Genomic DNA, 905,174 nt, shown 5'->3' with positions numbered 1-905,174 from the left:
CCAGATCCAAAGTTTTCCACTCAGAAGAACAATGCCACGCTCCCTCCAAATCGATTGGTAATACGTCTCATCCCATTGATGCCATCTCTAATCCATTCTGGGCTCCTTTGCAAGATGGAGATGGAGAGGCAGAGGGAGAGGTATGGCAAGGCACATGGAGAGGGAGAGAGAGAGAGTGAGAGAGAGAAAAAGCGTAAATACTGGCTGAGCGGCCATGTATTCTGAGGAATTTGTGTTGTGTCTTTTTTCTCTCTCCCTCTCTCCGTCTACTGCGATGGGGCTGTGTCGTTAAGCTCTTTAGTCCGCGTGGCTAATGAAATAGGGTTGGCAGGATTACACAGGGCTAAAGCACTGTGCCTGGTGAGCCTTGGAGAAACCGCTGTAGCTCCGCCAAGTGAAAGGGAGGGAAAGGAGGAGGGGGTTTGTAGAGCGGAAGAGGGCAAGGCAAGCTTTTTGGGGGAAGGGAGATTGTAGGTTAATTGTAGAAAGAAAAACACCTTGCAATACAAGACCATTATCACAAAGTCTCATCCTGGATTGTTTTGTAGACGTTTGTTGCAATGGTACAGAGGTAGTTGGCCTCCGAGTCTGTGTGTTGAACCCTGTGCTCCCCGGAGGCTCTTAATTTTTAGGGTGGCCAACTGCTGGTGGAGTGAGAAAATAGAGTGAAGTAGAAGATAGCTTACACTTGGCTTCTAATAGCCATAAAAGCAGCAGAAGGTTTTTAACTAGTCGTAAAATCAGTGGCAGGAACAGGAGGATATTAATTAGATTAGCGCATTCATGGTCCTGTGATCACCTCTTCTGCTTCCATGATCATTTCTGAGAGATGGAATTAGATCAATTCATCATGTGATGTGCTGTATACTGTGAATCATATCAACACACTGACTTAGTGATACTGACAAAAACACTATAAACATACTGTGTTTTTACTAGTTTTTAATATGTCAAACTCTCTAAAAGTTTTAAGGATTTTTACAACCTTTTGCTTCTGTCATGCAATCATTGTGAAACACTTCCAAAAATACTTAACAATCTGTGACAAAAAATCTTTAAGAGTTGTGTTTACTCGTGACGAGCACACATTCTCACACCCAACAAAATACTGATACTTGGTCAATGACCACTATGATGCTCTTGATACCCCTCCTGTGCCCATTTGTAACGTTCAGAGATGGCATGTCAGTTTTCAAAATAAACTTCAGTTTCCAAAGTAAATGTACACTTTCTGCATTTTAAAGCAGTATTTCACCAATATTAAGAGACTCTTCACATAAAACTCAGCCATCTCTGCAGAAGAAAAAGGATGCTTTTGCTCAAGAGGTAGAAAACCTACAACTACCAGAATGCACTGTGCCTTACCCTCCCTCTGGTGGGTGGTGTAATATAGACTGGTCCGAGTGAACAATGGCGACTAGTAATCTCCGTTTTTGGACGGGATCATGCCACATATGTCATTCTACACATACTAACACATTATCTTGTAGATATAAAACTTGATTGACTTCTGATTTTATAAAGGACATAAACAGTGGTCTCCTGGGTGAAAGTCCAGAGTTTGTTGGACCCATTCACCTCACCTCCCATCCATGCAAACTTTCTTGCTCTGTTTACTTCGGCAGCTGCTCGTACTTCAAAAAAGTCCACTGTCTGGTGCATCTCATGCTGCCACTAAAGGGTGCCTCTGTGATGATGAGGGCCACTGACCAAGCGTCAGTATTTGATTTGGGAATGAGACAAGGTTGCGAATCCTACCAGCTTGTCAAAACAGTTTCCACAGTTTGACAAAATAACCCAACCAATATCGTGGCCACCAAGAAATGACGTTTACATACTTATAATTTGCAACAGCAAATATATTTGAAAGTAACACAATGACCTCCACTTCACTGTTATTATCAGCTTAATTAGGAAATATTAATTAAAGTATCTAAATCACAAAATGTTATGCAAAATTTATTTAGACAATGTTCACTAAAAGGCAGGATATCTAGTTTTTTGTTGCTTTGGTGCTGACCGTTGTTTTTTTTGTTTTTTTTAAATATACCTCTAACTTTATGGAAGTATAATTCTTAATGTGCAGTCCCACTGTAAAGCCACATTCAGTTTAACCCTCTGTTTATCGCAGGAGGTCATCTCTCTCTGCCCCTTTCCTCTATCTTCTTCCTCTCCCTCCACATCTCCCCTCCTCTTGTCACATTGCAGGAATAAATCTGTTTCCAAACATAATGGAGCCCTCCAGGGGGGAGGGGCCTCAGTTTAGTATTCCACTCTCTGATTGGCTGCCTGGCTTGTTGTCGTATATGATGATAAATCTGGCCCAGGTGTCACCTCCTCGGCAGCAGGTGAGGATTGATGGGATACAGGAGGACTATCCATCATCCTGGGCAGGTGGCACGCTATCGGAATTTGGGAAATCTGTTCCCAATCAGGGTCCCGCAGTGCTCGGCGGGGTTCGCAACGCTGTTTGGGAGGCGTTACTGGAAATCAATGGCAAGCACTCAAGGTCAATGTACTGTTAGAAAACTCCTTAAGCTCTGACGGATAGATCCTCCGGCTCTTTCTCTACCTCTCTCGCCCTCTCTCACTTCCTCCACGGGTGAATGCGAGGAGACACTGACATCTTCTATCCTCCACCACCCCCGGCCGCCCTGTTAAAGGAAAGGTGGTTTTTAGGTGGATGTCATAGAGGCTGTCTGGAGTAATTTGCGACGTAGCCTTTCTCTAGGTGGAGCCAGCGAGTGCCAATCTGGGGCCGAGGCTGGGACTGGGGTTGGGGCCGGGGAGTATCGGAGATCTAATAAAAGCCCAGGGCGCCTGCCTGGCTCCTTATTCTTATAGATTACCTGTAAGTCACCTTGTCCCTGCTACTGTAAGGGTTGGGAGTTAAGCTGCATAAAGGCAGACATTCACCCTCACCTCCTTGGCTGGCTGAAAGTCAATTCAAACTGCAGATCAGAGGAGGAACAAACTTTGTTACAAGTCTGCTGCAAGTCAGTGACTCAGCATCCAGTCAAACTGGGATTTCAGGTGCAGCCCCCTGAAAAGTCATGTTTTCTTGCTGTCGCTCCCTTTGTCTTTACAGTATTTAACTATAGCTTGTCAAATTAATACTGTACAGCACAACATGTGTTACCAGGTAAGTTGTGTTTTTTTGCTTCTTACTTGAGCTTTTCAAGGCAGTGTATTAAGGTTTTTGTAAACAAAAGGAAGAATGAAAAAAAGAAATGCATATTTTCTTTGTGTCAAAACCTTAAAAACATCAGTTTTTTTTTTTTTTTGCTTTAACCCTTTGAAACCTTAGCAAATTGGTATGATTTCTTCAAAAAAAAAAAGGTTGAATGGCAAGAAAGGTCCACAGACTGAGGGAAATTGGTAAAAGGTGACAGAAATTAACCTGAAAATGTGTTATAACAAAGGGGGGAGGATTATTAGGAAATAATATTTTAAAAAATCATATTAACAAAGGACAAAAAATATCCATAGCAGGACATTTGTTATGACCATAATAAGATATTTAAAATTCTGTTACACAGCAAACATGTATATGTTTTGTTTTGGGATTTTTTTTCATCATTTTTTGGGGTCATTTTTGAATTTGTTTTTGTTTTTGCTAATTTCCTTGTAACTTTTCAGCAATTTCTTGCTAATTTTTGTATTACGTCTTGTAAAGTTGCTCTTTTTCTTTTCTCCACATTTTTGAAAGAAATCAAACCAATTTGCTCAGGTTGCAAAGGGTTAAACAGGGGGCAACAAAATTCCAACTGAATGCTATTGTTGCTACCAGTCTGCTGGATGTGTAACTAGACAATACGTTTGCCATATTAAATCAAAAGGTAATAACTAGTACATTTTGCAAGTTATTTTAGAAATAATAGCTCCAAGAAAGTCTTGACTTGACTTAAAAGAGCCTTCAATATAACATCCAACTTTTCCTTGAAACGAGGCAGCATTTAAAAGTGTTTAGAATTGATCCATGTCACCCATTTTAGCCAGAAGAAGCAGCCACTTTAAGTTTCTTTGAATCAGACTCAGAGCATGATGAAGTGTCCATACTGACATATCAACCTGTCATGTCTTACAGCATTGCCCTTACTTATTTATGCCACTGTTTTTTTTGCATGCATATTGCCAGTACAAGTACCTCATTTAGTATAAAATCAGAAACCATACTCAAATTCTGAAATATTTATATTTTTTTTCTCTCCAACATATGGTCTCCTGTATTTTACTCCTGACTATAATGTGCGAGTAAGATAACAGGAGGAGAGTGCTAATACTGTTCATCTCTTCTCACTATATAAATATCTGTATGGAAAAAAAATAGCTGGCTCCAGCCTTACAAAGATTAATTATATTTTGTAATAAAATCTGTTGTATAGGCACTTTAGAAAAACTGTTCCAAAAAGTGTATATGATGTTTTAAATAAGGAAGTATTGACCAGGTGTACATTGCACCCCCACCCCTCCACACATACACAGCAGCTATCTGTCTCCATACGTTGACCTCATTACCTGACTGGAGGTCAGCTGCAGGGAAGGTCACAGACCTAACCAACTCTGTTTCTGTTCCTGTACACTCTAAGCTCATATCTTTTTCTCTAACCTTTTACCTTTCATGCTCATTCTTCTTTTATCAACATTCAACTGGACAATGCTGTATTTCATATGTCTGTCTTGTATGTCTAAGTCCATCTTACCGTTACCTCTACTAGTCTTCACATTTGCCACCCTGCCCCTCTATCCCAAGGTGACCCTGCCTCCCAATCCCCACTATCGGTCAGGCTCGGGCCCCTATTAATCCTACTTCATTTGTCCTGCCTCTTCCCTCCACTTTCGGAGGAATTTATGACAGTACCTTAAATGCTAATGGAGTCTAATCTGTGGAGAGCTTCGCTCTTTTCTAAAGACTCCTATCACTCTTTGTGCCACATGCATACAATGAGTCCACACATACAGGGACGGAGCCAGACTGGTATTAAGAGAAAGTTCCCTCAGTGAATAGACAGCACATGTCCATTCAAATGTATTTCCACCCAAGAAATCATGTCCTCTTTGTGGAATAGTGAAAATAATATTTTTTTTTGTTGAAATGCTTTAGTCTAGTTTCAAAAGATGAATCCTCTATCAAAGTTCAATGGCTCAGGGTTAAGAGTCACTGCAGTGAACTGGAGAGATTAATTTTGGCCTGGGTTACTTCACTGTGACTGAGCGTGCGTCTGTCCCGCAGTCGGTCTGTCTCCCTATGTCCGTCTGCCACTGTGACAATTAACATGGAAACTCCTCGGGAATGTTTAGCCTCACTCAAGGATAAAACCTGTCAAAAATAAGTGCTTCCTTTCGAAAATGTGTGTTTATATGGAGAGGATAAAACTGGACAATTTTCTGCCTCACTAGTTTATTCAATGCAGGGGTAAAATAATGCACATTTTAAATGGATGTAATTACTAGTTATCACTGGCAGTTACTCCAAGTCACTTTGTGCTGGGATAGAGTAAAGGGACCAGTGATTTCTCTCCAACACTGGAAGCTATACACCAAACACACAATGGTCCTTTGGGGGGAACAATTGTGACACTTCAGTTCAGCACACGGATCCTCTCCATTTGACCAGAGGGAGACACACAGTGAAGGATGATATTTGTGAACAACAGACAAGGACAGAAAAACGGTTAGGATGCTGCGCTGGAGATGGATTGAACACATGTGAACATGCACATACAGTATGCACACATATGCACACCATTATAGACCACAAGCAGTGATCTCAATATAATGATGCGTTAATTAGTGAAGCATTAGGCTCTTCTACATATCTATATAATGTCCTAATCTGTTCTAATCCAAATGGCTTCATAATGAAGTGCCGTCTGCCTGCAAAGACCCTGCGTCTGTCAGGTGATATGTCAGGTAATGGAGAGTGCTTTGCGCGCACACACACACACACACACACACACACACACACACACACACACACACACACACACACACACACACCTCATTACTACAGCAATGCTAGACAGCATAAATACAGTTTTACATTAACTGTGGAATTTATCACCTTAATTAGTAATTCTTCTTTGAAGCTTTTATTATATAAAATAAAGATATAAAATAATAGCAGTCACTGAAGTTAACTGGTATTTTGCCACTTTAAATTAGTTATTAACCCTTTAGAATCTGGATGGACATCAGTTTCATTGTGCTACATTCAGATGCCTTTCACAAGCATTTAAACCTGTGGAGGCTGAGAAAAATTGGTTTGACAGCCTTCAAAAACATGAGAACAGGTCAATGAGCAACCTGGCGAGAAACGTCCTGCAAATTCCAAAAAAAATGTACAAGATGACAAGAAGTTGACTTAAAAAATGGGGAGATTGGGGAGATTATTAGATGTGATTGAAAAAATAGGGGAATGTCTAGGAAACTATATGTATAACTCTTATAAATATATATTAAAATTATATTACATAATATATTTTAAAAGATTTGTTCACACATTATTTAGGTCATTTTGTTTTTTTAATTTGTTTTGGCTGATTTTGAGGTAATTTTCTTGTAACTTTTTTTCCTCATTTCTTACTCATTTTTGGGCCATTTCTTGTTAACTTACTCATTGCTTTCCTCCCATATTTTTGAAATCAAATCAATTTTCTCAGGTTTCAAAGGGTTAACACAACTGCAACTTCCTCTATAACAAATACTGGCATGAAATGTGGCCTGCATTGAATGTTACATGCTAAACAATTCTGTATATTTAGACATTTAGGAGGGATTCCAGAGACGAATCGGCCGTAATAATCAACTCAGTATAATTACATCCATAATATCAATGGAGAAACATCATATTGGAATGCACTGAGGCGTGTGTGTGGGATTGTGTGTGTGCAGGTGTAAATGTGTGAGTGTGTGTATGTGTGAGCACACGTCCATGCACATGTTAATTCTGGTCTGGTCACTGGAGTAAGCTACGCTAGAGAAGGCAAAGCTGTGATTGCGTTGAGCGCTGTGCTGCGACCGTCAGACTTAATACCAGCCCCACTGGGCTGAGATCAGCTATTAAGATAAACCAGGCCAACTTGGTTTAATTCCTGGGCAGAATTACGCTCAGACCTGGCCTGCATTTGCATTCATGGAAATTTCATTAAAAGACTAATTTTGGCAAAGATTTAGGTTCTCTTGTTATTTCTGAAGGCAGAACATTGTCATTTGCATGAATGCATTATGTATGAGAGGCACTGTGACATAAAGCAATTTAGGAAAAGACACACCTTTTATTTCAAGCCCCTTTTTTATTTATATGAGAGAAGAAGGAGTGGGTGTATGATCCAGTATCACATGCAGGCCACATCTATTACAAACCTTGTCAGCTGTGCGCTCTTTGTGGTCTTGACCTCTTTGAAAAAGCCTGTGTGTGGTACAATTGTTGGTTCATTTATCTGAATATAAATTGAAGCAGGTCATTGACTGATCCAGCAGTTCAGTGGAGCAACCGGAATAACGATGGCTGCTGAGACTTCAGCGAGGCTTCAATAATCAGAGCGTAATAAAGCTGGTCATCCTACGGTTAAAACACAGCCTGACAGTGAGCTATTGTTTCCTGGAACTGTGGCTACCCATAAGGCAGTTCTATTCTCATAATCACCACACATAATGGATGATATGGGTCAGCGTGGAGGTGGGGTATTTTTCATGCTCACTTTTAGCCAGCCAGCCTATTCTTTTATAGAACCTCTTCATGAGCGAGTTGGAACATCGCTGAATCTCACACTGCATTTCTTCCTGTTTTAACCTTGGTTTGACTTGTTTACCTCAAAACGTCAGGGGGAGGTCACGCTCCAGGCTCTTTGGAGGAAAAGAAACACTGAAAACAACGTGTAGTGATGGGAGTAACAAGTTTTACAAGATTGTTTTCTCACTGCCCGGCAGTACAGTGTACTCAATTGATTCTCCCAGAATTGAATTTAAAGGAGAAATAAGACTTTTTTTTAAAACACAAACGTCACATTGTTTTTTAAATGAAAATGAATTTCTTGTGTGTGATTAAGGATATGGTGGCACATGTGATGCAAAACCCTTGTTACATTTTCATATATGTTTCCATATTAGGCCATGCATTTATATCTGCGTATTGAATGTAAAACACAATAAACCATATGGCGTTTTTATTTGTTTTCTAGTGCAGGTTTACTGCAACAAATAAAAGTAAATGTATAGGAGTTTTATGACAAAGGAAATTACACAAGACTTTTCACTGCACCCTGATGACTGAGGACAGTAAATGTGACAATCAACAGCCAAGAAATGCAGCCTCATAGCATAACCTTTGCACACCACATCTATTCATTTGTATTATAAGACATATGCATATTGTTTATATTAGCCACGAGTTCCCAACAATGCTTAGATTCATTTAATTGTCATGCAAAGACAGTAAGAGAATCACACTCATGCAGAAATAAATGCATTTATCAGATCCAGTGTCTTCTGCTCACATGCTGTGCATCTGTACACAGAGCAACTGTAGCCTCATGCACTATTGCCTCCTGCTCCCTAAATCCACACTGTAACACTGTCAGGGGCTGAACGTGTTTACAGTGCTGTACGGCCAGTGAACATGAAGTAGCCTCTTTTCCCCCCAGCTCCATCTCAACCGCCTTAAACTTTAATAGTGGACAGTTAAATATTAATAACTGATATCAGTGGGGGCTGCTTTACTGTTTTGGCAGCAGTACAACATTAGCCCGCCTGAGCTCCATAACTACTGTGCTGGTCCTGCTCCAAAGAACGCACGCACTTGTGCGCGCACACAGAGGCGCACGCACACACGCACACACGCACACAAAAAGACAATTTATAGAAGAAGAGAATTACTAAAGTTATTACAGCTACTAGCAAAAATGCTTCTATTAATAAGATGCATATTATTGGCACAAATGCTTAAAACACACAAAAGTATGCAGGGTCAACCCTGTCTCCTAGAAATTATGTTTGTATGTTACTAAACTGCTTTCTTGATTATAATCACTGCCTGGATTATGTTCAGAGACACCTCTTTTTATGTCACAAAACACTACCTTCAGGAGGATGGCAGGTGTACTTTTAAAAAGTAACAAAAAAATAATGCTGCTGTCACTATAAGTGGATATTCTATGGGAAGACTGTCTATTTTGGTGAAAAACAACTGAAATGCATTGTGAGTGAGCATTTTGTTATGTTCAGTTCTTTTAGACGTGACAGATACGTTAATCAGCCTAACAACATTTCTTCATTATGTTAATTGAAAAACGCAATTTGCTCAGCATTTGCTGTTTCAAATTAGTTATACAATAACGGAAAGGGGGCAAGGCTTGCCAGGTAAATATAATTAGCTGCGGTATTGGCACCCAGTATAAACATGCATGCACTTTACATTAGAGGGAGTTTTATTGGGAAAAGTGTGATCTTCCTGAACCTGAAATAAAATATAAATAGGGCCTCGTTTCTGTCTACAAAAACAAACAAGGGTGTTTCTTAGTGAAAACACGAGACAATAACTTGAGTTAATATGTGGTACAATATGTGATACATTTAAACAAACAGGGGCGCAGGAGAAAATATGCAGAATACTTCAGGCTGCATAATGTTTGGACTCGTCTCTACAAAGTCCACAGTCTTTCAAGTCTGTGATTTTTACGTGCACATCCTAAAAAAGCTTCCTGGCGCTCTGTCATGTCCCATCTTCACCTTTAACATTCAGGTGCACTGAATTGTCAACACAGATGTCTCCGTGTGTCTCTGTACATCTTTACCTAAACATGCAAGGGTCTCCACAGGTCAGCAGACATCACATATGCTGTCTCCTGGTGCCTGGAGGGTCTCAGGTTTGAGCGCAGCCCAACTAGCTCTGCAAAAACACAACCTTTTTTCACCTTCAGGCTACACTAAAACAGGCCACTCTTCAATCACAATTACCTTAATTAAGCGGGAAACTAAAGCTCAGCATTCGCGCAATCGGCAGACAATGCAGGAGATAGTCAACAGAGGTTTAAATCAAAATTTCAGCTATGTGCCCAAACTTGTGGCACATGACTCCATCAGCAAAAACAAACTAGTTAACAAGACCTTGATGTGTCTCTGAGGGTAGATTCTCTCACATTACGGAAACTAAATCATCATAAAAAATGAAATTCAAAGAGTTTGGGATTAAATTCTTCTAGAGTAATATTTCACAAATTTCAAAGTAAAAGTAAGGAAAAACATGAATAAATGTTTCTCCGTTAAACACGTATTCCCAACGAGCATTTGCCTATTTATGTTTTATCTAAGGAAACGACTCATCCAGCCGCCTCAGAAGAGCGGGTGTCAGCAGTTTTGGCCCGTTCTCCGTGTTCTTGTTTTCTCTGTTTCTCTCCGTCTCTCTCACCCTCTCGCCTTATGTTGTGCTTTGCATTTCCCAGATGAATCAGATGGGTTAAGGAGTGAAGTGAGCATATACACGTTAATCCTTTATTTGCTTGATGAACATATTTGTTTACTCCAGGGTGTTCACTCTTAGAGGTAATTACATCCCCATATCTCAACCTCTAATTACAGGTTTTGTAGTACAATCAAGGTCTTCAAAGTCAAGCGCAATGAAACACCTTTCTTTGAGATTTCTTTTTAAATTGTCTGCCAATCATATATTGCATTTGTGTAACAGGACTTAAAAAAATGAATTTAGAGACACTTGACACTTGGTTTTGACTCAGAAAATGAAATTTAACTAAATTTCAGGTCAACTCAGGACTCCCAAGTGTCCTCTCTCCCACCCTCCTCTGTCCTGTGAATGTCTCATATAACTGTTGGAAACTTTGTTGACTAGCAGCTGCTGTGATGAAGCTCAGGCTTGCGGCTTGTAAGCCCGTTCTCATCCAGAGGTCATTGTGGAGGAGAGCTCAATGGGCCGGCACCGGCCCCTACTGCGCTGCCAAGACGAGAGCAGGAGCGCTGCTAATCTGAGAATTGGGGGGGATTAGGCTGCACTGTTATTGTCTGTTTGATGAGGGATTAAATTTGGTTAATCCAGACCTTCATATGGGATTCCTCATTTAAGATAGCAGCGCAGTTCCATCACACAGCTTAACCGAGCCTCTCTCACTCACTCTCTCTGTCTCTCAGCCTTCTTCCTCATTCCAATCAATATTTATTTTGCTCTGTCTCTCCGTCCCCACTGTTTCTGTGTCTGCATCTTCACTCCCCATTCACCTGTGATTGTGATCGCTTCTGATAAGGTCCGGAAATAATTAACTGTGCTATCTAAATGGTTCTATGACATTAAACGCGATCTATAACGCAGAAATGGAAGCAGTAAATTTGGAAATGGCATCGGTTTTATATGTGTGAAGCAAAGTGAAAATTAGTATGTGCTGTTTGCAATAAAGAATATCATAAGAAAATATTTTACAGATTCATTTAAACACAGGTATGTCGGGGGAAAAAATCATTACTGAGGCCCTGATTGATCCAGCATCCTTCAGCCAACAAGTTATTTATTTACTATTATTTTTCATTAATTTAGACAAGGCCAGAGGGTCCAGTATTTTTAAGTAAGTAACATTAAACCTGTGTAAGAGGTAAAATTATATCCTCTTAATTACCTCCAAGTACTGCAATTCCATCTTGTGTTCCTCCTTCAAAGAAAAAGGAGACAATTCAGCTCACTATGTATTTTTTTTAAAGTCAGTCTAAGAACAATTTCCAGATTACAAAGATGCAGATTCAGCTTCAATACAAGATAGAGTTTGTTTCTTTACATAATTTCTCAGAGATGAAATATTGACATTGTTTCTCCGATTGGTGCATGTGAATAAATTATTTCTCAACTTCAAATATTCATGATTTGAATGCGATTTTCTATACATTTCTGTAGGTACAGCTGCTCTCAGGAGAACACATAAAAGGACAATAACAATATTCTAAGTGCCATTTTGCTGCATCATCACTGTCCCCGCTGATGTATCCAGTTTTATTGTACTTTTCATTCAGTCAATACAAAAAGAAAGTGGTTTTTAGATAGCTCGCCACTTGCCAATACAAAGGCAGGACCATAAAAGTATATGATTTAATTGATTCGTAGTGAAAATATATTCCAGAGTTTTATGCATCCGAGTAGACCCTGCACAGGAAACAGATGTAGAGATATTTCTTAATCTCCCAAAATATGCTTACTAGTGACAGGCAAATAAAGCCACATATGTACATTTAAACAGTTAATAAAACAAAGCCTGTTTAACAATCAGAGCGTGTGGGAGGGCAGGAGAGGGAGATGGCTGAAAGTCAGTATATCATCCATTTATATCTGCACAGCAGCTTGTAAAATCCGGAGCATTGTCTTTGCCACAACGCACCGCTTCCCTCTCGCTGACACCCCCCCCGTTCTCTCAGCCACACCATTTAGAACAGTTGGCATCATTAATGGGAGGGATTGCCTCTAAATTGGCAACAATGAAAAGACAAATTATGAGTGGCAGAGTGCTGGAAAGTAAGAGAGGGCGGGTGGGAGGAAGAAGGGAAGAATTAGAGTATTTGAATAATTTAGCCCCCTGTGGCTGGGATGACAGGAGTGTTATTCTGAAGGAAGGCCCCGCTGCTAGAGAAATGAGAGGATGTAATGAAACGTAAGCGTGTCTCTGTGTGAGTGTGCAGGCGGTTGTGTGTGTTGCTCTTCCTCGGCGGCTCGGTGCATTTGATATGGCAAGTATTTTCTCACTTAGCAATCAGGCTGGTTATACAGAGGGCTGGTGTGACATGAGCCCTGTGTGTTTTTCTTTTTGTCAGAAACAGAGAGGCAGTTCGGCATGTCAGCAGTGATTTTTTTGTTTTGTTTTGTAAGCTCTGTACACACTTTCTCCAAGCCATATTTACCCCTGCAACTATACATATGGCAGACCAGAGCTTTCAGAACTTTAGTGTAACTTTTCAGAAATAATAATGGAGGAAAAAAAAAGATACTCCACAAACTGTTACCCCCAAAATGTGGTGCAGTCCGTAGAGCATTTGTACTGGACCAGTCAAACAGTCTCTGTCTTCTAAATGTGCGTGTGAATGTGGGCCCAGTGACAGCTCCGTCCCTCACCTGTCCCCCACAGCGCTATCTAGGGACCCCCTCCCAGGCCTTCTCTTTAGGGAAGAGGGGAGACACCCGAGACACCTCCCCGCACTCAACTCCACTTCTGCCTTTGAACACTTCCTCCACTTCAATGGCAACTTGTCTAAAAAAGCTCCTGCACTCCGTTCCTCACACAGCCACTTATAAGAAAGAATTCTCTCTTTCTCTCCTCTCTCACTAGCTCTCCTTCTCCTCTCCTGCCTTCTCTCTCTTTCTCTGCTGGCACTTGTAATTATCTTATGCCTGGGAGACAGGTTTTAAGCAGAGGTGTCAGGCCAGGTGCTTCCTGACAGCTGGGGATGATTAGGAGAATTCTGGAGTTCTGTCACTGGTCTCCATGGTGCTCCCCACGGCGACCGGGATGCCTTGTTGTCACAGCAACAATAGCAGTTCTTAATTTGTTGACGGTGAGAAATTCATCAAGGCCTCGGTGGCTCTGCAACCCTAAACAACAGGCCCTCTGGGGGGTAGGAAGGCGCACCAAGGGACCTGGACTACTGATGGAGAGACAAAACTTCTGCAGCTCCTCCTCACTTTGCTCATCACATACTATATACTCTGCTACTTCTCACTTTTTATTCATTGCCTCCTCTCGCTCCACATCTCTCCTGATGCTCTCTCACAGCTTTTTGTACAAACTGTAAAACTATCCTTCCCACAGATTGACCTCCACATGTATTTCTTTGTCTGTGCACACAGACTGAGGGACTTAACTTTCAGAGTTCATTAGAGCTCTCTGTCCTCGGCATTTTGTCGGTATCTGTTTGGTTGCTTGTGTGAATGTTGTAATGCCTGCCTGGTAATGTGCTGTCTAGAGTACAAACAGCTGTGTGTGTGTGTGTGTGTGTGTGTGTGTGTGTGTGTGTGTGTGTGTGTGTGTGTGTGTGTGTGTGTGTGTGTGTGTGTGTGTGTGAGAGAGACAGAGAGAGAGAGAGACTCCTTCTGTGTTACAACCTGTGCTTCGAGACTACAAGAGGCCAGAGACTTACACACAGACACACAGGCCTCATAAATGTTGGATTGGAGTCCCTCTGCTGTGCCACACACACTCTCGCTCAGACTAACGATTGAACCACAGGGCTGCTGGGATACATTACAGCCCCAAACCACACATGAACACAGTCTGCACAGGTGGAAAATGTGGCCTTGCGATGTCTTTCAACACAGCTGTCTGAATCCAAGCATGTTAATAATACAAACTGCACAGTAAAATTCATTCTACATTAAAGAGATTGGTAACATGATATTTAGTTTGACTGCATTATATTCAATTACAGTTATCCCGTTGTCACAAAAACAATTCCCCAAATGTGTTTGGCTAGATGTGGTGTAATGTATATATACTGTTTTGCTAAACTGTCATTAAAAACACTTGGTAGACATTGTTATTATTTCAAATGTGTTTTACATTTCTGTGAATCAGGATGTCCAAACAATTAACAATAATTGGAGGAAAGAGAAGACGTTTTTTTAGCTGGTGTCCTGCAGGTCTAAGGGACAGCTGCAGGGCAAAGGAGAGTGAAAATGCAACAAAAACTAAACATAAAGAGATGTGGTAAAGTCGCAGCTAGGAGTGTGAGAGAGCAGTCCAGTCGCCAGAAGAAAATGTGGGCATTGTTTGATTTTGCAAACCTTAAATAAGTTACATTAGTATGTTTCATGTGTATCATATAAACATTTTTAAAGTGGCGTAATATATAAGCGATCAGTGTCATCTAGAGGTGGAGAGTATGGAGGATGAAGTGATACATAGACGAGACGCCTGCCAAGCTGCACCATCGCAGACCACAGTTTGAGACCAACAAACAACAAAACCAGCTGAGATTTGGTGAGACATTGCTGTGTTTTTAAGCCAAGAAAAGCTGTTTTTTTTACCAAGACATCCCTGCTTTTCTTGCTGGGATTGTTACCCCCAAATAGTGTATTTTCAGCCAAAACAGGATCTTTTCCTAACCATAACCAGGTGGGTTTTATTCCTAAACCTGACCAAACTTTAACCATAGTGTTGTTGATGTTCCAACAAAATAACTTGCAAATATAACATATCTTTTTTGCCAACATTTTCTTTTGGTGATTGGGTTGGAGAGGGAGACATGTCTGTGATAGCGCATGAATTATCACTTATTTAAAGAATAATTTGATAAAGTTTTATATTATTTTATTATTTCTATTTTAGTTATAACAGTTTACTCCCCAAAATAATTTCTGATATCAAGAATCACAGCAAAACATTTTGCTAGATCATCTGAACCACTTCATTTCTGGCCTGCAAACTGTGATGGATGTTTACAGAGGACAGTTTGGGTAATATTTTTAGGCATCACTTTTGTTTTTTCGTTTAAACAGCGTATTCTCATCCCCAGGTCATCAAATACCGGCTGTGCCATGCCCCAGGCGTGTGCTATGGATGCGCACCATGTATTTTCAACCAACTCTAATGTAAACCCATTTGCTGTGATACTGAGAGCAACTGTTATAGTATGAGTAACAAACTCTGTGTGAGGTGGGAGGGAGCTGAGGCGGATGGGTAAAGAAACCAAACGACACTTTAACCCAGAAGACCACAGATCATGTCCTGTGTAAAACCAAAAGTAACCGTTGTTTTATGTAACATTATCCATGAGACGAGTTAGGATGAGAAAGTGTTGAAACTAACTCTCAAGGTCTTATTGGAATTGTCCTTTAAATCCAACTGGTCTGGACATTTTTTTCTGTGCCACTTTTGCTTTGTCCTTTGTGTATTTGTCAGACAAACCCTTTAAAGAGCTGCATATCACTATTCATCGAGTGCACACACACGTGCACACACGTGCACACACACACACACACACACACACACACACACACACACACACACACACACACACACACACACACACACACACACAGGGAGGAAAAAAGTGAGAGAAACGGCCTGTCCAATTACGTCTAAGTGATCAGTGAGAGAGATTTTCAGTGGAAACACTCCTCAGTTGGCTGTATGATGAACTCAGCAGGGTGAAGGCGAATAGAAACACACACACACACACACATACACATGCTTTGTGGAGGCCCAGGGTGGCGAAGCGAGAGGGTCTAATTGAGGGGAGATAATGAGTGAGTTTGGGCCTCCCCGCTGGCACCACCACGGATGCTCTCTCACCTCTCATCACGTCTCCATTCACTGGCAGAGACAAGGTGCTCAACATGCAAAGGAGCCTCTTAATGTTGCCGCTATTGATTTGCCATCATGAAAGGCCTGAAATTAATATTGATTCAAAAACATACACATGATGAATTTATCATGCGTATGTTGGCTACATCTTGAAGGCGTAAAGAGAGTGAGTGAGATGAGATGGACATGGAAGAAAGCAGCCACGAGCTCGTCTTTGCTGTTCTCATACGTGGTGACATTTTGAGGGAGAGAGGGTACACTTTGAGAAGTAAAGAGGAAAAAAAAACAAGTTAAGAGGGAAAGTTAAGTAAAATGCTGATATCGGCAGAAGAGGCTTCGTTGTGAGCATTGTTCATACGCTTTCTTGCAAATACAGAAAAGAGGAATACTAGAGGGGAATAGGAGCTAATTAAAACTAAGATCAAAGCCTCCCTCTAAGTGTTTTTCCTCGACACATCCGGGAAAACTCAAAACACTGCTTTTATTTTTCTGCCACCTCAGATATTTCATTTTGGGGGGAAAAAAAGACAAATACAGTGAACTTTCTTTGAGTACATATTGTTAACTAATTATCCCATTCAGATTGCTAACATGACCTGCTAACAAAAACAGAGGGTGCCAGTCGCGGTTTGTTGTTTGTGACAATCATCGCTCACTTATGACCTTCCCAAACACGCCTGGAACCCTTTTACAACCAAGATCGCCCTGGATCCTGATTTAATTTCTCTTCATAAACGATCTTGTCTTAATCCAGCACCAAGCAATTAAGAATGGAGTCTTCGCCTCCATTAACATTTCAATTAATTTCCAGCGCAATGTGTATGTGGGTGTGTATGTGTGTGTCTGGAGCCCAGGGTACTGATAGATCCCCTGTAGCTCTGCGAGGATTACACCCCTAATCTACACTGTCACTCTGAATGAGCCCATAGACACACACTGCACTGAGGGGTGTGGGAGCTGTCAGGTCCCGTTATGTTGCAGATTGTATAGCCTCACACACACACACACACACACATATACACACACACACACGCACATACGCACGGACCCCTCACCCACAATGGATTCTGACGCAGGTTACATACGTATGGCTCCTATAAGGTATCCTGTCCTCAGAGAATTTTTACCTCATCAGTAACTCCTGCTTATTGTCCCAGATTAGGGATCTGGTTATTTGTCTTACAAACAGTACCGGGTAAGAAAAGGAGGCTATGAGTATATGACCCTATATGTGTTATTATGCAGCACAAACCTGGAATAAACTCCCAGATGAGGTTCGTCAAGCCCAGACTCTGATCACTTTAAGGCAAAGCTAAAAACATTCCTTTTTCACACTGCCTACTCCACCTGCTGACTACCAACTTATTTTTAAATTTGATTTTAAATCATTTTAAATTATCTCTTTATCTTTGCACCTCTAGTCTGCACTTTTTCTTTTTTTTTTAAGTAATTTAGTAATTGATTTCAACTTTTTATCTTATCTCTTTGTAAATTGTAAATCTGTATCTTTTATTATGTATTTATATTTTATTACTCTGTAAAGCACTTTGAATAGCCCTGTGTATGAAATGTGCTATACAAATAAAGTTGCCTTGCCTTGCTTTATGAAATTATATATCAGGGTGAAGGACAAAAGTTGCATTTTTCAGTCTTTGTACTCACACGATCCTTAAGACTTCATGTTAACTATTGTGATTCAAAGTGACTGAAAGTTTGTTTTTTTAAAATTCAATACAACTATAGTCCTGCAAAAGTTCAGGGTCAGGCATGATGCATGTTTACCCTACAATTATCATAACTGATTATTGGTCTAATATTGTTTTAACAGCTAAACTGACCATTTTAGATAATTTTGAAAGTAAAATCTTAAATCATGGGTTCTCAAAGTTTTGATGACTGAGCACCATTTTAGGGAGCCAGCAAATGATTGAGGGCCCCACAGAAAAACTGCATACACTATGACATTTTTTTAATGATTTTTTTATGACATACTATAGTATGACTATTTTTTATGACATGATATACTATGACTATTTATGGCCCTTTTATGACATTTTTACGACATACTCACACTTAAAAAAAACCAAACTATAACAGCTGACAGTGATATAGCTTTACGTAACACTCATTACATTCTAGTTTTCCATTTTTTTTTATATATTTGAAAGTGATGAAATAGAGAGACGAAACAGTGTTTGAAAATGACTGCACCTACCAACAGCTGTCAAACTAGAGCTTCTGCTGGGGGAACAGCTACAAAACTTCCATAAACCACATGCAGAGCAGCAGTTCACATAATACTCCTGCCATCATATATATTCTAAATACTGCCTAGTGTGAGAGATAAATACAGAAAAAGATATTCAGACCTTTAGTCTCTAGTAGTCAGGTTACAAAAACATGATGCAACCAGTAGCATTTTATTAGACCCCTCTAAAAGCCCACATTTTTCAAGCACCACATCACCAGTTTGTACTGCAAGCTTTCTGTAAAAAAATCTTTTTGCCCAAACTGAAATACTCTTTCAGACTTGACAAAGCTTCACCAAAGCCACTGAAGACATGATACAAAAGTTTCCACAGTATTCCCCACAATTATAAAAACTAAAATGCATGCGTATAATAGGCGGAGCTCTCCTTTATATTTCAGTTTAGAATTGTTGTCGGTTAATTTTCTGTTGATTGACTGCCCAGTTAATCATTGTACTGTATCAGCACTAAAATAAGCATTGGCTATTAATTATAAAACTAAAAATTAAAACATGGATTAATTGGATACTATTTGCTTATTTTAAAAAAATTATTCAAATGCCACCTTCATCTCATACTCCAAAAACGCCCTGCTGTCACTGTGGGAACTGATGCAGTGAAAATCTACTGCTTTTACTGTGTCCTTTGCTGAATGGATTCTGCAAAATACACAAAATGGAACATAGTTTCTCTATTTTCTGATTTATGTCAGGTTTTTGGAGAGGAACAGTATTCCTGTGCTCTGTCACTGCTGCCCTAATATTGAATTCCAAACTGCTTCCTGGTACAGATTTAGAATAACAAATTCTGGTCTCAGATCCAATGAAGTCTTAACAGAAAAACAGATAGCAGAAAGTAAAGTTTCCTCAGATCTTTAGGTGTCTCTATGAGTGAAAGCAGTGGACAACATGTAGAATCCAGGTGCAACTGAAACATCACTATCACTCTATAGGTTTGTGGAGGTCACATTCATCTGGTGATGCTCTCTGGTCCAACAGGAAGCGACATTATTACCTGGTCCACTCCAGGATTGTAAGTGATTGAGCTGTGCTGTAATGTGACACTGTATTGAGTTAGACCCAGACAGGTCACACCAACCCTTCCCTCCTCATCAGCATCACCAGGCCTTAAAAACGGCCTGCTCACCCCAATCAATGACCCACATATACATATATTTGCATGCTAACCTAATGGATCTTTACCTTGATCAGACCTGACCAGCACATGGACATTTGGCTGTGATCAAGCACTTAGTTTGTCACAGACAGCAGCAGCAGATTACATTTCATAAAGTAAGGCTCAGTTTGGTTTCTGCTCATGTGCAATATGTGCACATTTCAAAGTAAAAAAAAAAAGTTGTTTCTCTCAGCTGACACCAAATAGACATTTAAAGTGTCTTTTCATTGTTTATTTTTTGTAGTTTGCATGTTTTGGTTTTTACACAATGAAATGATTGAAGACTCAGTGTTTCAATGTGGCATAAATTAGTTTTTTAGTAAAACTCAAGAAGTCAAAAACTCACAGACAGGTCAATCTCAGAACCCTTCAGCTATCCGTCTTGCGACGATTTTGCTTCTGGGGGCAATGGCCAGTATTTAGGGAGGTCTGGTGTAGCCAGCGAGTATATAGGCCAAGACTCCCTATTCAGTGTGTCTGCCTTTTTGGCTAATCTATCTAAAGAAATATCTGAATACAAATACAGACTTATTTATTTTTTTAAAGGGGGGCCTGGAAGCTCACCTGGTGCACCATTTACAGAGGCTGTGTCCTCATGCAGCAGCCATGGTTTCGACGCCAACCTGTGGCCTTTGGCTACATGCCATCTCCTCTTTCTCCTCCTTTGACACTTAAGCAGTCCTATAAATTAAAGGCAAAAGCCCCCGAAAAAAAAAAATTAAAAATTAAAAAATGTATATATATTTTTTAATAAAAAACTGATGGGTTACAGGGTACATTTCCACCAATGTCCTCACCCCTCCACAAGGACAAATGTTATTGGTCAATGCTACTCGGACTACAAATGAATCAAAACTGGAAAACAGAACACTTCTGATACCAAAATCTGGTCCTGTTGGCTACAGATTCTGAATAGGCCTATATGTATAGATGTTTGCGGCTGTGATTTTCTTATAACCAACACAGCTACTCTTTAGGGGGTAAAAATATATTGGATAAATTCTACAATAAATGTCATAGTGCAACATCTCTTGAACTGAATACACAGTTATACAGCATTTGTGTGATCAACAGGTTTCTAAATGCTCAGACACTCCAAAGTGACATTAATGAATGAGTGGCAGCAAAGGCCAACTGCTGCGGTGCCAGACACCGTCTGTGCCTCAGCCAAAGAGTCAAACTCAACACGCCGCAAAGACTACAGCCAAGAGCCGGCGAGCACATACCTGAGAGGAATAACCATCTGTACCAGCATGTGGCAGAAGTCTGCATTCGTCATTTAAAACAAGAAACCAGTAGATCGACAGGGTGGATTCAAGACACTAGCTAGTCAGTTTGCACATCAACAACTCTGCAAGATGTTGAAAGAACAAAGCATATTTATTGTGTGCTTGTCAACAATAACACAAACAATTCTGAACGTTTCTGCTAAGAGCTCATTGCTATATTTTCTGTCACCTTGAATCATATGTTTTCCTTTTCTCATGTCCTCTTGACTCTAGCCATTTGTTTACCTCCAAAGTTATTTCACTCAGCAGTGATCTTAGCCTTCTCCGATGCTGATTCAACATGCTGAGTTGGCTAAAAAGAAAAGCAGACAAGGGCTGACTGACTGCAGTATGCAGACTGTACACTGCTTGGTGTGTCAGGTCCCTAATATTTGGCATTTATGTGCAGAGAGCACTGAGACCTCTTTTAAAAAAGAAAATTTGTATACAGACCCATAAAACATGAAATATTATCTAATTTTTAACTTTACATTTTTTTATAAGGGTTGCATCTCTAATAAAAGTCTGAGAATATAGAATATTGTCCACTATCTGCTCGCTACTTGAGAGTGCAACACTGCGTGTTGCAAGTTTGACATTAATATTTGTTGCTATGTTGATATCTCTGTGTTGCATCAGTGGCTTCTAGTGAGCCCCATCTGTAATGTCAACTATGTCAGGTTATGCTAGAAAAAAGTTTGTGACTCGCTGTCAAATCTCGTCAGACGGCAAACAGCAGTTTTGGATGGTCAAACTGGAAAACAGATTGAAAGGTTGGCCAGAAAGTGGAGACGTGATATTGTTTGAATATGTGGATGACAGTGCACATTTTCTCTCCTCAAATGCATTTATGGAATTTGACTCGGTTGTACACATGAGAAATTACTAAAGTAGTTGTATAAAAGGTCGCAAAAGAGAGTTTGAGGAAGGAAGAAGTTGAACCTGTGCTTAATATCTCATCTCCACACACCTGGCCAATCACAGAAATTGTCACAGCCTCGCCATTCCAAAATCAGAAAGGTGCGGGTGTTTCTGAAGCTGTTCAACCATCTGACAAGCAGTTCTGATAGAGCATACTGGTGCCTTAACTGTTTTGCGGTAACAAAAGAATTTTATTCGAGTCCAGATTCAGATTTCCATCCATCAATCCATTTTCTGCACTCGCTTACTTGTAACACTGAAAATTGTCTCTGCTTTCTGGTCCATATATTCATGTAGGGTTTACTGCTCCTGCAAAAATGTAATGCTTTCTGAGATTGTTTTCACATACATCCAGGATTTTATCTGTATTTCTCCATATTTCTCAATATCCCTCCGTCTTTCTCTGATCTCTAACAAAATCACTATCACAAGAGCGAGAAAGAGCGAGAAAGAAGGCCAACTGTATAAACCCCTGCCAAGTATCCTCCTCAGGGCAGGCTTAAACTGGACTGTGGCAGTCCATTTATTTATCAGTGGCTAAATTCAATAAAATGGCCCATATATGAAAGAGGGGAAATAGCAGCGCTGTCTGACCGGAGGATTTATCACAGCTGGGAAACATGTTGTTGCTCTTATCTGTCCCACACTGCTTCATTCTTTCACTGCTGATGACATATAGCTCTCCCCACGTCCACCCACAGTGACAGCCTGGAAGATCCCCTGGCTGGAAGACAGACCATTTATACTGTATCCAAAAACTGACGTCTGCAGAATAAATGCCGGACTGGAGATTTTAACTACTTGTGTTCATATCCCTCTCCTTTTTTTTTAAAAAAAATGTGTTAATCGTCGGCCAACATTCCCATCTTTAAGAGCCTGTTGCCGGACTGAGTTTTAAAAGGTATCATATGAAACTAGAAGACCTGAGGAATCCAGTGGTTTCAACTATGTCATGCTAGGTTCTCAGAAAGGGGGGTAAATAACGCTCAAAATTAGGCTAAATTTGGGTAATGGAAAAACAGCATGGCCATTTTACAGGGTTCCCTTGACCTCTGACCTTGAGATATCTAAATGAAAATGGAAATATCATTTGATTCCTAATCAAGAAAATCCTGTAAGAATTGCGTAACCTTTTCAATATGGTCTTCAAAACAGTCAAAAAAATGCAATTACTCGCAAACTATTAATTTTGATTAATTGTGATTTAATAATTAATCATTTGACAGCCCTAATGTAAACCAAAACCAGATTCTTCTAATTCTTCCAACTCTTAAATAAAGCAAAAATGACACAGTAGTCAAGGCTACATTGTCTACTTTTGTTTTTGTTATTAAGAGAAAGTTTGAATAGTACCAGTGCCTCAACTCAAAATCCCCAAAACACGTTTTACTTGAGCACTCAGACAGACACACGCACACACGCGCACACGCGCGCACACATACACACACACACACACACACACACACACACACACACACACACACACACACACACTGTAAAACTGGGGTTTGTGTACAGCTAACTATGTGGGAAGCCTCATTGGACACTTGGTGATTAAATGAGCAGGTCAGGGCAGCAGCACTTTCCCCTGTCACTCAAATGATGGCAGATTAGTCATCTGAGTGGCAGCCATCAACTGCCATTTTTGCAGGTGTGTGTGTGTGCACACACACATGTCAGCAGGCCTATGTCTGTTGACAGGTCTGGCCACAGGTCGACCCTTCTATTGCCTGTCCAGTCCTGTCTCTCCATCCATCTGTCTTCAGCTCCTATATCAACCACGTCACACACCAAATCCTGAATCCTGGTTGCCTGTCCTGCCATTGGTGCCACTGGCTCACACCATTTCTCCTCTTGCCTCAGACAGACAGATGGACCCACTGAATGACACTTGGACAGATCCATGCAAGTCCCCAAGGGCGGCTGCAGTCAGTCTGATTAGGCACACTCATAGCCCCATGCAGCCAATTACACACACCAACACAATCCCACACATACACACACCACACTACATTTTAATATAATTTTTCTCCATTGATATTATGGATGTAATTATACCAAGCTAATTATTAAGGCTGATTCATCTGTGACATCCTCCTAAATGTCTACATATACAGAATTGTTTAGCATGTGACATTCAATGCAAGCTAGATTTCATACTAGTATTTATTATAGAATAAATTGCAAATGTGTCATTATAAATGTTTTTACAGTCGCAATGGGAATTCAAGTGATTATTAAGCATCTTTTATCTCTCTATTGTATACTGTCAAACTTGAATGAAGAATTAACAGGCAATTAAGGTTTCATATTTAACAGAACTGTATTTATGATGTTCAAGTCATTTGGATTAGAACAGATTAGGACATTATATAATGTATGTAGAAGAGACTAATGCTTCACTAATTAACGCATCATTATGTTGAGATCACGGCTTGTGGTCTAGGATGACATGAGTGTGCATATGCGTGTGCGCTGTATGTGCATGTTCACATGATCTTCCATGTGTTAAGTCCAGAAACGATGCAGCACTGTAACGATTTTTGTCCTTTTCTATCATTATTCATAGTGTATTCATTTAGTGGGGTTACCCTAAATTGACCTGGCATAATTTCTTCCAGCGACCATGTCAGTAACTAGGAGAGAAAATCCACATCTCAGACATGCAGTGACCTCACACACAGTCTCCATTTAGTTAAACTAGACCTCTCAATTATTAGAACAATTCAGGAGAAGGACCATTAGGAAGAAATGGCCCAAGCTCGGAACAGCCTTGTGCCAGCCGTCACGTTATCTGTGTCAAATCCCCAGATATTAGTTCAATGGGAGCTGTTACAGCCATCAAACTGCGCTTTTTTTGTCCTTATATGTTCCAGTGTGCAGTTGATCTATGGCGAATGATAGGAAGTTATATGAGGTAAAGGGATGGAGCAGTCTTTATGTCTGCAGATGAGTCTGGTGAATGTTTATTGATTGACAGTTAACCAAGGTTAAGGTCACTTCCTCTTCAAGTAACTCATTTGATGAGACTACGTGACGGTTATTTCAAAGATCTATCTCTGATACAAGGGCGGATTATTCGTGTAGTAATGTTTTTACATAGTTCACCAGACAGTAAACAAAGTTTTTGTTTACTGTCTGGTGACAGTATTTCCTTAATATTGGCGTAGGATTGTCAGTGACCGTTTTCAAACACACTTGCCAGCAAAAAGTAAGTGAAGCCAAACCCAGATTCAAACTCGGTACATGCCCACAAAGGTCCCGAACACAGAACATAGGAAAATACAGGCAGAGGGAAAAGCCTCTTCTACTGGCTTAGGTGATGACTGAGAGGGATTACTTCTGTTTAAGTCTATTCATGTTTTTGTTTGTTTGTTTTTTAGGAAAAATCAAACATAGTATATCTTCAAATATGTGTTTTGGATTTGGTAAATGGCTGATAAAATGATGCATTCATACACAAAGATTAGCTGATAATGGCAAACTGATTCGTGTATGTATTAACTGTCAGGTTTTGTGTAGATATAGGACCGAAATGCAGACACAGAAGCAGGTATGAAAAAGTTGACAAAAAGCTAACTTTAATTCAGCTGATGGTAAACCAGAAAAGCAATCCACAAGATATATACAAATAAATTCAGAGAAACCAACTTAAGTCCATAGTCCATAATCACTGAAATCACTGTTTCAAAATGCAAAAACCCAAAGCAACCGATGAACTCAGAAACCGAAAGACAAAAGAAACAAACCATGACCAAGAGGAATCCACACAGGAGCAGGGCAAACATGGACAGAAACAGAAGAAACAGTGACTGAACACAGGGAATACACCAACAACGAACTGACAAAGACACAGGGAGCACAAGGACTGTATATACACAAAGAGCAAATGAGTTAACAAGGTGAGTGTACAAGACACAGGTGAGTTTACAAGACACAGGTGAGGCACATTACAGAGGGGCCAGTGATCAAAGCAGAGGGAAACCTGAATAAAGAGAAGAAGTATATATAGCATAGGACACAAGAGGAAACACTACAGATACAACAGGACCCGTCAAAATAAAACAGGAAATGCAAACTATAGAACTAAACAAAACTAAGGCAGATTGACATTAATCAGGTCTGAGTTTACTTAAAATGCTGCATTCAACAGAAGTTAAAGTGAAAAATTAAGAGAAAAATGTCCCTCGTGTCAGATCCAACAACATATGGATTCATTCATTTTGTAGGCCAACATTTTAACAGTGGAACATGTGTTGGTCAATCAGCAACAACATGATTTAGAAATTAGGGTATCATGTTGCTTTTTTAACACTTTTTAACACACTTAGCACTAGACTTGCAGTGTTGTATGTATGCTGCAAATATGTGCAAAAAAAGTGTCCAAAAAAGTAACAAAAAGCTTAAACTGCTTACATTTGAACTTGCTATGTAAAATTACAATTTATTTTAAAAAAAATATAATTTGCCTATAATACATGTTTTTACCATGAAGGAAGAAATTTGGCTCTGGTCAGGTAGTCTGAGTCTAATGTCAAGGCCTTTTACATCAAACACCGTTACAGACTTCTAAAAGTGTGTATTTGAGCTGTGCAACAATGTTGTTCTGATAATATACAAACTCTGATGCTAAAAATTCCTCCATTAGGTAAATAAAAGAGGAAAAAAAACACACACTGCAACCACAGAGAAAGTTCGCGTTCCTCTGTGGTTGCATTCCCATGGTAGTTTGCACAAACCCCTTAGGCAAAGCTTTATCCCTGAGCTAACATGCTGGAAAGCCTCTGAGTACCCCAATGATCAAAGTCGCCCATTTGTTTGAACACACTGAGACAGAGTCATTAGAAATGCATATTACACGACAGCTATTGCATATTAACACAGTCAGGCAGCCAATTAATCATTAGCTCATCAATATCTCATTTGCATGAAATTATTCTCTTTTAAGAGCCTGTGTCTGAGGTGACGGGGTGAGCTCATCGATAATGCTAATGTCCCTGTGGGCCTGGGAGAGGAAGGGGAAGGGGGGGAAGAGACGGGGGAGAAATGGAGAGGGGGAGACCTTGTTCAAGTGTTTGACTCCCACTTTAAATACCGTATGAAGAGGATTCAGCAGCAAGAGATTTATATCAATGAGCGTAGGAGAGTTTCTGCAAATATGTTTCAGTGAAATGGACGTATGCAGACGAGACATGCTTGACACACACACACACATATACATACATGCATGCACACAGACATGCACACTTATGCTTTTGGCAAGGCCAAAGCGAGTGGACTGTCTCAAGGTCGCCTAAGGCTCAGGGCTCTTATAGATTGCAGCTTTGGTGCGTATGTGCCCCGGCCACACCTTTGTGTGTGTCAGCGTGCGTGTTGCAGGGCTGGTAGATGGAAATGGCAGCACTGGGAGTGATTCTGTCACCCTTCCCTAAAGAGGAAGGTGAGATGTGCCATGCTTGTTATCCATCAAGACATCGATTCCTCGGATGGAATATAGGAAAAAGGGAGAGAGGTGGAAATACAACAAGAAAAGACATCAGAATTACTCATTAGCCAATTTGTATAACGATGAATCAGAGGGTAATGCTAATCAACATCTTTATCATGAAGTCAGCCCTTTAAGTCTTGTGCTGTATTTAAATCAAGATACTTCTATGCCCATGTATTAAAAAAATCTTCCAATAATGCATAAAGGTTATATCTTGTTCTTGATGATAGTGGCTTGGGAACAAAATCCCAAATCAGGAGTCCACTCAATAGCATTAACTTACTATTCACTGATGAAGGAGTGCTGGAAAAAGTAAGTGGTCCTCCTTGTGTTAGGGTTGTTTGTCTAAGTACTATTTCCAAGGTGAAGAATGAACTTGTATGCTTAAAGCTGGGGTAGGCAGTTTTGTGTATTTGGTCACAAATACCATAATAACATTTGAGCATACTGTAATTCAAGTGGCCTGAGAGAAAACTAGACTTCTGCTCCTCTCTGCTCTGATTTTCAGGCTTTAGAAAAGGGCCATGACTTTCACAAAGGGGGCGTTCCTGTCATGGATGTATTAAGAAAATCTGGACACAGCCATGGAGGCAGGGCCTGTTCATTCCTATGAGAGCATGAAACAAAAAACCCTCTCTGTCTGCAGTATTAAAGTACCCGGATCTTTCACAGTACTGGGCTCACAAAGCATACACACTGTTCCCGAGTGGATAACTTCCAATGGCGGAGCAGCTGACTTCCGGTTTAGTGCTTTGCTAGCTTGACTGGCGGTCAAATAATTTAATCTATCAGCTCCTTTAGACTTTCCAAATGTTATCAAACTGAATGGATTAAATCTTGATGGTGAAAAAAGTCATTTTGCAGCAGTTTTGGCGCTCGCAAAAATGCATTTATTTGATTTCTAGATGTCTCTTTCCCAATGTAAGTCTGTTTGGGCTCCATTGCATCACACGAAGGACGCAGATGGTGTAATTCCACTTTTGGCCACTATGTAAAATTTGCTTTGTCATTTCCAGATTTCTGCCTAGCCCAGATTTAACGTTTACACTGCAAAATAAATCTCAACAATTGGTGACCTCTCCGTGACAACTTAGCAAACTGCATCAGCTGATGAAGACAGTGTAAATTGGCTGAAAGCAAGCACCACAAAAACTAGTGAGTGGACCTTGAGATGGGATTGTTTTAGCAAACTCGTCTTCCAATGCTCCACTTTCAAAAAACGTTATCCAATCAAGCTGCAGGAAAAACTTGGCTAGAGAAATCTGAGAAACAAGTGAAGACTGCAGGTTTTGGGGCAGCTTATTTAATTATTTAGACTAATATTGCTTTAAATTTTGCAAAGTGATAACTATAATTTGTTATATAAAGTTAAAATGCTTCTTTACTTGAATCTCACCACCTGTCCTTCTTCAACAGGCTCCACTTTTTTCTTGTTTCTCCTTTCCATCCTCATCCCTCTTCTGGCTCAGGAGGTGATACAGGTACTCTTAGCTGATTACGAAACATGAAAAGGTTTTCATAAGTTCAAGACTTTCCATTGATTCGCGACCCCCTCTCCCCTCTGCTCACTCTCTGCCTCTCCTCTCCTCCTCATTGTCAATCCTCCAGCCTCTCCCCACCCTCTCCTCCGTCTCAACCCCCTTCCCCTCTTCACCAGCACCACAACCTGCCCATGTCACCCATGTTAAGTGCGGTCAAAATAACACTGCCGATTGCTATAATTGTGCATGTGTGTGTGCGTCTGTGTGTGTGAACAAAATTTCTGCGTCTGTCTAGTCAAGTGTTTGTGTTTGAGGATACACTTGAGGCCTAATTAGAAGCGTTATAGCTGCAAAGGGAGTGGTATAATGGCACATAATGAAAAATGACAAATTTCCTCTCCAATAAAAGCGAAATTGATTAATGAAAAGCACTTTGAGATAGAAGAGGTAAAGCGTTGTTGGATATAAAAGATGATGTATTAATCCTCTGCCGTTACAGATGGTTCAACCCTCCTGACAACTGCTATTCTGTCGAGACACTGTTAGCATGCATAATTATGCTAATTAAGACCTAATTAAGTGCTAATTCTTTAGAGAGTCTCTTTCTTTGGTTGTAATTTAACACGACTCAGCATTTAACACTTCTTAAAGAATTTCACACCCCCTGTGATTCATTTGTAGTCCTCGTTTCGTTTGTTATGTGTTGTAGACACACATAGGCCTCCGCACTGGTCAAACAATGATGTAAAAAAAGGCCGTGGTTAAGAGGGAAATGGGCCCGGAGCAAGAAAGGAAAAGAGAGAGAATTCAGGGCAAAGGCACGGACATACAGATAATGGGACTTTAACTATAATAGGTTGTGCTGGAAACTGAGATATATTAGATGGGTTGCAGAATTTTGACACAGTTAATTAGAGAACAGTTGCATCATTCGGTATTTTTTTCAAAATGTAGTGTGACAGGAATCACTATTAACCGAAAGGTGTTGTCTTTCTCCAGTAATGATCACAATGTGCAGCTGTTGCACACTTATTTTTACTGTGTTTGTGTTTTCACTAGTTCATTTGAGAATTAGTTCTCCAGCAATCCGACAGGACATTGTTATGTTGAGTGACAGACAGATCACAAGTTGTTACAGTGTATTGCGTCAGAGGAGAATGAAAACTGTGTGACAGTGATCCACTGTGTGTTCAACAGTGACCCTGCGTACACACGAGCGGTGACTCACTGTCATTAAAACAAACCCATTACAAAGTTGACATGACATCTGTCAACCCGGCCATCATCACAGGTCAGGACTCTTGACCTCTCCCTGTCATGGTGCATGTAGCGATCAGACGTAACGCAACTCGCTGATTGGCTGCGGAGCCCAAGAGCAAAATCCGTTTCATAATGCTGTCTGTTGTATCACACAGTAAGGGCTTTTTCAGTTGCTGCAAATTGGCTGGAGTGTTTTTCTTGGAGACGAAACCTAAAGTCATGTTTTTAGTCTGCAATTTCAGCACATCTCCTCTTGCTGAAAGTCACCATTTCATTAAATGTATCATATGTTTTATATTTGGTAACATATGAAGCTATATCCTCAAGTTTAGATGGTCAAATAAATCCCAGATTTTATCTTTAAATTCAAACTGGCTGCAACTGAACATTAAATAAATCTCAGACTGAAAAGTGTTTCAAGAGAAGAAACAGATGCAATGTAGTGTAGAGATTTTCTACGTTACCTTAAATCAGCGATGGGCCTGTAGCATTGGAGCAGGACTATGTGCAGATAATGAAGTGTGGCACTAAGTAACTGCGGAGTCCCTGCCAAAGCTTAATTAGAGATTCATCCACTGGTATATATCACTGTTAGTGTGTGTCAACAGGGTGCCGTGCATCAGCCACTGGCAGAAAGGGGTTTATGGCTCAAACTGTGCGTACGCATGTGTGTGTGTGTGTGTGTGTGTGTGTGTGTGTGTGTGTGTGTGTGTGTGTGTGTGTGTGTGTGCATAAAAAAGCCACATCTAGGCCTGTGAAATTACAGACCAATAATTAATGAGAGGTGGGAAGTTTAGCACCTGTTTCAGTCTATTGTTAATGGAGATCTTGCCAGAAATCCACACAGGGCCGGTGGGTGACTTTAAAATAAACAAGGGGTCGGGACGTTAACTTCTGTTATTTTTTTTTCTTTATTGCCCCTTTATTGTGTTCCTGCTCTGTCTGAAGGTCTGGCTTTAAAAATACTAAATGCAGTGATTTTAGTGACATTGAAATAAAATAATGTCAGTCAATTCTTTAGAATTAGTTTAATGTAATAATTTTATAAAAATCCCCACATTTAGCATTAAACTCATGTACATACTCATGTACTCAAGTACATAAATCCCCTCATCAAGTCAGTGTGCAGTATGTTTAGTTTCATTAAATAACCATTCCAAACTAAATAAAAAAAATCACGAGTGTGCAACTTTTTTTTTATGAAATTTCTGTTCTGTTTTGAGTTCAAGGATGGCCAAAAGCATTTTTCTCCACAAATGTGATCTAAGAAGTTGCATTGCATTCTATGACAGAAAATGAATCAATTTAATATTTTTATATTTTCCCTCTTTTTGTGACCATCATTCTGTTTGTGTAAGCAGGTATCACTTGAACCTGTAAAATTGTTTTAAATAATCTTCAAAACAAAAATGTCAAATAGAGAAAGTCGATTTGATGTTGAATGATATTTAAATGTGTCTACAATAATTTATTCATTTCATGTCCAGAACATTAAAAAATGCAGTTTAGGTAAGATTTTTTTTTCCAAAATATGCATGATACAGCTCAGTAAATAAAACACTGAAAGTAACAGATATACCAGTTTTGTTTATGGAAAGAACCATGTAAGGCTGTACATGACGAATTATGTCCATCAGATTTGGCTTTTGAATGCAAATATTCGACTCTCATTTATCTTTTCCCCATATAGAGCTTAGAAGTTTGAACAGCGTTCAGTGGGACATTCGGTGTGACAGTGACATTCACATAATATTGTCAACAAGGTAATATCAGAAATGTGTAACATATTTACCGACAACAGATATAAAAAAAGCCAGAGACTAGAGCTGTGCAATATGGTGAAATATTTTATCTGATCATAGAAAAAACATCTATCGTTTCATGTTATGCTATATCATTTATTTTTTTAACGTCATCTAATAACGCTTTGCGTCCGTCTGCATGGCTGAGGCAGCGTCTACACAACGCATGGGACCTAAACATACAAACATAGAGGAGCTGGACAGCCATACTGAACTTAACTATAAAAGTAGTTTAGTAAACTTTATACTTTAGTTTATTTAACATTATAACAGCATTTTATTCAGCTTCATGATAACAGTAGTTTATGTAACTTTATTTTATGGCAGTAACTACTTTATTTTTAACTGTAGTTCATTTAATAATTTTGTATTTTAGTAGTTTACAGTATTTTAGAGGAGATTTCGAAATATCAAAATAAATATTGTCTAATGCGATAAAACCTGAAAATATTGCAGTATTATTTTAAAGCTATATCATCAAGCACTACCAGAAACTGTCATATTAAGCTGCTGTGAGCTGTACATTCCCCACTTCTAATCAGGTGACGTTATCTCCGAGCGTGAGCAGGTAAAGCCTCTCTTCCTCCAGGCAGCTGTCTCTGTGTCTGCAGCTGTCTTTACAGAAGAGCAGCGTTAAAGTGAGGAGCGCTCACTCTGCAGCTAAATCTGGGGACTGAAACGTCCCCAGAAGTACACTGCACACTGACTAACCAAAAAAGAAAAAAAGACTGCTTGACTTAAAGAATCTCAGTCAACTGAGGCCAGTGACCGATGATTCAAATCTCTGACTTTCAGAAAGCAGCCCTACATTTCAATATATAGCTTTACAAGCCAAGAATAAATCAAGGCTCTAATCAGTTAACAGACAATCCTTTTTATTAGTCTTATTTTACTTCAAACTGCATAATGTGGGCTAATTTAAATGTGAGGACCAAAAGAGGTTGTAAATGTGACATCATTAATAGCTCAAACACAGTTAAACTCTGTCAACCTTCACAGCTGAAACATTCAGTCACACATGCTTACATCCATGTGTTAGGGTTGTACATGTAAATGTACAGAGTTATATATGCAAGTAGAGAGATGGCACATATCATGCTGTACTGCATGTTTTGTGTGAGTGTGTGTGTGTGTGTGTGTGTGTGTGTACGGTGCATGAGGAGAGGGCCCCTGAGGTTTGATTATGAGCCAGTGACCAGAGTACCCAGAATATTTGGTGGAGGAGTAAGCACACAGGCGCCGGTCCAGTGACACAGTAACACAGCCCCTGGGACACGAGCTTATACAGGCGCTGTGATGTTGCTGGCTGAGGCTGGAACAGGACACACACACACACACACACACACACACACACACACACACACACACACACACACACACACACACACACACACACACACACACACACACACACACACACACACACACACACACACAGATAATGACGAGGTCCCACTGCAGACAGCACACTGCTCAGACAACACTGAGGACTTGTGAGGGTCTGACAATTGAAGGCTTCACTGCTGTCAGGGCTGTGAACTTTCAACTGTTACCAAAGAAAATATTTAATATTCTTAAAGTGTGTGTATGTGTGTGTGGCGTTAAAGAGAGTACGCTCTTACTGTTGTGTCTCTATGAGCGGATTCGCCACTGCTTCACTCTCTATTACCTCCTGTGATTTCCTGTTTTTGGGGGCATTTGACTACTGTTATGAGCCGAACAAAACACACACGCACACACACAAAAAAGTGGAAAAGCTTTTAGACAGTTTACAAAACAGGGTGGGGAGTGAGCTGTACGCCAGAGAACCACGGTGAATAAAAGTAAGAGAAAGAGAAAAATGGCGGTGAGACCAACACAGCTTGTGCAGCTTCACCTCTCTGTATTAGCAACATGTTTCTCGGCTGTGTCATTTAATCTGGCTAATTGAACGCTCTAATAATTCTAAAGAGATTATTGTCCGACAAAGCGTCACACGTGGGTCAGAGGTAAAGTGGGCCAATGATCTATTTGTCAAATACATCCAGCGCTCCTCTAATTTCCTTTGATTGAAATTGATCATTTTGTAAATGCACGGTCCAGATGGCTGGTTAGATTTATTCCCTATGTGTGGGAGGAGGTTGAGCTAATATTATGTCAAGGAAGTGTGGATAACTCTGGATTAACTAAAGATCCACGTAAAGAAAACTGGTTCAAAGCTCTATCTGCTACAAGCTGATGATTCCACTAAAAGCTATTGTGGTTTTATTTAAGCCTTTTCTTGCTGGGTGTAACCTCTATCTCCACTTTGTGTTATCTAATTAGGGATCTTTCTTTTTACTAATTCATTTATTGCCTCACTGAGAATAAAAGTCTCACTATTGGCACAACATTTGATCAGAGCAATGATTTACTAAAGAAAGAGAAAAAAAAACAGATTACATAAAGTTCCCAATTACTGATAATTCATTACTGACAAGACATCATACACTTATGTGTACTGGCATTAAAACACGTATCATTTCATGGTGAAATCAATCAATCAATACTCACATACTTATTTGCATTGAATGTTCCTTGAAGGTGGTGAAATTTGGCACTTAAACTTGAGTTGTGGCCCAGTAGCAAGTCATACTTGCACTTTTCCAGCTGGTCAGCAGTTAGCTCACCAAGTTACAGTAGTTCAGCAGCCAGCCCGATGAGTAGTAACTAAAGCAACAAGTTTCTAGAGACCAATATTACATAAAAACGGACAGATGAATTTCACTGTGCCACACTCTGCTGTGTCAGGGCCTTAAGGCAAAGCATGGAGAAAAAAATACAAGTCCTCTATTAAGTCAAGCATATTATTGGTTTAAACCCCACAGAGTGTTTATCGGGGTTAAGATAATAAAACAGGTTAATTACAACTGGTGCACTATATAGACAAGAAACCTGAAATAAAAATTATTTCATAACAAGAAGGTCAAGGTATATATATATATATATATATATATATATATATATATATATATATATATATATATATATATATATATATATATATATATATATATATATATACTGTATATCATCAGTGGTGAAACACTAGAAATGAATGGCAATGTATGCTAAAACTATTTTTTTCTTCTGTGTTCGGGACATTTATGCGCATGTACCCCCCCCCCATTACAAAAATAAAATAAATGCATCATGTGTTTCTGTTTTCATTCTCACCAGAAGAAGAACCAAAGCAGTGATTAGCCCAACTCAACAAGGAGTTTTTACATAATTTTCCTCCTTAAAGTGCCTCAACAATAGGGGTTGACAGACACTGTTTTTTTAAGGCTGATACAGATTATTAGTGGTTAATGAGACAGATAACCATATTTGGAACTGAGTTGCATTTACAATAAAAAATGAAAATCTTTCCATCAATAGTTAGAATTTGAAATATAAACAAATGTAAAACATATATTAACAAATATAAAAAACTTTGTTTAAGTACTATTAGCAAATGCTTACTCAAAACTGAAACTTTCAACATCAAATAGAGCAAATTCAAAGCAACTTTTTTATAAAGTCGAGTGAAATTTTAAATACAAAAATGAATAAATAAATATAGCTCCCTGAGGTTTTACGAAGGAAAAGTTCTTCCCATGTTGACTATGTCTATGCACTTTTCAATTTATTAATATTATTGGCGATCATTAAAATAAAACACTAACACAGATAGTCGGCAAAATGCCAAATATCGACCCACATAATTGGTCAGGTTAATAATCTGTTGACAATGGCCATGTTTCCATTTTCAAGATATTAACTGTATAAACAAACTGTTTCTGGTTAATGTTGAACAAGCCTGCACACACGAGGGAAAAACAATGTCTCATAATGAAAACTGATGCAGTGAGACAGAGATGGAGAGAAAGAGTAAGAGAGATGACATTTTGAAGCACAGAATTTCGAGATTGACCTGTCATTTCAGACGGTTTGAGTACGGCTTTATGGTGCAGCTCTGAACTGCTGAAGTGCATTTCTCTTCTGACATTCCACAATATGAGGACGAGGGTCCAGATTATTCCAAAGTCATTCCAAGTTTACCAAAGCAGGTTGTTTCTCCCCTAAAAAGTCACAGTCTATGTTACTCAACGTGATCCCAACTCAGCATTTTGGAGAGTTTTCTGTCAGCCTTGCAAAATAAACAGCTCTCTCTAATGCCCCCTTCTCTCGCCCCCTCCCCTCTTCCCTTTCTGTCTCTCTCTCTCCCTGTCACAGTTGTTCATTCGCAGGTTGATGGGAGGCATCAGAAGGGATGAGTAGGAGGCATTTGAGACAAGTGTGTGAGAGACACAGCGTGATATCGGTGGAAAGGGACGTCTCTCTCAGAGCTCGTCTCCGGTCATATCCACAAGCAGAGGACAACAGATGATGCAGAAGAAAGGATAACCCCGGCAACCACCCAGGGGCAGGATGGCAACGTGGCGAGGTTACCGTAGAGCGAGGGAAAGCGGAGGGGTCACCAGGCCGAGTGTGAGCTGGCTCTCCCGCTCATGTCCCATCATTTAAACTGTGTTTTCGTCTGCCTGATGCCCGCCCCTCCCCTCCCCTCCACTTGCCATTCTCTTCCTCCCCAATCCTTCTCTACGTGTAGACCCTCGTCATCTAGATCCGCACTGACAGGCCCTAGCTGCATGCGTACACTCTGACCGGCTGCTCTTTTTGACTTTGTGTGTTTGTGTGCGAATGCATGTGCGTGCATTTGTGTGCAAAGAGAGGCGGGGGAGTAAGTCTCTCTTCCTGGTGTCTGAAGAGTCTGATTTTTGTGGCAGGGCTGTCAGATCTCCGTTCCCTCCACGCCAGATCAATGCCAGCACCAGGCAAGTGGCAGCGCCTGATGAGAGCCACCCGCCCCTCTGACGGGTGCCCACCACGACAGGGAATATGTTCTTCCAAATAGCAAGCTGGTAGCAACTGAGTGACGCACACACAGAGTGGCACTACAGAGGGAAATTGGTTCCTTCACTGCACAGGAATGCTCTTTGCTGAAAGTGGTGGAAAACTAAAAACGGCAGGTATGGAGGCCTTGACGTCTCTTTGATGCAACGTCAAAACAAATAAACTTGTGGATTATCCATCTTGCATATGTAGTGTGGTTTGGGGATATTAATTATGAAAAAACAGATAATCTTCTTAAAGGTCCGGCGTGTATAGGGGGATATATTGGCAGAAATGGAATATGATATTCTAAGTATATTTTCTTTGGTGTAAAATCACCGAAAAAGAATCACTGTGTTTATTTTACATTAGAATGAGCTGTTTACATTTACATACGGAGCAGGTCCATGTCCATGTCATGTTTCTACAGTAATCTGTAATGGACACACTAAACACTGGTTCTATAGGGCTATTTTTGTGTCTGCTGTCAGAGTTAGATAGATAGATAAATATACTTTATTGATCTCAAAACTGAGAAATTGGGGGAATTGGGGAATTAGCAGCCCCTCTGTTATGAGCAGCAGAAAAAGACTTTTTTTTTTATATGAAACTGCTTTATTTTGTGTTTTTTACTGGTTTTAATCACCTCGTTCCTTTGTTTTGGGGAGGAAGAGATCTTTGGCTCCTGGAAAAAAAAAACTCAGCTCAAACTCAAAACAGAAAAATGAACACTGAAGGAATCAAAACTAGGAGAAGTTTCTGCTGGTTGCAATCTGCAGTCCTTGCTGATAGATGCAACTAAATCCCCCTAAATCTTACACACTGGACCTTTAAATCTGAATTCAGTTAACCTCGTTTTCAGTTTTTTAGCGGCTCATTCCCTTAACAGAAAATAAAGTGACAACTAAGTGAATATTCTTTCAAATTTATCAAAAACAAAAATTTTACCATTAACCTTAATTTTTCAAGAATGCTTTTTCTCCTTATCAAAAAAAGCAATCACTTAAAATGAGTATCAGCTGGCTATTTTGTGTTTTCAACAAATCACAGCTACATTTTTTGCATTAATTTATTGCTGCACTTCAGTCACAGTTAATATCTTGCTGCCAAATATGTCAGTGGTGACTAAATTATCCAATATATTATTTCTAAATAATTCAGAAAACACAGTTCTGATTCATTGTCAATGATAAAACACTGTTTACATGTGACGCACTATGATGAAGAGGAGTAAACTCCAGGCCCAGATGTCTGTTGAATGATGAATTTGTGAAATGCACGCCACGCTGCTGCTGATTTAAGGCCCTCAGCAAAAACATCAACGAGAATATCCTCATACGAGCAAAATGCTTACACAGAGCAGCAACGCTTTTTCCTTAAAAGTAGTCCAGCCTGATGGAATGAACTGCATACGATAAATTTCACCAAACACATTCTTCACCAAAAGCCAGATGCAGAAGACAGCGTTAAGGGACAGCAACGGAGCAGCGCATTTAATGCACGGCACCAAAGCCATAACACTAAGTAGATGCTGCCCACTTAAATCTTTACATTCTTCATTCACTTTAGCTCACCAAACACGACAGTCCCCATAGGCGAGTAATGAATAATCATTAGCAAAAGGTCCACAAATTATTGATGTAAAATAAGCAATGATTCTTTTTTTTGTTTCGCAATTTATTGCCATTAACAAGTAACTTGCAATCCAATAAATGTCAGCATGGCTTTCAGTTAATTAAAGGGAAAGATATTATACAGTAATGCAGGGTGGCGTTTATATCTCGATTTCCACAGACTGCAATTTACTGCTGAGCCTTTATTTGAAGGGACCCACAAATAATGGCTATTAAGCCGTCAGAGGATGGACAGGGGATCACATTAATGAAATTAGATAAGGTGGAATGGTGATCTACACAGCCTGGACTCCAGAAACACACAGACGCAAAAAGCCACACAGACGTGTATGCACGCTGCACACAAGCATGACACATTCGGACTGAATGCTGTTTAGTTTCCTCTTTCCGCATCTTTTTATTCTCCTGACCTGCTCGGCTTGTGCTTTCTTTTTTTTTTTTCTTTCTTGCCATCACCTCTTCTGCACTTTGTCCGAGCACCAAGCGGAGCCCAGTTAGGTGTTCAACATGAGGGCCTGTCAGCTCATCAGGGAAAGTTTCCCTGTTTGTCCTGAGCACTGTAGGCAGCCAGTCAGTCCATCAACCCCGCCATCAACACTGCCAACACATACACACACACACACACACACACACACACACACACACACTGGCACACGTGTCCACATCTCCCCCACTAACAGGGAGGTGTCACTCGGGGAGGCAGCTGCAGTCGCTGGTGTGACTGCTCTCCTCAAATCAGAGACCCTCGTCCCTGTCAACAGCAACCTGGCCCTGAGGCTACCACTGTCACACAGCGTGCACCCTCCCGAACACACAGCAACACACACACCAACTCGGGGGAGGAAGAAGAAAAGATGGAGGAGGAGGAGGTGTTCTATCTGGAGAGCTGATTTCCAGTGTGTTAGGGGAGCAGGGTGATGGAGACGGGAAGAAGAGAGGGAGAAGGGAAAGGGGGAGAAGGAAGGATAAAGGGAGGGGTGAGGGATGTGTGTTTTAGTTAGAACAGCGGGCCTGATTTCCTTCCTGACAGAGAGGCCCAATTATTAGCTGTGACAGTTTAGGGAAATTGGGCGTGAGTGTGATGGGACAGATAGGAGCCGAACAGATAGGAGAACTGATAATTGTTCAACAGACGCCCAAGTCAGGTAGAAATCCAGCGGCAGGATTCACCTTGCTGTGTTTCATGTAATGCCAAAAAAAAAGAACATTTCACGATTCACAAATAAGACATTAGGCAAATAAATTTCCATAGATGACTAACAGAACCCAGAAAAAAGTCTTCCCTTTGTTTTCACTTCATTCTCCTCCTCTCACTCTCTCTTCCTCTCTTTGTGTGTGTGTGTGTGTATGAATGACTTGGCCTGTATTTGTGCTGGCAGCATACATAAGAGGCCCTCTGTGCAATCGGACAAGGTGCCGATATCTCAGTCATGTGACAGTGACTTCCTGTCTGTGTGTCAGACAGCAACTGAAGGCTTGTCAATACAAGCTCGTGCTCACATCCTTTCCCATCTCCTCAAACACAAACTCACACAGCCAGCAGGGAACCGAGAAAAAAAAAACTTCTTTCTCTTTTTCCGCTGTACGTAAAGCTTCTCCGACGGGATGGAATGAAAACTTTAGACTATGACATTTTCTATTTTTACACACAAAAACTATAATTGCTCAGTTATTATCTGAAAATTTGATGAGCCAAGGTCAGAGAGTGAATTAGTTTTTTGCATTAGTTGAAATCGGCGTGACAGATTATCCCAACCCGAAATTCTGTAATATGTTTGCTTTTTATCAAAATTAATTAGTTTATATGGATGTTTAACAGTACACAGCAGCCGCACAGTCTCCATCTATCCCATCTACAATCCCTCCAGTCCCAGTTTTTGCTTTTTGGCTTCGCAGACTGCACAACTCAGAGAGCGCCTGGAGGCTATTTCAAAAGACAACACTGCCCTCTTATGACTAAATGGTGCTATTAAAAGGAGACGTTCATGCTGGCTTTACTCATGTAAAATGGGCTGCAATTTGGCACATTAAAAGTCATGCAAAAAAGGTGTAAAATGCTAATATTCTTTGCAAGCATCTTTTAGTTAATAGTAACTTAAAGGTGGATTTTGCAGATTTTGTTAAAACTGACCATTTGCCTGTTAAATGACACAAACACACTCACAAACACAGATCTCTGTCTACACTGGCAGCATCAAATATTCTTGCTTGGACTCATACATGCCCGTTTTTGCGACTACAACCCATCCACTCTCTGCTTAACATTTGTCATTGATTGCAGCCAAGCCCCCATTGGCAGGTCTAATTCATTTACGAACTTGTCATTCCACATCATTGATTAAGTTGTCCTTCATCCCAGCTTTAATTATATGCAAAGATAAAAGATTTTCTCATTATTGTGTTTAATCTAATGAAAGGCCTTGTGCTACAGCAGAGGCCGGTTCAGAGGTCCAGACTATTGACCTTGGAGGGCACAGCTAGCGGATGAATGTTTTTAATTAGACACAGCAAACGGCTTTGGGGAGGTTGTCTGTTAGGCTGGAGGTTGAGACAGGTTAGCACGGAGCAGTTTAATAGATCCCAGCAGGTTACTGTCTCTCACCTGTGTTGTCTATAGCTCAGGACTTGTCACTGTTTAGCGTGCTGCAATAAATATCCAATTTAGCATTTGGTCTTTTCAAATCTCGATTCTCATCCAGTGATGTGTTTTCTGTGGCAAATGAAATTGAGATACAAGTAGGTGAGATTACTTAATTTCATTGGGATGAAATAATATTTACTAGGCTAACAGATATTTGAATAAGAGATCAAATATTGTGATAAATTTGCTTTTCATTTAATTTTCAACACTGTCTAACTGTGGAAGTTGTTCTTCAAGCCTTTGAAACCTGGATAAACACCAGTTGTCTTGTGCTGCATTTAGACGCCTTTTACAAGCTTTTTAACCTTTTGAAACATGAATAAATCAGTTAAAGAGGGAAGCATGGAGGGAAAGCACTGAGCAAGTTGGCAAGAAATGTCCCACTGACTGCAAGAAATAAGTAAAAGGTGACAAGAAAAAGACCTGGATTTTTTTAAAGGGGAAATTTAAATAAACAACAACAAAAAAACACCCGAAGACAAAATGTCCAGAAAACAATATAATTTATTTATTTATTTTTTAAATCAATTTTCTGCATTGGGTTTCTTGTTTGTTTTGTTGTTGTTTGTTTGTTTGGGAGGTTGTCGTTTTTTTTCCTTCCAATTTTCCAGTAATCTTGTGATTTTTATTTTTATTTTTTACTAATATCTATCTAATATCTGTCTTAAAGGGTTAACTAACAATATTGGACTTACATTTGAAGCTTAAGCCGGTCATGACAGTAACTTCAGCCACTGTCAGTAGTGTGTGGCTATTTGCAGAGATGTAGAGAGTACTACAATATTTTACTTGAGTACTGTTACTTAAAAGAAGCTTTCCTGCGCGAATTTGCACTTAAAAAGTAATAAGTAGGTAAGTTAAAATGGACTCTAAGTAAATGCATTGCATTGCATTGCATTTTAAAAAGGGAAAAGGGGGGAGAGTATATGAAAATGTAGCCTATATGATAATGCTGTAAGCTATTAAAATAAAGAGCATTAACATGTCAGCACATCGCACCACAGAGCCCTTATGTCTAAACCAACAATATCTAAATATTCCTTTTCTTTAGCTGGTACTTTACAGCCTGTGCATTACACAACCGGAAGTGAAGCCAAACAAATGAAACGTAGCCTTAATAGCTGGACAACAAATAACACCAGCTATGAACACAGCTTCATGTGCAACAAGTAGCCCATAACGAAACTACATCAGCTAAATAAGATTTCATGTCAGAATTAACAGCAGAATAAAACACAGATTACCAATGCAAACAACACAGGTGTATCCCCAAACTCCACAGCGGCTGAAGCCACAAACACATGCAACCCAGAAAAGAGAGATGCACACATTTCCACACGTACACAATGTTTAAGTTGTCCTCTGTGCAGTGACCTACATCCACCATCATGACCGTGTTGTTGTACTCACCTGAACATCGAGCCCCGCGAGGTCCTCCACAATCTGCTCCAGATTCAACTTCTCTGTTCCTCCATTCTCAAAGCAAAATATAAACAGTTTATTCAGCCTCTCTTTCCCAGTGCAACCACTCCGTTCAGTCTCTTTGTCCCACTTAAACCAGTCTACTCGGCCTCTTCGTCTCTGCGCGTCTCTAAGTTTTCCAGTATTTTTGCTTTAATGACGCTCTACAGTCACATCGGGGATTATTGTCACGATCAGCAGAGAGGCCTCACACACTAAAAAGTTCCCCAGTGAACACAGAGGTCAGCATCATGAGTATTTAGCATTCAGCGTGTTAGCGTGGCCCGGTGCATGGACGCACCTGTTGGGTACATGCTCGGGTGTGTTTGATTTCAGACACTGTGCGTGTTCGCTGGGCGGTGCATCCTAAAAACAGTGATTAGGGTAGATGCAACTTTTAAAAAAAAAACCTTTGTTTAAAAAACCCTTTAGGGACAATATTGCTAACCGATACTGATAATGACGCAATTATTTAGCATACTGAATTGCTTTACATATTTCCCACACCCTGCTTTGCTAGGCCCAGGTGGACTGCTTTGATTTTTCAAAGTAGGCTTTATGGTGTTTGCATGTTGCATTATCTATAGTAACAGAAAGACTACATGAAAAAAAACACACATTGTTCACCTATTAGCTCTCTTTTCTCTAAGGGTGATAAAATAATGTTTAATGTTTTATTTGATGCATTACAAATGTGTTTACTGCACATTTCACAAAATATTTGTAATAAAAAATAGTGAACGGGAAGGGTTGTTTCATAGAGTTTTTAGTGTGAAAAGGAGTTGACATAAGGCTTTTTAAATTTTCCTTACCTCACTTAACTATGATTTTATCTATCACAGGATGCTATTTGTCAGTCAGCTTTCTGAATGACACATCAGAAACAAACAAACAAACAAAAATAAATCACAAGTTACAACAATTCAGTGATAAAATAAAGTGACTGGGACAACTTTTTGCATGTGATATTGCACTGACTGATATCTTCAGTCAATATGAATAAGATGCACCAGTCTATAATCCTGCAAAATAAAGGATGACATTAAAATAAGATTTTTTTTTAAAAAAAAAAGCATTTCCAAACATTTAAGCCTAGATGAAAAGCCTTGTATTAAATAATCACAGCATTCATTCCAACAGGTAATCTGTTTTTGTTGTTGTTGTTTTGTTTTTGTTTGATGCTCTCGTCATGTTTACAAAGTTTGACATCACCATCACCTAATGAAAAAGTTATCAGCAAGTTAAATTGGATTCAGACATTATTATAATAATGTGTGGTACTGTTGTGTGAGTTCAGGGGCACCTATTTCATTTCCCTAATGGTACATTAGCATCTTACTCTTGATGACGGCCTAATATCAGTTGCTCTCAAAATATGCTCATGTTACAATTTTCTGACGGATAAGACCTGTTATAAAAAACATTATGTTGCACATCATGTCACTTTATCACACATTTTCTAATCAAAAGCTGTAAGGCCTGGAATGAACAGTTTGTTTTTTGTTTTGTTTTTACCACAGAAGTAGAAATCAACTCACTAAACCTTTGCTGGTATTTCATGCCATGAAGCAATGCAACTGGAGAAGTAGCAGGAATCACACTTATAAAATAACAGTAATAATAGAGGTAGAGGAGTTATGCTTCAAAGAAATAGGGGTTCCTAGGATAAAGTTGGCGTTTCCCAGCAAATGTATTGTTGAAGCCTGAAAGTACTTGTATCCTTGAACCATATATTGTTTCCCTGCTGGTTCCATCAGTGTCCTGTGAGCTATAGTGATCTTTCTTTATACATTAAATACCAAATGAATTGTCCTACTTATACAAACAGGACTGAGAGGTGTCTAAATTGAGGGTCTGAGTTGAGGCAGATGCAACAGACAGAATCCACCACTAGAGGACAGCACTGCCTCATATCAGCTGTTCTGAAAACAAAGTTTCCCCTTTCCCACCACAGCTTGTAACACGAATAAAAAATGTGATACCTCCAGAGTCAAACCCGCAGAGCAGAACAGATAATTGAGGCTGTCATTATTTTTTATTTTAATTCAAATAAGCAATTTGTTAGAGCCCAGACTAAGAACTAAATTAAGTGGATTTTACTTATTTCTTTTTTTTTAAACTGCATTTAATCTCTAATTAAAGTAAGAGTAAAGACCATCCATATTACTCTTGCCAAATCACCACCTTTACTGGCACTCAGACAGTAGTAGGACATTATAATCAGCCTACTATCCTTCATCTGAAATAATAAATGTTTCCTTTTAAATCACCTTGAGCAAAATATAAAAAGGAAAGTGAAAATGTAACAACAGCAGTAATGATTTGTGATAATACAATTGGCTCCTTGTCTTTTTAAAATATGCCAAAAAGTCTTAATTTACAAGGCAGCACACAAAAATAGGGAACTCCATACTTTAGCACATCATCACCACAATTATCATCACATTGTCAAACAAACACAAAGACAAAAGGCTTGATTATAACATTTTGAACACGAGTGCTTCTCTTATAAATCATGGACAATAACATTTTTATACATTATTCAGTAGCTGATGATGCTACAACGCTGTCTCATTTCCTCTAGCGCCACTGATGTGATGCATGGAGAGCAAAATCGACTAGATTTTGGAATTCAAGTCAGTTCTTTCCCTAACAAATGGAGAAGATGACAGTGACGAAAAAGAAAAAGCATCACAGAGTTTTCATTTATTCGAACTACTCCTATTCTCTTAGTACTGGATTTATTTTCCTACATTCTCACACTTTACACAGAAATTCAGTGCATTAAGCAGTTAATGTATATTGTTCCATTGCAGCACTAAAAGATTAAATATCTCTTTCTGTATTAACCTTTGCGACCTGAAAAATCAGAACAGCTTCAAATGTATTGTAACCAACTGTGGCCCTGACCATTCTCACTCCATCCATTCTGAATAGATCCACTCACTGTATGTCACAAAGACTTATGGTCCCATGTTTACATCCACTATCCATCTGTTCACAGCTCATTCAGCTCCATTCAGTATGCAACCATTAGTGGTCCATCTCAGCATCAGACTCTTGATACACTGTAAACACAAATAATCCACCCGATCCACTAGGTGGCATTATACATTCACCATGTCGTCCTCGTGTTTCATTCATACATTGATTGAGTCAGGCCCGTCTGCTTGAAGGTCTCGGCCACCTGTCTGGAGTGCTGCATCTTAGCTGACAGTGCCTCTAAAATATCATTCTGGTCCACAGCTGTGGCTGTCCGGTAAATAAACGTCCCCATTGACTCCAGACCTCGCATACCCAGATTCACCCCACAGCCTGGAGGATTAAGAAAAACATGCATCACAGACATCATCAAATTAATGGTCGACAGATTATCGGCCTGGTCGATTATCGGTGCCGATATTTGGCATTTTGCTGATTATCTGTACCTGCATCTTATTTTAATGAGCGCCAATACAATGGATTAATGAAAAATATTTATTATTATTTATTATTTATTGTAAATGCATATCAGTTCCAAAAATCAGTTACTGGTCTCAGTAAGTACTAATAATTATTATCGGTATCGGCTCTGAGAAAAGCAATATCGGTCAACCACTATCGTTAATGCATTAAATAAAAATCTTTCTCAGTAAAGCACAGCGCATAATCATAATAAGAAGCATACGGGTCCTTATTTTGCAGACAAATACTAAACTGTACCCTTGAAATCATAGTTACGACTTAAATAAAAAGAAGGAAGCAGCACAATGAAGACAAAACCAGATAAGCATCAGCTGAAAGGCGTCGGAGTGCAGTAATGAGTCACACACAGTCAGAACACATAAAAAATAATTTATCTCTCCTTGCATCTCCCTTAATTTCCAACTCATTTTGTTTCATCTATTGAAACAGCTCTGTGTTCTGCTTGTCTCACCCTCAGCAGTACTTTGAACATAGAAAAGATCAGAATACCCCCTCCAGCTTTCAGCAGTGCAATAACTTGTTTTACAGACAAGCGTACCTGTGTCGAAGTTGAGGACACGTGCCGCCTCCCCCTCCACAGTGACTGCCACATTGTCCCCCTCTATGTAGGCAGCACTGATGCGTCTGTGTGATAACTGAATCTCAAAAAGACGACGGCTGCACTGCATGTGGTGGAGCGTCACGTCATTGAGACGAGGCTCTATGTCTGTCTTATAGACGTTGAAGGATTGGTGGAAAATGTTCTTCATGATCTGGGCAGCAAAACAGAGACAGGTGATTTGTAGCATCATAAAAGGTCCACTTTAACAATTTTTAACCTCACCATCTTGTAAAGTGACTTGCTTACGAACAACACTGCAGATTTACACATCTGAAGGCTCAGATGTGCTCTGATCAAACCAGTTTCAGCTTAACTTGAGTGTTTCTTTATAATATTAATTTTTTTTTATTTTAATCTGTTGGTTGGAAAAAACAAAACCAAATTGAATATGTCATTTTGAGCTCTGATCAATTTGCATGTTATGTTAATCCGGGCCCAGCTATTAAATTTCTTTTTTTTTTTTTTCATATCTTCAGTTATTTTTTCTTGTTTTATTTTGTTACTCATATGTGTATCTTGTTTCAGATACCTCACTTCCTGGCCTTTTGTGTTTCCTGCCTGTGTGGTTACCTTCCCCACCCTGAGTAGTTTCACCTCTCCCTAATAACCCTGCTTCACTTGTGTATTTAGTCTGCACCAGTTAGTCTTCATTGTTTTATAGTAGGCGTTATTCAACTTATAAGATAAAGACAGATGCTTTATTTGTTCCCGTGGGAAAATTGGTTTGCAGTAACAATCATTTGGATCTGTTTTTTTTGTTGCCTGTACTTCTTATTTTGCTTATTTTTTCTGCATTTCATTGGGAAAACATCTTATCAAATAATCAAGAAAAGGTTACATTATTCAACCATGAAAAAAAATCATTGGCTGTAGCCATAATTCAAATGTTGTCTTTTAATAGTGTTCTATGGGTCAAGACCAAGTCATACACGTCACACTACCATTACAGGTTTTGTTGCATCCTTTCATCTATCTGCACCAAAGCAACTGTGACTCATAAAAACACTTTGGCATTTGATGTTGATGTTGAACACTGCAGAAGAAAAGCTGCCGTGTTCCCTCTCATCGATTCTACAGTAATTGTGAGTATTAAGTGACAGGCCTCTCTTGCTCCTTTTCTCTGCTAAACTCTGCTCTTCCTCGACCCATACTTGCACAGTCATCTGTTACCAAGTAACAGTGCGTATGATGCCACCCACATAGCAACAAGCGCTCCAAGGAAGGTTTGTACCTGTGCGTACTACACCACACATTGTGGCCACAGGCTACAGACATGACCAGAGCAGTTTTTGACATGAAAATGAAGATAAAACACAAACTGCCCAGTGATTCGAAACACACCCACAGCCTGTTGTTGAGCACAGGAAGAAAATATGCTGCCCTCAATTTATTCACTGATGTGTAACAGCAGGGTACAGATGGCCTCTACACACACACACACACACACACACACACACACACACACACACACACACACACACACACAGTGAAGTCTATTTTCTCCTCCCCCTCTTCCCCCATTTCTTCAGCTCTCTTTGGCTCAGACACACTCACGCTCAAATACATCCACAGACTCCAACACTTACTGACACAAACATACACCGACATACAGACACTAATGGACTCCCACAATAGCACACTCAAAGGCCATTTGCTGAATGAAAGGTGAGGAATAAGTAGCTAGATGAGGCAGCCCTGTGGCCAGAGTTATCATTATTTGTCTCTCCTTTGCTGTAACACGGAACCACAGCTGTGTTTTCTTCATACCCAGACGCTTTATCAACAACAAGCAGCAAACAAAGCTCAGAAACATTATTTAATCAAAAGGACTCTTACGGAGGCGTTGGCCGTGTGCCTGAGGAAGCGAACCATCTTGGTGTCAGAGGCGGGGCAGGCAAGGGCCATGTAGCGGTTTCTGAAGGTGCCATAAATCTTCAGGTGGAAACCGGGTTTGGCCGTGGGATTTCGGTGCTCCCGGAGCGCCTCCACTCCGTAAGCAGACAGGTCGAAGTAGAGGCTGTGAGCACGGATCTCAGGAGTGGGAACCTGGAGTTTAAAGACAGAGTGAAAGAAAAAACAGAGGAACAGCAGTGATATTAGTGTCATATTTGATATCATCAGTTGTAAATCTAATTCTTAACATAAGTGATGCGCATTTACCACAGCTGCCTGTGAGTTGTTGTCACTGGAGCGGAGGTTAATAAAATCTTGATTTTTTTATTCAATGGTTCAATCTGACTCCCCATTTCCCTGACAGCAGAATTGATCAGTTTTATTTTTTAGAATCAGAATCAGGATCAGAAATACTTTATTGATCCCTGGGAGGAAACTGTGGATTGTTACAGTCACTCTGATGTCAAACATAGACAATTATAGTAAATAGAAATAAGAGAAATAAATACCAGCACAAAGTATATAAAAATATAACATACAACAGTAAATCATTTAGCACAAGTGTGTAAATATAAAAAAATATGAGTATGTATAATGTGCTGAGTATGCCAAGGGTGTAAAAAATATAAAATGTAAAAGATTACAATAATGAACAATAAGCAGTAGTATGTGAATATTTGAAATTATAAACATGTACAATGTGCTGAGTATGTAAAGTGTGTGAAATACAAAACTGTGCCTATGCTACAATGCAATGCAGAAAAACTGGTATGTAAGTTAAAAATATACATATGTGTGTGATACTACAACAGATACATACATAAGTGAGAATATCAATAAGAATATATACACTATGTGGAACATGGGAAATATAGCCTACATTGGAAGAATATAGCACAGAGGATTGCTGTGGTTGAAATATCGCACCAAAATATTGCAGTTAAGACAATGATATTAGAAATTATTTCACCTTAAAAACCCCATTGCACATTTGAATTATAATAAAAAAATGATTTTAATTTTAATTGTGTGAATTAAGTCACAGTGCCGGTCTACTGACTAAGAGTGTTAAACACTGGAGAGGAGGAGCTTTCAGTGACAAAAACCAGCCAAGTTGGATCAGACAGCATTTAAAGCAACCAAGGGAGATAGTGAGGGAACAGAACGGCGACTGGGAGAGGATGGTGGGGACGACCAGGTCATATCCTGGGAGGTAAATTCAATCACTACAGGAAACAGCCAGAGAGAAACGGGTCCAATAAAAGGCAGCCACACAGCCACTAAAGAGAACGTGATATGAATGGTTATGGTGGCATAAAAAAAAGCAGAGACTATGCTTGTGTCAGATATTAGACCTGAGATCTTGACCTGTTTATTTAGTTCTCCAAATGAATCCTCTGTTTTGTGTAGACTGTCGCTGCATATAATCATTAGAGCAACCTTTTGTCTGCACAAGTCAGTAAGTGTGAAAAATATCAATAATAGCGCAGATTGAGGAGCTGACTACTGCGGTAAATATCATTTGTCTGCATCTTCAACGTCAGCGGACCAGCAGGGATGTGACATTTGTTTGTCAGTCTGTCTGCTGCACCATATTCCAGATATTATACATTTGTTATTATCCAGATCACATAACACCAGTATTGGCTTCTTGCCACTGGCTTCCTGTACGTTTCTGGATTGATTTTAAGATTTTATTGCCTGTTTTTAAGCTTTTAAATGGTCTGGTGCCACCTTTTCTAGAAGAATTACTGTATTTTCATACTCCAGTAAGAGCACTGAGGTTGATGGATCAGATGCTCCCGGATGTTCTCAATAGTGGGCACAAAACCAGCAGCAACTGAGCCTCTGCGGTCGCTGCCCCTGAACTCTGAAACAGCTTACCAATGCAAATAAAAAAAACTGCTTAGACAAGAGAAACCTTTAAGTTGCTTCTGAAAATCCATCTCTTTCAGTTGCTGTATGATTGATTTGAGCCTGAAAACTTAATTGATTTAATCTTTTGTTGTTGTTTTGTATGATTTTATTTATATTTTAACTGTTATTTGTCAATTGTTTTTAATGTCTTTGTTCATGCTCGGCATCGATGAAAATGAGGGTCCCCCTCAACTGATTTCCTGAATCTTAAATAAAGGTTTGAGTGAATGAATGAATAAATGAATGTTGTGCCCCATCTTTCGTTGAACTGAAAGTTGCTCTAATGTCTTTATTCTCTCTTATATTCTTATTGCCATTTCCTTCTGTATTTATCTGCTTTGTATTTTATGACTGTAAAGCACTTTGGTTAAATGTGGTTGTTTTAAATGTGCTCTGCAAATAAAGTTTGCCTTGACTTAAGTTTGAAAGGAGCTTTGCGTAGGATTTGGTGGCATCTAGCAACTGGCTAAAACTTTTCCCAGTTAGGATTTCTTCACAGTTCATTCTTTAGGAGGGTTGACAGAGAAGAAAACAAGGGATTAAAAAAAACACTGAATAAAGTAGTTTCATGTTACAAATTAGTGTTTTGCCGATGCTGTTCGGCTTGTTGCAGAGGAACTGCTAACTATGCTGGCGTAAGCTAAAATGGGAAAATGTGAAAGGCCCTATTTAGAGACAATTTTTGGTTTTTCCATACTAAGTCACTGCAGGAACAAGGCGGTGCAACATGGCAGACTCTGCGGATGAGGACCTGCTACCTATGTAGATATGAACGGCTCATTCTAACATTACCAAAACATGATTGTTATTTTCAGGTTATTTTACACTCAAGAAAACATACTTCTTGTATCATATTTCAATATATCCCCCTAAATCCTACACACTACACATTTAATTTCTTGATCTGCAGCTTATATAACACTACACAGTCAAAGAAATAATGAATTAAATTTTACTCTGTGGAAGGGAGTTTACCTTATTTATCTATTCAGTCATTTCAGTGCCTCTTGGCAACATCACTGAGTCATCATTCAAGGAACCATCTGCTTATATAATGTCAAATGACCTTTGGCACACTATTTGGAAAACATTGCAGCTGATGTTTTGATATCTTGATTCATATTCACCTGGCAGGGAGCAGATTATGAGTCTGGCCAGGGGGGCGTATTAAATCGCAGGCTTTATCATCGCTGTCACCTGCCTCCTAACAGCTGCTCTTATCATATTCAATGAGTAAATCAAGAATAGGGCCGATGTTGATGCTGACGAGATCCAACAGTCTGCTGTAATCTGGCTGTTTATATGAGAGTCAGATATTGTGCTCAGCTGCTATTGGCAGGGCCACATCACTGTTTGCTCAAGTCAGCCTTATGAGGACAATAAAGTCGCCTTCACTGTAATATCCTGCAATATCCTGTTTCTGCTGCCTTCATTCTCTATGCAAACAGCAACCTGTTGGTTATTGCCTCAGTGTGTGCACATGAATAAGTGCGTCCATTAGTGTATGTCTATGTTCATATATGGGTATACAGATTGTGTGTTTGTGTGTCCTGACCTGTCGCTGGTCTAGTCTCTCTATAGATGCGTTAGCGCCAAAGGCATGGCACGACTCCACAGTGTAGTCAGAGCTGATGCCCAGCACCGAGCAGGCGTCGCCACACGACCCATCGGCCACCACAATCACACGTGGCCACTCATTCCTCGGGATCCGGCGCAGGTATTCCTCTGTGAACTAAAGCAACAAGAGATAAACAAAATACAGGGAAAAAAACAGTTTAATGGATATTAGAATTTAATTCACTTTCATAGCTTCAAATTTTTTAATTTATATGTTTTAAACTGATTCTTCTGCCAATTAGTCAGTTGGGTCCGGATTGTGGAAAAAAAGTCTTCAACACACAGCCTTTAAAACAAGTGATGATTGACGGGACAAACAACAGAAACATACAGTATATACTATATACACATATACTGGTTCTCTAGCAGCAAATAAGCAGCAAATCCCCACAAGTGAGAGGCTTGATCTAGGTAATGTTTGATATTTTATACAATACTTAATTATTTTGAAGATAACAACTACTTCAACTACTTTTAATTTTAATCTGTTCTTTAAATCATTTTTTGTTGAGAACTTTTTTTTAGTGTTTAACATAGGTAACACACACACACATATATAAAACATTTTACCTAAACCCCTAGCAGAAACCCAATCCACATTACAATTTGACTTAGTACCTTAAAGTGTAGAAAAAAGAAAAAAGAATTTTTGGGGGAAAAAAAGACAAAAAAATTATAAAGAGGAAAATAAATAAATAAATACTACTTCTACTACTACTATAATAATAATAACAATAATAATATTTATTGTTATTATTATTATTATTATTATCATTATTATTATTAGTAGTAGTAGTAGTAGTAGTAGTAGTATTTATTCTTATTATACCAATTATAATCTGTAATAACAATAATCATATGGGGTCTATGACTTTGTGGGGATGCACAGAAGATCTTTCGATTTGTCAGTGAAGGAGGGCACAGATGGTTGATTGTTTGTCATAATGCATTATTGCTATTAACATCCCTATGCATCTTATATTCAATACAGATTGTGGTCAATGATTCTGTGAGCGAGAGAATGAAGAGGCTGCCAACGAAGTGCTGACATTTTTTTTTGCTGATGTCAGACCAGCAAAAAGTGCACACAATCTGGTGAAATGAGAGATCTAAAGAGAGGTATCACTCTATGGGACCAGCTTTGGAAAATATAGCACTTTAATATCAAGTAGGTCAGACAAGGTTAAAGAAACCATTTTACAGAAATATATATGTCTCCTGTGGAATTCTAATACATTTGCAAAAAAGACCCCATGTCTCCATATCAGCTTGTTGTTGACTAATCTCTCTAATTTTGTATCAGTTTTACTGTTGATACTACTAAGTTTACTACTACTTTACTAAGGTTTCTTAGAGTTTTATGGCCATATTGGGGATTTTCTTTTTGTGACTTAAAGAATAAAGTCAGAATTTTATGAGAAAGAAAGTTGTAATATTACGAGAATACAGTTGTAGTTTTATGAGGTAAAAAAATGGTAATTTCATGAGAATAAAATTGTAATATAAAGTCATAATTTTACAAGAAAAAAGTTATTATTCGACGAGAATAAAGTCATATTTTTAGAAAAGGGGGGAAAGGGATAGTATATCATGGAAATAAACATTTTGCAAACTATAAAACAGGTGGCGTGCTGTGCCACACACAGTCAACAGGTAACCTGCTGACCTCGCCTGTTTTATTGTTTTCTTGCAATATGTTTATTTCTTGTAAAAATATGACTTTATTTTTATAAAATTATGACTTTTTTCTTGTAAGATTACGACTCAACTCTGGTGATTTTACAACTTTTTTTCTCATAAAACTGTGACTTCATTCTTGTAATATTACAACCTTCTTGTCATAATATTATAACTTAATTGTCAAAATCTAACATTTTTATTTCTTTAACATGGCCCTAATCCTCCGCTGTAGTTTCTAATTATAATTTGCATTACTGTAACTTTGACCTGACCAAACATTTTGATTTCTCCCTCGCCGGCTGCCTATTAATCAAAGAAACAGGTGAGTTTTATTATACATTTACAAGCCATTAAAATGGGCTCCAGAGGCTGTGCTAGTCTTGGCAACAGTGCATCTCTCTGAGAGATTTATTATTATGCCCGTGTATGCATCGCTGCCCCTCAGTAAAACACCAGGTACTTGCCTGTGCAGAGGAGGAGACAGAGCAGGACAAAGTGAGTTGGGAAAAGACTGACAGGCTGAAAGGGAGAATAAAAGGGCCTTACAAGGGATGCAAGAGATCTCTGTTAAATCCATTTAGACTGCAGAGAACAGGTTATTTAAAAGACCGTTTTTGCATTCCCAGACCTTTGAACTCCTGACAGGCTGGGAGGGTGAAAAAACCATTCATCAAACACAATGTCCTGTCTAATCAAGAGGAAATTGCAAACTTGGCAGTAGCTCTAAATAAAACTGAAGTTTGTTGTGATCAAAGACCCTCCTGACCTTGTCTTCCGTCTACCAAAGGTTGGTGAGTCACTGGATAGCAGGGAGGACAGCCGCAGCTAACAGGAATGACATTAAGGAGGAAAGAAGCTGCTGGCCAGAGACGAGCAGCAACACACAAGTGTGCCACCACGACAGCTATGTTTTCTACTGTCACAGCATCCACAGTGACAGTCTAGTCCAACCTTAATAGAGCAGTGATTAAGTCTGGCTCTGGTTTCCAGCCATGACACAAATATTCACTGAACATTTCATAACTGTTTGACCTCTCTAAGCACTTGTGGCTTCTCTCTGAGAAACCCCTCTGAGGTTTTTGTGTTAGTAGGTTACGTATTTCTTTGGCCTAAGTTGAGGTCTGGCAGGGAGGTTCTGTTCTCATGTTACTGTTCTCTTGGTGTAGGAGTTATGAAGCCCACAGCGAGGGCTATACAAATAAACATAACTTTTGTAATAAAACAGGGATAACCTTCGTGATTTAACATAATGCATCGATCACACTTTGTGGCCAGGTGCCAGAACACACATTAACGCTTCACTAAATGTGCATGTGGCTTGGGGATACCCTCAGAAAATCTGTTGTAGAAATGTGTAATTAAATCCTTTGTAATCCAAATAGGATTATAGTTTTAATCCATTTTATTTTGGTGATATAATATTTTTGGATTGGAATTTGTTTACTATATTCTGTCTTTTTCTTTCCACTGGCCTAAAAACTGTAGCGAGGATTCTCCACAGGTTTGAGGTCAGCTTACATAACAGGTTATTTCAACTGATGCTTTCAGTCCGACATTATACAATGTTGTTTTATGAGCAGTTTTGGGAGAACTGTAGAATAGTATACCTACAGTATGAGAGGTGTAAATGAGGAAATGTAAGGATGTTGTCTGCTGCAGCACATTTTACAACTAATAATAACAACTAATAAAATGATGTTTGCTGAGAAAAGTCAGTTCTCTATGTTGTGCTTTAAGGGAAAACAGGCTCATGTTGAGAGCATCAAATGGCTCTTCAAATGTCAGAAAAGGAAGGAGTGAGCTACAGTTTCAGACAGCAGCCTTGCTCAGGGGCTTCTGATTGGACATCGGATCAGACATCTCTGTCAGCATCACAGCTGATAGCTATCAGACCTCTGCTGAAGTGGAGGCACACACCAGCCTCCTTCTTTTGACTGCTGCCACTTGGGGAGGATCAGGTTTTGACAGACTATGATGGCACAGTCATTACAAAATGAGGAAGTAGGGGACTTGAAGTCTATCTCATCTCTCTGCAGAGCTATCGCACGTTATTTCCACATCAGTGCTCTATGTATTATTGATAAAATGCATGAGGAGATTTAAGTTTTATAACATAGGATTTAGTTGTGAGAGTAGCACATGAGGATTATTATAGACCAGTGATACTCAACTTCTGGCCTACGGGCCAAATCTGGCCCCCAATAGCAGGGTGGTCCCCACGAACATTTGCAAATTCAGAACATTTTGCCAGGGAATTGTTTTTGGACTGTTAGTATACATAAGGCGCAAGAGTGCATAAAAAGCATCAAAATAGAGCTGGTTTATTGAAAAGGTGACAATGCCCCGAACCCCTTGACAGAGGTCTTAGCTCAGCTCCTAATGTCCTAAAATCCTAGAACATCCTAAAATTCCAGAAACCTCAATGTCCAAAAACCCTAGAAATGTCCTCAAATCCTCGAAACATCCTGAAATTCTCAAAATCTAAATTCCAAGAAGCGCCCTAAAATCCTGGAAATGTCCTAAAGCTCTTGAAACATCTTAAAATCTTTGAAATGTCCTAAATTCCAAGAAAGGTCCTAAAATCATAGTAACATCCTGAAATCCTAAAAACGTCCTAACATCATGGAAACATCCCTAAAATCTGGGGCTGCAGACTGACCCCTGGCCACCTGTCATTTTGTAAAAGTGACCCCCAAGTAAAGGAAGTTGAGTATCCCTGTTATAGACCTTCAAAAGCCTTGAGGCGCCACTGTGACATATGGTTGCCTGTAAGTTGAAATCAGTGAGGATGCTTTACCTTGGTTCCCAGCTGCACCTTGACGTCCACTTTCTGTTTCTTCTGCTCCAGGATGCTCAGCAGGTACTCCTGAAACACGCCTATCCTGGTGAAGAAATGCTCGTTGTGCCAACAGCCCTCCATGTTATCAAAGTCCACCCCGAGTCCCAGCAGAAACTTCACACTGCGGGGATCCAGGGCGATCTGCTGTGGCCGGCAGAGCAGAGCGGTCCGGTACCTCTCATCCAGCACGGTCAGTTTCAGCACCTTACCGGAGCGGACAGCGACCAGCGCGGCCGTCAGCCCCACGGGTCCCGAACCCACGATGAGCACCGAGATCCTGGCCCGCCACTGTCTGATGCCGTCCAGGCTCACTTTCACCACCACGTACACGGCCACTGCCACCAATGTGCTCAGAGCGGTGTCATAGGCGAGAGCGCGGAACCTCTCCTCCGCGTTTTCCCCGGTGCCGCCAACTCCAGCGTTTTCTGCCTGCAGCCCGTCCATACTGCGAGCAGATATTATACGATAACGAGAGCCAGCAGCTGTATCCTTCCTTATCAGTTAGGCGAGCGTCCTCTCCACATCTGTGCATTCACTGAAACAGAGAAGAAGGCTTTACGTGCACCATGCTCACAGCCACGCCAAACCAGCTGAGACTTGCCACATGCGTCCTCTCCGCTGCCTGCGCTGCAAGTTCAGTTGTTTTCTCTCTCTCTCTCTCTGTCTGTCTATCTCTCTCTCTCTCTCTCCTGAAGTAGCTACTGCATGTGTCTACAGAGCGTCAGCACAAAACGAGCCGTTTAATGTATCAGCAGTCTACGCGTAAAGGTTTACATTTAAATAATATTTTTAAAAGTGCCAGGACTTCATAAAGTCAATGGAAAACTACCCGTTGGCATGTGATTGTCCCGTCTTAAAATCCAATAGATGCTTAACAGCGAACTGCAGGGGCTGGACAATGTGCTTTGGTTTTACTCTGAGGAATTATTGATTTACTGTTGCTAAAACAAGAGGGGTCGATTCTTTCTCTCGGTGTGTCACTCTCTCTCGCTCTCGCTCACGCGCGCGCGCGCAAATACACAAACACAAGGACAGACAGTGGCACAGTGCACCTACTGTATAATCTCAAAGGACTGATTATAAAGTGTAGAGACATCTACTCCTGTTTCACAACAACAATGTTCCCACGGAAAGACAAGTGCTATAAAAAGCAGGAGGCGACAGATCTGATTAAATGATGAGCGTCAACATGAGAGTCATTTTAAAGTTGAAAGATTAAGAGAAAAGCCAGCGAGGAGAGGAAGTCTGCCTGTAGAAAGCTTGACATCCTCTCTAATCTCTCCTATGCCATGCATTGCCATCTCATTTCTTACAGCACCCTGTTAATCACCAGCTCCATCTATGCCACATGTGGGTTCAATTTTGACATTTGTTTCCCTTTCTGTCCCCGTCTGTCCTCTCTGAACTAGAGAAAGCACTGGTGGTGGATATACTTCACCATGGTGATGGTTCCGCAGAGGACAAGGCCAATTTATATAAAAAGATCCACTGATGTGGTGCAGCTGCTAAAAATGAGATTGTAATGGCACATTGGAGGCAGCAGAACAGAGATGAGGATGCAATCGTAGCATTTCTCTATTCATTTTTATATCTGTGCAAGTGACCTGCCCAGACCTCTCCTCACAAAAATGTACAAGTGCCATCCAAGAGAAGACTCAAAAAGACCACAAATTACAATAGTTATTTTGTATCTCTTTGCTGGAATTGCAGAGATACAAAATAACTACAGGGTGGCAAAGTCACCACAGGAGACACAGAATTGCCCGAAAGAAACATAAAAAACTACAAAAGACACAAAATGACCTCAGAGACCCCAAATACAAAAAGACACAAAATCACTACAAGAGACACTAAATTATTGCCAAAAGACACAAAATGAACTCAGAGATACAAAATTACTACAAAGGGACACAAAATATAGAGACACAAAATTACCTCAAGGAGATGCAAAATTACTCCAAAAAGATATAAACTGACTTAAAAGAGACAGAAAATAACTATAAAAAGACAAAATCACCTCAGACACAACATAACTACAGACACAAAATGACCTCAGAGACACAAAATTACTACAAAAAGTTATAAAATGACCTATCTCTGTACTTCATCTTTGTCTTTTTTGCTACTGCATCTTTTCTCATATTGTGTAGACTAAAGGCCTGATGTACCAGAGTCATCCCCTGCATGCTGCATATTGCTTATGAAGGGAATGACAATAAGTTTTACCTTGAACCTTGATATGCCTCTCACATAAATAACAAATATAGAAGCTGAATAAATGAATACTGTGTAACCAATGAAATGCATTCAGCGCTGTATTCCATCATCGAAATTCCTCATTATATTCCTCCTCGCTGCTGCCACCCTAGACTCGAATGACTTCGATGCATCACATTCATCAGAAGGTTTAGCATTTTAAATAATGCTCTGACCTTTAAGCCCCATTTGAGCCCTGCTAATAAAATTAGCACTTTAAAGGTGGGAAGGACATCAATTTACCAAAGTGACCCCTGATATAAGCCAAAGCCCTCACGAGACTCACAGGGAGGTTCGTATTTGTTGCTATGACTATGACAGGAAAGTGCATAAATCCATTTAAATCGCAGAGGATCCAGAGACAAACACACACGTACCAAAACAGAGAGAGAGGTATATTGGTGTCATACACCGCACCTCCACCGGTAATTGGTTTCCACCTCTGCAGGTGCCTGGCAACGATCATACTGTCCATCCAGTCCAGATGAAAAGAGAAATGAAGCTCTAATTACAGTTAAGACCTGCGAGCTGGCAGGCAACCGCATACAAGGCACTTCCCTGGAAATGAATGGAGAGCAGTCACCTGGAAACAAAATGATGGGCTGAAATATTCTATAATGGCTGCACCAATGATTGTATTTGTAGTACTAAACAGTTGTTTTGATCTTAATGCAGAATTAGTCGAAAGGACGGCTTGTTGAAGACAAATTAAAAGCACATAGTTCACATCTTGCATTCATGAAAAATTTATAAGCGGACTTCATATTGTTTTTTCATGTTTTGTTTTTAATATTTTACGTATATTGAGATTGGTTGAAGATTATCTCACCTACTTCACCAGCACTCCCTCACATGATGTAGCATGAAATAATACACTAGAAAACAATTGAGCAGCACTTTTGCTTTGATTTCCACATTGGCATGCTAATATATGCAGTTACACAGAGGCGATGGAGATAATCCTTCCACGAAGCCTGGGGATTTGAATGTGATAATGACACTGAGTGGATCCCTCACACGTTCTACTCTGACACAACCCTGAGTCTGAACAAAAGGAGCACAGAGAGCAGGTTTTTATCAGCTTGCCCACATCTTACAGCCAGTAATTGGGCCATGCATAGATCTGAGGTCATCAGAGAAAAAAAAACTAGTTAGGCCCCCTCATAATGAACACAAACCCTCATTGTTGTCAGAGAGTTCAGGCCGTATTAAATCATTATATTCATGCACAGGGTCACTACCCAGAGAATGAGATGATGCCACCCATTAGTTTGCGGTCTTTATAACATTTTTGAATAGTGTGGACGATTGGAAGAATAAAGAGACAGAGATTTCAGTCAAAATTTTACTTGACTTTAAGTACTGGAGTACTTGCTTTTAAAAAATACTTAAGTATTATAAAGTATATTTTCATGCAGTAGTTTTAAATCCAGCAAAGGGACTTTTTGCTGGCTGCTAACTGCAGGAATCTCTCTCTGTGTGTGGGGCGTTTTACTGGTATCATGTAAATACTGGTGTGCAGATACTGCAAGCTCCTGCAGGTCTTGTACGACCGCGCATACATGAGCATGGCTCCCTCACTAGGAGCTACATGCAACCGGCTACAACAAAGCTAAAAACATGAAGCCAGTGACGTTTTTCAAAACAACTCTGCACATAAGGGCTTCAGGACACTTGGATAACTTCAGAACGAACAGTATGGAGACATTTTGTGGTTTTATTTTGAATTTTTTTTATCGTTTGAATCCTGGTCACAATTTGCTTCAACAGTTTGGGAGATGAGTATAGCGCCTTTTTTCCCCAGATAACTTTGCGTAAAATGTTATTCTGAAATCAAACAAATGTATAACATGCTTAACATGCTTTCTGAAGTTGGAGGGTGGATTTTTATAGAAAGAGATTAAGTTTGTGTGCAGTAAAAATTCTCATGTATGGACTTCAGATATGGCCATGGAAGCTCTGGTGGTAAGGAATCTTCAACTTTCTCTTTATCTGTTGTAGCCGTCATTTCCACCAATGCACAAGTGCAACAAGCACTTTTTAAAGAAAATTCATCTGTTGACTACAAAGCTATACTTCAAAGTAACAAATAATGGGAACATTCATAGTACTGTAGTGAAGTCAAAAGTATAATATTTTTCTTTCTAAATGTAGTGGAAGTAAAATGTTTCCAAACAAAATTAATACAGTCAGTTACTTGAAAAATATCCTTCTGTACAGACTCAAGTAAATGTTTTTCAATACTTTCAACCCTTGTGAAGCATTACACTTAAGTGCAAAAGTGTAACCATCCAAAACCTACAGTGAGTCCAAAATGCAATGCTTATTCAGTCTTGATTTTTTTCTCAGGGAGCCATTTCCTTCCTTGCTCACTCTAAACAGCTTTTCCTGCACAGTCACCCCCCACTGTACTCAGTCTAAGCCAAGACATGTCGTCCTTACAGCCCACTGTATCAGCATGTGTTCAGCATTTGGACTCATCACTCTGACATCTGCCTCAGTGCCACAACAGGTCTCTCATGTCTGTCTCACCATACTATTTATTTTTAATCTCTGTGATGCCCGGCTAAAATGAAATATGTTTCTTTCTGTTGGCACACCGCTGGTCTGAAAGATAACACCACTCACACAAACACCTCGGCATGATAGCACGCAGAGGTTTCTTGTTAATATACAATGAACTGCAAATACTTTCCACTGGACCATCATTTCACAGCCTTGGCTAAGCAAACCTCACAGCTGACAGTGACACAACACATTTGACTGGACAAAAGCCAAAATATTTTGCTTAGTTTATCTCAAGGGCAGCCAGATAAATTACTCTATGGGTGCACAATCATAATGACTTCTGATAGGGTTATTTCATGCTTTTGAATTCAAACGTTTCTGCACTGCAGCTGGTAAAAGACAGTCTTCTTTTTTTTTTTGTTGTGGGTTGGATGCGGGAGATTTCAGAGGAAAACCCAGCACTAATTCACAGTATTTGCACTGCCAACTGTCAACCTGTCCAGCTGAGTCTAGTGACGCGTTCAGAGCTGACAGACTGAAACCGCGGTGATGTGGGTTCAGGCAGCCGAGAACACACCATGACCACAAGGAACAGATCAGATCACCATGGTTACTCAGTCTAATAAGGTCAGTGTGTGACGCTGGATGTTACCATCTTAGCAAACTACTGGAAGGTTTCCATCAGCAATCAGCTGTTGCAAATCTAGCTTTTTTATTGCTTTGGATTGCTGTGTAGAAGAGCACACTGATTCCTTAATTGCCTATTTTCATTTGACTGGTACATTCTTAATAAGTCCTTAAGTCACACAGTGGGCAATCCAAATTACTGAAGCATGTCATGGCACATTTACAGGAGGTACTTTATTAGGAAGTCTTTCCCTGCAGACACATTTTCTAATAAGCAAAAAAACCTATGGTGGCTAAAAATAGTCACATTCAGCCATCCAGCTGCAGAAGACTAGAGAGCAATTCATGACAATTACAGAGCAAGAAGGACAATTAAGTTTTCACACTGCATAAAAACTAACAACCACAGCAGCTGGTATAACAAAACAACACTTTATTTTCTTATTTAGATGGAACTGTGACACATAGATTGGTTTAATTATCTTCTGAAAACTCAAACATGCACATATAACTGAATCTGTATTGATTTTTAGCATGTGAATAAAGAACTGTCAGGTGTAATAAAACTCACACCACTGGATCTTTCTTTCCCACATCATGAAAATAAATCTTTGAAAAACTTGTAAAAGCCAATATTGACAGAGCAAGAGTAGTAAATACATATAAACCTCATTACTGTTTTACTTTTTCCCAAACAATCCTTGAAAGTTTTCCGAGCATCCGTAAACAAACATATTCTCAAGTTGGACTGATGACGTGTGACTATTAATGACATGACAGGTGCATCAGTTTTATAAGCAGTTCATAGGGACAGGACTCGAGGTTGTTGAATGCTCTCCACTTTAATCTGAAATATTTTAATTTTCACTTTTAAGTTAGTTTAATTCTGAGTGTATACAACAGGTCTTAATCAGCCTCATTCTGTTAAAATGATGCTTTCTCTCAGACTGTTGCCCACCAGTAAATGCAGATGTACTGTAGGCCCTCAATAAACAAGATTTGAAGACATTTCTGCAACATCCACACTTCAGTCATACCAGAACCCGTGACTGACCTGCTGTGATAAAGTCCCATTTTGGACTGTGATCCGACTGCCTGACAGCCTTGGCATAAATGAAACTGAAGTTACAGTGAAAGAGTTACAGAGCGTTGTACTCCACACACTTTGATGGAACAGTTGAAAAGTGTTTCTGGCAGATGGTCATTAGCCTCTTCAGTCCCTGTGGAATAAAAAATAACAAGCAAGGTAAATCAAAGTTGGCAATTAAATGTAGAAACATGGGCCAGCTATATCTCACTTGGTGAATTCATTTTTTAAATTGCCTAGCAGCATTTTTTTTACCTTTACCTTTATATGTATATATATATATATATATATATATATATATATATATATATATATATATATATATATATATATATATATATATATATATATATATATATATATATATATATATATATATATATATATATATATATATATATATATATATATATATATATATATATATATATATATATATATATATATATATATATATTTTTTAGACATATTTACATTTCGTTGAAATATATATGAAATAATTAGCATTTCGGGATAAATGTTGATATAACGTGACAACTTCTAGTTACTACTGTATAGAACAAGGCAAATAACCTAAACACTGCCCTCCACTACAAAACCTCAGCAGACACATTATTACGCATTATTAACACACAACAGGAGTACAATGAGAAGAATAATGCAGCAAACTTTGCATAGCCTATACGCAAAATATTTACTGTTTACATACAAAGGAAATGTCCCCTCGTAAATGCTGGTCATACAAATAATGTTACTGTATGTTTATATGAAGAGTCAATATGGATCTTTCTGATCTTAGTAATGACGTACTTACACAGAAAGCACAAAAATGTTAAGTTTAAATATGCACACATACTTAAGTAATCATAACAACAAATAAAACATTATTCTATTTAATAATGAAAAATAAGCCTGAATACGGTATTTAGTTTACCTGTAAATTGTTGGCACATGACATCCAACCAGACGTGGGTTTAATCTACAGCAGGTCTATTCAGTTGGCAGTTCCCGGGCAACATCCAGCCCAGAAGCAACATCCAAGTGGACCAGTATACATAGATCTTGTATGCCGGTACAGAATATGTAAACTACATATGGTGTCTGGAAGTAGCTTAAGAGTGAGAACTCGCTTCCTTCTCATCTCTGTTGAGCTGCACATGCGCATTTCACATACAGATCTGTATAGCGACGCCATCAAGCGTATCTTTTGCAAATCTTTTTTCTCATGTGACACAGTTCTGATCGAGCTTAGTAGCTTCTTAAATTATCTGTGCTTGGGTCAACTAGTCAAAAAAAGGTCCTGTGGTTCCTAAACACTTTCCTTGTCTTTGATGGAAAACATCATGAGGCGCGTGTGTGTGTGTGTGTGTGTGTGTGTGTGTGTGTGTGTGTGTGTGTGTGTGTGTGTGTGTGTTTGTGTCTTTGTGTGTGGAAGGTAGAGGGCAAAAGGAGAGAGGGAGACACTGTTACAAACACACAGATGGGGTGTGTTATTGGTTTTGCCACTTGGTTCTGTGCATTCATAGCTATTTTTTATTCTGTTTCTGGAGTTTTTATGTCTCCAGATATGTGACTGTCACTTTTGTATTTCAAAAGTTAAGCGATACACATTTTTTCCACATTCATTTGCTTTTTGTTTAAAATCTGTAATGAATGAAAGCTCCGAGAGGAAAAAGGTTAGCTGCTGAAAATAGTGGGTCTGGTTTTAAAATCCCGCCCAACTGAACTTGTAAATGAATAGATCAAGAGGACACAGCAAAGATGAATAAGACACAAACCTTCACTGACAGGATAATGTTGCTATTATCATTATCATTATTATTATTATTATTATTATTATTATTTTGTATTTGATCTTAGGGGTCACTAGGCATGTTTACATGAAGCCTACTAATCTGAGTAGAATAAGTTTAAAAGTCCAAACAGATTAAACATGATTCCTATAAACACCTCAGTCAGTTTAAACAGGCCCGAACTGATTCAAAATTCAATCAGTTGCAAAGGGGTAGTTTAAACCTTTTTATAAACTGCTCAAAAGAAAATGTGTATCATGTGAACAATCAAGCTGACTTATCTCGAGCCGCGTTCTTTCTGCGCATGCATATGTTGTCACATAAGTGGATGTGACAACATACATGTTTGACGTCCACTTCTGTAAAATGGTGACTTCCGAGCAGAAGTGAAGTACAGCGGAGAGTTTTGTATCAACGCGGTTGCTTGATGCTTGAATAAGAGTATCAAAACAACAGCAAATACTGCGCTAAACAGATGACAAATAACTGTGCTGCCGAAGTTATCCGTTATTTTTCACTGCGAGAAAATGCACTTGTGGCAGAAGAGTGTGTGAAAAGTGTCAGTGGTGTGTGTTTCATGGTCAATGCAGGAGCTGGCAGCTCTGCCAAGTTACTATATTTGTAATTTTTGTGCATGTCACACAGTTGTACTGTTTACATGCATTGGCACATGTAAACACCAGATCATATTCGAGGACATCCAATGTTATCAGTTGACCTGAAATACTTGAAATCCAACCTAAGAGAGATTTAGACACTATCTGAAAGCGATGATCTCAGGGTCTTACCTGGATGTATTTCCTCTGTGTCTCATCGTTGAGAACGTGAGCCACATGCTTGGAGAAGATCTTTTCTCGTCCAGTACGAGCATGGATACCCACCATGGTCACACCAATAGGCCAGGGTGCATTACCAATGGCCATCTGCAGGTAGGCATCATTTGCCTGGGGGGGAAAAAATTCAATAAATATGTCTGTAAATCAATAAAAAGGGACAACATGGTCAAACACACTTATCTACAGATAATAGCTAACCTTGACATATTCTCTCTCCAACATGAATTTAATGATGTCTGTGATGGACTCTTTGATGTCAGCTGGTAAACTCTGAAAGAGAAATTATAATGATCAGAAATGGAAAAAATTATATCAACACATTCTAAACACCACCCTTACAGCTTGTTTAACTCGGCCCTCTTTGTGTTACCTTCTTCTTGAGCTTCCTGAAGAGAGGTTTGAGGTAAGACTCGGTCTGTGAGTGAGTTGCACTGGCCAGCTTGCCCTGAACACCTCGCTTCACGTGGTCCTCTCGGCTGTTCAGATCTTTGGCCCAAACACCAAGAAGAAACTACAATACGAGAGGGAAATAACAACTTAACAAAATATTACCAAGAACTGAAATGCTGAGAGACACTTGACAAATCATGATTTTATGTTCTTGTATGGAAGCGTAAATATACATCCCACCCTCAAAATAACAAAAATTCTGACATTTAAATGTGTATGCAATTTTTTTTTGTTTTGACTTTTGCTGTTTAATATTTCTTTTATATATATATATATATATATATATATATATATATATATATATATATATATATATATATATATATATTTTTTTTTTTTTTCATTTGCCAACTCTGGTCTGTCTGCGACTTATTTCCAGAGTTATGGTATCCATGTGGTGTAAAATGAGTTTATTTTATTTTATTTAATTTTATTCTACTTTATTTTATTTTTATAAAGATACATATTTTCATATCTTGTTAGGTAATCTTAGCATTCTCACATGCAAAGCACTTTGAGCTGCATTTTATTTATGAAAGGTGCTACACAAATTAATATTATTGTTACTATTACTAATATCTCTTCATCTAATTAACAATGAAGCAAATCAAAAATGTAAACAAATGAAGAACAGCAACATGAATAGCTGCCACAGTTGTGTAAAACATTTGTTATCCAACAGCTCCCTCTAGATCAGATGAAGAGTACCATTTTCTTGCCTTACCCTCAAAAACTTGTGGATAACTTCCTGGTCTCCATCATCATCTCCTGTGCCCAGAGTTTTACCAAGAGCCTGAGGGAGAGTTTTAGTATCAGACACAAAACGAATCATAACCTTCACTTACAAAAGCTGACAAGGATATTTAACACAGTTTATAAAAATCAGTTTGTGATGATAGTGGATAGTCATTAAATAAATGCCTTTAACTTTATCAAACAGCAAAAAAAACCACATTAACTACACAGTATTAACTATATAATGTACCTCCAGTTCCTCTATAGTGGTGTTTTCTTCATGCACTTTCAGGTCGTGCTGTGTGTCCAGTTCTCCTGACTCTGTTCCTCCGACAATCTCATTAAGGTACTGCTGGTCAATCTTGTCCATAGCTGCTTTCAGGTCATTCCTCAAGCCCTAGATGCAGAGGCACCATTAAAGTATAGTCAGAAACAAGTCATAAGGCTGTGATACACTAAGCTGACAGTCGGTCATCCGCAGCCTTCAATGATGCGGTATGTTCCTCACGTAGACCGTATATAAAGATGGAAAACATGACAGTTCCTCCAAAGTGAAGCTTCTCAATCTCTATCACCCCCTGGTGTCTGACTACAGTAAAGGTCATTAAGTCTGACCCCTACATGTTAGTGGATGGGGCAATGTTCAAATTAAAACCTCAAATTACAGGCCAAAAAATGTTTTCCCAAAGATGGTTTCTGACAATGAAGGTAGTTCTCATTACCCTGACTTTTGTTCTAGTGTTTTTTTTTATGATATGTGAACAAACAGCTTAAGTTAAGAGGCAGAGAGGTTGAGTGAGGTTATTTGAGGTGAGGTTTTCTTTAACCACTGAGCTCTTAACAGAAACATTTCCTGATGGTTTGTGTTGTTCACTGGTTCACAGTAAAATCAGCCTTGTTCTTTCAATAGTGGTGGTTAATGTGCTAACTCGTGTCATGGCAGTCTTCTGGTTTCTCATTTTCAATGACTATTACAGATGACCGCCGTCTGCTGGTAAGGAGGAGTGATTCCTCTCATGCAGGTGCAGAATGCATGTTGCTTGTTGCAGTGCAACTGAGACATGGTGACATGAGGGTGACGCAGCAGGGGGCTTTTGCCGCTGCTAGTTCTCCGATGTCGGCTCGGTATGTCCCACCCTTTAGGGTGGACTTGAATTTGCATATCTTTACTGGATAAGGTGCTCCACTCCAAGATACTTTCAGCCCTACCTTGTTTACTTCTGGGGTCAGAATCTCAATCTTCCTGAGTCTCTGGAAGGCATCATAGTCGGACTCTCCAAACAGTCGGATTGGCTCGCCTCGTTCTCTCAAGCGTCGAATTACCTATTCAAACACAGCGATGTACAGCAATATGTTAAACTTTTAATCTAGAAAGAAATATTTCTGTGAGGGAAGTGTTAATGTTTCATATTGACTCACTTCCTGTCGTGAAAGTGTCATTGGCAGCTTCTCCTCTGTTAGTTCGAGTTCTAACACTGGATTCGCTGAGGTTGATGGCTCATCTTCTTCTTTCTTATCAATCTTCCGGAAAACATGGAGGGAAAAGAAATGTAGCCATTATTGAAGGTTTACTACTTGATAATATTGACAGATTGCTTATTCTGGGCCAGTGCAAATTAAACAAGTACAGCTGGGATATGTGAAAAGCATCCGCAATGTCTTCATGAGCTGATGAGACCTCAGAAATGAAGAGGATATGTGTCACTGCGATACACTGAATTGCACACATTCAGATCCTCATCTTACCCGCAGCTCCTCTATAAAGACAAGTCACCTAATAACTTACCAATAAGAGCCAGCATTTTAAATATTACATCAATCTTATTTCATTTTGTGTTGCTTCAATGCTGACTGCACCACCTAAAGCCCAATCACAGGCAAAACATATTCAGTCACTTTGTTTGCAAAAAGGAAACTCAAAGTCTGCTACCAGATCATGCTTTCATATGCACATGCATCCTGGCACTCTTAGATTGTGGTATTAAGAGCACAATCTAAAAGAACAAACACAAACTTATTACAAAAAAGCCTTCCAAACAAACAGTGGCCATTGCTCAAATAAACACAATATACTGCACATGTGCATAGCCTCATAAGTTTTACATTTTTAAGCTTTGCATTAAGTAAAACAGAAATGCAATTTTCCATAGAGCAACTGTTACAAGGCAATGCAAACTAGTGACACAAAACCAGGGTAAACTTTCAGTTGATCTGTGTATTAAAGCTGCTGTCACAGATTATGTGCAAAATAAGAAGTGCAGCCTGGTAACAGAATTATCTTTTATTTCAGTTCAGTATCCCATGCTGAAATCCACACCATGGCTGTGTCCCACTTTGGCTTTGTGGATTCCTTTCCTTGTCCCCTTACTTTCTGACGAGTGATTGTTGCTAAGTTTGTACATAGTTTGTAACACATCACTGGTCCAGCATATAGTCTAGTTGTCATAGTGGTTGCTGCATAGATAAATAAATTGTTAAAAGCATAAATATCGACAATGGTGGGGTACTGGAAGCACAGGGTGATTTGATAAATTCATATAACGCAAGTGAATTTGAAAAAAATTGTGTTATTAAATGCTTTTCTGTAACGGGGCTGGACAAAAATCAATTGTACTTTGGATTAAAAGAAAAATCTGACAGGCTAACGGCTTAATGTCAAATTAGAATTAGTTTACAAATAGTTTTAGTTATCTGATGTTGAATTTGTATAAATATCTTTCACAAAAACACCCAACCCTCGCACAGTTGTTTTTGACAACCCACACCATAAAAATAGAGATATCTCCTCCACGTTATTTATGCTTTTATCCTCATTGGCTTTAGAGGGTGAACTTTAAGAAAGGGTGCCAAGGAAGCGGAAGCCTTTGGGGCACAGTGTGTTTCATCCTTTCATCATGCATCCTGTCAGCTATTTTCACTGTGCAATCCCATACCTGGCTCTCAGGAGTCTCTCTCTGAACCTACAGATGCAGGCAGCAGAGGCAGGTTGGGGAAAAACAACAAACACAAAGACCAATGTACACCTGAGCATCAGTTCCTGACCTTATTTCCTGGCAAAAAAAAGTTTAACTATTACAGTGTCATACTAAACAGGAGATAAAACTGAACTGAAGAAAGGCAGTAATTTATACATGTTTGTGTGTGTAAGCGAGTAAGAAAGAGAGTGATCTTGACATCAACCTTGTATCCACATCTTCTGTAGTAATCATCTTGTTCTGTGCGTGCAAGATCAGACCTTTTAAAGAATCTTTTGGAGTCCTAGAAGCAAAAAGATACAAGATGATTGAATTGATTGACAAGCTTAATGTAAAGCACAGTGAAAGCATCATACTTGTGGCAAAGCCTGGAGTGGCATAACATAGTAAGGCTCGCAAAATAAAAGCATCATATGCTAACCTTTTTCTTCACCTTTACTATGACATTGTACACTACAATGTCATAGTAAATAAAGAACATAGAAGAAAAAGCTAATAATTTACCCAACAGGACTATTCATTTTTCCTGTGTGTTCGACGGAAAACATGGACATGGGTTAGAGACATCATGAACTATAAAGAAAGTAGAATGATTTGTCATGTCACATGTGAGTCAAGTTTATAAAGAAAATAAAGAAAATCATTTGGGGAAAAGGCCACGGTATATATATCGTGAGTAAAGACTGATGTTTACAAAACTTATGACATTTCATCTACATATTACAATTATGCAACATGCGGTCCCATGAGACTGTCGACGCTCCTGCTGAATTAACAGCAACCACCTATCTAGTTTTAAAAGGAGGCTACTCATTTTATCACACTGATTACATTATTAGTATTTTACTCTGTGTGTGTGTGTGTGTGTGTTTGTGTGACATTAATATTTTGGGGTTTGAATCCCAGGTTTAGTTCGGCCAAAAGCAGGAAAAGTTAACCTTAATTTCACGTTAAATAAACCATTGTATTAAATTAGCTTCACTTTTAGCAGAATATTCAAGTGACTTTCATGATATTAACCTACACGACGAATGTCTAACGTTAACGCTACGTGACGTATTTGCTAGCTATTTTTTGTTTACTGAAGTGTGAGCTTGCTGTCTACTACGTCCAATATTAGCATTGTAGCTTTATCTTATACTGTACGTGGAGTTCTGTACTGTATATATGTATCAATACATGTGCTAAAAAGACGAAATCGATCATTCTAGAGACGCAGCATTGCTGAACAATGTTTTAAGTTAGCTAGCTAGCCAAGCTAATGCTTGTAAACAATTTAGCAACAATGCTAAGTTTCCAAGCTAACAAAAACACGCAACCTCATCTACCTACTCACGTCAACAAGCTGTTTCTCCTCGAGGAGTTTTCTTTTCCTTGCGATCTCAGCCTTTAGTATATCCATATTGGTTAAACTAATTTTGGTCGTTATTCGTTTATTTCAATAAATACCTACAATTGTAGGACTTAAGCAACAACACTAACACCCAAGTGCTTAAACCGGAAGTTGTCTTTAAACGACCACTGAATTTCAATATAAGAGCCCTCAGCGACTTACTTTGTTTTGCTGACTGTGTTTCAAAAATAAAATTTTCTTAGGTTCTCTGACAATTTAAATTAGTGTAAGCATTTAGTCTTCTAAGAGACTTTAGTAGAGATACCAAGACCAAAGCTTATCATTTCAAGACCAAGCAATCTCCTTTGTGTATAATAACCACAAAATACGGTTTTATGTGTTGTTCTTTGGAAATATGTTTATTATTACTGTAATAGAAGGACAATTTAGACTCCAGTGTATACACATATCATTTAGGCTCTACAACAGGTTTTTTAAAGTTAAATATAAAGGGATGATGACAAACTGAGCAAGACTGTCACTGTTGTGGCTGTGTGGAAATAGTAAATAGTATATAGTAATAGTAAATGTTTTTCCAAAGTCAGATACTTCTGTTTTGGTTGTTTATCAAAACTTAATTTTCTCTCAGTTGTAGCATATTATGTATTACATAGGATCGATTGAAGATGGCAGTACTAAAACATATGATGATTTGAATCACTTTTTTCAAGTGATCAAGTTATTTAAACACAGCTCCAAATTAAATAACTTGTTTATTACAGTTTTACTCCATGGCACTATATTTCAACATTTGTACAAATGATATATATTTTTCAAAACAAATAGCCTAATTTTATTGAAATCAATTTGGAATTGTTGGCATTCCTAATCATACAGCCTTTTTCCAAAGTGTTGTTTGAATGTATATGTTATCTACTCAGAGTTTTTTTTAAACTGTATTGCTATTTCTTACTGCATATTCTAAAATATAGAGTAAATCATTGGCAAATAGATTGATGCTGTTCCACTTCTTTCAATGCAATAATAGGCTATTTGCGAGCTGGTAGGTTACAAAATAGAGTCTGACAGGATCAGTCTGTTCTCTTCTAACTGAGATTATAGGCCTAAATGATCAGACCTTATTTGAAATAATTCTAGGCCGAGAATGGAGAATTGAGAAAATACTGTAAAAAAAAAAAAAAAAGTAACAGCAATTTAAATGGCCTGCACTTGTCATAAGTGACTCAACACTACCTCCTATTTTCTGCTAGTGACTCAGAATTTATACCATCGCCTGAAGCGAGGTCATGACTGGAGGGAGGGAAAATCCATCCTTTGATGCGCAACTACTTCAGATAGATATAGATATTCATTACATGCATAAAGAAAGAGGATTTATATCCGAGCCCTACCTACCATATATATATTACTATCTCTAATGAATGTGAAATTAATTGAATAATCAACTCACCAAAGAGTTTTAGTCATCTGCTATTCGCTTAAATCAAACATCAGAGGTGGTCACTGAATTTCTTTTTTATTTTATTTTATTTTTTATCTAGAAAATTAGTCGCCTTTACAACAATAAAGACACTAATAATTACTTATTTCTTAACAATCTGATGGGGAAAAAGTTTGTGTTTGCAATCTGGTCTCATGACTGCTTTTGTTTTAATGTCAGTGCATTGTTTGGACCCCACAGTGGCAAATTTGTGACTCGACCTTTTAGATGAGAACATACCATCAGGTGGCGCAAAGGGATATGTGACGATTTTTTAAAATATTAAAGTCATTAATTTATTTACATGGCGAAAGGGGGGAACCAGCATCCTTGTTGGGGACGAAAAAATATCACACGTGTCGCATTTATCATGTTCATTTAATATTATCGCGGTGACAATGTGCCGATGACAGGATGTGTAGCGCAGCCCGGGGAGAAATTTAACTGATTAATAAGGCAGACGGACAGTGATTCCGCTGAGTGTTTCCCAGTCACTGATTTCGTCTCTCTGAAGAGCGATTTTCGACTGCACGACTTACTGTGGACTATATCCCCCCTGAAGATGGAGTTTGGGGAAAGGAAGAGGAGAAGGAAGTCACAGAGCTTTAAACTGGTCACGGATGAAGGTAGGCTGCTGAATGAATGCAAGACCTTGCAAGACGCGCGTCTGTGTCTGGGTGTTTGTCTGGCGCTGTGTGCCAGCAGAGACGACTCTGTAAACAAAAGCGATGGCCACGACAATACCTACTGTCTGTGCCTCGGTTATAACCAGCAGCTAACTCTATTGATTGAAGTCTCAAATGTAAAAAACCTCCCCGGACGTTAGTCTCAACACAAATATGAATTAATTTCACGAATTCAAAATTTGAAAACATGTTGCGCATTGTGAACATGCAGCTTATTGTTCACTTTCTGTTAAAGCTATGTGCTCTAGGCCACCTCTCTTCGCTACACTTCTTCATACCACCTACAGGTGGTGGTTTCTGCATGGGATGGGAGGGGGGTGGGGGGTGGGGGTTCTGCTTTGGTTGACATCACAGTCTCAGTCAGTCTGCACAAGCTTCATTATTGCAATGCAAAAGGCCACAAAATCATTCTGCAATTATCTGTCACACAGGGCATACTGTGATATTAAGTTTTGTTGTAACTATTTCATTACAAAGCCTTGCTGTTTTTCCTGCAGAATTTGTCCCTTCATATATGATGAATTCCAGCTGCAAAGATGTCAATGGAGAGTCTAAGGATGCTGCTGTGCCTGATGGTATGTGCCATTACGAGCATTAATTTCTTTGAAATATAATGGCAGAGGGGCGGCATGCAGCAGTCGTTAGCACTGTCATCTCACAGTAAGAAGGTCCCAGGTTTGAACCTGCCGGCAGCTGTGGGTGGACTGTGAAGTTTGCATGTTCTCGCCATGTCAGTGTGGGTTTTTCAAGGTTCTCTGGCTTCCTCCCACAGTCCAAAGGATAATAGGACATAGGATAAGCAGTTACAGTTAATGGATGTATAATGTTAGATCTCACTAATTACTCTGACACCCGTCTCTCTCTCTCACTGTAGTCTGGCTGGGTGACGAAGGCGTGGAGATCAAGAGGCAAATCACAGGAATGATGAGGCTACTGAGTGATAAGACCGGCAGGGTTTATCAGCGTGTGGTAACAGAGCAAGACAGTTTAACAAAGGAGCTACAGGATCGGCATCTGACCTGGGTACATCAGCCTGCACCTTCATCTCTTATATCAGAGGACCACCATAACAATAGCTGGAACTCTGTAGGTGACCCAGGGCCTTCACCTTCATCCATATCTACCCCCATTGTCAACGGTCCGGGCTGTGGCCAGTACAGCACCCACTCTAAAGCCCCGAGGATCCTCAACAATACTAAGAATCTGAACAAAGTGAATGAAGCTAACGGTAGGGCATCGATGCAGGTTTGAAGAGGAGAAAACAAGCAGACATATCAATCATTTCCTGAAAAATAAAACATGCTGATAGAATAAAGAGGAGATAGCGTTAAGTGCTGAACACTACACATGCATTTATTGTAAAGGGACAAACATACACAAAGGAATTTGTGTGTAAGGCAGACACTTTATCCATACAAGACAAATAATCATGCACAAACATACTCACTTTGTTGTTAATGACATGATAAGAACGCTCATTGCATCCGTATGATAAAGCATGTTTAAGTAGACAGTTACCAAGCAAACCCAACTGTCTTTTCAGCAGATGTAATCCCTCCCGTTGTGCCAGAAACCCCCTGCTGTATGTGTAACTGTAAGGGCACCTTGCAGGCTATTTTGCAGGAACTGCGTGCCATGAGGAGGCTGATGCAAACTCAAAAAGGTCAGTGGATGAAGACAAACACTCACACACTGCAAAAAAAAGTGAGAAAAAGAAATTATAATGTGTTATTGTCTTTTTCTAGCGTCCTTGGAAAGACAGGAACAGGCAGCATCACCATGCCAACCTCGTCTCGGTCCAGGCCCCGCTCCTCGCTGTAGGCCCCGCAAGAGGAGGCCAATCTATAAAGCGCCACTGACTGTGTCTAGCAATAGAAAAGTTGCTCTTTCCCCTCTGGAGGCATCGCCGCTTATAGCTGCACCTGCAGAGTCTGGAAAGAGGAAGGAATGTGCGAAAGAGCAAGCTTCAACAACACCAAACAGTCATCCTGTCTGCTCTGAGGTTTCTGTGCTGCCACCTCAGAATAATACAGTATCTGTCAACAACAGGCCCAATCCCCTCCTGAGCCAGCTAAGGGAACCTCAGCAGGTTAGTGTACATAAATGTACATGTGCCAGAATGTGTTTCATGTGCCAGTTGGTAGCTCCAGTTTACAGTCTATCTAAAAAATTAACTTTTTTAAATTTATGTATTTACTGTCTTTACAAAGTAGCAGAAATGTGGTACTGTTGTATATTTTAACTCAACCTAACCTGCATCTGAAAAATCATACTTTATGACTTCATTCTTATGAAAAAAAAACAAATAAAAATTGAATTTATCGTGTTATGTTTTATTTCACCATTGTCCCTTTCTACTTCACAATTCACAGTGTGTGCTATTTGATTGTTTTTCAGGCTGAAGTGCGTCTTGCAGAGGATCATGACGTGTATATTTCAAAAGCTCAGCTAGACTCCATCCTGGTTAACTATACACGCTCTGGCAGCCTGCTGTTCCGGAAATTGGTGCGCGTCAATATCTTTTTTTTGAGATCTGATTCATTGGCACTTGATGATTATGATTTACTTTACAGTCAGGTGGCATCAGTGATTACTTATTTTTTTATTCTGAACAACAGCAAACATCTAATACTCTACTTCACTTGTAAGCACTGTTCACAAAAGGCTCAACAGTGCTTTAACATGAATCTTTATGTTTTAGGTGTGTGCCTTCTTTGACGATATTACGCTGGCTAACTCCTTGCCAAATGGTAAAAGGAAGAGAGGGCTCAATGATAACCGTAAGGGCTTGGACCAGAATATTGTGGGTGCCATTAAAGGTAAGATATAAAAAAGGGAATCTGTTTCTTTGTACCAGGCTACAACAATAAAGACACATTAATGAAACATATGTATGATCTGTGTCCAGTGTTTACAGAGAAATACTGCACTGAACACAGAATAGAGAAGCTGCCCGGGCCACGAGACTGGGTTCAGATCCTTCAAGATCAGATCAAACTTGCCAGGAGGCGGCTGAAAAGAGGTACTGCTACAGAGTTTGTTCAAAGGAAGTTTACTTTTTATTATTATTATGAAGTAAGTTTAGGATAGGTCAATTACAAGGACCCTGTTTACACCTAATATTAATATGTGTCGTGGGTGATTGGACCACAAGAGGACAGCAAGTACAGGTGTGACTGAACCAAATGCATCCTAAATGCATCTTGAGATCCAGCTGCTCAAACCACATTCAGTGTTGGCCTGGGTTGTATATGGCCACATTCTTTCAGCAGTGTGTATGGCAATGTGTCCTAGGCCATATTAAAGGCCCACCTATTCAGCTGACGTCCTTGCTCATCAACTTGCTGCCAGTAGACACAGCACTGAAGGACTGTCCCTGGAGCCTCTCCTTTACTCAGTTCAACATTTTCCTGGTTAGCAAAAGGTAACAAAGCAGCAGCTTTTTATCAGTCCCAACCATAGGCTGTAGAAAGATGGACAACATAAAAGTTCCCCCAAGGTGTAACTTTTCAATCTTGATCGCCCCCTGGTGTCTTTCTGCAGTATAGGTCATAAAGCCTGCCCTCCCATTGTTTTATTACATGGGACATAAGACAAACTAAAAACTCAAAGTACACGCCAAATAAAATTTTCCCAAAGATGGCTTCTGACACTGCAGGTAGTTCTCATCACCCTGATGTTTGTTCAAGCGTTTGTTTTTATGCTAAGTTTGGTTTTAATTAGTTATTCAATTCCACAAAAAGGGGATTTTCCACCATGATTGACAGCTGTGACGCCAGTCCATGCACTCACATTCAATGGAGCTGCTTGCGATTGGTCGGACGGGTGTTTTGGTGAGGATATTGGTGAGGATATGGTGAGGCTACTGTGCAGACTCCGGGTCTCAATGACATCACCATTGTAAGATCACAATGTTTGTCTACCAGATATTATAACCTCACTTAAAAATAGCAGGAATAAGTGAGGGTGTGTTGTCCATTTTACATACAATCTATGGATGTCACCCATCAGTTTGTGGAGTGCCATTTTAAGCTGTGAGCTCGGCAATTCGGCCATCACCATCTTAGTTTTTAGGAGCCAGAAGCGACCATATTTAGACGAGAGGTTGCAGCTGTGGACGAGTGAGGGGTGGATCCAAGCCAGCAGGAAATGCGTCAGGCCTTGATGCAAATTTTACATAGTGGCCAAGAGTGGAAATACAGCATTCGAGTCAGTCACGTGATGCACACAGGCCCAGAAAGACTTTTCCCCGTTGATATACATTGGAAAAGAGACGTCTGTAAATCAGTAATTATTTTTTTTTGTGAGCGTCAAAACCCCCGCAAAACGTATTCTATTACTATCTAGATTTAAACCATCATAACATTTGGGAATTCTATAAAGAGCCGCAAGATTACATTTTCTAGACCTCCATTCAAGCAAGCAACATGCTAATCCGGAAGTCAGTCGCTTCATTTTCAGCCTCGGAGGTCGCCGCTTAGTATAAACAGGCTCACATACAAAATAAGCAATAAAAGAGAAGATAAACCATGCTCTTCCTTTGACTCCTCAGATGCTGCTGAAGCAGAAGAAGCTGTAAATGGACCTACCACAAGTATGGCCTATACTCAAATATACACATATACAGGCAGCCAACACACACACAATCCTACCCATTAATTCAGTTGTTAACTTGCACCTGCAGGTCTTTTATTACGTCTCAATATCACATCTTTCCTTTCGCCCCCCTCTGAGCCCACAATGTCTTACCTCTCACCACTTCACAACACACACACTAACAAGTGTTGCTGGCTTGCTCATTGGCTGGTCTTTGCCACGCTGTTACTGTGACATTTGACATTCTCACACAGCTTTCAGAAATGTCAGCTAATTATCTTCACACCATGCACCTTAGCCCCTCTTTCACTTTTCTATCTTCCACGCTGTCACAATACCATTTTGTCTTTCTGCTGTCTCAGTTTGTTTTTTTTTCATTTACAAGGAAGATTGTGAGACCTGTACAAAATCCACCAGATGTGTGAACACAGTTGTCTTTACAAGCACAAACACAAATGCACTTTTATGGTTGTGATATTTTAAATTTTAACATTTCTTCTTCTTTCTTTCTTTATAGGCTTTGACTATAACAAGCCTGCAAGTGTGGAGGGGACGGTGGTGAGCATGACTGGTTGATTCAAAGGCTGCCACAATGGCCTTATAGCTGATTTGTTAATTGTTTTCATTACTGCTCTTTACTTGATGCATTTTGCCACTTTAGATATTTCCATTGCAGCTGTAATCTACTTTGTGATATGGATGTAAATGGAAAAAAAACAATAGGACCAAATGAAGAAGAAGCCTGCTTAATGATATCCTGTCTCTCACACTCTCTCTCTCTCTCTATCACACACACACACACTCACACACACACACACACACACACACACACACACACACACACACACGCATACACTCTACCCTGTAGTGTCCTAGAGACTTCTCAGTGGAAAGATGCTGGGATCTGGGATTATTTGCCAATATTCACTGATTTATACAATGGTCAAAATAACGTCAGATCATTTTTATGTTTAGAGGTGACTTACTGTTTACATTATAGCTTCAATTTGCCTGGTTCTCATATGTCATAGGAAGTCTAAAACAATATATGTTTTACACAAACTAACTTTTTATGGAAAGTTTTCCATCGTGGATTGTGCCTTTTAAGTGACCAGTACTTCAGTGGGTGTAATGTGCAGTGCAGCATCAACCTGAATAACAAACATTACATCCAAAAGTAAACATCTGATGTTTTTTTGGTCAATAATACCAATTAAAATTGTTAACAGGCCACATCTGGCTGAAAATATTAAATATACAGTACTCTATTTTTTTTCCTTTTCATTATTAGAATATCTAGGCTCTATGCATATCTCTTGTGCTATTGTGTTTATATTGTGTTGGAAATATCTTTAATTTTCGCTCTCTGTGCATATGAAAGAAATAGTTGTTTACACTAATAAATATGGTTTCCTGACCGTTTTGTCTTTGTGTCGCTCTTTTTGTATGCTAGACAGTAAACTCAACAAAAGAAGAAATGAGAAAAAGAAAAATACAGATATTGTATTGTATTTCTTCCTGAAACACCCGGATAAACATGAACAATGCAGAAAAAGCACTATAATAAAATATTTGCTGCAACAATAAAATAGCTTATTATGTCAAAAGATAAATTCACAAATGTTTTTTATAGATGTTTATTTTTTTAAGTACCTATACTCCCAGTAAGGTAATGTTATGTTTTTGTAGGTGCAATTGGAGGGAAAACAGTAAATTAAAGGTACACTCCATTGTAGAGATTTTGTTGCCAGACTCCACAGCTCATTAAAGGGGATGTTGAAGCCGCCTCTGTACAGGCAGAGGACCCTTTGAGCTCTTGTGAGTTTCCTCTTTGTATTGTAAACCATATGTCCTTTTATAAAGACGAAGCGTCAGCGCACATGTATACTCGTCAAAATATATCGAATAATACGCAATCGCTTTGTTTTTAGTCGTCTATTTCTGAGTTTAAAAAGCAAAAGTGTCTTACTTTTCAACAGGCATTCTCGGAGGACACCCGTTTCTAGCCCCAATGCATTCTGGTGCCGTCCCCGCTCTTCTGTTGGGATCCACCGCTAACGTGAAGCTGGTAAGGATAAACTGGACAGAGCAATTAAAGGGGAAATGTTGCAAGAATATAACTCCGCTTTGGTCCTAAAATCGCGTTTAGTGCGATTGTAAACACTTATATTGCACCGCACAATTGCAAACTTTGCACAAGTGGCACGTTTAGCGCTGCTTTATTGATACGAACTCCGATGTTGCACACATCGCATGGCGATGGACAGGAAAGGGTTAATTTTTTCCGCCGCCGACATTTTTATTCGGCGCTCTACGGCAACTTTTTAACTTACATGTGCAACGAGCTGGCGCTATGTTTCGCAACAATGTGTCACATTTGGGCTGCAGCCGGCGCGGTGTGTGTTTTTATACGCAGTTACGAGCTCACACACTCGGGATAGTCGCAGCTCTTTGTTGCTCAGAGCTGCTTATGCTCATCACATCATGCATTGATCAGCGTTTGCAAGCGCTAGCATGGAAACGGAAACTGCATTTTCAGCACAACAAACACAAATGTAAAAGATGTGGCTGTCATTTTTAACACATTATGTCTTAAAGTTAAGCGCTCAGTAGTTTATAATGTAGCGGATACACAGGATAATTACCTCTGGTCAGCACTTATATTGTTAGCCTGCGCCTCAGGGTTGAATGAACTTGGCATCATTTTGCCTCTTGAACACTCCCACTTTGCGCTAACAGAGGCCCCTCACTTACAGCAATTTAAACACCAAACCGGGTTATAAGTAACCAATAACTCGACTTGCTACTATGTCAGGTGGTCCACTGTTTACCATTTTCATGTTGTCTAGCGTCATTCATGTGTTATTTTTAAGTATACCCAGAATATGAGTTGATCAGCGCTCATTGTGAAGTTTTGATATTGAAGAGTCTTGGATGCTTTGAAATTTGTAAAAGTGCATTAGTGTGCACTTCAGTGTCTTAACTGGCAATAAATCTTAATTTTTGTATTTTTTAATTTGAATAATATCAATGTAATTATACCCTAAATTAATGTAGGGGTCATCAGATTATTGCCTTGGCAGATTATTGGGGCTGACATTTGGCATTTTGCAGTGTGTGTCTATTGGCATTTTAATGAAATGATCACCGATAAAATTAATTAGTTAAAAGGTGCAAATAAAGTGTCAGAATGGGAGGAATTTTTACTTAGTGATTCTTACATGTATTTATATTTTATTCACATTTTCACTTGACTTTATGAAAAATATTGCAGGGAACTTGCTGTATATGACGTCGAACATTTCAGTTTTGTAAGTTTTGTGTTGGAGTTTGTTGTATTCCAAATTCTAAATATTGAAAAAGATTTACATTTTTATTGTAAATGCATATCCGTTCCAACTCTTGGTTATCTGTCTCATTAACTACTAAGAATTGGCCCTGAAAAATTAGACCTACAAAATTACTACACCTGTCGATTGAACTTAGTGTTTAGACCAGTCAAAGATGTGCATTATTGCATTTTAACAATTTATGTTTTTATGTCAAAAAAATGAATGATTTGATTGATTGCTAATTTAATTCTGGTCACATATTTATCTGTAACTTCTGGTGTTTGGTTGCTTTGGTATAATAATATTATGTCTATAAAACATTGTTACTTAGTAATTAAAGGTTGATTCAGCTCTGCAGTTATTTCTGGCATTGTGACAAAAGAGGACACAGGCTGACTCGATAAGTCATTTAATCTGTTAGGTGATCCATAGAAAACTGAATTGCAACTATTTTGTTAATAAATTGCTTATTAAATTAATAGCAATTTAATAATTAAAAAATAATCTTGTTATTATTTCCAGCTTCTCAGTTGTGAAGATTTGGTGCTTTTCTCTGTTTTGAACATTTGTCATAGTAAACCTAATATTTCTGAAGATTTGGACTATTACAGTCAAAATATGAAATATATATAGGTGTTTGTAGAGGGTTTTTTTTAAATTCTGATGTTTTTTTTCACTCTTTTCCAACTTTTTAAGTTGTAAAAATGACTGTTATAAGCCACACAGACAGAATTGATCGCAGTGCTGTTGCCTCAGATTGTATAGGCACTCGCTGTACTTGATCCACTGGAAATGATGCACGAAATCTGAGAATGCTTTGTAGTGTGGTGAATTAGCTGTCTTCTTATGTTATTTAAAGACTGCACAGTGAATAAGATTTCCCTCCAGCCAGTTATGACCTTCAAACAGTAATCACCAATTTTATTCTATCGCTGATGTGTTTCCAGTGGTGAAGACCCAGAGTTCCTTCAGACATGTCCGTGAGGGAGTCCTTTAACCCTGAAAGCTATGAGCTGGACAAGAACTTCAGGCTCACACGCTTTGCTGAGCTCAAAGGCACAGGCTGCAAGGTTGGCGCTCCTTATCAAAACCTGCCTTGGATGCATTATTTACTTAACAAATTAATGAGAAATGTGACGTAAAACTAATGCTTGAAAATGGCTGTTATTGTCTGCGGTCACAGGTGCCACAAGAAGTTTTACAGAAGCTGCTAGAAACCCTACAGGAGAACCACTATCAAGAGGATGAACAGTTCCTGGGGGCAGTTATGCCCCGATTAGGTAATTATGATCTTCATATAGTACTAAAATAATGGATAACTTAAATTAAAAAGTGCTTAACCACAATTCGGCTTTAACAAACAACAGAAGCTATTCTAACAACAATAAGGAGACCAATTTATAAAATGCTGAATGTATAGTATATTAAATGATAGAAGACGACTAAAATAAGTTAAGATAAAGAAATGTCTTGAGTGGACATTACCAAGGTGTGCAAAAAATACTCCTCTGTGGTTGAAACAGACAGACAGTTGTTTTTTTATGTAAAACTCTAAAAGCCTGTGTTCCTTTGATATCCTGTTAAATTAAATGTAAGCCTCAGACAGCAACGAGTTAGAGAGGGAGCTAGAAATACATCAGTGCACAAAACATTTTATTGCTTTAAAGATATTAACTAAACCCTGATTCTTAATTCTGAAATGAACTATTTTCTTTCTGCCAAACTACACCAGCAAAGCGTATCGTGCACGCAGTGTGCATCTCCTGCTAGCTCACCTAGCACCGCCGAGCTCGCTAATGTTACAGCTCAGCCGAGAAGGACGCCATTAATATTTACATCTTGCACTGACACAAACACAAGCTTCTCATCCGTGAGTAATTGCACACTTCCTCCTGTGCGGGCGCAGTTCAGCAGAAAGAAAAGAGTTCCTATATAAAACTGCTCAAAACAAACTGAGTACTTGAGTAACCGGGTTATGATTTCTGGAAAGAGACATTGCTGTGGAGCTTTTCAGACGTATATTTTTGAGTGCCATCTAGTTCCATATCTGCAACAGATGTCTCCAACACTTGGCAACTCACACCGAAACAATTGACAGCAGTTAAATTCTGCTCTTTAGTTCAGATTTTTAATGTGCATAAACCTTTTCGGAATATCACATACAGAACTCTTTTATTTTGAAGGCATAGGCATGGACACGTGTGTGATCCCCCTCAGACATGGAGGCCTTTCTCTGGTCCAGACAACAGATTACATCTACCCCATTGTGGATGACCCCTACATGATGGTACGATGTCCTCTTTTCTGGATATGACTTTTCTTCCCCATTGTGTTCCAATTAATGACATTTTGACAAGTGAGAAATGAAAGGATGTGGCTGCTGTAATTCTGTGGCCGTCTTTGTTATTGGGTGGTATGTAGGCCTTCTCTGCACATCCTTAATGTGCTTAACTTTCAGTATTTCTATTTCATAGGGAAGAATTGCTTGTGCCAATGTTTTAAGTGACCTGTATGCCATGGGAGTGACAGAGTGCGACAATATGTTGATGCTTCTGGGGGTCAGCAACAAAATGTCAGAAAAGGTAAGAGGCGCATGTCAGCCGATGAGTTCACTTTTGGATCTTGTTTCTGTCAACTAACAGTGAAGAATCAGTTCTGTTATTGGTAGAACAAACTAAATATCAATTATTTTAAAGAATAATTATTAAAGGAGACAGTGATAAGAAAGATGTCTTTATTTTTCCGGTTTGCGCCCTGTCTCTGCTCTGGATGTCCTGGATCTCTGTAGGAGAGAGACAAAGTCATGCCACTGATCATCCAGGGATTCAAGGATGCATCAGAGGAAGCCGGCACATCTGTAACAGGAGGACAGACGGTGCTCAACCCCTGGGTGGTGATGGGAGGAGTTGCTACAACAGTCTGTCAGCCAAACGAATTTATCATGTAGGAATGAGTCCCTACTACATATTTAGTGACGTATGTAAATTGTGTCATTTTGTCGTAATGCAACACATTTTATATTTCTCAGGCCGGACAACGCAGTGCCAGGAGACGTTTTGGTGTTGACCAAGCCACTCGGAACACAAGTAGCAGTTGCAGTGCACCAGTGGCTAGATATTGTAAGTCAAACATCTCACTTATTTCACTCATCATCTTGTCTGGACATTTTTTTTCTGTTTAATGTACTGTTGATGTTTTGTCATCTCTCAGCCTGAGAAGTGGAACAAGATCAAGCTGGTGGTTACACAGGAAGACGTAGAGCTTGCCTACCATGAAGCCATGATGAACATGGCTCGGCTCAACAGAACAGGTAAAACTACAATCAATGTTTCCAAATATTTGAAATAAAAATGAAAATCCTAATTTTTAATCAGCATGTTAAGCTGGGCGTAATGACACCAGCTGTTCTGCAGAAGGAAATGTTGAATGGGGACATTTCTCTCAAACAGCAGCAGCTTGGCTGTATTGCAGCCTTTGTAGCTAAGTAGCCTCTGCTAATAATCGAAAACTTTCAAAAGGTTATGGCTTATGTTTAAGATACTAAAACAGCGTTCCATTTGAGACAGAAGTTGCACACTAGAGCTTCATGCTAACAACACACGTTACTATCATCTTAAATAAAAAGCTGGAATTCTGTCACACTGATTAGAGTGAGCGTTTTTATTTCCTTTTCTCGTACTAGATTGTTCTCTTTATTCTTTTTTTAATTTTTAAGGAACTTATCGCAGCAGTGGTACTGAGGCGATTGATCAATACAAACCAATGTCGTGTTTATAACAAAAAGTGTTTATTGAACTTTCAAAAAAGGGGGTGGGAGAGGAAATGGAGCTAAAAACCAGTACCGGGTAATTCACTCTGTTCGGCCCAGTCACCTCTGTCTTTCTAGTAAGGACTCAGACATCACACTGTGAGGTCAAGGCAACAATAAAACACAAGCTGCATTAAATGTTTCGGTTGTTGGCATTTGAGAGAGAGAGACAGCATTTTGCAGGTCTGTCCTCTTGCTTTCCTCTTTCTTGAGTGAGGCTTTGAGAGGAGCCTTTCAGCTCATGCTGAGTTGATTGAAGACAAGCTTCAGCTGCTTCTCCCCCTGACTGCAGCGTGTGGCGGGGGAGGTACTGATCAGCCACCCAGCTGGACTCTGTTTCTACAGGACTGTTGTTGCCTGCTCTGGCTCCATCTCCTGGTGTCTGTTGACCCAAGGTGTTGTGAAACACCACAAACTTAATGAGAAAATACGCAAAAAAACAGCAACTGTTACCATAATGCTTATTTGTTCGCTTTCAAGATGGCGCACAATGTCTGATCCACAGTGAAAAAGTTGACTCACATCTCTAATCAGCCACTTAATCATCCAGATGGCCTTCTAAATCTCTGTCTTTGTCTCTTTCCTTGTAGCGGCCGGTCTCATGCACACTTTCAACGCTCACGCAGCCACTGACATCACAGGGTTCGGCATCCTTGGCCATGCTCAGACGTTGGCACGGCAACAACGAAGTGAGGTGTCATTCGTCATCCACAACCTCCCAGTACTCGCCAAGATGGCCGCTGTGTCAAAGGCCTGCGGGAACATGTTTGGACTCATGCACGGCACCTGCCCTGAAACATCAGGTGTGTGTCTTTCTTTCATTCTTAACCACTGGCAGAATATGCAAGATGAGCATCACAAAGCGATATAAAGGTGAATAAAAACAAATTCAAAAAGTGCCCAACATAATGATGTATAAGTGTTAGACTGATGCATGGTCTGAGGGTCGCAACAACAGGGATTCAGTTGCCCTTGGTGTTGGTTTTACAAAAGACTCCTGCTGTAGCATTCTGAATCAGCTGCAGCTTCTCCAGTCATAATGTGTTTAGACTGTCAAATTAGTGTAATTGGGACAAGATTAATTTGAATAACTCAACATCATGGAGAGAGAAAACATGCCATAATAGAAAGAAACAAGCAAAAATGAAAGAAAAAAAAACCAACCCCAGATTGACTTGGTTGTGATTTGCTTCGCTATGTGTGTGTGTTTTTCAGTGCTTTGTCTCTAGGATACCTTTTTATAAAGCCCAGACCTCACCTGAGCGCTGTGGGAGTTAAAGTAAACACCCTGAACACAGACAACAAGAAGGAAATTAGAAAATACAGGCAGATGGCATAAGTAATGACTGAGAGGGATTCCCTCTGTGTGAGTCAATACATTGTTTTTAAGAAACCTATGCACAGTATTTGTATTATCACTGGAGTTGCTGATTCTTTGTTTTTCTTGAAATTTCCTGATTTATTTTGCTTAAATCCCTTGTTCTAAATCTGGGATCAACCTTGCAAAGCACTTTGTAACTTTGTTTTGAAAAGTGCTTTTCAAATAAAGTTTATTATTATTATTATTAGTGGTAGTAGTAGTAGTATATCTTACAGTAAGGAAACATGTAGTAATCTGATATCCTTTTGCTAATTAACAGTACTCGAGCTAGTGTAGCTTAAAATTGGTCATTTGTACCCTTGTAAATATGCTAATCCAATCCATGAGTGGCATCCATTTAACAGTGCTAAGACAAAATCCAAACACTAATAATGATATGTCCAAGTGGAAACAAGTGAAAGAAGAACAATCCTGGACCAAGAATTTAGTCCTGAGGGACATAGAGAGGAACCCAAAATGATGGACAAATCCCTTCAGAGACTTAATAACTTTAGTCAGAAAGATAAGATGAGACGGAGTGCTTCAGGGAAACAATGATCAGTATCAAATGCAGCACCTAAGTGCAGAAATAAAAGCGAACACATTAAAAATATCACTTGAGACTTTTGTGATTGACAGAATCTCTTCGTTTGTATAGGAGGCCTGCTCATCTGTCTGCCTCGGGAACAGGCGGCCCGCTTCTGTGCCGAAATCAAATCTCCAAAATACGGCGAGGGCCACCAAGCGTGGATCATTGGAATTGTAGAGAAAGGAAACCGCACTGCTCGCATCATCGACAAACCGCGGATCATAGAGGTGGCACCGCAAGCAGCCACGCAGAATGTCAACCCAACTCCTGGTGCAACTTCTTAATCCTCCTTTGCCGCATCATAGACCGGAACCCAAAAGCTCTGCCGAGTGTTTTTAGACACATAAACTTCAAAACCATCCTAGAGTGTTGAAATATATACACACAATAGTATGTACACAGAAAAGACTGGATTGGCGTGTATCTTCATGAAAAACAGCCCCACACAGTGGCCAAAGGGGCACGTCATCACCCGTGGACTCAACCTGCAGTATCCCCACGATAAAAAATTGATAAGACTTAGTGCATACTTAAAATCCATTTGCCTTTTGTGTCCGTTGTATTCTGTTATGTTTAATGTGCGCGATTGGCAGGCAGCTTCTGACAAGAGAGTTATGATGATGAAGACAATAATGCAATACGGTTGATTCATTTTGAATCTTAGGAAGTCTGGTGTCTGTTGCCTCTTTTGGTCCTTTAAATTTGCTCTCATCAAGCAAGCGGACCGTGTGATGGTGTTTTTGTTTGTCCATTCACTTTGTACAGTTATAAAGCGTAGTTTTAGTTCATTGCTGTTAACTGATGCCTTGAAAGAAGCGGGAGTGTGACCAGAATGGTTTGTTTTTTATTACTTTGACTTTTTGTATTGTCCCCACCAAAACTAATAAATATTCAAATTGCCACTCATGTTGATGGAATAAGTCACATGTAACACGATCTACTTACATCATAGAACTGCAGATTGATATTTTTTTTACATAAATAATTTGTGTTGCTTTATTGTGCTTTGACTTGAAGTCATAGATAAGAAAAAAAAATCTGCATACCCCTCAGGAGATGAATCTTCTTCCATCTGAATTCCTAACATGTCATCATATTTAAGGTAGTATGGTGTATAGAGTTTGCATTATGTGGTCACACAGTTGTGCAACTGTAAAAAGCACTCTTATTGGTGAGTTTGTTGCCTGTTGCCTTTGTTCGAGATCAGGTGCATTAAGTTTTGCTCTCCTAATGCCGCTGCGAACAGTCGGACTAACTGTTATGAAGCCTCCAGCTGATCAAAGTCCAGATCATTTTTGTTTGTCCTAACAGCCTGAATGAATCTGGAAGGCCTCTGTAAATGTTCATATAGATATCAGGAACAAGATACGACCTCCACCCCACCTCTTAAAATAAACGTCTCTTATAAAAGATTGTTTTTCTGTCTGTTTTTCATACATTAGAAAGAATTATGATTACTTACTATTACTACTATTGTGACTATTACTATTAAAAAATAATCAGTTAAAAGTATGAATTCATTTCTAATGATTCCCGTGATTATATTTTAATTTTACGAAAGCAGCTCATGACATGCAGTAGATGTATAATAATCTTTAATGTTTTAATCGAAAACATTAAAATGAACAGCAGTTCATAAATACTGGCATGTAACAAATGATTTATTTTTTCAAACATAGTATTGAATTCTTTAAACATATGTATTTACATATTTATATGCACAAACCATAGACCACATATAAAGATTTAAATGTATTACACTAACTTTATTTACAACCTATGGCATAAATGAGCAAAAAAGGAGAAAGAAACAACCATTGCAAAAACAAAAATTTCCATCATTAAAGAAAACATCCTTCCCTCAGCACCAAAACAATACAGCTCAGAAAATTACAATATAAAACAAAAATAAATTAGATAAGTAGCAACTATTCCCTTTAGCCTGACTGAGTGGAATGACCAGCTCTTATAATGTGACCCAACAGAAAAGGTCATAAGTGTCACCAGAACTTTGTTTTGTTTTTGCATAAATGAAGCATCGTAAGGAGACTCTCAGATTGTAAGTGAGCCAAATCCGCAGTTTGCTACATGTGCTTCTTCCCATTTTCCAGCTGTATGTGCTTTGCATGCTCCACCACCTTCTTATCATTTTCAGGCTTGAAAAGTGCTTGGATATCCTGCATGGCCTTACAAATGTGCTGTCCAAACCGGTATGAGTCCTGCAGAGAGACAGAGACAAAGAAACAGACACACAAAGACAGAGAGTTGAGTTTTAAAAGTCATCATAATGCTATACATGTGGGTCTTCAGTATGCATTGCTCTCATGTTGTGTCCTTACTGTGTCGGGGCTGGAGAACTTGCTGGAAATGTGGAATGTGATGAGATTTTCCCCCACAATTATATAAGACACACCATACCCATCATCGGCTACCTGGTGGCAGACAAGAGAGGATATTATTATTATTATTATTATTATTATTATTATTATTATTATTATTATTATTATTATTATTATTATTATTATTATTATTATTATTATTATTATTATTATTGTTGTTGTTATTATTATTATAGTGAATCCTGATAAGGACATTATGAAACATTGTGACAAAACATTATGACTGGGTAACTTGTGCACATCTCTAATATAAGGCTATTTAACTCACTGGGCCGAATCCACCACCAGCACCCACATATTTAGGAAACTTGTTGATGTCAACTAAATTGAGCTGCTGCTGTGGAGTTTGGCTAGTAGACAACTTCCAGGGCTCGGAAAGCACCTAAAAGAAAAGATACTGAATGTTAGAGCAGATAGGAAAGGAGAAAGATTGTGAAAGGTAGGTTTAGTGGTAAAAATTGAGAAATAGAAAGCAAAAAAAAAAAGATAAAGAGATTACAGTAGCTCTAACCTTCTTAAGAAATGGTGAGTCAACACCGAGGTATTTGGATACTATGTAGAGACAGAAGAGGTGGCGATCGATACCAGAACCTGTCATGGCCAGGCGATACATGTTTTGATGCTTATCTGCTGCCTTCCGAAACAGGGCATGTCTCTCGGCATTCTTATCACAAAAACAACCAGCACAAAAGAGTAACATATATGACATTAACAACAAAATGACCTTATTTCTGCTAAAGTGTCAGCTTAACCTAACAAGAACATCAGATAGTTCAGAGTCCAGGGCAATAACATACAGAGACACAGTGTCCCTAGGTTCTGGTGACCAAGTCCTACGCAGAACAACATGACCTTTCACAGCATGCCCTCTCAAAATGTGACCTCTTACACTTGCAGCAAGGGTCTAGATACACACCATGTATCTAGACATGTTTCACCCCGAAACCACACATTTAACACCAGATATGTCCAAAGTCTTGTCTAGTAAAGGGCTTTAATGTCCTCAACACCATTGAACCCACCTACTAATACAAATGCATGATGATCAGGTATACATTGTTCAAATCCACAGCACATAATTTAACAGACGTATTTGGTATTATTTTGAGTGTTCCTGATTTATTTAAATGTTTCTATGTGTTCTGTTGTTGTGTTCTGCTTACTGTTGCACTTGCATCCTCCATGGCTCTGACAAATGCAACAGCCTCAGAAGTGCAGGAGCGTACCGTTTCTGTTCGACCGTCTCTGAACATTCGAGTCATTGACGACTCATACGTCAGACAGAACACTCTCTGGTCCTAAAACGCAGATGAATTGAAGTCATTTAGTGATGGTGGATGATAGAATCAAACTTATTGCATCACAATAATGTCAGTAATGTCAAGCCCTACCCTGAACTGTGCCAGCTGCAGGGCCAGCTGAATGAAAGCATCGGGGCTGCACCTGCACTTCTTGATCAGTCCTTTTCCAAACTCAGTAAACAGATGGCCATGGAAGTCGACGTCATCAGCTATCTGCTTGGCTGACAGATATGAAGTCTCAATGACCTCTTGGCACTAAGAGAGGGGAAACAGAAAATCACTCTGGTTCATTTTGGAAAACAAAAAATATTTTAATTGTAGTGCATGATTTAAGGCTCTGCTTTACCTCCTTTGGAATCTGCCACTGTAGTCGAGTGGGATGAGGCAGGCCTTTGTTCACGTCCCCTTTACAGTGTCCCTCCTCTGTGTAGCCAAGATGGAAGCAGTCTGTTGCAAGGACATACTACACAAACAGAAAATGCTGTCTGAACATATCTGCAAATTTTGAATCATTGCTTGACATATACAATATCAACCCACTTTGTTATTTACCTCCCACATATGTCCTACAATTGGAGCATCAGCCCAAGAATGTTCAGTGTTTATACCCATTTTGCCATTTGGATAAGAGATCAAGGTGAAAGACTTGTCAAACCACCTGTTGAAAAAGAAATAGCGATTTTTAAAAAGTTTTTTTGCATGTGGAAATGTATTACTTTGACTCCACTACATTTGAAATATTGTACTTTTGACACCACTAAATTTTATTGTTTCTCATAACATTTGCTTTGAAATCTGCAAATGATTTTTTTTCCTTTTCCAAAATGCAAAAGTTCATAAACTGTACATGGTTTGTTTGTCATAGTCATGGCTCTGTACCTCTATGTTGCTCATGCACTATTTGGAATGGGCAAATAAAATACAAAAATTAAAAATAAATAAATAAATTAGATTTAAAGAAGAAAAAGAAAATTGTAGGGGTGGTCCTTTTGTAAAATTGTGTTTCTATGAGCATTTTTTAGGCTTTGCATCATATTCAACAAGCTTTTCATTCTACAGGTCTACAAGCAAGTCAGTGCATTCAGTTGGTTGGTATAGTCATTAGGTTCTGTAAATGTATTTTGACAGTATATAACACTGAGTTGAGGATGTTTTTTTTAAGTATTTTGATTACTTAAGTATTTTTAAAAGCAGGTACTCTACTACTTTAACTCAAGTAATTATTTGACTCAGCAACTGTCACTTGTATTGACGTATCTATACTTTCACTCAACTAATAGGGCTGTGTACTTTGTCCACCACTGCAAAAAATCTAACCACTGCTGCAGCTAACAGCAGAGATCTTCCCCTCACTTCTCTACATACCTGTCGTAACATTTTCCATGAAGCAGGGACTTGGCATAACTGTCAAGTGAGTTGGTCTTTGCAGGGTCATAACCCTGCGGCTCATCATCGAGTGACAGGAAGAAGGCAGCTGACTCAATGGCGTCCAGAGACACTTTGTTTCCACCCTGGCTGAAATATTTGATCCGAGCTCGAGCCCATGGAACTCTAAAAGGGGATGTCAGAGTAAGACCATTTCCATCTTATTTGGAGCATGTGTCTTGTGCATCTGTGTGTGTTTGTGTGTGTGTGTGTGTGTGTGTGTGTGTGTGTGTGTGTGTGATCATAGACCTATTTCCTGCAGTCAGGGCAGCTAATTTGAGCTCTCCTGGCTGGGGCTCTGACGTGTCATTGAGGATCCTTTGAAACTGCATCTCAAGTTCACTGGGTAAGAGGTGGCGTCCTCCTGTATACAGCCACACTTTGAAGAAACGGCCCTTGTGGTAGACAACCAGGTGCTTACGGTCAGTCAGGTGCTGCACAATATCTGCCAACAAGAAAAGGAAGCACGGGTGGACAGAGGTGGCCGAAATAAGAGGAAAGTTACAGAGAGCAAATTTAAATTGTAGAATATGAGGAACTGGTATAATCTCTTTGTACAAATAGACTAGTGAATGCTCCCTTTATCCCACATACATAATCCTTAGCTCTTGTTTAGAGGTTAAACCAGCACTGGAGCGCAGCAGCCTGAAATTTTTAAGCCTTTGCACTTTCAAAACTCAATTAGTGATTTAACAGCTCATTGAAAAACTGTGTTATGATCTCAGGTGTGAACCCAGGTCAGCTGTTTACCTGTTTCAATCCCAGGGATGCGGGTTGTGTTAAATATCCTTTCCATCTGAGTGGAACACATAGGAACAGTCCCTAAAGCCCTCAGCTGGGAACAAAAAAGACAAAGAAATCAACACAGAGAAGGATTAAGTATGCACAGTTTTACAGTTACAATGTAGCTTAACTAAATTAAGGTTAGAGAAGAGCAGTGCTTAAGTCGCAGTAAGCATTACCGGTGCATGTTCACCACGTTCCAGTTTGCGTCTGTACTGCAGCATGGCATGAACCATATTCCCTGCCCGCGCAGCCTGTCGGTGAGTGGGGGTCAAGTACAAGAGGTCCTAAACATTCACCACAAAGACAACGCAGACATATCCAGTCAACACACAGAAACAGAAAGCAGAACAAATTTAAATTACATATTATTTAAGTGAAAATAAAGGTTTTTGCTTTAATTTATCTGTATGAAGTAAATGTTGAGCGTACAATATCAAAGCTATAGAATAATAATACTTCCAGCGTTTAGATGGGTTCCCTATACGCCTCGATTTCACAGTGTAATTCTGTACTGGGTGGCGAATTTGCAAATCCTAGGATCTGATATTTTTACTCTAACCCTAACCAGTTCCACTCCTCTTGTGAAAACCTAACCAATCAAACCAGTGAAGGAAATTAGTTCTGGCCACCCACAGGGAGAGTAGGACACTCCTTTGCCATCCTAGGATTCGCAGATTTGCCACGGGCTTCCATCTCCCAAGAAAATCAAGATTTACGGCACAAAGGAAGTGTGTCAATCACTGTGCAACCGAAACAGGAAGACGATAGTGCTTTTGTTTTGGACAGTAGTTATTGGTGGGTATCCCCAATTACCAAAGAACATTAGTGTAAGTTCTTTGTAGTTCTTCAAGTTCTTTAGTATCCCCAGTAGTGGAAATGGCAGAGATTGGAACAATTAAAATTACTGTGGAAACTGATCATTGATTGGCTCTTAAATGGTAAGCGATCCACATGTCTTTGCAAGAGTAACGCCAACAATAATACCATTTGGAAACGCTCATGACAAGTTTGGTGAAGAATTAAAGATTTTTCATCATTTAGTACTTCTCTTTAAAAAAAAGTTCAATTTATGTGCTATTTTCACACCTTTTTCTGTATCATTTTTGTAATGATATGATTAAAAAAATAACATTACTAATACATTCCACTGGTATTACAGGCTGACTTAATGACAGTCTGTCTTACCATAATATAGTAGTTGCTGTTCACCATGATAGGACTCCTGCCCCTGAGGTAGATGTACTCTTCCCACCAGTCACTCACCTACAGAAGATAACACATCATTATCGTACAACATTATAATTCAATTGAATTTGAGTTCCACTGTTAATCACTTGTTAACACTACTCACATAATTTGTCGCCCACCAGGATTTTAAGTTCAGGTATCTCTGTAGCCGGGCTGCTTTGGAATCTTTGAAGTCATTAGCCAAAATCTCCATTTGGTTGTACTGTTCACTGTCCAGCAGGGGACGGACTGACTCCAGGTACTGTGGGGGGTGGGGGGTGGGTGTTTGTTGTCAGGACAAAGGAGCAGTGTTATGTAGAAACACAGCTGGTAAAACAGAGCAGCTGAGATACACAAACAGAAAACCTGGAAGACATCCAGCACATTTTAATATACTACTGTATCATTTACAAGGTGCAGGAAGGCAGCTAGAACAGCAGATGGTGGTACAGGTGAACTATGACTGTATGGTCTAACAAGTTACATTCATCACATGGTTTGAAAAGAATTCACTGTGTGCAAGATATGAAGTTATTAAGAGATAACATGACAGATGGTGATATATAGATGTCAGGTTACCCTAAATAAAATGCATGCATTTAGTGTAGGGATGAACGATATTGGATTTTTTGCCGATATACAATATACCAAAATAAAAAAAAATCATTTGGCCAATAACCAATATCGATGTATCCACATTTTCCTGATATATATATTTCCCATTTTCCCTTTTTGCAAAATAAGAAAAATACTTCACTTGGGTTGATGTTTTGTTCTTGTTCTCTTTATCAATAAAAAAAAGAAATCTGTTTGTGATATGGGCAGAAATCAGCATGTTAGCTAACTCCAATATTTCATTTTAAAGCCAATATCTGCCGATATCAATGATGTGCCGATATTATAGTACATCCCTAATTTGGTGTGTTTCCATGTCATTAATTTCAAGAAGCCGCATGTGTGTTTGTGGTCATAGGTGCTGTGTAATTTCACACCCTGCGAATTGTATCATCCACACTGGGCACAGGAAGCCTGGGTAACGAGGCCTGGAAACTGTAGAGCAGCGGCCTCCGCCCTGAGAACATCTTCACCAGGCTCTGGTTACACACAGACAACACAGAGAAAATCATACACATATTATAGTACACTAGATTATCCCTGATGACAAACAAGAATCAATCATACCCTCTGTACTAAGTGAGGGATGGGAAAAAGATTGTGCAATGATAGCAAGACATTTTGATTTAAAGATTCAGGCAGAGTGAATGAATTACAGATTGACAAACGCACCAGCCACACTTTGGTAGACGTGCTCATTTTCCCGTGGGATTCGAAAATCCATCCATGGTACGAGAGTAGAGCTTTGAGAGTGTATCTCAAGAGGTAGATGAGGAACAGCCACAGCCCCGTGGCAAACAGGATGGCGCTCAGCACTGCTCGGGTCTGCACTGACATATAGTCTCTGCTCAGAAAAGGCACAACGATGCCTTTGTCAGCAAGAAGGTGTGGTATCAAAAACTGCAGAATAACTTTGCGTTTAAACAACTGGATTACTGCTCATCTGAAAAAACCTAAACATCCAGAAGAATACTTAAAAACTGAGCCACCACAAGGGAGGACATAACAATGGTTGCAGGAGATTTCTGACCTGTGTGGTAGGTTTTCCTTGATTGCGTCCATCATTCCTAGTGAAGGGTCTATGCGGATGTACAAGGAACTCATCATGGCGATCACAACTATCAGCCAACTGGATGGACTGGCAGGATAAACTCCAGCCAATACACCATTCTGTAAATGAAAGGCAACAAGATTCAACATAAACACAGTCATCAGAGTCTGTGTTTTATTCAGATGATGAATGAATGAAAATCACAGCTTGTTTGTAATCTTACTGAGTGACGCCACATTTTAAGCACTGATAACAAAAGCTACATCTGAAGTGTTGGCAAATGTACCTTGAACTGAATGGCTCGCTTCTTCCATGCTGTCACTCCAGACAAGTAGATGTTTTTGATGACCTCCTGACTCAGTTTAAGGTCCACGCCATCTGGGCGCACAGTGAACTGGAAGCCCACTGCCTGATGGGCCTCAGCCATCTCCGAATAGCACTAACACTGAAATAAAAGAGAAGCTTTTTAAGTCATCAGGTTTTTTAAACTGGAAATTATGACCCTGAAAAAGAATAAAAAAGTTTAGCAAAAGATGTTGGTGCTGATGGAAATATACAGAAAACTTTAACAGCTGGTTAACTACTCCATATATTTCAATGTAAAGTTTGTATCATTTTTTTAAAATCACTTTTAAAGTCCATGAGGTCTTAAGCTCATTTCTAACAAGGCGTTATATGCTTTTAATGTCATCTAAATACTTATTTAATCCTGTAAACTCTGGATGCCATTCCTCCCAAGATTTCAATGTCTATATTTCGTATCTTCCAGTATAGAAGAAGTAAGGAACGCTTCACCTACAAAATGACCATTTGTTTATCAGTTAGTCAAGCCTTGTTAGCTTGAATTCGTGAAGAAAACATTTTTTACTCATGCCTCCACAGAAAATGGCAAACATACTGATTTACTGGTTGACTGGGAACCACATTTAATAACAACAAAACTATACCAGAACATCAGTTTACAGACTCCTGCAGAATAACTGAAGTCTCATTTATCCAGTGGGATGCTCAGTACATAAATTTTAAGAGTGGAGTCTGACTCTGAAGAGAGCACAGATAGTAACACTTTCAGTTCAGTTTTAAACATTAAGGTTTTAGTGGAAATACATGTTTGTGAAGCACTTAGCACATGACTGAATAAATGAGTAAGTTACTGGATAATTTCATATTGTTTTGTTGTTTTTAAACATGGTCCCCAATTGATCAATAAATCAACATGCTCCCTGTTTTCTGTGGAAGCATATGACAAAAACTACATGTTATTCATGAATTCAAGGTAACATTACATGCATAACTGATTTATAAAAGGTATTTTTTTGGGTGAAGTATTCCTTTAAAGATCAGAGAGTACACTTTTATTCCTACATGTTCTCCAAAGGAGAAATTTGCTGCAAAGAAACAAATCTTCATTGTACCATGCATTTGTTTTAGAATCCTTTGGTATTCCATTCACCATTACTATACCAATAAGTAAAAATGATCTGATATCTACATTTTTTTGACTAATTTTACAAGAATGAATAAAAAACCTGCTTCAACTTTCACATATCTGACGCACAGTATGGACTTTATTTGAAAGAAAGTTGTGACGTCTGTAGTGTTTGCTCAAAATGTGATAGGGAAGGCTACTGATACAGGATTCATAGATTTTTGCATGACAAAATGCACATGTTATAAAGTTGAAAGGGTCCAGTCTTTGTCTTTTAAATCCAATGCCTATATGGCATTCCAAATGAAAATATTTGGGGTTAATAAATCACTCCATGTAATGACCAAGGCAGACGGGTATAGGATTACTTTTTCCATGTCATATGACTGAACAGTCACCAAGTGGGACAAAGTTCAACAGCCAGATATAGCAGTACACCGGCTGAGCATGTGCTAGACCTCAGATGGGCATGAAAATATAAACACAGAGCACAACCAACAGATGACTGCTAAACCCAGTGACATTAATGAACATTGTTTGGTATCTAATAGACAATTTCAAGGTCGACAGTTATTTTCACTAAAATGAAATGACTACTGCTGGTCATTTAACTTCCCCATCATGATATTCACCTGTTTTTTTTTTTTACACACATGGCATAACACAACAAACAACACACTTTAAGATTTTAGCTTTTTCAGCCTATATTTGTAAAAACATGGAGTTTGCACAACAAGAATCAAGCAGAGAAACCTCTGTAGATAACACAGCATGCAGATCTGAATAAGAATTAGAAATAAAGACAGATCAATACTTTACCCACGTCAGAACAGAGTCAGTTAATCCACTCAGGCAAAGGAAAGCTGTGACTTTGGTTTGTGACAGTGAGGCAGTGAAATTCCTCTGTACTCAGACTTGTATGCTCTGTGTGACTCCAGTGCCCTTGATGTGGCTTTCCTCAGGTAGTGAGATCAGAGCTGTTGTCCCCTGTGCTTTCCAACCCTCCCTCTCTCCCCCTTCCCCAACACCACACTCATGCTCACTCTCTCTCTCTCTCTCTCTCTCCGCCTGTTCCTCTCTCACCCGTGACATGCTTTTTTTTTGGTAACCAGACTCCAGACATAGACAGTGCCAAGCCTTGTGTGCCTTGGGGTCTCTGCTGTGTAACTGAATCTGCTGCAGTGCTGTGTGTTTGGATGTAACTGAGAGCAATGTGACGTTTCCTTCCTGTGGCTGGGAGTGCAAGCTGTGATAATAAGAATATAATAGTGTGATAAGAATAACTGCATACAACACTAAGATTTGATTTTCTAAGATTTTATTGTCAACAGATTCAAATGTTGGGACTTTCTCGATTTACGTGTTACAAAATGGGACAGAATGTTTTTTATCTATCGAAGATGGTTAATATTTTCTTTCTTGTGTGACATTTTTGTAGGTCATTTTAAAACTTTGAAGTACTTATTTTATAGTCCTTATTCATAAATAATCTTTATTAACCAAGAAATATCCCATTGGGATTTTGAATCTAACATACATGCAATAATAGCAGTGAATAAATGTATACAGAATATACATCACTGAGTCCATTTTCTGGAAAAGCAGTCTGATAAATACCAGAGTGCAAATAGAAACATGGTTAAATGGAATTATAATAATTTACAATGGAGTAAGGTACTGAAATAGCCAACATACTTCTTGAGTCTTTTTCTGCTTAGTTATTTTCAAAAGCACAAATGGAAATCTTACATATTTTTTTTTTACTGTAACAGCACTTTAATTTGAGCATCTGTTAATATAAACAAATCATTGCAAAAAAAAACACTGTTACACTGTGCTTTATAAGTCAGACTGCAGCATGCCCTTATAAACACAGGTGAGTCAAATTACTTCAATATTTAGTCAGTTACTAAAAACAAATTACATGGGATTTTTTATAATTAGGAACGCAATCAAATGAATTATTTAAAAAACAATCTGAATCCTTGTGATACTTTGATATCTTCAAAAATCAGACATTAAAATTATTGCACCTTAAACTAAAAACAAGTGTCCCTCAAACAAGTCTTTTCTTCTCTTGAAACAACTAATGACATTTTTAATGCAAATGACAAACTCAGAGAAAAACAGTGTGTGTTACATGAAGTAACAACAGTGAAAAAAGCACTTCTGCACATTCAAATCTGTGCAGAAATCATGTTTACTATGCAAGCCTTTGGTCAGAGACTGAATCCTCATTTAGACCCAGTGATTACAGTGTTCCTAATGAATGGATCCAAAAAGCTCTCTCTGACATAAGCTCCTGTCCACACCTCATCTGTGGAGCGTAACCTGCTTTATGCTCTGGAACCTAAGGGAACAGATATGATAAGGGTGATCACAGAGGCGACAAGCTAAAGCCTAATTCACATCTTTTGTTTGTTTAGTTTTACCAACAAAAAGTTTATCACATGGGCATCTCAAGACATAAATTAGGTTTATTTTTATTATATGTGAAACTCCCCTTATTGGAAATTTTTGCCATGTCTTTGGATGTCTAAATACATTGGTTTTCCAGGTGTTATGCATTAAGCAGTTGCCACAAGGATAGTTTCCTTGTGAGCCAGGAGAGTCTATTTTGAAATGGACAATATGCTGGCTCTGACCAATATATTGCACAGATTGTTTTGATCTGAGTGTTTTTATTATGAATACATTTTAAGATTTTGTTCTGTTATATGATGGCTGAAGCCTAACGTCTTTTCCATCTATTTGATTGTAAATGGTAAATTTTGTAAATATGTTGTGCTTGGTGTTTGATTGTCTCTGTAGTAACACTATGTTCATTTTATAGTCACTTTCCCTTGCTATTCAAGACTCAGTGATTGACACAGGTGTTCTGCATTAAGGCTAATCCAGTGTTGTTCTCCCAGCTGTTTATACTGTTGATTTCACTTGCTTGTTATGCCTTGAAGAAGGTCTCTGACTAAAATCTTGCATAGTAAAGATGATATTTGCACAGATTTCAGTGTGCAGGTGTGCTTTATTTCACTGTTGATAATGATTCAGCTCCAGCACTTCAATAGCAAGTCGAAATGCTGAGTGAGCGCAGTATTTCCAAGATTACATGAGGTAGCAACCAGAACAAAACAGGCCAGATCACCACAAAGACTAGACTTCATTTTTAACAGGGTGGTGAATTTTAGATTCTCAGACAAGAACCTCATTTGTCACAATTCAGCTCTTCGGTTGGACAAAAAAGAGGGAGACACACAGGTAAAGTTAACTAATAAAATGATTATTTAGTAGTCAAAATAAGCCAAACAAATTGCTCCAAATGAGTAGGACAAATCTGTAAAGACAGTAGTGCAGGGAGTGGCTAAGTGGAAATCTGCTGTAGTGGGTTTACACTGTAATGGGAAACAAAAGACAAAAAGCAAAGGTGTGATGAGAAGGTATGCCAGCCAAAGACTGACTGACTGCTGCTGCTGCTCTTATGCATGGGGCACAGCAGGCACAGGTGTGTCCAATGACACTGATTGCAGTCAGTCAATCAAGTCTGCAGCCCTGAAATGACAAGACACAGCACCAGCAGAGGAAACAAGCAGAGGGGCCATCACAAAATAAAATGCATTTTACATATTCAGCATTTACAGCTAGTCAAAACAAATTACCCCAATTAATTACCACCACAAAATGGAGCACTTGTCCAAGAAACGTTATATGTCAAATGCACATTTGATTATTTTAAAATTGACATATTTTGAAGACATAAACAAAAAAAAAATCAAGTAATGCTTGATTATGTAACTATTAACTAATTATAGTTACTTATATTTTACAATGTGATTAGATAATCCCAATTACTACCAACCCTTCTTACAAATTAACCTTAAATTAGGCTTGGAAAGTCATTTACATAAAATGGAAATATATATATATATATATATATATATATATATATATATATATATATATATATATATATATGATTAGTGTTAGAAAGCCCACACTTTTAATGTGTTGTTGACTTGTTTAAGTTTAGTTTCATTCACTAGTTTGTTTCTCTGTATGTTTTCCCATGCCCCATGCTCATGAACGCACCACAGTTGCTCTGACGCTATTAAGTGCACCACACCTGTGTGTGAAATGCAGTGCCCTGAAGTTTAGTTTGCCCTGTAGTTTCCTTCCTAAAACAACAGTGGATACATGATAGTTTTCCTTTGCCTTTACCGTCATTTGCTTGTACCCTGCTGGTTTATTGTTGTGTGTAAATGCCAGAAGGTGAGTCTCATGACATTATACTGTAGAAGTTGAATGCTAACATTGTGTTAATGTGTATTTGTTTAGCTTTGCATATAAGCAAATGTTATCTTATGCTGGTGCATGGTCAAAGCTAATAAGCTAATTCATGCTGCCTGTATGCCTCGTGTGAGGTGATTTGTTTAAGTTATATGATCCACATATTTGAGTAATGAATACAGTCCTTTGTTACATTAGTTATCTTATTATGTTGCGTATTATGTATGGTGTTTGCTGTACTGATTGTTATTTGTATTGCTATTACAGGTCACAGCCAAATAAATCAACCTTCAACAGGACATCTGTATCCATGTTCTTTAATGGGAACATCACTCTCCTACTACGCCTTGCCTCTCTAAACCAGCTAAATGTTGTTTTTGTCCATTGCAACTGGATGTAAGGCTTGTTTGCTATTGTTTGTCTGTTTTGTTTTGCTTCGCTCTTTATTTTTACGTTTGAACTAAAAATTAATTCATTCATTCATTCAAAGGACTGAGACTTTAACACAAGAGATAATAGCGATAATCCGCCTCAGGAGCTTATCTCTTTGTTTGGGAAAGATGCTGGCACTAAAACACTCAGCTGTGAAAACATTAAGTAGTAAAAAGAATCTAACTATATCATTAAAAGGGAAGATGAAGAAAGATGTAAGCACTGAAACACTCAGCCACAAAAGCACTAAGTAATAAAAAGTAGCTAAATATAACATTAAAAGTGAAGATAAAACACAGCTTCATAGCAGGTGGAGATGGGTAGAGGAGGAAGAACCCTGAGGGAGAACGTTTGGAGATTCATTCTTGCAATAGTGTTGTGCTCTATACTTGGCATCAGGACCTGGTCACCTACAACTGTCCCCTGTCCTGCAAATGCCACTTTCTCAGCCCTGTGCACCTAAAAAGAAGAAAAAAGGACAAAGCCCATTTTGACTGTGGTTCAAACTAAGAAAGTGAGAAAGTCAAAATGTTTTTTTTTCATCGACACAGTCTCGTTAATACCTTTCCCCATCTCTGTGACTGCACACAGAATGATGTCACCACATTTTCTGAGTTGTTCCCACCAATAACGAGCAGCCTATCAGTTGCACCAAGGAAGTAAAGAGTAGGGAGGTCTGCATCTGCTCTGGTGAGGGTGGGAAGCAGCTCAGACCAGGAGTCTAATGGACAGAGAGAATACAGAGGCACCATTTTTTAGGCACCCGCATTAGCGTCTTAAGCCTCATTAACACATGCAGCTTTTCCCGGTAATGTTCTAGCATTTTCCCAGTAAGGGGTCATGTGTGAATTGGAGCCAGAATCGATTATCTGGTAAATCTGCACTGGCAGTTTCCCATCGCAAGATCCAATAACATCACAGGTAATATACAGGAGCATTACTGGGACGGGCAAAGAGTTATTTCTAAAATTAAAAATGCTGATGACAGAATTTAATCTGCGACCTGTTTACAGCAGCGACTCAGCGACTATAAAGAACAAGCAGTTTGGACACCAATGTATTTTGTTCACTGGGCAGAGGTGGAAACAAGGGAGCTCCTCTCTGTCCATGCAGAGAACGAAATTAACAGGCAGCTGGAACCGTGAGAGACGCTGTAGTTTATGAGAAGATTACAAAGACTCTTCGTGACCATGGCAAGGGCCAGTCTCTGTCGAGGTTTTCGTCTGCAGTTGTTTGTCGTATAAGAGTTGGTTCCAACAGTTTAAGTACACCCTCAAAGTTGTTGAGGACAATTGACCAAAAAACCTTGCTGTGTGCTCTTTATCGCTTCCACGTTCTTCTCTCCAAGCTACTCTGTTCTTGAACAAATGGACTAACAGCTGCTACTCGTTGGTTCCTGTATTTCCTCAGCCTCACATGCCGATCTTTTTCAGATTGGTTAAGACTTCTGTCCAATTCATCTTCCAACACTCTTTTAATGCTTCTTCTGATGTGCTGAATGCATTCCTCTCACTCATGTAGATGACAAAAAACATTTCTTGTCTTGTATTAAATATTGAAAGCATTCTTCTTCCTCTTCCTCTTCCTCATTTGTGCCTTTGCTGGAAGATTGCAATAACAGCTTGAAGGTGTTGGTGGCCTACTGTTTGGCCTTGTCCCATGGCCCTGCCCCATCTATTACAGGCATTGCAGTGTTCCATGTGAACAGGAGCAAGACAGGAATATTCTGTAGAGCTATATGTGTGAACAGTGAAAATCACTAGTAGTGCCTGCAAGATATTTCCAGTAATTTACTGGGAACTATGTGTGAAAAGGCTTTAGAAAATGGTCTTACTGGTTATATAAGTTTTCTGGGCTCTGGCTTTGGCCAAACAGGACTATGACGGTCTGCTCTACCTTGCCTTGTGTTGTATTGCAGCAGTAGTTTCTCTCCAGTCCTCTGGATGCTCCCCAACACATAGAGACAGTGGCCAAGGCTAGTTGCAAGGGGCACATCATGGGATAAGGACATGGTGAACTGGAAGTCAGTGAGTGGCAGTGAAGAGACAAACCTGAGACGGATATTATATTCAGTCACTAATACACCAACTAACAATCAATGGATGCTTTTCTGGAAGATGGTAAACTACCAGCTAAACTATACTGACAAAAAAGAAGACACAAACCTCCACGTGTCCTCCCATGGGTCATAACGTTCTACAGCTGTGTAAAGGGCCGTGCTGGAGTCTGGGGTCACCAGTGAGTCCAAGTACCATCCTCCCACAGCGTAAATACAGCCTTCACAGGCCACTGCACTGAAGTGCCTTCTGTGCTGTGGACGCAACAGATGGTGACAGCTTTCTTTAGTGTTACATCAATGACTGCGGATGGATAGGCACGAGATGTTGTTTTTTGAGTAAGAGCAACTGGTCATCAGCTCAGTTCACAAACTAGAAAACTATCTCACCTTGATCAGAGGAGCTGTGGCGGCCCACGTATGAGTAAAGGGATTATACCTTGAGGAGGCCATCTTGAACTCCCAGCCTCTCCTCACAGGTTGTCGGTAGCCTCCTATTATATACAGGTAGTTATACAGGACCACTGTAGTGAAGCACCACTTATCAGCCCTGAAAGGGAGCTCTGTAACTGGAAGCCAATCTCCGCTGTGCTCTGACCCTTTCAGGGTGAAGATATGCCGGGCATGCTCTGTTTCTGGGTCGTTCCAGGAAGTCAGGTTTTCTTTCCTCAGGCTGCAGATACGTCGGTCTCCTTGTACCCTCAGGTGAACGACTTCATCCTTATCTGCATCTTTCAGACACCTGACGGGTGAATTTGTTTTAGGGACAAGAAAAAAAACAAGTAGTCCACTCAGTCCTTGTAGTGAATAATATTATGTTTTGTACACTAAAAAAAAATAAAAATAAAATTGTAATGATGGATTTCTCCTCTGAACACACACATAAATCATTAGCTATACAGTTATCACAGGCCGACAAAAAATGTGAGATTATTAATTTTTCATGAATACTTAACTCGTAGTAATGAATAAAGTTAGGCTTTAAAACACATTACATATTTAAGTATTTTTTCATGACACAAAATGTCCTCAATTTCTGAAGTATATCCTAAAAACAGTGTGTTGAAAAATTCCAGAGATGAATATTCTGTTAACATAATCGATAAGCTGCATTATAAGATGATTGTGTCATTAAAAAAGCAAATCAGAACAGTATTTACATATTTAAACTGTATTACTCCTATTCATTTTCTAGGGACACTTAGATCCACTGACCATTCCAATGGACAGATATTTTTGAAAAAACCCAGAGTAAAAGCTTCAGATCTTTTATAGGATATTTTATCATTTGCACGACATTACTTGTCATGTTTATTTTAAACACAGTATAAAACATAAATGATGAGCTTCAGCAAAATGATTTATAGTCTGAAATGTGCCTTGTTTAATACATCCATGGTTTGCTATGCTTGTGTAAAAAAGGGGGCGTGGCTTGACTGCTGTACACTTGAGATGATGTGGAACGCTGTGATTGGCTTGCAAACATCAATCAAATACTGCTGCGTTCCAGATAACTGGGAAGAGGAGATATTCCTACCTTCTTCTAAAAAAAGTACAATGGAAAACCATTCAAAGTCGGAGTTCCTACTTAAAAATTCAGGACAATGGCAGCATCAATGGAGGTAGTGAAGATATACAGATCACAGTATACTGAAGTAGCTAAAATAGATTAACCTAGCTGTTCGCAAATAGGCAAGTAAAGGACATTTTTCGATATGTTTCCAAGTATAAAAATGTATAACAGCGTCTGTTACCTTATGCACAGTTTTTTATCTGTTTTGCTCATTCATGCAAGGAGGCGGCCCCGCTGACGATGCAATTATTCACGGACTAGCCACAGAAACACCAGTTTGTCACTGTCTGTCATGTTTTTTTCCTTACGTTTGGTGTTGTGCGCCTGGAACGCTTGGAAGTCAGAAGTCGGAAATTTGAACTGGGAAATTCTGACTTCCAACTTTGAAAGGAACGCAGCATAAGTCTGTGCATCTGAGGGAAGTCAGATGAAGGTTATCATAGATCAACACATCCTAGAAAAGTTGCATCCAGTGGAATGGGCGGGGGATCTGGACAGGCTAATGTCATGTAATTATACCGTTTAGCATTGCATACTTGATGAGGTGAGGCAGCTCCAGCAGGTTTCTACTCAGGTAGGTGAACACTGTCATCTTTAGCTCCACACAGCAGATCTCTTGAGCCAGACTCAGGTAAGACAAGCAGTTACCTGGGCTCAGCTCATCTGACAGGACTGACAGGCACTTTGAGAGGAAGGCCTCAGCCAGTAGATAGCTGCTGACCTCCAGAGTCAGAGGGGGAGAAAACAAGTGAGGATGTTTTGGGGTGAATCTTAGTGCTGAATTTGCAAAGGAGAGCATGAGATGTACAATGCAGGGATGAATAAAACATAAAGATATAAAGTCTGCATACCTGGATGTGTGTTCCCAACTCCTGCCGAGGGACATTAAACTTATTATGGAAGGAGAACTCGAGGAGATTGTGGAAGACAGAGGAGGACACATGGTCCAGGTAGATGAGGCTCTCTGAGGTCTCTCTCATCCTGGACTGGGACAAGGCTCGGAAATACTCGCTGCACTCTGAGAGCCTCCCAAGGTCCACCTTGAATTGAATGATTAAACCAAAATTTAGTTTTTGATTACGCTGTACAGTTGGGAGATTTTTTTTTTTTTACTTACATGGAATGCACATGTGCTGGTTTGGACTGTAACTGTGGTTTCATCTTCATCTGTGCGAAGTTGATATGTGCGAAGTGCCTCATTGGTTTTCCACTCATCTGAGTCTGCTTTGCATGATCCTCTATCTGAGATACCTGGAGATGCTACCCGATTTTTGACTACTGGAAAAGCTCCCCAAACTCTTGTAAGAACATATTTCAGCCATAAGCTCACCCACTCAAAGAGTATCATAAAACTTTGCCTGATAGGATTCATCTCACTGTCTGTCTGATCTAAGTTTAGCCCATCATAACACGTCTTATGCTGCCTGTACCATGTTATCTGTTAAAACTCCAAAGGCTTAAAGATGATATGCAGCACTCACACATCCACTGCTCCAATCACACATTCAGAGTGTCACTGTAAGTGCTCCAAAAAAGGGAAGACAAGCCCCCTGAAGAATTCCAAACAGCCGCTGTAATGGAAAAATACAGGACAGAACAGTTTAGTCCATGAAACATCGTCTTCCTTTCCCTGCTGCAGCTCTCTCAGTCACGTGCCCTCTGACAGCAAAAATAGCAAAGCAGCTGAGAGGAAAGATTTAAGGCCACATGCCAACAAAAACAGCTTGTTAAAGAAGGTAAAGCAGAAAGGCTACATCTTCAACTTCAAGGATTCCTGTTTGTTTGCAACAGATCCAGTCGATTCAGAAGTGTCCCTCAATCTTTGAGCAGTGTGCTCTTTCAGGCAGATCTATTCTTGGCATGTGGAGGTGGGACAGCAGTCAACTCTTCAAGATGAAACACAGTCTCCTTCACACTTCTCTCAACGTCATCACAGGGCAATCAAGTTACTTGGCAGTTAAACGAGAGTAACTATGTTTCACAAGGTGTTTCAGTACATTTGTTCTATATCTTTTAAGGCCGACACGTAGTAATATATAAGAAAACAGCTGCACTGACGCAGGTTCTAAGCACATGATTTATTAGCTTTTATATGATATTTTAGTAGTGCAAAAAGGACCAACGTAATACAGAGAACTTTAAACAGAATGGAACTGTTCTGGACCGATGACACTTTAAAAAAAACCCAACCAGCTACAGGCAGTGAATGAGGCACAATTATAAGTCATAAGTAAAATGGTACAGTTATGTGTAAAACAAGGATATCAAGAGGTTAACAGGTAGAAGAACATTTCACCAAATACAGAAGACAATCCAAATAAACAAAAGAATCATAAAGGAAATTTAAAAAGAAATTCAAAAGACGTTTACAGAAAAAGTCAAAACCTTACCCCAAATTCAAACAAGCTAAAGGAAGTCATCACAGGACTTTATCATAAAACAGATTTTAATTACTGTTGGATCTAATTTAAGGTTGATGTGGTTGCATATGCGTAAAACATGGACATTTTAGTTAACCTAATAGGTATGAATGTTTAAATATTCCAGTTATGATTCTAAACAAAACAAAAGAAAAACAATGAAACAAGGAAAGGGTCAGAATAACATCATCAGTGTAGAATATTATATAGATGACAAAAGTTCATACAAGCTGACTAACATTTAAAGATGCAGCAAAAATGTACATTAATATAGATCTAATGATGGTTGTTTAACTGCCTTCAACTTTATAACTGTTCTAATGATTACATTAACAGTATTTTGACTACAGTGGTACTGTATAAAATAGCCCTCGTGCAATAATTTGCTGAATGTAAGTACGTTTTTAACTTAACTTCGTTGGACCTTAAAAGAATGACCCTAATGTAGAATGAACATCAGAAGAAAGAAGTGAGGTAGAAAGACTGAAAAAAACTAAATCAAAAAATATACAAAAGCCTTCCACAATGAACTGAATACTATACCGTTACTAAACCAAAAAGACCAAAACACTGTGACTTGCAGTCTGAAATGAAAACAAATGGATTTTTTGACCATCAGATTGACTGAGCCCATCAAATGATTAAAAAAAACAAACAACATTCAATGCTATAGAGCTATACCTGCTCTAACTAGTGCTCTTTCACACTTTTGGGAAAGGTGCTTCAATAAAACAGATTGCCTGCATTTTGCTAAAATGTAAATGTCTATTTTTTTGCCCAACACTGCTTGTCATAAGCAGAGCTGCATAGGACGGAAGTGTCAATAAGACAAAGCTGATAAAAGAGACATTACATTCTGATTCACATGCTGGAAATCAGGAGAAGAGCTTCTTTTGTTTGAAGTAGGCATCAAAGCGACACTGGGCATAGTCCTGCAAAACAACAGGGTTTACTGTGAGGCAAAGTTTATCAAAATGTCCCATAAAATATGTGAAAAACACAAAAGAGTGTGTCGAAATCATAGACTTTATATTAAGATGAACAATGCGTTTCCACTTCCTCACACTGTACAAAAATGAAGCCAAAAACTCTCTGGTGCAGTTTTGGGCTGCTGACGTCATTTGGAGCCAGAGCCTGCAATGTAGCGATCTGCATGGTATTGAGTTCCTGCCCATTCAGCTAACTGACCAATCACATGCAGTGCCATTCATTGCCAGCAAACTGACTGGCACACACAGCTGTCAATCATAACGTCAAAGCACTTTTTACAGCGTCAAATAACAAATTAAAACCAAACTCATTAGAATGAAATGATAGACTCCATCTTGGAAAAAAAATGTTTTTGACGTGTACTTTGAGCTTTTAGTTCTGCCCATGTTCAATCTGCTAAAATGAAGGGGGCGGGGTTCATGACCTGAATTACAGCAGAGCCACCACCGGAGGTTGGTGTGCTTCGGCTTCACTTTTTAGGGAGCGGTCATGTCCTTTATATTTATATTCTGTCTATGATTGAAATACATTTTGTTTGCTGGTGGGGTCACATCAGTGTGTACAAAGAAAAAAAATTGCCTTACCATGTATCCAAACTCAATCTTGGAGATCTTTGCTTGAATGATGGACCACAGCCCCCAGAGGAAATGCGATGCCAGTGCATACCTACGGATCCAAACGACCATGACGGTGACATAACAAAATCAGGGCTCTGGTGATTCTGCTATAACTTTTAATCATGCATACCACCGTAAATCATTACAACAGCATGTGTTACCTGTTCGCTTCAATTATTATGTCCTCTTCCATCTGTGTCTGGTCCACGGGAATGTCTGAGTATTTTCTCTTCTCTGTCAAATAACTTCTGATAAAATGAAGCTGAAATAAAAAGCAGAAGTCTTCATCTGTTGGGGAATTATGACACTGTTTACGTCCTTCATGTTACCCAACAACAGGGGTAGGCAACCTGCAGCTCCAGAGCCGCATGTGGCTCCTCTGCTCTTCTCCAGTTATAAAACCTTTTCTTTTTTAGAAGCCTACAGTTTAACATTTCATCAAATGAATTGTGCATCATATGTCTACGGCCAGGTGCTTTTTGCTTTAAATTTTGCTGAAGTGGTGGCTAGTCTTGATTCTAGCTTGGCTTGCAATGGATTCCAAATTTCCAAAAGTCTCAAGGGAAAATATCAAATGTCATTTTTTGGTCAAACATATCAATGAATTGTCATTTAAACTTACTAGCAAATTTGGTAGACTAATTTAGACAAAATAGGCTGTGTTGTCTTCGTTAAAAGGCTAAAATATGCTTGTTTTTTTTTAATGGCTCTTTTGATAGTAGAAAATGCCAATCTGTGCCCTATACAATACTGAATATCAGAAAATAATATAAAAATTAGTTTTTCTTTGTTCCATTTCATATTATGTTTCGGGTTTTTTTCTGTTTGGTTACACTAAAAAGGAAGTAAGTTTCAGCAAAAGGTAAAAACAAAAATTAAAAAAATAAATAAATAAACAAAGCACTCCAATGTCTAATGTCCAGATTAAATTAACAATGGACCCAACAAGTAGCCGGTGAATGTTTAGTGTGTCAGAGTGAATATCTGAAGGCAGGGTCCTCCACAGGGAGAAAATAAATTCCCAGCTGAATTCATTTAATGTCCCAAAGTGTGCTACAGCATTCTATATAAAACTTCTTCCAACTCAAAATTGCATTAACATGTTTTACCACGAGAGGGCACTGTGTGACCGCCGCACATGACACATCTATTCCCTAATAAGATTAGAGGATGACCTCAGATCTTAGGTTTAAATGCACACACTGTGGAAAACCCCAAATACCTCCAATCTAATGCATTTAATGCTTCTAATTAAATTAATTGTAGGTTTTATCTTTTATCTGAATGCTAATCTTCACTTACAATATCTGACCTTTCATGTAATCTTTTGCAAACACTTATACTAAACCACAGAAGGTTTCAGCTGTGACACTAATTGAGTTTTAGCATTACAGTGTGGCAATTCTATTCCAACCATAACAACAACTAAAAAAGCTATTCTCTATTTAGCGAGGATTGGGTCAAAGACAGGTAAAGAGCCTCTGTTTTAGCTGTAGAGGGTAACAGGTTTAGACTGACCTGCTGCTCTCTGGTGGGATAGTCCTCTGGTGTGGCTTTGTAGAAGGGCCACTGGTTGTATGTGTAGTCGTACATCCACTCACAGAAATGGTTGCCAAAGTCAAAACCCCTACACAAAACGAACATAATGACAATCCTCTTAATACGCATGGGTACAATCTACAATTGCAGCCCAAACCACTCATTTCTTAACTGCTTGCTGATGTTTAACTCATTTAAAATTAGAGTTCACACTTTACCTGTAGTTGTAACTGCTGTACTCAAAGTCGATCAGCATGAGTCTCTCTGTTGCGTTGTGCTCTTCGTCTTCCAGTATCAGAATGTTACCTTACCGAAGCAGCAAAAAGCATCATCACACACACATTTTAATTACTTTAACTACTCTAAATTAGGTTTTTCTGTTATTGACAAGAATCTAAACTATTCAGACCAATCACCAAAAAAGGTGGTCTGGTCAGTGGCCCGTGTGTTTGAGGACATGTAAATTAAGATATTTATTTTACATCCTCCGATACCACTGTACTTCTGGTGTCATATTTCTGTGCTTAGTAATGCAGATATATGATGACTCATTGAGATGTTTCTGTCAATAAATATACTCAATGGCAAGCATGTGGACACACCTAAATGTACTGGCACAAAGAAATTGTTTCAGAACTTGTTCGACCAATACAGTGAAGAAGCTGGAAAGTTTCCCAGATGTGCGGAGACTTTTATAGCAGTATAATAATGCACATAATTTTGGAACACGATATAATCACACACATTAGAATTACACTTGTGTAATGTTGAGGCGTATACATACTATTAGGATGTAAATTCAGCTGAGGTACTTTGCTGTTCTTTAATAGCCAGTCCCATTCATGAGAAACCTAAATCTGTGACTGTCACCTCAGCTACACCAGAGGCTCATTTTCAATCACACGATGATGCGTATGAATGTGAGCCGTTCCTATTAATAACTTCACCCAAGCCGTCCTTTCACGTTTGAGTGTACTGCTCTCCTCGGGAATGTCATAGTGAATACCGAGGGTTGATCAATCAGCCCAAATTAGACGTGAGAGGATCAAGGGCGTAGGTTTCATTTCAACATTGGTTGGGACATGTTATGAGCGAGGGGTCTGCGGGTTGTCCACCAGGAAACTTTGATAGCCAAACAATTAATTTCCTGCATTCTGGTAAAATTTTATGCACCAAATTTATGGTGGAAATGTCTTTATTTATGTAAAGAAAGAAACAGTGTATTGCTTTCAAATATTTATTCTCCTAAAGGTTTTCTCATTTAATGTTATCCCTGCTGAGTCAACACACATGTAGGTATAGTTACCTTTTCCACCCTGCTCTGGGTCATTTGTTTGGGGAAGTAACCTCTTAAAGTGGGCAGGTGGCTCCTTTTCACATCAATGACGCATTTTTAAAAATGAATAAATTCATAAACCCCTGGACTATGATAACTCATGTCTGTTTCAGCAAGATAGTTATTCAAAACTTTCTACACAATTAAAACAAATCTCACATATCTGTGTTCTCAGAGAAGTCAAGAATAAAAGTTGTTATATCACTAATAAAATCTAGAATTATATTATATTATATTATCATAATGTTTTGGACTTTCTCTGAAGGAGGCAACGTTTAAGTGATTGGCACTGCTCTTCATCAGAGGTGAAATACCAAAATAAATGAAAAACTTTTGATAAGGTGTAATACTTGACAGCCCTGTAATTAAAAGCATAATACACTGAATACCAGATGCAGTCTGTCCCGTATTTTTGTGTTAAGAACGGCTAGAATGAGGATAACACGAACAAGTTCACCCAAATATCTGAAGGGACAATTCTATCCCCAGGAACATGAGAGAAGAGGATAACTTTTTACCTTCCTGGACGTCATTGTGGCAGAACACCACTGGCGATGGAGTTGCTGCCAGCAGTGCACTGTTGTAGAGAGAAGAAAAAAAAGATAAGAGAGAGAAAAAGCGTGTCAGTGTTTCAGTCACAGGTGATGTAACTTGTGCATTTATATAACTAAATTATGAGAAATCAGGCCAAAAGATAAGACAATCTATTAAGCATAAAATATAGAAGTGAGATGTCCTTGAACAAACTCTGAGGCAACAACACACAATCATATCATCTTATTTACAATGCTCACTATCTTACTGTAAGCAGAGCAGGCTGCATTACATCATATTCATTCCAATTTCACTCTCACTGGTGGACAAAATACATGGAGAAATACATGAGAAAAAAAAACAATCTTCATATCCATATTTTAAAATTTGCTCAAAGATTTTTGGTCACGTGCTTCAGTCAAGTCAAGAGAGTCAAGTTTCTCTGTAAGATATGACATGTATGATAAGACGTATGACATCTATGACATCTCTCACACTTTATTGAAGAACATTGCAGGTATAATAGGGAGGCATTATATGCAATATACACTGAGCAATTCAAAGTATCTACCGTATGCATGTGCCCAGTCTGATTACACAATATGTTTTCAGGAAGCATGATTGCCAAAGCTCCAGAACTGCTGACTGCACATGTTTCAAAAGTGGTGCTCATCTCTTTAGTAGCGCAAGAGTGCATAACTGAAATCTTGAATATATTGGAAAACGAAAATTCCTGAAAATGAAAAGACAAAAAAATCAAACCCTAGATATTCTGATCACTCAGATCAGATACACTCTGATCGACTGAATTGACTACAATGAGCTAAGAACACAGTGGCTTAGTTACTTATAACCACATAAGGAAATGAAAAGATATCAAAGCAGATATGTCTGAGGACTTCACATGATTGCAGCAAATAGCGACGGGATTTCCATGCTGTGGCTGATACATAAATTATATCTGCTTTAGTATGGTACTGCTACTCATCTGTAGGACAGCAAACTTGCTCATAGATAAACACTGACAGTAAACACTGGGCTGGTTTTCTATTGGCTGCAGAGGTCAGACTGACAGGAGACGTGGAGGCTCTGGGACAAAGGTCAGCCATTTGATTAAAAGCAGAAATACAGCTCATCCTGTCCCCAAGATTTAATTCTTGTGTGTAGCAAATTTCCTAATATAACCCTTATGGCCTTATTTATATGACATATACTTTCATGTTAATAAACATTATAATTAAGTCCCAATATGTTAAGTTTTATACTGTAAATTGACATTTTGTTTTAATTCAGCAAGTTTTATTTATATGCAGACCACAACTGAATCAAGTCTTTGGGCTTCACTGTGACTGCCTAAAATGTTGGATAAATATAACTTATGGAGCTGTATGTGTGATTTTATGTGAGTCTGATGGTTGCTAATGTTTCTTCACGTTGTTTGAGCTCCTAACCGAAGGTAATTTTCTGTCACTATCTGACAGACTACATTTTTGAATCTCATAATCAGAATCTGAATTAATATATCTGAATATAGCCTAGCTTATGTTCAATGACATGGCAACCGGTTTGTTGTCCTCTGTCATTTTTCAGAATGGACATGTTCCCAAGGATACTTTGTTGCCTTGCTGGCAGAAAAAAAAACAAAAGAAAAACACCTTTATTTACCTGTTCAACTGCCTTTGTTTGTTTGATCCCCTGGAGCATGATGATTCATTAAACATTAGCAAAAAGTATGCATGCACATGCAATCCAAATTTGGAGCAGGTACTGAACCAAAGATCAATGAAAGGTCTGCAGGTCTCCAGTTATTATTCATTTAATGCACCAAAGTGATGTTTCGAGCACAACTGCTCTTCATCAGACTACTATTTACACTGGGAGGTGCCAGTGGTTTTAACATTTTAGCTAACCAGTCACTCCATGCAACACACAGTATTTGGCAATTTGAGGCTTGTGCCTCAACTCACCGTAAACTCTCCAGCTCGGCAGGCAGGTCAAGCTTCATCAGCTTCTTGTACTTCTTCACATGTGCTTCACGTGTAAAACTAAGCTTCATCACTTGATCCATGTATCTGAAGGGGAAAAGAAACATACAGTACATTTAATCATTAAAAAACAGACAACTCTAGTAGTGAAAGAAACAGCTATGTCAAGGTGTTCTTACTTGTCAATGGTCCCAAACAGCCACTTAGGCTCTTTGTTAAAGGGCATGCTCATCCCATGGAAACGGGACATCTTAACGGCAATCTCAGCTGATATGGCCGAATCTGAAAGTTGATCTGTGCGCATTCTGGTATTCTGGGGAAAACAGAGACCTACAGATGAAACAAATTCTTCCTCTACTTTAGGAACTAGATCAAGTAAATACACTTGGACCTTGACATCTGCACCGGCAACCAAAGAGTATTGTTTGATGTGAACGCATCTCTAAAAAGCAATTATTTTTTGTAATGAAAAGCATAAAAAATGTATTTAATAGTATCTACACATTCTAGTTTAACCCTGAATATGAAACACATAACATGATCCAAAAAAAAACCAATCTTATTAAAGTCTAAGACATGTGCCACTAAAAATAAAACATTTAAAACACTTTGGCTGAGGCTGGAGACACACACACACACACACACAGTGTTTATATGTGTGTGCATATACCGGAAGGTACTGTTCCAAGCGTCCATCAGGGAAGATGCCATAAAGTTTTGGTCCTAGAGTTCGTTCTGCCAGGATGGCAAACATCACACTCTCCAACACCAAGGAGTCCACCCCCTGCATCATACAAAGACAGACAGTCAGACACCGTTTGATGGCCGACTGAATCACTTCATACTTCAGCGTGAATGACAGTGACACGGCGGCAGTAGATTGATGATGGTTCACAATTATACTCGAGACAAACCAACCTGTAAGATGGCACCATAGACTCTGAGGAGCACCTGGCGAGGTTCCTCTCCCACACACTGCACATGGTCTGGCAAACTACACATGTAAAGGAGATTACTCAGCCCACCACTGTAAAAACAAACAGAAAAAACAAAAAACAGTGTTAACACAAAGTTATTGTGACCCCATAGAATCTAGTCATACATATTAGTCAGATAACACCAGCAGATTTATGTTGTGTTTACTCTGTTCACACTGTTCAAAGTGTTTCTATTGTCAGTACTGTTTATACATCCTGGTGCATTCATATCATACTGAATACTGTAGGCCTGCTTTATCTTAGCAGATTCATCTACCTCTTACTGTACTGCACTTCATTGCTTTCTGCACCTTTGGTCAGATGCTAAACTGTACTCCATTGTCTCAGTACTTGCACTGTGCAGTGACAACAAAGTTAAATCTAATCTAAACAGTCTTTGGCCCGAACGGTTGAATTAAGGGGTTCCTTTGAGTGAGAAATAAATGGTAATCCTATAGCGTTAGAGGGATGCAGAATGGATATTGCAAATATGAAATATATGCTATAATATAGTGGTTCCCAACATGGGAATCAAGACTCAAATTAAACATTAATTCATCAATTCATTCATTTTCTGTAATAGCTTATTCTGTTAGAGATTGCGGTTGGAGCATATTTCTGCTGACACTGGGCTAGAGGCAGGGTACATCCTGGACAGGTTGCCAGATTATCACAGTGCTGACACACAGAGACGGACACCGTTCAAGCTCACATTCACACCTACAGCTAATATGTAAATATTTAATATGTGAATATTTAAATTATAATATGGATAAGGTTCTGAGTGTGTAAAATGTATAAAATACTGTGCCTTATGCTACAATGCAGTGTATAAAACTAGTACTAAGTTCAAAATATAAAAATATACATATGTGTGCAAAGCTAAAAAGAACAGCAGAGATTTACATAAGTAAGAATAACAATAAGAATATATACAATATGTGTCACATATCAAATACAGCCTACATTACACATTACACCTGCATTGAGTTACATTAAGTAACTAAAATGTAGTTAAGCAATTTTATTCAGGGAATTTAGTGGAGTAAAACTGAAAGTTGAAATATAAAAATTCAAGTCAAGTACAAATACTACCAAAAAAAAGAAGTACAGGAATTTGTTGCAGTATTATTACTTTATTACATTTGATTTATTAGTATGGTATTTGATTTTAGTACAAGAAGACTGTGTGAATGAGTATGTCTGTGTATTATTTTTCATTATTGTTGCTATACGTTTACTTGACATGTTTTCATAAAATAAGAAAATGACAATACACATAATGGGGAAAAAAGTACAACTTTAAATCACTCTGATGACATTTTAGTGAATTTATGCTGAGTGTAATGGATATTATTTACCTGACGATGCTGATTTGAAAATCCTCCTCCTTGATGACCTTCCAGGACCCTGACAGAAAGTCTCGGCACCAGGCAAACGCCCTGCCTCTGGTGTCCCGGTCGACCTCCTCGGTTCTCCCATCCCGGAAAGACTCTGCCTCCGAGTCGTTATCGTCATTGGCCCCAAACAGAGGACTCGGGGTCCTCAAGTTTCTCTCGTTAACGACAAGCGTGCTCACCACTAATTTCTTCTCTGCCGGAAGACCCGCATCTTCTGTTGTGATAGCGGGTATGCTGCGGATCAGCCCCGGCCCTGCTGCCCGGACCGAGCCCTCCTCCCCGCAGCCGCTCCCGCTGGTCACATTTTGACTCGACTGCATCGTGAGTTGCCGGGCGAAGAGAAACGGAGGAGTGGTGTGAAATGCGGTTCTGAAGCGGCGAGAGGGACTCGCTGACAGACGCAGTTCACCGGTAAAATTACTTAACCGGAAAAACCAAACATGGCTGAGTAATCTGAATCGCATGTGGGGCGATGAAAGTATCATATATTCCGATGACCGTTTCTCCTACTCGCACGCGCAGTGACCGGTGATTTGCACTGAGACAAACTGGCGTATAAAGTGTCCAATCACAGTTGATTTCCGCGTTCTTGTGCCAAGCTCATTGGTCGTCGTAACTCTTTACGTCATCTTCCTGAACGCTGAAGGGTTCTGGGAAATGAAGTGTTTTTTTAAATTCTTTTTCCTTTCCATTCTTTTCTTTTCTTTTTTTCCTTTTCTTTTCTTTTCTTTTCTTTTCTTTTCTTTTCTTTTCTTTTCTTTTCTTTTCTTTTCTCTTCTTTTCTTATTTTAAGATATATTAGCGTACATTTTCTTAGTTTCTAATACAGGATTAATAATAATAATAATAATAATAATAACAATAACATTGACAAACTCGAATATAATCTATATTATTATTATATCATTATCACCAGAATTAATAATAATAATAATAATAATAATAATAATAAATAATTTTCACCATATTATTGGAGTAATATGCTTTATGCTTTTATGTTGACATGTTTAGGAGCAATGGGGTATAGCCTGAGTAGTAATTAGATGTGCAAGGACGTTGTGCTGTGTGCTGGTATTGTTCCTAATTTTGAAAACACACTTCCACTTGATACCATTGGATAATTTATATCCAAGTTATGTAAGAGCATTCAGAACAACCACAGATTGCTTACAGGAATTAGCCTAATACAGTGTACAGCATGTAACTAGGGCTAAGTCAGTTTATCTAATTAATTAGTAGTTTAAATTAATTAAATTTAAAAAAAAAAAAAACACCTAAAGACAGAACCCTTTTGGACAGCTGCTAAATTGATTCTTTATTCTGGTTCCCTCATATTACTGTCAGTATCTGATATGTTGGACATAAAGTACTTCATGTTAAGGTATAGTCATATGTGTATTTTCTGCCCCATAAGTATTAGATTGCAGGCTACTTGTGAGGTCAGAAAGTAAATAATTTATCTGAATGACATTTTATACCATCAGACAACGTAATTCAGCAACTTGGAGATTTATTTGAAACTCAATCACTTTTCAGTAAGCATCAGGAACAGAGATTTCATGATGAGGTTCCGTTGCCATGTTGTTACTGAGCACTCTGGCCGTTGTCCATGAAGTTAAGTTCCTTACTGCTAACCACAGTGGTCTCCTCTCTGTAGCTTCTCTGGAAAGAGCCGGCAATGTCTCTCCCTGTGTACAATATATGGAAATGATCAGGTGCTGTCAGACTTGAGGTTAAGTAAGACACAAGATGATGCCAGATATAATTTACTCTTTTGGTGAATTTCCTTCAGCTAAGAGCTATTCTGATTTCCATACCACAAACAATGCTGTTCCTGTAACATTTGACAAGCATGAGCTATTTAGCCTCCTGTATACATTTCAGTAAAAAAACAAAGCAATGTATTCAGTAAAAAAACAAAGCAATGTATTCAGTAAAAAAACAAAGCAACACAGACATCAGAAAAACACCATGTTGGTAGTGTATATACCATTGAAGTTAATATTGTATCACTCACTCTTTCTGAAGCACCTCGGTTCACAATTATTTCCAAGAGAGGGTTGGCACACAGCCACGTTGCAGTGGATATACACCTGGTAAAAAAATATAAAAAATTAAGAAAAAAACAATAGAAAGGGTACAGTTTGAAAATACTTATGCTGGCTAAGGTGATATTAAAATTATATAAAAACTAAAATAAACAAATGTTTTTTCTTTTATCATTGGATCCTTTACCTTTTCCTTGAGAGGAGTCATAACCTCTGGATCTGCCATGCCTCCCTTGGCACCTCCCTTGGCGTCATTGCCACCTCCAGTAGATACAAACGTGAACATCTTGAAAATAAAACGCCTGTGGTGGGTTGGGTACTCCAGTCCTGATTGGGCACCCACAGGGACCAAGGAGGTCAGGTAACGATCATCACGGTATGGGCAGCTATGGCAAAAGGAGAGAGTGCGGAATAGAGACTGAGTATAGCATCAAAATGTGTTAGAAATACCTGTTTCTAACTCAAACCAAGACTCTTACCCATCAATCAGCAAGTCCCACTGAGGGAGACTATGAGGGTAGGGGTCAGAAGTTGTCCAGCATCTTCCAAGAGTCAAGACAAGGTTGGGATCTGTCCTCTCCAGCATTCTGATTTCAACGTACACAGGATCCCGAAGCACCTTGGTGACGGGATAGTCAGAATCCACGTAAAAGGAGCTGTAGGCCACGTCCTCTGTAAGCAGAGAGATTGGTTGGTGACAGTCTCTGCCAAATGAGACTAACAGCACAAAATATCTGCTTCACACTAACCTTCCACACAACCCTTGACATTGCACTCTCCGTTGCCCAGCCTTAGCTCCACGCGCAGAGGTCCAGGAGCTGCAACTGGGGGTGGTGGAGGAACCAGGCCAACCTCAATGACCAGAGCCTCAACTGAGGTACCAATGTACCTACACTGGACAAGCAGCCTGGGACAAGAAATAAAGCCTTTGTCAAGCAATCACAAATTCATCTGAGCAGAGTTTTCCTTGCAAAATATCACAAACAACCAACCCTAACCCACTGATGAGAATTCATGGTCATTGTCTGAATACTTGTCTGAATGCTTAGCCTAGTAGTAGCAATCTTTCATGTTGTGACCACTCTGTTTTCATGCATGAATTTTTAAAAACCAGAGCAATATTTTTTTGCATATTATTTTTTTCTTCTGAGGACATGAAGAGTGATAGTGAATTATTTTTTTAAATAATAAGTTTAGGCAAGTTACAGAAGTGTTCACTAAAGTGGACATCATGCTACCATGTCACATGTAAATTATGACAACCTAAGCCATATTTTTATATATTTAATTTGTATCTATGCATAAACTACAACAAAATGCTTTTATTTCTTTTAACAGACATTTTTTCAGTTTGACACATGTCCACTTGATTGGACAGCATGCTTTCAAGGTTTCAATTGAAGAAATATGAAGGTAATGGTCATGGAAAACAATGTCCAGTGTGCAAAAACACAAAAACCCTAAACCTCGTTGAACACTGGACCTCACTTCTCAGCCTTTCCCCTCTCTTGTTCTCCTTGCTTTTGTTAACCAGCCTCCCTGCAACCCTCATTCAGTTTCTTGCTCTTGACTCCTTCGCACCACCCTACCATCCCCTGTTGAACTGTTGTTTTTCGCCAATGAACATTTTCAAATATAACACAAAAAAAGCAAACAAAATGTAAAAAAAAAAAGTCCATGTAGAACATCCTTCTTTTTCAAATCCAGACATTCAATAGAGGGGTAAGGCATTTACAGTGGTCACATCCAAGAAGTGAAAGAACACTCTGATGTACCACCGTTTGTTTTTGCGTCTGTGAGGATGCATGGTGACAAGTTGATCCATAAGATCTACTTCTCAAATACTGATTCACAGAAAATAGTCAGTGGATGTTCAGTCCTAGAAATGTCTTTATTTTTTCTTCTTTTGTCAAGGCCAGATTTTCTTTTCCTTTTTAGAGTGCATACAGAGTTCTATTCACAATTTAATTTATCAGATCTTCAGGAAATAGATGCATAAAGAAATCTCTTGGTTCTGTTCCCTCAACATACTCAAGGAAGCAAGTCTCCCTCAAACTGGTTGTCTTTGGTTTTCCAGACATTTCTTCTCTTTTTCTGTCCATGAGCTCTATCATTTGGAACATCCTCAGCATCCCCAGCTCTCCTAGCATCTTCAGCTCCCTCATCACCCTCACCTCCACTGTCCCTACTGCTAGTATTTGCTCGGTCTTCTTTGCCTGGCTGCCATTCATCATCACTGCCACTAGCATCATCCTCACTTGACTCAGATAGTATTTGCTCCACTACGCTGTAGACTTGTGTATTGCACTCTGCACTTGAGCTCTACAAAATAGAAAGACACTGACTGACACTAACATAATGGCAGGAATCTGCACATAAAAACTGCAAGTTACAGTCTAATAACATAAATCAATTAATTTACAGAAAAAATGTTACTGCAGGTCAAGTATTTTGAAGAACAACAAAGTTGCAGTAACAGCATAAATTCTAATAGAAATATAACCAGCAATGCATGGTGTCCAATTTAGTGGACAGATGATGAATCATAATTTCCCCCAAAAATAAAACCAATACTTGGAATTTTCAACAGTAATATTGCTCTTTAGTTGTTACTTGATGTGCATTTTTTTTTTACCTGCAAAGGTCTTATAGTATAGAAGGATTTGAGAGATCTTCCTGAGCTACATGGGATTTCTGATCCTCCATCGGCCATCTTGCATTAGAGAGAATTTAGGTACACTAACAAAAGTTGGCCAGTGGGTGGCAGTGTGTGGGATGACTTACAAATGTCAACTTGAGTGGCTGATGTGCAACTATAACACAAAAACCCCTGCATATTCTAGAAAACAGCTTTTAAATAGCTGTCACTGGAGTGGCCACTATGTGCGAAAGGGTTACAGAAAGAAAGACACATACTCATAGTGGCTGTCTCTGGTAATGGCGCCGTAGGGTCCGATAATGACTTCATATAAGGAGGACATCCTGTTCTCATAGATTACAACCCCAGGCTCCTCCTACGGTAAATTGGCAGTGTTTCAATTTTTATTACTACCAGACGAAAATAAAAACATCAAATTAAACAGTAAAACGAGTTACAACGCTTACCATCATGACAGTGCCACAGGCAGTGACGGGGAACTGGTAGATGGCAAAAGCAGAAGTGGTGCCAACGGGACTGCAGTTCTGATCATTTCCAAGGAAAGTAATTGACTCCAAGTCGATGTTGGGTAAGGTGGCGTCTCTTGCCACCACCACAATCATTTGGGCATCCTTGGTGCACTGAAGAGTCACTGAAAACAACAAATTATAAAGCAAAGACCAGTGCTCATGTTGTACTCTTTAAACACATTTTAAGTGTCAGCGTAAGGTATCTATGTAGTTCTTTGAGGAGTAGAAAAAAATACTCACCGGATTTGCCATAAAAGCACATGCGTCCATCAAAGCAGCAGTTTATAGCCTCGCAATCTTGAGCAGAGATGCTAGGAGCACCACACTGTATCTTGTACTGCTCAGCCACTTCACAAGTGTGAAATGTTTCGGTATTCTGATGGGTCTGCTTGCTGTGCTGTTGAGGCTGCTGAGTACGTTGAGGCTGCGGAGGGGTGTACCTGTTGGGGGATGGCTGTGGCTTCTGAGTCTTCTGAGGTGGTGCAGGTTGGGTGTATCTTGGAACCTCAGGCAGCTGCTGGTTTTGCTGAGTCTTTGAGAAAAATTGAGCATCAGCCAGACAGCCGAGCAGGGCAACTGCCAAAAGACAACCGCAAACCAACTTCATCGTCATGGTATCACAGCACAGAGTGACTGAGAACACCAGATGCTGTGAAAATTTTGTGCAAATATGCTGACTTTTATAAGGTATTCATAATGTTGACGTGTAGGTATCTCACTTCCTATTTGCTGTCCACACCTGCCAATCAAGTGCCCTAGTTAGTGGTTGGGGTGGTGATGCCCCTGAGGGATTAGAGATAATGCCAAAAAAGTAAACTCAGAGAACGAATAGCAGGAAGTAGAGAGATATTGCATCATACTAACATTACATACTAACATATCTGTTACAGAGAGCCTACTAATTGTTATTGAACCTCAGTGGAAGATGATCCAGCTTGTTTGTACAATTACAAAACGAAAACAGGGTCTATATGACCCACAAGGTCACACTGTATTTGTGCAACAGGACTAGACAAAACAAACACCTCTTGTTATCTTCATGTGTGCTTGCCATTCCTGGTAAATCTAAACCATGTTGAGAAAATTAAATTAAAACAAGCATCCAAAACAGCCTAAAGTAACATCCCAGTTCACCCAGTTTAAAGCTTCTGATAACCCAAATCAATTTTAATATGTAATTTAGGGCCTTGCATTCATAATAAAAAGCTTTAAATAATTATCAGACATTAGCCTCAATACAAATTTGAAATATTGTTATTTTAGTTTTCACAAATTCGTGAAGCTGGGTTAAATCAGGTGTGGTTGTCCCCATTCCATATTAAATAACATGGATAAAGCCAATCAGAAATTCACCCAGGTGTCACTCAATACCAATTTAACATGCCAAATTGAAATCCCTCAGGGCTCCTTTAAGTACTGTAGATGTAACGTTACCAGACATGACTATGTCATTTTGGAAAGTCTTCAACAAACATAACTTTACATATGCAGCATACATGGTGTTTATCAACATTACAGAGATCGTCATCAGTGAGTATGTGGTAAATGGGAAAGCAATAAAATAAGAATACATTAATAATATGGCTATAGCGTTACCTAACCCTGCAGTCCCATAATTTATCATTGTATTCATAGTTTTAATAACAAATGGGTGTGGCTCAGCTTGTGTCACATGTGTTACGCAGTGCTAACTGTATGCTAAAGTAATATTGATGACAAGACATTTTTTAAACTCTTCATCAGAAAGTTCAGAGGGTGCGTTCAGAAAGCAGAGCTCACTCTGGCACAAACTGGACCGTTGGTAAATTCAGAGCGCTGCTGGAATATATCGGTCGGTTATCCAGCGCTCTGGGTACTCTGTCTGGGGAGATGAAAGAGCAAAGTGTCGAACAGAGTGAATGTGTAATTTTCTTCACCGTTTATTAATTCATGGAGAAATAGAACTCTCCGTGGCTTTGAAAAACAGCTCTCTCATTTTAGTGTACAGCGTCAGATTGGATTTATGATCGCAGCCAGAGTCAGAGGACTGGAACAGATAGGGCTGTACCACGCTGACTCTGCTTTGCTCCATGGCTACTGTGGAGACGAGAGACAGTTGACAATAGTGGGATCCAAGAAGGTGTCAATCAAAACGTGATCTACCACGCCCACACAATCGGGAGAAATGCTATTATCCTCAAAATAAGCTGTTTTGAACTAGGTTTTCTAATAGCTGGGAACACTCATTTTCTCTCCGATTTAATGAGACACCTAAATTTAATATAATATTTGCATTGTTACTATTTCAAGCCACGTTTCGAGAGTCCTAAGTAAAGCGGTTAGAGTGAAGCAGGTGGTATGTGAGTGTGTGATAAGCTTTTCAATATGCAATAGCTTGAATGAATCCACATGACATATACTAGCTTTATTCTAAATATTCATGTCAAAACATTAGTTTAAACTGTAGCTCACTTTAGATTTTCGAATATCTCTATTGTTATTATGAATCTAACTTAGTGTGAATATATTTAGTTGTGATTTTAATTAAAGATATACTTATCATCCTTTTGGGTATTTAAAGCTAAGATTTTGATTTTAAAAAAATGTAGATATCTTGAACTGGAAGATATCTGAACCGAAAAAAAAACAACCAAAAACTTTACCCACAAAGAAGCTAGAATAAAAGAATAAAAGATGACTTAATACAAGATGACCATTCCCACAGTGGGTATATAGTAGCATTATTTTAGGTATATGTCTCTCTCTCTCAGTTTTCAATTCAATTCAGTTTGCTTTATTGGCATGAATTTTTTTAAAACAATATTGCCAAAGCCTCAGATATAATTAAATTAAAAATTATAATAATTAAATAATTAAATTAAATGATGATATGAATAAATGCAAGTTATTACTCTCTCTCTCTCTCTCTCTCTCTCTATATATATATATATATATATATATATATATATATATGTATGTGTGTGTGTGTGTGTGTGTGTGTGTGTGTGTGTGTGTATGTATATATATATATATATATATATATATAACCTGGACAGCTATTAACAAAATATCTTGTACTTAGTTTCGAGTGATGATATAGTATAGTACTGTATTTTGTATGTAATATTACTTTATCAATGAAATATGTTCTTCAGACTTCTCATTTTTAAATTAAGAGGACCCTATACTGTCAAAACAGGTGGTGTTTAAACCAATAAAACAATATACAGAATGAAATCAACCAAACACTTGGCATCTGTTCTATTTAAATGTGGTTGTTAATCAGCTAATTCTGGTTGGAGCCATATTGATCTGCTGACCTTCACAAAATGTACTTTGGCAACAATACTGGGTTTGACATGTCATGATAAGGGCAGGTATACCTGACCTGGGGTCAACATAACTTTTTGTGACCGCTACTTTCTGAGTGCATGTTTACCAACCATTGATAATGGTTGAAAAAACGATAATCTTAAATGACCTTCATGATGCTGTAATTTCATTTATTTGGTTGTTAATCATCATATTGTTCTCTGTGAGCACTTGTATGGTTTTGTGCTTAAATGACTATTTCTACACAGTGCTTGTACTTTTCTAGCACAGTCATACTTCAGGCATTAAAAGAATAAATAATTATAACCCATTTGCTCGGGTGATGCCTCATCAAAGCAGTGAGCGTCTCTTTGTGTCAACAGCTGCAATCATTTCATTGGCTCAGGTTCATGCTCATCAGGTCAGATGGGGAATGGCCAACAGAAGGGGCGGGGATGTAAGGGAGGTGAACACGCTCACTGTATTACAAAAGTGGGTGCAAATTTCCATCTTCCTTACAGCACCTAGTGAACTGTGCAGATCACTTGTTGTCGTGAAGCCATGGTGATGAAGTGCACTGCTGTGTGCCTTGTGGCACTGGCCCTGCTTGCCAGCTTCTGTGATGCTCAATACAAGCCTTCAAAACCTAGATACCAGAAGCCAGCACCACCTACAAGACAGGAGCCCGTCAAACAGACCGCTCAAGAACCCCAACAGACAAAGCAGACATTTGAGAAACCACTCACCTGGTCGTACCCTGAGGATCCCAAACCTGAGCCCTCACCTGAGGTGCCTTTCGAGATGAGACACCCTGTTCCTGCGGCAACTGTTGCTGTCGAGTGCAGAGAGAGGGATGCTCACGTGGAAGTCAAGAAGGACATGTTTGGCATTGGCCAGTTCATTAATCCTGCCGACCTCACCCTGGGAAACTGTGGTGCCGTCGCGGAGGACACGTCCGCTCAAGTGTTGATTTTTGAGGCTGAACTGCATGATTGTCTCAGCACATTGAGGGTAAGCACAATCAGGGTTTCAGTCTTTGAAAAAAATGTAGTGAATGTTTATTAGGACTATGGTAAAATTTGTTCATGTATGATTCTTGTTTGCACTGTTTCAATTAGATGACAGATGATTCCCTCATCTACACTTTCACAATGAACTATAATCCACAAACTCTGGGCGCTTCACCTGTGGTGAGGACCAGCAGTGCTGCGGTGATTGTGGAATGCCACTACCCAAGGTATGTAGAGTGAGAGGCACGGCAATAAACAAACGGCAAACAAATTAATTAATAACATACTATGATATAGAAATCTTAAACTAAACCATCGCCCTTGGCCTAAACTAATCCGTTAACAATGGATCAAAATGATGATGATGATAATAATAATAATAATAAGAAGAAGAAGAAGAAGAAGAAGAAGAGGAACTTTATTTATACAGCACCTTTAAAAACAGTTTACAAAGTGCTTTGACCAACAAGGAGAAGCAGGAATGTAATACATGGAAGGCAATACAACATCAGAAAGTAAAACAGATCTACTGAACATGAGCGAGACGTCAGGATAAAATTAAAACAAATAGTGCGAGATGAAGGATGGAAAACATCACCATAAAATAATACAAACAAATAGACCAAAAATAACAAAAGCAATAAAACCACGAATAAAAGGACATAAAATTAAATAATAATAATAATAATAATAATAATAAATTAAAAAACATAGATGAAAAATAAAATAAATAATAATTAACAAAAAGAAATAAAAAGATTACATCCCATAAAAGCAAGTCAATAAAAATGGGTTTCAAGAAGTGATTTAAAAGAAGTCATTGATTCTGCGAGCCTCATGTTTTCAGGTGCGGGGCCTTTAAGGCAAAGGCACAGTCACCTTTAGGTATAAGTCTCAACTTTAGAACGGCCAGAGGGGCCCCACATGTAGCTTGGGGCCAGAGCCAGATGAGCTTTTAAAGTGATCAGTAAAATCTTGAAATCAATTTTAAAACAAACAGGGAGCCAATGGAGAGAAGCCATAATAGGGGCGAAGTGATAACATTTGTTAAAACCAATAATAAGCTCATGATTATTTTATTTTAACGGCACATGCAATATGAAAATAACTTAAGTCTGCATTCTAATGAAACATATTTAATCTTTTAGGAAGCACAATGTGAGCAGCCTTCCTCTTGACCCCCTGTGGATCCCATTCTCTGCAGTTAAGGTGGCAGAGGAATTCTTGTACTTCACTCTGAAACTTATGATGGGTAAGTTAAAGTACAATTTACCTGCTTATTTGAAAAAAAATATTTGTCAACATTGCTAACATGTCATTATTTAATTGTGCAGATGACTGGCAATATGAGAGGCCAAGCTACCAGTATTTCCTGGGAGACATCATCAATATTGAGGCTACCGTCAAGCAGTACTTCCACGTGCCTCTCCGTGTTTATGTGGACAACTGTGTAGCTACTCTGTCTCCTGACGTGTCCTCCAACCCTAGATATGCCTTCATTGATAACCATGGGTGAGGTAGCTCAGTGAGTCCATTGAAGATGTTCCGCACAATGTGGATATGTTGTTATTGTTTCAAATGCATTTTTCTCCTTTTTTTTAATGTGAGTTTTTGTGCTCTTCTGCATGCAGATGTTTGCTTGATGCCAGGATCACAGGCTCTGACTCTAAGTTCATGGCTCGCTCTGCAGAGAACAAGCTTCAGTTCCAGCTGGAGGCCTTCAGGTTCCAGGGCGCTGACAGTGGACTGGTAAGCATCTCCGAGGCCAATATATTATTTTCTACTATACATCAAATGCAAACAAAATATAACTCAATATAACCCAAATTCTGTATTCTTCCAAAAGCTCTACATAACCTGCCACTTGAAAGCAACATCTACTGCGTATGCCATCGATAGTGAACACAGAGCTTGTTCATTCATCAGTGGGTGAGTGTGATTGAGAGTTGATACAGTATTGACTGCTTGCCTGTGGTGTAATGTAACAACGTAATAATACTGTTTTACACTACTAAGTAAGTATAAGTATTTTTGGGGAGTAGTTGTACTTAACTTGCGTTTTTAGATTTTTTTCAACTTTACTCAATCACATTTCCCCTGCGCATTTTAGTAACTTACTACAAAATAGGGAAGGGATGGAGGGAATGCAGGAATGTTTGGGAAGGAAAAATGAGATTTTTTTCTTTGAACCCTTAATTTGTGGAGAAGACCTCATTTTTCCTTAAGTGTAAGTTATGCGCCATTTTTAAGACAAAAACTTTATATATTTTCAAAATTCCAACTGCTTGTTTTTGTTTAGTAACAGCATATACTTGTTAGAGGTAAAACAATTCATGAAATTCATAAAATTTAGTACGTCAAGCAGCATATAAAACAAAATCAGCTCCTTGTAAAATGTAAAAAGTGGTATTGTAGTTATGAACAAATACATGCAAAAGAAAGAATTCTGTTTTTGAAATGCCAGACATATTTTTTTACTCTTTTTTAATATTTAAATTAATTAAAATCAACATTATAATTCAGGCTTTTTTTGTACAAAGCAGGGAAAATGTCTGGCTGAAATGGGCTCATTAAACCAAAATCTGTGATTCTTTTCTAAACCCGTTATACATGTCATAAAACACTTGTTGAGTACTTGTGCTTTTACTTTTAATAATCAAGTGTATTTATTACACAAAATTAAATGTAAATATCAGGTCCTTTAAGACTTTTACTCAAATAATATTCTAATAGATGACTTTAACCACGGCCTCTTTTATATCTTTCTTCCCAGGTGGAAAGAGGCCAGTGGAGCTGATGCAGCTTGTGGCACCTGTGAATCTGGTGGATTTGGAGCGGCTCCTGGCGGTTCATCCGGTGGAGTTGGGGGTGGTGCCTCAAGTGGTATGTGGGGTACTGGTGGAGGCTCTCAGGCTAATCCTGGAGGAAGGAAGATCCGTGATGTGTCCCAAAAAGAAACTGGTATGAATTGTCTAAAGCTTTTAATATTATATAAGGAACACTGATGAGTCAGCACATCATGTTACACTATTTTTGTTTTAAATTAGAGTTGACGTTATGTTACCAGTGTCATAATGAGTTAAGTTCTTGCTCGCCTGTGCTGTAAGACAACCTCAGTGGTGCATAGTTGTAACATATGTCTTTCTTTCTAGTTTTCGAATGGGAAGGTGATGTCACCCTGGGTCCCATCTCCATCGGAGAGAAGGTGCTCTCTTAATTCAGTTTCCTGCCATGGCTATGACCATCTAAATAAACAGTCTGATCAGTTCATATCTGTTTGTATGTTATTCACTTGCCTGTTGTTAATCTTGCTCAGATGAAGCAAGGAAAGTAACCCCAATAAATGTAATCAAAATTTGACATATCCAAAAACATAATAAAATGTTAGGGCCAGAAGAAGATTAAATGAAACTTGCCTTACATTTCTCTCTGTGTAATGACAAATGTTATAGATCACATCTGCCCAGTTCATAGACTGTAGAGCTTTCCATTTGATGGAAATAACACTGCAGTGGTGTGAGAGGCGTGTGCCAGTCACTGGATAGAACTGCACAGAAAAGGAAAATGTTGTTCTTTTTCTATCAAGCTGTGCACTCATAACACAGTACATAACTAGAGGAATGAAATGAACTGTGACTTCCTATTGGTAAAAAAAAAAAAATCTTAAAGTAAACAATGAAAATAATGAACAAGAAAAGCAGAAAAATAGAGTTGAAATGGGCTTATCACTCCATTTTATCTCTGTTTGTTAGACAAATAACTTAGGGAATCCGATCAAGTTTTATTGTCCTGTCAAAGACTGGTCACGCTTTCATCCAGGGAGTGAACATTTACTGCCCCGGTGTGGCACAGATGGTAAACTGCAGCTTTGCGATACACGATTCAGCACCACCATCAGTAAACAGCTCCACATCGTGTCTGCTCAATACATTTTAAAAAAACACCACTTTTTATTAAAAAAATTAAAAACAGTTCACTCTGTGTTAAATACAAAAAAAAATATAATGAAAAATGAGACAGGTACAAAACCATCCAGACAAAAAATAAAATAAAATAAAATAAAATAAAATAAAATAAAATAAAAGACACACGTATGAACACACACACACACACACACACACACACACACACACACACACACACACACACACACACACACACACACACACAATTTCGCATAAATGAATAGCTTTTGGTTTCTAGTTAGTTATTCATTATACATTTGTAAGTTTGATACTCTTTTAAGACATGTATTTAAATCAAATTTTTTGAAAGCAGTATATGAGGGCAATTTCCTGTAAAAAAAAAAAAAAAAGAATGTAAAATAAAAAACATAATGAGCAAATTATTTATATACCGTTCATTCTCGTAGAAATTTGGATTTTTGAATATTATTTAACAAATCAGGTTCTTTGAGTGAAATATTCTTCTTCTTCCAAAAGATAGTCACATGTTCACACTGAATAAATAAGGGTTCTAATGTTTCTACCGTATTGTTACAGAAGTAATAAATAATATAATTTACTGTATAGTATTGATGTATCCTGCTCAGTCCATTGTACATTCACTGACTGATTGTTTACAATAGAATAAACCCGATGAGCCACCAATGATCTTACTTGAATATATGTTTAATATAACTCAAATCTGGTGTCAGAGAAGATCTTGGTACAACACACTGCCACACCAAATACCTAAAGTAACTAATTCAGCCTTATACAGTGTATTGCACATATCATACAGAAGCATGTGTAACTCTTCGTCCAACCTGTTCAGAAACTTCATATATCTGACATGTAAAAGGTTGAGAATCACTGGGATATACAGCATGTAATGTATCTGAGTCCTAATATTTTATTATTTAGATATAATAGTAAAAATAAGTTATTTCTTAAAATTGAGAGGTAATCTTGAATGGATTCAACTACTTTAAGTAATTTATCAATTCTGATCAATCTTAAGTGTATTAGAGACTTTTTTAAAGATAATCAATTAATCTTTTAAGTCACTTTGAAGCGGAAAGGGCACAAATTCACTTTTTTTAATGGTCTTCAGAAAATTAAGAACATATGACTTAATTTATATAGTAAACATAAATGAAGCCTAATAACTATATTTATTTACATTTTGTTTTTAAAGGCAATCGTTTTCCTGGATTATTTGTGAGTAAAATCAACTTGTCAGATTTTTACAGTGCGGTGTAATATCACTGTAAACACTTAAGGGAAATCGTTTTTCTACGCCACTGTTTTGCTGCTTGCCTGCAGGCTTCAGCTCTGCCTGCATCCACTCAGGACAGCCTGCTCATACGGTAACGGCACTGACGTTATATCGTCTCTGCTCCACACCCCTCCTCCTCTGTCTCTGCCTGTCTCCGCACTGCTGGCCCGTAGCCGTTGTGTGTCACAGGCAGCATCACACACAGCAGCAGCAGCAGCAGCAGACATTTGGCGAAGGAAGAAAAACACGGACTGCGGTGGCACACTGCGCGCTTGTGCTTCGCGTGGACGTATCGGGGGGGGAATCAGGATTGTATTTTAATTTCCGCGGCGTTGTGCACTGAAGATCGTTTCTGCCTTGACACCCCCTCCTTTCCCCGCTTGTGTGGATGGTTGACTGCAGATTTGATGGTGCTGAGCAGGCTCGTCTGATTGAAGGCTTGCGGCCAGGGGGGCATCTGTGGGGCCGCAGAGAGACAAACCTCTGTCCACGTCTGTCCTCTGCCCTGTGATTGTGAATGGACTGCGCTCCCCTGCGTGATTTTCTGCAGTTGCTCTGAGTCATTTGTGGAAGAAGATGGCGGACAGGGCTGAGATGTTTTCCCTATCCACTTTCCATTCCCTATCTCCTCCTGGTTGCAGGTAAGAGCTGACATGCACAGCGACAGCGAGGGGGATGATGGGGGACAAATGCGCACGCTTGATGCGCACGCAAATGACATTAAAAATATTGTTTTGATGGCTGCAATAAAACGCACATTCCCTGCCGTGGGTAGGAGATATTTTGAATAACCTGTCAGGCCTACTACTGCCTGCCTGCGCGCCACAAGGTGCTGCAGCTACACGTTTTGGAGCTTCCTTTAAGACATTTGTTTTGTTTTGGGTTTTTTTAAAGATAACTTTTATTATTATCCCAAAAAGCGTGAAGAATTGGCAATGATTAAACAGGTGACAAATGATTGATCTTTGGCTGTCGCGACAGGCACCCGCCTTGCGCATTCTCTGTTTGAGGCCCACGCCCTGTTGAGTCCAACCCAGGCAAGGGCATGATGCTGAACAATGATTTACGGAAGTCCCGGAGATGTTGGTGTTGTCTCAAACGCCTCTGATGTGACCTCTGCGACACACAATATGACAAAATCTGCTCGCTGTTTTCTTCTCGCCTGATCACAATTGTGAGTGGGATTCTACTGGCTGTTCCCAGAGATCGATAACTTGTGCAGCATAAGCGCCACAGCCACACCGCTTTCTCTAAGGTTGTGTATGTTTGATTAAAACCCTTTGAAACCGAGAGTGACATCAGTTTTCTTGTGCTGCGTTCAGGCGTGTTTCACGAGCTGTTTGACCCTTTGAAACGTGAGCAAATTGATTTTGAAGACGTGGAGAGGAAGACAATGACCACCTTGGCGAGAAATGTCCCACAAATTGCAAGAATTTAGTGAAAGGTGATAAGAAAATTACCTTATAAAATTGTTTCAAAAAATAGGGCAGGTATATTAAAAAATTATCCAAAAAAAGGATATTTATAATTATGATAGTTTTATATTTAAAATTATATTTCAGAAAAATATAATAAAATAACAAATAAATACATGTTTTTTTGTACTACCAGCACTTTTTAAGTCATTTTTCTATCTTTTTGACTTTTTCATCGCTTATTTTCAAGTCCTTTTTTTTGTTTATGTTTTGATAATTTTTGGACCATGTCTTGTTGAGTTGCTTGTTCCCTTCTGCCCATGTTTTTGACAGAAATTAAACCAATTTGCTTAGTTTTCAGAGGATTAAACGGCATGGAGTCTCTTCAGTGTGATTGGGTTTTGGATGCAAATTAGTCTTGGCAAGATTTGAGGTATTATAACACTTTGGTAGAAGAAATTCTGTGGATGCTGCTGGTATATTCAGATCTTTTTTGCCTTGAGACATATAGGAATATGTTGTAAAGAAATGACTGATTGCATTGTGTTTCTAATTTGACTATTATATGCAATAAACTCCTGCTGCTGCAGATGTAAGGCCTTCCTCTCTGTTAGCAGTAGGAGAACAAATCCTACTTAACAACAAAAGCAATTATTTGACGATACCATATCGTTTTGCTTCTATACACAGCAATTTAAACTCATCCCCATTGTGGCAGAATGAAGAAAAGTCAAGAAAAATGGGCAAAAAATAGAAAAAGTATGTATTTGATGTTGCTCAAAGCACCAAAAGGTTAAATACAGTATCATGCAGGCTTTCTGTGCTAATGCATACAATGCCACAACATTTCATTGTCCCCGCATCTGCCTCCTCTTGTCAAATGTTCTTACAGAAAGCAATCACATTAGCAAGCCAGGTCCCAGAGGATTTTATATCCACAACATACACTCGTGTCGGATTTAGTTACATACTGTAGCTCCATCTCATGGATGGATCATATCAGATCAATAGACCTGATTTTTTTCATGACTACCAGTGACCTTAGTGCAGAGCCAAGCTTTGGCCATTACATCAATATTTTAAATTTACAGTGCTGGCAAACAGCTGGAGCACATTAATCGTCATTTATCTGTGATTTATCAGCAGGATAATGGGTGTAACTTTCTTTATGAAGTCTGTCATTCTGTCATAGACTCTAAATCCGCTTAACGTCTTTCCTGTTTAGTTCCCAGCTCTGAAAAGTAAAGCCAGTGTTACCAAACACTGATGACATAAAGAGCAACTGCTTGCATCACTTTGTTAATTGTAAGGGGTGGAGTCTGTTGCACTCTATTGTTTTTCATTTGTGCGCATTTCAAGACCACACGTATTATTTTTGTGTATTTTCAGTCAATTATGGGTAATCAATTTCCGTCTTCGAAACACCAATAGTTCACTTTGATTAAATATTTGACGTATATGGCAATGAGATGTTTTTCCTAACAGTGCACTGTTCATTTAATAATGTGTGTTTTCCTGTCAGTCTATTTGTGTGTGTCTGTGTGTGACTGATTCATGTATGAAACCGCCGGTGGTGTGATGGTGTGGTACAGTAATCTGCCTTATGTAACCCTAACGCTCTTTCCAATGGGCAACATAATCCGTAAGAGAGCCTGTCTTTCTCCTGTGGGCACCAGAAATTTATGACAGACTATAATTCTTTCTGCACTGAGGGAGCACTCTCTCCACTGGAAATTAAAACCTTAAAAGAATACATATCTGTCCATACAAAGAAAATGTGGTGCACTTTTTACATTGCATCTCTGTTGTTAAGGAGAATATGTCAGTATATCCCTTCCAACATAAACAGAGACATGCTTCCTTTTAAACATGAAGTTACTCCATACACTCAAGTCATGGTGCTCCATTTTACTTATTTTTCTCCTTTAAGGCTTCGTGTTACAGATATATTTGAATAGAAATGAATTCCATCAAGGTATGCCATGCTTTTTCCTGAATAAACCCCTGCTGTGGTTTGCTGAAAGCTAAAACAATTTGCTGACGTATCAAAATATGGGAATTGTAGTGTACCAATGACCCATACTTCAGATTTCATTATTTACTTTTGTGAAGGGATTTATTGTGTAGATTTGCAGAGGCAGCGGTCTTAATGCAGCCTGGTGGGAGGTCACGTTTTGGGTGTTCGACTCTGTGTGAGGGTTCAGATGGATCTGTGATTGGATCCATCACAGATCCAGATTGGATCTGTTGACAACTATAGAATTCTGATATTGATCATAACAACCAAAATCTATTTAGATAGATGTCCGTGACCTGTTGTGTATGAATTTAAGGGGTCCTTGATATGAAAAAGGTTGAGAATCACTGGGATATACAGCATGAATATCCTCCACTACTCCACTGATGGGACAAAGCAAGACATTTGAAGACGTTATCTTGGTCTCGGGGAGACTGTTCTACGCTTCCTTCTGCATGAAAATCAAGAAAAATAATCAGCCAATCAATTAATAATAGAAATCTCCATTAGTTGCAGACCAATATGCAACAGTGGATCTGAAAGCTTTTGGATTTGATAAGATATTTTTGAAACCAGATTTGCTATAATTCTGTCAAACCCCAGTTGGATTTCATCATAGTACATCAATATTTTAAAACTACTACAACATTTCCAGTAAGCGTCCTTCTGATTCCCCCCCCCCCTCCTTGCGCATCTCATATGTTCAGCAGTCGATGCTCCACTTTTGCCGTCCGACTCTTTGAAGGCTGTTTGAGAAGGCAGAGGGGGGAAGTGAGTGGGTGGGTATGGTTACCATGGGGTAAGAGGCTTAAATCAAATACAGATTCATTTTAGCTTAAGCGCTCCATCTCTGCCTCCCCCCCTGCTGTCTTTCCACCCCTCCCTTTGTATTTTTGTATTTCATCTTTCTCTCTCTCTCTCTCACACACTCTGTTCACAACCAACACTTGTCATGTTCTTGCATTTCAATCTTCGCAGCAGCTGTCTCCGTAGCTTTGTTTCTCCATTTAACAAGAATTAAAGGAGTCATATTTATGATGCCCGTTAGATTTGTTTTCCATCAGCGTGACGCCAGTGAGTGTTTCCCATCTATGTTTCTTACGTCTGATGACTTCATTAATCCAAATGCAGCCAAATCAACGTGAAATCATCTGATCTAAGCAAACTGATGCATCATCTCCACCTTTGGTTTAAAGATGGAGTAATCTTTAGGTTCGGAACAGACAACAGAGAGAGAGTGCTTCATTAGGTCAAATGCATGACTCGTGTGTGTGTGTGTGTGTGTGTGTGTGTGTGTGTGTGTGTGTGTGTGTGTGTGTGTGTGTGTGTGTGTGTGCCGTGCGGGTGTGGGTGTGTCTCCACATTACTGAAGACTGATGGTGGGTGAAAAGCATGGGAAATTGATCTTTTTAATGAGTCAGTGGCAACCACATCAAGAGTCCTTGGCTTTTAAAGATGATGATGTCACTGTGCAGCAGGTGCTCATGGTTTAAAGGCCGTTTAATTACAGGAGACACGCCACTGTCCACCCCACCCCCACCCCCCTTTGTATCTGTATCTTTTTTAATATTGTTATCAGTGTCTTTTCATTGCTTGTCAAATTCTTATTTTTGTCTCATTTTATGATTTTTTGTACTGTCGACATCAGCTATTTATACATATAAAACTTTCTAGGCGTTTACTATATATAACATTGTTGTGATTTGACTCACTGGGGTTATTTAAATGATATAGTATTAAGGAAAACAATATTCATAGAGAAGTGATCCCTCTCAGTCCTCACTTATGAGCCACTAGAAGTGTGTAGACTCCGCCCTCTGCCTGTATTTCCTTATATTCTTCCTATTCTCTGTGTTTGGAAGTTTAAGTGTGTGTACCCCGAGCTTTATAAAAGGTAGCAACCAGGTGCCTGACTGCAAACAGCAGGCATCCAAGAGACACAGTGCCAAAAAACGCAAATATAGTGACGCAAAACGTCAAACGAGAGTGAATCCTGGGTTGTGACCTCACTTTCGCTGGTGACTGACGCTGTTGTGTTTACAAACAGTAACAGACAATAGTATACCTTTAAAAAAATAGCTGTGCAGTGTCTGCTTTAGCTGTGCAAGTAATGAGTATTTTCTTTTTTTTCTCAGTTGGTTTGTAAAACATCAAAAAACGAAACAAAGTCCAAAGTGACTTCTTCAAATGTCTTGTTTTGTCTGACCAAATAGACTCAATACTATATTCTGCTTCTCTAGTCAGAGGTTGAAGGAGTATTCTCATCTTTGACTTAAGTAAAAGTAGCAGTGCCACAGTGTAAAAATACATTGTTAGAAATAAAAGTCCTGCATTCAGAACCGTACTTAAGTAAAAGCACATAAGTATTAGCATCAAAGTAAACTTAAGGCAAAGGAAACATTGTGATGTATGGCCCATTTCTGAATTACATATATCCTGTTATTGGACTATAATTTTTGATGCATTAATTTCTCCATTAGCTGTAGCATGAAAAAGTATAGCTTTTTTTTTTTACTTTATACTGCTGGGTAGCTTTTCCTACAATATTACAATATAATTTCTGAATTGATTTCTAATTTTTATTAGTAATGTAAATTTGTAAAGTAATTTAATCAGTCCAATAAAAGTAGTGGAGTAAAAAAGTAAAATGTTTTCCTCTGAAATGTAATGAGTTAGAAGAATATTTTTAGCAGGGAACGGAAATACTCAAGTACAGTAAAAGTACCTCTAAATTTTACGTGAGTACAGTATTTGAGTAAAGGCACTTAAGGCCCTTTAATGTATTACAAAAACAAAATGTCAAATTTTCACATTTCAGAAACTCGTAGCCTTAATCTTGGGCTTTATTTCTTTTAAAATGTCCTGAACTCTTAGTTGCTTATAAAAAATGAAAGTATGTAAATACTCTTAATGAAATAAAACATAACTAAACATAAGCAAATTTTAAAAGTAAAACACAGCCTAACTCATTGAGACAGCTTATTTTTTCGGACAAAAAGAGACACCCTGCGTGCGTGAACACGCAGTCAGTGTATATACAGAATTAGACAAGCAGAGATGACAGTGTGCCGGTTTGACAATTTCTGCTGTGGATATGACAGTATCAGAGATCACAGAGAATAACTGTTAGTACGAATGTGGGCTGGAGAGATTGTTGGATCCTGAGAAAGGCGGGGAGAAAATGAAAAGAGGGAGACCTGAAGACACACAGAGATGGAAGCAAAGCCTTCACAGTGGCAGTGAATTAGGGTGTGCCATTGCAGCAACATGGCCAGCATTGGTGTATGGTAATTTTGTGCTGACTTGTGATCTTGTGGTAGGATTCTCACTTTGCTCAGCATATCACAATTTAGAGTGGAGACTGATGTGATGCCTTTTTTGCACAAGTATGGAGAGAGGCGGTGGTTCTTCCTCAAATTTAAGGCCTCAGCTGTATCTCCTAATTATTAAGAATTATCACAAGCAGAGGGTGACTGAATGAATGTCACAGTGTGCTGTCGGATAAGCAGCGAGGATACAAAACATGGTGTGACAGGAACTGCTGCACAATCACTTGGGTGCTGTCTAAACACCAAAGCAGGAACATGCATGTAATGTCAACACTGCAGTGGCGGAGGCATCTCACAATGTGATATAGATTCTGCAATAAAAATAACCGCAGTATTTTAGAAAAGGGACATAAAACATTTAAGAGAAGAGAATTGATGGGTTTGTATGTGCATGAGCTCTACCTGTGTGTTCATGTGCAGCTGGGGTCAGTTGGTATTTTCAGTCTTTAAGGAGAGGACGGGGGACTTTGCTCTGCAGCTTTTCTCTGACACACATTTTGAGTTTTTGCAGTTGAGGGGAAATGGGGCCACACTCTGTTGTGACGTGCATTGCGGAGCTACAGGAGAACTCCAACGCTAAGCACATGAGCACACAAACAAAATGGAGTCTGGAGCATCGGGAGCAGTGGAGGAGACGAGAAAGGATGAGAGGAAAGGAGATGAAAAACAGATGTAGGACGATAGTAAAAGACCAGTTCATCCAGATATTCTCACTATCAGTGGTATAAAGCTATGCAGATAGTTTTTTTGTTTTTTCATCCAGGCTTTGGTATAGCTGTCTGACATTGCCTTCACCCCAATACAGTAGTAGAATTTTGTTTGCAGAGCTCACAACATTGAAAAATTAGTTTTAAAAAAACATCAGTAGTGTCATCTTTTTCCACAAACTTTATCCCTGTTACTTCTGCTGTTGTAAAAACAGTCGACAGTGTGTTCTGTGGATTCTGCAGAGTAACAGACACTGTTTCTCTAAAGAGCTTGCTGTTGAATATTTTAATTGTAAATGTCTATGAGCACTGTAGAGGGCTCTAGGCAAATAAAACCCTGGCATAAAAAATCAAAACTAGATGACTAAGATGCTACGAGAGGTTTTAATGTAATTTGGGCAAACTGACTCTGTAAATGTTCTACTGTATATTTAATATGTCATCAGGGTACCACATCAGTTTTTGGACATTAGTGTAATTAGTTTAATAACCATCACAAACAATATTAGAGGGCTCTACAACATGCGCTCTGCATTTTACCTAGAGTGACAGTTGGTCAGATTTCACAGGAAATCTGTTGCTTTTTGTCACCATGAAAAATTGCTTTGTGCCATGAAGCAAGCTTTTTTATTTTTTTTTCTCCAGTGCATATACTTTTTGAGTTCAACATTTGTATTTGTCTAGCTACAGGATCATCTTCCTCTCTCCTGGTCCACCTCAGCTATTCATCTGTTTCTCCATCGCTCTCTGACCTTTCATTCAAAAACATAATGTGGAGGTTTGTTCCACTTGTGACAGATGTCTTGGATGCAGCTACACTGTGATGTTTTTCCACTACAGTTACAAACACAGCTTCCTCCAAAGATCTGGAAGGGCGAGGAGCTCATTGGGGACCTTATTTCTCCATGTTTTGATAAGATACTGTTTTTTATTTTATTTTGACAGATGGAAAGGTAGTTTTGGTGGCTCCTCTGTTTATTTGCCTGTCAATGTATCCTATACAGTTCGTATACATAAATTCATGTGCTTAATGTAAAGTTACGGAGGTCGTGAATATGTGCATTTGTTAAACTCTCTAGATTTTTGAGTTTTATTTATATCTGTCCCACTAGGATGCTGCAATGTTGCAATCACAACAATTAAAGCAAATTCAGCTAATCCTTGTGAACTCTCCCTGACCTTTCAGTTGCTCTCTTTTTTTTAAAAGAGATCAACTCATTAAAACCTTGGGTAAAATCTCATTTCATTGTAACGCACAGCGTAGGCCATTGACTCACTCAGCCCATCTGTTTATCACGAGACTACTGCTGCACCTGTGACAGAGTCACATACACACAGTGACATATAATATATGTTTTTATGTGTCCCAGCATTGTAGAACATTTAAAATGGCCACTTGTTGTGGGCATCCATTAGACGCACACATACAGACACAATCAAGCTCCAGGTCAATTATAAAGTAGGAAAACCCCTTTGAAGTCCCTCAGCCAACAACCTGAGCTGTTACGATAATGAGTGCTCATTTAAAAAGATCAAATATCAAAGCGCTTGCAGTGAGTATTTTAACCTTTATTCTGCTTGATAATGATGTGATTTTATGGACACACTTAACTTTTTTCTGTTTTGAGTATACAAATCCAGCTAGATCTGTTCATACCAATCTAAGGATGTACAATAAAAGACAGGTAGAGCAATGATATATAACAATATATCCCACAACAGGTGTTTGCAATGAAGCAAAGCTTCAGACTCTTGGTGGTGTTTAGCACAGACTTAATGATAACTATCTGATCAGGTTTGCGATCACAGTAAGGTTACACCGGTGACACTTAGGCAGCTGTAGCAAATCCGACGCGGTTGTTGGTGCGGTCGTAGACGGAGTAGTACTCTCTGAGGAACACGTCTCCAAAGATCCACAGGGGCTGGCCATTAGGTGAGGGCAGGTAGGTGGGTGTGATGCCCACTGAGCAGAACTGGTATCCATTCTGATATTGCTGGAGGTGGAGACAAAAGATTAGAATTTTTTATTGCTCACACACCCACATATCAAAAGAAAAACATATATTATGCTTATGCAAAGCATGCATGTAGTAACTTACCTGATTGATGTAGGCAGAGGGAGGCAGAGGGAAGGAGACGCCGCTGATATAAAAGCTCAGAGTTGGCAGGTTGTTGATCTGGCTGCAGTCCACCATGTACTGGAGATCAAGACAACAAACAGATACTGTTTGAGAGGGACAGACACTCAGACTAAAATAACATGGCTCAATTAGTTCATTGTGTCATTACATTTCTGTCTCAACACTTTTTATCTACAGGTGTGTTTTGTGACCTTGATCTCCATGGCACATCATGATTTTAAAATGGTGCAGCATGCAGAGAAGAGCTGGATCTTTATGAGAAATAATAATAGCTTACTTTCCAACTGCTTCAGTGTGAGAGTCTATCTGTAGGTGGTTTTCATTACAGATTTGTGCAAAAATTAAGCGATATTTTCAAAATGTCGATAAAACACAATTGCAAGATGATTATGTTACCTGTGATATTATGCGACTTTTCTCACAATGTTATGCACTTCTTCTCTCACATAACATTTCAAGAAGCATGGCAATGGTTGTTCAAAACATTAGCTGGTTTATTAATATTGCAGCCACCTCACTAGCCGTCATTATTTCCAGTCGAAGGCAACATAGGCGTCTTATGCGAGCAATAATGGAAAGACAAGCCGTTTGTATGTGGGAGCGGTCACGTATAAGGTATTACTGGGAGGTGATACTCCACGATTTCACAGAGGAATTGTGGATTTAAAACTTCTGGATGATTGTCTTGACTTCTGAAGAGTTATACGATGCAGTAACACCTCTTGTAGCGCCTGCTGCATCCTGCCCGAGGGAGCCAGTTCCTACTGACAAGCACGTAGCCATAGCATCATGTGACTTATAGAACTGAAAAAAGTGTTTCCATTGCAGTTTTGCGAAACATGGCTTTTTTGTAATCACTTGACATACCACCTCACGTGAGTGTAAAAACCTTTTTTTTCCAAATCGACATGTTTACATTAGGCAGATTTTATATTTGTAATTTCAGTTTGCAAAATTTGAGGGTTAATGGAAACCGGCCTGGTGTGTCCATTTGTCTTACCATTCCATACTGGCTTCGTTGGGCTCCGATGGCCTGCATGATGTTACCCAGGTACTGGCCTGGGGCTGTCAGCGTGGAGGTTCCAGTGTCCACAATGGACTGGCAGCCCTGAGAGCACCATCCGGTCTCTTGACCATTGATCTCAAATCTGCAACAAATGGCAAAAGTATTTTTTTCCTTGCAGTCATTTGAGAAAACTAAGAAATCACAATTGAATATACTGTCATCTCAGAAATACCCAGCAGTATTCCAAATATCAGCTGACTTTCCATGTTGGTTAAGTGTTAAAAAGCACTGACCCATCTACGCCGATCTGCCAGTAAGTCTCAGAGGTGACAGGCGTCCAGGAGATCTGTCCCTGGTACAAGCTGTTGTCCACTTCTCCAAAAGAGAGCACACTACCTTCCTGTTCTCCCCTAAACCAGGTGACAAACCAAAATGTAGCCACAATCTCTCCATGTGGATATACAGTAGTATCTTAAGCAGTATACAGTAATAAATTGAAGTCTTGTGTCAGTTATACCTGGACAGGTAGAAAGCGAAGATGTTGGCACTCAGCAGATTTTGATTAATCATGTTGTCCATGACGGGAGTCTCTCCTCCAGCTGAGATGCTTGGGTAGGACAGGCCGAGGATGCCGTCAAACCTGGCTACCTCAAAGGTTTCACCAGGCTCGTTTGTGCTCAGACCGATCTCCTGGTTGTTGATCACAATGCCGCCAACCTAAAGGTACAAAACCAATACGATGAGTAAGAAGCAAATTCATAGACTTTATTTATACATGTTCAACGTCAATAAATGTCATAGACTTGTGTATAGATTATGTTCTGTGAATTGGTAAGAATATTCTTCTACTTCTACATTTCGATAAAAAATGCATTTACAGTACTGCGCAAAAGTCTTACACTGCCTCAAACTTGGTTTTAGTAGGTTTATAATGATCATACCTCTGTGTTTCTCTGTAGTCTCTTTACTGAAATACAACCAAAACATACAGGAAATATGTATACAATATTAAAAACACAAATATTTTAGAATAAAACAACTTAAACAGGTAAAAGTTGCAGGTATTTAGCATGACCTCCCTTTCCACTTGCATGTCTTGAACTCAGTATGAGATTTACAATGCTAATCTGCTGGTGTATTTACTCCAGGTTGCATTCAAGTCATGTCCAAAACTCAATATTGATTGTTTGAGCTACTTTTCTTATGGTTGTACGATTCCATGTTTCACGCTAAATATTGACTTCAAGCTGAAGAAGCCATTTTGTTCTTACTTTTTTCATGATTTAATGCGTTTTACATGTTCACCGTATTCTTTGTATCTTTATAAAGAGACTGAGAAATATACAGTGCCCTACTGGATTATTCGCCCCCCTATTTTTTCCTATTTTGTTGCATTTTTTAGTGAACCTACTCAAAATAGACAACTTGGTGAAAAGAAGTTTGTTTTAAAAAACAAACAGTTTTTTAAAATTTGTAAAATAAGAAACTTGAAAGTGGTGTGTGCAAATGTATTTGCCACCTGTGCCATGAAACCCTAAATAAGACCTGGTGCTACCAATTACTTTCAAAAGTCACATACTTTGTTAAATTAAGTCTGCCTGTGTTCAGTTTTCTTTTTTATTGACTTTTACACTTAATACATATAAGAGAAAGCATCTGCTTTCATCTTTTTCTATTGACATTTCCCACTGTGATGCATCTCTGCCCTGTCATTGCTGGTCAAGTCACCTAGGTTATGTTTTTCATAGTTTTCTACATTTAGATTCATTTCCTGTTTTATTTTGTAACTCACCTCACCTCTCTATTCAGATTACCACTTCCTGTGATTGTCTGCCCCGCCCTAATGTGTTTCACCTGTGCCCAATTATCCCCATGTCACCTGTGTAATTAGTCCGTGTGCTCCCTGTGCCAGTTTGTCTTTGTGCTTCTTGTCAAACTTTCCAGCTTTCTTTCCAGTGTTAGCTTTCCTGTTTTTTTGGGATTCTTGCTTTTGATTTTGACCTTGCATTTTGCATAGCATTTTTTGGATTATTTGCCTGTTCTGCCTGCCTGCCCCTGAACTATACCTTTGAGGAAGTAAAGATTTTTTTTCTTCAACTGAATTTTCTCCTGAGTTGTGCACTTGAGTCCACATCTCAGTGTACCAGTCTTGGCAATGTCTTTGTCAGGTATGTTTTACTGTGAAACATTACTTCACCCATTGCCCACCCAAATTAGCGAAAATAGCCGTAGACTGCTTTCCCATTGTGCTAGGAGCACAGCTGTATGGCTCTGCAGCACACGAGTACGCATGTGTGTGGGTTGTTTTATATATTGATATTACAGGAGAACATGTGCTTTAATGCTATTTGTGGGACTACAATGATATTAGCAAAATTGAGGTGCCACAAATGACCTCAAAGACCTTAAGTGTATTGCAATTATACAACTATTACCAGCAAAGTAAAATATATCATCAAAATATATTCATGTTAAAGGGCACTTAGTTCTTAAAATAAAAAAAAACGTTTTGCTACTGCTGTTTCCATGGAAATACATTGAGTCTGACTAATTACTGGAAAACAATCAGTGTCTACTCCAACAAGTAGACAGAACCTTAGTAACGACCTAGCAACGGACCCGTTCTCAAGTCCCTGCTGAGTCCAATGGCCAACTCCTGCGTATGCTTTTTCGAGATCGTGGGGTATCCCCAACGAAATAAATACTGCAGATATAAACACAAAATGCTTAGCTTACTTAATCTTGTTTCTAGGATATCTGCTGAAAAAAAATGTTTTTTGGTTTTTTTTTAATGTGGTTTTGGAGGCATTTTTATATAGGCCTATATTTTTTCTTCATAATCGGGAATGTGGGGTTATTTTTCTGTTTCTTTTTTAATATTTTTGGTCTTTATGGGATGCTTTTTTCTATTTTTTGTATTATAGAGATGCTGTAGTAGTGTGTTCCTAATTTTAGGGTATTGGGTTTTTTTTTTTAAATCATTTTGAATTTTGTTTTAAGATTTTTCTACTTTGGGTACTTTTACTTTTCATACTTAGAGTAATTTTTTCTGATAATACTTACTATTACTTAAGTAGCACTCTCAATGCAGGGCTTTCACTTGAAACATGGTATTTTCACAGGTTTGTATTGGTACTTTTACTAATGTAAAGGATCTAAATACTTCCTCTAACACAGAAAGTTGGAAATTTTAAGATGGGGTCTATGGGGACTGACTCGCTTTTGGAGCCAGCCTCAAGTAGCCATTCAAGTCCCTGCAGTCTCAGTGTTTTCTTAAACTGATGTACTTGGTTTGTTTGTCGGGTTTGACTCACTTCGACGGTGTCATATCCAAAGATTCCATAGAGACTTCCAGCTCCGTAGGGCAGGTAGAAGGACTGTCCCCTGCGTTGGTAGGTAGAGGACTGCTGGGGGTTGAACTTTGTGTGTGCGTCTGTAAACGGCATAGATCTGGATTATCTCTGGAACCATTTTTTCTAACATGTCCTCAGGCCTTACAGAGCCTTTTGACATGTTGATAATTCACTTGATTAGAGAAATCATGAGCTGAACTGCACAGATGCTTCCCCAAAGACCCCCAAATGCTTAGTGGCATGCCTGTAATTACACTAGAGCTCTAAATCCCATGTATGTACAGTATGTAATCTCTTGGAAACAAGATGACAAGCTCAGCATGCTTGGCCTGTATCAGCCTTAAGTCCTCTGGAGAAGTTTTGCACATTTAAAGATGCTCTGAGGAGTGTGACAGATGAGGGATTTGTTGGTTTGTACTCACTGCAGGCCTGAGTGTTACAGTAGATAGAGTCCACCCACAGGTTGGCGGAGCCGGTGTCAAACAGCACCTGGAAGGACTGGGGTGGTGTTCCAATAGTGATAGCGCCATAGTAGGTGGTCTGGGCAACACATTGATTAGAAGTAGAAACCCGTCAGTCAGTTAACCCTTTGAAACCTGAGCAAATTAGCTTGATTTCTTTCAAATGATAGGACGAAGACATCAGAATGCCCAATGGACATATCACCCCCCTTTTTTTTCTATCTTTATCTCTATATACATATATACATACATACACACACACACTCACACACACACACACACACACACACACATATATGTATGTGTGTTGTGTGTATGTGTATATATATATATATATATATATATATATACACACATATAATGACAATTTTTTTGCAAGAAATGCAACACATTAATAAAAACAACAAGAAAATTACCTGAATATTAGCGAAAAAAAGGAAAGTCAAAAACAAATACAAACAAGGAAATGACCTGACAAAGTGCTATTTTAAAATATTAGATATTCTTTAACATATTTCAAATATATAATAACATCCCTAAAAATGTTTCCCTTTCTGTTTGATATTTTTCGAATATTTCTCTCTTTATCTCCTTTTTTGAAATTAATTTTTTAGGTTATTTTCTTCTCACTTTTTACCAATTTCTTGCATTTGCTCATTGCCTTTTCCCATGTTTTTCAGGAGAATTAAACCCTTTTGCTCAGGTTTCAGAGGTTTAGATCCTTGTTTAAGGTGTGTGAATGCAGAAGAAGAAAAACAGATGTCCAGCCAGCTTTCAAAGCATTAATGCTGCCATCAAAATTTAGTGTACTGTATGTAAGAGTGCCATTAGGACTTCTTACATCAGCGTAGTTATTGATGTACATGTTGGCGCTGCCATAGAACTCATCAGGCTGGTACTTGCGAGCAGGATCCTGGTAAGGCAGCTCGATGCCTTTCTCTCTCAGGGCTTCACGCATAGACTTTTGCTTATGCAGAGGGACCCTAAAGAAAGGGAAAGCAAAACACATGAGTTTTGACTTTTATTGATTTCACTTCCAGTCACTTTAGCAGTAGACCATCGAAAGCAGGATTTTTGCTCTTTGATTTAAAAAAAGGAAACAGAATTACAGAGAGCGTTTCCTTACCTGATGATCCCCTCTGCAAGCACCGCACAGACCAAAACAGCAACAAGGCACTTCATGATCCCTCCTGTACACACAACACTTCTGGATGGATACAACTTTTCATAGATCGGAACAGGCTTTATATACGCATGTTCAGGCCCATATCAGCCAGAATGTTATCAAAACTTCATATCAGGTCAGTCAGGGTGACCCTCAGAGCCTCAGGAGCTATAGGGCACATACAGTACCTCCATACTAACTAAATTTGGCATGTGAAGTTCTTACCTAACTCTTATTTAATGTACCATTAACCTTAATATAGCTCGTTCTACATGAAAACTAAAAAAAATATGTAGAGATAAGTTCAAGAAGTACAATAAACGTGTCTGTCTTTTATCCTCGTCTTTTAGAAACTGATCCTCAGCAGTAAGCAATATCACTCTGAGTTTGGATTATTATTTTCCAACGCTTTGTAATAAGAGCATTCTGTCATTTGCCCTAAAATTGCTTTCATGCTGTTGGAAATCATGAAATTGCAGCCTTAGTACAATTTTATCCAAACTGATTTACGTATCAGCAGCAAGGTCAAGCTTAATAGGTTGTGTGGAACTTTAATTCTCCGCAAATAGAAAACAAATGGGTTTTATCAAGGTTTCAGTATCAGTTGCACTTAAACTACACAGTGTTATCAAAACTGTTTGTGCCATTTAGCTTATCAGGACTTTTAATGTTGTTAACATTTGATAGCTGTTTTTTTCCCTCCAATAAAATCAAGATTGTATGTTTATGTCCTTGTTTTTAAAACATCAAAAACATCAAAAAATTATATAACTTTTATAGCCGAAGGACATAGAGTTAAACCTTGCATTTACATTACAACAATGCTGTGGTTGATGTGAGTTTTGGTAGCACAAACGCAGCTGGAAATGTTGCAAGTATCTCACAAAAAACAGAAAAACAAGCATACAAAAACAACACAAAAACATGACATGTTTTTGTGTTAATTGGTCTCAAACAGTAGTCTGCAGCTTGGCAGCCTCTTGCCTTGCTCTCATCGCCATCCACCGTCCCCTCCTCCTCCTGATGACAATCAGCTCATGCATGTAATCAGAACTATATCACTATGAAATACACAAATGTAACCTATCCATGGTTGTCAGAAATATACAATGACAAAAAAATATTTTTTTTCCTTTGACTGAGCCATAGTAATGGACCAAAGGCCTTTAACAGACCACATTAATTTCACTGAAGTTTAACTGCTCAACAACCTCAATAATTTCTTTTTACCTTTTATATCTGCATCATGATAAGCTTTGCATTTTCCCAGTGTTTCTATAAGTAGCACCGTATTGTGCATTAAATAAGACCAGCAGCATGAAAAGTCTGATTACAGTGACTTTTTCATGACCCCCTTTGTTATGCTTTTAGATGTATCAGCACGTCCTTATTTTCTCCATGGGACCAATGACATTGTGTAGACAAGACCCTGTATGGCATGTGATGTAAGCTCGCATCCATACGTAATATCTGGAGTGTCCTTTTCTTAGTAAGAAAGCTGCAATGCAGCATTTCCTTCAACACATCGCAAGCTAACTGCTGTAGAACTGAGCGCCTGCTGAAACTAATGGGGCAAAGACGAGATAGAGCCTAATCAAGAAATCTTGCAGTGCCACAGCTCATTGCAGAGACATTAACTTCCCTGCTGTATTGTAATGCTGCTGTAAATACAAGTTCAGAAAATCGGGTCTACGAGGCAACTTCCAATAATTCACTTCCAACTCTGTTTATAACATCTACAGCTCATATCATAAAATTCAACCAATTTAATTTGGAACATTGGCGTTTAATTGCAGTATTTTATGTGTTGCTGTTGTCACCCAGCCCCACTGAAATGTGTCGCACCTCGTTAGTGTGGATTTTCAAGGGAAAGATCGAGGACGTGGGTGTGTGGCTGCCTGTGTGCAGTATATGTGAGACCCAGATAGACAGTGACGGGCTGTGAGTTAGAGCAGGTTTCCCCCACGACAGGGCTTGGTGTGTGGGCATAAATCAATGAGAAATCCCCCTCTGGAACGCTTACCCATTAAACAGGCATATTGCAGGTACAGTGCGAGTGTTATTCCAACATGTAGTGAATATGCTGTCTGTCATGTGTTTCCAGGCCATCCCACGACATCAGCCTTGAGGAGTTTGATGATGAAGATCTCTCTGAAATCACAGATGACTGTGGTATTGGACTCAACTATGACTCTGATCCATATGAGAAGGTGGGTCCCTGCTTTGTTTGTTTTGGCTTTTATTGAAATTTGACCTTTCCTTGCATCTCCAGTGCTTTTTGAGTCAAATATGTGAAAATGCAAATTTACAGTGTGAATTGTCCACATGTATGCAAAGCGGTTGGACACGTTTACAGTGCAAATCAGTTCACTGTTTGCAAACTTTAAGTTTTCAGTGATTTATTATCTATTTGGAATTATGTATATTTTCTGCCAAATTTTGAAATTATTCCATAGTCAAACAGCATATCTGTTTTGCTTCTCTGCAGTTGGTTTGACAACCTGCAGGTACGACCTGGTCTCACTCCCAACTCGTCAAATACCGATGCTTGGTCAGTGACCCTTGACATCAGACACAGATGCAGAGAGGCACCCTTTAGTGGCAGTATTAGATACACAAGGGGGCAGCATTTGTTGATGCTTTGGGTATAAAGAGATACCTTGGTATAAAGAGCGAGAAAGTCCACATTGGGAGGGTGAGAGGGGAGGTAGATGAGTCAAGCAAATTCCAACAAATTTGCAAAACAACCAGTAACAACATTGTGTGCTGGTATGTTAAGCACACTATGCAAGTGACATTATGTTATGTTAGTAACAAACTTACTTATTTTAAGCTAAACCACAATGTTTCTGTTGGTTAATCCTAAAGAAGTAAACCTAAAAACTTACCTTTTCCTGATTTGTAAGCCTAAAAATGTCCCAACTTTATTTAAAAAAAAGACTTTATGCATTTAACAAGCAGAAACCAGACCCTCAGGAAAGCCACTCAGCCTTTTTTCAAAGTAGTGGTATTGCAGCCCAAAAATCCCATACGGCCTGAAAATCCTTTTCCCCATAGGCCACCAGTGTAAAAGAGACGGTTGCAAAACTGTTCACAGGACACCTCAAACTGCAAACAAGCTCAGTGATGACAGTACTATTCAGAATTTTTGAGCCATGGTGGTTTTATGTTTGTAAAACTTTTCTCAAGCCGAGAAAAGTGATTTAAAGATCTCTGACATCATCACAATGTGAAGTCCGTGAGCCTTGCAGGAACCCGAAAGAAACAGTGCTGTGCATATTCAGTGGGCTGCATGCCGCAAAAGTATACATAGAAGCTAGAGAACTTTTTTGGCTTAAGTGCCAGGCAAGCAGCTCCATTTTAATAAATAGGCGCCATCTTGGCATCTGATATCTTAAGATAAGATTAAATAAGATAATCCTTTATTAGTCCCACAACAGGAAAATTTGCATTGTTACAACAGCAAAGGGATATCAAAGCAGGTATGTACAAGATAAATAAAGCAAAAGAACAATATCAATAGTAAAAAAACAAGACACAAAACTCAACAGTTAAAAAAAAAAAAATATATATATATATATATATATATATTTACACCAATTACACACGGAAATAAAAATAAGAATGCACATTGTTACAATGAAATTGCACAGGTTTTAAGTCCACTTTGGTGTGTTTGTGGTCTCCTAAAATCTGTGGCAAAAACTGTACATTTCTCATAAAAACAGAAGTTTATTTTAAAAAAGAGATTATGCATGTAACGAGAGTGAATTGACCCATCTACCCTAAACATCCAAAACTAACAGGAGGGGTACTGAGTGATCATATTTTTATGTTTAGGGCCACGGAACAAGCATTGGTATTGAATGAGTTGGGAGTGCGAATGCGTTGGCAGGTAATACCTGCAGAAACAGACAGCAGAGAAACATGTAACATCAAGCAAGCTATAGTGACAATAAGCTGAAAGTGTATTTAAGGTGAGAGATAGACACTAACTTGGTTGTGTAGCTTTTAGGTAAGTGTTGAGAACTGCCTATTTGCATATAGCTGTCTTATGTAAGTGTCTCTGTAGCTCCAGATTTTTTTTATCTAAGCTACCTAGCTTACCAGCATTGCAGTCATCATGGTAATGACCATAAGCCTCTGATGTCCATATTAGAATACCAGGGACAAAATGTGAAACATGCATGGCTTTGGTGAAAACAGTAAATCATTTCCCATGTGCTCTGATTACATACAGGATTAGAGCAGACCTCATACTGTATATTCACTGAACTCCTCTGCATATAATGGAAATTCCAAGTAGCAATTCCACTAAGCATGCTATTCAAGTGACTGTGTTGTGAAGTGTATGCAAATAATTGAGTCATTAGCTGTATCATCCCACATGTCCGTCCAGCTTAGACGTTAATTATACAATTTCTAAGAACTGCTCTCCCTCTCTTTGTGTTTTTTGCTCTCTCCATCCTGTGGGATGTAAATGTTTTATGCTGGTGGCGTGGAGCCACGGCTGCAGCAGAGGGTGGGTGACCCAGTGCAGTTTGCTGCTATGCAGAGACAACCTCCTTCCTTCCCTCCCTCCCTCCCTCCCATGTGTCTTCCCTTCCCTCCCTGCTATGCAGAGTGTTGCTCGGAGACGGAGCTCAGATTCCCTCCTCCCTTGCTGTCTACCACCTCTCTGCTCCTTCCCCCCCCTTAAAGCTGTGCTGCCTTCACTTTCTCCTCTCCCTCTCTCCCTTTCTCCCTCTGCCGAGGTGACTGGGAATGGGGATTTAGCTCAGGGACGGTTGCTTCTGAGGGTTGAGCTCTCTGCATAAATCTGTGCGAGATATTTTGCTCCCTCCACTTTAATCCACCGACAAAACACATTATGGATAGCAAGCAAAGCCCTTCTGTAACAAAGCTGTGTTTGTGGAGCATGTGAGTAGACTTCCGGAGAAAGAGAGACTTTATTTTTTTCTCGTGCCAGAGAGGTCATACAGTGGTAAACCATGCATACATATAGAGCTCCTCATCTCTTTCTCCCTCATGCGTCCATACACACACATCAGACACACATCAGCAGTGGCCCTGACTGCTCACTTCACAAACAAGAGAGTGCAGGGCAGAGACAGTGTCGGCCCTTGTTACGTTGCATCATTGCCCAGAGGAAGTAATCTTGCTGACATGGGATGGATAGGACACACACCCAGTTGCCCTCTGAGTGTGTGCGTGTCCATTTAAATAAGGGAGAATGAAAGGCGAGACAGGATTTCATGCACAGGCTTTTTCACATGGTATTTGATTTTTGCCTGCATCAGTAGGGTGGGTGGGTGTCAGATCATCATCAGCAGTCCCTCCCTCGTGCACCGCACTCTGCTGATGAGGAGACAGGCTTCTGGTTTTTATGTCAGAATGATTCAGCCATATTGGGCAGCATGTCTTTGATGTTTAGGAAGAACAGCCAATCTTAACAGTGAGATTATCCTCCGGCCCCAATCCTCAGCTTTGATTAATTCCAATTCGTTATAGGGTTCAGGTCTTAATCTGCATAACCCTTTAGATGAGTACTTAGCCTTTGTGACAGGGGCACGCACATTCATTGGAACAAAAACAAACAGAGACACACACGATGCCTTAAAATATCTTCATCCGTAGCTAAAGGCAGGCAATTAAAGAGTGTTCACTATCCATGTCTGATTTTATATCTCTGAGGAAATGGTAGTTACTGGCCAAATGCCAAAATGCTGTAGCATTTCTGGCTCAGGCTGTCCTTTCCTACTATCCATGATGTCAGAGGGGATTAGGTTTGACAATGTGTTTTCATCCGTGGGATTTGTTTTTTTTCACTTTGACCTTTAATTTTTTGAACCCAGCATATCAACATAACAAGCAGAGAGACCACAACAAAAGGAGCCCCTCCCTTTTATGTCTCTGAATCTTCCCTCTGTGTCCCACACACACACACACACCCCACTGCTTTTTGCCTCGTCTCACCCATGATTCTTCACTTCCTGTCTCTCTAACATCCATCCCTGTCTCTCCAGAGTCCTGATTGAACACCATGAGTGCATGCATAATTCAGTGTGTGACAGAGCAATGGTGTCTGTGTCTCAGCTGTGGTGCTAGTTTAAAAAGTGGAAATGGATAGATACACTGATAGATGGAGGCCATCACTCACTAGGTGGTCTCCATTAATGGGAGGCTAATGGACATCTGTCATAATCTCTGGTGTAGAATTCACCCAAATTACCACCTACATTTGGTGATTGAGACTTTATGTGGGCACACATGCACCCACACACTGACACAATTTATACTATATATATATACAACTATATCACTGAACAGACGATATTAATGTAAGAGGATAGGATGATAGTGATTATAGGGTATAGTTTCATCTTCATTTTGTAAGTAATGGTAGTGAAAGTAGTAGTATCCTGTGACAACCGAAGGTATCGATTGGACAAGTTACTAGGGGACTTAATCACACATTAAAGAAATCTCTAAATGTCAAAATTTTTTGATACCAAATCAAAGCATGGATTTTTCTGTGGCATTCCTCAAGATCCTGGTGTCTTAATGTGGTAATTTTGAAGCATTGTTAGCTATTTTAATCAATTCTTGAGTGCTAAAAATAGCTAATTTTCATCAGACATGTATTTATAAATAATATCAACCCAAATATTGCTGCAACAACTTATCAGACATAAATTAGTATGGTAAAGGCTATCATATACTTTCATCGTAATGTTTTAAGCCAGTATACCCTCCAAACTTTCAAAAATTGACACACAGTGCTGAGCTGCACATCAAATACTCTTCAGGTTCTCTGCTTTCAGAAAATGTGTTACATGTCATATATATGGCATCTCGAGCTGATGTTCAGTCTCCCCTTAAAGATCCCCTATTCTCCCTAAAAAAGACAAAAATGGTCCTATGATGGAATTTTAACAGTAATGCCCGAATGGTCCGAGACTAATGGCTTTGCAGGTATATATGGAGCTAACCATGCACCAGTGAACATGTAGCCAGGAATTCATGCACTGAAAAAGACCTGCTATAACACCTAGCTGAATGGCTTACTGCAGCGTGATCACAGCCAACAGATAATGCCTGCACATCTGCAGCCATCAGGCACCATTGCATTCATGGTCAACTAACAGCTGTATTTTTGGCTTCAAACAATGTTTTTTTTTGTTTTGATTTTTTTAAAAAAGATTATTTTTTGAGTTTTTGCCATTATTTGATAGGACAGCTTAAGCGTGGAAGAGGGGGAGAGAGGGGATGACATGCAGCAAATGGCCAAGGTTGGAATTGAACTCACGGCTGCTACGGCGAGGACGTAGTCTTTGTACATGGCCATTCTATCAACTGAGCTACTGGCTCGCATGATGTTTTACACCTCCACTAGACCCTTACTGTTTTCTGTTGCCTGTCAGATCTTACAGTAAAAGACCACTTAATTCCCAGCCTCCACTTCTCTTTCTTGTGATTTACGAGTCCCTGGCGCCTAATTCATTCGCAAAGCCATGTGTTCACTCGGGTCTCATGTCCTCAGTTTCTCTTAAGTGTCCAGCTTTTCCCTCTGTCAGCTGTTCGGCTCAGTCAACAAAATGGCCCTGCAGCTCACCCCGAAGCCTCTCCTCTCCCTGCTGCTGAGGACAGTGCTGTACAGTGGAGCTGCCATCTCACTGTCTTCTGATGTCCAGCACAAGAAGCAGCGGGTATTATACAATTACATGCTGAACAAGCCTGTGGTTTGCTAATTAGAGATCAAGCCTTTATATGCCTCTGCGCTGGCAACAGCCATGGCCTGGAAGCATTATGTTTTCGGGTTGTCCATATGTCTGTGTGTACATCCAGCCCATTCCTGGGAATGCAATATCTCAAGAATACCTGGAGAGAATTTCTTCAAGCTTTGCACAGATGTCCACTTGGACTCAAGGAAGAGCTGATTAGAGCTGGTGATCATAGGTCAAAGTTCAAGTCAAGTCAAGTCAATTTTATTTAAAAAAGCCCATTTTCACAAAACACAGTTTGCCTCAGAGGGCTTTACAGCATACGACATCCCTCTGCCCTTAGACTCTCACATCACCTAAGGAAAAACTCCTGAAAAGGAACCCCTGTAACAGGGGGGAAAAAAGGAAGAAACCTCAGGAAGAGCGGCAGAGGATGATGAGGGATCCCTCTTCCAGGACGGACAGACGTGGCAATAGATGTCGTAAATAACAATTGAATTACAATTATGACAAAAAGGAAAGAGAAAGACTGAGGGGGAGAGATGCACAGCAATAATGGAAACAGACACGTCATATTACAATAATGATAGGTGTTAAATTACTAAATGCACTCTATGATAATATTGTGGGTGATAAGAGTCCCATGGATATATTGATAGTGGAGGCGGGGCTCATAATAATGGCAGCAGGAGGTTGCGTCAAGCATGATCACGTCATTGGCGCAACCAGGACCCAGAAAGTTTGAGGTCACTGTGTCCTTCTCTATCTCATTTTTGAGAATGTGATATCTCAAAAACCCCTTAAGGAAATTTCTTTAAATTTGGCACAAACCTTTGAGTAAACTCAATGATGAGGTGATTAGATTTTGGTGGTGAAAGGTCACAGTGACCTTGCATTTGTTACATTCTTGTAAACGTGATATCTCAAGAACACCTTGAGGGAATTTATTCAGATTTGACACAAACATTCACTTAGACTTAATGAAGAGCTCATCAGAATTTGGTGCTTAATGGTCAACTTTGACTCAAGAATGAATTGATTAGAATCTGGTGGTTGAAGGTCAAGCTCACACTGACCTTATACAACATGTTTTTAGCCGTAAATCAGGAGCCCTGAAGAACCACCTTGAAACTGTGCTGAATGTATAGATCTTCTGTGAGTTAGTAATCCATGTTTTCACAGACATGAATGTAAACTCTAAGTGCAGCTTGACTGGTTCGCAGAGACATACCACAGCATGCCGGTATAAAACCATCGTGGTTTTAATTGTTTCTTTGCCAAATAATCAGAATCCAGAGAAACTGCTCTATGAGTAGCGATGACTATATAAATATTCAGCGTAAGCAGAGCTAAAACCACTACGCTCCATGCGTTTGGGGTTGTGTCTGTGTATAATTCGAGGAATATCGTTTGAACTTTAGACTAATTTAATTTCCATTGACTGCAATTGGGTTCTCCTGTGCTTTTGTGTAAGAGGTCTCATTCAGCAGCAGTACTGTATGCTTGCATAAGTCTGCTGGGTGACAGAGCAGGGACAGTCACGGGGCTGAATGGGGGTGTCCTTGGGAACTGGAGACCGTGAGGATCGATTCTCGCCGACACACAACTCTTATTTATAGTTCTCTCCTTTTCTTTAAGCCTGCCTGCCTGCCTGTCTGTCAGGTGGCCTCTCTAAGAGATGCCTCCTGACAGTGCAGATAATTCTCCCAGGCAAATGTGGCATTTTCACAACACCACTGATAGATCACTGGATTTTTACACTGTTGTAGAGTTATAGGTCACACATTGGCAGTGATGGATTATAATAGTTTAGTATGAGGAAACAGCACTGTGAATCTTGACAGTAGATTATGAGGCGAGAAAGCATATAATGATCAAACGTTTCTCAACACACGCCCAAGTCTTTTCTTGCATCTTAATGGCTAAATCCAGAGGACGAATATAGATATGTTAATCAGATATAAGTATGCATATTCATGTGCACTCTCTGAGTAATAGATTGAGTGTTGATTTCTGTTGCTGTAGCATAAAGCGGATGCACCAGGCGTCAGCAGAATCCTGTTGGATGGGCGAGAGGGCGAGCTTTGATTCCTCCATTAGAAAGACTGCGCTGAGAGGCCGAGAAACTGCTGCGCTGTTCAAACTGCCAACCAGATAAATCAATTGTGTGTTTGCACTGTCAAATTCAAAGTCTGGCAGAGATGATCAGAAAGGAATAAGCCACAAATGTTTGTTGTAGTATCTATCCACTCTGTCCATGAAAACAATGACGTAGGAGCTTTTATCATTATTAGCATGAGTAACACTTTTCGCTTAATGTTTTGAGGCTCATCAGGGAGAGATGATGTTGGTGTGATGTCACTGTTGTCCTCTCAGTAAGGTTAAAGGTGAGGGTAATCCTAGACTATTGGGGTGATTATAACTCTCTTTAGTAAACAACTGGTCTCTAGATTACATAAAAATTAATAATATGCAGTAAAATTAGACAATGCCACATTAATTCAATCCATGCTTGGTGTGTGATAGTGTAAGATAGAGCTGCAACCATAAAACAATTAGTTGTCAGCTATTAATCGACATCTAATGTAACAATCAATTATTTGTTTGAGTCATTTTTTTAGTTAAAAAAAAGTCAGAATTCTCAGATTCCAGCTTGCTGAATGTGAATATTTTTAGTTGTCTTTACTCCTCCCTGGCAGTAAACTGAATATCATTGGGTTGTAGAGATATTTGAGGATGTCATCTTTGGCTGTAGGAAACACTGACAGACAATTCACCATTTTCTTACATTTTATAGACCAAACAACTAATTAATTTTGACTATCAAAGAAATTGTTAGTTGCAGCCTTAGTGAGATATCTGTCAATAAGCTAATTTATGGACCTTGCACCAACCCTGAGTTTGGCTCACTCATTTGGCTCACATTTCATCCAGAGCTACTGGCGCTCCAAGTTAGTTTTTGGGTGCAGCCTCTTAAATTTAAGTCTGTTTTATTTAAAGTTGCATGATGTAGTGTTGTGTATTTCCTTTTTATTATTTCATTTATTTGTCTATTGTATTTTTGTATACAGACTGTTGTCTGTTTTTATGTAGTATGCTATAGACCCCTTTCTGTGTCCATAATAATAATAATAATGATAATAATAATAATCATTTATTATTTTATTTATTATTATGAATATACCTTGTATCTGCCGAATAGAAAAGCTATATGGCAGGCAGCACACACTCACAGAGGTGTGGTCTATTAAACCTAGAAATCATTTAGTGCACTGCTTTCCGGTAAACCAGCTGAAACCTGAGAAACGTCCGATTGATCCACTGTCATTTCATTGCTTGTCCTATTTTTTTCTTTGGTCTTTGTCTCTCTCTTACACACACACACACACACACACACACACTATCTTGTCCTTCAAATAGTCCATCCTCAAGACTACTCCATTGTTCTGCTCTCTGCAGGGTTTTCGCAATGTGACTTTGTATTTAGTACCTTAATTGGTTCAACCTTTTCACCTTTATCTCTTCACGGGGAGGTGGTAATGCTGCTGATGCTGAAGGCTTCACTTAGCTTCTCTGTCTTATGTGCACACACACATAAATGTATTCATGGGTGAAAAAAACAGAAGACCCGAGGCTGCAGGAAAAAAAACACATCAGCAAAATGTGCTGTGCCTGTTTATGTGAACTCTGTTGCAGAGTGGTCCACTACAGTGCTTTTATGTGTGTGTGTCTGTGTTTTACAAATGCCCTCTGTGTAATCAAAGAACATTGTGTTGCATGCTGTCCATCTGCACTTTCCTTGTTCTATTCATCTCTCAGACAGGCCTGTTCTTGGCAAAGCTTTTAAATGAAAAAGGAAGTACAGTAGATAGAAGGTAGCAGCCTTTTCCTTTGTGTTGGCTCACTACATTTCCCCTCTGCTGTCAGAACAGGAGATGCTTTAATTAGTTTATCTGAAATATGCTGAAGATGTAAAAACATAAAACATCCTTTAATTCATCTTCTGAACCTCGTCTCTTTCTCCCGCTCTCTCCGCCGGCCGCAGGATTCCCTCATACTGGAGAAGAGTGACATGCACCATCCAGTCTGCTCCTTCCAGGATGACTTCCAAGAGTTTGAGATGATTGATGACGAAGATGATGATGATGACGACGAAGAGGAAGAAGATGAGGAGGTTGACCCGGATGCACCCCCGTCCCCCTCTGCCTCCCCTCCACCGTCTCCTACTCTTGGCACTCTGAAGAGCCGACCCACCACACTGAACCTCACCACTGCTGTGTCACAGGTCAGCAGCCTGAAGCTCCGGTCCTAAACACACACTTGAAAACAGATTGTGTACAGTTCTTAGTCCTCTTAAAAGGACCGTGCAACTTTGTTCAATGTATCCTTCTCTCTCTTCTCTCTAGGATTCATTGAATAACAACAGCAGTCTGTCCCCAAAGAAAGGAAGCTGGCAGGACTCTTTACGCAAGACCTCACAGGGTAAACACATGACTAATGATCTGGGATAAATTTGGGTATGGACTATGGATATATTTTCATTGTTGGTCCACAACATGTGATACTTTTAGTTATCCGAGAGTATCAGAATCACAATTTATTTGAATGTTGCAGTAATTGTGGTGCTACGTTGTTGTTTTTTGACTGACAATACTAGATGCAGTTTCTTACCCAATACGAATTCATTAATCTCGACAGAATCAGCTAGAATGTCCCTATCACATAATACGAATACTCAAAATCCCATGCCCATTAATTAACAAATGGAAATCCAACACAATTCATTTTGCACAACACTAAATATTAGTGGTTCTCACACAAGGGCATTTAAATGTAGTGATATATTTATTTATAACATTTATTTAGACAGGGAAGGCCAAGAACACCCTGATGACATTACAAAAAAACAAAACAAATGCACACTACAGTATACATCGACAGAACATGAGAAGTGTGGCCAAAACTAAAGTGCTAATTAAAAGCAATAACACACAACAGGCACTGCAAACATCAACAAATACTCCTAAACATAAACACATAGGACAACATCACTTAGGGAAAACACATGCATTCATTGAGCAACAGTCAGCAGAGAGGCCTAGTGATAGGCTTAGTTTTGTGACTACGATAGTTTGAGAACCTTTTGACAGGCAGATTCAACTCGGAATAGTTTAAAAACTTACAGATATTACCCTCTAAAACTCAAATGCCAGATTTGCCAAAGGAAACTAGCAAATCACAAATTTACAACCATTTTGGCAAATCACCTGAAAATAGCTCAGCCTGCTTCAATAGTATTCTTTTTTTAAGTTAATTTCACTGCAAGCTGCGTGCAAATGAAGTGGCTATTTGCCACAGTATTTTAGGTGCATCAGCTGAAAAACTGATGCTTCAAAAAAAAGTTTATATCATATTTTGCAGTGTTTTACATTTTGAGTTTATGTCTTGATTTTTTTGTTGTTGACGTCAAATGTTTTCATTTGTGAATTGATTACTCCAGATTGGCAGGTTTTTTGTTGTCTTGTTTAAAAGAAGCTCAGCTACAATAAATGATCCTTTACAAACCGTGGGCATTACAAACAATTAGAAAATAAATATCTTCTCTTCTTCCAGGTCGTCTGTCTCCAACCCACTCATGTCTGGAGGATGGTAGCCATGTGACTGGCCAGTGCCCAACCTCTCCAGTTTCCCAGGCACCAGGGTCTCAGAGCAAAGGTACTCCACCAAAACAGACAGGGGAGGGCGGGAACCCCCAATCTCCTCACAGGCCCCTCCTCTGCGACATGGAGGGCAACAGGCGGGAGAGGCCCGAATACGGTAACAAGAAGGCCAACCCAGCAAGCTTAGGGCTCATTCCATCATCATCAGTGTTGTGTAGCGCCACGATGTGAAATGAAGTGATGTGATGTGAAGTCGACTTGTCCAGTGGTATATGTCGTTCAGCAAAACACTGTCATGTTTATTCTTACAAACCCATTTTCACTAGTCTAATTTATGGAATCTAATTAGTGTGTTCTTAATGAAGAAACAATTGCTGAACTTGTTCATCGCACATTGTTTATTGAAAAGCTGATTATAAACATGTCTCATTGCTTATTATTCTTTGTGCTCATTCTTTTTATCTTCTCTCTTTAACTGTCCAAATTACTTTCATAACTCATACAGACTGTCTCCTTTCTCTTTTTGCATTGTCATGTTCTTCACAATCCTCTGTATCATCCTGTATTTTCTTTCACTCTTGGCGTTTCTTGTTTCTCTGCACTTTTTTATTGACACAGGCTCATTTGGTCAACACAAGTCCCACTCTTGCTCTGGCGATGAGCCACAGGCAGACTCTTCAATCCAGACAACCAGAGTACCCTCTGTAGATGAACACTCCCAGTGTTCGGACACAGAGGTGGACCACGACCTTAACAGCGACCACAACCACAAACACTCAAACCGGCGTGCCACTGATACTTACACGATCACCAGTGAGTCAGGTTTGGAGCCAGAAAACGACCTCGACCCAGATGCAACCAGTCGCTGTTTGTCATCCACTGCACCCATGGGAGCCAACGACGGTGCTGATACCCCCTTGTCTGATGAGGAGCTGGAGAAGGACTTTGAGGTGGAGTTCATGTGTAAGGAGACCTATGATATGGTGTGTAAGGAGAATCAGTCTTCATACGTGGAATTCCCCTCTATTGAACCCGCCTCCTTCTCTAGCTATGTGTCCTCCAGCCGCTCAGATATTCTTGACCAGTCCAACAGTTCAGATGGAGCAGTTTCCACCCTGGAGGGAGCAGCTAATGACTCCACCTCTCCGTCCTCAGATCCAGGGATAGCAGATATGAACCAGCAGGGTTACATGACCTCAGACCAGGACAAGGACCTCAGCTCTCCAGGCTCTGACTCTGACATTGAAGGGGAGCTGGAGGCAGCGTTTGCCTGCGGAGGTCCAGTGGTCTCCAACATGATCTCCTCTATCTCAGAGACAGAGCTGGACCTGACCAGTGATGACAGCAGCAGCGGGCGCTCATCTCACCTCACCAACTCCATCGAGGAGGCCAGCTCACCCACATCAGACCAGGAACTGGACCCGGATACAGAATTAGAGCAGGACAGCGGCATTGTGGGACTGAAAGCGTCTTTACTACTGGGCCAACCTGATCCAATCAAAGAAGGGTCTCCTCTTCCCTCTCCTTCCCCTCTACCCTCACCAACTATTGCTACACCATCCCCTGTTGACTCACCCATCCTACCTCCTGAATCCTACAATGACGAGCAAGCTCTGATGGGGCTGCAGAATGTGGATGATGAGCTGTCTTTCGAGCACCAGGCAGACCCTGACGAGACTTTGCCTCCAGCGCAACAATGTGAAGACAGCCTCTCCAGACAGATGGTGCTGCAGATAGAACCAGATCACAGTCTAGAGAGCTTCAAACGCTCCTTCTACCTGCCAGTCGGACCCAGGCTAATGCCCAGTGCAGATGAATATGATGGAACCAGTGAGGGAGATTCAGAATCAGAGAGCGAAGACGAGCTGAGCGAGAACTCAGACTCCCCGTGGCTGCTCAGCAACCTGGTCAACAGGATGATCTCAGAGGGCTCGTACCCAATCAGTTGTCCTGAGGAATGCTTCAAGAGGAAGGTGTCTGTGTCAGACACCATCTCACCATCCTCAGACATCGGAGAGGGAGATGGTTTCAACGATGAAGACCAAGAAAAGAAAGCAGAGACGGAGGGATCAAAGGATGAAGAGAAGGGAAGTGAAGGGCACAGAAAGAATATGATGGTGACAGGAGACAGGAGGAAGACTGTGGAGTCTTCAGAAGAAGGTCCCTGTCTGTATATGAACAACCCTACTGGTGATATCATAACCCCTCTGATCTTGGAGCGCAGTGCAAACAGCGGGAGGGGAACCACAGAGTTCAGCTCCTTGTATACCACTAAAGACTCTGAGAAGTACTTCACAGACAAACCATCTAAGAACACCAGGAGACAGGAGGAAGATGAAGAGCCCAATAATGACTTGACGATGCTGGATGGGAGGAGGGATCTGGACTCGCCAAGCCTCAGTGAGAGTGTGGTCAGTGACAAGGATGAAGGACGAGAGACCGAGCCCAGGCCAACGAGCCGTTCCTCGGCCTCTCTTGAGCGCATCACTGAGGTTAAACACAGCCTGACACTGGACATACCCACCGCCCAGACTAACCGCTGCTTCAGCCTCACCTACTCCACAGACAATGACGAAGAGGAGGACGATGGAGACTCGTACCCATACCTGGGTGGCTTGAGGAAGCACTCCTTCAGGGGTAGTGACTTAGAGCTGGACAGTTCACCACCCATTGATGCCAGTGTGCAAGACCATTCCTTATCTGACCATGACCTCCCACTGTGTGACAAAGACCTGGCTCTGAGGCAGCCGAATGAAGATGATGGACTGGCCTATGACTCCATGAAGTACACGCTAGTGGTGGACGAAAATACTACGCTGGAACTAGTCAGCCTCAGAAGGTATGCGCTGAGACAATGAGTGTGCGAAATGTGTGAAAGCTAAGAATGAACTGGAGAATGTGCTTCTGTTTTAACTGAACACTACTTTCTGTGGGGTGTGCCTTCTTGTGGTAAATCAAACAGGCCCTAAATTGAGATTTGAAACTGACAAACCTTGTCCTCTCAGGTGCACCTCTGTTCTGAGTGATGACAGTGAGCTCTCCACGCTTTGTGATGAGGAGCCTTTGGGGACGGGGGAGGAGGGCTATGGTCGTGATGATGGTGAGGTGAGGCCAGAACTTCTCAGTTCTTCTGAAGACTCCTCCCCTGAGGCTGATCTCCCATTCTCCAAGAAGTTCCTCAATGTGTTCGTCAACAGCACCTCCCGCTCCTCCAGTAAGTCCTGCAATAATTGAGAAACGGCAGTAGCAGGGTGGGGGGTTTGGACATAACTTCACTTACACTGGGTTCATACTGTTGCAGAACGGTTGCAAAGCGTGCAGCAATCAGACCAATCACACTGGACGCACTGCAGCCCCGAGATCAATGGCAGGCTCATGATCTGCGGCAATAGTTTTGGCATCTGGTCTTTCGGGCAGGAAACACACACAAAGTACTCTATGATTAATTATACAGAAGGATATATTAGATATTATATACATTATCTTATCATGATAAATGATAAAATATGCATCCAGTGCCTCCACAATGCTTGTCAGTTGTATCTAAACAGAGAGGGAGAGACGAGCAGGCACACAGAGATGCAGACACACACTTAGACAAACAAACAAAGACACAGACACACAGCAAGCAGGGACAGAGAGACAGAGACAGAGCTTTCCATAAGATTAGAAAGGAGCGGAGAAGGAGAATTGCCACTGACCGGTGCAGAGAAATGTGCTCCTGATGTGAACGGCCAGGCAACTGCTGACGGGCAGCTTTGAGAAATTTATCAGACACTTATCCAGGTCCTTATTCAGACACTGCACCTTTCTGGAAAACTTTTGGATATGTACCTGCAGTCAAAGACATTTGCTTGCTTCTCAAAAATAAGTTAAGACAATTGATGCAACGCGTATATCTGTCAAATAAATATGAAATAGTCAGGAAATGGTTAGCTTAGCATGAAGACTGAAAGCAGGGGGAAACAGCCATCCTAATTATGTCCAAAGGTAAGCATCTCTAAAGCTTACTCATTAGCACATTATATCTTGCTTGTTTTTCAAAATAGTTAAGCACATACCTCTGTAATCCTGTAAAACTTGTCAGTTTGTTCTCTTAAAATATTATGATTATGAAAATTGTTATTAAAATAATTATTATACTTTTTTTTAACTTTTGGACAGGACAAGGCTAATTGTTTCCCCTGTTTCTAGTCTTTATGCTAGCTAAGCATACAGTTTTCTGGCTGCAGCTTCACTTTTAACCACACACATTAACATGGTATTGATCTTTACATCTAACTCTTGGCAGGAATGTAAATAAGTGTATTTTGCAAGATGTGGAAATGTAAATGCATTTATTTTACCCTACAGTTTATGGTCCAGCAGCATTATTGCTAAAATTGTCCACTCTGGGCCCTTAGAATGAATTTATTGCATTCGGGTTGAACTCATCACTGTCAGCATGATACATTAACGTGTGATCTAAATTTGGCAGGGAACCAACACAAGACCTATGGGAGGGCACTGTTTCTCTTACATCCATCATCAATCAGCGCTCTAGCTTCAAGATTCACATCCCTAATGAAGGGTGATTTGCATAATGAAAGGCTCATTACAAAGGCTTTCATTGCCATTTCTTTTTTGACAAATCCAATTAGCTTCCATTTAGACTTCCTCACGTAAAGTTTACTTTAGAATGTTCCCCCAACAAATAACAGATTAGAGAAAAAACAATCCAGTGTGTTTTATTTTGGAAATTAAACTTTCAGTTTTAAAAAGTAAGGATTTTTTCTCTTTAGCAGCTTTAGCGGTGAGCATTTAAAGAGTCTAACTGTTATCTGTTTGCCATGTAGGCACAGAGTCTTTTGGACTTTTCTCCTGTACCATCAATGGAGAGGAGAGGGACCAGACACACAGGGCAGTTTACAGGTAAGGCAATCTACAGTGCACTCATTTTGATAATGGGACATCAGTGGGAGCAAAGTGAATTACTACAAAAAGCAGATTCATAATAAAATATTGCAAAAATTAATAATTGTTTTTTTATTGAAGAAACAGTATGGTGGAATAAATTGTGAATGCCATTAGCTTCAATTTTTAAATTACCATTCTGTGTCTAGGAGGAAAATCTGTGTGTAGAAAAACAAAACAATATTTCTTTGAGGTTTCACTAATTATGTTAGGGAGCAGGGCAGATGTCCATGCTACAGCTGGGCCTGAGAGCTGCAGGGAGATCAGTAATAATCACATCAGCCACCACCTGTGTCTGTGTTTGTGTGTGCAAGAGCGGGAGAGAAAACTACATGCATCACCCGTACATGTTGTGAATGTATAATTATGAATTTGCTTCACCACAGTCCACTCTCAGTAAGTGCTTCCCTGCATTTAGAGCTCTTTGTCTCCCTCCACCCAGCCCTCCATCCTCGTCCGTCAGCTGTTTCATCGCTCCCCTCTCTCTGCTCCCCTGTGGGAGTCACCTGAAACTGAAACAGATGCTTCCTGATCACATTAACCAGTCTATAGAATGCCTGGCGGCAGGGATACCATGTAAGGATACAGTGTTTTAAGAGAGGCCTTTTTTTGTGCCGTCCCTCTCTGCTGCTCTCTGCAGGTTCATTCCCAGACATGCAGATGAGCTGGAGCTGGATGTGGACGACCCTTTGTATGTGGAGGAAGAAGAGGATGACTACTGGTACAGGGGCTATAACATGCGGACTGGCGAGAGAGGCATCTTCCCTGCCTTCTATGCCCATGAGGTCATTGGTCAATCTAAGGAGTTATTGGGTGAGTTCAGAGATGCATCCGCTGTTGTGTCCTCTGTCTCTCTGTGAAGGTCAGAAGGGTCACATGTTCTCTGTGTGTCCACACTGTAGGAATGAAAAGAAATCCAGCATGGATTGAGACTTTCAACGTTCAGTTTTTGGGGTCTGTTGAGGTACCTTATCACCAAGGCAACGGCATTCTCTGTGCCGCCATGCAGAAGGTCAGCTAAGTGGAAAACGGCAAAAAACACATGCAATCACAGAAAACGGACACAAGCGTTTGTGCTGTATTGTATACACTATAAAAGTGTTTTTGTTTTCGGATGAAAATATTTTCTGTTTTCTGTTAGATTGCGATATCGAGGAAACGGACGGTACATGTGCGACCTCCTTCTCTGTGTGAGCTGGAGATCAGCTTGCAAGGAGTGAAACTGATCATGAGCCTGGAGGATGAATATGACACCCTTGATGAGGTTTGGACAAATGAAAACATGAATCGATAAAATACTCAGCCAATTATTCAAAGTCAATCATCCCTGTAATATAGAATAATGTTGCAATAATGCTTCATTTTGACCTTTTTCTTTCTTCCTGTCCGTCTCTGCTTCTCCCTCCATCTTTAGTATGACAGATGTAGTCACTTCTTCCAGATGAAGAACATCTCGTTCTGTGGATGCCATCCGAGGAACAACTGGTGAACAAACTGGTTTTCCCCCCTCATGTCACCAGTGTAATGCAGTGCAACATGTGACATGTTAACATGCAATTGTGATTTCATCATAATTTTTTCTTCTCTCTGCAGTTACTTTGGCTTCATTACTAAGCACCCAATGCTGAACAGATTCGCTTGCCATGTGTTTGTATCCCAGGAGTCCATGAGACCTGTAGCAGAGTGTGTCGGGTGAGTCCAAATCACATTAATATATCGATTACTCTGTATCAAACGTATACCGAGGAACAAAAATGACTTTACAACTCCTTTGTGTTTTTGAGTTTGTTTGATTTGTCATATTTACTCCACCTAAAGCCTCCAGTATGTATGATTTAGCTGAATTTATTGGCAGAAACAGTAGGTATGTTTTCTTTAGTGTATAAATATAATAAGAATTGTTGTGTTTTCTTACCTTAGAATGAGCCGTTTATGTCGACATAGAGAGCAGGTCCTCATCCGCAGAGTCTGCCATGTTTCTACAGTAGCCCAGAACAGACAAACCAAACACTGGCTCTGGATAGGCCCATTCCTGTTTTCACATCAGCTGATGTAGTTAGCAGCACCTCCGTGATGAGAGTGTCTGGGAAAAAAAAAACATATTTTTTAAAAAGTGTTTGTTTGAAGAGGAGGAGACCTCGGTGAATAATTTTGGCTCCCAGTACAAACCTACTGAACATGTGGACCTTAAATTATCAGAGGGAAAAGGTGAGCACTTATTAGTGGGTTGTGGACTTGCAGCCTACATGCGACGTACCAAACACTGATTTTTAACTGGAAAACCTCTTTATTAAGTGTTTTTACTGGTTTGAGTCACCTGACCTGTCGTTTTTGAGAGGAAGAGACCTCTGCAGATTATTTGGCTCCTGGTTAAAACCTCCTGAACAAGTTTCAGCTCGTTATAATACTCACTGCTAGATACCATTAAGTTCCCCTAAATCTTACACACAGCTCCATAAAACTGTGAAAGCACTTTAATTGTCAAGATGCTGAAAATGTGATATAGGTTTATTATTTGCACTATAGCCTATTTTGTGTGTGTGTGCGCAGAAGGTTAAATGATAATTATAAGCTTAGTCATGATCGATTTGTACTTACTGGATTTGAATAATTAAAGGTACAGATAGTTCGCTGTCTCTGGATGGAGCGAGGGCAGGCAGCATATTCAGCAGTTCAGATTGGATTCAGCCGGAGTGTTTCTGTTTTTGCACTATAATACTTTAACAAAGCATTCTTCGTGTTGGCACCAATCAGCCATTCCTCAGTAAATAATCAGAGCATGACTGTGTAAAAATCTTCAACTACAAGCAGGATAATGATGAAAGGCTGTCCTCTAATAGCCGGCAGCTTGATCTTTAGTCATCTGTCTGTCTTTTCCTGCAGACGAGCCTTCCAGGAGTACTACCAGGAACATCTGGAGTACGCCTGCCCCACTGAGGACATCTACCTGGAGTAAGAAGTGCCATGACAACCACTTTCTTTCTCTGCAGCTTGTGTATGTTCATCGAGTTTGGCACCAGAGGGCGCTGTCAGTGGGGTGTTCTCTCCATTGTAAAATACTCTCCCGTGTCCCTCTAAAACTGGGACCTTCATTTCTACAGTATGCTAGGCATTTGACTGATTTCATTCATCTCTCTCTCTCATTGTTTATTTCCATCATCTCGATGGATCGATTGCCCGTTTTCTTTTATCTTTTTCTATGATATAAAACTAAGACGCTGAGCACCTGTTTATTTAAAGGTTCCTCTTTTGAAATGAAAACAATATACCTACTACTGCTGTTTCACTTTTCAATGCATGGCTAGTAGGGTTACTGCACACAGACACACCAAGAAATACACATATCCAAGTGAATGGCAAGCAGCTCAACAATCAGTGCGGGAGCGGTGTGGAATCAAGAGGTCTGCGTTTAATTAACTGTAAATATGTATTTGTTCGATATTGACAAAAATGCTGATTTGATTTCTACTGATAGTGACATTGGAGCAAAGTAGAGAGAGTACAGTGAACTGTCCTTGGTCTGAGCTTACCCCGTGTCGCGTGCAAGACGTAATGTGTGTTGTAAATACATGTATAGAAAGTAGACATACAGGCGCCTCATCCAGACTAATTAAGAAACACTCGCAGACTGATGAAGGGGGGGTTTGTTTTGTTGTGGGTATTAATGACTCACTAAGACAGGAGTAACTGCAGATGTAAGAGATTTTAGAGTTGTAATGAACTTTGAATGTCATCAGATATTTTATTCAGTTTGGATTAGCTGCAAGTTAAGTGTCAGCACTTCTGGATGATATGACAGAGCCATTTTCACTTTTGTCCCGTCCTCAAAGTTGCACTGCTTGCTGACCTTCACCGTGGCGAACGTTCACGGGAAATCATTCAACTGTTAAAATTGCAGATCATAGATCACTGTATGCTTTGCTATGATTGATGTGACTTTCAGGTCAAAGAAAGCAAAAGGCCCTCTGAAAAGCCATACTCTCACACCTCCGACTGTTTAACTCTGGTTGTCAGTGACACCCTAGTTTCCGTTTTCTTTTGACTTGGCAGTTTTCAACGAGGGAAAAGGATCGACTAGACTGACCGGTAGTCAGTGACGCTGTATTGCAGTGTGCCTACTGTACAGTGAGAGCGTCCCGCTAATACTTGGTCCTGGTATCACAGTGTAATCAAACCTTTAATAAAGCATTAACGTGGAGGTTTTATAGCAATGTAAATGGTTAGACTTTGATCTTGTTTTTTAAGTATGATGGATAAAACGGAAGGCCACATTTATTTATTGCTCTTAGTCTGGTCAAAGGTTGAAGCATCACATTACGCCATAACCCACTCTGGGGTTGTTGCAGCATAGCTTACAGTCTAGCACCTTATATAGGGAAGGGTTATATTTTAAAAAAAAATGATGCACTCACAGTCATCTAAAATTTCTGGCTTTACCACCCCCAACCATCCCCATCGTTGTTCTTTCAGACACTGTTTGGCATCTTGTTCTGCTGCTTTCAGTCACAGTCCACCAGAACAAACACCTCAGTTCACTGTTGATACGGCAGGAGGGAGGCAGGGTGTTACCTACATATGTATCGCTGTCAGTTAGATCATGTATATACAATAGCGAATCTAAGATAGTGCTGTGTCCTTTATGTTGAGTATGTTATGAAATGAATATGTACATTAACTAAAAAGAAATTTAAAAAAAGAAGAAAGATCACAACCAGACAAAAACCCCTGAAAGAAAAGAAAAAAATCTGTGATCTGCAATAATTTTATTTCAGTGTCTTATGTTTCTACACATGATGTTAACTGTCACACAGGTGGCACTTGGGTTCCTGCCAACTCCATAACTCTCCACAAACAGGCTTCAGCAGCACATTTAGGGCACATTTGTGAGATGTGACATAATTAGTGTGTGACACACCCACCAGACTACTGACCAATCTGCTGTTAGAGCTGAATAGTGACTGAGTCAGCCGCCACTGGAAAACTATTATTGCGTCTTGCCGATTATAGTAATAGCCTTTGAGCTCCGACAGTGTGACTCATCTCTGATCTGTATCTATTTGCTTCTGATTCTGTTTTTCTATCTTGTTACAGCCTAGTTAAAAACCCTTCTTTCCACACAGCTACACACAAAGACAAACTCTGAGGATGATCTAGTCCCATATAGCCGCTGAGACATACATTAACAGTTAAACCAAACTTTTATTACATTAACAAGACTCTTCACTGTATACCTAGAGCAAAACAGTATGTGACAGAACAAACATATCCTATCTTGTATCTTTAAAAACAAGGACTTGTAAAATTAATTAAAATTCCAGGGAAAAACAAAGAAAAAAAATGACAAAAAAATCACTCTGCCTTGTCATGGGTTTGGTCTTATGAATAAAATATATGCTTGATGTCTGAAATCTTTACTGTTGTCTTTATTGTTCGGATCTACTCTTGATTGTTCGTGTGATTGAAATATGTGCAATTTTTTTTTAACATTAAATCCATACACTTATCCAACAATATTGTAATCATAAAGAATGTTAAAGTGAAAATTAAATCACTGACTATTCAAATAGTCAGGACATACAGTACATTATTATACAATATTTAAATAATTTCCTCACTGAGGAAACAGATTGTTTGCAATGTTACTCTACAGTATGAATGTTATTTCAATTATTGCTGTCCACAAGGAAGTAGTGATGCATCATCGGATAATTACAAAATCAGCATCACATCTTGAGGCCAAAATCAGTGCGGTACCTCCAGCCTTCCCCAAAGTGTTGTCATTGTGGGATTTTGTCCCATCAGCACTTGCAGCATCTCGGCTTGGGGCTACACTGAGGATTGCAGCAAGGCTCCAGGTTCGGGTCCGTTCCTTTTGATATCTGGCTTTCCCCAAATACCATGGAGGCTTCAAACTGCTCTTTGATTTTCTTGATCCTCTCCAGCACGGCTTGGAGGTCGGGTTTTCCGTACAGGGGGAGAGGGTAGTGCTCCGAGGGGTCAGCCTCCAGGTCAAAGAGAAGAGGGGGGTCGTGGGCCTTGAGGACAGCAAATACTGGGCAGTCTTGGTCCGGGGTAGTGCCGCTGTGGGAAGCACCTAATGCACAAACATGGACGAGCAGGAGTCAAAAACAGTTCTGACTGTAGGCGGGTTGCCGCTACAGATTTGCACAAAACTTAAGCGATATTTCGAAATGTCAGTGAGTGATGTTATTCGACTTCTCTCACAATAACATTCCAAGAAGCATGGCGATGGATGCTCAAAACATCAGCAGATTTATTTCTGTTGCAGCCACCGCACTAGCTGTCATTATTTTCCAATAGAAGTCAACGTAGGTGTGTTACTGGAGCGATAATGGAAAGGCAAGCCCATTATATAAGAGAGCGGCTACGTATGAGGAGTTTCTGGGTGGTGATAGTCCACGATTTCACAGAGAATTTGTGGATTCAAAACTTTCGGATGATCGCTCAACTTTTGAAGAGCTATGCGATTCACTTCTAGACTTCTAGTCAGCCAAAGCTTTGTACAGACTGCCAGCCCAAAACTATTTTTCAGCATATCTAGGTTGTAACTGGGTTGGTTCTTAGAAAGTCTGGATATAAAAAAATGTCTCGTGTTGGAAAGTCACGTCAAAAGCGTAGCTACATAGTTACTGATGCTTACATCATTACTACAGCAACCTGTGCCAACAGTTTGCTATGAAGATCTGATTTGAAACAAAGATCGAATTTGCCTGCAGTCTGAACGCAGCCTGTTGCGTGTATGCCGTCATCTGTACCTCGTGTATAGAAGTGGGCCTTGTACTTCCCCAGTCTGAGAGCAAACAGGCCGTACATCTCAGTGGGATCTGTGGGGTAAAACATCATCGTCTCCCTTTTACTCTGCAAAAAAAAAAGGAGATTAGAGATTTAAAAAAAACACACCAGCTTGGTTTTCACACTATTTAAATCTCTGCAGAGGTTGAGGTTATGATGCCACTACCTTTCCTTGGTTGACAAGGATTTCCGTCATATCGACGCCATCCAGCATCACCTGGGGCAGTTTGGCTCCTGCCAGGCTTGCGATTGTGGGGAGGATATCGAGAGTGCTGGCCATCTGGTGGGTCACACCTAAACAGATGTATACAGAAAAAATCAGCAGCAGCAATCAGTAAAAGACGATGTGTTAATGTGTTTACATTCATTTTATTGTGTATCTGTTTTCATAGTGCGATCAAAGGTGATTAGTATGACTTGGTGCGTGCCTCTATGATCTCGATCGTTGGGGGGGAAAGAGGGTCAAAAAAAAAAATTGGGTCAGTACTTTTCTCGTCTTGACGTTCCAACAAAATCAAACATGTTTAGTATTATCTTAAGTTTCTCTTTGCTAATGCAAATAGTGAAGTTCAATGGCGTGAACATTGTCAACAACAGCTGTGCTCTCACCAAACAAGAGGCAGCCAACCGGATAGACGTAAACATGGAGGGGACTTTAGGGAGGCTAAAGATGTAAACAACACTCAGTTTTCTTGTACTGTGGAAAAGGCAGAGAAACTGCTGGAGGTGTAGAGTGAACAGGAGTCAGTGTGTAATTCGGTGTATATCTGATCCACCAAATAGCACTTAATTTAGTGAGAAATGTTAATTTTCTAAAGATTCGCCTCTCATTTCCACGGTCTAAAACAGCATCACTAACCGACAGAGGCTGGTAGTGAATTAAGGCAACAAAAATGGAAAGTTTGTACGCTGATAAAGTTTATCTTTATGGATTATATTGATGCCAGAATACTATCAACATATGACACCTTTCATCTTGTTAGTTATGTGTTTTAGTGGAGACGTAAGGAACTATTAATATGTAATATTTCCTAAAGGTAGTTTGGCTTAATATTTCCCACCAGGAGCAGGATGGGAAATAATCTCTGAATAAATCAAGGTGTAGTCTTGTAAAAAATGACCCTGCAAAATCCCCAGTCTTTGCAAACTCTTAGTGTGTGACGAAAAGCTCATATTGTCTTTAGGTGTGAGAGGTGTCAGTTTTTAGTCTTTTAAAAGTTTTTAAAAACTCCAGTTTATTGTAGGCATAATGCGCCCTGACCTGGCTTAATGGTCCCTGGCCAGAAGGCGATGGCTGGCTCTCTCATGCCCCCGTCATATGTCGTGCCTTTTCCACATTTCAGAGGGCCAGCACTCCCTCCTCGGGACATTCGCATCAGTTCAGGCCTGCACACAGAGATATATAGAACACCATTTGATAAGACAATAAATGCAATATCATTAGAAAACAATAAATGAAACATACAAGAGAGCAAAGTTATAATGCAACCTTTGAACAAAGCAAAGTGCACACTTTTGTATCACAGCTATATGAAAACAAAGCAGGGGCTAAAACCAACCCGTTGTCTGAAGTGAAGAAGACGAGTGTGTTGTTGATCACTCCTGTCTTTTCCAGGGTTGTCAGTAGGTTTCCTATCGTGCTGTCAAACTCAAACAGAGCATCTCCAAACGGACCCCTTAAAGTGCGCCCAGCTGCTGCTGGACCTGCATACTGGGGGTAATGGGTGTGCTATAGGAGGAACAACAAAAAGGTGTCTTACTGTCTCACTGCACTAAATTGCAGTACCAAAATTTATCTACATGGAATTGAAAACATTGTGGACATTCTTGCTTAGAAAAATTAACTTGGAGGTGGACATGTACTCTGCATTTTAAAAACATATTTTTAGTAGGGCTGCCAGATATGTTAAAAAAAAAACCCCAAAAAAACCAGTGCATTTATTTTGACAGATACTGTAATTGTGTTATGAGATGTGATTTCACTGGGAATGGCAAAAATTTAATTTTCACTGAAAAAAATATTAAAATTTCTGCTGCGGTCTCTACCAAACAAGCATGTGTCCTTACATCCAGAATATGACTTGTAGGCTGAGGCATCTCTGTAGCACCATAATACTTAAATCACAAAATGGCAGCGCCTGCAATTTCGATATTTCATTTGGCCACATTGTGAATTCAACAATATTTTGATTGATGGATAGCCCTAATTTTAGCCCCTTCAAGCAGTTAACTGACCAGGAGTGAGCTCTGATTCTGCACTGACTGTAAGGCTGTTTGTGTTGCTTACATGGGAAGGATAGTAGAGGAAGAAAGGCTGTTTCTTCTTGGCCGATGTGGTGATGAAATTGGTCGCAAAATCACTGTAAGCCCTTTCTAGATTGAGGAAGTCGACTGGTTGCTGCTTAATGACCTCATTGTGCATTAGAGGCACAGTTACAGTGCCAACATCACACAATCCAAAACACTTAACATCTGGAGGGAAACAGGTCAGGTTCCTACAGGGGCCCTGGGAAAGAAACAGAGAGACAGAGGAGCCAAAATGAAAATATATATTACAAAAAAACAAATTGGATTACATTTCAAAACTGTAAATCATTTGCTCAGTTTGGAGCTAAATTCACTGGCACTGACCATGTCGTGAGAGTAGGGGATCCCCAGGTAGTGGTCAAACCCCTGTCTGGTTGGAAGGAACATCCCGTTGGGCCCAACTCCTAAGTGCCACTTCCCTACGGCAGCAGTAGCGTAGCCAACAGGCTTTAAAACTTCAGCAATGGTGGTCTCATTCAGCGGAAGACCGCCTATAGAGCCCGGGTACAGCACTCCTGGGTAGACACCTGAGCGGGTCTGATAGCGGCCCGTCAACAGCGATGCCCTGAGAAGCCATCAAAACGAAGCAAAGCTCTTACTTAAGTGAGGTAGAAAGGACTGGAGGGTATAAGGTGTGTGGACGAGAGGGTTGGGTTTTGTAAGATGTGGCTAAAAGAATCTAAACCACATATTAATTCACAAATTACTAATTTACAACATGGAGAAATTCTTTATTATGATCAAGCTTTTGTTACACGCGGAGAGACTGTGAGTTAAGTATGTGGATAATGAATGGAAGCGGTGCAGTATGTGCAGATAACAGATTGCATTTTCCAGTATTTCACAGCATGCATGTAAAGTAGAGTTTTAAAGTCACTTCTAAAAAACTAACAATGCTGAATCATTTAACTGCTTAGTACAAAACTCTCGATTTTATTCTCTGTGTTCAAAAGCTGTTAAACATAACAATGCAAAGGTCAATTCAGTGACATGATGTTTCAGTTAAAGTTGTTTATTTATTTATTAGTCATGTGCTTTCTTACTTCCTAAAAGAACAGGATCTGTTTTCAGTTCCTCCTCTGGTGAACTGTACTGTATTATGTTGAAAGTTATAGTGTAACAAAATGACGATGTCTATGTTGGCTGCAGTGCATGGCACTATTTATTTATGCAAAGTTGTTATCAAAGTGTGAAAACATATGATAATGTTTTTTTTTATTACACCTTTATATAGTCTTGTCTCTCTTTTGTCCTGGCTATACACATACACACACACACACACACACACACACACACACACACACACAGGAGATAGGCTTGATTTATAGTGTCTTCTAATCAAGTGGTTCCCAACTGGTGGGTCATGGTCCAACAGTGGGTCCATTCTGAATTGACGTCATAGAGGTCAAGTTTGTAAAAAGACACTTTGTTCTGAAGTACTAACTATGTTCAAGGCCTCATTTATCACGTCGACCTTTATTTTCCCCTCAGTACCTTCTTGCCCTGTTCTTGGTGTTACTTGGCCTCTTTACATGCTGTGCCTCTGCAGTGTTTGTATGTCACCAGTTTTGAGGCAATAACATGCACTTTTTTTGGTTGCAACGCTTCATATTTACAAAATTTTAACACTTTATTCTTGCAATGTGTTTTATTTTAATGTGTTGTAAGCCCATGAGTTTACATTTGAAGATGAAAATGTGGTGGTTTATCATTTGTATGTACCTTGAACTAAAGACTAAGGAGAAACCTGGATCCAGTGGCTGGACCAGTTGGGAAACAATGTGCTAATCATTAATGAGTTTTTATTAACCACTTTGTCTTTATCTCCGATTGTGTAATAATTTTAGTGACGCTCACACTTTTCACTCACAAACAGTTTTTATGTATTAACTCATTGGAATAATGCATAATAAAAGTATGTAAAAAAAAGAGCAAAACATGAGGTAATCACTGCAGGTACAAAGCAAGTCATATATTAAATGCTACTTTTACGTCTTAGTCTTCTTTTACACAAAGGATTAACCCCTGGATACCTGGGAACATTAAAAACAACACATGCAACTTCAAAAGACATGGCCCAAAAATGAGTAATACACCAGTAAACAGTTACAAGACAATTACCTGAAAATAAGCAAATAAAAAAGAAAACAAAGAAGACAATGACCCCAAACGTGCTGAAATTTATTTCAGATGTGCAGCATCATTTTAAAATTAAAATTATGGTAATTATAACCATTATTTTGTGGACCTGTTCCCCTATATTTTTCAATGTAATATTGAGGTCATTTTCACCTTTTACTACTTTCTAGAAATGTTCCCACTTCCCATGTTTTTCAAATACATCAGACCAATCTGCTCAGATTTCAAAGGGTTAAACAGCTTGTAAAATGCGTCTTAACACGGCAAAAATAAAAAAAAAATTTAAAAAGTACGCTGATCCGAGTTTTTTAAAGGTTTAATGGGTTCACACACTTACTGTAAGGTATATTTTAAAGTCGGATAGGGTAAAGCATGATATCAAGGGACTAAAACGACAGTGTGGATACCTGGACGGGGTGCAGACCGGGCTGGTACAGTAGAAATCTGTAAACCGGAGTCCTCCCGCTGCCAGGCGGTCCAGGTTTGGGGTGAGCGAGCTTGGGTGTCCATAACAGCCCAAATCCCCGAAACCTAAATCATCTGCGAAAAGGAGGACGAAATTCGGCGGTGAAGCCGAGGAGGTGCAATAAAGAAAAATGTTCAAAAAGAAGAAGAAGAAGGTGTTCTCCATTCTGCGTCTTCCTGCAACTGAGGATATCCGTCACAAGTCCGCAGAGCATGGACCAAAACAAAAAAGTCACGTGCTCACTCAGCTGTCGCATATAGTTGACGTCACGCACAGCTAGGAAATGTAGTCCTGTGGAGCAGCCTTCATGATGCATGCTGCAGATGAACTTTTTTGTTCTTTAAAATGAGGGAAAGTGCTTTATTTATGGAGGCACAGCTGGGATCTGTCTTTCTGTCTCCGGAAAGAAGGTAGGATGCGTTTTACTGCTTACAGCTGCTCTGCTGGACTTTGATAGCAAAAGCTTTTGACACATGAGTCTGACATGTGGAAACTAATTTGTCCCGTGACTGTGTCTACTGTGGCAGGACAGATTGTCCAATATGTCTTCAGCTGTTTTTGCCTCCTGCTTCACGTCTGCTGTTTGGTCTGCGTCTTGACTGAAGTTGTTAGTTTGAGGGCCTGCGGCTGAGTTTCTGTCCTCTGAGGCAACCTTGGTTTGTGCCACTGATTCAACCTGACACATGGTCAATTAGGCAAACAAGAGGAGAAATAAATCACTGGTGCAGTGCTGCAGGAGCCACCGGTCAGAGGAGAAATGGACGTCACAGCTGATTTTGTTACGTGCAGACTGTAGTCCACTTCTGGGCCTATTTATTTATTTATTTATTTATTCACATGCTCCAATGAGGTGGACAGGAAAAGAAAAGAAGGATGCTACCTGCATTCAAATAAGCATTCATTGTGTGAGAGGGAGAGAGAGAGAGAGAGATGAAATGGTTGAGAATACACAGAAATCCCCACACATGTGTCATTAACATTCACTCAGGCATTCCCAGGTGATTTTATGCAAAATAATCCTGACACCTGAAACAGAATCAGTGAGGAGTGGCCTGCTCGTGGAATTCACATAATGCGTGTTTTCTTTGGTCCTGATGAATTATGCAACACATCCACAGTACCTTTTCACCACATACATTTGTTTGTGTGTGTGTGTGTGTGTGTGTGTGCGCGCAAGTATGGCTGTCAGCTTGCATGCTGTCCAGAATCACTGTTTAGCCTCAGGGAAGCTTTGCTGTGGCATTGGCTGATAGATAGTTTTGATTTACTATTCACTTTCACATCTCTCTACAGGACTGACCTACATTCAGCAGCCACTGTGTGTGTGTGTGTGTGTGTGTGTGTGTGTGTGTATAAGAGAAAGAGAGATAGAAGAGAAAGAGAGAGAACTGAGGTAAAAGATGTAAAGAGGCAGATGCTCCACAACTATTGCTGCAATTTTATCAGCTGTTTTGTCATTCTCTGCTGTTTGGCTGCTTCCTTTTTAATGCTGTGGAAATATAAAACTCTCACAGGCCATCCATGGATGATGGGAATCTGCATTAGCTCTGTACATACTTTATGTCATGTGTATAATGTACTGAGTCTTGCATATATAGCCAGCAGCGTGACCTTGGAGGAAGGGATGAAATAGGCTTGTTGTTTGAAGATGTATCTTGAACTGCAGTACTTGACCCAATGATGTAAAGAGAGCACTCACAAACATGCTCATACACAAATAAACATATGCATCAGGGTTGCAACTGTATGAGCTTGTCACAATATGATAAACATCTCAGGAATTATTAAGGCTTCATGGTATCACTGTATATGGAATTACATAAATATTATTATTATAATCAGTTACCCTGAAAGGAATGAAAGCATAGTGAGGGATGAGAAAAAGAGGGGCGTAACTGACATTTCGGGGCAAAAATGACTCAGTTATTTGGGGCCAAAAAGGGCATAATTGCCCTTACACAATAAAAAAAATCAATTAATGCCAATATATTGTTCATTTAGTGTATTTTCATTCACATGTTTATGAAGGTTTAATTTTCAAGATTAAAATAATAAAAAAAAGTTAGGACAAAGTATGGTAATTTTGTTTCTTGCAAAGTTGGTCAAATGCCTCTTATACCTGTCTTGTTCTCACCCCTCAGAGTGTTTGATTTGGTGACTGAGATTCAGATTCAGGACACTTTCTTGCCTGTTGTGACTGAAAATTGTCTTAGATGTGGCTCAAAAAACAGAAACTTGGACAAAAACATACAGCATGTGTTCCTCAAAAAACAGAATCAATACCTTATACAATAATTTAGACAGAATAAAAATCACAATATACTACTGTGTGCAAAGTGGGATATTATTTATGTAGATGTATGGATCTTTACCTTTTATTTAAGATGTTTATGGCAGTTGGAATAAAGGAGTTTTTGTTTTTCTTGGCCAAGGGCACTTTATAATGGCGACCTGATGGTAGTAGCTGGATAGACGAATGCAGAGGGTGAGTGGGATCTTTTGTAATGTGATTAGCTTTCCTTTTAGCTGCCTGGGTATGACGTACTGACAATGGTGGTTAAGCAACTGTGCACTGTATGATAACTGTCAATTTTTATACCGCTTTATAAGGTTTCACAGTATACCGCTGTAACCCTAATATTGCAAACATAAAAGATCAGTTAGAGTAAAGTTGTTTAGTGCAGGGAAGCCATAGGGTAGATTACCGTGAGCTTTTGAAGTACTACCTCGCTGCAGGAACTCCCGTCACATCTGAAAACATCTCAGCAGGGAACGAAATGGTGCCACAAGCCTGGAGGGGTGCCACTAACGTCCCTCCTTTTCAGTGGCAGGTGTTGATTTTAAATTAAAGACAAATCTTCTGAAGGATTCAGGTTCAGTTCAGGTAAACGGACGGATCAATCATCAGTCGGGTAGCTTGTAACGGATTACCTTGAAGCAGCATCATTAGGAGCAAATAATTAATGATAATGACCGTTTAGGTTTTGCCACCACTAATGACTTGTGAGGATGTTTGCCAGACAGCCCATCTAATGGACAAGCATGTCTCATAGAGAGGAATGAGGAGAGCCGCTGTGGATAAATGACAGTCTGTGTGCCACTGCCACACAGCGCGGCCTGCACTGTGATTCAGTAAAAGATGACTGCTCTGACCTTTTACTGTGAGTAAATGAAAACTGTTGTCAGTGACAAACGCAGAGCAGAACAAGTAGCTTGAAGCAGCTGAGGCTACAGAAAGGTCCTCACCCCTGCTTGAGTGTGTGTGGGTGGGGGTGGCGGGTATGAATTTGTGTGTGTCCATGCGTCTGCTAAGCTTCAGTTGCCATGTCCTCCTTTAGGATGGTGTCGCTGAATTTATTTTGGATTGAAATTTGGGCGTCTTTATATAAGATGGATCGTCCTGACAGAAAAACTCATCTGATTTAATGTCCCGAGAGAGAAAGAGGGTGTGTGTGTGTGTGTGCGTGCGTGTGTGTGTGTGTGTGCATGTGTGTGTGTGTATTTTGGGCAGCATTTTGCTTTGAACATCTGCTTTCACAGCCTATGGGAAGGGTATGCATTTGTGTGTAAGTGTTTATGTGCGTGCACTTACAAGTGCGTGCATGTGCATATAATGCGATTGCTTCAGGCAGATGGAGGTGTGGTACAAATCAACTCAGAAGAGCTGATGGAGAAAATGAATCCCACCATCCTCAGCCCTCAGTGCAGAAACAGGGAGTGAAGGAAACCAGCCTCACGCCTGCGGGTAGAGGCTTTCTCTCTCTCTCGCTCTCTCTTTCCACCTTTTTATCTCCCCCTCCTCACCCCCTTCTCCTCTGCTTAAGTATCAAGATATCACGCTCACAGTTTTCTGCACATGCTGCTAGTTTATTTGGCTGCACATGAGGCACAGCAGGTAATAACTGGTATGTGATCCAGCAGTAAACAAGCATCCGACAGGTCCTTTTTCTCGTCTCCTTCTTGCTGTTTGTCATTTCACACAGTATTAACAGTCTGAACCTGTGAGTTAAACTGTGAAGGATAATGCCGCAGTGTTTGTGGACCACCAGTCTGGGTTAAATGTGCCGTAATGTGCAGGTAAACTGTTTGAGCACTAGTGGGCGCCATTGGATCACAGTTGCCCTCATTTCTGTGTCTCTGAGGGTAAAAAAAGATTCTCAATTCAGACAGATTTATACCATTAGTTCCACAGACAATCACTGTTAAATCTCATCTCCCAGGCTATGCTACACAATACATTGAGCAGTAATAGGGCCATTGAGGTTTGATATGTATCTGCGGCACATATTAAATTGCAGTTCAGCTTTCTGACATTTCTAGGCTGGCAGCTAGGCTGGTATTTGAAGTCTTCGTGTAGTTGCCTCATGCCAGGCTTTACAGCTCTGCCTCTTCTTACCATGAAAAAAAAGTAATTTTATGCCCTCTCACCTTTTGTGGTAACTTGCAAATTACTTGCAGACGGCTGAAGAAGGTTACAGGAGTACTGAGCACAGCAAAAGGATAGATAGATAGATAGATAGATAGATAGATAGATAGATAGATAGATAGATAGATAGATAGATAGATAGATAGATAGATGCAAGTGAGAGAAAAAGAGGGGGAGGGGCAGAGAAAGGGAGGCAGCAGGATGTATCAGTGGATAATTCAGGACCTTGGACAGCTCTTCACACTTTGATTTAGCTCTGCCCTGACAGCAGAACGTTTCCAAATGAGCGTGCCTGCTATTATCTTGTCGTCATGCAAATGCGTCTTGAGCAGCGTGCGCCACAACATCTTTGAAGTCACTCTTGAGAGACGTTATAGTGATGAATAAGGGCAAATTGTAAATAACACAAAAAGTGTTTCCTTCACAGACAAACTGCACGTCATCATGATAAATAACAGTCATTGCACATATGGCCAGTGTGATATCAGAAAAGCATTTAAGCAGAGTTTATTTTAGTTTTAATAGCGTGATTGCGTTACAGATACTATGAAGACAGTCTGAGGTGTTTGCTTAAGGCAGTTGTGTGAGCACATTTTGCAACAATCTGCTGTACGGGCAGGGATCAACCTGTCCTTTCGATGATGAAAAGTCATTGTTATTTTGGCTTGTGAGCTGGGGGAGCAGTGATAGAAAACATCCTGGCAAATAAACAGAGGTTCATTGGCACAATAGAGGCTGGAACAGAGCACAGAATTATGCAATGAAATCTAACAGGCCTCTGTGGAGCAACATGAGCTGAAGAACTCATAAATGTTTGAGGACCTGCTGGGGTAATATGCACTTTTGTCGACGTTCTCGGCTCGCACACTGAAGCTCTCATTGTGCTAAACATAGAGCCAATGTTCTCTTCAACTGCACGTCACCTATGCACAAAATCCTGAGGAGACATTAGTCAAAAACTGTCATTGTGTCTTTGCTGCACTATCACACACATTGACGGTTAGATATAAACAAGAGCATCAACACATCCCTCTGTGATCCAGTTGATGTGTCCCTGCGTGGTCCCTGCTTTCTTATGATGGACTGCTGGTGGTAGGAAGAACAACCTGGCCATGCGACCACGTCTTCTGCAGCTGCTTGATAATACGATAAAGAATGACGGTCTGAGAGGCCCTCATGCACGCTGCCATCCTCCAACTACCCTCCGGCTGTCATCTGCTGCCACGCTGCAAAGCTCCACAAGTGATTTATTCTCTTTTCAGGCTGACTCCTGCATCACCCCTGCTCTCGTCATGCAGACAGACGGGCCTGAGAGATACACAGAGATGACTCGAGAGGAACGGGGATGCACAGAGTGAGATGACATACACTCAAAATGAAGTTTCTGCTGCGTTTGTTGGGCTGTGAGATAACTGACGTATGCTAAGAGCCAAGATAAAAATATTCAGATGAGCGTTACATGAGATAAATGCCAAAAGTGTGTATGGATGTTAAGATTTATCTCCCCAGCAGCCCCTCTATCTTCTGTTCAGCTCACCTTGAGATGTGCTTTGGCTCAGCTTGTCCTCAGGGACAAAAAAAACCCCCAAACAACTCTCAGCTTTGATTGTAAACAACTCTGTCTGAATTTATTATCATCTGCCACGAGTGTATAATCACAAAGACCAGTTCTTCACATCTACATTTCCATATTCATGCGAATGCTGCTGTCGAGAGTAAATGGGAATTTCTTTCATTTTCTAATTTGAATTTTGCATTGTCATCATTTGTAATTGAAACAGACATAGCCAACCCACTAAGCTGCACCGTACTCCTCCCCCAGCTTCTTGTGATTGATTAAAAAGAGTAACACAGAGCACTGCGTGGATTTAATAAATCCTGACTTACAGTACTCGGGTTTCTTTCCCTGGAGTTGTCATGGTACCAGGGCTGCGGCGGCGCATCGACGTAATCGATTACGTGAATACGTCGATTCACGTAACGTGCGTCGCACCGTTTTACACAGCGCGCAATGAGAGCGTGAGCAGCGCCGAGCATGTTGTGTTTTGCTCGCGTTTGTTGGCTTTGTACCACTTTATATTGCAGTTTAAAGTCTCTCTCTGTCACAGAGATGAGGATATACAAACATTTTTGTTTTACCTCAACTTCCTTGCTTCTCATTCAAAACAAAAGCTATCTGTGTCTCTGTGGACAGAATGCCATCAATTGCTGATACAATGCATTTTATTTTGAAACATTTACAGGACGGGGTTGTCAGCTGTGCAGGAGCTTGTATAACTTCATAAATAAGTGGAATATTTGCTTATATATATGAAAATACAGCACTCATATCAGCAGGCAGCGCTATGCCTTAAGGCCCAGTTAAGGCTGGACTATTTTGATGCAGAAAGAATGCACTAGTTATAGTTATTTAGAGAAAAGTTAAAGTGTTATTCAAATTGCACTAATTTTACTTTAAGATGTTTTGTTGGACTGCTAGGTTTGAGGTTACTCCTCCTAAAAGTGTATTTTACATTGTTTTATTTATTTTGGCGTTGGATTGCACTACATTCCCTTTACTTGAGTGGAACAAGCTCTTGCGTTAATTTTATTTTGGAGAGACTTTGTATCAGACTGTAAAACACAGATTACCAGTTAAGATTGGGCTATTTTTTGTTGGGGAATTATGCCCTGCAGTGTATGACAAGTTTTAAAATGTTATTTTCAGTAAATTCGTTGTTATATTAATCGAGTAATAAAAAAAAAATCGATAGATTCATCGATTAAAAAAATAATTGTTAGGTGCAGCCCTACATGCTACAGAAATTAGCAATATGAATGTGTGAGGGGGAAAGGCCTCTCTGTTGTTGTGAAAAATCATATTTAAATCTTCTCACTTACAAGATTTATCATTCATCACACAGGACAAACTGATGTCAAACACTGATTAATGCAAACGGAATATATTTCACAGAGGAAGATGTAAACAAGATTGTTAGGCCCTTCATTAGCAGCTCCAGTGCTTTGCTCAGCTACAGTATGTGACCAGATCACTCCTAATGACTTTGGAGCCACAAACAGTAATGAATGCAAAACGCATGAGCTGACTTAATGATTATTTTCCCGTTTGAGAGTTTATCTTGATCAGCTGTTGGTAGACGCAGCTTCCTCTGAGGCTCATCCTTGGTACAGGGCGGATCTGATAAAGCGAAGAGAGGATCATATGCAAACAAATGGAAAGGTAAAAAACTTCAAACATCAGTGATGTAGTATGTGTGAAATGCAGGAGGCAGAGATATGTCATTATCATTTTTGAATTATAATTTCTTATATGCGTTATATCAACGTTCAATTATGCGTCACAGGAGTTACAGTTTGTTACAAATGCACATTAACACAAAAATGTCCTTAGTTCTATTTGCAAATTGACTATTGTGTCTGATAAACATTTATCAGCGCTAATACGCTGCCTATAAATAATAATCAGGGGTTTAGAATAAAGTGACACCATTTGTGCATTGGTATTTCTTAACTTGATAATGAGGCTCGGTGTACAGTGCCACTCATCATCCTTGTTACTGTTTCCAGTGCCAGATTGCTTTAATCACATGGAATTCATTTGGAAGCCGGGAAGAGCTGTAAGTGAATTAACAAGTATAGCATACAAAGTGTCTAATTACAGTTTTGACTCTGAATTAGCATGGCAAGCTATTAGCCCCATCAGTTTGAGGAGTGACTCTTCGGAGAGCTGAAAGTTGCTCTCCGTCAAATGAGTATTTAAGCTATCACACTGCATATCAGCTCCCATGCAACAATGTTCCTGGGGTTAGCCTCCAAGCAGATCTAGATCCGTGAATCAATTACCTCTTCAATGCCCACAAACCCAGATCCCATTTCTCGGTGTCACGCTCGATAAAAGCCATTCCCTGTCTTTCTGCGCTGTCCGTCTCTCAGCGCTGAAGCTGTTTCTCATTTGTCTCATCTGATCTTTAAAGCACTGGCTATTTCACATTTTGTGAAGTGACTCAGAGCTCCGACTGGAGTAAGACAAATCCCGAATGTCATAGTTTAAGTTCTTGCTTTACACGCCTTCACATTCACAAGCTGAATTTATCTTTTTCCTCTCTGGTTGCTCACTGTGAACTTTGTCAAATTGAATCTGATTTTAGACACTCAGCAGATTCATATCCTTTCAGCTCTTCACCAAGAAGCTAAGCAGGAGCAGTTGGGGTTAAAGTACTCACTTACACCTTGATGTTTCTTTCTGTCATGCTCACAATCCTGGCAAAATCAAGCTCTGTTGCTACATTGCCATCAATGTTCACTCAGTGGCTCATAGACTTTTTTCATAGTGACTCTGAAGATACCCTTTGAGTATTTTTCTACGCTTGGAATAAATTGTCTTTCATTTATGTACAAAAACCCTGTCTGTTTAAATGTGCTGATGTTCAACAATTTCAAACAGGAATTATCAATAGCTGTCAACACCAGATTGTAGCCTGATATACACACACATAAGCGCGGGCACACACACTCTCTCACACACACACACAGCTTGCTTTCTGTTGGCTACAGAGGCTAGTGCCGTGTTTTCCTTAATGAAAATGCAGCATCTACTTTGCTGACAACAAAGTCTTGTGTTGTCCCTGGTGAAACAGATGGATACGTGCATCAAGTCCTTGCTGTCAACAAAATAAAACTGTCAAAATAACATTGTTAATAAAAGGAAACAGTTGCACATGGGAATAAAGTCGTGATAGCATGAAAGCACGCACAAGAAAAACCTATTCAGAGACGTCCACTGAGAGTGGTGAGGTAAGAGGCATGCCTGTTAAAAGTAGATTAAAGATAAAAGAGGGGAAATAAGGATTGAAATAAAATTAAATTGGATGTATTCATTTTAATTAAGGGCATGTTGAACATTAGTGCTTGAATTGGTAAGACATTTTTTTCTAAATATTTCATTGGTGAGCAGTGACTGATCCTTCTACAGTTAAAATAGGCCATACTTATTTTATTTTTCATTTTTCCCTTACATTTGGCATTTTTGGATCAGCTGATCAGTGTCAAGTGCTGTCCATAAAGACAGAGGATGGCAAAAGCAGAACCAAGTGTCAAGCCAGTATGAACTTAATGTTTTTACATTCTTGTAGTTGTATTTATTTGCTCTGTTTATGCATTTATTTAAATTAAAAAAAAAACAAACAAACAATTAAAATTAAACTAAGATCTAATGCAAATGGTTGGACTGCAATAGGGCTACTACCTTTACTCCTGGCATTGCAGTTCACCTTCATATGTTCATTAGTGAGCGATCCTCACCAAATAGAGTGTATGATGAGAACATTAGAGTGAGAGAAAATGAAAAGGCAAAAACCATCAGGAGCACAGTAAAACAAATCTAAAAGAAAAAGACGCAAATTGTTAATATTAATTTTCATATACCGTACTCTATTATTATTATTTATTGTTGTTTGTTAGCTAAGATTATAGACCGTATAGAAAAATGGATGTAGCTACAGTGACTTCATTCATCTTACCACGCCATCTTAGTTTTTATGGAGCCAGAAGTGACCATATTTGGAATAGAGGCTGGAGCTGTGGAGCGAGGGGTGGATCTGATGCTGGGTTCAAATGGGGTCATGTTTATCGTCTTCATGAGAGGTGACTGTATGAATGCCCCCCCTGACTCACAGACTGGTGTGAGGCCTCACTGAAAGCCTGTTATAAAAATTTCACACCCTGTACAGTTGTAATGAATGTTGAAATTAGCTATAGAGACCAAAGACTGTTCGCTCCAGGCTGTAAACATGTTTCCTGCTGTAAAGTTGGACATTTTAACATGTTGGACTATAGAAAGCCCCAGTAATGAGTCCTTAAACCCAGAAATCTGTTAGCATTTCAGCACCCTTGTTCCATTGTGTCAAAGTCAATGTTTTTTTTTAAAGATTTTACTTAGAAGCCTGAAATAAAGTCTGTGGTTAAAACAAGCTTAAGAGACTTTAACTGTTTGTTCTGCGTTATAAAATATGTCAGTGAACATATGAACTTTGAAGTTTTGTGTGTCTTCTAAAAGACGGTTGCTAATAAGTGGATAAATGAGACTAGAACGTCATCAAGCCAGACTGCGGCGAACACGCCTTTACAGCCTCGTAGTGGTGGTGACGCAACAATAGTATAGTTCGTTTATAGCCTAATATTAGCTTTTTTTTCTTCTGGCAACTGCTTTTAGGCAAAAATCCTGAAAGTGGTGTTTATTCGTGATTATCTTGCCGAACAAAATGTTAAAGTATCAACATTTGATTTTAGGCTGTTTGATGAGGGAACCAGGTTGGCCTTGAGAAAAACGTCATCCCTGGGACACTCTATGGGGAATGGTTCTGTTTTGGAGCCAGCCTGAAGTGATCAGTTGATAAACTACAGTTTTTGGCATCTCCGCTAGGCTTTATTTTCAGTCTTGGAGATTGTAGCTTTGCTAAGATGTTTGTTTACGTTGATTTCTCATTAGCTCTTGACACAGGAGGGGGCTGGGCAGAATGTGCTTGTCTGTCTCTGCTGGTGAGGGAGCCAAAAATACAGCTGCAAAAATATAAAAACATTCATTTTCATGCTGCCTTTGCATTGACACGTAGTTAACTGTTCTGCTTTTGCTTTCTTCTGTCTATATGGACAGCACTTGACACCGATCAGCTGAAGTCAGCCGCAGCTTTTGCTGAAGGTGACCCTGATCAGATTTAGTCAGCATTGTTCCTTTTCACCATGAATATGTAAATTGTCTTTTTTGGCTCCATTTGAGATGAGATCAATTTGAGGCTGAAGAGGGCTGACTCGTAGACTGTTAAATACCCAGAAACCTCATTGACATGAGTGACAGGCGCTGCCCTTCTCAGGTGGGAGAGTGAGAGGAATATTAGGATAGTTGAGCCAGCATATGCATTGTGTGTGTGTGCGCGTGCATTTGCGTGTGTGTAAAGTATAACCGTACTGATGAAGATGTCACACCACAGCTTGAGAGTGGTAATTATAAGAAATAAATCCTTATCCCCCTAATTCAGATCTGGTAAATTGCCAACCAGAGGAACAGAATTTTGCTGACTTTCGATGCAGAGAAAAAGCAGATATTTACTGCACGGTACAGATAAACAATGGCTGGATTACTCTCAGGCATGTACACACACACACACACACACACACACACACACACATGCACACATGCACACATGCACAGAGCGAGAAAGAGAGCATTCCTCAATTATTAATGCAGGTGTGGATTACCTCTGCAGGGGGAGAGAGTTTACTCATTGGTAAAAAGTGATCCGTTTCACTCTATCTGCCCCATTTCCTATTCCCACTTTCATCTCCATCAGACCCCCTCAGCCATATCATCCCCTTTAACTCCCCAAGAGAACCTTTGAACCTGCCCCATGATGAAACATACACACACACAAACACACATTGATGGCTAATGACTGGCCAGTTGCTGAAAGGCTTGCCTCCTTCCCTCTCTCACAGAGGAGGTATTCAGTCCCCCCCCCCCTCGCCTCTGTCTGGTCCGTCCTAGCCCTGCTAAGATCGGCTCAGCGTGACTCAGTCCAGTCTGTTCATCTCCATTTGAATGGCCAGGTATTGTTTCACTACCCAGGATCCTCTTACCATGGACAACAAAGAGAGGCCGCCATACCCTCCGTACACACACACGCACACATGCAGAGGAAGTAGTTGGTTCGACAGCCTGAGAGCAGCAGTCACATTTTTCCCAGGCGACTGTCTAGAAAGCTGCGAGGGAATCAAGTTCTTACTAGACTTTCAGAGCAGCAGATCTTCCTTCACGGTGGTGGAGTTTCCTTTTTTTTTCGAGACAGAATCTTTCTGTATTTTTGTTCTTGTAAAGTGAATTTGTTGGTGGGACTCAGCAGTGTTTTTTGCCTCCAGCTTTTTGGGGTCCGTCTCCTCAGGTAGGACAGAGCAAAAGATAAACGAGTGCATGATGAAGTTGTTTAAATGTTTCTCGTTTCTAGATTGAAAGAAAAAATGGAATGATCATCACCAATACTTGTTTTTTTCGTACCTCAGCAATGTTTTTCATTTAGTGTACAAGGTTACTGCGGACTCTTAAATTTTTTTAAAAGGCATTGATCTAATTAATCCAAAAATAAGGCCTTATTTGCATTAAAAAGACTTAAATGAAGTGAGACATAAATAAAGTCTTAAAATTCTAAGACATTGGAAGTAGGATTTTAGGAATATTTTTTTTCTGATGCTACATTGTAAAATCTCAAAAAAATTGATATCAATATTTATTAAAAAGTTCATCTTCTTAAACTCGTCATGAATGGATCCAAGTTGTTTAATCTCACATGCAGAGTGAGAAACAAAAAAAATTGCCAAGAAAACTGACTAGAAATCCCAGATATTTCCTCCTTCTGTTGGTAAACAAAATAGATAGGTTCATGATAATATAATATGTTCATTGTCCTCTATGTTTTCCACTCTTAAAAGGCTTGTTTTTGTCAACATTTTACGTAGATAATCTAACTTTTTCATTTGACATGTTTAATATTACAATAAACATTTGGGCAAAATAAAACTGTCAGTCTTGGTTATTAGAAAATTTGGTATTAAACTTCAGTCTGAGTGGCTTTAAAGAAGGCTTATAAAGCCTTAAATATTACTTGCCTTAAGCTGCAGGAACCCTGAGTGTATCATACTGGCATCAACATAAGTCTCAGATCTAGATATAGGTAAATAAAGATTTAAACAGCCAGCAAGATGCATTTTCGATCCAATCACTCAAACCACTTGCCGAGGTGGTTTGGGACGCATATGACCACATATGTTTTGGAGTATAAATGCCATCCTGATGCTGCTGCAACAAGGACCATCATCAGTGTAGGACATGGTGGTTGTTTTGGTGACAGCATGCTAATGCTCTGCAACTTTCCCATTTTATGTTGAGTTGGATAAAGTGTTGCGTTACCGTCCCTCTTTTTGCCCTCTGGAAGGAGACGCGTTGAATTCTGCTGACAGAGATATCTCCAGTTGTACTGACACAACAGCTAATGCGAGCAGCAAGCATGCTACAGAGCAGCTAGCAAATGGACGTAAGAACTGTGTGTGGGGCAGTTATCAAATCTGAACACAAGTGGTCCGCTGGAGACGCAATAAAGTGACAGTATGTACGGCGATGTGTCTCAGTTGTCTACTTGCATTCATATCACGGAAACGCATGCCAAAGGTCTAAACAGGGCCAGAGATACAATGCATTGACTTGGACGTATTGATGCGTCCAGTGTGTAGGATCTGGGGGCATTTATTTGCAGAGATTTTTTTATGATGTTGATGACTGTTTTCATCAGTTTAATATCACCTGAAAATGCAAATTGTCATGCTTTTGTTATCTTAGAATGAGCTGTTTATATCTGCATACAGAGTCCACTGTGTTGTTTCTACAGAACACACAAAGCTAACACTGGCGTTAAACACGGCCATTCGTGTTTTTACGTCTTCACGTCGGCCACTGTACTTCACTTAAATGCTTGACACACAGGAGAAGTTTTGGCTCTGCAACCTTGCAGCTAAATGCTACATCTTACACACTAGACCTTTAAGATTATTACATTAGCATTGGGCCTATAATAATCCCATTGTTCATGGGATTTCATTTCATGTTTCATTTTGTATTTCCACTAAATGTTTATATAATGAGCAGTTTGGTTCTAAACCACAGCTTGTATTGCACTCACAGACACTGAGATGAAGAAATCTCATTTTTAATTTCCTCTCCCAGGTTTTGTTTTCCATTTCTTCCTCATTCTCCAAACATTTCTTGGGAGTTTTTTCTTTTAAATAGGTCAGAAACTGATTCTGTTTTAGGCCTGAAAGCCCACAGAGACAGTGTAACTGATGTTTAGGGTATAGAAAAAAAACTTTTTTATACATTTAAATTCCATTTACATCTTAGACCAGTGGTTCCCAACAGGTCTAGCCACGGGGTCCAGATTTTGTCCTTTGTCATTAGTTCAAGGTCCACACATACGATAAATTACCACATATTAAATTTTATTTCACAAAATGTATGCAACATGTCGGCTGAGAACACAAAAAAATAAAACATATTGCATGAATAAAGTGAAATTACTTAAAATTGTAAACAAATCACAATGCAGCCACAAAAGTGCATCTAATTGCTAAAAACACTGCAAAGAAACAGCATATTTATAGGCCAAATAATACCAAGAGCAGGAAAATAAATTGTAGTTGAGCAGGAGGAAATGGTACTTCAAAATAAAAGCCCTGTGCCAGAAATTCAAAATAAAGTGTGTTTTTTTCAAACTTAACATTTTCCAGGAGTCACTTGCAGTCCACTCAGAATGGACCTGTGACCCACTTTTGGACCACGACCCACCAGTTGGTAACCACTGTCTTAGATAACTACGATATGTCCTCATCCGGTTTGACACATTGAGCTCCAAATCCTGAAGCTTCACTAAGACCAGCACAAATATCAAGAGCTTAAAGTGCCAATAAGAGCGCAGGATAGGTGTATATTTTCCCACAAGTCTGCCATGTAATAAAGGAAGCAGTGGACTAATAACACAAAAACATACCTTCCTCGCAAAAAAAAAACATTTAATATCCAAGAGTCACTATTAGATCAAGGATACCAAAAACAAACACAGAGGAACCGAATGACAACGGAGGTTTATTTTGTTCAAGTCGTCAGAACCAGGATGTACAGCAGATGAGAATGCTATAAGGGAGGAAGAAGTGCTTCCCCTCCATTAATTTCCCAAGTTGCTCTGAGAGCTTCAGCTCTGAGCTTTGCTAACACACGCTTTAGTATATTTAATAAGGGCCTTCTCTACTTACCTCCCATATCACCTTTAATAACTTTGGGACAAATTTAAACAACTTGTATTAAAAACTCATTGTAGTACAGAAAATTGTGAGCTTTCTTTTCAAAAACATATTCCTCTGTGTTATATATTTCATGTATTCAGGATTGCTCATTAGAAACCTCGCTTGATGAATAGTGTTTGTTTACACGCACCAAAAAAATGAGTAGGTCCTCTCTGTGTCCTCTCCTGATGGCCTCGCCATGCTCTGTGCCTCTTTTCTCCTTTCATCACTACTGCCCTCAGGGCTCCTCCTCACCCTCCTCAACTTCTCCATCTGTTTCAATTAGCCGGAGTGCGGGGTGGAGCACAGAGGTCGATCACACAAGCGCAGAGCTGCAGGTGCACCTACAGTAGTACAGCACACAGCTGACAAACAAGAGTCTCTCTTTGCCTGTTATGGGGTACACTGTCCCAGGTGAGAGCATGAAGCTGTCAGGGAGCTGACATGAGTATTAGTGGGATGACGGGACCATCAGTGACGATCAGAGCAGCAGATGCAACCACACACATATGCATTATCCACCCACCCTCACCTACTTACCTCTTCTACCCTTACCTAACTTCCTCTCACACAGATTGGATTTCCCTCCTGCATCAGTGTGTCGGCTGTGCATGTATATGACTGTGTTTGCTCTATTATTCACCTTGGATAAGCAGTGGATAAGAGCTGATAAGAGCTTTACTTTACAAACTACACTGTTACTAATTTTCCTGTAAAATTACAGTAAACCAGTGGCAGCTATAGTTGCAAGCATCCTACTGGTATTTACAGTGTCACTGCCATAAAAAACTTTAACAGCATGTATTATTACAGTATTCTGGAGTAAAATGTGAGGTTTACAGTGATAATATTGGCTCCAAAAAGCAACAAGATTTGCAGTGTTTTGCTGTATTTTGAAAAAAAGAAAGTACATTACTGTTAGATTTTGGCTGAATTTTTACAGCAATTTCACTGTAACAAATGTTCTCGTATAATTACAGTGAATTATGGGCAGTTGTAGTTGCCAGCATCCTACTGTTATTTTACAGTGTCACTACGGTACATTGCCTCAACATTTAACTCAATGAATTTATTACAGTATTCTGCAGTAGGAGGGGTTTACAATAATTGGCTCCGAAAAGCATCACGATTTACGGTATTTTACTGTATTTTAGAAAAGCTGTACATTACTGTTAGAATTTGGGCAGTATTTTTACAGCAAGTTCATGTTAACAACTTTTGCCCATAAATATTCAGTATTTTACAGCAGAATGTGGGGTTTACAGCATAATATTGACTTCAAAAAACATAAAGATTTACATTGTTTTACCGTATTTTTTAGAAAATTGAACATATCTTTTAGAATTTTGCTGTATTTTTACAGCATTTTTTTCAGTGTATGTTATTGGTGAGTGAGTCACTGTCTTGCTTTACAGCATATGCATCTACTTATGCTGTATACTATTTTAACACACAGGTGTAATTTATCCAGAAAAACAGCATATCATTTGGTGAGTTTGTATCTCCTGGAGTAGTGCAGACATCTGGCACGTAGGCTTAGTCTGTCAAACTGTACAAATTAAGTGCTTTGTTTGCAAGGAGGGAGGGTGCTGCAGAATATGCTAAAACCCCAGCAGTGTGGACTGTTGGCTGCAGATTTTGAATTGCTGAATTCTAGGTGGACATGCAGCATCTGTTACTGTCAGAATGGTGCTTGAATGTGGTCTCAAATTAAGAGTATGGAAAACTAAAAAAGTTCTCAAAGTAGTTGAAGATGTCTGTAGATATAGCTCACACATGCTTTGATCACTTTTTCAGTTAAAAGCAACTGTAAGACAGGAAATTATACTCTGGTATTTTGGAGAAGTGACCATAGTTGGTAGTAATTTGGAGATGTGTGTTGCAGGGGCATTTTGGAGTAGTGGTCGCCTTACAGAAAAAGGGGTCCAGGTTCAAGTGCGCTGGCTGACTTGGGCCTTAGGAAAATGCTTACTTTTAAGAGAATTCATAGTATTTGATCACAGACTAAGTGGTTGCGAAGTAGAGGTGATTTTAGTTAAATTGCAGGTGATTGTCAGCAATGACAACTGTGTCCAATAAACGTACTGCTCAACACTAACTGTAGTAACTGATCATCTTACAGCATTTTACAGCAGCTTTAAATAACTGAAACGTGCCAATTTTCAACACATGTTCATGTTGTGCCCCAAAAAAATCACAACAATGTTAATTGCTTTGTTTATTTTCTTTATCCTATCGTGGCAACCATTGGAAACTGTGTTAGTTACCAGCAGCAGGTCACCACAGAGACGATTTAGCTCCTAATTACATCTCTAATTGTCAGGCAAATACTTTGACAATCAAGGTGCGTCTGGTTTTTGTTTGTCATGAAGTAAATCAAAACATCCCTCCTTGCTTGCAAGAGGCAGACAGTCCGTCGGGGGGCGTTCTGACTCGAGGGTACAAATGCGCCCTGGCTGGAGTGTTTGAAGCTTTTTAAGCTCCCAAGTGGAGAGTTCAGAGAGTTTTTGACATAAATAAAATTCTACTGGGTCTTTTGAACAGTTGAAAGTGAATTGGCAGTACTTTCAGAAATTTGTCAAACTTAGGGACAAATTTTAACTCTAAGCGGTTTTATAATTGTACATATAGTGCAGGTCCAGATGTCTACCAGTCTGGGCTTCTGCTCCGGCACAGGAACAGGCGACTAAGTCATTTCAGGCCTGAATCCATCTCTCTGTTCTCAGCAAAAGGCTCCCAGGCTGCTGGTAATGTAGTCATGAAGGTGATCAAAAGCCTTTAGATCTGTACATCTGTGTGCCCTGCAAATATTGCAAGTGTCACAGTTTTCTACCAGCAAAGGGCTTTCTTTGACCCACATGCCCCGCCACTGAAATAAAACAGGGGACCTCTGCGTTTGTGATTGGCCTAACGAATGGCAGACAGGTCAACCAATGGCAATGCTATTGAGGGCCTCGAGGGATGAGTGATAGAGGATGTGATACCAGCAGAACAGAGGCAGATGCTCTTTTGACTCCCTGTCAGACAGGGAGGGATGCTAATGACATTCTCCCTCAAGCACTGAGGAGATATAGAGAGAGAAACACTAATGACTCTCTATCTCTCTGGTCACTAGCAAGCCTGCAGACAGCTTGTTAAATCTCACAGCAGAGTAACAAGATGTTATTCAGAATGTTTGGAGGCAACTGCACGCTGAAAATGTCTGGCAATTAAAAACATATGTGCAATTAACAACATCTATGATGACTCTTTGAATCTTTTAACAGCGGCGCCCTCAGTGCGAGTGTTTCCCCTTGAACACCTGCAACCTCTTGTCCTTTTTCTGTGATTATGGAACCAGAGCGGGGATTCATTTGTGGAGAACAGCTTTATCATCATCTATAAAATTAAAGAAGTGGTTCAAACATTTTAGGTAATGCAAGTCTTTTTCTGGATAGTTAGATCAGAAAATCTGTTTATTTTATCTTATTTTCTTATTTGATTTTGTTTTATTATTTTAGTTGTGTTTAGTTTATTAAGATTCATTAGACATCCAAGCATTAGCTAATCTCCCTGGGGTCTGACACATAAAACATACTAGATAACAAACAATTTTATTCATTATATCCATCATCACATTACATACAAAACAAAAGAAGAAGAAAAAAAGTAGCCAACATATCAATTGTGAGACGCTTCAAACAACATCTGCAAGCAATAATTTATAAGTTACGTCATGTAATTCACTGTTCGTTCATGAAGTTAATTGCATTAAATTCTTGTTTAATGTTTTTTGAAAGAGACTGGTATTTATTTCAATCACATGATTTGGTAAAAAGCTTCATCCTATGATGACTGTGAATTAAAGAAGATTTGAGGAGATTTGTCCTGTACACCACTTGATCAATAAAATACAGAGGTGTCTTATTATTTAAGACATTCTTGAAAAAAGTTCAGAAGACTGTATTGTAATAGTTCCTCTACAGCAAGCCATGAGAGATTGTGGTGCATTTGAGAAACATTTGTGAACAATAAAGAGTCAATCTGGCGGCTCTGTTTTGACCAGTTTTGAGTTTTCTTATGTCTTTCTTAGCTTCTGATGACCAAATGACTGGACAGTACTCCAGGTGTGACAGAACTAAAGCTTGAATCACTTGGTTTAGGGTGTGTGACTGTACAAACGCTGAACATTTCCTGGTCACAGCAATGCTCTTCTGTATTTTACTACAGCGGCTTAGCTTAGGTTAGAATAAGAGTGCAGATAGCCGAAACAGCTGGCCTGGCTCTGCCCAAAAATAAAAAAAAAAACATCCAACTACCACAACTTTTAAAGCTTTCACTAATTAATACATTATATCATTGTTTAGTGTAAAAAAATGACACATTGTGATGCTACAGGGTGCCAGACTGTTTCTTGGCCCAGAGCTGGGATTTCCTGGTGTCTCTACTGGTTTCCTAAGAATCCAGAAAAGTCAGCATAAGGGCAAAAGCTGAAGGGTAAACAATGTAAACTTAAATGTGTGAGCTTTAGTGTGGTTTGCACAGGTCCACGGGTATGGAACGAGATTGATAACACCATAAAAATGTCATTATCTGCATCTGTTTTAGCTTAAAGGCAGCAGTTACTACTAAAATATGTTAAACCTTGAATACCCCAAAACAGCTGAGTACTTCTAAACTTGATACTCTGCTCTAAAATCCAGTGTTTAAATGACTGAATAAATGTCTTGGGGCAATGTAGGGTTAAGTTAGTCAGTTTCTAGCGTCTTTGGTTGGTCAAAAACTAACCTGATGTAAAAAATATAAAAGCAGCACAGGCTTTGGCTCCAAACTTAAGTCCAGATCGTCATCGCCAACGCTGTGTCCCCTTTTGGGAGAAAGAAACAGGCTGTCAATAAGAAACAAGAAAATGCTAAAAAGCTGTTGTGTAGTGGGTTAACCACCATGTTCACACTAAGAATTGAGGCACATGGTATACATGATATTCGCTGTCAGTGTGATAAATCGCTAAAAGATGCTTGTGACAGTTACTACTGATGGAAAGCTACCTGTAGCTTGAGCGGGTTAGGATTTATACTCGATGTTAGCGATATAGTCATGTTATATATTGCCCGTGGAAAAAGCTGTGATACCTGGGGTATATTCAATACGTCACCCACCCCTACAAGAGTAGTATTGATATTCTCATCTATCCAAACTCTCTGCGAGAAAGCAAATAAGCATATTTCACAAAATGTCAAACCTTTCCTTTAAAATGAATTAAATAAAGAAGGGCATACCACTGTGTGTTCTGTATTCTTTAGTTTAGCTGAGGAGGATATCTTTCCAACTTTTGCTTCCTCCCAAACTAATATCTTCTGTCATTGTTAATGGTGGAAGGCAGAGTAATTGGCTATATTACAGTGTCTTCCTCTGAGAATCCCTCCATGATTAAGGAAATGATCATGCCCCAGTGTGTGATACAGACACACAGATATACCATGTGCAGACATTACAGTGTTTTCACACACACACACACACACACACACACACACACACACACACACACACACACACACACACACACACACACACACACACACACACACACATATACTGGACCTCCAGTCATCAGAGGTTACAGCATGTAACGCAGAAAGTCCTCACAGAGCTGCTGCCAGTTTTAAAGCTGTTATTCAGAGGTGTATAAACATCCATCTGACTCATGTTTTACTTCTAGCTGCATCTTTGTGACTTTGCATTGTTTACGCATTATTATTCTCAGTTGCAAAGCAGTTATATAATAAAAAAAACACCAACAACAAAAAAAGCTATTACATATGAAAAAAAAAATTGGATGGCTGAGCGTTATTGCAAACCCTCTGCTCTCTGTAAAATATTTTAATATCATAAAAAAAATCCAGGCTTTATCTAATATCTTCCCAGGTTTTTCCATCTATTTTCTCCAGCTCAACAATAAGCATTTAGACTTCACAAAAAAGAATTTCCCCCTCCATCTGATATGGTGTTCCTCTCTCTAGACATGAAGCTTGAGGTGAACTCTGAAGCTCTGCCTCTCCGTCACCCCTCATTGGCTGAGAGATGCCTACAAGGGGAGCCACCACAAAGAATGATTGACTGTTTGTCTCTAACCCCCTATCAAGGAACAGACGAGCACTTTGGGGCGAGAGTCAGACTCATCTGTCACTTTCAGATCACCTCTCTCACTCTCTTTCCTACGCGTCATTCCCTGCTGTTACCATTTCACAAACGCAGGGTGGGGAGCTGCAAAAACATCAAGACTGAGGTCGATGAACTTGCGGGCAGTCACTGTGGCAGGTTAAACACTGTGTGTGCATGAACCAAAGTGCTGTTTTTGAGCTACTTGAGCACTGAAATTCTCTCTAGCTGGATATTTCCACTCTAGCGGCAGAAAATAGCAATCATTTTCCATTATTGTTGTAAATAGAGCATCAAGAGTTGAACAGGTGGTCGGCTGCCTTAGTGTTACATCTGAAAGCTAAGTGTAAGTGCACTTTGATTGAAGCATGTTGTTTTGTTTGAGAGAGATGTGATGGAGCTCACTACGGTCTTTTCCAAATGCGTTTGTCAAAGTTATATTTGAATTTGATTCTTTTTCATAATAACTGGGTCAGCATGTAGAGAACCTGGGAGACATGTTGTTGTATTAACGCAGACTTGACATTTAGCCTCTTCTTTCAACAGATAGTATCTGATTGCATTCATTTTCCTCAGTCTGCAGGTTTGATATAAACTCCTCTCGAATGGCAACACACAGAAGCTCACAGGGTTCAGAGTTTACGGTCAGAAACAGAAATTCTTTACTACTAGGGGAAATTGTGGTACATGATTTTCTTTGATTTCATGATTTAAATAATTTATTTTACTGGGAGATTGATGTAACAGTGGTACACATTAGATTGTTATGGGGTCGACTGATTATTGGCCTGGACGATTATCGAGGCTGATATTTGGCATTTTATTGATTATCTGTATCAGCACTTTATTGTAATCATTGCCAATAAAATTAATTAATTATAAAGTCCAAAGAAAGTGTCAGCAATCGAGAAACTTTTACTTTGTAAAACCTCAGGGAGCTATTCTTTCAAAATTAATTTTTACTTGACTTTATATTAAAAAAACGTTGCTGGGAACTTGCTGTATATTATTTTGAAAGTTTCAGTTTTGATTAAACAATTGCTAAGGGCATTTTAAATAAGTTTTGTGTTGGAGTTTGTCATACTCTAAATTCTAAATATTCAAAAAGATTGTTTTTGATAGATAAGATAATTTTGATTGTAAATGCATATCGGTTCCAAATATTGACTACTGGTCTCAATAACTACTAATAATTGGTATTGGTATTGGCCCTGAAAAAAACAATATCAGTCAACCCCCTATCATGGTCATTAGTAAGTAATCAGATACGCAGTTTTGATACTGTAGTGTTCACAGGTAAGCAGCTCGTTTTTGTCGCCAATTTTAAAGAGGAAATGTCATTTATTACTATGTATGCAAGTGAGTGGTTTAATATTTAACCCTGCTTTAAAACTGATTGGTTTTGTATGCTGTATGCACACAAGTACAGGACTTGAGTTAATGTACTTAACTTTCCAAAACTCATGAGACATTGTCTTGCATATACAATAGATGTATTCCTCCTTTCTATCAGACATTTGCACTGCAGAAGTGTTCTGCTTTCTGGGCTGTCTTACAAGAAGCTGCTGTGAGTATAAAAAGGCCAGATGGGTTTTCTTTACGTGTTTAATCTCAGCTGTCGATAAAATCCACTCAAATTGAAAACATTTCATAATGCAGTGAATAAATTGAGGAAAAACCGGAGTTAATCTATCGTCACCCTTTTTATGAAATATGAACACCACTGGTAACTTTCATTGGGGATGTATGATTATATAATGGTCACACTCTTATTCTGTAGTACTGATGCTGCATCTGTGGTTAACTCTTGAAGGACATGTCAGAGGCTTTCAGCTGAGTTCTGAGGTGTTTTAGTGTCTCTGCTCTCCAGTTCACCCCTCCTGCTGATCTAATCGTCACTGTAATGACAGTGTTGACTTTGCCGCCGGCTTCCCTTTCTCTCTCGTTTTCACTGTCATTTCGTCTCACCATCTCTTTCTCTTACTTTATGTGTCTGCCCTCTATCTCTCCATCTTTGAGGATTGATTCGACGTTTAACATTAGCATGACCTCAAAAAAAACGCACTCGAGTGAACCACTGTTGCTCTAATATAATCTTTCTCTAATTTCCCTCATGTGTCTTTCCCCCGTCAACCCTCTCTCTAGTCACTGTGGACAAGGTCTGTGCATGTCACATGTAATAACAGTGGCACTTTTGACCAAATTGGCAAAGCTACTCAGTGTTATACATAAGTGTTGTTAAATGAGAAGTTTGATTACATCTAATAATTGTGCATGCAGATCAATAGAACAAGTGGTTTAATAAAGCCATTGATTATGTAGAGCTTTTGCAACCACCGCAGCATTACATCTCACTCAGAACCCCACATAAGAATGAGCATTAAATGTTGGATATTGGGCAACTCAAGGCCGTTGTCATGGCAAACACTCAAACTGAAATTGAATGCAATGTTTTCAATCAGAGTGCCCCTGAATGAATCATGTTGTTGTGCAGTGGAGCAGAAACCAGTGCATACGTGTGCAATAGTGACATGGGTTGTAGTAGAAAACAAATTAACAATAACTTCTCATAAGGTTTAACGACCTGAGAGAAGAAAAGTTATGACCTGAAACATAATGTTTTTATGAGCACACAGACCCAGACAAACCATACAGAGGTCAAAGAACTAGTGGCAACATAAGCCGGCTGAAGCGTTTCTCAGCTAGAAAATTGCACTAAAAACATTACAAAAAATACAGTCAACAGTTTAGTTGCACTAAAAAACAATGCAAAAAATACAGCCAACTAGCATGTAAGTTCTTCCTGTGTGAGAGGAAATAACTCTTCATACCAGCAAGCATCGGTAATCTATATTTGTGATTCAAAAAGGGAAAATGGAAGACTGACAGTACAGATTCATGACGCTAATTAGCCAGTTAGCACATTAAGAATACAACCTCATGTTGAAAGAACAAATAATATTTAATGTATACAGTGTACAGAGCATGTGCAGTGTGCGCCAGCAAACAATTATGAACCATGAACTATAAAAAAATGTTTTTTGACCCTATATAACAAGGTTGTTTCAGTCTCACACCCTCTTGTCTTTAGTTGTGTTGTCTCTGTTTGTCTCTTCCTTTTGTTTCGCTCTCTCTTCTTGTGCACTGAGCTGAACTGCCAATTAGAGTGATTCCATTCACCGACGGGTGCCACCGTCTCTGACGTTGATTCAACATGCTGAATTTGCAGAAAAAAAGCTGACAAGGGCCAACTGCAAAAACTCAGGCGACAGACACCCACAGTCCATCATTTGTCGTTCACAGTTGGACAGTCAGACTGTCAGCTTGGTGTGTCAGGGCTGTTAAAGACTAGAGAAAGTATTTTGTTAAAATTTTAGGCTCTTTAAGACAAATTTGTGAATTAAGGGCTACAGTATATATGTATATATATACGGTTGACTTCACTTGACTTTCCACCGGCAGTGGAGCCCTCTAAGTGTCTGCAATGTTCAAGAACTACCAATGGACCCCTGTGGAGCCACTCAAGATGGGCTCATAAATCCTTTCTAGACTGTTACAGGCTTTATAATTTGCTGTCATATCATAACTCCGTGTCCATGGTGAGTTAAGGAGCAGCCAAGCAACAGGGTTCCACCTGTGAAAGTAAGGCTAAAGTGGAAATGTACAACCTCCTGCACCCTCTAATGGGCTCTGTGGGCTTAAGATGGTGAAGCAAGATGCTTGCACTCCCTGCCGTGACACCAGTACAACACAAGGTTGTACTTTGGGTTATGCAATTAGGCGGACCTGCGCTCTATCACCTTCCTGCACCCTTGGTATGCAACAGCACCTCTGCACCTCAATGGAATAGCTGTGAAGCACATTTATGTAGTTGAAATATAGTCAAAGCCTTTTCTGTTCACCTGTTTGCTTTATGTGTCTGACTCTTTTTCTAAATGTCCACAGTTAACACTGAGACAACTGAAGTGTGAGTGGCATGCTGTGAGCTGTTGTTGGCCTGCTGTCCTCTCTTCTGCATGGCAGAAGTCAGGTGAGGAGCAGCTGTTTGTCCTCGATTGGTTTGTCAAGTCCAAATGAAATTATCCACTCACTCTGGGTTCTTCAGTTCAGGACTAAAGAGGGCTCTTGGATTAGTGGCAAGACATCTTCAGCTCTGCAGCTTCAGTTTAGTGGATAATTTCATTTTGACTTGATGCTGCACCACCTAGATGAATGAGATTAATCTATCTGTGACAGGCTGTGTTCTATTGGTTTATTATCGTCACTTACAGACCTGTAGGTGGGAGAGATTTTTATGATTGCATCTCTTGCTGAAGCCACTCTTGTGTCAGCATTGACTTAGGGACCTACGTACCTTTGTCTACAGTGACTGAGCCTTGTGTCCCAAACTTGCATTTATAATAATAATAATGATAATAATAATAAACTTTATCTGTATAGCACTTTTCATACATGTGCAGCCCAACATGTTTTACAACAAAGAAATTACATGCATGAAATGTTTCACATGAAAAGACATAGGAGACATAAAGACACAATAAAACCCACATGCAATAAAAAGATAAGATCAGAACAGAGTACACAGGATGCGTATTCACATGGATAAAACCTTCTTGCTAATACCAAAAGTAAGATAAAAATAAGGATAAAAATAGAGTGCACAGGATGCATAACATAAGATGGAAAATTAAACCCATTAAGATGATATTAATAAAAAATAAAGCTTAAAATAGAGTGTATAAAATGCATACGATTAAGGAAATACATCATTTTAAAGAGGTGCAGCAGTCTGTAAGTGCAAAGCAAAATGCAAAGTAGTAAAGTCACAGCCACTTAAAGGCTAAAGTGCAGAGATAAGTTTTTAGTTTTCTTTTAAAAATATTTAATGAGGTGGCTTGTCTTAAATCTAGAGGCAGCATGTTTAAGAGCTTTGGGGTTTAACTGACAAACGCTGCATCTCTTATTTTCTTTTGGCTTTCTTGGGAACCTCCAATAAACCAGCTGCAGATGATCACAGTGTTATTGGATTAAGCTTTATGACACTGCTTTACACAAAGCATGACACCAATGCACACAACCAACCTCTCAATATGTAAAACTCTTGTTTTTAGATGGTTAACTTTCTCATCCATCCATTGCACTCTTATTAACAGCCCCCAGCACTCAGCAGTGGTTAACTCAATTAAGTAGCTCCATTATAATCAGTGAGAGCTGGAATGGCAGTCTGGGCTATCATGAAGGTGATGGAGGACTCAGTTGTAGCTATAACCTGCTGTTCACATGCAAAAAGAACTTTCTAGCCTCTGTGTGTTTGGGCTCAGAGGTGGAAAAAGGCACAGTTGGACATTGATTGAGGAGCTGCAATTTAGGTGCTGCAGAGATTTGGAACAGGGTCTCTGTGCTTCTGCTCCTGGGGTTTTTGCCTACGGATATAAGATAGTGTGTTTGTCTGCTGTGCCACAACAGACATAAGTAAACGGGCAGATTCAGATGTGTTGGATGGAGAGGATAGACAGCCAGGTACCCATAGAAACAGACAGAGGAACAGGCACACAGCAGTCATGCACACATGTGCACGCAAACACAGACTGAATGAAGTAAATGCAATTACAGAGCACCACAGGGGAGCATATAAAACAATGCGGTTGTTACACTTTCATTATCGACAATATCAACAATGCTTAGCCATTACAAATGGAGGAAAATGACTATAATAATGTGAATCTGATTGCAGTCTCTTTCTGAAACATATTAGATTTCTGATTGAATTATTGTGTTTTGTTTTCATATAAATTGGCCTAACCTAATTAACAGTGCTAAAGCTGAGTTCTGAGGGTTTGTCTTTGAAGTCTTGCCCTCTGCATACAGTTAGAAAAATGTGCCTCATGTGTGGAGAAGTTCCCTCTCTCCGCTCTGTGCCTTAGTAGCACACTGAATCTGATCACGACTCAGCTGTTGGCCAAAAACAAAGAAAAAAGAGAAACTCATTACTGCTCTTCTGGCCTTCCAGTTGGATTTTTTTTTTTTGTGAAGGAGGAGTCTGCAAAACATTCCAGAAATAAATACAGTGTGTGTGTCAGTGGTGATTCGTCCTGTATAATAACTATGTATAATATAATAAGACCTCTGATATCTGACATAGTCCAGACTATTTAACCCCTTGAAACCTGGATTGGCATCAGTTTTCTTGTGCTGCATTCCGGCACAAATTATTATTATTATTATTTTGAAAACTTGGGGGGAACGGCAATGATCAACTTTCCAAAAAAAAGTCAAACTGTTTGCAAAGAAATTAGTAAAAGATGACAAGAAAATTACCTAAAATTTAGTTGTAAAAAAGAGGGGAGGGTTTTTAGAAAATGATTAAAAAATAGAGAGAAATGTTCAGAGATCTATATCTATAATTATGATAATTTATTATTTGCAATCATGTTGTTTTAGGTTGTTTGTATTTTTTTTTTTGTTCATTTTCGGGTAATTTTCTTGGAACTTTTTGAATAATTTTTTGGCCATGTGCTTGTTGCTTTTTTTTTTTTTTTTTATAAATCAGGCCAGTTTACTCAGGTTTTAAGGGGTCAAACATGGATATTTTTTATCAGCATACATTTGTCTGTGTATTGGTCACGCCTCAAGACTGACAACAGGCTGATATATGCATGCATAACGCCTAGCTTTAGATCCTGAAATCCATATTTTGGCCAGGCTTACACAACCCTTGCATCCTGATTAATCTGTCTGTGTTGTATCTCAGATGTATTTCTCTTTATCAGATCTGGGCTCAAGAGTTGCCCTCATTGTCTGTCTCTGCTTTGCCAGAAGTAGCCTCTGGACAGACATAGTCGGGCAGAGGTCTCATAGCCTCTCATCTCATAGCCGGGCAGAGGTCCAGACAATCCCTTTGGAGGCAGCGGGCCTCTCAGTGGCTCAACACCACCGAACTATCAGCCAATAGCTCTATGAGGCCAGAGTCGAAGCTCAGAGGAAGGCCGATAGGAGGAGTAATTAGTGCTCGGCACAACACTTCAGTGAGATTCTGTGTGTGTGTGCGTGTGTGTGTGTGTGAGGGAGTGAAAAGAAGAGGGTGTGAGATAGAAAAGAGAGAGAGGGGAAAGGACAGACAGAGGGAAAGAGAGAAAGAGGGGGCTTGTCTTGTGGAGTCAGTACCCCCACCACAATGAAAAAAAAAAAACAAGAATAGTGATTGCATGTAAGTGTGGTTTTCCAGACCTCATTAGCAAAATGGTTTCCCATGGGGTAAAGGTTACAAATCAGAATTCAGGCCAGGGTGTCTATAGCTATTCAACTAGTAAACTTCAGCTCGTACAAAATGCAGCAGCCAGAGTTTTAACAAAAACAAGAGAAAGAGAACATATTACTCCTATACTCGCCTTTCTTCACTGGCTGCCTATGTTATACAGGACTGATTTTAAAGTTCTGCTGTTGGTTTTTAAAGCTCTCAGTGATACGTCACCCTCATACATAGCGGACAGCCTGTTATGTTACTCCCCTAATCTGCTCTTTTCAGTTGTGAGATGTTGTTGATTCATTGGTCATTTAGTGATCTGCTGTCTCTGACATTGGATCTGTTAATATTGAAATGTTTTTTGTATATTTTGTCTTACCCTCTGACTCTTATAATATGTACACTGTATTGCTTAGTATTTTCTTCTTTAAGCCTTCATGTATCAACTTTCATCTCCCGTTAAGCACTTTGAGGTGCATCCCATGTATGAAAGGTGCTACATAAGTACAAATTTACAACAACAATAATAATAATAATTGTTATCATTATTATTATCACATGCAATTATGATGGCTGCTGTAAGGGTTAGGGCTATATGAACAGGATCCTCTTTTTTGCATATGTGTGGATACAATCATCAGTGAGTCTGTCTTCCTGTTGACCTCAGTGTGTGGTTTGCTTTGGGAACAGATGCTCCTGGGAAACTTTTGCTGCGTGTATAGGTCAGTGCTTGCTGTGTCTTTTATTAAGTGCGTCCCTCAGTCTGTTTCTGTCCTCTGAATGTCCTGTACAGCATTTGTTGCAAAGTGACAGCACTGGACAGCGAGGTCAGAGCACAACCTCCACTGAAAACTTACTGCTGTTAGATACATTCTTAAGTCCTATACTAGACCTAATTAGACTTGGTAATGTGAGAGTTGCAGAGATCTTTGGTGGCTTTAATCCCATGGAAATATGTAAATTTCTTAAATAAAAATTCCAACACAAATGGCGAACCGACTGTGGTGAGGACTGTGGTCTCTTGCTGAATCTGTGTCAGTAAAGTCTTTAGAATTTTATCTCTATTTCTTTTCTTTTATTTCTTCCACATTATCATTTCCTTTTTTGTCTGCAGCCAAGAAAAAAAATGCAGTAATAGCAGTGCTGAGCAAGGTTATGACTGCATTCTCGGCACAAAACAAGGAGTTCTCCGTTGCTAAATCAGACAGTCTTGACTCAGACCAAAGAGTATTTTCCCAGTCAGAGTTACAGTCATTTGCAAATATTTTCGACAAAAAGCAGAGATTTGACGCCTTGGTATCCCCAATACAAATTTCAGATTCTATCAGCAACAAAACTCATAGAAAGAAAAAGCAAGAGACACAGCAGAGGAGAACAAAAAAGAGAGCAAATTCAGCTGCTTTTTGTTTACTCCAGCTACCTCAATCTAGGAATGCTGAAACAATCTCTCTCCAGTAAACAGACTAAGAACAGCAGCTGCAAAGATATGCAATGCATATTCATTACTGTTGGAGCCAAAAAGACACTGTGGTGCTCCAAAGAACCATACCGACTGGCCACACACGATCAAAAAATAGCCCGTTTCCCAATATTATGCTATTTATTCTGAGTTCCAATCAACTGCATTAAGTAAACAGAAATCATTGTAGTGAGTCGCTGACATTATAGTCGCTTTGTTTCAAGGGAGGCTAGGCACCAGGACTTTGATTTCCCTGTTGGAGTGAAGACCCTCGAGAATCGTTCACCCTGAAAAACCAGTGAAGAGAAACGCCTCAATAATCACACTTTGACTGGAGCGCTAATCCCCAAACATCTGACACAATTACACCTATTAACACAGGTAATTAAACTTCAAAAGGCACACACACACACACACACTCCTTGAGTATCGTGTGCACATATGAGATTAGAGAAAGGAATGTTCAGGCATGTTTGTAACGGTTTGTTTAAAGCTACATTTTGTATCTTTTATGAGAATAACTTTGTGTTGTTATTGCTGACAAAGTGTCCCTTTATCTTGACAGTAGTACATGAGACAGATAGTCTGTAGTAAAAAAAAAAAATCTCCTCCATCATCCTACTGCCTCCGATAGCATTTATCAATCTTCTGTGGTGCACCGAAAACAAGCAGCCAGAGCAGAGGAGTCTTTAACTCAGCTCTCAGTAATCATGTCAATCACTGCTCCTGAGCTGGGGTCAAACTAGGCGACATTAATCAAATATAAATCAAGATTCTGTTGCTGCATTGCCTATTTGTTACCTCAGATGTTTTCAGATATTAGTGTACTGTTTAGCTGTAAAATGAGAAAGTTGCTGTGGGCGGTGTCTGGTACTTCGGTCAACTATTTCAGCCCGTTCTCATCCCAAACTCCTCAAATACGTCTGCTTTGTCAGTACTTTTGGCTTAGGAGCATGACACTAAAAAAAACCACCTTGTGTGTACACCAGGAACACAGGAGGATGGCATCAGCTGAGACAAGGAGGAACAGAACTAATGGCATTAGGTGGGTTTGCGTTAACCCTCAAATTGCGCAAATTGAAATTGCAAATATAAAAAAGGCTAATAGAAACATGTCAATTTCAAAAAAGGGGGTAGGCTAATAAAAAAGCAACATTTAAAGACTTAAAAGAACAAAGTCAAGTTTTTTCTTCTCTCCCAATTCTTTCGTTTATGTCTGTTTGTCCATCTCTTCTTCTCTCCATTCTTCCTCCCTTCCTTCCCGAAATAAAAAACTCAAGTCAAGTACTGTAACAAGTTGCTATTATTTCATTACATTACACTACTGTCAATTGATAAAGTTAATTATTTGCAATGATATGTTTCTTCTTGAGAGTCATAGGTTAAGTTAATTGGTGACTCTAAATTGCCTGTAGGTGTGAATGTGTGTCAGCCTTGTGATAGTCTGGTGACCTGTCTATGGTCCCTCGTTACCCTCAAGAGGATAAGCAGTCAGGCTAATGAATGAATTTTTTTTTTTTTTTCTGAAGAAACAGCCCTATGTATTTTGGAATGTCCAAGATGTTGCAGAAATGCCATCAAGGCAATGTTTGAATCTGTATTTTGCCAGGAAACCATGTTGTAAAAAAAAAAAAAATCTCTCCTTGCCACAACAAACAGTGAACACGCAAACAGTCAACTCACTTTACGAGATAGGAGGGTTTAGGAAGATGAGCTTTGAGAGCTGTTTGAGCTCAGCTGATGTCGGCTGGAGTTTAAGGTGGATTACTGATACACTTTGTGCTCCTTGACAACCAGGTGAGTCACAGAGAGGTGAGAACAGGAAGAGGAGACAAACTGATGGACAGGAGAGGAAAAGGAGGAAATGGAGAAAGGAGGAATGTCAAATCTGGTGCATTGGAAGTGATCTTGGCAGGAAACCTAAGTTACCATAGCGACCTGGTGAAAGCTCTGCAGCGAGTAAGAGTCTAGAAAGAAAGAGAGAGAGAGCAGACCTTGAGGTATTGTCTTTTTCACTATCTTTCATAGCAATATTTATACATGGATTTTTACTTAATGACTGTGTATAAATACAGGTCTATGGCACAACTGCTCAATTGACTCTGCCAATACTGAATGCTTATTATTGGCATTATTCATGTTTTATTTAACTTGATGATCAGGGGAACACAGGTTTCGGCTACTACTTTGTCTCTTTCATTATTGAAGCCCAGTCAGGTTAATCAAAGCCCTGTTAGTCTCATCAGTGCACAGCTCCACAGTCTGACAGTCCCTGGTTGAAAGGATATGAAGCAGAACTACACATCCATTTACATCAGTACGGTCTTTGTAATGTGAATGGTAATTGGTCGTCTTTGATGCACCGGACTGCTGGGACCGCTGACTTTAATAAGCTTATTCACCAGCATGAAGATTCAGATAGGGGTTCTACCATTGACAATCGAGGGGATAAATGAGCACACACAAGCACGCACACATTTTTAAACACACGCCCATGCATGATGGCACATGGCAATGCAAATATATGACAGCTATTAGAGCACATAGAACCATACAGCCATGTCAGCCCACCAGCACAAACACACACACACACACACACACAGATACATAGAGGAGATGTCACATGCATATCTGTCCATGTAACAGGGGCTGCTGGGATTTTTCAGAGCTTGATATCCATCTCCCCAAAGATGCAACAAAAAGGGGACACTTGGCAGAACAAGATTGCCAACGCTGCTGCAGCTACCCCTTAACTCTTGAATCTTTCTCAGAGTTTTTCCTCTTCATCTTTGTCTCTACTCCACATAGTGGCTTGGTAAGATGGTGGCAGACCAGCGCAGACAGTATGGTACATTAGTCACTTGACTGTGTGTTATCTGAACGATGGAGGTATTGCGCTTTTTTTTTTTTGTTTTTTTTTAACCAGGATATTTCTGTTCACTTTCAACATTTTTTTCTTCATCTTTGATTAACATTGCATGTCCAATGTATTATGGAGAAGCAGCCTTCTGTTTTAATGCAGCATATGTCTAAAACAAACTCCCAGAAAACAGCAGGTCTGCTTAAAGTCTAATTTCTATTAAATCAACAACTACTTTTCTGTCTGCTGCTGTCTTTTTTTTTTAAATCAAATCTCTATTCGCTCCTTACACTGCACATTATATTATTTTTATCTTCTTTTTATTTTCTAGTTCTCTAATGTCAAGGAAAGCACAGATACTCCTCAAAAATGTTTAAGTAATATTACTTTGTTACATTACACCACTGTCATACTGTATGTTTTGAATAAAAATTTTAATCTGAAAGAGTTAAATAAATGTAGCGGAGTAAAAGTACAAAGTAGAGTATAATTGAAACACTCACATTAAGTATGATTTATACAAAATAACTTGCAGTTAAGTACAGTATATAAAAATGTAAAATAACTTTCCATCAGAGCTATTTCCCTATAGTTTGAGCTTCTTTATACTTCCTATATCAGCAGGATTTAGGCAGATGAGCCTTTGAGAAACCCCTGGTAATATCATTTGTCGCCAGTGTGTTTAGGAGGCATTGATGCACAAATGGGACTCATCGATTTCCTCTATTACATCCTGGTTTTCCAGACTCATCCCTGGTTGATCTCTCTCTCCCGCTCCCTCTCCTTGAATCCTCTACAAATGTCAAGCAAAGACATTCCTTGGCCAGTCCCTCACTCTCCTTATCACCCGGGATTTTTTTGTGTGTGTTTTCGTGTGTGTGGTTGTGTTTGAGTGTGTCTCTGTGTTTGCATGTGTGTCCTTGCCTGTGTGTGTCTTAGCCGACTTTGCTGAAGGGTTGCTTTGTTTGTGTGTTCTGGAGAGGCTTAGGAAATGCCACTCAAACTCAAGATAGTAAAACGTAATTTATTGCCATCACATTTTTTTCTGCCCGCTCATCTGATGTCACCTTTTTACCCAGGCAAGGGTGTATTGGTAATAAATCATTCCATGTTCGATCGGGGCATGTTTTGTCCCATTTGAACAGATCACTGTTCACTTCCTGTTCATTCCTGGGAAAAGGCTATGTGTGTGTTTGTGTGTGTGTGTTTGTGTGTTTGTGTGTGTGTGTGTGTGTGTGTGTGTGTGTGTGTGTGTGTCTGTCTGTCTTTGTGCAGTGTCATCTGGCACCATGTGGTAGAGATTAAACATCTCCCACAAAAATCTCATTTCTCTCCACTGCTCTTTTCCTTTGCATTTGTCATCATCACAACAACTCAAACACTGCTGTTAGAAGTCCCAGAGAGGGTATCCAGCCTGCACCTGTGTGTGTGTGTACACGAGTGTGTGTATATGTGTGTGTGTGTGTGTGTGTGTGTGTGCAGCTGAACTGTCGAGAGCTTGTTTGTTTCTGCTGCAAGTGATCAGCTTTGTTCCACATGGCGATCACTACAATGATCAATTTAATGTTTTGCTGATAGTTATGTGGTATCATTTTTGGCATTGGGTGTGTGTGAGTCCTTGAAATTGTCTGACAAAAGCTTTCTTCTCTTGTGTCGCTCTCAGAAATGTTGCGGGGTCTCCATGGTTACTAGCAGGCATGCTTCTCTTGCTTACATTCAGTAGAGCAAGTTTCTCCCATGTGGGTAAATCAACACAAAGAAAAAAAACGCTTTTTGATATGGTGACCTTTAACATATGTATCAGTGTTTTCTTTTTACAATACTTGAGTTCTTTTTTGTTTGCTTCACTTTGTGCTTCCCTGTCTGGGGCTTTTTCACATCGCTGAATCTCATCCAGACAAATACCTTTATCAGGTGTTATTTTGCACAATACCGTCCAATGTCCCGTTGAGGGAAACTACCAAAAAATTTGAATGCTTAAGCATCCCAAAAATGCTAGTGGTCCTTCAATTCCTTGCCTGAGTTTTGACAAAGTAGTTTGATAAACATAGTCCACAATCTAGACCATGCTCCCATGAATATTTAATTGAAAAACCACAGAGGTGGTGTTTCAAGCTTCACACTCTTCATCAGATAAAATACAATGCAGAAACGCACCTTCAAATACCTACTCAGTCAGCTCACCTGAAAGATCATCTGGTTCTAGTCATTTCCTTCATTAATACATATACAATAAAAATTAGACAGAAATATAGACAGATATAAACGACTTCACGCATAATTTGAAAATAGGAACTTTTTTCTGCAATAAAAGTGACTGAAGTGAGATGAACAGACTTGTTGACAAAACTTTCCATTAGGGACATAATTTGCAATTGAAAATAGCTAATAAATCGCAATATATGTTATCACAATATCAGCATATCGCGAAATGGTGAAAATCACAATAATATTGTATTGTGACGTTAGTATCTTGATCATATCTTTTTGTGGGGCCTTGTGTGATTTCCACCCCTAAACAAACTGCCAAGAAAAATATACAATTATGATAATGTCCTCACTTACTCAGCAGTACCTACACAAATACACAAAACTCTATAGGACACCAAACAAAAAGTAAGTTAGTACCTAAAGCTTGATTTAAAAAGCTTGGATATCACGTGACAAGAACATCAGATATGAGCCATTATAATGTCAGCTGGGGACAGCTGATATCTACATGTTTACACTTAGTTTTCATTGGATGTGCATGCTTTTGTGTAACTTTTTAATAATAACAACTTTACTTATATAGCACTTTTGACAAAAAAAGTTGCCCTTTGAATAGATGAATGAACATTTAACTATTAAAAAAACCTCACTAAGTGCAAGGATGGAAACTTTAAGTGAGCCATAGAAAGCTTGAATAATCCATCTGTTGGTCCTGATTCTCAATGTACATGGACACACACACACACACACACACACACACATACAGCAAGACAAAGAAAACTGGGGGAGGGGGGCAGCTGATAATTGGCAGGTTCTCTTTCATGAGCAAGTGTTTGTTTTTATGTCAATTAACAAAACAAGGGTTCAGCGTAATGAGGCTAATGAGGAGGCACCTCATTTGGCTCTGCTAGTTTAACGATCTGTCGGAGGAGGAACAAAACACACTCATACACATGCATACACACACACACACACACACACACATATTTTCCACTCAAAAGCATGCATAAAAAGTAATGGTGTCTAATAAAACACTGAGAAGAAAAGTTGCTGGTAGTTAAAACCGAAATCAAATTTGTGAGATTGCCTGAAAAATATTGAAACTTCAACATTTTTGAACTCAGATTAAAACACAGTAAATGTTTCTTTTCAGCCAAATAAAAATATATGTAATTAGCATTGCACTGCCTAGTTAGACCTATCCACTTGATTATTTAAATTATTAATCAGTCCGAGTCATCATAACTAATAATGACTGTAATCAGAGTCTGTTTCATGGCTGATGATGAGCACTCTCCATTTCCATTATCATCATCATGGGCATGGTTGTCTGTGCAATCTACCCCATAGTGTTGCGTTGAAGTTTGATGATGCTGATAAGGCTAATCAGCAATTAGTACTGGAGAAGAGAGGGAAGGAAGAAGACTGTCCATGTCTGTATGTGTGCATATGTCAGTGAATTTGAATGTGTTCTGTAGTGTATGTGTTAGCATGCACATTAGCCTTGTTTACTGGCTCTGGTGACAGCCGTGTCGGACTTAGTTCAGCTCAGCTCTTCCAGTGGTGGTGGGTTTGTTGTGCAACAGTAAACACTGTTGAAGTAAATGCTCCAGTGGGTGCTGTACGCACCTTCAAAAAGAGTTCAACTCAGAACATAAAGCATAATTACCTCCATCAGTTGTAATCCAAATCAAAATTCAATTCAGGTAGGACTCAGAGGGATTTGTGCTCATCTGGATCTACTGGGGGAGGTTGCTCTTAATTTCCATTTTGCCCTTTTAACCAATGATTTGCTTCTGAGTTATGTGTACAGAATATCTGGGCTATTCATCTGGAGGAAACGATGTAACACCTAAGATTAAAGTTGATGTGAATTTTAAGTTTCACTTTAAGGTCCATCAACTTTTCGTTCTCCTAATGTAGTTTCCATTTATTTTAAACAAAATGACATGGAATGTAATTGACTTTAGTGAGCACAAATGACTTTCCCCCGCAAAGTGATACACGTTTGAACTATAGACTGATGCCTGAAAGAGAAATTCCTAAAGTGGGGATCGGACTAGGCGTTTAACACACAATACATTCTTTTTCAGACGTGCTATTTTTTCTGTGGATTTTTAATTAACTAAAGCAGGCAGAGGGCCACGCGACTTAATATTGCCTGTCTATCTTATCTGTAATAGAGCTCAGAATTGTAAAAAGTCTTTTCATGCCGGGTAGCTCTGTGGTATTTGCTAAACCCACAACCTCTTAAATGGGTGTCCTTCACTAATGGCTGTATTCCCAGGTTGCTACAGCTATTTGCAAAGCAAATCCTTGATGGAGGGGCTCAGAGACTGAAGCCCAGTCAAATGTGTGATAGCAGGTGTTCCAGGTTGTAGTCATGGTGGTTTGTTTTTGCCTCTCTGTTTGATTACTGTTTCTGTGTTCTGCATGGCTGAACACTGAGCCGCACAGCAGCACGGGCTATCTATCTCGACGCACGCACTCACACACACACAAACACACACAGTGAAACAAAGTAGAGTCCAATTTATTTACACCACCAGCTGTTCACACCCATCAAAACTGACTATCATAAACACTGCACTGCGTCTGAGACAAGGTGGACACACAGTAGAATCTCTTTAACATTAATTTATTCAACCAACTGATGTATAAATATGAACTAAACTGACACCACAGATGGGACAAAATGTGGCTGTTTAAACATTGACATACACCCCAGGTCAGTAAATGGTTTACCTGGCCCCTGTGGCCCCACGGCAACAGTTTTGAGAGTGAGCACTTTGTCTAGTTCTGACCTTCATTTATCAGGTTGTTTATTCACCCAGGACTTCGCACAGTCCAGGCTGGCAGCAGGGATGTGGGAACAGCTGATGATGGATTAACAGAGGAAGGCACTACTAGGATTGGTTCGAAGCCAGAAAGATGAACTGTGTGATTTGGTTCGTTATGCTTCCCTCCCAAAAACCTCACTTCCTCTTCGGCTCTCTCTTTCATTCTGTCACACTCAGGCTTTCTGCTGCTTTCTCAAATTTTAAAACACATTTTTCATATTTATCAACCGCTTATCACCACATAACCACATATCCACACACATCCAGAGCCCTATCGGACTGGCGATCATTATCTGTCTTTTTATTCCTGTGTTTCCTCTCCATTATCTGTTCAATTTTTCTCCTTCTTCACAAACAGTTAATCAATCTACCTCTGCCAGATGCAAGTCATCTATCTCTCTCTCTCCACCCTTCTCTTGCTCATCTGCATGCAGGTCTCTGTTTAAACTCTCTTGTCTTTTTCTCAATTCATTAATTCTTTCTCTCTGTTTGTCTCCTCCGTGGCTGTGTGCAGAATATAAACTTCACAGAGAGAGGATGCCGTGTGATATTGTGTTTCCCCTGTTTACTGTGATCAATGTGTCTTGTTAACTTGCATACTTGCTTCTATTGAGCCTGGCAACAACTGATCAATATCCTCAGTATAGACACTCATCACTAGCTGCGTCCCTCTCAGTACATATGTGCTTGCAAATCAATAACAATGATTTACATCCAGGGCCCATTCAAAAAACTACTCGAGGAGAGGGTGTAATCCTCAATAATCTTGATGTAATTGTGCTATAAATGTACATCCCAGCTGGAGAACTTAAGTCTCAATAACTCTCATGACTGTGTCCCCGGCTGTCCTCAAAACCTTTATTAAAAGGGTAGTTTTGTCTTTAAAACATACAACGCTGAAACCTGTTATCACTCCAGTGTATCGAGTTTACTGAAATATTACAATAATCATGCTTATATTTTTAATTTTTAATTTGCCAAGGAAGCAATAAGTACTCTTTGCAATCACCTTAATATGCCTCAAATGTACTGTATATGATCAAAGCAAAGATGGCTTGTCTTTTAAAGAGAGCAGGGATTATTTTTCCTGTGCTGTTTTCTAAATCTCACGCTACAACTGAAGGGGCCGGTCCTGTGCTAAGTTAACTGGACTACTGTACTGGGTCAACACTCAAAGCCTCTCTATTCGGAAAGATGGACAAGGTTTTTCTCAGCTTTTGTTGCAGTGAAACCTTTTTCTCAGAACAAACACAGGTCAGAGTTATTATAGTTTTGTACTTTTCTTGAGTTTTTAGCAGGGGTGTCAACGATTAATGGCAGAATTTCAATAGTTAATCGCCATTGATCATATTTTTTATTCATGTTTTCAATTCAATTATTTTGCATTACAAAACAGTGATGAAGTCCATATTGACAAGGTGAAAAAATTCTTACCAGATTTTCTTGATTTAGGAATCAAATTACAGCTTAAAAACTTAACGGGTAAAGTGGGCCCGTCTGTAAAGGGAAAACTCATGGGTGACCCATTCTCATTCAGATATCTTGAGGTCAGAGGTCAAGAGACCCTAGTGAAATGGCTATGCTGTTGTTCATTGCCAAAATTGAACCATGACATGGTTGGTATCACTGGATTCTTTTGATCTTCTAGTTTGAAATGATATCAGTGTCTAGCTCTAACTTTAAAACTCATCTGTATTTTCTTAAACATGTCAAACAAAACAGAGCTTGTAGATCTCCTTACTCAGTCATTGGCCATATCCTCCTTGTCATGATCAAGTTGAGCGAGACTAACTCGATTTACTGAAGTGGTTACCACTTAGACAGAACAAAGTATTTCACTTTTAAGTTGCAACAACTTCACAAAATTAAGTAAATACAGCTAAATGTTGAGTAAACCTTAACAATTAGATATAAAGTAAACAAAAATCAAGATTAATAGTGATATTTTCTTTTCCATCTTCCAAGATTATTCTAAGTAAGATCAACTTTTACACTGTAGGGTTATTCATTTATTGGGTTGCCTCATTTTGAATTAGTCCCCTTTTCTTACTCCATCCATGCAGTTTTTTTCTGCATTTATTTACACCGTCATCTCCATTCTCAGGACTTTTTTTTGCTGTGGCTGCCTCACCCTTTCCTCATACTGCCTCCACTACCTTTCTGTGTTTTACTATTGCTGTAAAGGGCTTTTCCTCCACTTGCTGGGCAACAGTCCAGCAGAGATCTTGAGAGATGGAGGCAGAGAAAGGAGTGAGGAGAAGAGAGAGGGGGGAGGAGGGGTGGGGTGGAGGTGGACTGTGGGACTGCCCAGAGGGTTGCTCCTGCCAAGGCGGCACAGAGGAGGGTTTGTGTCTGTGTTTGTGTTCGTGGTCCCATGTGTCCAAGCAGGCAGCAAAGGATCAGTTTGCCACATCACAGATCTATTGTTGAGGTTCTGCCGCCAAGGCTAACAGTGGGGCCACATAGCCATCTGTCTCCATATACTGACCCACTGCTTAGCAGATAACCACTCAGAGAGCCAACCTCTTGCCTCTGCTGAAGCTAGAGATCAAATAAAGGCATGATACGCTAATATATGACACAGAGAGCATTTCAATCACTTCAATAGCTATGAGCCATTGAAGAGGGCATTGTGCGTCTTGTCGTTATGGCGTTTAAACTGCATCATATTCTCCCACAGCCCGCTTCATTACAGGCTGCCTTCAGACCCAAGGAGAGTTATAATCAAAGGCAGAATCAAGCCCATCCTTTATATGTGACCCTCCAATAACCCTCCATTCACGTCTCTTAGTCAAGGTCACTCATGCTCATTGTTGTGCTCTAGTAGGCAGGACGTTAGTGAATGGCATCAGCCTTTCCTTCTGGGTGTGTGGGTCAGGGTGCATTGTTTTGTGCAGGGTGGTACTCTGAATGATATTAATAACATATGTTTCACTGCTTGAGAGCGCATTGTACTAGTTCATAATAAAAGGACTGTGATGGTACAAAAATATCATGTTATTGTGAAATAATTGCCATGGAATTTCAGGTTTCATGTCATTCCTGTCTAAGTTAAATTTAATTTCAGCTGAATAGTTTTGTGTGTGTGTGTGTGTGTGTGTGTGTGTGTGTGTGTGTAATATGTATGTTTAACTCTTGACATTGAAAGCATGTGAACATCATCAATGGTGGACAAAGTACACAACTCTTTTACTTGAGTTGGTATAAATACTTTTGGTCAAATATTACTCCGACACAAGTGAAAGTTCATAAGTCAAATTATTAATTGAGTTAAAGTACTGGAGTATTTGCTTTTAAAAATACTGAAATATTCAAAGTACTTATTCCAAAAAATCTCGACACCTTGTTGTATATTGTCATAATACACCTACAGAACATAATGGCGCTAAAACAACCCACTCAATGCACTGAGTTGCTTGTAGAACGGGATGGCTGTGGCTCAGAGGTAGAGTGTGTTGTCCCCTAATCCTAAAATCAGTGGTTCGATCCCCTGCTTCTCCTGGCAACATGTAGAAGTATCCTTGGGCAAGATACTGAACCCCAAATTGCCCCTGATGCTGCGTCATTGGAGTGTGAGTGCGTGTGAATGATTACTCAGTAGCAGGAGGCACCTTGTACAGCAGCCTCAGCCACCAGTGTGTGAATGTGTGTGTGAATGGGTGAATGTGACAATGTAGTGTAAAAGCGCTTTGAGTGGTCAATAAGACTAGAAAAGCACTATACTAGTACAGTTCATTTACCATTTAGAATCCATGGAATGAAACGCTTGTTGAGTACACTGCAAAGCCTTTAAGTGCAGTTTTTGTTTGTCTCTCTATTTTAACTGCTAGCTCAAAACAAACTTCTTCTCAAACAAAAGCCAATGCCTTGCTTTGCAAACAGTGGATGTGTTCTGGATGCAGCTTCCTCAAAAATAAATAAATAAATAAAAAATCCCACTTTCACACTTATAACTTTTAAACAGTTCAACAGAAACTTAGCTGGATAGAAAAATCTTATTGATAATTGAATTCACAACCAAAAATAACTTTCAGACAATGTTTAATTTTGGGGTAACATCCACCCAGTTTTTATTTCCAAAATGAACTTCTTTCAACAGTGCAAACATTTTGTTGCGAATTTATGGACTTATGCGTTTTAGAAAAGAAAAAAAAAGTACAATATTTGTCTGTCAAATGTAGTGGAATCAAAGTAATAAGTTTAAAAAAATACTCAAAAATTGAGTTTAAGTACAGTAGTCCAGTACTACAGTTCAGTACTCAAGTAAATGTACTTCATTTCTGTCCATGACTGAACATAATAGATGCTTGCTATTATCATCTGCAGAATGTCCTCTTCCTTGTTTTTGAAATGTCTTTTAAAAGGCACGGATACACAAAACTATACACAGGTGACATCTGGGACTTGCTGACTTTGGCATCAAGTTAAAATGCATAAAATGCATCCTCTGCTCAGCATGTGTTCTCTTGTTTTAGTTTGTTGCTCTCAGACACAAACACACACACAGACACACACACACACACTCTCACACTTTCACAAACACACACTCATACCCAGTAGCCCCTGATTTGCAATTTCAAAAGTGTCACAGCTAATTTTTCTTAAAGACAGGTTGACAGTGCTTGAAAGTAGGACCTGAAGAATGTTCAACCTCTTTCGTTCATTTTTCCACTAATGCTGTAAACACTTTGACTCTTTTCTGTTTTCCCCTCCAGCGCTCATCTTGATACAGTACAATGCATTCAGGAATATTCTTAAGGGGCTAGTACATTTGTGTTTTTCTAAGTTAGTCTCTTTCATCTGACAAAAGGTTGAAGGAGGAGGAGATAAATGAGTTGAGCTGCTGGGTGTACTGTATACAGACACTTCTCAAGGTAAAGATGGTATTTATTAGTCTCTCAGAGCAAACCACCTTCTACCAACAGGGAAAACATGATGCTATAAGGCACTACTGAATGAAGAGATAAATTTCCCTAACTTTAGTTTTTATCTCACCCTTAGTCACTGCTAAATCCTAGACTTGGGACTCCCAAATGTTTTCATTGATACACTAAATGACTTTGTGTTGCATGACCCGCCTGTGTTTTAATGCATATGAACATATTGTTAACTCGTTACTGCATCTTTTAACATTTTATTAAGGCCAACGTTATGACTCTTGCATTTTATTTCCACTTTTGTCTATTGCAGTTTCCTGTTGCTGTTGCTGCCCTGCATGTCTGCATGTTATGCTTAGATGTATGGTCGCTGCTTCATGCTGTGTGCACGGCTGTTTGTGCTAAAACGCTATGTTATTGCTGTGCTGTCATTTTGTGCTGTTGTTCTGCTGTTTCTTGTTGCTTCTCATGGCCTATGTTCTGTCTTGGGAGTTCCTGTTTGTTGTAGCTTTTGCTGTCTTTATGGCATCCTGCTGCTATTGCTATCTGAATTTTACAGAACATCTTTCCAAAGGACTACAGTTGAAAATTAGCCAGATGGCTAACACTGGCACATTTACAGAAATGTTGACAAAAAGTTTGTTGTCCTTATAAATAAAATAAATGAAAAAAGGGGCACATAGTACCACCTAGATGAGAAGATAAAGTCTAATGTATGTAGGAAAAGGGTATTTGTTGTTCTTTTTTTACTTTCAGCGTTATATATGATGTTGATGTTAGAATTATACTTACACACCATTAACTGAGGCAGTTGTAAGCAAAAAAAAAATAACAACCCCAAAAACATTGCACAACATCCATTTTACTAGAAAGCTTTCTGCAAGATTTTGAAATCTGGATGCAGGGAATTGCTAATATTTAGTCACATTAGCTTCAGAGGGGTCAGTCACTGATGCTGGGCAAGGCCTGGCACAGAGCTGTTTTTTTCCCCCCAAAATCATCCCAAAGGTGTTGGGTTTTGAAGTCAGGGCTCTGTGTTCTGGGCTCTGCCCCTGCTTTGTGCATAGGGACAGGAAGGACCATCTCCAAACTGTTGCCATAAAGTTGGAGGCATACTTGTGTAAAATATTTTGGTATGTTGTATGATATTATATATTTATTCATCAGAATCAACCCTTTGAAACCTGGATTGACATCAGTTTTCTTGTACTGTGTTCAGACACCTTTCACAAGCTTTACCCCTTTGAAACCTGAGCATATTGGTTTGATTTCTTTGAAAATTAAAACATAGGGGAAAAGGCAATGACCAACTTGGCAGAAAATGTCCCACAAATTTCAAGAAATTGGTAAAAGGGGACAAGAAAATAACCACAAAATAAGTGGATGCAAAAATGGTGGGATAGGGACACAAAAAGCATGAAAAATTGTCCTTTAAACTATATCTTTCATTACTCTAATTTTCTATTTAAAATTATATTATATAAAACAGTGTACATGTACACTATTTTACAAGAAATAATAATAGATTTGAGCACATTTTTGGTCATTTTCGTTTTTTGTTTTGTTTTTTGCTCTTCTGCTTCTTTTTTGGTGCTTCTTTCCAGGTAATTTTCCTGTAACTTCTAAAATAATTTCATGCTAATTTTTGGGCAATGTCTTGTTAAACTGCTCATTGCCTTCTTCCCATGTTTGTTTTTAAATAAATCAAACCAATTTGCTTAGATTTTAAAGGGTTAAATGGTCTAACCCTAATATTGAAACACGATCAAGCACAAAAGTAGGCTACACAAAAATACATGATGATCCTCACACTTTATGCAGCGGCTGAGCAGTGCCTTTTCAAAATAAAAGTATACATCGTTAGTAGGGGGTTTCAGTCAAAATTGCCTAAGATGCTTTTACTTTGAAGACAGTCTGTGACCAGCGCTGGTGGGTAGCTCACCTCGCTCACCTGTCAGTGAGTTTGGACAAAGATAATGTTATTCCCCCGGTTCATGGCTGCTGTCTACTCCTCCATGCTCTTTCAGGTAAAACTGTTCTGTGTTTGCAGTTTTCTCGAGCGAGATAACATCACCTTGTTTGCATAAAACGCTCGAAAAAAGTTTGTAAATTAACCGCTGGCGTTATTGCACAGGTAGAACAGAACAACTAGCATAACAGCTAACTGTTAGCTAGCAGGGTTATGACAAACAACATGAAGCTAACATCTTTGTAAGTGCTGAAGAAAAAAACTAACTTTAACTTGAATGAACCTTTTTTAAGAGATGGCAAATTAGAAACTCGGAAACGTTTACTTTCAAAGCATTGTTTTTGAAACATTTTGAAGCGTTTCAAAACATGTTGCTCAAAATTTGCATACTAACAAACAAGACCTCACTATTTATTTAGTTCTTGTAGGATATGGTGACTACTTCTTACAATTATTATGTGACCTAATGATGGTGGTCCTATGCTACATATGTACTGAGAATGAATCAAGGTTGTCCAGTCAAATTCCTTGTATGTATAAATGGCATATGTATATATATATATATATATATATATATATATATATATATATAGTGACTAGTTCTTATTGCACTTCACTGTAATTGTAATATACATCAATAACATGTAGAATAAAAAATGATCTTCAGAAAAATTGTATTTGAAGATTTTAATTTAGAAATAATATTTGAGATGGTTAAATCATGGCTGGCCGCCATACTAAATGAACGTGTGGGAATGTGTGGTTTCTCAGGTTTTTACATGTCAAAGTGAGAGAAGAGAAAATCCAAAGATTACATCACATTATAGTATGGAAAATATAGGCTAGGTAACAAAGGCACATTAAATATTAATATGCTTTTCTATGGAGTGCGGCAGGAATAATGTCTTTTGTTGGCCAACGCAGGAGTTAGAGCCAGTGGGATTTTTCTATTGGATTTCAGAAAATAAGTTCAGTGGCGAACAAATATTTATGATACGTATACATTTTGTTCAGCAAGATAATCTAATATTATCACCACTTTAATTACTACAGTCGCTACAGTCGCATGACTTAACATCATCACCAGAACAAGACTGTAAAGCCGTATGTGATGCGATGAGGTGCTGTAGTCTTATTAAGCCACTTTTCAGCAATTGCCTTTTTTGAGACACATAAAAGCTTCAAAACTCACAAGCGAGGTATTAACTAATGTATTTTATGTCGTAAAGCAAAACATGAATTTCCCCAAACTTGTGTGAACCACATACCTTATTTCAGGCATCTAACCAAAAACCCATTAAAAAAAACATTGACTTTAAGACAAGGGTACTGGGAGTGCAAAAATACTAACTTGTTTTTGTGTTTTAAGATTAATTGCTACATCACTCTATTAGTAGTAGTTTTAAATTTACATGTAAAGACTTGCTAAATTTAATGACAACTATTTTTGACCACCCACTTTTGTTCACATGGTATAGGTTCAAGGTTTCTCCAGAGGTCTTCATCGCTTTCAGCTCAAGATACAACTGTATGCAAACCAGCGGCAGACATCATGAAACCTGTTCGTCCAAATCTCTCAAGTCCATTAGAGTTGAAGCCTACTCTTCCAAACCAGTGAGTATATTCATCAATTTTCAGTTCCTATTATATCTTTATTTTCATCAACTCTCACTCAGCATTTGCCAAATATTAGCTTTATTGATGATTGATGATTTTGTATACACATTCTGTTAAATCATGTAAATAGTTATCAGAGGTTAAAACTCTGGACTATTATGGTTGGCCCTTTTGCCACAAGTCATCAGTTTATGCTTTTTGTTGGTCATGTTTTTTTCCTGGTGTTGCCATATAAAGTAAAGATATGTTAATGTTAGATATCGATAAATTGCGTATAGGTCACTGTTGAGTTTCAAGACAAAAATATGTGTTAGGAGGAAATTTGATGGCACTGTCAATCACTATAACAAAACAATACCTAACACTGAATACCAAACAATTATAGATTGTATAGAAAAGTGGACATAGCCACCATGATGTCACCCACTGGTTTATGGAATCCCATTTTGAAACCTCAAGTTTGGCATCTTCGCGTTCGCCATCTTGTTTTTTTGGGGGGCCAAAAGTGACCATATTTGGACAAGAGGGCAGCGCTGACTCATAGACTGTGTTGACGCCTTGCAGACAACAACCCTGTCCTTAATTATCCATAACCTACCAAACTGAATCATGATGCACATTTTGGTGCCTCATTTCAGTGCCACTTTTTGTGCACAGTGAGTGTGCAGAGAAAGAGAGAGCATTTGTCTGCTGGTGTGTGCCGGTGATGGTGACAGTGAGGCTGCAGTGATTGGAGTAGAGAGTATGAAGTCAAAAACAACAGTGCTGTGTGTGACCAGTTTGGGCTGTTTGTCAGTGAATAAATGCTAGGATTCCTCAAAACCCAAGACACGCTCCCGTGTCATTTCTGCCACCTTGTTATTATAGCGTAGTGGGTTAGTGCCAAACTTAACAAGCCAAGTTAGCCTCACATGAGAAACTGACCAGGCTCCCTTAAGGTGAATTAGCTATTCTCACTAGAGGCACTCCTTGTAAGAGAGACATGTCTGGCTGTCTCTCCTGAGTTAAGGGAGGCAATAATTGATCCTAACTTAAAAATGTATTTTGCTGTTCTTAGTTGGGCTGTCAGCCTTAACACATTTATTGTAATGCAATTAAGGTCGGTAATTAATGCAGCCATTTTTTTAAATCGTGTTAATCACTGGCTGATCCTTGTCTTTAAGAGGCTGTACCAGACTGAGTTTTAAAGCTGGAGTGTTGATACTGGTATCATATGAAACTAGAGGACTTAAGAGAGAAGAATGGTTCAGTTTAGACTGAATTTTTTTGCGATTGAAAAATTACATAGCCAACACACAGAGGTCTCTTGACCTCAAGATATCTCAATGAAAATGGGTGCTATGGGTACCTGTGAGTCTCCCCTTTACAGACATGCCCACTTTATGATAGTGCCATGTATATTTTTTTTCTGTCATTTGATTCAGTCTGGTAAGAAGTGCTTCACCTTGTTAATATGGACTTCAACATTTTTTTTGTAATGCAAAATAATAGAATATAATAACGATTAACGATTGAAATTCCTGCAATTAATCATGGTTAAAAAATAATGGTTTGACAGCCTTAGTTACTATTACTGTAACTATTATTTAGTATATAATCTTTGATAATATTTTGTATTAATTCATATTTATATATTCAAGTGAACTGAATTGTTAAGAGCATATGTACTCAATTTCAAGTTTAAATTGGCCTGTGCAACAAAAAAGCAATTCTTTCATGTTTTTGACCATTGTTTGTGCTTTATTTTGAAAAAGTATTGGTTCAGGCACCGTTTAGACATGGGACAGTTTTTTAAATTATCCTTGTGGCACTGCTATTGGAAAAAACCCAACCGATATATACCCAACCCCAAACTGCAGACCAAAACTGTTTTTTGTACCAAGCTACCAACATTTTTATTTCTGCTGTAAAGTTTGGTATTTTCACTTTGGGGTCTATGGAGATTTATTAACTTTTCGAGCCAGCATCATTTATGGATTGCATTTTTTTTTTGGCACTTGACTTCATTTTTTAGCCTGGAAGGTTGCCGCTTGATAGAGACACATAATCACAACACTATAGCAGAATATACCCTTGTGTCACCCTATATGTCATGGTTCTCAGATGTTATGTTCTGTGCCATCTTTTGAGTTGGCCCAACCTTGATAGTAGTGAGGTACAATGTTGGCAGGTAGTCTTTCCATCTATGTCTTATTAAATGGCTCAGTGCTGGGCTCTGTGTTTTCTGAGCTCTCCTCTGTGTTTGATATCTAATTTGGCATTCCCTCTGTGCGCAGCCCTCGTTATCGTATTCCTATGGAGTGCACTGGCATTTGACATACAGGCACCAAAGATTCTGGCAGCATTGCAGATCAACTGCCTCTCAAAGCAGTACTCTCTCTGTGTCTCCCTGTGTCTCTTCCTCTCATCCTATCATGTCTCTATCATAGACCTCAAGCAGGTGATGGACCTTAGGGATCACTGACTGTCACTTGGTTCAGCATTAATGTGATTTGAATCAGGTCACCGTGTGTCTGCGGTGAGAGGAGGGTGTGAGAGGAGGCGTGAATGCGGCAGGTAAAAGGAGAGAGTTTTGACATTTGAGGGTTTTTTTTTCATTTGTATGAACACTTTGAACAACAGATGTCTCTGAAAAAATACTGTTTTCTGTAGAAAATGCAGCTTCTACTCACTAAAATGTACTGTATATTGTCACAGGAATTTATCATGTTCCTGCAATTGCAGCTGAAAATATACCCTTTACTGCTTATCAAGGACTTTTTTGTGTTGTGTTGTGTGCATGGGACAGAACTTTAATTTGGTGTCCATTTAACTTAATGGAAAAGGATACTTTGGGCGTAAAAGTTTGCACCAAGCTAAGACCAAAAATCTTAACTCAAGGTCAAGTCAGATTTTTATACAGCCCAAAATTTCACATTTGCCTCAAAAGGTTTTACAATTCCTACAACATACAGCTCAGTTTATCTTTAGTATGTGCATTTGAATGAGGAAAACCTTCACAAGAAATCCTAAAGCAGGGAAAAAAGTAGCATCCCTGTGATATCTGTTTTAATTATTTCCAGATCCTGTTTATTTTTTTCTGCCTTGTGCTTTCTGTTTAAAACTATCCAGATTCTGTTTCAAGGTTGTGCTGGATTCATAAAATTTCAATAATTCAATAAGGAAATATTCAAAATGTATAAATATCAACATTTGATATAACACACTTAGGGTCCAATCACATTGCGACGCTTTGCAAGAGAAGCGTCGCCAACAAAACCACTGTTTCCCTTTGGTTCAGTGCACCTGTCGGGCGCTCCTCTCTTGCTGCTGCACAACACATTTTTTGTGGTAGTTTTTGGGCATGCATAAAAGTTAAAATATTTTCATGTTTTCCTCTCAAGGCATAGAGCTGCACCGCTCGTCATTTGGGCACGCGCATGCAGCCCCGCTGCACAGGAGCGTTTGTGCCTGGTGCAATGCGTATTGGTAAGATCAGCCCGTTAAATGGCCTCATCCACATTAATGCATGGTCCAACAATGTTGTTTCTTGTTAAGTTGTTTTTCCAGTAATTCAACATAAAAAAGTAATTTTGCTTACAATTTAATGGGATTTATTAATTCAAAATGGACTGAGGTAAAGTGTTTTTGCTTCCTGTGACTATAATCCAATTAATCTTATTTTCCAATGTATTTACACTGTAAACACCTAGTTTTAAAATGCAGGCAGAGTCATATGCAGGGTTTCCCCCAGTGTATAATAGGTCTGGCGGGCTGCTATGCCTGACCTGACCCCCTGCCGGGCCAAGCATTTTTTTTTTTCCTTTTTTCTTTTTAAGAGCTTTATAGAGTCCGGGCACAGTGGGGCGGTTGGGGACAGGGACCATATATATGTTGAAAGCTCAACGGCCACATCATTTGGTCAATGTAAATACAGCTCATCTGAGATCAGTTTTCTTTTTCAACACCTGAAGGCTACGCCTCAAACCACTCCCAAGTATCACATGCTAGCACTGCCTATGTTTCAACCTTATCAATTGCCACACGTAACGGTAGGCCTACAAGTCAAGGAGGAAAAGTCAAGAAGATTTTTTCGTTAGAAGAAATTACCAGACGTAATCAGTCAACTTGATGCAGGTCACTATGAAAACACCTCTTCTAAATTCTCAGTTCCACAACTTCATCCGTGGGTTGGTTTTCTATAGGGCCCTGCCATCTATTGCTGGCCAATGCTGGGCCCCCGTAAAAAAAAAAAAAGACACTTCGCATTCACATTTTCACTTTACTTTTCCGTAAAGTTGTTGTCAAGACCACCAAAGCTGAGACCCAGTCATGACCAAAATCACAGTCTGACACAAAACCAAGACTTTGAGGGGTTCATGACCAAGACTCAGGCAGGGCAAGACTGAGTCACATTCAAGACCAGACCATTGTGTGTGCCACACTTCATCTCACACTTACAATAAAATGTGGAACATGCAAAATATAGACACTAAAATTGATCTTGAATATCCACATTCCCATAAAAACACCTACAGAAAACAAATTAAGATTCATTTATGGGAATTTCTCCTTTGTCTTCTATGAGCAAACAAATAACAATAAACTCTAAGAAGATAAAAATCAAGTTATACAACACACATTTTTTGTTGCACAGGCAATTTAGTGATATTCCCACAGTTGCGGTTTTGACTGGTCTTGAACTAAAATTTGGAGTCCTTTTTGTCTGAGACCAAGACAAGACATAGTACAAATGCAAGATGGAGACCTTCAAAAAGTGCTACAACTCTGGCCTGAGATCCCCTCAGTCTGATCCTTTTTGAGCTTTTCCTCGTCTGAGCAGTTAACCCATTTTTAGTTAGACTGGTCAAGTTTGACTTTCTGTAGGAGAGATGTCCCCACTCATTGGTCATTGTTGTTTAAGACCAGCAAAAATAAAAACCACTGAGTCATAGTTGTGATGAATTACTTTGCAATTTAAAGCCATAAGTTGTAAGTTATATATGTGGAGAAATAAGAGAACTCTAAAAATGAGCTGCTGTTGTGGTTTTCCTGCATAAATCATCCAATTAAATTGTTCAAATTGCCTCCAAAACAAGCCATATCAATTTATTTTCCTTTGGTTGCATGAACACACTAAATTGTCTCTCAGTAGGGATGGAGTTAGTAAATCAACAGTAGTAGCTATTGAGGTGTTATTTATAGCTTGTGGCATGTGTTGAGATGAGGCCAGATGGACAGCCGTGATCCTATTACCTCTGTTACTTGTCACTGTTGTGTGTCTGCCTCTAGATCCTGCATTCCCCCAGTAGACAGTACACATGGACAGGTTTGGTTCTTCTGTTCATTAACTCTGGGCAGACCTCTGGGTTCTCTGCCTATCCATTCAGAGAGAAGGACTGACCACAGTTCATGGTATGTGTCTCTAAAGAAGGATTTTGTAGATCTTTGGTGTTGTGATTAGAGGCTTGCATCACTGCATTGTATTTTGTGCCGTGTTGGTTTGTTAGTGTAAAGTGATGAATGTTTGCTCTCACAGAAAGGCATGTACACTTGTAGGGATGTGGGGAAAAAAATCTATTCTTGAAGCATTGTGATTCTCTCTTAAGAGATCATGTCTGGATGCAGAAAAGCCATTAATCCAAAATGTAAAACCCAATTCTCGACAATATAATTGCCTGTAACAATTTTGTAAGACTGGCTTGTATGTTTGCTGAAGCAATGGGATGGTGAAATGTAACATGTAAATGTGCATCTTGTTTACCTTCTACTAGTATTGTAAAAGATTATGGAGGTAAATGTATCTGCGTATTTTAATTATTCAAGATTCTATTTGGCCCCAATGAAATTTCCCTTGGATATAAAGACTGCCTCATAAAAATACATACATAGTGCAGAAACAGACGTAAAGTGCAAAGACGTAAAGACATAAAGTGCATTTAAACACATGAAACACAACAACCTTGTTTAGTGTGCCCCTTGCCCTTATTTCCTGAATTTGGGGGATTCACAAATAGAGGGATGAAAGAGCTTTTAAATCTGTTGAGGTATTTCCTCCTGTATTTATTTGCAACCATATAAAGCATTTTCAAAGAGCATTTGGAAGGGGGGATTCTCCTTTTACCCCTATCACTTTGACTGCTGTGCGGACCAGTTTTTTTATTTATGCTTTTGACTTAAGTGATATATTACGAAACCACGCTGGAATGTTATATACTCTATCACAGCATGATAGAAAAACATCAATACCCTCTGACCAACCCCAAACACCTTGATTCTGCGCACAAATTAAAGTCGCTGATTGATCGTAGAGCATACACAATTCACATGGTCATTCAGACAGATCATGGTTGATATGTACACACCAGTATTTGTAAGAATACAGGCAACACCCCAGACTAAAGCCTGAATAAATATGATTCAGCTCTGACAAAAACTCAAGCATAATTTTTTGGTCTAAACATGTGCTTGCGTAATATTCAGGATTTGCATGAATGTCATATCTCCCCTCCTGCAATTAAAAATGGCACAGAAAGAAGTGTCTAAAGATTAATGATGATGAAAGACGAAAACACACAATTGTTGTTAAACTGTTTAAGTGGCTGTCTCAAAAATGGCACTGATTGTCATGAGGATGCTTCACATTTGAGACATTGTTATTATGTCCCTGTTAAATATGCATGATTAATTCATTTTCATTTTTACCAAAGTCTGTTTCATGTTGCTTATCTATTTTTTTGGTGAGATAGAGGATACAAGATGTGAACATCATATTTTGTTTCCTTTATTGGAATGTGCTCTGGGTAGGAAAAAGGGAAATGAGCAATATGTAAAAAAAAAACAAAAAACAAAGAAAACATTTTGTGACAGTTTTTATATAATTCTGACTTTATTTTCTCTCTCTCTCTACTTGCTCACGAGTAAATGCATTCATGCATTTCATTCATGCATTCATTAACATGATTAACCTGATTATATATAGTATCTTTCTATTTGAACATTTGTCAGGATTCTGAATTTAGTGTAGTTGTCCGTTTTCCTTTCAGTTTATTCTTAGATCACTTCTGAGACCGATTTATGTTCATGCATACATACACACACCCGCGCACACACGGGAGTAATGAGAGATGAAACATCAGATTTCAGTCAATACCCCAAAAAATTAGGCACTTTTTTATCATGCAGTTCATAGTATGTTATCCATAATACCTAGAAAAAAACAAACTTTGCAAGACGACTAAAGTGTCACTTACAGTTTTCAGTCTGTGGAGTTGTGATGATATTTGACACTTTCGACATCTTACTTACATATCTGTAAGCCTGTCACAGGTGGTCAAAATGTCGTAGCCCCAAAGTTATTGGTTATCCAAAGAAAAACTAATAAATAATGTTGATGCATAATGAATAATGTTGGATTAATATTTTTTAATTTATTGGATTTTTGGGGTAATGGTTCTACTGATTTCGATATCGATTACCATGGCAACGGTCAAAACTTTGAAGCTTTGAAAGATTCAGGTCAGCCCTACAAAACAAACAGACATACATACATATATACAGTGTATATATATATATATATATATATATATATATATATACACACACACACACACACACACACACACACATACATACATACATACATACTAAGTCACATATACATGTATACATGCTTACTCATTGGCATTGGCAGCATTGGCATTGACCCAGTGATGCTGAATTAGAGTTGATTTCCAACATAATTCTCTTGCATCTTCACTCATTTTTGGCACATTTTGCAGCCTAGGCACCGAAGTTGAGGTGGTAGTGGAGCCTAAATTGTTTCAGTACCTTCGGGAGGATGTGATTTCCAAACATCACTAGCATTTTTCTTTGTAGAAATGTAATGAGTGGCACGGCTGCATTAGTGAGGTAAAGAGAAGCAAGTGCTTTGTGTTTATGTCTAAGTCTGCTTGCTCTGTCTTTAACAACAAGTTGCTGTTTGTCACTTTGATCATGAAAGTTCATATCAGCAGACATACATTTAATAGACATCCGTAACGGCAAAAATTCAGCAATGGTGAAATGCTGCTACGGAATGTCTTTAGGGGCAATTTTAAGCATACTGCTTGCCAAGATGTGTTCAAAATTAGCATGAAAAATGCCAGTGTCTTGGCTGATTAATTTGTATTTCAAAGGGAAGTTTGCATCTTGACCGACTGCTTTTGATTCATTGAAGAGAGTACAATCCTTGTTAGTCAGGTTTTCTAGCTAAGCATATTTTTGACCTTTTTGCAATAGATGAAAAGGCATATGTTTGACCTTTATTTAGTAATTGACAGCCCTGTGCCGGAATATTCAGTGTTGGCTTTATGGAGATCAGATGTAAAAGTGGAATATATGCTTGTTGATGAGGCGCTTTACCTGAGGCAACACCACTTATCCCCTCTCGCGGCAGATAAAATGATGAAAATGAGGTGTGATGGGTCATTAACACTGCTGAATATCACTCAGACCTGGAGAATGAAGATGCATTTTTCTGACTAAAGGCACACTTAGAGTGCATTGCACTGTCATGGTAAATGAAAATGCACGCACATGTAACTGTATATACATATATATATATATATAAGTAACTTTCACACAACTTGTAATTGAGTGTTTTAAATGTTATGAATTTAATTCACCGTGAGTGCCTGTCTATCAGTTCTGTGGAAATGAACAAGTATGCTTAACCACAGTTATGTCATCGCACATCCATGGTAGTAACGTGGCTTTTAAGAATTGCTGTAATTGATATTTGACAATTAATTATATTTCCATCTCAGTTATGTTGGCTGTGTTTTTAAAGTGCATTTTAAATAGGCTATGCTTTTAATATGCTTTCAGATATTCACAGTTGTTAACATCAATTCTTTTAAAAAGTAGAAAATCAGAATTTCTTAAACTCTTCCAATTCTAGCAAACATTGAAATGTTTTAGCAAAATGTGTTTTGATTCATATTGATCAAAATCATAAAATACTTGACTTGGAATTCTGCATTTTAAGCAAAGAAAGGGCATGTGTTGAAACACATCAGCATTTACTATGACAGCCTTTGCCCCAGGGCATCGGCCAGGACATTGCCATCTTCATCAGACCCACCATCAGTGCCCTCAGTGTTATTCGGCGTCCTACCATCGGCTGACATTTACATTTAATAATTATGCAAAGTCACTTCAGGTGCTGGATGCAGAGAGTGAGGAGATTAGGGCGAGGAGATAGCAAGTACAAGGGCAGATAAGATATAATGTAATTTACAGTAAAAGGCCTATATAGGCACAGAGTGGAGAGCAACAAAAAGAGAGGAAGGCTAATAGTTGTTAAGTATTTTAATGGACTGTTAACCAGTTATTTCCTCAGTTGGTTTTACAGGCTTAGGTTCAAATTAAGAATGAGATAAATTGATAAATACCCATCTAGAATTAGGGTTTAAATGTTTGTTTGCACAATTATCTCTCTCTCCTCTAACGCCTGCTTGACTTTTATCATTTGTCTTAGTCACTATCTTCTAAAACATGCAAATTAAATCATAATTATGCAGACATCTTAGAAAGTAGTATGGAAGGGCTGCTTTCCGTCTTGCCTGGTTTGCCATTTCTCTGAGACCTCTGCTTAAGAGTCTGGCTGCTTCCCCAGACTCACGGTCTCTTTTTGTGTCTGGCCAGCTGGTTTCAAAGTAATGTGCTGAGGTTTGATGTTAAAGAGCCATTTCTTTCCCCATGCTGGTGTAAAATCACCATCTGTCTCAGTGTCTGCTCTGATTTGAGTGGTCTCTCTGCCAGACCGGCATGCAGATGCAACCCTGTAAGTCCAGCAACACACCACGTTGCCTGTACAATTTTACACATACATCTATAAATACCATACTATACTATTACTTCTTATACTATGATATGCTTTTCTATTATCATTTATGTTGTTTGCCCAAGACCCTCTTACACTTCAGTGTACCCAACACTTGATTTAAATATGTGAAGCAATATAATGCAAAACAAGTGCCAGTTTTTGTCACCGGCTAATATTTAATTATACTTTAAGGTTTTTTTTGTTTGTTTGGTTTTTTTTTTACAATTAATGGCCATTGGAGATATTTAACTTACCTCTGCACCTACTACTACACTGTATTTTTTGTATAGGCAGCAGGACTGCCTTAGTTACAATGTTGTGCATGAACTCACTAAAAAAGTGTGTTTATTGAACATGGTCTTACTTTTGCAGTCGTTCGTTAATTTGCGGTGCCCCGCAACGATTAAAACTTAAGACGAGATAAGAGGCTTTTATGGATTAAAATCATAAACAGCTGAACTCGTTTCAAAGGAGTTTATTTCTTAAAATAATAATGTTGTATTATTAAGTGAATAGACCAATTGTTCTGACAGTGGAAGGTGAGGGAATGCAGCCTGTAGATAGAAATAATCAATCAGTGAGTTTTGGTGGGAACCTTGAACATTACCTAAAAAATTACCTTTAAATTTCTTATTTCTGATATCCAGAAAGAAATCAGAACAGTTCTGTCATCTGTCGCCACACATTGATTTTATATTTTTTTGAGCTGTACTGTTATATAGGAACACTTTTAGAATATACGTACCTTTTGTTCATTCATTGCAAAACACTTTGAGTGCAGAACATACTCTGGGCACAGACGGAGCAGTTGAACACCAGGCACATGGAAGGTGAAACTTAACCATTCGATGCAATGGCTCTGAAAATTACATTCCCTTGCCTCTACTGCAGCTGATTCTCTCATCCATCAGTCTGATCAGCTTTGACTGGATTGATTAATCAATTATCCACCCCACGACACAAACTCCTCAAACTGCTGCTTGGGAAAAAAAGATTAATGGACCCCCCAAAACATCCAAATTTAGATAGGGAAATACATGAGATTAAAAAAAAAACTATACTTGCTGACAAGTCTGCGAGTGAATGATGTTCACAAGATTTTATTTCATTTAGCAAAATGACAGAAGACATGAACTTAAACTAGTTCATATTTTTGGGACTGTGAGCAAAATTCATATTGTTAACTCTGAATGTGAAAAAGTTCATTTTAATATATGTGAACTAAACTTTAAGTTAGCTCTTGTGAATTGTGACTGTGCACACCATTGTCTTTGTTATTTTCTTTGAACTGAAATGACTCCCAGTCATGAGTTATCTCCAAAAATGAGAACTATCCCTTTAAGAAAATATTTCTCCTATCAAAGGGTTTCATATTCACATATATCGGTTTATTTATTCACTATTTTACACAAAGAGGTCATAAACACATGGACACACAGTATTTTAAATAACAATTATAAAATGCAGATAGAAGGGCCTTGCCTTGTAATTTGTTCCAACAGCAGCCTTTGAGAGAAGAGATTAGTATGATTTGCATTAGCATATTGGTAAAAGAAGAAAGAGCTACCTTTAGACTGCCAGTTAAGTGACTCAATTTCAAATGCACGCTTCTCTCTCTCTCTCTCTCTCTCTCTCTCTTTCCCTCTCTCTTTCTTTATCTCTCTCCCTCTCTGTCATCCTCTGGGCTGAATTAATGAGAGATCAGTGAAAGGATGTTTACAAGATTAACAAATGCCTCAATACTTAGACTGTGTATATGAGTGTCAGCTGGGGTCTGTGTTGTCCCAAAGGGGCTGTGAGGATTACACCAGCATACAATTTACCAGATGTATTAGTTTTCATCACAGCCCTGCATAGCACTGAACTGATCTGAAACCATTATACATAAACAATCAGAAATGACTTGTTTGTTATGTAATGGAATAACTGGTATAATTGTCAATAAATAACATAGAGGACATGAAGTATCTGTCCGTCCTTTGTTTGTACTGTCTGGCCAACCCGAAATTTATTAATGTTCTTTGCTCATGGGAAGCTTACTATCATAAAGTTATGTATTTCTTTTAAAACCACACTGTAATCACATTACCGGGCAAATATGGCCAGTTTTTTTTTTTTTTGAAATGCTGCTTGATTGATTTTTCTGTTGCTTTATTTTTCCTGTTTCTCATCACTGATCCTCTTCTCGCTCTTGCTCTCCCTCTTTCTCTCTGTCTATCTCTCCCTCTAAGCCTTTGTAGGCTTAGAAGTGATTCCACTAAAGAACATTTTTATACAAAATCTGCCACCTCAATCTGGGACTGTTCCCTGTATGTAAATATGAGTTGGCATTGTTGAGGATATTTTATTCTCTCTTTTCTGGCTTTTATGTATCACAATTAGGCTAATTCATATCCAGGATAATGCCCACAAAACCAGGAGAATGAAAATGCAAGTAATATGTTGGTATCAAGCAAGTTTCAGCAAGAAACAGATCTTGACTATCTTTCCAGAACATTTCCTGCTCCTGCTGCATTCGGCTGAGCAGAGTGATAAGCTAGAGTCTGGTCTCCTTTGTGAGTGACTGTAAAGGGTCTGATCATGAAGCTACAGTACAGCTACAATAAGTTTTGTAATTTAAGGGCTGTATGCACATACCCATACAAAAAATATTAAACACACACTCACACAACAGCAAATATACCCTCAAGTTTAAAAGAGCAACAGGTAATTACCATGGGCTAAGGGTATTGACATCACCAAGGGAGAGATGAGAGGAGATGCTTTACTGAATTATTCCTGCTAATTACTCTCTCCCATGCACCTATGGGAGCTGTGTGTACAGTAGAGGTGTAGGTTGGGTTACATGTACATGTGTATTTGAGTGTAAAAATGTGAATTTGTGTACATGTGAGATATGCCTGTGTTTTTTGCCCCCCATTGCCAAGGGAAAGACGTAGTAACTGTCTGCTATTGCAGCCTCTGAGAATGCCTGTCTGCCAGAAACATGCAGAGAGGCGTTTTCAAAAGCTTTTAGCAAGCTGAAGGCAAATTTTCCCTGGACAGCGACAGTAAAAAAAAAAACAATTTTAGCATCTTTTGAACTCTGAATTACTTCAGGTATTTTTGGTGGCCTTTTTGTTTTGTGAAATCATTTTTTTTTGGCTTTAAGTCAAACTCTTGTATGAATCAGCCTTGTGCAGACCACACACCTATAGTGGTGCAGACTTTGCCAAAAATGCAAATAAACAGGCTAAAAAAGTCTGCTTTGTAACAACATAGGTTTTAACTGCTGTAAAAGAATGAAAAAAACAACGCTTTATTTGTTTCATTCAAGCTGCAATTCCACCATTAACTACAATGTGGGTTGCAATGGCAGAGTGGAGCTGTCCGCGTTTTCACTCATTGACTCCAGGTAGAAGAAGAAGCATTTTTATACAAAATGGGCACAGGCAGTGGGTGAAAGAGACAAATGGCTTCGCCAGTCTGTACCTATGGCATTTCTCATTGCCCATGTGCAATTTTAGATTGACTAGGCAACCCATTGAGAGGAAAATGGATGCGGACAGTTGGACGGATGGAATTTTCTTCATTTTATAGCAATTCTATCAGTCGGAACAGGTTTTGGTATAAATTATCTGGTCCTATTTGATTTACTTGAACTTAGGTTCTTGATGTTTCACTGGACTCCAAAACAGGGTTGGGCGATTATACCTCAAATCAAAAACCACGATTAATTGAAAACATTGTACCTTGATTACGATTAATGAGCCATTCTTTCCTATTTTGCTTTTTTTTTTTGTTTTTGCCCTCATAGTTCACTTTCACAGTTTCATTTGACCATGGTGTGTTGGAGTGTAATAAACATATAATGCATTATTATTTATTAAACTATACAGCATTATATAAGAAATAAAAGCTCCATCTTAAAAACGTCAGTTGGAGGTTTTGAATGTCGGTTTCGATTGATTTTGGATTAATTGCCCAGCCCTTCTCCAAAATGTAATCATAATAGGTCCATCTGGAAAATATTTTAAACTAAGGATACACTGCATGTTACACACACATATGCAGGTGTGTCTTTGTTACCCTATTTCTACTTGCTCTGCATATTCCTCTTATTAGGGCCCAAGAAAGGTGACCCCATATAACAAGAGGTCTAAGAATTATCCAGAGAAGGGAATCAAACCTCAAACCAGCATACATTATTATGTATATAAGGTTGATCCCAAGTCTGGAAAGGCCTCTCATTACTCAGCATTCATCTAGATCAACCTCTTTTGCTCTTAACCTCTTGTGAGGCTAGGTTTCCATATCAACCCATCTGACTTGCATATTAATTTTCAGCGAATATAAGGTGATAGAAAGTGAACTAAATGGTGTGTGTAAGTGGATGGGAGGCAGCGAGGGAAGTTGAAAAATGGAGCAGAGAGGTATGCAGATGCTGGAGTGTGTGTAAGGAGGAGGGTAATGGTACTGGACATGTTCCAAAAAATGACAATGCTTTGGTTCAAAAAATTAAAATACAGGCACTATCCCATGATCCCACACAGGCTCTGTGAGGGGCATTTTAGTGAATTGCATGCTGGTTAATTTATTACACAACAGCTGTTCAAAATGGAATTTATATAACATGATCATAGTGAAAAGGGGTTTGTCTGTACTTTTGAATGGTTTTCATAACTGTCACATACAGTTCTGTTGTGTTTTAAGTTTTAATCTTAAGGAAGAGCATCTTCGCTGCATTCACTTTAGAATTAACACAGCAATCAATAGTTGATTCATTATACATACATTTTAGCCTCTCCATAGTAAGAAGCAAGTTTGATACAGTTTTGTTGGTCAGTTATGCACCATAAAATGCAACCAACACCGGAGAGAAATTTAATAGGCTATTCCTCGATTAAGGCTGCTGTGATGTAGACTGAACACAGCAGTATTCACCTTATGCACTATATGCAGTGTGTAGCAAGGGATTTGTCCAGCAAACATAGCAGTATTAAACATTCACACTATTTTCATGTTTTCTGTGATATGTCACAGAGCACTGGCACTTGTAAAAAAAAAAAAAAAGAAAAAGAATGGAGACTAGCGTGTTCAGTATGTCAACTTAGAAGTGGTAAAACGAGGTGCTCTGTGGTGGTTTAACTGTTTGAAAAAAATGGGGCCAAAAGAACCAGCTTACCTCAACGTGGTGAAGCAGTCTTTTGGAGTGGTCTTTTCTGCTCTTTCCTACTTTTATTTTTCTTTCCAATGCAAGAACACCTGTGACCACTCCAAAAGACCACTCCACCACTTTTAGGTAAGCTGGTTCTTCTTGGCTCAATTTTTTAGAACACTGGCACTCTCAGATAAATAAAACGGTCACGTTTCAGCTACAAAGCCATCATCGACTGTTGATGGGGTTTTTTTGCCCACAAAAAAGTAAAATTTGTTGGTCACAATGCTAATTTTCATATCCTGTGATATGGCTGCATGGCTGATGCAAAGACTAATGTTGAAACCCACTGGCGTTAACCACACAAGCACATGTGCACTGGGGTGGCCCAAGAGGGGCAGTGACTTATGCAGGAGTGGCATGAATTATGAGCGCTGCTGTGGGCACATGCATCAACATAGCTTTAATTTACTATTTTTGTCTGTACCACCCATACCGACTTAAATTACCAATATTGCAATGTCTTACACTCCTGTTTATAATTGAGTCTAAAAGATATTTAGACCTGCAAATCACAATGCAACAAAGGGACGCCACAAAAAATGTAAAATAAAGCTTTCTGTAATTGTTTCTCCAAAAGTAAATGGTAAAATAGCAAGTATACAATGCCGACAATATTAAAGTGCCAAAACATTAAAATAAATAAGCCTGTTTGAACAGTCTTTTCAACAGTTTAGATTTATTTGTAAAATTAACCAGGCTTGACCCTACTCTGGCACATTACTGCCTTAACACTGAATTGCACCCATCAAAGAATATTCTTGCCCCTGTAGATGCTTAGACGTTTATGTGGTAAAGTGTGGTTCAGTGGCAGGGCCACCTACAGCATGATCCCTCATCCAAGCTGTTTAGGTGGTGAGTGCAGTGAACTTTGTGTTGCTTTTGCTTGCATTAAACATTCAGTTTTCATCTATAATCCTACCTCTCCATAATTTTTTCCTGTTCCGAGCGGTGGCTGTGCTTTGTGAAGCAGAAAAAGGCATTGGACGTAACAGCTCTTAATTCACTAACCCTGAGAAAGAAGGTAATCATGTTTTCCTGCTGGCTATTGGGCCGAAGGACGACGATTTCACATGCAGGCAAATGCACACACAAACACACACACACACACACACACACACACACACACACACACACAGACAGAGGCACTTGTACATGTGCACATAGAAAACACACTCACAAAAGCATTAAGATCCCTGTGGACCTAAACGTTGAGGTGCTAGGTCATTATTGAAGCTTTCGTGAAATGAACACTTCATCTTCAACCTCTCTCCGCAGGATATGGTTGTGTTGTTTTTCAGTTTCAGGGCATACTGGGTCTCTAAGGAAAGGTCAAATATCAATGCAAAATGGGAACATGAGTAACATACATTAGTGTTTACCCAAACTCTCCTCCTCCCTTACCTTGGTCTCTTCCTTGATATGTTAAACAGTTGTTATCAGCATATTCATGTTGCATAATCCAAGTCTCGGGTATATAGTAATATCCTCAGTACATGCCAAACACATTTATGTTTGGTGTAATTGTTACTGAACAAGCTGCTTCTGCAAAAGCCTCTCATTCCTGCCTCTTTGTCAGCCACTTGCTGGAGTCTTCCTTAGTAATAACTCTCTGGTCAATCTGGCACCGTGCAGCCAAGGGGGCAGCCAGTGACTGACAATCCATCAGTAAATGACCATCAGGATAGCCAAAATGGCTATCTTTCTTAATATTCATGAGAAATCTATAATTTGAGTGTAGCAATGTAGCATGTAGTCTGGCAATGGTGGCAGACCTGTCATCTTTTGTACCACTTGGAAAAGAAAAAATGTTATGAATCACTTGACTCGTGAGGTTTATCTGGCCCAGAAAAACCTCATTTAGTATTTTTATTACTGAAATTACACAGAATCAAAAGAGACTATTTTGAGTATAGTTGTTTATGTATTTTTTTTTTCAAGCATGTGGTGTCACAATGCTGCAAAACTGCAACCATACTGCCACTGCGTAACCATGCATAATGTTCTCCTCTCTGTATTCTAGATGACATCTTTGTTGTTAGCTCTGTTTCCTCTGTAATCTTAGAGACAGATAAATGTCTGGCAACACTGTAAATGTGCATTATGTTGTAACCCCTCCCACCAGCCCACGCTGTCTGAGTAGCGAGTGCTCTCCTCCGTCTCTTGTCAGAGAGTCTGCCCCCTTTGCCTACATCACCATTGTCTCTGAGGTGCATTTGATAATAAAGTTATTTTTAACCGCGCTTATTATTCTCAACATCATAAACTATCCACTGCTCTGGGCCCACTGCCAGTACTGTCATTGCTGTGTAATAGGCAATACATCAACAAGTGTGTGTGTGTGTGTGTGTGTGTGTGTGTGTGTGTGTGTGTGTGTGTGTGTGTGTGTGTGTGTGTGTGTGTGTGATATCTCAGCATTTTTAGACGTAAAGTGGGCATGTAGGAGTCTGGAATCGCTAGGTGTCTCACAGTGCTCATCTTTTTATCAATGGGCTACAACTCACACATGTGCCCTGGGATATGTGTGTAAGCAGCCTGGGCAGAGATTTAACCTGTGACTAATTTTGTAGAATATACCAAAAATTAAAAACACTAGTTCAATGGCTTTGTGATATTTATAAACTTTAAGTAAATTTATAAGGAGAAATGAAGACTGTAATAGTTGTTGGCTGGGGCTCTGGCATGCAGCAGCCAGCAGCCTGTAGTTCTGAGAATGAGGTTGGTTTTTTTCACACCCATTGCCCTGTGCAGTCATGTTTGATATGCTGCTTCTCTCTCTATTGCTCAGCTCCTACTGCTGTACTGTAATTACTGCACTTGGCAGACAGTCACGACACATCGACAACAGACGAATTTTGGGTGCTGGGAGGGGTTGAGCAAAAGAAAAGAGAGATGTGGGGGAGGGGATGGGTGTTGTGGAAGAAAAAGAGAGCCACAGAATTTTACTGAAAAATTAAAGCACCGGGAGAAGTTTTAGAATTAAGCCATGCAAGCAGACACAGGCGAATATATGTTTATGACTGTGTGCATGTATGTGTGTGACATAGTGGTCATGCTCACCTTAATCATTAGCAAGTATCAGCGGCAGTGTGCTTATCTGTTCGGGTCCGGAGGTCTCCCACATATGATCACCAGCGGTTTGCTTCAGACATTGTTTAAGGAGAGAGTGATGACACCAAATTCCACCTCAGCGATACCATATGTGATGGGTGGTTAGACATGTTATATGAGTACGATAAGAAATTCAGAAGACCAGTTCCTTTAACACGATGACAACATGTACAGCTTAAGATATTCTGTTTTAAAGGGATGTCTCCCCTCAGTAACACTGTGAGGTTTCGAGGGTTGCACGCAACTCAGAATAATGCCAGTTTATCGAATTTGGCTGCTCAATACAAATATTCAATTATTACCTTGTAGAGTTTATGAGAACAGGGTGCGGTAAGACGTTTAAGGTAACAGTGACATTTATGTAATATAGTTAAAAAAATCTGTAACTGTCTAGATTTGTTACCACAGCTTGCTTACTTCACTTATATATAACATTAAATACGTAGAACTTGTATGTCGGTTGTTTGCTGATAAAACTTTATCAATATTAAGTTTTATTAATATCGTTGTGTTATATAGATTAACTGATCACATGCTTTGTATGAAATGAACATAGCAGCAGTTGCTTGACTGAAATATTGTCGATAAACCATGAAATTTTTTTTAGCTGTGTTACAACCATAACTTACACTGTGAGACTTACATGCGCTTCTTTTGTAACATCGGACCGCTTTTGGTTTAATTCTTCACAATGTGTTTTCTTTATCACAAAACTTAAAGTGGTTTTGATAGCAGATGCATGTAAGTCGGTGACCTTCATTTTCATGGTGAGTGTGCATCACTGAGCAGGAATTGCTTGCCATAAGTGCTGGAAGTGAATAGTCCTGACTTAGAGTATAGTTTATAAATATAAGAAAGAGCATGCAATTTGTTGATGAGAAAGAAGTAGAATGGTAGAAGACCGTTGTGGACATCTGAGGACCCAGTAAAGAGATAATATGATGGGAATAGAGCAGCACCGGGGAGCTAACAGATGAGAAAAGGCTCTGTGAGTTAACTTCAAGTCGCACCCTTCAATGCACTCTCTGCACCAGGTAATGTTGGTGTGCAGTGGTAAAATAGGGAAATAGCTTTTCTGAATCGATGATGCTTCTCAGAAAAGAGTTTTGCTAATGCATTTACTGAAACTGCAGGTTCAGGTTGCAGGTTTTCTTAATGCTTGATGAAGCTAGAGAGGATAAAGACTTTGGACAAATCAACAAGGATTTCAAGAGTGGAAGAAAGGAACATAGTGGTCAAAAATCTATATGCCTTTAAAATAATATGTCTCAAATAATAGCATTAATACTCCAGCCATCATAACAATGTTGAGTGTGTCTAATATTAAAAAAAATGTAAAACCTTAGTGCAACAAAGAGTACAGCATCAATACACAGAACTCAAAATTTTAACAGCAACTAGTGGTGATGAATAGTAGTGATGAGTAATACTTGCTACTCATTTGTAAGCCCAAAGGTTAATAGAGCATGGGCTCTTGTGCTATTCAATGGGAGCAATGAAACACTGAAAGCATTTCAGTCTACAAAGGACACTGAACAAAAACATACTGTGAAAATCTATTCGTCTGGCACCACTTCCCGTCGAAAGCATCTGGACAACAAACATCAAAGCCAACATAAAGCCTGGGATTAGAATCAGTGACAGCTAATATTCTGTTGGATATTTCACTGATGTATACTCTCACATATTAAGTAGGGTTGCTCCAATCAGGCTTTTTAACTCTGGTACCTGTACCTTTTTTAATGTTATTATTCAGCTGAACACGGTGCACGGAAATATTTAGATATCTCTGTTCTATGGTATCCAGAGAAAAGCATAATGGCAGCAAACAAGCATATCAGACAGTATTTTTATTGGCAAGTCATTGACACACAAAGCCACGCAATTAAAGCGAGATTGAGGCCAGATCCATGAACAAACTCAGGATGCACTGAAGGGCTGTCACTTTCAAATGATGTCTTGATACCATCTGTGCATCATTGTTTTGCCTTCTCCTTTAACGATGCCTTAAAATCTTGAGCACATAAATGCCTCATCTTGTTTGCATAACGGAGCAGAGAGTCACATTAAAAACTATTCCACTTTTTCATACACCAATCAACACAGCGTTTCACGGTGTAATTCACTTCCTCCCAGTTTTTGTGATTCAATATTTTACCTCCTCTTGATTTCGGTGGCTTCTATTTGTATGCAAATTAATTGTGTTACATCAGGCAACTGATGGAAGCACTAGAAACTGCAAGGTCTCAGGCATGTGAGTTTATGAATGTGAAGTTGATCATATTCATCACTCCAGTTGTGCATCTTGCGGGAGGGCATTCACCACCGGTAAATCCGGAGTCACAGTCAGTTCAGGGAGATGCCACACACAAAAGAGCAACATTTTAGGCATGACTGCACAGCACTTACATCAAGACCTGAATGCTGCTCGTACATCAGGCAGCACAGTTGAAGTCAGACATGGATCGATCAACATGAGACTGGTGCACTGTTGGGTTCAGCAGTTGTTTGACTATAACATCGCTGGGCTACAACGACACTGTGGTGTTTTCAAAGTCAATATAGTCTCATCCTGAAAAAATACCACGACCCTGAGCACCTAAAAGCCCTCTCCTTCTTGCTTTCTACAATATATCCATTGCAATATCAGAATAGAGAATCATAATTGTATATTTAATTCACATTCACAAATGTTGCAAAATTAATCAATGAAATGTGGTTCATTGATTATGTACATAAGAATAAGGTGTTTTGCACCAAACTACCTTATCTGGTGAGGACCTGCCCTTTAGTAATGTCAAGCTGTTATGATGTATCCTTTTTCCAATCTATTTCCATCACTCACAGGGGTGGCGATGGTTGGCGCTAAAACACTGTTTCCTCTCAAACTTTATTTGTTTTTATATCGGTGAAGATGACAGAAAAAAGCAGTGAAAAAGGAGCTGCTGCGAGGACTGAATAATGCATCTGCAGAGACTCAGTTAAACTAGAATCCCACAGAAAAACTCTCTCTAATGAGTGTTGTTTGTTTGCTTTTGTTTTTTTTTCAGACATGGCTGCATCCATATTTTTTAAGCTCATATTTACCTTGTGAAAGTTGGCATGCATGTCTAAGTAGTGTTTTTCACTTTCACACATTTGTTCTTTCACACGTTGTCTGTTACCCATCAAACCTCAGTGATGCTGTCCGCACGGATGGTTGCACAGACATGAGCTGACGCGAGATCATGATGAGGAAATGTTTGGATCTCTTTTACTCTGTGCGGTTTCTTCTCACGACAAAACAGTATTCTTCTAGGGGACTGTGTATTGAAAATCTGTGCCTACAGCATGATTCTCTGCCCATCTGTGCAGTTAGAAAATGTCTGTTGTACACGGACAGGCAAAAACCAGCCGCACAGAACCCCCCTGAGAGGGACGTGTCTGATGGTGTGATGTGACACTTCTCACAGATGCACCCAAAAATCAAGCAGCCCTACTGGAGCAAGTACTTACTCAAGGGCATCTTATCATTTGTAAGTCAACGTAGATTGTGGTCACCTATCGTGATTGTTGGGCTGATTATTTTGGGTATCACAACCGATCGCAACAAGTAGGGTCCAGTCTGTTGTGATCTGGGCCAGTTGATGTTGAGTCAGGAGATTAAATTTTAGTCCCTGGTGTTAAATAATTCTAATTATTAACCTCCCAGTCAAGTTTCTACCTGCCGTTATCAAATGGAACCGTGGACATCAGGAATGTGACCAGTAGAAATAATTGATTAAGCTTTCTGAAAACATCAAATAAACATTAAAATAAGGTGGATTGCCCATAAACTGTATATTGATGGACGTAGATGTCACACATTGGTTTGTGGACTGGAAAAGTGACCATATTACAATGAAAGGTTAAAGCTTTGGATGAGCGAGGCGAGGGGTTGATCAGACTCGTAGATTGTAGCAACATTACAATCTATTAAATATGCACAATTTTAAGTTAACAGGTGAGTTGCATAAATCCCACCCTTTGCAGTTGTCATAGTGATAAAGACCAAAATCATATTTTGTGCCAAGCTGTAAACATGTTAATTTGTGATGTAAAGTTGGCTGTTTATCATGGGGCTCACCTCTGGATCAAATCTTACTCACCTCTGGAACAAATTTTAAGTGACCAATTGAGGAACTGCAATTTTTGGCACTTTTGCATTGGCTTCATTCTTCAGCCCTTGAAGTTGCCACTTGGGATTGCCATAGGGAAAAATGACTCCATAGCCCATTTTCGTTCATCCAGGTTTCGGTGTAGAGCCACATCACACCTGATGTTCACCTCGTGCTGCCAACATCGTTCCATTCACCATCTCATTTAAATTTATCATTTTTATCATCTATTTCATTTCCTTGTCCATCCAAATTGTCGTATTAATTAGCGACTATGTGTCTTAAAATCTGTGTTTTTGTTTGATACAGTCCCAGACAAGATTTTGTGTTCTTGCGGGATTGGGGTGTTGCCTAGCGACGCAATAATCATAGCATGTTGTCCTCTGTATTTACTCACTCATTCAGTATGTGCTCCTTGGTAACTGCCAAGGCTAAACAAACTGTGTATGTTAGTGAAAATAGTCATTATGTGTGGGCTATTGAGTATTTGTCAATTTCAGTAATCCTAACGTCTTTTCCCTGCTACAGAGTTTCGACACTCAAAAACACACACCACTTTTTAATATTTTTTGGGTGCCGTTTCTTTGTATGATGCCCCAGATCAGAGCTCCATTCTGATATGTCAAACCGCCACTGGACTGGATTGTGACCCAGATACAGTATGTTTCTCTCACAGATGACAGATGCAGATCAATAGTCATAAAAGCTCAGGAATAGAAGGCTTAGCAATGGTTTATTCCCCAGTTGAAAGGGATCAAATGGGTTGATCTTTATGTGCTAACGAATAGTGGCTTATAGTCAGTCTGTTTCTCATTCTGTCTTTCCCTACATGTGCTGATAAATTAGGAGCGACGCTTTTCCTTTTTCTGTCCTTCTCAGTGTTAATTTCCTGTTATATAACCCCATTTAATTTCTTTTATCAATTTTGCATGGATAAGGGTGCATACAAGCACACACAAAGATAGAATGCTGTGGGGTTTAAGGGCAGCAATGGAGTAAACAGTGTGAAATATTTATTACTGTATGGAGGGAGGATGCCAGGCCGTAATTCTACATTGTAGTCCGAGGCGAAGATTATGAGTTGCAAAAGACACGTCCATATTATCAGCAGTCACTGGTCAACACTTTCTCACATGTTACATGTTATTCAGCTTGTTGCGTAATAGTAGGCCACAGTTTCATCTCTTAATGCATTTCTATCACTTCAGTAAGAAAGAATGTTTTATTCTTTTCAGGCTCGGGAGGTTGCAGAGTTTCAATTGTGACTTATGTCTTTTTAAATGCACATAAACATATAAATTTATATCACACTGCACAGCCCTGCTGTTCAGTTAGCAGCTTAATTACTGACAGGATTCATATGAAAATAAATAACAGTGAAGGGAAGTTTTGGTGCAAAATGCTTTGATGTATTAAATGCACTGGTTTGGACTTGAAATTACTCCCCTCTCTAACTGAAATACTTACATGGATAGTCAGATTAAAAAGCCTGTGGTGTTGCATTTTATCCAACAGCACATATTTTACTTTCTCTGTGAAAATGGAAATCTTATCTAAGGCATGAACCTTATAGACTTTATAAATTGGGCATTTTGTAACAAAAAATTATCTCATCTACTATGAGCAGAGAAGGAGGAACCAGAGCTTAACAGTTATTTTGAATTTGAATTTGCTTTTTACTAATTTCTTGCAGATTTGTGGGTCATTTCTTCATTTCTTGTGACCTTTTTTTACCATGTTTTAGAAATAAATCAAGCCAATTTGGATGGGCTGCATGTAGACGCACAGAAATAATACAAAGGAGCATTATCCTTGATCTTCGCTGTCTAATGATAATTCACACCATCTTAAAAAATGTCAGCAGCACACCTATCTCTCCTTTTCCAATCGCTAACATTACCAGAGAAATAAGGAAGAAGCAAGACAAACATTCAGCTAACTTCCTTTATAGAAGCTAAAAGTTAGCTAGCCAGTTAGCTTGCCAGTTAGATAGCGTTTTGCTAAAATTTGCTATCTTAAGATGAAAAACAGTAATGCATCTGTGAAAATTGTGACAATTTAATGTGTCAAGTGTCGCTTTTACAAGTCCCTTAGGCATAACAATCATCAATATTTGCTTTTATTTTCAACATTGACGAGTTTAGCGCATGACAGAGTGAAGAGGGAAAGACGTAAGGAGGGCTAATTGGAACACCTGGGAATGACAACAGATTGAAATGGAAATAGGCGTTGCGGCAGTATGTTAAGCTAAAAGTCACAAACCCTTATTCCCCAGTGTAGCATATTTTATAGTATTAAGCTGAGCTTGGCACAGTGACATCCTTGACCTCCCCAGTATCCCCAGCCTGCTTTTTAAGAGCTGTGGCGGTGTGTGGAGAGATAATGCAGTGCATGGTATGAAACAGGTCTTAATTGGCTGGCAGGCTTTATGAAAAATCTCTCTGGGGAGCCCCATTGATTATTTATAGGCAGGCTGCATCAAAGAGCCAACTGCCACTCCAGCAGCAACCCTGGAAATACAGAGATCAACAGATACTGCACATCTGCAACTTTCTGTGGTCATAGAGAGAGAATTTATAAACAGACATGCAGATAGAAGAAGGAATTGTGTGAGAACAAGAGGAGGCAATAACAACAAAGATAGGGGGAGAAGTATCTGTGAGAATGCTGTGTGGAAATGGATTTAGATAGGCACAATTTTGTGCCTGAGAAGTGTTTTTTTTTGTCTGCATTAGCCATACATCTTACATATAAGTTGTTTTAGAAACCTGCATTCCTTGACAGATAACAACGGATCAAGAATGTTTCGGGCAACTTTTTTTTTTTTTTTTAACCTCATCACCTCAGTCTCATTTGCTTTGTTTCTTGCATATCATTTGATTTTACATATTAATAGATCTATATGCAGGTGTCTGTTGTTTGTCTACAAAAAAACTGTGGTACCACAAACCAGTATTAAAAATGTCACATCAGCTCCAGTGATGCAGTGCCCAGATGCTGTTGAAAAATCTTTTCTGACAGAGCGTAGAAATAGCTGTGTCCTCAGATGTACTCTTTGCAGTATAGGCAAAAAAAGAGAGATGCAATAGGTTTTCCATAACATTAAAATGTTTCCCTCTGTCAGTTTGTCACATTTCCAGTCCTGTCTGCAGGGGTGACAGATTGAAAAGCCATAGTGAAGAAGCTTGCCAAGCAGGATTTCCACCCTGCCAACCAAATCAAACAAATATTGATATTATAACTCATAAAAGGCATGACATTATGATTACCCTGCTGTGAGCCTAGGACTATCCCTGTAGCTTTCATGTATGTCAACTGTGTGTCTGTGTGTGTGTGTGAGAGAGAGACAGAGAGACCGAGAAAAAGGAGGAGCACATCTGCTTGCTGTGGCAGCCCGTGTGAACTGGATAGAGGCAGTGGCTCTGGGATGTGGTGCAGCTACTGTAGAGTATTGATTCCAAAAGCTTTTAGCGCATGGCTAATTTTCCATATGGGGCCTCTGCATGTGGCCCGGGGCTCTGAATGGGTCAGGCGGTGTTTTGTTTACACTGAGTGGCTAATCCGTGTGAGCTGGCTGTGTATATGAGTGTGTCAGAGAGTGAGGAAGATTGTATATGTGTGTGTGTCTGTTGACGCTTTGAATTTGAAGGAGGCTACTGTAACGAAGCACCTCTGTACTCTAACATACCACACACACATGCACGCACACACACCTTTATTTGCAGTTCCAAATGCTCACTTTAAGATGGGCTTGGAGTATAAAAGTAATTTCAGTTTTAATTTCAGTTTGTGAATATATTTTCCCAAATCACCCAGCCACACATCCAGCAGTACCCCCCCAGATCAATACCTTTGGCCACCAGTGGTATTATTCAAGACCCTGAGGCTGTTGACTACTAGAGATGCCTCATACAGGACAGCACTCCAAAGATCCCTCTTGAAGAAGAGGTTTATCTCAGCATCAGTAAAGCCAATCCAGGCTGTCAATCAAATGTTTGTTGTTATCCAAACCTTCTATCACAAGAAATGGCATGTATTGTTTCTTAGTGTTGCCTTGTCATCATAATTATTTTCTGTTAAATTATCCAAATTTTTCTACTTTTTCTTAAACCTTTAAAAATGGACATTTTGCAGATGGGAGCAGGAGATGGTTGTTTGCATGATCATGCTTCTGTCCTTTCTGTCATCGCAGCATTACCTTATGTAACTTTACCTTATGTGTGGTCCAAATGTAGTATTTCACTTGAATTATGTCAGAATTTCCCAGAGAATGTCCCTGAAAGAATTTCCCTGAAATGGCAGTGGGAGAGTGTTGTTTACATAATCCTCTAAATATCAATTTAAATAAAAACCATAATAACTAAAACATTAATTTCATTTGCAGCAGAAAGCGAAGGCTTCTGTCTTGTCTGTCATCATATTCTGCATTCGTCATGACATCATTGTGTTACGTGTGATGCAAAACCATGTGAAAAGGTGCAGCAGTTCCAGAGGACTGATTGATGAACATTTTTGCACATTGTTTATAAAAATGAGCACATCTCACAAACTAAAAATCTCAACATTTTTTTGTTTTGTTTATGTACGTTATGTTTTTATTTCATAAAATCTGATATCCCATTTTTGTATGTCTTAATTGACACAGTTTCTATACATTTATCAGTTATTAGGGTTTATTGACCTGAAGCATTTAAAGGTACTTCAACAAATAACATCATAATAACCACAAACACCGATGTAGGCACTGGCAGAAAATTTCCAATGCAAAGTTCAAAGGGTTAAGGAACAGAGATATCTTTTTGATGTTTTGCGTAGTGCTCATCCTAGTCTTCCCAGGGAGATATTAGTCCTGTGTAACATGAAGCTGCCTTGCCCTTGTCCTTGTCAGTCAATTTCAACCTGCCTGCTTGACTGGAAGAGGAGGGCTAAAGTATCTGGCCGAAGACTGTTGATAGCCGAGCCAGATGATACCAGAGGCATTGAGCCATCTAGTTAACACTACACATCTGCCGTTATATAAGAGCTCAGAAAACGGCCACTTTCTTTTTGACAGCCTTGCTTCTAATCCCTCCAGTTCCTAGAGGGTCAACCAAGTCAATTCAGGTTTACTCTAAACAGTCCTATCTTTTGTCCTTGGAGAGGATTCAGTTATTGTAGAAAGGAACCCTCCTCCACATTCCACACTGCCGTGTCTTCCCCCAATGGACCCATTGGTGGCCCAGTAAGCAAAGTATGAAATAATGCTCTAAATTTAGTATACATTTGGTGATGTAAAAACAGCATGGTCATTTCACAGGGGTCCCCTGACCTCTGACCTCAAGATATCTGAATGAAAATGGGTTCTATGGGTATCCACGAGTCTCCCCTTTACATGTCCCCCTTATAGGACATGTACTTTATGCTAGTCCCATGAAGTATTTTGCTGTCATTTGATTCCTGATCAAGACAATCTAAGAAGAGTTGCTTCACCTTCCCGATATGGACTTCATAACTGTTTGGCAAAGCAAAATAATTGAATTTAAAACATGCAGTTCTGCAAGTACTTGCAAAATTCTGCAATTAATTGCAATTTTAAAAAATGTATCGTTTTACAGCCCTAGCTAAAAATCAATACAAATAACAATAACATTTTATGAATGTTGATATCCTATTGTCAGCCATTAATATCTTGTTTCTCATGCTAACTTAAGTCTAGGACGGAGTGGGCATTTAAATTGCTCTGTCATATTTACCTTTATTGAAAGTGAAAAATGGATGTCTCATGAGGTCAGCTCTACTGAAAGACTAATCATCCAATTACGCCCGGCAGCCTGAAATATCCCTTCTAACGCACAGGTACTGCACAACACAATAGCAGATCCCTAAAACCACATTCTCCTTTTTTTGTTTGATGCTCCCCGGCCTTACCAATGAATTACCATCATTCAGATTCACTGCGAAAGAGAGGGAAGTAGCAAGGGAATGGAAGATGGAATGAATGGAAATGTTTTAAGGGGACAGAGAGATAAAATGTGTATGTGTGTGAATAAATGTGGCCTCGGGTGACTTCAGTTTGTGAGTGGCCATGACATTTGCTTTACCAGGTGTAGAGGAGCGTGAAGCAGACTCTGATGGGGTCTGTGAACAGTTATCACATTTACTCCAGGCCACGGGCTATGTGGATGGTTTGTCAAAGCTGACTGTATGTAATGCTCTCCCTCCTTCTCTCCCACCTTCCTTTTCTGTCGTCACTCTGCCACCCTCCCTTTTTCTTCCACGCTCGCTTTCTCTACTTTTTTCTTGGCCCACTGACTGTCTCAGCCACATCCTCCCTGACCCTCTCTGCTTCATGCTACCTCAGCCAGCTGCTTACCTTTATCTTTCTTCCTCCCTCTGCCCCAGCCTCCTAGTTTTTTCCAGTGTGGAAAAGGGAAGCAGGTAGGGCTGCGTGATGGCTGGCTGTGGATTTCAGTTGTATTTGTGAATGCCCTCATGTACAGCTCTATGGCAAGGACTTTTAAAGCCTAGCGGATGTTTCAGATACATGCATACATTGCACTGGATCCATGCACACGCTGATCTGTATTGTCATGAATTATTCACTTTGTTTTCACTGGGCTGGAGCGCAGGAGATGGGGTGAGAGGGGATGGGGTGAAAGAGATCTGAGCTGAAGAGAGAAGAGGCAGTAACTGTTAGCTAAGGCATGGGAGCTGGCCTCCTTATAATTCTAGTCCACGCGCTTAATGTTCCCAAGCAATGGGAGTTAGGCAGAGAATCTGGACTGCAGTTTTAACCTATAGGTACTATTTCCTCCCAAATGTTTGTAAGCTCTGTTGCTAGTCTCCAAAGAGGTGTAAGATGTCATCACACTGTACTATACACATTATGAGGGGTGCAGGTGAAATTTCTCACTTTACAATTATAGGGGAATATGACAAATGATGATATTAAATTATTATCCAGCACTAGATATGCCAATGTCATTTCGCTGGATTCAAGGTCCAACAATTTCATTAAGCAATTGACCCAGTGCCAAGTACTGATCATTTATTCAATGTACGCCGTTTTCAGTGGTATAGCACGAAATTAGACATATCTGGCGAAAGTCTGTAAAGATTACTTAATTGGCACACGGTGCGAAACATAGCTTTGTAAGCTGAAATGTGCAGTTATTTTAATTATTGATACATCTATTAATTGATCTTCTTGAATCACATTAATCAAATGAAATGGTGGAAAATGAGTCATGCTAATTTACAAGAGCCTAATGTGATGTTGCAAATTGCTTGTTTTCTGTGACCAATGGTCTAAAACCTTAAATAATAAAATTTTCTGTGATAATCAAACAGAGAAAAGCAATAAATTCCTAAATATATGGGGAGCTAAAACCAGTGAATGTTGAGTATTTTTGCTTGATATATGACTGAAACAATTGATTCTCAAAACGTTTTGTATATGAATAGTCTGTCAGACAGCAACTGTCACGCCACTTGCTTGTTTGCAATTTTCTTGATTACATGACATTTTTATCTATTATTCTTATTGAGGTGAGATTTCATATAAGCCCCTTAGGCTTTCATAATCTCACCTGTACAACTTTGTGTTTTTTTGTTGATGTTGTATTTCTGTTGTTTTGTTTTGTACAAATGCAAATCTTAAATCTTAAGTCTTAAGATGTTCTTCTGTCTACGTATTTTGTTTTTACCTAAATGTTTCAGATCTAATTGTAGAATTACACACTCATACACACACCACCTACTCCTCAAGTTAAAGGTGCACTTAAACACACTCATCAGATTCACTCTCATTTGGCATTTCGCCACGCTGTATTTGCATTTTTTTGGGTGTCTCTTTGATGCCTGCTGCTCACGGTCTGGCACCTGGTCGCTATCTTTTTATGAAGCCCTGCCCTCACCTGAGCGCTGTGGGGGGTACACACCCATAAACATCCCAAACATGGGATAATAATGAGAAAATTAGAAAATACAGGCAGAGGGTAGGGTCTTTGCAGAAAAATACACCGCCACAAACTTCTTGTGTGCACAAGTGATGATTGACATAGATAAGTTCTTTATAAGTCTTCTTCTAAGTCTAGATTGATTGATTGATTGATTAGTTTATTTAAGTGTGATGCACTTATTTTGCCCAGCCGACTTATAAGACACTGACGATAACAATACAAAAAAAAATACAAAGATGGTCACGTAGCCCTTTCTAATAGGTCCACAGAACAAAACATATATTATACAAGGAGCATTTCATAATATACAAACCAATAATAGACAATTATACCGGATACAGTGTTTTCTGGCGTAATGTCTAGAAATAGTTTTTTTGAAGGGAAATCCTCCATAAGTATATCCTTAAGGTAGAAAGAGAGTTAATCAAGTTAAGCAACAAAGTATAGTGTATGTAAACCCAAATTCTCAGTTTTTTTTTTCTCTTCCCGTTTGTCTAACCAGATAACTTGTTCCCTGTATGTAGATCTTTTCAAGTGCTGTTGCCCACACAGTTTATCCTTGTATGATGCAAGTAGGATGAAATCCCGCCTTGGCCCTCCCTGCTATCTAGGGGAATCATTATTGCTATTGGCAAGCCATCTTAGTTCCCTTTGCCACATTCCTTCCTTCTAATTGTCTGATCTGTTGTTATTTGCCATGCAGTCCATGTTTTCAGAAATCATTTTTGAAAAAAAAGTTGCATTCTGACTGCTGATAATAACAAACAAATCACAATTAGGGATATTTTTAATATATTAGTTGAAACTGGTAACAAAATGTGTTGTCATTTTTCATAAAATGCCATAATCTGTAGTGCCAGTTTCATAGTACAAGGAGACCCATTTGGCCAGTACTGTACAAGCTCAGAATTGCTTCATAAAATGTGAATATTGAGCCGCACTACAAGCTCTGGGTAACAGTTATCAATTTTCCTTGCCCTAAAGACCTGGCAGGCTGAAGTCGCATTCAGGCAGAGTGATCTGCTAAATCCTCTAATGTATTAGGGCTACCTGCCATGCTCTTTCTCCAATGCTAATGGGATTACATACTGTAGAGTGTCCAGCAGTGGCGGAGCACTCACATACAAGCCTCTGTAGTGCAGGGAAATACACTCAGCTCACCGTCTGCTGGGTGATTACAATAATGAGAAGTAAATATAGAACTTTGCATCGAATATAAGTGCACACTTTCTTTTAACCATGCAAATTATTTTTATTTTGTAAGCCAAATATCTCCATGAATAGTTTGTGATTACCTCAGCTGAAAGCAAACATGTGCCTCCAAATCAGCACATTAGTATCTACTCTGGGACCCTTGTGTTAAGTCTTTCCAAAGGATTTGCTTTTAAACTATTTTCTCTGAGAAGGTCTCTGCAGGAATCTGAGACTTTTCTGATATAACAAGGCGATAGGTTGGCTAAAACTATCATCACGGGAAATCGAAGACATACTGAAACTAGGAAGGAACCACTGGCAGTAACTCTACCCCCTCCCGCTCTCTCTGTCTCACTCGTCTTTCTCTTCAACCATGTGTTTCTTAATGATAGCATGTAGCTGGAATAGATGTTCTTTCATTTGTGTGTCTCGGTCTTTATATCAGCAGCTTACATGTTGTCTCTTGGCTACCTTTTGCAATACCAAAGAGATGTCTGATGATTGGTAGAGTTTGTGTGATGATGGCAGGGTGTCTGCAGGTCCTAAAAATGCCATTTAATGTCTTAAATACATACTAGGCTTTAAATGACAGTAAATAGTCTATGATTTGAATATGGCAGGTCTTAATTGCCACTAACATTTTATCTAGTTTTCTTTATCTTGCTTTCACTGTATTTTTTTCAAAATCAGTCGAGCACTTCTGGGTGAAAGTCCAAATTTCTGAAGTTACAAATCTTTAAACCTAACACTGAAATGTATACTGTCTTTTAACTTTGAACTTGCACTTACCTGTTGGCAAAATGTTGATAAACCTGACCTGGGATTTCTACCGCTTGCATGTGTGTTGCGGTACAGATTTGCTGTGGTTTTGCTCTGTGCGCCCTCATCCGTCAACTCCCACCGGTTGCGCAGTGCTGCGCATAAAGGGGATGTGTGGTGTCATAAATAATTTTGTGGTTTTCCACCTCCATAATTAGCTTCTCCTCGTCCATGGTGTCGGTAGTGACCTCTGAAAACCTCTGACCTGACTCTAAGCCTGGATCCACTCATTGTGACGCTTTGTTGATGTAGTTAGGTGAAATGCGATCAAACACGCAGTATTTTATTCTGAAAATTAACCGGATGTTTCACTGTTGTGTCGCTGTCTGATTTCCTGTCTGCTCTGTGCTTAATTCAGCTGAATTGATGCGAAGTGCTCCGGCATCTGGCAAAAATAGGAGCCTTGCGTAACTGATCCGCAAGCGTCCGGACTGCTGGAGCTGGGACGGAGTCGATCCCCAACGCAGTGGAGCCGTTAGAAGTTAACACAAAGACTAGAGTGTAATCTATTTGCTCTGTCTACCGTGACGGATCGGAGCCAGACCACACATGGATCTGGTGGAAATTAGGGGTGACTCACTTGAAAAACCTTAACCGTACAAAAAATCTACCTCTGCAGAGGACCACACTTATCTTTATAATTCCCTACAATGCTTTGCATAAGAAAAAAATGAATTGTCCAAAAAACTGTCTTGAATTTGATTAAAACTATTTTGACAAGGTTGTAAAATGAAGCATTTTTAAGTGTCTGATACCCGTAGACACCATGAATGATGGCCTTGAAACTTGCTCTCTCCATTAATTTAACAATTTAATTTTACAAAATACAAATATGTATGAAAATTGTGTAACCAGTGAGGACTTTGTCTCCATAAATCAGCCGTGCAGAGAACACAGAGTTGAAGAATGTTGACGTCTTATTCATGTGTGTAAATATTCCTGCAGCCTGCATTTATCTCTTGTGTGTGTATGTGTGCATATTTGTATGCATGCATATCTGCATGTGTGCGTCAGCTCAAGTGCCGACATTATCTTGTGTAACAGCAGCTTCGGAGCTTTCATCACTTGTATTCCCCCTCGAGTGCTTGTTTTAAATTCATCCCAATAAGAAAATGCTGTCTTGGGGCTGTCGTGTCAGCTTGAACAATGATGGCACTGAGAACACAATGGAGCATAGCACTGACTTAAGATCACAATTAATAATTTACAGATGTGCCACAAATTTTTCATGGCACATTTTTTTTTCTTGCACAAATTTCTTTATTCAAATGGTGGGCTTTGAAACTGGCAATACTCAAGCCTTAAAGTATTTGTCTTACACACCAGGTCATGTACCAATCTCCTCTGAGTAGCATTTCCACCGTTATCTTGAGTTCAATTGAATATGATAGCAGGCATTGAATCGGCCAATACTTTAAAGGGGAAATATCGCTTAATGGAAACCCGCCTAATGAGTATAGATCTGGATGAAGAGAGACTAGCCTCTCTCAAACACAGAACAAACTCTGATCAACAAACTAGGCAGTGCTAATCAAATATAAACCAAGAATCTGTTACTGAATTGCCAATGTCTCACCTAAAATGTCTTCAGAAAGATAATAAAATGCACTGCAATTTGAGAATTTGTGAACAGGAAGTTGGTGCCATTGTATTTCATGTAAGATTCTGTTATTGGATTACATATTTCTCGCCGAATATGTTTTGAGAAACAAATATAAGTTTGCAGTTTCACTGTGTTTCGAGATTGTTGGTTACCAGCCAGCTGCCATTTTGTTTCCTGTGGAGAAACAGCCAAACTCACATTACATCAGCCACCAGTAAAAGCACTTATTGGTTTCGTGTGGCGCGGTGCATTCTTATAGATATAGGTTTTCTACCTCTTGAACAAAAGCAAATGCCACAGCCATTTTTCTCTGTTTCCTTTGGACATGTTGCACCAATTTCTAAAGTATTAACGTCTTTCTACTGCATAGACAGCCAGGCTTTATGAAAAGACCATGTCTAGCATGAAATACTTATTTTGCCGTGTTGGTTGATCAGTGTAAAAACAACACACTTTTCTTCACAAAACATGACAGACAACAACTATGAAATCGCTTTGGGATGCCTGTTTTAGAATGCACAGATTGAAATGAAGGTCAGATCGACATTATTTGTTTCGCTCTTAATGACAGTCCCAGTCTCGTAAATGAAAACAGCACTCATTATGAAAATGACCCTCAATGAGAAGAACTCCCACAAAAAAAACTCAACCTCTTTTCTGGCAGCTTGCCCTGTCAATGTGTCAGTGTGTCTACCTGGGAACCATTTGACCTGCAACACCCCCCACAGATAGATAAAGTGAAGCATGAAGGCTAAATCCTGCCCAACATTGATCTGGACAAACAATCCCCCCGTACTGTGCTGACGTCACCACAGTGTCAGTACGCTACAGCGGAGCAACAGTGTGTGAAAGAAACAGTGTCACACTCTGCAACGTGTGCAGCATTTTATCTTTTTTAGTGCTCTAGAATTAAAGTTGCTATATATGAATTTAGCATGTTAAAACTGTGTAATATCAAACTAAAGCTAAACTCTTTTTCGTATCAGCAGCAGCCACATTAATGAAGTAATAGTGCTGCTGTTATACACTGTTCAACACACTTACAGTTAATACTAAAGGTCCAAATTATTTATGCAGATGTTGAGCAGCACCGCTGTTTTTGTTTGATCTATTTTGTTCTATTTAAAGACTAAATGTGCCTCATTTTTACTAATTGCATTAGGATTATCTTTTGTGCAAATCACAGATTAGAGTTAAATAATTTTACACCATTTTATCAATGTAATTCCTTCACTGTAGCTTTATCTGTGCATCTCCTAGTTTTATTTCCAAGTTCCCCTGGTACTTATCTTCTCTCTGTGTTTTTACCCTTCATCTCTCTGTAATCTCCTAATACCCCCTCCTCTTTGCCCATTCCCTCTCTACCACCCTCCTTCCCTGCCTTTCTCTCCCTCCCTCTTTTTCTCTCCCAGGCGAGTGATGCACGCTGCAAACGGTGTGTGCGTGTAGTGTGAGAGAGAGTCATCGGTTTGTGTGTGCGTGTGTGTGTGTGTGTGCTTGTGTGTGTGTGTCTGGAGAGAGAGAGAGAGACATAGACCGAGCCCCTAACACGGAGCATGCCTCTGCGTCCGGCAGCCGGCAAACATGAGCCACCCAGCCCTCCACGGCAGGACCAGCAGCAGCAGCAACAGCACACACACACACACTCACACACACTCACACACCCTTACACACACACAGCAAACGGCAGCCAGGGGGCCAGCACTGACAGCGGCAGCTCCCGGGAAGAGGACAGCGGCGTTCCCATTCCTGTCGGTGTTCCGGCTTTCCGTCCCGGTGCAGAGCGGAGCCACAGTGCAAGAGCACCCATGGAGGAGCCGACAGGCAACACCGTGGTCATCCGCATTGGAATCCCAGACCTACAACAGACGGTAAGAGCTCGTTCTGTAGCCACTGCTGGAGAGAGGATAAAAGAGAGGGAAGCTGCCTCTCCCCCTTCCTCTCTGACTGGGTGCTTTCTACCTCTCTTTTTGGAATTTGCTTGGCTTCTTTCAGACATGTTCTCTCTTTTTAATCTTTCTTTACCATTCTTTCTTTATCCCATCTATGTTTTCTCACCTTTCCCTCTTTCTTTTTTTTGGTATCGACACTTAGTGGCTGTATTTGCTTGCTGGCTTCTGGGGGTTCCACTCCTCCCCGCCTATTCACTGATGTCTCGCTAATAAATCTACCTCTTCATTAACTGGGCTTCAGCTGACTTTGACAACTGGCCACTTAGGGTGAGAGCCGGAGAGGGAGGGAGGAGAGAAGGAGAGCAAGAGAGAAGGCATCAGGGATCAAGAGGGATATAAGAGGCATTGTAAATCCCCAGGAAGACACGAAGTAGAATCAAGATAGTTGTACCTGATCTATGAAACTTCACCTCAACCTCTGTCTCCCTGACTCTGTTGTTGTTGTTGCTTTGTGCACAGACAGAAGAGGAGATCTATTCCTAAATTCTTCCTATTGAGATCTTTACGCAGGAGTTTTACTCAAGATGTAGCCTGTGTCTGTGCAGTGTTGCAGCCACGGAAAAACGCAGAGGCATTGATTCTTTCTTCCCTTTATTTTCACATTTTCAACATACATTTTTCACCTTTTCTCTCTTCACAAAAACCTCGATAACCACACTGAATCGTGTTTGTGTCTGTATGTGTTTGCTGCAGAGCAGTGGTATGGAATAAGGCAGATGTCCAGATCCTAAATGAGTTATTTCCTTCATTTTTTCTAACTCTGCTATTGTGGTTCATATGTATTCAGCAGTAGCTAACCTGTCGTGTTTTAGAGATTATTTGAGCACTACAACAACAGCCATTCTCAAGGATTTGTTCTAGTGATGCTTATTTTAGATGTTTTGAAGTACTTCATGCTTTACTGTTAAATGAGGACAATATTCCCATTAAAATGTCCTTTATAAGTCACTGGTTAAAATGATCTTGAACAGAAAGTGATTGCCTTGAACTTCACATAAATGCAGAGAAGATGAATCGTTTTACCCTTCATTGGCTGTAGAATGAAATGAAGTGCTATCAATTCAGCGCATCTCTAAGCCCATGTATGAGCTACCTATACCCATTCTCTCTCTGTCCCTGTCAGTGGCACACATGAGATCGCACTATTAGAGAGATACCATGTGACATTTTCTATGTGACAACACAGCATTAAGCCTTTTATTACTAATGTGCCTCTGTGTCAACACTTCTCTGCTCACTCCTCCTCTTTTGCTCTCACGTATCCACTGGAGACATCCTCTCCTAATGGTATTGCAAAATGCAGATTAAACCTTTACAGCCAGCACACTTGTGCTCAGGATCTCAGTTGGCTTTCTGTAGGTGGCTTAGTTGGAGTGCCCTTTTTATTCTTCCTCCAGACATTGATGGCAAAGGCGAGAGGCTGTTTTTGTGTTTGTTATTGTAGATTACCTCATTGTTGTTGGATTCTTGGCCGAAATGATCCATTGTATTTTAGTGAGGCCCCAGCACTGCATGCTCGGAAAAAAGACAGGAAATAAAAGGAGAGCAGTTGAAAAGAAAGCACAGAATTCCCAAGAGGTGCTGCAGAATCACCGTCTGTGGACAAAAAATGCTTCGAACACTCGCACACACAAACACACACAAAGACACACACACACACCACACACACACACACACACACACACACACACACACACATATATATAAACTTAAGCCTGCGCTTACATATTATATAGACAAACCTAATAATGTACTGTATGCACACATGCACAAGCACATCTAAACATGCTGCATGCACACTCGTGCACAAACATGCACACATGGCCTAAAGTCCTAATCCCATTGCCAAGGGACTTCCCTTAATGTGCTTATGTAATGTTAAGATGCTCAACACATCATTAGTTTCACTTTCAAGGAGTCACATTAAGTTCAATATACAGACCAACCAACAGGCAAGTGCACATGCATCGCCACATAATGATAGATGAAAAGACAAACAGAGAGAGAGCCTAAAAGTCTGACAGGCAAACATAGAGGCAGATGACAGATGGCCAGATTCTGACAGTTTGAATCTTTTATGGAGCAGTCAAAAGTGACTGGTGTGTACTCTGAGTGAGCAAGAGATTACACTAGAATAGTCCGCCTGAAGTTGGATTACACACCTCCTGCTGTGTTTCAAGCCTGGATCAGGAGAATGAAGCACCATGTGAAGAACACACCAGACGACACTTTAATTTTTCAGCCTGAGAGAAGAGAGGAGTAAGGCATCATATGGGAGAGACATCAAGATCCAAATGACCTAATCCTTACACTTCTTTTGCTCAATACCTGGCCTGTTATGTCAAATTGGTAATAGTTTTGCAAGCTAATTAGTCTGTTGTTGCATTCTTGTATGTAAACTGATGTGCATGATATCTTCAGTGGGAATGTGAGATATTCATTTAAAGGAGATCTTAAAGATGAAATCCAGTTAGTGCGAAATGTGTTCTTCTTAGTGTTTGGTGAGGGGGTGAGGTGGAATAAACAGTGGAAATGTCAAGTGCTGCTAAGTGTTAAGAAAGCAGGCTTTGGCTCAGAGAAAGTTTTGACCTTTGGTTTGTAAGTTTTGGAACAAAAAAATATTTTGCACATCTATTTCAAAACAGGTGCGTAGGAGAGGGACGAGCAAGACACAATTTGCAGACAAACTCCTGCTCATTGTCTAACTTGCAAAAGAAATGCATTGCGACAAAAATCAAACCAATACTATCAACAGAAAACCTGGTACTTATGGTGCATTCTTTAAAATTTTCCCATTTAGACTATTGCAACTCACTCTTTACTTGTATTACAAAGTCTTCCATAGCTCGTCTCTAAATGGTACAAATGCAGTAGCCAGGCTGTTAACCAAAACTAATGGCCAGTCCTGAATCACCCAAATTCTTACAGAATTTACTTTAAATTTTTACTCATCACTTACAAGTCCTTGCATGGCCTGGCCTCAGCATATACAGCAGAGATGTTGAGCCCTACTGGTCTGCCACTTCAGTCATGAGATCAAGGCCTCCTATCTATTCTCTTATTCTTATTTTAAAAATCCAGAGGTGACTGAGCTTTCGCAGTCGTTGCTGCAAAACTCTGGAACAGCCTTCCCTTTGTTTTTAGAGGTGCTGAATCTGTGCCTTGCTTTGTGTGGCTCGTAAAAACTCTGTCTATAGGTTGGCCTTTTTATAAAATCATCCCTGTATATGTATGTTTGTATTTACGTATGTTTGTGTGTTTGTGTGTGCGTGTACTTGAATTTATATGTGTACATTTTATCTAAATGTGAAGTACATTTTGACTGTGTGTTTTAAAACGTGCTGTAGAAACAAATCATGAATATTTTGGTGAAGGTCTAGTTACTAAGACATGGCAATAAATTCATTTCTTTTGCAAGTTAGATAGTGTATGGGAGTTTGTCTGCAAAAAGTTCTGTAAGTTTGGTCACTTCCACTTTAAGAAGGCTTCCTAAATTGATGTGTCTGTTATGAATTATGGGGAAATCGAATGGATTTTGGTGATTTAGCTTATGATTTAGACTAAGCCAAGTCCATTATAACATAAAAGAGTTGCTTGGTCCTTGGTGCAACTTTAACTAAGTACTGTCTCTTGGCAGTAGGAGACAGTAAAGTTGCATTAGCAGTCAATACCACCATTTGTTCAGTCAGACTGTTGGGCAGATTATTTGCAAAGATTGTGCTTTTTTTCGGTCATGGGTATCATTTGTCAGTCATCATATCCAATTCCACCAAAACTCTTTTTCTATGATTGGTGCAAAAAGAGACAGCTTTCCAATACAGCTAATGGGTGTCATTCATCTCTCAACAGAGTAGAGGGAGACACCAACATAAATAGTCTGCCCCACTCTCTACCTGCATTTATCCTTATTCTCCATTTGCTTCTCTTGTTGCCTCTTTTAGTGCATTCTCTCTTTATATCCACTCACAGAAGGTAATTTGCTGTCAGAAGAATAACAATGTGATGATGCCTATTCTACAAAATGAAAAAGGACTTATAATGGAAATGGTAAAATACCCCCTTTTTCCCATTCAGTGTCCTCAAGTCTGAGTACTGGTACTCTATTGTAGACCTACAACTTTGAGGGTCATGGGCAGTGTGTTAACAGCTTCGAGAAGCATTTAGTTACCTGGTTGTGAAAGTCCTAGATCTCAGCTCTATTATCCCTTGAACCCTTTATAGGGTCTCTTGTCGAGAGAAACCAAAATGGATGGCTTGGAGAGTCCACCTTACTATGTGCATATTTTCCTGTCTTCTGTTTGCCCCTGTTCCCATTCAGGGGATTGGCTTTCCAAAGCACCCCCTCTACCCTCATTGCAAACATTCTCCCTGTCTGCTGCTGTTTTGAGATATTCTCTGAGCGGTTTATTTTCAGGAGCCATTTTACTGTCGTACTTGTGGATGCTTCATGTTTCATTCAGGACACTGGCCTTGAGGCCTTACTAAGCTCTTCTCTCTCAACCTGGCATTCAGTCTATGAATGCCGGAATCTGGATAAAATTCTCTGTGTGTTATGACATGCTTCCTTTACAAGGAGCAGGATTAGAAGCTTTTAATGTCATTGATGTTCAGATGACCTTTTGCTATCAACTAATCTTGCAGATAGTGGGAGTGTGACAGAGCCTGCAAGCAGGAAAAAGTAAACTTAAATTGAAATTTTACTTACTTTAGTACTTATTTCACTGCAAAAAAATAGCCTAAAGCCTAAAGTTTTGTATGCTCTTTCACCAAGAAGAGGCTTGCAAATTTGGACACAGCACATTGTAGAAGTACTTAAACTAGACAAGGCATAGGTTTGAATGACTTCTCTTTTTGATGTGGTGTAGAAAAGTACTCGTGTTGAATAATTAGTTGGTTAAAGATCATCATCCCCTGCTTTTTTGCTTCTTACGCCCAGTTCAGACCAAAGATTTGTGTTGAGACTAAAGTGTTTTAGAACATTGAAGAGAAAAGTTGCAGCAGTGTGAACTGGCTAGTCTCACTTCAACTCAAGCCAGCTGATGTGTCACCTGCAACTTATCTTGTCAAATTATCAGCAGCTGGTTTTAAAACATAAGGCATATAAACTGTCTCAACAGCCAATCGGATCATAACAAAGTCCGCTTGCCAAGTCAAGATGACCGCAGGTGACATGTTCGCTTACTGCTTCATTCTGTGACAACAGTCCTTCGTCCCTGTCATTACGATGTGTCTGTGTCGCAGGGCGGTTTGCTTCTAAATTCTATGGCATATTTATTGTGAATATTATTCAGGCTCTTGAGGCTCTTGCCATTTTGTTTGTTTTTGCTGTTTCATCAATGGCCTACTAGAGATGAAACTGTGGCAGGTACATCAATATCACTATCCTCACTCTTATTTTAAGCAGCTACAAATTCAGCTAAAAGATAAGCCTAAAAAGGTGAAAATCAGAACAGAAACACTGTTGTTGCTATAGGGACGATACACAGTCTTGTCTGGTGGCTTTGGTGTAAACAGGCAGGTTTGCAGCATGTTTCAGACTGGTGCATTGCAAGTGGTTGCATGTTTCAACTTGTCGCGTCGCAGATCTTTGGTCTGAGCGGGGCTTTAGTCCTCATATAATCAGCTTCCAGGTCGTCTCTTGACCAACAAACAGTGTGAATATCTGTGGACAGGAGCTGCTTGCGTTAGGCCTTGGACCTTGTTCTTACCGCTGAATTGGCAGTTGAATACTTGTCTTATTTACCTCTAAAGGTAATGGGATCGCTTGTAGAATCTTAAGTTCTTATTGCTGTTTTGTTGCCAATACCTGCTATGTAGCCTTCTGGTAGCTTGATCCTTTTAGTCCCAATTATCCTTTCTTTATTTAACTCACACCTGCCCACACTGTCAGTCTAAGAGATATTCTTATGTTATTGTTGTTGTTCCAGGTAAGGTGAAAGTGTTGTTTCGCCTTGGTCACAGTGGGAGCCCTCTGTTGGTATCTGGTTTATGCAGCCTGCTGGTAGAGCTGACCCTGTTTGGTCAATAGATTGATTGGTTAGTATGCACATGCACAACAAAAGTTCAGTGGCTGAAACAATAGCTATTTCTCCTAACTTTGTGTTTGGTACTTCAGTATTTTGACCCAATTTATTTTGTATGGAATTGTTGTTGTAAATGCTTTAAAGCAAAAAACCCAAACATTTTGGGTTTCAGATGCTTCTATAATGATAATGATAAAAATCTAACACAGTATATAAAAGTGTGTATGTAAGCCATATTGGTAATACATTTTCTGGAAATTCAACTGCACAGCTCTTTCGAGATAAAATAACCGTAAGATAAACATGTGGGAGGAGAGTGGAGTAAAGCCGCTGTTCCTTCGCGTTGAAAGGGGGCAGTTGAGGTGGTTCAGGCAAATGATCAGGATGCCTCCTGGGCGCCTCCCGTTTAAGGTGTTCTGGGTACGTCCAACTTGCTGGAGGCCCTGGGGCAGACCCAGAACACACTGGAGGGATTATATATCTTGTCTGCCCTTAGAACGTATCGGGGTTCCCCAGGAGGAGCTGGGCAAAGTGCGGCTGAGGAGAGGTATTTCTGGAGTGCTTTGCTTGGCCTGCTGCCCCCGCGACCCGGCCTCGGATAAACGGATGAGGATGGATGGATATATGTTACAATCAGAGATGTTAAAAGAAGAGATGTCTCAGTAGAAACAGCATAGCCATATCTCTAGCAGTTGACAAATCCTTATAATGGTATGAACTGCCATATCAGCAGCCCTCTATGGAACCATGCAGTCTTCAGATAAGAGCCTATAACATGACAGAAAGAAATACCAATGACACTTGGATACCATTGATCTGAACTGTACTTGGTGGTCCAAGGAGGGATCTATTATCAAACCTCTCTCTTGTCTTTTATTGTGTAGCTTTTAAAATAAGCTTTAAGATAGCAGATATTACTAGGAGAAAAAAAAACTCTCATTCTTGATGTAGTAGTTGTTGGATGTCTGCTGCTGTGATGATGACTGATTCCTGCTCTGGGAGAATTTAGAGCTCTCCTGTCAGATCTGTTATCCATTGAGCATTGTTGGTATGTGATGATTGTCTCCCATATGCTCTATCAATAGTCTTTAGCTTCAGCTCTTGGTGGGTCTGCTCCTGTTACAGTACTGCACTGCAGCTGGTGTTGCACTGTAGATTGTTTTGTTGTGATCAGAGGATTTATTGTTTTGGCCCATGATTCTGCGGTGTGGTTCCCTTTGTCAGGTGGCCAGCATTGTGAACCATTTGTTGAGCAGTCTCCAGGGTCTCAGTGATGGACATTCTCTTTTATCGCTTTAGTTGCCAGGATCGGTTCTTAAACGCTACACCTTTCGTTTTCCAAGGCAGATGCTGGCTAAATCATGCCTTCATGATCTTGTGGCTGAATACCACATGGTTGGCATGGGGTGTATTGGAAGTGGTGATTGTGACATCTCCTTATCATCATTTTCCAGTTGTGATAACAGCTTTATCTTCAGCATTTAGAATGCGTAGTCATTACTGTTGAGTTTGATGAGAAAGGAGATAAGGGTCTATCTATCCCCTGTCGCTGGGCTTTAAATCATAGTAGCATTCCAGCAGACTTATTTTTTTCTCTGTTGTCTATGAACCTTTATTAGAATAACTTCTTAAATTATACATACAGGTTCTCTGACATTTGCTATGGGCCTTGTGAGTTGTAGGGCTGCACCTATCAATTAATCTAATGATTATTTCTTTGATTAGTTGACTAATCTAACAACTTATTTACTGATTATTCTAAAGATTATTTTTAACACTTGATACTACACTATTTAGGTGCTTTATTCAGACATCTTTCTTTTTTTTTTATCACTGGAGTACGATGCATCAAAGATAATCACTGGTAAATGTACTTTTGCATCAATGTGGTCTAAGGAAAATAAGACTGTTTCCAGATTGTGACAGCAGCCACACAATGTACCAGCAATCCATAAAGTTAGTTAAAGCTGTTTGCTCACTCGTGCATGGCTGTTTAAGTAAAGGGAGAATATAAAACGGCTGAATAATAATGTTAGATGATGCATAGTGTAACATAAGCAGTGGTGCAGAAAGTTTAAGTGACTACTACTAACAGAAACAAGGTCCATGTGTTGATAATCCCAATATATCATGTTTGAGTGAGGATAAAAAGTAAAAAGGATGGTGCTGTCCTGCTGCCGTCTGGAGTGTGCTCCGGGATACTTTCGCTTCATGCATAGCAGCTGTACTCCTGTGAGGAGTCATTTTAGCCGTAGCCTCAGACTGCAGCTCACTCTCAAATGGAATTCATGGGTACAGCCTACTATATGGCAATGTGCCGATTCTTGTTTTGCAAATAGACTTGTTTCTGTAATCGATGTAGTAGATAAATCACCCAGCCCTGTGTTTGGTATATATATATATATATATATATATCTGTTTCTGAGCCGAGATTGTCTGCACACAATTTCCCAACATGGAGGTGGCTGAGCCCGCTAGTAGCTATGGTACTAACTGTGTGAACAGTGCTTACAATGGCAACAGTGCTTACAGCTAACAATGTTAACCTGGAGGAATGGAGGGTGGATGATACTCTAAAGGCCACATAAGGTCAGTGTAGAGCTGTGGTGATAAGCTGGGCAGTAGGATACACACACACGGACTCACATGCACTATTATGCACATTTTGCTGGACCAGCTAGCATGACAAAAAAAAAGAAAACTTGGATTACATTACACGGAGAGGTAGTGTGTCTTCATTGTCTGCTCAAGGCGCAATTAATTCACTATATTGTCAGATAGTTGTTTGCTGCTACGTATATTGATGCTCTTAATGTATCATACAATTATATCCCTTTCCCTCGTCTGTTGCCTCTCCCTCTTATGTCAGCCTAGTCACCAGAGTAAAACCTTGACTTTGTATGTTTCTGCAAGATATGTTGCATTCCATATTTATCATATCAATTCAATGTGATGTAGCTTTAACAACATGTATATGATCTGGTGTTGTGAAAAGGATGGTTTGACACCAAGGCAAGACAGCTGTCAAGCTGCAAACCACTTTTTAAGACCAAGAAACAACTTAACCATTGGTTGCATTTCTGGCAGTGATTTTGCCACCAAAATTGTGTATTTTAAGCCAAAACATGATCTTTTCCTAACCATATAGTTAGGAAAAGCGCTGTTGGAACATAATGTTTCAAAATGTCCGTTAAATAATAACTTAAAATGTTACATGTTCGTGGTTTGCAGAAACGTGCAATGCCAACTTTTTTTTCTGGAGATTGGAATGCCTTTGCATCCCTTTTCACTGTCTGTCATCCACACTTCATGTCCTTCTCTCTGCCTCAGACATGAGTCTTACACGCAACAGTGGTTTGACAGTTCATCCAAATACACACACACACACACACACGCACACGCAGATTGACATATGCAGTGTTGTATCAGTGATTGGTGGGCATCTCTCTGGAAAGCCTCCCATGTCCCCATGTTGCTATTTTTAGTTTCATTCACATTGGCAGCGGGGGCTCTGGACGTGGCGAGCATATTCCTGCCTCCATTTGCCCACAACAGCCACGAAGGGAGAGAGCTGGAGAGAGATTTGACCCAATCTAACACCCCTCCCTGTATTCTCATCTCACTTGCCATTTATTCCTCTTCCCCTCCATCTGTCCATCAGGTCCTAAACACAGAGAGCAAATGCAGAGAGGGAGAAAGGCTGGAAACACGAGTAGTGTAATTATCTGGTATATCTGACAGCAAAGTGGACAATGCAGGAATGTGTGTTGAAATCAGCCATGGCAAACTACCACTGCTATAGAAAACTTTGTATTTGGGATGTAACAAGACAACAAATGTTGTTTTGTGGAAAGCACATTTGGATACTAATAAATTAAATCATAAAACAATTAATGTTCACAAGGGGATAGCCAAGTCTCATTTAAATCTGTGATTGGTTTATTGATCCACTCTCCTTCGGGGTTAACTCTATTATATTTCCTCTCCCTTTTCACTTCTTCTTAGTTGTTTTTCCGTCTTTGTTTTCCTCCATTTCTTTTTCTCACAGTCTAGTCTGAGAGACGCCTGGGAATAGATGGAGACATTAATATTAGCCCAACATACCAAGCTTTTGTTAAGGGGCTGGGCGGATATTCATTGTGTTTGTGCAGGGGGAACAACTCTCACCATTGTAATATTATCTCTGTAACTAGAAAGGAGAGGACACTAGATTTTAATATGTGATTTCTTTTTTTAGGCATTGGATGGCTGGTGTGGCCTTCACCAAGAGATGAAATCATCTCATTTAGTAATATTTTATGAGACTTAATCTGACTATACAGTTGAACTGAAATTGTATGTACAGTGGCCAGCAATCTGATAGAGCCTTTAAGCATGATCCTTGCAGTTTATACAGTACTCTCATACTATACTCTCTACCTTGCTGCCAATGGGAAAATAGGACCCCCTGGCAATTTACACACTTCCAATAAGCTGCACTAATATAGTGCTCCGCTACATTTCCCTTAACAGCAGGGGAGATCAGTCTCTACTGTTGTAATCATAGTGAAATTAGTCTCTCTTAGCAGTAGCTCAGAGGTAGCTACAAAAGGTAGAATGTCTTTGTTTTTCATCCTTGCTGTCTTATTGTGGCCATTTACTGAGTCAAATATAAAAATAATTCCAACTTAATTGCTTTTGGTTGAACCTGCAACCCTACAGCAAGCTTTCCAAAGAACCTAATTACATCTGTTAGTCATCATTTGGTTTCAAATTACGGTGATCCACATTTGGAATCTTAAACATGTTCATATTCAGACTCTGGAGGAAGATACTCCGCTCTGAGGGAGGGCCGGCACATTGTTTTAGCACAGTGCTACAATTTCCCAGAGATGACATACATAATGTTTTCATTCCCACTGGAGCTGCCTGCTCCTCCATCTTAAAACTTGATTTGGTCACATGGATGCACATTGTGCACTCAGAGGTTGTAATTAGTCACGCGTTATGGAAAAGCTTGATCAGCCATACTTGGGCTTTTAGGGAAAACAAAGATGGATTTTATTGTTATTTAATACAAATAATTTTAACTGTAATAGTATCCCATCGTTATTATTAAATATTTCAAATAATTAGTGTACTCCAAGATATCTAAATGACTTTCTTTGGCTTTAAACATTTCTAAATAGTTTAATAGACTCTTACTAGGACTAAAAGTAAACACTTAATTCTCTGCAAATCTGTGTGTGAATGGATGTGTGAGTCTACATGTTTCGTGTGTCTGTCCTTGGAGTGTTCATAAACTTGGTGACTGACGTTAACTATAGATCATGTTGGCATATTCAGTCTCGCCTGTCAACAGTAATGGAGAAGAGGACTTAAATCGATATTTGTTGTGTGTGCTGTGTGTTTCTATGCCTGTTTAGCCATGTATAAAAACATGCAGTGTCTGAGCAAGGCAGAAGAGAGAACCTGCCCTTCACTTCAGACAAATGTTAAATATTTTTAATCAAGCTGTGCATATGTTTGTGTGTCACTCTGTGCACACGTTAATGCATGGGGGTATCTGCTAGACATGTCATATGCTTCTTCTCTAATATTTAGATATACATGAGGAAAATGCTACAGAAGCTACCCGAATCTATATGGTAGTGTCTGTAGCATTTTCCCTACAACACCATCTCATAACTGGAGTTACTCTTGAAGTCAATCATATCTTATATCATACTGTTTGCTCTCAGTTTATTGCTATATAGGGTATTTTATTTTTGTACACATCTGCGTGCGGAACTGTGTGTCTATTTGTCCAGTAATTATGTAAGATGGAGTATTCAAGTGGTTATTGTGGACGTTGTGAGCTACTGCTGAGCAATTAGATCTGTGTGCAATACACGTGTATGTGTCATGACTTTGTGCCGCATGAATCTACATTTCACTGTAACTTAACAAATGTGAGTTTGTGATATTAATTCATATTGGTCACTAAACTGGTAAAATGATAGGTAAAAACATATCCTCAGCTATATAGTCAGTTGGCAGGTTATTAAGTACATGTAGCTAAAAATAATGTGAAAAGACCATCCATTATCCATTTTGAGGCGTTAATTCAGCTTTATGATCATTTTGAAGCCTGTAGTTCGTGGTGCCGTTATATGATACTGAGCGGTGTTTCTAATATGTGTATAGCCTCTTGGATTTAAATGAGGTGAACTAAATATAAATGTATGATTTATTATAGGACTGTTGTGTTGGTATGTAGTAGTTTTAATGAGACGTGCCCTATAAGCTGGCAACTGTAATGTTGCATGTATTTATACAATATCACAAACGGATGTTGTATTCAGTTGTACATATTGACGATGCAAATGTTTTATTTAGAAATATTATACGCTATGTTTAACTTAACTCTTTAATTTACAGCAACACATTTTTGGCATCATATATGTTATGTAAAACAACCTTTTTGATGCGCATCAGTAGTCATTTGAAATCCTTGAAATCCAGACCTGGCAGTCATCAGTGTTAACAATCTATTCTGTACATAAAGTTTTTTTAGAAGTGGCAAGTTTTTATCTAATTTTTTTGTATTCCTTACTGTCTTTCAGTCCCATGAAATTATGAAATCTTAACTCTTTGTTTTATTGTTTTTTTAAAAAAAAATCCATCTTACGTTATTACCAAAAGACCTTAAAATGTGAGGAGTTTGACCTTTGCTTTTTTTTTTTTATTGAATATGGACCATGTATAGTTTAAAACATAAATGTTACCAATTGATGCCCCTTACCAGATTGTAGTTTAGAGCTATCTAACATATGCAGTCTACTTAAAAAACAAAAAACCCCACCAGTTAAACAATACAAACAATAGCACATGATTAAGAGTGATACAAAGAAAACATGAAAAAGACGATGCCATATACAACTACACATAAAAGCGCATGACACACAAAACACACAATAAAAATCTACACATGGACTTTTCAGGTGACTGCTTGTCAAATTATAAACAAGTTAAAAAGTCCAGATTTCAAGGTCAGTGAGTACAGAGCTGAGCAGCTTGTAAGTGTCTTTTCAAGGTGGTTTTGAAAGTACTGACAGAGCTGCTGCTCCTCACATCATCAGGCAGACTTTTCCACTGATTTGTAGCTTTTACAGAAAAAGCTGATTGCCCAAAAATCAGAGCGACGAAATGGATTGTTACAGTCTCTAACAGAGGATAATCTTGACGATCCAATAAAACTTGGTAAAGGAGTATACGTAAGTACATGAGTACATAAGTCACATAATGAAGGAGGGGCCAAAACAATTGGCATTTCAAAAACCATGCATTTATTTCTCCAGTATTTTACAGTTATGTGAATGCATTGGCTTTTTGTCCAAAGTTTTTAAGCTTTGTATCTGTAAGGATTCAAGGGGTCTTACCAGCCTGCCCCTAGCATGTAATGCTGAAAGGTTTGAAAGGATAATAGTTTAAATATCTTGGCTGCATCCAGTGAGAGATAGCTTCTAACGTATCTGAAGTTCACCAAGTTATACTTTATGGTTTTCACCATTTTCTTTGTATGCTTCTTGGATTTAAAAGAGTACATACAATATATTTCACATGACTGACTGAATGAATTATTTAGTGTTGGTCTGACAAAAAGATGTCTGACTTTTCTTTGGCTTAGCAGTGAGTAACAAAACAGAGACACAAGGTAAAGAAAAATAAGTGTTTTTGGTAAATGGTATATTATAATATACTAATCATAGTTTCTTATGACTATGTATGATTGCAACGCTTCCCAAATAACATTCACTCCAATAGCTTCATTCCCTGTTAAAAAAAAAAAGTGAGTTCAACTATTTTACAGATGAGAATGACTATTAAGAGCTAGGCATGTTACGATTCACTCAACTAACAATTCACAATACTGGGTTCACGATACGATTTTCTCATGATTTCTTAAAAATACAAATTTGGATTACAGAAAAATTATGACTTAAAAATATTCTATTAATTATTTCAAACAAAAATTATACACTAAACTGCATTTTCTCTTCTTTTCTATATCAAATTAAACAATCCCTTCTTATTTCTGAGGTAGGGTATAAATTCAAAACACAAACTATGCAATGAATGCATTTCTTGACATTCACAATGTCCCCTGCTGTTAAAAAAAAAACCTAAAAAACTTCATTTGGGAAAGAGTTGGCTGGTGTGGAAAGGTATTCTTTTGCTAGAGGGGAAAGCAGAAAGGGCACGTTTGAAGAACTTAAGTGGTCATTTCCCACTCGTAGGTGATAAGTTGGGCACTCTCTTTGGCTCTTGTACTCGTTTGGGCAAGCAGGGTTGCAAATGTGCTTGTCAGTGTGGTTTGGCTGTGTAGTTGTCACGAAGAAGGAACATAAGTAGGCGGGACTCCTCACTATGATTCTGGATCACATACTGCATCATGTTAGTTGTACTATTTGTGTAGTTCAACACCCTCTTGCAGTATTTGAAGACTGTTTTTGTCTTTTCTGCTATCTTCTCACCTTTATTACTTTCTGACTTAAGGCAGCTTAAATGCCGCCACACTTCCGATTTGAAACTGGAGGGCGCATCTTCTATATTCAATGAAAAGCACATACGGGATATTCGCAGATGATGTGTCAGTATTGTGGCAAGGGTTCAGACATGAGTCTAGTGGTTACACTTGAGAACTGGGCTATGACAGCAGTGGACAGGTGATACCATCTGAGCTTTTTCTGCATTGTGACAGGACCCTGAATTGTAACAATGACAGCCTTTAGTTTTAGGAAGGAGACAGATTTAAATTAAATAACTCCGCAGTCCAATGAGGGATGAGGGATGAGAAAAATCATGAAAAAAACCCCATAAATAATCCATCAAGAGTATGTTTCTGTAGAAGAGTCTAATTTCCATGTTAATGAAAAATATTAAATACATAAATATTTACGAACACGAGACCTAAAAAGCAATACAGACAGACCAAAAACAGATTGATCACTATTTAAGTCCTTATAAAACTGCCTGTTTAAGACAGGAATGATGTGCCACTATTCCACCTAGCTATTCTTTATAAAAGCTACAATCGCAGTATTGGAGGGACCAAGTTGTCTCACCTTAAAGCCAGGAGCAGAGGTAGTAACAGCACTGTATCAGCTTTTGTGTTAAAAGGACAGCGGGCAGGACTGGACCATGGACAGAACAGGTATGACATTTTATGACATGTTACATGTGCAACCTGATAAGGGAGATTTACAAAGCAGCTAGCAGCAATTAGTAACTCTAGCTCAAAGAAGAGCAGCAGCCAAGACTGTCTGTAAATTGGAGAGACAGTTAAGTCCGGGAGCTCCTTACCCTCCAAGCCGAGGATGAAATCAGCCAGCAATAACAGGGAAGATAAATGATTGTTATTTCCATGTTAAGCAACTGTTATCGTTAAGAAACTGCTGCCTATGTGTATGTTATATCACACTAGAGGCCGACGCGGCACATGTGTTACATGTCACGCCTGTCATGCCTCTTTCGATTAAGGGATGCCGGCATGCTATCTAAAATCACACACTGAAGAAGCATGATGCCACTGTAGTTTGGTTCTGTGTGAAAAAGCAATGCAACGTAAAGAGGGGACTTCAAAACAGCCTTACAGCACAATCTTTTTGTGAAAACGACTTCATTTAAACATACTTTGCCAAAAAAAGTATGTTTCAAATTCGTGAGAAAAAGCTGATAATAGCAGAAATTCATAATGACTATTTGATGTCTTCCAGTTTATCTTTAGGCCTCCAACGGCCTTTTCCAGTATTTTATAGCATGCTTGTTTTGGGGGTATAGTTTTTAAATTATTAATAGATTACCTTGGAAAATGGAAAGTTTGAACTAGTAATATGTTTTAAGAGGGAATCAATCAAATGAACTGTGGCATTGCTACACAAATGGGTGGATATAGTGAGAAGAAAGCCATCATACTCAATAGTGTATGAGGAGATTTATATGCTCAAAAAGGCCCAACCAACAGGACCTATTGGCCAATTTGAAAATTTCAGCAAGTTTCCTTGGCAACCAGCTAGGGTGCACTGCTCCTTGGCACACCCTGAGAGTAACTAGCTGGTGATATGCAAATTTAAGGAAACAGAAACTAAAGTGAGAAGCAGGATAAATATGTCTTGGGAAATAAAAACATTTCCTGTTTTGAAATCTGTGTAAAATGTATACTGTAAGTTTACAGTGTGTTTACTGACTGCAGACAGCATTGTGCCGCACCTGTCTGATGTGGTTTTTAAGATGCAGGATAGTCCTCTATGTCGTGACGCTGTGGTCCTACACGAGGGGATGCGGAGAAGTAAAGTGTACATTTAAAATGCAGTGTGTGTAATAGAGACTGAGGCAGACAGTGTTGGCAGAGAGAAAGTGACAGAGAAGGCTGCTAAGGAATATCTCACACCTGTTTCTAAGTACTGTACATTTTTTGTGAGTGTGTTGTTCACTGTGCAGTATGTGTGCATTTGGTAGTCACGACGTTCTTCCACTCTTCACTAATTTTCCATTAGTGCCTAGAGTCTGTAAACAATCTCCATCTAGGGAAAGAGTGCTTTCTCGCCAGTGCTGCTGCAAAAACTGATCTAGTTTGTTTCCATCTATAGTTGTTCTTTGTGTAAAATGTTAAAAGATGGTTATTATTATTATTATTATTATTATTATTATTATTATTATTATTATTATTATTATTGTTATTATTATTAGAGTAACATTGATAACATATTCATATGTTAAAATCTATCAGACTCATCACCTGAGACTCACAGGAGTTCAAAAAACTTTTGTGGTCATCTGGTACTTGTGAGGGAGAGTTTGCAGTACAAACGAGACCAACTGCTGAATGTGAAGAGGCTGCCAGTGGCCACTGACCGGAGATTACAGCCTGCTAGCTCTTTACAGATTCAGGTCCAGGGTTCTCTGCAGATGAAAGATAAGGTTCCTCTGAGTCTCAGAATTCAAAGCTGCTCAATTTGAAGCTGTTAGAAGTACACATCTATAATCTCTCCCTCTTTTCCTGGCTCCCGGTGTCACTAATACACTCCCTCTTTTCCTCTGTGTCTCTGGCTTGTCTCTAACACACATGCACACTGCCCCTCTTTCACAGTAGTACCCCCTCTCTCTTTCTTTTTGTCTTACTCATTTTCTCATGGACATGCAACTAACCCGCAGTTTAATTATAGACAACATTTGCCTGCAGACAGAGAAAATGTACATCCACCAGCCCACCATTAAAACCACTGACAGGTAAAGCAAACATTGGTCATCCTGTTACACTGCAATGTTTTGCTGGTCCTGGCATTCATGTGGATGCCTCTCCACATGAACCACCCACTCAAAATTGTTGCAGAACAAGCACATCCTCTTATGGCAACGGCACTCCTTGATGGCAGTGGCCGCCCCAACAGGACAGTGCGCCTGGCAAGTATCTATCCGACATGCTGGTACCTCAGAGGTCTTTTGTCCATGCCTCTACAGGTCAGAGCCAAGTCTGATCCATAGTGGGACCTCTGACCTGTCAAGATATGGACACAGGACCTCTGGGGGTGTCCTGCTGTGTCTGGCATCGGGGCTCAGGGGCGTGTCTAAGTAGTGGCCTGGGGTGGCACAGGCTACCACCAAAATCTGATTGGCCACCCCATTGTTATTGGTTTTCTGCCCAGTCAGTTTGAACTGTTAGATCAGTAAACTGATTTTTCGTTTATAGGTGCAATTCAGTCTTAAACCTTAGAGGCAGTAATGTGCCATTGTGCTATTGACCTTTGGAGAAACCATGTCTTTATGAAAGTATGAAAGTTTTATTTTACATTTTAGTTGTGTCACTCTGTTGTTATGCTATTGGTTGGTCTAAATTAAACTAAACTATAAACAGGAATGTAAGACACTGCAATGTTAGTAATTAAAGAAAGAATGGGTAGTGGAGACAAAAATGGTAAATTAAAGCTACGCCAGTGCATATAACCACAGCGGCTTCATGCTGTTCCTGCATACGTCAGTGCCCCACTTGAGCTACCCCAGTAAAAAGGCTTGGCACACCACTGCAGGGGCTTTGGCTGTAAATCCTTTGAGTCATACAGGTGGAGGGGTTAGGTACCGGCAGATCCCACAAATGCTTGATCGAATTTTGATCTGGAGAATTTAGAGGCCAGGTCCGTGCCTTGAGATCTTTGTAACATTTCTTGGGCCATTTTTATTAGTGTTTTTATCAGTGTTTCTGCAGGTGGTGAATGTCAAATGGCATCCTCATGATCTGAGATTTCCCAGCAGAAGATTGCATTGTGATCAGTGTCATGATCAATATTAATCACTCCACCTGTCAGTGGTTTTAATGTTGTTGCTAACGATCGCTGTAGAGTTGCAACTCTTACTGATCCACCTGTCAGTCAGTCAGGACATTTGTTTCCTAAATCTAAAATAATTTCCTATGTTTTTTAGTAGGTCATGAAATGGTAGCAAGGTCCATATGGCCATCCTGTTTGTACATTCTTGCGGAATTAGAGCAGACTTTGCTGCGTAGATACTTTATTTCATTGTGCACTATCTTGTAAGAAAAAGTAGGCATTAAAACCCTTTTTTAATTCCCGAGATTCGTGTTGTGCTGCTACAGCATTCACAAGATTACCCTTATACACCTTAACTTTCCGATCTGCTTTCCTTGACAACATGCCACTTCAACACAAATTAAACTCAACTAATCGTATCAAATGGACAGCATGAATCACGCACCATTGTCCATAATTAGGGAAAGTCCAGCCTCAGCATTTTCTGTGTGAATAGAGTGTGTAGTGCGTGTTCACACGGTGTCTTTCAAGGTGTCTGGATCTTGATGTGAGCCCATTAATCCAAGTTAATTGAATCAATGCTGTTTTTCCTCCTTCTCTCAGGGGTATAGTATGGTAATAGTTCAGACGTAAACCCTTGGGTGGTGTGCTCATTTGATGCTATGGGATTTGGAGATTGACTCGAAAGTCCACTGTGTATAGACCCACAGTTAGTTCCCTTTAGCCAGGAGGGCTTAACATTAAGGAGAGAGGCTTGTTCATAGTATTTAACAAATAATACACCATATTGAACACATGTAAACTGTTAAAAGTGAGTTCAGCTGTAGTATGTGATTGCCTAAAGGGGTCAGACTCTCTCATTTTACAACAAATGTGTGTGGATGGCGACTGTGAAAGACACAAATGGAGACATGCTGTGTTTATATTAGTTTGTCCGTAGCCAGATGTGTCCTCATGACGTGTTCACTTGTACAGCAGTGTTTCATGCTGGACTTGCTGCATGCAGAAATGGGAAGATGAGAAAAAGATGGCTGTATGTTAGCATACAACATTTTATTTGAAATTGAGTCTGGTTTCAGAATACTGAATTAAATATTAAATGATATTAATTTTGGATTTATAGAATTAAGTCACTGTATTTATTTACTGCATTTGGACCTGAAGACCCCAGTTTTACTCCAACAGAGCTCTAAAACCCAAACATATAGACTAGAGCTGCTTGTTTTGGCTAATTTTGCTTTCAATAGCCTGAAACCCACTATTCAGTGACTTAGTAAATATAAAAAAATGCAAATGACATGAATTACAAGAGGGCTTTTCATTTTAGTTCTATGCTTCATTGACTTAGTGAGCTTTTGGGCCACATTTTAAAACGCTATCTGCTTAGAGACGGTAAAGTTTTAATGTTAGTACCCTCTCTGGTCTCCAATTTTTAGCTTTGCTTGACTTGTCATTGATAGAAAGCACAGATAAAACTGATAACATTAACGATTGCTCAGTACCATCAGAGCAAGATAACTGTTAATCGACTAGCCATGCTGACACTGCTAACGGTGCTAACAGAGTTAACAGTGATACTAAAGGGGGTTTGTGACTCAAAATTGAGCCTCCTACTCACTGTGGCAACCTGGGGGGAGATCAGAGGGTAAACACAGCAATCCTGTTGGGTCAGGACCATAGACTGTATATAAAGATGGACAGTTTGACCCACAAAATGTGACATTTTTCAATCTTGATCTCCCCCTGGTGTCTGTCTGCAGTATACATAATAAAGCCCACCCCTCCGTGTTAGTGAATGGGACATAGACCAAACTAAAAACTCAAAGTACACTCCAAATAAATTTTTCTCAAAGATGGTTTCTGACCCTGAAGGTATTTGTCGTCACCCTGATATTCAAGTGGTCGTTTCTATATTAAGTTTGGATCTAAGTGGGCGCGTCGTCCATCTTCATATACAGTCTATGGTCAGGACAGCATTACTAGCAGTACTAACTGAATAGGCAGTGCTGCTACCTAGCTCCCACCAGAGCAGGGTGGTGTAAACTGAAGAGTGGCAAAATTAAACAAAAAATGGCTAACTGTTGACAGTCATTAGCTATTGACATCCCCTTTACAAACAAACAAACAAACAAAAAAACCCAGTTAGAAAAAATAACTGGAAGTATGTGACACATGGGCTACCTAGAAACTGCTTAAGATGTGTGTAAAAAAAAAAGTAGCTTTTGCCTTTTCAGCACTTGCTTAAAAATTGAAAGTGAGTGAGAAAGATTTGGCAGTGATCCATTGCTCAGCTCTTTAGCATATAGCTAACAGGGCTAAACAGAGAGGAAATGACTTGTGTAAGATATTGGCACACCACACTTAAGTGACTGTGTCTGCATTCTACACACCAGTAAACACCTTACAAACTTGAATTCAGGGCTGTGTAACTTTTAATTACACCGCCCCAAACTGTGACTGATTTCTGTTCTCCAGTCTAATTTGTCACTTCATATAAGAAACTCAGTTTTGAGACAGTGACTGTTTTGCCACTTCACACACTTGTCTTGACAAATTTCATCAGCATAACCTCAAGGTTAAGGAAGTTATTCTCTGTCCAACAAAGTAATGGCCAACAAACGTTATTAAAGAAAAGCATCCATCAAAGGTTTCAATTACAGCACAAAATGTTACGAAAACAATTCCTAATGAAGCAGAAGGATATCTTGAGCATTGATTATTGCTGTTGCCAATGAATATGCTTCTCAATTTTCTCTTGTGTGTGCATTGTTGTGACACATCTTTCTGATGTGAAATTGCTTGCCAGGTTCTGTGTATTACAGTGAATGTAATGCGTAGCCTGATGCCACAGATGTCATGTTTGATATCACATGGTGTTTGTCTTCTGCTGCACTCTGGTGCTTATCTGAGAAGAGTGTAAGATGAGCTCTCCCTGGCTGTAAGTCTTTGAAGTTTTGCGTAATTGATTGCTGCCCGAACTTGTACATTATTGAAAGATGACGTTGCAGTGTTTTTCAGATCCAGTACAGGCAGGCTGACCATTTGATCATTTAGGCCCTTTCTACAAGTATGCAGATATTTTTAAAAATAGATATTTTCCCCCTTTGTCCACATGATCTCTGTACTAGGGCTGGGCGATTAATAGACTTTTATTTTCAACTACTATTTTAGCATCCAACGGGGTGAAAACAGGATAATCGGGAAAAAAAATCTTTTGTGCCACATTCCATTTCACAATGATCCTCTCATTTGTCTTGTGCTGTGAGTCTGGAGCACCCCTTTTGTTTACAGCGGGCGCTCAGTGTTGCCAACTTGGCGATTTTCTCGCTAGATTTAGTGCGTTCTTAGACCCTCTTAGTAACTTAAGTTCTAAAAAGAGACTTACAGCAAATTGAGTATCTTACTCAAAACATCTGGGTAAAACCAAAATATATTTGAATGTTTTGTTATTGATTGCCATGCATGCTGCTCAGAGTAATCACAGTCCACGGCTCCTCTGCCAGTAGTGTAGTTGCCTCAGCTCTCCTCTTGCCCTCTAGTTATATGTTCTATATTTTTATTTACTTAGCTCATTTTTTCACAGAAATTTATTTGTTGTTTAGTTGAAATATACTTAATGTTCAAGAAAATCAGCGGTTAAAAATACTTTTTTATATTAAGAGAATGTCAGTAAATGCATGATGTTTCTGAAGTCAAAAAGTAATCGTGTTAAATAATTGTGATCTCAATAATGACCAAAATAAATGTAATTATGATTTTGCCATAATCTAGCAGCCTTACTGGACACACACTACACTTCAAAGATCGCTCCAAGTGCTTGCTGGCATTGACTCATGCAGTCTCGACACAAAGATGTTACAATGTACAGGCTAACATTCCCTTTTTCTGAACAAAGACTGGAGATTTTTATCACCATTGATTCCCCTTCAATATAAGGACCAAGGAGCTCACTCAATGATATGAATTACACTCTGGACATGCGAAAGTTCTCCCTCCACTCCTCACCAACAACAGTCCAATTTTAAAGTTGTGCTACAATTTGCTAGTTCGACCAAGCCTAATTCAAAAGTGTTGTTTCTGTCAGACCAAATAACATCGGCTGCAGCAGACGGCTCTGTTCGTTGATGAAGTGGTGCATCAGTAGTAAGTTAAAGAGTTGTCATAAGACCAGTGTTGACAAAATGTAAACAAACCAGTGGTCTGTCGTTACCGTATCTGTCAAATGCTTATTACACAAAGCAACAACTGACATGCTTGAATTAGAAGGTGACGTCATCATATCCTAAAGGCTCAGTTTTTACATGTCCAAAAAGATACATAGTAATTAGTGTTTTGAAAAATTTTCATTACAGTGACCTTAAACACTATTTGGTGTAAACAAGAGACCAATATACATTTTCAAAAACATCTGTATACATGTAGATGAGGCCTGAATCTGATAAGACACAACTTTGGGCTGCAGAACTCCTTTTTACTGCTGCAGAACAGGTAATGTGGTTAGAAACAGGCTAAGGTTGTGGATATAAAAGGTTATATTTGGAAGCCTGGTAGAAACTGTTTTTCTAACATCTTTTATAGTGGCATAATGAGATAAACATATTTTTGAGAGAAAGAGACTGAGAAGTGGAGATAAACAGACTCAGTAAGGGGGAGAGATAAAGAGACAGAGACTGAGTCATTTACACGTCACACGCTAACATGTGCTACCTCTTGCTGCTCATCTATTATAAATTGATGCTTTAACTGTGCCATGAAATATGTAGGGATGAAAGATGAAACAGTATTAGTTTAAATCCCTGTTGCAGAGTCTGTCCCTACAGGATTCTCTGATTGAGACAGAGAAACATATGCACCTGCTATCATCTTGGACTCTAGCCAAACAGAAGGAAACTCAAAGAACAGGGCCAGGGGAGGATACCAGGAGAAGACAGAGGCAGTTCATTTAGTCTGTCTGTCAAATAAACTCAAGCTTGTACAAAGTTGATTGCTAGCACAACGGGCATGCATACATTACCATACAGTAGTAACTGGTTGCAGAACACTCTTGTTAAACTCTTCCACCATATGTTTTAGTTTACAAGGCAACAAACACATGTTAGCTATACTAGAGATCTATATTATTCCTTCAGGGCACTGGTTAGGACTCTTAGCTCTTCCCACATCCAGTAGGAGGCTCGGCACTGTTAATTAGTGCATATGTCATCTGGGCAGCGACAGCCAGAGGTCTTGGGAGATGGAGACAGGGCTGTGTGAAAGTCATTACACTCCATCATCTCAGCACTCCTCTCTTCTTCTTTCACTTCACTTCACCACTATGCTTCACTCTCCTTTCTCTTCTCTGTCGATGCATCACTTCTTGCTAAAAGGGAACAACAATACTCTGTCTCTTTCTATTGTGACTGGATGCCATCTGCGCCTTTAGAGATACTATAGTCGTGTCCTGCACCATGCATCATCCTTGGTTGCATAATCACGAACAAACACACACAAACAATACGTCTTAATTAGTAAGGCACTTTTGGGCTGTGTTTTGAATTCAGATGCGGTATGATGTAATGCATGTTTGTGTTTGTTTTCACTTAGTCGACCTGTTTGCACTTACTTGAACTCGTGTTCACACTGGCTTGTATTTTTTATTTCCCACTCAAACAAAATCACTCAACCCATGGCCTTAACCAGTTTAAAATTCTTGTGTAATGCATCTTGCCTATTTTCTGTGGCTTTACAAAACACAATACAGCATACTAATTGTGTTCATTAATGTCCATGCAGAATTTGCAGTCTTGTTTATCACTTTGTTAATTAAATGCATAATCCCAAAGTCAGTTTGGTAGGTGACACAAACTGTTTGAAAGAAATGGATGGATGTAGCCTCCATCTCTGAAAATTGAAGCCAATGCGCCAGTTATTTAAACCTGCATTCTTTCTATTGGCCAGCAGGGGGCGACTCCAGTCAGATTGTATAAAGGTCTATTTAAAAAATGAGCCTACCTCTCACTTATTAGCTCAGTAAACATTTTGAGACTTTGTGGTCTCAATCCATATTTTCAAGGCTCCTTCAGTCCAGCATGATGGTCATTTTGTATATTAAAGTCCCATTTACAGTAAAATAGACAATAAAGCAGGGCATGGCTACTTTTTGATTGATGGGTAGTTAAAATCGTGACCTGTCAATCAAGATGGAGGTGTAGCAAAGCAAATTGATGGCACTGTGTACATTAAATAGTTCTGCCCTTGTTTCTGGGTGTTTGTGTTTTCGTTTTAGAGCTTTTACCCTTTCACAGTATGTTTTCAGTTCATTCAAATTATTTGTAACATTTGTTTGCTTAAAGATGTCTTGTCCAGTGTCGTCTTCACGAGATGCTCTTTGGAGCTGGTTGCTCTTTGAAGCTGGTTGCTCTTTTTTTTATGGCAAATACATTTTGTTTTTAAGAGGACGGATTTTGCTTTATTTCAGGTTCATACTTGTACTTAGGATTTCTACTAGAGCATGTTTACATGCATTAATAATCAAACATTTTCCTCAACTGACTTTGCTGGAACACCTGTATTCACCCTCTGTCTGAAAAGACACCGCTGCTTCAGCCTAAAGACTGCTTCTTTAAGCCCTCCAGAGCCCAGTCTGCTCTTATTGGTCAACGTTTCCTTGTCTTCTGCATGGCATCTCTGCATCATCATTGCAGCTGAGTGAATGACTGAAACAGAGAACAGCTGCACCCTAAAACCATAAAACCTAAAAAAAAAACACCAATGAAAGCTTTTAAACGCAACCAGACATTTTCCAGCCTCCAAAATAGGGAAGAATTTGACAACATCGTCAAACAAGTTTATATGTTTGCCTGATGTTAGCATGTAGCTTCATGTAGCAATGTAGGTTATCTAATGTAAACACTTCCAGTAGCATACCTGAGGCAGATGACAATATAAAGAAATCCAGTATACTATAACATCATCTAGCTGGAATAGGAAAAAACTGTTGGAAACAAAGTATTCAAACACTAAGAAAACCTGAAGTTTTTGCTTACAGGGATTCTTCTACCTACATTCACCTCATTATTTGAAACTTTGGCCACATTTAATATGAGCATCCTTCACTGTAATACTATATTTAAGGGCCATCACACATGAATACAACATTTGAGAACTAAGAGCGTTGAAACCCCCCTTCTGCATCTCCCTTATGTTGCCATGTGTCGACCAAAAAGTTGCACACGAACACACTGAACCAACAACCGACAAGCACGTATGTTCTGCACCTGCGTGAGAGGAAATTTGAATCAAAAATGAATGTATAAAAATAGTCCCTGTGGTTTTACAAAGTAAAAGTTCCTCCCATGCTAGCACTTTCTTTGCATGTGTTGCAGACTGCCTTCCCTGTTGTTGGCTGGGTGTATATGCACACTTTTTGAAAATGAAATAATTTTATTTGCGATCATTACAATAAAGCGCTGATACAGAAAACTGGCAAAATGCCAAATATCAACTGCGACAATTGGCCAGGTTGATAATCTGTCGACCCCTAATGGTGACAGCCAAAATGCCAAACTTGAGGTTTCAACACTGTAGTCCTCAAACCAGTGGGCGACATCAGGGTGGCTACATCCACTCATTTTATACAGTCTATGGTTGGTAGGCACAGAGTTTCCCCTTGTTTGTTCAGCAGGTGTGCTCTTCTGTCAACAGACTGTGGAATTATAAGAATGAATATATTTGTGGTTCTTAGAAACATCAAGAGAGATTAACAACTTTAAATCGAGTAGCTTTTCTCTACAAATGCCCAATGATAACTCACTATCTTTAGGCCATCTAATATAGTAATTAATCAGAGCTTTCTGTGCGTCTTTGTCACGCTTGCTTCGTTCAATGTCCCACCACGATCCACAAGTGTGACCTATAGTTTGTCTCACATATCCTCCCCAAAGCCTGTGCTCTCCTGTCCAATCATCCTTCACTTATGTTTCTAATTTAAGCAGACAAAAGATCAAGGCTCAGCCCTAGATTAAAGAGTGTGAAGACGAGAGGGAGACTGAAGAGAGGACCGTTATACCCCTGGGTGTCTGATCTCATCCAGTGTGAGAATGAGTTTGACATGGAGGGGCATTGATAAACACACAAGGCCACACTTGCTGCACATGTAAACAAACAGGAATACAGCCAAAACACGCAGTCTGGCAGAAGATTGTGATTCAGCATTTCTAGTGGAAAATTGCAGCTTAAGTGTCGTGACCACCAGCCACGTCTCTGCAGTGTAGTGAGGCACCTCACTTGACTCCCTTTCCACTAGAACATATGCCTGCTGCAGTATCTTGTTCTTCTTCTCTAATATACTCCTATCTTGAAGTTAAAAAGCCCCTTCAGCTCTTCTCAGCTCTTATATTTCCATCCTCTTCCAAGATCATTTTAGTGTCACACAAGTGTTGGCTGCATGGCTCAGATGTCTTCATTGACTGTGCAGAATTTCTTAAAAGTTAAAAGGACATTCAGCTCTAGCGAACCAGTGAAGGTATGAAGGTATCCAGCATATCCTTTATAGGGCTGGAACAAATGATTATTATTTAATAATCTGAAGATTATTTTCTGGATTAATTGATTAAGTATTTTGCCTATGAATGTCACAATTTTTATGATAAAAAAAAAAACAAACACCCTACTTGAATCACTTTCAAGTGTTGTTTTGTATGATCAGCAGTCCAGAGATATTTTAATTTATCATCATATTTGAAAGAAAAAGCAGCAACTACTCACAAAACAGCACATTTCTGCCATATTTGCTAAAAAAAAGAGCAATAATTAAAATAGATGAGTAATAATTTTTAGGGCTGTACCCAACTCAGAATTATGCCAGTCGAATCAGATTTGGCTGTGGAATAGGAATATTTGACTTTTTTCATACAGAGATTTATCAATAAATTGAATTAATCAAACTAACTAATCATAATCTGCTGTTGCTTATTACTGTTAACTGATAAAATACTCTTGTAGAACTGTTGTATAAAAGCAATATCACACTGATTGTCTTCGGCACTCAGCCTGCGGTCTTGTGCCTGCAACCGAATCACAGCTGTGATGATATACAGTACAACAAGCCTAAATACGGGTTGCAAATGTGCAAAAACAGTTTTTGCCGACACTAGATATTAAATAAAAAACAGAAACTGTATCATATTAACTTGCTGTTAGCTGTTAATTCACCACTTCTTCACCTTACGATGTGGTCTCTCTGTCCCTCTGTGCCTCTGCCTGCATGTCTGCAGCTGCAAAGAGTAGCCTTAAAATCAAGAGCACTCACTGCGAAGCAAATCTGAAGTAAACTGCACAGAAAAAAAACAACAGTTGACTAAGAGTCTGCGACTGATGATTTGAGTCTCTGATTTGAGACAACTAAATGATTAATCAATCACTCACTTTGGCTCACAAACAAGCTGTCCATAGTATGTGTGCTTAGTTAATGTAATTTGATAAAATGGACAACATTCAGAATGAGAACAAGCGCTGCAACATCTCAGCATTGTATCACTTTTCTTTTGCTGTGACTTTGTTATGCTCAGTGAACACAGGGTCAAGATGAGGGTTTTATAGTAGGAGAATAGAGTTACACATGGTTGAGCATGGCACGCTTGAGAGCATGATCACTCACTGACCGTTTGAGTGAAGATTTACCCAGTTTGGCACACGTGTATGGGTATTTACTCACATGCACTTAATGTGTTTTCACGCAGCAAGCTACTACCACTGCACCCATCACCAAGCATCGCTTAATTTGGCCACCATTGCAGCTACCAGCTGTGACATGATCAATATAGAGTAAATATCTTTCTATCCATCCATTAGTCAATCTATCTATCTATCTATCTATCTATCTATCTATCTATCTATCTATCTATCTATCTTTAAACATGTATACAGGCACACACACAAACACAAATATATCAATAAATGTGGTTATCCTTGCTGTAATCCCCTTTGACACTGCATGACCATGGTAATGTGGAAATACTGTATTAAAACATATGACAGAAGTTATGACTATTTTGTCTATTTGTTTAGGTAGTTTCATATCCAAGTCCTCAGTCTTTCTAAGAATGTGGAAGAGTGGCAACTCGTTTTGTGGAAAGAAATTTCAATGACAATACATTTCCACCTCACATGCACTGCCACCTAATGCTTCTCAAAGGTTGTTGTGATAACGTTGTCAAAAAAGGGCCCTTTAATAGACCTTTACCAGGCAGACACACATACATAGTGGCGTATACTCAGTAATTACATACTATCCCTCTTGGTGTTAAAACATTTTTTTTACTATCTGGCTCTTTCGCTCTCTCTTCCTTTTTTATACACTCCATTTGTTTTCCTTCTTTCTGCTGCACTCACAATATTTCTCTCTCTCCAAAGCATTGAATGCTATATCCTGTCTGGCTGGCTCTGCATTGCAGTTCAAAGGCACGACTCAGGAGGAAGAAAGATTCATTCACAGCCTTTATTTAGACCTGTGGGGCCACTTTGAGGGAAGACCCTTGTTTTCAGTGGCACCAAGGAACCACAGCAGCACAGTAAAAGACCTGTCCATTCATTCGAATGTGTGAGTCTCTCTCTCTCTCTCTCTCTCTCTCTCTCTCTCTCTCTCTCTCTCTCTCTCTCTGTCTCTGTCTCTGTAGAGCAAAGCGCCAAAATAAAAGGAAATGAAAAAATACAGAGACAAACAGAGCAGAGACAAGAAAGAGGGTGATTGAAACCCTTTATTAGAAAGACATGTCAGTTACCCATGACAGGTCAGCAGAGCACAAATCTCTTTATTAATAGCACCCATCACAATAATAATCACTATTAAACCTTAAAAACTATAGACTTAATTTTGATATTATTAAATGATAAACACATTGGGTTTGGGAGTCAAATGTAATGTGCAAATTGTAAAGTAGGATAGCTCTGGCATTTCCATTTCCAGATCCCTTATTTAAATGTGGAGGCCAAATAAAATCACCCTGTTCTGTGTTGGGTCAATTTGGGGTTTTGCCATCAGCTCCAGCGTTCAAGCTTAAACCACTTTGATTCAATGCAAACCGGCTAAAACAACATATGTTATAATTTGTTTTGGAAAACTAAAAAAATATCTTACATCAAGAACCTCTGCTGAGGTCATCAAGGTGCCATATTAAACTTGTATTACATTAGTAATAACCAATATGACAACATGATATACATAAAATGATGTTTGTTTTTATACAGGCTAATTGAGCTACCAGTGTCTGACAAACAGTTAGCTGGGTACAGCAACTTGGAAATCAGAGCTGGAAGTAGGGAAAAGTTTGCATGTTTTTTGGGTGACCAGACAAGAAATGGCAGTTAGTCCTTCAAGAATATAAAACTGCACCACTATGGCAACATTTTGGATTTTTCTGATGAAAGAGGTTTCCAAACTGGCTGCAGGCAATGCATTATGCCATTTTGAGCTGGAATTATGTCTGACGCCCTGTTTCTGTTTATTCCTGTTGCTTGATTTTAAAGCAGACAATAGACAAAAGAAGTCATGAAATTAAATGAAGAATTATTTATATGATGTCCCTTATTTCACTACAAAAAGCTAAATAAGGTTGCAGCTGGCTGGAAGGAGATTACAAGGAAGCTGAACGTTTCTGGTAAATGACCATTGCAAATAGCAACCTACTTGCTGTTGGCTATATTGTATGTCATTTCCAATTATATTTCCAGCATTATAAAACATGTTTTTTTTTAATGTAGCACAAACATAGCAAAATAGCAATTAGGCTACTCACCTATCTTTGAGGTGATTACGTTTCCATTGGGATCTCAGATGCACAGCTGAGACGTAGCCTAGGTGGTTTGTTTACATGATGTGACAGAAGTGCATATTTAGTGGATTCAAGGTGGCAAGAGAGCTCCAGTGTTATGTGATGCAACGCAGTAGTAGGACACTTATTTGCAGTTGTGACACAGTGACATGATATGCCACACAGGAGCAGCTGCTGAGAGATTTGGTATACTTGTCCAGTATCACTGTTAGTATCTAACCAGTTTGAAAATTTACACCTGTCCAGCCTTTCTTTGCTCTACTCTCAGCTACAGTCAGTGTTTTTTTTTCTGTTGAAGATGGAAATACTGTTCACATTTTCCACCAGATTTTTTCTGTTTATTTAGAAATTTATACAGTCAGTTATTAGTAAGGAAGGATTGTGTAACCTTCAAACCTTGTTAAATACATACTCTAAATTTGTACTTATCCTTAATGCCCCCACATCTTTGAAATTAGTATGAATTTTGATAAACTTTCAAGCAAAACTCCACTAACCATCTTCTTCACTGCACCCGTGTGCATATGATTTATTCCTTCCACTAGTCTTCTCATCATTATTTGTCACTCCTGGCTTGAACAATGGACTGACTGTCCAAGTTTGTTTTGGCTTGAAACCATTAAATATTCATCTCTAAAAGATTTATGACTGTGGTTTACTGTTTGTTGTTTGGGATATTAGAAAACCTTTGATCAATGCGAATGGAATCAATAATTTTAAGACAAGGCTAAAACAATGTTTAATTTCCAGAGTTAATGAGAACAGCATGCGCTAATCTCAGTATGCCTAATGGACTTAACACATACAGACTTTACTTCACATGACCTGCATGCTCAGACTGAATCAGTGAGTGGAAGAGGGGCCCCACTTTGTGACACCTATGACAGGGCCATTTCTCTGTCATAGGTCATTGGAGTTGGTTTCATGCTGTTTATGCTGTAACTAAGTGCATTTTTTTTTGTTGATGTGGATGGATGAAATTAGATTTTAAAAAAGGTTAGTGTGTGACGGAGGATGTTGGTATTTGAACTAAATGCCACTGTGCACTGTGGTTGTTTTTTCTATTAGTCCAGGGAAAAAGATAACTACTAAAAGCAGCCCTTCAACTCCTTCATGTATGTGCTTATTTGTTAAACAAGTTGATAACCCTTAAACAATTGTTAAAATAAGTTGTACTGTTTTTTTACAAGATCATTAACTATTGCTAGTGACAAGGTAATTTATCATAGAATACTTACTTACTTAAGACAAATCTATTCAAGCTACAATTTATGAGTCTATTATTACACTAAGCTTGATCTATTTATACCAGAGATTTTGTTAAAATGCTCCTAATGCCCAGATTACACTTAATGACCACCCTGATTTTCCCCTTGCCGACAATGCATCACAGACGCTCCCCTTACACCTAGCATGCTAAATATCTGGAACTGTTAGAAACGATGTCAGTGTGCTAAAACAAGGTGTGTGTGTGTGTTTGAGAGGGAGAAAGAGAATGTGACAAAGAGGGGGGATGAAAAGTTGGAAGGTGGACTACTGCACGCAATGTTTTTGTGTAATTACATCACAATTGTATTGATTTTGAGTTAGATTGATTTTAATATTTTTTAATCATGTTACTTTATTTGATGGCATTGTCTCATTGACTCTTTGCTGCAATACAGATCACTAAAAGGCGGCTAGTAGGTTTTAAATGTTATGAATACCAAAGTTGTCGGATTAAATTAAACTTAGTCAATTGATTTAATATCAGGCTTTGAACCTAGATGAAGCGTTTTGGTGCTGCATACCTTTACACCTTGCATTGTGCCTCATATGTTAAATGAAGTAGACACATACAAACGACAGAGCATTTTATAACTAAATGGTAATTGAGTTTTAAGAAAATCCAGCGTAAATGTTGAATCAATCAAGTATAATTGTGCGATGTTACTACCTCCTCTTGATTTTAAAATTACAGATGAGTTTGCCCTAATAATGGTAATTACTGTCAGTGGTTTCAGTATTAAGCACTGTAGTTCTTTTTGAAACTGTAATTAGGGTATGCCCTTAAATGAAAGTTTTACTGCTGGTGCTTCATTGATTAGCAAAACAGTGTCAGCACTGTACAAGCAGGTGGGAAGAGGTGCTGGCAGGGAAGGAGACGTGATGCAGTGGACGGGTGCACAGCATGCTTTATGAGGTGTGAGGCATTGGGGTTACAGTCTTACGCCAGTTGTGTCTTTTATGTGGAGTCAGGCAAACTCAGTTTACACACAAACTCACAAGGAGACTCAGTCACACAGATTAACAAGGACACAAACTCAAAGACCTGCAATTACATAAACGTACATCTTGAGCTGCCTCCTTGAGAACTAAAATCAAGGTTATTTTACACAATAGAGCATCTACAAATGTGGCTGTTAAGAAAAATGGAAAGTCACCCTATAGAGTTGGCCAATTTCCCAGTTTCAGATGTAAATTTGGAAATGCTGTGCTTACGTACATTCTGTATGATGTATTTGCATTACAAGATGACAGATTAATGACCAAAATGTACATGTATACCAGAAGAGATTAAAATTTAGTTAAAAAATAACAAATATGCAACAAATAAGTAAATTAATGAATAGCATAATTATTTTGTGATTCCTTTGTAATGTGTGCTGTCTCCGCTATAGAGTACTGTTCCTTCTGCTCTGTGTTATAACAGTGCTCAGTATAGGCACTGACTTGGGTTTAACATTTGGTGATGTCATGTCATGAAGAGACTATGTGCTCTAACTGAGATTGGGTTGTTTTTGGTAGTTATCAGTGTAATAGCTCACAGGTGTTGAGTTCTTTTCAACATGTAAATATCAACACACGTGTTCTCTGGTGCGCTTTTGTACAATGTACTGAAGGCTTGTCCAAAGCATGTATCTTTTCCATTTGCTCTCTCTAACTGTGGAACCGCTGCAAATATTTTGTGAAAACATCATCCCAATGTTACAAAATAACCACAGCCCACCCCCTCTCAGTGCTTATATGAGCATCAAACATGTCATTTTGATTAATTATTTTGCCCAGTTTCCTTTGCACATCAATGGGTGTGTTGGAGAAGACATGCATGAAAACAGTTTCAATCCGTTAATCCATCCAAAACACCGGTTAACTAGGTAGCGACTGCCCATATTTCCCCTGGAGCTCCACATTTTTCATTATATTAAAGGTAGAATGTGAGGCTGTATCAAGCAACATGATGTAATCGAGACTGTTTGGGTTCCAAACTAAAGTTTTAAACTTTTGTCCCACATCACTGACAACAGTAAGTTTCCTCTGAGGACGACTCTTTGCAAGGTTTCAAAACTGTTAGTGCGTCATGACGATAAGGGCTCTTCAACAGGATGAAAGTAGTACATTTAATAAGCCATGATTGTCACAGCTTTTAATGTACCCACCTATCCAGGGTTCCCACGGTCATGTCACTTTTCCTGTCATGGGAATAGGAAAAAAGTAATCGAAAGTTTTTCAAAAGTCATGGAATTTTGTTGTGTACAGTGAAATTCATGAAGTATTTTTTATGGATAATGCAATATAACAAAACAGCAAATTAATTTTCTGTAGCTGTCGTCTTAATGTAGCGTTAATATGTGTAAATGTGTGCCAACATTTTGTTTTTCATTATGTCTGTTTTGTTATTTTCAATCTGGGCTTGTCTCTTCTGTCCTGTATGCCAGCTAGCTCAAATTATTTCATAGTAGAGTTTTAATCTGAAATGTTTGAAAAACAATGGGGCAAGTGAGCCAAGAAAATAAAAGATTCCTTGAACAGTCATGGAAAAGTTTGGAAATTTTGTCCGTAAAAAAGTATGGGAACCCTTCCTATATTAATGCGTTCTTTCTGATCCCTCCCAGTGTTCAAATGCGCCACAGGTGCGCCATGGGAGCCTTGCCATGGAAATACCAAAGGTGTGTTTGGCATACTTCCGTTCACTAAGTAGAGCTGGTGGTGTCTTCTTGAGCGCACGGAAAGTTATTTCGGTCCCAGTGTGGTGCTCAGTCTGACAAATCCTGATATGATAGGTTTTGCTCAGCCACTATTAAAGTGGAGTTGATAATATGCCTCAAGGAGCTTTTTTAAAAAATCTGTCACAGCTTACTCTCTACAGTGGTGCCTGATTATTTTATGTATGAACAGTATGTATCAGTTTTCGCTCTCCATAATTACTCAGTCACTCTTGAAAGTGACTTTGCTAGCTCTTAATTTTTTAATAGAGTTTAATTTCTAAGTCCTTTGCGAGGCTAATAACACACAAGGACATTTTGCCATGATTTAGCTTGTTTTTTTATTTTAAATGCTTGACTTTGAAGTTACAGATATGTGTATTTGTTTGTGGGTGTGTGTGCTCATTCATTGCTGTTTGACTGTGTGTCGATGGTACGATCTCCCTGCTTTGACAAAACTTTCCCGAGTGGCCTTCTTAATCCTAAGCCTTTAGTCTCTCCCAACACTCTATCATCTCTCAGTTTAATGAAAAAAGACAATGTATCTCAATTTAAGATTCTTTTCAAAGCTATATTTAATGTTAATTTTGTTACAGTTTTGGAAAAATATCTTTCTATCGGTTCTGTTCTCCAGGTTTTCAAGTAGACAGTCAAAGTATTAGAGAAGTAGGTAGTGGAGAGTTGGAGTTTGGAGTTGTTGCCACCCTTGGCATCTTCCTGCACACAAGTTTTAACTTCTGTATTTTTGCACATTATCCTGAGGACTATTTTGGTGGATTCATTCCACCACTCAGATGGGGAAGACTGCATGTAGTGTTAAAAGGCAAATAGACTTTTACTTCTAAAACGGTCAAGCTCTACTTTAAAACAGATATATTTTACCAAAGTATTTTTTAAAATCACATTTTATATTCATGATTCATGACTTTAATACTATATTTAAGTTATGCACTAATATGTCAAAGCAAGTCCCTTGTATGTGAAAACCTGCTTGGCAATAAACTAAATTCTGATTCTGATTATAAATGCAAAATGTAATATCTGAAAAACCAAAAGAAGGGCCTTTATGAGACTAATACTGATGCACAAATGGGGATTTCTCCTGTTTAGAGCGCAGGTTTAAGCACATGTCAGTTGTTGGTTGGTTAATTTGACGTGTCAAAATGGTCAGAGGAAAGATGTGGCTGAAAGTGTTATTACATTGAGCTGTTTGATACCACAACCTTTTTTCCAGCCTAAAAACTGAAATAGCATCAAAGGTGAAGTGCTCAGTTAGAGAACTGGCCCAATAATCAACTAATCAGTAAATTAATTAATGATAGCATGACATGCTGGCTTCATCATTATCTACTACCTGTCTGAAGGAGGACACTGTGGAGCATCTGCTGCCTTTTTTATCAATAAGATTGATCATATCACTAGTAATAGCACTTCTACTTTGCAATTTCCTTTTCCCTGAATTGCTTTAGGCCGATACCTCTATATGATCTGGTTGTGATGTTTAACTGGAGTCTTTGTCATAGTCTTTTTGACATTATCTAACTAAAATGGACAGAGTCTCTGTGTGTATGTCTGCCTTTTGGTTGTCTCGACTACGCTTTATCCAATTGTCTTTACACTTAGTGGGTGTTGGCCGAGGACCAAATAAAGTGCAGTGTTGAGTGCAAGCTCTTGAGATCTATGGGACACACATGTTAGTAGTGTGTTGTAGTGTGTGTATGGACTGTGTAGTATATTGATAGGGGACCCTCCTTAACTGCTGAACAGCATGCTGGTGAGGCTTGCTCTCTGTCTCTTGCTACAGAACATTCAAGAGCAGATGAAGAAAGCCAGAGCAGACAAAGCGGAGATGTTACATTGTAGCAAATTCAAATATTTCAAGCATGTAACTGTCATAATTAACACTTATGTTTCTGGTAATAGTCTGGTCCTAAATAGTGAATGACTTGTATACTCCAACACTGGAGAGGAAACTGTGTCATTGCAGGTGAATTCTCAATTACCAGGGAAGTGCAGTGTTGAGTATGACGTTGGGATGAGCAGTTCTTTAGAAAGCTGCAAAAACTGGAGGTTAAGCAGTCGGCCCGTTCTGACCAGGCACGTTTTTACAGGCGATGCAGTCGTCCGTGTAAGACTGTTGTGAGAGGTAATAGAAGCTGTTGGCCCTAATCTGCACTTTAATGATGCAATAAAAACTAACCTGCTTCTGGATGTGTACCAGACATTATGCAGAAGGGACGCTGTCTTGATCCCACAGAAACAAACAAATTTCCGAACTTGCATTAAAAAAAAAGAACAGAACAGAACTACAGCCCCTGTGCATGTGCTGCACTGCTGTTGGTTCAGATCAGAGCTTTGTTTGACATCATGAGCATGCGATAATGTGTGCTCCAGGATAAGAGAAAAGGCTAATATTTCTGGGCCTCCCCCTGATTGGTTTCCTCCCCTATCTGACCAACAGGACAGTTTGTTTTTTGGATGATTTAACTTCATCAACTGCTAAGAGATCCTGTTACCCTTCTGTTTATGTCTGTACGTGATACTTAAGGAGCACATTTCATTATTTGCATAACAACATCTCTTTTTATATGTTTGACATCAGATGACATTTATACAGATGAAGCGTAGATACTCATTCAAAATGTCAGCAAGCTCATTTCTCTATGTTGTAGCTGCATATACTGAAAGACTGGATGTCCCATCATATTTGACATTTTTTTTGCCCCCTCAGCCTAACATAATGTCTGTTTTAAGACCAATTCGGTTTAGTCATTTCATAGTTTCAATTCTGGTTCTGTTTTGGTCCCTGTGACATAAATATGCACACGGTTCTGCACAGACCCCTATGCAGACATCCTTGTGTGTACAATTTTTTTTTTTTTTGACAGAAATTTACTCCAGACCCAGCAGTGTATTTTTAGACTCAGTTTGACCTGATGTTGCCAGTAGGAGGATGGCAAGCTTAACTCCCAGCCCTTCTGTTTACTGATGAGGGCTGAAGCAGATCCTCAGTGGTACGAAGAATTGCCACAGACACTGATTGAATGAATGAATGAATGAATGAATGAATGAATGAATGAAGGCTTTATTTTGAACATGCGAGAACAAAACAAAAAGCAAAAATAAACTAAAATAGTCAAAACAATCAAACACATAATTTTCTCAACATGTCTGAAAAGGAGCAGGAAGAAGCATACGCTTATTGAATCTTGCCGGGAGCAGGTGTTTGTCTCTTTTTTTTTTTTCATATTTTACAAACAAAAATTACCAAATATATTTACATATGTACATATTACCAATAACCGAAACAAACAACATACAAACAAATAATATGTGTGAACACCTAGTAATTGTCAACACCCTTCTTCCTCCCTGTACCTTGTAAAAACCATGTGTTTGTACTGCTTTAATCCATGAGGAAAGTGTGTCCAAGCCTTTAGTGAGTCAAGAAGTTATTTGATAAAACTTCAAACCTAGAGCAACATATTGTGCAGTCATAGATACATATATATTTTTGGTGTATGAGTATTTCAGCAGTTCTGTCTCTTAGTAATGATCAGCCTCATTTACATTGCATTAATATTGTTTGTGTTAAATTCATGTTTTTACTCTGCATATAGTGTTTCTTGTTTCTGCTTTCTGCAATCAGCATACTAACACACCCCCATTTCCCTATACAGTATATGGATATCAGTTTGCCCTGAAGTGTATCATGGAGAAAGTGGTGAAGTTTTTTCTGTACACATATTTAGGCCGCACACACCAGTGTCAGACTGTCAGCGAGTGTCTGTAAATGTAACGGCAGTCAGAAACAGCTGATAAGCTGTGTGTCACTCTCAAACATGTCGGTGTCTGATGCACTCTCTGCTGAAGGCACAGACTGCAGTCTCTTCAAGCACAGTTAGAAATGACAACTTAACACCTGCTTAGATGTAAATCAGAATTTTTTATGCTGCATGCTCATTAATAGGCTGCTAATTTACCAGTTGTCTTAAAATGAACGTTCAGTATGCGCAATTTCTATAAAGTAAAAACTAGAACGCTCAATTTTCATGTTTAAATTTTAAATTAGTAATTGATGAGGATGAAAGGGTGTCAATTTTATAGTTATGTAATCGGCTACACATGACCAATGCATTAAAAAATCAACATTTTTATTTGTTGTCCATTAGCCTTTTTAAATAATTACATTTTTAACATGTTATACATTTAGATAGAACATTTGTATTAACATTTTCTAAGACAGCCAGGCCTTCATCATTTGTGGGTATGTATGGTCTGAGGTGGTTTTAAAAATGTTCGCAGAGTATGAAAATTAAGGTAAGAACATATTGATGAATCCCAGATTTCTACTAAAACGTTCACACACATCACAGATTTGCGCGTACACTCTGTTTGTGAATGAGGCATTCTGCATGCCGTTTTGTCTTTGCATATACAGTTACAATAATGCTCTTTTTTTTCTTCATGCCAGGCTAAGATTTTTAAATTTTTTCACTGATGTTTTACTCAGAGCTGCCTGTTTGCATCTGCATCTGGGCATCATGTGGATGTTAGTTGCACTGTGTTGCTGTGATAAGATGCGATTTCTCAACAGTTGTGTCTGAGTGTCAAAAACATAGTGATGCTGAACAGGATGGAGTTGAGGTGCTGAATCAATATTGCAGGCAGCAGTGATTGATTTATTACTTGTGGGTTTTGCATGCACACTCCCTCTCTCTCTCTCTCAGGCTCCACAATGTGGTAGCTTGAGGGAAGTGCTCTGCCTAGCTGCAGTAACCATAGTCCTTTACACTCTGAACAGAGTGGAGAACAGCATGGTAATTTATTCAAGTGTTCAATTTAGCATGACATATGCGGCTCAGTTAGCAGTTAACCAAGCTTTATCTTATTTCTTAATATCAGTAATTTATGAAAAAGAGAGTACCACTAAGGTTATACTTCAGTGTATGTTTACTAGAGCGTACAAGTTAACTGAGTTGATTAATTTTTTTTTCATTTTTCCCATGGGCATCCATACAGTACCTGTGAACTGTTTCATTCATGACTGCAGACAGAGCTACTGCAGCTATTTATGTAGCAGTTAAATATTGCCCAGCTTAATTTTCAGAGCATGAATAATGCACACTCACATGTAGACTCAAATTTATGCCATTGAAAAATTGGTGTCAGGAAGGTGTTTCTGTAAGAGCTTTTGCTTATATTACGGTTTTGTTTACTTTAGTATGGTAACTAGCACTGGCTTCGAGGATGACCTTTCATGAAAAGTAATGGATAATGGTGAAATGCTGCCATACCTATGTGAATTGCTTATTATAATAAAAAGCCTAGCTTCTCCCCTGGGCATGACATTGGAAGTTCAGTATATCTCTCTGTAATGAAAGAGGTCCTATTTAATATTCTAACACATTTTACAGCACCTAAATGGTATATTTTTTTGACTCAGGAAAGTATCGCCCCCCAAACTCTTGGTTTTACTTAACTGAAGTGCAAATGTGATATTTAGAAAAATTACATGTGCTTGACCTTCTCCCCTCTTTTGCTCTTGTCTCTACAGAAATGTATGAAATTCAATGTGGATGCTCCTATCTGGCTGTCCAAACAGCGGATCCTGTGCAATCTCAACCAGAGCCTAAAGGATGTACTCAACTATGGCCTATTCCAGCCGGCCTACAACGGCAAGGCTGGCAAGTTTCTGGATGAGGAGAGACAGCTAAGGGAATACCCCTTCCCATCCATCGCTCCTGTACCTTACCTGGAGGTAGGTATGGAACATGTGTATGTATGAGACTTCGTGGAGTGCTGGCAGGAGACAGCAAGAGATGGAAAGTGAGATGGTACATGCCACCACACCATACATAATCTTTTTGTAATGTTTGTGCACAATCATCTTCCAAATAACATGGGGAAAAAATGACTTCACATAAGGTTTGCTTTTAACTTTTATGATTCTGAATCGCTTCTCAGACTCCAAAACTCATTTTTTCTCTGTCGTTGATAAAATCATTTTGGCAGAATGAAAGAACCAGATCCCAACTGCGAGATTTCAATTCAGCATCTGCACTGTGCACTGCCTACACAGGGTCCTAACTGGATGTAAGCGTTGGACTTTCAAGCCTATTGCATTATAGCGCATGCTTTCTGTCCACAGTGTATCTATTAAAATGGAACTCTGCCACATCATGTGAGCAGCTGTGCACTCGGAGACATAACCACTGAAAATATAGGTGAAAACTTACTTCCTCATTATTCATATTCACAACAGTATTATCGTTTGCTGTTTTATGTTACAGCACATGTCCCTTTTATCAGTGTTTATAATGTGTCTGTTCAGAACATGGTGGTTTATGTTGGTTGTTGTCATTTTTTTGTTAGTTTATAGTTTACACCATTAGTGAGTTGGCTGTGACACTTCAGCAAACCAGCTGTGCTGGCGGTAGGAGAGTTACAGGTCATTTCCTCATTAAAAATAAATAAAAAGGTGGCAGCCGATACCTTAAATGGTATGTTGACCCCGTCATTGAAAAGAACACCATAGGCTTAAAGTTTAATCAGAAAAAGAAGAAGAATTTTGGTACAGATGCAGAAGCCTCAGCCATATGGGGAGCACACTCTACCAGGAGAGCTAGAGGTCGCCCTGTACCGTTAAAATCTTAATGACACCCATCCCTACGTGGGAGTGAACATCTCTAAATCGTGTCAAATTACTATAACACAACAAGGTATAAACAGCCCCTCAGTATTCAACAACTTTCAAATTGTTCTTTTAAGGGCAACTGTACTTCACATAGACTGAACACATGATGCCTGTTGTATTTCCATCTTATTAGCAGCTGTTGTTGAAGAGTATCTGCTGTAGTCTTTTTAATGTGTCTTAATGTTTGCATCACAGGCACACACATGCAGCCTCACACAGCATGTTGGTGTATGTGCATCATTGTGCATGCAGTGTATATTTTTTCTGTCATGAGGTGTCAGTCAAATCTAGCAGCAAAAATACCCTGCTCGATGACAGTGTGTTGTCTACAGCGGCTGTCATCTCATGGAGATAATTGTTGTGCTTGTCCATCATGGTTTTTGATCTGAGAGAAATGCAGGCGTGTAAAGATGTGTCGTGTAACAAAGAGTGGTGTAAAGACGCCGGGTGGTCTTTTGACTGGCCGTTCTTGTTTTCTCTGCTTTCTGATGTGTCAAGAGATGAAGAGCATAAAACAGATTCACTTTCCACTTGAGCCTCAGTTTAATGTCAATCTTTGCTGCATAGGGAGATACTGCTATTACTTTTAATTACATTATTGCTTATTATAGTCCCATATTGCTTTACAATTGTAATAAATCATTTTAATGAATAGCCTTTACCATGTTTTCTTTGGTGGTGCAGTTTGGCTATTTCAACAATGATGAAATATCGAGGCATATTGCGTGCTCATGGTAAGGCTATTTGTCTCCTCTTCACTCTGTATGCATAATTTTTCTCTCACCTTGGCTCTTAATGGCTCTTAATATTTCAGAATTGATTTATTGTTCTAATTTAGGGTTGGACTCTTGGTGGCAGTCAGTTGACAAAAGTAGACCTTTGAAAACTGGCTGGAGGATGTTTCTGTTGTTTCACCAGCTTGATGAATTGTCATATAATCAGAAACATGTTTCTGAACAAATGCTTATTTTGTAAAAAATTCAGAGGTTAAAACACAGTTTGATATAAGACACAAAAGGCTCAATTAAGTGTGTAGTTAGTGCATCAGAATATCAATATCAGCCATTTACGTACATACCACCTGGCTCAAAACCAACATTCTTCACATTTTTAACTGTTTATTTAAAACTTCAACTGGATATTCGCCAGAAAAAAGGAAATTAACCAATTTGTAGAAAGTCTAGGTAGTGCATACACCTCAATGCAGGAAAGTGCATAAAAAAACATTAACTCTTTATAGTCTACTGGAGGAGTTAGGGGCAGTGTCATGAGTGGTGCTCTGCATAAGTCCGATGTTAAGATTGCAGGTTACTGTTGTTTATAAGATCATTTTTAGGGTCTCCAGCTGTGTCAGGAACCAACCCAACTGCCAGAATAAATGTTGGCTTGTATATATCTGAAAACAACATGCAACATTTGCATATTATTATGTAACAAATATGTTAAATGTTGAAGTTTCTTTACATTTCAGCAACTCTGTGGTTAATGTGGTTATATTTAGGCACATAAATCACTTGGTTATGTTTAGGGAAAGGTGATGTTCTGGCTTAAAATACCTACTTTGTGGCACAGTTGCCACCAGAAATGCTGCCAGTGTCTAAAAACAACAGCTTTTTGGTGACACACTGCTGGAAATGGCATCGTTTTCTAGCAAAATTTTGGTGGAACAATTTCTGCTGGAAGTGCTGCTGATATTGTAAAGAAAATGTCTCTTTTTGGTTGCACTGTAGGATTTGGCCCAGTGGTGGCATGAGACACAGACACAAAATCTTCAATTGGTGTTTTTTTTTTTTTTAATTGTTATCACCAGTCAAGAGCAAGGTGAAGCTATGCAAAATGGGAAATATATCATGTAACATGTGCAGTCTACGTATACTTAAACATTTCTGTGGATTTATCTATCCTGACACAGAAATATCATGACATGAGCATCCCTGCCCTACCAAAAAAACACCCCTCTGTACTGCATGCATGTGGTACATTCCTGCCCCCCCTCCCTTACAAAATGCTTTGGACTCTCCCACCTCTGTTTGGCATTTGAATCAGGAACCTCTGCATGAAGGTAACACCAGGGGGTTTCAACCAGACCAAACAATTGGTAACATGAAAATGTTTCAGAACGGGACTGTGAAGTTAAACTGTGTGTGATATGATGGTATCTCTTACAACTGATTGGATTTGATAACTGTTGACATGCACAGCACAGCAAACTGGCACAAACTGACACTAGCTTACCATGTTAATGCTGATGCTAATGCTAATGCTAAGCTAATGCTAGCAAAAACACTTGACCCATGGAAAGTAGTGCAAAATGACATTAGCATAGCACAACAGAAGTTGAAACATCCTAATAGGCTTTGTGTAAAAGCTGTGTGAAACTTATTTTTTAGCCGGCAAGGGATTACCCCATTACAGACACAATCATAACTGGAAGTAGCACTGATGTCTTGGTAAAAAATATACTGTTTTGTTGTTTGCTGGTCTCAATCAGGGCTCTGCAGCATTCTGGTCGATCTATCCACCATCCTTTCCAACTCCTGATTACATAGTCAGCTCATATGCATGTTGTCAGAACTATATCATTTTAAAAACTTGGATATGGCACTCATAAAAACTTGCCAATGAAACATACTGTGGTTTGCAGAAATTTACAATGGCAACATTTTCTTTTGATAAATGGACTGCAGGAACATAATGGAAGTACTTGAATATTGGTACAATGTTATATCAGTAGAACAGCCCTGACATTGAATTGAAATGAATTGAATTTCATCATTTCGAACATGTAAAAGGAAAAATAAAATACACAAATAAAAGCAAACAAGCCTTACAGCCAAATGCAATGACCTTTTTTTGATCTGTACAAAACCTATTCATCAGTCCCAATAAACAAATACTCAAGCCACTTAAACCTAAATGTCACATATTCGAAAAGGAGAAAGGAAGAAGTACACACTAATTTATTCCTACCACTATAAATACACACACACATATATATAAGTATACAAGAAGAAGTTACATCTTTGTTTTGTTTGATCTCTACTTTTTAAGCATGTTTTTGTACTTGCAAAGACTCGGGGAACCAGAAGAATCTGCAAGCTCATGTTTTATTTGCTCTGGCTGGTACATCTGGTCCACCTCCTGTTGAGACAGATATCCAGCAGACCAGGCTTTGGCCAGGCCAGTCACAACCGTACATCTGATATTTGGTGTGTTTCAGACAATGACTGACAAATTACAGAGCCATGGTGCTTTATGCGAAATACATGCCCACATTGTTTTTGGCTCATGAACCTTTATGACAGGGACATGACGGTGAGATAAACTGAGCTTAGCAAGGAGGAGGGCCTTTGAGGCATTTTTTGAACTTTATTTTAAAGCACTTTTAACAAATTCTGATGGCAAAAATGACAACACTCCTTCACAGCTCATCTCTGCACGCTGTTGTCTGGTTACATTTGTCCATTTCTCAGCGCTACATCATGTTTAGTTGCTCTGATTGGTTGGAGGTTTATCCTGGGGCATTTTGGTCTACACCCCTAGGAAATTAAAAATGATCTGGGAGGTTCCAGTCCCAAATTAAATAGATATACTTTATTTCCAACATTTAAAAGAATAAAGTAGAGTACTCTGTGAATTATTCTGGTGATGACAGGCTAGTAAAGTCTTACAATCCAGATGAACAGCGGTAGTGATCAGCTTGTGTGTGTTTGTGCGAGTGTCTGCTACTACGCTGTTGAAGCACTGTGTGTGTCATTGATTGACCAGCAGTTATTCCCTGAGGCCTGTGGTGTGTGGAGATGATTGACAGGGTTGGATTAGCAGCTCAAACCCGCTCTGCTGTCTCTTGGATTTACCCTGTTGGTGAATGCCACACATCGCTGGAGAGAGACATCCACACACTAATGTACATACACATAAATGCTTGCATGCAGGTGCACACACACACGCATGCATGAATGCAGGCACACACACACACACACACACACACACACACACACACACACACACACACACACACACACACACACACACACACACACACACACACACACACACATACAGAACCTAAATACATTGCAAGTCCTGGGCAGTGAAAGTAACATTTTTTTAAAGCTATTACAGGCTGTCAGTGTTCAGTGAAACCTGTCTATTAAACAAGCAGCTTTCACCAGACGTAATGAATGTTCTGACTTTTGACAAGTTGGGAAATGGGTTTTGGAGGGAGGGGGATTATTAAAAAAGTATTATTAAAGAAGTGAAGTAAAACTGGGCTGTCTATGCAGTAGTAAGACGCAAACTCTTTTCAAATTGGTGTTATATGACTAGAGAAGACAGCGAAAGAGGACTGTGGCAGTCACTTTTGCTCAACAGGTTGAAAACCTACAACTACCTGAATGCACTGCACTGCAATAAACAATGAATGCTCTTGCTGATGGATGATGTAATGTGAATTTCCTGTCTAGAAAAAATGTAAGAGCCGGAATCTTATCCGTCTATAATCCAATCAGTTTCTGGTCAAAGAGGTCGAAGTTGTTTTACTTCTATTAGCTATTTGACATACTAGAGCTAATTAAAATTTTAAGTTGGAGAGAATTTTTTTAATTCCAAGTGGGGGTGGGTGGGATTTTCTCTTCATTAAATGAATCCACTTGTCTTTTTTAATTTGTCAAATCTCTTTGCAAACTCCTGCACATTTATTCAGTTGAAATTGGAAACCGTTTTTATTGTTTGCAATTTATTCTTTATACTCAAGCTTTAAGAAGCAGGAGGTTTTCAAGCAAGATGTAATATGTAGAAAAGATGACAAGCAGGAATGCTAAAAAAAGATGACAGCCGTATACAAGGAGATATTTGGCCCCCTGATGTCATTGCATGGTTATTAAATGAGTCAAAATTTCAGTTTCTATTTTTCATCTATCTCTTTCATGCTCTCTCTGTCTCTCTCACTCTCTAGTTTTTCTTGCTTTTTTTATATATCTGAGAAGCTAATACTTGACAAAGTAATTTGCAATGACTGTGGATATTAACAATTAAATAATATTGTTTATTTTGTGTGTAGTGGGGCTTTTTTGTAAAGCAGTCAACCCACAAAGAAAAGAAAGGCTAAAACCTGCTTAGCCTCTTACGTTTGTTCTTGTTTTGTTTCAGTTCCGCTATAAAAGACGCGTCTACACCCAGACTTACCTGGATGAAAAGCAGCTGTCGAAGCTCCACACCAAGGTAAGACCAAACAGCTGTGCACTCTGTCATCCTGACATCTGAAGACTTGATGCTTTGTGCAGCCTTCTAAACTGAGTGCAAAGCACATATTTTATGCAGTACACAGAATAAAGTTTGGATAGTGTGGATGCCAAGGGGTTATAGCAGGTGTAGGAAGGTTATGAATAAGTTTTATTCTCTATTCTTTAAGATGCTTGAGAAGAGGACCTTAGTAACAGCTTGGCCATGTGTGCTTGTTAGTTCATTTATGTGTAACTGAATAACTTTCTTTGAGTCCTGAGAGCTCTGCATGAGGACAATGTGTGTGTGACAATGTCTGTTAAAATGAGCAGGTAGAGATTCAGGTAATCGAGGTTTCATCTGTTTCTAGTCATGTGTATCCCCCCAGTTCTAACTTTCACCAGTCCTGTTTAACTGCTTTTGTCAAAATACCCAGCGGGTAGCACTGTGTTTTTATTCCCTGTTGACCTGTAATGTAAAACATGTAATTTTCTGTTCTACTCAAACATAAAAGTAGGAATCGAAGGCTACGCTGATTAATATTTTGTCCCGTGTTGAAATTTGATCTCAGATGAAGTTGAGAGTAGTTGAAACAGATATTTTTTTGTATTACTGTTTGGTGTATCAATGAATGGGTATGAATCGACACAGAAGGCGAGGCGGGTTTCAGTGAAATCAGTCTTTACTTGTTGGATCAGCAGGCTTATAGACAGCGACAAAAAGGCAGTCTAAACTGGCAAACAGAACCAAAGAGGCGGCGCTGGCAGACAGTGGTCAGGGGCAGGCAGGTGGTCACAAACGTAGATACAGAGCTGCAGAATAGGACAAAGCCTGGCACAGTTAGGCTATTGAGCAACCTAGACAGTCTGGCAGAGTGTGAATACTCCTGCCTGGACACTATGACTAACAGAGTATTGGGGAACAGGTGCGCAAGCACATGACTAATCAGGTGATCGTTTGAATTAGGGACTCAGCAGGGACGACTAGTGGACACGTGGAGAATGGCTGGTCTGAAATACAAGATGCCAGTAAGTAGATGCGCATGAGGTAGATAGATATGAGTATGTGTGTGTGTTTGTGTGTGTGTGTGGGTGTAATAAGTGGAGCAGACAGCAGAGAACTGAATGCATTTGCATCAAACCCCATCAGAGGGCAGGAGATTTGCACTGCAGAGATTTAACAGTGTCAATTGTGGGTTTTTTTGTGTGTTAGAGAGAGAGAGAAAGAACACAAGTGGGGAGCTTTTGTTGCTTGCAAATAGTAAAATTGGAGTTTTGATCATTTATGCATTAGTCAGTTCTTTTAATCCTTGTGATTGTCAAAAGCTCACTCTCCAGTTTCAGTTTCACTAAAAAAATAAAAACTTTTGTAAGGTTTTTTTAGCATTTGCCGTTTTGTCATCGAACACATCGAAACATGCTGTGTCACATAATAATCTGATGAATAAAACAGCATTAAGTAACACCACAAAGTAGGCTGCCTTCACCCGTTATGTGTGACTAATGTTCTTAGATGTGCTTTTCTTGAACTTAATAGAGTAATGCTAGTGAGAGCAGTTTAACGGCTTATTGCTGATTTGCAGTGAGCTCCATATACAGTATATCCCATGAGAAAATTTGATTATATTGTTAATCCTTGCTGTCGTAGTTTGAGGAAATAAAGTGCCTAGCAAGCTTAGGGACTTTTTTTCCCATTTATTTGTGAAAAGGCCTACATGGATACGTTTGGCTTCATTGATGCATTGGTCTGATTCTTGCATTGTCACAGTGATAACAGTTGTCTTTCTTTATTTCATTTGTATGTTTCTCACTTGCTTTCAACTTGAAGCAGTATTTCCCTGCTGGAGAGATAGCCTTTTCATAAAACTATACTGTCTATGCAAAGAAAGATGCAAATTCTTTTTAATTTTGAGCTGTATTATCAGAGAAAACTGTAGGAAAGGACTTTGGTGTTCACTTCTGCTCAAGATTAAAAAAACTACCAGGATGCACTGTGTCTCACCTAAACACTCCTGCTTGACAAAACACTCGTGGGTGACAAAATGCAAGCTTGGCTGTTTTTTTGGCAATATGGCAACTGGCTTGAAACAAGTGATCTCAAATTACAGTTAAATGATGAGCTGAAATATGTTTCTGAAAACATTTCAGATGAGAAATATACAATCCTTGCTTGGGTCCTGACCTTTGAATCTGTCCACTCCATTAAGTTTGACACTACTTTTTCATCAGGCATCTTGACATGAAACAGTGGTTTCTTGAATAAAATAGAAAACAATGAGCACTGGGGTGGGACTCAGATGGCCAGTCATTGCCACTGGTGGGACTTGGCTGTTGTCGAGTTTTATCAAGCATTATCAAGAAGCGCTGTGGATAAGACAGACACTGCTATCAAGGCTGTTCTAAATCGACATGTCTTCTCAGTATCGTCCCACACTGTAGTTTGTTTTACTCTGCTCCACTTTTAAAAGCCCGGTACAACAGGTATGTTGGCATGGCTACGTATCAGTGTGGACTTTAAATGACGTTAAAGTTAGGGGGATGCGGTGAATTGTTTGGGAAAATTGAATCATCCTCTCCACGGAAATCAGTGGACGCAGTGTCAGACTGAAGATGGAAAAGGAGAGTAACGAGTTGACAATTCTGTTATCAGGCAAAGGCAACTCAGAAACAGATTCTTGATTCATATTTGATCAGCAGTGCTTAGTTTTACCATTTGATCTCAGTATTTTCAGCCTCCAATTTTACAATACAAGAAAACATATGGTGCCCACTCCGTGTTAACAAATTCTCTTCATACGGCCAAACATTGCACTCAAATATGTCTCTGGAGACTTTCTATGCAAGAAATAGGCAATACAGTAGCATAACCTTGGATTGTGTTTGATCAGCACAGCCTACTTTTACTATTTAATCCTCATTTGAGAGAGAGAGAGGAGCAGGCCTCTCTCTCATTCCACTTCTATCCACTTTGTATTCGTGTTAGTGGACATACAAAAATGCTGAAGTACAATCTGAAGTTTGTGCAACAGCCTCTTAGCCAGCAAAAAATTGATCCTGAGTGATGAGCAGGAAGATTTGAGCGCTGGTAAGATGGAGGGGAGTTTACCATTGTTAATTTACACATTGTATCCACATTGTGATTATACAGAGCTTGTTGATTGGCAAAGTATCCCTTTAAAGAGCAGACAGATTGGCAGCACTTAATAACAGTCTGTCTGGGGTATGACAAATTCTATCCTATATAAAATAAATGTTCAGAGTTTCTGGCCACAGGCGTTGTTTTTGCAGAAAAGTGGCACATAGTAACACAAGGATCTTTTCTGCCAGGGTCCAATTCCCTTGTAGAGACTTTTCAACATTTAGTTGAACATTTGGAAAGTAGGGGCCAAAATGTGTCCCGTTTTGGGAATCCTCGCTGTGTCCTGGACTTATGTGTGGGATATCTGAAATGTAATTGAAAATGGTTTCTTAGAAAAAGAGAGAACATTTGATTCAGTTCATTGTTGGGCTATTTTGTCCATTTACTGTACGTTCATGGGCAGTGAGTGTTTTTTGCGGTGCACAATTATAGAGAGTGTCAGACAAAGAGAAATAGTGAATGGGTTGGAAATGCAGGAAAGCTGCGATGAGACAGATGAGTCATACTCTCAAATATTGTCTCTTGTCTAACCAGTCTGGTGTGAGGTGCTGCCGTCTGCTACTGTGCTACATTGCTATGACAAAATATATGAGTGTTACTCAACCACGGTCAGTTTCTACCCACCTGCAATTCAGGTGGTAATTTCACACAATAAATCATCTATACAGAGATAATCTGTTGTGATTGGCCTGCCTCACAGGCAAGCAGAAGTGGAACTGGTAAAGAGTGTGAGTCTTCAAGCCGCTAACGCTATCTCACTGATTACACCCTGAATGTGTGAATGGACAGTGAAAGCAACCGTGTTGTTTGAGGTTGTTTTTTTTGCAATGACTAATCGAGAACAGCTGTGTTATCGGAGAGAATGAAGGTGGTAATTTGGCCGTACAAGCTCCAGAAGCACACATACTAAATTTGTGTTTTGCTCGTTTAATAAACTGCATGTCTCTCAACACAGAGACACCTGGCACAGAGACACTGGTCATTACAGGAGATATCACGTCAAATATCTGTCACAGTGCATGCTTTTCGAAAACACTGGGGTTAAAGTGTGTCTGTGAAACATTTGGCACAGATATACATTAGGAACAATTGTAAAGGTCTAATTGAAATACCTATACAACCTGGGTGCCATGATAGGCTACAGCACCTAATGCTTCCTCAGTGAAATTAATGTGGAAGAAAAGCAGCTCAGTTTATGATATCTATCAAGTCCATGGTCAGAGCCAAGAGCTATCTAACTATATATGTTAAATATATGCAGATGTTTGAAAAGTTTCTTCTATAAAATACTCTTGAAACTCTAACTTTAGGTAAGTGGTATATTAATTATTCTTAGCAGTAGTAGTAGTATGTTAATTATTCAATCACAAATGTTAAAGGCTTTTCACAGGTCCCTGTCTAGGCAGTGGTAATAAAAAGAAAATATTCTCCTGTGCCTGCATTAGCGAAGATGAGCTTTAAGCAAGTGATGTTACAAAGTAATGGAACATTGACGTTTGGTCCCCACTCTCTTTTTTCTCAGTGGCACTTTTGCTTTTGTTGCATAATGACTTTCAGGGGTAAAGAGGGAAATCTTGTTATGGGTGACTCTTGCAGCCTTGGCAGTCACGATATTCACTATTCATCCTGCAGCAAGCTGCCCTGTTAGGCAGAGGTCAAGCATTAGCCTACTTTGCTAGTATGGAGCTCATTAGCCGCAGGCTAAAGTTTGAAATTAGGTCATAATTGATAGGACACCCCCCCCCACACACACACACACGCACGCACACACACACACACACACACACACACACACACACACACCCCACCCCACACCCGACCCAACCGGACCTTCTCACCTCAAAACTGTCCTGGTTAACGATGCAGGGTGGCTGCATAGGAGATTTACATGGTATACTTTGAGGGAAAACAAGAGTGCATGTGAGTGGGTGTATGGTGTTGAAGGTCAGCCATGTGATAAACAGGGTTTCAGAAAGGGTGGCTTTCATGCAGTGTGACAGAGCTTCCACTGCTAAAAACTGCCAAGTCCCTTTTTTCATGTTTTTTTTTTTGTTTGTTTAAGCATCCTTCCAAGAAATTTACACAAACTGACTTAATGACAGTATTGACGTCTAAAACATGTCAAATATTTTCAATTTTTCAGCTTTACAAAAGTACACAAAAACAGCATGTTCATATAAACAGCTCACATATCAGAAAGCAAGTAACAAACAAAATAACAAAAAACTTCTGCTAGAAAACATAAATCCAGCCTTCAAGCCATTCTACACATTTGCAGTTGTATTTATTTTTAAATAGTCAATGAATGGACCCCATATTTTAGTTAACTTATTGGACCATTTAAATAAGTTAATGAACCATTTCTGTAAGCAGGGAGGGGTGGATGATTTCTAGTCCAAAAGAATGTTTTTTTTTTTTTTAATGCATTCATACCAAGTATCAAAGCCATTTCGTCTACTACTGAGAGTCCTGTAGCATCTCCAGAACATCCAGAAAGTGCGAGCTAAGGGTCAGGCTTCGTGAGTTTTCCAAAGATCTTGGACAATATTTCAAATATCTGACCAAAGATCGGTAGGAGAGGACAGGACCAAAAAAGATGTATCATGTTGCCCTGTGCTGTCTGACATCTTTCGCATAATGAGGTAATTTTAGGATAAATTTTGCTCAATTTAAATTTTGAGTAGTGCATTTTATGCATGACTTTATATTGTATCAGAGTATTTCTTGGATTGATTAAACATGTATGTATTCTAGAGAAGCCGGTTTTCCATGTTTCATCTGACAACTCTATACCTGGCTCTTTGGACCAAGCCTCCTTTAGGCGGTCTGTGAATACTGAGTTGACAAAAAGAGAAGCAATATGGGAAACAGGATGTTTGGATTCAGGAGGAAGTCGAGGGAGTTCATTTAATGCATGTTTTTTTGGTATATTTTCATAATGTGAAACACTCACCCTCATATAGTGTCTAATTTGGAGGTATCGGAAAAAGTATGAGGCAGGAAGATCTTGAAAATTTAATTTTACCTTTAATTTCTCCAATAAACTTTTTGAGTTATAATTTTAAAATCAGTATGTCATGTTTTTATGAACATTACAATGCCATGTTTTTATCAGAAGGAAATATTCTAGATGTTTCATTCACCCACTCGAGATCACCTACATCTTGCTGTCTTACTCATGAAAAACTGACACTTTAGCCTACTGCAGAGATTGGTTATTGCAGATGTATGTGACCTTGTGAGAAACTCTTCATACATGTCCTGGAGAACAGATCTCATGCAGTTTTAAGTTGATTGGGCTTTTACACTTTTGCAGCCAATAAAAGATGTATAAATAGTCAGCATGAAAGATCAGGTGACTGGGTGCATAATAAGATTGGTATGCTGGATGTATATATAATATGAATGAAAGCCCTGGGCATCGTGGCCATAGAGATAGCTGAGGAGGGGATGGGTTAGAAGAAGCTAAAGAGGCATATACAGTAGTGGAGAGCATTTAGTAACGCACTATTTGGTAATGTGGTCACGGACTCCACAGAGCAGACTGCCAGACTGAAGGCATTTCAATTGTGTTAATGTCATAAAGCCGCTGAGAAATTGCACACACTATCAAAATATAGAATGATCTTACTCTTAAAGTGATTAGGCTTGTTCAGTGTGATTCACAAGCTAAACCAATGCTCACATCATGCCAGATTTTTGATAATGTACATGTGTGGGAAAGCATAATTCACAAAAGGCTCCTCCATAAAACGTATTGCAGAGTAATGCCATTCCTCCCACACTCAGGCTTTGTATTGCTGTTAGCAGCTTATTGTATTTATGAATGAGAATTCCTGCATTATTTTCAATTTACAATGAAACCACACAGAGAATGTAGCTCATTGTAGGTGTGATATTGTTCTGAGATGCCAGATCCCACAGAGCATTTGTAGAGTGCCTAAACCCTCGCATCAGTGCAGTGTTATTGCAACTGCAGCCATCATAAAATTCGATGTGGGATTTCTGCATAACACACACACATTTACAAATATACAACATGCACACACACAGCTGCATGGCTCAGGATGAGAGGATATTACCAATGGGGAATCCCTCACACAAAAAGCTCCCCTTATGGATAATCCACAAAAAAGAAGAGAAATGTTGTTCTTTGAAAAGAGTAGAGACATATCTGGGTAGAAAGAACATGTGCACATGCACACATGTTCATATACGCACAGGGACACACACACACACACACACACACACACTCTCAGACAAACCGATAAAGACATGGAACTTAGGATTTTTCGAAGTATTTTCCCAGGTGTATCGCGGGGCTCAGCTGAAATTGTTTGTGCTGGTTCCAATTTTAGATATTGTATGTGTCTCTTTGTTTTTTGTTGATGGGTGTACACGTGTACATAACTGTGCATGCCTGGCGTGTGTAATTTGGGTTATTTGTACAAACAAATTGGACAGTTTTTTTTCAGGAGCAGTAAGATATGAAAACATGAGCATTAGTCAAACGTCATAGAGCTCCCACTGTCGTATAACACTTGGTAATAACAGAGATTGCATCAGTGTCCTACAGTATGGTTATGTTTTTGTCCTGTTATTGTCTTTATTTCCTTTCCATTTGGATTTCCTTATCTTTGCTTCTACACCCCACCCATTTCCCCTCTCATTTTCTCTTTCTATTTTCCCTCCCTCTATCTTCCGCTTTCTCTCCTCCCTCTATTTTCCCTCCCTCTTCTCTAGCTCTGTCTCTCTCCCCACCCTCCCTCTGTTCTCTCCAGCATCCTGCAAAATCACCCCTTACCATCTCTCCGTCTGCCTGTGCATGCACAGAAGTCAGTGTGTAACGCCTGTGCTTGGGTGAGTGTTTGTGTGAGTGACCATGTGAGTGTGCATGTGCTGCTTTGACAAGACGAGAGGTAGTGAAGGAGAAGGAGAGGAGACCAGGAGGAGGGGGACTGAATATGGCCATGTGGATGATGTTTTGGCACAGAGACTGTAGCTGACCTACGGGAGTGCGTTTGTGACGGGAAGTGTGTCTGTGTGTGTGAGATGGGATCCGCTCTGGGCAGAAGACAAGCAGCCCAGAGAAGAGAAAGAAAAACTAAAGAAGCCAGGAAGGCCAGACTCAATAGTAAGGTACCCCAATTGCTCTCATCATCTCTATAATTTAATTTTATCATTATCTTTGGTGTAAGCATGTATTTTTTCCTCCTCTGTTTCTCTGTTTTTCACACTTTTTATCTCTAATTTCTCCTGAACACTCCCCAACTCATCCCTGCCTACCTGTCTATGCTTGCTCTCTCTCTCTTTCTCTCTCTGGCTTTCGTTCTGTTGTTATGCTCTGCTGCATGTTGCCTGTGTGAAGAGCTGGTGCAGTCTTGTCTGAAACCTTGACAGAATGCTAATGTTTCTCTCTGCACTGGTTCAGTTACTACCTCTAGGTTTGGATCACTGTGTCTGTGTGTGTTTTTGTGTGTGACTGATATGTTTGAAGATGTGTGGATGTTTGTGTCTAGTTGTGGCCAATATGAGTGGTTGTGTTTTGCTTTTGGATCTCTGACTGAGTAAGGCAAACATTTTTGTGTGTGTGTGTGTGTGTGTGTGTGTGTGTGTGTGTGTGTGTGTGGACACAAGATAGTGTGTTTGCACATTCCACTGCACGTGTCTATAGAAATATGTTTATGCATGCACATGACATTGTGTGTGACAGTAGGTCTCTGTGGGACAGGACTTGCCTTGTGGTCTTTACTGTCTGTTATCATATTGCTCCGCTTGTGTCACATTGCTGTCATAACCTGCTATTGATGTTCTGTGATGGAGATGGCCTCACTGAGTGCGCGTGTGTGTGTGTTTGTGTTTGTTTTTGTCAGAGAGAGACAAAGCTGCTAAAAGCTGGAAACACAGTATAATAGCTGAGGCACAGTGGATAAACTTGTTAAGCACAGTAACTACCACATACAGTATTTTCTGTGAGCCTCCGCTGAGAGTCTTAGAGCTGTCAGTCTCAGTCAGCGAGGGCTCAGCAGGTGGCAGCTGTCAGCAGGATGCCCTGTGGGCAGCTTGACCTGAGCTTCTGCACAAATGGGCAGCTTCACTTACTATACAAAATATCCCACACAAACATGTCTTCTGTGAGTCCATTTGGTTATTGACAAAGTATAGATTCTGTGGGGTACAAAACTCATCATATTCAGTTTCATACCATGCCCTGTCTGTTATTTTGTAACTTTGTTTTTCATATGCTCACATAACAATCACTTCTTAAAACCCATTTTTATAGACTGGCTTTTATAGTCTTTTTATTTATTTTACCTATTTTATTTGTTTTATTTATTTCATTTCCTTTTATTTGTGGTTTTATTGCCTTTATTGCTGTTTTATTGTCTATTTCTTTGTATTATTTTCTATTGATATTTTGCATCCTGTGTCTTGCATTTTTTGTCCTCTGGTTTTAATTTTATCCATACTCTACCCTAGTTTCATCTCACTTATGTTCTATAGGGCTATTTGAGGTTCTGTTGTTGTATCACCTTCTATGTTTCCCATTTCTGCTTTGCTTTGTTTGTCAAAGTACTTTATAAACTCTATTTTTAAAGATGATATATATAAAAAAAAAGTCATTACTATTATTATATCTAGCTTAAGTTAGAAACAGCCAAAAGTATGAGTAATGTGAATAGTCATGCGATTAGACCCCATTTTGATGTCATGTATTTTAAGGGGAACAGTGAAACTGTAGTAGAAAAGTGGAGAAAAGATTTAAAGTTTGATAGCAGCAAAACGATTTGCTGATAGAGATTGTGGCAAAAATTTGATTGGTCTAAATGGAAGAACAAATGCCCATAATCAGCTGATTGGAAGAAGTGGGAGGAGTGAGATAGAGAGAGAGAATTGTGAATGAATGAAGCATAAAGACAGTCTTCCTTATTGAACTTAGACTAAGCCTTATTAAAACTACACACTGTAATAAAGTGTGATTTTTGTTCCTTTGTTTTGGCCCTGGCTTGTAGAGTGACAGTCTTATTTAAAATTACATTTACCTCATTACACTCTATACACAGGGCTCCTGCTCCGATCCTAATGTGTTTGTTAGATTTGTGCGCTACTGCTTTTCTAGTAGGGCTGTAACAGTTTGTGTGTTTGTATCAAACTGTCATAGCACTGAAGCCTTGCTCGCGTGCATGTAGAATACACAGTATGTCGATTATTGCATGCAATGTGAAGCTGAAGTTCACAAATTTGAGTTTTGCCTAGAAATTTGAGCTTTACCGCGTTAGCAACATGTGCTGAGGTTAGCATAAGAAGCTGATTAGTGTGCAAGTCAGTCACATAAAGGCATGTGCAAATGGAATACAGGAGCTGGAAAACCTGCAGTTTCCTGGTCAGCTACAACATCATCAGAGATGAGTTGTGCATTAGATGAGGGAGGTGTGTTGGCATTTCTCAAACGTTGAAGGAAACACACCCAATGTGGTGTAATGTACAATTAATGGCATCAGCCGATTTGCTGATCACCTCCATGGGTAGATGCTTTGATTCAAAGCACCCAAATATTTCAAGCAATTTTATATGTCTAAACATAGCAAGAAGGAACTAACACTCCTTTTAATGCACAAGTTGTATTTTTTTCTATCCTGTTTATTTTTGTACTGTCAGTTTTATAGCATAAGAGATACTTTGGAGATTTATAGCCTGTTGTGACCTGTTACCTTTTGGGAAAGTGTTTGTTGGGTATAAATACAGTGTAATACCACAATGTTTTAAATGTCCCTTATGTTTAAGATGAAAATAGTTTTTTTAAGTTGCCAGTGGGCAAAATGTTACCTTAGCACCAAACAAAAGGATTGTGTCTGTGTACATCCCCATTTTCTGGCATCTAAGTTGTTGTATGAGTCACTGGGGGACTGTTCTTTTATGTGTCAACACAAGAGTATCTCACCCCCCTTTATAATTTCCACTCAACCTGAGTACGGTGTGTATGTGTGTGAAAGAGTGAGACAGTGATTAGACCGATTAGAAAGAATGAATTGATTATGTTGTGTTCATTATGCTCTGAAATCAGGCCATGTTGAAACTATAGCCCCCGGCTCTTCATAACACACCCCAGTAAGCTCTGTGTGGGTCTCTGCTTGGAGGTACTGCTGATGTTAATTTTTGGTCTCTGTTTTTGTGATTCAGGTAAAGTATTATGTCTGTGCGATTCAGGATAAGGATGTTGTCCGTAGCACTTTAAAGCTGGACTGTGTCGTGGCCCTCTTGACAGTTTGATGCTTGATTCTGTTTAATAGTTTTAAATTCAGACAAAGTTAAAAAAGGAAGTTGATCACAGATCTGGTTTAAATTAGGGGTGTAAATGATTTATTTTTAAAATTGGGATTAAATGCAGATTTTCTATAGGTAATCATGATCAATCACAGTTTTTAGTCACTTTTTCAATTCCATTATTTTGCATAACAAAGCAGTTTTGAAGTCCATATTGACAAGGTAAAGCAATTCTTACAAGATTGTCTTGATCAGGAATCAATTGACAGCAAAAAACTGCATAGGAGTAGCATAAAGTGGGCATGTCTGTAAAAGGGAGACTCATGGGTACTCACTGAACACATTTTCATTTAGATATCTTGAGGTCAGAGGTCAAGGGACCCCTGTTAAATGTCTGCCGTTTTTCCATCACCAAAATTAAACTTAACTTTGGAGCATTTTTCTACCCCCATACTAAGAGGAGGCCAGCATGACATGATTGGTATTGCAGGATTTCCTAGGTCTTCTAGTTTCATATGATATTAGTATCATCACTTTAGCTTCAAAACTGAGCTCGGTACAACCTCTTTAAGATGGGAATGATGGCTGGTGATTAACATGATAAAAAAACAAAACAACAATAATTATGGACCTCAGTTACATTGCATTTAATGTGTTACACTGACAGCTCAGTTTAAATGTTTTGCTTAGCAGGTTCTTAGAAGAACCATTGCTATGATAAGGTTTAGTGACAATGGGCAATGAGATAAGCAGAAGTGGGTTAAATCAAACAATTTCCCAGTTGGCCCTCCACCACATCTGCAGTATAGAAGATGCAGTCAGCTCCACATTCTCCCCTCGATGCACTGTGGCTCATACAGTACAGACATTTCTGTGGTAGATGGCTTTCCTGCACACCACAGCTGCGTGCGTTCACCGTGTGAATGAAGAATATATCATATTCTTTCCTCTCTGCAGATAATATGAACCCCAAAAAAGGCAATTTAGCTGGCACAAAACTCCACATTCTTTTTTCCTTTTGTTTATTTGTGTGTGTAATCTAAGACACTATTGATCACCACTGATGCTTTTCACAAAAGTGAAGGTGCATTTTATATCCATGCATCCATTTAACTAAACTGGAACTGGACTTGCTGTTTGGTCTTGATGCTACACCTCATTGCACAATTTCATTTCACAGTAAAGAAATAACACATTGTATAGCTCTCGCTCCATACAGCACAACATCCCACTAGCAGGAGACTCATCATTCTAGGTCAAGCAGTATGAATAGCTGACTGTAGAATAGGATGCCACAGGCATAAAATACAATAGAGTTCTAATAATCATCAGGCTGAATAAATACACTACCCACATACCCCGTGTCTCAGCCTGGAGCGTGCTTTCTGCCCTCTTCTGTTCTCTCTCTGTTGCCCGAAGGCCTGTGTGCTGCTAAGGTTCAAATATAGGGGAGGATCATTTTTTGCTGCATTTTCAGCTGTAATTTGACATAAGTTTTACCAGGGTGCTGAGCTCCACTTCACCTTTGGTCTATTTAGTTGTGTTGCACCCCCTGGCTCTGTCCTCCTGCTGTCTGCCTGCCTGTGTCCTGGTGTCAGTTTGTGTGTCCGTCTAAAAGCACATGACTGGACCTGATTCAGCTCTTTCTTTCTCTGGACTCTTTGATTCTGATGACAGCATGCATTCCCCCTGCTTACAAATACAAACACACATAGTCATGCATACAAACAACAATAGAGCTCTATTGTAATATTTCATGTGACGGAATTTATTGACCGTACACTAGGAGTGGTACAATATCAGAGTTTTGCTACTTGATCATTGTGGCCAAAAGGGTTTACGATAACAATATTATCATGATATATAAAATTTGAAATAGCAATGATAATAATACATTTTTTAAAAAACTTTACATAGGACGGTGATCCAGGTCCTCTACAAGTAAATAAACCGGAGGGAATGATAATGAGCCTTTATTATGATGGTTAAATCATTAAAAGTGTATTAAAACTGTGACGAAACACTCTTTACATGATTAGCCACTATCATAAAGGTTTTTTTTTCTTTTTTTCTTTCGTTTCCTTCTTTGTTTATACATATTTTTGGAGTACCTAAATTACCTTCTTGTGTATCCTGTTGTTTCCAGTTGTGTTTGAAAGGTTCAGAGGGTTCACCTTCCTTAAGTAAAAGTGTTAATACCTGTAAAACTGTAAAAATAATCTGTTAGTAGTAAAACTACTGCACTGAAATTGTTCCGTACAGATATGTAAGTATAATTAGGAAATTAAGTGAAAATATTTTTTTTAAAAGTACTTAATGCAGAAAAATATTCACATTAAGAGGCTGAAAACATTTTTTTTTACATTAAAGAAACCTCACTGACACAATATAAACAGTTTTTTCAATCAATCGATTGATTGATTGGCTTATTATTTTAGCTGTACTTGTAGGCTCATATGTTGGTGGATAGTGTCATTTATAACTATCCATCATATTTTACAAACTCTTTCTATGTTTTATGTGGAAAAACTAGTAACTAAAGCTGTCAGACATCTATGGTGCAGCAAAAGGTTAACATTTCCCTCTCAAAAGAGGTAGAGTAGAAGTAGAAAGAGGCATGAAATAAAAAAAAAGAGTCTAATTTCAAGTAGTTCAAGTTCAAGTACCTTAAATTTATAAATGCAGTATTTCACTGAATGCACTCAGTTACTTTACATCACTGCTGTTTTCTATGAGCACCTGACCTTAAGTTTTGGGGTTTGTGCAAGGATACAGAGCCACCAGTCATCTCTTTTTCCTCATCTATAACTTTGTTTATGGTTGTTTTGTCTCTTTTTTTTTGCGGATTAATTACACTCAGATTATAAGGAGGTGGAGAGTCTGCAACCATAACTGTTCAAATAGGTACAAAAACTTTATGTATTGTGAGAAGACAACCAGATAACATTGGGGAAGGGAAACAGTGCAAGAGTGGGAAAAAAATGGTAATGATTTATGAGGCTCTGGATTCAATCTATCCCTCATCTTGATGACACTTTTAAAACCTAGGTTACAAAGTGCTGTATAAAAAATGAAACAACAAAACAACAAAGCATCACAATTAGAGAAGCAGTATGCAGTATCAAATTCACATTAGAAAATGTGAATCACCCAGAAAACAGATGGGTCTTATTTGCAGTACATTTCAACTTCACATATGAAGCATACCTATAGGACTGTATTTTTATTAACCTTGCAGCTCAGCGCTGATTGCAGCGTGCCATGCTCAGTGTGTCGCGGGGGCTTGAAAACTTGTAGTATTTTCATAGCCAGGCTCATCTTGCATACCTGTGGTGCACTTGGATACGAAGTGGGATCAGAAGGAATATATTACCATACATTATAGGTGGCTGTGTTAGAGGCTGCGACAATCATGGCCATTCACATTTTCTACTTTTATTACCCTTAAACACAAGGTGACACTTACCGGACTCATCAAAAAGAAGATGGTGCGGGCTGCGTAGCTGTTGCTCCGGTAACACTGTGTCTTGGATGGAGACACTGGGAGAGTACTGGCAGGAATGAACAATTCTGAGGGAGTTATATGCAGAGAGGAAAGTTTATAATTGATCTGCGTTTTTTCATGGAACAGTGCCTGTTGTTTTGCAGTACAAACTGCAGAATAATTAATCAAAATGACAAGTTTGTTGTGCACATAAGTATTGTGGTTTCTGTGGTTATTTTCGCATTATACAAACTTTAACCAGCAGATCTGCCATGTGCAACTGTGGCTTGACAGTGCGTGATACCACTTCAGTTAGGGACTGCTCTCCACTGCGCCCCCCCACCCCACCCCCCACTCCCATTACACAGCAAGTCACCAAAATACCAAATTGGTGCAGTAGAGGAAATAACCTCAGTGCAGCCAGGAAAATACCAGTTCACCAGTGCAACACTGCGTTCTGTGTCCTTTGCCAACATGAAAATAGAGACCATAGATTTTGAGTGGAGTATCACTGTAACAACACTCATGAATGGTCTGCCTGAGTGTGTCTCTGTGCAGTCATTAACACAGATCTGCATTTAAATTTGTGAGTTCCTGTTTATGCCCAAACCCCTTTTTTTCTGTTTTGCAATAATGGATTGGCAAGTAAGCCAGAGCTCAATTGTACTGATGGACGAGACAATGCTGGACAAAGCCATGCTGCCAGTGTGGCCAGGAGGGCGGGTTGAATTGGTTGAGCATACAGCAGAATGTGTTTGGAAGTCCATATACAATAAGCCTGTGCTCTGAATGTTTGTGAGTGTGTTGATGAGTGGGAAAGAGGCCGTGGCTTTGCTGTGCTTTGTTCCGGCCTCTAGCCAACCCTATCAGAGCTGGCTTATACTGTCCCTGCCTGCCCAAACTGTAGTTCATCAAGAGGAATACTAGAAATTATACAGAGCTAAAACATAGCATACCGGTGCTTCTGAAAGGGATTACTCAGAAGACAGCATGCTGCTACGTTCAGAGAGAGCCTCCCGGAGCCGGGCCACGGAGGTTAGACTCAACACATGATTGCTGAAATGACTCGTGAGATTAAGAGTGAATTCAGGTTACTGTCGCAGTGTGTCTATGCCTTTTGACAGTTTTTGTTTAGATACCTAGAGAAAACTGAGTGTAGTAGTTTGGGGTGAAGCAACTTGCTTGTTTGTTTGCCATATTTAAATTTTCAAGACTTCCTTTTAAAAGTTTGCGGCATTTGCATTAAGTTCCCACAGTCTTGGAAAACCTAGAAATGCCTTGAAATTTCATAATCATGCTTCCGAGGCCTGGAAAGTCATGGATTTGGTCAAAATCAATGTCAAAGTCCATCAAAGTCATGGAATTTTGTTGTGTTATGAACTTGTTAAGGTAATATTCTGTTGATAATCTTCCAAATTAGGGTGCATAACTGTAGATGCATTTGCATCTGTAGATGTCAACATAACGCTCTCGCTCTGTTTGTGTCGATGTGTAATGTTAATGTTTACCATCAAGAACATTTCTTCATTTTCTCCCCTTCCATCTCCCGTCATGTATGTCAGCTAGCTGAAATTATGTTTGGATAGTGTTTGAATTTCATTATGGATCCTTGAAAAGTCATGGAAAAATTCTGAAATTTTGTCCAGAAAAATCTGTGGATCCCTCAACTTTACACATTGAACTGGTTGGAAGTGTAGTTGAAAGTCGTTTGGCTGCACCTGCTGATTTTTTACTGTTTGATGTATGAGTGACACAAATGACTGATTGACATTTAGTGAAGACTGTTTTTATGTATTCCATATTAGAAGGACTGTATCCAATCAGTTTGTCTTAATTTGTCTCATTTTCTATGGTTTAAAAACAGAGATAGCCCACATAATAGGGGAACCATACTGGTATGTGCATGCTGTGTCAGCAGTGGCATGAGTCCAAGTAAAGGCTGGCTTTAGGCTAAAATGCAGAGAGGCATTTTTGTTTCTCTCTCTTTGTCTCTTTTTCTTGTCCATTGCTTTCTATTAGCCTTCAAAAACATCAATAAAAGTTCATGAACCCCCCACATAAAAAAGATAAACAGAAACAAATCTCAGTCAAAGGACAGAGACCACCAGGGACACTGGTGGGAACAAGTTGTTTAGAATGGGTGTTATGATTTTCATGATAATGACTGTGTCTCCTGTGAGCCAAACAAGCCCAAGTGGGATTGGGCTTCTTTTTAAATCCTCACCAGAGAGGTGTAAAATTGAAATGCATGGTGCGCAAAAACATTTACGGTCAATGATGTGTTAGATGCTGTTGCTATAGTAACAGCATTCCCATCACTGTCTTTGTGTGGGGGCATTTTTTTCCTTTTTACTGCACTCATGCATCATAAATAAAATGTGTTTAGTGTGCTAAATTATGAATCAGTAAGTGTTATTTTTATATATGTGTGTGTGTGTGTGTGTGTGTGTGTGTGTGTGTGTGTGTGTGTGAATGAGTCCAGTACATTTCATCTGCAAGCCTCCACTGCTTTTCCATGTGGTGTTGCTCTTCCCCTAAGCTCAAGACTGTATCAAATTACTCAGAGATTTATTTTGCTGCTATACAGTAAAGGTTGAAGATTCCCCACACAGAAAATCCTATTCCTTGGGATCAAGTCCATACTCTGTCATACAGTATATTGGTCTTTTTTGTAGCTGAGAGCATTACACTTTAAGCCTGTTAGGTATGGATATTGGAGATTACTTAAGCTGTGGCTCTCTCAGACAAACATACTGTAGGCTGTGGTCCAAACAGACATAGACAGAGGCAGAAGTGCTTATGGACACACGCAGATAAAACACAGAAACGGCAATCTGTTCTAACAGGCGTGAAGCCGTACGCAGCAGCTCTGCGTCTCTTAGGGGAATTTAAACACCCACATTAAAACAAGAGTTAATTAATATGTTCTTTTATTGGACTAAATCCTTCAGTGAGATATAATGTTAATAGTACACTCTGCCTGTGTGTGTGTCTGTGTGTGTGGTGAAAAAAATAAAAAAGTTCTGCAAGAGTCCCTAGAAATCGTTAAGACTACTCCCTCTGACATGTATCTGCACCAAAATAGTTCGGCAGTTGTGCAGTCTGTACTCTACTCTACTCTCTACTCCAGAATTAACGTGAGTTTAAGTCCAGGAAATAATTATCCAACTGGTTACATGAATGTATATAGACTGGTGCAATGACAGTGAATCATGTTTACATGGCTCTCCCAAACATACTCCCCTAACCTATTTTAATTCATGTTGCTAATATTGTCTGTAGATCCAAATACATCAGTGCACCCCTACTGTCCAGTAGTGTGTAGTTGTATTCAGTATTGACTTGTATGCAGTGTGGAGTTATCTGGTTTGTTGTGTCAGGCTGGCAGTGAATTTGCATCTGTGCGAGTGATGAAGGTCACAGAACTAATGACTGCACTTCTGTCATGTCATCCATGGAACTTGAAAACTCAGAGTTCAAAACGCCAGCCCCTTTCAGAAGCCATGTCCATCCACGCTCTTTTCAGGTTTTCAAATGGAAATACCCACTCGACAGGTAGCAAAAAGCAGTGATGGGGGTTAAAGCAGCAAGTGCTGAGTATAATAATAACTAAAAGGGATAGTTCAGATGTTTTAAAGTGGTGTTGTATGAGGTACTTATCCACTGTCAATGTAATATTTTCACAGCATTACCCTGTGACTACCCCAGACTGCTTAGCAAAAACAGGAATTTTACCTCACACAGCATGGAAGTTGCTGGTCTACTGCTGCCTCGGTTGGTTAGTTTGTTGATGTTATTGAATTATCCAAATTAACGTGGCATCTACAGCAGTACATTTTCTTAGCTGCTGTGCCAGTTGGGGATTAGAGGAGTAAAGGTAATTTGAAAGATCAATGACACAATTCTCAAAGAAGGTCGGTCTGAATTGTGACACAAAAAAATGGCTAGGGAGGCTAAATGTTTGTTGTGCAGAAACCTACGTCAGGTTTTTTGGAAGGGCTTGGGAAAAAACATTTTGACACTAAAACACTAAAGTACTGTGACCGAGGTTTGAATGTTCGGATTTGAATACATAAGAACACAACTAGGAAGCAACAGAGAGAAATAAAAACATTAATAATAATAATAATAATAATAATAATAATAATAATAATAATAATAATAATGATTAATATGACATAATCATAATAAAAATAATAATGGACCACCCCTTTGGACGACCACCTTTTTTTTTTTTTTTTTACTTAACTAATTACATGCATTGCATGCATCTACCAAAAAAGGTGGAAAAAAGCAAAAGAAAAAATAAAACAGATACAAAACAAAAACAGGCAATCAAATCAAACAAAAACCCTTAGAGTAGTGATGGTTGATGAGTTACTAATGTATGCAGTATCCTAGCTATGATATGTCAGCTGTGAAAAGGTTTGGGTGTGTTTTGGAGTTTTTTAACACCAACACAGCATGGTGCCTTTGAAGCACTGAAATACTGAAATACATATGAATTTAATGAAGCCTCAGTTTTTTGTTGAGACCATGTATTCATTTGACTCTAAATGATACAGTCCAGTGCAACACAACCACAAAGTAATGCCCTAAAAATGTAACAACAGAGTAAAATTAAGAAAGGGAAATGAGTATGTCTCCAGACATTAGAGTATATGAGCTTCACAGGTAACATTTATAGTGGATTGTTAAATTGTACAGGTGATCATAATACAGTACCTTTTTACCTTTTATAGGATTGCCATTGATAGCTTGATGGCTGACATATCAACACATGGACACCATCGGTAATATAATGTTGCACCAGAGATTTAAAACAAGTGAAAATATGCAATGTTAGGGCAGTCAATAACAGAATGGTTGCCTGCAGCACTTTTTGAGTTGTGTGGCTACTTTCAGGATGGAAAAATAAAAATACTTTGTACAAAATGTATTTGTTTTTAAAATCCACTAGCATCTGTGAAAAATGGAACGAGCCGGAGTTTAGATGTTGCTCAAGTGTTTGCTGAGATGTGCAAACTAGAGAGAACATTGCAGTCATTTATTTGATGTGTTCAAAAGTGATATTTTGCTGACATGCCAGAGGCTTTTATACTGTATTTATCTGCAAGTGATATGTTTCAGGTTTTTTTTTTTTTACTGTTAGTTTGTTTGCAAAATGTTTGTTAATGTAAATCTTTACCACTTTAATGGATTTTTTTAAAATTTTCTTATGGAATGTGACAGCTCTGACTCAAACACTTGAGTCTATCTATTTGTGCAGGCACTGTGATGTTTACAAACACAGACCAATCTACTGTACATCTACTACCATAGTCTTATATATATTTATATATATATATAGATGCTGCAGTGACTGTAGCCACTTTTAAAAAGGGAACGTGCTATAAGGTCACAACAAACTCCCCCCTTTATAACGCTCATGAGCTTTTACACACTTTTACACTGGGTGTGATTATACACTGCATCGCAGCATCCTGTGATCAAAGGAGACATGTCAGGCGTGACGTTTAACACACGAGCGTCTGCCTTTAGTATGACATAAAACATCAATAAAAGGGAGGAACTCATAACCAAAAAACGATGGTGTACAAGAACCAGGTACAGGCATTCAGAATGGTTAGAAAAGCATAAAAGGCCTTTAATTCATAGGGCTCGAAACAGTAAAAATCCAATATGTTGACAATGCCGTTTGATATTCGGCTGTGCTTAGTAACCAGGTTTAGGTGTGTACATGCAATAGTATTGCTTTTTCTTTTAGAGTACAGAAGGTAGTATATTCAGTCTTATCCTGGTGTCTGAAAAGAGGCTATGGTGTTTATATATGTATATAATACTCTTTCTTAATTTTCATGTAAACACGCTCACTCACACAGAGGGACTGACAGATTCGCGCGCACACACACACACACACACACACACACACACACACACACACACACACACACACACACACTTAAACTAACGCTTTTACATGTTTATCCTAGATTAACAACACAGGAAGCTGAAGATGCCAGTGCCTTCTGTATATCCATTGTTTCAGGGAGACAACCAGGAGCCTGTTTGACATGGAGCCATTACTTGCCATAATAAGGTTGGCTGACAGTCAGAGAGGGCGTTTAATGGTCAGCAAGAGTACAGTCTGAAAACAGGCAAAGACCAAAACCATATATTTCAAATCATCGAAAAAAAACTGTTTGCCAGTGTGTTGTGATCCTTACTGATGGATTCACAAAAGCACATTTTACTCCTTGTTGGTGCTCAGCTGATAATTAAACAAGACCTCACCTAAACCTTGGATGGACTGAAAAGGAAAAAAGAAAAATAATCATGTCTGATCCAAACCTAAACAGATTGACTATCAACTGCACCTGAGCACCAAAGTAATCCGAACACTGACTCACCTTTGACGGTTTTATAGTAAACATCTACGGTTTTACACAACTCTACAGCGTATCAGTAGGATGTTTCTGTCAAAGGGGGTCACTGTCTTTTACTAGCAAAGTTTCAAGAGAAACCAATATTGCACGTGATAAGAGATCTTAGAGCTGTAAATAGAATACTCTTCTCTCATCTCTTATCCTCACTCTGTTTTCTCTTCGTCTGTCATGTTTTTGCACCACTCTCCTCCGTTCCTTCCCCTCACGTGACCCCATTTTCTTGTGTTTCTGCCACACCGTATCATTGTGTTGCATTTTTAATGAGAACATGCTTCTAGACCTTCATACTCTGCAATAAATCCATGAATTATAGAATAAACTGACAAATAAAACTAGCAAAGCCATTTGCCTGTTTTTTTTCTTCTTCTGATGAGAAGAAGATTCAAAATAGGAGCCTCTGTTTTGATAGTGAACCTAGAGTCAAATAGAAGATGCAGTAGATCAGTAACAGCTTCGCTATACAGTCTCCACCATCGTTGTTTCCTTTGTGGTTTTGCCGGAGACTTGAAGTGAATCTTTGTATGCTTATGCCTCTTGCTTTTATCTTCCTCAGCTAGGGAGCTGAGTGAATAGACTGCATACTTCCCTCTATTTTCAGTTCTTCCAGAGCTAGAGGCCCTTATGTATACAACATTATCAAAAAGACCCAAATGTCTTACATTAGCATTGCCTACATTCATATTGTATTCCAGATTGAAAAAAAAAAAAATCCTGTCTCAACCAGCACTTTTTCTGTCTTCATATTGATGTGCACTACACTTGATGATCTGATGTTTTTTATTATCTAATGTGATGGTACAGGGCATTTTAAGTTATTTTGACAGAGATTTATTAATGTAAATGTGTTTATTAGTTTCTTATTTACAAGGTTGTAGGATATGTTTTGATATTGGAGGGGACGCACACAAAAACTGGGACTTGGGGAGTCCTCCACCAAAAGACACTTTTTTTCCTGCATTCTGGTGAATTTTATGCACCAGTTTATATGCAGATGCAGATCTTTAATTGTGTTAAAGTAAAAGTTGTATGCTATGTTTTTATTGGTAATGACTGATGCACATGTCAGTATTCAGGGGGACAAGTCCCCTGTGTCCTCCCTAAAATACACACTTATGACTACTTACTAAGTATTACTACTATAAGTTGTGTGAGTGGGTCTGTAAGAATGTAGCTGGATGCGGCATGAATCTAATATGGAGTTGTGTGTCTCGAGCTTTGTGTGTCTAATTAAAATGCAGTGCCCCTGCAGCAGATCGGCCTCTGTACAAAGCATCTGGGAGACGGAGGTCATGGCTTGCCCGCCCTCTCTCCAGTCTTTATATAAGTGACTGTCAACAAAGCACAGACAGAAAGAGAATCAGGAACACTCTGTGCCAGATCAGGGTGTTTGTGTTTGCTGACGTGACTACACACAAGAAGAGGCAGTTGTCTCTTTTAACGTGTGACTGACTATTGATGCCACAGTTTGTTGTAAGAGAACCTCTCTTTCATAGAACAAAACATAGTCTGCTAATGCTTTTGATAGGATTGTAGTAATGGACACGCCCGCATAATGACTGTTATTTGTAGTGCTCTCCCCTGAAAGGTGAGGATTTGAATAATCAGTCTGAGACCCCTCACTCACCTTAGATTCATCAAGTCGAGCAGTTTTTTTGTTGTTTTTTTTCTTTGTCAGTCAGTGTACTTGGGAATGTTTGGGTTCCCAAATCTATCTGCAGAGTGAGCGCTTCTCACTTTCACGCTGCTAAGGCGGCACAGGCGGCTATGGACCCAAACCGGGGCTAAGATTTAGTGAGATAGAGGCAGGAAGGGAGTGTTTGCCCTGTCAGGCTCAGAGATAGCTTTTTCTTCTGCCATCTGCTTACAAGTGGTGAATGTACAGCTCACAGGAACCTAATATGATTTAGCCTCTTGCTTTCGTTTGATATCTACTGTTGCCAAAAAATGTTCATTGGTGTAGATAGCATACATTACCTTGGTGGGATAACTTGGCTTGTTTGCTATATAATGGGAACATTGTTGTCACCGTGAATGTCCCTCTGATCCTTGTTCAAACTCTAAATGGAAAAAAAGGATTGAATGGTCAAATATGTTGTATTGACTAGCCAAATTTGATTAATGTGTTGGTTACTACTGTAATAATTTGAAATATTATATTTTATATGTACAAAACTAACTCTGTATTTATTTTTTAATAGTGTGCTTACAAGTGAATGATTTAATCAAATTAACCACAGGAGTTTCAGCTGTGTTGCTCATCAGTGACAGTGTTGGGTCTGATTTATCAGACCATCAGTCAGTGTCATGGCTGTTTTCCACATCACCGTCAGACAGGCTGAACAGACAAGTCACCTGGCATCTGAATCCTCTTCACTGTTCAAATATGACAGCTCGATGCTGACAGGGTATACCTGATGAGTTGGGAGCGGAAAGTAGCCCCATGTGAGTCATTTGCTGTAGCCACAACAAAATCAGTGACCATTTTTAACAGCATACCTTGTTGCCAACTATCAGGGATGACCGTGTGAAATGGCTAACGTTCCTACACAGTGCAGTCGGTCTCCTTCCTGTGGACTTTAGTCATTTTATATCACGTGTAGAATATCTTTGATCATAACAATATGGTTGTCTCCATGATACAAAATCTGAAATGCAGCTTGCACTGACAGCAGGATGCTGTTTCAGTGGGTTAAAGCATTACTTTCACGTCTGCTTGAGGCCTCTGCTCTTTCCCAACTGTTTAGGCTGGACTCATATCATCCTGATGTCTGACGGTCCCCAGAGCATACCCATGACCCACTGCACTGGCTCCCTGTTTATTGCCTAAGCAGTTGTGACGCTTCAGAACATGTGTGTATTTTACAGGTCAGCTCACATTAGGCCCGTGTATGATCCTCCCGAATAAGCATCATGTTGGTGAACATTGTAATTACTACTCATCCATGGCCCAGCGTACTGTAGGCCAGCTGTGAGGGACCAGGGGCTATGTAGCCATGTGGTAATGAGTGTAAATATAGGGCAGTGAAAGTGTCTGACACACATATGTGCATGTGTCACGCATGGATGCACATTTGCTATCAAACAGGACATTGAGTGTGTGCACCTCCTTTTATGAAACTATGGCAAAAACATTTTATAGAAGGACCGGAAAAACAAAGGGGGAATAGCCGCAGAACACAGTGAGTAAAGAGGCAGGGACGACAGCAGGGGAGGCAGGGGGAGTCATGTTGTCTGTGTAATTTCTGGCCTCCTACCCAGGCTTTTATCAGGTAATGTCAGATAATCCCCCCTTGGTGGTGGAGGAGACAAGAGCCTCCTCAGGGTACTAAACAAAAAGAAGGAACCTTTATCCTCTTTGTCCTGCTAGCTGGAGTAGCTCTTCCATTCATCCTATGCCTCTGATTGGTGATCCTTTAAAAGTGCTGCATAGTATTCAGGACACATAACCAATTGTTCCAATATTAAGAAAGAGTCTGCAGGAGGGGGGCTGAATCCTCAAGTAGCAAGGGGTCTGAAGTCCTTCAGGTGTAGTTCTGATGACAGTTCCCTGCAATTCTAAGCTCTTAAATGCATTGGGAGTAACAGCGCTGCCCACAACATGAGACTAAACCCTGGCTGCTAAATAAAAAGACAGCTGCTACATATCATAGTGAAGTTGCATTACAAAGAAAGGGGCTTTGACTGTATCTAAGATGGATATTGCATCTCCCTTCTCCCACTTTACAAAAATAAAGTTAAAATATCCCAGGCCAAGTGCTACCATAGTGTGGTTTGTAGCATAATTTGGAGCCAGAGTATGCACAGTAGCAATCTGCAAGTGGATCTTCAGCATCAAATTCCCGCTCATACACCATCTGACCTAACAGGGAGGTATAGCATCAAATGAATAGAATCATATACAAACCTATCAGAACACCTGAACAAACTTCAGGGTGATACTATCTAAAATGACAAAACCATCTTTGGGAAAAATAAATCTGATGTGGACTTAGATTTATTAGTTTGGCCCATGTCCCATCCAATAACATGGGTTTTACAACTTAGGGGGCAATCACACCGAGAAGCTTCACTAGAGAAGCATCGCAAATGAAACCATTGTTTCACTATGGTACAGTGCGCCTGTCAAGCACTTTTCTCTTGCTGCGTTTTTCTGGCGGGTTTTGGGTGAGCTAAAAAGTTGAAATATTTTCAACTTTTCCTCTGAAGGCACAGAGTCACACGGCTCCTCAATGTCACTTTTGGCCACAGGCACTCCCAGCTGTTTTTCCAGTTGCACCAAGTTGTTTTTGGAGTGTTCGCGCCAGACGCAATGCATCTCGGTGTGATCGCCCTTAAACTGCAGCCAGCTGTCAAAGGGCAATCATGATATTGGTTTCACTGTCGGAGAGCTGTCCTGTCATCCATCCTTGTTCATTAATACCAGTCATTGGTAGGGGGTGTCTCAAAGGTTACTAAATAAACATTGAGTCAACGTTAACATTAGTTGTGCCATTAATTTATTACATTCGATTTTGTTTTAATGTTTACTAATCTATATTTATCAGATTCTCTGTCAGTGGAGTTTGTAGCCGTCTCTTAACAGAATGTGCCAAGACAAAAATCATATTCATATCAAAAGCACAAAATAAATGGTGTAGTTGAAGAATAATTTCTAATCATATGGAGGAGACGATCCGTGCTGAGCATCAAACAGAATCTGCAGGCTATTTTCTTGGTTTAACAAGTTGGTAAATTGCCATAGATTCTCGGAGTTGATTATTGCTGCTGTTTCTTGCTCTGCTGCACTGAGATTAGACACTATCTTTCATTTCGCCCTTCCTCTCTCTCTTCTTCTCTTTGTTTGTTGTCCCTCTCTCCTTTTTGCTTGATGCAGCACAGCAGGGTTACAACATCCTCATGATACTAGTGTGTGCACAGAAGCAGCAAAGACCACTAGTCAAACTTTGTCAAAAGTTGGGAAGTTGAGTGCAGAAAAGTGCTGCTAATGAGTAAATAACTGTATCCTTACATCTGTGTACTTTAGGGGTGTGCCATGTAATATTGTCTACAATAATACCAGTTTAATTTTTAATAGTATGATAAGAAAAACTTATATTGTGATAATGGCAATATTTTCACTTGTTTACATAATGGCATCATACTGTTACATACAGCAACAAGTGTGGCTGAAAGCAAAATTGCTACTGGCCAGGAGCAACTTCAGTGGTGTGGAATCAGTGTCCCGGGCATCCTGGATGTTTTATGAACAGACCTGGACTTTTCGGACTCTTTAGGGACTCTCTTCTCTCACCATGCACACATAGGAATCTGCATGATTAGGTGATTTCCTCATACTTGTAACTTGTCCTAATGTAGACTTACGTGAGGCTCACGAAATGATAAAATGGAGCTTTTCCACTTAATATTAAATCCTGCAAACTGTGAGACAGATTTTAGATAGAAGAATTCACTCTGTATCACAACATCAGCAAGTTTGGCCTCAAACTGAATCATGTGACATTGTTGACCTGTTTCCTTCAAACAGAAAGCACAATGTGTGCTGCTTTTTTAATATCTCTGTGCAGATGTCCAGTTGAAGGAATACTTTGCCAATTTTCAACCAGCTTTGTGTCATTACAACGTGGGTAGTATGTGTCAATGCAACACCACATGATGACACGCAGCTTGTCATCCGGCGCCATACTGTATAATACATACTGAAAACGTAGGCTGAAAAAACTGAGATCAAATAGTGAAACTAAGCATCATTGATAAAATACGAACCAAGATTCTGTCACCGCATTGCCTGTTCCTCACCTCAGATGTTACCAAATACATGTTGTTTACCATTTAACTGTAACATGAGATTGTTTGTTACCAGCCTGCCGTCATTGTGTCAAACACACGAGTTTGTATAAAGTCACCTACCCATGGGAGCGTTCATTGCGTTCAGTTTGCTCTGGTCATGTAGCACCAATTTCCAAAGTATTTGCATCTTTCTATTGCATAGACAACCCATGTTTTTCTTTTTAAAGGACCATCTTTCCAGCAGTGAAATAGTTCTTTTATTCAGGATTTGTAACTTTTTCTATCCAAGATGAATCACATCTGTAGTATTTTAAGAACTATAGATTTCTTTTGTGTTTCTCTTTTATCTAGGTTTAAAGTCTCTCTTAAGTGCCCCTGAACACTTGGTGGTATGCAGTTAGCTTCCTGCCCCCCCGTTTGTCAACATAACGTACATAATGTACATAAGTATGCATAGGTATCTAGCTATTCAAGTCCATACATACATGTGTACTTACACTTGGGCATCTGACTGTATCATTTCTATGTCTTGTTTACTTCTTTCCCTTTAATCATCAGGTGCATTTGTGTTTAATTGTGTATGTGATGGCTTTTACGGATAAACTCACACAGTCTATGGAGGTAACCACAACCATACATGAAATTTGTAATCAATATGTGAAGCTGCAAGAGGGTGTATGGACACAGCATAGCATAGGCCTCTTTTCCACTTCACAAAAACCTGCTAACATGTGCTAACTGGCTTTTTAATGCAATGGGAAAGTGTACAATGGGCATTCACACCCAGATCAATTGACTCTGTGGTGGTCACGGGTATTTATCACCTCTGGCTCTGAGCAGCATTGATGGAAACTCAACACCTCGGTGAACATGCCCTTAACTGGTGAGATACACTGACATGCTGTCACTTAATACTGCCCGTCTCCACCTAAGCAGAACTAAAACATCAATCCAAATTAGTTTGCACTGATTTTGAAAGAGAGACTGGATAAACTAAGCAATATATAAATAGAAGTAACCTCTGTAAAGTTTTCACAGACCTCGCTCCTTGCTGCTTTCTACTGTTTACCTGTTTGCCCCCCCACACACACACACACACATACACATACACACACAAAGGCAGACTTGTCTGCTGCAGAGCTGTGTACAATACTCTGCTCTACTGGCAAAGAAAGAGCCATCTATGGCATGTTTTTAGTTTTGTTTAAAAAAGCCACATGCACATGTTCATTTTGGTAAAAAAGCAGTATTAGTCTGTTGTAGAAAAGGTTATGAACAACTGAAGCTGCTGGGGGCTTTGTTTTTTGTGGCGAGTAAATTCTGGATCAAATTTATCTATTAAGTTGTTTTTGGTATGCCCCTTTGGCAAATTTAAACAACTGCACCACCCGGGCAACAACACTTTACCAGGTTTAAGATGGTAATAGGCATGGATTTATACTTTACAAAATAGGGTATATATTGCACATTCAGTGACTTTCCCTGATCAATAATTATGCTTTTATTTGGGAATAGTTACATGCAACATGGTTTCACCATGAAACACAGTATGATTTCAGTCAGAGCTCTTCAGCCGTCTCTTATTAGTGTGATTGATTGGCGTTTCTGTGTTAGTGGTTTATAACTTCCTGCGGCACTTTATTCAGTGGATTCAGACAGGATGTCATGCTGTTACAATCATGGCTGACTGCCAGAGAAGCCTACATGCTTACAACAACGTTTTGCCTCACACGCCTTGTATAGCCTGTATAGTGTATCAACTCTATAGGCCCTATTTAGACAATCGATAGCGCATGGACAGTCAAAGTCCATTTTGCTAGTTAAATGGTGGATAATCTTGGTGCCAGGTGCGGCACCAGGCACAGAGGTTTTTTTTTAGACTTTTATTTGGTAAATGGTGCATTCGCTTTCTGTTGCCTCAAAATAGCAATCTGCCAACAGTGTGCCTGACCACACCTCTCTTTAAGGCCGACACGCCCATTGGTGCACAGATGGGTGCAAGTACATTTTGTTATTTAAAGGACGTGGGCGCCAGGCGTGAAAATGACAACAGCGCCAGTCTGACACTTGTGCTGTGCCGTGCACTGCCTTGCGCCGGGGGTAAGATAGAGCCCCATGACTCATAGTCTGACAAAACATTGTTTTGTGTTTCTTAAGAGACTGAATGAATAATATTTTAGCTCACTAGATTTCAGGACACTTGCTGACGATTGTAATGCTCATTTTTTGTTTTTCTATGAAATTTTGTGTTGGAATATAAAGTGCATACTCTGTCAATGTCCTAATGCTCTGTCCTTGCCACCTAGCAAGGTTTTATGGCACATGGTTATGTGATTCACCTGGTGCTTGGTCCTAACCAGTTTATCATCTACTGCGCAGTTATTGAGTCATTTTTACATTAATGTTTTATTTTTCCTTATACAGTGGTTTTGATGGATGCCATAGCCACAGCCACTTTATAATAAACGATGAGTCATTAAAAGATTTTTAAAAATTCAGTTTCTTCTCAGAAGACAATGAAAATAATGCATCCAGACTAAACTGAACTGAAAAAAACTGCAGTGTGATTGATCAAGAGAGACAGTAGTCATATTCGGATGTGAATGAAACTTGGCAAACGAATGAAATGCAAACTTAGGATGCTGTTTTTCTTTTTTCTACTCATATTTATTTTCAACTATTTTTGATAACTGAGTAGGAGGACTTTACCCCTCTTGCCAGTCATTTCCAAGCCCTGCTGCTTACGCATGCACGAGCTTGGATGATGAATGAAAATAAATATGCAAAAGATAGACCTATCAACTGTTGAATGATTGCTACTAGCAGGTAATCAGTATACAGGTAGTTGAAATAAAATGATCCACACTCATCTCTCTGTATCAGTGGAAGGTTTTTCCAGAATATTTTGTTCAAGCTGGGAACATGGCAGAGAGTTTTTGACTAAGTCAAGATAAAAGAGAATTGCAGGATCTGTCTCCTAAAGGAGGAGACATAAAAGACATGCAGAGATTAAAGTTTGGATGATTTTTTAATGTTGCCAAAGGATAAAATGGGAGAAATTTTCGGAAATTTTGTTGAACTCAAAATATAAACTGTAATATAAATCTGTCTTACCTATGTATTAAAATTTAGGTGAAAAAGTTTGGAATGTAAAGTAAAGTAATTCATTTCATATTAAGCCTAACTGTTATTTAGAATTGTATGAAGGTAAAATAAAATTCTCTCTTAATCAATTTTTTAGTAGTAGATATTCTTAAATATGTGTTTATAATTTCACAGCAAAATAACAACGAACAGATTGTCTCTCTGCCAGTTCTGCACAGAGCTTTGATTTATGACAGACTGTTGTCCTTTTGTTTCTGAAGATTTAGACATTGTCAGTATGTCATTGTGACTTGGAAATAATTCTGTTTGTGTATTTGCACGTGTCTGTGTGCATTTATGTGTGTTTGTTAGAGAGAGAAAGATAGCAAGAGGGAGGAAATATAAAGAGTTTATTAAGACCCTCACCAAAACAGATAAATGATTACAAAGGCTTTTTATCAGCCCCCTGTTTAACAGGCAATAAACCACACATCAGATCCAGCTGATCACTGGCAAATCATCAGCGAGCCTCTTCAAGGCAGTATCTGAGGCATTGTACAGGACACACTGACACACACACTCACACACAAACACACAATCTCAATGCTCTTCCCACTCATGTGTACATTGGCTGCCAGAGCTGTCTTTGTATCCCATCACCATAACAACTGCCTCACAGAACATCTGAAAAAAAGGAAAAAGCCAAAGTGAATTCCTCTCACTCAGTTTGACTTGGAGATGGTGAGAGTAGCGGTCGGCAGCTCCTCGCAGAGTGTCAGTGTGGCGTGTGTGAAGAGAAGCAGGCTTGTAGAGGCTAGCGGATTGCAGATGACATGGTGTGAAGGAAAAAGGAGTGTGTGATGTGAGATTTGGAAGGTGTAGTGTGTGACTTTTAAGGACGAGGGACATACGGTATATGATGCCGCACATGGTGAGTGTCAAAAATGGCTGCTGCGTTCTGTTCGCATTCTTGCATTTGATGTTTGCATGTATTCAAGTGTGTTACTTTAATGCCTTTGCTAAGTAATTAAGTTGTGTAAAATGTTTTGTGTGTGTCTGGAGGCTTTTGCACATGTGGATGTTATGTAATGACTGGGAAACAGACAATGCAAGAGTAATGAAAGTTGTCTGTAGAGCTTATTTGGGATACTACAGATATTGTGCGGTTACTTCATCAAAACACATAATAAGCTATTATTACTATTTCTTACGTTCAGTTTTAAACTATAGTGTGGTTAATTTGTTGTAATATTTACTATTTTTACTTCATGTCTTTTGTAAGTTCAGTACATAGTCATTAGATACTTTCTGGGTGTAATATTATGTCTTAGTTACTCCAAGATAGATTGTTGCCCTGTTTCTTCATGTAATTGTAATTTGTTATAGAATATAAATGCTGTTACCTTGCTCATAGCTTCATTTTTCACCCTATACTCTACCGGCTTACAGCCATCAGCAGAGGTGATGAATAGTTTTAATCATAAGTCACAGAGGAAATTAAGTGTATTTGTATGTGTGTATAGAGACTTGGCTGTGTAGGATTTGCATGTTTGGGCTTTGTTTATGAAAATGGTTTTAAACATCAGTGATGTAAAAGTTTTGCTTTCAGGCACTGTACGATATTAAAACATTTGAACTCAAAATTTGACATTAGCCTGAGAATCTCATTTTCTTGGCACTAATATCCAAAGGAAAGGTTTTTATTCCACTGTTACTTTAAAGCCAATTCCTTGACTTTTTTTGGCCCATCCTATTATAGCTTATATATCTCCTGCACATGGTCCATTTGCTTGGCATGACAGAACAGAAATAAAATCTTCAAACACAGAAGGAGAGAGCAGCGACTTAAGCTTTCATCTCTGAACTGCATTATTTAACATCCCCATCCACACAAGTCTGACATCACCCAATCACAGCTGTCTCTTCTTCCATTTCCCCCCTCCCTGCTCCCCGCTCTCTTGTCTCCCTCCATTAGGCAAACCTGAAGAAGTTTATGGAGTATGTGCAGCAGAGGAACACTGAAAAGGTCTCAAGGTTCCTGGAAAAAGGCCTGGACCCCAACTTTCATGACCCGGACACAGGAGGTGGGAAAGTTTGTGCTAAGAAATATCCCATCCCTCCCTCTCTTCAGTTAATTGTCTTTTTTCAACCTTGATTTGTCTTTTCTCTTTGTGCTTTCTCTCTCTCTTTCTGTCTTTGCCACAAAATGACCATGTATGGATTTTCTGAAATAAGCCTTCTGCATGCTGAGCAAAGCTGGATTACTCTCTTTGCTAATCTCCTCTCGTTTATGCAAATGTTTGTCCAGCCATAAAGGAGATTTCCCTGTTGGGTGACCTGTTGTCTGACAGAGGAGCTGTGAGGAGGTGGGGGGGGTTGCATGAGAATGGGGTGGTTAAACACCAACAGGAAGCAGTCACTTAGGCTGACAGGAGGTTGACAGTCACGACAGCGAAGGCAGTTATCCAAATACAGAGTCACTAAAAATACAAACCCACAGTTTAATATCTGCAGTGGGCAATTTTGTCTTCAAGTATTGACAGCTCCAATTGTTAGATGTTCATTTTTCAAAAAGAATGCTCAATAATTTCACAGGAAATACATTGATTTTTGATATTGTTTGCTCGCTTATCCTTGGATTTTACAGAATGTCCTCTAACGCTGGCAGCACAGCTGGAAGGATGTGCAGAGCTCATCAAGGTGCTGAAGAGTGGAGGAGCGCATCTGGACTTCAGAACAAAAGATGGCATTACTGCCCTACACAAGGCTGTGCGCAGCAAGAACCACACAGCGCTTATAGTGAGTATAACACACACACACACACGCACAATCATAGCAAAATGCTGACTCACCTCTTTTATTCCTTTTGCTACACCAATTGCCTGCTTGCAAACTTTCCGTCAGGGAAAGGAGAGTTTGCAGGTAGGCAATCTCTGGCAGAGCAATCGAGTTCAGAGCGTGCTTGAGCAATTACTAAATATGTGAGGCTTAGCATGCTCGCTCTGAAGGGGCTGGCATATTCATTGAATGGCCTTGCATGTGTCTGGTTTGAGGGGGCTTGAAACTCAGTGAAAGGATTTACATGAGTCATATAATTGATTTCCTATTGAGCCAAAACTGTTGAAAATGGAATTGGTTATTTCCGCACAGTCGTTTTCATTATACAAATATTCAATGTCACTGGGCCATGAAACATACATAAGCTTCTGCTGCTGTTGGTATGGCAAATCTTCTAAAGGTCATGCTCTAGCTAATTTCCCCAAATGACATCTTATTTATTTATTTCATACTGGCCTTGCAAGAATGCTCCTTATATTTCAGAAGTGTGATTGAATTGATCAGTACCTATGACTGAATTATTACTTTGCTGAGGTTTTCTGCGTTTTTTTCCTCCACATGCATTCACCTTGTGATAAAAACATATGTGTTATAGCCCTGTGTGTATACTCTCTTTGGCCTTCACATTGCATGGTGAAGATACGAAAGTGACCAGGGACTGTATGCAGTCATGTCAGCATTATTCCTAAAACCTTCAACCTTTCTCTTCTCCCACTAGACACTGTTGGACTTGGGTGCATCACCTGACTACAAAGACAGTAGGGGGTTGACTCCTCTGTACCACAGCTCGATGGTAGGAGGAGACCCTTACTGCTGTGAGCTGCTGCTGCATGATCATGCACAGGTTGGCTGTGTGGATGAGAATGGCTGGCAGGAGATACACCAGGTAATACACACTGACGCACGAACACAAACAGACTTTTGAGTAGTGTTGGGTTGTGTGCAGAATACAAATGTAGGTGCAGGGTAAGAGGTCCTGTCTGGTTTTCAGAGTTTCATTGAATTGATTTTTGTGTTTCCTTCAGTTTGAGAATTTCTTTGGTGGTGGTAAAATCTCTTGGGGGGGGGGGGTCATGTGCTGGTGGGAAGCTCTAGCTTAGAAAGGAAGTAATTTCTTTTCCAGTCTAAAGGATTTGGCATCACCATGTTGGCAGACTTTTCAATCAGTCAGCACTTTCAAATGCATGTCCGAACAGAAGAAATAAACACAAATACTTGAAAAACTTTTGTTTGTCTGCAAATTTATGTAGGTTCATTGCTCACATAAATTTTATATTTGGAAAACCACTACTTACAAATGTCATTCTTCTTTTTTTGCCCACCCAAACCTATACATGACACACTCACAAATTTTAAATGCTTTTCTACACAAAGATATCGCTGCTACTGTGCGCAAACCTCCTATCTCCAAAATTGGTATATTTCAGGAATTAGTTCAAATACAGTGTTTTTAAAAGGATCCAATGGAGATAGAAGCTTTTTAAAATACATTTTATTTGTTGAGAAATGGTAAAACCCACTGACAGACAGAGAGGGACCAATAGAATTAATTTATGAAATAAAAAGAATAAAATAGTGCAATGTGGAGATAGGTTTGTGACGAGGTTTGCGCCTGACAATGACAATATGCACCGCACCAGCACAAACACAGACGACTGATGAGTTACTAGGACTTCAGAGTTCATTAATCCCTACAAAGTTACTCATTGAGCTGTTGCTGCAGAACCCGGCAGTCCAAATAGTGGTGTCCATCTGTGTTAAGGGAAGAAATAGGTTCTGACCTACGAACAGCAAACACGGCATATTGTGTGCATTTTTTTTACCCATACTGCCTCAAGGCATGCCCTGCTCTGTAAACATAATGGAGGCTAGTGCCTACATGCTATTTTTGTTTGTGTCAGGGCTTTTTAGCTTAAATCTGAGTTGTGACAGAAAAGACACTGGAGGTCTGAAGGTTCTTGTGCTGTGAATGGTACCAAACTGAAAGCCGTGGGACTCATCATTTCTGGTGCTGATGCTGAATATGAATAAGTGCAGAGGAAAAGGCAACATTTTGCTGTCATCACAGTAGGGGAATCAAACAAATTGTAATGTTAAATAAACACTCAAGGTGTAGTTTATTTGTATGTAAACTTGTTGAGTCTTCTCTGGAAATAAACAGCTTTGTATATAGGAGATGGCGCCACACTTTTCTAAAATTTCATTTGCACTATTTTATCTGTTGCCACTGCAAATATAATAATTAATTTGAAGTGAGTAGCAGGAGAAACACAACTTGCAAAAAGAGGTACCATGTCAGTGAATATTTTCTAGTGTGCTGCAACCTTCCATCACATCGCATGTTCCCAAACTTCCCCCTTCATCTGCTGCGCTCTCTTTTATGGTTTCTCAATGCTACTCTATCAGCCTGGTGTACTTCATCTCAAGGTCTTACTGTTATTGTTAGTGTGAATTGTGCATGAGCAAGAGAACAAGTTCACAGAGTTTCCAAGGTGTTTTTCTCCCTGGAATAAGCTTAACTGAACCCTGTAGCTAAGGAGAAAAATAACCAAAAGTCTAAATTAAACCTGACACTTATTAGTGAACTATTGCAACTATTGTGTTGTAAAGTGTTGCGTAGTTACAAAAAAATCTGAACTAGAGAGACAATTTGCCTCGTTCAACAACCAGTCATATGCACAGATTTGTGCCACTTATGATGTCACATTCACAGATGAACTTGATTTCCTCAAATGTATGAACAAAATTCCCGAGTGGTTCAGACCTGTCCTATATGTTATGAACAGATGGTCGACCTTTCTTCAAAGAGGGGAAAACACTTTTAAAACATCTAAATTCATGAACCGTTCCGTCTTTATGGGTGTCCCAATATGTTGATGTTCTGATGTCATTAGCAGGTATACTATTAATAATACAAGAGGGGCAGTCAGAGGGCACAGACCTCTGCCAAGGCCACATGCCCTGTCTCACAATGTCAAAGATGCAATAGACTTCAGGACATTAACATTGCAGCAAATAACTATTTGCCATGTGAAGATAGAGTTGAGTAATTGCATTCTGAGAAGAAAGGTCACGCTCCTCCTGTGTGTATATTGTAATTCCAGCAAGTCTGATGATGGATGACAAAAATTTCTGATATTAGATTTCATTTAAACCTCAGATGGTCAAATGTGAACAGCTGATCGGTTCTCGCTCCCCCTGTACACTGCAAACAACACCCAAAGAAGCTGAAGTTCAGTCAAACTCTAAAATGTGTCGAGCAGCTAAAAAATCAGGTCAGAAACAAGTGTATGCACACAGTGTATGCCCAGCTTAAGGGGTTTATATTGAGGGACTCGGATCATGTTTTTGTGTTTATAAATTCAAGAGTAGTAAATCCCAAAGTCCTTCAGCCCTACACATTTTCTTTCCCCTCCTCCTTGTTCCCCCTTTTTCTGTGTCCTCCCCAGCATTAGTATTCCAGAGGTATATATTGTGTACAATAGGATACACTGCTGAAGGTCTGATAAGCAACAACAATCCCAGCATCATTTGTGCACTGTCTCACTGCTGTCACACACTCTTAGTGAGACAGAACACAGGAGGGAGAGAACAATTGCTGGGGAGAGTCTGTGTGCTTCTTTGTCAATGACACAGGACAAAACCACAGAGTAGGAGGGAAAAGAGAGAGAGGAGATGGAAAGAGATTAGATGAAAAGTTTATTGCTCCCAGTTATGTGAAACAAAGAAGTTGAAAAAAAGGCATCACTCTTGTCAGAATAATTTTGGCTCGCAGATTTTGCCTCAGGTGATACAAACAGGGTTCTCTCTCTCGCTTTTAGAGACTGTTAATGACATGCATGAGCAGAAGAAGCCCAAGGAAAAATACAAGGAAAAGATTCCATAGTTTTAACAGGGTCACATTTCTCAGCGTCACAGTTTTAGCTTTTATGCCTGCGTGTGGCGACAGCCATGGCCAGAGGTGTTATGTTTTCGGGTTGTTCGCCTGTCCGTCCCATTCTTGTGCACGGGATATCTCAAGAGCGCTTTGAGGGTTTTTTGTTTTTTTTTTTTTTCAAATTTAACAAAACTGTTAACTAGACTCAAGGAGATACTGAACAGATTTTTGTGGTCAAAGGTCAAAGTTTAAGGTCACTGTGACCTCGCCTGTCTCATTGTTGTGAACACGATACCTTATGAGGACTTTGAGGGAATGTCTTCAAATTTGGCCCAAATGTTCAAGCAGACTCAAGGATGAGCTGATTAGATTTTGGTGGTCCACGGTCAAGGTCACTGTCACCTTTCATCCATCTAATTTTTGTGAACACAATCACTGACCTTGAGGGAGTTACCTTAAATTTGGCACAAACATCTACTTGGACTCAAGAATGAACTGATTAGAATCTGGTAGTCAAAGGTCAAAGATCAAGGTCACGGTGACCTCATACAACAGCTTTTTTGGCCATAACTCAAGAACCTTAAAGGACCACCTTGAAACTGTGCTGATTGTGTAGATCCTCTGTGAATGTGAAGCGTCCATATTTTCACAGACATGGAGGTAAACTGTAAGTGCAACTTGACTGGTGCGCAGAAGCATACAACTGTGAGGTGGTTTATGTAGGGTTTTCATAATTTATTATGTAGATGATCTGTAGAAACATTATTTGCGCTGTGAGTATTCATCCACCATAATCACTGCCTTAGCTATATTTTGATGCAAAGGAAAGGGTTAGGTTACATTTACAAATGAGAGAGATGCTGCACCCAAACTTGCAATTGTTTGTGTAGCATCAGTTCTCTTCCCTTTTTCTTCTTTGTGATTGATCAGCTCACAAAAACACAATGTGCTGTTCACTCATTTGGTGAAGCTGCACAGAACCATTACATCCCTGGTTAAAATACAGTGTGGAGCCTTTGTCACACTTTTCCACACATTATTTCTTGTTGTCAGTATGACAAATATGACTGTAAAATGTGCTTTCCTGCTCATATACATTTCTCAGAGACACTAACTATGATTAAATGCACACTCATCCAACTATTATTCCAAACATGACTGTATTCTGAATTTGATATGGGTCATGTCAATAGCTGAAGATGTGGAATATGGCGGTATTATTCAGATTTTAGGAGCATTCTTATGATGATGTATGCAGAGCAATTAGAATATGCATCTCATTTAGGGTTTTTACCGGTTTGTTACAAACAGCGTCTTGTTTGTTTATGGTCAGCTCAGTGTGTTGCCATGTATACCTTGTACACAAACTAATTAACACTGTGGGGTAGAAATGGATGCCTTAAAGAAAACCCCATATTCTAAATAGGAACACAGCTACTTTTAAACATAATGAAAGACGAACAGGTTTTTGGATGTTATGTACAGATATTGCAACGCCAACCTTTTTAAGGATGGTGGTGACATAAATGAAAGAGGGACGCTATGTTTGATTGGTTGAACAAGACTGCCACCGGTGAAAAACTTTGAAAAATAGCAGTGTCATGTGCATGTAAATATACGTAGTGTGTGCTTGCTACCTTTTTATTTTGTATGTAAACAAGGATTAATTATGTGAAAAGTGTAAATGTGTGAATGTGTCCTTTCAGGCATGTCGCTATGGCCACGTGCAGCACTTGGAACACCTGCTGTTCTATGGAGCTGAAATGAGCGCCCAGAATGCATCTGGAAACACCGCCCTGCATGTGTGTGCTCTCTACAACCAGGTACATGTTTGTTTTTAAAAAAACATTTTTTGTGCACTTGGGGAGTGGAGTGTTTGGTGAATGTTGGACAGTTGTGCATAATTTGTTTCCAATGCCAATGTTCAGTGCCAGTGCAGGAGAAAGTGTCATATTCATATAGCAGGACAAAACAGCTGTTTGGTGTAAACCTTATTCACCAGTGGGTGTGGCTCATTCCAGATCTTAGAGTCTGCTGATTTTTTATATAAATAGCACAGACCACAATCTTCCCTAATGTTAACCAAGTGATCTAGTTCTTCAAAACTAACCATACCCTAACCGCACTGTATTTGCCATGCATGGAATTTGTATGAAGAATGATTCAAAACCGCTTACAGCAAACATTCACAAATGTTTACATTGAAGATGTTCAGCCACAATCATCCCATACAAATGTTTTGTTGTTAAGTGGGTTGCTGTGTCTGTATATATGAATTTTAGCATTTATGTGTGGGCATTACATAAGTATGTGCATAGGTAAGTGTGTAAGCTTTGGCTTATCCTTCAGAAGTTGTAGGTGCTGCAGCATTTAACCCAGTGGAGCCTCAGTGTCTCGCTCCAGGACATGTATGCAATGCAGAGATGTATTGTTCCTGTATATGCATTTCTAGGATAGCATTCACACCATGCTTTGCCTCTTTGTGTGTGTGTGTGTGTGTGTGTGTGTGTGTGTGTGTGTGTGTGTGTGTGTGTGTGTGTGTGTGTGTGTGTGTATATACATGTCCGTGGTACATGCACACCTGTATCTACTTGAGTGGCAGTTTGTAACAGAGGTATTCTTCACCTGGTCATTATCTCCACTGTGTTTGTTGCCTACTATGATAATGGACTGAGAGAGGACGCTGAAGAGAGGTGATCCAAGTGGGAGTGTGGCATCGAAATGGCCAAAGATCAGTGATATTCCTGTCATGTGGGTTTCCATCACACGTTAATGCACTCTGTGGTTTGGATCAAAGCAGCAAACATTGTTTTGTTGTAGTTTATAATTTTTTGATGCTTTGTATTTAAAATGTGACTCATACCAGATCGGTGCCAGACTGAGACTGTGTCCAGTTGCACAGAGTCATTATGAAACCGTCCTAACAAGGATCAATGATCAGCTTTGATTCTTTGCACTACAGTGACAACCTGAAGCTCTCATTCATGAGTACACACTGAGGATTTTAACTTGGTTTGCCAATCATTTTCTGTTTTGCACAGCATGTCTTGAAGCATAAGGCTGATGTTTCTCAGCGTGTATGTGTACATCCTCCCCATGTAGGCTGAGACCGTTGCAGCGGCCTGGGTTCAATTCCAACCTACGGCCATTTGCTGTGTGTCATCCCCATTCTCTTTCCCCCTTTCCTTTCACTCTATAGCTACACTGTAGTAAAGCTAATAAAAGCAAAATAATTTTTAAAAATTTAAATCATTTCCAACTCAGCAACAAATGTTGCTCATACGGGAATAAATAGATAGGTAGTGCACTTGATTCAGACAATTTTCATGTGTGCATTAACACCATAGACTGTATATGAAGATGGACAATAAAGATACCCTTGCTATGCTTAAATGAAGCTAAAATATCCCAGATACATGTGCTGACATCTTGCACTGGTGACGTTATTTGGAGCGGAGTCTGCGCAGTGGCAATATCCACGGTGGAGGACATCCTGCCAAAACATCCGTCCAACCAATGGCGAGCAACCCTATTGAACACAAGCCCATGGATTGGCTCACACAGCTGTCAATCATGGTGGAAAATACCCTTTTTGTAGAATTAAAAACTAATGAAAACCAAACTTATCATAAAAAACACTTGAACAAACATCAGTGTGATAAGGACTACCTTCACTGACCTTACATTGTGCACTTTGAGTTTTCAGTTTGACCTATGTCCCATTCACTGGAGGGGAGGGCTGTACAACCTATACTGCAACCGGACACCAGGGGGCGATCGAGATTGAAATGATGACTTTGGGTGAACTGTCATTTTGTCCATCTTTATATATTAATACACATTTGGTGCTCTAGTGAGTATTTGCAGCAGCATAACGGTGCTATTCGGCATTGAAGCAAAATAAACTGTCTACCACCTAAACAATCTAGATTGATAAATATCACTGAAGGTGATATAAGGAGGAAAACATTTTTTTCATAATGGGGTTAACTGTCTCTTTAAAGGGTAATGCTGATGTTTTACATTGTTCTATTTGTCAATCAACCCCTTTAAAATTTTGTAGTTTATACTAAATATTTCTCATATAGAGACAAAAAGTGCATTTGCTGGGGACTATTTTCTGCTGTGCATTCACACACATTTTGTGCTCTAATGAGTATTTACAGCAGCAGAATAGTGTTATGTGGCACTGATGCAAAATAAACCACAGTGCCCATGTATGTGGTAATGAATGTCACCCAGTGCAACACTGATGTGTTTTTAATGGTTTTTAGACAACATTAAATGTCTATGGCACTGAAGAATGTGCCATCGCAAGCTTTTGCTACACAAATTCATGTTCATTTTGGTTTTGCCATAATACTTGTTGGCAATTTGAAAATGTAGAACATTTTCAAATATATCCTGTAAATAATTTTCAACAATTTCCACAATAATCTGCATCAGCTTGAATTCCTCCAGGAGAGAGTGCTTGTGCATATCTTGCAGTCCCCAAAGTTGGAAATTTTTACTACCTAAAATGATGGTTTGGTTGTCAGTGTTAGTATGACACTATGTCATATACCAGGAAAACTTAAATCGTAGTAGCAGCTTATTAAGTAATAATATGATTTTAGGGTCTTCTGAGGTTGTAATAACAGGAGGGAAATACATGGAGTGCATATGTTAAAATATGAATGAATGTGTTCTATATCAGGAGAGGTACATGAGGACACTGGGAGATGAGGGCTGGGAAAACCAGCGTACTCCTGGGAAAATGATGAGTGTTGTTTAGTACAGTGTGCCCATGTGTTGCATTGTCCTGTTTGGTTAGAGGCTGCTAAGAGAGACACATGCTGGGTGTTCTGGAAGAGGCTTTTTTGCTCCTTCATTGGAAAATAGAGTAGTGCTCAGTTCATGAACATTAAATGAGCACTTTACTCCTCTCTCTTTTTCTCTTTTACTCTCTCTCTCTTTTGCATATGAACAAGTAAAACATATGTGCATGGATGTGTGTGTGTGTTTGCGTGTTGTAATTGTAGCTATGTAAAGTCATGAGGAATGACCTGCTTCAACTGGGCTGGAACACCATAGTCTCAGGAGAGAGAGAGCGAGAGTGTGTGTGTGTGTGTGTGTGTGTGTGTGTGTGTGTGTGTGTGTGTGTGTGTGTGTGTGTGTGTGTGTCCATGTCCCCATGGGTTTTGGAAGCATAGCATCAAAACTTAATACAAGCTGTTGGTAACAAATCCACGTGACTGAAGTCATTACGTGTTCCACTTTTCAGTGAAGGGAGGGCCGGGTTGTGTGTGTGTGTGTGTGTGTTTTGAGCAGGAGTGGATGTAATCAAAAAGAGAATGAATAGTTTAATTTACAGTTACTTGTACAACTTGTAATGGACACGTTCCCAGCTCTTGTGTGCTTCCACCGCTAAGGATGGCTGTTATCCTGCCAGTGGAGGTCGAACACAACAGTGTGCTGATTGATCCCAGAAATGGAGTCTCTTAGCAGGGTTCCAGCAGGCTCGAAACAGGCCTGGCTTGGATGATTATGTATCATTACAGAAAGAAACGGGCTGGTGGAATTGACCGGGAAACTAGTAGTCCAGGCAAAGATCAATATATCAGTATGGAGAAAGAAAGTGGGTGACAGAGGAGGGACAGATGGATGAAGGTGGAGATAGTGTATAAATGGCAAGATAACATAATCAACAATATTGTAAGCTTGATCAGTGGTCTTAAAGTCCAGTTGCTGGGGTCTAGCTGGCCATTAACATTTAAGTACTGGGCTTTTAGCTTTGCGCATTAGATCAGTAGCAGTGAATGATGCATGGCAGGGGTTTCTACCTGGCAGACAGATCCATGGGAGGTGGTTTGATGAATGATTGAGAAAGGACACGGTAGGTAAAGGCAAGTGGCGACAACACTGATGGGTGGAATTAAAGAGAGGTGGCACAAGACACACATAGAACTGTTCAAATCAGTTAGACCAATGAAATCTTGAGGCAACTATATAATACGCTGAAAAGAAAGTCCTACTTTCTTTCATGCTACAGTTGTTGTGCACAATAATGAAGAATTCAGCTCTCATTTATTTTTTTGTCAGACTTAAACCATGTATCTTATGTGCTTTAGATGTGAAAACATTCAGTGGAGCTAAATCTGCTTCAGTTCTAATGAGAGAAGGAATCCGCAAATGTATAAACATGGCTGTGAGAGGAACCATCTGTCACACTCTTTACACATGAATGACCTGCGTCATTACTGTAAAGTACTCGACTTAGCTCACTGTGTATTCCTATGTAGCTAATGCATTCACATCGAGCAAACAATGGTGAATACTACAGGAAAGGTTTTCTTAATGAATTCCTATAGGAAGCCTTGGAGAGAAGAGCAAGACAGATGGCCTACACTGTAATTGGCCTCTGTGTGTGTGTATGTGTATTTGTGAGTGTGTATGTGTGTGTGCATGTCTGTGCATGCTATAGGTCTGTGCAATCTTGTGTAGAATGACTCTAAATGGCACAAATTCAAGAATTCAGCTGCTGAGGATCTCAAACCTTCATACAATTATTTAAAAAGGTAACATGTGCTGACATTGACACCAGACACAGACATAATAAAACAAGGTTAATTTCTTGTAACATGCATGGACGGAAATATTCAGATTTGCCAGATGGTCTTTGTGTGTAACCCTTAGACCAGTGTTTCCCAAAGTGAGTGCTGCAGCACCCTGGGGTGCCTTGAGGACAGGACAAGGTTGCCTGAAGATTTATTGTATCTGTTCATGTGTTGTGTGTTTCTGATAGCATTTCCCAGCATTAAAATACAAAAAAAAGAAAAGGTAATATATAAAATCCCCATTTTAAAAACACTGTTAAATAGTGTAGCAGTTTTGCTGCAGCTAATGACATGACATGGTTGCCAGTTGTCATAGAAACACAACATGCTTTCCGGCTCAGAAGTTATTCAGAAGCCCAGTAGTCAGAAAAATAGTGTCGATGAAAGGAAGCAATAGAAAAGTTTGTCATGGTAAACAGTGCTCAAAGAAATGTTGACTCAGCTCGAGGACTAAATCTAAGCTAACATTAAAGCTAAAATCAGACTTAATATTAATTGGCTAGTGGCTTAACAGCCAGGTTTTGGCTGCTTGTGGAACACGGATATCCATTATTGTTTAATAGCACTGTGGTATTGCACGTCCTAAATATCATATACTGTTTGTGTAATATAGCACTCTCATCTTTGGTATACATGAGTGCAAGAAGCTGCCAGCTGGTGGAGTCAGACCCGCTGGTTGTGCTTTTGTTGAATACGTCTTTGTATTGTTCTTTATCCATTTCCTTGATGACGCTATATTGCAAAAATCCAATGTATGTTGTCTTACAAGGATCTTGAGCTATTAAAACACACTTTCATTTTCTCACATTTAGATTATTGTTAATTCCCTTTACACTTGCCTTAATCAAGCTGCTCTAAATAATTTACAACTGTTTCAAAATGCAGCTGCAAGACTACTGACTAGGACAAGCCATTGGTCCCACATAACACCTGTTCTTGCATCCCTCCATTGGCTTCCAGTAAAATTCAGAATAAACTTCAAGATCCTTTTGATAACATACAAGGCATTGCAAAACCTCGCCCCTAGCTACATGTCTGATCTCTTTTGTCCCTTACTCTACTTTTCGACCACTCTGATCCTCAAATCTTGGCCTCTTATCCATCTCCAGCTCCCACTGCAAAGCAAAAGGTGATTGTGCATTAGCTGTTTTAGCCCCAACATGTTTTAAGCCTTTATATTACCTTTATAGGCAAGCCTTCCTGTAGAACAACTCCATGTGTTATGTTTTTATTGTTTATTTGTGACTTGTCTGTCCCTCATTGTATTGTGTTCTGTATTGGAATTGAAACTTGTTTAATTCATTCATTCACTCATTTATTTTTAGAGTGTGTATATGTGTCTGTAAAGCACTTTGAAAGTGCTATACAAATAAATCTTGACTTACTTACTAACCTACTTATATATATTGACGTATTCCCACTCAACAGATTTCTCCTTTTATTTTTTGTATTTAACTTTTAAATAACTTTGGAAATGATGATAATTGGGACTCCTTACCCTGTAACGTATGTGTACATAGTGCATATAACTGCATAATGTATGAGTGATATGCATTTAGCTAAAGCTAACAGCCAGAGGCGTTTATCTATATAGGTTTTCAGATGTTTTAGACCCTTAGTGGTTGTATAGGCTATTAGCAGCTAAAGTCATCATGAATTATTCATAACACCTGCTCCATTTACAAATACCCCCATGTCTTCACCCTATATGTTTACATGGACTTTGCAGGCTTATATACAGGTTTTTGTGGTCCCAGTTGACACCATAGTCATTATACATACTGCTCAGAATCAGGCACAGCTCCCACATGGCTACCATCCGTGTGTCTTCCCGGAAGAGAGTATCCCAGTGCATCCATGTTGACCTCATGCAAATAGTGGTTACAATAGTGGTTCATCAGATACACCCAGTTTGACGAGTAAATCAGATGGACGTTATTAACTAAAGCACATGCTCAGTTAATTTGTGCCTGCATGTCCCTGAACGTATGACTCAGTGGTGACAGGAGTCACCAGAGTCATTGTGCTGATTGTAGAGCAAGGCCAGTCCTGTTAATTCTGCTCCCAGTGTTAAATTACATATCGACCTTCAGCCAGCCTGCACATGGACACATAACCATGTCTATCAATCTACAATTGGGCTTTTTTTGCCAGAGGGGCCTGTGCTCATTTACACACAAAGCAATAAATGGCAATGGTCTGACACACAGGGGAGAGAAATGTGTGGTTGTGAACTATTGAGGTTGTCTGTTTTTTGCTTGTTGTAATGTGTTCCTTCTATTAAGTAATTTCTAGCCTACATTTTAAACCAATATGTTGGTTTTACTTATAGTTGTAACTGTTTATTTGCCGCCAGGCCCTTTTATAATAACCATTATCTTATTACACTCATTTGCAAATGTTCATGAGTGTGTTTGTATGTGGCATGTTTGGCAGTCTTTGCATCCTTTTTTTGTTTTTCCTGCTCTCCCTTTGATTATCTGTAATTAAAACATGTAAACATACAGAAATAAGGGCTAGATGGTATAAATTAAAGTTTTTGGAGCAGCAGCCTATAAACTGAAGTTTGTAGACTAAGAATGTATATGGACATGCTTTTACCCTCACAATTTTTTGTAATTTGAGTGGAGACTAGACATTGCTGAGAGTTAAATTTATAACTTGCAATTCTTGTGGTGCCAGAGTTTCATATGTGTTGGAAGTCAAGAGCTTATTTCTGCAGAGCTGAGGCTCTGTGTGTTCTTTCCTTTCCTTTCCTTTCTCTCTGCTCTGTACAATTTCATTTTTTTGTGTTTTGGGTGACATGTCTGAAGACTGGTATTACATACTGTGGATATATTGTTGTCAGTAATGTGAATCAAGTCTTAATGTAAAGATTCTCAGTTGCAGTTGGGTAATATATCAGTATTATATCAATATTGTGATGTGAGACTAGATTATATCTCAGATTTTGGATACCATATTATCATAAGTGTTGTGTTTTTCCGGTTTTTAAGGTTGAATTCCAGTAAAGTGATGCAATTTCCAGACAGTTCTAGCTATTCTATTATTCATATTTACTCACATAGTATTCACATTACTATTGATTATTTATCAACATTTTTAACACCTCATTGTGTAGATATTTTGCAAAACCACAAATAGTCAACCCAACACTATCATCGATCTTGAGGTATTTGGTGAAAAATATTATGATACTTATTTTTGCTCAGCCCCACCTTAAAGCCTTTGTCAGTAACTGACTGGAAAATATGTCTTTATGTAGATTCATGGTTGCAGCAGGTATAAACATTCTGTCTGCTAATTTTCCAGAGGAGGCAGATGTTAGCTCTCAGGTGGCTTTTTTCCCCCCTTTACATTCGTCATTAGTGTCGTTAGTATAAATTAGTTGTTTGTATGAAAAAAGGGTTTTGGCTGTCGAGATGGGAACTAAAATCGTTTTTTGCAAATGGACTAGTTGTTGCACCCGCTTCACGTAGCTCTGAAGTAATTTTAGCTTGGAATTGTGTGATTGGGGCTTAATTTTTAGCACAATCATTCCTCAAGTTTTCTCAGGTCTTTACTGTGCTTTATATGTATTTGCTTGAGTCATTCAATCTGTTTGCACATAATTCTGCATGCCTAATAATATTCTTTTGGCTGAGACTCTTTGTTTGAGAAAGGATTGTTTGACGTTCTTTTCTTTGATCTGATACTAAAACTCTCAAGTCGACACCACATTGTCAGCTGTCCCAGAAGCTACCACTGAGTTCAAACATGCTGGATTTCCTTGTACCCACAAACTGAATGCGCTTGTTGTTGGGACACCTTGGAAACGGATCTGAAACAAGGAAAGAACCGTACCAAATGAAAGCGCACAGGAAACCCAAGTTGGAGTGGGGAGAGAGAGAGGCCGCGGACCACACGTGGTAGACGTGATCAAACAAAGCCTCATGTAGAATGCAAGTGAGATATTAAAACATGTCAAACACATGCAAGATATACACAAACCATCCCAACCAATGGAGAGAGAGCAGGAGGTAAAGACAGATGAAGGTAGAGAAAGAGGGGCAGAGCGAACATCCAGCCATTCTTAGTGCAGCAGGTGGAAGTGAAACTGTGTTTATATATCTATCAGTAGAGCCCTAAATTAAAAGCAGTAAGTACATTAAGAGTCAGTTGCAGCCTGTAGTGCTATTACAATTATTTGAATGTCAAGTTCAAATTCAAGTTGATCACAACGCAAACCACAACCCCCCTGCAGTATGATTGCTTTTACAATCAGAGAGACATATATTATTTTTCTCTAATTATTTCTGAGAATCTGTTTTTAGTTTATTTTTAGTGAACTTTGTTGCTCTCTAGATAATTGTGTAATGCATTCACTTCACAGTGTGTCTGATGTTATTGATATTCCTGTGGATTAATTCTTGTTTCCCTTTTCAACAATAACCTTTTCTTGTGGCTTAGTTACATCCATTTTGTGATATTTTTACACCTGCTCTTTTGTTTGATATATGCCGGGGGAAGAATGCATCACATGCGCATCTAAAAACTGCGGCAACCAGCCCGCAGTGACCTTTAACATGATTTTCTGTCAATAATGCAATTATTTACTTCAGTCTTTTTTAATTCTCTCTAATGGTCTTATAATTAGTTGTGTTTTTTCTGCACCCTTATATCAATATAACAACAGTCTGGGACAAAAAAAATTCCTTGTGGTGCAGCACAGCAACTTTTCAAAGTCTTGTTGGCTGAACGTTGCTTAAGGAGTATACGTGTATACGTGTGTGTGTGTGTGTGTGTGTTTGTGTGTGTGAGTACGTGTGTGTAAGACAAAAGAGAGAGAACAGTGTTGGCACTCACTTTGATAGTATCATGGGAAGGAAAAGAGAGTTATGTAAAAATAAATATTTAACTATTTTCTTCGCTCTGAATTTAGCTATGCAGCCCCTGCGTGTACAACACTGCTGTGACAAATAGCAAAGTGTCCATTTTTCAATTAGGAAAGCCTGTCAATGTCTGATTATGGAATATTAATTTATTTACCCCTTACCTACAATACCTTACCCAATCTGAAGTAGGTTGTGGATATGACCATGTTCATAGTATGAGTGTGTGTTCATTCTCTGCTGCCAATAGAGCTGTCTTTGTTGGATTCTTTCTAAAATGGTGCTCACACTTGCAGACGTGTTGCTTTTGGAGGTCAAAGGCCGCTTGTGATGCTGGCTTCTGGCAAAAACTGTGGCTCCGCAAAACCCTTTCATAATTCTATTCCACATAATATTTGGCTTTTTAAAACCAAATTATGTCTAAATTATATAAAGGTTTCTTTATTGAACTTTTTACTTATTGTTGCATATGGTATAATCAAGCCCATTCACCAGAATAAAATGTTTGCTCTGTTCTTTTCAGCAAACCACAGAAATGTTACATTTGTATATTTTATATCTATCTTATAAATGTTTCTGAAGTAGCATAGGTAGTTCAGATTACATGTATGAGCTGACTTTGTCAGCGGGAGGTGGAAGGGTGGTGGATGGCGTGGCACCAAGGTGAGCCAGCGGTAGGTCGCTGTTTGAGAATAACAAACAACAAAACCTGTTGCTTTTAGCCAGCAAACACTATGTTTCCAGCGGCGATTGTGGCACCAAAACATGATCCAACATGTCTTTGTTGTCATTCAGGATAGCTGTGCTCGAGTTCTGCTGTTCCGGGGGGCAAATAAAGAGATAAAGAACTACAACAGCCAGACCGCCTTTCAGGTATGTGTGCTATCTAACAGCCACTGCATGTCACTGTGTATTATCATACTTTACAGTTTTGACTTGTCAGAGCTGAAATGTGTGAATGACTTGTTTTACACAGCTACAAATAATATGTTGATGGCTGATACAGATCTCTGGTGCAGATGAAATTAATTTGTTTGTACACATGGCAGGCTGGTCCACACAGTTCCCAGAACATGTCACATATACAGATTTTATACATCTGCCACAACAAAGGACTAAATGCATGAAACATTTATTAGGAGAGTGAGTGAAAGAATAAAAACGGCTGCATTTTTGTGAGTTGTTTTTGCTGTTGTCCACTCTCCATCACTTATATTCTTGACCTTCTCCCTTTCATGTACTCCTATCTTTTCCCCCTCCTCCAGGTGGCTATCATAGCAGGAAATTTTGATCTGGCTGAAATCATAAAGGTCCACAAAGCATCAGATGTTGGTAAGTTGAAAGCAGTGGTAGTATATCACCAGGCTGCCTCAGCGTTTCATCGGTTTAAACATGAATGTGTTGTCAGGGAGACATCAGACTGAAGAATGACTGGGCGTGAATAGTGCAGGAGCTCAAGAAAAGTGATTACAGGTTATATACAGAGGTGCAGGGAAATGAAGGAAAGGAAATGGAAATGTAAGGGATGTGGAGAAGGTTTTATTGGATCCCTGCTGAGTTGAGTAGTTTCTCTGTGGCATGTAGCTGCAGGAACACTCTGCCATCTAGTGTGGAAAGGACGTAACTCCCCAATTTTATATTCTTAAATGTTTTATTTACGTATTTTATCTCTTTTAATAATTAACCTGTTAAAATAGCAATCACATGTGATATTTGGAATTAGTGGTTCATTTATTTAAGTAATACTTTTCACTCCATTATTTCACTTTAGACACAGTTATATATTATTATACACTATTTTATATATATGTATATATATACTGTATATTTATTTAAATTTTCTGAATGTGATTAATGCGATTCGTAAGGCACTGCTGTGTTTAAATTCTCTCATCTTCAAGGCTTTGCTGCAGTACCAGATTCATTGTATCACTTGATCCTTGTGTAAGAATTTGCATATAGTTTATGGCTTTGTAAATATGTTATACGAATTAAATGTAGTCACAGCCTACTGTCAGATTAGTGCAAGCTAGTAACAAGCTTTAAAGAAATTAGAGTGACCTTGTGCTGTATGCAGTTATTTCCACATAAAAACATTTTGTTCATTGTGCCTGCTTCAGTAGCTGTATGTGATATGGTGAGTCTGTTAAGAGCTGCTTTTGGCTGCATGTGTCTTTTTCTTCTCTCAGTGCCTTTCAGGGAGACCCCCTCCTACACAAACCGTCGACGTGTGACGCCTGGCACTCTGCCCTCGCCACGGTCCTTGCTCCGCTCTGCGAGTGACAACAACCTGAACGGCGACCACGATCACATCCACGTTCAGGTCCCCAGAGAAATTCGTGGCCGTCAGGGTCACTCCCCTGTCCCCTCCCTGCGCAGTCTGCCAGCTCTCGGGCAGCAGCATAGCAGCCTCGGAGAGGTAAAATGGAGCTAGTGATGGGCTGTGCGTGTGTGTTTGAAGTTTAAAGGCATAGTTCACGGCAAACTGAAATTTCAGTCATTATCTACTCACCCTCATTCAAATGGCAAGGCGGGTGAAGTTTTATAGTCCACAAAACACTGCTGGAGGCTCATGGGTGTTGCACGTATGTCCCAAACAGATTAAGCAAAAATGTTTGAATCCTGGTCACCATTTGCTTCAATTGTGAGCGCAATGCCTTTTTCCCGTGAACCTCTAGCAGTGTTTTGTGGATTTTAAAACTTCACCCGACTCTCAATGGGCACGAGGATACAAGATAATGACTAAATTTTCATTTTTGGGTGAACTATCCCTTTAATATGTGCATTTGTGTGTGCATATTTTAAGTGGATGAAGCAAATGAAGGGCAAAAATTAGACAGTTTGACATAAATATAGTAGTAGTAGTAAATATAGTCTCTTTAGTCAGTTTTGTTACACAACGTTTGCAATGTTCTACATGTGTACATGATACTCATCTCCTCTTCTGCTTTGTTTTAGAGTCGTCATGGAGAGATCCCTGACAGCAGTCTCCAGAGTACAGGCAGCTCCAGATCCTCCCATTCCAGATCGCCTTCGCTACATCACATGCATGAAGACGACAAGCCAGTTCCCAGAAGGTCCCACAGCCATGGCTATCCTCATGGACACGGCCATCGTGGAAGACTCAGGTCTGTAAGGTTTTGTTTGACCTCAGCTTTAACTCATGTTATTTCTAGCAATTACTCAACCAAATGAGTTTTCAGAGGGCTTTGTAAACAGACACATCTTGTTCTCTCTGCTCCTAAATCATATATCATACTTACGATTCTTGGCAGATAGTCACTTTAAATAGATCATCTGTGATTGGCCTTGTGATTAAGCGCCTACTTTGATATTTAAACTAAATTTCAAAAGGCAAAGAGCCCCATGTGATGTGTCGGAATGACTTGTTAGTCATCAGGCAACATTCTGCATCTTATTTCATCTGCTACCGTCTGCTACTGGTGATAAACATGACACAACATCAATCAGTGCAAAATGTTGTTTATTTATTCATGCACCAATCCAGGGACATATGAGACTCAGTTTCCTGTCAAAGCTGTACTTGCAACCTGACCTGAAAAGTCATCCGTAGAAAGTATAAACTGGGAATTTAATATGAAAATGTGTAGATTTTCAGTGGCTGATTGAAAAAGTGATCAGTATGAGTTGTATTATAATTGCATTTGGTGTATCTGCTGTGTGGCCTGTGCTTCCTGTCAGTGCAATGGTCGACTGCATGGTGTGTGTCTGGCACAGACAACAGCCCCGTTTACGTAACAAGCAAGGCTGAGATACATCATTTGTCCTGCTGTGAAGACAGAGGGCAAATAACATGCTTCAAATCTCTGTGTGTTTTTGTATGTATAGCCATTTGCACATGGCCATGTGCATGGGTGCCTGCACAGTTCAGAGACAGACAGATGGAAAGCAACTAATAATGATCACCATGGGGACCAATTGAAAGCTGCCAAGCTGTGAATGTGTGTGTATGTCAGTTTGTGGAAGAGAGAGATTGAGAGACGGAGGATACATTCTGAAATTAGAGCTATGAGTAATGTCAGGACGGACCAGTCGGTTCAAAACAGCCTGTCACTCGATTGATACATAAATCCACAGGTGTAGTTGTGCCCCTGGGGTGCTGGAACAAATCTCCTTCCTTGTACGCTGAACCATTAGACAAACTGCACAGTAAACCAGGGCTCTGATCACATCGCGGAGCGATAGATTTAAGTGGTTTACTGACACTTGGTTTGTTAAGCTTTTTATTATGATCATATGTCAGAGCAAGATCACCTGCAAACACCTAATGTGATTCCTGGATGCCACACACAGTGTACGTGTGTTTGTGTGAAGCAGTCTGATGTCTGACAGGGGAATTGCATTACAGACACAGCTCCAGCCGCACTTCCCACTCCCTCTAATACTCTCCTGTCACTTTACTCCATCCATCAAAGACTCTCTCTCTTTCACTCTACCTCTCATTCTGTCATTCATACACACACGCAAACACGTACACACTACCATTAATCTACTGTATGGTTTGCAGCCAGACAGCAGTCAATGTCCTTTATTAAATCATGCAACATGCACGCATCACACTGTGCAGAATCTAGAGCTCAGAAGGACTAAATCGTATAGGCATTGTTCTCACACGCTTCAATCGAATTACATTAAGTGAATTTAGTTCATTAATAAATTCACACTGGAGTGTTTAACCATCCTCCTCTCTGTCTATCATATCTTGTGCCCTCACTGCAAACTAACCCCGGATATATCTGGCACTGCAATGGCATTAACATTCACTGACAGAACGAGCGTTTCCATTAACCCTCAGATGCACAAATTGAAAATCGTGGATATAAAATATGCCAAATGGAAGCACATCAATTTAGAAAAAACTTCCATTTATTGCAACAAAGTTTTCACACACTCACAAGGTGGTATTTCAGATGATTCAAAAGCCATATTTCGCAAAACTGACGGAAACAGTTTTTGTTTTTATGGGTCACATGATGCTATGGCTATGCGCTTGTCGGTAGGAACTGGCTCCCTTGGGCATGATGCAGCAGACGCTACAAGAGGTGTTACTGTATCGCTTTACTCTTCAAAAGTTGAACGGATTATCTAGAAGTTTTGAATATACTTTTCCTTTGAGAAAATGTGGCCTATCACCTCCTAGAAATTTCTCATACGTTAGCCGCTCCCACATATAAGGGGCTTGCTTTTCCATTATCGCTCGCATAACACGCCTATATAGCCTTCGATTGGAAGTGATGATGGCTAGTGTGGTGGCTGTAACAGAAGTAAATCTGCTAATGTTTTAAACATCCATCGCTATGCTTCCTGGAATGTTATTGTGAGAGAAGTACATAACATCTTGAGAAAAGTCACATAACATCACTCAGTGGAAACCCAGTTATCCCGCAATAGTGTTTTATCGACATTTTGAAAATGCTTAATTTTTGCAAAAACCTGAAATGGAAACCCCCTCAGAGAAACAAATCCATGGCTCTGTCATTGTTCTCATTTAGTACAAGGTTGATTAGCCAGAGCGCAAAGGGAAAAAAGATAGAAGTGAAAAGAAAAAGGAGGATAATAAGTTTAGTATGTCCGCTGTGTCCTGGCCTAAATGGCCTCCTGTACACAAAGAGTAAAGACCTTGTTCTTCAGTGTGCAATACCCTTACACCAGGTATTAAAGTGAGGTGAATGTATAAAAAGCCCAAAACGAGCAGCTGGTCTCCATGGCCAGAACCTGCACCCAAGTGAGACTGATGCTGTCCTTGAATATTTTCCCTCTAATATTTCTCCCTCCCTCTCTCTGTGTTTCTCTCTCTGACCTTCTGTTTATGCCCATGGTAACTCTAGAGGCATCATGGGTACCAGGGGAGTGTGAAATTAGCTTGGCCGGTCAACAGCCCGCCCAACGGCAGACTCCAGCAAGTTTCTGTGGTACTCACCATCACTTCCTCCTTGGTGCACGTGTGCATTGCTGCCAGGGTTCAATAGCTTGGCCGGGTTTCAGCAGAAAGTTTAGATGGAGACAAGAGAGAGGATACAGTTAGGTCAGAGTTGCTTATTAAGACTAGTTCACAAAGGAAAATCAAACAAAGCTGCCCAAGACAGATTAAAGCACTGAAATTTGGTTGTAATATTCTCTCCAGCTGATGCAGTTGACAATTTAATAAGACTTGACACTGAGTGATCGTTTGATACCGTGGCCGGATTTTATTTAAAACAAATTTGCCTGTGTCATAAGAGGTTAATTGGTTACTTACCATGATGTGCTGTCAATACAAAAAGATAATTAATCATCAAGAGGACAGAGTGTTGACAGTGCCAGAAATTGAGATTTTGAGCTGTGCACCTTTGGACCTACTTATCATTCTTGGTTTGGAAGGAAAGCTCTGAAGCTGCCAGACACACAACTACTATTTTACTGAGCAGAGGGTATCATCTATTACCAAGGTTCCCACAGTTATGGAAAACCTGGAAAAGTCACAGACAGACATCGACTTGGACGATATAATGGCCTGCCATCACTTTGTCAACAAGTTTGAATATTTCCTTTATTACAATATGATTTTTTCTTATCATATAAAAAAATATACCAATATTATCATGGACAATATGATATGACACACCCCTACTATACACGCCATGCTCATTGTTGGTATCAAATGAAGTACTCTGTTGGTATCAGTATTGCTTTAAAGGTCCTGTTATTGGTACTAATATTGTAATTTGCAATATGTAAGGTTGTTTGTTTTAGCTGCTTGTGTCAGTGAGCAAGAAACGGTGTCATTACCTCCTGATGTGCTGTATCGTGACCCCTCGTGATTTATAATGGGAACCCTTACATGGTGGCGTTCTGTCCCCTTTACCTTTTAATTCTTTGTTTGTTGCTGTTCTCCTCACCTCTTTTTGACCCCATATCCCTCTCTTTCTTTGCATTAGTCACACCAGTGGCTGTTGGTGTGTAGATTATCCATGGCGCGTTAACACAGCCAAAGGGCTGAGCTGCACAGAGAAGAAAGGAGGACAGGGATAAGGAGGAAGAGGAGGAGGAGATGAAGAGTTCAGCTTTTTCTGCTTTACCTGTGGAGAATTCACATCAAATGAGGACACAGCCATATTGGTCTGTGCTCATCATAATTTGTGTCAGAGTGTGATGTTTATAGGCTACTTTATTTGTTTTTTTTCTTCAATCTCTGTTTAAAACACTGATGGCGTCTGCACTGACCTGGCTATACGCAATATATATACAATATGGTCTTGTCATGCAGTGACAGAAATTTACAATATGTGTGAACAGTATGTGCCTCTGCTACTAAGCATTAGACAGGGTCAAAATGCATCAAAGAGTGTGGATCTGGTTTGCAAATAGCAGATGTTCCTCCACATGTGACTGGCAGTAAGTGCAGGCTCAGAATCACAACATGCCAGTAGTCTTTAGTATCTTCTGTCACTCATTCTGGTCCCAGTCATCTTAACAGTTGGATAACATGGTAGCCTTGATGCTCCACAACCTGGAGCTTTTCCTGGGGGCTTCTTAGGTGTTTCCTGTCCAGATTGGATGTGTAATCCATCCGGTGTGTTTTATGTGTGCCCTGGGGTCTCCTCCGGTTTGATATGCCCATGAGGTTTTACTTTGAGCGCACTCTGCATATCTAAGCCTTCACCTTGTCCCTTAGGGTGGGAAACCCTGTGAAGGAAACTAACTTAGCCTCCTTGTATCCATGATCATCTTCTCTCTGTTAGTTCCCAGAGCTCATGACCATAGGCGACAGTTGAAGCATAGATCACCTGAGAGCCTCACCTTTGGGCTCAGCTCTCTCTCTTCACGACGACAGTCAGCACCTACATCACTGCATGTGCTGTATTGATACACCTGTCAATCTCAGACTCTGTTTCACTCTTGCTTGTGAATGAGACCCGAAGATACTCTTTAGTTTGATTTGAAGTGAACTAGGGATGCACAATAATATTGGCACATCAACGGTATCAGCAGATATTGGCTTTAACATTAAATTATGGAATGCTGATTTGTGCTGATATTACAAACTAATAAATGTTGTATTGACAAAGTGAACATGTATAAAATATCACCCTAAGTTGAAATATTTTTCTTAGTTTGCTCAATAAATGAATATTGCATACATTGAAAAGCATGATATGTTATGCCTCCATTGGCTGGTTGGCCCTCACGATTAGAGTATGCATATTTTGATGTTAATTCCAGTACAGAAAAGACTTGATCATCACTTAAATTAGGCGATAAAAAGTGGTTGTCGGACAAATGAGTTGTTATATATTGGCAAATAATCCAGTATCGTGCATCCCTACAGTCAAATGTTTAGGACTCTCATTGTTATTCAGGCACTGGATGGCTCAGAGCAAGATTCCCCATTCCCTTCCCTAGTCCCTCCACACACCCACAAGACACCCTGAGGTCCTTTGTCAGTAGCCGTCTTCAAGTCTATAAAGCAATTAAATCTTCTTGGAGGCAGAGCCTCTCCAAACACCATTTCAGCTTTCTACAGACATTAACCTTGTCGCTAAACATAAATATAAGCACTGTCTTGCTCCCGACTTGTCAAATACCAACACTTGGTCAGTGGCCCATCAGCATCAGACAAGACTAACAGAGGCAGCCTCAAGCCATGGAACGAGACGCCCGAGGTGGCAGCATGTGTTGACCCTCCATGCAACTACCACAGTATAAAGTCAATTCAGTTTTATTTATATAGCACATTTCATACAATGTAAGCTCAATGTGCTTCACACACAACAAATATGCACAAAATCAAATAAGATAAGGCATGAATGCATATTTACATACATATACAGAGAGGAAGAGAAAAAAAAGTAATACTAATAAAAGGAATACAGATTGTTCAATCCCCATGCACCTACCAGCATAGTGAACTCACCCATACATAGTGTGAGAGAGAGAGATGGAAGGAACGAGAGACAGACAAGAGATATTAAAGTACTAGCTGACCATAGGCCGGAGAGAACAGGTTGGTCTTAGCATGCAAATGTTATCAGTATGGGCTAAGTGGTTTGTTTATCCTCCTCTTTCTCAAATTGAGCTGGAGTTTAGGGTTATGTGTTGATCACACCAATTGACCCTCTCTTCTAATTCTTCATAATGATGGAGTCTCTGCAAAGCATAAGCTGTCCATGTACAAAAAAAATTGCTGTTAGACGACCTTAATATGTTCAGCCCAATGAGTCCACATTCTGCTTCCACCTCGGTAGCCATAAACACTCCCACATCGCGCAAGAAAGAATGAGAGAGCATATATTCATTCAAGTGCAGCAAAGCAAGGACAGGCTGATGATCATTAGGATGCAAAATGTGATGCTGATGATGACTTTGTTTATAATGTGCTCATCTCACCTTAGAGAGCTGGGCTATTTGAGAAAAAAAAGCCATTTACCTGAGAAGCCAAGGCAGTCATGTGAGAAAATGCTACACTGAAGCTTCTTATTTTGATAGCATCTTTTTAAATGGCATTTTGTGACATTTGCAGGTCCATTTTCAGAGTTATGTAGGCAGTTCATAGATTTTGACTTCCAAACTGAGGCAGCTAGACTCATTATTGAGCCTTTCAAATGTTAACCTGTCTTTAGTAGTCTCATTGATCCTAATCAAGCATCTGATAGCTGGCGCGCCCAGGTTATTGTCTTAAGACTTCTGATAAGGGCCACTTATCTGGAATAATCTCAAGATGGGTCCAATCTCAAACATACAGATAAAGAGGTGAAAGGTGTGCAATGCTCTTGCTCTTGATATTGGACAAAATTAACTTGGAAATCTCACTGACATTTTTTCTCAGCTAAAGAAATATCTTCACAAACACTAAACAGTTTGTTTTCTTGTCTTCCCAATCCAACACCTGTTTCGACAACCAAATGACTACTGGTAAAACCAAACAAAATGATGTTTCAGAGATATAAATGATGGAACCACGGTCTGCATAAAGATGGACAACATGACAGCTTCCCAAAAGTAAAACCAAAACATCTCAATCAGCTGCTGGTGGCTGGCTATAGTATAAAGCTCACCCCAGGGTTTCCAACATAGTCATTTATTTGTGCAGGCCCACAACAATAACATCATCTACCGCGACATATTTTTCTTTTTCTTTTTGGAGCTGAACCGTGAATTAAGAGTCCTGTTGTAATATATTTACTGTATTCACTGCACCTCACTGTTAGAGTGCAGAGTGTACTCTGGGCAAAAACAATAGAACACCAGGCTCATTGAAAGTGAAACTTATTGTTCGTTGGGCTGGGTCTAAAAGTTTGCTTTCACTCACCTCTGCAGCATCTGCTCCTCTCGTCCAATGATCTGGTCTGATCTGAGCTCTGATCGTATCCACAAATCAGTTAACTACCTTGTAACCCAAACTAAAAGAACAAAGTACACATAAAATACATTTTTCCCAAAGTTTGGATTTGTCATTTTTGGTCGTTCTCATCACACTGATGAATGTTTAAGTGTTCATTTTTCTGATAAGTTTTGTTTAATCAGGACCTTGAAGTCATCATTAACAGCTGTGTGTGCCAATTGGTGTGCTTGCAATTAACTGTGCTGCTCGGTCAAATGATTACATGGGCGGAAATTCAGCACCATACAGATCACTACAGTGCAGACTCTGGCAGGATGGGATATTTTTCTTTATTTTTTGGTACAGTAGGTAGAATCCGAGACACGTTGTCCATCTTAACATGAAGATGTTAAGAACATCTTAACATGAAGATGTTAAGATGATTCTTGTGCACTATTTTTTTTCAGTGAGATGATCTGCATGTGTGAGATGAGAATATAGAGAGAAAATAGTCAATTGGGACTATAATCCATGTATTTTGAGGTAAATTGTAACAAATTGACTGACGTAGAGATCGAGGTTCATATTATTGACTTATCAGTGCATTTGTTGGCAATATTTTCTTTCCTTTTATTGACAGTTGCCATCGTTACAGAGGCAGGCTTGGTGTCCAAGGAAACAACGGAGCTTTTGTGATAAATGGCATTCGAACTTTGTGTATATAGTGTGTACTTGTGTGTGTGTGAGCACGCAACGGATCCCTACATCTCTGTCTTGTAGAAGCTACTTATAATGAGGCACAGTGACAGAGAAGGAAAGAGAAAAAAGATGCAACAAAATATGCAAGAAATGAAAAGCTGTTGTGTCGAATGTAGCACAAGTTTGCATATGAAAACAGTGAATCGTGTCATCATGCAAAATTTGTTGAGCGAGCGGCATGTTTAAAATCATAACACCGATGCCAAGGTAATTTGTTGCTTCAGGAAATGGATATATAAATCTGGGCAGAATACTATTTCATATCACTATCTGACAGAAACACATGCAAATGAAAATATGCATGAAACATTTTCAAAAATATCAGGACATACAACTCTAAGGAAAGGCAAGAAGTATTTGTCATTTTCTTCTTAAGTGCAAACAAGTTTTTTTTCTTCTTCTTCTTTTTATAGCTTTCCGGTCTCTATAACAACAAAGGAGAGTTTGCTCTTTGCTATCATCAGGTCTAATTTCCAAGTGACTGTTGAAAGCTTTCTGGTAGACCCTTGGGCTATTAGACTGTATTAAAACCAGAGATGATATGTAGTAATGTAGAAGTGGAATATTACCAAAGACAACTCATGGGTGGACCATGATACTAATGTAGACTATATAGAGTTAAAGAGCATTTTACATTAATAACATTTAAGTGAGAAATTGTACAATCTTACATTCTATATGTAAAGAGACCAAAACTTAGATCACAGAAATGTAACAAAATTGATAAAAAGACAAGCTGGTCAGATTTTACAGCCATGGATGTTTTTGAATTCAGGATTTGTGGTCAGTCGAGTGTCGTTCAGAATTTTTATCTCAAATGTCGAAGCACAATTTAAGCGTCATCCTGTGAAACACAAAGAGGTCATTAAAGATGAGAAGAGAGCAGGTACCGTCTCCACCCTCTCTCTTCTGTCTGACACAAAAATATCATGTGTCAACCCGACCATCATCAAGTCAACTGCAGGGAACAGCTGAGGTCAAACTGTGTGCATGACCTCACAGTCGGTGTGCGGTGTGGTGGAGGCGTGTGAGTGGGGGAAGCAGATTTGAGTCGTTGAAATCGTATCCATAAAGGGATCTAATTTTTTTGGCTCCGTGTGTCACTGTGACATAGCCTCATTTCCCTGCCTCTCCAGCCCTCCCTCCTCTCCGCTGTGTGCTGCTGATGTTCAGTGCCGGTTCGCAGACATTAACATGCGGCAGCCATCCCGGCCCCTCAGTCCCTGCGGTAATTGGAAAGCCGTCAGCGAGCCGTTGTTTCGATGGAGAGGGGGACAGAGAAGGGGAGGCTGTGTGAGATGGGGAGAGCAAGCAAAGCAATAGAGTTGGGCAAGGAAAGAGACAAACAAGGCTTGAAATGAGGAAAGAAGAAGACAGAAGAATAGAGAAAGAAGGGGAAAGGGCACATGAGGCTCGAATCATGTGAATAAAAGAATGACAGCTATAAAGTGACTGATACAACGTGCCGGAGGAGGAATGGCAAGCGACTGAAAGAGGTTGAAAGGTGGATAGACAGAGATGAAGGGGTTTAGCGATATTGAGGCTTTCAAGGAAATGCTGCAGAAAATAGCATCAAAGTCCGAGTTGAGTTTATAATGTAACACACACTCACACAGTCTTAAGCAAATTACACACAAGAGCCTGATTGGAATACATATATGCAGTTTAGATATATATATATTTAACGTAATTTTTCTGTGTATGTTGAGAGAAAGCTTTGACAACACAAGCAGCAAAATAATGCTGAATGCAACTTAAACGGTGGTGGCAAAGTAGTGATGAATGAAGACTAGGCGGAGCTCTGCTGTTGCTGTATTAGAATTCACCGCCAGAGAGAGAGAGAGAGAGAGAAAAAGAGAGAGAGCGTGAAGATGCAATGCGAAGAAATGTTGAGAAGGAGAGGGATAAGAGGGTGAAATGGAAGCGAGAGAATGAGAGAAAGACGGAGGGGATTCAAGGCAAAGGGAAAGAGGGAGGAGCAACAATTAAAACAAATGGGCTGGAGCTTTTTGCCCCCCGCCCCACTGCACACAAGCACACACACACATAGACACACGCACACACACACACACACACATACATACTCTCACAGCCTGCCTCAGGGAGCCATGGCGCATGCACGCTTGCAGGCAGACAGGCAGGAGGAGATCAATCGTGCTCTGGGACTGGTGTGTGTATGTGAGTGTCAGCGATGTGTTAGCACCATGCTGGCGCTGGCGTATGCCATGCTAGTGGAGGTGCAATGTTAGCAGGAGTGGAGGGGGCTGTCTGTGTATGTGCCTGTGCGCACGGCTAGAATGCACATAGAGGGCTCGTGGTGTATGAGTGTGAGCGAGTCGTCAAAGGGGAGGGGAGCCACGGAGCGCAGCAGCAGTAGCAGCAGCAGAAGCAGCGGCATTGCCAGAGTGTGTGAGAGTGTGTGTGAGCGAGCGTGTGTGTGTGAGGGGTGGAGGGGAGAGGAGAGGCAGACGCGGCGGGACTCCCAGGAGAAGGAGCGGGAGTCGGGGAGCAGACCCAGCCTCTCCTCCACAGCAGGAGTACCAGGACCCAAGGACGAGGCAGGATCTGTAACCCAGCCTGGAGCAGCTGGACCAGGGGACACACAGGGATCTCTGTCCCTCTCTGTAGGGGGCTTCTTCTGGAGCCCCAACTCAGGATGTGTTTGCCTAAGGGGGGCTTTCAGACGGATCTGACAGACCCAAACAGAGAAGGATATAGTGTAGTCCCTCTTATCGTTAAACATTTCTGCTTCTACCTCGGTTAGGATGCGGGGGAGAGGGGAGAGATAGAAGGAGAGGGTAAAAGGGAGCAAAAAGGATCTGGTCTGTGCTATTAAAGAAGGAAGAGAGGGAATAAGAAGAGGAGGAGGGGGAGAGAGTGGTTGGGAGGAGTGTACTCTCCTCTCATGACTCTCCCATGGAACACTGACTGTTGATCGGCAGGCACTTGGACTTGTTTATGAATCCCTCCCTGGCCAGCGTAACAACCAGGGGGTGTCACCAGGTTGCCGTCCCGCTGACAACCATGTCGGTGACCACAGGCTTCAGTTATCAGCTCCCTGGAATCACCACAGTAACATATGTGTTTGTTTACAGCCCTGGCTCAGTGCAACGAGACCCAAGCCCCCCTCATCACACGCCTCCAGCACTGACGGGCCCCCGCGGGCCCAAACGGAAACTCTACAGTGCTGTCCCGGGACGTACCTTCATCGTGGTCAAGCCCTACACGCCACAGGGGGAAGGAGAGATCCAGCTTAACCGTGGAGAGAGAGTCAAAGGTAGGCTGTCTGGTATTATCTGTGTGTTTGTGTTTTAGTCTCTAACACTGTAACCACTAGTTCTTGGCACTACCGGTGTTAATATTGTGAATTTCATCGCGACTAGTTACATTTCGGATATCCTGGAGAGTTCACGGCTACATGTGGCTCTCCTGACTGTCAAGAGCAGACATTCCTATGCTCTCATACTTCTCTGATGCAAAGCACACCATTACTTCACTATGGTTTTGGCTGCAAAGCAGTTATGTAATCGCTCAACCTGGAAGTCATTACAGTGTCGTATGAGCTTGACATTGTGAATTATCATTTCATCCACTTTGTAAATGTGCTGTTTTCTGCTTTACACAGAGGGGCAGTGGCTTCGCTTTCATGTGTTTGTGTGTGTGCTTTTGTCTCCATTCATGCCTCACTCAAGACTATGACTGTAATGACGTAGAAGGTAAACTCCATAATATTCTTCTCACCCTGTATCAACCCTACACCTACAGTGTAGCAAGTAGTCCCTGGCCCTGTTTGAATCCACTTGAGATATGTGTACAATCTCAGTATGAATCTGAGATTACTTCAAGGAGAGGGCATGCAAATTCAAACAGGTCCCGTGTGCCGTTGGTTGTTGGTATGCATACACACACTGTGTCCTTCTTCCTCTCTGAGAGTGCTTCCCCCCAAACGTATAACCGCTTTTCTCCCTCCTCTTATCACCTGTCCACAGACACCCAGCTCCACATTGACCCCACACCCTACATCCTGCCACTTCACATACATCACCATGGATCAAATCCACATTAGCTTAATGGAAACAGTTCCCTCATGTCCTCAGAAAGGCCGGAGAGAGAGCGCGCAGCCACACTCATGCTGAGACCTCACATGTTCCTCTCAGATCTACAGAGGCACAGGAAGTACAGATTAAGGATCAATTTGCAATTTCAATTTGGATTTTGTGCAAACAACCACAACATACACATACAGAAACACCCTTATCTCTCTCTCTCTCCCTCTTTCTCAGAAACATTCAGTGGCAAACAAGCATTACTCTAAACCAACTGACAAGACCCCTTCTCACTGCCTGGATACATACTGAAGTATTCCCACCCCTTCCTAGATGTTTGTTTTGTCTTCCAGCTTTTCTGACCGTAGAAAACATTCACCGACGGACCTCCGCCTGTATGATTTAATTCCTCGTCTTTGTAGTATTGTGTCTGTCATTTACACAGGAATTACTAAAACAGATGATATATGGTTCAGATTTGACAATTCAGACTTGTGTTTTTGCTGAACCAAACCAAATGATACAGCATTGTCTGAAACGGTGATGCATACTGATGTTGACACAAATGTTATCGGAAATGTGATGACTCAACAGCAGCCAGTATGCCTCCATCTAGTGAATGGATCTGCTGTCACTGGCTTTTCTGTCGGTGCAGCTGAATCCATAACCCTGCCACTAATGTGAACACACAGTGTTTTGCCGTTCTTTCATGTTGGCCATGCAGGAAACAAGCTTACAGTCGCATGGCTGCCAGCACCATGGCCCAGCCAAGTAAACCATCTGGCTGTGTTATGCAACACTGACCATCATAACCATTACTGTGTTGCAGTCACTATGCTTTTTGAGTCCTGAGATGTAAACCGAGAAAGACATCATTGATGTCAACTGGTTGTTGAACATCTTAAAGGCAATTCTGGTTCTTTGTAATAGGTTTGTTTTGGTAACCAAATTCTGTGTAGTGCAGCAATCCTAGCATGCAGTCCTAGCAGAGGTGACCAGTCCTCCTGGTGCACAGAGAGGCCAGGTCTGAGAAACCACTTCCTTTAGGGATGGATGACCCTTGGTTTGATACATAATGCATTTCATCTAATCTGCATTCATAAATGGATGAGTTGCTAATAGTAATAGGGCTCATTTGCAATGGAGGACAAGAGGAGGTAAGACAAGTGAAGGAGAGGAGAAATGATAGGAGGATTTATTTCATTATCTTTTCCTGTCTCATCTTCCTGATTGAGGTGACAAACAAATAAAAAATGTCTAGACTTTCAGGGATTTTGATTAGCCCCAGGACTAGTTTACATGTGTGCGTGTGCATGTATGGAAGGTAAATATCAACAGAATTGTTTGTATCCTGACATTAACTTTGGTACCAATTCTGAATACAAATATTTTGATGATTCAGTTATAGTTAGATAATTGGCCTTTTTACCCATGCCCCAAACACGCACGCACACACACACAAACCCACACTCACAAAGAGAGTCACTAATACACTCATCTCTGTCTTCCTGTTAATGTCCTTACACTTTTGTTAATCACCAGCTGAAGCAGAGGAGCATCTTTATGATGAGATCAGACTAGGTAAATCTCGCTAAATGTCTGTGTTTGTTTGTGACCATCTGTGTGTGTGTAACGTGTGTTAGCGTCCATACTTACATGTGTAAATATTGGCATAATTGTCTAGCTCCCCTGTATAAAGGACAGACTTGTGGTCTGTTGAGGCAAGTAATATTGTACAGGGAAAGATGTGTCACACTGTGAAGTTTAATGAAGGCAATTGATTTCTTTCTAATGGGAGACATACTTTACTTATGAGCAGTAGACTGTAGCACATTCTTGGTCAAGTGTGTTGATAACTAAGCCATTTTTAATTCAAGATTCATAAAATTGTAAGAATTGCGCAATATGATGATTTCTTGTCTACTTTTTTGTAGTGGCGGATGACTTTCTGGACTCAGATGGTAAATAGAGTAGAGCATTATTGCAAAACTTATAAAAAAAAAGTCTAGCTATCGTGATTATTAGTTGGTTTCTGCTTCCTGCAAGATATTCATCACAATTTGAGTGGAACATGTTTTAAAATTTAATGAGAGCAAGACGTTTAACCAGCCTCATTTTGCAGCTGCTTTCAAATTTTAAACCCCATTTTAGGTAAACTGAAGGGTCTTCCTCAATTATTTAATGCTTTTTAAACAAACTGTTTTCTTGCAGTGTACAGTAGCCAACTATAACTGAAAACTCCTGTGTTTTATTTCCTGTTAAGATTCTTTAGGAATTAGGAGAAATTTTGTGTAGTGGTTGTAGCAGTATGGAGGTATGTTGACGACAAAAGGTTTGAGAGAGCAAAATCAGAATTCTGAGCGATACTCATCTTGCAGGTCAACCTACGAGAGTGCACAGACTTGTAGAGAAAATCAGATTTGAGCCAGCAATCCAGATCATCCATATCCTTGTTTTTGAATCTCTAGCTGTTTTGGCAGCTTTGGAAAAATTGAAACTGCGTTGACCCTTACTTTAAATTTGAGTTTAGTCAAATTCTGGCAATCCCAACTGATCCCCTTATGTTAGACGAGACAGATTGGAATAAAACATCTCCAAATATCCAAATACATGCTGATTTATTTCTGATGAGACAAAGAAAATATTATTGTGAGCAGCACGTTTTTTCTCTGAGATTAATTCTTTAACCTCACATAGAGTTGGATCAGATCACAGTAAACCCAACCACCCCATATTAGGCACTTTAGATTTCTTAGGGCAGCATTCAGCACAGAGCTGACAATTAGCCCAATACATAAATGTTTTTCTTATACTTTTCAAATATTTTTCTCAGTTAAAATTATTCGTAGAAAACTTTGTAGAAGAAATAAGAAAACCCTTTATGTTGTTCAGGATATCACATTAGTTAACATAGTCATTATGATACATGGCAAGTGGCTTCTTCAAAATTGACTCAATAAAATAACTGCGAAAATGGTGATAATTTTGAAAATCAAAGGAAGGGTCTAACAAGAGGACCCTTCACTTTCAGGTCGAATTGAACAGATGCCACTCTGCTCTGGCTTTGAATTTGGCTTAGTCAGAATATCCAGACTTCACTTAACCTACAGACTCCCGGGAAGTCTGCGAGTGCTGAAGGCTGTCCAAATCCAGAATTCATCCAGTCCACAAGGTGCCTCAAGCAGACTTTCAGCAGACTTCCACAGAGTCGGCTTGGGGTGCAGACTTCACCAGACTTTGCTGAGTAAATAACCCACAATTTATTGCAATGAAGACATGACATTGTAGTTTTTCAACTTCTGACTAAGAAAACAAAACACTTATTACAAGTGTGTGAAACAATTACTGTATTAAAAGGTTATCTGGGCAAGTGCTGCAGTCATCATGATGTACATGATTGTGGGTGTTTTCACAGCAACGAGTGAAAGACTCAAGGTCTGTCTGTTAGCTGCTGTGCCATCTCACACCCTTGCAGAGTTGACGTCATGATGGTGAACACGTCAGTACCTGACTCTAAGGCCTCTGTCCAAATGTCCAAAGGGTGGACATTCTATTCAGCCATCTTGGTCAGGGGATTCAGACCGCCAAACGTGAGCGAATCGCTTTGATCATTACCTGTGAGAATCCTCATTGCGGGTTCAAATTTAGTTACACATTACACATTTTTCTTTTAAAATCCGCTTTAACAGTTTTGATTCTGTCTTCCCTTGACCTCTCAAAAATGGACTTGCAGACTGATTAGCACCCAACTGTGTTCTGTGCTCTCTCAAATCTTTTGTCATCAGCATAGCAGTAACATGAAGTAGTATATGTTGTGGTTATATATGGCTAGTTACTTCGCTGTAGACAACAAATATTTGTGGTTAGGTTTGAATATTGTGAGTAATGAATCTGTTTGCCGTTCACAGTAATAAAGTATTTAGATTATAATTTAAAAATGACACTACCTTTTTGTCAGTTATGTATTAATTCATGTGATGTCTTATAGCTGACATCCCGTATAATGAAGACAATGAAGATTATGCCAATGGCATTGATGATGATGATGATGATGATGATGATGATGATGATGATGATGATGATCATGAAGGTAATTTTTTTTTTTTTTATTTCAAAAGAAGGATGACAAAGTGGTTAAAACTTTTAATCATTAATGACACAAATGTTTCAAGTTTTGCTGCCACAAATAAATAATGTGGATGTTGCAGGCTTCTGTTTTAAGTTTTGACTTAAAACAGAAGCCCAAAGATTATAACTGAGAATCTTTAGGCTTATTTTCAAGTTCTCAACTTTGATCTACAGTGTAAACCAACAGAAAAAAAGAATCTGTGAGACTGAGATATGTAACACCTGGTTCACACTAGACACGGAAGCAGAGCGTGAGCGTCGCCAAACCTGTTGGGTTTTTCGGCGCACATTTTAACAAGTCAGAGCAGCCACACTGCCTGCATGCGTAAAGCTTGTCAGGTGCGTCTCAGCTGCGGCACATTTTGATAATTATATTGACTCTATACCACCCTTTATTACAGATTGTATGTCTTTATCTGTTACAGAGATGAAGATATACAAATATATTGATTTTACTCAAACTTCCCTGGTTATCTTTCAAAATAAAAGCCCCCTGAAAATGTCTCTGTTGACAGAATCCCATTAGTTGTTGACATAAGGCATTTTATTGTGAAATATTCGCAGGACTGTGTTGTTGACAATGCACGAGCTTGCACAACTTCATAAATGAGTGGAATTTGTGATAATAAATGTAGAAATATAGACCTCATAGCAGTAGGCAGCCGTGCAGAAACGTCACAGCCACTATACTGCCAGTATGAAGTCCACAAGCACAAAAAACACTGCAGTTCGGCAAGGATGCCGTCACCTGTTGCTTCCTTATCCAGTGTGAATCTGGTGCAAGTGGAAGGAAGACTTCTAAAAATTGTCACGTGATTCACATTGTCATCCTTCGCTTTCATGTAGACTGGCACTGATGCACATACTGCACAGCACCCCTGAACAACAGTAGATGTAGAGTAAATATTTGTTCAGATTCAAGGACTGAATCAAAGCTTCAGTTCCCATGAGCACGTGTAACTAGTTTCTCCTCTGCTATGAAGAACAGCTTGGAAAAACTCCCAGTCTTTATTCAGTGATTGTCAGTCCATTGGTCTGCTGTCTGAGATCAATGTCTCTAGACAGCATTCGTCTAGACAAACAGCCCCGCTGTCCGCCATTTAGCAGGGTCATCCACATCCAGCTCTTCAAGCAGACTCTTAGTCTCAAGTAATGAGATCTGTTTGTCCTTCCTCACTCACTGACTGCCACTGGCCCACAAAACTAGCATGCACTTGGTATCATGGTGTTTGTGTGTCCTTACTAATGTCCATATTGGGGACTTTCATCAGCTCACATGCCAGTGCATTTGGGACACCGTTGCCTTTGGGGTCCAAAGCCCCAATCCCCAATTAGATTTCATTATTAAATTTGTATTCCGTTTAAAAATTGAGTGGCCTCAAAGTTAGGATGTTGGGCTGGGCGCCCCCAAAGAGGACATAAGTGAGTGTGTGAGTGTGCTTATGTCCTTGATGGTGGTTCAAAGAAATGGGTGTGTCCAAGATTATGAGATTTTGTGGTCATTCTGTGTGTATGTGTGTATCCAGTCCCAGTTGTGTGTGCGTGTGTGTGTGTTTGTGTGTTTGATGATCCCTTTGGTAGACTCCATTAACAGGTTGCCCTGGCCCACCCCCCCTCTCTATACTCATTCCCCTGCTCACCCCTGTGTTTGTTTCCGCTCTTTCCCTTCATTTGATGTAATCTGATCTCATCATCTGGATGGACATCTCTCGAAAGGCCACTTACAAGCACCATGGTTTTTTGCACACTTTTGTGACCCCATACACATTCACACACAATTGCAAGTGTAAAAGTAACACACAGCAACATATTCAAAGGAAGAGATGTGCGTATCATCATGCTGGTTCCCCCGCTGGGAGCATTAACTGCACGTTCAGGACATTCTTCTCCTCAACAAGGTGACACGTTTAAGAGCACGCTTCCGTAACAATGTATTACATCTCACACATACACACACTCACCACATACACCTTCTCCAAACGCCATTATAAATCTTGCAGACAGCCATGAAAATGAAACCAGCGCAAGTAACGTTGAGATTAGACATTCACAAACATGATTAATGGGGTTTGGCCGCACCCAGTGTGTGCAGAATATTAACGCTGCTATGGGCAGTGGAGGATACCTGAACCAGCTATACTGACACAAACACACTCACATACTGGGTTTTAATAGATTATTCCAGTTTTAGCTCCACACAAGCTCAGAAAGCAGCTATTACTGTTGTTATGATCTCTGGGAACACAGACAGTAGCTCAGCCATTTGCTAATGCTGGTATACTGATCACATGTTATACGTCTGCAAAAGCTTTCTGTTGCGCACACTGTCTGAGGGTATGCTCATGTACTTTATTCTCTCCAACAACAGACACATATATATGTGCACTGATGTGTTTTGAACAAGGCCAAAACCAGTATATTATACAAATGAAGGGCTGCACAATGAATTATGTTTTTGATCACAAAGCTTGCTGTTGTTAAGACTAAAATGCATATGCATCTGTCCGTTACCAAGCAACAGGTGCTAAGCGCATTACAGCTCAGACATGTGATTTCAAGACAGAAATAAAACTGATCCAACTATGCCTCTAGTTATTTTCAAAAATCCATTTGGTTCTAAATAACATATTTTACCTGCATATTTCTTCTTTGATTTTTGGAAATATTCTTCCATTTTATCTTTTTATCTGCTACTTTCAAATCAGGTTAGATGAAAGCCTGCGTACCAAGTGTTGAATTTAGACTAAATATTATTGTTGGCTTCCCACAGTGAGCTTGGGTTGAATTAATTACACTTTCTTTCAGTCTGGTAGTAACATGTAGTCTACTGCGTGTGTGCGTGTGTGCGCGTGTGCGTGCGCGCAAGTATGAGCATCTCTTCATTGTTGTCTGCATAGTGAAGTGTGTATGTGATGCATGCTCGTGTGTCAATGTGCAAGTGTATGTCTGTCTGTGTGCTTGCCTTTGTGTGTGTTTGTCTTTGTGCAGCACTGTGTAAGTAATTGCCTCCCACAAGTTAGATAAACAGCATCCTTCAAGTATTCAGCAACCAGCTGTCCTAATATCCGAGGCACATATGGAAGAAATGTCTCTCTGTCTCTATGTGCCCTTGTTCTGTTTGCCTGTCTCTTTCTATCTTTCTATGTCCCATATACCTACTGTGTTCACATATATGCACATACACAATATACATATATTTTGCATGGGAAGCAGATATAAACTATGCTTGTTAAGGTTTGGTGTTTTTTTTATAATGTATTTTGGAGTAAACATTCTCCAGCAGTTTCAGTGTCTTCCACTCATTTACTTGCACAATATTTCACTTACCTTAACTATGCAACCTTTGAGCTCATATCAGTGTATTTAATTAATTAAAATGTACTGTATAGTGTGACAGCACTTAGGAGTGTGGCTACCAAATATTTGTAGTGTTTTGATACATTGGTGTCTCTAAAGAAAGCGCCTGCTGGTCTATCAGCATGTGCAATTGTTTGCATGTGGAAACCATCCTGCCATTTGTCAAGAGACTGTAGCTTGGTTTCCATTACAGATTTGCGCAAAAAATTAAGCGATATATTTGAAATTTCAATCAAACACAATCGTGAGATGACAGCGTTTCCACTGAGTGATTTTTCTGTTTTGTATTCGCAATTTCAATTTGCGCGATTTGAGGGTTAATGAAAACTCGCCTAGTAACACTTGTGGCTTTGGCTGTGGCTCTTTGATATGATTTTAATGATGGCACTATGAAACCACAAAAATTGTGGAAATGGACATTCAGAGTTGACTTATTAACACCATACGCTAAAGGTGAATTAAATTTTATATTTCAACTCCAAAGACATAATAAATGTTGGCATTATACTTTTCTTAAAACCAGAATTATGTCAAATTTTTATTCAAATGGTTCATGGGTAGCTGATGTGATAAAACTTTATGTTACAAATTTCAATTTTATGGTATGACAAAACTGGGGTTAATGTGTGCTTAGGTTTTGGCACAAAAAAACACATATTTAGGGTTAGGAAAACATGTTTTGGTTTAAAATGACCTGTTCGGTCACCACTAACATTCCTGGAAATGTAAAAAAATAATTTCTTTTTTTGTGCAAAAAAATCAGCTGGGAATGTCCTGATGTGTTGTTGAAGGTAAGACTTTTTTTTTTCTCTCCGTTTTTGGTCTCGAGAAGTGGTGTGCTGCTTGGCAGCCATTTTGCTTAGGTGTCACACCATCTGTCATCCCTCAAATTTAGCTCACATGTAAACTGAACTAGGTCACTTTATAGATGTTACGATACCGCACAAATGTACAAATGTGACATATCCTTGGTTTTCCGAAATGTTCATTGCCAACATCTTATCCTGGTGACTGGGCTGTTTTTTTCTCTGCCAAGGAATGGTACTCTAGATGTGATTTAGATAATGGTCAAATCCTTTTATAAGTACTCTATCAGATCGGATCTCTTTCTCAAGTAGTATTTTTTTAAATATATTGATTGTCAGACTTTGTTTGCCTTTGTCACTTGAGATAAAAAAAATAAGAAAGAAAGAAGAAAAAACTAGAATTCAACACAATTCCCATGATTACAAAGATGTTCTTACTCAGATACTGGGCAGGAAAAACTCCACAGAGTGCAGTGCAGCCACATGCCCTGTTAAATTATATAGTAACTCTCTTTCCTTTAGTTAGAATCGTGGGAATGGTGTTCCTCAAAAAACCTCCTTAATGCTAAAATGATGATAGAACTATTCTTACACAAATTATATTTGTGAGCTATTTCCTAAAGGTGTCTTCACATTATTGCTGGCCAGAAGTGTTTACTGCCTGCTAGCTGGCCCTTCTAAGGCAAATGTTTTGCTCTTCTTAGTTACGATACATAGATGTGAAAAGTTTACAGACAATAGAATGAAAATGTACACTATCAAATTAAATTTCAAACATATCTCTTGATAGTATGTTGCCAGCCCCCAAGAGGAACCCCTGAGAGGCAACAAAGATGTTTTAATAGCACAGTGCAGTCTGCATGGAGGCATTTGAGGAGTGTGTTGGGGACGAGAGGTTGATAGTGTGTGTCACATGTTTCCCAGGAGAAATTAATATCATCACAGTATGGACCTGAGGCTAGTCAGTTTATTAACAGATTTCACTCGTTGGTCATTCATAATGTTCCACGCTGTGTGTGTATGTGTGTGTTATTGATACTGGACAGGGTCACAAGCCCAAGGCAAGGACATTGATGTCACAGCTAACCTTCTAGCTGTCCAATCAGAACAGCAGTGGGGTGCAAAGTCCCGCCCACGCACCTACCTGCTCCCTGCTGAACACACCACCTGTTCTGCTATTACACTCTCATCCTCTTTGTTTTTTGTTTTTTTCCCCCCAAACATGCCCATACGGTGCACCCTAGCTCACAGGATCATCCCTCACTTACCTCCTCGTTGAAATTAAAAGCCATGCTTGCCTAACGTACATGTAATTTACTGAGATGTAGCCCCACACAAAATGCTAATTGGAAACACGGCACAAACAGCAGTTGCAGAGTTAATCAGTACATGAATAAACATGAACAGGAACACTGCTGCATAAACAGGAGCCATTGACTGAAGCGGATACATACTAAACAGAAACACAGATATGCTTTTGATTTACAATCACTCTATCATGTACAGTGAGACACACACTGTTGGTGTTGGGCATGGCGAGGGCAAGGCTGAACTGACTGAGTGACTCCAGATGGTTGTTAACAACAGGCGTTTTCTGTCCTACTCAGTGACAACCTACTTTGCAGTCGTGGGTGTGAAAATGTGCATGTAAAGGTCATGTCCTTACCCAGTGATGTCAGCTAGAGTAGCTTTTAGCAAATTTTTAAAATCCTTGTGTCTTGACCTCTTCCTGTTGAGCTCTCTTTCCGAATGCATGCAGTGTCTCCCTGTGATGAAAAACAATCAAACAAGAACAGACTCAGTTTCCTTGGAGATTATCCTTGTTATTTATGGCCTTGAATTCAGCCCCATGACCACTCGCCAGCCCAATCCTCCCATGCAGCTACATGTAATTTCCGTCAACAACAGGCGTTCTTGTCATGTAATATAACAGAGGCTGGAGCATGGGCGCCAGTCAGCTAATTACAGCATGTTCATTTATCATGGCATAAATACCATCATTCATGTGACACCCTGACTCGTCAATCAAACGATTAGGTGTGTGATTAATGACTCAACAACAAACAATCTATTACTGATCTATTAACAATCAACAGACAATCAATGGTTGGTCTACAGCTAATCAATCATTGGCATACACTGATGGAGAACTCCGCTATTTTTGTCCCACGCTGGTCACTTGACCAGGTGATAATATCTGGATATGACTCAATCATATCAGTCTGTGTCAATGTTTTAATGTTGATTTTCTTGTTTGCTCACCTTTGTCTTTAAAGGGAAAGTTCACCCCAAAAACAAAACTAGAAAGTTTTCTCTTACCTGTGGAGCTATTTATCAATCTATATTGTTTTGGTGTGTGTTGCAGAGTGTTGGATCAACCGTAGAGATGTCTGCCTTCTCATGAATATAATGAAACTGGATAGTATGTGGTGCTCAAAGTGCCAAAATATACATTTGAAAAACTCAGCAGCAATGTCTCTTTCCAGATATCACGACCTGCTTACTCAAGATAATCCACAGACCTTGTTGTGAGCAGTTTCATTTAGGAACTATTTTCTTTCTACTGAACTGCATCCATAAACTCTATCAGTGCGTAAAAGGAGGCGTGAATCTGCTCTTTAGGACATGGCAGTTATTTCAGTAATATATAGATATTGTGTTATGAGACTTGATATTGTCATGGATTTTGATATTGTAATATCAGTGTTGGTTTCCCTGTAATTATAGGAAAGTGATGTAATTTTATTAGACTGTACATTCTTGGTCATGATGACCACAATACTAATGATTATCAAAAATGCATTGTGAATGCGCAAATAGTCAATCCTACAATATAATTGCAATGTCAATATCTAGGTATTTCTTAAAAAAGTCATAATATTTGATCACCCCCAGCCTACTCATGGATGAGAGGCTTGAGCTTGTGACATGGCACAATGCACTAACATTAACGGCGTCCTCCTCAGCTGAGCTGTAACTGTAGCTCGCTCCGTTGTGCAAGATGATCTAGCAGTAGATGCACACTTCCTTTTCCACGCTGATACCTGTGTTTGGTAGAATGTAGATTTATCTTGCATAACTGGGTCATGATTCCTGTAAAAAGACATTACTGTTGACTTTTCAAATGTTTTTTTTTTTTTTTTGGCACTTTGAGCTCCACAAGCTGAGTGCCTTCTCGTTCCATTGTATTTAAGAGAAGGCAGACATCTCTATGGCTGATATCTCCAACACTTGTCAACTTATGCCAAAGTAATCTGGACTGATAAATAGCAATACAGGTAAGACAAAAAATGTGCAAATTTGACTTCTTGACGTAAAGGGGAAATATGTATTTTTGACTTTGGGGTGAACTTTCCCTTTTAATGTAGTTTGTTCCTATTTCTCTGCCATCAGAGCCAGACTTGTTTGTGATATTGCCCTGGAGTAGGGAAAAAAGAAGCTAAGACAGAGGGTAACTATTAGGTAGCCTGTTCTATTTTTGTCTCTACCTGAGGGTTGACACAGAAGGAGAGAAAGACTGAGAAATGGAATAAAAAGCAAGTGAGAATGAAAGAAGAGGAATGTCATGTAGCTCCCCTCAAGCCTGGGAGGGAGGGTGGGAGGAGATGAGATGAGAAGAGAAGAGGGATCCCTCTGAGTCAGCCTTGGAGTTTTCCTCCCTGCTCTCTTCCTCCGCCTCCTCCCACTATAATTTACAACACTCCCGCCCTCCTCGTTTTTCCTTTTTTTTCTGTAGTCGTCTTCCTTTGCTCCACTCCTTCTTCTGTCTCAGCTGTCATTCACAAAAAGCCATTTCTCATTGTTTCCGCATTTTTTTATTTTTTTTTCTTGAACTTGTCAAGTCTTTATTTCTTTCAAGCTCTCCCTCTCTCTCTCCTCCAACTCTCTCAGTTGAATACTGATGAGCCAGAGACTGCACCACTCCCTCGCCCTCTTCTAAGCAAAAGAAGTCCTGCGAGGACGAACATGCAGCAAACCACAGCACACATTTGACTCAGAGCGTGTGATTATCCCTCTTCCTTCTTATTTATTGGCACTCTACTTCATTCAGTCTTGTTTGTACCCTGGGGCCCACTCACCCTTTTCCACATCACCTGCTTAATTGTGAGTCACCTCTACTTCTCCTATTCAGTGTCCACCTCTGTTCCCATCATTAAACCTAATTTACGTATTCTTCCCCCCTGTTTCTTTAATTGTAGCCTGGTTTGCTATGTATTACCCAAACTATATAGTTCCACGTGTCCACTGTTCCCCCTTTAGAGTCCCAGTATACATCGTGTGATTTTGGGCTGTCCCAAACAAAAGATGTTCATTGAGAAAGAAACGTGGTGATATCTTATCGTCCGTCCTATGTTGCTCAGTGAGAGAGGTTTAAGGATGGTCGCTGTTATGGTCTTGCAATCAAAGACAGTCCGGTATAAAATTCTGATAGTCTCAGAAATTTGGGATGACCATCTTACTGTGTGACTGCTGTTATGACTTACTTCTACTAGCCAATAAAAATGCAACATGAAATGATGCAGATGGACGTTTGTTATAGCCTGCGATTCAGATGTCATCGTACAGTCTGTATACATCAAACTTGATGTCGTACCCAAGTTTAATAGATCCATGTTGCAGAGTGTAGCTTGCACTAAACTTATAAGATTGATCAAATCTGACAGTCTGTAGGAGGCTTTAGCATGTATTCTCCTGCTTATGTACTAAAGGTCCTGGTGACCATCCCTGGTGCTCGCCTGTACATAGTTATTCCCCTTTGTTTGTGTGTGTGTGTGTGTGTGTGTGTGTGTGTGTGTGTGTAGGCAAGTGTTAGTGTCTCTGATTGTGTCTCCCTTGTTTCATAAAGATGCAACTCTGCTCTCTCTCTATTACACTGAATTGAACTGAGGTTTAATAAAGAGCGCAGGGATCCAAATCTAATAACAGCTCCACTCTGGTTATTGGAATGCTCTCCACTCTCACCTTCACACACTTTATGTCAGACACATGCACGCACGCACGCCCACGCCCACACACACACACACACACACACACACACACACACACACACACACACACACACACACACAGCTATGTAGGCTGAGATATATGCTCTCTCTTTATTCAGAAAAGCCTTACTCAGCAAATCCCTCTTTCACATTACATTACACTCACTGTACATGCCATGCACACACATGCAGTAGTGCTGTAAATTGTTTTCAGCTGAGCATCATCACAAGTCACAATCATGTGAATCCCAAAAATGTCAAGTTTGTAAAAAACACCCCTTATTTTTGATTTCTGGAACAGGGCTTTTAATTTGAAGTGTGGTTTCCTGCTGTTCAGATTCTGTTTCATTGCCCTGCTCTTGGTATTATTTGGTCTGTTAACCTATTGTGCCTTTTCAGTGTCACTGAACATGAAGAAATGATATGCACTTTTTTTGTTGCAGTGATATTTATTCATTTATTTATTTATTTATTTTAAGCTATTGCACTTTTTTCTTGCAATATGGTTAATTTCATTGTGTTCTAAGCCCTCGTGTTGTTCACATTATGTGAAATGAAACTGAATATTGATAATTTATCTGTGTAAAGCTTGAAATTATGACTAAGGAAAAAATCTGGACCTTGTGGTTGAACCAGTTGGGAACCACTCATCAATGACTGTCCAAATATATTACTTAATTAAGACAAGTGATGTTTGAAATGTTTATTTGAACAACAGAACATAGTTTTAGTTTGGCATCTAGACTACAGCTTCATCACTCTGTGATGAAGTCACAGTGAGATATGTTTACATTAGATATTTGAAAGTGATGATTAAATATCTTGCCTCCCTAGCCGAAGGTTGATGCAGGCAACAGAACAGCAGCAACATTGACAAGGCAAAGGTTGCTGCTGAGACATTTTTGCAGCATAAATAGACGGCTGAAGTGGGAGGGTTTGTTTTGTAGTGACACGGAGAGTGGCATATGATGTGTGTGAAGGAATCAGTGCAGCTCAAGTTCATAGTATGAACTGGCTGACAGGAGTTGCTTCATTTAATATGAACAACTCTCCCAAGTCCAAAAACTAGAGTGCTAAAACTTAAATTTGTGATGTCATCAAGTATAGTCTGGAGCTGCTCCAGAGACACTGAATTGTTAAAGATGTTACAGATAACACTGAGAGCAGCCAGGGGAATATTCTGAGTATATGGGTACATATTCTGTTTCAGAGAAAATTGCAAAAGTAAAAAGCTTATATGGGTATAAAAAAACCCAGAAATATTCTGTCTCCCATTAATTGTCTATGGAGCAGCTTCAGACTTTAAACCCTATGACATCACAAGTTTAAGACTTACTATTCTGGTTTCTTGCTTTAAGAGAGAGTAGGGCATGCTGAACTTTCCTTGGCCAGTGAAAATAACATATTGGAATTCTTAATTTAGGTGCCGTTCCCCTTTAAGACTTAAACATCCTTTTAACTAAAACTTGAAATTGTTGGTTACATCCGCTTGTGGGTGAGCTTTTTGTGTGTGTGAGTCTCACATGCTAACACCTCTCCAACACAAGTGGTCCGAATGCTGAGAGTGTTTGTTACTCATTATGCTAAAGAGGCACAGAGGAAACGGAGAAGCAAAGCACTGGGCACAAAGTGAACAGCAGGGAGCAGCAACAGAATGGTGAAAAAATACAATACCCTGTGTTTTGTCAGATATCTCCTTCTTATGACTATTAAATGTGTGTGTAAGTGGATGCTACCATCAGCAGAACAAGCTAGCAAGTGTATCCACCAGGTAGCTTGCTAATTGCTGTCATCTCTTTACTGTGTCACACTGCTTTCTTATACTATTGTGTCAATATTATGCAACTGTGGAATATGGCTACAGAAAATGCACAGTCCATCACTTTTAATGTGATTCTTTTTGATACATAACTGCACCAATTTATGTCTGCCTGAAGACCCCAGTTAAAAAGTGGAGACTGGAAAAATGAAAAGCCAAGTGACAGATAGTTTCTGTCGAGCAGTTAAATGGAAAATATTAGAATAGTATGCAGCAAATTTAAGAGGCAGGTTGTCTGAGCGCTCCACAATGGCACCATGAAGCGGCAAATCTACTTTCATTCAGCAGTTAGAAATTAAATAGTTGCATAAATGGGTCAGTTATCACCCCAAAATATTATCTCCCTCCTTTAATTTTGATAAATTCCAATATTTCCATTTAGTATGCGAATAGTGTTATAGAACAGGCAAAGTTTATTATGGTGTATTACAGCAAATACAGCCTGCAGAAATCTTATCGTGGCATTTTATGGAAATCAAGCTATATTTTGGGTTTGGCAAGTCTTCCATGGCATCCCTGTCTGAATCAGTGTGAGTGCATCAGTGGCAGAAAGCCATCAGCCTCTCTCAGCACAGCTGCATCCTTTATTGGCTGTTTCTGCAGGCAAATACAGGAGTTTGACGCACTCACTGTTACCTGTGAAAAAAGTATATGTTTCAAGTCTACTCCTTTCCTAGACAGCTGTCATTCACTCATTCATTCATGACAGTTGTCCTCACTCTGTGTGAGCGCATGAGTATGTGCGTCTATGTATTGGCTGCTCGGTGTACAGAGAAACAAAGATGATGTGAGGAGGAGGAGAAAGAAAATGAATGACTCAGCTCAAAGCAAGAGAGTGAAGCAAAGCAAGAATTAAAATGAATGCAATTGGTTGTCACGTACACACACAGACATACACACACACACAGTCGAGCAGGGATGCATTGAAGCTTGCAGGCAGGGTGTGTGAAGAGTATAAATAGCTCTGCATCCTCACTGATGCTATTTTTAAACCAGGAGCCGTGACTGACTTAACCAAGGACAAAACTCAGAAGTAGCATGCATGCAAACTCTCTCTCTCACACACACACACACACATACACACACACACACACACACACACACACACAACAATACTGTACCAGACTTTTCACCAGACAGCCGACTCCATGGACACTCATGAATAACTGGACGCCTGTTGAAACATAGCTCTTTCCCTTTGTCAGCTTGTGTCTGTCTTTAGCTGGCTCTCATCTCTCTTTGTCACTGCTGAATGCAAGCCTTTTTCTGTCAAACTCTTTCCCTTTGTTTCATTCTCCGGGGCTCTCTATTATGCTACTCTCCATTCTGGTCACATTTCATGCTTCATTTCTGTGTTATTTCTATTTAAGCTCAGAATTTGCCATTAATGGCCCAGTGAGATGCTATTCAGTCCACTGTGAGGACATGCTATGGATTTCTAAGAGGCTTTTACAAAGCAGTATTTTGGGCGGAGTAACAAAAAATACAAAGTCCTACAGAATGCAAATCCTGGGCAGAGTAATTTACAATATGATATTACAGCGATATGTTGCCCATAATAACGCTGGTATCATGATACAGCAATTCTTTGATACTTGATAGCAAGACAATTAAAAAGCAAGATTAATGAAACAATCAGTATTTTTTTACAACATCAGTGCTGTATATTTTATTTATCAGGCAGGCCCACATCTGATTTGTTTGCTGTGAATCATACAATATGACCCAAATACACGCTGGACGTCTGGACTGGACTTTGAGTTGAGCAGATCGAGCCAATATAGTAAAGAACAGAAACATCAAAACTGGTCCACTGAGGGGAGTTAAAGCCAGACCTGTTTTGGATCATGCTGATATAAAACATTCAGAATTTGGCACAAGCTGCATGAATCCTTGGAGCCATCCTGTGAGGTGTAAACATCACAGGCTGGAAATGGTGTGAGGAATGTTTTCTTTTTTGGTACACTTTAGCACATTAGGGTTCCCGATATCCACTGAAAAATGGCTAAACAACTCAGCATATCTTAACACTGTTGATGACCGTGTCAGTCCCTCATGGCTGCAGTTTATCCACAACACCAGCATGAATATGCACCATGTCAAAAAGCACGTCATCACCAAATGGTCGGATAAAAACTAGGAGCTGGGTAACCACAGGAATGTGTCCTAAAACCCGGAAATCCGTTAGCATTTTCGCACCTCCAATTCCCTCATTTTAAAGTCAAGGTCTGTGGGGTTTTTTTTTAATTGTTTTTTTGCTTAGCCTGAAATAAGGTCTGCGGTTAACACAAGCTGGAGAGAATTTCACATTTTGTTCTACGACATAAAATACGTCAGTAAATATCCCACTTGCAAACTTTGAAGCTTTTATGTGTCTTAAAAAATCAAAAGCATTTTTAGTCAGTCTTGTCTCAGTCTCGGACTCTGGATTTTTAATTGAGACCGGTCGAGACCACAACAGGTTTATTTGTTTACATAATTACTGTGATTAGATGTAAAACGTCCTTCTTCAAATCCAGCCAATCACGGAAGTCATTTGTTGTTTGCTTTTTTTTGTAACTGATAATGGCTGCCACAGAAATCAGAGGAAAATTCTTTATACACACACACACACACACACACACACACATATATAATCTTGGTCTTGGTTGGTATGGTCTTGACTACAACACTAGTGAAGATTAGTTGCTAAACAAAACATGTAATTATCATAAACGTTTTTTTTTTTGTTTTTTTTTTACCACAGAGCCTATTTTCTGCAATAATCCAAAATCCATTGGAAAAATCCCATGGCTTTTTGACGAGTGAACTAGAGTGGCGTTAACTTCCAGGTTGGACTACAGAAAAATGTATATCAATATTATATCGATATCATAACATGAGATTAGACATCATCTTAAATTTTGGGTATCCTAATATCATGAGTGTTGTGAAGTGACATAATTTTCTGAATTTACCAGCCTTTACAAGCTATTCCATTATTTGCTTTACCCGCTTAGTCATCAACATTAATGATGATTATTTATCAAAAAGCTCTTTGTAAAATATTTTGTGAACACTTCAATAGTTAACCCAACAATATGCCGGACCTCTATACTACATCTTTCGTATGGACATGGCAGGTTTTAGCTTAAATGTCCAGCTATTGAAGCTGCACCTCCTTCTGCTCAAGGCATCCAATTTGTGGCAGAATCATTCCCACACAAAGGTACACTGTTTTAGAGGAAGTACAACATGCCACCACTGTAAATAGGTGCACATAAAAAAGTGGTTGCTCGGAGTATGTGTGCAATGGTGTGTGTATTCATGTGTGACTTTGTGTTTGAGGCCATGTCAACATATGCTGAGTGTTTGCACCCACTAGTTTGCCTGTGGAGGTGATTATGAATCATAGTGGCATGTCACTGCTTCTGGTGATACGGTCAAGATAGGCCTGACCTGTTATTGTCTGATGTCCTGCTGAGGTGTTGATTGCCTTATGTACTGAAATGTTGTTCAGTTAACCCCCAATTGACCCCCAAAGAGAGTAGAACAAAGTAGAAAAAAAATGTATTGTTTGCAGTGAATCAACTCGTCAGTCGTCAGTCTCCAGTGTATGCATAAAGCTGAGTCCATCCTACTATATTAAAGTGTGTTTCTTCTGCTTGAGGTCAGCTGTCAGTCATACCTTTGTTTGTAATAAATTGCTCAGGAGATGTCCATTAGAGAAATATTGCATTTCCTTATTTTGACCCGAGTATCCAGTTTTTGAGCTGCTCTCCTATTTCCAAAAACTCTAAAATGAAGTTAAAAAGAAAATGGCCATTCAGTATGAGCATCAGGTACTCACAAACTCAATTTTTATTGCCCTTGCCCACCCTTCTGCATCAAAATTCTACGTCTTAGTTATTTCTTTGGCTATTGCACTCATCAAAATCTTGTTCAGCCATCAAATCACTTCCAGAGTCCTCCACCAAGGGTGTAGTGTTGACCTGCCCTGACAGACTGTGATTTGGCATTGAGAGATTGAGGAGTGCTACCTCAATCTTTGTCTCAAGCCACAGAATGCTGTACTGTATGTCGTCCCTTACATTGTATGAACGGGGATTTTTTTACATGGCAGATAATCCATAATCTTGTAAGAGCATCCGAGGAGCTAATAGTCAAAAGTCTCAATGGTTTATTGGACCTTCTCTCTGCATAGTGACCACTCAGCTAGAAATATTATTATTATTGCATGATGTGACCTAACAACATTCAGTAGTCAGTAGTTGTTGCAGCCAGTGCTGCCAGTTTGAAACCACAGCCTTTGCTTTCTCAAATGCAGTTTTTTGTATATATTGTATATATCAGTAATTATAAAGGGGAGATATTATGTTTATGTTCTTTATATGGTCATCTACTTCAGCCACACTACTGCAAGCATTTACATTACATACACTGTTGCACGTAGCTACATGCTCATGTCAGGGGAACATGTCATCTTTGGTGCCAGTATTGTCGAATTCTACCCAATTTCTGATCATATTCCTGCTGGAACATGTCATTTTGTGAATATTTTTGTTTAGAATCTTTTATTGGTCATTTTTCATGGTAGAGAGTGCCATTATACTCTGTTACAGTCATTCCCCCAGCTGCAATGAGGGTGCAGAGACACTTAGACCTGGAAGACTCAGAATGCTGACTGCCCCTAGTGTCTGTCTGCAGTATAGGTCATAAAGCCTGCGCCTTTGCCTTAATGAAAGGGACATGAGCCAAAGTAGAAACTCAAAGTACACGCCGAATGAATTTTTCCCAAAGATGGTCTCTGTCATTGAAGGTAGTTTCCATTTTTATGTTAAATTCGATTTTAATGAGTTATTCAATTCTGCACAAAGGGGATTTCAGGTATTATTGACAGGTGTGTCAGCCAGTCCGTGCACTGGGGCTGCTTGCGATTGGTTGAACAGGTGTCTTGGCAGGAACGCCCCCACTGCAGATATTGCTACTGCACCGACTCAAGGTCCAAATAATGTCACCAGTGCAAGATGGCAGTGGCTATATCTGTGATATTTTGGCTTCATTTAGGCGTAGTGGGAGTAAATGGGGACGTGTCGTCCATCTTCATATCCAGTCTATGGTCACACAATGGCACCCGCTTATTGTTTAAAACTGATCAATTATGGAGACCAGCAGACTATAGCAGAAAAAAATGAATTCGATTATTTTTTCCAGTTAATTTGTCTCATAACAGCTGTGACATATTATGGACTGTCTTTGTTGTTGGCAGGTATTTTCCCACTACTATCTTCAGCTGTAGCTCTCCACATGGCATAGCCCCAAAGCGGTCTGTTTGGACAAAAACATCAACACACATATTGTAAATCCTCCTGCACAGACATGCACTGTTTGAGTTCCTTCCTGCCACTTGGCTCCTGCGAGCCCACATTTGATTCACAGGGACAGTTGTCATGCCAACACAGTGTTGGCAAGCTCCAAAACAGAGTGGCAGTGTAAGGTAGAGGCTACTGACGCAGCAGGGAACTCACTAGGTACATCTGAGGGCATATACATACTGCACATGTATTTGTGCTGTAAGGACATATACATATTTGTTGGTGCCAGATATAGATAGAGCCAATACCTCTATCTGCAAAAACAGATTACTGTAAATACATGGTATTGCTGAACACTGTCATTCAGCCAAAATAACAACCTGGCTGTTTTGATTGAAGGACTTATTATAGGCGATGGAGTGGCAGTGAATTTTAGTTTGCAGTGATTTTTTTTCTCTGTGTTTATGCAGACTTTGCTTTCAAATGCTGAGGGCATTGTGAGGATTATCAAGCATGTTATGTATTCAAATACTTCTGTGCTAGAGTTAGCGTGTGTGCGCATGTTTCACTGACCTTTGCTTGACTTTACTCACAATCAATTAATTAGCTTGATTTCAGCATTTAGAGCACCTGGGGTGTGTTTAAATTTAATAAAAGACGGTGTTTGTGTGTACATGACATATGTGTGTGTGGAGAACAGCCTATGGTATAACGGTGTACATAGATATTTTAGATGTTTGAAAAGGTGACTTGGGCTTGCAGTCTTAGATACTCAGCGGTCGATTCTGTCCATATAGTCAGGTGTTGGTGTCACGGACCAGAAATAAATTAGTCGTGGCAGTGAGGGAAGTGAGCGAGGGCGGCCTAAAAGATCAATCAGAGGTCTCACCTTTTCTTTCATTTCTGTCAATGGGGAACAGAGAGCACAGCCGGCACCTGTCTGCTGCAGGGACACCATTACAGTATAGACGGACACACTGACAGAGACAAAGTGGGGGATGGAGACAATGACTGAAAAATCATTCAGAAACACAGTGAAGGGGACTGGGAAAGAAAGACATGTAGAAGAGAGAGAATAAAGGGTTTAAACATGGAGAAAAAGAGACAGAGGGATTGCAATCTCAGGAGACATACAGGGTAAAGTTGTATTAAGCTGAGATCAGAGAGGGGGATCAGTCCATGTATCCTCTGTATGCTGAGTGTCATGTTTTTTACAGCAGAAAGTCGATAAACAACCGTTCTCCCGTCGTGCACGCCACTTCCCTCTTAGCCAGTGTATGTTTAGCCTGGCAGAGAGGGGAGCTTTGGGAGGGTCAGCTGGGTGTGAAAAACCAGTTCACAAGTTCATATCAATATTTGAAATAATAATAAGCATGTTTTTAGGCTAAACTTATATTTTTGGCAAATATATTAAATTATTTTGTTCCAGCAGCATTCTGTCAGTCAGCGATTTATTTGTTTATTTTTTGTCCATAGGAACAAGTACATATTCCATTTACCAGCATGTTTTTTTTTTTTTTGTTGTTATGCATCTAATGAGTGCAACTAAAGATAGACAGGACAGGTGGGAGAGAGCGAGAGGCAGGATTACATGTAGTAAAGCGTCCCAGGTCAGACTCAAACCTGGGCCATTGCAAATGCCTCAGCCTAAATGGAGCGCACGCTCTACCTGGTGAGCTGGAGGTCGCGCCAGGCCCAGTATTCAGGTAATAATTAAATTATTGCTACCACAGCTTAGCGACTCTGTCCCATCACTGCAGCTGGGAAATGACAAGCAAAAGACAATAACTACACTTCCTATTATATGATCTGAAATTAGGGAGAAATTAACAGTGTCATTAACCAAGTTTACATGTTTCCCTGCTGTCGGTATGTAGTTACATGTAGCACTGTAGGCTACTCAATGTAAACACTTGCAGTAGTGTGCCTGGAGCAGGTGACATGTAAGTGTCAGCCCTGTGATAGTCTGGCAACTTGTCCAGGGTGAACCAAACCTCTGTTTGTGGCCAAAGTAGAAAAAAATAGGGCAGCACAAAATTTGATTTTTTGCTGATATATACTAACTTATTTGGCGGATAACCAATACTGGTATATGTACTTTTTTGCTCACATAATTTTAGTGTTTATCAAGTCTCTTCTGTAGTGGAATTAACATCGTATTACGCATACTCTTATCATGATGGCCAAACAGCAGATGGAGATAATACAATGCTTTTCAGTGAATGTAATATTGATTCATCGTGCGAAATCAGAAGAATACTTCAACTTAGGGTTGATGTTGCATACATGTTTACTTTATCAGTAAAAATATGTGTGTATATCGGTTTGTGATATTGGCGGAAATCAGCGTTTCATTTTAAAGCAAATATCTGCTGATAATGATGACGTGCCAATATCATTTTACAGATAATATCCTAGAAGACTGTTTGAAAGAGAGTTCACAGAATGCTCTGAGGCTTTTGCACACTGGGATTACTTCTGCAGTACATATGTTTATGTAATTATCTGAAACTGGCCATGTTTGATATGAATATCTGACATTGTAACAATTAGAAAATGAGGAAAAGCCTAAAAGGTCCCCTTTAGGGTTAATATTAATATGTATGATCACACTGTACTGAAACACACTCCTGCTCTTGCCTGTTTCTTCATGTGTGTCTTTGAACACGATGTGGATGTTTTTAATATTTGGGGAAGTAAGATGTGGGCACAGTGCAGCAGCAAGTCCTCAAGAAAATACTGCATTTGTCACAAGATACAGCGAGGAATCCTGAAAACGGCTGATATTTGAACTTTTACTATCATGTCACTGGAGATGAAGTCCAGTTGGCTGCCTCTCACAGTGCCCCAGGTTACATCACCGTGACATGTCCCCATGCCAGAGTAGAATATAGTTTGGAGGAAGTAGACTACATCATTTAGCAGGCTGTCTGCTGGCTGCAACATCATACTGCCGTCTCCTAGCAACCGGTTTAGAAGAAGGGCTCGCTCAGGCAAAGCCTCAGTTCCAGCTGGTGATCTCTGAGGAGCGTGTGTTTGTGTGTGTGTGTGTGTGTGTGTGTGTGTGTGTGTGTGTGTGTGTGTGTGTGTGTGTGTGTGTGTGTGTGTGTGTGTGTGTCTGTGTCTGTTAGCTTGCTGGGATAATGGATGAGTGTTGTAGAAATGAGCGTGCTGGCTCAGTCCTGCAGGGAAGATCAATATCAACTATACATTCATCTCTAATTACCACAGCGGAACTTAGAAGGAATCTCTCTCTTTCTCCTTCCCGCCCTCTTGCTCTCTTTCTCCATCTCTCCCTCCTCTTTTCTCCTTTTTTTACTTGATCTCCTTTTCTCTTTTCCCTTTAGTCTTTCCCTTTACTTTTAAAGCTCTCAGCCTCTCTTTCTTTGTGTATTGGCATGAAAGAGAATAAAGCTGATGTTGCCCAAGCACCTTGGTATGGTACATTAGTTACAGACCAATATTTTCACATTACTTTTCCTGTCCTGTATCAGCTTTATGTGTGTGTGTTTGTAAAACAAAAATCTTTCCCTCTCCCTTTCACTTGTCCCTCCCTTCCTCTCCCTCTGTGCACTCTGTTATAATTCATGAATCCACAACATGGAAACCTAAATACCTCACTCTGCTATATGGCCCTGTGTCAGTTTTGGTCTCTTTTCCAAGGCTCTGCACAACCTCAAAATGATGAAAACTGGGCATGTTTTATGACAATATGTGACCCCCTATTCTTTTTGTCTTTTCAGTGCTGAGTATAGGGGAAGGAGGTTTCTGGGAAGGCACAGTCAAAGGGAGGACAGGCTGGTTCCCAGCAGACTATGTGGAAGAAGTTCAGATGAGGCAGTATGATCCACGGCTAGGTAAGATGTCTATACACACACACTCACACACAGACACACACACAGACACACACACTGTACACTCATGCTGTCACAATGCAACACGTTTGTTGCTGTAGTGAGTTTCACTGGTGTTTGGCCATAGCTCTGTCCATGGTGCTGAAAAGCAATGTAAGTCCTGTAGCCCTTGATATGACATAAGAACATCTCCTTATGTATTTTTGATCAAATAAACAAAAAATCTAGCAGTCAAAATATTTAAACATTTATGTTTATATCTCAGGTGATGTCATTGTGTATTAATTGTAAACACCCTGAAACTAGAACATTTAAATAAGGAAAAAGTACACTGTAAATTAATTGGGGAAACCTGTCTTCCTGACTGCAAACCGCCCCAGTGAATGCATCACAAAAGTTTAAGCACACCCTCCAGTCCCCCTTTTAAAAAATTGGTAGTACCACCCTGTTCTACCACTCTGCAGGCTCTGTCCCAAACATCCATGTGACATTAATTAAACATGTCAGCCAAGGCAGCCCAACAGCTTTCAGTGAATCTCATCCTCACCCAGCCCCTTGCTGCTGAAGAGTTAATTAACTACCTTAAGTCTGGTATACACTGTGCAATTTTGGGCTGTCCCACACAAAAGATGATCAACGTGAAAGAAACGTGGTGATATCTTTGGTTGTGGCTCTAAAACGGTGACCCTACATTGCACAGTAAGAGAGGTTCAAGGGTGGCTGTGTCATGGTTTTGTGATCAAAGACAGCCTGCGATAAAATTCTGACAGTGACAGAAAATTTAGGATGATCGTCTCACTGTGTGTCTGCTGTTATAACTTACATCTACTAACCAACCAATGGAAATGTAGCATAAAATGACGCACTGGTCAGCGTGCCACTGCTAAATATAGTAGATGCTAATACTTACTTTGCGATCTCATTGCAAAATTGGGACGCCAAGTTGGCTTCTTCTCCCAAGCCATGACTGCGTCTACATTTTCCTCCTCCTTCTCTTATTTAAACTTTTTTTGGCACATATAAATGACACCATAGAAAGGGCTCGATTCATGTTTGTTTTTATTTTTCTCTTACCACTACAGAGGCGTAGATGGATGACACACGCTGTTGACATTTTATTCTCATGTATTGACCTCAAAGGATGTACATTGTAGCCTGAAATTTAGTAGGAGTTGTCAATGTTGTATCCAAGTTTATTAAAACCCATGTCACACAGTGCAGCTTGCACTAAACTTATAAGATTGCTAAAATTGTGCAATCTTTAGGAGGCTTTAGAGAACTCATGTTGGTTGAGTTTGATGGTTTGTCAGAGAGAGGCCAACCAAAAGCTCCTCTCCATAGCCTCCCTGAACACCTCTCACACCTGGGTTATTTTACTTTGGCAAACATTGAAGCTGCAATCCTTTTAGCATCTTGGTTCTGGTCTGCTGTTTTGGGAAATTCCTTTGTAAGTAAGTAAGTTCCTTTGTAAGTTATACTTTAGGGCTGCGCCATGGGTAAAGGTCTGGCCACCAGACGCTCGCTGATGAGCTCCTCCCACATAGCTGGCTCAAAGAGAAGAACCCATTTTCCCTTTCCTGGGTGCTGTGCTACAGCTCCTTCTTGGCCAGCTTATATGGGGTCTTAGCCTGGCCCCTCCTTTAGGACTAATTTGCCTAGTAAGACCCTATGAGGGGCCATTGCCACCAAAACCAGAGCTCCCATGGTCACAAACCCCTCAATCAGAATGAAGTGTTCATACTTAAAGGGGTGAAGAATATTTTTGACTGTCTATTTTATTGTTAACTTCATTTTAATCACTTTATTGATTTTGTTATTCATTTCAATTTTAATTTTTTTTATTGACCACCTGGGTCATCTACAGAAATTCTCTTAGTAAATTAGTTCGGCTGCAATCATCCATTGCTGCCTACAAATTAAAAACTGATTTTAATGAAAGATGCTATGTAGGGATTTTTATGATCAGGAAAAGACTGAACCACAATGCACAAAGTGGCTATGACACTTCATCATCAGGACACTGCAATATCAATATAAAATTTTGTCAACAAGAAGTGAGAATCTGAATACAACTCATCCATCACATACTAACATATTGATAAATAAACACAGCAACAACAGAAGATCTGCCAGGTCATTTTCTAATCACATTTGTTCCCATTATGACAACGTAAGCTCAAGTGAGAGACACTGTTGGTAGTTTCTCTTTAAAGCAACCCGTTTTCCTCAGAGTATTCAAGGTTGTTTTTCCTCCTTCATTAGTTGACATTTGCCTCCCATGCTGACTGCCGACTGTCTTCAGTTTTCCACCAAAGATTGTCAAGCTTTTTGGGACACTTAATTAGTGCTTAATTAAAAGCAGGTGCACTGAAAAGGTCGACCAGTTTAGCTTGTGTTGAAGAAACATGTAGACAGATAATTGAATTTTTTTAGGAAGTGCAACAGCAAACTACTAGCGAAAAGTTAATATGTGTATTCTTTGCATTCTTACATTCTTCTGCATGTCCCAAACAAGCCAAAAATAAGAAAAAAATAAGAAAATACAGGCAGAGGTTAGGTTCTCTGCAGATACTGACACAGAACAAAATGCTAGTGGGGCATAACTGGATTACTTTTGTGTTTTTGTATATATTGCTTTTTAGGGACATCCAGCAAAGTATGCCTTTAAACATGTTATACTTTTATTTATAGTGTTATTACAGTGTTTAGCCTTGATGAAAAATGCTCAAATTGAGTGTTATTTAAAATACTGTGGCATAATACAGCATCAAGTGTGGAAAGCTATCTCTCAAACACACAAACACACACACATAATTTACGTGACAAGCTCAGTTCAGTAAATTGCACTGCACAAAAGTATTTCATGTTTACCTATTACATATTTTAAACTGATTAACTCATAATTTGAAACACATCAACGTCCTTTAAACCCTTCACAGTGTTATTCCTCTGTCATTTCTCTGTGATGATGAGTACATTCCATGAATTACCTTGTTACATTTTGTAAATTACTTTTTGGTGTAACCCCTTTCCCTAACACCTCCTCATCCACTTCCTACATCAGTTTATTTCCCACAACATCTGTCAGTAGTCATCTGAGAATTATGGTTGGACTCAATATTTCAATGTGTCATTTCAGTAAAGAAAGCAACTTTGCTTAAGATTACAAACAACAAAAATAGCCAAAATTTGCCATTAACCCTTAATGTGTTAGAATGCTGATAATTACAGTGGTGGGCCATCAAATCAGTTAATGCTTCACTAAAATGACGCTGTAATATTATCTGTCTTTTGGGCAGATTGGCAAAAGAACACAATCAAAAAAACCTAACGACAAAACAGGCCCATGTTATTAACACTGTAAATCTTTTTAAAGGTCAGCATTTTTTGAAGAACTTGTGTGGATTATATTATTACACACTGTAAATATAAGCTGACTGTGATGAATCAGCCATCCGTCCTACTGTGACAGATTTGAATGGAACCCTTTGTAAACAACTGCCAGTACATCAGATTAATGTGACCGCATCCCTGTTTAGTCATTTAATTAGCAGATGGCACATTTCGTTTGCTGTGGTCTCAGGGGCAACAATATGTGCAGCATCATGAGAAACATCTGGTCATTGTGTGAAAAAGTTTAGCGTGATGTTGCAGCAAGTGCATATACTGTATATTGGAAATGGGACAAGGACAAGTTTGTCATATCTGCCTATTCCTTGCGTGTTTAACATGCATCTCCTGGGACCTATTTCTGGAGCAATTGGGGCATTTTCCCTTTTCAAAGGGTTGTTGAGGGATTGAGGTTACCTCAGAGTATGAGTGAAGAGATGAGCGAGGCCGGAATCTCTAAATACCCCATTTAAATGCATTGTGAGAAAAAGATAGGGGAAGGTGGGAAAGAAAGGGCCAGATAGCGAGGGAGACGGATGGTGGAGCATACTCTAAAGGACAGCAAAGTGGAGATGGCAGAGCGTGTCTTTCAGTGAGAAAAAGAACGAGGAGAGGGAGGGAGGGAGATGGGCCTGATATTGAGCCCCACTCACTCATAAATCCTGAAAAACTCAAAACCCTCAGATACCTATTTCTCAGCATTTAAAAGTGTCTTCTGCCTCTGCTGCTCTTCCTCTCTGACTCTATGTGGCGTTGTTTTTCTTTGATGTTAAGCAGGGATGTTTGGCGTTAGTTTTCAATCATCAGCATTTGTATTAACTGTATTTTTTTCTCCTCTTTGTAAACATCACAGTAGTCTGATGACTCATCTTGAACTAGAGGCTTACGCCTGGAACACACTGCATGCGTGAGCAGCACATGACGGCAATCTCACTAAACTGCTGCATCTTGCACGCTTGTGTTGTTTACACTGTCAGCGTTATTGCTGCGATGCTCCAGCAGGGATGCCTGCTGCTATGAGTACTGTTTTTACATTTCCAACCACGTGCATCACATTTTAAAAAACTGGCAAGCCACCATTTCTCTAGATGCACTGCACCTGAGAAGCAGTTGAAACGTGCCTGTCCAGCGCTGCTTACACAGGTAGTGTGGTTGCTCTAATCTGTTAAAACGGGCACCGAAAAAAAACCCAACAGGTTTTGCGACGGTCATGAGCAGCTCGTGTATTCCAGGTAATATGCATAAATTAATCTAATCGGATTAACAATCCCTGTGTGTTTTGTGCTGGGATGTACTCACACAAGCAACAGATATTGTTAATTTTTTGACTCCCTGATTAGGAGTCTCTGGATAACGGCCATAATCAGGTATGATTATATTACATTTGTGCCAAGGTAACGGCCATGTTGGTGTTGGTGACGTATATTGTGTGAGACAAAAGATGTCACTCACTGAGCAGTTTCAAACAAAAGTAAACGGTAACGGCTGACTTTAATGACATGCAAAGTTATTTTTTTACCTTGATAAACATTGCATGTGCTAATCATAATTCAAACATTATAAACAAAAATTGTCTCTTACCATTGACTAGTGTTCATATATTTTTCCGAAATATGGTCTCATGGAGGACACTGGAAGGTGAGTGAATTTGTCTGTCTATACATCATATTATTAAAGATAAAAATTTAAAGATCTAATTGCTGTGTCATTGACCAGCCCGTTCTCATTCCCAGTCCATCAAATACCGCTGCTTTACTTTTGGATTTTTGGAGGGGTCCAATAAACCCCAGACTTTCACTCGGAACACCTGATAAATGCTTTTGTTGCCTAAACCTAACTACTTTTTTATTGTAGAAATAAAGATAAATGTTAATAATAGTTAAGTTATTTTGCTGAAATCGTAACTTAATTTTCAAATTTAAAAAAAACTGTTTGCATCTAATGAGCAGAAACTGCACATTTTCTGTAAAAAAGGAGTGTATTTTGAAAAGACAGTGCATGCAACAGGCTTAAATTGACGCAGTATCCCAAAATGTCAACAACAGACGCAGGAGGATTTCTAGCGGTCATATGTAGACATCAGCGTATACTGATTAAGCAGTGGTATTTGCTAAGTTGGGATGAGAATGTCATGTACTGACACTTTGAACCAAGCCCCCGGTATTGTAATATCACATGGCACACAGTGGCCCCAAGAGCCTTTTTCCCCATACACAATCACTGCAAAGGAATGGCTGTAAACATTTTTTTTGTCATAAATGCACCAAAATGACTCTGGATAATCTGAATTTTATGCATTCAGTCCAAAGTCTAGAATAGCTACTTGTAGATAATGGGGATTTGATTATAATACTGTTTAATGATCAAAATGGAAGTGCATTATACAGAACAATATATTGAATATATTATTTAATAACATGCTAATTTCTGAATCTACTGAAGCATTTCAAAGCAAATCTCATCCTCATCCTGAGATTCATCAAAAGTGATACAACAGCAGAATAACACACACAGTTGTTTATCTGAAGGCAACCACTGAGGCGTCACTGACAGTTAGGGCAATATGTCTCAGCCTAGTGAAGCAGGAAAGACAGCCCTGTCTACAATTAAGTAACCCAAATACTACTGCTCTCTCTTTCTCCCGCTGTACATCACCTATGAGTCACGACTCTGGAAGTGCTATCCCTCTTTATCTATCTCTGCCTCCATCTCTTTTCACTCTTCTCTGCCAGGTTTGAAAGAGCAATGATGGGGACAGGGAAAGACAAAAAAAGGGGATGATGGAAAAAGCTGTTTCAGTTTGGGAGAGCGAGAGGGGATGGGTAAAGACAGCGAGCAAGAAATAGAGAGACAGAGAGAGAAAGAAAGCAGGTGACCATGTGAAAAAGGCACAGTTTAAACCATCACTGACTCGCTTGGCTGTTATCTGTCACCACACTGCTCTTCTCTCTCGCTCAGCATGGCTAGGGCTACCTGCAGTCGACAGTTCATCTTCAGCAGATGCTCGAGGGGACGGAGACAGGGAGGAAAGACAAAGGCAATGTGTAGAAGTCAGATGGGAAAAATCGAGAAAAATAGGAAAAAAGGAGGGCATGAGCAAGAAAATGAGGGAGAAAAGCAAAGACTATTGATTGAATTCATTAAGAGTACAATGAGTGATGCAGTGGTGAAATGCTGTTGGCAAAAGGCTGGTTCGTGTTTTTGTTGGGGAGCTGTGCGGTATCCATGTGTTACTCTCAGTGGTAGGATGTACCTAATTACATGTACTCAAGTACTGAACTTAAGTATGATTTTTTTAGGTGTTTGTACTTTACTTGAGTATTTTATTTTCACTTTATACTTTTAGTCCCTGATAATTCAGAGGGAATATTGTACTTTCTACTGTACTATTACAGCTTTAGTTACTTTACAAATTAAGATTTTTTGCATAAAAAACATTAGAGTTTATCAGATATGATGAAAATTTATAAATGAAATTACCAACAGTTTATACGATTACAGCTGCAGCAATCAGTTGATTTGCAAAACATTTAATGGCAACTATTTAGGTAAACATTTAAGTCTTTCTCTTTTTTTAGATTTTGAAATTTGAGGGGTGTTTTAATTTGTTTGTAATTTTGTTAGTTTTGTTTTTTGACAGTTTTTCTTCTCTGATCATTTTGAGTTTGGGGGCTTTTTTGTGGGTTTATTGGTTCAAATTCTGAAGCTTTGGGGTTTTTTTTCTATTTTTTATTATTTTTAATTTTTTGACTAATTTTAAAGTTTAGGCATGTTTCTGTGGCTGTTTTTATTTTTGAGGTTTTGGGTGTTTCTGGGATTGTTTTTTAGTTTCGGGAGTGTTCTCTTTTTTCTTTCTTTTTAAAAAAATATTTTTCCTCATTTCATACTTTTTTCTACTTTTCATACTTTAAATACATTTTCCTGACTTCACACTTACTGACTTTTGAGTGCAAGACTTTTACTTTTACTTGTAAGTATTTTCACAGTGTGGTGGTATTAGTACTTTTATTTAAGTGAAGGATCTGATTACTTCCTCCACCATGGGTTATTATAAATCATTGTGCTGTTGAAGGTAAAAAACAAAAAAAACAACTGTGTTCTCCAGACTACCCAGGTTCCAACGTATTTTTAAAGAGGATGACCCTTTGTTAAATCAGAGAATATGCCTGAATATCTTCACCCATCTGGCTCTCACACACACACAATACACATGCTGCTGGCCTGTATGTGGGGGTTAATGGTAGATGTTTACTCGTGGTAATGGAGGGGATAATGATGTGAGTATGAACTGCTCTTCCCTCTCTAATGATGCTACCAAATTGCCGGGGACCACTCATTTTCAGCAACAGTAGTGATAATCTGTTGGCTACAATCTGTTGGGACCTTTCAGCCCTCTAGCCAGAAGACCCCACCCCCCATCCTGCTGTCCCTCAGTAAGAAATGGACACGCTACAGCCAAAAACAGAGATCAATTCTGCCAAATGGTAAATGAAACTGCAATGCACTTATAGCAGCCCCAGCTTCCATTATATCAGTTTTAATATTTCTCGGGTTGCCCTGCAGCTTTGAATGTCCTTAAGGACCTCTACACACACACACACACACACAAACACACACACATACACACGTAGCATAATAATGCACATTTTCTCTGTGATGGGATAAGCAATGCTTGATTTTCTCAATGGTTTGATATCTTAACAAGCGTGTAAACTTTTATTTCTTTTCTCTTTGTGCTCGTTCACTGTATTCCCTTGCTCTCCTCACACCGCGGCACAGTTGAATGACTCACAGCCGCATGAATCAGCCCAGTCAGATCCAGCCTGAGCTATTTTTAGCCTGCCCATTAAGAAGTTTTGGAGTGTGTCTGCACTCCCCTAGAATGCTTAAACATCAGCGTTGCTGCGGCAGCTCAGACTGACATGGGCAGAGCACGTTGGAGGGTAGGGTGGAGGAGAAAGGTAAGAGAGGACAGAGAGATGGTGCAGTGGATCGGTGAGGGATCAAACAAGGAGTCATGTGGTCAAAACTGGGGAACTATCCCCAACAGTTGGGGATCTGTGTTGGCTTTTTGGAGGTTGGTTCTTTCCCACTCATGTCTAAGGTGCAAGGTCAATAATTATTGCTTCTACAGTAATGTATTTCAGTAATCATCTAAGCCTGTTTAACAGCAGTGGTAGATTTATATATGTTGTAATTATGTTTATAAATTGTCCATCCATCCGTTTGTCAAATTCTTGAGAACCCAATATTGCAAGAACACCTTAAGTGAATTTCTTCAAATCTTGCACAAACATTCAATTGGACTCAAGGATGACCTGGTTAGATTTTGGTGGTCGTAGGTCAAAGTTCAAAAACATTGTGACCTTGTCTGTTTTATTCTTATGAATGCGCTATCTCATGAACACCCTGAAGGAATTTCTTTGAATTTGGCACAAGTGTTTGAATAGACTCAAGGATGAACTGATTGGATCTCAGTGGTCAAAGGTCGCAATATCGAAAGATGGCCTTGAGGGAGTTTCCTCAAATTTGGAATAACTGTCCACTTGGACTCAAGAAAACTGATTAGAATCTGGTGGTATGTTTTTGGCCATGACACACAAATCCTTAAGAACCACTTTGAAACTGTGCGATTGGTTAGATCTTCTGAAAGTGACGCATCCATGTTTTCACAGATATGGATGTAAACTGTAAGTGCAACATGACTGTTGCGTGGAGGTATACAACTGTGTGGCAGTATATCTAGTTTCTATCTTACACTAGTTGCAGTATCATTCTTTCATTCCACAAAAGACGATTACTGAGGGCTCTTTTTTAATGCCGCAATGGTAAATGCGATGTAAGCCTACTGTAAAGTTTCAGCTTTAGTCAGAAACATTCATGTTATAATTTATTATTATATCACAAATACAGTTGTCTGTGTTGTAATAGAGCAGCTTCCTAATGAAAAAGCCATACTATTTTCAGGCTAAAACCCCACATGAAACAAGTGGCAACATGTGTCAGCATATTACATGATAGAGATATAAATGCAAAAGCTTAATGCAGTAAAGAAAGATAGATTAACACATAAATCAATAAGTCATTTTAGTCGAAAAGATGATTGCAGGAATAAAAAGATGAAAGACCAGAAGATGTTCTAGTCCATGTGGACTGCTAGGAGGTAGGAGTAATCTACAAGTAATGCCTGTGTTGTGTATTGCAATATTATTTTTTCCTCAGCTCAAATGAAATAGCTTGTGAATTCTCTTGTGGGGGATGGTGCATTTTTCATTTGAATGAAGAGTGTTTCATGCTCAGCTATGGAAATGGATAGTTGATGATCATGGACATCAGCTGCTGATCACCATGACTTCAAGTGTATTTGATTATTTTCATCATGAAAGGTATCCTGGCATTTGTTTGGCTGTTTCCAGCTCTATTTCATTATTTTAGTTTTTAAATTAGCTGGTATATCTCAGGTAGAATAAATAGATTTTTAGATATGTTGAAAAATATTAAATCTTGCATGCAGATGTAGAGGTCAAAATGCCATACATGTACATACCCTACATAGTTGTCCAAAATATAGATTTAACTGTACATATAGATTTTATCTGTTATATCTATCTATTCTATCTATCTATCTGAAGTATTTTAAGTGGTTTCAGTACTCGTTTTCAGCAGTATTGATACACCGGTTCCATCCATTACATCAATTATATAAGGTGGTGTATTGAAGTTAGGAATCCCAGTATTTTGACGATAGTTGTACACAGTTGCAAACATACATACCACATCTGTTACAGTGATAAATACAAGATTAATTTTAAGCTATGTGTAATGGCTCATTTATGCTCAATATAAGATACACATATGAACAGATGGAACCCTCTGTCTGTACTCTGCATCTGTTTTCCAAAAGTTTATGGATACAGACAAAATGGAGAAGTGACACCAGGAATTGTGGGGGAAGGAAAGCGTAGTTCAAGTGAAACATGAGTGTAGGAGAGGATAAAGATATTTTAAAAATTACGGAAAGGAGCAAATTGGTAATGCTTACCACATGTCACAGTGTATTTAATGGCCTCATAGGCAATCGGCGTCTACAACGTAACCTTTGTAAAACGGTACATTATTACGACCTCCTCCGTTGTAGCCTCGGTTGTTGTTGTGTGAAACTTTTAACTCTGCCCTTTTGTGCCATCTATTGGATGTATCTATGCTATCATAAAAAAAAAAACCTCATGGAAGTATCGGAGCATGGGCGTTTAAGCATTTCAAACAGACATCTATTTTCATTCATAAATAAATGAGCCCTTGGTCTCCCGACAGAGCATTTGCTTTCTTGACAGCAACAACTGCGAAGTCAACCCTTTCTCTCTTTTTCATCACCTTTTGGTGAAGTGGAAAGTTAAAGGAACCACTATCCCTTTTCAATTTATCTCTCCTCTCCTAGCTTTGTGATTTGTTCAGTATTTTAAGGACATGTTAACCTTCAACCCCTCACACCTAGAATGTCACACTAACAAAGAAAAGGAATCTTTTGTGCAATTTAACAAGGCCAGTCACACTAAAGAGATGTTGGTAACACCAGCATCTTTCTTATCACACCTTTTCCATTTGCTTACTGTGAAGGAGTCAGGAAATCATTCTTATTTCTCAGCTTTTATTTTATACCTCCTTAGAAGCCATGCATGCATAAGGCGTAAGAGAATTGCCTGATGACACCTCAACAGAAGCTGTCAGGGGAGACAAAACTGAATGTGTTGAATGCTTCAGAAGGCAACATCTTCCAGGTTTAACATAATTATTAGAAATATATAAATATATTATATCATTTTAATGTAAAATTATTATATTTTCAAGAGTATTGGTCATTAGTTGTGAGCCTACTTAACCCATTAATGTCTGTAGTGGAAATTCAAAATTTCCTCCACACCACTTAAACTATTTATTTTTAGTCTATCTGTTTATTAAGTGCATGATTTTCTTTTTGAACATGTGATCATAACAACCTTTATTCCTATTGGGTTTATAGGAAAATTGATGAAATGTGTAACTTTTTATGACAAATGACTACAAATGGTATGTTACCGAAATCACTGGTTCAAAAACTACAAGGACTTGTATCACATTTCTGGTACCACTCAATTCAGAACAACTTGAATTTCAATAATATACGATTTGTTCCCGTGAAAATATAATATTTAGTATATAAAATTTGAGCTAAAATTAGTTTGGTGATTTGCTTATTTTAACTTTGTCTTTCAGTTAAGGCATGACAAATCTTTCTTTTTTTTATTTCAACATCTACAGCTACGTGTCTTGACACTAGACACAGGAAACTCTAACAAAAAATATCTGTGGGGCTTTTTCTTAACATACTAAATATAATCTAACCTCATTAATGGGTTAATTGGTCTATGTAATTCCTCTATTTAAGTACAGTCTAAAAACCAGCCAACCCAAGACCATAATCTGTTATGGTGACAGAATAAAAAAACCTAAAGCTGCTGCACAGAATCTAAATAGAATTCTCATTTGAGTACAAAAACAAATATTGCCCTGATCCTCTGTTGTGTCCTCATCCCTCATCAAGCCCCCCTGTGCTCTCACGGTCACCTTGTCAACATTTTGCTGTGATTCATTATGGCAGCAATTCAACATTTTATGCCTTAATGTTCAGATTTATTCAGTCAGTAGTTTTAGTGTTCTCAGAGGTTAAACCGCAAGCAAGCTAATAAAAATAACTAACAGAAAGGCATTTAGCCTTCAATGACAAAGTACTCTCAGTTAAGTCCTCTCAAGGAGCTATAAATTTGTCCATACAGGCCCAGATTGCAAATCGCATAGATAGTGAGTTCAGTCAGAAAATCTCCAGTGGCGACTTGTAAAATTCAAAGTGAGTATGCAAATGCCGACACCACAGAGCAGTGCACGTGCACTTGCATACAAATGAACAGGCGTGTATGCTTATGCACATGCACACACTTCAGTTATTGTCTGTACTCTGTGTGGAGTCAGCAGATAGATTAGCATAGCCAACTAATCCATTTTATTAGAAAGAGAGAGGGAGAGAGTATAAACTACAGGTTGGATGACATGCCTTTGGTATTAAAGTTTAGCTGAGTCAGTGTTATAGACTGACAGTTCAAGAGGAGTCCTACCATTTAGCCCCCGAAAAAAAAAAGATCCACCTGAAGTGTCCTACAGTGACACATCTCAAGGTGTGTGTGGATGTCGTGTGTGTGTCTACGAGTGTGTGGGTGTGTGCTGTGTTTGTTTGTTTGCAGCAGAGTGATGGCCACTATCTGTACTTTCATCAGAAGTCAGTCGAGTGTGTTGAGCCATCTCTCTCTCTCAGGAGGACAGATCCATATCAAATCATAATAGATGGCGACGCTATTTGAACAATGAATCAAAGCTGAAGCAGGTCTCACAGTGGAGCAGAGACATATCACAGCTGACAGGGGCCGCATTAGGTGACAGCAGGTTTCTCTCTCTCACACACACACACACACACACAAATGAACAAGCTCGTACACACATGGGTAGGTCACTGCATTTCTCTCTGAAAGTCAAGTCTATTTCATAGAGTCATGGCTGCTCTTACACACCACATTCACCTGTAGTAGTCACTTAGTCACTCTTATGGGTACTCTGACACAGTTGGATGAATCATTTTGTTTACACAAACTCTTTCAATGCCATGACTCGACAACTACTGTTTCACTGTTGTTGGTGTCACAGCTTGAAAAGGCAGCAACACACACACACACACACATACACACACACAGAGCAACTTACCAGGCAGAGCTGTAAAGCATCCCTATGACTGGGCATGACTAATCACACGCCCACCTTTACACCAAGGTGCCACTGTTTTTTTCTCCATGTTTACTTACATACCCTCCCTCCATCTCTCTCAATCCCACAGTCTCCTGTGGAATTGGAAGATGGAAATTATGAATTTTTGGGGGGGAATTTAATAATTATGCTTGGTCTGTTTTCTGCAATTCAGTGTAATATTTGGTCGATATAAGCATTGGAGACGAAAGAAAGAGTCTGCACACAGCGATAGGTGCTGAACATTACAAGTGCAATGTTTGTATGTATGAATAGAAAGAATAAATATTACTAAACCAAAACCCATCCTGCAAAGTTTGCCTGAAATGCATCCAAACCCAAACAGATCATGCCCTCTTTTCACTTATTTTTATTTCTTCCTTTTTTATCGCTTTTTGTTTTGCCTTCTCCTTATCTTGTTCTTAATTTTTGAATTTATTGTCTTTTCAAATTATTTTCTTTTTTCCTTTCTTACACATTGCTTCCTGTTACTTATCTGTGTCCTTTTATGTTTTGTCAATCTGTAACATATTTACATCTATTCTTGCCTTTTTTTGTATTGGTTAGTTTCACCATGTTTATGCACTAAGTGGTGAATAAAGGAATAAAAAAAATACTGCAGGTTGAACAAATCATCATGTATGAGGGCTGACACCTTCTGGTGAGTTGGTGGATTGGTTGGTCAATATGCTCTTGTTCGAACAAACTGTCATTGATCGGACAATCGCTGTTTGTCTGCTAAAGTGTTTTGTCACACTCAGAATGCTTGGCACTCTTCTGAAAACACCCACAGCTGGGAGCACTAGGGCATTTTCAAGGCGTAGTTTGGGGGGGGGTTCAGCTGAGACTCCTTGGTTGTGTCTGGTTGCTATGATACGTAATATCTGTGGAGGTAAAAATTTCAGCACAGGGTAGAGTGCCTGCTCTGGTCCTTGCCCTCGATAGAGGGAAGGCTTAAAGCATGTAAGGATAGACCTGCCAGTTCACGTCAGCCTGGTAAAACCACCTTGATGATATCAGCTCAACATTCTGTTTCTTTGCCTGCATCAGTCTGGACTCTCTGCCTCCCCAAAAGATTTCAGTCAATACAGTGTTTATTGTTGTTTCACCACCAATTGTGCTAATGGAGGAGTATAAATGAGAGACTGCAAAGCTGGGATCATTGCCATGCAGACCGGTGTTCACAATCCTTCCAACTAGGGCTGTCAAATGATAATTTTTTTTAAAAAAATTGCAATTAATCACAGAATTTCAGTGGTGATTGCGATTAATAGCATTTTTTAATCATGTTTTCAATTCCTTTATTTTCATTGTGAAACAGTTATGAAGTCCATATTGATAAAGTAAAGCAATTCTTACCAAGTTGTCTTAATTAGGAATTAAATTACAGAAAAAACTGCATTGTACTAGTATAAAGTGGGCATGTCTATAACAGGGAGACCCATGGGCACCACAGAACCCATTTTTATTCAGATATCTGGAGGTCAGAGGTCAAGGGACCCCTGTGAAATGACCATGCTGTTTTTCCATTTTCCGTTTTCCTTGGTGCACTGTGGCTGATTTAGTTACTAGATATCGAGATTCAAAAACTTCCGGAGGGGTAATTTACTTTACAGATAGCAGTCAAGCACAAATACATCCAACACATCGTACACAACACAGCACAAGATCCATATCTCCTGCTCTTCAGCGCAATCATGGAAAAGAGGCTGCGATGACATAACATCTAAGGAGATAACTTGCGATTTTTTTTCAGTTAACCATTTGATTGGTTGAAGAAAAGGTAGAATTTCTCTCAACCACCATTTTTTTTTTCAGTTGGCTGCAGCCCTATAATATGACATTTTTAGGTTGAATGTATGGTCACTGCCAAATTTCTTTCTTTCTACTAATACAGGCAGTGCTTAGAATTTAATTGCTCAATAGCCACCAATCTGCAACAAAACTGTCTTTCATTTTGACTAGTTTTGACTTTATTAGCAAGTGTACAGTAGAGAGGTTACAAGGAATGGAGAAAGAGGGATGGTATGAACCACTGGAACCACTGCAGTGATCACTTTTGCTATATTTTAGGCAGATTTTAAACAGTAAGTAACATACTGAGCTAACAGTGACACTTTCACTCACCGGCAAGGAAAATTCCAATGCATAACACAGCTGATTCAAGCAGTGACATTGATGCTATAGTATACTCAGTTCAGCTCGAGGAACATCCATGCCTGTTCTGAACACTCCTAGTCTCCTGCTTCCCTTCTCATTCCTGGAATATGTGTTTGTTTTGTCTGAGTGCATCTCTGCTTGTGTTGACCTTGACTCAAAGGCGTGTCGTGACGAGCCGTCACAATGTTTGAAAAGCTTGTACAGTAGTTGTTTCTTGTTGTCTGAATTTGACTGAATTATTTAAGGCTTCGACTTTGACAGAGCGGAGGTATTTATAGCCATTGGTCTCTGCCTCCGACACTTATACGGTAACAACAAGCTCTCAGAAGGCTCTTCAACAAACCAACCAATTCTGGGAGAGGGGAGGAGGAAAAAGAAAGACAGCACAGAGGCAGAGATGTGAAATCTATGCTGGAGTTGTTTGTTGAAGGCTGAAATAAAAATGGGACACTAAGACTTTGACACACAGTTTTTGTCCAGGAAGTCTTATTTCACTCGCAAAACGAAGAAATCTGGGAGGCCTTTGACACGAAAGGGCGCTGAGGAATTTTGAATAGCTGTCTGCACAAAATGGGTGTTTTGGGAAGGCTTTTAATCGTCTCCAGGCGAGGATGAGAGAGAGACCAGGCCCAGCTCTTCTCTGTGATTCGAGCTGGGGGACGGACCTGTGGCAGGAGGGACGACCTCCTTGTCAAAGTGTTAGAAAGGAGTTTGTAAAGATAGAGTGGAAAAAAATGGACTGTTGTCCAGTCATGGTGTCAGATCTTCCTGTGATGTGTAGCAGGATAGACGGGGTAGTAACAGTCGTGAAGGCAGAGCATCCGAACTCCACGTGTCATGACTTTTACTGGGGTAAGTCACTCCCGGTACACAACTCTCTGATCACACGCCTACAGAGGGCAAACAGATGGCTCTTGTGTCTTCATACTGCCTGTAATGTTAAAAGGGTATCTTTTAGGAGAATCTAAAATTAGCCTGCTTCTGAAAATGTGAGAAACTTGTTATATGACTCAGCATCAGGGAAATTGTAAGACAGACGAATAGTATCTGTCTGCAAGCGCACAAACATTTCCATTTTTAGTAGGAGAGGTTGTGCACTGCTACAACTTCAAGTGACTGTGACTGAGAGATTCAGGGCAAAAAAACACATAATTGGAATTTGACTTCTTGCCAAATAAATATTTTTACAACAAAGGGCACATAAAGGTCTTCTTAATGTCCACTTTGACAATAATCAAAGGTCATCTTTTCTTTGTTCTTGCTATCCATCACCTCCTTTTTGCCTCAGCTCTGTCTCTCTCACCGCAAATGGAAAGCTGTTGTTTTTCTTTTAACATTTTTGTTTGTAATTGAAGGTATCTACTGGTATGTCCTTTTTTAATGTAGATATTTCTTGATTATCAAATAAATTCCATTACTCTTGCAACCTTCTCTTGCTCTTAATGAAAGAGAGGCAGATCTGGCATTTTAACTTATAAAGCCAAGGAAAAACGTTGTCCAGCTTTTGCGCTTGACAGCTTTGATGAACTCTTTTCTTTTAGTGCTGGGATTATAAGATCTCATCTCCTATTCTATTTTATTAAAAGCCTGTCTTGCAATGTCATTTTCTTAGTCTGTGCTTTGATCAAAGCGCCTTGTTAAGTTTATATCCAGAAACCATCTCTGCCCTCCCTCACTCCGTCTCTCTTCTCCTCCCCTCTTGGCTTCTAGTCTTCGACAGAAAGTCTTGGTGTGTGTAAGACTCACCATAGAAAACTTAAATCAGCTGATAAGTTGGATGAGACTGTCCTTACAAGAAAAATGGCTGCATTGGTTGTTCGAAAATTACAGCTTATGTTTACCTTTGTTAACATCCTTGGATTGTGTGTATAATTTCTGTCCTTCAGTGGGAAAGAGGAAGGCTGTGTGGCCTAAAGACGAGGTCAAGGTTGATGTTTGTGCATAGACAGTGTGTATCTTTCACACCACACGCTGCAGTTTGCTGACTAACGTTGAAAGCCATGCCCACAATATTTTTTTTCCTGTTCCACTTAGCCCTACAACATTTAAACTGATCCACTTTAAGAAAATAATTAAATTAAATTATTGTGGTCATGTTTGCTCATTTCTAAATGATCATGGTCAGGGCTTATCATACCACTGTATGCAGGCAAAAGATATGTGTCACTAATTTAGGTAAAAACCTCAACTGAGATGCATATTCCAAATGCAATTTTATACATGTCCAAATAAAGCTGTTCAAAAGTGAATAATATCAGCATATTCCACATATAGTAAATAGAAAATACTAAATTTGGAATAAGGCCTAATATAGGGAATATGTTGTTTTGTTATGCTGTTATTCATTGAGAATAGTGTCATAATCAGAATAATAGGGGAATGTTAGTGTACATGTAAACGTGCCAAATGTGAATGGATTGTGAAAGACACTAAGTGGGACTATTTTGCAGGATACATTGTTTTCATCGTCAGCCTGTTGTGATCCACAACCATCCACTTCGTCTTGTGTTTACTCCGTCCTCTCTGTCTCCCTGTCCTCCAACATTCTTCCCCTGTTTTCTTTCCTCATCTTTTCTTTTTGTTCTGACACCCTCTGCTTCACACTTAATTATGCTACCCTACATTCTCCTTATCATGTCTATGTATGCCGACAAATGGCTTGATGAAAAGATCTAGTAGTGCATCATGCCCACCTTTGATGTCAAATATTATCCTGCAGCTCCAAACCATGTGCACGGTTTATTTAAATGTCCTATATGTACAGAGCAGATAAAGATTAAATGGATATGAGCCTGCTTTTAGTCTTTCTTTTGTACTTTTCTTTTCCCCCAGTGTCCTCTCTATCACACTGTCCTATTGTGAGCATGACTAATTTCACCCAAGAACGAAAAAAAAATCACCTTTATTTTAAAATTATTTTTCAAGAATCATTTGGTAGACGAACAGAGAATCGAGAATAGACACAGGCAGATGAAAAAGAAAATGAAGACATTGCTTTTTTGTCCTCTGTGCTGTGTGGAAGTGGGTTAGCCTTGTATCCACCTGCACGGTCCAGCAACTCCCTGTTGGATCTGCAGAGCGACAGGCACATTGTGTGACAGCATAAAAGAGGGAGAAAGAGAGTATGATTCTGTCTTTATTTTTCTTTTGCCACAAGCATCTCCTCACAAGCTATGGGGTTCTTGTGAAGTTGTCACAGCAGGGAGTCCGGCATTGTTGTGATTAATTTAAACAAGTCTCTAAGTATTCAAGGTGCACGAAGCCCTCAGAGTTTACTACACCCCCTGCTTCGTCTTCTATCCACCTGGTTTAGGAGGGTAACATGCACAACATGAATGAGAAGGCAGGGAGAGAGCGAGAAGGAGAAAGAAGGGTTGAGCGAGGGTGTGGAAGGAAAGAATTAAAAAGTCAATGAGGCTCACTTGATAAGTGTGTGCATTTGTGTGAGTGTGTGCATGTTTGTCTGCAGCTCTTATCAGTGGTAAAACAGCACAGGTTAATTCTCATTCAGCGGGGCACAGAGACAGTTTGTTTCCATGCATCTGTGTGCATGTGATGTAGCTGTTGCGTCCTTCAGACAAGGACAGCGAAGGTGTTACAATTTGTCCCGAATAGAGAAGCACTGTGAGCCAAGACAGGGACACTCACAGCTCAGAGATCTATCAGGTTAAAAGGAGTGGCAGAAAAAGCAGCAATGTTACAGCATGACAAAAGCGGATTTATGTGCTAAATATGCTGTCGTCTCTCGACTATAACACACTGTGTTCACAGCTATCACCAGCGAAAACAGACACCAGCTCATTCTCACATTTTTATGGATGAGTTATCGCTCCTAACACAAAGAAGCAAAACCTTCCAATCAATACCACATTAAGTCTGTAGATGAGGCAGACGTAGAGACCGTTTATCTCTGGACGTTAGTTGAAAATCTGTGCTGTTGGTAAATTCCAGTGTAGTAGAAAGGAAAGTCTGCAAAAAGAGCAAATTTATGACATTGTGTTGATTTTTTGAATGACCAGCTGTTTACATATTCCCAAATAAAAAATGACCTTATGGGCCTATATATTCACTATTGAAAATGCTTTAAAGCTATGCAAGAATTGTTGGTTGCTGTTTGTAAACACAACTTTCAAACCTTGCCCCTCCTCCCTGCACTGCTTTACTACTTTAGGTTTTTTTTGTAATGGAAAACCCTATATTTACGCAAGCTGATAAAGCTAAGCACTTGCACCTATGTGTCCAACAGAAAACAGGCCACCTCTGTGGCCAGTGGCGTGTCGACACTTTTTTTTTTTTTACAGGGGTGGCTCAAGGGAGCGCTGCTGCAGGCACACACGTCGGAATAGGTTTAATTAATTAGAAACTAATTACAGAACAGGATTGAGCTACCAATTATTTAGAGCTTTTAGAGTAATAAATTGAACACAGCTAACCAAACCAGGATTTTCTTCATCAAAAGTATGGATATTGACAATATTTACACAGATAACACTCAAACTTGTATAATGTACATAATCCATAACAGATACTCGTTTCATCCAAGTATTCGGCACAACCCTTTTACTTTGGCTAAATTGGTTGCTATAAGTAAGAGTTTTTAGCACTGCATCCTCCAGTGTATGTGACCAGTACAGTAATGTCCTTTTGCTTGGACTTCGTGACGTTGAAGTATTTGTTGGTAGTTATGACATACACATTAAGACATTAGGGTAGTTTTGGCTGAAGGGCTTTATCAGTGCTTGCATCGATAAATATATTGACGTCATCAGTGCATTCAAAGCCTAGGGGGTCAGCAAACTTCCCATTATGGTTTTTTTTTTTTTTTTTTTTAAATCTTGTGTGCCTGAGTCCTTTTCTTTTTATCACTCTGCGTGGTCTCCCCAAATTCAGACGTTTTTGTGAGCCCGTAAATGCAGCACAGACAAAGCTCATCATGAGAAGTTTTTATCCCTCTTAGCAGGGGATAATTGATCAGTTGATCCAGTCAGAAGATAGGCGACTCTGGTGCTGTTTGTTTATGTTGTGAACTCAAACCAGATAAGCAACAGGGTTACATGATATATTTAAATAAAATAATATTCACAAGAATTTCATTAATTAAAAGCCAGACTAAATAAATAGGTTTCCAGCTGTTGTTTAAAAATGTTCTTCTTCTCTTATAGCTTTTGGAGGGGTATTCCATAATTTTGGAGCATAGTCAACAAAAGCTGTACTGCTATTTTCTTGTGTGTATAATTGTGTGTATTTAAAAACCCAGCTGCAGAAGATCTGAGAGCTCAAGAAGGATTAAAGCATGACAGAGTCTGCAATGAAGGCTGGTCCCAAACCATGAAGCGCTTTAAAAACAAAAAAAGTACCTTAAAATCTGTTCTAAAAGATACTGAGAGCCAGTGAAGTGTAGCTTAAACCGGGGTAATATGCTCCCTCTTCCTTGTTTTGGTTAAAAGTCTAGTTGCACTATTCAGAATAAGTTGAAGTTTCTCAATTGACTGTTTCAGGGGGCTAGATAAAAGAGCACTGCAGTAATGTAGTAGTAAGTTTCTTGATAGGATAGGAATATTAAATGAAAAAAAGCTGTTTTGGTGACTTTATTTATGTGTGGAGTAAAACGTAAATCTGAATTCAGAATAGTGCCAAGGCATGTTGCTTCAGATTAAATCTCAGGAGCCAGATGCACAATCTTGCAAGACAGTATATCTCTTTTAGCTTTGGGGCCAACTAAGAGTGTCTAGTTTTACTGTCATTTAAATTGTACTGCAGATATTCCTAGTGGTCAAGAGCAAAGGGCATTGTCATCCTTAGGGTCTAGCAAAATGTATAGCTGCATATCATCAGCATAACTAAGAAAATTAAGTTCATGTTCCCTGAAAATATTAATAAAAATAAAACAGAATTTAGGGACTATTATAGATGTGTTTTGCTCCTCAGAACATGTTATCTCCTTCCTCTGGTCTGTGCATTATTATTCATGTCCAGCACATTTTTTAAATTTTATTTATTCTTTATTTATCCAGAAAGATCTCTTCCTCCATGGAGTCCTTAAAATAACTCTCACACCCAAGTATTTCCACATGAGTCTCATGAGCCCCTTCAAGAGGAGTGAAGAGCAGCATCAGTTGCTGTCAGCCACAAGAATTTGGTTGATTTTTCCTGCAGGTCCATACATAGTAACTTAAATGATAGGATAGATTTGTCTCATGCACGAGTTACCTCCATACCTTTGTGTTTGGATGTAACATAAACTGACCTGCAGGTGTGAACACAGCCTGAACATACAGTGTACTTGCTTGCTTGCCTGCTGTGAAGTATTTTGACCAGCAGGTGCCCCTAGTGCATTCCTGAGACCTTGGATGCTCAGTGGCTGAAAAGCCTCAATTCTTTAGTAAGTCTTTTACTCTTTTTTTAATATAACCCACATTTGCTGACATCAGAAATGGGACATTTATCTCCTCCTTTTTAAGAGAGAATTCCTCCCAGGAAAGACCAACTAAGCACCAGGTGTTTTGAACAGAAAAAGATGTAATGAGTTTGGGTGTTGAAGTGATTGTTGCTGTCATATCAGAAACTCAAGAAATTCAGATTCTATCTTATCCATCGTATCTATCTGTCTGTCCATGAGCAAGCAGCTTAAAATAAAACTTTTTTACATTTTTCTACATTTCATGAGCTACACATTGTTTTTCTAAAGATGCCATTGCTGAGATCTGTGTTTTTGTCACCACATGTAGCTTCTACAGTCTAATGAAAATGCCATTCTTCTCAGATCTCTCTCATTAAACCACATTCTGAGGTCACCTCCTAATGTGCACTCAGAGGCAATCGTCTCTCAGGTTGTTATCAGAGGGAAATGACCTTCCTCCTCTCCTCGCTTACCTTCTCTCTCTGTGTGTTTACAAAGTTTTTGGCTTTTTATTTGTGTTTTTCTTTGTCTGAAAAACAGTTGCTCTTTCAATATTGTATTAGCAGTTTGAAGGGAAACATTAACCAAATGTTTTAATTAGGGCTGTCAAAGGATTATTTTTTTTAGTTTCAATAGTTAATAGCAATTAATCACATTTTTATCACATGTTTACAATTCCATTATTTTTCATTTCAAAACAGTTTTGACGTCCATATTAACAAGGTAAAGCAAGTCTTACCAGACTGTCTTGATTAGAAATTTAGATATCTTGAGATAAGAGGTCCAGGGACCCCAATGAAATGGCCATGCCATTTACTTGCCAAAATGTATAACTATTATATCTATAACTATTTATAACATGGTTGTTACAACTGGATTCTAGTTTCATGTGATACCAGTGTCATCAATCTGGCTTTAAAACTCAGCCCAGTACATGATTTTAAAAAAAAAATCCCCTGTTTTGTACAAACTTTAATCACATCACGATTTACAAGTTAACGCTGTCAGCACTAGTTTAAATATCTCCAAACTACACCACTATGTTTAAAGCCATCCAACTGCCATTATTGTCATGGAAACTCCATATAGGAGGAAATTATTTGATGTGACTGTACAGTAAAGAGTTTACTGAGTAACATCCAGCGAGATCATTATCGTTTCTGTTTTCTGAAATCAAAGTGCATTTATCTGCCCCTCTGACAGGCCAGATGTTGTTACTCTAGTGCAGATTGCTTCCCCTTGTTCAGGTCCCATCTGGTGCGAAACCATATTCACCTGTGCTAGAAAGCAAACAATAATAATAATAATAATAATAATAATAATGTGTGTGTGTGTGTGTGTGTGTGTGTGTGTGTGTGTGTGTGTGTGTGTGTATATGCACGCGTGTATATGCACGCGCGCGCGCGTGTGTGTGTGTGTGTGTGTGATAGATAGAAGTGGAGTTTAGGTTATCTGTGCTATCAGGGCCCTGCCTTTAGATGCTCCTGGGCTGTACAAAATAGATGACAACTGTGATGAATGAGCTGCATTTCATGCTCTTAGACTGCATCTGGTATCACATGGTGTGCACAGTCTGCACGCACGCGCGTGCGCGCGCGCACACACACACACACACACACACACACACACACACACACACACACACACACACACACACACACACACACACACACACACACACACACATGCATATACCGGTCAGACACACACAAAATAGTCTGAGTGTGCACATTCACACTTACCAACTTCCAAAATTATCCAGCATTTGGCTGATTTTCTTTTTCTTTTGTCCCTTTCTGAAGTGAGGGCTTTTTGATGATGTGTGTGTGTTGCTGAGTGAGCACTGTAAAAGACAGACTCTAAATGTGCAGAAGACAATTGCTGACTCATCTACAACTTTCTCCCCAAATATCACCTCTTCTTTAATCTCTTCTTCCCTTTGACAACCAGTTCTAACAAAATGCCACGTCTTTCCTCCCAAGAACGGACGTGGAGTAACCTTCTGATCCAGACAAAATACCAGCCAGCTCTCCACTCACCTCTTGTTTCCGCCTTACCTCCTCTGATAACCGCTAACCTCACAAAAACACCCACTCGGCTTTCACCTTAATTACAAATCTCCTTCTTTGATGTTCACACACTCCTTGATCAATCTGCTGTTTTTCCATGTTTTCGTGAGGAAATGCTGCTCGCTTTCATGTATCCGCTTTCTCTCAACCTGCCTTTTCCACTTTCCATGACCGTAATCTTGCACATTTCATGTCTTTGTGCAGTTGTCTTAGTCATCCAGGTTGCTTGTCTGGCATCAGATGGAGCTCGTTACACTGTGTGTCGTTGGTGGAGTGGGTGGATTCAAAGGTCTGGACTCAGGCAACCAAGATGTCGGAGCAAATTAAAAACAATTCACAGGTCTCCTTTTGGCAGCAAAGAAAGCCAAAGAAACAAGATCTGATTGGAGGGAAGGGATGGTGACACCACTTATCTGCTACTTACAATGTTGCTATATAACATCATTACCTCGGCAGGTTTCCAGCATACCTTTAAACTCAGTCCAGGGAGGTGGGTGCCAAAAGGATGCAGGAGATCTTAACTACATCCTCATCCAAAGGGATAAACTCTAGGAAATTTTGACAAAAGATAACTCAGATTTTGCACATTCATTTCCCAGATTTTACTTTTGTCCACTCTCTGGGAACAGATGTGAACTTGTTGCATTCAGCTGTGGGCTGTTTGTGTGGGTGGATAGAGCAGTGATCGATAGCATAGTAAAGGCAACACAGTAGAGAGGTTTCAGTAAAAGACTAGTATCCCTAGTAGTATCCCTTGAATGCAAATGATGTTGAAACTGGTGTCTCTTTTGTGTTTTCATTGCGCATGTTTATGTATTCATCTGTTGTTTTTTTTTATTTAGTTTTGACTGAATTTTTTGTTTGCTTATTTGTATTGTGTGGCAGTTGTATTTGTCTTGTTTTGTTATTCTTGTAATGATGTTTTATGTTGCCCTCTTGGCCAAGCTGCTCTTGAAAATGTTTTCAACTATATTAATCGACAGACGACATTCCCGTCTGTAGGAGGCTGTACCGGGCTGAGTGTTAAAGTTACTTGTATCATATGAAACTAGAAGATCTAAGGAATCCACTGATATAAACCATGTCATGCTGGCTTCTCAGTAAGGTTGCAGAATGACCCTCCAAAGTTAGGCTACATTTTAGTGATGGAGGACTGGCATGGCCATTTAACAGGGGTTCATTTGACCTCTGACCTCAAGATATCCAAATGAAAATGTATTCAATTGGTACCCATGAGTCTTCCCTTTATGGACATTTCCACTTTATGTTAGTTCCATACAATGTTTTGTTATCATTTGATTTCTAATCATGAAAATATTGTAAGATTTGCTTTACGTTGTCAATATGGACTTAAAAAATGTTTAGCACAATAATGGATTTGAAAAATGCGATTAATTGTGATTAACAATAGAAAACAATAACAATAGAAATTTTGCAATTACTCCCTGTATTACTGATTACTGCAGCAAAATTTTGAGAATCACGTTTTCTCATCCTGATAGACACTGAGCCCAATACTTGATGTTGACATTCAACAGCAAATTGAACTGTACCTGCACTGCAAACATGTGAAACTGTTTGTAGCTGATAATCCATGAAAATAAGAAAAATACACCACCTAGCAAAAAATAGTTCAAGACAGTGCAATTAGATCACCAAAAGATTTTTTTTTTTTTGACCATGAAAAATGTTTCAGTGCAAAATTTTCCTTTCAACTAAACCAAAAGTCATAACATCGCAGCCAGTCAATGACTCACTGACCAATTCACTGTGATTCTCTGGGAGGACATGGGTTCGTTATGGAACAGACAGAGCTCGGTTTTATAATAAAGGGTGCTTTCATTAAAACAGCCTCCTTCCTGTGACCAGGGCATGTGGAGTGAGAGAAGAAGAAAGCTATGCATTTGCAATCATGCTGAAATAAATAAATGTGTAAGAATCAGATAGACAGAGATTTTCTCAGCAGAGTGGAGAAAAAAGAGCACAGCACAAGTAAACAGGATTATAATCGGCGGGCAGATGAGGAAAATTAGAAGACAGGTGAGAGAAGAAGAGCAGAGGGTGACGGTTCAGAATTTGGAGCGGGCTGCTAAATCTTTTATATTGTTTTTGCCCTTCTGTTCTGTCACCAAGTGTCAGTGGATGCAGTTATCAGAGCTTGAAGTTGTTTTGAGCTGACAGTCTGTCACTCACACACACAGTCAGACGGACAGGCTGAAGTGGATCTGAGGATACCAGCCACTTCAAGTCTGCTCACTTACTTTGATCTCTTTCCCTACAAGTCTCTTTCTTTCTCATACACACTGAATAGCTCAAAGAGCTTGATGTATTGCCTTTATTAGATAGCAGACAGTAAAAGTGACAGGAAACAGAGAAGCAGAGGGAGACATGCGACCAAGGTAACAAGCCAGACTCGAGGCTTCATGCCGTGTGTCTCACATCACCACCAGGACGCCCCTTGCTCTCACAGCTTTGCCCAATTAAGAGTTTCTGTGTGGCCTGAAAGGTTCTTGGGGTGTGCAGTCAGCAGATTGCTGCTTAGTGGAGGTGCAGTGTGTATTATTGGGATGGGGAGAGGGCATCGATCTCGATCAGCACTCCCATAGGATAAATCCACCCACATGCTGACAGGAACCACACGCACTGTACTCACACACACACACACACACACGATTAATTGAACTCAACACTGTTCCCATTCTAGTGCATTTGCCTGTTTTAAAAAGAAAGACTTTCAGGGCCGAATTATGCAATTATTTTACTGTTTCAAAAACAAAAAATTACCATGGAACAATTATGCTCTGGTAGGTTATGATAAATGAAGCATGTTAAAGATAATTACTTCTCTGTGGTAGCTTAATTCCTCTCTGTGCTAACTGAATTAAATTTTTTTGCTTACATTTTCATATTAACATGCAAAGAGCTGAGCGAAAACAGCCTTGACATTTTTGGATTTTTGTGGATTTGTCACTAGCAGAAACGAATATTTCCCAATAAATAAACCTTCCTCAATCATTTTTAAGAAGTGCATTCCTGGTATTCAGCTCATTTACCCAATTATGAGACAAAATGCCACAAGACCAAAAACACTAGCAAATGTGGCTGACCTTGCTTTTGAGACACTTTTCACTTCATACCTTTAATGACGTGTGGGTAATTAAGGTGCCCCTGTGAAATCAGAATAATTTAGTCAAAATTTGATGGTACTATTATTCACCATTCTGTGTAAGGCCTTATAAGTAAAGCAAAACCAGGAGTGTTTTCTTGTTTTTACAGCAGGTGTTCTTATACATATTAAAAGTATCAGATGAATAATTGACTTTTAAGCTAATATGAAAAGGTGTATCAATCTGAAATTATAAAAGTATTTAATCTGTTTTGCAGAGACTCGGGAGGACCGCACTAAGAGACTGTTCAGACACTATACTGTTGGATCCTACGACAACTTCACCTCATACAGGTACAGCCTCTTTCCTTGAGTTAACATGCCACTGCAATGTGCAGGCTGTGTTTATTGGTGTTTACTGTGTGCACAAACTTTATTGATCATATCACAGGGTGCTTCCTTTCGTGAACAGGGGTAATGGAGTCCATGTGAGAAGGTGTTGGAGTGCTATGGAGCTGCTGCCATCTAAAGGCATAAGCCTGCTAGTGCACTCAGTTCTAATTGTCAAATTCTTACAAAATTGTGTTGCACGGTTGATTTTTGCACAGGGCACACACATGCATAAAAAACAGCACATGCATGCATGTGGGCACATTTATATGATTTGCCAGGATGCTCTCATTCAGTCTTGTTGCTTTTTTTATAATTTGACTCTTGTCTTTCTTTTTGCCGTCTCCTACTCAAGCTGACATTTATTGTGTAGTGGGTGTCAGTGCTCCCTCTCCTCTAAATCAGATTTGTTAGCCGAGAGTGGAGTAGCGAGCTATGTTTGGTTTTGTTATGATGCAAATTCTGGCTTTAATGCCACAGTGTATCAGTTTGAGACACAGTGCTAGTCTGAGTGGGCATTGTTTCCACCCACTTTCTCAGCCTTTTATGAAATGTCAAGTTCTTGCATTCTAGGTATTAGTTAGATTAAATGTCGTCTCTGTTACCAGAGCTCCAGGTTTGTAGAAATAACAGTACCACAGTCACACTAGCCTGTGATAGTGTAGGTGTAGCATAGTAAGTATATATTTGTACAATCTTAAACCAAATATAGTTTACTGGAGAAATAGAAACTGAAGTAAATTTCTTGTCGTTTTCCAGAAGCGGTAAAAACACTGCACAAAATCACAGCTGGGTACAACTAAGAGACTGAGGTTTGAAGGATCAGATGCAACAGAATGTCTGAAATAAACACCAGGCCAGGCAAGAGGCAAGAGGCCCAGGGAGCACAGAAACTTGGATGGGTATCTGAATAGCAGTCTGAGGAATATAAGAATCACTAATATTAAAGGACAGTTTTGTTTTGAGGAAACATTTACCAATTTTAAATCTTACATCAGTGTTTTTTCTTTATTGAGTTATGTAGGCGGAGAGAAGTTCTGAACAAGGACAGTGAGCTTATTGCATTAATGCGGCATTTTGGGGCATAGAGCAGAGATGAAAGCGTGGTGGATAAAAGGTTTAGGACTGAAACAAAGCATCTTAGTGATGCTTAACCAACACAGCTTTCTGTGCATAATAATTGGTGCAAAAGTGGATGGAAAGCTTTTTATGAAACAAAACCTTTGACCTCCCTCCTGCAGAAAGGTTTGTTACGGGTCTCCTGGCTCCAGCAGCAGGAGCTCTGTGTTCCCGTGGTAAGTCTGAGAGGGTGGAGTGTAACTAAGCTAATGGAGACTGCAGCCGCCTACTGAGTTGCAACCTGAACACTAGCTCTCCACAACAGCCTCAGCTGTGGAGTAGGATGACTGGTAATGCTGAAATTCACAATACAATACAAAACTTGTGTCAAGGTGTTCAGGCTGTAAACTGGTGACAGTCAGAGTGTGGTGTGAAAAGACTGGAACATAGTAGCACAGCAATTTATTGTGGTGTTCTGTACATCAAATTTAAGTGATGGAAAATTGTGTGGGATTTAGGAAGACATGGCAGATATTTATTATAATAAGTATATTTTATTAGAGTGTCTTTAACTGAAAATAAGAAGCGTCGTGTATTCATTACCTTAGAATGAGACGTTTTTTCTACATAGAGATTGTCGTCCATGGAGACCGCTATGTTGCTCCATCATGTTTCTACAGTAGCCCAGAATGGATACAGATTACAGATAGGACCATTTGCGTTTTCTCTTTGGCCACCATAGTTAGCAGACCCTATATGACATGCCAAACAGCATTGAAAAAACATGGATTTTTAACTAAAAACTGCATCATTCAGTGTTTTTACTGGTTTAAATCAATGGGTCAGTTTGTATTAGAGAGGAAGAGACCTCTGTGGATAATTCGGCTCCCGGCAAAAACCTCCTGGAGGTTGGATCCTAAGTTATCAGAGATAAAAGTTGACCAAATGCTAGCAGGTGCCTGTTAGTAATAAGACAAACAGCCTTGGAGAAACATTGACGTGCAGCGTGAATCAGCTTTATTCAGTTTCTTATTTGGCTTTAGTCACCATGTCTATCTGTGTTGGAGAGGAAGAGACATCTGCAGAAAAACTGGTTGCAATCCACAGTCTTCACAGCTAGGTGCCACTAAATCCTGCACACTACTCCTATAAATACGGCATACTCAATCCACCTTTGATAGTTGTTTAATCGACATCGTTCGCCATCATAAAAATGTAGATTAAATCAATTAGAACTCATACTTGACCCCTTCCCTGAGTGCTCTCAGTGATTCAGTTTGATGAGAGGGATGGTTGGTCTAAGACTGGATTCACACCACAAGTCTCGATTCCCAATTCCGATTCGTTGCCTATATCTGATTTTTTTTGACCGCCTACTTACATTTACTCTAAAAAGTGACTCAAATCTGATATCTGCATTTACACCATCCTAAACCTCGCTTGAAACATAGGCATGTAATGTAGCGTGGGCAGGAAATACAGCTATTGCCACTCCTGTTGGTTTCTGACTTCCTTCTACTTTGCTTTAAAACTTTTAATTTTCCACTGGCACTCTAGCTTTGAGCATTTAAAACCATGCTGTCCTATTTGTCCCAATTGAAATGTCCTCATAAAGGTTTTTGTTACAATACAAACCCTGTATTTTTGCCTGAACAGTTTCTTTGCCCCAAAGGCTTAAAAAACAGACAACCTCCGCATTTGACCACTGGCTTGAGCCCTCGTTCATCATTATTATTATTTTCTGCTTTCCAAGCACATGTATTTACATCATTAAAAATGCGCTCACCGATGCATTTTCAATTAGGTACGAGTTGCAATCACAGGGAATATCCGACCTGTCTGCTTAGACTGCAGACTCATTTGAAAATATCCGAGTTGTATCTGATGTATTTCCACATATGAATGAGGATATCCGATCTTGTGCTTTTTTTCTGCTTACATGTTCATGATACATATCAGAGTTGTGCCACATGAAAAATCATAATTGGGTCACTTGAACTTTGTAATGTAAATCCAGCCTAAATATTCTTTGCACACACATCCACAGATCATGCTGATAATCGCTTTGCTGCTAAAGACCGCCTTACTAACTCAGCTTTGGTTGTGGCTCACAGGCTTTGGACACAGACGCAAGGTTGAAAAAAAGAGATACATGTAAGTGTGAGCAGAGCAGCGCAGGTTAACACCATCTAACAGCCTCTACCCCCCGACACTCAAGAAAATCAGGCAGTGATGAAGTGCTCACTTACTTTTTCCTCCTATTCCCCCTATCATTAGTCAGGGGATAATATTGCATCTTAGCCATCTCTGTCAGTTTCTTTAGCAGGAGCCCTCCTCAGCTGCATTCTCATCGGGGGGATCAGCCAGAAGATTGATTCACTCTTAGGTTTTATCCCAAAGATACTTCAGAATCACAAGGACTCTCTCTCTGTCATCTGCTCTCTCTCTCAAAATACTTGTGCAATCCCCAGGAATCCTGAGCTGTGTTTGCTTGCTTGGCTTTTGTATTAACTGGTTAATTGGTTAATAGGAAAGGAAGAATAGGTGTCTGTGGGTGTGTGTGTGTGTGTGTGTGTGGGCCCTCATCTCCTCCCACTTGTCACCCCCCCGATCAACCCTCTTTCCTCTCCTGCCCTCCCTCTCGCCCCTCTCTCTTTGTGTGTGTGAGGATGGTGTTGGATTCATACCTGCTCTCTCTCTGCTCTCTCCTTCACAGTGACTATATCATAGAGGAGAAGAATGCTGTTTTACAGAAGAAAGAAAATGAGGGGTTTGGCTTTGTCCTGCGGGGAGCCAAAGGTGAGGCACAGACACACACACACACACACACACACACACCGACCTTTGCCAAAAATGTTCACACTCACTGCCTACCTGTTTTCATCGTGTGAGAGCTTTGATGTGAGAAATAGTTTGTTGATCTGAGTCACGGAGTAGGGCTCAGTTTGTGTTGTTACTGTGTGAGTCAACAACACGACCAGCTTTGGTCAACATTCAGCTTGTATACTCAGATGCACTCTGTGCGTGTGTGTGCGTGCGCGTCTGTGTGTGAGAGTGAGTGTGTAGCCCCTTTGGTGGCGTCATCCTTGGCTGAGCTGTCGGCTAGCTGTCCCATCTGTTTCCCACACATGGCGTTCAGCTTTAGTAGAGACGCACTCCTCTCTCCCCTCCTCTCTTATTGCTCTCATCTTTGCTCTGTCTCTCCTTGTTCTCTGCTCCTCTCTGGCTCCGCTCTCCTCCACCTCCTTCACATCCTCCCGGTCCATTATCCTCTCAAAATACTTTAAATTTCAAACCTCTCCGAGTTTTAACCGATATCACCCCCTCTACTCATCTCCATCGGCACAAATTCATTTTACTCGTGCACGTGCCAGCTCCCTGCTCAGGCTGGTTACCATGACAACCCCTCTCAGGCACCTTGCCGGGAGTCTGAGTGTGCTTTACTGCTCCATCACTCACTACCATGGATCTTGGCTCACCCTGCTCTCTTTTACTCACTCTGTCTTTTACTCCCCAGAACCCTCAAATACACACACACACACACACACACTCACACACACGCGCGCGCGCGCGCACACACGCCCGCGCACACACACTGTGCTTCACTTAGTGGTCCTCTGAGAACTCTCATGTGTCAGTGATTTCGTTGGATTCGTTCCAAGATTAAATGGAGTTTGTGGTGCCGCACTCACTTCACAAAGTGTGCTTGTGTACAGTGTGTGTGTGCGTGCGTGCGTGCGTGCGTGCGTGCGTGCGTGTGTGTGTGTGAGCCATTGTTGAGCCATACATGCAGTTGTGCAAGTTTGGGAGCATGTGATTGCCACTTCAATAATATTGTTGAGGTGCCGCAGGCAAAAGCAGTGCATCCACTCTGGGCTATTGCTGCTGAATATAGACCAAGGAACAGAACCACACACAGTGGAAATTTATTAATTAAATCATTTTAGTAAAGCTCAAAAAGAAGTTTTGTAAAATGTATCACTGCTTCCAAGGAAATTAAAATAGAGCAGATTTAAACCAGCAGCCAGCCTTTTTCTAAATATTATTTGCTGCATGTAATAAATGTTCTGTTTATGATCCCATTGTGCTCACTGGCAATCTCATTTGCTAGAAAAGCCAAAATGAATCAAAGGAAGCCTCAGATTTCACTTAAAAGGATAGTTCTGATTTTTAAAGTGGGGTTGTATGGGGTACTTTTTCATTATCAGTGTATAAGCCACAGTAGATGTTGGCTGGTACGCCTCCAGTTTGGAAAAGTGGCAACAATGCCAACAAAAAATGTACTGCTGAAAAGTATTTTAGCCACCTAAAAAAGTCACAGCTAAAATAATCAATAACAGTCTAAGTTTATATTAAAAAAAAACATTTTTTACATAACCTTTTCCATATGTTACATAATCATTGTTTCTTCAAGAAATCAAATTTTATGACATGATTGTGTTTAAGTTACTTATCCACAAGTACACTGCAGTCATATATCCTTGTCATCACACGAGATATTGTATCCCCTGCCACACAAATCTATACATGCTTAGTACGCACATACACACAGACATAAACGCAAGACACAAACACACATCCCCGCCGGATTCCAACCCACAGACACATACGTATATACATAAATACAAAGGCTCACACGAAAATGCACACAAACACAGACAAAGGGTTCCTTAAGTTTGCTGGGGGATTTGCGACTCAGATCTACAGGGATTTATATATTAAGCTCCAGATCTTGTCAAATTGTTTCTCTTTGTTGCTTTCTTCTGACATTGTCCTTTCAATACAAGGTAATATTTAATTACATTTTTCATTTTTGAAGTTTGGGTGCTTCCGTGATTTTTCAGTTTTCCAATATGAGCTTCTTATAAACTAAAGACTAAAATAGAATTACCTGTCCTGTTAGGTTCTTTATTTTACTGACATTTTGAAAAAGACATTTTTTTGTAATAATGAACACAACTGCAAGTTGTTGAAATCTTTTTGTCAATATCCTCCCAAGTTTTTCCAATTTTCTCACAATACTAAAAGGCATGTATGAGTAAGTCTCTCAAACATATGAATTTTATCTCTACTGTAATATATATTCTTGTCATTATAGCAGTTAATGACTCTAGTTCCCGATCTTTGCTTTCCTCAAAGCCATCAGACTCCATTGATAAAAACAGTGTTTTGGCTCACTGAACACATGAGCTGCTGGTCTACTGCTTCCTTGATCAGTTAGTTAGTTCGTGTTGTGAGACTTTGATGAATCTGAAGCCCTTTTAAACGTCAAAGTCACACAATAACACAGATAAACTAACTGATGCTTTCTCACTAGAGTCTGGTTTTGAAGAGAGCAATATAACTGCCCCATTTCCCTTTCCAAAATCGCTGTCTGACAGCAGGGTAAAGCAGTGAACACAATCTAAATATAGAGTACACTTAAACTTCTATTGATGTTTTTTTAGTTTGGTTTTGTGGCTAAAATACTTTTTCTTCGTACCTCATACCGTACAACCTCACTCCTTTAACTGTTCTGAGTTGGTTTACATTCCTTATATCTTCTCAGCTGAGACACCCATTGAGGAGTTCACCCCCACGCCGGCGTTCCCTGCCCTTCAGTATCTGGAGTCTGTGGATGTGGAGGGAGTGGCCTGGAGGGCTGGTCTGAGGACAGGAGACTTCCTCATTGAGGTAATTAAGGACAGCTCTTCACTTGCTTCCTCTCCATCTGTATCCATCTAATTACGGAACACACTGGCAATGTCCCTGAACAGAAAGGAAAAACGAACAACGGCAGGTTTCTGTACGGGCCAGTGATGCATTTGTGGATATGATGCATTGATGGATTTTTCCTGTGTGTGCAAAATGGTTTTGTTAGAAATTTGTGATAATTTGCAACTAATGTATGAAGCTATGCAAAGCATCTATTTTCTTTTTTTATTGAATAGGATACTTTGATGCCATTTATCAATGTACTTTTATTGTTATTTTCTGTAAAATGTTAGTGTAGCTTCTTTTTTTTTGAGTGGTTGTTGGTTTTTTTTTGTTTGTTTGTTTAATACCTCTGTGTCAGCGACGGCCCTGGCCAGTGGCTTTATGTTTTCTGGTTTTCCATCCATCCCATTCTTGTGATTACAAGAACACCTTTTGGAAATTTCTTCAAATTTGGTACAAATGTTTATGTTGAGTCATGGTTGAACTGATCAGAATTTGGTGTTCAAAGGTCAAGGTCACTGTGACCTTGCATCTGTCTTATTTTTGTAAACACAATATCTGAAGATGGCCTTGAGGGAGTTTCCTCAAATTTGGCTCAAACATCCACTTGGACTCAAAAATGAACTGATAAGAATCTGGTGGTCAAACGTCATGGTCACGGTGACCTTATACAACATGTTTTTGGCCATAATGCAAAAACCCTCAAGAAACACCTTTAAACTGTGCAGATTGTATAGATCTTTTTCGTGTGAAGCATCCATGTTTTTACAGACATGGATGTAAACTGTAAGTGCAACTTGACTGGTGCGCAGAGACAAACCAATGCATCTTTTTATTATTGTTTGTTGTTTTCAAGTTAAAGGGGAGTCACCCCCCCCCCTTTTTTTTAAATTCATCTGCGTCTTATGCAGTTTTTAATTGCATGCAAAAAAACTATACTGTACTGTACTGTACTATACTATACTATACTATACTATACTATACTATACTATACTATACTGTACAATATTCAGTAAATAGAAGATATTGATGATTTGCAGAGAATTACATAAGGGTTAAGTGGCCCACTCCAACTGACCAAAATTTAGCAACTATTATGCTTTTCATGTCACCAGAATTGCTCAGAAAAGGATACACCGGCATCTTATTCTGTCTTTGTCTGTGCTCCTTTCTCAGGTTAATGGGGTGAACGTAGTGAAGGTTGGCCATAAGCAGGTGGTGTCCTTGATCCGGCAAGGGGGCAACAGGCTGCTGATGAAGGTGGTGTCTGTCACACGCAAACCTGAGTCTGAGGAAGTCGTTCGCAAGAAAGGTAAACATTTTAACATCTATTTTAAATTCATATTTCTACCAGTGAAATATTGCATTTCACATGTGCTACATGTGATATCTTACTTTACATATACATTTCCGCATGTCAAATGTCACAAAAAGCAGTGTACCTATATTAAAATCACATGAAATGCTACTTCATATATGTGCTTTTTGTAGCTTTTATTAAACATATTTACTACGATATACAGTGATTTAAATATTACATGTTCCACTAATGATATAATAATGACCTAATTAAACTTTATTGTGCACTCTTAAGGATTATAGCATGACACATAATTTCTCATAGGATGTCTCAGTGATTTGATAATGAATTTTATGACTGTAATCTAATGGAGACGTATGTTGGTTTCATATTACAGAAGACTTAGGAAGATATGTGTGTGTCCGTTGTCAAGGTGATTTCTACCACGTTTCGCTGCTGTAAATTCATGTGGTTTCCATGTCAACCACAGCTTGCCATTACTCAGCTCCCACACAGTCCTGGCACTATGACCCCAGGACTGTGTACACTGCAAGTGTGTGTGTGTCCGGTAGAGTGGTGTGTGCACCTCCTTTGCGATTATTGTGATACAGAGACAGTGATAAATGGGTTTGACCTACTTTCATCGGGACAGTACCGTATCAACTAAATCCTGCTACTCAGGGTCTTATGGTCTTTCTTAATCTCCCTCTGTCTCTGTCTCTGTCTCTGTCTCTGTCTCTCCCTTATGCTTGTCTCTTTTAAATCAACCCACCTCTAGAAATTAGCCATTATTCATCTAGCTATTTGAAGCTTTGTCTTTACTTGATATATTTGTGGTATGTACAATTAAACACATTTTGACAAAAACCGAAAACAACAAACATCTGAACTAAAGGTTCACTTGGTACCGTTTCTAGAGCTTTGAACTGCTTGTCACAGTCTTTCTCAGCAGATTGAGTTCACTCAAATGTCATAATTTATTCAAGCAAAAGTCAGACATTTTGAGAAATATGCTTAGATGAGATGATCAATACTGCTCTCATTTCTTTTGGTTAAATATGAAGCTACAGCCGGCAGCTGGTTAGCTTAGTTTAGCACAAAGACTGGAAACAGAGGAAACACGCTGGCTCTGTCAAAAAGTAACAAAATCCGCCTACCAGCATTGCTAAAGCTCATTAATTAACACATTTCATCTCATTTGTTTGATCCATACAAAATCCAAACTGTAAAAATGACAATTTGCCGTTTTACGGGGGATTATGTGTTAGACGATTTCTTTGCTCAGTGAGGCTGCCAGCCGACCAGACGAGACTCTGGGTCTCTGCTCTTACTTGTGTGTTCTGACCAAGAAATAGTCCACCATATAAAAGGTATTTGTCATTTTCACACTTTGTTTTTTGTGTGGTTTAAACAAACAAGAATGTGTTAATTATTGAGCTTAAGGTGCTAGTAGGCACATTTTGTTACCTGTGGACAGAGCCAGGTCTACTGTTGTCTCCAGTTTCTTTATGCTAAGCAAATGAGAGATCTATCTTATATAAATCTACAAAAATAGAATCTTGACTCACTCTTTTGTATCTTTTTTGTTATGTCCAGCACCTAGTATTTGACTGTTTTTGGATGTGCGTGCTGCAAGACTTTTTTTCTAAAGTATCTATCTTTTTAACTAACTATCAGCAAGAAAACAAATAATTTTGTTTACCAAAATGTCTAGTATCTATTTCTTTGTTTGTTTGTTTTTTTTTTACTTGTTCTCAGTATAATTAAGTCATTTGTGTAATATAGGACAACTATGGTAGATGTATTGGATCTACATAAAATAATATTGCCATAATTGCTTTTCTTTAGAGTGCTTTTACCTTGGTGGTTCTTTTTTTTTTCATTTATTTTTGCATTTTGTGTCCCCAAGTCATTGTCTTGTTGCCTCTATTAAAGTTGCTTATCTCTGCTGAGACCACAAATATTAAGTCAAGCAAGTTAGGCTGTAAAGACAATGTCTGTTACGTAGGGCTGGGCGATATAACGATCTCGAAACAGGATCGCGATAAAAAGTTTATGACGATGATAAACTATAGTCATTTTTACTCAACATGGATAGACCTAAATACGTAGATTCAAACAGCTTGCCCGCTGTGCTGTGTCATACAGCAGAAGTTGTTAGATGTTTGTCTGTCAGCAGCAGAGGGGAATAGGCGTCACAGTACACACTCATTTTCACTAGTTTTAGTTTGTGTGCTCAGGTGAGTACGCTCAGGTGAGTGTGCTGTGGGACGAGCTATGGTGTGCAGCGCGAGGCCACAGTGGACGGCTGAGTCAGGACACGTAAGGAGTGCATTTGTAAAGATAAAACTAAGTTTTTTGGCCTTTGTGGCGATGGTGATAAATTTTACTGCTGGTATTGAGAGAAAGTCGGAGAAAATAGAGGTCATTATTAATGCGACAAGGAGGTTTCTGTTTCAGGAGAGGATGTAGCTACAGTAGCTGTTGAGAAACGCTTTTAGGCTCTCTCAACCAGCCAAGAAGTAGATCAGATATTTTAGAGAGAGAGCGGGTCAGGAAGGGTTATTGTGATTATTGTGGAGACCTTAGGTTGAATCCAGTAGGTGGCGGCAATGTGACTTTATGGACGCCACCCAACAGAAGAAGAAGAAGAAGAAGAAGAAGAAGAAGAAGAAGTGTGCCGAGGTGAGGAGACATTTAAAACAGAGTGCCGGGAGAATGCCGTGTGGAGTCTTTCGACATAACGAAAAAAGGGGGAAAATGAGGAGCAAAGCGGTGGTGAAGGTGTAAGGTGAAGTATAAATCAGGCTGTCCTTAAAAACAGAAGAAACTGGATAAAGAAAAGCAGGGTTTCGCCCAGTGTATAATTGACGCAGCATGCTGCTATACCTGACCTGATCTGACCCCCCGCCAGGCTAAGCATAGTTTATTTTTCTTTCCTTTTTTTGGTCTTTTTTTTAAAGAGGTTTATAGACTCCAGTTAGTAAATATTTAGAAAGCTCAACAGCAATATCGTTTGGTCAATGTGAATATAGCGCTGTGGGCTACCATTTGGACATTATCAGGGTACTTTAAAGCAGCATTATCAAATTATATATCGTGATAAATATCAATCAATATGGGGAAAATTATCATGATAATATTTTTGCCATATCGCCCAGCCCTACTGGTACGATTCCTTTATTGAAAATCGAAGAAAGATGGACAGATCGATTCAAGTGCTGAGACACAGTCAGTGCAAACAGCTGTAGATAAAATGGAGAGCGTGTTTAGTGTTTCAGAGCCCAGAACAGAATTCTTCACCCCTCTCTCAAACTTCTCCTAAATGTCGTCTTTTATTACATCCTAAGATGTGTCAAACCCTCTCCTGCCACACTGCCCCTCCAGTAGGACTTTGATGGGACTCTGCATATTGTGCTGCACCTTTGCACAAATGCACAGGCGTATGCTCTCAGTAGCACTCATACCCAGAGACTTTCAGGCAAACACACATATAAAACACACATTCTCTGCACCATGCAAGGCCTCACTACTGCCACTGTTGCCATGGTGACTACACTGCATGTTTGAATTAAGCATTACATTACAGCAAAAGCATCTCTCTCTCCCTCTGACTCTGTCTCTGTTCCTCTCTCTTGCTCCGTCTTCCTCCGTCTCCTCTGCTCCCTGCAACTGTACCAGAATGTGCAGACTGGTGAGGAAATGAGGATGTTTGATACGGACTGTACCCAGGATGGCGTATGTACACCAGATCTGCAGCTGCTGACGGCAGCAGGACAGTTAGGCTCTAGTAAGGCACTAGGGCATCTGTGGGATTTGGAGATCTATCGCTTTACAGTGGTGCATTGAGTGCTAGCTGGTCGATCTCGTATTGAGTGAGCGGATTTAGCTCTATTGTGGGGTAATGATAGGGAACTTGGATTTGTAATAGCACGTAGAGACTGCTGCTGTATGTTGCTTTGTGATCTCTTTACAGCTGCATGGCATTACGCTGTTACTGCAGACTTAATATGCTTAAATACATAAACACATTATTTTTGATTTGGTTAATTGCAGTGTTTGTTGTAACCTGATTTTAAGCCTTTTATTGAAACCTGTGACTCTGTCGTTTGTGTTTGGAGCTAACATTTGTTAGATATGTTGTACTGCTTTGAGTGGGACGATAACAGCCCAGTTGCATTGTGTGTGTAGTAGGATTGGGAGGCTCCCATGGGCTTTTGGGTATAACGTCTGCAGCAAATCTTTTTTCTTAGCTGTTGAATTTACCGTCATCCCTTCGTCTGTCATCCCACATGTCATTATGTCCTCCCTCTGGGAGTTTTCTCTGTGTATCTGTATGTGGTCCCGCATGTGGGAGGATGTGCATGTGTGTGTAAGCCTGTGTGTCAGCGCATTTCTGTCTGATATACACCTGCTAAATTCCAGACAGGCAGCATATTAAAAGTAAGATGGACGACTTTCTCCCTCTCCTTGCCACTCTTATTTTACTCATTCTGCCTATTGTGGCAGACAAATTCAGTTGTTCTATGTGCAATGGGAGGATTCAGAAAGCCAGGGATGCTACAGAGTGGACCGAGCTGTACATTTACTGCCTCCGGGCTCCTCAGTGGAGAGGAATTCTTCCAGCACAAAGACTAGAAAATTGAAAGTCTTGAAGACAGACTGACAAATTTACAAGCCGTCGGAGCAACAGAAAGCCAAACATGAAGAAGTTGGGCTCCAACCGCAGCTTGAACAAGGTCCTGGTCAAGTGTGAGCAGTCCAGTTCATCTGATTTTGACCAGATCAAAGCAGGAAGGACGGGATGGGCTGGCCGTCTGGGGGATGCAAGAAGGGCACTGAGCCGCAAACCCAAGGGATCTTCATCCCCCTCAACCTCATCCTCAACACCATGCCTTTTCTCCACAGCTCCCCCTCCACCCAAGAGAGCTCCCAGCACCACCCTGACACTGCGCTCTAAGTCCATGACCGCTGAGCTGGAGGAACTGGGTGAGTTCCAGATTGCTGGCATGCAAACTCTAAACTCTCGCCCTCCTTTTCTGTCACATTTCTGCTTTCCCTTTGTCATTAAAACTTGGTATGTCTCCTAACTTTTAGAATAGTCACTTCTGTTGGCTTGTTCTTGTCATTTCCCCTCCTCTGCTGACGCTATCTTTTTCCCACCAAGCTTCTGCTCGGAGGAGAAGAGGAGGTGAGTCTGAGGCAAATAATGACACCTCTCTGAACGTCATAAAGATGATTTATCACTGCTGTCTCAATTTAAGCAGTGTTGGTTTAGAACTGAAGAGCAGAGCAGTTGAAATCTGACTCTCTTTCTTCGCCTTTTGTCTTTTTCTACTCTTTCTTTTTCTCTTTTAATTCTAAGTGCTCACTCCTAGAGTTCATCAAGGAAACACAGTGAACTTGTCTTGAGACAGTGCAGTGATTTTATACAATATTTGAGTGCATGACCTCACATTGAAGAGTTTTGCTACATTTTGGAGATGCTTTTTTAATCACATTGTGGCACAGTGTTTCCTTGATCTTGCTTCTCAGTATTTAGCGGTGGCTCATTTCCTTCTCAACAGAGAGACTAGATGAGATGTTGGCGTCCCAGGAGTCTATGTTGCGTTCTCAGCCCCCCGAGGCAGATTACAGAGCAGCTACTGTCAAACAAAGGCCTACCAGCAGGAGAATAACACCAGCAGAGATCAGTGTGAGTGCACCTACACACAGCACACTGGCAGACAGCATATGCCACTGCCACTAACGCACAACATAACTCAAAAACACAGGCTGCACAGCACCCGGCAACACTGCCCACATGTATGCATAAACTGCTTTGTGCTGCATTACTGATGATATTCTAAATACAGTTTTAAGGAGTTTTAAAGCTTTAAAGGCAATGAGATTGTGTTTCATCACTCTGTTTTGTTGTGCTGCAGTCACTGTTTGAGAGACAAGGGATGACTCTACATGGAGGTCTTCACCCAGGCATTGAGAGAGGTCACATACCACTACCAAAGGGGATGTCCAGGACCAAGTCTTTTGGTAAAACAATCACCCATCCTGTACATATTCAATTAAGGTGAATGATAGTGTATCTTATGTACAGTATGCTTATAGGTACTAAATATTGACATGTAGCACATATGAGACAAACAAGCTTCTTCATTTTTTTGTAAAATTGCATCAGCACACTCACAAAGATTAGCATGTTGACAGCAGTGCAACAAATATAAAACACTGAAGATGAAGCTGCGTTCTCATCAAATTCCAACTAGTAAGTTCCCGTGGACGAGAAATACAGATTCACAAATGTTAACATGGTTATGAATACATACTTACTTTGCATTACATGTTCAGAATGTGCAAATGTGCTTATTGGATATTCACGGAAACAGATTTGCAGAGCAGATGTTCAAGTGCAGAGCCTTTTTCAAAAGTAGATATACACATACATTATTCATAGTCCCTGTATTATTAAACAGATTTCCTGTTCTCAAGCACACTCATTAAATGAATGTTGAATTAATTGTTAAATAAGTCCAAAATAGTTAAAAGAGTTACAAGTTTTATTAAAATATCGTGTAGCTGGGTTTGAGACACCAGATACATTACATGTGTGAGTCTACAGATGTACAGATGGATGCATTGCAGTGTGTTTTTCAGGAAGCAGCTGTGGACCTGCTAGGTTGGTATGAAATGATCCTCTTTCATGAGCTTACTCCCGGTCACCAGAAGATCTGTGCTCTTCCTCCCTCATCAGGTGCCACTGAGGAGGATCGGCTGTCTGCCCTTGCAGGCGAGAACAGATTTCCACGCAGTTCCTCTATGACAGACAGCCTCCGAGACCACTCACAGCCCCATCCCATCCCTCCACCTCCACAAACAGCACCTCCCCCTCCTCCCTACTACCTAGACACTGGTCCTCCCCCAGCCTTCTGTCCCCCTCCTCCCCCATCTAGGACCCAGAGTCAGGGCCATGAGCCTGGAGGACGCTCCAGCTTCAAGCCCTCCTCTTTGGACCTGCCTTACGAGGCCGCTCAGCGGCAGGCCACACACATAGAGAGACAGAAAAAAGCCCGCTCCATGATCATCCTCCAGGACTCTTCCCATCTACCTGTAGAACCTACGGAAATTCCCCGTCCTTCTGCTGCTACTCCACCTGAGCGAATCAAAAGGAAGGGTCGGGTTATTGACAACCCTTATGCTAATGTGGGTCAATTTAGCATTGGACTGTACACACCCACCAAGCCTCAGAGGAAGAAAAGTCCTTTGGTGAAACAACTACAGGTACGCCACATGTTGGGGATGGTCTACTGTTTATTTATTTATCTATTTATTTTATTTTAGTGTTGAAGAGCCACTACCTTTGACATGTTTGGCTAATTTTGTTTGTCTTACTGCAGGTTGAAGATGCACAAGAAAAAGCTAGTATAGCCTTAGCTGCTGCCCACTCCCGAGAGAGCTCACCCTCAGGACGACACCCACATCCCCATGGACACACACACACCAGCCGTGCAGACTACTACCAGCAGCAGCTGATGGCTGAGCGAGAACGTTTGCGTGCCCAGGGAGAGATGATGTTTCAGGGTAAGGGCCCCTTTGCCGCTGCAATAGCTGGAGCAGTGAAAGATCGAGAGCGTCGCCTTGAAGAACGGAGGAAATCCACTGTCTTCCTTTCTGTTGGGACCATGGAGGGGGCGTCTACCACCAGCTCTGACTCCCCCTCTCTGACTCAGTCTCACTCCATCGATGAACGCATGCTCACCCGAGAGCTGGGACAGCTGCCGCCCCCTGCCTTGGCCCTGAGCCCCTCACCCAGTGGGACCACCTTTATCCATCCACTTACAGGAAAGCCCCTGGACCCAAACTCTCCACTGGCTCTTGCGCTGGCCGCAAGGGAGAGAGCACTGACCTCTCAGAGCCAGTCCCCAACTGGCAGCCCAGAGCCTAGGACTAAACAGGAGCGGGCAGGCCAGGGCGGTATATTCATTGACCCTCAGACCAAAGAGTCTCCACATGGGGAAGGGGCTTCCTCAACTCCCCCTTTTTCACCTAAAAGCGCCAAGGCAGTGGGGTACGGAGTTGGATCCTCCCCAGCATCTATTTTAGTTCCCCAGCCCACCAAACCGCAATGGGCCACGTCGCCATCACCTGTATCATTCCGGCAGGAGATGGAGGCCAGAGTAGAGGAGCGGAAGGAGGAGAAGAGACTAGAAGATAAAAAAAGTATGTTGATCAGTATTATGGATACGTCGCAGCAGAAAACAGCAGGACTTATCATGGTCCATGCTACCAGTAACGGCCAGGCTGTCGGGATGGGTTCAGAAGTAGAACAGACACCTGCCCCAACGTCCACGGAGCCCAGCAAATCTCTAAGTCCACGGGCTAAATCCCCCAGTCCCACAGTCACGCAGCCCCAAGCCCAGCTCCAGGCCCAGCCTCAAACTCAGCGTCCAGCCAGTCCAGCCCAAGAGAAGAGTCTGGCTCAGGGAAGCTCTGAGGAGGATGTGGATCCGTACACAGTGACCCTGCCCCCTGCGATGTTGTCCTCCAGTGATGAGGAGACTAGAGAGGAGCTACGTAAGATTGGAGTTGTTCCACCACCAGATGAATTTGCTAATGGGCTGATGGCACAGGCACAGGGGACGCCTGTGTCGCCAACTAAACCTGCCTCCTCTCCCGCCACCCCTACAACACCCATACCCCAGACTCCTTCAACCCCAACAACCCCAACCGTGACCCCCACCCAGCCTCAGCCTCCCCAGCCGGCACCTCCACCCAGTGCAGCAGCTGTCTCAGGGAAGCCATCTGACCCTCTGGAGCCCCCACCGGTGGGCGAGTCTGGCTCTGCGGCTGACTCAGGCGTGGAGGAGGCTGACACGCGCAGCTCCAGTGACAGAGAGCGAGACCACCATCTCGAGACCACCAGCACCGTCTCCACGGTTTCCAGCATGTCCACATTGTCCTCAGAAAGCGGCGAGCCTGCCGACACACACACCACGCACACCTCCTATGCCGACGGGCAGACTTTTGTGCTCGACAAGCCGCCAGTGCCTCCTAAGCCCCGACTCAAGTCCCAGATAGGAGGCAGTAAAGGCCCAGTCACCTTCAGGGACCCTCTGCTGAAGCAGAGCTCTGACAGCGAGCTGCTATCACAACAGCAGGCTGCTGCCCTGGCTGTTGCTGCAGCTGGAGGAGCTGGGCTGCCCTCAGGTGGTTCAGCCTCAGTGACTGGACTAGCCCCCACCAAGCCACGCTACCTCTTCCAGCGGAGGTCCAAGCTGTGGGGGGACCCAGTGGAGCCTCGTGGGCCGGGGGTGGGGCTAGGTATTGGGAGTTTGGGCAATCTTGGTGGGCTGGGACTTGGACTGGGTGTAGATGAGGGAGCAAAACCATCTGTTATGGGGGAGCTCAGTTCACGACTACAGCAGCTAAATAAAGACACTAGGTCACTAGGAGAGGAACCACTGGGAGCATCACTTGACCCGGGGAGGAAGTCACCTGTGGCTGGTGCCAGGTAAGAAAACTGTATTCAACACTGAGTAACAGAACAGATGTTTACATTTAAAGTGATGATTTCAGAATATTTTTACTATACTCAGCATCAGAGAAAAAAATCTTAAAATAATTAAAGTTCCATACTTGTAATTGTAAGTTAAACTCTTGTCTCTTGTCTACCAACAAGAGATATTTAGATCCATTATTATGTCGGCAGTCGATAATCCTTCCTGACGTTTTGCAATAACAAGCCCACTGGAAGAGAGATTGCAAACACAAAAGCTTTGATTTATTATTTAAAAGCAAACATATTTTGTAAACAACAATTTGTGATCTATTTTAGTCTTAAATCTGGTAGTATTTCTCTGGCAAGAGGGATACCTAGAGGCTGAGTCAAAGAGGGAGGCTTTTAGTTTTATTTCTGTGCACAATTTGTTCTTACTTGCATTGTAAAACAAATGAATCCACATTAAAGCCAGTCCACTGTGATGGTAAGCATTAATGAGATCAGAGGTCAACAGCATGCTAGCATTAGCTTCCCTGACAATGTTAATGTAACAACATTGCTAAGCTTTTTATGGGTCATACAGTATATTGCAACATCAGTGAGTAAAAAAGTAAATATGAGGCATAGAAGGGGGCAAAGGCAGGCTTGATCCTCACACAGCGACAGTATCAGAAGCATCTGACGCACAGTGCTGTTTTGTCTGTTATCTGTGGGTTTCTTGTTTTCACACAATACCTGAAGGTACAATGAAGTCCTTTATATTTCTGCAGATTTGAGGACACCGAAGAGAGTAAACCTTAAGGTTATAGCCCCTAGGGTAAACTTAAGCTTTTTTTAAATATATTTTTTCCTAACAAGCCTATCAACTAATCCCATTGAAAGATAACCCTTTTTTTTTTTTTTACATTTTGTTTCATATATTTTCCTTTAAAATTATGTTACCTTGTTTGCATCACCCGATTTCTTACAGAATCTTTGAGAATGACATTTATTTTAAAGAGAATATAACCATTTCAGATTGGACTTTGGCTATGTTTTATAAGACAAATTGGTTATATTATATTGTTTGATATAAATTAGTAATACAATTGATGGCTCTTGTCTTGGGTCTAAATTGTTCCTTGTTTCCATAGTTACAGCTGAACTCCTTGGCTTCCTGTTAAGTGGTTGTAAAGTACATACATTAAGTAGTCAATAATGATAAGGCTACAGTTACGTGTGTGTGTGTGTGTGTGTGTGTGTGTGTGTGGTAGTAGTAGTAGTTATTGTTGTTGTAGATTATCTGTTGATGCAAACAAGGTAACAGGGCTTGGAGGCATGCACTTCCTGACAGCCTCTCCTCATCTCACACACACTCTAATCTTTGACCCTGCTAGTAGCTTCCCCTCCAGCTTTTCCTTAAGCTTTGACCAGAGTCCTTGTTCAAATAATGCATAATGCATCCTTGTGCCCACAACTCCTTGCAGCCATCACTGATATAAATTTGATAGGATCAGAAACTGCAGTTTCCTTCTTATCATCGCCTGCAGTATTATCAGTGATAACTTCAAAGATCTAAGGATGTATTTCAGAAGTATTTGAACATGACTGAACTATAATGGTGTGTCACCTTAAAACCATCCCCTCATGATCTTGGCATTAACAGCCATGTTAATGACTCGACTACCAAGACAAAGTCCTGACCATGTAGAAAGTCCTGAGGTGCCACGTGGAGTCAAATAAATGTATCTCTTTTGTTCTATGCAGGATTTGGCTTGATTGTGTTTCTATGGTTTGGCAAGTTGTAAGAAAAAAAGGCTGTCATTCTTTGGTCGTCCATTGTAGTTCTGCTCTGCCTTGAAATTGACAATAATTGTTTTTAATGTTAATGTGCTGTTCCGGAGATTCCTTCAATCGCAGTAATTTATCTATCTAGATCTTAAAATGTAGCTTTCAAAGAGCTGAGGAGTTTGTAGGTACTCTTTAGATGCAGTTGATTTTTTGTCTTCTTTCTTCTTCTCTTGTCCTCATTTCTGTTCATATGGATAAGGAGCCAGGACAGTTTTGCTTTCATGTTCACTATAACTCACTTCTGATTAAGAGGAGCCAAAAAAAGAGGCAAGCTAAGATTGAAAAAAACTTGGAATAGACTCTCTCGCAGTCCTCTCATATTAACTAACAGGAGGAGCTGACCGACTCCACACAAGTGAAACCAAAGTGCTTCACATTTTAACCAATCTATAGCCATTGAAGAATGGAAAATTCTTTAGAGATTGATCAGTATAGGGCTATTAGCTTTTGGCTTTTGATGCTGACTAAGATTGGCGTTTGGCAGAATTTTGTAACTGTTGTCCTCTCCTCGGGAGTGACAGTTGCTTGGGTCCAGACCTTCGAATCCGCCCACTCCACATTGAGTTTGAGTTGACTGAAGATGGAAACGGAGTGTGAAAGTTCTGTCTGATATCAGGCGCGAGTGACAGTGTAGTTTGGTATCAACAGAAGTCTGCCACCACCTCTTCTTTTCTGAAAATCTTTGATGCAGAATTTACTTCCAGCACCTCAATAAATGTCATGGTGTCATGTATTCAGACCATCAGATTTGTTTGATGAAAACCGTTGTGTAAGCATAACCTATCCCGTATCATAAAACCCATATGCGCATATTCTGCAGTCCCATCCCTTTACCACTGTTGTACCAATGTTAGTAAGAGTGGTCTGTTACCAAAGTAGCTTTGATTGATCTGCTAATTCCTCCCTATTGCTCAAGACAATGTGTGGCCTTGGTGACCACCAATGAGTCACTGTGAGACATTAAGCCTAATTTAGCCATCAGTCATTGGTCTGCACCTCAGCAACATCATGATCCCTGGATGGAACAGGTGACCATGATTTTAAATACAACATATCATGTAACACTCACTCATTACTGGGATCATTCTTTTGCTGCAGATAACGCAATCAAATTCACCCCCACCATATCCATCTCAACAGTTGATTGCCCTCGGCTATGACAAAGATGATCATGCACACCATTATTTTTTCTTTCTTTCTCTCTCTCTTTCTCTCTCTGCCTCTGCATTCATTTCTCCTCACCTACTGGAGCATTTCACATGTAGCACAGGCATCCCAGCACCCTTAACTGTCATGTTACACTGTAACTTACCCCATCCACTGTGTGTCCCCATTGAAACCCGTCCAGAAACCACACATGCTGCTGTAGTTTGACTCTTTGTGTCCACCTCGTTCACATGCTGTGTATCATAGCTTTGGGTGGTTTAGAAACCCGTGGTTCTCATTTTGTTTCATTTGTGCTCTTTGGTTTTCTGTTTTTCTCTGTTTGTGTAATTTGCATAACTTTGTTTTGTTTTCCAGTGATTGTGTTGAGGATGGCCATGGTCCCTGACTGTCTTGCTTATTGGACATTGTAGGTTTCTGAAACCAGAACAGAATATTTTATTATATTTCTTGATTAGAAAACACATATCCGTTATTTACAGTTTAGCACACATCAATTTAAATTAGTAACTACTACTTGCACAATACATATGTAAATGTTTGTTTGCTAACAATAGTTCTCTTGGTCCATATAATTTCAGAAAAAGTGCAAAATCTACCACAAAAGTCAAGGGACATGTGCCCGCCTTTTATTTGTTTGTTTGTTTGTTTGTTTGTTTTTCTTTTGTTTGTGCAGTGTTTGATATGTGAATAGTGTGCTCATTTCTCTCTCATGTAGCCCACTGGTCAGACCTTCCGGTGCCGAAGCTTACTCTGCTGCCTTTGTCGTGCTTTTACATCAATAACACCATCACCTGCACACACACATACATACATGTACTCTTAGCAACACTCATACAGTCCCGTGCACACACATGCACACACATAAGGCGTGTCAGAGGCAGCAGAGTGGACTGAAGCAGAGTCTGGTTGGCAGGCTGCGTCTCATGGAGTGATGCTAACATTCTCTCCCATTGCTCTCTCTCTGCTCACCTTGCATGCTCCGCCCTGCTGCTCTGATCTGATTGGTCTAGAACTGACTGTGCGCCCAGGAGGGCAGGACGACTGTGTAAGTGCGCATGGAGCTCATCTCATATCCGTCGGCTCCCTGTAGTCTGATCATTCTTCCAGCCTGTGCGCTGCCCAGCTACCTTTGTTCCATTACACTCTTTAGTCCACATCAAACACAAGCAGTAGAGGGAAAACATGTGCCACACCTGTACATAACACACTCACTAATATGCATGAATATAGCGGGCACCATTGCACCATTTCTTAGCACATCTAGGCCTCTCCTTTCTGCCTCTCCCTGCCTGCACCAAGCCAGACAAAACTTCCATGTTAGACTAAATCTCTAATCCATCTCTTTTCTCCTTTCTGACCATCTCTCCCTCCATGAGATCAGTAGTATACTAATAACCCACTTTTAGACTGTTTAACAGATTTATTCTATTATTTTTTTCAAAAGAGGGTCAGGATTGAAAATGTGGATAAATGAGGATTTATTGTTCTTGTGGAAGGAGTGAGTGTTGTCAGTATCAAATTCTTAAGAATTATTGCCAGATTGTGTTAGTACAATTCTTCCTCCTTATGCTGCAGATGGTAAGACTGGGTTGGCTGATCACTGCAGTTCCAAAAACAGTTGACTTACCGCGTTGAATTAAGTGTTAGCTGCACTTCAGAGTACATAAGTATGTTTGATTAAAAGATTAAAGCTAATCTTTGGATAAAGGTGCTGCTTTGCGTGCCTCGATGTGGCCTTTAACAGATTTGATAAATGTCACCTCTGTTTTCTTTCTAAACTGTACTTCTCTAGTGTAGAAAAAAAAACAGTGTAAGTAATATGCAACTGTGTATTGTGTTTAAACATAAGTAAATACTAGTGTGTTTGCATGTTTGTACTGTGAATGAATTTAATGCTTTCAGGCTAGAAATAATTTCATTCTAAAAAAAAAATCTAAATCAGTTTGATATTTGTTATCTTTAAGGCTTTTGCTGTTGTGGGTCACAGTGATATTGTATGCCGTTACAGGAAGTAGCTTTAGATTTAATTTATTAAAGAAAAAATACTTTGAGTAATGGTCAGATGCACTGTAGATGTAAAATAGTGCCAACTTATAATCAAATGCTGCCATGTATTCCCTTGTCTACTGAATGTAATACTTGAAATTATACAAGTCCAATGTGACATATCCATAACTGAGTGGTAAAAAGATTTTTATCCAAAACTGTAAATAATCTCACAACCACTGAGTGCAGCATGCTGCTTTGATGTTGCTGCTATGTGAGACTATCTTGATTTGTCAACACTTACTTAAAGAAGAACTTAGAGTGGTTAATACATAAAACCCAAAGCTTGGTCGCCTTTTTTTTCTTCTTTAGTGCACATTTGTTTTGTCTGTTAACATTTCTGACTCTCTTTTTCTCCATCTGCCTCCTCCAGACTTTTCAGCAGCTTAGGCGAGCTCCACACCATTTCTCAGAGAAGTTATGGCACCACATACACCATCCGCCCTGGCAGCCGTTACCCCGTCACCCGACGTACCCCTAGCCCAGGTTCAGGCTCACCTGATCGGGGCGACCCTCTTGGACGATTCTCAGGCTTCGGCCTACCGACCTCACCGACAACACCGCCACAAACCATCCTCAAATCCTCTAGCCTCAGCCTACCCCAGGAGCCGAAAGAGGTCCGCTTTGTAATGAGGAGCTCCAGCGCCCGTTCCCGTTCTCGCTCCCCATCCCCATCGCCTTCCCATTCCCCCGGGCTGGGGTCACCACTTTTAGCCCTGCGGCCCTTCCACCAGAAACCCCTCCACCTCTGGAATAAGTACGACGTCGGTGACTGGCTGGAGAGCATCAATCTGGGGGAGCACAGAGCAGGGTTTCAGGAACATGAGATCGAAGGCTCTCACCTCCCAGCTCTAACCAAGGATGACTTTGCAGAGCTGGGAGTGACGCGAGTCGGACACCGCATGAACATTGAACGAGCACTAAAAATGCTGCTAGAGAGCTGACCCCTGCCCTGAGACACAGCAACAGATGGGGAGAAAGAAGAAGATAGAACGGGCAAGAGTTGACGAAAGAGAAAAGATAGGGGCCGCTCCTCTTTTACTCTGGCTGCTTTTATGTTCTGCATCACAAATGTTTACCTGTGTACCTTCGCAACACTTTCTGTTCTGCATTAATACCCTGCACTTGGCACTGCACTGAAGAGGAGGATCCAATACATTCGTCCCCCTCTACTCGGCCCTTAGCCTCTGCCCACCTCCTTGCCTGCAGCCGATTAGATCAGACCTCAAAATGGGCTCTGGTCTTTCTTTGCCGAGGAAAATCGCATGAGCTCCAATTAAAACATTTGATTTGTGAAAGCTTCAGTTCCCTTAGTAACACTCACACTTTCCCTCTCACATGTCCCTCCTCTCCTCTCTACCTCTATCCCTCCATCTATTAGGCCTCTGAAAGCCTTTTTGCAGTTTGAGTAAAGGAGGAGGAGAAGGAATTTTTGTTCCAAATCGAAAGCTCAGTTGCCTTTCAAAATATTTATACAGAGATCAACAACGATGAACACAGGACTACGGACATCCTGCTGACACAGCTCTGAAAAGGTGTGTCTTCTCTAAATCTGCTGTTGTTTTTAAACCGAAGACTTTCGAGCCCAGAGGTGGAACTCCACCAAGTAAACCACGGGAGAAAACCCCTCCGCCTTTGGTACCCAGACTGTGCTATCTATTATATTTGGAGAATGTTTAACCAACACTCGTGGCTTTTTTCATAATCAAGTTTTTTGGTTTTCCAAAGGGAATATTATATATAGGTATTATATAATATGATATATATGTATCTAAATATAGCTTTCAGAAGAAAAGACAATGTTGCAAAGAGGAAATGTAATAAATTAATCTGCGCCTGTTTTTGGTTTTTAGTATAGAAGGCAGAGAGAAATCTTTAAATTTATTCCACCAATAGTTTACTCATTTCTACCAATTATATACATATATATATATATATAAATATATATTTGAAATTTTAAAAAAGTATATAGATATGAAAATGAAATTTTTGTCATAGGTATACAACTTTCCTTATGGTCACCCTTTCTTGAACCGTAGCATGACAAGTTGCATCATGTCTTGGACAGAGAGTTTGATGTTTGTTTTTATTTTCTTACGGTCTTCCTTCATACTAAAGGGCATCCCGTAATGTGAGGCTGAGACCCCAGTTGGCACCCATCCCTACTGCTTCAGCTACAGCTCTCACTGACGTGGTTCTCCGATCCTTCTTTATCCACAACAACACACAGTAAGGACCACTTAATGAGACAGCTTATTGGTAAAAGGGGCTCTTCATCTTTTGCCTGTTTATCACTCAGGGATGGAAGTTTGGGGCACTAGCATGGAGAGGTTGTTGCCTGTTGTTTTATCACTTTCCATTTCAATTCTTACCCGTGAGGTCAATTTAACATCACCACAGTCTGAAAAAAAAAAAAAAAAAAGTTTAACGGCTAGCAAAATTTCCATCCCTGTGACCACTGATGATGCTTCTCAGAGCGGGCTGCACAAACTCTAGTGTAGTGAAAGGATAGACACTGGGATGTTTCTTATCACCAGTAGAGAGGAAATTATCATTTTTGCTGCACAAGGAAACTGCTACCAGTAAAATAAGCCTGTGCCAAATTAAGCTTAAAGGAATACTTCATCCACTACATGACCATTTGTATACCAATTAGTCATACTGTTGCCTTGAATTTGTAAAATAAACTTTTTCTGGCATGCCTCCATGTAAAACAGCAAACATATTGACTGACTGGAGACCACGTTCAACAGGAAAACTGTATGGATCAAACAAAAACAAACTCTGCCACAACTCATGCAGTATTAGCTTCATTTATTCAGTCGTGTGCTCTGTACTTCCCAAAGAATGCATTTTCATTAAAATCATTCAATAATAGAACAGAAACATTTGGACGTAGCCTTGCCATCTCGGTCTTTTGTAGCCAGAAGTGACCATATTTGGATGAGAGGGTGAAGCTGTGGAGGAACAATGACTGGATCTGACTCACAGACTGTGGTAATGCCTCGCAGCAACCCCACCCTTAAGTATGCATTACTTTAAACATTGATAAAATGTAAATGGATGAGTTATATAAAATAATCACCCCCCATTCAGTTGGCATGAATGTCGAAATCAGCTTTATAGAATTTGGCATTTTAAAATGAGTGTCTATGGGGATTTACTTGCCTCAGGAGCCTCGAGTGGCCATTCAAGGAACTGCATTTTTTGTCGGTTTTGCATTGGCTTCATTTTTCAGCCCTGAAGGTTGCCGCTTTCTTTCAACTTAAAACTGAACTGTCTATGTTCTCTTAAAAGCCAGACTTTAATACTAAATAAGGTATTTTAGCAAAAATGCATGTTTGTAAAGTACTGAGCATATGACTGGATAAATAATACATGTATTATACTGCACGTGGTGTGGGAGTTTTTAAAAATGTTTTAATGTGGTTCTCTGTTGTTAAACATGGTCTCCAATCAACAAATCAATGCATTTGCAGTTTTCTGTGAAGGAATGGGAGGAGAATAAAGTTTTCTTCACAAATACATAATATCACAGAAAAACTTATTTACGTACAAATGGTCATTTTGTGTGTAAAGTATTCCTTTAAACAGTTGACATAAAGCAAATATTTGTTTTCCTTAAAACCTTCTGGGGTATAATCAGCAAAAACATGTCATACTCGGGCTTAAATGAGCTAGATGTAAAGTATTTGCCCTTCTGAAATGCCACTGCAGGAAATGTGTCTGTAGTTTATCAGGCTGTGGGGATGGGAACGCCTCTGTAAGGTCTTAAAGAAAATTCAGTATTTTACAACCTGGCAGTGTCTTGCAACATTGCTGCTTCCCTCTATCTCTACAATTTACTTAGTGAGTAAAATATTATCATAAACGGTGGCAGCCAGAACTCTAAAAATAAGACCCAGGTTGTAAAGAAAACAAACTGAATTTTCTTTTTACAATACAAAATCTGCAATTGTACTCATGAGTAGCTTCTGCTGGCAGTGAGAAACAGTGAGTTTTATTCACGCAACAAAAAGCATTTTATCCATAGCTTTTCTCCAACAGATGGCCAGGTAATCTCTATTACCACTAAAAACCTCCGTACATCAGCAGCATCCAGTCAGTATGCCAAGGCAGTTTCACTTGGTAAGAAGTTTTTGCATCTTTTTTTTTTTAACCTTCTGTCTTTTCTTTTAGGCTAGCAGTTTGTAAAAAAAAAAACAAAAAAACGGGTGGTAAATATGACGTATCTGGGTTGTAGGAATAGCACTCACTGCCTCACTGTGACCTCACTGATTATTTTACTTCTGACTCCAGTGTTACAGTATGTCCTCAGACTCATTTTGGACTTTTTGTGTTTATTGTTCTTTTTCTATTTTTATTTTTTTCTTTCTTTGATTTGTTACCCTCGGACACTGTGGGTAGATTTTGTAGCGTGTGAAACATGATACTTAAATCTTTCACTCATTTGAATTTTAGAGTGACAGAAAAAAAAGACAGAAAAAAATGAATATCCTGTCCATTCTAAACGTACTTACACTTGTAAAAATGAACAAACTACAAAAAAATCTTTTTTTTAAATCACAAGCAATGTATATATGATAGATTTCATATAAATTTTTGAAAAACAAAAAGTATATAGATCTATATATGAATGTTTGGCATATATGCATAGTTAACCACCTGTGGAAAAGGTGAGCAGATTTTATTCTTTCTATGAACTCTTGAACTTTTGAACTCTGAACTATGAACTAGGGGATGATTTGCACAAAACAAGGTGACAAGGTGCTAACATAAAAGCCACCCATCGTCCAAGCGCATGCGTGCATCTGGATTCCCCGAATCTCTGTGTGGTCGTTCCTCTTCACCATGCGTGTGTGACTGTGCGAATGTGCAAATGCTTGTTTGTTTCCTTTTTTTTTTTTTTTTTTTGAGCGTATCTGTTTGTGAGAGAGACATTGGGGATGAGCGAGTGTATGGTTGATTGTTAGGGTTCACATCTTTGGAGCTAGTTCACTATAGCCTTACTGTATTACCATCAGAGATTCCCGGCAGTGGCTGTGTCACACAAAACATGCACACACACACACAACATACACACACAAACAGAAAAATGCACACATACATTCATCTTCTATTCTAGACTGAACTTCATGGTTCTGCATTCTTGTTTTGTACTGAGTGACGTCTTCAGAGAGTGGACTGCTCTGCCCGCAGGGTGAGACAGACAGAGAGACAGACTACCACAGGGTATTGAACGAAAGCATTGTCACATTTTATATTGCAAGATAACTCACTTTGTAACTGTGTAGGTACAGCTTATGCAGTGTCACTGTTTTGTACACCCATTCCCAGATGGCATTTGCGCTCCTTACCCTCCACTCTGGCAGCACTCCTTTTTCCTTTTTCAGACCTTCAGTTTCTGAGTTTTGGATATGCTATATGAGGTGATCCAGTGAGGAACAAACAACACAAAGGAAAATGTGCCAAAAAATAACTTAACTTTTAACTGTATATTTGTCTTTGCTTTAGGACTATCTTAGTTACAGCATTCTTGAGCTGTTAGACTCAATAATATGGTGCCATCTCCTGGAAATCTTGAGAACTACAGACATTTGTTAGATCCCTCTGTTATTATTTTGTAAAGAAGCAGGCTGTTGTTTATACATATAAACAATAGCCTGTGTATATCTACCTGTGAGCTTTGCATTAACATTTCTATTTAAATTTTGAGACAAATCACATCACGATTGCTTGATTTTACTGTGATGAAGGTTATTATTCAGCTTGACTTACTGTTCCCATATAAATACAAACACTTTAGAGGTGAACGTGTACAGTCTGGACTCACACAGGCTGGCCTGGTTCGAAGAAACAATGCTGTAGTGAATACCTGGTCTAGATGGTTGTGTAAGTTTACCACAAATACAGATGCAAAATGCAACGTGTAACAGACTTACACATCATTAGGTCAAATAAGTTCAGTGAAGGGTTATCTTTGTCTTATTTTCTAATCAACAAAGCACAATCTAAATAGTGTAGGGGGAGCAGTGTAACCTTTTTAAAAACCCACTGGAGTCCACTGGAACCAGTGATCTTATCATCAAAGGGGTTTTTTTCTTTCATTGTTGGTTTTCTCCTTGTTTGCACTGTGAAGTTTAGAATGGTGGATGTATCACTGCAACGCCTCAGCCTTGTCTCACAGGTGAACTTCCCCTTCTCAGCATCTGCTGACCAGGAAAATCATCTACAGTTTTTATCCCGGCAACTTCTGGATGCTAATAGCATTAGAAATCCCCTCCATTTCAATACATGAAAACCCTAGTTGAAATAAAAAATTAACCATTAGCTACCTAGTATTTCTCACGCAAACAGAGTAAGGGTGACAGTGAAGGTTGAGGCAAGATCTGAGATGTTGCCCAGGATATCTCCACCACAGAGATATATGTTTGTTATATTATGTAATAAATTTATAATTAAAACATGAACTGCATCAAAGTCCTGCTAATTCACTCCATTGGAAGCAAAATTATATTTCAGTGTGATTTATTTTGGGTAAATGTCACATAAAACAGTCAAATATAAATACAATATATATATGGTTTTTGTGTAAAACATAATCATATAGAAATAATGGAATGATGTGTCCAAGGAACAGTGTGTGGGATTTAGTGGCATCCAGCAGTGAGGGCTGCAGATTGCTAACAGCTGAAATTTCTAATGAAACGGCTCAGGTGATTTAAACTAGTAAAAACACTGAATGAAGCAGTCTCATGTCACTCAGTGTTTCTCAGACGCTGTTTGTCTTGTCACAGTTGGGCCACTAGCCATCACCTGCAAGTGTGTTTACTCTTTTCTCTGCTAACTTATCATCCAGATGTTCAAGAGGGTTTTATCGGGAGCCAAATTATCTTACTCTCCAAAACAAATAGACCAGATGATTTAAACCCGTAAAAACACAAATTTATTTAATTACTTAATCCCCTAAAGAAAACATACAATTATATTAATTCCATTCCTGCCAATATGCCCCCATAAATCCTACACACTGGACCTTTAAATTCACCTTCTGCCAGAATACAAGTTTAATGTTCTTCATGGCAACATTACTGCTAGTATGAATGAATGAATCCACATGTATCCATTTAAAACCCAGCACGAGGGACACAGCTGGCTGAGCATTTCACAGGAGCTCAACACAGCTGACGTCTACTCATGTATGACTGGCAGTTGTATCTTATAATATGCTGAGGTTGACTACTGGGTGCTCTTGTGCCTACTGCTCAATCACAGCAAGTCTGAAAGAGACACATGATAACAATTTGGTTACATGGTACATTAAGTTTTCATTTAAAGGGTGGTGAAAAAAGACTACATCGTTGAAATGCGACACAACACACAAATGTCAAGAACAGCCAGAAGCTTGCTTCATAGACATATGTTCTCTTTGCTGTGTTATTTTTCAATGCTTCACATAGACTCATATGACAAAATACAAACAAATTTAGCCTCGTAGGATTTTCTACTACTATTATAGCAGATGTGAAATTAACTATGAATGACAAGGCTAAAACAGCAGCTAAATGAAAACATAATTTCTAATCATTCCACCAGGTTTATTTCCCTGCAAATGCCACTGCACAGATGGAGGGCAGTGACTTAAAACCTGATGTAAAGACTGTCTGCCAACCTCCAATAGTAGAGTTGAAACCATTGGTATAAAAGCAGACCACCAAAATAACATAAGGTCAAATAATGTGCCTATAAATTATCCATGAGATGACAAGTGGGTTTTGAGGATCTGTAAACATCTGTCAGACCAATTCGGGACTCTCTGCCTTCAGTCCATCCTCATCAGCCTCTGAATTGTCTTCCTTCTTCTCCATATCAAAGTTCTGTAACACAAATATCATCAATATGAATATGTTTTCAGTCAAAAACTTCAGCATCAGAAAAGTAAAGTGTATGCTTGTTCATGAATAGGTTTTAAGTGAAAATCTAAGAAATGTCTTTAAAACAAAACAATTGCTGATTATAGACCAATTCTGGAGTTTCTCAGAGTCAGTTTTAAACTTGTTAATCTTGGCTGTAAGCAGTCTTGGTTAGGGTTGGTTAAAACGGCTTCAAAGATGAGCACATCAGTGTTCAGACTGTGTTTTGGCATTCAAAGAGGTGTACCTCTAATTCTTGCATCACTTCATCCATGAAGTCGCTGGGGTTTTGTTTGTAGTCCACTGCTCTCTTGATCATCTCTCTGAACATCTGTTGTGACAGCGAGTCAAAACTATCAACACACAGGAGCAGTTCAAGTGGTCTGGACAATTTATGAGTTTATACAGAATTATATAAAGAATTAATTTGATACTTTGGTTTATAAAAGAAGCACTGTCAATCCTGTTGTAATGTCATCCATGCAGTTAACAGTACTAATGAGTTTGAAATGCACCATGAAATGAACTCAGCATTTGCTGACATTTACACTGTGGGAGAGTAAGCAAAAGTTCAAACCTTTACTACATTAGTCCCATCAGCTGCTGACACAAAGTAAAATGGGAGTCCTTGCTTTTTTCCAAAGTTAAAGCTTCTTTGTGTCACCTTCAAATCAGCTGCAGATAAAGAAAAACAAACAAGATTGCATCTAAAATTCTACAGGCGATTTTGTAGGTTGCATAGTTGATCAAAAGGATAGAGGAAATAAACAATCTGTGCGAGCTAAATATTTACTGTTATGTGCAGTGTCAGAGCCAGACTTACCGTCAATTTTGTTGGCAACCACACAGCAGGGTATCTCGGGCCTATACTCCCTCAGCTCCTTATACCAGCTGGCCAGATTCTTATATGTGATCTTCCTTTGAACATCAAAAACCTATGAGAAAGAAGAAAAGTATGCACAGGAGTGAGTTCAGCCTTCTTTTTTGACAGTCTGTGTCACCTCCCCAGTTCAGCTGGTGCATTCCAACATTCATCTAACAAGTCCTTGTTGACTGCACTGTGAGAGAATTACCATCTGCATCTTCAATCCTCAAACATGAGCACATTTTTAACCCTTTAAGGCCAAAGGAACAAATTAAAAGTATACTTCAGAGGTGTATCTTAACCACAATGTTGAAAGTCAGTACAGTATGTCAAAAAAAAAAGAAAATAGCCACATGCACATGAATAACCCGTTGATCAGGCTTATCCAGGTTATGACCATGTTTGGGATATTTTGTTTACATGAGAGCAGAGAATGTGGCTTATTAAGATTTATTTTATACATCCCAGTTTTTCAGAGTACTCCGGCTATTCTCATAAACAGAATCTGGTGTTTACGTGCTCAAACACATACACAAAACTGGACTGATATACCAATCAGGCCTATAATCAACTAAGTTCTTCAGGTAAAATTCTGTTTTCAGTATATGAAAATTCCAGAGACAATTGTGTGTTTTTTAACAGTTTTAAGTGTTTGTTGCAAGGTGTGTCATACCAGACTTCCTTCGTTTTGGGACTGCTCCCTGTCGTTCAAGACCTAAGTAATGTATCATCCCCTTCTTTCATCTTTCCGATTGGCACTAGGCTTTGTCGTGCTATGTTCCTGACTTTCCTACCTTACCACTCTGCCACTTTCCTGACGTTCCTGACTTTCCTATTCTAGCCCCTTGCTTTTCAATTTCTGACCCTTCCACTTAGCCTGTTCTTATTCCTATTTTCATCTCTTATACTCTCATCCTCTACCTCCATCTTCTACCTTCGCTCAACTTCCTGTCTCTCAACTTAACTTGTTGTAACTTGACTAACCATCCTGTCTCTCAACCCAACTTCCTATTTCTCACCTAAACTTCCTGTCTCTTGACTGTCCTCCAAAGTCACCTGTCCCAGATAAGACATGAACCAGAAACCTCAGGCACACTAACCACCTGATTTACCCACTGAGGCAAACCTCCGTACATTTTGCATGTTTTCAACAGTCCCTTTAGCTCTTTGCTTTGGACAGCAGCTTTAAAAGTCACCCGTCCCAGATAAGAGTTGAACCGGCAACCTCAGGCACACTAACTGCCTAATTTACCCACTGAGCCACACCTTTTCCAGCCAAAAATACAGCATTTTTTATATTATTACGTTTTTGGCTGTTTTTTCAACATGCTATACTGTGACGCGTTTTGACATGTGAGATTATGTCCTTTTCAGACATTTTTTCAACATGTCAAAACTGGACATTTTCCAACAAACTGTACAATGCCGTTTTAAACCATTTTTCCTACATGCTATATTACTACTTTTTTGGTTGTGTTTTCGACATGCTATACTTTGACGTGTTTCGGCATGCCCTAATGTGTTGTTTTCAGCCACTTTTTCAACGTCAAATTTTTACGTTTTTTCACATGCTATACTTTGTCATTATATGTCATTTTTTCAGCATTCTATTTTAAGACATTTTTGGCATTTTTGGTATTTTACAATAACAAGGCTATAGTATGGCAAAAAATGTCAAAAATTGCATGTCTTAAAAACAGCTAAAAACTACTGAAAACTGCATAAAATAGTGTGCCAAGACACACCATGGCAAAGAATGTTGCAAAAATGACTAAAAACACAATAAAATAGTATGTTGAAAAAATGACACAAAAAGCAAGGCTATAGTATGGCAAAAATGTCAAAAAATGGCATATCTTAAAAACAGCTAAAAACTACTGAAAACTGCATAAAATAGCGTGCCGAAACACGCCATGGAGCAGGATGTTGCAAAAATGACTAAAAACACAATAAAATAGTATGTTGAAAAAATTACCCAAAAAGCAAGGCTATAGTATGGCAAAAATGTCAAAAAATGGCATGTCTTAAAAACAGCTAAAAACTGCTGAAAACTGCATAAAAAACCTTGCCGAGACACGCCATGGCACAGAATGGTGCAAAAATGATCAAAAACACAATAAAATAGTATGTTGAAAAAATGACACAAAAAGCAAGGCTATAGTATGGCAAAAAATGTCAAAAATGGCATATCTTAAAAACAGCTAAAAACTGCTGAAAACTGCATAAAAAACCTTGCCGAGACACGCCATGGCACAGAATGGTGCAAAAATGATCAAAAACACAATAAAATAGTATGTTGAAAAAATGACACAAAAAGCAAGGCTATAGTATGGCAAAAAATGTCAAAAAATTGCATGTCTTAAAAACGGCTAAAAACTGCTGAAAACTGCATAAAATAGTGTGCCGAGACACGCCATGGCATAAAATGTTCCAAAAATGACTGAAAACACAATAAAATTGTATGTTGAAAAAATTACACAAAAAGCAAGGCTATAGTATGGCAAAAATGTCAAAAAATGGCATATCTTAAAAACAGCTAAAAACTACTGAAAACTGCATAAAATAGCGTGCCGAAACACGCCATGGAGCAGGATGTTGCAAAAATGACTAAAAACACAATAAAATGGCATGTTGAAAAAATGACACAAAAAGCAAGGCTATAGTATGGCAAAAAATGTCAAAAATTGCATGTCTTAAAAACGGCAAAAAACTGCAAAAAAACTGCATAAAAAACCTTGCTGAGACACGCCATAGCACAGAATGGTGCAAAAATGACTGAAAACACAATAAAATAGTATGTTGAAAAAATGACAGAAAAAGCAAGGCTATAGTATGGCAAAAATGTCAAAAAATGGCATGTCTTAAAAACGGCTAAAAACTGCTGAAAACTGCATAAAATACTGTGCCAAGACACACCATGGCATAAAATGTTGCAAAAATGACTAAAAACACAATAAAATGGCATGTTGAAAAAATGACCCAAAAAGCAAGGCTATAGTATGGCAAAAAATGTCAAAAATGGCATATCTTAAAAACTGCAAAACACTGCTGAAAACTGCATAAACTAGCGTGCCGAAACAAACTATGGAATAGAATGTTGCAAAAAAGTCTCAAAACACAATAACATGGCATGTTGAAAAAATGACCCAAAAAGCAAGGCTATAGTATGGCAAAAAATGTCAAAAATGGCATATCTTAAAAACAGCTAAAAACTGCTGAAAACTGCATAAAAAACCTTGCCGAGACACGCCATGGCACAGAATGGTGCAAAAATGATCAAAAACACAATAAAATAGTATGTTGAAAAAATGACAGAAAAAGCAAGGCTATAGTATGGCAAAAATGTCAAAAAATGGCATATCTTAAAAACAGCTAAAAACTACTGAAAACTGCATAAAATAGCGTGCCGAAACACGCCATGGAGCAGGATGTTGCAAAAATGACTAAAAACACAATAAAATGGCATGTTGAAAAAAATGACACAAAAAGCAAGGCTATAGTATGGCAAAAATGTCAAAAAATGGTATGTCTTAAAAACAGCTAAAAACTGCAGAAAACTGCATAAAATAGTGTGCTGAAACATGCCATGGAGCAGGATGTTGCAAAAATGACTAAAAACACAATAAAATGGCATGTTGAAAAAATGACCCAAAAAGCAAGGCTATAGTATGGCAAAAATGGCAAAAAATGGCATGTCTTAAAAACAGCTAAAAACTGCTAAAAACTGCATAAAAAACCTTGCCGAGACACGCCATGGCACAGAATGGTGCAAAAATGACTGAAAACACAATAAAATAGTATGTTGAAAAAATGACAGAAAAAGCAAGGCTATAGTATGGCAAAAATGTCAAAAAAAAATGGCATATCTCAAAAACTGCAAAACACTGCTGAAAACTGCATGAAATAGCGTGCCGAAACACGCCATGGAGCAGGATGTTGCAAAAATGACTAAAAACACAATAAAATAGTATGTTGAAAAAATGACCCAAAAAGCAAGGCTATAGTATGGCAAAAATGTCAAAAATTGCATGTCTTAAAAACGGCTAAAAACTGCTGAAAACTGCATAAAATACTGTGCCAAGACACACCATGGCATAAAATGTTGCAAAAATGACTAAAAACACAATAAAATGGCATGTTGAAAAAAATGACACAAAAAGCAAGGCAAAAATGTCAAAAAATGGTATGTCTCAAAAACAGCTAAAAACTGCCGAAAACTGCATAAAATAGCGTGTCGAGACACGCCATGGCATAGACTGTTGCAAAAATGACTAAAAACACAATAAAATAGTATGTTGAAAAAATGACAGAAAAAGCAAGGCTATAGTATGGCAAAAATGTCAAAAAATGACATGTCTTAAAAACGGCTAAAACCTAATTAAAACTGCATAAAATACCTTGCCGAGACACGCCATGGCACAGAATGTTGCAAAAATGACTAAAAACACAATAAAATGGTATGTTGAAAAAATGACACAAAAAGCAAGGCTATAGTATGGCAAAAATGTCAAAAAATGGCATGTCTGAAAAACAGCTAAAAACTGCCGAAAACTGCATAAAATAGCGTGCTGAAACACGCCATGGAGCAGGATGTTGCAAAAATGACTAAAAACACAATAAAATGGCATGTTGAAAAAATGACCCAAAAAGCAAGGCTATAGTATGGCAAAAAATGTCAAAAATGGCATGTCTTTAAAACGGCTAAAATCTATTGAAAACTGCATAAAATACCTTGCCGACACACGCCATGGCATAGTATGTTGCAAAAATGACTACAAACACAATAAAATGGTATATTGAAAAAATGACACAAAAAGCAAGGCTATAGTATGGCAAAAATGTCAAAAAATGGCATATCTTAAAAACAGCTAAAAACTGCTGAAAACTGCATGAAATAGCGTGCCGAAACACGCCATGGAGCAGGATGTTGCAAAAATGACTAAAAACACAATAAAATGGTATGTTGAAAAAATGACCCAAAAAGCAAGGCTATAGTATGGCAAAAATGTCAAAAAATGGCATGTCTTAAAAACGACTAAAAACTGCTGAAAACTGCATAAAATACCTTGCCGAGACACGCCATAGCATAGAACATTGCAAAAATGACTGAAAACACAATAAAATGGTATGTTGAAAAAATGAACCAAAAAGCAAGGCTATAGTATGGCAAAAATGTCAAAAAATGGCATGTCTTAAAAATGGATAAAAACTGCTGAAAACTGCATAAAATAGCGTGCCGAAACACGCCATGGAGCAGAATGTTGCAAAAATGACTAAAAACACAATAAAATAGTATGTTGAAAAAATTACCCAAAAAGCAAGGCTATAGTATGGCAAAAATGTCAAAAAATGGCATGTCTTAAAAACGGCTAAAAACTAATGAAAACTGCATGTAATACCTTGGCGAGACACGCCATGGCACAGAATGTTGCAAAAATGACTGAAAACACAATAAAATTGTATGTTGAAAAAATAACCTAAAAAGCAAGGCTATAGTATGGCAAAAATGTCAAAAAATGGCATATCTTAAAAATGACAAAAAACTGCTGAAAACTGCATAAAATACCTTGCCGAGACACGCCATGGAGCAGAATGTTGCAAAAATGACTGAAAACACAATAAAATGGTATGTTGAAAAAATGAACCAAAAAGCAAGGCTATAGTATGGCAAAAATGTCAAAAAATGACATGTCTGAAAAACAGCTAAAAACTGCTGAAAACTGCATGAAATACCTTGCCGAGAAACGCCATGGCACAGAATGTTGGAAAAATGACTGAAAACACAATAAAATGGCATGTTGAAAAAATGACCCAAAAAGCAAGGCTATAGTATGGCAAAATTGTCAAAAAATGGCATATCTTAAAAATGACAAAAAACTGCCGAAAGCTACATAAAATACCTTGCCGAGACACGCCATGGCACAGAATGTTGCAAAAATGACTAAAAACACAATGAAATAGTATGTTGAAAAAATGACCAAAAAAGCAAGGCTATAGTATGGCAAAAATGTCAAAAAATGACATGTCTTAAAAATGGCTAAAACCCAATTAAAACTGCATAAAATACCTTGCCGAGACACGCCATGGCACAGAATGTTGCAAAAATGACTAAAAACACAATAAAATGATATGTTGAAAAAATGACACAAAAAGCAAGGCTATAGTATGGCAAAAATGTCAAAAAACGGCATGTCTGAAAAACAGCTAAAAACTGCCGAAAACTGCATAAAATAGCGTGCCGAAACACGCCATGGAGCAGGATGTTGCAAAAATGACTAAAAACACAATAAAATTGCATATTGAAAAAATGACACAATAAGCAAGGCTATAGTATGGCAAAAATGTCAAAAAATGGCATGTCTTAAAAACAGCTAAAACCTAATGAAAACTGCATAAAATACCTTGCCGAGACACGCCATGGCATAGAACGTTGCAAAAATGACTAAAAACACAATAAAATGGCATGTTGAAAAAATGACCCAAAAAGCAAGGCTATAGTATGGCAAAAATGTCAAAAAATGGCATATCTTAAAAACAGCTAAAACCTAATGAAAACTGCATAAAATACCTTGCCGAGACACGCCATAGCATAGAACGTTGCAAAAAGGACTAAAAACACAATAAAATGGTATGTTGAAAAAATGACCAAAACAGCAAGGCTATAGTATGGCAAAAATGTCAAAAAATGACATGTCTTAAAAACGGCTAAAACCTAATTAAAACTGCATAAAATACCTTGCCGAGACACGCCATGGCACAGAATGTTGTAAAAATGACTAAAAACACAATAAAATGGTATGTTGAAAACATGACACAAAAAGCAAGGCTATAGTATGGCAAAAATGTCAAAAAATGACATGTCTTAAAAATGGCTAAAACCCAATTAAAACTGCATAAAATACCTTGCGGAGACACGCCATGGCACAGAATGTTGCAAAAATGACTAAAAACACAATGAAATAGTATGTTGAAAAAAATGACACAAAAAGCAAGGCTATAGTATGGCAAAAATGTCAAAAAATGGCATGTCTGAAAAACAGCTAAAAACTGCTGAAAACTGCATAAAATAACGTGCAGAGACACGCCATGGCATAGAACGTTGCAAAAATGACCAAAAACACAATAAAATGATATGTTGAAAAAATGAACCAAAAAGCAAGGCTATAGTATGGCAAAAATGTCAAAAAATGGCATGTCTTAAAAACAGCTAAAACCTAATGAAAACTGCATAAAATACCTTGCTGAGACACGCCATAGCATAGAACGTTGCAAAAATGACTAAAAACACAATAAAATGGTATGTTGAAAAAATGACCCAAAAAGCAAGGCTATAGTATGGCAAAAATGTCAAAAAATGACATGTCTTAAAAACGACTAAAAACTGCTGAAAACTGCATGAAATACCTTGCCGAGAAACGCCATGGCACAGAATGTTGGAAAAATGACTGAAAACACAATAAAATGGCATGTTGAAAAAATGACCCAAAAAGCAAGGCTATAGTATGGCAAAAATGTCAAAAAATGGCATATCTTAAAAATGACAAAAAACCGCTGAAAACTACATAAAATACCTTGCCGAGACACGCCATAGAGCACAACGTTGCAAAAAATGACTAAAAACACAATAAAATAGTATGTTGAAAAAATGACCAAAAAAGCAAGGCTATAGTATGGCAAAAATGTCAAAAAATGACATGTCTTAAAAATGGCAAAAACCCAATTAAAACTGCATAAAATACCTTGCCGAGACATGCCATGGCACAGAATGTTGCAAAAATGAGTAAAAACACAATGAAATGGTATGTTGAAAAAATGACACAAAAAGCAAGGCTATAGTATGGCAAAAATGTCAAAAAACGGCATGTCTGAAAAACAGCTAAAAACTGCCGAAAACTGCATAAAATAGCGTGCCGAAACACGCCATGGAGCAGGATGTTGCAAAAATGACTAAAAACACAATAAAATTGCATATTGAAAAAATGACACAAAAAGCAAGGCTATAGTATGGCAAAAATGTCAAAAAATGGCATGTCTTAAAAACGGCTAAAAACTAATGAAAACTGCATGAAATACCTTGCCGAGACACGCCATGTCACAGAATGTTGGAAAAATGACTAAAAACACAATAAAATGGTATGTTGAAAAAAAGACACAAAAAGCAAGGCTATAGTATGGCAAAAATGTCAAAAAATGGCATGTCTTAAAAATGGATAAAAACTGCTCAAAACTGCATAAAATAGCGTGCCGAAACACGCCATGGAGCAGAATGTTGCAAAAATGACTAAAAACACAATAAAATGTTGTGTTGAAAAAATGACACAAAAAGCAAGGCTATAGTATGGCAAAAAATGTCAAAAAATGGCATGTCTTAAAAACAGCTAAAACCTAATGAAAACTGCATAAAATTCCTTGCCGAGACACGCCATGGCACAGAATGTTGGAAAAATGACTGAAAACACAATAAAATGGCATGTTGAAAAAATGACACAAAAAGCAAGGCTATAGTATGGCAAAAATGTCAAAAAATGGCATATCTTAAAAACAGCTAAAAACTGCTGAAAACTGCATAAAATACCTTGCCGAGACACGCCATGGAGCACAACGTTGCAAAAAATGACAAAAACACAATAAAATAGTATGTTGAAAAAATGACCAAAAAAGCAAGGCTATAGTATGGCAAAAATGTCAAAAAATGACATGTCTTAAAAATGGCTAAAACCCAATTAAAACTGCATAAAATACCTTGCCGAGACATGCCATGGCACAGAATGTTGCAAAAATGACTAAAAACACAATAAAATGGTATGTTGAAAAAATGACACAAAAAGCAAGGCTATAGTATGGCAAAAATGTCAAAAAATTGCATGTCTTAAAAACGACTAAAAACTGCTGAAAACTGCATAAAATACCTTGCCGAGACACGCCATGGCACAGAATGTTGGAAAAATGACTAAAAACACAATAAAATGGTATGTTGAAAAAAAGACACAAAAAGCAAGGCTATAGTATGGCAAAAATGTCAAAAAATGGCATGTCTTAAAAATCGATAAAAACTGCTGAAAACTGCATAAAATAGCGTGCCGAAACACGCCATGGAGCAGAATGTTGCAAAAATGACTAAAAACACAATAAAATGTTGTGTTGAAAAAATGACACAAAAAGCAAGGCTATAGTATGGCAAAAATGTCAAAAAATGGCATGTCTTAAAAACGACTAAAAACTGCTGAAAACTGCATAAAATACCTTGCTGAGACACGCCATAGCATAGAACGTTGCAAAAATGACTAAAAACACAATAAAATGGTATGTTGAAAAAATGACCCAAAAAGCAAGGCTATAGTATGGCAAAAATGTCAAAAAATGGCATGTCTTAAAAACGACTAAAAACTGCTGAAAACTGCATAAAATACCTTGCCGAGAAACGCCATGGCACAGAATGTTGGAAAAATGACCGAAAACACAATAAAATGGCATGTTGAAAAAATGACCCAAAAAGCAAGGCTATAGTATGGCAAAAATGTCAAAAAATGGCATATCTTAAAAATGACAAAAAACTGCTGAAAACTGCATAAAATACCTTGCCGAGACACGCCATGGAGCACAACGTTGCAAAAAATGACAAAAACACAATAAAATAGTATGTTGAAAAAATGACCAAAAAAGCAAGGCTATAGTATGGCAAAAATGTCAAAAAATGACATGTCTTAAAAATGGCTAAAACCCAATTAAAACTGCATAAAATACCTTGCCGAGACATGCCATGGCACAGAATGTTGCAAAAATGAGTAAAAACACAATGAAATGGTATGTTGAAAAAATGACACAAAAAGCAAGGCTATAGTATGGCAAAAATGTCAAAAAACGGCATGTCTGAAAAACAGCTAAAAACTGCTGAAAACTGCATAAAATAGCGTGCCGAAACACGCCATGGAGCAGGATGTTGCAAAAATGACTAAAAACACAATAAAATGGTGTGTTGAAAAAATGACACAAAAAGCAAGGCTATAGTATGGCAAAAATGTCAAAAACGGCATGTCTGAAAAACAGCTAAAAACTGCCGAAAACTGCATAAAATAGCGTGCCGAAACATGCCATGGAGCAGGATGTTGCAAAAATGACTAAAAACACAATAAAATTGCATATTGAAAAAATGACACAAAAAGCAAGGCTATAGTATGGCAAAAATGTCAAAAAATGGCATGTCTTAAAAACGGCTAAAAACTGCTGAAAACTGCATGAAATACCTTGCCGAGACACGCCATGTCACAGAATGTTGGAAAAATGACTAAAAACACAATAAAATGGTATGTTGAAAAAAAGACACAAAAAGCAAGGCTATAGTATGGCAAAAATGTCAAAAAATGGCATGTCTGAAAAATGACTAAAAACTGCTGAAAACTGCATAAAATAGCATACCGAGACACGCCATGGTACAGAACGTTTCAGAAATGACCAAAAACACAATAAAATGATATGTTGAAAAAATGACACAAAAAGCAAGGCTATAGTATGGCAAAAATGTCAGAAAATGGCATGTCTTAAAAATGGATAAAAACTGCTGAAAACTGCAAAAAATATCGTGCCAAGACACGCCATGTGATAGAACGTTGCAAAAATGACTGAAAACACAATAAAATGGTATGTTGAAAAAATGAACAAAAAAGCAAGGCTATAGTAAGGCAAAAATGTCAAAAAATGGCATGTCTTAAAAACAGCTAAAACCTAATGAAAACTGCATAAAATACCTTGCCGAGAAACGCCATAGCATAGAACGTTGCAAAAATGACTAAAAACACAATAAAATGGTATGTTGAAAAAATGACACAAAAAGCAAGGCTATAGTATGGCAAAAATGTCAAAAAATGGCATGTCTGAAAAACAGCTAAAAACTGCTGAAAACTGCATAAAATAGCGTGCCGAGAAACGCCATGGCACAGAACGTTGGAAAAATGACTAAAAACACAATAAAATGGTATATTGAAAAAATGACACAAAAAGCAAGGCTATAGTATGGCAAAAATGTCAAAAAATGGCATATCTCAAAAACTGCAAAACACTGCTGAAAACTGCATAAACTAGCGTGCCGAAACAAACTATGGAATAGAATGTTGCAAAAATGACTGAAAACACAATAAAATAGTATGTTGAAAAAATGAACAAAAAAGCAAGGCCATAGTAAGGCAAAAATGTCAAAAAATGGCATGTCTTAAAAACAGCTAAAACCTAATGAAAACTGCATAAAATACCTTGCCGAGAAACGCCATGGCACAGAACGTTGGAAAAATGACTAAAAACACAATAAAATGGTATGTTGAAAAAATGACACAAAAAGCAAGGCTATAGTATGGCAAAAATGTCAAAAAATGGCATGTCTTAAAAAATGGCTAAAAACTGCTGAAAACTGCATAAAATAGCGTGCCGAAACACGCCATGGAGCAGAATGTTGCAAAAATGACTAAAAACACAATAAAATGGTATGTTGAAAAAATGACACAAAAAGCAAGGCTATAGTATGGCAAAAATGTCAAAAAATGGCATATCTTAAAAATGACAAAAAACTGCTGAAAACTACATAAAATACCTTGCCGAGACACGCCATGGAGCACAACGTTGCAAAAAATGACTAAAAACACAATAAAATGATATGTTGAAAAAATGACACAAAAAGCAAGGCTATAGTAAGGCAAAAATGTCAAAAAATGGCATGTCTTAAAAACAGCTAAAACCTAATGAAAACTGCATAAAATACCTTGCCGAGACACGCCATGGCATAGAACGTTGCAAAAATGACTAAAAACACAATAAAATGGCATGTTGAAAAAATGACACAAAAAGCAAGGCTATAGTATGGCAAAAATGTCAAAAAATGGCATGTCTTAAAAACAGCTAAAAACTGCTGAAAACTGCATAAAATAGCGTGCCGAAACACGCCATGGAGCAGAATGTTGCAAAAATGACTAAAAACACAATAAAATGGTATGTTGAAAAAATGACACAAAAAGCAAGGCTATAGTATGGCAAAAATGTCAAAAAATGGCATGTCTTAAAAACAGCTAAAAACTACTGAAAACTGCATAAAATACCTTGCCGAGACACGCCATGGCACAGAATGTTGCAAAAATGACTAAAAACACAATAAAATGGTATGTTGAAAAAATGACACAAAAAGCAAGGCTATAATATGGCAAAAATGTCAAAAAATGGCATGTCTTAAAAACAGCTAAAACCTAATGAAAACTGCATAAAAAACCTTGCCGAGACACGCCATAGCATAAAACGTTGCAAAAATGACTAAACACACAATAAAATGGTGTGTTGAAAAAATGACACAAAAAGCAAGGCTATAGTATGGCAAAAATGTCAAAAAACGGCATGTCTTAAAAACAGCTAAAAACTGCCGAAAACTGCATAAAATAGCGTGCTGAAACACGCCATGGAGCAGGATGTTGCAAAAATGACTAAAAACACAATAAAATTGCATATTGAAAAAATGACCCAAAAAGCAAGGCTATAGTATGGCAAAAATGTCAAAAAATGGCATGTCTTAAAAACGGCTAAAAACTGCTGAAAACTGCATGAAATACCTTGCCGAGACACGCCATGGCACAGAATGTTGGAAAAATGACTAAAAACACAATAAAATGGCATGTTGAAAAAAAGACACAAAAAGCAAGGCTATAGTATGGCGAAAAATGTGAAAAAATGGCATGTCTTAAAAATGGATAAAAACTGCTGAAAACTGCATAAAATAGCGTGCCGAAACACGCCATGGAGCAGAATGCTGCAAAAATGACTGAAAACACAATAAAATGGTATGTTGAAAAAATGACACAAAAAGCAAGGCTATAGTATGGCAAAAATGTCAAAAAATGGCATGTCTTAAAAACAGCTAAAACCTAATGAAAACTGCATAAAATAGCGTGCCGAAACATGCCATGGCATAGAACGTTGCAAAAATGACTAAAAACACAATAAAATGGTATGTTGAAAAAATGACACAAAAAGCAAGGCTATAGTATGGCAAAAATGTCAAAAAACGGCATGTCTTAAAAACAGCTAAAAACTGCCGAAAACTGCATAAAATAGCGTGCCGAAACACGCCATGGAGCAGGATGTTGCAAAAATGACTAAAAACACAATAAAATTGCATATTGAAAAAATGACACAAAAAGCAAGGCTATAGTATGGCAAAAATGTCAAAAAATGGCATGTCTTAAAAACAGCTAAAACCTAATGAAAACTGCATAAAATACCTTGCCGAGACACGCCATGGCATAGAACGTTGGAAAAATGACTAAAAACACAATAAAATGGCATGTTGAAAAAAAGACACAAAAAGCAAGGCTATAGTATGGCAAAAATGTGAAAAAATGGCATGTCTTAAAAATGGATAAAAACTGCTGAAAACTGCATAAAATAGCGTGCCGAAACACGCCATGGAGCAGAATGCTGCAAAAATGACTGAAAACACAATAAAATGGTATGTTGAAAAAATGACACAAAAAGCAAGGCTATAGTATGGCAAAAATGTCAAAAAATGGCATGTCTTAAAAACAGCTAAAACCTAATGAAAACTGCATAAAATAGCGTGCCGAAACATGCCATGGCATAGAACGTTGCAAAAATGACTAAAAACACAATAAAATGGTATGTTGAAAAAATGACACAAAAAGCAAGGCTATAGTATGGCAAAAATGTCAAAAAATGGCATGTCTTAAAAACGGCTAAAAACTACTGAAAAATGCATAAAATAGCGTGCAGAGACACGCCATGGCATAGAACGTTGCAAAAATGACCAAAAACACAATAAAATGGTATGTTGAAAAAATGACACAAAAAGCAAGGCTATAGTATGGCAAAAATGTCAAAAAATGGCATGTCTTAAAAACGGCTAAAACCTAATGAAAACTGCATAAAATACCTTGCCGAGACACGCCATTGCACAGAATGTTGCAAAAATGACTGAAAACACAATGAAATAGTATGTTGAAAAAAATGACACAAAAAGCAAGGCTTTAGTATGGCAAAAATGTCAAAAAATGGCATGTCTTAAAAACAGCTAAAAACTACTGAAAACTGCATGAAATACCTTGCTGAGACACGCCATGGCACAGAATGTTGCAAAAATGACTAAAAACACAATAAAATGGCATGTTGAAAAAATGACACAAAAAGCAAGGCTATAGTATGGCAAAAATGTCAAAAAATGGCATGTCTTAAAAACGGCTAAAACCTAATGAAAACTGCATAAAATACCTTGCCGAGACACGCCATTGCACAGAATGTTGCAAAAATGACTGAAAACACAATGAAATAGTATGTTGAAAAAAATGACACAAAAAGCAAGGCTTTAGTATGGCAAAAATGTCAAAAAATGGCATGTCTTAAAAACGGCTAAAAACTAATGAAAACTGCATAAAATAGTGTGCCGAGACACGCCATGGCATAGAACGCTGCAAAAATGACTAAAAACACAATAAAATGGTATGTTGAAAAAATGACACAAAAAGCAAGGCTATAGTATGGCAAAAATGTCAAAAAATGGCATGTCTTAAAAACAGCTAAAAACTACTGAAAACTGCATAAAATACCTTGCCGAGACACGCCATGGAGCAGAATGTTGCAAAAATGACTGAAAACACAATAAAATGGTATGTTGAAAAAATGACACAAAAAGCAAGGCTATAGTATGGCAAAAAATGTCAAAAAATGGCATGTCTTAAAAACGACTAAAAACTGCTGAAAACTGCATAAAATACCTTGCCGAGACACGCCATGGCATAGAACGTTGCAAAAATGACCAAAAACACAATAAAATTGCATGTTGAAAAAATGACACAAAAAGCAAGGCTATAGTATGGCAAAAATGGCAAAAAATGGCATGTCTTAAAAACGGCTAAAACCTAATGAAAACTGCATAAAATACCTTGCCGAGACACGCCATTGCACAGAATGTTGCAAAAATGACTGAAAACACAATGAAATAGTATGTTGAAAAAAATGACACAAAAAGCAAGGCTTTAGTATGGCAAAAATGTCAAAAAATGGCATGTCTTAAAAACGGCTAAAAACTAATGAAAACTGCATAAAATAGTGTGCCGAGACACGCCATGGCATAGAACGTTGCAAAAATGACTAAAAACACAATAAAATGGTATGTTGAAAAAATGACACAAAAAGCAAGGCTATAGTATGGCAAAAATGTCAAAAAAATGGCATGTCTTAAATACGACTAAAAACTGCTGAAAACTGCATAAAATACCTTGCCAAGACACGCCATGGCATAGAACGTTGCAAAAATGACTGAAAACACAATAAAATGGTATGTTGAAAAAATGACACAAAAAGCAAGGCTATAGTATAGCAAAAATGTCAAAAAATGGCATGTCTTAAAAACGGCTAAAACCTAATGAAAACTGCATGAAATACCTTGCCGAGACACGCCATGGCATAGAACATTGGAAAAATGACTAAAAACACAATAAAATGGCATGTTGAAAAAATGACCTAAAAAGCAAGGCTATAGTATGGCAAAAATGTCAAAAAATGGCATGTCTTAAAAACAGCTAAAAACTGCTGAAAACTGCATAAAATAGCGTGCAGAGACACGCCATGGCATAGAACGTTGCAAAAATGACCAAAAACACAATAAAATGGTATGTTGAAAAAATGACACAAAAAGCAAGGCTATAGTATGGCAAAAATGTCAAAAAATGTCTACGCCATGGCACAGAATGTTGGAAAAATGACTGAAAACACAAGAAAATGGCATGTTTAAAAAAATGACCTAAAAAGCAAGGCTATAGTATGGCAAAAATGTCAAAAAATGGCATGTCTTGAAAACGACTAAAAACTGCTGAAAACTGCATAAAATAGCGTGCCGAAACACGCCATAAAGCAGAATGCTGCAAAAATGACTAAAAACACAATAAAATGGTATGTTGCAAAAATGACACAAAAAGCAAGGCTATAGTATGGCAAAAATGTCAAAAAATGGCATGTCTGAAAAACAGCTAAAAACTGCTGAAAACTGCATAAAATACCTTGCCGAGACACGCCATGGCATAGAACGTTGCTATTGTGACCAAAAACACAATAAAATGGCATGTTGAAAAAATGACCTAAAAAGCAAGGCTATAGTATGGCAAAAATGTCAAAAAATGGCATGTCTTAAAAACGACTAAAAACTGCTGAAAACTGCATAAAATAGCGTGCCGAAACACGCCATGGAGCAGAATGTTGCAAAAATGACTAAAAACACAATACAATGGTATGTTGCAAAAATGACACAAAAAGCAAGGCTATAGTATGGCAAAAATGTCAAAAAATCGCATGTCTAAAAAACTGCTAAAAACTGCTGAAAACTGCATGAAATACCTTGCCGAGACACGCCATGGCACAGAATGTTGGAAAAATGACTGAAAACACAAGAAAATGGCATGTTTAAAAAAATGACCTAAAAAGCAAGGCTATAGTATGGCGAAAAATGTCTAAAATTGACATGTCTCAAAAACTGCTGAGTACCACTGAAAACTGCATAACATAGTGTGCCGAGACAAGAAACAGTCAAAAACACCATAATATAACATGTTGCAAAAACGACTTCAAATGCTGTACTATAGTATGGCGAAAATTGTCGAAATATGACATGTCAAAAAACAGATGAAAATAGCAGAAAAATGCATGTCGAGATATGTCATAGTATAGAGTAATGAATAAAAATCCAAAAAACATCATAATATAGAATGTGGAAAAAAACAGCAAAGTATAGTATGTCAAGTATATGACACGTCAAAAAAAACAGCTGAAAACCACATACAACAGCATGCATAAAAATGTCATAGCCTGTCAAAAAAACAGCCAAAAAAATCAGTGTACATTATCTTGAAAAACTGGCTAAAAACAACATAGCATAGTATGTCAAAAAAAACGTCTGGAAACGACATATTAGAGCATGCTGAAACACCTAATAATATAGCATATTAACAGTCTTTTTAATATAGTATGTCAACAAAATGGCTAAAAATGACATAGTATAGTATGTTGAAATATGTATGTGAAATTGTGACATGGCGAAAAAATGACTGAAATTGGCATAATCCCATGTCATAAGCATGTCAAACACGTAATAATATAGCATTTTGGAAAAAATGGCTGAAAATGCCATGGTATAGAATATCATAAAATGTCAAATTTTTACATGTTGAAAAAGTGGCTGAAAAAACATATTAGAGCAAACTGAAACAGGTCATAATATAGCATGTTGAAAAAAACAGCTGAAAATGACATAGTATTGTATGTTGAAATACGTAAGTGAAATCCTGGCATGTTGAAAAAATGGCTAAAAATGAAATAATCTAGCATGTCAAAACACATTGCATTATAGCATGTCAAAAAAACAGCCAAAACGGTCATAATATAGCATTTTAAAACATGACATAAAACAACATAGTATAGTTTGTCAAAAAATGTCAAATTTTGACCTTTGAAAAAGGGCTCAAAACGACATACAAGAGTATGCTGAAACAGGTCATAGTACAGCATGTAGAAAGAACAGCCAAGAATGGCAACAAATTGACCGAAAACTCCATAGTACTGTATGTCAAAATATGTCAAAATATGAAATGTTAAAAAAACAAAGTCGAAATATAGAATTTGAAAAAAAAACGGCTGAAAACGACATAGTATAGTATGTCCATAAATGTAAAATTTTAATATGTAAAAAAAAAATGACTGAAAACTAAATAAATGTCAAAAAAGGCACAGTAAAGAACGTCGTCCAAAATGGCATAAAAAGTCAAACTTTAGTATGTCGTCCAAAATATCACAAAAAGTCACACTATAATATGTCGTCCAAAATATCACAAACAAGTCATAGTATCGTATATATCCGAAATATCACAAAAAAAACTCATAGTATAGTATGTCGTCCAAAATATCACAAAAAAGTCACAAAATAGTATGTCATCCAAAATATCACAAAAAACTCATATTGTCTTATGTCATCCAAAATATCACAAAAAAGTCATACTCTCATTTGTCACCCAAAATATCACGAAAAAGTAATACTTTAGTATGTCACCCAAAATATCACGAAAAAGTAATACTTTAGTATGTCATCCAAAACATCACAAAAAAGTCAAAATATAGTATGTTGTCCAAAACATCACAAAAAAAATCATACTATAGAATGTTGTCCAAAATATCACAATAAATTCATAGTAAAGTTTGTCGTCAAAAATACCACATAAAAGTCGCACTGTCGTACGTCATCCAAAATATCACGAAAAAGTCATAGTAGCATATATTGTTCAAATAATCACAAAAAAGTCAAAGTATTGTATTTTTCCTAAATATCACAAAAAAAGTCATAGTATAGTATGTCTTAAATATCACAAAAAAGTCATGCCATAGTTTGTCATCCAAAACATCACAAAAACGTCATACTATAGTATGTCGTCCAAGATATCAAAACGTCATAGTATAGTATATCGTCCCAAATGTCACAAAAAAGTCATACTATAGTATGTTGTCCAAAATATGACAATTAATAATAATAATTGTAAAATAGCTCAATCTTCCACCTCAAAGTTAAACCCTTCCAAACCCCTCACTCTGACACAGTCAGCAAACAGTGTGTGTGAGAGCTTTAGTGTCCCTACATCAAAACATGAAAAAGAACACAGATGTCGCTGAAAATATCATAAAAAGTCATTGTTTAATATGTCATCCATGTCATAAAAAAGTACTTGTTTAGTATGTTGTCCGTAATGTCATAAAAAAGTCATAGGATAGTATGTCGTCCAAAATATCACAAAAAAAGTCTTGCTATGGTATGTCGTCCAAAATATCACAAAAAAGTCATGTTTAACAATTTGAAGGGTGTCAAAAACTAAAAGTGAAAAGCCTTCACAAAAAGAATTTAGAGAATTGCAACGAGATCAGAGGGATTGAAGAAAATGGTATGGAATTGTAGATTTGAAAAACTTTGGGGGCCTTTTCTCTAAGTACATTTAATCTTTTCATTAGGTTATTTGACTTTAACCTCGCCTGTCCAACAGACAAGGATTCAAACCCACAATTCTTGGTCATGCTTGGCACCCATACTGAGGCTGTTAATCCACCAAGCCATCATCGACCCTTAACATGTGGACCTTTTCTCCAGGCGCTGTTAACCTTTTTATTTAGCTGTTGAACTTATGAATTTGCCTTCCTTGCCCAACGGATGGGGAGTCAAACTCACAACTCTTGGCTATATTTGCACCACTTTCAGACATTTAAACCTCCATGCATAAAGCTCCATCCACATGGAGACCTTGTCTCCAGAGAAACATTTAACCGTTTAATTTGGCAGTAGGACGTTAAAATTCCCCTGACCTTCCAAAGTTACAGGGATTGGAACTGACATTTTTTGGTTATTCTTAGTACTATATAGAGACAGTTATTCTACCACACTACCACCGCCCTCCACATGAGAACCTTTTTCCTGGGCACATTAAACCTTTTTATTAGGCTGAACCTCCTGATCTCCCAGAAACCCTTTTAACAGCCTGAGCTAATGAGCTGGACACACACCTCCAACCACCCACCAAATGGGGACCTCTTTTTCAGGTGCAGTTAACCTTTTCATTTGGCTGTTGGGAGTTTAAAAATCACCTTCCCTGTCCAACAGACAGGAATTCAAACCAACAATTTTTGGCTATATTTTGCACCGTATTGAGACAGTTAATAAACCCCACAACCATCACCCTCCACATGTAGACCTCCTCTCCAGGGAAACATATAACCTTTTAATTTGGCTGCTGGACTTTAAAATTCACCTGTGCTGCCAAACTGACAGGGATTCCCTCCTTGGCACCATATTGAGACAGTTTTTACAACATGCCACCAGCATCCTCCGCATGAAAACCTTTTCTCCGGTTGCATTTAACCTTTTAATTTGGCTGTTTAAGTTTAAAATTCTTTTGCTCTGGACAAGGCTTGAACCCAAAATCTCCCGATCTCCAAGGAAGCCTTTCAAATTCCTGAGCTAATGAGATGGACACACTTGCAACCACCTCCTTGAACATTTTCTCTTGCATCTTTAGACCAGTACCCACCAAATGGGAACCTTTTCTCCAGGTACAGTTAACCTCTACATTTGGCTGGTGAACTTTAGAATTCACCATCCCTGCCCAGAGGACGGGGATTCAAACCCACAAATCTTGGCTATCCTTTGCACCATAATAAGATAGTTAATTCACCCTGCCACCATTACCCTCCACATGTAGACCTTTGCTCTGGGAGCATTTAACCTTGTCGTTTGGTTGTTGGAGTGAAAATTCATCTGCCCTGTCCTAAAGACAGGAACTCAAACCCACAATTTTTTGGCCACCCTTGCCACTATACCAGGACTGTTAACCCACCATGCAAATAGCACCTTCCACATGTAGACCTTTGCTCCAGGTGCATTTAACCTTCATTAGGCTGTTGGATTTCAAAATTCACCAGCGCTACCAAACAGATGGGGATTTGAACCCACAATTCCTGGCCATCCTTGGCATTATATAGAGACAGTTAATAAAACTTGTTTGGAGTTTAAAATTCAGCTGCACTGCCCAAAACCTCATGATGTCAAAGCAAACCTTTTAACTGCCTGAGCTATTGAGCTGGACAACCATTTGACAATGTGTTAAAAAAAAACCTTCAGCCTTTAATCCTTTAACATTCCTTCGCTAACAGTCTAAGATCTTGCATCAGACATTTTTTCCATCTTTCCTCTGAGCATTGGGCCTCAAAACACACCAGACTAAGGGACTTAAGACTGCAGTTTGCTAAATATGCTGCCATACTACAAAACAAGTCCCGTAAAAGAACTGAGTAAGTAAACCATGACCAGTTACATTATTCTTTTATTTCTAACTTGTGTTCATGGGAAGCATCATTTTATTTTCTTGAGCTACAGCACAGCACTACTTAATGCTACATCTGAAAAAGTTTTTCAGTTCAGGGGTCTGACTAAAACATGGAACTTAAGATATTACACAGAACTGTTAACTGTGACATTAGTCTCATCCGGGGAAAAATGCATATTTAGCTGTAACCTGGTTATTTGGTTAATTCACATGCAAACAAAAAAATACACATCAAACACAGTAATTTGTTTATATTTTAAGCAGCAGTTACTAAATGTGCACACGGACAGGAGTTTTTGCCATGCTGACTTGCACATACAAGGAGTTTTTCTTGATATGATTAGCACAGTGCAAAGTCTAAACACATTATATAAAAAATACAATAGAAAATATTTTTAAAAATTACTTTCACTCCAGACAGCTTGCAAAATAGGCTAATTGATCACCTGAGAATTTAATCCAGATCCTCCAGCCTTAAAACCAATCCTCTATGTCCCTGAGCTGATGAGCTGAGACACTTGAAGCCTCCTCCTAGAAGATTTTTCTCTTGTGCTTTTAGACAAAGCATTTCCAAAAAAAGTTAGGTAACAGTTTATATTTGAACTTGCACATTTATGAGGGAAAAAGTCACAGACTAAGACCAAAGTCAGGTTACATGGTATAAACAGTAAAGTCCTGAAAAATCTGCAGATGTGTTGGATGAATGGTCAATGCAATGCAATGTGTTTGAGTGTTAAACAGTCTTAAATTTTTAAATAAGTCATAGTATTTTATGTTTAAAAAAATAATAATATAGTTTGTCACAGTTTTTTTTAAGTCACTGAAGTATGTCATCACTAGAATTACAACCATGCAATTGTGTGCCTCTACCCACCAGTCAAGTCTCACATAAGCCTCATTCCCACTGCACAGCAAACCAGCTAATACCCCCTAACATCTGGCTTTACAATGCAATGGGAATGCGTACAATCAGCATTGACACCCGGGTCAAATGAATCTGCAGTAGACAATTTTTTTTTAGTCGCCTCAGGCTCTGATTGCCATTGATAGGAACGCAACACCCCGGTGAACACAGCAATTTCAGCCCTTTAACCAGCGAGATGCAATGATGCGCTGTCACTAAGTACCCTCTGTTTTCTCCTAAGTGGCGCTAAAACACCAACGCAAATACATCTCCACTGAGTTTGAAAGAGACACTGGATAAGTAAGAGATGTATAATGAGAAGAAACCACTGAAAAGTGTTCAAGGAACTCTGGTCCTGCTGCTGTCTGCTGTTTACCTGTTCTCCTGCCTGTCTGTGATGTCACACAGACACACAAACAAGACAATGCACACACACACACACACACACACACACACACACACACACACACACACACACACACACACACACACACACACACAACAACTAACAGAAAGCCGTAATTTCAGTGGCAGTGGGAATAGAGCCATTTAGCGAGTTTAACCATGTTTAAAAAACCTCTTTGCAACCGCGAATTGCGGTAGGAATGAGGTGTTACAGTAAACATGAAAGCTTCACACACATTGTCATCCACAGCAGCAGTCTCTGACTAAATGTCTCCCTTTTTGTTTCATAGTTATGATGTTGAGCAATGGCCAGAAAGGTGTTTTTCTGCATAGTATTATGATCTCACAGTGAAGTCTGATCTTCTGGATATATAATGTCACGGTGGTTGCAAGTGTGTCCATCACAAATTTATCATTATATAATCTGTGTGAATTTTATCACAACTGGGCCAGGCTTATGGTCAGAAAAGCATAGTATGCGAAAAAAAAGTCATAGTAAAGTGTGTCCAAAACTGTCATAGTATTGTATGTTGAAAAAAAATCATTGTATAATGTCTCTAACTGGAAAAAGAAAGCGTTATCATATAACACCAGTATTGGCCTTGATTCACTGGCTTCCTGTCCACTTCAGGATTGGTTTTAAGATTTTAGTAGTTGTTTTTAAGGTCTTAAATGGGCTGGTACCACCTTATTTAATGGAGCTTCTACACCATCACACTCCAGCTAGAGCTTTGGGGTCCACCAAACAAATGCTGTTACTGGTTCCTAGATTGCGTTATAAGAACAGAGGTGACCGAGCCTTTGCAGTGGCTGCCCCTCGAGCAACTTTTTACATAAGAGCTGCTCAGTCCCAAGGAGCCTTTCAGTTGCTGCTGAAGACCCATCTTTTTTCACTGGCGTTCACTTCCAGTTGACCTGAGGCACCTCGACTTAAAGTATTGTGCTGTATCTCTTGTATTTTATTTTGTACTTATTTATCATGCTTTACTAGTTATAGATGTTTTTGTCCCTTATTTTTATGAATGTTCAGTACTTTGGTCAACTACGGTTGTTTTAAATGTGCTATATAAATAAAATTGACATTGACAAAAAGCCATAGTATTCTATATTAAAGTCATTATAGTGTGTCAAAAAAGTCAGTATATTGTGCAGTAAAAAAGTTGTAGAAATAAAAGTATAGTGTTAAAAAAAGTCATAGTATAGTATGTAGAAAAAAGTCATAGTATAGTATGTAGAAAAAAGTCATAGTATAGTATGTAGAAAAAAGTCATAGTATAGTATGTAGAAAATTGTCTTAAAAGGTGAATTCCAATCGGACACAAACTCATTGCATTAAAAAGACATCTGTTAACAGGTGTTGGCATGTTATCTGTAGAGTGGGAATGAGGCTCAAGGGTGTATTTTACCATAATGCATGCATGTGCGTTGTGGTAGTATGAGGGATGCATGCTCTGAAATCTCTCCTGACCAGCAGTGTCCCAGAAATCTGTGAATCACAAACAAAAACATATCTCTGGTGATTTAACCTTTACTTAGGTAAGTAGTCACTGGGCTCAGAACAAAAGTAGTTGCACAATACATACCCACAGCGACCGACTTGTTTCCTACAGTGGCTGTGTGTTTGTAGAGCGTCAAGGCATAGGTTGACAACTGCTGCGGCCGACTGCAGAAACAGTTAAAGATCTTAACCTCTCAACGATCTGCTTTGTTGGGGCATGCCAGCTTGATCTTGGACAGCATGTTCATCAGGTATCAGACACTTAAAGTTAATGCTTTTAAGACATTTCAATTTCACAATTCCACAATTTTGTCCCCTATATTATTTAATATGTATTTGGATGAACTATCGGAAAAATTGAACTGGTGTAACACAGGCTGCCTTGTTGGAAACTCTGTCATCAATCATCTGATGTATGCAGATGACCTGGTAATTTTTAGTCCATATATTGCTGCGTTTCAGCTATTACTAAACATATGTTCACAGTATGGCAAAGATAGTGATATTATATTTCATCCCAAAAAGAGTAATGGCATGATAGTTAAAACCAGAGAGGACAGGAAATAAGTTTTTTTCCAGTGTTAAATGTGTGTGATGCTCCTCTTATCTGAAGTAAAGTAATAAAATACCTTGGTCATTTTCTTACTGATGATTTGAGTGATGACAGAGATATTTATCGACAGTGCTGTAAACTCTATGCTCAGGCTAATATGTTGATTTGTAAGTTTAGTATGTGTTCTAGTTATGTGAAATGTCCATTATTCAGATCCTTCTGTACACCCATGTATACAGCTCACCTGTGGTGTAATTACAGGAGAAGCAGTATGAAGAGGCCCATAGTGGCTTACAATGATGCATTCAGGCTGCTGCTTTGGGCCCCGAGATGGCAAAGTGCCAGTCAACTGTTTGTCTCCTCTACATGCATAGAGGAGACAAACAGTTGACCATGCTGCTACATGCAAGGCTCTTTTGATGCTTAGTTTTATGCCTAGATGAATCTGAAAACAGCATCATAGAAACTTTGACAAATCCCAGAATTGAATTGAACTGAATTGATTGAATTGAACTGAATTGCTCCCTGGTTCAGTCTGGACTTTCTGCTAACCCAAAGATTTTAATCCACCACAGTCTTGTCGAGCCAATGTGTGATCCGTTCTGTATCTGAAAACATCAGCAGCCAGTTAGGGAGTGCATTATAGTGGATGACGTAGCATACAGGCAGCTACTTTCAAAAAAGTACAAGTGCTAACTACAAGGTGCAAGGTAGACTTATTTGTCATTTTTCTTAAACATGGTTTAAGAAGAAATTATTTTCCCCATGTTGATCAATACTGATATTTATCACGATATATAATTCGATAATGCTGCTCCTTCCCCGCAAGAGTATTTTTATTAAGTTGCCAGTCAGCGGCAGCATTTTTGGTCATATTCACTAATCTTTCAAGACCTCTGGAATATTTTCTGTTTTGAATATATAATGAATGAATAGAACAGATCTTTCAAACACAAAAAACATTTAATTCTAGTTTCTTCCATTTCTTTTTCATCAACATCTGAATTTGTGCATTTTCATCAAAAAAACGAATACAACAAAATCGCGTTTTTGTAAAAGAAAGCCATTTTCAAGAGCAAAATCAATTTCATTTTTTACATTTTGTTATTGTTTTTTGGAAGCACCACAGCTAAAGAACAGTCCCTAAGAAATGACTTTGCAGTGAAGGCTGCCTTTACATATTGTCCTGCTTGCTTCTTGAGTTGAAAGTCATCAAACATCAGAGATCAGTTTATTATTTCAACATAACCGAGCTGGAAACTCACTACACCTGAACTCACACCGTGAGAAGCATCCCCTCTCTTCCTTTTTTTTAAATAACGCCACTGAGAGGGTCCAAAAAGCCACTTAATAGTGATAAAGTGGGCACATTAGTAGTCCTCTTTACCGGTCACCTTGGGACCTTAGATCCTCTTGTTCGTTTGTTTTTGGACGTGGAAATGTTGTTTCACCTTCACCTTCACCTTCTCCGCTTATCCAGCTGCCTTAGCAGGGAAGCCCAGACTTCACTCTCCCCGGCTACTTTATCCAGCTCTTCCCCAAGTTGTTCCCAGGCCAGCTAGTCGAGCATAGTCTCTCCAGCGTGTGCTGGATTTTCCCCGGGGTCTCCTACCAGTGGGACGTGCCCTGAACACCTTGACCTGGTTGAAGCTCTCCCAGAGGTGGGAGTTGAAGCTCCTTCTGACGGGAGACCCTGCCAGACGTTCCCAGCAGACCTTCACAATGCGTTTGGGTCTGCCAGGTCTGACCGGCGTCCTCCCCCACCATAGGAGCCAGAACATGCCTGAACATGGTGTTCGTTATGGACAATCTGTGGTGAGCACACAAGTCCATTAACAAAACACCACTCGGGTTCAGATCAGGGGCATTCCTCCCGATCACACCTCTCCAGGTCTCACTGTTACTGCCAACGTGAGTGTTGAAGTCCCCCCACAGAACGAGGGAATCCCCAGAAGGAGCACTCTCCAGCACCCCCTCTAAGGACTCCAAAAAGGGTGGATACTCTGAGCTGCCGTTTGGACCATAGGCACAAACAACAGTCAGGATCTACTGTCTAGAGGCTACCCTCTTGTCCACCGAGGTAAACTCCAACATACAGGCACCGAGCCAGGGGGCAATAGGTACTGCCACCTCTGCCCGACGCCTCTCACCAGTGGCAACTCCAGATTGGAAGAGAGTCCAACCCCTCTCGAGAAGACTGTTTCTAGCCCATGCTATGTGTCGAGGTGAGGCCAACCATATCTAGTTGGAACTTCTCAACTTTGTGCACCAGCTCAGGCTCCTTCACCACCAGAGAGGTGACATTCCACGTCCCTTCTGAAGCCACGTTGCCTCTTCGGGCTGTGCCCAGCCAGGCCCCATAAGTAAAGGCCTGACCACCAGGTGCTCGCCATCGAGCCCTACCCCCAGGCTTGGCTCCGGGGGGAGCCACGTCCAGGCAAGGGAAACTTTGAACCATTTATGTTTTTCATCATAAGGGGTCCGGTGAGCTACGCTTTGTCTGGTCCCTCCCCTAGGACCTGTTTGCCATGGGTGACCCTACCAGGGGCATAAAGCCCCCGTCAACTGAGCTCCTAGGATCATTGGGACACGCAAACCCCTCCACCATGATAAGGTGGTAGCTCAGGGAGGTGGAAATGTTGTTTTATGGCATAACATCTGTAACAGTGTCCCTTACACTACAGTGAAAACACTGATTGATGGACAATGGCGGGGAAAGAGTTTAAAAAAAAAGAAGAGAAAAAGAAACAATGCTTAGCCCGCCGGCAGGGTGTCAGGTGGCTATTATATGCTGTTTTTAATTTCTCATCTCGGCACACTCACCTCAGCACAAAATAAACTTGCAGTGAAAAATGAGCATGTACTGTGTACCTGCTGCTAACTGACAGACGTCTAACAACTTCCGCTGTAAGACACAGCACGGCGGGAAAGCTGTTTGAATCTATCTAGGTCTGGCCACATCGAGTAAAAATGACCATAGTTTATCATCGACGCACTTTTTATCGCGATCCCGTATCGAGATCGTTTTATCGCCCAGCCTTAGGTTACTGCTGGTTTTCAGTATTCTTTGGGCTCTCACAGACACCTCACTTCACCGAGGTCACTGATGCTCTGTTGATGGGAAGCAGTGAAGTTCTGGGCAGTTTTAATCACCCGCTGCAGAGGCTTCCTGTCCTGGGCCGTGCATGAACTTTAGAATTAGCAGAGTAAACACAGCCATCAGTGAAGTTAAATCAGTGATAGAGTTGATAACAGCAATTAAACAAGAACTAGAAGATGCACTACTTTTTCACAATTTTTCTGACTGGATTTGGCAAAATGGCATCTGGACAGTTATGGAGTACAATAGCTGATTACTGCACAAACAAAAACATGTACCTGCAGCAGACAGTGTAGGACAAACACGTGCTGCAGTGCATCAATTATTTCTTAGTTGTGATTATTCAGAAATAAAATAAAAGAGGATGCACCACAATTAAACAGTAACACATGCCCAACAATATGAGTAATTTCAGCACAGTGTCTAAAGTACTTATTGGAAACATATAAAAGAGCAGCTCTAAGCAGCCAGCAGCAATTAACTATATAAATGACTGGCTTGACATTCAGATGATTCATAAACATTCTTTAATTCTCAGCAGCTATCACAACATCATAATCTAGCTTTGCATGATTTTAACTGCGATAGCTCGTACAAACGAAACTTCGTCACACAAAACAGCCTTTTTTATGCTATAATAGAGAGCAAACATCTGTATTTGGATCTGTATTCCTGCTTCTCTATTACTAGTTTTCTAAATTGCGCACCTAAAGGTTTAGACTTTTTTTTATGAAAAAAAGAAATGTAAATGTAGATAAGTTATAACCTGCCTGTTGACGTGTCAATCAGGCTTCTCTCTCTCTCTCTCTCTCTCTCCCTCTCCCTCTCTGACCTGAGGTGCGCATCAGTAACTCATCCCTGACTGTCACTTTAAATATGCAGCGCTGTCAGTGCCCACAGTGCAGGCTGGTCAGGGACAGGTCAAATGATGAGAAACAACAGGGGCACTGAGCTTATGATTTTTTCTCTCTTTATGTGTTCAGTTGTTATTTCCAAGGCAGAGCATTAGGGCTAGGTGCTAAAGGACGCAGCAAATTATTATGTGTTTTTTAGCGCAACCAGCATGACTATGCCAAGGGCCGGCCCTGCCTCTACCAAGCCCTCTTCTGCCTAATGTCCGGTCACAGGAGAATAAAATGGATGAGATGCGATTGAGGCTCACTCAGCAACAGGAGATAAGAGACTGCTCTGTGCACATCTTCATCCTGGATCAAGCTATTGCTCTGAATGGGCAGACCTTGTTGGGAGCCATAAGGACACAAGACTCTGATGCAAATTAAAAAAATGTACTGCAGGAATTGAATGATGCCACAAGCAGAAACATTCCCGAGCAACTGGATGGAATCTTCATAGCAGCTGTTGTTTCTAATCAACTCATCCTTCAACTCAAAAGATGTAGCAGGATCAAGGACAAATGTAATTTTGTTTTTTAAACTTTGTTTAAAAAATGACCAAAAAATCAACCCTTTACCTTCTAACGGAGGAACAAATACGAGAGCCTGCAAAGTAGGGGATCACAACCATACATATCAGTGTTCATAACGCTTTGGACAGACAAGGATGCTGACAGCAGGTATTTAGCGGTCCAGACACAACTGTGCTGCATTAGAAATGTGAAATAACATTATATTTCATACATAACATTAACACCAGTGAATCGCAAAAAACGTGTGGATTGTTGTCGACGAGGTACACGTCACATACAAAGGGTAAATATAAATAAATTGTAGATTTTAGACTGCTACTGTCTAACTGACAATCTATTTGTGTAGGAGAGGAGCAAACGTTAATGCTAACGTCAGGACTGACTGAAGGAGTCTGTCTGTCAAAGCCAGAAATCCCCGCCCATTGAAATGGTTGCAATTGGCAGGAAGTCCAGACTGAACCAGGGAGAGAGACACAAAGTTGAGCTCACGTCATCAGGATAGTCTTACCAGGGCTATGAAATAGGATAGGTTAGAACGACATAATGTGACTTACAAACATAAATGACACGTTTCATTTTAAATAGCTAAAGCTCAAAAGGATACTATTCATCCATTAGAAACCTCTCCATCAGCCTACGAGAGAGAGAGAGAGAAACAATCTGCGTCAACGTAACAATACTGTAATGTTAGACAGGATGACATATAATCTACTGGGCCCAGTTGCTAAAAAGTAATCTGATCAGATTTGAGATATAGGATTGGCTCAAATCTTGAAAATGAGTTGCTCAAAAAAAGCAAAAAAGGATTCTGAAATCAGATTAGATCATGTACTCCAGTCTTGGTTGTGTTTCGGATCAAACCTTGAATTTGTGTTGTTCAAATTGTTTTAGTAGAATCTGGATACCTAGGTTAAAAAAAAATAAGGATCCTGATCCCTGCAAAGAGTGGATCCAGGTTGAATTTCAGCAACAAAATGTAATAAAACTTCGGAAATGTACACATTTATTTATATTTTGCACATGATTTGTTAAACAGTTAGAGAGATTAAGTAGAAAAAAACAGACATTAGGCTATCTATTAAGCCCTTCAGTTAGTTTTTTTTTTTTTTTAAAAAAAGAGAGAGAGAAAGGTATTTTTCTTGTATAAATTCCCCGAGTAGCAGTCAATATTTAACAAAAATTATTTAAAGTTACAATAACAGAGATCTCTTTCTCGTTCTCCCTGGTAGTACTTTCGGTAATAGGTAGTAATTGCAGTGTGTCTTGAAACCAGTCTGGTGAATAATTAAATCAAACATCCAGTTCCTAATACTGCAAACACAAAGGCTTTTATCAGTGGGCCATAAGTTCAGCTACCATTGTGTTACCTCGTTTGGTGATAGATGGTGACAAGACAACAGAGTCTCTACAGAGCCGACAACCTATATTGTGATATGTAGTCCCAGTCAGAGCACTAATTATCTGGATTTGGTAGTCTTAAAAAGTTTGAATCTGGATCAGGATGATCCAATCCAATGTTGCATTAAAAAAACAGTACAAAAGTGAGATGGGTTAGCTGATCCTGGATAACAAAACTTTTTCAACAACGGAGCTCTGGAGAAAGTTTCAAATATTCTAAAACACAAAGCAGCCATAAGCTGCCTAAGCTTGTTGCAGATAATACTCACTTAGATTTACCAACTGCGCTGTCTCCCAAACAGATGATCTTCACTTGTTCGTCTGAATCATACTTCTTTTGGTCTAGTTCAGGAACGCTGCCAGCGTCGCTTGCCATTTTGCCCTCCTTTTAAACTGTCTATCGCGTTGACCAGGGTGATTATATTTCCAAAAAGTGACCTGAATCTGAGATGATAAATTACTTAAAACAACCCTACAGTAGTTAGCGTTTAACGACAACCACGATGAGTGTTAGCTAGCTTTAGCTGAGGTAAACAACGTGTGGTCCAGCTTGATATCGCTCATATCACTGCTTCGTTGGCTTTGACGTCGACAAACCGGATGCCAGATGAAGCTGAATATAGCAGAGAGACGGTCATTGATTACATTTGTCTTTTTAAAGTATCTGATGGGTAACGCTACTGCACCGTTACCTTTACAATGAGCTACTGAAGGAGGCTAAAGTTAGCGCCACTAACTGAAGTAGCGTTGATAGCATTTATGCAGGAGTGATTGTCCTAATGTCGCTGACTGTCTTCTGTATATAACGTTTCTCTATCACAAGAAAAAACAATCGTATATTCGCTACACCTTGCTATGTATTGAGATATTAAAAGAGAATATAAAGATACGTAAATGTCTAATCTCCGACGGTTTTCGTTTCTATGCAACGGGGACGCCCGAAGGACCTCGTCGTCATTCCTACTGTCCTTACAAGTGCCTGTCAAGAATGCTCCTCCATTGACCCAAATTTGGTTAGTTATCTTTTTATTAAAGGAAACCAAATCGTTCACATTTTTTACGAATAAAGCTGTAAGACAAAAACATTTTTAACAAGAAGAACACAATGGCTTTTTTTCTTTGAATTTCTTATTCCCCTGTAGCTATAAAAACAAAAATAAATTTTTAGTTGTTTTTTGACTTCAAAATGACTCATCAATGAAAAATCAGTGATAGAGTTGATACAATGAAATAACATTTAATATATGGTATTAACACTAAATATTCATAATTTTGTTAATTTAAAAAAAAAAAATTAAATAATTTAGCATCACTACCTTTACCGTAAAAAGACAATTCAACTGTTTGGAAAAGCATGGCTTTAGACAAAGATACTATTTTTTTTAAAAAAAAAAACATTTTGTAGCAAATAGTCAATTGCAATTACACTAGCTCAGCTTAACTATCTCATCAGTTCAGAAACTATAACATGTCAAATAAATAAACCTACCTTTGAAAATCCCACCACAGAGAGCACTCATGTTTCGATTAACTTTTTTTTGTTACTAACTTCCTGTAGGATATGAACAGAAAAGGCATACTATTCAAAGACATAGCAACATCTAGTGGATTGTTTTAGCATAACATACCTAAACCAAATGGTGGTGACAGCTTAATCAGGTTGAGTTCAGTTTAACAAATTTTCCATTAAGATATGGTGACTCAAAATGTGCACTTCCAAATGGTTGAGCACAACATTATTGTTATGCATTTTTTGATGGTTTTGTGTATCTGAGGTACTTTTGTGAGTGGTTAGTTTGTGTCTCCTTGGGGTAATTTTAGTCTCTTCACAGTTCCTTTGCACCAAATGTGAGTGACATTTTGCAGGTGAAGGTAGGGGTCTCCTGACACTTTGGGCCCCTGGGTCTGTGCCCTGTAGGCCTGTTCAGTAATCACCCGTGCCTTAAAGTGTAGCATTGGTGCTGCAGGCCCTTGTGAGGTATCTGTAGTTGTGGAAGGTTTCTCTTAAACTCGCCTTCAGGACCTTCATCAAAGTTGCAAGGCTTTCCATTTCCTCCTGCGGGCGCTGGTGATTTTTAAAAAGGCAAATTATTGAACATAAAAAGGTTTCTAATACACATTCTTTAACAGACTATAATTCTACATGTGTCTCACCCTTGTAAGGGCCTGCATCAGTCGCTGCAGCACTGAATCTTCTCTGTGTGGACACAGGCTGGTCACTGTACTCACACAGCTCAGTAGACAATAGATGGTGTGTCTCTGTGGCTGTAATAATGTTAGATTGAAAATAACTTTTTAAATCTTCATATAGAGTGTAAAGGTGTCTTGAGAAGAATATAGTCAAACGTGACATCAGATTCATAAATCTGCTTCTTTACCTTCTTGAGCAAACTGAGAGGCTTCCTGTTGTTCGCTCCAGAACTCAACCTGTCCACATCTTCTGCACTCAGAACAGGCTCCTGGATGAGGTTAGAAGAAACAGAGATATGACTTTACAACAGTATGGGAAGTGTAAACTGAAATTCAAAAGGTCGTGGTGTATTTTTTCTATACTTCACAAATTGAAAACCCGACCCTTAACTTGTCCAGCCAGGTCCACAATAGCCAACTGAGAACCTGAGGATCCGACTCTGTGACCAGCAGAGCCCAGCCACAGTCGCTGCTGTTCAGCTCCTCCTGTTGGAAAAGGTGAGCAACTGCATTTATTCAGTGGCTTTAAAGCTCAAAACAAAAGTGATATGTAGTGATGTAAAAATAGATTTGCCCCGGCATTGCTCACTTGCAGCAGAGCTGATCTTTGCAGGATGATTTCTCCTGGAGGACCATGGAATGCCATTGCCTTAGCAATAGCTCGGGCGACTGCAGTTGGGCCTGGATTATGTGGATTTCTGCACAGCTTTATATGACAAATTAATCAAAAGGTTTTAAAGCATTCACATCAAAGCATTCATTATTAGCTTTATTTCTTCACAGTAAGAATCACAGTTACCTCCATGTTGGAGCTGTATTTGGTAAGCATCTTTTTAGCTGTGCACTTAGACCTCTTCACACAGTTGTTGCTTGTCGCCATGTTAGATAACGGGATGTTGAGTGTAGATTTCTTTTTGGTGGTCCAGTGGCCTGGTGACAGCGGGGCAAGGATTGGACTGCTTGGTCTCAGATCAGGTCGTATCAGATCTTGCACACACCACTGTCTCTCATTTCCAAGTACTGGGGCGCAATATGGACTCCACTCCAGATCCTTCAAGACAGAGTGCAACAAAATGAGAAAAAACTCAATGACCACTTTGATTTTACAGAAGATGAAGACACTATGGGCTGGTTTCACAAACAGGCTTAGATTAAGCTAGGAGCTTTCATGTTGCTTTCATAAACGTGGCATACATTTGGCCTAGTTAAGCTACTATATATACGATATATATCCATCGAAATCAATACGCAAGAGCAAAACAATGTTGGCGAGCATCATCCATCTACACCTATGTGGGGGTAAGAGCAGAATCTAGACAAACAAATCAAGCCCTCTTCATAGTGGCATTTATGTGTGTCGAAAAAAGATCGAGGAAGAGGAGGAAAATCTGAACGTGGTCGTGGTTGGGGAAAAAAGGCCAATTAGGTATGCCAATTTTGCAGCGAGAGCTCAAAGTAGGTATTAACATCTACTAGCATTTAGCATTGTCACGCTGATCAGTGCGTCATTTCATGCTGCATTCCTATTGGTTGTTAACAGACATAGGTTGTTACAGTCACACAGTAAGATGGTCATCCCAAATTTCTGTAACTGTTAGAATTTTATCCCAGGCTGTCTTTGATCTTACAACGGTGACAACAGCCGTCCCTGAACATCTCTCACTGTGCGACGAGAACCACAATTTTAGAGGCACAACCAAGGATATTGCCATGTTCCTTTGACGTTGGTCATCTTTCATCTGGGACAGCCCAAAATAGCACAGAGTATACCAGGCTTTTGTCTGCAACTATGGAGTAAGGTAAGTAAGACTTACCTTGAAAATACCTGGGTTAAGCCTCATTATCTTCAGTATAAGCATGCTGTTGGCCTCATGGTGCTCATGAAAACCCAGAATGGAAAAGAGCTCTTGTTGGTCACGCTACGAGCTACATGCTACATGCTACAACAAGACTATTAACATGGCGCCAGTGATGTTTTTTCAAAACAATTTGGCATGCAGGGCTTCAGGACATTTGGATTACCTTGGATGAGCTAGATGTAGAGATATTTTGTGGTTTCATTATGGATTTTTTTAACGTGATTCCTGGTCACCATTTACTTCAATTAATTGGGAGATGAGTGCAACACCTTTTCCCCTTGAACCTCCAGCAGAGTTTTGTGGACTACAAAACTTTACTTGATTTTCCGTTGGCATGAGGGTGAGTAGATAATGACTGAATTTTCATTTTTGGGTTGACCATCCCTTTAAGATATGTCTGTTAAAGTCCCTTTGAGTTAAGAGAGCTTAAAAGAGCATTTTAATCTGGCACTAGGCTTAAGCCTTGTCTGCAAAACCGGCCCCATATGTAATTGTGGAAGAATAATGTGAAATTGTACCCCATTTACTGCAATCTTGCTGAGGTCAGAGTCGCTGTAGCTGCGTTTGTCCAGCAGCACCTCTCTCTTCCTCTCCAAGAACCCCAGTGGCTCGTCCCAGGAGGACACCGACCCTGAACCCACCCATGACCCTTTATGACCCTCCCTCAGTAAAGGCAAATACTGTTTGGACACCAGGGTTTCCCTCACTGTCCTGTTCAGGGTCCTCAGTGCTGACCTCTTCTCCAGCTCAGCCTGTATCTCTGGAGGAGCCGGGAGACCAAGAGCTAAGCAGGAGAGATGCACACACAGGAGATAAACCACCTAATGGAGAAAGAGGAGGAGGAGGTAAACTATTAAGACAGTGCAATCAGATATCTACATAATAACTGTTAATATATTAAAATGATGAAGTCCTGACCTTGGGTGTTTGTCTGAGGGTGCGTGCCTCCTGGCCATGCAGCAATATTGCCTGTCGGTTTAGATAATGCTGCAGGGTAAAGGGGGCTCCGTGCCGCAGGCTGAGGTCTGGGTATTGGACCAGCTGTGTGCCAATCAGGCGAGCAAAGTCAAACACCTGGCTGATTTGTGCCCGGGTTTGAATAGAGCGTGGCCGTTTAATTCGTACGAAATGGACAGCCTCACTCGGACTGATGCGCAGGGTGTAAATCAAGTAACAGGCTATCAGGACACCTGCACGAACACACAAGGAAACACACACTGAATTTACATGAGAGCATTACATGTGCACAAACTGTTACTCACGGTGTTCACATGAACAGTAGATACAGTATGTTTATTCCTCTACCTGTCCTGCCCAGGCCTGCATGGCAGTGCACCGCCACTCGTCCTTCCCTCACTGCAAAGGCCAAAACCTTCACCGCATCGATTGTACCGACGAGAGAGGACACACCGAAATCTGGCATCCCAAAGTTGTAAAAGTAAACTGAAAAAATACAAATATGTGCATGTGAGTGTATTTAGGAATGTAATTGACATAATGATTAACTGTGTTTGCAGGCTACTTTTTAATGTAGAAACACATGGCATAGTTTGGATAAGACAACTCAGAATTAGTTGCTGCTCCTTCGGCACAAACCACGACTGTCTATCCTAATATTTGCTCACTTTTTACATAGGCCTATATTTCAGGGGACCCGGGGGAAAGTTCTCCCTCAATATTCATAACATGTGCGTTTGTCTGGTAGAGGACTTTAATTTTGAGAGATGACATTTTCACCATAAAATGTTGCAGAAAAAGATCACCAGAATTCTGGAAATTAAGCATCTCAACATTTTTAGGAAGAGGACCCCAAGTTTTATATGTAACCCACCCCCTCCAATGGTGAAACAAAACCTATGTCCTTGACTGTTTCCATCCCACTCTGTGTGAGGTACAGCTTTTTCTTTTTCTATCTTTCTTTCTCTCTTTTTCTTTAGAAGGCAGTCAGTCTTCCATGTTGTATATTTACTGTATCAAGATCTCACTGTCATTGTCCATGAAGATCTGTGGAGAGTATGTGAAACCACTCTCAGGGAGTAAAGGAGGTCCACAGTAAGCGTGCTCTCCAGGAATCTGCATGTTGATGATCGATCGGATGTTCAACCTGAGAAAAAAAATCATAAATTATGAAGATGACAGTTGACACTTGTGTTTGTGTCTCAAAAGTAAAATTGTGATACTCAAGTAATATGTCCACAATTGGATAAGCTGATCGGTGAAATGAAAAATCAGTTCTGACAGATGTCTTATCCCCAATGTACCCCATAAAATAATATTTTTTCTCCATATTCCTCAGAGACCCCCACACATTTTGAGAAGGCTCATTATTCCTACAACTACTCATGTTTCATGCAAATCCACACACTGCACAGACACACAGGAGAACACAAGCATTGCTAAATAATAATTAACAGTGATTACCTCCGAAATTGTTCTATGATGTTGTACTTCTCAATTAGATGACTGGATGGTCGTGCCATGGCAATAATGTCATCAGTTACCCTTCCAATATGAAGAAGTTCTTAATCAGTAAGTCATCTTTTTTTTTGATACAGCACATAACACAGCTACATTTTGACTGCAGTCACATTGTCTCACCAGGAGGAGAAAAGACCTCGGATGACCTGTTGATTTAATTTCCAACACTCTGGTCCTTCATAGCGACAGTCTTTTCCTCCACAGGCCAGCAGGCAGAGGAGCTTGGGTGGGATAGCCTTCACCAGGTTCTCCCTGGCCTGGGAGTAAGACGGCTGTGGAACTGGTATCAAGGTCGGCATCATCCTGCACAAGAGGAAACCCCTCCAAGATCAGCCTGACTATGACCTCACCGGGCTTACTGGCAACCTCATGTCACCTTCTTGACAGACTGCATGTATTTTCAAATGACACTTAAATTGGGTATGAACACCTGTTGTGGTTCTAGGATTTCATCCACAAGAAACAGCTTGTTAAAATGACATACTTTTGTAGTTGGGTGCTGTTACTTACACACATTTATTGTCTAAAATTTAGAAAAGTCATATAACAGCAAAGGATATCAGAAAAGTGACACATCTACAGTACAATGAATATATAATATTCTATGCAATCAATCAAATTTAAAACTTACCTGTTTGATTATGTTATACAATGAAGCATTAAATCCCATTTAATGTATTCCCTGAGTTTAAGAGTGCAGGAAAAAGAAAGAAAAGCGGTGCTAAAAGCAGAACACACATGTGCTCCTCTGTGCTGCTTACATACTCACAAAACTATGCGCTGACCCAGCTCCACTAAGCCCGATTAGCTGTCATAAATACATTAGGAGAGACATTCACACATCATAGCAAGCCAATTATATAATGCTTATACGTTCTCCTATAAACACTGTGTATGAAGGTCCTAATGCCTGGCACCAGATAAAGCTTTAGACATGATTGTACTTAGATTGTGATGCAGAGAAATATATATTGTTGATCTCACTAATGTAAATAAGCACCGATAAGATCTGTGTTTACTGTGAAACACTATCTTAGTATAATGTAATGTCATGCAATTATGAAAAAAATTAAATAGGTTAGTTATCCTGTTAAAAAAGTAATGAGTAAAGAAATTATTTTACCTACTTATCTTACTAGATTACTTTTTAACAAATGTTTTAAACTGCTTAAATTATTCCTGAAAAAGGCTATGCTATAAACATGCGTTTTGCTGTGCACAGACCATACCCCTGCATAGACAAAGATTTATGAACAAGAGCCGAGACATCTCAGAAAATGCAGTGTTTCGAAAGTGAGAAATGCTTGAAAAGACAAGCCAGGGACAAGATTTGTATTTTAAGTCACAGACTGGAACACCTCTCACACTTCCTCATATCAGGCACAGTTCCTTGTAGAAGTTGCCAGCTTAGTTTTTTTTGTGAGTTATTTTGAAACAAAATCAAAGTGAAGGAGTGTTTTAATATTTTGAATGGGTATGGGTAACAATGAGTAGAGCCAAAAGCGCATATTTGGTTTTTTTTACACCGTCTTTATTCAGAGCTTTTTTGTGGAAAATATTTTTCGCAAGTAATTTTAAGAGTGGCAGCTTAAGCATCTGCAAGCAAAAGTTGGAATGTATACACAAAAACAAACTAATGGGCAGGTATGTTTTTGAGTTTGTGGGGGGGGGGGTAAATTAAGAATATTATTATATTATTAGTATTATCTTTCAGACAGTACAACAAAAACAACAAAACATGCTTCTTTACTATCAGCAGTCATGTGTCAACACTGGAATGCTTCCTTCCTCCTTTTAGTTAATTGTTTTTCTTCTTAAGAGTGGGCAGAAGTTTTTTTACGTTTTTCATGGAGGGTGTTGAAGGAAGAGGATTGCGGACAATCTTACAAATGTTCAAACAGGGCAAAATGCTAGTTGATAAAGATGTTGTAAAGAAGCAAACTACACTTACACTATTGCAGTTCTTCTGCACCACAGCATACATTTCAAAACAAAAGGAAGTGTCTTATTGCATTATTTTATCTTTCAGAAGCAAAAAAAGTCACTAAAGCATCTTGCGAGGAAGCATGAACTCAGAATGAGATATAGAAAAGGATTTTTAAGATTTGTGTTAAGAGGGACCAGAAGGCACAATGTTCCTTTTTGGATGCATTTACTGGGAGGTCCCACACATTTAACAAAACCTATCTCTGAAATCACTGCTAATCCTCACCCATTTCCTTCTCTGGGCTGAAGGCCTTTACAGAAATGAGTTGGCATGAGCGATAGCAGGGAAGAGTAAAGGGTCAGGTCTGCTAAGGAGTCAAATATTCACGAGTGGTTGTGGAGAAGAACAGCCTGAGGGAGCCTAAAAGTTTTCCTTCACCAAAGCCCTGGAGTTACATTATCATATGACCCAATCTAGGCTCGACAACAGCTATACAAGTGCTCGATTACTGCAAATGCTGCCTAGACAGGAGCCCAGGTGTCAAGTGGAAAAACAACTCCTTAACCATTTATTGTTGTAGGCCAATTGCTCATCATGCAACTGAATGTATAATTACCACTTGCTGCCATGTAAGAGTCTGAGAACAAAAGGAAATAAACATAGACTATATTAAGAGATAACATGGTAATAGTAATTATAATAAGAGAAAAAAACCATAATATTAAAATTTCCCAAAAATGATTATATATCGTCCACCAGCCTTGTCCCCATTGTGAATGTCAGCGCTGGAAGACCAAATGTTTTGGATTGAATGTCTGTGCCTTCTCTCCTGTCCTGTGGAGTTAAGTCTCTTTCTCTCATCTGTCCAGTCGATCCATCTTTAGTTCTTGGACAGCTCTTTGGATAGCCAATCAAGTCCTTCATACAGCCCGTCACCATGGATGGCGGAGGCCTGCTGAACATACCACTGTGGGGCCAGAGATTATATGGCACCAATTAGAAATGAGAAAATATAAATGGAGCTCTGCATGTGCTTAAGGATTTGAATCTGAACGCAGGTGTAGGGAGCATGTGTATTCAGATTACTTACATTTCTGTTGTGGAGGGAGTGTAGGTTGAGTTTCTCTGTGAGATCACTGACTGGTAAGGCATTGGGAAGGTCCTGTTTGTTAGCAAACACCAGCAAAACAGCGTTTCTCAGCTCGTCCTCACTTAACTAGAGGGGTAAAAGACATAAGACATAAGACATCAGCTCTAAGATTTCATATTACAGCCAAAACATTAACAAGAGATAAAAGTGGGATTTTATTAAATACATACATTTAAAATGTGATAATATTACTGGTTTGACATGAGTCCTTAAAGGGATCCAGTTGTCTGAACTGAGCTGAATTGGCCGCCACTCTAAGTTATCACCAGTGGTAAAAGTAAAGGTACTAATACCACCCCGTGAAAATACTCTGGTACAAGTAAAAGTCCTGTTTTGAAAATGGTGCTTAAGTGAAAGTAAAAAGTATCATCAGAAAAATGGACTTAAAGTATGACAAGTACCCAAAACAAATAATAAAAGAACACATAAATAAATATCTTTTTTTTAAAAGGCAAAAACATCCCCAAACACCAAACTTATTCTGAAGAACACCCCCAATAGTCAAAACTGTTATAAAAAGGTTAAAAAAAATAATCATTTTAAATCTGTAACACTGTAGTTGTGGTTTTATTGTGCAACTAGAAATAAATAAGGTAAATTAAATCCATAATAGCAATGCATTCAATGCACTACAAAAACACAAATGGTTGATATGGTTCATATCCCTGAGCGATAACACAAATGCCCTCACTTAACACTTTGGTGACTCATCAAGAAGCTGACCACACCCATCGAAATGAGCAGGCTACATGAGTAACACTGACACAGCACAAGATAATTATAATGTGAGAATTGAGGCTATTTGGCACTTGTATGGTGAATGTGTTCAGAGTAAGTCAATATGGTTACCCAAATGATTTAAAATGTATGAGTTAGCCATGCACTACATACATACACCATTCCTTTCATTTTGAGATATAATGACAAATTTGTATTTCCCTAACGTACAAACAAACGCATACAGGTTTTGGTTTGACTATATACAGAGTTTTTACACTATGTTAATATTTTTATTATTAGTTCTGATTTAACTACACACAATGAGAGTTAAATTATGAAACTATCTACACGTCATCATTGCATAGAGAACACTCTTCCATCAGTCCCTACATATTAAATACCTACCATTTTCCCGAGCTCCTCTGCAGACTCTGCCACTCTTTCTCTGTCATTGCTGTCAATGACAAAGATGAGGCCCTAAATGAAAACGAACAAAACAGCATCCAAGTGGTTAGCTTTTCTGTTCTTAATTTTAAAACTGTAATAATTAGCAGAATAATTGATCAGTTGATCTGCAATTATTTTGGCAATCAATAAACAATTTACAGGTGTTTTTGGTTTCTCTCGTTCCAGCTATGTGAACATTTGCTGCTTTCTTTGATCTAATGAGATTGTGTACTGAATATTGTTGAGTATGGGTATTTAAGACATCACCTGGAACTCCGGGATACTATGACAAACATTTTTCCATTTTTTTTACATTTATGATACCCAAATTAATCAATTAACTGTGAAATTGTTCTGGAGATTCATCTATAGTAAAAATAATATTTAGAAGCAGTCCTATTTAGGCTAATTATAGTGAGTCAAAGTAATATACAGAGACTAGAATTTTATGTAGTAATGTATAGTTTACCATCTAGAGTACAAAGATATTTAAAGTTGCCAATTATTGAACGTGATCCAAGATCAAACAACTACAAGACTGACTGAGAGAGAAGAAGCATTTATGATGAAATTTTGAGATGCGATGTTACCAATTGTATTTATATATATACCATTATGTAGCTTGGCTGATGCAGGGCTGATTTGGGTAAAAAGTAACAGGCTACATAAAAGAGTATTAAGTATATAGTTTGAGCATTACATTCGTCTACTTTCACTGACTGTACCAATGTAGCCGGGGAAAAAACACATTCTAACATAAACAGCCATTAAAAAAATTAACTGCAAAGTATTTGTGTTTAAATGAATTGAACATACAAAACACTGCAAAAGAGGCTGTCTATTTGTTCCAGAGGAACAAAAATAATGTTTGAATGAACCATTCAATCAATTCATCTTAATCTAAAAAAAACATGTTTGTAAGATACTCAAACTCAAGATTTAGTATCGGGCCCCCCATAATCCTACAGATTTTATAACTGTGTGGAAAACAAAATCCAATCTGATCACGGTGAGAGATTTGATTCTTCATAAATGAAGCATCTTGAAGCTGGTGCTGCAAGCAGAACACACTTCTTCACAAAGTATTTCATAGAATCCAGCTAGCGCGTACTTTTTAAAACTTTTTTTTCCCATTTAATTCTACTTTATTGCATATAACTTTTAATGGATTTAAATGTTTTATATTTATTTATCCTCATACTTTTGAGTTAATATCTTTGTCAGGTTTGAATTCCATGCAAATAGCTGAATTGAAAATATGTTTAATGAAAAAAAATTATGACACTGAAGGTGTCCCACAGCACTTGGACAGTCACACTCATACCTGTGTGTTCTGGAAGTAATGTCTCCAGAGGGGTCTGATCTTGTCCTGGCCACCCACGTCCCAAACAGTGAAGCTAATATTTTTATATTCTACTGTCTCGACGTTGAAACCTTTACAGGGGAAAGAGAAGGGACAGATCTTTAGAAAACTGCATGCAAAGTTCAATGAGTCATCTGTGCTAATGTTAACAATAAAAAATCTAAAAGGACAATAAGTGTTAGGGGGTTTCTTACCAATGGTTGGGATGGTGGTCACAATTTCACCAAGCTTCAATTTGTACAAGATGGTTGTTTTTCCGGCAGCATCCAGTCCAACTACAGCGAGAAAAGGGTGATTTAAATCTACATCAATATCTGAAGAGGATGGAAGTTGCAGCTATGGATGACAACCTGCTGTAAATTGCATAACATGCGTTTTCCTTGAAGTCTAATCTTCAGAAAACAGATGACATGCAATAACAGGATACATGTGACTGCGTGTAACGACTCGTGTACCAAGACATGCTAATCAATAAGTATGATAGGGGAAAAATCTCACAATTATTTAAGCTGATTTGTGTATATTGAAATCGCAGAAAACACATCACTCCCTAAATATCCAGAAACATGACAGAAGAATGACGTAACACATTGCCAAACGTGGAGTTAGTTAGCGTTAGCTAAAGTTAGACATAGTAGAAAAAAACGAATTAACGTACTGTTTACCGTGAACAAGTTAGAAGCTAACTTAAAGTAGATTATCAATTATCGGCTATTATCCCCCAACAGGACATTGTACTACTGTTTGCAAGTACTTATTAGGCAAATGACACACTTGGCCATTGCAGCCAAACCTGTTTTTAAAGTTTTTATAATGTTAAAACTTTGATTTAAGCAGTTTTCGAGCTAAAGTTGTCGTTAACAGACTCCATTAACAAACTTTCTTTAAAACAAACACCGAAACCTAGCTAACTTATCGCGTTGTGGAAAAGCTATTTTTGTTGTATTTTTTTCAGCAATAACAATAACTCATACGTAGTTCTGTTTTAATTCCGCCTTGGCCCCAATGTTATACTTCAAAAGTTTAATAGCTGCACTGCAATTAAAAGCAAATAAAGAACCAACGTTAGCCAACTACTCAGCTAGCTAAAGCTAAAGCTAACATTCGTGCACCAAACAGCGCTTTCGCTCACCCATCAAGATCCTCATTTGTTTTTTGCTGAACAGCCTGTCGAAGAGTGAAGAGATGGTGAGCCCCATGGCTGGCAGATAATGTTTGAATCTGTGACAGAAGAGATGATATTAGCCGCAGCAGAGGCGACGTGTAGTACTTTTACTCTGATCCTGCTATTCTGATTTCTTCACAGGACTACTGCGACTGCCACGTCCGGGACAACGTGGAATCCACGACGTCATCAGTTTGAATCAACTTTATCAACACAAGTCAATATCTTTGAACAGTAACGTTTGAATACATTTTTAACCCTCTTTTTGGATATATATTTAATCTGTTCTATTAACACAACATATCCTGTGAGCAGAGGCTTGTCATTAAGACGATAGAAAATGCTTATGTTATTTATTTATTTATTTATTTTTTAGAGGTGTTTTTATCATATAGTAAAATGCAAAGTCGATTCCTACCACTAGATGACTCCATAACACAGGCGTTTATCATAGTGTGAAAATTAATGAATAATATTTACAGACTTTCTTTCCTGTTCCTGTTTCTTTCCTTTTTAGTTTTTTTTAAAATGTTTTTACTCTATCTCAATCTTTCTTATTATTATTATTATTATTATTATTATTATTATTATTATTATTATTATTATTATTATTATTATTATTATTATTTCAAGCACAGAGCTCATATCTTGAAATGCCGTTTGTTTATTCTTGCAATATGTTGATGTTTTTTGTGTTCTGAGCCAACATGGTGTTCATTTTTTGTGGGGAAAAATGAACATGTGGTAATTTATCTAATGTGTGGACCTTGAACTAATGACAAAGGAAGAAATCTGGACACTGTGGCTTGAGGTGCTGGAAACCACTGCCTTGTAGGTAAGGTCCCTTCCCAGTGGTGGCTAGAGGTGAAACCTTCAATGACTAGAGGGGGCTTCAGACTATTCCTTTTTTCAGTTATTGATTGTAAAACTTCTGTGAAATAATCTATTTCTCGTGATGAATGTAACCTAAATGAATTATGCACTCATACACAAAGCTGGACAAAAACCAGCTGTGCTGACTTTACCAACATTGGTGCTCCAGTGATGTATAGTGCCCTGCTACAGCAAACTGATACAAGATCCTCATGAGCCTGTTGCACACACCCAATGATCTGAGTCTCTGGAAGAATCTGCTCTGTCCCCTGCCTGAAGAGGACGTCAGTGTTATGTGATCAGTCCAGTTTTTTGTTTGTTTGTTTGTTTGTTTGTTTGTTTGTTTGTTTGTTTTTGCAGATTTGGACCCCAAAGTGCTTGTATGAGTCCATCGTCTCCATTTACTCCCCCTGGTTGATAACTGGGACAGGGGACCTCCTTTAACTCCCATAGATCTCCACCAGCTCAGATCAGGGCATTTATGTCTACATCTGTCATTTTGGTTTGAAATCAACCACTAATAATAAAGAGAGGATAAAACACAAACAGTACAGGGGAAACTTTGCTTCTCAGTTTTCCTCTAAGTGTTTATTTTTTTTGAAAGACTGAAAGTAAGACAAGGAATATTCCTGCTCCATCTGGGAATTCCCATGAAAAAAAAGAGTTGCACACACCCAAAGCAGGTGGAGTCAAAACAGCAGCACGTGACAAGGTGCAGACTGTTACAGAGGTGTGCTCACACAAAAGGACATGTTCATAAAGGCCTGTTATGGAGGCAAACTATTTAGCTGTGCCAGACTGAGAGTTTTGAATAGACTTATAATTGGATATTCATCATGGAGATTAATGGTATACTGAGTGCAGATCAGGTAGGTATTTCAACTTTTATGTGCATGAACAAATTAATTGTAAACTGATGAGAACTGTAAGGGGGAAATAACAAATACATAACATTTTTGATAACATGTTTGAAATCTGTTTTTCAGATTGATTTTCTCTCTACTGAGTACATAGTGTTGCTCATTCCCAGGTAATATAGTTTACTTCTACTTCCTCTCTTTCATGCTTGATTTACATTACATTACTTTTACTTTTACACTAAGAGTTTATATAGCAACTGGATTGTGGCATATTAAAATATTTTTAAAATAAGTTGTACAGTAAACCTATAATCAGCAGAATATTAATCTTAAAATTTTAGTTTTCTTATTGTGAAGAGGTTTACCACATCAGCAAGGAGACCTGTAACAAAGGGTGGGCTGTGACTTTTTTATGCTATTTTTGATGACAAACTATATAATCACTTTTGTATGCTATTTTGGATGACATACTATAGTATCACATTTTTATGCTATTTCTGATGACATATTATACTATGACTTTTTCATGTTATTTCAGTCAACATGCAAGACTAAGATTTTTTTTTTCTATTGTGGACTTGTGTATTTGCAAGCAGCTGAAAAAAAGCGAGCTCAGTCAACCCGCTGCGGTGACTTTGTTTATAAGTCTTTATTTCTATCTTCGGCCTATGACAAAGAGGGCAAAAAAAATAGGAAAGAGGACAAAGCTAGTGCTGGAGAAAATGCGGGAAAACAAATCAGTGAGTTTCTATGGAGCTTAGAGGACGGTTATATTTGAAAATGTGGGAGTATTTTACAACATTTTATGCAGGTGTCACATGTGTCTGAGATAACACTCAGCCTCTCTGACCTGTGCAATAAAACCCGTCTCAGGCTTAGTGTTTATTGTGTTCCTCATCTTATATTGTAATGGGTTGCATATGAAACTGGAATAGTTGTTTATATTGAATTTTGGGATAGTTGTCCCATTAATAGCAGGTTGTATATAAAATTTGGGAAGGCATTTATGTAGAATGTGATAGGGATACTCCCTACTCCTTTTCAAAAATGAGTATTAGTTACTGAGATTGATATTTATGTGTTGTATAGGGGGTTTTTTTTGTCTTTTTGTTTTAGTTCATCGGACTTGGCCATATGGCTTGTTTGCTTTTATTTGTATATATTTTTTTGTTTTTACGAAATAAAGATTCATTAATTCATTCAAATTCATTCATTTTAAACCTTACACACATCATCAAGACATTTACTAAAGTTAAGGCAGTGATAAATCCAGCCTCTATTCTGTTGTTTAATACTTGACATATTTCTGATTCTCTGCAGTGTGGTTGGGAGTTTTTCTGTCCTAACGGTTTCCATATTGAGAAGGAGACATCTACGAGGACAGGTGGGTCAGGTTGTATGCATTTATATGCATGCCATTTGTATTATGTTGATTATGTATTTTATATTTTTTGGATTTTTGGCATTGACTAACACATGCAGGAAATGTGTTGATTCTTGTTGCTTCTCACAGTTTTACACCTTCATATGTATTTGTTTGCAGGTGCACCTCCTGGTGCAGCTCGCATTGGCAGACCTCCTGGCTGCTCTGATCCTGATGTCCACCAGTATCATGAACAAAGTTAACACTAAAGACAGTGTAGCCATCTGCCAATACAGTCTGCCACTGTCACTGGTAAGGAACAACTCATCCTGTTAGACCTTTTACCTCTACAAATTAATAATTAACAAGACTGTTTCTTGGTGGGCGGAGAAGTCATATCTGAAGTTTAATCTTCTTAAACAAGACAAAGGAGTTTAGAGACGCTTGGGTAAAAACATCCTCTTAGATTTGGGTACTTTCCAGCGTAGTTTTCAGGGTTGGAGAGTGGATAATTATCTCAGTGTGCCACATCATTCCAGCAGTAAAGTAAATCAAAACTTTGTGATACTATAAACCTGTAAAGCAAAATGGTGAAGTGTTTTTCATGTCATGTCTTGAAGATTACCCTGCTTTGTGTCCTCATTCTGAAAGGTGACGCTGCATTTTTCATAGTTATTTTAAGTGTTAAAATGTTTTCTCAGCTCTATTTTAAGCTGCATAAACCTAAATCTAACACTTTCTGAGCTCACATTGGATTTTACAGTGCTAAGAGTTGAGGGCTGAATAATATTGATTTTACGTAAAACAAACATTAAAAAGAATGCAATGCAGGAACAAAAACAAGTTTCACTCAGCTCAGATTGTGACATTCCTACAAAATACACATATGGAAAATATATAGCCTTTTAAATGTACAGTATTTAGGCAAAGGAAAAAATAACTGTCATTTTACATTTTTCAACAGATGAAAATAAAAATGAAGTGACCCCAACCTGAAAAATGAATAATTTCAGTAATTTGAGTGATATTCTCAAAACACCAGCCTAATCTAAGCTTTTTTTTAAACAAGCAGTGTTTACATGTGTTAAAAATGGCTGTCTGTGCAAAGTCATCTTTCAGCTTCTTGATGCATGCTGTCACATTTTGCATCACTGTATGTTTCATACTTCAATAAATTGTTGCATCTTTGTGTGTTTGTCCATTCCAGACATTTTATTTTATTTCATTTCTGCTGGTGGTGGTCTACGCATGGACGTCAAAGAACCCAATCCAAGGGTGGAGAGCAAGAGAGGACACAGAGGACGAGCGGGGACAGGTGAGGCGTGCACTGCATTTTTAGATTATAATTTGTAGAGAAAAAAAACCCAGTCATGACTAATTTAATAACTGATTTTTTCTTATCGTTCTGGTTTACAGAGTCAGTGTACAAGGAAAATAGTCATTATACCTGTTTATGCCGTTGTGTGGTGAGTTTATTAACAGCACACAATAATTTTAAATATAACTTTAATCACCTTTCCAACTTTATGGTTCTTATTGCTGGTGTACACATTTTAATTCTGTATCTCTGTTGGTTTCAGGTTGATCCCCATGACACTTTACTTAGCATATGTGCTCACTCCCTTCATAAAGACTACTCCAATCACAGACCGATCGTTGATAATCCCTAATGATACTAAATACTGCACCAGGTGAGCACAAAACCTCCATCATATACTTCCTCAAATGTCACTGCTTTTCAAAATGTTACGGGAGAAAATTGTATTGGTTCCCCTATGTTCCTGACATTTATGATTTTTTCTCTCAGTTGTATTTTGTTCTTGCATGTCTGGAGGGATTCCTGCTCTGTTACCGTGAGTATAAAACTGTCACATAACACTTTTTTTAAACTGAAAGAATTGTATGAGTGTACATTAGTTTTAGTGTACATTTACAGTGTTTTTATTTGTTTTATCAACATTTTACTGTATTGGATTGGTACTGTGTTTATTATATAATGTTTTTGTTATAGTTTATAGTATGTTTATGCTAAAATGATTTTTTTTTCCCCATTTATCTTCCCAGGAGATAAATCATGACATTTTCATCAGATTTTTTCTTTTTCTAATTGTGATACCAGTGATGGTGTCTTGCTCGGTAAGTAATATACTAAGTTAAGTTAATTTAATCTCTTTCAAAAACATGGGAGGAAGGCAACAAGCAACAAGAAATGACAAATCTGCAACAAATTAGTGAAAAATTACAAAAAGAATCTGATAAGCGGAAAAGGAAAAGATCTTAAAAAAGTGCAAACAAAAACCCAGTATATTGTGTAACATACAGTACTTTGAATGTATAATTCTAAAAATCAGACATACACTTTCTTGACATTATTCCCTATTTTTTGAAAAATGTCTACTCTTTTTTTCAGGTTGTTTTCTAGCCACCTTTAATCATTTTTTCTCATTGCTTTTCACCGTGCTTTTGAAGAGAATTAAACCTTTTGCTCATGTTTCAAAGGTTTCCCTACTTGTGAAAGACGTCTTAGTGCAGGAGTGAATATTTGCTTTATACATCTATGGATATATAATAATGTTTTATAATTACAATACACTGCTATCTAAAGACTTGAGTAGTGTATTTACGTCTGTGTAAACAGACTGTAATAATTCATTTTCTCTTGTTTCAGGTCATTTACTATAAGGTTGGTAAATGGTATAAAAGATATGAGCAGCAAGGGCTTTTTCCTGTGGAGGGAGATGGACGTTCGAGACGGAGGCTCAAAAGAATGATTTCTACAGCAAGAAATATGGTGATGGTCATCTTATTCTGCTGGACACCAGGTACACGCACACACATGCAAATATAAAGCGAATGTAATACACTTCAGCTTTAAATGAACATTAGATTGATTTCATATGTTTCTCGCTGCTTTAGCTCTTGTCCTCATTCTGCTGTCTACTCTGATGATCTGGACAAACATTGAACAACGCAGCCTCTTTGGCCTTTATGCAATACAGGCAAGTCTCAGAAGAGCAAGATTTTATTGAGAAAATTATCATCTGATGTCTGAATTGTTGGTTATACTTTTGTTTTTGTTTGATTCAGGTTGCCAGTGTGTCCCTGCAAGGGTTCCTGAACAGTATGGTTTACGCCTGGAGACGGCCTAACTTCACAGAGGCAGTTCTTGGGGAGAATACGCCGCTGGTTGCACACGACCGCCTTGCCTTCTTTGATGAATCACTGAGGACCTCTATGTGATTGCTGACTCTAAACACACTGAGAGACATTTTTGTGCTGCGGACACAACACCCTGCCCTGAGGGACACTACGCCTGCACGCTTCATGACTTCATGTCAATCTATACTGAAACGCATTTTCATTTTCGGGCTCAGGATGAAAAGAAACAGAAGAAAAGTTAAATAATGCACGAAGACTCTTAAAAAAAAAACAATTGATGCTATGTTTTCCTCTGCAGCTACTGATTTTTTCATCATTTGAACAAACTCATAGTCATGATACTGGAGCTCTTTTATATAAATGGAGACAAAAGGGACAAATTGTATAAATGTTATATTTATATATGTGCTGATAATGTACTTTTTTTAAGATTTAAAAGGTGTCTTAGAGAATTATGAAATTATTGTGGCATATGGGTTTCTATTTCGTCATGCTTTATCACGTTCATTCAGGTGCCTTTTAACCAAGTGCTTTGTTACTGACTTGTTATGTAACAGTCCCTCTGTACCATAGTGCAGCACAAGAATGATGGAAAACCTGTCAAGGCATAAGCACGTGCCACCTGCGATAACATAGAGTTCAGTGTCAGGAGCATTTACAAGTTGGAACACTGAGGAATGCTGAGTGTCTGACGACAAGAGAAGGAACACTGCTTTGTCACGTCTGTGTGCGACCACTACTATATCTCATAAAGAATAATGTGCAGTTGTATAACCGAGGTCACTGGTTGTTCACACACACACACACACACACACACACAAGTGCAGGCACAAAAATCAGCACACTCTCGTGCTGCAGAATGGTGAACTTCATAATCATGTTTATATCATGTGTGTCTGTCTTTTACTTAAACACTCTGTTAACCCTTTGAACCTGAGCACATTGTCTTGATTTCTTCCAAAAACATGGGCAGAAGGCAATGAGCAGCTTATGAAATTAGCAAGATATTAGCACAAATCAGCAAAAAGAAAATTGCCTGAAAATAAGCAAAAAAACAAGAAAAACAAACAAGAAAGTGACCAGAAAAAAAGTGCTAAAGATTAAATTACATAACATTTTTTTTCCATAACAAAATTTTAGTTCCAAAATTATAGATATAGTTTTCTCAGACTTTTACCCTTTCTGTTTTTAAACAGAATTTCTGTGAACTTTCTTGTCACGTTTACTAATTGTGGGACATTTTCAAGTTACTTATAGCCCTTTTCTGTGTGTTTTCTAAAGAAATCAGACCAATTTATTTCAGTTTCAAAAGTTTAAATGCTTGTTGGAGGCATCTAAATGCTGCACAAGAAAACAGATGTCAATCTAGGTTTCAAAGGGTTAATGATTAACAGACTGCAAGTCAACCAGTTCCTGCTTGTATAAGTGATCATCTGACTCATTTATCGACTGTGCTGTACTTGTACATACTTGATGTTCACTTTCTTTTCTGAAGGCCACACAGTCGCAGACATGGGGTTGATGCATACAATAAAACATAAAGGTTTTACAAGGCTTGTAACAACCTTCCAGCTGCATAACATTGTAGATTTGAGATATGTCTGTCAAAACACACTTTTGCCTGTTAAGAAATAAAAATTTAAATACATTTTTTCTCCATGTGTTCGCTATAAATTCAGTTAAGGAACAAACACCTTTTTGTGATAGTGAGTAGAGAGCTATTATCAAAGATCTTAATCACTGAGTCATTTTACTTTATAATAAAGTGCTGTGCAGCCTGCATCACCTGCATGTACTGACCTAATTTTAATTTCCCTGTAGCCATCAATTTTCTGAATGTGCCCCAGATATCCTGCCTAGTCAGTGATATTATATGATAAAAATAATGACCGTGCATAACAGTGTTGCTAGATAAAGCACACACACTCAGCAAAATATACAGTACCCAGAAAAGATTTGATGAATATTGTTTCCTCAAATGTGCGCCAGCTTATAAAGGCTTTTGGGTGGCCCAGTGCAAGTCATAATCAGTGACCTATTTATGCTATTTATCAGCTGCTTGGTCATATTTCCATTCTTTTGGTCATGCTTAGAAAGTAATCCTGATCTTCAGCATGACAGGGCTCACTGGCATAAACCACTGTCGTGACAAGACTGCATGTTCATGTTTGTCTTTGTGCATGCATAGCTGCCCCATTAATTATAGGCTCAGTGAATTTTCTGAATATAATGAATGAACAATACATATTTTCTGACTGAACTGTGAGGCGGTGGCTGTGGAGTGACTTTTTAGAATTTTAGATTTGTTCTGTCCTCCCACTCTAAGGTTATTGAGGTACACTGAACAAAAATATAAATGCAACCATCCTGTTTTTGCTCCCATTTTTATAATAAATTTAAAGTTCTAAAACTTATTTTATGCACTCAAAGGAAATGTTTATCTCAGATTTTGGGAGCAATATTTTAAGAATCCGGGTTAGAGAAAACTTGTCCTTTTCCAAGATAATCCTGACAGGTGTGGCATGTTGAGGTGCTAAATAAAACCGCATAATTACTACACAGGTGTGCCACTGACTACAGGAATGTCCACCAGAGCTGTGAACTGAATGTTCATTTCACGACCATATGCTGTCTCCAATGTTGTTTTTATGAATTTGGCAGTACATCCAAGCGGCCACACAGAGACCCTGGTAATCCAAACTGGTTCAGAGTGTCCACATACAGTGTCTTCACTACAAAACCATCTGAGACCAGCCACCAGCTCACTGAACACAAAGTGCTGTCTGCAGTGTAAAAAAGGAGAACATCTAGGGGAAGTAAAACATTTTAAAAAAATGAAAATAAAGAGGATATTTTTTTAACATCATTATTAGGATACAACATGGTAAAACAAGTCTTTCTTTTAGCCATCTATCAAACACGTACATTGTGCATTTGGTGTTTTATTTTTTTGTGGTGTTATATTATAATGACAAGAAAAAAAAATAACAGGAAACTGATCTCCAATTTAGTTAGCCCTTTTACAATGCCATGACTAACACTCGCATTGTTCTCTCTCTCCTGTAGACATGTGAACACTCATCAGTTATATTTAATGTCGACAGCCAAAAACGAAAATAAAACATGAGGATGTGCTGCCAATTGCAAGCAGTGTGGTGGTTTTGGTGCTTATAAATTCAGATTATAACCATAATAATTTGGCAGTTAATGTTACAAGGAAAGTCCCAACCAGCATACCTGTGTGACCAACACATGGACACACTCCACCTGAAAATATCCTGGATTCTGGTATGCAATACTTGTGCCTTTTCGAAATTAAATTAAATTAAATTAAATTAAATTAAATTAAATTAAATTAAATTAAATTAAATGTCTGTAATTTTGTCAAAATAAAAGCTGCTACATTCATGTTTTATTATATTCTTGTTGTGAGCTGTATTCCTATGATTTCAGTGGAGAAACAAACAGAAACACTTCTGCACCATAACTCGAGCTGTTATCACAGATTCAAATTGTTGAGTAATTTTAATATAATAATGAAAAGCCATGCCGCCTGCATCACCAGCACCTATTAATTAACCCCCATCAGTTATATTCAGTGTCAGCAGACAAAATCAAAAAATGAAACACAAGGATAGGCGGCCAATGCTTAACAATTTGGTGCTTTTGGTGGTTATATAATCAGATTATATAACACTAAAGCATCATGCTTTGGCGATTAAATTTTTAGAAACATTTCCACCAGCATACCTGCATGACACACCTTTTAGAAGATTCCCGATCAAAACATCCCCTCTTTGCAGAAATGCCAGAAACTGCTGATACTTCAAGCTAAGACTCTATTTGAAAAACAAGACGAGACATTTCCTAAACTAATGGTGCAGGAATTTAAATATTCATTCTCTTACAGACTATAATAACATTCTCTAACAACAAATTAAACAAAAACTGCAAGGAGATTTTTACAATGTTTGCTTAAAATGTATTCATGCCTCCTCTTAAAGCACTTTTTAGACCCTGAATACTGATTGAGACATATTTTTAAAAATCAATTTGCTTTACAATAAGGATACAACTTGGTAAAATAAGTCTTTTTTAGCCATCTGTCAAATACCTACATTGTGCATGTTTTTTGTTTGTTTACTTTTTTGTGGTCTTTTGTGGTATTATGATGAGAAAACGACTTAACAGGAAACTGATCTCTAAGTCAATCAACTCTTTTATAACACATCAACAAGCACTCACTGCTTTCTCACGTGGACACCCATCAGTTATAGTCAGTATTGACAGCTAAAAATAAAAATGAAACATGAGGATGTGCTGCCAATGGCAAACAGTTTTGTGCGTATATAATCAGAGCATAAAACATCTTATTGTGGCAGATACAGTACTTAAGTCCTAAGCAGCATACCTGTGTGACACACCTTTTTGGAAATACCTGATCTACACACACCTGCTTCCTGGGAAGGAACACCACTGACTGCTGATGGTGATATTATATCTTAAAACAGAAACCAAAAGCCTTTCTTGTGCCAGGTTGCAGACGTGTTTTTTTTTCTGTGTTAGTTTCTATGTGGATTGGCTTGCTTCTGGAGCAAGCATTAACTTCATTTCGCAGCCCTGGAGGTTGCTACTTGGTTTGAATCTGCTACAGCAACAAATGTCATCAGGTTGTCCAGCAAAAAATGGTGCTTAATTCCTATCTATTACTTATTCTGTGGGCCATATGTTTCAAATCCCAGTATATTAGGAACACAGAATTGAAGGCTAGACAGTGACATACATGCTACAATGACTTTTCGTTTTGTTGTATTTTTGGTTCTTTGCATACTCAAATTTCATAGTGTGCAATCTCAAGATCTAGTCTTGTTATCTGTTTCCTTGTGCACGGACTGACCTGGGAAAGAAAGCTTTTATGTGCTATGCTTCCCCTCACTTGGAATAGCCTTCAAAAATATTTAAAACTCAGAGAATTTGTCTCTCTGCCTGATTTTAATTCAAGTACAGTAATTTGGTACTTGTCATTGTGTAAAGGTATTTTAATATTTCTACATGTTACTATATCTTTTTGTTATTTTTTTATTGTGGTTACTGTTGCTTTTGTTACTGACCTGGACACGTCTCCTTTGAAAAAGAGATTGTTGATCTCCTGGTTAAATATGGGCTAAATAAATTAAATAAATACTATCATACACTGTATACCCTTGCAAAATGTCAGGAAGGTATAGAAGTATGAAAAAATAGATACTGGCCAAGCAAAGTCCATTTCGAAGGTGAGATAAGATGCTTCCTAAACAATGGTGCAGAAATGCATATATTTATTTTTTTTAATACAGGTAATAACAGATTTAACAAAAACTGAGGACTGACTTTTACATTGTTTGTTTAAAATGCAATTCAGCTTCTTCTTAGAAGACTCTTTCACACTGACTCAAAACATATTTCAACATAATCTATTTGCATTACAGTAAAATGTATTTAACAAAATACATTGATAACAAGAACAACACACGGCATTATCATCTGTCTTCACTTTTACACTGATCACAAATAAAACGGCAGCTCCCTGTCATCTGTTTCAGTGTCCAAGCAGAGTTGGCAGTGCTCAAGTATCAGAAATTTCACAAAACGTGAAGATCTGCTCTGCAGCAGATCCTTTGTTTCCCACTGCAATGAGAAGGAGGCAAGTAGAATGACGAGAAGTCAAGGTTGGCTCTGTGGTGTTAAATGTCTCATCCTCTTTAACGTGCAGAGTTCTGCCCTCAGATTGTGGCACTGATTGACAAGTTGTTGCTGCAGTATATTTACTGTACAAAACTTGTTTTTTTCTTTTTCAGAAGTCCATGGACAAGGATCTTTGCTGGGCCATTTCATAGTTCCCTCTTCGGCTTCCTGCTCTGCGCACATACACATCATACCTTCCATCTTCCTCCTCCTCTTCGTCTTCCTCCATCACTCTATCCTGCCGCCCCAGTGCTCTTTCCCCCATACCATGATGGCCGTGCATTCGGCCTGGCTTCATACTAGGCCAGCTCTTCTTTCGCATGCTGCTGTTCAAGTCCCTGAAGGGCGGTAAGGCGCTTTGGAAATCCCCTCTGAAAGAGGGAAGCTCCATGGATCCCCTGCCCATACTATGTGCACCTGGAGTGGCTTTGATGGAGTTGACAGAAGCCTGCGAGCCACAGTGGTGTTCGTGGATGCAGCGTGAGCCTGACGAGGATCTCCTGAGCGCCTGCAGGGACTGAAGTTCCTCTGATAATTCTCCGAGGTCCCCAGACATCTCCTAAAAATGGATACTGCTGTTTCATAAAAGAAAATCACCAACTACAGCTGGTAATGTGTTAGAGTAACCAAACTAACCTTGTCTCTGAGAGTAAAGAGTTCATAATGCGGAGGGTCAAATGCCTCCTGGAAGTCGCCCCGCTGGAAGAGGTTATTCTTACGCACCAACACCTTCAAATTATGATTAAACACAAATGGGTATAAACTTTCTTTTGTCCCATTTGCAATCAACGTTTTTAACATGCACAATTCTCAAGTGTACTGTTTTTGTGGCACTTTAAGACTTTAAATGATTGGAAATGATTGTGATCAATCCTTTTATTGACATTTCTATATTTTAATTACTTTTTTAAATGGGTGACCGAGCTCACTTCTTTTATTGACACTTTAAGAGGACCTTCATTGATACTTTAACTTTTACTGTTGATCTAAGATTGCTTTTAATCAAGTTTGGTTGTGTGCTGCTATGATGTCCTATGTCCCTGTTGACTGTATTGTTAAATTGTTTTGTACCGCCAACTGCATATCAAATTTCCCCTTGAGGGACAATAAAAGCTCTGAACTGAAGTAAACTAAACACACTGTATGAATCAGTCATGTCTACAAACATATTTTGTAGCATGACACAAAATAATGTTACCTTCTTTCGCGGCTGTTTGACTTGCACCAGAATGGAGACGATAAGAAGCAGTAGCACCACACCCGTTGACACACAGATAATTGTCCCATGAGTCTTTGTGATCTGGTGAAAAACACCTTTGTTCTTTTTCTCTGGATGATGAATGTGAAAAGAATGAGAAAGAGAGATAAAATATGAAGGACATTTGGAGGCACAGAAAGAACATCAGTCAATTACTTGTTGCAATCCCCCTTTGGGACATTCTCTAGCTTTGGTTGCCAGGAACAATTTAGAGCCCTCACTAAAATACAGTTTCACTGATAAATAGCCATCCTAATCAACTGAGGTGCTTAGAAGCCGCTAAACAGCTGAAAGGCCTTAAAGGTCTTTTAGCTAGAAAGGCGCTTAGGATGATGAGATTGTTATTTTCTTGCCAAGAGCACATTATAAAGGATTATTCCATTCTGTCCAATCTTACCAACATGCACTCCTGTAAAATGACATGTTCAGGGGAGTATGTGAAGAGAAATTCACAGCATCTGCTGCATCAGCTGAGCTGGCTATATGTATCAGATGGAGCAATTAAGTTATAAAATGAGGAGAAAAACAAAACTATTTTAAAAAAAGGTTTAAGTGGATAATGAATAGGAGCTATTGTAATTTAGCTCTCTATATCAAGTCTTAGTCATCTCGGGGAGCAGTCATCTCTTCTTTTCTCTTTTAATCTTCGTATTTGTACTATATATTCTTTTTTATTTGTATTTTTTTCATATGTGTAAGTCTTAAGTGTACACACACATATACATATACTTAAGTATTACCATATGTTACTCCTTGTCATTTTTATTTATTTATGAGGGTTTTTTTTTGTTTGTTTTTTGTTTGTTTTGTAATGTTTTGTTTTGGTTTGTTTTTTGTTTTCTTTACTTAGCCCTTTGTTGCTTTACAGGGTTAAAATTATGATAAAGGAAAAAAATATGGAATTATGAAAAAACAGGCAGAATTTTAAATATAATATGGGATCAGAGATATTTTTCTACAATTTTAAAATTACAATAACACTCAAAAGACTTAAACCTTCACAGTAAAGACTATTATCCATCTTTACTTATTATTATGTATAGATTATTTGTTATTATGATGTACCTCTGGGTGACACACCTATTTATGTAATTTTTAATTTAAAAGTAAATATCATCAATACATGAGCTATGTAATGAGTGAGATACATGAAATAATTTGATGACAATAAAAAAGAAAAGTAAAAAAATATATATGCATTGCTCTGTGGTATCAAAACTTACATAAAATACTTATTTGGGGAAAAGATGAGAGGGGGCACTGTGTGACTGTCTACTTTACGTATTATAGCCACAGGTTCTCAAGGAAGCTCAGTGTGACACAACAAGCCTGATACGAATGCATCATATTACATAAGACGACACAACTCGGTGTAATACAGCACAACATGGCAGATTTTCTAAGAAGGAATTAGAAAGTGCTCTGGCACAACTGGAGTACCTTTGCAGTTGCTTTCATCCCAGGGAAAGACGCAGTTCTGTATGCCGTTGCACACCAGAGAAGTGTTGATGCACATGTTACTGTGGCAGAAGAATGCGCTGCCTAAACAGGGCGCTGAAACACACAAACACAGGTGTATCAGTGTGTGATGCAACAGTTGGGAAGAAGTATTTTTGATTATTAGCCAAAGTTATGTAACAGCTTCCCATTTATAAAGTACTTACTGAATTATGGATACATGCTCTTTCTCTCTTTTTTAAGGGATCCATGGACACCCAGAATTTTTGGGTCCTTAGAGTTACTGCAGGGCGGCTGCTATTTTTTTATTTTTTATTTTTTAAATGTAACCCTTTAACACTTGGATCAAAATTTATTTTCTTGCGCTATGTTCAGAAAACTCTCACAAGCGTTTAAACCTTTGAAACCTGAGAGTATTGGTTTCATTGCGAAAACATTAAAAAAAAAAGAATGAGCAACTTGGCCTATAATTATATTTTTTAAATTATTTTACAAAAAAAGATATATGTGTTGTTTTTAGCACTTTCTTAGGGACTATTGTGTTTTTTGTTTTCAACTTTTGTGTGTGTGACCTTTGTGTGTGTTTCAGGTAATTTTCTTGTAACTTTTTATTTATTTAGTTCTTTTTGGACAATTTCTTGTTAAGCTGCTAATGCTTTTTTCCATACATATATTTTTAAATCCAGATATTTTGCTCAGGTTTCAAATAGATAATTGAAGTTCTAACTGAAGTTTAAAGATTAAAATCTTTCTGAAAATACACATTAACATGAATCCAATACATTAGTAAAGATAGTAACTGTCACCCATGAATCCTTGTGCCATCATGTCAGTTACCTAGCGCTAAATCTCTATGCGGCACCTGTCCATAATTAGCAAGCTAGTTAGCTGGCACTTACTTACTTTTAAAAAATATTGGCCAGTTAGCTGTATTATTATTTTGTTTAAGCGTATATTTGTGAGCCACAATGGATTGTTTTGTGACTTATCAAGCAAGAGACACTTAAACGCTATCAAACACAGGAGCAAACATGATACATAAATGTATGAATCAGCCATAATTATTATTCAAATAACATAGTATTGTGCGTACTAAACAGTATTTTATGGCACTTTAGACTTCCCTATATATTATTGTGAATGTATGCAACTCATTTTTATAATATTTTGTAGGAGGTCACTGATCTGTCTCTCAGGTGAAGGGGTTGTTGGCCTGAAAAACATTGGAGACCCCTGCATTAAGTTATTGAATCAACAACTGCTGCTAAGGCAGCTTTATTCTTAAAAAAAAAAGAAGAAAAAAAAGCAGCGGTATCAATTGTGAACCACAGGAGGGTGCTGCTACAAATCTGTTTGCATCATACATCCAATCCATACTTCCCCTGCCAGCCGCCGACACTAAATAAAAGGGACTATGGTAAAAATATCCAATGACTCATGTTAAAAACAATCTGAAGAAGAAACTCACGGTCTGCAAAAGAAGTGAACAGCATCCGGAAGCGGCTCAGGCGACTCGTTTCATCGGCCCACATCCTCACCACTCCCACACCGGTGTCCAGCATGATGTCATTAGCTACTGTACTACAAAACTTGGCCTGCAAGAAACCACACACCATTTTCTCTTATAGATTTTTGGATGTGCAGTCTCATTGAGGCCAAGGTCTGTAGAGCAGTTGCTACAAATTTATGATCAAAATGTTAGAATAAATGTATGACAAGGAAAAAAAGATAAACCCTGTTGTGTAGCAGAAGGAGAGAGAAATTCAGAACAGAGCGTATAATGCAAAATTTCACGTAAAGGGGCATTAAATACACACGCTGTAGTAATATACTGTATATTACACAAATCATAAAATATATTACCTTCAGGTCCTCAATGGCATTACTGCCATCATAAACAGCTACAAAGTTCTTCTTACATTCATTTGAGTTTTCCATCTGGTATTCCAAGAATCGCAGGTAAATCTGCAACAAACAACAAGGACACATAAACTGCACATTTTTCATACAGTTCAGTGTATATTTTTGCTCGAAGAAGGCATGTTTGAAGGCATCGCAGCATTAAAGGATCCAAAATAAAATCAATTCAAGCCTGCTTTACTGCACATGTGCTTATGGATACTGCGGGATTATCAGTGCTTTTGTTTGCACATATGTCAGTCTGTGGATATACTGTCAGTGAATGTTTGATCACAAAAGATGTAAAGCGCATTTATCTTGGGCTTTTGTGAATCTCAGTTCAGATCCACATGCTTTGTCTTGGAGATTATGTAAAGGATAAGGAACAAACACAACACAACAGATGTGGAGGAGATGAACAGCAATGCAAACTCATTTTGTGTCCAATGAATCACATCCTCCATCCTTAACTTAATTTTGTGGAGAAGTATTTGGTTAACCCTTTAAAATCTTGATAGAATTTTTTTTTTGTGTTCCATTCAGATTCTTCCATAAGAATTTAAACATTTGAACCCTCAGCAAATTGGTTTGCTTTATTTTGAAAACATGCGGAAAGAGGCAATGAGCAACTTACTTTGTTTAATTATTCCACAAATTGTGTAAAAATTAGTGGATTTGGAAAATTAGGAGAAATGTTTTTTAAGCAACTATGTTTATCATAATATATTTAAAAATATTTTGAGAAACATTATTATTTATACACACTTTTTTCACAATTTCTTTGCTAATTTTATTGTAATTTATTAATTTCTCACTGCATTTTCCCCATGCTTTAGAAAGAGATCAAGCCAATTTGCTTAGGTTTCATAGGGTTAAATCTCTTCTTAACATCATACTTTTGTTTTTCCTCAACATTTTTGTCTGACTATCAATCATGGACATATAGTATCTGTGTAAGTGAAAGGTGTTTATAGATTTTATATTGTTTTATTTTATCTAATTTCCATTTTTGTCACATTTTATCCTTATTTAGCACTTTTTACCCTTTTTTTGATCTTGCGTCTGACTCTTGAGCTGCTGTAACATGTACAGTTTCCACAGTATGGGATTAATAAAGCCTTATCTTATCTTATTCTTGACTTGATCATGCAGTTATCACTTATATGGACATTAAGCTTCTTCTGCTGTTGTGCTTTAACAAAATGCAAATATATAAAACTTTAACATGCCATACCCTGTTGTTGGTTGGGGCTCGTATAGTCCAGATGCAGTCCACTGCCTGGTCTGGCCTCACTTTATATTCCTCCTCCACCTGACTGGAACGGATCAGGCCATCGGCCCCAGTCAGCTCAAACTGACAGTCTGACCCACGGACAGCGACAAGAGGCAAATCAAAGGAAAACAGAGGAGACAAACGGGGATTAGAGGTGATGACTGCCATGACTTTCATCACATATTAATTTAAAGATGTGCAACTGAGGTTACTTGAGTCAGCTGAGCTGTGTGGTTGCACTACCTGGGATGGGATTTAAGAGTCCTCCCACATGTAGATGAAATTCAGGATCTTTGGAGGGAATTACAGAGACAGATACTGAGATATCACACAATCAGAGGCATCATCAGTGGAAGTATTAGATTGTATAATAACAGCAGAGACAATTGACTGAAGTGTTATTTGATGAGACCGGATAAATATTCAATGATTATTTAAGGTGCAGTGAGAACATTGCAAAACAGGGATCAATAAACCGGCCCATGGTGTTTTAATCACCTGCAGTAAAGCTGTACCGGACCTGGAAGCCAATCCCCTCCAGCTCCTCATCGCTGAAGAAGCGGATCCACATGAAGCGTCCACTGGAGAGGACCAGTCCAGGACTGGCAGAGCCACAGAATCGATTGATCAATGGTGAGAAGCTGAAGGGGCCATCCCGAACCTCAATGTGGTCAAAACGACACTCAAATGACGCTTCGATGTAGAAGGTCTGATCGAACAGCAGCTCTATCCTCTGGCGGGGCAGTGCTGGGGGAAGCAGAGCAGTGGGTCACGTCTACTGCCACAGAGGGATCCAGGGATATAATGCCAGCAAAGAACGGACAGTGCAGTGAAAAAAATGTGCTCCTGTCAAATTTTTACCCTAGAATTATAGTAGGTCAGACGCTTTTGTGGGCTCCTGAAGCAATTATAGGAGAACTGGTGCACGAAATGACAAAGTTTGATGCATCCTTTGGTGTGAGATATAATGTACTGTATAAAGTTACTGTAACATAAGTGCAAGCTTACTTGCACTTTAGTGACCATAGAGTAAAAACCTTAGCCGAGGTCCAGTGTGTGGGATTAAGGGGAACATTTTGGCAGAGATGGAATATGACATAATGAGTATGTTTTCTTTAGGGTATAATCACCTGAAAATAAGAATTGTTGCATTTTTATTACCTCAGAATGAGATATTTATACCTACATATTATAAGCGGGTCATTGTCTATTGGATTCATCACCATGTTTCTACAGTAATGGACAAAGTAAACACTGGCTCTAGATAGGGCTATTCAGGTTCTTGTGGGGGTGTCTTTGCATTGGCCACCATAGTAAGCACCCCCTCAGTGACAAGAGCATCCAAAAAACACTGATTTTTAAAATGTGAAACTGCTTTATTCCATGCTTTTACTGGTTTTAATCATTGGGGTCCGTTTGTTTTGGAGAGGAAGAGACCTCTGCAGACAATTTGGCTCCTGAACATCTGGATCAGAGATAAGGTGAGCAGCACACATTAAATTATCAGAGAAAGAAGGTGAGCACACATTAACACATGCAAACTTGGTTAACTGCCTGTTTCTGATATGCCAAACATCACTGAAGAAACACTGATTTATTCAGTGTTTTACTGGATTTAATCACCTGGTCGATTTGTTTTGGGGAGTAAGAGACCTCTGCGGATGATTGGGCTCCCGGTAAAAACCTGAATAATGAACACTGAAGGAATCCTAACCAGATAATTGTCAGCTGGTTGCAGTCTGCAGTTCTCAACGCTAAATCTTACTGTTCCTTTAAAGATATTACCATTCAAAATACTAATATAATAATAATACAAACACCATGCAGACTAATTTATGATGAGAAATTTGGATGTCATTGTCGATGGAAAGAGGTAATAACAACAGATTGTTACAATTACAAGCGTTATTTTGTTCGTGTGATCAATTTTCATCAGTATAATCTGACCTAATTTAATGTCAAAATCTGCAACATTCACAGAAACTTGAACAGCAGCTCAACTTTTTTCCACAGCAGTGAAATGATCAGGCTCAGGTGCATGTTGTTGGTTACCTTCCAGTACGTACAGGCACTCCTTGTTGGGGGGGTATGTTTTCGGGTAGTTTGGGGAGCTGAAGGTGCCGCCATCTGTGTTTCGTGCCCAGTTTCCACAGTGATTAGATTGCCTAGGCCGTTGAGAGGGTCGAACCCCTTGTGATCCTGCACCTCCATCTATGTGTATAAAACAGACATTCTGACATTTAGCGATGGAAAAATGATTTGTGCAGTTAATGATACAGACATGATGAAGACATCCGGCACCTGGGAGGTAATTGTAGGGCTAACTGTGCAAAAATACATCACTGATCTTCAATTAAATTATAGTATGTGTCTTGATTTAATGTAGTCCCTCTAGCAGCCTTACCTTTAGTCTTTTGTGCCAGAGCAAATCCTTCCTCAATGAGAAGGAGAATAATCCACACTGTAAAAGAAGCCGACAGTGAGGAAGAGTACAATCAAGGAAAAAAGGAAATGGAGCGAGCTTAGCCGGATTTATGTGTCTGTGCTTGTTTTCTCAGTGCACTCATCTGAATCCCTGAATGTATATAACAGGTCAGGCTAGTGCAGTTCAAAAGCTTGACAGGTTAAGAATAAGGACACGCTGCTTCCGCCATCTGCTTGCTTAAACTCTTCCTATTTTTACATCCTACTTTTTTTCCCTTCAGATTTATATGTGGACGAGAACTGCTGACAGTCTGTCTGCCGTGACACTGTACAAAGATCTCTAATGGTAAATAAAAAGTCTCTGTGTCATGAAGTCATATTTTGGGCCACATTTGTGTCTATTACATAAAATATGACCTAAATAGAGCATCTCGCCTGGAGGCACTAGGCCACTAAAATTTTGAATTTTCACCAAAGTGGCGTGATGACATGTTGCTGTGAACGTCCACTCACAAAATGCAAGTTACAAAACAGCAGTTATCACATATACCATGTATGTTTGTTTTAAGTGGCTGTGAGAGTTATAGGACCTATAGGAGAGGACCAGTGTGAAACTTTTAAAACATCTTTCTAAACATGATTAATATCTGTGTTTGGTGTTAGGAACAGAGAGTGGCATCAGTTGTGGCTGTTGATGATTTAATGGTTGCCTCTGTCTGCTCACTTGCTCCTGAATACTCTATTCGACTTTACCATACATGCTTAAAATGGATAAAAACTGGTAAAATAAATAAACAAGAAAACCTCAAATATGGATGTACAATAGGATAATGTGGACATGTGGAACACACTACCAACTGACATAAAATTAGCGCAACAAAAGTCTTAAAGGTTGTCTGAAGCAAAATTTGAAATGTAAGCATTTTCTAATGTTCTGTACCTGTATCCAACCTTGATATCTTACTTTTGTGTTTTTTTACTGTACCTGTATGCTGCAATTCTATGTAGCTTAACCATGATGTTAATATTACCCTTATCTTCTTTTTTTTATCATAACTGTTATTGTAAGCACGTTATTGTATGTAACCTTCATTTTTAAAAAAAAAACCAAAAAACTAAAAGGCTAACTAGGGGCAGGAGTTGGAAACTAACAACAGCTACTATATAATCTCTATATGTGAAACATCAGTTACTACAGCTTGTTTGTAACATGCTAAAGTTGCACTTTGTTAATTTGCATTGTCCCTTTCAAATAAACTATATGGGAAAAAGAATAACTACGCTGCAAATCGTAACATTGTTTTTTGTCTGACATGACACTTCATTGAAGACTTAAATGTTTTTGTCTATTTGATGAATTTATTCCACTGAACTGCTTCCACTGAGACCATATTCTCTCTGTATATTCGGAGGAAGAAGTGAGGCAGCAACAGCGACCAAAATCTTCCTGTCCAGGCAGAGCCACAGCGATGCAAGAGGGGAAATAGATTTTTTACCTTTTTATAGGCTACTTTAATACGAGTGAAGCGCGGAGTGCAGTGGGGAGCTGTCACTTCAGCACCATGACTCGTCACACTAGAGATTTCAACAGAAAGAGATTAGTTTGGCGTTTTTCTGTCTTTAAAAATGTCTGCAAGATTTAGAAATCCTTGCACGTATACTTTTTTTTCTCCATAAAGCCTTATTGCGATGTTATTATTTTGTGCAAAACGTGCAAATTGCACTTGAAGTCTGTGAACAACGTACAAAAAATGTGTCAAGAGTCTGCCAAGAAAACGACATCTCGAAAAAAAGATTATCAAAGATTAGAAACTCCTGCCTCTCTTGCATCTCTCCCTCTCTCTCTCTCACACACACACACACACACACAGACACAGAGGGAAAAAACATCAAACGCCCTAAATCATGCAAATATGGATTATCCCACTCACCTGCACGCATCCTCTCAGCTGAAGTCCGTTTTCTGGGGTTTGATTTCAAACTTGACCAACTGTTTATCCCTCACATCCCTCCGTCTATGGCACGGATTAGCGCGTGTTAAAACCGCTGATTTACAAAATCCAACTTTCACCTTTTCATCCTAATCCCATTGGTTAAGATGAGAGAAGCTTCGGGGGCAAAAAACAGCTGATGAACTTCTGACTCATCATCAAGCCTTCCGTATAGAGTAAAAAAAAAGTCAGATGAGGTTAATTTTCCAGCGCGGGGACGCAGTTGTTGCTGCAGAGCTCAAGTCTGTCTCAGTCTGAGACTTGTCCTCTCAAATACACGGATGATCTGTCTGCGGCTGCTCGCGGTTTTAAGATTGGGCTCAGTTGGCGCGAGAAGGGGGAAGAGCTGATTGCGCATGCGCACCAGCATACACAAGTAATAAGAAGCGATATGGTAATCCTCTCATTGCCTGTTTTGGCATTATGATGAATTACATCAGGAATTGCCATATTTAAAAATTTAATTAGCTGATTCAGGGCAAGTGTCCAGATGGTGTGCGCACACACAGATACAAACACGCGCACACGCACACAGAGGGGGGACACCTGTGCCAAAAAGCTCAGCGGGCATAAATCAGTCACACATTGCATTCCTGTGCATTTCTATGCAGAGCAGAGCAGGGCACATTCCCTGCTGTCTATTCTCATTTCTCTCGAAGGACACACGGCGCCTAAAGCCTAAAAAGCTGTCTGGAGCTGCAGAGAGATGAAAACGAAAGCCAAGAGTTGGTGGGATGGAGATTTTTCTTTGATGATGCGCTGCCTCTTAACAACAGAACCTGTCACCAGGTCCACTCACAGGCAGATTTGTGCCTCTTTAGCTGATTGTAACTGCTTTAAATCAGCGACATTGCTTGCAGATATGGACAATGTCAAGGTGTCTCTGCCAGCTAAAGACACTCTCACTTTGACAGATGCCTGGGTGCAAATGAGTGATATATTCTAACACCCCTGCCTTTCACACTTGGATAGTAATAGCATCCATACTACAAAACCTTTTAGGCTTACACTTCGTAACTATGTGCAATTGATGTTAAAAAAAAATCACTGTTGACTGTTGAGTTTGCACCTTGTTTTTTACTATTGCATCTTGCTGCTTTTTAATACTGCACCTTGTTGCTTTTTAATTTTGCACCTTGTTTTTTTTTTATCATTTATATTGTTTATTATATAATTTATACTATTTATGTTGTTCTTTTAACAGTTTGGATTTCACTTATTTTATGTATTTATTTTTATCCTTGTATTGTATTTGGAGTGAGTGTTTCTTTTGTCTGTACATGGAGCTCACTCAATCAACTATAGATATGGCAATAAAGTACTTAATCTTGAATGTAACTGTTTTCATTGGTTTATAATTGTCTGCAGATAAAAATCGGACATATCAAACACTGGCTCTAGAAAAGGCCATTTTTGTTTTCACGTCAGCCACTGTAGTGCTACATGCAATCTGCTACCTCACCACTAAATGCTATTAAATCCTACACACTGGACCTTTAGGCATGTTATACACCACTGGGCATGATGTGTCTCAGTAAAGAGTACAATATTTTCCTCTGAAATGTAGTGAGGTGAAAGCATTAAGTAAAGCACTATATTCAGGCAAAGTACAACTGCCTAACTATATGCAGAGTAATTCAGTAAATGTGCCCACCAGCTACCCACACAGGCTATACTGAAAAAGTCTAACACGTTATTTGTGTTGTACTTTTCTGCTGGCAATGATCTCATTTTCTTTCCTTCTCTTTTGAATCTCTGATTTTCATATAAAAATTGCAAAACAAATATTTGTCAGACAGAAAACAATAGCAGCCACCAAATTCCACAAACAACTAACAAAGCACAAAGTAATACATCCCATCAGAAAGCCTGGGAGACATATTTTCAAAGTCTCCAAGGCCATCATTATTCAGAAAGATAGGAATTTTTCTACAGCGGTAACAACCTTGGGGTGAATTAACACGGCAGGAGATGAACACAATCACTCGCACAATATACGCACAATCAAGTTGCATCATCTGAGCCTGTGCCTAAAGACGACACTATTCTCTTGTGATTGATTATAAAGTGAAAATGTTGTCTCAGAGATGCATGAATCATTTATTATCTGGGATGTTGTGTTTGGATTTGGAGGGACTGTTGCAACGTCGCCTCATCTTGAGCTGTGTGACATTTGAACTGCGGCGACAAAGTGAGAGTCGTCGACAAGCCTATATGAATACCAGCTGTTACAGACGGCCAGCTGTTTGTTACTCTGAGTCCGTTCGTCTGTCACTCAATCGCTCGTAAACACGGATGCAAACTGATACACCTTTTGTTTACAGCACATCAAAAGGTGCAAAAAAAATCTGCATCTGTTGCCATGGCAACCCTGCTGGTGTCTTGCCAGCTTCTTCTAAGGAAATTGGGGACCTAGAAAGCAGAAGGGTTTTTTTGGGGGGGTGGGAAGGGGTTGACAGAGACGGGGATCAAAGTGGAGCAAAAGACAAAATCTGTCTACCTGTGCCGCCACTGAAGGGAAAGTTAAAGTAACCTAAAGCCGATGGAAATACTGTGTTATCTTGAATCCCCTGTGAGCAGCTGTAATGTTGGGGAAGCTTTAATAATACTGAGGTGTCCTTGAGGTCTTTCATTTGCTTCCACTTGGCACATTACTGCAGCCCTGTAATTTCCCCAAATAAAGAGCTCTGTTACAGTCTTCAATGCACGACCTGTGTGTGGGCTCTCTTTGTAAGAACTATTCAACAAGCTGAAGAAAAAGAAGACTGATAGGAATGTGAATTTCCTACAGAATATACTGAATGAAAACAAGTTGGCCGTGTCCTTTGAAAATTTTGTATCTACAGAAATGTAACTGAAGCTTTGTGGGAAACTGTCACGATTTCTTTTGACAAAACATTTCTTCTCATCTTATCTTGATCAAAAGCTCAGAAACAGCTACAAATGGGCCACGTAGTGGGATTGTTTTGGCAGCGTTCACTGTTAACATCATCTCTGTATTTAAGGAAACAACCATTAAAAATCGCTCTGTTCAAAAGGCATCAAGAAGTTCCTCTTTTTCACTCATGAAAAACTGGCATGCATATATGTAAGCATGATCTAGGTGCTTTTTTTTACCCTTGTAGCAATAGTAAAAATGCACGGTGACTTACATGATTGCACCAAATTAAAGCTAATGACAAAGAACTGCAGAGTGAAACGTTGTCTCAATTCCAATCCCCAAAATCTTATTTAATCCTCAAAAAACATTCCTCCAGCAGCTGTAGATTAGACTCATGCGTTACGTGTAGGAAAATTTGAAGATAATCAGACATCTTTCTGTAATGTCACAACCTTTTTGGCAACCACCAAAAGGAGCGCAGCGACAGAAAAGTGGAACCAAAGGAGGATAATGAATCCTAAACTGTTCGGGATTGTAATTAGCATTTTGATTGGAGTCTTAACCAGGCAAGTGATTGCTCTTATTAGCTTGTGCTTAAGGACAAAATTAACATCTTTAATTTGGCTGAGTCTACGGTTGAGTGAGCCAGGTGACACTGCTGGGTGAAATCAACTTTCAATCCTTCCATTCTTACTTTTTTGTTATTGTTTAAGAACACGTACGTTTCTGCGTGAGTGCATGTACGTGTCTTGCATTAAAAATAACTAAAAATGGAGAGAAAAAAAACAAAAAACCCCAATGAGCTTTCAAGGACAAAGGTCTTCTTTAAGATCAGAGATTACACAGCAGGGGGTTGCATGCAGTTCAACATCAACATGTAACAACAGGGTCAAAAGGTCCCAGGGGCTTTTTAACTCTTTACAAGCACATTACTCCATAGTAATATGCCATGTGGACATGCTTTGAATCCATGCCAGTGTTGCTTGATCTGCCTCGGTGCAGAAAAACACAACAGATTGACGAATTTAGAAGAAAAACACTTTTATCAGCTTCCGAGGAAAAGTCATTAAGATACCACGAGCCAGTGATTGGCAGGAAATCCCTGTGGATTTGGCCTATTACTGTTGATGAGGAAGCACAGTAGCCTACAAGTCTCAGCGTTAATAGGGTGGAACAGAGCACTACATCCAAGTGACTTCTCATTTGTCAGCACATTGATTTGTGTTGTTTTGTTTGTCCTCACACACAAATTTTAATGCTACAGATTTTATTGCCTTTGGGTATTTGATGCCACAACTGTAGATTATGTCACAACTAATCGCCCTCATGCACCATGTTAAATCCTACACTTAGCTGAGGAGACAAAAACAGAAACAGTAAATGCCTTCACAGCATAATTTACTTGTTTCCTTTTTTTTCTTTGACGCACCATAGGAAGTTCATCAAAAACATTATCTACAGACTTCTGACTTGAAATTTAATCATCCCCATAGATGCTTTCTTACATAATAGTCAGCTTAAGGTTCAAAGCCAGACAGGCCCAGAAGCCCCAGTCGCTGAGAGTTGACACAAATATCCTATTCCTGGACAGATTTGGACATATGCGATATCATGGAGCAGGAGGAGCTGATGCTAAACTCCGTTCTTATCTCTGACCACAGATTAGACAGGAAAACAAGGGAGAGACAAATGACCTCATCAGACAAATGTCAGAAACACAATCAGCCATCAAAACAACCCAATGTGAAACCCATTTAAAAAAAAAAAAGGTTTATTGTTACAATTTTGAGATTATTTGCTCCCTGTTTCACTTTCACTCCAATCCTGTGTCTTTGGGTAATTTATATTGCTTCTTCTAATCTGTTTATGCTCAGACCCTGCTCTAATGGTGCACTGCATCTCTCCTGTGTTATTACAAATTCACTTATGGTTTGTCGTGTGTGATGTCTGCCCGATATCTTCTAACACCAATTCATCAGAGACAGTGGCAATCACAAAAAAACAACCACACAAACACATGCACTCAGTTTAACACAAAACTCATTTAGTGTCATGCACTGTAACTAGATGCCAAATCATTTACTCCCTTTGTGTCTCTTGTTCCCTTTGTGATCAGAACTAAACTGTGTGCATACTCAAGCAAATGAATATTTTGAGGAGAACAACGCCCTTTTGTTATTCAGAATATGTCACCCGGGAATTTGCTCCCTAAAGCATTTTCCAAAATTTCAAAGATGTGAAGTAAGCGTGTCACTAAGAAAAGTTTTTGGCAAAGCACCCTCTTCCTCCAAGTTCCCCTTTTTTTTAGGTGTTGGGCTGTGTGTGCCTTAACTAGAAAATCTGAAGGAGTTTGTGTGTCCTTTGTGTGTTGCTCCACAAGACAGGAGGAAAGGTTTCACTTGAATTTACACCATCTGTGAACATACATGCACGGGCGGAGTAGGAGACAGTGTGGCCCTGGGCACAGATATGCAAAAGGCACCACCACCGCCCCTGCATAAGAGCAAGACAAACAATTTTTTTGTGGTTTTGTGTCTTTTTATAGTCATTTTGTGTATTTTTAAGGTCATTTTGTGCCTGTTTGTTATTTGTGTCTATTTTTTTGTGTGTGTCACTGCCTGGTCAGTGCATCTTAATTGAGTGGCATTTCACTGGTGAAGGCCAGAGGGGGTCCTGACATTTTGAGCCTCTGGACCTTTGCACCGTAGGCACATCCAGTAATACATCCAGGGCTCAACAGTAAGGATTGCGCGGAGAAAGTGAAATGCCATGTTGGGCAAATAAAGTTGGTAACTAATTTAAATGTTATAGGAGGAATTAAACACACTGTCGAGCCATCACGCTTCCTTCTCACCAATGCTGAGAACTGCACGTGCAGAGCCGAGCGGGCACTTGCAAGTAAATGGCAGCAGGGTTTGCATGCGCGTGGTGTTCTTCTATGGTGTGTCATCACACAGCTACATCGCTAACAACTGGCCTGGCATGCATACTACAGAATTTTCAGCTGTTTTTGCACATCTGTGTACACAAGGATCGTTCTCACAGTGTTATCATATGAACGCACATTTTTTCTTAAAGGCAAAGAAAAGACTTTTCCTGTTTTAAGTAGGGCTGTTCTGGTCTAAATGTGGCCAAAGTCAAAGCTGATGAGCTGAACCACAATTGAGCATTTCAAATATTCTGAAAGCAGGAGTTTAGTTGGATGCTGTTAGAGTATGTGGGCAAAAGATTAAACATTTTACAATTAACATATGTATTTGTTGCTATCTGATAGCAGCTAGTATATATATGTTTATTTAAATTGTATAGGGGCAAGGAAAATTTGACTTTGGGTAAGTATATTTCTGGGCAGATTAAAATAAAACATTAATGCTGAAACCTGTACATTCATGCATACATTCACTTGTAAACACACATGCACTAAAATGATCCTGGTTGACATAGTAAGATATTATGTCTCTCCCGACACACAACATCAATTCCCTTTGTGACCACTGGAATATCTTCATTGAATTTAAAGATTCTGCTTTTCCTAAATCTTGCTCTCTTATGCCATATGGCCAATCACAGCAAGTATTTTTGGGACAGATGGCCAATGGTACTGACCTTTACTCAAAGCAGGGTTAAGCCTCAGAAGACAACTAGAAGATTAGTCTTGTTCTCACCACTTAGGACCCTCAGAGTAGGAATAAGGTGAAGAGGTGGCTGTGGAAAATGAGGAAATATAGATTAGATTAAGTGAAAATTAGATGCTGAACTGTCCTAATCAAGCCATTAATAACTAATTTAACTTATGTTTTCTTCACAAAGCTTGTCAACTAACAAAAATGTTCGGTACATGCTCAATTCAAAATATAATGTAATTATGGATTAGTGTTGTGCAATTCTAAATATGATTTTATTTTAAAAAACAATAGGCTTATTTAACGGGCATAAAAATCCTGACATCAATATTGAACCACAAACAAACAAAACCACAGTGCTGCTGATGCTCTCGTGTCAGCAAGTTCAGCAGACATTTTGGCCATGTTTAACCGACAAATTCAGCAGCAAGTAAAGCAGTGACAAGCTTTACTCCATCAGCAAACAGAAATCTTCTTAGCGCGGCTTGATCTGTGGCTGTGGCAGGAAGCCTGGAGGAGGATGAGTTCAATGCCACTTTAGGTTCTTCAAAGATGTTTGTGGTGTTTAAATCATTTTTCATAACTAATTTAATAATTTTTACTTTCTCTCCCACATTTTGGTTAACCTCCCCTCACAGGTTGTGTGTTTCACAGGAAATCAATGGAAATTATTGATTATCTGTTAATAATTATCTTTTTGAGCTTGTTGGAATTTTTGATTTTCCAGTGGTGTTACATGAAAAATACAAATGACAAAATGTAGGTCAGTAAATTAATTTTCAACAAGTGCCACTATTGACATCTGTTGTAAATAATATAATAATGTGGTGGAAGATTTTACGGATTTTTTTTGCATTCGTTACCACTTCAGCCATCTGATTACTTGCCGTTCCTAAAGTGCGCTGAACTCGACAGCCTATGAGAGAATGACATTGTGCGTGCATCTGGCTGTTAACATGCTCTCTGCCTTAAGGTTTTTTTTCCCCTCCCTTTTTCCCCACTTTTTAATTTAGTCAAACATACAAAGCCGGTCTTTGCAATCAAGGCCTAAGCACTTAGGAAGGAGCTTTACAGACATAATTAAAAGGCCTGAGTGGGAGAGGGCAGCTTTGAAACAAAGTGACAGAAAGTGAGAGTCTGATACAAGGTTGTTTAGAACATCAGAGATTGAAAGAGGGTGATGAAAGAAAAGAAAGAGGAGAAAAGAGAGGAAAAGTGAGAAAAAAAATGTGTCATGCGACTAGACTAGCATGGATTATCTGCTGCTGGCCAGTAAGACACACAGGGCTAAAAGCCCTTCAGCAAGTCCAAAAATGCATCTAAAAAAAAAAAGAAGCCATCAAACAACAACTTTTTTCATTATTACTGTTGTTAGTTTTTATTATTATTATTATCATTATTATTATTACTTTTATTCAATTATCAATAAAATTTGGAGTCAAAAATACAAAAAGTAGTGTTGATGATGAAACAAATAATATACTGAACAAACAAACATTACTGTACAAAACACAACACATGTCTTTGCTCACACTTTTCACAGTTTTAAGTTAAGACTAAAACTTTTTAAATGCACTAAAAGGATAAATATCTCTCAAATTTTGGTCATGAATTTATTTAAATGCTTCTTTTTTTCACCCTTTTTAAATTCAGTTTTTGTAGAGAGTACAGAGTAGTGCATCAACTATAGCTTATGCCAGAGCATCTGCATTAGGGAAAAAAAAAAAAACTAAAACTAAAATAATGCTAATCCTCCCACCACCCACCTTCCCAACTTCCCATGTCGGTTGTGGCCACTACTAATTAGTTAAATACATATGCAAACAAAACAAACAACAGAAAAAGTAAAAGAAGAAGAGGCACCCCTCCTTTTTGAAGATTATCCATCTGACAGTTGTGGCATATCAAGATGCTAATTAAACAACATCACACAGGTCTGCCTGCAGATGGTCAAAATAAAAGGCCACTCTAAAATCTGCAGTTTGATCACACAACACAATGCTACAGATGTTGCAACTTTTGAGGAAGCCATTGGTGTGCTGACTGCAGAAATGTCCACCGGAGCTTTTGCCTGTGAACTGAATGTTCATTTAACTACTATAAGAAGACTCCGATGCTTTACATTAATTTGGCAGTACATCCAAACAGTCTCACAACTGCACACAATGTGTAACCACACCAGCACAAGACTTCAATATCCAGCGTTTCCACCTGCAAGACTGTCTGAGACCGGCCACCTGCACAGCTGATGCAACAACTGATTTACACAACTAAAGAATTTCAGCGCAAATCGTCAGAAACCATTTAATGGAAGCTCATCTACAAGCTAAACGTCCTCACCAGGGTCATGATCTGACGGCAGTTTGTCATTATAACAGCTGCTGCAGTTGTGAGGCAAATTGGATGTACTCGACAGTCGTTTCTGTCCAAATCAACAGACACAACATTGGAGACGTCTTCTCATAGTGAAATGAACATTCAAAGGTGAAAGCTCTGATGGACGTGCCTGCAGTCAGCATGCAGATGGCACGCTCCCTCACAAACTGTGACATCTGTATCACTGTGTTGTGAGATCAAATTAAACATTCGAGACAGGCCTTTAACCGTAACCAGGGTCTGTTTGGTGCTTTTTATGCGCTTTTCATTATTTTCTCTTTTTTTTTGGATAATTTTGGCTGCATTCATGCATTTGGCATAACATTTTGGCAAGATAGTATATTTTTGTTTAATCTTTGATTTTCCAGCTCAGCTCCTACAATAAGTCTAAAATAAACCTTGTAAACATTCGTACTGTTAAGTGCACAAAATGTGCCATTGAAACCCATTCAACTGAAATTTTTGATCCTACGGCCATCAAAGTATAAAAACATACATTGTATTATTTTTGGGTGTGATTCTGGGCTTTTGCCTTGTAATTTGTCATTTTTACTATTTTCCACCTGATTAGATTAGACGTATTTGGCATATGGAGAAAATACATGCTATTTCCACCAGGTGCACTGTCATAATCTATGCTGCTGCACATCAAGATATTTTAAAGATAAGATCAAGATAATTTAAAAAAGAAAAATCTACTTAGCATGCAGTATATTGACATTAATTTTTTCCATCTAAAAACATAGTGGCATCATGACAAAAACCTGGCCTTTAAAGGGTTAAAATTCTGAAAACTAATGTATATTCAGTATTTATTAAGTAGGACTGATATTGGTCAAAAAAATAAACTCAGTGAAGGTAAAAGATAATATTAATGTAGAATATTTTTAAAGCTTGATTTTGAAAAGCACATTTTGTATGCAGAGCAACACGAGTGTGTGCAATATTAAAGCAAGCCCTGAAGGTTAATTGTGTCCATCTCAAAGTACAACTGTGTGATGCCGTTTGATCAGCTTCTTAATGTGCCAAACCTGTCAGGTGAATTATGTAGGAAAAGGAGATTTGCTCACAAATAAGGATTTAAAGTAATTTACAACCACAGTTTGAGAGAAATATATCTACTGAGTGCATAAAACTGTCTTAGGTCTTAAAATTACACCTGTGACAAATGGGAGCAAAACAGAAATGTTGCATTTAAATTTGTGTCCAGGGTGTATATTTTTTAAAGGGAGTTTTATTTTATCCAGCATATGTGGATGAGCTGAGGAAGAAGAGAAAGGTCTGAATTTGAATGATCAGACTTTACAACACAGTCTTAATTACACAGCACACTACTGCCACTCTGATTAATTCCAACAACGATAAACTGCACAGTTTGTGTGTGTGTGTGTGTGTGTGCGTGTGTTGTGTGTTTATGTAATGCTGGTGTGGTTGTCAGAGATGGAAGTGAATGAGGATAGAGAGACACAGGAAGAGAGAGAGAGGGGGAAGAGAGAGAGAGAGACAAACAAAAAGACAGAGAGATTTTAAAACCATGCCTATTACATGCCTACGTTTTTCAGCTCTATGCCAGCACTTAAAATGATAATAGTCCTTTCAATATCAGCTGGAGTACATTCAGAAGGACACATGGGTCATTAGCAGTGATGTGTGATTAGCTATTTTGGCAGCAATCTGGAAATGTGCCACTGTGCCAGTAAAATCAGAGTAACCTGTTATTCAGTTACAATGATGAGGCTACATTTTTCCTGATTCACACACAAAGACCCATTCAAACCAAACTCTCCTCAATCAATTGTCCTTAATCACATTTCTGTGAGCCCACAAAGTCTCAAAATCATTCAATTTCAAAAAGGTCATCCACTATTGTCATAAAGTCAAGTGTGAGCACTGTCATCGTATTTGATTAAGAACCATTGGTTGTTGCTAAAGTGCCATTGGTGCTACCAACTTTATTTCTTCAATTATTATATCTAATTATATGATAATTTGAGTACTTGTTAAGAGTGTTCACATTTTAGACAAATTCTATTATTCTTTTACATTTCAGTATGGCAGATTATGAGACTATGAGCTTAGACATGCTCCACCACCTCTCCTCCACAGGAGACTTTATAGTTGTTTTGCCTTTTTTGTTGTAGTTTTGCATCTTTTTGCAGTCATTATGCGTCTCTCTGTGGTCGTGTGTCTCTGTGTGGTACTTTTGTGTCATTTGTTTCCATGTGTGTGGTTGTTTCATTGTTTCCGTGTCTCTTTAGAGCCATCTTGGGTTTTTTTGGTCATTTTGAGATGATATGAGTGAAATTTTGCACATAAAGGAGCGCTTTGACACTTTATTAAACCATCCATGCATTTAAAAGGGATATAGGATCTTACATCACTACATTTATTTGAATGCTTTAGGTACTAGCTTGCAGCCTTAGTTACACAGAAGACACTATCAATAAATTATTTATGAGCACTCTGCCTCCTAATGAGCCAACTGAAACGAGTGTTACACAGTGCAGTAATTAAATGTAAAAAATAGAATTGTTTAACTGACAACAATGTAATCAAGTACTACTACCAACCTGTGAAAAGACTCTGTTACAAGTAAAAGTCCTAACCTGAGAATGGTACATCAGTAAAAGTAAGTATAATCTAAAAAAATGTACTTGGGTATGAAAAGTAAACGTACCCAATGCGGAAAAAGTATACATACATATATATATATATATATATATATATATATATATGTGTGTGTGTGTGTGTGTGTGTGTGTGTGGTTTTTTTTAAAAAGCCCTCTAAACATAAAGTGATATATAAAAAAATTGAAAAAATCACCCCTGAAACCTCAAATTATTAAAAACAAAATCAACAAATAACCCAAACCTTAAATGCATTTAAAAATAAACGCCTACACTCGCAAATTTAATACTGAAAAAAACAACCAGTCCAAAACTCACAATTATTAAAATGAAAAAAAAAACACTTCATTAGAATGAAAGTTTTTTTTTTTTAGAAAAAACACCCCAGACTTCAAATTTAATTTGTAAAGTAACTTAAGCTGTCAGATAAATGTAGTTAAGTAAAAATAAAGTACAATTGTTTCCCTCTGAAATGTAGTGGACTAGAAGTATAAACTACAATGAAAATAAAATACTCAAATAACGCACAAGTACGTCGAATTCAAGTACTTGGGTAATTGCACTTAGTTACCATTCTCCACTGTAAAAAGGTTTCATTTTGTGTACTCTGCTGCTGAAACATAATTTATTCCACTTTTTAAATTAGTCTCCACTTGAAAAAAATCATTTTAACATAAGAAGAATATGTTCTGTTGTTTTTATCCATAAATTATGAAATGGAAATTGGTTGTGACCGGATTTTTACTGGGATTGTGTTTTTGTGTTTGTCCGCTAAGTAGCGCTAAAGAAGCAGCCATTGTGGTCACGTGACAACAACATGCAGCCCCTTGGTTTCCCTCCTTTCTGACTGTTCACTACTTTATGGATTATAATACCTCAAGAACTACTATCCAGATGCAACGTCAACACACAAATGGTGTAAAGTTTTGTACCACAACGGCATCATGTCAGAGAGGCGCCGGGCGCTGCCGTCATGGATGGCGAAGAAGGAGGAGAAAGTGAAAGAGAAGGAGCCGCTGAGGAGCACGAAGAAACGGAAAACTGCACGGTGACGTTCACTAACTTTAACAAACAAGACGTTTTTATGCTTCAGTTAAAGTTCATGAAGTCATTTTAACTGAGAAATGTCCACTGCCGTGTTCTCAGGGCTGCTTTCTACTGCATGAACGAGAGAGAGCTGGTGGAGGCTGCTGAGTCATGTCTTACCGACGCTGTCCGCGAGGACGTGTCTCTCCCGAGTGTCCAAAAGGTGGCGCTGTCTCTCCCTTTTTATGTTTGAAGTTGTGGCGAAATCATGGCGAATATACACTTTTATAACAGCTGACATTCTCACTGCTCATTGTAGGTTAAAGCACAGGTCAAATTGATTGCATTAACGATGGCTGAGTTCCATTAAGTGTCCCAGTGAGCTATTCCAGTGAGCCAGCATGCACAATACCAGGCCTCCCCCTAAGTGGAATGCAGCCATAATTTAAGTTATTAAATACACTTGTGCTTATGACAAGTCAAAAAATCTGCTGTGAAAAAGGCTTATGTTACAAAAGACCAACCTATTGATATATACTGTATGAATTATATCAATTAAAGCATGCCAAGGTTGCTCAGGATTTTGATATTTTGTAAAGCAATCGGACTTTAATAGCACTTTTCAAACACACACACAGTAGCACTCATTAAAACCAGGAAAGGCAACCATAAATGAGGCAACACCACCTATAAATAGAAAGATAAATACATAAATAATTAGACAAATAAATAAATTATAATAGCAATACTAAAAAATTCATAAATACATACATACATAAATAAGCAAAATACTCAAACTGTAAATAAGAGGTAAATGAAAGGATAACAACACAAAATAAAATAATAAATAAATATGTTAAAAATAATAAAATTATATAGAGAGTAGTAAAACTGTGAAACAGACTAACCATACAAGTAAATAGTCAGTCAATAAATAAAGTTGAATTAAAAGCGAAACTAAAAATCAAACGTGCTGTTGGGGAAGCTACTGTTTAAGCTGTACAAGCTCAGTTACTTCACACTGGAAGAAGTTGAACTATGACACACTTACTGTAGACCAGGGGTGTCCAAAGGGAGTTTAATTGTAGTGGAAAAGCTATGGTAAAAAAAAAAAAAAAAATCATTCCTTTCCTTTTATGGCAGAACCTTGTTTGTATATTTAGTAGTTAATTCCTTAAAAAAATAGCAAAAAAGCTATTTAACTACTTGAATCATTATGCAAATATGAATTGTTGAACTACCAGCAAACTACTGCAAAATGTAGTTCATTTACTATTTAACATACTAGAAGGTTAAGAAACTACTCGCCAATACTTCAAACATGTACATTAAATACACAAGATATATAAAAAACAAATACATTTTGATCCAAATAAAGGATTTTAACTATTTCAAGTATATCCATATTTTTCCACTTAGTAGTATACCTGCATATAAGTTGGTGAAAAAAACCCAAACATATCTTAAACCATTTTGCAAGATATTACTGGTGGCTTTGTTTTAAAACATGAATGATTGTCCTCCCGCAGGTTAAAGATAAGTCAGTAGAAACCGCTGTGAAGATGAAGGGGGACTTTGACACTTCAAAGACGATATCAAAAACGGTGACTTTAGAGGAGTCCTCAGAGTGCAGTGATGCCCTGGAGACGACGTACGTTTCCGAAACAGACTTGGACATCACAGAGGTGGAAACGGTGCCATACACAGATAAGAGCCCACAGCATCAGGGAGCTGAGGGTCAGAGGTCAGGACCAGTGCAAGATCGCGGTGGTCTGCTGAATGTTGGACCGGAGGCTGAGGAAACAGAGGAGCGTTCACAGATGCCTGCAGAGGCAGCGGAGGACGATGCCTTACGGCTTGTGCGAGAAATTTTTTTCAGCTGATGATGAACTTCAATATAAACCACTGTAATGTGTGCACTGAGCTGTAAAGTGTTTGCTACAGTGGCTGACAGGAGCAGCCGCGCTGCAAGTAGACAAAACACAAGCAAATTAAGAGAACATCAATTTCAAGATACATGAGCAACATCTGGAGAATGCACAGCAAATCCAACAACACAACACATTACATACGTATGTGATTCACCAGAATGGAGCTTTTATTTTGAAGGCAGCTCTACACGCCCTTACCATAATGCTATCATATAAACGAACATGGTGAGGGACCATCTTTTTTGGAGTGGTGGCTGGCTTGAGTGCAGTAAAAAACACTTACATTTTGGCTCATTATCCAACACCATAGACAGATAACCATCTCCAGCAACCATAGACTGTATTAAATAGCCAGTAACGTAACTCATCTGTGTGCATCACTATCAAGTGTCCTCTGAAAACACTTCTGCTGTGTTGTGGGATTTTCACTGTTTTCTTAATGTGTGACTTGTAGTATGTTGTCTCTTAAATGCTGTGCATGTGTCTTCAAACTGATGATGTTTTCTTGATTTGCTTGCGTTTTGTCTATTTGCAGCGCAGTTCCCCCTGTTGGCCACCGTAGTGTGGACTAAATGGAAAATGAATCAATTAATCTGTCAGTGATTATTCTTATGATTTTATATTATTATTTTCCATTAATTGATTAGTTGTTTGGTCAATAAAATGTCAGAAAATGTCAATCAGTGTTTCCCAAATCCCAAGATGACATCCTCAAATGTTTTGTTTTGACATAACTCAAATACATTCAGTTTGCTGTCATGTAAGAGTAAAAAAAAAAAAAAAGAAAGAAAATTTTCCCATCAAAGAAGCTGGAATAAGAGAATTTTAACTTTCTTTTTTACTTAAAAAATTACTCAAACCAGTTAATCAGTTGTCAGGTTGGCAATTGATTTAATGGTCAACAACTAATTGATTGATCATTGCAGCTCTACACATTAATTAGGTCTTGTGAATGTGTACAGTTTTTTCCATAACGCCACACTCCACAGACTTGTACAGATAACTCATCGTCTTTTCATGGATATAAGGTGGAAATGCCAGTGTACCTTTTTTAAAAAACAGCATCTATAACACAATTTTGGTAAAACAACTCAATTAAGCATCTTACACTGTCTTAATGGAGCTGCTTCATATTTTATATCCCACTGTGGTTTTGATTAACTGTCACTGAACTAACACTAGATTAATGGAAATTCCCCTGAGACAGACAACATATTTAGTTTAGTTCAGCCATGTTTAAGCCTTCAAACATTTTACTGAAAGCTTAAGAGAGCCAGAACATTTTTGATGTTGAGATAACTTATATAGTGGATCCTTTGATGACTGTTAAACTGACAGCAGCTGTGGTTAATGTTATAGAACATCACCGCAAAGTTTTCGTGGTTATAGAGATATGCTTCAAACGCTGTGCTTGCATATGTTTTCATGAGCAAAGCACTGAACTCTTGATACTGAGTTTTTGCAAATTCACTGAGTGTTAAACTGCAGCTGCACCTGCGGCCTTATTGAAGTAGGACAAACAAAAAAGATATTTTTGTCATTGAAGCTGCTCCAGATTTTGTCTCGATGACACCACAGATTAAAACGGTGATATTAAACTGGATGATCACAGCGTAACTCTTATATTTAAATGGGAGTTTGTGATTACTCTATATTGTTGTTTTCTACTTTAATAAAGGGTGAAGTAGCAGCAGTGCCACTGTGCCAGGGGAGGCTGTTTTTCAGGTTGTCCATCTGTATGTACAAATGCAATCAACTTGAGGGAATTTCTTCAAATTTAGCACAAAAGTTCACTTGGATTCAAGGATGAACTGAGTAGATTTGGGTGGCCACAAGTCAAAGGTCAAGGTCACATTCTTGTGAACGCAATATCTCAAGGAGGCCTTTCAAAGGAGTTTCCTTTATTTGGCACGAACGTCCACATGGACTCCAGTATGAAGTGATTAGAATTTGGTGGTCGAAGGTCACTGTGACATGTTTTTGGACATAACTTAAGAATTCATATGCAAATAATGACAAAACTTCATAGAAATACCTAATAAGTTAGATTTATAAAGTGATAATATTATGTATCCAAGAGGTCAAAGGTTAATATGACTGACATAATGTTCTGCAACAGAAGGGGAGACATTTGGTCAGATACTGAATTGGTGACACTAACACTAACACAGATCTGTGCTACTGGGAGGATGATTTGTGTGAAGCATTCGTATGTTTACAAACATGGATGTAAACTGTGAGTGCAACTTGAGGTGCGCACAGCCATACAACCACATGGCTGTAATTCTAGTTATCTTTTTACTGGAAATACAAAAGGGACAGAAGTAAAAAATTAGAAGTGTTTCTGATTTTTGTTGTGTAACATCCCCAGGGGTCTCAAAGAAGGAAACCACCCACCCGACAACGAGAACAACAAGGCGTTTTACCTTTTTTCACAGTTTCATTCTCTTTAGTACCTCTTCACCAGCTCTGCACATCAGAGAGGCAGGTCATATTTCTTTTTAGGGAGATATTTATTTAAACACTTGGCCTTCACTTCACAAACCGGTCTGTCTGGAGTTCAACAACACTGTCACAGCACGCAATAGCAACCACAGTATGCTCCAGTATGTCTATTAAACAAAAGAAGGTTAACGGGTTCATCATAAAATCTGCCATAACACACCTGGTTTTCAGCCCCAAAGCAAAGATTTTGCCACTGTTATGAGGATTATGACAAAGAACATGTAACAAAAATGAAAAACAATTTTGATTATACCTTCAACAGGAACACTGGCCTCATGATTCAAGTGACTACGATGGAGGATTAGGGCCATATTGAAGAAAAAAATGTTAGATTTCCAGATTAAAGTCATTATATTACAAGAGTTAAGTTGTAATTTTGAGAATAAAGACGTAACATTATGAGCATGAAGTTGCAGTTTCATATATATTATATTACGTACATAGACATATTTATCATGCTGTGCTACATACAGTCAACAGGTATCCTGTTGTTTTATAATTTGCTGGCAATATGTTTATTTACGTAATATAATATCCCCTTTCTCGTAAAAATACGACTTAAAATTACAACTTTTTTCTTGTAATTTACAACTTTATTCTCATAAAATTCTGGCTTTATTCTCATGAAATTATAACTTTTTTTCTTGTAAAACTACAACTCTTTTCTCATAATATTGCAACTTTATTCTCAAAGTCTCCAAAATAATAAAATTAAAAAAGATTTCCTTAATGTGGCCCTAAAACTCCTACGTAGGATGACTTCTCATTTGGATCTGTTTATTCCCAGTCAGAAGTCAGCCTCTTCCCTGACACATGAGTCAACACAGTTATGATAACCAGCTCAACCTGCACACCCACACAGTTATAAAAGCCGATGGTCATGTGTTCCCAGCTCACATACGACCAACAGAGCACCAGAAAACATACAATGCCAGTCAGGATGAGTAGGCTTGATGCAGCCTGGCAGGCCATGCTGAACCACAGTGCTGCTCTGTCTTTGGCATACACTGCTAACAGCGCGGCCAGCAGGGCGAAGGCCACCAGCACCACAGGAACATACAAACTCAGGATAACCAGTGTTTCAGCGACGTAAATATTTCCCCCTGACTCAGCTCCACTGAAATAGCTCCAGGACCAAGCAGTGCAGGACAGTTCATCTTGTTGACGTGTTAGACAAATGTTAAAGGGGCTGATGAGGGCCTCGTCAGAATGGATGAACACACCAGCAAAGAGCACCAGAGAGGTTACCGTCTGAATGAAGATGAGCAAGAGAAACGCCAAAATCCCAAGAGAGAGCACTGTGGGAGTCCTCACAGAGAAAGCAGCCATTACTGACGCTGTCTGAAGCCTTACATCCCCGGACCTGTAGATTTAATATTCATGGTGACAGAAATCAATACAGACACTTAATTATTTGGAAAATAATCATAAGAGTGGTGCTTGTCAGTAGAGCACGGTGACGTCAGGTAATTTGGGACACAAAAAAATAAAATTCTTAAGACTACCCTAAGTTTTACTTTTAGAACATTTTATGTTTAATGGACGTTTTTTTTCCGCGTGCATCACATGGCTATGGTTCATCAGTGGCCCTTTGACTGTTTGATTTAGGTTTCGATGCTACAACATGCTCAGGTAAATGTTTTTAGATGGTTAAATTGATTATCAGTTCAGTCATTAATTCATTAAATCATTATTATAACCTAACTATTCTTTACAAAAAAGACTGTCCAACATTTCTACAATGCATGCCCTGTTTTTGTGCTGTTTCTTTGGCGCCAGTGTAATAGTGACTACGTGCATAAAATATTCAGTTTTTTGCCCCTTTTTGGAAATAATGGATGGAAACTAAACTGAATACATGGTTTATGCAAATAAATGTTCCACTAATTCTCCTGTTTAGATGCAGCCATGCACACTCCGATTAACATGTCCTAACATGTCATACCTTGTAAAAATATGTGAAAGTGGACCAGCTGGAGCAGCTTGTGCCATTTACTTCTTTGTGACAAAGTGTTTCATCAGTGGTGGATTTCTTCAACTGTGTTAACACAACCGTCCCTCTTTCATTCCTTAAATTATCTTCTCAAAAAGGTCGGTGTGCATATCCAAACACTTTAAAATGTTATCCAAACATAATGTTGAAAAGTAGGTGTGTTTCTCCTTCTGACTAGAAGATTTTTGGGGGCAATCATCTCTACCAAAGCCATACAAACTGTTGGTGAGTTGCTTTACATATCCATGAAAATTAATAAGGACAAAAACAACCAGACAAGAGGCCCAGTGTTGCAAACTGCAGTAAAAAAAACAGGTAAAGACACATATTCTGTGTTCATCCAAATAATGCTCCTATAACCCGATTGATACAAGCATGCTCTAATTCTTACCCAAAAAATGCTTATTCTAAAAAAGGTTTTATTCTAAATATCTAAACAGAATATGCTGTTTAATGGAATATTAGCGTACATGTAGATGTAGCCAATGATGACTAATTCTGGACTGTTGTTGTGGACATGGACTCACTTAATCTATTTTTAAATGATACAAATATTAAAATTGTCTGTAATATGACAGAGTGAAACAAAATAGAATAAACAATAATTTTATGGTCCCTTTTTTATGGTACCTGGTAACCTAAAAACATGCTTGTTTCACTTCAGAAAAATGTCCCATCTTAGCTGAGAGCTTTAAGTACTTGCTCAAAAACCTTCCCCATAAAAAGTAAAGTGCAATGTGAAAATATTATATAAGTCAATTAGGTAATAAAATTCAATATCCCGACCACTTTTGCTGTTACAGGCTACCCCTGTTGTTTCAGCTGTGATTGGCTGCTAATTTTAAAATAGCCCAAAATGTAAAACTTTTTTTTTTTCCCAAATGACCTGACTTCACCCCACAGAAAAAGATAAAGCCCATAATATTACATATTCCTGTATTAATTTATTGTCTGAGTGATCTTCATGAACCAGCTATTACATGGGACAGCTGCCAGTTTCTCAGCATATCAAACTTGCTCAGCAGCAATAAATGTGTCCTGAATTTAATATTCAACCAAGTCAGCTGATCAGCATTCTTCAACTGCTTCTTCATCAAGATTATATTAGCCTACATTTCAATGAAAGTGACTGCGGCCCATTACCTGAAATCAGTTGTAAACTGTAAAATTTCATTAAAATTCAAGCATCAGTTTAACCCTTTGAAACTTGAGCAAAGTGGCTTGATTTCTTTCAAAAACATGGGTGGAAGTCGATGAACAAAAAAAGACATAGCCCCCAAATTAGCAAGAAATTAGTAAAAAGAACAAGAAAAAATACCTGAAAATCAGGAATAAAAAATAAATCCCCAAAAAAGAAGTTAAAAAAAATCTTCAAAATTTTAAAAATTCTGTGACATAATTTACCTATGTAATAATGATAATTATATGGTTTTCCCCTACTTTTTTCCACTAGACATTTTACTCTAGTTTCATTTTCACTTTTTATGAATTTTTAAATCTACTAATTTCTTGCAATGGGTGTAACATTTCATTGCAAGTTGGTCACTTTTCGCCAATGTGTTTTTTAAAATAAATCACACCCATGTGTTCAGGGTTCAAAAGTTTAAATACTTGTGATGAGCTCTTGCGATCATTTTGAAACATGATCTCAGTAATAGTGATAATTCTGAGACATGACACAGGTGTTGCTGGTTTATCAAGAATAAATCCTGATTCGTGGCTGGCTGCTGAGTGTGATCGAGTAAAGATAAAAGTTGACTTTAATTTTGCGTTATTTACTTACGTCTTTTGAAGTCAATCTGGCTCGGGAAGTGAAGCAGCCTGGGGTTAACTGGTGCACGGCGCGCGCATAGGCCGTGAACGCGCACGTTGCGCATGACCGCTTGCAGGAGTCAACTCCGCTGGTGCACGCTGCTTTCTTCGACAGTCAGTTTGACGTGCGGACTTCTCCAAGTTGGCAGTGCCAAATCATCCGCAACTTTATCCACTTTTTCTGCAACGCAAAAAAGCTCAAAAGGTCAGTTGTTATTTTAAACTCAACGTTATAGCCAGAGATGTTTTTATCTCTGTACATTTTTGATATATTTTAAGTTTGTTCAGTTCAGCACGAGAGGGAGGCGGGGTCGTCCGCAAGGGTTTCTTTGTTCGTTTTACTTTGGCTGACAATTAATGGCAATTAGCAACACGGATGTTGTTTGTGTCGACAATAATCATAATCAGGATATTTGTCATGTGTTAAATGTTAAAACAGTGAATCTTTGGTTCTGATAGTCAGCACAACTGAATCAAGGTGTGGTTGTTTTACAGATTAATTAGAAAAAATATATTAAAATTTTTTTTAAAAAGGGGGGAAATAATAAAGAGCCATTATCCTGGCGGGGTCTAAGTGTTATTAATTGGCAAACGTTTTCAGTGCGCGTCTAAACGTGCCCAGCCTTTGTTTGTAATGGAGTTAAAGAGCTGAGAGGTGGCATGCAGTGCAAAGCAGGGAAGAAAGATATAATCAACTCAACAAATGCTTTATATTTCCTTTGGGCACTCCAGAAACCTTCACCATGAAGAGACGCTCAAATCCCGACACTATATAGCACATGCTGTACATGCAGCTCTGGAGGGGTGCAAGAGAACACAATGTACCATAACACATACACACACAAACTGGGATATTTTTTTGCTCAACCAGTCAAGTAAATCCTGACAAGCACAAGCAAGTGTCTCTTTTTGCTTTTTGTTGTTTTAGCAACCCTGCAGTTAATTGTGCATTCATGAATTTTGAAGACAACTGATCATATATTGCATGCATCATGGATGTTATGTAATGTTGTGCTAAACAAAAGCATGCCTTTAGTTTTTGTTACCAATTATAGAATATAATTGGATATTTCATTAAGTATTCTCATTTTGATCTCTGTGCAGGTTCATCATGGGAGCCCGGTTCAGCAAAGGGCGAGACGCCCCACCAGCCACCAGTGCTGAGGCTGCTGCCGCTGAACAGAAGGCTGCAGCGGAGCCAGCCGCCACACAGCCAGCGGGAGACTCTGGGACACCACAGACTCAGGAGGACGTTAAGACAGAGAATCTCGAGGTGGTGGTGGGGGAGCAAGTGACACTAAATGCGTGTTTACCCAATGAAGAGTGTGTGGCAGAGTGTAAACCTGCAGAAGCTCCCGCTGCCTCAGACCCACTAACTGATGCTGTACCAGAGGTTGTGGAAAAGGAAACCCCAGCTCCAGTCCAACCCGAGCCTCTCGTCTCAGTCAGCGAACCATCACCTCCAGAATCAGAACCTGTTGCTGAAGCTCAGCTCGCTCCAGAACCTGCTCCAGAACCTGTTCCAGAACCTGTTACCGTACCAGAGCCCATTTCCATACCCGAGCCAGTTCCTGAACCTGAACCAGTTCCTGAACCTGAGCCAGTTCCTGAACCCACCTCAGAGTCAGCACCAGCCCCAGCTGAGCCTCTGGAGCAGGAGGCAGACCTGCTCCACCAAGAGTCTCTCCCTGAGCCAGAGGTTTCTTCACCCCCTCTGATCGACCTGGCTGCTCCTGATGTAACTCCTCCAATTATTGACATTCCTGCCGCCTCAGCTTCCATCTCTGCCCCAGTCAGTGCAGATGAGCCCTCGGACGTCCCAGTGACCGAGGAATGCCAAGGCAGTGCTGAGGTTTCTGTGATTACAGAAAAGAGCAAGGAAACACCCGAATCTGTGGATCAGCTGATTGAGGTGGTGGAGGCTGCAGGTAATTTGGAGCAACTTGTTGATGTCGCCAATGAGGAAGATGTCCGTGAACTGCTGAGCAACTTAGAGCTGAAAGGAAACGACCTTGTCGCCGACCTCATTCCCAACGATGTCAAGATTCCTGATGGCATGGACACCTCCACTGAGCTGATGTGAAACCATGGAAGAGTGAATGGATATGTTTCTGTGAAACCCTGTTAACCCCTTAAATGAATTCTGAAAGAATCACAGATGCAATAATTTCTTTCTTCTTACTTAAGTGGCCTTTTAAAGGCAAAACAGATATTTCTCTTTCTAAATGAATCAAATGTGCCAAAACGAAAAAAAAAGTTGTTATGGTGGGGGTTTAACAGCACAGGGGATTATGAGTGTACTTAAGTGTTTTGCTGGACAACAGAGATCTTCCTCTATGCAAATTCACCCATCAGGAATTTAAATGAATTTCTTTGAGAGAGACTTGAGGAAAACAGAGCTTTATAACAACTCCCTGCAGAGAAAGGTTGAAGAATGAAAAGAAAATTTCTTTTCATGTTCAAAGGGAAAAGCAAAAGCTTTTTGGTGGATATGCAAGTCTAAAGCACTTGTAACTGAATTGAAACAGGCAAGGGACAGTAGCAATGCAACCAAAGACAGAGACAGTATATGCATACCGCTATACAGCAGGAAACAAGTGTCCAATAAACGTTTATGCCTTAACAATGTCATGTTTGGACTTTGTAATATTCCTTATCTTTATTGTATTTTCAATACAATTCTGGGATTTGTTAACTCAAATAGTGGCTTGCTTGTGAAAATAAAAATATTATTCTCCATGTGTCATGGTCATGGTCCCTGATTTATTTTAACCACGTGAAATATTATGTTGAGGATTTCGGGAGTGGAAATTGGGGTAAATAAGCAGATCTAAGTGTTGTACCCAGTGGTGGAGGAAGTATTCAGATCCTTTACTTAAAAGTACAAATATCACACTGTAAAAATACTGTTACAAGTAAAAGTCCCACATTGAAGATTTTACTTAATTACTTTTACTTAAGTATATTCAGGGAAAAGTACTTAAAGTATTAAAAGTAAAAGTACCCACTGCAGAAAAATCAGATGTACAAAATGTACAAATGTACAAAACAAAAAAGTGAAACCATGACCCAGAAACTATTATTTAAAATGATAAAAAATAAAAAAAAAACTTGTTTGTCAAAATCATTGCAGGTGTACTTGTATAAATTGCTTGGTAGTCTAAGTTCTAATAAAAAATAATATTTTAGAAACTCATCTTTTTTAATGAAAAGATCTTAATCTGTAATGTACTTAGTTACACTGCACCACTGGTTATACCTAAAATTTATCAGCTGTGGGGCCATAGGGGTAATATTTATAATATTTTCAACATGTACATTTGCCTGCTGAAAAATAACATCAAAGAAGCAGCAACAAAATGAGTCATTCACACCATAAACTGAAAGCAGAAAAGGCAGAAGTTGGTGCATAAACATTTACCAGAATGCACAAAGCCAAGTGTTTGACGCTCAAAATTTCCTGGCAGAGGACCCCAAAACTCCCCCATATTATTTAACCTTACATTAAGAATCTCTTTTTCAAGGCAGACGTGGCCAAGACAGTCAGCAGTGAATACACAAAGTTGCAGACAGAGACACAGAGGAAGACAAAAACAATCCACAAGCACTACAACTCGCGTTAAACAACTTTCTGGGAGTCAGTTGTACAACCAGGCAGGTTAAAAACATCGACATCCCATAGAATCTGCCCCTTTTTAAGTTAGATTTTGATATCTGTCCTCCCCCTTGTGTGAGGCCACAAAAGCTACAATAAGCTCGTCCCATCACTCTGAATGTACAATACGACTCGGCCGGTCTAAACGCTGCAAAGCATCCATCTGTGAAATGCACATATTGGAACAATTGCAGCTTTCTCCATTACAGAGCATGTTCTATAAAACACCAGCACATGTATGGGACACAGTGTACATGTGGAAGTCAGATTCCAGCCAACACAACACAGAGAGACACATGTAAGAGAGACAGTGCCTCTTCACAGTCTCGTGGGAGAGAGGACGAGAGGGGAGGGAGGGGAAGGAGGGGAGAGAGACGAAGCCACATTCTTTCCAGAGGAAGGAGGTTTTCGGGGGGCTTGGGTCAAAAGTCTTTAGTGTGACTGTGTTTCAGTCCATGAGAAATCTGCGCCTCACATGCCTCTCCCACCACACTCCGTCTGCCCTCACTGCGTTGTTATCCAACAACTTGACCAAGAAGTCAGTGGATTGGTATGAGAGGCCACTCTGTCCTGCCTAAAAATGAAACTTAGAAAAATAACTATTAACTTCGCCAATATGACCGCAATATTACCTCATGAGGGGAGGAAGGACTAGTCTGTGGAGTCATCAAGATGAACTACATGAAGCTGCTCCATTTGACTACTGAAATACAATAATATATATCAGCAAATCCTTGTGCATCAATTATGTATTCTCCAGTTTCATAATCATAAGAAGTCCCACTCCCAACAAACATTTGTCTAGTCCAGCCACACCTAACGTTAACAATCTACGCCTCAGGGCATGGCAGGCGGGTAAGTCCCATGATTTTGGCAACACGCTGATGAGTCCCTATGGAGAGGGAGAGGCACTCTTTAGACAGTGATCTCAGTCAAGCTTGCCTTTAGCAGAGGATACAGTTAGACGAGGAGCTGCGTCTTGATGCACTCTGAGAGCAGATAAACGGCCTGATTTGCACTATTTGTGATTCCTGTCATACCAGAGGCTTTCAGCTCAATAAACACAAGTGCTGGACTCGAGTCTCCCCCTGTCCTTGTTGATTTCCTGCCGCACTACGGGCTCCGATGGCCAAAGCACAAAAACAAGGAAAACATTACCCCGTATGTCAAGGAAGTAGCTCAAATGTTTGTCTTTTAAGGGTCCAAGCAGAAGTGCAGGTACTATTCTTTCTGCTTCTGCATTATCTTCTTGTGATAAATAAAAAGCAATTTGTGTATAACCAAAGTAATAGTGTACTATACCACTGACTTTTCAGTAACAGCTCAAATGGAAATGACTTTTTCATGAAGTACACGAGTCAAATCACATGCAAATTGATTTGACCATGTCAGTTTTTGCAGGACCCAATTACATGTTCAACCATTTTGACATAAAAAAAAAAAAACTTGATTTGCTTTTTTGATGAATTAAAGGGTAACTATGGCCAATTTGAAAATTAAAACATGTAATTACTTCGGTCTGAGCAAGTGCAAAAACATAAGTAAACATCAACAGCTCTCTACTAATCCAAAAACTAGAGTACTAAAACTCAAATTGATGATGTCATCCTACTATAAAATGAAGAAAACTCCATCTGTCCAACTGTCCTTTTTTCTCCTCAGTGGGTTGCCAAATCAATCTGAAATTGCACATGGGCATTGACAATTGCCATAGATAGACACTGCCCTTTGTGTCATTCACCCACTGCCTGTGCCTGTTTTGCATAAAAATACTACATAGATATTGACGTGCTTTTTCTTCTGCAGGAGAAGTCAATAAGTGAAAACACAGACAGCGCCACTCTGCCATTGCAACCCACATTGTGGTTGAAGGTGGAATTGCAGCTTGAATGACAGAAATAAAGTGATATTTTTTCATTCTTTCAAAGCAGTTAAAAACCTATGTTTATTGTCACTCAATAGTGCACATTGTTAATGTTCCCCATAAGCTAACTTCTTCGCAGCTAACATTACTGCTGCTATTGACAGCGCTGCAGAACAGCAAACCATAACGTTACAACATCAGATGCTTTAAATTCCAAAAACAATACGGACAAGTAGTGAGTATCTTTGGCAAAGTCTGAACCAATATACAGTATAGGTCTGTGGTCTGCACAAGGTTGTGGCGTGCACATCCCCTTTAGTCTACATGTAGCTGCGGTGCACATACTCCGGGTATGGACTAGTAGTGTCTAAAATCTGGAGCTGCTCCACAGACAATGAAATATGAAATATCTGATAGATGACACTGAAAGCACTCAGAGCAATGCTGTGATGTGTATGTGTACATTTTCGGTTTCAGAACCAAGTACACTATAATATAATAAAGCTCATACATGCATAAAAAGTTGAAAAAAAAAAACACTGTTGGGCCATAAAATCAGTTTTCGATTCATTATCTATGAGCAACTCCAGACTTCATCCTTGACGAGAGAGAGTAGCTCATGTTCACAAATACTGATTGAACTTTTCTAGGTCATGTAAATAGCATATTGGAATTTGTAATTTTAGGTGGCTCTCCATTTGAGTACAATATTTGCCAAACACAGCAAATCTGACCTGGCTTAAAGAACAGTTGTGACACAACTATTACAAAATGTTTGCCAAGGTGTTTAGGGCTGGGTCTTCTAGCTGCCACAACTCATTAGCACATTTTGCAATTGCAGTCAAATTTGGCAGACTTACATGAAGCAGCACAGGGGTGATGAATCATCAATAGGTTGTACAACAAAACAAGATTTTGAAATGGCCCTGACTCAAAGGTTATACATCTAATTCACTCAGCATCTGGCTCAATTCATCCTCACAAAAAGTCCCACTGGTTGATTTAGTCTCCTTTACATGTAGTAAATAGCATCTACTGCTACAATTCTAATTTAAAGAGTTTACGAAAATCCGTTTACATAAAGAGAGAGAGAGACAGAGAAGACACTGAGAGAAATTAAGGAATCTCAAACACTTGTTTTTATGTTTTAACATCTAATAAATTGAAACAATTAATATCTGTCAAGTTTTTTTAAACCATGCAAACCATATCCAGTTTCAAGTGTGAAGAGAGTCAAAGCTGTTATTTAAAGGTGGCCATACATTGGCTCTCAGAACCAGGATTATGAACAGCCAGAATCCTGGTTTGTACCTTTCTGGAGGCAAAGAAACAATCAGGCAGTTAATCTAATAATGCAATAAGACAATTATGATGGAAAATATCAAATGTCTCATTTAAAGGTCTAGTGTGTAGGATAAAGGAGTATTTATTGGCAGAACTGGTATATAATATTCTGGTTTTTGTTTTCAGTCAGTTATGGTCATCTGAAGCTAATGATTGTTGTGCTTTTACCCTAGAATGAGCCATTTATATCTAAATACGTAACAGGTCCTTTCCCATGTTTCTACAATAGCCTTAAACAGAGAATGCAACTTTCACTCTAGATCGGGGCATTTGTGTTTTTGCTTCGACCACCATAGTTCTCCAAACACTTGGTGCACAGGATAAGTTTCAGCTCTGCAACCTCATTGCTAGATGCCACAAAATCCTACACAACAGACCTTTAAAGGAGAATTTCTGTCATTACCATTAGCCGCCTGTATTTCTGAGCCAGGTCAACATTGGTGCGTCCAGGCTGGAAGGGGTATGACCACAAGATGGAGTTCCAGGAGAAGCCGTAAGTGTTCACTCCACACTTTAGGTAGCGCACCTCCTCACGGGTGAAATCTTTCCTCTTCCTTCTCTAAAAATAATAACAAGAATGGCAGATGTGTAAAAACTTTGAGTAAAGATAAGAAAGACAAACAGGAGACTGTGGATTTTAAATAAAAATCACACGTACATGGATCATACTTGACCTAATTCAGTTCATTACCTGTGCCTTCTCCGTTGACATATAGGCTATTTACTAAAGCTCTACTTCACAGAATAATAAAAATCTAAAATAGATGTTAGTTTTCAGTTAGTTTTTCCTGTTTAAAATCATCTACTAAACATGCCTGTGTGACTAATGTTAATAGAACATTCTGGTGGTTTTGCACATTTCAGCTCATTATCAACACATTGCATAAATTAATTCCAGACATTCTGCAAAGCATAACGTACATTTTAAAATTGATTTCCCACCCTCCTTTGATTTCAACTTATCTTGGTACCCTGTGGAAATAAACTTGTTGAGACTCGCTGTTTGATGTTATTTTATTTCCATTTGTGTCAAAGTTACATTATGATTGTATGCTACTGCAGTTGCAAGGGTTATTTTAAAAGACCTTTAGCTGGTGTTTTCAAGGAAGCTCTGCTGCTGACTGTCAACTCAAATAATGTGATCATTTTCAGTTTCTACATAAATAAAGTCCACTGTTCACTGTGCATTTTCAAGCAATGTTTAGTTGCTTTTTCATATAGCATTGAAATGGCATGCATTGTCTACATTATTCTCTCCGGTTTGGTAAAATACAGGCATTCACTAAAACATCTTTTCTCCTTTGTGCTGTATATTAGGTTTCACTTTCAATCAATTTGCATGTCAGTGTACCTTTTTGCAGCGTGCAGGCAAGGATTCATTGGAAGTACCTGAGCTAAACAATTCTCAGGAACTGGGCAAAGTGAAACTGGCTCTAAACAGAAACTGATTCCCAACTCCCTTTCCTACTTTTCAGTGTACATTCCTCCTTTTATTCCTCAAGTATTTTTTCCACTCCAATGCACTTCAGCATACAATCATGGTATTAAAAAGCTGTTGGAGAATGTGGCAGTTCATATAAATATCAGTACATTTTTAAAAGAAAATATTCTTTGAAACTCTTACAGTGGAACTGTGATCTGTGCTAGTCCCTGGCTCATCATCAATTGCTGGATTTCTGCTATTTTTCCCTCCTCTTCTCTCTGTATTTAAAAAAAAATAAACAATTTGTGTTTAAAAAAAACAGAGGACAACAGGTTCCCACCATCTTTTTGAGGAACTCATTCTGTTACTCAAAAACACATAAACTGGCCCCAGACTTAATATACAGAAAGACAAATCCTCTCTTCTTTCTTGCTCTGCTCCTCCTCAGAGCAATACTGCATTACCATCTATGATGTGTACAGCCACCATACAAACAACAATACAGGGGGAGAGTCACTGTTGAAGGAAGAGTAGGCAAGAGAATAGAATAAAGGTAACATGAAGGCAGATAAAAGTATAACAGGAAAGAAGAGAAGGGTGTAAAAAACAGCTGAACCCAAAAGAGAATGTATGAGAAGGTGGACTGTGCAGTGAAAGAAAAAACAGCTCTAAGTGTGCGCTCAGTCAAAGTGACCGTTGGAAAATGCATTTGGCTGCGAGGTTTAAAGATGCAGTAAATCTCAATATGACAGCACAGAAAGACTGCACCCAGCCAACAGTGCCTCTGCGCCCATGTTGCAACACTACAGCAACTTTTAGGCTGCAGAAAGTGTGACTAAAAGCATGAGAATTTACAAAATTGGACAGCAGGAGGAGAAAGGGGTTATTGGTGGCAAATACAGCCACAAAATGTATAAAGATATAGTTTTAAAATTGAGCGTATATAAACAAATGTAAATTTAATGCAAGTACAGAACAAGCGTCATGTTGTGGAACAGACTACAACGCCCCTCCTTTCAACACCATGTCACTGGCTTAATACAAAAGCATCAGAACACACCCTTTCAAACTCTCTCGCTCCCTCTCAAACACATGCACACACGCACACACACACACGCACGCATGGTGCTATACAGAGTGTGAAACAGCTTAATACAGCTGTGGTGCTCTGAACCAGCTCTGGCCTGCACTGTGAGAACACTGGCGGCAGTTCAACATTCCTTCTGCTCTTCGGTTTGGCTGCTGCCAAAATCACACTGCAGAGGATAGCCCCCACCACAGGCGCTCAATCATAACATTCACACACACTTAAAGCAATCTACTGTAAATACCCGTTTCTGATATCACATATTTACCTTCAGGAGGATGAGACCTTTTCAGCAGAATCAAGCCTGAACCTGAGAAGAGGCATAATGTGATCGGTGCTGTTGAATATGAGATATAAAAGACAACAACAATATGTTATTGTGGTTATGTTACATACATACCAGTCTTGTTATAAGAAGTCGATGTGTCCTTTTTAGATTCTCTGCACATTGGAGTCAAAGTGATGCCTATGGCGAAAGAAGGACACCCCCAAATTACACACTTACAGAATATTGTAAATGTATGTTAGCTCAGAGGCCTTCAACATTTTTTGTTTGATATTTTATTGTTGATTTGTTGGATCTAGATGGGCTTATTCCCTACAGTCCTAAATGACATCAGTGTGTTTATGAGCTGCATAAAAACCCACTTCCTGCATAATTCTTACCATTGTGCTTCTTCCAGTGGTTTTCTGGCAGGGAGCCTCTCCCTGCTCCTTTACGTTTAGGAGTCAGACTGACCTCTGATACAGTGAAATAGAAATCAGACATTTTATAGCAGTAGTTAAAGACAATATGAGTTTCACACTGAGAATATTAAAGCAACGGTCATGAAGAAATAGACAAGGAAAATAAAAATGAATTGTACTGTAAAAACAATGTGGAACAACAGCAACATGTGCAAGGCATGTTTACAGTCTAAGTGGTATTTAATCAGCTCCAGACATGATCTCATGTATTCATTGCTACAGTTTTTACATTTATGTGACTGATTTCATGCACCATCATAGTTCAAAAAATATAGTACTAGTATCAATAGTTTACAAATGTAAACCTTTTAATGCTATCAATCAATTAAAGCATGAGTTAAAGGTATTGCAGTTGATTTGACATCAGTTACTGTTTGTAAACACACTTGCCAGTAAAAGTAAAAGTCAAATCCAGATTAATTTTTTTTAATACTAATACTTAATACTAATTTTTTTCTGACATATGCTGTATTATTCAGCCGATGTTGCATGGTAGGTTAGCCAAAAGCTAACCATATCAGGTTATAGTAAATAACACTTTGAGCACTCAGAAAATGTGAACTGCCAAAACAAAACTCATGGTTTATTTATTTTGTAATTTTACAACACCGGGCTGCAAAGTGAAATTTAAGTTATAGCCTCTTCAAGCTACACACACATAGAACATTTATATTACTATTATGTTATCACTATGAGCACCCACACTGAAAAACTGTGGGATAAACATATGGAGGATAGCACTGAGCTTTTTACAAGTGCTTAATGTTACACTTTCTTGTGAAGTGGATGTCTGATAAACAACAACTCAGGGCAGCCAAGGCCATTGCAAAATAAGTAAGACACTGCAAGACTGGAACCAGTCTTGATAAACTGTTGAAATTGATACATTTGTAAATTCACATGTCAGAGCCTCTTACCTCTCCTGTTTTCCCTGCTTCTCTGTGGCTCTGCAGCTGAAACTCTCTCAGAGTCTGGGTCGTCTTGGTGCTCTCTCCCAAACAGAGGGTTGCAATGACGCGCCCTGAACCGCTCTGTGGCCTCCTGGAGAACCCTGTGCATGTCACAGCTGCGTTGGCAGGAGCTTAGAAGAAACTCAAAATTGTGACTGGTCACTTCCTCAAAAGTCAGCACACAACCTAAAGCAGAGAAAGAACAAGGATGCAAGGAATTCAGTTGTGAATATCCAGTGTTGGCTTTACAATAATCTGACTGAATGATCCCTGAAGGTTTATAAGTATAAATATGATGGAGGTTATATGTTTGGCCTTATAATACAGTCCCTAGTGTCCAAAATAAGTCTGGATGTGTAGAATACAAGGAAAATCAAACTGTGCTTAAAATAACATATTACACTGACACAGCACTTTATAATGCAGATCTAATTTGTCAGCTCACCTCAGAGAAACATGATTATTAAACTTTCCCCAAAATCTATACTTACAAAGACTAGAGCAAAGACATCTGGTTTATTTTCATTCTGTTTATATAGCTTATTCTTCACACTGGATAAACATTGGATTATACAAGACTGGAAGCATTTTACTTAGGGACAGCATCATGTTCTCCTACCTGCACAGCGGATATGAGAGAGTGAGTGCTCCTCAACTGGATTTTCCCCCTCTTTACTCATCTCATGATCTTGCATTTCTTAACATTAATTTTTTTTGAGAAAAGATGTTAGAAACTGCACATCTACAAAAAAAGTAAAGCACAGGCATTAAAGTGAGTTAAAAGCATGACGCTGTGGCTCTTACCATCTTCATCAGTACATATGATTTCTTTTGGTACACTGTGTCTCACTGGTGCTGGAGGCCTAAACAGCTGACTAAACAGAAGAAAAATAAGGAATCAAAAGCTATCGCTTCATTTTGAGTTTTTCTCATTCGAAGCTAATAAACACTGAGGAGCTCTGCTGACTTGTCTTCCGTGTGAGGCTCTCTGCTTCCCTCTTGTGACTGCAGGTGGGAAGGCATTAGGGATCCAGTACCCTTGCACGCTGAGCACCACACACCCCCTCCACTGGTTTTTGCCCTCTCTTCCTGCACACCCAAATTGGAGCTCACTAGCGTCAGTTCATTGTCATTCTTGATCACACTGCTGACAGCTTCAAGTCTAATGCTGCTGCCACCCCCTGCTTCTACATGCTTAAGAGTGCTGTTCTGTGTACATGCTGTGGGAATTGTTATTATTTTCTCCTTGAGCTGCAGAGGCAGAGCTGCTGCTGGGAGCAGAGACGGCTGGCCAGTCAAAGCTAATGGCTCCATGTCCTCCTGTTCATCCTCAGCATCCTAATGATGGACATGACGTAAAAACACATCTCAAGTTACCATTCTACATGCTGATCATAGTGTGACCTTGTGTGTGAAAATATGTCTGACCTTTGCCTGTCTCTTCTCTAGCTGGTCAATTCTGCGCAGCAGCTCTCTGGCTGAGCTCCTAAAGCCGTCAAAGTTTGGAAGAGGCTCCACATTTTCACTCTCCCCCTGTCTCGCTATTAGACCGGGCTCACCCAAGGACATGGCTTCACAGACAAAGACAAACAAGTCATTATGAGAGCTCCATATTCTACATTCAACCCACGTATTATTCAGTTACTTATTCTATTCATCTATTTGACCTTACAGAAAAGAGGAAATCTACAAAACTAATTTAAGGATGCTTGAGCTACGTATAAAAAATGTCACTGCTGTAACACAGTCTACACAAAGAGGAAATCTTTACTGCCTCAAGAGCACAGTGCTACACTGAGCAGAGTTGAAAATTAACTTTTTTGTCCACCTGCCACTGCCGCTCCATGGATTCCAAAAACCTACCAGCCACTCAAATCCCAACAAAGTTTTTTGGCCGGTGAGTGAAGCAAATCTAGCATCCATTTGCATATTTTACCAGCATTTGGCTGGTGGCTGGTGCTAATTTCTAACCTCAGCACTGAGCCATTGAATGTTTTCCAATATCTTTTATTTCTTTTTAATATGCAATACAGAGAAAACTCATTTATATTATTTACAGGATTCCTAAAGCTTAAGGCAAATTATTTAATGCTTTTAATTAATTTTTAATGCCACTCAGGATTAAATTTAAGAACAATTTTACAATAACCTAAACTAAGAAAAACAAAACATGTACCAACCTTTTTAACAGAGTTAGGAATAATCTTGCCCAAACATTTTTTGTCAAGGGAAAAAGTCAGATCTGGTTAGAAATGGGAAATACCTAGCACTTATTAGTGATTTTTGTAACTGATTTCGTGTGCCTCACTCTGTATGTAGAATTATTCCAGTGCTTTAATTCCCATCATGAAGAGTCTAAGAAATGCGGTAAATTTGTTTTTTTTAAATGTTACTAATTATTTTGTGATTTTACAATGCAACATCAGAAAAAGCAATTCATAAAATCCTACTTCACATGTGTTTGTATTTTTAAGACTTTTAGAAGACTGATTTGAGACATTTTAATAGCAATTATGGGCTTGTTTTCAGATTAATAAATTCAATATAAGGATCCTCTGGGACACTGTATTCCATGTTTCAAAAGTCAAGTTCAAATAAAATGCAAATAAGCACTTGCATTACTTGTTAAGTAACAATGCTAAATAACAAAACCACAGAGTGACTTTGAACCCACGATGAGGACTTACTGGCCTGTTTGCAGGTCTGCAGTATGAATGTAGCAGTCTTCCTAACCTCCTCACTTGTATCCTCTGTGAGAAGGGTTATGATCAGGGGCAGGCCTCCACACTGCACCAACTGAGACTGGTGCTCCTCTACAGAGAGGAAGAAACACAGATGTGAAAAAGACGTGGATAGCATAAATACACAGGATGAACTCTCAAGGGAGGGAAGATTGTTGAAGGCTGCAGCAGTGGGTGAAATTCTCTTAAATGTTTAGCAGAAACACACTCCAACACTACCAAAAAATATTAGACACAAACAGCACATGACTGACTAGTCTTACCAGAGGCCTCGGTGCAGTGGCCCAGGGCGACTAAAACAGAGAGCCTGTCCTCAGGGTCCAAGTGTGGGCTAACCAGCAGGGAGAAGAGGTGGGAAACCACACCATACTGGGCCAGACCTGAGGCCAGAGGAGCTAGAAAGAACAGATGGTGAATGGAGAGAGAGACTTTTGTAGCTTAAGTGAAATGTTAAGGTGTATGTCAAAGTGTGTGAGAGTGAAACCCACAGTTCTCTGTGATGCAAGCTGACAGGGTCTTGGATATAATGACAGAAAGCTGGCAAGACAACAAGCTTGTGTCTGCCACAGAGGCCAGATGAACCAGCGCAAGAGTGAGAGTATCCAGACCACCTGAGGCAGCAAAACTCTCCTGAACACAGGCTGCAAAAACAAATAAGTGATGACTATTTAATAATTTGAATTAAGTGTCAATTTATACATTTTATATCAAACTAGAATTTTAAGCAAGCTCTTCTGACCCTTTTACTTACAGTTGTTGGCAACTGTCATTGCTATGAAGGAACATATGGGTTGAAAAATCTCAGTGCGTGGCATTTCAATCTGCTGAAGCCAGACTTTTATAATGGGAAACACTGAGACACAAATCCGCTGACCCTCCTCTGGAAGAAAAGAAACAATTTGACTAAGCAAAAACTGTTACTTATCTACTTACTCCAGATATAAACTGAATGTGGTATCCTGTGGTTTGACTTGAAAGTAGTTAGCTGAATAGCACAAGCATCAATGTTTTACATATTAACTTGTCAGTGCAGGAGAAAAATACACAGATGACACCACCATTCTGAGGGTTGTTGACAAATCCACACAGAGCACTGGACACAGACGCCCAGAGTTGGAGGGTTTGAGTAGCATCAACTGCTCTCAATGAGGCCTCTGTGGAGAGAGGGGAAGTGGTCCTGCAAAATGTATACAGTACCATTAAACTTATATATATGTGCTTATATGAATGAGTTTTTTTATATGACTTTCGGCATACTTATGTAAACTCAGTATGACAGATGTTTGCTGTTTAGAATTTCAAAATACCTGAAAAGGGCCAGTAGTATATCCAGGCAGCCAGTAGTTTGGCCTAAAGTCTGTCCTGATTCTGCAATAGCACACAGACACATGATGGCAAAGCCAAACTACTGAACATTTTGTTCCACATATATGAAATAGCTGTCATGAGTTTGAAACTAAATCAAAGAAAATGTCATGTTAAGTGACAGATAAACTAGCACATCAATGAGAGCTTTAACTCATGATGTCAGTTGGGGCGCCTTGATCTTACTGTTGTTTGCTACCAACACAGACAGCAAATAGACAGACACTCTCTTCAGTGTCAGAGGGATGTCGTCTTTCATCAACCATCCAGCAAGGTCTGCAAATGTCGCCTTTGTGCACAGAGAGTTCTTGCAATACACTATCAGAAGAAAAGATAAATAGTATACTGTAAATATGTAAAATTTTCATTTACTCTAAAATGACTTGCAACAAAAATACCACATTGCACCAATACAATAATACAGTACACAAGCTTGTTGTACACTTCAGGAAATTGTACATATGCTGTATCTCAATTCAGGACCACAGCCCTGGATGCAGACAACTTAAAGCGTTGTATGTCAGGACAGGGTGCAAAGCTAAAATAGAAAAGATTAATATTAACAAAGTATGGTATTTTCCCATAACCGAGTATTTGTTTTAGCCCCCAAATTTCCCAGCTATTTAAGGGTGACTTCCTGCCGTAAACATGGAAATTCTCAAACACACACACACACACGCCTACCATTGACCTCGGCTAACGTGCCAAGTGTAAAGAGTGCAGTCTCCTTAACATCTGAACGAACCATACTGGATTTGGCGAGGTTGTATACAAATACCACACCTCCCATCTCTCTCAGCAGGTCCACATTGTCCTCTGAAATAATTAAGATTTAAAGTGAAACAGACAGTGGAAATGTATAATGTCAACATGTTGTGCAGAATATCTGAATACATAACTGAGTTGAATAATTCGACTTTAAGTTATTATCAGCAGGACATGGCAAACAGCAAATCTGACTGGTGCTGATGGTAAGTGTATATAGGAGATGGTAAGGGGCAAGGACATAGTATGTTTTTGTCAGTGATGGTCCACTTTTTACCTCTTTTGTCACAGATTGAGTGAATGGTGAGAAGAGCTTGTTTCTGCAAATCAGGACATTTCATCTGAAACTTCAGACACTCAAGCAGCAGACTTAGATCTGTCCTTATGGCTGAAAGCAGAACGATGAAACCACGAATCAGTGAGGCCATGTTAATCAGCATCAGAATCAGAAATACTATACTATAGAATTACAGAAAGTAGAAGTAAGTACCAGAAAAAAGTATGTTAAAACATAAATACAGTAATAATAAAAACAATTAACACTAGCATGTAAATATATAAAAATTATAAATATGTATAATGTACTGAGTGAGTAAAGTGTGTAACAATGTAAATGTGCCCTATGCTCCAACACAAAACCAGGTACAAGGTAGATTTCTTTGCCTTTTTTTAAACAAAAAAATAAAATAAAAAAAACAGAAAGACAGAAATTAAAATTAAAATGTGTCCTTAAATCCTGCAACATCTTTTTGTGTATGTAAACCAGTTTGTAAAGTCAGGAATATATAAACATAGGTAAGAAAGTAAGTAACCAGACACACATTTTTAAACATATAATGTCACATTAGCTAGGCCCATCTACAAAAGCATAAACAAAATGGGCACATTTGACATTAGCATCAATGTCACTTACTATTTCTGCGGTTGCTGCAAACTCCCATCTTATCCATTTTATGATTCAGTGGTTTGAAAGCCATTGACGACATTGACTGACAAAACGATTAAATGTCACTAAAGTAACACTATGCCTGACCTTATATTACAAAAATGACACGTCCTCTGCCCTACGTCTAACCAAGCTAACGCTATTGTGTGCTAACATTAGCTAATGCTATTTTCAGCACTCGCTAGCTGGCTAAACTGTTGGCGTAGCAAACAAATTTAGGTATTTAAGCCAACGTTAACTTCGGCAAAGCCAGTCGAAATTTGATTTTTTTCTTCGAGATAATGTCCACACTTTCACTCCAGAAGTATTAAAGTTCAGCTATAGCACCCCCACTTCTCACTGAACTAAGGTAAGGGTAAGTTAAGGTGATAAAACAGCATATTAACATTAGCAGATGTTAGCAACTGATTTTGTCGGCAATCAGTACACCCCGTTACCATAGTAACAAAAATGGGTGTGGTCCATTTGCAAGACGGGCCTGACAGACTTAACCCTTCGAAACCTGGATGGACATCACTTTTCTCATATTGCCTTTATTGGTTTGATTTTTTTTTTTCTCGAAAACACGGGGAAAAAGACAATAAGCAACCTGCCAAGAAATGTCCAGCAATTTGGAAGAAATTCTGACAATTCCTCTAAAAAAAAAAACAGAAAAATAACCAGAAAACTAGCCTATATTTATAAAAAATAATATTTTACACATTTAAGCCACATTATTTTCATTACTCTTTAGCACTTATGACATTTCCTTGTTTGTTTAAATTTTCTACTTTACTTTTCTTTTTCTTTTTTGCTAATTTACTTGTGTTGTACCTTTTACTAATTTATTTCGGTAATTTGTTTTTTACAGAATTATTATTACTCTTTAAGCATGTATTCTTTTTTAGTAATTTCCTTGTACTTTTTACCAAATTCGTGCAAATATTTGAGTCATTGCGGAATTATTATTAAAAAATCATGCTTTGTTAGGCTACATATAGACTCAAAATGGACATCTGCCACTGGGCAATATTTCCTAAATATCAAGCTTTAAAAAAGATAAATTGAGAAATAAACATATATTATACATATACATATATATATATATACACACACACACACACACACACACATATATATATATATATATATATATATATATATATATATATTATTTATATAAAAATTTTACTAGACGACTGAGCAAGGTCGCGTGTCTAAAACAAAGATCGTCTATAACGTCCTCTCACAATCTTTTTTCTCACACTTTTCTCTGTTCCCCCAAATGTGACGAGTAAGAACTACAACAGTGCGTCAGACGTCAGACGTTGTGCCTTATCGCAGTCATATGGAGTCTTTTGATCGACATCGATTCATTCGTAATTTTACAAAGTTTGTAAGTATTTAATCGTTTGTGTTCGTACATCGTGTCGTTAATTAACACATGTGCATATAAAATGTCTGTTTAGCATAAGTTTAGGTTTTGATATGATGCTACTCGCATTTATGTTGTTAAACGTTAGCGAAGCTACCCAGCTAGCAGTCTAGCTGTTAACTTTACGTTTGCTGTTAATGTTATTTAGCTAGCTTGCACATTATAACGCTGCTGAAATGTCATTGCGAGAGGTATGCTGCTCTAGATCAGCATAACATTATCTCAACTTAAGTATATTTTTAACTTTAAGCCGGCTAACACAGGACAACTAACTAGCATGCTATCTATCTAGGTTAACTTAGCTGCATGGCTGTCAAGTGTCCTGATGAACAATCGAGCTGGCATCACCGTAAACTTATTTATTATCTTTTTCTCTCCACATAGACATCGGTGTGAATAAGTTGCACAACACTGTACCAACAGCGTTGCATCATTAGAGATGTCTGGACGTGTGTGCGCCAGCATCCTCCAAAGAGCTTCAAGCTACTCATTGACACTTTCCTCCACTGCCGCAGTCCAGGTTTGAACCCTGATTGACTTCTTGCTTAATCATTACTTTTTTGTTTTCAGTGTTATTTATGGGAAATTACATTCTAATGTTGTCATCACCTTATTTTTGTTCACTCAGTACACCCAGACACTCTGCACACACTCTTTTCAGCCTCGACCAGCCCACCGCTGTCACTTGTCATCCTGGGGTAACTCCAGATCAGATCAGTTGTGCTTCACCAGCAAGGAGTCAGGAAATTGGTCTCAAAGTGGGCAGTTGCACCTCTCAACTCGTCAGGACCTAGACTTCCAGCTCAGCCGGGTCCAAATCAACAGTATTCTGCGATCTAATGAGCAGGTGATGGATGTCTCTAAAACTGTCACTATCTAAAGAGACATCTAGGATATGAAAACATTAAGTTGCCAAGCATCTACCTGAGGTCATAGTAGGGTGAAAAGACTTTATTTAAAAAAAAATTCAAATCATATATGTGAGTATTGCATAGTTCAATTATGAGTAACCCTGTGTGTATGTGCATCTGTGTCACAGACTGTGAGTGTGCCAGAGTTTGATGGCAGGGGACTCAGTGCTGTCAGAAAGTTTGAGAGCAACCAGCTGGCTGCTAACACACCTAATGAGGACCGTCGCAGTGCAGCCACCTGCTTACAGGTTTGCATTTTTTCCCCTCTGCATGTTATCCAGTTCATCTCCCTACTTCTCTACCTCTTTCTGTAAGAATTTATGATTTTTTTCCTATCTTCTTCAGTCAAAGGGCATGCTCTTTGGCGTGTTTGACGGCCACGGGGGCTGGGCATGTGCCCAGGCTGTCAGTGAGCGTCTGCTGTACTACATTGCAGTTGCAATGATGTCAAAGCAGAGCCTGGAGGAGCTTGAGAAATGCATGGAGCATGGCAGACCTGTTCCTCCCATCTTGCAGTGGCACAAGCACCATGCAGACTTTAACTACCGTGAATCTGCTTCCTTGTACATCGACCACCTCAGAGTCTTCTGGCAAGAATTACTGGACAGTGAAGAACACGGGGCAGGCATGATGTAGGTACAAAGTTGTGTGCTTTTGTAGAAAATGTTGCCTTATTGGGGTTGATTCTCCAAGTTGCTAAATCCTGCCTCCCCTCCTTTCCCAGCCCTCTGGATGCTCTGGACCGTGCTTTTAAACGGCTCGACACTGACATCTCCCTAGAGGCTCAAGTCCCTCTTGCCAATGACCTGATGAAAAGCACAGCCATCCAGGTAATAAGACAAACTATTTTTTTTTTACTGCTGCTGTGTTTTCAACGTCACACAGTGTTGATACACATGCATCATCATCTGTCCAGGTCGCGTTTGCTGGTTGCACTGCCTGTGTTGCTCATGTTGGCACAGATGGGATCCACGTGGCGAATGCAGGGGACTGCCGAGCAGTATTGGGAGTTCTGGAGGAGGACGGTTCATGGAGCGCTTTGCCCCTTTCCCAGGACCACAACTCACAGAACCAGGCGGAGATGGAGCGCATCAAGGCCCAGCACCCGCCCTCAGAGAGAGACACAGTGGTCACAGATGACAGACTGCTCGGGGTGAGAGTCCTTAATGGCATAACACCAATCAAGCACTGTACAATGAATTAAGTGCTGAATTTAGAAAATAAGTCGTTGGTCTTAACTTTTATCATACCAACAGATTCTGATGCCCCTGCGTGCATTTGGTGACGTAAGATTCAAGTGGAGCCTTGAGTTGCAGCAGAGCATTTTAGCGAGCCTGGAATCTGGAGTGGACCTGGACTCCCTTAACCTGTACCAGTACACTCCGCCTAACTACCTGAGTCCGCCTTATCTGGATGTGGCACCCGACATAACTTATCACAAGCTGAGACCTCAGGACCGCTTCCTGATCCTCGGCACTGACGGGCTGTGGGATGAACTAGGGAACGAGGAGGCCGTACGCCTTATAGGAGAGCACCTGAGTGGGATTCACTTACAGGTTTGTGTGTGGAGTGAAAAGATGCGTTTCCACGAGACACTTTTGGTATAGTACCCTTAAAACTCATACGGACATGTACCTAAACCCTAGATCTGTTTTGGATTTCCAATAAATTCGAATGTAGGTGAGGCTGTTACTCTGCTCCAGCCAGCGCTCATTGTATTGTTAGATGTATTTTGTTGTGATGCAGTGGAAAGTCTGCAACTTGTTGATCTTCCACTGAACAGGGTTGTGCTCAGACATTTTCAGAACAAAAAAGAACAGGATGGAGTGTTTAAAGTCAGTCAAATCAATAGAATGATTTGTAAAAAGTAGCAGATTTGTTAACTGAATCCTTTCAAGAAAGAGTTATGCCATGTTTACACTGGACGCGACGCGAGCGTTTCGGTCTGCGAGTTTTCAAAGTCAATGCTAAGAAGCAAATGCGCATATTTTGCGTCTTTGCACAAGTTAAGATTTTTGTCTTTTTTTTTTTTCTAATTTCAAAAATACTCCAGCGGCCAAATACACGTGAGTAAAATGACACGAAAATTTTTATCGCTTCTGATGTGATTACAGAATTACAGTTTTCTTTTGACCAATAAGCTGTGGTGTTTCTTGCTCCTCCTTTTAGTTTCAGGTCAGTGTGCTAGATACCTGAAAAAACAGTACAGTTTCATTGGTACCATTCACAACTTCTGACAAAGAAAAGAAAGAAATAACAGTTCTTATATGTAACGAACTGAACTGAACCTGACTGCTAGTTGGAAAAGCTTAATTGACATGTGTTTATTATTCCTCCGACTCATAGCCCACAATTTTTACATTAAACATCACACTTTCCTAGGAGTTTTATCCTGTAAAAATAGTTTCTGACTCTTATTCCTTTTTTTTTTTCAGGCTCCGGTTTCTCCATCAGAGAGGCAGATGAAATTAGGTCAGATGCATGAACTCTTGCTGAAACGCCGAGCCCGTGCCTCCCCCGCTTTAGACACCAATGCTGCCACACACCTCATCAGACATGCTCTTGGCACAGGGGAATATGGAGAGCTGTGCCAGGAGAGACTGGCCTCTATGCTCGCTTTGCCAGAGGACCTGGCTAGAATGTACAGGGACGATATCACAGCTACTGTGGTGTACCTAAACTCTGATCTGGTCAGACCTCAACACAGCTAACAGAAGGTTTTCTACGTTGGCTTAAGGAGATTTTAAAAAATGTCGTTCAGCTCCGTTTATATAATAGTCAACATTTCCTCCAGGCTGATATTTTCTGGATATTTTGGGATGATCATTTCAACCTGTTACATACATTGTTTTTGTTTTGTTTTTTTAAATAAAAGGGACATTTTCAGTATTTTTTTGTGCAAGTACACAAGTGCAAGTCAGGAACCGCTGTTTCATATACTTAACATGGGTTACATAATCATAACTGCTGCATTTATCAGGTCCAAATATTCAGTGTATTCATGAAGGACATTTTATAGACATCACCTGAGCTGCATGTCAAATGTTGGCAGTTGTTACAATGTGACACAATAATGCAGACACTCACTTTTTCCCTGTCTTGACTTTTGTTTCTACTCTCCTTGCACCTTTTGCTTTAGACAATCCAACTGTGACGTGGTTACTTTGCTGCTTACATTAGTGTAACCTGAAGTGTCATTTTAATTTGTGTAAATGTTCTGTCTTCTGTTTGGTTGTATTTAAGTTGACGCTGCACTCAAAGGTGCAGATGCTTCATATTAAACAGCCGAGACATGATTTTGTTTTGCTTGAGTATTTTTAACCCTGACATTTGTCTTAAGGGTCAGTAATGACAGCCACTATGTTTAACAGCATAGAAACCCCCCAAAATGATCCTTTTTTTCCAACTTGAAATTTGATGACTTTTCCGAGAATGACCCCAACATGTGAAAAAATGAAACATTGTCTTTGTTCTATTTTCATGAAAGCTGTAGACCAAGAGGGTAAAAATTTGGATTTAGGGCTCATTTTTGACCATATTTTGACCTGGCAGTTAAATCATTTTCACACAACACACAAACACACACTCACACAAATACATCTGCAAAGTCCATGCACACAAACTTGCATACTGTCCTCATTGTGCAGCATAACACTATGTTGCTAAGGACTGTCTTCCCCTATAATAATTTGCATTCAAAACTACTTTTACATATTTCTTCTACTTTCTAAGTCTACACAAGTGATATATCTTGCTAAAAAATATGTTTACAGCTATGCAGTACCTTTAGCAATTAAAAATAATAATACTAATAATTAAAATACAGAAAATCTCTACTTTAGTAAAGAAAACAATTATGACAGGTGTGTCGTAATAAAAATGAGTGGATCCCACTGATTAAATGCAGTCTTTCTGCACTGTGAACAGGGAAAACCTAGATATTCAATAAGTTTGTGATAAATGACAGGTTGTTTCTTCATGGATAACAGACTTTGGCTCTAAAATTTGATCAAGCTGCTTTATTTGAGGGGTTAGGGTCTTTTTGACCTTTAGGACAAGAAAGTTAAGACAGTACAAGGATTAATCACAGACATTTGGATTAAAAAAAAATAATGAAATTAAATTCAAAAGGTCAGCTTAAGTTTGCAAGATGTAAAGTGTGACACACAAAGCTGTGTGGGAAACAGTTTTCAAAATAAACTGTGCTAACATCTTAGTGCTGAGTGGCACAGGAGTCAATCTGATCCCCAACTGTTATGTAAACACTGTCGCTCTCAGAGAAGGCAGCGTCACTACACTGAACTAAAGGTGAGAGTGGAGCGCATAAACACACCTGCACGTCTGACAGTGCCCGAGGTCACCTCTAGCTTCTTTGTTTTTTTATTCACCAACCTGTCTGATAAAATCAAACTACTCAGCATCAATCGAAGGGAAGCAAACAGCGCAGCGTGATTACTGTAGCTGCAGGCAACTAAGAGAGCAAACACTGAAAGCACTGAGTCTGGAAGATGATACAAATGACCAAAAAACTCTGAAGGTGGGTTGGTAAACGCTACAAACTTGGCAGGCTGCCATTTGACAAAACAGCAGATCCAGTCCAGTAACAGCGGAGGAAACCTGTAGGGTTTCTACACAGGAGATGACGGGAAACAGCAGAACTTTGAGGGTGCTCTTTTTGCTGTGGCAGGTCCAGGTAAGTGTTAAAGTTAGTCTTTCTTTTTAATTCTTTTCAACAGTTTTTGTCATGACTGCCTCTAATTACAACTTGTTCAACTTATTCCTCAGAAACCTGTCTTTGTCACTTAGATAACCTATGTTTCAGTTTATCTTGATAATGTTTGGTTTTGTTTTATTCATAATTAAAATCCAAAAATGTAACATGTATGCATTTATTTTGTATGATTCTGGGTTTTTTAAGTACAGTATGGACAAAATTCTGAATTACTTAAAGGTCCCATATTGTTAAAAGACAAATTTTTATGTCTTTTTTAATGTTAAGGAGGTAAGTGCGCTATATATAAATACTTCAAACTATATGATATATACTATATATACCATATTCAAAGAGCCGTCAGGACTTCTGTTAAGATGTGATGTCATGTTGATAGAAAGTGTCACTACATGGCCATAACAGTCTGGGGTTTTCTGGGAGGGGGATTTTAAGAAATAGGTGTTAAAATAGATTTTTCCAGTGAATACAGGTATCTTCAGGTAAACTGTATGGGAAAAAAAAATTTTTGTGACCTCAAACAGCAAGTAAACTGATCAAGTAGAAATCCGAAATACAAGTATACACCTGAAAATGAGCATAATATGGGACCTTTAATAATCAAATATGCCATCTTACACCCAAACAGTGTTGCATTCACAAACATTATAGTATCAGTATTTTTTGTTTCTCAGTGTTTGGCCTTTTTGGCTGCAGCAGGAGTTCAGCCATGCTGCGTGACCAGCAGAATCAACTGCTCAAATTATCAAATCCCAAGAAGCAAAAATCTAGAGGTAAATTTAGATGTGGTCTAGAAGTCTTACTTGGTTTATTGGTTAGATTGCAATTATATATCTGGCTTGACTTTGTGAGTTTTGATTCAAACAGAACAACTCTGTCATCGCCCTCAAACTGCAGCCCGCCATTGAGTTTCCTCACGAGTCGGGCAATTTGAAGCGAATGAAGAGAGAGTGGGTTATTCCAGCGATTAACTTTCCAGAAAATGTCCGGGGTCCATATCCAAAATTCATGGTGAAGGTAACTAAAGTAATATTAAGCAAACTGAATTGTTGTGAATGCATTTTCACTAAATGCCTTTGCTGTGACTAAAGCCGCCTTGTCTGAAATATCTGTGTTATTGTGCTTTAGATCAAGTCAAGCAATGAGGTCAAGGTGGTGATAAACTACAAGATCACTGGACCAGGGGCCGATCAGCCTCCTGAGGGGGTTTTTACGGTCGATCGGCGATCTGGGGTGCTATATGTGACCCAGCCACTGGACAGGGAGAGGACAGCCAGATACAGTGTAAGCTAAAAAAAAAAAAAAAAAAATCGACATAATCTGATTTTTTGAGTTAATCTCACATCATTGTATCTTTATGCAGATTTACTGCTGTTAGAATATGAATGGTGTGTGTTACAGCTGTGGGCTCATGCACTGAATGGGGCCATGAAGGCTGAGGAGCCCATGGAGCTCATTATCAACGTCATTGATCAGAATGACAATGCTCCCGAATTCACTCAGGACCCTTTCTATGGCAGAGTGAGCGAAAGCGCTGAAGCTGGTGAGAGAAAGATTCTGCAAACTTTATTTACTAAAATGTGAATTTAACCCTTTAACGTCAAACTCATTCATTTGGCAGAGTACATTTTGAGTCGCTATATCTTAATGAAAAATATGTTGAACTTAATCTGATTGAGCCATCTCTACCATTCGGTTTAGGGTGTGTTTTGCTCAAAAAACCAAATCCACAAAATGTAACTTTTCTTTAAACAGTTTGCCTTTTCAGTTTGCCTCCTACAGGAAGTTGGCAAAAAGAAAACTCACTCCACACATGAGGGTTCAAGAAATTCAAATTGATTTTTTTCTAAGTTATAAATAAGTTATAAATAAGCTTCTGATCATTTTTTATCGTGAAGTGATACATTTAATGTTATCCATTATATTAAAAAAAATCATAAGTACAATATTTTACGGTCCAAAATCATGTTTTACCAAATGATTGAGTTGGACTTTTATAGTAAAAGAAGTGATGCTAAGATAGTAAATTTACATTTTTTATGAAATAAAAAAGAATGAACATTCATTTTTGTTAATACGATATTTTGAATGTTAGTCCATTATATATTTGGTGAAAAAAATTATTAGTATAACTTTTTTTCACCATTTCACCATAAGTACTGTAATTTTAAATGGAAACAATATCAGCACTAGTAATATGAATAATCCCACAGTCACAAATGGATATACTATGTGGATATACTCACATATTACAAGCATTATAATAGTAAATTATTTTTTGTTTTTTCTCTTTGTCTTTCTATTACCATGAATGTCCATCTCAACCGTTTGCTAGAGGCCTATATTTAAAAACTACTGGGTATGGTGAAAACATAAACATTTATTTCATTTTTATAGCTCCCAGGACATAAAACATGCAAAAAATCCATTGCTTTTTTCTTGGTGAGGACTTTAAAGGGTTAAGTTCTTATTGTCATAATTGTATTTTTGTCTTCAACAGGTGACTCTGTCATCAAAGTAACAGCAGTGGATAAAGACGACCCACGGACAAACAACGCTATAATAAGGTATAAAATAAGGGCTCAGATGCCTGAAAAGGACACGTTTGCCATAAACCCAGTGAGTGGAATGATCAGCGTGATCACAGGTGGACTGGACAGAGAGGTAATTCATTCACTACTCTTCTCTTTGCAAGACTTTCTCAATCCCCATTTCTGTTGTAACTCACTTTTCTGTGTCAGACTCACCCAGAGTACAAGCTGATCATTGAAGCTGCTGATATGGAGGGAGACGGGCTCACAGCCACCTGCACTGTTATCGTCAGTATTACTGACAGCAACGATAATGCTCCACAGTTCACCGTCACATCTGTGAGTGCCCAAATCCTTCATAATATTGTTGACACATGTTTAATTTGTAACTGTATTTAGTACAGTTTTGTGCTTTTTTCCCCCAGATGTCCACATCAGTGCCTGAGAATGAGGTTGGAGCGGAGGTAATAAGACTAAAGGTCACTGACACAGACGAGTTAGGATCTCCAAATGCCAACAGCAAATACTCAATAATCAAAGGTAACGAGGGGGGAGACTTCAGCATCACCACAGGCCCCGACAACATGGAAGGAATCCTAAAAACAGCCAAGGTTGGGAAACACACCTGTTCATTTTTTATTGATATGTTTTACTCACCATGCAGAGTTCTTCATCCATTCGTCTTTGCTCTTCATCTCTTCCAAGGAGCTGGACTTTGAGAGCTCTCCTGTCTTTACTCTGCTGGTGGTGGCGACAAATGAGGTGCCGTTTTCTGCCAAGGTGTCAACCTCGACCGCCACGGTCACTGTAACAGTCGTGGACAAGAATGAGCCTCCTGTTTTCATCCCAGCAGAGATCCATGTGAGCATCCCAGAGGACGTGGAAACAGAGAGTTCTGTGGTTGACCTCACAGCGAGGGACCCTGACACAGCCAGGAAACAGAGCGTCAGGTAATAATACCAGAGGTTCACAAGGGTTGTGCCTTTAAAAAACAAAAAGCTCAAAGCTCAAAAGCTTCATTTGGTGTTATAGTCAGGAAAAGTATAGGGCTGCAAGGAAAGTCCAACATGGACTATAACATTTTCATTTTTGCACATTTTTCACTCTGACATGTCCATAGAACCATTTAAAATCTACATCAGAAACACTTAACTTGCTTTATTTGGGGGCCCCTTTTCAAAATGACAGCAGCATCCCCATACACGTTTCTAGGATTTTTGTATGTTTCAAGGATTTTTTAATGTTTCTGGGGTTTAGCACATTTTCAGGATTTTTAACAAATTTCTAGGATTTTAAGACGCTACTAGATTTTTGGATATCTCTATGATCTTTGGACGTCTCTAGGATTTATTTTTGTTTTACATGTCCAGGACTTTGGAACATTTCTAGGATTTTAGAATGTTTGGGGCATTTTGGGGCATTTCTAGGAATATCGGATGTTTACAGGATTTTAGGGCATAAGGGTTTAAGCTTAGGACCTGTGTTAGGGGTGTGGGGAGATTCTCCACTGGCACTTGGATAAACAAGCTCTATTTTGATACCATTTTATGCACTCTGGCACCTTATGTTTACTAAAAGTACAAACACAACTGCCAGTGAGAATCACTTTATTCTAACTGTGAATTAGAAAATAATTAGAGGGCCACCCAGCAACCTATCAGGGGCCAGATTTGGCCCATGGGCCATAAGTTGAATATCAATGATCTAGACTCTAGTTTGTAAAAAGACTAGATCACAGAGGTGAAGTGCACAAGAGGTTCAGTAGAAAATTCTAAAATCTTTACCTTCACAAATAGTTTGGCACATGTACGGGCAGTCAAACGGGCAAATAATCCAAAAAGGAAAAAAGTGAGGCAAAAAAAAAACAAAAAACGAGCGGGGATCTAAATAATTAGGAAAACTAACACAAGGAAGAAAGCTGTAACACTTGACACTGACACAGCGAGCAAGGAGCACACAGACTAAACTCACAGGTGAGGGGATAATTGGGCACAGGTGAAACACATCAGGGCGGGGCAGACAATCACAGAAGCAGGAAACACACAATGGTAGGAAGTGGGGCTCTAAAACAAGAGAAGAGTAACAAAATAAAACAGAAAATTTTGAATCTCTTTTGTCCTCCCTTGCTCCACTAAGTTATAGCAACACATACACTGTTTACATATGGCCACTATATGTACGTGTTTATTTGCATATGCGCTATTCTGTTTCACTTCTGATTGGGTTGTGTCTCTTGCTTATTTGTTTTCAGGTATAAACTTCATAATGACACCGCCAGGTGGCTGAGTGTTGATAAAAACTCAGGATCAGTAAAAGTTAAAAGCAACATGGACAGAGAATCCCACCATGTCAAAGACAGCAAATACACAGTCCTAGTTTTGGCGTACGACAATGGTAATTTTTTCTCTTTTGGTCTTATCTGACAACACTGTCACAATATTCATTCCTGTTTGACAAGCAAAAACCCTACCGTGTCCTTGTCTTTTGATTCATGTAGATACCGTCCCAGCTACTGGGACAGGTACTCTGGTTGTGAGTCTATTAGACGTGAATGATCATCGTCCTGTGATCAAGCAGAGGAAAGTCAGTCTTTGTAACAGTGACCCTTTTCCTGCCCTGCTGGACATAATGGATCTGGACGGACCTGGTCATGCTGGACCGTTTACTGTGCAGCTTCAGGGAGAGCACAAGATCAACTGGACTGTTAGCACCAACGCCACAAGTAAGAGAGCTCATATACACTGGGAAAAATGTAGAAGCTGTCATTTAATCACAGCTTTTAAACTGTTCTTGCAAAGTTGCAACACTTTAATCACTTGTAAGCGTAACAGAGCTGTGCAAGAGGGAATTCAACTCTTCATGTGACACATACATGAACAAATATTTACTCAAAACTCAAACCAAGGACTTGGTTTTCCTTGATTTTCTCCCCTTGCAGGCAACGTAGCAGCCCTGGCCCCCAAACGAGAGTTGTCTCCTGGGGATTATTATGTTTTAATGCGCATCTACGATGTTTCCATGCTCTACCAAGACAGCACACTGGACGTAGAGGTGTGCCAATGTCAAGGGGCTGTCTCTACCTGCTTCATACCACGTTCTGCCCCTCGTCTGCACACATCTTCTCTCGCAACCTCAGTTCTAGGAGCCATTTTTGTTCTACTATGTATGTAGCTTCTGTTTTTTATATTGATCTGTTTCATTGTTTCTGGTTCCTTTGGTCTGTCTTTAGTTGCACTTTTTTTCCTGTTGACCATAGTACTGCTCTTGCTGCTCCTGCTGTTGCTGAGAAGGAGGAAGAGATCGGAGAAGGATTTCCCTCTTCTCGAAGACATACCCAGAGACCACATCTTCTCCTACGATGAGGAGGGAGGAGGCGAAGAGGACCAGGTAGGACCAGGAGGTTTAAATGCAGCTGTTGCTACACATCTGCACTGTCCGGTCTCCTATTAGTTTTTCTGACTGCCACAACCTTATACTACTTGATGGACAAAAAGAGGGAGACACGCAGGAAAAAATAAAGAATAAAATGATTAAATAATTAAAAGTGATCAAAATAAGTCAAACAAATTGCACAAATAATGAGGAGATGAGCAGAGGAACCTATAACAGACAGACATGTAGCAGAGGGACCGTCAAAAAATCTGCAAAAGGATCCCATGATTTACAAAGGTGGAAGGCTCACTGAGGACAGCTGGTAGGTGGAAGAGGAACAACTAGCTGTGGAGTCAGAGGAGATAAAACAGACTAAGAAGAGGATAAATAAGGTGACAAACACAGCATACATGCTGTGCTAGAGATAACATTGCACCATCACCCTCTGCCTCCAGAGAAACTTTAACCCTGAGACATAAAAAAGATTTTAAAAAATGCTCTTAAGGCTGCTCTATGTTATATTTGGCAGAATTGTTTCAGTGGAATATTACCAAATGTCTGAAGGTCTGTTTCTTCTCTTTTTTCCTGTAGGAGTATGACCTAAGCCAGCTCCACAGAGGGCTTGATAATCGTCCTGAAGTCTTCTGCACTGACGTGTTTCCTACTGTCCAGAGCCGCCCCTGCTACCGCCTACAACTTCAAGCCAATGAAGAGATTGCCCAGTTTATTGAGGATGTGAGTGATCTTGAATTTTTACAGGAAAGTATCTGTATATATGCAGGGTACCCGCAGGTCCTGAAAAAGTTTTGAGTTCAGTAATCTAAAATTAAGGCCTTAATTGGTATTAAAAAGACTTTTTTTCCTGATGTTGCATTGTAAAATCTAGCCATTCCAAAAAAATACTCCATTTACTGAAAAACATCTTTATGTATATTTCCCCAAACTTCCCCCAAAGTATGAAAGAATATGAACTCCATTTCGAGCAGCATTAAAGAAACCTTTAAAAGTCCTAAATCTAATTTATCTTAAGCTGCAGGAACTCTGTGCACGAGTGGAAAGATTATGATAAGTCAGTATGAAATATGTCTCCTTGGTTTCCTCTACAGAACCTGCATGCTGCAGACAGTGATCCCACAGCTCCACCTTATGACTGCCTTTTGGTGTTTGACTACGAGGGCATCGGCTCAGAGGCGGATTCGCTCAGTTCACTCAACTCCTCAGACTCGGATGAGGAGCAGGACTTTCAGAGCCTGGCTCTCTGGGGGCCACGTTTCAGCAGGTTGGCTGACCTGTACACGGGCAGGATAGACGAGGACGATGATACGGAGACACTGCCAGGAAAAACAGAATGGGTCTGACATGCCCCTGTGTATTTATAGCCCGTCCAAACTTTTGTCCATCTGCCCAAAGTCCTCTAAGTGCCGTGTGACCTCTTTCTGCTGCCCTCTGTGATTTTTTCAGACTTGTGTTGTGGTCTGAGGTGCACACATTGTCATTTTTAGCTCCCCTGGCTTGTTAATTGCACTGAAATCTGGGGTAAACAATTACATTGACAAACTAAATGTTATTTAATAGTATACATTTCTCAAGCTTACTGAATATCAAATGCTCCACACATGATTGTCTCCATGGTGTCATATTATTGTCAAACTTCTTTCATTCCAAAACCTGATTAACCAGGTAAAGTAAACATTGCTTACTCTGATGATAATGAGCATTCATTAATGCTCCTGTAATTGTAAGTTGTGGCTTTTTAAAAGCTGCTTTACATTCATGTAAAAGTGGACAATATTTGAAGTGATGGAGTTGCAAATGGTGTGAGACTCCATGTCAGCAAAATTATGTCAAAAATGTGTCTATAAAGATAATTTGATACCATTAAAAAAAGAATCATGGATTGGTCAGGCTGCTGGCTGGATGGTTTGACTCATATCTCACATAAAACACGTTATCACTGCTTATATTTTGAGTAACTCTTTTCTTTAAAAAATGAATGGAGACTAGTGTGCTCGGTGTGTGTCGAGTTAATTGCAGTTAAACAGTCGTGTGGTGAAAATGTGGTGGAGTGGTCTTTTCAAGCATAAACAGGGACTCTCATATCGGAGAGAAAAAGGTAGAAAAGGGAAGAAAAGTAGGAAAAACACCAACACATCGCATGACAACATGACAAGGAAAGGCTAATAATATCTCAACACAACCTGTGCAGGATCACAGCGCCCTGACGAAGCCGTTGTGCTGAAACGTGACAGTGTTTTTCCTACTTTTCTCTCCTTTTCTACTTTTTTCTCTCTGACACAAGAGTGGCTGTGGCCGCTTAAAAAGACCACTCTGCCATGAGTTCCTCAAGGCTCGATCATAGTTCCTCTTTTTTTTGTTTTCATGTTCTCACTTGGTCATTTTACTGCAAGTACTGTACAATATGTCTTTCTATTTCTATATAAATAGATGACACACTGATCCATTGTACTGTAACCTAAACTACGAATGTATCTCTGGATTTTGGAGGAATTTCTCAATGGCATAAAAAAAGTTTGTACCAAAGTGCTCCATTTTTTGTATCTTCTTTGTAATCCTGTTTTGTTAGTTTTTTCTTTTATATGGTATCTTATCCATATTTTGTCTACTCTCCTAACATCTTATTGGGTGTTCACACTACTAATTTGTGGTTGCTTGCTTTTGTCTGTCATATTTTCTCATTATATATATTGTTTTTGTTTCCTTTTTGTCTTTTGATTTATAAAAAAGAAAATGCTTAGCATCACATATATTTGTCAACTTTGAAAGTTTGTGTATAACATAAACTACAACGTACTTACTCACTGTACTAAAAGAATGTGAGGGTTAGGGCACAGGATGTAATGAGTGTTGTGTTTATCTATGAGAGTGGATAATGGAGTTAGGACACTAAATACAATGTCAGCATGTCTCTAAAATTAAACCAGTCCTCTGATGTCAAAATGACCTTTGCCTACACGCTGATAAGCTCTTCAGTCATGGCCAATGATCTCCCTGAATCATCTCCTCAAGGGCGGACCTCGATCATTCATTATCATCCAACTCAAGTGAACTTTGACCCTTTTGGATCTGCAGCACTTCTCTGAGAAATAACAGCAGCAGTGAGATCTGTTTAATGTTTATTATTTCAGCCAGATGACATTTTCTGTTGAAATGAGGGCCTGTGGATAAAGATTTACAACAGCTGGGGAAGGTAAGCGGTCACATGGACTGAAATCAAGTATGAAATCTAAATCAAAAGTGTGTGTACAAGACTGTGTGTGTGTGTGTGTGTGTGTGTGTGTGTGTTTTCGACTGAATCTTTTTCAACATCAATAATGTTTTCCTTACAAGTTAACCTTTTATTCCAGATGACGCAGAACATGTTTCAAGAGGGGCTGTACCATGTGTTTTTTAAAGAGACACCCCCAACCCGCCCACAGACTCAGGTTACAAATCACGGGGAGCTCATTAATGGCAGAATTCATCGCTGGTTTGGGACTGTGGTTAACACCAGACTTTTAGTCACTGGGGTGAGATGCTACTTTCTTGTGCTTGTCTAAACCGGTGGTTCCCAACTTGAGGGTCGCGGTCCATCATGACCAAGTTTGACAGAACACACTTAATCTTGAAGTACAGTGAATTTCCAGCACATAGCTTTTATTTTGAAGTGTCAATTCATGCAGTAGAGTAAAATAGTTGTTTTTTTTTTTAGAGAACAGTAATTATTTTATTGCCTTGTTCATGGTATTATTTATCCTGTTAACATGCTGTGCCTTTGCATTGGTCTTGAAGCAATAATGAGAACTTTTTGGGTTGCAGTGCCCATTGGAAATAGTAAAATCCAACCATAATTTAAGTTTTTACAGTTTTTGGATGTGGTAAATGGTGCCATATTGGTAATCTTTATTTTGGTCCACCAGTGGTTTGGAAGGCATGTTTCTTGTTTGGTTTTTTAAATTGCATTTTTTTTTAGAGAAAAAGAAAAGCACCCCCAAAAATTTAAATCGTCAAAAAACACCAATTTTATTAAAGAAGACAACAATGCCAAAAGTGTATAAAATTAAACAAAGTTTTTTTTTTAAAAAATGCCAAAAAATTTTTTTAAAAAAAGCTTCTTATTTTGATTTATTTATTTATTTATTAGGAAAACTTGGGTTTGGATGCAATGTTTTCTTTAAAAATGTTGGTGATTTTCTTTTCTTAAGAGGTCTGGGCTAAGTCCACCAGTGTCTTCAAATTCTATAAAGGCTAATTACACATTATTCCTGCAAGATGTTTTATTTCATTGTATGTTAAGCCCACGTGTTTTTTTACAGTTTGTCAAATAAATTGAATATGTGGTAATTCCTCTTATGTCCAAACCTTGAACTAATAACTAAGGAGAAATTTGGACCCAGTGGCTGGACCAGTTGGGAACTGCTGATCTAAAACATTTGTTAATATAGCTTTTTAGTTATTAAGCCATTAAGCTATTTCACCATCTGCCTGCTTTATACCATGTGTTTGCCCTCAGGTGGTGCAGATCCTGAGTGCTCTTGCTTGCATATTAGCCACAGTCACCCATGCATGTGTGAGCTATAACTGCTCCATCTCCATGACCACACCAGTGTGGTCAAGCCTATTTGTAAGTCCACATCTGCTTCAACTAATACACTTGAGATGAAAAGAGAATCAAATATGAGTCATAACTGTTTGTGTTGTTGCAGTATGTGGCTGCTGGGTGTCTGGCAATGGAGGTTCAGAGGAAAGCTAATAAAATCAAGGTAAATACTTTGTGTAATAATTTGGAGGGAATTTTTTCTGTCCACGTCAACAGCTGTCTTGCTAAATTTTGCATTAATCTTGAACAGATCATTGCACTGATGGGTCTGAACCTCTTTAGTCTGCTGTTTGGCTTCTCTGCTCTCCTGGCCAACAGCCTCAGGTCAACACACCCTGTCACACTCAATACAAGCCAACAGGTAATTCTGTAATTCATTGATTACATGGAATGCGACGGAATAAATGCTTTCTATGCTGTGAGTGAACCGTCCTCCCTTCTCTGTCCCCATTCCTCTCACTAGCGTGTTGGCTCATATGTTGCAAAGGGGAGCTCCATAGCATTTACTGTACAGTGTTTTCTGGCGTCACTCTACATACTTTTCCTGGCATTGAGAGGCCTGCGTCGCTACAGTGCTCCACATACCCAGAGCTACAGCCGCGTCTCACAGGTAAAATTAGTGGGAAATGATGAACAAAGAGGTTCATTCAGTGTTATCTTTGGGCATTTCTGGTTCACTGGAAGATCTTTTTCAAGAATATAGCTGTCAGCTGATTTGCTGTGATGATGTCAAATGTTTTTTGGGAAGTTCTCTGAGTACATTTCCAGTTAAAGATATCACAAGTAATAATAAAATAATATATAATATAATAATAAAAAACCCCACGATATTCTATATATATTATCAAAGATTGTCTGAGTGCTTTTGCTTCTCTTTTCTGGGCAGAATCCAGATGAAATGAGCGGGCCTCTACTGGAACAAGAGGAATTCAGTCTGTGAAACACTCCTGCTTGCACTGCATTTTTTTTCCTTTAAAACCTCAGTTACGGTTATTGGTCATTGTCTGTATGGTTCGAACTGTTTGTGCAATACAGATTGAGGAAACTGTTTTAGATATTGTGAAATTCTATCATGTCACCTGACCGATGACTCAGTATCACTTCTCCTTTTAGTTAGTTAAAACCTACAGGAATAAAACACACATGAACATGAACAAGCAATGGTGTTTATAACACACAGACTTTTGACACTAAATTAAACAAAATATATGCATGTTTTCACAGTTGAGCAATCACATTATCTTTGTTAAAAGTCTATGCTCAACACTAGAGGGCAGCATTGCCAATCTTTTGTCATGTTGCACAGGCTGATCCTCAAATTAACTTGGTGTAAAAATAGATGATGAAATTGTTTCACATGAATTGTCAAATTTAGAAATTAGAATAAGCTACAGTCAATGGCTGTCTGCACAGTTAAGACTTGCTGCAGATCAGGACAGTGAGATTTTAAAGAAAAGACTACGGCACACTGAGCTGCAGTGATTTAACTGCACCATTTCGACCACAACGGGTCATTCTCAAAGGAATTCATTGTTTTATCAATGCGTGTAAATAAATGTTCTGTTTTAATAAGCTTAAAACAAGCTTAATTTTCCAGCTCATCTTAATTTCCACATTCACCTTCACCCTTATTTCACTCCTAAACCTAATTTCCAAACACAACAAAAGATTTCATCTCCAAATACACTCAGAAATCATTAACATTTTTTTTTATTGGGATGCATTATTGTTATTATTATTATTTATTTATTTATTTATTTATTTCCATTTCAATGGATGAGGAATCTTAACACAGAATTCACCTAATACGAGGGGTAAAAAGGCCATAAATAGTCTTAATAGACCCCTTTGTTAAACAAAAAAGTGAGATTATTTATTATCACAAATAATTAACTCATATCGATGAATAAAGTAATACTTTAAAAACACATTACGCATATATTTTTTTATCATTTTTGGCATCGTGACTGAAAATATCCTTAATTTCTGAAGTATTTTCTTAAAAACAAAATGTGGAAAATCTCCAGAGATTAATATTCTGTAAACATCAATTAGATGCATTAAAAGCTGACTGTATCATTAGAAATTGAAATCTGAACAGTATTTCCCTGTTTAAGCTGTATATCTCCTATTCATTTTCTGGTGACATTCAGATCCATCGTCCATTCAAATAGACAGATACTTTTTTTTTTAAAATCCTGAATAAAAACCTTAAATCTTTCATATGATTTTTTTCACATGTACAAGTATTATAACATCCCATGTTTCCTTTAAAACGGTTTAAACACAAATTATGTATTTAACTATAAGATTGGGTTAATTGAACCCTAAAACAAGTCCCAACCCTAAAACTGTCCCTTTAAATACACACATCATAATGTTGTTATGTTTCACTCCAACTGATCGTCACGAAAATAGCAGCCCGAGTACACAGAGTTCAGACACAGTGAAGGGTGTGGTGTGTTTGAGTATTCAAATGATGGAGGATTTCATTAAGGATATAAAGCAAGGTCATACACCACTCCAATAGTAAGCACACACACACACACACACGCACACAAACAGACTTGTGAAAGTGAAAAAAAAGCACAGAGGAGCTAGTTTCTCACGGCATGTCTGGCTAACAGCTTCCAGCTGTTGCCTGGTTGAGAGAGCTGCTATGGGAACACACCGAGTACAAAGGGAAACATGGGATTCATTAGTAAATGGACACAGAAGGAGAGTAAAAGAGAGCGGGATGACGAGGCCGGGTGTCCTCACAGACACTGATTCCTCTGATAGAAACCGTTTCTCTGTGTGGTAAAGTATCAAAACTACTGTTTTTGTGTGTCATGATATGAGCTTACATGTTCAGTTGTACAAACACTCTGTTTGTTCAGACGTCTGCATCTCCTGCCAATACGCTTGAATGGTTCCATGCTGCATTTACACAAAGAGAGATTGTTCAGCACGATCACATTTAGCAGCAAACCACATGACAGGGCAGCCTGCAAATCAAAAGCGACAAAATGTCGAGGCCGGCTTTATCTCACAAAGCCTGCCTAGAAGCATTAGTGCAGCTGTTTAATCTCGTGGTCTGCGGTTGGGTGATGAGTAATATCTTTTATCTTTGGAGTGTGTCTTCCTTTTGACTCCACAGGAAATTCTTTTTCTCCGTCTCTGGGAGCAAAGAGTGTGAGAGGGAAGTGACTGAGGCCTGGATGTGATGACAGGAGAGTGAGTGTGTCTGGAGGAGAGGAAGTGTTGACTACATGAGGGGATCCCCTTTGATAAGTCTGACTGACATTCTGACTTTTTCAGCAGAATGAACCGCAAGGATTTGATCTGAGGGACAGAGACTAAATAAGTTCATATTTTTAAGTTTTTCAAAAGAAAGAGTTAAAAATTAGAAGTCTCCTGGTTGTATGCTTTCACCATCCAATCCAGTTGCACTTAAAGTTTACTGTCCAGACTCATATAAGGGCAGCGGTTCACATATTGATGTTATTGCAAAGAAGCTAAAACTAAAAAAAACCCCAAACATGTATATTTCACAATTTATACAATCAGCACAGTTTCAAGATTCGTGTCACAGGGCCTTTCCAAAACCAGACCCTCCCACTCCCTCTTTGTCTCGGGGTGTCACTCCATTTGTAATCACCTTCACAGCTGAATGAAACACACTCATCAGGGTGTAAATGCGACAGCAAGCTCTGGGACAAAAAACTTGCAGAAAAATAAAACGTACTCCCATTTTATTTTCTTTGTATGTATTTGTATATATTTTAACTGATCTGTGCTGCTGTCTACCAGAATTTTAGTAGCCTATATTATCTTATTAAGTGTAAACTCACACTGCTAACAGGGCCGAAGTCGACCAAACAAAAACACGGTCTCAGATGACACGAGAGAGAGAACTGACTGCAACAGCCTCGTCTGACGGAAGCTGCTACTGAGAGACCGGCCAGGTGTTCCCCGTTGCACCTATTAGCTGACTCCGCCTACCAGCACCTGCAAGACACACACACACACACACACATACACACGCGTTTCGAGGGGCATATGGGATCTTATGGGAGCACTCGAGATATTGCATTCCCCAGGATAAGATGGACGGATAACCCAATAACGTGATGATGAGGAGTGATTTGTATCATTTTCTTGTGTCATTGTAGTGTAAGGCACAGTTTTATAATTTACACACTCAGCACGTTATCCATATCCTAATTTATATTCACAGATTAGAGATGATTGTCTAATTCAGTATTTTTACATTTATATTTTTACAGACTCTTTACAGGATCGATGAAGTATTTCTGATTCTAATTCTGATTTTCTCTGTTTACTGCAGCCCTGTAAATGTACTGTGATAATATACAACGTGTTAGAGATTTTTTTTAAAAAGTACGTTGAATACTTAAGTATTATTAAAAGCAAGTACTCGAGTACTTTAACTCAAGTAATAATTTGACCCACCAACTCTTACTTGTATTGGAGTAATATTCAACCAGGAGTATTTATACTTTGACTCAAGTAACAGAGTTGTGTACTTTGTCCATCACTGCTGGTGTGGAGTCAAAAAAAACAGACAAAGGCATTATCTTGAGAACATTCATCAATAATTTATTTTTCTTACTCTCAAGAACCACCACTGCTTCTCATCTTGAAAATTCATCAATTTCCAACAACACAGTTTTGAAAAATGTAAAGTTACTATACAAATTTTTAATAGAAAAAAGAATAAATTAACTGTGGAATTCAGTTGGGTTTTTTTTAATCAATTCCACATTTTTTTTCTACAACACCTTTAATGTATTGTTACAGTTGAACAGAACTGATAAAATCAAGTTACATGCTCTATTGTCTGGTAGGGAAAGTGTTCTACTATTAAACTGTCTGTTAAAATAAGCTTCATTTTGCACATCTGGTAATTGAATCTATTGATAACAATGAAGATGTCTAGATCCTACGTGACGAAGCAGTAACTGGTCATTTTGTAGCACCTGAAAGGGTTGTTACAATGTCAGAACTAAAAAAAAACGAAACAATACTGGTTCATATAAAATGGAACATTGTTAAAACAATGAATGTGAATGTTAAAAACCCCACAAAACCTTACAGTGCCCCTCCGTACGTACAGGAAAAAGACTGATAAAAGAGTTAGTTCATTTCTCTTGGAGTATTACAAAAACCTCATACATTTCTATGGAGCACAGAAAATGTGGTGTGTTTGGAGCTACAGAGGGAGGGGGACGTCACACTTCTTCACATCGGGCTCAGAGATTACCACAAGGTCAAGATGGGACTTTCCGGGGCGTGAGGAAACACTACGGAGCGAGACGTGCGAATGTTAGCATATAGAAGTCGGATGCTCGATGTCTTTGGGGGGTTTTATTTGTCGGTGGATCTGCAGGGCATGCATGGGATCGTGTCTTCAGCACACGAGTGGGCAAAGAGTTTGAGTGAGCAAAGCAGGGTCAAACTTGTACTCTAACAGGTGACTTAAATATACCGGAGTATGAATTCCTATGAGATGATAACCAGGGAGTGCTGGCTCTGGTCCTGGGTGAAAACTGTTGAAATGTGACCAGGCACCAGTGGATAACTCTCGGAGAACCAACCATGCAGGGAGTGGCCTAAAACCTTATTTAAATAGTCTAGAAAGTGGCATATTACAACATCAGGTGTCAGTGCGTAAAGGAAACACATCACGAAGGGAAAGATGCGCACCATTCCTCCCATACCGTACAACATGTTAGTCCTTTTATCCAGACATCATGGTGCTATAAGACTGAAAAAAGCCACTTCTTTATCACTGAGGTGTCATAATCTTAGTAAAATTCACATGATTAATTCAGATTTTGTGCAACAATTAAATAATTCTAAACATAAACTCTGGTAAGGGGAAGATGAGGGAAATTGATTTCGATACAGCTAAAACATGCAGTTTTTCCTCCTTCTTACAAAACCAGATGTGCTTTTCTAACCCTGTTCTGAATATCTGATTGTGGACGTGTGAGAAAATAATTCTTTCTATTTTAAAAGGGTTAAAGATTTGCTTGTTTCAGTTTGGGCTATGGCTTCTCTTCTGCCCTGACAGCGGGGTATTGATTATTGATGACCTGAAATTCATCGATGTTCGTGTAACACCTTTTTTAGTTTCTCCTTATGCACTTTGATACAAGTCGTTATTAAGATACTGGGAGTGGAAAATGAGACACGGTTGTAGGTCCAGCCCTCATAGACAATGTGAATGTTGTGCTTTTCAAAGTATACTTGAATAAAGAGTTTCTGCTGCTGTTTTACACAATGGCTTTAGACTATAGGGACTGACTATATCTTTAAGGGGAACACTACCTAAATTAAAATTTTCCAAAATGTTATTTCAATGGCCTGGAAAAGTTCAACCAATATTTGTGAACATGATCTCTTGTGACGTCATCAAGTAAAAGTCTGGAGTCGCTGCATGGATGACGAATGGGCATCAAAGAGTTTGTGTCCTTTTTTATACACAAATCAGATTTATTCTTTTGTAGTTTTTTTTCCAAGTTTGAAACAGGAAATGTACCCATGTACTCAAAATACTCCACTGTGTACTGTCAGTGTCGTCTGTAACGTCTTTATTGAAGTTTAAGTGGCGTATTTGAGTATTTGTTTTTGGTCGTGTTTTTGTTGTCTTTTTGTTTTTGTTCATTGCACTTGCTGTAAGGCTTGTTTGCTTTTATTTGTGTGTTTTGTTTTTTACATGTTTGAAATAAAGATTCATTCATTCAATGTCAGTGGAGCAGCTCCTGGCTTTAGACTGGAGCTTTAGCACTCTAGTTTTTGGATTTGGGAGAGAGTTGTTAATGTTTACTAATATTTTTTGAAAGTCTCAGACCATATGAATAACATGTATTCATTTGGAAAATTGACGTAGTGCCCCTTTAAAGGACTGGCTGTTCCAGTTCTGAATTACAGTACAAATACACAGTAAAGCACCAACATGTTTGGCAATAATAAACTCATGCCTGCCCCTAAAATGAGGTGTTGTGACTGTCAGTGTGTGTGTGTGTGTGTGTGTGTGTGTGTGTGTGTGTGTGTGTGTGTGTGTGTGTGTGTGTGTTCTAGCCAGCGCCGAGTTCAGACTGTGTGTGTTCAGTCAGGATGCTGAGACGAGATGGACAGAAAGATGGAAAAGCACAGTGCTTTGAAAGGGGGACTGACAGATACTCAGCGTTGTGAGAACCTGTGTAGAGCCAAGACCAACAGACAAGAGAACACTTTTTGGGATAAAAACGATGATTCACTACTGAGATTCATCACTGAACAGCCTCAATATAAAACACAACCAACAGATGTTAACAGCCCGAAAACCTTTTACTTTCAGGAGTGAAAATGAAAAAAGGTGGACCTGATTGAATCAGAATGTCTTGTTTTCGTATCAATAATCAAAACGTCGCAGTCATCGTGATTTGATGTGGCCGTGTTAACACCCTCAGATCACCCTTCACCCACCCCCACGCTCTGGCTTAGTACTGATCACAATGTGGCCAAACATGTGGACAGAGAAATCTTAAAAAGGCCAAGGACATTAAATAAGCATGAATGATGAGATCACCGAAATAAGCATAGATTGATGCCAAACCCAATAACCACAATTCCAAAGTCTCCCTATGATGCACTAATGATCTTTTACTCCAAGCATCACAAGGCAGAGAACACGGCAAAATGCCTGCTTCAGTTCACTCCGTAGGTTCAAACCAGTTCATCTGCTTGTACAGTGTGTTTTGTTATTGCTATAGTCCTCATCATAGAGTCCCATAAACCATATTGATATTGTCACTGTGAATTCACGCTCGTACAGTTGACTGACAGTCACTTTTCTGCAGGGGGCACCAGCCCGGGGACCCTGGTGTGACCAGTCAATCCAGTAAGTTGTCTTTGGTTGTGGGTTAAACTGAGAATTTGTCATCTAAATGTTTGTTAATCCAGAAGTTTGTGTCATCTTCTCTTATAAATATGCAGGGGACAAATAAACAAACAAAAAAAAACTTACAACATAAATGGGAATAATGAAATCCAACACAGTTCATTCGGGCCTGGAAATGGGTTTTAAACTGGTGGCTCAAATCCAGCAGGTATCCTCTGATTGGGTGGCAGTGCACTGGAGTTAGTACGGTTGGGGGACCAAAGATGAGATATGAAACAGATCCTGGTGTGGCAAGTGTTGGTTCTGTTAGGTCTGAGTTGTACGTTTGATATTTTTCTGTGCTCTCTCTTCCCATTGCTCCTTTTTTGCCCCCCTTTGCCCCGTTGCTCGTGTGCTCAGGGTGAGTAAAGAACGGGCTCTGTGGTGCTGAAGGGTAACAGTTTAACAGCTGAGGTGGCACTTCTCAGTCTGTCCTGTGAAATCAGCCCTCATCAGAGCCCAGCGAGTATGTCCCTGTCCAGCTGAGCTGTGATAGAGGGGAGTAATAAAGACGTAGTGAGATGGATGGAGGGCAGGATCTAGGAAGGAGGGAGGCTCATGTCCAATCCGCCAGTCCGGTCAGGGTAGGGTTTTGTAGGGCCACAAGGATGAGGTTGTTGGTTGTCGATGGATAGTAGTGAGGGACAGTGGAGAGGCAGTAGGAGAGGGCAATGGGACTTTTCTGGGCCCTTCAGGAAGGTCTCAGACCAGGGTTCCAGGTTTGGCCTTATCGTGTCCGTACCACTGCACATCTGCCAGCTCTGAACACAGCGGGCTGCTGAGAAAGCAGCTGTCACTGAAAGACCTGCGGAGGAAGACACGGACCAGGATGAGACTGACTTCAGAGAGAAGCGATTCATCTTAAACAGTAAATACATCAAACTTTTAAGGAGCAGTGTGTAGGATTCATAGGGTTAATGGTAATCTGCAGTGAGGACTGCAGATTACAACCGGCTGAAACTTCTCACCTGTGCCAAGCGTGAACTCCCGCTTAGGATTCTTTCAGTGGTCATTGTTTAGTTTTTACCGGAAGCCAAATCATTTGCAGAGGTCCGTTCCTCTCCAAAACAAACAGACTCGATGATTGAAACCAGTAAAAGTACTGAATAAGCAGTTTCAATCTACAACCCAGTGTTTTCCAACACTTGTTGGAAAACACTGGGTTGACTAGTTGCAGACGGGCTGCTAGCCCAGCAACTGCTAACGTGCTCACGTTTTTCCTCTGATAACGTATGATTTGGGCTGTCAAACGAATCATTTTTAAAATCGAAATTAATTGCTCATTCAAAAGTGCATTACAATTTTGATGTTTTTACAGTTTTTAAGTCCATATTGAGAACGTAAAGCAATTCTTACCAGATCATCTTGATAAGAAAAACAATTGCAGAAATCTGCATGGGACTAGCATTTAATGGCCATGTCTGTGAAGGGGAGGCTCATGGGTACCCATAGAGCCCATTTTCATGCAGATATCTTGGGGTCAGAGGTCAAGGGACCCCTGTGAAATGACCATGCCGTTTTTCCATTGCCAAAATTTAGCCTAACTTTGGGGGTGTTATTAAGCCCCCTTACTGAAAAGCTAGTAAAACTATTCTAGTTTTAAATGATACCAGTATCATCACTTCAGCTTTTAAACGTGACCCTGATACAGCCTCTTAAAGACGGGAATGTTGGCCAGTGATATAAAAGCGTCACCAGACCCTCAACAGTTTGGGGCGCCTGCCACTCTGACATCTCTCCATTGAAGTACACATATAGGCTCTGTTGTCCTGTATTTTGAGTCTATTTGTGTGATCCATAAAATAACAACAGAGTGAAAGAAGTTAATAATTAATGAAGCAATGCTCCTCTAAATCCTACACACTGGACCTTTAATACTTTATTTAATACTTTGATACTATCATCTACATGGTTTCATGTGTTTGTCTGCTGTTTGTTAAAGAATGTTGTCTGTTACAATACATACAGCACACGGTTGAGTATTTCTATTAGTAAATCCTGTGAGGAATTAGCCACAGTGTCAGTGTCAGACCACAGAGCAGAGCACATGCAGAGATCAGATACAGATGCAGCCAAAGAGGGAGTACATGACACAGATGCTGCCACCATCAAAGAGCAAGAAACTGACCACATTTGCCTTTGTCAGCCCCCCACAGTTCAAGATGAAAGCGACAAGTGATGTCTCGTGAGTGCCTTAAACTTTTAGAATCATGTACAGACAGATTTCTATAAACAAAAGTCTGATTCTGAGTAAATTCGGCACTACTGTCACATAATATTTTTGCCTCGTGGTTATTTTCTCTGTTATGCTGCTGCTGTGTTTTCCAAACAGCACACTGGAGGTTTGGACCACTGGGAGGTCGAGACCACAGACAGTACCTCTATGCATCAGAGCTGGGCTGAGGGGGAGACTGACAGACGTCCTCAGTAGGAGAGCTGTCTGCTGTGCCTCTAAACCAGGAGAGAGGACACACACACAAGGAAAGGAGGGTTAGTGCAGACAGAGAGAGACGCGGAGGAAATGACAAATATTAGGTGATAAGAGAAATTTCCATGACGAAAAGGTAATCGGAGGGTGTGAAAGATGGAGAAACAAAGATGCGGTGAGTGAAACACAAACAGCAGAATGAAAAGTCAAGAGGAGTGATTTCATTTGAGTGAGAAAGGTTTAAAAATAAAACCCCAAATCACATAAAAAAATCATTCTTTTGGATTAGTTTAACGGTGTGAAACAATATAAACAGTCAAAGCTTGTGAGGATGTTAGAGGGAAGTTTGGACAAAAATAAAGAGAAAGAAACTGAGCAGCCAGGATGCAGTTTGTCCTAAATTAACATAAATTCACGTTCAGCTTTAAATATCTTGTTGCCCTGGTTCGCTGATTGATGTGCGTGTGTTTGTGTGTGTGTTGGCGCGCCACTTACCCGCTCTGCCAGTTGAGGATGTGCTGTGGGCTACAGGGCGGTGTGGGCGTCGCTGCGTGTTCGCTGGAGGGTGTCATACTCCTCTGGCTGTGAGGGGACGCAACTACGGGGAAAACTGACAGTTAGTGCTGCTGAGTGAGATATAACACATGCCGCATGAGGCGGAGAGACACAAGAAACACAGAGACACAAAGCAAACACACAGAACAGGCTACGGCGAGGTTAGAGGTGAAGGAATTTAAACTATGCTCCACATATGGAGCGTGGGGGGGGGGCTCAGAGGCACTCAGAGCGTTTGGTTCAGGGGTGATGTTAGAGAGACGTCACAGGCTTGACAGGCCTCGTTGGCGCAGTAGGCAGCGCGTCAGTCTCATAATCTGAAGGTCGTGAGTTCGAGCCTCACACGGGGCAGTGTGTTTTCATATTTTCGTTAATTGTCCAAACAAATATGAATAATTAAAACTTAACAGTGATATATTACTGTACACTCATCAAACGCAGTCTGAAGTTGGATTGAAACCCACCACACTCACAGAGCAACCAGGCTACCTACGTATCTTTTTTTATAATTTATGGGGTCCGACTGTACCATTTTCAAATTCTAAACTTGTACATTATGAGTGAAAAAAAACATTTTATCCAAGAAAGAAAAACAACATGACATAATAAAAAAAATCTCATTATTTGAGGGTCGTGAGTTTGAGCCTCACGGAGAGCGTTGCTTATTTAATAAATTATATCAATATTCACAAATCAAATTAAGCCATTTATTTATTTATCTCTTTTTTTTTAATATGACATTTTTATAAGTTCATATGATAGGGAAAGTTCTGTTATTTGGAAAAAAAATCAAACACTATTTCAGTCATTTTTTTCACATTTTTTTTATAAATTAGGAATTTACTGAAAAACTTAGAGTTTATCTTTTGACCACCAAGATCGAATCAATTCATCCTCGAGTCAACGCGAACGTTTGTGCCAAATTTGAAGTATTTCCTTCAAGGTGTTCCTAAGATATCACATTCACAAATATGAGACAGACAAGGTCAAAGTGACCTTTAACCTATGACCACCAAAATCTAATCACTTTCTACTTGAGTCCAAGTGGATGTTTGTGCTAAATTTGAGAGGTTCTTGAGATATTGTGTTCACAAGCTTCACACGGGTTGTCATTTCTAAGACGGACATTTATCGCAAGAACCTCCAACTAAACAACTATTCGTGAACCTAAATAAACAGTAACAGTGTAAAGCTTTTCTCTAAAACACATTATTATACTTTAAATCCATACGATACACAGTTTTATGTGAATAAATGAAGAAAACCTACCTGGTGAGCCCTTGGCGAGTGTCCCTACTCTACTCCCTCGACCATGTCCCAGAGTTCCTTGCTGTGACCCTGTCTCGGAGGAAGTAGACCCTGAATGTGAGTGACTCCTCTCCTTCAGGCTCCCTGAGGACCTCTGGTACCAGCACCGCAGCTCTTCAGACACTGCCGCCCTCCCCCCACTTCCACTTCCACCACCCTCTCGCCCCAATGACGGAGTCCGTACGATCTGAGAGCGTGACGGCGTGAGTCGGCCGCTCCCCTCTCCTCCCTCCTCTCCCCCCCACGCTTCTTTGTACAGTCCCCCGGCCGTGTAGGAGCTGGAGGTCTTGAACTGGGCCTTGACGCTGTAGTGACCCTCCTGGTCGCTCTCCAGGCTGCGCACCACCACGGGGTTGGGGCTGCCCTCCACGTACAGCGGGTACTCCTTGATGCGGTACTGGGAGGAGGGCTGGCTCTGACTGTGGAGGTAGACTCCATGGTGTCCCCCTCCCATCCCGCCTCCACCTGAGCCGCCACCAGAGCCGTTCTTAGCTGCCAGGTTTGGCATGGAGCCGGAGTTAGAGGAACCCAGGTGACCTGCAGACCTGGAGAGAGAACAACACAAACATTAATCTCTTTAAATTTACCAGTCACACTTACGAGCTAATTAATCTCAACAGCAGTCTTCAGACAGGGGGAGGGGCAGAACAGTACACATTACCAAAAAAGGAGTTATGTAAAGAAAGACTCTTTCCCTGCATTTCTCCCTTACCTGTGCCTTTGCCTCTGCCTCTGCCTGGCTTTGGAGGGCGAGTCCTCTCCCAGAGTGGAGTAGTTGGGGTTGCTGCCGGGGGGTCCACCGGAGGGGTAGTAATGCTCCGAGCTGCTTTGGCTGGTGCAGGATGAGCAGTCGTCCAGTGGGTCAGAGCCATTGGAGCTGCGTCCTGGTGCCAGAAAGAAGTCAGGGCTGCCCAGTGTGCCCAGTGTGTGCGGATGTGCGTCGGGGTCAGGCGCTAACAGTTTGCCCTGGGACTCAAGGCTTGAGCTGCGGTTCCTAAAGTGCTGAGCGAGACTGTGCAGACGTGTGGGACTGATGTCCACTGACCTGTGAGAGGCAGAATCACAAAAAAAGGTGAATATAGGGGCCGCACTGCAACAAATCTATAGAGAACTGAGAATTCATTAATATAGAACAAGATGTTTTTTTTTGTTAAAGGAGGGAAGCATCATCATGTGACATATAAAAGCGGGAAAAAAAAAGTATGTATTGTATGTATGTATGTAGTGTATTTTATATTCATTATTTCAATTTGTGCAATTTGAGGATTAATGAAAACCCTGCATCAGTTAGATATAATCTGCTATATTTAGACATCCTCCTGCCGTCCTGAAAAACAAGAAAACAACTAAAGGCATAAAAACTCACCTAGTGGAATGTATGTAGTGTGGTGTCCTGGTCTTCAGGTCCGGAGTCGACGGCATACTGGACTGAGAATTCCAGTGAGGGAGGCTCCTGATGGGGCTGCTCTGCAGAGAGTTACTACCCCCTGCTTCTGCACTGCCAGAGCTTGGGAAACGCCTGTGACTTAACAAAGAGGCGAAGGAAACAAGCATAATTTACAATTAGTGTTACATTCTCCTTTCACAGAGGAAGCCTGTGTATAATGTGCCTCACTGTCTACAGTCTCAACCTTCGAATTCAACTCTTGTTCAGAGAATTTTTAAGGATGCCTGTGTGAATCCTCAGAGCTCTTACAGCACCCGCAATGTGGACAATGCACTGATCCTGTCCCCACATTTGGAAACAAGAACAATATGTTTGCAAACTTTCAGTTATATCACCTCAGCAGTTCATCCAAGTCTGTTTCTGAACAAATCTGAGGCAAGAAATGGGCAACTCATATTAGATTAACAAGGCCTAATTTTAAAGTTTGCTCTGATTTTCATAAAGTGAGGGCAGTGATGCACACCTGGTTCTGCCGTGCTAATCTTTAAAAACGTGCAGAATGAAGGCAAAGAGACAACATCACATCATCACCGACATCACTGACTGATGTCGGTGCTCCATCTTAATTGCCCTTTATGTCGTAACAAAATCGTTGAAAAGCACAGTTTGCAACACTGCTTTCATTTCTTCCACTGTTTTTGACATGAAAATGTTTTCTCCAAATGCTGGGAATGAGTCTAGCCTTGCCTCTGTGGGAAAACTTGGACCTGTCCTACCAAGAAGGAACTCTTGACTGAAACACCTACTATTTTAAATGCACTTATGGTCTTTTAACCCTCGACTAAAATAAATCTTGGCAGCCCCACACACACATTAATATACAGTAGCTCTACTCTAACAAGCTAGTTAGGATTAACTCCCTCATACCTGGAATGTGAGGAGCGTTTCTTGACTTTTTCATAGGGCTCATCCAGTGACGATTCACTCCACATCTTGGGTTTGATGGGTGATTTATCGTAGTCAGAGCGGGAGTAGTGCAGGTGTCGCAGTCCATCCAGGGACTGCGGTGGAGGGGGCCGACTGTGAGATGGGGGTCGAGGCGGGAGGCCCTTGTGAGGCGATGCTACTGGGGAGAAGGTGGGAGTACCTGTGACTTGAGGATCATCTGAAAAAGAGCAATTGTTAGATGCAATCATCAGATTAAGTTGGAGCAAGATGACTAAACATTTCACAATCAGGGGTCAAAAGCACAAGAATCAACTAGCTTTATCCCTTTCCCACTAAAGTTAGCATGTGCAGGTTTTTCAAACACACAAAAAGTAGGCTATAGACCGCTTTCCCAGTGCCAGGAGCAGCCCCGTGAACACAGCGCTGCAGCAGATGAGTATGCCTTTCTGTCAGCTTGTGTGTTTGGAGGTTGTGTGTCCGCTCAACATTACGGAGAGACCAGAGAACAGGTTAACAGTAGAAAGCAGCACGGAGAGATGGTCTGTGAAAACTTTACAGTGGTTACAGTCTCCTTATAAATCACTACTATACAGTCAAACTCAGTGCAGACTAATTTGGATCGATGTGTGAGCGTTTCTTAGGTGGAGACGGAGGGTAATTAGTGGCAGCGTGTCATTGCATCTTGCTGGATAAGTGTTTTGTTCCCATCAATGCCAATCGGAGAGAGTTGTTTGTGCAGTGGGAATGGGGCTTTATTGACAGAATCTTGCAGAATCATGTGCAGGCTAGAGACTCACCATCATCCAAGACCAGTGCATCAGACAGTGAGCTGTCTTCAGAACCAATATTGGCCTCTATGGGACACAGAAACAAAGATGAGAGGTTACAGGTTGTATAATTATAAGATCTAAAAGCTTTAAAGTGTCATCTTTATAAATCTTTGATGCTTCAAAAAGCAATAGTGTTTCAATATGTGTTCTTCTCTTATCGCTCTCAACAGCACTTAAGAGGAATATTGTTGTGTGTAGTGGCAACTATAGCTAATAGAAATAAAGAGATACAAAAACACTTTAATTCATCCTGCAGTGAATAGAAGTATAAAGGTACCCTCTATGATAAGCGACGCCCTCTGCGTAGGCTTCTTGCCAGAGCGGACCCGGTACTCATTAATAGAGTTCTCAATTTCCTGGAGCTTCTTCAGTGCGTTCAGATAAGAAGTCTTCCTCTGTTTCTTCAGTTTCTTACTGCTCACATGAGGATCGCTGGCGAGACGCCTGGCTGCCTCAGTAATCTGGGACTGAATGGCAAACTCACGCTCCAAACGCTCCAGCTCCTCTTCCTGGGATAAGCACACACACAGAGACACACATACACACACACAAACATGAGTGCAAACTCTGAGCAACTCAAGCACAATATACTGGTTTTGCTCACAGTTTTAGCAACAGAAATCTCTGCACAATCCAAAAACAACAAGGCTTAGTTTGCAGACGCGTATTCAGACTCTAACTCTCCCATGCAACGTGTTTGGTTAGACACACACACACACAAAGCCTTGCCAGAGAAAACACACAGCGGAAATCATTTATCTGTGCTGCAGCGATGCATTTTCTCACCACTGGATATTTTCTATTGAGACACTCTGTCCCCCAATAATAACACCTCTCCATCAATCCATCTTCTCCTCCTCTACACCTCCCCTGAGATTTGTGGAGCAGAGACTACGAGGTGAACCAAGTAAAACACACCTTGTCTTGATGTATTGCATGTTACGTATATGTTTACTGCACTGTACAACTTGTATCTACTATACATAAGAGATGTGCACCATTAGTTGACTATGTAAACGTTATTATCCTTGCTAGTCTGTACCAGTATTACTTGTCATTTAAACTTATTATGAAGATACCCAGAGGAAAATGAGAAGACCACTGGATTCCCCAGATCTTTCTTGTTTCACATGATACCAGTATCATTGCTCCAATTCTAAAAACTAAGCCCGATACAGCCTCTTAAAGACTGAAAATTGGCTGCCGATTAATGCAATAAAAAAACCCCAACCAAATATGTACAATATTTTTTGTACAATGTTAAACCTAAAAACTAAAGTTCAATACTTTATTCAGTGCTTAACTTTGGCTGTTTTCTGGGTGTTTTCTTAGTTTTAGATAAGTCAGCTAGTCTACGTTTAAATTTACGTTTATACGTCAGGGAAATTAGTCATTAGGAGGATCCCTACAGTACATGGTTTGTATACTGTACAATAGTGTAATATAGTAGAAACTCGTGAATGTGATTAGAAATGGGGATATAAACTCATGGCAATCACGTGAGCGCTCATATATCTGAGAACACACATGATTTCACTTGCCTCCAGGGAGTCAGAGTGATGATGTATTCACTTGCGTCAACATCTTACTGGACTACCTCAGTTCGGAGGAATCCCTTGCTCTAACAATCCCCTCACACTGATGCCAGAGCAGCTTCTGTTTCTCTGTGTGTGTTAAAGGTGTTCACTGTAAGTTAAGAAACATCTTTCTGCTTACCAGGCAGTTTTGTGATTTTGCGTCCCTGGATTCTTTTCAAAGCATACAACCTCGGCGACACACACCCACACACACACATGCCGGCACACATACAGGCGCGCACACAATCCTACTATCACCACTTCCTGTGGCGAGAATGCTGCCAGACTATTTTTAGAAGTTCGGCTTCTCTGGAAAATCTACCCGTGGCACAAAAAGACAAAGATGCAGTAAAAGTACTTTTACAAGGTCCAAGACGTCTCAGACTGTGGCTCTCTGTGTTCTCTGTTTCCTTTGCTTTGAGTTAACTTGTCAATATGTCAATCATTAAGTATCACAAGAGTGTGATATCTTCAGTTTTAAACAGAGCTAATCCTGAACAGCCTTTGATCTGCCCTGTATAACTACAAGAGCTTTTTAACACCAGTTTTGATCCATAATGCCCATATCTTCATAAATGGATCATAAACATTACAGCTGGGTTAAAAAAAAGATAAAAACTCCTAACTAATTAGGGCTGCATTGGTCATATTTACTCTAGCAAAGTGCCTGGCACACATGATTGTAGTTTTATATATTTGTTTCCAACATTGACACTAGATGACCTCTTGTTTTTATTTGGTCTGTGTTGGAAGCGCGGAGATTGGAGTGTGTGATCAAGAGCTACTGTGGAGGACATAGAGTTGCAGCTTCACCTCTCCCTTTGGAAGAATTTTCTGCTCGTCCAGTTTGAAGGCGGTACCGATCTTCCGTCTCACTGTGGGCGGCTCCTCTCCCGGATCCAGAGGATATTCCTTAGGAAGCTTTCCTGTGAGCTCCTATGACAGATGACAACAGGAAAAATTAGAAACAAAGAGCTCAAAAAAGTGTTTTGGTTTTCTAAATATTTGCCAGATCCATCTTAGTGTTCACATACCGCCTCTCTGATGCAGATGCTCTTGAGTTCCTCTAGCCGCTGTCTTAGCGTTTCCTCCAGAGCGTCCTGCCTCGCCCTCAGTGCTGCCAGCATGTCCTTCTTAGCTGTCTGGGAGCTGTCTGATTCCTGAGAGCCTGCAGGGTACAGACAGCACATACTGTGAGGGCACAGGTTTAGGACAATGAGTGTGTGTGTCTGTGTGTGTGTGTGTTTGGAGTTTTTGGAGCTTCTTTTGAGGCAGGCTTGGGAAGGGGAGGCAGAAATTGCGCGTGCACCTGCTTTCCTCGCAGGATGTTTACAGGGAAGTGAATGGAACATTTCGATAAGGAAGCTGACTTTTAGTCGTGTGTTTGTGCAAGTGTGAGTGTTTTAACGGAAGGGCCAGATTAGGACAAAGTCTGTGACGCACCATCTCCAATGCCCTGACATGGTACCGGTCTTGTTTACAACATGCCTTAGTGAAAGAACACATTCTGGCTGTTGCTGTTTCAGTGAGGGTGCAGTCAACAATACAAAACTAACCACTGCTGAAACCACTGTGGTAGAAAAAAATTCTACTGGTAGAAGATACACTATATTTTACTTCAGTGTTTCTACACCTATTGTTTTGAAGGTACTCAATCCACAGCGACCATCCAACTGTTCTTACAGCTCAGATAGATTCAGTTTGGAGTGTCATTTGCAGACACTACAGGTTCGACTCTATAAAGCGACATCACTTTTCTTGTGCAGTTTTCGGACACCTTTTACAAGTATTTATAACTTTGAACCCTGAGCAAATTGGTGAGATTTCTTTCAAAAACATGAGAAAAAGGCGTAGAGCATGTTGGTAAGAAATGTTACATAAATAGCAAGAAATTCGTGGATTTACAAAACTAATTTTAAAAAGTTTGGAAAAAAATATCTAGGATGAAAAAGAAAAGCTAGGGGAAAGCTATATTCTTAATTATCATAATTACATATTATTAGACTATAAGCACTTTTTCGAAGGTCATTTCTTTGTTGATTTTTTTAAACTATATTTTTTTTTAACTTATTTTAATGTCATTTTCATGTACTTTTTAGTAATTTCTTCTTCTTTCATTGCTAACTGTCTTCTTCTCGTGTTTTTGAAAGAAACTGAGCCAATTTGTCCAGGTTTCAAAGGGTTAAAACCGATCACACAAACTCTGACAGAGACTGGAAGACAGAGGCGTGCTGGTGTTGGTGGAGAGGGGAGGTACATGGATGTGGAATCACAGTGACATGAGACACCGAGGAGACAAGTGACAAGACACAGACAGATAAGACAGAGACACCCTGTATAACACGAGATGAGGGTGGAACTGGAGAGGGACAAAGAGGAGAGAAAAGGGAGATTAGGAAAGTAGGAATAGATAGCTGAAGAGATAAAGGGAAAGGATTTGAGAGGAAGGGGAGAGAAACATCTATGCTAAGAAAAGGAGGAAAAGGATAAAATATCACAGGGATGAGCTGTGGAGTGATCAAAAATAAGGAGTGTATTTGGGACATTTTTACTGAAAGAGAATAGTGTTATTCTTTCCTGGAAACAGTAATTAATTCAGTTAGGGCTGCTACAATCTAAATACAGACACACATGCTTGCCTCTTCAATCTGCTTTGGTCTCATGCATGCCATTTTATGAGCGAATAATGAAGCAGCAGCTAATCAGGAATGTACATTTCTGTTCATCCTGATTAGTGCACTTGCTTTCTTTAGAAAAAGAGAGAGATGACTGGTTGCTAGATGGACTATAATCAAATGTAGGTAAATTGTATTGGGTGCTTGTGGAAAATGGTGTGAAAAATGGGAGGAAAAAAAAGACTAGGAATTACATTAAAAAGCCTTTATTGCAGTGGCTAAATCTTTAAAAAGCCAACATGTTTTGACCACTACTGGTCTTCATCAGGACTTTAAAAACAAAAGACATACATAATGGTTGAAACATGTTGGCTACTTTAATAATTTAGCCTCTACAGTAAGACCTTTTAATGTAATGACGAATGACGCAAAAATGTTCAAATGTAGGCATCGTTTGACATGAAACGTTTTGATTCTTCTTGGAATGGGCTATTTTGGTTGATAGCTTAAAGTTATCAAGAACAGTTTCCCAGCTCTATCTGCGTAACTGTCTGGGTTCTAAAGGGCATTTTCCTTTCTAATCTAAATTTGATTCATGTACAAATCTTCCCATCACACTCATTACTTGGAGTTTGGATAAGCATTGTTCTAAAGGCCACGACAAAGTTGTACACTGACCCGCTGCCCTTTTCATTCCCTCACCCACTAAATTTAGAGGGGGCAAGGGCCCCTGGAGGATGAGTTTGTGTGACATGGAGGGTGGGAGTGCAGTTCTATACATACAGAAAGACACTGGGTGGGGTGTGTGTGTACAGTATGTGTGTGAGAACATTCAGCACAGAACCAATGGCCTCTTTCCAGAAGCAGCTGTTTCTGTCTGTCCAGTTGTCGACGAGACGCCCCCTCACCACCACACATGCAAACACAAAGAATCACACATATCAGTCTTTCTCTCCCCCTCTTACAGAATGTGAGATTTTAGCAATCTTATAAGTTTAGTGCAAGCGCAGGTGCAAAATGTAAAAAAAAACCATGAATCAAGCCCTCACTATGGTGGCATTTATGTGTAAAAAAAAAGGCTAAAAAGGAGGAGGAGGAGAATGTGGACGCGGTTGTGGCTGGGGAAAAGAGCTCAACTTGGCATGCCAATTTTGCAACGAGAGCTCAAAGTAAGTATTAGCATCTAGTTGCATTTAGCAGCGTCGTGCTGACCATTTCATCCTGCATTTTTATTGGTTGGTTAGCAGATGTAGGTCATAACAGTAGTCACACAGTGAGATGGTCATCCAAAATTTCTGACGCTGTCGGAATTTTATCGCAGGCTGTCTTTGATTGCAAAACTGTGACAACGACCATCCTTGGACCTCTCTCACTGTGTGACGTAGGATCACCGTTTTAGAGCCTCGACCAAAGACATTTCTTTTACGTTGGTCATCTTTTGTCTGGGACAGCCCAAAATCGCACAGTGTATACCGGGCTTCACGCTCATTGACCACGTACTGACCTGACGAGAGGAGACTGCCGCTGCTGCCACTTATAATTTTGCCCTTGCTTCCCATGTTGGCCAGTTTGGAGGTCTTCAGAGTTCCTGTTTCTGTAAGGTCTATAGCAATCTCGCTCAAACTCCGTGCTGCATGGATCTTAGACTGAAAGACAAGAATGGAGAGAGTATGTCAAAGCACTTCATTAAGAAGTTTAATTGCAATGCTCTAAGTGACCAGGCTTGCCGAGTTTGATGCACATTTCTATTTATGTCCGTGGTCTGTGGTATGTGAGTGGATGTGGGCCTGACTGACCTTGCTCTGCTTGCGGTCCAGGTAGAACTGGTGTTGGCTGATGGCCATGGCCCAGATGGACTTGATGAGGGCAGGACAGGCGTACCACGTATGCACAGCGATGCCACTGTGACCAAACGTCCTTCTTGTCACCGACGCCCTACAGTAGGAGCGGACACAAGGCCTCCTTATATACACTGAATACAAAATATGAAAAGAAGTGAAAACAACGCCTAGACTACTACAATTACTACCGTGACTGTTAAGAGGGTGAAAAAATATTAGAGGCTTGAGAGAGAAAACCTGATAGAGATATTTTTTTGCAATGCCACACACGATGTTCCCCATTGTTTACTCATCCTTATTTAAACACACATCTGAAGCTGAGCAACAGACCAGCTCACCCTAATGACAGCTTCTTTTTAAGAAAACACCACTGCTCTCCGTTTCACCCCGTCTGTCACTTTTTTTTCCCATTCACTCCCACCCTCTGTCTGTAGAATAACACTTCACATATATAGCCATGTTAAATAAACACAAGAGAGGTCACTTCCTCCGCAAAACAGAGATTGCTCAGCCATCTAGCCTTCTGTGGTCAACTATCAAGAGTTTACCCTGTGTGTGTGTGTGTGTGTGTGTGTGTGTGTGTGTGTGTGTGTGTGTGTGTGTGTGTGTGTGTGTGTGAATGAGCACATGTGTTTGTGCATGCATGTGGCGCTGCACAAGTGTGTTAATAATCAGCCTATCAATCTGTGTCAGGCTCCGCAGGGACATCCCCAATATCTTGCTCTATTGCCAAGACAAACGCTGCAACCATTACTGAATTAGATTTCAATCGCGCCTTCCCTGCACTGTAGTTTGAATCTTAACACATTCACATATGGCACAGCGGTAATTTACAGTAAAAGCTACTGGACAGTATCCATAACTGAGGGAAAATTCTATCACTTCCAAATATTAGCTGGAGAAAATTCAGTAGCAATAACATTCAATCACTGAGGTGGAACTGGTTTCACACAATTCAACACTCAGTTGCTCAGCTTACATTTGTGATATAAATTTACCTCCTGGGGTCATGAACTTCCACTGAAAACTTCTTCTCTCTGAAGTAGAGGTTCTCCAGCTGACGCCATTGGAACACCTGAGGTTCAGGAGAAACACACACTCTTCAGGGCCGCTCACACAAAAACATGCTTCACAGTAAATCCACACAGCTTTCAGCCAAATCCTCTTTTCTCTTCTGTGTACGTTCCAATTTGTTTTGAGAGAAAATGCAATGGATACGGAGGAAGAGGAGAAAAAAAATGGAAGAAGCTGACGAAGAGGAGGAGTTAGGAGCAGAGAAGGAGGTGGAGGGAGAGAAGAGGACCTCGTCTCTCTGATCAGGTCCAGACCAGGCGAGCTTGTCCACAACGGATCCCTTCGCTGGATGACCTCACTCTGGAGAAAGACAGTGTGAGAGGGAGGAGGCCTTCTTTCCTCTGCTCTTTTTTTTCTCGTTTCCGCCCCCTTTATGAACCATCAGCTCCTCTTTAAATGGAGCCAAAGCCAGCTGGGCGAGAAAGTTTCCCCCAAGACCTACTCCACAGCATGTGTGTATCTTAAATCCTCCCAGACGCAGGGGAACAGAACGTTATGAGTTGGTGGGTGTTCACCATCTGTAGGCATGTGCATGTGTGTGTGTGTCAGTGGAGAGAGAGTGTGTAAAGTTAAGTTTCCTCCTCTCCTGTAGCTTTGCTAGGAGGGAGGGGGCGTTTATGCCTCCCCTCCTCCTGACCCCTCCTCCCTCCCTCAGGGACTGTGCTTCCTGCTCTGGGCTCTGTGGTTTGGAGGTGTGTGTGTGTGTGTGTGTGCAACAAGGGGTCAGGGGAGGAGTGATGAAGGGGGAAAGAGGCTTTCTGTGGCCCCGGCAATTGAAGTGCCCTTGCTTTGTTTATTCAGACCTCTGAGTGCACGCACACGCACACACACACACACACACACACACACACACACACACACACATTCACAAAGTCTGAGTCTGCTTCTCGTTAGAGAGGAGTAGAGTGTGGGCTATTTTGAACACAAGTGGGCCTGCATCTATCAGCTGGAGCTGACATACAAACACACACAGATGCAAACCGCTGATGTACCCTCACCAACCATCAGTGAAGGAGGTACAACTAAGAACGGACAGACAGGGCGAAAGAAACAAAGTACAAGACTCAGCTATGACAGGATGAGGGAGGACAAGAGGAGAAAGGGAGCTACAGGAGGAACAGGTCACAGCCCAGGAATTTTAACAGCCTGGGAAAACAATGGACAGAGGGATGAGAGGGAGGAAAGGGGAGGGAGAGAAATATGATGAAAAAAGCATGTAAACACAGCCTGATGTATGTATTTATGTTCTGTATGTGTGTGTGTGTGTGTGCGCGCATGCACGTGTACGAGCATGAAAAAAGAAAACTGGCGGTCTTATCAAAACTGTTGCTGTACCGTGCATTTTCAATGGAGCGTGAAGTGCTAATGTAGCAGGGTGCTAAATATAGCGGGCAGGGCAGATAGCAAGTGAGTGGCTGTGCGAGTGTGTGTGTGTTAGCTACATATGGGCCAGAGCTGTGGAGATAAGATGGGTGTTTGTAACTGTGTTCAGGCACGAGACTGCTAAAGCTTTCCTCCCCATCAGCGGGACAGATCTGTTGCAATCTTGGAGGTGAACTTTGATGTTTCAGGATAAGTTTTGCATGTGCAAGTGTGCAAATAGTGTTCAAATGTATCTCATGCACATGATCTACAACAAGGTGCAATAAAGTCGCCCTCAAGTTTAAAATAAGACTTTGTTTGTTGTAATTCTGTGCTGTTTCAGAAAGTGCACCAGTTACATAAGCCCATTGTATTAATGAAACCTTTGTAGTCGCTATGGCAGACTGTGAATAGCATGATATCTGATTTAAAAAACAACATGCTGACAGTTTCTTTCTTAGGAACTCCGTCAAAGCGATGGCGAGCTTCTGATATTAGGGCGAGGCCGCTGCATGTATGCGTGCATGTGCTATAAATCCTCTTCCTTTTGACTGCAAAACACTCGCACACAATGGCAACAAACACGCAGAGGAAGTGACTGGTCATTATTCATAAACAACTGGGTGCTCATGTGCACAGAGCCGTGCCTGCCTCGTGATAGTGTCTGTGCACCCGAGCACACATCCATTACAGATGAAAAGGTCAGATCTGATAGAGTGTAAAGGCCTTTCTTTGGATGTAGTGGACTCCCTGGGGATTACAGGAAGAATAGAAAGTTTAAATAGCATATTCATATTATTCTTTTCAGGAGCTCGACCTAAAGCTCTCTACGACTATTGTTTCCCCCAAGGGTGGGGCTCTGGAGTGCAGCACTACATCCACCAGTTGTCATGGAGACGCAGATACACTGGAGGCACTTCCTGTTCTGTGTTTTGGAGGGATTACATTTATGGAAAAACTAATCAGAGCAGGCTGTATGTATCAGCCTATTTGCTCTGAATGAAATGCAGACAGAAGCTTGTTAAGTCGATGGGTGTGTACTGGTGCTCTTTATCCACTACAAGACTTATCAATATGCAAAGAAATGCACGTGAGATCACATTAATTTAACCACAGCTTGCCGTGTTTGATTGAACCTCCTTGCAGCTCCATCACGGTGTTGACAGAAGCTTTCCCGTGTTAGCCTTAAATCAGTCAGTTAGGTAGTCAGTCAACATGCAGACCCTATAATCTCCATCTAAATGAGTCAGAACACACTAACGAGACATTGGTACGGTGTGTGGTTCAGTTGTAAACCCCCGTGTGTGTGTACTGTATGTGCGTCTGCATGTGGCCTGTGGTAAGGAGAGGGGGAAAAGTATTTTAATATCCCCAAATAAACGTGGAGGCTGCGGTAGATGGTCTGCATTTAGAAACAACAGGGATCTCCCCTTGTAAAAAAGAGTAATTAAACACAACTGCCTCAAGTACACACACAACTTTTACACTCTCTTAGTTGCTTATTAATGAATAAAAAATTATTTTAACTTTGTCAAAAGGTGGTAATTGGCCCATAATGTCTTATAATTAGTGTTCTGCCTCCACCTCACTGAGTCACAGTACTGAAAACCTGTGGAGTGACGAGGTAGTGATTACGCTCTGAGTCAGTGGTTACTGGTACTGGACTGGCAGACTGATTGACTAATCACAAAGTTAACTGCCCTCCCTCTATTTTGGTGAAATAGCGATGACTCTCATTACTACCATAACAAGTTCCTAGTGTCCTTAATGAGTGTCTCTTCCTATGAAACATTGAACAACTTTGGAAAGCAGCACCTCCCACCCGATTCTGTCTGCCCTGCTAGTGGAAAAAAACCTTACTGTGTTCACTGGGATTTAGTCAGTCTTGTGATTTTGCATTAACATGACAGGCAGTCCGCAAATCTCTGTTGGATCAAGACTATAATTGCACTGTGTGAGGACACCCAGTCTTGCGTTTTCTGCTTTTATGTGTATGTGTGTGTGTGTGTGTGTGTGTGTGTGTGTGTGGGTGTGTGGGTGTGTGTGTGCGTCAATGAGGAAGAAAGAAGGAGAGAGAGAGGGGAAGACAGTGAGGGGTCAGTACTGACACTTAATGGACCAATGACTCACACTGACTGTTGCTATGGCAGCTGAATGCTAGAAAAGTCTCTTGTATGGGAATGCTGTTAACTCTTTCTTCCCCCCATCTCTCTTTATAATACACCTTAAAGCCCTGCCTGTCTTTCTTGTGGCCTCAGATAAAGCTATAAGTTGCCATTTTTCAACCAACATGTATATTACTTCACTCTGAGATTCTACGTGAGATAAAAGCACCTTTTACACTGCCTGTCCGAGGCAGGAATATCGAGCCGTTATACCATCTCACAGTTCTGTATAACAGAGATGTCTCACTTTTAAGCTTAAGGAGGCAGTAATGTCTATATAAACAGGACAGCAGGCAGGACGGGAACACAGGCCAGATGGGTGTGATGATGCGTTATGTGTGCGACACACCCCTGGAGATTTAAAAAGCAGCTAATAGCACTTAGCAGCTAACTTGAAAAACAGCGGCAAAAAATGTCCAGAAATTGGAGAAGAAACGATGAAGTCTGGGTACTCCTTACCCTCCGAGAAGAGGACAAGATCAGCCGTCATGTATCAGGGACAGTACATGATTGTTGTTTACATGGTCATGCCATTGTTACCGTTTCTGAACGGTCACATGGTCTATATGTCACACTAGAGGCCGATCCTGCAGGGTAAATATTGCGCCTGCCACACCTCTTTTGGTTCCACGACACCGGCATGCTATTTAAAATCTCACACTGAAACAGAATGATGTTGCTTGGTTCAGTGTAAAAATGCAAAAGAGGCATAAAGGAAGGACTTAGCAGCTGCCCTTAGGTGCGATCTCTGTGTAAAGTGGACTGCATTTTTCCCCATACCATGGTGATTTAACACCTAAGCAGCCGCAACATTTGGAGTGCTTGGGAATGAGACAGGATGGTGCTCAGCGGTGAGACACTCATTTACACTGGAATGCACCAATCAACACACACACTCACACACACACACACACACACACGGAGCATAATGTTAGCGGCAAACAGGAAAGCTGTGGCAGACAGGAAGTATTCATCAGGATGGTGAGTTCAGAGTTCACGTGTGTGTGTGTTTGGTGTTTATGAGTAACAAGGTATCAGCATAAGTGTGTGTGGGTGTCCTATGGGTCGGTCAGCATGCAGGGATGCTGTTAACCCCGTTAACACCCTATAAGACAAGGCTGGGTGCCAAAGATCAAGGCCCTAAAGATGGCTGGAGGTTGGAGGTGAGCTAAGAAAGGCTTTTCACAGATGATCCACTGGTCGCATCGACAGGGAGGAGGACTTCATTCACAGAAATAAAAGCGGGACGGGATGCAAAACATTCCAAGACTGAAAGTCCCCAGGCATTAGTATCTGTACAGCATTGTTAGTGCTCTTCCCAAACACAGTATCCTGACTCACTGAATGGAAAAAATAGTCAGTATTGGCCATGAAAACATTTCCTCCTAAAGTAACATTTTTGTTATATTAACTACCCTCTTTTCTTAAGAAAAAAATAGGTTAAAAAGAATAAGGGCCAAAAATGAAAATCTTCGAAGTTGTAAATTCTACACTAAGGCAGAATATTGTGAAATAAAGCTGTAGTAAATCACAACCCTTTGCAATTTTGTAAATGATACAAATTGACGTTTTAAAGCTCACTGAAGGAGTGACTGAAGGCTGTGCAGAGGACAGTTTAGTTTATGGTGCAGAGAGATCAGAGGGAGCATCATCTCACCTTCCTGGGTTTGACTTTGTCCTGGTGGTCGTACTGAAAGATGCCTTTGTAGCTCAGACCCAACCACCACGGGATCCCCTGCTTGTCCTAAAACACACAACAGAAAAAAAACACCTCAGGAAAGTTTGAACATGTGTATGGGATTGACAGAGAGAGAAAGAGAAAGAACAAGAGAGACAGAAAAAGACAGAGTACAAATAGCTTTAAGCTCCATCATATCTCCAAATCCCAAACTCCCCACTAGCAGGTCCAGAGTCAACAAAAATGTGTGAGTTGCGTGTGTGTGTGTGTGTGTGAAAAGAGAAAAGGCAGAGTAGTAAAACTGTACCTTTACAGCATAGTAATGTACTCCATATGTGGGCAGAGACTCCACAATGCTCATATAACTGTGAGGAGCAGAAAGACGGACATGTAAGGGTTACAGAGAACTCAGCAGTCGATACAGTTAACAAAAACGTCACGAAACACTAACATACTTACTTTACAATAGCTTGCCCTCTGGACTGCCCATTGAGCTTCTTGTAATGCTCTATGACTCGGTCTTCACTGGAGGACAATACAAAAAAAATTCTTAACAAGGGGGAAAAACAACACGAGGAGAGCTTGTGTAATGTTTTGGTGGTTTTCTGGATAACTGAGTAGTCTCTCACCAGTAGGCCAGAGATGGGTGATCCTTTAGGGCCTGGGTGGGTAAAGCAGGCAGCTTTTTCAGGTCAGACCTGGTTGCATCATTACTGGGAGGGAAGAAACCACAAGACATGGTCACAACTACTCCTGCAAGAACACGTTCTCTGTGCTGCAGGCCTTTCCAAAACTGACTAACTGTGAAAAAAAAAAGAACCAAGTTAATGCAAAACTTAATATTTCCCATTAAATGCCACGTTTGGTAAAATGGTGGGAAAGGAACTAGGTTTAGTCAAAAGAGAGGAATGAATGCCGATGATCTAATGGTCCCTATTTCAGACACTGGGCGCTGTCCATCTCAGAACAGCTGCAGAGACACTGACAGCTGGAAACAGAAGAGAAAAAAAGGATAGAAACACAGACACAGCAGATAAAATACAGATAAAAGGAGATACAAATGGGATGATGGAAAAGACAATGACAAAGACGGAGTAAATGAGACAGGGAACCACTCAGAGACTTGGCCACAGATTCAGTTTTCAGACCTCCAGTGGCAGGAGGTCTTAATACCCCACTCTAATCCCGTCGCCTCTCTCCAGCCTCCGCCAAGGCCTCGGAGGATTGGGGAAAGCCCTGGGAACATGACAATCTATGAGCTAAAGCCCTGGAAGAGATCCCATCCACCCTGCCCGCCTGTTGTTCAATGTGTGAACACAGCTGTGTGTCTGGACTGGCTCATATCCATTCAAGTAACTACTCATTAGGTGTACGTGGTTGTGCGCACAACTTTCACGTGGCACTTCATACCAGGAAAGGCAATTTGAACAAATGCAACATGTGCACTGTGGCTTGTTCATCTTCACTAGTCACTGAATCATATATTCAGAATTTTTATTGTATTTTTCTTAAAGTATCTTGACATGAACACTGAAATTCCTAATACCTGTAAAATGACTGAAAAACTCATAAGGCTAATTCCTTTAGTATCAGGAAAATGACTTTATTCAAGGAACTTCTTGGAACAAATGGATTTGTATTTGACAAAGGAAAATGATTTCACAGTTATTATAGAAACATGATATCGTAGGACTCAATATATTAGCTGTCATAATGGGTATTTTCAGAGGGGAAGCAGTGGCAGATATATTGAAACTTAATAAGGAGGAGGGGTGCAGTGTATGGTTTTGAAGAGATATGCAGAGGGCTATAGCTTTTGGAGAAAGGAGGTATGTGTGCGTGGGAGGAAGAGGGTAAGGAAAGGGGGAGGAGGGTGAAAGGAATGTCTCCACAGTGTGTCACATTCCAGCCCTCTGCAGGATATTGTGTTTATTTACTCCTTTCACCGGCGGAAATGAGGTCAGAGGTGACGGCTGCTGTAGTCTGTTATCGGTGCTATAACAAAGGGATGAGGGGATGACATAAATTTAAGCTAACATCATACAGATCTGAAGAGCCACATGTCAATCGAAGCTCTAATGCAATGTGTTCATGACTGGAAGACGCCATAGCTATTGAGTTTATGTGACCTTACAGCTGATAATTATGCAATTCACTGTATTCAGGACTGAGCAAAAAGAGCCATTGCTCAACTTAAGCTAGTCCAAAACGCAGCTGACTGGCTTTTGACGGATACTGGAAAACATGACCATATCAGCCCGGTTTTAGCCTCTCTTCGTTGGTTACATGTCAGTTTTAGAACTGATTTTAATTATCACTTTTAAAGCACTTCATGGTTTAGCCCCCAGCTAAAAAAGCCAACATTTGCTGGTTTCCTGCTTCTTAAATGTGAGAACTGGATCCATTTCTTTGTCATATATGAAACAGTCTTAATAACTAGAATTTCTGGGCTGTTGGTCAGATAAAACCTGCCTTTTCAAGACAATACCTTGGCCTCTGAGAAATAACATGTTTCACTGTTATGGAGAAAATAATGGATGGATAAATCCATGAAAAAAATCACTAGTTGTAGTTGCATTATACACATACTGACACACACACACACACACGCACACACACACAAATATATGTAATCCATGCTTTTCCCATTAGTGGGAGTGCAGCCTGAAAATAGTGAATGAAAGTAGATCAGGGATGGCAGGAAAGAAGGAGGAATGTAAATTAAGCTCAGAAACAAGTAATGCACCTCAATGCTCACTTCTATTGCCCCTTTGTCTGTGCTTCTCTGCTCTGAATGTGAACATGTGTCACAAACTACCCCTGTAACCAGGGAGGAAACTTAAATATAAGACGGAATATGTGACCTACTTTATTACATGTACATTACATACAGTTACTACAAGTTATTAATGTGCTTACCTGGTGAAATCACCTTTAGCCTCCTGTGGAACAGAGAGGGAAACAGAAAGGTAGTGAGAGAAGAATGGATTTACATATATGGATATGTGAGCACCAAGCAGTGACTATAAAATGTGTGTCTATGTTCTGTTTGTGTTGGTGAATGAGCAGTCAGGTCTGCTGTGCTGAAATCAGAGAGAAACATTAAACCTCCATCTGGAGTGAAACCTCTGAAGGCCCACAGAGCAGATACCTGATACTGTGCATCTGCACCTGCGTAGAGGGCGCGCACACACACATGCACGCGCGCGCACACACACACACACATACACACACACCACTCAGCCCAGTCTATGTGTAACACAACCTTGCAGCATCACAGTTAATGGACTGACCTACTCTGAGAAAGGCACAGGAGAGAGAAAGGGCTGGCACTGAGGAGAATTTGTGAAGTAAAAGAGTTTCCCTTCTGCTCTGTGTTATATTAGCACTGAATGACTGCACCAAGAATTTCGCTGGTGGCCAGGAATGCGGCTACCAACAAAGACAGTTGAGGTTTTTCGGATTCGAAACTTCCAAGCGTCATTGCAGAACACTGACAGATTGATAACTGCATTAGATAATGTGAATTTAATCATAGTCAATTATAACTGCAATAGATAATGTGGGTTTAATTGTCGTCAATTAGGATCAAAGGCTGGCGGAGACATTTTGGAAGAAACAGACTTTCAGAAACGTTTCGTTGCAGAGCAACAGCCCCTGGGATGACTAGTGTGTTTGTCTGCATACAGATATCAAGACAGACATCCACACCCACACACAAACAAACAGACACACTTTATCTTACTTGTAGAATATAGGAAGCCAATTCGAAGACAACATCACTGTCCACTTCAATAAGCTCCTGCGAGAAAAAGAGAAAAGAAAAAAGGCGGCATGAATGACACGTTCTCTTACTGCAAGTAAATAAATAAAACACACTTTCCTGATGTTGGGAGTAAAAGTGGACGTGCCTCTTTGAATCATCATCCATTTATCCGCGATGGGTTGCTAGTTCCTTTCATGTCCGCGCTACTCCCCCTCCATTTTTCCTCTGAGCCTTCTCTAATTTCATGACCTCTTCATGTGGATGGAGCTCAGAGATTAGAGGGAACTGAGGGGGTTTGGAAGAGGGGGTTTAGGGGTTGAGGGTAGGCATGGATGCTCTGGTTACTGATTGCTGAGTATGTTTGCCAAAGGTGTTTTTTAGTTGTGTTACTGTTTTGTGTTTAGTCATTCCAGGACATGTGGAGTCTTTAGCTGCATGATAATTAGTGATGTTCTTTGTGCATGTAATCACCGACCATGAGCGTGTACATATAGAGGGAATGGTATGTCCGCATTGAGGAGGAGAAGGAGGAGGGTTAGTGGGCAGTGAGTAGTGGGTCAAGTATGCCAGGAATGTTCCCTTTACAATCCACCACTTAATTGGTTGGAAGATCAGACAGCCAGGATGAAACACTAGACAGAGCAAACCCACCCTGGGTGTACCACCCAGCGTGGCTACAAATCGTCTTTAAGTGTGTGTTATTTCACTGTATGTGTTCCCACCGCACGGTGAGAATGTTCCTCACCGCTTATACAAACACTGATTGCAGAAGTTGAACATATATCTTCATCTACTATATTTTAATGACTATGTTGAAAGTGGTGTCAAGTCCTGCATTTATCAGTTAAGGAACATCTCAAAAATCAGATCTTTTCTCTCTTTGCTTGATCTTGAGAAGGTCATTCATGCTTTTATTTCCTCCGGATTGGACTACTGCAATTCACTGTATTCAGGACTGAGCAAAAAGAGCCATTGCTCAACTTAAGCTAGTCCAAAATGCAGCTGACTGGCTTTTGACGAATACTGGAAAACATGACCATATCAGCCCGGTTTTAGCCTCTCTTCGTTGGTTACATGTCAGTTTTAGAACTGACTTTAATTATCACTTTTAAAGCACTTCATGGTTTAGCCCCCAGCTCTGTTTGTATGAAAAGTGCATACTAATAAAGTCTGACTGATCTGAACATGTAAGAAAAAGGGTAAGTAAACAGTAGAAAGCAACATGGAGACCAGTAAACTGTTACATATTTAATTACTCTTTCAAACTTGGTGATGACTAATTTGGAGGGTTGCTCGAATGCTTCTTGGCAAGAGAGGGATTTGTGGCTGAGATGACAAAGAGAAGTTAGCCACGGTCGCATCTCCATCACTGCCGATCAGAGCTGAAGCCGATTAAATACCTGAGTACTGAGGAGTCATTTGTCCCAGCAACAAATACTGTCTGTAATCTTTACCGCTAAAGACAAGAACCAAATCTTTGTAGTCACTGCCATTCAACTCTCAGTTTCTTTGTTAATGGACGCTACAGTGACACCTTTTTCTCACATACAGCAAGAAAGCAAACTCTGGTGGATGGAGCACTAACAATTGTCCAAATATACTATGAGCGACAACAACATTTAAAGAGATGAGGTGATCAATCCTAAGGAACAGTCTGGTGTTGCTCCCAGTCTGTGCTAAGCTTCCCGTAAATAGAGCTAGGGAGCGTGTTTTATCCCCCCAGATTGCTCCAGATTTTATTGTTCTTATTCTACATGCTCAGGAAAGAGGTGCCTTGTTTGCTTTTGATCTGTGTTTTAGTCTAACATACAGCCTTGGTGGGTAGCACTAATTTCTTCATTGTTAAATACATTTAAATTCAGTAAAATAATAGTATTTGTCATTGTGTGGTGGTAACAGTCTCTTTATTCATTATTTTAAGGGTGGTGTTACGGCTGTATGTGTTCTTTGCTGTTGTCCCTTTTTTCTTTGTAGATCTGCCCAGGTGTGCTTCATTACCTACGATAGGCAGAGCACCTGGCTGGGGAAGGAGCTGCTAAAAAGCTTCTTTGACAGCAGCAGAAGAGAGAGGTCTCTGATGTAGAGACTGCTGGTCTTGCTGCCTCTCTGCCTGGAATTTGAAATGCCTCGGTTTCTTGTCTTCTGTTAATAAATCCCATTGATTTTATTGTTTGAGTCTTTTGTGGTTATTTTGGGTCAGTGGTGTGATGTTGTTTGCCCCATAGGGCCGCCTAAGGGTGGGGCTTAACGTGTGTCTTATGACATTATCACAGTTTTCTTTCACAATGCTTTGACCGGGACATTTTTGCCCCATCATTTTCCCTCAAGCCACACACGCCCTCTTCTGGACAAGATAAATAACTGCTTGAAACTGGTGTCACTGCATGCACTGCACACTAACAAGGCTACATTATGTCTAAGCACTGAGGTACCAGGTAGACTTATGATAAGAGTAAGTGAACCAGTGATCTTAAAAAAGTCTCCACTCCCTCGGAGCAAACATAGAAATGTCTTTCTCTGAGTTGAAGTCAATCACCAAATGTATAAAACACATTTGCCTTTTTGCCCTTCCCTTTGGGCACCTTGCTGACAGTGTTTATTTAAACAGCTAAAATAGGTGTGTCAACACTGACAGATGGCAGTAAATGTGTCGAATTTTTTTTTTTGCTGGAATGCGGTGCAGCACATAACATGATGGTTCACAGCTGATGTAACTGGTTTGCATTTTTTGCTTCATCAAATCAGCGTGGAGCACCAAAATCCAAGCTGGCCTTTTAATTTAGAACCAAAAATGGTCTAATAAAGTGGTATGCCTCTAAAAGCGTTAAGGCCCTTACTATACATAACTTTATATAGCCCCCTCCACCTTCTTCTGGCAAAAAACATTTAAGTCAAGAAAAAAAATCCTTCCACCTTTATCTGTAAAGCATTTCAGGATAAATGCATCCCTCCTTAATCACAATGCAACAGCATTAGGAATATACATTTTGGCAATCACAGAATGAGTTTACCTTGTATATGATGGACTTGGCATTAAGGAAAAACAGCTCAATAGTGGCATTGTCCTTCAGGTAGGATATACTCTCTATGTAGAACCTGAAAACACAGGAGAAAAAGCTTCAGTACATTTGCAACAGTAAAGAAAACAATGGCAGAAGACCACCTTCAGTCCTATGAATAAGATCAGTAAGGTTTATCATCCCTTTGCTTAGGAAACAAAAATAACATAAACATGCAGGCTAACGTAGTGTCGTAAAATGTGACAGAAATGTTGCAATGACCAAAGTGGCCAGAGGGGGGCACACCTTACCAAAGGCTGTACCAACATCCTTTCACTTCCCTTTAAACCAATTCCCTCTCTCACCATGGAGGCTGGCAATGATCCATGATTAGTTTGTTTGTGTGAGCACATTCCACAATCTGAATGCACACACACACACACACACACACACACACACACACACACACAAACATAAACACACACACCGATTGAATGTGCACATGATGCACTTCACACATTGTCTGCCCCTCTGCATCATCAGCAGTGTGTAGTGATTCCACATGCACATACAGTACTTACACACACACACACTGTCACATACTGGAGAGAGAAGCACAGTAACCCACTTCTGGCAGAGCGGTGAGGAGGGAACTAACATAATAATGCGGTCTAAATTTAGCTCATGAATGCGTGCAGAGCCAGAGGGGAGCTACGATGGTACGCAGCTAGGAAGCTACTCATTGTTGGCTCTTCTCTGATGAAAACTACATCAAATATAAAATATTACACAGCTTAAAAATACTCATTGATGTATCCCTACAAGCTTGTATAATGTGGCTAAAGCACATGTTCCTATGAACACGTGAACGAATGTGTCGATCTGTGTGCGTATGAGTGTATAGGTATTGACTGGGAGGGATTGTAGGAGGATCAATATTTGAGGGCTTAAATCGCGTTACCCATTGAGCTGCAAGAGAGAATGAGAGGAGCCTTGTCAATATTCAGTGTGAACATTTAATTAAAGCCACGGTGTTGATGAGACACACATACACTGCCAGCACAGCAGCAAGCATGCAAAAACGGCACTCACTGAATCAGCAGGAGGTGGGCATCTGCCTCGCATTTATTTGGGAACACACGCATCACACAAATACCACATAAGCATGCAAATACATGACGTGTATGCACCTGGGCAGAGACTCTCTCTCACACACACACACACACACACACACACACACACACACACACACACACACACAAAACCTTATATTGTGCTAATGAAATTGATAATATATTCAGGCCTGACATTTGGGCTGATAGTTATTCCATTATATGCCAGAATCTGTGTGTGTACATCTCTAAGAAATAGGGCGGGATGTGTGTGTGTGTGTGTGTGTGTGTGAGTGAGAAGGGGGGTGTAGTCAGTGTGACATTTGGATAGATTGAAGTTAGAGATTGGACTGAGCGATAAAAAAAGGGGGGGTGAAGGCTCAAAATGGTGTCAAAGTTCACAATGTCACTGCACCACCAACACACCGTCAAACACCTATTAGTCTTTGTAAATACACACACAGTGACCCCCACCCTGACCATGGAAATCCCTTTGTACACAGAGATCGGGCTACAGAGCCACTACAAACTCCCCTTTTTACACCGCCTTTGCTTTTATACACAGAACCAAACAACGGTGGCATCGTGGCATTGAGTGTGTGATTTCAGACAGCATGCCGGCGTCCTGGAAGCAAAAGAGATGTGACGTGCCTGATGTGTAACACAACAGCATTGGCTTCTAATGTGACATGTAATGCATGGAACACATTGCATGTGTTAGTAGCACGTGATGCAACCTCCCGAACTGACGCGTCTTGCACGTTGTTCACATTGACAGCGCTGTTGCTGTGACACTTCTGCGGGGCTGCTGGCTGCTATAAGAACTGTATTTCCACATTTATTAGCACATATTCCATTCATTTATGGATGCATTGTCAACAACACGGTCCTGCAAATATTTTCCATTAAAATGCTTTGTGTCAACAACTGATGGGATTCTGTCGATAGAACATCATCAGAAGGCTTTTATTTTGAAAATGGAAAAGTTGAGTAAAACAGATATATTGTATTTCCTTATGTCTATGACAGCTTAAGACATTGAAACTGTAGTAAATTGTGATATAGTCAATATAATCATCAAAACAACATTTTCACTGTCTATTTTTGCTGACAACAGGGCTGATCACACAGGAAAAAAATGTCAAGTCACCGTTTCTCTAGATGTGCCTGAGAAGCAGTTGGGACGCTCCTGACCAGCGCTGCTCATGCAGGCAGTGTGGCTCCTTTAATATCTTAACATGGGATTTTCGCAGCAGCCACGGGTTTGACTCTGACTTGCGACCCTTTTCTGCATGTCATCCCTTCTCTCTCTCTCCCCCGTAACACTTTACCCGTCCTGTCTCATAAAAAATCCGTAAAGCCTCCAAAAATATTCTAATATGTGTGTCAGCAGCGCTTCCTGAAAAATAACATTGCCAATGACAGTAATTTATTGTTCCTGTTATATGACAGCTGATCTCGTCCTCTACTCTGAGTTTAAGACCTCATTGTTTTCCAAATTTGTAGACATTTTTCAGACGCTGTTCTTTTTTAAATTAGCTGCTAATTGCTATCAGTTGCTTTTTAAATCTGTTTTAAACTCTGTCTGGCTCATGGTCCTGTCCTGCCCAATGTCCCTTTTACACAGCTGTCAATTTTGCACTGTTACTACCTCCACTGCAAGCTTTAAGGTGAGACAACTCTGACCCCCCATTCTGGGACTGTAAATTTTATAAAGAACAGCGAGGCAGAATAACAGTGTGACATTCCCAGTGTGACAGGCAGTGTGTCAAAGGGGCTCCAGAAACACACACACACGCAATAGGTTTATATGGTTCTATAGCTGAGATAGTGAATATCAGTGCAACTTAATTGGAATAGTGGAGATGGTTAAAACAGCAGCAATAGTGGCCACATTATCTGCACATCTTTTGATTTTATTAGTCACATTGCACAATGACACCATTGTTCACTACATGGAGCAAACAATAAGTCTATGTGCTAAGAATACGATGTTGCTATACAGTCACCTCATTGTGACATGATTTGAGCTGTGTTGTAAATGTCGACCTGGAAATGACTACTCAGTGACATTGTTCAGCAGAGTTCATGTGCGTCATGTTACTATGTATGTTGCTAACCAAGGCTCAGTCCCTGGGGTGTAAATGACATCATAGAGATATGTTGGGCACACCAGCAGACCCCAAACAAAGCTTTGGCTTTCTCCTCCAGCAACAAACTGAGAATGCATGTGTGTGAGTGTGTGTTTTGGGCACAGAGTGGGATGGGAGGACTGTGTATTTTCATTTGAGGTGAAAATGAAAGATCAGAAAATCGCTTCTCAGGTCTGGTGCCTTTTCCTTTTTTTTCTCTTTTTGAACAGTCTATTGATGATAAAACACCCACATACACACAAACATACACACTTTGTGTTTCTGTCACATATGCACACATGATCCAGTGCCTTTGTGTAAGTAAAGAGTGTTTCACATATGAGTGGAGCCATTGTATGAGCAGTGCAAAGGGCTGAGACAGAACTGTGGGATTGTAGGGTTATTTCATAACCCAGTCAAAACAGGTCATAAAAGAGTTGGCTTTGACTGAGGAGATGATTCGAAAACAAGACGTGCACAATACAAGGGCACATGCCTCGTCACAGATGAATTAGGAAACAGTTCAGCATTATATTAATAAAAGACTGCAGCGGTCCTTTTAAAAGTGCTACTACGTGAACACGGATAGTACTAACATATAAAAATGATGGAGGAGAGGCTTCTCTCCCTATGGGAAAGCATTCTTGTTTAGAGTACGGCACTTTGTAGTCACCATGAAGCTACAGTATTTGACGTGATTTGCATGCAGCGCATACTGACGAGGCCTGAGAGGCGCATGATTGGCTGAGAGGCCCTGAGCGGGAGTTAAACACCAGGGTCAAAGCAATTTCAAAGGGGCCTGTCATAACTAACCTTGTTAATCTGTTCCTATTACCACATGAAGGCATGTGCATACACAAACACATTTACAGACACACTGTCCATCTTTCTTTGTCTCTTCCACACACATTCAAACCATCTGCGGTCAGAGATCATGTTTAAGTTAGGTGATAAATTTAATGAAGAACTCACCTGACACAGAAGTAGAGGACGATGGGACCAGACTTCTTGGGGAATTCGTGTTCTAATACCCTGCGATCCAACTGTAGCCAACTAAAATGGCCCCTGATGAGACAAAAACGCAAACCAACCAATCAATGCTTTAGCTCAGAGGTCAAGGGACCCCCTGTGAAATGACCATGCCGTTTATCCATCACCAAAATTCAACCTAACTTTGGAGTGTTATATCACCCCCCCACTAATGAGCTAGAATGACATGGTATACTGGATTTCTTAGGTCTTCTAGTTTTATATAATACCAGCATCATAACTCTAGCTTCAAAACTAAGCCCAGGATGAGCTCCATCAGACAAAAAAAGTTGAATTATTAAAAAATTATGGACCTTAATCATATTGAGATTTAGGCATTGACGCTGTAAGCCCTACCAAAAACGTAATCTTATGACACCATACATTTTCTTTGTTAAATGTATACAATGATGTAATTGTCAAATAATATTTGTAAACAATATCACCAGCAAAATGAAAGCCAATCCCAGACTGGTGGTTTGCCTCACTATATTCACACTTTTTTCTGTGTCGAAGATTTTTGCCTCCTTTCGGATGCATGACGCTCAAGCTTGTCTCATGCACTGTAATGCACCAAAATTCTCACATATCCTACGTAAGCATGAGCCAGTAATCTGTGTACAGCCTTTGTATGTGGGAAGTGTGATTATGTGACCAATATACTGATTGGAGTTAAAAAAGAAAGCGGTCCCCTTCAGGAAGTCTGGATAAGTCACAAAACACAGGACTTTCTTACAGGACTTTCCACTGGTTTCGTTTCTCTTCCTGTTTCCTTTGCGAAACCTAATCACAGTAACTTAACTTGCTTGAACCCTAAAGACACTCAACCGTGTTACTTTACCTAAACCTAACTTATGTAACTTTACATTAAGTGTGGAACATAATTCATGTTTTTTTTTATTTGTAGGATATCATAAGAACCGTCATATGAGGAAACATTATGCTGCTTATAGTTTTGCACCTGGTCACTACTGTTTTATGAAGTCCTGACCTCACATGCGCTGTGTCCAGAAATGTCTCAAATACAGCTAAATGGAATAAAATAACAAAATACAGGCAGATTCTCTGCAGATAAATACACCACCACACAACTTTGAGTGGGTCACAAGATCGAAAAGGATAATTTTTGTACGAGTCTTTACATTGTTTTTTTTGTTTTTTTTAAATCCTACATGATACAACTTTAAGCCTCCTTTCTTTTCCTGTAACCATGTCTTCCCTTCTGTTTTCACTCTTCTCTCCCCCACTCCCCTCTTTTCTCTGTCCCCCTCCGACTGCGAGAAAAACTGCAGAGACAGCTTGTCACCCTGGTAACCCTACATGGTCTCCTGAGCAACTGAGCAACATCTCTCTCAATCTCCCCCTCCTTCTGTCTCTGTCTCTCAATCTCTCCTGCTCTTTCCCTCCCAAACGGCCTCTTTGACCACTGAGCAGTCAGAGCTCAGCCTTCTGCTCTCCCCAGGCGCACGCAACAAATCTACACATCATAGAATTAGCCCTGGGAGACCAAGACTAAAGCAAAGCTGATGCTGCTTTACTGGACTGACACTAGATCCAGTGTGTATCACAGCCATGTAAATGCCATGGAGCAAAGGCCAGTTGTTTTTGGCATCAGTTGGCATACGAGATAAAACAAAAACAGAGAGGGAACACAGGCCAAGGCGATGTTTGCCTGTATGTAAATTATCTGTATGTTTGCATGACTGGTCTTGGACCATGCTGCGGTGCTTCCGTCTTTCTAGGTCACCAAACACAATAAAAATAATTTGAATGTCATTTTTGCATTTCAAGCATGGTTCTCACAGCAATCCTTCTGGCAGACATCAACTCGTGAACTTTTGCTGGCTCAGAGCAAGACAATTGTAGTTTCATCATAACATCAAAACCTTCAATAACTAGGTATCAGATCATACATCAGTTTATGGTTCAGTGTGACATTCATGATCATGTTATTTTGACCTGAATAAAGATAGCAATCCACTTTTGCTTGTAAATGAAAGAGGTATAACCTATAAACTGGATATCTAGTTTTTGTTAAGGTCAAATGTGAACTCTAAGAACCATTTCATATCGAAATACATGAAAGCAGATACACATATTTAAAAATAAGCACGCTGGAAATTCATCAGAAGAAAAACAGGCCAAAAGCAACAGCCACATTTGATTGTTTCTTAAACAAATTTAAAACTCAAACAATGTACTGGAAAACTTTTCTGAGTGGTGCTTTTGTTCACAGTGCAGCATCTTGCTTATGTTTACTCTTAAGTATTTTACAATAGCTTTAGGTCTTGGACAAGACACGTGGAAACATGTTGAAAGCAAAAATATTTTTAAATAATAAACCCAAAGCAGAAATCATTTAAATATGGTTTGGCTTTTTTTGAAGTAACTGAAAAGCAAAGTTACTTCTTAACATTATGTCCAAAACTTGACAGAGAATTGTCAATTTCACTCTTTCCAACTTTGTCAGCTGCGCCGACATCTGTGCTGAACATCGTGTCCTTAACATTAGTAACGAGCTATAAGATGTTCACTGGATTTCTAAGACAAAGAAACATATGAGCATAATCACATCCTATTCACATCCTGTTAGGCAGCACAACTGGTTGCACCTGAACTTTGATACTGTTTTTTCTTATTGTCTCCTCCTATTATAACGTGTCCCATATGTGGCTTTAACAATTCTGTTGATAGACAGTGATTATCAAAACAGAGTGTAACTGCTGATAGTCTGACTGTTTACAGTGTTGTGGAGCAGCACTGACAACAGGATAAACTGAAGGGACAGCCCAGGGCTACTGATACTCCATGTGCTGTAGTAGTTTTCAATAACATTACTTTTAGAGTGTGACTTACGTTTCGTCTGTGTACGCAATTCCAAAGTACTCCTTCTCCTTGAGGTTGAAGTGAGAGGCCACGAGGTCCAGCAAGTCCTTCGCCATCAGCTTGGGCTGCAGGGAGAGAGAAAAATGAGTACAGAAATATTACATACACAGCTTGAAGTTAAAGAATTATTTTACCTTCAAGGCATTAACATTAAGGATAGTATCTACTGTGCTATAGGATAGGAGGAAAAGGAAGACATAATGAGAAAATAGAGGAAAGACTTTAGTCATCTTTACACTAAAATCAACTGAGATAATGGCATTGCTGTCCTTTTTTTCAACAGTTATAACTTCCCCTGTGTGTAGTGCAGTGATACACAAGTTAAGGTCGTCTGGCCAAATCTGGCCTGCCATAAGATGCTTGGTGGCCCATAGACCATTTTCTTATTCACAATGAAAATAAACTGATTCACACTGGGATTATTATTGTTTTTTTTGTAATTTGAATGTAAATAAAGTGCTAGAGTTACTAGAAAATAGGATTCGACTAATATTGGTTTTTCAGGGCCGATACCAGTACTGAATATTATTAGTTAATGAGACCGATAACTGATTGGAACCGTTATTGCATTTACAATGAAAATAAAAATATTTCTGTATAAATTTAGAATTTGTAATACAAAAAACTCTGACACAAAACTTTGTTTTGATATCTTGAGTGATCATTTAATCAAAACTGAAATGTTCAAAATCATATACAGCAAGTTCCTTACAACTTTTTAAAAAAAATAAAGTTCAGTGAAAATTTAAATTAAAAAAAGAATGAATAAAAATAGCTCCCTATGATTTTACAAAGTAGAAGTTCCCCCCATGGTGATACTTTCTTTGCATGTATTGCAGACTGCTTCCCTGGTGTTGGCTGAGTGTAATATGTACACTTTTTTCATTGATTCATTTTATCAGCAATCACTGAAATAAAATAAGCAGATAATCAGCAAAATGCCATAAATCAGCCCCAATAATCGGTCAGGCTGATTATCCGTTGACCCCTAATAGAAAAGCATCAAATAGAGCTTGTTAATCAAAAAAAGTGCCAGGGGAGGACCCCCCAGACCCCTGACAGAGGTCCGGGCAAAGCTCGAATGCTCTCAGATCCTAGAAACACTCTTGTGAACACCTAACCAATGCAGAGTTGCTGTGGCTGGCTGCGTGGGGCTGATGCAACTTGATTTGCCTCTAGGCAAATGTTGTAAGGTTGAAAACAGAAATTTGTATATTATATATACTGATAAATGTTATTACTGTTTGTTTATGAACTGCTCCCTGGCCTCCTGTCACTTTATAAAAGTGGCCCCCGGGCAAAGCAACTTGAGTATCCCTGGTGCAGTGGTTTTTCACACAGTAGTTTAATTGGAACAAGTACATGTGTAGAGCTTTATGTTAATATATTCTATCAGCTATTGATTTACCGCAATGACTAAGCATTCTGACAAACACTGGGGAAAAGAGCAAGAGAGGAGGAGATAAATGAGAGAGAGAGAGTGCGAGAAAGATGGATGGAGTGTGTGGATGTTGCTGACAGTGCAGGTACCCTGCCCTTCCCCTCCCTCCCTCCCTCCTTTCCGCCCGTCTGACCCAAACCCTCTACTGCAGAGTCATGGCTCTGGGCTCAACCACTGTATTGCAGGGAGAGGGCTGCAGCTAGCACAAGAGCTTTCAAACTAGTTAATACTGTGGAGTACTGTCCAAGCTATATACGATGACAGCCTCCATTCATCACGACGCTCAGAGCATGCAGAGCATCTTAAAGCCAAGTAGAGGCCGGGGACTGCTGCCATATGCTGCTGGTTTGTGACATCCTGAGTAACAGCATGCCCCACCCTGAGGTTAACCATGGGTGTGCCTCACTGCCTACAGTTTCATTACACACACACACAAAAAAAAAATATGCATCCAAATATGCACACAAGAGCCCATACATACCATGTATGCACCTCACTCACTACACATATGTGCTATATAATTTACATATAGGACAGAGGAGTATAAGAGTAGAGCATACTGCATGCAACCATATATGCATCTACACACTCATACACACGCAGATCATACAGCTACATGTGCCATGGTGTGCAAATTCTTAACAATCTCCCCCTGAGGACCTGTACTATCTACTCACTGCACAGCTACAACTTCAGTGACAGAAGCTACTGCGAGCTATTTAAAGAGAAGGAGGTGATGTCATGCACACAGCAAGCACACACACATGCATTAACACACACACACACACACACACACACACACACACACACACACACACACACACAGAGCTCCAATGACCTAGATCTCATATAAGCACGACGCCTACAGTGATCCTGCAACACAGAAAGGCTCTGGAGAGAACAGTAGCGATAGAGGAGCTACTATAACATATAGGCTGGTTCTGCTTTATATCCCCATGTATCGGATTTATATACCAGATAAAAGTGTTAAATAAAAAACAACATGGGTACTGCACCAGCTGATTCTGTCTCTAAATCCCTTTGATCCAACCCCACTACAATACCTCAAAGTATTTGTAAATGATCTAGTCTTCCATACTGCTGCACCTGAATCGTGGATCGTGGTTGTGCTGATGCTGTGGTCCTGCCTGATGCCTACTAGTACCACCAGCATTATTATTCATACCTCCACTATTATTGTACACATATGATTGTTATTGTCACATACATAAACTACAATCTGCATGTAATATGCATACGATCATGAACTACATTTATCAATATGTTATGTGATTGTTACTGTTATTGTTGCTGTGCATCTGTCCCCTTCTTTCTTTCCTATGTATCATTTTGTCATTAGCTACTGTAATTGTATTGTTCTTTACCACATCTATTGCACATCTGTCCATCCTGGAAAAGGGATCCCTCCTCAGTCGCTCTTCATGAGGTTTCTACCGCTTTTTTCCATGTTAAAGGTTTTTTTGGGGGTAGTTTTTCCTCAGTTCCTGTGAGAATCCAAGGACAGAGCGATGTCGTATGCTGTAAAGCCATCTGAGGCAAATTGTGATTTGTGATAATGGGCTTTATGAATAAATCTGAAAACTGAAATTGAATTGGATAAAGGAACACTGAGGCTATCATCAAAAGAAAACAGTAAGAGTGATGAACTCCCCTCTATTAGCAAAGATAAGATCATGAAAATGCTAAATTTGTATTTATAGTATTGTTGCGTGTGGTTTAATATATATTTAATATATCACAGGCAGAGATTTGCGCTGAACTTGGAGGTATACTATGCAGAATTTTCCTAAAAAGCCAACAGATTTAAACAGAAGCTATCCCTCTTAGTCATCACTGATGCATGTTTGCTATATTTGCTACGCAGCACGCAGGTGAGGTTAGGACTTAAAGTTTTCATTTAAGTTATTAGAACATTTGTTCGACTGTGAAGAAAATGTGGCATAACCTGCAGAAATTTACATCGGACAAGTCTCTGTGCAAAACAATTTTTTGTCTGATTAAAAAAATGCATACGAAAATTACAGACTTTGTGTGCAAAGGCCTTTAATTTGGCATTGGCTTTCACTTTCACAGGCGATACTATCTGTGAACAGTGACAGAAAATTCCTGCATAGTATACCATTAACTGTGTTTACGTCCTGATCTGTCTGACTCTGACAAAAGTCCACAAATGTTCTGACTGGCTCTTTTGTTTCTCGAAATCTAAGAGCAGTGATTCACCAGTGCGACACTAGATCTCTTTGAAGTGCTCAGAAAACATTTTAGATGTGGAAATTTTAGGTCTGGAAGCAGGCTATCTTTATGGTATTATCAGTAATACATGTTTTGGTTCAGTCTGAGACACTCACAGCCGTGGTCTCTCATTATCACACAGCAGTCAACTGCCTTGGCGACATTATCAATTAAACGGCATCCGTGCCACCACAGCATCACAAACAACGAGGACAGGGGGACACGTGGACACACACGATAAACTGCTCAAAAGATGGTATGGCAATAAAGAGCCCCAGATACACGGTTGAATATCATATCAAAAGTGCATGACTGACAGAGAAAAAGAACAGCGTGACCTCTGAAAGGTTAAACTGAGCTTCTGGCCTCAACATCGTCATGAATACCGAGCAGGCTGTAAAAATCTCACGGGCTGCACCGGATAGCATAATTGAGTTTGGTTCTCCCTCTTCAAGTGACGACTCCCTTCCACACGCAAACACACATCCTGGCGCTATCTGTGAAACGGCAGATACCTCACGGATGTGTAATAATGTTGCGGAAGATACCAGCAGTGATACAGACTGTGAATGACAGGTAATATAGTAAGTGATGTGGCACACGGCACACTAAACACACACACAGACACACACGCACACACACACACACACACACACACACACACACACAATAACTGTGAGTAACACACACACACTATGGAGCCATCTATCAGACAGTAAAGCTCTCTGCTAGCTTAGACAGCATTACAGCTAATAGACATTTAGCCTGTGCCTCCTCAGCAGCACAGGTAATTAACAGCATAAGAATTACAGGGAGGTGCAACTGAGGAGGAGACACACTAAAGCAAAGCCCCAGACAAGTGACAAACTCACAACAGTAGCTCACTTGCCTGGCTGACAGAAAGTCATGGCCCAATCTCTGCAAACTGCTCGTAGGGCCCTTGGTGCCTTCAGGATTGCTCAGATTTATAGGACGCTAACTGATTATCAGTGCCAGCTCTTAACAGTCCAAGGGTGGGTACTGAAAAGGTTTTTTAGCTCTTCATGTTTCAATATTTTAACTAGGGCTGGGCAATAAAACAATAATGATAAACATCTCAATATAATTTTACTCTATAGAGACATAATAAAATGTTTAAGAAATCTTCCATATAAGTGAGCCATCCATACAGCCATAGAGGATGGAGCAGCAAATATGGAAGAAGAAGAAGACGGCGAGACGGGGGGACTGACCTACCGGCCGCCTTTTGCCAGTAAAAGCATTTTATCATATAACATTAAAAACACATAAAGTTATTTCTAGTATGACTGTTTGTCCACAGATAACACACAAAGAGACTGACTTTGCCACTTACCGTTAACTCCAGTGGCTGTATAGTTTACTCAACTATTGATAAAAGTATGTTAGCAAGTTAAAGTGACTGACTAATCAACTATTTCATAAAATGATATGACATAACGTGACTAAAGGTAACGTGAATAAATCACATAAATAATCAAATAATCAAATAATCAATACGTCTGTAAACATCCTGCCTCGGTCATGTCAGATAGACTTTCATCGTTATAACATCATCAAAGTTTGTCTTTTGTTATTGTTTTGTTTAAGCAGAAACTTTAAACTGTGGGTGTAAAACTTGAGAGTACAGAGAGTACTGACCACAGTTGAGTTTTGTTTTTTATATTTATTCTGTTTACACTGTCACTGAAACACATATAAAATGTTTATAACTGTCTTTAAGAGTTTGACATGCTGCTGACCACAATTAACATTTCTTCATCTGTTTATTATTTTATTTATTAACATTCATTTGACATTTTTAGCCATAACACCAAGCCCTAATTCTAACTAATATTTTGGATAAAGTTGTATGCTGAACCATGTTTCATTAAAACCCCGAAGTATCACTTTATTTATCGTAAAGTTCTTCACATAAACACTGGCATGGAAGAGAAACGCCGCGTAGTATCCCATTCACTAAAGCCTTAGGGAGTGATAGCCGTATGACTGACATATATTTTCACCCGCTGGTGCATTTGGTGGTTAGCTTCAATCTTTACAGCCTGGTCAATAGGTGTGTTGGCCTTCTGGCACATAGTTCCCTGCCAATGAGGCGTTGCTCCATAAACAAACCACAGAGGATGCACTATCAAAGGTAGGAGGAAGGGGATGAGGAAGAGGAAAAAAGGTGAACGACACTTCTGGGATTAAACAGCTGGTCAATGTTACAAGTCAGTGACAGAAATAAAATCCAGCCTTTCAGAGGCTTTCTGGCTTGTGCGCTTGGTGTGCTACAGGAAGTTAAATGAAAACCGCAACAGGATTGACTTGACCACACTGCTGTTAAATGATCAGTGAAGACATGAAATAGCCCATTAGAGTGTGTAATACTGCCTTAATATTTGAAACAAAACTGTCTGCTCTGCGTATGAATTATGATCATCCCCTTCAAGAAATCCTTTTTGTGCGAACGAGCCGAGGTCCCGACTGCTTCTTAGTTCACCGGAAAACTAAGAATAACATCCTAATTCTCTGTGGTCCTACTAACTGTACATCTGCCTGACGCCGAGAAGCGGAGACAGAGAGTGAGACAAAGAGAGAGAGAGAAAAAAAAAGAAGACGGCGGTATCCTGATTTATATGACAATAGTTAGTTAATAACATCCCCTCTTCCGGACTTCTCTCTTGCTAATACTGTTGCCAAACTATAAAAATATCATTTATTATATTGTGTATTTTATGTTGTAAACAGAACAAAATTCCTCACTCACAACATCTTAAATTATCTTCAAATTTTCTTACATAAAACTAAGATCACTGCTATGTTTTCTTGAAGTTTTCAACTCTGTTTTTTGTTTATTTCCCTGTTATTTCCTCTGTTGATGGCCAAGAGGATGAAGAATGATCGAAAGAGACGATGGATGAGATTTGGAGCTGCTGCAGCTGTTTTTGGAGATTTAGAACAGCGTTTCACTTCCTACAGCCCAAGGCAAGTTAGATTTCTGACTTTTTACGACTGTTTTAATGCTGATTGGAATGAAATTTACGACCAATTTTACAATCACCAAAAAAATGCAATCCATTACTTAGTGCAGGGGTATCCAAACTTTTTTGAATAGGGGCCAGATTAGATAATGTGAAAATACCTAGGGGCTAGCAGCTTCTTGCATCAAACAAATTATTAAAAAAGAAGATCGCATGCAACTGTTTCATCTTTAAGTGAAAAAGTATTTTTCCACCACTCCTGAAACCCGGCAGCCCTCGCTGTCGACTTTATGCTTCTTTGCCGTGGCCATGTTTACTACCTAGCAGGAAATGTTTGGTGTTACGTTACTGTTAATCTGACTTTTTGATAAAGACACTCTGTTGTTTGTGACCAAATACTCGACCAGCCACATGACCACAGTGGAATCCACCGCAGTTTGAGTTTATACTATACTGAGAGTATTCTCGCTGCTTTGGCGAGAAGTTGCCACCGTTGTTCCTAACGGAGTCTGACTTTGAAGACTGAGATAAAACAGCTTCATTTTCCCAGTGGAAATCAATGTCTGATAAAAAGGATAATGATTCTTGTAGGTGGGACTTCTTTAGGAGGCTAAAATTTGTTTTGTGGCTGACCCCTCCACAGCAGTGCATGCTTCTCCAAACTGTGGCATGTCAACCGCTGTCTACTGCATGTCATACATTGACTATTGAAAAGTACCTCATACAACCCCACTTCAAAATGTATAACTATCCTTTTAATGCCAGAGGCAATCTGTAAATTATTTACAGAAAATAATAGTAGCGTTTTTTTATTTTCTTATTTTACAATGCAACGTCAGAAAAAATGATATCATACTTACCATGTTCTTATATTTAAAGACTTTTAAGAAATTGATTTGAGTATTTTTTTTATTATTATTATTATTATTAATGAATGCAATGCCTTTTAAAACTTTTTAAAGATCCACAGCAGACAGAGCCGGGGCAGGTGAAGGCATGCAAGGAGCTGAGAAAAGAAGACCCGGAGAATGAGGAGTGGAAAGCCAAGAGAGATGGAGTGAGAGGGAGTGGAAGAGGAGCAGAAAGAAGTACCAATTTGAAAGAGAGGATCAGTTCTGGCAGAGTAATCAAATCAGAAAGTCAGCAGACCTATCCTCGGCTCTCCCCTCCATTTTCTCCTCTCGATTCCCAACCGTTTAGTGTCATCTCCCGTCTCTCCGTTCCTGAGCTCTCATCTCACTTCTCTCTCTCTCTTCCTCTAAACCTACTGAGTTTCTGCGTCAATCCTTCTCTGCTTACTCTTTTTCTCCTGTTCCAGGGCAATTACCGTCTTTTGTCTCTCTCCTGTATCCAGTGGAATTGGGTAATGGTCAGACCCAAAGGGGGTTACGGGAGGTTAGGAAGAATGGAAGGAACCTCAGATGAAAATGCCATACCATGAGAGGGATCTTATAGATGATGAAAATGAATGTCAGCAACAATCAGTGAAGAAGGGGAAGTGAAGAGAGAGGTTGCTGTGCAGACAATTTATACACTAAAAATTGCCAACAAATTAAATGTAAGTTAATTTGTGATATTTGAGAGCTTCCACACATAAAATGTTTAGGTATTTAGTAAATAGCTGTCTATAGAGACTTTAAATGGCGAACAAGGGAGAGACCAGTGTGCTGTGGGTGCTGCTGCTGCTGCCTTTGACCATTACTGCAGCAGAAAGGCCTGCTGGGAGAATTGAAGGCTGAAAGTCGGTGGGGGGAAGGGGGGCAGCATGCTGCTTTGTTTTTCCAAGACGTTTCAAGACAAGAGCATTGTCAATTACACAGACATGTTTGGAGGATAAGAGGGAACATTGTCAAATTGCACAGCCAGTTGATGTTTTCGGTAAGATGATTTTGGGCCTTTCTGAGGCATTCTGGGAAGGCAGTAAGGATGAAGAAAAAGCAGTGAAGCATGAATTCAGGGGAAGACTTTCTATTCAGGACATTATTAGGACTTAACTCTGTATTAGGCATTGTTAGGATGCAACTAAGTGCATATACTCAAGTGCTGTACTTACGTACAAATTTGAGGTATTTGTATTTCACTTGTATTTTCTTTTCATGTCATTTTATACTTTTACTCCGCTACATTTACCTGAACGCTTAAATTACTTTACAGATTAGGATTTTTGCATTAAAAACACAAGTTTATAAAATATGATGTTTTGTTAGAAATTAAATTACCAAACAGATTATACAAAACAGCTGAAATGGTTGATAATCAATCATTCAGTTGGCAGAAAACGAAGTGACAATAATTTTGATCAACATTTTTTAAATGATTTTAAGATTTTAGGGTGTTTTCACCCTTTAACTTTCCTTTTTAAGTTTTTGGGGTGTTTTCGTTTTGTTTGTTTTTTTAATTGTGAGTGTTTTGGTTGGTTTTATTTATTCATCTTTTTATATAATTTTTAGTTTTAGGGGTGTATTTTCTATTGTTTTTAAATTTTGTGTGCTTGTTTTTTTCAGATTTTTTTGCAGTGGGCACTTAGCTTTTCATACTTTAAGTACTTTACTTACTTTTACTTAAGTAAAATTTTCAATGCAAGACTTTTCCTTTTAACAGAGTATTCTCATAGTGCAGTATTAGTACTTTTAAGGATCTGAATATTTCTTCCACCACTGATATTAGAATGTATAGCTTCTACAGAAATAGTAAATCACGGCAGGGTCTGTTGTGCGCACGCTTGTGTGTGTTCTTGTGTGTGTGGGGAGAGATCAGGTGATCATCAAGAAACAGCAGAGTCACGTACTGCTGACCAAATTCCCCTTGGTCAGCAGTAATTGAGTCCCTTTGGGACACCAGACATCTCTTCTCCCTCGCCCGAAGGAAATGGGAGTCCGCAAAGAGAGAGACAAGAAAGACAAGGAGGCGCGAGAGGATGAGACTCACCTGTACAAGGAGCTCAAGCTTCCTGTCGTCCAGGAGATGGACCTGACACCGCCTCCCCTCTGTCATCTGTGAAAATGAGACAAAAAGATAAGAGATGCTTGTTTATAAATTATTACACGTTATGCTGTTACAGATCAAAAGCAGGCATTCCTTTAGGTCTCCATTGATCCAAAACATAGACAGAAATACCCTTAAATTCCTAATAACAAACTACTAACTTCCTTTTTCATTGTAAGAACTTTAATTGAGAGCATACATGAACAATGTAGTAACTTTTCTTTGATAAAACTTCTATTGTTTTTCCATTATAAAACACTGATTACTACATTTTTTTCTCCAAAACTGCACCAGGTTACACGGCCTTCTGTCACGTAACATCATTGTATCCTGCCCCTGACTTTTTCCCTAATGGTCTGAATAAGGTGTGAACTTTCTTGCTTCTTAGAAATAAAGGCACCAAGAGGATCTGAAAAGTTGCTAACAAGGGAGGTGTGAAAAAGCATCGTTATCTGACGACCTGGAAAAGAGATCAGACTGTAGAGAGCGTAACAATATTGAGTCACTGTCTGTGCTGCTGTGTGTATGACATGAACCATCATGCAGCACATGCATGTAAATGTGACCTGGACAGAATAGGCTATATGTGAGACTGACTAGCCGCTCACCCATCATAGCCGATCAAGCTGAAAATCAGCCAATTCCGGTCACTGGCTGATCAATCAGTGCATCTCTATTACAAACCAAACAACGCGATGCATCCCACATCAATTAGCATGGGTGACATGTGCTGTATGGCAAGCTTGGAGTGTGCATGCGGTATCTCAGTTAAGTCTTAACAAGGTTAGCTGAGCTAACTACACAATAGGCCAATAGAGACAGCGTGCTGCACTACTCTGTTCCTTACTGACATTTCTGGCATTCCTCCTTAAGCAGGAAATCTATTATCCATCAGTGGACTACAGTGACCACAATGAGGAAAGATGCCTGCTGACAATGTTCACTCCAGTGTTTGTCTGCACTGTTGATACAAGGTTTTCTGAATAGAGCTGCAAAAAACTGATAATATCCGTCTGCCGAGTTCAGGCGTAAACACTGAAGCAGGTGCAATGATGAAACAGTCAACTGTGGGAAATACCTGCCTCATACACACAAGTTAAACCAAACAAGACCGACAAAGCAAAGCCAATTCTCCAAACTGGTTTGAAAGTTTGCTGCTGCAGTGCATGATAAAATTCAAATGAATACAAGACTAAGTCAGGGCAAGAAATAAAGTCAAACATTAAGAAAAGATGTACACACTGTGCCAGAGTATTCAGCGTGTTAGTGTCTGTTTGTGTGTGTGTGTGTGTGTGCTGGTGTTTTCAGCACATGTGGAGTTTCTCTCCAATTTTGCAGGAAGCGGGGACCCTGAGGAACACAAACACCCCCTAGCTCCTCCCACACTTCCCTCACATCTGGGAGATGGGGAGGGAGACCAGGGGGAGGTGTGTGGGTGTTTGGAGGGGTAAGAAATGCTTGAAAAGGAGTAGGGAGAAAAGGGGGTGAGACAGCCTCATTGTCAAACATTTGGTGAGAACTCCCTCCAAAACATAGATGCCATAAACATGAGCACAAGCGTAACCGGTTTGTGACTCTTCACCAGGGGGATCATATTGGCCACCTGAGGCTCCTGCAATTTGGTAAGGGTGTATCCAAAACATGAGTGTAACATACTTTCTCACCATTCGCGCCAGCTTGCACTCAGGTGGCAGGTTGGAGGTGAAAGTTTAGCAAAGAGCTGAAGACAGAAAAGAAAGAGAGGGAGAGGAGTGACAGAGTTGTGTCTCAACACTCATCCCTGTGTGAACTCTGCTGAATGATTACTGTGTGTGTGTGTGTGTGTGTGTGTGTGTGGCTTCTAGCTACTCTGAAGGGTTTGGTTTACCCTCCCACTAACCATTGATCTCCTGTGGTTAGAGGGTTTAGATTGGGTGCACCTGTGCACACAGTGACACACACACACACACACACATTTTCCAACATTGGCTTTTGTTTTCTTCTCCCGCCCTCCTGTTACATTACCTTTCCAAAACTCTCTGTGTTTATACTGTATACAGTGATTTTAATTACGGCTAACTAGAAACTCAGTGGTGCAAACATAATTACAAGAAAATAAAAGTAGTATACCAACCCTGAGATGTTTCAAGCAGAGCTGCGCTGATGAATCGATTAGTTGTCAACTAATATTCACAAACTACTTTGATAATCAATCAGTTTTAGTTATTTTTTAAGAAAAAAAAGTCAAAAGTCTGTGATTCCAGCTTCTCAAACTGGAACATTGCCTAGGTTTTTGTTTGTTAGTTTTTACTCCTCTATATCCATAAACTGAATATTTTTGGGTTGTGGACAAAACAAGATATTTGAGGACATCCTCTTGGCCTTTTGGAAACACCAGTTGGCTTTTTCTGGCTTTTTTTTTTTTTTTTACAGCTATCTTGAGATTTTATAGACTAAACAACTTAAAAAAAAGAAATTACTCAACAATGAAAATAATTGTTAGCTGCAGCTCAAGTTTCAAGTGTATCAGATGTTGGTGCAAAATCATTAGACTGTAGCAAATATCTCATTTTTGACAATATTTTGCTGGCTAAACAAAATTTCTTTCTCCAGTATTGAGCTTCACTGGCCAAATATCTTACTTTAGTTTACTGTCTGCAGAATACTTAAAACTGCAATGCAGACAGTGTATATGCACACACAAGTACACACACTCTAACTGGCACTCTGCTTGAGGCACCTGGGAATAGCACAAACCTTAACGTCAAGGTAACAAATCACTGCCTGGAGGCTAAAATTAGGCAGCCCAATCTGGCAGAGACATACGCTTATTGGTTTTAGGCACTAAATTCACCTTGTGGTATTGGAATTATGCTGCTGAGTCTCAATCCACCATGAAACCAAATGTAATAAAGTTGCTATGAATAGCTCTTGTCATTATACGGTTGAAAAAAAATAGAAAATGTGAATATTGCTGCACCAATGAGACAGATAGTTCTCTCAGTCTTTTCAACATAACACAACAACTAAATACATTTGCAGCATCTTGACATCTACTGTATTTTGTAAACATTGCATTAAAATGTAGCTGCACTGAGTGAAACATGGGCTGGAAACACATGTGGCACTAGCAACAACCCCTTGCTCTGGTGTGATTCATGCTCTATGTAATCCACCAACATTTCTGACCCATTACTAGTCACATTTGAATTGGCTAACTTGCATCCACAGGCCTGAGTCACTGGCATGAACCAGTGAAATCAAAAGGACAAGAGATGAAAACGCACAATGCATAAAGCAGCCATGTTCACAGCGTTTCATTATTCCCCTGGAGCTGACACCAAAATTACAGACGCACACACAAACAACACAGTTGACAGTGATGCTGTGGTCAGTGCTGGCGACGGCAGGAACTAGTTACCTTGCAAACAAACGCTCTCCTGCGAGGCTTCCCACACAAAAACCGACTCCAAGAGGGAGAGAAATAAAATTTTAAAAGCTGAAATTATTAATCCCAGAAAGAAACGAGTCGTGTGCCTGCCAGAAAATCGTCAAAAAACACCCCTTTTCCCGGCCGGCCTAGGGGAGGAGGCACATCAGCATCCATGTTAGTGACCATTTAGTTAACGTTAGTTACAAGCGACGCGGTTACGCTGTATCTTCTCTGTTTCCTCTAAACACCACGGACACGTTTTATCTCCGCCATTCAAGAAAGAGCGCTAATTAACGGCGACCGTGGAGCGTTTTCCAGGGCTGGCTTCTTTCTCTTCCTTCCGAAGGCAGAGAGCTTCTCACGGGGCTAGTCCCGGTCGACCAAACCCCCCTTTCGCTACCGGCACCGTGCACAAACGGTGTGTGAACGTGCGGATAGCAGGAGACCGTACCACCGGTCAGCAGCCGAGGGGGACGACCGGAAGAAATGGCTAAAACCCAGCCTGCCTTCACTTGCCAGCTATGTTACTCGCTGTCATCGGAGTTGCTTCGAAAACACGGGAATAATGGAGGCAAGATGTGGGGGCGGGGAGAGGAGGAGATGAGGGGAAATTTTCTGCAGCAGCAGCTCACAGCCATGAGAAACTGCAGACCCCCCCCGCTCTCTCTCCCTCCGTGTGCGTGTGTGCTTACAAACCCAAACAGACATCTGCGTCTGCAGAGCACACAAACAGTCTGCTGCCTTTAAAACAAGTGATGCACTGCTGATACATAACGATGAGCAGTGATCACAGCCCGCCTGCTTTATTAAATCAGCTGTACTACTAAGAAACGCTGTTCCCTTAAAAGACCCTATCCTCAAATGACTTACGTCGGCAATACATTTGTATGCCAAGCCAGGGCCGTAATCTCCTTTTTTAAAAACAATTTTGGGGGGGCTTTTTCAAATGACACCTTCTGCATCCCAACCTTCTGGGGTTATGGAGTCAGAAACTTTTGGGGCATTTCCACCACCAGGTTGATTCGGTTCAGCTTAGTTCAGTATGCTTTTATTTTGGATGGTATCTTTAGTATAGTTGGCACCATCCCCATTTTTGGTGGAGCATGTGACGCTGCAGTCCATTCATTGGTAGAGAATCAACACTGTGCTCATGACAGAGCTGTGGCTGGTTTAACTGCTGTTCATACTGTGACAAGTTTTTCATACATTAGTAAACTATAAAATGTAAGGATGTTTTGAAGCCTCTAGCAGCATATGTAGACTGAGAAATAATAATTTAATTCACTGGGTCGACTGCCACCAACTTTCAAGGTGGAACGTTAACTTGTGATGTTACCAAATGCATCAACACACCTTAAATTTCTATATGAAAACTTTGACCACTCCATCTGTTTTTAATGTCTCTCTTAGATGACATACACTTTTAGCGATGAGTGGATCGTCTAAAAAAATGCAGCCTACATTAATTGTGACCGGATTATGTGAACTGCATATTCTAATCCTCACTTGGAGCTTCGTTAAACACGTCATTTAATAAAGCAGCGTATTACTCAAATTTGACGCATAACACCTCATTATATATAAGCAATAACAATTGCATTATCATACTAACAACAATCATTAACCCTCTCTGATATATGGCAGCTGATCTTATCTTCTGGTTAGAGGTTCATGAACTCCTGAATCTCATTGTTTTCCCAATTTGCAGACATTTACATCTGCTGTTCTTCCTCTTTGAGTTAGCCACTAACTGCTAGCTGCATTTTAAATCTCCTGCAGTTGGTCGCACACATAACACGCCGTCAAAATGACACACCTGTCCCCCCCAAGATCCTGCTCTGCCGGCTGTCCCTTTTACATAGACCTCGATTCAGCACCGTCACTACCTCCGTTAACGGCTCAAAGACAAAACAACTCTGTCCCTCCATTCAGCGATCTTACCTCTAATACAGAGGCAGCATAACGGAAAGAAAGCACATGCAAAACCATAATACTAGAACAGGTAGTAATAACAATGGAAATTTGTTGTATATTTATGATTATTATTACATTCATTAACTATTTCAGATGGTAGTGCATGGCTGCGAGGCAAAGCTATTTTTTTCTTTTCTTTTTTTAATTAATATATTGAGATGGATGGGCCCTTTTCCCATATATATTATAATTATTGCTAAGTTGTGTGTTTTGAGAGAGTTCATTAGGCTTTAAATAGTTAAATGGTTCTGCTAAAAGTAGGAGATTCAGTTAGACCTCTGCATCCCTGCGTCCCATCTCTCTCTCTCTTTCAAATTCAAATTCAAATTCAAATCAGCTTTATTGGCATGAATGTTTGTGAAATTGTTGCCAAAGCAAAATAACAGATTTTGCTTCTCTCTCTCTCTCTCTCTCTCCAGCTTGTCACTTCCTGTCTGCTCTTTTAAACACACATCTCCTTGCTCTCAGGTTTGGCTCGCTTGAATGATTTCTGGCCTTCAGTCCACTGCAGCCGTTGGACTGACTCTCTCACTCTGTTTTATTTGTATGACCTAAATTGGGCACTTGTGTTCACCTTGTGCAGCTGGAGCAGCAGCCGTTAAAACCTCCAAGTTGTTAATACAACAAAATCAGTCCAGTTTTTGGTACCATAAATAGATACTAACGTGTGGTGTGGAGGCAGGGCTAAGCCTATACCAACTGTCAGTAGAGTCTCTGAGTGACTCGGCAAGCGTAGGCTAGTCTGTTCTCTATTATTGTATTACAACATGCGAAATCCTCGTGCTATGAAAACAGCCTGAGGCCACATGTAGCACATGTACAGTATGCACGGATATGTAGTACAACTTCCGCTAGGCGGTCAGCATCAGGGAGACTTGACTATTTGTTGTCTAAAGACCACAGGTCGGAACAAGTCATTGTTTTGCAAGGCACAAGTAAGTCTCAGGTCTTTCCACCCAAGTCTTGAGTCAAGTCCTTCACTAGTCATAATGCACTCTTCACCAAATTTAATGCCATTTTAACATTGGAGTAATAATATATAAACTGTAAAAAAATCATGAATGCATTTTGAAACTTGTTATTTTTTGCTAAAGCAAGTTTGTGAATGTTGTTGCATTTTTGTCTGTAATTTACAAATTTCAATGCATTTTTTGTTGACCACCACATAGTTTTTATCCATAAATGAAATCATCTGTTGTTGTTTTTGTGTTTTTTTTTCCCCATCCGGTGCTCAGTAACATAATGTTAGCTCCTTGTGGTTCTCTCCTACAACTTGACTGGATGCTACAGGCTGGTTCAACAAAGTGGATCATCTGAGAAATGAAGTGATCACTTGCTGGGGATAAATAGCACTGACGTTATTTTGTTCAGGAAATGAAGTAAAAATGAACTGATATCTGTCACACTTTGAAATTAATATACTTTTTTGGGCTCAAATGCTCAAGTCCAAGTGAAGTCAAAAGCCACTGCTGATAAAGTCCACGTCAAGTTGCAAGTCTTAGTTAGGTCTAAAGTCATCAAAATTGTGACTCAAGCCCAAATCATGTGAGTCAAGTCCTTACCTCTGCTAAATACTATTTTAACTTCTCCGTGTCATAAACAGCCTACAGTTGGAGCACACTGCAGTTGCACCATATTTAAAGTATGACAGGCAGTTTATAGTCCTAAATTTGCAGGGTTCATCAGAAATACTCTCTCTCCTGGACATTAAGCAATATGAAGATGCAATTAAATTTAATGTGCTTGGCTTGAACAGTTTTGTTGCTACCATAGCTTGTGCTGCAGGCCCCAAAATTCAGCTTAGTTTGCTGAATGTAGAAGGTCACATGAGAAACGAGGAGGTGTATCCTTTCCCCTCCCTGCTGGATTTTTCTGTTTCTGGATATTTTTGGCCTGTTCCAGACACCGGAAACTGGCCTGTCCAACTTAAACATCTCCAGATGACTCTTTCTTTGGCTTTAATACATACACCCGTCCTTCCTTCACTTTCTCTGGTTAAATACATATCTCCCTTTATTGGTAGCTTCCTCCGTTTGCTATCACAAGGACCCCGTTGTTTGACCAGCGCAAGAGAGGGAGAGAGGGGACAATGCAGGCAGAGGGAGGAAAGGGGGTAAAACTGACAAAGACAGAAGAGGAGTGCTGCAGTAGGAAGATCCTGAACACTTTAACTACATGAGTTTATGAATGATTGTTCCTGTTTGGAATGAATATGAGCGGCTGAGCGAGAGGAAGACAGATTTGCAGAAAAAGCCAGAGAGGAAGCAAGGAAGCAAGGCAGGAAGGGACAATAGCAAACAGCTGTGATTTAGTGAGCCTCTTTGTCCGATGCCCCATAACTTCTCTATACATGGTCACCTTTCAATGACCTACGGAGAGTGTTTCCAAGAAGGTGAGAAACACTTGTAGGTGTGACATATCTGGGCCCTGGCAGAGCCTTGTTATGGAGCCAGTGGGCATCTATTCTGGGCTGAGGTGTGGTTGTAATGAGGTGCTGATCTGGTGTATTTCTAAGGAGAAGGGCTCCAAAGGGGAAAGATCTGGATGGGTGAGGTGGATTTAACAGGCGGTGGGTATTAGAGTCAGGTTTTAGGGTCGAGCGGGGGAACAGGGTTGATGGTCTGTGTTGGAAAAGGTAACCTATATTGGTGGAATGTGATATAAACAGCGCAGAGCGGTTAATTGAAGCAAGATGGAGAATCTCTTTAACCCTGACTGTGGGACGCTGCGGTAGGCAGTTAAGACTGACACAAACACACACACACACACACACACACACACACACACACACACACACACACACACACACACACACACACACACACACACACACGCTCCATGCTGTCTGTTCTGCTCTGTCTTTGTCTGCATCTATCCGCTATTTCTGGAGACTAAACAAACACACACTCTTAAACACGTCACTTTGAGAGAAAGCGCGGTCTGACACAAGCGGTCCTACGGTGATTTATGATGCTGAGATCATTGTAGCTGAATAGGCTTTATGACTTGTCGTCAGTTTTAATGTAACACTATCTGCATGTGGTGCGGATTAGGTTACAACACAAGATTCAGCAAAACACACCGAGGCTCTCAATACTCTACAGTTTCAGTTGAAAGGCTTATTGAAAACCTGATGGAAAAATAATAGCAGGGCCAAATCCATCTTCTCCATCCAGTACTTCTTGTAGCAGCAGAGTGAGACGGAGCAGGGAGGGTCATGGAAAGGCAGCCAGGAATGTCTAGAGCAACGACTGACCGGGAGAGATCTGTTTTGTTTGTTCAAGTGTGTGTATATGTGTGTGTGAGAGTGTATGTGTGTGTGAACTCCACCCTCCCTGCCCGTGAGTGACTTTGGGACCGAAATGTGGTTCCAGTTAGGGCGTTTTTAAAATCAGAAACACACTGGCACTTCAAACAAACTGGAGATATTTCTGTAGCCAACTCCGCTTTGTTCCCGCTTTACTACAAAGCACCATTCCCAGACTTTACCAAAAAATCTTTCTCCGTTTCTCAGGAGATGTTTCAGCTACAATTTTTCACAACTTTCTCTAAAACTGACAGACGGAGATGCTTATGAATTTCTAATACTACATAGGTGCTCTAAAAAGGGAACGCAGCTGTGAGGGGTTTCAGTAGGCACAATAAAGACATCAGAAATCATGCTTTATAGCAGACTCTGTGTGATCCACACTTCAGTTGTGCTGAATCCACATAAATCCATCTCTGCCTTAGTTCAACTTCACTGTCATATGCATACGGGGAAGCCTGGATCCCCACTGAATTGAAAGGAATCAGGCATGGCTCATGCTGAAAAGTCCCAGAAGATGAACAAAAGTTGCTTCCTGCAAATGCACTACACATCTTTGCAAAGTATACACTTCACATTTTTTTAAATTAAATTGTGTAAGTGGTCGGTGAGACAATGCTGTCACACTAATGGGCTGTACCAGCTTGACTTTCAAAGCTAGAGTGATGATATTGGTATCAAATGACACTAGAAGACCTGAGGAATCCAGTGGTACCATGTCATGCTAGCTTCTCAGCAAAGGGGCTGAATAACACACCAAAGTTAGGCTGAATTTTGGCAATGGAAAAATGGCATAGCCATTTCACAGGGTCCCTTGACCTCTGACCTCAAGATATCTGAATGAAAATGAGTATGCTAGTCCTATGCAGTTTAGGGCAAAAACCATGCAGTTTTCTATGGTTGTATATCAGACGGCTTCTTACTCTTTCTTGACTTCTTTTGGTTTCATGCAGTGTAGATGCACAAGTTTGACATTACTATTTCGCAAGGTGTCACTGTCAGAAAAACATACCTCTATTCAAGGAGTTGATAAGCTGAGAGGAATACCATTTCAACGGAGCAGAGAATTTAGAACCAGTTCTTAAATGCAATCGGCTCTTGATTCCCATTCCTGCATGCAACAGCAGTAACAGCGATCAATAACTCTGTTGTGTGTTAGAAAAAGGAAAATAATGGGGAGGAGATGACAAAGAAAAGCAGAGAGCTACTATTTTGTATTTGTATAGTAAATTTGAATTGTCTTTTAGTCATAAGACAAACAACCTCACCTTGTTGGTGATAGTTTCCTGATTGTTGGAAATTCCACTGAACGGTCACATTGTCTGACCTTAAAATAATCGAGTGCTTTTGCTTGTTTCTTTTAAATATCCGTCATTACTGTACCAATGAGTAATAGGGCATTTTCTTGTTCTGTAGCGGACCTTCCCGCAGTAATCTCCGCTCAGCCACTGGTTTCATGCTCACATCCTTCTTTACTCATTTCCTTCCTTTCTCTTCCTCTCCCAATTCATAATGTACAGTTTGCTTCAGTTTCACTGATACCAAAAATATGCGACGAAAAAAAGAAAAACTGGGTCAAATGGATGCACACGTGTGCACATGCACTCATATATAGCCAGAAGTTATATTTAATACAGAGAGCTCTAAAAGGGAACCACAGCGAATGTCTCCCTTGATGACATTCAAGTGAATAACAACCTTTCATGGGTACAGTGTGATGATACTGCGCCCCAGTGTGTCGGCCTGAGAGCAAGCCACCACTGGCCAAATTTTGCATCCTGCCAGCAATTTGAATGGGTTTGCACTGATGACTTCTTTTTATTTTTATTTTTTTTTTGCTTTTATAGGGGGATGAGCTGTATTCAAAATAGCCAAAAGGGATTATTCCACTGTGCCTGTTCCCCAAAGGAGGGACAAGCTGCTTGTCTTCCACGGTTTTTGATTTAGTCTGTTTTAGGCGCTGCTTTTTCTGGTCAGCTTTGCACTTTACTGACATGGGTTGGACATTCCTAAAATTCCAGGCCAGAGTGGTTGATAAACCCAATATAAGAACAACAGCTGTGTGTGTCGGTGTACAGCATATTTGTGTGTATGTGCCTCTGAAAATGCAGCCAAACATCTAATCTGTGCTGTGGATGAAATGGATATGATTCAGTAACTTAAGTAGCCTTAGAGGAAGGACAGAGGACAAAGCGAGAGGAGCGAGAGGGGGAGCCAGAGTGCCGGTAGCCGAACAAGAAGAGCAGAGAGGTGATGTCATGTCTTCAGGACTTTTATATCAATGAAACACATCTAAGTGATCATGGAGGTTGATATGCACACATCAAGCTTCTCAGTATGTTTGTGTGAGTCTGTGTGTGTGTGGGTCATTCACAAGGGAAGGATCTTTTACCCCTACACCTCCTCTCTTCATCTATAATTTACACAGTGAGAAATCACCGTAGACCTGAGTGACCCTGTGTACACTGATACTCCTGGCAATGCATGCAGAAAGACAAAATGACGCAGGACAGGGTATTTGGTTCTACATTGCTAAATGTATCCTACATATAAATGTATACAGTGTGTGTGTTTGTGTGTGTGTGTGTGTGTGTGTGTGTGTGTGAGAGAGAGAGAGAGAGAGAGAGAGAGAGAGAGAGAGAGAGTGTGTGCTCTCCTTTAGTCCCTATAAGCCAATTGAACCTTGTTGATTGATGAATCTTCATCCTTGACCTCTCTTTATCTCTCTGCTGCTTCTTCTGTCTCTTTTTCAGTTTTTAAAAAGCAAACACATACACACACACACACACACACACACACACACACACACACTGCTCCTGGCCTAAACTCAAGGGTACTGTGTACTGAACTCCAGTGGCCCCCTCTTCTATCCTGTGACTGGATAGAATACCAAACACACTAATCGTTTAGCATGCTGAATATTAAACAGTCCTGTCTGCAAACTCCTATGTGTGTGTGTGTGTGTGTGTGTGTGTGTTTGTGTGTGTGTGTGTGTGTGTGTGTGTGTGTGTGTCTGTGTGACAGTCCTAATGTATTCTACTAGCCTATTAAACATGTACCCAGAGACCAGAACAGCAGGGGAGAGGAGAGAGGGGGTTTTGGGTTAAAAGTGCCCAAATCCTCTCTGTTTTGCGTGTGTGTGTGTGTGGGTCTGGGGGGGTGGGGGTATGTGGGTGTCCTTCAGGGTCTCCAAAGACCCTCCAGGCTAATTAGGGAGACAGCCACAGAACAACATCATTCAAGGTACCAGCTTTACATGAGCTCAGTAAGCTTCCATCCACATAATAACTCTCAGGTTGTAAAAGCACTTACTTCTTAAGCTGAGAGGCATGGAGACACACACACACACACACACACACACACACACACACACACACAGAGAGAGAGAGAGAGAGAGAGAGGCACACATGCACATAAATGTTTGACCAGCCTCTCTCCCTGGTGCTCTTCAACCTAAGATGCAAACAAAAGTTGTCATGGCAACTTCCTGGGAGATCTAGCTGTCTCCGCCGTGCACACTGTGCCAGAAATATAGGGCACTTAGAGGAGGAGGCACTGTAAGACAGTGTTAAGACACTGTAACAGCAAAGGTATGACCCAGGGGTAAAAACTTAAAGTAGAAAGGCATGCAGTGTTTCCCTCAAAGAGATCCAATCCAGCTCACGACAGTGTCATGATCCCTGGATGGCAGAGCGAATATTTGGCTCTATAAAGTCAACATACTCACAATTTTATAAAGACAGCCCCCCCCAGTCTAACTCCACCTCACCACCCCCCAGTCATACCTCGCCCTGCTCCTCCTCAGGCTATAATGGCTCAGGTGGTGTAAGAGGGTTAATGTGTATGAGTAGTATAGAGACAGGTATGTAGAAGAGAGACACAAAGACACACTTCAACACTAGGCGGGTTTCCATTGACCTAATATACCGAAAGGAAACAAGTAAATTTCGAAAAAAATCCCATTCACTGCAAAAATGTTTTTACACTTGCATGAGGTGGTGTTTCAGGCGATTCAAAAAAGCCATATTTCGCAAAATTGCAATGGAAACACTTTATTTGCTTTTATAAGTCACATGATGCTGTGGCTGTGTGCTTGTTGGTAGGAACTGGCTCCCTCAGGCACGATGCAGCAGGCGCTACAAGAGGTGCTACTGCATCGCATAACTCTTTAAAAGTTGAGAGGATCATCCGGAAGTTTTGAATCCACAATTCCTCTGTGAAATTGTGGGCTATCACCTCCTCATACGTGGCCGCTCTCACGTATAAGGGGCTTGCCTTTCCATAATCACTCGCATAACATGTCTACACCCGCCTTCACTTTTCATTGGAATTAATGACAGCTAGTGCAGTGGCTGCAATAGAAATAAACCTGCTAATATTTTAGCGTCATTTCGAAAATATTGCTCTAGTTTTGTGCAAATCTGTAATGGAAACCCGCTTACTGAAGGCAGTGAGGAGAGGGACTCACAGGGAGAAGAGTCTGAAAGCAGACAGGTAGGACAAAAAGTGGGAATAAACTGGAGATGAGGCTAGCAGACAAATGGAGGCAACATCTTAAAGGAAACAGAAGCAATGGAGAGATGGGAGGAGACAGTGTGAGTACGCTGCAGCCTCAGACCTTTCTCTCATCTTCCCCCAGGATCTATACTGGTATTCTAATGACAGATAGAGGAGTGAAAAAGAGCTATACGTCCGTCCACAGGCTCTGCCCTGCAGCCTGTCTGCTCTGCCTCCACTTTGCTCGGCAGTCTGGATTTATTCCTCCATTGCTTTGGCTCAATGTGACTGTGCTCCATTACTACACACTTGATTCCTCTGAGCCAGGGTAATGAAAAATGACCCAGCTCATCTGCAGGGAGAGCCCTTTGGCAAGGATGTGTGGTTTGTGTGTGTGTGTGCGTGCGCAATTCCTCTTGTCCAAAGGGAATCCCGTCATTGTAAAGGTATTGAATGTCTCCCATTTGGCCATTTCGCCTCGGGGAGAGCCAAAAATCTGAAGGTACGAGGTGGAAAGCTTTTGCTCAATAAATAAATACACCTGATCAATCATGTGCTGCGTTTACAGATGGGTTCAGTTTTTAGCTTTAGTGGCTTGAGTTTTTTCTCAAAAGCTTGATCTGTACGATATGGTCCTGTAAAGCTTGAATTTCACAATACACACACACACACACACACACACACACACACACACACACACACACACACACACACACACATGCTTGTGGGACCTACAGTATGTGAGTATGCGCACATTATGTGTATCCAATTTATGCATGCAAAATTTAGCCTACAGGTGTACATACTTGAGAGAGACAGAGAAAGTTTGGAGGCATTTGCAGTATCAAAGGACTTATAATAAAAATTTATGAGAGCCCAAATGGAGTCCTCCAGTGTTCACATATATTTCAAATCATGATAGATATAACTTATTAAAGGTAAACTATGCAGGAATTGTCAGTTACTGTTTTTTAAACAGCGCCGTCAGCCAAAGTTAAAGCCAACCCCGGATTCACTCGTGTTCGCTATATTTGCATTTTTTGGCACTGTGTCAATGATTTTGTACACTGTGTTCCACACTGTGGATTGCTGTTCTTCTTCTTTGAGTTAGCTGCTAACTGCTGTCAGCTGCTCTTTAAATCTCCTGCTGGTGGGTTGCACACATAACACAAAACATCACCGCCAACCTGTCCATGGTCCCATCCTGCCGGCAGTCCCTTTTACGCAGATGTCAATTTGACATTATTACTACCTCTGCTATCGATAACTCTGTCCCCTCATTCCATAATCATACTTTTTACAGAGAACGGTGAAGCACAATAACGACATGTCATTCATGCCTTGAACAGGCAATGTAAAAGGGGCTTATGACTGCTGAGAGGAGGCTCTGGCTGTATACTGTGAAGATTTGATTCAAGGAAATGATATTTCCTCACTCATCTCTAAAAGTTAACTCGCATACAAAATTTTAAACCTCTGTTCAGTAAACACATGTGGACACTCTGAGGATATAATATCCATACAAACAGAGGATCTGGCGTCCCTGAGAGGGATTTCCTCAGATATTCACCAGATTCCCCTAGTAATCCCCCGGGATTACCATTCTATACTGAGGCCCTAACCTCTGAACCTAAAACATTATAAGCCCTTATATCCCCATCACTAATGCCACAGTTAAACCTATCACTTCACTCAATACAAGAGGACCACCTCCAAAAACCTCATATTGTGTCTGCTCTGGCCATTCAGTTGTGACTCTGGCCCAACTCAGACACACTTAGAGGATTTAGAGGGATACCAGCCAGATGTATCAAGTAGGCCGCTCAACCTTGGCCAAATAAACCAGCAGCGAGACGTTGCAATCCGTGTATTTTATCCTGTTTAACATCTGAATAGTCTCCAATATGGCAACTGATATCTGGGAAAGTGTTCATATCTGGCAGTCCTTTTATATCAAATCAAAAACACTGTCAGTAAGGATTATATCGAGAATATTTTGTGCGTCATGCAACAATAATATGTGATTTCCCTGTAGCTTTGCTGGAAATGCCAAAGTTGAAATACCATTCTGTTTTTATGCAGTGATATGCCTTAAATCAGAGAATCAGAGTATTCATTTGGGATGACTTGTGTGGTAAGCGTGTAAAGAGGGGAGCTTGTGAGCATGCAAACACTTGTAATTAATCAAGAGAGTGGCCATCCTATCAAGTAGTACGCCACATTCGCACATTACCAGAGAAATTAGATTCTGGCATGGCTAAGAAGCTTATGGTGCACAGTGACGAGATGACATGGTGCATGAGGAAGGAGGGGTGTCGTGCTTTAAATGTTTAAACGTGCATCAAGCCGGCAAGAGACTTGTCAATTTATATCAACAAAACACGAATAACGGATAAAATTTTGATCATGATTTATGATTCATGGAGTGGTGAGAAAATTGTTTCTAATGGCTGAACTGTTGGTGAATCTCCACAGGAAGCTTTTTCTTAAATTCAGACATCAACAAGCCCACCCGCCTCTCTTCCTTTTTTCTGTTTCACACACACAGTTACACTCACACACTGGGTATTTGATAAACCTGGGAATGGAGCAGTGGAAATGTTTTCCAGACGAACTATGCAAATAAGACCTTATCCCCAGGGAGACACTGTAAACGGCTTCAACCACCAACAGAATCTACAGAGGGGTGTTTGTGTGTTTGAGCATGTGCGTCTATGCAGGGATATCAAACACAAACATGCCTCCGGCGAGTTGCAAACAAATTAGAAAATTACAGAAAAAAAATAAACAAAGCACTGGAAAAATTTGAGACAATGTCCTTTCTGGCCCTCGACCCCTCCCATCACCAAAGTCTCTGTGTCGGTTCTGGGAAAGGATTTTTCTCACATACAGATCCTGACTTTGGCAACAGGAACAAAGATGGCTGCCAGGCAGGGATAGTGATCAAAATTCTTCAGTAGGAAGTCACAAGTTCAACTTCAACCTCCATCCAATAATTACTTGGCTGGAAAACAGGGAAAAAAGGAATAAGGCTGGGAATTAGCGAGGACACGCAGATTTCCCGTTCTGGATATTTGCCTGTCATGGGTGTAGTTACTGACATCTGCTTCAGTCGAATATGAGAACAAATGGATGATATATTGAACATGAGAGTCAGAGAGACTTTACAACCTGAACTGAGTACAGGCATGTCCTGATTCAGGGGAGCTGCTGGCAATCACAGTAGACTGCTCATCCAAGAAATGCACTTGCCTGAAAACACCACGGTTTGACTGAGTGCCTGCAGCTTATCAGACCACAAACAAAAGAAGTTACAGACACAAATGATCCGGCTCCGAGACAGAGGGAGGATTGTGTATCTTGGTTATTTTAGACTCGTGCTTCTGTGTCTGTGCTTCGTATCACGATGGACTGGGACTCGTCAGTGGGAAAGGAATATGATCAGTGACAGCGCTATTCTCACAGGAAACAGGACCAGATGAGCTCAGTGGGAGTAAACTGGCCCGGGTTCCAATCCTAAATATGATGCAGCCTGCAGGCTAACAGAGCAGCTAATGAATATGCATGATAGATGTGACATAATGCAAGATTTTAAATATGTATAAAACTTTTCAGTGATCGTGTTGCTAGGAAACAGCTTGGATGTAAGTTTATTTGTCACGGGGGAGAACAGGCTTCCTGTCAGCTACTGTTATTAGTATGCGCTGTAACAGGAAATAAACTTGGTCTATCTAGGATACAAGGATGTTAAACATACTGAGGATGAGTTTTGCTTAATAACATGTCACTTCACATTCTTGAGAACAAAATGATGGCTTGCAGTAAGACTTGTGAGTTGCAGGACTGTGATGATGACAGGTAAATAAGGAATTCTTGCCACTCAGGGGAAGTCCAGACACCTGTGTTTGCAGTACTGCTGCTTCTTCCCCAGGAAATCCTGCCTTTGGGATGGGGTCAGGCAGTAAGAAGGAAGGAGAGGGGGATAGATAAGATACACAGATGAAAAAAATGTGAATGGACAGCTGGGTTTCCCACACATTTTGTCATTTGGGGCAGTCCACCATGATTAAAGCATCTGAAACATCTGATGCCACAAATAGATTTTTGATTTTTGTAGCTGGACCATTTATTAAGAATGCTGTTAAAAAAATCAACATCAAAAACATTTGCTAATTAATTGCACTACTCTCTTGGAGCGTAGAGTGCACTCTGGGCACAGATGGAGCAGTAGTACTTCGGGTACATTAAAAGTAAAACTAGAGTTTGTGATCACCTAGTGCCAGCGTCTTTTTTCAATTGTTCCCCATGAGGGGTGGCCATCTGCAGCTGCATGCGGCTGACTGGAGAAAAAGTGCTGCGTCCGGCGTCTTTTCAGAGCACCCCACCTTTTTTGTGCGGCCACCCCTGGCGCTTCTAGTTGAAAATCTCTGAACTTTTCAGAAAGGTGGCGGTGATGTCATAGCCACTTTTTAGCTAGGCTACTGTCACAACAAAGATGGAAAAGCCCGTTTGTAGGAGCACATCAGCTGGCGGACACAGTTGCTTAACCGTTCATTCTCCCAGGTCTAAAAGTTTGCATTTGCAGAAGCTGCTCCTCTTATACAATGATCTGATCAGTTTCCACCCCGCAAGTAAAAAAGTGCTGCTGAGGAAAAAAAAAAATCACGAGGAGCTCCACCTGCACTGCATTCACAGACCTGCAAAGATGACTTTAGAAAAATTAATTTAGAGAGGGGACACAGAATGATACAAAGGGACAAATGCACATTTAAAGAAAAAAAAAGTTGCTGTCATCCCCCCATTGTCAGCTTCCGCCACACATACACTCACATGACACCATGCAACAATTACCCAGAGATGCTGTCTAACACAGCACAGCAGAGCACTGCCCTCACACGCCTGACAGTACTAACCCTGTTTAAAGGGTCATACCACCAGAGGAAAACGTGTGACTGGAGGCTGTTGAGTCAATATTACTCAGCTTGATGTATGAAAGTGTGAACAAGCGGCTGCATTCTCTCACGAGGGAAATAAGCGCACGTTTGTGTGAGCAAACAGCACTTCACAAATGCTGCAGTCTGCTGGTTACTGTAACACCACAGCTCAATCACGCAGGGTTCTGCTCTGCTTAACATGCAGAGCGTAAAATGAACATCTCGACACGTGTGTCGCACACAGTAAAATATCTGGACTGGTGTCCTAATTGAGAATTTAGGACTGCTGGTGATGGATTTGTTCTCCAGTTGAAAAGAGAGTAGAGAGAGTTAAATAAGAAATGAAGAAGTAATTTAAGTAGAGGGGGGAAGCAAAAAAAAGAGTGTCAGAGAGGAATAAGAGACATGGTTTAGGTCAGAGCGTTGGACTGGAAATGTATTTTCATTTCAGGATGAAAGAAGAAGGTGGAAAATGAGTGGAGAAAGTCAAAAGAGGTTGATAAAACATAAAGACACAGTTAAGTCCCTCTCTCTCTCTTTGTCTCTCCATAGTGTGTCTGCCAGTTGTGAGGCTGGCTATCTCATTAACAGTAATAGAGGAAGCTGGACAGAGAGGCAGTGCAGTGAGCCAGGGATATCCCCATCCTGCAGCCTGACATGCTGACCCCTCCTTCCCTGCTTTTGCAACTCCCTCCACTGTTAAGCGCTCCACCTTGGGCCGTACCACTTCATCAAGCCAGGGGGAGGCATTGTTCTTAGCTCATCAAAGCACTTGTCCAGAGGATGTTTGGGAAAGTGTTAAGAGACCTCTTTTTGAAAGGCATTTTAGTTTGGCCTCTTTCAGACATTTGTGCGTCTCTAAACCAGGAGGGGGTGTTGACGACGGATTTGTCTTACAGAGGTCTGGTATGTTATGTCAGTTTCCTCTGATTGTGTTGCCCTCCCTTAGGATGCTCAAACTTAGGAGCCACATAAAAACACATCTGAAGACAAAAGTTAGAATAACAATCCAGCTTATTCCCCCCTTGAGAATAAAGGTATTAGAGCAAAAAGACAGGAAAAGGCACATGTTGTTTATGTGTGTGTTGCATGTACATGTAATGCTGTAGGATTTTTGTGCAATGCAGTGCAATGTGTGCTTTTTGAGCCTCTCTCTGTGAGCCCGTTGGGTTTGTCCTGGTAGTGCCAGCTGCATACAGGGCAGGTGAGACGCCTGGGGAATACTAATGGCTCCATGAAAGCCCAGAGTTCCGATTCAGACATGGCGAAGGGAATACTGATCAACCATTTTGCTGAATCACAGCGAGACAAACACAAGAACCAAAAGACACAGTCGCTTTCAATAAAACAATGAAAACGGTGAAACAGTTCTCTTGAAGCAAACAGACACATTAAGTGCGTCATCAGGGAGTTAGATTAAACGTGTAAAGTGATGGATGATGGAGACGGGCCAGACAGCCTGTAAAACAGTGTCTGTGTGTGTGTTTTGTGTGCAAGCATCCCCTTTTCACATATCCATAGAAACACTTACCAGCTTAACAGCTTAGCTACCGCCTCCTTTACAGTGACCTTAGCAACACCACTTCCTGTTAAGCCTCCTGAACACAGTGACAAATACAAAAGAACAGGGGCAACAATGCAAAACAAAGCAGTCTTCTCCAAACTTGGCAGGACAGCACTTCACATGCACCTGAGCGCAGTGTGTTATAAAACTGTGTCAGCATTTGTGTCCCACTTCAGCAGCAAGAACACCGCCACAACACCTAACCCAGTTCTGTCCTCCATGTTTAATGAAACAAATCAGTCATGCTTAACCCTGCCCCTGTCTCTGGCCCCGGTATATCACCTGGAGGACATACGTGGCCTACAGTACATCATCTGTTACTCTGTGCCTCTCTTTGTATCTCCTGAGCCTCGAAGTGTGGAATCATTCATTTATAATCGTGTCCCATGCTGGATCTCCACAGGTGGCACAGCTTGCAAACAATAGGTGGTTGCACATGTAATTGCTCCATTTAAGTATTTCAAAAGGGGCTGACCAATATTGGTTTTCAGGGCCGATACTGGTTATTAGTACTTAATGAGAACGATAATAGATATTTGCAACCCATATGCATTTACAATAATAATGAAAATATTTCTGTCAAAATTTAGAATTTGGAAGATAACAAACTCCAACACAAAACTTTGTTTAAATGCCTTAAGATAATGGTAAATCAAAACTGAACCTTTCAACATCATATACAGAAAGTTCCCAGCAACTTTTTGTTTTATAGATTTTAGTGAAAATTCAAATAAAAAAAGAATCAATAAAAATAGTTCCCTGAGGTTTTACAAACTAGAAGTTTCTCCATGCTGACACTTTCTTTACATGTATTGCAGACTGCCTTCCCTGGTGTTGGTTAAGTGTAATATGCACATTTTTTTATTCATCAATTCTATAAGCTATCATTTAAATAAAACGCTGATAAAAATGCTCTGCAAAGTTCCAAATATCGGCTCTTATAATCAGCCAGGCCGATAATCTGTCGACCCCTATTTCATAATTAAATGTGACATAAATTGACGTGCAAGGTGCCTGTTTGGATGCCACGCACATATGTTCATTTTAGGTATATGTGAGGTGCAGCCTACCTGGTAGAGTGGCCTTGAAACACACCTGTGTGTGTGTAATAGATGCAGGGGTGCAGGAAGGTTCCTTGCATGCACACGAAGGCGGCGGAGGGCTGTTGAGGTGAGAGTCCACAGCAGACCCTGCCGAGTGCAGACCGCCTCGTCTAGACCCAACAAGACCGCCTCCATTACTTCACTGACTGTAACCTCTCTGTGATGAGCGACACAACTCCAGAGGTGTGTGTGGTACAACAGTACGAGTTGATATCAGTGAGATATCCACAGGTGTCACATTAACCAACCTTTATTTGCACAGGTGAGCCATTACAGGTAGAATCCACAGAGGCCAAGTTAATAAGCCTTTATTGTCCTCCTGATACCACTTAGCTCCAGTGGATAATAATTGGGTCATCTCCGGAGCTAAGCCACAGTGAGACAGGATCACCCTGTGACTGTCTCCTCTCCTGTCTGTCCCTCTCTGTCCTCTCAGTCTCTCTGGGATTCAGCGGTCTGATGTCTCCTCAAGGTCAAACCTTGCTGCTCCTTCTGTCCCAGTCCCACACAGCTACTGATCCCCGCTGACTCTTTCCCTCTTCCTCCTCCTCTCTCTTTTCCTCTCACCGAAAGCACTGCACCCTTCGTCCGTTGGTCTGTGCGCCACAAACACAAACATTCCCACTAAGGAAATGCAGCCGGTCTCTCAGTCTCCCTGACTGCTAGTTGTTTTTAAAGCGATATGCACTCTCATGCTGCAGCTCACATTGAGAGAAGAGATGACAGCACTCTCTCTCTCACTGTCTCACTTTTGAAGGGGGGGGGCTTACAGGCTGCACACCTCCTCACCTGGTAAGACTGGACACTAACTGTATGCTTGCAGAAGACACACAAACACATGCACATACAAAGAAATGCTGATCTAGAAAGTCCTGAGTATGTTGCTTTACAGCACTGGGATTGTAGCCAGAATGTTTTTATAAAAGGAGACATTTTTCCTCCGAGCCCATTTTCCCAGGCTGGAGTATCCTGACCTGACCTGTCTAATTCTTCCAAAAATGCAAGACTATACAACCCATCTGCTGCTCTCCATCAACTCCACACATTGTCACCGCACAGTGTTTGCAAAGCATGTAAATACAATTGATTGCACCAAACTTGATTGTTTATTTGAGATAGAAATCCACAATGAAGCTTATCTTACATTTGCTCACACACACACATTTGCAACAATGGCCACATGGAGGCAATACAAGCCCCACATACAACCTGTGCCAACGCTGCAGTCTGTGTGTATATCTTTGCCAGTCTGGGATAAACTCTTGGCTTACCAGCTCTGCTAAAACAACACAGCTTAAATGATCAATGTTTTCTGTATTATGTGTGATATGAATGTTGAAGTAACTGAAATCGGAACACAAGCACATGCTTTCTCTGGGAGCCATTTCTTGATCCTCTGGGTCACTAAGGATTTCTTATATGTCATAATAAACATTTGAAAATATTAAAGCTTAAATATCTGATGGTTTTATACAGCCAAACTAATTCACTTTTTCCACTTTCCTCTGAAAGCCTTGATCAATAGAAAATTCAATAACTGTGTGCAGTACAGTAATTCTCTGCCCTCCTCCCAAACCCAATCTGACTGTAGGTGGATTAAATGGTCTTCTGTAGCCCGCTCTGATTCATGGTGGGGTTTATTGATGCAAGGGCTCATTCCTGTACTGCCGAGTTGGCGTATATATATACGTACGTGTGTGTGTGTGTGTGTGTGTGTGTGTGTGTGTGTGTGTGTGCATACAAACTGTTGTATGATGCTCATAGCATTTGTTTGATACATGACAACATGAACATGAGTGAGTTACTGCCATGGCATTTAACTAACATTTAATTAACTATAGTATATATAGTATACTGTACAAAGTATCATAATGTGATAGGATCAATCCAGCCGCGATACACTGATCCACAACTCACAGGTTCAGTATTCAATTCTGAAGAACGATAGTTGATTGATGAGCCTTATTCCAAGGTCATCAACTAATGACCTTGGGTTGGTAGTCGGACTGAACCACCTACCCAAAGCATCAGTATTTGATGACATGGGAGTGAGGCTCCACAATAAATGATCGTTCTTCAGAATTGCATACTGCACCTTCAGAGTAAATGTCAAACAGGGGCATAAAGAGGGGCTCCTATGGCTTAGACCATAATTTAGCTGTTGTGCCCCAAAACGCTGGAACAGCCTGCCAGAGGATCTGAGAGGAGTTGCAAATATTGATACCTTTAAAAGTAAACTAAAAACCTTTTTAGTCTTTAGTCCTCTTTTTAGTCTGACTTTTATATCGTGTCTTATTATCATAATGTTAAAGTTTTTACTTATTCCATTTTTTAAGATCAATTTTTTAAATTCCATTTTTGCTTATTTCATATGTTGTCCTTGTTTCTGTCTCTTCAATCAAACTGTAAAGCACTTTGAATTGCATTTGATTTGTTTGAAAGATGCTATATAAATATAATCTGACTGATTGATTTATACCCATCTTTGAACATCGCCCTTCATTTTCTCAACTTCACAGCTCTAAAGTTTTGTGACTGCATCTTGTGTGTGTATGTAACTCTTCTCTTAGTGTGGTTGAGATGTTATCACATTGACAGAAATCTGTCCACAGACAGACAGACATATAAACACCAGCCAAAGTATGAGACATAGGACCACATTTTGCCATGATGACACACACGCACACACAGACTCACAAGGTGAAAACAATACCAGCTGGTAAAAATGATATATTTGACTGTTTTTCTCACTCTGCAACTTTCTCTTTTACTCTATATTCCCCACAGATGGCTAATTGAATGGATTGCTGGCTCACTGCACAAAAATGCTAATCCCCAGTGATGCAATAAGACTGCATCTTTTTAAATTTACTTATTTCACCAACCACATGCTCCTGGATCCTTCATTCCACAGCACCAGTTTCCCATCCCTCTATCTCAGGGCCTCACATTGCTCTCTCAGTGGCGTCTTGAGAAACCCATGAGGAATGTGTAGCATTCCTGTAGTGTGAATTTTCCAAAATGAATCACGGCTTGGCTGGAGCTACACACGAGGGCTGGAGACGTTCACCTCTCAGCCACTGTAATTTATGAGGGGTGTAAATATTTGTTGTGGTAGGGGAGGAGGTGGGAGGTTAAGTATGACAGTGCACTGTTCCCATGATTCTGTGTGTGTGCAATGTCCCACTGAATCCTGGGAAAGGTCACACAGGCCCTGTGATGTAAACAATCAGCACCAGTGTCAGCTGGCCGTCTGTTGCTATGGTAATAAGATGCAGAGAAGAAGAAACAATTTCCCTTGTGATGGACAGGAGCTGACAGCCAAACAGTGACATAATCTGCGTGTTGCCATCCACGTATTGATGATAAATAAACTGGTACGCAGTCCGTTGTGAGGTCCTGACACTGACAGGAAACAGGAAAAGGACTAAACTTTTTCTCCTCCATCTCCTGCTCTCAGTATTCTCTTCCACCCTCTTACTTTCTCCATCTCTTTCATCTCTCCCTCATATCTCTCTGTATCTCTCAATCTTCCTCCTGCTCTCTGATCTCCACTCAGGCGTGTTATTCTAAAGTGCAGGCAAGTCAGGGAGAGAGGGGGAGAGCAGTGGAGGGAAATGGGTCACAGACACTATATAAATTCACAAGAACATTCTCAGCTGAGGCTCTATGGCACTCACATTTTCAAAAACAGTTGTGTACAAGGGAGGAGAAAGTGCATAAAAGTTGTCCAGGTGCTCCTCATGCCCTTCTTCTGACCATTAACCTGACATCTGGCTTTCGCAGACTAAATACTCTTACACTTGCAACACACACACCAGCATCAGTTTGACAGAGATTATAAGTGACATACGTGTATAGACCCAGTCTGAAATTCAATTCCGATCAGTCTAGTTTAATGTGATTGTATTAAAGGTGCAAGCGGGAAAATCAATAAAACGTAACATGGTAAGAAAGGAGGGATGAATGCAGGGAGCTTCTTTATGTCTGTGAGTGAGCTTTAGATTTCATTATGAGCGCTTGAAATAATTAAAAAATTCTGTTTACTGTGCATGCATGAAAAAAGAAACCCCCACGATGACACAAAACCTTTGAAGTATCAGGACTTGTTAGTCTCTTAAGTATATAAATTGACCTAGTTCATGTGTTATATGCTGTAATATGTTACACACACACGCACGAAGGGTTGTTCGCTCAAGAAAACACACACACACACACACACACACACACACACACACACACACTCTCAAGCTAATCATTCTCTCCACTTTGCCTAGCAGATAAATATTAATGAGGATTACTATGTTACTGCAGTACACCCACGGGAAAACAAGAGTGTGCACCTCTCTCTCTCTTTCTAACCCTTTCCCGCTCTGTTTCTTTGTCGCACACGCCCACCCACAAAACACACACGCCCACACACACATACTCACTCCTAAAACATCTTTAAAAATATATTTTTTAAAAAAATTTTTTTTCTTTTCCCTCAACTCTCCTTTCTATTGCTCTTCTTCTGTCGCAGCATTCGCACACAAACTGACACAACACACACACACAAACTATGAATAAACCCCTTCATGTGAGTCACAGACAGTGCCTCCTTTCTCATTGAGTCGTGTTATCTCTGTCTAACAAAGGGCACAGATTGTGCTGGGATATTTAAGGAACATTTTGGGGTCTCCACATCCTGTTTTGGGGGAAAGTGGGAATCCAACAGATGACTGTCTTCCCATCAACCCACACTTGTCTTTTTTCTTTTTCTCTGCTCAGTCTCTCTCTTACATAAAAGGTTTCCACGCAGTGGTTTCTGAGAAAAGGGAAGCAGAGATAATGAAGAAATCATTCTGAGCTCTGCATGGATGCGGCAGAGGACGAGAACAACCGCACACACACACACACACACACACACACACACACACACACACACACACACACACACACACACACACACACACACATACACACACACACACACACATACAGAGATCCATCCACTGGGGATGTTTCAGCAGAGGACAGAGGAGTCCACTCTCAACATAGCAAACTGTCTCCATAGAGAAAACACATTATCAGCAGCTCACTGCCTTCAGCCTTCACTCACAGTCAATAGGCGATCATCTCTTCATTGTTTGATCACGCTCTGTTCAGATTTACTTTGAGCTTGTACGCAGCTGCGCCGTGTGTCTGTAGGTCTGCGGGTTGATTTTGGACGGAGAATAAAAGAATCATAGCAGGGACAGGGTGGAGAGAGGAGGGTGGGAGTCTCCCATGTGCTCCCCCCTTTTCCTCCCTTGCTCAAAAAACATTCTTCCTTCTGGAGCTGCCTTGGGGAGAAAAGGGGGGTCCCCTTTCATGCTGAACAGGGTGTGGTGCAAAAGGGGCCTTCAGGAGCCTTTAGCTCCCACTACTCTCACCTCTTTCTTCCCCTCTTTCCCATTTTCTTTGTCTCTTTAATTGGACTGGCTGACCACAGCTCTCTCACCTACAGTCCTGGGGGCAGGTTGAGATCCCTGGGAATCAATACTGTAGCGAGGCCGAGCAGAGCTGTGGGGGCAAAAACTCAAAGCTCAGAGCTGATGTGTGCCGACAGGAGCTCATTTTGAATGCTTCTTTGGTGTCCACATCAACTTTGCAGCTGCTTTTAAATGAATCCTGACTCTAATGTCGAGACAATCAGATCACCCTAATGAGAAACAAGCAGAGTATCAACCTGACCCCCAGAATGACAGAGTCCAGATCTGACCTTCTCAGTGATTGGTGCAGACGAGGTTTGTAAAGGTAACAAAGATTGATTAGTATTCCTGCCTCACTACTTGCCTGGCTGCTTCAGGCCTGTAGTGTGTAAATTACAGTCTTGCTATTGTGTGTTTGCATTCCTATTCAGCTCATGAGTGTGTGTTTTGAACATGAGTATGTGTCTAAGTCTCTATGTGTGTGTGTGTGTGTGTGTGAACTTCTCTGACAGTGATCCACCCCTCCCACCCTTAAACCCTCGCTCCCCTGCGGTGCCCCTGACAACAACATGTTTCCTTGGAGAGCGATTCCACCTCCTCAAATCTGAGATGTTTTTCGTCTGTTTGGATACCCTACACAAAACACACACATTAACACACACACACACACACACACACACACACACACACACACACATGTCTCGCTCTTTCACGCACCCTGTCCTCCCTTTGTTTGTTTGTTGTTTTTGTTCTTCATTTCACAGAAAAGAGCTGAGCAGCTTAACATGATAGCAGGATAACAAAGACGGAGGATAATCCTAATTCAGGGTGCTCACTGAGGTAATCTAAATAGTAAACATCCCCTAAAAGAAGCTGTTTTAAATTGTCAACACCAACTGTGCAATTTATCATCATATTATTATACTGTAAACACCCTGTGTCTTGCTGGGGTGATCTTAAGTCCTTATGTCCCATTTTGTCCATGCTGATACACTTTTTTCAAGCGTTGCCACTTTTACTTTCTCAAAACTGTTGCAATAAAATGTGCGCAAGAGCCAGAGTAAGTGGGAATGAGTAGGAAAGCAGCATGACAAGTCTAGATGTGAAGGCAGGATTCTGAGTCACGGTAACGAGGAGTAGGACAGAATGAGGTATAGAAAAGAAAGTGATTCATCAAGAAAAAGGGGAGTAATCAAGTTTGCCTCCTCTCCTCCTGTTCTGGAGTTAACGAGGCATGTTTTGTTCAGATGTGTCATAGCTGTTGACCGTGAACAAAAATGGTCTATGTTCCCCCTGTAGATATTACTCAATTAACTGTGATGGAAACTCACATCCATCAGAAACTACTGACGCAGACGTGAGGCGATTCATATGCATTAGATGAGTGACGGGGCACAGATGAGAAGGTGGTCCATCTTTTTCACTTTGCAATCTGGAACATGCATTTTAAAAACATGCTTCAAACAAGTTAACTAATGCTAATTGGTTTGGAGAAGTGTTAAGCCAGTGGCGGTTTGCACCCACAGACCTCTGCATGTTCGCTGGGGAAATGCTGCAGGGTTTAAAAAAGTAAGCTTTTCCGAGTGTGCAAAATGCTTTTAGCTGGATCTGAGCTTGCAGTAATAAATATTTCTACAACAACATTCCACTCTGCTGCCCAGTCAGCTGCTTATACATGCAGATTTTGTCAATATTTTTTCGGTGTTCTGCTACTCCTTTATGCAGCTCACGCCGTTGCATAAGGGGGAGATCGGATGATAATGCAATGAGTTATCTAACATGACAAGTCAGAGCAGGACAAAACTGCACCCGTGTATAGAAGTGAAAGTATTTCAGTGGCTTAGTGATGATATGGGAAGGTAAAGTCATAACCAAACAGACTGTCAACCTTTATTGAGCCTCCAGGGTAAAAAATGGTTGATCAGTGAGCTTTGTTCACCTGCCAGCACCGAGGAGAGGAATCTGTCAAGACAGTCTGATGATTTAAACTCTCTTTTAAAAAGCATCTTTGTCGATTTATTGAACGCTTTTCTGCCCGTTTTTTTTTTTTTTTAATTTTAATCTGATACATTCCTTTCCTCACACAGCAAGCTGACGCACATCCATCTATTCAGTCATTTTTTTCCCAGCACAACAGTACAATAACGCGAGTGAGTGTATGTAAATCACAACAAGTAATCCCCCTTAAGTCTGCCTGCACACAGCTGGCTGCAGAAAGAATGGGAGGCAGAGAAAGGGAATGCAATCAGGAGAGAGACGGGGAGAGACCTTCCGTTCCTGTGTGAGAAAATCTGCTTTTCTCCATTAATTAAGGTGATTTCTGTGACTGTGTGTGTGCATGCACAGACATCAGCCAATCAACCAGTTGCAATTACTTCTCTGAAAAGGACAGTGATTATTCAGTTTCTTCCAATCAAGCAGTATAATGACAGCCAGCCACTTAGATCACAATTAATCGGTTTTCCAGCCATTGCAGAATTAATGACACAAAACCTGAAGTCTTTGGATAATGACACCTGAAAGCTTCAGAACAACTTATATTGTCCGAGGCCTCTCAAGTTATTTCAGTGCAAATTGACTTCTGTGTGAGAAAATGTTAGGCAGGGTGAGGGTTTTTGGAGCAACTTCACCCACTTTCAAGATGCACAGAGAAGGAAGGTGAATACAAAGCAAAGAAACTCCAGCAACACTTGTAGTATTTAGTACTTTATCAAATGACCTTCACCATTTAAAGGTCTTTAAATAATTTTGTTCAAAACACTACAAGTGTTGCTAGAGTTTCTGTGCCTGAAAAGATGTGAAGGTCATAGCAGGTTATTTTTGTGTGGAAACACTGTGGGAATATGTATGTCCCCGTTTATTAAAGAGAAAGCTGTTTGCATCCAATATATAGAGGCCATACTGTGTAATTTATGATAGCATGGGTGTGCTTGTGTGCATTACTGTATCCTCTGAGTACACGCTCAATCAAAGAGAGAACTACAAAGAGAGCAGCGATTCTCAGAAGTCACATTCATTTGCGTTAATGAAACTAAGTCACATCACAAGTGGGAGGATTTTCAAGCTGGAGATGGAATTCAATTCAGCATGATCCTATAAGCACTGCATGAGTTTTGGGAAAGCAGTTTGGATGAGCAGTAAACCCAACTCGCTCATCACCTGCATGCACACTCTCTACTTAAATCTGAATCACTTTATACTGCTGTATTTAGAACATGAAAGAGTGCTGACGTGTATCACCGAACGAATGCAATGAACACTCACAGCTGCAAACCTGAGCACCGCTGTACTTTCTTTATCCGCACACACAGCTTTCTCGTGGGGTAAACAACTTTGTGGAAGCGCAACACAGGTGAATCACTTGGCAGGTTACAGCCTGTCTTTACAACGGACATAAAGGGTAACTTTACAAAACACATTCCACGTCTTAAGCTTAGCTGGAAACTATTATCTTCTGCCGTCAGCCCACACCCACCAGATTTACACAAACACATAAACAGTGGAGCTTCTGATGGCTGCTAGACAAACTGAATCCCAGTGTGTGTGAAGAGCCCCGGCAGGACGGGATCCAGGACTTTAAATCACGCTGAAGGCGAGGCTACGTGTGGCTGTGCTTGATAAAAGGAAGCTAACTCATGCCTCGAGTCAGTTCAATTGTGTTGACAGTGACGGGCAAACAAGCTGCACTCAGAGACAGCTCTCCCACAGTGAGACTTCCCTGTAACCTTGAAAACAGAGGACTGCAGTGGAATACATTAGCAGTGACAGAGACAGACTGAGCTCTGGAGAGACTGACAGACTCAGACTGACAGGTCGAGAAACACACAGAAGTATTGTCCACCGTGGAGATTAAAAGCTTTGCTCTTGACTTGCCAATTCAAATCTAATACCGTCTCCTGGATTAGCCAAGAACCCTTTTAAATCCCACTAACACACATAACAGCACGACAAGACACGATCACAGAGATGAGAGGAGAGACAAAGTCAGAGTAGAAAGTGTGGAAGAGGAATCTTGGGAAGCTTACCCTCTCTCCACTGTTCCTCCGTAGAGTCCCCACCGGCAGCTTAAGCATCAGCCGGCGGGTTCTCCCGGGCGTCACTGCTCCCTGGACCACCATAGTACGCTCCAGAGTGTGTGTCTCTGTGGGTGTGTGAGCATGGGTGCGAGTGTGGGAGGTGGGTGTCCTCGCTGTCCCGTCCAGCCTGGCAGTCGGGGTTCACGCGATCTTGGCGCGTGGGTGTGTATGAGTAAAAAAGTGTGTGATGTTGGAGTGTGTGGGTTTAGCAGCCCCACACTGATCCTATGTGCCTCTCTTTGCTTCTATTTCCCTCTGTGTTGAAACACTTCCCATTCTGCTCCGCTCAGCTACGCTCCACTCTGCCGCTCGGGAGGTGAATGAGTGTGTGAGAGTGTGTGAGGGGGAGAGGGAGCGCGCTTTGTCTCTCCTCTCTCTTCTCCGACTCCGGCAGGCAGCTCCCCCCTCCCTCCCACACTCACTTCCTTCAGTTGGGGGCTTAACCAGGTCACTGGATTAATGTGACGTTGCGGCTGTTATTAGCATACGCGCTCGTGTCACGTGATCCAACAATAATTGTGAACATATATTCCCCCACCATCCACACACACGCAGCCCTTACAGGGGATCACGTGGGGAACCTCAAAAGGAATATGGGATGTTTTGCCATCTGGTAGGGAGATTATCTTCAAAATCCCACATCCAGCTTTCTCTCCCTGCACTGTCTGGACAAGGACACAAAGGGGGAACACATACACACACTTGCAGTTGCACAGTGCTCATGCATGCAGATATTGATCATCCTATCACTTGGTTCATCTTCCACGTGCATAAAAGTGTGGAAATTGGCCTGAATTTTTAGCTGCGAGGGTCCAGCAGAGATCTTTTATCACTGCAGCCACAGAGAGCTGAGTCAGTCCCATGTTTCCACCACGGAGGTCTTTACATGTCCATTAAAGCTATTGGACTCATGAGTTACAGCTGCACCTAGTGACTTACCGTCATATTCTCATCATCACTCACTGCTGAGCTCTGTTTGCCTCTGCACATCAATATTGAACTGTCAGCTGATTAACTTAAGTGGATCAACACACACATGCATATGCAGGCATACACAGATGTTTGTTATGCACACATACATGTAGAGTAGATGCAGGCATATAAGAGCAAACATCTTGCACGGGCTTTTGTAAACCAGCACTGGATTATAACCAATATGAATCAGCTTAGTTATCACAGTTATGAGGTGATTCAGTGCTGGGTCACATAAAATCAGATTAAAGCCATCAGTCAAAATGAGCAACCAAACAAGCCTTTTCCATCCTCCATATCACTTCTTCAAGTGACGACCCCTAACGGCTTTAGTGACATGATACTGTATATGTCACACATAGACACACACACAGAGAAACACACACATAAGTTGTGCTAAAGCCGCGCCACAAGCGTACAGGAGAAAATCATCCGCAGTGGTAATCCCCAGTAAGCATTATTTATTCAATACCCTGGCCCACATCAGTGTGTGAGTGACTGTGGCCTACATGAGAAATATCAGAGGGCTATTTATAACCTTAGTTTGCAGACACCCAGGTCTTGCGGATGACACATACTGGAGGAATTGAAAGGGGAACCAGAAGACATTTCTCTTTGTTACTCAGTGTGTGATGTGTGCATTTGATGCTAATTCGGATCGCGATGACAGAGATTAACTGCCACTGCTGATTCAGGAGACTAAAAAACTCGCTGCTTTCATGGGGAGCTCGTATGACACCTTGACAGGGAGATGACAATACGCTACCTTAATTGAACAATTTAAGTGTGGTTTGTGTTCGTTTGTTCTCCTCCAGAGTTTTTTTTTTAATTTTATTTTTTTTAAAGATTTTTAAAATTCTGCTGCCTCAAATACGATGAGGTGATAAGCCCTCGTCTTGACAGGAGGAAGAAAAAAAAAACTAACATGTTACTATTCTTGATGCCTCAGGCTCGATGCACAATGACCCATTTCAGTCAACAAGCACGCAAAATGAAGGCAAATGGGATTTACACTCGGTAGTAAAAACATAATAAGGCCCAAAAATATAAAAATAAGGAAAAAGTTGGGAGACTCGGACGTGCCGCTGCATCAGTTCACACCAGCTGTCCCCAAAATGAACTAACAGCTATTAATATAGCTACAAAAAAATAACAAAAGAGAGACAAAGAAAAGAAATAAAAGAGATGACTACCTGGTTATGAGAGTTGCTAATAAGAGGGGTGCAAACAAAGCGTCTGGACTGTCTGCGTTTTATTTCGACTGTGTGTTTGTCGGCTTTGTTCCTTGTTGTGATAATAAGAAGCAATGGCTCTCAATTGTAGTCTCCTGGCATTGTTACGCATTAATTTACCCTGATAACCCAGCCAGTCTCTGCCCACGGCTGTCTGACTCATCCCAATGGTCCTGCTCCTCACTGTTTTTTGTGTGCTTGTGTGTTTGTGTGTGTGTGTGGGTGTGTTTATGGAAATGCCCTGTAGCTGGACTCCCATCCCAGGCGGTGAGGGAGGGGGTTGAATGTTTATGTTCCAAGACTCCACAAATTACCCGGCGTTGAGTTACAGCGCCACCGCTCAGAAAACACAGATAAACGGTTACATGGCTAAACAATGCCACCCTGATAGCAATTCATTCCTCACCGTGTGCTTCTGTCTGCGCTTCTAAGTGTATGCTAGTGTTGTCTTTCTCTGTCTCATGAGAGTGAGATGAGCAGAAAGCGGGGCCTCCCACCCTTCATCAGGCCAGAACCAATTATAATGACTTCTCCACAGGGGAGCATCCACTTCAATTATCATCGTCTCAGCAGTGTCTGTGTACGAAGGGCCTGGGAAACACTTTTACATGCTCAGAGAGGTAACAGAGAGGCTGGGTTTTTTTTTTAGGAAACGGGGACATTTGTGTGACTCATTGTGAAAACTGGGACGTATTTATGTATCGGAGAGATTTGGTGTAACACGGGAACAGGCTGTCCTGGACAAACAGCACAACATCTGCTCAACCCGCTGTGAGGTGACTGTGTGTGTGTGTGTGTGTGTACATGCCGCATATCTGCTTGTGTGTCTTTAAATATGATTAAAATTTCAATCAGTGGCAGCAAAGGAATGTAGTCAGACTGAAAAATCGACTCCATCTTTGAATGCGCTCTGTTTATAACCTTGACGAGGTGCGTAGACATTGCCTTGAGAAAAAAAAAAACTGTAGCTTTGTCTGGGTGCAGTCTACATTCACACTCATACACTGTCATTATACAGTCATTCATGCCTTAATGGAATTAGAATATATCATTCCAATGGGCCAATCAGTAGTCTATTATGAGGGCAGCGGCAGACTTGAATGGGGTGCTGGGTGTGCAATTTGCCCCAGTGAATAGCATACCAGGCTGCTGAATTATTCACCCAAGTCTACTGGAAAGCCTCTGCATGCCGGGCAACAACATCAGACTCTGGGCCATGCATACGACAGGAACTGAGGGCTGAACGATAATAGCTGATTAGTTTATGGATGTGCACATAAAAGAAATTGGATCAAGTTTATGATAATGGACTTTTTTTTCTATTTATTTTGGTGATTCTGCAGTCAGAGTAAAGGCTAATGAGGCAAATGAGACACATCTGATTGCTAAATCTGACTATATTATTCAAATTTCACTCATTATGGAGGAAACTAAAGTTTTCCAAGAACTTTATAAAATAACACAAACTGTGTTACCAACAGCCAATCCCAATATACCCCTTGCCCTTACCATTTAGCCCTTACCCCTCTGTTTTGTGCGCTCACTTCTACGGTTTTCTGAATCTCGTTGGCTTACAGGAGTTGGGCAGTGTTAGGGACTACATGGCCCGGCACACTTCAAACTAAACGTTGAGAAATCATCTGCAAGATGGCTGTAAAATCAGCAAGAGAAACCCAAAAATGTTTTTGCTCAATATTAAAGATTTAAAATTATGATACGCATTGTGTTATCTTAGTGAAATGTCATTTTAATTGCCACTTTTACACAAAGATCGGACAAATTGAGGCCCCTTCTTCATACCACCCCTGCACGCAAATGGTTGTTATACACTGCATCACAGCATCGCACAATCAAAAGAGTCATGGTGGGTGTGACATAACGTGTCAATCACAATCATTTACCATCTCTGTTATAAGGCAGCTGATCTTGTTCTCTGATCGGAGGGTTAGTAGTTCCCAAATCTCATTGTTTTCCCAGTTTATGGACATTTATGGCCACTGTTATTCCTTCTTTGTATTAGCCGGTAATTGCTAACAGCTGCTTTTTCTCCCGTGGTGGATCGCAGACACAAGTCGTCAAAACGTCACACCCATGCCGCTCATGATCACATCTTTCCGGCTTTACACAGAGCTCGCTACAGCACTGTTACTGCCTCCTATCCCGGCTGTAGTGTAAGTGCGGCTAATGTATTACAATCTCATCTATCTTCATAACAAGCACAACAAAATCTTATCAGAAGGTAAGCAGCTTTACATTTGATGACATATGATGCCCAATATTTACATAAAGTTCAGCAGCAAAGTTGCTGCAGTCTTTACTGCTTCTCTACTATCAGTACAGACTGGCAGGAGCATGAGCTGCTAACATCAGCCTATAGGGCACCACCTGATAATAAGGCACTGCTCCTTTTTATTTGGTGATTTCTTTGATCAATTGATGGTGTAAAACTTAACGTCCTCACAACTGCAAAAGGCTGCTTATAGCCCACATGAGAAGACAACAACCAAAGCATAACATCAGGAATGTCCAGCATCACTCGCTGAATGTACTTGCTTAAACGCCAGCGTCGATGACTATCGATGAGGTTTCAGGGTTTTGAATTCTTTGGGTTCTGATTCTGTTTTTTAAGGTTTGCTTCTTCAGTAGGAATGACTGAACGCCACTGACGGGGTAGGGAAGTCAGTAAGTATTAAAAGACAGAATAACCAGTGGTGGTTTTGGTCTTTTTTTGTGTTTGTTGACAATAAAATATAGAATAAACTAGACATGGCATGAAAAAAGTCAGACAGCTGGGTATACCACAGCTTTACCACACAACCACAACATCCCCGCTTTGATTCTGGCCGGGGAATATAACCACCACCCAACCCCTCTTCCCTGTTTCTCTGCCTGCCTTTGTACTGTGTGGTGTTAAAAAATGCCACACAAAGAAATCATTAATAGAAGTAAAAAAACAGGGTAAGGTTGCAGAAAAACGGTTTTGAGATTCTTCCAAAGTCAAGCCTTGACACTGTGACTCCTGTCTCATGCCGATCTATAAAACTATGGGATCTGATTAATGTGGACAAGAAGACAACAGTTTTGTGGAGAGAGGCAAAGCAAGAAAGAGAGAGAGAGAGAGATGTAGAAGAAAGAGACAGACAGAGCTAGAGAGTGAGGGAGGGAGCAAGAAGGAAGAGGTCAGCTTTCTATAATTGAACAATTAAGTCACTGGCCAGAGGACACACCCATTACATAACAAAATGGTCACACATAATACATCCAGTCAACAGCCTCTATCTGAAACAACTCATCTACAGAAGCACAGACAAAAGAAAATCGTGCGTTGCAGAATAGGTTACGTGCGTGCACAAAGACACATATAATGTGCAATATTGTGATACAATTCTCAATGTGGAGACAGTACATGCTCTCGGTATCAGTGCGTCACAGTGTTTGTGCTCCTGGCAGATTGAATGCTTTCACAGACCGCAGGCCCTTTGTGGCAGACCGGCTCTCCTACAGATATGAACTAGTGCTTTATTGCTGCTGGAAAGAGAGCAGACAGCGCTGAAAAGAGCACAGCTGTGATGGAAACAATCCCATCCAGCTGAGATCGTCCTCTGACAGAGCAGGCGAGGGGGATGGAGGAGAAAATGCGGGATCTGAGAGGAAGATGAGTGAGAAAGGGGATGTTTTGCTCTGCCTCCAGGCCTGCATCATAGAGGGGATGAGGATGTTGGGGGAGAGGAGTGTATGGGGGGGCGTTGGAGACGGTTGCGGGGTGCAAGAGGAGGAGATTCAATTAAACTACACAGGATCGAATGCATTTTTAATCACACTGCTTCATTTCCTGACGTGACTGTCAGCCTTTGTGTGAGACCGTGAGGCAGCCTCTGAAAGAGAAGCTGCCATCTCTCTCTCTCTCTCTCTCTATCTGTACCCCTACTCGCAGCTCACAGCAGCTACACAATACACAGCAATTTTGGCAAGACCTGATATGACGCCATGAACTGACATTTTACAGCAGTCAGAAAAAAATCCAATCACTAGATACAGATAATACCACTATCTTATTAATGCCAAAGGGTCTTGTCACTGTGTATGCGGCAGTGTTGCCGTCTCCGTCGCTATGTGAACGAGACCACAAATGTCATGAAAATCAAGCTGTGTAGTTACACAGAGGATTGTCATTATTTCTCTAAAATTAATTTCTCATCTTAAAGCTGTTTCAAACCAAGCACATATTTCTGTTCGAATAAATCGCATTAAAATTCATTAAAAATGATTTTGTAGGTTCTTGCTTGCATATCCCTGCATAACATAAATGCAGGGGGAAAGAATATTTGGAAGGTCGTCAGTTCTGCCTGCAGAGATATACGTTTGACCAATTAAACCCTTTGCTCTAACTCATGTCATACCTCCAGGTCAAAACTTGCTCACTGCTAAAAAGGGGAATGATTAATAGGTTTGGTTTCTGTTTAAACTGGGATTAGATGAAGATGCTAATGTAATGTAATGTAAGGTATGCACTTTATAGGATTATATGTTGAAAATGAAACATTACATATAGGTCACATTCTTATACAAACAGAAGCACATGGCTTATTATTACGCAGAATATCATCATCTGACAACAGAGTGCTAGTCTGTAGGCCTTGACCAAACAATCTTTCCCTGGTTGACATTACGCGCCGTTCCATGCAGTAGTGATATTACGATGGCAAAGAGGGTGTAACCCCCTAACAAGCTACTCACGTTGCTTCATGGACCGGTGATTGTTCGTCAGATCGTAGGTGTAATGTTTGGATTAGCCGAATGGTGCAGCTGGTAAGTAACTGAGTGCTACAGTGACAGGCCATGATGAATCTCTGTATCTGTAGGGAGAGTGTATTTTTTGGATAAATGAGACTATGGCGTTTGTTTTTGGGATGACATTCTCTGTCTGGAGAGGGTATTTTTGTGTGAAGTGGACATGATATTATTTTGCCTGATGAAAATGGAACACCGCAAAGTTTGCACCAGACCCAGTGTGCATAGTTGAAAAAAAAAAATTGCTTATTTTATGTATTTTTGCATTGCACTGGTGGGAAACGGCTGTAAAACACTTCACTTAGTGTTTGTGTGTGTGTTCGTGGGCCTTGGTGACAATGGCAGTGCAGTGTTTCTTGAAAATATGAGCAGATTTTAACAGCATTGTTGGATTTTCTTATTATATTTCTGAATTTTTAGCTGGTAGGCACGACTTTGTAACCATGTCATGTGCAGACAAGCGCTTTAAATCTATGATAGTGGTCTCAAAAGCAGAAGAGATAAAAGTGTTGACCTGAAAAATCAACAATTGTACAAATGACTCTCGCTTCGACTCCATGGTTCCTGCGAGCATTCAAGGCAACAAAATAGTGACCTCCTTTTCTTGTAGTAAAAGAGGTTGTAAAGGAAGTTTGCTCCCTCGTCTCCTCTTGGCTTTCCTGAATCATTCATACGGGCTGCTGTGCTAATGAAAATAGCTGTGCACTCAGCTGCTGCGTCAAGCCAATGAGCATCATAGATAGGGCTCTGGAGGTTCTTCTCTACTGGAGGATGGAGAAGTACTCTCATTATTCTAATGACCCTTAATATTCCTCTAACGACCCCAATCTCTGCTCACTGCTGGGTTAAATCACACACACAGAAATGTTTAAATGCATACTCCCACACTAAAGTTCAATATATACAAAATATTACTCTTAGTTTCCTGTTTTGAAACCTAAACAGGACAAAATCTTTTCAGTAATATAAGATGCCTGATCCATGACACACGTCTGCTGCTGGTAAGCCTTCCAATAAAACTATTTAATTCACCCTGCCTTCATTTGATGGTTCACTGAAATAGGCCTCGTCTTAGCTCATGTGTGCATTTGTGTGTGTGTGTTGGTTGTACGTGTGCATTGCCATATGCAGACTCAGTAAGCAAGCAGCCTGGAAAGGGTGCAGGCAATTTGAATATTTCTCATTTAAGTATGCAAAGTGGACAGATAACCCTCTGTTTTCCAGCCTCTTCCTGCAATTAGAGAAATAAATAAATAAATAAGCAATCTAATTTAGATTCTGAGGGAAAATGTAGAGGAAGGAAACATTTTCCTAACTCCCATTTTTCCATCCTGCATGCAGTGCATGAATAATCCAAATCCTGTTCTGGCCATAAACACTAATCTTTATTGCCGCAGTCATAAATCAGCTATTGGATATATGAAAATGACCAAATCTCAAAAATGGGTCGATGGATTCTATATCCGCATATGTCAGTGACATCGCAGCCCCTGCAGCAGTGGAGTGAGAGCTGATAGTGGAAGCAGGGTACACACCAGGAAAGGACAGATTACTGTTTCCTCTGACAGATGCTTGTGCCTGTAAACAATGTTAAAGGGAAACAGCAGCTTAACGACCAAACTCATTACAGCAGCCGGCAGATCAAAGCAACCAGGGATTGTGATGTCTCGTATTTACAATGTGCGTGTGTCTGCCGAGGTAGACTGCATGTGTGACTGCATGTTATTGTATCTAAATGTGTGTGAGAGCATGATTGTGTGTGTGAAGGATGCAGTGTAAAGCAGTTTTTCATTCCCACAGCCCGAAATGCTCTGCAAACCCCAGGGGCCTGAGTAATCTACCTCTAACCAAGCGTCACGGGCAATAGAAACCTGACAATCACATCCATCAGACTTTCCTTCTCGTTCTCATTCCTTTTTCATCCCCCATTTCCTCATTCTCAATCCTCACTTCCTCCACTTGGAGATTTCATTCCTTCCTAATCAAAAGATTTATGGCTACATGCAGCTAAATATGAAGGGTGCAGACCACAGAAAGCACAAATAAGCCCGGTATTCGATTTAATACTTTGGAGTTGGTTGGATGAAAGCTCCTCACATGCTGAGTTAACATTCCCAAAGTCTTAGGTAAGTGGGCAAACCCTGTGTTGAGTCATGTTTAGGTCATGCAAGCCAGGTTACATTCCTGGTCGGCCAATTTATTCCTTAAATCTCCCTGTGGAGCGAGTTTGACGTTTAATCAGAGCGTTTTTTGTGCTAATTAATGAGAGAGCATCTGGAAAGAGACATGAACATATGTTGGCCTCTGGTCTCCAAAAGCAATTATGCACCAGAGAGGTCACCCGAGGAAGAAGAGAGAGGAATGGTGACAAAAGACAAATGCAGTGCACTTTTGATGGATAAGACAACTACTATGATTACTCAAAATAAGATGGTGAAAACTTACAAAGACATCCATAAGCATGTGCTCCAGGGTCACCTCTAAGTCTTCGAGTCGCGCTGCCAGAGTCATCCTTTAGCTGATCCAAAAAAACACCACCAAAAATAAAGATTTTCAACAAAAGACCAAAACCCCCAACTCTGTCTCTACAGCCTTCTAACTTTCTCACTGTTATTAGGAGCAATCATGGGATACTGACAGGTGACTTCAATGAGGTAGTTAAGCCAAGTCAGTCACATAACATCCCAATTCTCCAAGTGATCGGACCATGGCAGCTTCACATTCTCTTCTCATTCTCCATCTATGACAGCTTCCAAAGCAACCCGTCGTAGTCCAAATCTGATAGACAAACACATCTATCTTCACCAAACTTGGCTCCGAAAACTGTCTGGATTCCGGTTAGTGCTCTAAATGTTTCCAAAAAGAGCACCCTCAAAGAGTTTTGATCGCTCCTTTGAGCAACCTATGGCTGCTGGTGAGGATTTGTGACAGACTAGAGCCTTGTGGTCCGGTCCTCAGATCTGAGTTATGATCCATGGGTGAGATAACGACTCTGACAACTCCCTGGCAGAGGGAGGGCAGAGGGTGGGTCTCACTGTTCTTAGGATGCACAGAAGAGCACAGAGCATAGGCTAATAGCCAGAGAAGCAACTCCCATGTGATACCATGATGTCATACATCCCGTTTCATTTTTTTTTTTTTTAATATCTTTCTATCTCACATTCTCTAAGTTTTATGAACAGAACATCTCCTCCCTCTTTTTCTCCACTTTCTCTCTCCCTGTTTTTCTCTTTGCCCTTTCAGGTCTCTGTCCACAGTGGACGTCTTTGTGTGGAAGGAGAGCCTGGGGCAGCTGATGCCCAGTTCTGGGTGCTCTTGGCTGGGGTCATCCTCTCTCACACTGGGCCTCTCATCAATGGGCCTTTGTAGGGGCCTCATTACGGGCTGGCCCTGGATGCTGAGGCTCCAATAGACACACAGGGGGGAAAACAACAGTGATATGGCCTGGATCTATGACTGGAGGCTTATGTAACAGCGATGGGAAGGAGCGGGTGGGGGTTCCAGAGGACAGGGCATGTGGGGTAGAGGGCCGATTGGGGAGGAGAGGGGTGGAAGGGAAGATAAGGGTGCATAGTGGAGGGGAAATGATTCAGTGAGAGAGGAAGGAAAGTGGAAGAAAAGAAGGGAAGAAGAGGGACGAAGGATGTTGTTGGGACGCTCCATGGAGAGGGGTTGTTTTTCTGGTTAACGCTGGTGGAATGTACCCCCTCTCTCTGTCAACCAGACTTACACAAAGAAAGAAACAGTGAGAAAGAGTCAGACAGTGGGGGCTAAAGGGGAAAGTGAGTTTAGCTGGGCTGTACCAACAAACAGGATATTAATGAACACAATAATACAGTGGTTCCCAACTGGCCCAGCCACGGGTCCACATTTCTCCTTGTCAAGGACCATACATTAGATAAATAAAGGCATATCCAGTTTTATTTCACAAAATTTAAACAAAATGTGGGGTCAGAACACATTGCAAGAATAAAGTGCAATTACTGAAAAACTATTATTGCTTCACGATCGGTGACATAAAAACGCTACAAAGACACAGCACGTGTTAACCCTTTTAAACATGAACAAACAGGCCTGATTCCTTTTAAGAAACCAAAAATGGAGAAAAAACACTGCTCACCTGCTTTACAAATTTAGCTGAGGCGGTGGTGCTATGGAGTATCAAATTAAAACAGAGAAAAAGCATCTGCACACTAAATATTTGCAAAAACTTTTTAAATCCAAGCTTTCGGTCAGAGACTCTAACAGGTAGCCAGTTGCGTCGCAGACCACCCCAGCAAGTGGTTTGTGTGATTGGATCCCTAGGCGTCTTGGTAGTTGTTTACATGTATGTTTAGTAGTGTGAACAAGGCGACATTAGTTGCTGATTTTTTAAAATCATTTTGACTGACACACATTAAAAACACAAGCGTGACAGAACAACAAATTTTCCTTACAGGGACCCACCGATCATAAGGTAGGTAGGTACCTGATGTTCACACCTCCTCCTTTTCTCCATATCAAACCCCTTCACTCCTCTTGTCCCATGTCCCACATTTAACCTTTATCCACCTGCTCTTTGTCTCTTCTCTCTTCTTGCTTCATCTCTCTCTCCCTCAGCCCCACTGTATCTCAGAGACATCCCTCTCAATCTTATCTCTCCCTTCTGTCCACCTCCTGCCCTCCTCCTAAACCCTACAGACCCAGAGCGGCAATGACCTTTGCCCTCTGACCTCTCTTGGGTGTGGGGTCGTCTAGATCAGCAACCCATCAGTCCTCACATAGCCTCCGTGGTTAGGAGCAGCGGGGTGTGACCGAGTCTATCGCACAGCCGTGGTTCTGTGCACACACAAACACACATGCACTCACACCATGACACACATCACTGGGTGTTAAAGATAGAGTGCACAGATCCATCAGTCTTTTGTTGCTCTCAGGAGGCCCCCCAGTCTTCCTAAAGTCGCTCCTAATGCTGCCTGCTGTGAATATGCAACATCCCACCATTAATAACTCAGAAATATCCCTCTAATTCTCATCTGCATGCCGCTCATGCATTATAAATACCCTCCAGCATGGTGAAGATGGACAGTATACGGCCACTAAGACTTGTGAAGCAGGTGGTACGTGGAGTCTGAGTACAGCGAAGAGTGTCGAGAGCGGCAGGTAGCCTCTCTAGAGCCAGCATCCGTCATTAGTGAGGAGCTTAGCCCCCAACAGAGAGGCAACACCGGGCAGCACGTCCCAGTGAGACCCACTGGCGCGGTTAGGGTTAAAACCCAGATTTCTATGTATAATCCTGTGTGTGTGTGTGTGTGTGTGTGTGTGTGTGTGTGTGTGTGTGTGTTAATGATGGTAAGTGATGGTAGAGGAAAAAATCATTGGTGTCATATTATATTTACAACAGTCATCACAGACAAAGCTGCATATCACCTCACCTCTTTGCATAATACACAGAAGCAAACAGCACATTATACTCCATCGCACATATATACGCGGAGCACTCACACGTGCTTACAAATGCAAATACACAAACATGTTACTGTGTGATTTACACAAAAGAGGGGGTTTAAACAGCCAAGCTACCGTTTCTGTACAGATTTATTTGCATATAAAGATTCACAAGAATCTCCTGTGAACACTGCCTCATGAACATTAACATGCACACATAAATAAACAATAACAGTATGTATAAAAGCATAATGAAATGGTAGCAGATTCAACAAATAATTACCCTACATCGACTACTAGTGATAGCTAAAAATCCATCTTACAGTACCTTAAGAAGAATCGCACTGAAGCAATTTAAGTCTGAGTAGTTTTCCCATCTGTCTCCACCACCAGTTTCCGCGTGCAACTTGACTGTCCCAGTAATCCAGTAAGCAGCGAGAACACCAGACTGGTGGCGGCTGCAGCAGCTCAGGCAGTGCATCTCAAAATGGGCCTTAACAAGCCTCTTTGATTCTGACTGATCATAAAAGCTCCACGGACAGTTTTGGTCTTTAATTCTAATTTTGAGCAAAGAGTGCACAGTGTGTGTCTGTGTGTGAGCCTCATTGATGGTGATGTCCACCTGGCTTGGAAAACAGGGATATGTGCTAATCAAACTGCAGGCAGTCTTCCAAGTGGTTTGAGGTCTGCGCACACAGTCACACATTCAAAAATAGTATCAATTCCAGACATGTTGATAAAGCCTCTTAAGCACCTGTTTGCAGCTAACTGTCTAAAGGATTTACTGCCACACTTACACACTGCAGGAGTAGGTGTTTAAGTCTGCAAGTCTGCGTCACATTGCACCTTATCGGCTCGGTTTATTGACTCGCTGTATGCAGGCCAGCCATTAGGAATTCTGGCAAAGTTTGCTAATGAATGAATATAGGAAAAAAATCAATCAAATCAAACAATACCGCATGGAGATATTAAATACAAAGTCTTGAAAAATGGTAAGGAACTGTACCTTATTTACCAGAGTAGAGGTATTAAAAACCAGTTGTGAGTTTTGAATAAAAAATACAATCTTCTAAAGTTAACTGTCCCTCCCCTAAGCCAAATAAAAAATCATAAACCCCTTCCCCAGTGTTTAAAACATTATCTGAAGTGCCTCACCTGTTTTGCACCACCCTTTCCCCTCTCATTATTAATGCCGCCCTATAGTGCAACTTTGGAGCATTATTACGACCCCTTCCTGTCATTAGTATTGACTGATATTATGACATGGCTCTTACCAATACGTGCCTTAGGTCATCTAGTTTAATGTAATGTCTGTGTCTTCACTGTAGCTTTCAAATTAACACGTTCTCACTCCGAAGTCGTCACATAGTGACGTTCGGTCAGTGACCTTCCATGTCAACCTATAGCGTTTTAGGTAACCTATGTTGTTCCGGGATGACTGATATCAACAAATGCTCGTGTGGTGGGATGACGTGGCACAGTCCCCATGTTGACGATGGTTGGGATTAGGCACCAATGTTATGGATGGTTAGACTGAGGCAAAAGAAGCACATGTAAAAGTGTAGAAACACACACACACACACACACATGACACAAACTCCAGACTCCTGCATGAAAGTTGGTTGTTTGTTGGACCCATCCACCTCCTGCCCTGCCAACCTTGTAAGTGCATTCACGCTCCTTATATTGCGCGGTTACTAAACCCGTTCTCAGTCCGAACTCAGATGGATACCTAAAACATCATATGCTGATGTGGAAGGTCACTGACCCACCATCACGATGACTTCAGAGTGAGACCGTGTTGTTAAAACTGAGTGCACTACAGCAGGTTTTATTTGCCAACATTAGTCTGCCTAACTCCTCATCTAGAGCTCCACCTGTCATGCCTGAACCAACTACCAGACATTTGGCATTTGTCTCTCTTCTCCTGTCATTTTCTTGTTCTGGCTGTATGTCAAACTGTGAGTTTATTATCCTGCTGTTGCATCTTTCTATGCCTTTAAACATTATTATTATTACCATATCTTTATTTAATGTAAGTGGGTTTTTGTCTTTCAGTATTTTTATCTTTTTGCTGTCAGTTGTTATGTCTCCTGCTTTTTTGTCTCCATTTATGGCTTTTTTTGTCAGCCTCGAGTGACGAAGGACAGCAAGTGCAGATGAAAGGGATTCTGCTCAGTCACTCTCTGCAGCACTGTTAGTAATCTGAATTTTGCTGTGTCACTCCGCACCCCAAATCTGTCATTCCATATTACAGTGAATGGCTCTCTATTTGTGTGTCTCTCTAAGTGTAGGCGTGTGTGTATGGATGTGTGTGTGTGTGTGTGTGGGGGGGGTTTCTAGACAGGCCTGTAAGGGAAGAGAGAGGCAGGTGCACTCTACTATCTTATGTCATTCTTGCTGCAGTGAAAGTCACCTTGGGTTTCAGTCAGACCCATTCATACTCAGACTAACCAGGGCAAACCTCCTTTGAAATATTTGAGTAGAAAATGAATAGAATACCTGATATGCAGGTGGATCAAAAGGCATCCATTCAACACAAACTTTCAACCTTTTCAAACTCGACCTTTGCTTCTGTCTTCCCTGTCCTACATACAGGCCTCTCACCACAGAGTGAGTGTGCGTCTGAGAGGCACTGAGCAGACAGAATGCGACAGAGGCATATTTTTCGAGGCTGGTTGTATGAAGGCGCTGGATTGAGTCACGCTCCAGCATTTTCTGCCCCAGTAAACTTAGCCCACTTTACCCAGTGCCGAGGAGGCTTCCCAGCCTACGCCATGCACAGAAATAGACACAGATAGACGCACACATACCCACCGACACTGTTAAGTGGATAAGAAAACATTGTTTCCCTGACACTGATTTAACAATTAACACTCTGGTAAGCAGGCATGCCCATCTGCCAGCAAGTCTGCACAACTTTTATGAATTACTCTAGCGTGCAAACAGCACACTCACATCAACTTAGGATCAAGACATGCACGTGAGTCCCCATCCCCAAAGTCCACACACGATTAGGAATCTGATTTGTAGCAGCGTGAGCGTTAAATGTTTGATGATACGGCTACATATTTAATCTTTACAGGCCAGATCATGAGGGGAAATGGGTTATACATGATTGTACTCCCAGGGGGGAATACTGGGATCTGGGAAAAGGGGGAAACATGCGTTAACACAATTTAATGTGTGTGTGGGTGTTTGTGTATGTCTCAGGGCTTTAATAATGTACACAGAATTTGTAGAGCTGTGTGCAACTCAGAATTATGTTGAATTTTATTTGTTCAATACGAGTATTCGACTGTTCCTCCTTTTTTCTCGTACAGAGTTTTAGAGTTTGAGCAGGGTTCAGCTGGATGTTAAGGGTGACTACGGCAGTAATACAGTAAACAAGCCAAGTTAGCCTTAAACATAGTCGACTAATTGGTCTCTGACTGATTTTCAGGGGGCAGCTCTAAGAATTTGTACAGTACTGAATCCTGCCCTACAGATTATTTACTATAGATATGAGTGTCTGTTTGCACACATTTAGGGGTGCATCAAATAGGCCCCAGTGCTGCTATTTCATGTCCTATATAAACTACGATTATTTTAATTATCAATTAATAAGTTGGTTATTTTTCCAATTAGTTGCTCAAATTATAAAATGTCAGAATATAGATTAAAGTGCCCATTATTGTTCCCTATGCATCAAGGTGATTTCATCAAATTACTTCCTGTGTTCAAAGACAACCCAGAACTGAAAAATATTCTCTGAACAATAAAATAAAACAACAAAAACTGCTCATCGCCATATTTGAGAAGTTGTAACCAGATGATGCACTTCTAAGTGATTATCAAAACTGCTCTAAAATTTTTTTAATTAAATAGACTAATCATTTTGGCTCTGAGGCTGACCGAAAATCCATTAGGTAGGTTTTCCTGTTCTATTTCCTCTCTAGCCAAACAGTTTTCATTCCTCATAGCTCTGCAAAAGACTCATTTGTCTACACGCAGGACGCAGCTGTGCTTATAACCCTCGTAAACCTCTCAGTCCCTTGTAACTACTCAACTCTCCTTCTTTATAGACAATGAATCATTATGATCCCTTAGGCATGCAAACCACAAACTAACAAAGTATGAGCGCAAACAAATGCAAAGTACAAAGAGGATGCACCTGTGCGCACCATTACACTCACACACACATACACTCATACTTGCATTTCCTTGTTCTTCTAATGAGCCAACATGACCTTCTCATTCTATCACCCACATCACACATGTACTCCTTCTCCCAGGAGTGCAGTAACCCAAACCAGACTGTGCCAGCTCCACCTCTTGCTGCAGGCATGGTACTAAGCTGCTTGTTACTGTACAGATGGCCCCCACACCTCTGACAGGTGCACCATGCAAACCAATGCCGAACGCTGGTCAAATGACTCAAGCAGATTTTCTTTGTTAACGTGCAGAGGAGGAGGAAGAAGAGGGGGAGGAGAGCCCTTGGGAAAGACAGGCGTAATTTGAGGAGATCTCCACCTCCTGATATTACTCCAGGACATCCTTCTCATCATTGTGAAGGTAAAATGTAGAATCACAGCAGTGCAGTTTCTGTTTGTATGGTTTTTATAGCGGCCGTTTCAACATACCATAGTTCCTAGGCCACTTAGTCTGCAAGGTGTCCCGGTTCTGACACGTGTTCCAGCTCCAGTTTGTAAAATCCAAATACTCACAAGAAACACGAAAAAAAAAAAAAAACTGCAGGCAAAGTCCATCCAAAATAACATCTTGTCTGGTCCACTACCGACTTGACATCCTATTCCTCACATAAAAGAGTAAAAAGAAACGTTCATACGCAATGAAGCATGTTCTACAAGATAAAGCGCGGTCAAAAAACGTATCTTGATCTGCACCTATGCAGTCTTCTCACCATTTCCAAGCAAGACGTCATCCTATCCTCATTTGTCATGCGCACAACTATAGCTGTGGTAAACAGCTTAGCCCGCAGTCTAACAGAAACATTGTAATAAGTAATACAAAAGTAAACTTGTCAACTAATATACACCACTCAAAACACACAGACACTGTTATGTAAACCTAATAAATTAAGAAAATATATTATATGTCATATACCAATACAAACATTTTTACCAAGTATAAAATACATGATAGAGTGGCTCTAACAGTTTTAAATTGATTACTTTAAGCACTGATGGTCAGCAACTCTGCATGACAAACATTTACGCCTCACATGTGAAACGGAGGATGTCGAAGAAACCACAGGGGCCTGACAGAGGGGGGCCAGACTGACCCCCTGAGGCTACAGCCTCCTCTTGAGGCCCCCTGCTAGACAGACCAGTCACCTCCCACCCTTCTCTTGCCTTTGTCCTTGCTGCTTCTCCTCACCTCCACAGCAGTCAGAAAAAAGATGTGCTGTGACAGGCAGGGCTTGATCAGTCCTAGGTTTCACTCCAAGCCAGGATCCTGTCCCTTGGTATTTACCACTTATTTACATTCAGCTCGCATCATTGCCATGGGAACAGGGGAGCAGCTGAAGCTACGACAGAGAAAAGACGCAAGAAAGAGCTGAAGATTGGGTGCATGAAAAATGAAGGACAGAAAAAAGAGGGAGGATTTATTGGGGGGTAGATCCTATGTAATAGCCCCTCCAGTAGACAGCAGGGGTAATGGGACGGTCACTCGGTCAATGACAAAACTCATTATTTATCAAGTGCAGCCTTTAACATATGCTTCCCTCCTTCAGTCTCTTTGTCCCTCTCTGTCCTCCCCTTACTCCTTCTTGTCATTTTCTCTCTCTTGATTTCACTTGCTTTCCAGCTCTTTCTCTTTCGCCCGTTCATTGTCCCCCCTTTTGGACAGCAGGAAGAGCAGGATGAGGTCATTAATTATACACATAACCGTTCTCTGGTCACCTCACACACACACATACACTCTCCTCCTCTGCCACCTGGTCCTCTCCACAAGCCCATGTGTCTCTGAGAAAGCTGTGATGACGGATGAGAGGAACTGTGGAGTTGTCCAATAAAACTGTGTTTATTGGGGCCAAACGGCCAGTGCTCACACACACAGCGGCAGAGTAGCAGACCGCTGCTCATTAGAGCTGAAGGTCTCCGCTTATTGGCTCCATACATCAGACAGGACATGGCGAGGAAAAGGCCGGTTGCCTCTGACAACCGAGAATCTCAAGTCAGGAGTTTTTCCATCACCAGTGTTGACCTTCTCAACGCTCACTCACTACTGTGGAGAAATTCCACCCACACTTTACTGAAGAGCTACAGGAACAAGTACAGACACCACTTAAAACATACAGCCAAGAAGGCCTGCTCTTCTTCAGAGAGTGAAACCCAACTGGACTTTTAAGTGTTTGGATTCATGAGTTAGGTAAGCCTTGAGCTAGAAAAGGGGAATCCCATCACACAGCGCACTCTGGTGGTCAGACTATAAAAAGCAAGACAGTGGTGAGAAGCTTTAGAAAAGTGATAAAGGTGAATACAGTTACAGAAATGGCACATGAAAGGGGACTTAAGAGGAATTCAGACAAATCTTTTTTTTCCCACGGAAGCCACATGTCTTACAGCATCACACTGCAAAACCATACAATTAACACTGATAAACAGGCACAGTGGGTGCAAGCTCACACAGAGACACAACTGAACTGGAAAGTTGCAACACACTGATTACCACAGAACTGGATCAGTGCCTATGGGAAACTTTTGCCACAGCAAAAACTACATTATGATTTACAAAGGTGCACTATTATTTTTGAAATGGCTTTTATCCAAGACCAGTATAAATAATAATTATCCAACTGCACCCACTTCAGGACTTGTAGGACAACATTCCAACATGAGATTGATAGTGGCACCCACCTCTTTATTATCTACTATACAAATCATTAGGCACTGCTTTAGTTTTGTTAGATCCATACACAAGTGTCAACATGTGGATTAAAGTATGTCCTGTATGAAGGAAAAAGTAGTGTCTGATGTTGGAAGTGTTGAGAGAGCTCACACATCAGCAAAGAAAAGATATGAACTTCTGCATAATCCCGACATTCGATCAATGCAAAGCATGTAGGAAATTTATATCAGCATCCCACAGAAACAGAGTCTCCACTAGGGATGCACGATAACATCAACACGTTATCAGTGTTGGCAGATACTGGCTTTAAATTAAAGATTATACATTGGTAAACATGCTGAATTCTGCCGATATCACAAGTCAATATTTATTTTTCAATTGACAAAGTGAACTTGTATAAAGTATCAACCCGAAGTTGAAGTATTTTCTCTTATTTTGCACAATGAATAATTATTACATACAGTGAAAAGCATTGTATTTTATGGCTGGTGGGCCATCATGATAAGAGTATGCATAATATGATGTGAATTCCACTACATTAGAGGCTTGGTGATAAAAGTGGAAATATTGATATTGGTTGTTTTTAAATCGGCATATCTGATATCAGCAAAACTCTAATATCGTGCATCCTTAGTTCCCACCAGGAAGACAGTTCAGTGACACAAAACTCAACCCTCAGAACTTAACAGTAATTTGCTATTTAGCTTCTTACTTTAACCAAAAATAGCAAACTTACCAAACTCATCCATGTCTCACAGCAAACCAGATACAGAGCAAAAGCAGAGATCACAGTACACAGCTGCACACAAGCTGATCCAAATCACCCAATCAGCAGGTGCAATCAAGCATGTGCCTGCTGCTACCTAAGGTACAAAAACTAAACCTGGATGGACAAGTCCTCAGTTGTCACCTGAGGTTGCAACAAAACCAAATAAGGCCAAATCACCACAAGATCTAGACTTCATCTTATCCGCACGGTGAAATTAATCTCAGACGACCCGCTCTGTCTTGACCCAGATCATGTGAAAGCCATACAAAGCGCAGCCTGGAAAACAGGCGCACCTAGTGGAGCGGAGTTGGTGTGTGTTTTAAGTATATGTTAATTTACATATCTGCATCTTAGACAAAGCAAGAAATTCCAGTCATTTCCCAACTGTAAAAAGACACCCATATTGGCAAGGTTTATGTGCACAAAATGCCTTTCCAGAACCAGACAGTATTCCTACCAAGCTGTTTACATCACTACTGAAAATGAATGTTCCAGTGTTCCATGTTTAGTTTGTGTACAACACGTCCATGACAACACACAGAGATAACCGTAGACATGCAAGTGTTACGAACCGCTATAAAAACATACATATTCCAATCGCTCTGTAAACACGTCCAAGGGATGCTCTTAAAACATGAATAACACCAGCATATCCCACACGTCTTAGTCGGAATGTGCTTAATTTGGAATAACCAAACAGAATACACTGTTGTTTTAAATTCAGAATATCATAATATCAAAAAGAATAGTGGAATGTTAGTGTGCATGTAAACATAGTCACAGACTATTTGTGTCTCACAAATGCACATGTATATTTAAAATCAGATATGCAAGACAACTTGCAGAAGTGCATGTACAAACAGAGTACACAGCGAATAACAACAGCTGCTGCCGAAAACCAGACACATCGACATACAAACACCTCTAGACATGTATTAATGGCCTTAACTGCACTGGCAGATGCTCACATCTGTTCAGAATAAAATAAACACATGTACATGCACACACACAAACACACACACAGGGGTGAGTTATAAATCTGACACACGTCACATTTAATTGTTCTAACAAGCGGTAATGAGAGCACGGAGGGTCAGCGAGACACTTAGGATGATGTAAGTATTCCTCGGAGGATGGATGAGCATCAATCTGGCAACCTTGATTTCATATTTGGGTTTAATTCAGCGTAATGGCAGCTGTCTACACATGGGAGAGGGGTGGTAATGGGATACCTGGCAACCACTGCAAAGCGTTCATAACTAGAGAAATGGATTGGTGATGAGAGGAAAAAATCCGGCAGGAAGGGTCCAATAAAACCCATAGCGCTATGTACACTTTGTTGATGAGGGAAGACAGAGGGCAAGCTTGAAATTATGGAAAATCAATGGTTTGTTTCCCCATACCAGTTGAATTATAGACCAAATCACCATGACATCACACCAACAACAGTCATTTCTGTGTAGACAACTGGCAATTGTTTTGAATTGTAACTGTAACATATAAGTTAGACACAGTGGACCAATTTTAGCCACCCAAAAGACTTGCCTAAAAAAACCAGTATCAGTTAACGTGTACACTGTTTTTGGAATATTTTTTCAGCTTTACCTTACACACCTATCAAGGCAAAAGTAGACCAGCTATTTTCATATTCTGCTGAGTAATATTAGTTTGTCAATGAACTCTGGCGGCTTTGAGATAACGGCTTCAGTTTTCAATTGAAAAAGTCTGTCTGATGGCAAGTCAAATCGGTAAAAATATTGTGATTTGGTGCTTCACATAGCAAAATTGAAACAACATAAAATAAAATAAAAAACAAATAAAAAAAAATAACAATAAAATGTTAATAAAGTAAATTAAAATAAACACTGGTGATGTATAATGCACATGAATAATGTAAATAAATGATTACACCTGAAAAACTAAGGCTATAACATTACACCAATTTAAAAAACTCACACTCAAACACACACACACACTTTGCAAGCAATCCCTTAGTGTAGGCCAATGTTAGATAGACATATACAAGCATGTTGCTGCTTTTTTTCCTCTGAGCAGCACCAATAAGATCACCAAAGCTGGACAAAGCTGCCTTTGGTGTCATGGACTAATGCTTCAGAAAATGAAGAGCTGAAAATCAGGAACAGCTCTGAAGAATCCCCTCATCCATTCATCCATCCATCCATCCATCCATCTATCCAGCCATCTATCCAGTCATCCATCCATCCATCCATCCATCTATCTATCTATCTATCCATCCATCTATCCATCTATCCATCTATCCATCCATCCATCCATCCATCCATCTAGTCATCCATCCATCTATCCAATCTCGCTGCTTGGAGGCTGACAACCCTACATCAATAAGGCTGGTGGCAGCATTTATGTGCATATGCATATATGACCTGTGCATGCAGATCTACTGGAGCATGCAAATTGACCAGTGTGCATGCATGTGTTTGAGGGTATGCACTTTTTGTGTGCACATGTATGTACAGGTGAAAGTGTTCAATGTCTTTGTCTCCTTGAGCAGCTGAATGTATGTAATTCATGAATTAGACATTAGTGCACTAGAGCATAAAAAGTGCAAATGTAAAATCTGTGCATGCTATCTGCACTTTAAACTGACTAAACTATGGAGAGAAAAAATGCTTTTCTACAGAATGAGACAAAAGTGAAATGAGCTGTAAAATCTGTAACGCTGCGTTCTGTCACAAAATGTTCCACTTTTATCATTTTGTCTTTTACAATCCTCAAGAGCTGAGAAAAGTTTCTAAAAGGACAATGCCTAAATGCTGCTTTAATGCTGCCTTTTTCAGACAAAAATGGCAGCATTTTTTTCTTTTTTGTGTTTTTTTTCTCCCTTTTTCCCTGTGCACTGCAGTTTTCATTACTAATAACTCCCTCAGTTGGTCTGGATACAGAACTCTGATATACATGGATTCACAGGTTGCTTCTTTTCATCTGCCACTTAGGAGCTTCACCAAGAGGCAGTAACACATGGAGGTCCAAGTGACTGTCTCTAAATGGACGCCCCAGCCAACCAGTAGTAGCTCATGGCAGTTACAATGATATGATCCTTTGTGGTTTCCTAGTACCTGCTACTTTGCCAATTATGCTCAAAGGGGCACCCAGGTCAGTAGCCAGAAACACAGCAACCAGGGATCGAACCTGAGTCCCTGCAGTGGTGGGGGAGTGATTTTCCTCCACACTACCTGGTGCTTCAGGCGGCATTTGTAATTGAAATAGAGCCAGTATCCCTCAGTGCATGAGAATAGGTCAGAGCTGGACGAGCAAAATTGCTGCTGGAAAAAGCTGTGAGTATTAAATGTTGTTTTACGGCGTGTTTTTCTGTTGATATGGAGGTCCTTAGCACCGCAGACATTAGGTACAGCAATACACGCTGTTCTTTTGCCTCTATCCTCTTTTTTTCTACAACACACCTCTCTCACTCCCCTCAGGACAGTGTTGACATCACTCTGAGCTTGGTCAGCCAATCAAATTTCAGGAGCGCTGCTAGTGACTGCTGCCAGCGTCCTCTCTGCTTGTGCAAAGAGGTCACAGTTCAGAGCCCAGGGGAGGACGTATAGAGATGGAGGCAGGCTGGCTTAAAAGAGGGGAGAAATGGGCTAGAAATGGTGGGTCTCTGGTGGGGTTGAGGTGAAAATGGCACAATAAAGAGCGAAGGAAATGCTTAAGTGCGTGTGACTGGAATAGATAAGGAAATAATAGGGCAAGGGTGAGAAAGAAACTCCTATTTCCTGTGTGAGTGTATGCATGCGTATTTGTGTATGCGTAAAATTGTCTGTGCTAGGTTGATCTTCTGATAGGGTGATGTATGGTACCTGTTCAACGCAGGGTCACCCTTTGTCGCAAGAGTGACACTACCAATCCTCTGCTCGTTCATCAAAGGTGTCTGTGTATGTGTGTGTGTGTGTGTGTGTGTAGGCTTGTGATTACATACCAATATAGGAAAGTGTAATTGCCATTCTGAACCTCCGAAGGCTAAAAGCAGTACAAGGAAAGCTCTCCTGGGACTATCCATTCTATGCAATTACACAGATAGAGTCAATAATACATAATAAGACTGCTGGAGGCGCTTTAATCTAAAGTGCATGGTTTTAACACTGACACACAAATACGAGTGCATTTATTGAAGCACGGCGTTACAGTGAATTTCTCATTACGATCCTTATGTCATGCTGTGTCCTCTAACTATTTTTGTGGACAATTGACTAATTTTCCAACCCTCTTTCCATCGCCTTTCTTGGAAAATCATTTAAAAAAAAAGATGCCTGTCAACTGATAGAAGGCAATGAAGTGGAAAATCGGCAGCCTGTGTTTCCATGACAACACCTAACATTAAGTGCATCACTGGTTTGCTTCTCTGGTTGCTCACTTGCGCTCTGATTGATCTCATCGTTCGGGCCTCTTCAAGGGGACAAGAGTACATTTGACATGCTTGACACAGCAGGGCACGCTCACATGCACACACATGCACACACACACACACACACACACACACACACACACACACACACACACACACACACACACACAGGCTTAACAGTCACAATCAGAGATGGTGTATGGCCGACATGCAGTGCCACATCTTCAAATAGGGAAAGTGGAGATGTGTGGCAGAGATGAAAAGCTTCAAAAGGGGAACTGTGGAAGGATCTCTCTCTACATGGCATCCCACTGATTGCATCTTACACTATAAAGCAACAGTTCTGCTTCTCTTCATCTTCATCTGCCTCCCGGTGTGTCATGAAAGCACAGATTTATGTCCCAACAGATGTGTGAGTCTAATGTTGGGATGAAAATGTTCCTTGTTCACTTTATGTACATTGTATGGAAAGGTCAGAAGCTAATGAAGCTATTATTAGCTATAATTAGCTTCATAACACTGTGGCTGCTTAGCTACATGAGCTCAGGCACATCAAAGACGTTTTAATAATTTCACCTGGCTCAATTATTAACACCAAATAATGATGGTTTTCCCATTATAGTGTAAGTAAAATATGCGTTCTTCTAGGGCTGCAAATTAATCAAATATTAATCATGATCACAATTTTGGCTTCCCGCAATTAAATGAACATGATTGACTGCGATATTGTCGTTTAAATTGTGTGCTCCACTCATAAAACTCTGCTGCATATCAAATCAAGCACTTCCTGAACTAACAGCCAGTCTCCACTTATGAAGAGCTGACGCTACATATACGCCCTGTAGCGACAGCCTGTGAAAAACGTTCCTGACTGTTGGGACTGCAACCATGCAAAACAAAAATAATCAGTTCATCAACCATCATCACTCATTGTTTGGAAGTATTTCGGACTTAAGGGAGAATTAATCATATGCAAAGCGAGACTTGTGTCTGCAGCAGCTACGTATCCATAGGAGATGCTCTGAATTCAGGTGAAGAAGAATCTTATTTTAAGTCTAAATTTGATGCAAACATTTGTTAATGGTCAGGAATGTAGCACAAGGTAAAAGTGAAAGTGCAATACACATATTTTGTCACTAAAAACAATGAATAATCATGATCCCAGTACTGTTTAAAATAATCAGAATTATCACTTTGGCCATAATTGTGCAGCCGTGCTTTATTCCAAATTGAGAGTGCTGGGCTTCATTTGTTGTTACTTAAATTTAAATATTTAAATCACATCAAATGGTGATTTGCAACATAAAATCTATCGTTGCACTGTCCCTAATAGACACTGCCCTTGACAGTGCACTTAGTAGGCTAAGATGACAGCTGGGAGATGGGACTTAACAATATGTGTTTGTGTGTTTGTGTTTGTGTGTGCGTGTGTGTGTGTGTGTGTGTGTGTGTGTGTGTGTGTGTGTGTGTGTGTGTGTGTGCGCCTCCGCATGTGTGTATGTTTGCATGTGCCTCATGTGGTTCCAGCCACCAGACATCCCCCCTTTTGCTGCTTACTTTGGCCTTTAAATGCTGCCAGCCAACCTGCTGTGTACTGAATGTGTGTGTATGTGTGTGTGTGTGTGTGTGTGTGTGTGTCTCAGTGTCTGAGTGGGTTGCCAAAGACAGCCCCACCTTGTGCTGCAAATCCAAACCCCACCAGCCCTGCCTTTCTCTCCTAATTATTTTCATCCAAGCAGCGAGGCGGTGGGCTACAGGGATGTTGGTCTGGTCACCTCCCTTTTGGCTGCTTCGTCCTCTCCTCTGTGCCACCCTGACCTTAAGCATCCTGACAGCCGCCTGCCCACTAATGAAGCAGGTGGATGGATGGATGGATGGATGGATGGACAGAGGGGTAAAGGAAGGAGCGAAGGGGAAGGGGCAAAAAAACATGTGGTACCCAGGGCTTGTAGGGCTGTTGGGGTAGGGAGAATGAGTCAGACTGATGTCAAGTTAGGATGTTTGTGACAGTTTGCATGTGGTGACGTGGAGCCAAAGCATCATATAGACGAGGGGAAGGTGAGTTGTGTGTGTGTGTGTGTGTGTGTGTGTGTGTGTGTGTGTGTGTGTGTATGTGTGATGGCCAATGCTTAATAGAATAAATATGTCTTTGTGGGATAAGTGTGCATGTATGTCCAAGCCCTCGGCCATTTCTGTAATGGCTCCATCTGTCATGGGCAGCTGGAGGCACACACACACATGCATGTGCACACACGTGACCTGAAGAGGAATGAGGCTAGAGACACGAGAGGTGGTGACACTGTGCTGAATAAGAGAGGGAGCCAGTAGATGAACGACAGGAGTGAGAGCATGATGGAGTAAAGGAGACAGGGAGGAGCAGAGGACTCTCTCTGATTAGATTGATGGGGCATTGACGGGGTTAATCTCTTGATAACTTCTCCCTATTGATCCACTAACACACAGGAGGGGTTGACTTGAGAGAGATGACACACACACACTGATTTGTGTAGAACAGGTGCCGTATGTATGTGTTGTACGGCACATATTCTCCAGAGAAAGATTTCTATGAAGCTAGAGCTCCTTGGTCTACTGACCTATATGCATATATTACATACAACAGGGGATACCGACAGGGAACTTGATCTCTCACTTTTAGATTCTTTGAGTGTGTCTTCGGTTCGTTTGCCTGTCTAAATCTGTTCTCTCTCTCATCTTCGCCTCAAAAAGATAAGAAGCCGATAGTGAGCACAGTTAAGCAGAGAAGAGATGTGGAAACAGTGTGCAATAATGTCTTAGTGAAGCAATGTCCTGACTGCAATACTATAACATCCCATTAAAAAGACAAAAAGACAGATTATATAATAATATACAATGATGAGGAATGTGCGTGAGCAAAGTTTATGGACGCTGAGGATAACAAATTGGCAACTTCTTTGAGATTCCCTCAGGAATGCTAACTTTGCTCTGCATGCTCTGTGTGTGTCGTGTTGACCTGCTTTTTAGTTGTATGTAACAAAGGCAACACAGACGCACAGCTCACTGATGCTTATTTTATTTCATTTTCCTGCTTCACTGCCCATTACTGTCATCTTAAATAAAGAAACCGAGAGGAAGAGCAATACAAAGAGCAGGGGAAAAAATAGAAAACGTGCCAGAGTGAGGTAGAGGAAAGGGAGCTTTGAGGAGATATAAGTACGACTCCTTTTAAAGTCCACTAGATAGCCTACACAGCCATCTCAGCACAATTTCCCCATTTTAGCGAGCATGGGGATTAGGAGTATTGCAGCTTTTACAGGCTATTGCTATTCCCTGTCTGTTATCTTGGGGTTGAGGTCACCTTTTGTGTATCCCCGAAGCGAGACCTAGAGGCATACTGCCCTACAAAGACAAGAAGAAATCGATTTTTTTCTTTTTCGTCTTTGGACATGTGAAAACCACTGAATACAGTTTATATGAGGAAAAAACAGCCATAAATGCCACCACTTTTATTTGAAGGCAGAAGATAAACTTTGAAGTAATTTTTGCTCAGATTTGCTAAAGATGCTGTTGTGCTCTTTGGCTGTGAGTATACACTGCTCCGCTGCCACTGAGAAACACCCCGACATTGCTCCGCTTTTACTTTGTTCTTTTCTTTACTTTTCTCATCTCTGCTGCTGTTTACAAGTAAACTGAGGGATAGTAAGAAAAAAACATATCAAAGTTCCTGTTTTTACTACATTCCCCTTTTTATCTCAGAGGGTGAGAAAAAGCACATTAAAGCGAGTTTATTCAGTGTAAACTTTGAGAGACTCCTGCATTGGCTCATTATGCTCTGATTCATTCACATAAATCTACTAAAGTGACTTTGATGCCAGAACTGAGATACACAGATCGACTGTGGGGCATGTGAAGCTCAATGTGGCTGATGAAGATAAATGCAAAAGTCATTTAGTCATTGAAAGCGATTCCCACAGCTCTTGGGTAAATCTGGCCAGGGTGGCAGACAGCACAGATATGGCAGGCTTGATTCCACGCCATAACTTTGAAGCCAAGTCTATCTCCAAACAGCCCGCTAACACTCCTCTTTGGATTAGATCATGGGCCGATCTGCAAATACCAATTACAGCGCTCGTGTTAACTGCCAAAGACACGGCGAGGGGGCCGACAGACAGACAGACAGACAGACGGGCAGGTGGGCAGACAAACAGTACGGAGAAGCGGCAAAGAGACAGGCTTGGCTTAAAAAAGAGAGTGTGTAGCGCATTGTGCACAAGGGAAAAGTGTGTGTGTGGGGGGGCAATGAAATGAAGAGAAGAAGAAGGACGAGTGGTAAAGGTGAGGGAGGAGAGGTGAGCAGACGTGGGTACTCGTGTGTGAAAACACCATCAGGTCATCCCAGTGCTTTAACCCTTTCAGCACCCTCACATCTCCTCAAAGCTTGTGTAGGAGTCACTATATGGTTTTTTAACCCTCTATGGTACAGCGTTGCCACATGGCAACAACCCCATTTTAAGCCTTCTACACACAGATAATACATTCAAAGTTATGATGCAATGCATTAAAAAAGAGGTGGGGTTCTAAGTAAACCAATTGCAGTGTTTAAATTTGTCACATTACTTTCTATAGGCCATTTTGAAACCCTTTTCTGCAGACATCATGGACGGGAGGAGCCTCACCATTTGACGCCTAAAATTCAACAAAAAAGTGTTTTTGAAGTTTTTCAATGGGAAAAAAAATATACACTCAACAATAGGTTAGTTAAGTTCATTATCATGTAGTTTCTTGCACTGTAGTCAATCAATAAATAATAGAAAATGTTAAAAATGTGTACGTTGCCATATGGCAACACCGTACCATTATGGATTGCTAGCCTGGCATGTTGATAACATTTTGTATTTAGTTATAGGCCTACTTTGCAATTGCATTGGTGTACACTGATCTTCTATAGTCTCTAAACTATAATAATGCACTTTGTGAGTCCTTTCCACATTGCATATGATGATATTTGACACATCTTTCTTCCATTTACAGAATGAATGCAAATTTTTTTTATGGTACATCGCGGAAAAAGGCTGAACTAGCCCTCCCACTAGATGATAGTGAAGATGACAAAGAATTCAGTGACGAGGAAAATGAGCTGCTGGAAACACAGAGTGAGAGTGATGAAGACAGTGAGACCGATGAAGATTATGAGCCAGAGAATGAGGACAGTGGGGACAGTGAGGACAGAGACAGTGAGGGCAATGGAGACAGTGAGGAGAGGGAGGACAGTGAGGATGAAAGTGAAGTGACAGGTATTACCAGTAAGAGAGTGTAAAATGGGTAACATCTTGACCCTAACCCTGTTCAGGCTACTGGGGATTGTTTATACTATAACATGAGTTTTAAAATAAATGTTACATACAATTTTAAACAAAACTCATGTTTTCATTACTTTCCATTATGGTACGGTGTTGCCATATGGCAACGAACCCTAAAAACTACTAAAAAAATAATATTTTTTGAAAATGTCTCTTAATTATGTTTACTTGGTCTATTTTAAGACAAAAAAACACCCCAAACATTTTTTTACCAACTGGGATCATAGTGCGTACCATAGAGGGTTAACTAATTCTATATGTTGGAATATGATCAAACAGACTATTAAAATGGAAGCAATTTTTCACATAGTTGGTAGAGGAAGCATCAAGGATTTATTTTTTGGTTGTATAGGTCTGTACCAGTGGTGATAAAATAAGGAGTGGGAGGGGAAGAGGGGATGTATAAGAGAGAGCCAGGTTGCGAAATCATCTCTGTCCTCTTAGGGAGAGCAGGCTGAAGGGGAAGAAGGCAAACCCTCTGACCAGATTAAAAAGCAGCATCTACTTGGAGAAAATAGTGTCAGTGCCATAAAGGCAACAAAATATGTTATGCATATGCATGCCACAGCATAAGAGACAACTGACACAAAGACATATAACCAGAGTTCATTTCCTCACAGCTCACACAGCCTTTTCTACTTACTCTTTCTTTAAGTAATGAATATATGTAATGTGTGTTTTGTGAATGGCAACAACATTTTTGTTCATGTTAATAAAGCTATTTGAACTTGAAAGAATAGCAAAATAATTATATATTAGGGTGCAAAGCCGATTCAAACTGGGTCTGTATTGTATCCAATGATTTATGTCAGGAAATAACTGTAAGAAACAGTTACAAAATCACTCTCCTCTCCTGCCAAAAATGCAATCATACCTTTATAAATATTAATAACATTATCACAGCTTCAATATTACAGTGCTCTCCTTATCCAGCTGACTCTCCCTCTCTACCACATTACACACAATAACTCTCACTATAATATATATCACACATAAAATCCCAGCTAGAACAAACAGGTTTTCATCTCAAATCTCAACTGGGAGGGAGATACCTCTCAGGGTCCATTACTGTCCACACATTTGCGCTGGATGTCACATGCAGGCACATGCATACAGACAAATAACCAAGTGTGTTCTGACAGAAACACACGCACACACATCATGTTCTTCTTTCATTAGCTTTTTCAGCACGGCACAGCCACAGACATTCACTGTCAGACAGATGCTGTTGAGGACAATGAGGCATCAACCTAAAAGCTCCCGTGTTAGACCGAGCTATCGAACACAGACGGTCATGCATCACAAGAACAATGGTGAATCGCCACTTTCAGAAATTCACCCAGTTCACTGTACAAACTGAACCCAGTTCCTCCCTTGCACATCCTTCTCCACTCGTTTTTTCCCTATCCTAAATCAAAAGGACAGTGGTTTGTACTGAAGGGACAGAGGCACCACTCTGTAACACTGAGTCATTCTTTTAAAGCAAACCCTTGATAAAGGGATAGTTCAGATTTTTTGAAGCGGGGTTGTATGGGGTACTTATCCATAGTCTGTGGAAGATGAACATGGAAGCCAATGTAATCTATTCTATGTTGGTTTCAGCAACAAAACAAATTTAAACCACTTAAAAAAAGGTCCAAGTAAAAAAAAAATCGATCCCGCTTTATATTATATATTTACAATTTTCACAGCTTTACCTTGATGTCAGACAGAGATCAAAATACGGGAAAATGTAGCTGTTACATTGCTCTCTTCAAAGCCAGACTCCATATAAAAAAACAGTGATTTCAAATTGCAGAACACAGGAGCTGCTAGCCTTCCGCTGCCTCAATCAGTCATTGTTTTTGTGTGACTTTGGCATTTAACAGGATTAGGTCAGATTCACCGAACCCACACAGTAACACGAACTAACTAAACTGATCAAGGCAGCTGTTACTACTGTTTTTGTCCATGGAGTCTGGCAGCTTTGATAAGAAGATAGCCGAGGACCTGAAGCTCTTAACAGTTTCCCCAACTAAACAGGCAAGGTGAAGTGGTAGAAATACACTCAATCTAGCATACAACTAAACAGATATTGATTTATTATTTTTTTGATTGATTTTTTTAGGTGGCTAAAAAAGGTTTTGTTGCTGACCCCCATTATCAGCAGTACATTGCTTAGCTTCCATGACGGACTCCAGCCTGAATCTACAGTAAGTTATACACTTACTATAGACTAGTACCTCATACAAACCCCCTTCAAAAAAATCTAAACTATCCCCTCAATCTGTGCACAGACAAACACACACAGACACACAAATGCATACACTTTGCATGCAAACTGAAACTGTTTACATTTTCTGCAGTGCTTAAATATGTTTATATACTATCTGAGACCTCCTGTCTCTCTCACACTCTCCCAGCATTCTGCCTATCCCCCCTAGCAACGCCGGTAGCTCGGAAACTTCTCAGCTCGAGTTCGAGCATCACCACGGCGACAGCGGCACGGACTGATTCATTTCAGCAGCTCAGCCAGCGGCTTGCAGGGCATGCTATGTCCCTATATGCCATTCTGGTGATGGATTCCTGTGGAGGAAGCAGTAGTTGGGATGCTCTGTGATCCCCATGGTAACCTACCCGCGTCCTCATTGGAGACAGCAGTCCCTCCATGGCTGATTCGGTTGGTTGCGGTGGGCTCGGGTCCCCTCAGCTGTGTCAGTGTATTATCCCCAGCCCGCAAATAGATCCTGTTAGAAACGCTGTCTCATCCTCAGAGCGAACATCTCCTCTACAACGCAGCTCCCTACCCACCCAGAGAGCCCAGCGCACTGACAGGCACACAGAGAGAGCCTGTGTGTGTATGTGTCCGTGACACACACACAGGGACACACAGTGAGGAGCAGGAGAGGAGATGGCAATGCCAAAGTCCTGGTGCTTCTCCTTCTTCCACTGCTGACCTGTCAGTTGGTGTGTGATCTTCTCCTATAAAGCTGTGTGGGTTTTAATGTGTCCATGGACTCTCTGTCTCTCTCTCTCTGTCTTTGGCGTCTCGTTGCTCCCTCTCTCTCTCTCTCTCTCTCTCTCTCTCTCTCTCTTTCTCCCTCACTGCCTCCAGCTACATTCGTTCCCTTCAATGTGGCAAATGATTGCAGGTCTTTTTTTTTCATGGTACAGCTCTCCTGCTTGTGCTCTCTCTCTCCTCTCCTCTCCTCTCCTCTCCTCTCCTCTCCCTCTCCTCCTCTCTCTCCGTCTGTCCCTTCTCACCCTCTCAGCTTCCCATAATGCTTCTTTTTCCGTCCTCCTGCTCACTGTCAACTCCTTGTTCCCGCCCAAGCCCCAAGCCGAGGGGTCAGACAAAATGTACATTTATAGTGTGTGTGTGTGTGTGTGTGTGTGTGTGTGTGTGTGTGTGTGTGTGTGTGTGTGTGTGTGTGTGTGAAAGAGACGGAGAAAGAAACCAAAAGAGACACAGAGAAAGGGAAGAGAGGGCACTCTCCGGGCCACTATTGTCCCCCCGGACAATAGTGGCTCTTAATCGCCTAGCATCCTTATCACCTTCTTTTCTCTTAATATACAAGGCATGAGTCACCCTTTCAAACGTGCAGATGCACCAACACACACACTTACTCAAACACTGTCCCTCCTTTACAAACATACCCACGCTCATACGGCTGCAGCTGCGCCATAACCTGAACTCATAACATAACAGGTCACCTGACATACTACAGGCTGTTTGGTTTGATGCCATGTTCTTCTTGTTGACTGTAGGTTTCTGACCTGTTGCATGTATTGGAGCTGCTATAAAAGAAAAACTGCAAAATTAAAGGGATAGTGCAGATTTTTTGAAGTGGGGACAAATGGGGTAGAATCAGTGCATTACCTACAGTAGATGTCAGTCAGCCCGCTCCAGTATAGAGAGGCAGGCTGGAGTACTGACATGGAAGCTGAGCAATCTTCTGCTATGGAGAGATCAGCAGCAACATATTTTAGCCACATAAAAAAAGTCTTAGCAAAAAAAAAATAAAATATATATATATATATATATATATATATATATATATATATATATATATATATATATATATATATATATATAATTTAAGTGTATGCTATATTAAAAGGACTCTTACTGCTTTACCTTTTTGTCAGACAGCCCGTTTTAACGGGGAAGTCGACAACAGCTTCAGATCCCCATCTACCGCTCACGTCTAAACCACCAGACTCCACTGAGAAAAACAGTCATTTTAGCGCACTAAACACAGTCGCTGCTTATCTACCCCTGCTTTTGTCAGTTAGGCAGTTTGTGTTATTGTGTGACTTTACTGAATCTTAATTAACGTTCTAAAAAGCCAAAGTCACATAACAACACAAACGAACTAACTGATCAAAGCAGCAGTAGATCAGCAGCTCCTGTATTCAGTGAAATAAAATTACTATTTTTCTCAGTAGAATCTGGCTTTTAACAGAGCATTATAACGGCTTCATTTCCCCGTTGGAATAATTGTCTGACACTAAAGCAAAGCAGTAAAAATATTCTTAATATAACAATTAACACTTGTACTACATCTACTGTTTGTGATGTACTGTTTATGGATAAGTAGTCCATACAGTACCACATCAAAAAATCAGAACTATCCCTTTAAGAGGGATGGCTGAGTGCCACTGGAAACGCTTTTTGTGTGTGTGTGTTTCTGTTAAGTGTGTATTAATGCTCTTCCTTTTAAATGGATAAAAACACGGGCAAATCATCACCTCTGCTCCGAGCTGCATCTTGCCGTTGCCATAGCAACAATGTCCATCAGGGTAGGAGCACAGAGAAGCAGAGAGACCATTAAAAAACTGAAATAAATAAATAAAACTGGGTGCATTTCTGCGCTGATTGCCTTTTCCAGTTGCAGTGGTGGGATCTAACTATATAGCGAGGAGACAGCAGTGGTTCAGGTGACTACAACGAGCCTCACTGCCTGGACTGCATGACACCAAGTAAAGTGCTCTCTCTTCCTTTCTCTCACTTATTTTTAGCCTGGGTTCTCTGTATTGACCTAGATAGGACAAAAAAAGAATTAAATTAACCAAATTAACCACGACGGACACTACCGTTGAGGATCCCTGATTAACTTTTATGCACAGTATAACAAATCCTTACCACTGGGTACTACAGAACTTCACACTATTGTACTATCGCACTGTCACCTTCATGTTTTAGTTCAAAAATTAACTCTTTCTCTTCTCTGAGAAAATAAATAGGTCTCATGATGATTTTAAATGGACCATCCGTCTCATTTAATACATATTTTTCCTCTTACCTATAGTGATAGGTAGGATCGGTCTAGATTGTTTTGATGTGAGTTTCAAAGTGTTGGAGATATAACCAGATGGCACTCTGCTTGTGGTGCTTAAAGTGCCATAAAATGTATATTTGAAAAACTCAACAGCAATGTCTCTTTCCAGAAATCATGACCCGGTTACTCAAGATAATTCACACACCTTGTTGTGAGCAGTTTCCTGTAGGAACTATTTTCTTCCTGCTACTAGCTCACCTCGCACCTCTTAGTGAACAGCTCCATTAAAGAGGACACAAGCCTCTCGTCCATGTGTCTGTGTGTTGATATGGTTGGTGAGTGTACTTTAGTAATAAGAAAATACAGTAGTTCCTACCTGAAGGTGCTCAAAACAAGGTCTGTGGATTATCTTGAGTGAGTAGTTGCTGTTGGGTTTTTTAAATTGTATTTTATTGTATTCTTCTTTTTTTTTAGTTATTTATTTATATAAAAAAATCTAGATTAACATATATCACTTCAGGTAAGAGGAAAACATGTATTTTGGATTTTGAGGTGAACTGCACCTTTAAAGTGTTGCTGTTAACACGGCCTACATTTGGACCACCACAGCAGCTGGTCAATAATCTGCTGATTGATTAGTGCTGACAAGCTGAAAACGCACGGCAACCGTTACACCGTCACATAACCATTGCAGCGATGAAAAAAACAGATAGACTGGAAACTGCTGTCGCATAGCAGCATTGATCGCAGGCTAGCCTGGACGACACAGACATCTCAGCACGACAATGTGTGGACGAGATCAATAACATTCAACCTGCAGGTGGACTGGCCACTGTCACCCTATACAGTTATGTGTGTGTGTTAATGCAGCAAAGGTAGTTTCAAATTTGATCGATGTTGAATCAGAATGTCAGTGTGTCCTAAAAAATTAACATAAGACTATTTTATAAACGAGTTGAAACATGGGCACTTGCCATTTAGAATTTTAAAAAAACATCAACAAATATTTTAAACAAACATGGATGTTGGCCGTGAACAAAAACACGGATCAGGGGTCGAGAAGGTGAAATGTGGTGCAGTATTCACAATCATTGAGATGATTAACATCTAATTAAAATTAATCTCCATGAACAGAATTTATAGCCATGTATTTCATTTATAAAGCATATTTAAACAGGAGATTTCCCACAGGAGAACATTCCTCGGTCCACTTCACATCAGACAATTTACCACGTCACACGGAACATCGCCATCAGACCATATGATTGTATCACAGCACACACACACACACACACACACACACACACCAAGCACACAAAACAGACACAGATGAATAAACACATACGTACACACAGGCAAAGACACACACTTTATCAACTCTTAACTCTCCCACACACTCATTGATGATGTAAAAATTGCATAAGTGCCGCAGAGGTCTCGATTAGTAGGCAGTGGTAAGAACTCAAATCTCATTATTCCGCTGACCTCTGACCTCAGAGCAGTGATAGACCCATGGTGGGCTGCTAAATATAGCCTTATGAATAAACCTAGAGCACCTTTACCCCTCATAATTCCCAAAATCCCTTTTTTTCATTTCTCACCAAACATTTTTTATATTGTTTACTCTCTCTCTTTTAAAAAAAAAATTGCATACTATATAATGCTATTTAAGCCTGAAGTTCTATGTTTATTTAAAGTTAGAGACGGGCCAAATTTTATTTTCAATGACAAAACTTACTGTCACTGTTTCAGCTCCATACATTTTTGGGTAAGGTGATGTTTTTAAGCAGAACTGTGTCAGACATTTGTTTTAAGAGGCTAGGTTGAAAATTTGCTTTTTTTCCACCAGGCTGGATGAGCATGTGTCTGGCAAGCCACAGTGACATACAACCACATATATCATCATCACGCATTACTGCTGACAGTGAATGTTAACCTGTCAGCAAATCCCACATGCACACACACACACACACACACACACACACCAAACACACACCTCATCCCTGCCCCCAACCCTTCCCAGCCACCGTTAAACCTGCACATAGCCATACATAAAGGAGAGAAAGGGTGGATGGGATATAGGGGGTGATAACCATTACAATCACAGGACAATACTGCACAGTGCGGTGCACACTGCAATATACTGCCTTTAAATCCATCCCCACCCTCTCTGTCTCCCCATCCCCCCTCTCTACATCCCCTCTCCTCATCCTCACTCCTGTCCCCGTCGCCCCAGCTGGACCCCAAAATGAATCCCTTGTGAGTTTTTCCATCACATGGATGTGACCTGACACACCTTGGTCAGAGTGTTGATTTATCGCTCTGATGCCTTGAGGCTCTAGTTTGCTTTAACTTTTTTGATTTCTATATTCCTGGTGCATGCAGCCAGTTGCAAATGTGAAAACAGCCTTTGAGTGAATATACAAAGCCACATCGCAGACAAATGTGAAAATGGTGTGTAATTTTCTCTGGCTGTTTGTATTTCTACTGAGAGCTGCAATTACACTGCAAAAAGCAGACGTCCAATAGGCTGAGGTAATTAGCCGCTGCTAAACAGACTGTAACTTTGCAGGGGGAAACAAAGGAATTAATTGCAGTGATTATCAATTAAACTACATCACGGCACAAAACAGAGCATTAGAGGTTCTCCTCTTTCTTTTAGAGGCACTCCAACTCCACACTTCAACCCGATGTCTTTTTGTCTTTTCATCTGTTGTCCCATCTGCCACTGTGGCCTGCTCCAATACTCCACTGCTTACTTAGCCAGACACCATTTGTTTAGTTACTTTATTTATTTTTGATATTTGATATTGAACTATTATTTCAATAGTGGAACTAAATCTAGGGAAAATCTGCCTGTGTGTTTGTTTGAGTCAAATACTGTATACCTGGTTCAGCAACCCAGGTGACCATATTGAACAAAAGCAGGTTGAGAGCCTCGTGGCAGAGAGAGCAAGAGACAGGAAGAGAGGAAGAAAAAGAGTGAAGTCATATTCATCGTTATTCATCGTGTGCGCCCAGGTGTCTGGCTGAGAACAGAGGGACCCATAAGTCAATGTGCAACCCTGTCAAAGCATTACAGCTAAATCAATGCCACTAGAGAGCAAACTGCTGCCGACTCTCACGTCGCGCTGGGACTTCTTCTCTGCTTTAACCAATAGCATCGACTCAGGAGGGAGTTGGACGGACAAGATGTGTGCCTGTTAACAATCACTGTCAATACTGTGGGTGGTGTGATGGACAATGAGATAGACTAGACCCTTACATGTTTGGGCAAAAAATTTCAGTCGCCAGCATCCATGTTTCATTGTCCTGGAACAGTTAAATAATTCATGATTTGTAATTTTGTTTTATAGCAATACTTTTTTTTTAGTCAACATTAACACAATTTTTAACTATCGTCTTTTATTTTAGCATCTGGATTAAGTCATTTACAGAGGCAAAAGAGCAATCCGCTAAATTAATATTGGTAGATCTATGGGGTGTGTATCTGTGGGATTAAAGTAGTAAGCCAAGAAGAGTGTTAATTACCGTCTTAAATCAATTAACCACATTATCACCATTAAATATTTAAAATCCTCATTCCTAGTGGAAACTCGAGGTAAGCTGCTGTACGGTAGATGGGTTAATCCTGGAATTACTCCAGCAGTGATAGACCGTGATATTTAAAAAAAAAAAAAAAAAAAAAAAAAGAAAAAAAACCTCACACATATTAAACATCTGAAGACCTAAGAGACATTTGTCCCAGCTCCAGGAGCTTTCAGCAAGATTTTAACGCAATTGGTTACTGCTGTTTGGTGTCGGACTCATGGCCAAGGCTGAGATTTACTATGATATATTGGAGTGTGAAACTACTTTAGCCTGTTCTCAGAGCCAAGGGTCCTGGCCATGTTTGAGAGAGCTGGGCTGATTGTTGCCAGAGGGAATTTGTCTGACATCCAATCTAGAGTTCATTAAACAGCAATCCCAGGAAACATGCTGCACATGCACATTGATACACCCATGCACACACATACACACTCAGGAAATGTCCTATACCAATATGCACTGAGATATACATTTGCTATGTGCCACTGCCCTCGTTGGCCTGCAGTGCTGGAGGTAGTTAGAGGCAGAGAAGGAAAGCCCCTCTTCTCTCACACCTCGCCACAGCTCAGAGGGAGAAACATCTTATCTCACTACTGCAGAGAGACAGAGAATTAGAGAGGGAGAAAGATGGATGGTAGAGGGTAATGTGAGCAGGGTTTTGCAGGAGAAGGACATAAGGGATTGGGATAGAGAGTGGGCAAGAGAGAATAGCGGCGACAGAGAAAGAGAGAATATTTAATCAATCTCATTTCCATAACTTCCATCCGCCAAAAAACCCTTTGTGGTCCCACTGATTAAAAATGTGTTGTTTTAGCGAGATTCAACAAAAACATAACCACCAGACTTAACATTTCTCCCACAAGAGCACATCTCACAGCAGCTGAGAAGCTCCTGCTAGATGCGACCGCCCCTACAGTGGAACATGAAAACACTCCCTACCCACCACATATGTGTACATTGATGTATTTCCCACCCATTTAAATGCACATTATTTGTGTTCGAAGGAATAGTGAATTGGTTTTATTCATCGTGAGCCACGGTGTAAGCATGCCCGATGCTATGAAGTCACTCCAGAATGGTCTCCTAGCAACTGTTGTCAGGGGCAACCCGCCTTCTCTGCAGACAGCACAGCAAGCATCGCAGAGAGAGAAAGAGAGACACATAGAGAGTGACAGCGTGGTTGAGCGCCGACCGTGGTTAAATTACCATTTTCTGTGTCCTTACGGCATCAACAGCCACACAATCTTTGCATCTCTGCTCCAGATTCATCATCTTCATCATGTGTTATTACTCATATAATGGTACACGAGAAGCACACAGTGTCACACAGTCTTTGCATGTTTAGCATGCTGATTTTGTTTGCAGGCACCCACAGGAAGATGACCTATTTCTTTTTTTAATTTCTGACACGCTGTATACTCACACACATGCCCAAAGCATGGCCAGACACTCACTATTGCATGTACCAGTCCTGACATAACGCCCACCCACATTCACACACTGCCCTCTACTGCTGAACCTCAAACAAAGCAAGCAGGTGTTCCCTACATTCAAATAAAATATCACAAAGCAGATGAGACTTTAACCCCGCATTACAGTGGGTAACAAATCAATTAGCATATTATTTGCCAAAATTTGGTCTTTGCTAAATCTCCAGACATCATGAATAATGTATAAATGCATGCACGGCAGATGCAATAACAGGACAGATAATGGAAAAACTGAGTTCAATCTGCTATCTCCATAATGATAGGATCTGGATTCCCATCACTTGCTGGAATACTAATACAGAAAAACACATTTTTATTTATCGCATTCATCTCTTTGTTGTCTTGTGTTTTTGATCTGGCTATAATTGAATTCTTGTCCAAGAGTCCGTAGCAGCTAACATGCAGCCATTAACATGTCATTCAGATACTGACGATAATTCTTGGGGTGAAATTACTCTTGTGTTTCAGGATGTGATGAAGAAGCTGAATTCAAAACTGATGGTTAACAGTATTAACTGCCTTTCACTGATATTCAAAGGGCAGGGTATGGAAAGGAATGCAAATCACCATTGCTTTAAGTGCTGCTTAAACAAATGTTTAAGCAGCACTTAAACATTTGTTTAAGCACTTATTTTTCAAGGTGTGACCACCACTGATAGGTACAGATGCACACTAATCCAACATTACAGTATTACCTTTGTCTTACTCTGAATGACTTTTAACATCAAGGAATCTTTAAGATGTTGCTGAAGGCTATGGGGGGGGGGGTACGTCTACATGTTGACTGAGCCGGGGATCTCATCGCCAACCTTCTGATTAGAGGACGACGCGCTGCACCTCTGAGCCACAGCAATATAATGTGAGACCTACACCCTCTGTGTGTAAAATAAACACATTATATGTCACACAACAAAAAGATATCTCCAGATTTAAAAGATTCTACAGCAGAGACGTTGAGACCTTTAACAGACCTGTCTGTGCCTTAGATACGCTGCTCTTTTGGATGGATTATTGCTTTGAAGGCAAGAATCGCTGGCACACATCAGAGGAAAGAGATGAGACTATACATGACGTACAGGATTGGGGAACAGAAATGAGCGTGCCCTTTGCTCTTGTGCTCAGTCCATATGACATTTCATGGTCTCTCTAGGCCAGACTATAAGAGCAAGTTTCATCAGCAGCACGAGCCTAAGGGCTGCAGGAGTAGACTTTTGATTCATAATGCCGAAGCTTCCTGCTCTGGGTTGGCCTGATAAAGGGATGGTGAAAGCAGAAGGGAGAAATGCTCTCTTCTGCCTCATCAGCTGCTGCTGAGATAACCTTATGTAAAAGGTGCGCCTGAAGGCTCAAGTGAAGCAGCTCAGCGGTCAGTACCAGAGAATTGTGAGTGTATTGGGCAGTTTCACCTGAAAACAGTGCATTAACCCTCTGAAACCTGGATCGATATGAGTTTTCTTGTGCTGCATCAGATGACTTTTACAAACATTTAAGACCTTTGGTACATGAGTAAATTGGTTTAATATATTTTGAAAACATGATAAAGGGCAATGACAAAGGGCAAGAAACATCCCGCAAACTACAAAAAACAAAACAAAACAGAGGAACAGGGAAATTACTAGAAAATTCTGAAAGAATATGTTTAAAAATGTCCAGAAAACTAATTATTATATTATATATTTATTTCAATTTTCCTTTTATTTTTTCAGGTCATTTCCTTGCTTTTTTTTTTTTTTTTTACTTTTTTGTTTGTTTGTTTGTTTGCTTTTTTTACTTTTTTTGTGTGATGATTTTTAGAATTAATTCTTGAAACTTTAATCAGTTTCATGCTAATTTTGGGGGTCATTTCTTAAAAAGTTGCATAATGCCCTTTCTTATATTCTTGAAAGAAATTAGGCCAATTTTCTCAGGATTCAAAGGGTTAAAAATACATATCTACATATGTACATATATCTACACATATCTACATATATCTATAATCTACAATAAAAATGATTCATATAGTTTGAAGGTCTTTTGCATAATTTTGATGCAAAAAAATGAAAAATTCCAGAAAACAAATTTAATAAATAATATAATTATTATTTTATATATTCATTTTATATATTTATTTAATCATTAATTTTAGCTTTTTTTCAGATCATTTGCTTGATTTTTTATTTTTATTTTACTTTTTTGTGTGGTCATTTTTAGGAAAATCTCTTGTAACTTTAACTGGTTTCATTCAATTTGTTGGGGGTCATTTCTTATAAAGTTGCTCAATGCCTTTTTCTGATGTTTTTAAAAGAAATCAGGCCAATTTGTTCAGCTTTCAATGGGTTAAAATACGTGCAAGTTCAGTTCCTCATCTAAATTAGTTAGTTTGAAGGGCTCTTGCTTCTACAAGGATATAGATGATATACTTAACACAGAATAACTGTATTTTAATCTTCTTTGAATAATTTTGACACAAGATCCAGTAAAAAAATTGGTGCATATGCTTAGATGAGATGTGGCTTTGAAGCAATACTTATATGGGCTGCTGGCTGGCGTGTGTCTGCTGGGTAATATATTATGCATTACAAAGGGGATTAGTGTGGCTGAGGTCGTGTAATGCTCAAAATCAGCAGCTCTGATATCAGTCATCAATCAGTCATATCAGTCTGTCGGCCTATTAGCAACACCCAGCTGCGTTAGCTGGGACAAAAAGCAGACTTCATTTAATGGTAATTGTATACTGCTTTTAGCCTGTATGTTTGTGTGTGTGTGTGTGTGTGTACACAAATGTGAACAGACTCATGCAGAGATGCCATTTACAGTAACATGCTGTGGTGAAGCATCCACTGTTGACCTTCCTGCTCCCTGACCTGCTCATAACTGCAGGGGTTTGCACATTTTAACTAAGCAACTGTGCTCAGATTATCTGAAGAAATGCCATTCAAAGGACAAGAGAGAACACACATACACACTGCACCTCCTGCAACCCCCGGGGATCCAATAAACCTTGTAAAATTCATGGAGCATCATTAAAAGCACATTTTAGTCTTTCCTCATGGAAGACGTAATTTGGATCTGATTCAAAGGTCTTCATCTCCCTCTAGAGGCAGACAAGAGAAGCTACAACAAACAGTTCACTGCACGTGTCCTGCTCTTTCATCATCTTCCTTCCGCCATTGCTCCACTGTGAATCATCTGTAAAATGTGTCCAGTGGTAAAATTCCCCCTACTTATTTAAATCCTGTTACAGCTCTGCTGACATGTTTCAAAGTGGAACTGCTTCCATAGTTAAAAACACTATTTCTACCTACAGTCAGCACTCATGCACACCTCAGTTATCATAAAAACACACAAGTAATGTAAGTCACCTGATATCACTGTGTGGCTGCTTTGTGCATAAAAATATGAATATATGTCTTGCCTCTTTTTACACTGCTGTATGGCTATTCATTTGAATTTACTCAAATCTTTTATTGGATTAAGTTTTTTTGTAGAGCTGCAGTGATTAATTGATCATTAAAGCAGCTACTTGCTACTATTCACTTAAGCCACTTTTAAAGTAAAAAATCAGTCAGTTTATGTCATGATTTTCTGTTTTTTGTCTGTTTAATTTCATCATATGAATCTTTGGATTTTGGACTGTGGGATGAAACAAGGCATTTGAACACGTCACCTCTCTGACTTTTCAGTTCCTCCCTCAGTGTCAGACACTCAGATTTATTAACAGACTCCGGCCCTTGAAATCACATGTATTTTCCTGTCATCAGCAGCTATAACCCCTAATTTATACGTGCACTACTCTACTGTTGAAACTAAAAAAACTGCACAATATGCAATACCCTCTTGAAGCCCCTCTTTTTCTGCAATAATAATTCATTTAACTGTGCAATATTTCAACTTTACAATACTTTCTTATTCAATTCTTATCTGTTCTACTCTTATATTTACATATTCTTTCCATATATTTTATATTTCATATGCACAAATTTGTACATTTTTTCTCATATATTTCCATTTCTTGCTGTAAGCTGTAAGTATATTTTCCATACTTTGAGGGTACAACTTGTGTGTATGAATAAATTGGTTTAAGTTTTGTACTGAGCGTTAAAGGGAGCATTAAACATCTTTTCAAAACGCTTTGCTGTAAGGCAGCTGTTTCTTGGGCAATGAGAAAAGTATCTGAGCTGTACTAAATTCAGTGCTAATCTCCCTTTAATAAACATTTACATAAACTCAATCACAATGTAAAAATGAATTAGTGTAAACAATTCACTGTTCATTTTACAACCATTAGTTATGCAGAAACAGATGAGTGTTTCTCAATATTAAGACACATTTCTCTGAAACTACATTGCTTCCTGTTACAACAGGATGTTGGAACCTTTCAATTCCTTTCACAGGTTTCACATATATGCACAGGCTTTATTTCAGAAAAGCAAAATGGAAACAATAGGTCACTAACGACCATGTCTCTGCTTGCCCAACAGACTGACACCTCCCCACCTACTGTGTCTTACAATAAATATGAAATATGTTCCTTTTTTTCAGTTGAAGGTTACATTTCTTGTGTTCACATCTGTAAAAAAAAAGAAAAAAGAAAAAAAAGAAAACTGCAACCTATCCTTCAGTTTCATAAATATGCATGTCACTTGCAGCCCTATCCCCAAAAGAAAATGTTGTTATTGAATGTTTTTGCAAAATTATGTAATATATGAACTGCAGACCACTGTTTGAGACCAAAACACAGGCTGTGACTTTTTGGCCACCAAACGTGGCTATTTTTCAGTGACTTGTCGCTGTTTTTCCACCAGAGGTAATGCCACAAAAAGCATATTTTAACCGAGAAATCAATGGCCTCTGCAGACATGATTATGCCCACAAAATCAGATTATTTAGGTTCAATGTGGCCTTTTCTTAGACATAACCCAAGTGTTTTTTTAGCCTAAACCCAACCATATGTCAACCACAGCAATGTTGAAAAGTAAAGAAACAAGTTTCATGTCTGCTACATCATAAATTGTAACATATACGTGGTTTGCAGAAACATTAAACCTTTTTCTCTGGCTGTTGGGTTGTCACCTCTGTGTGTTCTTTTTGTCTGCAATGTATTCTGGAAATTTTAGCTTGTGTGTGCCTTTGCCAATTAAAATTTTAACAAGCAATTGTTAGCAGTTCTTTGCTAATCCTGATGGACAGTGGACCCCTGGTGCAAGAGAGGGTGAAGTGACAGGGTGGATAAGGGATTTAAACAAAGCCCCTCCCTCACCTTCTCATTTTGATAAATAAAAAACAATTAGTTTTATTAAGTGAAGCTTGAATATTGCAAATATGGAAAATGATTCAGAGGTCACAGCTCTCCCCCGCCATGTTTCCTGTAAGTGCTGCTAACAAGACAGCTCTTCATTATGACAAGGACCTGTTCTCTGTTAACTCACTCCATCTGGAAGGCAATCAGCCCCACTGGGACCTGTGTCAACCTGAGTGTGAAACGTCAGAGGCGTGCACACTGTAGTGCACACATAAAATTATACACACTCATATACACATGCATACATTGACAGCGAAAGAAATCCACACAAAAGGAGAGAAAGTGAACCTGGAAGCAAATAGAGATTGGTCTTTCTACTCAGACATCTGCTCAGTCCCAGAGACAGATGGCGAGCCAATCAGACCTCCTGGTGCCACTGCTACTCCCCGCCTCCCATGCCACCCTGTCTCCCCTCCCCTAAACCTGCATCTTGGCACACATGACAGGTGGCACCTTGCAAATGTCACACTGCTATTGCCTTGGCAATAATTTATGTATTCATAACATTAAAACTAGCATACAGCATATGCAGAAATGTGAATCCACTTAAACTTTTTTTTTTTACAATAATGCTACCTTAATAATACCTAATAACAAATGTATTCACAGGTCTCATAGATCAAAAGCAAGAGACGAAATCCACAACTCAGACACAAAAAGCAGCAGACAGAAATGACCTCCTCCTTTGCTGGTGAATGCAGTTCACCTATACCATACCCAGAGGCTTGCTATAGATTCAGCAATGATTGATTAAACTAGAATGCACTGAGCTTATCGTGTTTTGATGCTGCAACACCAAGCAGAAAACTCTCATTTATCTACCCTGAAAGATTTATTTCCACAGCAGCTTGACCTTCTAAAGGGGACAGCCCTTAGATAAATGTCATACGTGGGCTTTGCTCTGGGCAATATCTTGCCAGCCTGCTGAAATAAGATGGGAATCTCCTAAAGCTGGTGCAAGAATCTCATCTCAACATTTCTGTCTGTTTGTTCTGGAATCAATGATTGACTGCACTACACTGAATAGTAGGTCATGTGTGAGTATACGGGTAGTGTGTATAGAAGTGTGTGTGGGCGAGAGGGAAAAAAACGCTGCCGTTCAATCAGTGGAATGGCCAGTATTGTACAGGGAATGCAAATACACATCTTAGCCCACGTTTATGCACAAACTCATACACCGCATCACCATTGACCCAAGAATTGCATACTTAGCATGCCTTGTTTTATCTGAGCAATTTCACCGCATGCCAGTGCACCTGCAGAGGTAGCCAGAACAGAGGTGGAGAATCCTAATAAACATCAGGATGAAGGCAGAGAGACGGAGCACGGGGAATCAATGGCAGACTTTGATGAGCATCTGCCAGGGTACACACGCTGGGTCACGTCCTGCTTGTTAATGGCTGTTTTATTAACCCCTTCCTCACATCACCTACACAAGATAAGCTCAGTTGATAACCTGGCGCACAGCCGGCCGGCCATTAAACGCACAGGGAAAGCTGTCACACTCTACTGAGAGCCTGCCGCATACATTAACATGCAGGAGGGGATGCACTGCACACACACGCACTGCAAACACTTTACAAATTCACACCTGAGACCTTCCCCTGGCTACACACATACACACAAATGACCACAGCTGAGCGAGCAGATACTCTGGTGAAGTCAATTAGAATAGAGGCTCTTTCACCTCTGCAGCTCATCAATAGTCCTTAAACAGGCTGCAGTGTAAACAGCTCAGAAGATTTAATGATATGCTGTGGTCACACACACACACACACACACACACACACACACACACACACAAACACAAATCAACCCTTATACATTTATGCATGTGGTGAGGAGTGAGAACCATTTCTCTCATTTGCGCTTCCTCTCAGTTACACTCTTTTTCTCCCATTTACATGTTTTCTCTTTCTCTCACTCTGGAGAAGGGAAATCTTTTGGTACTTAGTGAATCTGAAACAAACAAAATAAAAATGTTTAACATCTGTAATGAACAAAGGTTACAACCAAATCCAGCCTACAGCAGAATTTCTTGATGATTCCCCTTTGATCTCAGACAGGTCAATCAATACTGTGATCATGGACAACTTTCAAAGCTGGACACAAGAGGATCAAAGCTCCGATCAATATCCAACCTGTGCTGTGTACGTGACTTTGTGGACTCAGCAAATGGTTTGATATTCAACCTTGAAGTAAATAAATGTGCAATAATATCAAGAAAACAGCATAACTATAAGAATACTATTAAATGAAATGACGACATAACAGTAGCCTGCAGATAATAATCACTATCTCTGCAGCCTAATTGCAGCTTTTAATCTCATTGTCTTTGACTAAATGTCTGCACATTTAGTTATTGTGTGGTTCAGTGTCAATGTTCTTATCAACCCTATTGAACTCACCTGTTTTTGACAGACAAGTTCACCCTGAGTGTGATGACCCCACTGCTCCACTAGGCATGCCTGTTTTCCTGGCAGCACATTGTCTTACAGGATCTGGGTCTAGGCAGAGAGGGCTGTCGTTAAGCTCATGAGACACACCTGGGCCCAATGTGGTTCAAGACATAGAAGGGCACCAACTTCTAACCCACTCAATCTACCCTTGCTGGCACAGCTACTGTTTTTTGGGGTTTACTCCAGACGTATAAACACACCTATACATGCATACAAGACTGATTACTGACATGCCTGTTAATTCTGGCATTTATTGCTACTTTGTATAAATAAATATCCTATACGTTTTAACTTTTGTAAACTTGTCTGGTCTCCCTTCATTGTTGCAGCCTCTGAGCCAGGTTGTACTGACACAGGGGAAATGTTGCTGCTCACAATAGTCTTTTCAGAGATAAATATGTTTCTTTTTTGGAGATAACTAAATTCTGATCTGCTTCTCAGCCCTTCCCCACTAGGAAAAATAAGGAGCAAAAATAATAAATCAGCAGGAGTTCTGTTCCTGATCTCATAGGCCTCTCAGAAGTGAGACAGCTCTGAGAGCAGATAAAATACACAGAGCTGATACTTGATTTGATCACTGACAAAAAAATATGAAATGGTACAGGCACAAATAAGCCAATTAAGCTTTATTTTGGATCTTACTGTTATCTCAAGAGTTGATTATTTCAGACAAATAAAGATCAGTGCATGTGAGAGAGAAAAGAGCATCTTAATATCTCGAGTTAGGATGGTACTAAGACGAGGAAGGCAGGAAGAGTCTGAACAAGCTGGTTTAGACAGCTAGTTCTGTCTTGAGCTGCTCTCTTGACCTAGTAGAGGAGGTTTGTGAGCGAAGCATGTTAGCCAAGTTGATGTACATCATGGACAACACCTCTCACACCCTGCACGAGACAGTGGGGGCCTCAACCAGCTCCCTCAGAAACAGACTGCAGCACCTGCAGTGCAAAGAGCACTAATGCAGCAGGGAGGGTGGAAAGAGGAGAGGTCACAGTCTCAAATGACCTCACACAAATAGGGTAGGGCACATGCACAGTGAAATCTGGTCTGCAGCAAAAACTTCTCTGCGCTTTGCCTCAGTTGTGTGACGTCATATGAGACTGTGTTGTCTCCTCTTTCCACCCTCCTTGTGTTGCAGGTCCTCAATTCCAGCATCAATAAAACTCTTTAACACAAAAGCATAACATACTGCAACAGTGTTGTTGTCACTGTCTCCACATCAGAACATATAGATAGATAGAGATATTTTCCTATTTTTCCATTATCTATTTTTTCCAATATCACCATATTCTATTCCCAGAACACACACATCTTTATACACATGCTGTGTAATTTCCTACTGTGCAATATCTTACCACTTGCGATGCAATAATATACAGTATATAGGTTATATTTCTACATTAAATATAGCACATGCATGTCTGTATATCAATCATTAACATACATTATCTGTATAAGTAAAAGTGTAAATAGTGTATAAATATTTTATACTAGATTTTTATTTTCATCTTATCTTGTTTGTATTTTGTACTATTTTTTATCCTTGCTTTGCACTCAAATAACTCAAATTATGTTGTCTTATCTTATCTCATCTTATCTTATCTTATTTGTCAGGAGATGAATTTCAGAACTCAGTCAAAATGTCATGTTAGGCTGAACAAGAGGAGGTCTTATTTTGAATTTTCCATCGACCATACCTGCTCAGCATCAAATGACAGCTGTTAGCCAACATTGGCTGCTAGCCATCGTTGACGTTAGCCAACATTAGCTACTACCCATCATCAGCTGCTAACCACAGATCCATGCTGCTAACCAACATTAGCTGTTACCCATCATGAGCTGTTAGCCAACGGTAGCTGCAAACCAATGTTAACGTTAGCCAACATTAGCTGCTAATCATCATTAGCTGCTAGCCAACGTTAGCTGCTAGCCAATGTTAATGTTAGCTGCCGTTAGCTGGCGAGAAAAATTGAGACACATGTTGTCCTCTGGAGTTGGAAGAGACAAAAACGGAGCCAAAAGAAGAATAAATATCACACTTACATTTTTCAGGCTGCCAGTAGTCGCACCCCTGTGGCTGTGTGATGATTATAGCGCTGCTCCATTTCTGCCGAGGGTTAGCTAACACGTCAGCCATAACAACTTTCTATGAGGTGTCAGCAGCCTGGGCAGTCTGTGTGACTGTTATAAAATCGGTGTGATAAAAGTAAAACGTCGCTGCTTTTTTTCCGGCCCTCTGCTGATTTTGTGTTTGAGACGTAAAAAATATATTATTTCAAGTGACTATACAACGGCTCATGTCTAAATCCTTTTCAGGCCATAGCCTACTGAGACCAATGTAAATTCAACAACTTCCACATCTCCACCTGATCTTAGCTCAGTGTCACCTGCGGTTGTGGCAAGTTAGTAGTTAGCCTAAATGTTATTAAATTCGGCAAAACAAATATTGCTATTGTGGGCTAATCTGTTACAGTTATTGATTAAAAAATACAATTAAATAAAAGCTTCAAATCAAAATGTTTCATTAATTTCCATTTATGCATTCTGTTGCTTTGCATCTCTTCACCAAGCAGGAATACCTTTATTTGTTATTTCCGGACATTTTTCATATTTTTGGCCTAGTTTAAGAAATGTATTAGAAGAGTAATCAAAAAGTAGGCTGAATCAAATGTGATCATTACCCTGCTTTTATAAAGTAGCCTAATTAAAATAGTATTTAAAATATTTACAATGTTAAATAGTTATTAAAATGTTGTATTTTTTAGGGCATCAAGAGTTACATGCAGGTCAGTAAAATACACTCACACACATTGCCCTAAACAGTGACAACAAAGCAAAAACAATAACAGAAACATCAATTTGATGAATCTGTCCTTAGAAAATATTTGTAGAAAGAGTCAAAATTCCTTACATCATCAGGTTTACTATTTTACCTGTAAAATCAAGTTTATTTAATAACCCTGTCAATTTCAGTGTCCAGAAACAACAGTGTGTTGTGGTGTGCAGAGGGCACTATTTTTCCTGTTGTAAAGCATAAGTGTTTCTTTGCCCCTGCAGCAACTACAGAGCTTTTGTTCGCTGACATCAGCAGAACCACCTCCTAACATCACTCAAGCATGACTGTTCCGCAGTCAGACTGCAGCTTTAGGAAATGATTAACTGGGAAATTATTCTGATTTTTTTTTTTATTTGTGAAAGAGAAACTATACCATAAAAATAAGCAAAAGAGGAAATGGAGAGAAGGAAGAGGCACAAGACTTCTGTAGTGGGACAAGAAGATAAAGTGGCAGATAATGAGACAATCAGTGAAAAAAAAAGCAATAATAAAGTACCATCTGTGCCTCTGCTTTTCATTCATACTAATCACCCATAAGAGGTAGTGATCTAAAGACTGGCTCAGCAGGATAACCTCAAGATTACTTTTGGTTCTGCCAGTGATATGTGTGTGTTTCAGTGTTATTTTTTTCTTTTGTGTACGTCTAGGTGTGGCTTGTAAAAGTGACACTTTGCCTCACAGCATTTGACAGCAGGTCTAACAGATTTTGAATTACTGAATTACTATACCCCATGAGCGTGCTCCAACAGGACGCACCAAAACTACCGAAATTTCCATAGTTACATACAGATGTACACACTTAGACAAAATGTTATCTGTTTCTCCCCCTCTGCTATTGTTACCAGGCAGTAATCAATTATCTCAGTATGATGTCATTCTGCTAACCCTCCCCCATACAGTTCAACCCTCCTCCATGTGTACACAGGCTGCTCTATCGTAGAGTGCATCAGCTCCGAAATGAAAATTGCAATAATCTTCTTATATTGGGAAAAAAATTCCCCCCAAACATTGATCTGATTGTGCCAAGTTTTTACAGAGAAAAACACTCATTTTGACACAAGCTTGTTGCCAGTTGCAATTAAGTCACATGTATACACACAGTGAGTACATCATGTCATGGAGCAGTGATTTGATTACTGCTGAATGAATCCTCTGGCGTGATCACACTGAGTCATCTGGTCGCCATCCTCACTGACAGGATAATTGAATGAGGGACAGTAATGAAGAGACATGGACGGCAACATGAAGGGCAGCATAAGGTCTTTGTTTTTGGGTTGCTTCACTTTCAAAATGACTTGTAGCTGGATGATTGCCCAAGTATAAATAACACTGTCATTGCCCGGTTATCAACATGATTTTACAATGGGCAAAGTCCAAGCCATGCACTTGTGTCAGTAATTGCTTTAGCAGGCATGCGATGACGTCATCGTCCTCACACTGGTGTTTTCTCATGCAGGAAAGAGACGCAATGTAAAATCTGACAAGTTGATTTGACTTAAAAACATCTAGGAAACCGATTGCCTTGACAAATGTAGGTAAATATAACTATTAATCTTAATTTGTGTTAACTTTAAACCTAATTGTTAAGTTTACTTAAAATGTAATTCTGTTTACTTAATTTTGTGAAGTTGTTGTGACTTAAAATGACAGTCTTTCTTCGTTTTAGTAACTTCAGTAAACCAAGTTTACTGCACTATATATCTGTATTCTATTGGTTGCAAACTAGTCAATCATATTTGTATGTTCCTAAACATGTTAAGAAAACAGAACTAACAGATCATCTAACTTTATAATTGGCAAAATCCTCTTTGTCATAATCAAGTTAAGTCAGACTTAACTCAGACTAACTACTGAAGCTGCTAACACTCAAAAAAGAACAAGGCAATTGCACTTGTCATTTTTAAGTTGCAACAACTTCACAAAATTAGGTCAATACAACTAAATTTCAAGTAATCTAAACGCATAAAGTAGACATGAATTAAGATTCATAGTTATGTTTGCTTTCCTTTTCAAGGCAGTCAGTTTCCGAGATTATTTTAAGTAAGATCAACTTCTCAGATTTTACAGTACGAGGAGCTGCCCATTGCAGTATCGCTGAAGAACAGTGAAGCTGTGAGCTGCTGTTCCTTCGCTCTATGCAGAGCAGAACCCTCCAGCAATATGAAGATAATCCACTTAGCTTCTGTGTGTGTCAAGATACCAACTTGCCCTGCTTTCTTACGGCTGTATCTGCCGGACTCAGTGTAACAGATAGCAAAATGCATATTGATCAGCTGCCCCTGCACATGGAAAAGAATAAGAGATCTGCAAAAATGAGCTAGAGCCGAACACTGAGGTAAACTGTGTTCCCCCTTTTTTTTGACAGCCTCATTTCTGCCTCATTATAATTCCATGTGACACTTTATCAGCATGTGTTCAGTTTATGGTAAATCCTGGGTTTGCCTTATCAGAAAACTCTGACTGAAGCCTGTGAGATGTGATTGGCTTTAGTCTGTCATCATTCAAAAGGTACAGGTTTGAAGGAACCTCTTTATAATTTGGCTTTCTTGAAATTTTATTTCATACATCAGGGCACCCCCCCCCAAGGTATATCCATCTTGGAGATAGCTGCTCTGAGGAGCGGAGCTAATCAGCTCATTGATGAGTATGGTTGTAAAGACTATAGCTGCTCCAGTTCTGATTAAACCTACAAAATGAATCGTCTAATCACGAGCGCACACTGTGAAACCACAAATGGATGTATGTAATCACACCAGTCCAGGTTCAAAATAGACACCAATCTCCTGCAGTAGTCACACATTCCAGTTTAGGTGAGGGATAAAGCTTGGACACCTGCAGAATCCTTGTGATAGAGATCTCAGCAGTAAAGCTATAACACATCCCATTGAGGTCAAGTGATAGCATCTTAGTTTGTGATCTGCCCCAATATCAGATGACAGCATGTCTCTGTGTGTCTTAGCTGGAGACAGACTTGTTATCGATCTCTTCATCCCTCGCTTAAACAGAAACCCATCAGGGCAGGCAGACAGAGAGAAAGATGCTATGTTTGTCCATTTAAATAGAATTGGCATGAACCCCCCTGTTATTTATAAAATGTGCTCATATTTAATTAATCTGTGCAGGTTAAGTGGGTTTTAAAATCATTCTACGAAGATTAATTCATCAGTTTCTCCTCCCGGTCATAGTATTTTATTGATCTAACCAATTCATGACAGTATTAAAATATTAGCCATACTTCTCATAAAATAGTCTCCCCCTCTTGGCCCAGTCTCTATGACAGACGTGAGAGCATTCAGTTTCATAGCTGAGCCAGTAAAAGTCTGGGCCAATCACATTAGTTCCAGACCAATAAACCCAAGAGGAGAACTAAAACACAATTTACTGCATGTATTCTTTTGTATCAGCCATAACGGGTGCATGGCAGAAAACATTATTTGTCCTCTTTGTGGTAACTGAATGAGGTCACTTCCTACCAAATGTTTCTCAAGCTGGGTGAGTGGAGTCTATCTATGAAAATGATTTGTGTGAAATGTTTGATGTGGGTGATGCAGGATATTTGTTGTGCTGTCACTGTGAATTATGCTCATTAAAGCAGCTCCTGTAATTACTGCAGGAGATAATCACTTATTCACCTAAAATATTAATACACACAGAGGCAGGAAGCATGATCAATATTAATCTTGGCTCACCAAAACACACACACACTGACACACACACACACACACAAACATGAACTGCATAAACTCCCATTAATAATTAAAATAGGTTCAAGCTCTGAACTTGTCAGCGTGAATACAAATACTGTGTATTTTGTGAACAAACTGCTGAGCTCTGAAATTGGTTATCCAAAAAGTCAATCTTGTTCTGCCTGTATTTAAAGGAAAAGTCAGTACTGATCAGATTTAAGTTGTGTTATTTCTTAGCCTTGGTGAGGTCAACAGCCACAAATAAATCTCAGCCAGAGAAAACACTGAAAGAGCCACTGATGTCCATATTGAAGTGTTGCTCATTGCCAAGAGGATAGTAACTCTGAATGTTGTGAAAATTGCAGATGTGTTGCTATAGAGAACCCCAGCAATGAGCCCTAAAACCTGCAATTAAATGAGTTTTTTAGCATCTCTCCTGTTCCCTTGTCTCAAAGTTAATGATTTTTTTTGAATGGGCTGAATTTTTGAATTAGGCTTCAAATATCCTAAAAGTGGTATTCACTGGAGAAGATTATCTAGCTGAACAAAAAGTCTGAGTATCATAAACATCTGTTTACCACAGAGCTTATTTTCTACAATGATCCCAAATCCAATGGAAAAATCCCATAGGCTTTCGTACAAGGGAACCACAGCGACATTAGATTCCTGGCTGACCTACAGAAAAATGTCATCCCTGGGGCACTCTATTATCATAAAGGGTAAAAGTGATGGTAAAAAGTTGTGACAGTAAGCCAGTTTCACCATGTGAGCTGCTGTGACTGACACAAAATCTGGGATGACAGCACGAGCTGTCAGTGATGACAGTAAGAACACTTGTAAGGGAACGCCTTCTATGCTAATGTTCACATATGCAGAGCCAGTGACACTAACTGTATGCCAACAGATGCACCCATTCATGTCTTCATGCCATACAAGGTCAGAATAATCCCTTAAGTATGAGTCTTTTTTGGAGTGGAAAATTGTAAAGGTTATGATACTTGTGTGCTACTTTCTGTGGGAATATAAACCCACTTTTACTACCTCGTCACTCACACTTCCTTTTTCTCCATCCTCCCTTTGCCCTGTCCATCATGCACTCTTCTCCCACCCTGCTTCTTTTACTGCTGCCTCTCCCCCGAGTGGGGTGCATGGCCTATCGCCATAGTAACAGACAGCCATGACAGGTGGAGATAGCAGGTAGTGCGGCGATGCATGACTCCCCCTGGGACTGCAGAATGCCAACACTATAGAATGAGAATGAGCAGAACGAGCTCTCCCATACAAAGTCGCCCTGCATACAAGGTGTACTTTCAATCCATTGAATCCTATCATAAGACGAGTCCGTGCCTTATCTGTATTCTACACATGCAGCAAAGCCACACTGCCATTGTTTCACTGGGCGACCGGACAGAGGGGAGAGAGGAGTTCAGTGGATTCACGCATGTTGAGTGTTTCTATTTCATCGCTCTCTATGGCCAAATCTGAACCAGGCCAAGCCAAGACAATCTGTTTCATGTCAGTGAGGGACGGGATTCCACACTAACAAGATCCTACATATCATTCACCGAGAGCTGCAGAAAAACTGCTAGGTCTGTAGTGTGCATTTGAATCTATTCAGTCTTGAAAATCGCTGATCTCACACACACACTCACATAGAGACTTACTTACATGTGCTACATACATGTAATATTCATACCCATTTAATAATAATATTAAATGACAATTGTCTCAGACATGCACAGACACCATGTTCAGCACCTCGTCCCGATGCCTGCAGTATTCTGTGAGGGATTTCTCGCACTCTTCACCACTGCAGTAGTTGAACACGTGGAGGAGTTAGACAAAAGCTAGAGTTTTCCGAGTTGGATGCAAAGACAGACATTTTTTTAATACAGGAAGCGGCTTTGGAGCCTCACTTAGTAAGTTATCAGAGGATTTCAGGCTTGTAGATGGTAGTAAAGGGGAGGAGCAAACAAGCAACATCCCATTTAATGAGATGACAGCTCACCTCCTGCATTGGTGTCTGCACGAGCATTTGAGGAGAGAGAGTGATGAGAAAAAGCCACAGCAGAGAAAGAAAAGAAACAAAGACAGACAGTAGACAACGCTGGCAATACTATAACCTCCTGAGACTTACCATGAGCAAACACACGGCTGATTCCGGCATGAGTTGGACAGCCATGATGGGATCCTGCTAAAGATTCTGGTGAAAAGGGAACACCGCAAATTTCCTTGAAGGATTCTCTTCGTTATCCTCTTCCTCGTTCCTCTTATTCTAAGTCTTCACTCAAGATCACCTCTGTCCAGATCAAGTCCTTTGACTGGCCCTCCCACTCTGTGTCCTTACCCACCTCCCTCTGTCTCTGAGTCAGTGCTGCAGACAGCCTCTGTTCTCTAATTGTAGTGCCACAGTCCCTGGAGAGCCTGTGACTCCCCAGTCTCTCTGCGACTCTTCAGACTGAGCGAAAAAGCAATCCTCCTTCTTCCAGTTCTTTGATCTGAGAGCAGAGCAGACTCACCCACCCCCCAACTCCTCCCCTCACTTTTAAAACACTCTCTGCAGACCCCACACCCACCTCCCCAAACCCCTGTGACTCGGGCGCCTCTTGCTAAATGCTCACCTCCTTCTGTTGCAATCTTCTGCCTCCCCTTTTCAGCCTACTCTCCTCACACCACAAAGCACATCCAGGCGTGCACTTGAGTGTATTCTCTTTCTCCTGAAGGCTGTCCTGTCGCTGCTCCACAGGATGTAACCTGCATCAGTGATGTTCCCCAGTCTAAAGCACTCCTCCACTGTGGTGGGAAAGACAAGCGCTCACCTCTCCCCTCCACTCAGAGATCCAGCGTAGAGAGACCCCCTTTAGGCTGATCCCCTGCCTCATATATCATCAACATGAGACAAGGGCAGAGAGGGAAGCAAATAAAGGAGAGTATGACAGACAGTTTGAAAAGGACAGAGGATGAGGTAAAAGGCAGCCAGGAGGAGAGGGATGTAGTAGAGAGAGCAGCCACTGGTGAGAGAGGTCCACGCTGTGCTGAGCGTAAACGAGGGTGGGAGGAGAAGAGGGAGGGGAGAGAGCGCTGAAAATGCAGAAAGCAGACCGCGCCTATCGATGCCGGCTGAAACAGCAAGGCAGCATGGGAGGTGGCTAAGTACACCTCAGCTCACTTAATGAACCTGTTTGTGTGATTGTGCACATCGGATTTAGATCCCATTTCATGTTCATAGACACTTGTGCTCCTGACTGTATCTTTTTTTTAACAGTGTTTGGCATTAATAATTTAGACTGAAAACAGTCTCAGCGTGGCTTTTGTCTCGTGTGTGCATGATAGAGCCAGCATGATAAAGAGATAAAGGGAAGTAATGACAGAGAGATAGAAGAGAAAAGGTCAGAAATCATATAATCATCTGAATGATGAATGCTGGAGCTGGAAAAAGGACTGAAGACTCAGGGCAATCAAGGAATGCCAGCTAAGCTCTAAATATTGAGAAATGTAATCATTTATATTGTGAGCAGATGTACATGTTTTTGTGAGTGGGTGTGGAGTTGGGACATAATTATGCTGAAATAATGAATTTTATTAGTTCAAGATCTTTTTAGTTTTATTATTCTTTTTTTTTATCCCTAAAAGGACCAGCAGATTTAAAGGACACATCACCCTAAAATCAAAAACACGTATTTGTCCACATTCTTGTAGTGTTGTTTATCAATCTAAATTGTTCTAACTTGACATTGAAGACTTTGGACATGCCTGCCTTCTCTCAAATATAATTGAACTAGATAGCATTTGGCTTGTGGTGCTCAATGCAGCAAAATATGGAAAATTATCTTAAGAAACCAGTTCATGATTTCTGGAAAGAGACATTGCTGTTGAGTTTATTAATGTTTTTTTGTGCTTTGAGCACCACAAGCTGAGTGCCATCTAATTTCATTATATTAAAGAGAATGCAGACATCCAATAATAATAGTTAATTAATTAATTAAATGTATTCAGGGTGCAAAACTATGAGAAATGGAGGAAGAATAATTCACATTTAATCACAAGATTGAAGATACTGGCTTGATAAGAGATCAAGTGTTTATTCACTTATATTAAGGCTCACTAAGTGACTAATATAAATTATACAGTCTCATCTTCCACCCCATACATTACACAGAAAGATATACTCCTGTTACAAATAAGAGATTTCCAGATTTGCAATCACTGCAATTTTCTAACACCTCCTGATTCAGACAACACATAAAAAAAAAAATCCAACTGTGTGCCCGTCATAACTTCCTCTAAGAGCACATGCTTACCACTCATATATTTTAAGGAAGTTAAAGATGTCTGACAGCATTTATAATAGTAACAAAATGGCATAATGGAACAATATTAAAGTCCGTAATCCACTGCAGAAAAAAAATGTAATGATTCATGTTTTCATGCTGCTGTATGTAATTTGAATCCTTTAAATATGATATTATGTATATATATATATATATATATATATATATATATATTTTTTTCTGGCTGTGATGTGAGCAGCACATTTTTGCTGTTTCCTAAAATACAAAAGCCAGACTTGTGGCTAAATGCATTTTCAGTTCAGCATTAACTCAATTTTGTTTATTTTGAACGTATTATTCTGTGTCACCATAACAGGAAATGTGGCCCACACTATTTTCAACACTTGCATACAGTCTGTGCAGATGTTGCCCCAGCCCATGTTGTGCAGTTTAACTCCTCCCCCAGCTGCAGCTGCAGGCTGCTCAGAGAGAGCAGCGCAGCAAACTGAAACTAGTACCTGTTCAGGCACATTTTTGGTATGACTTTTGAATCTCAAGACACTCGGACAGCACTCTAAGGATAAATGGTGAGTGGAACGCAGTTTCTTGGAGTAACAAGAACAAAATATGAGAGAAGTGTTTGTCAGTTTCTTTACAAGCTCTTGCTCTTACGTTAGTGTTTATAAGCAGAGACTTAGTTTGAGCAGTAATTACAGCATAGTGTATACAAACAAAAAGCCTATCTATGCAGAAACTGAAACACTTGATTTATTCTTAGCAGCTTTTATTTCCTGACTATTTCTATGTACGGCACGATGGTGTCGTAGTTGGCACTATTGCCTCACAGCAAGAGGGTCCTCGGTTCGATCCCGGGTCGGAACAGGGTTCGGTCCTTGGGCGGAGGTCCTTCTGTACGTGGCACGGGGAGAACATGGGGTTTCCGGCTTCCGCCCACTTTCCAAAGACATGCAAAGACATGGTGACTCTAAATTGCCCTTAGGTGTGACTGTGAGCGTGAAAGGTTGTCTGATTATATTTGTCGGCCCTGCGGTAATCTGGCGACCTGTCCAGGATGTACTTTGCCTGAATGCATCATTACTATATTTTGGTTCGTTTGTTTTTTTTCAACAGATTTGAGGCTGCAGTTGTTCTACCTGAGTTTAGCAGGAGATGGCAGCCTTTAGCTACAAGACTATTGGAGATGACAGCTTGGAGAGATGGAAAGTAATTGGTACTGGTGGATTTGGTCATGTCTATAAGGCCCGGCATAAGGACTTGGGATTTGATGTGGCCATTAAGACACTACATCATGGTGTATGGTAAATGTATAAATATCTGCAATTTTTCCTGCAATTTGAAGTACTTGGTTTAATTTATTTATCCTTGCAAATGTTAAATAGTAACAAGAAGCTCTGGCTCCTCTGCTTTCTCTCTACTCCTTCCAATAACCTGCAACCTTATTCCAGCCCCTTCATGTCACTGAATGAAGAGGCGACTCACATGGATAAAGCTTCCTGCGAGTTTGTGCTCAGACGTTATGGAATTTATCAGGGATATCCACTTGGTGCAAAATCCATGCAGAATGGAATAGTGATGGAGTTCATGGGGGGAGGATCTTTAGAGTTCCTGCAGAGGGCCCTCTCTGGCCCGCCACCGTGGCCCCTGGTCTTCCGCTTCGCCCATCAAGTGGCTCTAGGCATGAACTTCCTCCATCTACACGGCCTTATGCACCACGACCTAAAACCAAGCAATGTACTGCTGAGTATTGACCTCAATGCCAAGGTAGAGTGCCATCAACCAAAACTCTTAGGTTTGCATTATGTGGAAAGCTGCACTGTAAAATCTGCCATGTTGATCTTAAAAAATTGTGGAAACTGTGAAGTAAATATAACTACAAATCTTAATATATGTCTACTTTATATGTAAGTGTTAAGTTTACTTGAAATATAGCTGTATTTATTTAACTTTTTTAAGTTGTTGCAACTTGATGATGAATTCTAGCGTTAGAAACTCCAGTAAACCAGGTTAGTGTGACTTAACTTGATCATGTCAAAGATTTTGCAAGTTCTGTTTTATTAACATGTTTTAGAAAATATGATTGACTAGCACCCAGCATAATTTATATATATTACACCATAAACTTGGTTGACTCAAGTTGCTAAAACTTAGAAAGACTGATTTAATTATATTTGTCATTTTAAAGTTGCAACAACTTCACAAAATGAAGTAAATGTAACTAAATGTTCAGTAAATTTAACAATTAGATATAAAGTAAACATAACTGACTAATAGTTATAACACCTTTCAAGGCAATTGGAACAGATTTTTTTAAAGTAAAATCAACTTTTCAAATTTTACAGTGTGGTATAATTGTGTAGTTGATATAACGTTTCCATTCTTTCTGCAGATAGCAGACTTTGGTTTGTGCAGAGTCTCAACCAGCGCTATGAACAACAACAAAGAATCAAGAGAAGAGGGCCCCAAAATAATTGCAGGCTCATACAAATACATGCCTCCTGAAGCTTTTAAAGAACCATATGAGCCTGTCCGTGATTTTGACGTATACAGGTAAGACATAACTTTAACAAAGAATGCAGTATGATAAAAACAACATTACTGTGTAAATAACACTCTTTCTCACTCTTGATCAGCTATGGTATCCTGCTGTGGTCCATTGTTAGTGGTAAAGAGCCTTATGGAAGTAGGTTCACTTTTTTTAATTGTTCCATCACTTTTCACCACATTGTTTTTTCTTTTTTGGCATTTAGTTGTGTTTTATTTAGTGAAATCACATACACACATCTACTGCCATCTCCCATTATTTTCCTTATAGTTTATCAACTTAACTAAGAACTGTCTAAACAATAAATGTACGGTTCACACACTCAGTTGCGTTTGTATGTTTTGATGTTTGATTGTATCACATGCAGCGGCTAGTTATGAACATGTCGAAGAGGCGATCAGTGATGGACAAAGACCCTCCCTTGAGGAACTTGACCAGCAGAGGTTCGAAGGGTTGAAAGAACTGGTTGACCTCATGAAGAGGTGCTGGGATGGCACTCCCTCCAAAAGGGGTACCTTTAAAGGTAAATATTTATTTTCATTGTCACTATATTCGAACATTGTCTACTCTAATACTAATTAATTCAAATGAGCTTAGAAACCTTTAGTGGACTAGCTTCACAGATGCACTATGTGTTATTATGTTACAAACACAAAAAGTATTGTCATACTTATTGACACTCATAAATCATTAGATTTTTTTTCTATTTCAATGGATGAAGAATCTCAACACAGAAATCACCTAAAAGTAAAAATGACAATAAATTTTATCAATGAATAAAGTAATGCTATATTATACATAACATAATTATAGATTTTCATTTTTTTTTTATCTTGACTCAAAATATACTTCATTTGTGAAATGTTTTCTCTGAAATACTGTGAAACAGTATGTGGAAAACCTCCAGAGATAGCTATTCTGTGAGCATTATCAATAAGAGGCATTATAGAATGATTGTATTTTTAGAAAATAAGATCTGAACAGTGTGTACCTATACACACAGTTCCTCACAGTTGATCATGATCTTGTCAAAATAAGGGAGGTGTGGCTCCATTGAAGTCCACTTTCGATAAAGTGGAACACTGTGATTGGCTTACAGACTTCCATCTAACAAGTCTGTGTAATTTGGAAATGGACATAACCAAGAAATGTCATAATGGTTGGAATGGATGGGGAATCTGAATGAATTAAAAAGAAACTTTGCTCTTGTTGCAGCGTGTCTTAAAGACACTGAGCCTTTGTTTTTAAAGCATGAAAACGGATTTCCTGAGGCAGTCCAACAAGTCTCTGCAAGACTGGTACAACTCATAAACTTAATTACCAAAAATAAAATATATTGCAGATTAATCCTGATTCATAATATACTACATTCACTTATACCTGGTTGAATTATTTCGCTGATATGTAATTTTTTTTCTCCCTGTTATATTGTAGAAGTCACCAACAGTCATCAACAGTCATCAACATTCAAAAGCAAGTGAGGCATTCATTGCTTCTCCTCAGACACCAGGTAGATTTTTCAGTACTGTTTGTGAGGTCTGATGAGATTAATCTCATAACTTTTTCCTTACTTTCTACAATAAAACATGATATTTATTATTAATATTATTTATTTGGTTTTTTTTAGAACAGCCAAAATCAAACGATACTGTGGATTTCGGCAGATTTACCAGAACTGAGAGGTCCTCAGTAAAGGTATGCCAAATGCACTTTGACCTTACATGGTGTAAGTAATTAAAGGAATGGTGTGCAAGATTTAGGGGGATTTGGTGGCATCTAGTGGCAAGGAGTGCAGATCACAATAAGATGAAACTTCTGGTAAGTCTTTCAATTTTCATTGTTCAGGAGATTTTTTTACATGAGCCAGCTTATCTGCATAGGTGCTCAATGTAACAGATAGCAGTTTAACATTTAGAAAACAGTGCTTACTATGGTGGCCAATGTGAAAATGTGTATGGTCCTATCTAAAGAATATTTTTGTGTAACAAAAACACAACAATTACATACTTATTAGATAGTATTACATTTCTGCCAATATACCCCCAGAAATCCTGCACACTGGACCTTTAAGTGACTTTATTTCAGAACAAAATCATTTAGTGTACAGTCACACCCAACAGAGATATGCAAAGGACAGACTGTTTAATTTGAACTATATTTATATTATTGGTATCATTCATTTAAATGAATATTATTTTTATGGTAATGGACATCACATTCTCTTGGTTTATCATTATCTGGTAAAAAAGGACACAAACAATCTTGCTTATTTAGATTTTGAAACTAGTGGAGCATACATTTATCAGTGCACTGGTAAAATAAATAACACAGCATAGACTGAAAGTGCTTTTTGTTTTTGCCGACAGGAGTCTGTCAGTATTCCTACTAAAACAATGAGTGATTCAGATAAAGGTGAGTATTTTGTCACTGTGCTGATATTCTCTGTTGCGTTGAATTATTTCACATACATGAAGACACTTTTTTAAACAAAGTATGCTTTTTTATGCTTTCATTTCTCTTTTTTGAAACAGAAAAGTTTGTCAAAGACAACAGGGCAAAGTTAATTCAAGGTGTTTCGGAGGTCATGGCAATAGTAGAGGAGCTTGGAGACTTGGTCCATCGTGAAACCTACTCAAAGATTGACGCTCAAGTGACGAACCAGGGTAAAATGAGATTGCTTTACAACAGGACATTTCATTCAGGAGGCACAGTGGTCATGGTAGCCTTTTACGACGCCCTCAAAATGAATGAGCCCGAACTGGTGAAGAGGCTCGGTAGGATTTCCTCCTCTTAAAAAAGATCAAACATATAAGTTTAATCAATGACATGTTACTCATTTTTTTTTAAATTTCATTTTCTTTTCCTCAGGTGGCTCACTCTAAAGAAATTGTGGCATTCCTGCACATTTTCTGCATTTTCTGCACAGAGGTGTCAAAGAGTTTCCTTACATCTTCTGCACTTGTATGCAGAATTTACCGTTAATAATTTGCTTCCTTTCACAAAATGTTCGTTGGTAGTTTAAAATGCTTGAAATCTCATTTATATTACACCTGTAGTGTTTTGAATATGTTACTATAATTGTTGTATCCTAGTATTGTGCACTGAATATTGCCTTTTGATACTCTTGGGAGAGTGGAAAGCAGAACCACAGTTTTTTGACCCCCCTCTGTATTTAAAGATTCTAGCTTGAATTTAATGGTTTTGGAAATGGACTTTAGTTCCCTACCACTTTTTTAAACAATTCTAAACTGTACTGAGTGGTGCTTTTTGATTTTTGGGTGTGGATTTGGATGAGAGGAATCGACAAAGTGTCAATGTGTCATTCATTGGAAACCTACATGTTTTTTACTAAAATTTTTTAATTTATTTGACAGTAAGTCATATGTATAATGACCTTTTAAAGATTTTTTTAATTAACTTTTAAAGAAAGTTTTCTTAATAAACTTATTTTTTCAAAAAGAAATGAAATTCTGTGTCCATGCCTTCTCATTTTTTAGTCAAAGTAACATGGTGTGTTGTGAAAGGGTTGTGGCTTCACTGTTGTTGGCCATTGTTAAAATGATAAGGGGAGAGGGGGGGTTGCTTGTTTTGCTTGTTTTCCCCAGTGGATGGGAGAGAGAGAGAGAGAGAGAGAGAGAGCGAGAGAGAGAGAGACTGGGTAAGAGGCTTTTCCGGTTCAATCCCTCAGTAACTGTCACAAGCAGTCAGTCAGTCACCTGCAGATGATGGTGTCGAGGGCATCCCAGGCAACAAAGTTACTCTGCTGTCTCGGTTTAATGTACGGGTTTGTTGTTCACCACCCTCACGCTGAATATTGTTCCAAATAGTGACAAAAAGGACAAGAAAGCTAAAGAAGAACAGACTTATGTAAAGACATTAAAATTTACATTTCCTCGCATTCATTAACCTTGTTTCAAGAACACTGGTGGTAAAATATAATATCAGATGTAACCATCAGTGTTCTCTATGGGACTATTTCTTTACACTACAGTAATAAAAAACGATAGGCCTTGGAATACAAACCATGCTTAACTTTGACTATAAAAACCGATTGCAACATGTTGTCCTTTAAAGTTCTGCCTTTTATCGTGCACTTTTCTACGTCTACGTTCTACTGTGTGTCTCTCTGTCTGTCTTGCCTCTCTGTGTCTCAAAGGAGCAAAGCCTGCAGCATAACAGCATTCTGGGATTTGACCTTTGTCTCATTCACAGCTCTGTCTCCTTGAGCTCTGCAAAAAAAAAACACACGCACACCTCTACACCATGGTAATCCTCTGAGGGGAAAGTGTGTTCAAGTGTCATCTTGACCCATCCTTCTCCTCCTCAGTCCTACTGCCTCACTCCGCCCTACACACCCATCTCACCCCACCCCATTCTGTATTAATGCTCCCAATCCTCTTTGTGGGAGAGTGACGTCTGCTACTGTCAGAAACAGAGTTAAGCTCAGCACCAGGAGAACGGAGTGGAGAGAAGCTCCACAGATAACCAAGCAGCACTGCATTCTGGGCCTCCAGGGGGACGAATCTCTGCCACCTAAGCAATACCTGGCTCTCCTCCCCAGCGGCTGCTCATGCCTCCAGCTGGGGGATGTTCATGGATTTCTAAATTTGATGTGCAACTTCATCAACAGGTTAGTCATCACCTCTGTGTCCCTGCTTAAGGGCCTGAAATTGGCCTAAAACTCCATGACAGGAATGACAGCCGATAAACTGGAATACAAACTCTTCTGTGGACAAACAACATCACTTTAAGGGACTTTTGTTGCTGCTGCTTCTGCCATTTTTGTTTTTTACTCCTGAATGTTAAATTTGTGAAATATTGTATTTTAAAGTGCAGCGCTGGTCAAAAATCAGATGGCAAGACTGTTTCCTCCCACATCAAGTGTGTCTGAAAGGTATTTTTGTGAACATGCAAAGCACTGGATGTTTATGAGTGCTTATAACTGCACAACATTTTGAGTGTGTTGTTGTGAGGTGGAGCTGCTGAGGCCACTGATTGCTCGGAGTCTGAAGGTGTGACTGTGTTTGAGTGTAGGAAACAATTCAGAAGTGCTTGAAGTGAGTGTGCCAGGTGGTTGGGAACTGTGGACGTCGTAGCCCTGGATTTCTTAGAGATGGAGGGTCATGGTTATGACCGCTTTGGAGATGGTGAGAGGGACACCTACCAAATCGACTACCGCAGGATTGTAGGGGACATGGAACCAGCAAGGCCACGTATCTCAAACAGAGACGGGGAACAACCTCACACCTACGGGGTCTATGCCCACCCAATGCCACATGGACATGGGCATGAGACTGCAGCCCAGCGATACAGTGCTACACGCATCCAAGCTGGATATGAACCGGAGAGGTCAGTCCCGCACTTTTGCTTGGTTTACCACCACACTGCATACACTGTAAGGTCATGCCCTTCTCTGGTTTGTAGACAAGGTTGTCGAAGCCTCATAACTTGTAAACTTATCTCCATCAGCATCTGAATTTTTTTCACCCTCCAGCAGCATTGGTTGTGCATTTTTACAAACCTGTCTATCAGCTACCTGGGCAGCCAACCAAATCCTCTTACCTACTGTACCGCCGTCATAGGTGTGTATAAAGAGTTTATAGACAAGGACGGATACCTTTTATTAGCATTTCCTGTCTCAACTCCTAATTTGTAATGGGATCTGGTGACGGGATGTGAAACAGGGGTCACGAAAAGAGGCTAACAAAAAATATGCATTTTTTACACAAAGGGTAAATACACCCAGACTAAAAAAACTTTATTTTTTATTTTTGTTGTGACAATAGATTCATGCACACTGCTAGCAATCAGGTATGGATGGATTGTGTCAAAAGGTCCTGTGTGTAGGATTTAGAGGTATTTATTGGCAAAATTTCAATATAATATGATAAGTATGTCATCTGGTGTATAAATACCTGAAAATAAGAATCATTTTTATTCATAGTTTGTTACTGGTTTAAATAACTGGGTCTATTTGTTTTGGAGAGGAGGGGGCCACTGTGGATAATTCGGCTCCTGGTAAAAACATCCTGATCAATGAACACTGAAGGAATTCTAACCAGGAGAAGCATCAGCTGTTTGCAATCTGCAGTCCACACTGTTAGATGCCACTAAATCCTCCTAAATATTGCCCACTTGGCCTTCAAGTTAATCAATAAAATGTGTATTAAAACTGAAACAATACTCAGTGTCAACTCAGATCTAGAATAAGCTCTTTGGCACTGTGATGCGCATAATAGATGATAAGTCTGATTTAGTCAATGTTTTATCTTTTTGCCAATACTCAGATCTGGCACAAATTTCAGTTATATCCTGTATGTTTTTATATTTCAGCATGGCAGACTACTTGATCAGTGGAGGCACGGGTTATGTTCCTGAAGATGGATTAACAGCACAACAGCTCTTTTCTATCGGCGATGGACTCACATACAAGTAAGAAATATCATCTTGCTGGCTCGTTTTATTGTATCACACACTTAACACACTGACAGATGTATGTGCACACATGGTATGCATGCATGTGCACATACAGACATACACATTAGAGTTATGTAATGTCTTCCATTAAATGTTTAGTAATATCAGGGATGACACATTTGCTTGGGTTTTATATGGGGGATTATAATGAGTAATACTACTTTCAAGGATGACTCTGAGTGGTGTCACAGACATTCAAAGCACTTTGTGTGTGTGTGTGTGTGTGTGTGTGTGTGTGTGTGTGTGTGTGTGTGTGTGTGCATGCACACATATCAGTGTGTTAATGGGTGGCAGTGTAGTTTCCTTAATGGAGGCTGTATGCAGGGTTTATCAGTGTGTAGAGGATAAATGCAGAATATTTCAGCGGGTTGAAAGGCTGACAGATTATGTCTACTCACTGTTGGCTAAGTTTAAAAAACTGCTGCTTTGTAGGCTATGTGCTGTACAGTACACATACACAACTAATGACACATTATCCTTGTTTATGGTGATTGTTAGTTGTTGTTAATATTGATTATCATTTAAATTATGCGCTACTTTTCCAGCTCCAATGGCAGGTGTTCACGTGTGTCTGTTTTGTCTCTCATCTCAGTGACTTCTTGATCCTCCCTGGTTTCATAGATTTTACTTCTGATGAAGTGGTGAGTGTCCTAACACTGTCCAGCATATCCTTAGTACACTGCTCCGAAGTAAGCTGTTCTCTGAAAACTATTTCTTTAGACAAACATGACAAGTTCCATTTTTCTTTTTACGCTATTCCTTTAGGCCAGGTCTTTTTGCTAACCTCATTTAAAAAAACTAAAATCGTGTTTTTTCGCTGATTTTTCTTGAAAATAATTCACATGCAGGTTTGGCTGTAATCCTTGAAATTCTTTTTTAGCTCTTTGTTATGTTCCTTTGAACACAGGGTTGTTTATTTGGCTTGCTTTGTTTTCATCTTTGCAAGCTCTGCTGGGACATTAAATTAATTTCATGCCTCAGTCACATGGGTTATTGCTGGATAGCAGGTGTTCAAAACAGACACACACCTGCGTCATCCAGCACTCAGCAGGTGAATTCAACAAGTCTAATGTGCCCAAACTGGCTTTGAGGCTCATTACACTGCAAAAATAAAAACAAGTCTTAACATTTGGTTAACAAATGTGCAGCTGCAACAGTGTAACATTGTTTGCAAAAAGGAAGTATCTTTTCATTTCAGATTTACTTTTAAGTGTTCTAGGATCATACAGTTTCTCTTTCCAAATGCAACCAATTTTTAGGATCTAACCTCTGCATTGACGAGGAAGATAACTCTGAAGACACCTCTTATTTCGTCTCCCATGGATACAGTCACAGAGTCATCCATGGCCATCGCCATGGCAGTGAGTACAAACATTGCACCACCTTACTCCCTCATTATTCACTTAGCATCATCCTGCTCCACAGACTCTGCCAAGACAGTGCACAATAACATTGAAGGCCTTGGTTACCTTCTCAGTGTTATTTCATCAATAAATTCTTAACTCTCATGTCTCTAATTGGCTTTTTCAGTTGATGGGTGGGATTGGAATAATTCACCATAACTGTACTGCTGAGTTCCAGGCCAATGAGGTGCGCAAAGTCAAGGTAAGATGGATCAAGTCAACAAAGATATGAACTTACAATCAGCAAAGGAAGCCATGTGTGAAAGTGCAGCACCCAGGACAGTTCACAATAAGATGTTCTTTTCAAAACAATATAAAATGAATGGCCTCTTATAAGTCAACACCTGTGTATTTGTTCTTGCAGAAATTTGAGCAGGGCTTCATAACAGACCCAGTGGTGATGAGTCCGCGACACACAGTGGGGGACGTTTTTGAGGCCAAGACACACCATGGTTTCTCTGGGATCCCTGTTACAGAGACTGGCAAGATGGGCAGCAAGCTGGTTGGCATCGTCACCTCCAGAGACATAGACTTTCTGTCTGAGAAGGACCACGACAGACCACTGGAAGAGGTAGGTGTATAACCAATGTGTTTATGCAGTAATCATATTATAAGTGAGTGGTGCTGCGATATACATGTAGTCAACAGTTTAAATCAATTCAACCTCTTTTGATTCAGGCAATGACAAAAAGAGAAGATTTAGTTGTTGCACCAGCTGGAGTCACGCTGAAAGAGGCTAATGATATACTGCAACGAAGCAAAAAAGGTAAATCTTTGTGAAGTAGGTCATGCTACACAGGAGCAAAAGTAACCAGTGCTTGGAATCAGATACACACTTAAAAAAATAATTTCACTTATTTTCCACTCTGACTCTCCTAGGTAAGCTTCCCATAGTGAATGACAGTGATGAGCTGGTTGCCATAATTGCTAGGACTGACTTGAAGAAGAATAGAGATTATCCTCTGGCTTCCAAGGACTCTCGCAAACAGCTGCTGTGTGGAGCTGCTATTGGTACGAGGGAGGACGACAAGTACAGACTTGACCTCCTCATGCAGGCTGGGGTGGATGTGGTAGTTCTGGTAGGTTTTGACTGTGGTATGATTATGATTTTAGTTCATTTGTGATTTGATTCTACTGTAATAGCACATGGCAGACAAATCATCAACAAGGAAAAATTTAGCTAAATGTAAATGTAGCTTGATTCAATTAAAAAACAGTGAATTAAAGGTCTGTGTAGGATTTAGGTGGATATATTGGCAGAAATTGTTTATAATTTTAATATATGCTTTCTGAGTATTAGAATCTTTGTGTTTTTGTTTCGCAAGAACATGCTGTTTATATCTACAAATGGACTGGGTCCTTGTCCATGGGGTCTGTCTTGTTGCACCGCCATGTTTCTACAGTAGCCCTAAAAACCCTAAGCCCTAAAAATAAAACTGTTTTACTGTTTTTATTCACTGTTATAATTTGTTTTTGAGAGGAGGAGATCTCTGTGGAGCTCCCATTAGTAGGTGCTAGGCTAGCAGCCCATCTTTGACATGCAAAACAGCTTTGGGGGAACCCTGATTTGTAACATGAAACATGCTTTATTTTTAGTGTTTTTGTTGGTTTTAATCCCCAGGTACAGTTGTTGTTGGAGAGTAAGCAACCTCTGTGGGTATTTCCTCTCATGTTAAAAAAGTTTTTAGAGAAAAGAAGATGAAAACCTCCTGAAAAATGAACACTGGAGAAATCCTAATTGGGAAAAGCTTCAGCTGGTTGCAATGTGCAATATTCACAGCTAGATGCCTCTAAATTGCCCTAAATCTTACAGTACAGTAGTTGGAGCACAGTAGTTAATGCTTCGCCTCTGATTGAAATTATTTCACTTTTTTTGATTAACAGGATTCCTCCCAAGGAAACTCGGTGTATCAAATCAGCATGATAAACTACATCAAACAGAAATATCCTGAACTACAGGTAGTTGGTGGAAATGGTAAGTGCTCCTCTCGTCTCAGGGCTTCCTTCTGTATTTGTGCTTTGAACACTTCCTTTTACCCATATCCACCTCATGAAGCTCTTTTCTATGCATCCAACTCCCTCTAGTGGTGACAGCTGCTCAGGCCAAAAACCTTATAGATGCTGGTGTGGATGCCCTGAGGGTGGGCATGGGGTGTGGCTCTATCTGTATCACCCAGGAAGGTATGATAAAGACTGCAATGCTGTTACAGCTGGTTTGAGATACAACCTTGTGTATTTAAAAAAGTCAGCAAAATTACAAATTAGTTTACATGTGATAAAGTGGTTTATGCTATATGCTCTTGTTCCTCAGTTATGGCATGTGGACGACCCCAAGGTACATCAGTGTACAAGGTTGCAGAGTATGCCCGTCGTTTTGGAGTTCCAGTAATCGCTGATGGAGGCATTCAGACTGTTGGACATGTGGTAAAGGCTCTGGCCCTGGGAGCATCTACAGGTAGAAACATTTTCTCCTGTTTCCTTGAGTCTTAAGGCTGTGACACACAAAAACGACAACCAAGATGTAGTGTTGACGAAAGCCCCATGTAGCGTCCCCTCATGTTGCGTGTCTTGGCCAAAAACAATGCACAGAAACACACCAAATCAATGTCCAACAAGCACGTTCATTCTGTGCCAGCCAGCTAATGTAGTTAACCAGTTAGCACATTAACAACGCAACCCAATATTGAAAGAACAAAGCAGATTTGCTGTGTGCCAGTGAACAACAACACAAACCACCAGGAAACATTTCTGTTAAGAGCACAATGGCAGAAGCAAATCTTACCTTATATAACAAGTTTGTTTTAACCTCACTTCCTCTTAACTTAAGCTGTTTGTTGCATTATTCACTTGCGTTTCTCCTCTTGTGCGCTGAGCTGAACAGCCAATCAGAGTGATTTCATTCACTGATGGGCTCCACAGCCACCAATTCAACATGCTAAATCGGCCAATAAAGGCCGACGAGGGTAGATAAGGGCTAACGGTAACGGCAACAAGGGCTACGTGATTTATATTTGGATCAGTCAGTGGACACCTCTATGTAATGACATACTGGGCAGGAGTCAGGAGAGTGCATAACTGTTGATCGGCATTTCTAATACACTTTGTTTTAACTTATCATTATGAAGTAAATGTTGATTGCACAATGTAATGGCTATAGAATATTGACACAATGAGTGTTACCTTACCTCACTTTCACAGTGCCATTCTTAGACATTTTTTTTTTTATCTTGGCTGTTGTCCTTTGCAATCATCATAACTTCATCCCATTTTTTGTCCACTCATATCTCTGCCCTCAGTGATGATGGGGTCCTTGCTTGCGGCAACCACTGAAGCGCCAGGAGAATATTTCTTTTCAGATGGTGTGCGTCTGAAAAAGTACAGAGGAATGGGCTCCTTGGATGCCATGGAGAAAAATAACAGTCAGAAACGCTACTTCAGGTGGGTGAGCTGCAGAGGTGCTTTGAAAAATACATACAGCGGATATCTTGGTGACATACAATCTCTTACTGTGTGTGAATTATGTTTGTGTTTCCAGCGAGGGAGATAAGGTAAAGGTGGCTCAAGGTGTCTCAGGATCAGTACAAGATAAAGGCTCCATCCATAAGTTTGTTCCTTACCTCATTGCTGGTATCCAACACGGCTGTCAGGACATAGGGGCCAAGAGTTTGTCCATTTTACGGTAAGCGTGAAATAGGAAGAGTGTAAATGTGTTTGTTTTTGTTGTGTAAGAGCTTTTGGCTAGTGTGAGCTGTGTGTCTTTGCATCAGGTCGATGATGTACTCTGGAGAGCTGAAGTTTGAGAAGAGGACCATGTCTGCTCAGATGGAGGGAGGAGTCCACGGACTCCACTCGTAAGTCTGACCTAGGACCCCTGATCCCCCGGCCTCTGACCTTTATCCCTCTTCTTCAACTCCTTTTTACTCCATTCCTTCATTTAGTCCATAGACCACCTTTTTTATACTTTCAATACTATAAAACGTAACTCTCTGCAAAAGCGTTAGTAACTTTCAGATGTTTTAACTTAGTATGTGAGTGCAGGTCAAGAAAGTAAATGATGTTACATTTTTGTTTCTGTGACCTTTAAAGGACCAGAAAATAGCTTTGTGTCAACCAACCCCAGTCTCCCCTAAATATGACGTGTGGCACAGCTGCACCATCTCTTCCTTGTTTGTTTATAGCTAATTGGTGAATTTAATGATCTGCCCTTTAGATGAACATAGCAGTGTTCATGACAACTGACGAATTTACTTTTAAGTCAATGCACGGCATGGCATGATGTGACAAGAATGTACACATATCATACATTTCTATTTACAGACTTATAGACCAGCTGTGTGTCATGCCTCATTATATGTCACGTGTGCTGACAAGACTTCCACAAACAATACACCTTTGTATCCTCGCTCATAGCTCCTCCAGCAAGCCTCCTCTATCTTCTCTCTCCTCTCTTTTCAAGATGCATTTGAGTAATTGAGACATTCTCAGATGGAGGAGAGCGAAGATGAGCAGCCACAAAATAGAAAAATGAGAAGAGCTCCCATGTGTTTCTTTTCTGTAGTCTCCTACTGTCTAGATATTTTGGTGACACTAACCATGCATGTCTGAGCTTCACCCTTTGTCAGAAACCTTTTAATGTCAAATGGAATTTACCTGTGCTTAGCAGCATCAACATTTGTCTTCTCTCTTCCTCTTTTCTTACCCATGCTATCACATTAGATATTCTTTTGTGCCATGTAAGTACTTCTATGTGGTTATCACACCTCCATCTTCTTCTTTCATTCATTCATCTCCACCCAAGATTGCTTTAATTGCAGTGATTTCGTTATTGCAATACAGGAAACACTCACGCTCTTCCTTTTCTTTATCACACTCAGTTACGAGAAACGACTTTACTGAGGTGGGAGGAAGAGGAAGCACTCGATCAGGACCTGATGTCCCAGCGCCAGCAGCTATGAGCAGATGCACAGGCCGCATGTGATTAAACTACAAGCACAAAGATGCTGTATAACATACACACTCAGAAATCTATTTTTTCTGTATCCTCCCCTCTTTTTCTTTTCTGTCCCATCTCTGATTGCTTCAAAGATAGATGAAACAACACAGCTCACTTTATACAACAAATATCCCAGAAGTGCAGCCCCGTATTTCCATACTAATTCGATATATCACACAAGATATTTTTTTTCTTTTTTTTGTAGGAAAGCAGCCAGTGTGATATTGTATTTAAAGAATAAATGACGCATAACAAAAAAGCAGCATGTCTTTGGCATAACGTTTCACATGTTCAGAATTTTTATTTCATAAAAGGGCGCAAAAACACAAAAGTCAAATAGCGTTAATATCAGCTCTTTGCTGATAATTTGTGTATAAAGTTTACTGAGCCAGGGGGAAACATAGCAAAATTGTGCTATCATCTTCTTGCTACACCTTTTTTTTGTTTGTTTCAATGTAACCTCTCTGACAGGTGAAAATGTGGCTGTTACATAATGGATGCCCTGCCCTGGTCATGGTAATCTCACCTCAGAGCTGGTGAGCTCTTCAAATGTGCTGCTGCTGTTGGAGAAGGGAGCGAAGATTAGCAGCCTTAATTCACACATATGTATATATATTTGAAAAAGGGAGTGATCATATGTAATCTCACTCTAGATTTCCCTCTGTTGACCACATTTGGCACAGAAAATATTGGATAACAATATGTTTATAAGACAGAACACTTAACATTTCAGTTTTCTGATTATAATCCCATACATTATTCACACTTTTATATCTTTAATACAAATGAGTCCAAGTCACACATGTTGGCTTCACATGTTGTGATCTTCCATAGTTTCATTTTGTAAAAACATTAATAATTAAATGACTGTTGACTGTACATAATACATAATAGTTACTTCATTTTTCAGGCTCAGTATAAAAATAATAAATAAATCATGAGTCAGAGAAATAGAGCTATGTAGTCAGAGGAGAAGGGCAGTAAAAGACGCAGTTGCCCATCTTATACACATTTCTTTATAGATAATTCAGGCAAAAAGTTCTTTCAAGTTGATTAATCAGATTTTAAATGTGTAACTAATTTTCTGGAAAGTACTCAGCATCTTTGATATTGCACATGTTGCTCTATGAAAAAACTATGGATTTTAATTTTGTAATAACATGCAACCAAATTATTTGACAGTTTCTTACTTGAGGGTTACAGAAAATGCAGAGAATATTTTTTACCTATCACCCACCCTTAGGCTTCAAAATTAGATTTACTGTAACTGGTGTTGCATAATAATTTTGATGAGGGCATTTTGTTATTGTTTTCACATTTTTATCATATCTAAATATATGAAGCAAAAAGTGTTGTTTTTCTCTTTGCCACTAGAGGGAAATATAATCTTAATTTAACCACTGTGTGTGCCCAAAAGTTACGTCCCTGGCAACAGACAATGCCACAGTTTGCCACCCACCAGTAGTTTTAAGTCTCATATAATTATAACTTTAACATAGTACTAAAATTTCAAAGATACACACTCAAATGGTTTGCTAATGCAAACCACGGCAGGCAAACTCAGTCTTTGTTTGCTCTTACGGTGAGGGATAAATTTACCAAGTCTGTGCACAACTTAATAGACTCTAATAGTCCCCTTGAGCACTTCTTATTTTTCCACTATTGAAACAACACTACATTAGTGGTGTAAAATTAAACTGTGCTTGTGCCCACATTTGTTGTCTACTCACTTGAAAAAGGCTCCTCTTCCTTTCATAGACTATTTGTAATTCTCTCTGCCGGACAGCTTTAAATATATAAAAAAAACCCTTGACATGTCAGTTATACAAACATTAAAACTCCCGCTTAAGTTAACGTCTTGAAAGCAAATGCACTCTTTATCAGCAGATATCTAACCCTTGACATCCATTAATGTTTAACTGGAAAGAGCATTTAAATAAGAATACTGCCTCAGTTTTGTTTTGTTTGTTTTTTTTAAAAAAAGCATTACCGCACAGAGATGAGCTTGGCTGAAAACAGTGTGATGAAGACAGCCTTTAAAGTCAGGTTTTTAATATATATAATATCAACAGTAGGCCTACAGTATTTATAGAAAATAAATTGGGTCTACATATTGTATCTAAAATGTCCATTCCCCTTTCCTTAGTTCTGATAATTATTTTCATCTGTATTACTTTAATGATGTACAACTGAATTTCTCCAGCTAACCTGATCAGAGTCGACACATTCTTACTTCTAACTCGTCAAATACAGACGCTTGGTCAATGGCCCTATATATTAAACTGATGCTCTGGTATGCCTTCTGCGTCACTTTTTGATGCTCAGGAACGTGTGTCAAGAACAGTTTCTGCTTGTCTCTTTTCAAAATAAACTTAAAGACATAGATTAAAAAACAAAGTTTTTAGGTTTACTTTCATTCAGACAACAAAAGCACATTGTTAGATTTCTAAAAAAATATGGTTTGGCTTAAAATAAAGAATGCTAAATGAACTAGCATATTACATCATTATTAAAACAACTCAGCTGACTTTTGGTTTGATATGGGGCATGATCAGTAGTCTCCCAATGAAATGACGTTTGTTTGACCAATCCAAACACCCTATGTTGACTTTCTCATCTTTATACAAGACCAGGAGTGTCAATAAATGCCAACTGCCCCGGGGTCTTATACTGTCGCTAAACTATGCCTTGGTGCATCCGTCTCTGTCCCTGAGGGTCACTGTCGAAGCATTGGTATTTGACGAGTTGGAAGTGACATTAGGTTGCCAGTGTCTACTATATCTGTACAACATCATGTGCATTTTAATCACATATGGAATTTTATAATTCCTACAATTCAATGGTGTCACTGCAAACACTCAGAGTGTCAATTTGTCTGCACACATTGACAAACTCTGCCTGTACGGCCATATCCCATTCCAGCTGTTTGCTTTCACTCAGGTGTTTCGTCCCTGCCAGCCGGCTGGATCCATGACTGTCCTGGGAGGCTAAGCTCAGGGTTCGGTAGCGCCTGTGGTAAGACAGGTGAGGGATTGCTCGTGGGAGGCTACTCTGTGCAAAGTTTTGACCTCTGTTAGCCCAAGAATGTGAGCGCAACTTTCCTGTTTCCTTGGGATTGCTGCAAAGACCCTGGGTTGAACCAGAGACGCTCTCTTTCCAATCCCACTGCTCTGGTGACATTGGTTGCTTGTTGTGAGATGTCAAAGAACTATGTGGTTGGGAAGGTCTTGAACTGGACAAGGCGTTCTCTTGATCCACATCACCACAGGAAGAGGTACGGTATAGGGCATTTTCCACAGAGCTGGGCCCTTGCTTTGATGCATCTTGGTTAGGAGAGCTCAAAGAGTGGCTGGAGGAAGCATGGAAGAGTCTAGGCAAACCAAAGATACTGTGAGAGAATAGGGACTCATTGAAAAGAGCCTGGTCAATGCTGCGTGACAAGTCTATTGGAGATGGGGGCCGCAGATCCACAGTAGAGTCAGTCTCCAGGCCTAGGCTGTCTAGTGATGATAGCTGAGACTCTGCTGCATTTTTAGGCTTGTGTGGTGGACTTGGGGGTGTAGGTAGAGGTAGTACAGTGCTCTGGGTTTGGCTTGCCTTGGGGACACAGTCTTTCCCATTTCCAGGAGGATCCACCATTGAGAAAAGAGGAAGGGCCTCCGATTGCCCCTTCATAGTAACATCACAGACCACCAGCTTTTCCTGCTTACCCTGGGACCAAGAATCATGAGAAGAGAGGACAGAAGACTCTGCACCTCCCTGAGAGGGCAGGGTGAGCCCTCGTGAAGGGGAGCTACAGGAGAGGCGGGACCAAGATCCAGGCCGAGGATGAGTTATGGTCTTGATAGAGGAGTTGTTTTGACAGCATAAAGGGTGTGTACCAATGAGAGACAAACCTAGACACACACCAACCTCACAGAGCCTGCAGCCTACCTGGAAGCCCCACCAGGGCCAGGGCTGGAACCCATAGCCATCCACCCCACCCAAACCAAGGGCATGCAGGATCCCATAAAGCTGAAGGCCTCCACATCCTAACAAACACAATGAAGCTCCTACTCCAGCTCCTGCTGCCCTACCCCAGTCCTCCACTTTAGCAAAGGGGCATCTTGCAGCTCGCATCACCTCAGGTGATCCTCCACTCTCTCCATTGTCATTCAGCCTGTAGATGTGTTTTGTGTTGAATTGCATTAAGCAGTAGAAGATGAGGTAGGAGCATGAGAGAAAGATGGTGAGACACACAAACACACCCTGAGGGAATAGCAGGATCACGGAGGGGAGGCTGTGGAAGAGCTGGAGCATGCCAACACACCCAAGAGAGACGCCAGAATACAACAGGGACAAACACAGTAACAGGCAAGGCTTGGGTAAGGCTGAGAACAAGGTGGATTTGGCAAGTGGGAGTGAAAGATGCATGCGTGAACGCAAGGAGAGAAGGAGGAAGGCGAGGGAGAAGGCTGAGATCAAACAGGGGAAGGGTAGCTCAGAGAGCAGCAGAGAGCCCAGAGGGGGAAGAAGATCTTGGTAATTGTAAGCGTCATAGAGCAAACAGAAAGCTTGGATCCCTGCAAATGCTAGGAGGAACAAGTGCAGCAGGGTGAAGTACGGGCTTCCTGGGGGACAGCGCAGGGGCAGGCCTAGAAGGCAGACCACAGAGATTAGGCCAAATACAGTAAAGACAGACCCCAGGCCATAGACATGTGCTTCCCACGCAAATCCCCATGTGGCGAGGGCAGAGTTCCAGTCCGAGTACAGGGGGACAAAAAGGGCAGCGCTGAGAGCCAGAGAAGGGCGCAGGGACTCATTTGGGGTATAATCATTTGGGTAGGTGGGGGTCCAGGACTGGTTTGATGCTTTGCAGGTTGTGGCAGATGTGTTTGTGACGCCATCAAGCAAGAGTGTGGCACTGGTCTTTGAGAGTTGCAGGCCATCATCCTTGGAGTCATCTGTAAGGCAAGTACAATAAGGTGAAACATTATGAACTTATAGAGGACTCCAGTAATGAGTCCTCAAACCCAGAAACCTGTTAGAATTTCAGCACCTTTAGTGCCCTCGTCTCAAAGTCAAAGGGTTTTTTGAACGGGTTTTTGGTGAGAAGCCTGAATTAAAAGACATTTGCTAAAAAGAAGCTAAATGAGATTCCAGTTTGAAGGATTTAGTGGCATGTAGCAGAGACATTGCAGAACTAAAACCTGCTGAGTGCCATAGGAAAATTACGGTGGCCAGTGCAAAATGTGAATGACCTAAATGAGCCAGTGTTTGGTTTGTCCATTCTTGGCTACTGTAGAGCAAAAATGTGAACTGAATAGGATATGTAGATATTAACAGCTCATTCTAATGAAAGCAATTTTATTTTCTGGTGATTACACACTAAAGAAAACATAGTTATGATTATTATATTCTGTTGCACATTCAAGTTGCATATTGTCATGATCCTGGGTTTTTGTAAATTTTCTGTTGTCTTTTGGACTTTGTTTTGGGGTTTTCTCATTGTGTTTTCTTCTGCATTCATTTATTCATCAATCTGTTTCCTGTTTTATTTTGCAGGTTATCTCCTCATCAGCCTTGTTTGTCCCTCCCTGCTCCTTAGTTACTCCTAGCCAGTCAGCTTCCTGCCTGTTCTCCTGCCTCATTGCCTCATCCTGCCTACATGACACATAAAGAACCCCAGTAACGAGTCCTGAAATCTGGAAATCTGTTTGCATTTCAGCACCTCTGGTTTCTTCATTTCAAAGTCAATGGGTTTTTGAAAGTTTGTTTGGTTAGTAGCCTGAAATAAGGTCTGTGGTTACAAAAGGGAAAAAAGACTTTCACATTAAACATTTCATGCTATGTTCTACGACATAAAAATCTGTCAGTAAATATCCCACTCTTGAACTGTGAAGCATTTATGTGTCTTAAAAAAGACGGTTGCTAACAAGTGGCTAAATGAGACTACATACCGGCATCACACCAAGCCACGCCAAACATGGCTTTACAGCCTTGTAGCAGATGGGATGCAACCGTGGGTTAGTTCATTTCAACCTAGAAATATCTTTTCACTTCTGGCAATTACTTTTAGGCTTCAAAAATCCTGAAAGTGGTGTTCATTTGTGAAGATTAACACAAAAACGTCATCCCTGGGGCTCTCTATTTGTTGTGTCAGCACAGAACGAAAGGGTAGAAATTTTAAAATTCCAGTGTGTAGGATTCAGGGGCATGTATTGGCAAAAATTAAGTATTATAGAATAAATATATATTTTAGTGTATAATCACCTGAAAATAAGAATGTTTGTGTTTTTTGTCACCCTAGAATGAGTTTATATCTACACAGGGTGCAACTTCTTGTCTACAGCGATCACCAGAGCAGACAAACAAAACACTGGTTCTAGATAGGGCCATTCTTACTTTTGCATCAGCCACAGTGGTAAGCATCCCCCGCTGTGACATGAACATTGGAAAAATACAGATTTTTATTTATTTATTTTTTTTTTCATTTTTTTTTCATTTTCACTGTGCTGCTAGCTACTCTTGTTGTTATATTTTTTGGAATTGAATTATTAATCAGTAATTGTGATATTTATTACATTAATTTGCAGAAAAAAACCATCAAATTAATCTAACCAATGATTACAGTAAAGTAAATTGTATCCACGTCATTGTACAAAAAGAGAGCAGGGGAGATTCTGCTGTGTGTGAAGTTAATCCATAATAAAACAGAGCAGGCTTGTAACTGGGAATCTCTAACTGGGTCACAGAGAGTGGGAGCATGAGGAAGCTGTGTGTGCGTGTGTGTGTAAGAGGGCGAGAGATGTGTGTGTTGATTAGCCAGTATTGACCTGATTGCTGCTCTCATTCTGAGTGGCTATTATTATGCATGGTGGTCAAGAGGTGTTTAGCTACCGTTAATGTTGCATCCTTTCCCCAAGAACGTACAGAGATATTTAACTTTTACATCTGATCTTGATTGTGTAACCAATAAATAATTTAAGCATCTCATTCTCTTGCTGAAATAATGTTCGGAGTAAGCTATATGGAGCTACCAGAATCAGGGAACTTGCTGGTTATAACTGGAACATGTCCTATATCTGGTCCTCAGTTTAGCAGTGAAGGGATTGTGTCAATGCAGAAGCAGCAAACAGTGAGATACATTTTAAAAAATGGGTTGTAACTGCAATATGGTACATTTACTCATCAAACTGGCTTTTTGGCTGAAAATTGTGTCTGGTTTTCATTGCATAGGCAGCTTGTGGATACGGGTAACTTCTCACACAGTTCTGTCAAAGCTCTGCTTCCCCTTTGCTTGTGTACACTAAACATCATTTACTTTGACAAGTGAGTGCCATCATGTGTTTGTTTGTGTGTGTGTGTGTGTACAGCAAATACTGTATGTGCAGGTGTGCACCACATTAACCTCTGGGTGTGAGTAATGGACACTGGCTGCAAAGAGAATGAAATGTTTCCACATCAACACGATAGTGGAGGACTGAATGGGAGAATCTGTGACAAAATGAGGGAAAGAGAGGACAGAGGGCTGGGGAAGAGTTAGGGAGGAGAGTGTAAGCTGGGGAGAGTGAAGTGATGCAAACCGTTGTGTGAATGTAAAACAATTGTGTCTGCCAGCAGAATACATATCACAAACGCTGCAGTCGCACACAGACTTGGGGTGTTGTAGATTTATTTTTAGGATTTTAACCCTTTGAACCCCAAGCAAATTGGATTCATTTCTTTCAAAAACATGGGAAAAATGCAATGAGCAACTTCAAAAGAAATGCAAAAAAAAAGTAAAAAGTAAAAGAAAATAACATGGAAAGACATGACCCAAAAAGAATGCTAAGAAACAATACAATTCTGTAAAATAATTTTTAGAAACATTCAGTATCTACTAATTTCTTGTAATTTGTGGAACAGTTGCTCATTACCTTTTTACAATCTTTTCAAAAGAAAGCATAATAATAATTTCTAAGGTTTCAATACTTGTGAAAGGTGTCTGAATGCAGCACAACAAAACTGATGTCGATCATTATTTCAAAGGGTTAATGGGGGCAATGCTATAAATCCTGTCATTCTCGATAGACCAGTGTGATTGGTGTCAGGTTTAGTAAATCTTATTCGAGGCAGGACTCTAACCTTTATCGGCATCCATGCTGACAGCTCCTCTGTGCAAAATACGATTCGTAATATCGTTCAATCCACCCCCAGTTTCTTTCACCGGGACAGTCACCTCTTGTGGGATAACAGAAGGGCCTGCGGTCCATCCCCAACTGGCTGCTGACAGAGTGGGGCTCTCAGGACTGGGCCCAGGACCAGCAGACACCGGTGCAGTGGAGTCCTGGTCTGATGGAAGTGCGCCAAACAGAAGGAAAGGTAACTGGCTGTCAGTCGTCTCATTGTGAGAGGCTTGGAAAGTTTGCTGATTCTCTCCAGTCTGTGCAGAATTCAAAACAGATCCTGTTCTTGTGTCAGCTGGCTGATACTTTAATGTTTGTTCCTGGGTAGATCGAGGTCCTCCTGATGATGGTGATATACTCTCCTTAGTGGTATCCTCTGTGTCGCTGGGTCTGGATATGATAAGTCCCTTCTCTTGAGGATACAAAAGAGATGTCTCAGTGCTCTCCTGTGAATCATCGTATTCACCAATCACACCTTGTCTATCTGATTCCTCTGATGACGATAAGGGTGAAGCCACAGGTAGACCCAGGAAGCCAACATTCTCAGTCCCAAACATGGGATTCCCCAGTGCTAAACCAGGTCCCTGAAGTCTCTGTGGGGGCTGTGTGAGGCTCAACACTGTTGAGTCAGTGTCTGGCTCTTGTGTATCCTTGACATTTTCTCCTGTGAAGGCTATGACATGAAGTGAGAGAAGCAAGAAGAGCAGGAGAAGATAAAGATTCCACCGAGAGAGCATGGCGACGGTCGTCAAACTCCACCGCAAAGTCACATGCTGTAGGTTTTGGGAGGTATTGTCCAATCACATGCTTGACGGATCTTTACCTTGAGGTCTCTGGAGATCTCACTCTTGACACAACTGAGGGAAAAAAGTAAGGTAAAGACCCAGTTAGTGCAACCAATCATCAAACACTGCATACTGCAAGGATATGTGCTTGAATTTCTGCACGTGGGGTGAGTACTAAAATGCAAATACAGTATATGATAAGCGTTCCAAAACCTTATACCCTTTCTCCAACAAAGTCCTGTGACGTACACACGAGAGTAAACATTCATTCACAATAACAGCTCATGAAGGGACATTAACTGCCTCCTTGTAGCCGATTTCAGTTCAGCCCTCTTACCTCATCAGTAGCCCACTCTGCTGCAGCCTCTTTAAACATATATGCTCCTCCGTGTCGCTGCATGCCTGCAGTTTCTCTCTGCGTAGCACTCTGTGTCCTTTCATACTCACTGTGCTGTGCCCCTCTTCTTTCCATCATACAGTCGACACATGGGACAGACCCCACCTCCTCGAGACAACCCCCGCGGTCCCACTCTCTGCCGCTGCGCTGATCTGACAGGCAGTTTGACTGTTTGCACAATCCTCTTCTCCTAAATCTCAGGCATCCTCCACACCGCACTCCCTCCGGTGTGTAGGATGCACTGTATGTGATGTTTAGTATGAGAAGAGGAGAGGACAGGGAAGGAAAGAAAAAAAAGGCATAAATATGTCATGGGGGCCAAAACACACTCAGTAGTCAGTACCCTGCACTAAGTAAACCAGTGCCACAGATCAATACATGCTATTGAGTTTAATTTACAACTGATGCTGTGCCCTTCCTCTTAAAGAACCCATCACATGGACTACTCAGTTTGTGTCACAAACAGATGAAGCAGGATTTTTTCTTTGAATAGCATACATGCATAATGCATGATAGTGGTTACTTGTATGTGCTATACATACAGCACATCTGAACTAAGTGGATGCACTTTTTAACAAAGACCTGCTAACCTTAAATCTGTAGCGACCTTGTTGCCTTGTCAATACTGATGTGAATGATCTCTCTCTGATGGTGCCATATTGCTGTCTTTGTTTTCTCGTTCATGTGTGCTGTTTCTACCCAATGGGGGAAATCCAGTAGCCTCGTGGCCTAATTCAATTCCCAAGGATGGTTCTAAAATAGACACTGATCCACATACCTTTGGATGCATTTAGAGTCAGAGAATTTAAAGCATAGTCACACGAATATGTTGTCTCTGTCTGGCTGATGTAAGCAGTATCGACAATGGATTCATTTTGTACAAGTATTCACTTGAGTAAAAGTACTACTACCACCCTGCAAAAATACTCTGCTACAAGTAAAAGTCCTGCGTTGAAATCTTTACTTTAGTAAAAGTAAGTATTATCAGGAAAAAGGACTTAAAAGTATTAAAAGTAAAAGTACCCAATGCAAAAAATATTTAAACACATATCCAAAAAACTCAAAATTATTTTTTAAAAGAATGAAAAAATAGTATATAATATATAATTGTTAAAAAAAATAGAAAAAAAGCAACCAAAACTTAAAAAACAAACAATAAAACCCAAAAGTCCAAATTATTTTTGTTAAATAGAAAAAACACACCAAAATTCATGAACAAAACTGAAAATAGAACCACCTGAAACCAAAAATCATTTAATAAACATAAAAAGACTTTAATGTTTACCTAAATAATTATAATAATTATAGTTTGCTGTGAATCAACTGATTGATTAATCAACAATTATTGCAGCTGTACCTGTATAAACTCTTTGGTAATTTAAATCATAACAAAACATCATATTTTATTAACTCTTATGTTTTTTAATGCAAAAATCTAAATTTTTTAGGTACCTAAAGCTATCAAATAAATGTGGTGAAGTAAAAAGTTCAATATTTCCTTCTAAAAAGTGGTGGAGTAAAAAAAACAAGGTTATTTGATAAGAAAACACTCAATTAAAGTACAAGTACCCAGATGTAAGGATCTGAAAAAGTTGTTGCGTGTGTTTTGGATAGATTTTTCTTCTATCCAAATACAAATCAAACTGCATCCCAAACAAATCTGCCAAACACATATTTAGCACAAAACACAGACATAAAGGCTGATCCTGCATGCCAAGAATGATGTTGGCTGTGACAGTAAATACCAGAGCCAATAATGAAGAGAGCAATTTTCACCTTGCCTCTGCACAAGCTCCTGCTTATAACAATGAGATTTAGATTCCCATAAATACAGAATGACAGACAGTGAAGGCTGTTTCAGATCATTTTGACAGTCAGTGAAGGCAGGAACTTCCCGAGGGGTGTGAGTAACACGCTGTCTGATGAGGACACAGGAAAGCACCAACCCAGCCGTAACTAAAGGGACTGGAAAGGAACAATGACAGGCCAAACACATGAGCTCAGAGAGGGACATGGCCAAATTATTGCCGCCTCACACTTGCTATCCTAATTCATTGGGCAACTGGTCTCTGTTTAGACAAGTCATCCTCCGACAAGACAAAGTCAGCAGGGACTGGGGTCCAGCTGGGAATGTGGACAGTGAGGACAAGACACAGAAACAAAGCTGCACAAGCAAAGAAGAGGGTAAAAACACACCATGGCTCTCTGTCTGACTGTAGATAAAATAAAGTTATATGCTGTAAATTGAGTCCTACTAAGTATGTCTATGCAAGTATAGAAAGCCCTCTACATGACTTGACCTCTAAGCTGTAGTGATCAGGGCAAAAGGAAATATATATATATATATATATATATATATATTTCCATAATTTATTGAATCCCTCTTCTTAAACTTTTCATAATGGGAATCAAAACAGTGGAATCCCACATGCAGAGTGAGAAACACAAATGCTAATAAAAACTTGTTTCTTTTGTCTGACTATGGATCCATTTATATTTAAATGGTTTGTATTTGTGTATGAAGTATGGACGTCAGTATGTTTTGAATAATGCCAAAATGAATAAAAAAAAATTAATGACAAAAAATAAAAAGTAATGTCACCATAGAGAATACAACCACTTAGTGTGGCCACTCTGTAACTCTGCTTTAGTCTTTATGTAGGTTGATGGATTTATTATCATAAGATACACATAAAACTGCTTCATTTGCATACACTATCTGCAAATGTCCAAGATTAAATTACACAATAAAGATGCCAGCCAAGATTGTCAAGTACAAATACAATATTTGTATAATTACATATAAAAACAGGAGAAACATGACAAGACAACACTGTGTTTGCCTGCCTAAACATTTTCTCTGCTTCTTATGCATCTGAAAAGAAAAAAAATCTGTTGAGCTGTGTCTTGTTTCTCAACCATGTCCCAGTTAGATTTATATGACTCTTATCAACCAGAGGCCAATTAGATTGTTAAAAAACGTTCTCAATCAAGATGGGCACAAGGTGGTGACTTTAATGCAACCCATATTAACTTGCTTTGGGCTATCTTTAGTTAGTTTTTAATGTGCTATGTTGTACTAATAAAGCAGAAAGTGACAGCATAGTCAGAATGACATTAAAATGATGCTCCGGTTCACATCTTTAGTGTTGATCTATCCAGAAATTCTGTTTTTTGTGCCAGGAACCCAGTCTTTTGCTAGATTTTAGTAAGGCCTTTCATTGCCATGGCCTCCCCTGACATGTTTATCTATGTAATACAGGCTACATCCTAAATTCTGGGTCTTGGTCTTCAACAGGGAGTGTGGAACCCCTAGGGGCTCCACAGAGTTAGTGCAGGGGGCCTCCAAATTATTGTTTGATATACAGTACAGTATATATATATATATATATATATATATATATATATGTATAATTTCTTTTCTTTTCTCAAACCTAAATATATGTCTGAAAATCCACATTAACATGAATCCAATATATTTTACAAGTTTCCTCCCTCACCTAGCCTACCTGAAAGTAAATACAGGTCAAAACAACTGAGGCTGATACAGCCTTCTGCCTGGCAACCTCCATCTTCCTGACTTAAACTGCAATTCAATTCTGCATTTTGCAAAATGGCAAGAGCCCAGGGGCCAGTTAATTAAAAAAATAATAATAAAAAATAAATAAAAATTGTAATATTTATCAAATAAAAATGAAAGAACATTTTTAAAAAGCAAAATCAAATCGCCTCTCTTTCCATTATTTTGCTCTAAATAATGTCAATATGACATCATATCTATTTTTTTTTAATTTTACAATAAATAGATGTTCTTAAAACCCCTTAACAGGCATTGTAATACCACTGTAGACTTTTTTCTATCAAATTTCTTTACTAAAAGCTCACAATTTAATTTTATACAGATGTTTTAATAAAATGCATTTTTATATTTTGATTATACTGTAGTTCTATTTTTATAATATAAAATTGACTATTTGTTTTTTCTACCATACATTTTAAACATATTTTGTTACTAGATTAATTATTATATGTATTTTTCTATATGTTTATTTTTTTTAATATTTATTCCTTTTGTTTATTGTATTAAGTTATTTTATTTAACATTGGCAATTTGCTTTTTTTATACCATAAATCCTGTACAGATTATTTTCACTTAATTCTTAACTTAACTTACTTAACTCACTTAATTAATTTTATTTATTTTGTTTGTATATTTTATAAACATTAAATTATTTTCATTTTTATTATATAATATTTGACTTATTTTTTTTACCATTAATTTTTTTTTTATTAGATTCATTTTTATTTGCATCTATTTATTTCTATATGTTTGACTTTTTGACTTTTGCACTTTTTATAATGCATTATACTAGGAATATGTTTTTTTTAATAAATTGATGCATTTTATCAACATATTATACGGTCTATAATCGTGTAATTTTTTTTTTGCAATGGTTGTTATTTTACAACATTTGAGGTAGTATTCAGAGGTTTAGGTAGCCTAGTTTTCCACTAAAATGTGTCCGAAATAACCCTGCCTCACTTTGATGGACCTCGTGTACGTGATGAAGGAGGCATGAGACAGTAATTAAATAGTGGCCGGTCAGACTTGTTTTAGTTGCTTGCTTTCGGAGCGCTTCATTTCCCGGTGAGGGCAGCAGAACAGCTTAGCCAACTGAAGACACATCATGCGATGAAGAAGACGGAAAGGAAGCCTGGAGAGGTATTGTGAGGACATGTAGTCAGTAAATAACGCATCGGGACATACTGTGTTACAGAGGATATGTTTCCAGTCAGCTAATTTTACCCTACAGGCAATGATGTGCTTCGGAGGAGCCCTGAGCTACCTTTTCATTAGCTATTGCATCACTGACACACACTGAACAGGCTCAGTAACTCCGCCAGAAGACATATGTAAGTGAGACTAAAGTTTATCGACATTAAACCGGTTTGACGTGGAGTTACGTTAGTTAGCTCTCTAAGCTAAGGTGAGTTCCTCTGCATTGTGTTTTTAACATTATCTCAGGAAACGGGCTGACGGTTGATTAACGTTACATCATTTATGTGAAACACACAAGCTAACCTTATGTTTGTTTGTAACAATGCTAACGTTAATGGTAGGGAGTTTATAGGTAGCTGATGGTTAATTCTCCAGCATAATTTCAGTCTTATTTCACAGTTTGTGTTAGCAGGAACACCAGAGACTCAAATATTCATTCAGATGCCCCCAGAAAGTGTTTTGTTTATTTCTTAAAATATATATAATAGGGCCACTTTAACTCATAAGCATTGCCTGGTCTGTGCCTCATCACAATCACTTTATTGATAAATTGTTCGTTACAGTCGCTTTGATATTTAGCATAGAGAACTACAGAAAGTAGAAATAAGTACTAGCACAAAGTATGCACAAATATAAAATAGAAATACAGAAGAAATAAGTAACAATTGGCATTAGTATGTGGATATTTAAAATTATTAATAACGTATAATGTGCTGTGTGTAAAGTGTAAAAATATAAACACAGTAACAATTAGTAACAATTAGCATGACTGTGTGAATATAAAAATGTATATGTATATATATGTGTATATTATTAATATGTGTAATGTGCTGAGTGTGTAAAGTGTGTAAAAATATAAATACAGTATTAATAAGTAACAATAAGCTCTATTATGTGAATACTTAAATTATAAAAAAATGTATTATGTGTTGAATGTATAAAGTGTGTAAAAATATAAAATATAGATACAGTAATAATAGGCAACAATTAGCACTAGCATGGGAATATTTAAAATGATAAAAATCAATTTTGTGCTGGCTGTGTAAAGTGTGTAAAAATATAAAATAGAATCATGGTAAGTATATCTAGTATATGAATATTCAAAATTATTAAAATGTATAATTTACTTAATGTGTAAAGATATTAAACTAGTATGTTCCTTATGCTACATTACAATGTATAAAACTAGTATGTAAAAGTAGAAGTATAAAATGTGTATGATGCTTCAATATACAATAGTTATGTACTTCAGCAAGAAGAACAATAAGAATACATACAATATGTGTAACATGTTAAATCTGATTAGTTGCACAGAGGATTGCTGTAGTTGAATTATCACACCAATTATTGCAGTTAAGACAGTGTATAAAGGAATATTGCACCTTAAATATTGCACAGTTGTAATATGAAATGAAATATGAAGTATGAAATAAATTATAAAATTATAATTTAAGATGGGGGAATTAAGTCCAAGTGTCAGTCTATTGGCTCAGAGTGTTAGACACTCGGTTTAAGGAGTTATACAGTACGTTGTCAGTCAGTCATTTTCTGTAACCGCTTGTCCTCGTAAGGGTCGCTGGGGTGGCTGGAGCCAATCCCAGCTGTCATTTGGCAGAAGGCGGGGTACACCCTGGACAGTTCGCCAGACTATCGCAGGGCCGACACATAGACAGACAACCATACACGCTCACAGTCACACCTAAGGGCAATTTAGGGTCACCAATCAACCTGAGCAGCATGTCTTTGGACTGTGGGAGGAATACAGTACATTGTGTGTTTTATATATAAGCAAACTGTTGGTGATGTTAGTAGCTTTCTCATTCTAATTTTATGTCTCTTTGTCCCCTTGCGTCCTCTTTTTTGCAGACCGTTGTCACATTTCATTGAATGGGAAGCCTGACAGCAGCTGCTATGTTGGGCAGGACGGTCCTGAGCAGAGGCGTCACTGCCCAGCGCCTTAGTAAGAACGTCACTTTCTATGTGAACGAATTAGCACCTCCAGTCTCAGGATGTCAGACCAAAGTTCTGGAAGACCATAAACCCCTCATGCTGATGCTGCCGTGGCTGGGTGCGCGTCCTCAAGCCCTGGTGAAATATTGTGAGATCTACTTTCGCACCGGCTTTGATGTGCTTGTAATAGAGAGTGAGGTGAGATAAGCACAACAGAGATATGACTACAACAAAAACATGATTTTGAACATAGTTCCTTTTATCACAGCCACATAAATTGGTTATGTTAAAATTAACCTTCAACTTCATGGTTACTTTTGTCCTTGAAATGTTAACATCGTAGCTTTGAATGCTCTTTCACCAAGTTAGCTATTAGCATTAGCCATATTCTTAGATAAAGGGGACTACTGTTTTGAATATGCATAATATTTGGCATTATACACAGGAATACAGATGCTTATCATCCATGCATAATGGTTTGTCTCTTGCCTTTCCAACACCTAAGTAAAAAAGTACCATTAAATGCCCATTTATGTGTATCCAAGATAAACGGTTAACAATTACCTTAAGAGATGTGTACGTTAAGCAAGAGTGCGGTATATGGAACACCTCTTGAGCTTAAAATGCTACTTTTTCTGTGATACTCAGTTTTTATTGCTCAGATCTTATCTTTCAGTCATGATTGTTTACACTAATGTTTATATGTCGCCCATATCCACCCAGTGTGAACAGTCATCTGACCTGAAACAACCCCCATGCACACACTTACAACAACAAATAAGGTGTATGCGTGCAGCGGTGCAAAGGTTCATTTCAAAGATTCTGTGGATGTTGTAAAGCAGTCCGGACCTTAAATGTGGTCACATGGCTATGCGATGCATTCAGGTTTGCATCCATGTCTTCCTCTGGTACATGTGGAAGTAATGTGCTGAAATAAGTGTGCCAACAAAGGAAGGTAAGCAGAGGGGTGCTAGCTTGTAAAGGTGCGTGTAAAGGCCGTGACACACCAAGCTGACGTCCAAGAATTAGCAGTGAAAAAAAGCTCCCTGCTGCGTTGCCTCATTTCGCCGTGTCTCGGCCAAAACTAAAAAATATATAATAATATCAATAATAATAATAATAATAATAATAATAATAATAATAATAATAATAATAATAATAATAGATTTTATTTGTAGTGCACTTACAATTTTGAACAAATATCAAAGCAAATAAAGCAACCAGCTAAAAAAAATACTCAAAACTCACAAGTTCTGATAAAAAGGAATGTTTTAAGTCATTTTTTATTAAACTCAACAGTCACATGCTTAACTTACAGCCAACCAGCATGTCTGTTCTGCACCAGTGTGAGAGGAGATTCCCCTCCATACCAGCAGACGATGGTCATCTTTAACAGTTTTTTAAAACGGGAAACCGGAAGAAAGCCAGTTAGCACAATAACACCGCAACCCAATACTGAAAAGAACAAAGCAGATTTACTGCGGACCAGTGAACAACAGCACAAACCACCAGGAAACGTTGCTGTTAAGAGCTCAGTGGCAGAAGAAAAATAATCTTACTGTGTATAACAAGTTTGTTTCGACCTCACTCCTGAGTTTCAGCTCTTTGTTTACAGTATTCACTTCCATTTCTCTTTTTGTGCGCTGAGCTGAAAGGCCAATCAGAGTGATTTCATTCACTGGCAGACTCCATGGCCCCCACCGCGGATTCAACATGCTGAATCAGCAGAAAGAAAGCTGACGAGGACCAACGGCGGTGACAAGGACTGTGGCCGCTCAAGCCGACAGCTGACTGTTGACTTGGTGTGTCACAGCCTTTAGCACTGCAGATTTCAATTTTCTCTCAAACTTTTAAGAAAAAAATAAGTGAGAGCTGAGTTGAGGAAAACTGTGGGATCACTTTAACTCTGGATCAGTTTTGGCAAAGTTTTAATTTTTATCAACAGTCTTTAGATGGAGTCACATTGGCCCCTTAAACTCTGCTGGTCTCGTCAGTGGTTTGGTCATTACACATTTTTGCAAGAAAACATTGTTTCAGCCCACAGATTTTATTTTATATTGTAGTGGACGTTCTAAAATTTCTTAAGACAAAGGTCCAAAGATAAAACGATAATTAAATCAAAACCTACAGAGGTTAAGCCAAACTTTCAAAAGCCAGCTGATGTTTTACCTGGTTTTGTTTTTCTTTCTGTTTGTTTTACACAAGGTGCAAGAGTTCCTGTGGCCTCGTTGGGGTCTGGATCATGGAAAGAGGTTGCTCGACCTGCTCCATAGTGAGCCCTTTGTGTCCCGCCCACTGTTTGTCCATGCCTTCTCTATCGGTGGCTACACATTTGCTAATCTGCTGATACATGTGTCCCAGGACACACAGAGATATCAGGCGCTCACACAGAGGATCAGAGGCCAAGTCTATGATAGCCTGGTGGTGGGCTCTGTGGAGCAGATGTCCACAGGTCAGTTTGTATCAATCAATCAATCAATCAATCAATCAAACAATCTCATTCATCAGTGCAGTTTTATAAGTATCCTTAATGCCCAGTCAAATAAATGAAGTGTGTTTGTTTCCTCCTCTCTGCCCAGGTCTAGCTAAGACTGTATTGCCACGTTGGGAGACCCTGATAAAACATGTGAGCCTGTTCTACTTTAACATCTTCAAACGGCAGACAGTGGACTACTTTAACAAAGGCATTGACGTGTTTTGGAACAGTCCCATCACTGCTCCCGCGCTCTTCTTTTTTTGCGAGAATGATTTGTTGAGCAACCCACGAGTGATGGAGGAAGTGATTGATCATTGGCTGAAACGCGGGGTGGAAGTCACAACAAAGAAATGGGAGGATTCAACACATGCAGGTCACATAAAGAGGCACCCAGAGGAGTACCTGAGCACCCTAAACATGTTCCTCCACTCTCTCCATTTTGCCCCGCTGAAGGCTAAAATGTAAGACCAAAAAACAGTCCTATTAACTTGACTTTGCTTGTTTTCTGTTTTTCTGTTAAAATGTTTGTTAGACTATAATGTGTTACTACAGCACTGAGGATTAACTAAGAAAAAGAAACTTTAGGAAGACTGGTAGAGGACGATGGGATCCCTCTTCCAGCACGGACAGGCGTGCAATAGATGTCGTAAATAACAAATGAAATACTGCACGGCAAAAAGACAAGAGAGGGGGGAGGAGAGGGGGAGAGAGGGGGAGAGAGGCACAGCAATAATAGAAACAGGTGCATTAAATTATTACATGCACTCTATGATGATGTTGAGGGTGATGATAAAAGTCTCATGCGTATATTGATAAGGAGATCTCCAAAGGCAAGATCACGGCATTGGCACAACCAGGACCAGACCACCATTCAGTAACCTCACGAATTGTGGCTTCGAAGATGTTATGTTTTAAAGTTGTACAGTTACATTTCTCACGTTGGCACTTTGACTGTGAACACAGGGAGATTACGCCTGCCATGATGGCTGAGAAAGGTGGAGGAGTTTGTTCACTGAGAGAGCCAACAACAAAAGTCAGTGGCGAGATTAACGGTTCCTGCTTTTGAATATAATAATAATAATAGTGGATTTATATTGTGAAGGAAAAGTAGAAGTTGTTTCCAGAAGCCGTTGTGCATTGTACTGTTTTTCTACTTCCTTTAAGCCAAAACATAACGTCATTGCTGTCATAACCTTTTATATTTACACAAGCAACTCCAGGGACTTGATATTTGATGGTCCACAACTGTAAAGAAGAATGTTTCTTTTTATTTGTTTGTTGACAATGCTTTATGAAATTCCATATAGCACCGTCCCTGTAGTTCATATTGCCTCTTGAGACAGAGATGCCGTAATGAGCCTCAGTGATAACCTGTATAAGTCATGGTGCTCTCACAAACTACCAAAGCAGCGAGTAACAAGTTTGTCTTGTTTTAACGTTTTACAAATGAATGAAATGTCTGTTGAAGGTTGCCTTATTACTTGATATAACTAACTTTTTTTATGTTTCTGGTTTGTACATTAAAAAATACATTCTTTGAACGTTTTCTTTTTCAGTTCTTTTGTAGTTATTGCATAACATTTGTCCTCCTACTTTGTGCTTTTTCCTCAACAACCTCATTTGTTTTCATGGTTTACGATAGTTTGAGATAAAACTTTATTGACAAGGGAAATCGCTGGAGAGCAGTTACAATTTAAAGTGGAAATAGTGTAGATCAGACGAGTGCAAAGATGTAAAAGACTAAAATAACATAACAGTGCAAAATAGATTTTTTTAAAAACTGGATACCAGTAAGGAGTAATACTAATGAATACATGGACGACAAAGATTAAGATTACACTATTGATCCCACTCTGGGGGAGTTCACACATTACAGCAGCTCAAGAGTCAGAAGCAAGAGAAAAGCAAAAAAAAAAAACCAAAAATAAAAAAAGTGATTTATTAAAAGGTATAAAATGATAAAATGATTAAAAAATACACATTAAATAAAATGACACAAAATCCATCAATATCTTTCACTTATGCAGATACCGTATGTCTATGATTGGTAGCTGCACAGGATAACTGAAATACACAGTGTTGTATTTTTACTGTAAAGATATAGAAATATAGCGTATAAATATTATTACACAGTAAGTGGTAACTTATTGCACAGGCATATTTCATCATTGTTTAGTCATTGCTTACATGTCTAATCTGTTACAGTGCAATTTTCCTTTACGTGAAAATACTAAGTACTCTACTACCACTCTGTACATGCAGTAGCTGAATGTAATGTAAAAGTACATTTACTCAAGTACTGTAGTTGACTTTCAATTTGATGTATTTGTACATGAGTATTATATATTTTCATGTTACTTTATGCTTTTACTCATATCCATTACAGAGGGAAATACCATACATTTTAATTCACTGCATTTATCTGACAGCTTTTGTTACTTTACAAATAAAGATTATTTTTCACTAAAACATAAGAAGTGTCTGGAAAATATGTTTGTTATAAATGAAATTACTAAATTGTTTATACAGTTGAAAATATTAATTGATTAATTGATCCGTTGATTCACAGAAAATGAATTGCCTACTATTTTGAAAAACATTTAAGGCTGTCTGTTTTTAATTTTTTAAAATAATTTTGAGTTGGCTGTTATTTTGTTTATATTTTTAAGGGTTGGGTTTAAAAAAAAAAAAGTTTTTCTTTTCTTTTTTAGATTATTTTTGGGTGTTTTTTAAATATTAATAATATATATAATATTTATGTTTTGTTTTTATATTGGATGTTTGGGGTGTTTTCTATTTTTTGTGTGCTTTGGGATTTTTTTTTTATAATTTTGACTTTTGTGTGTTTTCTCTATTTTAATGTTTTGTCTATGTTTAATGCAGTTTGAGAGGGCTTTTTTTGCATTTCTTGCATTTTTTGTAAGGATTTTTCTGCATTGGGTATTTTTTTTTCTAATCCTTTGAGTACATTTCACTGATTATATTTACTTTTACTCAAGTACCATTTTAAATGCAGGACTTCTACATTTTAAATTAGTATTTGCACAGTGTGGTAGTAATACTTTTACTGGAGTACAGTATTTGAGTACCTCTTCCACCACTGTCTGCATGCATACATATAGATTTATAATAGATCCATGATGCATACATGCATAAAACCTCCAAGACGGTAGGCGGCGACACTGATCAGCTTTTTTTTTTTTTTTGCAAGTTAACGCGAGAAGTGTAACCTCCACGCGATTTTCATTTAGCATCCAACATGGCTGCCCGCGTATGTAAACATGCGACCTAAACTAGAAGCTAGTGGCGTTCAAATTTAACAGTTCAGTAGTATGTATACACGTCGCTCATTCGTGTGATATCGAATAATTTGATATAAACAGCATATGCGGGATTGTTAACAAAGTAGACATCAATTTGTAAGTTAATATCGAGCCAGAAAAGCTATCGTTGGCGAGCTAACGGCTAACGTTAGCCAGGCAGCGCAGAGCCATGCCAGCGCAGACCATATTCGTGGGCTCTTTACCAGCTTCAGCTTCAAATGATCGACTAACGGAAATATTCTCTGAAATTGGTCCAATAAAGCAATGCTTCGTGGTCAGAGAGAAAGGTGATGTTTTTACTGTCGTGATTTCTTTTATTGTTTTTATTTTTTCACAAAATAACGACAAAATTGCTCAAACTGGATCCTCCAGCCTGAAGTTTGGACCTGAAGATGTGGAGATACTATAGTCTTGTAGTCGCAGTACAATTAAAACATAAATGCAAACATTAATAACATGTTCTTATTTGCTAAACAGGCACAGAAAAATGTCGGGGTTTTGGCTATGTCACATACTCCATGCAGGAAGATGCAGACCGAGCCATAAAAGAAATAAAAGAATACGACGGACACAGGCTTTCTATATCAGTGGCAAAGAGGAAAGTAAAAGACAAAAGGAAAACAGGTGTGTGTGTGTGTGTGTGTGTGAAGACATGTCCTAAACCCACCAATTCTGAGAAGCTTCACTGTCACACTGCCTCGTGTACCTGATAACCTCGTTCGTGTATTTTACTTAGCACCTAAAAAAACAGCGGCAGCACCTGAAGAGCCAGCTGCAGAATCAGAGGAAAATCCACAGAAACCCAAAGGCTTCAGGAAAACCCTCCTGAAGGCCAGACTTATCATAAGGAACCTCAGCTTTAAGGTACTGTGTGCTACATGTGAAATGCAGCAACTGACGAGCACACTTTTATTCACTCTCTTAACTTGAATTACATATCTGCTGTTAAAATGGTACTTGTACTCCTCCTATTGTATTTTGTATTTTGTAATTTTCATTTTATTTTATTATTTTTTGTTTGCTTGCTTTGGTTTGTTTTGTTTTTTTCAAGGGGTCAACCGATATTTGTTTTATCAGGGCCAATACGGATTATTAGTACTTAATGAGACCAATAACAGATATGACACAGATATGCATTTACAATAAAAATGAAAATACCTGCAGAAACTTAGAATTTGGAATATAGCAAACTCAAGTGAAAAAATAAATAAATAAATAAAAATAGCTCCCTGAGGTTTTTCAAAGTAAAAATTCCTCCCATGCTGATACTGATTAATTAACTTTATTGGCAATCATTAAATTATAACACAGATACAGATAGTTGGCATCATGCCAAAATAGCCAGGCTGATAATCTGTTGACCCCTTTTTTGCAGTTCAGGTTGAAATCCTGATAGAGGAAAAAAATATGAAATTATTCAAATGCAGGCACAATCTTACATATAAAATGGGATCAAAGATATTTTTCTACAATTATAAAAATGATAATAACACTTAAAAGATTTTTAACCTGTACTGTATCTATCTTTATGTATTTTTATTTATCATTACACATACATTATTTGCTATTCTCATGTACCACTGGGTGACACACTTATTCATGCAATTTTTATTTAAAAAAGAAATGTCATCAGTACTTAAGATACATTAAATTATATGATGACAAAAAAAGTTTTTTAAAAAAGTGTTTTTTGTCGCTTGACCTGTAACATATGACGTATGTAACATGTTTTGTGTGGCAGTGTTCAGAAGATGATCTCAAGCAAGTTTTCTCCAAGTTTGGAACAGTTCTTGAGTCCAAAATTCCCCTCAAACCTGGTAAAAGAAGGTTTTAATTCTCACTGGATGGACAAATAAGTCAGACAACACTTGAGTAAATTGATTTGTTAGATTCTCATATTTTGTTCTTGTTGTTCTTTGTATAGATGGGAAGATGCGAGGATTTGCCTTTGTGCTTTTTAAAAATGTCTCTGAAGCAGCGAAGGCGCTTAATTCTATGAATTTGAAGGAGATAAAAGGTTAGTGAGTAAGACACATTGCTGTTTTGTGAGAAACGCTGTTCAGCGTTGACTTGTAGATTTGGGGAATTAACAATTTTTTCGAGTTTCTATTATCAGACTTTTTTAAAAAAAAATTTCATTATTATTTCCTTCACAGGTCGGCAGGTAGCAATTGACTGGGCTGTGCCTAAGGACAAGTTCATCGCTACACAGCAGTCCTCAAGTACAGGTAATATTCTCTGTTTTTCATCTGCGAGGTTAAACCACTATTAATAATAATAATGATAAAGTAATATTTGTTGTATTATTATGCACTACACATTAAAGATATAAAAAAAGGTTGCATCTCCCAATAGTCACTCTAAGATATGTCTGCATCAAAATAAAGACAGTGATTATTTACATGATTTTGTTCACTGAATAGGAAATAACAATACAGAAAAGGCGGCTGCAAAACAGCCTGAAGCAGAGAGTGACACAGAAGACGAGGACGAAGAAGAGCCACGAGCAGCAGCTGGGAAGAAAAAGTGTGAAACCAAAAAATGGATATCTGTGTTAATACACTACCAGCTGCTAAAAACTGGTCAGTTTAAATGGTTAATTTTCATTTTTCCACAGAGCCATTTCAAAACCAGCCGTGCAGCACGTGGAAGAATCCCAGTCAGATGATGAAGATGATAGCGAGGAACAAAGCAGTCAGGAGGAAGAGGAGGAAGAGGAGGATGATGATGATGATGAAGATGAAAAAGAGGATGATGATGTGTCCCAAGAGGCAGAAGACGAAGATGACGATGATAAGAGTAGCCTTGATTCAAATGATGATCAAGATGAGAGCGAGGATGATGAGGAAGATGAGGAGGATGAGGACGAAGACGATGAATCAGGTATCACTTCTCTGCTTATGTTTTCGTGTATTTGGGGATGTCCTGATATGATCTCAGAGGTTCATTCACGCTGCAGCTGAGCCCTACAGTTTATTCAGGTAGCTCAGGTAAAGGCTGCATGGAAGCAACAAACACTGGAGGAATAGAGGAGAAACAAAAAAAATGTAACAATTTGGATTGATTTTAATAATTGTAAACCGCTTAAAGTGTGCAGAGTTACATTATCTACAAAAATAAAACTATCGGATCGGAACTTGGTGTTGGCACATAATCAATATTTAAATGACTCAGCAAAAAAACCCCAAAAAAAAACATGATCACTGCATGTAATGTAAATAAAAATTGTTATTAAAGGATTTAAACCATTTTTTTTTGCTTTTTTTCCCCCTAGCTAAAAAGAAAACCCCCAAGAAACTTCTGCCTTCAGATGTCAACGAGGGCAGAACACTTTTCATCAGGTTTGCAATTCCTCATGTGACTTCATTTTAAACAAACTTTTATTTATCTTTTTCTACTCCATTTTTTTCTCATCCTAAGATCATCCATACAGTCATACCTGCTTATCAACTCGTCAACACCCCTGTTGTCTCACTCCTGGCTGATTTAGGAACCTGTCCTTTGACACGGATGAAGAGGGTCTTGAGGAAGTTCTCCTTAAGTACGGAGAGCTTAATTACATAAAGATTGTTCTCCACCAAGACACAGGACATTCAAAAGGTCAGCCAGTGGTGCTTGAATGAAACACTCTTCACTCTGTTGTTTAAAGAAACAGTTTGATTGACTTATTTTGGGTTTGTTGTGTCACCAGGTTGTGCATTTGCTCAGTTTAAGACTAAAGAGGCTGCAGACAAATGCATGGCTGCAGCACAGGATGAGGCAGAGGTAATACATTCTGAATAATCACCTGTAAATATTCCCTTTGTCTGCATTTTTTATGTCATGGAACTATCTATTTGTATTTATTTATTTATTTATTTATTTATTTATTTACTCCTCTTTTTAAAATTGTATGTACCTCTATTTTTGTATTCGATTTGTATTTTTTGTACAGTACAATGATCATTTATCTATATTATATGTTATTTTATTTGACCTTTCATGCATGCAACTTTTACTCTTGTACTGCAGCAAAACTTGAATTTCCCTTCTGGGGATCAATAAAGGATTATCTTATCTAATCTAATCTTATCTTTTTGTGTAATGAGTTGATGCAGCTACCTTTGTTGTAACATTGTTTTGTGTTTTTGTTTGTTTTTTATGCAGAATGGTGGTATCCGTGTAGATGGCAGAAAGCTGTTGATTGTGGCAGCGGTGACCCGAGAGGATGCTGCCAAGCTGAAAGTGAAGACTGTGAAAGTAGAAACAGGCACCAGGAACCTGTACCTGGCCAGAGAGGGATGTGAGTAAACCCATTTCATGCTTTTCTTCTTCTTTGCCACAGATCTGGTCTCTTACTCAGCGCTACTAGCTTTCCCTGTCACCTTACACAGACATACTTGATTCACAGTCCCCCTCCACTCATAAATGTGTTTTTCTTATGTCCCCTGAAGTGAATGACCTCGACTATGCTGACTTATGTCTGTGCAGTTTGTTACTGGAGAGGTGTTCTCACATTCTTCCACTAAAAGGGGCGATGTCTGTCCACTTCTGTAAAAATGCTATATTCAAACGTACGCCAAGCAAGCCAAAAAGGCACTAATACAAAAGCCAATAGCTGTCTAAAATGGGAAAGATATCAATGGGGGACATTGACACAGCAAAGACAAAGACACCCCCAGTGCAGTGCGGACTAGCATAGTGAAAGTTTTGACAGCAAACGTGGTAGAGAGTGCAGTTTTTGGATGTAAACCAGATTCTGCAGTTTCTTTTCCCTATCTATCTAAAATCCCATCATAGCAGAAATATTGTATGTTTCACAATAGGGGTGTGCCATGTCATATCGTTTACAATAATACTGGTACAATTTTCAATGTGATAAAGTAAAAAGCTCCAAGTGATGATTTGAATCTCTGACTTTCAAAGGGCAGGCCTAGACTTTAACAGTACGAAAACTGTTACCGAGGTTAGCGGTAACTTATCAAAGCCGCATCTGTCTTGTTAGGTCCTTATTAAAGCATTGGCATAAGTTTATTCACACTTACTCAAAATCTATTCTTATACTTCATGACTTTCTCCTCTGACCTCCACACCCAGTGATCCGTGCTGGAACCAAGGCCGCAGAGGGCGTGCCTGAAGCAGACATGATCAAAAGAACCAGAGTGAGTTCATTTTTCATCAGTCATTTAAGACGTTTCTACTCTGAGGATCATTTTCAGTACATAATCGTTTATGTTACGTGCATCATGTCTGAACCGACTCATGTGTTGACGCGTATACTTGGTGTTGTCTGTTTCCCCTAGTTTGAAGAGATTAAGAGAGCCAAGCTTCGGGCCATAAATGTGTTTGTGTCAAAGACTCGTCTGTGTGTCCACAACCTGCCCAAGTCAGTGGACAATAAAAAACTCAAAGGTCTTTGCCTCCAAGCAGTAAAAGGAAGCAAGAAAGTACGCATCACAGAGGTGAGGAACAGTATGGCACACTGGTAGACATTTTATTAACCATAGCAGAGTTATTTTAGCAGTTATCATTTAAATGCATCCTTGTAAAAATAGTTTTACAGTAGTATTTATGAATGTAAGGCTGCCATAAAATGCATTGTGTCTATGTGCCCAGTAGGGGGTGTTGTTGTCATTTTTATTCATGGTGTGTATGTGTGTGTACCTCCTATTTCTCCTTTAGTGTCGGGTGATGTATGACAAGAAGCCAGAGAAGGGTCAGGTGATGGGACAATCATTAGGTTATGGCTTTGTCCAGTTCCAGGACCATGAACATGCTCTCAGCACACTTCGTTACCTGAACAACAACCCTGACGTCTTCGGCCCACACAAGGTATGTTTTTGCAACGGAGAACTCGAGGGCTGAAATCATTATCAGTGGGTTTTAAGGAGTTTTGTTTTTGCATTCTTGCCACTTTAGATTTACTTTAAAGGTGCATTATGTAAGATCTGGAAATAATTTTAATTAAAAGATAAAATTAAATACAATTTAAAAGGATGTCCCTCCTGTAATAATACATCCTGGCCTGAGAGGCGACAGTGAGTCACTGTAGCCTCATGTGTGCAGAAGGAGAGGATGAAGAAGTTGAGCTGGCCGGTGTTGTATTGAAGTGTGTTGCCCTGTCAAATAGTGTTTTCATACTGTTGATGTGTTCGCCCCCGTTGGTGGTCAGGGTTAGGGCTGAGGGTTTGGGGTCAGGTTTAAGTTGAGAGGAAACACATACTGTCAGGGAAACGGTCCTTGACATAACACCAGAGTCAAAGGATACAGTGTAGAAGTTAGAGTCTCAGAGAATAAGTTTGTGTGAAAGGAACACAGCGATGGCAGAAGCACCAGGAGCAAGATCATTATCCCCATCACAAGCAGCTCTCTAAGACAAAGCGATGTTCTGCGGCAAAGAAAAGAAGCGATGTAAGAAGGAGCAAAACCAGAGTAAATATTGGTGTGGCTTTCCAACACTGGAGACAGCTCCTGGAGAGTAAAAAAGATGCAGTTTGATGCTGAACTCACAATGTTTCTTTTAGTCTGGTAAGTCTAAGAGAAAAATTTAATGTTGGCTTCAATTCAGTGTTATTTATAAAGCCCATTATCACAAAACCCAGTTTACCTCAGAGGGCTTTACAGGATACGACAGCCCTCACATCGCCGAAGAAAAAACTCCCCCCAAAAAAACCCTGTAACCAGGTCATTATTGTAATTTAACAATAAAATTACAATAATGACAAAAAGGAAGAGAAAGAGAGAGGGAGAAGAAGCACAGCCATAATGGTAACAATAACATGTCATAGAACAATAGTGATACGTGTAAAATAACTAAATGCACTCCGGTGATGTTACGTGCAAATATTGTGGCTGTTGATAAGAGTCCCATGCGATAGAGGACGCATGACGCATAATAATGGTAGCAGAAGGTCGCATATCTTTTGTGTAACTAATGACAACACAAACCATCGGCCTACAGTTTGAGCTAAAGTTTTCAAACGGCGTGATGTGATTGTTGTCTTGTTACTGCGGCGTTGCTAAAACTGAGCTAAATATCCTGTGAAGTAAACTATACACTTAACGCCACGCATGAATATCATAAGAAAGCAGCCTTATTTTGACTGGCTGTGTTTTGCTCTGCTGTCAGTTATGAGTTGCCTTTATTTATGACTGATGGCTGTAAATTGCGGTTGTATGGACACAGTAGTAGACAGACATTTAAAGGGTGAAATACTGTCCCCCCTATTCGGTTAGACTGGGTGGCTGGAACTTCCAAATAGCTCCCTTAAGACTTCACATTGCGGTGATTATTTTGTTTGGCACACAGGATTATATAGCAAACATTTACCTTTTTCTGGTACAAAAACAACTTGTGTTTTTTATTGTATGTCATCCTGCAGAGACCTATTGTTGAGTTCTCTCTGGAGGATTCGAGGAAACTCAAAATAAAAGAAGTGAGACAGCAAAAAAACAAGGTGTGTTTGGACTCATTTGAGTAATAGTTACATCTTAAAATTAAAAACAAAGCTCTTTTTTAAATGGAAAGTTACCCTGTGTGGATGTCTTTGCAGGAGTTTTTCCGAAATCGGCTTTCTAAAGGAGGAGCGAACCCTGGAGGACCCTGGAAAGGTGGGAATAAAGCAAAGTCCTCATCAGAGTCGTCAGGAAATGAGAGAGGTATGAAGACATTATTTCTGTATTGGTGTCCCACTCACCCTTTTCCAGTTGAATGAGCATACTAAAGAGCTGGACATGAGGTTCGATTGTAGATGCGATCGTGTGCTGCGTTTCTCCTGACTCAGCACACTATTGCTGTGGAGAAACCATGTTATATCTGACTGGCTGTTACACTAAATTAGACTTTTTTTTTCCCTGTGGATTTTTATTTTTTTTCCCATTTCCCATCTCATGTTGATTATTGTGAAATCAGTCTTAAATTTAATTCTGAGTAGCACTGAAAAAGTCTTATGAAGTCCTAAATTCCACCTGCTGTAAGCTGCAGGAAACCAGTTTTAACATTTTTTTTATCTCTGCGTCCACTTTTCTGTGTATATTAGCTCCTCTTCAAAGCCAAAAGCAGGACAGACGCTTTATGGGCTTCCAAACCAACCCTGAGGTTGAGCACGTAGATTTGGAGAATGGGAAGAAACGAAAGAAAGTTCTACCCTTTCCTTCCCATCGGGGACCTAAAAACAGGTACAGAACTTATTTTAACTTTATTAGTCTCCTGACTTTAAAAAAAAAGAGTCTTGAACAGTCAATGTAAAACGGTAAACTTGTGATGAAACTGGCTGTGACTCAGCTGTGAGCATCAGGCTTAAGTTACTGATCGTGAGCTTTTTCTTTGACAGAATGCGTGACAAAGGAAAGCAACAGGCTCCGCCTCCCAAGAAAGCGAGGCCTGGATTCAACAGGAATGATCGTCAGAGACAACAGATGGAAAAGCCCACACATCCCAGAAACCAGGTTCATACAGAGTCTGTTGTGTTTATATCTGTCGGTCATGTTCGCAGAACATCTTATGAGGAATAGCTGCTGAGGCACTGGTTTCCCAAAAACAGCTATGAACAGTAGCTAACAGAAAAGTTGTGGAAAAAACCCACCAGGAAATAAAACAAGTGCTTTGCAGGACAGTTTTTTTTTTTTGCATTGCTGTGTGATCAGTCAACCCCATAATCACCCTCATTTGGCATTTCCCCTTGCTGTACGTGTGGTTTTTTTTGGCAGTGTGTCTCTTCTATGCTGCTTACGGTCTGGCACCCGGTCGCTACCTTTTGATAAAGCCCCGAACTCACCTGAGTGCTGTGGGACTTCACGCCCATAAACGCCCTGAACATAGAAAATGAGAGGAAAATAAGAACAATCAAGGCAGAGGGCAGACAAATACATCTCCACACACTTCTAGTGGCTCATAAGTGATGACGGAGAGGGATTACTTCTGCATGAGTCTTTTCATTATTTGGGGGGGGATCTTTCAGTAAAAGTAAAACTTAAAGAATAACATTAAAATAACTACATCCATGTGTAATATGCTATATTCAACTGTTGGTAATCTGTTGTTTTATTTATCACATGGTAGAAACTAGAACAAAATGTACATTTGTATTTATACTTTAGTGTTTAGATATATTTATTTTATATTAGTACTTATGTTAAAAATTTTATTGATTTATTCTACACTTCCTACTTATAAGACTTTTGAATGGGAGCGTCTGTAACTAAAGGCAGTTTCCCCTCGGGGATCGATAAAGTATTTCTAATTCTGATTCTGATTCTGAAAAATTAAAAGTAATCTTGAATTTGATGAAATGAGACATGTTTGACAAATAATAAGCAATTTAAAGCTTGACCATCACAATCACACATCTTACTGAGGACGCTAATCAGCAGTACTGCTTACCTTTTAGGTTTTGAAACAAGAGTGTGTGCGTGTGCGTGTGCGTGTGTGCTTGTGTGTGCGTGCTTGTGCATGCTTGTGCATGCGTGCGCGTGCGCGTGTGTGTGTGTGTGTGTGTGTGTGTGTGTGTGTGTGTGTGTGTGTGTGTGTGTGTGGTGAGACTTTATCAGAGTTGTCCTGTTAACACCACCTGACTGTCCTTTATTTGTGTTGTTTTCCAGAAGATTAAAACAGCAAAGAAACATTTCAAGAGAAAGGATGGGGACCGTTTTGACAGCCTGGTGGAGCAGTACAAGAAGAAACTGATGGGAAACAGTGACAGGAACATCAGCGGCAAAAGAAACAAGTGGTTTGATAGTTAATGGTGCCTGTGTGTATGTGTGTGTATGTTTGTGAGTGTGAGAGAGAACATGTTCTTGAATTTGACGTCATTAAGGCTACCACAGCAGAAGTGCTCCACATTAGACATCCTGAGGTTTATAAATAAGTACTTTGGTTCCCATGAATTAATTTTGTTTTATAACTATACAGTATTTGATGTCCATGTGTGAAACTTTACTGTCACCTAACTTCATTTATATCCTTCCTGCATATCTGATATTCATGTTTATGGTTTGTTTTTTTACTACTAAAACAAACAGAATAATGTCAGGATATTTTTTTTAATGTGCTTGTCTTTTATGAAGAAATATATTTAAAACCCCTTAAATTTTTGTTTTATTATGAATCTTTATGGCTTCATAAGAAATCTATATTTGTAGGATTCACATATCTCTCTTCAAGATGACAATTTCCATTACATTTACTGCGTTTACCTCTAGTTTTAAACAGGAGTTAATCATAAGCCGATAGCTCTGGATAAACACTTCCCACTCATGAACCTTGAATACACTTGATAGCAAGAGATGAACACCCACAGATGACATTGTGTATTAACCTAGTTTACGTGTCATTTTCACTTCATTCTCTCCTTCCCCAAAACACAACAGTGACAAACTTGTATATCGTGATAAATATTTTTTAATGGTTTTATTCCTGTAGTCTAAAAAATACTTTACAAAAATATACATGATGCCATCTATAGCTATAAATAACCATTTTGGAAGAGATAATGATATTGCACAAAAAAGGAAGTTGCCCTTTACCCTTCCTGTCCTTGTAGGTCTCATACAAACACACCTGTTTCAACATGGTTTTCAGGAATTTCCACTCATGACGTCACAGGACATCGTGATGTTTCCTCTTGCTGCAGCAAACCTCACACAGCTGATTCAGCTTTATGACTGAATTAATATATTGGATGTTTTTCACTTAGAGCGCCTTGTTGATTCAACACCGCTGACATAAAACAAGCCTATGAGCAGCTGATTTATCTGCGTATAGATCAGTTTGTATAGCAAGACCATGTAATAAAACACAGATTTTCTAAATAAAGTATAAAAAATATATACATATGTATATAAATAAGTTCAAAACATATTGCAAAAGTTCAACATGGCCAGATGGGAAGTTAGACATGCAGATTTGACAAATCATGTCCAAAAAGTGAGGCCCTCAATCAACAAATATGAATTCTAATGTCTGTCATTCAGCAAGTCTGAAGATGGTCCAGATTTTTCAGCAGCAGATTGAGGAACTCCTTGACCCTCATCAGAGCCTCGATGCTCACAGTGTGAATGAACTCCTTCCGACTCTGCAGCTCCTGCAGGGGCCCCGGCACTGAAGGCTTCGGCCGCTGCTCACTGCAGTGTCCCTGCCTCCACTGATTGATGTAACCCGTCAGAGAAGAGATGTCAAACTTGACCTGGGAGACTCCAGTGAAGGTGTCAGAGATCAGGCTGTTATAACCGTCCAAGACAGACACTATGGAGGATGGTCCATCCAGAACATCGGCAGATGGACTTAGTGTCAGACCAGGAGGGACCTGCGACAACACGATTCAGTCAAAAAAACGCCAACTTTTGTAAAAAAAACTCTAGATTTGGTGTAACCGCAAACAAAACCATACCTGAAAGTCTTTGTTGAGCCTAACCACCAGCTGCTCGGCCATCCATTTCACTTTTGATTTCATCTTCACCACTTCCACCGGCAGAGGAGCAGCTGTACCCACGCTTAAAACGTGCATCAGAGAAAACAGGAGGGCCAGAGTGTAGTCCATATTTGTCGAATTTCTCTTGAAATTCAGAATGCTTCTGTTATTCCTAAAAGAAGATGATTATGCAAGTTAATCTTTTCTTTATTATTTAGTTTTCACTCGCTGTTTCTTCTGTGTCACCTCACTGAGACAGCAGGCAAAAGTTTATATCGCCGTGTCATTTTATACATAAACACATCCTTGCTTTACACAATATGTTTGATTATGGCAGCAAATATTTGTGATAGAGACACCTGTGAATTTCTGACTGAGTAACCGGTACAAAGACCACTGACTTTGGCTGACACTATTACTCTCGACCTCTGCTACATGCTCTGTGGAGAATAGACAGAAGGGGGAAGCTCATAAAAACCTCAGCTACAAGATACAAAATCTATACAAAAAAGAAAATTATCTTAAAAGAAAACCTCTGCTGTCACACTATTACAAATATGCAGCATTAAAATAAATCCAGCATCCACACACACTTTAAGAACTGCTAAACAAACATGCATGTAATTGAATGTAATTAAATGTAAACAGAGATGAAAGTGCTGAATGAGTGAAAGGAGATGGTGAGCGAGATGGAGAGGAGAGTTGACCTTACCTCAGCTGGATGTCTGTGTGTATGCCACTGTTGGGCTCCATCAGGACATCTTATAGTGGAGGGCTGTTGACTCATCTCTTACTCACGTCTCACCGACCCCTGTTCCCCTTATCCCCACCCCCCACCCCACCCCCGCTTATACCTCTTCCCATCTCATACCCCAGCCTCCCCTGGTGGTGCTGCAGGAGGCGGGAGGCGAGTTTAAATGTGAAGTACATTGTTGGAGACTCCCTTGGGACATATTTGAGTCACCTGGCAGAAATTTACACTTTTATATCCAAATTAAGAAGTGCACAACACACCCATGTGTAAACTTCATTGAACTTTATTTTATTTACATATTGCAGTTTACAGATAATTATAACACTGTTTTTAAATTTGTGACTGCAGAGCAAACAGTTGACTAATCAATATGCCATATATGTTATATCCTGTCCTGACACTTTTTTTCCTCTCTCTCTCTTTCGCTTTCTTTCTCTCTCTATCCCTCTCTCTCTCTAAACATTGCCTAATGCTGCCAGTTACCTCAGTATTTATTTAGGATGTTCCGTCACACAGTGTGTCTATGCAGCACGTATTCACAGTCGCAGGAAGTAAAGACCCAAAACAACAAAAGCATAACACCAGTGATATGACAACGTATGATGCAGCTCTTCTCCTGACTGATCTTGCGTTTTTTCTTGGAATTATAAATAAGCTGTGTCTCATAAATTTAGATTGCCGTCTTCATTGGGTCTTTTCGTCCTTGCGTGTTTGGTTTTGTGGCTGAGTTTAAATGTAAAAATATTGCTTTCGTGACTTAATATCTTGTCGATTCTTTTATTCATTTTACATTTTTTAATAACTGCATTACTCATTTCCATTTCAGTGCATTCAATCAGTAGTTCAGTTGATTTTTCAGTATGATTATATCACTTGGTGTCAGATGTCAGAGAGAAAAAATAGATGCATTGTGAAATAATGTGTTTTTATTGCCTTACAACCACATATTCTATCTGAGTCATCTACTCTTCTCACATATGATTAATATTTTTCCAGTGTATTACATTTTAGGTTTTATGTCACCAAAGAAGGAAAAACATTGTTGAGGTTCTGGTTACATTTCATACATTCCAATGCCACATCTTCAGTACAGAATAGACACAAGATGAGGTGTGTCTGAGCATTTTTAACTGAAATTAATCATCCTGCATGATCTTATCCACTTCGGTTTGACTACAGTGGCCGACAATAGCAGAAACGTTAACAATGGCCTAAATCATTTTCGTTAGATCAACATGCTGTCGCTTCAGACACATTGCTAATTCAAAAACACATGTAAATCCAAAACGAATACAACAGAAATGTGCTGCAAATGAAAAAAAAAAACAATGTGGCAGAAAGCCAAACCAAATACATGAAACATCCTACAAAGTCAAAAATACTCAAACCCAAAAAAGATACAAAAAAAGAGCTGTGTATCCAGTCAACAAAACTGAAGTTCTCCATTCTGACCTCGAGAAGGAGTTCTAAATGGAACAACTTGATTTTTGGCAGGAAACTGGAAAAAAATGGAGTAAAGAGGTGACGTAACAAGGCAAATAATCTTTTTCGCATTTTGCCTGATACAGACACCTCCCTTCATGTATGTACCATGCAGCAAGTTTTCGACTGTCCGTGCACATCTGGCATTTTTTGTTTGGAGAACCATCCTGTAGTAGTCACTTTTCGACACTACAATTTGGAAAAATATCAGTAGCCATGAGGGGACACCCACAGGGAGACAAAAGATTCAAACGTTTTCTTTGTATGATTCCTCATCAGCTTGTTACTGTGTGACCGTCTAAAGGACTTAAGTCTTTTACAGTCTCACAAAAGAGCAACAGATTAATATAACTAGCACGAGTGAGTGCTGTTCCACTCAGAGGCCTGGAAAACTTCCATTGTGTTTACTGCATGTGCTGCATTTTTCTGTTGCACTTTTGTTTCTGACGTTGCATTATGTTTGCGTGGATTTGTTTTGGCTTTCTGCAGCAAATTTGTGTTTTATTTGTTTATTTGTATTTATTTGTAGCACATTTATAATGTATTTCTTTTGAATTTTGGAATGTGTTTTTGAATTTGAATAATTTCTCAAGCTGCATCATGTTTCTCCTTATGTAAATTTTTTTTTTGTGTGGGCGGGGTGGGGGGGGGGTGTAGGGTATTTGGTCTTGTCGGCCATGTGTACTGTTCTGAATGTAGTTCAGGCAACGTTACATTTTGTCCAAACATATTGAGCAAAGTCAGACAGCAGTACATAATTGCACAGAAGCTAATATTTAGGTGATCCGTTTCCAGAAAATGATTGTGATAAATACCTGGTAATACACACAGTTTAGAGGTCACATATAAACAGTGTGAATGCACACTACCAAATTCAATGAATATCACTAAAACTTTCATTGTCTCAAACCTGACAGGAAGACCAAGGCTGTACAAATCAACTGACAGGACACGTCACAATAACATCACGTGACTCGTCTGAGGAAGACAGCAGTCGAAACATGTTAAGGTAAAAAACACCTTAAATTACTTTTCTCAATAACAGAAGAATGAAATGAATATCACTGTTGTCCACACTGTTTCAGCACTCATATCTGCAGTTTCACTTACAAAGAAGTGCATGTAAGCAATGACAATTTCCATCACACACTGAGAGGTTATTAGAATGTACGCAATGAAGTTCTGCTAAACTGAGGAAGTCTTCCAAGTCACAACAACAGCGCTGTGATTTCATATCAAGATGGATGCCAGATGTTTCTAATGCAGGCCTCATGTCTTTATAGATGTCTCCATAAAGCCACATTTCACGTACACATTTCTCCACCACTAGATTTCTTTCTTCTAAATCAGCTCATATCCGATGCATCTGTGGAAAATGTGTTTTCAAATCAATGTATTTACCAAAGAAAGTGGATACTTTTGGGAGCAGATGTGTGTTGTTGCTTCGTGGAGGGGAGTGGCTGTGCTGAAGACGTCTCTGTTCCTCTGAAACAAAAAGAGGTCAGAGCGGCCAAGACTCTTTGTGTGTTAGGGGGCGGTCTGCAGGGAACAAAACCATAATGGTTATTTGAGTTTTTTTAATAACTTACAGTAAATCCAACATACTGTTAAATGCCTCATGCTGTGTGCGTGCACTCACACACACACACACACACACACACACACACACACAAGTCTCATGAAACTATTAACACGCGGTCATTACCAACTGATGAGCTGAATAAACAAAACTTTGATAAGATCTGAACATTTTTGGGAAAAAAACACACTAAAGGACATGTTTCTGGGAAGGAAAGTAAATAGGTGACAGTATCTCACTTGTATTTTCAACTGGAATAATGTATCATTCACAAGGAAAACCACTAAGGAATGAGGAGAATGATATAATTGGATGGATATCTTCCAAATATTGTTTAAAGTGTCTTCTAAGCCATCCACTGGGAGGCTTTGTGTGTGTGTGTGTGTGTGTGTGTGTGTGTGTGTGTGTGTGTGTGTGTGTGTGTGGGGGGGTGCTCTCTTGCCAGCAACAGAGCAGGTTTCATCGCACGCAAAAAAAAACAAACACTTTCATCCGGCATCTGGCGTGAGCTATTTTTACACCAGAATTTTGCCTGCCTCTGTGTCGTGACGTGTCTGTACACAGGAAACATTTTACCATAATTGATGGTCACTTGACTCACTTATGAGTAGCATTTATTGGTGTTTTTCATTTCAACCAACAGTAGAATACACATTCATTATATCCTGGCTGCTAATCTGTAAACAAAAGGGGGCTGTCATTTTTATATTTGGGATAGATCTGTGGTGTAACTGATTTGACCTCAAAGGTTAATAAAAATGTTATGGCTACTTTTGTTTCAGAAAAAAAAGTCTCATAAAAAGGGTGACTCAAATCTATTTCCTCTTTGCCAGAAAGAGTTGTTATTTTATGAATGCGCTTGTTTTGCCCTCCGTTCTCAATTTGCTCTAATTAGTTCCAAACGGCAAAGATACACATTTGTGGCTGCATTTCAAACCACATCTGTAGCAAAAGCTTTGAGTTGTGTTTGGATGTCCCTCGTCCCTGATCATAGTCCGATCATTCAGACTGCATTCCTGCAGGACAAGAAGTCTCCTCCTGGAGTATGACAGGACACTACAAGGCATCATTAATAATTCATAAGGACTTTGTGTCATGTGACTTATGGGAGAATATGAGTCACATTCTTGGAGGAAGTGTGTGTCCCTCTTAATAAACTATATACTGTGCACTCACAGTAATACTGCAGGTGTAGTAACCCTTTTAGGCTGAGAGAATGGCTGTATGTATTTAACAGTGAATGACGTAAAGTAATATACAGACCAAAAGGTTAACAACGTGTTACTGGCCTGCTCCCTCAATAGCGCTGGCTGAGCCATGGCAAGGCGCCTTACATAGTATCAGATTACTTGTCCAGATGCAGCATGAAAACCAGGAATTCCACTCAGCAGGACCTGCCTGGGTGAGTCACAGGAATGACGGGAATTCAGATTCAGTGATCCTGCATGTGCTGCCATTCAGGACGGTGTGTTGTTTTCACCCCCAGACACTTGTGTGACGTTAACACCATAAAACTGCTCCGAAAAGACCTGAATCAGCTTTTCTTTGAGGGGGTATTGCAGAATGAGTCGGAGCTGTGTAAAAGTCCAGTCACAGCAAGCAATATCTTTAACAAAATAACATGTTAACCCTTTAAAACACTGGTTCGACATCAGTTTTCTTGTGCTGCGTTACAGCACAAAACCATGGGATAAAGGCAATGGCAAGAAATGTCCCACAAATTGCAAGGAATTGTTCAAAGGTGATAAGAAATTGCCTAAAAAATAGTTTAGAAAAGTATATTTGCTATTATAGTAATTTTAGCATCATAATCATGTTACAGAGAAAATATTATAAAATGTGTAAAAGAAAAACATATATGCTTTCTTGATTTTTGTAAATTTCGTTCTAATTTTTGGGCTAATTTTGGGCCATGTCTTGTTAAAATGCTAATTGTCTTCTCTTCATGTTTGTCAAAGAAATTGAACTAATTTGCTCAGGTTTCAGATTATTAAGCAACACTGGTTTTATATTCTAAAGCCTACCAATGCAACCTATTTACAAAAGATTAAGGGGCTAAAAGTGTTACAACACCTGAGTGAATTCATGAGGACTATAACTAGTGACATGTTGTGCAACGTCCAAAATATTTTTGGGTTCATCTTGCTTAAGACCCTTCCCACCATTGCTGTGAATGTTGAATAATAGACACTTACAATAAATGCCTGTTCCAGTCAGCCAAATCCCTGCAGCATAAAAGTTTTAGCCGAGTCATGAAAACAGACTTACTGTAAATCAGTCCTCTGTGTCTTTGGATTTTAATTTTAGAGAAGTTGATGTATCATCACAAAACTAATATTCCAAAACTCATTGACAGGAGACCAAGACCAAGGTGTTTCATTCTCAAATTTTGAAATCTTGAGTTCATGCTAACAGATTGTTCTGTACAGTTTCTTTGTTCTACAATCAATGCAGTCCGACACCTGGAAACACACTTGTGCCAAAACACATAAACAGGTCTGAGTCAAACAAGCTGATTCATAGTGAAAGTTAAAATCTGACGTCAAAACAGTTAAGTAGGCACTTTTGCATAATCACTTGGACCAATGTCCAATACTGAACATTTTGTAAGACTGTGAATGTAAACATAATTTTAAAAAAATCAAAAAGAATTAAAAAAAAACCCCTCAATTTAAACTTATTGACAGTTCACAAAATTAACCTATGTTATATTAGTTTTTTTTCTCTTTTTTCCCCAAAGAACAGTGAGACACATTTCCATTGTGAATGTGCTGGAGCAGCACAGTGCAATGCAGGTTATTCAGGAAGCACTGGAGAGGTTACCTTTGTGTATTTCTGTTGTCTTGTTTTATAGCTTAATGATAAAACTTGAAAGGGAGAGTTTGAGGGCCGTGCTCAGGACTGTTAATATTGTTCCAGCTTTTGTGAGGATGGGTGATGGGGTGGGAGGGAACTGCAGGGACATTGAAAAATAAATGAAAAACGTTTATCGGAATTATGCTTCTTTTTTCCCTTTAACCCCTTGAAACCTGTATTGTCATCAGTTTTTCTTGTGCCTTTCCCATCTTGTGCTTTGAAACATTGAGCAAAGTTGTGGGATTTCTGACAAAAACATCGGTTATAAAGAAAGGCAATAAAATTAGCTAAAAAAAAAAAAAAAAAAACGAGAGAGAGAAGCATTAGAACATTTTCAAATAACTAAGTAAAAATTCCAAAAAAACAACACCTATATTTATGATTATTACAGTTATCAGAAATTATTGTTACATTTTAGCAATTTTTAAGTAATTTCCTGTTTTACTTCTTTTGGGTAATTTTCTTGGAACTTTTTACTAGGTCATGAAATTGGTCATTTCCTGTTATAGTTCTTTTACTTTAAAAGTGCTCCGTGTTAAAGTTTTTGGTCATTTTTAAAAGTTACTCATTGCCTGCTTTCCATGTTTTGGAAAGAAATTACAAGTTTCAGTGGGTTCATTAAAAGATTAAAACAAAAGAAAGAGGGAATGCTGCAATAACAACCAGTTATTGAATCTCACAGTGCTAAAAAATGTTTACAATAAAAACTTCTGAACAACCAGAAAGTATGACTCTTTGTGCAGGATGGGATTAGTGTGTAGGTAATGTTTTGGATGCAAATGGTCCATCCATCCATCTATCTATCCTTCCCTCCCTCTTTCAGGATTTTGAATGTATTTGTCATGGTCTTGGGTTTTTGTTAATATGTCGGTGTCTTTTGGACTTTGTTTTAGGGTTTTCTGTTTGTTTTTCCATGTTTCATGTATTAATCATGGTCAGTCTGTTTCCTGATTTATTTTGTAGGTTATCTCCTCATGTGTCATGTCTCGTGTTACTTCCTGCCTGTTTTCTGTCACGCCTGTCTTACATCAGCCTGGTTAGTCCCTCCCTGCTCCTCAGTTTCTCCCAGCCAATCAGCTCCCTTTCTGTTCTCCTGCCTCATCACCTTATTCCCCTCACCTGAACATCTCCACCCTTTTTCTCCACCTGCACTTCATCCCCTCATCAGACTAGTTTGTATTTAAGTCTTCAGTTGATGCAGTTTCAAAAAGCAGGCTCAACAAACTCTGAGGCTAATCCCAACCTCCGAGTTAATTAAGCCTGAGCTGGGACTCTCTGAGAATCAGAATAACAGCTCACAATGATTTCAGTCAACTCTGAACAGGTTCTGCTGGAAGTGCGTTCATGGTGAGCACAAAAGGCCATCCTCAGTGGAGTGCAGATAATGATGGCAGAAAGCAGAGTTAAAAGCTGACCTACGTCTTTCACCCCAACTTAACTGGAGATTCAACAGTAAAATACTGTAGGCCTATTTGTGTTAAACGGTTTGTTGCTGTACTTTTGTAATTTAAACATTTGACTTGTTTTTCTCAGTCAATTTTCTTTTAGAAAAATAAAAAAAAACTTGCCCTCAACTTCCAAGGAACTTCAGAAACTGTCATTTGGACAGCAGTTTTTCCCGAAGAGGACGGCCAATTCAGAGGATGTGTGTTACACATTAACAAACCGACTTCATCATCATTGATGGGAATTAGAGTTTGTTTTTTTTTGCCAGTATTTTGTTCATTTTGCAAAGAATGTAGGATATGAAACTGATGCTAGCTAGTTTTAATATGTCATTTATTAGTGACAAGGAGATTTGAGAAACTCAGTTAGCCTATTTACAAGCGTTTTTGGTCAATTTATGTTGGTAACATTGATATAATGGTCTGCATCTGAGGAATGGCATTCTTGTTAATCTGGTAGCCAAGCACGAAGAGGCCAGCAGAGGGGGGCAGCAGGAAAACAGAGCAGTGGCATACTAGAGTATTGTAGCATGTTGGGGATTATGTGGGTGGGGTTTTCCCAGCACCCCAGGGCATGCTGGGAAAACCACACCCACTGCTTAAAATGCTTAAAGCGCTTGAAAACCCATTGTGTTTTTAAACGTTTTTGGACATGCTCTGAGTCACCCAGACATTGCCTTTCATATGCTGTTTTGTGTTGATGTTCTCTGCACATATTTCTGTTTGATTATTGCTATTTTGTCATGAGACACTTGTTGCACTATTTAATGTTTAAATACTCTTTTACGTTTAACTTAAGCATCAAATCGTATTTAAATGTCAAAAACTAAATGTCAAATGGGGATTTTGTTGAGGCTGTTGACATTAGCGCTTTTAAAACACTCTTTTAAAAGTATGTCCATCTTCCTTTATTAACTGCTGTTTGTTTACAGTTTGTATCTGTATTTTACTTGAGTATTACTTTTTTTTCAAATGTATTACTTTGACTGGAAAATTTTTCTTTTCTTTTCTTTCTGTTCTCCTGCCTCATCACCTTATTCCCCTCGCTTGAGCTTCTCCGCCCTTTTTCTCCGCCTACACTTCATCCCCTCATCAGACTAGTTTGTATTTAAGTCTTCAGTTGATGCAGTTTCAAAAAGCAGGCAGAGTTAAAAGCTGACCTACGTCTTTCACCCCAACTTAACTGGAGATTCAACAGTAAAATACTGTAGGCCTATTTGTGTTAAACGGTTTGTTGCTGTACTTTTGTAATTTTAACATTTGACTTGTTTTTCTCAGTCAATTTTCTTTTAGAAAAATAAAAAAAACTTGCCCTCAACTTCCAAGGAACTTCAGAAACTGTCATTTGGACAGCAGTTTTTTTTCCAGAAGAGGATGGCCAATTCAGAGGATGTGTGTTCTACAATTCTACAATTTCATTTAGCAGACGCTTTTATCCAAAGCGACGTACAACACAAGCAAGAATTTAGACTTAAGGAAAAAACCCTTAGTAAGTGCAAAAGTGCTTCAGGTGTGATTGGTCACAGGTATTGCTGTCTAGTGGCAGAAGAAGTGCCGCATAGCCCCCCCCCCCCCTTTTTTTTTTGGAAACCAAAGTAATAACCAGTAGCGATCTCAGCATCTGAGATTCAACAATCTCAGTATCACTACTTACGATGACAATCAACATACAACATCACACAACTTTGTCAGTGCTAGATAATCATTAGGTGCTGGGTTTTGGACCATCTGACTTAATCTACCCCAAAGGGCAAAGAGGAGAAGAGTCAGGTTAAGTGCTTCGGTGTTCTCGGAACAATTGAGTTTTCAATTGTCTCTTAAAAGTAGAAAGAGACTCAGCAGAACGCACAGAGTTTGGAAGTTTGTTCCACCATTTGGGAACAACAGAAGAGAAGAGTCTGGCTAGAGATTTAGAGCCGTGCTGGGCTGGAAGCACCAGGCGTCTTTCGCATGCAGAGCGTAGTGGGCGAGAAGGAGAGTAGACCTGGATCAGGGATTCCAGGTAGGCTGGAGCAGTTCTTGTGATTGTTTTGTAAGCCAAGAGAAGTGCTTTGAATTTGATTCTGGCTGCCACTGGAAGCCAGTGAAGAGAAATTAGCAGCGGGGTGACATGTGCTCTTTTGGGCTGGTTGAAGACCAGACGTGCTGCTGCATTCTGGATCATCTGAAGAGGTTTGAATGGGCATGCAGGGAGGCCTGCCAGAAGAAAGTTGCAGTAGTCAATGTGTGAGATCACCAGAGCCTGAACTAGAAGCTGTGTGGCCTGTTGGGTCAGGAAGGGTCTGATCTTCCTGATGTTGTAGAGGGCATAACGACAAGACCGAGAAACTGAGGCCACATGAACCTTAAAGGTCAGCTGGTCATCAATCATGACACCCAGGTTTCTGGCTGAGTTTGTGGGCAAAAGTAGGCTCGAGTCTAGTTGGACACTGATCCGAGGCTGAACAGATGGACAAGCTGGAAAGACCATGAGTTCGGTCTTAGACAGATTAAGCTGAAGGTGACATTTCGTCACCCATGTGGAGATATCAGCCAGACACGCTGATATCCGAGCTGAGACCGTTCTGTCATCAGGTGGAAAGGAGAGGAAGAGCTGAGTGTCATCAGCATAGCAGTGGTAGGAGAAACCGTGGGAGCGGATCACTGCACTGAGTGAGGTGGTGTACAGAGAGAAGAGTAGGGGACCAAGCACCGACCCCTGAGGAACCCCTGTCAATAGGCCATGTGACCGCGACACCTCTCCTCGCCATGACACTCTGAAGGATCTGCCTGTGAGGTAGGACTTGAACCACCATAGGACAGAACCTGAGACGCCGAGCTCAGAGAGTGTGGAGAGGAGGATTTGATGGTTCACCGTGTCAAAGGCAGCAGACAGGTCCAGCAGCAGTAGGACAGAGGATTGACCAGCAGCTCGAGCCAGTCTCAGTGACTCAGTGACTGACAGGAGTGCAGTCTCAGTGGAACGGTCACACCTGAAGCCAGACTGAAAGGAGTCAAGTAGGTTGTTGTTCCACAAGTGTTCAGAGACCTGGTTAAATACTGCGCGCTCCAGTATTTTTGACAGAAATGGTAGAAATGTTACACATTAACAAACCGACTTCATCATCATTGATGGGAATTAGAGTTTGTTTTTTTTTTTTGCCAGTATCTTGTTCATTTTGCAAAGAATGTAGGATATGAAACTGATGCTAGCTAGTTTTAATATGTCATTTATTAGTGACAAGGAGATTTGAGAAACTCAGTTAGCCTATTTACTAGTGTTTTTTGTCAGTTTATTTTGGTAACATTGATATAATGGTCTGCATCTGAGGAATGGCATTCTTGTTAATCTGGTAGCCAAGCACGAAGAGGCCAGCAGAGGGGGGCAGCAGGAAAACAGAGCAGTGGCATAGTAGAGTATTGTAGCATGTTGGGGATTATGTGGGTGGAGTTTTCCCAGCACCCCAGGGCATGCTGGGAAAACCACACCCACTGCTTAAAACGCTTGAAAACCCATTGTGTTTTTAAACGTTTTTGGACATGCTCTGAGTCACCCAGACATTGCCTTTCATATGCTGTTTTGTGTTGATGTTCTCTGCACATATTTCTGTTTGATTATTGCTATTTTATCATGAGACACTTGTTGCACTATTTAACGTTTAAATACTCTTTGATGTTTAACTTAAGCATCAAATCGAATTTAAATGTCAAAAACTAAATGTCAAATGGGGATTTTGTTGAGGCTGTTGACATTAGCGCTTTTGAAACACTCTTTTAAAAGTATGTCCATCTTCCTCTATTAACTGCTGTTTGTTTACAGTTTGTATCTGTATTTTACTTGAGTATTACTTTTTTTTCAAATGTATTACTTTGACTGGAAGATTTTTCTTTTCTTTTCTATCTGTTCTCCTGCCTCATCACCTTTTCCCCCTCGCTTGAGCTTCTCCGCCCTTTTTCTCCACCTGCACTTCATCCCCTCATCAGACTAGTTTGTATTTAAGTCTTCAGTTGATGCAGTTTCAAAAAGCAGGCTCAACAAACTCTGAGGCTAATCCCAACCTCCGAGTTAATTAAGCCTGAGCTGGGACTCTCTGAGAATCAGAATAACAGCTCACAATGATTTCAGTCAACTCTGAACAGGTTCTGCTGGAAGTGCGTTCATGGTGAGCACAAAAGGCCATCCTCAGTGGAGTGCAGATAATGATGGCAGAAAGCAGAGTTAAAAGCTGACCTACGTCTTTCACCCCAACTTAACTGGAGATTCAACAGTAAAATACTGTAGGCCTATTTGTGTTAAACGGTTTGTTGCTGTACTTTTGTAATTTAAACATTTGACTTGTTTTTCTCAGTCAATTTTCTTTTAGAAAAATAAAAAAAACTTGCCCTCAACTTCCAAGGAACTTCAGAAACTGTCATTTGGACAGCAGTTTTTCCCAAAGAGGACGGCCAATTCAGAGGATGTGTGTTACATATTAACAAACCAACTTCATCATCATTGATGGGAATTAGAGTTTGGTTTTTTTTTTTTTGCCAGTATCTTGTTCATTTTGCAAAGAATGTAGGATATGAAACTGATGCTAGCTAGTTTTAATATGTCATTTATTAGTGACAAGGAGATTTGAGAAACTCAGTTAGCCTATTTACTAGTGTTTTTTGTCAGTTTATTTTGGTAACATTGATATAATGGTCTGCATCTGAGGAATGGCATTCTTGTTAATCTGGTAGCCAAGCACGAAGAGGCCAGCAGAGGGGGGCAGCAGGAAAACAGAGCAGTGGCATACTAGAGTATTGTAGCATGTTGGGGATTATGTGGGTGGGGTTTTCCCAGCACCCCAGGGCATGCTGGGAAAACCACACCCACTGCTTAAAATGCTTAAAGCGCTTGAAAACCCATTGTGTTTTTAAACGTTTTTGGACATGCTCTGAGACACCCAGACATTGCCTTTCATATGCTGTTTTGTGTTGATGTTCTCTGCACATATTTCTGTTTGATTATTGCTATTTTGTCATGAGACACTTGTTGCACTATTTAATGTTTAAATACTCTTTTACGTTTAACTTAAGCATCAATCGTATTTAAATGTCAAAAACTAAATGTCAGATGGGGATTTTGTTGAGGCTGTTGACATTAGCGCTTTTGAAACACTCTTTTAAAAGTATGTCCATCTTCCTTTATTAACTGCTGTTTGTTTACAGTTTGTATCTGTATTTTACTTGAGTATTACTTTTTTTTCAAATGTATTACTTTGACTGGAAAATTTTTCTTTTCTTTTCTTTCTGTTCTCCTGCCTCATCACCTTATTCCCCTCGCTTGAGCTTCTCCGCCCTTTTTCTCCGCCTGCACTTCATCCCCTCATCAGACTAGTTTGTATCTAAGTCCTGGTTTTCAGTTCAGTCTTTGGGATTTATCTGTGTGATGTTAAGTTGCTTTTTCTTTGGGTTAATGAGTGATCTTTTTGAGTTCCTGTTGCCTGCTGTCTCCTGCATTTTGGCCATCTGCTCTGCATTACATGACACATATAGAGAACCCCAGTAACGAGTCCTGAAACCTTGAACTCCTTTTGCAATCAGCACCTCCGGTTTCCTCATTTCAATGTCAATGTTTTTTTAAAGGGTTTTTGGTGAGAAGCCTGGAATAATGTCTGTGGTTAGCACAGGCATAAGAGACTGTCATGTTTTGTTCTACAACATAAAAAACATCAGTACAGTTCGTTTTAGCCTAGCCTCAGCTTTTTACTTTTGCCGGCTGAATTTTGGCTTCAAAAATCCTGAAAAAGGTCTTCATTTGTGAAGATGACCTTGCTGAACAAAACGTGCAAGTGTCACAAATGTTTGTTCAACACAGAGTGTATTTTCTGCCATGATCCAAAATCCCATTGAAGAATCCCACAGGCTTTTTGACAAGGAAACCAGGGTGACATTAGCTTCCAGGTTGGCCTACAGAAAAACGTCACCCCTGGGGCTCTCTATTGCTCCATGACTGGCTTTTAAAGTTCTTATGTCACAAATCACATGTCCTAAACTGATGAATGTAAAAATCCAGAATATAACCCTGCACACATGTACATCAGTTCACACAATGAAGGTCAAACATTCAAGTGAAGTAACAACACATTTTTTTAGTGGAAGGAGACTTCAACAATTTCACATAAACCCTCCAACATCATATTTTAAGTAAACACACCAATGTTTTTGTCAAAATGAGAATATTAAAAAATGATTGATTCTTGTTCTTTTGGGGAGAAAAAGTGAATCAAACAAAACAGCAAGAGTTAAAAGGTAAAAAAAAAAAAAAAGTTATTCCACACCAGAATTCAGAAAGCTGGATTTCTTTCATCGAGCTGTGTGGGATAGTTTTAGATTCACTTGATGAAGAATGGTGTAATAATCTGTTTGTGTGTGTTTAACTGGAAGCAAAATTGCATCACTGCTGTGCAGAAATGGTGAATCAATTGGTATGCACCTGATTGTGTTTTTATCCTGTTTACCAAAAAAACATCTGGACACAGGAAATGCCAATTTCAGCAGAAATGAGTGATAAATAGGAAATGACAAATTTCTACAGAGAGGGTTTATTGAGTTGAAACAAGTGCACAGGAGCTCATAATTCATTTCCTTTACTAATGCAATTATGTGTAGGCTGCTTAAGTGCTGGACAAGAGCTTTTCATTCACTTTATGGGCAAGCGAATGCCTCCAGATTTAAAAAATATATATATAACATCTCTTTTAAAAGTTAACTCTATTTCTCATCACAGGCGCTCACAGGAATTTTCATCCTTTGAAACTACTCAGATCAGTGTTAAGCTGGATACACTTGCTTTTAATTTTTGGCACCAAATAAATGAAACAAGTGGTATGAAAATTAAATAAGTATGCGTCTGCAGCTCATGTGTGTATGTTAGATAACATGATTACTGTACATCCCATTTTTAATTTCAACATTTTACTGTTTTTTTCTGTTGTGCATTATTTCAATCAAGGCAGATTTGTTTGCTATTGAACATTTTCATCCTTTTACTGTTTTTATTGCTATTTAGAACTTTTGACTGGCAGTCCTGCAAGCTATTTATTTTTACTATTATTAATTTATCATATTATTGTGATTAATAATATTGTGATTAATGCTCAGTCAATTTTCCTTGAACAAACACTGGTGTGATGATAGTGATGATTGTAATCACGAATAAATACAGTGAATCATTTACTTACGGCATCTGCTACACACAAGGACAAAATCATCAAGATCATGGTCATCATCCTAACTGCTTGTGTGCCCAGGAATTTATCATGCGTGTATTGCTAATGTTGGTATTGAAATCAGATTTCTTTACAGTCAAAAACCTGAGCAATGCTGCCACCTCCTGGAGGAGTTTTGTGGTGCTTCAGACGTATTCATAATTGGAGTAAAGGGTGTCAATTCTGGTCCCCGGGGCCCAGTTATTCAGGAATAATCTGATTGGATTTAACTTGGATCGGATTGGATCAAATTTTGAATATCCAGTTTTAAGCTTTTAAGTAAGATTGAGATAACTTTAATTTAAAGAAAAAAAAATCAGAAATATCCTGACCAAAGCAGTAAGATGGCTTCACAGAAGATTTCAGGAATAAAATGCAATAAAACTTTGAAATTTGTACACATTAATATATATTTTGCACTTGATTTGTTTAATCGTTTGTCAATAAAGACACTAGGCTCCCCATCAAGCCTTTAAGTAAAATAAAGGATTTTAATGTCTTAAAGTAATCATCTAATTGGTGTCAAGATCAAACAAAAATTACATAATTTGAACTTAAATTTAGTGCTTTATATTTATTACAATGACAGAAGAAAATGTAATTTCTAACAATGGATCCTCCATTCTGTTTTGTCTGTTCAAACACTTAAAGTGATCCTACGCTGTCTATTCTACCTTTTATTCTTTACATAGCGAGTACATGTGATATGTAGTCCTATTTAGAGCACCGGTTATCCGGATTTGGTCATCTTGAAAAGTGTATCTTGTATCTGGAGCATCGTGATCCATTTCAGTGCTGTTTTGAATAACTGTCACAAATGTAAGATGGATTAGCTGATCTTGGATATGAATAACAGAAACCTGCTGGTTTTCAGCTGATACAACTTAATCAAGTAATAACCAGTAAATAAACCAGTAAACAGCAGGTATGATTTGACGACTTAAACCACACACACTTTTTGTGTTGAATGAAAAAGTCAAATACACCTTTTTCATAATTGTATGCGCTCATATTTGACTGATGTACAAATTGTGAAAGTAGGACTTCAGAATATATATATAATATAACAAGCTTTGGGTGTCAAGAGAAAGCTCTATGCAAACCTTCCCTGACGTAAAGGTCCCTTGCAGATGCTTTTTGGGGTAAGGGCTTCCTGGATAGTCATTTGACAGCAAGCCCAGACCGCAAAAAGACCTGAAAAGAACAAGATCAGCTCGGCTGATATCATGGCCACGATCATACGTGGTTGGTCCAGCATCTGAAAAACACAGTTAAAGATCCATGAGACTGAACATAAATTAGGAATAAAAGCAGTCATATGTAATTAAAAATCTACTTTGAATTAAATTTTTTCTTTGCCTCCTAAACAGCTCAGATAGTCTAAATTTGATTCCTAAATGTTCAAGCTTGAAGAATAGCAATGACATACAACTCTTTTTTTCCCTTTTTTTTATCCACTGCCGCAGCCAGTTTAGTCTGTTTCAACCTAAAATGGAAAAATGTTCCACTAAAGCAGAAAAAAATAACTAAATGAATGAGGCAACAAAATCAAAAGTGCAGACATTTTCAATGTGACCTATACAAATAACCCTCAGTCCCATAAACTTCAGTGTCTCTATAGTTAGCTGTGCATTTAACTATAAGTCACAATAGGATAAGTGTAAAAAAAAAAAAAAGCTAATACATTTTTAGAGGCATTCGGATGTTTGAATGATCTCTGAATATCCTTTTACATGTAAAAGGTTTTTGTTAAAAGTCAACAGCTTGCTCTGACATCATCTTAATGTTTGAACATTTCATGTTTCTTGTGTTTTAAGTCATAAATGCTTTTTAAATAAACAAGCAGACAGATTCTACATTTGAAATAAACTACACATTGATGTACTGGTCTTGTGTTTCAACTCCATTTTGAGTTGCTGGCAGATTTTTAGTTTAAAGAGAGTATACATCAGTCATGTTTGATCATAGTCTGACACTGACATGCAAAAATGCAGTCACAGATCATTGTATGTGCACTCATCAGTACTGATGATCTTTGATTTGAGCAAAAACAGCAAAAACTGAATGGGAAACAAGAATGAAAAGACTGATCACATATACCTAACCCGATACACAAGTGTATCATCATGAAGCCTATCAATAAACAAATTAGGAATCCTAATGAAGTAAACATACCTAAATGCAAGAAATTATAGTTGCAATATTTGTGAAATAGTGTTTTTTTACACAGCTTCCTTTGTGATTTACCCTCATCACACCTCACACCTCAGACAGCCAGTAACTTGGGATGGGGTGTAATGTGAATTGGCACAATGTTAATTAAAAAAAGCATTTGAGATATATTTTGCCACTCTTTATGAACGAAGAGAAACCAATAAAAGTGGAGTACCTGTGAATAACACTGAAATGTCCCAGAGCATGCTGGAGCACTTTGAGTTTCTAACAGGAGATAAGAATGACGTATTGTTTGTAAATCAGAAAAGAGTGGGGAAACAAGTCTAAAAAGGTGAAGCTAGGAGTACATTTTATGTGACGTGTATCAAATTATAATCCAGAACAAAGCCAGAAAAGGAAAACATGTGTTTCAGGTGGTTATGTGAATCCACCATCCACCTTCTACCCAAATAGTGGACAGCTGACATCATTTCACACAGGTGCTAAATAGTCAAAACTTGATGGCTGCATGAAAAGGTGAAATATGTCAGGTGTGAGGCCTTGCTTTGATCGTAAAATAAAAATATCTGGATTATTGTTCTCGTAAATATGGTCTTTTAAAAACTGAGTTTTCTGAGCTGTTTAATGAAGTGCCATTGCCAAACAAAGATGCTGCAGCCTGTGCGGACACAAGAGAGTAGACCACACTGGATGAGCTTCATGTGAGCTGTCCATGGTTCTGAAAGCCTCACACCAGCCCTGCCGGTAAACGCCCTAAAATCCCCCCCACCTCCTCTCACGACACTGTGCATGTGTGCAAGTGTGTGTGTCTGTTTGTGCGTCTGTCTGTCTGAATGTGTCCGACAATGTGTGTGAGTGTGTGTGTTTGTGTGTGTTTAAGCAGGTTCTTCTTGCTGCATGCAACATGCATCCCTCTTGGGGGTTTTCTTGTAGCAAGGGGTTGCACTGTCAATTCATCCTGCCTTCACCCACGTCACCTGGCCAGCAGCCTACTTACTACCCATTGGAAAAAAAAATAGCCCTCCTCTAATTATGGATGTGGTCGCAATCAGTGGGATATAAACACACATAGATATGACACACACACTTGACAAACACTTTGAACTTCCACTGTGGAGAGATGATCCACAGGCGAATTCAAAGTTTTGGAAAAGACGAAATCTCCACGCATCACCAACGTTTGGCTGTGCGCGTCGGCAGGTCGCCGAGCTGCGAGCAACCATGACGCGCACAATCTTGAGCCACAATAACTGATAGCCCCTGTTACTACAACACAAACCCCGATCAGCAATTTAAACACAAAAGGCTGGCACGCGAGCAACACCGCGTAAAATGCAAGAACAAATGGCCAGTAGCTGTATTAATTTATGAGATGTGAGATGAGGGAGAAGGTGCTCGTTACCTCTGTGCGTCTAGATGCGAGCGCTTGGAATAGGTCGGGATTGTGTAAAGCCCTTGGGAGAAAGAAAGAATCAGAAAAAATGCAAATAAAGCAGAGTATAATCACATGTAGCTGATGGCAAAAGAGATGGACAGCACATCGCGTTACGCAGGGAAAACGACACAATACGTACACACAAAGATCATACGAAAGAACAAACAGCCGAGGCTGTGCACATCAAATCAAATCAACACAACAACAACAACAACAACAAAAAATGTTCTCGAAAATGTTATTCCACAAGGCTAGTCACTGGCAGGTATCATCCCACAGATGCGCTGTGGATGAGGAGGAAAAAAAGCATCCTTATATACACACCTCCCTTACTATCGCTGGTGCTCGAAGGGTTGGGGCGACGTGATGCCACTGTGATCACTTTCACTTCTGCATTTTGATTCACCTCTATTTTCGATGCATTTTTTGAGGAAATACACTTCCATTTTGTACTCGTTTCCATCCCTTTCTGTAGGAAATACTGCAAAAGCCCCAAATGGAAGCCACTCAATTCCTCCAGTCTGCGATTGACCCGCATTGACGTCATTGCGTCATTAGGTCTCCCCTGGAAACACGGGGCTCCCAAAAATAGCAACACATTAATTCAGCCTGCGCTGGGGTTGGCTTGGCGGGGGTGACTATTTGTATCAATCCATAACCCCTCATCTGATTCTAAGCAATAATACAGTCCTCTCTCTCTCTCTCTCTCTCTCTCTCTCTCTCTCTCTCAAGGACGAGCTGATCACGACTCACGGCTATTTTTGGAAAAAGAGAGCGGCACAGAGAGAGAGAGAGAGAGAGAAAGAGAGAGAAAGGGAGAGAGTGGTGGGTGTGATGAGAGACGCCCGCACCTCTGCTCTCCTCTCTGCTGGCTGGCTGAGAAACAGAAACAGCACCACGGGGATAAAAATAGCAAAAAGAGAGCGGTCACCCAGCCCAGCCAGCAGTGGGGGTGTGGGAGGAGAGGCAAGACCCTAAACCTAGTTAACGGCCATCCACAGTGGACCGACCTGTCAGAGGTGGCCTCTGTAGCCATTCATTCATTTTATAAAAGCACACAGCCGATCATTCATTCATCCATTCATTCATTGTAATCAAGAAAGAGCTTTTCACTGAGCTCAACACCAGAGATTTCACCGCAAGGCCACGTTTTAGCCTCTACCAAATGCCAGCTGGCCGCTGAAACTGCAGTTTGTTTGTCCCTTGAAGCCCTCTTAGAGCACAGGTGACACAAAACTACTCACATGGGCTGTTTTTCCAGTGATTTGTCAATGCAATCTATTTATCAGTGTAGCTTTAGTGTCATTATCTCACTGCAGTTGCTACAGAGGGATGTGTTTATCATTGTTTTCAAGCTCATGTGCCATATGGGGGCACTTTTTTTAAAAAAAAAACAAACAAAAAAAACCACACAATTAAATCATGCATTAAATTGATATAAAAACTTTTCTCACAGTCATTAATGCTCAAATGGCAAGCCAGAGGCAACACTTTTTAGCTTTGCATTATTTCACAACGGCAATGTGTAATCTAACAGCTATTATTATACTCTATGTTGATAGTGAGCTTTGTGGCTGCAAGTGTTAATCTCAAACTGCTGATGCCATCTACTGGTTATTTAAGAGACCTGCATATGATAGAAACTCTGTTGCATCATCCTTGAAACAGCTCAGGTAAGAAGCCTTTGTCACTCCCTAACCTGGTGGTGCAGTTTGGTATTACATTGGTTTATTGGACACAGTGGGGTGGAGACATAATCTGCTTTCTTTCTCTCTCCCTCACTGGAAATTGGGAATTGATTAATGGACACCCTGACCTTTTTCTTTTTTTCCAATTTACATGTATTATCTTCTTGTGCAGACAGATGAATGTTGGATTTCTTCTGACAAGCAAATATCTGCACACAATGAGAGCAGGGAGGAGCTGAGCGGGGTTGGGGATAAGTGACAGCAAAGAAGCTGCAAGTGGGCTCCACAAACAGCAGGTGGCAGGAGGGAACACTATCTGGAGGCAAACCTGTTGCAGCACATCCATAAAGTATAGTGCAGCTTATGTAAGCCTTTTTTTCTGATGAGCAGCCAAAGCATGAGCCTCTGCAAGTTGTAAATAACTCTTGTTGAATATGCACGCTAACATTGATACTTACATTCACATATTCAAGGCATGAGCCACAAGAGGATGTCTTGAGGATGTTTTATATATATATATATATATATATATATATATATATATATATATATATATTTCTTTGCATAGACAATGCTAATTTTGTTAAGCAGAGAGAGTGGTTTTTCCTTACTCATTTACTCTGCATATTTGTGCATACAAGATCAGTTATTTTTTTACTCTTAATTATGCAGCTCATCTCTCACTAATGTCTCTCTATCTTCTTATCCCAGCTCTCGGGACTCATCATGAGCTCCACAGCAGGAGAAACAGTAGACATTTTGTATATTACACTGCCTATTGAAACCAAAAATTGCCCGTCTTAGTGATCAATTTCAGAGGCTTTCAGTGTGTTTTTAATTGCACCATTTTGCGCCCATATGGTTAAAATATAACACAGTAGGGTACCTTGGGAGACATCAGTGATATCCCCTTGGGAGAAAATAACAGCAGCAATATCTATCCCCAGCCACAGAAATTAAGAGCAGACGCTGGCATCCATTACAGCTCCTGACGGTAAGCAGTTTAGCTCAGCCTGCTGTAAATCACTGCCACTGGAGACGTGCGCTCTGCACTGGCTTTATGTGTGGTTTTATCTCCACATATTCCTGATTTATCAGCTGTTCCTTTTTGGCACGGAATAAAAGTACCACGACTTCACCTGGGGTAGCGCCTCTGCACTAAAGAATTTATTGATTTATTTGCCACAGTGAGCTATTCTTTGCATACAGTAGGAGGTTTCTGATGTTTGTCCTGCATGAGAAGGGTGTGTGTGTGTGTCTTTAACAGCTTTATAAAGGCACTGCGGGGAGACATAGAGTAGTTCATTTTCAATTAGCCAGAGACTCGCATTAACTGAAGATATTAAAGAGGAGAGTAATGCTGTTGTACAAGCCAATAGTCTGTGAAGGCCGGAATCTGCTGAGCCTGCATTGTGTACACAGATGTTAACACACACACACACACACAAACACACTTGCCCAGATTGTGGCACCATTCCCCAATGTATGTTCAGTTAGGGACACACTTTTCATGCAGTCACAGCCATTTATGGGCAAAGTGGCTCCACAGTTGGATTTGGTGGTTCATGTTTTTGCTCACTGAGATGCTCCCTGCAGATTTCCAGGCAGCTTGCTTCAGATTCCATGGGGAGCAACATCAGACACCTCCAGCATACATAGGAGACCACCCAGCAGACTTATATATGAGATACTGAATACATTAAATTCAACAGGCAACCCTGTCGAGCCTGACAATCCTAACATGATTAACAAGGAGTTCGCTGGGATGGTGGACGGAGTAACAGCAGCTGCAGGGGACAACGAGAAGACGGCAGTTTTCATGAGCTGCCTTGCAAAAATGTAATGTTCTTGTTGCCCGTTTGGTTAGAGACAGTGATGGAAGAGGTATTGAGATCCCTTTGTTAAGTAAAAGTGCTAATACCACAGTGTGAAAATACTCTATTACAAGTAAAAATCCTACATTGAAGATAGTACTTAATTAAAAGTAAGTATATTCAGAAAAACAGTACTAAAAGTATTTAAAGTAAATGTACCCACTGAAGAAAAATCAGAGAAAACAAGCACACAAAACACCCCCAAAACAAAACAAAATGATTTAAAAACAATAGAAAAACACAACAAAACAAAAATGATATATATATATATATAAAACAAACAAAAAATAAAATCAACTCAAACACAAAAATTATATATATATATATAAAATTATAAAAATTATATAAATCTCAAAATTGTTTAAAAAAGAAGAAAACACCCACAAAGCTCAAAATTATGAAAAAAAAAAAAAATCAAAATAGTTAGCAATTGATTTCTTTCAACTGAATGATTGATTAATCAACTAATCATTGCAGCGGCACTTCTACAAACTGTTTGGTGATTTAATTTCTGACGAAACTTCCAAAATCAAATTTTTATGCAAAAATCTTAATCTGTAAAGTAACCAAAGTGTTTAGATAAATTTAGTGAAGTAAAAAGTACAATATTTCCCTCTGAAATATAATGAAGTAAAAGTATGAGGTGACATAAAAAGAAGATGAATAAAGTATCAGTAACTTAAATTTAGACATAAGTACAGTACTCAAGTAAATATACTTAGTTACATTCCATCACTGATCAGGGATCAGCTGATTCAGTGAACATAACTCCAGCCTGAGTTTGACTGAGTGGATTAAAGCCTTTCAAGGCTCACTTTCCTGCATATGCCCCTCACGCACTGTGTATAATTCATACATCTTTAATGCATAATTCATGCCTCTTCAATTATCTATATGATTCTTAGTAATCTCTTGTAGTATCTTGTTCCATGTATCATACTTGTGCATGTGTAACTAATGTAGTTCTGTCGTCCAGATGGGAATGCCTCTGAGCCGTATAAAGAATTGAATGTCCCTCTGGTCAAGTAGTAAGATAGGAAATGGAGACAGCCACTGAGACTTTGCTGATGTAGTTTTATTCCTTGTCCTTCAAAGCTTGCCCCATAAACAACGAATGAGCCTCTGTAGCACTGAATCCAGCGGCCCCTAAACGTCAAAAGAAAGGCCGGGTGTTTGGAATGACATCCATATGTGTTATGGCACACTGTCTTTATTTTGGCTGTCCTGAATGACTGTCAGCTAGGTGGGTTGGGCTTACCTGAGGGGAGTCTGAAAGGGGCGGGCAAAAGTAATTCAGAAAGATAATTCAGGCCAGGTGTGCAGCACCAGTGGAGAAGAGATGTTTTCTGAGTGCTGTGAGGAAGATGGACAGTGGAGATTCCTCCTTTTTTGTTTTTTTTTGTAATTGTTTGCATGTTTTATGAAATGAACTGTCAACAGAGTGCTGAAACAAAGCAACAGTGGATTACAGAGAGCGAGCTGACCAAGTGACAGCTGATGGCTCAGGGCCGGGACAGCGAGGTAACAGGTAAGGGCTCCCTCAACTTCAGCCTGTCAGCCAAGTTATTACTCACAATTATTATATTGTAGCCACGCCCACAGCTCCCATCATACCTAGTGCTGGACTCAGAAGTTTGTAGGTTGCTGTTAAGTTTGCTGTTTCATGTTCTAAAGGACAAATGGTACTTTTTGTTTGTGTCAGTGATGTGCCTGTTGATAGCATTGTGTTGAGATTGCCATATAGAGCACATAGAGGAAAATCAGCTGAAGTATTAATAGAGAGTCATTGTGTTAAATGAGTGGAGTAGTACCTGCTGTGCTGTGTGTGCTTATTCAAGATAGTGGCTGGGGTTCACTGTTGCCAAATGTACAATAATTATCATATTTGTACAACAATTTTGCCCTTTGTGTGATGTATGATCAAAAATTTCCAAAATTGTCGCAATGTACAATAATTTGACCATTGTGACACTTAAAATAAGCACTTATTTTAGTCTACACATCTCATTTTCATTTCCTGGCTCCTACATCTGCGTCCATGCATGACTTCTCACATGATCTCCTTGTAGCCAATGACGTTTGTTGTAGGACATGATGACATGGACCCGGTTACACGCATAAAATATGTCAGCGTGCTGGAAAAAAACACCTGACGTCAGCTGTGGGCTAAGCTGTGTGGACTGAGAAATAGCTTCTCTTTAAGGCAGCGGGTAGATTTGTAGATGTGTCAAAAAGTCGTGTAAATACTTGTTTACTTAAGTTATACATTTAAACTATTCTTGTGATTGTGACTGGTGTATGATCATTTTTCTCAAAATACGATCATTTTTAGCCTCTGGAACGATAGTTTAACATTTCCAATCTGGCAACACAGTGTCATAAGCATTTAGCTCCAAGCGCCACCGGACTTCACAGAACTACTAGCATGGCTGTGAACTATTACTCAAGTTATCCTATAATTTGTGAGTGTTGTTTCAATTTTAACATTTCTGTTTGCCAGACTTTGTAAAAAACAAACAAACAAAGCAAAAAAAAATCCTGCTGATTTCACATCTTGAGAGTTATATGTGACACGCTGTTGTTTGGTTTTCACGATTTTGATGCAACAATACCGCACCTATGAAACCTATGAGCGGGTCAGCCCAGGAGAAACCATATCGGCGCCAAGTTCCATTAATTACCTTTAGAGAGGAGTCTAAATGAGTTGATTGTTTTGGGAGTGAATTAGCAGAAAAGCTATTGACTGGTGCAGAATGTGGACATCTAACAGGATCACTCCAGTAATTACTAGACACGAGCTACAGGATGGTAAAAGTGAGAGAAAGCTACAGTCAGGGTTTGTCTGCTGAGTTCCACCTGAATTATTTGCATTGCTTACCTGCTGAGTCGGATGGGAAAACAGGACTCACTGAGGGAGCGCAATTCACTTCTCAGCAATATTAAAGCAATATCATATATCATCTCTTGTATACGCGTTCAGTGTCCCGCTGTTTGGCAAATATTGATAAAGTTGCATCATTCAGAGTAAAAAAAATGAAGCTCTTTGTCAGGCAGCGGATGGAATGATTTTATACTCTGCCTTGCAGTGTGATGGATGATGAAATGCTGGCCTAAAAACCAAAAGTGAACAAACAAAACAAAACAGCAAACTCGGCTGGAATACCCAAAGGACAGTCACTGGAGAAGGAAAAAGGAGATTGATATTCTATCAACAGAGTTTGTTTGTTTTTCTGTGAATCTATTGAGAATATGCCCACACATATTAATAGAGGGAAAACTCTATATGAGCTATTTTTTTCTTGAAGACATCTGTCAGCAGTATTGCTCCCCAGAAACCATGCCTTTGTGTTTTATTTATGTGAAGTTCAAATATTTGTACGCATTTGTTCTCGCTTTGGTATATGTAATATTGCTACATATACGCTGGAGTGAGCACATCATATATACCACTCAACTCTGTGAGGAATACGTCCCAATTAGATGCATGGTTGGCACAGCGTTGCAAGGTTGGGAAGTTTCTTTCGCCAAATGAAAATTGACATTTGGGTATATAGTTTTGATGTGTTTCTAAACTTAGAAATACTAAAATTGTCATGTAATTCAAAGGAATAAATTAATGTGTATCCATTTTAGCTCTTTACAAATGATTTTTAACATTTTTGCATACAGATTTTTTATTTTTATTTTCTTGAGTAAACACAGCCTATGTTTTCTGTTCCAGACAGCCAGCGTTTTCAGTTTATTTCCATATGGTATGAAAATGAGTTTAAAGCACAGTCATTAAACTAGCTTTAGCTCTGTAGTCTGTAAGGCAAAATTGAGTAGGCAATGATTTTTAATACAGGCAGTTTGAGTGCAGATTTATGTGAAAAGTCTGCACTGTGTTATTTCAAAATTGTAATCTAACTTTGAAAAAAAAATGCAGACTTGATTGTCAGTGTTATAAATTTTGGTTGGTTTTGGTTTCCGTACGGAAATGGATTGAAAGAGTAGAAGGCATGTATTGAAATTCTAAAACACAATAGCATGATTTTTGAAATGGTTGCAATGGTTGTAATAGTAGATGTTAAAACTCAAAAGCAGAACTCCAGGATAGAGCAGGTGAGGTTACAATGGCCAAAGGCAGTCAATAAGCAAAGGCAGTAAAACCCATAATGGCTGCTGGAGCAAAAGAAGCTCGGACTGAGAAGTTTGGTTTGACAATTAAAAATGTTGTTTCCTCAGCATTTCTTTGTGAGTTGGGGCCTATATCTTCCATATGTCTCTTTAAAGGTTCTCTACTAGTTTTTTTCTAACAAAACTAAACAATGCTGAAGAACCAGTAGAGAACATTTTAACCCCTTGTTTTGTTATTTAGAGGCCCTCTGTTTTTTCAGCTCAGTTTAGTGAAGTTTAGTTTACTGGGTAAAAATAAAAGCATTACATCAAAGGTCTAGTGTTTGGGAATTAGTGACATATACATAGCAGCAAGTGCGTAGGTTTCGTTTCAATATTTTGGGGGATGGGACGCATATGAAAAGAGGGATGTGGAGGTCCTCCACCACAGAATTTTGAGCATCAAACACTTTATTTCCTGCAATCCAGTAAATTTTTATCCATTAATAGAGTTTTCTGCATCAATTTTTGATGTGAATGTAAATGTCGTTGTGTGACATATAGCATCATTTTCCCAGTTTGCAAACATTTACGACAACTGTTCTTTTTTGATTTAGCCACTAATTGCTAAAAACTCCTTTTTAAATCTCCCGCAGTGTGGTCACCAACATAATACATGATCAAAACATCACACCTGTGCGGCCCACATTCACATCTGTTCCTGGCTCTGAGGCAGCATAACAGTATTTTGGCCTTGAACAGGCAGTGCAAATGCATCTAGTGTTTGATTTGTCTGGTCTGGGCTACTGCAGAACAACATGGCAGACTCTGTGAGAGAAGACCTCCTTTGTATGTACATATAAACCACTCCTTCTAAGATAACAAGAACACAATTCTTTTTATTTCTAATATTTATTATAAACTAAGGAGAACATAGTTATGAAAATGGTATTCCATTTATGCCAATAGATACCCCTAAATTGTACACACTTGACCTAAAATAGTGTACAAACAGTGGATAACATCAGAGGCTCTCAATCCTTTTGCCTCCATGGGCACAGAAATATGGCAGGTTTGAAAAGACTGTGTGTTTCTACAGTACAGGGTTCTGAATCTTTAAAGCCAACATTTCCCAAGAAATTATTAATAATCATTCAAATATCACTTATTCATGGTATGATCTTGCATCATTCAAGGGCCGACAGGCTAAAAATGCAAAAGATACAGTGCTATAGGGCACCTCTAAGGCTTCTATATAGCGTTACATGACAAAGGAGCTGTTGTCTTAGCAGTTGTTGCGCTGGAGAGAAGACCAGCTAGAAGCCTGGAATTGCAACGTTTTTTTGCAACCAACAATGGAGGACAAAACACAGCACCGTAGTTGCTAAATAGATCCAAAATGAATTCAAAATTCCAAACTGATTCAAGCTGAAAGTATTTATTAACATAGAAAGCTCAACGTCTCCTGTCAGCTCAACACTGGCTGCATGGGGCAACAGATTTTTACAGTATACCTGATGATTGGATGTTTCTTACCGCAGTGCTCCTTGGGACACAAAGTTGTCTTCCCTCTTTAAGATTTCATCTGCAGGTGTTTATACCTTTGACGTTATATCAATAAACCACACTTTTTTAACGCCGTTGTTGATGGAGTGTACTCATGATTCAAGAGAGTTTCATGTCCATCCAAGAGTTGAAAAATGCTCTAACACCTTGTATAACCCTGCTCCACGTGTTGCTTTATTCCATTGTATATACCTTTCATGCTCTTTTATTACATTTACTTAGCTTTTCTTTTTGGCTCACACACACACACGCACACATGCATGCACGCACGCATGCACACGCGCATACACAAACACACACACACTTAACAATACAGCAGTCACCTGGCTGGGACTGCCTGGAGAGAAAATGTCAGTGTGATCCACTTGTTCTCCACCTTCACAGCAGGGAGTCTGAGGGATGTGTGTGTGTGTGTGTGTGTGTGTGTGTGTGTGTGTGTGTATGTCTGTGCGCATGTGTATATGTGTGCATGGATGGGTGCCTCTCTGAGTATTCATGCATGGCGCGCGTAAGTGAAGAAGCAGCTGGAGTCCTACCACAGTTATCAGGCCTCCTGAGGGACGAGGGAAGGACACTGGAGAACTGCTTGTGTAAGATTCATTCTACATGTGTTAGAGATGTGATGAGACTCCGCCTGCAGTTTCAACCTTTGTCCTGCATGAGGCAGCAGAGATACAGCCCTCCGTTCCTCCATGATAACACGGGTGATGACTGGCACTGCCGCAGCACTGACACACATAATGAAAGCATGCGCACACACATATGTGCACACTGAGATGCTTACTGGGGCCAACATGCTGGACACAGATTTAGACTGGACACAGTACATCACAGACTAGTCAAGTCTCTTCATTCCAAAGTGACACAGATGGCGATGGTGTATAAAGTATGTGGACAGGGAGGAGGAGTAGGTGGTGACGGACCAGGAATTGTTATAAATCTTTGTCTTGTATGGAACAAAGACATTCCATCCCACACCACGAAGGCTGTTTGTGACACCTTTGTAAGACAGTGGGGACAGATGTGTGTGCGGTTGATTGATGGTAATATTTTGCTTTAAGAATTGGAAATCGGGTTAGGGATGCACTGAAGCAAGACCGAGTGGGCATGAAACACTCTCCTTCCTGAAACTATGCTTAAAGGATAAATATGATTCTGTCCTTGAGAAGGAAAGGGAAAGAACCACAGAATACGAGTGTCCTCATGTGATGGGCAGACTGGAAGCCGTTCTGTAAAATCATTCACACGCTAAGCAATTCTTCAAGCACTTATCACAGAATGATTGACTGTCGAGACATTTTCACTTCATTTTAGTGCATTCTCTTCGGCCAAGCGGCCTTCGTGATGAGTGACAGGCTACACGTTACTACCTCTTGCCCCAACAGGTGGTGCATAATGATGCATTTTGACCACACACGCGCGTGAACACACAAATTGAGGGCATGTAATCAAGAACACCTGCAGCCTTGACAGTTGACACTAAAATTATAAATATTAAATGGTAATTTGGATATGCTAAATATGCGGCATGCTAATTAACTAAAGCGGAAGCGGCAAATGTTTTAACAGTGAAACTCATTGGGTTGCTGGCTCAGTATTCTCATAAATAGATTCATGAAGCAACATTAAGTGGTCCACTCAAGGTCCGCTGAAAATTCACTCAACAGCCAAGGTGGTGTGTGGGAAATAATGAGATCTGCCTTTTGGTGATCGTTAAAGGGTATCCATACTTTTTTCGTTATTTACCTCTGCCCTCTGTGTCCTCATCTCCCACTGTCCTGGATGCTGACTAATGCTTTATGTGTTTGTGGAGGGGCTTGTGGAGGTCAGAGGCTCAAATAGAATGGAACTAAGTGGTGCAGTTTTGTGCATGTGTGTGTGCATGACTTGAATGCCCGTGTGTGTAGTGTGTAAATCTCACAGCGCAGCTCAATAATGAGTGGCTGATTAATGACTCCAGTGCACAGAGGGCATCTTGTTGTCCTGTGGCTTACTAAAGGGGCCCAATCCAGCCAACACATGATCTAAACACATCTATACTCACATTCTATCACTGTGTTTTAGCCTCATTACCTGTTTCTTCACCTCTATAGAGTGCTCCAGGGATTAGTTTTTTCTGTGGGCTGATGCAGATGTAAGCATCACCCTGGTTTTCTCATCAAAAAGCCTATGGGATTTTTCCATTAGGTTTTAGATTATTGCAGAAATAAAGTCTGTGGCAAACATTTATGAAACTTACAAATTTTGTTCAGCAAGATAATCATCACAAATGAATACCACTCATAATTTTTAGCCACTTGTAAGCAGTTATCTTTTTTAAGACACACAAAAGCTTTAAATTCTTGAGTGGGATGTTTCATGACAAATTTAGTCATAGAACAAAATGTCAAAGTCTCTCAAGGTTGTCCTAACCACAGACTTTATTTCAAGAATCTAACCAAAAACCCATTCAAAAACCCCACTGCCTTCAAGACAAGGGAATGTGCTAAAATATTAATTCATTTCCAGGTTTTAGGACTCATTTTTGCAGCACTCTATTATCTTTCACTGGTTTAACTGGTTCAACCTCTCAAATTTAAAGGTGCGTTTAGGTTGCTACGATTGTTCCACTTAGACTTCTGGTCCAGTTTACTGCACGAAAACAGAATATAAAACTCTGAACTTAAGTCCTCCTTAACTAAAATAAATGATTAGTTTTAGGACCTTACTGCTCAGTTAAAAGTTATTCCCTTTAATAAGATACAAACTTAATGTTATAAATAAAACTCCATTGCTTCCCTAGAGAAACAAACCAGCACAAAACATGGATTTCAGGGGTAAAAAAAAAAAAAGACACCACTGGGAAACTCCAGGATCTGTAACACTCTTCATTACTGGTAAATAAGTTGTTTAAACCAATGATCACTAGCCAGCAGCATTAATGTATTCAAGCAACAATTAGCCAACAGTCTACAGAGGGTGAGAGGAGCATTCTTGTTTGTGTGTCTGTCTTGTCATTTTTATACTTCCAAAAATTGCAAAACTTAGCAGTTATAAAAATGAGCACTTTAGATGGTGTCCTGTTCTTTTGTTTGGCCTCTGCAGTCTATGCTTTTCTCTGATTAGTTTCTTCAGGGAAGTGGTAGACTTTTATTTCTGACATCAAGTCTGTACCTTTTCGAAAGGAACAATTAATTAAACTGCAGTGTCCTAAAACTGATTTCATCATTCCCCACATTGTGTATTTCAGTTTGAGAGGAATAAAGTTCAGCATTTCAGATGCTGTTTTTGTGCAACGATGTTTGTTCCTAGCAAACTGAAAGATGCCTTGAACGGTCTATAGGCCCTTTTTTCCACAGCAGACATTTTGTCTTGTCACAGTAGGGGAAGCACAGGTGTTACTAATAACATTAACATTGCCTCACTCCCCAATGTCACAGAAAGTCATGCGCCACTATGCATAATAGCAGGACCCTGAAACTGCAGCAGCTCAATGGAATTCAACCATCATAAATTTTATTATTTACACCTATTTACAAGTCAGTGAGTCTTCTACTGGGACATGAGAAAAAGTCCTCTGCATTAACGTCCTATTGTTCAAGAGAAAGCTGACCACACACTATTATATTTTGTTTGTGAAGCTGTTTTTCTTTTGTTCTGTGTCCTTCAAATGAAGCAACCTACTGCAATACTGACAAGATTCTTGAAGCAAACATAAATAGGATTACATTGGATTTCAATAGGCTGCTGCATCGCTACATATTTACTCCCGGAGAAACCTTTGCTAACCACTGTGACAGCCCATAAACACAAAAAGCAAAAAACCTCCAGTTGGTTTGCATGATGCAAAAGTCACATAACCATGCAATTACATTGTGGAAGTGGAAGTTTGCCAGATGGTTTGTATTTGTTTGTTACTCTCTCTCTCTCTGTGTGTGTGTGTGTGTGTGTGTGTGTGTGTGTGGGTGGGTGTGTCACATGTGTGTATATAGCACTTTTCAACTGTAATGTGTGACACCACACAGCTCAGCAATCAGCTCTTAGAAATCTAAATGGTGAGCCACTGGCAGCCCGCCTCGTGTTCTGACTTGTGGGATGTTAAGTGGCTTACCAGCTTCCCCTTGAAATCCCATGAAAGCCCAGTCCCTGTCATCAGCAGTCTAACTTGTGCTTAGAGCCTTGGGATTCAAGATGGCAACCCATTATTGTTGACAGCAAGAGACTTAACTGTGAGGGATTACTAAGAAGAACACTCCGAAGGGATAGCATCTTCATCAAATATAATTAACATGATTCCTACTTTTGCCAAGTTGGAGATAAGGACTGTGATTAAAGGCAGCTGTGTCAGATGTGCAATGGATGCTTTAGCCCTGGAAACACATAGATTAATTCACCGTGGCATTTTAATTTTCACAGCTCCAATCCCCATTTTACGCACACGTGCGGTGGCATTCAGTGTCATGATTCATGTATAGAGAATTAACCTCTCACTTACAGCTCTCATGCCTGGGAGAATTGTATGCACCACTTAGCAGAAATCCAAACAGTATCAGTGTCATTTCCTCTCAAAAGAGACCTCTACGGAAACTGCCAGAGTGCTGCAGCCAGTTTACCTTTACAGAACCACGGATCGCTTCACTCTGAATGTAAAATATGATAAATGGTAATACAGCAACAACTTTGTCACGTAAAGACAGCAACTTGAAATTTCAAATGCAGAATATAGTCTGAGAAACATCCACTAAGGGACCATAGAGCCCAGCAGCTGGAAACTGGACCAAATATACCCCTTTCCCACCAAAATTCGCGGGTGCACGGGTTTGCCAGTAGCAGACGTGTCAATACAGCACCGCAGCAAATGAGTCTGCCTTTCTGTCAACTTGTGTGTGTGTGTGTGTGTGTGTGTGTGTGTGTGTTGTTTTGTTGATGTGTCTGTGTGATTCTCTTTCAAACTTGGGGCAGACTAATAATGATCGATATTTTAGCATTGCTTAGGAGGAGATGGATGGTAATTACTGACGTCATTTAATATTGCTGGTTTAGGAGCTGAAATTATCGCGTTCACCTGGGTGTTGTGTTACCATCAATGCCGATCTGAGCTGGAATGGATACCTGTTAGTACTGCAGAGTTATTTGAACTGGGTGTGAATGTTGATCATATGCATTTCCATTGCATTAAAAAGCCAGATGTTGTTAAAAGTTAGATTTTAGTGGTGTTAGCAAGTTTTTTGTTCAGTGGGAGTGAGGCTTTAGTAATCTACAGGGAGTCATGGCCTATACTGATTCCAAAACAAATTCCAAAGATTTGTTGGAGATTTTAGGAGATATTTGATCCTCACCAGCTACCTGGTCTCACTCTCAACTCATCAAATACTGGTGCTTAGTCAGTGCCCCTTGGCATCAGATACTGAGGCACCAAAGTACCCTTTGATGGCAGTATGAAGTGCTTTTTTTATAACCTTAACTATGAGCTTTTGTTTTATAAACCTAAGGAAGTACACCTAAAAGCAATGTTGTTTACCTACATTCGGAAGTTAATTTTGAAATTTGTGTTAATGTAACTAGAAGTAAAACAGATTTGATGTCTTAGTGAAGGGAGATACTGTCAGTCATGCAGCATACCTACCTTGTTATCAGTAATAGGTACTTCTAACATTTGCCTCATAATCTTCAAAAACTGCTGTCAAATATAACAATTCTGTGGCTGAAGCTATCACTCAAAGTGTTGACTGTTGAGCTTGTCCATTATCCGCTACTGCAGTAAAAAACTTTCCCGATCCAGTGAATGTGACTCTCTCAATTGTCTGTCCAAGGGAAATGCCTATTGCCAGAACACAATGATTGAGGCAAGTGGTCTGGCTTTGCGAGGCCAATAAAATGTATCTCATGTCATAAAAAGTATCGCTAAGGATGACTTCTTTATGGGTGGACGATTGATGTCAAGGTTAAAAAAACTGAACATACTGTCAGCCTCAGCCCTCGCCCCATTTCAGCTGTTACAGCCACCAGTATTAAGATTTTATTTTCAAGGCAGGTCACAAAAAAAGTCATATTTACAAGGACAGTCTGGCAAGAGGTTAGCACCTTGGGGAAAAAGGTGAATGGATAAGTTATTTACAGACTGGCTCAAATATTGTAATTCAAGTATATGTCACTGAAATATTTATGTATACATTAAAACACGAAATGTCTCTCAAGCAATGAATCCATCTGCTTATGGCTGCTGTTGACAGATGCAAAATTAGATTTTCCGGGTGGCAGGCTTAGGTAAGTGGTGCTTGCGCTTGTACAAGAGGCAGGTGAGGTCAAAGAGAACAGGCCTCGTGCTCACTTTACACTTTAAACATGACTGCAATCCATCATTCACTCAGGTACAGATGAGTGAATGTGAATTGTGTGTGATGTGCCTTTGTTTTTATGGGATAATGATGGAGACAGACTACAGGGTGCTGTCAGAACTGGTCTCTGACAAGTAAAGTCTGTGCAAAATGAATACATGAAAGCATACACACACACACAAATGCAAGTACAGTATGCTCATACACACACACACACACACACACACACACTGATCTGCAGTGTCACAGGCAAATGATCAAAAGGAAATTGCAGTGTGCTTTGGGAACCCTGATGGGAAGGGGATGAAATTAAAGAAGGTGCTTAATTCATTGCGACACATCCATTTACACAAAGTAAATGGCTATTACTCACGTGTACATAGATTTTAAGACTCACCACAGGATACATGCAGAACCTAGTGGGTCGAGATAACATGGACATTTGATGTGTAGCATGTAGTCCAGGTTACAGTCTGTTCAATCCCAGAGTTATCGAGTAGAGTAGAGAAAGTCTCACTTGATTAAATTCAATCCCCAGTCTAGCTGTGAAACATGCTTTCATGAAAAAAGGGCACATTTATATTCAGTTACCCTGCACATATACAACTCTCTCTGAGAATGCTTTCCCCATCTTAGTGTCTGCTAATGTGTTGTGATCCCTCGTGTTTTCCAATGCAAATATGAATCAAGAGCAATAAGCTCCCGGGCAGGTGATGCTGAATTCTCTGTCTTCCCACATAAGACTGGATGTGCAGAGTGAAATAGATTAAACACACAAATTACACAGTAAACCGACTCTTTTCCCAATATATGCCAAAACTAGAGCAATGAGGTGTGAGAAAATGTCAGTGCAGGAGTGCAAAATATCCCTGGAGTTAAAACAAGGCTTCAGTAAGGCATTGTTGTGAAGCAGCCATTTGAGGTCTGATTTACAGCCGCTCCATGTTCCAGTTCTCTATAGATGGCCGATGGCTCTCCAGCCTCCCAAATCCCCGAGGAGCCAGAACATCTGTCAGCACGGACTGAATTATATGAAACTCACAGAATTTCCCAAGGAATGACTAGTTACTGTTTGGAACGGAGGAAAATATGACGACTGAGAGGAAACAGAATCATCTGCAGTGGTGAAAGAAGACTTAAGCACAAATTCAATAATGTAGAAATATTCCATGAGTAAAAATCCTAATTTAAAAAACAAAAACAAACTCAAGTAAAAGCAGATAAAAAATGATCAGCAAAATGTATTAAATGTATCAAAATTAGAAGTAATTGCTCTTCAGAAAAATGGACCCTGTGACTGATATGTTACTTGGCATTATTAGATCAATACTGATGCATCAGTCACTGAGCAGCATTTAACTGTTGTAGTATATAGAAGTGGAGATAGCTTAAAGTACTGTATACAGTAGATGTTTTTATCCAGGGGTTTACCAAACCCACGTGAAAGTACAATATTTCATTCTGAAATGTAGAAATATTCATATAAAATAGCATAAAAAGGATTAGTACCTCAAAAGTACCTCAAAATTGTAGTTAAGTGTCCTACTAGAACATGTTCTCAGATAGTGTGGAAAATAAGTAAATGTGAAAGTATGTGAATGTCATCATGTGCAATAATAACTGCGTGATTCATCCATGGTAATGCTTTAGATATTTTTGGAGGCCTCGGGGTCTTTCACTGTGTGCGTGCAGGCGTGCACGGAGGCTCCAGGGTGTCTGAGGGTTATGAGGATGTAAGATGAGGACCTTGTAGATGTCCAGACTCCAGTATTAAACAGATTGGATCAAGGATTACACAAAATTGTTTTGATTCCTCCAATGCGGTGTTATTACAGGTGCTTCTAAGTGATGTGGGAGATACACTGTAAAAGTCTGGATGATTGTTCTGTTCACTTTTAAGTTTTTGATACGACAATAATATCTATTTAGATTTGTGTTGTAAGAAACACATATTCAAGTAAGATCAACTGAGGCTCATCAAGTTTTTTTTATTATTCATCAAAATAAAGATTGACCAAGTTTTTCTACATCTGCTAGCTACTTTCCATCAGTTTGGAAGACTACAGAGTGTGTATGAGAGAAAGAAATAGAAAGAGAGAGAAAAAGAGGATGCTGGAGCTTGGATTTAAAGGTGGCGTCAGCAATTCTGGAGAAAAATTGGAGATATTTGAACTCAGCACCCAAACAAATGTGCACCGCCTGTCAGTGCTCCTTCAGAAGCTCCGACACTCCAAACGCCTTGCTCTTGGCCTTTCCCCTGTCCTGTGCACAAGCATGAATGTGTTGCTAATTGGCTGGAATGGTGTTTTGCTTTTTTGATTCCCACTTACTGAGCCAGGGCTGTGTATAAACACCAGATTTATTTTCAGGGCACACACAGAACGGACAGCTAGCAGACCGTGAGGAAATATTTGTGAACTTTTTCGATAAGAGGTGTATTGGATTAGACTCATCGATTGCACTTTTAAGTGACTTCAGTCTACAAGCTTTTGTGATTCCTATTAGTGAAGATAACGCCAGTCCACTGCATGAATCATACATAACCATTGCGATTCTAGTCCTGGAATTATCACCAACATTCATGCAACTTTTCAAAACTTTTCAAAAGTCCATAAACTGTGGGCATGCAGTTCTGTGTGTGGTTTGTCTGTCTGAGTGGTGTTTCCGTTCCTCTACCTCGGGCATTCGCTATTCAGATTAGGTGGCTCATCACTAGAGACAGGTAGAGAGAAGAGATCATCAAAGAAATGTACTTTTGGTTGTGAATTCATAAAATTTATAATAACATTTTTCTTAGATGTAGTTGAGTTGCTGTTTAACAATTATAAATCTACAAGTGTGAAACTGTGACATTAGGTTTGTTTATTTATCTATAAGAAAATAAAATCGACAGTGGTGGTGTCAGTTAGTGTTTCTCTGGTCATTTCTTCAGGCTTTGCAGCGTGTTCAACAAGCTTTTCATTATACATTTTCTACAAGCAAGTTAGTGGATTGTTTTAGAGACATTAGGATCTGTAAATGCATTGTGGCAATATACAACAATGCATTGATATAAAAAGAATACTTTAAATACTTAATTATATTTAATACTTTAACTCAAGTTACAATTTAACTCAGCATTATTTACATATAATGGAGTAATATTTGATCAGGAGTATCTATGCTTTGACTCAAGTAATAGAGTTTTGTAATTTGTCCACTGCTGTATATTTGACAGTGATGCTGTTCTTGGTAAGTTTAGCTTATTATTTCACATTACAAGAGGGAGGACATCTATGAAAACCCCCAGGTTCTTTTGTTGTTTTGTCCAAACTACTTTTGTGTTCCCTTGCAGCTACAGAGTTAACTTGCAGTATATTTTTGGCTTTTCTCCCTGATCCATAGTAACAGTTAGTGTATTGGTCCATTCCTTGAGAGGTATAATACACTGCCAGTTTAGGGTTATGCTCTGCAGAGGAGAAATGATCTGACACTATTATACATTATGCATTTATTGCTCATTAAACCTTTCCAAAGGCCGTGCTCTGACAGTACAGTCACTGTGGCTGTGAACACAGTTGCAGCTGCTCTGCCAGACAGTGGGTTGCGCTAGGGTTGAAGCTGTGGCTGTGGATGTGGTTATTGTTGCTAGAGCCACAACTGCAGTTATGGTTGTTTCTATGGGGCTAAGGATATGACTATAGCTATACTGTGTCTACGGGGACTGCCAACTGATCCAACGGCCCAATATTCTGAAGGTTGGCTTGAAAATGTCCTGTCTGAGTGAAAGCCCTGACAGCCTGACAATCCCCAAAACAAACACCCCTTGCTCCAAAGTCACATTCCTCCATAAATATACATTACCTGCAGTTGGACAAAACAAGGATGATAATGAAAAATGATAATAATAATAATAATAATGATAATATTTAGGCTTAAAACACCCAAATTTGGTGATACAGAGGTGGCTGGAAAAGCAGGGGTGGGTCTTTGAAAAACACCTGGGATAGACTTCCAGTTTGAAACTCTCATGTAGTAGTCACATATCTCCGTGTTCCCACAGTCTCAGTTGTTCTTACTTTAAAAAGTTTGGCTTTTAAAAGTTGTATTTTGGGGGGAAAAATGACCTCGGAGTTATGGGCATTTGTTTTGGGGACAACAGGCTGCTGTAGAAATGGACTTTTGGTCCAACGGGACATTTTTCGGCTAATAAGGCTTCCAGATTTTGGGGCAGCGTTACAACCTGACACCATTCTTCCTCGTTTCATGTGTATGTGACCCATCCATCTTGTTCCATCTGACTGGTTCTCAAGAGATACTGCTCATATGCATATCATGTGGATTTGCCTAATACTGTCCAGCCATCCGCCAGCATATAATAACAACACAACTGTTCCAGGTGGACGCAGAAGGTGGCTTTTGCCATCATGCTTGTACGACAAAAGCACTGACAGAGCGGACGTATTTGATGAGTTCGGATATGAACGGGCTGGACAGATGTATTACCAATGAGCACCACAGCAAAAATGGCCTCACCACAATGCTCAGTCAGCACTACAATGCATGTAGTCACTGTTAGACCTGAGGCAACAGGTCACTGACTAAAAAATTCCACCGTGACCTTTAGTGAACATAAAATCACATGCAGCTATGAAAAAGCAAAGGATAAAGATATTTCCACTGTCATCCTTGATGTAAAATTAGCCAAAATGCTGGTGTCTAGATGACCAAGTGACATCATTCCACCAAGGATGGCGAGCCCACACTTCCAAGTTCCCCATTAGACTGAACGTCTGTTACAGAACAGCTGTTGCTCTTCTTCTAAATGCTTTTAGACATGTATAAAAGGTCAGCGTAATCATCGTTTTATTCCCACTCAATTAAAATAGAATTATTTTTTCTAAGGGCTTGAAGGGAATAATAGAGGTGAAAAAAAACACGCGCACACACACACACACACACACTCTCATCATCTCTCCTTTGCTGTCGTTCTAACTCTATTTCTCTGCCCTAATCCCCTGTTCAGTGCGAGGTGTTTTATTCTGTGCCTGTCAGCAGTTTGAAACGGCAGGCTCATATCCATTCATGGCATTGTGTTGTACAATTACACTGACAAATGCTTGAGTGATTTTCTTGGCGGTGTTTCATTAAAAAAAAAGAGAAAAAAATCTACAGTACAAGGGGGGGAAAGAAATAGCTAGAGAATAAAACTGTGCTTTTCCACCACAGGGTCCCTCTCATAAATATTGTAATTGTCCAGTGATAGAAAGAGAAAGGTAGCCAGAGATATTTCCAGTTTTCTGGTTAGTACAGGAAGCCTTAACTTGTCTGCAAGCTGAGCCTGGGAGATAATATGGGAATATCTAAACAGTATCTTCATCATTATGCTGTTCCATAAAGGGATGACAGCACAGTATAAAACATGCAGATTTAGCAGACAGAGCTCCATGAGGGGAATAATAATTTTGTGGTGGCTTGTGCCATATTTAATCTGAAATTGACAAACATAGAATCTACTGTACAATCCAAAATGTGTCTGGATATAGATGTTTCAGCTGTATGTCGCAGTTAAAAACACATTTTGAACCACACACACACACACACACACACACACACACACACAGAGAGAGACATTCACAGAAACAGGAGACAGCTTGTCTAACAGGAGACACATTTAGTGTTCATTATTTGGTTTCAGTGTCATAGCATTCAACAATGATTTCGTCATGATTCCAGTTACAGTAAGGGTGAGCTTTCAGATAATGAATGTCATTGTGTGCGTCTTTGTGTGTGAGTGTGTGTGTGTGTGTGTGTGTGTGTGCTTGCCTCAATGTGCGTCTGTACTTGCGGAAAATGTTATCTCTAAAATATATGAAATTGTGAAGTGAGTTGCAGGGCAATCCTAAAGATAACACCGAGTGGCAGCCAGCAGAGAGGTGCTCTGCTTCTCATCACCTTTAAATCATTTTTTACGGTTGTGTTACTCGGGCTGCAGGTGAACACCACTGGAGCACCCACGCTAACACACACAGTCTCCAGCTCGCCCATGCATGCAAGCAACTAACAAGACAATAGGTAGAGGCAATTCTGATTATCTTGAAATTTCCATGTTATTGAAACACTGAGCATTGAGATGCAAGGCTACATCCAGCCACCGTAACATGATTAATTAAGATGCCAGTTGCAGGGTTATTGTGGTTTGAGCTGATTAGCAGGGTCACAGGCCTCAGGCACCCCTGCTCTACTGAACTAGGCACTGTTAGCAAAGCAGCAGATCAGCAAGGCACAAAATGCAGCAACCACACACAGTCATGGTTGTGAAGAGAGACAGACAAATAGAGACACTAACACAGGCAGACAGGTGTGTGGATGGACAGGTTGACAGACACATAAATACTCAGAGAGAGTGGCACAGACATTACTTTTCATGCTAATTAGCTGTCTGATCAAGTGGCAGAGACAAATATAGGTGGCTACTGGTGGCTCATTCTTGGTGAATCACAATATGGGGTGCACTGTGGAGAGAAGAATACTGCTTTAAACAACTAATGATGTTTTGTGTGCTGCGGGAAATGCTGATGCTTTTTGTTCTCGGCGCAGTTTTACCAATGTCTTTGAACAACAAAGTCAAGGTCAGTCAGGAATAGAATTTCTCTTCTATTATATTCTTCTTCCCACCTCCCAACTCATCTTAAGTTTGAAGGCACCTTTATCATTTCTTTTATTACTATTAAAGGGATTAAAGGGAAAATTTTGGATTAAGTCGGATGGGAAGATGTATATTAATTGTATGAACACAAGAAGCAGCCACTTAGCTTAGCATAAAGCCTGAAAACAAGCAATACCTTATGGTAACAAAATCTGCACACCAGCACTCCCAAAACTCATTAAGTAACATGTTATATTTTGTAAACTGCAGCTTGTGGTTTTACAGATAGTTATGTGCTGGACTGTTTCTTGGGCCGGCGCGGGTACGCCCTGGAATCTTGTTGACACGGACACAGCATGTTGTTACAACAGACTGTACATAAAGATGGACCTCCGCTATGCTGAAGTGAGGTTAAAATATCTGAGATAAGGGTATTGCAATCTTGCGAGGGTGATGTCATTGAGAGCCAGGGTCTACGCAGTAGCAATATTCGTGGTGGGGGAGTTTCTGCCAAAACACCCAACCGACCAATCACCAGCAGCTCCATTGAATGCGAGTGCACGGACTGGCTGTCAAAGCTGTCAATCATGGCAGAAAAGTCCCCTTTTGTATAATTGAATAACTCATTAAAACCAAACTTGTCATAAACACTTTAACAAACATCAGGGTGATCAGTTGTGTTCATATTTTGTTACTGCCCCGTGAACAGATATTACACCTCACAAACTCTGTGCAAAACATCAGTCTCATACTCTGTATTAGAACTATTTTAAATTGTTTTGTCCCTATCACATACAAAAGATTCAAATTCAGATAAATTAACCATCTAGATTTACATTTCCCTTGCAGATAGGACCGTGCTATTTAATCTAACTCTCTACAAAACAGGGAATAAGAGTGTTTCCTAACATTTCTGATGAATGTAGTCAGATGGGAGGGAGTTGCGGGTTATACAGATGGAGAAAAAACACTCAAAGTATATACGTGAAAGTAAAGAGCCCCTCTGGTAAACACTTCCAAGGCCACCCTAATGTAAAGTCCAAACATAAACACTCACCTTCTCGTCTCTATGGCCACACAGCATGAGCTCAGCGCTCAGTGCCACATACGCTCCCATTGGTGTTACAAAACAAATGACCTAGTGTAATGTTACTTTGATCCTCTGAGGGTACAGTCCAACTCACACCAACTGTGTGTCTGTGTTCCCATTTTTTAAATCGTTCTTTCTCTCCTTCCCTCCATCTCTCTGTCCCTGGCTCCTCAGTCATTTTTTGGTCCTGGGGAAAAGTGGGTGGGGTGTTGTGGGGCGGGGGGTGGGGGGGTCTGGAATCTAGGACACATGAAATATTAAAATCCTTCTTGGGAAGTCCTCATCATCAGCATATGTTGCTCTCATCTCTGCTTCACTTTCTCTTTTTCTACTTCAGCTGCTTCCTCTGTTACTATTCCTCCCACTTGTGATGTCAAAGTTCTTTCCATTCAGACTTCATTCATCCATTCACCCATTCATTGCAAACCAAAAATAGGTCACACACCTTAAAAGAACCCTCTATGCCTCTTACAGAGTGTTTTGTTTACATGAGTGGCCTTATTCACCTGAGATCTATTAAGCAATTCGTCCCATTTCAGTGATACCACCCACTCACCAGCATTAACGTGTTTGCATGTATTTTAATACGTGCACCTGATTACTTTGCTTCATTGAAAAAACAGACAGAATTTTTAAGGTACTTGATAGCTAAAAATATTAACAACCCAAAACCAGATAAAGTAATTAGTTGACTAATTGCTACAAGCTGGACCAAACAGACTTTTTAAAATTGGTTTTGTACAACTTCATTAGATCTTTCATCACCGTTTCCTCCCGTCAGCATGTCTTCTCCTGTCCTTACATCTTCGGTCTTCTTATTAGGTCCTTATCCACGCGGGCTTATTATTTTCAGGTGGATCCAAGAGTGAAAAATGTCTGCTGCTGCGGGGTACTGAATCACCCACTTGGGAAATGAAAAAAAAAGATGAGAGAGAGAGAGAAAGAGAGATGAGAGCAAGAGATGGCCCATAAAGGTAAACTGGGCAAACAGCCAGACATTTAAAGTATTCCTTTATAGGGAAATAGCTTCATCAGATAAACAGGTGCGCTGATATAGTATGCCAACAAGCAACACATCCGACCTGAGGGATTTATAGACAGAAGCCATTCACTCCGAGTGTTGTTTGACCTTCAGGAGCGATCTGACACTCTGTTAAGCCTGCCCCACTTAGTTTCATTTGGCTGTAATTGGCTTAATGGCCAGTAGACATGACGAAGGGGAAAAGTTTCCTCCTAAAACAGACTTGTTCATGCTGGGCCTGCTGCTCTGGCGAGAGGGAGTCTTCACTTGGTGGGGTGGGGATGGAAAGTGTGTAGCTGTTTGTTTGATTGGGACCAAAAGAAAAAAAAAAGTGATTTTCCCTCCCGGGGCAGAGCAGTTTCCTAAACACATTTGGAGTGTTTTTCTCAAGTGGCTCAGCAGCAATCTGTGTACGTGTGTGTATGTGTGTGTGTATGTGTTTGCCACAGCTACATTTTGTTGATGATGCTGTCACTGCTGTTGGCATCTTGGATGCGTCCCAGAGTCTCTCCAGGCAAAAGAAGGGGACAATATATCTCTTCTTGCATCAGACACAAGCGCACATGAACACACACACACACACACACACACACACACACACACACACACACACACACACACCCTGTAGCCTCCTCTCTGCTCCCTTCTCCCATGTGTGGCCTTGGTGGGCTGTCTTGGCTCTAGTAGGAACAGAGAGTGTGTAACTAAGCACATCCTGTCAGACAGTCATGCTATCTTCCCCTGGTCCAGACCTCGCCTTCCCTTCATGCTCCGTTTGCCTGTTATTCTCAGGAGGTGGCTGCTCTGAATAAGAGGCCCTGCAGTAAGGAAGGAGGCTGTATTACATTACGGTTACACACATCAACTCATCCTGGTCCAGTCTCAAGGTGAGACGTGTTAATAGCGAGATGATTTGTTTTTGTATAATGTGGGATATAAAAAGGAGCAATCAATTTATCACACGATCTAACAGACTTTGTAAAAGGTGTTGGAGCATTAAAGGGCCACAAAGTTACTTTTCATAGACGCAGGTGACCAGTATAGTTGATGGGTTCAATGACCAATTTGTTTTGCTCCATTAATTAACTGTATTTGTATGCTGTGACAGGGCGTTGCAGTGGAGGTAAAAGTGAGACTGATTACCCAGAGCTCCAATGGGACGGGGGCCCCTTGAAAAGCCTGGAGTGAAGGGTGAGGTTATGTTAGCATTTTTTAATTTCTAATTTATTCAGTGTTATGACTAAGTAAAAATTGGAATACATAGATTAGAATACTGAACTTTGTATTTAAAAAAATAAAGCTCTCCGAAGCTCCCTTTCATGCCTAAACCCATTGAAACCTGAGCAAAATTGCTTGATTTCTTTAAAGACATGGCCATCACAACAATAAGAACTTTATTTATATATACCTTTAAAAACAGACTTTATTAAGTGTTTTGACAAAAAAAGGCAAAGCAGAAGCAAGAGGAGTTTCCTGCGGAGGTAACACAACAATAAGAGCCAAACAATAAAATCGAACAAAGGCCAGACAAAAGAGAGAAACAATTACAAAACAAAAATAACAACAAGCCATACCAATAAGAGGAAATGCTGTTTGAGGAATATTGGCAGTAAACACAGATATAATAGTACTAATAATAGAATTAAACATGGTCAAGGCAGAATAAAAAACAAGATGAAAAAAACAAGGTAGATAAAATACAAGCTAAAACAGAAGAATAAAATAGACAAATTAAAAGAGAATCTCCTTGTGTCAGTCCATCTGAACATCTTTGTCCTCCTTTAACTGCCTGTGAGCGCTGCATCAAAACACAAGTGCTAATGTGCAATAACACAAAGGCTATCGCCTGCCAACACTCCCACCCCCCGCCTCAAACCTGTTATACGAGACCTGTGGATGTGTCTTATTGTACAGTGTGTTTGCATGTCACATCAATTTGTTGAATTTCACTTGATATTAGATCTTTCAGACAGTAACTACAACCCTTTAAATGCTTCCAACAGGGTGCACTTAGAGTACGCACTGTAGTTTGTGTGCCTGGCATGTAGCCAGTGGCCTTGCATGTATTTGCTGTCTTGTAACAGTTTCAAGCAGTGATGGAAATTGCTTTTGATAAAACTGAACTCTGTCTTCCTATTTTTGAAGGAAACAGTACTTCTTTGAAGTAGACATAAAAATAGTGGCGACCGAGCGTTTGCAGTAGCTGCCCCTAAGCTTTGGAACAGCTTACCTATTCACATAAAAACTGCTCAGAACACAGAAACTGCTGAAAACCCACCTCCTCTCTTTGGCATATGATTGATCTGAGAATGATACCTCGATCAATTTCATGCTCCTTTGTACGCCAATCTGTTCTCTGTATCGAGTTTTCTATTGTTTTCTCATTATAGTGTGTCTGTTTAGCACTTTGGTCAACTGCGTTTTTGATTTTTTCTAAATGTGCTCTACAAATAAAGTTTGAAATGAAAGACACACAGTATCCTACCTATTTGAAATGTTCTTGAGAGCTGATAATTCCATTATAAATTGGATTCTCAATATTATGGTAAAACGGTGGCGAGGTTACAATTTCGTCAATACTGATTCCCATTAAGAGAATTCTAATTTCACTCAGCCATCCCCTGAGAGGTAGATCACATGGATCAGTCCTTACATACCAAGTCTGCAACAACGCATGTGTGAACACCACAAGCATGAAACACACTGCAGTTCGGCGAGGCTGAAGTCCTAAATGTATAGAGACATGCAGCCCATGTGGTTAATGACGATATAAGTCCATTAGTCCGTTCACATTAATTGCAGTGTGTCACCAAAAACAACTGGACCAAATGTATTCAATGTAACACAAACACGAACCATGGTTTGGACCTTGCTCCAGAGAGGTGTGAAAGCACCCTTAGTATTTTTATTTAGTTTAATTTATGCCTGTGGAGAGGGTGACAAGCAGTTTTTTTGACTATGATTAATGTGAACACACTTGTACTGATTCTCACACACATCTATTGCAAAGTTCAGTGCTGTGTTTTTTAGTTGGAAGTTATCAAGGCAGTTGTTCCTAGCCTTTTTTTGTTAAACAACACAAGTAAAAATTTTATTTGAAACTGGAACGTGCGTCTGAACTCCCCCTCTGTTTCCGCTCTGCCTGGCGATTTGAGAAAGGTAGAACAAGCCACTGAAACACAGGTGGATGGAAATGCATCCACTGTTTTGCTCAAGAATATGACCCAAAGATGTTTGAATGTGATCATATGAATCAAGAAAATGTAACCGCCATAAATTGGGATTAATTCTGATCCTATGGATTTCACTCTTTTAACAGAGCTAGCATTAATGTGGTCGTAAAATTATTTAATAACATGCCCATCATTTTTCAGTCAGTGGTATAAATTATAAAGTAAAGTATAAAAGTATCAACAAGAAGGATTCTTAGGAAAGAGCAGAGATAGGCAGAGAGAAAAGTGAAAATGCGCCCTTTGAGTGAATCAAGATAAGTTACAAATGCTAAGTAGCAATTTCCTCTTTTTAATGAGTTTTCATTGATATTTTCTGTCATCATGTGTTCTAAAACAATGTGGGATGTGAGCTAAAAAGATGTCTTCAAATCCCATTAATTAAAGTAATTAAGTGCAATTAGCCAGGTAGGCAACATTTGGGTTATAATCTCCCACTTCTTTGTGCTTTGATTCTGATTCAAGAGGAGCTTTGTGTTGCGCTGCTGCTTCTTCAAATTAAGAGAGGCTGTTAAGAGGGATTGGTAAGAATATTTATGGGCCGTTCTCCCTGGAAGGTGTTTTGTACATACTGCGAGGAGGCCATGGAGCTGACCCAGGTCTGTGGTGGGAATGCATCTGTCAGGTGGCCTGAGAGCTCATGCGGCTCATTCTGTTATCCCTCTGACCTGGATAACCAGCTGGAAAATGGATATCACATATCACAAGCTTATGTGCTAGTGTGCGTGAGAACTACTAAACAAGGAAAAATGCCTTGGGTTTCTCTCACCTTCAGCAGAAAAGGTCCCGATGAAAACATGTAAGTGAGAAGTAGTTACTCCATAGTTGCACGTTGACATAGACAGATTGTGAGACAATGAGCTGCACCACCTCGCCTACATAGGTGCAAGACACATAGACATAACACCACACTTGTGGTGATTTTGCCTCTTTTTTTCATGTTTTGGCTCTCTCAATAGTAGTAGTTATGCATGCATGCTTGTGGTTTTGTGTCTCTTGTGTTGACACTGGGTGTTGTCGATTTGTCCCCTTTTGGCTGTTTTGTGTCTCTTGAAGGTAATTTTGTGTCTGTTTTTCGACGTTATGCTGCTTTTTAAAATTATTTTGTGTCTCACAGCAGTTCTTATGTGTCACTTTGTGGTAATTTTTGTTTGTAGTTGCTAGACATTGCTTTGTAGTAATTTTGTGTCCCCTTGAGGTAATTTTTTGTCTCTTTTAGGTAATTTGATGTATTTTTTTCTCATTTAGTGTCTCTTTGTGTGGTCTCCCCCCTTTTGTAGTGTCCTTTGCATCTAGTTGTGATCATTTCGAATCTTTCCCTGGTTGGCACATGCTAATTTAAGTGACATTTTGCAGATAAGGTGCAAAGCCAGATGGGCCCCTGAAACTTTGGGCCCCTGTGCTCGGTAGTTCAGTAATCTATCAATGCATGTATACATATTATTCTTCCGATATCTGAAAACATCAGAGCTTCCTCTACCTTACAGTTGCTTAGTTTACATTCAAGGTGTCACTTTCAGGCACATTAACTTTACTGTGTCTGTGTCTTTTGCTCATCATTAGCAGAATTACTCATTACCCAGGGGTATTAGGGCCACAGCCGTTGATGTAACAGAGGTTTCGGTGTCACATTGAATAAATGTGACTAATGATGACAGTGTCACAGTACACGAACAGAGACATATTTGTGTTTGGCTCCCCATAAGAAAATGAGTGTCCAGGGACAATAGCTCACCAGCAGGGGCATTGGGCTTGTTAACACCCCCATAATTAAGAGCATGGGCTTTAATGAATAACAGACACTGCCGCATATACAAACATATGCAAAAGCATGTTAAGTGTGCTTGTAAACACACACATCTGCATCCAGGGACATGAGAGCAGACTAGAGTGTGCTATGGAGCTTATACTAATTAAGAACAAGTGTGCCTCTCTGACTTTGATTTGGAGCGTGCTTCCAATAGTTAGTTTGGAGTACCTGGCCTAATTGGAGTCTCTGAATGGGATTATTGTGGTAAGAGGACTCCGACAGGGAAACTAATGCTAGGAGACTACTGGGAATGATGGTAAACTGAAGAAATGGAGAAAGGGCTCCCTTACCTAAGGTTCAACACAGTGTCCTCGTACAGCAGTTTATCCTATGAATTACATCCCCAAATAGCGTCATCATGTTTCGTACATAATGAAAAGTAACACACTTTTGCTTTGCTTCTTTACTCCTGTCAGCTCACACATGTGACCACTTGTGACCCTGATTATGTGGATTATACACCAATTACTGGCTCATGGTTATGTGAGTTACATTTGAATTGTTGTGCATTACTTTTTGAAGGTATACATGAGAACAGAGCATGAGAGAGCATAGGTTAGAAACTTATGAAGCATTATATTGACGATACAAGCTGCTGAAATAAGCTTCCTATGCTGTGTCTCTCCCTTAAGGACAGACAAGCTTGTACAGTAAACCTGAAAGGAGCTGGATGTTAAAATGCTGCATCTTTGCATCAAGAGGTGGTAGTCATGCATCTGATCAGGATGCCTCCGGACACCTCTGTGTGGTGATTTTCTTGGCACGTACAACTGGGAGGAAACCCTAGACAGACCCACAACATGCTGGTGGGATTACATATCCCATATGGAGTAAGTCGGGATTCCTCAGGAGGGGCTGGAAGATGTGGCTAAGCAGGAGTTTACACTCTGCTTAGTTTGCTGCCACTGCAGGACCCATATAAGCAGCACACGTGGAAGAATACTATGGGTGTGTGTGGGTGATCGGTGTCTTTCTCTCTGGAATTTTTTGGTGGGTAGTGGGAGGAATCCATACAAAGTGCAAATACATGAATATATATATATATATATATATATATATATATATATATATATATATATATATATATATATATATATATATATATATAAGCAATACTGCAGAAGACAGAAGCTAGGGGAGCAAAAAGAAACACATTTCTAGACAAATGGGTGTGCAGGTCAAAATTCAAGATAAAAAATTAGGTTAAAACAAGCACCATGAACCATATCACCATTCACTGCACACAGACAAATATTTCATTTATTTTTTATTTAAACCCATACCTAACCGGGTATGTCCCGTTGACATCAGCAAACTCTTCTTCAAGGGAATCCTGGCCAAGATAGCAGCATAAGAAAAGGTACAACTAATGATAACCAAAATAAAAACATGGGACAGTATACAGTACCATGCAGAAATATTAAAATACCTTATTTGTTACAAATAAGAACAACAGACACACACATTTTCAACCTTGCAGAACTGACCAAATGTCTCTCCTTCTGTTGCTGAGTTAAGAAGTTAAGTCATGGCCAGAAATGTATTTTTGCTGTGGATAATGACGTCACAGTGAAGTTGACCTTTGAACCTTTGGAAATACAATGACAGTACTTAATTACTTCAGCCTGTTAAACATTTTTTGAAATTTTGCCATAATTAACATATGAATTCTCAAGATTTGGCCTAAAAAAAACAAACAAACGTGTTTTGAGATCTTGGTGACCTTTGACCACCAAAATCTAATCAGTTTATTGCTGAGTGGACATTTCTACCAAACTTATTTAAAAAATCCCTCTTGAGATGCTGCAATTGTGAGAGCAGGACAGATGGACAGATGGACAACTCAAAAACATAATGCCTCCAGCCAAGGCTCATGTTGGCACGGAGACATTAACAAAACAAAAAAAAACAAACAAAAATAACATTTTTAGGCAGCTAGCTATGCTGCCTATAGGAAGATTCACCGCTGTTCCCTTCTATACAAAAGAGAACCAGTCCACATTAGTGGTTTTCTCCATCAATCTAATCATATGGAGCATCAGTCTTCTCCATTTCTTTACAGAGAGAGAGAGACGCTGATGCTTAAAATATCCTGCAGGGGACTGAGATAATCACAGCAGTTTCAACAGCATCACTGTAGCAACTTCACTGCTCTGAAAGTGTCTGTGTGCTGGAGTTTTCCCCTTACTCATCCTTTACAGTCTGGTTGTCCGAGCCGTCTCGCGACAGTAAGGCAAACAAGCCTCAATCATGCAGCAAAGTGAAAGTCAATATATTCATGAATGGATTTGAGTGTGATGCCCAAGGCCTATAAAAATAATGGAGTGTGTAACATTATTCCCGGCACCCCAAATGGAAACAGCCTTAAGGGGAAAATATCTAGCATAAGACAGCTCCACTAATCTATGCACAGCAGGGAACGCAGGGGAAAGAGGGTGCAATGTGAACACTTACCTGCATCGGGAGACCTGCAGCCAAGTTTAGAATATTACAAAGCTTCGCCTCATTACTATTCTCCTCTCCACTATAAGCCTCCCTTGTGCTGTATGGGTGTGGGTACATTTTTGCGCGTGTGTTTGTGTGTGTGTGGTAAAATATTGTTTTTCTTCTCCCCCGGTGAACCCATGCTCATGCAGCTCTCTTATTTGCATGCATTAGGATCCTCTGTGCACCCGTAAACAAAGCGGCTTCAGTGCTTATCTCCTAAGATAGAACAGTATGTACAGTGTTCGGGAAGCACCACTCTAAAAACTGAATTTGATTGTCTATATTTTACATGTATGAGTTCAGTCCAGCCCATGGAACAACTGCTTTTTCAAACAGAGTGTTCAAGCTGAAATAGATGAATTGACAAATACGTAAAAAAAGAAACGGGGTCAAGGGACTTTTCATGGCAGCTAGTCTCAAAAAATTCACAGTGGGATCAAATATGCTCACTTTAGAGACAGGCCTGACTGCTCTGTGCACTACAGCATGCTATCAAACTTAGTCTCTTGAGTTAGGTTGTCTTTTAGAGTTAGTGTCAGGAAGGCCAAGGATGACAGAGTTGTCACAAAAAGAAATTCAGCTGCACACTGTCACAAACACAAGGACACTCTCTGTCTTCATCTGTCTCATTTTACAAAAGTTTATTCTCTTTTCCTCCTCACTCTTGTTGGCATGTGTTTTTCTCCTTCACCTTACTTCAACTTCTTGTCCAAGTCTGACTGTGAAGTGAAAATTTAATTTTTTCTTTTGCGTAGACAAACAGGGAAACTGAGTTGCCGCACTACTTGTACACAGCACCTGCAGTGGTGACACAAAACTTCAGCTGACTTGTAGTAAATTTCTGTGGGTGATACTACACTGAAAAATTCATAAATGTGCTGAGAGACTAAAGTTTCATATCGTGACAGTAACAATAATGCACTCTACCTCCTACTCTTAGCTGTGATCCAGAGAAAAGACTAAAAACACTTTAGCCTCTAGATGATTCTGGGAACATAGAATGAGTTTGTTTGAGTGCTCATGCAGAATAGTGTAAGGTGCATTGAAAGCAATGGTCATGTCAACACAGGAGGAAAAGGCAGAGGCACCCAGAAAAAGTGGAACTGTGATTGTCTACAATGAAACAGTAGGCAAGAATAAAGATGGTTTTCCGGCCCCTTGTGACTCATTGGCTGCCTGTTGTATTTTGACATCTCTGTGGTGTGTCTCCTCAGAAAATTAATTTCAACTTTATTTCACCTCAGACTTCATGACAAAATAGACAGAGCTATGTTGCAGCACTGCGCCACCACGGTGCATTCTTCCATTGACATGGAATTTCTCCTGAGAGACTCATTTCTGTGTGAATGCTTGCAGGACTGTTTTTCGGGACTGGCAACTATTCGCTGGGAATTTCTTGTAAGCTGTATCTATTATATATTAATATTTACTTTTAGGGGCTGACTATGGCAAAGTGACCACAGTCGGAATTCAAGATAGCGTGATACTGCCCTCCAAAATGACCCTTTGTTTAACTCTTTTAAAACTGAGCAAACTGGCTTAATTTCTCACAAAAAATAGAAAAAAAGGCAAATAGTAACTTAACAAGAATTACCTCATATATATATATATATATATATATATATATATATATATATATATATATATAAAACTAATTTTAAAAATAGGATTCTAACAATTACAAACAATTACAAATATAGTTTTTTGATACTTTTCCTTAGTGTCGTATGATTTAAAATACGTTTTACAAACTTTACAAATCTACAGCTTATCTTGATGATTCTCATCTCCCATGCTTTGTCCAGATAATGAGCTAATCTAAATGTTTCATTTCTCAATAACCAACTTAATCTTTTTGCACCATCCATATGTACTAAATCAATATCTGTTACTAAATAAAACTTTGCGCAGTTCCACATAACAAGGGCAGTAGAAAACAAAATGAAACTTGTTTTCTGTATATAATAAACTAAAGTAAACCATGCTCAAATACGGTACACAGTTTTCATGTGAATCAAATGATCTGAACTATGGGGTTAAGTGTACTCAGATACAGGACCAGGGCTGCGATGTGAAAGCCCCGAAAGTCCTCTCCTCAGTTTCCAGGAACCCCCCCCCACCCCCAACCTTCTCTTATATTTAGGAAAATGCGCTGTCTCTGATTTTGTTTCATGTGTGTCTGATAACATGAACATGCAACCAGTCGACAGCTGTAACAACCACACAGCATTTTTTCTCTCTCTGACATTCCTTTTTGTTCCTCTGTTCTCCCTCACTCTGTTTTTATCTGTCACTCTTCTCTAACTAGGTCATCCCATTCCCACCTCACTCCAAAACACTGAAGTCATATCACCAGCTATCTCCATATCTCCATCTCAGCTGTGCTTCTCAGGAAGAGCTGTTCCTCAGTGTTTCATGGTTCACACTTAATGCCTGTATTTTGCAACTTTGTGTTTCCTGCAGCTTCAGAACACATTGTGGCTTATGTGAGAGTAAATCAGCAGTGGTGAGTAGCGATGTGATGCACACTGAGAGACGTAGCGGTTTACCAGCATACTAATCACCCATCATCTTCCTCTCCCTTTTTATCTGCCACAGTCCACATTTAGACTTATTTTTTCCAAATATTTTTCCTACATCCATTCTATGATGCCCTTGTACTAGTTCAGTCTAAAAATCTATTTTCTTTGTTTTCCTTTTGTCATGCTACCCCCCCACCAACCCCCCCCCCAACTTTTGCCCTTCATCTCCTCCATACACCTAAATTGTATTGATCAATAGTATGCTCAAAAGCACATTCCCTCTCTCTTCTCTTTTTTGCCTGCACATCTGTGTTCATCATGTATCACTTTTTTCTCCCAAAGCCTCCTGCCATGTGTCGAATGACAACAGAACACGCTTCTGAGAAAAAGACATAGCAAAGCATTGAGAGGCAGAGAGAAAAAGAGAGAAGAGAAGAAAGTGTATCAACCCCCCACGGTGAGCGATGGGCGCCCCCCTCTGAGCGAGGTTCTGGGGTTGCCTGTCACTGCACCCTATCTGGTGCCAACACACTCCCTCTTTGCACTCCATAAGCTGCAAAACTGTCTGTGCCCAGTGTGACAGCCTTAGTGTCAGTAGCAGAATTTGCTCCAGAGTCTTGTTTGTCTCTCAGTCCTATCCTCTGATTCCTTCGCACTAAATGGGATAGCGGCACCTTATTTAATTTAGTGAAAATGCATCATTTAGCACAATGCACTCCTCTAGATTCGTTTTAAACTGTCATCTGCGACGCTATTGTCAGGTGTTTTGTTTGGACAATGCTATTCTTATTACCTCCTCATTTTTGTATTATGCAAGGGGAAGCTCTTTTTTATGGATTCTATTGTGGTTTTGTAATTGCTGTTACTTGAATCACTTTGCTGCTCTATTGTGCTCGCTGTTTTTCCCCCAATGTCTGTCTGACCTGCTTCTTTAGTGTAAAATGTAGTTTAATTAATTTGATTTGAATGGTACAAGAGTATAGGTGAGTGCAGCTTTCAAGTTATAATTTAACAGTGTTTAGCAATCACATACGCAGCCCTTTTTCTATTTGCTTATCCTAAATGTGCTGGTGACAAGCATAAAGGGTTTAGTAACGTTTCCTAAGAGGGACATCATTCCTTCCGCGCTTATTTTGCCAGCTGAGCACTTCCCAAACAGTGGGTGTTACCACTCGAGAAACACAGTGCAGTTCTTTACTGTATTGCATTAGTCAGCTTATTGATGTCAACAGAGGAGGTTTAGTACAGTGATAGTTTTTAATTAACAGTGTTTACATTCATCTTGCGTCCATCTTGCATTGATCTTGCAAACAAGGCAGCAACTTGCCATGGAGAGCGGACGACTCCCTGTCCCCTAAAACTAAACGCAACATATCGACCTTCATGTCCCTTATCAGCCTTCTTCACGCACACATACTAACCCCCGCCCTCCCCTCCAACCCTAACACACATACACACACACACCTCCCTCCTGACTCATCTAATCCTTAATTACCATGTCTAATTAGGCCCTGACAGCAGAGGTCAATCAACTAATTACAGAATCACAGGATGAAAGGAAGACGGAGCAGAGCGCCAGTCAGTCAGAGACCTCACAGCCATGATTAAAACCTGAACATCAACTCTTTAAGCGCACATACGCACTGACCACCGCTCGACCTGCACTTCAATTGAATTATAAGATACACTTGCTCGCAGGCTTCGGGGGCAGAGATATTCCCTCACATGTACATGTGCATGTCAGGCCACATGATAAGTGCATAGACAGTAAAGGCTATACCCTGTGACAGGAGATTCCCCCATAATGCAGCTTGCCTTCAGGCCTCTCACTCACAACTGTCACTTCCAGCCTTGTCTCTCATCGATCTGGAGACCCATGCTGGTACAACTCACCTCGTATGGTTTTTTTTAGTTATTTAGTGTATGTATTTATGTATATACATGTGTGCATTTATAGTCTTTGCTTGAGAGTGTGCACATTGTGTGTGTGTGTGTCTTATGTTAGGTTAAGGGCTGGATCGATATGTGTTGAAGTATCTCGTATTTTATAGCCACATCAATACTGGGATCAGTGTCTTAATCAGCAATGTGTATCTGGCCTGGAAACAGAGTCTCCGGGGAAATACTGTTTGGAACGCCATCATAGCTTTGACGTAGGCAGCCCCACAGTCCCCCTACCTCCCATCATCAGTGTTACATTTATGTACAGTGAAGCCACTACAGGATGCAGCTTTATTTCGACTAAAGACGGTTTATTATTTGCTCCTCTGATATGCTGTCTACATGATGTAACTTCTCAGATATTGGATCTATTTATAATAAATTAATAATTTCATCTTCAGTGCAGTGTTTTGCTGCTACAGGCTTGTTGGCAGGCTTGTCAGTTAGTTAGCTCGTCAGAGTTTCATGAGCACATTAAACACAGAAAAGATCAAAAGCTGGGAAAAAAAATGAGCAAAATGAGGGCTGTGGTTTTCTACAGTCATGGAGGGGAAGAAACACAGAATTTTCTTATCTTAATTTGTCTCGCTGTATAGTATTTTTTTTGTTTTTGTTATTGTCAAAAAATCCCATGAAACCTATGCATTGGTATTATACTTTATCATACTTTCTGACTTCCCTACCCTTTCTGTGGCTCCCAGCCCCAAGCCCCGAGTCCTTTTTTTCCAAAAATGCTCAGTGGATTTCCCAAAAAAAGCAAGCTGTTGTAGTTTTTTTGCAGAACAAGACAGAAAAGTGCATTTGCTGGGGACTATTGCTGCCTTCAAATGGAACTCATGAGCTTGTGTTTACAACGTGGAAAGCTGTGAACTCTTAGCTCTCAGAAAATTTCCACTTATGAGGTCGTGAATACCTCAAAAAGGGGAATGTTCATATGAACTCTTCTCATTAACACAATGAACACAACCCCATTTAAATGCAGCCTATGTTTGACCGTGGATTTGGTGTGCTAGTGAGTTGTTACAGCAAGATCTCTCATCAGTGTCAATGGACACTCTTGAAAAAGAGATTTCTAATCTCAAGAGCTTTTCCTGATTAAATAAATGTTAAATAAATAAATAAAAATGTAGCCAAGTATCTTGAATAGATGCCAAGCCCAAAATGGATTTAAAAGGCCTACTATCAATATACAAGTTAGAGGAAAACATTATTAGTAGCTTATATTCTGCCTTCATACTTGACATGCATTAAATAATTCAGTCCATTCAGTTTGTCTTACCAGGCTTTAGGAATAAAACTAGCCTATACTTTGCCACAACTTTTCTTCTTTTTCAAACCAAAATAATCCAGGACTTCTGGTATGTATAAAGGTGCACACAGATGATCCTATAACACTGGTTACACTAATGTATGAAGGAATGACCTTTGGTTTTATAGTGTGAAGCACTTTGTGTTACATTTTTGCTTGTATGAAAAGTGCTATATCTGTCTATCTATTTATTTATTTATATAGATAGATAGATAGATAGATATACTCATATAGCATTTTGGGTTAAGTATTTTGATAAAGGAAACTTGTATTTTTAATTTAACCAGTTATTTTGTATTATAAATACATGTCTGCTATTTGTAACAAATGAAAACTATGAGTTATGATGATATTAGTGTAAAGCAGTGAGTAGGCACGACTGCCACCTACACAACATAGCGCTAAAGTATTGTTCCCACGGACTGGAGCGGCGAAAGCTTGCGTCTATGTATACATGTCTACGGAGGCACGCACGCACTGCTGCGTCCTGCAAGACCACGCCCATCCAAAATGACACCTTGGCGGCAGCTGAAGACGCCAACACGCACTTTTGCCTACATAATTTAAATAAGTTAATAAGGCTGAACTTGCGTGTGCGTGTGCGTGCGTTTGTGTGCGTTTGTGTGCGCGTGTGTAGTAGGCCAGCTGACGTCGGTGAATGACTTTTAGGCGCTAAGGAAGCGGATAAACGATGCTAAGCGTTTGGCTACGCTGCTAATGGAGTGTATTTGCTGTATCAGCCGGAGGTTTTTGCGAAGTTGGCTCGTGTGAGCAGCAGATAAACTGAACCACAGTGAAGGTGGACCCGAGCTGGATTCAAGGCCAGATAGAGAAAGCTGCCTGGACACATCTAATGGACATATGTGTCGGACTGTTGACCTGCTATAAAGTCAGATAGCGTCAGTGGTGACCGAAAAAGTTTTGAGTTTCCAGCCCTCCTTGCTGCCTGCTCCTTTTCTTCAAGCACCGGGCCTTCTCTGCAGGACCGAAGCAGATCTGTAAGTGTCATGTTTTTGTTTGTCTTTACACTGTTTGGGGGAGGAGGACTGTATTGTCCCACCACACTTCTGTCACATACAGGCCTGCACTGTTTCTTATCAAATTTCTGTGCGATATTTTAGGTACATCAGAGGTTTAATGACAAGGCAATTCAGGTCAGTAGTTTGTGCCTTAGTTAAAACAATAGAAAATCTACTGCGAGGTGTAACTGTGAGTGTTGAAGGAAAATTACATTGACAGAGATTTGGGATTGAGATGTGATGTTTTTTGTTTTTTTTTGCATGACCTGTTGCCAATCAATAAGATTACTAATATTTGGCCCATTTATTTTCCTACTGGGTGGAGTTAAGGCTTCGTAATTGTATTAGGGGAAAAAGTTTGCCTCTTTAGAAATTTAAACTAAACTACCAGATAAGTATTAGGGGTTTATATTTTTATAAACAACTTTTCCTGGGGTCATTTATTTTAAAGACGATATAGTTATAATAATGAGGCTGAATTAAAGGTTTGGTGTTGGATTTAGTGGCATACTCTGTTGGAAATCACAAGAGGTACATACAAAACAATATTATGATGATAGTGAAGTCGGTATACAATATTTATGTGATTTTAAATATTTTTTGATATGCTGAGTATTGTGATAACATATTGTGATATATTGCATTGTATTATTTTTTTTAACTGAAGGTGATAAGACAATGAAAACATAGTTATGAGTTATGCCTCTCAATCCTGCCCACTGTAATTTAAATGTTATGCACTTATTTTTGTTAGCAGGTTGTCATAATTTCGCTTTTAAACCTTCTTGGTAGCTATCTTGAATAACGAACCGAAAAGTCCCCATTTTTGTGGTCTAAACTCAGTACATGGTCTCTTAAGACTAGAGCCTGACCTATACAGGATTTTGAGACTGATAACGATTTTATTGTGGAAAAAATAACTGATTACCGATATGGCCACTGATATAGTGAATTTTGGAAAATAGATCATTTCTGTGTGGATTGTCCACTGTTTTTGCACAGATATGATTATGCAAAAGTACTCAGAAGGCTGCTTTCTTAAACAGACTTTTGTTTAACAATTTACTCATTGAACATTACACACAAACAAAAATAAAGAATAAATAAGACTAAAATAAACTGTACTGTATGTGTTCAGCATCAGTCTTTGCTGACCATTCAAACAACTATGAAATTAAATACACATCAGTCCTGTATGGTCTTTGCTTACCATTTAAATAAAGAACAACTACAATCAAATAAACATCAGCACTATTCAGTATCAGTCAATTGCTGAGTATTTTAATACTGCCAGTCAATTAGGGGCAGGTTGTAAAACAAGAAGCAGCTTCTCAGCATTTACACCTGCCAGGGAGCTCCTCTTGTCCTCATAAATGTTCCCTATTGTGCTAAAACTCCTCTCAGTGGGGACAGAGGAGAGTGGAGGAGGACTCTCTTTGAGTTATAGTTAAACTATACAGTGGGACATTCCCCAAATTTCAGGAAGCACAGCAGCTACAGAACAGTCCCTAAGTAGGCCTAACAGCTTTGTTGTGATCTCTGCATATTTACATGTTGGAAGAAATCAAACATCAGAAATCAGTTAAAGCGATATATCGGTCGGGCTCTACTTAAGACACATTGTTGTACAAAGAAAATGTGCCTTAAATGCTGGGTGAGGTCTGTTCATCTGTTCATCTTTGTTTTTGATGTTTTGTAGCTGGACTTTTTTTTGATTGAGTGGTTTGCTTTTTTTTCCTTTTTAAATATTAGTGTAGTTTCTTAGTCATGTTTGACACCCCAGTGTCCATGTCCTTCTGGTTTAGACTTCCTTTTGTCCCTGTGGGGTAAATCTGATATTTCCCTGCTTTGCTCGGTGTACCTTTGAGACTTAAATGATGATGAGCACATATAAGTGAGCGCAAAGTAAGAGCACACTGATGAAGTAATCTGTGGTAATAACTGATGAATCCGTCGTGAAAAAACTCTGAACATTGTAATCCAAATCACAGTCACTGTAGTTCTGCATGCAAAACTGACTTATAGTACAAAAATGCGCTTTGTAGGCCTGTTGCGTTTGTGTGTGTTTAGTGTTGCACAGCCTGTGTGTAGACAGCTGGATTGATTAAAATAGGCGAGTATCTATAAGGTCAGACTTGTGTGAGATGGATGACAGAAAAACACGGCTGAACACTTTATGTGTCGACACATTTATTTGCCAACTGGGAGGCTGTGACTTCACATCCTGTCTGAATAGAAAATACAGTTTGTCTCAGTTTTTACATGGGTTTGTCTGTAAAATCAGGCTTCTGACTTGTCTCTAATTTTCTCCTCTTCTGTCATCTTTTCCCACTGCTCTCTGCTCCTCCCTCCCTGCAGTGGAGAAGTGCATTAGGGGAGATTAATAGAAGGTAGTCATGTTACAAATCATCCACTGTGCATTTCCCTATTCATCCTCCACCCCTCTCTTACCTCCCTACCCCTCTCATCTCTTTCTCACTTCCCCTCTCTCATAAACAGCAGAGTGGTCAGATTGCAGGCCAGCCTAAAAGAGCAGACCATTTATCTACCTCTGAATACTGGAAACCTGCCACAGGTGCAGTGGAGCACAAGTCTCTCTTACGAATACACGTACTTTCGCTGCAGAGGGTGCTGTCCATAGTGTGTGTGTGTGTGTGTGTGTGTGCCTGTAGGTGTATGTGTGGATGCATGTTTGAGCCTGTGTCATCATTTGGATGCAGGTGAGAAAATAGGTGATGCTGGGCAACCTTTAAAAACTGGCTTCGTAGACAGTCCTAATCCAACACGCCCCTTTAAGTCCAGCCAAACTGTTTTTCTCATCACCCTCCTCGATTTCTCTCTCCCTCTCTCTCTCTATCACAAACAAACACACAGACACACACAAACACACACGCACAGTCTCTTTCACATCTCTTTGTTTATTTCTTCATCCCTTTCTCATGCCCTTCTTGCTTATTGTTTAGCTCCCCTCTCTCCCTCTCTTCCAAGCCATCTCCGCCTCCTGTCTTTGGTTCCCTGTGCCAGCGTGCCGCTCATATTTGTTGTCTTAGCAGCCCTCCTCAGCGGCGGTTTTGTATCGGCTGTAATAACTTGTATCTCTGCTCTGTGCCACCTGTGTCAGCTGGCACTCTTCTCCTTCTGTCTCACGTCACACACTGAGTTCTTAATGCGTTTACATCCCGACCACTGGGAGGCAAGTAGGTGTTTGCTCTGATGTGTGTGTGTTTACGAGTGCGTGTTGTTAGTGTGTTTGTTGATGTGCTCGCCTGCGCATGCATGAGCATCCCTACAGTGTCATATTTATGACTGACTCAGTCTCCATGAATTTCAATGTGATGTTATGGCAGCTGGTGACAGCTCTTGATATGACTCCAGCGCTCCCTAACCTCAGGACGAACAATGACTTACATATTTACCTGCTAATCCAGCTCGATGACTCCAGCTCACTCTCCACCGGGATACAGACACACATCTTGTCAATTTGCTTATTCAGTCTAAATAAGCTTTATTTACCGATTTGTGTGTGTCTGCAAGAAAGTAAAAATCTCTTCTTTTAGATGCATTAATGTTTTATCTTAACCTGCTCAGATCATCCGTGCAATCCAATGGATATGACTTTTCTAGGGTGTCTTGATATATGATAACTGTCAACTTATTTGATGGGATGTCTGTCAGCCAATCACAGCGTTTGACATCATTTAAAGTGGACTGCAGTGGAGCCAAGCCCCCTTTTTTAACAAGCATTGCTGACTGAGTGGAAAGCAGGGGTTGCACGGCACATTTCAGTCTATTATTTATGCAGTTAAAATTCATAATTTGTGATTTAACAGCTTTTAAAGTAAACATCAAATATTATATTGCTTATATATGTCAAAATATCATATAAAATATTTACAGCTTTTATTTAGGAATTTTTCCAAAATATCTGTCCAGAATGGACATTGGATCTGAATGTCACTGGAAAATGAATAGGATAAATACTGTTAAAATAGGGACATACTGCTCAGATTTGAGTTTATAATGATACAATATGCTTTTATTTTAGATTATTAATTATTTATACAGAAAGTCATCCCTGGAGGTTTTCCATGTACTATTTTCAGGAGATAATTCAGAAATAAATGATATATTGAGTCACAATGACAAATGAAGACAAAAAATGTATAATGTGTTTTAAAGCACCAACTTATTCATTGATATGAGTTAATTATTCATGGAAAATAAATAATTTCACATTGCTTTGGCCAAAAAAATGTCTGTTAAAACCATTCATTGACATTTTCACCTTTAGGAGATTTCTGTGTTGAGATTCTCTAAGATTTTTTAGGTTCTTAAAAATACATCATAAAGTATCCTTATAGTTTATTTAATTGTTTTGTTTTATGATTTATGGGTGTATTTAGAGAAGAAATCTATCATTATAATATTTTTTTTGTTTGGAGCATAATTGGGTTCTAAACAGGTTTTAATTTGTAGATGACAGTTTACTTTCTGCTTGTGTAGTTTTGTAGTCAATGTTACATTTTAATGAGATGAAAGGAGAAATAACTTTTTATATTACTTTGAGCAGATGCTGTAAAAAGTTGTTTTGCAGTACCTTTGATACATGATTAGCTGCCATGTGATTGGAAAAAAAAAAATCTCCAATCTGCTCCGCAGCGTTGGACTTTGATCCACTTGTGTTCAGCAGGTGGCCCTCTGTGTAACCGAGGTTTCTGGGGTGAATCCCCAGCAGCAGTATATCTGAAAAGCTGCCTGGCTGATGAAAGGATGTGATGAAATGATGTGATATCTCTTCAGCTGATGAACTTGCAGCTAAATTATGACCTGACGCAACCAGCCTGCTTGTAATTGATTGAATGATTGACAGCCAGGACACGCAGTCTCTTATCAATAGCACACACTGACAGAGAGAGACTCTCAGGGGCCATTTCACAGGGGACGTGTGTCAACAGTTTTGTCTGGGAAATGACACACTGGATGTATTTATCTTTTGTCTGTACAGAATGTGAACGTCCCTCACTTTAACTTGAAGAATTGTGTTGGCTGTTTGAAAGACAATAATTAATCTTCTTCAGGAAAGTGCCTCCATGTAAAGAATTATTATTTTATATCTTTGTTGAAGTGTGGGCATCAAGAGCCAAAGTCATCAGACATCAGTCGTGATAATGGTAGTTAAATGACTTGTCTAAAACATTTCTTTTTAAACGAAAATCAAAATAGCTTAATAACATTGCATTTTCATAGAGTTTATACAAGATTGACTTGTGCATAACTTGTGTTTAATTGCATTTGATTAGTCAAAGTAGTGGAACACTGATACATAGAAAAGTAAGGTGTCAGATATTAAAACAAAAATATTTAAAAATCTCATCAAATATTTTAAAATGCCATAACAAATGAAAACTCTGCACAATATTGCAAATTATATTATTTGATATACTACACCAATATTTCTTTTTCAGGACCGATACTTATTATTAGTACCTAATGAGAACGTTATGCAATATTTGGAACCGATACGCATTTACAATAAAAATCTTTCTGTCAAAATTTAGAATTCGAAATATAACAAACTCCAAAACAAAACTTTGTTTAAATGTCTTAAGCAAAGTTTAATCAAAACTGAAACTTTCAACTTCGTGTACAGCAAGTTCCCAGCAACCTTGTTTTATTAAGTCAAGTGAAGATTTAAATAAAAAATGAATCAATTAAAATAGCTCCCTGGGGTTTTAAGAAGTAAAAGTTTCTTCCCATGCTGACACTTTCTTTGCATGTATTGCGGACTGCCTTCCCTGGTGTTGATAGAGTGTTATACGCACACTTTATCACTAATTAATTTTATCTGCGATCATAAAAACAAAATGCAGATACAGAAAATTGGCAAAATGATAAATGTAGGCCCCGATACAATACTATTTAATACATGTCACAATGTTAAATCTTCATAAAGAGAAATCTACTGTACAAATGCTTTGCTCTATAATACTGATACACTTACATATTAAGTTGTGATGGTTGATGATATATATATATATATATATATATATATTTTTTATTTTGTGACAGATAGATGACCTTAGTTGACAGATCATTAATAATAAGTGTTTTTCCCTATTTGAAAGGGAGAAATCTTATTTCAATGTCTGCACAAAATATCATGACAATCTGACCAAAGTGGTGGACCGACTCCAGGTGAATTCTCTGGTTGGATCTGAATTCACAAGCCAGGTGTGTCTATTATGTTACGGCACTAAAAATCAGTGGATTGCTTCTGAGAGCAACAGCATGTGTGAATGGCACAATTCTTAACATTACATTGCTGAATACTGTGGATTGTCTCATGTACAGCAGATGTTGCACGCCTACATATCTTGGCACCACAGGACTTTGCAGCCTCTGAGCTTGTTGTCAGTGTGGAGGTGCCCGGTCTACACTTTGCGCCTGTGTCAGTGAAGCACTAATGGTTTCACACACTACGAGCAGCAGGAGCAAAAGTAGCTTCGCTTTGTACCAACAGGAGAACACACAATTAGATACGGTTGCTGCTTCTAACCCGAACAGGCAAGTTCAATGGAGTGATGCTTCTGTGTGCTGTAGTGTGTAATGTGAGGTCAGCATGTAAGACTGTCCATATGCAGACGAGTGGAGAGCAGCAGAGAGGGGTGGACGGAGTTGCAGCTGAAAGGGATTTCCTCGCAGTTCTTAGGGATGCGTACTGGGAAGATGTCCTGCTATTAAACTGGCTAAGAATTATGTAATAACGTCGCTATATAATTGACACATGACTGTGGGCCACATCTTAGCTGTGCTTGTGGCATAGACAGTTTATGTGTGTGTTTGCACCGGGTATGTGTGAAGATGTCAATTTTGTTTATATCGCTGTTTGTTCAACCAAATCATTTGTTTGGAAGAAGAAGAAAATTAGGAGTGAGCAAGAAGGCTCACCAGAAACAGTCCCTGGTTTCGTCTCGATAAGTCAGACTTTTGATAACAGTTTGCTTCAAGACTACAAATTTAATATTTACATGTTCTCTTTGTCAGTAACCAAAGAGAACATGTACAAATGTACCTCCAAACCCCCTCAAAATATACCTGTTTGTGATACCAGCAGAAATCAGCGTGTTAGCCGATCCTGATATTTCATTTTGAAGCCAATATCTGCTGACAACTTGTTGATATTATTTTGCATCCCTAGTTGTCAGACAAATAAACTGAAGTTAAAAGTACAATATTTGCCTTTTAAGATGTAGAGGTGTCCAAGTACAAATGGAAAATAACCAAGTATAGTAGAAGCACCTGTAATTTGTACTTAAGTGCAGTACTTGAATAAATGTACTCGGTTACATTTACCCACAGCACACAGGAGCAGCACTTGATCTAATCATATGTGTATTTGGGCCACAGGAGAGGCCAGAATTTACCAGTCAGTCCTTGTGTTTGGCTGTGAACCATGAAACAGGACAAATCTGGCTGAATAAAGGTTTCAGATACAAAGGGCACTTTAGCACTCAAAGCACAGTTTCACACAGCTTTTGCCCTCTGATGGAGCTCTGTGGGCTGAACTCACTCACCTTAACCATGCTGACAGTTTGCAGGTGTGTGCTCTGTCAGTCACAGTGGGGCCATTAAACTGTCCTTTCTTGATAAAAAATATGGCGGGCATGTTACTCCCTGTGCATGTTTTTATTTAACAACAATGACTGTATCAGAGAGATTAAAATACTCTGCTTATTAACTTGAGTCACAATATGCAATGACTCAAGCCATGCAGGAGAAAAAGATAAAAATACATAATGGGATTTATTAAAACCTGAGTTTATATAAGTAGATTTGTCATTTAGTCTGAAGGATAAAGAGAAATTATTTTCTCTGTGCAAAAAGAGTTCTTTCTTTAATTGGAAAGTGGCTTTTATACATTGTATAGAGTAAACAATTTAAATGTTTGTATTCATTACACTCAGGCTACTACACTGTTGAGGTTTTAGCCAGTAGCTTTGCTCGCATCTCTCTAAGTTGTATTTTGTGAAGACAAGTAGTCTGGGGCATTGGGGAGATACAACATTCCTGCTGTACTGAACAGATGCTCAGAGGACAGGGATTTTTCATCCACTACCAGGCAAACAAGCTGCTGTGTATTAGCAGAGTGGAGCAGCAGACCCGCCGGGACAAGAAAAAGCACAAAATTGGCCTCACTAATGATAAATGAGTAATTAAAACAATTAGCAAGCAATTCTTTCATTCCCTTCATATTAAAGCTCTATGTGTTTCTTGCTGATTACAGACATACTATGCCCAAATATTTACTGAAAAACATTATTTGTGCTTGCCAAATATGGCATTTGGATTAAGGGGACATCCAGTGTATAGAATTTTTTAGCATTTGTCCTTTTTGCTAATGTGATTTGTGTTTCTTTGTATGTATGCTTGAGGAATGAAGCGAGAGCAGAGCACAGTTATCTAAGTAAACAGAGAGAAAGAAGAGAAAAACAATCTTTTGAGTTGGCATTAAAAATGTATGTGGGGCAATCCCACACAATGCTGTATGGCCTGCATTATGCATTCACGTCTTCTAAGGCATATATCCACAGCACAAAGTTATTCTGTTCAACTCTGGTCACTGTAAGCTCGCCCACAAGGGGTGCACTGATTTATCGGCTGAACATCGGTGTCGGCAGATACTCACCTTGTCGACTGTCATCTGCCTATCTGCAAATAAAACAATCGCTGATGGCGGATATTTTTACTGTTGTGTCACATCAGTTTGGCGTAGGCTAAAAAGCAGGGCTCGAGACTAATGGCCACTAACATAAATACTGAGTAGAAACAAGAATCACTGATCACTCACTGTTGTTTGATAAGATAGTTAGGAGTAGCTGGTGTCCTGGCGTTCAAGGGATAATAGAAAATGTGTTTGGGACAAAGAGAGATCTTCCCCATGACGCCTTTGGGACAAATGGGCGCATTAAAGTCATTACCGTTTGCTTGAGGGCGCACTCTATTGTATCCCTGATGATGTTGAATCCATGTTGAAATCGGCAGTAGGAGAACGAGTAATCGTAAACTCCGGTGGCTGCAACTATCAGCTTACTGTAGGTAGCAACGGTTACATTATGATGCATTTAAGCTCTGTTCAGTAAAAATGAGCATTGGGCAAAGATAAATTATAATGTTCTCATGATGTGTTCAGTGTTCACAAAGGACTTAATAACTTTAACATAGATCCGTTATTTTTAATCATGTAGATTTCTGTGTTTCCATGCACAAAATGGTGAACAACTAACAACAAAAACGAATAAACAACAATATAAAAACATTGGTATCGGCTATTGGCCAAATTGTTATTTTAAACATCGGAATCAGTATCAGCCCAGAACTTCAAAATCGATGCATCGCCGTCACCCACCTTTAGAGAGATCACAGTGTAGGTTCAGTTACAGAACAACACCGTTGGAGCCGGTAGGCCAAATGAACAGTATGTGAGGTGCAGCTGCCTACAGCCCTCACAGTCATCGTTGCTTCTTACGGGCATCAAACACTCAGCTTGTGCCTGTCTGCCTGTTTGCCAGCGTTAGTCACACTGCATGGCTGGAGGTAAAAAAAGAAACTCTATGTAACCAAGTTCACTCGCTCCGATATTCGATCTATCTATGCAATTTAAAGGGCAGCAGAAGGCAGACCCCATCATCGCCATGGGCAGTGTGAGTGCTGATTTGTTATTTAGATTGAGGTTTTCATCCATTGTACGCTGTGTTCTTTGGATGTTGGCAAAGTTGATTTTTTTCCCCCCCTACTGCTGCTATTCTTCCCATTAATGCTGTGTGTCTGCGTGCTGATGGTGTGTATGTGGAGCAGCTCTGAGTGATTACCGTGTAGAGCAACATTACAGGCCCTCTTACCACAACGAATCAAGCCAGAGTGTTAGGCCCACAGGGAGAACTCTTCATCAGAGGACCAAGGAGAAGATAAAAGAGTGCTACGACTCAATCACTATCTGGTCACAGAGTTTAACAGGAGACAAAACTCAGTGTGACACATGCAATGCATCTAATTACCACAAGACACACAGGTGGAGGCAGTAAACAAATGCCACACAACAGCCTCCAGCCAGAGTCATAGAAGCAAGAACAATAGATATAAAACATGGATAAGACTTCAGGACGGAAAGTCGTCAGCACAAACACTCACATATATGACACACACAGTTGCACATGCCACAAATCATAGCTATTGTTTTGTCTCTTGCTCTTCTTGCTTCCCACTTTTTACTTTTCCCTCCCAAACTCTTATGCATGCAAACACACAACCGCCCATAGGAACCCCATATTATGATTACTGCCTGCAGCAGGTCAAGATGGTAAATCGAATAGCCTTCCAGTAGACATTAGTTCCCTATGGGACATGAAAGGCCTGGACAAGCAGCAGGCTACCGGGCCCATTGCGTTTCCATAACCCCACAACCAGGACCTCTGCTTGGAATCACGGCGGGAGCTACTCCCCTTGGGCTGAAGCCCCTTTGGAGATTTACACTCAGTAACAGCGGAGGATCAAAGCCTGGTGGAGAAAATAGATCAGATTAATGAAGCCAAGCTGTTTCTTCAGCTCAGAGACAAGGATGGTGACCAGCATGGCTAAATCTGCTCCTCTACAGATTTTGCAATGTTACAGTCATTCTTTGTTTCTACATTCTGTGAACAAACAAACTCCTTGTGTTTTTTTTAATCCTGCATGTGTCTCCCTTTTTAACAAAAATCATTCCCTCAAATACCCTCTCTCTAATCGAAATAAGCGGTTTTTGCAGGTCCGTGAACACAGAACAGATGACACTCTTCATGAGTTCTATTTTTTTTTCTTTCTCAGCAACAATATGTGAAGTTTACATCCATCGATCAGATCAGATCGATGGATGTGCATTTTTGGCCCAAACCAAGTTGACCTGTAGTTGACCTGCTTTTCGGGACCCGCTGGGACATTAAAGCTGTTTTAAAGTACAAGTGTTGCTAGAGCTTTGACCTCTTGAGTTATTTCCCCTCGTAGTACACCTTTGTAGTATGTGGAGTTACGCCAGAAGCCCAAACGCTTTTTTAAAGAGTTGCTTATTCACACTTCTAACAGTTACTGAGCAACATTAGCATTAATTTGGAGTCATGTTTCTGGCGACCTGGCAAATGCAAGTCCAGTATTTGGTATTTTATTTTTAGCTCTGATTTGGTTGCTAATAGGTGGGGGAAATATCTTTCTCTTTGGCTGCTTAATGCTCCACTATGTTTACCAGTTAGTCACTTACGTTGCCTGTCGGTCAGAGATCTGGGTAATGGTGTCTGTGGCCTCATCAAGTGAACCCTCTCACATGCAAGAAGTCCTTTGATCCACTGTTTTAAAATTCATTTTGGGGCTTTTTTGGCCTGTATTAAACAATACAGCTATATTGTGAAAGGGGAAAAGAGAGAGGGGATGACATGCAGCAAAGGTCCAAGGGTGGAAGTGGACATGCGGCTGCTTTGGCAAGGACACAGCCTTTGTACATGGGCGCCTGCTTTACCAGGTGAGCTACTGGGTGCCCTGTTTGATCCACGGTTAATAATAAAAATATCGATTAAAGCCATTTTAAGTCAAAATCTGTCTTGGCCTGTGATGTGTCACTTTTTAACATCACCATGCCGAGAGCTTAGAATATCTTTGATCTGTTAAAATCAGAGCCTTGTAACACTTCTGGGATCAGAAATAAGCACTGGGGCCACCTGTGTAACTCATGTCTGCACTTACTCTGCACGTACTGGGAGATGTCTCGGATAAAAGTTAATCCTTCATTTCCCCCCATATGTCTTCTTCTTTTAGCCTCATTCATCATTATACACTATATTAGAGTGACTTCATTTTTTAGAACTACAAATACCATACTACCATATCAGTCACACGGCCTATCTTCCCACTGGTGAGACGTCGCACCAGGTGAAACATACTGATAGCGGCGCTACACACAGCATGACAGGCAGGGGAAATGAAGCGGAACTAGAGATCAGAGTGAGGAGGAGGCCCTCTGAAGGACAGATTTGTCAAGCGTCCCTGGACCCACATGCAGATGGATTGGAGGGAGTCTCATTAAAAATAATTGTCCTTGAAACGTATGGCCATCCAGACCCTGAGGAGTACCTTTGGCTCCCAGGGTTGGTAATTGAAGCTGACCATAGTAAATCAGACCCAGCAGTTGTTGTGTTGACAGCCTGGGAGAAGATTAAGCTGGTATCTCAGCATCGGGAGAAACCTGGATTTACTGCACAAAATAACAGTCACAGACCTAATAAGTCAAGCTAAATGGACGTGTGTGTGTCCGTGTGTGCTGTTGTGTGTAAGGAAAAATAGTGCATTGATCAGTATGATTGCACATTGGGAAGGAAACCAACACGCTAACCTTTGCTATGAAGGTCAGATGTTGACGATTCATTTTATATATGCATCCTTGATTACGAAGATGGCACAACTTTTGCACTAATTGTCAAAGTCGCTGCACTGCTTTGCTAAGACTGTCTTACAATTAAAACTTTCAGTGTCATCTAGAGGGCCTGTCAGATGCCAGCATGAAAAGCACGCTAACATTTCTGGGACATAACAGCATAGTGCATAACGTCTTACTGTGCCCCATGAAGGGTTGAGAGATGATAGTTTGACTCCAACTTCTGTCTCGTTCCAGACACTGATTACCCTCCGTGCAGTTAACTTGGAGCTCCAGCTAATTAGCATCAATGGTAATTAGCGGAGTCGTTAAGAGCCTTATAATCAACTTTTCTCCTTCACTCATTTGACTCCCTGGGGCTGTCAGGTCTGTCTGTGTCGGTTCCCTTTCCTCAGCAGGCAACATGCATTATACATGCTGTGTTACAGAGCTTATTTTTGTGAAATGGTGACGCTGAGTCAGTTTGAAATGAACTCAACAGCTCCCAAGCTCTCTGCAGTCATGTGCATTGCTTGGCACTCAGGATCGCTGTCCATGGTGCTGAACAGTGGCAGGCTGTGGGTGCTGAAGGGACAGCTCCGCTGACCCACTGCACCCACATGGGATACCTCAGAGACAACCCATCAGGTTCTGTAGAGTTATTTTAACAGCAGGGATTTCGAATTTAACCCGACTATATGTCTATTTTGTGAATTAATATATTGAGACAATTGACAATGTGTACTTTCTTAGTTTTTTGCAAACAAGGTGGACAACACAGTAAAACCTGTTTTGTTTTTCTTTTTGTTGTGAAATTTAATACTAATTCTTATGGTTTTGATGTGATTTTAAATTGGCAAAAACGTCACTATATTGACCTTTTTTCTATTTATCTACCCAGTTTTTTGCATGTAGGTTAAACAAAACCCAATCAGGAAGGAAAAGGAAATGCATATATGTTAGAAAAAGGTCAAATCAAACAACAAAACCTGAGGCATTAAAATAGTCAATACATAGGGAAATTACCATTGATGCACAGCTTGTCCATACATTACTTGACTCATTGTTTATATGCTAAAAATCCATCAGGTTTTACCAGGAAGTCTATGAATGAAACTCACATCTGTCTCTCAATTATCCTTGTATAAAAGAAAACAGTGTAATAGGGTTGCAGTGATGTACCTGTTTCAAGGTATACCATAATATAAAAGCTGACAATTATCATACGTTTTACTTTCCTTATCTACAATAATCATCACAATTCATTCCTTTAAGAGTAATTCTGATTAATAATAGTTATTCTGCGTCACCCTGAAACCGCAATATTTATATTTATTTATTATTCTTACCGATGCAACCCTACAGTGTAACAAATATGTATATATATATATATATATATATATATATGTATGCATGTCTTGGAATGGGGGTTCTTAGCAGTTTTGGAGTGAGCTAAATTACAGTTACTCTTCATCAAAACAAAGTTTCACTACATTGAAGCTATCACTGGAGAAATGTAGCAACCTAAGCTACAAGAAAATGGGCAAAGTAGCTTGCTAATTTTTTTTTAACTTTGTCAAATCAGTGTTATGTCAGTGATACAAAAAACTGTCAGCAAAACAGATAGGCAGGCTAATGAACAGACCTAAACTTAAATCTTCTTTTTTAGTGACATTAGAACATGAGCATGCCCTGCAAATAACAAGTGGCATCAGTATGTCACTCGCTCTTTCCTCTCCTACTACCTAATACTGTTCTCTCACTCTCAGCTCTTTTCTTGGCCCTTGTTGTGGTCTATTTCTCTAGTGTCCACTGCAAATCCACTAAATGAGTCAGTAATACGAATGCAGTTCACTTGGCCTTTGGCATCATCGTTCAGCCATTTTTGCTGTCCGTCTTTTACAATCTACTACTGTCTTGGTTTAACATCTTGTTATCTTGTTACTACAAATTGTTTGGGGTAGCCATCATTAGTAAACACGCAGACTTAATAAAGATGATGTAAACCAAAACTGTTAAATGTCAGCATGGACATTCCCAAATTACTCCACCGTAAGATAGGGCCGGGACACTCATTTTTTACAGTTGAATATTTTAATTATAACAACAATTGATGAGAATGAAAGACAGAAGATTGAGGTGCACATATTAGTAAATTAATAAATAAACAGTTCTAAATATTGTCTGTTAAAGCTTTTTTTTAATGAATGCAGCTTTAATTTGCTATGAATTAACTTTAATTTAATTTAGTTTAGTTTGGGTTTGATTTTACATTTGCAAAGACAGCCAGGCTTTTATAATTTTTTTGTACACATGGTCTGAGGCAGTTCTAAATTTGTACGCACACAAGTAAGAAAATATTGCTGAATCCCAGATTTTTACCAAAACATTTGCACACAAGATTTAAGCGCAGATTTGTGCATGTGCACTGTTTGTGAATGAGGCCCACTGTCATGACACAAGTGGGTCAGGTCTTCTAATTTGGGTACGCCTTTTCAACCATTGGTATAAAACTATCTTTGTTATTGACAACTAAAAAATTATAAAAAATTTTAAAGCTTCCGTGGACATTAATCTGCTTAAACCGAGTACAGTGATTAAACTTTCCAGCCAACAGAATGCATTTTTCAGAACACAAAGTTGTGTCTTTTTTATTTACACAGACTTTCATCAAAGGGCTCAGCCTTGTCTTCATTGTGTAATGGGAGGCAGTGGATAGATGTTATTCAGGCAATTACTTTACCGGCGGTGGGTGTAGGTGAGAAGTTGCTAAACCCCTCTTGGGACATTGGCAAAACTGCGTGTGTGTTTTGGCTTCATGAGGCCTAATGTGTTGGCATGTATTCATCCTCAACTAATCATCAAAACACAAACACCTACTCGCTCTCCACGCGGAGAATCACAGAGTTCACGCAGGCTGTTGTCACACCTGTTGCTCATGGTGAATATGGAACAAACTCTCTGTGTGTGTGTGTGTGTGTGTGTGTGTGTGTGAGAGATGGTTTTGTATGTTTGTGTTCATGTGTGGGTGTATGGTATTGAGTTATGAATTCTAGTTTGTAACAAAACAAGGCTAGGATTACCAAGCTATTTACCTTGTCTGATGAACTGTAGTCTGATGTAACCAAGAGAAAGAAGGTCGACTCCGCATTACAAATGTATGTGTTCATGGTGCTGTATAAAAAAAGTTGTATATCAGTGCAGAGTTTTCTGTTTTTACTTCACATGGAGGATTTTTTTACTCTTCAGTGAGTTGAGAAAATTCTCCACCCTCTTGGGCTTATGAAACCCTCACAAATCCTGTTTGATAATGTCAGAATGTCTTGTCATTAAGTTAAAAACAAAACTCACTTTCTACAATCTTGAACTGACTTCTGAGTTTTGAGCGCTGGTGTTTTGAAACAAAATCAATATCAGTAAAACCAAGAGCACAGGATACGCACATTCTGTGACGTGAGGAAATTATTTGAGAGTGAAGGCAATAAGTTGAAATGTGACAAAGAAATGTCTTCCTTTTTTTGTTTGGTTTCAGATTTTTGTATCTCTCCTCTCTGAGTTTGAGTTGACCGATTTCTTCCCAGTTTCTTGTTAAAAAAAAAAAAGGAAATATGGCTAGCGCTATAGACAAGATAGACAGTGCTATTGACATGACCTCAACAAGGATGGGAATTGATATGATTATATGATCCCAGTGCCACTGTTGACTCTGCTTATCTGTCTGATTCTTCATCAATTCCCTTATTGATTCTTGATCAATTTTCTGTGTGGAAAAAATTAGGCTTACACATACATTCAGTGTCAATGCTAATGTTTATTGTCTCGGAGTCTGAACACAGTGTAGAAATAGTAAAAAAAAAAAAGAAAAAAAAAAAGGCATACATGTGACTCAGATCATCATCATCTAAACTGCCATTTAAAGAAAATATTTTTAAAGCATGCATTTTCATTTAGGTTGTCTTAGTCAAAGACAAATCTGCTGAGCCTGCCTACATGTTATAATGTTATAATAACCGGATTTTTACCCCTGATAACGGATCTCCTGCTCGATTGGGAAGCAGTTGGATTTATTCGTAGGGTCTCAATTACACAACATATCTGGAATTAAAGTCCATGTTACGTAGAAACATTTTTCACATATTGCTGGTATTTCTACCTTTACATGAAACTACATTTTTACAGACATTATAAACAGCACTATCTGTCTTTGGTAAATGAAGCCATGGTTTAGTTTGTTTCTTCCACTCTACCATGACTCCTTCAAGTTTCATGCAGCACGAGTGTGCTGTACCTTTTTTGCAATGTGTAAAGGTCAGAAAAAGATGCAAGCATTGATAACAGGAATTGAAAGCATGGAGGCAAACAATTCAGATGGATTGGACCAACTGGAACTGGGTCTTGATCCCCATCCCTACTTACAGCATCACACAGGCTGGCTCCTACCCTTCTTGATACCTCTCATTGCTGTAGCTCTGCTCTGGCTGTCACACACACACACACACACACACACACACACACACACACACACACACACACACACACACACACTAATATAAAGCAACTTTACACATTTCCAGCTCCAGCACTGCATGTAGGAAATACTGTTTCACTGCTGCACGGATGGGTTTCTCGCCAGAGCCCCTGGCGTGCGTGGAGGTGCAAGGGCCCATTAACTGCTGCTTGCAGCTTTAATTCTAGCTTTAATTTTATTATTATTTTTATATTTCTTTTCTTTATTTTATTATATTTGGCTTCAGATATCACCCCTTGGATAAAACATATCAGATTTGACAGGGTTTGGGGTGGGTAAGGGGTAATCTAGGGTGTGCTGGCTGCGTATGATTGTTTTGGTTTAGGGTAATGTTAATGAGTTTATGTATGTTATGTTTGTGTATTTATGCGTGGACCCCAGTGAGAATATTTGCTACCCTTTCAGTAACTAACGGGGATTGAATTTTACAAATTAACATATAAATCATAGTTTGTTTTATTTTGCTCAGCTCCACTCTTAAAACTCAAGCAAAACAGGTATGTTGACTTGGATACGCATAAATATGGATTTAACATTATGTTGGATTCAGGCAGAAACATGGGTCAATCGTGACTGATCAGGCAAAGTGGAATCCCCCTCTTCTACGGGAATCAGTTAGAGTGGATGCTGTCAGTCCATGTCGGACTGAAGATGGAAACAGAGTGTAACAAGTTGACGGTTCTCTCCGATGTCAGGCAGTTCCTTTCCGTCTATTGAACTATCCTCACTGAATATATTACATGTTATAGCAGAAACTCATAAAGGATTGATTATCACTATATTAATGTTATAGATCACAAACATATTTCCTTATCAGTGTGAATATTCTATTAATTTCCTTTATTCTGTCTGTCCTCATGATAACCTGACTATGATTGTTTTATCAATGCAGAACTGTTGCCTAGATACAGGCAGAGAATAGCCTGTTATTTAACTGACCTTCAAAAAGTTGACGACAATGTTCCTGAGCCAAAGTCACATGGACACAGTTAATACTTGATTAGTAAAAGTATAAAGGAACTGAACAAGCTAACCGTTGTCACAGTGTCTGAGGCCAGACCTGGGCGCTGTGTGCTTTTATTGGGGCATGCGGTGGGTCTGAGTGCAAGCGAAATGAAAACCGTTTCTCCACTCAATCTGCCGTGCCCATCACTCCCCGACCTGATGCAACCAGATACAACCGTCACCCTTCACTGAACCTGCCAGCCGAGGTCATTTGTTTGCATAAGGGACCTGCCAGTAAAGCCATGTTAGTGTGGCCGCGGAATTACTGAAACTGCAATAGCAAAAATACATTCGCTGGCACACACACATACACACACATTCACACAGAGTGTGACACCAAACAGTGCCTGTCGACGGGGTCTAGCCGAGGAGCCACTTTACCATCAGCCCAGGTGATAATGATGATGCTCCATCAATGCCAGAGGGCTGGAGCTGAGGCAATATAAAGCATACACATACGGAGAAAGACACACGCGCGTGCACACACTCACACACACACACACGATAAAAATGATCTCCCGTCTTTCTGAATATATGGCTGTTTAATGAGGGTAATTACCTACAGTATATTAGTCTTTATTTCTCACTTATTAGCACTTTGCTCCCTCTCCTTCTGACTATTCCTGCTGTCTCTTGCACATTCTGAAACCCAAAAGTTAAATGGAAAACAGGTATTATAATGTCAAGAGTGTAAACATGGGGTCCTTGAAAACTTTATTCATTGCAGGATGGAGGAAATGAGAGGGAAATAACAAGGTCATTCAAAGCTTATAAAGTGGAAAGGAATGGAGAGACATCAGTCAGCGGGGCTGATTGCCTGCTACACCAGTAGTTTGTATCACAGGTGATGAGATGTTTATACAAGCCGCTTCAGTGAATCATCATTCACAAGACCCCAACTGGAGGTGTTAGATGTGCAATAATAAACAGGTTTTTGGCTCAATATGAACGACAGAAGGCAGGTTCTTGATAGTAAGATTTATAAGTAAACACACCAGTCTGCCCCCTCTTATGTAATGTGTTTCAGTGTTGTAGTATGAAGTCCATGAAGACCTTTAGCTTACATCCACTGTAAGAATTTCATCATGTTGTGTTTTATTCGCTGACTTTTGCTGATGTTGTTATGTGCGTTTGTGTGTGAGGCACATGTTTCTTGATGTTTGAGTGACACCTCACTAAATTAATTTCACGTAGAGACGGAGCTCTAAGCTTTCAACCGTCACTCAATTCATCAGCGAGGAGGGGGCTCCCGTTTCTGCACCAACTTTCTCTATAATATTAATGAGGCAAAAAGAGGAGAGATGTTTGTTGCTCTGCTCTGCTGTGTTTTGCTGTGTTGGGCTAGATTATATCAGTAGAATAATTTCCTTTGTGTTTCCTTTTAACTGACATACTTGGGTTTCAGATTGCCTGTGTTCACAGCACCTTAAATGAAATCTGGAGACCTCATGCAAATTAATAAATGATGCATTGCAGCCAGCTCCATAAATCTGTCATTGAATTAGGCCTCATCCAACATTCTGTTGAAACTGATAATACGCTACGCACAAACTCGCACATAATACATGTATCACTGCCATGGACCTCTGTTTTCTGGCAGGAGAAAGAGGACTTTGATGTTGGGCCATTAGGCTTTTTCGACAAGAATGGTGAAAGTGAGACATTACCATTAGTGGGGAGAGTGGCTGGAGCAAGAAAATGACACTTTCTCCTACTCTCTCATTCTCTAAATGGGGTGAATTATTGCTGTCAACACATGCATTACCTCCCACCTCACATCACACACACATATATACCCTTGGAGGCTTTCATTGCTTGTTGGGAAATAAATCAAAATTGTGTGAAGTCTTACAGCACAATATGAAGCTGATCCACAACTGTGTGCGTCAGAATGCCAAGGACAGCAGCAAATATGAGCCTTAACCAAACAGCACATATCACACAATTCCAAGTGGATTTAGTTTATTTCATTAGCCTTTTTTTCACCCATTTATATCACGCTAATGATATGATTGGGATAGAAGTATAAGCCCTGACATCTTACTCTCTACCGACATATTGCAGTACCTTACTTGTAGTCACGGAAGTAGTGCGAATACCATTCAAGCGTATGCTGTGTACTGCGTTAATAAAAAACAAAACAAAACAAAAAACAAATAAGGACACAAACGAGGGAAACTTGAAAAAATCACCAGAAAACAAACAAGGACAAAGATTTGCACAAACATGCTCACACACACACACACGCACACACACACACACGCACACACACAGTCACCCACAGTCCCTCACATGTCTCGCCCACAGCCCTTCTGGGCTTGTCTCCATGGTAACAACAGCAGGGATGGTGTCCTTGGCAGAGATGGAGGGATGGAGAGATGGAAAAAGAGAGAGAAAGGGGCAGAGAGAGAGAGAGAGAGTGAGAGAGAGAGAGAGAGAGAGAGAGAGAGAGAGAGCATGGAGGTGCAGACACTTGTTGAACAGTTAAAAAGATGCCTTCACATTTTGAATTATAATCTGTTGTGTATTATGTTTCTCCCTTCCTGTGCTCATTGCCCCTCAGGCTCTCTTGTTTCCTTCTCAATGCATTTGAGATGTGAACCAGTGATGCAACACATTATTCTTTTCCTAAGGGATACCTTGACATTTTCACTTTCATTCAATAATTTTTCTTTAACAAGTAGTTTCAACCGCAAGGACAATGTCTTTACATTTGTAGCCACCTCGGTGTACACCGGAAAGCTTTGTTTACATTCTCAGGTACAAACAGTGCTTACCACTCCTTACCTTTGAACGTCCACCGAGTTTGCCTGGAGATTATATGCTACAGCAGAAATCACATTATGTGCCTGCGCTAACTGCTACACTTTTTAGAAGGATTTATTGTTAAGATTTGATTTGCTTTGACGGATAAGATTGTGGAGAAAATGTTGCCATGCCTCGTAGGTAGAAAATCCAAATGAAACTTGGTTCTCACGGTAACTAACAGCAGAATGTCGTTAATAATCAAAAAGCTCCACTTCCCATTCCCAGAGGCAGAGTCATTCTTTCAAATGTAAGCCGTGAGACTGCTTTTTAAGTGCATTTTCTGATCTCAAAGAGAAATTTGCTGGATAAATGACATTTCAACTCCGTATTAACTTGATTCTAAAAAATGCCCTTTGAGGCACGCTTCCCAGAGAGGAATGTCACTCATGTACTCACAAAAACAAGACAACACAGCTCTGGAAGTGCTTCAATGGAGTCATAATTGCTCCATCAACAAGTGACAAAAGCTGCTTTGACTTTGCGTCTGTTACTTTTGATTTGCTGGTAAAACGGTTTGTTTGTGTTTTCAGAACAATTACACAATCTATTTTCTATTATCTTAAGGCCTGCAAGTCATCTTAAACCCTCAACCAAAACTTTAACTTATTTTTAAGATAGCCTGACGATGGACCATAGTTTATCTGAAGTACTGCACTGTTCCTATGCCTCTGTGCCGGTGATAGCTGTGGCTGGAGGCATTTTGTTTCCGGTCCATCCCATCTTGTGAATGTGATATCTTCAGATTTTTTCTTCAGATTTTGCACCTATTTCCACTTGGTCTCAATGTTAAACTGATTAAACTTTGGTGGTCAAAGGTCAAGGTCACCCTGTCCTTGCACTTGCACTTTTATTCTTATGAATGCAGTATCTCAAGAACACATTTTTTTTCACAAGATTTTTTTTTTCATATTTGGCACAAACGTCTACATTAGAATTTGGTGGTTTAAAATGGTTTTGGCCATAATTCAAGAATTTATACTTTAGTTATGACAAAATTTCACACAAATGTCTAATAAAATAAAGTGATTAAGTGATGACATTGTACATCCAAAAGGTCAAAGGTCAACGTCATATCTCAGGAACAGAAAGGGAGATATTTGGTAAGATACTGAATTTGAATTGGACACTAATCTTGGATGCCCAACTTGAAAGTGTGTTGATTGTATAGATCGTATTTGCTGCCATAAGGAAGATTAGTGTGAAGCATCCGTGTTTTCACAAATATGGATGCAAACTGTAACCACGGGGCAACTTCTAGCTCATCTGGTAGAGTGTGCGCCCCATATAGCTGAGGCCTCTGCAGTGGCCCGTGTTCCAGTCCGGTCTGTGGCCTTTTTCTGTGTGTTATTTCCCCTTCTCTCTCTTCTACCTTTTCTATTTATCTCTAAACTGTCCTGTCAGTAAAAGGAAATTGCCGCAACAAATAATCTTAAAACTGTAACTGTGACCTTACAGGTTAGCGCGGTATACAACCACAAAGCAGTAATTCTAGTTTTGTTATTTTTTGTTTGGTAAGGTCTCGGCTGTCTCTCTGCCATATGTGTCAGCATGTACTCTGCTTGTTAAAATCTCACAAATAAAAAATCAAGTCACCCTGTAACCAATTTTAAAACTCCATTTAACCTCCAAGACAAGACAAAAAAAAAGTTGAGCTCACTGTATCAAGCAAGCATGCACTTCATTGTTTTGGAGTAAATTCAGAGATCAGAGCAAAGTAGAGCCAAAGGCCGTCCGGAGTCCGAGAGGACAGGACAGGGAATGTTGACCTTGCTCCTCATCATCATCTGTTACAGCCGGATGACTGATGTCAGTCAGTCTGTACTCTGGCAGATGTCTCAATAACAAGCCCTCTGCATCCTGGCACAGTGATGTGTGAGCACTTGTGTGCATGTTGTCCGTCTGTGTGTGTGTTTGTGTGTTCGTAAAACAGACTAGAGAGAGACAGATTGAGGGAGACAGAAAGAAAAAGGGAGAAAGAGAGTTCTCCCTCAGGTGTAGACATTACCTGTCTTGATAGCAGATGGGGGAGATCAGACAGAGTGGTCCTTATGGTGTATGGGGCTTTCAGCAGGGGCACAATAGGTCATCTACACACACACATACACGTGCACAGTGGTAATACATCCTGCACCTTTCATACTGGTGCTGCGGGAGGTGAGGCTATGTGGGGGCAGAGAGAGGACAAAAAGAAGAAGATGTAAACATCCTCCTATAGGCACTTAATGCCTGTTCAGAAGCTATGGGTTCATTGCAGATATGTATACCGCAAAGCGCTGGCAGAGTACGGTTTTCATTATGGTAATTATGTAAATAGATATGTAAATAAAATAAATATGTAAATATGCAAAGCCTGGAGCCATGCTGTGGAAGTAGATGACACTGATGCTAGAGACAAAGACCTGAAAGATGGAACATCACTTCATCTCCCCTCTCCTTTTATCCCTGCTCTCCAATCCCCTGCTTTTCTTTTCTTTTCTTTTCTTGTCTTTTCTCTCCCTTCTCTGCGTCCACCCGAGTTTCCCTTATTTTCCCTTTGAGCTGCACCGTGAAGGGCCTTTGTGTTGACTTCTGTGTGATTAGAGGCCTAACTGTTCTTTTCTTCTGACTTCACCATGCGGCATATATTAACTATATCCTTGTCAGCATCCATCCCTCTCCCGAGTGCTGTCTCAGTGCGTCAGATCTGTCAAAAGTGTGTGTGAGGGGAAAATAAATAAATAAATAAATAAATAGACGCCATCAAGAAAAACAATGCCGTCAGCTCCCACTTCTCTGATTCTTACAAACTTCTTACCACTTTCACGTCCGCTGTGCTGCGTTCATTGTCACTTCTCTGCTTATTGTCTCTATTAAATAGATGGATAGATCATGTGTTCTTGTGAAATTATAGCTCGAGACGGTGATTACAATAACCACTGCTTCATTCTGACAAATATTTTCTAAACCCACATTTATATGAATTTCTATAAATGTCCTCTGACACAGCCTATTTCTCTTTTAAATTACATGGAGCAGGTTATGGGACCATCTTTTCTTAAATGGAGCTTCAAAGCACTTTTTAATGGCTCGTCGACCCTATGCTCATTTATTAATGTTAGCGGTCCTCTGACTCATATAGTAGCTGTGGGTCGAGTGGAGTGGAGTCTACAGTAAATCCAGTCAGCTTTATAGTCATTGCTCGCTTTAAGCAACTCATAGAAATCTGAGAACATCAGCAAGATCTTAGTATCCTATGTTTTTTTAAAAGAAGGAACACAACAAGTTTAGATGACAGGAAATGCATTTTTTAAATACATGTAGGTTCTTCTTACCACAAGGAGTGTGATTTCTGTGCCTATAAAAGCAAAATTCAAAAGCTGGAAGAAGACTGACTCTGAGTTTGCCTCGAACATTTTGACATGGCAGGGCCTTGTTGAGGTTCTCAGCATGGGAGGAGAACTGCTGACATTGACTGTAGATGTCGTCATACAGTCGGGAGGGGGGGCTTTGAGGGAATCTCTGCATGGACAAAGCTTCATATTTCTAACACCTTTACACAATTCCCAGGAATACAAATTTACCATTAATATTTATGTGGTGAAAGCCCTTTATTTTGACAACCTTTTTTACACATCACAAAAGGTTATTGTTTCGGATTTTATTTTCATACCTCAATCGCAGTTGGTGACAGTTGGTTATTCTTTACAGTGTAGTACTCTGCCTTTAACATTAACAGTACGGATGCACAATATTGATTTTTTTTTAACCAAAGCTGTTAATGATAACTATCAAGATTTACAGTATTGTATTGTACTTTGGAAAAAAACCCCTTTATTTTATTGTTAGATTTCCGCTGTATTTTTGCAGCAATTTCTTACAGTGAATGCAAAAATTGGCATTCACGCTTAAACCGCAACAAATCAAATCACAACATCTTTTAAAATAACTGCATCATAATGGTGCAGTCCTAGTTACAGTCTGTCTTATAGTATATGGCAAAACAAATGTCTTCCAAGTAAAGTGAGGTGAAGTGAACACAGTGAGATTACCTGACACTTCAGACAAGCCTTGAAGCCAGTGCCAGAGGGAAGTTGCCAAATGGACAAATGGCCACAGCAATCCACTTTCTAAATGTATGGCTCAGTACAAATGTGCTTTCTGTTTAAAAGTGATTGCAGTATCTTCTGAACTGTCATTTGTTTTATCTGGATTTGGACCCAGTCTGGAAATAAAGAATGTGAATTCACAATGACTTTTTTTGCCCCTTTATAACAATAACCAAAGCTAAACTATGTGCAAAATGTGATTAGCGTTGTGGGTTTTATGTTTAACATAAGGGCCAAAATGGATGGGGATAATAAGCAGTCAAAATGTAGAAGAGTCTTTTGAAGAATTCTAAAATGCAAAAGGAATTAAAAAAGACAGTATTAACCTTTTAAATCTGAAATATGTGGGTCTCAGTTTGGCAATCACCCTGTTAATTTGCTCAATTTCTTTGGAAACACTTGAGGACTCCAAATTGCCCATATTAATAGACAAGAAAAGAAAAACAACTTAATGGCAGGGATAGGAAAACCCCTGTCAATTTGCAGACATAGTCGCAGTCAGCCAGTCAGTCAGAGCACATTCTCTCTCTCTCTCTGTCCCTGTGAAGTAGATCCACATCACTTTTAGCTTGCTTGAATAGCTCACAAATATGAAACCCTATAGTTCAAAGAGCTGTCAACACATAATACACTTAGAGCGAGTGAGCGAGAGACAGACAGAGAGGGTGAGAGAGCGAGTGGACTCAAGCATCTGACTATAAATTGACAACTTCTGCGAGGGCTTTCAAATCTAAATCAGCAAAAGGGATGTGGGGAAAAGAGCTTAGTGGAAAGCATTCACAAGCTTACTAAGAAAAAAATGCTGGATTTGAATAATTTAGATTGAAATGGAGTCTGCTACATACGATGCCAGCAGTAATTACGATATGCATGCAACATGCATTGGCACAGATTTGTAAATCCACATGCATCTACCATCTTTGTTTGAATAGCTGACATTTGATATAGTGAGTCTGTTGTTTTCACTGAAGTTCCTCCCTCTTCCTATTAAGTGCAGAGTTAGTAATGGGCTGAACTGATTGTAGTGGTAATTACCCGTATTGAAGAGTGTACAGTGTCCTGGCAGCAGTTTGTTCCCTCTGGCTATCCTGCTTAGCACTTAGAAAAGAATAAAACAGCTGAAGGTTACAACGAGCTTCAGCTTTAAAGGATAAAACCCCCATTTAGAAACAGATGCTGGAGGGAAATTAAAAAAACAGAGGGAGAGTTCACTGCCTGAGATTGCATCATCGTCAGCCCGACAGCATAATACACAATCGGCTTATCTTGCCGGAGTTGGCCTACTCCTCTCTAGGCACTTAAAATAAAGCATCAAAAATAGTTCTACCTGTTCCCAGCTGCGTGGCTGGATTCAGGCCAAGTGCCTGTGTTTCTGGCAGATAACGGCCTGACTCTATGATCAGGAGGCGTACTGCAGGTCAAACTGTTGAGTTATTATAAATGTCAGCACCCTTATTGATTAAAATGGATTAAAAATGGTAAAATAAGCCGAGATAATGGGACAAACCAACCCCGATTTATCTTCACTTAGAGATTAGACTGCTGGGAGCCTTTCTACATGATTGCATCGGGGAGAAAGTATCTAGTATTGTTTTGCATGAAAACTCAGAGGATTTCCTCTGCAACCCACACTACACATCCCATCTCCTCAACCCAGAAATTACAGTCCCAGTAATTACAGAACTCTAATTAAGCCAGGAGTGGCAGAGAATGGGAAAGGCATGCTCCCATGACATTTCTTCAACAAGAAAAATGATATTCCATATTTAGCAGGGGTTGGGAGAAAATGTGGCAGGATAATGGATATGGTGGTTTGGAGAAGCAGAGGTCCTTGTGTTAGCATCCTCTGATAAATAATACACTTAATTTTGTGTGACCAATATAACCCATTAAGAAAAATCATCTTTCAGATCATAGTGGAGCGCTGCAACAATATTAATCTAACTAAATACTGTCTGTTTGCATGTTCTGCTTGTGTCAATGTGGGTTTTCTCTGGGTTCTCCCCCTTCTCCCACAGGACAAAGACATGCAGGTTTTAATTGAAGATGGCTTAAAACAAAAATGATCCACATCCATATGAGCATTTTAACACTGTTGCAGCTCTAATCTCCATCCATACTGATACACCTTAAAATGCATATTGCATGACCATTCAGGTACCCTGTGCATGTGTGCGCCGGTGATAGCAGGAAGCGTTGCTTAGGTCGCCTCATTTGTAGACAGATCTATGGACGGGGAGCAGCCATGTCGAAATAACACCATGTAGTCTAGGCTCATAGATACATACAGGTTAGTGTAGTGTGTTTTCTTCCGAAAAATGGTCACATGACTTGGGTCATGTGACCCTTGAGAGGATAAGCTGTTATGGCTGATGAATGAATGAATGAGTGACAAAATATGGTATAATCATATAGCTTGATCATATTGCCAGGACGCATTAAAAATTATTTTACGCAAGGGACTTGTAAAACATCCATTGACAAATATTGTCATCTACAGCTGTTACATTTTTGTAGCTGCTCTAAATAGCTTTTGAGGTTTTATTCTGTGATGCCTGAAAACAACAATTATGTCATTTTTCACAGACCATAGTTATTGAAATGTTTTCGTGAGGGATATAACACATTAATGGAATGGTGGGAGCAGTATTGTCATAACATTATGTGTGTAAAACAAACAAGAAGTTTGTTTTTTTTTGTTTTTTACCTTGAGGGTTTGGTTGAAAAAAAGAATAGGCTGACAGTAAAATTAACAGCATGGTTCTAAAGATGGAGATGTTGGTCTGTTGGATGGCTTGTTGGTCGGTCTGTCTGTTGGTCCACCACTGAGGTCCAGGCTGAAATATGTTGACATTTCGTATAGACATTAGTGGTCCCCTAGAGAATAAATACTTTTGACTTTGATGATCCCCTGATTTTTCCTCAAGCGCCACCATGAGCTTGAAAATAGGTGTTGTTACTCATATGAGAAAATATTGCCACTGAACCATCAATTGACTTCGTTCCCCTCAATAAGTATTGAGCAAAATTTGTATTAAATAAAGTAATTTCTAGTGGACAGGGTTGTTGATGCAGATCATGTCTGTTATCAGTCAATGCAGGCTGACCTTTTGGCTGTTACGCATTTCTCTGTACGCTGTCAGGTCCAGCTCAAACAGCTAAAATCCCAGAGAGCAGTTTCATAAGCCAGTAATCAGTGTCAGTCAAACATCAGTAGCCCTACAGCATTTCTACACAGTTCTGGACCTCCAGGGGTCCTTTATGGCCCTTTGGGATGTGCAGCGGTTTCCTGTTTTGTCAGTAACCCAGCCTTGCGTTTGAGATAATAACTGCACATGGTTTTAGGATCACCATTTAAAATTGTACACACAAAACAAACGCTTCAGTTAAACACAAATCATTTAAATTATTTAAATTGACTCACAATGAACCGTGTCCCAGAAGGACTCTTTGCTGCAAACATGGTTCTGTGCTTTCAAGACAAAGATAGCTCTGCAGTCTAAGCTTCAGTCAACACACCATTTGGCGACAGAAGGCAACTTTGTGAAGGTTAAGCAACTTTCCCAAAGAGGCATATCTAGCGCTGTAATAGATGGCTTTTCTGTGCATTTTCGGCATAAATTGTGTGTCAGTGAGGGTGTTCCTGCGCCTGATCAGATGATCTGCATAGTGATCTGACAGCACTGATTAATCCTCCTCTTCCTGGCAGCCAGCTGTAATCAACAGGAGCTGACTGGCAGATGAGAAAACACAGCAAGCGTCCTGCATGGTGACAATGTGGCTCCGTAGGCCCACACAGCTTTTGTTCGAACCACACCAGCCCGTAGACTGGGGAACTGAATACCTCACAGTTGTATTACATATTTGACTCAGTGTTTGTTTGAAAGTTTAATTGTTGTGCTATTCACACAAAACTTTCTCCCACATTCACTCAGATTTTTTCCTGCTTTTTATTTAGTTATGATGTTCAATGTAACACACATTCACTTGTAACGGCAGTAATAAAACGTCCTTGAAATACCGTGCTTGAATAACACGCTTCAGAAATGCTGCATTTTGCAGGAGTTCAGTTTATACAGTAAGAAAGGGCCCAATGTTGATGATGTGTCATTATATTCTTCTATATACATTGTATGAAGACACATATGTCACATATTTTGCATTCTCCAGGGTTGGGTCAGCGTGAAAATTTTCAAACTACTTTGATATTAAGCCAGACACTGGACTGTTCACACTGAATCCATGAAATATGTAACTCTGTCATTTCATGTGAACAGACCAAGTAGCTGTTAGCTGTGCACTTGAGATCATAATGGAGACATTACTACTTAAAAGATTGGTAGGTAGTCTACTTGCTGTCTTCCTACATTTGTGATGTTACTTTTTAAACATAAAACACACATCTATAGTGTGACACTGGAAATGACGTACAATATATCCAGCAGTAAGTGGCCTAATGTTAAGTTGTTGTTTGCGATGGTTATTTATTTATTATTCCAAAAACTGCCATCTCCCTGGTGATCTCTTCCAGGCAGCTGCCACGTTATTTTGTTTTTTGTAGTAAAACAAAGAGGTATCTTGTGTATAATCTCTTATTTTAACTTCAAGAATCAGCATTTTTTTTTTTGGTCCATTGCGGCACTTTCAAAGCAAGCAACAGATGTTAACACAGTGGCCGACAAAAGTTAAGCTCAAAGTGGCGCTTACAGCTAGTTTTGACACCCCTTTTGTCAGATTTAAGTCCAAAATATAGTTATAATGATGCAGCTGGGTTTTTGTTTTTGACAGACTTACTGTTAATTCTCCTCTTATCACCCCAAAAAATACATGGACTGAGCTAAAGGCCTGTGAGAAACTTGTGTCTCTGTTAGTCGATTTATTAACGAAATATTCCAATAATCATGTTGTCATATTGCTTATTACTAATGCAATAAAAGTTGGATTTAGTCCGGTGATGCCTTTGCCACAGTCTGCAGATGTAGGTAACATTTTAATTTACCAGATTTTGTCAATAAGACAAATTCTGGTTTTCATACAGTCAAACCGGTTCAAGCCTATATACCGGACTGGACCGGCGAAACTGTAAATCGACCCAACTCTAACATTTGACCCCTATTTCATAAACAAAGGACTTAACATGCCTCCTAATTTAAATGTAAAGCTTCTGTGGGCGTATCAGGTTCTGTCCAGCTGAGCTTAAATTTCTTCCCTGCTGACTTTGATAAACGTTATGGGAGAAACGTGGACTCACTGTTAACACTCTGTCCTGGTTACTGTATATGTGTTTGTGTGTGTTTGCTATGGGCTGAGGAGAAACAAAGAGAAAGAGAGATGTGTGATTGGAAACAATACCATCTATCAGGCTAAGAGTATTTGTCATTGTGAGAAAGGAGGAGAGGAGGAGGAGAAATAGCGCTGCCTTGTCAGGGAAAATGTGCTTTTCAGTAACAATGGCATTCTTGGTACACAATCTGTCTCAGTAGGCCCTGTGGGGAATGTGTTTGTCTCTTCCTCCAACTGGCAGGGGACAAAATCAATCATGACTTATTGTTGGACTTGCCTTTACAGTGTCTCTCACGTACACGTCCTCAGTCTACCTCAGCCACCAGAAAGGACGAACACGGACAGTAACACTGCGCCAAAAAAGAGTGGTGACTGATGTTTGGCAGACCATCGATCAGTCTAGTGGAACATTTTGAACGCTATTGTTTGTCTTTTGAATGCGCCACTCGTTTGAATGACTTCCCTTTGTTCTAAAATCTTATGAGACATTGACAAGACGATGCACAGTGTGTCGTTCCTAATTTGTGCCATCCTGTAGATCTCTCTTTCTCATCCACCAATTTATCCCCGTTCCCTCTGATACCTATCTTTGGCCCGATACTGTTCTCCAGCTAACGTCCTAATGAAGGTGAAATAATGCATGAGGCTGGTAGAGGGGGATCCTCTCCATGTCTCATTATACAATATTAAGAGACAAGACGCACAAAGGGAGATTTTTCTCCATGTATCACTCTCATTTTACTTATGTCCTTGTAACTGACAGGTTTTCACATGGGCCAATTACTGCTCCCTTGAATACTGCGCAGCCTTTGGATTGTATCAGAGATAGAGCCAAAGTCCAGAACAAAGGCTGCATATATATTTAATCCACAAAGCCAACAGGTATCTCTGCTTACTCTCTGCTCACCGTTTGTTGTCTACACTTGATATACAGTATGAATTAATTATGTAATATCATATTATCCATGTATGATGCCTCCATTATGAGCAGTATTTCTACTCTGATGATTAACAGCTAATAGAAACAGATTGCCCTCACCCAACCTTGACATGCCTTTCACCCTCTGTCTCTCCTCCTCTCTCCTTCACACACACAGATGCTCTATCAGATGATGTGTATAGGATGAGTAACTGTATGCTAGAAATAGTGAGAATGATGCACAGAAAGACTGGGGCTGTTAAAGTGTTAGAGCTAAGCCAAAAGCTTGAGTAACAGGGTTTTCGGTGGCCTCAGTTCAGGGTCACAACTGAAAGTTCCAAAACAAAATTTACTTGTGTGTCTTCGTGGAAGCGGTGGTGCTGGAAGCCGATTACTTGTGGGGAAAGTTGGCGAGATATTGTAGCTGGCAAGCTAAAAAATAACTTGCCAGCTGGCCAGAAACATGCTAGTGCTGGCCAGACGTAAAAGCCCGCCAGCTAGCCTGTTTGCTAACCACCAGCTAACTTCGAACTGGCTTCTGTTACTCAGTGGAATCTCTCGTCGAGGGTCTGTCATCTGTCTTTCTGAATAAATAAAATGAGTTATAAAAAAAATGATAATTGGTGTCTTGAAAATAGAGTAAGCTGTTTGGCATACTGTTGAGCAAAGAAATGCTCTGAGGCTGAACTTTTTTGTAATTCGCATCCTTCCAAATGTCAATTAAATCTTGCACTCTGTTTTCTTATTTTGGGAACATATTCCTGTTTTATTGCGGCGCTCTTTTTGTGGCCGGCTCAGAGGTAGAGCCAACACGTTCTCGCTCTGAAATCGTCACATGGTGCTGCTCTGTCAGGACTAACACGTCAAACTATAACATTTTAGGTATCGTTATGTGTCAGCTGTTTATGCTATGGGATGCCATTTTGGTGATGTCAACAAATGCATGTACTGGGATGATGTCATGATGGGATGACGAAGCCCATTACTATGATGTCAACAAATGCACATGTGGTAGGATGAAGCGGCATGGTCCCTATGTTTACACACGGGTTAGGATTGGGATCAGGCACTAAAGTCACGGATGCTTAGGTTTAGGCAAAAGAGGCACATGGTTAGGTGAAGAAAAAAAACACACACAAAACCACACATGAAGCTTATCCCAAATTCCCACACGAAAATTGCTTGTTTGTGGGATTCATCCACATCCACGCCCGCTTGCCCCATGAGCACACTCAAGCTCCTTATATTAAGTGGTTACCGGCAGCATTTTTACATGACGCTGTCCTTTAGCATTTCAGGGGCACACGACCTGTTTTGCCCAGCCACGTTGTCAAGCGACGCTGCCGATGCGGCTGCTGCCATCCGGCTATCTGCCAGCCTATGATAACAACACTACTGGTTCTGCCTGACCGCATTGTCATCTGACGTGTCTGTGCATGTTGCAGGTGGACGCTGAAGTGGCTTTTGCCGTCACGTTCATACGCTGAAAGCACTGACAGAGTGGCGCTGTTTGATGAGAGGAATTAGAATGGGTGGGTAGAACAGGTCATCCACTAATCGAGATTGGTGGTTTGATCCTCTGCTACTCTACTTAGCATATTGAAGTATCGTTGGACAAGATGCTGAACCCCAAACTGCTTCAGATGCCGTGCCATTGGTGTGTGAGTGTGTGTGATTGGTTACTGAGTAGCAGGTGGCACCTTTTACCGTAGCCTCAGCCAGCAGTATGTGAATGTGTGTTTGAATGTGTGTGTGACATGTAGTGTAAAAGCGCTTTGAGTGGTTGAAAGACTAGAAAAGTGCTATACAAGTGCAGTCCATTTATCATTTATTTGTACCATTGATGCATACTATCTTGACTGCCAAACCATTGTGGAGCAGTTTGTACTCTGTAGCAAAGCAGGGTTTTATAAAGTCATTCAGAGCAAGACAGTTAATAAGATATAGTTTTTCTTATTGGACTCCCGGGCTCTCCGTTTTCTCGTGTGTCAGCATTGTTAGGACAGTTTGCAATTGGCCAAAGCAGATCTACTTTGGCTTCACAAGTGAATCCACTGATGGAGGCGATTCAAATGAAATTAAATGAAATTTTGCTGATATGAATCTTAAATCCTTTTTTTGCTGCTATGACCGGGCCTCTGGGGTAAAAACAAGAGAATTGCGAATGTCCACCATGGGGAAAGTACAATAATGCTCAATGTGCTGAGAGACAGAAAAGCTGATGTGATGAAAGGTGATGTGAGGGTAAAAAAAAACACCAAGATGAGGAGAAAAGAAGGGAGTGAGGGAGGCAGAGTGGGGCGAAGACAACAAGAGGCTGTTTTTGTATTTTTTGATGTGGTGCAGTGAGTGTGTAGAGAGAGATGGAGAGATGGGGATGACATAAAAGGGACATACGAGGGAAAAATAAGTGAGAGAGGGAGAAAAGAGGGGAGAGAGGGCAATAGGGATACAGGGAGTGGGGTGGAGATCCTGCACTGTGAAAGTAATGAGAGGTGACAGTGTGAATTACATTACTGCTAATTAATCCACGCTTGACCACATTTACTAACGAGAATACAGATACACTCTTGACCACACTTTATGTAGGTAGAACATAGAGACAAGCACATATACAGTACACAAACTTACATGTAGTACATCGAGCCAATGGTCAATACAGTGAATCTGATTGAATGCACACAGAAACATGCAAACAGTAAAAAAAACAAACAAACTTGTCTTATATCTCACTTTAATCTTGATCCTTCTATCATAGGCCTTGTCTTCACGTATACAAGTATATTTAAAAACAAAGCTTTTTCTAGGCGTTTCGTCCACATGCAAACTACTTTTTAGGTCACTGATAAACTGGTCTTTTAAAGCTTCGGGTGGGAATTTTCAGAAACTCAGTTATCAGGGATGACTTGTAGTGAGAAAGCTTTTGGCTTGTAAAATCAGAGTGTGCGTCATTATCTTCTTTGTGTGGAATCACAAATGAGGCTTAATTTTGAACAGTGGCCAAAATAGTGCTGGCTCAAAATGTTGAAACAGGACTTTTTACATGTTTACACATCAATGTTATGTTACGCTTCCACTAAATTGAGGGACAGAAGTGTCAGAATATGCTACTTAAGTTACGGCTCTATAGAGCCCTTCGCTAATAGCTTTTTTTGGGCCTTTTTATTGGCCAACATCATCATTATCTTCTTCTTCTTTGTCTTCTTGGTCTTCTTCATCGTCGACTTTAAAGTTATGGTTATATCCCTGTCTGTATGTTTGGCATGCTCTTGACAACACTTGCGTTTTGCATTTGGCACAATGACGACTTGGACTCAACAATCAACTAATTTGATTTTGTTGGTCAAAAGTCAACAGTCCAGGTCACTCACTTTAACCTTGCAACCATCTCATTCTTGTGAATGCAGTGTTTTTACAAAGTTTTGAGGGAATGTCTTCAAATTTGGCACAAATGTTTACTTGGACTCAAGGATAAACTGATTAGAATTTGGTGTTTAAGGTCACTGTTACCTAACACAGCGTGTTTTTTTAAATAACTCAAAAATTTATAATGTTCTGCAAAAAAAACTTTTCTGGCCGTAAGTCAGTGTCATAACTCAGGGACAGAAGGGGAGATATTTGGTCGGATATTGAATTGGTGACACTAATCTCACAGTGAACTGTGCTGATTTTATAGATCTTCTGTGCTGACCGGATGTGAAGCATTTTAGTTTTAGAATATGTAGATTTTTTGCAGCAACATCCATACTGACGCAGTGCAAGCTGTCGTGACTACATATGACTCTGGGCGGATATGAATGTAAATTGTAACTGCAACTTGACTGGTTTGCATAGGCATACAACTGGTAAATCTTGTTTTATAACAGTGCTGGTGTGGATGGGAGTTTTTGTCAGAATGAAGGAGGCAAAAACCTTATCTGCCAAAATACCCATCAGTGTCAACTAGGCCTTATGGAGAGCAATAAAGCACTTATGGGTTAAAAAAAATGAATTTTAGGCTTTTCTATATCAGGTCTGCTGCCAGTGTTTGCCCTCTGTTGGAAGTCAGAAGGACACAACACTTGAAATCAGACATGACAAAATAGCTTGTTTGCCATGTCTATTTTCTGATCTAGCGCCCTATATCGCTCTTTGTTTGAATAATCTGGTATCGATTCAGAAAATCCGAGATTGATCTTTTAATTTATGCCTTTTCGCATGCATGTGTGAAGCTTTTACCTTGTTAGTCTTGCCAGTATTAAGACACCTTTGTATTGAAAGGCCCTAACGTTAGCAGTATTTCTATCTGTAACTGCTGGCTTACTTTTTAATGCTTTGGTGTAATTTAATATCTGTCTGCAGCCTCTCCTACCACTCTCTGTGCGTCACAGCTACAGCTACACACACACATTCCCACACACACAAACATGGAGTGATCAGAGACGCTGTGTTGGAGACGATGAAGTGAAGACCACTCAAGTTGACAAGTACACTTGTTACTGTGAGTGCAATAAAACCTCTGTGAGGAAATGTTGATGAACTGATAAAAGCCAAGGCTTTTATTAATTCACCTGTTCAACAAACATAAACATGTAGAACAGTGACATTTCAATCTGCTCTGTCCACAGTTTCTCTTCCACCAACAATGATATATATATTTATATTTTCTTGATATTTTCTTCCAGTTTATTTAGCGACTTTGCTGTTTTAATATTACTGTAGCTGCTCTAGAAACAATATTCAGCTGCAAACATTAAATTCTAATCCTGCTCTGAATTTATTAAAAAAAAATTCCTTGTACATTTCACAGCGTAAGGTCATTGAGAGTATCTTTCACATTCAAGCAATACTGGTGAAATGAGCCTGATTGTATAGATACTGGATCGAATTGAATCGGAAATCAAATCGAGGTAAGACCTTGTGAATCGAAATCGAATTAATGTAGGAAAGGTCATGTAAAGAAATTATAGCTAAATGTCGATTACTGGCACTGTCTGAGATGGGTGTGAGCTTTGGTCTCTGTAGTTAGGACATTTTTTATGCCTTTCTTACATCTATATGGTCACTCACACTTAGCAGCTTTCTGTGGTGCTTGTACAGTGTCATGTGTTTGCTTCCTACAGAAAATAGTCATTAGTTGCATGACCACGAGAAGTCGCTTAGGAAAAAATAATTAAAGGAAAAAAACCTATTGTCCGTCTGGTGGGGACAGTCTTGCTACATCCCGCCCAAACATGTTGAATGAATGAACATGAATTTTCATTGTAATGTAGTAAAGATGTGAGGGCTGGACGATAGATCGATTTTACAGATTAATACGAATTTGAGTTGTAGGACAGTTTTTTGAAATCTGAACAACTTGGTTTAATTTCTGTCAAAACCATGGGAAGAGGGCATTGGGTAACGTAACAAGAAATGGCCCAAAAATTAGCAATAAATAAAAAAAAAAGTTAGAAGAAAAATACCCCAAAATAAGGAAAAAAAATAAATAAAAAAAACAAAACCAGCAACCAAGAAAGTAAACCCAAGAAAGCACTAATAAAATTAAATAAATAAATCAAGTTTGGTGTTAAAAAAAAAAAAAAATCAGATTTTACTTTTATGCCATATCCCCCAGCCCTAGAAGATGTCTTAAAGAAAAAAATGCTACTATGAAGCCACAGAATCAAATTCCAAGGCCTTTCACAACCAATTGTTTTGTATTTAATCTATGGAAGTATACAAACTGTCTTTCAAGGGTTTTTGAGGTTTTATATCCCGTTTGTTTACACCATCATCACTACCAAATGTCAAGATGGGGCTGTTGTGTTGTGCAAACTCATAAGCTTAAGGTTAAACAATAAAAATGTCACTCCCTCTTAGTGTGCAAAACATGACTTGCAAACTTGGTTCCAATTTGGGGTTTTATTTGAGGCCAGTGGGTTCTATGGCTCTTAATTGAATAATAGACTCTGTCTAGCCTGAAAGGCCATGCCCACAGAAAACGCACACTGTCTGTGGCATTTATTCTGGCATTTTGTTTGTCCTGCAACCGTGCTGAGAACATGTCCCCAAACACATAGCCGTAATACTCTATAAATCCGCCGTTCTGCCTTCTCTGCGTCTCTGTTTGCCCTCACTCATTTTCATAAGAGGCGCCTAGTGTCTGTTTACTTTGTCTTCAGTCATCAGAAAACAGACACAAACATGGTGCCCACTGCTCCACCCACACACATCACCACCTCGCAACTCAAACTGCAGTTGACTGTGAGTGACATTCAAGCCTGCTGCTCCGGAGGGAAACTCATTATAGAATGCTAAACACTGCCGTCTAAAGGGCCATGCAGTGTTAATGAGTGTTGGCGGAAGATAGGACATGTGTGTCCTGTCTGCTTACTATAACACCAACATACAACTCTGACCTCGACTGCAGGCTGTGTCCCAAACAAACACACACACACACACACACACACAGTCACACACACACTGCTGAAGACCACTCAACACTGTTTTTCAGTTTGTTCCGGGAGTGAAAATTGTTCTATCGCTGTGCTTTTGTCATTCAGTTAGACAGCAGTTATTTATCTCTTTCTACAAGACTGATTTTCTCTTTTTTCCTATTTGCTGCCTTTCAGGCATTATGGACACAATAATTACAGAGTGTATGAAAGGCTGATATTAAGTCATTTGCCCTTATTTGAATATAAGAGTTGAATATTTAAATAGTTTGGGTGCAAAATGAGATAATTGCATTTGGAAATAAGTAATAAGTAATGTATTGCTCATCAGGGAAATCATTACTTCATATTTTATTGCCCTTACTTTAAAAATGGTAAAATTGGTCACCTTTTGAAAATGTTATTGACATTTCATTTTTTACATATTTGCACCATCTTGGAATGAGAGCTTTTCTGTATGGTATCCATAGAGAAACAAACAAACATGAGAGCCGCATTTGATGTTAATTGCTGTCTTTCTGCCATCCTTCTCCAATACCCCCCACGATCAGCTCTTTTTCTCTAGACCTGCTGCCCCCTGATTTCTCCTTCAATCTCTCCTCTCCTATCATCCTCTCAGCACATAATGTGTGTAACCTGTACTTAGAGTGCCACCTGAGAAAACCCTTATCATGTCACTCACACGCAGCGGCTGTCAGCTAAGATAGCTGCTCTGCATGTCACCCTGCTCATTTAATGCTGTGAGCGTGTGGGGAGAGATGCCACTGTGATAGGGAACACAGTGAGGAGGCACACACTCACAAATGTATGGATGAAGGCTGGAAAACTGATTTTGATATGACCTTCGTGACATTTGTGCTGACTGGCTAAAAAATTCAAAATAGGGCAAAAAAACATGAAGTACAAGATTTTAAACTCGGGCACGCACACATGTATGCTCTCACTCACGCACTCACTCACTCACTCACTCATTCACTCATGCGCTCACTCACACACACACACTCACTCACGCACTCACTCACTAACTCACTCACTCACTCACTCACGCACTCACTCACTCACTCACTCATTCACTCATGTGCTCACTCACACACACACACTCACTCACTCACTCACGCACGCACTCACTCACTCACTCATTCACTCATGCGCTCACTCACACACACTCACTCACGCACTCACTCACTCACTCACACGCACTCACTCACTAACTCACTCACTCACTCACTAACACACGCACTCACTCACTAACTCACTCATTCACTCATTCACTCATGCGCTCACTCACACACACACACACACTCACTCACTCACGCACTCACTCACTCACTCACACACGCACTCACTCACTAACTCACTCACTCACTCACTCACTCACTCACTCACTCACTCACTCACTCACTCACTCATTCACTCATGCGCTCACTCACACACACACACTCACTCACTCACGCACTCACTCACTAACTCACTCACTCACGCACTCACTCACTCACTCACTCACTCACTCACACATGCGCGCACTCACTCACTCACTCACACACACACTCACTCACTAACTCACTCACTCACTAACTCACTCACTCACTAACTCACTCACTCATTTGTTCATTCGTTCACTCATTTACAACATATCTGGAGGACTTGAGATTCTGCACTTTTGTAAATAAAAAGTAATAAATTCAAACTGTCTACCGTTGGGCACAGTCATTCACTCACTTTGCCTCTGCCCACACACACACACGTGCACGCACGCACACACACACACACACACACACACAAACACACAAACGCTCATTTGAATGCTCTCAGACGTATATCATCAAGACTATTTTTAGACCGACTACTGGCTTACACTGAAAATCCTCCTCGTCCTCTTCCTCTCCAGTCCCGTCCCTCTCCCACTGTTATCACTGTTTCTCTGCGTCCCACACTCCCATATCTCTACCTCCGCAACTTCTTCTGCTCCTCTCACCACCCTTTCAGTATCTCTCCTTCCCTATTTCACTACTCCACATTTGACCCTTTTTCTCTCGCCTCTCGCCCGTGACAAGTAATCAACTGCTTCCACTTATGGCACAGCTACATATATGCTTCCCTCCGTGTTTCTTGCCTCCCCCCTCTCTGTGATATCTCCCACGGGGAAGTGAGTGCCTGCATTGAAATGTGGCAGAGCTGTAAAAAGAGCTCTCCTCTGCAATGAATTCATGAAGTCATGTAGGTAGCATCCAGGAAATTGATTTTTCTTTCCCAATTCAGAGGGTGATAATAACGGGTGCTCTTTGGTTGAGCAGACTGACATGTTGAAATTAAATGGAAATGAGGGTTTGTTGGTAGTTAAGGGATCTGTGAAAATGTATGGGCACCACAGGTGCAAAAACACACACACTTTCAATTTCATACTTACAGAAGCACTCGTCCGCCTCTGTCTCTGTCTTTCAGTATCTGTCTTAGTCCGTGTGCGCATGACAGAGTTTTACGCGTGCCTCTAAATCACCACAATACTCACACTTTAGCCCAAGGCTACAAGAAGCGGAGAGGGGGGGAGGGTAAATGGCCCAAGATGAGAGGATGGTAGGAGACGGAGAGTGCCAGCAACCTTCTACCAAACAGCTTTCTCATTTTTTTATACATTGTTTAACAGAAGCAGGAAGGCCTCCACCCATCTTGAGGTCGAAGGACGTCTAACAATTTATTAGGGATTAAATGATGGAGAGAATGTCAAGACGTATTTCCACAATGACCAAGGAATTTGCGCTCATACAGATTTACATCTACATAAGGGCCTACTCACCCTGATGCGCCTTCTTCACACTCCTGGTTTTAGTATCACTCAATTAAAACAGTGCAAGTAGACGAATTTAGACCGACTGATTTAAGTTACCGAATAGGGGGCAGTATTTCACCCTTTAAATGTTGGTCTACTACTGTGTCCATACATCCACAATTTACAGTCACCAGTCATAAATAAAGACCGATCATAACTGACAGCAGAGCAAGAACACAGCCGGTCAGAATAAGGCTGCTACTTAGCTCAGTTTTAGCATCTCCACAGTAACAAGAAAACAGTCACATCATGCCATTTAAAAATTTTATCGCCAGGTTACAGTGACTCACTATCGACTCTCAGGCCAGGATGTTATTACAGAAGGGACGGTCCATCCCTGGCTGTTAAGCAGAGGATATCTCTGCAGTACAATACATAGACATCTTGGACATAACGTCAGAGATGTTACTTCTTCACACTTTTTTGATAGGGTTAGTTTCTTTTTTTGAATGCTTTAAACTAAAATTATGCCCAGATCTTACATGATGAACTTTCAATGGGACTAAACTGCCTTTAAAATTCTAATTACTGCCATTTTCTCACTCAGGAAAATGTTCGGAGTTTCCCTTTCACATGTGCTTGTTTTAGACGAGGAGTGGCTCCAGGGTAGAGTGTGCAGGAGGCAGGACATGAGCTGGATTACAACCAAGTCTCTTGCCTTTCCTTGAATTTGTCAGACCATTTTGGCTTTGGTCTTTACCTCAAGAAGTTTTCGAATCTTATTATCTCTCCTCTAAGACTTTCCGTCTTTCTGTGAATGAACCTTCTTCACTTTCTGATGTTTGCTTTTTTTATGGTTCATGCAAACCACATGATAGAAAAGTCATCAACATGCCCACTCTCTCGCTGTGCTTTTTTTTGACAATATCTGCTCTATTCACACATAAGCTCAATTGGACATTACATGGACTTTGTAGTAGGTTGCTGGCAGGATAAAATGTTTAAATTCCCATCTAACTGATTTGGACATTGGGACTCTCACGTACAGCCCTCCAGGTAATGTCTAGATAATTTCAGCTTTGCAGTGCATGTGTGAAAAAGGGTTAAGATGACAGAGCCTGCAACCTCTGTGAAAAGATTGTCTGGTAGGCTACCAATTATACACAGAAAGTGATAACAGGTTTCGCATTCTGACACACAGGCCTTTTTCACAGCAGATATTTTGACTTGTCATAGCAGGAAAAGCAACAGAGTTACTAAAACGTTAATTTTACTATTTACACCTTTGCTTTCTCTATATGTGAGATATAATCTTCATATATACTGAAGATTTAAAGTGATACTCCTCCTAAGGATTGAGTATAAAACATGAAACACTTATCAATGGATTTAATTTGGGTCTTCAGTTTTCTAAAATCTTTTCAGGAATGGCATCAGTGACCATAAATTAAAGACACATCGTTAAACACTAATGTTAAATATTAGTTCATCTGTCAAGGGCATTATATTAAATGTGCATCCCATAGACTGTATATAAAGATGGACAAAATGACAGTTCCCCTCAAAGTGTAACATTTTGATCTTGATCGCTCCCTGGTGTCTAGCTGCAGTGTAGGTCATAAAGCCCGCCCCTTCATGTTAGTGAATGGGACATAAGCCAAACTAAAAACTCAAAGTACATGTCAAATGAATTTTTCCCAAAGATGTCTTCTGTCACTGAAGGTAGTTGTAATCCCCCTGGTCTTTGTTCAAGTTATCGTTTTTATGATAAACTGCATTTTCAGCCATGATTGACAGCTGTGACAGCCAATCTGTGCATTCCCATTCAATGGGGCTGGCCGCGACTGGTTGGAGGGGTGGTTTGGTGACAACCCCCACCACGAATATCGCCCTGGGATACTTCAGTTTAAGCATAGCAGGTGTAAGCTGTGATGCGTTGTCCATCTCTATATACAGTCTATGATGCATCCCCAATTTAATGTCTAACTGGTTCATGAACATCACAATGTGATGGGCACGACAATGCAAGAATGATGTTAAAAATTTGGTTTCTGTTTATAGTTGAGCAATCAGAGCAGGCCAGTTTTGGTCCTCAGGCTATTATCGTGGTTTCATCCTGATTTTAAAAGCTCAGCTATACTTTCAGCCAAAGGTTCAACCTAAGCATAAATCTATTAGTAGGATAATTTCCATTCTCACTGGAGATGAAAATAAATTGCTAAAGGCATGAATAGAGACCCAAAGGGGAGGGGGTGCTCCCCACCGTCTCCCAGTCAAATTGCTTCCCGGTGATTGTTTTACTTTTCATTCTAGCGATTTTGTAACACTGGATTCAGTGCAAAGGACAGGCCTTCATCTCACAGTCCCACTGTTCTTTATATGTTACTATGGTCAACAATGGGCATGGTTGCCTAGAGCATTTGGTGCACACCTAGCTTCAAAATCCTTTTTATTAATACAGTATATCATAAATAATTTCATAATGCTGTAAAAAAAAAAAAAAACAACAACAAATTCCGCCTTCAAACAGCTGTATTCATTCAAGTTTCTCACCAAAAGCTACATTTGACACAATTTCATTAAACGCATCATGAGAATGTTAGAATTTACCTTTGCCCAATACTCATTTTTACTGAATAGTGCTTGGAGGCAACATTAATCAGCTCTCCTCATGCTGATTTCAACATGGATTTCTTGCTTTTTTATTTTTTTTTTCTCCACATACAATCCTCTGTTTTTCACCTGACTCCACTATAACTTTGACGTTACCAATCAAAGATTGCATTGCGTGTTGTTCAGACTAAGTGTTTGCTAACTAAAACTTGTGATTGCTTAAGTAAATTACTCCTAATGTCTGGGAAAGAGTTTCCTGTGTAATGCAGTTTTCAATTCTGTAATTAATGTCATGTTTTATCACTGGGTTTTTTATTTAAGCTTTTTGTGATATATTCTCACTCATTAATTGACTTGACGGTGAGCCGCAAACTATCATCCCTCTGTCACTGTACTTCAAATTAATAAAAGGTAATTCATCAGTACTAATTTGCCATACTTGTTTTCTAATTGACCTTGAGAAGAAGTTAAGACCAGAACAGCGCTGCCAGTGAAGGACAAACAACAGAAAACAGGTGAACAGAAAAAGATGATGTCAACAGCTGTTTGCTTTGCTGCAGAGTCAAATGATGAATTAGTTATTTGGCCAACAGAGAGATACCTCAGTATTATTGTAACATCTAAACAGGTACACTGGAATCTTTCAATCTAATCTCACTAATATCCATGAACAAAATACACACAAATTTGACAGGATATTGGGGGGTGTTTAACAAAGTCTGTATCAGAGGTTCTACTGTATGATGCTTAAAATACATTCAGTCTATCAATAGTTAATTAATATTGTGTATAAAAACTTTTGCTTACCACTGCAAGGGATGTTAACAGTTCACCAATAATTAGTTAACCTCCTAGAATATTTTTAACAGGTTATAAATGTCGATCTAGATGTTAATTCTGCTAATATTTTGTTTTCTGCACTTTGCACACCACAGATTTGTGTTTCCTGGGATAGTAAAGGCATGACCCACCCTTCTATGCCTCACTCTGCCTCTGATTGGCTAACCCTGACAGAGGGGATGACATGCAGCAAAGGGCCACCGATCGAAGTTGAATTTGTGGCCGATGCGGTGAGGTCAGCAGCCTCTGTGCATAGGGTGTCCCCTTTACCAGGTGAGGTAATGGGCACCTTGAATACAAAACACTATTAACAGATTCAAAGAATAAATAAACCTAACCCAACTACAATAATTAACACCAGATAACACTTACAGTTTTAATAACGGCAAAATAAATTTAGAGTTTGGATCATAATCGTCTCCCTTACCCAGGAGAGACTCAGCAGCCACACATTTTTCTATTATCCATCTGTTGATATTATTATTATAGTGGCTGAGATTGTCACTTGTGATCGCTACAATGAGAGTAGCTGGTCCACCTTAACAGTCCACCTTAAGTGAGCATGGTCTGAATCAGAGGCTTATTTCACTTGCTAAACCTGTTTCTCTTTAATCAGCAGGTAGTATTGTAGTGTTGAACTTATTCACTGACAAACGGCCTCAACTGTTCACACATCACACCACTTCGTTTCACTTCATACTCTCTGCCGATGTCGCCACAGCCTCGCTGTCACCAGCACACTCTTTCGCTCTCTTTCTCGGTAGCACACTTGCTACAGACAAAATCTGGCATCAGAATGAGGCACCAAAATCTGTGTTCTGATCTGGTCCAGTAGGTATCGGTAACATAGGAAACATAAGTATTGGTACCCAACCCTAATCTGGACTCCACATGAGGCAGATTGGGTGGGAGCTAGCCGGTGATAGTGGTATTTCAGGCGATTCAAAAAAAGCCAGATTTCGCAAAACTGCAATGGAAACAGTTTTTTTCACTTATATAAGTCACATGATGCTATGGCTATGCGCTTATCAGTGGGAACTGGCTCCCTGGAGTTTGATGCAGCAGACGCTGCAAGAGGTGTTAATGCATCATATATCCCTTTAAAAGTTGAGCGGATCATCTGGTAGTTATGAATCCGCAATTCCTCAATGAAATCATGGACCATCATTTCCCAGAAAACCCTCATACATGGGCGCTCCCACATATTTTACATTTTCCATTATCGCTCACATACCATACCTACGTCGCCTTTGATTGGAGATATTGAAGGCTAGGGCGGTGGCTGCAATAGAAAGAAACCCGCTGATGTTTTGAACATCCATTGCCATGCTTCTAGGAATGTTTTCATGAGAGAAGTGCATAATATTGTGAGAAAAGTCACATAACATCACTCAGCGAAAGACGCAGTCATCTTGCAATTGTGTTTTATTGACATTTTGAAAATATCACTTAATTTTTGCGCAAATCTGTAATAGAAATTTGCCTATTGATGTTAACAGTGTTAACTACAGTAGAAAACCCATGCTGTGGTAAGAAATATTTATCCATTGCCATCTCATTTTCCCCTGTGGAATCTTTATTTTTCCTTTTAAAATGTATCACCCTTTCCTATCAGCCTTGATGCCATTGGACTATACAGAGTTTATTGAGCATCGCTGGTTTCTGCAAAGTGTCTGAATTTGCTTCATGCTGGAACATGAAGGCACAGCAATCATCTGAAAGTGGATTGTTTGCGCACTCTTCCTTATTCTTTTGGGAACCGTTGAAACACAATGAAAGCCATTTGCCCTGTATTGACTCCCAGGTTCAGCTCAATAGCTCTGGATGATGACAACACACACTGAATGGTCCTCTATTGCTCTTTAGGTTCCCCTGGGAGGAGGCTTTGTCCCTGACATAACAACATATTAGGCTTTTTTTAAAGTATTGATTTGCAAACCCTGTTTACACCTGCACACACCACAGCAGCCCAAGTAAACCAAAAAAACACACACAGAGAAACACCACACAAGCAAAAGACAAATCTGACACACTGAAAGGAGGAAAAATGTGACAGATCCCATTGGCCAATATATCAACAAACCATCCTTTCTCTAAAAGCTGAATTGTATTGCATAATACGTTTTGTCCACAAACTGGTATTAAAGCATTTTGCGACCAGTAAGAGACGGTTGACAGGCCTTCATGGTTTTTTACTCTGAAGTGACAAAAGCAGAAATAACTCAGAACATCACTTCCAGCAGCTCTCTGTTTTTAAGATTTTCAGTTTCTGTTTTCTCCGCCGCCATACACAATACTCTAGATCAACTCAAAGACAACAACATAAATAGTCATGAAATGCAAAACTTTGTTTTTACTATACCCACTCAAGGTTTGGTAGTAAACCCCCCTCAGGTCATTAAAAATGGAGAGCTCTTCTGTTCTTCCGCTGTGGATATGAAATATTAAGATAAGAAGGATGTTTCTCTGGCCTTCCTAAAGTCTCAGTGTTTGTGTATATTTATGAATCTCTACTCAGACTGTTTTGATATAAATCTTACAGCGTAATCAGAGATAGGATACATAAACTATAATGAATGTTGATATAAGTTCACAATTCAATATGTTTGCAGACGTTTTTCTCTCGATCTGATCAGCAAAAAATGAAAATGCACATTTCTTTAATATGTTGCAAACACCCTTTCTTCTTGCAGGGTGGGATAAAATAAATTGAAAAAGTGTAATAATTAACATCAGGTGTAGCTTTACATACATAAGATACAGCTACTGTAGATGGAGTGAAACCAGCGATAGATAACAGGCATGTTCTCTGCCCATTTTTTAGATGCATATGACTTAAGTGCATTCGTTTCATATTTCTTTGCGATAAAATATATTAACTTCATTATGTTGTGTTAGTAGAAGAATTACATAAATTGCCTATAATAGTCTGCTGTGTGTTGCAGTCTATGCAGATTAAATAGACTGCCATGGATTACAACTCATTACTATTGAAAATGCAATCACAGAGCACAAGTACCTTTATTTAGTTCACAGTGAACCATAATTTCCATTGTATTATTCAGTGCGAGTGTTGTGAGAAATCAATAACTAAACGGATAAGAGTAAGGAGCATCCAAAGTGTGAATCAATTTTATTTAAGGCTTTGAATTACTTTGAATCCAGTGTCATTTTCCAACACGTCACATGTTCCCGCTCTGTCAGAGACCTTCTGCGTCTACTTATGATGTTTTAGGTAGCCTTCTGCGTCAGCTGTTTACCCCCCAGTATGCCGTTAGCTTGATGTCAACGAATGCACATGAAAGGATGACGCAGCACGTCGTTATGTTTACACAACATGAGCACATGGCAACCAGCGTGGACTGTCACGATGGTTAAATTCAGGCAACAAAGTCACAGAAGGTTAGGTTTTGGCGTAAGAGGTACAAGGTAAGGCATGGCTCAGTACCATCTGGCCGTGTGCTCAAGTGATGCTGCCTGTGAACATAACGTGGATGCATCTGATGCCTTCTGGCTATCCACCGGCGTATAATAACAACGCCACCAGTTCTGTCTCAGCTGACGCCATCCAGCTGTGGAAACGGAAAGTGGCTTTTGTCGTCATGACTGTACGCTGAGAGCAGTGACAGAGCAGACATATTTGAAGAGTTCGGAAGGAGAAAGGGCTGCATTTCTGCATGGTCCTTCACTTTTCCCAGCGATCATTCCTTCATCATGAGGAGAATAGCTGCAGCGTAGATGTTACCGGCAGTGTACATGACAAGCAATCAAATAAAAACTAGATTAGACGTAGCATCACATTTCTCAGTAAAAAAGATTAAAAATACACTGTCAACCACTGCAGCCACCTGTGCTCGAGACACTAGCCTGTCTTCCAAGTATGATAAACTGAATCACTGTGAAGCAGCGCTAACAAAAGAAATCTCTTCCAAGTAGGCAACTAGCAATTGAGTGGTGGAAAAATGTAAAATCTGCAAACTTATTTATTTCTGTGGTCATGTTTATCTGTAACATTGGAACATTTAAAGATATATAGTTAAACACGATTGTCTGACGTTTCTGCTGTGCTCATTTTATGTGTTTCTTTGCAAGTATCTTTTATAAACCAAATCTGCCAGCATCGAAGCTAAACAAGTTAACAAGTTCAGTGTTTGCTATATTTAAGAGTATTTGCTGCGCTTTTTTTCCACACACTAACCACTCAAGGCAGTGGTAGACAAGCAACTCCAGTGCTCTGCTAAGCAAAATGGCCCTTTTTTTACGAGTGGAATCCAGCAGCTTTGATATAGCTGCTTAAATTCACCCTCAGAAAAGGCTGTGTGATGGCAAGGTGAAACAGTGAAAATATTCGAGATTTAGTATACATTTAAACTGATATTGATTTTTTTTCCAAGTTGCTACAAACTCCTCAATTGAGGCACCGTTTGCTGAAAGTCATATGATTTTATTTACATGGCACAAGGGTTTTTTTACCCAGAGGTTATTGTAAATAATTATTGTGATTTGCTCTATAGCTGAAAAGATTGGATTGAGGTAGAGATCATTTTAAATTCAGTACAAATATATCAGTATATTTGAATTTCCAAATCTGTTCCCACACCACAAAATATGTTCTCTGGATTCTGATAATGTTCTTGGCTGAGGGATTAAAGGAAAGTCTGGAGAGTCATGTTGAAAAATACAGTGGGGATATAGTTTTTGGCCTCAGCACTTGTAATGCATCTCCATTTGTTCCTCTGAAATATGCAATATGTTATTTTACCCCTTAGAGTGTCTGCATAACAGGCCTCCGTTGTGTTTGCACTTGTGTCTCGTTTCGACACTTTGCCCTGCCGCCAGTGTACGGTGACTGAGCTTGTATATCTTGAATGAAGTGAGCTTAGCACAGCTGTCCCTGTCATGCATCATTCCTCTGGTCACATCCTTCCTACTTTATCCATCTGCTCAAGGCCTGCATAGTGTGTGTGTGTGCTTGTGTGCATATGTAAAAGCTTGCAATTGTAATCCTCACCCTGCTACATCAGACCAGGTTCTCTCTGTCACATCAGCAATACCCAGAGGAAAAGGCTGAAGCTGCATGTGTATGTCCGTGTGCATGTTTCACTGCTGGTTGTGTCAAAGTATGAAAACTGATGGACCGTATTTTAAAAGGAGTGACAGTGTGAACATCCAAATACCGAGTTAAAAGCTGAGTAAACTGAATGGATGGACATGCTGTTGGACTTAATGCACTCTGAGATTTTACATAATATTACATTTTAACACAAGTCGAAAGTCTGCCAGACAGCTGGAAAAATGTTCGGAAGTAGGGGCAAGTTCAGATGAAAAGAGTGTTGTTAAAGGAGTTAAAGTGGCTGAAGCAAATGGAGACTGCTATCGCTGCTCTGCAATATTAAAAATCCCTGAATATGCAAAAGAAAAGAAAGGGAAGGTTAAATGCCCAAGTCTGGGTTTTCGTCTTTCATAAGCAGGCCCCATTATAAGGCTTTGAAACGCACTGAAATAACATTCATTGTGTAGCGAGACTACAACAATAAAAGCTAATAATGACTGTGACCGTGCAAAGGAAGAAAAATCTCATAGAATTGTTTGTATCTTGTAAAATTATAGTCTATTAAAAGGTGTGAAAGACACAAAATAATTGAAAATCCATTAATTTAGGCCCATTTTAGTAGGAATGTAAACAATGCAGCTGAGAGTCTGTGCCAAATGTATCAACAATATGTGTCATACAAATGAATTTGGATTGAAATGTGTTACATTTGAAGAAGGCGTTAGATGAACACCTTCTTGTCCAATCTTATATTTGTGTTCAGATCTAGAGGGCTGTTGGTACTTGGATTTATCACAACTTACAGCAAGTTTTAAGATTTCTTGGTAAATGAGCGTGCATTAATATAGCGCCTTTTCTAGTCTTTCAAATGATTTTAGCACCTCAGGCCAAATGCCACGTTCACCCATTCACATAGATTCAAGGTTGCCATACAAGGTGTCACCTGCTCAGGTGTCACCAGTTAACCCTTTAAACCCTGGATCTACATCAATTTTCTTGTGCTTTGTTCAGACAACCTTTCACGAGCATTTAACCCTCTGAAACATGAGCAAATTTGGTTTTATTTATTTTGAAAAAAAGGGAAGAAAGGCAATCAGCATCTTGGTATGAAATGTCCTGCAAACTGAAAAAAAAGAAATAAAATGTAACAACAACAACAACAAAAATTAGACCTGAAAATTGGCTTTAAAGGAGCAAGAGATTTATTAGAAAATTATCTAATAATAGACAAAAATATCTAGAAGATAGAAAATTATATTTGTAATTATAATTAAATTATATCTGTAATTTTAGCAACAGCACCTAGAGCCGGCAAAACTGATTTGAGATGAGCAAGTAGATCTGAGCGATAAGATAGAGGGTAGTTTACTACAGTGTACCACTGAAATATGATACAAAGCTGGTTGGAAATAGGCAGAGTATCTTTAAACACTGACATGCACTCTCACACCAACTGCGTAGCAGTAGGAGTCGAAGGATACTTTGCTATGTGAACTGGAGGAGGCAGGAATCAACCACTGATCATCCGACAAGTGGACGTCTTTCCTCCTGAGCCTCTGATGAAATTAAAACTTTAGGTCAATGCAAAAGCAGCGAAGATGTGACAGAAAATGTTTTAAATATTTCCTCTTTAACGGTCAATGGATGTCCTTTCATAGTTGACTCAATTTCCAAAACTTTGCAGATCTTTTGCAAGGTGATCTTCCACGTTTTATTACTTCTAAAGCCTGTTAATGTGCAGTCTCCAATATAAATAATTTCTTTAATTCACCTTCCTGTGCAACATGTTGGCTATATTCACACAATGCAGCAATGACTCTTTTTACTTCAAAACTCTGAAATCGATAGATATTTTCAGTGAAAGTCTAGCTTTGACTTGCAGTGGTCAAAGAGGGAAAATGTGTGAAAGAGGTCTTGAAAAACACATTGTATTAAATGCTAACAGCTCCAAGAAATCATGCTGCCTGATCCGCCAAGATTCGGTTAACAGGGACATTATGTTTTGCTCCATTTTCACACCTTGAAATGATTAAATGAAGGAGACATGGCTACAAATAGGCAGCAGTGTGACATTGAGCGCGTATAGTTAAAAATGAATGTGTTGTGACAGGGTGGTTGCATATATTTCTCTTTTACCATAGAAATCTAGTTCACAAACTCATGCAAAATGATGTCAAGCCAGGTTTTCTTTGTATAGCTAATCACATACAGCATCTCGGAGGACTTTGCAGTTTTATATCTGCTGTAGTTTCATTCTCTCTAAGGCCACATCCGGACTAATACATTTTCATTTTTAAACAGCGTTTTAAAGCAAAAAAAAAAAAACTACAAAGAAAACAGATTACAACAGAGATGGCAAAAAATGTGACCAGAGATTCCTTTGCTTGGACTGATGGGGATGTGAAACTACTACTGAAAGTAACACATGAATATGAGGCAATAAGGCAGTCGAAAACAGGTTTGGAGTTGTTACCTGGAGAGTGTGTGATGAATAATGTACCATATGGCTGAAGTCATGTAGATGGGGTAAGATATTATGTATGATTTTTGAACATTCACTGGTAAAAATGTGTGTAGGAACCCAATGTTTTGACTTGACAGGTTGGGATGGATAAGCACTGATCAGGAAGTAAATGTGAGTGTCTGTGTCATCATTTCCAAAAGTCTCCATATCTGGCCTCCAGACTAAAATGTAATCCAGGACTTTTCATATTAAAACAAGGTCAGCAGCATTTTCAAATGTCTTTAATTTATTCCAAAGTGCTGGTGTAGTGTGGACACTAGGCATAAACGTAGCAATAATTATGTTTTTGAGAACAAAAAATATCATTGTGGATATAGGAATAACATAAAACATAAGGAATATCAGAAAACCAGAGGTAGAAATGATCAGAATTTATTGTGGAATTATGACACTGCCCACAAATTTAGATATGATTAGTTGGCTTTTTTTTTCTTTTTTTTGTGGCGGAGGAAAGATGCACAATATCTTATCAACAGAAAGAGAGGCAGTGTGTGAATCATATCGTTAATCATATATGCCGTAACAGTGATTCTGTGGCGTAGACAATTTCTATTCTGTTCCATGTGCCTCTCATCCTTCTCCCAGCACATCCTTTTCATCCATCCTCCCTTTCTCCTGCATGCTCTCTGAGGCAATATCTTGACATCACAACATCGCAGACAGACACACATGCACACACATCTGGACCTTTGCAATCTTCTATGCCTACACACACACACGCACACATTTACATGGAGACATTATCACTCATGCACGCGCCAGTTTTCACTCTCTTACACACTCACACAAACAATTTCACTTGCTCCTACTGTTCCCTGTGGCCTGTTATGGAACTGACACACTGTCTCATTTGATCAGTGTGAAACCATTGTCTGACATCTTAGTGGAGATGGGGGCTTCAGGGTGGGAGGTTGAGGGGATGCAATATATGAGCAGAAGTTAGATGAGAGAGAAGAAATGAGGAGAGATGAAGGGATGGTAGTGACCAAAAGTGACCTCTGAATCTTGGCCATTTCTCAATGAAGGAGGGAAGCTGAGAGGATGACTGAAGGGAGGGACAGTGGCCCAATCTAACTGGATGTAGCTCTCCCCAAGGCATTTGATGGTCACATGTGCAGCTGCGATACATTCGCACGGTCACACAAACACACACTTGCCTCACCAAGCTTCGTTGGTTTGATAGTGTTTTTTCCACTGGCCTGCAGCTGGGAGATCACAAAAGATGAGACATGGCTTCAAGCTGTTCCCAAATCCAGTCACACATACACACCTCCCAAGGCTTGTAATTGTGTGTGTCTACAGTATATCGCTTCATTCATGTGTGTGAGCCCAGCGCAGTGAGCAGTGTGTGTGAGCGTGTGAGACGGAGCGTTTGTGTGGGACACTATGCCCAATGTTCTGGAAAGGATGTCAAGAACACTTGGCTGTGATGTGTTACCGTGTTGACCGGAGCCCAGCTGTGGTGGGGATTTAACTGGTTGTCATCATGTTAATTAGTGTTGTCATGATAATTTGAGTCTCCGTGGCTGCGGCCACAGATTGCATAACAGGCCCGCAGTCTTCAGGACACATCTGGAACCCCTGATTGCCTTACAATTAGAATAAATAGAAGTAACACTGTAATCAGACTTGAATTGCCAAATATAAATAACATCTATACTGGCCCCTTGAGATATGAGGTGAAATTAGAATACCATATCACATGTGTGCACATGAGCGGGTCAGGTGTGTGATGTGTGTAAGTATCTATATATACACCATACAGTACTTGCTCTAAGCTGGTTTAGTGGGAAGGGGCTCTGAACAGTTATTAGATGTGATGGCCAGCAAACACATTTCAGCACTTTGTGCACACAGGCTTTTACTTTGCGTGAGAGTGTGTGTGTGTGTATAAGAGATGGTGGTAATGCTTATATCTTCTCAAGCAAATATGTTACCAGCATAAACCATAAAGGTTGCACTTGATTTTCTCATTGTCCATCATTTTGACAGACAGATAGTAAACATCCCATCATAATCTGATATTACCCATTGGCTGATTCCCAACTGGGCCAGATTTCTCCTATGTCATTAGTTCCAGCTCCACAAAGTAGATAAAATACCACACTTTCAATTTTATTTCATGAAATATAAGCAACATGTTGGCTTAGAATACAAAGAAATAAAACATACTGCAACAATAAACAGAAACGGCACTTCAAAATAATAGCTCTGCGCTAAAAAATTCACTGCAGGCCTACTTCAACATAAATTGTGTTTTTACAAACTTGACACATTCATGAGTCACTTGTGGCCCATTTAGAATTGACCTGCAACCCACTTTTGGACTCATCAGCTGGGAATCACTGCTCTACAGCATTGTTCACTGTGTTTGCTATATTATGTGCTCTGTAGAGTGTTTTCGCTATGGAGTGCTCAACATGACTTCACTTTTTTTTTTTTATTATTTAAAATGGGTAAAATCACGTTTTGTAAAGTTGCATGCAGTGTTTAGTTTCGCTTGGCCTATGCTGCTCTGGTTAAGAGACTGTTGGGGGAGTGTGAGCTCCATGCATGGGACAGTTATTCACACACATGGTCATTAACAACGGTTGTAAATTTAATGACCTTTTGGGCTGTTAAAAGCTTTTTGTCTGATGTTAGCTGCTGCTGCTCCTGTGTTAGCTTATGCTAACTGGGTAGATGTTGTTTATGCTATCATATTTATTGGGCTTTTAAAATACATTTTGGAGACTTGGCTGCCATTACAATTTGCAATAGTATGTAGCAATATAGCCGACCAATGCAATGGCTAAAGTACAGAGGTAAGCTATTTGGTTAAAGCCAGCTAGACAACAAGGTCCTGACAAGAAAATATGCAGTTAGGGTGACGTCTAGCACAGACTGCATTAAAATAATGGACATAGCCAACTTGACATAACTCATTGGTTTGTGGACTCTTGTTTTGAAGCCTCAATTTTGGCCTTTTGTCATCACCATATTTAAGTGTTGTCATTTTCTTAAAGTTGACAAAATTCTGTCCAGAGGCACATAAGACAGACTATGTGGTGTACTCCCTGTGACTGGCAAAATTGTCTTTGACACATGAAACTGGTGAAGCATACTAATTGCAGTTGGTAAGCACGATATTTCAACTCACTGCAAATGTTGCATTTTCTATTAACTAGAAATTGTAAAGGGAAATGTGTCATTTCCTTGCAGCAACAATTTTCATTAGGAAGGTCATTGTCTCCATGCAAAATGGCCAAATTTTTGTTCTCTGAAATAACAGAAGGATTTTGAAAACTGTCCACCTATTTTTTCTTGCAGACATTTTAGTTGTCATGCGTGAGGTCTTGAGGCTGCAGGTGAGATTAGCTGTCATGCTACAGAGACCAGGTAAATAACTCCAGGACATCATGTCACACATTCTAGATGGAAGAGAAGAAAAGGGAGATTTCTTTAATTCCTCCACCAAGGGGTCGATGGTCCATCCACCCGTGTAATGAGGTCTGTTAGCCAAATGAGCAGCCCTTCAAGTGTAAGTGCATGTGTGTGTGTAAAAGAGTGAGAGGGATACAGAGAAAAGAGCTCACACAAGTGCATTTAAGTGCATGCTAATTTTCCTGCGCGTATGCACTCGTGCACCTCATGTCTGAATCTTTCATAACATGCAGCCTGCACAGGTGTTCTTCACAGTCACTCAGGGAAAGCAATCAGCCTTACAAATGTTACGCCCATAAATACACAATGAATGTTTAACTTGTCAAATGTAACTAAACATCTGCAGCTATTCTCTGGAATAGATGGAGACATCATTAGTCACAATGCTCTGCTGTCATGCTGGATGCGTGCTCTCATATGGAGCTATCAGCTGTAATCAGGTAGACGCAGTCAGACATGATTAAAAAAACAGTATGGCCATTTGTTTTTGCAGAAATTAAGACATCAACATGAATATTTCTGTCGCTTTTATGTTTCCATGGTGAAGATTGTAGACCTGTAGGAGGTAGTACGAGTTTTCAGCTGCAGGCTGAATCCTGTGCAGTGCTACTGTGGGACGCTCGACAAACAGAGTCTGTGTCACTTATAGAGCCCACTTCTGCCCTAATTTCACATAGTATTTTGAAAAAGGTTGTGATGAATATGTTTTTAATTAATGACAAGCAGAACTGACAGTTATCATTTTATCCACACACTTTCTACATGCAGTGGTATTAAAGAATATTGGCCATTTAGGTTAAGGTACCATTCACATTTGAACTGATACCTTGTATCCGGCACTGTACTCAGCAGTGCCTTTTTTTCGTGTACTGTTCTCTTTCTGCAGGCTAATTTAAAAAAATCTCATTTTGGAACAAGCCACAGTCAGCATGTGATACTGTTCGCCTGCTCTTTTTTAATTTGTCTGCTTTCTTGTGTGTGTGACTGACTGCTTGTCTCATGCTCTCTGTTTAGACACAACTGACGAATATGTGGAGTAAGTATGTAATTTAAAAAATACAATCACATCAGTGGCACAAAGCTATCAATAAGTAAAATAGAGAAGAAAACAGACCACATAAACCGCAACTATTGCTTGGACACTGACAGAGCATTGTGGCTATCTTCCTGGTGTTGGGGCATTTTGTGGCCCCTACGCCTCCTTTCTGAACCTGGTGGCTCTGCGGGACTCCATTGTCTTTGCTGCAAAGCGCCCCAGAGCTGGGTTATGAAGTTTTGTGGGCAGCTTCCTGGCTTTGGCGTGCTCTCACCTCCTGACCTCCTGTCAAATATCCAGGTGGCTATTTGGTTGAATGAGAATCTGTACTCAGTTGTACCGAGGTAGTGTGGTTGGTATCCTTAAAGGTACCGACTTTAGTATGCAACCCCATCCATGTCCAAGATATGTGAAAAATTCTTACGAAATTAAATGACCTTGAGTGATAAATCCCACAGCTATTTCTATTAAAAATGCTTGTAAAATCTGGATCTGTTGCTTGCAATCTGAAGAATAGACACTGAAACAAAAACACATTCCTTATGAAAATGAATTTAAAATGAAAACGCGAGAACTAAGTAATTTTTTTTCTAGCTTAAAAATATATGAAACTAAATCAGTATGTAACTGATGTTTAACGGCCAACAAGTCTTTAAACAGCTATTTAAATGGCTGGACCTTTCACACATTTCCGAAGCAGCAGGGGACTCAGTGACAAAATGGCATGCTGAGTAGGGCACAAAAAAGTCCTTAATGGAAGCAGAGTAGACATGGGAATCCTTTGGAAACCATTATATATTGAATATGTCAAATACTTACAGTTTGCCTATTCATCATGTAAGACTACAAAGGCTGACAATTTTTCATGACTTGGTCCCTAAATACTTTTAACTCTCTGCAGCTCCTTTGAGATTGTTAACCAGACTAATATTTTGGATTGCTAACTGTCTCCTATTTCTGCTGCCAAAGACAACCCTGTTGGTCTGTGTGGAGTTCTTTTAAAAAGTCTGAGCATGTGTCATCTCCTGTTCAATGAGACGATGAACCTAATGTCACTTGGCTCTGCACACGACTCTCAGTGCACTGCCTGTTTCAAGTTTCTAATTGCACAAATGGTGATGGAAGATGCTCACTGGTTAATGCCAGTAACATAGTGTACTTGCTTTACTCCCCCACTAAAACTCAGTTTTTACACACAGTACAGTTTACTCCCCCTATAATAACACATGGCGTAGAACTGCCACATCCTGTTTTGGAAGATGGAGGCAAACAGGACAACTGTGAAAAAAATTTCAAAGTTTATTTTGCCTTTTAAACTGGAATGATTTCACTAGAAATATCCTAACTTTTAAAAAAAAAAAAAAAAAAAAAAGAATCGCACAAATACCTTCACAAGTGCCATCCAGGTCAAATAGCTGTCAGATTAAAATGATGCTCAGTATTTTGAACAAGCAGGGTAACAGAAAAATTATTTAATTGCCGTGTGCAGACCACAGACTGTATATAATAATGGAGGAATTGTCTCCACTTCTTCCCACTGTACAGAAATCATCTGAAGCCAGAATCTGCGCAGCACCTAGCTTCACGGTATCAAGTTCCCGCCCACTCATTTACCTGTCCAACCAATGCGAGCAGCGCCATCTAATGTGAGTTGTGACTCATGTAGTCAAACGATACATTTTTAAAATCCTGATTAATGGCATAATTTTTGTAGTTAATTACATTTTTAACTTCATGTCAATTCAATGTCATTTCAATTCTGTTATTTAGCATTACAAAATAGCTTTGGAGTCCAGATTGACAAGTTGGAGCTATTCCTACCAGATTGTCTTCATTAAGAATCAAATGACAGCAAAAAAGTAAAAATTCTCTTTTTGAGCATATTTTGGACCCATCCGTTAGGAATCACTGCTCTACAGCATTGTTTGCTGTGTTTTCTATATTTTGTGCTCTGTAGAGTGTTCTACGCTTTGGACGTGGAGTACTCAACGTGACTTCACAATTTTTTATTATTTAAAATGGGTAAAATCTTGTTCTATTGTAAAGCTGCATGCAGCGTATAGTTTTGCTCGGCCCATGCTGCTCTGGCTCTCATCTGTCTGATATTCTTACTTTGTTTGATTTCTTCCTTCAGTCCATTCCACAAAAAAAAACCACACCATAAATAGATCTACACATACTTATTTGTGAGTGCATAACATATTTTCAGACTGAATTTTCCTCTTAAGTATTAACCCCTTTTCTGTCCATGAACATTTTTTGTATTGCAATTTTTTGTATATTGGTGTTTATTTACCGAACAAAATGGTAAAAGAGCTTATGGAATCAGGAGCAGGCAAGGCTTAAAACAGGAAAGGTCCATACTGACAAACAAATCCAAAACAGTTAGGTGGAGTATCATAAATCCATAAATCAGACAAAAGATCAGGTAGATACAAGCTCAGGTTAGGGGAACAGAGGGCTTGAAAGCCCAAGCATGCAACAGGATAATATAAGGAAATGTAAGCATTGTTGTTGTGATGCTTCTGCTGCTATTAGTAATTTATTTCCACAATTATAAACACATATTCCACTCATATATAAAGCCGGGCAAGCTCCTGCTTTGTCAGCAACATGGTCCTACAAATATTTCACAATAAATGCTTTGTGTCAGCAACTGATGGGATTCTGCTGACAGAAACATTGTAAGAGGGCTTTTATTTTGAAACAGGAAAGGTTGAGTAAAACAGATATATCTGTATTTCCTCATGTCTGTGATAGGTATTGAAACTGGAAAAAAAAAATGTGGTATGGGGTTGATATAATTTTCAAAACTGCATTTTCCTTGTCTATTTTTGATGACAACTGCGGGCAGCAGACAAATCAGTGAGGCATTGTTTCTTTAGATGTGACATTCCTGAGAAACAACTCAGTCGCGCCTGACCAGCGCTGCTCATGCAGGTAGTGTGGCTGCTATAATCTGTTAACGTGGGGGCTGAAAAAAAAACCCAACAGGTTTCATGAGGCATTAGCAGGGTGACGCACCACTGTTACTGTTTAAATAAATGTTGTGCAAGGTTTTGTCAGGGCTGAACGTAACCCAGGTGTGTATGTGCATTTGGCAGTCAGGGAATATGGAAAGGACGGAAGGTCAGAGGGCATCTGCTGGATGGAAGTAGAATGGTTTGGTTTGGATAAACAGAAAATGTGGCTGGAGAGGAGGGACAGAGAGACACATTGTGACAATTTTGAAGACTGTAATTGGTTTACCGGGGCTGATGGCGCCGCAGTGAGTGTACTAGGCCATATATTTAAAGAGATATTTTTGAATACTTTGCCATCCTGACTGACGTTAATTAGGGGGAGACGTCATCCTGCATTAAAATGGCACCACACCACCACAGTGAGTGTGTGTTGGAGAAGTGGCAGCATACATTAGTATAATCAACATAGATTGTGTGTGAGTGTGCATATGCATAGATGTGACTGTTACCTGCCGTGTATCGGTGTCTGACTCTCCTCGTTGTTTGGTCCATGTGCAGCTGTATGTGTGTGTTTGTGAGTATTCTGTCGAGGTAAGCAGTTTGCTGTGAGACAGCAGCAGGGATGCTCACACCTACACTGAGTCCTAATGAGGATTTTACTAAACCCACAGAGTCTTCTATATAACTATACCAGCCCCTGTGGAAACCCTGACACTGCAACTACTGCCTGTGTGTGTGTGTGTGTGTGTGTGTGTGTGTGTGTGTGTGTGTGTGTGTGTGTGTGTGCGCGTGTGCGTGTGTGTGTGTGTGTGTGTGCGCGTATGCGTGTTGCAAGCAAGAGTTATTGACACTTAAGGGGAAAAGGACTGGAGACAGAAAACGAAAAGGAGGATGGAGTGCAAGATAGGAGAGGATTAAAGGGGATGGAGAGGGAGAAGAAGTGGGACTGGTAGGAGAGTAGATTCTAGACGGAGCTGGGTTTATTAATATCCATTTGGGGGGGTGGGGTTGTGTGGGGGACTGCGCAGGGTCCGCTAATGCTTCTCTTGGCATTGACACAGTTTGGCACCCTGTCTGAAAAAGACTTAGAAAGTGCTCTGAGTAACCCTGAAACACCAAGCAAACAGCCCAGAGTACGAGGGAGAGAGACAGACGTTGACTTTTGGTGTTTATTCTGTGAAACATTCCTTTAAATACTGGATAACAGAATCTTATCTCGAATACAGAGACAAGAAAATCACTTATAAACACTTCACAGTCACAGCAAAACAGAAAAACTTCAGTACACAGATTGTTGTTGTCTACGAGGATGGGTACAGCACAGTTCCCAAAAATAGTAGGATCTTACTTTTGAGTGAAGGCTCCAATTGTCTATACACTAACCAGTAATGGCACAGAGTAAGCCAGAGGCATGGTGAAGTTAAAGACTGTAATTTGTATGCAGCAAGAAGAGCATCTGGTCAGCCAATTACCATCTAATGGTTGCTCTTCATCCAGTGTTAACAATCTTCTTATCTGCACCCTGTCTGAGTGCTGCACACAAGCACACACACACAAACACACACTCACACTTTTAATCTTTGCTTGTGCCTTGCAGCTAGAAGAAGCGGCCTCCTCGCACTGTGTGCAATGTACTGTACAATGAACCCCTTCATTTCCCCGATCAGCTGGAAGTAAAGATTCACATCCTCCATCTTTCACTTGTTCCCTCTATCTTTTCTGTTAACCATGTCCTCACCAAACCTTGCCTTCTTTTCACAACTCCTTACCCTTTTTTTCGTTATGTAACTGGGCAACTTGAGTCACTGCTCCAAAGAAACTGCCTAAATAAAGACACTACGCAGGGGAGGAGAAAAAGAAGAGAAAGGGAGTAAACGGGAGGGATGGAGAGGGAGCAGATTGCTTGCAAACTAATGACTTATTCCTGAAGATCAAACGGAACAGACTAAACAGATAATTCCCAGCCAAAGATACTTAACATTGCATAGCCAGTCTCCTATTCCTCAGTTAATTCGCAAGGGGGGTAATTAAAAGAAAAGCTATGAAAAACACTCAGACTCAGGCACACACACACACACACACACACACACACACACTGGCTCACACACGCCGTCCTGCGTTGTGGGAGGCCTGCCACACGTGGCTTTGATAGCATAGTCTTTTATCCCCTTGGCAGCCTATTGCCTGTGTAAAACGCATTTACAATGTCAATAAAAACCATTTCTAATCATTTGCCGAGCATCTGAATGTGCACTGCCCAAGGTGCTGTGCCTAACACATTCCCCCTGTTTTTCCTGCCACATCTCAGCTCTTTTTACATACTCAAACGCATGGATGCATGTATTAGAACGCAAACATGCACACCTAAAGATGTGCACAACAAAACAGCAGGCAGAACAAATATAGATGCTGTAAAATCTGCCTCTAGATACAAGACTGCTCCTTGCCTGTGTGCAGTTAATGTGTCTCCTGTCTTTTACTGAGACATGGATGGAGGTCTTTATTGCTGATTTAATCCGTCCAAGGCTGATGGGGGTGTAATGGAGGTGGGAAAGCGAAGATAACATTGGTGAGAAAAATAAGAATCCTGTAACATATTGATATTTTCCCTCTCCACATACTCCTACACAAGAGATCTCACGCAGACAAGACTGCAGACCCCCCCTACACACACACGCACAGACAAAACACACATAAGGATACACTTTGCAATATGCATAGGCAGAAACACACATGTGTGAGAAAGCCACTGATGCATCCACACCTCTGCCACTCCTAATATTGTTGAATCGATCACCGCGAGGTCTGTAAGCGCTAAATGAAAATTCAGTCAAGTTCAACCTGTTCTAATCCTGTGAAGGTGATCTCACACTGCAGGGCTGCTAGCAGCTGCTCAGTGTGTGTGTGTGTGTGTGTGTGTGTTTGCATACTGTATGCATGCTTGCATTATACTGTATTTATGCCACAGTGCACAAAAATGAGATTAGTCACTAAAGAAAAAGCGAGGACCAAGTGAGGAACCACCTGATAACGGATGAATCGTTAATGAGTAGTTCCTGAATAACTCACTTGAGGACAATGAAGCAGATAATGATGAGTTACTAGTAAACAGATTAGGAGATGTTATATTAATGATCACTAGGTAATGATTTGTTAATAAATATCTGGGAATAATGACCACTTGCTTCATTAGTAGTTCCTAATTAACTCTGAATCAGCCACTGGTTGACACAAAGTAGTAATGACTCATTCATTGGTAATTACATAATCATTAGCTACCCTTTTGGATGAGAAAGGCAATAATTCCAAACAGAAACTGCTTTCACAAAGTGTATTTTTAATCAATATTACATGCAAGCGCCTTGATCCTCCGGCTCCATCAACGTCGTGCCATTGATGACGGCAAAGCTCACCCTTGGGGGAAATATTGCTATTATGCAACACTTACCAACAAAATAACTGCTTTAAACAAAATATTTTCACGCTGTAGGGCAATTTACTTTCAAAATAAAACATTGTCATTGTTGACATTGACATTGACATTGTAATCTCTGTTCCATGACAATACATGGGATCTGACTAAGAACTGGAAACAATCAGTTATGTTATTATGCTCTTATTTAATAAAACTTAATTTATTACTCCAGCAAGAAGGCCAACCTGTGAACCTAAACTGTAAACTCCCTTCCATCTTACCAGCGCCCAGACCTCCCCGCTCGCCTCTTAGCTCAAATCAATTTTTTACTGGCTCAAGAGGTGTTGCGCAAACTTCACATTGTACTTCCGCAATCATGTACGCCCACCACCGCAGACACAAGGAGCAGAGCAGATGAGAAAGAACCCCCCCTTTTCTCTCCAACTCTGACCAAATTCCGATCAAACAGTAAAACTAGTCAGTGCTGATCAAATATAGACCAACATTCTGTTATTGACTATTTCTCACCTAAAACGTCCTCAGAAACACATTTCAATGCACTGTTTGGCTGTAGTATGACAGTTTGGAAGTGGGCGCCATCCTGTTTGCTGTAATGTTGAAACAGAGGCTGACCAGACTGAGATCAAATGGTAAAACTAAGCATTGCTGATCAAACATGAACCAAAGTTCGGTCACTGCATTGCCTTTTTCTTGTCAGAAATGTTTTCAGAAACATAGTTTAGCTCACTGTGTAACTATAATTCAAGATTATTTGTTACCGACCGGCTGCCATATGGTTTCCTCAGAACGGCCAAGCTGCATTATCTCACCCACCAGTGGGAACGTTTATTGGTCTGGCAAAGCACAGCGCGTTTTGGTAGTTGTAGGTTTTCTTCCGCTTAGGCAAAAGCAAATGCCACAGTCCTTTTTTTCTGTTTTCTATGGTCACGTAGCACCAATTTGAAAAGTATATGTCTTTCTGCTGCATAGACAGCCCAGTTTTATGAGAGGACCATCTCTCCAGCAGTGAAATGCTTTCAAGATTTATTTTTGATGATGTTTTTTCCCCCCTTGTTCCTAAGTAACTACTTGCATTTTTGTGCAACCTATTGTAAAGTGATACAGTATTTCTGATACAGTAGCGTCTCGTTGAATGTCTTTCAGCTCACTGTTTACAATTGACACCGAGAGGCAGTGAGAGACAGAGCTTTCCAGGGGTCCTCTGTGCTTATGTTTAAAAGCCAACTAGAACCTCAGGAGGGGTACAAATGGGCCTCAGTGACAGGTGTGTGTGGGTGTGAATGTGTGTGCGTGCATTAGGAAAGAGAGAGAGAAGAGAAAAGACAGGGAGGATGAGATGTTGTGACTATGTATGTGTGCTCTAACCTTTGAAAGGCTCAGAATTGTCCATGGTCTAGTAACCATATCGCCATGCCACATTTACCTAAGCCAGTAATTTCTATACTACCCTTTTTTCAACATTGCCTTTTGAGGTACGCTATGTGCACTTGTATGTGTGTGTGTTTGACCTATGCAGTTCACTCATCTCAAGAAGACCTGTGGGGTATTCACAGTGGATGTTAGTGTAATGGGGTTTTAAATGTGGTGGGGAGAAAAGTGGTTCCCATCAAATTAGCCCTCCATTCATTCCCACTCAGGGCTGCAATAGCCACGCTTCGTCTCCTTAGCAAGGATTGCCTTTCACTGCACAACCACAGGCTCTGCGTCGCTCCATGCAGAGCAGCCAACAATGACCATCTTCACATAACAGTGGTATGTAGAATGTAGTGGAGTGTAACTAAGTACCTAAGTCCTGCCATTAAGTGCAGGTCTTAGGCAAATCTTTAGAGGTAAATGTGTTTTTCATACTATTTTGCTTCCACGAAAAACATGTATCTAAATGCTGAGAAATTGATTTTTTTTCTGATAAATTGAAGGTCAAAAATACTCTTGGTGGTTGTGTGATTATCCATTGGCATTCTGACTATTAGGAACTTCCATGTATAGTTTAATTCCTTATTAGAAATGAATTAAAACAAACTAACAATGGAAAGCTCATCAACATCAGCACAAAATTTACCAAACACTGATCTGTATGATCAGAAGACAAGCTGCCATAAAATATGTGTGCCAAAAATATGACAGGAGGTTAATGTTTGTGACTGCGTCAGATTATTATAAACAAATGAGCATTTGCATTGACACTTGATATCATTTACTCATGCCTCTGCTCTCTCTTTCTCCTCTCTGCCTGTCTCAGCCTGTCAAATGTTATCTATACTCTTATGAAAATTATTGAAAACCAAGTCAACACAGGACTCAACATCCAATACGTATTCAGCCTTACACTTCTCTGTCAGTCCAGAGTTTCTTGCCTTAGGCTCAGACTCCCACCTCTGGAACAGGGGAAGATATGCTGTGTATAGGAAATATATTTTACAGAAACAAGCTAGATGCTTTAGAAAAAAACTCGAAAACCAAGAGTTATTATCATTAATAAATAACATTTTAATGCGCTGCTTTATGGCTTATTAAAACTATTTATGTTGTTACACGATACAAAAAAGTTAATACCCAATGTGCCTCATGCAGCAACATTGTCTTAAATTTCTCTCATTTTTTCTTTTAATTTTCTTGTAGAAAAAGATACAAGAGAAGTCAAATCTAGATTCACCAAACATTCTTGAACATCCAGATTTGCTCATACTCAGGTGTGCCCAATGATGAATCCCACTTGATCATAAGTCACCAATTAGCACAGGTAACACCCTGTAAACACTTTATGAGGGCAGGTGTAATGCCATGTGCAAAGACTTTGGTAAATAGCTAAGATTAGAAAGATGACACTGAAAAACGTTGTAAGAAGAAAAAGAACTTCCCTGTAAAGTGTGATGGAGTAGAAGTGAAAAGTGGCATGAGATTAAAAAAGTAAAGTAAGTAAGTGAGTATTTCCTCTGATTTGTACTGTAGTGAAGTACTAGTATATGTACCTAGTTACATTCCATCTCTGGTCAGCAATGGAACACACAATAACTAAGATTGCAGTAATTGAAATAAAAAAGAATAGTAGTATTTCTTTAGCCCTGAATTTTAATAATCCAGTCATTATAATTACTCTTAATTTGATTAAATGATATTCATGCATTATTTAAATGTTCCTCAAATGTAAAACTTATTTTTTCTTGTGCTGGCCAACAATTTGTGGCCTGTAAAAAAAAACCAAAAAAAAACTGCTGCCGAACACTTGTAAAACTGTCATTTACCTAACAGAAGAGCAAAAATAAGAAAACATTGGTGAATACCAAATGGGTACTAACAAAATAAGAACAAATCATGGATATGAGCAAAAATTTTGAAAAAAAATGTGTTCATATATTTTGTCTTGCATGAGTCCCAATGACCATAACTATTGAATTAAGATATCATGGTCATCCTCAAATGTGTAATATTCTTCACAGATGGTTTCATAAGGTACCTGCAGTCTATAGTTCTACACTGAAATCTGTAATGAATATAACCTCCTAAGGGAGACTAAGATCAATAACTAGTTAAATATGGATCAGCAGAAACTTGGAGTGAAGGTCTCAATGGAGGAAACTAAATTAACAGGCTTTTTGAGGTTATTGAAAAGGTTGACAAAGAATACAGAAAATGTGCAGCTCTGAAAAGTATGCATGTAGAGGGAGCGATAATGGCTCACATACAAGCCACATGCATTAATATTACACATAATAGCTCTTTTGAAATGCCGTTTAATTTTTTGTAATTGCTGCTGTGACTATTTTTATAATTTGTTATCATGCCACTACCTACTGTTCTAACTTTATCAAAGCGTATTTAACAGTAATGCACAATGCCACTGGATCAGTATTTTTCTCAGAAAAGGGGGAACAGTTCACTTTCTGTATCGACTAGAGCTGCACTGAATGAACTGTAACAGCCTAGTTATTAAAATCAATAGCAATAACTACAATTCCTCAATTTCAGATTGGCTCTTGACTCAATCAATGGATATCAAATTACCCTGCCTCCAGAGCGCGTAATCCCCATCACAAAGAGCCGGGTTAGGCCCTGAATATAGATCAGTGTAGAACATGCAGAGTCCCTCTCATAATGAAGGAGCTCATGGAGAAATTACACAATAAAAGTAGCTGCTCTCTGCAGAAACATGCTGGGCAAATCTACAGAATACAGCCGTACAATCAATAGTCATTCTTCTGCAAAATGGTTCATTTACACTGGTCTGATATGAGCAATATGGCTAGAAAGGCATTTTTAGCTTGAGGTTTGCAAGACTTCTTTATTAAGCACAAAAGTAAACATTGAGACGGTATTTATCTTTTATCTTGCTTGTTTATTATTTTACAGCTATATTCTCTTTTCTGTTTTTTTTTGTTTTGTTGCTTATTTTTAAGCTGCACATTTTGTTTTTATTTTTGTTAACTTCAGTTCCCAGTAGTGCACTGGCATGACAGCTGTGTTACTATTCATTTGGTTGAACATGATGCAGAAATTGAGCTAACCGCCTCTGGGGAGAAAAGCAGGTAAACATGTACACTCACATATTTGGGGACATTTTAAAGCAATGATGAAATGAGGTAAACAATACACAATGTTTTAAATGAGGCATGCAGAACACGCCAGATTGCTGCAGGAGGGTTTGGTGACAAATATTATGTAGAAAGGTAGGAGGTCTGAGGTCTTTAGTCTGCATTTAAGCTACCTGATGACAGTCTACCTCTTCCACTGCAATATGGTGCAAATTGATATATAGCATGGCAGTACGCTGCCAAAATACAAATGCTTCAACTCACAGTCTGGACTGAACTCAACAGCAGGGTGACTGTTCTACATCAGTGTGAGAAAACAAAATCAGAGAGGCAATGTATGCAATTTTAAGACACAAGGAGAAATACAGACAGTCCCTTCAGGATGTTGTTGTTTTTTAATCGTAATAATTAACACAAATGCAGCCAGTCTAGCCTGGTGAGACCATCCTGACAACATAAGCTCAACATTCAGTTTCTCTCTGTATCAGTCTGGTCTCTGTGCCATCCCAAACACTTCATGAGTGGGAGTGCTCGCCTTGACAAACTTCTTCAGCCGATCCTGACGTTAGCATAAGCACCTGCTTCTCTACTACACAAATATGTTGTCAGTTAGTCAGGAACAATCTAAGAAATATAATTTATTTATATTTATTGTTTGCATGTTACATGTACCTCATCAAAAACAATCCCCATGTGGTTTTCGTGATACACTGGTGTTGCCATCATATTTGCTATTTCTCATTCAGCAACCAGCTGCCTCTGGACAACTAAATACCAGCTGTCAGCCTTCTTGTTGTCTGTCCGAAGCATTGTAAGCAACGATCTGCATGCCGTGATCCCCAGCTTCTCAGGGTGTCTTATCTGGTCTTTCATTAGGGCTATCAGTGGCGAAACAAAGATAAACATTAAATTTGTAGGGAGCTTCTTCCTCATCACTAACAGGGCCAGTTGATAAATCAGGCTTTTGCTGAATGAAAATACGGTCATTCCTAGCACAAAAAAAAAAAAACATGATGGCGATGGACAAAATCCAAACTCTGGACTTCAAAACAGGAGTCCACAAACCAATTGAAGATGCCCTGGTGGTTATTTCCATTATTTCATACAGTCTTTTGTGAATCTACTCAGTGTTAAGCAAGCCTCTTGGAAAATGTAGTGAGCTAAGCTACCAGTTACTGTATTATTTTTAATTCATCAAAATAAAGTTTCACTACATAGAAGCTATATCCAGATAAATGTAGCAATCTAAGCTATGTGAAAAAAGCAAAAGTTGTTTTGTTTTTTACTTTATGTCAAATCAATGTTATTTCAGTGAAAACTGTCAGCCAAACAAATAGGCAGGTGAAAAATCGTACCAAAATTAAAACTTTTTTTTTTGAGGACATTAGAACATGAACATGTCTTGCAAATGACACGTGACATCGATATGTCACTCTTTCTCTCCTCTCCTCCTATCTAATACTGTTCTCTTTCTCTCTAGCTCTTTTCTTGGCCTTTGCTGTGGTCTATTTCTCTGTAGTGTCCACTGCAGATCCACTAAATGAGTCAGTAATAAGCATGCAGTTCAAATGGCCTTTTGCCTCTTGCTCAGCCATATTTGTTGTCCCTCTTTCACAGTTCAGCACTGTCTTGATTTGTTTAAAAGGAAATATTGATATGTAGATGACAGCTGCTTTCAGTGAAATCCGCTCCCTACAGTCTCTATTGTGTGTTGTTCTTGTGTATCTCACGCTCGTGTCTGTTAGTTGTGTTTATCTCCAACAAGCATGGCAAGACACGTGAGAGATTAATCAAGAGGCGCAATTTAGCCAATCAGAGGCAGAGTAAGGCAGGTCAGCAAGGAGAAATAATTTGCAGGATTAGTATGTGATGTCATACGGAAGTGCTCCCTTCGTCTACATGCCTCGATGTGGTGGTCTCATCAGTCACATCACTTGTCCTTAGTTTTATTAACCGTAGTTTTATCCAGACCTCTGCAGAAAAGAAGTCCGCTGCACTTCAGAGCTTTTCCTGAGAAAATAACTTGGAGCTTTTGCGGACGCTACCACACTACTCGGACAATCAATCAGCTTTGCTACTAAAAAGCTATCTGACTCAGAAAGTAGTGACACGCTACTGAGAAATGCAGTCAAGTTAGTAACATCGCTGCTTGTAGTGACACTACTGCCCAACACTGAACCTGGGAAGCCAAGGAAAAAACAGTCAAGACAAGAAGCCACCTGATTGGTTGTTGTGCCCAATCAATTACATTTTCAAAATCTGATCACAAACTTTTGCTAAAGACAAAGACGGCTGACATCATTGATGTCTTGTAGTACGCTACGACATTATGTTGCCATAAATCCAGCAGTCGTCGGCCGAGGTAAACCGATTGCATCATAAACTGTCAAATATAAGACGGAGTGAGAGAGTAAGAGAGAGACAGAGAGCCCCATCATGATGACTCAACATCTTCAGGATGTATGGAGTACAAAGATGTATGAAAGCTGACTGCTGCTGTACGCATAATGCAGCCTTTTATTGCTGTGGTTCCAATAGTCTGTGCAATTCAAGGGTGAAGAGGAGTAATTAGTTTCTGTATTGTTAAATCCTCTTGTTTCCTAAGGAACAATCCTTCTCCTAAGAAACTTGGCCCTGGGAGCTTGATACAAACAAGCCCACACACAATAGGAGTCTTTTAGAGAATGGGCAATATTTGAATGAGTTAGGATTAAGAAAATGAGTTTCATTTTAAGATTATTGTTGGGTGTAAATCATTTAATCAGCTTCTGGAATGAAAACGCTGTATGTGTGTGTGTGTGTGTTTGTGCACACATGCGCCTTTAGATGCCCTTAGCGTCAGGGTGTTTGTAGATAAATGGCCGATTGGTATTGACTTCAATTTAGAAAATGCTGCCCTACACTTTTCTCCCTACAAAACCCTCAGGCACCTGGGGGGAAATCCAGAACCGCTCTGCCAAAGGAAATGTATTACTGAGGGTCACAAGCTCCAGTTTAGGGGATTTACTGTACCCTCGCACGCACATACCCGCCACACACCTACATACACACACAACAGAGAGGCCCTTCTACACTTGTCATGACAAACCCTATGATCTGTGCTGAGAACACACTGCTCATGCTGTCATTGTTGAGGTACGGCAGTGACAGAGCGACTTAGTGTGACGACGGGTGACTGAAGGCAGGCCACAGGCAAATATGTCACAGCTAGTTTAGGCATCACCTCACATCCATATACATGGTTTAGTTTGGCTTGTATGATTCAACTAAAGATGTCTGTTGTTTACAAGCACAGGCGTACTTGGCAGTTGCCCAGACTTAAATGGATGAAAAGTAATAGGTTGAGATTTCGCCTTGACAGAGTCCATAAGCCAAACCTGTGCTTAGACCGCTAGAGACAGGATGGAGCCTGCCGTGCCGCTGGCTGCTCTACAGAGACAGCACAAACTGGGTGTTCATACAGAGAATTTTATTACAATCATATTCAGAAGCAGATAGCCACTTCCTCCTCAATCTGATGTCAGCGGGGAGTAGTGTCTCCCACTGCCCAAATTTGAATCTCCTTAGAAAACAGAGACTCCCAAACACACACACACACACACACACACACACACACACACTCACACACACACACACTGCATCACTTCACGAGACATCAAACATTGACAAAGTCCCTTTTTAGTGCTGCCTGTTGGCACAGTAACTCCGGGCTAACGAAGTCACACGCTGGCAGAATATTAATAACAGCAAGCCAATCACAGAGCTGCATGGGGGAAAGTTATTTGCATATGTGAGGTGAGGGAGTCCATCCAACACACTGCCTTCATACATCTCCAGCATAGTGGGATGTGTATCTGTGTGCACACTTGGGTGTACGCTGGCAGAAGTGCGCTCTGTGACTCATTCCTAAAAGTGGTCTTTCTTCTTCCTTTTTTGTGGCAATTGAAATACAATAGAAGAGGACCAACTTCACTTTCTCCAAATCAGTACAAATATTTCCAGAGCAGTACATAGTGCTGTTAAATCTTTTATGGTAGATAGATTTAATTCTTTGCTCCTGTGACGAGCAACAGCTTCGGGTTTAGGGTTTTGACCCAGAGTACGAGCTTTATTTCTGAGTGTTTGAGCATTTAAACGTGGCTCACCAGGCTTTTAAAATCTGAATGAGCAACACTTTACTCATCCGTTCCTTGTGGGCTCTGCGCTGTACACAGTACTGCAGTTAATGACCAAGATCATCTGTGGTAACTAAAATCAAATTGCTGTTTTAAAGACAGGGCAAACACCCCCCCCCACAACACATGCATATAAACGAGTGTGTGATGGAGGTCATCAGCCTGCAGACAATGAGAGCTCTGTCCAGGAATGCCCTCTTTTGTACATGGGAAGTAAGGATGGGCACGTTTTATTTCAACCTCACAAAATCAATCACAGCACTAATGGGATGCACAAATATAATTAACTGGGTTTGCGCATCCAGACGTGAAAACAAAAATAGATAAATACAGCAACCTGTTGAAGACTAATTTCCTGAGGGGCTTTATTTATTTATTTTCCACAGAAGCGTGCAGCTCTGATTAATAGTGTTTACTGTCATAATCACTGTTATCAGCGTTCCTCACATCCCTAACATTACCTAATACTCTTTTTAAACAAAGGGATCATACACAAGCAATATAGCCTATATCGTTAACGGTATTTATTGAACACAGTGGAACAATCGTGTATTGATAAGGAATTTAAGCACGACAAAAAGAATCATGTAAACAGTGCGCATGCTGTTGTCCCCTAATGGATAGCTATTGTTCTGTTATAAGCACACAGTGAACTGTGCTCTGATTTTAGAAAAAATACGCTCATCTCATTTATCTGTGTCCACCTAATGTGCGTATTCCCCCTATGTGAGCGGCATTGATTAGGATCTGACCCCATTTACTGTCCACTTGTGTCCCAACTACCAAATACCTGCTGTGTTCTCAGTTGAAGGAAATCAATAAAATCAATTGAGCGGCATTGTTTGTATTAAGAGCCGTTTGTCAGACAAGATCTGACGTCTGGGTGATGGATTTATAAAACAATATGGTCAGCTGAGAGTGTGTAGGGAGATTAGCAAAACATGGTAACACAACATGGGCTTTATTTGACAGATTCAACCGTTTGCATTGCCGAACTTCCTTTATGTATGACTTGCGCTCAGTAGCATAGGCATCTCAGATGTCCACACACAACACGGATGTTCTGTTAACCGTTACATATTGAAGAGACAACACTTTAATTTAACTACCATGTGGAGAAGTCACAAAGAGTTTAAGCAAGATGTTTGACTTTCAGAAGATGACATATCTGCATCAGAGGAAAAAACATTTACCAGAATTGTTTTGAGAACACAATATTGAACACAATATTAGCCTTTGGCTCAAACTGTAACATCTAAGTTTAAGCTTAAAATGATTTTTCAACTTGTCCATAATTTAAAAAAACAATCACTGGTGCTCACAGATAATTAATTAATTTAATGTGGGCAAAATGAACAGAAATGGACATGTTTCAGCTACAAAACCATCATTGGCATGAAATCATCATCATCATCATAATGGCTTTGAAACATGTGCTTTTCTATTCACCTTCCCCACATTAAATTAGTTCGTTTTTCTGAGTGCTGGTGTTCTGTCTGTTTTTGGATCCTCACACCCGTGCACCTCTATATATTGCTTTAGAGATTTTGTTCGTGCTGCTATTTTTCATCATGGTTTTTCATTTTCTCATTGCATAATAGTCTACATATTTTTTCTGTTTGAAATCATCAAAGCATTTACATAAACTGAAATACACAGTGTTTTATGCAAAATCTGTTTCCACCAGGAAAGTCTAAATAAAAGAAAAAAAAGTTTCAGTTTAGGTTTGCACAGATGTCATAATAGTGTGTAATAGTACAAGACAATGGTACAATGTTCATATGCAAAGTACTTTATAGTTTACATGTAATTCATATATTTCACATTTTAAAACCCACTGGAGTCGGCAGTCAGCAGACAGTGGAAAAAATGTCTTCTCACAAACCAAAATTATTTAGACGTTCAGGGAAATTGGATGGTTTTCCTCTTTGACATCACAACCTTACAGCATTTTCATGAATATACAGTTTATATTAAAAAATGTTAATACAAAACCTGAGGAAAAACTCATCTTTTTTCAATTTGTTTTTTATTTCAATTTCAGTATTCCAACTTGCATGAATGAACAATATTGCCAAAGCATCAAAGATTATACAATTCAGCAATGACAGGGAAAAAATACAAAAAAATAAATTAAAATAGGTAAATACATAGTAAAATGATACAAAAGTGTGTGCATGTACGTGTGTGTGTGTGTCTATCTAATTATCAGTACTTTAAAAGAGGAGAGAGGCATGCACAGCACACAATGGGAGTCATTGTCCACAGGTCATACTGATAGCTACTAGTGCTGAAACGAAGTGTAATAACATTACCAGACAAAAAGGCCAAGAGAGATGAGTTCTAAAAGAGACATGATGCATTTTATTTAGCTCTAACACCACCATTAGCCACACAGCAAACCGATTGAATCAGAGTTCATGTTGGATGCTTCCACATCGGTCAGAGCTTTACGTGTAATTGCAGACTCTCGTTATACAGGTGCTCAACAGCGTGGGAGTTTCTTATACTACAGTGGTTACTTTGGCTTCAGCAGCTGGCAGTAGCATTATGAGTCTTGGCCTATGGGAGTCTTGACCCTCACAGCTTAATAGCATGTGTGTTTGGCCCACAGCCACCGGGTCATCCAGTTTCGCCTGTCACCAGCGTTCACACTCACCTCAGGGAGAATTTTCTTTCTGTTTGCACTGAAAGGAACTTGTCCTTATGAAGACACAGTTCAGACAAACACAAAAGCCAAGCTTGTAGCCTCCTCTCTCGCCTTCTGACGAAGTTTACACATACAAATAAAGAAATAAATATATGTTAATCATCCTGCCTCCTCCAGTATGGTTCCTCTTTGAATGGTGTCGGATCACAGAGTGAGTTCAGCCCACAGTGAGGGAATCGGTATATCCTGGTGTGAGTCAACTCTCCTCAGACTGTGGGTCGATGGTGCTGACTGAGCCAGGACAGCTAATAAATCACCTCCTGCCGTCCTAAAATGGCGGGGTTGTGATTGGGGAGGGAAGGGAGCCGTGAGCGAGGGTTAATGAATACAGGCCACATCGATCTGCTTCTACCGGTCTCCTCTCTCTCTCTCTCTCTCTCTCTCTCTCTCTCTCTCTCTCACTTTCTCTCTCCATCCACTCCTTTATTCTCAGGCCAAATGCTGGTCCAGCACTTTGCTGACCTGCCACACTAAGCACAGGCTGAGTGGCGAGGGATCCACAGGGGCTGGGAGACAGTAGCTAAGGTGAGGTAATGGCTAATGCTAGCAGCTAATTAGATCCGTCACTTCTCACTACAGAACAAGGTGAAGCTGCATCGGTGAAACAGTCACTAACAGTAACTAAGCAGCACTTGTTGTTTTGCCTGCCTTACAGCTGAATTGCTGTAAGAATGCTATTAACAGTCGCAGGTCATAATGTGACTGTGGTAGTGCTAGCTTCAGCAGCTGGCAGTAGCTCTATTAGTCTTGGCCTATGGGAGACCTGACCCTTATGGCTCAATAGGATATGTGACCACAGGGTCAGCTCGCAATGCCGGTCTCCAGCTTTTAACCCTCACTCACTTCAGAGGGAACAGCTGCTACCAGTCATCACGTTGTTTCTGAGCTCAGCAGCCAGCAGTGAGAGCGAGCAGTGTTGGAAAAGGTAAAGTAGAGTGTGTAAATTATGGGCAATCTAGTGTAAGAGCAGCAGACCTGTGAAGCCACAGAGTCACTGGAGATGAAGGGTAGCATAGCTTGAACTCCCAGTGATAGTAACAGCCCACACAGGCTAATTGGGTGACACACACACACATTTATCAGGATGTAGATTCAACTTCCTGCGACACTCAGTTTCCCCTCTAATCCTGACGCAGCTTTGTAGGGTAGGGTGTCACTCGCTCACTATTGAGCTGACCCACTGTTGTCTCACTCTTTCCAACGTTACGCGGTCCAGTGTGATATTGGCCAACACCTTCAAATGATTGGAACCACACTCTCACACCTCGGCTGAGCCTTGTCAGCCTCGAATGTGTTGTTATTTTTGCCTTTTTTGGACCACATTTGAGTGTATCTTGTGGCTTAAAGGTTGACCTTCGTACAGCGAAGTGGAGGTAGCCTGCTTGTCGGCGTGACAGAGTGACGGAGTGAGTTTGAAGTTTGACAGCTGTTGTAATTGCTGGAATAAAAAGTTGGCATTCTATCTTTCTGCATACTCCGGACAGATATGTTACAGTTAAACGTTTCATATGTAGCATATATACATGTAATCTAAACTTTGTCACTTTAGAAATGTTAATTAATGAGATGAGTTACTCATAAGGAGGAAAAGGGGATGGTGGATGGTGCGACACCTAGGTGTGATGACTGCTGAGCAGCAGACAGCAGCAGATTACTGTTCAAGACCAGCAACAAAAGTAGGTATTTCTCATGACAGTGTGGGACATTTCCAGGCATGTTTATTGCAACTCAGGTATGTTTTAATGACAAGTCAGGACATAACAAACTAAGTTTGTGCAAACAAATCCCAGTATATCTTAACAAGACAGGATATTTTCATCCATTTGTGGTGCCAAAACAAGGTATATTTTAACGACCTGTCAAGATGTTTCCAGACTTGTTGGTTTCAACAAAACTAGATGTATTTTAACGACACATTTCCAACCAGGTTTGAGGGGACTATTCTAGCAGTTGTTTTGGGGTTTTTTTGCTAGTTACTTTACTGTGCAGTGTGCTGCTGGTCCCCATATTTTGGTCCCCAGACTTTGCTGCAGAGTGAGAGCTCTTTACTTCAATGCTGGTCTTTGGTAGAGTTGCAGCGGCACAGATAACATTATTTTAGAGAAGTGCTGAATTTATGGCTCACAGCAACTTAACACAACACAGTTCCTGGCTTTTGTTTGATATCTGGTGCAAAAAATGTTGCTGCACATTGCAGATCCATCGATAGCACCGTTACCTTGTTCACTATATTACATCAATACTGCTGTCACACTGAACATCCCGCTGAGCCTGTTAAAATTTTAAAGTTTATATGGGAAAACAATTAGCGAATCTTAATGTATTTGTATTTGCGTTTGTGTACATTTACATTTTCCATTTACATTTCAAGTGTGAGTGTTCCATGTATACAGGCTGTGTCCTCGCTGCAGCAGCCGCGGGTTCGATTCCAGTCTCTGCAGAGACGTGCATGTTGCCCCCTCTCTCTCTCTCCACATTTCACAATTGTGCTGTCCTCATCTTAAAAAAAATAAAACAAATTGAAATGGAAGGTTTCAACATATTGAGTATGTATAAATAACGTACAAATTTAAAATACGAAACCTACAAATGTAATATATCTGTGGTTTGCAGAAATGCCACCATGTACTGTGCCCATAGAGTTGTTGGGCCACACTAAGCGTTGTGTATCCAAGCTTGATTGCCTGATTACATTTATTCAAACCACATTATAGCGGGTCCATTAGGAGAATGTGCTTCAGATATGTCCAGGAGTGGTTGAACAGTTCAGGGCATAGTTCCACATTTGAACGTATTACATCTAAACAGTCATGTACTGAAGGTAACAAACTCATTCGTGTCGTGGATGGTTGAAATGTGCTTATATTATTTTACTGTGCTGTGCATTGCTCTCTTTATAAATACATTTATTTCAGATTACAGTAAATGAAAGCATTTACCTTGGGCATGTCCATATATAGGATCTTTTCAATTTTTTGAGTTTTGACCATTCTTGTAATATTTTTAGCACTTTGGGAGGTTAGTACAACTGCAATATACATTGCCTTTAAACTATAGATGATGTGCCACAAACCAAGCACACAGCATCATAGGTTACGATCAGCTTTCACAGTGAATGGTGCCATAATCGACCCATGCTTAAGTAGATTAAGAATGTTTAAGAACTTACGTAATGCGGTTTGTATGAAAAGAAAGCAGCTGAATGATCCATATACATGTCAAACAAAAAATTTTCCATCAACAGAATAATGATGATTTTATACTTTTGTATCCTACATATAGAAAAGTGGAAGCATGTGCTACGGTGCACTACATGGTGAAAAAAAGTCTCTGACCACTGTTTTGCCTGACAGAACTGCTTTTTCATTTATAATTTAAGTCAAAGGATCCCAACACAAAAAATAGCTAAATGTATAACCTGCCCATTTCGTGATATATGATGCTGGAGGACATATATTTAAGATTTATTTATTGACACTCAGGATGGTATATCATACTATAAAGTAATTACATAAAACTTTGTGAAATGATTTACTGCACAACACATTCACGCGGTAATAAATCTTCATCCAGAACCTCATTTGAGACATTTTAAAGGAGGACTACAAAAGCTGATAGTCCTCACAATAGATCTATGTAAACAGAAAAAAAACACAGCAAAAAAAGAGAGAGGTGAAGGGAGAGACACAGCCATAAAGTCAGCGGGAGGAAACGTCATATATTCAGTGTGCTAACTGACCTTTCCATGCTCATGCCCCCTGTAATAGCATTAACGCGGCAGCTACAACCATGGCCATCAATTATCTGACCAACCTTGCCTGCACCACCTTAACTAATAGTTATCCCCCTTCACCTCCCCCACCACCACCACCACCACCACCACCACCACCACCAGCTCTTCCTCTCCTCTTCTTTCTTCCTCTCCTCACTTTAAAGCACTGAATCTAATTGGAATAGAATCGGTACATGAGCTGTAATTGGCATGTTTTAGAAATGCCTTTCTTGTCTATCTGGCATGTTTCCTCTCCAAACGCCAATGTTCACAACTTTTCTTTTTTTTCATTCATTCTTGTTTTTCATCTGTTATTCCGCCCTTTCAAAGTCATTCTTTGATGCATAAAAGAAACTGAGATATGTATTTTTTTCAATCATTCCCTTTGTTGCTACCACAATGGTCTTTCTCCAAAATACTGCAGGGCAAAGAAGGTCAGTCCTCATGTTTCTTTAATTCAAAGTCATAACTCCTCACTTTACACACAATATGTGTCTAATGTGGATTTTTTTTCCCCCAAATGGTGGTTTTGACGATGGCATTAGTCCTGATTAGTCCCATATATGTATATTATTTTGTTAACAAAATTGAAGTAGTCAACATTATGGCAAATCCATGCTGGCATGAGACACAAGGTGTAACCCATTTGCAACATAAAATGAAAATGTGCACACGTTTGTCAGTGATGTATACTATGCACATAAAAGCATTAAAGGAGCTGTGTGTAGGATTTAGTGGCATTTAGCAGTAGCTCTTTATACACAGAGATTGTGCCATAGTAATGGTAAAAGTCCCTTCTTTATGCCTCTTTTGCATTTTTGCACAGAACCAAACAGCTGCATCATCCCGCTCCACTGTGTACGTTATACACTGCACCCCAGCGTCCTGCAATGAGGCGTGACAGGTGTGACATGTGACAGTGTTGGTCTCTTGTGTAACATATATGCGTTGGCAGCACTTTCTTATCAATAGCAAAGGCATAACATGTCAATCGCAATCATTTACCTCCTCTGTTATATGGCGGCTGATCGTGTCCTCAACTCGGAGGGTAAGGAGCTCATTATTTTCAGACATTTACGGCCAGTCTTCTTCTTTGAATTAGACGCTAATTGCTAACAGCTGCTCTTTAAACCTCCCGCGGTGTGGTCACCAGCATAAGACATAATCAAAATGTCACACCTCCTTATAGTTACGTCTTTCTGGCTTTTACACAGACCTAATTTCTGCACTGTCACTGCGTCTATTCCTGACTCAGAGGCGAGAAAACTCTGCCGTTCTTAATGTGATCGTAGCAAATCAGCGTGATATTCCCACCTTGAACAGGCAGTGTAAAAGACGCTAGAGAGGACTGCAGATGTCAGCCCGCTTAAACTTTTCTCATGTGCCAAGCTTAAACTAGGATTCCTTCAGGAGGATCTTAACCAGGAGCCGAAGTATCCGCAGAGGTCCCTTCCTTTCCAAAACAAATAGACAAGCTGCTCAAAACCGGCAAATAGAATTCAGCATTTTTTTCTTGACGTTTGGCTCATCGTGGAGGGGCTGCTAACTTTCATGGCTGACACGAAAACGTCAAACCAAACACTGGCTCTCTGGAGCCAGTGTTTAGTTTGTGTGTTTCCGGCAACTGCCGAAATCTGGGGGTGTAACATGGCAGACTCTGTGGATGAGGACCTTATATGTAGATATAAACTGCTATTTTCAGGTAATTATACACTAAAGAAAACATACTTATTTTATTATATTTCTGTCAATTCAGAAGTTGAAATCCTACACACTTGACCTTTAAACTGCACACAATATAATACAAAAGCAGCTTGGGGCTGGAAAGCATTTCCTGGAACAATTTGGTCTACTGAAGGTTAAAAAAGAGTGTTATATTTCTTCTGTATCATGTTCAGGCACATATGTCCATGTTGTTTCAGTTTTCTAAAATGTAAGAGGAAATTGTTCTTGACTCATGTCATGAATGCAGCAGGAAGAGAAATGTAACATTCTGTACTACTTTATTTAAAAGTATCCAAGAGATAATACTGAGCATTATCATTTATTTATTGTGATATTTTATTCATTTTCATATATGTTAGCAAGAATAAGGGGCTCACGTACAATAAGACGAATGCATTAGTCCTCATGCTCTACTTTAGTAAACTGCACCTTGCATCCATTTAAAGCAGCTTCAGTATCACTTCATCCTCTTTATGGTCCAATGTGGACATGAAGCATCAATTTTTCAATACAATCTTTAGTGGAATGATAAATTCCGGTCATGTCCAATTTATTTCATGAATTGGAATTAAAATGGGAATTGACAGCAGCACGTTTATTATTGTCTGCATGTTATTTTTTCCGTCTTCCTAAAGACCGCAACCCCAATAGCAAATATATATGTGACAGGGGAGAGGACACGGAGAGGGAGAGAATGTGGTCATTAACCAAAGGCAGAGAGGGAGACTCCTTCTCCTGCATTCAAATGACGCTTAATCCAACACTATCAACACTCCTCTCGTCCCTCCTACTCCTTCCCCCCTACTCCTCATCCCTCTCTTTCTCTTGCCTTTTCTATGCCATTCCACTGAGGAGGCTACTATGCAGTGTGTTCCCTCATCTGTCTCCCTCATCCTTCCTCTCTATCCCTATTTATCTCATTCCACTCTTCCTTCTATAGGCTCCTTTCCCCTATTTCACCAAGGACGTGGATATATCTCCTACCCGGCCCCATCCCTCTCCCCCCACTCTCTCGGTAAGTCTCTTTTCCTCTATCTCTCAGTCTTTCTCTCTCATCTTTCTTTGAGATAACTGTGTGCAAGCTCTTTCATCTTTCTCCTCCCTGAAGAGAAGACTGCCCAGCAGACACAGAGAAGCAGAGTCAGCATTTCAGTCCTCTATGATGTCACGGACCCCCCGACCCAACCCCCCCCCCCACCTCCAAAGTCCTCACACACACACACACACATACACACACAATAAATCCTCTACAACTGACAAAATAAGAAAAGCAGATGCAACAAACAACTCTGTTTGTCCTTTATGGTAATAAGGCATGAGGGAGCACTCACCAAACTGTGCCTTACAAGAGGTGAGGAATAGCAGCAAGCTGCATCTCCACTGGAAAACACTGGCGCACTGCTGCGCTCACGAGACAGAGAGACGGAGAGACAGAGCACAAAACCACTCTGGAGTTGGAGCAGAAAGTCTGACCTCTTGTCTCTGTATGATACATTGGAACGGGAGGCTTTCCATGTTAACGACAGGTTGGGAGAGCAAGAGAGAGGGGAGGATCGACACAGGTAAAGTGATCCAGAGTGTGAGAGTAAAGACAGACGGTGAGGGACGGCACACGTGAGAAACAGAAAGGGAGAGAGTAAGAGAGGAGAAGATAGTTACAGTGAGGGGAGGGAGAGGGAGGGATACGGGAGGAGGGGAGGTTGAATGTGTTAATACACAGGAACACTGCATCAAACCAATGCACTGCTCTGAGGCTGGCTGAGCAGCTGAGAGGAGTGCGTCAGCAGTACATTCACGTTCCCACTGAAGGACAAAGGGAGGGGGCAGAGCGAGCATCTTAGCTGCCTGCAACACCGACACGGAGGGGGGGAATCGAGAAAAGAGAGAGATTGGAGAATAAACAAGAAGAGGAGATGTGGATTAGAATGCTGCTCCTGCTGCTTCTGTGACGGTGGGCTGCCTGTTTGAGTGCTCGCGTGCCTCCTCCTCTCCATCTCTCTCTCTCACACACTCTCTCCTTCGCGCACTCTATCTTTCACTTGCTCTTGATCTGTCACTGGTTCTCTCTCCTTCTCTCTCTTTCTGTCTCTCTTTCCCTCTCTCTCTCCCTCTCTGTTCTACTCTGGCTACTGCAGTAGTCCACCAGCCAGCCGCAAGTCTGACAGCCACACACATGGCTAACTGCCACAACTTACTACCTCAGCCCTGGAGAAAAACTAACAAATAAGCAAGCAGAGGAACACTGCAGGAGACAGCCCAGGGGACAGACAGCGAGTGGAGAAAAGAATCCTCAATACCTGTCTCTGTTTTTGGATACAGATACGAAGCTCTTTTCCACACACATCCTCCCAGCGTCATCCTCTCTCTTTTCTCTCATTGCAGAAGAGGACAAGAGTGCTCTCTCTCTCTCTTCCGACAGCCTTTTGCGAAGCTCCAACAGTGCAGCGCATCCCCTTCTCCACCCCCCACCCAGCGCCACCATCTCTCCCACCACCACCCCCACCCCCACCCCCTTCCCTCCTCCCCCCAGGAGGAATAGACGGATTACTGCTAACTGTGCACACGGCAGCCTGCAGCTGCTCTGACCAGGGCCAGCCCAACGTTGGGAGGAAGCAAAAGGAACACAGAGGAGGAGAGGAGAGGGGGATGACTGTGCCGGGAGTTCTTTAGCCTTTTTCTGTCTCTCAGTCTCTGTCACAACGGGGCTAATCAGCGACCGACTAGCCCTTGGCAAAGTCACAGTGAGGGAGGTCTCTCCACCAAACAGCCGACCAGCCGACGAGCCAACACATGCATCAGGAGCCGACAGAACTGGGGATTTTTATTTATTTCAGTTGGTCACTTCTTCTCTCCTCCTCTGTCGTGTTTTACTGCGTTATGGATCATTGTGATTTATCCACAGTGGAGCTGCATGCTGGAGTCTGCAGCCTGGCAGGGGGGCAGTTAGTGGGGGCAGAAGGGATCCAGGCACCTGCCAAGCCTTCATGGCCTTACCTCTGCCTGTGAGTGCTTTTCATGCTGCTTTCAGTCTTTAATACCAGGAGCCATTTTGTACCCTTGGCTAATAGAGGGCCACCTCACTTTTTCAGAGAGGGAAAACAAGAAAACATCACTTTGCTGTCTTTCCATGGAAGGAAATTATAAATGAACATGATGCATGACTGTTGCTTTTAACATTTGGAAAGAGGCAAAAAGGACCACTTCCAAACTAATGAGGTACGTCACTGATAGTGTTATTCAACCTTTTTTTCTGACAATGCTGCACTGCTTTTCCTCTGCTACTTCTCTTGTATTAATTTCTCTCACTCTGTCTCCGTCTCTGTCCCTTCTTTTTCCCTACTCTCCCTCACACACACATCAATTTTGGTGTAGCATCTCCCTGCACTGTCGATGGAACTTGGGAGCCTTGAGTTGCTCCAGCCAGGCTAGGGTGGTCTGTCCTCTGGTGTGTGCCGTCTCCCCCCACCATGCAGAATAATGAGCCCTCCACACCATGAGTCCTCTGGGCCAGGTTAGTGTGCAGCCTACCTGGAACGCAGCCCTGCTCGCCGTGCTCTCTCTCATGGTGCCTGCTCTCAGTATGTGCCAGTCCACAGGCCCTGCGTTGGGCTCGGCTAACCCACAGAACTGTCCAGGTGCGTGCTCTTGCACTAACCAGCTCAGCAAGGTGGTGTGTACCCGCCGAGGTCTTGTAAGGGTTCCACCGAACATCCCGGCCAATACCAGGTACCTAAATCTGATGGAAAACAGCATAGAGACCATACAGGCGGATACGTTCAGGCACCTGCATCACCTGGAGGTGCTGCAGTTGGGCAGAAATGCTATCAGACAGATTGAAGTGGGGGCCTTCAATGGCCTGACCAGCCTCAATACCCTGGAGCTGTTCGACAACAGACTGACAGTCATTCCCAGTGGGGCTTTTGAGTACCTGTCAAAGTTGAGAGAGTTATGGCTTAGAAACAATCCCATCGAGAGCATCCCATCTTATGCCTTCAACCGTGTCCCCTCCCTCATGAGACTGGACTTGGGAGAACTGAGGAAGTTGGAGTACATTTCCGATGGGGCGTTTGAGGGCCTTCAGAACCTCAAGTATCTCAACTTGGGGATGTGCAACCTGAGGGAGTTTCCTCATCTTTCACCACTAGTGGGACTGGAGGAGTTAGAGATATCAGAGAATGTTTTTCCTGAACTGAAGCCTTGGGCCTTCCGTGGGCTTAAAAATCTACGCAAACTGTGGATTATGAACTCTGCCATCACCACCATTGAGAGGAATGCTTTTGATGACATCACAGCCTTGGTGGAGCTGAATTTAGCCCATAATAACCTTTCGTCTCTCCCCCATAACCTCTTCACCCCTCTACAGTACCTGGTGGAGCTACACCTGCACCACAACCCTTGGCGATGTGACTGTGATGTAGTGTGGCTCTCTTGGTGGCTCAGAGAATACATTCCCACAAATTCCACCTGCTGCGGACGCTGCCACACCCCGGTCCATATGAGAGGACGATACCTGGTGGAAGTTGATCAGACCACCTTTCAGTGTTCGGCACCATTCATACTCGACGCTCCCAGAGATCTGAACATCTCGGCCGCAAGGGTGGCAGAACTGAAGTGTCGCACGGCTGCTATGAGCTCAGTCCGATGGCTTCTCCCCAATGGGACTGTGTTGACCCATGGCTCGGCTCATCCGCGGATATCTGTCCTCAACGACGGGACGCTCAACTTCTCCAATGTTCTGCCGTCAGACACAGGGGTCTACACCTGCATGGTGAGCAACATGGCGGGAAATTCCAATGCCTCGGCCTATCTTAACGTCAGCAATGCTGAACTCAACACATCTAATCTGTCCTATTTCACCACTGTAACAGTGGAAGTTTTGGAGCCCACAGTGGAGGAGACACCTAAACCCAAGCCTACGATCCCTGCCTCACCCTCTGTCTTTCAGCCCGTCTTCATCTCTACACCCACTGTGCTGTTTCAAAGCACTCAGACTCCAAGGCAGGTGTCAATCCCCACTGCCAGAGTCCCCAGTGGGCCAGCCGCCAGCCTGGATGAGGTGATGAAAACCACCAAAATCATCATTGGCTGTTTTGTTGCTGTCACCTTGCTGGCAGCCGCCATGTTAATAGCATTCTATAAGTTGCGTAAGCGGCATCAACAGAGGAGCACGGTGGCAGCAGCCAGGACCATAGAAATCATACAGATGGAGGAAGAAGTTCCTCCTGTTCCACCACCCACCTCCGGATCTAGTGGCTCTGATGACACAGGGTTGGTACTGCCTACGTTAGTGGAACACAACAGCAACACCTTTAAGCCTGGATACGTGTCCTCCTCCTCCTCATCCCGCCAAGGGGGCTACGGAGCCCACTGGACCCAGAACAACTCTCTTCATCGCTCAGTCAGACAGCATCACAGCCACATCAGCACCATTGCTGATCCCTACGTCATTAAGACTTCTCACGGCAAGGAGAAGGTTCAAGAGACCCAGATCTGAGTAATGCTCCCTCTGGATCTATCTCTGACTCTGCCCCAACCTCTCCTCTCCACCTATCTGCTCACCAGTCCATGCAATAGAATGCACAAAGAACAAAACGGTAACTTTCTTTTGTACAGAAGTGCAAATCAGAGACAGTTTTTTGTTTCTTGTACATGCCTATACATAAGTATATAAATATGAAAAAAATATAAATATATATAAATGAAACTACCGTCAGGCAGTGGTGAGACATGCAAATTATATTAGAAAAGAAAGTAAATTGAAACTATTTTCTAATAACTGGTGACTTCTATTTAAAAAAGACAAAGATACTGAATTGCTTTTGTGATTGACAATAGAAGGTGGTACTGTCTACTGTAGGAAAAGAGGCATTTAGTTTGTTTTTTGACCATATTTAGGATGCAGTAAAAAAAAACAAAAAAAACTCTTTATACAGGCACCAGTTTCTAAATACAGCCCCAAATGTAAGCTCCAGTTTTTACTGTGCCAAATATTATATGCAATAAAATGGTATTTCCAGACTTAGAAACACAAAAAGACACACAAGCAAAATCTAGATAGATAGAAACATTTGTCCAAGGATAGCAGCG

At 39.7% G+C, this 905,174-nt stretch overlaps 33 protein-coding genes, 2 long non-coding RNA genes and 1 other non-coding gene across 71 annotated transcripts in view; 17 read left to right on the top strand and 19 right to left on the bottom strand.

The window, feature by feature from the left end:
• Positions 1–25,508: 25,508 nt before the first annotated feature.
• LOC148189148 (uncharacterized) lies at positions 25,509–42,925 on the bottom strand. The gene is made up of 3 exons (XR_015776956.1): positions 42,513–42,925; positions 28,774–28,879; positions 25,509–27,381 (listed from the first exon to the last, which is right to left on the bottom strand). It is a non-coding gene; the product is annotated as an uncharacterized LOC148189148 (long non-coding RNA).
• Positions 42,926–43,198: 273 nt separating this feature from the next.
• On the bottom strand, positions 43,199–57,547 carry LOC121950177 (uncharacterized). Its single transcript, XM_042496100.2, has 5 exons — positions 56,534–57,547; positions 51,995–52,171; positions 48,466–48,675; positions 46,567–46,780; positions 43,199–45,878 (listed from the first exon to the last, which is right to left on the bottom strand). Exons 1-5 carry the CDS (start codon positions 57,017–57,019, stop codon positions 45,700–45,702), a joined length of 1,266 nt encoding a protein of 421 aa, XP_042352034.2. The 5' UTR covers positions 57,020–57,547; the 3' UTR covers positions 43,199–45,699.
• Positions 57,548–62,379: 4,832 nt separating this feature from the next.
• On the bottom strand, positions 62,380–71,367 carry prpf18 (PRP18 pre-mRNA processing factor 18 homolog (yeast)). Of its 2 annotated transcripts, XM_042496807.2 has the most exons (11): positions 71,179–71,367; positions 70,048–70,125; positions 69,801–69,827; positions 68,287–68,388; positions 68,077–68,190; positions 67,118–67,264; positions 66,857–66,925; positions 66,053–66,193; positions 65,881–65,952; positions 65,635–65,790; positions 62,380–63,186 (listed from the first exon to the last, which is right to left on the bottom strand). In XM_042496807.2, the coding sequence occupies exons 1-11, from the start codon at positions 71,242–71,244 to the stop codon at positions 63,106–63,108; spliced, it is 1,053 nt and encodes a 350-aa protein (XP_042352741.1). In that variant the 5' UTR covers positions 71,245–71,367; the 3' UTR covers positions 62,380–63,105. The 2 variants fall into 2 exon arrangements, with proteins under 2 accessions (XP_042352741.1, XP_042352742.1); XM_042496808.2 differs by lacking the exon at positions 69,801–69,827 and having other exon boundaries at positions 71,179–71,366.
• A 1,628-nt stretch (positions 71,368–72,995) lies between these two features.
• Positions 72,996–79,376, top strand: bend7 (BEN domain containing 7). 2 transcript variants are annotated; one of them, XM_088079913.1, is made up of 10 exons: positions 72,996–73,302; positions 73,860–73,937; positions 74,237–74,590; positions 74,906–75,025; positions 75,108–75,451; positions 75,760–75,867; positions 76,064–76,181; positions 76,271–76,384; positions 77,915–77,956; positions 78,476–79,376. In XM_088079913.1, the coding sequence occupies exons 1-10, from the start codon at positions 73,239–73,241 to the stop codon at positions 78,532–78,534; spliced, it is 1,401 nt and encodes a 466-aa protein (XP_087936039.1). In that variant the 5' UTR covers positions 72,996–73,238; the 3' UTR covers positions 78,535–79,376. The 2 variants fall into 2 exon arrangements, with proteins under 2 accessions (XP_087936039.1, XP_087936038.1); XM_088079912.1 differs by having other exon boundaries at positions 77,915–79,376.
• Positions 74,618–80,039, bottom strand: LOC148189147 (uncharacterized). Its single transcript, XR_015776955.1, has 3 exons — positions 79,928–80,039; positions 75,150–75,293; positions 74,618–75,054 (listed from the first exon to the last, which is right to left on the bottom strand). It is a non-coding gene; the product is annotated as an uncharacterized LOC148189147 (long non-coding RNA).
• On the top strand, positions 79,932–88,457 carry sephs1 (selenophosphate synthetase 1). Of its 2 annotated transcripts, none has more exons than XM_042495934.2 (10): positions 79,932–80,026; positions 82,238–82,360; positions 82,474–82,570; positions 83,474–83,577; positions 83,765–83,872; positions 84,079–84,233; positions 84,319–84,409; positions 84,501–84,600; positions 85,689–85,901; positions 87,117–88,457. In XM_042495934.2, exons 2-10 carry the CDS (start codon positions 82,265–82,267, stop codon positions 87,329–87,331), a joined length of 1,179 nt encoding a protein of 392 aa, XP_042351868.1. In that variant the 5' UTR covers positions 79,932–80,026; positions 82,238–82,264; the 3' UTR covers positions 87,332–88,457. The 2 variants fall into 2 exon arrangements, with proteins under 2 accessions (XP_042351868.1, XP_087936040.1); XM_088079914.1 differs by lacking the exon at positions 79,932–80,026 and adding an exon at positions 80,119–80,354.
• A 233-nt stretch (positions 88,458–88,690) lies between these two features.
• Positions 88,691–98,283, bottom strand: cpt1b (carnitine palmitoyltransferase 1B (muscle)). 2 transcript variants are annotated; one of them, XM_088079911.1, is made up of 19 exons: positions 98,100–98,283; positions 96,138–96,296; positions 95,831–95,970; positions 95,473–95,644; positions 95,178–95,279; positions 94,310–94,447; positions 94,144–94,221; positions 93,135–93,242; positions 92,923–93,007; positions 92,422–92,617; positions 92,113–92,298; positions 91,300–91,405; positions 91,094–91,210; positions 90,838–91,002; positions 90,610–90,744; positions 89,958–90,110; positions 89,715–89,828; positions 89,387–89,479; positions 88,691–89,266 (listed from the first exon to the last, which is right to left on the bottom strand). In XM_088079911.1, exons 2-19 carry the CDS (start codon positions 96,276–96,278, stop codon positions 89,132–89,134), a joined length of 2,364 nt encoding a protein of 787 aa, XP_087936037.1. In that variant the 5' UTR covers positions 96,279–96,296; positions 98,100–98,283; the 3' UTR covers positions 88,691–89,131. The 2 variants fall into 2 exon arrangements, with proteins under 2 accessions (XP_087936037.1, XP_087936036.1); XM_088079910.1 differs by having other exon boundaries at positions 98,104–98,283.
• A 2,713-nt stretch (positions 98,284–100,996) lies between these two features.
• Positions 100,997–107,547, bottom strand: LOC121950549 (kelch repeat and BTB domain-containing protein 2). Its single transcript, XM_042496582.2, has 8 exons — positions 106,740–107,547; positions 106,474–106,662; positions 106,159–106,343; positions 104,440–104,791; positions 104,159–104,304; positions 103,890–104,044; positions 102,557–102,714; positions 100,997–102,452 (listed from the first exon to the last, which is right to left on the bottom strand). The coding sequence occupies exons 1-8, from the start codon at positions 106,992–106,994 to the stop codon at positions 102,270–102,272; spliced, it is 1,623 nt and encodes a 540-aa protein (XP_042352516.2). The 5' UTR covers positions 106,995–107,547; the 3' UTR covers positions 100,997–102,269.
• A 134-nt stretch (positions 107,548–107,681) lies between these two features.
• On the bottom strand, positions 107,682–117,954 carry chkb (choline kinase beta). The gene is made up of 11 exons (XM_042496601.2): positions 117,382–117,954; positions 115,962–116,070; positions 115,714–115,827; positions 115,223–115,356; positions 115,026–115,130; positions 113,043–113,101; positions 111,407–111,494; positions 111,168–111,276; positions 109,811–109,911; positions 109,617–109,698; positions 107,682–108,974 (listed from the first exon to the last, which is right to left on the bottom strand). Exons 1-11 carry the CDS (start codon positions 117,903–117,905, stop codon positions 108,918–108,920), a joined length of 1,482 nt encoding a protein of 493 aa, XP_042352535.1. The 5' UTR covers positions 117,906–117,954; the 3' UTR covers positions 107,682–108,917.
• Positions 117,955–118,921: 967 nt separating this feature from the next.
• LOC121950178 (zona pellucida sperm-binding protein 4-like) lies at positions 118,922–123,384 on the bottom strand. Its single transcript, XM_042496101.2, has 8 exons — positions 122,877–123,384; positions 122,574–122,758; positions 122,385–122,482; positions 120,218–120,375; positions 119,948–120,140; positions 119,656–119,854; positions 119,438–119,513; positions 118,922–119,108 (listed from the first exon to the last, which is right to left on the bottom strand). Exons 1-8 carry the CDS (start codon positions 123,247–123,249, stop codon positions 119,005–119,007), a joined length of 1,386 nt encoding a protein of 461 aa, XP_042352035.1. The 5' UTR covers positions 123,250–123,384; the 3' UTR covers positions 118,922–119,004.
• A 3,061-nt stretch (positions 123,385–126,445) lies between these two features.
• Positions 126,446–130,207, top strand: LOC121949857 (zona pellucida sperm-binding protein 3-like). Its single transcript, XM_042495658.2, has 8 exons — positions 126,446–126,938; positions 127,046–127,164; positions 128,086–128,189; positions 128,272–128,449; positions 128,569–128,686; positions 128,784–128,866; positions 129,711–129,898; positions 130,090–130,207. Exons 1-8 carry the CDS (start codon positions 126,489–126,491, stop codon positions 130,152–130,154), a joined length of 1,305 nt encoding a protein of 434 aa, XP_042351592.1. The 5' UTR covers positions 126,446–126,488; the 3' UTR covers positions 130,155–130,207.
• A 2,061-nt stretch (positions 130,208–132,268) lies between these two features.
• Positions 132,269–171,496, top strand: mapk8ip2 (mitogen-activated protein kinase 8 interacting protein 2). 3 transcript variants are annotated; one of them, XM_088079904.1, is made up of 14 exons: positions 132,269–132,798; positions 149,856–149,961; positions 159,521–159,760; positions 159,882–159,957; positions 161,089–161,190; positions 161,754–163,974; positions 164,141–164,349; positions 165,971–166,046; positions 166,729–166,901; positions 166,991–167,100; positions 167,230–167,352; positions 167,503–167,573; positions 167,682–167,780; positions 168,972–171,496. In XM_088079904.1, the coding sequence occupies exons 1-14, from the start codon at positions 132,734–132,736 to the stop codon at positions 169,042–169,044; spliced, it is 3,744 nt and encodes a 1,247-aa protein (XP_087936030.1). In that variant the 5' UTR covers positions 132,269–132,733; the 3' UTR covers positions 169,045–171,496. The 3 variants fall into 3 exon arrangements, with proteins under 3 accessions (XP_087936030.1, XP_042351573.1, XP_087936032.1); XM_042495639.2 differs by having other exon boundaries at positions 132,270–132,798; positions 161,089–161,292; XM_088079906.1 differs by lacking the exons at positions 132,269–132,798; positions 149,856–149,961 and adding an exon at positions 152,138–152,273 and having other exon boundaries at positions 161,089–161,292.
• Positions 141,174–147,809, bottom strand: LOC121949848 (gastricsin-like). The gene is made up of 9 exons (XM_042495642.2): positions 147,713–147,809; positions 147,428–147,569; positions 146,548–146,665; positions 146,087–146,205; positions 143,290–143,489; positions 143,066–143,182; positions 142,767–142,914; positions 141,725–141,823; positions 141,174–141,619 (listed from the first exon to the last, which is right to left on the bottom strand). Exons 1-9 carry the CDS (start codon positions 147,766–147,768, stop codon positions 141,455–141,457), a joined length of 1,164 nt encoding a protein of 387 aa, XP_042351576.1. The 5' UTR covers positions 147,769–147,809; the 3' UTR covers positions 141,174–141,454.
• On the bottom strand, positions 170,835–178,023 carry arsa (arylsulfatase A). The gene is made up of 8 exons (XM_042495641.2): positions 177,755–178,023; positions 175,533–175,773; positions 175,189–175,407; positions 174,461–174,630; positions 174,163–174,287; positions 173,068–173,195; positions 172,865–172,967; positions 170,835–172,182 (listed from the first exon to the last, which is right to left on the bottom strand). The coding sequence occupies exons 1-8, from the start codon at positions 177,976–177,978 to the stop codon at positions 171,887–171,889; spliced, it is 1,506 nt and encodes a 501-aa protein (XP_042351575.1). The 5' UTR covers positions 177,979–178,023; the 3' UTR covers positions 170,835–171,886.
• Positions 178,024–199,455: 21,432 nt separating this feature from the next.
• shank3a (SH3 and multiple ankyrin repeat domains 3a) lies at positions 199,456–450,295 on the top strand. Of its 5 annotated transcripts, XM_088079899.1 has the most exons (28): positions 199,456–199,601; positions 203,201–203,285; positions 224,193–224,328; positions 259,591–260,049; positions 299,770–299,973; positions 306,061–306,132; positions 338,312–338,420; positions 338,984–339,135; positions 339,893–340,060; positions 344,758–344,874; positions 355,314–355,391; positions 355,784–355,850; positions 356,708–356,937; positions 357,477–357,646; positions 368,694–368,875; positions 369,291–369,314; positions 393,780–393,893; positions 421,122–421,197; positions 425,009–425,091; positions 427,841–427,965; positions 429,166–429,301; positions 434,198–434,278; positions 434,457–434,480; positions 434,857–434,984; positions 435,214–435,319; positions 436,038–436,564; positions 436,681–438,794; positions 444,199–450,295. In XM_088079899.1, the coding sequence occupies exons 4-28, from the start codon at positions 259,735–259,737 to the stop codon at positions 444,767–444,769; spliced, it is 5,973 nt and encodes a 1,990-aa protein (XP_087936025.1). In that variant the 5' UTR covers positions 199,456–199,601; positions 203,201–203,285; positions 224,193–224,328; positions 259,591–259,734; the 3' UTR covers positions 444,770–450,295. The 5 variants fall into 5 exon arrangements, with proteins under 5 accessions (XP_087936025.1, XP_087936026.1, XP_087936027.1 ...); XM_088079900.1 differs by lacking the exons at positions 199,456–199,601; positions 203,201–203,285; positions 224,193–224,328 and adding an exon at positions 229,608–229,725; XM_088079901.1 differs by lacking the exons at positions 199,456–199,601; positions 203,201–203,285; positions 224,193–224,328; ... (1 more) ...; positions 299,770–299,973; positions 306,061–306,132 and adding an exon at positions 313,597–314,409.
• Positions 450,296–450,336: 41 nt separating this feature from the next.
• rabl2 (RAB, member of RAS oncogene family-like 2) lies at positions 450,337–483,736 on the bottom strand. The gene is made up of 8 exons (XM_042496358.2): positions 483,051–483,736; positions 481,988–482,017; positions 476,390–476,469; positions 476,213–476,292; positions 452,562–452,673; positions 452,316–452,413; positions 451,986–452,069; positions 450,337–451,702 (listed from the first exon to the last, which is right to left on the bottom strand). The coding sequence occupies exons 1-8, from the start codon at positions 483,155–483,157 to the stop codon at positions 451,622–451,624; spliced, it is 672 nt and encodes a 223-aa protein (XP_042352292.1). The 5' UTR covers positions 483,158–483,736; the 3' UTR covers positions 450,337–451,621.
• Positions 483,737–484,002: 266 nt separating this feature from the next.
• On the bottom strand, positions 484,003–490,677 carry LOC121949933 (protein tyrosine phosphatase domain-containing protein 1). 3 transcript variants are annotated; one of them, XM_088079907.1, is made up of 13 exons: positions 489,940–490,677; positions 489,429–489,611; positions 489,252–489,332; positions 488,816–488,934; positions 488,136–488,273; positions 487,749–488,020; positions 487,349–487,651; positions 485,771–486,022; positions 485,561–485,677; positions 485,356–485,457; positions 485,160–485,240; positions 484,936–485,046; positions 484,003–484,846 (listed from the first exon to the last, which is right to left on the bottom strand). In XM_088079907.1, the coding sequence occupies exons 2-13, from the start codon at positions 489,608–489,610 to the stop codon at positions 484,724–484,726; spliced, it is 1,881 nt and encodes a 626-aa protein (XP_087936033.1). In that variant the 5' UTR covers position 489,611; positions 489,940–490,677; the 3' UTR covers positions 484,003–484,723. The 3 variants fall into 3 exon arrangements, 2 of the variants coding, with proteins under 2 accessions (XP_087936033.1, XP_087936034.1); XM_088079908.1 differs by having other exon boundaries at positions 485,160–485,242; positions 485,364–485,457; XR_015776954.1 differs by lacking the exon at positions 484,003–484,846 and having other exon boundaries at positions 485,363–485,457.
• Positions 490,678–490,817: 140 nt separating this feature from the next.
• LOC121949934 (ADP-ribosylation factor 4-like) lies at positions 490,818–496,257 on the bottom strand. Its single transcript, XM_042495802.2, has 6 exons — positions 496,048–496,257; positions 495,110–495,190; positions 494,877–494,986; positions 493,511–493,582; positions 492,326–492,451; positions 490,818–492,202 (listed from the first exon to the last, which is right to left on the bottom strand). The coding sequence occupies exons 1-6, from the start codon at positions 496,112–496,114 to the stop codon at positions 492,116–492,118; spliced, it is 543 nt and encodes a 180-aa protein (XP_042351736.1). The 5' UTR covers positions 496,115–496,257; the 3' UTR covers positions 490,818–492,115.
• A 1,264-nt stretch (positions 496,258–497,521) lies between these two features.
• Positions 497,522–503,983, top strand: LOC121950713 (uncharacterized). The gene is made up of 12 exons (XM_042496795.2): positions 497,522–497,822; positions 497,940–497,983; positions 499,134–499,197; positions 499,357–499,488; positions 500,384–500,491; positions 500,593–500,642; positions 500,757–500,867; positions 500,984–501,029; positions 501,241–501,312; positions 501,845–501,998; positions 502,093–502,175; positions 502,264–503,983. The coding sequence occupies exons 1-12, from the start codon at positions 497,790–497,792 to the stop codon at positions 502,414–502,416; spliced, it is 1,050 nt and encodes a 349-aa protein (XP_042352729.1). The 5' UTR covers positions 497,522–497,789; the 3' UTR covers positions 502,417–503,983.
• Positions 503,984–507,636: 3,653 nt separating this feature from the next.
• On the bottom strand, positions 507,637–524,950 carry neto2b (neuropilin (NRP) and tolloid (TLL)-like 2b). Of its 3 annotated transcripts, none has more exons than XM_088079898.1 (12): positions 524,850–524,950; positions 516,352–516,408; positions 516,014–516,158; positions 514,446–514,694; positions 514,191–514,238; positions 513,909–514,036; positions 512,639–512,740; positions 512,244–512,370; positions 510,758–510,871; positions 509,258–509,388; positions 508,696–508,788; positions 507,637–508,618 (listed from the first exon to the last, which is right to left on the bottom strand). In XM_088079898.1, the coding sequence occupies exons 3-12, from the start codon at positions 516,156–516,158 to the stop codon at positions 508,169–508,171; spliced, it is 1,587 nt and encodes a 528-aa protein (XP_087936024.1). In that variant the 5' UTR covers positions 516,352–516,408; positions 524,850–524,950; the 3' UTR covers positions 507,637–508,168. The 3 variants fall into 3 exon arrangements, with proteins under 3 accessions (XP_087936024.1, XP_087936023.1, XP_042352557.2); XM_088079897.1 differs by lacking the exon at positions 524,850–524,950 and adding an exon at positions 518,303–518,669; XM_042496623.2 differs by lacking the exon at positions 524,850–524,950 and adding an exon at positions 518,303–518,668 and having other exon boundaries at positions 516,000–516,158.
• Positions 524,951–530,645: 5,695 nt separating this feature from the next.
• LOC148189146 (uncharacterized) lies at positions 530,646–533,527 on the top strand. The gene is made up of 3 exons (XM_088079895.1): positions 530,646–530,917; positions 531,016–531,118; positions 532,425–533,527. The coding sequence occupies exons 1-3, from the start codon at positions 530,814–530,816 to the stop codon at positions 532,776–532,778; spliced, it is 561 nt and encodes a 186-aa protein (XP_087936021.1). The 5' UTR covers positions 530,646–530,813; the 3' UTR covers positions 532,779–533,527.
• Positions 533,528–535,320: 1,793 nt separating this feature from the next.
• LOC148189145 (uncharacterized) lies at positions 535,321–539,201 on the bottom strand. The gene is made up of 2 exons (XM_088079458.1): positions 539,104–539,201; positions 535,321–536,694 (listed from the first exon to the last, which is right to left on the bottom strand). The coding sequence occupies exons 1-2, from the start codon at positions 539,199–539,201 to the stop codon at positions 536,109–536,111; spliced, it is 684 nt and encodes a 227-aa protein (XP_087935584.1). The 3' UTR covers positions 535,321–536,108.
• On the top strand, positions 539,186–541,877 carry LOC121949666 (uncharacterized). The gene is made up of 2 exons (XM_042495372.2): positions 539,186–539,341; positions 540,241–541,877. Exon 2 carries the CDS (start codon positions 540,248–540,250, stop codon positions 541,217–541,219), a length of 972 nt encoding a protein of 323 aa, XP_042351306.1. The 5' UTR covers positions 539,186–539,341; positions 540,241–540,247; the 3' UTR covers positions 541,220–541,877.
• Positions 541,878–545,771: 3,894 nt separating this feature from the next.
• On the bottom strand, positions 545,772–556,971 carry terb1 (telomere repeat binding bouquet formation protein 1). 3 transcript variants are annotated; one of them, XM_088079893.1, is made up of 21 exons: positions 555,991–556,971; positions 555,355–555,465; positions 554,997–555,128; positions 554,499–554,630; positions 554,255–554,315; positions 554,006–554,124; positions 553,699–553,827; positions 553,436–553,588; positions 553,211–553,342; positions 552,894–553,019; positions 551,635–551,777; positions 551,174–551,544; positions 551,011–551,081; positions 550,826–550,903; positions 550,174–550,392; positions 549,176–549,250; positions 548,910–548,975; positions 548,778–548,819; positions 547,624–547,700; positions 546,403–546,558; positions 545,772–545,966 (listed from the first exon to the last, which is right to left on the bottom strand). In XM_088079893.1, exons 1-21 carry the CDS (start codon positions 556,061–556,063, stop codon positions 545,898–545,900), a joined length of 2,535 nt encoding a protein of 844 aa, XP_087936019.1. In that variant the 5' UTR covers positions 556,064–556,971; the 3' UTR covers positions 545,772–545,897. The 3 variants fall into 3 exon arrangements, 2 of the variants coding, with proteins under 2 accessions (XP_087936019.1, XP_087936020.1); XM_088079894.1 differs by having other exon boundaries at positions 545,772–545,970; positions 555,991–556,968; XR_015776953.1 differs by lacking the exon at positions 547,624–547,700 and having other exon boundaries at positions 545,772–545,970.
• A 274-nt stretch (positions 556,972–557,245) lies between these two features.
• On the top strand, positions 557,246–561,644 carry pdp2 (putative pyruvate dehydrogenase phosphatase isoenzyme 2). 2 transcript variants are annotated; one of them, XM_042496217.2, is made up of 9 exons: positions 557,246–557,398; positions 557,822–557,957; positions 558,066–558,284; positions 558,477–558,596; positions 558,694–558,980; positions 559,073–559,178; positions 559,265–559,501; positions 559,605–559,904; positions 560,784–561,644. In XM_042496217.2, the coding sequence occupies exons 2-9, from the start codon at positions 557,877–557,879 to the stop codon at positions 561,057–561,059; spliced, it is 1,626 nt and encodes a 541-aa protein (XP_042352151.1). In that variant the 5' UTR covers positions 557,246–557,398; positions 557,822–557,876; the 3' UTR covers positions 561,060–561,644. The 2 variants fall into 2 exon arrangements, with proteins under 2 accessions (XP_042352151.1, XP_042352152.1); XM_042496218.2 differs by lacking the exon at positions 557,246–557,398 and having other exon boundaries at positions 557,843–557,957; positions 558,099–558,284.
• A 1,051-nt stretch (positions 561,645–562,695) lies between these two features.
• LOC121950180 (B-cadherin) lies at positions 562,696–571,821 on the top strand. The gene is made up of 15 exons (XM_088079430.1): positions 562,696–563,041; positions 563,752–563,850; positions 563,945–564,094; positions 564,206–564,361; positions 564,479–564,620; positions 565,578–565,741; positions 565,819–565,947; positions 566,034–566,219; positions 566,314–566,558; positions 567,860–568,002; positions 568,106–568,330; positions 568,547–568,771; positions 568,865–568,995; positions 569,572–569,715; positions 570,087–571,821. The coding sequence occupies exons 1-15, from the start codon at positions 562,988–562,990 to the stop codon at positions 570,336–570,338; spliced, it is 2,445 nt and encodes an 814-aa protein (XP_087935556.1). The 5' UTR covers positions 562,696–562,987; the 3' UTR covers positions 570,339–571,821.
• Positions 571,822–572,028: 207 nt separating this feature from the next.
• On the top strand, positions 572,029–575,160 carry tmem253 (transmembrane protein 253). Its single transcript, XM_042496848.2, has 7 exons — positions 572,029–572,188; positions 572,346–572,507; positions 573,491–573,601; positions 573,684–573,740; positions 573,828–573,938; positions 574,041–574,187; positions 574,464–575,160. Exons 2-7 carry the CDS (start codon positions 572,346–572,348, stop codon positions 574,515–574,517), a joined length of 642 nt encoding a protein of 213 aa, XP_042352782.1. The 5' UTR covers positions 572,029–572,188; the 3' UTR covers positions 574,518–575,160.
• A 2,993-nt stretch (positions 575,161–578,153) lies between these two features.
• On the bottom strand, positions 578,154–711,938 carry frmd4a (FERM domain containing 4A). Of its 15 annotated transcripts, none has more exons than XM_088079882.1 (25): positions 667,933–668,192; positions 624,806–624,871; positions 615,170–615,264; positions 612,257–612,349; positions 608,053–608,137; positions 605,021–605,077; positions 604,195–604,217; positions 601,905–601,988; positions 601,735–601,800; positions 601,583–601,640; positions 601,255–601,341; positions 595,996–596,071; positions 594,952–595,094; positions 594,660–594,801; positions 591,575–591,708; positions 591,354–591,476; positions 589,241–589,472; positions 588,931–588,987; positions 588,113–588,350; positions 587,165–587,323; positions 586,511–586,843; positions 585,760–586,343; positions 584,431–584,533; positions 583,887–583,958; positions 578,154–582,312 (listed from the first exon to the last, which is right to left on the bottom strand). In XM_088079882.1, the coding sequence occupies exons 1-24, from the start codon at positions 668,083–668,085 to the stop codon at positions 583,889–583,891; spliced, it is 3,261 nt and encodes a 1,086-aa protein (XP_087936008.1). In that variant the 5' UTR covers positions 668,086–668,192; the 3' UTR covers positions 578,154–582,312; positions 583,887–583,888. The 15 variants fall into 15 exon arrangements, with proteins under 15 accessions (XP_087936008.1, XP_087936018.1, XP_087936013.1 ...); XM_088079892.1 differs by having other exon boundaries at positions 594,952–595,090; positions 595,995–596,071; positions 667,933–668,191; XM_088079887.1 differs by lacking the exons at positions 583,887–583,958; positions 667,933–668,192 and adding an exon at positions 711,690–711,938.
• Positions 584,769–584,841, top strand: trnam-cau (transfer RNA methionine (anticodon CAU)). Its single transcript has one exon. It is a non-coding gene; the product is annotated as a tRNA-Met (tRNA).
• Positions 711,939–714,261: 2,323 nt separating the features above from the next.
• Positions 714,262–719,854, top strand: LOC121950386 (receptor-interacting serine/threonine-protein kinase 3-like). Its single transcript, XM_042496369.2, has 12 exons — positions 714,262–714,410; positions 714,955–715,142; positions 715,290–715,605; positions 716,231–716,391; positions 716,475–716,524; positions 716,754–716,909; positions 717,602–717,684; positions 717,821–717,896; positions 718,014–718,081; positions 718,753–718,798; positions 718,918–719,160; positions 719,255–719,854. The coding sequence occupies exons 2-12, from the start codon at positions 714,994–714,996 to the stop codon at positions 719,266–719,268; spliced, it is 1,362 nt and encodes a 453-aa protein (XP_042352303.2). The 5' UTR covers positions 714,262–714,410; positions 714,955–714,993; the 3' UTR covers positions 719,269–719,854.
• Positions 719,855–720,837: 983 nt separating this feature from the next.
• impdh1a (IMP (inosine 5'-monophosphate) dehydrogenase 1a) lies at positions 720,838–729,521 on the top strand. The gene is made up of 16 exons (XM_042496583.2): positions 720,838–721,735; positions 722,720–722,818; positions 723,456–723,504; positions 724,123–724,224; positions 724,394–724,468; positions 724,631–724,837; positions 724,945–725,032; positions 725,146–725,345; positions 726,151–726,241; positions 726,352–726,447; positions 726,578–726,721; positions 727,563–727,704; positions 727,802–727,945; positions 728,034–728,117; positions 728,983–728,999; positions 729,141–729,521. Exons 1-16 carry the CDS (start codon positions 721,500–721,502, stop codon positions 729,242–729,244), a joined length of 1,878 nt encoding a protein of 625 aa, XP_042352517.1. The 5' UTR covers positions 720,838–721,499; the 3' UTR covers positions 729,245–729,521.
• A 1,728-nt stretch (positions 729,522–731,249) lies between these two features.
• On the bottom strand, positions 731,250–740,828 carry prrt4a (proline rich transmembrane protein 4a). 2 transcript variants are annotated; one of them, XM_088079878.1, is made up of 3 exons: positions 738,529–740,828; positions 737,366–738,263; positions 731,250–734,202 (listed from the first exon to the last, which is right to left on the bottom strand). In XM_088079878.1, the coding sequence occupies exons 2-3, from the start codon at positions 738,141–738,143 to the stop codon at positions 732,089–732,091; spliced, it is 2,892 nt and encodes a 963-aa protein (XP_087936004.1). In that variant the 5' UTR covers positions 738,144–738,263; positions 738,529–740,828; the 3' UTR covers positions 731,250–732,088. The 2 variants fall into 2 exon arrangements, with proteins under 2 accessions (XP_087936004.1, XP_042351381.2); XM_042495447.2 differs by lacking the exon at positions 738,529–740,828 and having other exon boundaries at positions 737,366–738,521.
• Positions 740,829–743,174: 2,346 nt separating this feature from the next.
• On the top strand, positions 743,175–749,785 carry LOC121950425 (uncharacterized). 3 transcript variants are annotated; one of them, XM_088079876.1, is made up of 4 exons: positions 743,175–743,311; positions 745,235–745,516; positions 747,524–747,770; positions 747,898–749,785. In XM_088079876.1, the coding sequence occupies exons 2-4, from the start codon at positions 745,256–745,258 to the stop codon at positions 748,257–748,259; spliced, it is 870 nt and encodes a 289-aa protein (XP_087936002.1). In that variant the 5' UTR covers positions 743,175–743,311; positions 745,235–745,255; the 3' UTR covers positions 748,260–749,785. The 3 variants fall into 3 exon arrangements, with proteins under 3 accessions (XP_087936002.1, XP_087936003.1, XP_042352354.2); XM_088079877.1 differs by lacking the exon at positions 743,175–743,311 and adding an exon at positions 743,318–743,502; XM_042496420.2 differs by lacking the exon at positions 743,175–743,311 and adding an exon at positions 743,318–743,576.
• Positions 749,786–751,035: 1,250 nt separating this feature from the next.
• On the top strand, positions 751,036–761,184 carry rbm28 (RNA binding motif protein 28). 2 transcript variants are annotated; one of them, XM_088079875.1, is made up of 20 exons: positions 751,036–751,404; positions 751,595–751,741; positions 751,854–751,981; positions 752,859–752,934; positions 753,042–753,134; positions 753,274–753,345; positions 753,541–753,643; positions 753,735–754,000; positions 754,392–754,458; positions 754,608–754,717; positions 754,809–754,882; positions 755,264–755,399; positions 756,194–756,258; positions 756,400–756,558; positions 756,779–756,928; positions 758,479–758,553; positions 758,650–758,755; positions 759,136–759,274; positions 759,430–759,544; positions 760,700–761,184. In XM_088079875.1, exons 1-20 carry the CDS (start codon positions 751,287–751,289, stop codon positions 760,835–760,837), a joined length of 2,337 nt encoding a protein of 778 aa, XP_087936001.1. In that variant the 5' UTR covers positions 751,036–751,286; the 3' UTR covers positions 760,838–761,184. The 2 variants fall into 2 exon arrangements, with proteins under 2 accessions (XP_087936001.1, XP_042352256.1); XM_042496322.2 differs by having other exon boundaries at positions 760,697–761,184.
• A 542-nt stretch (positions 761,185–761,726) lies between these two features.
• LOC121950358 (leptin-like) lies at positions 761,727–763,274 on the bottom strand. The gene is made up of 3 exons (XM_042496323.2): positions 763,217–763,274; positions 762,484–762,676; positions 761,727–762,399 (listed from the first exon to the last, which is right to left on the bottom strand). Exons 1-3 carry the CDS (start codon positions 763,255–763,257, stop codon positions 762,064–762,066), a joined length of 570 nt encoding a protein of 189 aa, XP_042352257.1. The 5' UTR covers positions 763,258–763,274; the 3' UTR covers positions 761,727–762,063.
• Positions 763,275–900,824: 137,550 nt separating this feature from the next.
• The window catches only part of lrrc4.2 (leucine rich repeat containing 4.2), a 6,095-nt gene continuing 1,745 nt past the window's right edge, over positions 900,825–905,174 (top strand). Inside the window, exons 1-3 of the mRNA XM_088079874.1 lie at positions 900,825–902,089; positions 902,177–902,303; positions 902,460–905,174. The exon at positions 902,460–905,174 is cut by the window's right edge and continues 1,745 nt beyond it. Of these exons, the coding sequence (XP_087936000.1) occupies positions 902,581–904,581 (2,001 nt within the window). The 5' untranslated portion in view covers positions 900,825–902,089; positions 902,177–902,303; positions 902,460–902,580 and the 3' untranslated portion in view covers positions 904,582–905,174. The remainder of the gene's footprint in view (positions 902,090–902,176; positions 902,304–902,459) is intronic.

The sequence above is a fragment of the Plectropomus leopardus genome, chromosome 7 (genome assembly GCF_026936395.1).
Source record: "Plectropomus leopardus strain MGB_pleo_1.0 chromosome 7, ASM2693639v1, whole genome shotgun sequence".
NCBI classification, from domain to species: domain Eukaryota; kingdom Metazoa; phylum Chordata; class Actinopteri; order Perciformes; family Serranidae; genus Plectropomus; species Plectropomus leopardus.
The sequence above is the reverse complement of the archived record's forward strand: the minus strand, read 5'-3'. Positions and strand labels throughout refer to the sequence as shown.

Coding starts and splice junctions, on each gene's coding strand:
- LOC121950177 (XM_042496100.2), bottom strand. CDS start 57,019: ATGGACGGGCTGCAGGCAGAAAACGCTGGAGTTGGCGGCACCGGGGAA. Junction 48,676..51,994: donor AGAGACTAGACCAGCGACAG/GTCAGGACACAC, acceptor TTTAAACTCCAG/GTTCCCACTCCTGAGATCCG. Junction 45,879..46,566: donor TGTCCTCAACTTCGACACAG/GTACGCTTGTCT, acceptor TTAATCCTCCAG/GCTGTGGGGTGAATCTGGGT.
- prpf18 (XM_042496807.2), bottom strand. CDS start 71,244: ATGGATATACTAAAGGCTGAGATCGCAAGGAAAAGAAAACTCCTCGAG. Junction 70,126..71,178: donor AGGAGAAACAGCTTGTTGAC/GTGAGTAGGTAG, acceptor TTTTGCTTCTAG/GACTCCAAAAGATTCTTTAA. Junction 65,791..65,880: donor TGGAGAGAGAATATGTCAAG/GTTAGCTATTAT, acceptor TTTCCCCCCCAG/GCAAATGATGCCTACCTGCA.
- bend7 (XM_088079912.1), top strand. CDS start 73,239: ATGGAGTTTGGGGAAAGGAAGAGGAGAAGGAAGTCACAGAGCTTTAAA. Junction 75,026..75,107: donor GCTGATGCAAACTCAAAAAG/GTCAGTGGATGA, acceptor GTCTTTTTCTAG/CGTCCTTGGAAAGACAGGAA. Junction 76,182..76,270: donor TATTGTGGGTGCCATTAAAG/GTAAGATATAAA, acceptor ATCTGTGTCCAG/TGTTTACAGAGAAATACTGC.
- sephs1 (XM_042495934.2), top strand. CDS start 82,265: ATGTCCGTGAGGGAGTCCTTTAACCCTGAAAGCTATGAGCTGGACAAG. Junction 83,873..84,078: donor GCAACAAAATGTCAGAAAAG/GTAAGAGGCGCA, acceptor GGATCTCTGTAG/GAGAGAGACAAAGTCATGCC. Junction 84,601..85,688: donor GGCTCGGCTCAACAGAACAG/GTAAAACTACAA, acceptor CTTTCCTTGTAG/CGGCCGGTCTCATGCACACT.
- cpt1b (XM_088079911.1), bottom strand. CDS start 96,278: ATGGCTGAGGCCCATCAGGCAGTGGGCTTCCAGTTCACTGTGCGCCCA. Junction 91,003..91,093: donor AGTGGCAGATTCCAAAGGAG/GTAAAGCAGAGC, acceptor CCCCTCTCTTAG/TGCCAAGAGGTCATTGAGAC. Junction 90,745..90,837: donor TGCAGCTGGCACAGTTCAGG/GTAGGGCTTGAC, acceptor TCTGCGTTTTAG/GACCAGAGAGTGTTCTGTCT.
- LOC121950549 (XM_042496582.2), bottom strand. CDS start 106,994: ATGAATCCTATCAGGCAAAGTTTTATGATACTCTTTGAGTGGGTGAGC. Junction 104,792..106,158: donor GAGCTGCCTCACCTCATCAA/GTATGCAATGCT, acceptor TTCACCCGTCAG/GTGTCTGAAAGATGCAGATA. Junction 102,453..102,556: donor AGTCACAGAGATGGGGAAAG/GTATTAACGAGA, acceptor TCTTCTTTTTAG/GTGCACAGGGCTGAGAAAGT.
- chkb (XM_042496601.2), bottom strand. CDS start 117,905: ATGATACTTTCATCGCCCCACATGCGATTCAGATTACTCAGCCATGTT. Junction 116,071..117,381: donor TTTCAAATCAGCATCGTCAG/GTAAATAATATC, acceptor TTGTTTTTACAG/TGGTGGGCTGAGTAATCTCC. Junction 109,912..111,167: donor ATCCCACCAGAGAGCAGCAG/GTCAGTCTAAAC, acceptor TTTTTATTTCAG/CTTCATTTTATCAGAAGTTA.
- LOC121950178 (XM_042496101.2), bottom strand. CDS start 123,249: ATGACGATGAAGTTGGTTTGCGGTTGTCTTTTGGCAGTTGCCCTGCTC. Junction 122,759..122,876: donor GTGCTTTTATGGCAAATCCG/GTGAGTATTTTT, acceptor TGTTGTTTTCAG/TGACTCTTCAGTGCACCAAG. Junction 122,483..122,573: donor CCTGTGGCACTGTCATGATG/GTAAGCGTTGTA, acceptor AATTTACCGTAG/GAGGAGCCTGGGGTTGTAAT.
- LOC121949857 (XM_042495658.2), top strand. CDS start 126,489: ATGGTGATGAAGTGCACTGCTGTGTGCCTTGTGGCACTGGCCCTGCTT. Junction 128,190..128,271: donor CACTCTGAAACTTATGATGG/GTAAGTTAAAGT, acceptor TTAATTGTGCAG/ATGACTGGCAATATGAGAGG. Junction 128,450..128,568: donor GCCTTCATTGATAACCATGG/GTGAGGTAGCTC, acceptor TTCTGCATGCAG/ATGTTTGCTTGATGCCAGGA.
- mapk8ip2 (XM_042495639.2), top strand. CDS start 132,734: ATGGCGGACAGGGCTGAGATGTTTTCCCTATCCACTTTCCATTCCCTA. Junction 132,799..149,855: donor CTATCTCCTCCTGGTTGCAG/GTAAGAGCTGAC, acceptor ATGTGTTTCCAG/GCCATCCCACGACATCAGCC. Junction 159,761..159,881: donor TCACCACTGCTGTGTCACAG/GTCAGCAGCCTG, acceptor TCTTCTCTCTAG/GATTCATTGAATAACAACAG.
- LOC121949848 (XM_042495642.2), bottom strand. CDS start 147,768: ATGAAGTGCCTTGTTGCTGTTTTGGTCTGTGCGGTGCTTGCAGAGGGG. Junction 141,824..142,766: donor AACGAAGCCAGTATGGAATG/GTAAGACAAATG, acceptor CTTGATCTCCAG/TACATGGTGGACTGCAGCCA. Junction 141,620..141,724: donor CCTCTGCCTACATCAATCAG/GTAAGTTACTAC, acceptor CTCCACCTCCAG/CAATATCAGAATGGATACCA.
- arsa (XM_042495641.2), bottom strand. CDS start 177,978: ATGGAGAACACCTTCTTCTTCTTCTTTTTGAACATTTTTCTTTATTGC. Junction 175,408..175,532: donor TCCCCTACTCTCACGACATG/GTCAGTGCCAGT, acceptor TTTCTTTCCCAG/GGCCCCTGTAGGAACCTGAC. Junction 172,183..172,864: donor GGCCCACTTCTATACACGAG/GTACAGATGACG, acceptor TTTGTGCATTAG/GTGCTTCCCACAGCGGCACT.
- shank3a (XM_088079899.1), top strand. CDS start 259,735: ATGCCTCTGCGTCCGGCAGCCGGCAAACATGAGCCACCCAGCCCTCCA. Junction 306,133..338,311: donor TGTCGAAGCTCCACACCAAG/GTAAGACCAAAC, acceptor TCCCTCCATTAG/GCAAACCTGAAGAAGTTTAT. Junction 429,302..434,197: donor GGAAGTCGTTCGCAAGAAAG/GTAAACATTTTA, acceptor TTTTCTCCACAG/CTCCCCCTCCACCCAAGAGA.
- rabl2 (XM_042496358.2), bottom strand. CDS start 483,157: ATGGCAAGCGACGCTGGCAGCGTTCCTGAACTAGACCAAAAGAAGTAT. Junction 476,293..476,389: donor AAACAAGTCGGTCGCTGTGG/GTATGTATTGTG, acceptor TGTGATTCACAG/ATTTCTGGGACACTGCTGGT. Junction 451,703..451,985: donor AAGTGATGCAAGAATTAGAG/GTACACCTCTTT, acceptor TTTGTGTTACAG/AACTTTGATATGGAGAAGAA.
- LOC121949933 (XM_088079907.1), bottom strand. CDS start 489,610: ATGATGCCGACCTTGATACCAGTTCCACAGCCGTCTTACTCCCAGGCC. Junction 488,935..489,251: donor ATCATAGAACAATTTCGGAG/GTAATCACTGTT, acceptor TTTTTTTCTCAG/GTTGAACATCCGATCGATCA. Junction 486,023..487,348: donor GCAAGATTGCAGTAAATGGG/GTACAATTTCAC, acceptor TCTGTCTTGAAG/GATCTGGAGTGGAGTCCATA.
- LOC121949934 (XM_042495802.2), bottom strand. CDS start 496,114: ATGGGGCTCACCATCTCTTCACTCTTCGACAGGCTGTTCAGCAAAAAA. Junction 493,583..494,876: donor ATTACTTCCAGAACACACAG/GTATGAGTGTGA, acceptor GTTTTCATTTAG/GGCCTCATCTTTGTCATTGA. Junction 492,452..493,510: donor CAGAGGAGCTCGGGAAAATG/GTAGGTATTTAA, acceptor TTACCCCTCTAG/TTAAGTGAGGACGAGCTGAG.
- LOC121950713 (XM_042496795.2), top strand. CDS start 497,790: ATGGAGATTAATGGTATACTGAGTGCAGATCAG. Junction 499,198..499,356: donor GGAGACATCTACGAGGACAG/GTGGGTCAGGTT, acceptor ATTTGTTTGCAG/GTGCACCTCCTGGTGCAGCT. Junction 501,030..501,240: donor GGGATTCCTGCTCTGTTACC/GTGAGTATAAAA, acceptor TTATCTTCCCAG/GAGATAAATCATGACATTTT.
- neto2b (XM_042496623.2), bottom strand. Junction 516,159..516,351: donor TCTGGCACAAAAGACTAAAG/GTAAGGCTGCTA, acceptor TTATACACATAG/ATGGAGGTGCAGGATCACAA. Junction 512,371..512,638: donor ATGCCATTGAGGACCTGAAG/GTAATATATTTT, acceptor GGTTTCTTGCAG/GCCAAGTTTTGTAGTACAGT.
- LOC148189146 (XM_088079895.1), top strand. CDS start 530,814: ATGTCAGAGAGGCGCCGGGCGCTGCCGTCATGGATGGCGAAGAAGGAG. Junction 530,918..531,015: donor AAGAAACGGAAAACTGCACG/GTGACGTTCACT, acceptor CCGTGTTCTCAG/GGCTGCTTTCTACTGCATGA. Junction 531,119..532,424: donor CTCTCCCGAGTGTCCAAAAG/GTGGCGCTGTCT, acceptor GTCCTCCCGCAG/GTTAAAGATAAGTCAGTAGA.
- LOC148189145 (XM_088079458.1), bottom strand. CDS start 539,201: ATGCGCAACGTGCGCGTTCACGGCCTATGCGCGCGCCGTGCACCAGTT. Junction 536,695..539,103: donor ATTGACTTCAAAAGACGTAA/GTAAATAACGCA, acceptor TTAAATCTACAG/GTCCGGGGATGTAAGGCTTC.
- LOC121949666 (XM_042495372.2), top strand. CDS start 540,248: ATGGGAGCCCGGTTCAGCAAAGGGCGAGACGCCCCACCAGCCACCAGT.
- terb1 (XM_088079893.1), bottom strand. CDS start 556,063: ATGTCGTCAATGGCTTTCAAACCACTGAATCATAAAATGGATAAGATG. Junction 555,466..555,990: donor TTGCAGCAACCGCAGAAATA/GTAAGTGACATT, acceptor TTCTGCTTTCAG/CCATAAGGACAGATCTAAGT. Junction 551,778..552,893: donor GCAGACCTGCAAACAGGCCA/GTAAGTCCTCAT, acceptor TTGTCTGTGAAG/CCATGTCCTTGGGTGAGCCC.
- pdp2 (XM_042496217.2), top strand. CDS start 557,877: ATGTCTGGACGTGTGTGCGCCAGCATCCTCCAAAGAGCTTCAAGCTAC. Junction 558,285..558,476: donor TTCTGCGATCTAATGAGCAG/GTGATGGATGTC, acceptor TCTGTGTCACAG/ACTGTGAGTGTGCCAGAGTT. Junction 558,597..558,693: donor GTGCAGCCACCTGCTTACAG/GTTTGCATTTTT, acceptor TATCTTCTTCAG/TCAAAGGGCATGCTCTTTGG.
- LOC121950180 (XM_088079430.1), top strand. CDS start 562,988: ATGACGGGAAACAGCAGAACTTTGAGGGTGCTCTTTTTGCTGTGGCAG. Junction 564,362..564,478: donor AGAGGACAGCCAGATACAGT/GTAAGCTAAAAA, acceptor TGTGTGTTACAG/CTGTGGGCTCATGCACTGAA. Junction 564,621..565,577: donor GAGCGAAAGCGCTGAAGCTG/GTGAGAGAAAGA, acceptor TGTCTTCAACAG/GTGACTCTGTCATCAAAGTA.
- tmem253 (XM_042496848.2), top strand. CDS start 572,346: ATGACGCAGAACATGTTTCAAGAGGGGCTGTACCATGTGTTTTTTAAA. Junction 572,508..573,490: donor CCAGACTTTTAGTCACTGGG/GTGAGATGCTAC, acceptor GTTTGCCCTCAG/GTGGTGCAGATCCTGAGTGC. Junction 574,188..574,463: donor GCTACAGCCGCGTCTCACAG/GTAAAATTAGTG, acceptor TTTTCTGGGCAG/AATCCAGATGAAATGAGCGG.
- frmd4a (XM_088079883.1), bottom strand. CDS start 645,788: ATGGAGGCGGTCTTGTTGGGTCTAGACGAGGCGGTCTGCACTCGGCAG. Junction 584,534..585,759: donor ACTCGCCAAGGGCTCACCAG/GTAGGTTTTCTT, acceptor TTTTCCCCGTAG/TTGCGTCCCCTCACAGCCAG. Junction 582,313..584,430: donor ATCCTCAACTGGCAGAGCGG/GTAAGTGGCGCG, acceptor CTTCCTCCGCAG/GTCTTTCAGTGACAGCTGCT.
- LOC121950386 (XM_042496369.2), top strand. CDS start 714,994: ATGGCAGCCTTTAGCTACAAGACTATTGGAGATGACAGCTTGGAGAGA. Junction 716,525..716,753: donor TGGTAAAGAGCCTTATGGAA/GTAGGTTCACTT, acceptor TATCACATGCAG/CGGCTAGTTATGAACATGTC. Junction 718,082..718,752: donor CTGAGAGGTCCTCAGTAAAG/GTATGCCAAATG, acceptor TTTTGCCGACAG/GAGTCTGTCAGTATTCCTAC.
- impdh1a (XM_042496583.2), top strand. CDS start 721,500: ATGGAGGGTCATGGTTATGACCGCTTTGGAGATGGTGAGAGGGACACC. Junction 721,736..722,719: donor GCTGGATATGAACCGGAGAG/GTCAGTCCCGCA, acceptor TTTATATTTCAG/CATGGCAGACTACTTGATCA. Junction 725,033..725,145: donor ACTGCAACGAAGCAAAAAAG/GTAAATCTTTGT, acceptor TGACTCTCCTAG/GTAAGCTTCCCATAGTGAAT.
- prrt4a (XM_088079878.1), bottom strand. CDS start 738,143: ATGCTCTCTCGGTGGAATCTTTATCTTCTCCTGCTCTTCTTGCTTCTC. Junction 734,203..737,365: donor CAGCATGGATGCCGATAAAG/GTTAGAGTCCTG, acceptor CTTGCCTTACAG/ATGACTCCAAGGATGATGGC.
- LOC121950425 (XM_088079876.1), top strand. CDS start 745,256: ATGGGAAGCCTGACAGCAGCTGCTATGTTGGGCAGGACGGTCCTGAGC. Junction 745,517..747,523: donor TGCTTGTAATAGAGAGTGAG/GTGAGATAAGCA, acceptor GTTTTACACAAG/GTGCAAGAGTTCCTGTGGCC. Junction 747,771..747,897: donor TGTGGAGCAGATGTCCACAG/GTCAGTTTGTAT, acceptor CTCTCTGCCCAG/GTCTAGCTAAGACTGTATTG.
- rbm28 (XM_042496322.2), top strand. CDS start 751,287: ATGCCAGCGCAGACCATATTCGTGGGCTCTTTACCAGCTTCAGCTTCA. Junction 751,405..751,594: donor CTTCGTGGTCAGAGAGAAAG/GTGATGTTTTTA, acceptor TTTGCTAAACAG/GCACAGAAAAATGTCGGGGT. Junction 752,935..753,041: donor CAAAATTCCCCTCAAACCTG/GTAAAAGAAGGT, acceptor TTCTTTGTATAG/ATGGGAAGATGCGAGGATTT.
- LOC121950358 (XM_042496323.2), bottom strand. CDS start 763,257: ATGGAGCCCAACAGTGGCATACACACAGACATCCAGCTGAG. Junction 762,677..763,216: donor CACACAGACATCCAGCTGAG/GTAAGGTCAACT, acceptor ATCTTCTTTTAG/GAATAACAGAAGCATTCTGA. Junction 762,400..762,483: donor GGCTCAACAAAGACTTTCAG/GTATGGTTTTGT, acceptor GTGTTGTCGCAG/GTCCCTCCTGGTCTGACACT.